The 1,153,433-nt window shown below is 33.0% G+C and overlaps 6 protein-coding genes and 3 long non-coding RNA genes across 14 annotated transcripts in view; 4 read left to right on the forward strand and 5 right to left on the reverse strand.

The window, feature by feature from the left end:
• The window catches only part of LOC114326941 (uncharacterized), a 6,733-nt gene extending 4,617 nt beyond the window's left edge, over window positions 1-2,116 (reverse strand). The window contains exon 1 of the mRNA XM_050660944.1: window positions 596-2,116. Coding sequence (XP_050516901.1) covers window positions 596-2,116 — 1,521 coding nt within the window. The remainder of the gene's footprint in view (window positions 1-595) is intronic.
• Window positions 2,117-40,612: 38,496 nt separating this feature from the next.
• On the reverse strand, window positions 40,613-423,447 carry LOC114349431 (rab3 GTPase-activating protein catalytic subunit). The gene is made up of 6 exons (XM_028299803.2): window positions 422,255-423,447; window positions 420,408-420,582; window positions 419,917-420,110; window positions 70,636-70,936; window positions 63,277-63,672; window positions 40,613-41,296 (listed from the first exon to the last, which is right to left on the reverse strand). The coding sequence occupies exons 1-6, from the start codon at window positions 423,346-423,348 to the stop codon at window positions 40,712-40,714; spliced, it is 2,745 nt and encodes a 914-aa protein (XP_028155604.2). The 5' UTR covers window positions 423,349-423,447; the 3' UTR covers window positions 40,613-40,711.
• On the reverse strand, window positions 241,242-241,712 carry LOC126880680 (uncharacterized). Its single transcript, XR_007696675.1, has 2 exons — window positions 241,369-241,712; window positions 241,242-241,305 (listed from the first exon to the last, which is right to left on the reverse strand). It is a non-coding gene; the product is annotated as an uncharacterized LOC126880680 (long non-coding RNA).
• On the forward strand, window positions 242,854-243,324 carry LOC126880673 (uncharacterized). Its single transcript, XR_007696671.1, has 2 exons — window positions 242,854-243,197; window positions 243,261-243,324. It is a non-coding gene; the product is annotated as an uncharacterized LOC126880673 (long non-coding RNA).
• Window positions 294,378-410,171, forward strand: LOC114349432 (slit homolog 1 protein). 2 transcript variants are annotated; one of them, XM_028299804.2, is made up of 7 exons: window positions 294,378-294,789; window positions 358,905-359,981; window positions 370,200-370,457; window positions 373,683-374,102; window positions 384,876-385,232; window positions 394,194-394,413; window positions 399,058-410,171. In XM_028299804.2, the coding sequence occupies exons 2-7, from the start codon at window positions 358,908-358,910 to the stop codon at window positions 399,336-399,338; spliced, it is 2,610 nt and encodes an 869-aa protein (XP_028155605.1). In that variant the 5' UTR covers window positions 294,378-294,789; window positions 358,905-358,907; the 3' UTR covers window positions 399,339-410,171. The 2 variants fall into 2 exon arrangements, with proteins under 2 accessions (XP_028155605.1, XP_028155606.1); XM_028299805.2 differs by having other exon boundaries at window positions 394,194-394,418; window positions 399,058-399,352.
• Window positions 423,448-429,889: 6,442 nt separating the features above from the next.
• Window positions 429,890-448,166, forward strand: LOC114349434 (uncharacterized). Its single transcript, XM_028299808.2, has 6 exons — window positions 429,890-430,049; window positions 440,672-440,876; window positions 444,584-444,703; window positions 444,812-444,894; window positions 445,616-445,755; window positions 447,909-448,166. The coding sequence occupies exons 1-6, from the start codon at window positions 429,987-429,989 to the stop codon at window positions 448,030-448,032; spliced, it is 735 nt and encodes a 244-aa protein (XP_028155609.1). The 5' UTR covers window positions 429,890-429,986; the 3' UTR covers window positions 448,033-448,166.
• Window positions 448,167-452,043: 3,877 nt separating this feature from the next.
• On the reverse strand, window positions 452,044-952,027 carry LOC114349435 (homeotic protein spalt-major-like). Of its 5 annotated transcripts, XR_007696687.1 has the most exons (12): window positions 951,587-952,027; window positions 864,539-864,577; window positions 832,944-832,976; window positions 519,956-522,816; window positions 518,090-518,369; window positions 505,131-505,264; window positions 489,880-490,029; window positions 489,530-489,824; window positions 473,749-473,900; window positions 469,675-469,848; window positions 456,470-466,000; window positions 452,044-454,175 (listed from the first exon to the last, which is right to left on the reverse strand). XR_007696687.1 is itself a non-coding variant. In XM_028299810.2 (11 exons), exons 1-11 carry the CDS (start codon window positions 951,675-951,677, stop codon window positions 465,737-465,739), a joined length of 4,473 nt encoding a protein of 1,490 aa, XP_028155611.1. In that variant the 5' UTR covers window positions 951,678-952,027; the 3' UTR covers window positions 452,044-465,736. The 5 variants fall into 5 exon arrangements, 4 of the variants coding, with proteins under 4 accessions (XP_028155611.1, XP_050500702.1, XP_050500696.1 ...); XM_028299810.2 differs by having other exon boundaries at window positions 452,044-466,000; XM_050644745.1 differs by lacking the exon at window positions 489,880-490,029 and having other exon boundaries at window positions 452,044-466,000.
• LOC126880724 (uncharacterized) lies at window positions 638,612-639,717 on the forward strand. Its single transcript, XR_007696689.1, has 2 exons — window positions 638,612-639,040; window positions 639,382-639,717. It is a non-coding gene; the product is annotated as an uncharacterized LOC126880724 (long non-coding RNA).
• Window positions 952,028-1,008,439: 56,412 nt separating the features above from the next.
• LOC126891692 (uncharacterized) lies at window positions 1,008,440-1,065,440 on the reverse strand. Its single transcript, XM_050660950.1, has 3 exons — window positions 1,065,313-1,065,440; window positions 1,064,968-1,065,218; window positions 1,008,440-1,008,505 (listed from the first exon to the last, which is right to left on the reverse strand). Exons 1-3 carry the CDS (start codon window positions 1,065,335-1,065,337, stop codon window positions 1,008,440-1,008,442), a joined length of 342 nt encoding a protein of 113 aa, XP_050516907.1. The 5' UTR covers window positions 1,065,338-1,065,440.
• Window positions 1,065,441-1,153,433: the final 87,993 nt, after the last annotated feature.

Consider the following 1,153,433-nt stretch of genomic DNA (forward strand, 5'->3'; position numbering starts at 1 on the left):
CAGAGACTTCCTCGTAAGCCATTTTTAAATCCTCATTTTTATTACCTGATATTATGTATGTCGTATCATCCGCAAATTGTACTGATTTGTACGGAGATATGAAATGAGGCAAATCGTTGACATATATAATGAATAAAAGAGGTCCCAAGACCGAACCTTGTGGGACTCCATGTTTTACGGGTCGAAAATCGGAGAGATAACCTTTAGACACTACAGCCTGGTGTCTACCACATAGGTACGAAGAGATAAGCTTAAGAGGGATACCTCTGATTCCATAATAGTTTAATTTGTGGAGCAAACTGTCATGTGAAACGCAGTCAAAAGCCTTCGACAAATCGCAGAGAGAAATTGCTATGCGATTGCCACGTTCAAGCCCCTCAATCACCTCGCTCACAATATTATATACCGCGTTTGTAGTAGAACGAGCACTTCTGAATCCATATTGCGAGTTGCTAAAATAACTTTTAGACTCAAAATAAGAATATAATTGTTGTTTGATCACCTTTTCAATCACTTTCCCGAATGTAGAAACAATGCTTATGGGTCTGTAATTGTCAGCTTTCGAGGAATCACCTTTTTTATAGATAGGTAGTACCTTTGAGTACTTTAGTGCTTCTGGAAATACTCCAGTTGATAAAATTAAGTTAATAAGATGAGTGAAAGGTGTTAAAACTATTTGGTAAGTTTCTTTTAAAATTTTGCTATTTATTTCGTGAACGTCCTTACAATTGGAATTATTAAGAGATTTAATTATTTGAGAGATCTCATCTTCCACAACGGGTCGGAAACAAAAGGACTTACTCGGGGAAGGATAGTTTCTGTAACTGAAGAGGATATCGTTATTAATAGTGGGAAGGGATGTAATTATATTCTCTGCGATTGTAATAAAAAATTGATTTATTTCGTCTGGAGATAGATCTGGTTGTACCGAACTGGATCTTGTATTGCCTCTTTCGAAGTTTAATATTTTCCAGCAGTCTCTAGGTTTATTATTGGAGTTAGTAATAAAACCAGAGTAAGCCGACTTTTTAGCATTTTGTAACTGCCGATTATATTCATATTTTTGTTGTTTATATAGTTTGAAAATATCGGGATCCTTAGTGACATCTGCAATGTGTTTAATGAGAGAAAGATTAGATCTGTAAGACCTTAATTCGTCATTAAACCATTGCACGGGTGTTATTTTAGCAGTTTGTCGTACTTTTTTTAATAGAAAAAACTTTAATATTAAGTTGTTATAAGTTTCAGTTAAAAAGAACATCAAGACATCGGGATCGTTATTGGTGTCATAGAAAAAGTCCATCTTTGTACTAGCTAGTGCATATTTAAGCTTCTGCAAACCAGAAGAAGTAATAGACCGTTGAAGTGATTGATTAGTGTCAACAACTTTAAGATCAGAATCAATAGATATAAATTGTGCTCGATGGTCAGAGAAACAAGGTTCAAATACGCCCACCCTGTAGATATTTTCAGAAAAGTTAGTCATAATGTTATCGATGCAACTACTGGATTGAGATGTGATTCTAGTATAATCGTTTATCGTTATTTCTAGACCAAAAGACATTAACAGATTTTGAATATCATAAGAAGATTCAGATTTAATTTTAAAATTTATATTAAAATCCCCAAGTATAATCAGTTTGTCTGCTTTGTTAAGTAAGAATGCTATAACATTCTCAAAATTCACCAAGAACAAGTCACAGTCACCATTACCTGATCTGTATACAGTTAAAACATTGGTTCTCATTGAAGGTATATAAATTGCACAAAACTCTGAAGTTTGCTCTACGTTATATTCATTTAGATTAAGAGAAGAATACATAAGATTTTCTTTTACATAAATTGCAACGCCACCTTGCTTCTTTTCAACCCTACAGAAAAAGTTAGCTAGTGAAAAGCCGGAGATGTTAATTAATTTTAGATTTTCTTCAGTTTGCCAGTGCTCTGAAAAACATATGACGTCATAGAACTTTTTATCCGCAAGAAAAGCATTGATCATATCGACTTTATTTGATATACACTGTAAATTGACATGAAACATGCTTACCGTGCCTTGTTGAATTAGGTTATTTTGAAAATTTGATGGAGGGTTAACGGTCGTTTCTTCATCCTTCATTTTATTTGAGTATGTGTTGGACGCTTCATAAAAAACCTGCTTACATAAGAGCCTACGGGCCATAGTTTTGGGCCCATCGCTAAACCAAAATGTTGTTCAAAAATTGAGAGTATTTATTGAGGTATTTATACTACTTATTTTTTGTTCTATTTTTGTGGAGACAATATTTGTTTAATTTCACGATGTCTGATAAACATCCTTGTATGCTATTCAAATCACTGATTTGCGATGGTTCGAGCAACTACTACTGAATCTATCTCTTGGAACCAGAAATGTTAATCGGTGATATTGTCGTTCTGTGGACGCTCTGTGACATCCAAAACTATCGGTGTACTCGGCCTTCCTGAGTACATGCTCCTTCACACTCCAGTAGGTATACTGCATAAGGATATGTTGGTAAATCGGCTTCAGGGCACCAGATGCCAAAATAAGAGAGCATAGGTTGTGATGGTTTAGGCATACTCTCCCGGTCTTCCAGGGAATATTAGAATAGGAATACTAAAGAAGACCTGGATGGAGACGCATAGAAAGGACATGTCAGCAAAGAGGATTTATATTGGTATGACCGATGACAAAAACTTAGAGAAGCCGTCCCCGTATTGGGATAAAAGCAGAGAGAATTATAATTTCCTGTTTCTTCTCAGTTTTTAAATATTTTTGCCGTAAATAGTAGACGGAGAGGCAGCGCTGAAAAATCTGTTTGAATTTACTAAAGCTAGATTTCTCACAGTTGATTACTGTGAGTGTGTAGAGAAACATACTGCGGTCGGTCAAGCGAAACGTAGAACAGGGGTTGTTACTGAGAGGGTATCAAAGTTGCTTTCCTACGAAGGTAATTAAATCCATTTACTAAGGCTGAAAATCAGTACACACATTCTAAATTAAATATAAATAAAAGTTATTATAGTCGGTCAGCTGTATGACGGGACAGAGCCGGTCGGTCGGCCTCAATAGTCGATTAAGGAAATGAAGCATTTTGGCTCGCAATTTTTTCGTCCAGCATGGATTTCCTTGAAATTTTCATAGAAGGTAGAAAATAGTCCAAGGATCATTTTCTATATCATGCCGCTATCATACGCTAAAACATTGGGGGTGGTTGCCACCCGATCTTGGGGGTGCGAATATTTACTACATTTTAGCCATGTAATTCGATGGAAAAAGTGATTATAAGAAAAATATTTTTTTACATTTTCTTCGTAAAATTAATATTTTTCGAGTTATTCGCGCTTGAAAATAACAGTTTTTCGACGAAAAAGTCGACTTTTTTAGAGGGTTTTTTGAGAATACCTCGAAAATATTCTATATATTTTTGGCGATAAAAAGTTTCTTCAAAAATGATTTTGTAGGATTTTTAAAATGCTATAAGACTGTGTAAATTAAATTCCGTAAGATCCCTTAGTTTTTAATTGGGGCGGGTTTAAAGGGCTCGAATAAGGGGGTGTTTGCTGGTAAATAGAGGTTTAAACAGCTATATCTGGCTAACTATTCACTGTGATGAAAATCTATGGACAGGGTAATTTTAGTCATTAAAAAAACTACAAATTAGTAGTTTATAATTTTTTCGGATCTTCAGTATTTTCGGAGATACTATGAAGTAAAAGGTGAAAAATACCAAATTGCAAAAAATCAATTTTTCCTTAAACTCCAATTTTTCCAAAATTAGGCATTTTAAATAGGTCAAACTCCTTGAGTGTATTTATAATATAAATATAAAACGATCTACAGAAAGGCGAAGACCAATTTTGATTTAGGAAGGTAGTTAAGGGGTTGTTTTCCCTGATTTTTTCGTAGAGAAAAGCAGGTACCGACATTTTTTTGATTATAAGTCGCTTAATTTTCATGCTAGAAAATGTTTATTATGTTTTTTTTGAAAGGTCTAATTTTGTATACTTGAAAAAAGATTATTTAAGTTTTCCTCGAAAAATTCAAATTTTTCCCATTATTTGGCTTTGAATATTTCAAATTATGCATTTGACGAAAAACGCTAACCTTTGATATACGGTATCTCGGTTTTTATTGGTCTTAAAGATATTATAGGAAAAGAATTTGGTTTGTGTTACTAAAAGATACAATTTCGATATCTACAGTTTTTTTGATAAAATGCATATTTTTCGAGGTATTCTCAAAAAAACCTCTAAAAAAGTCGATTTGTTTGTCGAAAAACTGTTATTTTCAAGCGCGAATAACTCGAGAAATATTAGTGTTACGAAGAAAATGTAAAACACATTTTTTTCTTAGAATCACTTTTTCCATCGAATTACATGGTTAAAATGTAATAAAAAAAATGAATGTGTGTGTACTTTGTACGCACGTAAGAAGTTATACTTCTACTACATATTATGTGATTTTTAAGACAATACCAAAAATTTAAAAAAATAAAAGAATAAAACGCACACAAACACATTGAAAAATGCGACAAAGAAAAAATGATTTCTGAACGATAATAATTGTTGGCAAAAATTTTAAATACGCATTTTCTGAAAAAAAAATTATATAACAAATATACTTACAATCATAAAATCCATAAAAAAATAAAAAAATAAAAACTTGCATCGGGATTCGAACCCGCGAATTTGGGGACGCTTTGATTCGTGATCGAAGCCTAGACTCACTCATCCAATTACTCATTATTTGTCATGTGGAAAAATAGGACAACTGAACGTTTTACTGTTTGACAGTTATTCTGAATTTAAATCAAAGTATGTAGTTTGATTTTTGTGGAAAAAAATATTAAAATATAACAAAACAGTAAGAAAACAATATATTAGATGAAGATTGGTAGAACTTTTGTTGGTAATCAAATTAAACATGTAAATCAAAGCATTACATACCTACTAGATAAATAAATCTACGGAAAAAAATCATAATTTAAAAATAAAAATCGGACCTAATTTCGGATTTCTCTCTAAAATCCCCATTCTTGAGAAAATAAATTTATTTCAACCTAATCCAAATGTATAATTACAATATGATTATAATAAAAACTACTTACCAAATTAGAATGAGTTTTCCTTGTCCAAAATAGTCCAAAAGTCCTAAAATATATATGAAAACTATTTAAAAAGGCAGTATAACTATTAACTAACTTTTGTTTGTTGTTTCTTTTCACACAAAATTTCAAAACGCAATAACCATAAATAATCAAACCACAGCTTTGCCACAGTCGACATATTGAATAATTTTTGAACATTGAATTTTCTAATTGAACATCCAATCAGAACAAAGTTATAATGCGCATGCGCCCGGATCGTAAGTTTCAACATATAAAAATTCACCCTCATATCGCGGATCGGGAATCGAACCCGTGAATTTCTGGGCGCTTTGATTCGGAATCGAAGCCTAGACTCACTCGTCCAATTCCACATTATTTGTCATGTGGAAAAATAGGGTAACTGAACGTTTTACTGTTTGACAGTTGTTTTGAATATAATTAAATTATGTAGTTTAAATTTTGTGGAAGAAAATATTAAAATATAACAAAACAGTAAGAAAACAATATATTAGATGAAGATTGGTAAAACTTTTGTTGGTAATCAAATTAAGTATGTAAATCAAAGCATTACATACCTACTAGATAAATAAATCTACGCCAAAAATTCATAATTTAAAAATAAAAATCGGACCTAATTTGGGATTTTTCTCTAAAATCCCCATTCTTGAGAAAATAAATGTACAGTAGAGCGTCGATTATCCGAGCAAGCGTTAGTAATTGACGCTTAAAATATCTTCAATTTTCTTCAATATTGTATCCAAAAATAATTATGTTGTTGCAAAGACTGCACTTTTTTGTTTAGTTGCTAGTTGTCATTATCAAGATATAAATAAATATGTAGGTATATAAATATGGCTTTTATTCACTTGTGGATAAATATGTATGACTATAAATATGTATCAATATATTGTAGTTCGATTATCCGAACAAATCGGTTTTCCGAACACCTATGTCTCCCAATTAGTTCGGATACTCGACGCTCTACTGTATTTCAACCTAATCCAAATGTATAATTACAATATGATTATAATAAAAACTACTTACCAAATTAGAATGAGTTTTCCTTGTCCAAAATAGTCCAAAAGTCCAAAAATATAGGTATATGAAAACTATTTAAAAAGGCAATATAACTATTAACTAACTTTTGTTTGTTGTTTCTTTTCACACAAATTTTAAAACGCAACAACCATAAATAATCTAACTACAGCTGTGCCACAGCCGCCATATTAAATAATTTTTGACATGTCATTTGAACATCCAATCAGAACAAAGTTATAATGCGCATGCGCCGGGATCATAGGTTTTAACATATAAAAATTCACCCCCATATCGCCGGTAAAGAAGTATAACTTCAAAAATTTCCACCCCCCGAGATGGGGGGCAACCACCCCCAAAGTTTTAACGTATGATAGCGACATGATATAGAAAATGATCCTTGGACCATTCCCTACCTTCTGTAAAAATTTCAAGTAAATCCATGCTGAACGAAAAAATTGGGAGCCAAAATGCTTCATTTCCTCAATCGACTATTGGGGCCGACCGACCGGCTCTGTCCCGTCATACAGCTGATCGACTACAATAACTTTTATTTATATTTAATTTAGAATGTGTTTACTGATTTTCAGCCTTAGTAAATGGAAATAATTACCTTCGTAGGAAAGCAACTTTGATACCCTCTCAGTAACCTTGTTCTATGTTTCGCTTGACCGACCGCAGTATGTTTCTCTACACCCTCACAGTAATCAACTGTGAAAAATCTAGCTTTAGTAAATTCAAAGAGATTTTTCAGCGCTGCGTCGTGGTCTATAAACCCCATTCTTGTGTTTGTGTGTGTGTTTATGTTTTATTGGCACTGGTTTAAGCAACCAACTGGCCAGTCAATGTGTTTTGAATTCTCTCTTTTACAAAATATATGCTTAGTATCTAAATTTAAAACTATTAGTACTACTGTTTTTTTTTACTCTGTTTTTTGTATTATTTTTTTTATTATATTTTTTAACATTTTTTTTTTTTTTTTTTTTTTTTTTTTAGTTTTTTTTTTTTTTTTTTTTTTTTTTTTTTTTTTTTTTTTTTTTTTTGTATATTTTTTATCGCGCTAAGACCTAAACCCGATTCAACCTCGCGGAGGTTTAGATCTTAGTAACTTTTTATTTTATTTAATTATTTTTTTTTTTTATTTTTTTTTTCTTTTTTTCTCAGAGCTTTAATTTTAAACAATTAACATGGTTGTACAAAATTTTATAAACATCTAGATTGTTTGATTGTAAAAGGTATATAAGATTAAAAGGAAATTGTACATTAACTTGAACTAGATTGGCAAAAAAGTTTGATATTTCAATAAAATGTAAAGGACATTCTAATAGCATATGTTGTAGATCAGCTAGCTCTCCACATAAACATTCATCATTATCTACAAGTCCTATTTCTCTTTTGTAGACTGGAGTCAGACAGTGATTACTTCTTATTCGACAAATAGTTTTGATAAAGCCTTTGTTGGAAACTTGATTAAACCATGTCTTGATGGGAAGTGTAGGCTGGATTTTTTTGTAATAATTTCCTTTGTCTGAATTATTGTATTGTTCCTGCCATTTCGTCCGTTTGATAGATCTCATAATAGAAATTATGTCTCCCATAGGAAGTTGATAAGTATGCAGAGTGGATTCCTTCGTTGTTGCTTTTTTAGCCAGATCATCTACTATTTCGTTGTTTTTTATACCAATGTGTGCTTTTATCCAACACAATATTATATTTTTGCCCGATTTCAAAGCTTCACTGTTCATTGCTATGATGTCACTGATGATATAATTTTCTGCAAAATTATGTACATTATATTTCAATTTCTTTACAATGCTTTGGCAGTCTGTAAATATAACATAATTGAGTTTTTTTTGATTAATACATATTTTGTATGCTTCTTTGATTGCAATGAGTTCAGCTGTGAAAATTGTCATTTTATCAGGTAATCTGTTGTTTATTTTTATACTTTTTTGTGGGTAATATATAGCATATCCAACTTTTCCTTCCATTTTTGAACCATCCGTATATAATTTCTGATAACTCCCCCAGTTTTTTTGTACACACTGAAGGTGGTCTATTTTAGTAAGGAAGTCTGTCGCACGAATATTACTTAAATGACAGTTAACTGGAGATAAATAATCTTCATAATTTAGCTTTCGAGACGAGCTTTGTTCAATTTGGTGTATGTCGCCAATGGAATTAGAAACGTTGAGGAAGCTTTCCACAACTAAAAGCAGTTTCTTTTTTTCCCAGTAATAATGAGTTAGGTATGAGGTGGTTAAATGAACAATTTTATTTAATAGCAGTTTATCGTTAACCGCTGTTTTAACTATAAATTTCTCACTTAGGTATTCCCTGCGTAATGAAAGTGGAGGTTCATTAAGCTCACATTCCATGACCAATATAGGTGTGCTACGAAGATAACCAGTGCATAACCTAAGTGCCTTATTTTTGATCCTCTCGATTTTTTGGAGTACAGAGTTTGATGCTGAGCCATAAAAAATAGATCCATAGTCTAAGATTGATCTTATCAAATTTCTGTATAGTAATATTGATATGTTTGGATCAGCTCCCCAGTTACTGACACTTACAGTCTTCATGATATTCATTGCATTTTCCATTCTTCGTAATATGTAATTTGTGTGTTCTTTCCAATTTAATTTGGAGTCTAAAAATACGCCAAGAAATTTTATTGAAGTTTTATAAGGAATACTAGTATTATCAAATTGTAGATGGCTTTGAGGAACATATCGTTTTTTAGTAAAGGTAACAATGGTTGATTTACTCTCTGATATTGTTAAGTTATTATCGGTAGCCCATTTTTTTATAATATTCAATGTCGATTTAAGGTAGTTATTACATCTATCTATTGACTTATTTTCTGCATATATCGCAACATCATCAGCGTACTGTAGGATTTTTATGTGTTGAGGAAGTTTAGTTTCTAAGTCAGCAGTATACAGTATATATAATATAGGACTTAGGATGCTACCCTGAGGTAGTCCCAAAGATGTGTATCGGGAGTTAGATTGATCTCCATTTAATCTAACGTGAACTGCTCGATTAATGTATAAGTTAATGATGTTCCATGTTACTATCTCGGGTATTCCTATTTCCAACATTTTCGCGTATAGTATGTGAAGATTAACGTTGTCGTAAGCCCCTTTTATATCTAAGAACAAAGCACTAACTGCTTTCTTATAAGTAAAGGAACTATAAATGTCTATTAAAAAGTGGCAGAGGCTATCTTGTGTTGATTTACCTTTTCTAAAACCAAACTGACTTCTTGGTAATAGGTCGTTCTTTTCTAGCCAAAATTCCAGACGGTTTTTAATAAGTCTCTCATATGTTTTTAGTATACAGGAAGCCAGACCGATTGGACGGTAAGAATCCCAATTCTTTGATGATTTTCCTGGTTTTAAAACCGGGATAATAGTGTAAACGTGCCAATCGTCAGGAATCTTTATGCGGCGCATCCAAATTTCATTATATATATTTAGTAGTGCAGCCTTACCAATTCTTGAAAGATTTGATAGCATCGAGTAATGGATATTATCGGCACCTGGTGCTGAATTTGAGTTTTTCTTCAACGCAAAGTTTAGTTCAGTGGCAGAAAATGGTTTGACTAGGAAACGGATTGGTTCTGGATAGTCGTACAGAGCATTTAGTTGTAAATCAGGAATTACTAATTCTGCAGACGGCGGTGTGATATTTTGATGGAACTCTTCTATCCACGAAGCTTCCGACAGAATAACAGGGACTTTGTTCTTTGTTTTTCTATTTTTTATTCGGTTAACTTTTGACCATACATCTTTAATAGGGACTGACCTATTTAGGGATCCGACATAATCTCTCCAGCTATTTCTTTTAGTTTGTTTAGTGATCTTCTTGACATGTGCATCATCTTTTTTATACTTAAGTAGGTTTTCATGGTTTGGATTTTCTTTGAATATACAAAAACTTTCCTGTCTTCTTCTGACTGCTTCTTCACATTCTAAATCCCACCAGTATTTTCCTCTGGAAGTCGGTTTTTTTATTTTAAATTTGGGGATGCAGTAGGATGCAGTTGTATTTATATTGTGCAAAATTTGTTCATAAGAATTTATATCTTTAAATTGAGAGAATACATCTTCCGAATACTGTTCATATAATTTCCAGTCGGCATTCTTTAAATTCCACTTTTGTGAATATGGATTATATGTATGAGTTGGTTGATCCTCTAACTCTACTCTTATAGGTGTATGGTCTGAACCAAATAGGTCTTGAAGTGTTTTCCAAGTGATCAGGTGGTTTAAGTCAGGAGTACAAATGGTCAGGTCTATTGCCGATTTCGAGAAGTTCCTAAAGAAAGTAGGAGAGCCATCATTTTTGAATATTAAATTATTATCGTCTATACAGTCCATCAAGATTTTACCTTTCATATCTGTTTGGTTGTCTAGGCCCCAGGCAATGTGGTGAGCATTAAGGTCACCTCCTATTATAAATGGTCTTTCTATAGATGTTATGAAATTGTTCCATTGTTGTAACAATAACTTGGTTCCTGGGGGAACATACATAGATATAAATGTGACAGTATATGACTTAAACTTTATTTTTATTGCTACTTTATTGACGTTTATTAAATCTACTTTCATGGTGACTTCCTCGTAATATAGGTTTGAATTTATTAAAATTGCTGAGCCACCGCCAACAGTTACTGAAAAGCGGTCGTCTCTGACAATATTGTACCCGTGAAAGTTATAATACTTTTCTGGTTTAAATCTAGTTTCTGATACTAATGCGATATCAACTTTCTGGTCTTCTAATAGGTGGATAAGGTTTTCTCTATTAGAGTTAGCCGATCTACAATTCCATTGACAAATTACCAATCTATTCATTATTATATAAGAGAGAACTTAAAACTGATTGAATTGAATTTACTAGAACTGATTTTTCTGGAATTTCAAAATTTTTGTGATTTATATTCGAGATAATACTTGTAACTATATTTGATATTAATTCTGTTAATTCTTTTGATGGTTCATGTATTTTAGATCCTTGTTCTGGATTAAATGTAGATTGATACGAAGAAGAGGTGATAATACCACCAGGTCTGTTGGACATGGGGTTTAACTTTATTATTTTTTGATGTTCCATTGTTACTTGGTCTGGTGAGGAAGAGATAGGTCGTTTGTATTTTGGTGGTTTAATTATTGTATATCTATTTGAAACTGAAGGTAGAGCGAACTGATTGGAAGATGTTTGAGACGTGGACAATTGAGTAAAGGAATATGAAGAGGATGGTGCATTCATATTTGGAGTTTGATGAGAATTTATTGAGGAATTATTGGCTGCTATAGATGCATAAGTTATTTTAGGAAAGAGTTTAATTGTTTCCTTAAAAGATAAGCTGTTTTCAGACATATAATGTTTTATTTTCTTTTGGCGATCAAATTCTGGGCATATCTCCCATTCATTAGTGAAGTGTTCACCTTCACAGGATAGACATTTTTTGTTAAACGATGATAAAGGACAAGAATCGGAAAGGTGAGATTCATGACACTTAAAACAGCGAGGATTACTTTTACACTGCTTACTCATGTGCCCATACCTATAGCAGTGGTAACAGATAATTACCTTTTGCTGGTATTTTTCAACAGTGTGTAAGACATGATTAATTACTACATACTTTGGTATATTCTGGCATTTAAAAGACACAATAACTGATTTTGTTGGATTAAATATTACTTTGTCATCTGCTACTATTTTTCTTGTTATTCGTTTCACATACTCAACCGAGAATTTGCAATGGTGATCAAATTCCTTTATTCTATTTTTAAGATATTCTTCCGATATATCTGAATCTATATCCCTTACTACACCTAGTTTAAACAATTGAAATTTTGGAATGTATGCGGTCAGATTTTTTTGAATAAGGAATTTGGAAGTAACTAAAGCATTTGCGCTACTATAATTTTTAAATGAGACCCTAACTCGGTTGCGTCCGATTGAGTCAATTTTTTTTATATAATTGTCAATTTCTGGATGCAACGTAAATAGGATCTCGCCTATTTTAACAGCGTTTAATTTTCCTGTAAAATTTAAACTGGAGTTTTCAATGAAAATGTAAAAAGGTCCTAAATCAATTTTTTCGTATAAATAAACAGGCCTGGTTTTTTCTGGTTGATCTGAGTTTACTAAAGTATTTTGTTTTTCATTAATATTGTTAAGATTAATACTACTACTTATCTTATTTTGAGGCTGGTTGGGTAGAAATCCATTTAAATCTTGTAAATCACAGCTACTATCCATCGAATTCTCAATATCAGGCGGTTCGCCTCCACTAGATGACTCCATAGAGGAGTTTTCAAGTAACGTTTAACTTATGAACACTTTCAAAATGTAAACTAAATAAGGAAAAGTTTAACAAAACTAAACAAAACTAAATTAGAACGGTATAAATCAAATAATCCGCCAAAAATTAATATTTTTCGGAGAGATTTTCAAATTTAAATTAACTTTGACAATTATTTTGACGTATCTGCATTCTTGTGTTTAAACTCCATCATACTTTGTGTCTTTGTGATGATCCTCTCATTTTATAATTCGGTTCGCTTTTTTTCTTCAGTATCCTGCACAATGAACTTACAGTTTGTTGACTTACGTTTGTTGACTTAAGTAAGTTGTTGACTTACAGTTTTACTGACTATTATGGCTAATAATAAATTAAATAAAAACGAATTTGCCATCTTACGTCTATAGATCTGTACGTAATTTTCTTAACAAATTACTTTTCCTGGATGAGAGAACTATTCAACTGAAATTAACGATTTATAAAAAAGAATATATTTTTTTGTTGTGAAATGTTCAGCTGAAAACCGTTTCGGAATGAATTACTGATTTATAAGTCTAAAAACTTTCTGAAATATCCTCCATACTTTTCAATTTAAATTTTGTCTACGCAAGTGACAAAAAATAATTGCAAAGGAAATTACATTTCTGGACTACTTAGCTTTAATAATGCAATAACAGTTGAAGCCGGGAAAAAGGGGACTAAGATTAAATCAAAATTTAAAAGCCATCTCACGAACTCGTCGTCAAGAAATTGTTTCAAGCCAAATGGATGTCCTCTAAATGATGGTATCTTTTGAATTCCTAAAAAGATGTCCTGATTGTTTATTTTTCGTCTGTTTTTCGAAAGAACTTGTTAAGGTCGGATTAAATTACGAAAATCTTAAGGATTGTGAACTTTGAAACAGTGTGAATTAAAAGTATTAATCTTCTTTAATTAGAAACGATTAAATGATGCGTATCAGAGCAAAAGCTGTCTTTGCCAAATTTCATCAACTTTGGGTAAATCATTGCTGGCCTTGGAATAAATGGGATGAAGTGCGTTTTTACATATTATGAGATATTACCATTAAAAGTTAAACAGAATTAAAAAAACTAATTCTTCTTCTTCTCTTGGGATCAAAACCCTGGATGGATCACTATCTGTCTGGATATGTCTTTCTATTCAGACCTGTCTTATGCCCTTCTCCACTGTATTGCATTCATATTTTTCAGCTCGTCTACTTGTCATCCAACATTCTCGTTTTTTCGTCTTCCTATCGACTTCAATTGCTTTTTTTAGGTGTTTTTTTAGGTTTTAGAAGCCATGGAGATGTTACCAGGGAAATGGACCAATAAGTTTTCAATTAAAAATCTTTTAGTAATGTTTTTAATATTTTTTCAATATTATTAATGTTTCTATTAGGTTGAAAACTTTGCGTTTCAGTTGCCAGATGACGCTAATCACCTACTCCATAAATGTCAGTTGCAATGAGGGATAAGCTTTCGTAGTTTTGTCACTTCGGGCAGAGAGCAGCAAACATACGCTTCTCTGATGATGGCTCCAAATAGAGTCAAAAATCGTCGATTTAGAGTGCTGGTTTGCGCTTCCTGTTCTAAGTGAAAAATAAGACGGTTATGCCTTCGCACTGCAACTGAATAAAAATGTAATTTTTATCAACGAAAACTTTTCGTTTATAAATTTGCAAAAGTCTGTGTGTTATTGCGTTGCCGCTCCTGCAATACTTAGAGCAGGTGTATCGATGGATTCTTATGTAGTTTTGCCTTCTGAATCCAAATCTGAAAACGGCATTTCTAACCTTCTTCGAGATAATCGACCTCAAAGTCTAAAATGTGACGTCACAATCCGGTTATCTCCTACAGAAGCACTAAACGTCAGCTCAAAAATGATTGATTAGGAAGTAGGCTACTTTTTTTATTTTAAATCTCGATTTGTCAAGCATAGGTTATTTACATTTGAGTTTGACACTTCCTGAATGTCAAACTAAATTTTAAATTAAGTATTAATAAAACATCAATGACATTTGATAGTGAATTTAATTATTATATAAAATAAATAAGATGTTCAAAAATACAATTTGAGTATAAATATTTTAAAAGCAATAATTTATTAACAGTTTTAAAAAGGTTTATACCAGTATAAATACGGCCTCCCCTTTATGATAAATGGACTGTTCCATTTGCTATAGAATTAAAATATTATGTATACCTAGTCGTTCCCTAAACGCGACACAACTGGCTAGTGATTGTAGAAGGTAATTTTTTTGTATTTTGAGAATTTTGCGAAATTGGCAAAATTACTAATTATTTAGTAATAATTATTAACTATTTAGAAATTATTTTTTTGTCGAATTGGCAAAATTATTGACTAAAATCACTAGCCAGTATTGTGTCTGTGTACATCTTTCTAATGGAAAAAAATATTTGAAGATTTTTCTCAAATTATGGATTCCAAGAACATTTTCATTTATAACTCTTTTATTTTTAATTTGACAAATAAAAGTTATTCTTCATAAAAAGCTCTTCTTGTTCTAAGATTTATGATGCAACCGTGTCCCAAAAGTAAGGGACGGTCGAATATTTCGCCAACTAAACATCGGATGGAAAAACTGAAAAATACGTGTTCAATCATTTTCAAAAATCTATCCAATGACACCAAACACCAACTCCCACTACACCCCCTGGAGGTGGGGTGGGGGTAACTTTAAAATCTTAAATGGAAACCCCTAGTTTTTCTTGCAGATTTGCATTCGTTACGTAAAAGTAAGCAACTAATATGCAAGACATTTTTTCGAACTGTGGATAGATGGCGCTATAATTGGGAAAAACGATTTATCCTGATACCATAGGTAAATTATAGAAACGGTCTAATATCTCAAGAAATACACTTCCAAATAAGAAACCAAAAAACAGGTTTTTAATATTTTTCGAAAACCTATCGATAAACACTAAACATGACCCTCCAACCCACCCCCTGGAGGTGGGGTGGGGGGTAACTTTAAAATCTTAAATAGCAACCCCCACTTTTTATTGTAGATTCGAATTCGTCATGAAAAATTAAGCAACATTTATTCGAAACATTTTTTAGAAATGCTAATTATTTTTCCAATTAAAGCGCCATCTATCAACAATTCTAAAAAATGTTTCGAATAAATGTTGCTTAGTTTTTCATGACAAATCCGAATCTGTAATAAAAAGTGGGGGTTGCTATTTAATATTTTAAAGTTACCCCCCACCTCCAGGGGGTGGGTTGGAGGGTCATGTTTAGTGTTATTCGATAGGTTTTCGAAAAGTATTAAAAAAGATTGTTTGGTTTCTCATTTGCAAGTGTATTTCTCGAGATATTAGACCGTTTCAATAATTTACCCATAGTATCAGGATAAATGGTTTTTCCCAATTATAGCGCCATCTATCCATAGCTCGAAAAAATGTCTTGAATAAAAGTTGCTTACTTTTACGTAACGAATCCAAATCTGCAAGAAAATCTAGGGGTTTCCATTTGAGATTTTAAAGTTACCCCCCACCCCACCTCCAGGGGTGTAGTGGAGGTTGGTGTTTGGTGTCATTGGATAGATTTTTGAAAATGATTGAACACGTATTTTTTCAGTTTTTCGATCCGATGTTCAGTTCGCGAAATATTCGACCGTTCCACTACTTTTGGGACACCTTGCATAAAATTTTATTAATTTTATACGAGGTATTTAAAAAATATGAATTTCGATCAAGAGTAAGCTACCTTTATAGTTCATAACATTTAAATTAGAATGATATAATTGCACATTAAAACATAATTATTAATTCTAAACTACTTTTCATAATAGAAATTTTCCATATTATGAATTAAAATACGTAAATATACAAAGTTTTCGTTATGACAATGCTCGCATTTTCAGCTTGTTTTATTTTTATATTGGTGTTTACTCCTTTGAGTAACTAGCTCCATTTTCCGTTGGAATTTACCAGCTGAACAGACGGGGTTGTGAATTGTAAGTTTTTGAATTCCCTCTTGTCTTCTTCGCTTCAGCATCCATCTGGCTTGCAATTTTTAGAAGCCATGGAGGTGTTACCAGGGAAATGGACCAATAAGTTTTCAATTAAAAATCTTTTAGTAATATTTTAATATTTTTCAATGTTATTAATGTTTCTATTAGGTTGAAAACTGTGCCTTGCTTTTTTTTGTTTTTAATTTCTGTAATATTTACAATCTGTTCTTAACTAAGAACAAGAGGTAAATTATTTGACGGAAATTGAAAATTTGACACTAGAGAGTCAAAAACAGAGAGATACATAAATTAGATTAAAAGAAATTAAAACAAGTTTAGCTATCACAGATTATTCGAATCTTCTTACTAGGTCCACTATTTTGTACGTCATCATGATCATCAGTGAGGTTGTTGGCTAAATCGTTTGGATGACATTCTAGTATCTTGGAACATTTTTTGTAATATTCTGTTATTATGGCTTGGTCACATTGAGGTCTTGGTCTATCACGTAGTTTGTCACGTACCAAGGGGCATTCAGCATTGTTCTAAGGACTTTGTTCTGATATCTTTGCAGTTTTTCTAGGCTTGTTTGACTGGCTGGCTGTTCACCAAAGTTGGATACCATAGTTCCACACTGCTATACCTCGTCCAATTTACTTACCGTTGCACGTCATCCGCGCCATAGCCTGTGACACGATACCAACACGAAATATTTAGGCGGTGGGTGTGTTCTTTTTTAGAATCAAAATGATTCTAAAGGGGAACACACCTACCGCCTAGATATTTCGTGTTGGTATCGTGTCACAGGCTATGGCGCGGATGACGTGCAACGGTAAGTAAATTGGACGAGGTATATACATATTTAAAGCTTTATATAGGCAGATTTTTTATGTTCCTTTCAGAGTTGTGACTGCATAGCTTCACTGAGGAGGCATGAGGATGCTGAAATAGCTATATGGAGATGGTGGTCCAACTCTGAATCGAATATAAACAAAACCTGCCTTTATCTTTTCCATTTTTACTCAGTTTTGAGTATTTAGAAACTGTCTTTCGGTCCTTTTCCTAGACGAAGAGAAGGTAAATGCGTGGCCTAAGTGTCCTCTATTTGCTTTCTCCTATTTTCGTCGTCTCTGTAATTATATATTGTAAAATCCGGAGATACGGGATGCAGCCAGAAAGCAGTTTATTAACGAAAATCTTAGATTTAAAATATTGTTTATTATATTTTTATTTCAATTATTCTAATTGTTTAAAAAGTAGTAAACTTTGTATCTAGGGCTTTTCGTTGTTTTCCTCGTAATACGAGAGATGTCGCTAGATTGCGTCTCAAAAGGTGGAATCATTGTATCGCGATGGTTTCCCTTACATAGGCAGATTGTTTATGTTCTTTTCAGAGTTGTGACTGCATAGCTTCACTGAGGAGGCATGAGGATGCTGAAATAGCTATATGGAGATGGTGGTCCAACTCTGAATCGAATATAAACAAAACCTGCCTTTATCTTTTCTTTATATATCAACAGTTTGTTTTCAAGAGATAGTTGAGATTTACGATCGATGATCCAGTACATTTCTTCGTTTAGAGTTACAGATAGATATGTTTGTTTTTTCGTGGTGAATGTTACATGAGTGGATTTACTCTCATTCGCCTTTCTCATACTCTCATTCGTTGATTTACTCCCATTTGGATATTGTTAAGGTCTTTTTGAAGGGTTCTAGATACTGTGATTGGATCATGGTGGGAGGCTAGTACAGCGGTGTCATCAGCAACAGTTGAACACGTTGTTCTGTTACTTGCCGGTAGGTCAGCAGTGCAGAGCAGGTACAATATCGCTCCCAAGACACTTCTTTGTAGTAGGTACTACGTCTTTTATTGGTCTTAGGCTTGTGTATTCATTATCCTGTTTGACTATGAAATTAAGATTAGAAATATAGCTTTTTTGGATTTGATAGAAAGGATGGGGAAGATATTTTTAGCTTTAATAGGATAACAGCATGCCATAACTTGTCGAAGGTCTGACCAATGTGCAGGAATGCAGCAGAACAATACATTTTATTTTCTACATCACTTCTGATGTGTTTTACCAGTCAATGTATTTGTTCATCTCACGAACTCGTCGTCAAGAAATTGTTTCAAGCCAAATAGATGTCCTCTAAATGATGGTATCTTTTGAATTCCTAAAAAGATGTCCTGATTGTTTATTTTTCGTCTATTTTTCGAAAGAACTTGTTAAGGTCGGATTAAATTACGAAAATCTTAAGCATTGTGAACTTTGAGACATTGTGAGTTAAAAGTATTAATCTTCTTTAATTAGAAACGATTAAATGATGCGTATCGGAGCAAAAGCTGTCTTTGCTAAATTTCATCAACTTTGCTTAAATCGTTTATGGTCTTGGAATAAAAGGAGTACAAGGGCGTTTTTAAAAACTAAAGCTAAACAGAATTAAAAAATTCCGGGAAGGTGATATGATATTAATTGAAAATTTATTCTTCTTCTCGTTCTGGGTCTTCCTTTATTCGTCTTCCATTGTTATCTTCTTCGTTATTTTTGTATCTTCTTATCTCTGGATATGTCCAAGCCATGGCAGTCTTTGACTTCTCATAAGTTTTACACTATCGTACCCTTCATTTTTAATTTCGTTGTTTCTCCTGATTCTCCATGTGCCGTCTTCCTCTTGCACAGAGACGTATACCTTTTCTCAGTATCTTTCCCTTGAATGTCTTTCTTTCTTCATCTTTTTTAGTCATTACCCAGGTTTCACAACCATAGGTTACTACGGGTCTAATTAGTGCTCTGTCCAGAATGAATTTTACTGAATATTACTCATTTCCAATATTCTGGAATAAAGACCTGAAGTGCCTTTCTTTTCACCTTTTCTATTATTCAAAATATTTGTCACATTTCATAAATGTACCTACGTTCTGATTCTAAAACACAAATTTATTATGTATTTTGTCAAATTTTGTGCATGAAAGGTTTGGCATATCATTTTAATTTTGATCTGTGCCTCTAAGCAACAGCTTTTCTGTTTCTTTAAATTACGATACATAGATAATGATTCAACCAGAAACTAATATTTTGTCAGCATCTTCTTGTTCTGCACGTACCATGTTCTTTCAGAACGTTGGTTAACATCATAGTTATCTTAATTTTATTCACCGCCACCCTAAATAGCATGCTTGTATCAACACCATGTCAATCTTGCAAGTTCTTCAACCATGAGGTTCTTCTTCATCCTGGACTGCTTTTGCCTGTTAGTTTCCCTTGCATAATACTTTGTTACTCTGGACTAATTAGCAAAATACAAGGAAAAGTTATTTACCAGCAATTTTATTGCTGGAATCAAATCTTATTATTGTATATATTAATAATATAGGTATGCAATGTCCGCAGATAGTGTGCTACTTTTTTTATAAACAAAATGGAGCCCGAAATTCGTGTTTTTTTTTTCAATTTTTGCTCTATAACTCCAAAGATTTTACATTTACACCAAAAACACCCAAATAATTCACCGTATTTAAATTTTGCATAGAGACGTGTTTTTCCCGATTTACTTCAACGAAAATTTTTCCCGGAAAATGGGTTTTTCCAACAAAATCTATAATTTTCAACTAAAATTTTAGATAAGTAATAGTTTATCAATAATTAAATAACTTGGTAATATAAAAGCTCTTATCGTGTATATTATCATTCCAGAAGCCGATGTAAGTTGAATGAACAGTTTAGCAACAATTGAATTGTTAATTAAAAATTTACGGCCGCTATAGTAACCACAATAATTATAATACATAAGAATAACTATGATTTTTGTATGAAAAGATGCTGTACCTATCTAATGTACTTTACAGAATTGAAATTAGACTCTTTAAGCGGCCTCAGGAATATTTTAAAAATATAAACAATTTTTTGGCTTATAAACAAAATATCTCGGGAAATATTAAAATAAATTAAATCATGAGAACGGTATTGGAAAAAAAGCGACCCGTGTTGAGCTGCCCCCCCCCCCCCACTTGCAAAAATTAAAAAACAAATAGCCCTGATTTATGAGCTATTTATGAGCTCTCATATTCCGCAAACTAAAATTTTTGAGCTCGTTCCACTGAGCAGGAATTTGATACTTTAGTGGGGGGGGGCTGAGTCACCCCCCCCCACTACTTAAAAATAGGAATATTGAATCGGTTTTTGCGGCAGAATTACGAGCTATTTATGAGCTCTTGAAATTATATAGTTTCGATTTTTGAGCTCATCCCCTTCACCCCCAAACAACCCTTTAATTGATTAACTTAAGAGAAAAATGCTGAGAAAACTTAAAATATATCGTATTGCGGATATAATTCCTATAGCTTATATACTCTAAGAATAAACTATTAAATCACGTGCATTTCGATTATTGAGCTACAACCCCTTTGCAAGAAAACCACCCTATCTTCCCGGCTTAAGAGAAAGTTGTACTTAAAATGCATTAAACTAATTATTTAGCGACTACATATCATTGAATAATTTATAAGCTTCCAAATTACGCGCATTTAGATCAGTAAATTGCAATTTATTTTGTATAGTGCAGTCACTGAAGGTAAAAATCAACGATTACCTTCAATTCCGGTCACCCTTCATCGATTTTCACGAAAATTGATCAGTGGTTAGAGGATACGTCAAGAAACAAAGGTGACATGGTACCACCTTGCGCCTTTACCCTGAGGGTGGATACCGCCCCTTCTCGGGGGTGAAAATTATTTTATTAAAAATAACTGCACAAATCAATAAAAGAACAAATTAAAAGCAAAATTTATTATATAAAGTTAATAAAATAAGTCAATACTTTTTAAGTTATTAAAGATCAAAGATTTTAAATATTCGTGAAAAAAATGCATGTTATGAAGCGGTTTTTCGTAAATCACTGAAAAACTGTAAGTTTTTACACAAAAGTTAATAGTAGTTTAATTCGTATAGCTTATATTCTAAGAATAAACTCTTAAATCACGCGCCTTTCGATTATAGAGCTACAACCCCTTCGCAAGAAAACCATCCCATATTCCCGACTTAAGAGAGTTCTACTTAAAATAATTTAAATAAATTATTTGGCGACTAGATATCGTTTAATAATTTATGAGCTCGCAAAATATACGCATCTCAATTATTGAATTGCCATTTTCTTTCTATAGTGCAGTCACTGAAGGTAAAAATCAACTATGACCTTCGATTTCGGTAAATCTCCATTCATTTTCACGAAAATTGGTGAGCGGATTTTGATGCTATCAACTTTTTCTGGAGCTCATTTTTGATAGGTATTTATAAGTACTTTGACAAGTATTTAGTACCTAAGTGTTATAAAATGCATCTCTTTCCCGTTATTTAAGCTTGAATCCTTAGATTTGAATAGTCGCAGAAACAATATACTTTAATTTATATATTTAATAGATTTAATTACCAATAACTTACTTTAAATTAACATTAAAGGGTTTTCAAGTAAGCAATTTATTATATTTTTTATTAGCTTGAATTTTAGTGATGAACACTTTTTTGTAAAAACTTACAGTTTTTGAGTTATTTATGAAAAATCGCTTTAAAGGCCTGGCTGAAAGACTTCGGTCGATGGCCTTTTGGTACATTGTATCAATAAAGTATGTCTCCCTCTCTCTCTCGCTTTAAAGCATGCATTTTCTTTCACAAAAATTAAAATATTTGATCTTTAATAACTCAAAATGTATTGATTTATTTTAATCACATTATATAACAAATTTTGCTTACAATTTGTCCCTCTCTCGATTTGTGGGGTTATTTTTAATAAAGTAATTTTCACCCCCGAGAAGGCGTGACATATACCCCAGGTTAAAACCTCAAGTTGTTATTGTTAATTCGTGAAAATGAATGGAGATTTACCGAAATCGAAGGTCATAGTTGATTTTTACTTTCAGTGACTGCACTATAGAAAGAAAATGGCAATTCAATAATTGAGATGCGTATATTTTGCAAGCTCATAAATTATTAAACGATATGTAGTCGCCAAATAATTAATTTAAATTATTTTAAGTACAACTCTCTTAAGCCGGGAATATGGGATGGTTTTCTTACGAAGGGGTTGTAGCTCTATAATCGAAAGGCGCGTGCGCGTGATTTAAGAGTTTATTCTTAGAATATAAGCTATACGAATCATAGGCGTAACCAGGGGGGTTTTGGGGGTTGTAACTCCCCCCCCCCCATTGGGATGTGATTTGAGCTCTATACGCTTAACACCATAGCCCTCAAAGACCTTCCAGTAGTTGTAACCCCCCTTTCAGGTAGTTGTAACCCCCCCTTAGGATCATCCTGGTTACGCCTATGATACGAATTAAACTACTATTAACTTTTTTGTAAAAACTTACAGTTTTTCAGTGATTTACGAAAAACCGCTTCATAACATGCATTTTTTTCACGAATAATTAAAATCTTTGATCTTTAATAACTTAAAAAGTATTGACTTATTTTATTAACTTTATATAATAAATTTTGCTTTTAATTTGTTCTTTTATTGATTTGTGTAGTTATTTTTAATAAAATAATTTTCACCCCCGAGAAGGGGCGGTATCCACCCTCAGGGTAAAGGCGCAAGGTGGTACCATGTCACCTTTGTTTCTTGACGTATCCTCTAACCACTGATCAATTTTCGTGAAAATCGATGAAGGGTGACCGGAATTGAAGGTAATCGTTGATTTTTACCTTCAGTGACTGCACTATACAAAATAAATTGCAATTTACTGATCTAAATGCGCGTAATTTGGAAGCTTATAAATTATTCAATGATATGTAGTCGCTAAATAATTAGTTTAATGCATTTTAAGTACAACTTTCTCTTAAGCCGGGAAGATAGGGTGATTTTCTTGCAAAGGGGTTGTAGCTCAATAATCGAAATGCACGTGATTTAATAGTTTATTCTTAGAGTATATAAGCTATAGGAATTATATCCGCAATACGATATATTTTAAGTTTTCTCAGCATTTTTCTCTTAAGTTAAATCAATTAAAGGGTTGTTTGGGGGTGAAGGGGATGAGAAACCGATTCAATATTCCTATTTTTAAGTAGTGGGGGGGGGCTGACTCAGCCCCCCCCACTAAAGTATCAAATTCCTGCTCAGTGGAACGAGCTCAAAAATTTTAGTTTGCGGAATATGAGAGCTCATAAATAGCTCATAAATCAGGGCTATTTGTTTTTGATTTTTCCAAGTGGGGGGGGGGCAGCTCAACACGGGTAAAAAAGCGGCAGGACGCTTCTTTTAAAAGAAAAAACATTTAATTGTGATGAGTGGTTCCTGAGATACAACCGGTCAAAGTTGACCGGCATTTACGACAAAGATATAAACAATAGGATCATAACTTTCAAACCATCACCTTTTTATTTTGGTCCTCTTTCTCCTCACCAATTTTCATATCTTTAAAATACTCATAACATATATTATTATAATAAAAACTATCGAATATTTTGAGTGAAAATTGCCAAAAATAGCAAAATTCCAATCAAAAATTAGAAGAGTTTAAGTCTGTTCTGTCGGACAAAATACATGTGCCGTTTTCGTGGTCCGACCGTTCCAAATTTTTAACCTGTTCCACAATTAAAACTTCCCCTGTTCCAATGTTCCCATATATCAAGTTTGTCCGACTAGATACCCTTAAGCTATTAACAAATTTTCAGCTTGCTATTAATCAACTTTTTTTTCATACGCGGGATCCAGACCTAAAATATTCTTATTTGAAACCTGTCTAATTATTTAAACAATTTTTATTTAAACAAATTAAAAAATTTTGTTATAATAAATAAATAAATTTATTATAACAAAACAAAATCAACTTTGACATTTAATAATGCGTGAGTTAGATGGCTCTACTCGATGGCTCTACTTGGGAACAAAAAAAGAATTAAGAAAATTTCTCCATGGGAAGCCGAGAAAATGCATTTTTTTAACGTATACCGATTTTGAACTTTGAGATTACATTTTCTCCAACCTAATTTTTGATTGGAATTTTGCTATTTTTGGCAATTTTCACTCGTAATATCGATAGTTTATATTATAATAATATATGTTATGAGTATTTTAAAGATATCAAAATTGTTGTGGGGAAAGAGGACCGAAATAAAAAGGTGATGGTTTGAAAATTAGGATGCTATTGTGTATAACTTTGCCGTAAATGCCGGTCAACTTTAACCGGTTGTATCTCAGGAACCACTCATCAGAATTAAACGTTTTTTTTTTAAGAAGCGCCCTGCCGCTTTTTTTCCAATACTGTTTTCATGATTTAATTTAATTTAATATTTTCCGAGATATTCTATTTGTTTATAAGCCAAAAAATTGTTTAAATTTTAAAATATTCCTGAGGCCGCTTAAATATTCCAATTTCAATTCTGTAAAGTACATTAGATAGGTAGTGTCTTTTCATACAAAATCGTAGTTATTCTTATGCATCATAATTATTGTGGTTATTATGGCGACCGTAAATTTTTAATTAACAAATCAATTGTTGCTAAACTGTTCATTCAATTTCCATCGGCTTCTGGAGTTATAATCTATACGAAAAGAGCTTTTATATTACTAAGTTATTTAATTATTGATAAACAATTACTTATCAAAAATTTTAGTTGAAAATTAAAGATTTTGTTGGAAAATCCCGCATTTTCCGGTGAAAATTTTCGTCGAAGTAAGTCGGAAAAAAACACGTCTTTATGCAGAATTTAATTACGGTGAGTTTTTATTAGGGCGTTTTTGGTGTTAAGTTGAAATCTTTGGAGTTATAAAGCAAAAATTGAAAAAAACACGATTTTCGGGCGCCATTTTGTTTATAAAAAAGTAGCACACTATCTGCGGACTTTGCATACCTATATTATTAATATATACAACCATAAGATTCGATTCAAGCAATAAAATTGCTGGTAAATAACTTTTCCCAAAAATGGCCTATTCTCCGATAGTCTGCCCAGACTATGTAGCAACTTATATTTGGGACCTCCAATTATCTGCATGTCCGAAATACTCCAGTTTCTCTTGTTGATGCTTTTTATAATCTCAGTAGTATTGTTGATTAAACTAAAAACCTATCTACATTACCAAATACCTCAGAATCAAGCGGGGTTTGTAAATTGTAAATGTACACTGGAACAAATCCTGAACCTGAGACAACTCATTGAAAAGTCTAGAGAATTTGAAGTATCTATGATTATATGCTTCGTTGACTACCAAAAGGCATAGTTCTCAAAGCAATTCAAGACCGAGGGAGGTGTTGTACAAGGATGCGTGTTGTCACCTGACTTATTCAACATTTAGAGTGAGCATGTCATGAGCATGGCTTTAGAAGGATGGACCGGTGGAATAAAAGTAGGTGATAGGAAAATCTCCAATTTAGCAGATGACACTACACTTATAGCAGCAAATGAGCAAGAAATGTTTGATCTCCTGGAAAGAGTTGAGTACGAAAGCAATAAAGTCTGAAAATCAATAAAGCAAAGACAAAAATAATGGTGGTCGACAGATTCGACACTATTCAACTGACTAACATGTTACAGGAATACCAGATAGTAAACACCTTTGTCTATCTCGGGTCTAGTATAACTGACGATGGTAACTGTGAAGCAGAAGTTCGGAGACGTATTGGTATGGCAAAAAATGCGATGAGTCGCCTAACTAGTTTGGAAAGACAGATCTATCTCTTAAAATATCAAGCTGAGACTGGTGAATGCCCTTGTATTCTCAATATTTCTATACGGGGCAGAGACTTGGACTCTTCTCGCACGCGAGCGCCAAAAAATTGATGTCTTTGAGATGTGGTGCTCAAGAAAAATGCTGCGCATACCTTGGACAGCTCATAGGACAAACGTTTCCATTCTAAACCAACTCAATATTAAAAAAAGGCTGTCCACAATATATCTGCAACGAATTCTGCAATTCTTTGGTCACGTGGTTCGCAGAGGTTACGATAGTTTGGAGAGATTAATTGTTTCTGGAAACGTTCCGGGGAGAAGATCAAGAGGACGATCACCAACTAGATGGTCTGACCAAATAAATCATTCAGCTGGAAACTCATTCCACGAAGCTCTTAGAGAGGCTGAAGATAGAGACCAATGGAAAAACATTGTTAGGAATATTGGATGAAATCACGATCCTCAGTATTGGAGAAACGACAAGACAAAGAGAGTCTTGCTGAGACGTTCTAGTATTGTGGAGTTTCGAATCTAGTCCACCCAATAAATTTTTAAAATTCTTCTATAGCACCACATTTCGAAAGCCACAAGGCGATTTAGATCGATTTTGTTCACAGTCCAAGACTCGACACCATAAAGTAAGACCGAAACACGGTAGCAGCGAAGTAGGCGGATCCTTACTGCCAATTTTAGGTCTCTGTTACATAACACCTTGGACATCCTTCTAAAAGCGGCTCTGGCGTGCTCAATTCTGGATATCATTTCACCGTGACTCTCTGCGTTACAATTTAATTGATATCCAAGGTAAACAATTTGATCAACTTGCTCAAGTATATTATTTACATATCTAGACGGTATGCGGCAGCCAGTGTTACTAGAATTTGGAGAAAAACTCATCACATTAAGTTTTCTCTGTAGTTATTACTTTAATGAAATTATGTATTTGTAACATATATACGGCATAGTATTACCATTACTAAAGACGTAGGGTCTCTTATTTATTTTGCTCAAGAGGCCATGTAGACCCTGGGCGTGAATTACATAATTACATTTTTTTACTATATATACCTACAATATTTGTCTATCAATAATACGTTATATAAATAAAACATATAACGTATTTTTAAGACGTAGACAAATATTTAATGACACATTCTTGTGTTACAATTTCTCTTGCGCTCTTCTTACCACTCCTCTCCATTCTCTTCTGTCTAATACCTTGTTTCTCCAGTTATCTATTTTTAATTCACGTAAATCTGCTTGGACGCTGTCAAACCATCTTTTACGAGGTCTTCCTTTTCTTTTTTTTTTTCGACTGGTTTCCTGTTCAATATTATCCTGGTCATTCTATGATTTTCCAATCTTTGCACATGTCCCAGATATCTTATTCTATGCGCTTTTATTATTGCGGTGATTTTTGGTTCCGTATACAACTCTTCCAACTCTTTGTCCTTCGACTCCATCCCATTTGTGTACTTATACCTCCGTAAATTGATCGGAGAATTTTCCTCTCCCATCTTTCTATTTTTTTTCTTCATCTGCCTTTCTCAAAACCTATAATTCAGCTCTATATATAACCGTAGCTTCAATCACTGTCTTATAAATTATTTCTTTTGTTTTTCTTGGAATAGATTTATGACTTTATTAGGGATCTCAGCATTCTGTATTTCTGGTTGCCTTTTGTAACTCTGGATTCTATTTCTTTATCTTCATGTCCATTTTCCTTTACTTTTACACCAAGGTAGGTAAATTCTTCCACTCTGTCAGAACTGTATATATCAGTGGCGGCCCGTGAGGTAGTGCCATAGAGCCATGGCACTACCTTGCTAACTATCCATAAACATATTTTTTATCTTCAAAACTTTTTAATTCCTATTAATTTTTTTGTGTGTATTTCTTTTGATCTTCATAAATTATATAAAATATGGCAACTATGGGCGCAATACAATCCCTGCCGACAGCGGAGAGTATTCGACAGGAGAATCTCCTTCGCGTCGAAGTCAGTACTGGCACGAGTAAAGAGAGAAAGATTTTACGAGCATTATATGTAAGTGACAGAGAAAGAGCTATATTGGACCAAGGTCCCTATACCATAGGTTGTATGGTAACTTTGACATTGACAAATGAAATATTGTCATCGTGACGTCACCCAGACGATCAATTTTACGAATTGTTTGTAAACATAATAGGATACATGGTTTGGAGGCTATATTTTGTTATTAAATATCGTTAGTGTTTTAATTTGTGTTTATATCTTGAGATATAATGTATCTATAGATATCATTAAGTGTTTTAGTATAATAACTTAAACCCAAAACTCTTTTACAAGTGTTAAGATACATTTTAATGTGGTTGTATTAAGTACCTACTTACTTACTGGATTTTCTTTCTGCTGTATTGTATAGTAAATGACATTCTTGTATAGAGACATTACAGTTCTGTAATGTCTCTTGCGGTTCTTCACATCAAGTTTACATGATCTGTGTAGGTTACAATCTGCTTAGACTTATTGAACAATATATCTAATTAAGTCTATAGATAATAGATCTAATATATGTAATTGTTTCATATAAAATTATAACCAATATTTCAGCCATCTGAAGATCGTTTGAATAAACAATTATAAACTAAATGAATATATAAAATGGGGAAAATTCCCTTTATTGCACTGAAATTGTATTTTTTTATAATTTACCGTTAATGTAAAACTTCACAGGTACCTATTGAATAGAATCATAATGTTTTACTAGTTTTAGATATTATAATCCAGTACCTAACGTAATCAGATGCTCTTATGTTAAGCTTAAGGGAAAAACTACTAATTTTGATACATAAATCTTTATTTGAATCTCTTTTTCACCATGGTTTACATGTTAGGAGGAATTTATAATAAACACATTACATGCATTATCCCCAATTCAAAATTATTATATACCTACTCAAAATCATTTAAAAAAAGTATATAAATTGTATTCAACCCATTATTAATATACCTAGGATATTTGAATGATTTAGTCCCATATATACACAAGAAAGAATCTCCTGCTTTGATTATATAGTAATGCTATGATTTTTGTAACTCTACAGGTATCTACCACATTTTTTAAAGAATATATGAAATAAATAATCATTTAAAAATCCAAACGTATTTTTTTTAAATATACACATTTTCAATACATTCCTACTTTCCGAGTTCATTTCAATGAGTGAAGTGAATGAATTTGAATGCAGCATTCTGGGTGACGTCACTCCCGCCATTAGATTCTCGACGCTGATTGGTGGAAAGTTACCATGCAACCTGTCTATTTATGAACCTTGATATTGGACTATTAGTATACCTTAACATTAGAATCTCTGTGCCAGGCACGAGGGTATGAAGCCAGGTCTATTTATTTTGAGTTTCTTTACGTGCTGGTTTGTCGCTTTTATTATGTATATTTTCTGTTAAAAAGTTTTTGTATTTATAATTAAACTTTTGGTGCATCATGATCGTGGGTATTTTGATAATATTTTGATTATTTCTTAAGTTTAATTTATTAATTGACAATAAAGATTAGTATTTTAAAATTTTTTTTGGTGGTTTTTCGCTAGAAAAAAAACTACAAATGTTATAAGGTGTTGTGGAGCTTTCGAGTTAGCTTTAAGAGGTCACGACGAAAAAGAAAATTCAGAAAATAGGGAGAAAATTTAAGGAGCTGGTCAATTTTAGCGCCGAATTAGACAACGACTTAAAGGTTCATATTATTCAAAGTACCAGATCTTTCAAAGGTCTACCTTCTCCGGACATTTAGTTGCTTCTAATTTATTTATGTCGGAGAAGTTTTCTGCTTATAAGCATCAGTTCTCCGAATCATTTCTTAATGAACCATGGAGACTGGAGACAATTTTAATTTTTAAGCAAAACTCGGTTTAAAACTGAATTAGAAGTAGGTACTGTATTAGCGAGACGAATTAAGTACTACCTCTGGGGCTGTTTCGCTATCGGTTTTATTGTAGAGGGAAGGTTCAAAAAGCACATTTGAAGAAACTATTAAACTTTTAAGTATTTTAGTTACCATTCCTATATCAACATCTGAAGCAGAACGCTGTTTTTCGATGTTTACATCGAAACCTAGTGCTTTAGGTATGCTATCTGCAGAAAAGCATTTTGTAAATTGTATTGATAATTTTAATTATAAAGTCATTGAAAACTTTGCAACCAAAAAATAGAAGAATGAACTTCATATATCGTAAACTTTAAAAGTGACATTACAAAAATTTGTGCATGTGTGTGAATAATGAAATAGTATTATTTTTATAAATTGGTAAATAGAGACTAAATCGTAATAACAATTTTCAAGCACTATCAGCAGTAAATGCTGGTGGTAGGTTAAGAGGTTTTTATTATTAATTAATTTACGGAACTGTTTTGATCAATGTTGGACAATTGCTTGGCACCTCAGATCAATAAACTTAAGATATGTACATAAGATAAAAGTATCCGCGCATATTTTTTTTAGTTTTTGTTGTCAGTATACCTTTTTTTGACAATATCGTGAATCCGTCACTAAAAATTTTGGCGGCTGCCCGAGTTGTGGCACTACCTTCTTAAAGTGGTACGAGCCGCCACTGGTATATATAACCTTTCTTCCCTTGTATTTTTATAAACTCTTCATTGTCTTGTTTTTCAATCCTAATAGCAGCATTAATAATATTGCAAAATATTAAAAATATTACTAAAACATTTTTAAATTGAAAACTTATTGGTACATTTCCCTGGTGACACCTCCAAGGCTTCTACAATTTGCAAGCCAAATGGATGCACATTTGCCATACATTTTTATTTTATAGTAGTATTACTCCGTGGAGTAACTAGGTGCATTTTCCGTTGGAACTTTACCAAGCTGCAGACGGGGGTTGTGAATTGCATAGTGTAGAATTCTTTCCCTTTTGTCTTCACTGCAGCATCCATTTGGCTTGCAAATTGTAGAAGCTTTGGAGGTGTCACCAGGGAAATGTACCAATAAGTTTTTAATTTAAAAATCTTTTGGTAATATTTTTAATATTTTACAAAATTATTAATGTTGCTATTGGGGGATAAAGGGGTAGAATGCGAAAACATGGAGTTGATTCCAGTTTACTCCACTTAGCCTCTTCTACTCAAATCCGACTCTCACCTTCACGTTGGTGTCCCCTGTTAACCGAGCAACCCAATCTGGAGATCCGGTATCCAACCCGGGTGGAAAGTTGGGTCGGGAACTGACGAGTACGGGTGAAATGGCCCTCCGAAAAGGGGGTTTGGCGTTGGGTTAACTACCCAACCCAGGAAAAATCCATGGTTACGAAATCGAAAGTTAAAGATGCCAGACGGAAATCTCAACGACGACCAATGCAACGAAATAAGGACAATGATCTTAAAATATTTACCTGGAACGTTCGCACACTCAACGAACCTGGAAATATCCGCAAACTATGCGACATATTAGCACAATATAACGCCGATATTACGGCAATACAAGAAGTACGATGGACAGGTCATGGCATAATCCAAAAAACAAACTACAACATGTACTATAGCTGCCATAGAACTAGACATGAATTTGGGACAGCCTTTATAGTCAATAATAAAGTCAAGCATTTGGTTATAGATTTTAAGCCGATTAATCCACGAATGAGCTGCTTAAGGATCAGGGGTAAGTTCTTTAATATAAGTCTTATTAATGTACATGCCCCAACAGAGGACAAGGAAGACGAAGAAAAAGACGAATTCTATGATGAATTAGAAAGAGCATATGACAGTTGTCCCAGAAGTGACATTAAAATAGTAATCGGTGATCTGAATGCAAAAATCGGAAGGGAAGATATATATCTACCGCACATCGGTAAATATAGTCTCCATAATAATACCAATTCGAATGGACACTGAGCAGTCACCTTCGCAGCCGCAAAGAACATGATCGTAGGAAGCACATGTTTTCTACACAAAATAATACATATGGGAACTTGGACCTCGCCCAATGGATTAACGAACAACCAAATTGATCATATGCTCATAGATGCTAGACATTTCTCAAACTTGATGGATGTCCGGACCTATCGAGGCGCCAATATTGATTCAGATCACTTTCTAGTTGGCACAAGAATTCGAGCTAGAATCTCAAACGCGAAGAAGGAGAGAAGTACCAAAACAACGCGCCTTAATATTGAACTCCTCAAAAATCCACAAACGGTAGAAAGGTTTCAAAACTGTATCGAAACTAACTGCATAATTAATGAGAATCTAATAATCAGCGAACAATGAGAAATGTGTAAAAATAATATTAAAGACGCAGCAAATAATATCCTAGGGCCAGAGAAACCACCATCACGCAATGACTGGTTCGATGCTGAGTGTGAGGACATTACCAGAAGAAAGAACGATGCATATAAACAGATGCAGCATAGGAAAACCCGAGAAAAACAACAAAAATATAAAGACCTTAGAAGAGAAGAGAAGTGCATTCATAGAAGAAAAAAGAGAACTTATGAAAATAGAATACTAGAAGAACTTGAGGCATTAAAACAGGAAAATCAAACAAGAAAATTCTATAAAACTCTGAATAATGCAAGAAAGGAATTCAAACCAAGGCTAAGACTATGTAAGGATAAGGAGGGGCACATACTCAATACAAAAGAAGAAATATTGAAAAGGTGGGTGGAACACTATAAAGAACTACTTACCATCGAAATAGAAGATCCAAATCAACCGAACCCAAGAGCAACCAACAATACACCATTAGAGCCTCCATCAATTCAAGAAGTACGGGATGTAATAAAACACCTAAGAAATAATAAATCTCCAGGAAGTGATGGTATATCCGCGGAACTTATTAAATATGGAGGTGCTACCCTGACTAATCAAATATATAAAATAATACTAAGAGCCTGGAATGAGGAACAAATCCCGGAAGAGTGGTGTCTTGGAATCGTTTGCCCGCTACACAAAAAGGGTGATCAATTGGAATGTAGAAACTATAGGGGAATAACCCTCCTTAATACAGCTTACAAAATATTTTCGAGCATTTTATATGGTCGCCTAAGTGCATATTCAGAGGAGCTTCTTGGAGAATATCAAAGTGGTTTTAGGCCTGGTCGATCAACAACAGACCAGATCTTTGTGCTAAGACAAATACTGGAAAAAACCAATGAATTCAATATCGACACATACCATCTTTTCGTAGATTTTAAATCGGCCTATGATAGTGTCCTAAGAAATAAATTGTATGAAGCCATGGATGAATTCCACATCCCTGACAAACTGATAAGATTGGTTAAGGCTACAATGCGTAAAGTCGTTTGCAAAGTCGAAATACAGGGCGAACAATCACAGGCGTTTGAAACGAATATTGGGCTGCGACAGGGAGATGCGCTGGCGTGTCTCCTCTTCAACATAGCTCTGGAAAAGGCGGTCAGAGATGCCCGAATAGACAACAGAGGAAATATTTTTAATAAATCATCCCAAATTTTGGCATATGCCGATGACGTGGACCTAGTTGCCCGCACAACACGCAAACTAGAAGAAATGTATACCACCTTCTCAAATGCCTCAAAAAATATGGGCCTGACAGTAAACGAGGAGAAAACTAAGATGGTGGCATCAACACCCAACAATAGAGCCATAAACATCGGTCACCAATTCTCTGTTGATAACTCTACCTTTGAAGTGGTGGACAAATTCACATACTTAGGCTCCCTGATCAGCAAGGAAAACGTCATTACAGAAGAAATCAAGCGAAGGATAATCCTAGCGAACAAATGCTATTTTGGACTAAGTAGACATATGAGAAGCAGAAACTTAAGCCAAAAAACAAAAATAACCATATACAAAACCCTTATACAACCAGTGTTGACATATGGATCGGAGACATGACCCATCTCCAAGGCAGATGAAAACCTTCTGCTTATATTTGAACGAAGGATCCTGAGAGGCATATTCGGTGGCATCTGTGAAAATGGTATTTGGAGGAGGAGGTACAACTACGAGGTATACCACAGATATAAACATATATTTGGTGGAAAAGACGTAGTATCTCTTATAAGAATAGGACGACTAAGATATGCAGGACATCTAGCAAAATCACAGCATAACAACCCTCCTAGAAGAATCCTTATGTCACAACCTGTGGGAAGTAGAAATAGGGGTAGGCCAAAACTTAGATGGAAAGATGGTGTAGATGAGAATGGGAGAAAAATAGGCGCAGCAAACTGGCAACGGTTGGCAATGGACAGGACTGACTGGCGTAATAGACTTGGGAAGGTCGAGGCTCTTTCATAGGGCTGTAGCACCATTGATGATGATGATTAATGTTGCTATTAGGATTGAAAAACTTTATCTTTCAATTGCCAGATGACGCTAGTCACCTAATCCATTCACCTCAGTTGCAGTGTGGGACTAATGTATGTCGAAAAATTTACTGGATTAGAGAAAAGCAACCTATGCATTCTCTGAAGAGCCTCTAACAAGAGGTGAAATCGTCGATAAGAGTGCTGGTTGCGCTCTCTAATCTAAGTGAAAATTAAGACATTTTTGGCCTCGCATTGCAACTGAATAAAAATGGTATACATTTTTATTTTATAGTAGTATTACTCCGTGGAGTAACTAGATGCATTTTCCGTTGGAACTTTATCAAGCTGCAGACAGGGGTTGTGAATTGCATAGTGTAGAATTCCTTCCCTTTTGTCTTCACTGCAGCATCCATTTGGCTTGCAAATTGTAGAAGCCTTGGAGGTGTCACCAGGGAAATGTACCAATAAGTTTTCAATTTAAAAATCTTTTAGTAATATTTTTAATATTTTTCAATAATATTAATGTTGCTATTAGGATTAAAAAACTTTATCTTTCAATTGCCAGATGACGCTAGTCACCTAATCCATTCACCTCAGTTGCAGTGTGGGACTAATATATGTCGAAAAATTTACTGGATTAGAGAAAAGCAACCTACGCATTCTCTGAAGAGCCTCTAACAAGAGGTGAAATCGTCGATAAGAGTGCTGGTTGCGCTCTCTATTCCAAGTGAAAATTAAGACATTTTTGGCCTCGCATTGCAACTGAATAAAAATGGTATACATTTTTATCTTCATTATCTTGTTGTGTATCTTCCATTATCATGTATTTCGTTTTCTTTTCATTTATTTTTAGGCCAAACCTATTTGCTTCTTTTTCTATCTGTTTCACAATTCTTTTCAATTCTTTCTTTGATTTTTTTATTTATATACGGTTACAACCATTTACAGAAAACAAAAACAATAGATTAAAATATAAATTACATACAATATAGAGAACAGAACATACATATTATCAATATAAATAAAATGTTACCAATACAAATTACACAAATAATCATACCTAAGGACATTAATTAGTGTGGTCGGCGGACATAAGCAGACAAGTCACTTTTGAGTTTATTATTATTATTTTTACAGCACAGTAAGTCTTAGTTAATGTTTACTAAAACCTGACTCAGGAACTTGCTATAAGTTTGAAAAAGGTCAATGTTAAAGTACTGGTTTGCTAGTCTGGCAGTTCTAGTGAGGAAGTTTTTAAGACCATAGTTAGTACGGTCGATTTTGCTAATATTGTTAGATCATCCGCGAAAGATATACATTGATGTTCGTTTTTAAGTATGGTTTCTTCCATTTTTATGCTGCAATTCCTCATTATTACTTCAAGAACAAGATTGAACAACGCGCTTGACATCGGGTCACCTTGCCTGAGTTCTTGTTTGATTTCGAAGTCCTCTGAGACGTCTTTCCACACTACTTCACTTTTTGTTTTTGCCAACGTCATTTTAATCTATGTTCTGCTAATCAATGTTTTGGGAATTTTTAATTCTTTCAGAGCACATTACATTTCTTTTCTATTTATACGATCATATGCCTGCTTGAAATCTACGAACAGCGCATAAAAGGGCGTTTTGTACTCATAGCAATTTGCTTGTAACTCTTTTAGCGTGAAAATCTGGTCCGTTACCGAACAGTTTGATCGAAAGCCTGCCTGGTACTCCCCCACAGTATACTCCATGAATTCGTTCAGTCTTCTACGTATGTACTGTGTTTTTAAACGTATTTATTCTAAAAATTTTGTGGGAAACACAAAAATAACAAATAAAACACATCTGGCATGGGTTATTTATTAAAAATTATACAAATACAAGTAAAGAATAGTACTCATCAAGATAAACGAATCAGAAATGATTTTCTTTACCTACTCAAATTAATAATGGGTCACCCAAGAGGTACTTCTGAACTTTTCAGTTGGTAGTGGACATAGATCTACCGCTGCTGTTCATAGACGTATACAGGGTGTCCCGAAAAGATTGGTCATAAATTATAGCACAGATTCTGGGGTCAAAAATAGGTTGATTGAACTTCACTTACCTATAGTGCACACAAAAAAAGTTACAGCCCTTTGAAGTTACAAACTGAAAATCGATTTTTTTTCATATGTCGAAAACTCTTAGAGATTTTTTATTGAAAATGGACATGTGGCATTCTTATAGTAGCAATATTTAAAAAAAAAAATTAAAGTGAAATTTGTGCAACCCATAAAAATTTTATGGGGATTTTGTTCCCTTAAACCTCCCCCCCCCCAAACTTTTGTGTACGTTCCAATTAAATTATTATTGTTGCACTATAAAGTAAACACAATATTTTTAAAACTTTTTTGCCTCTAAATACTTTTTCGATAAGCCAGTATTTATCGAGATATTTTGAATATTTGTCGAATCCACCACATATTTGTATATGGTTAAGTACGATTATAGAGAGCTGTTAATAATCTGAAAATTTATTTATAATTTACATTATTAGGTATATTTTGAAAAAGAAGAAACATCTCGATAAAAGGTGACTTATCAAAAAAAGACTAAGAGGCAAAAAAGTTTTAAAAACACTGTGTTTACCTAATGGTACCACAATAATAGTTTAATTGGAAGGTACACAAACATTTGGAGGGTTTAAAGGAACAAAACCCCCATAAAATTTTTATGTAAACATATTAAAAAAGAAGCCGCATCCCGATAAAAACTGGCTTATCTAAAAAATACCAAGAGGCAAAAAAGTTTTAGAAACGTTGTGTTGAACTAATGGTACCACAATAATATATTAATTGGAACGTACACAAAAGTTTGGGGGGGGGGGTTTAAGGGAACAAAACCCCCATAAAATTTGTATGGGGTGGACAAATTTCACTATAATTTTGTTTTAAGATATTCCTGCCATAAGAATGCCCCATGTCCATTTTCAATAAAAAATCTCTATTAGTTTTCGATATGTTGAAAAAAATCGATTTTCATTTTGTAACTTCAAAGGGCTGTAACTTTTTTTATGAGCACATTTGTACTAAGGTAAGTTAGGTTCAGTCGAACTATTTTTGACCCCAGAATGTGTGGTATAATTTATGACCAATCTTTTCGGGACACCCTGTATATTAACATAGAGTGAGCCTACCCTCCGCGCTTCCTGACGACAAGATATCTTGGCCTGGTTTGCGGTATCTCTTTTTAGCGCATTGTATCGAGCAACTAACATGAAACTAAGTAGTGGTATGGGCACGGAAGGGGAGGACTACTGTCGCAGCTTTACTATGCGAAAGAGTGAAACACCACTAAGCCAAAGAAAAAAGATACTGTCTTCACTTCGCTCAACATGACACTCTGTCTATGATAATATTTATGTCTATGTACTGTTGCAGTTATATCTATCAAATTACCCATGCAATCTGTTTTGCGAAAACACCATGGATAGATACAGAGTATATCCAGATGTGCAAATGATAAAATTGTGTTGTCAAGATGGGTGTTATGTTCGGGCAACATTATGTGTGCTTCGCCAATGTTACAATCACGCTGCTGTTGTTCGTGAGAATGTGCAAGAAAATATGAGGTAGTTATAAGAGCTTAGCCTCTGACAGACCACAACTTTGCTGATTTTACGTGATGACTTAAGCCTGCATCCCTACAATGTTCAACTGACCCACTATTGGATGAATAGGTACATCAGCAAACAGTATTGTCGAATTTTGAACGATACCAAGAAAATGAGATACAAGAACGTCCAAAAACGACGTGTAGTTTCAATAGGATGGTGCGACGTGCCACACATTCGACATTCTGTATGAGGTATTTGTGGCCATGGTCATCTGACCAGTGGCGGCTTGTCCTATGAGGCAGGTGAGGCAGTGCCTCACCAGTATATCAATCGACTATTTACGTTATTTCGTTGTTTTATAATCAGTTTTTTAAATACAATAATTTAGTTTTTTGAAATTTCCTAAATACCTTTATTTTTATGAAAAAAATTAAAATCGGTACGGCCCTGACTCTTTATCTTCTTATATATCCGTCTGTCCGTCTTCCACGTGCCATTCCAACTTTCTCAAATCATTACAGTTGAAGCTAGCCTCACACCATCTGCAACAGTATGGGACAACGCCAACAATAAAACCGGCAAAATTTGAAAAATGTGCCACCGATTCTAGGAACAAAAATCATCCATCCTTGAGGCTGGCCTCAGGCTCCGCGAAACGGAATAGGAATAGCCGAACGACCTCAGGCTCCTCGGAACGGAATGGGAATAGCCGAACTGAACCAACTCGTGCAAGTACAAGTCGATTGCAGATCATAGCTTTCTATGTACACGCGGTATATACGAATGGATTATTATATTTTAGAAGTTTATGGATATGTATTTAAATATATCACCTAATATATTGTTCTGAAGCTATTTTTTCTTTGTGGCATTTATGTAATTTATTATTCTAAATGAGAAATAAGATTATACAATTTAACTTAAAAAATGATTTTATTAACGTTTCCACTTCCACATCGGACGTTTACATACAAAAGTAGTTTTTAAGTGTTTCAAAAATGTTGTATTTTGTGTTCGTGTTTCTTTTTGTAAAATATATAACTACATAATAAATTATTGTTCTTTATTTATTTGTTACATTTACATAAAAAAGTAGTTTTTAAGTGTTTCAAAAATGTTGTATGTTGTGGTTGTGTTTTTTTTTGTAAAATTTTTTTGAATATAGTTATTCAAATGAGAGTGAGCAAAAGATTTAAGCGAATAATATTGCAACATGATTCCCACAGCCTTAGCTCATTCCCCGTATCTTCCACGATTTTTGAAAAAATGCACACTCTTTTGTTATGTAAAATTTGAAGTTTTTTATATGGAATTGGAATTCAAAATAACTCTATGCACTGAGGCTGAAAGCATTTGGATCGCATTCACTGGAAAAGTTTTATTTAGCAAATATTTCTTGCAAATATTTCACTAGCAAATATTTCTTGAGGATTTTTTTCCCGGAATTTTTTGTGGGGATATTTTGAATAAAAAATTTTTGTAGACTATTTGTCCGGGATTTTTTGTGGGGATTTTTGTCCGGGGATTTTTGTGGGGATTTTTTGTCCGGGGATTATTTGTCCGGGGATTATTTGTCTGGGGATTTCTTGTCCAGGGATAATTTGTGAGGATTTTTTGTCCGGGATTATTGGTCCTAGATTCGTCCTAGCGTTATGACGTCACAAAATCGACCGTCTGGCCATAAAAGAGAAGCTAACCATAATAATAAAATTTCTCAGGTGTAGTGTGCCTCACCACCTTATACTATCACGAGCCGCCCCTGCATCTGACGTGTAGGTGATGTGAGATGTCTACCGAGATGGCACAGTTTGACCCCTTTAGACTCTTTGGCTACACCATATAGTGTTTTAAGGCATCCTGTTAATCTATTGGCTTTTTATACTTGATCTATTATTTCCTTTTCAAAGTCTCCCTCCATTAGTTGTTAAACGCTATCATCGATTTGCAGCTTATATCTTAGTGGTTCTTTCTTGATTAATATTGTTCTAGTTTTCTCAGCTGAAATCATCATGTTAAATTCTTTTGCTATTGTATTAAATCGGTGAACTAGTATTTGAAGGCCATCTTCATTTTTGGCTACCAGTATTACATAATATGCGTAAAATCGAATTTTAATAAGATTAGCTCGCTTGTCCTCCATTCTTCTAATACCTACCTATTTTATTTTGTCTTATAATCTTGTTAATTAATATTGTAAGTTAATGGGTCGTGGCGCTCTACCATATCTCAACATTTTATTTAGTGTCTGTATATAATTTCTTTAGATAGTCAATCCATGCTTCCTTTTCGATGAGTTTCTAGTCTATTAATTCCTTCACCTCGACTCTTTGACCTCTTATAAAACACCATATTTTTTTTAGACACCCATAAAAATCATGATCCAGTCCTTTTGAGAATCACCCCAGTGCTTGTTTTTAATTTTTCTTACCAGTGCCTGTGTTTTTTTTATTCACTTGTAATATTCGTACGCATTTTGTGTCTTGCTAGACATGCACTTCAGGTAAGCTTTCTTTTCTTCAGAGCTTCCTTCTGAGTCTAAGATGTTGGCAACCAGTATAATGAAATGATGACCTGGTACTATGAAAGATTCAGAGACAAGATACGCCACTTTGAAATAAGACGAAGATTAAAAATTTATAGTTTATATAATCTTATCACATAGAATATTCAATTAGCTTACCGATATAAGGAAAAATACGAATATATTATAGATTATTAGCAGAAGTTAAAAGAAAGCTGTATCCTCCGAAAAAGCACCAACTAATCTAAACTCATCTTTACTTAAAACAGCTCGCAGCAACTGTGGACATTTGGCAGAATAAACGGCCGGTTTGACAGCATTAACTCGCATAACAAATTCCCTAGATGACGGTGTAGGAAACGCTGCGTTTTCACGATTTCTTTCATCTCCAGTTTGATCACCTAAAATACTTTTTTGGGCGTCACCGAACATAGCAATAATTCTTTTGCCGATGTCAGAGTGGCTTTTGTTTTGAATCTCCACTTCCTGTCCTGTAACGAGCTTCATAACAAAAGCGTCTATTTCTTCATTAATATTTTTGGATGGATTTAACTTGTATTGTAAAGAATTGAATTGAGAGATCAAAAGCTCTATCGACGTTACTTCATGGATAAAAGCTTCAAATCGTCGCGGTTGAAGTTTATGTTCTCTTGACAAACGTTCTCCGAGGCGTAGAATGTTGGATAATAGTATAGAGAACTCCTGGTGATCCGCCATGACAGTCTGATATTCGTCTAGTATCCGATAGATGGCACAATGAGAGAGGATTGGTATCATCAGCTCGCAAATCTGAAAAATGAGAATAACAGTTTTAGTTATATGCATTCAATCAACATATTATGGGTATTAAACAAATTACGGGTTGGTAATTTAAAGATGTAATGAGTCGTGATATACGGTTTTAAATCATTTATATCTATAATTCAACGAGATGTTTCGTTATTTTACTTGACTTAATTTCCTAGTTATACGTTATCCCGATTTAAAAAATAATGAACCTCAACGCAAAAACTTTCTACAAACGTAACTTATGAAATATAGAGATTAGATTACTTCTTCTTCATGTGCCGTGCTCGATTATCGAACGTTGGCTATCAAATTGGATATAGCAATTTTGTTACCCAGCAAACAGGTTTGAGCCCAGTTACGTGATAATTACGTTAAATTTACGGCAAATTTCAACGAATACGTAACTCGGAGATTTATGACGGGAAAAAAACGTATTTCAGTGCCAAATCATTCACCAATATATTTTTGATTCCTTTATACATGTTTGACATTAGAATAATATAAAATCATAATGACGAATATTGTACATGTTTTTTATCATAGGTGTGAATGTCGGTTACATCGCAAAGGTACGTTTATTTCAGGTAATAATCACGAAACAGAAATAACTTCCTTTGGTTAAATTTTGAGAAATATTTTTGAAAACAAAATTTTACAACGGTGTCGGTTAAATACGTATCGCTTGAATTTGACTCCCTGTATTTTATGGACGTCGAAAAATTAGATGTATTCCACGTAAAGTAATGTAAATAATACAATATTTAAACAAAAAGTTTATGATTTCGCTTTTAAAATCATTTAGCATAACTATTTCAATCCAACCTTGATTTGAAGCTATTTTTGCTATTTTTTTTTCTTTAAAAATATCACAGCTAAAATGATGTCGAGTCTAATTTTCAAATCGCGCGCGGTGATGACGTACTACCAAGCCTTTCTCCTCCTTTAAATACTATCACGTGACCACGATACGTGATTAACATAGTTGGTTCGAAAACTAAATTAATCGATTTATCGAATAATAGATACGTTTCGATAGGATTATTTTTTTATATTATTCTGGTATTGAAATAGATTTTTAGTAAGACCAATTAGGTAATAGCAGAAGAAATTTAAAAACAAAAAGAAAATATGTAATACTAATTTAAAGTAAGTAGAATAGTTTAACTGTAATTTAAAAATAATCGATTTTTATAATCGATGAGCATAACCTCTAATTCTCTAATATCAGCTTCAGCTTCTCACATTTCTCCTCACAACAAAAAGTGAAAGTGAAACGTGAAGAGCTTTATTTCCCTCGTTTTATTTTAGGCGGGTTTATTTATAATAATGCCTTTCGTATTAACGTTTACCTCACTGCTCGAGGGTTGAAGTGTCGTCAAAATAAAAAGTGACCTGTGTTGTTTTGTGTTGGCAAATTTTTTAATGCGTCTTTAGGTCGGTAGCATTTTTGGTTCATTATCTTGTATAATAATTATACAAGACAAATGTTTTAAAGTCTCTAAATTCTACTAAATAAATACATTGTTAATATTCTTTTTCTCATGATCATCTTTCAGTGCGTCACAGTTTTTCGATTTCTCTCTAACGCATTAAATTGTATGTGACAGAAAAAAAGGCACGTCTGTGAATAATTTGGTAATTATTTTAGTTCGGTGATTATTCTAGTTGTCGATAGATGGCGCCATAATCAAAAAAGAATTATTTATTAAATAAAATAATAATATTATCAATATAATCTGTACAATTTATAAGACTATACAAATGAAAGAAAATACCATTTTATAAACGCAATAGACACAATTGATTTGGTTTTATTCCAAATTGAAAATAAAATTTGACAACTGTCAGATTTAACTAAAATGTCACGTTAGAATAAATGTCATAAATGTGTATTATCACGGACTTACCTTTTTTTCTATAATTTGTGACGCACTGAAAAATGTTCATGAAAAGGAGAATACTTTATAGGCTTGTTTTATTTATGTCATATGAGGATAATAATTACATGATTAGTAAGTTAATTAAGGTCGAATTATTTACGTGAACCGAAAGATATGTTGATCAACACGTATTTGCAACGTGAATTTCCCGAAACATTTTATTGGTATTTAAGGTGAATAACACGTCTATTGAAGACGAGTTATTCACGTAATTTAAACACGTATTTTCAATGTGACATTCCAACCAAATTTTCACGTGAAATTCACGTAAGCAATTTACGTATATTGGTGACAAATGTACCAGAAATTCACGTAATTAACACGTCGGTCTGTTTGCAGGGTAACGGCAGCTCGGAAAAGGGATGCAGAGGATCTGTTATACCATTCTCTCAGGTTTTTAAGCCATGACGTTCTTCTTCGACCTGGCCCTCTTCTTCCGTCTACCTTGCCTTGTATTATTAAATGGAGTATATTATATCTCTCTGGGTGTCGCATAACCTGGCCAAAATATTCAAGTTTTCGATTTTTAACTGTTCTGACGACTTCCGTGACTTTTCCCATCCGGTGCAAAACAACTTCGTTACGAACTCTATCCACCCAACTTATTCGTAGGATTCTTCGGTATACACAAATGTCAAAGGCTTCCAATTTCTTGAGAAGAGTATCTGTTAAAGTCCAACCTTCGACACCGTACAAAAGAGTAGAGAACACATAACATCTCACTAATCTTATTTTAAGATTCAAAGTAATGTTGTTTCCACATAAAAGTTTCTTTATCTTAAATATGGCCTTCTCTATACGTATTCTAATGTCTTTGCTCATGTCCCAGTTCTCATTTAGGTTACAACCAAGGTAGGTGATAATGTTAGTTCTCTCTAATTGTTCACCATAAGCTGTTACTACTTCCGGTTGTATTGGCGTCTTACTGACAACCATCACCTTGGTCTTTGCGGTGTTTAGCTTGAGTCCATATTCATCACACGTTGTGGTAATTCTATTAATCAGATGTTGAAGTTCTTCATAATTACTTGCAATTAACACCGTGTCATCCGCATATCTCAAATTATTAATATTGACTCCATTCATTTTGATACCACATTGAGCATTATTCACTGCTTTATTGAAAACAAACCCCGAATAGATGTTAAATATTAGTGGGGACAAAATGCAGCCCTTCCTCTTCGTATTTGAAGTTTTACAGACGTGTCCCGGCCAATCCTGATGTTTGCACGTTGATGCCAGTAAAGATTTTTGATAATGCGTAGGTCTTTATCATCAATACCCACTTTCTGAAGAATAGCAATCATTTCAGTATGTTTTACCAGATCAAAGGTCTTCTCATAGTCACTGAAACACATATAAACCGGATGCCCGACATCTCTGCATCTCTGTGCCATAACCTGAATACTAAACAGTGCTTCTCTGGTCCCAAGATTATTGCGGAATCCAAACTGTGTATCACCAAGCTGTTCTTCTATTGTTTGGTACATCCTAGAGTGCAAAATTCGTAGAAATATCTTTAAAATATGACTCATCAAGTTAATGGTTCGGTAGTCACTACATCTTTTCGCGTTTGCTTTTTTAGGTATCGTCACAAAAGTCGACAGCAGCCAATCCGTTGGTATATAGCCAGTCTGATAACTTTATTAAAAAGATGAAGGAGAGATCTTTTACCCGAACTTTCGAAGAGCTTTATTGTTTCACTCGGTATTTCGTCTGATCCCGTCGCTTTTCTGGTCTTTGCTAATCTTATTGCTTGTTCAATTTCGTCCATAGTTATGTCAGGTCCTGTAACTACTTCGTTAATTTCAAGCTCGGGCTTTTCATCATTAAACAGTTCCTCAATGTAGTCTTTCCATCTGTCTATTTTATCCAAATCAGTGATAATCAGTTTTCCGTCTCTATTAACGATGTTATTTGCATGTTTTTTGTTCTGACCGGTGAGTTCTTTTATTTTCTTATACATATTAAATGAGTCAAATGTTTCCTCTGCAACTCTCTTAATTTCTAAACATTTGTTTTCAAAGTATGTTTCTTTTGCCGCTCGTATTTTAGTCCTTATCTCTTTATTAATGCGTTTATACGTTTCGATGTTTTGGTTCTTAAATTTGCGTATTTTTCCAACAAATTCAAAATCTCATCATTCATCCACTGTTGCTTCTTTTGATTTTTCTCTTTGAAGTTTGGAGTTGAGTTGCTTATAATCGTTTTAATTTGGTTCCAATGATTCTCGATGGATTCTTGTTGTTCGCTATTCTCAAAATTGCTCTCTAAATTGTTTGCCATCCCCTGACTGTTGTTTCTCATAAAATCGGTATCCAGTTTGTTAGAGGATCGTTGTTGTTTTATCCGTTTAAGTTTTAATTTTATTTCTGCTAACAATAGATTGTGATCAGATGGCACATCGGCGCCAGGATAGGTTTTTACAGACTTTACTGCATTTCTGTAACGCTCACTGATGGTTATGTAGTTTGGTTTCTTACGATATTATGGGGGGTATCTGCTGGAGATTTCCACGTATATAATCTCCGTTTAGGTAATTTGAAAAAGGTATTCATTATACATATATTATGTTCTTTGCAAAAATCTGCGAAATAGTCTCCCCTTTCATTTCTATTGCCCAGTCCATAACATCCAATAATATTACTTTGTCTGCCTTTTCCTATCTTAGCATTAGGGTCACCCATCAGAATGGTGAGATCTCTAGTCTTGAGTTGGTCGGTAACAGTTTTTACATCGGCGTAGAACTTGTCAAGTTCTTCCAGTTCACTTTCTGCTGTCGGTGCATACATTTGTATTAAATTTAAGTTTCTGGGTTTCGCGTTCAACTGAATTATTATGACTCGTTCAGATACCTGGCATACGGCCCTAACACATTTGCATAGTCTCCTTTGAGACTATGAATCCTACACCATGACGATGGTATCCACATGGCATTGGCCAGATCCGGGCCATCGCATTTCACTGATACCCAGAATTGGTATTTGCAGCCTTTTATATTTGCAGATTAGATTACACCAAAAAAAAAACAAATTCATATACAATAAACAGTGTGTTTAGAAATAGTCCAGTTGTCTGAGTTTTAATCTCTCTACGATACAAACAAGCTGAATTGCTGATAATTTTCTACCAGATCTCAGTGGTGTTAAAAACCAAAGAGGGGTTTAAAAAATGTATTAAATTTTGTGAATGTACGGAAAAGGGTACAAAAAAATGGAATGTATTCAAGAGGAATCAAGGAAAGAGATATTTAAAAAATGTAATAAATCGCATTAATGTAAATTATGTACGAACAAACGTATACCTACCTATACAAAAAAAAAAGAATGTGTGTGTACTTTGTACGCACGTAAGAAGATATTCTTCTATTATATAATAGGTAATTTAAACGAAGTAAATATACTTAAAAGGTTATTTGTACTTATTTTATTTCAAAATCATACTAACTTTCTTATCTACCACTTTCAAAAAAGAAGAATATCTTCAAAAATTATATAATAATATAGTTACAATCATAAAATCTATAAAAAAAATAAAAAAATAATAACTTGCTTGGGGCTTGAACCCACTTCACGTCTACCGCGCCGTACGAAAGTTGACGCCATTTCAAACTGCACCAAACTCTCGTATACGTCATGTGGGAATATACACAAACTAAACGTTTACACCATAAATTTATATGAATTTAATAAACTTATTAGTTTGATTTTTGTCGAAATAAAATACAACAAAATATAGAGTAAGAAAACGATATATGAGGTGAAGATTTGTAGAAAGTTTGTTCGTAATCAGATTATGTAAATTAAAGCATTGCCTACTAATAGGTAACTACATTATTTTGTTTACATTTTCCAAATAGATAGGTATTGAAACTATTAGGTATTTCCAACTGAAACATTTAGAATTACGTACCTGCGGCTTTTCAAAACTATTTAAAAAGTCACTATAATTATAAATTTGATTTTATTTCTGTCCACACATCAATAAAAACTAATATTATACAATATTTTTGTTTACCGATAACCTCCATATTGAACAATTATTGACAGATCATTTCAAAATTTCAACACCCAATCAGAGCCCGTATAACAACTAATACCATACTGTCGGTGTGCGCATGCGCGCGGATCAATCAAATTTTACCCTCAATCGATTCGCCGCTAAAGAAGAATATCTTCAAAAATTTCCATTTCGGTGATTTAAAAAATTAGGTCAGTCTTGTTTATTGAAGTGTTATATCGTAAAATTTGCTTTTATTTTCTAATTACCAAGGCGACGGTATTTTACGCTGCCGAGATAATTTTATGGTAACAATTCAATTAAAATTAATTAATAAATTGAATGTGTGCTACAGAATTAATAGTATTTTTTGGTTTCGGTTGAAATAAAACTGCACGAGCGTTTAGAACGCATTACTCTTGAGATGTGTTTTTATCTAGTTTTTACTGTATGTTTCTGTGTTAATGATATTGCTAACTTAATAAACGGGATCTTTGTCTTATTTAGTACATACCAACGTGCCTATGCCTTCCAAAGTGAAAATATTACTATCTACATAGAAGTCCAATTGATAATAGACTAAGAGCCGCTATAGGTGAAAATTCTTAATCATTTTAGGCACGACGGGACCCTATAACTTAAATAGTAGAACCTAAAAGAAAACGTTTGAACACTGTGCCGTCACTTTTCAGTGGCACATGCGTCTACAGTGGCACATCAAACTTTCCACTTGTGCGAAGATGTAGGTGTTGTTGGCCTTACACTTCGTCCTGGTGCCTTTGTTTCGCGCACCAGTTATAGATCGCTGGTTGTTCCCCTTGGGGAAATTGAATTTTCTTTCCTTAGGGAAATGGTTTCACTTTTTCTCTACTTTAACGAAGGACCACCCAAAGCTTTGGGACAAAATGAAATATACGAGAAGAACGTTTTTACTAAGTCTATTTACCAAAAACAATTACAATAACGAAATTTTGGACGCCGATAGCTTGCTTGCAATAGCTCAATAAACACACTATGAGCACGAAAACAAAAAGAGTTGGCACTAGTTACTGAACACGTATTAAAGAATCCGGTTTGCGCTGAACCGAGAGCGTTGAGCTCCAACCTTTCGACTGTCCCGTCTGGCAGTTGCAACTGTACTGTCCACTGTCTCCGAATACACACACCCCAACCCCCTTTCATCGCAACCGCCTTCCTTGACCTTCAAAATTTCCTTTTTTGGTTAAAGTTTACGTCAGCGGTCTTTCTCATGAAATGGCCTGGTTGGAATTTTTGGATAACAAAGACTGAGAGATAAAAATTTCTAACTGTGTACTGTCATTGTTATAATTCTTAAGAACGCATTATGATTATATTTAGAAAGTTACCTTTCAAGCAAGTACCGGCATCCGTAAAGATAATTAAATTTTAGGAAAATTAGGAAAGTCTATATCTTAAAACTAATATACAGCGTGAGCGAAATTAAACTAATATTAAACATTGTTGTTTAGCAACATAGTCCCCCCGTTGATGTGACCTACATCTAAATGAGTATGAGGTAGAGGACACACTTTAACAATAGATCTTATGAATGTTCCGTCTTTAGTTCTTACTTTTATGGTTCGAACCTTGCCGTCTTTACCTGGTAATGTTTCAATTACTCTTGCCAATGGCCACTTTAGAGGGGGAGCGTTGTCATCGATTAGGAGTACAAGATCGTCAACTTTAATGTTTTCTTGGGGCGTAAACCATTTGGGCTTGTTTTGGAGACGATTTAAATAATCCCTGGACCAGCACTTCCAGAAATGCTGCTGAATTTTGCTGCATTTCTGCCACAGTGACAAACTATTTTCGGATCTTGACGAGATGTCTTTCTCTGGATAGGAAGTCATGCTGCTGCCGATCAGAAAGTGACCGGGGGTTAGAAATGAGAAGTCATTTGGGCTGTCTGACAATGTACAAAGTGGTCGTGAATTTAAAACTGCTTCTATTTGAGCTAAAATAGTGGTTAATTCCTCGAATGTAAAAATATTATTGCCTATCATCCTTACCAAGTGATACTTACAGCTTTTTATTGCTGCTTCCCAAATTCCACCCTGATGTGGAGATCGAGGTGCAATGAACTTCCACTCAATTGATGTTGAGGCTGCGAATGCCTTTATGGTAGGTAGGACATCCGCTCCCATAAAGAAGTCGTAAAGTTCCTTCAACTGATTACGAGCTCCGAGAAAATTGGTCGCATTGTCCGAATATATCGTTTTAGGGATGCCTCTGCGTGAAATGAATCTTTTCAAAGTTAGTAGGAAAGCTTCAGTACTGAGACTGGACACTAGCTCTATATGGACTGCCTTAGTAACGAGGCATACGAATACTGCTATATAAGCCTTACAAATGGGTGCACGTCGCAATCTTGAAGATTTTATTTGAAGTGGGCCCCCGTAATCGATACCAACATTAGTGAACGGTCGAGAGACCTGAAACCGCTCTTTGGGTAGATCGGCCATTATTTGATAAGCCGGCCTTGCGTTAAATCTATAACAGCTCTTACATTTGTATATGATTCTCTTGATTTCTCTTAGTCCATCAAGAGGCCAATAAGTGAGTCTTATGTTTGACAATGTATTTTGAGGGCCGGTGTGCAATAGGCGAATGTGTTCTCTTTCAAGCAACGATCTAACTACATGGCATTTTGAAGGAAGAAGGAGTGGAAATTTTTGATTATATGAAACATTTGCGTGGCGAAGTCTTCCACCAACTCTTATAAAACCAGATGTGTCTATAAATGGATTCAATTTTAAAATTGCCTTATTTTTAACTAGTTTCTGGAGCTGTATGTCGTTAAATTCTGGTTGAAAGAATGTTAGTTGAATAATTTTGACTATCCTTTGCTCAGCTTCTATCAGTTCAGTAGCCGAAAGTACACCATTTCTTTTGTTTTTCTTATTCTTAAGATTGTAGATAAACCTATTGCAATATGCAATTACTCTTTGTAAACGAGTGAAGGATGAAAATTTGCAAAATGTTGTATATAGAGTTGGCTTTGAATTATTTACAGTGTGAAGAGTGCCTTTTATTTCAGGGACACCTGTTAAGTCAGTATTTGGAACGAATTCATTGAATTTAGTGGTTGTGTTCATTAAAAAGTTAGGCCCATGCCACCATAATGTATTTTCTATCAGCAAAGCGGGTGTGGTACCGCGAGAAAGAATATCTGCAGGGTTATCTTTAGACCCTATGTGATTCCATGAATAAGTTTGCGTTAACTCCTGTATTTGAGATATACGGTTTGCTACGAAGATTGACCAACGAGAAGGATGAGAATTAATCCATGCAAGTACGATTTGGGAGTCTGTCCACAACCTAACCGAAGCTATGGGAGAAACCTTTGGTGAAATAATAAGGACAATATTTGAAATCAAGGTAGAGAGCAAAACAGCACCTAATAATTCAAGCCTCGGTAGGGAAATGATTTTTAACGGAGCTACACGGCTCTTTGAGGTGATTAGGTTGCACGAAACGGTTCCATTTTCATGTAAAACTCGTAAATAAATACAAGCACCATATGCTTTCATGCTTGCATCGCAGAAACCATGGATTTCAATTCGAGAAATATTGAGAGGATTGAGCAGAGGTCTAGAAATTGCAAGTTTGGCGAGATCAGGAATGTGAGCTAAAAAATTTAACCATTCTGAGGAAATTTCTTGTGTGAGTTTGTCATCCCAATTTAAGTTACACATCCAAATTTTTTGCATTAGCAACTTTGCAGATACAGTAATCGGATTTATTAGACCAAGAGGATCGAAAATAGAGGCAATAATGGATAGAACTTCTCTTTTTGTGTATTTTGTTTCATTGGAAATGTCAGGGATAGATATAGAAAACAAATCAGACTTAGAATTCCAACATATCCCCAGAACTTTATTTGACGAATTTTCGGGTTTTACCACATAATTAGAATTTTGTGATTCAGTGGAAATGGAGTCGAGAAACTCAGAAGAATTAGAACTCCATTTATGGAGTGGTATTCCGGCGGAATTTAAACTCACAGAAAGCTGTTTATAAGTCTTATGCAAAGTGTCGATGTCATTTGCACCATGTAAAATGTCGTCTACATAACAAGAATTTTGTAGTGCATCAGCAGCTAATGGGTAATTTCCTTGATTACGAACTGCCAACTCTTTGAGGCATCTAGTGCTTAAAAAACTAGCTGAATTTGTGCCGTAAGTCACGGTCTGAAGTTCTAGACATTTTAATTCTTCTTGCGGGGAATTGCGCCATAGAATGTTTAACAGAAATGTCTGTTCCGGATTGATTCTTATCTGCCTAAACATCTTTTCGATGTCGGCGATGAGAGCATATTTGTAAAGTCTAAAACGAATTAGGATTTCGAATAAATCAGGTTGTACGGTATAACCTTTAAGCATAATATCATTGAGAGACACATTTGAGGTTGATTTCATTGATCCATCAAATACAACCCTGAGTCGGGTAGTTAGGCTATCATGTTTGAGAACACAATGATGTGGAAGAAAAAACTTATGTACTGACGATTCATTAATTTTAGAAAGAGGAACGCATTTACAATGACCTAAAGATACATATTCTGATATGAAATCATTGTACTGACGCCGTAATTCGTCTGATTTATTAAGCCTTTTTTCAAGATTGAAAAAACGTCTTTTTGCCAAATGAAATGATTCGCCTAATTTTCGATATTCATTAGGAGTCTTCAGAGGTAGGTCTACTTGAAATCTGCCACTGGGAAGAATTGTAAACGAAGATTTGAATATGTCCTCAGCTTGCTGTTCTGAGGGAGTTAATGTTTTTGCATGAATAGGATTGATAGGTTTAGTCTCTTCTATTTCCCAAAAGTTCTTTAAAAGAGAATCGAGATCAACAGTTTGTGCGTGTAATGAAACATTTGAGTAATGAGAGTGAACATTAGTTGAAGGATTCGAGTTTGATCCTAACATTGCATTACGAGAGTATGGAATATTTCCTCCTACAATATACCCCAAATGAGTGTTTTGAAGAATAGGAAGATTGGGACCTAGTTTTATTAAGCCATACGTAACTAGATCGAAATAGATATCAGCTCCTAAAAGAATGTCTACGTCCGACGGGGTACAGAAATGTGGATCTGCGAGTTTTACATTTTTTGGTATTTTTAATAAATTTAAATCAAGCGCGACTTGTGGATGCTGGCACGTAATGCTTTCAAGGATAGCGCAAGACAGATAAAAATTTTTGTCAGGAGATGTGTTTGAATGGATTTGAAGGTCTACCATCCTGTTTGAAACAGAAGAAGTTTGAGCTATGCCTGATATTTGAAGATTTCTGGTATATGGTGAATAAGAAATTCTTTTGGCTAACCTGTCTGTTATGAACGAAACCTGGCTACCGGAGTCTGTTAAACAACGAACTGAGATGGGATTATTTTGAACATCGTAAACAGTTACCAAAGCAGTTGCGAGTAAAACTTGTAGGTTTTTCGAATATACAGAGTGAGACGAAATATTGCTCGGACCTGGGGGATTTTGCATATCTGGCAAAGATTGCGGAATTGCATTTAGAACAGAATTGTTCTGCGAATTTTCTTGAATATTCTCCGAGGTATATTGAGAAGGATGCTGGTTTTGACGTTGGTCACGGAAATTACGAACAAATTGATTTTGGGCGGGTTGACTTTGATGATTTGACCTATCGGAAACTTGCTTTGCATTATTTTCCGACGGATGCGAAATGTGGAGCAAAGAATGATGGCGCCTATTGCAGGTTTTGCAATTCGACAATGAGGGACAAATATTAGATTTATGGCCACTAGCAAGGCAATTGAGACAGAAACCTTTGTTCTTTACTTTTTGTATACGCTCTTGAGCAGTCAAATTTAAAAATTGTTGGCAAGAGTATACCTTGTGTGAGCTAGAATTGCAGACAAAACATTTAAAAAGTGTATCTCTGTTATCTGCAGAAGTATGCAGAGACGGTTTTGGTTTATGATTTGTTTTTTCTTCAAAGATCAAATTTTCCAATATCTTACATTTCTTTTCAATGAAATTCAAAAACTCATCTATCGTAGGAAGTTCGTTAAAATCTCTTTCTGATTCAAAGGATCGTTTCATATTAAAATCTAATTTTTGTGTGAATATATGAATTAAAATTAAATCTGCAAGATTGTCGGAAATATTTAAATTGTTTATCGCACTTAAATTCTTTTTTATGTGAGTTAAGAATTCACGCAAGTTTTGAGCAGTATTTTTTGTTATTGAAGGAACGTTCAAAAGTTGTTTTAAATAAGTATTAATTATTAAACATTTATTTTCAAATCTATTTTTAAGTATATCGAGAGCAACAGAAAAATTTGAACCCACAATTTCCAAATTTTCAATTAGTTGTAGAGGTTCGTTTTTGAGAATTGATTTTAAGTAGATTAGTTTTTCAATATCTGAAAGATGAGTGTCATTTACGATAAGTTTTGTGAAAATCTCGGAAAAACTAGGCCAATTCCCTATAGTCCCATCGAAATGAGGAATTTTTAGCTCCGGTAAGCGGACATGACGGTTATTTGAGTTTGTGGGACTTTGTTGAGCTGAGGTGCTCATAACAGAATTTACTGAAATTTGATCAATTTTATCATTTAAGGCTGATTCCAAGATTAGAAATCTCCCTTCTACATCTGCCATGTCAACAGCATATGCATCATCTAATATTTCTAATTCATTTTGAACGTCAAGGTACTTGTCAAAAACTTTTGATAAATAATCTTTTCTAGAAATAAGTTCATTTTTTGAAATATTTTTATTTCCATTATCTTTTAACCAATTCTCCAATCTAGTTATCGAAGCTTTGCTACGACCCCTTGCCTTAACAAGGTCATCTCTTGCTTTAGTGAGATCGTCAACGGTTTTATTCATGGTTGACTGCGTAAATTAGACAAAAATTTGATGAGCGAAAACTACGTGAAACGATTTGATCTTTGAATTAAAAACCAAAAAATAATATTAAACAGAGAAATTAACGAAATATGAGAATGTCCAATAAAATCAAGAAAATATATTAATGTCCAATAAATATAAAAAACAGCGAAATAACGAAAGTGTTCAATAAATATTCAAAGATAGTGTGCACTTCACAAGTAATATTAAAATTAAAAAGCTTACAGTTTGTTGTGAGTTTGATGCGATGCGTTGAATCAGCTATCACGATGAAGAAGTCTGGAGACGTCCACTGGAAGATCCTGAAGGTGCGTCGATGTCTAACTTGAAGGTGAACCAAGCGAAGATCTTTGGTTCGAAGTTAAAATATGAAGATATCCGGCTCGAAGGACCATGTGCGAAGATGTAGGTGTTGTTGGCCTTACACTTCGTCCTGGTGCCTTTGTTTCGCGCACCAGTTATAGATCGCTGGTTGTTCCCCTTGGGGAAATTGAATTTTCTTTCCTTAGGGAAATGGTTTCACTTTTTCTCTACTTTAACGAAGGACCACCCAAAGCTTTGGGACAAAATGAAATATACGAGAAGAACGTTTTTACTAAGTCTATTTACCAAAAACAATTACAATAACGAAATTTTGGACGCCGATAGCTTGCTTGCAATAGCTCAATAAACACACTATGAGCACGAAAACAAAAAGAGTTGGCACTAGTTACTGAACACGTATTAAAGAATCCGGTTTGCGCTGAACCGAGAGCGTTGAGCTCCAACCTTTCGACTGTCCCGTCTGGCAGTTGCAACTGTACTGTCCACTGTCTCCGAATACACACACCCCAACCCCCTTTCATCGCAACCGCCTTCCTTGACCTTCAAAATTTCCTTTTTTGGTTAAAGTTTACGTCAGCGGTCTTTCTCATGAAATGGCCTGGTTGGAATTTTTGGATAACAAAGACTGAGAGATAAAAATTTCTAACTGTGTACTGTCATTGTTATAATTCTTAAGAACGCATTATGATTATATTTAGAAAGTTACTTTTCAAGCAAGTACCGGCATCCGTAAAGATAATTAAATTTTAGGAAAATTAGGAAAGTCTATATCTTAAAACTAATATACAGCGTGAGCGAAATTAAACTAATATTAAACATTGTTGTTTAGCAACACCACTTATGGACGGGATACATAAATTAAAAAATACCCTCCCTAATTAACAGAATTTAATTTTTTTTATTTTTTTAAGTTTTATGTGATTAAGACATAAGATTCATCGTAATTTTAACCCACCACCCCCTTCTCCCTGCCCCCACCATCAAAAACTTTATTTTTCGATTTTATTTTTTTTTGGTGGGATGCAATCAATTTTAAAATTTCAAAAAATTTACACGCATAATTAAGGGTTTTATAAAACACGTCTATTTTTTATAGACCTTTAGGTTGAGCGTACATAACCTCAAAAAATTAAAAGAAATTTTTTTTTTGAAAAAAAGTATATAACTTTTTTTGGAGATAGGTGCAGATCTAATTTTTTCTTAGTCTTGTGTATTTTATCAAACACTATATTTCTAATTTTTTTCAGATTTTTCTGTAACGTTGGTCACCTTCAAAAATCCAACAAACTGTTTTTTAATGGGGTTTTGGGGAGTTTGAACGTGTTTTTCTGATTTTTAAATATTATAAAGAACTCAGTTACTTCAAGTTACATATAACCTATAAAAACAAAATTGATTTGATATAGTATGAAGTCTATAAAATAGGGAAAATCCCCCAAAACCCCCAAAAAACAGTTTTTCGGATTTTTGAAGGTGGGAGACTTACGGAAAAATCTGAAAAAATTTTAAAATATAGTGTTTGATAAAACACACAAGATTAAGAAAAAATTAGACCGGCAGAAAAATTTCTTTTAATTTTTTGAGGTTATGTACACTCTACCTATGGGTCTATAAAAAATAGGCATGTTTTATAAAAGCCTCAACTATGTGTGTGAATTTTTTTAAATTTTAAAATTGATTGCATCCCACCAAAAAAAAAATAAAAACGAAAAATGAAGTTTTTGATGGTGGGGGCAGGGGGAAGGGGATGGTGGGTTAAAATCACGATGAATCCTATGTGTTAATCACATAGAATTTAAAAAATAAAAAAAAATAATTCTGTTAGTAAGTTCTGTTAACTTTTAATTCATTTATCCCGTCCATAAGTGGAAAGTTTGATGCGCCACTGTCGACGCATGTGCCACTGAAAAGTGACGGCACAGTGTTCAAACGTTTTCTTTTAGGTTCTACTATTTAAGTTATAGGGTCCCATCGTGCCTAAAATGATTAAGAAATTTCACCTATAGCGGCTCTTAGTCTATAAATAAAATAACTCAAGTGAAGCAACTGTTTGAAGCTCTCTGTCTTTTTAAGAGTGTTAATAAATCTTTAAATAAGGGAACGATGAAGAAGATGGGCGGGATATCTACCAAGAGTGATGAAAGACTTCTCAGTACAACATTTTGAGACAGTTTCGATTGTAGAAGGTTAGTTTGTCAACCAAAAATAGATGGAAGGTTGTCGTGACAACCGATCTACGTAAAATAGGGGTAGAATAACTGAAGATAACTGCACAATACAGGTGACAGTGGAGGAAAACAGTACTAAATTTTTGTTATAAATTTTTTCCTGCACAAAATCTTGTTTCTTTAACGATGTTTAATAGAGTTTTCATTATCTTCCAGATTTCCTCAATACTGCTATTACTGAATTTATATGCCTCATGTTTATACGTATGTAGTCCTTTACAACCAGTGATTCCACAAAGTACTTGGTTTAAGAGTTTTAAAGCTCCACGTAAATATATAACAACTATAAATCGACTACGTTTTGGCCACGCTTGCTATCCAAGTCATTTATATAAAATAAATGTGATTGAAGATGATAATTGCAAACATTGCGGAAAACAGGGTGATCTTGATCATATCTTTTTTGAATGTACTAAGTTTCAACAGCATTCAAACTCTCTTTATAAAAATTTAATTAAACTTAATATGCATGCACCATTCAATATCCAGTCTCAATTGGCTACAGGCTATAAATGTTATATCACTTTATCAGAAATCCATCATTGTTTTTATTGTATTATTATTGTATTGTGTTATTTATTGTATTAGTATATTGATTCTGTTTAATTTTGTATTAGGGATAGGATTGTATATTATTCTTTATTGCAACTGGCTGGATGACTAATGTATATGCCATTAAATAAAAAAAAAATACGTATGTGGTCTATTTGATTACGGACCAATAGTTCATCTGCTGTATCTGCTGGTGATTTCTAATCGGCTGCTAGTTTGAAAATTGTATTTGTGGTAATTCAGCGCTGAATTTTTACAATTTGGTAATGTTTGTAGTCCAAGGAATTCGTTATAATTACGCTCGAAATAGAAGCTTATATGTATATGCGGCTACGGCTACGATATCTAGACGGAGAGAGTTATTAACCAAGCTTTCATATGTATTTATGGTTGTAATACGCTCATCAATATTCTGGTTGCCTTTTATTGTAAAAATATCGTATATCAATTAGCGACTCCGTAAAGGAAAAGATGCACGTGCAAACTTAAACAATATACGTTTCAAAACGGAAGTCAATAGACCACAGGAAATAGCGAGTATGTGCACCTCCGGTATGGATTATGTTTATATACCGTCATGTATATAATATAATACCTTTACTCTAATCAAACTAAATAGAGAATAAGCGGAAAGTTATTGTTTTGTTATTTTTGTTATATTTCAAGTAAAATGATAGAAATTGGGATAGATTTCATTAAATTTTCATTAAAAAACAGTTAAACAGCATGAAACAGTACATTCAATAATATTGCCACTGGTCAATAGATACTAGCATTGTTTAAGAATAATTCATTCTTTTTTAAACAACGCACATACGTTGATTTTAAATAATTAGACAGCCAAAAGTCAAATTTCAAATGTGACGTTAAAAATTCAAGACACGTCCTAAAGACACCTGATGGTTTGTCTTTACAAAAACTTACTATCCCCAATCCGCATGTAGCTGTTCGTGAATTTTTGTTCTCTTAGCTTAGTAGTCAACTTTTTAACAATTGTGACATTTTGCAATATTTACCATATTTTTCAAAGTGATTGTGATGGAATCGAATAATTTAGGTAAGAATGAATACTTCTTGAAATATTTTTAGAAAGTTTACTGTTATTTTATATTATTTTTAGAGAGTCAAAAACAAGCCGCTTTATAGTGACATTTTTGTTTAATTTTTATGTTTATAAAACATTTAGTTATATTATCGTTTTTATGTTTCTAATATTTTTCTTTGATATAACCATGAATTTCGTTTTATTTATGTTTAGTGACAGACCAAATTCTTCACTCGTTGCAACAACCTTATCTAAAATTCTTTGTAGTTCTGTAATAGTTTCTGCTGTTAGTATTGTGTCATCGGCGTATCTAATTTCACATATGGGTAGGCCATTTATTTTTATGCCTGCTACTTCAGCTTCTACTGCTTTTTTGAATATTTCTTCTGAGTATGCATTAAACAGTGATGGCGACAAGACACAGCCCTGTCTAACGCCACTTTTGATTTTTATTTTATTGATGTTTAAATTATTTATTCTTTTATGACAGCTTCTTGTTTATAATACAGATTATTTATTATTCTTATATCCCGTGTGTCGATGTTCTTTGTTCTCAGTAGTTTTATTAACGGATTATGTTTCACCGTATCGAATGCCTTGTTATAATCTAGGAAGTAGATTGAATAAACCAACGTATGTCAATTTATTTAGTTATAATTATTCCTGCCTCCTGAAAGTAAATAAGTTCCAGAGCCATGAGATACAGTTAGAAGATACCAATAAGTATTTAATACATGACGAAAGCCCTTTAATACATTATTTTATTATATTGGGGTAGGATTGGCAAATTTTTTTTGCATATTTTTTGGGCTGTCACAATTGACATTTTCAGAAAAGTCTTGTGTTTTCCAGGTATTCCATATTTTAACTTATAGGTATTCAATTTTCCTTTTTTGTTTTAGCTCACTTTTAAAGTTTTTGATGGATTAAATTTTTATCCATCGACCTTAAACGTATACGTTTGGAGTTGGTTTTCGCTGAAACATGCTGGTTTTTCAGCCGACAAAGTTTGAAATTGATATTGGTTATGTAATAGAAAAATGGAAATGCAAAAACAAGAAATATCAAATATAACATACTACAAAAAAATCACAGAGTTAATCATGCTAAACTATACCGTAATAAAAGCAAGCCAATAACTGAGAAAACATCACAAATAAACAATTTGCATGTTCTCCTCGACAGGTTGAATGGACCGATCCCGTAATATATTCACTAGTATTATCTGTGAATCTGAAGCTAAAAATAATAGGTTTGTCAGTTTGCTTGATTGACGGCTCAGTGCGTGCCTTCCTTATATGTACTGAAGTAACAAATGAGGCAACATATCGGGGATAGGTAGAGTTGTTAAATAAAATTATGTATTGAAGACGTCAGTGCGAGAACAAAATGTGGCCTAGAGGTACTTGTTAACAAAAAATCACACCTAAAGGTCATAACTTTTTTGTTCTACATATTGGACTTATTTACGTAGAGGCACTTGTTAACAAACAAATCGCATTTAAAGATTGTAACCTTTCAGTTTTACATATTGCACCCATTTCCTGATTCATAAGTTGGATCTATTCCAAATTTCAGTTGAAAATGGAAAATTGTATATACAGAGTGGGCCAAATAAAAGTGTCCACCTCGACATTTGTCTGTCATTTGTCAACCCCCTCCCTTCCACATCCTCCACCCCTTATTTTTAAATAGGGAATACGGGTTGTGTGCTAGCTCATTTGAAAGGGTATTCAATTTTCTATTCAGCATTATAAACATTAACATAATTTTTTAGAAATTAAATAGGTGTCCAAGAAACTTTTTTAAATTAAATTAATTGACACAAAAAGAAGAATGTATGTAATTTATTTAATTCAAAATACATTCTACTGCTGTCACAAAAATGTATGTAATTTATTTAATTCAAAATACATTCTACTGCTGTCACAAAACAGAAAAAAAAATGTTTGTTGATAAATAAACATTGTTTTTGCTTAATTTCAATATTCAAGCTGTCACCCATCTGCCTCTTGGTAGGTTGGATATTGAATTTAAGTAACAAACAATATTTATTTATCAAATAAATACTTTTTTCTGTTTTCTGTCAGCAGTAGAATGTATTTTAAGTTAAATAAATTACATACATTCTTCTTTTTGTGTCAATTAATTTAATTTAAAATAATTTTTCTTGGACACCCTGTACAAATAATTATGCCAATGTTAACATTACTGAATAGAGAATTGAATAACCTTTCAAACGAGCTAGCACACGACCCCTATTCCCTATTTAAAAATAAGGAGTGGGGGATGTGTTATAATATCAAGATCTTTTGTAGATCTTAAAAAGGCCTATGACTCGATACATATAATCGATACATATAACAAAGCTATGGGACGCAATAGAAGATATCGAAGTTCCACGAATATTAATTAAAGCAATAAAAGAATTCTACAAGAATAACAAAGTAGCTATCAGAACGGGCAATAGAATATGCATTCCGTTAAGGCGACAAAGTGACTACTACAGGGCTACTCCACATATCCTACCATGTTCAAAATATTCCTAGAAAAAAACCTGAAACCATGGAAAGTGCAAAGGAATGGGCAAACCAGTAAGAAATATCTTCTAGTCTAAGAAGTATCTGGAAAAACCAGTGATCGCATAAAACGAAGATGGCCTCAGCGTTATGATGAGAAAACTGAAACAAGAATATAAAAAGAAAGCATTGGAAACAAACCTACAGAAAATTAAATACCTAACAATGAAGAATACAGAAATAAAGCAGCTGGAAATAAGAAGATAAACAAATCAAAGGAACAGACAAGTAGAAGTATTTAGGTTTCATAATATTAGAAACAATTAAAGAAGATATAAAAAACAGACAAGGACAAACAAGATATTGCATACGAAAATTTAACACGGTACTTTGGGGCAAGAACATCAGTATAAAAACAAAAAGAAGAATATATAACACCATGACAAGAAGTATCCTGACTTATAGGTATGAAAATTGGATAATAAATAATAAGAAATCCAAAAACAAAATAAGAGCAACAGAGATGGAATTTCTAAGAAGCTAAATAGTAACAAGAAGAGATAAAATAAATATCATAGAGATTAAGAAAAACATGGGAATGAACTTAGGTATAATATACAGCATACAACAGAATAAATTGGTGCAGATATAGTCCAGAAAGCCACTACGCATCCGCTAGGAAAAATATTCTAATTCGGATTTTTTGCACAATCTTACTCAAAAAGGACTCCTTTTGACAAATTTGCATGTTCCCAGGACCAAAAAGTGGTCAAAAATTTTTTAAACGTTTTTTTTTTGTTTTTATCCTCAAATTATTTTTTTTGCATGGAAAAAAGTTTTTTTTTAGGTTTTTTGGATCATTCCAAACAGAAAAGGTCTGTAGTGACTTTTCTCTAAAAATGATAGTTTTTGACATATAAGCCGATTAAAAATTGAAAAATTGCGAAATCGGCCATTTTTAACCCTCAAAAACTATGAGAAAAACTGAAAATTTGAATGTTGCCAAGGTAGGTGGATATTCTTTAAACATCGATTGATGAAATCCCGAAAAGCTTTTTGCAATACAATATTCAAAACTCCTTTGTTTTTTAATTGCTAATCAAGCATGCACGACACTATTTTCCACCGACAGTATGGTGCAAATGAAAGGAATAAATTCATTATTTCGTACACCGGCGACTTTAAGGAAAAATCCCGAAACAGGCCGATTTTTAGTTTTAAGTTACGATATTGCAGCATATATGGTATGCTAGTGACGTCATCCATCTGGACGTGATGACGTAATCAATGATTTTTTTAAATGAGAATAGGGGTCATGTGCTAGCTCATTTGAAAGGTTCTTCAATTCTCTATTCAGTAATATAAACATTTACATAATTATTTATATAGGGTGTCCAAAAAATTTTTATTAAATTAAATTATTTGACAAAAAAAGAAGTAGAAGAACACCCTGTATAAATAATTATGTAAATGTTTACATTACTGAATAGAGAATTAAAGAAAATTTCAAATGAGCTACCAGACGACCCCTGTTCTCATTTAAAAAAATCATCGATTACGTCATCACGCCCAGACGGATGACGTCACTAGTATACCATATATGCCACAATATCATAACTTAAAAATAAAAATCGACCTCTTTCGGGATTTTTCCTTAAAGTCGCCGGTTTACGATATAACGAATTTATTCCTTTCATTTGCACCATACTGTCGGTGGAAAATAGTGTCGCACACGCTTGATTAGCAATTAAAAAACAAAGGAGTTTTGAATACTGTATTGCAAAAAACTCTTCGGGATTTCATCAATCAATGTTTAAAGAATATCTGCCTACCTTGGCAACATTCAAGTTTTCAGTTTTTCATATAGTTTTTGAGGGTTAAAAATTGCCGATTTAGCAATTTTTCAATTTTTAATCGCTTATATGTCAAAAACTGTCATTTTTAGAGCAAAGTCACCACAGACCTTTTCTGTTTGGAATGGTCCAAAAAACCTAAAAAAAACTTTTTTCCATGCAAAAAAATAATTTTAGGAAAAAAAACAAAGAAAAAACGTTTAAAAAATTTTTGACCACCTTTTGGTCCTGGCAACATGCAAATTTGTTAAAAGGAGTCCTTTTTGAGTAAGATTGTGCAAAAAATCCGAATTAGAATATTTTTCCTAGCGAATGCGCAGTGGCTTTCTGGACTAATATGTCAGAAGAGCAAACCAAGAATTTTAAATAAACAGAATAACAGAGTGGAGCCCGATAGGAAAAAGGAAGAGAGGCAGACCCCAAGATCTTTGAGAGATGAAGTGAACGAAGCAATCAAAAGAAATCTACAGGAAGGTATGCAAGTTCCCTGGTAACAATGGCAAACAAAAATAATTGGAGAGCACGGTTGAGTTAAGGAATACTGTCAAAACTGTGGAAATCCTTAGGATATAATATATATTATTTCTAAGTTTTATCATAACTTACCTGCGAAACTGTCCTCATTTCCAAATACTGCAAAACTTTTTCAGCTTCAGCAGTATCGTCAAACAACCTTCTCTGTCTATGAGCCGGAACGGGTTTAGCAGACTCCCATGTTTCTACCCATATATTGTTTTCTTCTATTAACATTCTCGGACTTAATTGACCAACCTTCTGTCCCCATTCATCGAATTCATTATCGTTTTCGATCCAATCCCTAGGCGAGTACCAACGAATAAAATCTTCCACCGCAGCTCCTGGATTTGCGGCCTTAAACGATTCCATATCGGATAGAAGAGATGAACTCATCATTCTGGCTCTCAAATCGCTAGCTTCGGCGTCAGAGCCGAGGTTAAGGAGAAAATCGGCGTCTTCTTGAAGCTGGTCTTCGGTTTTTATTACCTAAAAAATGTTAGAAAATGCATTACTAAAAAAATATATTTCAATCTTTCATTTTGTAGCTCCAGTAAGGTACCAAAAAACAGACAGATTGATTTCGTAATAAATTATCTCCATATTTCAGAATATTTCAGTGTATTTCCATATAATTCTCTCACGATTTCTTGTTCTAGGCTGTGACGATAATATAATTTTATCGTCTAAGTCTAGAGTACGCCAATGAATTAAGCAAAACGTGTTTTTGTACCGTCTCGGACGATATAAAAGACGGATCGAAAAGACTAGTTGATTATTCTTGGAGCGTTGATCGAAGAATAATAAATAACAGCGAGGTATAAAAGGTGAGTTTATGTAGGTAGTATTTCTCGACCATTTTCCGCTGTCGTTTTGGCGAGCTGAGCAAATCCGACAGTTTTCCTCTTACCTATCCTTTTACCTTTCCTTATACGAGCGGTGATCGTATATCAATAATAGTCTTTTTATCTGGCGAGCTGAGCGAGATTCCCTTTCCTCCCTTTTCTTATACATTCGTGTTGTATTAATAAAAGCAATTCCTATTTCACGCGATCGTCAAAATAATTCATTCATGTACAAAATATCGTCACATCGGCCCGAACAGAAAGCTCGATGCGTAGATTATAAATATATTTTATTAACGAAATTAACGAGTAATTGAGGCTAATTATCGTATCTTTTGTATGATTTGATTCCAAAAAAAATTTCTTAAAAAGCGAACTCTTCTTCGACTGATTTAGTTACCTGGAGCACAGCATAATAAACGAAACCAGCAAGGACACTCCCCGATGCCGCCTTTGAAGTTGAAAAGTACAGAGTCGCCATTTTTAGCGTAGTACATCTCAGTGGTGATGTGATGTGTTCGTTCGTCAGTGTTGCCGATGTCACTATATGAATTTATATTAAGCCACTGCTAAAATGATCAGATTTTGCCAAAAATTATGTTAAATTTTTTGATGTTGGTAGTTTCTAAGGGTAATAAAAATACATTAAGAAAAAAGTTATTTTATTTAACTTGTTAATTCAAAAATACTTTTAACAAAATTATATGTAATATATTATACTATAATCAGTGGCGTAACAAACTCCGTCGGGGCCCCCCTCAGAATTGGAAATGGGGCCCCTTTAAAAAATTACTAAATGTGACATGTGTAACAAATACCTATATGTGTTACAGCCCAGTAAATCTACGTAAAACATGGCGATACCGTGTAATTTTTAGTGTCACCACCGAAGTGGTCAACTCAAGACTTTTTGAGTTATTTATGAGTAAAAATGTTTATTGCTCAACAAAAAAAACACGTTTTTAGGCGATTTTTCGCAAATAGTTCAAAGAGTAAGTATTCGATCGAAAAGAATATTGTTAGCAAAAATGTATCTAGCTTATAAAAAAAATGAAACAAAAATGAAGTCTATCGACTAAGTAAAAGAAAACTTGTAGCTCATGAAAAGTTTTTCTTATTCGTCAAATTTCAAATCAAATATTTCAATGTGAAATAACCAAAAAATGAAATACTGTTCGGGGAAACTCATTAGAACTTTTTTAAAGTGTTTAAAAGAAGCTTTATTTTTTACAAAAGTTTGTAGCATCAAAACTAAGCCCAAAAGTTACGCTCAAAATACAGTTAATCCTATTTTTTGGTAAAAAATTGTGAAAATCTACCCCTATTTAGCACCCCAAATGAAACTAATCATTATCGCCTTACAAATTACCTAACTTTTTTATACGACCTGTACGTTTCACCAGTTTAAAGTTCTTATTTTTAAAAGGGTTCTAGTTGAAGGGCTTGAACGAGTCACTAATCACGAGTATATGCAAATTTTAAACAGCCATGTCTTAACCAATTTTTGTCTTACAGAAAAACAAAATAAAGCCAAAATATTTATAAAAGTAAGACCTACCTACCTACCTACCTACATATCTTTACTCTTTGAGATTTTTCGTATCACTAATACTTTTTAAGTTATTTTGAAAAAAAGGTATTTTTCCAAAATAAAAAAACTTTAAAATTTTTAAAAAAATAAGAACTTTGAACCGGTCAAACTTAAAGATCATATAAACAATAAATATTTAAAGTAAATGGTAAAGCGCTAATGATAAACTTTATTTGGGCTGCAAAATAGGGGCAGATTTTCATGATTTTTTTTGTCAAAAAAAGGGCCAACTTTATTTTGAGCGTAACTCGTATAGTTTTGGTGCTAGAAACTTTTATAAAAAAATAAAAAATAAAGCTTTTTTTAACATCTAAAAAAAGTTTTAAGAGTTTTTCCTGAAAATTGCTTGATTTTTTGGTTATTCCAGGTTGAAATATTCGATTTGAAATTGGACAAATAAGAATAATTTTTCATGAGCTTCAACTGTGCTTTTAATGTGTGGATAGGCTTCATGTATAAGTACACCATTTTCTGTATCTTATAAGCTACATTTTTGCTACAAATATTTTTCTTTCGATATCTAATATTTAATTCGATAAATACATACGTATTTTTGAGTTATTTGCCAAAACTCCGTCTGAAAACGTTGTTTTTTTTTTGAAAAATAAACATTTTCACTCGCAAATGACTTGAAAAGTATTAGCATAGATAAGGAAACTCTATAGAAGAACAAAAGTTTCTTATAATTAGTCAATTTATACATTTCCGGACTTATTTTAAACGTATGTTTTTCACCCCAAGGAGGGGTGTCACCCTCCGAAGTAAAAGCAACCAACGCATAAATCCAACTTTGAAGTGGAGTGTAACTAGAACCTAAATCCAAATTGTCAAGCAAATACGTCCGTCGTGAAGCTGATAATTTCACTCCAAAACTGTCACTTACTGAGCTATTGGTGTATTCATGCATTATTTATGACGACTTACATTTTTCATCTTTATTGGTATAGAATAAAATAGAACAAAAATTACTAAATGATTACATTAGTATTATTCTATGAGATGAACAACTTTCTTCGTGCACTATCTACTATCAGCGAATATATCTACAATTTTATTAATTCGGATGGACAACTTCATTTTCAATACTGCACTGCTTAAAAAACGTATGTATGCAAATAATATAACAACACATTTTTATATATATTAGACAACAAGATGGGGTCCTTGACATATTGCCCCCCCCCCCCGTATGCTTCATGCTGCGGAGCCTTGTTACGCCTCTGGATAATTGTATCGAAATACTAAACGTAGGTAAAGATTAAAGAGAAAACCCATTTCTAGATTTAGAAATATTGTTGTAAAATTCGGCAAATTGCAATTCTCAAATCATTCAATAGTCACGTACAAAGCATTATAGTTTATTGTCGTTACCATAAAATTTCGGTAGACCGGAAGGGATTAAGTTTCTAGATATTATGAGATGATTCACTTGGCAAATACCTCTATTTAGAAATTTACGTTTTTAATTTTAAACACACAGCGTAAAATAATATATGTAACAACAACAGATTTTTACATAATATCAGATGACAAGATGGGGCCCCCCGCAAGCTTCATGCTGCGGGGGCCTCTGTTACGCCCCTGACTATAATAAAACTACATCTGGAACGCTTTCAAATAAAATTTTCTCATCCTCATCTTGTGAAAATGAAGACTTTATGTGATTAAAATAATTTAACATTTTTTGCCTGTTTGAAAGGAGTAACATTCTTTTACTCCTTCACTTTTGCTAACACTTCTGCATTGGTGCAGTATCAGTTATTGCACTAACTTTATTACCCGTAAGAGATTATTTTTGAATATTTTCTGAAACTTCTGCAAAATATTAACAATACAATCGCCATTCATCGTCAATATTTTGTGTTTTGTCCCAATTATTGACATAATTCCCAAAGGCATACGTATAAAATTATGTTAAAAAATATTTATTATCAGAATGTCATAAAAGTTAAGTAAATCGGATAATTATGTACAAATCGGCAACACTGTCAATTTTCTACACTGTCTGGTACTACGCGAAAAATGGCCGACGATCTGCGCAGTAATAGTGCGCGAACTTTTACCGCCTTCTAGCGTGTCACTGCTGTTGCGTTTATTATGCTGTGCCTGGAGCAACAACGCAACGACCTCGTTACATTTGGTACCCCTGGTGGGACGCCAATGGACGACTGCTCGGGCGCCAATGTAACGAGGTCGTTGCGTTGTTGCTCCAGGTAACTAAATCAGTCGAAGAAAAGAGTTCGCTTTTTAAGACATTTTTATTTGGAATCAAAACATACAAAAGATAAGATAATTAGCCTCAATTACTCGTTAATTTCGTTAATAAAATATATTTATAATCTACGCATCGAGCTTTCTGTTCGGGCCGATGTGACGATATTTTGTACATGAATTAATGATTTTGACGATCGCGTGAAATAGGAATTGCTTTTATTAATACGACACGAATGTATAAGGAAAGGGAGGAATGGGAATCTCGCTCAGTTCGCCAGATGAAAAGACATATTAGGGATATACGATCACCGCTCGTATAAGGATAGGTAAAAAGATAGGTAAGAGGAAAACTGTCGGATTCGCTCAGCTCGCCAAAACGACAGCGGAAAATGGTCGGGAAATACTACCTACGTAAACTCACCTTTTATACCTCGCTGTTGTTTATTATTCTTCGATCAACGCTCCAAGAATAATAATCAACTATTCTTTTCGATCCGACTTTTATATCGTCTAAGACGGTACAAAAACACGTTTTACTTAATTCATTGGCGTACTCTAGACGATAAAATTAGATTATCGTCACAAGGCTCTTTAGGTTGTATATATTTTCTGTTAATTTCTCTAGTTCATATGCTCCTTTAAATTCTTGTGGTTTTACTACTCCAAATATATTAGTCTTAAAAAGTATTGATCATTGTCACAAGGGGCACCTCTAGATACTCCTCTTCTTCTTATTGTGCCATATTTTAATGAAACTTGGCGATCACTTCTTTAAACGTTTCTCTATCGTTTGCAACATGAAATATTTGTTCAACACTGAGGTTAGTCCAATCTCTCTGATGTTCCTCAGCCAAAATTTCTTCTTTCTTCCCTCTACTCTTCCTTGCATGATGACGTATAGCTGAAAGTATCTATATCGTTTCGAAATATGTAGCTCAAATACGACGTTTTTCTTATTTTAATTGTGTTCAGAAGCTGTCTGCCATGTCCAATTCGTCTTAACACTTCTTCGTTTGAGACTTTTGTGGTCCAAGGAATTTTCAGAATACACCTATATAGCTACAGTTCGAATGTCTTCATTTTTTTACGGATTGGACTTTCAGAGTTCAAGCTTCTATCCCATATAGTAGTTGCGACCAAACATAACATTTGACGAACCTTAATCTAATAGCCTTACTCAACTTTTTATAGAGTTTCACGATATTCGATAAAAATATCGATATTGTATTGATATCGTATCGAAAACCAATACGATACCGATACAATAAATACCTTCAGCAATATTAATGCCGATACGATACTCAGTATCTGAAATCAATACAATACTATTGTCGATAAGCTTGCCTAGATATTATTGAAAATATCGATATCGAGACAAAAAAAAAAAATAACACGACACAGTTCGTTGATTATATTTTGTAGAATAGGAATTTAGATCATAACTATTTATTACATAAAAGTATAAGTGATCTGCAACCCAAGCATCAACTGTTATAATATTTTACACTTGAGTGTATGAACTTGAAATTCTTGAGAGTGAGTAAATGCTTGTTATAATTACACTGTTTATATCATGTGGCATTTGTGGCAATATTATGGAAGTAAGTGACGATGACTCAAAAATAATTTTTAACAAATACTGAATTGCGATTTATTCCGAATCTCCGGGGATTTCCCTATATTTTCAAAAGTAGTTGTTTCTAAACAATACAGAATTAGTAAGTATTTGTCAACTTTCAAAGAAGCTTTCAGCCATATTCAATCTTTATAAGAATATACATATAAGTTATAAGCAATATTCGTAATATTTTTAGAATAATGTCCATTTGCCAAGCATACAAAAGTGGGCATAAAGGGCCTACACAGCTCAGATGTATAATCCTTTTTCGAGTATTGTATCGATATCGTAGCGAAATCAATATCAATACGATATTTTTATAAGAAAGCATTGCCGATAGCGATACTCGATACGATACTTCATTGGCATAACCAATACAATACTCAATACCTACTTAAAAAGTATCGATATTGTATCGTATCGTGAAGCTCTAATTTTTTATTTGTAAACATTGACTTATATTTTATAAATCCTTTTCGAGCTATTTCTATTCTGTCCTTTATCTTCTCATCTTGATCTAACTGTGAGCTTATAATTGCTCCGAGGTATTTGTACTAATCAACCCTCTCTAACGGTTTAACTTCAAATGTTAGATGCCAACAGGGGTTTTCGAGATCACCATGTATTTGATTTTTTCTATATTCGTTGTGAGTCCCATTTTTTTGCTTTCTGTGCTAATGATTTCTAGAAGAATTTGTAAATCTTCTATATTCTCTGACATGATTGCGATATCGTCCCAAAATCTTATGTTATTAATGATGCTCCCTCCAATCCTTACACCCTCAGTTCTTTCCCATAGTGCCTCCCGAAATATTAGTTAATAGTACACATTAAATAATTATGGCGATAGCACGCATCCCTGTCTAACTCCTCTTTATAGGGTTATATAATAAGACTAGAAAAATACAAGCTACCTAGGATCATTATCCAAGGTTAAATTGGGGAAAACAGATAGGAAGAAGGCCTAACTGAAGAATACTGGAAAGTTGTTTAACTGCAGCTTATTATGCCAATTTAGAATAGCAGCTAGCAAATATCCCATAGCTTTGATGCTACAGAACCTTCAGTACGAGAATGTTGTGATGATGAAGATAATGATAATTATTTAAATACTGTTATTTTTAACACTGCAATCAGCAATACAAAAAATTGTCTTCAAAAAAATTAAACCCAGTTATACTCACTTGTTCTTGAGTAACAGGAATGTACAGAGGATCTCCAGTTTTCAGTAACTTCATATTACCAAATTTGTTTTTTCTACCTACAGGTTGATTCCACAGAGAATACTTCTCTTTGGCCTTTTCGTCAGCAGGTTTTTCCGAGGAACAGTCGTAAAATTCATCATCTGTTGATGAACCCTCTGCCGAGTCGTAAGTTGATTGCTGAGTATTTTCTCGACAAGTTCTTCTCTCGATGCAACAGTTTAACATTTGCAGCTTTTGAGATAGTAGAGAGGTTCGCAGGTCTGGTAAACCAAGTGGTAAACTGAAACAAAAGAAAAAGATGAGAAATGAGAAATTGAAAATTACGTTGGAGAAATTTAAATTTAATATTTTAAAATGTACAATATAGAAAATCAAGGAAGTGTATGTGCGTGATTATTACTGGAAGAAAACGAGCATATGACATCATCCAAATAGGACTATGCTTTATGAATATTCAGAAAGCATAATAGGTGCAGATTTTTTATTGGTTAGCATTTAGGAAATGTCAGTCTGTTTGACTGCAGCATTTGTTCTCATTCGGTATTGGTTAGTATTCGGGTCGTCTTCTTCTTCTTAAAGTTCCCTCTCCTATCGGAGGTTGGATATCATAATGGCTATGGTCACTTTGTTGGCTGCTGCTCTGATCAGTTGTAATGAACTACGGTTAAACCATTCTTTAAGGTTCCTTAGCCAGGAGATGCGTCTTCTTCATATGCTTCTTCTTCCTTGGATCCTTCCTTGCATAATAATTCTCAGCAACTCGTATTTTTCTGCTCTGTTAATGTGACCCAAATATTCCAGTTTTCTAGTTTTTATACTCTTCATAATTTCTAACTCCTTATTTAAACGTCGTAGCACTTCAACATTGGTAATCCTTTGAACCCACTGAATTTTCAATATTCTTCTGTAACACCACATTTCGAACACTTCTATTCTTCTTATGTGTTGTCTGTTCAATATCCAAGCTTCCATTCCGTACAGCAATATAGAAAATATGTAGCATCTTAGAGCCCTCAATCTAAGAGGCAACTGAAGGTCTTTGTTTGTAAGCAGTGTCTTCATTTTTATAAATGCTTGCCTTGCAGTTTCAATTCGGACTTTAATTTCTTTCTTTTGGTCATTTTTGTCATCGACCCAGGTTCCCAGATATTTGTATGTCTTTACTTTTTCTATTTGGGTTTGCTCTACTGTATATTGACGATTTATCTAATTTTATTAAATTGTAGTTGTTATTTATTTGTTGTTGATATTATTTTTCTTTTGACTGTATGTAAGCTTTGTCCATAAAATTGTAAAAATTTTCAGTGACAATAAAGCATATTTCTATTCTATTCTATCCTAACCTTTCATTTCCATGTTCTGTTTTTGAGACGATCATAATTTTAGTTTTTTTCTTGTTTATTTTTAGTCCGTATCGAATGCAACAATCGTTAATTCTATTTAGCAATTCTTGTAGCGATTCCAGGGTGTCTGCCATTATAACGGTGTCATCAGCGAATCTTATGTTATTTACTATTGTTCCGTTTATAGAGATTCCATCACTTAGCTCCGCTATCGCTTCCTGAAATATGGCTTCACTGTATAGGTTAAACAGTAGCGGCGACAGAACAAAACCCTGTCTTACCCCTCTCTTTATATCAATATTCTCGGATTCTTGTTGTTCTATCTTTATATTGGCCTTTTGATTCCAATACAGATTTATGATAATTCGTAAATCTCGTCTGTCTATATCTCTGTTTTTCAATAATTCTATTAGTTTTTCATGTCGGACCCAGTCGAACGCTTTTTCGAAGTCGATGAAACAGGAATAAATAGCCAGGTTCATATCTAAGCATCTTTGAGAGAGGATATTAAACGCAAACAATGCCTCTCTTGTTCGAAGTCCTTTGCGGAACCCAAATTGGGTATCATCCATATCAGATTCTAGCTTTCTGTATAATCTTCCATGAATCACCTTTAGAAATATTTTGAGGGTATGGCTTATTAATGATATTGTCCTATAGTCCAAACAATCTTTAGCATATAGTTTTTGGTATTGTTACAAAGGTGTACACCAACCATTCCTGAGGGATTTTTCCGGTTTTATATACTTCATTAGACGGATCCAGTAGTACAGGTAGTTTCATCGTCTAGACATTTCAGTAATTCAGCAGGTTAAGTTTTAAGTTATCATTTATTTCTTGTTTTAACCTCTGACTTACAGGTTCTTCTTTTATACTTGAGATATCAAATCGTGGTATATTTGTTTGTTTTTGGATCTTTTTCAGTTTTATCTTCATTGCACCTACTAATGGATTATGATCTGAATTTATGTCAGCTCCGAGGTATCTTCTCACAGATTTTATAGTGTTTTTATATCTGGATTTGATTAAAATGTAGGTAATCTATCTGGTTTCTTACAATGTGATCTTCCGAATCCGGCGGTGATATCCAGGTATAAAGTCGTCTTTTAGGTAATTTAAATAATTTATTCATTACTACCAGCTCCTCGCTCTGACAGAATTCGACAAGTCTGTCCCCCCTTTCATTTCTTTCTCCCAAGCCAAATTCTCCCACACAACCATCCACTTTTCCTTTTCCAATTAGGGTCGTGATAGGATCCAACGATTCTTTTGAGGATTTTTCTCTCAAAACGTATTTGTCATTGCTTTTATCAGTGTCCACGTCTCACACCTATACATGAGCACCGGTCTAATCAATATTTTATATATCCTTCTTCTTCTTCTTTTCCTGCTTTCTTAATAGGCTCGCGCCTGTTCCATTTTCGGATGCCTCCTCATCAGATATCCAGGTTGTCACTCCATCTCTTTCTTGGCCTTCCTATAAATACTTCTTCGGTCGTTTGATGATCTGTGTCGGGCTATCTTTACCAGTCTTCCTTCTCCCATTCTGCTTATATGGCTATAAAGTTTTTTTTTCTTTTCAGTGTCCAGTCAATTATATTCTCTATATTACAGCTTTGCCTGAGGTCTGTGCTACGTTGTCTATCCCATAATGATTTTCCTGTGATATCTCGGACTATTTTCATTTCACACATTTCCATCAGTCTTTTTGTCCTTGTGGTATCGGGTCTTGTTTCCGCAGTGTATGTCATAATTAGTCTAACTACTATCCTATAGATCTTGGCCTTCCTTTCTGTCCGTAGATGTGTGTTTGCCAGATAGTGTGTTCCTGCTATTCTGTTGCCTTTGTTTATTTGTTGGGCAACTTCCGCTTCTGCATCTCCGTAACTGTGCATTAGCAGTCCCAGGTAGCTGACACTTCTTTCTTCCTAGATTATTTTGCTGTCCACTTCCAGCTTGCATCTTATTGGATCTTAAGAGATTATCATACTTTTTGTTTTATTTGTTGATATTATCATGTTGAACTTTCTTGTTGTTATATAAAACTGATATAAAACTCTCTGAAGATCATCTTCACTCTCTGCAATAAGTATGGCATCATCTGCATAGCATACTATAGAGATAATTTCTTCACCCATTCTGGACAGCAACCATGATGAGGTTAAACAGCAGCGGGCTCAATGAAACTCCTTGACGTATGTCTCTTTTCACTGGTATCGGCTGTGTTAGTTTGTTATTAATTCTGACCTATATGTTATTCCTGCTGTATATGTTTTCGATAGTCTTGATAATATCTGACGGTATGTTTCGTTTATATAACAGGTGAATTACGTCATTCAGCTCTACACGGTCGAATGCCTTTTGTAGATCTATGAAGCAACAGTAAGCCGGGACGTTGTATTCTAGTGATTTTTCCATGATTTGCCTGACGAAAAAAACTGCATCGTTACAGGATCGTCCAGATGTAAAGCCTTGTTGTTCATCTGCTAGATCTATTTCATTGGTGATTTTGGTGGTTATGACTTTTGTGGACAATTTCAGAGCGGTACTAAGCAGGTTTATTCCTCTGTAGTTTTCGAGTACCGTTTTATCAGCCTTTTTAAATATTAAGATCATTGTACTAGTGCGCCAGCTGTTAGGTACTGTATGTCCAAAAAGAATTTTTTGTGCAAGTATCCTTAGTTCTACAGTTAATGTGTTTCCACCGTTTTTTAGCATTTCGTTTGGAATCTTGTCCGGTCCTAGAGATTTACGGTTTTTCAGTTTTTCTAATGCATTAGTAGTTTCCTCCGTTGTGACGATTACATTTTCGGTTGTTATCTCTGGAGTTTCTGGTAAGGTCTGGTCTTCGCCTGTCTTATACAATTGAGTGAGATAGGCGGTCCAGATATCGACATACATATTATATATCCTGATTTTTGATATTCTTGTGGAGGCTGTACATACATACATCTATTTGCTGCCTGGACTCTCCTCTTCTTATCCTGCGTGTTTTCTATTGTTTAGCTTGTCTTTAGTACCTACCCCTTTTAAATCTTCTGTTGTTAGATATTATTTGTCTTGATTATTTGAATGTTTTGTGTTTAAATTATTATTTATTCTACAGTCTATAAACTATTCTGTATTAGATATGTGAAATGCCCAAAACAAAGAAGAATTTGATAAAATTGTTGCCGATTTTCAATATAAGGACGTTGTTAGCAGGTGGTATGATAGTTGTCTTAACATTGACAAAACCAAGGTAATGACCATCAGCAAAAACCAAACTATTAACCATTAATTCTGTTTAAACAATGAGATAATAGCAAGAGTTAAGAATTCAACATATCTGGGTTGCAACCTACATGAAGTTTGGAAGAATTCATGTGAAATCCATATTAGAATCTAGAAATTCGGAAAAAAATTTAACAAAATGAGAAATTTGCTGTTTACGAGCTGATTGATTTCAACTTTTTCGTATGACGTGGAATAGTTAATGACAAAAATGCCACAAGGAAATAGCTTCAGAAACAACATGACGTGGAAGCTTGTACCTTGTCACAGGTTACCAATAAGAAAGTATGTAGATAATAGCATTTCAAATGTAGTGGTGCTATAGCAAGAGAAAGGACAAAGGAGACCCGGTAGATGACCCATTTCGTGGCTTAAGAACTTCAAAGAGTGGACCAGAATAACTTGAGAACTTAAGAACTTGAAAGAGTGGAATTATTTAGGGAAGCCGTAAATAAGGTTTTGTGGGCTAGAGCGATTGCCAACGTCCGATGAGGATAGGCTACTACAAGACGAAAAAAAAATGACAATCTGACATTATGTCCATTTAGTCCTATTCCTACTCACTTTTGTATGTATTTTTGATTGCATTGTATCAATTCTTGTGGAATTTCTTTAATATTAATTATCTTGCAAATAATATATTATTATTAGAAAGGAAGTTCCTAATTTTCGAGCTAGTAAATTAAGCTGATTTTTATAAATATAAATATTTCTAACCGATTTCCCTTTCACAAAGAAAAATATCTATAAATATGTATGTAGATTATTATTCCACAAATACCCATCGATGATGCAAATTTATTGATCTTGTTAATATAATGTAAATTAGATTAAAATTACAAGGGAAAGTGAAAGAACCGATTAGCCTGACATCTAAAATTATTTAATTCAACACATTATTTCGCAATCAGCTTGATATTTTCGAGAAAGTAAAACTTTAATAGATATGAATTAAGTAATACAAAAACACAAAAAAAGACTAAAAAATCTTAACGAAGTTGTTTCGTACGGTACTTAATATACTTTTTAGATAGGTACTTGCTTTAATCATAGCGTGACATACAATCTTAGCGACTGTTCTCATTCACGCAAATCTGTAGGCGTAGCACGAAAAAATTGCAACTAGAAATTATGTGCAATAGACTAGTCAAGGCTTCTAAGAATAATTGAAAAGCTGATCTAGTAAGTGGAAAATTAAGATTAACATTACGTTATACATGTTCATTCATTGGTAATGCAGTGCAATAATACATAATGACCATTTTAGTCCAGAGAAATAAGGATTTTCTCAGGACACTCAAAGATCCAGGTAGCTGCTTAGTTATTGTAGACCTATAGGAAGAAAACCAACATGTTTCCTGCCTAGAGTTCGCGTCCGTTATTTAATTATTAACAATTTAGTGCAAAAAACGCGATGACTTTTTCGATTTTTTGCAGCCCATTAAAAAGCTAAATAGTTAACATAAAATTAAAAAAATTGAGTTTTTAGAACATTACAAAAGCTTTATAATACCGATTTTTGAATGTTAAAAAGTCAATTTGTTGCTGCGGAAATTGCAAAATAAATGAAAATGGATTTTTGTTAATAACTTTTACTAAATTTAACCTAGAATTTTAGGGTTTCACCCAAAGTTGGGTACTTTGGTACTTAACACAATTTGAGATCGATCCATTACTTAGTTTAAAAGTTATTCTATTTGTTTTCCCCAGAGACCTTTATTTTGCAATAACATAAGACAGAAAATAATGAACATATGGCAATTCTGAGTATGCCAAATGACAGTAGAAGAGTGATAGTATCAAAATGTATTAAAAAAAGATAAAAAAAATTAATTAATACATATAGCCAAAAATCATAATGCCAAATTTTTGAAATTTTGTAGTTTATAAACATTTAGAATAACTTTAAAAATGTTATCTGTAGAAACAATATTTTTTATATATTCGAAAAGCTAGTATTTTAACAAGAATTTTCAAATAAAGAAATTTAGCCTGGGATCATCTGTTTATAATAATTAAGGAATATCATTAATGCCATTTTAAAGAATGGGATTTGTATTTTTTGTTAAAAAATTTGCACAGACATTGTACCTTCACAGCACCTTCTACGATTTTTCAAAAATGTAGTTCAAACGGTTACTAGGGGTACCTACAAATACACCGAGTTAAAATACCAAAAAAGCAATTTCAAGCTAATACAATTTTCTGTATCTCCGGATCTACTCAATCGATTTTGATCTTTCTTTTTTTAATCTGTATGTAATTTCTACGTATATTACAAATATGCAATTTGTTTATAAATTTATTAATTAATAAACAGTCTAATTTGTTTAAACAATTCTTATTAAGTTGCTTATGGTGAATAAATTGACAAGTACTAGGAGAACAATGTGACAAAATTTTTCTTAAATTACGGATACCCTTGGATTTTCTACGGATATCTTCTTTAAAAATAGTCCTAGAATTTTTTGCAGTACACCCTTTTAAAGTAAAGAAAATAAGCTTTGTTTTATTCCACAATATAATACCTAAATGTACAAGAAAAAAAGTCATAATGAGAAATTTAAAAAATAATCATAAAAAATATCAAAAATCGTTAAAGGTATAAAACCTTAAAAAACCATAACTTGGTTAAAAAGAGCCTTATAATTGACTTCTATTTCTACTAAGTGTACCATTGCGTATACCTAGAAATGCCTAGAAAAAGTTACAGAACAGTGTTTAAGAAATAATGGGGAAAATGGACCAAAAATGCTGTGATCGGCGAACTTGTATTTCCGAAATTCTATTTCGGAAACTGTAAATCATAGAAACTTTTACCAAGCTTCATTTTAAAGATGATGGATGGAAGGTATTTTTCGCTGAAGCAATGCCTATACCTATATCCCTGTGGAAAAAAGTTATGGGACAAAAAAAAAATTGCTTTCTTTCGTGTTATTTTCTTGCTTTTCTTTTGAATATATTTTTGTAAAAAAAATATTTTTAACTTTAACATATAATATTCGATAGTAAATTTAACCTGGAACAATTTTCCTGTATACGTGTTGGTACCAAAAGTGTATAGAATTCACCCTAATTCACCCGGACTAATTCACCCCTTTCTCAAAAACGCACCCATTTAAAGGGTAGCACACCGCGGTGTTTTCAAATTTAGAGATCCATTGATCATATGAGACAATAAAATCCTGTTAACGTTGTAGTTCCTTTTAGCTCTCTTATTTTGAACATAATCAATAGTCTAATATGCCCAAACTAATAATTGATATTTGTGAAACAAATGCTTGAAAGACTTCTACTGTATCTGATATACCATTCAAAGTCAAACATCGTGGTATAAATATTACTATTAAGACACACACACGCATTCGTAAACAAACTTCTTCTTACTACTTATTTCAGATGTTACGCTTTAATTTCAAGCAATCTCGATGCGTAACGTCTCGGCCGCACTGATCCGCCTTATAATTAAATCATCAGAACAATAGATAATGTATCCAAATCTTTTGTTAGTGTGGGAAAAGCTGCATGCAAATTGTCATGAGAACATTTTCACAGAGTTTATACGCATTTTTCGCTCTACTTATTAATTTTTCTTGCAACCAACATAAACCATATCGTTGTTACCAAAGACGTATCGAAAACAATTTGACTAGGTATAAAATAAATGTTAATAAACCAGTAATAAATCCAAGAGTAATAGATGCGCTGGGTATGAACAAAATAAATAAATATCACGTAATACAAAAATAAGAGTATACAAAACGATAATTAGACCCATAATGCTATACGAAGGAATAATGCTATATGCCAGGGTTTCCCAAATGGTGGGTCGCGACCCGGAACCGGGCCACGAAAGCAAAATGCCGGGTCGTCGAACTATTTCAAGATAGTTTTCATGATGTCAATTGGTAGTACAAGAGAAGGTGGAAACTGCAACAAAAAACTTAATTTGTGGACAGGTCGCACAGAAGCAGGAAATTACTAAGCTTTTTCAAAGCTAACAAAACTTCAAAAAGAGTATAAGAATCCATTGCTGGATGAGATTTCAGCGGCTTTCAAGGAACACCTACTAGGACTGGAGGCAAATCTAAAGGAATAATTTCTCCCCGTCCAGAACAACAAAGCATGGATAAAGAATCCATTTACAATGGACGTAGAATCCGAGACAGAACTTCAGGATTTAGATATTGAGTCAGTAAGTAAACTGTCGTGTGATAGGGCACTCAAAGACATATTTGACAAAATACTACTGATACATTTTTGGCTGTCTTTCCGACAGGAGTACCCAGTTTTAGCAGAAAAATAGATAAAGTTTCTGATTCCTTTTGTTACGACCTATAAGGGTGAGGCGGGGTTTTCAACACTTGTTTTCCTCAAAAATAAATATAGGAACCATTTGAAAGTCGAACCAGACCTGATGATAAAATTAACATATTTTCCTCCAAACGTCAAGTTTTTAGTTAACCAGAAATAACATACTTTTCATTAATAAAGTATTTGATTTTTATTTTGTATTATTAAATTTTTGTTTGAGCTAATGATTCTTTATTAGAATATATAAAACTATAATAAATATTTAAATATGTTTTCTTGTACACACACACCAGAGTATGCAAAAAAATTAGTGGGTCACCAAGGATAAGCACATAAATAACCGGGCCACGGAAAAATAAGTTTGGGAAACGCTGCTATATGCTATAATTGCTATATACGGAGTAATACCAAGAACATGGCTGAAGTCGACGTTTATTGTTTTATCAAAGAAAACAAAATCCATATCCTGCAGTGATTTCCGAACCATCAGCTTAATGAGCCATATTTTAAAATTATTTCTAAAAATTATACATCAAAGGATATTAGACTGTGCAAAGAAAAAATCAGCCTTACACAGTTTGGTTTTCGGAATGCAGTGGGTACGAGAGAGGCTCTCTTTAGTATACAAGTGCCATTTCAACGATGTTTAGACGTAAATTGCGATATTTATGCATGTTTTATTGATTACCATAAAGCGTTCGATACTGTAAAGCACGACAAGCTGATGGAGATACTAAACACTATTAGAAAACACCTGTGATTTAAGAATTATCAGTAATCTATACTGGAATCAAACATCATCTATCCGGACACAGGCAGGAGAATCCGAGAATCCACAGCCTGTGAAAGAAAGATGGGAAAAATCGTTGCGGGAGAATGGGGAAGACGAACGAACGAAGAAGTGTACAAATAGTATGCAAAACCGCTGGTATCAAAAATAGTGAGAAAACACAGAATAAAATGTCTCGGTCATTTACAAAGAATGCAGGAAGGCAGACAAGTCAAGGATATTACTTGGAGGAACCGGAGGGCAAAAAAGAGAGACCAAGAAGGACATGGAGAGATGCAGTAATGGAAGACGTTAGTGAGTTGGGAATGAGAGAATGAAAGCAGAAAGCTAAGAACAGAAAACGATTGAAATTATCCATTCATCAATGGGCCTAAAAGACCTGTCAACGCTATACATAGTCCAAGTAATGAAGCTTAAAATAGGACAAAACCTCGCAATTTTTACAGAATGAATCGATTTGTTTGAAAATTTGAGAATAAGTAGTGGATCGTCCAAGAAGCAAAATCTATATGATGCCAAAAGGCGCTTTTACCATGGGGGTGGTTGCCACCCCATCTCGGGGGTGGATATTTTTTATTATATTTTGACCGCAAAAGTTGCTAAAAACATTCATTCTAAGGAAAAAACGTTCTATACATTTTTTTGACAAAATTAATAGTTTTAGATTTATTCTCTATCGAAAGTGTTAGTTTTATATATCGAAAAAATCAATAAGTTTTCTGCTAATAATTCCAAAAGATTTCATTTTATCAAAACAAATTTACTTAACAAAAATATACCTTTTAAAAAAATAAACAAAACCGTCTTTTTAAATTTTCTTTAAGACCAATAGTAATCGAGCTATACCTACTTTATTATAATATGTTAGCTCTTCTTCCTCAAATGCTAAATATTGTAGTTTCAAAGTAAAAAAATGGGGAAACTATGCATTTTTCGAGGATAATTTGGTCAAACTAATTTAAATTATTTAAAAATATCTATCTCCAGAAATAAAAAAAAGTCTCAAGCTCAAAAATTAAGTGACATAATGAAAATAATGTCAGTCCCTATTTTTTTCCGCGAAAAGTGATCGGAAGCAACCTCCTAATCACCACCCTAATTAAAATTAGTCATTGACCTTATTTGGTCTTCTTTATTTATAAATTCTTAACAGGTTCTAGAAGTTTGGCCGGCTTAGAATAATTAGTTTTTAGTAAAATGGAGTTAAAAGCAAAAGACGAATTTTTGTAGTTTGGAAAAAGGTCTTATCTTCAAAATAGAAAGATTAACATCAGAGATACGATTTAGGTTAAAAAATCAATAAATTTTTTTGAAAAAAAAAAGGAAAAATCCAATTGGAAGCATAATAATGTATGTTAGCGATGTTTTTAGTCATTGACCTTATTCAATCTTCTTTATTTATGTATTATAATAGATTCTAGAAGTTCGACTGGCTTAGAATGATTAGTTTTAAAAAAACTGGAGTTAAAAGCGAATAACGAATTTTTGTTTGGTAAAAAATGCCATTTTCTTCAGAATAGAAAGATTAGCATCAGAGATACGAAAAAATTTTTAAATATGAAACTGTAGGTTATTTAATTCCCAAGAACTTGGTTTGAAAAAAATTTTTCTACGGCAAAAATTGAGTGAATTATAAATTAGTATTATCGAAAAACATTGATTGTTTCGATATAAAACTAAAACTTTCGATAGCGAATAAATCGAAAACTATTAATTCTCGTTTACGAAAAAACGAATGTATTCCTTTCATTTGCACCATACTGTATACACATGCAACGGTGAAAAATAGTGTCTGGCACGCAAAGGAGTTTTGAATAGTGTATTGCAAAAAACTCTTCGGGATTTCATCAATCGATGTTTAAAGAATATCTACCTACCTTGGCAATATTCAAATTTTCAGTTTTTCACATAGTTTTTGAGGGTTAAAAATGGCCGATTTCGCAATTTTTCAATTTTTAGTCGCTTATACAGGGTGAGTCATGAGGAACTGTACATACTCCTACCTCGTATAGAGGCCCCTATGGGGAATAACAAATGACCATTAAAAAGTGTCTGTTCCCATTGTTTAATAATATACAGGTCGAGTTTCGCATTTTGACAGAAATTTGTATTCGTCATAATTTTTGAACGGTCATATCGATGTGTCTCTTATTTTCGTAAATCGTTACACTATTACCACCCAATCAACTGATTTATTCAAACTAGAAAAAATCAGGTCCGGCTTTAAAAAAATTAGTTCGTTTGGGTCTTAGAAAAAATTTCACCCTGTATAAGCTTTTTGAAAACTCTAATATGAATTTTACAAATTAGACAAATAGGCAATTAAAATAACATATTTATTTTTTTCCGCACACGATTGCTTAATTTTGAAGTTATACTTCTTTACGGGCGTAATGACGGTGAAATTTTATATGGGAAAACCTAGCGACCGGGCGCATGCGCATTATAACTTTGTTCTGATTGGATGTTCAAATGACATGACAAAAATTATCCAATATGGCAGCTGTGGCACAGCTGTGAGACTGTGCATGGTTTGGTTATAATGTATGCTTGTTGCATTTTAAAATTTGTAGGAAGAGAAACAACAAACAAAAAGTTAGTTAATGGTTATACTGCCTTTTTAAATAGTTTTCATATTATATTTTTGGACTTATTTACATAGAAGAGATGATTGTTGCATGCCAATGTGAAAGCTCATCAAACTGTGCCTAGTATGAGTGCCGCAGATCTCGCTTATTCAAAGCTAAAGAATCTTTCACTGGTAAGTGTTTTATAAATAGTTGATCAAATTTTGTTATGATATTTGAACATAGCCACTTTGCACGACGCAAGTGATTGCGAAATTTATTAGTCGTTATACGGGCTCCGATACCTACCTTGAACCTACCAAAATACATAAGTAGTATGTAATACTTTTATTTATATAATTTGATTACCATCAAAATTCTTATCAATATTCACCTAATATATTGTCTTCTTACTCTATGTTTTTTGTATTTTTTCAATTCTAAATCATTTCAATTCAAAATCAAAATAATTTGATTTACATAAGTTAAAAATGTCAAAAGGTTAATCTGTTTAGTTAGACGATCTTCGCACATAATGACAAGCTGTCTCTGTGGCGAAGTTTTAATGCGGGTGAATCCCAATACAACGCAAATACCAGCCGCTTGGTAAGTTGGTTCGAATCCCAATAGAGACTTTTATTTTTTTATTTTTTTTTTATACATTTTATGATTGTAAGTATATTTATTATATAATTTTATTTTCAGAAAATACGTATTTAGTTAAAAATTTTTCTGACAATTAATGTTCAGAAATCATTTGTGGCATTTTTAATGTGTTTTTTGGCACTGTTTTAATAAAAATGTTTGAGAAGTAGTAAGTATAAATTAATTTAATATTTAAATAAAATATAAATAAAAAGTATATTAATTTCGATTATAATCATATAATCATATAATAGAAGTATAACTTCTTACGTGCGTACAAAGTACACACACATTCTTTTTTTTATAAAAAAATTAAATTTGATTATGAATTAAAAGTTTGGTAAAGTGAACCATAGATTTAAAAAAATTAACTTTTATTACCAAAATTAATTTTTTTTTAACAAATATTTAATTTATGTTACCACCAATCAACTGATTTATTCAAACAAGAAAAAAATCAGGCCCGGATTTAAAAAATAAGTTCGTTTTGGTCTTAGAAAAAATTTCACCCTGTATACGCTTTTTGAAAACTCTAATATGATTTTTACAAATTAGACAAATAGGCAATTAAAATGGCATATTTATTTTTTCCCCACACGATTACTTAATTTTTTATAAAAAAAATCAAATTTGACTATGAATAATTAAAAGTTTGGTAAAGTGAATCATAGATTAAAAAAAAATAACTTTTATTACAAAAAATGAATTTTTTTTGAACAAGTATTTAATTTATGTTACCACCAATCAACTGATTTATTCAAACAAGAAAAAATCAGGCCCGGATTTAAAAAATAAGTTCGTTTTGGTCTTAGAAAAAATTTCACCCTGTATACGCTTTTTGAAAACTCTAATACGATTTTTACAAATTAGACAAATAGGCAATTAAAATGGCATATTTAGTTTTTTCCCCACACGATTACTTAATTTTTTATAAAAAAAGTCAAATTTGACTATGAATAATTAAAAGTTTGGTAAAGTGAACCATAGATTTAAAAAAAATAACTTTTATTACAAAAATGAATTTTTTTTAACAAATATTTAATTTATGTTATCACCCAATCAACTGATTTATTCAAACTAGAAAAAAATCAGGCCCGGATTTAAAAAATTAGTTTGTTTGGGTCTTAGAAAAAATTTCACCTTGTATACGTTTTTTAAAAACTCTAATATGAATTTTACAAATAAGACAAATAGGCAATTAAAATGGCATATTTATTTTTTCCCCACACGATTACTTATTTTTTTATTAAAAAATCAAATTTGACTATGCATAAAAAGTTTGGCGAAGTTTTTGCATAGATTTAAAAAAATTAACTTTTTTTACAAAAATTAATTTACAAAAACAACGTTTTTCTTAAAATTAAAAGTTTTACCAATTTTTTTTTCTATAACACGTCTAGATCTAAAACTTCCCATAACACTTCTTTTGGACTCTATAGTTTAACATAGACGTGATCAAATTGACAAATTTTAAATTTTTGCACCTAATTTTTGCGATTTACAAGTTTGCAACTTTTACAAGAAGAAGACTGAAAGTCTACAACAATTTTCATAGTCTTCATAATGGTAAGAGGTATGTGCTGTAAAAATTTCAGAAAAAAAATATTAAAATGGAACAGAGTTGTAGCGAGTTAAACCGTGAGTTCATTTTTTTTTCATTTTTAGAAAATTCCGATTTTGAAAAATTTGATTTTTTAATAAAAAATTAAGTAATCGTGTGGGGAAAAAATAAATACGCCATTTTAATTGCCTATTTGTCTTATTTGTAAAATTCATATTAGAGTTTTCAAAAAGCGTATACAGGGTGAAATTTTTTCTAAGACCAAAACGAACTAATTTTTTAAATCCGGACCTGATTTTTCTCTAGTTTTAATAAATCAGTTGATTGGATGGTAACATAAATTACTTATTTGTGCAAAAAAAATTAATTTTTGTAATAAAAGTTATTTTTTTTAAATCTATGGTTCACTTTACCAAACTTTTAATTCATAGTGAAATTTGATTTTTTTATAAAAAATTAAGTAATCGTGTGCGGAAAAAAATAAATATGCCATTTTAATTGCCTATTTGTCTAATTTGTAAAATTCATATTAGAGTTTTCAAAAAGCGTATACAGAGTGAAATTTTTTCTAAGACCCAAACGAACTAATTTTTTTAAAGCCGGACCTGATTTTTTTTTAGTTTGAATAAATTAGTTGATTAGGTGGTAATAGGGTAACGATTGGCCAAAATAAGAGACACATCGATCTGACCGTTCAAAAATTATGACGAATACAAATTTCTGTCAAAATGCGAAACTCGCCCTGTATATTATTAAACATGTAGCGTTTAAAAAACCAGTGAAAATATGATCTTTAGATTTGTATAGATTTTACAATCCCTCTCTAAGAAGTCCAAATTTTTTTTATTCAGTTTTTTACTTAAATTCAGATTGCAAGGAATTTTCTAAAACCGCACCTGTATACATCTACAAAGTATTGCGCACATTTCAATGTGTTACAAGATTCCTGTTTATTTGAGACGCAAAAACAGAATTTGTAAGAAGTTTTGACAAAAGTACAGTTCTAATGCGTAGATGAACTTTCTAGAAGAAATGTTGAAAATCAATTTGATTGGTTTGTTTGAATTTGGTACAAAGATCGAAGCTCGTAATTGGCTCTGAAGAACGGAAGCCGGAAATTGCGTAGTGACAGGATCAAGGAATTTTGGCAGGAGACGGAGAAGAAAGCAGGCATTCTTACAATGGTAGTGAATCAGTAAACATCGATAGTCAGTAACCGGCTTTCTTGTGACGCAAAAAGAATTTCCAAGTAAATGGGATCTATCAAAGTTCTTCTGTGTTGTTGTTAAGTAGGTGTACCATCAGTTTGATGGTGTAGCAGTTCCTTTTTTTGATGGTAAAAGTGTAATATACGCTTTGTAAAAATACTGCGTATGTATTTATGAAAGCCGGCATAGTACTAATATCGTAGTGATGAATTAAACCCAAGCCTCCCGTCTCCTGGATTAGAAAACCTATTTCCCGAGGTAAATAAGCAAATTTCTTTTGTTTTATGGTATTTTCATGGTATAATGGTATATGGTGCAATCAGTAATTTTCCATTGACATTTTCCCCTTCGAGTGACGTATGAACTACGTACGTGCTGTCAAGTGTCATGTCAAGTTTCACAATGGTGAAGTTTTGAATTTTAAGGTATAGTGACTTTTAATAATTATAAAATTCTCAAACTAATAACGTTAATTTCTTTCAACATAAAAAAATAAATCTTTTTGGAACTTAAAATACAAAAATGAAAAAGTAAATTGTTGAACAGAACAAAGAATAATTTTGCTTCCATCATTAAAATATTATTGTAAAGACATAATTGTAAGTTAATGTTAAAATCCTTTTTGAAACCTTTTGAAATAGTTAAAAATAAAAGATTTACGGAATGATATTTGACAGGTGACATAGTTGTTGTTATTTTCAATAATTAAGTACTACGAGGAGTAGTCAGTAATTCTTTAATGTAAACATTGTTCCCTGAATGAATATAAATTTTTGTTTTAATGCAAATGCTATAATATATGTCATAATTAGGTCAGTTAGTCAGTTATACAAGTCATAATTAAGTCAGATATCAAATCCTCAATGCAATAATATTATTGTTTATCTTTTGGTGCACCATAACCTATGTTCAGAAAAGTAGATGTATTTTTTTACAGGTAATCTTTTATGTAATCTGAAAGTTTTGTTATCTCAAGGAATAATTTTTCAATAAATGCCATAACTGTGTATTTTGTCCTGTTTATTTACCGCTAACCTATTGGCAAAATTTTAACCACAAACTTTAAAAGCTTTTTAGAGTCAAATTTTAAGATGTTGGATGATCCATAGAAAGTAAAACTCCTGGTAAGGCGCCCTAACAAAATATAGCCAGGATTTATATTTAACACCCCAGGATATCTGTAAGTACCCTTGTTTAAATTTTTGATAGTAGTAAATATTCCCTAATCCCTAACTTCTTCTTAACGAACTCACAACCTTAGCTCTCCAACCAAAACACGAGCCGCCGTAGCAAAGTAGTTTTTAGAAATATCCCCTAGTTTTCTCGACCCTTTTGTATTTAAGCAGTATCTAAATTTTCTAAGCTTTTATCTTCCCCCTTATTTCTAAGTGCTACAAAATGTCGCCCTAGAACGTGGGGCCGATTCATTTTTCTGCCTCTTTCAGTGTCCAGTTGTGCGCTACAAAATAGCACCCTCAGACGTGAGGCCAGTCTCTTTTCACCCCCCTGTCATATCGTTAAGTTGTTCCCAAGCAGTTTACATTTTTTTTAGTTAGTCCCAACTGTTTTTCAACTTAATTTCCTCTCCTTGCCCCAGATTTGAGACCGATTCTACTATCACAACCAGTATCGCAACATAGTTTAGCCCAAGAGCCCCTACATTTTTTAACGTTACGAAGTGGTATAAAATTTTCAATAGGATGTGTAAATATGTACTCATTGTAGTGTATTAACATTGTTTTTATGTATGTACTTATAGTAGATGTTAATACAGTACCCATGGTGAAAGCAATATTTAAATTTTTTTAAAAAAAAAGTATTGATTGTATAGACAAGTAGTCTATATAAGTAACGTTGAACATTCCAATATTGAAACTATTGATAAAGTATAACATTTTAGTTGTATTTGTGCATTTATTCATAATTGATTAACAATTTTTTACAGAATAACTTGTTTTTGTGATTTTTTTTTGTTCGTCATTTGAGTATATGTGTATAGTCTGTGTAGTTTCCGTTTGAGCTTTTACTCCCAATGTTGTCTAGTTGTCCCATTATTTTTTTCTCAACTAATCTAGCTTTGTCAGTGTCATAAAGATACCAAAGGTTAGTTGGAGTCTGCCTGTGAAGTAGTTTGAGTGGATCCGTGAAGTAAAGTAGTTAGTCAGTCCAATTACTATTTGTCTTTCCCTTCTTGTACCAGAATAGATCACAAGTGTAATACTCGTGATAAAGGAAGTGTGCTTAGTTGTCTAGGAACACTCCCAATAGTTATCGGAACAAGAACCGTTGTTGGTGTTATCCCGTGTAAGCTCATTCGAGAAGCAAGTTTCAATATTGTTTGTGTTTGTCTATCCCTGTTTTGTCTGAAAATATTTGAGTCTGTTGTTTCCTGTTTGTTTTGTGTACCCTTGTGTTATTCCCTGTTAGTCCGTGTCAGGGGTGGAGTGTGAATTTTTTGACGAATAGTTTATTGACCCCTCTTTTGTTTATTGAGTGATTGCAGACCAAGAGCAGAAGTTGCAACAAAGTCAGTGAGGTTAGGATCTGGCTGCGTGAGAGTGCAAGTGAGGTTTGTGTTCGTTTGATAAATAGAAACGGTTTTTTGTCCGAAAGTCATACTTTCTACTATTCCCTTTGGTCTTTCCCCTGTGTGTTGTTTTCACCCCAGTTTTAAAAATGAAGTCTACCCAAGTTAATGATCTGAAAACCGATGAGTTATCTTATGAACTTTTCATAAGAGGTTTTAATGTCCAAAATAAGACTGTTGAAGAAAAACGTAAGTTGTTGAGAGGTCAGTTAAGTAAAGAGACCATCTCATCTTCCATTGATTTGACTAAAAATGTAGTCGATCCTGATCAAGAGTTGCCTACAATCCAGTCAATATTAGCAGATTTGCAAAGTATTGCGCGGGCAATGAGTGCACAGTCATCAAAGGCTGACTTTGCTCGTTTCAAAACAAGGTCCAGTCATCTGGATTTCAGATTGGAAAATTTCCCTGATAATGTAGAAGAAGCTATAAAAGAAGTTATTGACAACTATAAGATGGATTTATTGATGTTGACTGGAGATGTCTTAGAAAAGGAAGAGACATCTGACAATGTGTCCGTCCCATCGACTAGTGGTACAACTTCAGTCCCCGTTGCCCCTATTAGTTCAGTTTCAGCCCCTATTATACAAATTTCAACTCCTGTTAGAGTTTCTGATTTAAATATCAAATTTAATGGTGAGAGTAAAGCCCTTCCCACATTTTTAGAAAAAGTAAGAGATTCTGCTAGATCCAGAAATATTTCTGATGATGTCCTGTTTAGATCAGCTTTTGAGTTATTCGACGGAAACGCTGCTATTTGGTATAGGAGTGTTGGAAATACAGTTAACAGTTGGAATGAGTTGGTAACCCTTCTCAAAACTGCTTTCCTACCCCCAGATTATAATGATAATCTCCTTGATGAAATTAAAGGTCGAAAACAAAAAAAGTCTGAGTCAATCACTATTTATTCCGCAATCATGGAGAATCTCTTTAAACGTTTAGAAGAGTACCCGTCTGAAGCCCAACGAGTAAAGATTTTAAGAAAAAATATTTTGGTGGATTATATTCCACTCGTAGCCCTTCAAGATTTTCCCACTGTCGAAATGTTAGTCATAACTGTTAAACGTTTGGAGCAAAATGTTTTGCCCCTGCTTCAAACTACAAAAGGTCTTGCTGGTATTTCATTAGAGGATTCAGAAAAACCCCAAGAGAAGCTTCAGGTACTTGATAAACAAGACAAGCCTGATAACCCCAAAGGAGACAAACGAGAAAAGCAAGATCGTCCCTTTAAGAAATCCAAGTCTACGCAGAGAAATGAGAGACCCAATCCTCCAGTAGATACTGATGAAAGACATCAGTCTTCTTCTTCTTATCCACCAGAAAGACATCAGTCTTCTTCTTCTTATCCACCCCACAGAAATCAGTCTTCTTATCCACCTCCGTTGATGCAATCCCCTCCCTATCGACCGTATGGAAATCAGTCTTCTTCTTATCAACCTCATTCAATGCAACCCCCTCCACAACCCTACCAAACACATGACAACCCTAGAAAAATTATTTTTTGTTTTACTTGTGGTAAGCCCAACCACATTTCTCGCAATTGTACAAACAGAGAAATGTCTTGTTCTCGTTGTGGTAATAAAGGAGTGAGAACGTCCTCCTGTATGTGTCAAAAAAAACTAGGTAGTGTGCAGCCAGTCGGCAGTTGCACTCCATATAGAGTTAAGCCCGACAAATTCCCCCAAAACATACTTAACCCTCTTTTTGAAAAGAAAGGTTGTGACAGTCGTCCTCATGTTAGTATTTCTATCTTTTCTAAAAACTTTGTCGCCCTCTTAGACAGTGGTTGCACCACATCCGTAGTAGGTGCCGCTGGAGTTAAATTTTTGGATTCCCAAGGAATTAAATATAATTCTACTCCCTGTAAACACGTCTGCTTAGCAGATGGTTCTCAAAAATCAGTTGTTGGTACTATTGATCTTCCAATTGAGGCTGATGGTGTTTCCCAAGTAGTGAAATTTCTTGTCGTACCCTCCGTTCCCCATAGTTTTATTTTGGGAAGTAACTTTATGCATAAATTTTCAGTGTTGTTGAATTTTAGAGATGGAACATGGCATTCTTCCCAAAAGGAAGAGAAAACAGAAACTTTGTATTCTGTAGACTCATTTTCTCCCACTGAAAAAAATTTTGTAGATTCCACAGTCGCTTCTTTTGAGGAAATTTCTAGTTCCAAGTACATTGGAAGAACCAATAAAATTGAAATGGTTATTGACACTGGTGATGCAAAACCATTTAAGAAAAGACAATATCCTTTATCCCCATACATGAATAAAATACTACATGAAGAGTTAGACGATATGTTACGATTAGGAGTAATCGAACCAGCCCAATCCCCATGGTCAAGTCCTGTATTATTAGTAAAGAAAAAGTCAGGTGAATATAGGTTTTGTTTTGATGGTCGTTCATTGAATGAAGTCACTGTTCATGATACTTATCCTTTACCCCAAATAGACAGAATTCTTTCGTTGCTTAGAGGAGCTAAATGCATTAGCTCCATTGATTTAAGAAAAGCCTTTTGGCAAATCCCGCTGCATCCTGACTCTAGGAAAAAGACAGCCTTTAATGTTTCTGGTAGAGGTTCCTTTCAATTCACTTCTGTTCCCTTTGGTTTGTGTAATAGTGCACAGATTCAACAAAGATTAGTTGATGCTATCTTTGGCCCTGAATTTGAACCCTATATATTCTGTTATTTAGATGACATCATAGTGTGTACCCCATCTTTTGAAGAACATATCCGATTGTTGAAAATTATAAGAGATAAACTGAAAGAAGCAAACTTGACCATTAACATCGATAAGTGTGATTTTTTTAAATCTGAATTGAAGTATCTTGGTTATGTAGTTGGTAACAATTCCCTTAAAGCAGATCCTGAAAAAATCTTAGCTATGGTTAATTATCCCAGGCCATCTAATTCTACTGAAATTAAAAGATTTATAGGTATGTGTTCCTGGTATCGTCGTTTCATTAGAGATTTTTCCAGTTTAGCCTCCCCTATTAATGACCTCCTTAAAGGTCATAGAAAGAAAAAACAACCAGTAGTTTGGACTAGTGAAGCTGAAAAAGCTTTTTTGAAAATTAAAGAACTCCTAATTTCTGCCCCTATTTTAGCCCAACCCAATTTCGAACTTCCCTTTGTTGTGCAATGTGATGCATCTGACACTGGTCTTGGTGGTGTCTTGACTCAAACTATTGATGGTGAAGAAAAAGTTATAGCTTATGCAAGTAGGTCCCTTTCCCGAGCTGAAAGAAATTATTCAGTTACAGAGCGAGAATGTCTCGCAGTGATCTTCGCTATCGAGAAATTTCGAGGTTATATTGAAGGAGTTAAGTTTTCGGTCATTACTGACCACCATTCACTTCTCTGGTTGAATAAACTGTCCAATCCTACAGGCAAATTAGCCAGGTGGGCTATGCGCCTAAGACAACATACCTTCGATTTGATTCATAGAAAAGGAACATCCCATTTAGTCCCTGATGCTTTATCTCGAGCTCATACCAATGATACACCCAAAGATGCCCAAAAAGTTGATTATCTAGAAATAGATCTTGACAGAATAGACCCTTGGTTCGATGATTTAAGATCAAAGATACTCCGTTCCCCTGGTGATTTTCCACAATGGAAAGTGGAAAATGATTTCATTTACAAGTATGCCCCATCCCCCAATTCTTTCAAGACTAATGATATTGAATGGAAAATTTTAGTTCCCAAACCACCCCAAAGATTAGAAGTAATGCAATCTTGTCATGAGCCACCTACGTGTGCTCACTTTGGATTCTATAAAACTTTGTCCCGTATTCAAGAAAGGTACTATTGGCCCAAAATGCGTTGTGATGTGCTTAAGTTTGTCAGATCATGTAAAGTTTGTGGTGCTCAGAAAACACCAAATCATGCTCCTTTAGGTAAAATGGGTAAGCAGAGAGAAGCCCAATTCCCCTGGCAAATAGTTGCCATTGATCTGATAGGTCCCTTTGTTCGTTCTAAAAAAGGTTATACATGGTTATTAGTGGTTGCTGATTGGTTTAGTAAATATACCTTAGTCCATCCTTTGAGGAAGGCTACGGCTAAGAGTATTACTGAGTTTTTGGAAGATAATGTCTTCCTGATGTTTGGTGTTCCCCAGTATGTGATTTGTGATAATGCCTCAAATCTGAACAACCCTCTTCTAATTAATCTCTGTAGTAGGTATAATGTTCAGAAAGTATGGTTTAGCCCCGTGTATGCACCACAATGTAATTTTGTGGAGAGAAATAATAAAACCATTGGAACAGCAATCCGTATGTATATAAAAGACCACGTAGACTGGGACAAGAATTTAGCAAAGATCAGACAAGCTATTAATACCGCAAAGCACGAAGTAACTGGATACACCCCAGCTTTCCTTAATTATGGCCGTCATGTTCCCCTGAGTGGAAACTACTATGGTGTTGATCAAAACGATCAACGGAAGCAAGATCTAGAAATTATTCCTGGTAACCGTGATATGTATGCTTCAGAAGTAAAAGGATTAAGTCAAGTCTTCGAAAAGGTCAGGGCTAATCTTCGAAAAGGATATGAACGTAACGCTAGAAGTTACAACTTACGAAGAAGAGAAGTCCAATTCCAAGTAGGAGATAGAGTATGGAAAAGGAATAAAGTCCTGTCTAATGCTGCTAACAAGTTTATGTCTAAACTAGCACCGAGGTACATTGAAGCTACAGTCCGTGAAAAGTTGTCACCAGTGGTGTATCGTCTATCTGATTTAAATGGTTCTGATCTTGGTAAATGGCATGTTAAAGACTTAAAACCTTTTGTATGTGATGAAGATAATATGTCATCCCCTTAGTCCTGATCCCCTATTCCCTGTTCCCCCTGTATTGTTCTTCAGTTCCCTTAGTCTTGATAAGAAGTTGATATTCTCTTTGATTTTGTTATGTCGTCTTTTGGTCCCTGTTGTTGTCGTATACCCCCTTGTATGAATTTGTTGTGATTTGGCCCTTGTTGTTGTTGTATACCCCTTTTTTAGTCTTATTTTATTTTAGTCTAGTTGTTGAAGTGAGTATATTCCCTGTGAGACGTTTAACATAAAGTTACCGATCTCGACTTGAGACAAATGTTAAGATTACGTTGTCTCATTGAGGTATTTAGAATGGAGATTCTAAATCCTCATTTTTGCTGAACCGTTGCCAACAAAATTCCCTGAAACTCGCTAGGCGTTTAGTGGAGTTTAGGCAGATGCCTATCTGCTGAGCCTAGAGCTCAAATGATTTTTTTAGTTCTCGAAAACCGCTCGCGGTTAGGCAACGAGGTGACAAGGCTGTGCCTGCCCTGATATTTCACTTGTGTTACTGTTGTGGATGTCAGCGAGGTCCACACAGGGCACAATGTTAGCTTCTTCCCCAAGGCACAGAAACTCTTGTCACCTACAGTTCATTTTAGAGTCATTACACATTTCAGTCTACTCGACTTTAAAGAGTCTGGCGATCGATGGTACGCTAGCCCAATCCCTAACGTTTGTTTGTTTAATTTAATCCCCACTAGCCATCATCTAAAAAAATTTTGATGTGATTGTTTAGCCTCACTCAAGGAGTCATGGTTGATTTTTGTTTGGTTTATCGAAAACTGGATAGCTATCCGAGCTTTCTCTTTTCGGAGGAGGCTGTGTAGCGTTTAAAAAACCAGTGAAAATATGATCTTTAGATTTGTATAGATTTTACAATCCCTCTCTAAGAAGTCCAAATTTTTTTTTATTCAGTTTTTTACTTAAATTCAGATTGCAAGGAATTTTCTAAAACCGCACCTGTATACATCTACAAAGTATTGCGCACATTTCAATGTGTTACAAGATTCCTGTTTATTTGAGACGCAAAAACAGAATTTGTAAGAAGTTTTGACAAAAGTACAGTTCTAATGCGTAGATGAACTTTCTAGAAGAAATGTTGAAAATCAATTTGATTGGTTTGTTTGAATTTGGTACAAAGATCGAAGCTCGTAATTGGCTCTGAAGAACGGAAGCCGGAAATTGCGTAGTGACAGGATCAAGGAATTTTGGCAGGAGACGGAGAAGAAAGCAGGCATTCTTACAATGGTAGTGAATCAGTAAACATCGATAGTCAGTAACCGGCTTTCTTGTGACGCAAAAAGAATTTCCAAGTAAATGGGATCTATCAAAGTTCTTCTGTGTTGTTGTTAAGTAGGTGTACCATCAGTTTGATGGTGTAGCAGTTCCTTTTTTTGATGGTAAAAGTGTAATATACGCTTTGTAAAAATACTGCGTATGTATTTATGAAAGCCGGCATAGTACTAATATCGTAGTGATGAATTAAACCCAAGCCTCCCGTCTCCTGGATTAGAAAACCTATTTCCCGAGGTAAATAAGCAAATTTCTTTTGTTTTATGGTATTTTCATGGTATAATGGTATATGGTGCAATCAGTAATTTTCCATTGACATTTTCCCCTTCGAGTGACGTATGAACTACGTACGTGCTGTCAAGTGTCATGTCAAGTTTCACAATGGTGAAGTTTTGAATTTTAAGGTATAGTGACTTTTAATAATTATAAAATTCTCAAACTAATAACGTTAATTTCTTTCAACATAAAAAAATAAATCTTTTTGGAACTTACAATACAAAAATGAAAAAGTAAATTGTTGAACAGAACAAAGAATAATTTTGCTTCCATCATTAAAATATTATTGTAAAGACATAATTGTAAGTTAATGTTAAAATCCTTTTTGAAACCTTTTGAAATAGTTAAAAATAAAAGATTTACGGAATGATATTTGACAGGTGACATAGTTGTTGTTATTTTCAATAATTAAGTACTACGAGGAGTAGTCAGTAATTCTTTAATGTAAACATTGTTCCCTGAATGAATATAAATTTTTGTTTTAATGCAAATGCTATAATATATGTCATAATTAGGTCAGTCAGTCAGTTATACAAGTCATAATTAAGTCAGATATCAAATCCTCAATGCAATAATATTATTGTTTATCTTTTGGTGCACCATAACATAACCTATGTTCAGAAAAGTAGATGTATTTTTTTACAGGTAATCTTTTATGTAATCTGAAAGTTTTGTTATCTCAAGGAATAATTTTTCAATAAATGCCATAACTGTGTATTTTGTCCTGTTTATTTACCGCTAACCTATTGGCAAAATTTTAACCACAAACTTTAAAAGCTTTTTAGAGTCAAATTTTAAGATGTTGGATGATCCATAGAAAGTAAAACTCCTGGTAAGGCGCCCTAACAAAATATAGCCAGGATTTATATTTAACACCCCACGATATCTGTAAGTACCCTTGTTTAAATTTTTGATAGTAGTAAATATTCCCTAATCCCTAACTTCTTCTTAACGAACTCACAACCTTAGCTCTCCAACCAAAACACGAGCCGCCGTAGCAAAGTAGTTTTTAAAAATATCCCCTAGTTTTCTCGACCCTTTTGTATTTAAGCAGTATCTAAATTTTCTAAGCTTTTATCTTCCCCCTTATTTCTAAGTGCTACAAACAATGGGAGCAGACACTTTTTAATGGTCATTTGTTATTCCCCATAGGAGCCTCTATACGAGGTAGGAGTACGTACAGTTCCTCATGACTCACCCTGTATATGTCAAAAACTATCATTTTTAGGGTAAAGTCACTAAAGACCTTTTCTGTTTGGAATGATCCGAAAAACCTAAACAACACTTTTTTCCATGCAAAAAAATAATTTTAGGAAAAAACAAAAAAAAACGTTTAAAAAATTTTTGACCACCTTTTGGTCCTGGCAACATGCAAATTTGTTAAAAGGCTTTTTGAGTAAGATTGTGCAAAAAATCCGAATCAGAATATTTTTCCTAGAGGATGCGCTGTGGCTTTCTGGACTAAATATTGTATGCGCCACCCTTTTTGACCTGGTTTAGCGGTTTTTCATTCTTTTATCCATTTTACTACCCTTACGACCATCCATTTGTATATTATAGTTTGTCTCGGATAAAAATTCTTAACTAACAATTTCTATACACAATGTTTGCTACCAGTTACAAAACACGTTCTAGATTACAATAAAAATTTAATACTATAAGAATTGCATATTATTATTCCATTATAATTCTCGGAATCTTATTTTTACTATTACTCAAGTTACTTATTATTTAATCTATTTGATTATAAGTTTAAAGAGCAATTACATATCGTGTTATTACGTTTAGAAATACATACAATCTCTATCTGCCTTGGTAATCTTATTTCAGCATTCCGCAATTTTTAATGTTGAGAGAAAGTGAAAACAGAAAACGCCCACAAACGCTTTACATAAATGAGACTCTTAGGAAAAGTGAGAAAAAAAAAACAAGTCATTTCCTTAAAGTTTGTTTTTTCTCAACTAACACTCTCACAGTTTTATAGAATGTATGTTGCATGACAGACAGACCATTGTTCTTGCACTTGCACGCAAATAAACAAACAGACAGCGCGACTGTTTGAATAATCTATATTATTGAGATCTAGTTATTTACTGTCAGAGGAGCCCGGTTCTATTTTTTAAGGGCTTTGGAGAACTTTGTTATATTCAGATACAGTAAATGAGACAGTTTGAGTATTCTGGTTTAATTACTTTAAAACTATTTATTCCTTCTTTTTTTTTGTTAGGTGATCTTCTTTACTATTTTATTTCAGATTATTATTGTAGATACTATTAAAGTATTCTAATTTAAAAATAAATACAGATAAACAGGGAGAAGTGTACTTTTGAAGTGTGTAAGATATATACTTCCTAGCTGAGCGCTTTCGGCTTATAAAGCCATCTTCAGAGCTATGGTCAAAAGGTTCAAAATACCACTATGAAGAGAGATGGATCCCATGTAAGATATAAAAATACTTCTATTTCTTATGCAGTTTTTTATTGATGGAAAAAAACCTTGTCTGTCTGTTGAAAAAAATTGCTCAATGTTGCTGTTGGTTTTTTTGTAGCCGGAAAAGTTAAAACATCAAAAAGAAGCACAAAGGACTTTTACACAAAAAATTACATTACAGATAACGAATATTTGATCATGGTAAGGTCAAGAAACCCTACCATCTGAAGAGTACCGTGTCAGCATGCAGAATGGTGACCATTCTCGTGACAGGCATCTGTGGCAAGAAGCACCTGGGTGTGGAAATATCTAGCGACAGTCATCTGTGGCAAGAAACAAAACAGCAGGCAACGAATGCAGCGAGAATATCTGGTTTCCTGAGGAATATAATATGGCGGAATAAATATATGAGCACTGAAAGCAAATGTTGTGTTAGACCCGTACTGAGACCAAACAAATAATAAGAACAACTGAGATGAAAACCCTAAGATCCATAAGAGGTATCACACTCAGAGATAGGATACGTAACGAAAACACATTGTAGTCCAGGGCCCATCTGTTTTGAGATGGACGTTGAGAGGTGACTCAAATTTTTTTGCAGAAATTGCTTGAAAATAACTCAAATAATAATATTTGAGTTATCCTCCATCTCAAAAAGGTCAGGAACATTGTTTAAATAATTAAAATGTCAAAAAATGAAGGAAAAATTCGATTTTTTTCTTTGTTTTTTTATTATAACTTTAAAAGTATTCATTTCCGAGAAAAGATGTACTGACATAAAAGTTGCGTAATTAAATTTCCTACAATATAGAATTGGTTAAAAGTTGAAAAAATAGTCACCCTTGTTGCAAAATAGCAATAATTGCGAAAAAAACGAGACAAAAACAAGTATTCGAATTTTACGTTTTTCAACCATTTATGCTACACTTATGACCTTCATATTTCACCCAGAAAAACTTTATGATACAGTAAAACAATACTGTAAATTTCATTAAGATCGGTTCAATAGATTTTGCAAAATAAATTTTGCAATCCAGCTTTCGCAAAAACAATTCATTTTTTCAAAATGTTACAGGACTGAAAATAAAACAGATAGCAAGTTGAATTTTTTTGCGTATAGAAGTGTACTGTACCTTCCATTTGCAATTTGCAAAATTAAAATCGATTAACTACCACGGCGTCAGGAATTTTTTTAAATAAACATTAATTATTGGTGCTACGCGCAGGACAGCGGTGTTCGATTCACATAAAGTTGATTTCCACCAAAATTTTTTCCAATCTTCATCCAATATATTATTTTCTTACTCTATATTTTGTTGTATTTTATTATTTGAATTCCACAAAAATCAAACTAATTTTATTATTGTTTGTGAAATATTGTTTAAACCATTGCATATGTTTAAAAATAATAAACTTTTATTCTTAAGTTAAAATATATGACCAAAGAAAGTTTTTGCTAAAAAAAGTGATATTTTAAAGAATAGAGTATGTGTTTTTATTTTGCAATAAACAAATTTATTTATTTATATCGAAATGTAATAAAAATTAAAATGTATCAATAATTATCAAAGGTCATTGGAATGTCCAATCAGAGCAAACTGTCCTGTGTCCTGCGCGCAACACCAATAATTAATGTTTATTTAAAAAAAATTCGTGACGCCGTGTTGGTTAATTGATTTTAGTTTTGCAAATTGAAAATGAAAGGTATGGTACACTTCCATAAGCAAAAAAAAATTCAACTTGCTATCTTCTTTATTTTCAGTCCTGTAACAGTTTGAAAAAATGAATTTTTTTTGCGAAAGCTGGATTGCAAAATTTATTTTGCAAAATCTATTGAACCGATCTTAATAAAATTTACAGTATTGTTTAACTGTATCATATAGTTTTTCTAGGTGAAATTTGAAGGTCCTAAGTTTAGCATAAATGGTTGAAAAACGTAAAATGCGAATACTTGTTTTTGTATATTTTTTTCCCAATTATTGCTATTTTGCAACAAGGGTGACTATTTTTTAAATTTTCAACCAACTTTATATTGTAGGAAATTTAATTACACAACTTTTATGTTAATACAACTTTTCTTGGAAATTAATACTCTTAAAGTTATAATCAAAAAACGAAGAAAAAAATCGAATTTTTCCTTCATTTTTTGACATTTTGATTATTTAAACAATGTTCCGGACCTTTTTGAGAGGGAGGATAACTCAAATATTATTATTTGAGTTATTTTCAAGAAATTTTTGCAAAAAAATTTGAGTCACCTCTCAACATCCAAATGTACTAATATTTTTACAGATGCGCCCTGGTCTATTGAGAGAGTTAAGCGTTTCAAGACATAGTGAGATGGACAAGTGCACGACGACGCATGTGGAAAAACCACGTAGATCGGATGGACCCTGAATGTATGGCGAAATGGGCGAAGACACAGAAGCCCAACACCAATCGACCCATAGGAAGGCCCAAAAAACAATGGTACGAGAGCTGGAGCTCCGGATCGCAACAGAGACTGTAGCAGAAGAAACAGGACATAGTCCTATTAAAAGAAGAGAAGAAGTCGCAGATTCATTAGTAAGGATACTATTCTGTCTAAAGTTCTGTTACTTGTCTTACTTATTACGCTTTAATTTATACTTTTAATTTCAAAAATAAAAATAAATTTCTTCTGTGAAACCTTGTTCTGTAAAAATCATAATTAGATTTGCGTGGGTACGTTTTATGGTATTTATTAAACATTCCAATTAAATTTCTAAATAATCGAAACTGATTGATACTAAACAAGATGTAACTGTAAACGATTCAGTTCCCTTTTATCCAATTTTCCAACTCTCAGGTGGTCCGTTGACGTTGACGTTCACAAAAAGTAAATCTGCAAAAATAATGTTGATACTGTAGCCACAGAAACTAGTTATTTTCGGTTGACTGAAATCGACGTGAGAAAAAATTATAAACATGCGAATCGAAGTGAATAGTTAACTGGAGAAAGGGAAGAGATTAGAAAACGCAGAAAAGTTTAGTCTTGTTTAAAATATAGACAATTTCATTTAAAAATATTAATTGTCAAAGTATTAATTGACAAATACGGTGATAAGTGCAGTAATAACCGGTAAAATAACGCAAAAGATAGAAAACATAACACGTTCTGAAATACAAATAGATGAAACTTGTAGAGGTGTAAAATTATCGATAGGAACCTATAAATATTTACTTTACATTACATACGTTCCCACCTTTACAAGTATGGGAGGAGTATGACAACTATCACTGTGATAGTTTTATAAAATTCTCCTGTCACATGGTTTCCATCTTTTGAGTTATTTTGTCGGTTATTAGCGCTCTCATCACTGTACATACGAGTATATCAATACAAAACTATACAATAGAAAATATTTAACATTATATTATACCTGGATCATGTCAACAAACTGGGAAAACCAGATCAAGATGTTGGCATGGGAAAACCAGATTGGCATGGTCGCTTTCGGTAAACTAGCATCATCATTCAACCCGGATCAATCCACTGCTGGATATATGTCTCTCTCAGTATTTTCCATGCATTTCTGTTTTGTGCTGTTTGCATCCAGTTTTTGTCGATCCGATTTATGTTATCATACCACCTGGTTGGCGGACGACCTCTACTTCGATATGCTTCTTGTCTTGGTCTCCAGTGTATTATTCGCTGTGTCCATCTGTTGTCCGACATTCTACCTATGTGTCCAGCCCAGTTCCACTTTAGGGTCATAATTCTTTCTATCGCATCCGTCACTCCTGTTCTCCGTCTTATCTCCCTGTTCGCAATTCGATCCCGACGAGAAATGTCTAACATTGAGCGTTCCATGGCTCTTTGGGTAACACAAATTTTATTTCTTACTTTCTTGGTTATTGTTAAAGTTCCTGCACCATAGGTAAGTACTGGCAACAAACACTGATCAAAGACTTTTCTTTTGAGACACATAGGCAGTTCCGACTTAAGGACATAGCTCAGCTTGCCGAATGCCACCCAAGTGAGTCCTATGCGGCGGCTTAGTTCGCACGTTTGATTATCTCTTCCTATGTGTATCTCATGCCCTAAGTACTTATAAGAGGTGGTTTCTTCAATAGGCATGACATTTACTGAAATCTTGTAGGTGGTCGACCGACGCGCGACGCTTTTCTTGTCTTCCCTTGGTCTCCATTCCAATAACCTCTTTGTCCATCGCCTATCTGTTACCCTGGCTACGTGTCCTGTCCATATCCATTTTATTCTTGTTATCCTTTCGACGACGTCAGGCACCTTAGTTCTTCTCCTGATTCCTTCGTTTTTTATTCTGTCTCGCAGAGTTATTCCTAAATATATAGTCCAAGTAATGAAGCTTAAAATAGGACAAAACCTCGTAATAGGCTATTGATTATGTACTATAGAAAGGAACTACAACGTTAACGGGGTTTTATTATTTCATATGGTCAATGAATCTCTATACAGGGTGTCCCGGAAAATAGTGCGTTCCTTTAAGGTATGGAGAGAATACACAATTTGGAACAAAAAAGTCCTATACCATTTTTTTCTAAAGTTAACCGTTTCCAAAAAAAAGTTAACATTGTTTTCCATATACCTGTTTGGAAATTTTAATAAACTGGCAACATTGTACGCACTACGGCATAATAACATAATAAGAACTCGTTTGTGATTGTGATTAACAGTATTTAAAATAATCCAACCTAATAGTAGGTAATACTTATGTATTTACTGTTTGTTTACTAAAATTATTTTCTTTTGAAATGTATTGAAATACCTATTGCATAATTTTAAACGAATTACACATCTTTTAACATAAAAACACATCTTTTAACTAAACTAGTATTATGTATTTAGTAAGGTTTAAATGGGTTGAATGCTGAGTATTGCTGAGGGCTTTAACTGAATTACATAGTTTTAATAGTTTACAGTGGAACTTAAATACACCAGATAATGTCTCAGTAATTTGTTTACTTGTGAACTGAGTAAGTTGTACTTACTTGAAAATAATTAATATACCGAATAGATGTTTCAAGTAACCTTTCAGAAACACCATTCATAGGTAATAACATAATAGGTAATACACTCACTATTCGAAAACATTTTCGGCATTGACACTAAACAGGATTCTTTAAAACTATCTGTTTACTATCATATTCTATCTATTTACATGGGACTGTCTATGCTTAAATTTGCGTACCGCACATAGTTGTCAGATTTAAATTTGGATACCAAAATACATATTTTAATTTTTTGGTCAAACGGTTGCATTTAGAAAAAAATTTTATAAGAGTTTTTTGTTCTACATGGTGCCTTCTACCTATACCTTTAAGGAACGCACTATTTTCCGGGACACCCTGTATATGAAAAAACCGCGGAGTGCTACCATTTAAAGGGGTGCGTTTTTGAGAAACGGGTGAATTAGTCCCTGGGCACAGGTTACATTAGGGTGAGTTCTATGCACTTTTGCTACAAATACGTCTACATAAAAATTGTTCCTGGTTAAATTTCCTATCTAATTATAACTTTTTAAAGTCAAAGATACTTTTTTTTACAAAAATATATTCAAAAGAAAAAGCACAAAGAAACCTAAAAGAAAGAAATTTTGTTTTTTGTCCCATAACTTTTGTCCAAGGAGATATAAGTATAGACATTGCTTCACAGAAAAAAAAACTTAATATTTTCTCTTTAAAATGATTTTTCAAAGTTCGCCACTCACAGCAATTTTGGGCAATTTTCCTTGTTATTTCGCAAATATTGTTCTGTAACTTTTTTCTACGTGACTTTAGGTATATGCAATGGTACAGGTAGGAGGAATACAAATAAATTACATTTAAAATGGTCTACTGTATAATGTTGTACACTTCTTTTAAAGAGGTTATCTTTTTCAAGACTTTATACTTTTAACGAGTTTTTATATTTTTTACGATTATTTTTTAAATTTCCCATTATAACTTTTTTTCTATATAATATATATTATATAATAAAAAAGAAAGCTTATTCTGTTTACTTTAAAATGGTGTATTATAAAAAATTCTAGGGTTATTTTTGAATAAGATATGCTTTTTCAAATTGTAATAAGTACTTGCAACGATTTTTGATTTTAGGATTATTTTTTAAATTCCTCATTATAACTTTTTAATGTGATTGTGTGTTATGATTGAATCTTATATTTTATAGGTAATACTTTGAATTCACTTGACTTGGCGGGGCAAACTTCAAAATATGGATTAATTCCAATATTTACTGTCAAAGCTCCTGCACCACTTGAAAAACTTGCTTGAAAAAATAGGGAAAAAATCACAAAAAACTGCGGTTATAGGAAGATAGGAATAAGTTGTTCAATATTCTGCAAACGGTGCATGTGGATGGGTACTAATTTTGGGAACTCTAAGATAACTGAGGTGTCAGAGGAAGATATTGAAGCTAATGCTGACGAAGAGATGGACTTTGATTTTGAAAATTTTTTAAATGTCAACGTGTAAATAATTTTAACTAAAGTGATGTTTTTTAAGACTAATGTTTATGAAATTTTTGGAAAAGAAATAATTTTAAATAATACAGGTAAAAAACTATTAAAGAATCACTCGGTTTCCATTATGTATTTAAATATAGATGATACACCATTTTAAAGAACAGAAAGTAAGCCCTCTTTGTTGCGCAATATATAGATAGTATATTCATGTACAAGAAAAAAAAAGTTATAATGAGAAATTTCAAAAATAATCGTAAAAAATAATATATTTTTTATATTAGGTATTATATAATAATATAATATATTATATAATAATTTTATTTTATTTTTATGTTATATTATAAAAAAATCGTTAAAAGTATAAAACCTTGAAAAACCATAATCTCTTTAAAAAAAAAAGTCGTACAACGTTATACAGTAAACCATTTTAAAGGTAATTGATTTCTATTCCTATTACGTGTACCATTGCATATACCTATAGTTACGTAGAAAAAAGTTACAGAACAATATTTGCGAAATAACAAGGAAAATTGCCCAAAATTGCTGTGAGTGGCGAACTTTAAAAAATCATATTTCGAAAACTGTAAATCCTAATGACCTCTACCAAACATAATTTTAAAGACAAAATATGCAAGTTCTTTTTCTGTGAAGCAATGTCTATACCTATATCCCCGTGGACAAAAGTTATGGGACAAAAAACAAAATTTCTTTCTTTTGGGTTTCTTTGTGCTTTTTCTTTTGAATATATTTTTGTAAAAAAAAAGTATCATTGACTTTAAAAAGTTATATTTAGATAGGAAATTTAACCAGGAACAATTTTTATGTAGACGTATTTGTACCAAAAGTGCATACAACTCACCCTAATGTAACCTGTGCCCAGGGACTAATTCACCCGTTTCTCAAAAACGCACCCCTTTAAATGGTAGCACTCCGCGGTTTTTTCGTATATAGATGTCCATTGACCATATCAAATAATAAAACCCCGTTAACGTTGTAGTTCCTTTTAGCTATCTTATTTTGAATATAATCAATAGCCTATAATTTTTACAGAATAAATCGATTTGCTTTAAAATTTGAGAATAAGTAGTGGATACTCCAAGGATCAACATCTATATGATGCCGAAAGGCGCTTTTATCATGGAGGTGGTTGCCACCCCATCTCGGGGGTGGAAATGGTTATTATATTTTGACCGTAAAAGTTGGTAAAAATATTCATTCTAAGCAAAAAATATTCTATACATTTTTTTGATAAAATTAATAGTTTTCGATTTATTCGCTATTGAAAGTGTTAGTTTTATATCGAAAAAAATCAATGTTTTTAATAAGTTTTCTGCTAATAATTCCAAAAGTTTTCGTTTTATCAAAACAACTTCACCTAACAAAAAAGTACCTTTTAAAAAAATAATCAAAACCGTTTGTTTTAGTTTTCTTTAAGACCAATAGTAATCGAGCTATACTTTATTATATGTTAGTTCTTCTTCGTCAAATGCTAAATATTGTAGTTTCAAAGTCAAAAGACGGGAAAACTAAGCATTTTTCGAGGATAACTTGTTTAAACTAATTTAAAGTATTTAAAAATATCTATCTTAACAAATAAATAAAAAGTCTCTAGCTCAAAAATTAAGTGACTTATAATGAAAAGAAAGTCAGTCCCTATTTTTTTTCAGCTAAAAAGTGATCGGAAGCAACCCCCTAATCACCACCCTAATTAAAATTAGTCATTGACCTTATTTGGTCGTCTTTATTTATGTATTATTAATAGGTTCTAGAAGTTTGACCGGCTTAGAATGATTAGTTTAAAAAAAAATGAATTTAAAAGCGAATAACGAATTTTTATAGTTTGGAAAAAAAGGCTCTTTTCTTCATAATAGAAAGATTAGTAATAGAGATACGAGAAAATGTTTAAATATGATAATATAGATTATTTAATTCCCAAGAACCTGGTTTGCAAAAAATTTTTCTGCGGCAAAAATTGAGTGAGCTATTGACAATTAAAACTTGCAATAACATGCAAAAACCACCTTTACCAATCCTTTCAAAGTCACTTCTTTTTGCGATTGAGGATTTTAAAAATATTTAATATTAATAGCCTTATAGGCCTTATAAAAACCTACAAAAATTTTTTTATCAAACTTTCTAAGATAAAAAATAAAAAAGTTACGGTTAAAAAATCAATATATTTTTGTGAAAAAAAAAAGGAAAAATCCAATTAAAACCACAATAATGTAAGTTAGCGGTGTTTTTACTCATTGGCCTTATTCATTCTTCTTTATTTATGTATTATTAATATATTTTAGAAGTTTGACTGGCTTAGAATGATTACTTTTTAAAAACCTGGAGCTAAAACCAAATAACGAATTTTGGTAGTTTGGTAAAAAATGCCGTTTTCTTCAGAATAGAAAGATTAGCATCACAGATATGAAAAAATGTTTAAATTGTAGGTTATTTAATTCCCAAGAACTTGGTTTTAAAAAAAATTTTCTACGGCAAAAATTGGGTGAATCGTAATAATGAGTATATCGAAAAACATCGATTTTTGAAGTTATACTTCTTTACGCGCGATATGAGGGTGAATTTTTATATGTTGAAACTTACGATCCGGGCGCATGCGCATTATAACTTTGTTCTGATTGGATGTTCAATTAGAAAATTCAATGTTCAAAAATTATTCAATATGTCGACTGTGGCAAAGCTGTGGTTTGATTATTTATGGTTATTGCGTTTTGAAATTTTTGTGTGAAAAGAAACAACAAACAAAAGTTAGTTAATAGTTATACTGCCTTTTTAAATAGTTTTCACATATATTTTAGGACTTTTGGACTATTTTGGACAAGGAAAACTCATTCTAATTTGGTAAGTAGTTTTTATTATAATCATATTGTAATTATACATTTGGATTAGGTTGAAATAAATTTATTTTCTCAAGAATGGGGATTTTAGAGAGAAATCCGAAATTAGGTCCGATTTTTATTTTTAAATTATGATTTTTTTGCGTAGATTTATTTATCTAGTAGGTATGTAATGCTTTGATTTACATGTTTAATTTGATTACCAACAAAAGTTCTACCAATATTCATCTAATATATTGTTTTCTTACTGTTTTGTTATATTTTAATATTTTTTTCGACAAAAATCAAACTACATACTTTGATTTAAATTCAGAATAACTGTAAAACAGTAAAACGTTCAGTTGTCCTATTTTTCCACATGACAAATAATGAGTAATTGGATGAGTGAGTCTAGGCTTCGATCACGAATCAAAGCGTCCCCAAATTCGCGGGTTCGAATCCCGATGCAAGTTTTTATTTTTTTATGCATTTTATGATTGTAAGTATATTTATTATATAATTTTTTTTTTCAGAAAATGCGTATTTAAAATTTTTGCCAACAATTATTATCGTTCAGATATCATTTTTTCTTTGTGGCATTTTTCAATGTGTTTGTGTGCGTTTTATTCTTTTATTTTTTTAAATTTTTGGTATTGTCTTACTAAAAATTTTTGGGAAGTAGTAAGTATTAAAATTAAAATCACATAATATGTAATAGAAGTATAACTTCTTACGTGCGTACAAAGTACACACACATTCTTTTTTTTTATATAAAACTAACACTTTCGATAGCGAATAAATCGAAAACTATTAATTTAATCAAAAAAATGTATATAACATTTTTAGCTTAGAATGAATGTTTTTATCAACTTTTGCGATCAAAATATAATAAAAAATTTCCACCCTCGAGATGGGGTGGCAACCACCCTCGTGGTAAAAGCGCCTTTCGGGATCATATAGATTTTGATCCTTGGACTATCCATTACCTATTCTCAAATTTTTAAGCAAATCGATCCAGTCTGTAAAAATTGCGAGGTGAAAAGCTTCGGTTCCTGGACTAATATCGCGAAAACTATATGTAATCTAGATTACAAAAACTTACAAGTCATTATTGCTGTATCTGTACTATCTTCTTCGTCTTCTGGTAGCACTACAACCCGGGGTGGGTCTTGGCTGACTGCACAACTCGCTTCCATCTCGAACGGTCGTCCATGATAGTTGGGTAGCCCCATTGTTATTAGATCTGACCATATATTGTCTCTCCATCGCATTCGTGGGCGTCCTAAGGGCCTTCTTCCTGTGGGGGCTTTCTCCCAGATCAGTTTGGTAAGGCGGTCATTAGGGAGTCTATGGACATGGATTTTTAAATGGTCTATAGACCATTTAAATGGTCAACTCTTAGACGTTGAGATTTAATTTCTTGGACTATGTCACTCGCCCTATACATCTGCTTGACCTCAGCATTTGTTCTCATTCGGTATTGGTTGCTATTAAGGCGGAGATACATATGCGCTCTGCTCGGTGTGCGAGCCGCTCGCGCGCAGCGTATTCGTCAGATTAGTACGTGTTTTCAAGTGACGCACAAACGGCACGCACACGGCGCACCACGATCTAAATTCTGTCGGTTTTTCAACAAACGCTTTGATGGTTCGCAATACGTATTTGGACGGGTTTGCGAGTGGTTTGTTGGTTTTGGCGCGCATGAGTTGAATATTTGTTAGTAATGGAATGGTCGGAACTGTCGGAAGGAAATTGATGTTTACCGTGGAAAATCATTATTGTGGGATCCTCAATAAAGAACCATTTAATTTAAAGAAACAACTTAAATCCGATCTGAACGGAAATAGAAGCTGAAATAAAAAAATGTACATGCGGACCTTTTTAAAAAATGTTAGTTCATTGTTGTACTAAAAATAACATGTATTAAAAATAAGAATTATTATTTTATTTGGGCATAAGCCACAATTCGAGTTTGAAATTAAGTTTACTTGACCTTTCGACTTTCACTTCGGAAATAGTTATCAATATCAAAAAAACATTCATAAGCAGATATATATTATGTGTCACCGGAAAGCGAAATAGGTAACGCACGACTTGGAGAACCTATAGTTTTCTAACTTCGTGTATGGTGAAGCAACGCAGTTGAAACAAGCGGATATATTATAATTGTGTCACCGGAAAGCGAAAAAGATAAGGCACAACTTGGAAGACCCGATAGTTTTCTAACTTCGCTTCTGGTGAAGCAACGGAGTTGGAACAAGCAGATATATTATAATTGGGTCACCGGAAAGCCAAAACGGTAACGCACAACTTGGAAGACCCAGTAGTTTTCTAACTTCGCTTCTGGTGAAGCAACGGAGTTGGAACAAGCAGATATATTATAATTGGGTCACCGGAAAGCCAAAAAGGTAACGCACAACTTGGAAGACCCAATAGTTTTCTAACTTCGCTTCTGGTGAAGCAACGGAGTTGGAACAAGCAGATATATTATAATTATGTCACCGGAAAACAAAAAAGGTAACGCACAACTTGGAAGAACCTATAGTTTCCTAACTTCGCTTCTGGTGAAGCAACGGAGTTGGAACAAGTAGATATGTTATAATTGTGTCGTCGGAAAGCGAAAAAGGTAACGCACATCTTGGAAGAGCTTACAGTTTCCTAACTTCGCTTCTGGTGAAGCAACTGAGTTGGAACAAGCAGATATATTATAATTGGGTCACCGGAAAGCCAAAAAGCTAACGCACAACTTGGAAGACCCAATAGTTTTCTAACTTCGCTTCTGGTGAAGCAACGTAGTTGGAACAAGCGTATATATTATAATTGGGTCACCGGAAAACGAAAAAGGTAACGCACAACTTGGAAGAGCCTATAGTTTCCTAACTTCGCTTCTGGTGAAGCAACGGAGTTGGAACAAGTAGATATGTTATAATTGTGTCGTCGGAAAGCGAAAAAGGTAACGCACATCTTGGAAGAGCTTATAGTTTCCTAACTTCGCTTCTGGTGAAGCAACTAAGTTGGAACAAGCAGATATATTATAATTCGGTCACCGGAAAGCCAAAAAGGTAACGCACAATTTGGAAGAGCCTATAGTTTCCTAACTTCGGTTCTGGTGAAGCAACGGAGTTGGAACAAGTAGATATGTTATAATTGTGTCGTCGGAAAGCGAAAAAGGTAACGCACATCTTGGAAGAGCATATAGTTTCCTAACTTCGCTTCTGGTGAAGCAACTGAGTTGGAACAAGCAGATATATTATAATTGGGTCACCGGAAAGCGAAAAAGTTAACACAGGGCTTGGAAGAACCTATAGTTCTCTAATTTCGTTTCTAGTGAAGCTACGCAGTTGAAACAAGCAGATACATTACAATTGTGTCACAGGAAAACGAAAAAGGTATCGCATGACTTGGAAGTACCTATAGTTCTCTAATTTTGTTTCTGGTTGTAGGAACAAGCAGATATATTATGGTAGAGGAGCAAAGTATGCTAAATGTGCAGTCACTCGAGCGCTTTGGGGACCTATTGGGTTGTGATTATTAGGTCCTAAAACCAAAAAAAGAAAAATTTTCCATTTTAGTGGGGACTTCCCACTTTTTAATTTAATTTTCCATTTCCAACAATCTTTTTTCCGATTATAGCGCCGTCTATCCATAATTCAAAAAAATGTTTCGAATAAAAGTTGTTTATTTTCATACAAACAATCCAAATCTGCAATAAGAAACGGGGTCTACCATTTAAGATTTTAAAGTAACCCCCCACCTCACCTCCGTGGGGGGTCGTGCTTGGAACCATTCGATAGATTTTTCAAAAACATTGATAAAGTGTATTTTGCAGTTTTTCGATATGATGTTTATTTTGCGAAAGATCGCGGGATTTGTATTTAAAATTTTAAATTTACCCCCCACCCCTCTCCGTGGGGGGTCTAGTTTGGTATTTTTCGATAGATTTTTAAAAAATATTGAACACGTAGTTTTTAGTTTTTCAATCTGACGTTCATTTCGCGAAATATTCGCTTTTTTTGTGAAACTTTTTGACTCACCCATTTCCGTACGCCCCGCTCAAATCGTCATATTTTTGAAATATAGACTCTTTTGCATGTACTTAACTTACCTTATCTTAATCTAACAATTTCGAATATTTTAAGGATAGATTTTTTTTTGGGCCCCCCTGAACGAACTCCCCTGTGTTAAGAGCCAATATATGGTGGAGGTACATCTGCAGGGTACCACGTTTCTCCCCATATGATAATCTGACGCGCTCGAGTAACTGCAAAAATCCCCGCTTGGGATCCCCTACCATTATATTTGTGTTGCCAGGAAGCGAAAAAAGGTAGTTCCCGAAATGTTCCCAAACTGTGGCTTATTCCACATAAAATAGTAAATTGCATAAGATGACACAAGAAAATAGTTTCAGAACAATACCAAAATAAGATGTAGTAGAAGTACAGGACAGAGCCATGATTATCTACAATTACTAAACGTTCGTAAGTTTCCTCTGGATCGTCAAAATGAAAACTTTTAACGAACAATAACCGCGCCACGAACGCGCGGCGCACACACGGCGCGGAGTTCGCGGCGCGGATATGTATTTCCGCCTTAGGCGGAGATACATATGCGCTCTGCTCGGTGTGCGAGCCGCTCGCGCGCAGCGTATTCGTCAGATTAGTACGTGTTTTCAAGTGACGCACAAACGGCACGCACACGGCGCACCACGATCTAAATTCTGTCGGTTTTTCAACAAACGCTTTGATGGTTCGCAATACGTATTTGGACGGGTTTGCGAGTGGTTTGTTGGTTTTGGCGCGCATGAGTTGAATATTTGTTAGTAATGGAATGGTCGGAACTGTCGGAAGGAAATTGATGTTTACCGTGGAAAATCATTATTGTGGGATCCTCAATAAAGAACCATTTAATTTAAAGAAACAACTTAAATCCGATCTGAACGGAAATAGAAGCTGAAATAAAAAAATGTACATGCGGACCTTTTTAAAAAATGTTAGTTCATTGTTGTACTAAAAATAACATGTATTAAAAATAAGATTTATTATTTTATTTGGGCATAAGCCACAATTCGAGTTTGAAATCAAGTTTACTTGACCTTTCGACTTTCACTTCGGAAATAGTTATCAATATCAAAAAAACATTCATAAGCAGATATATATTATGTGTCACCGGAAAGCGAAATAGGTAACGCACGACTTGGAGAACCTATAGTTTTCTAACTTCGTGTCTGGTGAAGCAACGCAGTTGAAACAAGCGGATATATTATAATTGTGTCACCGGAAAGCGAAAAAGATAAGGCACAACTTGGAAGACCCAATAGTTTTCTAACTTCGCTTCTGGTGAAGCAACAGAGTTGGAACAAGCAGATATATTATAATTGGGTCACCGGAAAGCCAAAAAGGTAACGCACAACTTGGAAGACCCAATAGTTTTCTAACTTCGCTTCTGGTGAAGCAACGGAGTTGGAACAAGCAGATATATTATAATTGGGTCACCGGAAAACGAAAGAGGTAACGCACAACTTGGAAGACCCAATAGTTTTCTAACTTCGCTTCTGGTGAAGCAACGGAGTTGGAACAAGCAGATATATTATAATTGGGTCACCGGAAAGCCAAAAAGGTAACGCACAACTTGGAAGACCCAGTAGTTTTCTAACTTCGCCTCTGGTGAAGCAACGGAGTTGGAACAAGCAGATATATTATAATTGGGGCACCGGAAAGCCAAAAAGGTAACGCACAACTTGGAAGACCCAGTAGTTTTCTAACTTCGCTTCTGGTGAAGCAACGGAGTTGGAACAAGCAGATATATTATAATTGGGTCACCGGAAAGCCAAAAAGGTAACGCACAACTTGGAAGACCCAATAGTTTTCTAACTTCGCTTCTGGTGAAGCAACGGAGTTGGAACAAGCAGATATATTATAATTATGTCACCGGAAAACGAAAAAGGTAACGCACAACTTGGAAGAGCCTATAGTTTCCTAACTTCGCTTCTGGTGAAGCAACGGAGTTGGAACAAGTAGATATGTTATAATTGTGTCGTCGGAAAGCAAAAAATGTAACGCACATCTTGGAAGAGCTTATAGTTTCCTAACTTCGCTTCTGGTGAAGCAACTGAGTTGGAACAAGCAGATATATTATAATTGGGTCACCGGAAAGCGAAAAAGTTAACACAGGGCTTGGAAGAACCTATAGTTCGCTAATTTCGTTTCTAGTGAAGCTACGCAGTTGAAACAAGCAGATACATTACAATTGTGTCACCGGAAAACGAAAAAGGTATCGCATGACTTGGAAGTACCTATAGTTCTCTAATTTTGTTTCTGGTTGTAGGAACAAGCAGATATATTATGGTAGGGGAGCAAAGTATGCTAAATGTGCAGTAACTCGAGCGCTTTGGGGACCTATTGGGTTGTGATTAGTAGGTCCTAAAACCAAACAAGTTAAGTAAAATTTTCCATTTTAGTGGGGGACTTCCCATTTTTTAATTTAATTTTCCATTTCCAACAATCTTTTTTCCGATTATAGCGCCATCTATCCATAATTCAAAAAAATGTTTCGAATAAAAGTTGTTTATTTTTATACAAACAATCCAAATCTGCAATAAGAAACGGGGTCTACCATTTAAGATTTTAACCGTGGGGGTCGTGCTTGGAACCATTCGATAGATTTTTCAAAAACATTGATAAAGTGTATTTGCAGTTTTTCGATATGATGTTTATTTTGCGAAAGATCGCGGGATTTGTATTTAAAATTTTAAATTTACCCCCCACCCCTCTCCGTGGGGGGTCAAGTTTGGTATTTTTCGATAGATTTTTGAAAAATATTGAACACGTAGTTTTTAGTTTTTCAATCTGACGTTCATTTCGCGAAATATTCGCTTTTTTTTGTGAAACTTTTTGACTCACCCATTTCCGTACGCCACGCTCAAATCGTCATATTTTTGAAATATAGACTCTTCTGCATGTACTTACCTTATCTTAATCTGACAATTTCGAATATTTTAAGGATAGATTTTTTTTCGGGCCCCCCTGAACGAACTCCCCTATGTTAAGAGCCAATATATGGTGGAGGTACATCTGCAGGGTACCACGTTTCTCCCCATATGATAATCTGACGCGCTCGAGTAACTGCAAAAATCCCCGCTTGGGCTCCCCTACCATTATATTTGTGTTGCCAGGAAGCGAAAAAGGTAGTTCCCGAAATGTTCCCAAACTGGCTTATTCCACATAAAATAGTAAATTGCATAAGATGACACAAGAAAATAGTTTCAGAACAATACCAAAATAAGATGTAGTAGAAGTACAGGACAGAGACATGATTATCTACAATTACTAAACGTTCGTAAGTTTCCTCTGGATCGTCAAAATGAAAAATTTTAACGAACAATAACCGCGCCACGAACGCGCGGCGCACACACGGCGCGGAGTTCGCGGCGCGGATATGTATTTCCGCCTTTAGGGTCGTGATAAGGTTCAAGGATTCTTCTGAGGATTTTTCTCTCAAAACATCTAAGTTTTCTTTCAATTGCTTTGGTCAGAGTCCACGTCTCACACCCATACATGAGCACCGGTCTAATCATTGGTTTTTATATTCTGATCTTTGATGCTCGTGTTAGGCTCTTAGATTTAATAGTATTGTGGAGGCTATTACATTATACATACATCTGTTTGCTGCCTGAATTCTCCCTTTAATCTCTTCCGTGTTATCGTTATCTGCAGTGATTGTTGCTCCGAAGTATTTAAAACTCTCCACTCTTTCAAAGTTATATGGGTCTATCGTAACATTTTGACCTATTCTATCTCGTCCCTTTTGTCTGTTGATGCACATGTAGTTGGTTTTCTCTTCATTTACCCTTAAACCAGTTTTCTTTGCCTCTACCTCCAATTTATTTAAAGTTTCCTTCACATTGGTGACTGTGTTTCCCACAATGTCAATGTCATCCGCGTATGCTAGTAGTAATTTTGGTCCATTTACTGTCAGTAATTCTGTTCTAATTTGTGCTGTTCTTACTACTTTCTCCAGGATTATATTAAAAAGGAGAGGTGACAGCGCATCTCCTTGTTTCAGGCCACTGCTTATTTCGAATAATTCTGAGAGTTTGTTACCTATACGTACTCTGGATCTACAGCCGTTTACGCATATCTTAACAAGCTGGATAAGTTTTTTTGGAACTGAAAGTTCTGTCATTGCATTCCACATCTGATCCCTTTTAATGCTATCGTACGCTTGTCGGAAATCTATGAAGAGATTATGGATAGTTCTATTGAATTCCCATCCTTTTTCCAGCAGCTGTCTTAGAGTAAAAATCTGATCTATGGTCGATCTGTATCTGTACTATAGGTACTATGTTTTTAGTGTGTATTTTCTGGTAATCTGCTTAAATTCCTGATTCAACTGTTGCATGATTTATGTCTTTCGTTCTAATTCTATCTTTTTTAGACATAGGTCTCCCTATGCCTGTTCTATTGAGAATATGTCATAGATTTCTTGATAATACATAAAAAATTACCTTCTTGGTTGCCAAAACACCAATTTATATAGTCATTTAGACAATATTACAAAGATCACAAGGTGATCTGCCTGAATATTTTTAACCTTCAACCAAAGTAGCAATTTGGATCTCTTTTGGTTTTTTACAACTAATCGGCTACCTTTGTTATTACATTCACTTTAGGTAGTAAATAGAGATTAGTTGATACGCCCATAAAGATTAATCGGTTTAAGCCAGTGAACGAGGAAAATTTTTGAGATACAATAACATAACACATAAAACTTTAAAAATTGTACATATATGTATCACAAAAATATACATATCAGAAATATACGTCTACACGGTTTTTAATTTTAAACAAAAATTCGATTTAAGCACAAAAATTTTAAAAAATACGGAGGAAAATAGTTAGTATGGGCCTCAGGAATCATCTAGATTTTCGAAGGATGGGTGGCACCCAAACTCTGAAAAATAGCCATTCCTGCAGACACAGTGACCTATTGTACAGAGAGTGTGCTAGCATGTTATATTCCTAACTTTTCATTGATGTTTCATGAGGTCTATTCGCGAAGCAAATCCTACACTTACCCAGATTGAAAACGCCTGCGCATTACAAAATTGGGCGTTCGATAAGGTTGAATTTTTCCCTCCGACGAGCTAATGCGCAGGCATTCTCCCTCTGGGTAAGTTCAGGATTTTCTCCGCGAATAGACCTATGGAAAACGTGGTACGAACATAAGAAAAGTTTCTTGCGCCTTAAAACAGAAGCTCTTCGACTATGGGAGTACACCCTAAAAGAAAAGCCTATGAAATCAAGTAAGTGTGGGGATGACAGTAATATGAAAAACATTAAGAATATGGTTTTGGAACTAGATAGTGCACTACGAAAGATCGACCTGCGATCTACAATAAGTACATACTCTGAATATTTTGACGAAAGTAAACGAAAGCGAACAAGAAAACTTCATTTTGATGATACTATTTCCAATGAAGTTTCTCTACAGGGTGAAGAAAAGTTACAAGTTGAAACGTATCTACCAATTTTCGGTAAGCTAATTACTAACAAGAGTCGTCTATTGACAGCTCACGAGTCAGTCAACTCACTATTTGGTGTTTTTGTGTGTTTTACAAAACTGAGTGATACAAGGGTTATGCTTCAAAACTACATGAAAACAATCCTGATGATATTGAACCTGAATTTGAAGAAAAACTAATACAGTTCAAGTTCGCAGTCATTTTGGGTTATTTCCGAGAACAAACTCGAATCGACATTTACAAATATGTCAGAAGCTTTTAATATATTCCGCTAATGATTCCAAATGCAACATGCGAATAGAAAAATTTTTAAAAACTTTCACCATTTGACGATGGCGCAGAATAGACTAGCATTTCTTTTAATGATGTCTATTGAGAATGATTTGTTCGAAAATTTTAAGGAGATGGATAGGTTTCTCCGAGGATTTTTAAGAGGCCTAGGGACCCCTAGCTTGGGTGCCTAGGGACCTCAAGATTCTTAATCCGGGACTGACAACGATGCAGGTTTAATGTCTGGTCGAACCAACAGATCTTAAGCTTAAGACGTGCCTTAAGCTCAGCTCACGAAACATACCTACGCGTTGCACCATTGAGTTTTGGATCAATGGATCAATTTTCAGCTTGCCACAATGGATTGCCACGTGGATTGCCTCTTAAAATTCGTCTCAGTTAAGACGTGCTTATCTAAGAATCGAAAATTCTGGTGCAACGTAAGTGAGACTTAATGCGGCCCTATCTATAAGCTGAGCTGGGCTAAGCTGGAGCTTAAGATTTGCTGGTGTGACCAGGCATAAAAGGTCTTTATATATTACAGGCGTGAAGCTTCTTCTTTATTTTGCCAATTAGTGAAATATGGTTATTATAATAATATTACAATTTTTTACTTCTTATTTTACCTACTCATTACAGCTTGTGTACTGTTATGCTCTGTATTTTCTCTCTGTTATGAGATTGATCAGCATCTTATTTATTCAATTAATTAATTAATTATTTTAATTACTACTCATGGAAACAAAACCAAAATTTATTAAAAACTTTCCAATAAAAATATTCTCAGGGCTAATTGATTTTAATGTATCACCTTTAGTTTGTGGCTTCTAGTATTTCTGGTTACTTACATTATCCAGGACAAAACAGGAAAAATAAACGTACTCAAAATCATATAAATTTTATCAATATTATTTATACAGGGTGGGGCATTAGTGTGACAAAGTCCAATTACTCGTTTGTCGTAAGAGATACGAAAAAAAGTTATTTAGGTAAAAGTTGGGGCACATATAGTACCATAATTTAAAAATATTTTCAAATATACAGGGTCGTCCGTATTGAGAGGGTGACACAAACTTATGTTTTTTTAATGGAACACCCTGTATATTTTTACATTTTTGGATTCTCCTCGATGTTTCCTTTCTTAAAATATATGGTTTTGTAAGATTTTACAAGGTAGTTTAAAAGTTAATTACGTTTTTTTTGTTAATTTCGTAGCAAAATTTACACCCTGTAGAATTTTAGTGATTTGACATCAAATTTTTATTTTATGTTCAAACGATTTTTAATATAGTCTACTATTGTTAAACATTAACAGTATAGCGAAATATTTAATTTTAGTATACAGGGTGGGTCGAAACTCGGAATGAGTATTTTCTGAGTTTTCTTAAATGGAACACGCTGTATTTAAGTATTGTAATGAAATGATATTTTATGGTACTTTTTTATTTCTTAAGCATTCCCTATACCTAAGTGCTTTAATTTGTAATTTATTCGTGATTCTTTAACCTTCGGAGTACGAAGACTGGGTCAAGCGTGACCCGAAATTCAGTTATTTCTTAATATTTTATGAAATAGTTTTTTTACAAATCCGATTGATCGTAAGTTCTCCTTATTTGTTTCAATCTATTTTTTCGTATATAATTCGTGAACATGCAAATTACAGTTTTTCCTCTACGTAACAACTATGATGCCGGGTCAGTCCCGACCCGGCCTTCGGATTTAGAAGAATATTTTCAATATGTTTGTAGGTACACGTAAATCGCAGCCGTCTCTGTTTACGGGTATACGTATAGTGGAACCCCGATAAATCGGCCTCCGATAACCCGGAAGTCCGGCTAACCCGAACCGATTTTCATCAGACAAAACAAACATTTTTTCACTTTGACCAAGTTTTTTACCAAGAAATAAACAATACTGTATACAACTGTACGTAATTTAGATGTATTGTGCATATTTTATGTATTTCATGTTTTTGCAATTATAATGGAGTTTATCTGTAAGTATACCGTGTTTTATTAATTTTTACCATATTCTCCGGCTAATTCGGATTTTCGGTAACTAGGATCAGCCGCAGTCTCGATTAATCCGACTTATCGAGGTTCCACTGTATTCAAATATATGGCCGGAGCAAATTTACCTATGTCCGTTTTCTGTAAGGTATTCACATCTGGCCGCCGGAGCGAACTAATATATGCCCATGGGTAACCATCTTAAAAAATTTAAATACAATAATTTAGAATTTTGCTTGTTTTTTTTTTGTTGAATTATAGATACTGTATAATAATACTGACTATTTAAAACATCCTTATAAATAAAATGAGAATGGGTCACGCTTGACCCATCATCGTAATCTAAGTAAGTCAAATAATCTCCGTACTCCGAAGGTTAAGCCAAACATTAATTGTAAGAAAAATCACGTGAAATTTTATTAGGTGGCTGTGAAAATATTTAATCAAAAATAATTTTTGGAAAAGAAAATACGTCATAATCTAGTCTGATCCTTAATTTATTACTATTGGATGAAATATCCAAATAAATTCGTAGTTAAGGTTGTTGGTGCGCAAAATATTAATAAAAACATACAATATTCTACCTAGTCGGCTATGGCACTAAATTTCCTTAAAAATTTGACATTATACTATTTTTATAGATCCAGTTGCTTTGTTACCATTACTAATATGTATTTTTCTTATGAGAAACTGATTAATAAGATTTTGGTGCTAGTGGAATATAACAAAAATGTGCTACTAGCAATAAGAATTTTTCATCAGAAATTCCCTGATAGACGACAACTAAGAAGAGAAACGTTTGAAAATATACTAGAACGGTTTCAACGGACTGATCACTTAGATTATGATAAATCTGCTCGAATAAAAACTATTGTAAGTGAAGAAAACAGCAATTAATGTAATCCTTAGTGTCACTGAGGATCTGCATATTAGTACAATCGTTCTTACAATCTAATTATCTAGCCTGTTGAAACCGTTTTAGTATACTTTCAAAAGTTTCCCTTTTTGGTTATCGTCTATCAGGGAATTGCTGATGATAAATTTTTATTGCAAGTAGCTCATTTTTGTTATACTCTCCTAGCACAAAGCCATTTTAATCCGTTCCTCATTAGAAAAATTAATATTAGTAATGGTATCAAATCAACTGGAACTATATAAATAGTATAATGTCAAATATCTAAGCATATTTTGTGTCATAGCCAACTAGGCAGAATTTTGTATGTTTGATTCATATTTTAAGCACCAACAACCTTAACTACGAATGTATTTGGATATCTCATCCAATATTAATAAATTAAGGATCAGGCTGGATTATTATGTATTTTTTTTTCGAAAAATTACTTTTGATTGGATATTTTCACGGCTACCTAATGAAATTTTATGTAATTTTTGTTGCAATTAATGTTTGTTTAAAGAATGACGAATAACTTACAAATTAAAGCACTTAGGTATAGGGAATGCTTAAGAAATAAAAAAGTACCATAAAATATAATTTCATTACAATACTAAAATATAGGGTGTTCCATTTAAGAAAACTCAGAAAATACTCATCCCGAGTTTCGACCCACCCTCTATACTAAAATTAAACATTTCGCTATACTATTAATGACTAACAGTAGTAGACTATACTAAAAATCGTTTGAATGTAAATAGAAAATTTGATGTCAAATCACTACAATTCTACAGGGTGTAGATTTTGCTACGAAATTAACAAAAAACGTAAATAACTTTTAAACTAGCTCGTATAATATTACAAAACCATATATTTTAAGAAAGGAAACATCGAGGAGAATCCAAAAATGTAAAAATATACAGGGTGTTCCATTTAAAAAAGCATAAGTTTATGTCACCCTGTCAATACGGACGCCCCTGTATATTTGAAAATATTTTTAAAATGTGATACTATGTGTGCCCCAACTTTTACCTAAATAACTTATTTTCGTATCTCTTACGACAAACGAGTAATTGGACTTTGTCACACTAATGCCCCACCCTGTATAATTATTATACCATAAATATAAGATTCAAAATGTATGCTAAAACTTTATTCTGTTGTTAAAATTTCTTATCTAATAAAATTAATCTTTAATTCTACTATCTCCTTTTTCTTTTAACAAATTTTCATTTAAATGATTCGGTAGACTGTTCTGATTATTAAAAAAAAACAAAATTTAATTTTCACCTTAGATAAATAGATTGTTTATCTCTTCTACGAATTTATGAATGAATAAATTATGCTGTAAAAACTGTTCAATTGACAAAAAACAAATATGGTATGTAATATACAACAACTCTCTGCTATTCACAAATAAACTGACTAACCTTTTTTATCTTCTTTACTTCTTCTCATGGATTCTGTTGTCCTCGGTTTTCCCACACGTGCTCCTCGGATGCTGCTACGGTCTTTCTTTTCCAAACTGTTTCACAAACAAAAAACAGCACTCGCTCGAAATCTCTCCTCTATTTAGTCTTTGACTCGATACAAACAATATCAATCTTTACAATTCCAAGATTTTTTCTCTCAGCTCGATATCTTGTGCAAAATTGATACAAACCGGCTACTCGTTCCAGACAGAAAACTGGAATTTCTTCGGACACGAGGAGATTGTACTTCTCGACTCGATCACGATTTCGTCTCAACAGAAATCTGCTTACACGGCCACCAAATTCACCACTTTACACAAAATTACTATTTTTCGAACTGGACTGCTCCCTTCCGATCTTAATTACACAGTAAATATTTTTCCTTCATAAATCTGAGACTCAACCACTCTGTTCTTCCTCCATCAAACTCTTCACCAATCTCAAGCATTTTCTCTACACATTACATCCCTACTTTCATTTCTTAAGAACAAATAGTGTTGTATACAAATTTTCTGCCTTGTCAAATTTCCAGGAGATATTAAAATTAAATGTTTTCTTATAACCTAGAAAAACCCTATATTCTAAAACTAAATAAATTGTTTACCCTCGATTTCTTTGTAGGAAATCCTTTATAAACATTTTATTGTCTATTCCAAAGCGGCACATTAACTTTCTAAAACCGACCGTAATTTGGTTCATTGTTTGAATTGCATAAATCCGTACGTAGAATCTGTATCAATAACTTTTTTCCCTTTCCACGAAAACATTGCTTACGGCTAAATCATATTATTTACAAATTTTGGCTATATACAGGGCGATGAAAATTTGTGATCTCGTGGTCTTTGACATAAAATTAATTCTCTAAATTCTCCCCATAAACATTATTTAACAGTAAATACTATGTTAATAAATATTATAAATATTGACGTGATCTTGATTATTGATATGAGATAATATTTTTATATGTCACTTAATTTAATCAATGTATTAATACTAATCTAATTAATTAACCAGATCACATATCAATATGTTTTCAATCTCAGGGCGAATTATAAATTAATTACTTCCTTTCGTGGCTTCAAATATTTCTTAATGGTTCCTAATCGGGATATAAAAGAAAAGAGTAAAAAAAATACACATATGGGTTACAATTATAATCAAAATATTTTTTATTTTATTTAAAAGGCAATCAATGCTTAATATTTGCTATTTCTTATTATTCTTAAACATAACATTTACAAATGGGAATCTTATTTCCTTTTGGTTTTCAATTGAAAGTTTTTATTAACATTTAACTATTAGGAGTTATTAGGAACAACTCTATTTAACTTTGATGAAGCTTTTCTGATATTATTGATTATGTTATTCAATTTTTTATGTGGAATTTAATACGAAAAACCCATACATTCATGTCCAAACAAATGAGACTGACCTTTTCCTGGTGAACTGAAAATGTCCTCACACAAGACCCGTCTCCTGCTATCCTTGGCTGCGATCAAACCTCGTCCTGGCTTCCAGTAATGTTCTCCTTTGAAAAACTAGCTCGGATAGCTCTCGTTCCTGCTTTTGTCGTGATGCTGTGTTCTACCTTTTTCGAAACTGCTATCAGCTACCGGGACACTCTTGGCTCAAGGAGGTTCTTTTACTCTCGACCTGGCCTACTTCTCGTTCCACGATAGATACTCCACACTCACGGAACTACCGGCTTTCTCACTCTCCGTACACTACCGTCTACTACTCGACTTCACTTCTCGACAGCTCAAAACATTCTGATCTCACTTTCTCATCCATTCCCCTACTTTCTAAATATCCCTTCCAGATTCACAAATCAATCTTCCACCACCAACTCTCATTCGTAATATTCCTCAAAACCAATTTTTAATCTTTCTAAATATGCTTAATGGATTTCAAAAGAAAATATTTAATTCCCATTCTAAAATACTTTCTAACTATTTACAAATTTTAATGACCTATTCTCTCTTTCAAATGAGTCTTATTTAGCATAGGCTAATGATCGAAACCTTCCGCGAAAAACGATAATGAACTATCATCTATTTCACTGAGTTTTATTTAGCATAGGCTAATGATCGACCTTCCGAGAAGAACGATAATGGTACGCGTCATTCACTTTGTTTATCTAAGCACATTGTTCCGAGTTTCGTACGCTTATTCTAATCACTTCTTAAAATTAAATATAACAATTTGTTGTATACAGGTTGTTCTAAATTTATATGCCCGAGGTTGAGAAAATTAAAAATATTTTATATTAAAGTGAATTTTGTTTATAATTATCAAAATTTAATTTTCATATCAAATAGAAATATAACAAATCCCCGCCTTGTATTCGATAAAATTTATCTGCATTTTTAAATAAATTTTCTCGAGGCAAAACCAACTCCCTGTATATTTCCTTACTTTAATCTACGTCTTATATCCTAACTTACTATCTACTTCATGTAATTCTGTCTTTTATTCGTGATATTTGTATACATCGTGAATATTATAAATTCCTCGGATCTTTTCCGAGTTCCTGTGCCTGATGCTGACAAAATTTGTCTCTATTCCTCGTTCTCGAAGTTGTCCCTTGAAACGATCATTTCGGAAATACGTTGCATTGTCCAGTAGAATCTTTTTTGGTGTTCCTACTATGGCTATAAAATTGTCGATTTTTCTTAATATTTCCTGCCCCTTTGTGGTGCGGCAACTATATAATTTTACGTATTTTGAAAACACATCCACCATTACCAGAATATGTTTGTTCCTTTTAGTGGTCATAATTAGATCGCTTAACATATCTATTGCTACAATGTCTAGTTTGTTTCGGGCTTCAATATTTTTGGCAACATTTTCGTTTTTGAAATTCCGACTCTTATATTTTTGACATACATCGCACTTCTGGGTAATTTCCTTTGCAATGCGGTAATCCTGTCGGCTGATGTAATTTTCCCTAAAAACGAGCCAAACTTTTCTGCTACCGATATGCCCATTGTCCTCATGTAATTTCTTTATTATCTTTTCGGCCAATGTCTGTGTCACTAAATATAGTTCCTTTCCGTCTATTCTCTTAAAATATATGTCATTTTCTATTTCCGCTCTTCTTTTCTCTCTTTCCTCTAGGTCTTCTTGGTTTGTCCTTATCTCATTTAACGAATATATCCCTTCTTCTTGTATTAATCTATTTAGTCCCACCTGTAGAGTAATTGTTTCCTTTTTTCCGGTGTCCTCATCCCGTGTTAGAGCGTCGGCTATTATGTTGTCTTTTCCTTTTATATATCGGAACTCAAAATCATACTCCTGTAATAATAGAATGCCTCTATGTATTCTATTATTTACTAATCTATTCTTCATGATATGTACTAAAGCTGCATGGTCTGTTTCGATTGTGAATTTTGCTCCCAATAAGTAAAACCTCAATTTGTTTACGCAATATAGTACACTGGCAAACTCCAATTCTGTAACACTATATTTTCTCTCATGTGTTTTAGTCACTCGAGATATAAAACATATCGGCACTTCTTGGTCGTTTTGTATTTGAGACAGAACTCCTGCAAATTTTTGTATGGACGCATCAGTTCGGAGTATAAAAGGTAAATTGTAAATGGGGTGGTATATTTTCGTTCCTTTTGCGAATTCTCGTTTTAATGTTTCGAAAGCTTCCTCCTGTTCTTCTTTCCAATTCCATTTTATTCCTTTTTTAAGCAACTTTATCAGAGGGATTTCCTTTTGGCTCAAATCGGGAATCAGTTTTTTAAAATAATTAATCGTGCCAAGAAAACCTCTCAATGTTTTCAAATTCGTTGGTCTTGGGTATTCATCTATGAGCTTGACTCTGTCTTCGGATAATCTTACTGTTTTGGTGTCCAATTGAAAACCCAAATAAATGACTTCTTTTTGAAAAAATTGACATTTTTCAATGTTTAATTTCAATCCCGCTGTGTCCAATTCTTCCAGAATTATTTCTATGTGTTTCAGATGACTCTGAGTATCTTGTGAAAAAATTAATAAATCATCGATATAATGAACTATGAAATCTTCGTGGCGATTCAAAATGGTATGTAGAGCTCGGACGAGTGCAGCACAAGCACTCTGCAATCCAAACGGCACTACCTTAAACCGGTAGACAATACCATCAATAGAAAAAGCGGTGTAGTTTCTACACTTTTCAGCTAACGGTATCAACCAAAAACTGTGTTTTAAGTCAATTTTCGAAAATATGTGTGACCCGGTGATTCTTCCAAAAATGGCCTCGATGTTTAGAGGTGATTCATATTGTGATACTGTGTGCTGGTTGATATTCCTGGCATCTAAACATAATCTCAATTCTCCACTGCTTTTCTTTACTATCACAATCGGGTTAACATACGGTGAATCACATCTTTCGATGATTTGATCTTCCAACATTTTATTTATTTCTTCTTTCACCTCTTGTCGATACTTGTATGGAATCGGGTAAGTCTTTGATCGAAAATTTCCCAAGTTTTTCACCTCAAATGAATGTTCGTACTTTTTAGCCACTCTGTTTTCCTCATTGATCAAATTTTCGTAGTTTCTTAACATCAACCGCAATTCTTTTTCTTTCCCTTCTCCACATATCAATTTTCTGTCTTTTTTCTCAGATTCTTCACACAAGTTTACCGTGCATTCTGCATCCTCGTTTGCATATACCTCCTCTTCAAATACCACTGTTTCAATCATATTCTTTTCACTTTCATTTTTTAGCTTTATTTCTTCTTCTCCTGAGCCCGTCTCTTCTTTTGAGGAATCCCAGGTTTCCTTTGTTTCTGATACTCTCAAATTTTCTTCTTCTGGGCTCAACTCTTCTTTTGAGGAGCCACAGGTTTCATTTTCTTTTATCTTTTTCTGACCTTTTCTCCTTTTTCTTCTTTGTCCTTGCTTCGCTGCCAAATTCATTTCCACTGTTTGTTCTTTACCTGATTCGTCCGTATTTTGTTTCTCATGTTCCTTGTCCTGTTCTTTTTCTTTTTCTTCTGTTAGTTTCATCGTATTATTTTTAAAATCTATCACTACATGTTTTTCTGCCAATTCGTCCACTCCTACTATCATGTCATGTGACATGTTTGGCATTATTACACATTGTAGTGCATACATATTCTTGCCCAGTCGTACCATTACTCGTATGCCTTCATTTATAGTTGCCAATGTCCGTTTGTTTGCGCCCACTAAATTTACCCTAGGTATTTTATAAATTAAATTTGTTAAGTTAACTTCTTCTATTAGTTTTCTGTTGACCAATGTTATTTCAGATCCAGTGTCTATAGAATAGAATAGAATAGAATTTATTGAATCAAATATACAAAATTTCTTTTGTTTTTGACAAGTCAAAAGAGAACGTACATTATAAAACCTGGACAAAATTTAAAAGATAAATAATATAAATTATAATGAAAAGATATACAAACAGGTACTAACAAATTTAAACAATTTAACACACTATGTAAAAACGTAAAAACATTAAATAAACATAAAAGCATGAAATTAATATCGTCATAATCGGCAAAAAAAAAAAACCCTGACCAAACTAGTACTATTATATTATATAAGCGGTACCTAAGTACTCTGTCTTTGTGTAAAAACAATGCTTTAAAAAATGTGATTTTATTTTATTTTTAAACGACTGTAAATGAAGACTTTTTACTTCATCTGGCAAAAAATTGTACAAACTAACATCAGTCGAGTTTTTTATACTTTTCGTCAACCTAAAACGTTGTGCTCTAATAGCACCTCTCGATCTTGTATGATGATCATGGAAGTTGGAGTTTATGTTAAACTTACTTTTGTTGGAATGAATTTCAATCAGCGTCTCATATATATAGAGTGAAGGCAGTGACATAATACCTAACTCCTGAAATAAATGTTTACAGTGTTCCCTATACTCTGCTCCTGCAAGTATCCTCACTACTTTCTTTTGTAATTTAAAAATTCTGGCTGCGTGACAAGAGCCACCCCAAATAATTATTCCGTACTTTAAATGGCTATGGAACAGTGCAAAGTAGATCATTATAAGGGTACTTTTAGGGATCATAAAAACTAAGTTGCGTATCAAAAATATAGTTGTAGCAAGTTTAGAACTTAAGTAGTCTGTATGAGCACTCCAGTCCAAATTATCATCTAGAAAAATTCCTAAGAGTTTAACACTATTTCCTAAGACACACTTTCGATCAGAACTAAACATCAAATTCTGATTTTTGTCTTCATTTAGCTTCAGACCATTATGCAAAAACCAGTTTTTTGCTTTCTGAGTATCACTATCTATTTTAATTTTCAAATTATGTTGATTAATGTCAGTATTTATGAGAGTGGTATCATCTGCAAAGCATACACATTTTATGGGAAAAGTGTAGTGAAATAGATCGTTAAGATAAATAAGAAACAAAGTGGGTCCTAGTATTGAACCTTGAGGAACACCGTATTCGACCGTGTTCAAATCAGAAAAGCTATTATTAAGAAAAACTGCCTGTTTTCTATTTGTTAAATAAGATGTAAATAGATTGAGGGTGTTTCCTCTTATACCATATTTATGCATTTTTTCCAACAGTAATTTATGCGAAACACAGTCAAAAGCTTTGGATAAATCACACAATGTCAAAGACACGAAATGACCCTCCTCCAAGCCGTCGACTATATCTCTCACAATTGTCTGTATAGCTTGTGTAGTGCTGCACTTTTTTCTAAAGCCATATTGATTACAGTGAAGTATTTTGTGTTTATCTAGATATTCTATCAAACGAGTATTAAGAATGCTTTCAAAAATTTTACTGAAAATGGGAATGATAGAGATGGGACGATAATTTCCAATTTCATCTAAAGACCCCTTTTTGAATAGTGGTAACACTTTTGTTACTTTTAGTACATCTGGGAAAATCCCCTCAGTAAGGCAATTATTATAAAGTAAAACTAATTTGTCAATAACGATATCAATAGTTTCGACAATTATTTTTTTGTTCAAGAAATAAAAATCTGTACAATGTGAATTTTTCAAGCCACGCAAAACATTTCTGATCTCAATATCAGTAACAGGTAGTAAAAATAAAGAGTGGCAAGGAGAGTGTACATCTTTCAAAATATCTATAGCCACATTTTCATTTGTAGAACTAAAAGAATCTCTAATATTTTTAGCTACTGAAGTAAAGTAATTATTGAAATCGTTTGATGAGATCGTACTAGGACAAACTTTTTTATTTTGAACTTTATTTCTGTGATAGTTTATAACTTTCCAACTGTCACGAGATATATTTTCAGAATTTGAAAAGAAATACCCATAAGCTAGTTTTTTCTTTAATGATATTGTTGATCTATAATGCTTCTTAAACTTATTATATTCACTATAATCTTTTGTAACGTCAGCAATTACCTTGACCGTGGAAAGATTTTCTCGCATAAGTTTTAATTCATCATCAAACCAAGAAATTGGAGCTTTACTATGAGTTCGCAATTTTTTTAATGGAAAATTGATTTCAGTTAACTTTTGATACATTTCAGTAATAAATTGAGCTAATTCTGTTGCTGTTTTGAGAGAAATAGCTAAAGACCAGTCAACGTTATTTAACGAATGTTTTAACTTCAGTATGCCATTACTCGTTATACGTCTTGTGTACGTATTTGCACTATGATTTTTTTCAGATTTTATTTTTAAGTTAATAAATTGAGCAAGATGATCAGAGATACATGGGTCCACAATTCCACAACCAATTATCCCACTGTCTATGTTTGTTAAGATGTTATCTAAACAAGTTGCTGATCTAGTTGTTATTCTAGTATATTCATTAATATTTATTGTTAAGCCAAAAGTAGAAATTAGATCACGGAAATTGCTGAGTTCATTAGAAGATTTTTTAAAATCAATGTTGAAATCCCCAATTATTATTATTTCTAAAAAATTAGCAGAGCAAAACACCAATAACTTTTCAAAAAGGTCTAGAAATATTTTAAAATTCCCATTTCCGGTTCTATACACTGTTACTATAATAGTTTTAATATCTGTAATTTCTAATGCACAAAATTCACCCTCATATTCACATGATATATCATTCAAACAAACTGGTCGTGTAGAAAATTTATTATCGCTAAAAATTGCAACACCTCCATGTTCTCTTACCTTCCGACAGAAAAAAGTTGACAAAAAGTACCCTTCAAACTTTAATGTTGTTAATTCGTTTTCTCTGAGCCAATGTTCAGATAAACATAATATATTGTATCTTTTATTTTTCAAAAAAACATTAAGCTGATCTATTTTGTTTATTAAACTTTGTGTGTTTACATGGAAAATACTAACTAGACTAATCCGGTCAGAGTTTGCTAACGAATTTTGATTATTATAAAATGGTAGAGAGTTATTTAAAATAACACTTTCACTGTTGTCTTTTCCTGTTAAAGTATCTACCTTGGTTTGGAGGTTTATTGACGGAATATTTTCTGCGAAAAAAATATTCACTCACCTCTATTCCCTTTGGCCATGTCTGTGGTTGAAAAAGAATATCCTTCAATTCTGCATCTGCCGTAATCCTGAAAGAATTTGATCCATTTACCTTATTCTCGTATAAAGTGCACGAGAACTCATGCCCGGGAAACTTTGTTTGTAGGTATGTTTCCAATTTTTGTGTACTGTAAGATTGTTTATACTTGGCTGCATAAATCCACACCTTGTCTTTTGTTGCAAGCTCCTCACTCTCACTGTTATTGCCCACAACTTTTGCATCCGACCGAGTTTTGTTTTGGTTTTGACCAAGACTGTGGATATCATTCATTTTCAAACTTTGTTGAGCCTGCGTTAAGGCGCTTGAGAATTGCTGGTTTGTAATTGTTATATTCTCACGTGTCTCGTGTATGCCCTTGGTTTTCTTACCATCAGCTTTAGCAACGGAAATTGGAGGATGACCGGCAACACCGCTTTGCTTGTTTGTATTTGGCACATGGTTAACCTGCAAATTTGCTGGGTTTTGTAGCAAATTTATAATATAATCTTGATTACTAATCGTTCGTTCAAGTTCTTTGATAATACGTGTTGAAGCTTCTAGTTGGACGTTTGCGATTTTGAGGTCATATTTTAATGTTAAATGACTTACCGCATTGGCGTGGTCAGTTGAACTATTATCAGATATTTCAGTAGTTACATCAGGAAACTTGGTATTTTCATCACTTTCCACATACTTAACCACTTTATCACTTGATTTTATGTCCAAAGGAACTTTCTTTTCAATTATTATCCTGATTAGATCACTTTTATTCAATTTGTTCAATTCTTTCTTAACTTCCTCGATCTCCTGCCATGTTGCCAATCGACTATCATAATTTTAATTGGTTTCTCGTTGATAAATCCATCCACAAATTTTAAATTAATTCCATTTTTCTTTTCGTTGTTTCCTGCCAATTTAATAAACTCCTTGGGGTGACAAAAGATTCCTGTTTGCTTTTTGGTTTTTAGTGAGCGCCGTCGTGAAAAGACGCCGGTTGCTCATCGTTGTTTATATTTTCGTCATAATGTCTCTCTCCGTCATATTCATCTGTCTGGGTATTATTTACTTCTCTTCTATTTTCTCTTGGTCTGTCGGATCTGTTTCGGTTTTCTCGATATACCTGTTCGTTTTGTCTACCATTATTTCTGTTTTCTTGATTTGAGCGTGTGGTGTTTCTATTCTGGTATTCTCGATTTCTGTCCTCATTCCATTGCCTATTTCTTTGTTCATAATTTCCTCTTCCGTTGTCTCTATTTTCGTTTTCCCTTCTGGGATTAAAATCTCGTCTTGTATAGTCCCTCCTATTTTGATTTCTATCTCTGTAATCTTGTGTTTCTCGGGGCCTGTAATCTTCTCGCGACCTTCTTGATTTTCTTTCTCTTAGACGTGATTCTCTTATTTGTAGGAATTGGCATAAACTATCTATGTCTTTGTAATTTTGCAATGTGATATGGTCTTCCAGCGTTTCCTCGAAATGTCTTGCAATCAGTTCGACTAATTGTTCCGATGAGTAATTATATTGTAAATGTTTTGCATTATTGTAAATTTGCAAAGCATATGTCCTTTCTGATACACCCATCCTATCATTGTATTTCCCATTTTGCAATTCCTTGTTAATTTCCAATTGTTGGACCTTTCCCCAGAAATAATTCAAAAATTTTTGTTCAAATTGTTGCCAATTGCCGAATTCTTCTTCTTTACTATCGAACCATAGGCTTGCTTCATATTTGAGATGGTTTCTGATAGTTTCTTTTGCTGTATCGAAATTTCCGATGTGTTGTATTTTCTTTTTCAGGCTATTTATGAACGGCACTGGGTGTAATCTTCTTACATCCCCGCCAAACCTTATCTTCACGTCATCTGTGCTATGTATAACCATTTCTCTTCTTTCTCCGACATTTTGTTGCGTCCGGTTTTCGGTGACTTGTTTTTCTATTTCTGTGATTCTTTTTTCCACTTCTTCTCTGTCTACTTGAATAGCATTTTCCAACTTATTTTCCAAATTTTCTAGTTCCTTTTTCTGGCCATTCGTTAACTCCTTTATTTTATCTTGAATTTTCATTTCATACTTTTCTATGCGTTCCTCCATTTTCTTGTTCTCTTCTATGGCTTGTTTTGTTTCCTTCTGATTTTCTTGCATTATTCTTTTTGTTTCATCCATTTTTTGATCCAATTTTTGTTGTGTTTCATCCATTTTTCGTTGTGTTTCCTCCATTTTTTGATCCACTTTATCCATTTTCTTTGATGTTTCTTCCTGATTTTTCTCCATTGTTTGTTTTGTTTCTCTTTGATTGTCATCCAGTTTTTGTTGTGTTTCATCCATTTTCTGTTCCATTCTTTGTGACTGGAGTTGCATCATTTGTAATAATTTATCTATTCCTGATAATTCTTGCTGTTCTGATGCCATGATTGTCTTGTCTAAAATATCTTCTTGGTCTGAATTATTCTCTTGATTTGAATGTTCTTTTTGTTTTTTGTTGTCTTTGCTTTGGCTTCTTGTCACAGACATTTGTTTTCAAGAAGTACTGTCCCCGCCAAATATGAAATTTTACTAGTATGTTACCAAGACGACTTTTTCTCACCCAAATATTATAAATTGTCAATAAATATATCAAATGTAAATATCGTAAAATAAAATATTAATAAATCAGTTATGTAAAATTTGTACCTAAAGAGATCTAAAATTTTTTGTTATCAAATGTAAGTATCTCACTTTTTACCACAGGCATATAAATTTTCAAATACCGGCTTTACTCTTTCTATCCTTCAAATTTGCCACTAGAAATACTTTACAATGCTTTCCACGTTGGACGACAGTTGATGTGATCTTGATTATTGATATGAGATAATATTCTTATATGTCACTTAATTTAATCAATGTATTAATACTAATCTAATTAATTAACCAGATCACATATCAATATGTTTTCAATCTCAGGGCGAATTATAAATTAATTACTTCCTTTCGTGGCTTCAAATATTTCTTAATGGTTCCTAATCGGGATATAAAAGAAAAGAGTAAAAAAAATACACATATGGGTTACAATTATAATCAAAATATTTTTTATTTTATTTAAAAGGCAATCAATGCTTAATATTTGCTATTTCTTATTATTCTTAAACATAACATTTACAAATGGGAATCTTATTTCCTTTTGGTTTTCAATTGAAAGTTTTTATTAACATTTAACTATTAGGAGTTATTAGGAACAACTCTATTTAACTTTGATGAAGCTTTTCTGATATTATTGATTATGTTATTCAATTTTTTATGTGGAATTTAATACGAAAAACCCATACATTCATGTCCAAACAAATGAGACTGACCTTTTCCTGGTGAACTGAAAATGTCCTCACACAAGACCCGTTTCCTGCTATCCTTGGCTGCGATCAAACCTCGTCCTGGCTTCCAGTAATGTTCTCCTTTGAAAAACTAGCTCGGATAGCTCTCGTTCCTGCTTTTGTCGTGATGCTGTGTTCTACCTTTTTCGAAACTGCTATCAGCTACCGGGACACTCTTGGCTCAAGGAGGTTCTTTTACTCTCGACCTGGCCTACTTCTCGTTCCACGATAGATACTCCACACTCACGGAACTACCGGCTTTCTCACTCTCCGTACACTACCGTCTACTACTCGACTTCACTTCTCGACAGCTCAAAACATTCTGATCTCACTTTCTCATCCATTCCCCTACTTTCTAAATATCCCTTCCAGATTCACAAATCAATCTTCCACCACCAACTCTCATTCGTAATATTCCTCAAAACCAATTTTTAATCTTTCTAAATATGCTTAATGGATTTCAAAAGAAAATATTTAATTCCCATTCTAAAATACTTTCTAACTATTTACAAATTTTAATGACCTATTCTCTCTTTCAAATGAGTCTTATTTAGCATAGGCTAATGATCGAAACCTTCCGCGAAAAACGATAATGAACTATCATCTATTTCACTGAGTTTTATTTAGCATAGGCTAATGATCGACCTTCCGAGAAGAACGATAATGGTACGCGTCATTCACTTTGTTTATCTAAGCACATTGTTCCGAGTTTCGTACGCTTATTCTAATCACTTCTTAAAATTAAATATAACAATTTGTTGTATACAGGTTGTTCTAAATTTATATGCCCGAGGTTGAGAAAATTAAAAATATTTTATATTAAAGTGAATTTTGTTTATAATTATCAAAATTTAATTTTCATATCAAATAGAAATATAACAATATATTATACTTAATGTTTATTAAGAACACATAGTGTATACATTTTACAAATAAAAATATTAATGTTAATATTTAAAATAAATGCATTCTGTTTTGTAGTTTTTTTTTGTTTTGTTTTTTTTTGTCACTACGATAAGATGTCAACCCGGTTCAACCCCTCGGAGGTTTAAATCCTCTTAGTGATTTTTTTTTTCTTTAAATTAATTAATTTAATTTGAAGCTCCTTTTAAAAAATATACTGAACAAGCTCACTGGTCTATAACAAGAGCTGAATAATATTGCTCCAATAGTCTTGTATCAATTAAATAAAGATTAATGGGGTATTAACTAATAGGAAAGTATGATTAATGTGTGAATCGTTTAAATTTAATTTAAAGTTTAATATTTATCACGGCAAAAAAATTATGGGTCTAGTTTCGCAATGTTTCGTAGAGAATGTAGCAGTATATTAAAAATTTAAACTAAATTTGTCTTTTTCAAGGGAAAATGCGTGACAGATTTAAAACAGATGTCGTTTTGAAAGTAGAAATTTGTTGAAATGTCGCATTTTAAAATTGTATCATTATTTCATAACATCAATGTTAAAAAGAGATTCATTTAATCATTATGACAAAATTACTTCTTTTAATTAAAATGTCTTTTTTCAGATTATAGAACTACTGGACAAAAAAAATCTGGAAGGGAAAAGAAATGACAGACAACAAAAAACAAACAAGATGTTTACAAAGCATAAGAAGTATAAAAATATCCTAGATGATTAAGGTACTGGAATATCTTGGTCATAATGGTGGGCTTGTGGTCATCTTGGTGGCTTTATCGTCGAATCATGAAGATATCTTATATCGACCACATTACTAATCAGGGTGTTTTGCTGAGAATGCAAGAAGAAAAAGAGCTGTTAATCACAATAAAAACAACCAAAGTCGAATACCTCGGTCACACCAAGAGGAACAGTGAAAGATATGGACTGCTGCAACTAATCTTGTAAGAAGAAGTAGAAGGAAAGCGATGACCAGGAAGGCGAAGGATTTCCTGGCTGAAAAATCTACGTACGTGGTTCAACACAACAACCACAAATCTTTTTAGAGCAGCAGGGTGCAAAGTACAGATTGCCATGATGGTCGCCAACATTCGAAACGGATAGGCACTACAAGAAGAAGAAGAAGAAGAAGATTCATTCTCTTTGTCTTTATCCCTCTGCGAGGGCGGCTTCCCTTATTACATTTCTCCATAAGGTCCCTTCTAGGTCATATCATTATCAATCCCCTTTACCGACATGTCCTGCCTAAGTGTATCCTCCCATATTTTCTTTGGTCATCATCTCCTACTCCTTCCAAGAACCCGCAGATCAGCAATTCTTCGTATTGGCTGATTGATCTACGTTGAATATAACCAAACCATCCTAATCAATGCTCTTTCAATTTGGCATCATTAGTACCACCCCTAGACTTCCCCTAAGATACTTATTCTTAATTTTATCCTTTTCTCCACTCATCCATCTAAGCATTCTCATTTTCACCACATGTACTGGTTGTTACTCTATCTTTTTAGAAGACCAATGCACCAAGACCAACAACTTAACTCTTCAATGTTTGATTACTTCATTTTTTTAACTTCTACACAGTCTATGTCTATAAGCTATAAATAGTTCATTGGTAAATCACGTTAACGACGTACGACCAGTACCGCTATAGTAGTTGATTTCTGCAGTCCATTCATTCCAAGTTCCAATTATTATAGTATAGATCTGTAACAAAAAATGAGGCTCCCTAATTAAGATTTCAAATTTACCCCCGCCCTACCCCTACGGGGTGGAGGTGGAGCAAGTGTTTATCAGTTTTTCAATCCGACGTAAATTTCGACTGTTGCGCTTCTTTTAGTACACCCTGTATAATAAAATTTTTATTTGTATGTTCTCTCTGTACAGCACATTATCTGTCCAAATTTTGTTAAAATTCCTTTTGTTTTAGAGAGTTGCACTTTCAATGCAAAATCATGAAAACTGTATTATTTTTAAAGGTCTTTGTCCACTTACTACTTAACCAAAACATTATAATTCGTTTTATATTTTTCGATTAAACCACCCAATACCTCAATCAACGATTAAACCTAAAAAATATTGTCAGTGGTGTACAGAGTTGCTTTCCGTTATTGTATTGTATAATAGTTGTCAAGTGTAAATAACCTCATTTTTTTTCTTGGATCAACGATCTCAAAGACTGCATCTAAGTGTATCTATTGATCCGGTTATTCTCGAGTTTGCTTGCCGCTAATAAATTGTCAAGGCCGAGACAGAATGAGATACAGTTACTAAATTAAAGCGTAGATAGTATTTTTGTGAACGGTACTGTCATGGAAAATATTAACAAAGTACTCCTATGTGAATGAGAACCAAAATAATATATTTACAAGGACCTAACATTTATAGGACCTATAAACACCTGGTGTTAACGTAGGTTGTAACTTAATTAAGTTTATTATGTTCTGCGTTTTTTCTATTCACGAATTTTATTGTCTATTACTACACTTGAGAGCAAAAAAAATCGACTCACTCGATGAATTGTAGTTTGTGTTTAGCAATGTCATGTTGTGTTATTTGAATTAAAACAACCAATGCAAAAAATTATGTCTATTATAGAGCTTCCAAAAAATAATTGTTTTATGCAAATTGGCAACGTGTTGTAAAATTTGCCTTCTTCTGTATGGCATAGGGAATGCAGCAACAATTGTAATGGGCATGTTCTACGCAACTTAGACCTCTATGAATTTACTATTTGCCGGAGGTCGTCTCAGTCGCTTTTCAAACGTTGACCTGTGTGTACACTTCGAAGTGCAGTAACTGAAAATTTTACAAAATGGATACTTCACCAGTAAAGGTGGTCCAGGTAATTGCATAAGTCATAGTCAGAGGACTTTTTTTTTATTGTTTATACATATGACCTGGCCTCTAGTGACTAATCCAGGTCGTTTTTTTCCTGATGGGATTACAGATATTTTTTTTTTATTTTTACATTTTTTACTAAACTACTAAATCTATTTTTACAATTAATAATTTGCCATAATCTATTAATTACATTTAACAAATACATTTAACAAATTTAAAGGAACAATATATATTTGTTAAAATATTTTTGGTACTATCAACTCCCTTCTAAGTTATAAAGACAGTCCCTCTATTTTCAGAAGAGAGTTGGTAGTTTTTTTTTAATTTAATGAGTTATTTATTGAATTATTATTTTTATTTATTTATTTTATATTGAATTATTATTATTATAATTGTGAATATCTATTTTTGAATTTATATTTTATTTTATCTATTTTATCTTACTCAACTTCATCAGGGTTGGATTATTTGTTGTCTTCTTCTATTATTATAGATTTCTTGTTGTTTTTTAGATATTTCTGTTAGATTGTTTAATATTCCAAAATATTCTTCATTTTGTAACATATCTCTTATTTCAATTCTTTCTAATCTTCTTCTCATTTCTCTATGTTCTTCATTTTCTATAGTATTTTCACAATGTAACACTATATGTTCTGGTGTACCTAGTTCTCCACATTCACAATATGCATCATCTTTTAAGTTAAATCTTTCCAAATATGTTGGGTATGGTCCATGTCCTGTTAAAAAGTGTACTAAACCTTGTTTTGGATTAAAATAATTTGGAATGTTTTCTAATATTGGTATAAAATTGTATAAACGTCTAGATTTTGTTGAATTTTCCCATTCATTTTGTCTTTTTCTATTTATTATTTCTTTTAATTTTCTTTTATTTCTTATATCTAATCCTATTATTTGTATTATTTTTTCATATTTTTCTTTTTTTAGCCAATAATTACATGCTCTTTTTTGTGTCAGAGGACTGTCGTCCGTCGCCTCCTTGTGACGCAGTCTGCAGTCTCAAGGGCTTACCGTCGATACCGGGAGACCGGTAGCCAGAGGCATGAGCGCCCATACCCATGGGACGTGGCCTCCACATGGCTTTTCGGGTGCTTTAGATTATATATGGTTATCCAAAGTATACAAAATATAATGTGCAACATCTTCAGGTCGGCACGGGACAGAAATTGAGCTTCAATAATTCGTGAGGAATGTTCGACGTGTCACCGTCACTCTGTGGATAGTTAGGACAAGGCTTAAGGCTGCCACTTTCACTCCCAGATGAGCTAACACACGGCCCAATTTGAACGAAGGGCGGAAACAAGTTCGACTTCAGTTTGTCGGAGAACACGTCAATTGGGACCTTGGCCAATGATGCAGAATTTTATTCTCTGATGAGAGTCGAATGTGCTTGTAAAGCAATGACAGAAGACGACAGGTCTATCGGAGGCCCGATACAGTGAGCTATGAAGGTGGTTCGTGTATATTTTAAGGTGCTTAATCTTTAAAAGGAAAAACAGAGCTTGTGTTCGTACCCAGTGGTATGGTGGTCGCGGAGGGGGTTTGAAAGCAAATCGTTATATTACGGATATTCTCCTGACTATGTTGTTCCCTTTCTATAAGAAAGAGCTTCAGTACAAGTGACCACCTTTTAACGATGAAGATATTAATTGAAAAAGCTAACGAATATCATATCCCGCTATACATGGCATTTATTGAATTCGAAAAAGCATTTGATAGTGTGGAACACTGGGCAGTAAAGAATTCCCTACAAATCAGCAGAATAGACTACAGATATACTGACTTAATTACAAATAATATAATAAGGCAACAACAACTATTAAGTTAATGAAACAAATGGAGCCTATTAAAATAAAACGAGGAGTAAGAGGAGATACCATCTCGCCCAAGCTATTCAACCAAGCGCTAGAAGTGTTCAAACAACTGCACTGGGATGGTTTGGATATAAACATAAACGGGCAATATCTGAATCACTTACGATATGCTGATGATATTGTATTAATAGCAGAAAGAAGTGAAGAATTACAAAGAATGATGGAAGAACTAGATAGAGAATCGACAAAGATGGGACTGAAGATGAATTACAGTAAAACAAAAACCATGACCAATCAACAAGAAGAACTAGTAATTACAGTGGCACAAACAAGAATAGAACAAGTAAAAGAGTATATATATCTAGGACAAATCACTAGATTAAATAAAGAAAATCAGACCAAAGAAATAAAGAGAAGAATAAGATTGGCCTGGGCATCATTCGGAAAACTGTCTTATATTCTAAAGAACAGAAAATACCCGCAATACCTAAAAACAAAAGTCTTCAATCAATGTATACTCCCTGTTTTAATATATGGCTCTCAGACATGGACGTTTACAAAAGAGAATATGGAAAAAATAGCAAAGAAAGAAAGAGCCATGGAAAGACAAATGCTGAACATTAAATTATCAGACAGGAAAAGAAACGAATGGATCCGTAACAAAACAAAAGTGAAAGACGTCTCTATCCCAAGTAGCAAAGCTTAAATGGAAGTTCGCCGGACACACCCCACGGCAGAGGGATGAAAGATGGACTAAGATGATTATACATTGGAGACCATGGAACCACAAACGAAAAAGGGGAAGGCCACATATGCGATGGTCAGATGACCTGAAGAAACACACTGGGTCAAAATGGATGCAAATTGCCCAAAATAGAGAGGCATGGAAGAAGGAAGAGGAGGCCTATATCCAAGGATGGATGTTTAGGGCTGATTAGATAGATAGATGTTGTTCCCTACACCGGCTACATGGGCGACGACGTCATGCTAAAGCATGCTAGCGCTCGATGGCACATAGCGCGGATTACGAAAGATAACCTGGCCAACACCAAAATAACAACACTGGACTGACCTTCATTAAGTCTGGATATGAATTCCATCGAGCACCTATGGGATAAACTCAAACGCCGAGCTTCTGCCCGGAATCCAACACCAGTCACATTGGCGGAGCTAAAAACTGCATTAGATGAAGAGTGGGAAGCAATTCTTCAAGAAACAGTAAGAAACTTGACTTGTACACTATCAAAATATACCCGGTCAACATACTTGGCAAGGTGAATATTGGACAAACATTTGCTAATAGGGCTGATGCACAAAGAAAAACAAGCAGGAATTAGTTCAGAAACATAACAGGCTTCCTTACTAGACACACACCAGGTAAAGGACCCCTGCTTACAACGGGACTGTTTTATGGAGATTTGAGCTACAGACTCTGCGGTAGAGAACCTAACACTGTCAATCATGTGCTGACTCTGAGGTATTAAATCGCAGGCGGCAAATACTTTTTGGAGATAACGAAGTGACTGTGTACGAAATAGTAACAGTAAGTTAATAGTAAGATGTGACTTGCAAGAAAATAACTTAAAAATTGTACAATAGAGATTTTTTTAATTATACTGTTTTTACAATTAATTTCATTTTTTTTAAATCAAAGTCAAATATCATTAGACGAATGAAGCTACATGTTTCGCAGTAAATATCCCAACCACACATACACACAAACTTGGTTTATTTTTACATTCTTTCGAATACATAGATGCTAAACAAACGATTAAATGTAAAATGCAGGTGCTATAAATTATGACGATATTAAATACTCCTTTTTAATTTCTCAACATACCTAAGACCATCCTTACAAATACCGCAGAAGTAAATTAGATGCACAATTGCCTTTTGCGGGTTATTTAGTATTATGCAATGACAAATGCTTAGCTTTCACGCCAAGAGGTGTGGATTGTGGATGTTTATTGTTTATTATAAGTTTAAAGTCACTGCAAATATAAATCTCAGAAATATAATTAATCAGGACTGCGTGATTAAGAATATTATTAAAATTGTACATTTGACATTAGTATAAATTTTCATAAAAAATCGCTGCATCTAGCCTAATAGATCTTGGGCCCACACTTAAAAAAGCATGATTATCTAACTCATGAGACTTCGGTTATTCAGTTATTCATGTCGAGCCGGACAATTTTTCTATTTCAGAAAATTTTCAAAAATACGTTTCGTAAATATAGAGGTTTCTAAACTTTGGTGCGCCAGACAACTGGAGTGCCCTTAAAAAATTGTCGGACAATATTACCAGTTAATTGTAAATATTTTTTTCACACAATCCTGCAAAAATCAGCTGTGAGGATATAAATTTTATGACTCTTTATGATGTGTGCGCCCTTTAACAGAGAGGTCAAAAAGTCTCTTCGACAACACCGCAGGGAAAAATGGGATAACTACGTACAAGAGATGGAAGAACTAGATTCAAACATGAAAAGTGTTTGGAAGCTCCAGAAAATAATAAGAAGCGATAGAAAACCCATCCCTCCATTACATGGAGAAAACGGCATGGTATATACCATAGAAGAAAAAGCAGAGGTGATGAGGTCCACACTCGAAAGAGAATGCAGGTTAAACTACCACCCGGACGAGGACGTAGACTTCATGAAAGAAGTCGAAGAGCAAGAAGAAAGACCAGAGGATCCAGAAGATATCATCCCCCCAACATCACCGGAAGAAATAAATGAACATATAAAAAACAGTTCACCGAGAAAAGCGCCTGGTCTAGACGAAATAAATAGAGCCCTAAAGTACTTGCCTATAAGAGCTACAGTGTATTTAACAAACATAGTGAACGCGATACTGAGATATAAAATACATATTCCTAAACAGATGGAAAGATGCCCATGTCATTATGATTCCAAAACCTGGCAAGAACCACGCATTCCCGCAGAATTACAGGCCAATCAGCTTACTCCCAGCGATCAGCAAGATAGTTGAAGGAATTATTCTCAGCAGACTGCAAGCGGAAACAAACAGACTAGAGATAATCCCAGAAGCTCAATTCGGATTCAGAGCAGAGCACTCCAGCGAGCTACAAGTACTCAGACTAACAGAGTGCATAACGACAAGCAGTACACTGGAGCAGCATTCCTGGACGTAAGTAAAGCTTTCGACAGAGTATGGCATAAGGGGCTCATATATAAAATGCGAGGTTATGGGTACAGCGAAGCTGATCTCTTCGTACTTAGGCGGCCGGAGTTTCAGGGTTCGGTTAGGAGAAGTCCTGTCCGAGCTCGGAAACCCGGAGGCTGGAGTACCACAAGGAGCAGTCCTGTCACCTCTGCTGCACACAATATACACCGCAGACGTACCAAGAACACCAGGTACCCTTATGAGTCTTTACGCCGACGACACAGCAATAGCGGCCAAACACAGAAACGTAGATGTAGCAGTGACCAACCTGCAAACAGCATTAGAAGACATCGAGGAATGGAGTATAAAGTAGAAGATAGCCATCAACTCCGAAAAGACGCAAGCGGTGCTATATACGAAAGGAAGACAACAGCCAGAAGAACAATCGACGGTGCAGAATAACCCCATCGAGTGGAAAGACGAAGCCAAATACCTGGGAGTCATCATGGACAAAGGATTAACCTTCCAGAAATATGTAGAAGCCACAGTCCAGAAGGCCAACATGGCAAGAGCAACATTAAGAGGACTCACAGGCAGGAAAAGTAAATTAAGATTAAAAACGAGGTTAAGGTTAATAAACAGCATCATACTACCGGTACTAACATACTCATCTCTCGCATGGGGACAAGTATGCAAGACACATAAAAAGAAGATATAAGCGGTTCATAACAACAGCCTAAGAGAAGCAGCCAAATTCCCGAAGTACGTCGCAGAAAGATTCCTGTTCAGAGAGCTACAACAGGTGAGAGTCACAGAAATGATGACAGACAAGGCAAGGGTCAAATTCGCGGAGCTGGAGCACCATCCAAGCCCCATACTGCGAGAGATGCTAGGGTATGACGCTTTCCACCGGTAGAAGCACAAACGACCAAAACAGCAAATAGTGGAATAAAGTAAAGAAAATAAAGTGGAATAAATAAAGTAATTAAAGAGAGACACAAACAACAAAGTGAATAAAAATGAAATAAAGAAAAACATAAAAGTAAAAAATAAAAATAGTAGATAGTTCGTAGCTCGAAACACCAAGTGCCGAAGAAACACGTAACCCAAGCGTAGGTCTAACACCACGATCAGGTCAAAAAAAAAATACAAAAAAAGCGCAAGCCACCAAAAAAATATAAAAAACAAAAAAACAAAAAAAATACTTGAGCACCAAGTTATTGCACCGAGCCTCGTTGGGCTTGGTACAATGACTTGGGGCTCAAGCAAGCAATTTTTAGTTCCGCGGATAAGTAATTAGAAGATAAAGGCATAGAGCGCTTCACGCCGGCCTAGTTTTGAATTCGATTAGGGCACCACATTGGAATCTTATTACCCAGGATTCCATTGTGAAGAGCATTTGGCTACGACAGTTGTGCCCCTATCGCGCATCAGCGTGCTATAGGTGGAAAAGGGATGGCCTGGAACATTGGAGCGAGGTGGGGTGATCCCTGTTTTTACTCAGGTTAAAACACCTCACCCAACGAATTGTTACACCCGAATGTACTTTTTCGATAGGGTGGACATCTCTCGCAGGTCGGGCTAAATCAAATTGCTTGCTTGCTTACATGTGCGCCCTCCTATGGGGGAACGCAATATGAAGCCATAAATGATGATTTTTTGCAGGATTGTTTGATAAAAATTCTTACAATTCACTGGTAATATTGTCCTACAAATTTTTAAGGATACTCCAGTTGTCCGACGCACCAAAGTTTAGTAACCTTTATATTTACGAAACGTCTCTATGTTAGGTATATGGAAATCTCATGTCATGTCTCTACTCTATGGAAATGATTGCAGATGTGATAAAAGCATTTGCAATGAAGCATGAAAACAGACTTCGTATCCATGTAAATTTGGCTAGTCAGCTCTTGGATGACCATGCAATAGTAACAAGAGGTAGGAGAACTAAGCCCAAAAACAGACGAGCCACCCTGTGGCGCCACAAAGTAGCTTCCGATGATTAGCTGTAAATTCGTATGTAAATTAAACATGAAATTCCAGACGAGCGCCGATCCTCGCTGCTGGTGGCGTCCACTACAAAATCGTTGGCGCTACAAAATCGCCTGTCTAAGCCACTTTGTGGCGCCACAGAGTAGCGCTGCAGAGTAGCTCGTCTATTTCTGGGCTAAATCTTTTGGTGGAAAATCTTTAGAGTGTAAATATTCTAGGTTTAAGATCAGAGTAGTTTGCGTGTTAAGTTCTGAGTTATTATCATTATCATGATAATGCACAGAGCCACTTTATAAGCCACTTTGTGGCGCCACAGAGTAGCGCTGCAGAGTAGCTCGTCTATTTCTGGGCTAAATCTTTTGGTGGAAAATCTTTAGAGTGTAAATATTCTAGGTTTAAGATCAGAGTAGTTTGCGTGTTAAGTTCTGAGTTATTCTGGTCAAAAAATTGAGGAATGCCATTAGCAAGAACTCAAAAAACATTAGTATTAAGATTGGTAATAGAAAATATTTGCTCATGAGTCTAATTGTTATGACTAGTTGTAAATGTCCAAAAAACTTGTTGTCGATGTTTTACACACAAAAAATTTTACGCAGCATCTGAATAGCTTAAGAATCTCTACCCGTTTTGAGGGCAAACAATTTAGAAGGTTAATATTTTTTGGATTGCTAATATAAAATTGAAAATAGGATGCTTAGTAATAGAGAAAGAATTAAAAATTATTAGTCATTCTTAGTTAAAAAGAACACAAAGCTATGTTTAAAAATGTGAAATCACATTGTTGTTTGGAAGATAGGCATACAAAATTATTAAAATTACTACTATAAAGCTTGATCTTATGAAACACATTGTTAATAAATTACGACTATTTTTGTACGCACAGACGCATTTCATTGATTTACAGGAATGTAATTACACTATTAACCTCAGCTATCATTTTTCACCATGACCTGTTACATACTATCAAAATCTTAAGAAAAAAGGCCATGAGAATTTTTATTAAAATTTTCATTCGAAGAGTAGTATTAATTACCTACAAAACGTCAAAGGTTATTCGTTTCTTCATTTAATTGACTGAAATAATGAGATCCTAAGATTCTTAATTTATGAATTAAATTGATTTGCCATCATGTGAGCGACACGTATTATGGAAGAAGATACGCAGGGTCATGGATTATTAACATCTACGTTAGTTATTAGTTACGTGAGTTCTAGTAGTTTCTGGTTATTGGATCACGTCTCTTGGACAGGCTACGTAACCCTTTTGTGTAGTAAGTTCCCCGGAGAAAGGAGTCTAATTTGTTTTTTAATGGATTTGGATTTATTTTTATTTACAAAAATATACCAGCTTCAACCAAAAATATACAATAAAAAGATTTTTTCTACAACCATGTTAAAAATGCAATTTTTAGCACTCCATACGAGCGTTAAAAATGCTACTTTAAGGCACTAGTGCTTTAAAATATTTTTAAGGCACTGCATTTCGTATTGACCGTATAGGCAATTTTGATGTAATGTCAAAAAAATATAAAAATGGAATGTCAGTGTTCATGTAAAAGTGTTTGTAAATATTGTCCTGTAATTACGTTTGTAGAAAAAATATTGTATGATATGCGTGTTAAAAAGTACATTTTTAAGGCACTCATGTGAATTTCAGAACTCGCTATCGCTCATTTTGCAAACTTTCACATGCGTGCCTTAAACGTGTACTTTTAACACTTATATCATAAATAACTATTAAATTTGAAGTAAGCACTTTTTTTAAACTTTCATTAGGGCTTGTCTATAGGCAGGCGGTTACGTCGCGATTAAAATTTACTAGTTTAAACCCTGGTAAACTGGCGGTTGCATGTGTATGTTAGCGGTTGCATTTGTTTCTATGTTAACTTGAACCGCGGCCGTTGGGTTTTTCAGGTAAACCGCGACGTCAACGTTAGCAAACCGCCCTTATATGTACGAGGCCTAAGGGCACACACGGTCCTTTCGCTCTGGTATGCTAGGCCATAGCCACCTTTACTTTACAAGCCATGAAGAGAAAAAGGCAACGTCGCAATTGATGACGTCCGTAGTGCGACTTTCGGACTACCGCTTTCGAAACTACGATTTTAAAGTACAAATTCTGGTAAAATTTATAGTATTTTTTGAGTTGAATAAGAAAATATTATTAATTAGAAGTTTGTACAAAATAATATTAAAAGTAATTTCTTGTAAGTAACGTTTATTATACAAAAAAAAAACCAATAACAAGAATATAAACGGGATTCATTTTTTTCGAATCCTAAGAAAACTAATAAGTATTTTTGAAAAATTTAAATGCAGAATGAAAGATTGCGTTAGGACCGAGAGCCGAAAGTCCCTGAAAACTTCTATGTTTATTTTAATAAGTTACAGGGGTGAAAAATTAAGAAAATTTAGTGTGATTTTTAGTTTCAAATATGTCATTAAAAAATATTGTATTCATTCTAAGGGACTTTCTGCCCTCGGTAATAAAGTAATCTTTCATTCTGCGTTTAAATTTTTCAAAAATACTTATTAGTTTTCTCAGGATTCGAAAAAAATTATTACATTTAAAATACAGGCGTCAAAATTTTACATTTTGTTCCTTTCCACTTAAAGTTTGTCGCACTTATTTACAGGGTTGCCAGATTGGGGGAATTTCCCCCAAATTTGGGGTATTTTTTCTTGTTTGGGGGATTTTTTGGGGGTATACACTGAATGGGGGATTTTTTGGAGGAAAATTTTTTCGCATTGGGGTTTTTTGGGGTATAATTTTAAGAACACATTCCATTGCTTGGCCGATTTTGAATTTCAAGTTAAACTGTGATTCACAAAAATCTTTGAATATAAATTCCTTTACAGTCGATTCTGCCATCTAGTACAAACTATTTAACTTATTTTGTAAAGCATTACAGTTTTCTTCAATAGCGACACAACAAAATTTGGTTTTTGGGCGCTTGATGGTGTATTTAAATATTCATAATGGTACCTATGTGAAACACATAACATTGTATCTCCAAGTTTAACTTTATTTACTTTTCTAGAATTAACTTTAAAGAAGGTTATATTTCTGGTGTGTTCAATAATACGCATAATTAATTTAAATTAGTGTTTGTAGACGTGTTAATCTAAAAATATGCCTAAAGAAAAGGAGTATACCTGAAAATACCGACTTGCTTGGGAATCGGATGCTGAACTTAAAGAAAGGTAATCTGTTTAATAGAACTTTAATGGTGTGGGTCATTAATAATTAATTATTCTATGTATGATGGATTCGTCCTGTATCAGAAGATGACACAAAATCATTTTGTAAGATATGTAAATGGCAGATTTACAATATATTGTATAAAATCTACTAAAATTCTACGCTGGTAAAATGACACTTGACAGCCAAAAAAGAAGAAAAAATGACAGATGACAGCCCAAAAAGAAGAAGAAATGACAGATGTCCGCTCAGAAAAAAGAAGAAGAAATGGCAGATGAATTTTGGGGGATTTTTTTAAAAAAATGTCATTTTTGGGGGAATTTGTACTTTAGGTTGGGGGAATTGTATAAATCGGTCTGGCAACCCTGCTTATTTAGAAACACCCTGAATTAATAAAGAACAAATCTAGTTGTTAAACATAAGCGAATTAATCAAAAAAACAGAATGTTAAGAGAACCGGAGTCTATAGTTGGGTTTTAATTTCAGTATTTTATAAATGTCCGGTACACCATAAAAATTTAACTGGTTAGCAACAATATTATTACAGCGATATTGTAAAAGAATTAGGCTATAACATATTAAAAAAATCACTTAAATCTGCCAACAGATTTAGGAAATATAAGACATTAAAAATGACAAAATTTTTAAGTGGACGGATTTCTATATGCACGCAAGTTTATATAAAAATATATTATATTGAACTAAAATCATCTTAATAACATAAACATACCTTTTAATGTTCTTTATAATTTGGAGCACGAAATATTGTAAAATATTTCAGTTTCTCTGTAAATACAGTGAAAATTATTTAAAAACAAATGAGAACTGTCAGAATTAATCGGTCTACCAATAGATGTTGCCAAATTTCAACTTCATGGCTTGTTAAGTAAAGGTGGCTATGGCTAGGCACTTGATAATTATTATGTGTTTTACTTTTACTACTTGTAATTGAGTGTTGCTCTTAGCACACATTGGAGCAGCCTCCTTGTTGAAGATATGCTTGAGCGTAAGTATAGTACAGTGGAACCTCGATAACTCGGATTATCGGGACCGCGGCCGATCCGGGTTATCGAAAATCCGGGTTAGCCGGAGAATATGGTAAAAATTAATAAAACACGGTATACTTACAGATAAACTCCGTTAGAATTGAAATAACATGAAATATATATAAATATGCACAGTATGTGCCTACACATCTAAATTACTAAAACAATTACATGCAAACACAAACGTAAGTAAACGGAAGCGAACAATACAAGACTGTACTACACACAATAGAGTCACCACAATCGGAACGATGTTATGTTATTTAAGAACAGTGAAAACTAAAGACCATTGTTTAAAAAAGAATTTTTTTTAAATAATCTTTTAGTCTTTTTTAAACAATGCTAAGACAGTTTGAAATAAATATTTAAAGGAATACTATAGACAGGTGCCTGTTGTTTCTGCCGGCGTGTGCCATGAGTCATTTTTACTATCGTATGGTTCAAATTACACAAATACACATTATCTCTCAAATATTATATTACATACATTTTTATTGTTGAAATGTTTATCGGATAATTAACTATTTTGATGGGAAATAAGCCACAATTAAATTGAAAAATAATTTTATTAACGTTTCGACGGCGACGCCCAAATCGGGTGTCGTCAAAATACAAATGTACTGAAAATCAAAATGTTTATCTGATGAAAATCGGTCCGGGTTAGCCGGACTTCCGGGTTATCGGGGCCGACTTATCGGGGTTCCACTGTACATATGTCCTATTCGGAGTTGCGGTTGATGATGACTTGGTCGGTGTTATATTGCTTAGTAAGAAAAGTTTGGTTCCTGATTGACCTAGGAATTCTTTGAGTTTGGTGGCAGTGTAATCCCAAGTATTTGCCATGGTCTGTAGATGTGCCCTTTTATGATTTGTGATTAGTCCAATGCATTTGATTCATTATAGCAATATTTTGATCGGTTGTTTTGTTGCATGCTTGGGGTCCACTTCTTCATTGCCACGTATTCTCATATGGGAAGGTACCCAGATGAAGAAAATATCTTTTTGTTGAACCTATACATGAGATAATTCTTCTTTAAACTTGAGAGGTATGGCATGAGTTGTATATAGCTGTTTTATTCCATGTTTGTAAAATTGGCGAATGGATTTAGTGTCCGCAGTCATATAAACCCAAACAAACAACAGCAAATATTCTATGTTTTGCGCTATCCATGTGTTATCCAACGGCTATTGACCATAACAGAATAAGACAAAACGCCGAAGAATATACACAGACTTTAAGGGAAAACTATAAACAACAAGTAGCAAACGAAGAGTCAGAAATTAATAAGATTAATGAAGAAATGAAAGAAAAACTCTTGGAAGCGGGAATGAAAACTGCCAAAGAACTAAGAACAAAAGAAAATAGATTAAGTAGCGGGACAGTTAAATTAATGGAAAGTAGACGAAAACTAATAAGCGAAAACAAAACAAACACAGTAGAATTCGTAGAACTAAACAAACTTATTAGGAGAAAAACCAGAGAGGATCTAAGAAAACACACTGAAAATGAAATCGAGAAAGTAATTGAGAGAAATAAGGGCCTAAAATGCTTACGACCAAATTTAGGGAAACCACTACTCATTTCAATAAAGGATGAAACAGGACGGGAAGAGAGGAGAAAAGATAAGATATCAGAAGAAGTAGAAAGGTTTTATAAAGAACTATACACCTCAAAGAAAGACGCAAACTTCAACACTCAGGTATATATCAAGAAAACAATCACGAATGTAAACTCAGAAACATTACCAAAAATAGAAAATTATGAAATAGAAGCAGCACTATCACAATTAAAGAACAACAAAGCACCAGGACCAGATGGAATCCTTGCTGAAATGTTGAAAGAAGGGAAAGAAGAAATCTTACAAACATTAAGAAATCTATTTGATCAGTGTCTACATAAAGGAGAAATACCCGACGAATGGAACGAAAGTCTTACAATCCTGCTATTTAAGAAAGGCGACAGAAAGGACATAAAAAATTACAGACCCATCTCACTGCTGTCGCAAACGTATAAACTATTCATGAGGATTATCAACAACAAGCTAACACACAAATTGGACTCGTATCAACCAGTAGAGCAGGCAGGATTCCGAAAGGGATATAGTACCACTGACCATCTTCTAACAATTAGGACACTAATAGAAAAAGCTAACGAATACCATATAGATCTGCACTTAGCGTTCGTTGACTACGAAAAAGCATTTGACAGCGTGGAAATGTGGGCAATAGAAAAAGCTATAAACAACTGTAGAATAGATTCAAGATACAGAATGCTAATACATAATATATATAAGAAAGCAACAATGATAGTACAATTGGAAGAAACCACAAAACCCATACCAATTAACAGAGGAGTGCGACAGGGAGATGTTATTTCTCCTAAACTATTTACATTAGCACTGGAAGATGTTTTCAAAACAATGGAATGGACAAACATGGGAATAAACATAAATGGAAAGAAACTAAACCACCTAAGATATGCAGACGATGTAGTAGTCATAGCATCAAGTTTTGAAGAACTACAAATCATGCTAACCGATCTAGCAAATGAATCCGAACAAATGACAAACACACAAGATAATAGAAACGTAATACTAAATGACACCACAATAGAAGCGGTTAATGATTATACAGGGTGCGCCAAACCTCTGGTTTTCTTTGATTACGGCTAAACTATGAGATATACAAAAAAATGTTTATAACAAAACTAATGTGTATCAAAGAGGTCTATAATTTAAAATTATTTTCAATTATACAGGGTGAGTCAGAACGACGGTATGAACCAAAGTTGTATTTTTTTAAATGGAACACCCTATATATTAAATCATTTTTGAATATATTATTTAAAAATATCAAAAATTTGTATAAGGTCTTATAGGCCTAAAGTTAATAATTTTCGAAATATTTACATTTTTATTGAGCAAAATGGTAATATTTATAGGGTTGTGGATTATGTTTCCAAGGAAATAAAAATTTAGGTGATAGGTCAAGTTTTTAAAATATAGTGTTATTTTTAAATAATTTAATATTTTTTACTTTTAGCCATAAAATATACAGTGTGATCACTATTTGCAAATACAAAATTTTCTCATTTTTTTTAAATGGGATACCCTGTATATTTGTTTTGCGTTTTGTAGTAAATATTACAACCTTTCTTTTGGTATAAGGTTGTATGTACCTAGCATGTTTCGTTTTGTAGATATTTAAAAAAAAACTATAGATTTTACGTTTTTGCGGATTTTTTATTTAAAAATTTTTTTGCAAAAAAAATAATTATAATCTGGTTTTAGAAACATACACTAAAATATAAAATATGAAAAAAAACGTAATTAAAGATTAAAATAAATCGTATGCTAGTACAATTCAATTGAATTTAATAACTTTAAATTATTTTACAAAAAATATTTTACCATATTAATGAATGCATAAATTAGTTACTAAATTAAATAAACAACCAAATTTTAAATCAACCGTAGTAATTCTTCTACCGCAGCAACTTTCCTGTACCAAATTAATTGTTAGTTATATTGTATTTACGAGTAAGATCAGTTAATAACTTTTTAATTTACCTACATCTTGAGAACGTATAAAGTATGCTTTGAAACAAATGAACGTTATGGAAGTATATTAAGAAGTAAATAGTAACGAGTGATCCACAATTATTGGGATCAAAGCTAGCCGTGCAAAAAATTACGTATGTCTTGTTTTAATCTGAATTTATATCATTGGTTTATCAATTAATTTTGATTAACATTATAAAACATAAAAAAATCAGTCAAAGCCTAACACAGAACTTTAATCAGAAATAAAAAGAATTAACAAAATTATAAGTAACAATAATAAATAAAATCAAACAAACTACATAACCTAACTTTTCTTGTTTACTTGACGTACACTGCAAAATTTAAATAAACTGGAAAGTATATCTGAATTAAGAATAGACATGCACTGTATAGCTATCTCTGTCGTTCAAAGCCACCTATAGTGACAATAATTTTGGATCACACGTTATCTATGTACCTACTCGTGTCACAAAAGCTGGTAATAATTTCTAATGGTTTCGCCCAAAACAAATGTCATATCCAAAAATTTTTCGGTTAAAAAATTAAAATTTAAAATATAAAAAATTGTTACAAAAATTTCAACTACAAAAGTATTACCAGCTTTTGTGACACCAGTAAATACTATTTATATTAATAAATAATTTGGCTAATACATTTAACATTCAGCTGTTTTAAAGCATACTTTATAATAATTTTTATATTCTCAAGATGTATGATGTATGTAAGTAAATTTAAAAGGTAAATTAAAAGTTTAACTAAATACAATTTAACTAACAATTAATTTGGTACAGGAAAGTTGCTGTAGTCGAAAAATTACTACGGTTGATTTAAAATTTGGTTGTTTATTTAATTTAGTAACTAATTTATGCATTCATTAAAATGGTAAAATATTTTTTGTAAAATAATTTAAAGTTATTAAATTCAATTGAATTGTACTAGCATACGATTTATTTTAATCTTTAATTAAGTTTTTATTTTCATATTTTATATTTTAGTGTATGTTTCTAAAACCAGATTATAATTATTTTTATGCAAAAAAATTTTTAAATAAAAAATCCGCAAAAACGTAAAATCTATAGTTTTTTTAAAATATCTACAAAACGAAACATGCTAGGTACATACAACCTTATACCAAAAGAAAGGTTGTAATATTTACTACAAAATTCAAAACTAATATACAGGGTGTCCCATTTAAAAAAAATGAGAAAATTTTGTATTTGCAAATAGTGATCACACTGTATATTTTATGGCTAAAAGTAAAAAATATTAAATTATTTAAAAATAACACTATATTTTAAAAATTTTGACCTATCACTTAAATTTTTATTTCTTTGGAAACATAATCCACAACCCTATAAATATTACCATTTTTTTTCAATAAAAATGTAAATATTTCAAAAATTATTAACTTTAGGCCTATAAGACCTTATACAAATTTTTCATATTTTTAAATAATATATTCAAAAATGATTTAATATACAGGGTGTTCCATTTAAAAAAATACAACTTTAGTTCATACCGTCGTTCTGACTCAACCTGTATAATCAAAAATAATTTTAGAATATAGACCTCTTTGATACATATTAGTTTTGTTATAAACATTTTTTTGCATATTTCATAGTTTAGCCGTAATCAAAGAAAACCAGAGGTTTGGCGCACCCTGTATACAGGGTGAGGCAAATAAAGGGCCTATTAGAAATATCTCGAGAACTAAAGACAACAGAATCATGAAAATTGGAATAAATGGGTTTTGAAGGATGATCTATTAAATGAAAATATTTTCATCTCTTTGCAACTTCCGGTTATACCGGAAGTTGCTTATAACTTCGTTTTTTTAAATGGGACACCCTGTATATTTTTACATTTTTGGATTCTCTTTGATGTCTTTTTTCTTAAAATATCAGGTTTTGTAATATTATACAGGGTATTTTAAAAGATAATTACGATTTTTTATTAATTTCGTAGCAAAATTAACACCCTGTAGAATTGTAGTAGTTTGACATCTAAAACTCTACTTACGTTAAATTGATTTTTAATATACTCCACTATTGTTAAGAATCATTAGTATAGCTAAATTTTTAATTTTAGTATACAGGGTTGGTCGAAACTCGGAATGAGTATTTTCTGAGTTTTCTTAAATGGAACACCCTGTATTTTAGTATTGTAATGAAATGATATTTTATGGTACTTTTTTATTTCTTAAGCATTCCCTATACCGAACTGCTTTAATTTGTGCTTAATTGTTAATCGAACCAACAATCTTAACTACGTAGGTATTTTGATAGCTAAACCATTATTGGTAATTTTAAGGACTAGTCTGGATTAATATGTATTTATTTCTGAAAAATTATTTGGGATTGAGTATTTTCACGGCCAACCTCATAAAATATTACGTATTTTTTGTTGCAATTAATGTTTAGCTTTATTCACCAATAACTCACAAATTAAAGCAGTTAGGTATAGGGAATGCTTAAGAAATAAAAAAGTACTATAAAATATCATTTCACTACAATACAAAAATACAGAGTGTTCTATTTAAGAAAACTCAGAAAATACTCATTCCGAGTTTCGACCAACCCTGTATACTAAAATTAAAAATTTAGCTATACTAATGATTCGTAACAATAGTAGAGTATATTAAAAATTATTTGAACGTAAGTATAGTTTTAGATGTCAAACTACTACAATTCTACAGGGTGTGAATGTTGCTACGAAATTAATAAAAAAACGTAATTATCTTTTAAAATACCCTGTAGAATATTACAAAACCTCATATTTTAAGAAAGAAGACATCGAAGAGAATGCAAAAATGTAAAAATATACAGGGTGTCCCATTTAAAAAAATGAAGTTTTAAGCAACTTCCGGTATAACCGGAAGTTGCAAAGAGATGAAAATATTTTCATTTAATAGATCATCCTTCAAAACCCCTTTATTCCAATTTTCATGATTCTGTTGCCTTTAGTTCTCGAGATATTTCTAATAGGCCAGTTATCTGCCTCACCCTATATATTTGGGACAGATGATAAAAATAAATAAGGAAAACCAAACAGCGGAGGTAAAAAGAAGGGTCAGATTAGCCTGGGCAGGATTATAATATTATAATATATAATATAATAATAATATTATATTTTAATATATAATAAAATAAAGAATAAAAAAATACAAAAATACTTAAAAACAAGAGTGTTTGACCAGCGCATACTCCCAATTCTCACATACGCATGCCAAACATGGACCTTGACCAAGGCAAACATGGATAAAATATTGAAGACACAAAGAGCTATGGAGAGCGCAATGTTAGGAGTAAAATTGACAGACAAAAAGAAAAACAACTGGGTAAGAAATAAAACAAAAGTCAAAGACGCAGGACAACATATAGCCAGACTAAAATGGAGCTTCGCAGGTCATAACGCTAGACAAACGGACAATAGGTGGAATAGCACGATACAACAATGGAGACCATGGACAGGAAAGAGAGCAAGATGACGACCCCAGATGAGATGGGGAGACGACATTAAAAAGATAGGAGGAACGCACTGAAAACAGAAAGCACTAAACAGAAGCAAATGGAGGAAACTGGGGGAAGCCTATGTTCAAAATTGGACGAATTAAAGGGCAAAAAGAAGAAGAAGAAGAAGATGTGTTATCCATGCAGTACTTGCATGGATAACACATTGCCTAGTAAATTGCCGTAAGTTCTTCGGAATATATGAAACAGTTAGTTGGAATATGTACGGTGGACTTAATGTTTGCGCAGATATAGGCCGCAGCATTGCTGTGTGCAATGTTTGGTGAGCTCTTTTAGAGATGTATCTATGTTTGAAGGTTTGATCATCCTGGGAGGAAAATTTACACAAACGGGAAATCGAAGCAATTTTTAATGGTTCTGTTATGATTGGAATATACATCTCTGTTCTGCAAATCATTGTAGAGGATGCTACATTGCGTATGTTGGTGAAATTCTGACAACGTAATTTAGTGACAAGTGTTGCCTTTGTTGGCTTGAGGGAAGTATTTTAGCCAGAACTTGTAGATCCTAATATCTTGTAGTGTAGATCCTAAGATACTTACTGGGCTGGTTCTTGTGGCACCTAAAACTGATATGTAGGATTATTCTGTATAGGCAAAAACTTTGCAGATTGGCTATATGGCACTCCCCTTTTAAGTTACGTTCAAAATAAAATCGTTCAAGTAATATTTTTCCTCTGTCTGTTTTACGATAACGTCGTTTAATGTTAGTTGAAAATGAGAATAATTTTTTCTTTTGCTAAAAATTAAATAACGTGTCTTTTTACCATAAATATAAAACCTATAAAATAAAATTTAAATTTTACTGAGTTTGGCTACCAAATTGTATGATTTAGCGGCAGAATATTCATATTAATATTCATTCGATTCTTTCCAGTTTACGAACTAAAACGTACCGCTATTAATCTAATTATATGGGTTAGTGGTACCAAGGACTCGCGTCTTGAACCGTTTAAATTGTTACATATACAAGATTTTAATATTTTATAACATATGCCGTAGTATTCAGTGCAGACAGAATGTGAATTATTCTAATTCAAAATTTACCGTTTTTGATAGTAAATAGAACAGAACTCCACAAAATCTCGTCTAATTTGGGAATGAAGAAGCGCTGATTAGCCGGAGTTCTATTGTTTTATGCAGAACATAAACTGCTATTAGTTAGCTGCTACTTTGTATAATATAATAAATTTTAATTTTAATTATAATGTGGCGTTAATAAAGCCAAACAGTTATTCGAAATATTTTACTATTTTGCCAAATACTCAGGAGGTCAAGAAAAACTAAAAATCATGAAAGATACCAATAATAAGGAAGAAAGGGGTAAATATAAAATAACAAAAATAGTCGAAGACTTCTACTAAACCTACATCGCGCCAATCCAACCCAATCAATCAACAAAGGAGAACGTCAAAAGAAAGTTAAAAAACGTGGGATCAGAGATACAAGCAAATTTAAAGGGATTTAAAATAGAAAGTTCTGTGAAAAAGCTAAAAAATAAGAAAGCTTCATAAGACGACGGATAATTTACCGAGCTCTAGAAAACAAGCAATACAGCAACAATTCTTATACTAACTGAGCTATTTAATAGATGTCTCCATAATAGTACAATCCCTAAAGACTGGAAAGAGAGTGATAGTAATATTCATAAACAAAAAAAGACGACAAAAATGTCTTCTTCATCTCTTCTTCTTTTTGTATAGACATGACTCTGTCCGTTTTTTCAATGTGCCTCTAGTAAGTTGTCGTTCCATCGTTTTCGTGGTCTTCCCACTGATCGTCTTTCTATTGGGGAACCGTCTCTCGCTGTCCTGACTACCCTATTTGTTGTCATTCGGCTTATGTGGTCATTCCATTCTATTCTTCTGTTTCTTACCCAGTTATTAATGTTATCCACCTTGCATCTCCGTCGTATATCTGTACTTCTAGCTCTGTCCCATAGAGTCTTACCATCGATTTTTCGAAGGGTTTTCATCTCCGCTGTTTCGAGCAATCTTTTTGTCCTCTTTGTGTCGGGTCGTGTTTCTGCCGCGTATGTCATTATTGGTCTGATGACTGTTTTGTAAATTCTGCCTTTCATTTCTTTTCCGATATTTTTATTTCTCCATATTGTGTCATTCAGGCAACCTGCGGCTCTGTTTGCTCTATTCACTTGATCTTCCACTTCTGTTTCGAGTCTTCCGTAGCTAGATAGTGTGATATAAACTCCATCACTTGTTCTATTATCTGACCTTCCAGCTCCAATTTACATCTTATTGGATCTGCTGTTATAACCATGCATTTTGTCTTTTTTGAGGAAATTAACATGTTAAATTTTCTGGCGATTATGTTGAATTGGTGCAGCATACGTTGTAAATCATCTTCACTTTGAGAGATTAGTATTGCATCGTCCGCATAGCAGATTATTTTAAGTTGTTTTTCTCCCATTTGGTATCCTTTTTCAGTTCTTACTTTTTTTATTATTTCGTCCATGATCAGGTTGAACAATAAAGGACTCAAGGAATCCCCCTGTCTTATCCCATTGCAGGCTTCAATTGAGTCAGTTAGTTCATCTTCCACTTTTACTTTTATTGTGTTGTTCTGGTAGATGTTTTCTATCTGTTGTTCTGAAGCTATTTCCTTGTGGCATTTTGTATTTTGACAACGAAACCCGATTTGGGCTTCGAAACGTTAATAAATTCATTTTTTAGTAAAATTGTGGCTTATTTCCCATAAAAAAATACGTAATTATAATGTTTTCTATCGTTTTAATTATTCCCAGAGGTACCTCTCTCGAGTATAACAAGTGGATAACGTCCTTTAACGTGACCCTGTCAAATGCTTTCTTAAGGTCCACGAAACATAAATATGCCGGTTTGTTGTATTCCAACGACTTCTCTTGAACTTGCCTCATTATAAATATAGCGTCAGTGCATGACCTTCCCGACCTAAAACCTTATTGTTCATCTGCTAATGTTATAATTTCATTCAATTTGTTTGTTATCACTTTTGTTGTTAATTTTAATGTTGTTTTTAATAAGTTAATCCCTCTGTAATTCTCCGGGTCTGATTTGTCTCCTTTTTTGAAGAGAGGTATTAGGATGCTTGATCTCCATTCTTGTGGTATTCTGTTTTGTTCTATTATTTTTTGTATTAATTTTTGTAATAGTTGTTTAGTTAGATCTTGTCCTCCGTACTTTAGGAGTTCGTTCGATATTCTGTCCTCTCCTGGAGATTTTCTATTTTTTAATTTTCTTAATGCTTCCTTTACCTCTCCCTCCTCGATGTTTATTTCTTCGTTTGTCGTAACTTCAGGTGTTGGTGGTTCATTGTCGTCGCCTTTAGCAAATAGAGATCGGAAGTAGTCTGCCCATGTTTCCTTCTCAATGTGTTTCGCTTTTATTAATTCGTTCATCTCCTTTCTTTGTCCTCTGATCATTCTCCATACTTCTTTTTGTGTTCCGTAGAAGTCGTGTTCCATCTGTTTTGAGAAACTCTGCCAGTGCTCCCTGTTTATTTGTCTCACTAAAGTGTTCGTTTCGTTTCTGATTCGTTTGTAGTGGTTGTATGCCTGTTGTGTTTGTTTTGTTCTGTATTGTACAAAGGCTTTCTTCTTTTCTTCGCATTTTATCTTAACTTCCTCTATAAACCACGGGGTTTTCTTCTTTAATATGTGAGTATTCGTTACTTTTCTCTCTCAAAGTGATTCTTTTGCAGCGTCGATTGTTATTTTTGAGTTTTTGCCAGCTTTCATCGATGTTATCGTTAGGTCACACCACAAAAATGTGGTCTACAGAAATATAAACCTATATCGTTGCCGTATTTTACCATAATAATATGTTTTATGTTTCATATTAAAAGCAATAAGTAAAAAAAAGAACAAAAAACAAAAAAAAAGAGAAAAAAAAATCCGAAAAAGAGGAAAAAAATGAAAAAAAAAAGAAAAAAAAAACTAAGAAGATGTAAACCTCCGAGATGTTGATTGAATCGGGTTTACGTCTTATCGTAGTAAAAAAACAATTAAAAAAAAGAAAAAAAATTAAAAACATAATAAAAAAAATATACAAAAAATTAATATATAAAAAAATATTTACATCCAATAGTGTATTTTTTTAGATAGTAGTATGTTAGTTTGTTGTATGTACTGTTATGCTCTACTTTTTCTATTTATTTAGACTAATTAGCAAATTCTTAATTTAATTGATTATCCAATTATTTTATTTATTGCCTATGTAAAAACACAACTAAATTCCAATTAAATTTTTCAATCAATTTTATTCTCGGGCTAATTTAGTATTTGATACAATACCTGTGATCTGTGGCTTCTAGTATTTCTAGTTGCTTACTTCTTCCAGGGTAGAAACAGGGAAATTGAAAACACTCAAAATCATATAAATGTAATCTATTGTTTTTATCAATTAAGCCGTGTACATATGATTCAAAAAATACTAAAATTTAATTTTGTTGCAACAATCTCTAACTTAATAAATTTAAACTCTAACTCTGATATCTCCTTGTTTTGACAAAAATATTTATTTAATTAATTTCTTATTTACTCATACTAAATTGAATGAATTTTACTTTTCTTCTTTTGAATTGATTTCTCAAATTTGAAATGACTAACTGCGTTAAAAAAATTGTTCAATAAACAAATAAACAAATATGGTTTTGATATAAATAAATTTTCTCCATTCAGACAAATGATTTGACTAACCTTTTATTCTTCACTCCCTCGTTTTCTGGATTGCGCCGTCCATATTCTGCAGCTACTCGCTCTAGACAAAACAAAGGAATCTCCCTCGGACCAGGAAAATTAACTCTTCAACCGGTCGACGATTTGGTTTCAACTTAATTCTGCTCGCAAAGGCCGATCACACCACTCTACACCGTGAGCGGCCGTGGGTAACGGCATAAACGCTGGCCTCATACGCCAGTAGACGTGGGTTCGATCCCTGCCAAAGACAAACCATTTTCATTTCCAATAATGACACGAGCCGTCTCACCGTGCCTCGGAGAGTACGTTAAGCCGTCGGTCCCCCTGGGCTAGTGTACATCGACACTAGTTACTTGAAACAGGGTTAAAGATGTAATTGGCGCTGGAACTATCCGAAAGGATCTCCCCGGCAAAAATGCCATACGATATTATTATTATTAGCACTCTACACTGATTATACACTTTTACAACTCAACTGCCTTTTTCAGATGTCAATTTCACAGTGTCTTTATTTTTCTCTCAAATCCATACTCTCACATTCATTATCCCTTCTCCTGATATTTTCCATCCAATAAACAACAATCTCTCTCAAACCATTTATTTCTTAAGAAACCAAATATCCTTCCATATAACTTTCCCAATTTGTCAAATTTCAAAGAATATCATAATTAGTTCTTTACTACTTTCTACTTTTACAACTAAAAACTAATACAGTTTGTTTACCACACTAAAATACTTTCCCGGAAGGATCTTAAAACCGTCTTTGTTTTCGACGACGATGTCTAACTCTCTAATCACCGCAATGTTTGTTCATTGTCCCGTGCATTTTGTCGAATCACTTATTAGTAGTTTCAATTTTTCCCGAAACACTAGCAAAATTAAATTCTAAACAATTTTGGTGATATACAGGGTGATGAAAAACTATGATTTTATGGTCGTTGATATAAATTTAATTTTTTTGAATTTTCTTGAAAAAAAACAATTCCACAACAGTACATATATTTAGAGTTAGAAAGACAGAAAAAATTCCTCTGATTAAAAAAAATTGTTTGTTTTTAAAATAAAATGCCTGGCTAATTGGCTTATTACCTATTGCTAATTGGCCATCAAATTCACAAACGTACGAAAACTAAACACACTGAAGGTGTAGCTCCCACTACTGTAGGCACTATCGTGACAGTTAGGTAGGTCCAAGTGATGAAAGATATGACATATCTACCATTTAATATTCTTTATAGGTATCATACACACTCGAATCCCTTATAAGAATATCGATATCCCTTATTAAAATACCGCTTATAGGAATATCCCGGTTTAAGGAATAGAAATTTGACGTCTCGGCTAATGATCGATTATTATATCCCGGTTATAGGAATACTTGGTACTCTGCTTGGTACGAAGAATATTCCAATGAGCAAGTTCGACTATAGTTCTTACTTTACTTTATCGCGTCCGGACATGGCATTAATAGAATTTCGGCCCCCTATCGGGCTACGTCGGTTCCATCTTTGTTGGCGAGCCACAAATCTTAGATGGTACACCGATGAGGACAGTTTCTGCATGTATACAGATGTTCCATATTCAGTGTTTCTCAATAGTCACAGTCCACGTCATCTTGATCTATTTTCCCACGTTTTACTATGTTCCATTTTACTGGAGCGACCCCCTTGTAGTTCGGAATTATATGACCTTCACCAAATACCATTCTCACAGATTGAACCCATTATTCTTCTTAGTATCTTCCTTTTGAAGACGAGCAGGCGACTGCGTCAATTGCGTCAATTTTGAACCCATTTGTAACCCATATGTCAGCACTGGTAGAATTACTGTTCTATATATTGTTAGTTTGATTTTTTGGCTTAAATACCTGTTTTTTAGCGGCTTATTTAGCCCATAACAGTGGCTAGAAATGAGAATGGCGACCGTCTAGTGGAGTTCTGTGTAGAACAACATCTTACAATTACAAACACGTTATATCAACATCATCCACGGAGATTATACACATGGCGCAGCCCAGATGGACGAACAAGGAATCAAATAGACTACATCCTAATAAGATCAAGATGGAAGTCGTCGGCCATCAACTGCAAAACATATCCTGGCGCAGACTGTGGAAGCGATCATCAACTCCTGGTATTGAACGTTCGACTTCGTTTTAAAGTTCCCAAAAGAAGACCCCAGAGAAAAGTCATGTCTCTAAATCCATCAAATATCAATGACTTCCAACACAACCTAGAAGAAGCTCTCTCTTTAGACCAAGTAGATAGTGACCCTGAGAGCACTTGGATTTATTTCAAAGATAAGGTAATCGAGGCTGCAAAAGACTGTGAGGCAGCGGTTTCCACTGGTCGTAAGCCATGGATATCCGATAATACGTGGACTGTGATTCAACGCAGAAAAGAACACAAAATTAGACACGGAACAAACGATGAATACAGAGCGTTATCGAAAGAAATCAAAAAACAGTGCCGCTCTCAAATATGCAGAGAGATAGAGGAACATGGCTGTCGAAATGAACCAAGGGATTTGTTCCAGAAGATCAAACTCCTTACCAGAGAATTTAAACCTCAAACGTGGTCTGTAATAGATAAGGAAGGTAATCTAAAGACCAATACTGACGAAATATTGGAAACATGGCGAAACTACTATGACGAGCTATATAAAAATAACGAGGTATCAGCAGAACATCAGTGGCCCTCTGACTACCCTAGAGAACCTACTGTCTTACTCGCTGAAGTCAAAGATGCAATTAAATCACTAAAGAGAAATAAATCCCCAGGCATTGATTCAATACCATGTGAAATACTACAGTTACTAGGTGACAAAGGAATACATATCATCCATTCTATCTGTGTCGCTGTTTGGAATTCAGGAAAATGGCCATCTGATTGGTGCACCTCAATTTATATCCCGCTACACAAAAAAGGAACTACTACCAGATGTGAAAACTACCGCATACTGTCACTAATAACACATGCTAGTAAAATCTTGTTGCATATCATCAAAAACAGATTAAAAACCTATCTACATTACCAAATACCTCAGGAACAAGCGGGATTTGTAAAGGGTAAAGGTACAAGGGAACAAATCCTGAACCTGAGACAACTTATTGAAAAGTCTAGAGAATTTCAAGTACCTATGATTATATGCTTCGTTGATTACCAAAAGGCATTTGATTGTGTAAGCTGGATAAATATGTGGTCAATTTTAATAGAAATGGGCGCACCAATGCACCTGGTGACACTTATTAAAAATCTGTACCAGTCTAATATAGCGACAGTACGACTAGATCAGAAGTTCTCAAACCAATTCAAGACCGAGAGAGGTGTTAGACAAGGATGCGTGTTGTCACCTGACTTATTTAACATTTATGGTGAACATGTCATGAGGATGGTTTTAGAAGGATGGGCCGGTGGAGTAACAATAGCCGGTAGGAAAATCTCCAATTTGAGATTTGCTGATGACACTACACTTATAGCAGCAAATGAGCAAGAAATGTTTGATCTTCTGCGAAGAGTTGAGCACGAAAGCAATAAAGTTGGTCTGAAAATCAATAAAGCTAAGACAAAAATAATGGTGGTCGACAGATTCGACACTATTCAACTGACTAACATGTTACAGGAATACCAGATAGTAAACACCTTTGTCTATCTCGGGTCTAGTATAACTAACGATGGTAACTGTGAAGCAGAAGTTCGGAGACGTATTGGTATGGCAAAAAATGCGATGAGTCGCCTAAATAAAGTTTGGAGAGACAGATCTATCTCTCAAAATATCAAGATGAAACTAGTGAATGCCCTTGTATTCTTAATATTTCTATACGGAGCAGAGACTTGGACACTTCGCGCATGCGAGCGCCAAAAAATTGATGCCTTTGAGATGTGGTGCTGGAGAAGAATGCTGCGCATACCATGGACAGCTCATAGGACAAACGTTTCCATTCTAAACCAACTAAATATTAAAAAAAAAGGCTGTCTACAATATGTCTGCAACGAATTCTGCAGTTCTTTGGTCACGTGGTTCGCAGAGGTAACGACAGTTTGGAGAGATTAATCGTTTCTGGAAACGTTCCGGGGAGAAGATCAAGAGGACGATCACCAACTAGATGGTCCGACCAAATAAAGAATTCAGCTGGAAACTCATTCTGCGAAGCTCTTAGAGCAGCTGAAGATAGAGACCAATTGAGAAACATTGTTAGGAATATTGGAAGAAATCACGATCCTCAGTATTGGGGAAACGACAAGAGAGAGAGAGAACAGTGGCTAGCTAGCACTATCCTTCGTTTTACTTCTTCAGATGTGTCATTATCGCTTATTATGAGGAAACCCAGATTTACTGCCTCAAAATTATAGTGATTTATGCTGAAGTTTTGGTGCGGCTTTTCTAGCCCTATCTCTATTATTTGGAAACGATGCCAACATTTTCGTTCTTTCCTCGGTTATTTTAAGGCCCACATTTTGTGCGGCTGTTAAGAAGGTGAAAACCATCTCTTCAAGTCCTGATGTGGTGCGTGCGATCAAATCCAAATCGTCAGCGTAAGCCATAATCTGCGTTGACTTATTAAAGATTTTTCCCCATGCCGTAACCCTGGAAACGTTTAAAGATTTGGGATAGATCGCCTTGGATTTGAGCTCTGCGCAAATGACTTTGTTCATAGTTGTTTTTACAATTCTAATTAAGTTTGCATTGCTGGTTCCCCACTTAATTCATTTATCTATTTAAGATGGATATAAGATTAATACTAATAGTTATTTATGATATAAGTGTTAAAAGTACACGTTTAAGGCATGCATGTGAAAGTTTGCAGAATGAGCGAGGCGAATTCTGCAATTCACATGAGTGCCTTAAAAATGTACTTTTTAACACGCATAGCATACAATATTTTTCTACAAACGTAATTACAGGACAATATCTACAAAAACTTTTACTTGAACTTGACTGTACGGTCAATACGAACTGCAGTGCCATAAAAATTTTAAAGTACTAGTGACTAGTGCCTTAAAGTAGCATTTTTAAGCTCGTATGGAGTGCTAAAAATTGCATTTTTTACACGGTTGTAGAAAAAATACCTTATGTCACTAAATCACCTGTATTACATTTTTGAATATCATGTATATTCTATTTAAGAACTTATAGCAAATAATAATAAAAATTTATTTAAATACGCTAACCATCGATTAGCATTTGCTACTGAACGCATTGTTTCGATTTTGTAGAAAACAATAAAAGTATTGAGTGTTTATATTCACACTTTCTTCACAAAAAAAACGCAAGACTAATTCCAGTTAATGGACTTTTAATTACCAAGTACACTGGATGCTTAGATTTTTATTGAAGAAAGTAAAATAAGATATTATTATACACTGGTTTTTAAATAAAATATCTGAAATGAAAATAAGTAGGAAAAAACAATTTTAGGCGAGTGTTGAAAAGTATCGTCGCATAGAATGGATCAGAAGATGCCGTTACCAAAATTATATTGTTTATCAATCCTCAATCATTAAGGTAAAACAAATATAACACAAAAAATGGTATGGTATAGTCTGTCAGGCTGTATATTTGGAAAAATTATAAAAATAATAAGAGTATACAAGAATTTTTTATTTTATATACCTACTAGATCTGTACCAACAATATCCTTAGGTAGTGTATCTAAAATAAGTTTCGAACTTACAGTCTATCAAAATTAAAAAACTTTGCTTACATGTTAAATTTTGGGTCATATTAATTTCTTCTTCCTCTTTCCTTATTAATGCAATCGAAAACGTCATAATATGAAGTCTATTGAGATAAATTGTGAACATTTTTAACACTTTTTGCAAATACGTAAGACGTTGTCACAAACAATTTATTTTACAACTGACGACCGGTTTCGCTGTCTACACTTTGCACAGCATCTTCAGGTCCCGGTTAAAGTAAAATAAATGCTACAAATAACAAAAAACCAAAGTTAGTTAAGTGGTCTGGTTTAAATCAAAAGTTAATGATCAAGCCAATATCAAAGTACATATATTTATATACAGGGTGATTGATTACTAGGGTAAAGCTGCTAGACAGTGGCAGACCAAACTTATGTTTTTTTAAATGTAACACCCTATATTTTATTTTAAATTCGAAATCCTGTTAACTTCTCCATCACAAAAATATAAAGGTTTGTTTTGTTATACAGGGTATTTACAAAGTTATAACCAATTTTATATGAAAATCGTAACAAGTTCAACTCCCTGTATAAATAAAAATAAGCAAAACAACAACGGTTTATTGTTGTATTGTCAAAATTTTCAAGAATGGTCGATATTGCTAATTTTCTTTATATCAAATACAGGGTGAGTCAAAACGCAAGTACATTATTTTCTCAGTAATTTCAAATGGAACACCCTGTATTTTATATCACTATTGAAAAGTACCATTACCGTACTTTAATTTTTAGATAACATTCCCTATGTCTAAATTTATTAGTTTTCGAGATATTTTCATTTTTCAATGGACCAGTAGCGTGGCCACCCAAATCACCAGAATTTAATAAACTGGACTGATTTTTTTGGGGTTACGTTAATAATGAAGTTTATAAAATACCTCCAACAACAAGGAATGAGATGAAAAATAGAATACAAAGTGTATTTCGATGTGTTAATTTACAAATGCTCCGTAGAGTAAGTAGCTCATTCCATGATCGTTTTTAGGCGTACATAAATGTGTTAGGAGATAATTTTGAACACCTTATGTAATTAAATATTAAAAATATTTTATTAAAAGTAGCTTCTAATTTTTTCAAACATGTTTTTTTTTGCAAAATGTATTACTGATAAATTATGTATCGTTCTTTATTTGTTACATTTACATATTAAAGTAGTGTTTAATTGTCTTCACAAAATATTGTATTTTGTGTTTGTGTGTTTTTTTGTAAAATTTATTATTTTATTTTATTTTATTTTTTTTTGTTTATTTGTTGCATTTACATAAAAAGATAGTTTTTAATTGTTTCAAAAATGTTGCATGTAGTGGTTGTGTTTTTGTTTGTAAAATGTATTAATAATGAATTATTTTTATTTCTTTATTTGCTACAGTGTTACATTGATTACCGGATTGATAAATAATCGGTAATCTTCAATTGTCAATTCAGTCATTTCTTAGTTAAAATTTAGATAAATTTAAACACCTAAAATAATTTGCTCTGAAAAATGAAAATATCTCGAAAACTAATAAATTTAGACATAGGGAATGTTATATAAAAATTAAAGTACGCTAATGTTACTTTTCAATAATGATATAAAATACAGGGTGTTCCATTTAACATTACTGAGAAAATAATGTACTTGCGTTTTGACTCACCCTGTATTTGATATAAAAAAATTGGCAATATCAATAATTCTTAAAAATTTTGACAATAAATAAAAAAATATGGCATTAATAAACCATTGCTGTTGTGTTTATTTTTATTTATACAGGGCGTTGAACTTGTTACGATTTTCATACAAAAATGGTTATAACTTTGTAAATACCCTGTATAACATTACAAACCTTTATATTTTTGTGATGGAGAAGTTACCAGGATTTCGAATATAAAATAAAATATAGGGTGTTCCATTTAAAAAAAAAAGTTAGGTCTGCCACTGTGTTATCGAACACCCTGTAACATTCTAACTAATTTTGTAATGTGAAGCTCAAAGCTGGCTAAAATTTTTGTTATTAACTTTTATTGCTATCTATTACTATAGCGGAGCTATTGAGCTTTACCCTACTAATCAATCACCCTGTATACACATAAATACCCACATGTACGTACGTATGGTGTGTAACCCTCACACTCACATACATGCACGGATTCATATGCAGTGGTAACAAAAGTATGTCAAGTATGTCAAGATATATACTTACTTTCCGGTATAAGGGAAGAATATAGTAGTAGTCAATATGATACTTTTTCTCTGCACTTTACTAGGGAGGCTTGGTAGAGGGATAGATGTGACTGTAATATATTAACAAAACATTGGCAGGATCTTGAGGAGATTAGTAAGAAAACGCGACATTAATCCGAGAAAAATGAAAAGTTGTTAGTTGTTCGGTTTTCGTTGTTTCGTTTTTCTCGGTTTAATGTCGTGTTTTCTTACTAATCCCCTCAAGATCCTGCCAATGTTTTGTTAATATATTACATTCAAATCTATCCCTCTACCAACCCTCCCTTTAATAAAGTGTAGAGAAAAAGTATGATATTGACTACTACTATATTCTATTCTTCCCTTATACCGGAAAGTAAGTATATATCTTGACATGCTTGACATACTTTTGTTACCACTGCATATGAATGCGTGTATGTATGTGAGTGTGAGGGTTACACACCATACGTACGTACATGTGGGTATTTATGTGTATATATAAATATATGTACTTTGATATTGGCTTGATCATTAACTTTTGATTTAAACCAGACCACTTAACTAGCTCTGGTTTTTTGTTATTTGTAGCATTTAATTTTACTTTAACCGGGACCTGAAGATGCTGTGCAAAGTGTAGACAGCGAAACCGGTCGTCAGTTGTAAAATAAATTGTTTGTGAGAACGTCTCTCTTTTCTTTACTACAATAGTATGGACTCACACATGCAACCCATTCATTATTACGTAATTATATTTTTACAAATTTGAGAGCTGACGTAGGTTTCAGGAGCGTCATTTGAAATTTTGATAGGGGGGGGGCAAGCATTATATATACAATACATTTATATGCAAACATAATACAAAATTGATCTATTTTTTGTAAATTTCAGTAATTTTCAGAGTCAGGGGGGGCAAATGCCCCCCTGCCCCCTATCAAATGACGCCCCTGGTAGGTTTACTCCTCTAGTTTTGGAAATTTCAACTGAAAATTATTTCCTACAAAAGAAAAAAAAGCTATACTTGATATTCATTCTAAAGACGACATCCCTGAATAAACACCCATACTGTACCGATAATTAACGACTTATGTTCAATGCGTCCATTTCCAGATAGAGAACTAATAGTTATCCGTAAGTCGTGTACCGTAAAAATAACTGTCTCACGAACAGTTGATGCGACGGACGGCGGAGAAGAAACAGAACCTGTTATTTGATCCTTGTGACACAGTGATAGTGACTGAATCGGTCGCGGGATCCGTTATTTTTACGTTTTTGTGAGAGGCAATCTTATTTCTGCACGTTAGCCATATGCGGAAGTCGGGAGTGCTATGGAAGAGCGGTAAAATGCGTGTCTTGTAAAGGTCTATCTTATTATATATAACGAACCATCGAAACGAATCATAATCATTGAAGTAGGCCGTAAGATATTTACACGTTTGGAGTTAGTTAGGATCAAGCCAATCCGATATAACGAAATAATAGAACATAATTTTAACCTTGAAATTGAAACTGAACGTTTTTAACAAATTTTCAGCACTATTGTCAAAACCAAACGTATAGGACAAAAATTTTACCCCTGATGGGGGTAAACCCCTCCTCCCAAGGTAAAGTCATCCTAGACACAGGGAGTGCAAAATTCGAAGTTGAGGGTATGTAGAACCTATGTATAGCCGAATTTTGGTGCAAATCGGGGCACGCTCAGAAAGTTTTGCGAGAGAATAGTCATTGACTGGATTATAAAGTCATTTTTGGTTAATTGTTGAATTTTTAAGAGAAAACTAGAGCTTTTTAAACAAATCTTCGAAAATAAACTAATATTCGTATTAACTTCGTAATCCATTACACAGCACTCGATAGACAGAATTTTAAAACTATGAATATAGATGATTCTCATTGGTAATATAATTTATAGAGTACCTACCTACTGTTCTGAAGTGATATACTATAACTGTACATAATATATGCAACATTAATAATTTATTAATAGCTGGCAGTAGAAAATTGTCGTTTTATTTAATTAAAATTTCCAATGCAGTTTTAAAACTCGTGACTATTATATCAGTCAGATACTGTCAGTAAATGTCAGCTGGAAGGCTTGTGAGGCAGATTATAATAGCCGGCTGTAAATTTGCTTTTATTTTATCGTGGATTTATTATTGCTTTATTAGTTTTATTAGATCGTCTTAACATTTCTCAATATACCAATAAAATCCACGGAAAAAAGTACGCTAAGATGTAAACAGTTTTCTAAATACGATTCTCTTTAAGTTGCTTCAGTCATAGATACTATTTGTTACCTATTCTTCCAGAAGTTCTAATCAGAAATTTCTCTTATTTGGTGAATTATCATTTGTGTCTGAATATAGTAACATTTTTTATACATTTAAATGTCCACACTGGTCCTACTGTATTCTTTTTAATTTTATCCTTTATAGTCATCTACTGATTACGCACCTACTCATTATCGTAAGTAGGTATTTTTAACTGCTTAACATTCGTGTCGTAAATCATTGCTGTTCGTATGCTGTTTTTATAGAATTCAGTTTGTGGCATAACAAACCATTCACTATCCTGGCTAACTTACATCTGACGTATTACCATATATTTCCCAATAACACTGTAATATCGACACTTGATATTTAAATTACTACTTTTCAAGATAATTTAAGCGCTACCTGAAGGCTATCGATTTGCTGCTACTTGAACTGGCTATGTTTCTACGTCTCAATATACCAAAAACGGAATAAAAACTCCATTTAATCTGCGAAATACGGAAGCACTACCACCATTACTTTCGATACCAGTCATAGTGTATGATCTCGCAGACAGCCAGTTTCTGTGGTATAGACGCGATCCCCGAAAGCTGACTGCAGTGTACCACGAAGAGCCGACTGCACCAACATACCTCGACGAAGAGCCGACATCCGCGAAGCCTTCGATGCATTAGCCTATTTACTATAGACACGACACACTTCAAAGAGTCAACAAGGGTTAATGAAACTGAGTTCATTGACCACTCCTCTGCGACGCTTAAATAACCAGAACACTCACAAGTTGAAGCTCATTAGAGCGACATCGTCCAACTATATGTGAATCCACAACCGCACTCTGATTATATCGAAAAACAGGAGCACTTGACATCATACATCTCGTGGACAATGCCAACGGAAACCGACAAAGACGAAGTTCTGGTGGTGAAACCAGAAGCAGAATCAGAAGTAGTTCTAAGCAAGCAGCATAACAAAGTAGTCCGATTCCCAGAAACTGCACCAGGAAGTCAGAGTCAGCATCCACGGCAAAGTCGACACCTCTAACATTGATCCAGAACCGTCGCCGTACGATGTACACTTATATTTTGTTTCTACTTGCTTCTTGTAAATTCTAACTTTGATTTTTGTCAATACAGTTAACCACCCGCTATGAGTATCTAAACATTAACTATCGTCAGTTAGCACCCTAGAGACCTTTTGAACTGTAGTTCTTAGCTTAAAATCTACTCACGTCTGGGGTACTGGATACAAATATGAATATGAGAGCTCTTACCAGTAATTAAAAATATCTTGAAACACCAACGATTCAAAAAGTATACTAGTAACAAGTAACATCAAACAAACTAGTAATTCTAAAAATACAATACTACTTAATAATTAACACAAGTCTGCGGAATGTCCATTTTCCTTTGGAATCCATGTGATTCTTGTCCATTAAAGTCACTATCATGCAGATCTTGATGGTGGGGATGTGGTAACCCTGGTTGTTTAAAGATTCCGAGAAACTATGCAAAAATCTATGTATACACACGTGCTAGTTTTGATCTTTGACATATTGGAGGACATTGTGGAGTAAATCACTGACGGATTTTTGGGGTCTTCTGAAACAGGGATGTTGCTTCGTCCGAACCTTATTTTACTGTGTTTTGTAGGTGGGGTGCCTGGTATTGTAGAGTCTTTTTTGAAACTACATATTACATCTTTTAGGCACACAGCCAGGCGCGGATGACAGTGATGCCACAGCTACCGATTTTTCGGTAGATCTGCCGAATACCTGTCAAATCTACCGATCGACCTAATTCTCCTTTTTTTTCTACCGAAAAATCAAAATTCTTAATTTTCAAATAATTCTGCCGATTTTTTTTTGCCGATTTGGCAACAGAATTTAGTCAATTTTTAATAATTATTGAATTGCTTTTACTAGCTTGTGATACAATGTGCGAACCAGCAGATACGGATTTACCGATATCAATTTTATGATATTTTATTTTTATTATATTTTTCCTTTTATATTATGATTTTGGGAGTAAAATGTATCTACCTGAATCTGAATAGTGAATACTGAAGGATTGTGGCTTATTTTGATATAGAAGATAATTCTAAATTAAAAATAGTATTTATATTAAAATCTTAAAACAGGAGAAATATATTTTGCACCTTTTTAGCTTACAGTATTTCGACATAACTAAAGAACATTAAAAAATTTTCTCGTTCTCAATTGCTTCAATATCCGACATTGTTTTGTTTTTAAACGATTATAAAGTGTAAAAAATCATCTTTTTGCCTATAAAACGTTCCTTGTAGATTTTAGAGAAGAATGTTTGAAATAAATATTCTAGATCTTAATAGTTTCTAATTTGAATTACATAAACAGGTGGAGATAATTGCAAAAACCCCTATTTTTACAGTAATTTATAAATGTTAATAATAGCCAGGGAGGTAGTGTCAAATTTGACCGGAGCATTTTAGCATGGCTGGTTTCTTTTTATTTAGGTAGGTGTTCCAAAGCTTATTAACAAATGATGTGTCAGCTGGCGCAAAACCGGGGATTTTAGTCAAGAAAAGGTAAAACATGAAAGTTGATGGACCAACGCTATAGCTTAAATATCAAATATTTATATACGATAGTCAGAACATTTAATGGACTTGCTTACTTAGCACCTACCTTTCACTCAGGAGATCGGGGTTTAAATCCTAGCGCGGAAAATTCTTTTTGTTTTTTAAATTGACATTTTATTTTGAAAAATATTTATTTTTATAATACCACGTTTTTATTATTTATACGAGACAATATAAAAAAATCTGTATGTCTTTTATAGAATTATGCATAGAACTTATGAAATAGCATATATACATTTGATCATAAATATTATGATTGACCTTAATAAGCAAAATTGTTGTACATGAACCCCTGAAGCTTCCTGAGTTAGTACGACCATTCTAAGTGAAAGAGGGGGTTGGTCTCCCCATCCCCCTCCCGACATTTTTTTATCTTTTTAGACAAACTGTTTTTTGCATAATTTTATGTGATGTCAAACCAAAAGATACATACAACCCTAATTTTTCACTTTTCTATCACCAACCCCCATTTTTTTAATAGCAACCTAATTATTTCCCTGTTCTCTATAACATATAAAAATGAATTTTTGTCTGTAGGTATGTCCCTTATAGAATCGTAAACTATGCATTTAATCATATGATGACCTCAAGCAAAGTTTTTGTACTTACATGAACCCAGGAAGGAGTTAATACTTAATAATGTATACTTAATATACTTAATAATTAATAGAGTTAAAAAAGTTAATACTTTTTTATTAATAACTAGCTGACCCGGCAAACTTCGTACCGTCTTAAAACTAAATAATGTTTGAATGTTTAATACCTAAAATTACCAGAAAACCAAAAAATACTAAAAAATATTGCGTACCTATACTTTTTTCCACCAAATTCATAGTTTGCGATTCTATAAGGGACATAGGTACAGACAAACATTCATTTTTATTTACTATAGAGAATAGGGAAATATTTAGATTGCTATTAAAACATGGGGGTTGGTGATAGAAAAGTGAAAATTTAGGGTTGTATCTTTCGGTTCCACAACATATAAAATTAAGAAAAAACAGTTTGTCCAAAAAATAACAAATAATATCTCCCTTTTCACTTAGATTGTTGGTCTTACCAACTCAGGAACCTTCAGGGGTTCATGTACAACAAATTTGCTTATTAAGATCAATCATAATATTATGACCAAAAATGCCTAGTTTGCGATTCTATAAAAGACATACAGATTTTTTTATATTGTCTCGTATAAATAATAAAAACGTGGTATTATAAAAATAAATATTTTTCAAAATAAAATGTCAATTTAAAAAACAAAAAGAATTTTCCGCGCCAGGATTTGAACCCCGATCTCCTGAGTGAAACGTAGGAGCCAAGTAAGCCAATCCATTAAATTTTCTGAGTAACGTATATAAATATTTGATATTTAAGCTGTAGCGTTGGTCCATCAACTTTCATGTTTCACCTTTTCTTGACTAAAATCCCCGGTTTTGGGCCAGCTGACACATCATTTGTTAATAAGCTTTGAAACACTTACCTAAATAAAAAGAAACCAGCCATGCTAAAATGCTCCGGTCAAATTTGACACCACCTCCCTGGCTATAACTTATTACTATTATTTATTATAACAAAAATTTTTAACTTGTTTACACAATTATACAGCTTTCAAATAAGAATATTTGTATTTTGAACGTTAATAGGTACACGTGTGGTAAGTTTTTTTTTAAGTCTACAACAGGAAAGACTATTAGTCCGTTCTTTAACGGTAAAATATTGCAAAACCTCTAAATTTTAAAGAACCGCTTGGATTGACATACAATTTGGCATACACATAGCTAATAAGTCAAAGAAAAAAAGTGATATTGTGCCGATATGTGCTTTTGTCCTGGGGGTGGTTTTCACTCCATCTTGGAGATGAAAAAATATTCGTCCAAAGAAAGTCAGGAAATGGATAAACTGGCTAATTTTAAGTAACTTTTGTTCTATAGAGTTTTTTCACTAAGTCAATACTTTTCGAGTTATTTGGCAGTGAATATGTTCATTTTTTCAACAAAATAACCACGCTTTTAGACGGTTTTTCGCAAATAATTCAAATAGTATTTTGTCGAAAAAAGATTCTTAGCAAAAATATAGCCTGTAAAAATTTTAAAAAAATGGTGTATATATTACGTCTCTACACCTAGCAGAAGCAGAGTTATACCTATTGAAAAATAGGTTCATTTTCGTCAAATTCCAAATGGAATACTTTAACGTGAAATAACCAAAAATGAAGCACATTTCGGGGAAAACTCATTACAACTTATTTAAAGTGTTTAAAAAAAGCTTCATTTTTGTTTTATAAAAAAAATTCTAGAATCAAAATTAAACAAGTTACGCTCAAAATAAAGTTAGTCCCTTTTGGTTTTGGTAAAAAAATCGAGAAAATCACCCCCTAATTAGTATCTTAAATGAACTTAATCGTTACGACTTCACAAATTTATTGACTCGTGTATATATTGTTTATATGATCTGTAAGTTTCATCGGTTCAAAGTCTTTATTATTGAAAGGGCTGTAGTTAAAAGGGGTTAAACGAGTCACTGATCACGAATGTATGCAAATTTAGAAACACCAAATCTCAATCAATTTTTGTCTAACAGAAAAAAAAAGATACATAATATGCAGAAAAGCAAATCTGACTTTTTTGTTTTTCTAGATTTTTAGTATCTCTAACAATTTTCAAGTTATTTTGAAAAAAAAAAGCATATTTTTCAAAACTTTAATTTTTAAAAATTTTACTTTGAAACCAAATTTTTTCAAAATTAAGCACTTTGAATCGATGAAACTTACAGATCATGTAAACACAACATAAGTAAAATAATTTGTGGAGCGGTAACGATTAATTTCATTTAAGTTGCTAATTAGGGGGTATACTCCTGTCGCCAGGGGGGTACAACGGCCTCCTGTATTCAGATGGACTTACCCAAGTTTTTTTATGTATTTTGACCTGTAGAACACGAATTTTTTGGGTAACAGTTGATCCGGATGTCGATAAGATTGTTATAAACCAAGAAGTTGAGGAATCACATAACAGCGATTTCTCGCAAAACCAAACATTTTTTTGTATTTTTTGGGCCATTCTAACCAAAAAATGTTCCTACAAATTTTTTCGTAGGATGCATAGTTTTCGAGATAAACGCGGTTGAACTTTCAAAAAATCGAAAAATTGCATTTTTTGAACCCGAATAACTTTTGATTAAAAAATAAAATAGGAATTCTGCTTACCGCATTTGAAAGCTCAAGTCAAATTATATCGGTTTTAATTATTTGTATTGCTAAAAATTTATTATTTTATTGTTAAAACAAAGCTATAAACACCTAGTGCTTGAGTGATGTGTTCAATGATTTCTCATTTAAAATCGAACGAGTAGGTAGAGGAGGTAATAGTGCAAACGGGGCTATTTCTACATAGCATGCATTTAAACGCATGTATTAGGCACGGGAAACACTATGTCTTTATAGGTTTTTTTAACAATCAAAAAATAATTTTTTAGAAATGCAAATATCCAAAACAGATATAATTTGACTTAAACTTTTAAAGGCGGTAAGCAGAATTGCTATTTTATTTTTTATTCAAAGGTTATTCGGGTTCAAAAATTGCAATTTTTCGATTTTTTGAAAGTTCAACCGCGTTTATCTCGAAAACTATGCACCCTACGAAAAAACTTGTAGGAACATTTTTTGGTTAGAATGACCCAAAAAATACAAAAAATTGTTTTGTTTTGCGAGAAATCGCTGTTATGTAATTCCTCAACTTCTTTGTTTATAACAATCTTATCGACATCCGGATCAACTGTTACCCAAAAAATTCGTGTTCTACGGGCCAAAATACATAAAAAAAACTTGGGTAAGTTCATCTGAATTAAGAAGGCCGTTGTACCCCTCCTGGCGACAGGACTAGTAGTCTTCCTGATTTTTTTTTGCAAAAACAAAATGGACCAACTTTATTTTGAGCGTAACTTGCTTAAATTTAATGCTAGAAACTTTTTGTAAAAACAGAAATAAAGCTTTTTTTAAATACTTTAAAAAAGTTATATTGGGTTTTTCCCAAAAAGTGCTTAATTTTTTGGATATTTCACGTCGAAATATTCTATTTGAAATTTGGTGAATATGAATCTATTCTTCATTGGCTATATATAACTGTGGTTTTACGTGATCCAGAGACCTAACGTGTACACCATTTTTTTTTACTTTTTTATAGGCTATATTTTTGCTAAGAACGTTTTTTTTCGACAAAATACTTACTTTTTGAGTTATTTGCGAAAAACCGTCTAAAAATGTGGTTATTTTGTTGAAAAATGAACATATTCACTCGCAAATAACTCTAAAAGTGTTGACTTAGCGAAAAAGCTCTATAGAACAAAAGTTACTTAAAATTAGTCAGTTTATCCATTTCCGGACTTATTTTGGACATATATTTTTTCACCCCCAAGAGGGGGTGAAAGTCACCCCCAGGGCAAAAGCACACATCGCCACAATATCACTTTTTTTCTTTGACATGTAAGCTATACGTATGCCAAATTTCATGTCAATCCAAGCGGTTCTTTAAAATTTAGAGCAAAAACCGTGAAAGAATGGACTGTATGCAGTTTTATTTTATTATAAATAAATTAATTCCTTAGTTAGACGGTATTTAATATTGCGTTAGTTAGACGGCTCTACTCGAGTTACTTTGGAATAAAAAAATGAAGAAAATTGTTCTATAATACCTAGAAAGCCGAGAAAATACATTGTTTTAAGGTACACCGATTTTGAGCTTTGAATGATTTTTATGATGGATGGTGATTATTGATCATTATATGATGATGCATGTAGTTCATTTTTAAATACTCGTACCTAAAGTATCATTTTTTGCAATGTGATAGCAAAAGAAGCAAAAAATGAAATTTACCGAAATTTGAAGATTTCTACCGAAAAAATAGGAGCAGTCTCCCGAAATTTTGTCCAAGACCTGTGGCAACACTGCTCAAATATTATATTTTCCAGATTTAGCCATACGACTCACACACTCTAAGGATAAAATACACTATATAATCCCAGATACCTACGGTATCACAAGGATTGATAGACAATTCACGACTATTAATCTCACTGGTTGTTCTTTACCATAAAGATTAACCTTTTTACCATCAATGGGTAGGTACGCATGAATTTTCTAGTAAAATACAAATTTTTATATCTTTATTGTATCGCAAATTTGAAACGTGACTTTTCATAAGATAAGGCTTATACCCAGTGTAATGTATTTGCATTTTAAAATATCATTTTTGTTATTCTTTGAATTGAGAAAAATATTTCCGTTGTTTATGGTTTCACCTGTACCCAAACAAATGCGCCTGCAGATTATTTTTCAGAGAAGGGTGTTTTATTAGATTTTATGGCTTCTTTCAATTCTTTGGAAGCAGTTGTCGTGTAATTTAGTGTTGTACTGATTACTTAAAGTTTAGATTTAACAGAAAAAAATAATAAATAATAAAAAAATACTTATAGACTAAATACAATAGGGGGGTCCATGGCCCCGTTGACCCCCCTGTATCCGCGCCTGACTCGGGGTTCACTTAGAGCCCTTCGTACAACAGGTACATTGGACACTTAGAACTTAGATTTAAACATATGATCAAAAGTAGAGTTAAATTTTTGCTACCAAATAAAACAAATATTTCTAAATAGTTTATTTCACTTCAATAAAGTGATGTGTTTTTGATCATATTTATTGGTGCCTAGAATCCTCCAGTGTCTCTACCTATGAGTTAGATGTATGAAATTCATGCACCTTCGCTCATACGGTCCTATTGAAACCGTCGGATGTCAATATGGTCATGGTCCTTAACCATCGCATAAACATTTAAGCAACCTAAATCAATTTCTGTTTCGATTCCACGGGCTTTTTTACTCTCTATTGCTATTGTACACATGTTTAGAATAGTTGGCCTAGTTATGATTATATAAACTTACGCCGTAATAATAAGGCATCGATTTCGATCGCTGTTCTGCTGTCAACAGAAGAGTAGAACTGTTGAAGTACTAACTGTAGTATTTAAAAAGCTACCGTATGCCGTATTATAGAAATTAATCATACATTTATGATATATTAAGATAATTGTCTAATAACTTAGGAAGTATTTATATTCCCTTGCATCTAACGAAGACAAATAGCCACATTAATGAAATCTGTATTAAAACCATTACCGAACGATTCGCCATATGGTTATGTTAATTTAAAACACAGTTTAACCCGCGATCGGTACCGGTTTTGACTTTCCCGCCATCATCGCATCGGTACCGTTTTAGTCTTTATCTAACATACTAATAAATGTTGTCGCCTATTTAAGTTATGTACTCCAGGGAAATAAGGCAAAAATATACCATGTTCGGGACACTTTAGCAGCCATGTTGCAAATGGGTTTTTTGGGTACTATGTACCTAATACATAAGTGCGTTCGCGGGGGCCTGTCGGCGACTAGTCGGCGACAAATTAGCAGCAAAACGCATGCGCACTTTAAAATGATATCAATAATATCGTTAATAGATACATATACAAGGTATATTTACCTATTATAATTTAATAATTAGTTATTAATATTAATTACAAGTAAATATACCTTGTTTATTTATCTATTAACGATATTATTTATATTAAATGAGGTTAGAAATTGTCGGAGACAATTTGTCAACTGTACCCGCGAACGCACCTATTATACATACAAAAATGCCCGTCACAGTTCGGACGAGAAATTTAGTTATTAACAAATAAGTGTCAAAAATGGCAGTTTATTCGTTTGAATCGCTACGGTTAAAAATATGGTAATTAAATATCTTATTTATACTGTTATTCTTGTAGTCGATGAGCCAAGGTTTAAAATGGCAGTTTTTGAATTTCGGTTCGATCATTTGTTGCTTCAGAAATTGCAAAATAAGACAAAAATTTCGAAAATAAAAAAATTGCTATAACCTTAAGACTTTCATATTGCACAAAAAGTTGAGACAAACAGTCTATATAATGCACAAAAAATTTTAAGACGATTCGTTAATTAGTTTACATTTTATTCAATATGTTTATCCCAATGAGCTTTTTCTTCGCAATATTCTTGTTCAGAAAATAGTAACGTAATAGCAATTCTGTGAAAACCATAAGAAAGAAGAAAAGTCATGTTTTCAAAGTATTTTAAAAAAAATCATTAAAATGTCATTTTTATCTTTCTGAAAACTTTTTACTAAAGTAGGGTCATTTTTAGTTCATAAACAATTTGAATAACTTTGTTAATATTGACTGTAGATTAAAACTACTTTAGGATTTGAAAAGCTGGAATTTTTATACGAATTTTCAAAAAAAAAAACACTTTTTGCCTAGGTTAATTACAGTCAAAGTTAGCCACTTTTTTTTTATTTAATTGACAGCTACTTTGTTTATAACAATTAAGCAACCCAGCTAGCGCCATTTCGAAGTTGAAGGTATATAGTTTATGTGTAAAAGTTTGAGTAAACTTTAAACTTCAACAGAGTTGTTAATAAAGCTTTAAAAATAACGTTCTAACGTAATCGATTTGTGGTCGGTGGAAATGGATTATTAAAATCCGTGCACTCAAAAAATTAAACTGATCCTTCAAACATATGCTGCGATTATTATCTCCAGAGCTTGTTGATGGATTTTGATCATAATTTTTTTAAATTGTATGTACTCGTAGTCTTGTAGAGTACGTTATGTACGTAAATCCCCACCTAACATTTCAGAATGTTAGGGGGGGTTCTCTTTATCACTCAGGGATATGATAAATAGATTACGACCGATTCTAAGACCTACCGAATATACATATATAATTTCATAAAAATTGGTCAAGCGGTCTCGGAGGAGTATGACAACTAACACTGTGACAGGAGAATTTTATAGATGTAAATATATAGATCGGTATTAACAAATAGGGGTTGGTGATGGAAAAGTGTAAATTAAAGGTTGTATGTATTTTTTAATCCTACATCATAAAAAATTAAGATAGACAATTTTGTCCAAAAAAAATTTAAAAAAATGTCAGGGTGGCAACCCCACTTATAACTTATTGGTATGAAAAATAGATTAAAACCTATTCTCAGTCCCACAGGATATACTTGTAAAATTTCATAAAAATCGACCAAGCCGTTTCGGAGTAGTATGGTAACTAACAGTGTTACAGGAGAATTTTATGTATATTGAAGTAACTGTGAATTAAATAATAAAGGTGGCTAACTTTGACCGTAATTAACATAGGTGAAAAGTTTTTTTTGAAAATTTGTGTAAAAATACCAGCTTTTGAAATTCCAAGGTAAATTTACTCTACAGTCAATATTAACAAAGCTATTCCAATTGTTTTCAAGCCAAAAATGACTATACTTTAGTAAAATGTTTTCGTAGTGACAAAAATTACTTTTTAATGATTTTCTTCAATAATTTGAAAACAAGTATTGTTCTTTCATGTGGTTTTCACAGAATTTCTATATAATTATTATTTTCTGAACAATAACATTACAAAAAAAAAGATCTTTGGGATAAACAAATGGAATAAAATTTAAACTAATTGACGAATCGTCTTAAAATTTTTTGTGCAATATATGGACTTTTTGACTCAACTTTTTGTGAAAAATAAAAGCCGTAAGGTCACTTGCGCAAAAGTTATAGCAAATTTTTTATTTTCAAAATTTTAGTTTTATTTTGCAATTTTCGAAGGAACAAATGATCGGACCAAAATTAAAAAACTGCCGTTTTATACATTGGCTAATCTACTAAAAGAAGAATACTATAAATAAGATATTTAATTATCCTATTTTTACCTGTAGCGATTTAAACGACAAAACTGCCATTTTTGACACTTATTTGTTAATAACTAAAATTCTCGTCCGAACTGTGACGGGCATTTTTGTATGTATAATGTATTAGGTATATAGTACCCAAAAAACCCATTTGCAACCTGGCTGCTCAAGTGTCCCGACAAAAACCTTATTTCCCTGGAGTAATGGTACTTGGTTGTATTTTTTGGATGTCTATTACATAATGGTCATGTAGGGAGAACGTCCAATGAATTTTCTCTTTAACTAAACATTCAAATCAACTATTTTCAATGGGAAATAAGCCACAATTTTACCAAAAAAATGATTTTTATTAACGTTTCGACACCCAAGTCGGGTGTCGTTGTCAAAATACAAAATAATACTAGATTAAACAAAAATGTTGTTGCTTAGCAAAAAATTCTTCTAATAATTTATTTAATCTGACTCATTTATATCGGCAAGTCAGACATGTATTGTACATTTTAAAGTAGAAGACTTTAAAATGATATTGTCCATATTGATGAGTTGCGTTCCTGGGACGACTTTACTAAAAGAAGTTCATTCGATTACATGAAATCAACCTCAACTCAAGAATATCCGCCACAAAAAATCATGGCATGCGATCTGTCTTTAAAAAGACAACCAAATGTAACGGTGGCAGTAAAATTTTCGCGCTAGAACCAGGAAAAAACCTCGTGATACTATCCCGACATCGTAAGTATTTGGGCTTACATTTAGTTTACTGTATTTTTATTATACCGGATGTCCACTTATATTTTCCCCCATTTTAACTGCCTATAACTTCTAAACGGCTCATGATAGAAATATGCGGTTTTCGCTGAAATGTTTTATTTTAGCAAAAGTTTTGTCTGAGTGGATTAAATTTTTTATATCGCTTTCAAATACGAAAAAAAAAACGGCGGAAAAAAACGTTGTTGACTTTTTTTTAATGGAACACCCAGTATATTTTTCTGTAAATTGAAAGAAAGGTCATTCAACTATCCAGAGATAGAAAGTTCTTCAAAATCGGTTGTCAACTCACTGAGTAATTAATTTTTAAAATGAGAGGTGCAACGTGGTTATCTCATACCTAAATAACATGACTAAGCAAATTGATATTATGTTGTGTTTTCCACATTGCATCTCTCATTTTAAAAATTAATTGCTCAGTCATTTGACAACCGATTTAAAAATTTTTTATATCGCTGGATAGGTAAATGACCATTTTTTCAAGTTACAAAAAAGTATACTGGGTGTTTTCATAAAAGAAGTCAACAACGTTTATTTTTTTCAAAAATCGCCATTTTTTATTTAAAAGCGTTATAAATAATGGTCATTTACCTAAAAACTTGAAAAAACGTTTATTTACCTATCCAGCGATATAAAATTTTTTAAAATCGGTTGTCAAATGACTGAGCAATTAATTTTTAAAATGAGAGATGCAATGTGGAAATCACATAAATTGATATTATGTTATGTGATATCCATGTTGCACTTCTCACTTTAAAAATTAATTACTCAGTGATTTGACAACCGATTTTAAAAAACTTTATATCGCTGGATAGGTGAAGGACCTTTATTTCAATTTACAAAAAAATATACTGGATGTTCCATTAAAAAAAATCAACAAAGTTTTTTCAAAAATCCGCCATTTTTGTTTTCGTATTTGAAAGCGATATAAAAAGTTCAATCCATTCAGACAAAACTTTTACTAAAATAAAACATTTCAGCGAAAACCGCATATTTCTATCTTGAGCCGTTTAGAAGTTATAGACAGTTAAAATGGGGGAAAATATAAGTGGACACCCGGTATTATATTATTCTATTATATTTAGATAAGTATTTTTTTTTCTCCGTTGTCAGTTGCGATTTTCTGCCAACCATCCAGTAGAGTTTATGTAGGTTGAGTCCAAGTTGTTTCCTTTTAGTAAAAATATTCTTCCTCCGAAATCAGTCTTCTATCCAAATGTATAACTCGATATTTTAAGGAGTCTGCTTGTGTTAGTTGACGATCATTTAAATAAACTGGAGGACAAGTTTCACGTCGAATTGTAAATGTTACCTGGCTCGATTGCTTCAGTTGATTTGATTTTCCATATTACTTAAACCATGTTTGAACTTTGTTCAGATTAATTTGTAAGTTTTGTGATGTTCTTTGCGGGTTTATATGTAATGCAAGATCAGTCGTGTCATCAGCGTATGTGGCTGCAGTGTTTAATCTAGTAGTTGGTCAGTCAGCAATAAATACCAAATCAAACAGCACCAAACAGCACCAATGCCTTAGGGCACACCAGACTTAACTTCGAATAGCTCAGACTAATTACCTACTAATTACTTAGTATTAATAATTAATATTATTACGCTTGCTAAGAAAATTACCATCTCAGTTTTATACAACATTACAGAAACTTTTTTGAATACTGCACTTACCGGTTTTACCAGATAGGAAATCGAATAATAAACGTACTGGCCATTACGATTACCGGACAATAACCCAAGAAATAAACAAACAGCCACTTTTTGTGGTTTGTGCTTTCAACGTATTACTTATTTTACTTCTTCACGCGCAATGATTGTTGCCAAGAGATTTATTGTTGATAATGAATAGTTTTTCAATATTTCCAACCTGATTTGAATCCATAAAAGGCTTTTTATCTGCTTTTTGATGGATACTCTCTCAGTTTTTTGTTAAATATGTGCTGCGAAAATATCAGTAAATTGCAAAATAAAATATTTACGAGGATGTAAAGAAAAATTTAAAGCCTAAAATACAAGCAAACAAAGTCTTAATGTCAAATTATTAAAAAAAACTTGAAAGAATGAAATTTAAGACTTGTAGTGTAATTACTTGTAGTATAATAACTATGTTAAATTATAAAATTTATATTTTTTTTCAAGCGCTTCAAAAAATAAAGAAAGGAAAAGCAGTCGGACCAGATGATATTTCTGGGGAAGTATGGAGAGCATTGGGAGAGACAGGAATAAGTTGGCTAGCAGGTCTATTTAATAGAATTATGGAAGTTGGACAAATGCCAGACGAATGGAGAAGCAGTATATTAGTACCTGTCTACAAAAACAATGGAGACATACAACAATGTACAAACTACAGGGCTATAAAACTACTTAGCCACACCATGAAAATATGGGAGAGAGTAATTAATAGACGCATACGTGAAGAAACCAAAATATCCGATAATCAATTTGGCTTTATGCAGGGCAGATCAACAACAGATGCAATTTTAATTGTAGGGCAACTGATGGAAAAATACAGGAATAAAGAGACCAACGCTCATATGGTATTCATTGATTTTGAGAAGGCATATGATAGAGTTCCTCGAGAGATTCTCTGGTGGGCACTCAATAAGAAAGGAGTCCCTAGCGAATATGTAAAGATTGTGAGAGATATGTATGAGGGAGTAACGACTAGTGTTAGGACAGGTGTGGGAGAGACTGATAAATTTCAGGTGAAAGTAGGATTGCACCAAGGCTCGGTGCTTAGTCCTTATTTATTCTCATAGGTTTGGACCAGATAACAGCGAAACTACAGGGTAGCATTCCATGGTGCCTAATGTATGCCGATGATGTAGTGTTAATAGGAAATAGTGAAAAAGACTTAGAACAAAAACTGGAACAGTGGAGACCAGCTCTGGAGGGAAAAGGTTTAAAGCTTACTAGGACAAAAACAGAGTATTTGGAATGTTCATTTAAAGATGGAGTTACTACAAATAAAACGGTATTTTTGGATGGTGAAATGATTGTGAAAAGCAATAGTTTTAAGTACCTAGGATCGGTATTACAGAGTAATGGAGAAATAGATGGAGATGCATGCAGTAGAATTAGGGCTGGATGGATGAAGTGGAAAGAAGCGAGTGGTGTGTTGTGTGACAGAAAAATTCCAATGAAGCTGAAGGGAAAATTCTATAAACAGACATAAGACCGGCTATGATGTACGGAACTGAATGTTGGGCAGTGAAAAAGAAATGAGGAACAACGAATGCGTGTGGCGGAAATGAGCATGCTTAGATGGATGAGTGGAGTGACAAAGAAGGATAAAATTAGAAATGAGTATATTAGGCGAAGTCTAGATGTGGCAACAATTGATGCCAAAATGTGAGAGCATAGGTTAAGATTGTTTGGTCATGTTCAACGTCGAGACGTTAATCACCCAATACGAAGAATATCTGAAGTGCAGATTCCTGGAAAAAGTAGGAGAGGAAGACCAAAGAAGACCTGGGGGGAGACGATTAGGCAGGACATGTTGGTAAAGGGGATTAATATTGATATGACCCAAGATAGAATTGTGTGGAGAAATGCAATTAGGGATAAGGCAAAGAGAATGATTATGATTAAATTATAAATAAAATATGAAAATATTCATAAGGATTACAAAATTTTTCAAAACGTTTTTGAAGAGAGAGAAAAAAAGAATAAATATGATATGTCAAGAAACAGAGCAAATTTTATATACAAGATCAAAAATAACGACTGGCTAAATAAAAAACTAGGTGAAATAAAGCTAGACGAACATACCAATAAATTGGAGCTCGTTGATTGAGGTTCGTGAGCTCAAGCAATATTCTTGAAAGCTACAAGAATAAAAATTACAGCGATTATTTCATTCATAGGAGATTCTGACCAATAGAAAGCTACAGAAATCTGAATTAAATCGATAATTTTTGATAATCTCCCGTCGTTAAGTATATTACGTCAGATCCCCTTCGTTGCTACGAAAAAATACATTCAGTGACATTAATGACAACTAATGTTTTAAAAATTATAAAAGTGATGACTTTCAATCGTCAAATATTTATAAAAACTGTGTGTTTAATGGTACTTACATAAATAAATTACAATAAAATTTTGGTTTTGAACAGTTTTATTCATGAAATCATGGCAACAAATTGCACTCGACCTCTGAAATTAATATAGAATTTTTGCTCTCGTGACACCTTGACCTAATTTCACTCGCCTTCGGCTCGTGAAATTAAAACTGTCAAAGTGTCACTCGGGAAAAATTCAATAATTTCAGAGCTCTTGTGCAATTATTACTGATAATTTTTGATTATTTCCCGTCAAGTATTACGTCAGATGCCCTTCGTTGCTACGAAAAAATGAACATTCAGTGACATTAATGACAATTCATGTTTTACAAATTGTCAAAGAGAACACCAGGAACCGGTTTAGCAAATATTCAGGCGAATATATCAATAAAATATTAGTTAAAATGATTTAAAAAACAGTTTTATTCATGAAATAATGTTATCGAATTACAGTCGAACTCTTAAAAATTATCGATTTGTTTTGCCCTCGTGACACTTTGACATAATTTCACTCCCCTTTGGGTCGTGAAAGAAGAAGTGTCTGTATTTACTTGTACTTAAGGTAAGCTTTTTATTTTCTTTGAATTATTCCTTCACTTCTGTACAGAACTACCGAAATTTACGAAGAGACGCTAGAGACCTCCTTTTATTTATCGTTCTTTCTGCCAGAGCTTCTTTGGATAAGTCTATGATGTTCACTTTAAGTTTTGCCCAGCTTTCCTCCACGCTATCACTTTTGATGGTATGTTTCTGCGTATTTCTGCTACTCTTTTCTAGCATAAATACCTTTTTGTGCAGATTTTCAACTTTTATCTTTGTGGTTTATTGTGTAATTTTATTTTTTCTTTGGATTGCTTCCTGTCTCTTCCAATGTTAGTGCCCTTACATCCAAAATTTGAGGAGGACGTAGCTCTCTATTTGACAGAATGTAGTCGATCATAGATCTTTGTCCTCTGGTATTTTCAAAGGTACCTATACTTGTGTAGTTCTTTGTGAGGGAAAAAAAGTATTATTAATACGTAATTCATTTGTGCTGCAAAAATCCAAAGATCAAGGTTGTCCTTTCTGATATCCTCGTTATATCGTCGTTGTATCCCTGGTACTATGTCATCACATCACCAAAACGTGCGTATTTTTTTAAATAGATAAATTACAGTCACAGTAACAATCACTATGAGTAATAATTCCCAAAATTTAGCTTTTTGTATAATTTTTTTGTAAAATAATTTTGATTAACTATTGGTCAAGAATGTCAAGATAACTGATTATTCATTCTATAAACAAAGCAGCTCTAAGTTAATTAATCAAAGTGAGTCATGCACAGACAATTTCAAAAGGGAGTGTAAATAATATGTATGTCAATATTACCGATAAATTGCATAAGTTGTTACCGATCGATCATGAAAGTAAGTTAAAAGAACAAAAAAGCAAAATATAGGACACGTGAGGTTCACACCACACATGTCGTAGAATACCGTTTTTTCTCAATAGTCCAGGGCGCATCTGTTTTGAGATGGACGTTGAAAGGTGACTCATATTTTTTTGCAGAAATTGCTTGAAATTAACTCATATAATAATAACTGAGTTATCCTCCCACTCAAAAAGCTCCGGAGCATTGTTTAAATAATCAAAATGTCAAAAAATGAAGGAAAAATTCTATTTTTTTCTTCGTTTTTTGATTATAACTTTAAAAGTATTCACTTCCGAGAAAAGTTGCACTGACATAAAAGTTGCGTAATTAAATTTACTAAAATATAGGATTGGTTAAATATTTAAAAAATTGTCACCCTTGTTGCAAAATACCAAAAATTGCGAAAAAAAAAACATAAAAAAACAGGTATTCGCATTTTACGTTTTTCAACCATTTATGCTACATATAGGACCTTCATATTTTAACCAGAAAAACTTTATGATACAGTAAAACAATATTATAAATTTCTTTTATAGCAAGTTGAATTTTTTTTTCATATACAGGGTGTCCAGAAACTCTACCGACAAACGAAGACAGGAGATTCCTCAGATAATTTTAAGACAATTTAACCCAATTCACCTAGTTCGAAAATGCTTCTGAAGGGAGCTAGAGCTCTTTGAAGATGGCGTCATGAAATTAGTTTTTCTTAAATACCTCCAGAAGGCTTCTATATAGGAAAACGAAAATTGGTATGCGTTTTTACTTTTCAGAGGTGAGTCGATTCCATCGATTGCAAATTTCTAGTGCCGGTCATAGGCGTCCGTTTTGGGTAGAGCAACGGGTATTTTATCGTATAACTTTTTTGTCCTTAACTTTTATGCATTTTTGACACCGGATTATTAAATTGTGAGGTATTCTAGTACTAAAAGGTACTCTTGCTTTAAGTCGGTAGGATGCACCGTTTTCTATAAAAATCGATTTGAAAGTTTTTCGTTTTTGGAATTTGAAAAAAAATTGAAAGAACTTTTCAACAAAAAAACGAAGTATTTTACCAACATAAAGTAAGAGTAACTTTTAGTACTCGAATACCTTATAATTTAATAATCTAGTGTCAAAAATGCTCGAAAATTCAATGCTCGACAAAAACATTCTGCTATAAAATAACTGTTTACCTACCCAAAATGGACGCCTATGACCAGTACTAGTAATTCGCAATTAACGAAATCGATTTATTTCTGGAATATAAATAAATGTACCTGTTTTCGTCTTTCTAAACAGTTTTTTTTTGAAATTTTTTTTGTAATTCAGAAAGTGAAAAATTTTCAAATCGATTTTTCTAGAAAACGGTGTGTCCCAATTTAAAACAAGAGTACCTTTTAGTACTAGAATAATTCACAATTTAATAATCCAGTGTCAGAAATGCATAAAAGTTAAAGATAAAAAAGTTATGCGATAAAATAACCGTTGCCCTACCCAAAACGGACGCCTATGATCGGTACTAGAAATTTGCAATGTATGGATTAGATTTATATCTTGAAGATAAATATGCGTACCAATTTTTGTTTTTCTAAATAGAAGCGTTCTGGAGGTATTTAAGAAAAACTAATTACAAGACGCCATCTTCAAAGAGCTCTAGCTCCCTTAAGAAGCATTTTCGGACTAAGTGAATTTCCTTTCATATACAATTTGCAAAATTAAAATCGGTTAACTATCACGGCGTCAGGAATTTTTTTTAAATTAACATTAATTTTTGATGCTACGCGCAGGACAGCGGTGTTCGATTCGAACAAGTTGATTTCCACCAAAATTTCTTCCAATATTTATGTAATATATTACTTTCTTACTCTATATTTTGTTTTATTTTAATATTTTAATTCCACAAAAATAAAACTCATTTGATTATTGTTTGTGAAATATTGTTTAAATAATTGCATATATGTTTAAAGATAATAAGGTTTTATTCTCTAAGTTAAAATATTTGAACAAAGACAGTGTTTGCTAAAAAGATTGTAACTTCAAAGGACAGAGTATGTGTTTTTACTTTGCAATAAACAAATTTATTTCTTTATATGGAAATGTACTAAAAATTAAAATTTATCAATAATTATCAAAGGTCATTGGAATGCCCAATCAGAGCAAACGTATCCGCTGTTCTGCGCGTAGCACCAAAAATTATTGTTTATTTAAAAAAATTCCGGGCGCAGTGCTAGTTAACCGATTTTAATTTTGTAAATTGCAAATGAAAAGTAAATTACTCTTCTATGTGTAAAAAAAATTAAACTTGCTATCTGTTTTTTTTAGTCCTGCAATATTTTGAAATAATGATTTTTTTTGCGAAAGCTGGATTGCAAAATTTATTTTGCAAAATCAATTAAACCGATCTTAATGAAATTTACAGTATTGTTTTATTGTATCAAAAAGTATTTCTGGATAAAATATGAATGTCCTAAATATAGAATAAATCGTTGAAAAACGTAAAATGTGAATACTTGTTTTTTATGGTTTTTTCGCAATTATTGCTGTTTTGCAACAGGAGTGACAATTTTTTAAATATTTAACCAATCCTATATTTTAGTAAATTTAATTACCCTACGCAACTTTTATGTCAGTGCAACTTTTCTCGGGAGTGAATACTTTTAAAGTCAGAATCAAAAAACGAAGAAAAGAATCGAATTTTTCCTTCATTTTTTGACATTTTGATTATTTAAACAATGTTCCGGACCTGTTTGAGTGGGAGGATAACTCAATTATTATTATATGAGTTAATTCCAAGCAATTTCTGCAAAAATATATGAGTCACCTCTCAACATCCAAATGTACTAATATTTTTACAGATGCGCCCTGGTCTACAAGTCGAACTGTTAGCTCGCTTAATGATTATACGGAAATGTGTAACATTACATGTCGATATTATTGATTGAACCTATCAAACTGTGTTGTTTTTATTTTAATGTGATCATATTATAAGATATGCCAAATATAATAATTTGTACATACGGCATGATGAGTCAATTTAAAATCTTCTGACCATTAATATTTTTATTTCGGTAAAAGAGACGAAAAATTAAAAATTTAAATGAAAGGGGGTCAATAGGCCAGGACCCACAATTTTTGAGGCAAAAAAATTGTAAGAGGATGGGCTCTATTGTAAAAGGAAGAAAATATAACAAACATTTTAAGGAAAAATACTTTATGGGTGATCTGGATTAGAGAAGTGGAAGGAGGTGAGTTTTTAAGGGTAAAAACGGTTTATGACAATTCCAAGTTCAATGGTAAAAGATTAAATGGCAAAGTTGTAGCCAAAAAAATGTCTACAACTTTTGTATTGACACTTTTTTCTCATAACCTCAAAATTTAAGCAAGAAATTCATATAATCGACTTTTAGATTTTTATTTTTATCTTCTAGAAATAAAAATTTCAACAAATTCGTTGAAAACTTACCTATTTATATCTCAAGCACACTGTAATCTTTTAACATTTAAATAGACACTGTGACCTATATAGTATTTAAAATGTTTGTGTCCCTCATTTTGATAGAAGATAAAAAAAAACACCCTAATATTCCATTGAAAATTCGTCAAAATATTGCATTAAAAAAAAAAGTCGGTATCAATATTTTTCAATAATTAAAACATTATACTTAATAGCTAAACTTCGAAACGGAAACGGCAGATGAAAAAGAAGAAATACATTGTCAAAATACTGAGATATTTAGATTGCAAAATATTCTCTTTTTTTTTGCCATATTTTTTTATGTTTTAAAGTAAAATAAATGATTTGAAAGTCTAATAAGAAAGCCCTGAAATTAGTATTTCCACCACCAGATGAAAACCCAGTAGCTTCTGCTCGATTGCATCTCTTCTTCTTCGTCTAGCCATTCACGTTCACATCTGAACATAAGCCTCTTTGTCTTCCTTTCCATTGTTTTTTACGCTACTTGTAGCCAATTTTTCCCGGCAGTTCGTTTCAGATCATCTGTCCATCTCATAGGAGGTCTGCCTCTGGGTCGTTTGTGTTGGTATGGTCTCCAGGTTAGAATTGTCCTGTGCCATTTGTTTAGATCGCTCCTAGCTACATGTCCAGCGTATTCCCATTTCAGTTTTACTGATTTTTGTACCACATCGGTGACTTTGGTTTTCTGTCTTATCCATGTGTTTGTTTTCCTGTCCTTAAGTGATATGCCAAACATTGCTCTTTCCATCGCGTGTTGAGTGACCCTGAGTATGTTCATATTCTTTTTTGTGATTGTCCATGTTTGTGCACCATATGTTAATATCGGAATAATGCATGCATCAAAAACTTTAGATCTAAGATGTACATAGTTGAATTTGCTGATTTCTGAGTATATAGTCAGTTTACCGAATGCTGCCCATGTAAACTTTCTTCTTCTTTTTATTTCTTCCATTTGAATTTCCCTATTTAGTATTATTTTTGTCCTAAGCATATTGTTTTGTTTAAATTCATTTTCAGTCCTATTTTAGAAGATTCTGTGTGTAGTTATGAAAGCTTGGTTTGCAGTTCTTGTGGGTCAGTAGCTATCAGGATTATGTCATCCGCAAATCGTAGATTACTGGGGTAGCGGCCATTGATGTTTATTCCCTGATATTTCCAATTTAGATTTTTAAACACGTCCTCCAAAACTAAGGTGAACAGTTTGGATGATAAAGTGTCTCCCTGTTTGACTCCCCTGTTTAATGGTACAGGGTTCGTGTATTCATTTTCATTTTGGTAGTATGTAGCTGTAGCTTGGTTCATAGTCTCTTTTATTAAGTTAATATATCTGCTGTCTCTTCTACAATTTTGCATTGCGTTTATTACGGCCGTGTGTTCTGTAGTGTCGAAAGCTTTTTCGTAGTCTACAAATGCTATAAAAACTGGAAACTTGTATTCGTTACATTCTTCTATTAGTATTTTTGTGGTTAGCAGGTGATCGGAAGTTGAATAGCCTTTGCTAAAACCTGCCTGTTCATATGGTTGGTATTCATCTAATTAATTGATTGGTTGACTTACCTGTTAAGGAGGGACAATCATAATTGTCCTATCTTACATTTCGAACATTTGTACTTATGGTAGTGGTATTTTCGGGCCGCTGATCACAGTTTAAAGAAGCAGAAGAAGAAAAAGAAGATTATCAAGCTTCTTGACAAGTGACGTCCGCGCATCACTGTTTTTTTTTATTTTATTTTTATCGCACAAGACATGGGTGGGTTCAAATGAATCAATGGGGGGGAGCGTACAAATGTTCGAAATGTAAGATAGGACAATTATGATTGTCCCTCTTTAACAGGTAAGTCAACCAATCAATTAATTGTCTTTCACAATACATTTCGAACATGTGTACTTATGGTAGGCTGTTGAAAGATTAAACAATATTGTGCGATAAATAAACAAAAGTACATTGCAATCCAAAAATGAATACTTAGCAATTTTTTTTAGGAACTTTACACAAAATATATAATATACCTAACATATTAGAACAATTATTAATTAAGATTAATGTTTATACTTTAATTATAGGAGATGTGTACCTTTAACTAGGTACAAATAAAAATAATAAGAAAATTAATGTTTTTACTAATATTAGTAACCTAAACATGTAATATAATTACAAAATGCATAACAAAAATAAACCAACCAAGAAACATACAATTACATGGACTCACCAGACAATACGGTTTTGCAAATAGTCCGTAATCTTTTGCTAGATGTTTATTATAAAAAATATTGAATACTTGAGAATTTTGTGTCCTTCTTGCCGTCTCTCTAATATTATCTTCTATAATCCAGTTCTAATTCCCGCTTCTAATTCTATACACTTTAAAAATATTAGTGTCTATATTTTAAATTTTAAAAAAATCATATCCATCTACTCAACGCCTGGGTAGATGCTGCTTTATACGTCACTTTTTTTTAGTTATAAACAAATTGTCTTCTGATCGAGGACGAATGTTTTAGAAATCTCTAAACACTCAACTATGTTTTTTTTAAATAGGTTGATATTTGTTTATTTATTATTATTATTTTTTTTTTGGGAAGTCTTTACCCTATCTTATATCAAAATCTCAATTTTATCTTGATCCATGAAAATATTCTGAATTTTTATTAGGTACAGGGTTTGCAACCAATGTGCTGAAGTAAGTACAATCAACATTACAAGTTTGTAAGTAAGTTCTTTCAGGGAAAGGCTTGTGAGACGAAATAATGTTTCTAAATAAAGTAATACTGGTAGAGGGTCCCAAGTTAATTGATATTTGGGTAATTAAGGTTTAAGGTTATATACATTTATAAAAAATTAAATTTTCTTAAAATTTTCTAGGATATCTTTTACCAACACCAATGCAGCTCTGTGAATGTTTATAGAGCTATAATTATAAAACTGTTCTACGATAGATTTAATAAAATTAAAATTTGATAATTCATAAGAAAAATGGTCATTATTTTTATACTATACCTCCACCATCTCTTGAAAACTGTATCATACAAATTTAGTGATTTTTTGTAATAGATGGGATGGAATCCTCAGGAATGCCTTTTCTTAAAAAGCTTGCCTGACAAGAATATGGAAGCCCAAAGAATGTCCTGGATATAAAAGCCCAAAAAGAGTTCTAGATTAAATTTTTATCAGGTCCAAAGTTATCTTTTTGGTTATGTAAGGCGTGGTGGTCAAAGGTTGTGTACCAAGGCTGAAGAGCGTAAAATTTAAATCCATGCCAATCTAGAGTGAAGGCATTGACTTTCTCTGATCCGGGGTCAGGGTTCCAAATTAAATACCTTGCATATTTTTTTTTTAGGATATGTGGCAAACATATCGATTTCTGGAATAAGAAGCTGCTCAAAAATTATAGTAACACAATTATCACTTAAAGAATACCTACTCTGTTTCTATTTTTAAAGATCTTGATTCCGAGTCAGCAAAAGCATATTTTTTTTATTGATATAATATGCAAATATTTTTAAATTCCTATTTTCACAGAGTTATTAAACTTATCTGCAAATGTTGAGTACTGTACACTCCCCATCTTGTTAATGCAAGACACAGCTGTTGCGTTATTTATTCCTAGAAAAATGTTTTAATTCCTATATTCTTTGAAAAAGGATTTCAAGCCACTATATGCTGCTAGTAACTGAAGTACATTTATATGTAGTTGTTGTTCATGACTCCAAAAACCATGAGTTTTGTTATCAATACAGCATACCCGCCATGCTAAAAGATATGCATCGCAAAATATTTCAAGTATATAATAATTGGATTATTTTATATTTTGCTCACTAATTGGTATGTTATTGAACCACCAATTGTAATCGTTTTTAAGTATTGAGGTATGGTGATTTTAGTGTTATAGCTATCAGTTTTAGAAAGAGCACGCTACTTTTCTTTTTTATTTTTGTTTTTAAGTATAATTTTCCATATTTAACTTCCATAAAAGGACGAATTGTTACAAACTGACCGATTAAGGCTGCAAATGATCTTATTTTACATGTACTTTAATTTTTGATGGTCTGAATACTATTAGATATTTTTTTTGTCAGCAGGTGCAAAATATATCAGGTTCGAATCAAACGTAAAACCAAGAAAAGTTATATTTTGTGTGGGTGAAAATATACTTTTCTTTCTTTTTTTTATTTATAGTAAATCCCAAGCGGAAAAACATAGAAAATGTTTAAACAATATTTTCTTTGCATTTTAAATATGATTTTGAAATTGGTAAAGGGTCATCTAAAAAATTGACAAAAGTAACGCCACCTGTTATTAGATTATTTAGGGCTGGTTTTAAAGTTTTTGTAAATATAAAAGCCGAGATATTATTCAAACCAAACGGTAAACAGTATAAATGATATAGAAAAATTCTGTACTCTTTTAAATATTTTTTAGAATTTTCATGAACAGGAATAGCAAAATAGACAACTTTTAAATCTATTTTTGCCATAAAACAACCCTTAAAAATGAGCTTGAGGACTGACCTATTATCGTCTTCCAGCTTAAAATATGTGGCTTCTATAAAGCAATTTAATTGTTTTAAATTCAAAACAAAATCTATGATGTCCGTCCTTTTTGGTCACAAAAACTACAAAGAAATAAATTGTCCTTCTGTATGTGAAGAAGGAGAAATGGTTCCCTTTTCAAGTAATTTTTTTTTATAAGTCATACTACCAGTTTGGGTCGATGAGAACTGTTGGTGCTCTCTCTTCAGATGGCGTTGTTTTAAATAAAATATTAAAACTAGACCCAACTTAACTTTCTTGTCTGAAGTAATTTCTTTCCAGATTTTAATACAGTTACAGTTATCCATATTGCCCTATTAATTTTTTATTTACCTTTAGTACGACATCCTGGTTTTTTTCATTTGGTTTTGGTACTGCTGTCTGTTCGATTGTTTGTACTCGATGCTAGTTGAGGGTAATTTGAGTACTGCCTTTGTCCAAATCTTGGTCTGTTCAAAGTTGGATTGAAGTTTAAACGCTGTTAATTAAAGTTGCTACATTCTGAACGAACTCTTGATGGATGCTGAGTGGAAACAGCAGCTTGGCTTTGTGGTACAGTCTTTGGATAAACAGTGTTTTTCTTTGTGGCTTTGTAGTAGAGATGACTTAATAAAGCTGCTGATTTTGTATATTTGTTTAATATTTTGACAAAACCAAACACAATTTATTGTAACTACACTTACTAACTTTGTAATATCAAGGTAGATGTTGTTCTGAAGCTATTTCCTTGTGGCATTTTTATAATTAAGTATTTTCGATGGGAAATAAGCCACAATTTTACCAAAAAAATGAATTTATTAACGTTTCGACGCCCAAGTCGGGTGTCGTTGTCAAAATACAAAATAATACTAAATAAACAAAAATGTTGTTGCTCAGTCAAAAATTCTTCTAATAATTTATTTAATCTGACTCATTTATATCGGCAATTTAGGCATATATTATACATTTTAAAGTAGAAGACTTTAAAACGATATTAGATATATTTAAAATCAAGGTAGATGATAAAACACAAGGTAGAATGTGCAAAAAGTAGTTAAATATATTATATTCTATTCTAAACTTCTGGGCTACTCTAAGTAACTCTGCGAAATAGGAGCAGCTCAAAATAAAGATTTTCTGGGCTACTAAAAAGTACCCTATTCTATTTTATTGTTTGAGGACAAACCAAATAAAAATTTAGTGTAAGTAAACTTACTACCCTCGTAATATGAAATCAAGGCAAAATGTGCAAAAAATAGTTAAATAAATATATTCTATTGTATTCTAAACTTCTGGGCTGCATTAAAGTACCTCGGAGAAATAGAAGCAGATTAAATAATCATAAAGATTGCCTGGGCTACTAAAAAGTACCCTCTGCTGTATTTTTATTGTTTGAAGTGTATTGAAATTCTATTGTATTCTAAACGTCTGGGCTACTGTAAAGTACCTCTGAGAAATAGAAGCAGATCAAATAATCATAAATATTGTGTGGGCTACAAAAAGTACCTCTGCTCTAGTTTTATTGTTTGAAGACAAAACCAAACAAATAATTTAGTGCAAGTAAACTTGCTTCTAATACGAAATCGAAGTCAAATTTACAAAAGCAGTTAAATTAATATATTTTGTTCTATTCCAAACTTCTGGACTACTGTAGAGTACCTCTGAAAAATAGAAGCAGGTCAAATAATCATAAAGATTTTTTTGTAGTACTAAAAAACAGCCCCTGCTCTAATTTTATTGTTAAACCCTTTATTTTATCCTATTCTAAACTTTTGGGATACTGTAGAGAACCTCTGAGAAATAGAAGCAGGTCAAATAATCATAAAGATTTTTTGGGCCACTAAAAAATACCCCTGCTCTAATTTTATTGTTAAACCCCTAATAATTTAGTCTGTATTAGTTTGGGCTACCTTTAGGTACCCTTATTAACACAAACAATATAAATTTTTGCATAGTATCATGTCTGTTGGACATTTTGGTACAAAATAAACATTAACAGGAAAACCAGTGCAGTGTGGCAACATAGCGCCTGTTACATCTCTGTGTGTTTTGAGTAGGAAAGTTGGCGAGATGTAGTAACTAAGACAGAGAAATATATTGATAACAACAAAAAAGGACTCAACGTTTGACTTTGATTAAAATTGTCATTTCGTAAATATTTAATATTTATAGTTCGATCTATTCACACATAATTTAAGTTATCTAACATAAAATAATTCAAAAATATCTTATAAATACCTTGGTCTTTTTGGATAAGCAACGATAAAAGCAAAAAATATCATATAAATACCTTAACTTTACCAGTTTCTGTTGCAACTTTTCATATTTCCGTCTCTTTCGGGATACATATTATTCTCTGATGACTTTTTTGGTATTTTAAACACTTTCTAATAATTTTTATAAAACTATTTGGAAAACACTTGTGATCAGTACGCGCATAGAAAAAAACAGTGATGCGCGGACGTCACTTGTCCAGAAGCTTGATAATCTTCTTTTTCTCTTTCTGCTTCTTTAAACTGTGATCAGCGGCCCGAAAATACCACTACCATAAGTACAAATGTTCGAAATGTATTGTGAAGGACAATTTCCTTGTTAGTCGGGAAGTTATGACTTTGGTGAGTATTTTAAACAGGTGTGACAGTAGACTGATGGGCCTGTAGTTTTCCGACTTTCTATTATCACCTTTCTTGTGTAATAAGATTACTTTAGAGTTGTTCCAGCTCTTAGGGACAGCTCAATGCTGTAGTTACCTCTGAAATTGTTACTTTTGGTATTATTTCCGATCCAACATTTTTTATTAATTTCGGTGCTGGTCTCATTTCATCGTCTTGTTGATGTGTTCTGTAGAGTTCCGTGTAAAATTCTTCTATTCGTTGCAGTATGTTTTCTCTAGTTGTGATTTCATTTTCGTCTTTTCCTATTAATGATATTATCTGGCGTCGTCCTAGTGTCGGTCTGAGACATTTCATACTCTTATGTTTTTCAATAGTTGTTGTTATTAATTTTTCTTCTTCTTTTCTTTTTTGTTTTCTGATTCCTTTTCTAATCTGCCTATTAAATTCTCTATATTCTTCGGTTTCCTTTTTGTTAGATTTATTTAAGATCTTCCTTTTTTCTATTTGTTGTAATATTTATTTGTCTAATTCATTGGGTGCGGTTTTAGTCCGTTCTTTAACGGTAAAATATGGCAAAACCTCTAAATTTTAAAGAACCGCTTAGATTGACATGAAATTTGGCACACACATAGCTAACATGTCAAAGAAAAAAAATGATATTGTGCCGATATGTGCTTTTGCCCTGGGGGTGGTTTTCACCCCCTCTTGTGGGTGAAATAATATTTGTTCAAAGTAAGTCAGGAAATGGATAAACTGGCTAATTTTAAGTAACTTTTGTTCTATAGAGTTTTTTTACTAAGTCAATACTTTTCGAGTTATTTGGCAGTGAATATGTTCATTTTTTCAACAAAATAACCACGCTTTTAGACGGTTCTTCGCAAATAACTCAAATAGTAAGTATTTGGTCGAAAAAACATTCTTAGCAAAAATATAGCCTCTAAAATTTTTTAAAAAAATGGTGTATATATCACGTCTCTATACCTAGTAGAAGCAGAGTTATAGCTAATGAAAAATAGGTTCATATTCGTCAAATTCCAAATGGAATACTTTAACGTTAAATAACAAAAAATGAAGCACATTTCGGGGAAAACTCATGACAACTTATTTAAAGTGTTTAAAAAAAGCTTCATTTTTGTTTTATAAAAAAATTTCTAGCTTCAAAAAAGTAAACAAGTTACGCTCAAAATAAAATTTGTCCCTTTTTGTTTTGGTAAAAAAATCAAGAAAATCACCCCCTAATTAGTATCTTAAATGAACTTAATCGTTACAACTTCACAAGTTTCTTGACTCGTGTATGTATTGTTTATATAATCTGTAAGTTTCATCGGTTCAAAGTCCTTATTATTGAAAAGGCTGTAGTTAAAAGGGGTTGAACGAGTCACTGATCACGAATGTATGCAAATTTAGAAACACCAAATCTTAATCAATTTTTGTCTAATAGAAAAACAAAAAAATACATGATATTCAGAAAAGCAATGCTGACTTTTTTTGTTTTTCGAGATTTTTGGTATCTCTAACAATTTTTAAGTTATTTTGAAAAAAAAAGCATATTTAAAAAAAAATTTTTAAATTTCACTTTGAAACCAAATTTTTTCAAAAATAAGCACTTTGAATCAATGAAACTTACAGATCATATAAACACAACATAAGTAAAATAATTTGTGGAGCGGTAACGATTAATTTCATTTAAGTTGCTAATTAGGGGGTGGTCTTCCCGATTTTTTTTTGCCAAAACAAAAGGAACCAACTTTATTTTGAGCGTAACTTGCTAAAACTTTTTGTGAAAACAGAAATAAAGCTTTTTTAAACACTTTAAAGAAGTTATAAGGGATTTTCCCCAAAAAGTGCTTAATTTTTTGGATATTTCACGTCGAAATATTCTATTTGAAATTTGGTGAATATGAATCTATTTTTCATTGGCTACTTTTTTTTATGGGCTATATTTTTGCTAAGAACATTTTTTTCGACGAAATACTTACTTTTTGAATTATTTGCGAAAAACCGTCTAATAATGTGGTTATTTTGTTGAAAAATGAACATATTCACTCGCAAATAACTCGAAAAGTGTTGACCTGGCGAAAAAACTCTATAGAACAAAAGTTACTTAAAATTAGTCAGTTTCACCCCCCAAGAGGGGGTGAAAGTCACCCCCAGGGCAAAAGCACACATCGGCACAATATCACTTTTTTTCTTTGACATGTAAGCTATACGTATGTTAAATTTCATGTCAATCCAAGCGGTTCTTTAAAATTTAGAGCAAAAACCGTGAAAGAATGTACTATTTTTGGTTTTTTCAGTTGCAGAATGCTTTTGTTCACTGTTTCGGTTATAAGGTTATCCATATCATCAATATCATTGTAGTTCATCTGCTGCTTGTTAACTTGATTTAATGCATGCATTATCTTTTTATTAAATTCACTATTTTTTATTTCTTCAGATGTCCATTTGTATCTTTAAATTTCAAATTTCAAATCCCTTAACATACATAATAAATTCATGTCTTAATTTAGGCATTTTTCCAGATATATTAAAAATTGGAACTATTAAACCACTACTCAAATCTGGCGAAGAAATATATTGTCAAAATTATAGGCCTATAACACTGATCTGAAATATAGGCAAAATATTTGAAAAAATAATTAAAATAAGACTTACAAATTTTTTTAAAAAATTTAATATACTATCTGAATGTCAATATGGGTTTCAAGAGGGAAAATCAACGGAAGATGCAATCTGTACTCTAACAGCTAACATCTACAAAGCTCTTGATAATGTAAAACCATCTCTTTGTATATTTGTCGATTTAGCAAAGGCATTTGATACGGTTTCACATAAAATACTGCTGAATAAACTTCAAAAATATGGTATAAGAGGACTTGCATATAACATCCTAGAAAGTTATCTGCTAAATAGACAACAACATGTTTCTATAGATGGAGAAATCGGTAAAGGAAGAATTATATCTTACGGAGTACCACAGGGAACAGTCTTGGGGCCAATTCTCTTCAATATTTATATTAATGATCTATTTAGACTGAATATCACAGGTAAGATAATAAGTTTTGCAGATGACACAGCTATTTTCTATGATGCAAATACATGGAATAACTTAAAACAAAAAGCTGAAACAGATTTTGCTACAATTCAAAAGTGGTTTCAGTTTAATAAACTTACCTTAAATGTAGAAAAAACAAAATATATGCCATTTACATCATATGTTAATAACCTTCCAAATCTTGGCCCGTTAAAAATTGATGCAAAAAATGAAATTCCACATACATACGAAATTAAATATCTAGGTATAATAATTGATAAGCATTTACGATGGAACACCCAAGCAAATAATATAGTAAATAAATTAAGAGGACTCTTATCAAGATTTAAATTTTTAAAACAATTTTTAGGAATAACTAATTTACGAATTATTTGTTATGCACTTATACAATCTCAACTCACATTATAGTCTTTTAGGATGGGGTGGAATACGCAATAATTACTTACATTCTATAAATATTATTCAGAAATAGACAATTAGAATTATATACGGGAAAAATTTAAGATATTCTAGTGAGCTGTTATATAACGAAAGTAAATTTTTAACTGTACGTAAATTATTCTGCTATAAAGCCCTTACATATACATGAAAAAAAGATAATATTAAATATTAACAGTCATGCTCATCAAACTAGATATATAAAACATAATGCAATTCTACTAAAATGTAATAAATCGATCCTCCAAAGATATGTTGGTTACATAGGGCCCAAATTGTACAATTTACTACCGGATAATTTAAAACAATTTAAAAATTATAAAAAACATAGGTATAAATATGAAATTAAACAATGGATTGGGAGCAAATCAACAAAATTTTGCGAAGAACTTATTAATGGACAATTCTAATAAATAAACTTAAGTATGAAATAAATATCGAAAATAAAGTTTACATCTATAGAGATTTTTATTATCAACTGCAACATTCCTTGAATTGATGGACACATTTATATCACAAATTACATATAGTAAAATTAGTATATTTTTATTTTTTTCTTATTTAATGTTACGAGTTTTTAGTATTTTTATAAATTCCCATATAACTGTATACATTTATACAATTGTTAAATATTTTTTGTTTTTGTTTATATTGTAAGTTAATATATTATATTTTTAAGTCTCACGCACAAGGGGTGCTACTTTTGTATGAATATTAATAATATATATACAAGGTAGCTCAACTTCAGTGAGTTATTTATGTTTATTTAGGTAGTACTCATTATGCTTTTTATTTTTTGTAAATCTTTATTGTTATTCCTAAATAAAATATTATATTATTATTAAATCTTTTTTCATGTATTCTTTTTCTTTCTAGAGTTTTGTTCTTATTACTCTATGGTCGCTTCCTAGGTCAAACGGATTTAATACACATGCGATTGCATACACATGCAAAATATCAACCAAAATAGCGAAATACTTTAAAGTGAAAGGAATAACAACCACTCATTGAGAACAACAACAGCCAAAAGAAAAATCAGACAGTGATGTATATGTACAAACTTACATGTGGTGACTGTCCAAAAACTTATATCGGCCAATCTGGTAAAACCTTTACCAAACGTATAGCAGAACAGAAAATGACTTTCAATAATAGAAAAACAGATTCTACAATGCCCTTCGCCTTTTAGATCATAATTCTTTTAAAGATCAACTTCAAATTCCTCGGATTCAAAATAAAAGCCTTCAGATCCTTATTAGTATCTATGAAAATTAATAAATTGAAAAAACAGATAATTATTATGAACGACTAACTTGAGACAAACTGCTTTCCCCTGTTCAACTGATTGAGTTAAAGACTGTAAAGTGTAGACGCATAGTAAAACCACATCATTTGAGAAAGACACTCTGCCGAAACCGCTATAGTGACATTAATTTGTAATAAACGTTGTGGAAATGTTGAAAACAAAAGTTTTCGGTGTTTTGTTGTTATATAAAATAAATGAAACTGTATTTTACATTCTTTGTCATTTTCTTTAACGGTTCTTAGTAAATATTGTGTGTTACATGTCAAACATCGGACTCACCTTGATTAAAAATTGAGCAATTGTATATATCTTTATGTTACTCATTCGGTATATATTTTCCAGTATCTAGTTGCAGTCATTAAAGTTAATGTTTACAATTTAGCAGAGAAACAATAAATTATTCATTGCACATCGCATCATCGGAGCACATTCCAATCCTACCAACCGTGGCATACAATTTCCGGTCAAAACTTAACATAACCTCAAAATAAAAGTGTAACTGTCAAGTAGGTTAGGAAGGGCATGCGTGAACTGAATAAAGTGTTTATGCATTGTTTTGATTGCACCTTGTTCCGCAAATCTGTTTTGGAAGAGAAAGGTAATTGAAAGTGGTAGGTAATTCGTATATGCTATTGTTTCGACTAAATGGTGCTAACTTTCAATTATGAGCTAGCTGCAACTAATTTAAATTAGTTTATAGCCGTATTATTAGTTGCGTATTAGGTTAATAAAATCTTAAAATATTATTTTTGTGTTATTTTGTTGCAACCACTCATACTCTGGGCTAAAAAGCCAAATTCATGGAAAAGTTATTTACCAGCAATTTTATTGCTGGAATCGAATTATAAGATCCTATATATTAATAATATAGGTATGCAAAGTCCGCAGATAGTGTGCTACTTTTTTTATAAACAAAATGGCGCCGACAAATCGTATTTTTTTCAATTATTGCTCTATAACTCCGAAGATTTTAACTTTACAACAAAAACACCCAAATAAAAATTCACCGCAATTAAATTCTGCATAGAGATATGTTTTTCACGATTTGCTCCGACGAAAATTTTCCTCGGAAAATGCGGGTTTTCCTAACAAAAGCTATAATTTTCAAATAAAGTTTTAGGTAAGTAATTATTAATCAATAATTAAATAACTTAGTGACATCAAAGATTTCTTGGTATAGATTGTAATTCCAGAAGCCGGTGAAAATTAAACGAATATTTTAGCAACAATTCAATTGTTAATTAACAGTTTACGGTCGCAATAATAACCAAAATAATCATGATACATTGATCAAACTTATAAAGATTATGAAGATGAGATGCTTGTTTAATATTTTATCGACAAAATATGAATTTTTCTTTTTTTGCATAATCTTTAAATTTTGAAAAAAAAAATAGTTATAATACGTTGGTCTAATTTTGTAAAGTACAAAGAAAGGTTATTTACCAGCAATTTTTGCTTTAATCGAATTATAAGATCTTATATATTATTAATATAGGTATGCAAAGTCCACAGATAGTGTGCTACTTTTTTTATAAACAAAATGGCGCCGACAAATCGTATTTTTTTCAATTATTGCTCTATAACTCCGAAGATTTTAACGTTACACCAAAAATACTCAAATAAAAATTCACCCCAATTTAATTCTACATAGAGGCATGTTTTTCCCGATTTGCTCCGACGAAAATTTTCCTCGGAAAATGTGGGTTTTCCCAACAAAATCTCGAATTTTCAAATAATAATTTTGGGGCAGTAATTATTTATCAATAATTATATAGCTTGTTGAAATAAAAGCTTTCTTGGTATAGATTATAAATTTAGAAGCCGGTTAAAATGAAACGAATATTTTAGCAACAATTCAATTGTTAATTAACAATTTACAGTCGCAATAACAACCAAAATAATCATGACACATTGATCAAACTTAGAAAGATTATAAAGGTGTGATGCCTATTTAATATTTTGTCGACAAAATATAAATTTTTCATTTTTTTGCATAATCTTTAAATGTTTAAAAAAAATTGTTATAAACAAATTAACATTTCTTAGAAATTGTTTATTATATTCTAATTTTAAAAAATACTTAAAATGCGTATTTCATAGGTCTTGAAAATGAATGCTTTAAAAAAATTTTCCAACCATTTGCAAAAAAGTTAGGAAACAGCAAAATAAATATACGATATCTCCATTGTTTATAATTTGTTTTAATTGTTTCAAAGCTTAAAAGTGAGTTTATGGTACAATCTAATTACTCACAAAGAATGTCAAAAATTAGTGCAATGGTTATATTTTAATCAAAGATTAAAAATACTTTTTTTTTGTAATTTTTAGCGCAAAGGTAGGCTTGATACAGAGCCGGAGATAAAATGTTCACTCGAAGCGACTGACACGCTTAAACTCGCGCGAGTTGTGTATGTGGGCGGGTAGCTACGGTACTGTATTATTCTACTTTCGCGCGTGTAAATTACAAAAAAATATATTTATAATCTTTAATTAAAATATAACCATTAAGCTGATAATCGATATTGTTTTATAAATAATTAGCTTGTACTTTAAACTCACTTCTACGCTTTAAAAGAATTAAAAAAAATTATTAACACCGTAGTAATAGTATGTTTACTTTGCTGTTTCATAACTTTTTTGCAAATGGTTGCAAAAAAGTTTTAAAGCATTCATTTTCAAGATATTTTAAATGCGCATTTTAGCTATTTTTTAAAATTTTAATATAATAAAAACTTTCTGAGAAACGTTAATTTGTTTATAACTATTTTTTTTAAAACATTTAAAGATTATGCAAAAAAATAAAAAATTTATATTTTGTAGACAAAATGTAAAATAGGCATCTCATCTTAATAAGATTTCAAAGTTTGATCAGTGCATCATAATTATTTTGGTTATTATTGCGACCGTAAATGATTAATTAACAATTGAATTGTTGCTAAAATATTCGTTTAATTTTCACCAGCTTCTGGAACTATAATCTCAACCAAGAAGGCTTTTAAGTCACCAAATTATTTAATCATTGGTAAATAATTACTTATCTAAAACTTTATTTGAAAATTAAAGATTTTGTTGGGAAAACCCGCATTTTCCGAGGAAAATTTTCGTCGGAGCAGATCGGGAAAAACACGTCTCTATGCAGAATTCAATCACGGTGAATTTTTATTTGAGTGTTTTTGTTGTAAAGTTAAAATCTTCGGAGTTCTAGAGCAATAATTGAAAAAAACACAATTTTCGGGCGCCATTTTGTTTATAAAAAAAGTAGCACAATATCTGAGGACTTTGCATACCTATATTATTAATATATAGGATCTTATAATTCGATTCCAGCAATAAAATTGCTGGTAAATAACTTTTCCCAAAAATGGCCTATTCACCGATAATCAGCCCAGGTACTACTCAGGTTCCTGGCATGAACAGATATAAAAAATATAATACATACAATAAACGTAAAAAGATACAAGATATAAGGTTAGATAACAAATAATATACACACAGTTTCAAAAGTTATGCATCATCCGTCATATTCACGATTTTTACACTTCGTAAAAATTTTGCGGACACATCTTCACATTCACACAGTCATATCCCTTTGTAAGTGTCTGCATATGCAGTCGTATCCAAGAATGTGTTATTAGGCCTCTTTCATATAAAATTTTTTGGATTACTTAGTATTTTATTTAAATAGGTACTTATCTACTAAAATGGGAGAATCTGCTGCGAGAAATGATTGATCGACTTGCTATCAGTATTAAAGCTCGATTCCAGATTTCCATCAATGGCCGAGGTGGAAATATCATCGTCATCATGGCATCCACACTCCTAGCGGAGTGATTGCCGCCCTCTTTGGGCTCTTCCAATTCGTTTGTCGCGGTGAATCAATCCGCATTAACATTTTGGTTTTACAATTGGTTGTGTGACTTGGCATCTTCTACAATTTTTTTCCATTCGTTCCTGTTTTTGCTTACGGTTACCCATTCTCTGACTCCCATCTTCTTAAGGTCCTCGACTATCTGGTTCTCCCATCTAGTTTTGGGTCTTCCTCGTGGTCTGCCTGATACAGGTCTCCATTTAGAAATTTTCTTGATGACGGCTTCTGGATTTCTCCTTTCTATATGTCCCATCCATCTGAGTCCCTGTGCCTTGATAAATCTGACGATGTCTTCTCCTTTCAGAAGTCCTCTTACTTCGTGGTTCATGAGTTTTCTAAATTCATTATTACCTAAGTTTAGTGGGCCTGCTATCCTCCGAATTATTTTCCTCTCTAGGATCCTCAATCTTTCTTACTCTTTCTGGGTCAGACACACTACTTCAGCACCATATACTGGTCTAATTGCTGCTTTGTAAATTTTCAGTTTAGTATTCTGAGTAAGCTTCTTATCTTTGAGGAAGTTATTGTATTTCCAGTAGGCTCTGTTTTCTGCCTGGATTCTTTCACTGATTACGATGCTTCTATCATTAGTTCCATTAACTGAGACTCCAAGATATTTAAAGTGTTTTACCTTTTCAAACTCATATATACCAATATTTAAACTTGTCACATTAACTGGATTTTTTCTTGAGCATATTAGGTATTTTGTTTTGTTTTGATTTATTTCTAAACCCCTTTTGGATGCTTCCTTGCATAACTTCGTAAATTCTTCCTTTAAATTCTGCTAATTAATGCTACGTCGTCAGCATATGCCGCAAGTTGCGACGTCGATGTTATAATTGTACCTTTTATTTATGTAGCTCTTATTGTTCCTTCTATTGCGTCATTAAAAATAATGACGTTGATAGAGAGTCATCACATGTCGTACTCCACTTGCTATTTCTATATTTTTGGTGATACCGTTATCTGTAATTATTGCTGCAGTCGATCCTTCCATTGTCATTTTCGTAAGTTTTATAAGTTTCATTGGTATATCTAGGTTTTTCATGTCTTCTATTAGGTCGGGTCTTGTTAAGCTGTCAAATGCTTGCTTGAAATCTATGAAAGGGATGTGTAAGTCGATATCATGTTCGTAACATTTTTCAATTGACTGTGTGATTATGTAAACTGCGTCTATTGTTGACCTTCCCTCTCTAAATCCGTGCTGGTAGTCTCCTATTTTAGTTTCAATGTATTTTGAGAGTTTTTGTCTGATTAGTGCTGTCAATATTTTGTAGCACCTGTTTAACAGTGTTGGAAATATACGATATTAAAATTGTTAAATATATTTGAATTAGAAATAAATTTTTTGGTTTTTAATTTTGCATTTATTAAAAAACAGAATCTCTTTTAAAACAAAAATATCTGTCAACGTTATATTTTTCTAAATGATCTATATTAGTAGTTCCTAAAAATAGTTAATAGTGATGCATAACTTTTGAAACTATGTGTATTTTAATGAATGAATTATATCATACTAAATTTTATTGATAAGTTGTGATTTCCAAATAAAGGTAAAGACATAAGATAAAAAAGTTTCTTGGTCTACTAATAAATACCTAGTAAAAAATTTTAAATAAAATTTCAGATAGTAACTATCTGTCCAAAGTTCAAACACGTATGAAGCTATAAAATGGCTATTTATGAATATTGAGTTTTAGTCTGGGCTAATTATCGGAGAATAGGCCATTTTTGGGAAAAGTTATTTACCAGCAATTTTATTGCTGGAATCGAAGCTTATGATTATATATATTAATAATATAGGTATGCAAAGTCCGCAGATAGTGTGCTACTTTTTTATTAACAAAATGGCGCGCCCAAATCGTGTTTTTTTCAATTTTTTCTCCATAACTCCGAACATTTTAACTTTACACCAATAACACTCAAATAAAAATTCACCCCAATTTAATTCTACATAGAGGCATGTTTTTCCCGATTTGCTCCGACGAAAATTTTTCTCGGAAAATGTGGGTTTGCAGAATTTAATTGCGGTGAATTTTTATTTGGGTGCTTTTGTTGTAAAGTTAAAATCTTCGGAGTTATAGAGCAATAATTGAAAAAAATACGATTTGTCGGCGCCATTTTGTTTATAAAAAAAGTAGCACACTATCTGCGGACTTTGCATACCTATATTATTAATATACGCTATGAGCTCGTACTTAGAGGGGATAATTAAAAATTCGCGAGCGCCAGTAGTGACAAGTCTGTAAGCTTTTACTGGAAATTTGACATAAATGTTAAAGTGATTAATTTAAAACATTGAAATTTAAAAACATTAATAGGAAATAATATTAGTTGGTCAAAGCTGTGGTGTATATTTTTACCTTAAATATACTTGCGTTTTAACTACTGAATTTTAAGTTTTTTAATATTTCGTAATATGTAATTATGAATTAATCTAAGCGCCATCTACACGATAATTGTGAAAGTATCCGAAGTAAGAAATTAATATTTCATTAATAGAACGTTAAAATGATTAGCAAAATTTTTAAAAAATCGATTACAATTTAATTACTTTTTTGCTTTGTAAATATTAAGCGATAACAATTAAATAATAAATTTAAAAATTACCGGTGAAAGTTGCATTAGTAATCCGCTAGGAGCGTCACCAGCGAAGCTCAGAGCGTATATAGGATCTTATAATTCGATTCCAGCAATAAAATTGCTGGTAAATAACGTTTCTATTAATTTTGCTAATTAGCCCAGAGTATTTGTAATTTGTTGTTGTACAACCTTGGTATTGCGAGGAAATTTGGGCCTTGTCTTGTTGAGTTAGAAGAATCCCAAAATTTAAGAGTGATGCATATATTACTTTAAAAGTTCCTTTCCCGGAAACGAAGCATTTGTGGACATAAACTTTTATAGCAAACTGTCATCATTTTATCGTGTTGAATCATCCCTTAAAGTCTTTCGCATTTTTGTTTGCTAACACACTGTACATAAATATGTCACGGTAAATTTTTTTATTATTTATAAGTAATAGGAAGTTGGTTAATACTCCGATATTACACCGGTATTACACAACAAAAATGTTGTATGTTGAACTAAATAAATATTCCCATATGGTTCATTGTTACTGGAACAATATGTGTGAAAATAATTACTACCATTTGGAGTTGCTGTAATTATCCATTCGATTATGTGTCTTTTATTAAATTATACGAACATTTATTCGGACGTAATAGCACAAATTTAAGAGATAGTTAAATGGGGATATTGTTACGGTATTCCTTTTATCGACAACTATAATTAATTTGCAAAAACAGAGAATAGCAAAACAGTTATGTTTTCTGTTTCTCTTCGTATTTGCGCATTTTCGCAGCAATATATTCCGTGTTTATAAATGAACGGAAAGTGTTTTTAACCGTTTGCAGACCAACTACTACTTCACTTGTAGCTCCGTCGGTGTTGATATAGCTATGGCATGAAGTAGTAAAATGTAATAAATATAAATATGAACGCAAAATATAAGACAACTATAAAAACACACAAATGTAGAAAAAATAGATACATACGGGGTAGCCAGACGAAAACGAAACTTATCAGGAACTGCGACAACATTTTGAAAAACCCACCGACAGGTCAATTGTTGATTAAAGGAGGACACATTTTTCCGGTATTTTCGATCATTTCACATTCACCACTAAGCCAGTGGAAGAAACACCCCAACATTTTTTAATAACAATGCGGGTCAACTACCATATCGTTTTAAGACTCTTGCTTTTCTCTGTACATTAGTATTTAAATTTTTCGGTCCAATACTTTATTTTATTCCATATTATTATTAGACCAGGGCTGCTCTGTGAAAAAACGTCTATTTTTAGATGTGAGAGGTGGCATTCGGATTTTGCAGATAAAGTTAGGTGACAACTTCAGTAATAATAATTGACTTATGCTCCTTCTCAAATATGCCCGGAACATTAATAAAAAAATTAAAATATTTAAAAATTTCGAAAAACATCGGTTTTTTTTTTACTTTCTTTGCTTATAACTTTAAAACGATTCGATTTGGAACAAAGTCGTACAGAAATAAAATAAAGATAATTGAATTTTGTATGATATACGACTGCTTAAAAATGTCTTAAAGTATTACCATTTCTGCAATATAGCAATAAATACAACATAAGAGGGCAAAATAAGCCTGTTGTTATTCAAAGTTTTTTAACCACTTCGATGGCACTTAGAACCTTAGTAATTCGCTTAGAAAATTCTTATAGCGTACTAAGCCGTCTACCAAATTTCATTAAAATCGACCTAATAGATTTTGCATAATAAATTTGCAATCTAAATTTTCTTAAAAAAGTTCAAATCTTTTAAAAACTTTCTGAACAAAAAGTAGACCTTTTAGAAGTTGGCTATTTTTTTTACATATAAAGAGGCGCTCTACCTATCTAATACACTTTACAGAATTAACATCAGATTATTTAAGCGGCCTCAGCAATGTCTTAAAATTATAAACAGTTTTTGCCTTATAAACAAATAGCTTTGTTTAACAATAAAAAAATTAATTTTTATCAATGCAAATAATCAAAACCGGTATAATTTGACTTAAACTTTCAAATGCTGTAAGCAGAATTGCTTTTATTTTTTATTCAAAAGTTATTCGGGTTCAAAAATTGCAATATTTCGATTTTTGAAAGCGAATTTTCAACCGCGTTTATCTCGAAAACTATGCATCCTTTTTGGTTAAAATTACTCAAGAAATACAAAAAATGTTTTGTTTTACGAAAAATCGCTGTTATGTAATTCCTCAAGTTCTTTGTTTATAACAATCTTATCGACATCCGGATCAACTGTTACCCAAAAAATTCGTGTTCTACGGGTCAAAATACATAAAAAAGGCTTGGGTAAGTCCATCTAAATAAAGCAGGCCGTTGCACCACGAAGAACGCAGAGGAATCGGTAGAAAACAGGCCTCTTGGTTGAAGAATATCAGGGAGTGGACAGGAATAAAGAAAGCAGAACAACTATTTAGAATAGCTCGAGACAGAGACAGTTTTGCCATGTTAATCGCCAACGTCAAGGGGATTTGATAGGGCACGTTAAGAAGAAGATTTATTATATTTCCGATTTTCTTGATTCATTTTGCTGCAAGCAAATTCACATTTTTAATATATTAATGGCCGTTGGATTTATTCATCGAAATAAATAAACTGATTCTGCGTATGTCAGTTACTAGGTTAATGTTCATTACAAAGTAGTTCTTTTGTACATTATTAACATTTTCACTTCACTTCCTTCAATGCGGTTCTTGTAGTTGATGATGAAGAATTTTTTAATTGTAGCAAAACACGAAACGTATCCGTTAGATCGATTTCTATATTTGACGATTTCACAATTGCAAATTACATCCAGTTTTTATTAACGAAACAAACGATAAGCAGTTTGTTTATATTTGTTAGTTATACTGATTACACCGAACGGAAATACAGGTAGTACTAAATAAAAGTTTTATGTAAATATGGTCAAAAAATTTGCTTATTGTTATTGTTAAAGCGACTTGCACCTTGCAGTAGTAATGGTCCTATACTCATCTCTTTTTCCACGGCCCCTACCATATAAACAGTTTTTATTGATAATAGTTTTGCGCACCGGGGTACAATAGGCATATCAAAAATCACTGAATTGTATTAATTTTTATAATTGAATTTGAAATTTGGTAGTGTCCCCTACAAAGATTACTGCACGAATTCAACATTAAACATTAACGCAAAAGAAATGAATATGAAAATATCAGCCCAAAAAATAAAAAGCTTAGTCAGTCAAAGAACCAATAAGATCCAAACGTGAGTTAGACAATCAAATTATACAACAAGTAGTAATGACTTTCAAATACCTGGGAATTAATCTATTAGCCGACAACAATATCGAAGCAGAGGTAAAAGACCAAATAATTAAAGCCAGCAGAACGTCCGGATGCCCAAACGACACAATTTGAAAAAACAAGCATCTAAGATTGGAAACAAAGGCCCGAATATAAGCGTTATATAAGTCAGTTATTATGCCGGTTATGACTTACACGGCCCAAATAGTGCGGCAGATTCGTGCAATATATTATAAGAATTGCACATTTAATGATACAAGCGTATAATTTGGTCCACATATACTGCACAAATAAAGGTTTAAATTTAGATATGAGGCCATCTCAGATTTTGCCTTTTACAAAAATGGCGGTCATTCAAAATGGGCGACTATACATATATGACTAATAGCACGATATCTTTTGAATGAAATGTCCGATTTCAACCAAATTTGGTACGTAGGTTCGTTTTGTGATTTACAAGATCGATGCCATAAACTGGAAGAATCGTTTTACCAGAAGTTTTGTTTTTCCTGGTTTTTTATGTAAAACTATTTTATATTATGTAAATAATTTATTTTCAATTTTTTCACCCTGTATATATTAATTTTTCAAAATGGTAATACCACTATTGAAAAGAGCGTAAGAATATGTTTTAGGAAATATTTTGAATTTTGTAGTTATGTTAATTATAATTACCATTTAATAAATGCATAACGTATCTTCACATGTATCTATATGTGGCAGATTCGTGCAAATATTATAAGAATTATTGTACATTTAATGGTAGAGTCATATAATTTGGACAACATAAATATACTAGACATACAAAAGTTCAAATTTAGATATGAGGCCATCTCAGATTTTGCCTTTTACAAAAATGGCGAGCATTCAAAATGGCGGCTATACATATGTGACTAATAGCACGATAACTTTTGAACGAAAAGTCCGATTTTAGCCAAATTTGGTATCAAGTTTCTTTTTTTGATGGATAAGATCGAGGTCTTGCACTGGAAGAATCGGTTTACCAGAAGTTGTGTTTTTACTGTTTTTTATGTAAAAATATGTTGTTGTTTTTTTCAATTCTTTCACCCTGTATATATTAATTTTTCAAAAAGGTAATACCGCCATTGAAAATAGTGTAAAAATATTTTTTAGGAAAGATTTTGAACTTTTTAGTTATGTTAATTACCATTTAATAAATGCATAACGTATCTTCACATGTACCTATGTGCGGTAGATTCATTTTGAATGCCTGCCATTTTTGTAAAAGACGAAATCTGAGATGGCCTCATATCTAAATTTGAATCTTTGTATGTGTAGTGTGTGTGGTCCAAATTATATGCTTTTACCATTAAATGTACAATAATTCTTATATTATTTGCACGAATGCGCCGCACATAGGTTCATAGGTACATGTTAAGATACGTTATGCATTTATTAATTGGTAATTAATATAACTAAAGAGTTCAAAATATTTCCTAGAAAATATGTTTACGCTCTTTTCAACGTCGGTATTAACTTTTTGAAAAATTAATATATACAGGGTGAAAGAATTGGTAAAAAAACAACATGTTTTTACATAAAAATCAGGAAAAACACAACTTCTGGTAAATCGATTCTTCCGGTTCAAGACCTTGGTCTAACACATCAAAATAAGAATCTATATAACAAACTTGGTTGAAATCGGACGTTTCGTTCAAAAGTTATCGTGCTATAAGTCACATATGTATAGTCGCCATTTTGCATACCCGCCATTTTTGTAAAAGGTAAAATCTGAGATGGCCTTATATCTAAATTTGAACCTTGATGTGTGTAGTATATGTGGTCCAAATTATATGCTTCTACCATTAAATGCACAATAATTCTTATAATGTTTGCACGAATTTGCCACACATAGGTAATTGTGATGATACGTTACGCATTTATTAAATGATAATTAACATAACTAAAAAGTTCAAAATATTTTCTACAAAATATTTTTACGCTCTTTCAATTGCGGTATTACCTTTTTGAAAAATTAATATACAGGGTGTCCCGAAAAGATTGGTCATAAATTATGCCACAGATTCTGGGGTCAAAAATAGGTTGATTGAACCTCACTTACCTATATACAATAGTGCACACAAAAAAAGTTACAGCCCTTTGAAGTTACAAAATGAAAATCGATTTTTTTTTTCATATATCGAAAACTCTCAGAGATTTTTTATTGAAAATTGACATGTGGCATTTTTACGACAGCAATATCTTAAAAAAAAATTAAGTCAAATTTGTGCACCCCATACAAATTTTATGGGGGTTTTGTTCCCTTAAACCCCCCCAAACTTTTGTGTACGTTCCAATTAAATTATTATTGTGGCACTATTAGTTAAACATTATTTTTAAAACTTTTTTGCCTCTTAGTACTTTTTCGATAAGCCAGTGTTTATCGAGATATTTTGAATATTTGTCGAATCCACCACATATTTGTATATGGTTAAGTACGGTTATAGAGACCTGTTAATAATCTGAAAATTTATTTATATTTTACATTTTTAGGTATATTTTGAAAAAGAAGCTACATCTCGATAAAAGGTGACTTATGAACAAAAGACTAAGAGACAAAAGTTTTAAAAACACTGTGTTTAACTAATGGTACCACAATAATAGTTTAATTGGAACGTACACAAACATTAGGGGGGTTTAAAGGAACAAAACCCCCATAAAATTTTACGTAAATATATTGAAATAGAAGCCGCATCTCAATAAAAACTGGCTTATCGAAAAAATACTAAGAGGCAAAAAAGTTTTAAAAACGTTGTGTTTAACTAATGGTACCACAATAATGAATTAATTGGAACGTACACAAAAGTTTGGGGGGGTTTAAGGGAACAAAATCCCCATAAATTTTTTATGGGGTGGACAAATTTCACTATAATTTTGTTTTAAGATGTTCCTGACATAAGAATTATACATGTCCATTTTCAATAAAAAATCTCTAATAGTTTTCGATATATTGAAAAAAATCGATTTTCATTTTGTAACTTCAAAGGGCTGTAACTTTTTTTGTGAGCACATTTGTACTAAGGTAAGTTAGGTTCAATCGAACTATTTTTGACGCCAGAATGTGTGGTATAATTTATGACCATTCTTTTCGGGACACCCTGTATACAGAGGGAAAAAATTGAAGAAAAAAAACATATTTTTACATAAACAACCAGTAAAAACACAACTTCTGGTAAACCGATTCTTCCGGTTCACCATATCCCTCTTGTAAATCAAAAAGAAAACCTATATACCAAATTTGGTTGAAATCTGACTTTTCGTTCAAAAGTTATGGTACTATTAAACACATAAGTATAGCCGCCATTTTGAACGCCCGCCATTTTTGTAAAAGACAAAATCTGAGATGGCCTCATATCTAAATTTGAACCTTTATATTTATATGTGGTGCAAATTATATGCTTGTATCATTAAATGTGCAATTGTTTCACATATCGGCCGCACTAAAACAAGACCAGATGCAAGCAAAACACGAAGACATCTGGAGACCAACGAAATGAAGATCTTAAGAAGGACTGTTGGAAAAGGACTACAGGACAGGGTAAGAAGTGAGGAAATCAGACGCATATGTGGGGTAGACAATATAAATACCTGGGTAAAGAACAGAAAAGAAGAGTGGAATCAACACATAAGCAGGATGTCTGAATCAAAGATAGTAAGAATAGGCAGGGACAATGGAATGACAATTTAGGGCAGAATGAAAGGCACCGTTGAAGAAAAACAGGCACTACTGCTTATATAAAAGAAGAAAAATTTAAAATGTGACGCACTATCTTACAGCAATATTGGCAAAACGTTAACTCCCATAGTTTGTATTAGACGGCGTATTTGTCACTACGTATTTCATTAATTTTTGTTCAAAAGTTACCGAAATAGCAGCACTTATACCAATATAGACGTTTCGTTTTCGGTTATATGCTTAAAAAGTTGACCTGTCCAGCAGCTGCCTGCGATACTTTCTGGAGACAAAAACTATATCTTCAAAATACTCCGTACCAGTCCGTGTCAAAAAATAACTAAACTCATTGATAGCATGTTCACCGACAGATTGTTTTAAATCACAATGGACAATTTTAAAAGTGTCCAAATGAAGCTCAGCAATCGACTGCCGCAGGGATCTGCTTTGGCACCCTGACTGTTTATTTTACACATCGCGAACCTGCCTGAACAACTTCAGAGACAGCTTTGCAAATAACGTGGATAAGAAACAATACGAACGAATGCATTTGCCATTATGGGAGAATACTTCTGCAAATGGAGGCTACGGTCTAATGCAAAGAAAATCTAAGTGTGCTGCAATTAACAAAAAGAATTCTACAACCTCACTTAATCGTAAGTCGTAAGTCAGCATCGAAAATGTTACTGCACGTGTATTATTCACGTTTACTTAACAAATGCAAATTACAAAAAACACATTGATTATGCATCTCGTGAATATTCTACATACCGATCATTTCTTTACTATTTATCTGCTTGATATAAATAACTTATAAACAATAAGTATAAAAATATATTCATTCCATGCATATACTATAGAAAAATCATAAAATAAAAAAAATGCACATTGCAAATATATTATGCACACGTGTTACCACTTTTTTCTTTACAATCTTTTATTAACTGAATACAATACTCTAAATGATGGTGGGCAAGGCATATACAAAAACATACAAACTACAGTGCCATAATTTTACTTAGTCATACCATGAAAATATGGGAGAGAGAGTGATATACGTATAAATGAAGAAACAGAAATACAGTTTGGCTTTATACAAGGCAGATCAACAACAGATGCAATGTTCAGTAGTAATTAGACGAGAGCTCTAAAATTAACGATTTGTATCCCGAGTGACACTTTGACAGTTTTAATTTCACGACCCGAATGCGAAGGGGAGTGAAATTATGTCAAAGTGCCACGAGAGCAAAACAAATCGATGATTTTTAAGAGCTCGAGGGTAATTCGGTAAGATTATTTCATGAATAAAACTGTCTTTTTAAATCATTTTAACTAATATTTTATTGATATCTTCACCTGAATATTTGCTAAACCTCTTTCTTGGTGTTTTTGCGTAGTAACGAAGGGCATCTGACGTAATGCTTGACAACGGGAAATTATCAAAAATTATCGGGTATAATATCACAAGAGAGTGAGAGTAAATTGAAAATAACGTCAAGGGGATTTGATAGGGCACGTTAAGAAGAAGATTTATTATATTTCCGATTTTCTTGATTCATTTTGCTGCAAGCAAATTCACATTTTTAATATATTAATGGCCGTTGGATTTATTCATCGAAATAAATAAACTGATTCTGCGTATGTCAGTTACTAGGTTAATGTTCATTACAAAGTAGTTCTTTTGTACATTATTAACATTTTCACTTCACTTCCTTCAATGCGGTTCTTGTAGTTGATGATGAAGAATTTTTTAATTGTAGCAAAACACGAAACGTATCCGTTAGATCGATTTCTATATTTGACGATTTCACAATTGCAAATTACATCCAGTTTTTATTAACGAAACAAACGATAAGCAGTTTGTTTATATTTGTTAGTTATACTGATTACACCGAACGGAAATACAGGTAGTACTAAATAAAAGTTTTATGTAAATATGGTCAAAAAATTTGCTTATTGTTATTGTTAAAGCGACTTGCACCTTGCAGTAGTAATGGTCCTATACTCATCTCTTTTTCCACGGCCCCTACCATATAAACAGTTTTTATTGATAATAGTTTTGCGCACCGGGGTACAATAGGCATATCAAAAATCACTGAATTGTATTAATTTTTATAATTGAATTTGAAATTTGGTAGTGTCCCCTACAAAGATTACTGCACGAATTCAACATTAAACATTAACGCAAAAGAAATGAATATGAAAATATCAGCCCAAAAAATAAAAAGCTTAGTCAGTCAAAGAACCAATAAGATCCAAACGTGAGTTAGACAATCAAATTATACAACAAGTAGTAATGACTTTCAAATACCTGGGAATTAATCTATTAGCCGACAACAATATCGAAGCAGAGGTAAAAGACCAAATAATTAAAGCCAGCAGAACGTCCGGATGCCCAAACGACACAATTTGAAAAAACAAGCATCTAAGATTGGAAACAAAGGCCCGAATATAAGCGTTATATAAGTCAGTTATTATGCCGGTTATGACTTACACGGCCCAAATAGTGCGGCAGATTCGTGCAATATATTATAAGAATTGCACATTTAATGATACAAGCGTATAATTTGGTCCACATATACTGCACAAATAAAGGTTTAAATTTAGATATGAGGCCATCTCAGATTTTGCCTTTTACAAAAATGGCGGTCATTCAAAATGGGCGACTATACATATATGACTAATAGCACGATATCTTTTGAATGAAATGTCCGATTTCAACCAAATTTGGTACGTAGGTTCGTTTTGTGATTTACAAGATCGATGCCATAAACTGGAAGAATCGTTTTACCAGAAGTTTTGTTTTTCCTGGTTTTTTATGTAAAACTATTTTATATTATGTAAATAATTTATTTTCAATTTTTTCACCCTGTATATATTAATTTTTCAAAATGGTAATACCACTATTGAAAAGAGCGTAAGAATATGTTTTAGGAAATATTTTGAATTTTGTAGTTATGTTAATTATAATTACCATTTAATAAATGCATAACGTATCTTCACATGTATCTATATGTGGCAGATTCGTGCAAATATTATAAGAATTATTGTACATTTAATGGTAGAGTCATATAATTTGGACAACATAAATATACTAGACATACAAAAGTTCAAATTTAGATATGAGGCCATCTCAGATTTTGCCTTTTACAAAAATGGCGAGCATTCAAAATGGCGGCTATACATATGTGACTAATAGCACGATAACTTTTGAACGAAAAGTCCGATTTTAGCCAAATTTGGTATCAAGTTTCTTTTTTTGATGGATAAGATCGAGGTCTTGCACTGGAAGAATCGGTTTACCAGAAGTTGTGTTTTTACTGTTTTTTATGTAAAAATATGTTGTTGTTTTTTTCAATTCTTTCACCCTGTATATATTAATTTTTCAAAAAGGTAATACCGCCATTGAAAATAGTGTAAAAATATTTTTTAGGAAAGATTTTGAACTTTTTAGTTATGTTAATTACCATTTAATAAATGCATAACGTATCTTCACATGTACCTATGTGCGGTAGATTCATTTTGAATGCCTGCCATTTTTGTAAAAGACGAAATCTGAGATGGCCTCATATCTAAATTTGAATCTTTGTATGTGTAGTGTGTGTGGTCCAAATTATATGCTTTTACCATTAAATGTACAATAATTCTTATATTATTTGCACGAATGCGCCGCACATAGGTTCATAGGTACATGTTAAGATACGTTATGCATTTATTAATTGGTAATTAATATAACTAAAGAGTTCAAAATATTTCCTAGAAAATATGTTTACGCTCTTTTCAACGTCGGTATTAACTTTTTGAAAAATTAATATATACAGGGTGAAAGAATTGGTAAAAAAACAACATGTTTTTACATAAAAATCAGGAAAAACACAACTTCTGGTAAATCGATTCTTCCGGTTCAAGACCTTGGTCTAACACATCAAAATAAGAATCTATATAACAAACTTGGTTGAAATCGGACGTTTCGTTCAAAAGTTATCGTGCTATAAGTCACATATGTATAGTCGCCATTTTGCATACCCGCCATTTTTGTAAAAGGTAAAATCTGAGATGGCCTTATATCTAAATTTGAACCTTGATGTGTGTAGTATATGTGGTCCAAATTATATGCTTCTACCATTAAATGCACAATAATTCTTATAATGTTTGCACGAATTTGCCACACATAGGTAATTGTGATGATACGTTACGCATTTATTAAATGATAATTAACATAACTAAAAAGTTCAAAATATTTTCTACAAAATATTTTTACGCTCTTTCAATTGCGGTATTACCTTTTTGAAAAATTAATATACAGGGTGTCCCGAAAAGATTGGTCATAAATTATGCCACAGATTCTGGGGTCAAAAATAGGTTGATTGAACCTCACTTACCTATATACAATAGTGCACACAAAAAAAGTTACAGCCCTTTGAAGTTACAAAATGAAAATCGATTTTTTTTTTCATATATCGAAAACTCTCAGAGATTTTTTATTGAAAATTGACATGTGGCATTTTTACGACAGCAATATCTTAAAAAAAAATTAAGTCAAATTTGTGCACCCCATACAAATTTTATGGGGGTTTTGTTCCCTTAAACCCCCCCAAACTTTTGTGTACGTTCCAATTAAATTATTATTGTGGCACTATTAGTTAAACATTATTTTTAAAACTTTTTTGCCTCTTAGTACTTTTTCGATAAGCCAGTGTTTATCGAGATATTTTGAATATTTGTCGAATCCACCACATATTTGTATATGGTTAAGTACGGTTATAGAGACCTGTTAATAATCTGAAAATTTATTTATATTTTACATTTTTAGGTATATTTTGAAAAAGAAGCTACATCTCGATAAAAGGTGACTTATGAACAAAAGACTAAGAGACAAAAGTTTTAAAAACACTGTGTTTAACTAATGGTACCACAATAATAGTTTAATTGGAACGTACACAAACATTAGGGGGGTTTAAAGGAACAAAACCCCCATAAAATTTTACGTAAATATATTGAAATAGAAGCCGCATCTCAATAAAAACTGGCTTATCGAAAAAATACTAAGAGGCAAAAAAGTTTTAAAAACGTTGTGTTTAACTAATGGTACCACAATAATGAATTAATTGGAACGTACACAAAAGTTTGGGGGGGTTTAAGGGAACAAAATCCCCATAAATTTTTTATGGGGTGGACAAATTTCACTATAATTTTGTTTTAAGATGTTCCTGACATAAGAATTATACATGTCCATTTTCAATAAAAAATCTCTAATAGTTTTCGATATATTGAAAAAAATCGATTTTCATTTTGTAACTTCAAAGGGCTGTAACTTTTTTTGTGAGCACATTTGTACTAAGGTAAGTTAGGTTCAATCGAACTATTTTTGACGCCAGAATGTGTGGTATAATTTATGACCATTCTTTTCGGGACACCCTGTATACAGAGGGAAAAAATTGAAGAAAAAAAACATATTTTTACATAAACAACCAGTAAAAACACAACTTCTGGTAAACCGATTCTTCCGGTTCACCATATCCCTCTTGTAAATCAAAAAGAAAACCTATATACCAAATTTGGTTGAAATCTGACTTTTCGTTCAAAAGTTATGGTACTATTAAACACATAAGTATAGCCGCCATTTTGAACGCCCGCCATTTTTGTAAAAGACAAAATCTGAGATGGCCTCATATCTAAATTTGAACCTTTATATTTATATGTGGTGCAAATTATATGCTTGTATCATTAAATGTGCAATTGTTTCACATATCGGCCGCACTAAAACAAGACCAGATGCAAGCAAAACACGAAGACATCTGGAGACCAACGAAATGAAGATCTTAAGAAGGACTGTTGGAAAAGGACTACAGGACAGGGTAAGAAGTGAGGAAATCAGACGCATATGTGGGGTAGACAATATAAATACCTGGGTAAAGAACAGAAAAGAAGAGTGGAATCAACACATAAGCAGGATGTCTGAATCAAAGATAGTAAGAATAGGCAGGGACAATGGAATGACAATTTAGGGCAGAATGAAAGGCACCGTTGAAGAAAAACAGGCACTACTGCTTATATAAAAGAAGAAAAATTTAAAATGTGACGCACTATCTTACAGCAATATTGGCAAAACGTTAACTCCCATAGTTTGTATTAGACGGCGTATTTGTCACTACGTATTTCATTAATTTTTGTTCAAAAGTTACCGAAATAGCAGCACTTATACCAATATAGACGTTTCGTTTTCGGTTATATGCTTAAAAAGTTGACCTGTCCAGCAGCTGCCTGCGATACTTTCTGGAGACAAAAACTATATCTTCAAAATACTCCGTACCAGTCCGTGTCAAAAAATAACTAAACTCATTGATAGCATGTTCACCGACAGATTGTTTTAAATCACAATGGACAATTTTAAAAGTGTCCAAATGAAGCTCAGCAATCGACTGCCGCAGGGATCTGCTTTGGCACCCTGACTGTTTATTTTACACATCGCGAACCTGCCTGAACAACTTCAGAGACAGCTTTGCAAATAACGTGGATAAGAAACAATACGAACGAATGCATTTGCCATTATGGGAGAATACTTCTGCAAATGGAGGCTACGGTCTAATGCAAAGAAAATCTAAGTGTGCTGCAATTAACAAAAAGAATTCTACAACCTCACTTAATCGTAAGTCGTAAGTCAGCATCGAAAATGTTACTGCACGTGTATTATTCACGTTTACTTAACAAATGCAAATTACAAAAAACACATTGATTATGCATCTCGTGAATATTCTACATACCGATCATTTCTTTACTATTTATCTGCTTGATATAAATAACTTATAAACAATAAGTATAAAAATATATTCATTCCATGCATATACTATAGAAAAATCATAAAATAAAAAAAATGCACATTGCAAATATATTATGCACACGTGTTACCACTTTTTTCTTTACAATCTTTTATTAACTGAATACAATACTCTAAATGATGGTGGGCAAGGCATATACAAAAACATACAAACTACAGTGCCATAATTTTACTTAGTCATACCATGAAAATATGGGAGAGAGAGTGATATACGTATAAATGAAGAAACAGAAATACAGTTTGGCTTTATACAAGGCAGATCAACAACAGATGCAATGTTCAGTAGTAATTAGACGAGAGCTCTAAAATTAACGATTTGTATCCCGAGTGACACTTTGACAGTTTTAATTTCACGACCCGAATGCGAAGGGGAGTGAAATTATGTCAAAGTGCCACGAGAGCAAAACAAATCGATGATTTTTAAGAGCTCGAGGGTAATTCGGTAAGATTATTTCATGAATAAAACTGTCTTTTTAAATCATTTTAACTAATATTTTATTGATATCTTCACCTGAATATTTGCTAAACCTCTTTCTTGGTGTTTTTGCGTAGTAACGAAGGGCATCTGACGTAATGCTTGACAACGGGAAATTATCAAAAATTATCGGGTATAATATCACAAGAGAGTGAGAGTAAATTGAAAATAACGTCAAGGGGATTTGATAGGGCACGTTAAGAAGAAGATTTATTATATTTCCGATTTTCTTGATTCATTTTGCTGCAAGCAAATTCACATTTTTAATATATTAATGGCCGTTGGATTTATTCATCGAAATAAATAAACTGATTCTGCGTATGTCAGTTACTAGGTTAATGTTCATTACAAAGTAGTTCTTTTGTACATTATTAACATTTTCACTTCACTTCCTTCAATGCGGTTCTTGTAGTTGATGATGAAGAATTTTTTAATTGTAGCAAAACACGAAACGTATCCGTTAGATCGATTTCTATATTTGACGATTTCACAATTGCAAATTACATCCAGTTTTTATTAACGAAACAAACGATAAGCAGTTTGTTTATATTTGTTAGTTATACTGATTACACCGAACGGAAATACAGGTAGTACTAAATAAAAGTTTTATGTAAATATGGTCAAAAAATTTGCTTATTGTTATTGTTAAAGCGACTTGCACCTTGCAGTAGTAATGGTCCTATACTCATCTCTTTTTCCACGGCCCCTACCATATAAACAGTTTTTATTGATAATAGTTTTGCGCACCGGGGTACAATAGGCATATCAAAAATCACTGAATTGTATTAATTTTTATAATTGAATTTGAAATTTGGTAGTGTCCCCTACAAAGATTACTGCACGAATTCAACATTAAACATTAACGCAAAAGAAATGAATATGAAAATATCAGCCCAAAAAATAAAAAGCTTAGTCAGTCAAAGAACCAATAAGATCCAAACGTGAGTTAGACAATCAAATTATACAACAAGTAGTAATGACTTTCAAATACCTGGGAATTAATCTATTAGCCGACAACAATATCGAAGCAGAGGTAAAAGACCAAATAATTAAAGCCAGCAGAACGTCCGGATGCCCAAACGACACAATTTGAAAAAACAAGCATCTAAGATTGGAAACAAAGGCCCGAATATAAGCGTTATATAAGTCAGTTATTATGCCGGTTATGACTTACACGGCCCAAATAGTGCGGCAGATTCGTGCAATATATTATAAGAATTGCACATTTAATGATACAAGCGTATAATTTGGTCCACATATACTGCACAAATAAAGGTTTAAATTTAGATATGAGGCCATCTCAGATTTTGCCTTTTACAAAAATGGCGGTCATTCAAAATGGGCGACTATACATATATGACTAATAGCACGATATCTTTTGAATGAAATGTCCGATTTCAACCAAATTTGGTACGTAGGTTCGTTTTGTGATTTACAAGATCGATGCCATAAACTGGAAGAATCGTTTTACCAGAAGTTTTGTTTTTCCTGGTTTTTTATGTAAAACTATTTTATATTATGTAAATAATTTATTTTCAATTTTTTCACCCTGTATATATTAATTTTTCAAAATGGTAATACCACTATTGAAAAGAGCGTAAGAATATGTTTTAGGAAATATTTTGAATTTTGTAGTTATGTTAATTATAATTACCATTTAATAAATGCATAACGTATCTTCACATGTATCTATATGTGGCAGATTCGTGCAAATATTATAAGAATTATTGTACATTTAATGGTAGAGTCATATAATTTGGACAACATAAATATACTAGACATACAAAAGTTCAAATTTAGATATGAGGCCATCTCAGATTTTGCCTTTTACAAAAATGGCGAGCATTCAAAATGGCGGCTATACATATGTGACTAATAGCACGATAACTTTTGAACGAAAAGTCCGATTTTAGCCAAATTTGGTATCAAGTTTCTTTTTTTGATGGATAAGATCGAGGTCTTGCACTGGAAGAATCGGTTTACCAGAAGTTGTGTTTTTACTGTTTTTTATGTAAAAATATGTTGTTGTTTTTTTCAATTCTTTCACCCTGTATATATTAATTTTTCAAAAAGGTAATACCGCCATTGAAAATAGTGTAAAAATATTTTTTAGGAAAGATTTTGAACTTTTTAGTTATGTTAATTACCATTTAATAAATGCATAACGTATCTTCACATGTACCTATGTGCGGTAGATTCATTTTGAATGCCTGCCATTTTTGTAAAAGACGAAATCTGAGATGGCCTCATATCTAAATTTGAATCTTTGTATGTGTAGTGTGTGTGGTCCAAATTATATGCTTTTACCATTAAATGTACAATAATTCTTATATTATTTGCACGAATGCGCCGCACATAGGTTCATAGGTACATGTTAAGATACGTTATGCATTTATTAATTGGTAATTAATATAACTAAAGAGTTCAAAATATTTCCTAGAAAATATGTTTACGCTCTTTTCAACGTCGGTATTAACTTTTTGAAAAATTAATATATACAGGGTGAAAGAATTGGTAAAAAAACAACATGTTTTTACATAAAAATCAGGAAAAACACAACTTCTGGTAAATCGATTCTTCCGGTTCAAGACCTTGGTCTAACACATCAAAATAAGAATCTATATAACAAACTTGGTTGAAATCGGACGTTTCGTTCAAAAGTTATCGTGCTATAAGTCACATATGTATAGTCGCCATTTTGCATACCCGCCATTTTTGTAAAAGGTAAAATCTGAGATGGCCTTATATCTAAATTTGAACCTTGATGTGTGTAGTATATGTGGTCCAAATTATATGCTTCTACCATTAAATGCACAATAATTCTTATAATGTTTGCACGAATTTGCCACACATAGGTAATTGTGATGATACGTTACGCATTTATTAAATGATAATTAACATAACTAAAAAGTTCAAAATATTTTCTACAAAATATTTTTACGCTCTTTCAATTGCGGTATTACCTTTTTGAAAAATTAATATACAGGGTGTCCCGAAAAGATTGGTCATAAATTATGCCACAGATTCTGGGGTCAAAAATAGGTTGATTGAACCTCACTTACCTATATACAATAGTGCACACAAAAAAAGTTACAGCCCTTTGAAGTTACAAAATGAAAATCGATTTTTTTTTTCATATATCGAAAACTCTCAGAGATTTTTTATTGAAAATTGACATGTGGCATTTTTACGACAGCAATATCTTAAAAAAAAATTAAGTCAAATTTGTGCACCCCATACAAATTTTATGGGGGTTTTGTTCCCTTAAACCCCCCCAAACTTTTGTGTACGTTCCAATTAAATTATTATTGTGGCACTATTAGTTAAACATTATTTTTAAAACTTTTTTGCCTCTTAGTACTTTTTCGATAAGCCAGTGTTTATCGAGATATTTTGAATATTTGTCGAATCCACCACATATTTGTATATGGTTAAGTACGGTTATAGAGACCTGTTAATAATCTGAAAATTTATTTATATTTTACATTTTTAGGTATATTTTGAAAAAGAAGCTACATCTCGATAAAAGGTGACTTATGAACAAAAGACTAAGAGACAAAAGTTTTAAAAACACTGTGTTTAACTAATGGTACCACAATAATAGTTTAATTGGAACGTACACAAACATTAGGGGGGTTTAAAGGAACAAAACCCCCATAAAATTTTACGTAAATATATTGAAATAGAAGCCGCATCTCAATAAAAACTGGCTTATCGAAAAAATACTAAGAGGCAAAAAAGTTTTAAAAACGTTGTGTTTAACTAATGGTACCACAATAATGAATTAATTGGAACGTACACAAAAGTTTGGGGGGGTTTAAGGGAACAAAATCCCCATAAATTTTTTATGGGGTGGACAAATTTCACTATAATTTTGTTTTAAGATGTTCCTGACATAAGAATTATACATGTCCATTTTCAATAAAAAATCTCTAATAGTTTTCGATATATTGAAAAAAATCGATTTTCATTTTGTAACTTCAAAGGGCTGTAACTTTTTTTGTGAGCACATTTGTACTAAGGTAAGTTAGGTTCAATCGAACTATTTTTGACGCCAGAATGTGTGGTATAATTTATGACCATTCTTTTCGGGACACCCTGTATACAGAGGGAAAAAATTGAAGAAAAAAAACATATTTTTACATAAACAACCAGTAAAAACACAACTTCTGGTAAACCGATTCTTCCGGTTCACCATATCCCTCTTGTAAATCAAAAAGAAAACCTATATACCAAATTTGGTTGAAATCTGACTTTTCGTTCAAAAGTTATGGTACTATTAAACACATAAGTATAGCCGCCATTTTGAACGCCCGCCATTTTTGTAAAAGACAAAATCTGAGATGGCCTCATATCTAAATTTGAACCTTTATATTTATATGTGGTGCAAATTATATGCTTGTATCATTAAATGTGCAATTGTTTCACATATCGGCCGCACTAAAACAAGACCAGATGCAAGCAAAACACGAAGACATCTGGAGACCAACGAAATGAAGATCTTAAGAAGGACTGTTGGAAAAGGACTACAGGACAGGGTAAGAAGTGAGGAAATCAGACGCATATGTGGGGTAGACAATATAAATACCTGGGTAAAGAACAGAAAAGAAGAGTGGAATCAACACATAAGCAGGATGTCTGAATCAAAGATAGTAAGAATAGGCAGGGACAATGGAATGACAATTTAGGGCAGAATGAAAGGCACCGTTGAAGAAAAACAGGCACTACTGCTTATATAAAAGAAGAAAAATTTAAAATGTGACGCACTATCTTACAGCAATATTGGCAAAACGTTAACTCCCATAGTTTGTATTAGACGGCGTATTTGTCACTACGTATTTCATTAATTTTTGTTCAAAAGTTACCGAAATAGCAGCACTTATACCAATATAGACGTTTCGTTTTCGGTTATATGCTTAAAAAGTTGACCTGTCCAGCAGCTGCCTGCGATACTTTCTGGAGACAAAAACTATATCTTCAAAATACTCCGTACCAGTCCGTGTCAAAAAATAACTAAACTCATTGATAGCATGTTCACCGACAGATTGTTTTAAATCACAATGGACAATTTTAAAAGTGTCCAAATGAAGCTCAGCAATCGACTGCCGCAGGGATCTGCTTTGGCACCCTGACTGTTTATTTTACACATCGCGAACCTGCCTGAACAACTTCAGAGACAGCTTTGCAAATAACGTGGATAAGAAACAATACGAACGAATGCATTTGCCATTATGGGAGAATACTTCTGCAAATGGAGGCTACGGTCTAATGCAAAGAAAATCTAAGTGTGCTGCAATTAACAAAAAGAATTCTACAACCTCACTTAATCGTAAGTCGTAAGTCAGCATCGAAAATGTTACTGCACGTGTATTATTCACGTTTACTTAACAAATGCAAATTACAAAAAACACATTGATTATGCATCTCGTGAATATTCTACATACCGATCATTTCTTTACTATTTATCTGCTTGATATAAATAACTTATAAACAATAAGTATAAAAATATATTCATTCCATGCATATACTATAGAAAAATCATAAAATAAAAAAAATGCACATTGCAAATATATTATGCACACGTGTTACCACTTTTTTCTTTACAATCTTTTATTAACTGAATACAATACTCTAAATGATGGTGGGCAAGGCATATACAAAAACATACAAACTACAGTGCCATAATTTTACTTAGTCATACCATGAAAATATGGGAGAGAGAGTGATATACGTATAAATGAAGAAACAGAAATACAGTTTGGCTTTATACAAGGCAGATCAACAACAGATGCAATGTTCAGTAGTAATTAGACGAGAGCTCTAAAATTAACGATTTGTATCCCGAGTGACACTTTGACAGTTTTAATTTCACGACCCGAATGCGAAGGGGAGTGAAATTATGTCAAAGTGCCACGAGAGCAAAACAAATCGATGATTTTTAAGAGCTCGAGGGTAATTCGGTAAGATTATTTCATGAATAAAACTGTCTTTTTAAATCATTTTAACTAATATTTTATTGATATCTTCACCTGAATATTTGCTAAACCTCTTTCTTGGTGTTTTTGCGTAGTAACGAAGGGCATCTGACGTAATGCTTGACAACGGGAAATTATCAAAAATTATCGGGTATAATATCACAAGAGAGTGAGAGTAAATTGAAAATAATGCGACAGTTTTTCGAAAATTTGTTGTCTGGCAATAGACACGAAAGGCCGCAGGGCTCGAGTGGCTATTGCCCAATGACAACAAATTTGAGTAAAAATGAAGCATTATTTTCTTAAGACGAAGCAAGTTTTCAATCCTAATAGTAAATTAATAATATTGAAAAATATTAAAAATCGCTAAAAGATTTTTAAATTGAAAACTTATTGGTACATTTTCATGGTAACACCTCCAAGACTTCTATAATTTGCAAGTCATATGGATGCTGCAGTGAAGACGAAAGGGAAGGAATTCTACACCTTGCAATTCACATCCCCCGTCTGCAGCCGGCAAAGTTCCAACTGAAAAGTGCACCTGGTTACTCTACGGAGTAATACGAAAAATAAAATAAAAATGTGTACTATTTTTATTCGGTTGCAATGCGAAGGCAAACCAATCTTAGTTTTTAATTAGAATACGGAGTGCAGTCCAGTTCCTTTAACCGCGATTTTCTGCTCTTATTGGAGCTTCATCAGAAGGAACGTAGGCACTGTTCTCCATACTCCAACTAAATTGCATCGAGAGGTTTTCCCACACATCGCAACCAAAGTGATGATAATAGGTGGCAAGCGCCATCTGGCAATTGAAAGACGAAGCAAGTTTTCAATCCTAATAGTAAATTAATAATATTGAAAAATATTAAAAATCACTAAAAGATTTTTAAATTGAAAACTTATTGGTACATTTTCATGGTAACACCTCCAAGACTTCTATAATTTGCAAGTCATATGGATGCTGCAGTGAAGACGAAAGGGAAGGAATTCTACACCTTGCAATTCACATCCCCCGTCTGCAGCCGGCAAAGTTCCAACTGAAAAATGCACCTGGTTACTCTACGGAGTAATACGAAAAATAAAATACAAATGTGTACCATTTTTATTCGGTTGCAATGCGAAGGCAAACCAATCTTACTTTTTAATTAGAATACGGAGTGCAGTCCAGTTCCTTTAACCGCGATTTTCTGCTCTTATTGGAGCTCCATCAGAAGGAACGTAGGCACTGTTCTCCATACTCCAACTAAATTGCATCGAGAGGTTTTCCCACACATCGCAACCAAAGTGATGATAATAGGTGGCAAGCGCCATCTGGCAATTGAAAGACGAAGCAAGTTTTCAATCCTAATAGTAAATTAATAATATTGAAAAATATTAAAAATCACTAAAAGATTTTTAAATTGAAAACTTATTGGTACATTTTCATGGTAACACCTCCAAGACTTCTATAATTTGCAAGTCATATGGATGCTGCAGTGAAGACGAAAGGGAAGGAATTCTACACCTTGCAATTCACATCCCCCGTCTGCAGCCGGCAAAGTTCCAACTGAACTAATTAAAAAAAAAAAAGATTAACCAGAGATCCAACTCCGTATTCTAATTAAAAAGTAAGATTGGTTTGCCTTCGCATTGCAACCGAATAAAAATGGTACACATTTTTATTTTATTTTTCGTATTACTCCGTAGAGTAACCAGGTGCATTTTTCAGTTGGAACTTTGCCGGCTGCAGACGGGGGATGTGAATTGCAAGGTGTAGAATTCCTTTCCTTTCGTCTTCACTGCAGCATCCATATGACTTGCAAATTATAGAAGTCTTGGAGGTGTTACCATGAAAATGTACCAATAAGTTTTCAATTTAAAAATCTTTTAGTGATTTTTAATATTTTTCAATATTATTAATTTACTATTAGGATTGAAAACTTGCTTCGTCTTTCAATTGCCAGATGGCGCTTGCCACCTATTATCATCACTTTGGTTGCGATGTGTGGGAAAACCTCTCGATGCAATTTAGTTGGAGTATGGAGAACAGTGCCTACGTTCCTTCTGATGAAGCTCCAATAAGAGCAGAAAATCGCGGTTAAAGGAACTGGACTGCACTCCGTATTCTAATTAAAAAGTAAGATTGGTTTGCCTTCGCATTGCAACCGAATAAAAATGGTACACATTTTTATTTCATTATTTTCTTATTTATTCTTACTGTCGTGTGATATTCGTAAGATTATTTTTTAATACGTATATTATGGATATTTTCTTAAATGTGACAGTTGTCAAAACTAAGAAACTGGTTGCCATTAAACAGAAACAATCTACTTAAAACAATTCTATCGGTAATTTTCTACAGTAGATAATTCTAAGTATCATTTTAATCTGATTGGACAGAATTAAACACGTGATCAAATATCTTACTATACGATTGGAAGTTAAAATCATCAAAAAATAATCAGTTTAATTTTTATTTCTGTAGCTTTCTATTGGTCAGAATCTCCTATGAATGAAATAATCGCTGTAATTTTTATTTCTGTACATAGCTTTCTATTGGTCAGAATCTCTATGAATGAAATAATCACTATAAGTATTCATTGATCTTGACAAAGCATATGATAGAGTTCCTCGAGAGTATCTGTGGTGGGCCCTCGATAAGAAAGGAGTTCCCGGTGAATATGTAAAGATTGTAAGAGACATGTATGAGAGAGTATCAACTAATGTTAGGACAGGAATCGCACACATGTTATGGAAAATATAATGTCACTCAAATTCAATAAAATTTATACGAATAGATACGTTTTAAATTAACGGTCAAATCTTATCATTGCGACAACTCTATATTTTCAATAATAAGAGCAGAAATTGATATAAATAAATCTGAAATCAAATGGGTACGTACATAAGTTAGAGAGAGAAAAAATATTTTAAAATACCCAAATTGTTGGTACTCCATAAATCAACGGATTAGTTTCACTAATCCGCTTAGGCCCAGCGGGGTTTAAGCTCCTTTTGAATAGCACCCAGAGCAATAGTGACACTTTTACTGACTCCAAAAATGTGATTTCGATAAACTTTAATTGCAATTTGCGCCGTAATTACTCATAATTAAGAGTTGGCGCAATGATAAGATTTGACCGTTAATTTAAAACGAATCTATTCGTATAAATTTTATTGAATTTGAGTGACATTATATTTTCCATAAGATGTGTGCGATGTCCTTTCATGTGAAATTAGGATTGCGCCAAGGCTCGATGCTTAATCCTTATTCTCATTAGTTTTGGATCAGATGATGTGCTGTTGGTAGGAAATAGTGAAAGCGGCTTTGAACAAAAACTAGAGACAAGATCTGGAGGAAAAAGTTTTAAAACTTTGTAGGACAAAATCAAAATATGTGGAGTATTCATTTACAAATGGAGTTACTACAAAAATAAAATGATATCTTTGATGGTAAAATGATTGTGAAAAGTAATAGTTTTAAGTACATTGTGCGACCGAAAAATTCAAATGAAGCTGAAGGGCAAATTCAATAAATCAGCCATAAGACCGGCCAGCCATATGACGTATGTAACTGAATGTTAAACAGTTAAAAAAAAAGAAACAATGGATGCATGCTGAGGAAATGAGAATGCTTAGATGAATGAGTGGGGAAAAAAAGATAAAATTAAAAATGAGTACATATATTAGAGTAGGTTTAAGTGTGGCAATAATTGATGCCAAAATGAGAGATCATAGGTTAAGATGATTCATAGAGGTTATATTCAACGTTGAGACATTAATCACTCAACACGAAGAATTGCTGAACTGTGGATTCCTGGAAGGACTAGGAGGGGAAGACCAAAGAAAACCTAGGGGGAAACGCTTAGGCAGGACATGTCGAGAAATGCAATTAGAGAAACCGAACCCGCATAGGGTTAAAGCCAAAGTGAATGATAATGAGACACCAAGAGCAGAGAAACAAAATTCGAAATCAAGGAAAAAGCGGTGAGTTTCCTGTGAAAATTGTTTTTGTGAAGATTAAAAAAAGTTGTAGAAATTTTAAATTTTGAAGTAATTAAATCATTTTTAAGTAGTAAGTAAACATTTTTTTACTTTCTTGTACACGGTTTAAGTATTCTCTAAGCAGTTATAAAACAAACAATATAAATTCAAGATGTAAATTAATTAGATGTATGTAAATGATATGCACACATAACTATCTGCAAAATTTAAAACCTGTCTATAAATAAACATTTCAGAGACATCTTCGTGCCATGACCCACATAGTTGAATGGTTAATAACATTCTAGGAATATTAGTATACTTTATATATAAGAATTATACACACCATTTCTTCTTAATCCGGTATAATAATTTCACGTTTTATAGATTTGACCTTTAAAACACTCTGATAGGGATTGCTTAAAATGGTTTTAATTCCGACATTTCTGACAAATTGCTAATAGGTAAAGATCAATCACCAACAAAAATGATGTAAAAAAGAGATTTCCTTAAAAGGAGGGAAACAAGAATTCCCTTAATACAAACAGAATATTATGAAAATGAAGACAAAGATAACTTAGTTGTAAAAATCATTTTTCCTCTTAAGGTTTATATCTTAACCTTATATCGAAGGTTGGATATCAACATGGCAATTCTTATTTTACTTACAGCAGTTCTAAATAGTTAGTCCCTTATATTTCGGGAATGGTTTGGGAAAAATACTAATGATTTAGGGAAAAATAAGTAGTAAGAAATAAAAAGTTCAACATAAAACTTTCAAGAAAACTTTAACAAAAATGTTCCACAAGCATATACTCTGGAATTATTATTATTATTTAAAAAACCTCTAGAAACTCTAGAATACTGCATATTCATTGTTTACCTATTGCAAGTGCATGCAACGAATCCATTTCTACAGTTTACTATTTATAATTTCTTCATAAAAAAGCATATAAACAATAAAGGAATGAACGGTATGTTAAATATGCAATATGCACAATGCACGAGACGCAGAGCCGATGCATTTTCAATTTGCAACTGTCGAAGAAACGTGAAAGGTACACATGCAGAGAAAAACGTACCTGTCGCTATTTCCCTATTAATGAGAACCACACAGAAAAAAGTACTGAAAAACGTGACTGGGTAAGGTCAAGGTGGAGAGCCGTGTGTTTTAGTCGTATATACACGCCGATGGCATGAAGCTTAAGAACATTTAGTGACGTGTAGGGTCGTACCAATATTTTTACACGGAGGATTACAAATTAAAGTATACACGCGGAAATAGAATGTAATGCTTCGTATCTTTGATAATTTAAAGATAAGCGCAAGAATAATAGAAACATTGAAACTAAAATAGAAGACTCGATATACGAGTAAGTAACTCCGGCTGTTAAAAAACTTAAAAATGATAAGAAACCAGGCAGCGCCAGCGATGGTATACCCGCAGAGTGCTTAATACACGGAGGAGAAGCATTGTACAGATCTACATACCAGCTAATTTAGGACATTTGACGAAAAGAATCAATGCCAAATAAATGAAAAAAGGACCAATTTTCACAAAAAGAGACAAAAGATAATGTATTAATTACTGGAGAATATAATGCTCCTAAATACCAACTACAAAGTCCGTACAAGCATCCTACAAGAAAGAACCAAAACATGTAAAGAAGAAATCGTTGAGGATTACCAATGAGGATTTAGGCCGGGCTGATCTACTATTGACCATACATTCACAATAAAACAGATACTGGAAAATTGCTGGCAGTTTGATTGTGAGCTTTATCAGATGTTCATAGATTTTAAACAGGCATTTGATATGGACAGAATATGCAGGGTTAGATGTGGACAGCGATGCAAGAATTTGGCTTTCCATAAAAGCTAATTAATTTGATACGGATGTGTATGAAAGAGTGCAAGAATCGAAAACCTACTACAGTACTCCATCGAGAAGAACCAAACTTATTTGCAGACGATGTCGATTTAATGGGAAACACCAGATTAAATATGATGAAAAAAATGAATAAAGACCAAAGAACTCAGAAATTAAGTACAAAAAGCAAATAGACTGTCAGGAAACCTTACACTATAGGGCGAAACCGACATATCAACACTGAGATGAAGTTGATAATTTATAAAGCCAGTGTAAGACCAATAGTGTCATATAAATCAAAAACAAAATCCTTACAGCCACATCACAAAAATTAATGGGCCGCTGAGATGAGAGTAGTGAGAAGAATTGCAGGAAATACGCTGAGATATCGAAAGAGGAGTGAAGACATTAGAAGAAAATGTAACGTACAGTGTATAAACGAATGGACACTGAATAGAATAAAAAATGTAATAACCACATAAGCACAATGCGGGAGACCCGTGTGGTCAAAATAGCCCAGAGATAAATCACCAACGGAAGAAAATGTATCAAGGAGTGACAAACTTTTCATAGAGGTATCAATCCGCCAATGAACAAGCAGAATTGTTTATAAAATGGAGGAAGAAGAAGAAAAGGTAATAGAAATAACTTTTACAGAAATATCAAAACCTATAAACATCTACCTAGTTATCGATTGTCCACTAAAGATCTGATTTGTTTAATAACTATCAGAATAGTTGATGGATTATCCATGAAACGAATACTTAACATCATAAAATTCAACATTCTGCTAATTAATAGCGATAATCGAAATTTGGTGACTAATAATTAAAGTGTCAAATTTTTTCCCGTTGTCTTATTCAGGGTTAAAATTAGGGGTCGCCAACTTCTTGAAAATTTCAAGATCTTGTTTTTGATCTTGTCTTGATTTCAAGACAAGATCAAGACAAGAAGTAATTTTAGATTTCAAGACAAGAAATTTTATGTCAATACCAAGATTTCTTGTCAAGAAAACAAGAAATCTTAAAATATCTTGACTACCTAATAATAAAAACTAGATTTTATTTTAAATAACAAATTTAGCACATTTTTAAATCGGAATTGATAAGCCATGATTTCTTGGCTTTGTTATTGTTAAAGTGGCTCTTGAAAATAGCCTTTCCGCAGGTACAGATGTTGCTGGCGTTCCGAGAAAATCCTTGGTCATTTTCGATAATGACGGGTGGATATTTTCGTGTCTTCTCCACCAATCAAGTATGTATATTCTCAGAGTCTTCTGACCTAGGCTCATTTAAGTATTTTTCAATTTCATACTTCCAAAATTGTAAGTTATTATTATCAGCTTTCTTAAATAGGTAAGTAATATCTAAATCAAATTCGTTATCTTCTTTTTTCAGACTAAGTACAGGCTCTGATACCTATTGGATTCTATAGATCATTCTGGGATTTATTAAAGTAGTTAGCTTTAAATATATGTTCAAATTTTTGTACTACCTTTGATTATAGGAGTTTTTCCCGCAAGATGAAGAGGAAAATGCCTCTACTTTATGGCGTGGATTCAAAATAACAACAATACAGTATATCCAATTAGTTTTGTTAAAGTGTTTCAGTATTTTATCTCTCGCAGCTTGAATGCAGTAAATTAATTGCTCATCGGCAGCGTCTCTATCAATTTTATTATTAAGTTCATGAGCCCATATTTCCAGTTTGTCCGAAAGTAAATTTACTCCAATTACCACCAATGGGAGTGGGCAATATTTTTCCCCTTCGAGAATTGAAGAAAGTGTTTTAAACCTTCTCAAATACTGACAAAATTTACTGATCAGAACCATTCTTTATCTAACATTTTCCAGTTATCTAGATTTTCGTTGTTGTCACAAAATATAGTTTTAAGCATTTTTTATACGTAAGCCCCATGTTATCATCTCGAAAGTTGAATGCCATCTTGTAGGCACATCTAGTTCTGACATAGTCCTCTTACAATTTATGGCCTCGCAAGCACTGTTAAGTTTAGGTTGCATTTGCCATGAGTTTTTGATTTTTTTTACAAGGTATTTAATTTTATTTACAGGAGAGTTAAAATCTAAAGTAGTAGCATTTATACCATTTTCTACTTCGATCTCATCCTCCAAATAATCACCATTCGATTTGGCTCAGCAATTTTTGTGAAATTCTGATGGACAGCTAAGCTTAGAATATGTGCGAAACATACAAAATGCTTATTGTAAGCATGCAACTACACATCAATTTTGGGTTCGTCAGGAAACAAATGCAGATCAGGGACTCCCCCCAGTGGCAGTGGAGGCCGTGTTAGCACGAAACGCAATAAAAAAATCGCAGTGGAATCACCCGACCGGGTAATCAAGAAATTTCAAGATCTTGAAATTTCTGAGCCAAGACAAGATATAAGATGCCAAGAAAACGTCAAGACAAGATTTTTTAAATTTCTTTTTTTTTCTCAAGACAAGACAAGAAGTTGTTGTCAAGACAAGAATTCTTGTCTTGTCGACCCCTAGTTACATAAAATAAGTTTCTTTTAAAGTTTCGATTTCCACGTCGGAAATCGTTCTCAATACACAAATGTTTTTTGTATCTATGATTGTGGGTTGTGAATTTATTAGCGAATTTGACTAATAAAAACAGCAATTGTTGCACTATACTTATCACTCCAGTTACCCTAATGCACCGACGATGGCACCATTTGTCCCCGAGATATACCTATTTACCCATGCCTAACATCAGGTTTGCCTTGAAAGGTTCTTTGCTTTGGAAACAACTGATGAACGGTTAGCGAGGAGTATTAATATTTTGTCTTTTTTATAAAAAATAATTATTGTTTCGCTTGTATTATTTGTGGTTGTGCACTGTATCAGCTAGCAAATTTGTAGACCAACAAATACATACAGCAATTGTTATACTATACTGATCCCTGTAGTTACCCTTATGCACCGACGTTGGCACCAATTGTGCCCGAGACATACCTATTTACCCATGCCTAACATCAGGTTTGCCTTGAAAGGTTCTTTGCTTTGGAAACAACTGATGAACGGTTAGCGAAGAATTTTTACGTAACGCGACCAGCCTTCTAATCGCTTGCAATTTATTTAAGATCGTGACAGATAAGATTGCAGCGGATTTGCTGCTGATGTTACCTCGTGAGTGTTTATGCAGAACAATTTTGTCAGAAAGGTGCAAAATATGTTAATGTAATTGATGTATGTCCGGCTTTCAGCCATGGTCAAGATTGCGTTTTAATTGATTAGTAAAACACGAATGAAATGGCATATGCGTACCGGGAGGTCCTTTGTAAAGAACACATCGTTTATTTCTAACTAGTACCTGCAGCAAAACTAAAATGAACAAGATAAATGTTTAGTCTGATAAGACTATGGAGTAGTACATTAAAAAAAGGATTAAGAAGAGGAAAAGGATGATCTCCTTTTCCGAAGGAAACATAAGGCGCAAAGTTGTGTCAAAGAGAAAGTTATGAACATTATAGTAAGGAGCTACATTTAGAAGACATGATCTTCTGAAATGTATTTCCAATTGTTGAAAAATATGCCCTGGAATTGGAATAGACGATTCTGGAATAGAAAGATCTTACTCGCCGTCAGCAATAACACAAAAAACGAATATGTAATCGGTTACTTACTTTAAATTCAGCCCGATGGCTTGGATTCAACATTTTGTGAAATAAGTAAAGCTTTGATTATTTTATTAAAGATGCAGCATCAGAAATATGATATAATCAGAAATATGCTAATAACACAAAAAAACGTCTGTCGTTGGCTGCGCTTTTCCAGTGAGTTTCTGCAGCTTTTACAATATCGTGCTTCCATCGTATCTGATGTCTTCCTCTTCTTCCTGTCCACGTTCTCCAGTTTTGTATTTCAGCATTCCATATTTTATCTTACTATCTCGCATCGTGGCCCGCAAATCTTCACTTAAACCCTGTTATATGTTCTGTTACACTGTTTACGTTTTTTTTTTCTCTTATCCATTTGTTTTATTTTCTGTCTTGTAGTTTAATTCCCAACATGGATCTTTCAATTTTTCTTTTAAGTTATTTCTGTTTTGTTTATGTTGGCCTTTGTTAATGTCCATGTTTCTGAGCCATACGTCAGAACAGGAAGGATGCACTGATCAAATACACGTGTTTCTAGGTTGCATTTTTGTGCTTGTTAGTACCCATCTTAACTTTCCAAACGCTGCCCACGCCAATCTGATTCTTCTTTATACTTCAATTCTTTGGTTCTCTTTATTAGCTTTGATTATTTGAGCCAGGTATACATATTCGTCAATAATCTCAATATTTACATTATTCATATTTATATTTATTTTGCCATTTTTATTTGGCATTATTTTTGTTTTACTCATGTTCATTTTTAATCCTATCTTCTATTATGCTTGTGCTAGTTGAGTCAGTATTCTGGCTAGTTCTTCTTGGTTGGTTTTAATAAGAACAACATCATCGCAATATCTGAGGTGATTGAGTTTCTTTCAGTTTATGATGATACCCATGTTTTTCCATTCTAGTTTTTTTTAAGACGTCTTCCAAAGCTAAGGTGAAGAGTTTTGGGGATATTACATCTCCTTGTCTTACGCCTCTACGGATTGCTATGGGATTATAGGTCTGGATCCCGCGTATGAAAACAAAAGTTGATTAATAGCAAGCTGAAAATTTGATAATAGCTTAAGGGTGTCTAGTCGGATAAACTTTGATATATGGGAACACTGGAACAGGGGCAGTTTTAATTGTGGAACCGGTTAAAATTTGGAACGGTCAGACCACGAAAACGACACATTTATTTTGTCCGACAGAATAGACTCAAACTCTCCGAACAAAGATTAAACTCTTATGCACAAATCAGACTGCTATTTATCAGCTGTCATAATTCCTGTCATTTGACATATTGTACATGTTCCACTCATTAAAACGCCCATTTGGTGATAAAAAGCAGTCTGATTTTTGCATGCGAGTTTAATCTCTTTTCGGAGAGTTTAAGTCTGTTCTGTCGGACAACATACATGTGCCGTTTTCGTGGTCTGACCGTTCCAAATTTTTAACCTGTTCCCCAATTAAAACTTCTCCTGTTCCAGTGTTCCCATATATCAAAGTTTGTCCGACTAGAGACCCTTAAGCTATTAACAAATTTTCAGCTTGCTATTAATCAACTTTTTTTTCATACGCAGGATCAAGACCTATTAGTTTTGTTTGTTTTATTTTACCGTTAGACTGTTATAGTTGCTGCTTTATAGATATTATGTAAGAGTTTCCTGTACCTGGAGTATATTCTGCTATTATCTAGGGCTTTTTCTATCGCCCATATCTCGACACTACCGAACGCTTTTTCATAGTCTACAAAAGCTAAACATAAATCTAGATTGTATTCGTTTGCCTTTTCTATCAATATTTTCATAGTGAGGTGATCTATGGTACTAAATCCTATTCTGAAACCTGCTTGTTCAACTGGCTGATACCTGTCCATTTTATTTGTTAGTCTGTTGGTTATAGTTCTAATGAAGGGTTTGTACATACGTGAGAGTAATGAGATAGGTCTGTAGTTTTTAAGTATTTTTTTACCTAAGTACATATATATATATATATATATATATATATATATATATATATATATATATATATATATATATATATATATATATATATATATATATATATATATATATATATATATAAAGGTATTCAGCTAGTGAATTCAGAGGTTGAATCGGTCAATTTAGTTGGCAATTAAATAAAGAAGTCAACTACTTCATTGATATATTGAAAACGTTTCGCTTTACAATTTCGAAAGCTTCATCAGTTCACTACAAATAAAGGATGAAGTCTATAAGTATAAATAACCTTAACAAAAGTGATATAATACTTACAAAGCAATTTGTAGTATGTTTAAGATGTTAAAACAAAAATTCTACAGATACTACTCATTCTATAACAACAACTTAACGATACACTGCGGAAAAATACACCATGTATTAATGTTCATTGGCTAGTTATTTAATTCGGTGATTTGAATCTCACTGAAGCCTTCATTTGTAGTTGATCACCGTTAGACGAATTAGCGGCAAATGAGATGTTATTTTTCCCTATGCCAAATCCACCCACTAGCCGACGACACGCATGTTTGTAAGATTTATGGCTCAAGCCCTTGAGTAAGAGGTAGAATATTGACTTAACTTATACAGGGGTGTTAGAGAAATTTTTTGTTCGAAGGGTAGAATAATGTGGCAGACTTATTTGAAGCTTTAAATCTCGGAATATGGGTTGTGTTGATTTGTTTGTTATGTAAGATAGGATTTATTATGGCAGAATTATTTGAATCTTTGCATCTCAGAATATGGGTTATGTGGGTTATAAAAAAAAATACCGGTGGGCCTGGAAATAGATATGAAAAAACGGACTACTTAGCAATATCGGAAGAAGACGTCAATGATTTGGCAATAGATAAGTAGGAATAAAAGGAACGGAATTTTAAATTTGGGTTTTGTAATGTCGAAAAACGGAACAGCAGGGGCAGAAATAAAAATGAAAAATATATTGAGACAACAGATCTTGCATCAGACAACTCTATAATGATCTGGAATAAGAACATCAAGGGAAAGAACAAAGAAAAATGTGATGTACCTAATAATTGTACGAAGCATCATGGCATATGCCTCCGAAATTTCGGTCATAAACAAATCAATCCAAAAGCGCATTTCCGCAGTTTTCCGTGTTTTCTGCTCCGCAGACGTGACCGTACCATTCAGTCTTCTTTCGTCCTTATATTGCAGGGCATATTTTTCGATTGCACTCTCCTCATCTCCTCACTTGTTACTTGGTCTTTCTTGTGAGACCACAACAATTTCCCAGTTTTCCATTTCGATTGGGAAATGCGCTTTTGGATTGATTTGTTTATGACCGAAATTTCGGAGGCATATGCCATGATGCTTCGTACAATTATTAGGTACATCACATTTTTCTTTGTTCTTTCCCTTGATGTTCTTATTCCAGATCATTATAGAGTTGTCTGATGCAAGATCTGTTGTCTCAATATATTTTTCATTTTTATTTCTGCCCCTGCTGTTCCGTTTTTCGACATTACAAAACCCAAATTTAAAATTCCGTTCCTTTTATTCCTACTTATCTATTGCCAAATCATTGACGTCTTCTTCCGATATTGCTAAGTAGTCCGTTTTTTCATATCTATTTCCAGGCCCACCGGTATTTTTTTTATAACCCACATAACCCATATTCTGAGATGCAAAGATTCAAATAATTCTGCCACAATAAATCCTATCTTACATAACAAACAAATCAACACAACCCATATTCCGAGATTTAAAGCTTCAAATAAGTCTGCCACATTATTCTACCCTTCGAACAAAAAATTTCTCTAACACCCCTGTATAAGTTAAGTCAATATTCTACCTCTTACTCAAGGGCTTGAGCCATAAATCTTACAAACATGCGTGTCGTCGGCTAGTGGGTGGATTTGGCATAGGGAAAAATAACATCTCATTTGCCGCTAATTCGTCTAACGGTGATCAACTACAAATGAAGGCTTCAGTGAGATTCAAATCACCGAATTAAATAACTAGCCAATGAACATTAATACATGGTGTATTTTTCCGCAGTGTATCGTTAAGTTGTTGTTATAGAATGAGTAGTATCTGTAGAATTTTTGTTTTAACATCTTAAACATACTACAAATTGCTTTGTAAGTATTATATCACTTTTGTTAAGGTTATTTATACTTATAGACTTCATCCTTTATTTGTAGTGAACTGATGAAGCTTTCGAAATTGTAAAGCGAAACGTTTTCAATATATCAATGAAGTAGTTGACTTCTTTATTTAATTGCCAACTAAATTGACCGATTCAACCTCTGAATTCACTAGCTGAATACCTTTAAATTTAAATTAACGGTCGCATACCTTGCAATGCACTATATATATATATATATATATTTATGCACAGATATCAAAGTGAGGTCCTGACATTACGCGCACTTAGTGAGGACCGGTAGAAAACGTAGACATAATCGTTTCAACTCTTCATAGTGACCTTGACAAGTAAATAGCAATTAAAAAATGACGAGTATACACAAAAAAGATTACGTATATGTGCCCCGTATTGTTCAAGTATATTGCCACCCAAGTGAGGCCATTACACGCAGCTATTAAAGTGAGACTGTATATACTTTTTCGTTATGCGCACAAAGTGAGGACAACTTTACGTGTATATTTCCTTACAGCTCATCAAGTGAGGACCATACAGTGTTGTCGATAAATATGAGATTAATCGTTTCTACTGCCTTTTTCTGTATAACACAGTAAGAATTATTATTGTTTCGTTGTTTCAGTCACTTGTAGTTATAAGAAGGATGTGGACTCTTACTGTTTGTTAATTTTATAACATTTTAGTACCTCAGCATTAAATCACGGTAGCCTTATCGGAGACTAGCGTTAATAAAGAAATAGTTTTATATTTTTTAATAATTTACGTTAAAGATGCATAGGAAAGCAAGAATTTTGAAAATAGCGTTAGTTGAGAACAATAATAATCAAAATGGAGGATACAGTGATAGTTCAGTTATGTGAAATTTATATTGAACTTAACATATAAATATAAAAGCCCGACTTTTGATCTAAGGGGAACACAGTTTTTACGGTACATACATATCTGTCATTTGTCAACCCCCTCCCTTCCATTTCCCCCACCCCTTATTTTTAAATAGGGAATAGGGGCGTGTGCTAGCTCATTTGAAACGATATTCAATTCTCTATCCAGTATTATTAACATTGACATAATTATCTATACAGAGTGTATTTTAGTATAGGTACTGTTGCCCCTGTCGATTTTCATTTTGAAACGACAATTTTCCAACCTTAATTTTAGTATACAAGATGATTTACTTAATTTAATTAAACTTAATGTACCTTTTTTACTGACTTAATTTTACAGTTATTCCACTAGATGGCAAATACAGTGAATATGATCATATATGTTTTATTTCGAATAATCATTTTAAAATAGTTTTAGTTTTCTATTTTCTCTGAAAATTGTTGCAAGCTTCTTGTTCTTATACTTAAAATCATGTCACTACAAATTTATACGAGACTACATATTAAGAGTATAGAAAGTATTATAATATATGACATACATGCTTTTTTCCATTTATTGAAGATATTTCACCTTATCCTGAAACAATGCAATGTGAACAAGTGTCCTCAACTAAAAAAATATATCAGACTATTTTAATACTAAGTGTATAGTTTGTATTATAAACCGTATTGAAATAGATTGCAACATGTGTGTGTGGTTGGGATATTGACTGCGAAACCTAAGGCTTCATTCGCCTAATCATATTTACCTTTGATTCTTATAACAATAAATAAAATTGATTAACATTTTATATCAATATTATTAGTGTTTTTAAACAATATCAGTATGATATATCAGTATGATAAAGTCAAGATAAACAATACTATAATAGAAAGCTTTGAGGTCAAACAATGACTGCGGCAGGGTGATCCATTATCGTCTATAATGTTTAGCATATTACTAGAAAAGGTTATACAGGAAGCAAACATTAATAGAACAGGTCTGATCTACCACAAAAAACATCAGTGCTTGGCATTCGCAGACGATTTGGTAATCTTGGCTAGGAGCAAAATAGAACTTATAGAAACAGTCATGAAACTCGAGGAGAGGGCAGCAACCAAAGGATTGTATATAAATGAAGCAAAAACAAAGTATATGGAATGAACAAATAAGCAGTTCGTTCGGGGGCAATACATAACAATGACAACAGCGAAGGGAACACAGTATAAATTCGAAGAAGTTTAGAGATTTGAGTACTTAGGAACTGTCTTCACAAGAGATCCTAACTGTGAAGAAGAAATACAAAAGAGAATTATGTCGGGCAACCGCGCTATATTTGCTTTTAATGGGTTGTTAAGAAGTAAACATATATCACGAAGAGCAAAACTAAGAACTTACAAGACCGTAATAAGGCCGATAGTAACGTATGCTTCTGAAACATGGGTCACAACAAAAAAACATCAAGAGTTGTTGTTCCACCCGGTGGGAAACTGAGCTCTATCAAGATCCTAACATACTAGCATAATTAAGGCGCAAAGACTTAGATAGTTGGACCATGTGTAGAGGATGATTCCATCTAGAATTCCCAGAATGGTACTATCTAGTGCATTGGCAGAGAAAAGACGAAGAGGAAGACCGAGGTCACGATGGAGTAATGGAGTTAGAGAAGATATGAGAAGAATTAACTTAAGGAACTGGGAAACAAAAGCGACTGACAAAAGGGAGTGGAAAAGAATAGTACATCAAGCCATGGGCCTACTAGGCTCGTACTGCTTACATATTATAATATCAGTTTTCTAATATTATCCAGTTCCATATCCAGTTCCGAATCCAGTGGTTATATTTCTTCCGTATTGTTTAGTTTCGCTTCCAGTGATTGTATTTTTTTCTTGTTTTTTTTTGAAATATTTATTTATTTTATTACTATATTTTTTTATTGTGTTCATAATAGATTGCAACATTGTCTACAGACATGAATGCAGTAACAATAAATAAAAAAATCGGAGATCCACACCCCGGATTTGAAATCGAAACCTCTGCTTTACGAATCCGAGATCCGAGGTCTACCCACTAGGTCACTAGGCTATCGCTCTTAAGACAATATTGTTTCCTGAAACGGGGAACTTCTAAAGCCGGGTCTAGACTATGTAACAAAACATGCTAATAACAAAGTTGTACAACAAATTTGTTGTACAACTTTGTTATGTAACTTGGTATAATATAGCAAGAGTATCCAGACTATATAACAAAAAACAAAACAACAACATGCGCATAAATTTTGCAGCATTTTAGATGGATAGCTGGTAGGTTAGGTAGTATATAGAATTGCGTCATATAAGTATGGAGGATCTCTTCATAGCAACAGCAGCTTGTGTAATATTGTGGAGGCGACACCGGCGTGTTAAATTAATATTTTGGATGTGTCCTTCATTAGCAGCTCGAGCAAAATATAGGTAGTGGTACAGCTCTTTTAGCTGATCTGGAAAGAGATAACATAGACCCATCGACAGGAGACATTAAATGTGATGGCAGTTTTAAAAACTTCTTAAGAATAGAAAGTTCTGATTTTGAATTTCTTATAAATGACATCGGCCATAAAATAGGCAGGAAAGACATTTCGAGATGCAATTCCAATAAGAGAAAGATTAACAGTTATATTATTAGCAAAGTATATTTTTTAAACTTTTTACTCATTGTTTCAGAGAGGAAGTATAACATTTGTGTAAAATTTAATTCCTCAGTATTATCGTCTTCACCTGTTCATGATTGAGTGTCACTGTCTGTTTGAATTGGTGTAGCTGGAGAAGTAGCGGATGTAGGTGTAGTGGACGGAATAGAAAGGCTCAGATATATTGTATGATTGAGTGCCTGTTTGAGTAGCTGATGAAGCAGTCTGCATCTGTGTAGCGAATGAAGTGAATGTTACAGGTTTTATGTCTGAACACTCTGCTCTGTAGAGAATAGTATTTATGTCAAATTTAGAGTTGATTTGCACCGATTTGCTGTTAAGGTTCCGCGTACTGCTTTTCTTTTGTTGGCTTGAGTTATAGGCGTACGTGCATTAGTTTTAACTACAGTTTCTGTATCTATTTTCACTTCTATTTCAGTCTATTCATCGTGTTTTTTATTTGTTTTTTAAATCAATAAATGTAGCTCATCCCATAGCAATCCCATAATACTCGTTACTTACGAAATAGCTCAATTAAATGAGTAGTCAGTTCTTTCGACAATTTCATCGCGTAAATGACCCTACGTGAACAGAGCAAAGAAAAATCTAGCACAATCACTCCAGAATGAACAAGGCGGTATGACTCCAACGGTTGCTGCTCGCGTAGGTACTATGCCAGAGAATGTTTCAATAACATGTTTTTAGGTGTAGATCAGTCGCGGTGCGGTTTTATAACTTTCTTTGATGTTTACCGACATCTGTTGGATAACATAAAACATGCTATATAACCAGAAAAATGTTATACAACACTGTGTTTTAAAACTTGTTTTTTTAAAATTTTGTAACAAGTTACAAAACTTTGTTATTTAACATGTTTTGTTACATAGTCTGGACCCGGCTTAACGGTAACTGCTTATAGGTAATACACTACAATTTCTGAATATTTTTTCTGAAATCTATCGAATGGTACCAAACACGACCCCCACGGAGGTGGGGGGGGGGGTTACTTTAAAATCTTAAATAGGAACTCCTTTTTTTATTTCAGATTTGGATTCTTTGCGTAAAAATAAGCAACTTTTATTCGAAACGTTTTTTCTAATTACGGATAGGTGGCGCTATAATCGGAGAAAACGGGTGTTGGAAATGGAAAATTAAATTAAAATATGGAAAGTCCCCACTAAAATGGAAAATTTTACTTAAATTTTTTGGTTTTAGAACCTAATAATCACAACCCAATAGGTCCCCAAAGCGCTCGAGTGACTGGACATTTAGCATACTTTGCTCCCCTACTATATGTATTATAAATAATATGCGAAGTAATTATTAACCCAAACAACCATAATTCAACTTTTATTTACTAATAAAGAACTGGACGAAAGTGTCACATCAGCTTTTATGAAACACATGAATATTTACATAAAAAGGTATGTGATCTGCTTGAAATCGATATTCCCAAAATCATCTAAAAATTGTTTATACATGAGTACTTTGAGACTCTTGTATGAAATGTGAATACCGAAATACGATTAGGAATCTCCATTATGTAATTTTTAAATAATACATAATTCTTAGGAAATGAAAGGTATTATACAAACGTGTTAAAAAATACTACCTACTGAAATTTTTTGATGGCAATAAATGATGAATTGGTTTATCGAATTTATTTTTAAGGTGATACAGTAGCGATCAACAGGTAGCCAAAACGCTTTCCAAGATTGAGGCTGTAATTTTGAATATTTTTTCGAGATATTTGGCACACGTATTTATAATATAATAAAGAATGGCGGTACAGAGCCCAATTTGAAAAATATATTAATATGTGGAAATTACTCTGTAAATAAATACAATATTAAAAAAACGAGTCTGTACCGCCATTAAGAAGAACAAAAAAATACACTTTCTTCAAATAAACTTTTTTATCAGATGCCTAGATTTTGTGTCATTTTGGAACTACTAATGAAATAAAAAATTTTAGTAGTTCCAAAATGACACAAAATCTAGGCATCGGATAAAAAAGTTTATTTGAAGAAAGTGTATTTTTTTGTTCTTCTTAGTGGCGGTACAGGCTCGTTTTTTAATATCTATTGTATTTAATTACAGAGTAATTTCCACATATTAATATATTTTTTAAATTGGGCTCTGTACCGCCATTCTTTATTATATTACGAATACGTGTGCCACATATCTCGAAAAAATATTCAAAATTACAGCCGCAATCTTGGAACGCGTTTTCGCTACCTGTTGATCGCTACTGTTTCCTCTTAAGTAAAATATGTCATTTGGATATTTTTTTAAACTCGATAGATCCTAGGGACATGTCGGTAGATCGGTAGGATCATCACTTTTGGGAGTTTTGGGAATATCCCAATTGACAACGCAATATACACCGACGCCGTCTACAACGAGCGACGAATCAGAGATGCCAGATTGGGGTACTTTCGCCCATTTTTAGGGTAATTTGAAAGCACATGGGAAAATTTTTATAGGTTGAATTGGTTGGGGAATTTTTCGGGAGGAAAATTGAGCAAACTGAATTGCAATATAAATGTATGTAACATATAACATTATATTAACATTATAACCTATCGAGTATATAAGAAGGAAGAGAGACAGACCCCGAAAACCTTTTAGAGATAAAATGGACGAAGCAATATTAGAAAAGAAACCTGCAGGACTGGAAAAACAGAAAGAACTGAAAATAACGGTCAAGTGAAATAATACAGGAAAAACTATGGAAATCCAGGGTGGTCAAGAAAAAACAGGATGTTTCTAAATAAATGCGACAAACTTTAAAGGGTAATTCTATATGAAAAAATAATGACAGTTTGCTCTATAAGCATGTCAGCAAATACTTCGTTTCCGAGATATGGGGTGTTGACATTTTTCTTACAAACTGACGATTTCTTTATTGTTCTAAAACCGGTTCAGATATGCAAATGAAATTGGATGTGTTTTAAGAGGTAATTATTGCGCATTTTTTGACATAAAATTAATAATTTTATATCTACTGTTGAAATGGTGTGAATTTTTTTAAAGAAAAACATAGTACGCCACTGAGATATTTCAAATAACAAATCATTTTGGAATTACTCGTTCAATTTATGATATATACAAAAATCTATTATTCCTTTTTTTCATACGTCGTTCGTGCCGTTTTTATGCAAAAAGTGAAACATCTTAACGCGTACAAAGTATTCGAAATAAATTTCTATATATTCATATTATGAAAAAGAACTTGTCAATTCTAATTCATATAGATATACCTGGTTTGTTTTTTTTTATTTCAAATTACACACCCACGGACACACGACAATGTTGATAAAGCAAACTTTACAGAACAGAAAGACAAAACTATTTAACCATTGAGGCTATAATGACAAGCAGCAGTATAATAATATCACTGACTATTCATAAATTTGTTGATACTTCGTAAATCTGATCTTCGTGTATTTTAAGTATGTATGTATAACATTGTAATACCATAAAAGTGATGGTATTACCTGACAAATGACCTTTAAAAGCCATAACAATTTTTAGGTTGCATTATTTTTATTAGAGAATTTTTGTGAGCTAGAAATAGTTTTCTTATTGTTACAATTATTTAATATTAATTGTCTTAGGAGTAATCTTAGTCCAAAGATAATCTATAAAGTCCAAAAAAATAATGAATGTAAAAAATATTATATTTTTTTTTTGTTTAGCTAATGCCTCGACAACTAATGGCCATTGGCATGGTAGGTACGGTAATTTTGAACAGTTAGGTACCTAGTGTCATGTGTAAGTAGTGTGTGTTGAGTAAGCGCCTTGTTACTTTGCAATGTCGACGTCATTGTCTTTGCAAAGAGACGCTAATTGTATCCGAACGTCTGCGTTCCCTCCGGTGAGAACCGATCCCACGAGGACAGAAACTATATTCATTTATTAATTTATAATAAATGAAAAATTTCCGACCCTGGTGAGATTCGAACCCACAACCTTTCGGATTTTTTAGATCCACAGGCAGGCGCTCTTACCACTGAGCCACGGAGGGGGGTAAATATAATATTTATATATCAGCGTCTCTCAAAATTTGGCGCCCCCAAATTCTGGCGCCCCGGGCGGTCGCCCGGCTCGCCCGCCCCTTTATCCGGCGCTGCTTTAAGGCACTAGTGCTTTAAAATTTTTATGGCACTGCAATTCGTATTGATCGTATAGGCAATTTTGATGTAATGTCAAAAAAATATAAAAATGGAATGTCAGGAAATATAAAAATGGAAAGTTTTTGTAGATATTGTCCTGTAATTACGTTTGTAGAAAAAATATTGCATGATATGTCTGTTAAAAAGTGCATTTTTAAGGCACTCATGTGAATTGCAGAACTCGATGTCGCTCATTCTGCAAACTTTCACATGCGTGCCTTAAACGTGTACTTTTAACACTTATATCATAAATAACTATTGAAATACTGATTACAAAAATTTATAGTATTTTAAGCCTTTCTGAGAGCATATGCGCAAAAATTTCTCTCGAATTATTTTTAAATGCGTTCATTTTTTTCGAATACTGAGAAAAGCTTAAGTATTTTTAAAAAATTTAAACGCAGAAAGAAATATTACTGTATTATCCATGGTCGAAAGTCCTTGAGAACTTCTATAAATATTTATTTTAATAAGTCACAGGGGTGAAAAAAAATAGTCTGATTTTTAATTTTAAATATATCATTCAAAAGAAACTTTTTGTTCATTATAAGGGACTTTCTGCCCTCGGGAATAATGTAGTTTTCTATTTTGCGTTTAAATTTTTTTAAAATACCTATTAGTTATCTCAGGATTCGAAAAAAATAAATGCGTTTAAAAAGAACTCGACCGAAATTTTGCGCCTAGGCTCTCAAAAAGGATTAAAGTATTAAACATTTTTGTACTGTTTGAATTTATGCGACGATTGACGATCCACTGTTTTAAAGATGGGTTGAACAGATGTTGCCAGTTGTATGGTCCTCACTATGTGTATCGTAAGTTATTCAACAGGGCATAGAATATACATGGTTAGAAAATATACGCCAAAGTCAGCGCCTCTATGCGGAAAATCTCTGAACTAAAAATTGATGTGGACCATACAAAGTGAGGTCCCACTTTTTTTTGTAAAAAAACAGTGTTGGCTATCAGGACATGTCTACGAAAAAGTCTTACATTGATTGACTAAGTGAGGTCCGTATACTGGACCTCACTTTGTACAGGACCTCACTTCAACCGCAGTTTCTTTTGATATGTGGCTCACTTCATACGCTGGGAGATATATATATATATATATATATATATATATATATATATATATATATATATATATATATATATATATATATATATATAATGTTCTTGAACTCCTAAGTGGAGCATAGAGCTTCAGTGAAAACGCGCCATCGGGTTCTATTTTGCGCTAGGGCCTTCACCTCATTCCAAGACTTTCCTTGACTTCTTATCTCGTCCATGATGGATCTTCTCCAAGTTTGTGCTGGACGACCTCTTTTTCTCTTTCCTTGGGGATTCCACTCTAGGGCATTTTTTGCAATACTGGAACTATCTTTTCGGAGTGTGTGACCTATCCACCCCCACTTTCTGTATTTGATTTCATTTTCTACCCTCTTTTGTTGGGTCAGGTGTAGCAGATCTTCGTTTCTGATGGTGTTTGGCCAGAAAATACGAACAATTCTTCGTAGACATTTGTTAACAAAGACCTGCAATTTGTCTGTAAGGTATTTTGTCACTTTCCAGGTTTCACATCCATAGAGTAGAACAGACATAACATTTGACTGCAATATTCGGATCTTTGTCCTTGTAGTATATTCTCCAGACCTCCAAACAGGGTTAAGCATGCTGAAAGCTTGTTGAGCTTTTCGTATCCTCATACGAATATCGTCTTCTGTACCTCCGCTTTCTGTTATGACACTTCCAAGGTACGTGAAGTTCTCCACATTTTCAATCTGCTTGTTGTCGATATTAAATAGCGTGTTGTTCCTTGCATTTATTCTCATCGACTTGGTTTTACCAATATTGATTTTTAAACCTATTTTATTGGACTCAGTGGATAGTGTTTCCAATTGGTCGGCCACATCCTGGAACCTTTGTCCTAACAGGCAGATATCGTCGGCGTATTCCAGATCACTTAGGCGTGTGGTTAACGTCCATTGTATCCCTTTTGTGTCGAAGTCTAGTTTGGAGAGAACATAGTCCAGAGCTATGTTAAACAGAAACGGAGAAAGCACACATCCCTGTCTGACTCCAGTAAGTACGTCAAATTCGTCACTGTTGACCCCATTGTGTGTCACGCTGCACGTCGCCTCAGTGTACAGTGACTTTATAATGGAAATTATTTTATGAGGAATGTTTCTTAGCTCTAAAATTTTCCATAGAGCAGCATGAGACAGGCTGTCAAAGGCACGTTCGAAATCGACAAAGACCATGTATAGAGGTGTGTTCCATTCAACCGATTGTTCCATTATTACCCTCACTGTATTAATGTGATCTATGCAGGAAGATTCTGGTCTAAAACCTGCTTGATTCGCTCGAAATTCAACCTTGTTTGTTAATCTTTTGTGTATGATGATCGTAAAAATTTTATTTATGACGGTAAGCAAGGTTATTCCTCTCCAATTTTTGCACAGTGTGAGGTTGCCCTTTTTTGGAAGCTTAATAATATTACCTTTTTTCCAGCCCGCTGGAATGCGGTTTGTTTCCCACACCTCTCGGATTATGGGGAGCAAAAGTTCAGCGGTTAGATGCGGGTCAGTTTTAAGTAGTTCGGCAGCAATGTTATCGATTCCCGGGGACCTGTTATTTCTCAGAGATTTGATAGCTGTTATTATCTCCATTTTGGAAGGGGACTCGCAAGATATATGCAAGTCTACATTCTGCGGGTTTTCGACAATTTCATCCGCGTTATCCCTGGGCGTGCCTAGCATCTCCTGAAAGTGCTCTTTCCATCTCTCTACTTGATCATCCGTTGTAGTAAGTAATTCACCTGTCTTGGATCTTACAATGTTCGAACAGTTGGGCCCATTTTTTGTTAATCGTCTGGTAATTTGGTACAGCTCTCTAGTCCTGTTGTGTTGTGCAGCTGTTTCTGCTTGTTTTGCCAGTTCTTCAGCCCACCTTCTTTTGTCTCTTCTTGCATTCCTTTTAACTGCTTTATTTAGTGTTTCATATTCTTGTTGTCGGTTCGTTCTTCCTTCTACAGTTCTTGCTTGCAAGATATCTTTTTTTCGTTGTTTTCTTTCTTCGATAAGATTCCAAGTTTCATCTGATATCCATTCCTTTCTATCTTTCTCTTTTTTACCCAGTTTGTCTTCAGCTATTTCTGTCAGAACATTTGCCAAATCTTCCCAGCTATTTACTTCACGTTCTCTTGTTTTTACTTGAAGCTCTTCCCTAAACATGTGTTTTCCTGGAAGAGTTTTTAATTTGTTCAGGTTATATGTGGGTCTGTTGGTGTTTCTTGTGATTTTGTTTTTTGCCATCTTGATTTTAATGGTACCAATTAACAAATGGTGGTCACTTGCGATGTCTGCTCCTCTTTTATTTCGTACATCAAGAAGAGATGATCTCCATCTTTTTGATATGGCGATGTGATCTATTTGGTTTTCTCTGGTATGACCAGGGGCAGTCCATGTTACCTTGTGAATATTTTTATGTGGGAAGATGGTTCCACCAATAACTAAACGGTGATTGGAGCAAAAATTTGTAAAGCGCTCTCCATTTTCATTCATCACTCCCAGGCCATGTTTGCCCATTACGGTTTCTAAATTAATATTATCTTCTCCAACTTTGGACTTCATCACTATTAGGATATCGCCTTTGTTTACTTGTTGGGTTGTTTGTTCTAGTTGTTCGTAGAAAATGTCTTTATCTTCGAGGACAGATGTGTTCCTAGGAGCATAGCACTGAATAACTGTTATCTTACGGTATCTGGTATAAAATCTGACAGTCATAATTCTGTCATTAATGGGTTTCCATGAAATGAGGCTTTTTTTGGCTTGTTTACTGAGTAGAAGACCCACTCCGTACCTAAGTACATAATGCATTTTAAATTATTTTTACAAAATGTTTTACCTTATTTGCACCTATATATATTACAAAGAGATTCACAACTGAAAAAGTTTCGATAGAGTCTTACTTTGCGTCATGATTCCCAGGAAGGTTTAATTTTTATATTCCTGTTTAAATGTATATCTTTAATTCATTTTAATAAATACATATACATTTTATAAAGGATTTTTAATAAACTTTTGCTTTAAAATAGTTTTTAAATAATTTATTGCCTAATTTCCACGTCTATTCCCAACTAATAATAGTTTTCTGTAGGATTTTTCTTTGGTATTACATTTTTCTATAATTTAACTGCAATCCAACATAAATATGTAATTATTAATTAAAAGTTCCTATTTATGCTAATTCCTCTCCATTAATGCAACGTTTAGAACGTCTTCATCCCACTCAATAAACGGTTAACCTTAAATGTAGTGATTACTGTACCGTTATGAAATCAAAATTAAAATTCACGTAACACTTATGTTTAGACTAAAACGAGAAAAAAAATAGATATTTGAAGATTCGCTTTAGGTTCAGTCGTGGAATACGACTGGCCTCAATTAATGAGTGTCAATTACACGATATTTAAAAAGCTAATTGCTGGTTATACTTGATTAAGAGTGTATTGCGAAAAGAGAAGCTAACTTTCAAATAATTTGTTTAGAACAATTTTATAAAAAAGGGAAATGAAAATATAATATAAACGTTTTTGTTTTGTATAATTTCTAAAATGCCTCTTTCTTCTTCTGGTGCCAATTCTATAGGAGATTAGAGATATCATAATGACTAGACAACTTTTTTATCTTCTACTCTTCTAAATAGTTAAATTTAACTACAGCTATATCATTCAGACGAAGTTCCATAGCGAAGATGTGTTTCTTAATTTGGCGCTATATGACAGTTCTCACCGAAGAACAGTTTTCCTTCCTAATAATATGTCCGAATACCAAATGCACTCTTAAAGTATGGAGGACGAAATATGACCAGATATGAAAACTATCAAAACTAATTAAAAAATAATAGAATACAACAAAATGCCACAAGAATCAGAGATCAAGCATCCTAGCACATCTCTTCAAAAAGGGAGACAAATCAGACACGGAGAATTACAGAGGAATTAATTTATTAAACACAACACTCAAATTAAATTTTGACCAAAAACTCTCGAACTAAAACAATACGGTTTTAGGTCGAGTTATAATGACGCAAGTGTACGAGAGTACGGAGAGTGTTAGGAGTCCGTGTATGGAGAAGAGCAGCCACAGACAAGCAAGGGTGGAGGCAAAAAATAAAGGAGGCCAAGGCTCAATTTGGGCTGTAGTGCCGTAGAAGAAGAAGAACTGTACGAGAAGTCACTAAATTACAACAAACCGGCAAGTAGTAGAAAAAGCGGGGTTCAAAATCACTTTGGTCACCATGCCATCTGGGTCTCCTATGACGTAGACCGGGAGAGACTTGTTTGAATGCTTGAAGTCTTTGTTTCTTGAACCTGCAAACTCTATTGTTGATTTCCTTCCCTTCATCATTCAATCTTCGCTTGTCCACTGCTGGACATAGATCTCCGTCATAATTTTCCATCTGTTTCGATCTTGTGCCTCTTGTATCCAATTCCTATGACTTTTTAGATCATGGGTCCAACGTATTGGTGGACTACCTCTGCTTCGGTAGGCATTCCAGTATATGCTTTGTCTCTGTTATCTGTCATTCAAGCCACGTGACCTGCCCAGTTCCATTTCAGTGTTACTATTCTCTATACTGCATTAGCCACTCCTGATCTTTGTCGTAGCTGACGGTTTGGGATCTTGTCTTGTAGTGAAACGCCCAACATAACACGCTCCATCGCACTTTGAGACACACGGATCTTTTGCACTGTTCTCCTTGTCATGGTCAAAGTTTCCGCTCCGTAAGTCAACACTGGCAAAACACACTGATTAAAGGTTTTTTTAAGACATATTGGTATGTCAGATGATTTGAAAGTATGGTTCAGCTTGCCGAAGGCTTCCCAAGTCAGTCTTAGACGACAGAGAAGCTCAACGGTCTAGTTATCTTTTCCTATACGAATCTTATGACCTAGGTATTTATAAGCCATTACCTGGTATATGGATCTGGTTCCTACGTATATGTATTTTCAACCCCCCTTCTAGCGAGAAAAGGTAGACTAGAAAGTGTTTCACCTTTTCCAGGATTTTGTTATCTAATTTTAGTACTAGAGGTTAATCTCGACAAATTTGGCTAGACTTAGACAATAGGTTCTTGATATAGAGGTTCTTACTATTCAAAACAACTGTCGTTTGCATGGATAGGTCAGGTCACCAGATATATCTTATTTTCTGTACTATTTATCTATTAATTTATCGACAAACTATATCTATCTCTTTGAGTGTTAAATAAAAGATTTGATCCAAGTGTAGAATTATTTTTCATTAATTAAGATTCTGAAGAATGTAAAGCAGTAATCATTTTACTAGTATAATTAACCTCTGCTCTACATTAGCTATATCTGGAATTATGTTGTGTTCTTATCGATATTGACCATCAATAAGTACATACTTGCAGGTCATGATTTGATTATAACATATTTTCTTTAACAAGTACTTCAGGACACACCTCAGCACGTTTTGTTCGGCGTTTTAGGTCGTTAGTAGCGAATATTATATCGTTACCTCATTTATTGCTTCTCACGATAGTTTTTGAACCCAGTAAGCTACATACACAAGACGGGCCTTAAAATAGACTGCAAAAAAAGAGCAAAGTAAATTGCTTATAACAGTGTGCATGTAAGAAGGTGGAAAATATATAGGATGTACCGAAAGTACCGAGACGCTCGAATATTTCACTAAATAAACATAGGATCTAAAAACTGAAAATTACGTTTTCACCGGCACCAAACACGACTCCTCCACTCCACCTCCTGGAGGTGGAGTAACTTTAAAATTTTAAATAGGAACCCCCATGTTTTATTGCAGATTTACCTTCCTTACGTAAACATAAAGCTCTATGCAGAGGAAGAACAAATGATGCTAGAACCGGAAACACCAGAAATTACCACAAATGAAGATGTTAATATAAGTGCACAGGAAGTACGAAAAACACTCGAAAAGCTGAAGAACAGAAAAGCTGCAGGTAAGGATGGAATACAAAACGAATTACTGAAATATTGTGGAGCAGCAATGACAGAACAATTAACAACATTAATTAACAAAATCATAAAACACAATAAAATATCACAAAATCATAAAACACAGCCAGAAAACTAGAGAGGTATCAACTTGTTAAATACTACCCTAAAACTTACAACTAAAATCTTACAAGACGTAATGAATCAGAGGATAAGTTAAGTAGATGAAAAACAGTGTTTTCGTACTGGAAGATCGTGTACAGATTCAATATTCGTCATAAAGCAAATTACTGAGAAATCACTAGAGTACAATAGACCAGCATTTCTATGTCTGATTGACTTAAAGAAAGCAGTTGACAGAGTAAGACTCAAGGATGTAATCCATCTTCTGTATAATAGAGAAGTCCCTCTAGATATCATAAAAACTATTGAGAACATCTACCAAAACAACAAAATGGAACTCAGAATAGATGGACAACTTACAGAACCTACAGATATAGGCAGCGAAATAAGACAGGGAGACTCATTGAGTCCTATGCCTTTCAATTTAATCATGGATGAAATCATCAAAAACTTCAACAAAGGAAGAGGATGTAGAATGGGAAACAAAGAAGTAAAAATACTCTGCTACGCAGACGACGCAATATTGATAGCCCAAGATGAAGATAGTCTGCAAAGATTAGTCTACAGATTTAACATAACAGCAAAAGAATTCAATATGACAATTTCACCTCAGAAAACCAAAACAATAGTAATCAGTAAAGAACCAATCAGATGCAAAATAGAAATTGATAGTATCAGTATTGAACAAGTAATGGAAGTAAAATACCTAGCAATTACATTGTCAAGTTACGGATACCTAGACAAAGAAGTGAGAAATCAAGTACAAAAAGCAAATAGATTGGCAGGATGCCTTAATAACACTATATGGCGAAACCGACATATTAACACTGAGATGAAGACAAGAATTTATAAGCCAGTATAAGACCAATAACGACATATGCATCAGAAACAAGGCCCGATACAGCCACAATACAAAGACTATGGAAACGGCAGAGATGAGAGTACTAAGAAGAATTACAGGAAATACACTGAGAGATCGAAAGAGGAGCGAAGATATTAGAAGACAATGTAACGTACAGTGTATAAACGAATGGACACTAAATAGAAAAAAAGAATGGAACAACCACATAACCAGAATGGGGGAGACACGTCTGGTCAAAATAGCACGAGATAGATCACCAATCGGTAGAAGAAGTATCGGCCGACCGTGCAAAAGATGGAGTGACAACCTTCCATAGAGGTATCAATCCGCCAATGAACAAGCAGAATTGCTTATCAAGAGAAGAAGAAGAAGAAGACGTAAACATAAGCAACTTTTATTCGAGAGGTTTTTTAAAATTGTGGATAGATGGCGCTATAATCAGAAAAAATGATTTATCGTAATACCCTATGTTCTTTATTCTATCTCTTCTTGTTACTCTGCATCTGCATCAAATATCTGTTTGATATTATGAAACCTAAATACTTGTATTTATCTGTTCCCTCGATTTGTTAACCTTCATCTATTTCCAGCTGGGTTATTTCCGTATTCTCCGTTTTTAGGTATTCAGTTTTCTTTAGGTTTATTTCTATCCCACTCTTTGTATATTCCCGTCCCAGTTTTCTCATCATAAAACTGAGATCTTCTTCGTCTTGTGCGATCATTATTTGGTCGTCAGCAAAACTTAGGGCATATAGATATTCGTTCCTTACTGGTATACTCATTCCTTGGCACTTTCTTTTCACGGTTTTTTCCAGGAATATTTTGAACAGTTTTTTGAAAGTTTTTGTCGTTCTAAATAGACTTCAGATTGTATTGCCCGTTTTGATAGCTACTTTTGCTTTTTAATTTTATAATATTGTTAAATAATTTTATGGGGAGAATTTAGAGAATTAATTTTATGTCAAAGACCACGAGATCGTAAATTTTCATCGCCCTGTATATGACCAAAATTTGTAAATAAAATAATTTAGCCGTAAGCAGTGTTTCGTGGAAGAGTGGAAGTCTAGTGGTAAAGTTTCTACGAACGGATTTATACATTTCAAAACAATGAACTAAAATACGGTCGTTTTAGAAAGTTAATGTGCCGCATTGGAGTGAAACATGGAGACCATGCTTCTAAATGGTTTCCTAGAAAAATACGATGGTAAACAATTTTGTTTAGTTTAGAATAGAGGGTTTTTCTAGAATGTAAGTAAAATTTAATTTTAATATCTCCTAGACAAGACATAAAATTTGTATACAAGACTAATTGTTCTGAGGAAAAAAAAAGTAGGGATATGATGAGTGGAGAATGCTTGTGATTGGAGAGGAGACCGATGGAAGGGGAATAGAGTGGTGAGTCTCAGATTGAGGAGAGAAAAAGAATTTACTGTGTAATTAGATCGGAAGCAACCAGTCCAGTTCGGAAAGTAGTATTTTTGTGTAAAGTGGTTAATTTGGTGGCCGTGGAAGCAGATTCGTGTTTGATACAAAATCGTGATCAAGTCGAGAAGTACAAATTCCTTGTGTCCGAATAGATTCCAGTTTCTGTCTGGAACGAGTAGCCGGTTTATATTAACTTGCACGAGATATCGAGCTGAGAGAAGAAATCTTGGAATTATAAAGATTGATATTGTTTGTATCGAGTCAGAGATTTAATTGAGCAGAGAATTCGAGCGAGTGCTGTTTTTGTTTGTGAAACAGTTTGAAGGAGAAGGACAGTCGCAGCATCAGAGGAGCTCGTTGTGGGAGAACCGAGGACAACACAATCCATAAGAAGAAGTAAAGAAGATAGAAAAGGTAGGTCAGATTATTTGTGAAAAGAGACAGTTGTTTTATATTACATACCATATTTGCTTTTTGTCAACTTGACAGTTTTACAGCATAATTTATTCATTCATAAATTCATAGAAGATATAAGTAGTCTATTTAAAAAGTGAAAATAAAATTTTGTTTTTTTATATATCATAATAAGAACAGACTACAAAATTATTTGAATGAATTTTGGTTCAAAAAAAGGAGACAGTAGAATTAAAGTTTTTTTTATTAGATAAGACATTTTTACAACAGAATAAAGTTTAGCATACATTTCGAATCTTATATTTATGGTATAGTATATAAATAAATAATAGTCATACAATTTATATGATTTTGAGTATATTTATTCTCTCTGTTTTGTCCTGGATAAAGTAAGCAACGAGAAATACTAGAAGCCACAAACTAAAGATGATACATTAAAATCAATTAGCCCTGAGAATATATTTTATTGGAAAGTTTTATTAAATTTTGGTTTTGTTTTTAAGAGTAGCAATTAAAATATGTAATTAATTAATTAATCGAATTAATTAGATGCTAATCAATCTCATAACAGAGAGAAAATACAGAGCATAATAATATATTTTATATTCTTGTTGTTGTTAGCTTTCGTCTGAAAATTTTTAAGGTTCGATTTTATTCGATTGTGTACTATTGTATATTACTATTATTACTATTATTGTACTATTGAATGTATTTTTTATTGGAATCTCTGATGTCTTTCCGGAATTTTTTAAAATCTCTATTTATTGCTCTTATTTCTTAGAGTAATAGTCCAGCAAAAAACTCTTCGGGGTTTCATCAATCGATGTTTAAAGAATGTCTACCTACCTTGGCAACATTCAAATTTTCAGTTTTTCATATAGTTTTTGAGGGTTAAAAATGGCCGATTTCGCAATTTTTCAATTTTTAATCGCTTATTATGTCAAAAACTATCAACTTTAGAGAAAAGTCACTAAAGACCTTTTCTGTTTGGAATGATCCAAAAAACCTAAAAAAACTTTTTTCCATGCAAAAAAAATAATTTTAGGAAAAAAACAAAAAAAAACGTTTAAAAAATTTTTGACCACCTTTTGGTCCTGGCAACATGCAAATTTGTTAAAAGGAGTCAGTCCTTTTTGAGAAAGATTGTGCAAAAAATCCGAATTAGAATATTTTTCCTAGCGGATCCGCAGTGGCTTTCTGGACTATAACGGATTGTAATAATTCAACCAACTACATAGTTTTATAAATACTTTTGTGTAAGGAGGGGATTTAATTCTCTTTATAAATTGAATAATTGTGATGTTGGCCTGGTATAAAAAGATGGATATACCAAAGAACACTTTTAAAGAAAACCTGAACAACTGAATTACCATAAATAATAAAAAATTCTCAGTATATTATAATTACTTCAAACGTATTACAATATTTTCTTTCTTATCTTTCGACTTGGTTTTGTATCGACGTATTAACGTATTGATGTAACTGAAGCAAATGAGGTAATTTATTCAGAAAGGAGCAATTACTTCGACTCAAACATTTGTTAAATTTTATGGCGCAGGTTTATCTTCTACCGTTCTGCTTCAGTTCGTTATTTCAATTGCAATCGAAAGCAATACAGAATAGTTTGTTGGGCATAAAGATGGTAATTAAACAATAAATTTAAACCGTTTATAATGGGAAAAGTATTTTTAGTGTTGTAATACCACCACAGAACTGCTGATTATGTTTAAATTGGTTGGTACTTTTTTTGTATTATCTCAGTCGAGATTTTTTGTTGTACAATTCTTCAATTTATTTGGAATCTGTATTAGATCATAGGTCTGGATCCCAGGTATGAAAAAAAAGTTGATTAATAGCAGGCTGAAAATTTGTTAATAGCTTAAGGGTGTCTAGTCGGACAAACTTTGATATATGGGAACACTGAAACAGGGGAAGTTTTAATTGTGGAACAGGTTAAAAATTTGGAACGGTCAGACCACGAAAACGTCACATGTATTTTGTCCGACAGAACTTCCAATTGATTTGTTGCACTTTCATTAAACTCTCATGCAAAAATCAGACTGCTATTTATCACCTGTCATAATTCCTGGCATTTGACATATTCTACGTGTTTCACTCATTATAATGCCCATTTGGTGATAAATAGCACCCTGATTTTTGCATAAGAGTTTAATGAAAGGGTAACAAATCAATTGGAAATTCTGTCGGACAAAACACATGTGACGTTTTCGTGGTCTGACCGTTGCACATTTTTAACCTGTTCCACAATTAAAACTTCCCCTGTTCCAGTGTTCCTATATATCAAAGTTTGTCCGACGAGACACCCTTAAGCTATTAACAAATTTTCAGCTTGCTATTAATCAACTTTTTTTCATACGCGGGATCCAGACCTATCACTACAATAAGTAATGAACCAAATGAAAAAGTATTATTACAGAGTGGTGTATACAAACTAACTGATATGTGATGACTGTCCTAAAACGTACTTCGGTCAAACTGACAGAACCGTTAACAAACGTATAGCAGAACACAACAGGGCTTTCAATAATAGAAAAACATTATAAGTACAGACGTCATCTTCTACATCATATTTTTATTCTTTATTTTAAACAGTTTTAAATTCTACCATATTCAAACTAAAGACCTTAAGCTATCTTTATTAGATTCTATGGAAATTAATAGATTAAAAAAAGAATGTGTGTGTACTTTGTACGCACGTAACAAGTTATACTTCTATAATACGATTTCAACGAAATCAATATATTTTAAACAGTTTATTTATATTTTATTTAAGTATTAAACTAATTTTAATACTTACTACTTCCCAAACAGTTTTATTAAAACAATACCAAAAATTTAAAAAATAAAAGAATAAAACACACACAAACACATTGAAAAATGCAACAAAGAAATGATTTCTGAACAATAATTGTTGGCAAAAATTTTAACTAAATACGTTTTTTCTGAAAAAAAATTATATAATAAATATACTTACAATGATAAAATGTATAAAAAAAAATAAAAAAATAAAAATTTGCATTGGGGATCGAACCTGCGTACATTAGGGTTGTTTGGTTTAAAAATCAACGGTCCTTCGAAATTATCCACTTAGACTCACGACTCATGAGGGAAGAAACACCAACTAAACGTTAAATTTTTTGACAGTTGCTTATTCTCATTTAACCAAATTAATAGTTTGATTTTTGTGGAATTAAAATATTAAAATACAACAAAACATAGAGTAAGAAAACAATAAATTAGATAAAGATTGGTAGAAATTTTGTTGGTAATCAAATTATGTATGTAAATCAAAGCATTACCTACTAGGTAGGTAGGTACATTTTACATTTTCCAAATAAGTATGTAATTTTTTATTACAATACTGAAACATTTACAATTACGTACCTGTTGTTTTAATTATTTAAAAAGTCACTACAATTATAAACTTGCATTTTGTCTCTGTTTTGTAGGTAGAAGATACCTACAAGAACTTTGGATGTCCTCCAGAGTCCAGATCCAAATAAAAGTTCTATTGGGTGTTGATGGATGGAATATGAACAAGAGATCTGCCCAGAGGACTTATATAATAGTTAATGGAAAGTGTTAAATAAGCCAGTTGGTAGTAGAATGATCGGGTAAAACAGACGGTATCCACGGAAGAGAAAAACAAAAGCTCAGGTGCATAGAAGGGATGACCAAGATGCTGAGAAGATACGTGCTCTTAACTGGAATACCGAAGTACATACCAGATCAGTATGGTACAAACTTAAGACGGTCAACGCCCTCGAAACGTAGCACCACTGACGATGATGATTAGCTCTTTTCAGCAGCGAACAAACTTTTCAAATTTCGTATATAGGGCAGTCAATGCGGGTATTTGGCTCCGAATTCCATCCTACTACATCGATTTACTTGATATTTTTACAGTAAGTAGGGAATAGCTAAAGAAACAAAGTCTACCCTATGCCGATGTGCGCTTTTATCTTGGGGTGGTTCCCACCCCTTCTCGGGGGTGAAAAATGTTTTGGTTAAAATAGCCACGGAAGCGGCTAGAAAACCTAATTTTCAGCAAAAACTGTTCCATAATTATTTTTTGAAAACTCAATACTTTTCGAGTTATTCGTGGTTGAAAATTGGCCATTTTCATTGAAAAATGACACCGTTTCGGACGGATTTTTGCGAATACCTTAAAAACTAAGCATCTAACAAAAAATCTATAAAAAATATTTCTGTAGGTTATACAAAAACAAAGAGATTTATTTCTTCATAAATCTTCTAGTTAAAATACAAAGAGGGATATGGTAGGTAAGAAGAGTTTGTTTTTTGCTGCATGCTAAAATAGGTGTATTTAACTTGAAATAACAGAGAAACTGTCGATTTTAGGTGTATAATGATACTAATAACTTTTGTAGTGCTTGAAAAGACCTTTAAAATGAGCAATACTAAATGCCGATTACATTCTTCAAACTAAGCGAGATATTCTGCAAAAAAGTTGATGACTAATGTATTTTAAGAAGAAATGAGAAGTATACTTAACCACTCTTCCATCAGAATTTAAATACATCGTTTTCCTTCTACAACACTTTTTATCATAGTGTTATTTCTATGTTCAAAAAGTTGGACTGGATTAAAATGAATGGTTTTTGGGAAAAATGAGATCAAATTATAGAGCGCATTTTTAAATTTTCTTAAAAACCTTCCATTTCCTACATGTAACTCGAAAAAGATAAGAGATACGAAAAAAAGATACCACACAAAAACGTAGGACATTTTCAGATAAAAATTTCCTTTTTATTTTTCATTACTGTATCTCTTCGCATTTTCAAGTTACATGGAGAAAAAGATTTTTAATAAAATTTAAAAATGCGTTCTAGATCTTTTTTTTTCAAAAACCATTCAATTTAAACCCGTCTAACTGTTTGAACATAGAAATAACACAATAATAAAATGTATTGTAGAAGGAAAACAATGCATTTACATTTTGGTGGATGGGAGTTAAAATTACTTCTCATTTTTTTCTTAAAATACATTAGTTATCAATTTTGTTTGCAGCATATCTCGCTCAGTTTTAATGTAATGGACCTTTAATATAGCTCACTTTAAAGGTTTTTTCAAGCACTACAAAAGGTATTAGTAGTATTATACATCTAAAATCGACCGTTTCTCTGTTATTTCAAGTTGAATACACCAATTTGAGAATGTACCAAAAAACAAACTATTTGCACCTCCCATATCTATTTTTGTATTATTACTAGAAGACTTATGAAGGCAAGTGTCTCTTTGTTTTTTATAACCTACGAAAATGTTTAATATAGTTTTTTTAGTTAGAGGCATAGTTTCTAAGGTATTCGCAAAAAACCGTTCGAAAAGGTATTATGTTTCAATGAAAATGGCCAATTTTCAACCACGAATATCTCAAAAAGTATCGAGTTTTCAAAAAAAATTATACAACAGTTTTTGTTTAGAATTAGGTTCGCTATCGAATTCGGTGGTAATTTTAACCAAAAAATTTTCCACCCCTAAGAAGGGGTGGGAACCACCCCCAAGATAAAAGCACACATCGGCATAGGGTAGACTTTGAATTAGGAGATAAGTAGAAGCTAGGCCCAAAATTTTATCAAAATCCATGCAGTAGGATAGAATTCGGAGGTAATATCCTATTCTTGCTCCCATTGACTGACGCAATAGAATAGATCCCCAAATTAACTTTTCTAATATGATGGTTTGTTTTGATCTAATAAACTCCACCTAAATTAATTGCTGTTCAATGTCATTTGATTTATATAATAAAATAAAACTTATGAAGATTACATAACAGTGAATTTTATGGTACATTAGTAGTTGTAAAAGTTAGTGAGCATATAAATCCACGTTGCGTATGTTCTAGTATTACGTCCGTTCAATTAAATGGTCGCTTGAAGATTATGGCCAAATTAAGAAATCGGATTACGTTACTTCCGATTTCCTGTAAAAACTGAGACACGCCTCTTCTTTAAAATTGTTTATTAATGTCTTGTAATATCGTGCAGCATAGAAGAACATGACTTATCAAAAATAAATTGCCTTAGATATAATAATTGAGGAAGTAAAAGGTATTTTATTTGGATATATTAGTTTTTACACAGTAAATTAAACCAAAGTAAACTGTGAGAAACTAAGAAAAAGGAAATGTTTTTTAGGGATGACATGGACAAATTTGAACGTATGATACAGGGAAAGATCAGAATGAAGGCAAGAAGCTAAATCGGAAAAAATGTTACAGTAGGATTCCAAAAAAATAATTATGATGAGGTATGTATATGGAATAAAGATCAGGAACGACTTAAAAAAATAGAAAAACAAAACAGAAATCTTCTTTATCTTCTTATATTTGTTGTAGATCTGTCGATCTGTTAATTCCGACATTGAAGTATTTCTTGAGAGGCAGACTGCCAGCTATCTTAGTATGGTATAACTAGACCCAAACCCATATATCCAAAGTGAAAGATATTCTCCAACAGCAAATTGTTCTATATGGTCCACATAATATTCAGAAAAAAGTCACACCATTTTGAGCGTCGGGTTTGGGGGGAGGAGAGGGGGGAGAAATCGGTAAATTCGTAGTTTTTTACGTTTTTCGTCAATATTTCTAAAACTATGCGGTTTCGCATGAACAACGTTCTATACAAAAATGTTCTACATTAAATTTGAAATAAAAAAGGCAATATAAATGCATAAATGAAGAAAAGAAATAAAAATGCATAATCCTTATAAAATGAACGGTTCCAAAGTTAAGGAGGTAGTATAGTATAATTGGTCAAAAAAAAAAGTCTAACCCAGACATCCAAAGTAAAAGTTTTCCTACAACACCAAATTGTTCTGTACGGACCACATATTGTTCAGTAAAAAATTAAACCATTTTAAGCGTCCGATTTGGGGGGGGGGGGAATTGGGGAGAAGTCGGTAAATTAGTAGTTTTTTTATGTTTTTCGTCAATATTTCTAAAACTATGCTTCAGCGTAAACAATGTTCTATACAAAAATGTACTAAATAAAATTTAAAACAAAAAAGGTCCTATACATAATTGTTATAAAATCAACGGTTCCAGAGTTACGGAGGGTGAAAAGTGGAGGATTTCGATACTTTTTATATTTTTTGGGCAATTTATAATATTATTACTGATGAAAGAAATTTTCTTTAACAGGATTGTGTTTTATAAATAAAATGTATGTTCCATCATCACCCAAAATCATCATCAATTGCCCAAATAATATAAAAAGTATCGAAAACCTACACTTTTCACCCTCCGTAACTCTGGAACCGTTGATTTTATAACAATTATGCATTGGACCTTTTTTTTTTAATTCTATGTATGTAGAACATTGTTTTCCCCCATCCCCCCCCCCCCAAACCGGACGCTCAAAATGGTAATGGTGTAACTTTTTACTGAACAATATGTGGAACATACATATAGAACAATTTGATGTTTTAAACTTCACTTTGGAAAACTTTTACTTTGGATGTCTGCGTTGGGCCTTCTTTTGGACCAATTATACTATACTACCTCCGTAACTTTGGAACCGTTTAATTTGATAAGGATTATACATAGGGACTTTTTTAATTCAATTTTAATGTAGAACATTTTTGTATAGAAGGTTGTTCATGCTAAACCGCATAATTTTAGAAATATTGACGAAAAACGTAAAAAGCTACGAATTTACCGGCTCAAAATGGTGTGACTTGTTCTGAACATTATAAGGACCATATAGAACAATTTGGTGTTCGCGGATAACTTTCACTTTGTATGTTCGTAGCATGTTTTTGGTTATATTGATGTCTTCTCTTGATTCAATACCATGGCATAGGTCATAACAGGTCTGATGCAAGTTCTAACTGTGCTGTCCATTCTCGTATATGTTATGGCGAGCACGCCACTGTGTGCGTTTTTATTGCAATATCTAGACTACATCGGAGATGAGAAACACCCACGCTGATAATTTCGAGGTGTCAGTGATATGTGCCAGGACTCAGGACTATGAAAGGTTTTAAGAAATAGTTTGTATTCATTAATTTACGATTCAGTATCGTTTTGTACCCTAAGCTGTTAACATCTCAATAAACTTGTGCATTTCCTTCAGTAGTTTCGTTACTTAATTCTCCAACGAACACACATCATTTTATACAGAATAAAACTTATATGGGTTATTTCAGACCACATATCTGAAACATCCGGACATGACTGCGGCCTTTTTTATTTCCCAGGTCTGTGGCTGGGTCATGATATCTTGATAAATCTAGCCCTAGATATTTGAACTGGTCTAGCTGTTCTTTGGGCTTCCCCTCTACCACGAGCTCGCATCTAATTGGATCTTTCGCAATGGTAATGCATTTTGTTTTCTGCGTGAATATGTTCATGTTGAGTCGTCGACATGCTTGGTGGAATCGATAAAGTTGTCTTTGTAAGTCACCCTCATCCTCTGCAATCAGGGCTGCATCATCCGCATAGCACACTATACTGATTCTGATGTGACCGAGTCTGTATCCTAGTTGTAGCGATTCCACATCTTTTATTATTTCATTTATTAGCATATTGAATACCAGAAACCAAACAAAGAAGAAACAGAAAAACCAAACAGAAGAATAAAGCAGAAACCAAACAAACTTAAAGAGATAAATGAAACGGAATTAATACAGACAATGGACAAGGAGATGATTTATTAAATACAGACAAGAAAAAGTATGAAATAGACATGTTAGCTTTACAAGAAGCAAAATAATTAGATACATACCTACAGATATAATAGAAAGAGATTAAATATTATTTTTAAAAGTTGTGGGAAGAACAGATTATTAGGAACAGGCTACAGAAAAAAAGGAAAAACAGTGATGAAAATCAAGCTGATATCGAATAGGATGTGTACAATCAGGTTAAAGGGGGATCAACGAAAGAAAGCCGTAATAAATGTGAATGAAACCAATATGAGACGCCTCAGAAGAAGATAAAGATGCATCCTATGAACAACTAGAGAGATATGAAGAACTACCAGGATTTGATATCAAAATAGTAAGACTGCAATGATTATTTGGGAAAAGAGGATATATATGAAAATATATCAAGAAAATACAGTGAAAAAGCATGATATATCAAATGAACAAATGATCCAGTACAAAAATGTATCACCTTTCTTGTGCCTTTCTTCCTTTAACCTTTTACCTTTTACCTTTTAAAAACCTGACATTTTGACTTGAGATTAATCTGGTTTTATAGTCCTTCAAATTTCCTTTAAAATGGTTTTTAAAAGGATACGGTAACTTTAAAATGTCAATTTTTTTTAGATATTTTCCTATAAGCACTCCTTTTGTATAAATTTTTATATTTTTTCTGCAAAAATAATTTTTTCTCTACTTTTATATTTTTCTTCAGAACAATGGGTAGTTGTAAGGGATGTAAAATTAACAAAAGATATTATTTTTTATTGCAGATGACAAGTAAGTATCAATGTCATGTAAATAAAGAGAGAAATAAATAAATATTACGTTCAAAAGTATTTTTTATTTCTTTTTATTATATAAAGATAGCTATTGTTGAAAAATGAAAAAACGAAAAATAATATTTACCCAAAATACCGATAAAATTGATTTAAGTTAGATATTACATTAATTAAAAATATTAATAAATCACTTATTTTACACATTTTATTATCAAAGGGGTGGTTTATAAGGGTTAACTTGTTCTCTAAAACTTTGGCAATAAGGGGTAATTTCATCCCTAAAAATAATCAGCGTATATCGGCATACGGAAGACTTTGAAGTAGGAGGTAAGTAAAGTCTATTTCCAAAATTTCATCAAAATCGATGTATTAGGATAGAAATCGGAGGTAGTATCTCCTTTTGGCTCTCATTGACTGCAGTAATTTTGAAATTTAAAATTGTTTTAATAAGTCTGCCTGCGCATTGTCTTTATTATAACAACATAATAACATGGTATGTCCAACAGATCACAGATAAATTTCATTAAATGAAGATTAATTTACTATACCCTAAATAAACAAGCCAAAACATTCACGCTCGAAGATACAAGATTTGTGTATTCTAGAAAACAATTGTTTCCTCACGCAAACATATCTGCAATGATCTCCCACGACTTATTACTTCAAAGTACAATAACATTTTCTAGAACGCTGGAATATCAGATTGTATTGTTAATAATTGTCTAATTTTATGCAATACTGACTTAATGACTTAAAAAAGGAATTAACACAAAGTTGCAGAGAAATATCGTTTAAATATGAATTAGATTAAATCTGGAATATAAATTCTAATACATTAGTCAATTAATTTATACAGTGCGCTGTAATAAGTGTTACCCCCCACATTAACTTATTTAATTTTAGCACCCTTTTAGTAACCAAAACTCTCGTACAGGGTCGATTTTTAAAATAATCATAGTATATTATAGCATCAATGTTTCGAACTTTTCGCCACCCCTCGTCAGGTGACAGTGATAATTTGGATTTTTTGAATGGAAAAGTACATCATGTGATACCCTCATTTAAAAGAATTTGAAATACTGATTACTTATATGTATAATACTTGCGCAAAATTTCGGCCCAATGCTGTTTAAATGCATTAATTGTTTTTTAATCCTGAGAAAACTAATAAGAATTTTTGAAAAATTTAAACGCAGAATGAAAGAATACTTAAAAACTTTTATAATGTGTATTTAATAAGTTACAGGGTAAAACTGAAGAGAAATTTTAGTATGATTTTTAATTTCAAATATATCATTCGAAAAAAAACCTTTTGTTTATTCTAAGGGACTTTCGACCCTCGGCAATAATGTAGTCTTTTATTCAGCGTTTAAATTTTTCAAAAATACTTTTATTAGTTTTCTCAGGATTAAAAAAAATAATGCATTTGAAAAGCATTTGACCGAAATTTTTTCAAGTATTATATATTTTTGTAATCAGTATTTCAAAAGCTTTTAAATGAGGTGTTATATGATGTACTTTCCCATTTAAAAAATTAAAGTTATGACTGTCACCTGAAGAGGGGCCCGTAAAGTTCGAAACATTGATGTTATAATATACTATGATTATTTTAAAAATCGACCTGTCCGAGAGTTTTTTCTTATGTGCCAAAAATAAATGAGTTACTATGGGTGGGGGGGGGGGGGTAACACTTATTCCAGCGCACTGTATAAAAAATTATAAATAAAAATATTGTACCTACTCTCTCCAAGATAAACCAAAAATCAAAAATGAATAATCATTTCCAATTTTGTTGCAAAACGAAAATACAGCCGCATCATATTCTAGTCCAATCAGAGAGTGCAGCAAGCATCTCTACCGGTTTCGAAACTTATTAGTCTCTCATCAGGAGGCATATATGCTGATCTCTCTGATCCAACCAAAACAAACCCCGGCTTGCAGTCACGGATTGCAACGAACGAAATGGCATAGATGCCCTAGCGGCAACTGCTAACAAAAGACTAAGTTGTCAATCTAATGGCATATAAAGCAACATAATGTTACTCTACATCCCACCAGGCTGAAAACAATGGGACCCTTCTCTGGTTACACCTCCGAGGCTTCTACAATTTGCAAGCCATAACGGATGCTGAGACTAAGGAAGATGAGGGAATTTTACAATTTAAAATTCACGTCCCATCTGCTCAGCGCGGTAAAGTTCCAACAAGATGGGACGTGAATTATAAATTGTAAAATTCCCTCATCTTCCTTAGTCTCCGCATCCGTTATGGTTTGCAAATTGTAGAAGCCTCGGAGGTGTAACCAGAGAAGGTTCCCATTGTTTTCGGTCTGATGGGATGTAGAGTAACATTATGTTGTTTTATATGCCATTAGATTGAAAACTTAGTCTTTTTCATAAACCAAAAAATTTATAAAAAAAAATATAAGATTAAAATATTCCGACATTGATTCTGAAATTGTAATTGATGGAAAGTTGTTAAGCAGGGGGTATGGTTTGAAATCAACATATCAAGCACATTTTTGTGAATTTTTTTCGAAGCTATGGTACAAATATTTTATTTTTAAATTAAATAATCATATTAAGTACAATTCAAAGAATGCTTAGAAAAAAATCCAATCAAAACAAAATCATAAACAAAAAATTCAAAAAGATTTAATAAGCTTATGAGTTTCATGAGGTCACAACGTCGAGTTTTTTTATTTTTAATGATTTTTGAATTTTTGGTATCACTCAGAAATCAAAAAAATCAAATTTTTGGTAAAAATTTTGTGAAAATCAACAGACTTATTATTGTTGAACGAAAAATAAGCAAAAAAAGAAAAATATCTCGACGTTGTTACCTCATGAAATGTCTAAAGAAAATATGTGCAAAATATCTGATAGATCGGCCCAGTAGTTTTTCAGTTACAATGTCCACCGCATTTGAAAAAGCAGTTTTGAGAAAAATGCGTTTAAAGTTTTGACAACTGCATCTTCATCTTCTTATTTGTCTGCCAGATCGTAAAGTGATGCACATTGGAATATGTTTTTTAAATCGAGGAGTAATCTACAAAAGAGAAGGCGAACAGTTGTTTAACGTTTCTCACTACGCTCAAGCGTGCTGGCGCGAAGCCGCGGCAACGCGAGTCGAAGGTAGGGATATTCAACACCCTGTATCTCAGGTAATTTTACTCCGATTATTTTGAAATTTTCAGAGAGTATTCTTGGAAGTATGCACTTTTATTTGAAATAATAAAAAAAATTAAATATTTCAAACCATACCACCTCCTTAAGGAAGTGCTCTTGTGGAGAATTCAGCTTGTGCATATTTAAAGAAAAAATATGTTCTACATATATAAATAATGTAAACTTACCGATTAAACAAAATGATGTTTAAAAGTGCACTTACCTGAAATAAAAAAAATTGTTAAAGTATAAAAATTATATTAAAACTAGCTATTATGTAAAAACTACAATGTACCACAAAATATAATTTTTTTTTAAACATATTGTTAATTAGTATATTATTCAACGAGCATGTAATGATCGCCTACGGCTCGTGTCGCAAAGTTCATCACCGTGAGTAATAGCCATTACATGCAAGTAGAATATTATACTTTTTCTACGACCTTTTTTATTTGGACTAGTAGAAAAATATCATTATCAACTACTAAAATTATTTAAAATCGAAAGATTTTATTTTTCATAAGAAAACATATTTTATATAACTGTGGCAACACTGTCAGAATTACCCTTCTTGAGTTATGAAACAGTTGTCATTAGTGTCATGGTATATAATGGCGGTGGCATTTAAAAATAAGACATATTTTAAGAAAATTACATGAAAAAAAAAGAACGTTTGCTCCCAATAAAAATCTATTGTACAATCAACAGTAAGTGAAACAGAATTCATTGATATAAATTTCATATCCGTAAACCCTTTTACGGAATTAGTACCTTTGTTTATGTTTACCTTTTAATAACGTCAATCTTAAAATGTCAAATGTTGAAATTTAAAAGTAAAAATTATACTAACGCATTGTTACAGTTAACAATCCTTTAAACATTTTTCGTTAATTGTTGATATAATTTACAATGATTATTTTATTAAATAAACAAGTTTAAGTAATTTTATTTGCTAATAATATTAAAGCATATTAAAAGTTCCATGCACCACTTGAATCTAACTCCAACCCGTGAGTAACTTCAGCCCGTGAATAATGAACTATTACTCACGGGTAAAGTAATGGGTAAAGTAATATTATCTATTGAAAAATAGTGAATAATAAGCATATTATTAAACGGTCGTAGAACAAAAATATTATTTATAACTGTAATACATAAATGTTTAAGTTAACTATCATTTCGTAACCTTTGCTACTACCAATAATAAGAGAAATGTAAAATTTTGCAAAATATATATTTGTTTTAAATTGTTTAAACATATTATTTCTTCTTCTTTATGTACGATGTCCTTTCAGAAAGTTTTTTGCCATAATAGCTATCAAGCTATCTTAATTTTATTCACTGCCACCCTAAATAGCATGTTTGTATCAACACCATACCAATCTCGCAAGTTCGTCCACCATGAAGTTCTTCTTCGTCCTAGACTACGTTTGCCTGTTAGTTTCCCTTGCGTAATATTTTGTAGGAACCTATAGTTGGGACCTCTCATTACATTTCGGAAATACTTAAGCTTTTTCTTCTTGATGCTTTTTATAATCTCAGTGCTCTTTCTGAGACCTTCTAGTATTGCTGAAACTTTTAAAATACTTCTATAGCACCACATTTCGAAAGCCTCATGACGATTTAGATCTGTTTTATTCACAGTCCAAGACTCGACACCATAAAGTAAAACCGAGAACACGTAGCAGCGAAGTAGGCGGATCCTCAATGCCAATTTTAGAACCCTTAAGTACTAACATCTTAAATCAATGACGTAAACACTAACTAACCGCCTGACAGACGGGTTTAACATTTTACTGGTTATTTTTTTTTTTTTTTTTGTTAAATATTTTAATGCAGAAAAATATTTCGATGACTTACTGAAAGTATTACTTATCTAAAAAACACAGTAATTGATCTATTTTTTCTGTATTTATTAAAATAAAAAACATTATTAGGGGAGTGCAATTAGAACGAGAAGATACAATGTTTCGGAAAAAATCAAACAAGGTTATATTTTTCTAAAACTTTTTTGTTAGTTTATAAATATGTTAAAGTAAAAAGTTCTACTCACAAATTTCGCCGCTAATTGTTTATTAATTGTTTAAACAATAACAATTGTTTTGTATAAATAATGTTAAGAATATGGGTGAATTCAACATTTTATTTTGATAAAAAATGTTTTTATTTTAGTTTTGATTATGCTTAACCCGAATCTGACATTACAATTTGCAAATTCAAAATGGCGGATTTTTTCCTAAAATTCCTTAACAAGCAGTTGTAAAATCCGAATTTTTTTTATAAAACGTGTTTGTTTACATATATGTGGATATTTTTGAGAGGTTGCTGAACCTGAATCAAATTTCGATTATTTAAATTATAAAATGGCAGATCCAAAATAGCGGATAACTTAAAAAATAGTTGTAAAATCATAATTTCTTTACAAAATGTATTTATTTCTACATATATTTATTTTTGAGAGCTTTGATAAACCTAACTTAAATGTTAACATTATAAACTATAAAATGGCGGATCCAAAATGCGGATTTTCTAAAAAGAACATAAAAAAGAACATTTTTCTAAAACAGTTATTGTCTTTATTTTTAACAGGTTGTTGAATCTGAATTAAAGATAAAAAATTTAAATTTCAAAATGGCGGATCCAAAATGGCGGATATTTAAATGAAAAACAAGTAGAATCCAATCAAACAAATATGGAATTTCATTCTTAAAAAAAAGATAAACAAATAATTTTCACAAAAATATTAAAAATTAAAATGTATTAGAGAGAAAGAACCAATTATTCAAAATCTATCTCTTCAGTATTCAAAAAAATTGTTGCAATGGAATCATAAATAAAAAGTTATTCTTAGTGAAAAGCTCTGCATATTCTAAAACTTTAAATGCAATCATAAAATATCAATTTTTATCAATTTTGTACAAGATATGTCAATAAATAAAAATTTCAGTTAGGAGGAAAATACCTATATTTTTCATAATACTGAAAATTGTTATTATGGAAAGTTGTTCAGAATTAAAAACGATGTGTCAATATGCAATTACACTTTTATGCAATTTTTTTACGTAATACCTCGTATAATATTGATAAAATGTATTATTTTATATTTGCATATTAAGTGTTAGACCATGCACAGCTATTTATGACGAATAACTTTCTTCATAAAATTAATAATAAATAAGTTATCATAAATAATAAGTGAAAATTTAATGATGTTTGTTATAATTAATTTGAAACAATACTAAAAAAAACAAATTTTCGATTAGAAGGATTTAATTACATATTGGAATATAGTTTTTAATTCCAAACAACTTTTCTTTATAAAAAATTTCGATATTGTGAAATATAAAGGTACTTTACTCTTGAGTGAAATTCATATTTTTTGACATACCTCGTACAAAACTAACAAAATTTGATATTTGATGGTTGCATCTTATGTTATATACGATTCAGAGTATTTTATAAAAAATAACATTTTTCGTAAAACTGATATTAAAAAAGTTATCAATAGGTTCCAAGTTACGCAGACATACTGTATAAGAGCTAAAAAAAAATTTTTTTGTTGAACATTTATTATTTTTGAAGCTTATTATTAAATTAAATTTAGGTAAGTTTTACAGAAAAAAGTTTTGATCACTCTGTATATACATTTTTTCAGCTGGTAATTTTCGGTTTTTGTATTACATTTTTGATATCTTTCTTAGATTTCTCAAAAAGAAATTGTTTATTTCATTTTTAATCTAAAATAATTCAGTGTTTTTTAAAGATTACATCCTAGGCTTTAAAAAAATATTAAAAAAATTGTATTAGATTTATTCAAACTTGAGTAATACCGTCTTAAAGTGGTGGGAATTCTGTAGAACTACGAAGTTTTCAAAAATTACATTTTTTGAGACAGCGTATTATTTGAATTAAATTTTTGAGATTTTTTTTGAATGAAACATCGTTTAGTAACATAATTGAGAGGTAAGTTGTGCAAATTTTAGAGCTTTGTAAGTAAAATTGTATTAGTTACACATTTTTAAATCATTTTTAAACAAAATTCATGTAAGTCTCATTTTCCGCCCACACCGTACTTATGCCCATACATGTTATTTCTTTTTATTACAACCGTAAGATAGCTTGTTTTATCTTCTTTCATGTCCAATTTGTAAAATTTCTTTTGATCCATTAGTTAAAGAATTACATTAAAAAAACTCAACCGTGCACTTCTTCCAACGCTAGTTTACATTGCGCCAATGTGTGTGAGAAGGGTGACTTTAGCGTTATAAATAAAAAATAACAGAAGCTAGAGATTTAATTTTAGAAAAATCTTTATATAAGGTTTTTTTTGTAAAATTTTCTGATTTTTCTAATGGTCAAATCAGTTTTTTTCTAAAAATTATATTTTCTGAGTTATTTAAAAAAACATCTAACTTCGCTGTTCATTTGTTTAATAAAAAATGAAGCACCTACTCTTCGAGTAGAACTTTTTGATATGTTGTTTATTAAACATTTCTTAATGAAATTACAAAAAGTTTTATCTTGTTTGATTTTTTCCGAAGTGAAAATCTAAATGCACTCCCCTATATAACAAGAATGGAAGGATTGTTTGTGTGACTTTTTATTTCTAAAAAAAAAGTGTGATAAAAATGAAACAAATTAAAGCATCTTGATAAAAATTTATAAAAGAAAAGAGACATGAAAATAAAAAAAATTTTAAAATGTTAAAACAAAAAAAAACTGACAGGCACTAAAATTTGTACAGTGTAGCAATGGTAGTCAGTGGCAATATTTTCATCACAAATTGATCCCACTTCGCTTATGTCGTCTTCTACCTCATCAAGTCATTTCAAAAGAGTTTCCTCATAGTCTTTATCCCCTTAGTTGAACTTTTTGACGCACTGGGGCACATTATGATTAATGACGAACTGGGCACAAACACTATTAGACGGAAATCACACTTTGAGTCTAAAATATCTTTCGAATAACAACCTGCAGCAAATTGCCGAATTCAATACTACTAAATAACAACCCAACTTAAAAAGTCATAAACGGGTGACCTTCAAAATTTTCTAGGAAGGGAAATATCCCACTTTCAACAAGCGATGCCGTCTGAGAGACGGTGTGTTAGTACTTAAGGGTTAAGTATGTGTTACATAAAGGCCGGGACACACATAGCCGCACCGAGCAGAGACAGCATGGACAGCCTTGCTCTCTCTGCTCGGTGCGGGCTCGGTGCAGATATTTGTATCCCGGCCTTAATAACTTGGACATCCTGCTAAAAGCAGTTCTGGCCTGCTCTATCCTTGATCTAATTTCACCAGTACTCTCTGGAGCTATTTTAAAGATATTTTTGCAATGATCAAGCAACAAATTAACCAAAATGACTTTACAAACTATCATTTTAAAGCATTTTCTATACTGTTTCAGTAAAATTGTCTCTCTGTCTTTATTTCTTCTATAAAATGGTCTATCTATCTTTTCTTTTTTTATTTAAAAATTTAGAGAAAAATATCTCTACTTTTTTTTAATTGGCTAAATATAGATTTTTAAATTAGACAAAGGACACCGCACACATCTTATGGAAAATATAATGTCACTCAAATGAAATAAAATTTACATGAATAGATGCGTCCTGAAATTTCAATAATTTGATACCATTGCGCCAACTCTGTATTTTGATTAACAAGAGCGTAAATTGATAAAAATAAATCTGAAATCAAATGGGTGTGTACGTGTGTCAAAGAGAGAAAAAAGATTCTGTAATTCGCTTACTCCATAAATCTTTCTCGAGAGATTAAGGCAGAGGCTTACTCTTATCTTTTCCTATTATTATTGATAATAAAGTAGGTATAATTTGATTAGTTGTACCGCCTTTAATCGGCTTAAGCTAGTGGTGAATAGAGTGTATTCAATAGCCGCTAGACTAATATTATTTATGAATGCCAGTTTTATGGACTTCAAAATGCAATTTCGATAAACTTTAATTACAATTAACGCACTAATTAAGCAAAATTCAGAGTTGGCGCAATGGTATCAAATTATTGAAATTTCAGGACGCATCTATTCATGTAAATTTTATTTCATTTGAGTGACATTATATTTTCCATAAGATTTTATTTCCTGTTTTTATGAAAAAAACTTTGGGTTCTCTTCGGATTTGACAGTAAAACAATTTCAAACTGTATAAACGACTAAAATTTGTGTAAAAATGCACGAAACAGCCGATAACAAAGCTGCTTTTTCCATGCCAACATTTAATGATCTGAATATGCCAAAAGAAAACATCACCAAAAGGAAACAACAAGTAATAAAAATGATAAATGGATGAAAAATTATTACTGCTTTGTCTAATATTAAATAAAAATTGTATAATTATCATTAATTTTTTTCATAAAGAGCATTGACACTAATAATAAAACCACATTTGAATTAAAAGCGCTTGAATAGAATGAGAAAAATATGTATTTATTTGCTTAATGTATTCTTCTTCTGAACACACAGACAACAAAAGATCCGAGACAGATCAGTTACATCAATTGAACAGTTACCTTTAAGGCACAAAAATTTAGCCGTAACGCCATATTGAGACATGATGGATAATTATCGGTAATTTGTCGTGCGGTTGATGTTTATAAATAAAATTAAACAACCGTAATCTCTAGTTAGTAAGGAGTTCATGTACAGGATGTCTGTAAAAATGAATATGCCAAACATTTTTTGTTGTATGAATATCCATTCAACCTGATGGTAAACAGTAAACGAAAAAATAAACAACGATCATTTAGTTTAACAGAGATGGCATGTACATATTCATAGCAGCGGAGTTTCCTATTGGGACCGTGCAAGTTCGGCAAAGCGACCTCTATTTCTACGCTCTGTACTTTTATTCGCACTTTTAATTATATTGGCCAATTATATTAGTCCTGGTTGCTGGATAATTGTCAAGGCCATAGTCCAAAAAAATAATAAGAAGAAAAAATAAGATGCAGGTTATGTTTTGCAAACGTAAAGAATTGTATGTAGTAAATAAAATTAGTTATTAAAATGCAGTACTGCAAGCAAAATACAATTAATTAAATTTACCTTTATATAATAATTGCATATCATATCAATATTGTAGAGCAATATATAATTTTTCTGCTTCAATGACAGAAGGTATGAAATATACGTCAATTTGACAATTTCAATTGACAATATGAATTATTTAAGATAGTTGCAATATTTCTCCGCGACTCGCGCACGGTCGTTTCTCGTTTCCCTTCCAAGTACTTGCACACCGCGAATAATAAAACACTTATAGTGTAGTTCCTTAGAAAAATCATGATCATAAGCTCGACTTTTTTCGCACACCGCGATATACAGGGTGTCCCGAAAAGATTGGTCATAAATTAAACCACAGATTCTGGGGTCAAAAATAAGTTGATTGAATCTCTCTTATCTATATACAATAGTGCACACAAAAAAAGTTACAGCCCTTTGAAGTTACAAAATGAAAATAGATTTTTTTTCATATATCGAAAACGAGATTTTTTGTTGAAAATGGACATGTGGCATTCTTATGGCAGCAACATCTTATAAAAAAAATTAAAGTGAAATTTGTGCACCCCATAAAAATTTATGGGGGTTTTGTTCCTTTAACCCCCCCAAACTTTTGTATAAGTTCCAATTAAATTATTATTGTGGCACCATTAGTTAAACACAATGTTTTTAAAACTTTTTTGCCTCTTAGTACTTTTTCGATAAGCCAGTGTTTATCGACATATGTATTTTGAATATTTGTCGAATCCACCACATATTTGTGTATGGTTAAGTACGATTATAATAGAGACCTGTTAATAATCTGAAAATTTATGTATAATTTGCATTTTTAGGTATATTTTGAAAAAGAAGCCACATCTCGATAAAAGGTGACTTGTCAAAAAAAGACTAAAAGGCAAAAAAGTTTTAAAAACACTGTGTTTAACTAATGGTACCACAATCATAGTTTAATTGGATCGTACACAAACGTTTGGGGGCTTTAAAGGAACAAAACCTCCATAAATTTTTTATGTAAATATGTATTTTAAAAAAGAAGCCGCATCTCGATAAAAACTGGATTATCGAAAAAATACTAAGAGACAAAAAAGTTTTAAAAACGTTGTGTTTAACTAATAGTATCACAATAATGAATTAATTGGAACGTACACAAAAGTTTCCCCCATAAAATTTTTATGGGGTGGGCAAACTTCACTATCATTTTGTTTTAAGATGTTCCTGCCACAAGAATAATACATGTCCATTTTCAATAAAAAATCTCTAATAGTTTTCGATATATTGAAAAAAATCGATTTTCATTTTGTAACTTTAAAGGGCTGTAACTTCTTTATGAGCACATTTGTACTAAGGTAAGTTAGGTTCAATCGAACTATTTTTGACCCCAGAATGTGTGGTATGATTTATGACCAATCTTTTCGAGACACCCTGTATAGAAAGTGACATGGATTATGCCTGGTGAAACAACCACCAACCAAATTGATCATGTATTAATAGACAAAAGGACTACAACAAAGATACGAGATGTGAATAACTGAAGAAGATCATGCAGCGGATCTTCCAACCTCCTAGTACAGATAAACAGAAAACCTAGATATACAAAAATTGAGACAATATATCAAACAGAACTATGAGACAGAAATAACACGATCACTGGCAAATTCATACAGTCTAGGAACCGAAAAACATTGGAAAGAAATAAAATAAAAGTAATTGACGCAGCAGGAAAGACAGGCCAAAAAAAAATAAAAAACAAAAAGAATACTTCAATGACGACTGTAAGGAGGCCACACAGAAAAGAAAACAAAACACAAGAAATATATGGAAACAAGAACCAGAGAAAGAAGAGCAATCTACAAAGATGCAAGACGGACGGTCGACCAGAGAAAAGAAAATAAGAAAACGGTAATATACAAAACAAGGAAGAAAACCGTCAAAGCAGCGATATCAAAGAAGCGTATAAATGTCTAAGCAGATTAAGAGAACGTTACAAACCCTGAACAAATACATGCAGTATCAAGAAAGGCAGATAACCAGCGATCCAAAATAAATAACATCAGTCTGGAAAAGAACTGTCCAAACTCTTTTGAGGGCGCAAGAAAATGAAGAGCCTATGGACATGCATCACATTGAGGGAGGCACCGAAAATACAGCACCCTCGGTAAAAAAGATGGAAGAGGTAAAACCTGAACTATATAAATTAGGTGGCGAATATCTAGCAGAACAAACGCATGTGCTCATAAACAAGATATGGAGTGAAGAAAAGATCCCTAGCAACTGGAAAACTGGGATTATATGCCCAATCTATAAAAAAGGGGATAGACTCAAATGCCAATTATCGCGACATAACCTTCTCCCTTCGGGCCTTCCCGGCAAAATATATTGTGCACAGCGTACAAACTTTTTACTTACATACTAAACAAACGAATCCAACAATTATTATTAACTGAAAATATTGGGGAATATCAAACTGGTTTCCCATAAAAAAGATCTTCAAGTGACTAGATATTCACACTGAAATATATCGTGGAAATATGAGATTGGCATCCACAACATATTCATAGATATCAAACAAGCCTACGATTCAATTAATAGACACAATTTATATCAATGATAGTGACATAGTGAGAAATCAAGTACAAAAAGCAAATAGATTGGCAGGATACCTTAATAACACTATATGGCGAAACCGACATATTAACACTGAGATGAAGTCAAGAATTTATAAAACCAGTGTAAGACCAATAATGACATATGCACCAGAAACAAGACCCGATACAGCCACAATACAAAGACTACTGGAAACGGCAGAGATGAGAGTACTGAGAAGAATTACAGGAAATACGCTGAGAGATCGAAAGTGGAGTGAAGGCATTAGAAGACAATGTAACGTACATTGTATAAACGAATGGACACTAAATAGAAAAAAAGAATGGAACAACCACAGAACCAGAATGGAGGAAACACGTGTGGTCAAAATAGCAAGAGATAAATCACCAATCGGTAGAAGAAGTATCGGCCGACCGTGCAAAAGATGGAGTGACAACCTTCCATAGAGGTATCAATCCGCCAATGAACAAGCAGAATTGCTCATAAAGAGGAAGAAGAAGAAGAAAAAGAATTTATATCAATGGATTAAAGCAAGGAGTCGGGCTGGCACGACACTATACAACTTGACTGTTGAATATGAGATTTGAATACAGGAAGAGCCAATATCTTAACAAATAAATTAAGACAGATTGCCGCCTATGCCGATGACATCAGAATTAGGCTTTGCAGAACGGAAGAGGCGGAAGAAACAGGTTCACAATTAAAAACATGGACAAAAGAGACCGGACTAGAAATAAATATTCAAAAAACAAAAAAGGTAACACCGGCCAGAACATACGGAATAGCACAGTTGAATTAGTGAACGATGTTGATTAAAAGTCTCTTATAACTGCATGAATCACGGATGGAACAGAAGAACAAGAAATACAAACAAGGACAGGAAAGGAAAAGCTTATTTTTCACTCGCCGATTTGTTCCCATCGAAAAACACACCCGAGATCGAAAATCAGGGTCTACGAAACCATTATCAGACCAATAGTATGTTATGGATGCCAGACATGGGTGATAACAGAAAACAAAAAAATAAAGCTGGAAGTTTTTGAAAGAAAAGTCTTAAGGAAGATATTTAGACCTATTAACGAAAACGGAGTATGGAGATCCAGGTACAACCATAAACCAGATCTTTCATAAAGACAAAAAACATTAGGGTTTTATGTCAGACGAAAAAACTGTACTAACGTATTTAAAATAAAAACACCATAATATGACGAAAAGTTTGTCTCCTCAGAAATGCAATAAAATTTAAATAAGTTCGTCAAATATGCACTTGACGTCAACCGGTTTTACCGAAGAAGTTCCGTAACCCAAAAACGTTCATCCATCCAAAGAGTTACACTAAATTCCATTGATTAATAATTACCACTACCTCACGTATTCCACCTGCAAATTGGACACGCGAAAACCGCTAGTACGACTAGTACCTTTTTCTTTTCGGTCCAGTGTAAGACAGTGTTGCCAATTAGAAAAATTCTCGGTAGATTATAATATTAATATCATAATATGAGACGTTTATGAAACAATAAGTAACAAACAATATCATAATTTTTGTTACTTAAAACTGCGATTAGACGTTGCCGATTAGAAAAGTTGCCGATTAGAGTGTTGCCGATTAGAAAAATTCTCGGCAGATTATAATATTAATATCATATTAATATCATGTTACTTAAAAAATTACTGCCCTACTACTACGATTAGAAGTTGCCGATTAGAAAACTTGCCGATTAGAAAAATTCTCGGCAAATTATAATATTAATATAATATGATATTAATATTATAATCTGCCGAAAATTTTTAGAAAAATTCTCGGCATATTATAATATTAATATCCTAATATGATATTAATATTATAATCTGCCGAAAATTTTTCGAATTTGCCGAAATATCATATTATGATATTAAATAATCTGCCGAGAATTTTTCTAATCGGCAACACTCTAATCGGCAACTTTTCTAATTGGCAACTTCTAATCGCAGTAGTACTGCCCTACTACTCGCCTGATCATGCTGCAATATACTGCATAGAATAAAGAAGAAAATCAAATAACAACAAAAGAATGTACAAAACAAAATAAGAACCGAAATCCGAAAGGTCAAAGAAAATTGGATAAAATCATCTTCGCAGTGTGAAGAAAAAGAGTTTGTGGGATACAATATATGCATGTTTCAGTGATTACCATAAAGCCTTCGAAACGACAAGTTTATGGACAGTATTGGAATAAATGCCTATGATCTAAGAGAATTATTAGCAATCTTTACTGCAATCCAACATCGTCTATCCGTACAAAAGCAGAAGAATCCGATGATATCAAAATCAAACGTGCGATCCCACAAGGATGTATACTGTCACCCTTGATGCTCAATATATACTCTGAGAAAGTCTTTCAAAAAGCAGTAGAGGATGTTGAAGCCTCGATGAACGAAGAATGTATAACATCAGATACGCGAACGACAGGGTAATATTCGCCGACATTTATGAAGCCCTCCAGAAGTAAGTCAGAGATAGGGACTTTCCCTGAATATTAAGAAAACAAAATGTTATCATGATCTCTAAGAAGGAACAGCAATTTGAACGAATCAGTGTGAACGGTCAACGAATAGAAAGAATAAAAACATACAGCTACCTTGGTAGGAACGTCAATGAAAATTGGGACCATTCCCCAGAAATCAAATGTAGAATAGAGAAAGCAGTTCAGAAAATGTCTAAACTATTCAAATGGCATAATTTATAAATATCCGTAAAAATCAGGTTACTACGATATTAAAGCTTTCCTCTACTGTTGTACGGAGTTGATCGAAGGCTTTCGTAATGTGACTTTATTGTCGAATCCGGAAGATATCTTATACCTACCATGTTACTAATCAGAAAGTCTTATTATAGGCCAGAGAACTAAGGATTTTCCCGTGACATCCGTTGATACAGCTATCTAAGAACTGCTTTGGGTAAATTTAGTTACAACAATATCCAATATAAAAATTATGCAAAAGATTTACCGTACTTTTTAACTTATATATAAACAATTAAAAATCGCTGTTTGATTTTAAATACAAAAGGGGGAGACCGGTAAATTATATGAAATAGTGACACAATTTTTCTGAAGAAGCATAGAAAATTCTTTAAAATGAGAGTTTGCAAAGTTATTTTTGTTAATTTGTTGCTTAGTTATTGGGAAAACAGCTCCAAAAGTCGATTATTTGAAAATGATTAATAACTTTTCTGAAAATAAACAAAAAACTTTAATTTTGCGTCAGAGTAGAAACAATGTTACAAGCATTTTGTTATTAAAATTTCAAGAAGGTTCACTTAATAGTTATTGCAAAATTGCATTTGTTTTTCCCAAAAAGCTTTTATCTACAACGTCATTATGCGTAAACTATTAGGTTTACATAAATTCTAAAGGCACCATATTAAAGAAAAAAGATCATTTTATTAAACTGAATCATTTAATGGTTAAAAACTGTATGCTAAACATTGTAAAATATTTTTGAAAAACTGGTATGCTTTTAAGCTTATAAACAATTAGAATAACTCAGACGCATTAACATGTAGGAAGTTAATATTTTTTATTTGACATGTTGGAATTTTTATACAAATTAAAACAAAAAGCATAATGCCCTTAGGCCCTTAAGACCCGAGTTAACCATTTTTTTTCAAAAATTTACGGTGTCTTTGTTTATAAACATTATCAAACTTAAAAAGTAACATTTAAAAGAATAGAAGTTCAAGTATAAACAAAAAAAATCAAAACGATTCTTCTAAAAGTGAGCCGTTCATGATGCGCCAAAAATACAAGGTTTAAAAGCAAAGCGACTGTTTTATTTTACTGTCGAAAAATGAATTCACAACTACACATTTACAAAAGTAGCAATAACTCCGATTCTAATCAACGAAAATTGATGTTCTTCTTTTTAATTTGGGGTGCTTCGGTGCATAGATTATAAAAATACGATCAGCTAATTTGTGATTTGTTTATTTAAGCCAGCATTTTGTTCGAGCCATTTAAAATAAATATATTTTTTGCCAAACTTTGCATCTGTCTTATTATTAGTAGTATTAAAAGTTAATCAAGTGAAAAATATCCTAAAATTTATCTATAACAGTTATAAATAATATCTTTTAACCATTTAATGCATTATACCGTGTCTGACACGGAGCAGCTTGCCGAAAAATTTGGGACTTGCACGTACCTCACACGGGCTACCGTAGTACAGCGATATTCAAATATTGTATCCGCTATCGCGTCGTTCGGGTCAACGGAAGTCTCGTGAGTGAAAGTATGACTTTCCGCACTAGTTAGGAAAATAACTATTTTCTACGGCCATGCTAAAAGAGCCACTTTATAGTATAGTATAGAGGCATTATAGTATATTATAATACATGCAATAAACTAATATTTAGATATTATTTACTAATTTATTTCAAATTTATTTTACTGTGTTCATGTTTTAATGAAATTAGCGCGATAATTCGATGAAATACAATTATTTTGACATAATATTTAAAAGTCACATCAGTAGACAATTACCATGGTATTGAATCGTCGTCATGGAAACCAAGTAGCATAGCTTTCTAGCTAACTACGGATGGAGCGGTAGATCGCGTACATGACATGTATGAAAAAAATAAGAGGGATTGAAACGACAAAATGCAACGATCGTGCGACCATACACTGTAAATGCAATCACATGCATAATAAACTAAAATAAAATAAAACATAATAAAATAAAATAAAATTAAAGAAAATTACGTAAAATTAAATTAACTTAAATAAAATTAGGTAAAATTGAATACAATAAATAAAATTCCGTCGAATGGAATAAAATAAAATAAATTAAATAAAAAAACATTGCGCTGTTTTTTATTTGAGAAATAAACATAGCTTTTAGCTTAAATTAAATGTTCAAACTGTCAAGAGGCAGGTGTGTGGCTGTTTGACATTTAATTTAAGCAAAAAGCGTTTTTTTATGAAATAAATATTTTTTGATATTATATGGAAACATTCAAAAGTATTTTGAGTTAAATAAATTACATACGTTCTTCTTTTTGCGTCAATTATTTTAATTCCTAAATTATTTTTTGGCCACCCTGTATAAATAATGATGTTAATGTTTATATTACTGAAAAGAGAATTGAATCACTTTTCAAATAAGCTACCACAAGACCCCTATTCCCTTTTAAAAAATCATAGATGACGTCATCACGCCCAAATCGATGACGTCGCTATTACGTACTATACGTCAAAAAATCATAATTTAAAAATAAAAATCGACCTGTCAGAGCTTTAACTCTGAAAATAATAGTCATGAGATAATAGACCGTTTCCACACTTTATGAATGCACGGTATAATACTTATGTACAATATATACAGTGCACTGGAATAATTGTTGCCCCCTTATTAACGTATTTATTTTTAGCACATAAGCAAAACGCTCGGACAGGTCGATTTTTAAAATTTCATGGTATATTATAGCATCAATGTTTCGAACTTTGCGCGATCCCTCTTTAGGTGACAGTCATAACTTTGGTTTTTTTAAATTTCTTTTTTCTCATTTAAAAGCGTTTGAAATACTAACATATGGTTACAAAAATGTATAATACTTTAATTATTTTTGAGAGCGTAGGCGCAAAATTTCGGTCATTTTTTTTTCGAATGTACTTCATTTTTTTTCGAATCCTGAGGAAATTAATACGTTTTTTTTTTTGAAAAATTTAAACGCAGAATAATAGATTACAATATTATCGAGGGTCAAAGTTCCCTGAGAAATGTTATGTTTATTTTAAAGAATTAGAGGGGCAAAAAGAGAAAATTTAGTGTGATTTTTAATTTTAAAAATATCATTCAAAAGAAACTTTTTGTTTATTATAAGGGACTTTTGGTCCTCGGTAATAATGTAGTCTTTCATTCTTCGTTAAAATTTTCAAAAATACTTATTAGTTTTCTCAGGATTCGAAAAAAATTAATGGATTTAAATATAATTCGACCGAAAGTTTGCGCCTACGCTCTCAAAAAGGAATTAACTGCTTTACATATTTTTAATCAATATTTGAAAAGCTTTTAAATGATATGCCACATGATGCACTTTCCTACTTACAAAAATCAAAGTTATGTCTGCCACTTGAAGAGGTATCGCGTAAAGTTCGAAACATTGATGCTATAATATTCTATGATTATTTTAAAAATCGGCCTGTCCGAGCGTTTTGCTTATGTGCTAAAAATAAATAATATACATTATACATTTATCTAAGTAACCTGGAACCACATTTTTTTATTATCAACTTTATAGCAGTTATGTCAAAAATTATAAATCCCGCTTATAGTATTTCACAATATCAAAAACAGTTATTATGAAAAGTTGTTTGGAAGTAAAAATCTGAAACCGACACCCATTTTTTTCATTATTTTTTCATTACGTAATCATAAAACAAAGGTATTATTCATAAAAATTTCTGCATGGTCTGAAACCTATGATTCAACTACCAAATATTAAATTTTATCAATTTACACCTATATATTATAATGAACCAATTAAAATTGAAAGACTTAATTTTATTTTAACATATTTTATAATTATACGAAGTTTATAATATTTGTAGCCTTTAGCTATTTGTTCACCTTTTAGTAGGGTTTAGTCAAGAAAAATAATTGTCACAAAAATATACCTAAGCATACCTCTAGAAAAATTAACAATACATACATTTGATTTAATGTATATTAATAATGTTATTTATAACCGTAATACATAAATATTTATGTTCATTAACTTTTATTTCATTAACTTTTATACTAATACAGTAGAGCGTCGATAATCCGAACTAATTGGTATAGGGGTAGTTCGGATTATCAAATTGTTCGGATTATCGAACATATGTTGAAAATATACATACAAAGCTCATAAACATTGTACATATTATGTACATACGTTTTAGTTACAAGGAATAAAACACCTGCATAATAAACAAATATATTGTATGTATTTCTGCATAAACAAAACAAACATCCACGGTCATATTTTGCCCATATTGTCATATTAAATCCAAAAATTCGGTCCGTGATAATATCTTTTAATTTTTTTTGCGTTCGGATTAGCGATCGTTCGGATTACCAGAGTTCGGATTATCGACGCTCTACTGTAATATATTACTTATAATCCGGTTCTCTTCTACCGTGAGATGTCTAGAATATATATACTAATAATAATAATAATAATAAAAATGTCAAATTTGGCAAAAAAAATATTTATTTTAAATGGTTTAAACAAAATACTGGCTTAAATAAACAAATCACAAATTAGCTGATCGTATTTTTATAATCTATGCACCGAGGTACCCCAAATTAAAAAGAGAACATCAATTTTCGTTGATTAGAACCAAAGTTATTGCTACTTTTGTAAATGTAGTTGTGAATTCATTTTTCGACAGTAAAATCAAACAATCGCTTTGCTTTTAACCTTGTATTTTTGGCGCATCATGGACGGCTCACTTTTAGAAGAATCGTTTTGATTTTTTATGTTTATACTTGAACTTATATTCTTTTAAATGTTACTTTTTAAGTTTCCTAGTGTTTATAAACAAAGCCACCGTAAATTTTTGAAAAAAAAATGGTGAACTCGGGTCTTAAGGGCCTTAGGGCATTATTTTTTTGTTTTAATTTGTATAAAAATTCCAACATGTCAAATAAAAAATATTAACTTCCTACATGTTAATGCGTCTGAGTTATTCTAATTGTTTATAAGCTTAAAATCATACCAGTTTTTCAAAAATATTTTACAATGTTTAGCATACAGTTTTTAACCATTAAATGATTCAGTTTAATAAAATGATCTTTTTTATTTAATTTGGTGCCTTTAGAATGTATGTAAACCTAAAAGTTTACGCATAATGATGTTGTAGATAAAAGCTTTTTGGGAAAAACAAATGCAATTTTGCAATAACTATTAAGTGAACCTTCTTGAAATTTTAATAACAAAATGCTTGTAACATTGTTCCTATTCTGACGCAAAATTAAAGATTTTTGTTTATTTTCAGAAAAGTTATTAATTATTTTCAAATAATCGACGTTTGGAGCTATTTTCCCAATAACTAAGCAACAAATTAACAACAATAACTTTGCAAACTCTCATTTTAAAGAATTTTCTATGCTTCTTCAGAAAAATTGTGTCACTATTTCATATAATTTACCGGTCTCCACCTTTTGTATTTAAAATCAAACAGCGATTTTTAATTGTTTATATATTGTTTATAAGTTAAAAGGTACGGTAAATCTTTTGCATAATTTTTATATTGGATATTGTTGTAACTAAATTTACCCAAAGCAGTTCTTAGATAGCTGTATCAACGGATGTCACGAAAGAGGCCATTTAATTGCTAATTTCTCTGGTCTATTAAGAATACAAAAATAAAGAGAGCTGTGAACCACAACAAAAATAGCCATCGAATACCTGGTCACATAACGAGGAACAACGAAGATGTCGATTGCTGCAAATAATTCTACAGGGAAAGGTATAAGGAAAACGGAAGCCATGAAGGAGATGGATTTCCTGGCTGAAAAATCTACCTACGGGGTTCAACACAATAACCACAATTTTTTTCAGGGCAGCAATGTGCAAAGTAGAGATTACCACGATGCATGGCCTAGGTGAATGTCAGGAGTGATCGTCAATACGAGAGTATGCGTTCGGCGAGCCTTGGCCTACACCTGGCGACATAGGGGAGATGTCCTCCTGGCGATTTGTCCATCTTCCTGGAAGTGGCAGGATGGACAATGAGCTAAGGACGACAACCCCCTGAGAGAATGCACAATGGGTCAATTGTGGTCTAAGTGCTGTGGGACTTGACTAGCCCTCCCTACTCTACAGATACAGATCTCTTCTAAGTGTTTTATTTATTTATTTAGTTCTGGCGATCCGTTGACTTCTATCTGTGACAGAACTGTGCAGCTCTTTTTCTCTCTCGTTTCGTCTATAGTCCAGTGTTTCACGGGTGTATAATTATTCTTTAAGATTTGCCGAATCTAACGCATTGAAAATACATTGTTTTGTATTGATCCAAGCTTCTTCTGTAGCTCCTGTTATTCCTGTGGTTTCCTATTATTTTTGAGTACAAGTTATTTGTTCAGGCCTTTAGGTACTTTTCTGGTTGTACCTGTCGTTCTGTGAAACTTTATTTTAAGTTCTGCTCTTATGTGATATGACCGTTGACCTTTGCCAATACGTTTAGGCTATTCCGCATATATATATTTTTTAATTAACTATTGCTTTAGTATGAACAGTTTTCCCGTTTTCAACAGCCCTCCCTAAGCCCAACGAAATAAAAGAACAAACAAAGTAGAAAAACCTTATGCTTTGTATGCATCCCCTTTTAAAAGATGTCTGTTAGGTATTTTGTCCACGTATCTGTACTTTGAGAATGTCCCAATTATCATCATCAGGGCTTTTCATTCCGGGTGGAATGTTTGCCGCTCTTACTTAGAGCTCTCCGATTCGCTTATTGCGGTGAATCACTCCTCATTCCACTTGTATGTTGTCAAAGTTTGTTGTATGACTTGGCTTTCGTTACAATTTTCTTTCACTCATTTCGATATGTGCATAGTTCCCTCCATTTTCTCATTTCCAGAATTTTGATATCTCTCATGACCTGGTCCTCCCATCTCTCTCTGAGTCTTCCCCTTGGTCTTTCAGTTTCTGATTTCCATCTGGTGATCTTCTTAATCAGTAGGTCGTTTTTCCTTCTCTCTATGTGTCCCAGCCATCTCAACCTCTGTGCTTTAATAAATCTTACTATATCTTCTCCCTTCATTATGTCTTAGTCATGGTTCATTCTTCTTCTCATTTCTCCGATGTCCATTCTTACCGGGCCCATAATCCGTCTAAGGATTTTCCTTTCAAATATTCTCAATTTTTCTTCATCTTTTTCCGTGAGGCGCATGGTCTCAGCTGCGTACGTAACTACTGGTCTGATTGCAACTCTGTATATTTTCAGTTTTGTATTTCTGGATAAGTTCTTGTCCTTCATAAGCCTATGATATCTCCAGTATGCTTTATTGCCTGCTAGTATTCGTTCCGTTACTTCTTCACTTTTCTTGTTTTGGCCATTCACTATTACTCCCAAATATTTAAATTGTTGGACTGTTTCAAAACTGTAGTTTTCTATTTTGATTTCTCTCATCCTGTTATCTTCTCTTCTAGAGCAGAGTAGATCTTTTGTTTTTTCTTTTTTTCTTCGTTAATTTTTAGATCTATTTTCCTTGCTTCTTTTGCCAGGATTGTTACTGCTTCTTTTAATCTTACCTTATCTCTTCCCATAAGAACTAAAGCATCTGCATTTGTGGATGTATTGAAAGTGTTGTGTTGTGGATGTGTATTTGTGTTGAGGAGTGGGCTATAGTTCCTTTAATTTTACTGGCCTTGACTGTTCCTTCTACTGCTATGTTGAATAATGTGGTTGACAGGGAATCGCCTTGTCGCACTCCTGTTTCTATTGCAATTGATTTTGTGCTACCTTCTTCTGTTGTTACTTTAACTCGAGATCCATCCATGGTCATTTTTGTTAATCTGATTAATTTTGCTGGAATATCTTGATTTTTCATTTCAATAAATAATTTATTTCTTCCAATACAGTCAAAGGCTTGTCTGAACTCTACGAAGAGGATGTGGAGTTTTATGTTGTGTTCGTGGTATTTTTCGATTGTTTGTGTAACTATGTGGATCGCATCTGTAGTGGATCTGCCTTCTCTGAATCCTTGCTGGTAGTCCCCAATTTTTTTCTCTGTGAATTGAGTGAGTTTTTTGTTTGATGAGGGCTGTTAGAATTTTATATGTTGTACCCAGTAGGGATATTCCTCTATAGTTGTTACAGTTTGTTACTTCTCCTTTCTTAAATATTGGTATAATTCTGCCTTCTTTCCAATCCTCGGGAATTTCTTTTGCTTCCCATATTCTAACTATTAGGTTATAGATGCTTGTTAATAACTTTTCCCCTCCGTTTTTAATTAGCTCATTGGGAATTTCATCTGGGCCAGGTGTTCTTTTCTGTTTAATTCTTTGAATAATGTCTAAATGTATATATGTATTATGTGCCAATGTTCTAGCTTTATATTATTGGCTAATATATTTCTTTCTTTCCTTACTCTTTTGTAGTAATAACGAAATTGGAAATTACACCTACATGTTTCAATCTAGTACATTGTACATAAAATTCAATGTGAACTAGAGTTGCGAAATGTGGTTTAAAACCTGGTAGTATTGTTATGAATTACTCTTACATACATTTTTTTGAGTATACGAATTTGTGATAGATAGATATCTGGCAACAAGGATTGACCAACACCTACCAGACTCTTGCAGAGTCGCGATCGCGATACATACAACCGTGACAGACGATAAGCACACGAAGAGCGAAGCACACGAAGAAGAAAAAGGTAACGCAAACGGGTATCGCGGGCTCGCGGAGTTGCGCCAGTCAATAGTAAAAGACTCTTCGAGTGTGTCTGTGTCCTCACCTAAAGCCCGGAGGTACGAATACCGATACGGGAACGTGACGACCACGAAGAAGATCCATTCGGGCCATCTTCTGAGAACAATACAGCCAAGTTGACCCTTAGCTCGCGGACGAGGTGCGGTGTGTAGTTGATATACGGAAAAGTGCACGCCTATGACCTTTTCGTTCAGTTGACGATTATGGTAGTGTATTGGACTGGTTGCTCAGGTGGATAATATGGGAGGAGAATAGTGATTTGTGGTGTATTTAGTGGTGCTTTTATCAAAAATATCAATCCGTGAGTAATTTTTTTAGAAAAAATACATTACCTTTCAAATTAGAGTGTCTATTTTTTATTTATTCTTATACTTATAGCATAAGGGTAGTTATTGGCAATGCATGATGTTTCACTTAAACTAAAATCTTTCTGGTCAAATTTTCAGTAGTAATTGCACGAGAGCTCTAAAATTATCGATCTGTTTCTCGAGTGACACTTTGTCAGTTTTAATTTCACGACCCGAAGGGGAGTGAAATTATGTCAAAATGGCACGAGGACAACAAGTCGATAATAATTTTAGAGATCGATGGTAATTCGCTGAGATTATTTCATGAATAAAACTGTCTTTTTAAATCATTTTAACCAATATTTTATTGATAGTTTCACCTGAATATTTGCTAAACGTGTTTCTTGGTGTTCTCTGTGACAAGTTGTAAAACGTAAATTGTAATTAATGTCACTGAATGTTCATTTTTGCATAGTAACGAAGGGCATCTAGGGTAATGCTTGACAACGGGGTATTATCAAAAATTATCACATTAATTTTTATTTCTGTAGATTTCTATTGGTTAGAGTCTGCTATTAATGAAATATAATCACCACAATAGAAACGTTTTAAGCAAACTTGTTCGTTTCTTTAATGGTTTGCAAAAGAGAACATAGGTATCTAGTATGTGTTAATGTATATCGTTCACTGAACTGTGTTTCCTTAACCAGTTTTCTCTGGAGTCTAGACTGACTATTAACAAGTAGCTATTTCAAAAATGAATAGTGATAATTTTTTTTATATCAGTTGCTTGCCTAAATTCTAAAGCATTGAGTCTAAAGCAGTGACTCAGAATGAATAAAAGACAACCTTGAGTAGAACTGGGGATGTTAACACAAAAAATAGACATATTGTCAATTTGTTTAACGGGAGACACTTCTTGTGAAATAAATTTTTTAGTATTTTAGTTTTTGATTATACGTAATAAATCCCTTAAGATTTGTCTGTAATGTACTGGCACAAAGATGCAAATATGTCAACTAAGATATGAATGTCTGTTCCATTGACTATTCTAAGGCATTTGACAATATTGTCCTATAACATATATGATCTTTTCGTTTAGTTGACGATTATGATGGTAGTGTATTGGACTGGTTGTTAAGGTGGATAATATGGAAGGTAGTCCAGGGCGCATCTGTTTTGAGATGGACGTTGAGAGGTGACTCAAATTTTTTTGCAGAAATTGCTTGAAAATAACTCAAATAATAATATTTGAGTTATCCTCCCACTCAAAATGGTCCGAAACATTGGTTAAATAATCAAAATGTCAAAATATGAAGGAAAAATTCGATTTTTTATTGGTTTCTTGATTATAACTTTAAAACAATTCATTTCTAAGAAAAGTTGTACTGACATAAAAGTAGCGTAATTAAATTTCCTACAATTAAAAAATTTAAAAAATAGTCACCCTTGTTGCAAAATAGCAATAATTGTGAAAAAAAAACATTCAAAAGCAAGTATTGGCATTGGTTTTTCAACCATTTGTGCTACACTTAGGACCTTCATATTTTACCCAGAAAAAGTTAATGATATAGTAAAACAACACTGTAAATTTCATTAAGATCAGTTTAATAGATTTTGCAAAATAAATTTTGCAATCCAGGTTTCGCAAAAAAATTCATTTTTTTTTAAATGTTGCAGGACTGAAAATAAAGCAGATATCAAGTTGAATTTTTTTTGCTTATAGAAGTGTACTGTACCTTTCATTTGCAATTTGCAAAATTAAAATCGATTAATTACCACGGCGTCACGAAATTTTTTAAATAAACATTAATTTTTGGTGCTACGCGCAGGACAGCGGTGTTCGATTCACACAAGTTGATTTCCACCAAAATTTCTTCCAATCTTTATCTAATATATTATTTTCTTACTTTATATTTTGTTGTATTTTAATATTTTAATTCCACAAAAATCAAACTAATTTTATTAATGTTTGTGAAATATTGTTTAAACAATTGCATATGTTTAAAAATAATAAACTTTTATTCTCTAAGGTAAAATATATGAACAAAGAAAGTTTTTGCTAAAAAAGTGTTATTTCAAAGGATAGAGTATGTGTTTTTATTTTGCAAAACACAAATTTATTTATTTATATCGAAATGTAATAAAAATTAAAATGTATCAATCATTATCAAAGGTCATAGGAATGCCCAATCAGAGCAAACTATCCGCTGTCCTGCGCGTAGCACCAATAATTAATGTTTATTTAAAAAAATTCCTGACGCCGTGATAGTTAATCGATTTTAGTTTTGCAAATTGCAACTTAAAGGTACAGTACACTTCTATAAGAAAAAAAAATTTCAACTTGCTAACTGCTTTATTTTTAGTCCTGTAACATTTTGAAAAAATGAATTTTTTTGCGAAAGCTGGATTGCAAAATTTATTTTGCAAAATCTATTGAACCGATCTTAATTAAATTTACAGTATTGTTTTAGTAAATCATAAAGTTTTTCTGGGTGAAATATTATAAATTAGAAGGTCCTAAGTGTAGCATAAATGGTTGAAAAAGGTAAAATGCGAATACTTGTTTTTGTATGGTTTTTTCGAAAATATTGCTATTTTGCAACAAGGATGACTATTTTTTTAATTTTTAACCAATTCCATATTGTAGAAAATTTAATTACGCAACTTTTATGTCTGTACAACTTTTCTCGGAAATGAATACATATTTTTAAAGTTATAATCAAAAACGAAGAAAAAAATCGAATTTTTCCTTAATTTTTTGACATTTTGATTATTTAAACAATGTTCCGGACCTTTTTGAGAGGGAGGATAACTCAAATATTATTATTTGAGTTATTTTCGAGCAATTTCTGCAAAAAATTTGAGTCACCTCTCAACGTCCAAATGTACTAATATTTTTACAGATGCGCCCTGGTCTAAGGAGAATAGTGATTTGTGGTGTATTTAGTGGTGCTTTTCTCGAAAATATCAATCCGTGAGTAATTTTTTGTATGAAAAGTCATTAACTGTCCACTAAAACCTAATCTCAAATCTGTATTTTTATTATTCTTATAGCGTATTAGGCGTGTTAGGAAGGGTAGTTATTTATGTTTTTCACCAATTTTTCACCAGAATAAAACTTTTAAGCAAAATCGTTCTTTCTTTAATGATTTGCAAATGAATACATAATGCATATATATGTGTTATGTACACCGTTCACTGAACTGTGCTGTTTATTTCCTTAACTAGTTTTGTCTAGACTATACATTTTTATTCTTAAGGTTCCATCTTCTATCGAAGGTTGGGTATCAACATGGCAATTCTTATTTTACTTACAGCAGCTCTAAATAGTTGGTTAGAGCTCAGACTAACCCATTCCCTTAGATTTCTTAACCAGGAGGTTCGTCTTCTTTCTACATCTCTTTTACCTTTTATTTTGTCCTCTGTAATCAAACCCAGCAGACTATGACGCGAACCACTTACTATATAATCGAAATATTCAAGCTTCCGCCTTTTAATTGTCTGTATAATTTATTCCCTCTTATTAACCCTATCAAGGACTTCAATATTGCTAATTTTGTCTACCCATGATATTCGTAGCATTCTTCGATAACACCAACGCTCAAAAGCTTCCAATTTCTTAATCTCTAATTGCTTCAATATTCAGGCCTCAGATCCGTAGAGCAAAGTTGTAAAAACGTAGCAGGACAACAACATTATCCTTAGATCCATTCTTAGGTATTTACTACATAGTAGATGTTTCATTTTCGCAAATTTTGCTCTTGTTATGGCTCTATACACAGCTCTAGATTAGTCTCTTGTATTTGTTCTGCGTTTTGACTAACCAATGTTATATTTGTATTTATCTACCCTTTCTATCTGGATATTATTAATATGTAGTGTCTCGTTGTTTTTTGGATGTTTTCTAATGACCATGAATTTTGTTTTCTTTAAGTTCATTTTAATACCATACAGTACCTACCTATACTTTTCGTTCAGCCTTTGTAGAATTGAGGTGACTATGACAGTTTCATCGGCATATCTTATATTGTTAAGGATTTCACCATTTATGATCATCCCATCCTTATGTTCTACTATCTTCTTGGAAGACGGCTTCGCTACTAATCGCTAGGTATATTTAACAGCAGTGGTGGCAATATACAGCCCTGTCTTACACCCCGAATTTCTATTTCTTCCGAAATTCTTATTTTGACTTTCTGGTTCCAGTATGGGTTTGAAAATACTCTGATGTCGCGGCTGTCGGTGTTTTTCAGATTTAAGATATTAAGTAGTTTATCGTGCTGTACCTTATCAAATATAGTCCAAGTAATGAAGCTTAAAATAGAACAAAACCTCGCAATTTTTACAGAATGGATCGATTTGCTTGAAAGTTTGAGAATAAGTAATGGATAGTCCAAGTATCAAAATCTATATCAGGCCAAAAGACGCTTTTACCATGGGGGTGGTTGCCACCCCATCTCGGTGGTGGAAATTTTTTATTTTATTTTGACCGCAAAAGTTGGTAAACACAGTCATTCTAAGCAAAAAACGTTCTATACATTTTTTTGATAAAAGTAATAGTTTTCGATTTATTCGCTATCGAAAGTGTTGGTTTAAATCGAAAAAAAAAAACATTGTTTTTAATCAGTTTTCTGCTAATAACTCAAAAAGTTTTCGTCCTATCAAAACAAGTTTGCTTAACAAAAATGTACCTTTTGAAAAAATAAACAAAACCGTTTTTTATAATTTGCTTTAAGATCAATAGTAATCGAGCTATACTTTATTATATGTTAGTTCTTCTTCGTAAAATGCTGAATATTGTAGTTTCAAAGTCAAAAGACGGGAAAACTATGCATTTCTAGAAGATAACTTGTTCAAGCTAATTTAAATCATTTAAAAATATCTATCTCCAGAAATAAAAAAAATAGTCCCTAGCTCAAAAATTAAGTGACTTATAGTAAAATGAATGTCAGTCTCTATTTTTTTTTCAACGAAAAAGTGATCGGAAACTTCCCCCTACTCTCCACCCTAATTACAATTGGTCATTAACCTTATTTGGTCTTCTTAATTAATGTATTATTAATAGGTTCTAGAGGTTTGACCGGCTTCGAATGATTAGTTTAAAAAAAAAGAATGTGTGTACTTTGTACGCACTTAAGAAATTATACTTCTATTATATGATTTCAACGAAATCAATATACTTTAAACAGTTTCTCTACTACTTTCCGAAAAATTTTATTAAAACAATACCAAAAATTAAAAAAATAACAGAATAAAACACACACAAACACATTGAAAAATGCCACAAATGATTTCTGAACAATAATTGTTGCCAAAAATTTTAATTAAATACGTATTTCCTGAAAAAAATTATATAATAATATACTTACAATCATAAAATCTATAAAAAAAATAATAACTTGCTTGGGGCTTGAACCCACTTCACGTCTATCGCGCCGTACGAAAGTCGAAGCGATTTCCCACTGCACCACATTCGCGTATACGTCATGTGGGAATATACACAAACTAAACGTTTACACCATAAACTTTTTGACATTTTGTTTATTTATATGAATTTAATCAAATTATTAGTTTGATTTTTGTCGAATTAAAATACAACAAAATATAGAGTAAGAAAACAATATATTAGATGAAGATTTGTAGAAAGTTTGTTCGTAATCTGATTATGTAAATTAAAGCATTGCCTACTAATAGGTAACTACATTATTTTTTTTACATTTTCCAAATAGATAGGTATGAAGATAATTTTTTATTGGAATACAACTAAAACATTTAGAATTACGTACCTGCGGCTTTTCAAAACTATTTAAAAAGTCACTATAATTATAAATTTGATTTTATTTCTGTCCTCACAACAATAAAAACTAATATATACAATATTTTTGTTTACCGATAACCTCCATATTGAACAATTATTGACAGATCATTTCAACACCCAATCGGAGCCCGTATAACGACTAATACCATACTGTCGGTGTGCGCATGCGCGCAGATTAATAAAATTTCACCCTCAATGAAATCGCGCCTAAAGAAGTATAACTTCAAAAAAAATGAGTTCAAAGCGAATAACGAATTTTTGTAGTTTGGTAAAAAATGCCCTTCTCTTCAGAATAGAAAGATTAGCATCAGAGATACGAAAAATATTTAAATATAAAATTGTAGCCTATTTAATTTCCAAGAAATTGGTTTTCAAAAAAATTTTATACGGCAAAAATTGAGTGGGCCATTGAAAATTAAATCTTGTAATAACATGCAAAAACCACCTTTACCAACCCTTTCAAAGTCACCTCTTATTGAAAATGAGGATTTTAAAAGGATTTAATATTAATTGCCTTATAGGTCCTATAAAAACCTACAAAATTTTTTTTACAAACTTTCAAGGGTAAAAAAAAAAAGTTACGGTTAAAAAATTAATGATATATTTTTTTGAAAAAAAAAAAGGAGATATCCAATTGGAAGCATAATAATGTAAGTTAGCGTTGTTCTTAGTCATCGGCCTTATTCATTCTTCTTCATTTATGTATTATTAATAGAGTCCAGAAATTTGAATGGCTTAGGATGATTAGTTAAAAAAAATGGAGTTAAAATCGAATAACGAATTTTTGTAGTTTGGTAAAAAATGCCCTTTTCTTCAGAATAGAAAGATTAGCACCAGAGATACGAAAAAATATTTAAATATAAAATTGTAGCTTATTTAATTCCCAAGAACTTGTATTGCAAAACTTTTTTCTGCGCCAAAAATTGAGTGAATAGTAAATGAGTATAATACCGAAAAACATTGATTTTTTGGATATAAAACTAACACTTTCGATAGCGAATAAATCGAAAACTTTAATTTCATCAAAAAAATGTATAGAACATTTTTTGCTTAAAATGAATGTTTTTATCAACTTTTGCAGTCAAAATATAATAAAAAATTTCCACCCCCGAGATGGGGTGGCAACCACCCCCATAGTGAAAGCGCCTTTCGGCATTATATAGATCTTGATCCTTGGACTATCCACTACTTATTCTCAAATTTTCAAGCAAATCGATCCATTCTGTAAAAATTGCGAGGTAAAAAGCTTCGGTTCCTGGACTAATACTGTTTCAAAATCAATCACGCATATGTAAACGTCTATTTATTAACAAGTAAGTAACTATGTATTTCAAAAATGAATAATGATAATTTGTTATATCCGATACTTACCTAAATTCTAAAGCATTGAGGTAGTTTCAAAATATTCAAAATACTCCAGGTCGACTCAGAATGAATAACACTACGTTGAGTAGGACCGGAGATATAAAAAATATAGACATGTGAAATTGATTAAAGAGAGACATTTATGAAATAATTTTTTTACCATTTTAGGTTTTGATTATATTATGTAATATAACCATTACGATTTGCCTTTAATGTACTGGCATAAAGATACACAGATCTCAATCAAGATCTGTATGTCTGTTTCATTGACTATACTAAGGCCGTTGACAATGTTGCATGCCCTATGACCCTTTTCGTTCAATTGACGTTCATTAAGTTCAGTTCAGTTGTGTGGACATTAGTCCACAAAAGTTCTAGGGCGTAACACAGGACAAAAAAATTCAGGAGTGGTGCAGTACATAGCTACAAGTCATATTCCTAAGTTGTTCGTAATATGTAGGTTACTCTTGATGAGTAGAAGCCAAAGAGCAAACGCAATCAAACATAAAACATAAAGGTTGTAGCGTACACGTACCAGAAGGTTCTGAAAACGATTTAAGAAAAAAATACTTCTAGTGGCTTGTTTTTAAGTACCGGTCTATTAGTTTAACTATCTAAATAAAGAGAAACTAAATTTTTATAACTTGTTAACAAATTAATACGCGCTTTAAATCGCAGGAAATGCAATAACATTACTTTCTACGGATTCACAAATATTTTTAATGACTAACACCAATACTATTCAGAATGTTTAACATTACATATTTCAAAAATAGGCCAAAGAAACTTGTTTGATATGATTGCCTACTAGCCACATTCTTTTGACCTGTCTACTCGATAAATTAGCCTGGGGCCATGTCACGTTGCTAGCATAAGTTTGAGACCATATCATATTAGGTAGACATTGTGTGGATATAATTATTTATTTACTGTGGCTATATTATAGTGATTGAGATGAAAATGTTGGAAGTATTGACGTCATATTTGGGTGAAGAAGTAACATTATTCAGATTTTTTATACGAACCCACAATTTTTCGGTTTAAGTTAATAGACCGTGGAATTCTAAAATTGATTATATATACCAACTTGTGGGCGGATGTTACTATTAGTCCAGGGTAATAAGGATTTTCTCGGGACACTCAAAGATCAGGTAGCTGACTACTTTTTTAGTTATTGTAGACCTATAGGAAGAAAAGCTACCTGTTTCCTGCCTAGAGTTCGCGTCCGTTTTTTAATTATTAACAATTTAGTGCAAAAATCGTGATTTTTTCGATTTTTTGCACTCCATTCAAAAACTAAATAGTTGACCTAAAATTACAAAATTCAGTTTTTTAGAACATTGAAAATGCTTCAAAATGCCGGTTTTTGAAAGTTAAAAAGTTAATTTGTTGCTACGCAAACTGCAAAATAAGTGAAAATCGTTATTTGTTAATAACTTTTACTAAAACTAGCTTAGAACTTTAGTGTTTCACCCAAAGTTGGATATTGGGGTACTTAACAAACCCTCAGAATTTGAGACCGATCCATTAATTAGTTTAAGAGTTATTCTATTTGTTTACCCCAGAGACCTTTATTTTGCAATAAGATAAGACAGAAAATAATGAAGATAGAGCAATTCTGAGCCAAATGACAGTAGAAGAGTGATAGTATCAAATTGTATTAAAAAAAGATAAAAAAATAATTAACATAGTCAAAAATCCTAATGCCAAATTTTTAAAATTTTGTAGTTTATAAACATTTAGAATAACTTTAAAAATGTCCGTAGAAACAATCTTTTTATATATTCGAAAAGATAGTATTTTAACACGAATTTTCAAATAAAAAAATTTAGCCTGGGCTCATTTGGGACAAAGTTAGCCATATGTTTTTTTATTCACAGCTAATTTGTTTATAATAACTAAGGAATCTCATTAATGCCATTTTAAAGAATACGATTTGTATTTTTTCTTAAAACATTTGCACAAACATTGTACCTTCACAGCACCCTCTACGATTTTTTAAAAATGTAGTGCAAACGATTACTAGGGGGACCTACAAATCCAGCGAGTTAAAATACCGAAAAAGCAATTTCAAACGAATATAATTTACTGTATCTCCGGATCAACTCAATGGATTTTGATCTTTCTTTTTTTAATTGCTATGTAATTTTTACGTACATTACAAATATGCAATTTGTTTATAAATTTATTAATCAATAAACAGTCTAATTTGTTTAAACAATTCTGAAAAAATATTTTTTTAATCATAGTATCATTAATGATCACAGAAAAAGTTAAAGTACACTTTAATAAATAAATGATTATTATTAGATAATTACTAATTGAAGATAATTTATTTATTAAAACATACCTTAACTTTTTCTGTGATTAATAGGGATAGTATGATTAAAATCACAGATTTTTGGGAAAAAATTATTTTTTTAAAAATTGTTTAAACAAATTAGACTGTTTATTAATTAATAAATGTCTAGACAAATTGCATATTTGTAATGTACATAAATTACATAAATTAAATACGTAAATTATATACATATTAAAACAAGAACGATCAAACTATATTTAGTAGATCCCGAGATATAGAAAATGATAGTAGTTTTAAGTTGCTTTTTTTAGTTTTTGAACTCGTTCATTTGTCGGCTCCCAGCTCCCCGTTCACCATTTTTAAAAACTTGTGTAAAATACCAGCTTTTCTAATATGTAAAATGACTTTTCCTACGGACAATATTTTTAAAGTTATTCTAAATGTTTTTAAACTACAAAATTTCACAATTTTGGCATTAGGATTTTTGACTATATTAGATAATTTTTTTTTCATTTTTTAGCACATTTTGATAATATCAGTTTTCTACTTTCATTTGGCATACGCAGAATTGCCCTATCTTTATTATTTTCTGTCTAATGTTATGGCAAAATAAAGGTCTCTGGGATAAACAATTAGAATAACTCTTAAACTAATTAATGGATCGGTCTCAAATTTTGATGGTTTGTTAAGTACCCCAATACCCAACTTTGGGTGAAACACTAAAGTTCTAAGGTAGTTTTAGTAAAAGTTATAAAATTTAGTAAAAACAAATAACGATTTTCACTTATTTTGCAGTTTGCGCAGTTGAAACAAATTAACGTTTTAACTTTCAAAAATCGGCATTTGGAAGGTTTTTAATGTTCTAAAAAATTAAATTTTGTAATTTTATGTCAACTATTTAGCTTTTGAATGGGGTGCAAAAAATCGAAAAAATCGCGATTTTTGCACTAAATTGTTAACAATTAAAAAACGGAGAACTCTAGGCAGGAAACAGGAAGGTTTTCATCCTATATGTATACAATAACTAAAAAAGTAGTCAGCTACCTGGATCTTTGAGTGTCCCGAACATGGTCTATTTCTATTACCCTGGACTATATGTATATTCTGATACTCATTAGACCAGGGAAGTAAGAATTAAGGATTTTTCCAAGACACTTTTTGATACATATATCCTAACGACTGCATTTGATAAATTTGGTGATAACAATATCTAATAAACAAATATGTAACAGACTAAACGTTCATTTCTTCTTTTTCTTCTTCTTTCTAGCATGGTCGATCATGCTAGTAGGCTACTGCCTACTGCCTGTTCATTGCAATCCAGTCTTCTCCGGACGATGAGGTCCAGCATTCTCGCCATCGTTCTCGTGGTCTACCCGTCTACCCTGTGGTCTTTTACCTACTGGGTTATTCGTTTTAGCCTTCCGCCCCTCTATGAAAATGGAGTCATAAATGATGATTTTGTTTTGCAGGATTGCTTGATAAAAATTCATTTAAATTCATCTTTAAACTGACTTTCTCAGATTCTTAAATGAATTTAATAAAAATAATGAATGAATTTAAATAAAACAAAAGTGATGACAAATCAAGATATAACAATCAACTTAGATGGAAGTAAATACTCATTCCGAGTTTCGACCAACCCTGTATACTAAAATTAAATATTTAGCTATACTAATCATTCTTAACAATAGTAGACTATATTAAAATTCTTTTGAACATAAATATAATTTTTGATGTTAAACTACTACAATTCCTACAGGGTGTGAACGTCGCTACGAAATTAATAAAAAAAAACGTAATTATCTTTTAAACTACCTTGTATAACATTACAAAACCTTATATTTTAAGAACGAAGACATCAAGAAGAATCCAAAAATGTAAAAATATACAGGGTGTTCTATCTAAACAACAAAGTTATAAGCAACTTCCGGTATAACCGGCAAATAGATGAAAATATTTTCATTAAATAGATCACTCTTCAAAACCCCTTCATTAAAATTTTCATGATTTTGTTGCCTTTTGTTCTCGAGATATTTCTAATAGGCCGTTTATCTGTCTCACCCTATATACCTGGGTCACACGATCAAACTAGATAGGGAAACAGAATCAAACGGTAGAGATAACTAGATAGTATGTTCTTTAAAGGTAAAATATTGCAAAACCTCTAAATTTTAAAGAACCACTTGGATTGACATGCCATTTGGCATACACGTAGCTAACAAGTCAAAGAAAAAAAGTGATATTGTGCCGATGTGTGCTTTTGCTCTAGGGGTGACTTTCACCCCCTTTTGGGGGTGAAAAATATATGTTCCACATAAGTCCGGAAATGGATAAAATGACTAATTCTAAGCAACTTTTGTTTTATAAAGTTTTTTCACCAAGTTAATACTATTCGAGTTATTTGCGAGTGAATATGTTAATTTTTTTACAAAATAACCACGTTTTCAGACGGTTTTTCGCAAATAACTCAAAAAGTAAGTATTTGGTCGAAAAAAAATTGTTATGAAAAATATAGCACGTAAAAAAGTGAAAAAATGGTGTAAATAGTAGGTCACTATACCTAATAGAAGCAGAGTTATAGCTAATGAAAAATAGGTTCATATTCGTCAAATTCCAAATCGAATATTTTAACGTGCCATAACCAAAAAGCCAAGCACTTTTTTGGGCAAAACTCATTTTAACTTTTTTTAAAGTGTTAAAAAATGCTTATTTTTGTTTTTTAAAGAAATTTTTAGCATCAAAAGTAAACAAGTTACGCTCAAAATAAAGTTGGTCCCTTTTTTTTGGTAAGAAATCGGGAAAATCACCCCCTAATTAGCATTTCAAATGAACTTAATTGTTACCACTTCACAAGTTTTTTACTCGCCTATGTATTGATCATATGATCTGTAAGTTTCATTGGTTCAAAGTCCTTATTTTTGAAAGAGCTGTAGTTAAAATGGCTTGAACGAGTCACTTATCACGAGTGTATGCAAATTTAGAAACACCGAATCTTAACCAATTTTTTTCTTACAGAAAAACAAAAAATGCAAAATATTGAGAAAAGTAAAGCCGACTTTTTTTTGTTTAACATTTTTGGTATCTTTAACAATTTTTAAGTTATTTTAAAAAAACCCTTTTTTTCAAAATTAAAGATTTTGAAAGTATTACTTTAAAACTAAATTTTTTCAAAAATAAGCACTTTGGATCGATGAAACTTACAAATCATATAAACACAACATAAGTACAGTAACTTGTAAAGCGGTAACGATTAATTTCATTTAAGTTGCTAATTGGGGGGTGATCTTCCTGATTTTTTTTTGCCAAAACAAAAGGTACCAACTTTATTTTGAGCGTAACTTGGTTACATTTGATGCTAGAAATTTTTTTATAAAAACAAAAATAAAGCTTTTTTTAAACACTTTAAAAAAGTTGTAACGTGTTTTCCCCAGGCATGCTTCATTATTTGGATATTTCACATTGAATTATTCTATTTGGAATTTTTCGAATATGAACCTATTTTTCATTAGCTATAACTCTGCTTTTGTTATAGGCTATTGATTATATTCAAAATAAGGTAGCTAAAAGGAACTACAACGTTAACGGGGTTTTATTATTTCACATGGTCAATGGAAATCTATATATGAAAAAACCGCGGAGTGCTACCATTTAAAGGGGTGCGTTTTTGAGAAATGGGTGAATTAGTCCCTGGGCACAGGTTACATAAGGGTGAGTTCTATGCACTTTTGGTACAAACATATCTACATAAGAATTGTTGCTGGTTAAATTTCCTATCTAAATATCACATTTTAAAGTCAATGATACTTTTTACAAAAATATACTCAAAAGAAAAAGCACAAAGAAACCCAAAAGAAAGAAATTTTGTTTTTAGTCCCATAACTTTTGTCCACGAGGATATAGGTATAGACATTGCTTTACAGAAAAAAACCTACGTATTTCTTCTTTAAAATGTTGTTTAGTAGAGATAATTAGGATTTATAGTTTTCGAAATATGATTTTTCAAAATTTGCCACTCACAACAATTTTATTGTTTATTATTGTCTTATTGTTTGTCTTATTGTTCTGTAACTTTTTTCTACGTAACTTTAGGCATATGTAATGGTACATGTAAGAGGAATAGAAATCAATTACCTTTAAAATGTTCTACTGTATAATGTTGTACGACTTCTTTTAAAGAGGTTATCTTTTTAAAGATTTATACTTTTATTTAAATAAAACGATTTTTTATAATATAATATAAAAATAAATAATATTATTATATAATATTATATTATATATAGTATATATAATATAATATTATATTATATAATACGTAATATAAAAATATTATTTTTTACATTTTTACGATTATTTTTTAAATTTCTCATTATAACTTATTTTTCCTTTTACATGAATATACTATATTATATTGCTCAATAAAGAGGGCTTACTTTCTGTTCTTTAAGATGGTGTATCATCTATATTTAAATAATGAAAACAAAGTGATTCTTTGATATTTTTTTAACTGATTTATTTAAAATTATTTCTTTTACAAAAATTACATAAACATTAGTCTTAGAAAACATCACTTTAGTTAAAATTATTTAAACGTTGACATTCAAAAAATTTTCAAAATCAAAGTCCATCTCTTCGTTAGAATTAGCTTCAATATCTTCCTCTGACACCTAAGTTATCTTAGAGTTCCCACAATTAGTACCCATACACATGCACCCTTTGCAGAATATTGAACAACTAATTCCTATCTTCCTACAACCGCAGTTTTTTATACATCCTTTGGTACATTTACATGCTATTTTTTCAAGCAAAGCTTGTGGTGCAGGAGCTTTGACAGTAAATATTGGAATTATTCCATATTTTGAAGTTTGCCCGGCCGAGTCAAGTGGATCCAAAGTATTACCTATAAAAAATAAGATTCAATCATAACACACAATCACATCAAACATTTATAATGAGAAATTGAAAAAATAATCCTAAAATCAAAAATCGTTGCAAGTACTTATTACATTTTGAAAAAGCATATCTTCTTCAAAAATAATCCTAGAATTTTTTATAATACACCATTTTAAAGTAAACAGAATAAACTTTCTTTTTTATTATGTAAAATATACCTAAATGTAGAAAAAAAGTTATAATGGAAAATTTAAAAAATAATCGTAAAAAATATAAAAACTCGTTAAAAGTATAAAATCTTGAAAAAGATAACCTCTTTAAAAGAAGTCGTACAACATTATACAGTAGAACATTTTAAAGGTAATTGATTTCTATTCCTCTTACTTGTACCATTGCATATGCCTAAAGTTACGTAGAAAAAATTACAGAACAATATTTGCGAAATAACAAGGAAAATTGCCCAAAATTTCTGTGAGTGGCGAAGTTTGAAAAATCATATTTCGAAAACTGTAAATCCTAATGACCTCTACTAAACATCATTTTAAAGAGAAAATATGTAAGTTTTTTTTCCGTGAAGCAATGTCTATACCTATATCCCCGTGGACAAAAGTTATAGGACAAAAACAAATTTTTTTTCTTTTGGGTTTCGTTGTGCTTTTTCTTTTGAATATATTTTTGTAAAAAAAAGTATCTGTGACTTTAAAAAGTTATATTTAGATAGGAAATTTAACCAGGAACAATTTTTATGTAGACGTGTTTGTACCAAAAGTGCATAGAACTCACCCTAATGTAACCTGTGCCCAGGGACTAATTCACCCATTTCTCAAAAACGTACCCCTTTAAATGGTAGCACTCCGCGGTTTTTTCATATATAGAGATTCATTGACCATATGAAATAATAAAACCCCGTTAACGTTGTAGTTCCTTTCTATAGTACATAATCAATCGCCTATTAGGTATAGAGACCTAATATACACACTGTTTTTTCCACTTTTTTATAGGCTATAGTTTTCGTAAGAATATTTTTTTCGACAAAATGCCTACGTTTTGAGTTGTTTGCAAAAAACCGTCTAAAAACGTGGTTATTTTGTTGAAAAATGAACATATTCACTTGCAAATAACTCGAAAAGTATTGATTTGGTGAAAAAACTCTATAGAACAAAAGTTGCTTAAAATTAGTCAGTTTATCCATTTCGGGACAGATCTTGGACATATATTTTTTCACCCCCCGAGATGGAGTAAAACTCACCCCTAGGGCAAAAGCACACATCGGCACCATATCACTTTTTTTCTTTGGCATGTTAGCTATGCGTATGCCAAATTTCATGGCAATCCAAGCGGTTCTTTAAAACTTACAGCAAAAACCGTGAAAGAATGGACTAAGAAGAATCAGAATGACTTGGGTAGCAGTAGGAAGACTCAGTGATGTGTTGAAAAACAAACAGATACCAATAAATCTAAAGAAAAGGGTATTCAACAGTTGTATTCTACCAGTTATGACCTATAGAATGGAGACCATGACACTTTCAGAGGTATCAGCCAATAGATTGAAAACGACACGGAGGCCGATCAAACGAGCTATGTTAGGAGTATCTCTGAGGGAACATATTATACGAAATGAGGACATGCGAAGAAGGACGAAAGTGGAAGATGTAATTGGAAGAATTGCGCAAATGAAATAGAACTGGGTAGGACACGTGTCACGACAAAATATTGAAAGGTGGACGAGAAACATTGTACATTGGAGACCACAAAAACGATGGTTAGAAGACATCAAAGCAAAAATGGGAAGAAACTGGCACCAAATCGCACAAAAAAAGAGGAATGGAGAACTCATGGGGAGGCCTTTGTCCAGGAGTGGATGCAAACAGGTTGAAGAAGAAGAAGAAGTTTGATAAAAATACAATTTATTGGTAATATTGCCCGACACATTTTTAAGGGTACTCCCGTTGTCTTGACGCACCAAAGTTTAGAAACTTCTATATTTACGAGACACCCTCCTCCCGAAAATTTTCCGAAATAGAAAAGTTTTCCGACTCATGTAGTGCAGTCACTGTAGGTGGATATGAGCTATTACCTCCGATTTCGTTGAACCTCCATCGATTTGCATGAAAATTGGTGAGTGGTTAGAGGATATTTCAAGGAATAAAGGTGACATGTTGACAACTTGCGCTTTTACCCTGGTGGTGGATGCCACCCGTTCCCGTGAGTTAAAACTATTTTATTAAAAACTCTAGCGTAATCGCGACATGGTATGCACAAATAACAAACAGTACTAAACAACCATCACTATACAGTAACAAAACAGACTGGAGCATTTTCAAGACTAAACTAGATGAACTAATTGACATAAACATCCCATTGAAAACAGAAAGTGACATCTACGCAGCAGTAGAAAATCTTCAGAAATCTATACAAGAAGCTGCTTGGTATGCTACCCCTGACTGCTACCAAACAGAATTGAAAGAGAATTGCCCAACTGTAATAAAGGAAATGATTGCTAGAAAGAGAAAAATAAAGGAAGAGTGGCGAAGAAAAAGAACACATGAGAACAAGGCGAAATTAAATAAAATCACCAAGGAAATTAAACTACAATTGCATAATATCAAAAATAACAAAATACAAGAATATCTTACAGGTTTATCAGCAAACGCAGATAGTGAATATACCCTTTGGAAGGCCACGAGAAAAATCAAACACCCGAAACAACAAATACCACCAATACGAAACCAAGAGGGAAACTGGTGTAGAAATAATAAGGAAAAAGCCGAAGCATTTGCAAATCACCTCACTAATGTATTCCAGCCACATCCCATGGAAGATGGTGACACAGAGGAAGAAATAAATGACTTCCTGGAATCGCCCTACCAGATGGATTTACCTATACAAAAAATCACCACTAAAGAAGTTAGAAATATGATCCAGCATGAAATCAGTCCAAAAAAAGCTCCAGGGTATGACCTGATCAACGGGAAAGTACTGCAGCAATTGACATGCAAAGGTCTGAAAATGATAACGCAAGTATTTAATGCAATATTTAGGCTAGGTTACTACCCAGAACAATGGAAAGTTGCTCAAATTATTCTCATACCTAAGCCAGGGAAAAATAAAACTCAGGTGACTTCATACAGACCAATAAGCCTGCTACCTGTTCTATCAAAAATTTTGGAAAAACTTCTCCTTAAACAATTATCCCCAGTTATAGAAGAAAGGAAACTAATTCCCCAACACCAATTTGGGTTCAGAACACAACACGGAACGATAGAACAGGTACATAGACTGGTAAAACACATCAGAAGTGATCTAGAAAATAAAAGGTATTGTTCTGCTGCATTCCTGGACATTGGTCAGGCCTTCGACAAGGTATGGCATGCTGGTATGCTCTTTAAACTAAAGAAAAACCTTCCTCATCCTTTTTATCAAATCCTAAAAAGCTATATTTCCAACCGACATTTCCTAGTCAAGCAGGATAATGAATACACAAGCCTAAGACCAATAAAAGCCGGAGTACCACAAGGAAGTGTCTTGGGACCGATATTGTACTTGCTCTACACTGCTGACCTACCCACAAGTAACAAAACAGCGTGTGCAACTTTTGCTGATGACACTGCTGTACTAGCCTCTCACCATGATCCAAATACAGCATCCAGAACCCTTCAGAAAGACCTTAATAATATACAAATATGGCTTAAAAAATGGAAGATAAAGGCGAATGAGAGTAAATCCATCCACGTAACCTTCACCATGAGAAGACAAACATGTCCATCTGTAACACTAAATGAAACTCAACTCCCACAAACCGATACTGTCAAGTACCTAGGAATCCATCTTGATAGGAGATTAACTTGGCAAAAACACATTTTTACAAAAAGAAAACAACTAGGAATAAAATTTCGAGAAATGTACTGGATCATCGGTCGTAAATCTCAACTATCACTTGAAAACAAACTGCTGATATATAAAACTATATTAAAACCAGTGTGGACCTATGGTATCCAACTTTGGGGGACAGCCAGTCAAACTAACCTAGAAATATTGCAGAGATTCCAGAACAAAGTCCTTAGAACAATGCTGAATGCCCCTTGGTACGTGCCAAACTATGTGATAGAGCAAGACCTCAATGTGCCATCCATAAAAACAGTAATAACGGAATATTACAAAAAATATTCCAAGAGACTAGAATCTCATCCAAATGAGTTAGCCAGCAACCTTACTGATGACCACAATGATGTACGACGCCTGAAGAGATTCAAAGTAGTAGATCTAGCAAGAAGATTCGAATAATCTGTGATAACTAAACTTATTTTAATTTGTTTTAATTTAATTTATGTAAAGAGGGTGATCACTGGATCTCCCTCTACAGGTCAAAATTTTCAATTTTTGTCAAATAATTTACCTATTGTTCTCAGTTGAGGACAGATTGTAAATATTACAACATTAAATAAAAAAAAAAAAAAAATGTTAGCTATGCGTATGCCAAATTTCATGGCAATCCAAGCGGTTCTTTAAAACTTACAGCAAAAACCGTGAAAGAATGGACTAAGAAGAATCAGAATGACTTGGGTAGCAGTAGGAAGACTCAGTGATGTGTTGAAAAACAAACAGATACCAATAAATCTAAAGAAAAGGGTATTCAACAGTTGTATTCTACCAGTTATGACCTATAGAATGGAGACCATGACACTTTCAGAGGTATCAGCCAATAGATTGAAAACGACACGGAGGCCGATCAAACGAGCTATGTTAGGAGTATCTCTGAGGGAACATATTATACGAAATGAGGACATGCGAAGAAGGACGAAAGTGGAAGATGTAATTGGAAGAATTGCGCAAATGAAATAGAACTGGGTAGGACACGTGTCACGACAAAATATTGAAAGGTGGACGAGAAACATTGTACATTGGAGACCACAAAAACGATGGTTAGAAGACATCAAAGCAAAAATGGGAAGAAACTGGCACCAAATCGCACAAAAAAAGAGGAATGGAGAACTCATGGGGAGGCCTTTGTCCAGGAGTGGATGCAAACAGGTTGAAGAAGAAGAAGAAGTTTGATAAAAATACAATTTATTGGTAATATTGCCCGACACATTTTTAAGGGTACTCCCGTTGTCTTGACGCACCAAAGTTTAGAAACTTCTATATTTACGAGACACCCTCCTCCCGAAAATTTTCCGAAATAGAAAAGTTTTCCGACTCATGTAGTGCAGTCACTGTAGGTGGATATGAGCTATTACCTCCGATTTCGTTGAACCTCCATCGATTTGCATGAAAATTGGTGAGTGGTTAGAGGATATTTCAAGGAATAAAGGTGACATGTTGACAACTTGCGCTTTTACCCTGGTGGTGGATGCCACCCGTTCCCGTGAGTTAAAACTATTTTATTAAAAATAACCCCACAATTCGATAAAGGGACAAATTTTAAGCAAAATTTGTTTTATAAAGTTTTTAAAATAAATCAAAACTTTTTGAGTTATTAAAGATCAAAGACTTAATTTTTCGTGAGAAAAAATGGATGTTTCTAACCGATTTTTCATAAATAACTCAAAAAATATAAGTTCTTACAAAAAAGTTATTATTACCAAAATTGAAGCTATAATTGAAAATAAAAAATGAAGTAAATTCTTTATTATAAAAACCCTTTAGTGTTAACTAAAAGTGAGTTATAGTTATAGGTAATTGAATGTATATTTTTTTCGGCGAGTACCCAAATCTATGTATTCAAGCTTAAATAACAGGAAAATGATGCATTTTATAGCAAAAACTTATTAAACATTTGTCAAAGTACTTAAAAATATCTATCAAAGAAGCCCTTAATCAAGTTGATAGCATTAAAATTTATGCTCCAAAATATTCTCAAAATTTATCTTTTTAAGAATTTTTCCAAAAAATGTTATTGTTTTTTTTTTAATAACGCCGTTAATTTTTATAATATCAGGTTCACCTTAAAACCATTTGAAAGCTAATTCCAGGGGCTATTAAATCACATTGAAATTAATCTTTTAAACCCCTTACTTTTTTTTAATAAAAGGTTAAATGGCCCTGGTTACATGGTTCCCGCAGCAAAATTTAAGCTTTAAACGTTTCCATCTCGGTTATTTTTTACCCTACAGAAATAGTAAAAAAGGTAAAATATTTGGTATAGAAAAAACTAAAATTTGGTTAAATATCATTTTTTACGTACATTGAGTATTTTTGGAGTTATTATCAAAAGAAAATGAAAATTACGATAATTTTAAAAATTCGGATTTTTTTAAATTATATCTTATTTTCAAAAATATGCATTGTAAATCGGTCAAAATTGTTGAAATCATTACCTATACTAATATAAAGAAATGATTGCAAGGACTACTATAAATTTTAATTTTTGTGGAAATGAAGTATGTTTCTAAAAAAATCGAAAGGGTTCTCTTATTTTCATCATAACTTGCTTAATTTTGATGCTATTAACTTCTCCTGGAGCTCATTTGATAGGTATTTCGAAGTAATTTGACAAGTGCTTAGCAGGTATATTTTATAAAATGCATCGTTTTCCCGCTTGAATACTTAGATTTGAGTACTCGTCGAAAAAAATATACATTCAATTACCCACAACTCACTTTTAGTTAACATTAGTTTAGTTTTTTAAGTAAACAGTGATTTCAATTTTTTATTATCTTCAATTTTGGTAATAATAACTTTTTTGTAAAAGCTCATAGTTTTTGAGTTATACGTGAAAAACAGCTTTAAAACATGCATTTTTGCAAAAAAATCAAATTTTTTATCTTTAATAACTTAAAAAATATTGATTTATATTACTGAACTACCTGAAGAAGCAATAAAGCTACTAATGTACATATACAATGCTGTCCTAAGATTGTGCTACTTCCCCTCCCAATGGAAGGTAGCACAAATCATTCTAATTCATAAACCTAACAAAGACACAACCCAACCTTCATCCTATCGTCCTATTAGCCTTCTGCCTTTACCCTCCAAAGTGTTTGAGAGGCTTCTCCTGAAAAGAATAGACACTGTCATTACAGAAAAAAACCTATTACCTCATTACCAATTTGGATTTCGATAACAACATGGCACAATCGAACAGGTCCATAGGGTAGTCAGAACCGCAAGAGATGCACTCGAGAACAAGAAATATTGTACAGCAGCCTTCCTGGATGTCTCCCAAGCCTTCGACAAGGTATGGCATAAAGGTCTAATATCAAAACTTAAAAGACAATTGCCTCATCCAATCTGCATGCTCCTACAATCATACCTCACCAGCAGATCGTATCAGATAAAACTAGGGGAGGCCCTCACTACTCTACATCCCATCCACTCTGTCGTACCCCAAGGAAGTGTCCTTGGACCCACACTGTACCTCCTGTTCACAGCAGATATACCAACTTCAGATCGTACAACAATTGCAACATATGCTGATGATACTGTCCTAATGGCTTGCCACGAAAATCCGACCCTAGCTTCACAGATACTACAAAATCACTTAAATAGACTTGAAACATGGTTTAAACTGTGGAGAGTCAAAGTTAATAGCTCCAAGTCAACACACATTACGTTTACACTAAGGAAGGGGATCAATCCAGATGTAACCTTTAACAGCACACCACTGCCAATAAGAAGTGACGTCAAATACTTGGGGATTTACCTAGACAGCCGCCTAAAATGGCAAAAGCATATTTGGAACAAACGACTGCAACTGGGACTCGTTTATAGAAATATGTACTGGTTCATGAATCAAAAATCACGCCTAAGTCTAGACAATAAACTTCTGATCTACAAAAGTGTACTGAAACCCATCTGGACGTATGGCATCCAAATCTGGGGAACTTCCAGTGAAACAAATTTACTCAAGATACAGCGCTTTCAATCAAAAGTTCTAAGGCAACTGTGCCAAGCTCCTTGGTACATTTCCAACGATAATATACATAGAGATCTCCAAGTCCAAACCGTCAAAGAAGAAATTGTTCCTCTGTGCTCCAAGTACCACAATAGACTACAGGTTCACCCAAACATATTGGTCACCAATCTCCTGACACCCCTACAGAACAGAAGACTAAAAAGAACAGACACTCTTGACCTCAACACTAACTAATCATTCCCACTTATTAGTCCAGAGAAATAAGATTTTTCTCGTGACACATCCCCCTCCAGGCCGAAACCAAATTTTTTGAGTAGTATGGACATCTATATTATTAACCTATATGTTTCCTGCAGCCGATTTTGATGATATACATAGTTATAAACAAATGAATATCAAAAAACGCTAAATTTTCGCTTTTTTCGTCTATTACCAAAAAGTTAAGCACTTTAAACAAATTTGAGTGTAGGAAACTCATAAATCGTATAAAAAACTTCAATATGGCGTTCGCTGAATATGTCCATCCTTATTGGTTGCTTAGAAAATTGCAAAATAAATCATAAATTTTGAGTTTTTAAAAATATTCATAACTTATGTAAAAAATAACTTAGAACCTTCTTATTACACAGAATGCTGATACTTCTTGTACTTAAATTATATTTTAAATTTCAAAGCAATTGGTCAAATAGTTTAAAAGTTATTTAATTTGTTTATCCCAAATTCATTTTTTTTGCAACACTACAAGTCAGAAAATTATGAGGCTACAATCATACTTCGGACAGTTTATGAAAGAAGAACATTTATACTATTACCATTATTAGAAATAAATGACAAAAAATAATTTTAAACAGTATAAAATTATTTTGAAAAAACATGTCGATTTTTGCTTACTTATAAACAATTAGAATAACTTTTTAACCGTTACCTGTAGAAAAATTATTTTTTCATATTTAGAAAGACTGAATTTTTATACATATTTAGATAGAAAATCAACTGTCCTAGGACAATTAGGGACAAAGTTAGCCCCCCCCCCCATTTATTTAATTCACATGTTTTTGCAAAATAATTTTGCAATATTTATAATTATTTTTTGTATTTTTTTTTAATTAAACTAATACTGTAAATTTCGTTTTTCCATAAACTATCCAAAGTATTACTGTAGCTTCATCAATTTCTGACTTACAGTGTTGCAAAAAAAATAAATTTGGGATAAACAAATTAAATAACTTTTAAACTATTTGACCAATTTTTTCGAAATTTAGGGTATGAATTAAGCACCATAAGTCTCAGCATTCCGTGTAATAAGAAGGTTCTAAGTTAATTTTTACATACACCACATTCACATAGCAAATTCCCAACTATAAACAAACGCACGTGTTAGTATTCGCCGTCTCATTCGTCAAGAGGCTGTTAAATGTAATTTATTGCCCTAAACGAGGCGGATTCTCATTTTACAGGTCCAAACTGGTCAGTCTGCAAATTCAAATTGTAGGTAGCGTGTTCGTTTTTAAGATACACTTCAGGACGACCCTGTTTAGCTTCCATGTGCGTTTGTTTACAGTTGGGAATATGTAAAATGAATGGACTGTAAGTTATAAATATTTATAAAAACTCAAAATTTATGATTTATTTTGCAATTTTCTAAGCAACCAATAAGGATAGACATATTAAGCAAACGCCATATTGAAGTTTTTTATACCTTTTATGAGTTTCTTACTCTCAAATTTGTTTAAAATGACTATTTTCTTAGTAATAGACGAAAAAAGCGAAAATTTACCGTTTTTTGATCTTCATTTGTTTATAACTATGTATATCATCAAAATCGGCTGCAGGAAATATATAGGTTATTATTATAGATGTCCATATTACTCAAAAAATTTGGTTTCGGCCTGGAGGGGGTTGTGTCACCAACAGGCTATTTTTTTGCTTATTTCTCTGAACTATATTAATTACTATTGTTTTACTATTCAAATTAATTCAATTAATTTATTAATAACTGTACTAATTCAATCATTATTGTACTCTTGTAGGTATTCACCACTGGGTGAATACTGACTGTGTCACATTCTTAAATCTTATATGTATTGTTTATTATTTTTTATAAAATAGATTGCAATAAAATGGATGTCAAAAAAAATTATATTATTAACTTTATATAACAAATTTTTCTTAAAATTTATCTCTGTATCGATTTATGGTATTATTTTTAATAAAATAATTTTTACCCCTGAGACGGGGTGGCATCCACCCCCAGGGTAAAAGCGCAAGTTGGTATCATGTCACCTTTGTTCCTTGAAGTATCCTCTAACTACTCACCAATTTTTATGAAAATCGATGGAAGTTCAACGAAATCGGAGGTGAAAACCTTCAGTGACTGCATTAATGAGGGAGGTAACAATATTTTTATTGTCATATTATTAAATGTCATTCTTGTCCTCTATTCTTTTCGGTAACTTTTTTTTAAGTGTTGTGACATACTAAATTTATTAATTCCACATAGGTTATCTCACCTTTATTTTTTAACGCCATATGAATCATAAAAGCTATACATGTATCACTCACTCTATGTACTATAATTCTTCTACACTTTCTCATACATAGACGGGATGTTTCCATTTAAGTCGATCAATAAGAGTTTCTGCATATAACTGCATTTAATATAAAACATAACGGATCAATTTAATCAGTAAAATGATGCGAGAAATTTATATTGTGTTATTAAGGTACACCAGATGTAATAACTTCGCATTTTTATGAGGAAATTGTCCGGTTTTATCTGTACGTTGACCTAAACAGAGATATTTATCCTACGGTTTTTCCGAACAATGATATTTTTACAGTTGTATTAAAGACGGGATAGTAAGTACTACTTTTCCTTTATAATTGGTTATTGTGAAAATTATTACTAATGTGGATGTATCTTAAGACTATTTTGAAAAGTTCTGATGTACAGTTTTATTTTCTTGATTTCATTCTTTTTATAGTCCAGAAAGCCACTGCGCATCTGCTAGAAAAAATATTCTAATTCGGATTTTTTGCACAATCTTACTCAAAAAGGACTCCTTTTAACAAATTTGCATGTTGCCAGGACCAAAAGGTGGTCAAAAATTTTTTAAACGTTTTTTTTTTTGTTTCTTTCCTAAAATTATTTTTTTTGCATGGAAAAAAGTTTTTTTTTTGGTTTTTTGGATCATTCCAAACAGAAAAGTTCTTTAGTGACTTTTCTCTAAAAATGATAGTTTTTGACATATAAGCGATTAAAAATTGAAAAATTGCGAAATCGGCCATTTTTAATCCTCAAAAACTATGTGAAAAACTGAAAATTTAAATGTTGCCAAAGTAGGTAGATACTCTTTAAACATCGATTAATGAAATGCCGAAGAGTTTTTTGCAATACAATATTCAAAACTCCTTTGTTTTTTAATTGCTAATCAAGCGTGCGCGACACTATTTTCCATCGACAGTATGGTGCAAATGAAAGGAATAAATTCGTTATTTCGTAAACCGGCGACTTAAGGAAAAATCCCGAAACAGGTCACACAATATAAACATTTGTATAATTATTTATACAGGGTGTATTTCTATTTCTTTTTTTGTCAAATAATTTAATTTAATAAAAAATTTTTGGATACCCTGTATAAATAATTATATAAATGTTTACACTACTGAATACAGAATGGAAGAACCTTTCAAATGAGCTACCACACGACCCCTATTCTCATTTAAAAAAATCATCGATTACGTCATCACGCCCAGACGAATGACGTCACTAGTATACCATATATGCCACAATATCATAACTTAAAAATAAAAATCGACCTGTTTCGGGTTTTTTCCTTAAAGTCGCCGGTTTACGAAATAACGAATTTACTCCTTTCATTTGCACCATACTATATACACAAGCAACGGTGTCGCGCACGCGTGATTAAAAATTAAAAAACAAGGCGTTTTGAATAGTGTATTACAAAAAACTCTTCGGGATTTTATCAATCGATGTTTAAAGAGTATCTACCTACTTTGGCAACATTTAAATTTTCAGTTTTTCACATAGTTTTTGAGGGTTAAAAATGGCCGATTTCGAAATTTTTCAATTTTTAATCGCTTATATGTCAAAAACTATAATTTTTAGAGAAAAGTCACTAAAGACCTTTTCTGTTTGAAATGATCCAAAAAACCTAAAAAAAACTTTCTTCCAAGCAAAAAAATAATTTTAGGAAAAAAACAAAAAAAAAACGTTTAAAAAATTTTTGACCACCTTTTGGTCCTGGCAACATGCAAATTTGTTAAAAGGAGTCCTTTTTGAGTAAGATTGTGCAAAAAATCCGAATTAGAATATTTTTCCCAGCGGATGCGCAGTGGCTTTCTGGACTATTACCAAGTTTTTATATATACATGTTGTAACAAAAAGGCAGGTCATAAATTAAATCACATATTCTAGGACCAAAAATAGTTCGATTAAACCTCAATACAAATTTACTATGAACCTATTTACCTCAGTACAAATGGGCACATAAAAAAGTTACAGTCCTTTGAAGTTACGAAATGAAAATCGATTTTTTTTTCAATATGTATATCGAAAACTATTTGAGATTTTTTATTGAAAATGGACATATGGCATTCTTATGGCAAAAACATCTTTAAAAAAAATAACGGTGAAATATGTGCGCCCCATAAAAATTTTATGGGAGTTTTGTTTCCTTAAACCTCCCACCCACAAAATATTTGTGTACGTTCCAAATAAATTATCATTGTGGTACCATTAGTTAAACACAATATTTTAACAACTTTTTTGCCTCTCAGTACTTTTACGATAAGCCAGTTTTTATCTAGATATTTTGAACATTTATTGTAAAATCCACCACATATTTTTAAATGGTTAAGTAAAACTATAGAGACCTATAATTGTCTGGTTATAAAAATACTGGTATTAATAGTATAAAAATAATATTCTATAATCTTACTTGCTTAACCATTTAAAAATATGTAGTGGATTTTACAAATGTTCAAAATATCTCGATAAAAACTGGCTTATCAAAAAAGTACTAAGATCTAACAATAAAACACTGAAAACATTTGTTTTCTATACTTCCACAAAATTTATTATAACTATGTGACTACAGCTGTTTCGGCAGAGTGCCTTTCTCAAGTGATTTAGTTTACTATGGGTTTGCATTTTTAAAGTCTTAAACTGAAGAGATTGAGGAGTGGGGAGCTGTTTGTCTCGAGTTGGTCATTCAGAATAATTATATCTATATTTTTAATTTATTAATTTCCACAGATTCTTAAGCTATTTTTATAAAAATCTATGGAAATTAATAAATTGAAAAATACATATTTTATTCTGAATGACCAACTCGAGACAAACAGCTCCCCATTCCTCAATCTCTTCAGTTAAAGACTTTAAAAAGGCAAACCCATATTAAACTAAATCACTTGAGAAAGGTACTCTGCCGAAACAGCTGTAGTTACATAGTTATAATAAATTTTGTGGAAGAATAAAAAACAAACGTTTTCAGTGTTTTATTGTTAGATAAAATGAACTTCCATCAAGTAATGGTCGAATCCATCAATTATTTAAAGTACTAAGGGCCGGTTTCACCAACGACAAATAGTAGTTTATTCTATGATTAAAGCTATTCGACCATTAAACTGACATTTCTCCATTTTAATAACGTCAAATAAGACTTATTTTATTAATTTATCAAAAAAAAATACTTACTCTTCGAGTAAATTAGCAAGTTAATCTGGCTGTAAATATTTAGAAGAAAGTAAATTCGCTAGTTTAAGGTACTAGTACACTTTAGAAGACCAAAAAGAATCATTTTTTTCTCAGAACCTTTATTGAAAATGAACATAAAACTTTTTACATATTAATATATAACTCTTAGAGAGTACAAAAAATAATGTCTATTAAGCTAGAAAGACCATTTCATAAGGGAGCCATGAGACACACCCCATTTTTTTTTGCTATTTTATTGCTAATTTATTACGCAAATTAAAAATTTATTGCTTCATCTCCTTCAGAGAAACAGGTGGCCATTCCAGCTGAATATTAAGCTAGAAAGGCCAACATTCATATATCCGGAACGAAAGTAGATAGAGAGTTGCTTCCGGTGGTCTATTTTATTGCTAATTAATTGCTAATTTATTACGCAAAACAAAAACTTATTGCTTCATCCCCTTCAGAGAAACTGGTGGCCATTCCAGCTTAATATTAAGCTAGAAGGGCCAACATTGATATATCCGGAACGAAAGTAGATAGAGAGTTGCTTCCGGCGGCCTATTTTATTGCTAATTAATTGCTAATTTATTACGCAAAACAAAAATTTATTGCTTCATCCCCTTCAGAGAAACAGGTGGCCATTCCAGCTTAATATTAAGCTAGAAAGGCCAACATTCATATATCCGGAACGAAAGTAGATAGAGAGTTGCTTCCGGTGGTCTATTTTATTGCTAATTAATTGCTAATTTATTACGCAAAACAAAAATTTATTGCTTCATCCCCTTCAGAGAAACTGGTGGCTATTCCAGCTTAATATTAAGCTAGAAGGGCCAACATTGATATATCCGGAACGAAAGTAGATAGAGAGTTGCTTCCGGCGGCCTATTTTATTGCTAATTAATTGCTAATTTATTACGCAAAACAAAAATTTATTGCTTCATCCCCTTCAGAGAAACAGGTGGCCATTCCAGCTTAATATTAAGCTAGAAAGGCCAACATTCATATATCCGGAACGAAAGTAGATAGAGTTGCTTCCGGTGGTCTATTTTATTGCTAATTAATTGCTAATTTATTACGCAAAACAAAAATTTATTGCTTCATCCCCTTCAGAGAAACTGGTGGCCATTCCAGCTTAATATTAAGCTAGAAAGGCCAACATTCATATATCCGGAACGAAAGTAGATAGAGAGTTGCTTCCGGCGGCCTATTTTATTGCTAATTAATTGCTAATTTATTACGCAAAACAAAAATTTATTACTTCATCCCCTTCAGAGGTGGCCATTCCAGCTTAATATTAAGCTAGAAAGGCCAACATTCATATATCCGGAACGAAAGTAGATAGAGTGTTGCTTCGGGTGGCCTATTTCATTGCTAATTAATTGCTAATTTATTACGCAAAACAAAAATTGATTGCTTCATCCCCTTCAGAGAAACAGGTGGCCATTCCAGCTTAATATTAAGCTAGAAAGGCCAACATTCATATATTCGGAACGAAAGTAGATAGAGAGTTGCTTCCGGTGGCCTATTTTATTGCTAATTAATTGCTAATTTATTACGCAAAACAAAACTTTATTGCTTCATCCCCTTCAGAGAAACAGGTGGCCATTTCAGCTTAATATTAAGCTAGAATAGCCAACATTCATATTTCCGGAACGAAAGTAGATATAGGGTAGCTTCCGGCGGCACATATTATTGCTAATTAATTGCTGAAAGATTGAGTTTACAAGAATTCACAAACTCACCCCCTTCAACCCCTACCGTTATCATCATTCCCCGGAATCCACAAAAAGTGGAAATAACCAGTTTAAAGAGCTAAAACCAAGTACGTATTTTTTGCTCATTAATTACTACATGTCTAAGCCAAAAATGAATGTTTTGCTTCCTCCCCTAACGAGCCACAATGACTGCAGCGGTTTAATACTTAAGGCTGCAATACTCAACACTCCTATTTCAGGAAAGAAAGCAGATAGAGGGTCGTTTCTGGCGGCATATTTCATTTTTAATTAATTGCTGAAAGATGGGTTATACCAGTATTTACAAACTCACCCCCTCCAACCCCTACCGTTATAATCGTTCCACGGATTTCACAAAGCGTGAAAATAATCAGTTTAAAAACTTAAAACCAAGTGGGTATTTTTTTCTAATTAACGGCTGCAGGTCTACGCCAAAAACCAATTTTTTGCTTCATCCCCTAACGTGAAACAATGGCTACTGCGGTTTAATTCTTAAGCTACAATACCCAACACTGCTATTTCAAGAACGAAAGCAGATAGAGCGACCCTCTATCTGCTTTCGTTACTGAAATAGGAGAATTGAGTGTTGTAGCTTAAGTATTCAACCGCAGTAGCCATTTTTACTGGTTAGGGGATGAAGCGATAAAATCAAATTTGGCGTAGACCTGCAGCAGTTGCTTAGGAAAAAAATACCCACTTGGTCTTAGATTTTTAAACTGGTAATTTTCACTTTCTGTGAAATCCGTTGAGCGATGATAATGGTAAGGGTTGGAGGGGATGAGTTTATAAATTCTGGTATACCCAATCTTTCAGCAATTAATTAGCAATAAAATATACCGCCGAAAGCTACTCTCTATCTACTTTCTTTCCAGAAATATGAATGTTGGCTCTTCTAGCTTAATATTAAGCTAGAATAACCACCTGGTTCTCTGAAGGGGTTGAAGCTATAAATTTGTAATTTGCGTAATAAATAAGCAATTAATTAATAATAAAATAGGCCGCCAAAAGCGACGCTCTATCTGTTTTCGTTACTGAAACAGGAGAATTGAGGGTTGTAGTATTCAACCGCATTAGACATTGTTGCTCGTTAGGGGATGAAGCAATAAAATCGTTTTTGGTGTAGACCTGCAGCAGTTGCTTAGGAAAAAAATACCCGCTTGGTCGTAGGTTTTTGAACTAGTAATTTTGACTTTCTGTGAAATCCGGGGAATGAGAACAACGGTGGGGGTTGGAGGGGGTGTGTTTGCAAATTGTTGTATACCATATCTTTCAGAAATTAATTAGCAATAAAATATGCCGCTGGAAACGACCCTCTATCTGTTTTCGTTCCTGAAATAGGAGTGTTGGGTATTGTAGCATAAGGATCAAACCGCAGTAGCCATTGTTCCTCGTTAGGGGATGAAGCAAAAAATTGGTTTTTGGCGTAGACCTGCAGCTGTTAATTAGAAAAAAATACCCACTTGGTTTTAAGTTTTTAAACTGATTATTTTCACTCTTTGTGAAATCCGTGGAACGATGATAACGGTAGGGGTTGGAGGGGGTGAGTTTGTAAATTCTGGTATACCCCATCTTTCAGCAATTAATTAAAAATTAAATATGCCGCCAGAAACGACCCTCTATCTGCTTTCTTTCCTGAAATAGGAGTGTTGAGTATTGTAGCCTTAAGTATTAAACCGCAGTAGCCATTGTGGCTCGTTAGGGGAGGAAGCAAAAAATTCATTTTTTGGCTTAGACCTGTAGCAATGAATAAGCAAAAAATACGTACTTGGTTTTAGCTCTTTAAACTGGTTATTTTCACTTTTTGTGGATTCCGGGGAATGATGATATCGGTAGGGGTTGAAGGGGGTGAGTTTGTAAATTCTTGTAAACTCAATCTTTCAGCAATTAATTAGCAATAAAATAGGCCACTGGAAGCAACTCTCTATCTACTTTTGTTCCGGATATATGTATGTTGGCTTTTCTAGCTTAATATTAAGCTGGAATGGCCACCTGTTTCTCTGAAGGGGATGAAGCAATAAATTTTTGTTTTGCGTAATAAATTAGCAATTAATTAGCAATAAAATAGGCCACCGGAAGCAGCTCTCTATCTACTTTCGTTCCGGATATATGAATGTTGGCCTTTCTAGCTTATTATTAAGCTGGAATAGCCACCTGTTTCTCTGAAGGGGATGAAGCAATAAATTTTTAATTTGCGTAATAAATTAGCAATAAAATAGCAAAAAAATATGGGGTGTGTTTCATGGCTCCCTTATGAAATGCTCTTTCTAGCTTAATAGACATCAAAAAATATATCTTTTTTCATTTATGCACGTACGCTAATACTGTAGAGGGCGCAAAAGTCGAGGCCTCGAAAAATGATGGCGGACAGTTAATCTCAGGATTGGGATATATGAAACAAAAAAATCGTACTGCATTTGAAAGAGGAAGGTTTCTTACGTGATAATTTACCACAATTTGACCAAAAAGTAAAAAATAAATATTTTTTAACCATGAAAAACTGAAGAAAAACAGGCGATTTTTTGACAAATTTTTTTTCAAATTTCTGTAAAATCTTTTTTTTTTGCGGATTTTTTCACTAGAGGTGGTAAATTGTCACGTAAAAAACCTTCCTTTTTCAAATGCCGTACGACTTTTTTGCTTCAGAGATCCCACTCCTGAGATTAACTGTCCGCCATCGGAACTACTTTTTTTCGAGGCCTCGACTTTGGCGCCCTCTACAATATTAGTGTACGTGCATAAATGAAAAAAGATATATTTTTTGTATTCTCTAAGAGTTAGGTGTTAACATGTAACAAGTTTTATGTCCATTTTTAAGAAAGGTTCTGAGAAAAAAAATCTTGAAAAAATGCTTATTTTTGGTCTTCTAAAGTGTACTAGTACCTCAACTTAATTATCAAAATTATATTGAAACAAAATATAAACGTAAACGTCTAATAAATTTTATTCGACGAATAAACGTCTAATAAATTTTATTCGACGAATAGCTATTCATTGATTTATTTGTTGTTGGTGAAACCGGACCTTAGAGGCAAAAAAGTTTTAAAAACATTGTGTTTAACTAATGGTATCTCAGTAATAGTTTAATTGGAACGTACACAAAGGCGGGAGGTTTAAAGGAATAAAACCCTCATAAATTTTTTATGGGGTGCACAAATTTCAAAAATATGGGGTTATATTTTTAAAATATTCCTGACATAAGGACGCCAAATGTCTATTTTCAATAAAAAATAGTTTTCGATATATTGAAAATAATCGATTTTCATTTTGTAACTTCAAAGGGCCGTATCTTTTATTATGTGCACATTTGTACTACGGTAAGTTAGGTTCAATCGAACTACTTTTGGTCGCAGAATAAGTATGTGATTTAATTTATGACCTGCCCTTTGGTTACAACCTTTATGTATAAAAATCTTGATAAAAATAATGAAATCAAGAAAATATAAAAGAAAAAAACTATGCAGTGTGTCTACTATTTACACTGAACACTGTAAAATTAGATATGTATTATTATACTCCGTATGATGAACATTATTTCAATTTACTATTTTTGTTGGGAATAAGCCACAATTTTACTTTAAAATTTTTTATTTGACGTTTCGATTTTCACTTCGGAAATCGCTATCAAAATACAAAACATTAATAAATTAACCAAATTTTGAGTTTGTTGCTTGATAAAAAATTCTTCTAATAATTTAACTTTATTCGACTCATACTCAAATTATGTCGATAATACATTGATCAAAATCGCCGGTCAAAACATTCTTGTGTTGAAAGCTACATTTGAATCATTTTGTTCTACGGTGTACAGGTTTACACGATATTATCCGTTACCCCCCGCCACCCATTCTAGATATGGTTTTTAGGGGAATCTCGGGGTAGGGGATAATTTTTCATCTTTTTTTGGATTTGAGGTACATTTTTTTCAGCAAAAGTCAGCTTGTTCGTATGATTTTTAGAGATACAATGACAATTTTCGTCTCTGACGTCTGGAGTAGTAATTAGTAGTATACAGGACACCATAATACAGTTTAGTCTAGGCGCCAGAGGGGTCACCGTGTCCTTTTCAATTCTGATGGACAAACTCAACGGTTTCTTATAGATTTTTGGCTGCTGATTACTAATTTCAAGGGTGGATTTCGATCTGAGTGGTCAAAAAATTGTTATAAACAATTTAATTGTTTCTAAATTGTTTATAAGGCTCTGGCTCTTAAACTAAAAGATATAAAAAAGGATGTTTCAAATAAAATTTGTTCGTTAGTAAAAGACGAAGAAAAAGATGTTTACTAAACTTCAATCCAACAACTATAACGCAAGATATTGTAAAATTAGTGCACAATGCAAATTGCAAAATAAGTATTTTTCGAAGCTTTATCGATCGTAACTCGGCTTCTGCGCACGCAAATGAGCCTTAGAAGGTCTCATTTTAAAGCTTAGTTAATATGCTTCCAAATAATGTTTGTTAAATTACTTTGTCTTCATTTGTTTTAAAATTATACCCGTTTGAAGTTATAATTTTCTTAAAAAAATTGTACATTAATTTGTTTATAAGGGTTTCAAGTAAATTTGAGCTGTAAACATTTATACTTTAATTAACAATAATGATAGAAAAACTCAAAAGGAATCATTTGAGCCTAAGAAAATGTTCTTAAGTTTGTTTTTGGTCAAGATATCGATATTTTAATGGAGCGCTATGAGGCGCAACATCGGCTCACAGTCAAGTATTTTTCGACGCTTTATCGATCGTAACTCGGCTTCCATCCATATAAAAATGGATCGAGTTATTTTGCAGCATCATCATTGCATATAAAACGAGCATTTATGTTGTGGCGGCATACACACAATTGACGTGCCTTGATGATGCTGCAAAAGAACTAGATCTACTTTATATGGATACTATCCACTATCCACTGGATATCTATATGATACAGATTATATCTATATCATATAGATAATTAACCTCTGAAGCCTCAGAAAGTTTTAGTTTTACTGTGTACAAGAACAGATTTAGTACCACCATGTAACTGTAAAAATTGTTCTATGAACTTATGCAGATGTAAAAAAGCTGAAATTCCCTGTATATCTCGATTCAGATGCATGAAACAAAAAGTTTGTAAAAATAGTCTTAATAAATAATATCAACTTACTTTTTACTTCTATTTCTGAAATATTAGTTTTTAATGTTTTTGATGTGAAAGGTGATACGAGGCTACAGTATGATGATTTAATTATAAGAATTATAGGATAAAATTTTATTAGGATCTTCAAAAATGAAAAATGAAGATAACGTATGTATACATGGAAATTATAATTTGCAACGAGAAGTTAGCGAGTGAACCTTTACGTGGTGAGCCGATCTTGCGCCTCAGAGCGCACTATTAAAATATCGATATATTGGCCAAAAGTAAACTTACAAACATTTTCGTAAGCTCAAAATGTTCCTTTTGACTTCTTCTATCATTATTGTTAATTAAAGTATAAGTGATTATAGCTTAAATTTGCTTGAAACCCTTATAAACAAATTAATGTACTATTTTTTTAAGAAAATTATTACTTCAAATGGGTATAACTTTAAAACAAATGAAGATCAAGTAATTTAACAAACTCTGTTTGGAAGCCTATTAATGAAGCTTTAAAATGGGACGTTCTAAGGTTCATTTGCATAAGTAGAAGCCGAGTTACGATCGATAAAGCTTCGAAAAATGCTTATTTTGCAATTTGCAATTTGTATTGTGCACTAATTTTACAATATCTTAAGTTCTAATTGTTGGATTTAAGTTTAGTAAACTTTTTTTTCTTCGTTTTTTATTAGCGAACAAATTTTAATTATCAACACCAGCTGCTCAAAAATAGCACCTTGCTCTTTATAGATACCTATTACTCGTTATAGTCACAAATTAACCAACTCTATGATTTTATTTACTTATTTAATCTGAGTCACGTGAAGAATTATATATTATAGGAGAATAAAAATCTTCCCACGTGAAATATCCGCTGTAGAAACTCGACTTTATCAACACTTGTTGCATTGACTGTATTATCATTATTTGTTTTCGGACCACCGCCACCGTGAAGATGTGTATGAAATATTCACACTGTACTGCCTAGTTGCCTAGTTCGTGTCTCTGCAGGATATGCACGTCCACAGAGATTTTTTCTTTCTTTTTAACAGGAAAAAAGATCGTGATTGGTTTTCATAATTCAGTTACTTGATAAAACAATAGAGGACAAATCAAACGAATACTCGTAATAACTGTGGAGTTCGTGAAACACAAGGAATGTTTTTAAATGAAGTATTTCTATTGTTTTGTGAAAGATGGTATGTGCCGATGCATTATAATGCATTTATCTTATCTAAAAAAAGGTTGGTGACACACATACAAGGGTGTATGAACTGTGGGAATCAAGTCTCAGGCTTAACTAATAGAACAACAATTTCTAGGCCAAATATCATATTGATTCTACTGAGTGCAAGGGTGTCACAATAATGCAATCCCTTTTTTAAACGACTTGTTGTTGGCCTCAAAAAGTTTTAGTTTGCGTAATAACCTCTTTTGATTCTTGTATCTTTCTTGTAGCATTGTTTTGAAGTTTTAAAATAGCCTGTAGCCTGGGAGTCTAGATATCTAAAGACTGACAGAGAGTAATATCTTGTTGAAAAAACCTCTTTCGCATTATTCAACAGCATTTTTTTATGTTTAGCAATCAGTCTGAGCAGTTAAATTATCCAGCTCGTATTACGATTCCCTAAAATCTGAGCAAAATAAAAAATAGTATAGAACCAAATAATTACAGAGAGGAAGTAAATTACAAGGACTAAAAATTCAACATATTATATTGGTCAAACAGGTCAAACATTGGTATATCGATACACTTTTGGCAAAGTAACCTAAGTGACATTTTTGAAAATCATGTTTTTCCATTAAACTAACGCTATTATTGTTGAGAAGGCACTGCCAAAGTGTAGTGAGCCTATACAAATATTATGTTTAAAGTAATTCCAGGCTTACTACACTTTGGCAGTAACTTCTAAACAATAATAGTGTTAGTCTAATGGAAAAACATGATTTTCGCCAAAAATGTCACTTACGTTACTTTGCCAAAAATGTATCGATATTATATTGGTCAATATCTACATTGACGAATTATTGCTCACAAAACAGCACAAGAAACGATACACCAAATACCACAGCCTTCAAGAGGCTTCTCAGGGTCCCAACTATTGCTTACCAGACAATTCAAGTATTTAAGCTTTCTGACTTGCTCGATTTCTTCTCCAGCTATATATATCTTTGAATTTGGGTAATTATTTCTACCTATAATCATAGTTTTTGTCTTCTTTTGTCTTCAAACCTAAAGCTTCACTTGCAAGAGATATTCGTTTAATTCGTTTAAAAGGCATTGAAGATCTTCAATGTTTCTACCACTATCACTGTGTCATCGGCATATCCAATGTGAATAAATATGTGCTTTATTTTAATAGCCTTATTAGACTCGGCCGAACTATTAGACCACGGCTTGTGCGAAGTAGTTTACTTCAACTTCATGGATAAACTGTGCCAGACTCTGTGGAGGATGGTGCAAAGTGGACAGTCTCCTTCCCATCATATCCAACACATGTTCGATATGATTTAAATCCGCTGAACGGGATGGCCACGGCAAAACATTAACGCCAGCTTCTTGGAGAAAGTTCGACAAGCAATATGGGGATGCGCGTTGTCTTGCTGAAAAAGCTGCTTACTGCCTCGAATAAACACAATTGGTGATGGCTACCATAGGTAATAGCCCCCCAAACCATTACTACAACTTTCCTGCATACATGCTCCATTATGCCCCCAATGCTGCTGTTCTTTGCACTAATTCAAACGTTGATGACAGTGTAGTGTACGCATAATAACAGGTCTACCTTCTACTCCAACCCATTGGTCAGCGATTTGACGCGTAGTAGCAAAATGGTCACGAAGAGCCAGTAAAGCGCCTATCTTGACGCTCTGTGGTACGCCTCGGTTGACCAGTAGTTGGTGTTCCTCTATCTTCGTTTGTCCACACACGACACATACGCACAGTCATTGCGGTACAATTAACACGACGGCCAATTTCGCGATACGACAAACCGATATCTCTATAGGCAACGATTCTATTCCTGTCAAAATCGCTAACATGGTGGTAATTTTGGTGTCTTCAAAATCGAGGCATTTTCTTACACTGAATACAATTAAATTGAGGAATAATAACAAAAAGATCATGTACCAACCGGTCTTCATAAATCGGTCTCGTCACAAAAAAATTTAAAGATTTTTATAGTAAGTCTAAACGATTAAACATTGATATGCTTTTTCTCATGAGGATCTTTCAGTGCGTCACAGTTTTTCGATTTCTTTCTAACGCATTAAATTGCATGTGACAGAAAAAAACGCACGTCGGTGATTACATTTCGTCGGTGACATTTATAACATTTATTCTAGTTGTCAATAGATGGCGCCATAATCAAAAAAAAATATTTACGAATTATATAATATATCTACGAATATAATCTGTACAATTTATACAATTTAAGACTATACAAATCAAAGAAAATACCATTTTATAAACGCAATAAAGACAATTGATTTGGTTTTATGCCAAATTGCAAATAAAATGTGACAACTGTCAGATTTAACTAAAATGTCATGTCACTAAAATGTATATTATCACGGACTTACCTTTATTTCTATCATTTGTGACGCACTGAAAAATGCTCATGAAAAGAAGCATATTGTTATCATAGCATGCTTTAAATATAGTCATTCTGTTGCCATAAAATTAAGTTCAAGAAATTACTCCTTCTGGGTGTAATACTTCTAATGTCACTGAGTATACATATCTTATTGTCTAAGATTAATCACAGGAATACCACACACCAAGTCATTAGCCTAATAAAACTTGACAACCATTCCCAGCGCAATAAGCACAAGAAGATGGATTGATAAAAAAATTATGTCCGCCATTAGTAGTGTCTGGTTGATTTACATATTCAGCTGTATAATGTATATTTAAACAATAGAGATGAGTCTAAACAAGTGAATATAATAACGGAACATCCATATCCATTATAAACAGCAGATATATGCTAAAGCAAAGGTAATTATAGTTTGTGTCATGTGGTTATAATGAATAGAATGGACTATACTTTGGATATAATTTGTTGACCTGACACCAATATTTAAGAAAAAAAAGTATCTCTTTAAAAAACCCATATAAATAGATGCACGGTCAAATATTTTATTCATGAGCTTAGGCTATAGTTAAATCATACTATCTACACAACCAGTTATACATATATCGTTGACTTATGACATCCTTCTTTTATTTATTTTTAAATGTTAACTATACCGGCACGTAGACGTGTCTCATTTTCATCATTTTCATCTACTCGTATAATACATCTCTATCTGTAAAACGGGCTCCACACTCTCGGCGAAGTTACATACTTCGCCAAAGTTGACCGAAGTCCGAACTACCCTCTCTACACACTCGTTCGAAGTGCGATACCGACAAAGAGCGCTGCGTTACCGGCAAAGATCCCTTTGACGAGACCGACAGAGAATGGAAGTAGAACGAAGTGAGGCAAAGTTACACAAGGTGGCCGTCTACACTCTCGTACTTGTTGAACCTCGATCGACTTCGGCGAGAGTGTGGACGGCGTTTAAACAATTTTGCTCATTGTGCTGTTAAATGTATGAAAAATATGAGTACATATACTATACTATACCCGAGTATAGTATACCCTATATTCAGGGTATATGCGTATTAGATCAGGGCTGATCTGTGAAAAAACGTCTATTTTTGGATGTGCGACGTGGCATTCGGATTTTTGCAGGTAAAGTTAGGTAACAACTTCAACAATAATAATTGACTTTGCTCCTTCTCAAATATGCCGGGAACATTAATAAAAAAATTAAAATATTTAAAAATTTCGAAAAACGTTGATTTTTTTCTACTTTCTTTGCTTATAACTTTAAAACGATTCGTTTTGTAACAAAGTCGTACAGAAATAAAATAAAGATAATTAAATTTTGCATGATATACGACTGCTTAAAAATGCCTTAAATTATTACCCTTTCTGCAATATAGAAATAAATACAATATATAGGGGCAAAATAAGCCTGTTGTTATTCAGTTTTTTAACCACTTCGGTGGCACTTAGAACCTTATTAATTCGCTTAGAAAATTCTTATAGCATACTTAAGCCGTCTACCAAATTTCATTAAAATCGACCTAATAGATTTTGCATAATAAATTTGCAATCTAAATTTTTTTTTAAAGTTCAAATTTTTTAGAAACTTTCTGAACAAAAAGTAGACGACCAGTTAGAAGTTAGCTAATTTTTTTACATATAAAGAGGCGCTCTACCTACCTAATACACTTTACAGAATTAAAATCGTATTATTTAGGCAGCCTCAGCAATGTCTTAAAATTATAAACAGTTTTTTGGCTTATAAACAACAAGCTTTGTTTAACAATAAAAAAATTAATTTTTATCAATGCAAATAATCAAAACCGGTTTAATATGAGTTAAATTTTCAATGCTGTAAGCAGAATTGCTATTTTATTTTTTAATCAAAAGTTATTCAGGTTCAAAAATTGCAATTTTTCGATTTTTTTAAAGTTTAAGCGCGTTTATCTCGAAAACTATGCATCCTACGAAAAAAATTGTAAGAATATGTTTTGCTTAGAATTACTCAATAAATACAAAAAAAGAATGAGTGTACTTTGTACGCACGTAAGAAGTTATACTTCTATTATATGATTTCAACGAAATCAATATACTTTAACCAGTTTCTCTACTACTTTCCAAAAATTTTTATTAAAACAATACCAAAAATTAAAAAAATAAAAGAATAAAACACACACAAACACATTGAAAAATGCCACAAATGATTTCTGAACAATAATTGTTTCCAAAAATTTTAATTAAATACGTATTTTCTGAAAAAAATTATATAATAATATACTTACAATCATAAAATCTATAAAAAAAAATAAAAAAAAGATATAACTTGCATTTGGCTTGAACCTACTTGCCGTGTATCCCGCCGTACGAGAGCCGAAGCGATTTCAAACTGCACTACCTTCGCGTATACGTCATGTGGGAATATACACAAACTGAACAACTTTTTGACATTTTGTTTATATGAATTTTTATTAGTTTGATTTTTGTCGAATTAAAATACAACAATATATAGAGTAAGAAAACGATACATGAAAATTTGTAGCCTACTAGGGGTATAGCATAGCAAGTACTAGGTAAGTACATTATTTTTTTTACATTTTCCAAATAGGTATGAAGATAATTTTTTATTGGAATACAACTGAAACATTTAGAATTACGTACCTGTGGCTTTTCAAAACTATTTAAAAAGTCACTATAATTATAAATTTGATTTTATTTCTGTCCACACAACAATAAAAACTAATATATTATACAACATTTTTGTTTACCGATAACCTCCATATTGAACAATTATTGACAGATCATTTCAACACCCAATCATAGCCCGTATAAAGACTAATACCAAACTGTCGGTGTGCGCATGCGCGCAGATCAATATAAATTCACCCTCAATCTCAATCGCGCCTAAAAAAATATAACTTCAAAAATGTTTTATTTTACGAAAAATCGCTGTTATATAATTCCTAAGTTCTTTGTTTATAACAATCTTATCGACATCCGGATCAACTGTTACCCAAAAAATTCGTGTTCTACGGGTAAAATACATAAAAAAGGCTTGGGTAAGTCCATCTAAATAAAGCAGGCCGTTGCACCCCCCCCCCCCTTGGCGACAGAACTAATTTGTTTATAAGCCAAAAAATTGTTTATAACTTTGAAACATTGGTGAGGCTGCTTAAATAGTCCGATTTTAATTCTGTAAGGTGTATTAGATAGATAGAGGGCACGTTTACCTATATGTTAAAAAATCGATGTTTTTCGAAATTTTTAAGTCTTTAATTTTTTTGATAATGTTCCGGTCATATTTGAGAAGGAGCATAAGTAAATTATAATTATTGAAGTTGTCACCTAACTTTATCTGCAAAAATCCAAATGCCACATCTTACATCCACCTCAAAACAGATCCGCCCTGGTCTATATCTTTTTGATACTCATATACCTTGTCCCTTCATTGCGAAGTTTCAATGATTTTTTATTCTGTAGGCTCCCAATCTTACCTTTCCTTCTATTTATCAATTGCAAAGGAGGCAAGCCTAGTAGAGATAGGTTCCATTTTGTTTGACAATAATAAATAAAATATGTTGGTTTCACCCTCTTTTACAAAAAATTTCATTATTTTGAGTTTTAAGTGGTAAGAAAAACTCAAAAATCGTTAAAATAAAAAAAACTCAACAGCGTTACCTCGAGAAACTCATTAGCTAATAAAATCTTTTCCAATTTTTTGTTTCACATGATCCAGTTATCCATGTTAAAAATAAAATAATTCTACCATAGTTTCGAAACAAATTCACAAAATGTGCTTGAAATGTTGATTTCAAACCATACTCCCCCCTCCCCCCCTTAATTATATCTACTAACTTATAGTTCCACCACGCTAACATTTCGAATGAATTTCGAGTTCTAAGTTCAATGTACCTGTTGTACGAAGGGTTCTAAGTGTACCCCGAGTCTTATTCACAGGCCTACAGTGTTTTTGGTGCCGAAGTGTTTAGAGCTGATTTTGGGTAAACTTGGGGTGCTGATTCCGAATATGGCCTTAGTTTTGCTCTATCAGCTCTAGTTTTCAAGAAAACGTAGTTCATGCCCTTTTATGCATTAAAATACGAATATGCTGATATGGATATACTAAATTAAAATAAAAACCAAACAATTAAAAAATACGTATATTTTAAGCCATTTCATTATCATCCAGCCCTTTGTGTCCACTGCTGGACATAGGCCTTCCTCATTTTTGTCCATTGTGCTCCATTTTGAGCACTTTGCATCCAATTTCTTGACATTTTCTTGAGATCGTCAGTCCAACGAGTAGGGGGTCTTCCTCTACTTCTTTTGTCTAATCTCGGCTTCCACTCAAGTAATCTCTTCGTCTACCTCCAATCACTGATTCGGGCGACGTGCCCGGACCAGTTCCATTTCAGGGTGGCAATTCGGGAAATACATCGGTAACTCATGTTCTTAGTCTAAGTCTTAATTTTCAACTCGGTCACGAAGCGATATACTCAGCATTGACCTTTCCATTTTCCTCTGAGCTATTTGCAGCATTTTAGAAGTTGTAGCTATCAATGTCAAAGTTTCGGCACCATAAGTCACCACAGGCAACACACATTGGTCACATGTTTTACGTTTTAAATAAATTGGTATATCGCTTTTAAAGATGTTTTTGAGTTTTCCATAGGCTGCCCATGCCCCATCTTCCTTGGTAGCGGTCCTCAATGGTTTTTATCTCTTAGTGAAGTCTCTCACCTTGCTCATTACTTGTGTCATCTAAGTTTTCAGCGAAATGGTACAGGTGGCTGTGAAGATAGTTGACTTTGATGCTCATATTCCATCCAAGTGATTGAAAGTTATTCAGCAAACGGTTTACCAGCTCAGCATAGTTTTCACTTTTGTGATTTCCCAGAAAATTTTTCATAATATCCACAAATGAAAGCCGAGCTTTTTTCTCTACCTCATTCACTGACCCCACAAAAGCCGGATCCTCTGTAAGAAGTCTGATCTGTGGCCCATCAAAGATTCCAGCTTTAAGTTTTTCCATACTTATCTGGGGAAGCTTCCTTCCTATGTAGGTGAAGCATGGTCCATGGGCTATGAGCCATTATTAGGTGGAGGCTGAATGGGTTTGCAAGTGGTAAATGTATCATTTTAAAAAGTTTAAAAATACTCTCTAAGCTGTTTTATTTCCTTATAAAATAGTAATGTAACGATATTAAAGTATTATTTCTTGCATAAATAAGGCATAATACAGTGGGGACAACAAATATATACTGAGGAATAAGTTTAATTAACAATGTACATTCTTTGAATAGCACATTCTTCATTATCTTAAATATTAAAGCTCTAATTTCGGATTTTGTCATATCCATAAAACTAGAGCTGATACAAAAAAACGAAATCCATATTTCGATTTATCGCCCCTAATATAGTAAAAATCAGCTTAAGGATTCACGGCACCAAAACAATTTTTTATTTCTGTAGGCCTGTGTTATCAATCATTTTCCATTTTACGGCGTCAGGATGAAACCAAAAAATATTTTTGGTTTCGATTGTAAGCAGTTTGTGAGCATCTTAGTCCGTCCTGTTGTTTGAGGTCGTTTATTTATTTGTGTATAATAAATAAAATAAAAATCTCTGACGCACTTCGTAAAACGGCATTGTTTATATGCTTATTTCTAATTCAATAAAGACGTTTATTACATTAGATGTAGACTGCGGGAAAACCTACTTTCTCGCAAAATTTGGTACAAATTGAACAATGCAGTACTTAAGCGACATATTCCCATGTCCTGCAATGGACGGTGTGTACAAACGAAAGTGTCGCAATTCACGTAATTTGCTTTACGAAGAGATTGAAGTGGCGAAATTTTACAATTTTGAAATTAGCTGTTAGTTGAGTTAATTCCGTGTAATGCCCCATTTTCATTATGATTTTTCACACAATTAATTTTTTATTCAGTTGTGAAATTAAGTGGTTCGTTTAATGCGGCTTGTTGTTTTATTTGTGCTAAAATTATGAAAATTGTTAAATTGCAATTGTAAAATTGTTATTGCAAAAAGACAGAGATATTTTAAAATTGGAGAATTTGGTGTGTCAAAAATATTTTTGTTTTTAGAATAAATATATCGTTATTATTTAACAATAAAACACTGAAAACGTTTGTTTTCTATACTTCCACAAAATTTATTATAACTATGTGACTACAGCTGTTTCGGCAGAGTGCCTTTCTCAAGTGATTTAGTTTACTATGTGTTTGTATTTTAAAGTCTTTAATTGAAGAGGTTGAGAAGTGGGGAGCTGTTTGTAAATCTGTATTTTTCAATTTATTAATTTCCATAGATTCTAATAAAGGTAGCTTAAGACCTTTATTTTGAATATAAAGAATTTGAAATTGTTCATTAAAAGAATGATTATGGTCTAGAAAGTGAAGTGCGTATGTAGAATCTGTTTTTATGTTGTTGAAAGTCCTTTTGTGTTCTGCTATCCGTTTGTCAAAGTTTCTGCCAGTTTGACCGATGTAAGTTTTCGGACAGTCACCAGAAGTTAGTTTGTAAACACCACTCTGGAGTTGCTTTCTCTTTCGGCTCTTATTCCTTTCTTTTTTATGTGTCTGGCTATTTTTGTTGTTATCTTGCCTGTTTATGTGATAAAACAGAATGTACTGGGCTCTTTCTATGGTGGTGGTCAGGGCTATCTTATAAAGTTTTTGATTTTATATAAGGAAAACTCATATTTGCTGTGTAGTCTGTCTAGTCTACATCATAAACCTACCCATACTGACACAACGATACACAATTCATCATCTCATCCTACACAACACAAATTAGCAGCCTACCATAGCATGATACATAGACTGACAGAAATTCCCATGTCAAAAAATAACTTCGAGATAGAACTGAACATTATTAAGCAAATAGCAGTAAACAATGGCTATAACGAACAAAAAATTAACAAAATTTTAAACAAAAAACTCTATAAGAAAGCCCTGAAATTAGTATATCCATCACCACAGAAAAACCCAGCACCTTCTGCTCTATCACATATACAGGCAAGATAACAACAAAAATAGCCAGATACATAAAAAAGAACGGAATAAGAGCCGAAATTAAAAGCAACTACAGCGTGGTGTTTACAAACTAACTTGTGGTGACTGTCCGAAAACTTACATTGTTCAAACTGGCAAAACCTTTGACAAACGGATAGCAGAACATAAAAGGGCATTCAACAAGAGAAAAACAGATTCTACATACGTACTTCACCTTCTAGATTCTAGACCATAATCATTCTTTTAATGAACAGTTTCAAATTCTTCATATTCAAAATAAAGGTCTTAAGCTATCTTTATTAGAATTAATGGAAATTAATCAATTGAAAAATGCAGATTTAATTTTGAATGACCATCTCGAGACAAACAGCTCCCCACTCCTCAACCTCTTCAGTTAAAAACTTTAAAAAGGCAAACACATAGTAAACTAAATCACTTGAGAAAGGCACTCTGCCGAAACCGCTGTAGTCACATAGTTATAGTAAATTTTGTGGAAGTATAGAAAACAAACGTCTTCAGTGTTTTATTGTTATATCCAAGGCCGATGCCGCACTGCAGGAAGTTTGGTAGGATGGTGGGTGGTAGATACCTGCCAAGCAAGCAAGCAATTTGATGCAACCCGACCTGTGGGAGTAAAAACAGGGATTACCCCACCTCGCCAAATGCTCTTCACAATGGAATCCTGAGTAATAAGAAACCAATGTGGTGCCCTAATCGAATTCAAAACTAGGCCAGCGTGAAGCGCTCTATGCCTTTATCTTCTAATTACTTATCCGCGGAACTAAAAATTACTTGCTTTGGCCCCAAGTCATTGTACCAAGCCCCATTGAGACCTACCAGTCCAATGGCTTGGTGCTCAAGTATTTTTTTGTTTTTATGTTTTTTATATTTTTTTGTGGCTTACGCCTTTTTTTGTTTTTTATATTTTTTTGGTGGCTTACGCCTTTTTTGTTTTTTATATTTTTTTGGGGGCTTACGCCTTCTATTTTTCTATGGGCTGACTTTACCTGATCGTGATGTTGGACATGTTACGTGTTTCTTCGACACTTGGTGTTTTCGAGCTACGAACTACCTACTTTTACTTATTTTTTCTTCATTATCACTTTACTTTCGCTTTCTCTTTATGTCTCTCTTTATTTACTTTATTTATTTCCCTTTATTTTTACTTTATTTTCTTTTCTTTATTCCACTATTTGTTGTTTAGGACGTTTGTGCTTCCATCGGTGGAAAACGTCATACCCTAACATCTCTCGCAGTGTGGTACTTGAGTGGTGCTCCAGCTCCGCGAATTTGACCCTCGCCTTGTCTGTTATCATTTCGGAGACTCGCCTGTTGTAGTTGTCTGAACAGGAATCTTTCAGCGACGTATCTCGGGACTCTGGCTGCTTCTCTTAGGCTGCTGTTGTGGACTGCTTGTATCTTCTTTTTGTGAGTTTTGCATACTTGTCCCCATACGAGAAATGCGTATGTTAATACCGGTAATATTATGCTGTATATTAATCTTAACCTCGTTTTTAGTTTTAATTTACTTTTTCTGCCTGTGAGTCCTCTTAATGTTGCTCTTGCCATGTTGGCCTTCTGGACTGTGCCTTCTACTTGTTTTTGGAAGGTTAATCCTTTATCGATGATGACTCCCAGGTATTCAGCTTCATTTTTCCACTCGATGGGGTTGTTCTGCACCGTCAGTTGTTCTTCTGGCTGTTGTCTTCCTTTCTTGAATAGTACCGCTTGCGTCTTTTCGGAGTTGATGACTATCTTCCACTTTATACTCCATTCCTCGATGTCTTCTAACACCGTTTGCAGGTTGGTCACTGCTATATCTACGTTTCTATGTTTGGCCGCTATCGCTGCGTCGTCGGCGTAAAGGCTAATAAGGGTACCTGGTGTTCTAGGTACGTCAGCGGTGTATATTGTGTACAGCAGAGGTGACAGGACTGCTCCCTGTGGCACTCCAGCCTCCGGGTTTCCGAGCTCGGACAGAACTTGTCCTATCCGAACCCTGAAACTCCGGCCGCCTAAGTACGAGTAGATCAGCCTCGTCATCGCCCTGCTGTACCCATAACCTCGCATTTTGTATATGAGCCCCTTATGCCATACTCTGTCGAAAGCTTTGCTTACGTCCAAGAATTCTGCTCCAGTGTACTGCTTGTCGTTGAATCCAGCTGCTATGTACTCAGTTAACCTGAGTACTTGTAGCTCGCTGGAGTGCTCTGCTCTGAATCCGAATTGAGCTTCTGGGATTATCTCTAATCTATTTGTTTCCGCTTGCAGTCTGCTGAGAATAATTCTTTCCACTATCTTGCTGATCGCTGGGAGTAAGCTGATTGGCCTGTAGTTTTGCGGGAATGTGTGGTTCTTGCCAGGTTTTGGGATCATTATGACATGGGCCTCTTTCCATCTCTTCGGGAATATTTTATATCTTAGTATCGCGTTCACTATGTTTGTAAAATACACTATTGCTCTTATAGGCAAGTACTTTAGGGCTCTATTTGTTATTTCGTCTAGACCAGGCGCTTTTCTCGGTGAACTGTTTTTTATATGTTCATTTATTTCTTCCGGTGATGTTGGGGGGATGATGTCTTCTGGATCCTCTGGTCTTTCTTCTTGCTCTTCGATTTCTTGCATGAAGTCTACGTCCTCGTCTGGGTGGTAGTTTAACCTGCATTCTCTTTCGAGTGTGGACCTCATCACCTCTGCTTTTTCTTCTATGGTATATACCATGCCGTTTTCTCCATGTAATGGGGGGGATGGGTTTTCTGTCGCTTCTTATCATTTTCTGGAGCTTCCAAACATTTTTCATGTTTGAGTCTAGTTCTTCCATCTCTTGTACGAAGTTGTCCCATTTTTCGCTGCGGTGTTGTCGAAGAGCCGTTTTGACCTCTCTGTTTAATGTGTTTGCCCAGATTTTGTCTACTCGATTTCTTGTTCTTCTGGCTATTTGCTTCGCTCTGTTTTTTCCCTTATCGAGTCGTGTACTTCTTGTGGTATGTCTTTGAGCCTTCCCGTGTGGATCTCGACTTTCTCTCCCTGTGTTGTGCTGTTTCTAATTGCTTCTTGGATGATGTTTTCTAGCTCTAGGACTTTTTCTCCTATTTGTTGTGGGTTATTTATAACTGGCACTATATTTATTCCTTCACTCACTAATCTTTTATAATTTGTCCACTTTATTTTCTTTTTTGTTCTTGTCGGCGGGTTTGTTTCTTCCCATTTTCCTAGTTCTAGTAGAATGGGATTGTGGTCTGTTGTTCCTTCGTTTAGGGTGATTAGTTCTGCTTGTAGTCCTAGGTTTTTAGCCACAACGATGTCAATGTGGGTGGGAAGTCCATTTCCTGGGAAATGTGTGGGTTCTTCTGGGCCCATTGCCACTGTGTCTTCGTTATTTCTACATATATAGCTATTTAGTAGTCGTCCGTTTCTGTTCGTAGCTCTATCGTTCCAGTTGGGGGATCTCGCATTTAGGTCTCCTATTATTATAGATGTTTCGGCGATGTTTAGAAACGCATCTAGATCATCGTCCATTAATGGGTCGTGCGGTCTTACGTAGGCTGATGTTATTCTGACTGCGCCTTGCCTCATTTTCACTTCTATTGTTGTTGCCTCCATGTTTACCAGTGGTGGGGTCGTGAATCTTGTGTGTTTAATTTCCTTCTTGACTAGGATGACCGTTCCTCCTGATCTTCTTGTGAGGTCGTTCCTATGTACATCGTACCCAGGAAACTTTAGGAAGTTGTTGGTAAGCTTAGTTTCCTGTATTGCTACGATGTCCATCTCGTATCTGTTGGCGAGTTCATCCATGATGTTCTGGTTTGTTGATATGCTGCCCGGATTCCAGGAGCCTATCCTCAAGTATCCCCTGTCTGCCTGCATTAGTTCTGCGTCTGCCTGGTGCCTAGGATAACTTCTTGGACTACCTCAGTCACTATGTTGGTTACCATTCTGACTAGGTAGTCTTCGTCTTTGGGGATGGCTGCGGTGTTTTGCGTTTATTGCTTGTTTGCTTGCGTGGCTTGGGCGTATGATATCCCGGTTGCCTGTTGTCGTCTGGGCGTCTGTTGTTGTGGCCTCTGTGGTGGTGGTCTTCCCCAGGTTGGGCACCTAGGGCATCCTCTGTAGGTAGATACCTGCCTGGCAACCATCCAGCTATTTATACCACGAATAACAAAACGACGGTAGCCGCAGTGGCCTCCCACTACCATCTAACCATCCGGTGGTTCGCCAGGCGTCTATCCACCCAAATTAGTCGTGTTTGATATTCCATCCGGGTAGCCTGGCTATGGAGGAAAGCGTAATAAGTGCTGTGTATAAAAGAAGGGCAATTTGGGACCCAGCAGACCACTATTTGACGAAACATGGCTTAAAATATGTTTTACTTATTTTTTGCAGTTGCATTAAAAAAATCCAATATTCAAGTTAGGTGAATTTAAAAAACAATTTGTACCTTTAAATCGATTTTTTTCTACTTTCTGAAAAGTGTAGTTAGTGAGTTTTACCTATAATAGGGCGGTATGCTAAAAAACAAACCAAATGTAACGTAACAAATTAAACAAACGATTCCTCAGCAGTCAGTTGGATACTGACTTCTGACTTCATTTCACTATTTCACTGCGTCCAGGATGCAGCTCCCCTCCACCATCCACCTTTAAAATCCACCCTCCAAGCGACCATCTAGCATCCTGCAGTGCGGCATCGGCTTAAGAGACACACTAATATTCAGCTCAGTGGGGTTATATTGTTGGAGGTGTGGAATTCCATAAACAAGGTATCTACTCGTTTTATGAAATGATCTCTTGTTTATGTAATTTCACACCTCCGACAAGAGCTAAATATTGATGCCTCTCTTGGATACCTGGTACAGGTATGGTATAGCTATAATATATTATTAAAATTCTTATGTCTTTAGTTCCATTGTCTGTAATTTGTTCTATCTGTAAATTGCTAATATTTTTGTTAGAAATCGGCTGTCCTCTTTTATAATACCTGATTCAAATCCATTAAATATTTATCATATAACGGTTCTTACATATAAAATGAAAGATATCCAAAACTGTACTGACGTAGAACGTGCTCAAACTGTAATTTACAACCAAATAGTTCCTGTTTTGATTAGTGTCTATAATTGGTAGAAAATTAGTACCTATTTACAATATTTACATGTGGCAACACATATTAATAATATCTGCTAATTTACTAAACGGTCATTCCGGTATTTTATACATCCTATAATTTGTAAATCAAATATATAATAAACCTTGTAACGATTTTGAAATCCTATGTATACATATTGTTATTAAGCAGTAGTTATAAGGTGTGTTCTCTGTGTTCAGAGCATGGAATGCAAATTTAGTCAATATTACAACCTCCTGCTGAGATCTTAATGATTTATGACATCACTATTAAATCTTTCAAACAATAAACATTCAGGAATTAGGTTTGAATTAAGATTTTAAGAAAAACTTAGTGCATTAAAATGTTACATTTAGGTTGCATTTCTTAGAGGAGTCAATTTTATTTTTTTTAATGTGTAGGGGGGTTCAGTAGAAGCTTAAGTTCAAGTTTTTGGGGTCGCCACCCTTGTCCCCCGGCCGCCATATTAGAAAAAGGGGTGCAAAGGGTTTTCGCGCTGTATCTGCTAAACTAGCAATCCTACAAAAAATTTAATTACACATAAAATATAGCAAATTAAATTTTCTACAATTTTATATCTATTATTTTTTATCGTCAAGTGACCAACAAAAAAGTTATAAATAAAAATATGTGAAAATTTTGTAAGAAGTCTCCTTTTGGAGGTTGTTCACAATAAAATAACATCATAGCGATTTTGTAGAGGATTTTTCAATGAACAATTTTCGCTATAAAGTTGTTTAATTTTATTTATTATCTAGGTTTTACAGCGCTCCAATCTTGACCAGATTCTCGAATTCTCATAGGAATACAATAAAAAAAATACTTTTCTCTATATATTAGTCGAGCGGCAGCAATCTTTATGCCCACCACGAAAATCAAATTAAAGGTGAATGACCAATTTTGGTCTATTTTTATGTTTTCGAGGTCGCTGAATCCGAATATGAAGTTTATTTTTATCTAGATTTGGTGGAACATGTTCAAAAATCAAATTTTATACAAAAATGCCGAAAATCAATTTTGATGATTTTTCAAATTTACCTCGCTGTATCTTTGGTCGCTGTAAATATTTCCTTTTGAAAATTTTACTGTTTGATCTCTGAAGTATATAGATAACAATGGGATTTATCCTAAATATTTAAACACATTAAAAAAGGAGTTGTTAGTTTTTAAACATTTTGTCATCATATTTCGTTAGTTTCATGTTTACTTAAAAAAGTTGAGTGACAAACTTTTTAGTTTATAATTTTAACCAACACAACAATAAAATATAATTCATGAAGAAGTTTTTTGGAAAATTTTAAGTCAAAATGTACAACAGGAAAAAAGTTATGTTACTTCATAAACAAGCGGCACACCCCAAAAAACACTTATATCTCGAGATCCTGACCACGGTGTGATGAATGGCTAATTTTGATCATACTTTATGATTTTGATAGCAAAAATTTGTTTTTTGCTGTTTTTAAGAATTTTGCAATATGCGGTTGCATCATTCTTCTTCTGAGCCGGCGAATTTGTTCTCAAACAACTTCTAGGGTCGTTTATATATATGCTTCGGGTTATAAGTTTTATAGTGGGGAGAAAGGTCAAACACAGATTAATAATAGCATAGGAATGTTAATATCATAATAAATTGTATAAATAAATAATATATATAGATAGAAAAGTAAGCCTAACTTTTGTTTTTATTATATCCCTATGAGCATTCGAGAATCTGGTCAAGTTGGGAGCGCTGTAACACCTATATAAATAAATAGAATTAAACAAATTTATAGTGGAAATTGTTCGCTGAAAATCCCTCTAAAAAATTGCTATAATGTTATTTTATTTTAAAATGAACTCAAAAAAAAAGTTATAACCTCCAAAAGGAATGTTGTTAAAAATGTTTTACATATTTTTGTTTATATCTTTTTTGTTGGTCACTTGCCGATAAAAAGTAATAGAAATAAAATTGTAGAAAATTTAATTTGCTATATTTTATGTTTCATTAGATTTTCCGTAGGGTTGTTAGTTTACGAGATATAGCGCGAAACCCCTTTGCACACCATTTCCAAGATGGCGTCCGGGGGACAAGGGTGGCGACCCCAAAAACTTGAACTTAAGCTTCTACTGATTCCCCCTACACATTAAAGAAATAAAATTGACTCCTCTAACAAATGCAAGGTACGGCTTAAAAAATGAAAACCGAGTTTTAATGGAGTATTAGTGCATTATCTAAAATAAAAAATAAATAAAATTTATTTGAAAAACATTTGGAATAAAAGATAATAAAAGCTGATTGGGAGACTTCTTCTTCTTCTTCTTCTTCTTGCGTGTAACCAATTTTTGCACTGATTTTCTATTGAATTTTCACAAAACCCCAGAAGACGAGGCTCACTCTGGACAGTTGGTACCCCGGAGAATCACTGATATAATATTCTTATTCAGCGATCCCAAAAAGTCATTGCATCTCCATCCGTGGTTCCTCTTCGATAGCCTTGACAAGCTGCGTCCAATTGCAAAAGAGTCTCTGACTTCAACCCATCTTCAACCCATGGCACAGTATATAGAGGTTCCACAGTAAAATCACTCTTCTGTCGGCGCTTTGATCTCAGGAAGTAATACCGGCAGTACGCAATTGCTAATTCACCAGTGGTGGATGCGGGTTTTCCCTGTTAAAAGCCGTACGTTTCTATGCGAATAGAAATGCGAGTGTGGGGCAAAAGCGACTGCCAACATTGCGCGGTCGCCATGCGCGACTACAGATTTTACTTCCAATTTTTCGGAGAGTGGTTCTACTGTCCTTCTTTATACTGTGCCCATGGTGTGATCACCTATAAGCGAGCTCGCATACCGAAGCAATATCTTACATCGCATGTGGCATGCATTGCGAAAAGATGCGCACTGAGTGTCACATCTGGTTTTCGGTGAATCTTCGGTGACTTTCGGTGGAATTTCGTTCACCGAAAACCAGATGTGACACTCAGTGCTTATCTTTCCGCAATGTATGTTATGCGATGTAGGGATATTGCTTTGGTTTGCGAGCTCCCTAAGCGAGCTCGCATACCAAAGCAATATCCTACATCGCATGTGGCATGCATTGCGAAAAGACACGCACTGAGTGTCACATCTGGTTTTCGGTGAATCTTCGGTGACTTTCGGTGGAATTTCGTTCACCGAAAACCAGATGTGACACTCAGTGCGTATCTATCCGCAATGTATGTTATGCGATATTGCTTTGGTTTGCGAGCTCCCTAAAATTTCCCGTGCCATTTCATCTTCTTCCGTGGCTCCTCTTATTCCATTGTATCCTACGAGTTGTCTGCATCTATTTTCCCTCTACTCATTCTTTTAAACTTGGTTTTTGTTCTCTTCTTATTCTCTTCTTATTTCTCTGAATTTTGTATGTTTTTCGTAGCAAGCCATTTTGAGTATATTTTTAAAAAAATTATTTCCTCTTTACGTGGCTTTCTTCTCATCTTTTGCTTCTTCTCATAAAATCAAATTTTATACAAAAATGCCGAAAATCAATTTTGATGATTTTTCAAATTTACCTCGCTGTATCTTTGGTCGCTGTAAATATTTCCTTTTGAAAATTTTACTGTTTGATCTCTGAAGTATATAGATAACAATGGGATTTATCCTAAATATTTAAACACATTAAAAAAGGAGTTGTTAGTTTTTAAACATTTTGTCATCATATTTCGTTAGTTTCATGTTTACTTAAAAAAGTTGAGTGACAAACTTTTTAGTTTATAATTTTAACCAACACAACAATAAAATATAATTCATGAAGAAGTTTTTTGGAAAATTTTAAGTCAAAATGTACAACAGGAAAAAAGTTATGTTACTTCATAAACAAGCGGCACACCCCAAAAAACACTTATATCTCGAGATCCTGACCACGGTGTGATGAATGGCTAATTTTGATCATACTTTATGATTTTGATAGCAAAAATTTGTTTTTTGCTGTTTTTAAGAATTTTGCAATATGCGGTTGCATCATTCTTCTTCTGAGCCGGCGAATTTGTCCTCAAACAACTTCTAGGGTCGTTTATATATATGCTTCGGGTTATAAGTTTTATAGTGGGGAGAAAGGTCAAACACAGATTAATAATAGCATAGGAATGTTAATATCATAATAAATTGTATAAATAAATAATATATATAGATAGAAAAGTAAGCCTAACTTTTGTTTTTATTATATCCCTATGAGCATTCGAGAATCTGGTCAAGTTGGGAGCGCTGTAACACCTATATAAATAAATAGAATTAAACAAATTTATAGTGGAAATTGTTCGCTGAAAATCCCTCTAAAAAATTGCTATAATGTTATTTTATTTTAAAATGAACTCAAAAAAAAAGTTATAACCTCCAAAAGGAATGTTGTTAAAAATGTTTTACATATTTTTGTTTATATCTTTTTTGTTGGTCACTTGCCGATAAAAAGTAATAGAAATAAAATTGTAGAAAATTTAATTTGCTATATTTTATGTTTCATTAGATTTTCCGTAGGGTTGTTAGTTTACGAGATATAGCGCGAAACCCCTTTGCACACCATTTCCAAGATGGCGTCCGGGGGACAAGGGTGGCGACCCCAAAAACTTGAACTTAAGCTTCTACTGATTCCCCCTACACATTAAAGAAATAAAATTGACTCCTCTAACAAATGCAAGGTACGGCTTAAAAAATGAAAACCGAGTTTTAATGGAGTATTAGTGCATTATCTAAAATAAAAAATAAATAAAATTTATTTGAAAAACATTTGGAATAAAAGATAATAAAAGCTGATTGGGAGACTTCTTCTTCTTCTTCTTCTTCTTGCGTGTAACCAATTTTTGCACTGATTTTCTATTGAATTTTCACAAAACCCCAGAAGACGAGGCTCACTCTGGACAGTTGGTACCTCGGAGAATCACTGATATAATATTCTTATTCAGCGATCCCAAAAAGTCATTGCATCTCCATCCGTGGTTCCTCTTCGATAGCCTTGACAAGCTGCGTCCAATTGCAAAAGAGTCTCTGACTTCAACCCATCTTCAACCCATGGCACAGTATATAGAGGTTCCACAGTAAAATCACTCTTCTGTCGGCGCTTTGATCTCAGGAAGTAATACCGGCAGTACGCAATTGCTAATTCACCAGTGGTGGATGCGGGTTTTCCCTGTTAAAAGCCGTACGTTTCTATGCGAATAGAAATGCGAGTGTGGGGCAAAAGCGACTGCCAACATTGCGCGGTCGCCATGCGCGACTACAGATTTTACTTCCAATTTTTCGGAGAGTGGTTCTACTGTCCTTCTTTATACTGTGCCCATGGTGTGATCACCTATAAGCGAGCTCGCATACCGAAGCAATATCTTACATCGCATGTGGCATGCATTGCGAAAAGATACGCACTGAGTGTCACATCTGGTTTTCGGTGAATCTTCGGTGACTTTCGGTGGAATTTCGTTCACCGAAAACCAGATGTGACACTCAGTGCTTATCTTTCCGCAATGTATGTTATGCGATGTAGGGATATTGCTTTGGTTTGCGAGCTCCCTAAGCGAGCTCGCATACCAAAGTTTGGTTTGCGAGCTCCCTAAGCGAGCTCGCATACCAAAGCAATATCCTACATCGCATGTGGCATGCATTGCGAAAAGACACGCACTGAGTGTCACATCTGGTTTTCGGTGAATCTTCGGTGACTTTCGGTGGAATTTCGTTCACCGAAAACCAGATGTGACACTCAGTGCGTATCTTTCCGCAATGTATGTTATGCGATGTAGGGATATTGCTTTGGTTTGCGAGCTCCCTAAAATTTCCCGTGCCATTTCATCTTCTTCCGTGGCTCCTCTTATTCCATTGTATCCTACGAGTTGTCTGCATCTATTTTCCCTCTACTCATTCTTTTAAACTTGGTTTTTGTTCTCTTCTTATTCTCTTCTTATTTCTCTGAATTTTGTATGTTTTTCGTAGCAAGCCATTTTGAGTATATTTTTAAAAAAATTATTTCCCCTTTACGTGGCTTTCTTCTCATCTTTTGCTGATGTATAAGGTAATTCCTTCATTGTTCATAACTTATTTCGATAAGTTTTTCCAAAAACTTACTACTTATTGTTTTTGTTTTGGTCAATGTTTGTATAATTATTATATACTTCATTCCTTTAAAATAATTCCTATTCCTAAGATTAAAAAAATTTACCTTTTGTCAATTTGTGGGTTATAGCGTTGTGGGTTATAGCCCCTATAATATTTCAACCAACGGTTATAGATATACAAATTTGCTACCGGCTGCCAAGGTGTGAGGGACCAGGCACCTGGCAGAAATTGTGCGACTGAATCCAAATTTTCATTTAATTTAAGAAAATGTCAGCGAATTGGTACATGGAACGTCCAGGGACTGATCCAAAACCCTGGAAAGTTACATATAATTGAAAAAGAAATGGCAGACCACAATCTTTCGGTACTGGGACTCTCAGAAACTCACTGGAGAGGAAAAGGGCATTTTAAAACAACTGCTGGCAACGTCGTCTATTTTTCAGGCCCAGATAACAAAAGTACAAATGGAGTCGCAATAATTGTACCCTCTAAACTTAACGACTGCGTAATTGGATATAATACTATTGATGACAGGATAATATCCCTTAAAATGAGAATATCCACCAATACCGTACACCTTGTCCAGGTATACGCTCCTACAACAGCTGCACAAGAAGAAGACATCAACAGGTTCTATGGTCGTCTAGAAGAAACTGTTCGCGCTATTCCGAATCGTTGAACTCGTTATAATTTTAGAAGATTTTAACGCCAAAGTGGGGTCATCTAATGAAAATATTGAAGGAGTGCTGGGCAAAAATGGACTGGGACAGAGAAATGAGAATGGCGACCGTCTAGTGGAGTTCTGTGTAGAACAACATCTTACAATTACAAACACGTTATATCAACATCATCCACGGAGATTATACACATGGCGCAGCCCAGATGGACGAACAAGGAATCAAATAGACTACATCCTAATAAGATCAAGATGGAAGTCGTCGTCTATCAACTGTAAAATATATCCTGGCGCAGACTGTGGAAGCGATCATCAACTCCTCGTATTGAACGTTCGACTTCGTTTTTAAGTCCCCAAAAGAAGACCCCAGAGAAAAGTCATGTTTCTAGGTCCATCAAAAATCAATGACTTCTAACAAAACCTAGAAGATGCTCTTTCTTTAGACCAAGTAGATAGTGACCCTGAGAGCACTTGGATATATCTCAAAGATAAGGTAATCGAGGCTGCAAAAGACTGTGAGGCAGCGGTTTCTACTGGCCCTAAGCCATGGATATCCGATAATACGTGGACTGTGATTCAACGCAGAAAAGAACATAAAACTAGATACGGAACAAACGATGAATACAGAGCGTTATCGAGAGAAATCAGAAAACAGTGCAGCAAAGATAAAGCTGATTACATCTCTCAAATATGCAGAGAGAAAGAGGAACATGGCTGTCGAAATGAACCGAGGGACTTACTCCAGAAGATCAAACTCCTTACCAGAGAATTTAAACCTCAAACGTGGTCTGTAATAGATAAGGAAGGTAATTTAAAGACCGATACTGATGAAATATTGGAAACATGGCGAAACTACTGTGGCGAGCTATATAAAAATAACGAGGTATCAGCAGAAAATCAGTGGCCTTCTGACTACCCTAGAGAACCTACTGTCTTACTCGCTGAAGTCAAAGATGCAATTAAATCACTAAAGAGAAATAAATCCCCAGGCATTGATTCAATACGATGTGAAATACTACAGTTACTAGGTGACAAAGGATTACATATCATCCATTCTATCTGTGTCGCTGTTTGGAATTCAGGAAAATGGCCATCTGATTGGTGTAACTCAATTTATATCCCACTATACAAAAAAGGAATTACTACCAGATGTGAAAACTACCGCACACTGTCACTAATAACACATGCTAGTAAAATCTTGTTGCATATCATCAAAAACAGATTAAAAACCTATCTACATTACCAAATACCTCAGGAACAAGCGGGGTTTGTAAAGGGTAAAGGTACAAGGGAACAAATCCTGAACCTGAGACAACTCATTGAAAAGTCTAGAGAATTTCAAGTACCTATGATTATATGCTTCGTTGACTACCAAAAGGCATTTGATGGTGTAAGTTGGATAAATCTGTGGTCAATTTTAATAGAAATGGGCGCACCAATGCACCTGGTGACACTTATTAAAAATCTGTACCAGTCTAATATAGCGACAGTACGACTAGATCAGAAGTTCTCAAACCAATTCAAGACCGAGAGAGGTGTTAGACAAGGATGCCTGTTATCACCTGACTAGAAAACATTTATGGAGAACATTTCATGAGGATGGTTTTAGAAGGATGGGCCGATGGAGTAACAGTAGCTGGTAGGAAAATCTCCAATTTAAGATTTGCTGATGACACTACACTTATAGCAGCAAATGAGCAAGAAATGTTTGATCTTCTGTGAAGAGTTGAGTACGAAAGCAATAGAGTTGGCCTGAAAATCAATAAAGCTAAGACAAAAATAATGATGGTCGACAGATTTGACACTATTCAACTGACTAACATATTACAGGAATACCAGATAGTAAACACCTTTGTCTATCTCGGGTCTAGTATAACTAACGGTGGTAATTCTGAAGCAGAAGTTCGGAGACGTATTGGTATGGCAAAAAATGCGATGAGTCGCCTAACTAAAGTTTGGAAAGACAGATATGTCTCTCAAAATATGAAGATGAGACTGGTGAATGCCCTTGTATTCTCAATATTTTTATACGGAGCAGAGACTTGGACTCTTCGCGCATGCTAGCGCCAAAAATTTGATGCCTTTGAGATGTGGTGCTGGAGAAGAATGCTGCGCATACCTTGGACAGCTCATAGGACAAACGTTTCCATTCTAAACTAACTCAATATTAAAAAAAGGCTGTCCACAATATGTCTGCAACGAATTCTGCAATTCTTTGGTCACGTGGTTCGCAGAGGTGACGACAGTTTGGAGAGATTAATTGTTTCTGGAAACGTTCCGGGGAGAAGATCAAGAGGACGATCACCAACTAGATGGTCTGACCAAATAAAGTATTCAGCTGGAAACTCATTCTGCAAAGCTCTTAGAGCAGCTGAAGATAGAGACCAATGGAGAAACATTGTTAGGAATATTGGAAGAAATCACGATCCTCAGTAATGGGGAAACGACAGGAGAGAGAGAGAGAGAGTTATAGATAGAAAAATTTTTGTCTATCGCGTCATTATCTAAAATCTTCTAATTATTATTGATTTTCGAAGACCATCATAAACGTGACTGTAGATTCGAAACAACTAACTATCGAATAACGGGACCTTTTCCTTGACATTTCCTTTGCAATCGGTAATTTTTTTGCATTTGCATAAAATGTACATCCCGTTCATGATCGTCGTGAATCTTCATTACTATATTTGGATCCCATTCGAAATGTTATCAAGTCAATTATGCGGCAACGACAATTCAGTATGTTAAGACAATTCAACTATTTGAAAATATGTCAAGGTGTAAAACGTGCAAAAATGTGAAAGATACAAAAATAAAGATGTTAAAATAAATTTGATAAACAGAAGTTGATAAATGAAGTTGCCACAAACCATTCAACATGTGAACAACTCGATTTGGGTTCAAATGGTACCCTGGGCAGAATACATGTGATATTTTGTGCATCCATGTTTAATTTCACAATTATAGTCAATGTCTCCATGACTGATCAAGTTCAAAGGGCTTTTACCCGAATATTTTTGTATTTTGGTGGTTGATGATGATCTGTTATCAGATTGGAAACTAGTTCTGCGATCTAGCCCTTTCTAGGGAATTAGATATACCTTTTATAAAGGATTTTACTTATTTTCAAAACAAAATTCCATTTCTAGCTTCTTTTTAGGCAGGGTTATACAGCTAAACATGATATTCTGTAGTAATTTAAAAACAGCGTTGCGTTTTTTTGTTTTGTTTTAGTATTAAAAAGTTGTAGATTATTATTCCAAGTAATGAAGCATAAAATCAGGAAAAAAGGACAAAACCTCGCAATTTTTACAGAATGGATCGATTTTCATGAAAATTTGAGAATAAGTAGTGGATAGTCCAAGGATCAAAATCTATATGATGCCGAAAGGAGCTTTTACCATGGGGGTGGTTACCACTCCATCTCAGGGGTGGAAATTTTTTATTATATTTTGACCACAAAAGTTGGTAAAAACTTTCATTCTAAACAAAAACGTTCTATACATTTTTGTGATAAAATTAATACATCTCGATTTATTCGCTATCGAAAGTGTTAGTTTTATATCGAAAAAATCAATGTTTTTAATAAGTTTTCTGCTAATAACTCTAAAAGTTTTCGTTTTATCAAAACAACTTTACTTGACAAAAATGTACCCTTTGAAAAAATAAACAAAGCCTTTTTTTAATTTCTGTAAGACCAATAGTAATCGACCTAAACTATATTATATGTTAGCTCTTCTTCGTCAAATGATAAATATTGTAGTTTCAAAGTCTAAAGACGGGAAAACTATGCATTTTTCGAGGATAACTTGTTCCAACTAATTTAAAGTATTTAAAAATATCTATCTCCAGAAATAGAAAAAAAAGTCTCTAGCCCAAAAATGGAGTGACTTATAACGAAAAGAATGTCATTCCCTATTTTTTTTTTTAGCGAAAAGTGATCGGAAGCAACCGCCCTAATCACCACCCTAATTAAAATTAGTCATTGACCTTATTTGGTCTTCTTTATTTATGTATTGTTAATAGGTTCTAAAAGTTTGACCGGCTAGAATGATTAGTTTCTAAAAAATAACGAATTATTAAAGCGAAGTTAACGAGTTAAAAGCGAATAACGAATTTTTGTAGTTTGGAAAAAAATGGCTTTTTATTCAAAATAGAAAGATTAGCATCAGAGATACGAAAAAATGTTTAATAATGAAATTGTAGCTTATTTAATTCCCAAGAGCCTGGTTTGCAAAAATTTTTTCTACGGCAAAAATTCAGTGAACTATTGACAATTAAAATTTGTAATAACATGCAAAAACCACCTTTGCCATCCCTTTCAAAGTCACCTTTTTTTGCGACTGAGGACTTTTAATAGATTTAATATTAATAGGCTTATAGATCTTGTAAAATCCTACCAAATTATTTTTTACCAAACTTTTTAAGATAAAAAATAAAAAAGTTACGGTTAAAAAATCAATATATTTTTTTGAAAAAAAAAAAGGAGAAATCCAAATGGAAGTATAATAATGTAAGTTAGTGGTGGTTTTAGTCATTGGCCTTATTCATTCTTCTTTATTAATGTATTATTAATAGATTCTAGAAGTTTGATGGCTGGTTGCACCAAAAAATCTTAAGCTCTAACTTAGCCCAGCTCAGCTTCTAGATAGGGCCGCTTTAAATAGAACGTACTTTGCACCATAGTGTTTGATTCTTATCGATCCAATCAACGTGGCAATCAATTTTGACAAGCTGAAAATTAATCTAAGGCTCAATGGTGTAACGCGTATGTTTCGTGAGCTGAGCTTAAAGCACGTCTTAAGCTTAAGATCTGTTGGTGCAACCAGGCATGAGTGGCTTAGAATGATTAGTTTTTAAAAAACTAGAGTTAAAAGCGAATAACGAATGTGGCAAAAAATGCCATTTTCTTCAGTATAGAAAGATTAGCATCAGAGATACGAAAAAAGGTTAAAATATGAAATTGTAGATTATTTAATTCCCAAGAACTTGGTTTGAAAAAATTTTTTCTACGGCAAAAATTGAGTCAATCGTAAATGAGTACATATATCGAAAAATAATTGATTTTTTCGATATAAAACTAACACTTTCGATAGCGGATAAATCGAAGACTATTAATTTTATCAAAAAAAAATGTATAGAACATTTTTTGCTTAGAATGAATGTTTTTATCAACTTTTAAAATATAATAAAAAATTTCCACCCCCGATATGGGGTGGCAACCACCCCCATGGTAAAAGCGCATTTGTGCATCATATAGATTTTGATTCTTGGACTATCCACTCCTTATTGTCAAATTTTCAAGGAAATCGATCCATTCTGTAAAAATTGCGAGGTGAAAAGCTTTGGTTTCTGGACTATAATTGATGAAAAATATAGTTTTCCGCAAATCGCCAGGAAATTTTGACATTCCTGTCAAAATTTCTTGAAGAAAAAGTCAGGACTTCCTTACTGTAAGGAAATGTCATTTCCTTACTGTAAGGAAATTATATTTCCGTACAGTTGTTAGTGTTCTACATAAATGATAGAAAACACATTATTATTAATTAAATTTATAAGCGTCAAGTTTGACAATTCAACTTCAATACGTTTCCATAGTAACCCAAGTAATTTTATTAGGAATTTCAAAGCACCATTTATTTGGGAATAAAATTATCGCGTTTTTTTTTTAAATCAATCAATATCTGTCGAATTTTAAACGATTTGCGGAAAAATAGTATGTTTACCTCGTAGGAAAAGCCACATTCCTGGACTCTGTGTTGCTAAGTCTCGGCTTGCGCCTCGACTTAGCAATCTTCACAGTCGTCCAGGAATGTTAAGCTTTTCCTACCCGGTAAACGATGTACTATATTCTACGAGCGTGCAAAAATGTCTACTTTCGCGCACGCGTTTTAGTTTAGAAAGTTTCACTTTTCCGCACGCGTTTAGATATTTTAATATGGCCTTAAAATAATTATAATACATGCAATAAACTAATATTTAGATATTATTTACTATTTTATCTCAAATGTTTCTTATTGTGTTCCTGTTTTAATGAAATTAACGCGATTATTTCATTCATAGGAGATTCTGACCAATAGAAAGCTACAGAAATCTAAATTAAATCGATAATTTTTGATAATTTACCGTCGTCAAGTATATTACGTCAGATGCCCTTCGTTGCTACAAAAAAATACATTCAGTGACATTAATGACAATTAATGTTTTAAAAATTATAAAAGTGATGACTTTCAACCGTCAAATTAATATTTATAACAAATGTTTGTTTAATTGTACTTGTACTAATTTGTACTTCCATAAATGAATTACAATAAAATTTTGGTTTTGAACAGTTTTATTCATGAAATAATCGCAACAAATTGCACTCGATCTCTAAAATTAATATAGAACTTTAGAGCTCTTGTGCAATTACTACTGACAATTCGATGAAATAAAATTATTTTGACCTAATATTCGAAAGTCAAATCGGTAGACAATAACAGTCGTTTTGAATCATCGTCATGGAAACCAAGTTCGTCGTCATGCTAACTAATTATATTGAAAGTTTGGTTTTGACAACCTTGTCAAAGAATTAATTTGTGTATGTATTTTCATATTAATTAAATTAAATGATTAAGATTTGGTGATTTTTTAAAGACTCGTAGAAAAAATATTGTTCCTAACTCTTGCAGAAAGTCTCTTTTCCGCACTCGACTGCTTGCCGAACTCCCGCTTCGCGTCGTTCGGCAAACTGCAGTCGCGTGCGGAAAAGTATGACTTTCTGCAATTTTTAGGAAAATAACTATTTCGTTGTATATTATTATCAAAAACTGATAAGTATTTCTTTTATTTCAGGTCATGAAACGAAGACTTACAACCAGCCTGCTCCTTCTAGCAGCCCTCCTCGGCGTAACAACGGCTCAATGTCCGTGGCAACGCGAAATGCCCGAACTCCTTTCCTCGTGTTTATGCTCGTATAATCTAGGACACGAACTGTCAGTGCAATGTGACATAGTGGACTTCTCCAAACTCCTCGGTGCGCTCAATAGATTCGCCACGTCGACACCCCTAGATCTCCTTTATGTAAATAATTCCACGATAAACGAAATCGGCGACGAAGCTTTCATGAAACTTAAGGTGCATAGCATGCAACTCTCAGGTTGTAAAATAAGAAAAATCAGTGATGGTGCTTTCGCGGGCCAGGAACAATCGCTTAGGAATCTAAATTTACAAGATAACGAACTGATTGAAGTTCCTGTTAATAGTTTACGTAACCTAAGAAGTTTATCTCTTCTTGATCTTTCACATAACAAGATAATTACTGTGCCAATGAGTGCGTTCGAAAGTCTAGTGAAGTTAGCAACGCTCAAACTTTCAGATAATAACGTCACTCTAGACGATGGTGCTTTAAAAGGTCTGGAGGGATCATTGAAAAATCTAAATCTTAAAGGCACGAAGCAGAAAGAAGTACCAAAGGCCATTCAAGGTATGAGAACGCTAGCATTTTTAGACTTATCTCAAAATATGATCAAAGAACTGCCAGGACCTAGTGGAGATCAGACGTTCAAAGGTTTATTTGCCCTCACAGCGCTCAACTTAGAACGGAATTTGATTCAAAACTTACATGAAAATGCCTTTTTTGGAGTTAAGAGTACATTAAGTTCTTTGAGCCTGCTGAACAATTTGTTGCCTGACTTTCCTACAACCGCCATAAGTAGCTTAAGAGAGCTAAGAGTTTTGGATATAGGTTTTAATTTACTCACTGAGTTGCCGGAAAACTCTTTTAAAGGGAATCCCTCGATAACTTTACTGGCTTTGGATGGTAACCCATTGGCTACGATACCGTTTGAAGCTTTGTCGCATCTAAACAGTACGTTGAGAGGATTGAGTCTGGGAGGAAGGTTTTTGCATTGTGACTGCCGTTTAGCATGGGTATGTATTTATTTTTGTTAGACTTTTAAGCAATAAAATTACACAATTAAGTTCTATGAATATGTTAAAATTTGTTTTATCTGTATTTTGAACGCTGTTATTCATCTTAACAAACGGCAGAAAGTAACAAAAGATTTACGTCAAGGATGCTGCATCTCTCCATTACTATTCAATATCTATTTAAATGAAGCACTAAAACACTGGATATCTTGTTCAGGGATGGGGATCCAACTCGACGGCCATACAACATTGTACGAAACACAATACTTATGAATCTGGAATGAAGCATAAGATCTAATTGTCAAAGAACATGAAACAATCGAGAACTGTGAGGAATATATTTGGGAACAACAATCAATAAGAGTGAGCGCACTGTAAAAGAGATAGAGTAAAGGATCGTAAAAGGAAAAAGTTGATTGAATGCCTCAATCCGATGCTATGGTCAAAAGAACTATAAAATCAAAGAAAACATCTCCTCTTTAACTAAGGCAGTCAATGAGGTTATTTGGCTCCGAATTCCATCCTACTAGATCGATTTACTTGATATTTTCACAATAATTAGAGAATAGCTCAAGAAACAAAGTCTACCCTATGTCGATGTGCGCTTTTATCTTGGGGGGTGGTTCCCACCCCTTCTCGGGGGTGTAAAATTTTTTGGTTAAAATAACCACGAAAGTGGCTAGAGAACCTAATTCTAAGCAAAAACTGTTCAATATTTTTTTTTGAAAACTCAATAATTTTTGAGTTACTCGTGGTTGAAAATTGGCCGTTTTCATTGAAAAATTACACCTTTTCGGGCGGTTTTTTGCGACTACCTTAAAATCTATGCATCTAACGAAAAAAACTATACAAAACATTTTTGTGGCTTATAAAAAAACAAAGAGATTCGTTCCTTCACATATCTTCTAGTTATAATACAAAAAGAGAGGTAGGTGAGAAGAGTTTGTTTTTTTTTTGGTGCATGCTGAAATCGGTGTATTCAACTTGAAATAAAAGAGAAACGGTCGATTTTAGTTGTATAATGCTACCAATACCTTTTGTAGTGATTGAAAAGACCTTTAGAATGAGCAACATTAAATGTCGATTACATTCAAAGCAAGCGATATATGCTGCAAAAAAATTGATGACTAATGGAATTTAAAAAAAAATGTGAAGTACATTTAACTCCTCATCCATCAGAATTTAAATGCACCGTTTTCCTTCTACAATACTTTTTATTATAGTGTTATTTCTATGTTCAAAAAGTTGGACGGGTTTAAAATGAATAGTCTTTGAAAAAACTAAGATCAAATTATAGAGCGCATTTTTAAATTTTCTTGAATCTTCCTTTTTCTCCATGTAACTCGAAAATGATAAGAGATACGAAAAAAAGGTACCACACAAAAACGTAGGATTTTGTTGAATAAAAATTTTGTTTTGTGTTCATTATTGTATCTCTTATCATTTTCAAGTTACATGTAGAAAAAAAAAAGATTTTTAAGGAAATCTAAAAATGCGCTCTATAAATTGATCTTATTTGTTTTCAAAAACCATTCATTTTAAACCCGTCCAACTTTTTGAACCCGTCCATAATAGTATAATAAAAAAAATTGAAAAAATCTAACACATTCGTCAAAGAAAAGCGTGGTGCGTCTTCATCGAATAAACGGTTTTCGCACCACGCTTTTCTTTAACGAATGTGTTAGATTTTTTCAATTTTTTTTATTTTTTGCTTTTTAGTTTATTTTTTTATATGTTTAATTTAAGTCACTCGTAACTAAAGAAAAGCGTTTCTTAAAAATATTTTTTTTCATATTTTTGTATTTTTTACTTTTTAGTCTTACACTTTTCAAACATTAAAATATACCGTCATGTTTATTAAAATATGTATAAAACATATGATTTACAAACATGAAAAGTAGTCGGAATCAGCAAAAAATTTGAAACTTTACTGTTTATTTATGAAGCATAACGTAAACAATTAACGTAAAAACTGAAATTATGTATAGTTCATATCATTAGCTACAATCTGTAAAAGTTTCAAGTTTCTTCATTGTAAAAAACAAGAGAATTTAAGCATTTTCCGTTAAAATCGTTTTTTATTTAAACAACTCAAGTTCTTAAAAAATTCAATATAATTTCAAAATGAAAGTCATAAAATTGTCTGGCCGAAAAATTGAAGCAAACCATTAAACTTACTTTTTTGTGATCTTTTCAAATATGCAAACAGATTTTCAAAATTTCAATATACAGGGTGTTGTTTTAAGGTCACAATTACTTTATAATGTTTTGTTAATTCGGACCTGGATTTTTCTTATGGTTAGTATGTCGGTCGTTTGGGTTTTGAATGAGACATATGTGTACCAAATATCAAAAAAATATACAGGGTGGTTCTAAAGATATGGCTTAGGAAAGAAATGGACAAAATCGATAAAACACCCTGTAACTCGGTTATAAAAGTCGGTAGGGCAAAAAATGTACTACATATATGTAGAACCGGCTAGGTGACCTCTATTCACCATTAAAGTATTTCCGTTTCCCAATGAAACACCCTGTATATAAACAAATATATGAGCGTTCAAAATTTGAAACTTTATTGTCTATTTATGAAGCATAACGTAAACAATTCACGTAAAAAGTGAAATTATGTATAGTTCATATCATTAGCTACAATCTGAAAAAGTTTCAAGTTTCTACATTGTAAAAAACAAGAGAATTTAAGCATTTTACAGGGTGGTTCTAAAGATATGGCTTAGGAAAGAAATGGACAAAATCGATAAAACACCCTTTAACTCGGTTATAAAAGTCGGTAGGGCAAAAAATGTACTATGTATATGTAGAACCGGCTAGGTGACCTCTATTCACCATTAAAGTATTTCCGTTTCCCAATGAAACACCCTGTATATAAACAAATATATGAGCGTTCAAAATTTGAAACTTTATTGTCTATTTATGAAGCATAACGTAAACAATAGGGAACTTGCATAAATTTTTAAATTCGAAAAAAATGTTATAAATCACAACAGAACATAATTTAAAACATGTATCAAAGATAAAAAAAGTTTTGTTTGTCTTTCGTTTAGCCCCTAAAGACGATTAAAAATTCAAATTAAAACAGGTGGTCCAAAACGCATAGTGACGTCATATAGTTGTGCATGTACATTCCATAGAGTTATATATTAGCATAGAGAGAGTGTCATTCAGAGCGAAGTGACGACACCATCTTTTTTATTTGGATTAGTGCTGTTTCACTTTTACGCATAGTAAAGCTGCTACAGTTTTCCTCCTCTTCCGTGCCTATATTCACACTGAATGTCATCATAGATTTTCGGTACAATGTGTTAGAAAGAGATGCAGCAAACCAGTCCATGAGATCTTGTCGTCAGGAAGCGTGAAAAGTAGGCTCCCTCTATGTTAATATATACCTCTATGGTACATTCTGCACCAACAAAGTAAACAAAATTGTATATAATTTTAAATTAGACATTATAAACGTCAGTAGAAAATACAGCAGATGTAACGTCACAAACGTTTTTGATCGTTTGAACTATTTTACATTGGCTAAGGGTTCTTCTAAACCAAGGCCAGAAAACAGAAAAAAATATATAGATTTTAAATTATCTTCTAAGTTATTATGAGGTTTTACCGCGTGAAAGTTTGGAAATATTATTTTTAAAGGAAACTGAATAATATTACGTAATAAAAAAATTTGTAAGTTCCCTCATAGGTTTTGCATTCGTTTTGACACTGACACTAAGTTTTATAAATATATTTGATGATTTCTATTTCTGATATATTTGAGTGTTTTTAAGATATATTTTTTAAAATGACCGAAGAGGGTTTTTGTAAAGGGCAGTCTGATAACTTACCTATAGTTGATATGTGTATGGTGGTTACATATTTTCAAAAGAGTGAAAATTTTTCCGTCGGAGAAGTTCGGGGAGTTAAAGCAGATAAGTAAGTACATATATTATGTATATTATACTCCCATTATGCCTACTAATTTTATACTGTGATTTTATTCTGATTATTATTCTCATAAGTATTTAACGATAAAACTTAGAAGGTACACACTTCCTATTAAGTATAGTGATCAAAAAATGTCATTACAATATAAATATTTTCCCATATTTCGCGACGATGCTGTGGCCAAATACCCAAGTAGGTGGAGGCCAATAAACTAAAGAAGAAGAAGAAGAATATACTTACATATAACCCTCCCACATCACTGATATAACCATATAAAAAACTAATGTAAAACTATGTGACGTCACGGGCCGTCTGAACTACTTTAAAATAAAGAAGACTTTAAATTTGTATTTCTAAGTTATTATGGGTTTTTGAAGCGGGAAATTTTGAAAATCTCATTTTTATACAAAACTGAACATTATTATGTAATAAAAAAAATGTGCAAGTTCCCCATTCACGTAAAAAGTGAAATTATGTATAGTTCATATCATTAGCTACAATCTGAAAAAGTTTCAAGTTTCTACATTGTAAAAAACAAGAGAATTTAAGCATTTTCCATTAAAATCGTTTTTTTTTGTTTCAACAATAATTAATAAACATAAACATTTTTTTTATTGACTATCCGTGTATTGTTTCCGCGAATGCATATATCTGCAAATTTTCATTCATTTGCATTGAAGAAAAGTCAGTCAAATTAACGTCTAAAGATTTGATGCAAACTATTGAGAGGTTAAAAATATACTTCTCATTTTTTCTTAAAATACATTAATCATCAATTTTTTTGCAGCATATCTCGCTTAGTTTGAATGAAATATACCTTTAATATTGCTCATTTTAAAGAACTTTTTAAGCACTACAAAAGGTGTTCGTAAGATTATACACCTAAAATCGACCATTTGTCTGTTATTTCAAGTTGAATACAACGATTTGAGCATGCACCAAAAAACAAACTATTTTCACCTACCATATATCTCGTTTTATATTATAACTAGAAGATTTATGAAGGAACTAGTCTCTTTATTTTTTTATAAGCTACAAATATTTTATATAGTTTTTTTAGTTAGATGCATAGTTTTTAAGATATTTGCAAAAAACCGTTCGAAAAGGTGTTATGTTTCAATGAAAATGGCCAATTCTCAACCACGAATAACTCAAAAAATATTTAGTTTTCAAAAAAAAATTACAGAACAGTTTTTGCTTACAATTAAGTTCTCTAGCCACTTCCGTGGTTATTTTAACCAAGAAATTTTCTACCCCCGAGAACGGGTGGGAACCACCCCCAAGATAAAAGCACACATCGACATAGGGTAGACTTTGAATTACGAGATCAGTAGAGGCTATTCCCAAAATTTCATTAAAATCCATGCAGTAGGATAGAATTCGGAGGTAATATCCTGTTTTGCTCCCATTGACTGGCGTAAACTCCATTTTTAAAAGTTTAGTGCTCTATGGATTATGGATGTGAAACATCGTAACTTACTAAATCCCTGATGGAATGATGAAAAAATTTTAAAGTGGATGCAAAGGGAAAGAATGAAGAGAGGAAGGTCGAAACAATTCTGGCTAGGCGGCATTCATAAGGCAATGTCGGAAAGGAACCTTCACCCTGACGAATGGAACGACCGATAAAACTTATAGCTTCGACCAGACGAACGCTATAAAAAAACCGGAATAATAAAAAAAAATAAAAACATACTTCAACCACTATAATATATTAATAACAAAAATAAGAAGTTTTGAGGCCAATTTTTAAAAAATATCGTCATATTCGAATACGACGATATGCTCAGAATCAAAAAGCGTAAAACCTACCGGATCTGAATGAAACTAATTCACCACGATAAAAAGTAGGTCTTTACGTATACGCGGTTCATCATTATTTATAAAAACTTAATTAACGAGACGCACACTAAGTAATAATTGTGTTAATATCTTTAATTATCGCAATTTTTAAAGATCCGATCTGCAAGTTACGGTTAAGGTACTTTTCTATTTCTATATCAAACAACGTTTAACTGAAAGTTTTAAATATTATGCTTTTGCACAAGAAAAAGTGGTTCTTGTTGTACGCTTATTAATTTATGATGATTGAAAACTGTACTTTTAATTACTTTACTTTCTTTAAAAACTTTTACCGGTAAGCTTGGTTCGTTAGATATTTGGACATGTATGACAGTAGCTACTACGCATTACTTCTTGTAGTAAGTCCCATTTCACGTAAGTACTTTGTTCCCGTCGTCGGTCTATCTATTCGGTTTTTTTTTATAGTTTCTGGAGCTTCATTTACGTTTGTCAGATAAAAAGAGGAACGACTGTGTAACATCAAAAACAAAAGTCGAGGACATAACAGCAAAAGTTGCTAAACTTAAATGGAGCTTCGCAGGCCACACTGCTAGATAAAAAGACCAACGTTGAAACGACACAATACAACATCGGAGACCTTAGAAAGGTAGACGACCAAGAGGAAGATAGGGGCGTCATTTGACAGGGTCAGGGGGGCATTTGCCCCCCGACCCTGAAAATGACTGAAATTTACAAAAAATACATCAATTTTCATCATTACAATATAATGTATTGTATATAGTATATATAGTGCTTGCCCTCCCAATCAAAATTTCAAATGACCCTCCTGGAGGAAGACCATAATATATATGAGATGGGTAGATGACATAAAACAATAGACGGAACAAATTAGGAGTATGTAGCACATAATACAGATCGATGGAAAGAGTTGCGGGAGGCTGATATCAAAAAATTGACGATAGAAGGCTAAAGGCCTTTGATTTGTCTGAAAAGTCGTGATTATTTCGATGACATCTTGAATGCCTGATCTTTGTCAAATTTGTTGGTTTGTTATGTGATCTCACTGTTATGTTAGGGGGTGCGGTTATGGTTAAAAATGTTCAATTTTTTTATAATTTTAAATGAAAGTACTTAACTTCAAGAATATTTTCTGAAAATTTCAGATTAATCGGAGTAAATCTACCAGAAATACAGCATGTTGAATATTCCGGTGTTTTATCCACAACCGTCATCCCTACCCTAGGTTGAGTGTTCATAACAGAAAAATGTTTTTTTTTCGAAAAAAGCGTCAGTCAAAAATCTTTTGAGATGGCTGCAGGTCTAATTTTCCCTTATTTTCTATATTTTATCAAAAAATATATGTCGAGATTTTTCCGTAATGTAAAATGTTTAAAAAAAGTGCATTTTTCCTCAATAAATCTAAAATTATTCATAATATGAAAAAATGTTTCAAATGGCAATTGTAGAATTTCTTATACTGAAAATATTTTTTTTTTGTTTTTGTATCATGAATCTTCTTCTTCAAGTGCCGTCTCCTAATCGGAGGTTGGATATCATCATCACTATCTTTACTCTATCCACCGCTGCTCTAAAGAGTTCTATAGAACTGCATCTAGACCAGTCCCTTAAATTATTTAACCATGACACTCTCCTTCTTCCTATACTCCTTCCGCCTCTTATCTTTCCCTGTATTATCAGTCTTAGCATTACATATCGCGGTCCCCTCATTACGTGTCCCAGATATTGTAACTTTCTTATTTTTATTGTGTTTATTATTTCGCATTCTTTACCTATTTCTCGCAATACTTCCGTGTTCGTTTTCCTCTGTGTCCATGCTATTCTAAGCATCCTTCTGTAACACCACATTTCAAATGACTGTAGCTTATGTATGTGTTCTTGCTTTAATGTCCAGCTTTCAAGTCCATATTGTAGTATCGAGAACACGTACCATCTCAAAGCTCTTACTGTCAGTTCTAAGCTAAGGTCTTTGTTGCAGAGAACTGTTTTCATTTTTACAAACGCATTTCTTGCTATTTCTATCCTGGTCCTTATTTCTGTTGTTTGATCATTTTTCTCTGAAATCCAGGTTCCTAGGTATTTGTATTTATCAACCCTTTCTATCGGTACATTTCCCAAATGTATGCTTGTTTGCATGTTTGTTTTCTTAGTTATTATCATGTATTTGGTCTTTTTTATATTCATTTTTAGTCCATATTCTTCACAGAAATACTTGAATACTTTTAGGTTTATTTAAGAAAAATGCACTTTTTTAATTATAATAATGTCATTTTCGATTTAATCAACTATTTTTTCTAAACTAAGCATTCCAAACCGGTCAAATCACATATATCGTATCCACTATACCTAAATAAAGTTAATTTCAAGTGGGAAGCTATTTATTTCTATTAGGATTGTAACGACGAGGGTTTAATTTTTACATTTCAAAAAGAAAAAAAGAGAGCGACTTTATTTTCGTCATAAGTCAGTCAGTTCTTATGCAAAAAACTTTTGTCAGAGCTTATTTTTGAAAGACTGTTTAATGAGCTTTAAAAGATGTCTGTTAAGTTCTCCGAAAAAATTTCACCACATTCGAGTTATTTGAGATTGAAGGTTCTCCATTTCGAGATTTTCTCCATTTCGAGATTCTTCGAAAATAACCATCCTTTATAGAGCAATAACTCAGCCGTTGTTGGGTTTACCTAGGTCTTTTTGACACGAATCTCTTTGTTTTTTATTATCTACAATTTTGTTCTTAATGATTTTTTCTATAAAATTAAATTTTGTTAAGTTATTCATGAAAAAGAGTTATACAATGTGAGTTTCTTCAATGAAAAATGCATAGTTTCAATCGCAAATAACTTGGAAAGTGTCAAGTTTGCAAAAAAATATTAAAAAACAAAATTTACTCAGAATTAGCCATTCTATCGATTTCCATAGTTATTTTGATTAAAAAATGTTCATCCACAAATGGGGTTGTTTTCACCCCCAGGACAAAAGCGCAGTTCGGCATAGGGTAGATTTTGAAGAAGAGTGTCAACAGAGCTAAACCCAAATTTTCATTAAAATCGGTGTTGATTCTCAAAATTCCACGGTTTTACAGTTTTTTACCGCTGATGAGTGGTCTAATAATAAATATGTTGATATTCACCATTTTGTTACAAAGCTAATAAAATCTTTTTATTTTTTTTTGTTTCACATGAGCCAGTGACGAGTTCTGATGGCCACCGCAAAATCAATTTTTTTAAGGTGTCTGTAAAAATTTGCCATCGTTGGCTTATTTTCCAAATATTCCTTGAAAATTTTTTTGAGTATTCTTATTCAATTTAAAAATAAAATAATTGTAAATTTAGTTTCAAAAAAATATCACAAAAATGTGCTTGAAATGTTGATTTCAAACCATACCCTCCCATTAAGGCTCATTTCCAGCATTGTACCTATGTCCCATGGCTCATTGTGTGTTGAGTTAATTTGCGGATTTTTGCATCAGTGTTAAAGTCTCTGCTCCATAAGTTTGTACAGGCAAAACACATTGTTTATAAACCTTGTGACACATGAGAATTGAACCTCTTAGAATATGGCTTAGTTTGACAAATGCTGCCCATGTGAGACCTATTGGTTTTTGTATTTATTTCAGGCCTAAGATTTTCTCGCTAGGTATTTTGGGATTGGGTAGTCATCTAATTCCTGACCCTACCACGCAACTTTAAGCTTTTGTTTAGCTTTCTTTATTATATCAATGCAAAGCATATACAGTCGGAAAAATGAAAGAATACCCATGAACCAGCATATAAAACACGCTGTATTTTCCTGTCACCGTGTCACAAAGAAAATTGCCCAGTAGTACAAGTACATGTAATAATCATTATTACATGTACTTGCGCTGGCCAATTTTTTGTATGACACGGTGACAGGAAAATACAGTGTGTTTTACATGTTCGTTCATGGGTATTCTTTCATTTTTCCTACTGTACCTGTGTTTTCGATAGATTTGGCCTCAGGTGATTTCGTTCATAGTAAAGTTTCAATTTATCTAGATATCTTGAAAGTTTGTCCTCCACCTCCTCCAGTATCTCCCTTGTGCAACGAAGGCTATGTTATCTGCGTATATGAATTGTTTTGTTTCATGATGTACTAGCCTGGACGTTTGTGTAAATATTGAATAGGAGGAGAGCCAACACATTACCATTGGCCAATCCATTCTTCTGGATTCTCCAGCGACTGGTTTGACTTTTGAGTGTTATATAAAACTGACAGTTGAGCAGTATACATTGTATAAAGTTGGATGTTTTAATTTAAAATAATAAGATACTAATAATAAGACCTCCTGTCACATAAATAATGTACTGAAAGGAGATAAAATGTTTCCATTCGTATTTCCGGATTAGGGTTATTTCGTCTTTTATTTTAATAGATATTTTTAAATTCAATTTCACTTCCTGCTGTATACAATAGTGTGTCTTATTCCAGGTAATAAATTGGATTCGCCATGACTTACAAGTAACCAGCCGAGAGCGGAACCCTCAATTCTGTGGAAGTCCTCCAAGGTTCAGGGACCGCAGTTTCTACAGTATTCAACCTGAAGAACTGTCTTGCTCTGCCAGAGACAAAACTACTACCACCACCAGCACTAAACCTACCATACAAAAGAAAAAAGATAGCGAGGAAGAAAAACCTAAAGAACCTGTGGGGGTCGCTACCGTCATAAGTGCGGATTTAGACGATTTGGTAAGTAGAATTATTTTTAAGTATTATACCCTCGGAGATCCGTGGAAAAAATTTACACCCAAAATAACAAAATTCAGTTTGGCAACACTGTGTTAATGTTGATAGTAACATATCCTTTTTAAGATAAACACAACTGTAATGTAGTCCAAACAAATTAATATATTTTTTTTTTGCCAACAAAAATGAGATTTTTCAACCAAATAATGTTTCAAATATGATGTGCAAAATAATTTTTAATTGGGTTCTGCTAATGGGCTTTCTTTTTTTGTCATTAAAGTAAAAAAATCTTAAAATTTCACTCATTAAATCATTATTGTCCGGTTATCGTCTTAATTATTTTAACTGTACTAATATCCGTCGAGTAATTCTGAGTGATAAACAGGTTGTTAAAACATTTTATCTGTAGCGGCTTCTGGAATATCTTAAAAATATCGAATTTCACTGATAAAATGCGCATATCCCACGGATCTTCGCTGCGATCATACATATTATACACTAAGCATCAAAATTAACGCACCACCTCAAAAATGGGTCATTTTGATGGCTCGTATATCCTAAACCTGTTATCCGATTTTAGTGATTTCTTTTGGAAATGGGACATTTTTGATGGCTCGTATATCCTAAACCTGTTATCCGATTTTAGTGATTTCTTTAGTATATTATAGCTTTATTCTTCAAGAATATCGATGTTATAATATTATTGCTAAACAGGTAAGTGTCATTGTATAGCGGGTGTAACAATGATAGTGTGTTTTTCCTCAAATTTTAGAACACCCTGTGGAATATTGTAGCGTATATAAAATATTGAAATTAAAACTCAGCTGTAGCCTTAGGCTTTCTTAACATTTTGCTTTTTTATTCATTCGCTTATGTGGGATAATAAAAAAGTTATGTACTTTAACAACTAGCCATGTTATTCATCAATACATAAGTTTCTAAATAAGTACGACAAACTTTAAGGGGTACTTCTGCATGAACAAATAATGACCGTTTGCTTTATAATCATGTGTCCGCAAATGCTTTGTTTCCGAGATACGGGATGTTGAATTTTTTCTTACAAACTGACAAATTATGTATTGCTCTAAAACTGGTTGAGATATGCAAATGAAATTTGGTAGGTTTTAAGCGGTAGGTATTGCGCATTTTTTCACATACAATCAAGAGTTTTATATTCACCATTGGCGTGCATACGGGATGTATCTAAAATATTTATACCCGTATGCACGTCAGTGGTGAATATAAAAATCTTAATTGTATGTCAAAAAATGCTCAATAACTACCCCTTAAAACCTACCAAATTCCATTTGCATATCTCAACCAGTTTTAGAGCAATAAATAAATCGTCAGTTTGTAAGAAAAAATTCAAGATCCCGTATCTCGGAAACTAAGCATTTGCGGACATATGATTATAAAGCAAACCGTCATTATTTGTTCATGCAGAATTACCCATTAAAGTTTGTCGCACTTATTTAGAAACACCCTCTATTGATGAATAACATGGCTAGTTGTTAAAGTACCTAACTTTTTTATTATCCCACATAAGCGAATGAATAAAAAAGCAAAATGTTAAGAAAGCCTAAGGCTACAGTTGAGTTTTAATTTCAATATTTTATATACGCTACAATATTCCACAGGGTGTTCTAAAATTTGAGGAAAAACACACTATCATTGTTACACCCGTATTCGCGGTGTGCAAGTACTTGTAGGGGATACGAGAAACGATTGTGCGTGTATGGTGGAGAAATCTTGCAACTTTCTTAAATAATTCATATTGTCAATTGAAATTGTCAAATTGACGTGTATTTCATACCTACTGTCATTGAAGAAGAAAAATTATATGTTGCTCACAAGATTGATATGATATGCAATTATTATATAAAAGTATATTTAATTAATTGTATTTTGCTTGCAGTACTGCATTTTAATAACAAATTTTATTTACTACATACAATTGTTTACCTTTTAATAACATAACCTAAATCTTACTTTGTCTTCTTGTAATTTTTTTTGAGCTACGGCCTTGGCAATTATTTAGCAACCAGGACCAATATGATTGGCCAATTAAAAGTGCGAAAAAAGTTGCCGAGCTATGAACCCAGGTGTCGCTTTTCCGAACTTGCACGGTCGCAATACAATGACACTTATCGCTTTAGCAATAATATTATTACATCGACACTCTTGACGAATAAAGCTATAATATTCTAAAAAAATCACTCAAATCTGACAACAGGTTTAGGAAATACGAAACGTCAAAAATGTCCTATTTTTAAGGTGGTGCGTTAATTTTGATGCTTAGTGTATAATAGTTCATCATCATCATCATCATCAATGGGGTTACAACTCTTCGTGAGTCTTTGCAGCGTTTACTATTGCCTTCCATGTTTGTCGGTCCTGTGCCACTAGTTCCCATTGTCGCACTCCCTTTTTCTCTAGATCTTCTTTGACTGCATCTTTCCAACTTTTTCTAGGCCGCCCTACAAACCTTCTTCCATCTGGCCTTTCCCAGAACACATTGTTTATAAGGCGATTGTCGTTACTGCGTATCACATGCCCTTCCCATCTGAGTCTATTGGCCCTTATATATCTGACGAGATTTTCCTTTCCGAATAGAGACTCTAGCTCGTTATTAGATCTGCGCCTCCATTCGTTTGTCACGCTGTCTCTGCAAGGGCCATATATCATTCGAAGGATTTTACGTTCCCACACCAGCAATTTATTTACTTTTCTTTTTGTTATCGTACATGCTTCGCTTTCATACGCTTATTATTAATATATAATAGTTCACTCTTCTCTTATTGGTGAGGGTGTAGTTGGCTCACTGATACTTAGCCAGAAATGCCAATTTTGCCATTTTTCATAATTGCATAATTTTCGATGGCAACTCGACCGTTCAAGATATGAGATAGCTGAACCTCAGAACGTGTCTAAACTCATGTGAGGGTCTAATTACCCTCACAAATTATAGAAATTATCTATAACATTCATGTTATTGAAAACAAGTTTTGTCCATGTATCCATGACTGTATCATTTTAAAGGGTTTTTACCCATATATTTTCAATTTTGGTGGCTTAGCATGTGAACATCCTGTTCGGCATTGATGATGATCTGCATTCAGATCGAAAACGTTCTGCATTTGTGATGTAGCTCTTTTTATGGGATTTTTAATAATTATATACCTTTTATAAAGGATTTTACTTAATTTTTTATATCTGTTTAAATTACAGATTCAAGCTAATCCAGAACTTCTACCATCCACATCGACAACCACAAAGCAACCGTTCACAAAATCTACACCTGTCCAGAGCAGCACCTCAGTAACCACTAAAGTAACAACAGTGTCATCAACTACTACCAAAAGCACTACCAGTTCTAAGCTAAAAGCTTCGATACCGTGGAAGAATACCCAGAAACCACCAATGGTACTCGCTTATCCGGCCCGAGGAAAAGCTGATGAAAGCAAAGAAGTGATAGTAAAGAATGCTTTTAGACAAGATAGTTCTGTAATCATTCAGTGGGGTTCGGAAACGGCTAATATTCTCGGATTTAGGGTTGTTTATCGATTGTTTGGAGATAAAAGTTTTAAACAGGGACCACCTTTGGAAGCCAGCGAGAGAGAATTTAAGATCAAGAACGTACCATCACAGGTAAGCAAGACATTTCCAATTTAAAAAATAGATACATAAACTAACCCCCCACTTTGAAAGCCTCTTTTAACCATCTAGAAGGGGGGGGGCATATTCTGTTGAATCTAGGTTTGATGATACCAGTGGAAGTCTTAATTGAAGCTACTCGAATAATGTCTTTTCCAGGATGTATATTGATTATTCGGCCTAGCCGTCAATGGGTTAGATTGGTAGTATCGTCCTTTATAAGACTCCATTTGTGAGAGATTCTTGATTTTTCTTCCAGCTTGCTTTGGCATGTAGCTGGCAGATGTATTTGATTTTCCATCTTAGCCAAAAGCTTTGGCACGCCTGCTAATGAGCTGGAATCAGTTTGGGACTACTTTTCTACCTGCGCACGGGTTTCGCAGGACGGTCGATTCACCGACCGGTCTGGTGTGAGGCAGGGGCGAGAGGGGACAGCCAAGTAATCCATGGAATGCACGCTAAGAGTGCCAGAGGGGAGCTATGAGTAAGGTCAACGAGTCAGATATGCTCGCTAAAGCGCTGGTTTCCTCGAAAGCGGCACCGACAAACTGCGACCGTAGCACTGCGATGAATTACGTCAGATTACGGTGAAAAATTCAAGGTTCTTCACGGTGGCAATGAAATGTGCAAACTCAGCAAGCGGTGGCTTCCAACGCATGCTCGGAAACCACCGCTATTATTTTGCACGGTACAGTTTTTCATGACGTCATTCATCGCAGTGTTATGTTCGCAGTTTGTCGGCACCGCTTTCGAGGAACCCAGCGCTTAAGAGCGGTTCCAGAACCGGCGGCTGGAGAAAGAGGGGGTGGGTTTAGTAGGTAGGCGGCCCGTCAAGATACAGATAGGACGGACTAAATCCGACACACCGTGGACACCCAAACGGTCTTGTTAAGATTCCCACCTCCCAGAAAAAAGTTTGGGACTACATACTATCATTGGTTTATCAATAAGGAACTGAAGGTGTTAAGGGACTTGGGTCGTTAGGATTTGGACTAATAAGAGAAAAAAGGCGTGAGTTTAAACTTAGCTCCATTTGAATAATTAAAGTTTGGGATTCTACATGAATAATAGTTTGTCAAAACTCATTTTAAATGTAATTTTGACGATTTTACTTCGGCTTCTCAGAGTCCACCAACATGAGGTGAATAGGAAGGTATAAATTGTCATTCAATTGTTAAAGAATTTGTTAAGTATAGTTTGTCTGTTAATGCATGTGTGTGTGTGTGTGTGTGTGTTCACAAAGAGGGGATGGCATTAGATAAACTTTTTGCCACAGATATTTGAAAGTTGAAGATTGAAGATGTCATATTAAATTTTTATTTTAGAATCTTGAAGAAATTGTATGATAATATCATTAATAGTTTTGGTATTGAAGCTTAGTAGATGTGAAATATTCAGCGGTAAACTTACATTCCGCTCCTGAAGTGAAGTTAATGCATGTGAATTGTGAATTTAGAAGAGATTCCAATTCTCGTGTTGTCAAATTTAGGAATTAGTTGGTTGATTAAAGTTTTGATTATCATAACTTTAAGTAAAGTAAGGTAAGCGTAGTTTTCTTGTGTTTATTTTGCTCATTACGATATGTGAAACTTCTATTGTCATTGTTCCACCAGTTTTAATCATTTCGGCATTTAAAAATAATTCACTAGCAATTATATTTGGAAGGATAAGTAGTTATTTTACCAGTTTCAAAATAGCCTTATTATGAAACAAAAATGTTATTGTGCTCAGTATTTAATAAAAACGATCTACACCAAGTTGCTGTTTCACAACTTTGTTGATTATACACAACAATTATCCTTGTTTAATTTACCGACAAAAAGTTGATGTACTTCCGTTTTTTCCTCGCCGATTCCAAATTCCACCGGAGTACCACGAGTACCACACCAGCTCCGAGCACAAAGTACCACTCCGCTTCCGTGAAAGCGAAACGAAGAAGATAAGCCGGCGTCAAGCGTTTTAAATGATGAGAAGGATGGACGTTATGCTCTAGATTTCTTGGTACACAGATCGTGGCCATTTATAAATGCATTTATTACACTTTTGCGCGAGCTGATTACCAATTAATTATGAGGATTGTGTTTTCTAATTCACCACTAGGTAAATTCCGGACTTAGGAACAATTAGACACAATTAGCGAAGAAAGTTTCATATTTTTATCGCCGAGGCTAATTGAATTGGAAGCGATAATGTATGCAATGTCACTCGTAATTGTCACTAGCCTGGAACAATGCTTTCAGGTAGTCTATTTACCTGCCATTTAGTGTAACTGTGTATTATCAAAAACTGTTTAGGCGAGGCATTGAAGCAGAAGAAAAGCCCAAAATCTATAAAATTTTTGCAGTTGGTTGCATGAAACTTGTTACATTCGATTCGTAAGAGCCTTAGAAATACTGTGAACTAAAGTAATGATGACGAAACGAAAATTGTCTCATTTAACAAGAAAAATGCATTTTTCAAAATGCATTTCGAAGTGATGACAAAAATGATAAATTTGTAATTCGGAAATAATTGACGGAAATGAATTCAATATTAGTACTCGCGGGTTTTGGCACGCTGAACACGAATATCATGACGGCGATGGTCAGCGAGGCACCTTGGTGCCCAGGACGTGCCCCGTTTAATGGAGTTTCGTGGAAATTCGATACAAAATCAATGCAAACTCACTACTCGGTGGTGTTTGGTGTCGCTGAACACTAATATCATGTCTGCGTTGGTTTCTAAGGCACCTGGTGTCAAAGATGGGTTAGTGTCGTGGAGTTTTATGGAAATTAAATGCAAAATCAATGCAAACTCTTTACTAGGAAGTTTTGAGGTCAAGAAACGCTAAAAGCATGTAGGTAATAGTCTTCAAAGCATTATACAGTGGACTCTCTCTATAACGAACACAGATAAGTTTCGCTTATAACGAGGTACACTAGATCTACCATGAAATTCCTATTGAACTATAACATCTCTATAACGAGGCATATTTGGTTATAACGAGGAAAAATGAAATCGAAGAATATGTTTCTTTACCCGTTTTTAGCGCAGTAATGGCTGTAATCTGTTTTTATCGAAGCCAGTGCTGTAATAAACTCCAATATCTTGGAGCGAAAATAACAAGCTATGGAAATCTCTCAAAAAAAGTCAGAGAACAAACAATGAAAGCAGCTAGAATCTCGGGATGCCTGAAAGAAATCGTATGGAAGAACAAATATCTAAATACTGAAAGCAAAGACAAAAAAGACAACGATAAGACCTATTATAACATTATACGGCAGAAACAAGACCAGACACAAATAGAACGTTACAAATTATGAGAACAGATGAAATGAGAACATTTAGAAGTATGGACGACCACTCGTACGAAAACAAACAAATGAAATAGAGAATGCGGAAAAATCCCCTTACGAACAATTCACACATCCACTACTTCGGGCTGGGAAAATTTTTTTGAATAGAATCGAAGATCCAAACACCAGCTCTTAGAAATGTGTTTGATATATAATATAAATAGATCTTCGATTCTATTCAAAAAAATTTTCCCAGCCCGAAGTAGTGGATGTGTGAATTGTTCGTAAGGGGATTTTTCCGCATTCTCTATTTCATTTGTTTGTTTTCGTACGAGTGGTCGTCCAAACCAGTACCTGTGGATCTTTTGATCACTGAGTGTGTTTCAAAGATCTACATCTTTTTTTTTTTTTTTTTTTTTTTTTCATTTAGAAGTATATACGGCAAAACTCTACGTGACAGAATAAGAAGTGAAGACATCAGACAAAACTGTAGAATACAGGACATGCGAAGGTGGGTCAGACAGAGACGAAAATATTGGAACAAACATAGAGAATGGAGGACAGCCGACTCGTTAATAGCGCCAAAACGAATAACCCAGTAGGTAAAAGACCATAGGGTAGGCCACCAAAACGATGGTGAGAATGCTGGACCTCATCATCCGGGAAACATTTGATGGCAATGAACAGGCAATAGCCTACTAGTATGATCCATCATGCTAGAAAGAAGAAAGAGAAGTATTAATCATTATGGTAAAAAATATTCGCATTTAAAATTCGCAATTTATGGAATCGATTTATCTCTGGAAGATAAATAGACGTACCAGTTTTCGTTTTTCTAAATAGAAGCGTTCTAGAGGTATTTAAAACACTAATTAAAAGATGCCATCTTCAAATAGCTCTAGCTTCCTTAGAAAGGAAGCATTTTCGGACTAGGTGATTTAGATTAAACCTTAATATTTTGAGCCCGGGAATCTACAGTTAAAATGTTTCCAATCATTATTGAAACATCATGTATAATATAAAACGCATGAGTTTAGCATCTTACTGGAACTCAATTCCACTGGACTATCACACTACGGCTTGGAAACAGACTATACCATATAGTCCAGAAAGCCACTGCGCATCCGCTAGGGAAAATATTCTAATTCGGATTGTTTGCACAATTTTACTCAAAAAGGACTCCTTTTAACAAATTTGCATGTTGCCAGGACCAAAAGGTGGTCAAACATTTTTTAAACGTTTTTTTTTTTTTGTTTTTTTCCTAAAATTATTTTTTTTTGCATGGAAAAAAGTTTTTTTAGGTTTTTTGGATCATTCCAAACAGAAAAGGCCTTTAGTGACTTTTCTCTAAGAATGATAGTTTTTGACATATAAGCGATTAAAAAAGGAAAAATTGCGAAATCGGCCATTTTTAACCCTCAAGAACTATGTGAAAAACTGAAAATTTGAGTGTTGCCAAGGTAGGTAGATATTCTTTAAACATCGATTGATGAAATCCCGAAGAGTTTTTTTCAATACAATATTCAAAACTAGTTTGTTTTTTAATTGGTAATCAAGCGTGCGTGACACTATTTTCCACCGACAGTATGGTGCAAATGAAAGGAATAAATTCGTTATTTCGTAAACCTACGACTTTAAGGAAAAATCCCGAAACAAGTCGATTTTTATTTTTAAGTTATGATATTGTGGCGTATATCGTATACTAGTGACGTCATCCATCTGGGCGTGATGACGTAATCGATGATTTTTTTAAATGAGAATAGGGTTCGTGTGGTAGCTCATTTGAAAGGTTCTTCAATTTTCTATTCAGTAATGTAAACATTTACATAATTATTTATACAGGGTGTCCTTCGACTTATTTTTTTGTCAAATAATTTAATTTAATAAAAATTTTTTGGACACCCTGTATAAATAATTATGTAAAGGTTTATATTACTGAATAGAGAATTGAAGAATCTTTCAAATGAGCTAGCACACGACCCCTATTCTCATTTAAAAAAATCATCGATTACGTCATCACGTCCAGATGGATGACGTCACTAGTATACCATATATGCCACAATATCATAACTTAAAAATAAAAATCGACCTGTTTCGGGATTTTTCCTTAAAGTCGCCGGTTTACGAAATAACGAATTTATTCCTTTCATTTGCACCATACTGTCGGTGGAAAATAGTGTCGCGCACGCTTGATTGGCAATTAAAAAACAAAGGAGTTTTGAATATTGTATTGCAAAAAACTCTTCGTAATTTCTTCAATCGATGTTTAAAGAATATCTACCTACCTTGGCAACATTAAAATTTTCAGTTTTTCACATAGTTTTTGAGGGTTAAGAATGGCCGATTTCGCAATTTTTCAATTTTTAATCGCTTATATGTCAAAAACTATCATTTTTAGAGAAAAGTCACTAAAGACCTTTTCTGTTTTTAATGATCCAAAAAAACCTAAAAAAACTTTTTTCCATGCAAAAAAAATAATTTTAGGAAAAAAACAAAAAAAAACGTTTAAAAAATGTTTGACCACCTTTTGGTCCTGGCAACATGAAAATTTGTTAAAAGTAGTCCTTTTTGAGTAAGATTGTGCAAAAAATCCGAATTAGAATATTTTCCCTAGCGGATGCGCAGTGGCTTTCTGGACTAATAATAAATGCCTACCTGCCTTGATGCAACAACGATTCTTTATACTTCTGTGTAAATAAGAAGTGTATCTATATTATGCATAAGTAATTTTTGTGAGATAATCCACATACATGGTAACTATAAACTTCTTTTATGACTGTAAAATCTACTTTACAACATCCAGACAGAAAATTTGTATGCGTGAAATAAGCAAATATTTTTCTTTGTGTATCTAAACGATGTTGGTAATTAAATAAGTCGTTATATACTCAGACACCTGGAAGTCAGGCGCCACTATATAAACAGGGTTTGTGCTGAGAATACGTCGTCGCCAAAAAAATTGAAAAAACTTTCAAGGAGATCAAGTATTAGTGATGTAACGAATATTCGTATTCGCATTCGCATTCGCGAATATTCGCATGTTTTTGCATATTCGCATTCGCATCCGCATTCGCAAAATTTGTGCGAATGTTTTGCGAATATGAAAACCAGAAAAAAAAATAATTTTAAGATAATATTAGGTTAATAAAATCAAAATCTATTCACTTCTCATCTTTTTTTATTAAGAAAAGGTAACTTAACCTCAAACATGCAGCTACTCTCAAATGGAAATATGCAGGACACAACAGCAGACAAAAAAACGGAAGATGGAATGAAGCGATAACTCACTGGAGACCTTGGGACTACAAAAGAGAAAGGGGCAAACCACAGCCGAGATGGTCGAATGACCTAAAAAGATGCGCAGGGACCAGATCGACAGCATTAGCACTGAACTGAGAAGAGTGGAAAAATAAGGGGGAGGCCTACGTTCAACTTTGGACAAATGAAGGGCAATAGATAGATAGAACTTAACCTTGTATAATCACATTATCAGCCTTCACTTTTTTTATTATTTGGTATTATGTAATAAAGCTTAAGATTCAGATTGATTTACACTAAATATCAATTAACTTTTCATTATAAATTTAGGAAACATTACAAAAATAGACACAAATTAAAAAAACTGAATATTCGCATTCGCATCCGCATTCGCGAATGTCGGTAGCAGATATTCGCATTCGCATTCGTATTCGCGAATGTTCAAAAAATGACATTCGTTACATCACTATCAAGTATACAAAGAATCGCCATATACAGTCATTCTACGGGGTGAATGACAATGGTGCAATAACCTGTACATATTGTAAAGGTTAGATTTGAAACAAAATGATAAAATTACTATTTTTATTGAGAATAAGCCACAATTTTACTTTAAAATAAGTTTATTTTGGCGTTTCGATTTCCAGTTCGAAAATCGTTCTCAAAATCCAAAATATTAATATATTTAACAAATTTTGTTTGTGTTACTTGGTAAAAAAATTCTTACAAAAACTAAATAATGAATTCTATAAACAAAATTTGGGTCTAGCAACGGATTCTGCTTTACCTCCATTATTAGCGAATACATTTATGGAAGAGTTAAAAACAAATATTATTTCTAAATAAAACACAAGACCCACAGTATACACTGCGAGGCATAAGTTAGGGATATAGAAAATTACGCTCATTTTCAAAATTGATTTGTTCGTGAACAGATTAACGGATTCCGCTATTTTTTTATTATTTTAGATTTTTCTTTAGTATTTAAGCAGTTGTTCAAAGGTTTACTCAAACTTCTTTTGTGTACTTATACCGGGTGGAAGAAATGAAATGTTTTTTATGTTAAGTTTGAGACACCCTGCAGGGAGGACGGGGTATAAATGTCAGTATTGGTATAAATCATATTGTAGTCTTATGATTTGTGAACTTTTTGAATCTCCCTGATATTTTTAAAAACAAAGAAAATAGGTGATTTTACTCTTTGACTTTAGCATGTGTTTTAACTGAAACAAAACTAAAATCCATAAAAAATATATAAAAAATATATGTAAGTACGGATTTGGTGTCTATGCGGAGGCTCTTTAAATAGCGAGAGGTACATTACACAGATTTTTTTTCTTTGGACACTCTGTTTCTTCCGCACTATGTATAGGAAATAATTTCATATTAGTGGTATGATAAGACATGGCCACCTCACGTATCGCATGTCATCAGTTAAAACACATATTAAGAAGTAAAATCGTTTGTTTCTTTGTTATTAAAGATATCAGAGAAACTAAAAAAATAAAATGTTCACAAGATATGGGATTACGACATAATATCGATGTATGGGTATACATCGTACATTTGTACCTTTTCATCCGTACAGGATATCTCAAAGTTTTGTTTCAGTTAAAACACATGTTAAATGACATCACTAACTTAAAAATCGATGGAAAAATTTTTCTTTTTGCTGATGATACCAGTATCACTTGGAGCAACTCAACTATTGCATCTCTTCATGCAACTATAACTTCTGATTTGCTTACGATAAAAACCTGGTCTGACTATAATTTACTCTCTTTTAACGTGGATAAGACAATAGCATTATCCTATAAAAGTGCTCTTCAACCCCTGCTTGTTAATATCAGCCAGATCTCTACCATTGATTCTGTAAAATTTCTTGGTATTTTTTTAGACAGCAAGCCAAATGGTCCCTTCATATCGATTTGTTAAGTAAGAAACTCGCCTCAGCCTGCTATGCTATAAGATCGGTTTCGAAAGAACTCAATTTAGCATCTTGTAAACTAACATATTTTTCCTTGTTCGATTCTCATCTTCGATATGGTCTTCCTTTTTGGGGTTCTAGTACAGCTGCCCAATTAGATGTTATTTTTAAATTACAAAAAAGAGCAATAAGGTATCTGTTTGGCCTCAAAAGAACAACACATTGCAGAAGTTACTTCAAAGATCACGGAATTTTAACCCTTACATCTTTATATATTTTAGAATCTGTTTGCTTAATTCGTAAACACATGCATATCTTTCCAGCAAGGCCTCATCATGACTACTCCACCAGAAATTCAAATTTTGATGTCTATTTACCGATCCCGTCCTCTGAGTTAGTAAAGAAATCTATATTATATTCCACAAAAAAAACTATACAACCATCTTCCTTTACAACTTAAATCTGCAACATCTTTCCCCAAGTTCCGTAAAATGACAAAAGCTCATCTATCTAAAAGACCATATTATTCAGTAGAAGAGTTTCTTAATGACTAACTAAGAAATTACAGTAATGTACAAGTAACCAAACTTATCTATATTTGGGTGTCACATGCAGCAGCTTAAACTTATTAGTTCCTATGTCTATAGTTTACTTTGTTGTATGTTCACTTTGCAATTTCTATAAATTGTTGCAATATATCGATTTTGTTTTTTTTTACTTTATTAACTTATTATTATTGTTATTGTTAGATATTATTTATTTATTTTTTCTGACTTTATATTAAGCTTTGTCCATAAAATTTGTATAATTTTCAGTGACAATAAAGCATATTTCTATTCTATTCTATTCTATTCTATTCTATTCTATTCTATTCTATTCTATTCTATTCTATTCTAACTACAAAACCGTATATTTTCTTTGTTTCTAAAGATATCAGGGACATTCAAAAGCCAAAATGTTCACAAAACATAAGACTACAATACGATTCCGACGTGTAATAGTAACATTTGTACCTCGTTTTCCCTACAGGGTGTCTCAAACTTAACAAAAGAAAAACCGTTAAACCGTACACGAAAAGATCAACTATGAAAATGAGCATAGTTTTCTATATGCCTAACTTATGCCTCGCAGTATAGTACAGATATGTATATGGTGTGTTCTCAATATGGCCTCATGGATTAGAGTTGATGGATACATTCCTGAATAATACAAATAATAAAGAAGAGAAATACCATTTACATTTGAAAAGGAATATAATAACACACTATGTACCTTTCCTGGATGTTTTAAGGAAGGATACTGGATATGAGACTCAGGTGTATGGAAAAGCAACACACACCAACAGATACCTAAATTACATATCAAATCACAACATTCATATTAAAAAGGGGATCATTAAATCCTTGCACGATAGAGCCAAAATTGCTTGTTCTAACGAACATTCGGTTTCATTTTTATAACTGAGAACGCGATTTCTAACAGTGAGCAGAGGTGTTCAATTCTTGATGGCTTCAGGTATCCCGTAATCAGTCGATATGTGTTGTTAGGGCAGGCATATTCTGTTGTTGATAGGCAGAGTGCTAGAGGTGTTGTTCATAACACACTTGGTTTAGCTCCACATCTGTATGATGTTGGTCTTTGTAGCACACTATTTCTAACTTGGGTCTTAGCTTATTTCCAATGTGCTGCTTGTAGCTCAATGTTCTATCTAGCGTAACTCCGAGGTACTTGGGAAATGGACAATGTAACTCCATTCCTTGGAACGGTAGGTTTTGTTGTGGCTTCCCAATTATTGAGATGGAAGAGGGTCATTTGTGTTTTTTGTGGAGTTGGGTGCAGTTGATTTTCCCTGTAGTATTCATTCAAGCTTAAGCTGGTTCTTCTATGTCCAGAAGACGACTAGGTTGATAGGCGGTTGCACCATGTTCAGCATAAATAAATATTTTTAACGCATTGCGGATCGATTGGTCATTAGTTTATATATTAAAGAGTACTAGCGAGAATGTTCCTCCTTGTGGTACTCTGTTTAATTTTTTTGGATTATTTGGTTATTTAGATGCATTCCTTTGACTAATATGCCATCCTCTTGTTCTTCAAGCACTTATAGTATATTATATTTAAATAATAACGAAGACAGCATGCACCCTTGTCTCACTGCTTTATCTGTCAAATTAACTCTCAACCGGTCTTCCACTTTAATGTTGACAGTTTAGTTAAATTAATGGTATAGATAATTCCTAGGTCCATATATTCCACAAAATGTGCTATTGTCGCAATCTTAATACAATTTTTTCTATATTTTTTCAGGAATGTATCATTGTCTGCGTCGTATCTCTAGAAGAAATCAACGTAACTCCAGACACAGTTCCTTATTCTCAATGCCGAGAAGTCCGAACTGTTTCCTCAGCTTCTTCGAACATGGACAAAATCACCATCGCAGCTAGCGCAGCTATCTGTGGTACCATTGTGGTGGCGGTTATTGTATTTATAGCAGCCTCCAGAAGACGATCCAGAAAACTACATGAACTACATCAACAGAAGATGGGAATGAAGCACGGAATACCCATAGCTGGACTACCTGTTAATTGTTGTACTGGTCTGCCAAATAGTCCGGGTGAACCTCTGTCGTCGTTGGCAACACTTAGTGCTTTCAATGCTACGAAGGTAAGTATACTATTATCTAAGTCAACCATTTTTAGGATTTTATCTAGTAAATGATAAAAGTGAAAGAGCTTCATGCCTTTTACTTATCTAATGAAATGCTGTTAGCAAGTTTTTTTTATAATATCAAATAAAGAAAAGGCCATCCGTACATAATTCCTAGATGTATAAGATCATTTTCACGTTAAAAATATGAATAACAACTTGGAAAAACATATCAGATAACACTAACTTATTTATCCAGATCACAAAATTACTCAAATCGGAAAGAGATTTTTTTAGGATGTGAGGGTATGGCTGGAAATCATATTGCTAATAGGCTTGCTAAATGAGGAGCTAGTACTCCAAAAAGCCTCATCGTGGAAGATATTCGAGAATGGAAAAGCGACAAGGTAACTTACCGGGATGTTCGTATAACCTACTGGAAACACATCGCACCCTACTTGAAAAATATCCAGAATATAAAAAGCCCAAAGGCGAGCAAAGAAATTATTACAACGTTGTGCTCATTGCCCAAAAATACTGAGCTTGAAAAGACTGGACCAAGAGCAGTCACTGTATTCTCGCAGAGAACTGCTCACTCAGTAATCATCACGTTAAAATGGACAAAGTGGGCAGAGACACAAACAGCTTCTGCAAAATACTGTCTGATGCTGCAACTTCATTATTTCTCCAGTGTTTTCAATATCAGCAACTGGTTTTTTTATAACATGATAGGATAAAAATAGTAGGTAGAAACAGATAATATAATTTCTTTGAAGGTTAGATCTTTTGTGATCTTTTGTGTTTAGATAAACGATCTTTTAGATCCAACCGTACAAAAATGTAATACGTGTAATACGTGTAAGCTTCCCCATTTGTAACGTTCATTAAGGAGAATTGTTTCAGTAACTGGCTTAATTGTAATCCACGAAGTGAATCCAAAGCACTGTCATCACTGTATGTAACTGTCAAATGACCCTTTCTTCCACTCGCTCCTTAAATTTTGTCTAGATATTCCTTCTAGTTCCCTGATATACGTTAGATAGTAGATATTAGGTACGTTAGATATTCTTCTTCTTCTAAGGCACTACAGCCCAAAATGAGCCTTGGCCTCCTTTATTTTTTGCCTCCACCCTTGCTTGTCTGTGGTTGTTCTTCTCCATACACGGATTCCTAAAAGGGCTTGTGCGTAGCTGTTTACTGTGTCTTACCAGCGCTTTCTTGGCTTTCCAAACGGCCTCTTTTCCTGCATTCTAGCATTCAGTGCTCTTTTTGGTAGCCTATCCTCTCCCATTCTTATCACATGTCCGGCCCATTGCAATCTTTGTATTCTAATGAAGTCTGACAGGGGTGCTTCCTCATAAAGTTGATAAAGTTCGTTGTTGTATCGACTTCTGAAGAATCCGTTTTCCCTAACAGGTCCTAGTATTCTCCTCAGTTAGATATTAGGTATTCTGAAATATCAAATAGCATATTCAATGCACAAATCCACAGTTAATGGCATGTGGCATGCATATCATGAGAACTTCCTCACTTGGTCTGCCCGCCTACAGTTCCCTGCACAGTTTTTGCTTATTTTTCTTAGACCATCCTATCACCGTGTACATGTACATGGTCTTCTTTTCCTTTCTCCATTGCAGTAGCTTGCGAGTTCATCCTGCAATCTTCTTTTTTGGCATATGAACAGTCCATTCAAAGTTTCCCAGCCCTTTAGATGACATATGCAACCCTAGTTTCAGTTGGTACGTTTTCTTTTCTGATCTTTGTGTTACCTCCAGTTGAGTCTCGGAACGTTTGTCTTTATAATTGAAAGTCGCTTTTGTGCACCACAGGTCATTGGTCGTAGCACACAGACATCGAAAAATTTTCTCTTTATATTGATTAGTAAATTTTCTTTAGATGGTTTTTAAGAGCTCCTTATATCGCCCATCCAAGCGTTTCTTCGACTATCAGCTATGTTTCCTACTATAAACCAAACCAAATTACCAAACACAATGGTTAGACGTTAAAATAATGCAAATATATTCACAGTGAAGAGACATTGACATTGGTACATTATTTATACAAAAAAACTGCTTTACCCCTATCTTACGCAATGCTGGTACCGACACATAAATTGATAGGGAAAGTATTTAATTACATGTTTTTTCGCTCACAACAAATATAGCCATTTAATTAATAATTAATAAGAAATACAAATTTTGCTATCGAAAGCGGATACACTTATAAATATGGATTAAGTACAAAAAAAGTTCACGGTTTCCATATGTTATATAAATATATGCAAAAAATCAGTGACCAAAAAAGAAATAGAATTATTTATAAAAAAACTCAAATCCTAAAAGTTGGATATGAAGTTGAAGAAAACAAATACGATATGGTGATAATTAAACAGTTATCGAGACAACATTTTTGATTTTCTGAAATTATACTTCTTTAGGAGCGATTGGGAAAAATCTTGAGAGGATTTTTTATAAAAGCGACAGTAGGTACGCGCACATGGCAGAATGAAGTTAGTTGTTAAATCTTTTAAGTTACTTAATATGTATCAATGCACATAAAGTGTGAAAAAAATATATTGTGTTTTTAGTAAATATATTTATTATAATTTTTGTGTCTTTGGATTTGTCTCCGTTGGGAATAGGATAATTAGTATTAAAATATGATTAAAAGAAAATAACAAGCTGGAAATGCGAGCATTATCATAACGAAAACTTTGTTTATTTACGCATTTTAATTCATAATATGGAAAATTGCTATTATGAAAAGTAGGTTAGAATTAAAAATTATGTTTAATGTGCAATTATATCATTCTAATTTAAATGTTGTGAACTATAAAGGTACTTTACTCTTGATCGAAATTCATATTTTTTTATGTACCTTGTATAAAATTAATAAAATTTGATATATGATGGTTGCATCATAAATCTTAGATCATGAAGAGCTTTTTATGAAGAATAACTTTTCTTCGTCAAATTAAATATAAAAGAGTTATAAATTAAAAAGTTGTTGGTATCCATAATTTAAGAAAAAACTTATTTAAGAAAAATATTCTATTAGAAGGATGTAATTACACATATCAGAACATAATTTTTTAGTCCAAACAACATTTCATAAATAACAAATTTCTTTCATAACAAATGGAACAGTCCATTTATCATTAGGTACTCCCATTAAAGGGGAGGCCGTATACTCGTATAAACCTTTTTAAAGTTGTTAATAATTATTGTTTTCAAAATATACTCAAATTGTATTTTTGAACATCTTATTTTTTTTAAATAATAATTAAATTCACTATCAAATGTTATTTATATTTTATTAATGAAATTAGAAAATCTACGGTTTCGTTTTGATTTAAATCTGTCTCCTGTCATCCCCCAATAGTACTATTTCTAGGTCTACCTGTTGTCAAGGAGGTTCTGCAGAAGACAAATTTACACCAAAACGTCCGTAGTTCTCGGTACAAAAATAAAACTATTTATACCGTAGTATGGTTAGAACGCCCTCTAACGGTGAATAAGTGAAATGAATGTCGACTCGATTCAAGTTCTCTGTTTAACCCAGATATGACAATATCAAAAAGCACCGCTAGGAAAATATTCCAATAGACGGTTCAGAGAACCTGTATGAGACGAGTCTTTGTACTCTAATACAGAGTATGGCATTAGTAAAATTAGAAACATTTTTCTAATTTCCATCGATAAATCTGCTCTAAGTATTGCAAGAGCGGCAACGTACGAACGCACAGACTTTGCGAATTTATAAACGAAAAGTTTTCGTTGAAAATTTGTGTAGAAAATTTGACGTTATTTTACATTATCTACGATTCATGGAGGGAAAAGTATTTACGTTATCTTTAATTTTTGGTATTATTTTAAGTTATTCTGCCCATACTCATACTATCAGATAGATAGATAGATATTTATTTATTTATCATAATAGATAATACACAAAACGGAAACATTGCATTCCACACCTGTACAAATTACATAAGAATTGTCAAGGCAAGGAGCGCTGTATAATTATCATAAAGTATTACAAAAATTTTTTACAAAAATTAAAAACATGAGACTAAACAAATAAAGAAATAAGCATTGTCAAATTAAATTAATCAGAAACATTCAATATATAAACAAAAAAAAAGAAAAAATAAAATAAAAATAAAAACACTGGAAGTACAACAAACATTGCCAATTGGTTTCTAGGTCTTAGTTTTAATATAATGGACTAATAATCTCTTAAAGATAGTTGCATTATGGCTATTTTTAATGTGATAAGGTATATTATTGAACTGTACAATTCCTTTATGAAACAAGCTTTTCATTGAACTGGACTTGTTGGTTGTTCTAACATAAAAATTTATTGAATTTGCAGCTCTAGTGCTATGCTCATGAACATTTGCTATCGGGACCAACTGACTGTTCAAATACTCAGGCAATAAATGGTTTACCATCTTAAATAAGAATGTCATAGATTGGACATACATAAAATGTTCAACTTTTAACCAATTTAAAGTTTTCAGCATATCTTGAATTCGAGTATATCGATTGCATCTCAATATTACTCGCATAGCCTTATTTTGGAGAATTTGAAGCCTGTCATAATTAGAACATCCTGTATAAATCAATGAACAACAATATAAAAAGTGAGGTAATATTAACGAATTATAAATTGTTAATTTAGTTTGAAATGTCAAAAATGGTGATACTCTTCGAAAAAAACCTATTTTTTTCCCTATCTTTCTGCAAATGTAATCAACATGTTTACTAAAAGTTAGTTCCCTATCCAATATGAATCCCAAATACTTTATTTCCTGAACCATTTCAATTTTTTCATTATTTAATTTAATGTGAACATCCAAACTTAAGAATTTCCCGAAAAGAGTATTATTACCAATAAACATGTATTTGGATTTTAACTCATTGACTTTCAATTTGTTTAACTTAAATCTTTCAGTTAATAAATGCAATTCACGATTCATCGTGTCCACTACATCAACAAAATCTTCCCCATAAAAATATATTAATGTGTCATCAGCAAAAAGATGAATTTTACATTTGCTTAATACGTTTCCCAAATCATTAATGTATAATATGAAAAGTAGAGGTCCAAGTACACTGCCTTGCGGCACACCAATATCATTTAACTTTGGATTTGACATTTCACTATTTAATTTAGTCCTTTGGTACCTATTTGACAGATAATTTTCCAGCCAATTAAAAACTGTCCCGTTAAAACCATATTTCTTTAATTTCAAAAGAAGTATATGACGATCTATTGTTTCAAATGCTCTTTTGAGATCTATAAAAACTGCGCATATACCGACCCCTGTCGTATCTAAAATACTTTTCATATCTGAGACAACTAACTGTAATGCGGTCTCACATGAATGAGAATTTCTAAATCCAGACTGGTAATTATACAGGATATTATTTGAAGTAATAAATTTAATCAGCTGATTGTACACCACAATTTCTAAAACTTTTTCACAAAATGGGAGCATATTTATTGGACGTAATTGATCAAGTTTATTAGTATTAGGAACTTTTGGAACAGGAACTATAGTTGATATTTTAAATTGCTTGGGCACCAGGCCCTTCTCTAAACTCATATTAATTAAATTTAATAAAGGATAACCTAACACATGAAATAGATTTTTGATAATATCAAGACCTACTTCATCCGTACTATTTTTTTTATATTGTAATTTGATTATATCATATAGTTGGTTTAGTGATATGCTCTCAAAAGTTTCAAAATTTACATCAGATGAAACAACTGTCTGCAAATTTAAATTAATATCACTATTTTGGTCAAAACTTACAATAATATCTTTAATACTGTCAACATAATATTGATTTAATATGTTTGCCAAATTTACACTATATGTTACACCTTCATGTTCAAGACTTTGAAATTGTGATATAGTTTTATTAGTTCCTACTAACTGTTTGAGATGTTTCCACATTTGTTTAGAATTACCCCTATTCCTATCAATATTTGACTCATAAAATCTAATTTTAACTTGTTTTAAAATTCTAACACAGTTATTTCTTTCAATTTTATAGTTATTCCAATCTACGCAATCATTTGTAAACAAAAATCTTTTATAAGCAATATTTTTATTCTTAACTGCCAATTTACAAGTGTTGTCAAACCATTTATTACCAAAGTTCTTAACTTCCACAGTTTTAACTGGTGACACTCTATTCAAAACATCTACGATATTATTGACGAAAGTATCAGTAACTTCATCGATGTTTACCGAAGAATATGCCCAATCTTTTTCAATCAACATGTTTACCATATTATCATATATTATTTTAGAACGAATTTGTTTTGTTTCAATGACTTCACTTTTAGTTACTTTATTATTGAGCACATGGACAATACAGTGATCAGATATTATGTAATTTTTTTCTACATGAGCAGTTAACGTATAGTCATTACTTATGACAAGATCAATCATAGATTTTGAATCTTTAAAAATTCTTGTATATTCATTTACAAGTTGCTGCATTCCATTATTTTCTATATATTCTTTCAATTTACTTTTACCCTGACAATTTTTATCATAATGTATGTTGAAATCTCCAGCAATGACTATACTACAACTACTATGTGATTCATAATAATCATCCATCCACTTGAAAAATACATCAGTGAATTCACTTATACTACCACTTGGCGATCTATAAATACCCACTATTCCATAATATGATCCATTAATTACAACATCCAAAGACAAAACCCACAAACTCTTGTCAATAATAAATGTTTTGATATTATTGACTTTTATGTATTCTTTCGTATAAATTAGAACTCCTCCTGTATGACGACTACTAGAATCACAACGCGCCATTATATATTCAGGGATCTGTAGCTCAGAATCTGAAAAATCGCTAGTGATACAAGTTTCCGTTAAACATAAAATGTGTGGGTCATATACCTGAACATAAAGTTTGATTTCATCGCAATGTTTATAGTAACTTTCAGCATTAATACAAGAAAGAAGAAGATTATCTATACACTTTTTATTTGTGCGTGTAATATTTGAAGGCGTCTTTGATGGCTAGATATTATACCCTATTCTTTCTTTGGCTTTTAATAACTGTCTTTGATAACTACTACAATTTCTATCAAATACATTATGGTTATAATTAACATGTTTAAGTTTAAGAATTTCATTTGCATATTTACAGTTAACACAAGTAAAATTATCGTTAGTAATTCTGCACTCATCTTTTTTGTGTTGACCTCCACATAATGGACAAACATCCTGTGAAGTACATTTATCTGCAAAATGTCCAAACTTCCAGCACCGAAAACAACGAATAATATTTACGTGTTCAAAAAATCTGTAGCTATTCTATCCTATATGTATTTTTTCCTTTTCATTAACTAGATAATTAAATATATCTGCTGAAATTTCCACTATTACATTAAGTGCATTACGGTTATTAGTTTTCGATTTATATTTACGTAATATCTTAATGTAAGTTTCTATACCGTCAATCAAATTTTGTTTTTTAAAACTATCAACAAAGCTGTCAATATCTTCAATGTCTTTTTCGTGGACATTTATGATCTTGATCTTAGGTTTAGATATACTTGCAATTTTTATCTCATAATCTGCTCCAAGAACTTTTTCAGCATTAATTTTCAAATTATCCAAAGACTCCTTATTATTACAATGAATTGCAATCGACCCTTTAGCACAAGATTTAACATTTTCAACTGACACATTTATATCGACTGGACTAAATTTTTGTGCTAATACAGTTTTTGTTGTTAGACAATTTTGATTTTGATTTTTTGGTTTTATAATAAGTGGTTCGGTTTTTTTCGTTTTTACAACATCGCTCCATTGACGCTGACTGTTTGTTAGTGTACCATTATTTTCAATAAGATCAATTAACTTACAAGTTTTTTCCAATACTTCTTTTGTTTTCTTTTCATTAAGTTGATATTCAGACTCGTTTTTGTTAAGTCTATTTTCTGCTATCGTAAAACAATTGCCACAAAACCACTTTAAATTAATACAATCTTGTTTAATTTTTAACACTTGATCTTTCACTTTAGCACAATGCAAATGATATGGTTTAATACACAAATCGCAAACGATATACTTATTATTCACAATAAAATTATCAGCACATTGGACACACGTCTGTATGCCCGGCGCCATCTTTGACTACATCATCACAGTGTCGTTAGTTTTCTGGTAGGATTGCACCTTTGCAAAGGTTGAAATTTAGATTTCAGGTCATTTTACTATATAGAGAAGATATAATAATCATTGCTATATACAGGGTGACCCCGAAAATAGTGCGTTCCTTGAAGGTATAGGTAGAAGGCACCATGTAAAGCAAAGTCTTATAACATTTTTTCTAAATTCAACCGTTTGGCCAGAAAATCAAAATACATTTTGGTATGCAAATTGAAATCTGACAACTATGTATACAAAAATCTAAAGCTAGACAATTTTAATTCAAAAATACTTGGAGCATGGGCCTTTAGTATTTACATTAAACCGTGTCTTCCTCCTCAACAAACAAACAAATTCTTGTTTTGTTTGATTTTCAAACATGGGGGGGGGTATACTTATTTTGCAGGTGTCTACCTTTCTGACCTACATTTTTGGTGTCAATAAGTCATAAACAGATCTTGTACAGTGATGCCAGATTATTTAGTTTTATGAAAATAAAAGTTCGCTTACATGGAGAACAATGTAATTTTTTTTTTGGAAACGGTTAGCTTTGGAAAAAAATGTTATAGGACTTTTTGTTGTACATTGTGTATTGTATCCATACCTTAAAGGAACGCACTATTTTTGGAGACACCCTGTATACAAAGTACATCGTTAGAAACGTTCTCGGGTAAAAATAACAGAAAATCATTGAATCCAAGATAAAACATGAGTAGAAATGGTTGACTAGTCTTTACCAATAGCACGTATAAACTCTTTTTAAAACTTTTTAGGAATGGGATCAAGTTTCTGCTTACAGCACTCACAGCCAACGACCCAGAATGTACACATGTGACGCGCCGCCCTCCATTGATGAAATGCGGTCGCATTTCGGACCAAAAGGACCCAAACGATCCAACGCCGATGGACAGTCCCAGAACAGTTTCTCCAATCATTCAGGAAGATATCTTACAGCCAGCGCGTTCCCAAATAATTTACTGGCTTCTAGACAAGGTAAGGTAAGACGAAGCTACATTTTCAAAGCAAATTTGGCTTGGTAGTGAGCACAAAATTGTAGGTGTAGTTTAGAATATCACTTATTAGTTAAATACTATAATCTCTTTCAAGAGATAATAAAAATGGTAGAAAACACTGGCCCTTAGACAACTTGGATGTATATTTCCTACGAATAGTATGAAATAACGAGACCGTGGAGAAGAAGGAACAAGAAAGAGGCATAAAAAAGATTGCAGAAGAAATGGAAAAACGTAAGACAAATCATAAGCCATTATTTAAAATGCATTGAAAGCACAGCCAAAATATCCTAAAACAAACAAGTAAAAGAAAGTCAGTTTAGGGACTAGAAAGAAAAGAGGACAACAAAGAACAGTCACAGAAAATTCAAATATAAACAGACAAGACCTGAACGAACTGAACAAAAAAATAGCAAAATAAATACCCAAAAGAAATAATCTAACTCAAATAAAGAAAGTGAATCGCAGTATCAAGTGGGAGACTAATATAAATTATAGTGTTCGACAGAAAAGGGAAAAAGTGTAAAGAAGAGAAAGTAATAGTAACAGAAACCATAAAACTTGGGGGACTAGTACTAGAACTTAATATAAAAAAACTATTCAACTGCTACCTACTTACAGAGTCGAGAGATCCTAATAAATTGAAATAAAGCAGCTACTTTTTTTTTCTTTCTCTCTGTAAACAATTCTATGTATTTATTTATTGGAGGATGGAGTTACAAGCCTACTCTACGTAGGCTTGTAACTCCATCTTTTGCGCGTCCAGTAGACGCTTCTACCTTTTGGTGATTTATCTCTTGCTATTTTGACCACTCTGGTTTCTTCTATTCTACTTTGTGATTATTCCATTATTTTTCTGTGGAGTGGTCACTTGTTTATAGCAAATACGTTACGTTTTCTTTTGATATGTTTACTCCTTGTTCAGTTTCTTAGCATATTTCCTGTAATACTTCTTAGTATTCTCATCTCCGGCATTTGCAACAGCTTTTGTGTTGGTCAGGGTTTGACTTTGTCTTAGTCTTGGTATATCGGTTTCGCCATATAGTTTTATTAAGCATTGAGTCAATCTATCTGCTTTTTGTACTTGATATCTTACTTCCCTCTCCAGGCCTCCATATCTGTATTGTGTAATCCCAAGGTATTTCATTTCCATTACTTCTTCTTCAAGTGCCATCTTCGTTCCGAAGGTTGGCGATCATCAGGGCTATACGTATTTTCGAAACTGCTGACCGAAACAATTCGTTGTTGCTACAGCTATACCATTCCCGTAGATTCTTTAGCCAGGAGTTTCGTCTTCTTCCTATGGACCTTTTTCCTGCTATCTTCCCCTGCATAATTATTCGAAGCAGTTCATATCTTTCGCCTCTTGTAATGTGCCCCAAGTATTGCAGTTTTCGTTTTTTGATCGTAAATATGACTTCCTTTCCTTCATTCATTCTTCTCAAGACCTCGACGTTTGTGACTCTCTCCGTCCATGATATTCTCAAGATTCTGCGATACATCCACAGTTCAAATGCCTCCAATTTTTTGATATCAATCTTTTTCAGCGTCCATGACTCCATTCCGTAGAACAGCACAGAAATTACGTAACATCTCATCAGGCGAAGTTTCATTTCAAGGCTCAAATCTCTTCCACAGAACACTCTCTTCATTTTAGTGAATATGGATCTGGCTTTATCTATTCTTATTATGATTTCTGCTGAGCTATCGTTGTCTTCATTTACAAAAGTGCCTAAATATTTGTATTTGCTAACTCGATCGATAATTTCATTGTGTAAATATAGATTTTGGACATTTCGTGTTGATTTCGATATTACCATAAATTTAGTTTTCTTTATGTTCAAAGATAGTCCATATTCTTCGCTGCAGTCTGCTATCTTATTCACCAATGTCTGTAGCTCTTCAAGTGTTTCTGCGATCAGAACGGTGTCGTTGGCAAATATCAGACTGTTTAATCTAACACCATTTATTTTAATACCTATGGATTGCTCAGAGAGTGTTCTATTCATTAAGTCTTCGGAATAGAGATTAAACAGGGTTGGTGACAGTATACATCCTTGTCTCACACCTCGCTTTATTTCAATTTCTTCAGTGGTATTATTCTCTACTCTCACTGCTGCTTTCTGATTGTAGTACATATTTGCTATTTGTCGGATATCTCGTTTATCTAAATTCTTTTCTGCCAGGAGTCTGATTAGATGATCATGCCGCACTTTATCAAAGGCCTTGTTATAATCTATGAAACACATGAATACATCTTGATTTATGTCAAGACATCTTTGAGACATAACGTTCAGTGCAAACAACGCCTTTCTTGTTCCGAGTCCATTTCGGAATCCAAACTGGGTATCATTGATGTCCATTTCCAGTTTTCTGTGTACTCTAGTGTGTATAATTTTCAGGAATATTTTCAGTACATGGCTCATCAAACTGATTGTATGGTAATCACTACATTGTTTGGCATTCATCTTTTTTGGTATAATAACAAAGGTGGATAAAAGTCATTCTTGTGGTATTTTTCCTGATGTATAAATGCTATTGAAAAGTTCAACTAAAATGTGGATCGAGTCTTCTTCTATCAGTTTAAGGATTTCCGTTGGTATTTCATCTGGACCTGGGGCTTTACCGTTTTTCATTCTTTTTAGTGCGTACATTACTTGCTCTTCCGTTATTTCTGGACCTTCGTCTCCTTGTATGTTACTTAGTTCAGATTGTTGTCTATCATCTGCAAAGAGTTCTTCAACATAGTTTTTCCATGTCTTCAACTGTTCTTCTAGTTCTGTTATTATGTTTCCGTTGACATTATACAGGGTATTTGGCTGCTTACGTTTTTGTGTACCTGCAAGTTCTTTCACTTTTTTATGTACATTAAAAATATCATGTTTTGCCTGCAATTGCTCCATTTCTTCACATTTTCTTTTATAAAAATCTTCCTTTGCTATTCTGATTTCCTTTTTGATTTCTTTCTGTATTTGTTTATACCTTTGTTCGTTTTTTCCTTTCATTATTCTCCGATTGTCCATGAGAAGAAGGATTTTATCAGTCATCCATCTTTGCTTTATTTTTGGTTTTTCTTTAGTCAGAATTTTCTTTACAGGACTTGTTATCGCCATTTTTACGTTTTGCCATTTTTTATCTATGTTGGTCGTTGGCTGAGATGTTTCTTTTTCGTAAAGTATTTTCAAATTATTATTAATACATCTTTGCAGTTCCTCCTTTACCTCCAGGTTACATAAATGACTGACGTCTATCTGGTTTGCTCTTCTTTTCTGCTCCAATCTTTTTAGTTTAATACTCATTTGCGCTATTAGAGGGTTATGGTCTGAATAGGCATCTGCGCCTGGGTAAGCCTTAACGGATTTAAGTTTCCATTACTTGATCAATGCTAACGCCATTGATTTTTAATTCACATATGGTTGGTTCTTTACCGGTTACTGCTATTTTGGTTTTCTGAGTGGAAGCTGTCGTGTTAAATTCTTGTGGTCTTTGATCTTTATCTTAAATATGAAAGAAAAAAAGAAAGAAAGCAAAGAAAAAGTTAAAAAATATTCTAGGATGCATGACAAGGGGTGACAGGAGAAAGCTAGAACGACCACCTAACAATTGGGAACATAACCCAAAAAGAATAACAGGAAATTCAATAGCAACTGCAAAAGCTACATACACGTTTAAAGAAAACAGCGAACTTGTTCTTCTAGTTTCATGACCATTATCGATTGTTGGAGATTATGTTGGCTACCACATTCGCTGTCGTAACTTGATCGTAACTTTATTGAGCTCTGAATAACGATGTAGTCGATTTTCCTACCGTTGCCTTAGATTTTTCAGCCATGATGTTCTTCTTCTACCAGGACCACGTTTACCTTGGAGCTGTCGCCGAATGATCCGATGTAAAAGAGTAATTTTTCAAGGTGTCTCACAATGTGACCGAAGTATTTCAGCTTGCGTCTGTTTATTATATTGACCAGCTGTGTTGTTTGATTCAGCCGTCTAATTACCTCCTCATTTCTAACTGTCAGATTTCTTCTTTTGGTGCCTATTCATTTCGAATATTGACGATCATTATGGCTATAATTATTTTATTAACTGATGCTTTTAATAGATTAGTTGTTGTTGTGGAGAATCATTTCCCCAACTTCTTTAACCAGGACATTCTTTTTCTCCCAATTCCTCGCTTTCCGAATACTTTACCTTGAAGGATTACCTTCAGTAATCTCTATTTAGTGCCATTTCTCATTATGTGTCCGAGATTTTCTAACTTTCTCCTTTTAATCGTATACATCACCTCTCTTTCTTTCCCCATTCTTCGTAGTACGGTCTCGTTGGTTATCTTGTCCGTCCATGATATCCTTAGGATTCACCTGTATAGCCACATCCCGAAGGCTTAAAGTTTTCAACTGTCCCACAGGGAACACGAATGGTTGATATTACAGAAGGTCCAGGAAACAGAAAAGTACTTTTAAAGAAAGATATGGAGGAAAAGGGTTTATGATTATCTTTAGGAGGATGAAGGTATAAGGAATTGGTGTTGGTGTCAATTGTTTTAACCCTATATAGTTAATAGTACATAGTAGTAATTCTATTTTACAGAACTATACATATTATATTCCAACTTATTTTGCAGATTTACGACAGTCCCGCCAATCGCTAGCCATGCAATCGGACCGGATGTCGTCACGTCCCCAACACGTAGCACCAGCACACTCCATAGTATCATCCAGTAGACGGTCTCGGCCAAGATCGAGGTCACGTGATCACCAGAGACCTAGCAGTCGCTACAGCAACGCGGGCTCAACGCACACACTCAACAACTATTGTGATAATTCTGATAACTGGACCGACCACGACATGGACATTTACATGGCCAGGAATCCCACCACAAGAAACGGATTGGTGCCTTTGTGAGAGGAAGAATCGACTGAAGAAGTAGTTTGATTTTTGGAAATTAGTAAAATACCAAAACACAAATGCTTATTCATCATCAGCCTCTCTCGATCAACTGCTGGACATAGGCCTCCCCTGTTTTTCTCAAAAGTGTTCTATCTTGTGCTTTCTTTATCCAGTTTTTTGTTGTCTTTCGTAAGTCGTTGCCATCGTGTTGGTGGTCTTCCTCTGCTACGTTTATCGGCTCTTGGTCTCCGTTCAACTAGTTTGCGAGTCCATTTTCCATCCTTCATTCTGGCAACGTGACCAGCCCATTTCCAGGGCCGGATTTAAGGGCGGGCAGGCTGGGCAGCTGCCCGGGGCCCCACATTATGGGGGCCCCCACAAAGCCCCAAACTTAAAAAAATCAGCACATTATTCACATAGAATGTTTTTTGTCAATCAATTAACTGTAATATTTCGTTATATGGAAGGTTTCTTTCCTATTAAAAATGTATTTTTTACGGTAAAAATGTATTTACGGTCATAAAGCAGAAGATATATTTAAGACATTCTTGCAAGAAGATGATATCGATTTGAAAAGCTGCAGGGAACAGTCCTACGACCTACGACAATGCGTCAGTTATGAGTGGAAAATACAATGGTGTTCAGCTAAAATTTAGATGACACAATATCTTGGCGTTGTAGATTCCATGTGTCGCCCACTCTCTAAATTTAGTTGCTAAAGCTGCAGCTAAGTGTTGTCCTACTGCCATAGAATTCTTTGATTTCTTGGAAGGACTGTATGAACCCTATGTATTTTTCACTTCCTCTTCATATAGATACAACTTGTTAATCGAATGTTTAAAAACGTCTTTAAGCGAGAGCAACGCCGACCATGGCAGAAATATTATTGTTCTTAAAAAAGAGTAAATACTACAAAATTTCAAAAGAAGATGGGCAACAATTTGAAACTCGTAGCGATACAAATGGTTTGTATAATCGAGTGTGTTTACTGAAAACAGGGATATTTGCAATATTTTGGAATGAAATCTTAGAAAGGACAAACAGCACAAGTCGTATTCTTCAAGATCCAAATATTTACCTTAATTCAGGAGTGGCGGCACTTAAATCAATTAAAAAATTTATATTCTTTTAAGGAATATTTCAGAGACTGAAATGACAACATCAGAGAAATTTAGGACTCAAAATTTTATAGCTATTATAGATCACTTCATTTCCTCTTCAAGTCATAGGCTTTCGGCATATGAATCCATTCATTCCAATTTTGGATTTTTACATTATTTGGAAAATTTAACTCTCAATGAAATTGAAGCTCACTCACTAAAGCTTACCGATTGATAGCAATGATTTAGATGAAAACCTATATGTCGAATTGGTACAATTTGTAGAATTTTTTCAATTCATTTAAAGAGAAAATCAGCTCATCAAATATAAGTAAAGAACTTCAAAAATGTACTGAAGGTTAAAAGAGAAAAATGTGAATGATGCGGTTCCAAACGTTGTAGTGGCACTTCGTTTATATTTAGTTCTGGTGGTAACTAACTGCAGTGGAGAGAGATCATTCTAAAAATTTAAGTTAATTAAAAATCGACTTCGGTCTATGATAGGAAAAGAGCGTTTGAACCATCTCTTTATAATGAGCATTGAACACAATGCCTTAAAGCAACTAGACATGCCCGACATAATCAAGGAATTTTCAGTTAAAATATCTCGAAAAGTACCCGGACTTTAACCATACCATAGTCATAACAACAATTTGTTTAATGGTAGGAGGTAGGGCCCCACACCAATTCTGCCCAGGGGCCCCCACACCAATTCTGCCCAGGGACCCCCACTGCCTTAAATCCGGCTCTGCCCATTTCCATTTTAAGTTACAACTTCTTTCAATGACGTCTATGACTGTGGTCTTATCTCGTTTCGAAGAACGAAGAATGAAGAAACGGAGAAACGAAAAACCAAAAAACGAATGAACGAATGCTTATTCATACTAGCAGTCATATACGAATTTCTTTTATGTAGCTCAGTTGTGTCTGAGTTTAGCGAACCGACTATATCAGATATTTTGGATATCGTTGATCTCTGAAAACTATTAGTCGAGGAAATGAAGCATTTTGGCTCACAATTTTTTCATCCAGCATGGATTTACTTGAAATTTTCACAGAAGTTGGGGAATCGTCCAAGGATCACTTTCTATATCATGCTGCTGTACGATAAGACCTTGGGGGTAGTTGCCGCCCCATCTCTGGGGTGGGAATTTTTTATTACATTTTAACCATGTAAATAAATGTAAAAAGTGATTTTAAGAAAAAAAGTTTTATACATTTTCTTCGTAAAACTAATATTTTTCAAGTTATTCGTGGTTGAAAGTAACAGGTTTTCAATCAAAAATCGACTTTTTTAGAGGGTTATTTGAGAATAACTCGAAAAATATGCATTTAATAAAAAAAACGAAAAAATAGATATCAAAATTGTATCTTTTAGTAACACAAACGAAGCTGTTTTTTATAATATTTTTACTACCAATACAAACCGAGATACGGCATGTTAAAATTTAGCTTTTTTCGTCAAATGCATAATTTGAAATAATCAAAGCCAAATAACGGAAAAACTTTGCATTTTTCCAGGAAAACTTACATGATATTTTTTCAAGCATACAATAAGATTTTTCAAGAAAAAATAATAAAAAGTTTCTAGCATAAAAATTGAGCAACTTATGATAAAAAAAAGTCGGTACCTATTTTTCTCTACGAAAAAAATAGCGAAAACAACCCCCTAACTACCCTTGTAAGTAAAAATTGGTCTTTGTCTTTTTGCAATTCCTTTTATATTTATATTATCAATACACCCAAGAAGTTTGACCTATTTAAAAGGCCTAATTTTAGGAAAATTGGAGTTTAAAGAAAAATTGATTTTTTGCAATTTTGCATTTTTTATCATTTTCTTCAAAATATCTCCGAAAATACTAGAGACACGAAAAAAATGATAGACTACTAAATTGTAGCTTTTATAATAGTTAAAATTTCCTTATGTATAGATTTTCATTACAGTGAACAGTTAGCGAGATATAGCTGTTTAAAAAATCTATTTACGAGCAAACATCCCCTTATTCGAGACCTTTAAACCCACCTCAATTAAAAACTAAGGGATTTTACGGAACTTAGTTTACACACTCTTATAACTCTTCAAAAATCCTACAAAGTCATTTTTGAAAAAACTTTTTATTGACAAAAATGAAGGAGCTATGTTTATAAAACGATTTTTTTTCGAAAAATTCGCATAGTCCGCTTATGGATAATTTTGAATGTATGTATAATACCACAGAACCGGTATGTATAATACCCCCTTATTCGAGCCTTTTAAACCCACCCTAATTAAAAACTAAGGATCTAACGGAATTTAATTTACACAGTCTTATTACTCTTCAAAAATCCTACAAAACTATTATTGAAAAAACTTTTTATCGCCAAAAATGAAGGAGCTATGTTTCTAAAACTAATTTTTTTTCGAAAAATTCGAATAGTCCCCTTATAGAGCATTTTCAATGTACCTATATAATACCACAGAGCCGGTTCGTATACTGGATGACTAAAAAACTATTTGTATGTGTATTTTTATATATTTTTAAATTCGTATTTTTGTGTAAATAAATGTTTTTGTAATTCTTTAATTCTACTTTTTTTCTGTATAGATCTATTAAATTGTCCACTTATAAAAATTGCAATGTTATTAAGGGTGGTTTTTAAGGGTTGAAATATTATGATATTATATCCTAAAACATAAAACAATCATTATTTAACCAGTCAAAACCAAATTTTACCTGTATTAAAGTTTACAATGTTTTTATATAATTTTTGATAATAAGGATAGTTTACACCCCTAAAAATAATCAACGCCCTTGAGCATGATATAGAATATGAATACAGGGTAAGATGATCATAACCCCAAATTTTTATGTAAATTGATGCAAGCCGAAATTACTCTTTTAGGAAAAGTAAACTTGTCATATATAGCTCCAACAAGGGTGGTTTTAAGGGCTGAAATATTGTAATATTACATCTTAAAGCACAAAACAATCATAATGTATCTAATAAGAAGCAAATGTTGACAATATTAAAGTTTAAAATGATATTTTATAACTTTTTACAATTAGGGGTGGTTTTCACCCTTAAAAAACCAAAAGCGTACAGCGGTTCAATATAGAAAATGACCTAGAGGGTGAAATGAGCCTAATCCCAAATTTTTGTACAAATCGATGCTGGACGAAAAAATTGCGAGGTTTTACCATTTTTCCATCTTCATTTCCTCGACTATATTTAAAGCAGTTGATTTTTTCCGAGTGCGTAGGATATAAAATATCGAAAATAAATCCTGTATATATTCTCTTCTTCTTTTAGTTACATGACTTTTCCCGATTGCTGGATATTATGTTGGCTACCATAAACACAACTTCTTTTTGGTATAAGGAATGTAAATCATTTTACAAAAAACTATTAGAGGGTGCTGATACTCCATTAGTACAATTTAAGTTTTCTCCTTGTGATTGCGTCGTCTACATTCGAAGTTGGCGATGCAAATGGCAATTGTAGGTTTGAAAACTGCTGCACAAGAGGTTTGTGCGGCTGAGTGGTCAAATCATCTCCTCAGGTCTTTCAATCCCCAGTTCTTTCTTCTTCTTACTGATCTTTTGCCCTGTAATTTACCTTCCAATATGGTTTGAAGTATTGTATTTTCAGTTTGATAATACGATATTAGAAAATTTAGAGACAAAACGAAACCTGTTTTTATACAATGGGGCAAAAAAAACTATATTGTAACGGTTTAAAATGGTATTATACTTCCAAAAATCAAATTATGATATTTAGCATACAATCTAAGAAGAAACAGTGTAAATAGTGTATTGTAGGAGCAAATGATTTACAAAATATTGATTTAAATTAGATTTTTAATAAAATTTAGATTAGGTAAAAATATTTTAGTATATAGGAAGAATGCTTGAATGGAGTAAACGATGTGTGATTACATGATCTTTAAAGTTACGATTTAAATGAATTTTGGAGCTCTTAAGCGGCCCCTAGACGGTCAATATTAACGTCAATATATTGTGCAAAATATTGTACAATAATATTAGTAGGTCGACCGGACGACCCACACGATGCAATATTGTTGCACAATAAATTAGTTCTCCACTGAAACTGGTGCTGTCAACATGTGGAAAAAGACAGCGAGTTGTGGGGCTATTGCATTAGTTATATCTCTGTATGCCGGAGGTAAAGGGCACTATGTCACAAATTTGTAATTTTACAGGAGAAACGCTTTAAGTTTATTTTTGTGTTTCTTTATTCACAGAATATATGTTAATACACATTATGTCACAATCCCTTGTCTAATTTATTCTTCAGATTATTAACTTTCAAGATTGTATTATTTAAAACACATATTGTGATAATAAACTTGACTTATTTTTAATAAAAAAAAAAAAGTAAAACACAATGTAGTGGACATAGTGCTGTTTACCTCTTCAAGATCTTTTGGGTCATGGTACTATAGTTCAGAGAAATAAGGAAAAAAATATCCTGTTGGTGACACATCCCCCTCCAGGCCGAAACCAAATTTTTTGAGTAGTATGGACATCTATATTAATAACCTATATGTTTCCTGCAGCCGATTTTGATGATATACATAGTTATAAACAAATGAAGATCAAAAAACGATAAATTTTCGCTATTTTGTCTATAACCAAAAAGTTAAGTATTTTCAACAAATTTGAGAGTGAGATACTCATAAATCGTATAAAAAACTTCAATATGGCGTTCGCTGAATATGTCTATCCTTATTATTTGCTTAGAAAATTGCAAAATAAATCATAAATTTTGAGTTTTTATAAATATTCATAACTTATGTAAAAATGAACTTAGAACGTTCTTATTACACGGAATGATGAGACTTATGGTGCTTAAATCATACCCTAAATTTCAAAGCAATTAGTCAAATAGTTTAAAAGGTATTTAATTTGTTTATCCCAAATTAATTTTTTTTGCAACTCTATAAGTCAGCAAATGATGAAGTTATACTAATACTTTGGATAGTTTATGAAAGAAGAAAATTTATACTATTAATTTAATTAAAAAAAATTACAACAAATAATTCTAAATATTGCAAAATTATTTTGCAAAAACATGTGAATTAAAAAAGGGGGGGCTAACTTCGTCCCTAATTGTCCTAGGACAATTGTTTTTCTTTCTAAATGTGTATAAAAATTCAGTCTTTCTAAATATGGAAAAATAATTTTTCTACGGGTAACGGTTAAAAAGTTATTCTAATTGTTTATAAGTTAGCCAAAAATCGACGTGTTTTTGCAAAATAATTTTACACTGTTTAAAATTACTTTTTGTATTTTTTTTTAAAATTAAGTCAATAGCATAAATGTTCTTCTTCCATAAACTGTCAGGAGTCTTACTGTAACCTCATAATTTTCTGACTTACAGTGTTTCAAAAAAAATTTATTTGGGATAAACAAATTAAATAACTTTTAAACTATTTGACCCATTGCTTTGAAATTTAAAATATAATTTAAGCACCAGAAGTCTTAGCAATTCGTGTAATAAGAAGGTTCTAAGTTAATTTTTACATAAGTTATGAATATTTATAAAAACTCAAAATTTATGATTTATTTTGCAATTTTCTAAGCAACCAATAAGGATAGACATATTCAGCGAACGCCATATTGAAATTTTTTAGACGATTTATGAGTTTCTTACTCTCAAATTTGTTTAAACTGCTTAATTTTTTGGTTATAGACGAAAAAAGCGAAAATTTACCGTTTTTTGATCTTCATTTGTTTATAACTATGTATGTATATCATCAAAATCGGCTGCAGGAAACATAAAGGTTAATAATATAGATGTCCATACTACTCAAAAAATTTGGTTTCGGTCTGGAGGGGGATGTGTCACGAGAAAAATCTTATTTCTCTGGACTACTAGATGTTTACTAAAAATGCAGTATACAATGTTAAACTTTAATGTGTTTACCCTTCATGACAAGCATTACAGGGTAAAGTGTAATACTTTACCCTGCTTGTTTAATACTGGATTTATAAAGCATTGTACACATAGGTATAGGGTTTAATGTCCATATGGTGCCCTATCCTCTGAACAAAATGTGACATGACACTTTTTATAAAATGTCTATCTTTGTTATTTTATAAAGTAGGACATAGTGCTCTATACCTCTGTGTGGAGAATTAAAAGCTCATTATAACTGCAGTATAATCCCAATATTGACAAAAATGCACCTAGTGTCTTTTACCTTCGGCATACACATCTATAAAAACGACGAAGGAAAATAAACGCAGGTGGATGGAGGAATAGTTTAAGAAAGGGATAAGTATAAGTACTCATGAAAATTTATTAAATGATTGAAGAATTACTGAACAAAGTGATTTTCAAAACTTTCTGCATCTAGATAATATTCTTTATATTTTCGAAGCAATTGATCGTACTGTTCATTTTTTTAAATTAGGTTACTATAGTCTTTAGTCTTGACATTCCACAAAGCGGGTCACGACCGATACACATCGATCCACTTTATAATTAAACTTTTTTTCTTGCTATTTTCCTTTGGCAACCATATTTTTAACTGCACCACGACAGCGCAAGAGTGATAAAACACGAATGAACCAATATTGCGCAATATAGGCCACAGACGCTTCAATATTAGTATATTTCACAATAAAAATCAAAGTCCTGTTGATTGACGCAATATATTGCGCAATCGTTCCATGTGATCTACAGACGATGTACAATATTAAATATTGTGCAATATATTGACAAAAATATTGAGCATCTAGGGGCCGCTTTAGAGCCATAGTCAGTGTTGTTTGAATAACCCGTGTCCCACATACCGATTGTTCAAACAAGACCTGGTCCAAAACCGGAAAATGAAAAATTGATAAAGTTAGTTATAATAATAAAGCCATCTTAAGACATTAAAGGGCGCCACTGTTAGGTATAGTTAAGATGATTTTTTTCGTGACCAGACACCTCGTAACGCGACAGTTCGTAATCGGACAATTGGTAATGGACAATTCGTAACAGCGACAGTTTGTAACGGCGACACTTGGTAACGGCGACAGTTCGTAACTATACAAATTCGTAACGGACAATTCATAACGTCCAAATTGAATTATTCTGTTTATTTTTGTTAACGTGGAAAGTAACTGTTATTACAGTTATAATTGAAATTATGTTTATCAATTTAACGAATCAGTACGGGGATAAACATGTTTAACAAATTTTATATTCGTGTTTCAGTGTGTATTAAAAGTCTTTACAAATATTTAAATACATACAAACTTTTAACAATATTCTTAATAGGTTATTCCTCTTATTGTTCCTAAATTGTTTCTTAAATTTGCATATGCCTAGACAAAGGTATAATGAAGTACTTAATTCCTGAAATCTTTAATCTGACAACCGTCTCTAGACATTCCAAACTTTTTAAATAAACATTTTGTAAAGGAAAGATTATAATTGCTTGTTATTATAATAAATTTTGTGATTGGTAATAGCTTTAGGGCATTCAATCAACGGTTATAGTTGATAAGAGGGATGGCTTGTAATACTTTAATACTTGGTTTAAATACTTTTATTATATTCTGAAACACGAAATATGAAATGCCTTAAAAATGTTTATCCTGATACTGATTCGTTAAATTGATAAACATAATTCCATTTAAAACTGTAATAACAGTTAGTTTCAAAGTTAACAACAATAAACAGAATAATTTAATTTGAACCGATTTTTTTAGTGCAAACAAGTAATTGGACTTCGTAAGTCCTAGGTTTTCACCCAAAGTAATCGTCAGTAGAACTGTAATTCGATATTTGAACTCTTCGTGTAACTTTGCGTCGATGGATATACGATTTGACTAATTTTGAGTCATTTTTACTAAACTTTGGGTTATCATTGTCACAGAAATGACTTCAAAACCGGAACTAAATATTGAAACTCAACTTTTCAATACGCTTCGATTGATGTGTTACATGTACTATTTCTGCGACTATAACGGCACTTCTGGTTAGAACTTTTTAACCGGAAATGATATAAAAACCAAAACTTTATATTTGTTCTCATCTTGCTAAGGCACGTCAAATGATATATCGCTTACACTATTTCGGAGACTTTAAAACAGTACCTATGATTGTAACTCTAAAATCGGAAGTCAGATGTAAAGTTTCTCATCTTTAATACCATCCTTGGGTTTTAAGCTTTCATTCGACACATCATTTGTCATTCTGTCTGTATTAATAACGGAGGAGTTTTATTCGCGGACGGACTGACAAACAGTCATGAAACCGAAAGTATATATTTGTTCTCGACTAATATATCACTTGCACTATTCCGGTGCCGTTAAAATAATACTTCTTGTCGTATTTCTAAAACCGCAAGTCCTAGGTCAAATTGTTCATCTTTAGTACCATCCTTGGATTATAAGCTTTCATTTGACACCTCATTTGTCATTCTACCTGGTATAATGACGGAGGAGTTATATTCGCGGTCGGACGTACAGACGGACAGACAGCCTAGGTCAAATTTATCACCTTTAGTACCATCCTTGGAATATAAGCGTTCATTTGGCACCTCACTTGTCATTCTACCTGGAATAATAACGGATCAATTATATTCGCAGTCGGGCGGACAGACAGCCTAGGTCAAATGTCTCACCTTTAATACCATCCTTGGATTATAAGCTTTCATTTGACACCTCATTTGTCATTCTACCTGGTATAATGACGGAGGAGTTATATTCGCGGTCGGAAGTACAGACGGACAGACAGCCTAGGTCAAATTTGTCACCTTTAGTACCATCTTTGGAATATAAGCGTTCATTTGACACCTCACTTGTCATTCTACCTGGAATAATAACGGAAGAATTATATTCGCGGTCGGGCGGACAGACAGCCTAGGTCAAATTTCTCAGCTTTAATACCATCCTTGGATTATAAGCTTTCATTTGACACCTCATTTGTCATTATACCTGGTATAATGACAGAGGAGTTGTGTTCACAGACAGACAGACGGACGGACAGACGGACAAAATATGAAAATTTGCATATTTCCGACAAGTATATTCGTCCTATACTAAATTGTTTTCCGATATACTTAGTTGTTAGAGATTGTATTTTTTTAAACAGTTGTAACCAACCGAACAGTGACGTTAGAAAACAGAAAATTTTAAAATTACTTCTCTTGGCATTGTTGTCTTTGGCAAATTAAATCGACCAGTTAAAAATATTGAAGTAGGGCTACAGTTGAAGGTTGGATTGAAGAGGCGAGTGAAGGTGAATTGAGTTTGTTAAGTTTTAAAATATTGAATGCTAAAATTTGTATAGTGCAAATGTTTTTGGCTTTGATTTTTAAATTTTTTACAATTATTTCTTCTTTTTCGGTCTATACAGACCTTATAGCATTACTGTAGAAATGTATGACATGTAGCTTTGCTGAGAAGTTACAATGGCTTATAGTTATAAAAAGTCTATAAAACACTAATTTTAAACCTGCTGGATAGGTATGTCTCTAGTAATTATTAGATCAAATGTGAAAAAGTTTTCTTCCACTCATCTCTTCAATAATGAATACAAGTCACTTGAAAAAAAATTACGGACAGTGTTTGTAATTGCTCAAAGAGACTATTACTATCATAGAAGATGTAAATAAAGTTGTGCGTGCATTTACTAATAATATAGATTAGAAAATCCCGATGCTGTTAAGTACTGTAAGTGTCTCTTATTTATTGTTTAAATTTTTGTACATATATTTTTCTACACAAATAAAATTACAAAATTTAAATAGTTGTAAATTATTAAATATTTCCCAAAGCAGTGGAAAAAGCGAAGATGACAATCAACAGAAAGTCGAAGGAAAATACACAAGAAAGATTCTTATTCTGCTTTACATGTTTACAATTTCCTGAAACCTTTCCTTTCATTGAAACATTTCTCTATCGGTTGCTGTGCGAAATAATTCTTCCACTATGGAACCACACCATTGTCTAATATTACACAACCATAACAGTTTTTTTTGGCCAATTCATCTCCTTCCCTCCTATATTTCTTGTATTATAAGGCGAAGTAGACGGTATTTTGGTTCTCTAATTATATGGCCGAAGTATTTTGGTTGTCTCCGCGTTCTAGTCCATTCTTTCACGGTTTTTTGCTCTAAATTTTAAAGAACCGCTTCCCGCTTGGATTGACATGAAATTTGGCATACGCATAGCTTACATGTCAAAGAAAAAAAGTGATATTGTGCCGATGTGTGCTTTTCCCCTGGGGATGACTTTCACCCCCTCTTGGGGATGAAAAAATATATGTCCAAAATAAGTCCGGAAATGGATAAACTGACTAATTTTAAGTAACTTTTGTTCTATAGAGCTTTTTCGCCAGGTCAACACTTTTCGAGTTATTTGCGAGTGAATGTGTTCATTTTTCAACAAATAAACTACATTTTTAGACGGTTTTTCGCAAATAACTCGAAAAGTTATTATGTTATCGAAAAAAACGTTCTTAGCAAAAATATTTTTTTTTTTTATTTGAAAACTTGCAAATTTACAATCTACTCTGTACAAAAGAGTATTAAGTAAAACTGATAATTATGTAATGTTTTGTAGGTGTTGCCGGCCAGTGCCGGTTCACCTTATTCACCACTGTATTCACTAACACAAATGTCACTCACAAAAGTCTTCTGGCCACTGTCTCTTGAGTCTCCTAACTGGTAATGGACGATTGGAAAGCGTGGAAATCAGCTCGTTGTTGTGATTGATACTTCTTTTTCTATGTTTGGTCGCATGCAGTCCTATTACATCCTTTATGAATGGTATTTTTAAGTCCTCATGTAATGTTTGGTTTGAAATATACCAGGGTGCATTTGCAATGATTCTTAAAGTTTTTGATTGGTATGTCTGCAGAATTTTGGTGTTTGATGGTTTCGTACATCCCCATAGTTCAATCCCGTAAGTCCATATAGGTTTTAGTATTATTTTGTATATTGCCAGTTTGTTTTCTATGGATAATTGTGATCTTCTACCAAGAAGCCAATTCATTTGTCTGGTTTTTATTTGGAGTTGTTGTTTTTTAGCTTTAATGTGCGCTTTCCATGTTAGTTTCTGATCAAGGTGAATACCTAAATATTTGACTTCAGCCTTCACTGGGATAACTTGGTGGTTTATTGTAACATGTGGACAATTTACATGTCTGTTCGTAAATGTTATGTGAGCCGATTTTTCGTGGTTGACTTTGATTTTCCATTTTTGGAGCCAGTTTTGTAATCGATCTAAATGTGTTTGTAGCTTGTTAGAGGCCACTACTGGATCATGGTCAAGCGCAATTATTGCTGTATCATCGGCAAACGTGGCGATAGTTGTTTCGTTGGTAGTTGGTATATCAGCGGTGTATAATAAGTACAAAAATGGTCCCAAAACACTGCCTTGGGGTACTCCTGCCCTTACGAGTTGGTATCTTCTGTTATCTTTTTCCATTTTGACATCGAAATGTCTGTCGGAAAGGTATGATTTTAGAAGTAAGTAAATCTGACTCGGCATGTTTGTTTTTAATTTGTATAACAGCCCTTGGTGCCAAACCTTATCAAAGGCTTGCTGAATATCTAGAAATGCTGCAGTGCAAATGTTCTTGTTTTCTAAACCGTCTCTGATTAAATTTACTATCCTATGTCATTGCTGAGTTGTGGTGTGTTTTTCCCTAAAGCCAAATTGATGATTTGGTATTAAATTATTTATGGAGGTTATACTATTTATTCTACTTTGCAGTAGTCGCTCAAATATTTTAGAAAGTATAGGCAGCAGGCTTATAGGTCTGTAAGAGGCAGCTTCTGTTGGTGGCTTTCCAGGTTTGGCGATCATGATAATTTCAGCAAATTTCCATTGCGTTGGATAGTAGGAAAGATGAAGAATTCGGTTGTATAAAGTAGTGAGAAACACGATAGCTCTTCTTGGTAAATGTTTGAGAATTTCTCCCCCTATTAGATCATAACCTGGAGCTTTATGGGAGTTGATTTTCTTTATCTCTTCCATAATTTCTGATGGAGTAATTGATCTAGCAGGTGGTGATAGTTGACAGGGAGCATCTAAATAGCTATTTATTTCTTCATCTTCGAATAAATCTACTGGTGCAAACACTTTTTCAAGGTGTTCTACAAAAACTCTTGCTTTTTCCTCATTTGATCTAGCCCATGCATTATCGTTCTGTCTTAATGGAGAAGCTGTTACGACAGGTCTTTTTATTTTTTGGGTCGCTCTCCACAATGAGTGATCACTGGGAGTCAGGTTTTTGATGAAATATTCAAAAGATGTATTTCTGGATTCTTGAAGTGCTGAATGTAGTCTGTGAGTCAGTCTATTGAGATTGGTTTTGTCCGCTGGATTCCTTGTGTGCTGCCAGATTCTGCGTGCCCTACGCTTCTCGGTTACCAACTCCTTAATATATCTGGGAACATCATCTGTCTTTCTCTTATGATGTACAGGTGTTGCTTTCCAGGCAGCGTTTTGCATCAGATTTGTGAAATCGTGAACTGCTGTCTCAATTTCTTCTTCTGTTTTTAGCCTTACGTTGAGACTTAGGTTGGTGTTTACGATTTCTTGAAATTCTAGCCAGTCAGTTCGTTTAGAACACAGTCTAGGAGGGAAAACTTTTTGCAGAATTTCGCTACTCACATTGATGATGATAGGACTATGATCGGAGCTAAGGTCAAAGTTTGATTTAATATCACATCGATCGATTGGTATACTTTTGATTATAGCAAAATCTAATAAGTCTGGAATTTATTTTTATCAGTGGGCCAATAAGTTGGTTCGCCAGTTGATAAATAGTTAAGATTTTTTTGTTGAACTGTTTCCAGGAGATGTTTTCCTTTGGTTGTAATAAGTCTTGAACCCCAGGTAGTGTGTTTTGCATTCCAATCTCCAGCAATTATGTAATGGGAGCCTAGAGAATCAAAAAGTTCATTATATTCTTCAGTTGAGATCATATGTCGAGGGGGACTGTATAGTGAAGCTATGGTAATATGCCATGTTGTGCTTTGTATCTTTACTCTTGCACTTTGTATTTTGTTTGTAATATATGGCTGCAGTTCATAATGTTTAATAGAGTTTTTAATAATTACAGCAGATCCTGCATGAGCTCCACCATCGGGATGATTGGCATAATATGTTACATAATTGGGTATTTTGACTACAGTTCTGTCAGTGCTGTGACTTTCAGAAATCAAAAGTATATCAATCTTGTGCATTTTCAGAAAAACAATAATCTCCTGTATATGATTTGCAAGTCCGTTTGAGTTCCAAGCTGCTATGATAAGTGTATGAGCCATTAGTGTGCAATCTTGTTAATATCAGTTGTGAGCATTGTTAATATCATGCTGTTCTGATTAAGTAGCTGGTTGAACATGTCTCTGAATTGGTTAAGGAAGCTGCTCAAGACGTCTGTTAAATTTTCGTTCTCATTGTGTGTTGACTGCCTGTTGGGATTATTTTGTAATATGGCAGAATAAGTCGGCTTTATGTTCGGATGAGGATTTTGGAATGTAGTATTGATGGTTGGCGTTTGATGTACTGTTTCTTGGTTTTGTTGGTGGATTTGAGGTGGACCCCTATTGTTGGTTTTCTTGTTAATTAAATCTCGGTATACAGAACAGCCCTTAAAATTGGCTGGATGGCCTCCGTTACATAAAGCACATGTGGCGGGAGTGTTACGTGGCTTCTGGCAGGTTTTTGAGTCATGTCCACGCCCACATCTTACACAGTTGAATGGTTTTGTGCAGTATGTTTTTGAATGTCCGTACCTCTGGCATCTCATACATTGAACTATTCCATTCTTAGGTCTAGGAGGCTCAACCGTTATTCTTGTGTGGTGTAAATATTGTATATCAAATATTTCCTTATTATTAGTTTGAGGCTCCAAGTCTACAAAGAATAAGGGTAGAGGTGCTTTACTTACTCTGTGTGTGACGTTGACTATATTTCTAACTTTATGTCCCTTGGATTGTAACTCATGTTTTATATCATTAACTTTTACAGAATGATGGAGTCCTCTAATAACTACTCGGTAGGCACGTTCCTCTTTTAGTTGATACGTGTGGTGAACTATTCCTTCTTCTCGCAAATATTTTACTAGTTTTCTGTAGATATCCACTGTTTTGGGATATATTTTGACAGTGTTTTCGGATAATGTTGGAGTGTGGAATTCTTCTTCCGCTAAAACGTTTGACAAATTGGTTAACATAGCAGCATAATCAGTAACACCGTAGATGTATATAGGAGGAGGTCTGGATTGTATTGCTGTATTATTATTTTCAGATGTACTTTTGCTTGTATCCTCATTTGTGTCATCAAGGCTATGTAAAGCATCAAATTTGTTTGAAGTAAGTGTGTTTTGTTTATCAGTATTTGTGCTAGCTTTTTTATACCTTTTTCGTTTTTGTTTAATAACATCTTGCCAGGGATGTTTGTCTGTTTCTGGGTTTGGATTTTGTGTTTCATCATCGCTGCTACTCATTGAATAATCGGAGTAATGACTGCAATCCAAATCATCCATGTGCTGTGTTGACGCTGAAGGTCCTGGTGGAACGTCAGGTGCTATCGGATTCGGCATGTTAGTGTTAGGTTGCAATGATTGGTTTTGAGGAGTATAAAAAATTTGCTGACCATGTGTGTTAAAGTTTGGTATCATATTATAATTAGGCATAGTATTAGTTATAAACATGCTTGGTTGACCCTGTATATTTGTATTGCATTGTGTATTAGGATAAAATTGTACATTACCAGATGTAGGTACGTTCTGATGACCCTGTATATTATTGGGATGACTATACATACTGCGAAGATGTTTTGCTACTCCTTGGATGTAATCTTAATCATCCATTTTTTGAAATTCACACACATTCACATTTAAAAATATTAAAATTATAATATTTACACTTCAACTGTTAATGAGTTTGGTTTTTGTATCGCCAGAATAATTACTCGCTGATAATAAACTCGAAATAGATGTTCACTGCTTGAACGCTAGAATGATAGCAAAAATATAGCATTTAAAAAAGTAAAAAAACATGGTGTACGCGTTAGGTCTCTGGACCTCGTAGAACCAGAGTTATAGCCAATGAAAAATAGATTCATATTCACCAAATTTCAAATAGAATAATTCGGAGTGAAATATCCAAAGAATTAAGCAATTTTTGGGGAAAACCCATTATAACTTCTTTAAAGTGTTTAAAAAAAGCTTTATTTTTGATTTTATAAAAAGTTTCTAGCATTAAATTTAAGCAAGTTACGCTCAAAATAAAGTTGGTCCCTTTTGTTTTGGCAAAAAAAAATCGGGAAGACCACCCCCTAGTTAGCAACTTAAATGAAATTAATCGTTACCGCTCCACAAATTATTTTACTTATATTGTGTTTATATTATCTGTAAGTTTCATAGATTCAAAGTGCTTATTTTTAAAAAAATTTGGTTTTAAAGTAAAATTTTAAAAAATTTTAATTTTGAAAAATATGCTTTTTTTCAAAATAACTTAAAAATTGTTAGAGATAACAAAAATCTCGAAAAACAAAAAAAGTCAGCATTGCTTTTCTGAATATCATTTATTTTTTTGTTTTTCTGTTAGACAAAAATTGATTAAGATTTGGTGTTTCTAAATTTGCATACATTCGTGATCAGTGACTCGTTCAACCCCTTTTAACTACAGCCCTTTCAAAAATAAGGACTTTGAACCGATGAAACTTACAGATCCTATAAACAATACATACAATACATACACGAGTCAAGAAACTTGTGAAGTCGTAACAATTAAGTTCATTTGAGATACTAATTAGGGGATGATTTTCCCGATTTTTTTACCAAAAAAAAAGAAACTAACTTTATTTTGAGCGTTAGTCTGTTTACTTTTGATGCTAGAATTTTTTTTTATAAAACAAAAATTAAGCTTTTTTTAAACACTTTAATTAAGTTGTAATGAGTTTTCCCCGAAATGTGTTTCATTTTTGGTTACTTCACGTTAAAATATTCCATTTGGAATTTGACGAATATGAACCAATTTTTTATTAGCTATAACTCTGCTTCTACTAGGTACAGAGACGTGATATTTACACCATTTTTTAAATTTTTTACAGGCTATTAAAATACTTATTATTTGAGTTATTTGCGAAAAACCGTCTAAAAGCGTGGTTATTTTGTTGAAAAAATGAACATATTCACTGGCAAATAACTCGAAAAGTATTGACTTAGTGAAAAAAATCTATAGAACAAAAGTTACTTAAAATTAGTCAGTTTATCCATTTCCGGACTTACTTTGGACGAATATTTCTTCGCCCCCAAGAGGGGGTGAAAAGCACCCCCGGGGCAAAAGCACATATCGGCACAATATCACTTTTTTCTTTGACTTGTTAGCTATGTGTATGCCAAATTTCATGTCAATCCAAGCGGTTCTTTAAAATTTAGAGGTTTTGCAATATTTTACCGTTAAAGAACGTACTATTATGATGTTATTGAGCGGAAGTTTTGAATTCGTCATTTCTTCTCTGCCTAGTCTTATTCCCTCTTGTCTGTCATCTAAAGCCTCCCTAAAGATTTCAGAATATAGGTATGTTAAAAAAACTGGGTGACAAAACACAACCCTGTCGTACAGTGGCGACGCGTGACTTTTTCTAAAGTGTTACCAAAACCAGATATTAAATATATACCAGATATATTATATATTATCTATATATATAATGTATTTTATAAATATTTTTATATATACAGTGTTCCCATACATCAAAGTTTGTTCGACTAGACACCGTGAATTTTCAGCTTGCTATTAATCAACTTTTTTTTGGTACGCGCGATCCAGGTCTATCATAAAAATAGATGAAATAAAATTAAAAAATTAAAAATTTAAGAAATTATATAAAGTATCTACAAACTAAAAACATATTTGTTGTTTTTAGGTAAAATATGTATTATATCACCTTTATACTTTATTAAAAAATCCAAATTGTATAATTAGTATACTAATCAGTACATTCATTTGTCCTTTTTAGCCTAAAATATTAAATAATTTTTATTATATTTATTATACACTACAATGTACTGTATAATCAATATTATTATATGTCATATTATAATAATGTTGTTAATTAATATATTTCGACAAGTAATTAAAATCGATTAATATGATTTATATAGGATAAAAAGGTATAGATATATTATCTGTATAATAAGCAAGTACAGTTACAAGTTATAAACTAATAATTAATAATGCATATTATGCAATGATCGAATCCAAAGGGCCGGTACGGTTAACTAACCGGAGTTTAATCGAGAAAATACCGGCCCTAAGAATAACAGACTTCATAAATGGAATTATAATTATTACCTATAATTATAATAATAATTAAAATTGCATTTATTAAGTCTGATATTCTTACGGTCGGTATTTTCTGTCCCGATAGACACCGGCCCTACCTAGCGTCACCAAATTAAAATTTGGTAACACCAATACGCGGTTTCAGAGTCATCGTCCCCGCAAAATTTTCAGAGACGATCCAGTCAAAGATCCTACTATCGTTGCCACTCACAGAAGTGGTAAACGGCGCGGCGCACGGTAAGGGCACAGTATAATAAATATGGAACCTCTCTAAGAGTATACTGTGGTAAGGGCGTATTATAATAACGTGCAACCGATTTTACATAAACTAGCTGATATTTTCGTGCGTCTACTGCGTCTATTTTACTGAATTAGGTAGATACTATTAACAAATATTTCTATTTTTAAAAAATATAAATGGAATTATTTCATAGTAGTCATAAAATATTTATTTACAAATTTTAACTGTTACCAATGGTAACAATGGTTACATGGACGCTTCGCCAGTGCTGTCTTACTCCATGTTTGACGGGTAGTTTTTCAGTATCACTATATCTACAATTTGGATAGAAGCTACTTAATTGTAATAGGTATAAGTATTTTAGCAGTCTTATATCGTAGTGGACAAGTCCTGCTACTCGCAGGCAATCGTAAAGTGTACCATACTGTACTCTTTGAATGCCTTCTCGAAGTCACAACTTCTTGCGGAACTCACAAGATTTTTGTAAGAGAACGCGCATACAAAAGGGCCTGTCTAGTTCCTAGACCATTTCTAAATCCAAATTGCTTATTACCCATTCTACTTTCGCACAGAAGGATTACTTCTTCTTCTTTGTCTTCTACGGCACTACAGCCCAAATTGAACCTTGGCCTCCTTTATTTTTTGCCTCCACTCTTGCTTGTCTGTGGCTGCTCTTCTCAATACACGGACTCCTAAAAAGTCTTGTGCGTCGCTGTTTACTGTGTCTTCCCAGCGCTTTCTTGGCTTTCCAATCGGTCTCCTTCCCTGCATTCTGCATTCTAGCATTCAGTTTTCTTTTTGGTAGCCTGTCCTCTTCCATTCTTATCACATGTCCGGCCCATTGCAATCTTTGTATTCTAATGAAGTCTGACAGGGGTGTTTCCCTATAAAGTTGATAAAGCTCGTTGTTGACTTCTGAAGATTCCGTTTTTCCTCGCAGGTCCTAGTATTCTCCTCAGTACTTCCCTTTCGAATGTGTCGAGTTTGTTTTTGGATGTTTCTTTCAGGACCCAGACTTTACTTCCAATAACCTGCTATTGATCTAATTAAGGTTTTATAGATTCTCCTCTTTGTATTTCGGTGGACACTTTTAGACCGAAATATATGGGACAGGACGAAATAAGCTCTGTTTGCCTGCGTTATTCTCTTCCGTATTTCTCCATCTTCTGATCAGTTTTGTGGGACTACTTGAATTTGGAGAAGGAATACTTGGTTTTGGATAATGTGTAAAAATATCTCAAGTGTGTGGCTCATCATACTGATTAGTCTAAAATCTCTTCACTTGGTGGACCAAATCGGGTATTTTTCCTACGTTGTAAAATTTTGTCAAAGAAAAAAGTTAAGTAGGTACCTAATGTTTTCCTCATCCAAAAGCTTTAAGTAGCTCAGCTAGGGTTTAATACAGGTGCTTTATCATTTTTGGCTTGCTGTATTGCTTTTCTGATTTCAGTATAGTGGGACCTCTGTCTAATTGGTTGTCATAGGTGGTGTGTATGTGTAGGAATTTCTCGAGAAGCATGGCAATATATCAGAAGAAAGACACAATGTGCACCTGTGAGTTCACTTAAATCCAACACTGACTGTAAAATGTACACATCAACCCGATAACAGTTATTTAAAGATAAGAGAAGACTGACTCTTACCAATTCTGGTAATTCTCGAGAAGTATTGGCTAAACATTCTGAAATAATATTTTATCCAGTACAAAATTACAAACTAAATATACCAACTAGGAATATTTTCAATAAAAATAAAAGCTGACATCCAAAATTCGTTTAAAATAAAAAAACATATATCTCGCAGTAATCAAAATGATAAAAAGTATACTCATTTTGTTTTATAAGAGATACAACAGGTCTAAACAGAACGATCTTTAACGTTTATTTTTATTTTATTAAGGATTAGGTACATTAAGAAAAATTATATGAAAAATTAACCACTTACCCAGGAATAGGCATAGACTTATCCCAACGATACCTCATTTCTTGAACAAACTCGTACCAGATGTGAGCGAAGGCTCTGATTCCTCCTAGACTCTGCAGACAATGTGCCAGTACAATGGACAAGCGCCATGGAAGGGAATCGATGGAACATGTCTTAAAACCTTTGAAATCTGCTTCAAATCTTTTAGGAGAAGCCTGAAAATAACGAAATCAGATAATTATAATTCAATCATTGCTGAATGGTCTTTTGTATCCATTACTTTTCTTCAATCAGTACTTTCAACTAGTATATGGCCAATCATGGATTTCTTATTGCTGCTTTTGACTTCTTTAGTATACAGGTGAATTTCTTTGTGATTAAAAAATTTATTAGTTATTTTCATATTATTAGTAGTATTTGAATATATACTTTTAATGGTCAAAATCTCTCTCAAACACTGAATGTAAGACAAAATCTTATTATTTGGGCATCCATTCAATATTTATACTTACTGGTGATGAAGAATCTTCAATTTCCTTTTCTTCTAGCCCATATGGAACAGTTGTGGATTCATCTGCATCAGGAAATAAGAAATATAATAATAGTACCAACACAGACTCACTGAGAGGTGGATTATTGGTCATTTTGTTCCGGGAAGTGGACACTCTAGAAGCCCTATTTAAAAGCCTAAAAACAGGAAAATTATTAGAGCCAGTAGTAATAATGTGTGTCATAAATTTGCGACCAATAAAAAATGTTTAAATTATTACATATTTCAGTTTTCCGAATTTCAAATAAAAATATGAAACCTGCTCATCTACTTAAATTACATAACATTCTAGTAGATCTAAAGCTCTATTTTTTTAAATATATTTAATAGAAAAACCACAAGTAAGCAGCTGAAAAACATTGACGGACACATTAATTCTGCTATACTACTATAGTCGGTTTGCTATTCACAGACGGAACTGTCTAGTATAGTACATTTAGTTACTTTGTTGCCAAGTTAGCTACATTTTGACACACTAGAAGTAGCTGGAAATTACTAGACGACCAAGCACATGTGCTCATAGCCAATGTTAAGAGTAAACAAACAAAGAAACAACAATAATATTAATATTATTAATACAAGAAACGGCATGGCTCACTAGGCAAGATCATTCGTCAAGAGATAGCTATCAAGCTGGGACTCCTCCAAATGGACCATCTACCATATTATCAATATATCCCTGAGAATATGCTTCAAAATGACAACTACGAGCTATACTGGGACCACACTGTAGGTACTCACAGATCAAACAGTGGCACATAATAGGCCAGATCTTGTACTAGTTAATAAATTAACTAGACAAAAAACACTAATTAATGTGGCGATACCTAACAGAAATAATCTACAGTAGAACTCCAATTATCCGGACTCCAATTATCCGGATCGCCAATTATCCGGATCAGATTGAGAAAAAGAAAAAATCAAGTTTGTAAAAAAATAATTCATTTTACTGTGATTTAGTATTGTGTGTCAATATTACGTAATGTAAACTTTGTCATTTACATATTGTTGTGTATACTGTATTGTTTTTCATAATAAATACCGTATATTATGTTCTCCATTGTGTTTTGCTGTAATTACGTTTCTTTCCCGGAAAAGGCCTTTTTCGAGAAAAATCCAATTATCCGGATTTTTGATTATCCGGATCGGGTCCGGTCCCAATTAATCCGGATAATTGGAGTTCTACTGTAGGTACTAAATTTACTGAAAAGATCTCCAAGTACAGAGATCTGGAAATTCAAATGCGAAGACAATGGAGAATGCAAAGTACCCAGATGATACCAATTATTATGTCTACTACTGGAGTCATTCCGAAGAACCTCCTCGAAAACATAAAAAGCTGGGTCTAAATTAACATCTTTATAAGACCCTGCAGAAAGCTGTACTACTCTTGATGCCCAGATGTGTAAGAAAATTTTTGGGAGATACTTTAGCATACCAAGTCACCTAGGGCTCGATAACATAGAAAGAGTCCCACCAGTGCTCAATCCTTTTGATACTGTAGGTACCTGGGATGAGTCAATTTTGCCCATAGAGGGAGTGTGAGTTGTAGGGCTATATCTGGTTAATACCTAATATATAAACACTAATAAACAGCGTGAATAGTACAATTATTTACTAAAATATTTTTGATTCCAATGAGAGAATTATGCAATGACAGGTTTATTTAAGCTGTTAATAGTGTGAGGTAGGAATAAGCTGTTTGAGTTGAGCGAACTGACTTTATTAAATGTCAATAATACAAAATTTGTTTAATGTCTCAATAGATTTAAACAGGTTTCACTATATTAATACAACAACAATATTTACCTCGATATAGTGGGTACAGCAGGTTCAGTTAACAAATCCAGTGGATTGCTATCAATACTAGGCAATGTAGCAAAATCTCCCAAAATATCAAAAATTAAAGATTGGTTACTAAGATTTTGGAAAAACTCTGTAAGCACATCAGCCAACAGACAAACTGGTTCAGTTGTAGTTTTGACCAGTAAAGACCATTTCATTGCAGCTTTTGGATCAAAATCTGTGTAATTTTCACTGTCAACTATCAAATGGTTTGGTACATGGTTCCAAGTAGTATGTAGCACAAGAGAATTAATGGGTTCAACAGTCACTCCAAACGGCAAAACAAGAACTTTCAAATCGTGAGCTTCAGAAAGTAAGTCTTGCTTCCAAACATGAAGGCCAAAATCTGATAAAGTATATGACTGCTGTACAGAAACTAGAATATTTTCAATACCACAAGATGACATTATCTTAGTTTTAAATAAATCTAAAAGGCCTGTAAGGTAGCTGCAATGTGGTGGACCTTTTCGTAAATGCACCATTTCAAAATTTGTTCTCATTACTTCATTTTCGAAGACTCCTAAGTAGCATTTCTGCCATTTCTCTCTGATCTGAACGAAGATAGGCCGTGGATAACTTATGTTTCCTGATGATAATAAATTACTGGATACAATGTAAGCAGAACTAAGAAGTACTTTAATTTTACTTTCTGATGTGATTCCAGTGTTATTATTTGGTGACAGTACAATATATTCATTCAAACCATACCAGGAAGAGATACAAGAATGATCTTCAATGTTACACTCATTGTACAATTCAAAATCATATAAGTTGTCTATAGGACTTTTATGTTTTTCGTTTTCATCATCACTGTCAGATGTATCAGGACACTCAGTTTGTTTACAATATAAAAATAAGCTAAAGTCAGTATCAGCAAACTGTATTTTTTCAGCTTTTATTTTCCATGTGTTTGCTACATCTGGAACACATTCAGTTTTAGTTTCATCAACTTTCCATTGGTTTATAATTTCCTCCATTCTCGCCATAAAAACCTCCCATTCTGAAGCTGTTGTGAAATCTTGATGGTAAAATTCGCTTTCGTCAATTTCTTCATTCATATTTCGAAAATATTGTATGGAAAATAGTTGTCAAAAGATATAAACAGGAACTTTTGAAAATGAAATCAAAACAGCTGATTTTATTTTTAAAATTTTGACAGTGACAATTAACTGTCATTCGTGGAAGGTGGAAGTTCCCTTTAGAGGTGAGCGCTGTAGGAGCTGTTAACTGTTATTTTTAATTTATTTTCAGAATGAATGTATCTACTTCTACTTGAAACTTTATACAAACACCATAGAAATAGAAATTGTAATATTTCGTTCTTCAGGGACCGTTGTATGCTACGGAATTAGCTAAACAGAATAATATGACCTTTAGATTAGCATTTCTGTATAGATTAAAAAAGTCTCATAAATACATATATTTCATGTAATAATAAACCTGCTTATAATGAAGGAGATAACTATTCCAACAAATGTTGAAAATCAAGCAGAATCATATCATTGTTTTTATAATTTTTAAGTTAATAGCATAAAATAGAAAAAAATTAAAAAATGTTTCTCTGCATTCTTGCGACATCTAAGGACAAAATGCTAAGCAGCTCTAGTTAGATTCTCTTGTAATAGAGGGAGCTAGGTTACATAATAATAATTTGTGTCTATACATCTAGATTATATTTTTGAATCATTAACGTCCCTTAGAAAATATATTAAAATTAATTTAAATATACATATGTAAGACAAAAAATTAAATAAAACAAGTATTTTTTATACAAGGGAACTGGTTTTATAAAATAATCCTAATTAGTTTACGCATACGCCGGAAGGTGGCATCACGCTAGAGAGAGAGAGACTGCCATTTTGAAAAATGAAAGAGCTCTATAAAATAGCCCCCGACACAATAGAGGGACATTTTTAGGCAGACAAAATAAGGGGCGAAAATTTTAAAATTACTGGCATTGATTGCCAGTACCTACTTGTACAGTAAAACTTTATTGAATATAAGAAGAAAAGATCTCACTATTTGTGATTTGTATCATGGAATAATTATTGTTCCTGTAATTCTTTTAAAGGAACTTTGAATTCTTCTAAGTGTTCATTTAATCCATTTTTCTCTTTCATGAATTTGTCGCATTTATATTCCAGACCGGACTGTGTAGTTTTTGCATTATCTCGAGTTATACCCTATTCCACGAACATACGCCTGTTTTGGATTACTTCGACAACGAATATTTTACTGTGCAAAATAAGAAGAACGAAAGTAAATTGCAAATTACATTGTTGCTTATTGGAATATTTATTAGCGCCATTTCCCAGCAAACAGACTTGAGCCCAGTTACGTGATGATTACGTTAAATTTACGGCAAATTTCAACGAATACGTAACTTGGTGATTTATGACGGGAAAATAACGTATTTCAGTGCCAAATCATTCACCTATATAGTGCTTCCTTTATACATGTTCGACATTAGAATAATATAAAATCATAATGACGAATATAGTAGGTACATGTTTTTTATAATAGGTGTGAATGTCGGTTACATCGCAAAGGTAGACACGTTTATTTCACGTAATAATCACGAAACAGAAATAACTTCTTTTGGTTAAATTTTGAGAAATATTTTGGAAACAAATTTTTACAACGGTGTTGGTAAAATACGTGTCGCTTGATTTTACCCACTGTATTTTATGGACGTCGAAAAATTAGATGTATTTCACGTAAAAGTAATGTAAATAATACCAATATTTAAACAAAAATATTTCGCTTTTAAAATCATTTAGCATAACTATTTCAATCCAACCTTGATTTGATGCTATTTTTGCTATTTTTTCTTCAAAAATATCACAAGAGCTAAAATAATGTTTAGTCTAATTTTCAAATCGCGCGCGGTGATACGTTTCGATAGGATTTTTTTTAATAATATTCTGGTATTGAAATGGATTTTTAGTAAGACCAATTAGTTTAATAGTAGAAGAAGTTTAAAAACAAAAAGAAAATATGTAGTACTAATTTAAAGTAAGTAGAATAGTTTAACTGTAATTTAAAAATAATCGAATTTTATAATCGATGATCATAACCTCTAATATCAGCTTCTTTCTTACATTTCTCACAACAAAAAGTGAAACGTGGCAGAGCTTTCTTTCCCTCGAATCATTTTAGGCGAGTTTATTTATAATAATGTCTTTCGTATTAACATTTACCTCACTGCTCGAGGGTTGAAGTGTCGATGGTGTAATTAGAAAAAAACAAGAAAGTGTCCTGTTCGAAATAAAAAGTGACCTGTGTTGTGTTGGTATATTTTTTAATGTGTCTTTAGGTCGGTACCATTTTTGGTGCATCATCCCAGGCAACCAAGTGACGTCATATAACGTTAAGGAAACGTCAGTTTTTGGTTGAATATAACACGTCTTTGAACATTACGTCATATAGACGTCTTTTGTAGGTGATTTTAAATACGTAAGATTAATGACGTTAAAATTACGTTTAAAAAACGTTTTAATTTCAGACAGCCTAAGTCTGACGTCGCAAAATTGGGAGGAGCTTGCTTGTTTGTATTGACTCCAAACAATTTCGTTTGGGTATAGATATCGCTAAATGTTCATAAGAAATTTTTCATTTATTGTTTACGTGGTTTGTGCCTTATGTGATAAAATAAGGCTTTTCATTTAGATATTTAGTTGAAGAAACGTGTAAATTAAGCGATTTTTATGTGTTTTTGCTCAGTGAGTTAGTTTAATGCAGTAATTCTTCTTGACAACTATTTGAGGTTATGTTTATTTGTTTTTAATTAAGCGTTAAATGAAGATATTAAGACAGCGTTAAATTAAGATATTAGTATGCTGGATAACTTGTTAATAAATTATTTATTAGTTTCATATATATGTTGTTTCAGTTTTGACACAGTAAGTAGGTATATATAACTAGTGAAAATTCTAAAATGTGAGGGCTGGTACAATCATGCAGAATTAATGATGTTTCTAGCCTAGCGCACAAGCGATCTTAAACAAGTGGTAGTACTTATATCTTCGACACATGGCACGTAGGCCTATGTTATGTACCTATTTTTTATACTATTTTGAAACATCTGAAAGAGGTCACTTTTTGAAAGTATTAAAGACGTGATTTTACCGACGTGAAAAAAACGTAGATACGATTACGTTTTAAAATCGTCACAATTATGACGTCAAATCGATGAGACAAATACACGTGACTTTCAACGTCAGTACTACGTCATAGAAACACGTCAATTGGTCATTTTTATGACGTGTTATCTACGTTATAAAAACGTCGTTTGGTTGCCTGGGATCTTGTATAATAATAATTATACAAGACAAATGTTTTAAAGTCTCTAAATTCTACTAAATAAATACATTGTTAATACTTTATATGCTTGTTTTATTTATATTATATGAGGATAATAATTACGTGATTCATAAAGTTAATTAAGGTCGAATTATTTACGTGAACCGAGGACAAGTTCACGTGAAAACTAATATATACGTTCCCTAAAATATACGTTAATCAACACGTATTTGCAATGTGAATTTCAAGAAATATTTTACTTCTATTTAAGGTAAATAACACGTCTATTGTAGACGAGTTATTCACGTAATTTAAAGACGTATTTTCAATGTGACATTCCAACCAATTTTTCACGTGAAATTCACGTAAGCTATTTACGTATATTGGTGACAAATGTACCCAAAATTCACGTTATTAACACGTCGGTCTGTTTGCTGGGTTACTTTCGTACTTCTTATGTTGCACAGTAAAATATTCTTTGTCGAAGTAATCCAAAACAGGCCTATGTTCGTGGAATGGCCCATAGCTTACACTCGTCTTGCACAATTAAGATTTGTTGCCTTTACTTTTCTATTTCATATTTATCTACTAATGTCTAATCGCTACTTTCTCCTTCAAATGAGAAAATTTGGATTTCAACAGTAGGATCTGTTGTGTTAATGAAACTCAAAAGCATGTATATGCATTTATTGTACATAGCTTGTAGCTGTAGTAGCTTTAACATACCATGACCATGTGCAATCTGCCAGCCATAATCTAAAAAACTCCTAACCTAAAAACCCCTCTGTCATCTTTCTAACCTCATGGCCTCTACCAACCAATCAAGCTAGGAAGTAACGTATGGGGTGTTGCCTAATGTAGGAATACCTTACACAACAGGATCTATCTTTTTCCTTCCTCTAGTCAATTGTGGGAATTCGATTTCTAGTAGGACTTTTTGACGAGATTCTAGATGCCCATCTAGTTGAGCTTCTGACCTCATTCTTTTGTTCTTATTTCCTTGACTGAGGTAGACTTCTGCAATTATTTTGCAAATGTACTATTCTTTCAAACAGCATATATGTTTTTATTTTGACATTTTTGTTAAATATTTTGCAGTATGCTCAACGTTTGGGATAAAATGGGTCGTTGGTAGATATGTGGGAGTGTTTTGTGATGTTATAATCCTAAAGCATCCTGCAGCCTCAGCCTGTAGTCCATCTTTAAATATTTGAATGCCAATTTTTTTTAATATCGGCTTCAAATTTCTGCAGGCTATCATTGTTTTTGATATCGAACTCTCAGCTAACTTTGGAAACCTGCTGGCCATATCTTGTCTCTTAAGCTTGAACGAGAGAGGTATAACTGAATCAATTTTGGGAAGTAGGTAATTGCAAGACTGTTGTTGCCTCTCGTTAAAGCGGCACTACCAAAGCTGCCATTTCTTTCTCAGTCCAGTCTAGCTGCAGCTTCGAATTGAAAACGATAACATACTGTTATCGTTTCATTCAAACATGTTATTTGACTATATTCTAATTCTAATAATTATGCCTGTTTCAACTATGGAAGATGATGAGGGATGAGGCTGTCCAGATTCGACACTAGTTACCTACCTAAGCAATATTAGATACGGAAGCTTGGATACCAATTTTTTTTTTCAAACTCTACCACCTAACAAGCTATTTGTTCTTCCTAAATTAGACGTTAAATAATTTTGTTTCAACTGAAACGTCTTTTAAATAATGGTGTCTTTGTTATTCTAATTTGTCTAAAGCAAAAAGGTTAGTTATGTCAAAGTTAGAATGCTTCCAATTGATTGGAGGTTGTCCGAGATATGATTGAAGAAATCTTTATAATGACACCGAAGTCCAGGTACTAGTCTGTTGCAATCCGCATTTACTGGTGCGGAGCGAAAACCATCCCTTGCTACTTTTATACAACTGGAAGTTGTAAGAGAGGGCTCAGTTGCCGTTGCCGGTACCAACATGTAGTCCCGAAAAGGTTCCAGGAGGAAACATCTCTTAATGAGGGGGCAATGTTACGCTACTGAACTCCATACGTAAACAACCGTACAACTAGCTGCTTTTTAGAATAGACGAGAATCCAAATAAATGATGTTAATGACATGAAGGTAATTACCTGTTCAAGAGCCAACACGATGTCTGTATTCTAGTAAATTCAAGATAAGACCAGCTACCGGGAAATTTTTTGGTTTGTAGAATCAGTCTGATTAATAAACGGGTATTAATTGTATGCTTTTAAGATGCGTAGTTTATAAATCGTATCGAAAATTCCGATAAGCGCGTATTATTGTCGAGAAATAAACTTTGTATTATATAAATGTTTTAGGGTAAATAGTGTTTAGTATAAATAATTTAAAAGTAAGTGTAAATAGATTAAAATAAAAACTAAATAAATTAAGTGTTAAAATCATTGCAGTATTCTAGATTTTTAATAATTCTTCTCTTTTGTCAAGAAACTTTTTCTATATGGACTAATATTACGGAAATGTAACGATATCTATTTTGACTTTCGTCATTTGCATAGCACGGTAAAAAAATATTACATGCAACATATGCCTAAAGTGTCTTTTACTCATAGCAAAGAATACCCCACCCAACTGGGGTTGGGTATTCTTTGCTCATAACTTTGCCGCATTCTCTTGACAGTGCGTGCTGTCAACTCGTGTTCGTGAAAAAAACCCAACGAACTGTCAATAGGGCTTTTCATTCAGTCATTTGTTTCGAGCTTCTGTCATATGTCGTATAATCCGTGTATATTAATATTGTACACAGATTATACAACTTATGACAGAAGCTCGAAACAAATGACAATCGATGAAAAGCCCTATACTGACGGTATTGACAGTTCATTGAAAAAACCGCTTCATTCACATAGACTTATATATTATCCTAGACATTGTGTCATTCAGAGCGAAGTGACGGCACCATTTTTTTTATTTGGCTCAGTGCTGTTTCACTCTTACGCATAGTAAAGCTGCGAAAGTAGTCCTCCCCCTTTTTCCGTGTCTATACTCACACTGAATGTCATCTTAGTTTCTTGATACAATGTGCTAGAAAGAGATAGCACCAAACTAGTCCAAGAGATCTTGTCGTTGGGAAGCGCGGAGGGTAGGCTCAGCTCACTCTATGTTAACATATCTCTATGTTCATTCATTTGTTGGCTAAATTTCTATATTAAAGTCAACAATAATAAATCTTATTTAAAAAGTCTGCCAAACAAAAGGTGTACCAAAATGTTACGCTTTATTACCTAGATCCAGTATATGAGCGCAACTAATGCCCCTAATTAAATTAACAAATTATGTATGCATAAAATCGATTAAAAAGCCCATCGGCCTAAAGGCATAAAATATAAGTTGTTCTCGTCTGGCAAAATTGACGAGGTGTAAAAAATGGCTTTAAATAGTTTTAATGTTCGTATTGTTTTGCTGCTTGTGATTGGGAGTTGGGTTCAGGTGAGCAAAATTAGTTTGCATGATTATTAGGTATGCTTTTTCGCTTGAATATGAAACAGTTAATAGGATAGATGGTTAAGAAATATAGGATGAGTTTATAAATTACTATTTGTATGTTTTCCATAACTTTTTCCATATACATAAATCTAAAATTATGAGTTGAAGTATATTTACGTTTTCAAATTCAATCAATTTAAAACCAATTTTTATTTTATATTATTTTTACTTACTTGATGTGTTAAAAATATCTACTTCTAACAATTTTAAAGCTAATCTTTTTCTCACCAAAGGCATAAATTCCACAAGAAATTAAAAAAATTTAATTTTTTTTTTATTAATAAACTACAATCTTCCTTGAGGCACTTACCAGAGGAAATTTATGTTGCAAAATTTTTCAGAAACAGTAGCGATCAACAGGTAGCGAAAACGCTTTCCAAGATTGCGGCTGTAATTTTGAATATTTTTTCGAGATATTTGGCACAAGTATTCGTAATATAATAAAGAATGGCGGTACAGAGCCCAATTTGAAAAATATGTTAATATGTGGAAATTTCTCTGTAATTAAATACAATATTAAAAAAACGAGCTTGTACCGCCATTAAGAAGAACAAAAAACTACACTTTCTTCAAATAAACTTTTTTATCCGATGCCTAGATTTTGTGTCATTTTGGAACTACTAAAATTTTTTATTTCATTAGTAGTTCCAAAATGACACAAAATCTAGGCGTCGGATAAAAAAGTTTATTTAAAGAAAGTGTATTTTTTTGTTCTTCTTAATGGCGGTACAGGCTCGTTTTTTTAATATTGTATTTAATTACAGAGTAATTTCCACATATTAATATATTTTTCGAATTGGACTCTGTACCGCCATTCTTTATTATATTACGACTAGTTAGGCCGTACTAAATCCATAAAATAGTATAATTTTATAATGTACTATACTCTAATACTAATATACTATACTATAATACGGCACTTATGATTAGAAGTTTTTAACCAGAAATGATTTGCTAAGACACATCGAATAATATATCGCTTATGCTATTTCAGTGAATTCAAAACGGTACTTCCATTTACTACTCAAAAACCTTATTTTGGAGGTCAAAATTCTCACGTTTTCCGTACAAACTCGCACCTCTTAACAAATACAAAGGTACGCCACTGACAAGAGTCGTAATCGGTAAAAACAAATCGCAAAAAATTCAAAAAGCTCAAGTGAGCTCAAGCTCACCACAAACCTTATATTAATCTCCCATGCATATACAAAACTCGCACCCCTTAAAAATACGCAACTACGCCACTGACAGGGTCGAAATCGGCAAAATCGAATCGCAAAAAATCCATAAAGATTAAGTCCAAAATTGCAAACCTCATTTTGCCCTCCCATGCGTATCCAAAACTCGCAGCCCTTAAAAAATACGAAAGTACGCCACTGACAGTCGAAAATCCGCAAAAACAAATCGCAAAAAATTCAAAAAGCTCAAACCTGAAAATACGCCACTGACAGGGTCGAAATCGGCAAAATCAAATCGCAAAAAATTCATAAAGATTAAGTCTAAAAGGGCAAACCTCATATTGCCCTCCCACGCGTATCCATAACACGCACCCCTTAAAAAATCCGAAACCACGCCACTGTCAGGATTAAAATCGACACAAAAAATTCACATAAAGTTCAAAAAGCCTAAGGCCAAAAGTACCAACCTCATATTGCCATCCCCACACCTATCCAAAACTCGCACCCCTTAAAAAATACGAAAGTACGCCCATGAAAGGGCTAAAATCGGCATAAAAAATTCTCAAAAAATTTTAAAAGCCTAAGTCGAGAAGCACCGACCTCACATTGCTACTTACACACCTATACAAAACCCGCGCTCCTTAAAAAATTCGAAACGACGTCACTGACAGGGTTAAAACGGTCACGAGAAATTCGCAAAACATTGAAAAAGTTTAAGTCCAAAAGCACAAATCTCATATTACCATCCCCATATATATTCAAAACTACGCACCCCTTAAAAAAACGATAGTACGCCCATAACATGGCTAAAATCGGCACAAAAAATTTTCGAATAATTTTAAAAGCCTAAGTCCAGAAGCACAAACCTCATATTGCTACTTACACATCTATACAAAACTCGCACCCCTTAAAAATCCGAAACGACGCCACTGACAGGGTTAAACCGGGCACGAAAAATTCGCAAAAAATCAAAAATCTTTTCCACAAGCACAAACACCATTTTTTATTTTGTTTTTAATCTCACGTCTATGCAAAACTCGCACCTATAAAAAATCCGTAACTACGCCACTGACAGAGAAAAAATTTTAAAAAAATTCAAAAAGCTTAAGTTTAGAAGCACATACCTCATTTTGCTACTTACAAACCTATACAAAAGTAGCTCTCCTAAAAAAATCCGAAACGACGCCACTGATAGAGTTTAAACCGGCACGAAAAATTCGCAAAAAATTCAAAAAGCTTGTCCGAAAGCACAAATCTCATTTTGTGTTTTTTTTTTCTAAATTTCACGCCTATGTGAAATTCCCACCTCTAAAAAACCACAACCACGCCACTGACCGAGTTAAAATCGACACGAAACATTCGCAAAAAATTCAATCACCTTAAGTCCAAAAGCACCAATCTCATTTTGCGGTTTTTTTGAAAATATCGCCATTTCCCCCCTTTCTTCTCCCCATGGATGCGCCACTGATTGAAACTTGTTTTTTCGAATCCGCTCTGTCAAACCATTTACAATAATAAAAAATTAAGCAAAATCGAAGCCATAGGGGCGGAGCTATGTCATTTTTTTTATTTATATTTTAAATTTTTTTTGATATTTCCCACCAAAAATTGAAGATTTTAAAAAACGTATATTTTTCGTCTCATCGATGCGCAAATTTCAATACCTCGCGCAATTCGATACGTTTCGCCTTAAGGGCGCTACTGGGACGTGAAGTCAAAAAGTTGACACCACTTTGGTAGCCACCCCCACCCTTACTGCAGGGGTTGGAAAAAAATAGAAGTTTTCGTAAGTATGGAACCTGTGAAATCTTTGGGCTTTGGTGGAAATCTTACAAAAGTTTCAAAACTCTGGGCACACGAGGGACGACATCGTCATTTTTGGCCATTTCATCAAAATTTCCCCTTTACGAATTTTTTGTGCCGCCCCTGTTCGATCTAGCGGCACCAGTCGAAAATCACATTTACTCCTAACGCTTAGCGTCAAAACGCGCTAAAATTATATCAAATACGACCAACCCACCTCCACCGCGTTATTCGCGTTCGACCAACCCGCTCCTCACCCCTATGAAAAACTCGCTCCCCTTAAAAAAAGAAAGTACGCCCCTGGGAGGGATAACCTCTGCACAACAAAATCTAAAAAAATTTAGAAAGCTTAAGTACAAACGCACAAACCTCCCCGGTCAAAAGCACCCGATTCACGTCCATCAATTTTTTTTCAATTTTTTTCTGCAACCCGCAAGTTTGCAAACTTTTTGCGACGCCCCTGGTCGAGCTAGCGCACCCCGGACAAAAGTGACACTTATTCCTAACCCTCGGCTTTAAAACCCAATGAAATTTTTTCGCCTTCGGCAATCGCTCCCCACACCCCTAATCAAAACTCGTACCCCTTAAAAAATCCGAAAGCACGCCCCTGACCGATTCGAAATCCCCACCAAAAATCATCAAAGAATTCAAAAAGCTTAACTTGAAAAGCACAAATCTCCCCAAATCGTACTTCCAGAGCTACAAAATCGCCCCAATTTGAATTAGTATATACTATACTCCAATATACTATACGATACCATACTACGGCACTTTTGTTTAAAACTTTTTAACCAGAAATGATTTTTTAAGTCACGTCGAATAATATATCGCTTATACTATTTTAGTGAGTTTAAAACAGTACTTCTATTTACTACTCGAAAACCTTATTTTTGAGATCAAAATTCTCACGTTTTCAGTAAAAACTCGTACCTTTAAACAAATACGAAAGTACGCCACTGACACAGTCGAAATCGGCAAAAACAAATCGCAAAAAATTCAAAAAACTTCAACCTCATATTGCCCTCCCACGCCTATACCAAACTCGCTCCCCTTAAAAATACGAAAATACGCCACTGACAGGGTCGAGATCAGCAAAATTAAACCGCAAAAATTCATAAAGATTAAGTCCAAAAGTGCAAACCTCATATTGCCCTCCCAGGCGTATCCATAACTCGCACCCCTTAAAAAATCCGATACCACGCCACTGTCAAGGTTAAAATCGACACAAAAAATTCGCAAAAAATTCAAAAAGCCTAAGCCCACAAGTACAAACCTCATATTACCATCCCACACCTATTCAAAACTCGCACCCCTTGAAAAATACGAAAGTACGCCAATGAAAGGGCTAAAATCGGCATAAAAAATTCTCAAAAATTTTTAAAAGCCTAAGTCCAGAAGCACCGACCTCATATTGCCACTTACACGCCTATACAAAACCCGCGCCCCTTAAAAAATCTGAAACGACGTCACTGGCAGGGTTAAAACGGGCACGAAAAATTCGCAAAAAAATTGAAAAAGTTTAAGTCCAAAAGCACAAACCTCATATTAGCATCCCCATATCTATTCAAAACCCCGCACCCCTTAAAAAAACGAAAGTACGCCCATGACATGGCTAAAATCGGCACAAAAAATTCTCGAAGAATTTTAAAAGCCTAAGTCCAGAAGCACAAACCTCATATTGCTACTTACACACCAATACAAAACTCGCACCCCTTAAAAAATCCGAAACGACGCCACTGACAGGGTTAAACCGGGCACGAAAAATTCGCAAAAAAATCAAAAAGCTTTTCCACAAGCACAAATACCATTTTTTATTTTGTTTTAATCTCAATCCTATGCAAAACTCGCACCCCTAAAAAAATCCGTAACCACGCCACTGACAGAGTTAAAATTGACATGAAAAATTCTCAAAAAATTCAAAAAGCTTAAGTTCAGGAGCACATACCTCATATTGCTACTAACACACCTAAACAAAAGAAGCTCCCCTAAAAAAATCCGAAACGACGCCACTGACAGGGTTTTAACGAGCACGAAAAATTCGCAAAAAATTCAAAAAGCTTGTCCAAAAGCACAAATCTCATTTTGTGATTTTTTTTCTAAATTTCACGCCTATGCAAAATTCGCACCCCTAAAAAATCCGCAACCACGCCACTGACCGAGTTAAAATCGACACGAAAAATTCGCAAAAAATTCAATTTGCTTAAGTCCAAAAGCACCAATCTCATTTTGCATTTTTGTTGAAAATATCGCCATTTCCCCGCCTTCTTTCTCCCCATGGATGCGCCACTGATTGAAACTTGATTTTTCGAATCCACCACATCAAACCATTTACAACAATAAAAGTTTGGCCAAAATCGAAGCCATAGGAGCGGAGCTATGTCATTTTTTCTGTTTTTTTTTATTTTTTTTAATTTCCAATTTTTTTTGACATTTCCTGTCAAAAATCGAAAATTTCGAAGAACACACGTTTTTCGCCTCGTTGATGGGCAAATTTTGATGCCTCGCGCGACTCAATGCGTTTTGCCATAAGGGCGCTACTGGGGCGTGAAGTCAAAAAAATGACCCCCCTTTGGTAGCCACCCCCACCCTTACCGTAGGGGTGGGAAAAAAAATAGAAGTTTTCGTAAGTATGGGAACTGTGAAATATTTGGGTTATGGTGGAAATCTTACAAAAGCTTGAAAACTCTGGGCACACGAGGGACGACATCGTGATTTTTGGCCATTTCATCAAAATTTCCCTTTTACGAATTTTTTGTGCCGCCACTGTTCGATCTAGCGGCACCAGTCGAAAATCACATTTATTCCTAACGCTTAGCGTCAAAACGCACTAAAATTATATCACATACGACCAACCCACCCCGCACCCCTATAAAAAACTCGCTCCCCTTAGAAAAAAAGAAAGTACGCCTCTGGGAGGGATAAACATTCCACCAAAAAATCGCAAAAAATTTAGAAAGCTTAAGTACAAACACACAAACCTCCCCGGTCCAAAACACCCGATTTACGTCCATCTGAATTTTTTTTTCAACTTTTTTACCCTTTTTTTCTCCAACCCGCAAGTTTGATAATTTTGTGTGACACCCCTGTTCGAGCTAGCGTCACCGGGTCAAAAGTGACACTTATTCCCAACCCTTGGCTTTAAGACCCAATCAAATTTTTTCGCCTTAGACAATCTCACCCCCAACCCCTAATCAAAACTCGTACCCCTTAAAAAATCCGAAAGCACGCCCCTGACCGAATCCAAATCCCCACCAAAAATCATCGAAAAATTCAAAAAGCTTAACCCAAAGAGCACAAATCTCCCCACCTCGTACTTCCGGAGCTACAAAAACGCCCACTTGTGAATTATGTATATAGACTAGTTAGGCCGTACTAAATCCATAGAATACTATTATTTTATACTAATACCATACTCTAATATACTATACTATACTATACTACGGCACTTTTATTTAGAACTTTTAACCAGAAATTATTTTCTAAGTCACGCCGAATAATATATCGCTTATACTATTTTAGTGAATTTAAATCGGTACTTCTATTTACTACTCAAAAACCTTATTTTTGAGGTCAAAATTCTCTCGTTTTCCGTACAAACTCGTACCTTTAAACAAATACGAAAGTACGCCACTGACAGATTCGAAATCGGCAAAAACAAATCGCAAAAAATTCAAAAAGCTCAAACCTCATATTGCCCTCCCACGCCTATATCAATCTCGCACCCCTTAAAAATACGAAAATACGCCATTGACAGGGCCGAAATCGGCAAAATCAAATCGCAAAAAATTCATAAATATTAAGTCCAAAAGTGCAAACCTCATATTGCCCTCCCACGCATAGCCATAACTCGCACCCCTAAAAAAATCCGAAACCACGCCATTGTCAGGGTTAAAATTGACACAAAAAATTCGCAAAAAATTCAAAAAGGCCAAGGCCAAACGTACAAACCTCATATTGCCTCCCCACACCTATTCAAAACTCCCACCCCTTAAAAAATATGAAAGTACGCCCATGAAAGGGCTAAAATCGTCATAAAAAATTCTCAAAAAATTTTAAAAGCCTAAGTCCAGAAGCACCGACCTCATATTGCTACTTACACACCTATACAAAACTCTCACCCCTTAAAAAATCCGAAATGACGCCACTGACAGGGTTAAACCGGGCACGAAAAATTCGCAAAAAAATCAAAAAGCTTTTGCACAAGCACAAACACCATTTTTTATTTTGTTTTTAATGTCACGCCTATGCAATACCCGCACCCCTAAAAAAAATCCGTAACCACGCCACTGACAGAGTTAAAATTGACATGAAAAATTCTCAAAAAATTCAAAAAGCTTAAATTCAGAAGCACATACCTCATATTGCTACTTACACATCTATACAAAACTCGCACCCCTTAAAAATCCGAAACGACGCCACTGACCGGGTTAATCCAGGCACGAAAAATTCGCAAAAAAATCAAAAAGCTTTTCCACAAGCACAAATACCATTTTTATTTTGTTTTTAATCTCACGCCTATGCAAAACTTGCACCCCTAAAAAAATCCGTAACCACGCCACTGACAGAGTTAAAATTGACATGAAAAATTCTCAAAAAATTCAAAAAGCTTAAATTCAGAAGCACATACCTCATATTGCTACTTACACACCTATACAAAAGTAGCTCCCCTAAAAAAATCCGAAACGACGCCACTGTGAGGGTTTAAACCGGCACGAAAAATTCGCAAAAAAATCAAAAAACTTGTCCAAAAGCAGAAATCTCATTTTGTGATTTTTTTTCTAAATTTTACGCCTATGCGAAATTCACACCCCTAAAAAATCCGCAACCACGCCACTGACCGAGTTAAAATCGACACGAAAAATTCGCAAAAAATTCAATTACCTTAAGTCCAAAAGCACCAACCTCATTTTGCGGTTTTGTTGAAAATATCGCCATTTTAACCCCCTTTTTCTCCCCATGGATGCGCCACTGATTGAAACTTGGTTTTTCGAATCAGCCACATCAAGCCATTTACAACACTAAAAGTTTGGCTAAAATCGAAGCCATAGGGGCAGAGCTATGTCATTTTTTCTGTTTTTTTTTATTTTTTTTATTTTTATTTTTTTTTGACATTTCCCACCAAAAATTGAAAATTTTAAAAAACGTATATTTTTCGTCTCGTCGATGCTCAAATTTTGATGCCTCGCGCGATTCGATACGTTTCGCCGTAAGGGCGCTACAGGGACGTGAAGTCAAAAAGTTGACCCCATTTTGGTAGGCCCCCCCACCCTTAACTTAGGGGTTGGAAAAAAAAGAGAAGCTTTCGTAAGTATGGGAACTGTGAAATATTTGGGACGTGGCGGGAATTTTACTAAAATTTGAAAACTGTGGCTACACGAGGGACGACACCGTCATTTTTGGCCATTTCATCAAAATTTCCCCTTTGCGAATTTTTTGTGCCGCCCCTGTTCAATCTAGCCGCTCCAGTCTAAAATCACACTTATTCCTAATGCTTAGCGTCAAAACGCGCTAAAATTTTATCGTGTTAGACCACCCCACTCCCCAGCCCTATAAAAAACTCGCTCCCCTTAAAAAAAAGAAAAGTACGCTCCTGAGAGGGATAACCATTCCACTAAAAAATTGCAAAAAATTAAGAATGGTTAAGTCCAAAAGCACAACATTCTTCTTTTAAAAGCACCCGATTTACGTCCATCCGAATTTTTTTTTCAACTTTTTTACCCTTTTTTTCTTCAACCCGCAAGTTCGCGATTTTTTTGTGACGCCCCTGTTCGAGCTAGCCTGTCTAGGTCAAAAGTGACACTTATTACTAACCCTTGGCTTTAAAACCCGATGAAATTTTTTCGCCTTAGACAATCTCACCCCCAACCCCTAAGCAAAACTCGTACCCCTTAAAAAATCCGAAAGCACGCCTCTGGCGGAATCGAAATCCCCACCAAAAATCATCGAAAAATTCAAAAAGCTTAACCCAAAAAGCACAAATCCCTCCACTTCGTACTTCCGGAGCTACAAAAACGTCCCAATTTGAATTAGTATATAGAATACGTGTGCCCAATATCTCGAAAAAATATTCAAAATTATAGCCGTAATCTTGGAACGCGTTTTGGCTACCTGTTGATCGCTACTGTATCACCTTAAGGAACAGGATAAAAAGTTAGATTTTTTATAACGGCGCGACTGCTCCCGGGTTAAAAAAATGTTTTCTTTTTTTTTATTTAAGTCACATCAACATATCGCTACCTTGGAAGGAGACCGTCATAATATCAAAATATGGCAATTTTCAGAAGTGGTCATTTAAAAATCGATGAATTTTAAAAATGCCATAAAACTTCACTCAAAACTTCTTAATCCTCTTTTAGGTTAGGCCATGACATTTTTGAGTTGTAAGTAATGTTTGGGAATGGGAATTATTCACTTTTATATTAAGGTCTTAGCGCGAAAGAAAACAAAAAAGAAGAAAAAAAAATTAATATCAATTAGTGGTTTAGTATAAGTATTTAGTAATAGTGTTTTATTAGTATGTATTTTTAATGTAATGTATGTAATATATGTTTGTGATTATTAAAATATAATGTATATCAGTTAAAATTAGGAAATTGTGTCTATGAAAATAAAAAAAAAATTTGAGCTGGCCAATTGGTTCAAACCAAGGTCATAAATCTAAACACACACATATTAAAATTGTTTTACTTATTTTTTTTTTAGAAATGTGAAATGTATATTTGTCATGAAAATGACAAATTTTGTTTTTTAAAAATACTGTCATTCTGCATTAAATTTTCGTTAAAAAATACTTGTCTTCGTTTGAAAATTCTTTCTTTAATTTTACATAATAAATCCTCTTCATTGTTTTTTTGGCAGGAGTCAACTTTAGCACGAGTCTACCTCTAAATCCGTATAGGTTATAGTTATAGAAATATCTCTTTAGGCTTTAGGAGCTCTTTTTATAATCTAATTCCAACTGTCAAAGGTTGATATAATTTGTAAATAGTAAGGGTGAAAATTCAGAAATTTCTAATAATTTTCTAAAATACTGATATAACTCAAAAAAATATAACTAATTTTAAACGTATCTCCAATTTCGTTACAAGGCCATAACTCAAAATAATACATTATTCTTCATAGATAGTAATATATTAGGTTTTTAAGAAAGGATGACATATCTTAAAATAGTACATTATTCTTTAAATAATTTATTATAATACTACCTATTAAATACTGATGTAACTAAAAAACATGCAGTGTTCTACAAAAGAGGTGCGTCCACTTAGCATGATACCTGGGAAGCAACTGAGTTATGACCAGTTATGACAATATTGTGAAATGAAAATGGCGAACTAACTTTTGGAATGACCGCAATGACACTTCTGCCATCTGACGGCCATGTAATAAACTAACTTTATGACGTTATTACATAAAAAATATAGAATATGTGGAATCTGTTTATTAACATAGTAAATTTTATATGTTCTTTGAGATACGACGGTATTCTTCCAATGTAGGTAGCGGTAGCGATATGTGATTATTAGTGCCGATAGGTATTACAAACATTTTTTTACATCTTCGGGTGTCTTTCATTTGTTTTAGGGATCGGAATATAAAATAACAGATCAAGTATACTTCGATGTTCAAGTTGAAGATGAATTCCTAGGAAGAATAGTTTTGGGACTATTCGGCGAAATAGCTCCAAAAACATGTAAAAATTTCAAGGAACTAATCCAACATGGAATTAATGGGAAAACGTACGTTGGCACTAAATTCCATACGGCTCTAAGAAAAGTAATGATCCAAGGTAAACTAATTCAACAAAATTGATCGTAAACACACATATAGTTTATCATAATATCTCGATTTACTACGATAAAAGACTCACATAAATTTGTTCATTTATTTTTGAGTCTTCACTAGTCCATCTGGTTTGAGGTGTGCCTCTATTTCTCTTATTTGCTCTTGCCCTCCATTCAACAATTTTCTTCGTCCAACGTTTGTCTTCAATCCTTCCTATGTATCCTGCCAAATTCCATTTTAACACAGCAATCTTTCGCATTAGGGGATAAAGAGGTAGAATGCGAAAACATGGAGTTGATTCCAGTTTACTCCACTTAGCCTCTTCTACTCAAATCCGACTCTCACCTTTACGTTTGTGTCCCCTGTTAACCGAGCAACTCAATCTGAAGATCCGATATCCAACCCCGGTTGGAAAGTTGGGTCGGGAACTGACGAGAGCGGGTGAAATGGCCCTCCGAAAAGGGGGTTTGGCGTTGGGTTAACTACCCAACCCCGTAAAAATCCATAGTTACGAACTCTAAAGTTAAAGATGCCGGACGGAAATCTCAACGACGACCTATGCAACGAAATAAGGACAATGATCTTAAAGTATTTACCTGGAACGTTCGCACACTCAACGAACCTGGAAACATCCGCAATCTATGCGACATATTAGCACAATATAACGCCGATATTACTGCGATACAAGAAGTACGATGGACAGGTCATGGCATAATCTAAAAAACAAACTACAACATATACTATAGCTGCCTGCCATAGAACTAGACATGAATGTGGGACAGCCTTTATAGTCAATAATAAAGTCAAGCATTTGGTTATAGATTTTAAGCCGATTAATCCACGAATGAGCTGCTTAAGGATCAGGGGCAAGTTTTTTAATATTAGTCTTATTAATGTACATGCCCAACAGTGAACAAGAAAGACGATGAAAAAGACGAATTCTATGATGAATTAGAAAGAGCATATGACAGTTGTCCCAGAAGTGACATTAAAATAGTAATCGGTGTCAGAACGCAACAATTGGAAGGGAAGAAATATATCTACCGCACATCGGTAAATATAGTCTCCATAATAATACCAATTCTAATGGACACCGAGCAGTCACCTTCGCAGCCGCAAAGAACATGATCGTAGGAAGCACATGTTTTCTACACAAAAAAATACATATGGAAACTTGGACCTCGCCCGATGGATTAACGAACAACCAAATTGATTATGTGATCATAGATGCTAGACACTTGTCAAACTTGATGGATGTCCGGACCTATCGAGGCGCCAATATTGATTCAAATCACTTTCTAGTTGGCACAAGAATTCGAGCTAGAATTTCAAACGCGAAGAAGGAGAGAAGTACCAAAACAACGCGCCTTAATATTGAACTCCTCAAAAATCCGCAAACGGTAGAAAGGTTTCAAAACTATATCAAAACTAACTGCATAATTAATGAGAATCTAACAATCAGCGAACAATGGGAAATGTGTAAAAGTAATAATAAAGACGCAGCAAATAATATTCTAGGACCAGAAAAACCACCATCACGCAATGATTGGTTCGATTCTGAGTGTGAGGACATTATAAGGAGAAAGAACGATGCATATAAACAGATGCAGCAAAGAAGAACCCGAGAAAACAACAAAAATATAAAGAGCTTAGAAGAGAAGAGAAGTGCATTCATAGAAGAAAAAAGAGAATTTATGAAAATAGAATACTGAAAGAACTTATTAAATTAGAAAATTAGAAATTAAAACAGGAAAATCAAACAAGAAAATTCTATAAAACTCTGAATAATGCAAGAAAGGAATTCAAACCAAGGCTAAGACTATGTAAGGGGCACATACTCAATACAAAAGATGAAATATTGAAAAGGTGGGTGGAACACTATTAAGAACTATTTACTATCGAAGTAGAAGATCCAAATCAATCAAACCCAAGAGCAACCAACAATACACCGAGCCTCCATCAATTCAAGAAGTACGGGATGCAATAAAACACCTAAAAAATAATAAATCTCCAGAAAGTGATGGTATATCCGCGGAACTTATTAAATATGGAGGCGCTACTCTGACTAATCAAATATATAAAATAATACTGAGAGCCTGAAATGAGGAACAAATCCCAGAAGAGTGGTGTATTGGAATCGTTTGCCCGCTACACAAAAACGGTGATCAATTAGAATGTAGAAACTAAAGGAGAATAACCCTCCTTAATACAGCTTACAAAATATTTTTGAGTATCTTATATGGTCGCCTAAGTGCACATTCAGAGGAGCTGCTTGGAGAATATCAAAGTGGTTTTAGGCCTGGTCGATCAACAACAGACCAGATCTTTGTGCTAAGGCAAATACTGGAAAAAACCAATGAATTCAATATCGACACATACCATCTGTTCGTAGATTTTAAATCGGCCTATGGTAGTGTCCTAAGAAATAAATTGTATGAAGCCATGGATGAATTCCACATCCCTGATAAACTGATAATATTGGTTAAGGCTACAATGCGTAAAGTCGTTTGCAAAGTCGAAATACAGGGCGAACAATCACAGGCGTTTGAAACAAATGTTGGTCTGCGACAGTGAGATGTGCTGGCGTGTCTCCTCTTCAACATAGCTCTGGAAAGGCGGTCAGAGATGCACGAATAGACAACAGAGGAAATATTTTTAATAAATCATCCCAAATTTTGGCATATGCAGATGACGTGGACCTAGTTGCCCGCACAACACGCAAACTAGAAGAAATGTATACCACCTTCTCAACCGCCTCAAAAAATATGGGCCTGAAAGTAAACGAGGAGAAAACTAAGATGTTGGCATCAATACCCAACAATAGAGCCAGAAACATCGGTCACCAATTCACTGTTGATAACTCTACCTTTGAAGTGGTGGACAAATTCACAAACTTAGGCTCCCTGATCACCAAGGAGAACGTCATGACGGCAGAAATCAAGCGAGCTATTTTCGACTGAGTAGACATATGAGAAGCAGAAACTTAAGCCAAAAAACAAAAATAACCATACACAAAACCCTTATACAACCAGTGTTGACATATGGATCGGAGACATGGACCATCTCCAAGGCAGATGAAAACCTTCTGCTTATATTTGAACGAAGGATTCTGAGAGGAATATTCGGTGGCATCTGTGAAAATGGTATTTGGAGGAGGAGGTACAACTACGATGTATACCACAGATATAAACATATATTTGGTGGTAAAGACGTAGTTCACGTAGTATCTCTTATAAGAATAGGAAGACTAAGATGGACAGGACATCTAGCAAGATCACAGCATAACAACCCTCCTAGAAGAATTCTTATGTCACAACCTGTGGGAAGTAGAAATAGGGGTAGGCCAAAACTTAGATGGAAGGATGGTGTAGATGAGGATAGGAGAAAAATAGGCGCAGCAAACTGGCAACGATTGGCCATGGATAGGACTGACTGGCGTAATAGACTTGGGAAGGTCGAGGCTCTTTCATAAGGCTGTAGCACTATTGATGATTAATCTTTCGGATTACATCTATTATTTTTGATCGTCTTCTCATTCCTTCTTAAAAATAAATATGTGCCTTTAAACTTTTAATTGTATATTTCCTACATAAATAGTTGATTGCCATCAAAAGATTTTCAGTGCTTCTGTTACTGTGGGTGTTTAGTCCTGTTTTTACACATTTTCTCAAATGCGTCCATGAATATATCTGCTCAAAAGTTATGTTTCAGGTGGTGATATTGTGAACAACGATGGTACTGGCTCAGTGAGTATTTATGGTGAATATTTTGATGACGAAAACTTTCTAATAAAACATGAATCTGCTGGTTTGCTGGCTATGGCCAACGTAGGTAGGTATTCTTTTTTGTAAATTAATTTTAGTCAAAGTAGAATATATCATTGAGGTATTTGAAATGATAGTAATTGATATTATAAAACAGGTTGGGTTACTATTACAGGTCCCGATACAAATGGTTGCCAGTTTTTAATAACCACAATGGCTTGTCCTTGGTTGGATGGAAAAAATGTTATTTTTGGAAAGGTACCTAAAAAACTGTATAGAGTATTTATAAATTCAACTATTTTTCAGCACAGTAGTTTGCAGCAGAAAACTTTACTTTATTATTCTCTTAATATCTTATTCAAGTAAAAGTTTATTACTAGATACCTACTTACATTTGACTTTATCCCTATATCCCTACTCTTTATCCTATCTTTTCTAATTAAAGTTTTTGATTTATACACTCATTAACCTATGTTTATGTTTTTGGTTTTCTAAATACCTATACTAATATTAATTCACTTCACAGTCATGTCCTGCCTAAACTTCTCCACAAAGACTTCTTTGGTCTTCTTCTCCTACTCTTTCCACGAACTTACAATTAAAAAATTGTCTTTATTGACTGATTACAGTTTGGATATTTAACATGGCCTAAATCATCTTAGCATATGCTCTCTCATTTTGGCATCAACTCGTAGCACACCTAGTAGTCCTAATATGTCCATTCTTTTTTATTATCTCTGTCCTGTCATCCATCTAAGCATTCTTAGGCAGATGTAATTCTACCTTCACATAAAATTTATCATTCTCTTCTTTATCTGTTCTAATCTTTGTTGTTATTCTCCCATACATGTCACTCACAATCTTCACATGGTCAATGAGTACTTCTTTCTTATTTAATTGTCCAACACGGTTACTATACTATGTTTATGAGAGAATTAAAAAAAATGCAGACGTATTATTCTTTTGTGCTATATTTTAGGTTCTTAAAGGAGCTGGAGTTGTCCACAAAATTGAACATATGAAGACGAATATTTATGATCAACTTGTTAACCATATTTTTATATCCAATGCCGGGATCATCGACACTACTCCGTTCTACGAAAAAGCCAAGAACTATGAGTAAGTTTATATTTTCTCCAAGAAATTAACACACTTCTTTAAAAATGGGTCATTTTTGATTTCTCGAATTTCCTAAACCTGTTGTTCGATTTAAATGATTTTTTTAACATGTTATAGCCTTATTCTTTAGCAATATTGCTGTAATAATATTGTTGCTAGATAGGTAAAATTTCAATATATACCGACCGAGTGTACCAATCAAACTGTGATTTTTTCTCAAAGTTCGCATCACCCGGTAGAATATTCTAGCATTTATAAAATACTGAAATTAAAACCCAACTATGGCCTTCTGTTTTCTTAACATTCTGTTTTTTGAATCATTCGCTTATGTTGGATAATAAAAAAGTTAAGTACTTTAACAACTAGCCTTGTTTTTCATTAATACAGGGTGTTTTTAAATAAGTGTGACAAACTTTAATAAGGGGTAATTCGGCACGAAAAGGTAATGACAGTTTGCTTTATAAACGTATGTCTGCTAATGCTTCGTTTCCGATATAGGTGATGTTGAATTTTTTCTTACAAACTGACGATTTATTTATTGCTCTAAAACCTGTTAAGATATGCAAACTAAATTTGCTGGGTTTTAAGGGGTAGTTATTGCGCATTTTTTGATACCATTAGGAATTGAATATTCACCATGGGAGTGCTTACGAGTAATATGACCCTTATGTGCGCCAATGGAGAACATAAAATTCTTAACCCTCGTAAGGCGGTGCTTAGATTCTTACGTAAACAACGGTGCGGGGTGCATTTGCACCCCATCTGTATATCCATTTTTTTTATATGTGAACGTCGGGGAAATTAGTTTGAAACATACTTAAGGACGACTTATTTATTATTGTATGAAACATAATTTTACAAAAAAAAGTACTCATTTCTTCTTAAAAAAAATTATTATCGTTGCAAGACAAACACATGAAATTTTTCACAGAATGAGCAACACATAGTTTTTACCCACAATACAGTTATGCCGAGAATTTCGGTCTTTTTTCTCTGACATAAGTAACACCTACCTTGTCCCGTAGCTCTGTTAGCTCCAAGTGGAACATTTTTTTTAATGGCATTGACTTTCTGTCATTCAGCCAGTCACAACATGAGTATTAGTGTCATGTGTAGTGTGTATGTTGAGTAAGTGTCTTGTTACTTTGCAAAGTCGACGTCATTGTATTTGCAAAGAGACGCTAATTGTATCCGAACGTCTGCGGTCCCTCCGGTGCAAGTGGAACATAAGAAACGTCCAATTCACAATATGAAATTTTCATCATTTGCACCCTACAGTCATTTTTTCAAAATAGCACGTAAACGCAAAATGTTTTAAATGCTGTAATCAGTAAAATACGTTTAGAATTGAATTTAATACGAATAAAAAAATGGACAAAAATAAAAAAAATATAAAAAAAGATAGGTTAGAAAACCGAGATCTGGGGTGCACCTGCACCCCGCACCGCCTTACGAGGTTTAATTGAATCTCAAAAAATGCACAATAACTACTTCTTAAAACTCACCAAATTTCATTTGCGTATATCAACCAGTTTTCTAGCAATAAATAAATTGTCAGTTTGTAAGAAAAATTTTAACAACCCCCATATCGGAAACGAAACTACAGCAACTAAACGAAGCATTTGCGGACATACGTTTATAAAGCAAACTGTCATTATTTTTTTTTGCAGAATTACCCTTAAAGTTTGCCATACTTATTTAAAAACACCCTGTATTTATGAAAAACAAGGCTAGTTGTTAAAGTACCTAACTGTTTTATTATCCAACATAAGCGAATAAATCAAAAAACAGAATGTTAAGAAAACATGAGGCTATAGTTGGGTTTTCATTTTAGTATTTTATAAATGCTAAAATATTCCACAGGGTGACGCAAACTTTCAGAACAAGTTACAGTTTGATTGGTGCACACGATATACAATGACAATTTACCTGTCTAGCAGCAATATTATTACAGCGATATTGTTAAAGAATAAGGCAATAATATGTTAAAAAAATAACTTAAATCGGACAACAGGTTTAGGAAATTCGAGACATTAAAAATGACCAATTTTTAAGGTGGTACGTTAATCTCTTGGGAAAGTGTATTAAATATCTACAGTATGTGCCAAATTATATTGGCAATGATTTACTGAAACCTTAAACTATTGTTTTAGATTAACCTTCTGGGCTTGGATAAAAGCTGGGTGGTTCCCATTAAGCTTCTCGTTTGCGATATTAGGATTTTTCCAATTTATAATGGCACAGCTGAATAAATACGAATTAATGAAGTTAGCGTAAATCATTTTATCATTTAGAATTCAAATATTTATTTACATGCTGTATTTTTAGTTAATAATTAACATTTTTTATATTATATAAATTGCTTAAGTAAATATAAATCGTTTAAATATAAATATAACCAAAATACCAAATTTTGTGTAATATATTTGCTCTCTTGGGAGGGGAGGACTTCGAATGAAACACGGAGTGAACATCCCCTATTTTATTCCGCCACTGCTTTCAAGATTATATATTATAAATATAATACGTTAAAAATGGTGTACCTATTGTAAAAAGTAAAATAGGAATGAAGGTAATAATGGAATGTAACTAATAATGGGCGTAAGAATTTAATCTAAAGAGAACAAAAGTGACTGAACCATATTATAGGCAGTGCTGGATTAACCATAAAGGAGGACTAGGCGGCCTCCTAGTGCCCGGGCACTTGATGGGGCCCGCATCCCACACAAATGCATTAATTAATATTGAACTATTTAGGCAGTAACTTAAAAAAATTTAAGATGTTAAAAAAAATCAAATAGGGCTAACTGAGACAAAAAAAGAGAATGGTTAATTTATGATTTCCAATCAAACTCAGTTTTTTTCTTTGTCTTCTGTCAAATATCAGGAAAATACAACCGACTTTAAGACAAATTAAGCAGTTATCTTCAAAGGCATTTTTATATCCCATGTTCTTTCTATTCCCTCAATTTGTTAATCAATGTTGCAAGCAAATTTTGCTTAGAAGCTGGTAATTATTTTGGTATGGTACGTTTTTTTTTAATTTCTACCCACCGATGGGCCTTATAGTTCATTCACTCACAGTAAAATATTGCAAAACCTCCGGATTTTAAAGAACCATTGGATTTGAAACAAGAGCTTGGATTGATATGAAATTTGGTATAAGCATAGCTAACATGTCAAAGAAAAAAGTGATATTGTGCCAATGTGTGTTTTTGCTCTACGGTTGAGTCCACCCTTCTCGGGGGTGAAAAAATATACCGTCAAAAACATCCGGAAGTGGATAAACTGACTAATTCTAAGCAACTTTTGTTCAATAGAGGTTTTTCATCAAGATATTTCGAGTTATTTGCAAGTGAATATCTTCATTTTTCAACAAAAATTCTTAACAAGTTTTTAGACGTTTTTTCGCAAATAACTCAAAAAGTAAGTATTTTATCGAAAAAATATTCTTAGCAAAAATATAGCTTTTTAAAAATTGAAAAAATGGTGTATGTGTGCAGTCTGTAGATCCAGTAAAAGCAGAGTTGTAGCTAATGAAAAGTAGGTTCTTATTCGTCAAATTCCAAATCGAATACTTCAACGTGAAACAATCAATAAATGAAGCACTTTTCATGGAAAACTCATCATAACTTGTTTAAATGTTTAAAAAAGCATTAATCTTGTTTTTTGAAAAAATTTCTAGCATAAAAAGTAAGCAAGTTACGCTCAGAATAAAGTTGATCCCATTTTTTGGGTAAAAAAACGTGAAAATAACCCCCCAATTAGCATCCCAAATGAAATTAATCCTTACCGCTTCGCAAGCTACTTTACTTATGTATTGTTTATATGCTCTGTGAGTTTTATCGGTATAAAGTGCGTATTTATAAAAGGGCTGTAGTAGAAAGGGCTTGAACAAGTCACTAATCACGAGTGTATGCAATTTTTTTTTATTTGGCTTAATGCCTCGACAGCTAATGGTCATTGGCATGGTACAGTGGATTTTTCCAATCAGGTTCCTAATGTAATGGGTAGTGTGTGTGTGTGTGTTGAGTAAATGTCTTGTTACTTAGCAAAGGTGCATTTTTATACACATAGGCGCGAAATGTTGCCAAGTCAGTGACGTTCGATTTCTTGTTATAAAAAAATCGATTTTTAGTAGTTCCAAGATTACACAAAATCTAGGCATGGGATAAAAAGTTTATTTGAAGAAAGTGTATTTTTTTGTCTTTTATTATATTACCATTCTTTATTATATTACGAATATGTGTGCCAAATATCTCGACAAAATATTCAAAATTAGAGTCGCAATCTTGGAACGCGTTTGTTGCTACCTGTTGATCGCTACTGTTTTCTCTTAAGCTTTACTTGCTTAATTTTTATACTTAAAACTTGTTTTAAAAAAAAAACAAAAATAAAACTTTTTTAACACTAAATAAGTTGTGATGATTTTTCATCGAAAAGTGCTTCATATTTTGGTTATTTACGTTGAAATATTTGATTTGGATTGATTTGTCGAATAAGAATCTACTGTTCATTAGCTCCAGTTCTGCTTATACTGGGTCTACATATTTACTTCAACTTCATACATATTCCATTTTTTTAAATTTTGTATAAATACGCTATATTTTTTCTAAGAATATTTTTCGATAAAATGCTTAATTTTGGTTATTTGCGGAAAACCGTCTAAAAACGTGTTTTTTTTTGTTGAAAAATGAAAATATTCACTCTCAAATAACTCAAAAAGTATTAATTTAGTGAAAAAACTCGATAGAACAAAAGTTACTTATAATTAATCAGTTTATCCATTTCCGCACTTATTTTGAATGTATGTTTTTTTACCACTGAAGGGGTGGCACTCATACCCAGGGCAAAATCACATATCGACACAATAGCCCTTTTTTTCTTTGACATATTAGCTATGGACTATTAATGAGAAGTTGTTGCGAAATGTAAAAAAAAAGAAAAATGATCTTTTTTACATTGTCGTAATTGATTTTTGGAGTAACTACTTCTCAAAACAACATAAATATCTGTAAATTTGTTTTAAGTAAATGGCCGCTATAAAGAGGCCTACTTTTTATGGCCGCCTACGGCCTCATGATGCCTTAAACCGTCACTGTATAAAGGTTGTTATACAGCAGTTCGACATGACCTCAACTCTATGAAGAGTATAACTAGAAGAAACAAGATATCATATAGTAGATAGGTAGAAGCTTTGATTTTTTATCTGTAGAAATGTTGTGGCTCTTGCAAAAGGTTCCATACGGTTGAAGGTATACTCTTATCTCTTGATTGTTGGCCCATTCTTCAATTATTATGGGGCCGAAATAGTTGTAGTGCGTCAATCTTTCTACAGGGGTTTGGTTGATGTAGTTTGACTTCTTTTTCTTAAAGTTCCATCCCCTGTCGGAGGTTGGATATCATAATGTTTATGGTCACTTTGTTGGCTGCTGCTCTGAATAGTTGTACTGAACTACAGTTAAACCACTCTCTAAGGTTCCTCAGCCAGAAGATGCTTCTTCTTCCTGGGATCCTTCCTTTCATAATAATTCTCAGCAACTCATATTTTTCTCCTCTTGTTATGTGACCCAAATATTCCAGTTTTCTTGTTTTTATACTCTTCATAATGTCTAACCCCTTATTTAAACGTCGTAGGACTTCAACATTGGTAATCCTTTGAACCCTCTGAATTTTCAATATTTTTCTGTAACACCACATTTCGAACGCTTCTATTTTTCTTATGTGTTGTCCTTCAATGTCCAAGCTTCCATTCCGAATAGTAATATACAAAATATGTAGCATCTTAAAGCCCTCAATCTGAGAGGCAACTGAAGGTCTTTGTTTGTAAGCATTGCCTTTATTTTTATAAATGCTTACCTTGCAGTTCCAATTCGGACTTTAATTTGCTTTGGTCATTTTTGTTATCATCCCTGGTTTCCAGATATTTAGATGTCTAATTTTTCTATTTGGGTTTCGTCTATCATTAACCTCTCATTTCTATGTGTTGTTTTTGAGACAATCATAAATTTAGTTTTTTTTTCATGTTTATTTTTTGTCCATCTATCTAATGCAATACTCGTTAATTATATTTACCAATTCTTGTCATCAGCGAATCTTATGCTATTTGCTATTCCTCCGTTAACAGAGATTCCATGTCTTAGTTCCGCTAACGCTTCCTGAAATATATATATATGGCTTCACATCGTACACATTAAATAGAGTTGGCGACAGAACACAGCCCTGTCTTATTCCTGTCTTTACAGTTTGACACTTAATATTAATAGTAGAAGAAAAAAATAAAACAAATTATATCGTATGTGATAAATATTTATATTTTATAATTAAACAGGATTCAACTGGCTGTACGGATTTATAAATACAGACATAGTTTCATGACATTACCAGTTACAAATATTTTGTACATTCAATTAACTAAAAAATCTCAGAGTTTACATTTTACATTACATCATTTTTATCATCTATATTAAAAAATTCTGTCCTTTTGAATTTTAGATACGTATGAGTGACCCTCAAATAGGTCTGTAAGTATAATTTTGCTGAATTTTACATACAAGAAGGGAGATTGTACTGGAATAGAGAGGATAGAATGAAGGATTCGGGAACAGTTTTTGGTTTTTTCTACTCGTTATGTTACTGTTAAGAGTAACAGTGACAAAGTAACAGTTACAGAAAATGATTTAATGTCTGCAGTAGACCTATGAATACAACAAATCATATAGGTACTAAGTTGTTTTGTGTCGAAGCAATCTATGGGCTATTATTAAACGTTCCACTATACATTTATATTATAATCTTCAGAAGTTAAATAGGAAGGGTAGACCAATAGGTCTCATTTATTGGAAACCACATCCTTAGTCAATGTGATTCAGCTGTTGAATTTCCATAAAGGAGCATCAATAATTAGAAGAAATAGAAAATCCTTGGCCCATAGAAGAGATAAACGTCAGTTTTTGGTCACCAACTGATTTTCTAGTAAATATTCAGGTTCTTTCTTCTATACCATTTCTTGTTCAGAGGCGATGTATAGATTGGGCAAACTGGTCAAGAGCATAAACGAAAAAAAAAAAAACGATTTAAAACATCAAGACAGATACTTCTACTCATATTTTTCCAAAAATATATTGCATAACAATCATAAAGAAAAAGATTACTGATGAATAAAACAAAAGTAAGAAATTTTGATAAAAATGTAAAGCAGACACGAAGGATAGTTCTTGTCTACTATCTCGAAAAAACTCTTCTTACTTCTTTACCAACTGCATAAACAACAATAGAGCTGCCTATAAAGACAATAGTAGCTGCTATATTGCAATTCCTAATAAAAATGGACAAAGTTTTCTTTGCAGCAAAACGCAGCAACAATCGACATAATGTCATGATCTATGCAAATATCCTGGTGTCATGTTATCCCATGTCAAATTTAATGGCACACAGACAAAAATAATGTAATAATTTCTGATGACAGTTACAGAATGGCCCTTCTTAATTTGAATGGTATAATTTGAAACCTGGTGAGTAAAGTAAATTACTAGATTCGAAGTTTTCTTACTTAGAATCAGCAAATAGAACGAGGACCAAGAAATAGAGAACCATTCAAAATCAAACATGTTATATTAGGTTTCTAACTAACATGTATCCGTGGTGTGATGGCCAAAGATGCAACAAAAGAGTGCCATCCTCAAATCAAGCAAGGGGCAAAAACTACTTTGCTTTAAAATTACAGAGGCTCTGAGGGGCACACCAACAGCAGCTATGAAGGACCTCAGACCTTATTCCTCTGTATATCGTTATAATGGGGGAGACGAAAATGAGATACTGTAGGCTAGAAAAGAAAACCTGAATGACATAGTGACTTGTACCTTATGGATGATGGCTTCTGACAATACGTTTTCAAGTAGACATTTGCCTGTGAGAAAGGGGCAGAGTAATATAACCCATTCTCAGCTAGGATTAGATATACCTGATATACAGATGGATATAAACATGACAAATTATATATTGGAAGGACGTGTGCTAATAAGACTGTAGTACTGCAGAAGCCAAAAACGAATCATATCCAATCAATATCTCTAGCTCTACTCAAGAAAAACCTGCATACCATGGGTCTGTATCATGGAGACAAGCTTCAGAGTCTGTGCCAGAGAACCTGAAAGAACCAACCATTACATTGACACTACATTAGTTTCGGCAAACAGTTTTTGATAACCAAGACTTCCAAGTATTAACTGCAAAAATATATGGTAGGTACATATGGACTACACCTGTATCCGCTGGTACATTATTCCAGAATTCTGAAATAAGTATCATGAATAAATAGCCAAAATGTACAATAAGCCAACTGGATCCAGTACAACCAGTTCACAACCGACTACAGACGACTTCAAAAAAAAGTAAGCCAAAAAAATTAAAAAAAAACGCTGGACGGAAGGGCCGCCCGAGAACTTTATCGTACCGATCTATTATCGTTATCGTACTAGATACTGCCATTCTATAAAAATAACAAAGTTACTCGTTATTTTGATATTTTAGAAACACCTTGTATACTTGAAAATATTTTATGGTTCTACGCATCATTAATTCCCGCATTTGAGAAAATGTTCGGGGACACACTATAGATTATTGCATAAATCAATAGAATATTAGTCATACTTTCATTTCAAATTAGTCCATTTTTCTGAGAAATTAATAGTTTACAATATTTGCATTTTACTGCATGGATTGTAATGAAATTTTGGGAGTAGCACAAAGCCCAATCACCTAATTCAAAGTCTATCCTATATACTATGGCGCTTTTATCGTGGGGGCGGTTCTCACCACTTCTCGGGGATAGAACATTTTTATTTGCGAATTGCATGGAGCAAAAGGAAGAATTTTAAGAAAATTTAAAAATGCGCCCTATAATTTGATCTTATTTTTTTCACCCGTCCAACTTTTTGAAAGTAGAAATAACACTATATTAAGAGGTATTGCAAAAGAAAAACAATGCATTTAAATTCTGGTGAATGAGGGGTTAAATGTATGTACTTCTCATTTTTCCTTAAAGTACATTAGTCATATATTTTTTTGCACCATATCTCGCTTAGTTTGAATGTCACCGACATTTAACAGTGCTCGTTTTAAAGGCCTTTTCAAACACTACAAAAGCATGAGCATTTTGAGCATGCACCAAAAACCAAACTCTTTTTACCTACCATATCTCTTTTTGTATTATATATAGAAAATTTTGCGAAGGAACGAATCTCTTTGTTATTTATAATTAAAAAAAAATTTATATAGTGTTTTTAGTTTGATGCATAGTTTTTAAGGTATTCACAAAAAACCGTCCTAAAACGTGTCATTTTTAAATGAAAATGGCCAATTTTCAACTGCGCATAACTCAAAAAGTATTGAGTTCTCAAAAAAAAGTATAGATCAGTTTTTGCTTAAAAATAGGTTCTCTAGCCACTTCCATGCTTATTTTGACCAATAAATTTTCCACCCCCTTGAAGGGGTGGGAATTGCCCCAAGATAAAAGCGCCATAGTATATAGGGTAGATTTTGTTTCTTGAGCTATTCCCTACTTACTGTGAAAATATCAAGTACATCGATGTAGTAGGATGGAATTCGGAGCCAAATACCCTAATTGACTGCCCTATAATAATGCTCTGCTATGATCGCGTGAGAGGACACACACAAGATTCTAGCAAAATTTCAATTTTCTGTAACTTTTCGAGTTTTTGAGTTACAGCAACGAGTTTTATGTCATTGGAAAGATAATTTTACATTCTTTCAAAATATGTAAAAATATACAGGGCGTATGTAAAAGATTAAGATTTATTTTTCATTTCCGGTTAAACCGGAAGCCATATTGTGGGTAAAATTTATTGTGCTAATAGATAATAAAGTACTATATATGTCTGCCAAATTTCAAATTTTAGTTTCTATTACAGAGGTAGTTACGGGCACTCGAATATTTTTTTATAAAAAATTCATAACTCCCCTCCTATGAGGAGTTAAGAAACCTGACTAATGTTATTCAATTTACCGATAGGATATCAAAAATATATCAAAAAATAAACAAATTCCTTGGAGTCATTTTTGAGAAAATTTAGTTCAAATTTATGTCAAATTTTGACCCCTTAAATATAGGCAACCCATAACTTTTTCTGAAAAACGATAATATTCTTGTTATAGCCCCATCTTTAGGCTATATACATGTTTTTTCAAATTAAATTTATCTTAAACAAATTTTTAGATTGGTAGGGAAATGTGTCGGGTGGGCGGTCGGCCATGCTGGCCGCCATTTTGGATTTGGAAATGTCAAATTCCGTATTTCTATTTATCTATCGATGAGCTAACTTTAAGTTAAATTTCATTCGTTTCGGTCAAAATTTGCAAAAATGGGCCCTAAATAACCCCCCTATTTCGGCCCCCCTTTGAGAGGTTTTTTTCAAAAGCTTAGTTTCTCGACAAAATTCTCTTAAACTTACTCATACCGAATTTCATCGAAATCGGTCCAGTAGTTTTTGCTGGGCGGTGGCGACATACGTACGTACATACGTACGTACATACGTACGTACATACTTCCGACATGTTTTTTTTATTTGCTTTTTAGACTCAGGGGGACTCAAAACGTCGAAAAAAAGTGAAATCTGAAAAAAATTTTTTTGCACGATCCTATAACTTTATCTATTATACTCATACTGCGTATGTAGTACGATAAAGTAAAAACTGATACCTAATTGCTTACTTACTGATATTTTCATTCAATATTCACGGAGTTGAGTAGTTTGAAGGAAATGATGAGAAAAATGATCTTTTTAGTAATGAGAAACAATGAATTCGCCAGGTTGCTGCAAGGTTAACTCAATAAAGCATCCAACAAAACTGATCTCTTTTTTTAGAGTAAAAAAATGTACATATCTAAAAAGAGAAGAATATAAAGAAACATACTTATAAATATACGAACTCTGGAGAAGATAAACTCCAAGAAGAATAATTATTACATACAAGACAAGAAATAAAAGACAAGAAGATCACAGAACAAAAATGTTTGTGTCACTGCTGTCCCTATTTACTAGAATGTTTACCTTGCCTCTAGACACGTTGACTATCAAAATGGCCAAGAGTCTCTTTTTTCTATGATTCCTTATTGTAGCTGGCAATAAAAATTACAGTGAAACGTTAAATATAGCTCAAAGAGGTAGCATAAGGCAAACACGACATTTTTTAAACCAAAAAAGATTCTACAGAAATTAAAATAATTTTTTTTAGTGATTTCAGCTTGATTTATTTTTATATAATTGTTTTATTTAAATTCAGGAATCAACTCTCAAAGTTTTTGATGGTTTGTTGAAGAGGCTGGCACCCAAAAACTGTTCCCTCATCCTAGAACTAGCATATATTATAAGACATAATGAAAATAATATTAATAATAAAAACAGTCTTATGGTACACAGTGAAATATGTACATAGAATGCCACCATGCTAAACAAAAATGGACAACATCTATAACAATACAGTGATCTTTTTATATTCTAGGTTCTTTATATATACAGGGTGTAAAGCTAAATACTGGCATTGCCAAAGTGTCCATTGGACACATTTTATATTAACACGGCAAAACGAAATTCTGAGATGAGTGGTTCAAACGTCAACAGAACAAAAATCTGTCATTTATCGACATCAGCGATAATATTTTTTAAAAATATTATAATTTGTTGAGTTTAAAACATGTAGTTTATATGTACGATATGTAAAACAGGAAGGTTGAAGTACTATGTTGAAAATTTGTCTAAAGTTTGCTGGTTTTTGTCTTTACCACCAAGAGATAATGCTTCAACTTAAAAATTCAGCTATATTTTAAAATAATATGCTATGAGGATCATCCCGTCTTCATATCATAAACAACTTACCACCTGCTTGAGAGATATCTTTGGAAAAACCTAATGATGACTATAAAGAGAAAATTAGAATCTAAAAAAATTATCAATTTAGCAACCCTTAGAGGTAAAGTATATAAGATAGATTCTCTACATAACAAAGGTCCAACAAATAATTTATTGTAACAACTACTACTAGACTACTATTAGCTCCAATATCACACGCCAGTATGGTGATTCTCTACATCCTGCAACGTCATCTAGAAAACTTCATAAGTTGGCAACCAAATAGTACCTGAATACGCTGGATTTGTGAAGGACAGAGACCGACAGTCGGTTTGTATTCTTCATAAGATAAGCAACTACAAAATAGAATCTTTTGCTGATGATGATCTGATAAGATCGAAAACGTTCTGGAAATTTATAATCCATTTGGATTATTTTTTAAAGTTTTTAATAAAGCAATAATATGCCATTATACAAACCAAGTTTTTGCTTCTCCGTAATATTGTTTTTGATTGTTTTTATTACTTTATTTTCCCATTCAAGTAACCATAAAGCATTTATAAGTGCAGTATTTAATGAACAACTTAGGCGACAGAGCATCTCCCTATCGAATACCTCTACTAAGGTATCAGGTGTCAGTAACTCTACCTTAAAATAAATATTTTGGATATACATTTTTTTGTTCTATCAAGTTTAAAACTTTTTTCTTCAAGATTGAGTGTGCCTACACTGTTCTAGTGTTTGTTATTAAAAATATTTATAACCGCTTTCTTTGCTACGCCTACATTATCGAGAGTAGGCATCTGAGAAAATAATATTTATACTTTATCACAATTTGCATAAAATGATGTTTTAATCTTTTAAGTTATTATTCAGTTGGTCGATTTAAAAATACCTGCACCTAGATAATAAATAACGGATTTGTAATTTAATATTTTTTTATTGTAAATTAATTCGGAAGAATTTTCCACGACTTAAATAATCAATAATTAATTTTTAATTGCTTTATTTCGTAATATATTCAAAAGTTGCATATTTATTCGAGAAATTCCATAAATATTCTAAAATTAAAGTTTTATGATTTGTTAGTTATTGTTGTTTGACATACTTGTGGAAATCTAAGAAATTTTAGGACCCTTGATTTAGAAACTTTTTTCAACTCATAATCAAAGTTATTGCCTGTTGTATCGTTAGATTAATTAAAAAAATATATTTCAAGAAAATGGCGTACATTTTTTTTTCTTCTTGCGATGAATAGATTGCACATATGCCTATTTCTCAAAGGAAAAATGGAATTATAAAGAACTTTGAACTATGAAAGATGAAGTAGTTTTCAATCCTAATAGCAATATTAATATTATTTAAAAATATTAAAACATTACTAAAAGATTTTTAAACTGAAAACTTATTGGTCTATTTTCTTGGTAACACCTCCAAGGCTTCTAAAATTTGCAAGCCAGATGGATGCTGAAGCGAAGAAGACAAGAAGGAATTCAAAAACTTACAATTCACGACCACGTCTGTTCAGCTGGTAAATTCCAACAGAAAATGGACCTAGTTACTCAAAGAAGTAACGACCAATATAAAAGTAAAATAAAAATTCCATTTTTATTCAGTTGCAATGCGAAGGCAAAACAATCTTATTTTTCACCTAGAATACGGAGCGCAGTCCAGCACTTTGAATCGACGATTTTCGACTCTTGTTGGAGTCTCATCGGAGAGAACGTAGACCTCCTACTCCATACTCCAATTGACCAACACCGAGAGTTTATCCCACACACCGCAACTGACGTGAATGGAATAAGTTTTCAATTTAAAAATCTTTTAGTAATGTTTTAATGTTTTTAAATATTATTAATATTGCTATTAGGATTGAAAACTACTTCATCTTTCAATTGTCAGATGACGCTAGTCACCTAGTCCATTCACGTCAGTTGCGGTGTGTGGAATAAACTCTCGGTGTTGGTCAATTGGAGTATGGAGTAGCAGGCCTACATTCTCTCCGATGAGACTCCAACAAGAGTCGAAAATCGTCGATTCAGAGGGCTGGACTGCGCTCCGTATTCTAATTGAAAAATAAGATTGTTTTGCCTTCGCATTGCAACTGAATAAAAATGGAGTTTTTATTTTATTTTTAACTTTGAACTATACCAGCTATACATAGATCCAGATATTGTGAAGTTTATTAATGTCCAGAGACTAAGATAACTATGGAGTGGAATCATGGACGTTAAATCTAGAGACAATGATTAAGTATTTTCTATGGGAAATAAGCCACAATTTTACTAAAAAATGAATTTATTTAACGTTTCGAAGCCCAAATCGGGTTTCGTTGTCAAAATACAAAATACTATTTATATTATTTATTCATAGTATTTTGTATTTTGACAACGAAACCCGATATGGGCTTCTAAACGTTAAATAAATTCATTTTTTAGTAAAATTGTGGCTTTTTTCCCATAGAAAATACTTAATTATAAAAATGCCACAAGGAAATAGCTTCAGAACAACATAGAGACAATGACACGACTCAACGCCTTTGGAATGTGGACCTATTGAAGAATTATGAGGGTTTCCTGGGTAGATAGAGTTTCGAACAATGAAGTACTGAGAAGAATAGGTAAAGAAAAAGAAGTTGAACTTACAACTAAAGAAAGCAAGCTACAGTATCTCGGACATGTGATGCGGGGCGAGGAGTATGGCATCCTACGACTCATAATGCAAGGAAATATAGATGGTAGAAGAAGCATCGGAAGAAGACGAATTTCATGGTTGAGGAATTTGAGAGAATGGCTTGGATGCAGTTCAAAACAACTATTTAGAGCTACTGCCTCAAAAATTAAAATGGCTATGATGATTGCCAACCTTCGTAGCTGAGATGGCACCTGAAGAAGAAGAAGGTTAGGTTCCAAACAATTGAAAGCAAATTGAAAGCATTGTTGTTGCAACAACAACAACCATTTGAATGCGATCGACAATAGTACAGCAACCTTTTTTTAATAGTAAATGTTTTACTTAACTCACCTGTAAACTAAATTACTGATATCATAAAAACCGTTAATTTTAAACCACTTATCTCAGTAGTCCGGTATAGTACACTCAGCTAATATTATACAAGACACTATAAACTATTTTTTCTTTTTCATTAAATATTTCTAATTACACGGTGGCTTTTCAGCCCCCTTTTGCAGCTTTTCAGCTGTTGTATCACAGTATGCATCATTGCCCCAATCCGTTCATACAAGATGTTTCAAAAAATACCTAGACTGTCGAAATATTTTGAGTTTTCAATACAACAGCGTATCTAATCCTATAATATTTAAAATTTTAATAATATAAAAAAAATCGATCTCATTATCAATGAAAATGCATAAAAAATAGTTACTAAGTAGAAAAAAGTCTTTCAGGTATCCATTTTATTTTATTAAATTTGTTATTTGATTGTTAGGCTAAAAAGGCTGGTCCTGAACTGGCTTTTTTGAGAGCCACAGAGTTTTGAGAACTTTTACCAGATTTTACAAGGGTTAATTTTGATCTCATTTAGTACACCTATCTAGGCAACTATATTAACATGTACATATGAATGAGAACCTACTACAAAATAAGGAAAACCTGGAGTAATTTTAAGGGCTAATGACTAGGATGAATATAAGGGAAAAAAGGAATTGTAGGATCTCCATAAAAAAGAAATAGCAAAGACCATCGAGACATAAAGTCCTTATAAAAGGGCCACATTTAGATTGTTTAAATTACAAACGAAACTTTTTATTACGGTAAATAATCAGGCCCGGGCCTACCATGTGCTGCAAAGTTGTGGAGTAATAGTAATACATTTTTAGACAGTTGAAACAAAATCTCAACATTTTTGACAGCCAACCTGGTTGATTACAATAAAAAATAATACGTTTTTTAATTTCTATAACCAAAAAATTGTGAATTAAAATACTTTCTTTGAAAACTCAAAATATTTGTTAGCATAGGCTTACAATACTGAAAAAATAAGGTTTTTCTGTTTACAACAGTGACGAATATGTATATTCATATGAGAGATTTTAAAGAAATGAGCTGGAAGGTTTCATGTGTTAATATTTTTATATATTTCTTTATTATGACAAATACACAAACTGAATATAATCATATTCCAACAATTGGAAGCTCAAATAAAGTGTTCTGCAAAAAAACGAGTTCTTAATGGTTTTTGTTTTATTTATGTTTTTCTTTTAGTTTTGGTGTGACGCCCTTAAGAAAAAAAAATGAGAATATAACATATTTATAACTACATGGCAACAAATTGCTGCTACATGCCCTCCGATATATTTTTTAAAGGCGCGCCCTGCCGAAGGTTAATAAAAAACATTGTCATAGACATCATCTAAGAACTAATGTCGCCTATTTGTAGCAAGGTAAAAAGCCTTTATTGACTGAACTATAACAGTCGAAATAACCATCAATTGTCCGTAATTTTCCACTAACATCATTATTAATTTCGTAAATTTCGAATTTTATAATATTCTATTCATAGGTGGCAAGCCACTTATAAAAAATGATTATTGCAAAAAATCGTATCAAGTTTCCGTAATTTTCCACTAATATCAGTATAATAATAATTTCATAAATTTCGAATCCCATAATATTCTATTAATAATGGCTGGTAACCCACTTATTAAAAATTATTATTGCAAAAGAACAGTATTTCAGAAACGATTATTTATAACCGTTTTTAGGATTACGCACCCAAAATGAAGATACTTAATATACGCATTTAAAACACTTTAATAATTTTCACATAAATTGATATACATAATAGAGAACACGCACAAAAAATTAGTTTTATGAATATAATATGTAAATGTGTTTGTTGGCTTTGAAAGGACAATTTAAAAGTCAGTTTTATATTAGATAATAAATTTCTCTCCTATACTTTATGATAGATAGGATTATAATGAATGTTTTCTCAAAAAAATATAATTTTTGATTTTTGTCATATACAACTAGATGATTTGCGCCAAATATTGCGAGAAGAACTTGTTATCCCTAATTCACATAAAACCAAGTTTGCTAGAAAAAATTGGTTAAAAGGAAAAATAAAGCACTTCATAGTTAAAGGAAAAAATGGGACTAATAATTCAAAAAAGCATCAAATGTTCAAAATGCTTGCCATTCCTGACAATGTGCAAAATTATTATTAAATTCGTGAGTCACCCTTTCCAAGTCCACATAAATATTAGTTCACATTTATCAATACTTCTTCGTTTCAAATCTTACAAACATGTTGATCGTCTAATGTAATCAATCACATGATTTTAGATAACCCCAAATAAAAAATCTAACGGATTAAGATCCGGTGAAAGAGCAGGCCACTCTATGTCGTCCTCTACGTCCAATCCATAAATTTGAAAAATTCGCAATCAAAAACATTTCTAACTCGTCGATAATAGTGGGGAAGCTCTTCATCTTGTTGGAACCAAAAATTTTGTGGTAACTGGTCTTTCTATTGAAGTGCATTAATAATTTGATTATTTCATTCATTCATTCACCAAGCATTACAATCCCTAGGGATTGCAGCTAACGAAATGGCGTTCAAAATCCTATTCTTGGGCGAGGTGGATGGATTACTCACCTATGTCATTTATAGCTTGCTGTGTCTTTTTGCTGCATGATCCGGTCATCTTCTTCTAAACTCTAAACCTTCCTCTACACCTGGGCCACAGTGGTGTGAATTAGTTATCCTTTATATGTGAGTGTGGGCGTCTCTGTATATGTCCTATATATTCTAGGCGAAGAGATTTTATCTATCCTCCTTTAATTCTTCTTCAATTTCGGCATTTGTTTTCAATATGCTTTGTCCCTCTCTTGTTACATTGTGGCCCAGTATCATTCTCATTATTTTTCTTTCAAATTTCAGAAAGCTATCTTCCTCTTTCCTGTTAATCGTCGTTGTTTCTGTCCCATATGTAACAACAGGTGTTATTATGGTCTAAGATATTTACGCAAAAGTGTCATATTATTCTCAATGGAAAGTGAACCATGAGGACAAGAGAAACAAAAATTCATGAAGAAAGTCCGACAGTCTGACTCTTATATTATTAAAAACTGAAAACAATAACCCGATTATATTAAATCAGCAAAATTTAAGTAAAACAGTATCAACCAATGTTTGGTTGCAAAATTCTGGAATTCCTGACCTAGCAAAATTCTGAAATTTTTGCTAGGTCAGTAAATAAATTATTCATCTTTAATGTCCAAACTAGTCGAAAAAATTGCAAAAGATTCATTATAAAAATGTGTATGTTCTCAATTATTGACAAAGAAGTTCAGAGGATCTAAAACACTTTCACAAGCTGATAATGGATAAGTAAACCAAGTCAGAGTATTAATATAAAAATACATAATATTGCTTTATATAACAATCCAAAAAATATGGGAATTATAAACATTTTTTGAAGGACTTTCCAAATTAAATACGATTTAAAACAGATTATGTTACATTAATCATAATAAAAAGTTGCTGTTTGAAATAATTTATTAGATAATTTTTAATATAGTAGAATAATATTATTATTGATAGACATTTTGGATCGTTTTGATTATTTCTAAAGCTATCTCTCGTGCGTACAATAAACGGACAACGTCTCCTTTACTGTAACTCTGTCAAACGTCTTCTTAAGGTCCATGAAACATAAATATGCCTGTTTGTGTTGTATTCTAATGATTTTTCTTGCACTTGCATCTTCCCGACCTACAAAACTTGTTGTTTGTTCTTATGCTGGGCTTATAATTGTATTCAGTTTGTTTTTGATCACTTTGGTTGTTAATTTTAGTGTTGTGTTGTGTAATTCTCCGGTTTAGTCCGGATTAGTTTTAACAGTCGTTTGATCAGATCTTTTCCTCCTTACTTTGAGTTCATTCGATATTCTGTTCTGTCCTGGTGATTTCTATGTTTTTTTTAATTTTCTTAATGCTTCATTTATCTGTCTCTCCTCAATGTTTATTTCTTTGTTTGTCGTCATTTCGGGTGTTGCTGGTTCTTTATCGTCACCTTTAGCAAACAGGGATCGAAAGTAGACTGCCCATATTCACGATTTTTTTTCTGTTTTCGTTTCAAAAAAATTCAATTTATTAAGTACAGGAAACCAATTTGATATTCTAAAATAACGAAAATATATAGTAAAAAGTTGGTCATTAAAATACTGACGTACCTACCAATCATTTTATAGATTTACGTGAGCGGCATTTCATATAAAGTGATGTAAAATTAATTTTATCGGTTGAGGACATTATATTCGTGGTATTATGACGCAGTTTGATGGCTATTACACATTAAAAACATGTTTAAATAAACTAATTATTTTATTCTTTCGTTAACAATAAATTGGGTCTCAACTTTCATTATTTTACCTTATAGCTTTGTTTAGGAGTAATATTATATTTCCTTAATATTTTATGAAATAGTTATCTAAAGTATACCTATGCAATATTTTATCAGTTGGCAGGCAATAGTGGTCCAATACAGATGTAATTTGCTCTTTCGAGTAGGGACGAATGCAGTTCCCGGATAGTTATCTATTTTTATCGACTTATACTCGGCTAATTTAATACTTTTAAGTATAAAAACAACAATTTATACCCAACCACTGTTTGGTTTTGCAATTGTTAGAGCAAGTATTCCTAATTTCACTGAAGATGGACTGATAAGTCCGAAAACGAATAAGCTTTTTACTTCGATGTTAAAGTTATCTAAACATCCTATATTTTATCCTAATCTGTTGTCTGCTAAAGTGTTCGAATTCTGATCATAGGTATGTTTCTGTTTCATGTGGACAGACTGTTAGGACAGCCTAGGACATTCTGATCAACCTCAAGCTTTAAAATTATACTTATAGAATATTTTACTTAATTTGATATGTTTACCTTGTATTTTTATTACTATTAAATTTTCACTATTTGTCATTCCTATATTATATTATCAGGAAAATATAGTAAATATTATAACGCATGAAACCATTGCAGTTCTTTCCTTTCTGATCTCTCATTACAAAATTTTGATTCACCATCTGAAACACCTTACTCTAGACTAGCAAAGTAGGAATAGCGCCACAGGGGCGCTGATTTCAGGCAGCCAATCCCTCCCTGTTAGCTGTCGGCGGCAGTAGATCTTCCCTGGGCGCGTCGGCAGCACTTTTCCTCTCGAAATGGAGGTCCCACAGACCTCTCGTGTCTGGTTCATGGCTCGGCGGTCTCTCAGACCGCTCGGGAGAGTTTGCTTGAGATCGGATCGCTTCTGGCGGCGGATAGCCGAAGCCGAGGAGACCGCTATATTTGCCGGCTCCTGTCAGTCCATTGTGATTGTTCTGGACTAGGGATATTTCGTTCAGCTGGAACAAAATTACGTTTTAATCAATCTCCAAAATCTACATATCTACATCTAAAATACGTCTATAAAATGTAAATTATCTTCATCTTGAATGATCTAAACTTACGTGCATAGAAATCGGCCCACTTAAAAATTTGGTCATTTTTGATGTCTCATATTTCCTAAACCTGTTGGCTGATTTAGTAATTTTTCAACATGTTATTGCCTGATTCTTTAACAATACCACTGTAATAATATTGTTGCTAAACAGGTAAATTTTCATTGTATACCGGGTGTACCAATCACACTGTGTTTTTTTCTCAAAGTTCGCATCATCCTGTGGAATATTCTAGCATTTATAAAATACAGAAATTAAAACCAAACTATAACCTCAGGTTTTATTAACATTCTGTTTTTTGATTCATTCGTTTATGTTAAATAATATAGCAGTTAGGTACTTTAACAACTAGACATGTTCTTCATCAATACACGGTGTTTCTAAATAAGTGCGACAAACTTTAAGGGTTAATTCTACATGACAAAAATAAAGACAGTTGGCTTTAAAACTTATGTCCGCAAATGTTTCGTTTCCGAGATACGGGAGGTTGAATTTTTTCTTACAAACTGACGATTTATTTATTGCTTTAAAACCAGTTGAGATATGCAAATTAAAGGCTATAGCGGGATAAAATGGTAAAAAATGCCCCCGCACCGATCAGCTCCGCTACTTATTTTTTCGATAAAGGATATAAAATTATGCCTTCATGCAAATTTTTAGTTTCCCAGAGATCCTAAAACGTCTTCAATCAAGAAAAGAAGAATTTTTAGGTTTTATTTTTGTGTGAGCGCAATTTTACTTTAAAAAATCTGAAAAAATTCAAGAAGTTGTATCTTTTGAATACAAAACAACCTAATTTTTGTTCCAAATATTATTATAACCCCACATACCAAATTTTATGATAAAATTCACAATTTTAGTTTTTTTTTCAGTTGTTGTAGTCAGGATCCTAAATCCTAAAATTGGCTGTCCCGAGATGCATCTCGAGACAGCCAAAAACGGTTTTTTCGATTTTTTCGTTCTTTCCCCTCAGATGTTAAAAATTTCGACTCTGCTATTTAAAAGAACGGCAAAAAGTACACTAAAAAATACTATTTAAAAGTTGGCTAAATCATATTATCATAACCTGAAATTTTTTTGAAAATTTCAATAATTTTTCCTGGGCTTATTTTTCATTACAAAAATCTGAAAAAAATTTGATTGTTTTGTATTCACAAGATACAACGTCTTGAATTTTTTCAGATTTTTTAAAGTAAAATTACGCTCACAAAAAAATAAAACCTAAAAATTCTTATTTTCTCGATTTGAGACGTTCTAGGACCTCTGGGAAGCTAAAAATTTGCATGAGGGCATAATTTTATATCCTTTATCGAAAACATAAGTAGCGGGGCTGATTGGTGCGGGGGCATTTTTGACCATCTTATCCCGCTATAGCCTTTGGTAGGTTTTAAAATATAGTTATTGCGGATTTTTTGACATAAAATTGAGAATTTTATATTCACCATTAGCGAGCATACGGGTAATATGATCAATCATATTACACGCATGCGCGCTAATGGTGAATATTAAATTCTGAATTGTATATCAAAAAATGTGCACCAACTACGTCTTAAAACCCACCAAATTTCATTGGCATACCTATCTAAACTGGTTTTAAAGCAATAGAATAAATCGTCAGTTTGTAAGAAAAAATTCAACATCCCGTATCTCGGAAACGTAACATTTGCGGACATACATTTATAAAGCCAACTGTCATTATTTTTCATGCAGAATTTCCCTTGTAAATTTTGTCACACTTATTTAGACACACCGTGTATTGATGAAGAACCCGTATATTTGTTAAAGTACCTAACTTTTTTATTATCGAACATTAACGAATGAATCAAAAAACAGAATGTTAAGAAAACCTGAGGCTATAGTTGGGTTTTAATTTCAGTATTTTATAAATGCCAGAATATTCCACAGGGTGATGCGAACTTTGAGAAAAAAACACAGTTTGATTGGTAGACCCGGTATAGAATGAAAATTTACCTGTTTAGCAACAATACTATTACAGTGGTAATAGTACAGGTTTAGGAAATATGAGACCTCAAAAATTACCAAATTTTTAAGTGGGCCTATGCACGTAAATATATAATAAATAAATACGATTTTAAAATTATAAAAAAATTGATCATTTAATAAATTATCAAAAAATGATTCGGTTATCTTATGCCAACAACCATGATTTATCGCTTGCTATCAAAATCTCTATCGTCAGATGCTATGTATTTCGGTATTATTTGGAGTAGAGGCCTGGACACTTTCCGAAGCTTCTTTAAGAAAACTCGAGGCATTATAGACGCACTTTAAAAATTTCGTGTGTGGATCGTGTCTAATGTTGAGGTGCTACATAGAATGGGCAAGGAATGCGATACTATTAACACCATCAAAGAGCGCAAACTACAGGAATGAACAGACATATGGCTTGTTGCAACTCATTCTTCAGAGCAAAGTATTTGGAAAGAGGGGACCAGGGAGAAGAAGAATATCTTGGCTTCAAAACCTGAGAAAGTGGTTCAATACATCGACAATCGGACTATTCCGAATAGCAGCAAGCAAAGTTAGGACAGCCATGCTGATCTCCAACATCCGAAACGCGTAAGGATAGTAAGAAGAAGATCTTTTGCCACTATCTCCACGACCTTCAAGAGTTATTGAGATGCGTAAATACAACAGAAAGAGACATAAGTCTAAAAATGAAAGACAAAACATGATATTTAGTCTCAAGACAATGCTTCCCTACCGATAGTTCAACAAAGCATTGAGAAAGTTGCCCACTTTAAATATCTGGGATGCCACATTACTGACCAACTAGACCCAAGTAAGCAGATCAAATGCCGAATTAAAGCAGCTTGTACAACTTTTGTAAAAATGAAATAATTCTTCTGTTGCCACAGCTTAAACTTAAAATTACGTCAAATAATGATCAAATTCTATATTTGGTTAGTGTTTTTACATGGCACCGAGACTTGGACTGTTAAAACTGATACGATCAATTGTCTAGAGGCGTTTGACATGTGGTTGCATATATGAATACTCCAAATACCCTGTACAGCGATGCAGACCAACGGAGCTGTGTTAACTAGATCAGTTCGTGAGTTATTGGAAGCAATTAAAATAAGAAAAGTTTCATAGCTGGGGCAAGTTCTTGAAGAAGACCTGTACAGAATCTTTCAGCTCCTTATGAAAGGTAACATTGAGAGTCTCAGAGGAATTTTTAGTAAGCAGATGTCACGGCCCAAGAACCTTCGCGATTGGACAGGAATACGCAGTGCAGAACAACTGTTTAGATTAGTTGAAGATCGTGAGTAACTCGCCAATGTAAAGGTCAAAGTTCGGGGACCTAATATAGCTCCAAAAGAAGAAGAGTCGGCTTCATAGCTCAGTGGGCTGTCAGCTTACTTCATTAGGATGAGAAGTATAGGAGCTATTTGGTTCAAACTGCACTCCATCAGAAACTCAGATTAGAAACCATGATAAGTGGATAATTGCAATGAATTATAAATAGTTTTACCAAGTAATCATAAATCAAGTAAGTAAATTTCTTTATAGCTAAGGGTAGGTAATTTACATTAAAAATGTCACTAATATCTTACCTTCTGTTGCATTCCGTTAAGGAATGGAGCCGGGAGGTACGGGTAAAAGAGATCTGGCCTCCGCTGTAGAAATTCGGAATCCTTGGGGGTCATGGGGATGGGGGGTAGGTCGAGGGACATGCGCCGACCTCTTCGAGATGCCCCGTTGCTCCACATATGTGTGCCCATGTGAACCTGTTGAAAGAAAAAAAGTATTTTTAGAATAACTTGGTCATTAAGTGATTTCTATTTATTGTTTCCAAATTATCTAAAAATATATAAAAATAAATTTCATATATTGATGCTGTGATTAAACTATGTAAAATAATTTGCTAATTGCAATTATTGTAAATCCCCTTTCTCTAATAGTTTCTTTTTAATTTCTTAACGAGTTTTCAGTACCTTACCACCAATCTGTCAATTCCTAATCATTTTTAATATGTAATTACATCAAACATCCAAAAGAACATAAAAATATCCAAAAAGCAAAGAAAAAGATTTCTATAGGAAAATTTAATGTAGAATCATGGCTTATCTGCATTCTTGCTGAAGGACCTTGATAAGATGTGATAGTTATTGACTCACGCGTCCAAACATAGTCTAATTTTAACAAATTTCGAAAAAATGTTCTAGTATATTATATTATTTTTGCAACGTAGATCAACTTGTATATATACTTGTATAGCCTTTGGCTAGGTATCAAAGATCGATGAATGTGTGGACAGAAATTCAGTACTAGACTAGCAGCCATTAGCGCGAGAAAGTATGAAAGAGTCCCTGCAGATTTTGGCCATCCTTCATAGGGCGACTTTTACTAGATCACATCTACGTTTTATTTCTTCCTGTAGTAGCCCTATGTTTGTGATCAATGATTCCAGATATAAGTATGAGGTCAAAACCGGCCAATCGTGGTTATGAGTGGATGATTCTTATGTACGAGTAATCTATCCACTATAATGATTTTTGTCTTTGATATGTTTAACTGTCGACCAAATATTTGACTTTCGCTTTCAACCAGTCGTATGAGATCAATTAACTCGTCTTGACTATTTGTAAAAAGGACTGTGTCATCTGTAAAAGGTAGGTTGTTAATTTTTCGGCCATTTATTGAGATGCACTTTTCCCTTCCATCAAGCGCTCTGCTCATAACATGATTTCCACACATATGAAATAATTGTGGAGACAGTATACATCCTTGTCTGATAGCACAATACTCGAAAAATCCGGAAAGTATGGGTGGAAAATATATGATCCAAATAAAAAATGAATAACCACTTTCATTGATTTCATTACCATTGAACCATTTCATTACCAGAGAAGGTTCCCATTGTTTTCAGTCTGGTAGGATGTAGAGTAACATTTTGTGATGTTGTTTTATGTGCTATTAGATTGAAAACTTAGTTTTTTGCTAGCAGTTGCCGCTAGGGCATCTCTGCCATTTCGTTCGTTGCAATCCGTGAGTGCACGCCGGGGTTTGTCCTAGTTGGGTCAGAGAGAGCAGCACATGTGCCTCCTGATGAGAGACTAATAAGTTTCGAAACCGGTAGAGGTGCTTGCCGCACTCTCTGATTGAACTGGAATGATGATGCGGCTGTAGTTTCGTGTTGCAACGAAATTGAAAATGGTTATTCATTTTTGATTTACATGTTTACTCTGATTGGAGTACGAAGGAAAGCATTCTCGTTAAAACTGTACCGCGCTGAGCAGATAGGACGTGAATTATAAATTGTAAAATTCTCTCATCTTCCTGAGTCTCAGCATCCGTTATGGCTTGCAAATTGTAGAAGCCTCGGAGGTGTTACCAGGGAAGGTTCCCATTGTTATCAATCTGGTAGGATGTAGAGCAACATTTATTGATGTTGTTTTATGTGCTATTACATTGAAAACTTAGTTTTTTTTATCCAAATAATTGTCTGACAACATAATACTCAATAAATCCAGAAAGTATGGGCGAAAAGATGCCCTTTTTCCATCCTTCAAGCTCTCTTATATAATATGGTTCGCATATATGTTAAATAATTACGGAGAGAGTATACATCCTTGTTTGCCAACATAATACCAGAAAAATCCAGAAAGGATGGGAGAAAATAGATAGCAGAATAACAGATATACCCCTCTTAGATTATCGCGACAACGAATATTTTACTGTGAAAAATATGAAGAACGAAAGTAAATTGCAAATTATATTGTTGTTTATTGGAGTAATTATTAGAGCAAAGACTTTCGTACTTCTTATGTTGCACACTAAAATATTCGTTGTCGCGATAATCCAAAACAGCGGAATCCAAAACATATTGGTGGAATACACCATATATAATATATCCTATATCCAGACTATTTCATGCCCTTAAAAAATATAGCCAATAAACGAAATTTACAATGTACAAAACACTATTATTATGTGATTTCTAAAACTTCTGTTACTTAACGAAAAAACTAATAAAAACCTTCAAACAACTCCAATAAAATATCGAATTGTATATTATACCTAAGTACAATATAAGAAACTACAGTAAAAAAAGGTTTACTAATTTATTAAAAATCAAAAGAAGCTGACAAGATCATCAATAAGGTGTGGAGGTAATATAAAAAGGATAACAGTAAGTCAAAAGAATCTAAAACCCTAGGAAAATTTATATAAGAAGACAATATTTACCAAAATATGAAATTAAGTAGTATATAGCTAAAAATTAGGAAAAACGTGAAGGGGCATAAACCATGGAAACACTACAAAAATCACATCAAAGAAAAAATCTAGACCAAATTCTAACACCCAAATGTAACAAATTATTATTGATTATATAGAAATTTACATATATTAAGGCATATTTTCGATTATATTTTATTATATATTTAGTAGTCTATTGCAAAATTTGTTCTTACTCTACCGTATGTTCTGTTAACATTTCTACTTCAAATGGTACTTTTGGGCTTAAGCTTGGCAAATGAAATCCCTACACCTTTCTGAAGTTAGTGATAGTACTTAACAATTTAAATAATAAGAATATTAGAGTATTAATGTATCAACAAATTTTATTGTTCTACAATTATTATTCTATTCAAAATAGAAGCAGTATCAAACAAAGGTCTTGGGCCCACCATTAAAAAAATAGCTCCCTCATGAGACTCTTTTTATTCAGTTATTCATATCGAGTCGGAAAACTTTTCTATTTCGGAAATTTTTTGGTAGGGGTGGGTTTTGTAAATATAGAGGATTCTAAACTTTTTGCGTCCGACAACTGAAGTACGAATTTTTATCAAACAGTCCTGCAAAAATCAGCTGTGAGGGTATAACATTTATGACTTTTTATGATGCGTGCCCCCCCCCCCTATGGGGGACGCACTATGGAGTCATAAATGATGGTTTTTCGGCAGGATTGTTTGATAAAAATATTTACAATTTACTGGTAATATTGTCCGACAAAATTTTTTAAGGGTACTCGAGTTGTCGGACACACCAAAGTTTGGAAAAATTTATATATATGTATTTACGAAACGTTCTCTCTTAAAAATTTTCCGAAACAGAAAAGTTGTCCGACTCGATATGAATAACTGAATAAAAAAGTTGGAAAAATTCTTTTGTAAAATGTATACAATTTTTATTAAAAATCCCTTTAAGGGCTACATCACAACAAAACGTTTTCTATTTTATAAAAAATCATCATCAGTGTTAGACAGATTGGATGCCAGCTGAACCTCCAAAGAAATAGTCGGATAAAAAATATTCTTTGGTGGCTCAGCTGGCATCCAATCTGTCTAACACTGATGATGACTTTTTATATAATCGAAAACGTTTTGTTGTGGTGTAACCCTTAGAGGTATTTTTAATAAAAATTTTATACCTTTGACAAAGAATTTTTCCAATTTTTGTGATTGATGGTATACAGCCAGCTACAGGAAAAATTTTTCTTTTCCTTGTGGATTGAACAAAAAAGGCTCATGGGGAGGTAATAATTTTTTTAATGGTGGGTCCAAGGACTAACAGGTATTCTACAATTTTTTCATAATAGCATAATATAGTCGTACTTGTAGAAATTGTTATGTACTATTTAGCATTAGTAAAGCTAAGCAGACGATCGGAAGGGAAAGACTTACCTTGAGATTGCCCTTGGTGGTGAAGGCCTTCTGGCATACTGTACATCTAAAGGGTTTGTCTCCGGTGTGGGTCCTCATGTGAATCTGCAGGGCCGAACTCGACGAGAAGTTCTTATTGCATACGTGGCACAAGTGCTTACTCGATTGTAAGCCTGCAAAACACACGCACACCACACACATTAGCCCACAACCTTAGCTCAGTTAGTGCAAGCGATGACAGTGTTATTTGGTCTATATCGAAGGGCAAACCTCTGACATTTGAACGTTAAGCATATTTTACAATTCATTATAAATTTATTGCTCAAGTAAAGAATAAACTACTTAAAAGGGAAAGTTTGGGAACAAATAAATATTTTAATTTAAAAGATGAGTTACTTAAAAAAGTGAGGGGTAAGTTAGCAACGAACTACTGCAGTACCGGTCTGAGTCCACAAGTCTGAGCTCTCCAGTACTCCGTGCATGATAGACTGGATGGGGAAGCTATAACCGAAAAAATTCAGAGATCGTTTGAAAACATGACAAGTGTTGCAGCTACGCAATTAACTGTTGAACTCTGGGGGATTATAGCCTCGGTACTGCCGCATATGATAGTATTTCGTCCCAATTCATAGAAACAAAGTGAACATAAAGACAAAAACAAAAAAAACATATCAGGGTTCTACAGGCGAACCATCAGCACAGTAAGACAGCTTCAGCAAAACTTTCAATCAAAAGTTCGATGTAACTTGATAGTGCATTAAATTAAGGCGACCAAAGTCTTGAAGACTTGTATAATGGTAAATAGACAATGTACAATAGACAAATTAACTCCAGTAAAACAACTTGGAAGAAAAACAACTTAAAATAATCTGCTATGCAGACGATGCAATACTAATCTCTCAAAGTGAAGATGATTTACAACGTATGCTGCACCAATTTAACATGACCGCCAGAAAATTTAACATGTTAATTTCCTCAAAAAAGACAAAATGCTTGGTTATAACAGCAGATCCAATAAGATGTAAATTGGAGCTGGAAGGTCAGATAATAGAATAGAAGTGATGGAGTTTAAATACCAAGGCATCACACTATCTAGCTACAGAAGGCTCGAAACAGAAGTGGAAGATCAAGTGAATAGAGCAAACAGAGCCGCAGGTTACCTGAATGACACAATATGGAGAAATAAAAATATCGGAAAAGAAATGAAAGGCGGAATTTACAAAACAGTCATTAGAACAATAATGACATACGCGGCAGAAACACGACCCGACACAGAGAGGACAAAAAGATCGCTCGAAACAGCGGAGATGAAAACCCTTCGAAAAATCGATGGTAAGACTCTATGTGACAGAGCTAGAAGTACAGATATACGACGGAGATGCACGACAGAGATGCAAGGTGGATAACATTAATAACTGGGTAAGCAACAAAAGAATAGAATGGAATGATCACATAAGTCGAATGACAAAAAATAGGGTAGTCAGGACAGCGAGAGACGGTTCCCCAATAGGAAGACGATCAGTGGGAAGACCACGAAAACGATGGAACGACAACTCACTAGAGGCACATTGAAAAGACAGACAGAGTCATGTATATACAAAAAGAAGAAGAAGAAGAAGAAGAAGAAGAAGAAGAAGAACTCCAGTAAAACAACTGTAGGACACATGGTTCCCAGAGAAAAAAGAAGGGACTACACGAATACAAACATGTACATCTAGGAGTAATCATATCAAAAGATGGAAAGGTGAACGTAGAAATATCAAACAAAGAGAAGGAAACTATTACAATAGACATTTTAAGTAATACAAAGTTCCTAAAATATTAAATCAGTAAATAAATAAAATTGTAGAATTAGAGAGTGCAATAAAGTACAGAATTAGATAGAAGGCAGCAAGCTTCGCTTAGCTTGTAATCACAAAATTGACTTCAAATGTAAAACTGCGATCTTTTGATTCGATCTTCTAAAACTGAATGGCACATACCTAAATCTGGTAATCTGTAATACTACACTCGACGCTAAGAGTAATAATGAAATAAAGGATACCGATTGGATGATGACTTCCGATTATAATATGGTAAGTACCTGCAGATATAATAAAGTACTTTTCCAGCTCGTCATCTACCCATGGAAGGTATGGGGCAGAAGATACACACCACCTAGACTAGACTACATGGTTAGACCGGGAAACATAGGTCGTTTACAACAATATATTATTATGTCAATTACTGGAAAATGCCTGGATCTATACCAAGCACATGGCAAAATATATCCTGAACGAATATGCGCTAATAAAGCTGAATTACTAGGAAAAACAAGCAAGAGTCAAATTAGAATAATAACAAGCTTCTGTATGGGACATAGCTCAGATACCTATATTGAATGAGACCATTTCATGGAAACTTACACTGCAAATTCTGTGGCACAGAACCTGAAACAGTCAGCCATATTTTTGATGACTGCATGGAACTAGATCAAAGAGAGAGAAAACGTTTTGGGGACTAGCAACTGACTCCAAAAACATCCACTAGATCTTTACAAGCTGGCAAAAAGTTCCAAAGTTCTGGTATGGATATCACAATTACATGGAGCCAATTAGTTGCAATTTATAATAGAGAGCTTCCAAAAAAGCATAAAAACTGTATACGTTAAGGCTTTGGTAGATGATAGATAGAAAGGTATAGAGTCTTACGTTATTTTTTAATTGGTTTACCCATCGATATATTGTATCGCCTCGCTTTTGCCTTATTTGTTTTAAAATTATGTACATAGTAGCTGAATTAAGAGATAATAAAGTTTTTTGCTGTATTATTTAAATTAATCAATAATATTTAAAAATCTACTCTTTACCATACTCCTTCCCTCAAAATTTGCGTTTTGTTTCTAATGATTATCGCTAAAGCTTTTATCTTAACCTAAATGCTCAGAAACGAATACTTCAGCAATTGTAGGTCTTTAATAGTGAGGTTACGTATTTGCCTAGTTCGTCATAATTTAGTATGAGTGTCTACCTGTGTCTACTTTCTCCTATTTTTATCTGTGTTTCTCTTCTCGCTTTATGTTTCTAATTATTCATAAAACTTCTGCCGGTGTTATATCAAATCCTTATCTCCACTTTTTTCATCAGACCTCTGGTCCAGAAGGAATCCAGTGAGATATTGTGTTTAAAGTCGCCATGAAAATATATGCCGTCTTATTGTTTCCATTTCCTTTGTTTATAAGATTGTTCTATACATATGTACATAGAGTAATTGTAAAATAAATGCAAAATTTGATTTATTTCTGTTATTATAACGTCATTATAAAATATAACGTTGCAATTGAAGAAATAAAGTTTTTGGGCTCATTCAACATTAAAAAAGGGTCTACAAATTAATCTAATATAGCAAAAAACTTGTACCCTCTTACATTTGGAAACAATTTTCATATGAAAATACAGATATGACAATTTTTACCGTACCTTTATGAGACTCATTTCACCTTTAAAAGAATTAATATTACTTATGGTAATAATGTGATTATTAATGTTATATTGTGATTATTAATGCAATATTAATATTAATGTAATATATATTTACAAATGTGATTAAGTACCCTTTCAAACTAAGACACTGGTGTCTGACACCAGTGTCCGCCACCGGTTTTCAATTGCAGCAAAACATGAGCCACTAAAATCAGCCAGACACTTAAAGTGGCTCGTCTGTAGTTGTTAATTTAAAACAATGCTTTGATGCACGGTGGCGGACACCGGTGTCAGACACCAGTGTCTTATTCAGAAAGGATACTTAGTGTAAAAAATTTATTTTTGGCCTAATTTCGTAATCAAGGAAATTTTGATTAACTGACTTTAAGTTGTTACAAGATTAATCTAATTTCATATAGTAGTACCAAATTATGAATATCTGCATTATACAAATGTCTTGCTTGGTCACCTCTCCCACGCCTGAGTTAGATGGCGCCAGTAAGAAAGTTGGTTTGAACATAAATTTTGCAAACGAATAATAATTGACAAATCTGGTAGCAAGAGAAAATAAAAAAGTCGACTGCAACAAAATAACATTGGTTCATAAATATACATACTTACATATCTCTTGATATCCAAATGGCCAGGGACGATCTAACTGCCGAACTGCAAAGAAGAATCACTTTAGCATGGCCGCATATGGAACTCTATCTGACATCTTCAAGAGCAACATGCGAAATTATTTGAAAAAGAAGACCTTTGACCTAACGTGTGCTTCCTGTCATAAGTTACGGCACCGAAACACTTTACGTAACTCAGATCGCGGCAGCCAAACTTAGAGGAGCCCAATGAAGAATGGAACGGTCATTACGTGGACTTACTCTCAGAGAGAGGGTTATAAACGAGGAAATGAGAAGGTCAGGCGTCACATATGTCATATAGAACATAGCATAGCTGACGTGAAATTGGGTGGGCCATGTAGCCAGAATGAATGACAGACGGGTAACAAAACAAAAATAATGCGACAAGCGACGAAGTAAAAAAACGCATAGCATTGGCAATCAGAACTCTCATTGATCTTCTTCTTAAAGTGCCGTCTCCTCAATGGAGGTTGGCTACTACAATTGCAAACTCTTCTCTGTCTTCAGCTGTTCTTATTAGCTGTTCAAAATTTAGCCCTGCCCATTGTCGGATATTTCTGAGTCACGATAGTGTTTTCCTTCCTAGTCCGCTCCTTCCCTCGATCTTTCCTTTCACTATAAGTTGAGCATATTGGTAAATATTATTTCTCAGTATGTGGCCCAGGTATGATGTTTTCTAACTTTCACTGCGTTGAAAAGTTCTCTTGCCTTGCCTATTCTATGCAGCTCTTCTTCGTTTAAGGTATGCGATGTCCACGAAATTTTGAAAATTCTCCGGTAGACCCACATTTCAAAGGCCTCCAACTTATTTATGGTTGATGTTTTAAGGGTCCATGTCTCAACTGCATAGAGAAGAGTCGACCAGACGTAGTATTTGGATAAACGTAGTCGAATTTCGAGATTTATTCGAGAATCACAAAGCAGTTTTTTGATTTTTTCGAAAAATTTTCTGGCCTGTTCTATTCTCGATCTTATTTCTAGATCAGAATTTAGGCTGCCATTGACCTTCAGAGAAATAGAAATCTAAATCTTGCAGTAAAGCTCAGCATTTCCAAGACCTTGATAAGACCGGTTTTGATCTAACATAGTTTTTGATATATAGTGTTTTAATATATGCTACTGAAACATGGACTTTATTCCAAAACAAGAGAATACTGCTTCTTCTTCTACGGCACTACAAATTGAGCCTTGGCCTCCTTTACTTTTTGGCTCCACCCTTGTTTGTCTGCTCTTCTTCATACACTCCTAAAAGTGCTTGTGGGTCGCTGCTTACTGTGTGTTTCCAGCGCTTTCTTGGCTTTCCAACCGGTCTCTTTCCCCGCAATCTAGCGTTCAGTGCTCTTTTAGGTTTTCAAACAGGGAGACTAGGGGAATTGCCCCCGTAACACGCTCCATAATTAAAGGAAAAATTGTTAAAACATAAAAAATATATTAGCTGACATGAAACTAAACTACAGAAAAACAAATTAATCCCAATGGAGGTACTCGACAGTTAGGAAAACTAAGGGAATTTATTGCATATAAGTTATAATCTATGTATTTTATGTAGTTTGGATTTATCTTTTTATAGCTTTTGATCGGTATTTCATCGTAATTCCCCCCAAGGAAAATGTCTAGATCCGCCACTGCTAATGAAGCGCCTTCAAAAACCTGAGGAACAACCATAACAAGTGTTGCTAGAATCACACAAGACTTCTCACGTTTTCACGCCTGCCGAATATAAACCTGATCTCAGCAACAGCACCATTTGATTTTCAAAAAAACGTTGAATAGTTATTTAAAAAAATAATAAACCGCGGTACTAATATTTGCTGCATGAAAGTCTGCATATTATGCAGAATTTTTTTTAAGATTTTTTTAGAAAAAAAATCATGAAATATATATACAGTACGTAAATCGTTCAGCTGGACATAAAGAATATACATTGTATTATATTGAGATAATCGTGACAACTGAGCTCTCTCGATGACGTGGGTATTAACCTCAAAATTGACAAATCATTTCGACTGACACAAATAAACGTCAAAATATGACAATGTATTTAGTAGTATTTTTGGCCTAAGAGAATGGGAAAACTGTTTGATTTTGAAATTAGTTTTTAAATAAAAAAATATTTTAAAAATTTAAGTAAAATTATTAACTCATTAATCATAGACTTAGTTTTTGATTTATTTATGGACAGCCTTGCGTCAAAACCAGGTCAAAACTCACTCATTCTATTCGTTCTAACAGCTCTATTGCACCAAAAACTCGTACTCGAAAAACTAACACAGGTTAGCGCAGTTGCCACAATTCTCTCAATGTATATTCCCTATGTCCAGCTGAACGATTTACATACTGTATATAGCTATGGCCAACTAGATTCGATCTAATGTTTTGCACAATAAACCTTATTTGAATGGTTGATGAACTGTGGGTACTTTGCTCGTATAACCAGTGTGTTATGGTTTTTTTAGGCTTTGAAAAACATCAGGCCAATGCTAAGTATCCTGATAGGTCCCTAATTAACACGATATATGTGTTAATTAGCGACCCATCTAACCGAAATCAGCAAAATCTTAACATACACATAGTCGAAGGTAACTAAAACCCGATGGTTCCATAAAAGATTGTAATTAATATTTCGCGTTTACTGACTACCATGTACTTTGTTTTTTTTCTTATTAAGATAAAATCCATGTTCTCTAATTATATCTGATATGCGGAATATTATTATTTGCACCACTAAGCTATTTGCAAAAACTACTGCCTGGTCGACAAATCTAATGTCGCGTGTGAAAACCTGAGATGTCTTTTGCTGCTCTGCTCTGGTTTAAGTTTTAAGTCAGCTAATATATTTTTATATATTTCCCCCGCGTGTCGTGGGGGAATTCCCCAATTCCCCCCGTAGATCCGCCACTGTTCAGTAGTTTTCTAAAGCTATGGCGGAACTGCAACTATGCTGGTATTGGATAAGTTTGAAGCTTTCATGAAAACATGATAATTCTTCAGCACATTTTTTATCGCATTTCTTCAGTTTTCTGAGGACTTTTGGGAGGTTTTCTGAAGACTAAAATACGATGCATATATTCTTGGCCACGAATTCATACGTAACACACAAATATACATGAAGAAAATGAGTATGTCTTCTTTCAGTAATAGATATTTTCATTCATTTGACTGTGAATTAGTGCACTGAACGTAAACCTAGCACCTGAATCCAATAACTTCAGAAGGCTGTAGCTTTAGAATAATAGTTTTTCAGACCTAGGTCCCACGAACTTTTTTAATCTAAGCACTGAGAACTATCATTGACCAAACATTCATTAAATTTGACCGGGGCCACTTTTCCATAAGGACTCTTGCGGGGTCCTTTGAAGTGATTGTAACTAATAAAAAACGCAAAACATGTTTGTAACAAAAAACTGCGTCTTATAGAAATATATTCAATTTTTGTTATTGTTGCTTGAAAAATTGTTATCATTTTTACCTGCGTAGGTACACAATTAAATCAATCGAAGATATTAATACATAAACCTGGCGAGCAGCTGTCTATTATTGCGACAACTTTCATCATTCAATAATGAATGGAATTTGGCACACACGTTGACATAAATACTTTGAAAATGCAATAAATTAGTTATTTAAATCAATTACTTTTTTAATGGCAATTCAAATCAATATAAATATCCAATAGATATTGATCACTTGTTTAGGTATTGTATAAAAATTCTTGGTAATGAGGCAACAACAAGATTACAGATGTTAGATTATAAATAATAGATAAGTACATCCTTAGAGAACTACTTTTTTAATAAGGATGTTGAATTACGAGTAGTTTAAGGAAATTTTTTTTTTTTTCCATATTCTCTTTTGTAAACGTCCATGTCTGAGAGCCATATATTAAAACAGGGAGTATACATTGATTGAAGACTTTTGTTTTTAGGTATTGCGGGTATTTTCTGTTCTTTAGAATATAAGACAGTTTTCCGAATGATGCCCAGGCCAACTTTATTCTTCTCTTTATTTCTTCGGTCTGATTTTCTTTATTTAATCTAGTGATTTGTCCTAGATATATATATTCTTTTACTTGTTCTATTCTTGTTTGTGCCACTGTAATTACTAGTTCTTCTTGTTGATTGGTCATGGTTTTTGTTTTACTGTAATTCATCTTCAGTCCTATCTTTGTCGATTCTCTATCTAGTTCTTCCATCATTCTTTGTAATTCTTCACTTCTTTCTGCTATTAATACAATATCATCAGCCTATCGTAAGTGATTCAGATATTGCCCGTTTATGTTTATACCCAAACCATCCCAGTGCAGTTGTTTGAACACATCTTCTAGCGCTTGGTTGAATAGCTTGGGCGAGATGGTATCTCCTTGTCTTACTCCTCGGTTTATTTTAATAGGCTCCGTTTGTTTCATTAGCTTAATAGTTGTTGTTGCCTTATCATATATATTTGTAATTAAGTCGGTATATCTGTAGTCTATTCTGCTGTTTTGTAGGGAATTCTTTACTGCCCAGTGTTCCACACTATCAAATGCTTTTTCGAAGTCAATAAATGCCATGTATAGCGGGATATGATATTCGTTAGCTTTTTCGATTAATATCTTCATCGTTAAAAGGTGGTCACTTGTACTGAAGCTTTTTCTAAATCCGGCTTGTTCTCTTGCCTGGTATCCATCTAATTTAGTTGTTAATCTGTTTGTTAATATCTTGGTTAATAGTTGGGAAAAAATAGCAAAGACAGAAAGAGCCATGGAAAGACAAATGCTGAACATTAAATTATCAGACAGGAAAAGAAACGAATGGATCCGTAACAAAACAAAAGTGAAAGACGTCTCTACCCAAGTAGCAAAGCTTAAATGGAAGTTCGCCGGACACACCCTACGGCAGAAGGATTAAAGATGGACTAAGATGATAATACATTGGAGACCATGGAACCACAAACGAAAAAGGGGAAGGCCACAGATGCGATGGTCAGATGACCTGAAGAAACACACTGGGTCAAAATGGATGCAAATTGCCCAAGATAGAAAGGCATGGAAGAAGGAAGAGGAGGCCTATATCCAAGGATGGATGTTTAGGGCTGATTAGATAGACAGATAGATAAGGAAATTTATATGACAAATTGTGGAATATTAACCAAAGTGCTACGTGCTGTACGTGTTAGCGACAAGTTTTAGTCCCTTCTATTATTTCTGCACTCTAGTCTTGGACTTCAAGTTTTGTGTCAAAACCTTTTCCTATATTTATCGATCCCTATTTTTGTTGGACCTACTATTCCCATATGTTTCCCGACGACAGAGTGTTTACGTTAATATTGCTTTTTTACTTATTGTAGTAATGTAATGTTACATGTTAAGGAGTGATAAAGATAAAAAGCCACATTAGGTTAAAAATAAAAGACAAGATTAACTGGAACTTAAAAGGAAGTGCTAATATTTCCATGTCGTACTTGCCACCCTATCTAACGCCAACTAGACTCCTGAAGTACGAATCAAAGTGAAAAAAAAACATATCACCATTGATTAACAAAAGCAACAGTGACGCTAGTAGCTGCCTCTAACTAGATATCCGGTATACAATCATCTGTAGATGATCTATCTGCAATCTCAACATTTACTGTTTCCTGGTCTGCCGAAAAAGTCAGTAGTGTCTTCGCCACGCGGTAGTAGCTACACGTGTGTACGTAACAGTCGAAAAACAGACATTGACAAAGCCGCAATAAGAGGACTCAAAGGAAGAAGTAGCAAAGTAGCAAGTAAAACGAAATTAAGGCTGATAAACAGCATCATAATACCAATAATAACATAATATGTTATGCATTATGCATATTATGCATCTCTTGCATGAGGACACATTTAACGCCAACAAAAGCAAGATACAAGCAGCACAGAACAGATGCAGTTTAATAAGCTGAAGTTAGTAAGGGTACTAGAGATGATAGAAGCAAATGTCAGAATAAAATTCGCTGAGCTTAATGATCACCCGAACCGGATCCCGGATAGATATTACAGTAGAATGAGTTCCATAGATGGAAACAGAATACCAAATCAACACACGTTAGCAAATTTTAGATAATATTGTAGCTCTATCAGAAGACATTACGCTCGCCTTGAAGCATCGTACTTCTCAGCATCTCCCTGTCATCCCTCAAAAAAATTCAAAAATTACTAAACAATGACCAAACCAGAAAAAAATATTATTAAAACCTATAAAACGGGCAAGAGGGGCCCACACACTCGAGCTCCGAGTCATCGAACTGGGCCTAGCTCGGAGCGGGGGCTTGGGGGGCACATGCAAGCAGTGCATTGCGACGATAAGTCAGCAGAGGCGATAGCGAAACTATAGCACCTTACGCTGTCCTGCATAACTAGGGGTAAGACATCACGTAGGGACCTTAGTCCTTATTCCTAGGACTTCCACATGGCAATAATTTTGACGATTTAAGCCTTCATAGCGCGATAGGGTGCTATGGAACGCGGTGAAGGATGGTCTGAAGCACTGGGACGGGGTTGAGTGGTCCCTGATTTACAAGGATCAATGCCTTCCACCTCAATGAATTGTATACCCGAATGTTATTTTATGGGTGTGCAGATCTCACAGGCTAGGTTCATTTCTATTGCTTGTTTGGTTTTCTTCCACTAATATAGATAAGACTTTTTCATCATTTTCTGTAATTGATAGGTACGTGAAGTCCTAAATTGGAGGTGAATTGTGTTGGAGATGCACTAAGATGTAAATTATCGATTGCACACAATCAGATAAGATCTAAAAAGACCGTAGACACTAAAAGTGCACCTACAATCTTAATAACAGACACTTATCTTTCATTATGAGTTAGACGTCCCATAATTTTAAATAATCTCTTCATTTGAATGCAACTATGCAACAACATAAATATACATAGAAAACACATTAGGTAAAATATGTTGACTACCTAATAATTTAGATTTCTTGTATTTCATATTTGAAATAAAATAAACTATAATTTCCACATCAATCTGTAACAAATTCAATGTCAGTGCTATAAACTAGTTTTAACCTACATAGCAGACTTTGTGCAATTAATTTCCCTGGTCGGAAGAAGTGGAAATAAATAATGAGTTGTTTGTAAGTACTCGTTAAGGATATTATGTGGGTTTTATTCTCATTCTTTGATATTTTTCTACAAAATAAAAGACAGATACAGAGCATACCTAGTTGTTTATTAAATCTTGCCTAATAGACCAGAGCGCATCTGTAAAAATATTAGTACATTTGGACGTTGAGAGGTGACTCAAATTTTTTTGCAGAAATTGCTTGAAAATAACTCAAATAATAATATTTGAGTTATCCTCCCTCTCAAAAAGGTCCGGAACATTGTTTAAATAATCAAAATGTCAAAAAATAAAGGAAAAATTCGATTTTTTTCTTGGTTTTTTGATTATAACTTTAAAAGTATTCATTTCCGAGAAAAGTTGTATTGACATAAAAGTTGCGTAATTAAATTTCCTACAATATAGAATTGGTTAGAAATTTAAAAAATAGTCACCCTTGTTGCAAAATAGCAATAATTGCGAAAAAAACATACAAAAACAAGTATTCGCATTTTACGTCTTTCAACCATTTATGCTACACTTAGGACCTTCATATTTCACCCAGAAAAACTTTATGATACAGTTAAATAATACTGTAAATTCCAATAAGATCGGTTTAATAGATTTTGCAAAATAAATTTTGCAATCCAGCTTTCGCAAAAAAATTCATTTTTTCAAAATGTTACAGGACTGACAATAAAACAGGTAGCAAGTTGAATTTTTTTTGCGTATAGAAGTGTACTGTACCTTTCATTTGCAATTTGCAAAATTAAAATAAATTAACTACCACGGCGTCAGGAATTTTTTTAAATAAACATTAATTATTGATGCTACGCGCAGAACAGCGGATAGTTTGCTCTGATTGGGCATTCCAATGACCTTTGATAATGATTGATACATTTTAATTTTTATTACATTTCGATATAAATAAATAAATTTGTTTATTGCAAAATAAAAACGCATACTCTATCCTTTGAAATAACACTTTTTTTAGCAAAAACTTTCTTTGTTCATATATTTTAACTTAGACAATAAAAGTTTATTATTTTTATACATATGCAATTGTTTAAACAAAATTTCACAAACAATAATAAAATTAGTTTGATTTTTGTGGAATTAAAATATTAAAATATAACAAAATATAGAGTAAGAAAATAATATATTAGATAAAGATTGGAAGAAATTTTGGTGGAAATCAACTTATGTGAATCGAACACCGCTGTCCTGCGCGTAGCACCAAAAATTAATGTTTATTTAAAAAATTTCGTGACGCCGTGGTAATTAATCGATTTTAATTTTGCACATTGCAAAATAAAGCTACAGTACACTTTTATAAGTAAAAAAAATTCAACTTCCTATCTGCTTTATTTTCAGTCCTGCAACATTTTAAAAAAATGAATTTTTTTTGCGAAAGCTGGATTGCAAAATTTATTTTGCAAAATCTATTAAACCAATCTTAATGAAATTTATAGTGTTGATTTACTCTATCATAAAGTTTTTCTGGAAAAAATATGAAGGTCCTAAGTGTAGCATAAATAGTTTAAAAACGTAAAATGCGAATACTTGTTTTTGTATGTATTTTTTTCGCAATTATTGCTATTTTGCAACAAGGGTGACTATTTTTTAAATTTTTAACGAATTCTATATTGTAGGAAATTTAATTGCGCAACTTTTATGCCAGTACAACTTTTCTCATAAATGAAAAGTTTTTAAGTTATCATCAAAAAACCAATAAAAAAATCGAATTTTTCCTTCATATTTTGACATTTTGATTATTTAAACAATGTTCCGGGCCATTTTGAGTAGGAGGATAACTCAAATATTATTATTTGAGTTATTTTCAAGCAATTTCTGCAAAAAAATTTGAGTCACCTCTCAACGTCCATCTCAAAACAGATGCGCTCTGGACTATAAGCACTTTCGCTCTCAAAACATCTTCAGGGGCATCTAAAATAAGCCAAAAACGATATTGTAGTGACAGAAAAGTGAAGAACCTTCGACTAGAGCTCGAAGCTAATGTATAATTAAAAATTATAACGTCGTAGACGACAATGGCATCATTAACTTTAAAGAGCTGGCTTTTGAATGTTCTTGGATAACTGTTAATTGTATAATTGCAAATTATTAATTCAGTTAATAAATGTGATAATTTTTTCACTAACTATGTATTCAGTGATTGTAATAATTTATATGTACAACAAAAACTAATACTCAATCGAGAAAAGAGGAAAAGTGTTAAAGTGATTTTTTAATAATATATTGTTACTATGGAACGCTTACAGTTTTGAACACCTTTAACAAAAAAAATACTTGGATCACAGAATATATCCTGATGCATTTATTCTCTGCTTGGATCTTCCATAAATAATAAACAATAAATAACGTTTTTTTAAGTTCACGTCTTAAATCAATTATTTATCAAATACACTATCAATATTATTTAATCAACAACTCAAAATATTCCCGATGCCATGTCAAATATTTAAAACTGTCACTGTCTCGTCATCATATTCTATTTGACTCAGTGCGTTGTATGACAAAGATAGCCAATGTTCGATTTGGAAAATATCAGCACGTCCATTTTTTTCGAATCCTGAAAAAACTAATAAATATTTTTAAAAAATTTAAACGCAGAATGAAAGACTAAATTATTATCAAGGGCCGAAAGTCCCTTAGAATAAATAAAAAGGTTCTTTTGAATGAGATATTTGAAATTAAAAATCACACTACATTTTCTCTTAGTTTTTCATCCCTGTAATTTATTAAAATAAACATTATAGAAGTTTTCAGGAACTTTCGGCCCTCGGTAAGAACATAATCTTTCATTCTGCGTTTAAATTTTTCAAAAATACTTATTAGTTTTCTCAGGATTCAAAAAAAGGAATCCCCATTTTAATAGGATTGTAGCCGAAAATACGTACCCATCCCCTTAACGGAAATGTTTTAAAGTGATATCTGACAAATGATAACTGAGATGATTTTTTCTAAAATTATGGACAGTCACCACAAACGTGAATGTCGTTTGTAGTGTAGTACACACACAATCAAATACTCTATGGCAAACTGAACATTGACCACAAGTACAACCGACTAATAGTATATTAGAAGCCTGGTGATGAAATAAGAAATAATGAAAATTAGGCTACATCAGATGAGGCTACATCAGAGCGTCATCAAAATTTTTTTCGAAAGTTCTGCGAACTTTCGAAAGTACGTTACACTAAACTAAATTTCAACAAGACATGCAGTGCATGTACACAACGATTTTAGTTGTTAAAGGTGTTCAAAATTTATCTATTCGTTCCATAGTAACGTGTGTTATTAACATCACTTTATTGGAAGGTGTAATTGACACCAGCTGTAGATCAATAATTATTGATCGCGAACAATACGTAAATTACACTTTTCCATATCGTCTTGTAATTTAGATATACCATTGCCACAATTTCTATATTTTTACAGCCCTCACTGTTCTTCAGTTGGTTTTGAGTAATGCTTTGACATTTCAATTTTGTAGTTTGATCATTGGCTGCAAGTTTGACTAAACTAGTGGTTTAATATTTCAGTTTGTACATTGAGTTCATTAGTTTTCCAAGCATTTTAATTTCATATGTCAATTTATTCTTTTCTGTAATATTGGTTGTGCTTAGTACACAGACCCTTTAAAGTAGGCAACGAACTACACTTAAGTCGACTGTTTTAGTCTAGTTCTCACATTCACACGTGTCCACTATATTTGTCACCAAACTAACAACTCAGTTCATTTTTGACAGGTTTGAGTGTGGGAGCTAGATTATCAATCTACATCCAGCAATTGACAGGTATTCTCATTATTTCTTATTTCATCTGGCTTCTGCTATAGGTACTACTGGTTGGTTGTACTTGTGGTCAATGTTCAGTTTGCTATAGAGTATTTGAATGTGCAGTTCACTTTTGTGGTGATTGTCCATAATTTTAGACACAGTTATCTCAGTTGATATTTGTCAGATATCACTTATTTCCATTAACTAATTATTGTCCATAATTTTAGACAGTCATCTCAGTTGATATTTGTCAGATATCACTTATTTCCATTAACTAATAATTATTGTCCATAATTTTAGACACTTATCTCAGTTGATATTTGTCAGATATCACTTATTTCCATTAACTTCGTATGAACACGAACCATTCTACCTACTGCCATTGCCCCCATGTAATTATGTAGCCCCGAATAATTATTACAAAACTGTTTATTCTTTGTCTAGTGGTCTATAGTCTATTATTTGTATAATTTTTATGTAAATGTTTGACATTCCTGGATATGCTGAATAGCCTACCTTTTTGACCAGCTTCGAACTCTTGTCAAAATTTTTCCACTTTTCCTATCACTACAATAGCGATTTTTTACTTACTTCAGATGCCCCTGAAGATGCCCTGACAGCGAAAGTGCTTGGGCAAAATTTAATAAATAGATGTGCTCGGTATCTGCCTTTCGTTTGTAAAATTCATATATTCGAGCATTCAACAGTATATTATATCTTATTATGTTGACATTTGTTCGTATCGTTGTCGAACATTTTGAAGTAAAGCAAAAACGGAAAGAGTCTCATAAAGCGGTAATTTACAAGTAATAGTCAAAATGTTCTCATACTCACTTGGAGGGCGTTTCGGTAGGGGAAGTTCAGTCTCAGTAGGTTCTCTTTTGATTTGCTGCGACTCCAGTTCGTGCTTTTCGGGTGGCGGCGGCAGCTGGGGTGGTTGCAGAACTTGGGGTGGAGGTACTGGCGCCAGTGGCTGAGATTGCTCGTTATCACTCGCAGAATTCTCAATTTTAGGCAAGCTGGGAGGTAACGGAGTACTGTCATCACCGCTCATACTGGGAGGCTTGTCGAACATGTGCTGAGGCATGTCTCTGATCTTGTGTGTGAGCATGTGCTGCTTCATGTTGCCCTGTAACAATAAGAGTATTATAAATTATGAAGAATTTCTTATTGGCGGGTCTTACCGCCTTTTTTGTCCTGGACGAGGCGTATCCAGGCGTCATCGGTAAACAAAATACTGAAGAAATGGAGTTGAACAGAGACGATTTTTGATTTTGCGCTCTCCAGTTTTCTACTTCATCCTGGATACGCCTCTGCGTACAATGACACCCATCCTGAAACACAGACTAATCAACAAACGGACAAATTACAACTATTCCTCACTGGAACAGAGTTTGTCCAGTGAGGACACTAAATGTTATTAGTATATGTTTTGGGAATTAAATGTCATATTACAGTTGGTGATCAAATTATTAGAGCCACCCATAAAAATTTACTTTTTGTTTAATAGTGGTATGCAATTAAACTATAAAACATATTTTTCCTGCTTAATTCTACATATTTTACTGTGATTTAGAACTTTTAATACTTAAATTTTATGCCTTAAGCCTACTATTTGGTAGTGTCACCCTTTGCAGCAATTACTGCCTAGCACCTTCTTGGCATACTTTCTATGCATTTCTGGCAATTTTGTTAAGTTGTTTCACTCTTGTGCCATACTGCTATTAAGCGCTGGATCAATTGACGCTTTGTGGTTATAATTTCATTAGAAAATTCTTTCTTCATGAGCTTTCAAAGATTTTCTATTGAATTCAGATCTGGCGACTTGGTAGGCCAGTCAAGCACTTTTACTTGATTGTCAGCAAGGAATGTTTTAACAGTTTTTGCCTTGTGATAAGACGCCGAGTCATGCATAAAACTCTTATTTGGGAACCACTCCTAGACATGGGGAAGCAAACAAATGGAAACAAACGCATTAATATATTTTACAGCTCAATTACATACCCTTTTTGTAAAAAAAATTGAATTTTACTAGGTGGCTTTAATAATTTGATCACCCACTGTAGGGTTGTTCAATAAGTTTTGAAGTTTGATAAGAGAAGGCATTGATACTAGCCTAATTTTATTTCGTTATGTTGGTACGCTCTCCATATGAATGTGTGTGAAGTTTCGTTTCAATCTGTCAATTCATTTTTTGTTTGAAAGCCATTAAGCATCGACGCATCACAGTATTTTTTACAATGGAAACAATCAAGTATCGTGCAGTGATTGGATTCTTATTTTTCGAAGGTTTAAAAGCGATGGAAATTTATAAACGAATATTGAAAGTGTATAAGTACTCTATCCCTTCAATTATCATAGTAAAAACATGGGTTGCTAAATTTAAACGTGGTCGTACAACGTACAAGCCTTGAGGACGATCCACGTCCAGGACGTCCAAAAACAGCAAGAACACCAGAAATCGTAGAAAAAATACAGGATATTGTATTGTAAAATTATCGAGTGACTGAAATAAATTTAATAGAGGCCCTAGGCAACTCATTGAACAACGTAAAGAATAAGAATAAAGGCAGTTTTTGTTTTTATTCGACTCAGAGTTGGACCACCATCTCCATATAGCTATTTCAGCATCCCATGCATCTTCAGTGAAGCTATGCAGTCACAACTCTGAAGCGAATATTAACAACCCTGTCTATTTAAGGGAAACCATCGCGATACAATAATTCCACCTTTTGAGACGCAATCTAGCGACATCTCTCGCAATACGAGGAAAACAACGAAAAGCCCTAGATACAAAGTTTACTACTTTTTAAATAATTAGAATAATTGAAATAAAAATATAATAAACAATATTTTAAATCCAAGACTTTTCGTTAATAAACTGCTTTCTGCACAAGAGACGACGAAAATAGGAGAAAGCAAATAGAGGACACTTTGGCCACGCATTTACCTTCTCTCCATCTAGGAAAAGGACCGAAAGACAGTTTCTAAATACTCAAATGTAAGGAATAGTTTGACTGAAGTATTTGCTTTCAGAAAACTGTTTCACAAAGGGTGCCGCATTCACTAACAACGGAACAAAAACACATTCAAATGCGACTTTCTCAGCAACATCTAGCGTTTTCTAAAAAAAGTAGATTTTGTGCGTCAATTCATCTTTATGGATGAGACTTGGGTCTATCACCATGACTCTGAATCAAAACAAGAGGCTAAAGAGTGGTGTGAACCTGGCTCTTCGCCCCCAAAGCAAGTTTGTGTCCAGAAACCGGCCAAGAAGGTGTTAGCATAAGTTTTTTAAGATGCGAGAGTAATTTTTGTTTGTAGATTACTTGCAACCTGGTCTGGTAAAACTAGAGGCGGCTTTACCTATTGTGCAGGGTGTGCTGTGCACACGGGCTCCGGGATGCTGGGGGCGCGGAGCGCCAGAGAGCGGGTCCTCTACTTTGTTTCAACATAAAATATGCGTTAAAACGATTAATAAAAAATTACACTAGCACTTAAGCGCGATTTATAGATTGGTTGTCCGTCAATTGGCTGTCCGAAAAAGAAAGCTGAAGAAGGAAGTATCTCTGAAAAGGAATACGACTTCTATCGAAACATTTATTCTGCGACCGGGTACATCTACAGAAGAACATCTTGAGGCAAATGAAAACCAAGGTAGTTCTACACCAGAACTGCTCTCTTCAACGTCGTCACCGATATTCTCTTCGTCCTTGGTAATGGAAGAAAACGAAGAACCTTCTTGTGCCGAAGCGTTCCAGAAGAATATATACTTCAAGATGATATAATTAATGATCTTGCGTTACGGCCACAGATTTTATCCGACAAAGAGAGGATATTTTTAATGGAGCTTGGACCAGTACAAGTAAAACAGAGTTCCTATCCTTCGAATAGTTCGAAAAGATCTTTTTCAAATGCGTATTATGATAAAAAGATGTTATAATGAAATCGTTTTAAGAACTTAGCTGGTTTACTTTAAATCGACTTATTCTGTTGATTGTTTTTATTGTAAACTTTTTCATACTGATGTTACTCCTTTTAATGGTACCTAAAATAGGTTACAAAGATTGACAGCATTTGTCTATAGCTTTAGAGCGTCATGAAAAAGCTTAGGGCATCTATCATGTCTTAAGAAACAAATTACATTTGTTTCTACAAACATTGTTTGTAGTAACTACAAATAGTATGGTATAGTTAGACCCAAACCCAGACATCCAAAGTGAAAGTTATCCACCAACACCAAATTGTTCTATATGGTCCACATAATGGTCAGAAAAAAGTCACAATATTTTGAGCGTCGGGTTTGAGGGGGGAGGGGGGAGAAATCTGCAAATTCGTAGTTTTTTAAGTTTTTCGTCAATATTTCTAAAACTAAGCGGTTTAACATGAACAACCTTCTACACAAAATTGTTCTACATTAAATTTGAAACAAAAAAGGCCCTATGCATAACCCTTCTAAAATGAACGGTTCCAAAGTTACAGAGGTAGTATGGTATAATTGGTCCAAAAAAAGGCCTAACACAGACATCCAAAGTAAAAGTTTTCCTTCAACACCAAATTGTTCTATATGGTCCACATATTGTTCAGTAAAAAGTTACACCATTTTGAGCGTCCGGTTTGGGGGGGAGATGGGGGAGAAATCGGTAAATTAGTAGTTTTTTTTACGTTTTTCGTCAATATTTCTAAAACTATGCTTTAGCGTAAGGAATGTTCTATAGAAAAATGTTCTACATAAAATTTAAAACAAAAAAGGTTCTATACATAATTGTTATAAAATCAACGGTTCCAGAGTTACGGAGGGTGAAAAGTGGAGGTTTTCGACACTTTTTATATTCACCGATTTCTCCCCCCTCTCCCCCCCCCCCAAAAAAAACCCGACGCTCAAAATGGTGTGACTTTTTTCTGAACATTATGTGGACCATATAGAACAATTTGGTGTTGGAGGATAACTTTCACTTTGGATGTCTGGGTTTTTGGTATAGTTATATCATAAATATTGCCCAAAAAATATAAAAAGTATCGAAAACCCCGACTTTCACCCTCCGTAACTCTGGAACCGTTGATTCTATAACAATTATGTATAGAACATTTTTTGTTTTAAATTTCATGTAGAACATTTTTGTATATAACATTGTTTACGCTAAAGCATTGTTTTATAAATATTGATGAAAAACTTAAAAAAACTACTAATTTACCGGCTTCTCTCCCAACTCCCTCCCAAACCGGACACTCAAAATGGTGTAACTTTTTACTGAACAATATGTGGACCATATAGAACATTTGGGTGTTGGAGGAAAACTTTTACTTTGGATGTTTGGGTTAGGCCTTTTTTTGGACCAGTTATACTATACTACCTCCGTAACTTTGGAACCATTCATTTTAGAAAGATTATGCATAGGGCCATTTTTTATTTCAAATTTAATGTAGAATAATTTTGTATAGAAGGTTGTTCATGCTAAACCGCATAGTTTTAGAAATATTGGCGAAAAACTTAAAAAACTACGAATTTACCGATTTCTCCCCCTCTCCCCCCAAACCCGACGCTCAAAATGGTGTGACTTTTTTCTGGACATTGTGTGGACCATATAGAACAATTTGGTGTTGAAGGATAACTTTCACTTTGGATGTCTGGGTTATGCCATCTTTTGGATCAACTATACTATACTAAAACTTGTTTCTAGATTTCACTGCCAAAGGGCGCCAGGGCATCGACTGCACACGAACACTACATAGGCTAGAACCGCCTCTGGGTAAAACAATAAATTCTGGATAGTATTGTAAACTTCTAGACCAGCTGAAGGAAAAAATTCGAAAAAATAGACCCGGTTATCAGAAGAAAAAAATCGTTTTTCATCAGGACAATGCACCAGTGTCATATCAGCATTTTAACAATGGCTTATCTCCATGAATTAAAAAATTTGAATTGTTGGAGCAATTGTTGCATCATCATATTCATCAGATTTGTAGCGACTTGTTACAAATATGTACCTAAAAAAATTCATGCGTGGAAAGCGTTTTTCATGAAATGATGATGTCATAACAGCTGTGAAAGCGTATTTTGTAGCCCTTCCAGATTCCCACAGGGATGCAATTTATAAATTGGAATCTCGTTGGAACAAGTGTATTGATATTTTATACTGTCTAATAAAATGTATTTCAAACCATAGAATTGTGTTTTGCTTATCGAAACACAAAACTTATTGAACAGCCTTATTTATTTTGATTCATTCTGTTTATCATGCGACAATAAAAAATGTGACTTGACATGTAGCAGACAATAAATATTTTAATTCGATAAACACAGTAATTTATGTTATAATACGTTTATTAACATCATTGAAGACACGTGATATAGCAGACTTAAGAAAACAATAGAAATAAAATTCAAAGGAATCTCTTTGCGACTTTGGTACTAACATATGGGAGACCGAGGAAATGGTGGCTTCCTAAGCTTTATCTAAAGTGTTTTTGTAATTATTTGGATATTTTATTTCAAAATAAGGGAGTAAATGAAAAAGGGCATTTTGTACTTTCATCTTTATTCGAAAATAAGGAAAAATTCACCAATTAAAATTTAATTTATTGTCGGTCGCCTTAATTTTAGAAATCGCTGGCCCTTCTACTATTTTTTGCAGGCACCTTAACTACTTAAGCTACCCGTTAGTAGATAGCGCCACTAGTTGCTTTCATTAAATTAAATATTCCTTAAATTTAGTGTGGCTACAGTCGGAAAAATGAAAGAATACCCATGAACGATCACATCAATCACTTATTTTGTATTTGCTGCCTTTTTCTATAAATAACAAACGTTTGTTATAGAAAAAGATAGCAAATACAAAATAAGTGATTGATGTGATCGTTCATGGGCTTTTCATAGATTGTCATTTGTTTCGAGCTTCTGTCATGTGTCACATAATATTAATAGAGCTACGTCATACGTCTTTGGTTTGTATCATTGGTATATACCAATAACGTATGACGTAGTTATATTAATATTATGTGACATATGACAGAAGCTCAAAACAAATGACTGTGAATGAAAAGCCCTATTCTTTCATTTTCCCGACTGTACTATGTATCGTTGATTGAAATATTAATATTGGCTACTATCCTACTATTATCACACATGCCACCATTCCCCCGATTACCCCTACTATATACGAGGATCATTCGATAACTATATGTCTGAATAATGAACATTTAAAAATTCAATCGTTAAGCAACAAATCCATTTTCTGAAAGAAGAATATTATGCTTTTGTACCTTAAATACCGAATAAACCACAAAAATCGCAAAGTCCGTTATTGGTTTATAAAAATTTATTTTATTATGTATGTTTTTTTTTAATTTATATATTTGTTTTATTATGTTTTTTATTTATTTTATTATGTTATTTATTATGTATTATAAATTTATTTCTTATTGTGAACACGTTAAGGGACAATTGTAGAACAAAAATATTACAAAAAATAAATAACAAAATTGACAAAAATGTAGGATTTTCCACGGTTCTTCAGGCGGCAAATATTTTCCAGGGAAAATTTTCGGAAGAAACCAATGTGAACCAATGCCTCTTAGCCAATTTCAAATATGCTCCTATCCATTTTTTTTTCTATTTATCTATAAATATATTTATTCTAACAGAAAACATAAATTTTTGATAGAAATTTTTGAGAAACATTTAATTGTCTACTGTTTTTATTAGAAATCTGAATATGGTAATAGGAGAGGCAAGTATGCTAAATTAGCAGTTAATCGAGTGTTATAGGGACCTATTGGGTTGTTAATAAGATTAGGTGCTAAAACCAAAGAGATTGTTAGTTTTCCTTTTTAGTGGGGGCTTTCCATTTTTAATTTAATTTTCCATTTCCAACAATCGATTTTTCCGACTATAGCTCCATCTATCCATAATTCGAAAAAATATCTCAAATAAAAGTTACTTATTTTACGTAAGGAATCCAAATATGCAATAAAAAATGGGGGCTCCTATTTAAGATTTTATAGTAACCTCTCACCCCACCTCCGTGGGTGGTCATGTTTTAATGTCATTCTATAGATTTTTAAAAAATATTAAACACATATTTTTCGCGAAATATTTGCTTTTTGTGTGAAACTTTGTGACTCGCTCATTTCCTTACGCCCCACTCAAATCATCAAGATTTTTTAAATATACCAATATTGGAAATATAAGCCAATTTTTGATAAATAATATTACAGAGGTGAATCAGTATTAACACATACAAAAATTTTAAAAAAGAAAAAGAAAAGTTTTAAAACGTTTGAAGCTATTAGAATGCTATTAGTTCCAATAACATTTCAAAAATGAGCGTGGTTGTTTGTGGATCTTGTGGTTGATGGGGTTTCTCAAATGATTCACTCAACAATTCTTCATGCTAATTAAAAATAAGTTCGTATCATCAATAGAAAATGATGTCGCTTTCCTCACCAGTAATAATTGAAAAATTGACTTGTCACATTGTCTCATCTATTTTTAATCATACAATAGAAGCGGAGACATCTCAAATTAAACGCTGGCTCTCAGCCAGACATAACTTATGTCGCATGTCTAAGTGGTCTATTTCTGATTGAGATTCTTTTTATACGTTAAAGATGATTTTGTCGACGATCATTATTCTTCTTTGACTTTAATCGTCGAACAAAATGCTGAAAATTTTTCAAGCGTTCTTCTCGGTCTCGAAAATTTTAAGGAAAATAAATAACCGATTTGATATTTTTGGACTAAATGGTACGAAGAGTTAGCATTTTTGCGCTAGGGCGTGTTGACGTTGGACGTTGGCAAGTTGCCAAACTAAACATCAACATTTCTTGATTTTTGACATACAGTCTCAGCTTAAACATAATATTGGTTGTTGAAAAACCATCCTATATAGCAGGGGTGGGCAAAGAGCGGCCCGCGGGCCGCATGCGGCCCTTTGGACATTTTTTGTGGCCCTCGGAGAAAAGTGAATTATTTTCATTTAAAGAATGATTGTTCCACAAATGTTCAACCTATCGCGGTCAATTGTTAGGGTTTCCGATACAGAGTTTTGAAACATTATGAAAAAATTTGTCACTGGAATAAAATGTTTTCTTGAAGCAAAATAAAGAATTCGAAGATACTGCAAAAGCAAATTTTATAATTACCCAAAAATTAATTAAAGTGAACAAACTGTTCTCAGATGGCCAATTTATAAAAGATAGTTTGTTGAAGCAAGTGGAAGCAAGTTGAAGCAATTTTATGTCCAAAAGAAGATCACGAATTTTATTACGAAGAACTATCGTTCTGAAGACTTGAAGTAATGAATAATAATGTACAAAAACAACTAAATCCATTTTAGAAGCTAAATTGATGTGGTATTCAATTGCATTGGATGAAAGTGTTGATAGAACCGATACAGCTCACTTACTAATATTTATTCGAGAAACTAATACCGATTTTAATATTATTTATGAAAAACCATTATCAATTATGTTCATTAACAATTTTCAGAACATGATTTATTATTTTTCACTGCGTCATCAGCAGGTATTGTGCACAAATATTTTGCAAGTAGACGACGTCATTTCAATTGTAACTAATGTTGTTAATTTTCTTTTCAATTTTATTCGTTCACGAGAATTAAATCATCGTGAATTCATAGCATTTTTGGGAACCAAAGCTACTGATGTATTCTATCACAATCATATTTTTTAATTTTCTAAATTTACTAAGTTTTGAATATCCATATGATTTTGCGTTTACACTGGACATTTAAATATTTTAAGCATAACATTACAGGGCAAAAATTGAATACGCACACAATATGATAACAGTTAAATTCTTTTAAAATGAAACTCCAAAAAGTGAAAAAAAATTAGTTCATTTTCAATCATTAAATAATTTAAATAAGTACCAGAAAATAAGTTAAAAGTTTACAAAGAAGAACTTGGTAATTTGCCACGGTCCTCAAGGAATTTGAAAATCATTTCAAAGATTTTTTGTTTTTTTATAAGTTATAAATATTTATTATATTCCAAATATTATTGTAACCCCACATACCAATAGGTCTGGATCCCGCATAAGAAAAAAAGTTGATTAATAGCAAGCTGAAAATTTGTTAATAGCTTAACGGTGTCTAGTCGGACAAACTTTGATATATGGGAACACTGGAACAGGGAAAGTTTTAATGGTGGAACAGGTTAAAAATTTGGAACGTCAGACTACGAAAACGTCAGATGTATTTTGTCGGACTGAACTTCAAATTGATTTGTTGCCCTTTCATTAAACTCTCATGCAAAAATCAGACTGGTGTGTATTACCAACTGGGCATTTTAATGAGTGGAACATGTCAAATGACAGAAATCATGTTGGTTAGTAATAGCAGTCTGATTTTTGCATGAGAGTTTAATGAAAGGGTAACAAATCAATTGGAAGTTCTGTCGGACAAAATACATCTGACGTTCCAAATTTTTAACCTGTTCCACAATTAAAGCTTCCCCTGTTCCAGTGTTCCAATATATCAAAGATTGTCCGACTAGATACCCTTAAGCTATTAACAAGTTTTCAGCTTGCTATTAATCAACTTTTCTTTGGTACGCGGGATCCAGACCTACAAATTTCATGATAAAATTCCTTTTAGTTTTGTCAGTACAGTAAAACCTCGATACAACGGACCTCTATTTAACGGACTTCGGATATAACGGACAAAAAATCCGATCAAATGTAAAGAAAATAATGCAAAAAAAAATATGAAAAATCGAATTCTGAAAGAAAAATTAGGAATGACAGGATCTCGGCACTGCTTTATGTTAATCCCGATAGATCGCATGGATTGACTGCTATAATTGTTGACAAATCTCGTAAACCTAGAGTTGTCAAAGATATAATGCATCATCTGCCCGTTTCATATTAGGTCATTAGGTATAGTTCTATTAAGGCATGGTTCATCACAGATATTTTCAAAAATTGGATTTTAAAGAATTTGTACCTGCAGTGAGAAAATTTCAAGAGAAGAAACTGGAAATACCACCGAAAGAGGTGAAATGTTTATTCATTTTAGACCACACTCCTGCTTATCATCCTGAAAATATTCGTCATTCAGAAGATGGCAACTTTAATTGTATGTATAATTCTGCCAAAAAATACATCGCTTATTCAACCCATGGATTAGTAAATAATTTTGGCAACCAAACTAGTATATTGCAGAAAGTTTTTAGATGAGGTAGAAAAGTAAAAAAGTAGGTAGCAAATAAAACTAGATTCCTTTTTTAACGTACAGATTTGTACACTGTCTCCAAATACAGTACCTGCACATTTTCAAAAAAATTCATTGATTTTAAACCTATTTTTATATAACGGACTTTCGGATTTAATGGACATCCTGTCCCCCAAATTAGCCAGTTATATCGAGGTTTTACTGTATTTGTAGTTAGGATCCTAAAACCTACAATTGGCTGTCCCGAGATACATCTCGGGCCAGCGTTAGGATCTGGAGTACAAATACTGAAAAAACTAAAAGTGCGAATTTGGTCATGAAATTGGGTATGTGGGGTTATAATATTTGGAATAACTATTCCAAATAACTTTTTCTGGTATCACTAACGCTAAGCAAAATATCAAAAGTTTACCCTGTTTCTGGATTCGCAGTAGGCCGCGTTTAAAATTTAAATTTCAGTTGACTGTCTTAAAAAATGTAAACTGTCAATTTAAAATCTGTATGATAGCCGAAATATAGGGGTGTCTTCATCTTAATTCACACGGAATCACGGAATTTCCTTTCAAATATATAAGTAACTAATAGCAATGTGAACGAAAAATAGATATCTTGAAGGGGGGGGGGGGGGGAGATAGCATGCCTAAATGTCTGCGAACAGTGCGAACGTCATTTAAACAACATTAGAATTAATAGTAAAAAAAAGTATAACATTTGAAAATTGTGCGGCCCTCAGTAATAGAGCAAAAACTTTTTGTGGCCCTTACCACAAAAAGTTTGCCCACCCCTGCTATATAGGGACAATACAAAGAAATTATCCTTATCTTATATTTTTACCAAATTCTTTAAGCGTAATACGAGGACTGCTACAAAAGTTTTGAGATTTTTAATTTCAAATCAGAACTGACATTTCTAGGTGCTTCTATCTTGAAAATTAACAGGGTTTTATTTTTCCCTATGTTTTATCAATTTTAATCTCCTTCACGGATATGCCGTGCCTAAGCGTCTCCGCCTATGTCAAACAACCTCAATTTTGAAAGAAGCATTCTTTGCTAATCTTTGTCTCCATATTCCCAATGTAATCAGTAAACACCTGGATCTAATGCTTGTCTGAATATAGATTGCGAATACAGATTAAATAATAACGGCGATAAGACACAACCCTGTCGCAATCCTGATATCTTCGGACGTTGTGCTAATTATTGCCCTTTGGTGCCAATCTTATTCTGAAGGTACTAGTACACTTTAGAAGACCAAAAGATTTTTTTTCTGAGAACCTTTATTAGAAATGAACATAAAACTTTTTACATATTAATATATAACTCTAGAGAATACAAAAAATATATATTTTTTCATTTATGCACGTACGTAAAGAAAGAGATGAGAAAAAGTTGGATGAACGACAATATACTACAACTTATGGAAGAAAGAAGAAAATCAAAAAACAACAAAATAATGTACAACACGATTCAGAGACAAATAAGAACTGAAATAAGAAAGGCCAAAGAAAATTGGTTAAAATCACAGTGTGAAGAGATAGAGTCGTTAGAGCAAAAACATGATACGTTTAACATGCATAAAAAGGTGAAACAAGCAGCTGGTCTTCAGAAATCCAACACAGCTAGCAAATTGCGAGACCAACAGGGGAATATCATCACAGACAGAAATCAAGAAATCTGCATATGGACAAAATACATACAGGAACTTTTTGATGATACTAGATCCGAACAACCTCCATCCTACATATGTGATGACCACTTACCAATCACATCAGGTGAAGTGGAAAGAGCAATATCACAACTAAAAGATGGCAAAGCTTCTGGACCTGACAATGCATATGCTGAACTCATAAAACTATTTGACACCGACGGTACTCAACGCCTAACCAAAATATTTAACGACATATATTTAAGCGGAGTAATACCAAAAGCATGGTTGAAGTCGACGTTTGTTGCTTTACCAAAGAAAACAAAGTCCGTATCCTGCAGTGATTTCCGAACCATCAGCTTAATGAGCCATATTTTAAAGCTATTTCTAAAAATTATACATCAAAGGATATATAGACTGTGCGAAGAAAAAATCAGCCGAACACAGTTTGGTTTTCGAAATGCAGTGGGTACAAGAGAGGCTCTATTTAGTATACAAGTGCTATTTCAACGATGTAGAGACGTGAATTGCGATATTTATGCATGTTTCATTGATTACCATAAAGCGTTCGATACAGTAAAGCACGACAAGCTGATGGAGATATTAACCAATATTGGAATAAACACCTGTGATTTAAGGATTATCAGCAATCTATACTGGAATCAAACATCATCTATCCGGACAGAGGCAGGAGAATCCGACGATATCAAAATCAAACGTGGGGTCCGTCAGGGATGTATACTATCCCCACTGCTGTTTAACATCTACTCTGAGGAAATCTTCCAAGAAGCATTGGATGATGTTGAAGCCGGAATTAGAATTAACGGAGAATGTATCAATAACATAAGATACGCAGACGACACTGTGGTATTCGCTGACAGTTCTGAAGCCCTACAGGAGTTAATGAGCAGAATCGCAGAAGTCAGTCAGAGATACGGACTTTCACTAAACACTAAGAAAACCAAATGTATGATGATTTCTAAGAATGAACAGCAATTTGGACGAATCAGTGTGAATGGTCAACAAATAGAAAGAGTAAAAACATACACCTACCTTGGTACGAACGTCAATGAAAATTGGGACCATTCTATAGAAATCAAATGTAGGATAGAGAAAGCAAGATCTGCATTTCAAAAAATGGCAAAGTTGTTCAAATGTCATGATTTGTCGATACCCATAAAAGTCAGATTACTACGATGTTATATATTTCCTATACTGTTGTACGGAGTTGAGTCGTGGACTCTCACAGACACCACCTGCAAGAAAATTGAGGCTTTTGAGATGTGGCTTTATCGTCGAATCCTGAAGATATCTTATACCGACCACATTACTAATGAGGGTGTTTTGCTGAGAATGAAAAAAGAAAAAGAGCTGTTAATCAAAATAAAAACAGCCAAAATCGAATACCTCGGTCACATCATGAGGAACAGTGAGAGATATGGACTGCTGCAACTGGTCTTGCAGGGAAAAGTAGAGGGAAAGCGAGGACCAGGAAGGCGAAGGATTTCCTGGCTGAAAAATCTACGAACGTGGTTCAATACAACCACTACAAATCTTTTCAGAGCAGCAGTGTGCAAAGTGCAGATTGCCATGATGGTCGCCAACATCCGAAACGGATAGGCACTACAAGAAGAAGATGCACGTACACTAATATTGTAGAGGGCGCCAAAGTCGAGGTCTCGAAAAAAAGTAGTTCCGATGGAGGACAGTTAATCTCAGGATGGGATCGGTTTCTCACGTGACAATTTACCACCGTTAGTGAAAAATTCCGCAAAAAAAAAATTTACGGAAATTTGAAAAATTTTTGTGGAAAAATCGCCCGTTTTTCTTCACTTTTTCATGGTTAAAAAATATTTATTTTTTATTTTTTGGTCAAATTGTGGTAAATTGTCACGTAAGAAACCTTCCTTTTACAAATGCAGTACGATATTTTTGTTTCAGATATCCCAATCCTGAGATTAACTGTCCGCCATCATTTTTCGAGGCCTCGAATTTTGCGCCCTTTACAATATTAGTGTACGTGCATAAATAAAAAAAGATATATTTTTTGTAGTCTCTAAGAGTTAGATATTAATATGTAAAAAGTTTTATGTTCATTTCTAATAAAGGTTCTGAGAAAAAAATTCTTGAAAAAATGTTTCTTTTTGGTCTTCTAAACTGTACTAGTGCCTGAAATAATTCGCAAATCTTGTTCGTCAATTCTAGGTTTTCTCAGAATTTCGATCATCTTTTGATGGTTGACGCAGTCAAATGCTTTCCTATAATCAATAAAACATCCATAGACATCTACATTTATGTCTCTACATCATTCTGTTAACACATTTAATTCAAAAAAAGCTTCTCCTGTTCCCAATCCGTTTCGAAATCCCAATTGAATGTCACTCAGCTGAAACTCAAACTTCTAGTAAATTCGTTTATGGATGATTCTGAGATATGTTTTAAAGATGTGAGACAGCAAGCTTAATATTCGATATAATCAAAACGAAACCGTAGAGTTTCTTATTTTACTAATATTCGATAGTTTTTTGGTAATGTTATGAATGTTGACCAGTTTGAGGGTGATGGTATGTTACCTTTACCGTATATTTTATTGAATAGTGCTGTTATCAAGTCTACGCTTTTACTTTCGTTGTCTGCAATTAATGTAAGAACCTTGACATTGATATTTTCTGGACCGGTTGCTTTTCCGTTTTTCTGAGGTTTTACTGCGTGAATAACTTCTTCTTTAATTATTTCTGAAACTTTTTCATTTCTTCGATCATCTGTGGATAGTGGAGAACAAGGTCTATCATCGTCAAAAAGTATCTGGATGTATTCTTTTCATTTCTCCTGTTTGTTTTCAGTTACTATAATGATTTCGTTGTTACCTATTATTTCTTCAAATTGTTGCTTGTCTCTTTCTGTGTCTACCTGTCATTTCTTTTACTTTTTTAGGGACATTAAGGGTGTGATATCTCTTTTTTCAGTTTTTTTTTAGTTTCTGTGTACTTTTTTCTAATGACTTTATTGATTCTTTTGTATTATATTGGGTTTGTTTGATATTTTCGTCTTAAATCCATGAGGTTCATGGTCTCTTGCGTTGTCCATTTTTCTTTTCTGTTGTTTTTTTGTGAACCCGATGTCTTCTTCTTATATCGTTGTTGTTTTCGTTTACTTTAACGTCTGCTTGTACCAATATTTATATCCTTTCCATTTCTTTCTCAACCTTGATACTTACTTTTTCCAGGGTTCCTCAGTTGTGAGACGTCTATTTTTCTTGTCACTTTACATATAATATATTACTTATATGACACAACTAATTAGTGAGGCGAATACTAAAAAACTTTTGGTTATTCAGACGTCAGACATTAGCAAACTCACTTACGAAGAAAATCACTAACACCCTATACAATTTTGTAGTGAATAATTGCAGACGAATCACTTTCATTTGAACGAATAAATATGTATAAGAAACACCATGCATATAGAAACAAAATAAATTTAAAAAAACACACAATAATCCATAAAACATACACAAAAAAATACTAATAAAAGAGACAAAACGTTTAATTTACCGATAAAAATAAGTGCTAACTAAGAATTACTTAAACACTTACCTTTGTGGAAAATCCTCTTTCACACACGGTGCACTTAAAGGGCCTTTCTTTGGTATGGCTTCTGAAGTGGATTTCGAGGGCAGAGTTGCAGGCGAAGGTCTTGAAGCAAAGGTTACAGGTGGTGTTTCCGCGCCCTGCGATCAAAATTATTCAAGGATTAGGCAAATATCGTAATAAACCAGTCAACAAAGGAAAAATACTAGGCTATTTTACATGTTGCTTAAACTAATAATAAAAATTTAATAAATCGCCATCATTCAATGGGTTTTTCATTTTTATTTGACTTTATAGATCAATAATTGGTCAGAAATTTTCTAAGTAAAAGAATTGAATAAATTAAGCAAGGCTTTTATTTTGTTAAAATCTGGCAATTGAAATTTGAAAGCCCATTCGAAGAATACAATAGTATATTTTTATGATTTTTCTTAGTGATTCTATTGACAAATGTATGAATATTTGTGTCAGGCTTGCAAAATTAATGACTATAAAATATAGAATCTATTTCAGAGAGAAAGGAACGTACATAATTTAAAAAACCCACGCGCACATAGAAAACCGTTGCATTTTGGGAAAATTTGCATTACTGGATAAGCAAAATCAATGGGAGCTGCAATCAATGTCAATTCTCATCTTCTGACCACGCACATGGCGTAACCAGGGGAGGGATTTGGGGGCTATAGTCCCCCCCCCCTCATTAAGATGTGCTTTGAGCTTAAATTGGCGATATTCCATTGTAACCCTGTTTTAGGATCATCCTGGTTACGCCGTTGACATATGTGTCATTTAATAAAAGCATTATTTTAGGCTCTTGATGTTCACGTAATGCATTTTAAAGTAAGGTATATGCTTTCCTCTATGTTATCGTTTTCTAATATTTCATTGTTATCAATCTTCTCTGAAAATATGTTTCTGTGTGTATAAGTATTCCGTGGATTCCTTTATTAGGTATTTATTCCTTTGACTCTGATTTTTATTTGTGTTGGTGCTGCTCTCTTGGGTGTGATGTATTTCATGACGTTTTTGAAGAAAATGAGAAAATCGTAAAATTTTTAATGGAGATGAAACCTCCAAGATAAATGGAGAAGCCATATGATGTAGCAAGAATTAAAACAAACTAAGTTTATTTGTGACATTTTTAGGAAATAGAGATAAATGATTTGCCAATTGAAAATATTATAAGAATCAAAATCCAGTACTATACTTGAAATTTTGGCCAGAATTCATTATGTGAGAACTTAAAATGGTATTGCTCGCGATATCATCGTCCACCAGAAAACTAGCTTGGTCCCATATAGTTTTAGATTTTGAATACAAGTTAATATACAACTCGATATTCAAAGGTTTGGTTTGTACTTTTGTATGGTGCAGAAGTCTGGACACCAGTGGCGTGCGGTGACTTTTTCTAAACGGGAAGCGATTCAGTGAGGATATAAAAATATTTTCTTAAGGGTCGAGGGTCGAGCCACTTCCCACCTGATAACACTCTGATGCGCTATAGGGGCTCTCTATCAGCAAAGTGCTTATGTGAGACGTCCTGGGTACAAGGAGTCACACACTAAATCCTATCCCGATCAATGCGTGAGGCACTCTATTGCCGCTATTTCTAGTGACTATAGTGACCTATCATTGATCTGTATTGCTTGCTCGGGCCTTAAGTCCTCGCTCCGGGCTTCGTTTCCTAAAGAAGAGATCTATTTAAATGTTTTTTTTTTAATTCCGAGGCATTTTCCACAACACACAACTTTCAACAATATGACACTTATTTATACTTGAGCTCTATTTTCCTATCAACTTCTGATAATTGTTGAATTCGGTCTTTTTCAATGGACTTATAAAGTCTGTCTTCGCTTGTTGAATTTCTTGTAAAACTTTTAATGCATTTTAATACTGAAAAACTTCGTTCAACTGATGCACTTGTGACTGGGATAGTTTGTAGTAATTCACACAAGTTGGACACTTCACAAAGGGACTTTTTTAAACCAGTAGTTATAAGAAATACCCAGATTTCTGAGTATATCTTTATCACTAATGTGAGTTGTTTCATAAACAACACTTAACTTATACTGCAAAGCTGGCATATCAAAATATTTTCATTATTTAATCGTAGTGAAATAAATTCCTCTGTGGGAAATTTTGATGAATTATAATTAGAAATATTAAATAAGAATATATTATATAATTCTACAAATTTTAATTCTTTAAAATTTTGAAAGCGAAAATTCATTTTTTGTAGAATGTTATCAAAAGGTCTCTCTGTTGTCGACATTATCAATCTTCATTCTTTTTCTTTCATGTTCAAACCCCATATTTTCAGTTTTATCCCAAATATTTTTAAACTGCTCTCGTTTTTTAATTATTGTATTAATAAAGTCATGAATTTGTCTTATACAAAATGCAATGTCAATTGACTTCATCTGTAAAATGTCAAATAAAAGATCAGTAAAAGGAAAAATCTCTGCAAAAAATTTAAATCGAAATATTCTTTAAGCGAATGTATGTACCTAAGCACCCCTTAGAAGCAGTAAGTCAGAGCATCCCACTCTTGGAAGCCGATCGAACGATCGCTTCTGCAGGGTACCAAAATTGGCGCGACTAGTGGGTGCCGTCATTGAACCCTGACCAATTTTTATACGGGACAACTGCATGACAAGCGGCGATTTTGAGATGCGCTTCTGTCAGGGGCGGACCGAGTAGTTGAATTGTGTGCATAGTGCATATTGAGTTCCTTCCTATGCGATTAATTTTTAATATTTTTCAATGCCTATTGCCTAGGTAATAATATGTAGATTACTGGGATTGGGGAAAATTTTTGATAATTAAATATTAGTTAATAATGTATTTTGTTATATCGAAGTATATAATAGGGAAGCGGTGCTTCCCCTGCTTCCATGGACCGCACGCCTCTGCTGGGCACTAAAATATCGATCATGAACCAAATTGAAGCATTGGAAATGTGGATTCATAGACGGACGGATACTGAGGATACCTTGGACTACAAGAAAAACGAATGAGAAAGTACTAAGGAGAGTCAACAAAGATAGAGAACTACTAAAGACGTTAAACACATATGGACGGAAAATGTCATATCTAGGACATATACTGAGGGAAAATATATATAAAATACTTCAACTGATCTATAAAGGCAGAATAGAGGGCAGTAAAGATGTAGGAAGAAAACAGGTTTCTTGGTTAAAAAACATTCGTAAATGGACACAGACATCACATGCAAGACAATTATTCCATATTGCAGAAGATCGAGAAGCTTTCGCAGTGGTGATCGTCAACGTCGGAAAATTCTGATTTACTGACGTGAAGAAGATATTCAAAGGCTGCATAAAATGTTTATTTAAAGCTGTAATTGTACGAAGAAATGAGGAGTTCAGTTGAAATTGGACAAAAAGTGACAGAAACGATAAAAGTGACCAAAGGACTTCGCCAAGCCTGCTGTATTGCACCCATGCTCTTTAAGATTTAACGATTTTAAGAAGAAGATAGAGCAGATGACTGGAGGGACCGCAAACATTGGAAACTAGGATAGGAGAAATGGCGACAGATGTAATAAACTCGTTGTTATATTATATGTTGTATACCCTATTTCACGAACATACGTCTGTTGTGGATTATCTCGACAACGAATATTTTACTGTGCAAGTTATGAAGAACGAAAGTAAATTGCAAAATACATTGTTGTTTATTGGAACAATTATTAGAGCCATTTACTATCGCACTTCTTATGTAGCACACTAAAATATGCGTTGTCGCGATAACCCAAAACAGTCGTTTATTCGTGGAATAGCCCATATACCTAATTTGATGATCAATTATTTGGATACTTTTGATGATCTCAGGAGGAATCTTATTATGATTGAAAAGTTTTCAAGGTGCTGGGTGTTTAATACTATTAAAGGCTTTGGCAAAGTCTACAAGTGTTTTTTCCAAAGCTGCATTGTCTTCTTTTCTTACCTGATTAATATACTTTTCCTTGACGTAGAAATTTGTTTTGATATATTATACAGTGAGCACGTAAAGGTTGGAATAAATTCATTTTCTCGAGAATGGACGATTTGGGAAAAAAATCCCGAAACAGGTCAATTTTTATTTTTAAATTACGACTTTTTGGCATATATGTCATACTAGTGACGTCACCCATCTGGGCGTGATGACGTCATCGATGATTTTTTTAAATAGGAATAGGGGTCGTGTGATAGTTCATTTGAAAGGTAATTTAATTCTCTATTCAGTAATATAAACATTTACATAACTATTTACACAGGGTGTCTAAAAAAAATTTTTTAAATTAATTTTATTGACATAAAAAGAAGAATGCATGTAATTTTTATTTAGTCCAAAATACATTTTAAGGTTCTTAGAACACAGAAAAAATGTTTATTTGAAAAATAATCATTGCTTTTCCCTTAAATCAAATGTTTAAATGTAAAAAAATTAAATGTTCAAAAAGATGAAGGTGAGTAGGCGGCTAAAATGCTAAAACGATATTTATTTGTTAAATAAACTTTATTTCCTGTTTTCTGATAGCAGTAAAATGTATTTTGAGATAAATAAATTACACACATTCTTCTTTTTATGTCAATAAATTTAATTTAAATAATTTTTTTTTGGACACGCTGTATAAATAATTATGTTAATGTTTATATTACTGAATAGAGAATTAAATTACCTTTCAAATAAGCTATCACACGACCCCTATTCTCATTTAAAAAAATTATAGATGACGTCATCACGCCCAGATGGGTGACGTCACTAGTATGGCACATATGTCAAAAAGTCGCAATTTAAAAATAAAAATTGACCTGTTTCGGGATTTTTTTCCAAAATCGTCCATTCTCGAGAAAATGAATTTATTCCAACCTTTACGTGCTCACTGTATATTACAGATTAAGAGATAGTATGTTGCGGATTAAAGTTTGAAAACTCCTGGAATATACTGATGACATCCTATACTAGCGTCATCTCGTGGTCGTTACTAAAAGCTTGAAAATGAAGCTATGTCATAGAAATGGAATCCCGAAGTGTTTATTTGAAAATAAATCCAGCTTTTATCGTATTTAAAATAGTTTTTCAAGAAAACATATATTTATAAAATGAAGACTAAATTAGTGAGCTAAAGCAGATTCAGGTATTACATTAGAACATATTTACGTCATTTAACAGTCCGTTTACATTTCTTCAAATAATTTACGACTTTATAAGTTAAACTAAACGACTGTTTTCAGAATAACTAAATAATTGTTTGAAATGGTGTGGCTATAAAAATTAATACATTAACCATTTGTGGTTTATTTTCAGACACATTTCGGAAACAATATTTAAAAATACGGCGCTAATCCAGGCGTCTTTAACTACTTCGAAAAAGAAAAACTCTAAACATATTTTAAGTTTTTAGTAAATAGTGATTAAAAATAAATTCAGAAAAAAAAAGGAAAACATTATGATGGTATTGTGAAAAACGGTTTGTTTTCTTTATGTGCCTTATTTGTTTTCCATTTTATTGCCTAAATGGAGTTAAGGTTTTCTATTCCCTAAACAGTATTTCTCAACAATTTGAGGTTAATATAATGAAATAAATCGCTGAAACAAAAGGATCCCTTATGGAACTGACCAGGACATGATGCCAGAGTAATAGATAAAAGATTGACCAAGAAAATTCTAGGATATAGGCACTATCCTTCTTCATGTACCATGTCCTTTCAGAACGTTGGTTACCATCATAGCTATCTTAATCTTATTCACTGCCACCCTAAATAGCATGCTTGTATCAACACCATACCAATCTCGCAAGTTCTTCAGCCAGTAGGTTCTTCTTCGTCCTGGACTGCGTTTGCCTGTTATTTTTCCTTGCATAACATTTTGTAGCAACCTATGTATATTTGGGACCTCTCATTACATGTCCGAAATACTCCAGCTTTCTCTGTTTGATGTTTATTATGATCTCAGTAGTCTTGCTGAGACGTTCTAGTATTGTGGAGTTTCGAATCTTCTCCACCCAGGAAACTTTTAAAATTCTTCTATAGCACCACACATTTCGAAAGCCTCAAGGCGATTTAGATCGATTTTATTCACAGTCCAGGACAACTTTAGGTCTCTGTTACATAACACCTTGGACATCCCTCTAAAAGCGGCTCTATCTAGCCTGCTAAATTATAAAAAAAATTAGAATATCTAGGACATCTAATGAGAAATCAAGAACGTTACGGCCTTCTCCAACTGATTCTCAAGGGAAGGTAAATGGTAAAAGAGGACCGGGAAGAAGACGCATTTCCTGGCTTCTAAATTTACGAAAGTGGTATAACACGACTACCACTGAACTGTTCCGGGCTGAAGTAAACAAAGTTAAGATAGCCATGATGATCGCCAACATCCGGAACGGATAGGCACTTTAAGAAGAAAAGCCTGCTCTATCCTAGATCTAATTTCGCAGTGACTTTCAGCGTTACAATTTAATTGCTGTCCAAGGTAAACGATTTTATCAACTTGCTCAAGTTTGGTATTATTTACATATATAGACGTTTTTATATGCTGTTGTTTACCTATTACGAGTATTTTGGTTTTCCGTATGTTCAGAACCAGACCTGCCTCCCTACAACTCTCAACGACACTATCAAGTGGTGTTTGCAGATCTTCTTAGTAGAAGCTAGGAGTACCGTCTGTATCGTGTGCATATCGCAAATTATTGATGACTTCACCGTTCACAAGTATTCCTTCTTGTTTTTCAGAAAGTGCTTTTCTGAAAATTCTTTCGAAATAAAAGTTGAAAAGCAGGGGTGACAAGAGGCATCCCTGCCGTACTCCTCTTTTAATATTAAGAGCCTGTGATTGCACACCATCTACTAAAACTGATGTTGTTTGATTCCAATATAAATTTGCAATTATTTGAACATCTCTGCTTTATCTCTGTATTTAGAGCTTCGATCAATATTCAAATTTATTCAAAAATATGTGTGTACAACATTTTACATTTAGATCCTATATTATTATTAGTGTCGACTGACTCAGCACCATGCCTAGGCCAGAGTTGCCTGTTTTGCACTGTACTATGTCAATCGAAACTGTATCAATTTTACATAAAAGTAGTATTAAGGTTGGAACTAAGAAGTAACATACCTAACTATCGAAGAGATAATGCAACAGAACAAGACGGACGGTAAACCTCTCTAGCTGCTGAATACTTTGTTAATTATAATACCAATATACACCCAAATTTTACTCTGATTATGCTGTCGTTCATACATTAAGACATTGCGTCCAAAAATAATTGTAAGTGGGTTTTTAGATAGGTTTTTATGTGTTTTTTAAATTTAAATAATTTAGGTTCTTGTTTGATATGTATAGGAATTATGTTATAAAATTTAGGTCCAAAGAACATTAGGGATCTTTGTGTTACTGATTTTTTGAACTGCTGAATACTAATATCCATATTTGTTACTGATCGAGTTAATAGGTTGTTTTGAAATTTAAATTTGTTTGAGTTTATATAAACATTTAAAACACAGTTGTAGATGTAGAGTTCGTTTAGTGGCTGTAGTTTCGTTTCCGATCTAGGGGTTGTTGAAATTTTTCTTACAAACTGACATTTAACACTAAATATCTCGGATTCATCATATAATTTTTTTGTTGGATGCAGTTTTCTTTTTTAAAAATTATTTTTAATAGAGTATTTTGAACTGTTTCTAAAATGTTGAAGAGTTTTGTTAAACGCGCCACCCCATGCTACAATACAATATCTTAAGACTGATTCTGCAAGCGAGTTATAAACCATGATTAATTTTTTCCTGGGTAGAATATCTCTTAAGATATAAAATTTATGCATTAGAGCCCTTATTCGTTTACTGACATGATATGGTCTGACCAACGTAAATGTTATCTATGAAGACACCTAAATACTTTATAGAGAAAACTTTTTCTATATAGAGTGCTTAACACGATCAAAGACCTTTTGGAAGTCAATAAAACAACAGTAAATGTTTACATATATATCTCGACAGATTTGAGCAAGTACGTTTATTCCAAACAGTGCCTCTCTCGTTCCAAACCCGTTACGCAAACCAAACTGTGTATCATCCAGGTATTCCTCGCATTTATTGTAGATACGACCATGAGACCTTCAGAAAATGTTTCAATAAATGGTTTAACAAACTGATGGTTCTATAATCAGCACAGGTTTTTGCTGTTGTCTTCTTAGGTAGAGCTATAAACAGTGAATTAGACCAACCATTAGGTAGTTGTCCGCTGGTACAAATGGTATTGAAAAACGAAGTTATAGCCTCTAAAACATTGCTATTATGCGAGAGGTACTGACCACCATTAAATCTCCAAAGATACAATACTTCTGACACATAATACGAAATGAATCCATATATGCCTCTTACAAGCCATCTCATACTTAAGGAAAAACATTTGTAAAGCAAGGTTCAGAGGGAAAAAGAACATCTTGGTTTTAAAGAACCTCAATAACTGATTCAACACAACATAGGTATGTGCAGCTTTTTCGCGCTGCTGCAGATAAGGTTAAGATTGCCATGACGATCGCCAACATTCGGCAAGGATAGGCACATCCAAAAGAAGAATTATTTGTAAAGTACTAAAAAAATTGTCATAAAATAAATGTTAAAGTTAAACAGATCAAGGAACTTTGAAAATAGTCGTGGCCAACCAATGAGAGGACGTGACATAAACTAAATTCTTACAATTTTTATTTTATGGGATAAAACTTACTGGATTATCATGGCCAGAAAATTTAAAAATACATGATGTTTATCTTCTGTTTTAAATATGACCCCAAAACAAAAAAACTCTTGACGATTTCACAAAAAATGGAACAATTTAAATGCTTTTAATATCCAAAAATATCTCCCTGAGTCTAAATCTTGAGTTCTTAAATAGAAAGACAGTTCTCTTTATCAAAATATTTTGATTTTTGTTTACATACAAACGATTTATAAAAAGGTGTAACCTCATTTTTTATTTTTGAAGCATGGTTTTGAAAAATTCGTGATTGGTCGCAACATGGACCTGGAAATAATACATTATTCTAAATTATTAAGCAGTAAACACAACAAAAAGATGCAGTTCGATAAAAAGGCAATAAAATAGTATTTTTTTAAGTTATACTTCTTTAGAAACGAGGGCAAATTTTTATTTTGTCGGGCGCATGCGCACACCGACAGTATGGTTTTAGTTGCTCAAACGTTATACGGGATCTGATTGGGTGTTAAAATCATCTGTCAATAATTGTTCAATATGGAGATTATGGATAAACAAATAATGTTGTGTATATTAGTTTTTATTGTTGTGAGACAAAAAGCAAGTTTATAATTGTAGTGACTTTTTAAATAGTTTTTAAAAGCAACAGGTACGTACTTTATTGTAAATGTTTCAGTATTGTAATAAAAAATTACAAATTACATACCGATTTGGAAAATTTACCTACCACCTACCTAGCTAGTAGATAATGCTTTGATTTACATAATTTGATTACCAACAAAAATCTTCATCTACTATATTGCTTTTTTGGTCTATATTCTGTCGTATTTTATTTCCACAAGAATCAAACTTATTTGATTAAATTAAGAGAATAAGCAAATGTCAAAAAAAATTTTAGTTGCTATATCTTCCCACGTCATTCACATGTCTCGGTAGTTAAATTCTGCGTAGAGTTCAAAATAATAGGTTTGTTCTAGTATCAGTTTCAAACGGTTTGAAACTATCAGCAAATAGTGGACCAGCGCAAATAGAGGGGATATTACTGGTATTATGTTCTCTCACTGACCAACTGTTTGCTGACGGTTTCTGACTAGTTTGACTGTTTGCTAGAACAAACCTATTCTAACAACCTGATAGACGCAGATTCAATTCCCAATGCAAATTCTTATTTTTTTTATACATTTTATGATTGTAAGTATATTTATTAAGTATATTTTTTTTTCAGAAAATATGTATTTAGTTAAAAATTTTCTCAACAATTATTGTTCAGAAATCATTTCTTTGTTTCATTTTTCAATGTGTTGGGGTGTGTTTTATTCTTTAATTTTTTTAATCTTTGGTATTGTTTTAATAAAATTTTTTGGAAAGTAACAAGTATTAAAATTAGTTTAATATTTAAATAAAATATAAATAAACTGTTTAAAGTATATTGATTTCGCTGAAATCATATAATAGAAGTATAACTTCTTACGTGCGTACAAAGTGCACACACATTTTTTTTCTATTTTTAACATTATTCCTATTGATCTTTTCACGCTGATTCTTCATTGATCTCCATTCTATATTGCTCACATAGATGTCGTAATAATAAACTAGATGTAGAACTCGTCATCATCACGTAACGCTACAACCTTGGGTTGGTCTTAGCTGACTGTACAACTTTTTTCCAATTTTTTCGGTCTTCCATCAATCTAGGGCTAAATCTAATGTTCATTTTCCGGATATTTGCTTGAATTTTATTAGACCAGGGCGCATCTGTAAAAATATTAGTACATTTGGACGTTGAGAGGTGACTCAAATTTTTTTGCAGAAATTGCTTGAAAATAACTCAAATAATAATATTTGAGTTATCCTCCCTCTCAAAAAGGTCCGGAACATTGTTTAATAATCAAAATGTCAAAAAATGAAGGAAAAATTCGATTTTTTTCTTCGTTTTTTGATTATCACTTTAAAAGTATTCATTTTCGAGAAAAGTTGAACTGACATAAAAGTTGCGTAATTAAATTTCCTACAATATGGAATTGGTTAAAAATTAAAAAAATAGTCATCCTTGTTGCAAAGTAGCAATAATTGCGAAAAAACCATACAAAAACAAGTATTCGCATTTTACGTTTTTCAATCATTTATGCTACACTTAGGACCTTCATATTTCACTCAGAAAAACTTTATGATACACTAAAACAATACTGTAAATTTCATTAAGATCGGTTTAATAAATTTTGCAAAATAAATTTTGCAATCCAGGTTTCGCAAAAAAAATTCATTTTTTCAAAATGTTACATGACTAAAAATAAAGCAGATAGCAAGTTAACATTTTTTTGCATATAGAAGTGTACTGTAACTTTCATTTGCAATTTGCAAAATTAAAATCGATTAACTACCACGGCGTCAGGAATTTTTTTAAATAAACATTAATTATTGGTGCTACGCGCAGGACAGCGGATAGTTTGGTCTGATTGGGCATTCCAATGACCTTTGATAATGATTGATACATTTTAATTTTTATTACATTTCGATATAAATAAATAAATTTGTTTATTGCAAAATAAAAATACTTACTCTATCTTTTGAAATAACACTTTTTTAGCAAAAACTTTCTTTGTGCATATATTTTAACTTAGTGAATAAAAGTTTATTATTTTTAAACATATGCAATTGTTTAAACAATATTTCACAAATAATAATAAAATTAGTTTGATTTTTGTGGAATTAAAATATTAAAATGCAACAAAATATTGAGTAAGAAAATAATATATTAGATAAAGATTAGAAGAAATTTTGATGGAAATCAACTTGTGTGAATCGAACACCGCTGTCCTGCGCGCAGCACCAAAAATTAATGTTTATTTAAAAAATTTCCTGACGCCGTGGTAATTAATCGATTTTAATTTTGCAAATTGCAAATGAAAGGTACAGTACACTTCTATAAGCAAAAAAAAATCAACTTGCTATCTGCTTTATTTTCAGTCCTGCAACATTTTAAAAAATGAATTTTTTTTGCGAAAGCTGGATTGCAAAATTTATTTTGCAAAATCTATTAAACCGATCTTAATGAAATTTACAGTGTTGTTTTACTATATTATAAAGTTATTCTGGGTATTAAAATATGAAGGCCCTTAGTGTAGCACAAATGGTTGAAAAACGTAAAATGCGAATACTTGTTTTTGTATGGTTTTTTCGCAATTATTGTTATTTTGCAACAAGGGTGACTATTTTTAAAATTTATAACCAATTCTATATTATAGGAAATTTAATTACGCAACTTTTATGTCAGTTCAACTTTTCTCGGAAGTGAATACTTTTAAAGTTATAATCAAAAAACGAAGAAAAAAATCGAATTTTTCCTTCATTTTTTGACATTTTAATTATTTAAACAATGTTCCGGACCTTTTTGAGTGGGAGGATAACTGAAATATTATTGTTTGAGTTATTTTCAAGCAATTACTGCAAAAAAATTTGAGTCACCTCTCAACGTCCATCTCAAAACAGATGCGCCCTGGACTATATCTCCATCGCATTCTGGGACTTCCGAGTGGTCTTTTGCCTGTAGGAATCTCCTCCCATACCAGTCTTTCAAGTTTCTAGTTATGAAGTCTGTGCCCATCTTAGTCGCTGTGATTTAATTTCTTGGACTATATCGGCGTCATTGTAGAGTGCTTTTTTCGATATTGGTTCTGATCCTATACTGGTTTGTGGTGATGTGGTGAGGTCCGAAAATTTTTTTAAGTATTTTTCGTTCAAAACGTCGGAGCTTTTCTTAGTTTGCTTTAATCATGGTCCAAGTTTCGCATTCATATGTTAGTACAGGTATTTATGTCCGATAAATACTTTTCCTTCAAGAATGTAGACAGTTTTATTCTCTAGACTACGCACTATTTTCAAATCTTCCTCTATAATATTCATAATGCCTTTCTATTACTAGCTAAAGCTATAAAGAATCCGACAACTACGACTTCATTTTCATTTCTTAGTTTTTTGTCGAAATAGCTAATCGAGATGCTAATTTATGTTTGATTAGTGAAAAAACCCAGGTTGGTGGTAAGTCTTAATAATGTTTCTAGTTCATTTAAACATGTTATTAGAAATATTTTTTTTTTGTTAAATATTTGGCAACAAAATTTTGGCTACTTTTTCAAGTTCATAATTATCAGAACTATGAAACAGATGAATACATTGATTTATTAAAGTAATTTATTGTCTATCCGGAGATTTTAACGATAATTAAAACAAAAACTTACCCAAAGTACCAATCGGCCCGACCGCTAGCCGTAAGGGACTGAACGACGTCGATGTCAAAACCGATGACGTCAACGATGATAGTGCTGACGTCATGAGAGGTGACTGACCGCCTGAAGGTAAAAGTCCAAACGAAGGAAAAAGTGATGGAGTTCCACTCGGCGTGGAGGGTCCAGGACTTGTATTGGCAGGTTGGCTTCTTGGTGTGAGGTCTAAAGCTCCTACCGAATTATCGGATGGTGCAGGACTGCAGGCTTGTTGTGATGATGGAGGACGTGGAATCTGTGTGCAAAATTAGTATTTTTCAAAGAGCTCTAAATGTAAGTTTCACCATAGAAAAAATCGTTTAATGTAATGTAAAGTACAGTAATGTATTGTCCACATGTTCACACACATGAATACAACCCAGTAACGTCAAAATATATTAACAAGACATTGAGACAAACAAATTAAAATCAAATACACTTCCTACTAGAGATATAAATTATCTCAATGAATGCATTACACAAGCTGCTACCCGGGAAAGACAAAAGAAACATTGTCCAAAAATAAAGATAGAAGAGAAAATCAGCCGTGAAACTAAAACCATAATGAAACAGAGAAAAAATAATAGAGAATACAATATACACAAGTAAAGAGGATATAAGAAGTTGAATCGAGAAGTGCCTACACAAAGCAATCAGAAAAGATTTAAGAATAATGAAAAACTGCAACAAACGATGCAGGCAAATAAAACCTTGAAGGTACATTAAAGAAAATTAAAAACTGGAAACAGTCAAATAATCAAATTAAAAAGACACACAGGATGAAATAGTAGGTAACCAGCAGGACTGAGTTCTTGAAAACTGTAGATTTTTACAGTAGTAGACGGAACACCGAGGTAAAGATAAAAAAGCAACAGAAGAAACCATATTTAATCAAGGTTCTGAACTAATGCCAGAGATAAAGCAGATGAGGAACTAGTTATTGAGTCCCTCAAAAACGGGGGCGAGACTCTGATTCTCAAAATACAAGAACTTTTTAATTTATTATCCATTAGCATGTTAATCCATATGTACAACCTCTTCACAAGAATCATAAAAACGACAATGAGACAGAAAGCAAGTGGGATTTCGATCAAAGTTGGGCACCAACGACCACCTGCAAACGATAACACAACTCATTGAAAAATCCATAGTATACAATACGTCATACAATACACCTCTGGTAATAGTATTTATAGATTTCCACAAAGAATTTAACACGTAGAACTAGATAGTGTAGTTTTCGGTAGAATTAGATGACATAGTTTTGATACGAAATGACATGGGCGAAATAAACGTAGCATATGGAGCTCCTAAAAAAGTAATGACCTACGGTTCGGAGACACTGTCCCTAACAAAAAACAATGCTTTAAAACTAAGACTAGCACAAAAAAGGAAAGAGCGATCAATGATAGGAATAACAATAAAAGAAAAGATCACAAATGTAGACCCAACAAACATAATCAGAGTTACAGATGTGGAGAGAGCTTTCAGATTGAAATGGAGATGGACTGGCCAGGTGGAAAGGATGAAAGGGGAAGGAAAGACGCAAGTTAACTGAATAGAGAGCAGGAACTGGTAAACTAAACAGAGGAAGACGACGTACACGATGTCAAGATGATCTGTGATAGACGACGAACAATTTGATCCATACTGCACAAGACCGTGCACCTGGATACAAACAGAGGAGCAAAAAGCAATACAAATTAGCTAATAAATAATAGGATAGACTGTAAAATGCCTATTATAGGGCAGATAATGTAACAAAAAGCTGCTAAATATGGTGATAAATGTTAAAAGAGGTAAATTGGCATATTTAAAAAAGATTCCAAAATAATAACGTACCTGGACGGGAGTATGATTTGGAGAGGACCTCAATTCAGCACTCCCAGGACTAGTAACCCCTGATTGACTAGGAGACTTATCGCCATTTTGAATGGGTGGTGGTGTCGTGGTACGATTTGAACATAAGTCCTCCGCAGAACAACTCAGTCCACTTCCAGAAAACTGGGAAGCTATGGTATTCACAGGCATGCCAGTGTTTTGTATATCTGACGGCGAAGAAGAAAATGGTGGCATGTGTTGGTTATCTAAAGAACTCATCGCATCGTCGTCATCATCATCGTCATCGTCGTCCATGCTACCGTGCTCCGACTTGATGTCTCGATCACATCTCATATTCATAGGTAAGCCGCTTATGGGCGAAAGACCTGGGGCTGCAAACCCTTGGCTAAGGAATGGATGAATGGAATTCGGTAGGCTGGGAAACCCACCGGGGGAAGGAAAGTCTTTGATTTCTGCTGCTTGGATCTGCTCCGGAGTGAGATCAGTTGGTTCTCCGGTATGCAGGCGGATATGTTGTTGTAGAACTAATGCGTTGGTGAACTTCTTGTGGCACACGGGGCACTGATGTAGTACGCGCATTGGAGGTTTGGCTCGATGGACTCCCATATGAGTTTTCAAATTTCCTTTGGTTGTAAAAGCGCGGCCACATATTTTACACCTAAAAGGTCTCTCACCAGTATGAGTCCTGTAGTGCATTTGCAGCGCACTTTTACAGGACAAAACCCTATGACATATTACACACTGATTAGGATCCGACAATTTGTGTTCTATATTATCTACTAATTGTTGAAGTTTACTAGTTTCTGAAGTTTTCGTCACTTCAATTAAACTCTCCCAAGAATTATCATTGCTACCCGGTCTAGGTAATAGGTTGGTATAAAGAGATGGATCTTTAGTGATATCTGGCAAAATATGCGAGGGAAAGTGACCTAAACTACCAGAAGACGTACTGCTAGGCGGAGAGCTAGTATGTCCAAATGAAAAGTTTGCAGGTAGTCTTTGTCCGGTTGATATGCTTAAAGGACCTATTATTGAATTATGCCTACTAGATAAGTTTTCAGGTTCGTCTTGGACATTCTCAGAAGGTTCCCCTCCAGGACTTCTCTGTTCTAATAAATCTTCATTAGAATATTTACTACTATTACTACATTCATCATAAGCTATAGAAGACGAGTATCGTTCATGCTCATTTTCATGTTCATTTTCAATAAAATTATTTTCTTGTTTTGGTGTGATTTGAGGGGTGCTTACCAGCGGCTTACTCTCCTCCATTGGCTCACGATCCTTGTTTTCTTCAGGTTCAGGCATTTGAACTTTATCTTCAGTTGGGGAAGGTGATCTCGGAGGTTTGCTTAAATCTGCCGGCGTTTCTTGTTCTTCACGTTTAAGAAAAAGCGGGTGTGGAGGAAATAATCGAGGAGGAGGATCTAACAGTCTATGTGGTGAAGGCGGCAATCGATTTCCGAGAATTTCTGGCGGAGGAGGACCTTGCGGCCTAAACAGAGGTAAAGAGGTAGGTGGAAAATGTGGACCTCCTGGAAATCCTAAATGTGGTGGATGCGGTGGCCCTCCGGGAGACAACGATGATTGTTGTCCAAGTTGTGCCAATAATGGAGGATGATATTTGTCTAAATGCTCGGGTACTGGATTAGGATTCATTTTGATATGAGGAAACTTCTGACTGTGCCGTTGAAAATGTACTTTTAAATTTCCTTTTGTTGTAAAGCGACTTCCGCAAACGTTGCATTTGTAAGGTCGTTCACCTGTATGAGAACGGATATGTATCTGTAATGCTGAATCGGAACCAAACACTTTCCCGCAGTATCTGCACCGATGTTTGAAAAACGGTTCATTCCTTCCTTTTGAGTCATAAGGAGACATGGATCCTTTACTCCTTCTAAAAGCTAACTCGTCTGCTAAGTTGGTGGCTAACAATCCTTGGCTGGCACTATCTAATACCTCTTGTGCTCTCTTTTGTAACATCTCTAATGTATTTGGTTCTTCTAATAATTGTTCGTCGTTATGTGTTATAATAGTCGATGCTAAAGACGAAGATATAGAACACATTGGAGGTTGAATTTGCATAGGCATTGATATTGGAGTTTTAACTTCAGGCAATGGTGGCTCTACAGCTGGTGACGGCTGAATATTCGATGGCATAGGAGGAGGCAGAGAAGCCGGTGTAGGTTCTCGTGATACAGGTAGCGCTTGAGGAGCAGGAGGCGGAGATTCTACTGGAGTATTCTCTACTTCAGTATCGGAAGGTGCTGGTGAAGCTGCAGTAGCTTCTGCTTCTTCTTCTTCTTTACGTCTATCTATTTGCAATTGTTGTTGTAATTGGTTTATTAGTTGCAACTGAAGTACTTGCTGGTGTTGTAAAGTGAATAATGTTGACTGTAATACTGCCAGTTCCTGTAAAGCTGCTTCATTATCAGCGTTATTGGCCATAGCGGTAGCTGCGAACTGAGCTACAGCAACTTTGGTATTTTGTAATGCTTCCAGCGTAACATGTCCAGGAGCTGCCGCTGGTATAGGAAACGGAAATTCCAATCTTTGACTATCTTCATCTGGCGAATTCTCCTCCACGCTGTTATTATTCGCAGCATCTTGTCGGTTCCGTCGCATCCGTTCTAACCTTTTACCGCCTGTCTCTTCATCATCATCATCGTCTTCTGATACTACCATATCCTCCGGGTCGGAATGTGCTGGATCATCGTGTTTAATAGCCTTTTTGTCACATTCTTCCTTGTGCGTGACGTATTCTTGAACTTCTGTGAATTGTTCTTGGCAGCGCTGGCACATGAGGACTTCTGGAAGTTCTTCCGGTATGGTAGGAACGTCGATACATGGTGTATCTGAAACTAAAGTATACAAAATTAGTATCATTCAATAAAAAAGATTTAATTTAATAGTAATTAAACAGAAAAGTAGATGTGGCATAAAAATATTATTAGGCTGTCAAAAACTCTAGACACTTGTGTAAAGATTTATGTAGAATTTTACTGAGTAACATCAGTTAATAAAATTTTCTATAGGTATTAACTTTGGTATTGCATTGCTTGATCTTCCTATTAGTAGAGGGCAGAGGGCATAGAGGATTTAAAAACAAAAGTATTGAAACATATGAATATGAAAAGGTTCTCTTCTTGTGACATGCCTAGGTTAAATATTATGTTCATATATGAGATTAAACCAAAATTGACTATAATGAACACTACATTTTATAATTATTGTTTATTGTTTCTGTTTCCATTATGGAAATAGTTTTCAAAATAGTACATTTTTACAATGTGAGCTCTTATAACCAAAAGCTGTTTAGCCGTGATGTTTTTCAAACTCAAACAGTTTTTGGGTCTTGTTAGTTATACTTATTTCGATCCTGCGCAGAGGCCCACATCCTGTAAAGAAAGCAGAAAGAAAATAATTTCATAATTTTTTATTTACCTTCATCTTTAATTTTCCTACGATGCCAATTAACAATAATGTTGTAGATGTGATCGTACGCCTCTGGATTATTCCTAAAATTTTCAGTATTATTGCCGGAATTACACAAAAACTCACCTTAAAGAGCCAGTAGTGAAAATGTATCCGAATACGCCGTAACAAAATAAAGCTAATGCCTATTGTATAAGTATTCTGAGTCCTGTGTAATATAGCTAGAGTTCTAAAAAATAACGACTACAACCTGGCGCGCCAATCTTGCTCTCTTTTCTTTTCACTATTAGATATCTATTTTATATTTCTCTTTGCCGTCATTAACTGACAAAGAAAGGCTTGTTTTAAACTAAATTCATACTCACACTGTAAATATTCTAACCTCTAACCAGTGGCGACGCGTGACTTTTTCTAAAGTGTTACCAAACCCAGATGCAAAAAATCTTGTTTAAAAGAACCTCACAAATATAAGTTTTTGTTTATTTTATCTGGAAAAATGTTAATAACAGAATCGTAGACAGAGGATTCTGTCATTAATCCATTTAAAAGCCGTTACTCAATGAAAATTAAAGAAAATGACGACATTCGATCTTGCTATTGGGTAAGTATTTCTTTGGCATGTTTTAATCCGTTTCATTGCTGAAAAACTTCTTTCAACGGATGCACTTGTAGCCGGAATTATTAAAAATAGGTTTGTCAATTTAAAGGGTTCCTGAAATGCATTATCAAGTTCCGAAGACGTTAAATATTGATACAATTCTTGTAGATTTTTTTTAATATAATCTGGATCATTATAAAGAACTGTCAAATTTGTTTTTTAAACTTTACTGTGTCAAATTTTTGTCCATATACAGTGAGTGATCATATTATTGGAGCCACCCAGCAAAATTCAATGTTTTAGACAAAGGGTATATAATTAAGCTGTATCATATATTAATGGATTTGTTTCCATTTGGCTGTCTTGTTACACTTTATGAAAGAACAATAAATAGTCTGACAATAGTGGCAACACGCATGTGTGGCAATGCGTGACTCAGATGCCATTGTTTGTCAGTGCTGCCCAGCCTAGCTTGCAACTCGTGTGCCTATTATTTTGTAATCTTGGTGTTTTAGTGTAGGAAACAGAGGTTGAACCTTGCAAAATGGACACAAGTCCGGTTTTATTTTTTTTCTGGCATATCAAGGGGTGCTTATTATAAGACTAACTTTTTCTGAAAAAATTTCGCCCCGGAACCCCCTTTTCACCCCTTTAAAGGGGGTAATTTATGGTTTTTGCAGAACGTAGCCCTTCCTGTACCTTTTACAAAAAATTTCTTTTATAGAAATATGAAGAGAACTATATTTTCTACGATTTATTTTCAACAGCATCTCTCTATCATTCACCGATTAGCAAGGGTGGCGCCCCAAAGTTGACAAGTTTTTAAAAAAGATGTTTTAAAAAATATATATATTTTTCCCTAACTGTACCGGAAATTAAAAAGAAATGCTGCGGAAATTATTCACAAATAGATGATTGATTTTTTGGTATAGGTTTCACTTAAGGGTAATTGCCCTTTTTTTAATTACAGGGTGTTACATTTTAAAAAACCCCTTTTTATACCATCTGAACCGTTTATGCTAGAGTAAAAAGACTTTCAGCGATTACCCATGTACTGGTGTTATTTACAAATTTGTATAATGCACCCCCATTTTTGCCCCGGAACCACCCAAAAAAAAAAGAAGAATTAATAAATAAAGTGATTTTCTTGGAATCCTTCACACACAATGCCCTTCATTAATATGCTTCATATATCATTTTGTGCAAGTTATTATTACCCATGCATGGACACTAAAAGCGATTTCCTAGTGCAACCCCTGTAGCCAAAAACAATAAATAAAATGGGGAGTTAAAAATTTTTTTTTGTTTTTTGCTTTTTGATCCATAGGGGCATATGCTTCATCAATAGTGCTTTTCAAAAATATATATGGTTATTGCAACATACCTGCGCAAACCACCCCTATCCTTGAAAATATACTGCAGAAACTACCCCTATCCCTTGGCGAGCATGTTTTTACGATTTTCTCATTACCTATGTATTCTTTTTAAACAAAACTTATACAAGGTTAAAGACCACTATTTACTCTAAAAATTAGTCGTATTCATTTTTTTCGTTTAAGCAACCGTTACGGCACAGTGGCGCCGTAAACCTCATATATGCTTTGACGGGCTCCAGTTTTTGTTTATTTTTTCGTCATCTGTTTGTTTTATTAATAAAGTACTTATGTAAAATAAAACAACACAGTGTAACCTACAAATCATGACCTATGCACATTTTACATTCTTTGCTCCCTAAAGCTACAGTGGTGGCCCAAAATAAATTTTTTCATATTTTCGCCACCTACACGCATTTTATTGCGTTAATGCTACCTTAATAGCACAATATTCACCCCTAAGTGGTCGCTAAGCAGTGGCGGATCCAGAGAGGGGTGATGGGGCGATCACCCCCACCCCTCTCAAACCAAGTGATATTATATTTGAAGATTATAAAAATATTCATTTATTTTTATAGAAATACTTATATTATATTAATATTATTTTTATAAGAATGACTTTTTATGCTTTAGCGACAGTGGCGGATCCAGCATCGTTAAGAGGGGGTGCAAATTGGTTAAATTTCTATAAAAATAAATGAATATTTTTATAATCTTTGAATATAATATCACTTGGTTTGAGAGGGGGGAAGGTGATCACCCCCATCACCCCTCCCTGGATCCGCCACTGCGTAGCGACCACCTAAGGGTAAATATTGTGCTGTTAAAGTAGCATTAATGCAATAAAATGCATGTAGGTGGCGAGAATATGCAAAAATTTATTTTGGGCCACCACTGTGGCTTTGGGGACCACTGTAGGCTACACTGTGTTGTTTTATTTTGCATACGTACTTTATCTATAAAACGAACAGATGACGAAAAAAAAAACAAAAACTGGAGCCCGCCAAAGCATATATGAGGTTTACGGCGCCACTGTGCCGTAACGGTTGCTTATACGAAAAAATGAATAGGACATAATTTTTAGAGTAAATAGTGGTCTTTAACCTTCTTTTGTTTAAAAAGAATACATAGGTAATGAGAAAATCGTAAAAACATGCTCGCCAAGGGATAGGGGTAGTTTCTGCAGTATATTTTTAAGGATAGGGGTGGTTTTCGCAGAGATGTTGCAATAACCATATATATTTTTGAAAAGCACTATTGATGAAGCATATGCCCATACGGATCAAAAAGCAAAAAACAAAAAAAAAATTTCAACCCCCCATTTTATTTATTTTTTTTTGCTACAGGAGTTGCACTAGGAAATTGCTTTTGGTGTCCATGCATGGGTAATAATAACGTGCACAAAGTGATATATGAAGCATATTAATAAAGGGCATTGTGTGTGAAGGATTCCAAGAAAATCAATTTATTTATTAATTCTTCTTTCTTTGGGTGGTTCCGGGGAAAAAATGGGGGTGCATTATACAAATTTGTAAATAGCACCAGTACATGGGTAATCGCTGAAAGTCTTTTTACTCTAGCATAAACGGTTCAGATGGTATAAAAAGAGGTTTTTTAAAATGTAACACCCTGTAATTAAAAAAAGGGCGATTACCGTTAAGTGAAACCTATACCAAAAAATCAGTCAATTATTTGTGAATAATTGCCGCAGGATTTCTTCTTAATTTCCGTTAGGGAAAAACATATTTTTTTTTAAACATCTTTTTTAAAAACTTGTCAACTTTAGGGCGCCACCCCCGCTAAACGGTGGATGATAGAGAGATGGTGTCGGAAGTAAATCGTAGAAAATATAGTCCTCTTCATATTTCTATAAAAGAAATTTTTTGTAAAAGTTACAGGAAGGGCTACGTTCCGTAAAAACCACAAATTACCCCCTTTAAAGGGGTGAAAAGGGAGGTTCCGGGGCGAAATTTTTTCAGAAAAAGTTAGTCCTATAATAAGCACCCCTTGATATACCAGAAAAAAAATAAAACCGGACTTATGTCCATTTTGCAAGGTTCAACCTTTGTTTCCTACACTATTTAGAGTTATAATAAACTTTGCGAGTTTCCTTTGCTCTCTGGTGATATTCTAACAGGCCTATACTATTTTTGTGAATTCAGTAAAAATTGCGCGTTCGTTACACTAGTGGTACCAGAACATCATGGGAAATCCAAAGACATCTTACCAAGGAAAATAGCAGAAATAAAAACTTTAATATTCAATACTAATCACTCCAACAGAAACGTAGCATCCATTTCTAAAGTTTTAAAAGCAACGTGGACCGTATAAAGAAAAAACTTACATACCATTATTAAACCAAATTAAAATTTTCTGAGGTGGCTCTAATAATATGATCACCCACTGTAGCTGTACAAATTGATGAAAATTTTTATCTGAAAATTTTTTGCTTTAAATTAGAAAACTTATTTTTAAGTTGGATAATCATAGTTTCAAAAATATATTTGCCTTATCCCGTCCCCGCATAGTGATAAGACAAAGAGAATGATGATGAATCATAGTGTCAAAAATTTCCAAAAAAACGTCGTCAACGACACGCATCCATGTTTAATTGCACGCACACTCTAATAGGTAAGTAACCATTGTAACCATTCCAAAAAGTGGTAACAAGACTACTAATATCCACAGCACGCTTACGCCTTCGCCTTTCAAAATTTTTAGACACGATCAGTCTTCGACCGTCCTACCGATAGCCGATGGATCTTCATTTGTATCCACATTTAAAAGTGGTAACATTAACCTGCAACCGAGTCGCATAAATTCGCCAATATTTTCGTGCGTCTAGTTGGCTTTTTAGCGAATTACTATTAATAATCATATTTCTATTGAAAAAAAAAATAAATAAAATGGAATTATTTCACAGTAATCATAAAATATTTATTTGCAAGATTTTTAACTGTTAACAATGGTAACAGTGGTTACATGGACGCTTCGCCACTGCCTGTAACTTGCTTAACATTACAAATTTCATAGGAACCTCATAAAATGACCATGAAAACCTTATGAATGCATCCGAATTCTATAGTTTAGAAAACAATAATTTAAACAACAAACAATATTATCAATAAAGAGTCAGATCATAATGTTGCCAGTTAATATCTAGAACAAAATATTTTGGGGACAAAATACTTCTAAAATGGAATGTAGATGAGTTCCACAATTATTCTAAAAAGGAAACAACAGGAAAAAATTCATTCAACAAGGAAAAATATAATGACTGTCAAAAAAATTGTTATTTTTGAACTAATTAGTCTAGTAGAGAGCACATATAAGAAAGTCAGAGGAAAAGTACAAGTAGGAGGCCAAAGATCCAATGAATTCAAAATAAATACTTAGAGGAATAAACAGGGAGATACTTTGTTGTACAATCCCATTGTTATTCGTCATACTCATGGGTATGGGCACAATTATAAAGAACTTTAAACCTAAAGAAGAAAGCCTAAATACAATAATTTTATACAGGAACCTGCAACCAGTAAAACTACTATAACTATATACAATATCTCCCTAGAGTTTACCTACTCTATGGAGATGATAATATTGTACTGGTATAGCGAACAATAAAAAGTAATTTCAAAAGCTAGTGAATTCGTCGATTAAAGAAACTATAAAGAAACTATAGAAAATATAAAGAAACTATAAAGTAAAATGGAGGTGTATCTAAATAATACAAAAACGATGATAGGCAAACAAAAGGAAGGCCAAAACAATAATTAGATTTAATGTAATGGACCAATGTTAGAAAAAATAACGAACAAATACCTATTTAAGCAGGATTGTGACTGATAATGGGCAAAATAAATGCGGAAATAACAAATAGAGGAAATAAATCTACACATTATAGGTACTTACTACGCCATTATGTAATACAACTAGAATACCTAGGGGAGATATGCCTGAGACGGCATATTGGCTGAGATGGCATAGGTAACTATCACCACAGATTAACCCAACATAATGTTGGGTTAATCTGTGCTATCACGCGTTTTTCGTAAACTATTTCAAATTTGGTGCCTAGTGTGACAGTTTTCAGTTCCTCAAGTTAGAATTTGTCAGCATTGCGGGACTTATGCATGTTAGTTTTATTTTGACAACAGTAGCCTTTGGAATATTTAATAAGTAGGACAAAATATTTATTGGATTTTTTTGTATCTAATTATAATTCGCGATTATTTACACCTAAGTTAAGTTTTTAAATTTAAATTTTGTGATATTCTTTTACTTTATGCCTATCGCGCCTGTGTCGATTTACATCTTAAAAATGTGTTTAAGAAAAATTAGGTTAAAATAACGGTCTGATTGCAATGTTGCCTGAAATGGCATAGTAAGTAGGTGGATTCAGTGCCGGATTTAGGGTACTTGCGGCCCTAGGCCAAATTACCCCGAGCGGCCCCCGATAACTTTAGTCTTGTCGCCAGGGGGGTACAACCGCCTCCTTAATTCAGATGTACTTACCCAAGTTTTTTTATGTATTTTGACCCGTAGAACATGCATTTTTTGGGTAACAGATGATCCTGATGTCGATAAGATTGTTATAAACAAAAAACTTAAGGAATTACATAACAGCGGCTTTTCGCAAAACAAAACATTTTTTTGTATTTTTTTGGGTGATTCTAAGCAAAAATGTTTTTTACAAGTTTTTTCGTAGGATGCATAGTTTTCGAGATAAACGCGGTTAAACTTTCAAAAAATCGAAAAATTGCAATTTTTGAAACCGAATAACTTTTGATTAAAAAATAAAACAGCAATTCTGCTTACTGCATTGGAAAGTTCAAGTCAAATTCTATCGGTTTTGATTATTTTCAATCGTAACAAGTCAAGTCAACCTGGTCAATCGTACAGGTTTGAAAATTCAAACTGTTTGTCAAACTAGTTTGAAAGAGTTTGAAAAATAATTTATTTCATAGATATAATTTTTTAACAATCCACGAGGAAAATAAAATTCCTGTAGCTGGCTGTATACCATAAATCACAAAAATACAGGATCCTTCGTAAAAGGTATATTTAAAAGACCCTAATAAGGGTTGCATCACAAAACAAAACCTTTTCGGATTAACAAGTAATCCATCATCAGTGTTAAGCCAATAACATGCATGCGTGAGCCACCAACAAGTTATGGGTAAAAACCCTTTAAAAGGTATAAGATCTTATATTATACTACATATTATGTTTAAAATAGTTAGATGTTGCAAATATTCCTGGATATTACCCAGGGCAACACAGGACTCTAACCCACGTGGATGTGATATGAAAGGGATGAACCTCACATATTGAAAACTGAGTGTCCACTATATCTTTTAAAGGGTTTTTACCCATAACTTTTGGTGGCTCACGCATGCATGTTATTGGCTTAACACTGATGATGGATTACTTGTTAATCCGAAAACGTTTTGTTTTGTGATGTAACCATTATTAGGGTCTTTTAAATATACCTTTTACAAAGGATCCTGTATTTTATTTTTTTTATATTTTTTTATATACTTTTTTGTTGAGATAGACATGTCAGTTGCCAATTAAGATAAGAAAGTTAATAATACATTGAGTGCCATATAAATCATCCTTTAGTTCCAATAATTTTAGTATTTGCTTCCCTTTACTTATTTTTAAAAATCATGTACAATAGAACACTGACACTTTCACAGTAAACTATTTTTTAGCACGCACAACAAAATTAAATAAAAAATACTAAATGAACAGTTTTTGGTTTAAATGGGATCTAGCTATTTTTATAATTTTCTGCTTTTATAACCGATAACAATAAACATCGGCACCGTCTTCAACGACAGAACGAAAGTAAAAAAAAAGGTTTAGGAAAGTTAAAAAGGAAGAAAACAAAGAACCTCAAAAATCTGTTTTCGTACCAACCCCTTTTTAAGGATGTTAATTCCTTGAAATTTTATGGTCAAATTTGGATTATCTATATTTTTTCAATACAAGCGCCCTAGAATCTCATAACATGTGGTGTGTACTAAAAGTATAAGTCAAGCTGCGTAAGTGAAAGCAGAAGGTACTAACAGTAGAAGTTGACTTGTACCTTACAAAGCAGACTTTTGAAATTAAAAGTTGTACTGTTGGAATAAAATCAATATTTATACATGGAAAACAGGCTATTGATTTATACTCTTAGTACAGAAATGATTAATAGACATTCAAAATTCAAAATATAAAAGAATCCCGAAAGGTCCATTTTATGACTTATACTATATTCTTAGTACATAGCACGTTAGACATAATAAAAAGATTTTATAAAGATTATTTGTATTTTTCAATTTAATTACATATATATAAACACAACATTTTCACTTTAAAAAAATTCCATAATTTTTTGACGGAAACTTCAAAATTAATGTGTACATTAATGAGGACAAAACTGTTATTTTGGCCAAACGCTTAGTTTAGCATAAACACACCAAAGTCGGCGCTTAGTCTACAATTGCGAAACTGTTATGAATGGCAGTTACGGATATATGGCAGTTATGAATGGCAGTTAAGAATGGCAGTTATGAATATAGTCTTGTTATGCAAAACTAAAAACCCTTAATAGACAGAATGTCGCTTGGTTTATTTTTGTTTTTCTTAGTAACCGTTAACGTGACAATAACAGGGATTTTTCCAAGATAGTTTTAGCTATGTGTCACCAGAATCCGCTGTTATCTCGATTTTAAAGAAATGGCGCTTGGTCGAGTTATGCATAACGCTGTCCTTTTAAAGAATTAGTTCACTGTTTCTGATTTTATAACGCTGTTCTTTATTTTTACATATTAGAAGTATGTATGCACTTTGCAATTTTCATTGTTTTGAAATCACCAGCCGCAACATCAAATAAATCAGTATATTTATTTTTCTTAATTAATACTGCTTCGACTACAGATTGTTTCTCTTAATTTTTGCAGTGGGAATACCTTCAATGTCAGACTCAATTTGTTCTGGTACTTATTCTGAACCGAAAAATATCCACATTCAGATATTATCTCCCAAAGCCACACACTTCAAGACGAACGTAATAAACAAGCCAAACATGGACGTCTAAATATGAACTACAAACTAATTCGCGGAGTAGCAGAATACCGATTCAGACCTATCCAAATAAGTCACAACAAAATCCGTACGCTCTCGATTATAATTGGAAATAAACACGTTGCCAATATGACATTCAAACTTCAAACTGTTTGAAGAAGTTTGATTTCAAGTCAAACCTAAAGATATCGAAATCAAGTCAAGTCAAACTTTTTTACAAAAAAAGTTTGATTTTCAAGTCAAGTCAAGTTTGTTGAATAAAATCAAACTAGTTTGACTTGATGCATCTCTAGTGCCGGTGTACCCAAGACTAAAAAAAATTATTTATTTATTATTTAGCGTATGGCTCTATCACAGTTTTTGTATAAAAATAAAGATCACAATACATTAAAAAATAATAATAATTAATTTTTATAAACGAAAATTTAGTTGATAAATAGATATTGCCGATTTTCACAGTTAGCTCGTGGATGTTGTTCTTGGTAGAAGTAGAAATCAAGGCTGCATTTTCTATGTCTGTACGTACGTAAGTTGCTATACCGTAGGCTCTGTCGTAGGTAGCACCCAGTAGATCATAGCTGTGGATTTTTCCTCTTGAACTCAATTGAAATTCGTTTTCTGTATGCGTTTCTTGTAATGCGACCAGATCAATATCGTTATCTTTTAACAGTTTGTTTAGAATTTGACATTTGGCTCTACTTATACCTTCTATATTTAATTGGCAAACTCTTACATTGGGTCCAATTTCTTTTGTAAATTCTTCTTTGGATTAATAAATAAAAAAATTATTTGTGACTTATGTCGAGATTAGCGCCTTTATTTCAAGGGTATGCCATCTTACCCACATGTATGTGGGTGCGATGGCACATGTAATACTTTAAAATTTATTTTTCAGAAAAAACTATAATAATGTACCTTGTTAAAAAATAATGTTATATTTATGTAAATGTTCCTAGCACTGACTTTGATTTTTATTACATGTCTAACTCTAACAATTATTGATTACAAAACATTTTAAAAAAAGTATGCCGTCTCAGGCATATCTCCCCTACTAGAACACAAAGATGTAAAAATGGAAGTCAGTAGAAAAATTCACAATACGATAATAGTGTCAATAATAACATAGATACGCAAACGAAAACTGAACAATCCATAGAAAAACATTAATCGACGCAATCGAAATAAGACATTTGAGTAAAATGTACGAGAAAACAAAACAAGATAGCATAAGAAAATGAAGATACCTATCAAACAAATGACAAAGCAGAAAATTATTACTGAGTACCTAGGCACCCTAGGTAGGTAGGTGCATTAAACAGAATCAAATGTTGTGGTTCGGACATATTAAGTAATATAATGAAACCAGAAAGAGTTACAAGGAATTGGGAAGTAGGAGGAAAAGGGGAAGATCCAGAATAAAATGAATAAATCAGAATACCTATATAGGAATAAATGAACGGACAAGTATTGAACAATTAAAGACGATGGTCAACAATAGAAAAAATGAAAGGAAAACCGGAATCTCAATCCGACGCCTGCGAGCGCGAAAGGATATGAGAAGAAGAAGAAGAACTACATAATTTTTTTCTGGATACAGAAAATCCAATTTTTATTAAGTCAAATTCTCACTAGATAACTACCTAATTAGTTTTCTCTGGATACAGAAAATCCAATTTTAAGTCAATTCTCTCACCTTATAAATTAGTCATTACCTATAGACTATAGATAACCTCACGAATACTGCCGAACCCTATGGATCCCTAGTAGATATTACATCCATTATTTTATATTTAGCTTCAAATTTAGGTACTTTAGGTAGGTAGGTACTGGGAACCTCATAAAATTGATCACAAATCAAGAAAACCACAAGAACGGTTCAAAATTGTATACACATCTAACAGTTTAAAAAACAAAAACCATTCTTGCCTGGTTTAAAAAATTGAAATAGAAACGTAAAAAAACAGAAGTAGGTAAGGAGAAAATATTAGCACCAAAGAAGGTCAGCTCAAAGATACCTATTTCCTATTTATCTAAAGCCGTCATTCAACAACGAAAAAAAATAGGTAGGTACCTAAGTTACCTACCTACTAAATGTCAAAGGAATTGATATTTTCGAATTCGTTATTTTTTATCCAGCGAGATAAAGGCCTATCTTAAACTAAATTCTTACTCACCTTGTAAATTTGTGAATATATTCTAGTGTAGCCTAACTTTTAATAAGTATATTCTATCCACATTTTAATTCACGTTGTTATAATTTTATAGGAACCTTATAAAAACCGATCACAAATCGCGATAACCTCACGAATACACCCGAACCCTACAGACCATAAGTAGTAGGTACCTACATCCATTATTATTTTATAATAATATACTTTTTGAAATATATACTAGTTTGAAATTTAGTTTTATAAAACAGAACATAACATTAAAAGAGAAACAAAGAACGGTGTGTTGCAAAATTCAAAACATAAAATACGAACAAAAATAATATTTTCCTGTAATCCAAATACAAAACGGCTCAAATAACGGTTAAAAAAACTTAACAAAAGGAAATAATAATTGAATACAGCTTGTAATGTAAACACTAATCACTGTTATATCTAAATACGTCACGGTGTAAGGTAATTTCATAATAAAAAATATAGGTATAACAGTGACAATCACTAATAATAACCATGCGCACATCACAAACATTTTCACTACTGGCTGTTGTATATCTTTGTGTACCCTTTCGTTTGTTGTAAAAACATGTAAACTAACTGAGAACGTAGCTGAAGCAACCCGCACATCTGCTCCAGCGAATACATAGCGACTGAATAATAACCGACGGGAGGGAGTTCACGATTAGTATAGGTCGAGATATTATTAAATGAGATATGAAAGTGGTGGGGAAATTGATATCAGGGAGCATAAGAGCAAGCGCGTAAGATGATAAACTGCCTGCCGAGAACCAGCCAGGGACTCGGTTATGACAAGTTGGGCGGTGTCGTGTATTCATAAATACAACACACTTGTTGCATACTTATAATCTCCGCCTTTCAGATACGCCCAGGTTCCATATCCATAACGCATAAAGGAACTGGCAGGTTAAGGTCTCTGGTAGAGAAGGGGCTACCGTATTTGGTCAAGTAACTGTTCCGATTAGGTGGCGCGACAAAAAAATACCACTGTGAATCTCTGTCGAGTAACTGAGTTGTAATTATCGGAAATTTTTTAGATTCTCTTTGAAATACCTAGGTACTAATCAATTTATTACATTTACTATACCGATTAAAAAATTATCTATTAATTTATAAGGAAATAGAACTAAAATTCCACAATATTTTTTGTTTTATTTCACGATACCTGATTTTAGATGATAAACATGCATTTCGAAAATGAAATTTTTGGGCATCTTTATGTAAGATCTCTTTTTTATGTTCCAATAATAACAACTTTTGGTGCTACTTTAATATGCGGTCTATAATCGGGTTTGTGCTATAGCCTGCGGTCTACAAAAAGATGCTGTCTGCCTGGCAATAAACCGTTTGTAGGCAAAATGTTTATTGCTAAGTAGAAATAAACATTTTCAGGAATATACAATAAACTTGTTTCTATTCATCATCATCATTCTCTTTGCCTTATCCCTATGCGGGGTCGGCTTCCCTACTTGCATTGCTCCACACAACTCTATCTTGGGTCATAGCAATGTCAATCCCCTTTACAGGGCCCCGCAAGGCTGATTGGTGCCTGCGTGCGGGACATATTTTAGCGCCCTTTAAATTTACTATGTATGTGTATAAAACTAATAAATATTTTTGAAAAATTTAAACCCAGAATGAAAGAGTACATTATTACGGAGGCCAAAAGTCCCTGAAAACTTCTATAATGTTTATTTTAATAATTTACAAGGGTGAAAATAAAACAGCAAATTTAGAGTGATTTTTAATAATTGCAAACATTTAATTCAAAAGAAACTTTTTATTTATTTTAAGGAACTTCGGCCCTCGGCTATAGGTAACGTTATAGTTCATTCTGCGTTTAAATTAAAAAAAAATACTTATTAGTTTTCTAAGGATTCGAAAAAAAAATGAATACATTTAAAACACATTGAAAATTTTGACGGGCGACATTTTGCGCCTTTTCCCTTAATTTTTCTGTAACATTAATGAAGCATCCTGCATATTAAATTAAAAATATACATTTAAGTAAATAAACAATAATATTTTGTCATTTCAAAGTTTTCAAACAAATTTTATACAGGGTGTCTACATAACTAGGGAAACTGGGAAACTGTTTTATTATTAATTTTACGAGAAAAAGTTATTCTTCATAAAAAGTTCTGCATTGTCTAGAACTCAGAATGCAACCATCAAATATCAAATTTTATGAATCTTATACGAGGTATGTCAAAAAATATGAATTTCGGTCAAGAGCAAAGTACGTTTAGTTTTCACAAAAGTTATTATGAAAAGTTGTTCAGCATTAAAAACTATCTAGAAAAGCACTTTACTTTGGATAGAAACTCATATTTTTTTACAAATATCTCATATAAAATTGAAAAAAATTGATAGGATTTGATGGTTGCATCTTAGATTTTAGACCATGCAAAGCTTTTTAGAAAGAACTTTTTATCGTACATTAATTGTACTTTTCAACAACGCCCTTTTCATTTATTAGAAATAATGTGATTAATCTTTTATTATTAATCATTAACCCTTCTCAGTTATTACAAATAATGTGGTAACTCTTTTATTATTAATTAATTAATTAATTAATCAATAACAATAAAAGAGTTATCGCATTATTCGAAATAAATGAAAAGGGCGTTGGGTATCTGTAATTTGAGTAAAAAAAATTTTCAATTAAAAGGATGTAATTGCATATTAAAACATAGTGTTTAATTAATTTTAAACAACTTTTCATAATACAATTTTTGATATTGTGAAATATATAAGGTACTCTTGATTGAAATTCATATTTTTGATACTCATAATATGGACACAATTTTATATTTGGTTGCATTTTAGTTTTTAGACTATGCAAAGCATTTTATGAAGAATAAATTTTTCCGTAAAATTAATAATAAAAAAGTTTCCCTGATGGTTTCAAGCTACGCAGACACAATCTCTTAATTATTTTCTTTTTTTTTTAAATTTTAAATTGTGGATTTTATTAGAGAAAACCCGATTATAACTATTTAAAATGAATTATTATTATTCTATGCGCAATGATTATGATACTTACCATTTTCACAATTAATTTCCACACAAAATTTCCACACAACTTAAAATAACAACAAATAAAAAAGATTTTCCAATATTTTTACACGAAAACAAAAAATTAAAAGCAGGGCAGAACAAACCCAAAGGATATTGTAATATTAGTCGTAGGTAATTATTAACACCAATATAAAATAAAATTTTAAACCTTTCACTGCAGGAAACCACCCGTTCCCCAGTAACAGTAAAAATAATGTTTGTGCCTCATAAACTCATAGACGAGAAGGGAAAAGATACTCAAGTCAAATATGTATATACGTAATCATAATTCATAGAGTATTTGTTTACTTAAGGGTAATTATCATAAATTCGAGTAAAAGGTTCACTTTATACGAGTAAAACTGCTTGATCCAGCAAGTTGTGTTTTTGTTAAAGTAAAACTGCTAAGTTGCGTTTTATGGGTGTTAATTTATGTTTCTACTCGTCAAGGAGTGTGATTTGATGTTTATTTCACTATTTTGAGTGTCGCTTTAGTTTACAACAAAAAATCGATTGGACGGTATGCCAAGCGTAATTCAATCTACTTCAAAGAAAAAAATTAGGAAGGAACAACAAAATGTAATATATTTTTGATGGAGTAAGTTCAACATTTCAGGAAGGGAATAATTCTTTTTTCAGTAATAACACAATATTTGATTTTTGAGATTTCTCTAGCTGTTCATGAAATAATTAAAATTGTAGATATATAAAAAATGATTATCTCATTTAAAATAAATATTTCTTATTTACCAAACCTTCGGTTTGGCGCCCCTTTGGGGTTACGCCCGCGTGCGTCGCACGCGTTGCGCGCCCGGTTACGGGGGCCCTGACCCTTTACCAACATGTCCTGCCTTATCGTCTCCCCCCAGGTCTTCTTGGGCCTTCCTCTCCTACTCGTTCCAGGAACCTGCACTTTAGTTATTCTTCGTATTGGGTGATTAACGTCTCGACGTTGAACATGACCAAACCATCTTAACCTATGCTCTCTCATTTTACCATTACCAACCATTACCAGCTTTTCTAATGTTTTTTGTTAATATATGATCATATCTAAACATTTTGAAAACTCAGTAAAAACTGTAAAATTGTTTCACTGTTACCTCAGAAATTGGAAACTACTATGTGAGACATATCATCGGTACTTTGTGACCGCGTTAGATATAGGTACAGGATGTAATACAATTTCTGAAAGAATAACCAGTACAACATAAAAAATGGTAAAGATCTACTAGAGTGGTAAAGATTACTATCCACTTATAACAAAATAAAACTAAATTTAGAGAAGAAACAATATTTTTTAACTTAATAATGGACTAGATAGAGATTTAAGCGCTAGGATGAGGATAAAGACTGGACAGAAAATAAATAAAAAGCCTTTTTTTATACAAATGAAGAAATCCTAATCTCAAATCTGTTTTTCTATTATTGAAAGTCCTTGTGTGTTCTGCTAGACGTTTGTTAAAGTTTCTACCAGTTTGACGGATGTATAAGTTTTTGATGACAAATGACGAAATCCTAATCTCAAATAGGTATGTTTTTCAATTATTGAAAGTCATTGTGTGTTCTGCTATATGTTTGTTAAAGGTTCTATCAGTTTGACGGATGTAATTTTTTGGACAGTCATTATTTATATAAGTTTGTATACCCAATTTGTAAGTGCTTTTCTTCTGGCTCTTGTTGTTAATATTAATATATTTGCTTAAGTTGTTGTTTGTTCTGCCATAGTTATAGCCAAACATATAAAAAGAAAAAAAGGAACGAATAACAACGACTTTCATAACAAACAACAACTTAAGCAAATATATTAATAACAACAAGAGCCAGAAGAAAACTACCTACTTACACATTGGGTATACAAATTTATATAAATGGTGACTGCCCAAAAAATTACATCACATTACAATTACACATGTATGCACTTCACCTCCTAGAATCTAGATTATAATCACTCTTTTAATGACCAATTTAAAATTCTCCATATTCAAAATAAAGGCCGTAACGTAACAAGCTAACTTTATTAGTAGGTATCTATGGAAATTAATAAATTAAAAATTACAGATATAATTCTGAATGACTAACTGGAGACAAAATGCTCTCTTCTCCTCAACTACAATACAATGCCTCTCAATAATTGAGACTAAAAATTCATCACTTGAGAAATTCACACGGCGGAAAGAGATGTAGTGACATTAATTTGTAATAAATTTTGTGGAAGTAGTGAAAATAAAAGTTTTCAGTGTTTATTGTTAGATTTGTATTAACTCATTACATATTCTTCTCAACCTTTTTGATTCATTTAAGTACCTACAGGTTTGATACTCTCGTTTTTAGTTTAAACTTTTTCTTGTTATTGGCTTAATTTCTTTAATGTTTTTTTTTTGCATTTTGCTGTCAATTTCCTTATTTAATAGATCATTTTCTTCATTAATATTAAGTTCTTATTAACGGATTTTATTATTTACGGCCATTTGAAGTCTAAATTATTTCATGAAACCAATAGGATTTTTCATTACCAAAGAACCAGTAAGACACGCGTAGAGATGTATCACATATACTGTACTTTCTTTGAATAAAACTCTAGTGCCAGTTCTAAGACACGTTCCCTAAAAATACCGCTCCAAAGTAACGCTAACCATACCGAGTCACCTCTACCAAGACACAAGAGACTGACAGGTCGAGTCTTTGTTCTGTACAGGTAAATTCTGAGAATTTCATTTCAAGTGAGGTGATTCTGCTCACTGCTATGCTACAGCGTCGAGTTCACGAATGCTTCGTAGCAGAACAGTGTCGTCGCTCAAAATGAAAGAGTTCATTCACTTCTCGTCTGCTGCGGTAAAAAGTAATAGCAAAATGATTGAAGTAAGTACCTATTTGCTGATCATTATTGGTTGGAAGTTAACTGTATTCCGGACGAGTATCATTTGTGCGTTTTTTTAGGAAAATCTTTAAGTTGTTCATAGACCAGGTTGTGAGGTCTCTCCAGTATGCAAAATGTTTCTGGTTAGGTTTCTTTGCGGATTCGTGTTCAAAAATATCCCCTTAAAACAAATCGGAAGGGTGCCGGGAGAAATTTTTGGACAGAAATTGTTTAAAAAAATTTTGTAAACTAATTCCAAAACTGACCTTTTTCGATTCCAGATAATATTTTTTAGATTTTTTGGGTCATTCTAAATCAAAAAGATTTCTAGTAATTTTTCTATAAAGTTGATAGTTGTCGAGTTATAAGCGATTTAAAATACGAAAAATGCGAAAATACGGAATTTTCGAGGCTTGAAAACTCATATGTAAATTACTACTTTTGAGGTTGTCAAGTGCCAAGATTGAAGTTTAAATATTCAATTTCAAGATTTTGAAGAGTACATAATCATGGCTTGTTTCAATTTAGACTGTTGTTTTTAATTGTTAATTATGCGCGTCCACTCGATCTTTAGCCGCAGCACTACCTATATGGTACTTCCCTGTCACACTACTTATCATATTATCATACGTACTTATGCCAAAAATTCCCAAAAAATACTTGACAATTATTAATATACTTATATTGTAGTTTATTATTAACATATTTGCTTTTGACAAATTTATTTATTTCGAGTTGGGAAATTTAGCGATAAAAACCTATAAATTTACGTTATATTTATTTTTTCCCGCCTTTTGACGTACTGGACGAGTTTGGCAACTGCCACTGTGAGGGTGTCAATTTTAGTTGACAATATCAACTTGACATACTCTTCTGATACTTACGTCTAAAGGTGGCAAACAATAGATATAATGTAAATTTATAGGTTTTTATTGATAAATTTCACATCTCTACTAGTTTCATTTCTTTTTATCTCACAACTTAGATAATATGCGAGCTATTTTAGTGCGAGCTAGTTATTTGCGAGCTCATCACTGTATAATAGGCGTAGGTACTTTCTATTTTTTTAACGTGATCGATACAAAATACTTATTATTTATTGAATATATAGATATTTATTTCTATCAATTGTAAATAGAACTATAATTATTAGATAGTACCTATATAATACTTGACTATAGGCGTAACCGGTGGGAGGGTTTTGGGGGTTATAACCCCCCATTGAGATGAACTTTACGCTCTATACGCTTAGCACCATACCCCTAGAGACCCTTCAGTAGTTGTAACCCCCCCTTAGGATCATCCTGGTTACGCCGTTGTACTTGACATTTAATTAAAATTTAGTAATTTATTATTAACATTTTATAAATAACTAAAATATTAATTTATTTTGTATCGATCGTCGATCACATTTAAAACAGAGGAAATAACAATACACTTATTATGTTGTGATGATTGGCTTATTTAACGAACACATTGGCAATGATTAATTTAATATTGATCTGAAGCTATACCTAAATCGATAAATAAATATTCTGAATAAATAAATAAATTATTTAAAAAAATATTGTTATAATATCTAAAAATAAATTACAAAATTTGAATAAAAGTGGAAAATTTATGGGAATTGTTGAAAATAATAATTAACATAAATACCTATGATTTCTCATTCTCGAGCCTCAAAAATGCGCATTTTTACATTTTTCAAATTTTAACTTGCTTACAATAACTCCAAAACTATCAACTTTAGAGAAAAATGACAAGAGCCCTTTTTGGTCCCTAAAAAAGTAAACAAAAAAATTTTGCTCGGTACCCTCAAATAAAAAAAAATGGGATATTTTCGAATAGGAATCTGTAAAGAAACCGAATAATTTTTCCAACCTCACAACCTGCACTATTTACCTATAGCGAGTAGTAGGGTGAAAAACATAGTAGGAAAAAGTTGTGAGTCACTTGGTCATATCTTTACTAAGACAAATAATATTTTTACTAAATTTATTACTTGTGCCTTTTTACGTTTCACGGTTATCAAATTTTAAAGGCAGGTAAAAAAATAACTTCGAGATCGAAGATAATGTTTTGTGCCTTCATATCCTTTCAATTCTTCGAAGATCAATAAATTAAAAATAATCTAAAAATAAAGTAACTGATATTCCGGCATTATAAAATAGAGGAAAATATTGTTTTAACGTTTTATGTGGCATTTAAAAGATATAAGACGTTCATCTTTCAAGTGTAAACCCATTGGCATTTATGACATGACTTTTGACATTTATTGGTAAACAAAGTTTAATAACATCAAAATATAACAAACAGAAACAAAGACCCTTAGTATACAAATCATAATCCGAATCTACATGATTTATTGATTTTTTTACATACTTTTCTGAAATTACGCATATATAGATTATAGATACCCTTTGTCATTCTCCGTCAATCTGTTCATAAAAATAAAAGGATCTATCTATCTATCTAAAACCTAAATAATCCGTTGCTGAGCGTAGGTCTCCCTATGGGCTATAGCCTAGGGCGACAGAATTCAGGGGGCGGCAAATTTTGGTAAAAAGTAAATAATGGCTATGGGAGGGCGGCAATTGTGGAGAGCCCAGGGCGGCAATTGTGGATAGTCCAGGGGCGGCAAATCTTCAAATCCGTCTCTGCCAATATAACTATTAGACCCTCCGAGATACAGCAAATAGATCACCGAGATCCTTTGGATAGCTATACAACTGAACTAATCATCTCAAATAGGTAAAGTCATCACCAGCATTTTTCCTCAAGCTGCTGGTTTCTAATGCGGAAGACTAAATTGCTTTCAATTGAAAGATGATCACTAATATTAGTGCAATACTTTAGATACTATTTTTGAAATGCGGCCTTCCTTATTTCTCTGTTATTTTGTCTTTGTGCGATGATTTTGATCTACCTCCATTAATGAACGATTTTGACAACTAGATAACAAAACAATGAATGGCATTTTTATATTTGAAGATTCAACGTAAATGATGAAGCTGTTGAAGACTGTCGCCATTATCAGTCGACCAAACAGGTGGGTTGTAGTGCTACAACAAGAAGAAGTAGAAGTAGTTCAGTGCTTCCACAAAGGTGCTCTGATGAGATAATCGAAATACATATAAGCCCATACTGGATATAAAGCAATTAGTTCGCTAAAGATTATTGTCAATTGTCACGGTGAGCGACAAGTCGTGAATGAAATTTTAGATTCCCTTGTCGGCTAATTCATCACTCTGTTTTGCTTTATATACATCTTAAAAGGCATCAGAGGACAATAATCCGAATTTTAGTTTTTGGTCTCTTTTAACTTTAAAAAAGAAGAATAATTTACAGTCTTTCGTAATTGAAATTTGAAATTATTGATAACATGATAACAATCATTTTTCGTCCGCGTTGGCTCAGAACGTAATCAATGATCCATGTTTAAGGAACAAGGGCAAATGAAGAGAATTTTTCTTTTCGCGTACAGTTGGTGGTAGGTATCAATAGGATTTAGTGGAGTTACCAAATACCAGTTAACCCTTGGCCACGGGGTACAGGTGACCAGTGATGAGTTTGCAAATCTAACTAGGTATATTTTAAAATCCTGGTTTTATTGCGATGATGAGTGTGTACTATCTACAAGTTTTTTTATGCCAATTGGTGATGAGTTCACGTGTAGGGGAGACCGGGGCTAGTTGTCACAATGACGATTTTTACCTTATTTGGGAAGTTAACACGCTGTGTCATCTACACTCGAAAGGTCTTATTCATCACCAATTCCACACAAAATATTTCAGAGATCGGCCAGTAATTGTTTCTCTTATTTGTGTAAATGTGTTTTGGCGTTTCTCATGTAAAATTTTTAGTATTCAATCATCTCGTTCTGTGAGTGAATTTGTGAAACCAACTTAAGAAAATATATTTTAAAGGGTACTGTCAATCTTGTAGACTACAATGTAGGCATATTTTAATATATTTATTCATTTGAATATTTTTGATTTGACATTCAGTTACGGAAGCTTATGTGGGGCTAGTTGTTACAAATTATACGGGGCAAGATGTCACTATGACAACTTGCCCCGTAGCATTTAAATATGTTGAAATGATTTTAGAACGTATTAAAATCAAGTTAGATTGGTGCAGAATACAGGGTAAATCATTTGTGGATTTGTCAAAAGTAAACGTATAGGGCTTTTCATCGATTGGCATTTGTTTCGAGCTTCTGTCATATGTTGTATAATCTGTGTATAATATTAATATACACGGAATATACGACATATGACAGAAGCTCGAAAAAAATAACTGTGAATGAAAAGCCCTATTTGTGAAAAAGCGATTTAATACCTACAGGATTACAATGATTGTTATTAGTCCAGAAAGCCACTGCGCATCCGCTAGGAAAAATATTTTAATTATAAATTTAAATCTTACTCAAAAAGGACTCCTTTTATCAAATTCGCATGTTGCCAGAACCAAAAGGTGGTCAAAAATTTTTTAAACGTTTTTTTTTTGTTTTTTTTCTAAAATTATTTTTTTTGCATGGAAAAAATTTTTTTTAGGTTTCTTGGATCATTCCAAACAGAAAAGGTCTTTAGTGACTTTTCTCTAAAAATGACAGTTTTTGACATATAAGCGATTAAAAAATAGAAAAATTGCGAAATCGGCCATTTTTAACCCTCAAAAACTATGTGAAAAACTGAAAATTTCGATGTTGCCAAGGTAGGTAGATATTCTTTAAACATCGATTGATGAAATCCTGAAGAGTTTTTTGCAATACAATATTCAAAACTCCTTTGTTTTTTAATTGCTAATCAAGCGTGCGCGACACTATTTTCCACCGACAGTATGGTGCAAATGAAATGAATAAATTCGTTATTTCATAAACCGGCGACTTTAAAGAAAAATCCCGAAACAGGTCGATTTTTATTTTTAAGTTATGATATTGTGGCATATATGGTATACTAGTGACGTCATCCATCTGGGCGTGATGACGTAATCAATGATTTTTTTAAATGAGAATAGGGGTCGTGTGCTAGCTCATTTGAAAGGTTCTTTAATTCTCTATTCAGTAATATAAACATTTACATAATTATTTATACAGGGTGTCCAAAAAATGTTTATTAATTTAAATTATTTGACAAAAAAAGAAGTAGAAGGACACCCTGTAAAAATAATTATGTAAATGTTCACATTACTGAATAAAGAATTGAAGAACCTTTCAAATGAGCTACCACACGACCCCTATTCTCAATAAAAAAAATCATCGATTACGTCATCACGCCCAGACGGATGACATCACTAGTATACCATATATGCCACAATATCATAACTTAAAAATAAAAATCGACCTGTTTCGGGATTTTTCCTTAAAGTCGCCCGTTTACGAAATAACGAATCTATTCCTTTCATTTGCACCATACTGTCGGTGGAAAATAGTGTCGCGCACGCTTGATTAGCAATTAAAAAACAAAGAAGTTTTGAATATTGTATTGCAAAAAACTCTTCGGGATTTCATCAATCGATGTTTAAAGAATATCTACCTACCTTGGCAACATTAAAATTTTAAGTTTTTCACATAGTTTTTGAGGGTTAAAAATGGCCGATTTCGCAATTTTTCAATTTTTAATCGCTGATATGTCAAAAACTATCATTTTTAGAGAAAAGTCACTAAAGACCTTTTCTGTTTGGAATGATCCAAAAAACCTAAAAAAACTTTTTTTCATGCAAAAAAAATTATTTTAGGAAAAAAACAAAAAAAAAACGTTTAAAAAATTTTTGACCATCTTTTGGTCCTGGCAACATGCAAATTTGTTAAAAGTTTTGAGTAAGATTGTGCAAAAAGTCCGAATTAGAATAGTTTTCCTAGCGGATGCGCAGTGGCTTTCTGGACTATATAGTGTCACCGTTCTGAGACTATAATCCGTGTTAAAGTTACAAATAACATAATTATTGCTCAGACTCTGCTTTTGTTGGCGGCTCGGTAAAACTTAATCTTTTACATATAATGTAATAAACAATTTTTATTGCTTTTGATACCTAATTACTTTCAGGTGGTTAGAACATACAAGCGAAAGACCCATCGAGTTACTACACCTTTGGATGTTTTCTTGAGAGCAGCAGAAGCTGTAAGAAATGAGGAACATAAGTATAATATCTATTAGGAAATCTGCATTAGATTTTGGTATACATTATCGGAGTTTAGTAAGATTTATCAAAAGAATGCCAGAGACCAATAGAACTGTCCAAATGGGATAAAAAAATCTGGACTCGTGTTCTATGAGAGGGAAGAAATCGAACTAGAAAAATATTTGAAAAATACTTCTGATATGTACTTTGATTTAACACATATTGAAGTAAGAAATTATTCTTACTTCTTAAGTTTATAACGCTTCTATTGAAAATTAGATCCAATGTACAGCATGCACACAATGGACACATACCGACTGCACCAATGGAAACCAATTTTATATGTGCCACAATTGTGACTCTGAGGACGATATGTATGTAGTTCTTTCTAAGTTTGTGAGTTCTTCTTTGAATAAAAACGTTTTATTTCTTGTTTTCTTTATTTTTGTAATACTGTGACAATTTGCCCCAGGTACTGTGACAACATGCCCCATCTAGGGGCGTGTTGTCACACAAATCGTGTCGAAGGTTAAACCATCTTACCATTTTAACTGCTGGTACCTAGAATTTTAAACAAATATGAATGGGTAGCCTACATACCAATTCATTGTTTGGAGAAAGTTTGGTTTACAAAAATAATATGTATCTGAGTTACAGAGCCAGAACCAAAAACTATGACAACTAGCCCCGGTCTCCCCTACTCCTCTACTCTTGTCCTTTTTCCAGCAATTCTATTTATGTCGTCGGTCCATCTGCTGGGTGACCTGCGTCTAGTTCTGTGCCCTAGGTATCTCGGGCGCCATTCACTATTTTTTTTGTCCACAGCTCATCCATTATTCTACCAATATGACCAACCCAGTTCCACTGAAGATGGAAAATAACCTCAACAGCGTCTCGCAATACCCTCTTGTTCCTTCTTCTTCTTCTTCTTCTTCTTCTTCTTCTTCTTCTTCCTGCTTCCTTAATAGGCTCCTGTTCCATCTTCGGATGCCTCCTCATCAGCTATCCAGGTTGTCACTCCATCTCTTCCTTGGCCTTCCTGTACTCCTTCGGCCGTTTGGTGATTTGTATCGTGCTATTTTTACCAGTCTTCCTTCTCCCATTCTGCTTATATGGCTATACCATCCATTGTTTCTTTTCAGTGTTTAGTCATTTATGTTCTCTATATTATAGCTTTGCCGGAGGTCTGTGCTACGTTGTCTGTCCCATAATGATTTTCCTGTGACATCTCGGACTATTTTCATTTCACACGTTTCCGTCAGTCTTTTTGTCCTTGTGGCTTGTGGTGTCAGGTCTTGTTTCCGCAGTGTAAGTCATAATTGGCCTATCCTATAAATATTTCCCTTTGATTCTGTCCATAGATGTGTGTTGCGCCAGATAGTGTGTTTAGGACATCTTGCTATTCTGTTGGCTTTGTTTATTTGTTGGGAAACTTCCGCTTCTGTATCTCCATAACTATGCCTTAGTACTCCCACGTAGCTGATACTTCTTTCTTGCTGGAATATTTTGCTGTCCACTTCCAGCTAGCACCTTATTGGATCTTTAGAGATCTTGTTCCTGATAACTGTTATTGGTCTTGTTCCTGATAACTTAATTTGGAACTCGGTCTGACACTGAGAGGTAACTGTAAGGAGGTAGCTAACTATATTTATCATTTTTCGGCTTAGAAGTATATAGAGTAGATACCTATAGAAGAAAAATATTACTTATGTGAAGAATGATAAAATTTCAATGTTTATTTAGAAAACTGATTCTCTTGATTGATCCACTGATTGTTATGTGTTTCAATTGTGGAAAAAAAAACTGTTGAAAGCGGCCATACAAGAATTCATATTATAAAGGTATTTTTTGCATTAAACAAAGTGTTTTTTAATGTAGAAAGGAGCACTAAAATAACACACATTTTATAACAATAGATATTGTTATTTTTACCGCTATTTATAACAGTCATCAAAAATGTTTTATATGTTTAGTTCTAATGTATACGATCCTTAACGTATTCGCCTACTTTTCCAAATCCATTAAAAATAAATTCATTTCGAAAATCATGTTCCATTAATTATTCCTCTCCTCCCTTCTGTTTTCCTCGGCTTTCGGTCAATTCTGTAACAGAATATAAAATTGGAGCTTGTCAGAAATACACGAACATTAGTATAATACTTTTTTCTCATGAATAATGACTGTCCGATTGGAATACAGTATCGATCGATACCAATTAATTTAACATGATAGTTTTGTGATCGGACATAAAGAGCGTATCAATTTCAACCGGTTAGTTATAACGAGTCTTCAATAAGTAATAAGCTGGACGTACTGGTCGATACAGAGTCTACGAGCAGGGGCGGAACAATTAGGCAGATTTCGCTTGCAGTTTTCCCCTTACAAAAATTGACGGGACGTTACATTGATAAATATTCTAACATTCAAAAGATTTATCTATTACAAGACTAATTAAAGGCTTTGTAGTGTAGAAGAAATAGAAATATCACTGCTAACAGTCAGTTTTTAAAATGAAATTGGAACCCTCTCAGGAAGTGGTAGATCAGCAATTCTTCATATTGGGTAATTAACGTCTCGACATTGAACATACCCAAATCATTTTGTCATAAATTGGTATCACTTCTAAACTTCCCCTCATATCACTCTTAATTTTGTCCTGTACCTCCTGTATTTCTGCCTCTTTTAAAGTTGCCCACACTACACTTACAGTTGGAAAAATGAAAGAATACCCATGAACGAACATTTAAAACACGCTGTATTTTCCTGTCACCGTGTCACAAAGAAAATTGCCCAGCGCAAGTACATATAATAATAATTATTACATGTACCTGCGCTGGCCAATTTTTTGTATGACACGGTGACAGGAAAATATAGCGTGTTTTATATGTTCGTTCATGGGTATTCTTTCATTTTTCCTACTGTATGTTATTATTTTCATCTCGGATTCATCTGATTACATAAAAATACTTTGCTTTCTTTGCTCTGTGTTTGGATATTTTATATCTTTGTTTCTCCTAGCTTGGCATCAAGTTAATCGTGTCTTCTTCTTAGCCTGTTTGCATCCACATCTGGACAAAGGCCTCCCTACGAGCCTCGCCATTCTTCTCTGTTTTGTGTTAGTTGGTGCCAGTTTCTCCCCATTTTTGCTTTGATGTCGTCTAGCCATCGTTTTTGTGGTCTTTCTCTACTACGACTGTGCTCGCGTGGTCTCCAATGTACAATATTTCTCTTCCACCTTTCGATGTTTTGCCTTGCCACGTGTTCTACCCAGTTCCATTACATGTGCGCAATTCTTCCAATTACATTTTACATCTTCCACCTCAAGGGCGGATCCAGGGAGGGGGCCATGGGGGCCATGGCCCCCTCCGAGAATTAAAAAAAATAAATTTAAATATGTTTTCTGGACTAGAATTGAACAAAAACAGTATCCGAAGCTTTAAGAATGACATAGGATGTTTTATAAATCAAAATTTAGATAATTTTACAAAGTGCCAATTTTTAGAACAACCTTGGCAGCCATCAAAATCTTATTAATTCCCATATTCTATACACACAAAGAATAAAAAAGAAATGAAGCGTTACTTGGATCACAAGAACTTAGAACAAAGGAGTTGGTGGGTGTTTTCGCACAGTTAAAAGGGATTGTTTTATAAGTATTGCGTTTTATTTTTCTAATGAAAAATATGCTCATAATAAAGGGATGGCAGCCCAAAGCCTTGTCATGAAACCTTCAAAATCTTTCGCCAAATTCATGGGCAAAGACAAAGCCATACAATCTCATGAAAAAACATCATACCACAATGTTATGAGTGCGTTGAAGTTGAGGTGGGTTTTCTACAAAGTTATCGCAACCCGCAAAAGTCAGTCATTAGCCAAATAGACTCTCAAAGGTCTAAACAGATATAAGAAAATAAAGAAAGACTACGACTAATAGTAGAGTCTATAGTATTTTTAGGTCGACAAAATATTCCTCTAAGAGGCCATCATGATGATGGCCTTCTGCTTCTGGACGAAGATGCTGGACCTAGCAATGAGGAGTCCAGGGCAATTTTCAAGGTTTAAAATCGCATAAGGAGATAAGCACCTATTAATCGACATATATCCGCAGCAATATGCATTAGTAACATCAGTCAAAATCAATTGATAACATGTTGTGGTGAAGAAATAATTGAAAAAATAATGAATCAGGTTTCAAAATGCAAATTATTACTCTGTGATATTTGACGAAACGACCGACGTATCCCACATAGAACAGCTTTCTCTAAATTTGAAATGCATACGCAATAACAACATTCGTGAAAACTTTGTCAAGTTCATTGATGCTTGGGCTTGACATAAAAACAATGAGTGAAAATCAAGAAAGAGGGGAAGAACAAGGCCTGACAGGAGAAGCATTCTGAAAAATAGTATTAAACTTGTTGAAAGAACTGCACTTATGGATCCGAAGAAACGTGGAGGGATCGGTACTGACTTAATAATACTTTAATAACGATAACTTTTGAATGTCTGTATGCAACTCAAAAGTGTGTGAAAAGTGCCTTAAAACTCACCATTGTAACCCTAATTTTTTAAAATTACTTTCTGGCCCCCCCGGTACCCCTCCCCAAAAAAAGTTCATGGCCCCTCCCGAAAATCGGTCCTGGATCCGCCCTTGTTCCACCTTCGTCCTGCTTCGTACGTCGTCATTTCGTATATGTATATGTTTTAGGATTATCTCTGAGGGAATATAGTTTGATCGCTCGTTTGATAGTTTGATCGCCCTTTGTGTCGTTCTCAATCTATTAGATGATACCTCTGTAAGTGTCATGGTCTCCATTGCATAGGTCATAACTGGTAGAATATAATTGTTGAATAACCTTTTCTTTAGATTTATTGGTATCTTATTATTTTTCAACACATCACTGAGTCTTTCTACAGCTGCCCAAGCCATTTGAATTCTTCTAGTTATCTCTGCCGTTTGATTCTGTTTGCCTAGTTTGATCGTGTGACCTAGGTATATATACTCTTCAACACTTTCGATTTCACTTCCATCTAAGTCGATTGTGATACTATTTTGATTTGTTAACACTCATTTTTTAAACCGATTTTCTCAGATTCTTGTTTAAGCTCCTTTATCATGTAGGTATGTAGATTAGTTACTCTGTAGTTCCTCTAATATCAGCTGTAAATCGAGAAGCTAGAGATATGTGTAGATCCAGCTACAGCTAAACTGTTCTAATGACACACAGCTTCAATGAACCACAGCTTTGTTTACAGACCAGTCCGGATTTGGCCTCCATACAGAATCAAAAATACTATCATGGTAGTACTGTTATGGTGTGGTATAATGATAGTGTTAAACTTAGGTACTTGGCATATCTGGATCCGACCACAGTATCTGTTATCTGTACTCTTTTCTGCGAAGTATCGTGTTACATCTAATGTCTTTGTATTTACGAGCCATAAATCATTGACGGTGAAGTTCTGTACTGAATAGTGATGAGAGTCATACCTAGAACTGAATTTCATTATTAACTATATACGATTTTATCTAACAAATAGTAAAAATGAAAATTTTTTCATTGTTTTCAAACTGTTATTAGAGTTATTTTCATATATTAAATTAATACCACTAGCAATTAATTAAAAAATTAAACGTCTCCAAATTAAAGATTCTTTAAAGAATAATAACATGGTTATTTAAAATTGTTCAATTAATCCTTGCAAAATGTTGATGTGTGTATAATATGCTTTAGATTATCTAGATGTAAATGTAGATCTAAAAAATGTAACTCCCAAACAGAACAAATGTACAATGCGTACATTTGCGTACTGGATTTTGAACATTTGGTGTTGAATCTAAAATTATTCACCTTTCAGAAGTCTAAGGTATTTTTAGATGCATGTATGTACTTTTGCTCGTCTAATTAACTCAAGTTCATGTTTACGTGTTACAAATATTTGTTCTTGAGACAACAATTCCTTTAGTCAAATAAATAAAATGACAAGAAGTTGTTTGTGTAGAATGAAGCCTTGATATCTACATTAGTTTTCTACAGGTTGTGAAAGAAAGCAAAATTTTTGAAAAATTGTTTATTTTCATTGGGTTTTGATTTATGTAAATATATAAAAATGTTACATCTTTTAAATACAAAATAAACAAATATATTGTAGGGGAGAGTAGAGTAAAGTGGAATAGCTAAACTTTGAAATTAAATAAATTTTACAATTTCGAAATGAAATTTTGTAAAAAACATATCTTATTACGGTAAAGCTTAAGATCATTATGTTGAAATATAAATTAAATTAAATCAGTAAATTTTTTGTTATGCTTGGGTTTGTCAGACATTGCCTTTTTTTCACTTTGCCCCGCATGATTGGGTAAAGTGAAATAGTCTCGAGTTCTAGAGTACGGTTTGAAATCGGGCTAGCTTCTTACTTGGCGCTTCTTCCTTATTTTTTTTTTTCGGATTTAATCCTCCGATTTAACGTAGCAACAGAAATTCCGTGTTGAATACCAGCTTGATTTTGGCAAATTATGCCCGTTCGTAAAGATCTGATTCCAGATGTCATTGGATCCACAGACTATTGTTGTTTGGTCGTTTTTCGTTTAGAATTTGGAAATACACATATTCTTTTTTAATGGTGATCATCAAGTATAATTACATGTGGGGCACAGTAAAACGATATTTCATTTTACCCCAGCTATTAACATTTCACATTGCCCCAAATGGATTTAAAGGCAAACTTGCCCAGTACAAATTTTTAAACCTAAACTAACAATCTAGATTTTATATAAAAGATAGTTAAGTATGATTGCTTTTGTATGTTACTTTCAAAAATATCTTTAGGTAAATAAGATAGAAGAATTAGCAATTACACTGACCTGTACATTTTACAAATAGTCGCCCAAAAATATATAAACAATGATATATTCAATAACATCGACAAACGATCGTTACAAAATGGTCGATAAGCTCGTACTACTTCTAAACATTTGGTTGGATGGTAAACAGTGATGTGTCCGTTTGCGGAAGAATTTGAAAATGAGCTATTTCGCTTTACCCCACTATTTCACTTTACCCTTCCCTCCCCAACATATAAAGAACTAGGAACTTCAGATTCTTACTTTACTTTATCGTGTCCGGACATGTCATTCATAAAATTTTATGCCTGTATCGGGCTACGTTGTTTCCATCTTTGTTGTCGAGCCACAAATCTTCGAGGGTACACCGGTGAGGACAGTTTCTGCATATAAGAATATGTTCCATATTCTGTGTTTCTCCACAGTCACAGTTCACATCATCTTGGTCTATTTTCCCCCATCTTACCATGTTTGATTTTATTGGAGCAACCCCCGTTCTTATCCTATTCATAGTTTTCCACGTTTTAAAGTCTAGAGACTGGCCAGTCCATTGAACCTGCGGAAGAGGAAAATACTCACTGTTCCACAGAAGCTTTTCCTGGATTTTAGTCGCTTTCGTGGTGTTCGAGCTTTGTATAGGGCATGCCGCTCGTCCTCAATCTGTTTAACTTTCTCTATGTGCTCTGCAACGCTTCTGCGTGTTGAGGGTTCTGCAAAACCCGCTGCTTTATATACAGATTTGAGATTTGAGAGAGGCGTTGGTTTCATGCACCCCGTTACTATCCTGCATGTCTCATTTAGCGCAGTATCAACTTGTTTAGCGTGGGCAGATCTGCCCCAAATAGGGCACGCATATTCAGCAGTTGAGAAACACAATGCCTGTGTCGTTGTTCTTAAGACGCCAGGACATGCACCCCATTTACTTCCCGTTAGCTTTCTGAGTATGCTATTCCTAGTTGTTACTTTCCCTCTCGTTTTTATGCAATGTTGTCTGTAGGTGAGGAACCGGTCCAGAGTTACTTCAAGATATATAGGTTGGTCTGCGTGTCCTAATGTACTATCATTCCACACAATTTGGAGTTTTCACTGGGCTTCCTTTGCGTGAAGGTGGAAGGCGCAGACTTGGCTTTTAGAGGGATTGGGTCTCAGGGTATTCTGCAGATGGTAGGTACTCTGTCATTGTTTTTAAGGCAGTTTCGAGTTTATCCTCCATTTCTTCAAAGATATTTCCTTGAGCACATATTGTGAGATCGTCAGCATAGAGAAAATGCTTGGTTTCAGTCGGCGTAGGTTGGTCGTTCGTAAATATTAAATATATTGAAGAGCATTGGTGCTAAAGCACTTCCCTGTGGGGGGCTTTGAACTCTCCACCTACTTACTTTGCCCTCCAGCACAACGAAAAAACGTCTGTTTTGCAGTAAGGAATATACGACCTTACCCAGATGGTGATGATTGAAAGTGTCGTATAATTTGCGGAGCAATGATTTGTGATAATAGGAATGTTTTTCTGATAAATTAAGATAATAGGAACTTCAGATAAATTAAGAAGATAAAATATACATTGTCTACACTGAAAATTATTCAGGGGAAAGAACAATATCTCTAACATCACTTGCAACTGAATCCCTCCGTAATATCATCAAGGAAAGGCTAAAAGTATTTCTGCTACCACAAATTTTAGAAGAACAGTAATTTGGGATTATCCCAGAAAGAGGAACCCGTAAACAAATGTTATATGTTCGTCAAATTGTCGATAAAACATGCGAAATCAATGTGGAAACTTATCTATGTTTCGTAGACTATTCTAAAGCATTTGACTGCGTATATTTGCATAAAACGTAGAAATTACTTAAAGAAATGAGAGTCCCATGGACTAAATCAACTGTATGGAATGAACATTATAGTACAAATAAATAATACCTACATACTCTACTGTCACCACTGTTCTTTGATATATTATTATACGGGGTGGGCCAATTAAAGCAGCCCACCTCGATATCTACCTGTTTTCTCATTTCTTTAAAATCTAGTAAATACTACCAAATATCGAGGTGGACTGTTTTCATTGGCCCCTCATCATTTTATGTTATGTAAAATTTATAACCTTAGATACACAGACACCCTGATATTAGTTGAACTTAAGAGATAAGAAAGAACTTTGCAGAAACTTAACAAGTTAGTAAAAGCAATGGCTAATGTGAAGTAGAAATACGCTGACGCCTAGCAATGGTCAATGGCTAGGTCAGCTAGGTCAGCATTAACATTAAGTAGTCACTTCTCTCAGTACCTATTCCCTAAATTCCACGCTCCGTTTTTATCTTAAATATTCTTATCGGGAAATCATCATTAATAAATAGTATTAATATCCATCTGGGCATTTATCGACATAAACAATGGAATATAAAAAACTTAGAAATGTGGAATATAGGTCTGGATCCCGCATAAGAAAAAAGTTGATTAATATCAAGCTGACAATTTGTTAATAGCTTGACAGTGTCTAGTCGGACAAACTTTGATATATGGGAACACTGGAACAAAGGAAGTTTTAATGGTGGAACAGGTTAAAAATTTGGAACGTCAAACTACGAAAACGTCCCATGTGTTTTGTCGGACAGAACTTCCAATTGATTTGTTGCCCTTTCATTAAACTCTCATGCAAAAATCAGACTGGTGTGTATCACCAACTGGGCATTTTAATGATTGGAACACGAAGAATATGTCAAATGACAGAAATCATGTTGGTTAGTAATAGCAGTGTGATTTTTGCATGAGAGTTTAATGAAAGGGTAACAAATCAATTGGAAGTTCTATCGGACAAAATACATCTAATTATATAATTAAAATATCTGATTAAATAATGCCAGTAAATTCAAAAAATAGTACAAGAATAAGATTGTGTAATGGTCGGCAGTTGCCCCTGAGAGCAAAAGTGTGTGTCTTTGTTGAATTTGTCACATGCCAACTCAAAATTGCCAGTAAACTAAAAAAGAAGTAGAAGAATAAGATTGTGTAGTAGTCGGCAGTTGCCCCCGAGAGAAAAAAAATTAATGTCGTTGAAAAAAAGTTAAGTTGTTGTATTTGTCCCATGCCAACTCAAAATTTCTACTAAAACAAAGAAGAAAAAGAAGACTGTGTATTGATAGACAGTTGCCCCCTTAGACAAGGAAAGAGAGGTTGCCCCTAGCGTGAATTTTTTTATCTTGTCATGTTTGTCCCACACCAACCAAAATTGCTAGTTAACTAAAGAAGAAGAAGAAGAAGAAGAAGAAGAAGAAGAAGAAGAAGAAGAAGAAGAAGAAGAAGAAGAAGAAGAAGAAGAAGAAGAAGAAGAAGATGAAGAAGAAGAAGCAAATTGTACAATGGACTAACTCCAAATTGTAAGTGAATAAGGGATTTTTCCCTTGTTCCGAGACGATGAGCTGGCCAAATACCCAAGTAGGTGGAGACCAATAAACTGAAGAAGAAGAGGAAGAAGAAGAAGAAGAAATACATCTGACGTTTTCGTAGTCTGAAGTTCCAAATTTTTAACCTGTTCCACAATTAAAACTTCCTCTTTTTCAGTGTTCCAATATATCAAAGTTTGTCCGACTAGACACCCTTAAGCTATTAACAAATTTTCAGCTTGCTATTAATCAACTTTCTTTTGGTACGCGGGATCCAGACCTAATAGAGAAACATCGTCTAAACTAGCTGTTTAACGTATCACTCTGTAGACATTTATTTATACGTCCCGATGCGATCGGTATGACTAGACATTGTGAGAAATTCATACACATGTTTATACAGTAAATTTTGAGCCGCCCTTTGATTTCCGTCTCTGCATGAAATTAAATAACACCGACGGGGAAAAAGGCTTCAATGCAATAATAAGAAACGTGATATTGAAGCCTCTCAGCCGCACTGTCTGGAACTTCCTGCCGTTTAATATTTTTTCCATAAATATATAAATTTAGCATCATCTTCTGGCTCTCATCAGACGCAGATCCAACCCCGCGGATATATTTAATAAACAAAAAAATACTAATTTTATGTCGCGTGCTGTAAATGGGGTGAAATAACACCTAAAAAGCTTTGCTTCCCCCTTACAATAATAGCGGGGTTATTTGACTGCGGAAGCGTATTTTAAATATTAGCCCAAAGTAGATACAGTGGCGCGTCTGGGCGGGTTACTATTGACTTGAAATTGACGTGAACTATTTTGTATCCTATTCTCATATTCAAGTTAGTGGCCTCTTTACACATTGTTAAATAATACTTTTATTATCAACGTTTTGTCTTTTGACTATCCTTTCGTACCATGTTACCAGTGCCGGTTTAAGCTAACTTCGGGCCCTGGGCACTGGAGATTTAGGGGCCCCTTCATTGCTATTCGTTGTTTGTTTTTTAACAAGAAAACACAAGCATTAAAAATAAATGTTTATTGTAAAATCCATACAATAAATTTTTTAAAACAGACAAGAAGACTAGCAAACGTAAAATATTGCAAAAAATAGATTTAGAAATATAAAAAAGAGAAATTTCCATAAAGCAACATAATATGACAAACATAAAAACATATTCTAACAAATAGATATAGGTCATATAATACTAGCACAATTCAGTTGCTCCAGTTCTTCATAATAGTGATAATGCTTCTAGATTTTCTTGACCCAAATTTGACATTGAATATGTCTTTATTTCTTTTTAAACCGAAAAAGACCGTTCGACTGACACGCTCGGTTTTAGTTTAGAAATTGATATCGTCAAATAAATTTGCACTATAGTTAAAATATTGGGAAAAGTTACCTTTACATACGGGATGACAACAGATTTTTCATAAATTGTATATTTGTTAAATTTTATCATAACGTTATAACATGAGTAATTTCATTACGCAAGTTCTCTTGGGTTTCATCAAAAACTGTTTTTTGTATCTCTCTTATAAAGTATTAATTGACGTCTTGATTTTCTTTATCTAGCGTAAAAAACATCTAAAGCTGATGCTACATCTTTGTAGTGTTCAATTCTCTTTAAAAGATCTTGAGTAATATGGTCGCATATAACAATACTTACTTCAATTCTGAATCTGTTTTGTCCCTTTAAAATTGTTTCACTTTCACCTGCTTCATGGAATAATGTTTTTCTTTTCTTTGTTCTTTGAAGATCAGTTCTGTAGAATGTATTTGAGATATCCTCGTCTTCGAAAAAGAAAGTTTTCTCTTCTAGCTCAATTTTGCTAAACTTATTTCTTACGTCTCTAACAAAGCTCAAAAGAGATGTTATTAATTCTACTCCAATTCACACGATTAAGTATACAGTTTCTAAAGTCTTGCTTGTTGTATTCATTCGTTCAAAAATTCTTTCCCAAATCAGTGTCAATAGAGCTGTTTCGATGGTATCCATTTTATTGTGCAGTGCATTGGCTTCATTTCTAACTGCTGATTTTTTCATCTCTATTATTGCTTAACTGTAAAAAATATGTCTGATTGATCCGTAGTTTTTGTAAGGCATTTATAGAGTCAAATCGGACAGACCATCTAGTTTCAATTAAACTTTTTACACAAAATTTGCCGCTTTATTTCAGTAAATTCCACCTTTGAGGAGAAGTCGAAAAAACCGCGTAGATTCTTTGAACAGTGCTGAAATAATCAGTTGCTTCCAAGTTGGATTCACATGAAAAAATTACTACTTGATTTAAAGAATGATTCGCACATGGGACATAAATAATAGCTGATAATAATAGTTGATCATAATGTTCGCATTCTTGCTTAAAGCTATGTATAACGATCCGACATATTTGCGACATTCCCATAGGCCTGTCTTCGACAATTTTTAATATCTAAGCCTAACTTTTCTAATTTGTTTATAACTACAAATGTTAAATACTCTGCAGTGTGTCTCCCCAACTGAATAAAACCAAAGAATCTCTAAACTACCGTATTGCCCTTTACATACCTGTGAATAAAGAAAAGTTTTGGTCTTGATGACATGTCCGGAGTATAGCCGAATTATAGAGAAGTATTTGGCTTCTTTAATTTCCAGTATGAAAGTTTCTACAAGTTTTGTTTTCGTCACTTCAGGAATTCTGACGCAGATAGCTAACTGAATATTTTCCTTTATTCGCATAACGCTGTAAATGCTCAGCTAATAAGTTGTCACATTTGGCCAAGTATTCAAGCCAACTTAAATAATTTCTTTTATGGCGACTCGTTGAATCCTCATTTGATCCACGAACAGCTAGTCCTTGAGAAGCAAGTAATTTAATGAAGGCAACAACAACTTTTCTTAGGATTTTTACTCAACAGCATCTATAACTCCAATGGATGATGATCTTGTAATTTACCCAGAGTTCAGATGAAATGTACTTTCTTCGTGAGATTTTAGTCAACTATTGAAATGTTTCCAGTCGGTACATCCAAAATCAGTCAAATTATTTTTTTTCAATTTTAAAAGTAAGCCGTATATACCTCTGGAGAAGTCTGGAGAGTCCGGCGGTAACTTTTCCCAAATTTACTTCTCAGTGCTCCAAACTCCAAGGAATTGTCTCGTCTTCATTCTCCCTTTAAATTATTTTAAATATCGACCTATCAAGAGTCTGACAATTCGACTTCCAAATAGATTATTGACAATCTAAAATTAAATCGTTAAGTCTTTGAGATAGTTGCGAGACAATAATTTAGTACGCCTTAGGTTACGTTCACTACGGAGAACATCGCATGGTATCCTAGCCTAGAGCATGGTATCCTACTCTTCATATTCGTCAATTCTGGCATTCAAAATATTGCATTTATTTTACATAGCGATCGGTAATATAGTTTCCATCGCCAGGTAAAATAAATGCATTATTGTTTTCACCCAATTTTGAAAAAATGTGAAAACTTTGAATTATCCACGTCCGTCTGTCCGTCTGTCTGTCCGTCTGTAATCACAACTACTCCGTCAATATACCAGCTAGAATGGCAAATGAGGTATCAAATGAATGCTTATAATCCAAGGATGGTACTAAAGGTGAGATATTTGACGTAGACTGTCTGTCCGTCGGTCCGTCCGACCGCGAATATAACTCCTCCGTCATTATACCAGGTAGAATTACAAATGAGGTGTCAAATGAAAGCTTATAATCCAAGGATGTTACTAAAGGTGAGATATTTAACGTAGGCTGTCTGTCCGTCGGTCCGTCCGACCGCGAATATAACTCCTCCGTCATTATACCAGGTAAAATGACACATGAGGTGTCAAATGAAAGCTTATAATCCAAGGATGGTACTAAAGGTGATACATTTGACCTAGGCTGTCTGTCTGTCTCTCCGTTCGACTGCAAATATAACTCCTCCGTCATTAGAATGACAAATGAGGTGTCAAATGAAAGCTTATAATCCAAGGATGGTACTACAGGTGAGAAATTTTAACTACTTAATTTTTAATTTTAATTTTAGCAAAAATGACTCAAAATTAATAAATTCGTATATCAATCCACGCAAAGTTACACGAAGAATTCAAATAACGTCTTCCAGTTCTACTTTCGATTACTTTGTGTGAAAACCTAGGACTTACGAAGTCCAATTACTTGTTTTATATGCGAGAATTCACGAATATGAAGAGTAGGATACTCTGCTCTAGGCTAGGATACCATGCGATGGTCTCCGTAGTGAACGTAACCTTACCTGTATTTTCTTTAAGTTTAGTGTGACTTTCCATTTGTTGCATCAACCTGCGATGGGGTTCAGGTGCGACTGAAATTTATTAAAAATACAGATCGCATTCACCAGCAAACAGGAGAATCTTGTTGAATCGGCTATATAACTGAGGTTACTGAGGTAGGTTGTTGTTACACACTGTGTACAAAAGTTTCGCAAGTATTGAGCCCTGTAGGACTCTTGCTTGAGCAGTAAAAGATGTGGAGCGTTTTCAGCGACTTGATATTAGAAAGAATTGTATTTTAGACTTGATCAAATGCTTTCTGGACGTTAAGAAATTTACTCATTCCTTATCTGAGGTACCTACGGGTGGTGTGTTAATTGTTTGTTAGGTCAAATTTAGTACATAAATTAATACATTACGAGGGAAATGATCAGCTCTGAAACAGAATTAAATATTGGGGATTATATTTGAACTCTATAAGCTATTCTAAGAAGGCTCTCGTAAACCTTGCCCAGAGTGTTTAGGGAGTCAAATTGTCGGTAAAATTCTGTGTTGAGTTTTTTTCCGTTTGGAAACCATGAATGTGCTGGCTATATTCTAGGGAAAAGAAATATATTCTTCTAGTAGTCGGCAAGCATTGATTCCTTTGACTAACAACGGGAATATGTTCTCTAGTTTTTGAGGCACCTTCAGTAGATTTTAACTGCGCCAAAAGATGTGTTTTTGCCATAGCTAAAAGAAGGAAAGTTTAGCTTTGCTTCTAAGAAACCTAGTGGATTCTTCCCCTACTGGGATAATTTTACGGGGTGATAATTAATCCCCATATAGGAGAAGAGCCATTTGGAGTATATAATTGTTGGACTCTCTGGTCGGTGTTAATGCTAAATTAACGATCGAAACGTTGGCTTGCTGTGGTTTGAAAAGTGGCCTGGAGGACGTTCTTGAAAGCTTCTTCATTGTCTTGATGATTGCTCAAGATATTGTTCTTAGCCAGTAGAATTAAAATTAAAGTGGGGTTTCAAAAGTGGCCTGGAGGACGTTTTTAAAAGCTTCTTCATTTTCTTGATGATTGCTCAAAATATTGTTCTTTGCCAGTAGATGTGACTGATTTTGTGTTTTTTGATTGGTCAATATGTTTATTAATATGTTTGTTATTATGTATTTTATACATTTTGTGTTTGTAGCAATTGTTGATTTTTTCTTAATTTCTCCAAATTTTGCTACCACTGAAGGGGTTGTTTAAGCAAATTGGTGTTTCATGGATAGAGCTTCCCCTTCTTCAAGTAACATGCTCTTTTAGAACAACAACAAATATTTAATTTATTTATTACAGTTTGGTTAATTGTTTTGATTTTGTGCTGGTTGAGATAATAAATATATAATTTATATACTATAAAAAATGCTATTGTTAAATCAACTAATATCTGACTGAGAAGTCACAAAAGATTCAATCTTTAACTTGCGATTTTGCAATTTTGGACCCAAAATAGATAAATACGTGGCCTAGTAAACATTAGTCTTCTTCTTCTGTTTGCATCCACTCCTGGAAAAAGGCCTCTTCACTCTTCACTGTTTTGTGCTATTTGGTGTCAGTTTCTCCCCAATTTTGCTTTGATGTCATCTAGCAGTCATTTTTGTGATCTTCCCCTACTAGGACTGTGGCGTGGTCTCCAATTTGCAATGTTTCTCGTCCACTTTTCGTTTGTTTTGCCGTGTCACGTGTTTACCCAGTTCCATTTCATTTGTAATTCTTCCACTCACTTTAGTCTACATACTTCAGACTTCTAAAAACATATGCGTAAAAACTTTGTAGTATAGAATCCTCTCCGAACCTCAACATAACGAGACCATTTCTCGTTATGTCGAGATTGTCATATTTCTGCATAAACATTTTTTGTTCCATAAATACTTGTTCCTATGTATAGGCCAGGGTAATAAGACAAAAATATACCCTGTTCGTGACACTCGAGCAGTCAGGGTACTGAAGCGTTTTTTTGACAAGTAATACCTATAGGAACAAATTGTAACTATTTCCTGCGTAGGATCTGGCGGCCATTTTTATTTATAAACAATTAACTGTCAAAAAATGGCATTTTTCCCTTTTTTTTTCAAATCAATGGAAAACAGCGAAACTTATGATTTTTTTAGTACAAATATCTTTGAGATTATGGAAAAGGCTTTAAAGTGACATATTACAAAGTTTGATATACCTACTTATTTATTGTTAATATAATTGCGAAAAAAGGTCGGAATTGCAAAAAGAACTCTTTTCGCAATAACTGTTGTAAAAATTAGTGTACAGGTTTGAAATTTTTGTCAAATGAGGGTTCTTTGGTGCTTAATATGTGATAAAAATTTCAAAGCGATTCATTCAATTGTTTAAATTTTATTTAAATTGTTTATCCCAGATGGCATTTTTTTTGCAATAACATAATTCAGAAAAACATGACGTTAAAACCATTCCACAGGAGTCAAATGAAAGAGCATGAGCTATATTTTCAACTTGGTTTAAAAAAAAGCGAATAAAAAATGCATTTATTAGTAATAAATAATTATGCAAAAGTATCGTAAATCTTTCCTTATAAACTTTTTGGATAACTTTTTTCAAAAAAATTAACTTTTTTACCCTGTTTTTAGTGCACAACTACCAAGTAATGTTATTTATATCATAATTCATAAAAAATTGTAATAAATATATATAATTTCTTATATAACAAAATAAAAAGTTTATAAGGAAAGATTTACGATACTTTTGCATAATTATTTATTACTAATAAATGCATTTTGTATTCGCCTTTTTTAAACCAAGTTGAAAATATAGCTCATGCTCTTTTATTTGACACCTGTGGAATGGTTCTAACTTCATGTTTTTCTGACTTATGTTATTGCAAAAAAAATGCTCTCTGGGATAAACAATTTGAATAAAATTTAAACAATTGAATGAATCGCTTTGAAATTTTTATCACATAGTAAGCACCAAAGAACCCTTATATGACAAAAATTTCAAAGCTGTACACTAATTTTTACAATAGATATTGCAAAATTATTTTTTTTGCAATTCCGACCTTATTTCGCAATTATATTAACAATAAATGAGTATATCAAACTTTGCAATACGTCATTTTAAAGATTTTTCCATAATCTCAAAGGTATTTGTACTGAAAAAACCATAAGCTTCACTGTTTTCCATTGATTTGAAAAAAAAAGAGAAAAATGCCATTTTTGACACTTAATTGTTTATAAATAAAAATGGCCGCCAGATCCTACGCAGGAAATAGTTGCAATTTGCTCTTATAGGTATTACCTGTCGAAAAAACGCTTCAGTACCCTGGCTGTTCAAGTGTCATGGAAAAAACCTTATTACCCTGGACTAGTAAAGCTGGATTCATTGTCTGTACAAAGAGTCGCATATTCCATTTTGATTATCTAGATCTAGACGGTTACAAGCCCGCCCTTCTTTATGACAAATCAAAAATAATTGTAGTTTGTATTACATAGGTAATTATTATTGCGCTTTGGAGAGTCGTATTGAATATCTGAAGAAATTTAACGTTATTTAAATAGTACTTATTAATCAAAGGGTTTTTACTGAATTGGCGTTGTTCCTTGATTGTTGATACGCGCCACTGATAATAATCATCATAAAGTCACATGTGACAACAGGCTGTTTTCAGCTTTATGGAAACGGAAACAGATCTTTCGGCTCGTGCTCCGTTCTAGACCATTTGTCTGTCAAACCACCCCTCCCGATAAACACATATATATGATCCCATTTCTGGTAAAAATGTACGCGTTTAGAATCTACTCTTTAAATTACCTTGACTTCTAGAATTTCTTCGGAGTTCAGCTAAAAATAACGCGTTTTTACTTGTTTTCCGTGAAGTCACCGATTTTTAGGAGGAGGTTTAATCTACATATCATGTTTTTTTCGGATTACTGAAGTGAGATATTGATATTGTCGCATTAAGGACTTAATAAAGATAAATATAGCACCCCAAAAAATGTTAGATGTTACTATACGGAGGTAATTATAAGATTTATTTTTAAAACTAGCTAAAATTGTACGCAAATTATTAAAAACAAGAAATTATTTGAAAATAATATAAGAATACATAATAAAATAAACAAAATTGAAATCAATGTACTAGATTTTAGGTGATACTGTAGAGTAGCGCGAAGCTTCATATATTCTGTATTTTTAAAATTTAAACAATATTTTTAAAATTGAGTAAAGTAATTTGAAAAACTAGATTTAGAAATTGCAAATAGGACAAAGAAAGCTACGAGAATATATTATGCGATTAATAATACGATACTGGGAAAAAGGGAAATCAGCAAGGAAACAAAAATACATGTACCTATATAATACAATCACAATACCAACTCTTCTATATGCAAGCTAGACATGGGTTACAAATAAAAGACATGAAAGTGCCATAAATGCAGCAGAATTGAAGCAGCTGAGAAAAATAGCTGGAGAGACGAAGCTGGGCAGGGAAAGAAACGAATACATCAGAAAGGTGCTATAAGACAGGAACCAATAGAGAAAAAAATTGAAAAAGAAATCTGAATCGGTTTGGACATATAACTAGAATGAACGAGAACGGACTAGTAAAGAAGGTAACAGATGCCAAAAGACAGGGGAATAGAAAAAGGGGCAGACCTAGAAAGGGGTGGATGGAATAAATCCAGGAAATCACAGTGCAACAGATGAAGGAAATGGCGTGAGACCGAAAGGTATGGAAGAAAAAAGTAATTTTATTAAATCTGCGGCACTTTTACCTGCCATCTCTTACATTTACTATGTACTGCACCAAAAACAATGGTTTAAGTTTTACCCGTCTTTTTGTCTGACTGCACATAAATGCCAACAATTTCGAATTTGACATTTAAATGGTTCTTCAATAAATCCAACCTTTTGCAACATTCTAATTTATATTAGATTAACCCATTAACACCCAAATCACTTTTCTTAATTTAAAAATTTTACTTAATGCTTATACCTACATCCTTATCAGTAATCTTGTTCTTAAGAAGGAAATATTCATGAAACTAATTTACATCTTTGCATTTTTGAACTATGACCCGATCTATAAAACGCACATTGGGCCTTGTCTCTCAAATAACTTTTTAGATAATTGCTCCGAGTAAACATTTAACAATATTGGAGACAAAATTCGACCTTGTCGGACTCCTCGTTGTATGCAGATTTCGCCGGTGTACTTATTTTTAATTCATACAATAGCCGATTGATTCCATACAGATTTTTAATGACACGAATATCTTTATCATCCATTCTTATATTTTTTAGCATCTGCATTAATTTTACGAATATCTTCATCATCCATTCTTATATTTTTTAGCATCTGCATTAATTTTACAGGCTGTCTTTATCGAATACCGTTTCGAAGTCTACGAAGCATGCAAATTATTGCAAATACATATTTTCTTTGATCACGGCATTTTTGTATTAGGATATTTAGCGCAAAAAGTGGCTCCCTGGGTCCCATAGTATTTCTAAGACCAAATTGGGTATTGTCGAGATCTTCTTCGCATTTTCGTCTAATTCTCTTGTGCAGTATTCTTGGGAAAATCTCAAAACCTTTTACTACTAAAAACATCTTTTTACTACTACTTTTATGTTATCTTCATCTATTAGCTTCAGCAGCTCAGTTTGTATATTATCTGGACCAGTGGCGGATCCAGCATCGTTAAGAGGGAGTGCCGATTGACTAAATTTCTATGAAAAATAAATGAATGTTTTTATAATCTTAATATATTAAAAAAAATTAAATCAATTGGTTTGAGAGGGAGGCCATCGCCCCCATGGGCCCCCTGGATCCGCCACTGACCTGGACCACAAGCTTGCCTAATTTTAGCACTTTTTATAGCGTGTTCTACCTCTGAATTCATAATTACTAGGTGTCTTGACAACAACTTCTTGTCTTGTCTTGAGAAAAAATCAAGAAATTTAAAAAAAATTGTCTTGACGTTTTCTTGACATTTTATATCTTGTCTTGACTCAAGAAATTTCAAGATCTTGAAATTTCTTGATTACTTGGTCCGGTGATTTCCCGGCGACCTTTTTATTGCGTTACGTGCTAAAGAATGGGTTCTAATCAGTAAATGTTGTTAGTATCTGAGAAGCTTTAAAACACTGTCTTCAATAGTCGAAGGCTCGAAGGGGAAAAATATTGCACATTCCCATTAGTGGTAATTGGAGTAAAATTACTTTTAGACAAACTGGAAATATTGGGCTCATTAACTTGATAATTAAAATCATAGAGACACTACTGACGAGTAATTAATTTACTTCATTCAAGCTGCGAGAGATAAATTACTGAAAGACTATAACAAAACTAATTGGATATACTATATAGTTCTTATTTTGGATCCTCGGCATGAAGTAGAGACATTTTTCTGTTCATCTTGGAGAAAGTTTCTACAATCAGAGGCAGTACAAAAATTTGAAGAAATATTTAAAGCTTACTATTTCAATAAATCGCAGAATGATTTACAGAATCCAATACCAGAGCCATCACTTAGTCTGAAAAAAGAAGCTAACGAATTTAATTTAGATATTACTTACCTATTTAAGAACGCTGACAATGATAACTTCCAATCTCTTGGAAGTATGAAATTTAAAAATACATAAGTGAGCCTAGGTCAGAATATACTGGTCTGAGAATATACTTGATTGGTGGAGAAGACACGAAAATATCTACCCGTCATTATCGAAAATGCTATTTTCGTACCTGCGGAAATGCTATTTTCAAGAGCAGCTTTAACAATAACAAAGCCAAGAAATCGGCTAGAGGTTGACTCCATAAGAAGTGTTATCTGCCTTAATTCATGGCTTATCAATTCCTATTTAAAAATGTGCTCAATTTGTTATTTAAAATAAAATCTAGTTTGCAATTTTATTTTCAACAGGATTAGGTAAGTATCATTATGGTAGGGGAGCAAAGTATGCTAAATGTGCAGTCACTCGAGCGCTTTGGGGACCTATTGGGTTGTGAAGAGTAGGTCCTAAAACCAAAAAAAGTTAAGTAAAGTTTTCCATTTTAGTGGACGCTTGTCATTTTTTAATTTAATTTTCCATTTCCAACAATCGTTTTTTTCGATTATAACGCCATCTATCCATAATTCGAAAAAATGTTTCGAATAAAAGTTACTTATTTTTACGTAAGGAATCCAAATCTGCAATAAAAAATAAGGGCTTCTATTTAAGATTTTAAAGTAACCCCCCACCCCACGTCGAGGGGGGTCGTGTTTGGTGCCATTCGATAGATTTTTCAAAAATATTGAATAAGTGTATTTTACAGTTTTTCGATCTGATGTTCATTTCGTGAAATATCGCGGGATTCGTATTTAAAATATTAAATTTACCCCCCACCCCTCTTCGTGGGAAGTCGTGTTTAGTATCATTCGATAAATTTTTAAAAAATATTGAGCACATATTCTTTAGTTTTTCGATCTGTCAATCATTTCGCGAATTATTCGTTTTTTTCTTGTGAAATTTTGGGACTCACCCATTTCCTTACGCCCGGCTCAAATCGTCAGATTTTTGAAATATACACTCTTTTGCATGTACTTAACTTACCCTATCTTAATCTGACAATTTTGAGTTTTTTTAAGGATAGATTTTTTTTTCGGGCCCCCCTTAACGAACTCCTCTGTGTTAAGAGCCAATATATGGTAGAGGTACATCTGCAGAGTACCAGGTTTCTCCCCATATGCTAATCTGACGCGCTCGAGTAACTGCAAAAATCCCCGCTTGGGCTCCCCTACCATTATTTATTATTTTTAATTTACAAAAATTTGCAAAAAAAGCGTTCAATAAATTAAAATATGTTATGTTAAAATAATGTTATCTTTTTCACAAATGAATACGTTTTATAATTTTCATTATCACTCAAGATATTTCAAGATTTCTTGTTTTCTTGACAAGAAATCTTGGTATTGATATAAAATTTGCTTGTCTTGTCTTGAAATCTAAAATTACTTCTTGTCTTGATCTTGTCTTGAAATCAAGACAAGATCAAGACAAGATCTTAAAATTTTCAAGAAGTTGACGATCCCTGCTAATAATTACTGGGCCGTCAGTAAAATTTTGGTAGAATTCGGTAATATTATTCATTCTCATCTTCAAACAACTTTGATATAATATACAGCTGCCATTCGCTTCTTATTTCGTTCGCATTTACAATAATTTTGTCGTTATTGTCAATTACTACAGAGTGAATTCGTTTTTTAAAGCAGCTGCAGCTAAATAATTAGCTTCTCTTTGGCCGCCCTATATTTTTGAAAATACATTTTATCTTAATACCTAGTGTTTGCGCACTTTTAAAATTCTTTTACGGATAAAATATTTCTTTAACGTACTTGCACATTTGTCAAACATCTTATGATGACACAAAGAAGGTCTTAGCTTAGATAAAAGAACTTACCTGTCGAACAATATTTTACATTCTTGCGACAGTTTTCAATCGTCTCAGCCCCGATATGGCTGAACTCTTACCCATTATTACGTGATTATTTTTCATCGAGATGCCCTACTCTACTCAGAAGCAAGCAATTATATTTTTCGAATAGGCCATCCGTATTTCCTTTCTTAAAATTCACCGCAACAAATTGTCCCCAATGTCCCTTTTGTGTTTCTTGAATGCGACGATGCTGTAATGCGAGATGTTTATACGCTACCTGGCCGCGTAGGCAATGCTCCAAACAATCTGCTTCACTTCATAATACCGGTCGATATCAAGACAAACAACGTCTATATTTATGTCATTCTAATGTCATCGTTTCACCTATTGTGTCCTAAATATATGAAAGATTTTTGTTGGCCTGCTGGCAGTTTGTACGATGGACTAATTTTTATGAAACCTGATAGTGAGGTTGACGAAGGTGTTTTTCGATCAATTTGAATATTTTTCAAAAATTAGGGATCTACTTTTTTTGTTTTATTTATTTCTCTATTCAAAATATTCCCCAAAATTATTTTAGTTAGGTACCTACTTAAAGATCTAACACGATAATAATTTCCGTGCCTCCCTTTTTTTGAATGTTACATTTCTATTTTATGGGAAATTTATTTCTTTGGGTGCATTTTATACACTGTAAATGCAATTATCTATTTCCACCCATTTGAAGAGTATTAGGGGAGTGCATATAGATTTTCACTTCGGAAAAAATCAAACAAGATAAAACTTTTTGTAATTTCATTAAGAAATGTTTAATAAACAACATATCAAAAAGTTCTACTCGAGAAGTGGGTGGTTCATTTTTTATTAAACAAATGAACTACGAAATTAGATGTTTTTTAAATAACTCCGAAAATATAAATTTTAGAAAAAAAACTGACTTAACCATTGAAAAATTCAGAAAATTTTACAAAAAAAAACCTTATATAAAAAATGTTCTAAAATTTAATCTGTATCTTCTATAATTTTTTATTTATAACGCTAAAGTCACCCTTCTCACAAACATTGGCGCACTGTAAACTAGCGTACGGCGAAATAAATGCACGGTTGAGTTATTTTAATATAATTCTTTAACTAATGGATCAAATGAAATTTTATACATTGAACATAAAAAAAAAGAATAATTAAGCTATCTTATGGTTATAATAGAAAGAAATAAAATGTATGGGGCATAAGTACGGTGTGGGAGAAAAGTGAGCCTTACGTGAATTTTATTTAAAAATGATTTGAAAATGTGTAACTAATACAATTTTTCTTATAAAACTCTCAAATTTGCACAACTTACGTTTCAAGCATCTTGCTAAATGATGTTCTATTCAAGAAAATCTCAAAAATTTAATTCAAATGATATATAGAATTACCACCACTTTAAGACGGTATTACTCACGTTTGAACAGATCTATTACAGTTTTATAAGCGCTTTTTTAAAGCTTAGGATGTAGTCTTTAAAATTCTCTAAATTATTTTACTTTAGAAATGAAATAAACTATTTCTTTGTGAGAAAATTAAAAAAGATAACAAAAGTGTAATACAAAAACCGAAAATTACCAGCTAAATAAATGTTTATACAAAGTGATCAAAACTTTTTTCTGTAAAACTTACCTAAAATACTTTTAATAATAAGCTTCAGCAATAATAAATGTTCAGCAAAAACAATTTTTTTAGCTCTACACATTATGCCTGCGTAACTTGGAACCTATTGATAACTTTTTTATTATCAGGTTTACGAAAAAAAGTTATTCTTTATAAAATACTCTGCATCGTATATAATCTAAGATACAATCATCAAATATCAAATTTAATTAATTTTATGCGATGTATGTCAAGAAATATGAATTTCACTCAAGAGTAGAGTACATTTACATTCCACAATATCGAAAATTGTTATTAAAAAAAGTTGTTTGGAAGTAAAACATTTGTTTTAGTGTTCAATTACATACTTCTAATTAAAATATTGTGAATAATAAAGGCACTTGACTCTTAAGAAAAATTCATATTTTTTACATACCTCGTATAATATTAGAAAAGTTTGATATCTGATGCTTGTGTCTTAGATTTTAGACCAGGAAGAGCATTTTATGAAGAATAACTTTTTTTCGTAAAAGTAATAATAAAATGGTTATCATAGGGGCTGTCCATTAATCACGTGAGGCTCGAAAGAGGGGGGAGGGTTCCATAAAAAATCACGAAATATTACAAGGGGGAGGGGTGCCTATTAATAATATCACGTGTATTTATTTTTTAAGGAAAATGCCCGAAACTCAACTGAAAAGTCGCGTTAAATGTATTTTTTTTTCGTCAAATGCACATAAAAATCGAAAGTGGCATTGGTGTGACTGATAAAAAAAATCATTTCTCATTCTAATATTATATAAACCAACAACACATTCTTTGGTTCCACCCAAATGGAACACCGAATACTTACATGGTAATTATTGTAAGTGTCTAGAAAGGACTCTACGAATTCTTTTGTTTTGAATGCACCACCAGATGTTTCCACTTAGGAATACTGGTCAGGACTCTGCCGTCTTCGATATGGGCTTTTAGTCTTAACATAATATGTATTATACCTACTATCTGATAAATTGGTAAAGTGGTGGGAGTTATTCTGTTGTTTTGGCACTGAATATCTACGAATCTATAATCTATGTAAGAATCGGAGGCACATTTCTTCTTGGATCTTAACAATAGAGTATTTGACATATTCGAACATATGTTTATTGTTACAAAATTTTGTACAGGGAGATCAAAATATTATACTATTCTATTAACAAACTCAATATTTTAGCTCACGTATGAATACTTCAAAAGTATTGCCCATGCCCTGCACAACTTTGTCAAGCATGATCTAGCTAAAGCAATATTTATCTTTACAAATGCACCTGGTATAAGCGCGTTCAATCGCGTTGAGAGAAGAACGACGCCTTTCAGCCGGGAATTATCTGGACTTATACTTTCGCATGATTCTTATGGAACCCATTTGGATGAACAAGGGAGAACAAAAGTTCATGAACTTGAAAAAAAGAACTTTCAGAACGCTGGTGAAGTTCTCTCAGAAGTATGGAGTAGTATGGTTATTGACGGCCATGGCGTCGTAGCAGAGTATGTCAAGCCAGATTACATTGTTGAAAGTTTTATTCCAGATCTGTCTTACCAGCAGTGGTATAGCGAGCATGTGTGAGAAAGTCAATATTTGCTTTAGGTATATAATATGCTGAGTCCTATACGATTCATTCTTTCGGAATACTTCGTTATGCCTCGTTACCCGATTTTGCAGTCGCCTGGTGGCCTATATATTCCAGAGCCTCAAGAGCATGATGACAAGATCCATCATGCTCTATTTCTTCTGCGACGGTCTCTCGAAATTACTCCAACGTATGAAGGCTTCGGCAAATTGATTTATGACCTGTATTGCCCTAGCCTGCAGAAGGATCATCAGACACTTTTGAAAGAACATGTCAGCGGTGTGCACTGGACTTCTGTACAAAGAAAATACATAAAGCGCATGTGAATACTTGTCACAAGCCACTGAATCTGAGCAATAACACTCTAGAGATGCACAATGTTCGTTTTTCCTGCATCCTCACGCGACGATTGAACGGTAGATCAAGAGATAATTCTCTGCGTAGCGCGCGAAAATAATGACGCCGAGTGGCTTGATGAAACTAATGTTGATCTTCAACAAAGCACTGTGCCAACAACTGACTTGCTAGATGCTTATCCCAGTTATTGGTGTTGAAGAAAGTCTTGCTCATTAGTGATCCGAGGATACCGTACATTAAATAATGTTTATATATAATACATTTAGTATTTAATACTAATTTAGTACAAAAATGTTTTTCGCATTTTTTTCATTATTTTTGTTAGTCAAAAACAACCTGCAACCTTTCTGTCTGCCTCTAAACGTTATTATTGTAGTCTTTAATTTTTTATAAAAAAATTAGATGATACTTATCTACCTACTATAACTGTATTTTATAGATATAAAAAATAGATTTTTTGTAGATCCTAAAAAATACACGTGATATAGGGGGTAGGGGGGGTAAGTCTTAAACCTCACCATATGTCACCAATGGGGAGGGGGGGATTAAAAAATGCCAAAAAAAACATCACGTGATTAATGGACGGTCCCATAATCGTAAGAAAATGATGATGAGTATCCGAAATTTGAGAAAAAATTGAAAATTTATTTTTCGATTAGAATAATGTAATTGTATATTTAAACATAGTTTTTAATTTCAAACAACTTTTCATAATATGTATAATTTTTTGATATTCTGGAATATAAAGGTACTTTACTCTTTAACGAAATTCCTATTTTTGACATAACTCATATAAAATTGATAGTTTGATATCTGATGGTTGAGTTTTAGATTTTTGACTATCCAGAGCATTTTATGAAGAATAATTTTTTTCGTAAAATTGATAATAAATAAGTTTTCCATGTGGTTCCTAGCTACGCAGACATACTGTATAAGAGCTTCTGTATAAGAATTTTCAAATTCTAATATTCTAATTCAGCATAATCAGAAAAAAATAGAAACATATTTGATCAAAGTAAAATGATGAATTTAACGATATTTTTAAAATTATTTATACAAAACAATTGTTATTGTTTAAACAATTAATAAACAATTAGCGGCCAAATCTGCGAGTAGAACTTTTTACTTTAACAAGTATATATATAACCTAACAAAAAAAGTTTTAGAAAAATATAAGCTTGTTTGAATTTTTCCGAAACAATGCATGTTTTCGTTCTAATTGCACTCCTCTATATTTCTCTGACGTCATCCCGAACATATTGCAAAAAGTTGCAAGTCGATAGGTAATGTAGTAAAAAATCTATTTATTTTTTCTTAAATGCTCTGCTCCAATCTTCTTCTTCTTCTTTAGCCCATTTGTATCCAACTTTGGACATAGGTCTGCCCTTGGCTGCGCTTTTCCAGTAAGTTCCTGCAGCTTTTACAATACGCCTTCCATCGGATCTGAGGTCTTCCTCTTCCTCTTCTTCCTGTCCACGGTCTCCAGTTTTGTATTTCAGCATTCCATCTTTTATCTTCCTGCCTCGCATTGTGGCCAGACAATCACCACTTTAACACTGTTATTTATATTCTGTTGATTTTCACCACTATTGATTTTCTGTCTTGCAGTTTTGTTCCCAACATGGATCTTTCTATTTTTCTTTGAGTTATTTCTATTTTGTTTATGTTGGTCTTTATTAATGTCCACGTTTCTGAGCCATACGTCAGAACAGGAACGATCCACTGATCAAATACACGGGTTTTTAGGTACTGTTGTATCTTTGTGCTTTTTAGAGCCCGCGCAGACTGCAGACTTTTTAGTCGGCCGATAGTTTAGTCGGCTTCTTAATCAGTACAAAGAGGTATGCAGATGCGGACATTACACCGATGCATATCTCTCTGTACTGATTACGAAGCCGACTAACATATCGGCCGACTAAAAAGTCTGCAGTCTGCGCGGGCTCTTAGTATTTAACCATCTTAACTTTCCAAACGCTGCCCACGCCAATATGATTCTTCTTTGTACTTCAATTGTTTGGTTCTCTTGGTTACTTGACTTATTCGTCAACAATCTGAATATTTACGTTATTTATATTTATTCTGTCATTTTTATTTGCCATGATTTTTGTTTTACTCATGTTCATTTTTAATCCTATCTTCTATGATGATTGTGCTAGTTGAGGCAGCATTGTGGCTGGATTTTCTTGGTTGGTTGTAATAAGGACAACATTATCGCAATATCTGAGGTGATTGGGTCAATTTTGATGATTGAATTCTTTCCGTTTATGTTGATACCCATGCCTTCCCATTCCAGTTTTTTAAAACGTCTTCCAGAGCTCTGGTCCAATATTGCCTTAATATTAGACGTACTGCCTCCGGACTTCTCCAAATTAGTATAAAGTATGAACATGAGCAATGAACATTTTAAATTCTTTCTTTTAACTTTTTTCTGATTCCATCATGTCGTGAAAGAAATAATTGTCTTTCTTCCATTATACCTTTGCACATGTATGAAATTATTCACGAATTACTTTTTACATTAGGTCTTTTTTTACTTACATAAACTAGTATCGCAAAACTAAACCGCTTATCCATAGAAACCACAATAATTTAAACAAGGATAAACAATACTTTGATACTTTAACTACTATGAATTTTGACGTTTATCATTTTCAGTGACAGTGACATTATTGCATTTGTTTAGTTGATTGGAATTTATAACTTATATTGTGTTTATATTATAAAGTTCTATTGTGTTATAGTATATTATTCAACGAGCATGTAATGATGACTATTACTCACGATGATGAAGTTTGCGACACGAGCCGTTGGCGAGTGTCGTAATTCATCAGAGTGAGTAATAGCCATTACATGCAAGTAGAATACTATACTTTTTTTACGACCTTTTTTATTTGGATTAGTAGAAAAATATAATTATCGACTACTAACATTATTTAAAACGAAATATGTTATTTTTCATAAGAAAATATATTTTATATAACTATGGCAACACTGTTAGAATTACACTCGGGCTTATAAAACAATCAAACAGTAGTTGTCATTTTGTCATGGAATGGCGATGTCTTTTAAAAATAAGACATATTTTAAGGCAATTACATGAAAAATAACGTGTGCTCTCAATTAAAATCTATTGTACCGGGTGTCCCAATAAGACTGGCTCTCGGCCATATCTCAGGAACCGTTTATAGTAGAGCTTTGAAATAAAAAATTTTATAACAAAAGTTGCCTCAGGAAAAGCCTGCAAATTATTTTCATAATTGTGGGACCACCGCTAGAGGGCGTAATTGAATATCAAAAATTAAAAAATTTAAATTTTACAAAATTTTCCTAATGAAGGGGCATTGAAAATCCGATCGCCGTATTCTTCATAAAATTCTACGCATATTTGATTTGACAAGTTTAGGTCTACCTTTGGAAATAAGAGGTGGGGGTGAGTGGGAACCTTGTTATGAAAAACTGGCTGTGAGTCCGGTTCTGCTTAATCAAATTTTGCAAACTTGATCTTGTTGAAGACAGATCTTTTTCGTCAATGTAAAAGTTATGATTTCGAACCAACTTGCTGAGTACTATGCCAGCTAGAAGGCGTTATTTAATTTTTTTTTTAAAATCGAGTGTTCCTTGGAAAATATTAAATACAAACATGCATTTTTAATACCATATTACAAAATTAGACAAAATTAGCAACAGAATAGCGAAAACCGCATGTTAATACCTTTTTTCTATCTCGAGATATCTTACAAAACGTGTAAATTTAAAAACATAACTGTTACTGTCACCGGTGAACGAAATTCATTAAAAGTAGTGTGCTATGGAAACAACAAAGAAACATTTTCCAGCTGTCAACGTATATTAGGTCTTTTCAACCCTTCTCATTTGTTTTGAGCCTCGTTCATATCTCGTATATTAATATTATACACGGATTATACGGCATATGACAGAGGCTCGAAACAAATGAGAAGCATTGAAAAGCCCTATTACAAAGAAATAAAAACAACTATTTAGTGATGTTCACGTAAACGTTCAAATTTTTGCCCATCATTTTCGTTGCAAACATTTACTCTTTGAAGAGTAGATTGAACAGCAGTCTCAATTTCTGCTCTCGATATGCTTTGAATGGCGTTTAGTATTCTCTGGATAATGTATCCTAGAGTAGTGTATGATGGGCAACAATTTGAATATTTAGGTCGTCACTAAGTAGTTCTTTTTGTTCTGTGTTATATTTAATTTTAATAGTATTGTTTCTCTTTATATTGTTGTTTTAATTAATTATATTTTTATACGTTGACATCTGGAAAATGTTATTTTGTTTTTTTCCACAGCACACTACTTTTCATTAACTTAGTTTACCGGCGATAGTAACAGTTATGTATAAAATTTACACGTTTCTCGAGATATTTTGAGATAGAAAAAAGGTATCGACATGCGGTTTTCGCTATTCTATTGATAATTTAATCTAATTTTATAAAGTATGATTGAAGATGCATACTTGTATTTAATATTTTCCAAAGAAAACTAGATTTCTGAAAAACATTAAAATAACGCCTCCCAGCTGGCTTATTACTTATTAGGATGGTTCAAAATTATCACGCTTACATTGAAGAAAAAGATCTGTCTTCAACAAGACCCAGTTTTCAAAATTTGATTTAACAGAACCGGACTTACAGCCATTTTTTCATAACAAGGTTCCCACTCACCCCCACCTCTTATTTGCAAATTGTTAAATCAAATATGCGCAGAATTTGATGAAGAATACAATAATCGGATTTCCAGTGCCCCTTCATTAGGAAAATTTTGTAAAATTTGGATTTTTTTATTTTTGATATTCAATTACGCCCTCTAGCGGTGGACCCACAATTATGAAAATAATTTCCAGGCTTTTCCTGAGGCAACTTTTGTTATAAAATTTTTTATTTCAAACTCTACTATAAACGGTTCCTGAGATATGGCCGAGAGCCATTCTTATTTGGACACCCGGTACAATGAACAGTAAGTAGAACAGAATTCATTGATATGAATTTCATATCCGTAAGACCTTTTACGAAATTAATACCGATTGTTTATTGTTTACCTTTTAACAACGTCAATCTTAAAATGTCAAATGTTGAAATTTAAACGTAAAAAATATACCTACTAACCCATTGTTAAAGTTAAAAATCCTTTAAACATTTTTCAAATTTAATTGTTCACATATATTATAATGATTATTTTATTAAATAAACAAGTTTAAGTAATTTTATTTGCTAATAGGTATATTAAAAGTGCCATGCACCACTTGAATCTAACTTCAACCCGTGAGTAATGACCCGCGAGTAACTTCAGCCCGTGAGTAATGAATTATTACTCACGGGTAAAGTAATGGGTGTTATTATCTATTCAAAAAGAGCGAATAATGAGTACCTATATTATTAAACGGTCGTAGAAAAAATATATTGTAACATAGGTAAATATAAATGTACAATATAACTTTATAAAATACGTCCACCGATAATACATAGCCATTTCCTAATAATTATTACATTGACAGTACATGTCAATGACGTTACAAATCGACGTACATTTCCTTGACGTTTTGATTTAACTTGTTTGCAAATGAATCATGACGTTTGTACACAGATATAATGGAGCAACTATACATGGGTAGTCTTCTTTTGGATAATTAATTACATTAGTCAATTTTTTTAAAGATACTTTGTGTTACATATTTTACAAAAAAAATGCCAAGTGTTAAACTCATGAAGAAAAGTTGAGAGCATTATAAAAGAGTGCTGAGGGCAAACGCGTGCAGAATTATCTCGATTTATAACATGCAAAGGTAGTACTTAGTGTTGGTACACCCACAGCTGATTATACCAACATTGTTCTTGGGAAATAATAGGTATTTGAATATGTAAGAGATGCACGAATACTCTCGAGCTACTCTAGAATATAGATTAAATAAATCAAAGCGTGGTTGCTGAATTCACTTTAAGAATCCGGACATTACTGCTACAGAATATGTTGCGAAGGTTATTTATATTTAAGCAAATAATTATTTGGTCTCAGTGCATTGTTTATATAAATTAACTCATTAGTGGGTTAACACTAAATATATTATGGCTTACATTCAACGTTTCTTTTTTTTAAATGAAGTTAATGAAGTAAAAGACATACGTAATTTTTTTGTTTCAATGTTAGAAGAACTTATTAGCTTATTGTATTGAAAAGGTGATACATTTTAATCAGAATAGATCTATCCGAGATGAAAATAAAATATAGTTGAATATTGCGTTTATATATGATTAGCCAAGTTGACATACTTGGCAATGGTGTTGTAGGCAACTATCTCAGGGTGGATGTTATGCCCTATAGTAACAGAGATTGTCATAGAGAACTTGACGTAAAAACTGTAGACAAGATCATGACTGGCACCACACATTAATCGAACAGTCTGATTTGTCAAATACTTTAGCATGTTGCTCTTGAAGATGTCTGATAGAGCTTTATATGCAGCTCATGTTAATGTGATTATTTTTTGCAGTTAAGCGGTTTGATTGTCCCTTGCATTCCCTGGCAATTTGGATCTCATAATATAAATAAGTATTTATATGTATAGTATGAACTAATGCTATTCCGTTAGTCACTTTTAGGTAGTTCAAATAAATAAGATTGCAATTGAATTGGACATTTTAAAAACCACATATATTCACTGAAGTACATTTGAGAAAAACTGGATACGCAATATATGTATTGTTTAGGAGAATATTACTTATTTAATGTAGGTATATGTATTGTATCTAATAATGCCTATGGGGGTCGGATAAGTGTGATTTTTTCCCAAATATTAGAGGGTGGTACGAACTCCATGAAAATGTTATAAAGTTATTTTTGACAAAATATGGATATACAGGGTGATTGATCAGTGGGGTAAAGCTCAGTAGATCTGCTATAGTAATAGATAGCAATAAAAGGTAAAAACAAAAATTTTAGCCACCTTTGAGCTTCATATTACAAAATTAGTTAGAATGTTACAGGGTGTTCGATAACACAGTGGCAGACCAAACTTATGTTTTTTTAAATGGAATACCCTATATTTTATTTTAAATTCAAAATCCTGTTAACTTCTCCATCACAAAAATATAAAGGTTTGTTATGTTATACAGGGTATTTACAAAGTTATAACCAATTTTATATGAAAATCGTAACAAGTTCAACGCCCTGTATAAATAAATATAAGCAAAACAGCAACGGCTTATTAATACCATATTATTTTACGTATTTTCAAAATTTTCAAGAATTATTGATATTGCTAATTTTCTTTATATCAAATACAGGGTGAGTCAAAACGCAAGTACATTATTTTCTCAGTAATTTTAAATGGAACACCCTGTATTTTATATCACTATTGAAAAGTACCATTACCGTACTTTAATTTTTAGATAACATGCTCTATGTCTAAATTTATTAGTTTTCGAGATATTTTCATTTTTCAATGGACCAGTAGCGTGGCCACCCAAATCACCAGAATTTAATAAACTGGACTGATTTTTTTGGGGTTACGTTGATAATGAAGTTTATAAAATACCTCCAACAACAAGGGATGAGATGAAAAATAGAATACAAGGAGTATTTTGATGTGTTAATTTACAAATGCTTCGTTAGAGTAAGTAGCTCATTCAATGATCGTTTTAGGGGTGCATAAATGTGTTAGAAGGACATTTTGAATACCTTATGTAATTAAATATTAAAAATATTTTATTAACAGCAGCTTCTAATTTTTTCAAACATGTTTTTTTTGCAAAATATATTACTGATAAATTATTTTTCGTTCTTTATTTGTTACATTGTTAAATGTACTTACAAAAGTAGTGTTTAATTGTCTTCACAAAATATTGTATTTTGTGTTTGTGTATTTTTTTGTAAAATTTATTACTAATTTTCTTTCTTTATTTGTTACATCTACATAAAAAAGTAGTTTTTAATTGTTTCAAAAATGTTGCATATTGTGGTTGTGTTTTTTTTTTTGTAAAATGTAGTACTAATAAATTCTTTTTATTTCTTTATTTGCTAAAAAGTTACATTGATTACCGGATTAATAATCAGTAATCGCCAATTGTCATTTCAGTCAAGGTTTACTTAAAATTTAGATAAATTTAGACACCTCAAATAATTTGCTCTGAAAACTAATAAAATTAGACATAGGGAATGTTATATAAAAATTAGAGTACGGTAATGTTACTTTTCAACAATGATATAAAATACAGGGTGTTCCATTTAACATTACTGAGAAAATAATGTACTTGCGTTTTGACTCACCCTGTATGTGATATAAAGAAAATTGGCAATGTCAATAATTCTTGAAAATTTTGACAATAAATAAAAACATATGGCATTAATAAGCCGTTACTGTTGTGCTTATTTTTATTTATACAGGGAGTTGAACTTGTTACGATTTTCATACAAAATTGGTTATAACTTTGTAAATACCCTATATAACATAACAAACCTTAATATTTTTGTGATGGAGAAGTTAACAGGATTTCGAATTTAAAATAAAATATAGGGCGTTCTATTTAAAAAAAAACATAAGTTTAGTCTGCCACTGTGTTATCGAACAACCTGTAACATTCTAAATAATTTTGTAATGTGAAGTTGGCTACAATTTTTGTTATTAACTTTTATTGCTGTCTATTACTATTATAGCCGATCTATTGAACTTTACCCCATTAATCAATCACCCTGTATGTGGTTTTTAAAAACACTGTTTCAATTATACTGAAACACACTGCATTTCATCAATAAAAAAATCCTAGAATATTTGGATGTTCTTAGGCACTTTAGCGTATCCCTTTTGTGAACACAAACATGGTATTTAAACACACACAATAATAAACAAATAATATGCCACCTACTTTTCTATTGTTCCACGTGGTCCACTTTCTATTTTACTAGGTACTACTACTAACCTGAAACAAATAAAAAATAATTAATTACATTTGAGCAAAAAATCCATATTAATAGTTTTGAATATGAAAACTTATGAAGAAACAAAAGAATGGAATATGCATAAAGTCAAAGAGTGATGAAAAATGATAAGCATGATTTATATTATTATAAGTATGTGAGTTAAATCAATACAGATAATATTATTTTTGCATGGAAACATTAAAACTGGTATGTTATAAATAGTTTGACATCAATGGAAGCAAAAGTAGTCGGTTTCTACATAAACCAAAGATTTCAAGAATAATATTTGAGGAATGAACACAAGTGCGTTGTAAATCTCATATCATTTATAACCCAATTTATAAATACATCGTGAAAAGGAACTCAAAGATGTTTACTGCGAACTTTTACTTCTATTGTAAATACATAGATATAATTAAATTTAGATCCGAACCACATACATACATACAACATAAATACGTTTCATTATTTGAATACACAGACTTACTGCTTGCTGATGTTCTGTTTTCAGTTAATTATATTAAATTTTCAATAGAGTTTATATAAATTTCATGAAAAATTACTTATACTATTCAACAGCAGTATTTTTTAAATATTCTAGTACTGTTCCCCTTACGCGATATATTAAAAAGAAATCTCTGGATCCATTACTACCAAAGAAGTATTAACTGCTCTGGCTGATATCAAAACAGGCAAAGCACCAGGATTTGATGACATAAATCCAGAGTTCCTTATACGATGTGGCAAAACAATGAAGAAATGGCTTCAATCAATCTTCGTTTGTCCACTGTTGGCCATAACAACGTGTTGGTGGACGACCTCTATACTTCGGTAGACATCCTATCTTGATGTCCGTTGCAGTATCCGCTTTGTCCATCTGTTATCTATCATTCGAGCCACATGACCTGTCCAGTTCCACTTCAGTGCTGCTATTCTCTCTACAGCATCAGCAACACCGGATTTTCTTCATAGCTGGCGGTTTGGGATCTTGTCTCGCAGTGAAACGTCCAACCTAGCACAAGCTCAACGGTTTGGTTATCTTTGCCTATGCGAATCTTAAGACCTAGGTATTTATAGGCCATTACCTGGTCTATGGATCTTGTTCCTACGCATATATCTTCGCTGACTACAATATTAATTTGTCATTATCTGAGTTTTAGATGTATTGTTGTGATCTTATTTTTGAAATCTGATGCTGTTCTCAGATGTAATTTATTTTAATTAATTAATTAATAATTATCTCATTATTCAAACAGATCAAATACCAATATAGTGTCAATCTCAGGGCTAAATTATAATATCAATTACTTACTTTCGTGGCTTCAAAATATTTCTCAGTGGATTCCTAATCGGGATAGATAAAAGAGAGTAAAATAATACACACATATGAATTTCAATTAGAAATTATAAAATCGTTTATTTTATCTAAATGGCACTCAATGCTTAATATTTCTTATATCTTATCTTTCTATCTTTATTTAATACAACATTTACAAACATGGGAATCTTATTTCTTTTTGTTTATTTTATTTAAAATGAACTATTATGATTTATCAGTGACAAATTGATTTAGGTTTGATGAAAATTTTTAATAATGATTGTGTGCCTCAATTTTCAATGTGGTATTTAATACATAAACCATACATTCGTGTCATAACAAAATAGACTGACCTTTACTGATGATTTGACAATGTCTTCACACAAAACACGTTTCCTCCTATCTTGGGTTGCGATCAAACGACTCGTACCAGCTTCCCACTTCCCAGTAAAGCCTCTGCTCCTTTCTGAAAACTACGCCTCGTACCGCCCTCGTTCCTGCCTTCTCCTGATGCCGTGTTCTACCTTTTTCAAACACTTCAACAAAAACCGGGATACTCTAGACTCAAGGAGTTATATCTTATCTCGACTCGGCCTAACACTCGTTCCACGATATCTTACTTTTTAAATTTCAACAACAAACTAACTATACCGGCGTTTCACTTTTTTTTTTGTACACTCTTTTCGAACACTGGTCTTCGCCTCTCGATCGCCAAAAACATTCTGCCTCATATCTTTCATCCATTCTCCTACTTCCAAATTACCCCTTCCAGCATTCAAAAATCAACCAATCCCAAGCAACTTTCAATTATCCGTATTTATCAACACAACTTTCCTTTTTCTAAATATCTTAATGGATTTCAAGAAAAAATAATATTCCCCATTTCAATTTTACTTTCTACATTAATACAACATTTACAAATTTAATGACCTATTATCTTATTCACTAAAGTATTAGTTAGCGGTGGCTAATGACAAATCCTTCCGCGAACACTTTCTTTGTACACATCACTCTAATTGTTTATTTGAGTCGTATTGTTCCCGCGGTTCGTAAACACTTCTCCGAATCACTCTCTTAAAAGCTACCTATACATAATTTGTTTTATACAGGGTGTTCCAAATTTACATGCCCGTGGTCGAGAAAAATGAAAACCTTTATTTTAATTTGACTTTAATTTATAATTATAAACTTTTTTTTATATCAAAATTTTCTTATATCAATTAGGAATATAACAGTATTTATTTTCAATCACCCAACTAGCAAGGACAGGTAGAGCTGATGTAAAAGTTCATTGAGGAAAAAGAGAGAAAAAATTTTAAGAGAAAAGAGGAACAGAAAGTAGCAAGAAAGGCTACTGTTCGTTGCCTTTAAAAGATGTTTTGATGAAGAATCGACAGATATCTCACCAGACAAAAAAGAACTAAACTTAAGGGCAAACAAAAAAAGAAGAGAGTACAGAAAGAGCTAACACCTGAATCGTCTCTTATAACAGACAGTGCTTTGTAAGATATTATCGATGCAGACGAATTAGATGATGTTGAATTACGCTTTATTCCACCGCCATTAGAAAAATCATGCACCTAACGAGATATGATGAAGTTGTGAGGAAAGAAAAAAACAAAGAATTACTTATGGTTTATGTGTGTTATGTGCCTCGTAGAAGCACGCACAATATACAATGTAAATACACGAGAAAATTATAAATGCGACTTTTGTTTACGTTAAAAATATTACGTAAGTATACCCCACAATTAATATTTCTTCACAATATTATACTTTTGACATAAGCGTTTTTATTCCATTGATTTTAGATTAATGTTTTTTTTCTAACATTAATTAGTGAGCACCATTTTTCAATACGTGGGCATGATTACCCTAGTGGATGGGGTGCGCAAATGCAATTCTTTTCTTTTTTCAATATTATGTTTTTGCACTTTGGATTTCTCTAAAACTAATTTTAAATATAAAAGTAGAATTATTAGAGCTTACAGTAACGTACCGTTATGATATATTTAGAGAATTAACAACAGAATTGTATTTACATGCTCTCATTTTTTTCGAATCCTGAAAAAACTAATAAGTATCTATTTTTGAAAAATTTAAACGCAGAATCAAAGATTACATCATTACCGAGGGCAGAAAGTCCCTGAAAACTTCTATAATGCAAACTTTAGTGTGATTTTTAATTTCAAATATCTCATTGAACACAATCTTTTTTTACTCTAAGGAACTTTCGGGCCTCGGTAATAATGTCTTTCATTCTGCGTTTAAATTTTTCAAAAATATTTATTAGTTTTTTCAATATTCGAAAAAAATTAACACCATGTCCGTGGTGATATTTTCCACATCGAACATTTGCTATCTTTGTTATACAACGCACCCTGTGTTGACATTGACAAGACTACTAAAGATTTGACAAGGCTTCAGGAATATTTTGATTTGTTTATTAAATAATATTGATATTGTATTTGATAAATAATTGATTTAAGACGTGAACTTATTAAACAGTTATTTATTTATTGTTTATTATTCTGTGATCTAGATAGAGGTATATTATATTCTGTGATCCAAGTATATTGTTGTTAAAGATGGTCAAAATTTATATAAGCGGTCCATAGTAACAGGATATTATTAAAATCACTTTATCACTTTTTCTCTTTTGTCGATATGAGTTTTTATTGTATAGTAGGTATATAAATTATTGTAATCACTGAATACATCGTGAAAAAATAATCATATGAATTAAATTAATTAAGTGATAATTTAAACGATTATAAAAGTAACCGGTATCCAAGAACATTCAAAAACTGAACGAAATAGCCATCTCTGTGTGGCTTATCACAATGTCATTGTCAAATAATGTTTACATCTCCTGCAGCTTCCATACCAGTGAACATTTTACTACACGTAATTTGCCGTGTAAAGAAAGAAAAAGTAGGGATAGTCATAAAATATTTGCGCATACGCTCTTAAGTGCGCCACCATTCCCCCACTTTACCTTCAAATCAATGCGTCATAATAAATCCAATTAATATTACAATAGCAATATGTTTACTTTTTGTAAGTAAAATAGTTTCTTTAAAGCCCAAAAGTTAGAAAAACACTCTTTAGCCCCGTTTCAAAGACCTGTGCATGCACGGTATTTTTAATACATATTCTTTAACCTATGGAAGGACTTTTACAGTATCGTTAGTTATGCACCAGTACTAAAAGAGACGATTGTGGGTTTTGAGTTGTCAGGTAGCGCAATAAGATATGATGACAGAATTCCCAGTATTCTGCGGAAGAATTTAAGTGAAATAACTGAATCCAATCCTGGAAGAACGCCTTGTCAGATGATCTGAGTTATATGGCAAGTACCTGGCAGCATACAACGAAGCAAGGCCTTTCAATATGCAAGAAAAATAAATCTCCACGTTGCTCTCTTGCTCTCAGCCACAGCGTCCTTTTATAATTAGTGGTTTTTAAACAATGCCCATATCTTTTCTCCTTCTCGCTATAATCTACAACGCCATGCTGAAGCAGTTGTCGCCATACTTTTGTTTTAATTTAATAGCCTGGTATTTTTACATTTTTATTTTTGCAAGCGGTTTTTTGCTCTCGAGCTTTTTAATGGGTGGCTTTTTTTTTCGACAATTTATGAATTCGTTTTGTTTTGGTCTACGTAAAAAGGCAGATTCTCTTGCATTTTAAATAAATGAAATTAATGGTTGAGTATAATTTTGGTCTCTATTAGCTTCGTCCGTTCCACTCGTTTTAAGTAAAACATGGATACAGAAAATGGACATTGTTACATTTGAATTTATTGTGTATATATGCGGACTAAAAAGGCCGATGTTTTATCAATGAACCATATGATAAACTCATACGAAACATACTGAAACAATATAGTCGAGGAAATGAAGCTGAAAAAATGACAAAACCTCGCAATTTTTTCGTCCAGCATCGATTTGTACAAAAATTTGAGATTAGGCTCATTACACCCTCTAGTTCATTTTCTATATTGAGCCGTTGTACGCTTTTGGTTTTTTAAGGGTGAAAACTACCCCTAATTGCAAAGAATTATAAAATAACATTTTAAACTTTAATACTGTCAACATTTGGTTCCTATTAGTTACATAATGATTGTTTTATGCTTTAAGATACACTACCATAATATTTCAACCCTTAAAACCACCCTTGTAGGAGCTATTTATAAAAATTTTCTTATCTTAAAAGAATAATTTCGGCTTGCATCGATTTACATGAAAATTTGGGATTAGGATCATCTCACCCTGTACTTCATATTCTATATCATGCTTAAGGGCGTTGATTATTTTTAGGGGTGTAAACTACCCCTTATTTTCAAAAATTATAAAAAAACATTGTAAACTTTAATATGGGTAAAATTTGGTTTTGATTGGTTAAAATAATGATTGTTTTATACTTTAGGATATATCATAATATTTCAACCCTTAAAAACCACCCTTAATAACATTACAGTTTTTATAAGTAGATATTTTAATAGATCTATACAGAAATAAAAGTAGAAATAAATAATTAAAAAACATTTATTTACACAAAAATACGAATATACAAATATGTACAAATACAAATAGTTTTTTAGTCATATTCCAGTACACGAACCGGTTCTGTGGTATTATACATACATTGAAAATTATCCATAAGCGGACTATCCGAATTTTTCGAAAAAAAAAAATTCGTTTTATAAACATAGCTCCTTCATTTTTGGCGATAAAAAGTTTTTTCAAAAATGACTTTATAGGATTTTTAAAGAGTTATAAGACGGTGTAAACTAAATTCCGTAAGATCCCTTAGTTTTTAATTAGGGTGGGTTTAAAAGGCTCGAATAGAGGGGTGTTTGCTCGTAAATAGAGGTTTAAACAGCTATATCTCGCTAACTGTTCACTGCAATGAAAATCTATGCACAAGGTAATTTTAGTTATTAATAAAGCTACAGTTTAGTAATCCATCATTTTTTTCGTTTCTCCAGTATTTTCGGAGATATTTTGAAGTAAAAGGTGAAAAATAGGAAATGTCAAAAAATGAATTTTTTTTAAACTCCAATTATTCTAAAATTAGGTTTTTTAAAAAAGTCAAATTTCTTGAGTGTATTGAAAATATAAATATAAAAGGAATTGCAGAAATCTAAAGACCAATTTTTAATTAGAAGGTTAGTTAGGGGGTTTTTTCACTGATTTTTTCAGAGAGAAAAGCAGGTACCAACTATTTTTTTGATCATAAGTCACTTAATTTTCAGGCTAGAAACTTTTTATTGTAATTTTTTGAGAGGCCTAGCTGTATACTTGAAAAAATATTATTTAAGTTTTCTTCTAAAAATGCACTTTTTCCGCTATTTTACTTTGAATATTTCAAATTATGCATTTGACGAAAAAAGCTAACTTTAACATGCCGTATCTTGGTTTCTATTGGTCTTAAAGATATTACAGAAAAAGAATTTGGTTTGTGTTGCTAAAAGATACAATTTTGATATTTACAGTTTTTTTTTTATTGAATGCATATTTTTCGAGGTATTCTCAAAAAACCCTCTAAAAAAGTCGATGTTTTCATCGAAAAACTGTTATTTTCAAGCGCGAATAACTCGAAAAATATTAGTTTTACGAAGAAAATGTAAAAAACATTTTTTTGTTAGAATTACTTTTTACATCGATTTACATGGTTAAAATATAATAAAAAATTCCCGCCCCCGAGATGGGGTGGCAACCACCCTCAAGGTTTTAGCGTACAGCGGCATGATATAGAAAATGATCCTTGGACTATTCCCTACCTTCTGTGAAAATTTCAAGTAAATCCATGCTGGACGAAAAAATTGCGAGCCAAAATGCTTCATTTCCTCGACTAATAATACATACGGTATTTGTAATCAGACAACCTAACTGAGAAATATAAATATCTTCTTTCAGTACCATGCCCAGAAATAGATATTGCCGACGTGCTTCATGATAAATTACCGATAAAGTACATCGCAACCTTTTGGAAATTAGGTCCCAGTGGATTTCGTTCATACTTTGGGAAAATACTCTTTGAAAATCCTGATAAAAAGTTCTCATGGCCACAACTCAATCGTATGAAGGATTTTCAAGATATAGAGGCACAAACTCGGAAAATTATAAGATTTACTGGGTATTCCAATTCCCTGAGTTACTGGTTCCATCCAATGGCGACTTTTATTGTAACCTTGTTCTACAACGGACGTCATCTTCTAGAGTTTCGAGGGTTTTCGGCATTAAATTGATATAAACAAATTACTCATGGGTTTTTGAGATCGCTAAACACGAATATACCATCAGAACCGCCTCCCGGAACACCTGGTTTCTAAGGTCAATGAAAGGGGCTCCAGGAGTTTCGAGGGTCTTTGGTACTACATTAATGCAAACGGATTAGTTATAGGATTTTGGGGTTGCTGAACATGAATACGTGATCAGCACAGACACAGGAGCACCTGGTGCCTAAGACAGGATAACTTCTGGAGTTTGGGAGGAATCAAATGGATTGTTCTTAGGTTTTTAACTCTAGAAGATAACCTGTCTTAGGCACCAGGTGCTCCTGAGTCTGTGCTGATCACATATTCGTGTTCAGCAACCCCAAAAACCTATAACTAATCCGTTTACATTAATGTAGTACCAAAGAACCTCGAAACTTCAGGAGCGCCTTTCATTGACCTTGGAAACCAGGTGCTCCGGGAGTGGGTTCTGTTGGCATATTCGTGTTTAGCGACCTCAAAAAACCCTCCAGTAATTCATTTGCATCAATTAATTGCCGAAAACCATCGAAACTCTAGAAGATGACGTCCCCCAAGTAGCAATTTTACGACCTGCAACCAATTTTGTCCTAATGGGACGTTAAATTTAAGGACAAAATTGGTTCACAATAAGCCTTAACCAAGGACAACGTCTGTTTTTCCTATGGACCAACGTTGCTGCTAATAAGTAATATAATCTGATGACCAACCGACATCGGGAATAACGACGTCAATTATTAGGATAAGGTTTGACGTTAAGCTGACGTCGGTCTTAACCTATCTGTAGCTGTAGTATAAGTGCAATTAAGTGGCATACATCAACGACTACTCAACGTCGGGAATTACAACGTATTTTTTAGGATAGATGCCAACGTTCAGAGGACGTTGGTGTTTTATCGAGTATGGTAGACGTTTTTTCGGGAAGACGACAACGACAATCCAACGTTGAGAATACCAACGTTAATTATTAGGTTAAGGTTTAACGTTAAGTTGACGTCGGGTATAACCTCTATACTACAATGTAGTTTACTGGAAGACATTTAACGACTGCTCAACGTCGGGGATTACAGAGTATTTATTAGTATCGAACCCAACGTTCAGGAGACGTCGGGTGTTTTCTCAGTAGGTATATGGTAGATTGCTGCGTGTACTTGCGGGAAGGTGAGAACGACAATACAGCGTAGGTAATAACAACGTAGTACTTAAGTAAAGTTGTATACGTTAACCTGACGTCAAAGTTTTTTTTATAAGATACCTGTAATTTACTAAAAAACGTCGACGACTATCCAACGTCGTAAAGTAAATTTTCGACAATCGGTTGTTTAGTTTCCAACTACAAAACGACGTAAAAATTTGCTGATTAGGGCCTATCTGACTTGACTCATCTTGACTTATATAACTATAATATGACAGATATTACATTGCATAACATAACCTTACTTTTTTACACTTGGTTTTTCTAGTTTTCTATAAACAGTATATTACCACCAGATTAAGGCGTGTTCACGACGACGACCGGTCGTCGGGAGTCTGTCGTCAAGACCAGGTTGTTTGCGCTTACTTTAGGACGTATTAGGTATACCAATAGGTAAATTCGAGGTGTGCAAGGTAAAAATAGGTTATACTAAAGGTCGGCAGGGGTGTCCTTGTCCAAATCAGTTAAAATGTAGTGTAATTTAGGTCGCGAGTCAAATCCGCCATTAATGAAAGATCGCCATGGTTCAGCCATTTTTTGAAACATAATGTTTGGCAAATTTTTTGCTAGATTTTAATGAATATTTGATTTTAATTAACGAATTTTGTTTATATATAAATCAAGGATAATTTTGTATGGGTCTAGACATAATAATATGTTTTTTAATTACGATGGTTATTTCTATTTTTACCGTTTTGTTCGATTTAACCTATAAATTTCTGAGGCGCTTTCAGTTTTTAGCAATTTTTATACCTAGTTTAACAGTACACTTCCTTGCGTTTGTAAATTTTCGACCGCATTATGCAATGAGGCAGATGATTAATAAGATAATTATACAAGTCACTTAGGTTATATTCTGAATAGAGTAGGAACCTACTTAAATAAGTATCAACAGGCCGTCATGCACCTTAGTTTCTGATGATTTAATATCCTCCAAGATTATTAATCTATTTGGTAAAAATGAAGTGTGTCGGCCGTACTTCTGTGGTAGAGAATTTTATACTATTACTTTACAAGACCAAAGTCCTAAAAACTAACGTAATTTGACGATAAAATATCTCGAGCTGAAAAGTCAAGAGGGGGACGTCGAGGCAACCCGTATTTCTATTCCCCACTTAGGTGCAAATAGCGGTTTTCTGACCGTCGTCGCAACGTCGCGTATTAACGTTGGGGCATTTAATCCAACGTTAAGACGTCGTAATATTACGTCCAATTGCTTCTTGGGCCGTTGCAGTGGCCCTGACCACCACATCCTCCGGCGGTCAATTATGATGGCATATTCGTGTTAAGCGATCCCAAAAACCCGTGAGTAATCTGTTTATATCAATTTAATGCCGAAAACCCTCGAACCTCTAGGAGATGACGTTCGTTGAAGGTCAAGGTCAAAGTAAAGGTCGCCATTGGATAGCCAGGAAAAAATTGTAGACTACTAGTACCTTTTCTTGATCCAAACTTCTACATGTTGCCAGATAACCAGTAACTCAGGGAATTGGAATACCCTTAGTTGTGCCCATGAGAACTTTTTATCAGGAAGCTTCAAAGAGTATTTTCCCAAAGTATGAACGAAATCCACTGGGACCTAATTTCCATAAGGTTTGTGCGGGGTACCTACTTTCTTCATTTTGTACGATATATGACAAATCATCGGCTGATAGTACCTACTTACTATTATTGACAAAAGTCTCGGTGCCACGAGGATTTAATCCTGCCAGTTCCTCTTTTTCTCCCTATCTTTTAGTTGAGTATTAACAGCAGTTTAAGTTTCCGATACCTCTAACTGTATGTCTCAAGTATTCAAGCTTGTTTCACTCTTGTTTATTATACTACTTAAGGGTGGTCACTCTAAAGGTACATTTTAAAAAGTACCTGTGGGAGTGACAACTCTTAAGTGACGGATTCATTGGATAAGTGGGAGAGTCTCCAGAAGATCCTAGTCTTTTTTGTCTTTACCCGCTTTCGAACCAACATCCATAGAAAAATACAGTTGTTTAACCCACGGTTTCCGGAGAAACTGGCACATAATCATATTTACGAAGAAAGCCAAAAAGAAATTTATAAAAGCAAAGAAACCACTAGAAAAAAGGAATGTATCTATGCATGCATCATCCTATAACTGTAAGCAAATTTCGTTTTATTTCTAATTCTAATATTATTTCTGAAGTAGGTATCATCTTTTAGAATAGGTAAGCGGTCCTCTTTCTAACATAAAATCTGGTAAAAAAATCAAATCAGATTTGAGTTTAATCTACATTAATCAGTTACTCAAATCCACAAATTCTTTTGAAATATCTTCTATAATTATTATCACTACCATCCAGTACAAAAATTTCTAATTTGATACCCACGTTTGATGTTAAAAGGACTTTTCTATCTGAATCTTAATGCTGTTATTTGTATTTTTAAAATCAAATGCATACCTACTCGAGGAATCATGAACAAAATCAAAGGAAGACTCCGAGAAAGTATTTCCGTATTTTATTGTAAAGATTGGCCGTCAATAAAAGCAATCCTTTTTTGCAGACCAACGTAATGAAAATTAATTAGTTAGATTTATCTCAATAGAGATCTATAGTTAATCTTCGTCAAGCTCAAAACAAAAATTCCTTATCAGTTCCATAAAAAAATCATGTGTCTTCTAAAATATTTCAAATCACATTGAGTTGCACATAGAACATGAAGAAGTAAAAGAAAGAAAAATTTTTTTCAAGAACAAGCTTTAGCCATATTTTTGGCAGATCTTAGAAATCCCCTAGTATCAACAGTCCGATTCATGAGACCACTGAATCTCGCTCTTGCCATCCCATATAGTCAGGAAGAAAACAATGTTAATTATTCCAAAAAATTTTAGAACTATGCTTTATCATCTGTCATTTAACACACAGACCCCCTCCTATACGAAGGCAGACTAAGTTGCCCAAGCCACAATTGTCTCAGCCTTTCTCTATACCAAATTATATGTCTCTCCAACTACAGCTATTTACAAATAGTGTAAGAGGAACATTACAATCCTCTAGATTCCAACAAAATCAACAAATTACTCCATATGTACAAATTTTAGAGTTAATCAAGCCAATTTTCATAAATCCGTGCCATCCTCAAAGAAACTTCTGCTTTCAACATCAATAACAAGTGGAAAACAACTATGGCAAAGATATATAATGATAAATAGCAACATTACGCTTAGTAAGCAAAAACCAGAAAGTCAAGAATATGAAGAAGATGTAAATTTTTCAAGTGTTCAAGAGAAAAACAAGAAACGTAATAGAATTGCAATCCTACTGGCTGCGCCACTGAAGAGTTGTCACTCCAGAAGGTACTTTTCTAAAAAGTACCTTTGGGAGTGACGTCAACACCAACAATACTGTGAAATTTTCCTCAAAGCTTTGTTATACGTTATGTAATTCAAATCGTTTATATTTATTTATTACTGTCTACCGTTGCTGTCCTTTTTTAATCTCATTCACGACATTTAGTAGGGAATAACAATTCAAGATAATATATGATACAAATCTAAATCTTAAAAGCTATAGTAACCTTTTCACGATTGAAGCAGTGACGTTAATACACTCCTCCAATACATATAACTGAGTTTTTACTCCACGTACCGAGTGAATACTCTCCTAGTAATTTAACTTACACCCAATATTTCAAAATGGCATTCGTAAACGTGATTTATCACCTAATAAAATTTCTATTTCCTAGAAATACACTCAAATGAAAGGGTTTTGTGTTGTTTAGTGAGTTTTCTTGTTAGCGCATCGAATCAATATCTTAAATATACATTAAATCCAAAAGGTCATCCGTCATCGTAATTGATGGTGGTTGGGCTTTCGAACTGTGTGATAGTAATAGCTCGATTTAACTTTGCCTAATAAATATTCATAGGACGGCGGACATTTATATAAATATTCGTCTCCCATTAATTAGAATGATCAATATTAGACTAGTAAATTACTTTTGTGGGTAGGTATACAAGAAAAGAAGGGACTCATAAAATACAAATACCTACATTTTAACTGGTATATAATGTATTTTAATAACGAAGGAAAAGTTTTCATTATTTACCTAAAAGAAGTTTAGTTCTAACTCTAAAACAAGGATTTAGGATTTTCCTAAAAGCATTAAGAAACAGTAAAGAACCCATATCTAAGTGTAATTATTTTTCTATTTATCGTATGGCATAAATATTCAAAACAATAAAAAATGTTAGATGGAGTATTATAGACGGAGAGGCAGCGCTGAAAAATCTCTTTGAATTTACTAAAGCTAGATTTTTCACAGTTGATTGATGTGAGTGTGTAGAGAAACATACTGCGGTCGGTCAAGCAAAACGTAGAAGAGGGGTTACTGAGAGGGTATTAAAGTTGCTTTCCTACGAAGGTAATTAAATCCATTTACTAAGGCTGAAAATCAGTACACACATTCTAAATTAAATATAAATAAGTTATTACAGTCCGTCAGCTTTATGACGGGACAGAGCCGGTCGGTCGGCCCCAATAGTCGATTGAGGAAATGAAGCATTTTGGCTTTCAAATTTTTTCGTCCAGCATGGATTTACTTAAAATTTTCACAGAAGGTAGGGAATAGTCCAAGGATCATTTTCTATATCATGCCGCTATCATACGCTAAAACCTTCGGGGTGGTTGCCACCCCATCTCGGGGGTGGGAATTTTTTATTACAGTTTAACCATGTAATTCGATGGAAAAAGTGATTCTAAGAAAAAAATGTTTTTTACATTTTCTTTCGTAAAACTAATATTTTTCGAGTTATTCGCGCTTGAAAATAACAGTTTTTCGACGAAAAAATCGACTTTTTTAGAGGGTATTTTGAGAATACCTCGAAAAATATGCATTTAATAAAAAAAACTGTAGATATTCTTTTCCAAAAAGCCAAATTCTTTTCCAATAATATTTTTAAGACCAATACAAACCGAGATACGGCATATTAAAGGTTAGCTTTTTTCGTCAAATGCATAATTTGAAATATTCAAAGCCAAATAATGGGAAAAATTTGCATTTTTGAGGAAAACTTAAACAATATTTTTTCAAGCATACAATTAGACCTTTCAAAAAAAATAATAAAAAGTTTCAAAATTTCGGTACCTGCTTTTCTCCACGAAAAAACCAGTGAAAACAAGCCCCTAACTACCTTCCCTAATTCAAAATTGGTCTTCACCTTTCTGTAGATCCTTTTATATTTATATTAGCAATAGACTCAAGAAGTTTGACCTATTTAAAATGCGTAATTTTGGAAAAATTGGAGTTTAAAGAAAAATTATTTTTTTGCAATTTGGTAATTTTCACCTTTTACTTCAAAATATCTCAGAAAATATTGAAGATACGAAAAAAATTATAAACTACGAAATTGTAGCTTTTTTAATGATTAAAATTACCATGTGCATAGATTTTTACTACAGTAAATAGTTAGCCAGATATAGCTGTTTAAAACCTCTATTTACCAGCAAACATCCCCTTATTCAAGCCCCAATTAAAAACTAAGGGATCTTATGGAATTTAATTTACACAGTCTTATAGCTCTTTAAAAATCCTACAAAATCATTTTTGAAGAAACTTTTTATCGCCAAAAATATATAGAATATTTTTCGAGGTACTCTCAAAAAACCCTTTACAAAAGTCGATTTTTTCGTCGAAAAACTGTTATTTTCAAGCGCGAATAACTCGAAAAATATTAGTTTTACGAAGAAAATGTAAAAGACATTTTTTTCTTAGAACGAATTTTTCCATCAAATTGCATGGTTAAAATGTAATAAAAAAATTCCCACCCCCGAGATGGGATGGCAACCACCCCCAAGGTTTTAGCGTATGATAGCGGCATGATATAGAAAATGATCCTTGGACTATTTCCTACCTTCTGTGAAAATTTCAAGTAAATCCATGCTGAACGAAAAAATTGCGAGCCAAAATGCTTCATTTCCCCAATCGACTATTGGGGCCGACCGACCGGCTCTGTCCCGTCATACAGCTGACCGACTATAATAACTTTTATTTATATTTAATTTAGAATGTGTGTACTGATTTCCAGCCTTAGTAAATGGATTTAATTACCTTCGTAGGAAAGCAACTTTGATACCCTCTCAGTAACCCCTGTTCTACGTTTCGCTTGACCGACCGCAGTATGTTTCTCTACACACTCACAGTAATCAACTGTGAAAAATCTAGCTTTAGTAAATTCAAAGAAATTTTTCAGCGCTGCCTCTTGGTCTATTAATAACATGTAGTATATGTATGAATACAATATAAATAGTTTTCGGTTGCATTCAGAAACTCATCAAAAACTCCAGGGAACCGTATTCGGGGGGCATTTTTCAACAATTTGGCGCACAGTTTGTCGTCGTTGCGCACCACACTCTCAGGAGTAAGGACTTTTCCATTTAGGTAAACCGTCATCACATCACCGTTGCTTGTTATTTTTTCTGTTCAGAGTTGTTCATGTATTGGAGGGTAGTTCAAAAGCTCGGTTTCTGTTCAAAAAAGGTCATTTCCTTTTCCTTTACTTCTTGTAGTGAGTCGCTCTCCCTTTGTCTTCTCCGGGCATTTTTTGCGATCTCTCCGCGACAGAGATCTGCAATCATCTAATCATCATAGTTATTCGGACTTAGAGATGGCTGCTCTGAAAAATTTATTTGACGTACATCCGTACCATTCTTTCAGGTTTCACAGCCATGATATTCTACGTCTCCCCATGCTTCTTTTTCCTTAAATCTTCCCCTTTACAATCAGTTATATCTCTCTCCACGTGTAATAGGTTCGAGATATTCCAATTTTCTTAAAACTATTAAAATTATTACTTGTCAATACATCATTGTATGAAATAGAGTGTCATATTTATGACCATTTTAAAATACACGTTTCAAGATTTTTTGCCGAATTTCTAAAAATATTATTCTAAATATCACTACTTCTTGGGTTCAAAATGTGGTGCGATATATGCAGTGTTGTGCATTAAAGCCAGTGTGGCGTATAATATTAAAATAATCTAATAAATTGCTTATAACAAAGCAATGTAGCAGGTGTAAATATAAATGTAACTCTGCTGATAACAATGGAAACTTTACTCGGCAATTCCAAATAAGGCAAGAGAATGCAAGAGTAATGGTCACGATATAGCACCAGATAGCATTTTTAATATAAGCGTTTTTAGCGGCGATATCTACGGAAAATATGAATACCTATATATGTAGGTACTTTTATTATAATTTTCAATTCTTTTATGTACATATTATAACAATTTTTGCCTCAATTGTATTTCGGTATTATTTATTTTGAACAATTTTACGAAAAAAATAATCAATTATACGGCTTGTATAAGTGTTAGGTTCCTATTAAAAAAAAAACATGAAATATTGGCTTTTACAGATATTTTGGGGTTCTTGATGAGATTCATTTAACTCGGAAAATGTCATGTAGTTTTATATTTTTTGTATTGATCTTGCAAGAGTCCAAACTACTTATATTAACATACGCTCTAATAGATTCAGTTGATTTATACAAATTTTACAGTATTTTAGTAGACCCTTCATTCAGCATACCAATACCTTTTCTATACCATTCTATATTCGTCGTTTTTCTTTATTGGTTGTAACTGTTAAATTGTCAGTGTTTTACACCATAGCTGACTTTATTCTAAAGCGAAGACTCCAGACAGACTCTAGATGAGAAGCGTCAATTTCTAGCCTGTGATCAAAAAAAATTCTTCCAAAATTTGTTTGCAAAACCTATTGGATCGAAACCCACAATCGTTTGTCTCCTTCAGACCAACATCAGAATCATAAAATTCTTGAGTCACGTCAAAAAGGAAAGCAAATAACACTGTATCCCGGACTCAGCTATCTTCAATCTATCCAGAATTCCTGTAGAATAATTGCTTTAATTTACACTTTTTGTTTGTAATCAATTAAATTAACTTCATCCAAAAAATTCACTGCTTAAACTTTTACAACCCAGATCTTCAAAGATTCATTATGTAGATACTTTTATCTTTTCCTTTATCTGCTTCCAAAACAATTCCTAGACAATCCGCTTCTTCAATTTTCTCCCCGCCAGACTTTTTCTATCCTACCTAAATTTAAAAAAATCCATCTCTTCGAAAACATATCTCCAAGTTATAGAAACTCAAACAAATAAGTATAACTTCTAAGAAACTATGGGTAAAACCATTACTGCTTGTTTAAAATTCCTAATCAGTTCGAAACGTCATATATTGTCCATTTTTTCTCCCTTTTTTTCACCCAGTCACTAATTATTCCACTGTGAATATATATCCTTTTTTATATTTTTAGACTCATTTCGTCCACCATTTTACAGAATTATTATTAAGCCAATCTTAATAGCCATCTGCTTTGTAGGATCCCATTAACGTATCCAAATAACAGCCGTAAATAAGCATCTCCATACCAATCGAAAATAATAAACCTCCCATTAAATTTTTCAATTTTGGACAATGACCACGCGACTTAACAAAAGCCTAAACATGTACGACAATCAATCCCCAAATATCGAAAGATACCCCTCAATTATCCACCGGAATTTATCATTTCGTTTGACAAAAGTCACCCTATTTTGTACCAGCATTCTGGGTCATCTTCCTTTAGTGTGTCCAGTAGCGGATCCAGTAGACTGGCTTTATATTCACATCCTTACTGAGAAGAAATATTTTATTTTCAAGGTTTTTTTTTATAGTTTATGCTTAAGTTTATGCTTAAGTTTAAGTTTTAAAATCATACACAATAATAATTGCGATACTTTATTTCAATTGAAATGACAGATAAAATCGAAAGTGTAGTAATAATACAGAGAGTCTGTAATTTGGAATAAATTCAATATCTCAAATACTCATCGTTATTTTGAAAAATGCTCAGACCCGTCGATTAGTATTTCAAATTGTCCTTTTTGACATACAATAATAATGTATACAGGGTGTCCCAATTTAGAGATATGACGTCATCGTTGATTTTCTTAAATGGTAACACTGTCATTTTGATATTAATTTTGATAGGGTGTGTAAAGTTATACACAACTGCAAAATTTCAAATTTTTATTCCCTACCATTTACAAGATAATAAAAAATAAAAAAGGTATTAGAAACAAGTAATCAAATAATAATTGAATTTAATTATTTCATTTAAGCAAATACTCATAATGTTGCCCTAATTTGATTAATTGCTTTTCATAACTTTGTTATTTTTTATTATCTTGTAAATGGTAGGGAATAAAAATTTGAAATTTTGTAGTTGTGTGTAACTTTAACACCCTTGTGTATAACACTATCAAAATAGCTACCAAAATGACAGGTTGCCATTTAAGAAAATCAACGAAGACGTCATATCTCTAAATTGGGCACCCTGTATACATTATTATTGTATGCCAAAAATGACAATTTGAAATACTAGTCGACAGGTCTGAGCATTTTTCAAAAAAACAATTAGTATTTTAATTATTGAATTTATTCCAAATTACAGACATAACTTTTTTATTTTCTATTATCTTGTAAATGCTAGAGAATAAAAATTAGATATTTTGCTGTTGTGTAGAACTTTACACACCCTATCAAAATAGCTATCAAAATGGCAGTGTTGTCATTTAAGAAAATCGACGATGACGTCATATCTCTAAATTGGGACACCCTGTATACAATATTATTGTATGCCAAAAAGGACAATTTGAAATACTAATCGACGGGTGTGAGAATTTAAAAGAGAAACAGTTAGTATTTGAGATATTGAATTTATTCCAAATTACAGACTCTCTCTGTATACAAATGAAACAACATTAAAAACAATGTATACCTTAAGATATCTACCTAAAATTAAATTTAAAAATGAACAACTTAACAGAAAAACTTTATATTAATAAAACCATTTGAATGCGAAAAATTGCTTTGGTACAGAGATAATTTGTTTCATAATGTCTTATTCTTCACCTTCTATCAGAATTGTCAAAATCATCATTGCGGAAGATTCTGGATCTTATGACAAATGGAATAATTATCCTGTATTTGGTTTCTAAGTCCATTCATGCCTTTGGTATCCTGCATTTGGTAATTAAGTCCATTGGCTAATGTGTTTTAGCGAAGCTAGGACAAAGAATCCCCGGACAAATAATCCCGGACAAAAAATCCCCACAAATTATCCCTGGACAAAAAATCCCCGGACAAATAATCCCTGGACAAAAAATCCCCACAAAAAATCCCGGACAAATAATAGTTCTCTAAAAGTTTTCCTGAAATTTTAATAATTTTCGAATTCCAATTCCATGCTGAAAACTTTATTTGTGTTATATTTTTGTTAATTTTATTTGTTTATACATGACAAAAGTGTGAGTTTTTTCAAAAATCGTGGAAAATATGGGGAATGAGCTAAGGCCTAGTTTTCATGACAGGCGCTTAACGCGCATTTTCGCGCGATTACAACTACATACATTTTACTTGGGACCGTTAAAATGTCAACGCGCGTCTTAATGACCTAAAACGCGCGTTAGCATGTGAACGGTCTTCCCATATCTTCCACGATTTTTGAAAAAACTCACACTCTTTTGTCATGTAAAATTTGAAGTTTTCAGCATGGAACTGGAATTCGAAATTTGTAAAAATTTCGGGAAAACTTTTAGATAACTATTCGGCAGCAAATATTTCTTGGGGATTTTTTGTCCGGGATTTTTTGTGGGGATATTTTGTCCGGGGATTATTTGTCCTGGGATTTTTTTGTCCGGGGATTTTTTGTCCAGGGATAATTTGTGGGGATTTTTTGTCTGGGGATTATTTGTCCGGACCCCCAGATGAGACACTTTCAGGTGTGTAGTGTGTAACTTAGTTAGTTCTTCTTAGTTAGTTTTCCTTGCCCTTGCCTTAGTTTTAGTTATTACTTCTTTCTTAGTTAGTTTTGCTCTCCGTCCAAAGTATCTTCAAGATCCGTCTATGAATCTACATTTTTAATCCTTTAATTTCGTTCATGCTTGATACTTTTAGGGCTCACATTTCTGCTTATTACAGGAGTGCAAACCAAACACATCACTTATTAATTCTATTAGTTCTATACTGAACTCAGTTGGATAGGTACTTAAGAACCGCAATATACCGCAATGCCTGAGGAGCCAGATATTCAACCAGTGCATTATTCCTATCATGAATCATGAGTGTGATGTCAAACCTGGACCGTAACTAAGGTTAAGTTGAAAAAACTAGCCACTACGGAAAGGAAAGAGCTAACTTAGGCATAAGACTGTGACGACTAGAAGACTAGAAGGAGGAACGACTGGGCAAGATCAAACGCAAAAGTCGATAATATCACAACAAAAATTGTCAATCTCAAACGGAGCTTCGCAGGCCACAGTATTAGAGAAAGAGACCAATGTTGGAACGCTACAACATTGGAGACCGTAAAAATGTACAAAAAATTGACAATAGAAGGCTAAGTAAAAGTCTTCATTTTCAGAAAAGTGGTTATATACTAATGTATTTATTGGTTTCGGTTTCATTGGGGGTTATTGGTAATTTTTTATTGGTTTCTTGGCGATTGACGAAAATTATCATTATCGTTCTACATCGAGTAGCGATCTACTGCTAAAACATTTTTCTCAACATTTTTTTTCTATACCTAACATTTTTACTTACTTTTGTTCAGTGCACTACAGCTGCTTCTAGTGGAGAACGGTCCATTTATACCAACGATGGAACGTATTTCGCTGAAATGTCGTTTGAGAGAAAGTTGACCTCAAGGTTCTTAATAATCAAAGCTGGATTGATGGATATAACGATGTTTTATGACTGATTAGAAGTCTCCGCGTTAAATGCAACCGGGTGCCGCCATCACTTTTATTGAGGCACTTAACATGCGTTTCGATCTCAACAACTTTTCCAAAACTCTTGGTATATTCCAAAATCAATTTTAACCTGTGTATGGGGATTATGTAAGATCGTGAAATTTCATCAAGCCAGTGTTGTTTGTTTGCCATTTGTATTTAATGGATTGGACAAGTGATAAAAAAGTTTTTTGTTGATGAAATAAGGATATTGAGAGGAGTTAATATAAGGAAGGAAATCGTTGGTCTGATTATTGATGTTGAGATTGAATGGAATGTGTATATTGGATGCACATTTAACCATAGATGCATAAACAAGAATGGAATGCATATATCAGCATTCACATCTGTGGATAAATATGGATGATGAGAGTTGGCATGCAATTAGCGATTGGTATGTTATGATTGATTTTCTTGATGATAACGTCTACGAATAACATACATGAATCGGTTTCTGTCTTCATTGCGAACTTGATGTTAGGATGTACATCATTCAGATGGGTTTGAAAATATACCCACGTGTCATTGCTGTGGGACCAGATGACGAATTTATCATCTACACATCGTATCCACCTTGTGAGATTGAGAATTGATGAGGAGAATATTCAAGACTTTGAAGTCGAAGTAGTGCAGTGAACAGTGAACAGTATGCCATTAAAGAACCCCAGATAGGAAGTTAAAAGCTTTGTGTAGCAAAAGTCAACACGGTTTAACCTAGAGACTGAGTAATTGTGCATAACTTTTCTAATATCATCAGTCTTAGTTATAGGTCTTATACATACATATAAAATCTGGCTTAGTTCGCATCTGGATTTTTCTATTATACCAATAAATCATCAAATTGCGGGGGAGTAATACGTTTTAATAGATCCAGCAATGTCGGTCAATTGCACAACTGTCACATAAGAATTATCAATTATTCGAAACCCCTTGTCGATTGCCTCTATGAGGGTGCTCCTTTCTCCACACATCTGCTTCTCTTAACCTCATTGTTACCTGTCAAAAGCTTGCGACAAACGTGTGGAATATAATGACTAAACGCGAATTAACGGTCAGGTAACAGGCGTGCAGGCACGCTGTGAGGAATTTCTTTAAAATTGAATTTAATGATTCCAAGAGAAGGCCGGAATCGGAAACGTTTGTGATGTATTGTCAATACCAGTATACTTTGCTCTTCCAGAGACTGGACAATTTAAATTATATACATGATTATGTTTAGTATTTACGATATTAAACTACATTATTTCTTGTTTGCGAGCAGAGATAATGGTATAAAATAAGTAAAGGTATTAGCTATAAATATACACTCACCGGCACAAAATTCCGCCACCCAAAATTTTTGATTAAGTTTGACAATTTATAACTTTATTATTTGTGCTCAGATTTTCAAGATTCTTACACCAGTTTGTAGGTACATGTACTGATATCGTTTGGTATTATTCCGGTAACAAAAAAATTTTGCTTGCATGGCATTATACAGGGGTGAATGGACACGTTGTCTTTTCTCCTAACTTTAAAAAATTCTGTGGCAAAATGGAACAGCTAATTTTGTTTCATAGTCCTGTCCTAATATGCCGGAGCCATCACTAAAATTTTGTTTTTTGAAAAATCCGAATCTCTTGTCTTGTAAGAGCTGTACCATTTTTTGTAAATAAAAACACTGACTGACTCATAAAATAGACGTTGGATTGGATGCAGCCCAGATATTAATTATATTGAGCATTTATAGGATGAATTAAAAATAGCTATTCGCCGTCATCCTAGGCCTCCAGCAAATTTGGTAGAGTTATGGCCCTGGTAGAGGAGTATCGGGCTATTCCCAAGGCAAGGATAACAGATATTTATTCGATGTTAAACAGATTGCGAGCAGTCGTTGCTGCATACCCGCTATTTAATTGTTTTGTTTTGGTGTTAATTTTGTTTTGTTTTGTTAATTTTAGCGCGTTTGATATTTTTAATTAAATAAACCTTTAAATCAGTGTTTTTATTTACAGCTCTTACAAAAAAAGAGATATTTGGACAATTCCAAAAACAAAACCTTAGTGATACCTCCAGGATAATACAAATGGAGTATGAAACAAAATCAGCACTCCAATTTTCCACAGAATTTTTTAAGGTTAGGAGAAAAACCAGCGCTTCAATTCACCCCCGTATAATGCCATCTAAGCAAAAATTTTGTATTACCGGAATAATAACAAACGACACCAATACATGTACGTACAAACTGATGCAAGAATCTTGAAAATCGGGGTACAAATAATAAAGTTACAGATTGTCAAACTTAATCAAAAATTTTGGGTGGCGGAATTTTAGTCCATTCTTTCACGGTTTTTGCTCTAAATTTTAAAGAACCGCTTGGAATGACATGAAATTTGGCATACGGATAGCTTACATGTCAAAGAAAAAAAGTGATATTGTGCCGATGTGTGCTTTTGCCCTGGGGGTGACTTTCACCCCCTCTTGGGGGTGAAAAAATATATGTCCAAAATAAGTCCGGAAATGGGTAAACTGACTAATTTTAAGTAACTTTTGTTCTATAGAGCTTTTTCGCCAAGTCAACACTTTTCGAGTTATTTGCGAGTGAATATGTTCATTTTTCAACAAAATAACCACATTTTTAGACGCTTTTTCGCAAATAACTCAAAAATTAAGTATTTTGTCGAAAAAAACGTTCTTAGTAAAAATATAGCTTATAAAAAAGTAAAAAAAATGGTGTACGCGTTAGGTCTCTGGATCTCGTAGAACCGGAGTTATAGCCAATGAAAAATAGATTCATATTCACCAAATTTCAAATAGAATATTTCGACGTGAAATATCCAAAAAATTAAGCACTTTATGGGGAAAACCCATTTTAACTTTTGTATTGTGTTTAAAAAAGCTTTATTTTTGTTTTTACAAAAAGTTTCTAGCGTTAAAGTTAAGCAAGTTACGCTCAAAATAAAGTTGGTTTCTTTTGTTTTTTCAAAAAAAAAATCGGGAAGACCACCCTCTAATTAGCAACTTAAATGAAATTAATCGTTACCGCTCCACAAAGTATTTTACTTATGTTGTTTATATGATCTGTAAGTTTCATTGATTCAAAGTGCTTATTTTTGAAAAAATTTGGTTTCAAAGTAAAATTTTTAAAAATTTAAATTTTGAAAAATATGATTTTTTTCAAAATAACTTAAAAATTGATCGAGATACCAAAAATCTCGAAAAACAAAAAAAAGTCAGATTTGCTTTTCTGAACATCATGCATTTTTTTGTTTTTTTGTTAGACAAAAATTGATTAAGGTTTGGTGTTTCTAAATTTGCATACATTCGTGATCAGTGACCCGTTCAACCCCTTTTAACTACAGCCCTTTCAATAATAAGGACTTTGAACCGATGAAACTTACAGATCATATAAACAATATATACACGAGTCAAGAAACTTGTGAAGTCGTAACGATTAAGTTCATTTAAGATACTAATTAAGGGGTGATTTTCTCGATTTTTTACCAAAACCAAAAGGGACTAACTTTATATTGAGCGTAACTTGTTTAATTTTGATGCTAGAAATTTTTTTATAAAACAAAAATAAAGCTTTTTTTAAACACTTTAAATAAGTTGTAATGAGTTTTCCCCGAAATGTGCTTCATTTTTGGTTATTTCACGTTAAAGTATTCCATTTGAAATTTGACGAATATGAACCTATTTTTTATAAGCTATAACTCTGCTTCTACTAGGTGTAGAGACGTGATATATGCATCATTTTTTTAAAAATTTTACAGGCTATATTTTTGCTAAGAATGTTTTTTCGACAAAATACTTACTATTTGAGTTATTTGCGAAAAACCGTCTAAAAGCGTGGTTATTTTGTTGAAAAAATGAACATATTCACTGCCAAATAACTCGAAAAGTATTGTTTTAGTTAAAAAACTCTATAAAACAAAAGTTATTTAAAATTAGCCAGTTTATCCATTTCCCGACTTTCTTTGGACGAATATTTTTTCACCCCCAAGAGGGGGTGAAAACCACCCCCAGGGCAAAAGCACATATCGGCACAATATCACTTTTTTTCTTTGACTTGTTAGCTAGATGTATGCCAAATTTCATGTCAATCCAAGCGGTTCTTTAAAATTTAGAGATTTTGCAATATTTTACCGTTAAAGAACGGACTATTTTGTGCCGGTGAGTGTAGATGACATATGGTATTATTTAGAATTTAGACGTTCTTGTAAATCCTCTTGTAACTTTTTTACGAGTATCGTCGTGTCCTTGGAATAAGACTTTTTATATGTGTACCGTTTAAATTTATTGCTTTCGCTTTTGCAAAACCAAGCAAAAAAGAAATAACTAGACAGAACACATACAGTGTGTCAATTTGAAAAGTTGCCACCCCCTATAATTTGTTCCCTATAGAAAATCTAAAAATATGCAAAAACACGTAAAATTTATTTGTGAGGGGGACATTTTGTAGACCAGTTTTCAACTAAATTACATCAACCCTATAGCGGGGGCGGACACAACCCCCAAAATCTTTAATCGAAGAGGGGGTTGAGTGATACCTCATTTTGAAGGTCATTAAATAACCTTTTCAAAAATACCACATGCCTTATATTTCTTTTCAGTACTTTTGAAAAAATCTTGGACTCAATACTCTAAAAATTTTTGGAATTCTGAACTCTATACTTAATATATTTACGGTTTTACTTGATTTTTTAAAAAATACTTCAATACTCTAAACTCTAAATACTTCAACACCCCAAAAAAAATTCAATTTGGAGTTCAATACTCCAAAAAAATTTTTGGAGTTCTGAACTCGATATTTAATTCTTAAAATTAATTATAAAAAAATTAAAATTGCTGAAAAGAAATATAATGTATGTTATATTTTTGAAAAGGTAATCGAACGACCTTTAAAATGAGGTATCACTCAACCCCCCTGTCCATTAAAGATTTTTTGGGTTGTGTCCTCCCCCGCTAGAGGGTTAGTGTAATTTAGTTGAAAACTGGTCTATAAAATGTCCCCCTCACAAATAAATTTGACGTGTTTTTGTATATTTTTAGATTTTCTATAGGGACCAAATTATAGGGGTGGCAACTTTTTAAACTGACACCCTATATAGGTATACAATATACCTTATGCCGAGGACACTACCATGCTTTGCATAGAAATCCGAACACTCATTACAAATTATACTTTAAAAATACTTTATACTGTTATACAGGGCAGGAAAATCAAAATTCCAATATGATTGAAATAACTTACAGGGCAAATCACTAAATAATACGTTAATGCACTTTGGTGGTCAACACACGCACTGATGCGCCTGAGCTCGCTCTGATTATTAGGTCTATATCCTCCAGGATATCACATTCCATGACTACAATCTGTTTAAATAAATCCATGGTAACACTAGCAATGTATGACTTTGCGTTATCCTACTGAAAAACTATATGTTGGAGCGTCTGAAGTCTCAAGGTAGATGATGAGATGAGGTTCCAGAATTTCTTGTACGTATCGCTGAAATGTCATAATCCCTCCGAAGAAGATTAAAGGTGACCATAAACAATAACCCCAACGTAACAGTGCGATATACGTGCCCTTCGACAAACAACCAGGTATGGATTTCGTCTTTCACCACGACCCTGGCTCTACCATCTCGATCACGCATCCCTAAACAGAATCGAAATTCATGAATAAAGACAATCCAATTCTATTTCCGGTCCCAAGCCAATCGTTCTCTACGCCAGTCAAGATGTTCATCGATGTACAGAATGAAGATTACATCGATGTTCAGGAGTAAGAGGTAGAACCTAGTGTGGAAAAAATGAAGACAGACCAAATCTGAGAATTCGACGATAAATTGTTCGATTCCCAATTGGTCTTCCATGTGTTGCAAACCATTAATTTGCAATAGACCTGAGAGTAGATAAGCATTAACCTTAAGCGATTATCTTTTGGCTCTGTGGTACTTCGGCGTCACTCATCCGATACCACGGTATCTAACTTCTGTAAACCCTATTCGTAGTTTCCCGAAATGAAAGTCCGGCTTCTCTCAGTCAACCTTAGTACCCATGTAACCCTTGCCTAAGAAGACAGGAATTAATACTTTTATATGCAGCGAAGCGGTACTCTTTACAATGTCACCAAACCATTCACTCATTGAATATTCAACACGCAAAACATGAAACATTGTGTAGTATCTGCGCCTTTTGTAACAGAAGATGAAATAAAGAAATATAAACTAGTAGAGACTAGCAGATACTATAATGCTGTACTTATGTGTCACGTTACAGAAAGTCCTGAAATTAACTTCCTAATAATTACAGACTCACTAAACTCTCTAGAAATCATCTCTAATATATGCGTCCCATTCTATGGCCAAACTCATTAGACCAGTGATGAATCACACAATCTAAATCACAGAAACCTTGCTATCTTGTGGGTGTCTCTCATATTGGAATTGGAATTGGAATCACGGGAAATGGTCTGGCAAGATAAATATGCACGTAAAGCCTTAGAGAACGCAAATATTTTGATATATGTAATCCAAAAACTCCAGAGACAGCTCTCAAATCATATTTCCATAGCAAAATAGTTGACATATGGAATAGCAGATGGTACAACAAATAAACAAAATGAAATTACTTGAGATAAAACCAATATTTTAACCATGATTGGATAGTTCCACCTATTAGTTGATAGTTGGATAGTCGCATTACGCATGGACATCTGATGATACAACTACACAGTGTGGAAAGAGGTGAATTCAGAATCCTGGGAAATCTGAAAGAGCTATTCTTGAAGTGGAGTGCCAAAGTAATTATTCAATATTTAAAAGCAATAAACGAGATATTTATACAAAATTTGATTGTTGTACCTACTTCTTCTTCAAGTGCCATCTTCGTTCCGAAGGTTGGCGATCATCAGGGCTATACGTACTTTCGAAACTGCTCACCGAAACAATTCGTTGTTGCTATAGCTATACCATTCCCGTAGATTCTTTAGCCAGGAGTTTCGTCTTCTCCTCGAATCTTCTTCTCGAATTATTGTACCTACTATTCTATGGTTATTAATTATTATCTTTTTATTTTGTTAAGCCTGATGCGAGATGTAAATAAAAAAAATTTCGTCTTAATATTTTTAAGTTCTCGTATTATTTGAAAGTTTTACATTGCTTGAAATAATTGATTTGATTTCTTCATCTAGATAATAGGTACCGTTTTAAAATAATTAACAATATCGAAGGACTAACGCATTTTTGTTGTCATTCTTCCATGACAAAGACAAAAAAAAAAAAAACAAAAATGACGAATTTTTTACGGATAAATCAAGCCCAGGTGTGGGAACAACAAAATGCATTTGATGCATGTAAGTTCCTAAAATAAAAAACACCATAATGAAGGAGTTAATCAAAACTAGTCTACACATTCGTATCATTCCTAGATGAATCAGTCATCTGGAAGATTAGACTGTCCTTGAAATTACTCGTCGTTTGAGATTTATCAAAGATTTAGGGAAATAAATAAGAAAACGTCTCCTAATTAAAATAAACTGGATGGTTTGTGTGGTGGGCCACACTCGTTTTATTGAGCTAGGCTACGTATATAGTGCAGTCAATGAGGGTATTTGGCTCCGAATTCCATCCTACCGCATCAATTTACTTGATATTTTCACTCTTAGTAGGAAATAGCTCAATAAACAAAGTCTACCCTATATCCTATGGCTCCTTTATCTTGGGGGTGATTCCCACCCCTTCTCGAGGGTGCAATTTTTTTGTCAAAATAACCACGGAAGTCGCTAGAGAACCTAATTCTAAGCAAAAACTGTTCTATAATTTTTTTTAAACTCAATATTTTTGTGTTATTCGTGGTTGAAAATTTGCCATTTTCATTAAAAAATGACACCTTTTCTGACGGTTTTTTGCGAATACCTTAAAAATTATGCATCTAACGAAAAAAACTACATAAAACATTTCTGTAGCGTATGAAAAATCAAACACTCATTTCTTCATAAATCTTCTAGTTTTAATACAAAAAGAGATATGGTAGAAAGAGATTTTTTTGGTGCATGCTCAAATCGGTGTATTCAACTCAGTGGCGGCTCGTGGTAATTTAAGGAGGGTGTTCAATTAAAGAATGTAATTATACAAACGGTGAATAAGCGCTGCAGGCGCAAAATTTTTGGGGCCTCGCCAAAAGATGTTCTGTAATATGAAACCTATCCTTAACCCGATTAGTCAGGATGTCACACACTTTTTTGGTTTTGTGCAGAATATGATACCTACTGAATGATGGCGCTTCTTCGGTGGTGAAGGTGGAGGCAGAAGTTACGAATATTGAAATGGCTTTGTCAAAACTGTTTAAAAATCCGTTTATTTTAACGGCATCCAAAGACCGAGATTGAAATTATAGTTTTATTCTTTAAAAATACTAAACATGGAAAACAAAATAAAGAATGTAGTTTATCACACCCACATAATCCGAAGTTTTTCTATATTGTTCAACTTTAAAACGATGTTTAAACTTTTTGTTTCTTATTGCACATTATTGTACCAAGTTTATCTCCGGCCAAGTTAGTCCATTCTTTTTATAAGAAGTCGATTTTCAAAACTATTTGCATTTTCTTTTATAAACTTCACTGAATAAGGCTCCATCCTAAAAAAACTACCTACCAATATTGTATTTAATAAAATCCCACAACAGAAAATGCCAAACTGTGAATCGAAACGCTCTGCCCCGGTCTCTGTGTGCAGTGTCATATTCGCTACCCATCCCTCACCCATGATGTTATATATTTACGGTATTCAGCTACTGTAAGGGCCACGCCGCGACCCACCTTAAATCCGCTCGCGACCCACTAGTGGGTCGCGACCCACCGGTTGGGAAACGCTGTTCTATAGGGTTACTGTATAGTGGCTGGGTTCAATTTGAATTCTGCACTTACCACGTGCATCTAGCGTAGCGGTGTTGTGCAAGTAAATTATGAGATTAATAAATACAGTTAGATTTAGGAAAAAATATTTTAATGATATTTATGAGATTTTTAAAAATATGTGTTTTAATGAAATTTGATTGGGTGTTCACTGCACAAGTGAACCAATGGAGAAGCCGCCCCTGTCAACTTAAATAACAGAGAAATGGTCGATTTGAGGGGTATAATGCTACGAATATCTTTTGTAGTGCTTGAAAAGACCTTTAAAATAAGTACTGTTAAATATCGATTACATTCAAACTAAGCTAGGTATGGTGTAGAAAAATTTGATGACCAATGTATTTTAAGGAAAAATGAGAAGTATATTTAACCCCTCATCCACCAGGATTTAAATGCATTGTTTTCCTTCTACAATACCTTTTATTATAGTGTTATAGGAATGAGGAATGTTTAAAAGATTGGACGGGTTTAAAATGAACGGTTTATAAAAAAATTAGATCAAATTAATTATACTTTTAAGAACTCATTTTTAAATTTTATAAAAAATCTTTTTTTCAGATAAAAATTCTGTTTTTTCTTTCATTACTGTATCTCTTTATAATTTTCGAGTTACATGGAGAAAAAGGGAGATTTTTAAGAAGCTTTAAAAATTTAACAGTACTCGTTTTAAAGGTCTTTTCAGGTACCATAAAAGATATTCATAGCATTATAACCTTAACATCGAGCATTTCTGTTATTTTTAGTTGAACACATCGATTTGAGCATGCGCCAAAAAATCTGTTTTCACCTACCATATTATCTCTTTTTGTAATATAACTAGAAGATTTATGAAGAAACGAATCTCTTTGATTTTTCCTAAGCTACAAAAAAGTTTTATATAGTTAAAGAAAATAATCGTTTTCGTTTTGATTCAATTCGAGTCTCTTGCCATCCTCTGACACAGTGTTTCTGGGTCTCTACCCTTTATCGAAGAGGCTATTGCAAGTAGACTGAATTGAATCAACTCGAGACGAAGAAGAACTGCATCTATTAAAATATCTGCAGTATATTGTGATTAGACTGTCCTCTAACGGGGAATGACAAAATAAATAAAATAAATTTCGACCAAGAGTCAGGATTCTGTTAACCGAGATACGATAATATCAAGCGGCGCCGCTAGGAGGAGCTTCTCCAACAATGCGTCTCAGAATACGTTAAGAACACTTGGTCATTTTGTACTCTAAACCGAGTAAAGCATGAAAAAGAAAAAGAAAATAATCGTTTTCGTTTTGATTCAATTCGAGTCTCTTGCCATCCTCTGACACAGTGTTTCTGGGTCTCTACCCTTTATCGAAGAGGCTATTGCAAGTAGACTGAATTGAATCAACTCGAGACGAAGAAGAACTGCATCTATTAAAATATCTGCAGTATATTGTGGTTAGACTGTCCTCTAACGGGGAATGACAAAATAAATAAATTTTATATAGTTGTTTTCTTTAGATGCATAATTTTTAAGGTATTCGCAAAAAACCTTCCGAAAAGGTGACATTTTTTAATAAAAATGGCAAATTTTCAACCACCAATAACTCAAAAAGTATTGAGTTTTAAAAAAAATATATCGAACACTTATTGCTTAGAATTAGGTTTTCTAGTCACATATCACTTTCGTGGTTATTTTGACCAAAAAATTTTCCACCCCCGAGAAGGGATGGGAACCACCCCCAAGATAAAAGCGCACATCTGCATATGGTAGAATTCGGAGGTAAGTAATATCTTCTTTTGCTTTCGTTGACTGGCGTAATAGGACGAACTATTTTTATTCTCGTGTTTATTTTCATTGAAGCCGAATTTACCTTTTAAATGCCGAAAATGAAAACTTTTATGCTGTTAAATTAGTCATGTCGTTTTAAGAACTTAATGAAGGAATATATTTAGAAAAAACGAGGAGGATTTTTTTATTTTCGTACAAAAAACATTGTTTGTGAAGATGTTAGACATAGCCGTAGGTACAAAAAAAATATTAGTATCATTTGATTTGTATTTAATATGTTTGTATTCATTTTTGACTAAAAAAAAACACTAGACCAAAGCATAAACAGTTAAACAGTTATCATATTTTTACCTTTTGTAGTTTGACTGGTAGAAGACAGTCGATTGTGTACGATGGATAAATATATGGTCTATTTTATAAGAGCTGGGTACACTAATATGGTATTGAAAGAAAACTTGGATGTTTTGAAAAATAAAATCCTCAGGAGTAGAGTTGCATAAGTTTGACTTGAATGTTTGAACTTGACTTGAGTTTGACTTAATTTCAAGTCAAACTCAAGTCAATCCTTCTGGCAAACATTTCAAGTCAAGTCAAACTGGTCAATCGTACAGGTTTGGAAATTCAAACTGTTTGTCAAACTAGTTTGAAAGAGTTTGAAAAATAATTTATTTAGTAGATATACTTTTTCGTCGAGATAGACATGTTAGTTGCCAATTAAGATAAGAAAATTAATAATACAATGAGTGCCACATAAACGTCAAAATTTTCAATGTGTTTTAATTTAAAACTTTTAAATGTAGATACAGTCGGAAAAATGAAAGAATACCCATAAACGATCACATCAATCACCTATTTTGTATTTGCTATCTTTTTCTATAACAAACGTTTGTTATTTATAGAAAAGACAGCAAATATAAAATAAGTGATTTGTGCGATCGTTCATGGGTATTCTTTCATTTTTCCGACTGTATTTATTTTTTTCGAATCCTGAGAAAACTAATAAGTATTTTTGAAAAATTTAAACGCAGAATGAAAGATTGCGTTATTACCGAGGGCCTAGTCTCTTAGAATAAATAAAAAGTTTCTTTTGAATGAAATATTTGAAATTAATAATGACACTAAATTTTCCTTTTTATGTTCACCCCCGTAACTTATTAAAATAAACATAAGTTTTCAGGGATGTTCATCCCTCAGAAATATTGTAATCTTTCTTGCTGCGTTTAATTTTTTTTTTAAATTCTTATTAGTTTTCTCAGGATTTGAAAAAAATTAATACATTTAAAACACATTGAACATTTTGATAAGCGACATGTTACGCCTATGCCTTTAAGGGTTACAATAAAATAAGACTATTTGGTTTTTCAATGGATAGCTCAAAATAAAATGATTTGGAATTTTTATGACTTTCTTTTCTTAAAAAAGGCATTTATTTATCTCAGGGCCAGTTCGAAAAACAAGTGGTACCAAGCTGCTAGTTCACTCGAAAATATGTAATACCACAATACAAAAGTTAGTATTGCTGTATGCTGTATACTCGTTGGTATTTCTTTAACCCTAGAATACGGGACCTTTTTTGCCAAACGTAAATACGGGACTATCGTAAATTTTACTACTCCATAGAAAAAACCCTATATTTTTTACTTTGAATTTTTTATTCAGTGTATAGAAAACAATTAAGATTCTTAAAATAAAAATAAAAGCATAAAATTATGAAACAAACATAACTTGGTTATTTTTAGGAACATAGGGTCCAAATATCTCCTCGGTGTACTCAGCAAATTGGCTTCTTGCACTCCGTGCAATAGTTGCTGGTCATGCGCCTTTTTTTTGTCTGGACAGTAGAAACAAGTCTACCTCATCTTTTTCTGGTTCATATTCGCATCATCTCCTTTAGTTATGTTGAGGATTTCAGCTATGTTTTGGCGAACATTTCGACGTAAACTTGCGGGGTTGTATCTGTTTATAAGTGAAATTTAATAAAAAATTTTCCTCTTGGTAAAAGGTATATTAGTACTAGTATTTACTAATATACCTTTTACCAAGAGGAAAATTTTTATTAAATTTCACTTGTAATTAATGGTATACAGCCAACTACAGGAAGTTCTTCCTTGTGGATTTGTATCTGTTTATCGCCATGACTATGACTGCTATCGGAACCATAGGATTCAGTTTCCAAATTATCCTCTCCCAATCACTATCACTATCTTCAAACGGATCTGGATCACTCTCTTTCCCGTTTATAATATGTGCAGCTTCCTCCTCCAATTTTTGTGGACAAAAACTTTGTATTTGACATTCTAATAAGAAAAGCCCAAATATTAAATAGTGTATGTAATGAGAATGAAAAAACAATTTACCCTAATTTTTTGTTACTAAAACACTAAAAATCAAAATACAATAATAGCCAACTGATTTATTATATGGCATAAACACGGGACTTTCGTAAAATTTGCGAACCAAGTGACGAAAATTTGTCTTAGAATTGGAAATTATAACCGTCTGCTACATTATCAAGCTCCATACTAATGTGGAAGGTACTCAATTGGGGAAATCGATAAAGTCTGGCATAAAGGCCTATTATGTAAACTAAAACAGAATTTACCTACAAATTACTATATACTCTTAAAGTCATATATCACCAACAGAAACTTCCAGGTAAAGTATGAGAATGAATACACAAACATACAACAAATTCTCGCTGGGGTGCCCCAAGGAAGTGTACTAGGACCTATATTATACCTTATATTCACTGCTGACTTACCGACAGATACACATATCACTACAGCCACATTTGCGGATGATACGGCAATACTATCATCGAACAAAAATCCCAAAATAGCCTCAGAAATCTTACAAAATAATCTAAATAAAATTCAACAATGGATGACAAAATGGAGAGTCAAAATTAATGAAAACAAATCGCTACACCTAACATTTACCACGCGTAGGGAAACATGTCCGGCTGTATACTTAAACGGTAAAGGAATCCCACAAGGGGATGAAGTCAAATATCTAGGTATGTACTTGGACAGAAGATTAAACTGGAGGAAGCATATATTTACTAAGCGAAAACAACTGGGTCATAAGTTAAGAACCATATATTGGCTGTTGGGCAAAAAATCAAAACTATCAACTGAAAATAAAATATTAATCTACAAATCCATCCTAAAACCAGTGTGGACTTATGGGATAGAATTATGGGGAACCGCCGCACATTCCAACATTGAAATCATACAAAGATTTCAGTCCAAAATATTGAGATCAATACTAGGAGTTCCATGGTTCATAACCAATGAAGCCATCCATCGGGACGCCGGACTACCATACGTCAAAGATGACATCAAAAAGTGCGCGAAAAAACATACAGAAAAACTTAAAGTGCATCCAAACGTGTTAGCAAAAAATTTAGTGAATAAACCGTGTACTGTTCGTAGGTTAAAACGAAAAGTTCCGTTAGAGTTAAGTGAACAATAGGTACTAAATTAATGTGTATAAGTTTATGTCAGAAATAGTCAGTGTTGTAGGCTAAGTTTTAAAAAAGGGGTGCATCACTGGATGCCTCCCTACATGTCATTCCTAATTATTGTCAGTCCTATTACTTATTGTCTGTTATCTACCTAAACATTTAGGTTTAGATTGTATAGATAGATTGTAATAAATGTGGGGTTAAAAAAAAAAAAAAAAAAAAAAAATCTCCTTTAGTTATGTTGAGGATTTCAGCTATGTTTTGGCGAACATTTCGACGTAAACTTGCGGGGTTGTATCTGTTTATAAGTGAAATTTAATAAAAAATTTTCCTCTTGGTAAAAGGTATATTAGTACTAGTATTTACTAATATACCTTTTACCAAGAGGAAAATTTTTATTAAATTTCACTTGTAATTAATGGTATACAGCCAACTACAGGAAGTTCTTCCTTGTGGATTTGTATCTGTTTATCGCCATGACTATGACTGCTATCGGAACCATAGGATTCAGTTTCCAAATTATCCTCTCCCAATCACTATCACTATCTTCAAACGGATCTGGATCACTCTCTTTCCCGTTCATAATATGTGCAGCTTCCTCCTCCAATTTTTGTGGACAAAAACTTTGTATTTGACATTCTAATAAGAAAAGCCCAAATATTAAATAGTGTATGTAATGAGAATGAAAAAACAATTTACCCTAATTTTTTGTTACTAAAACACTAAGGGCCGGTTGTTCGAACGCTAATCAACAATGATCATTATTAAATATTTAATTACTGTCACCAAAACTGTCAATGTCAACTTTGTTTGGGTCGCTGAAAACATAATTAATTACCATTATGAGATTTATTATTAATTATGTTAATAATTATTGTTATATTAATTGATTATAGTCTCAGAATTGTAATTAATTATGTTTTAACAATTGACATTGACAGTAATTAATTATTTGATAATGATCATTGTTGATTAGCGTTCGAACAACCGGCCCTAAAAATCAAAATACAATAATAGCCAACTGATTTATTATATGGCATAAACACGGGACTTTCGTAAAATTTGCGAACCAAGTGACGAAAATTTGTCTTAGAATTGGAAATTATAACCGTCTGCTACATTATCAAGCTCCATACTAATGTGGAAGGTACTCAATTGGGGAAATCGTTAAAATAAACGAGAGTGGACAAAAATGGCCAATGTATTATGAGCGTCGTAAAATTTACGAATGACCCGTATTCTAGGGATAAAATTCAAAACTAACCATAGGGTTATTAGACCTGGATCCCGCGTACCAAAAAAAGTTGATTAATAGCAAGCTGAAAATTTGTTAATGGCTTAACGGTGTCTAGTCGGACAAACTTTGATGTATGGGAACACTGAAACAGGGGAAGTTTTAATTGTGGAACAGTTTAAAAATTTGGAACGTCAGATTGCGAAAACGCCCCATATATTTTGTCAGTCAGAACATCCAATTGATTTGTTACCCTTTCATTAAACTCTCATGCAAAAATCAGACTGCTATTATCAACCAACATGATTCCTGTCATTTGACATGTTCTTCGTGTTCCACTCATTAAAATGCCCAGTTGGTGATAAACACCAGTCTGATTTTTGCATGAGAGTGTAATGAAATGGTAACAAATTAACTAAAAGTTCTGTCCGACAAAATACATGGAACGTTTACGTAGTCTGACGTTCCAAATTTTTAACCTTTTCCACAATTAAAACTTCTTCTGTTCCAGTGTTCTTATACATCAAAGTTTGTCTGACTAGACACCGTTAAGCTATTAACAAATTTTCAGCTCGCTATTAATCAACTTTTTTTTGGTACGCGGGATCCAGGTCTATATGGTTTTATATCTACAATTTAAAATTTTTTCGGATTCAGGCTACAAATATTGGGTTTAAATTTTAAAAAAATTAATGTATAAATATGCATTAAGCTTTCTTAATAATTATCCTAACTGGCGCGTTTATTGGGTTTTATTTGTCTGTCTGCGGTTTAAATATCGTATCAGCCAATACATTTCTGTGTTTATTGAAATTTGTCAAAAAATTGTTTTTAACCTTGTTGGGAAAGGGGGGTGAATTTCCCCTACCCCTCGCCCTCCCCCCGTTGATCCGCCACTGAACAAATAAAGGCGTAGGCAGTCTCATTTAAAATTGAAAATAAACACGTTGTGTAATATTCAAACTCTTCAAACTGTTTGAAGATGTTTGAATTCAAGTCAAACCTACAGATATCGAAATCAAGTCAAGTCAAACTTTTTTATACAAAAAGTTTGATTTTCAAGTCAAGTCAAGTTTGTTGAGTAAAATCAAACTATGTAGTTTGACTTGATGCATCTCTACTCAGGAGAATCTTTGAACCTAACAATAAAGCGCCGGTCAGCAATTGCAAAAAGCTTTATGGCAGAATTAACAAAAATTTGGAAAAGTCGTGAAATAACTATCAATACAACAATGAGACTGGTACGAAGTCTAGTTTTTCTAGTTTTCACTTGTGCATCGGAATGCTGGACTCTTATGGAGAAAGACAAAAAGATTATATAGATGTATTTGAGATGTACTGCTGGAGACGAATGCTGAGAATACCATGGATGGTCCGAAAAATACCTGAATCTATACTGACCCAACTAAACATGAAGAAAAGACTAAGAACTCCAAGATCAGAACAAATAATCGGCTACTTTTGACACGTCATTCGAAGAAATAGTCTTAAAAACCATCCAAGGAAAAATAGAAAGAAATGGAAGTCAAGGTATAGATCTCCCACACGATACAAGGACTAGATTGTTGCAACTACTGGTGCTCATTGGCAGAACCTACTAAAATAGCGGAAGATAGAGGAAAATGGAATTGGAAAAATCAGATAATAGCTTCATGATATGTCGATACTTGGATCAGGTAAACAACTCAGAAGAAGAACATGGTAGAGGTCCCGTCATTTGGCACGGCACTCACTTGCATACTATGGCGCATCTAAAATGGTCTAAGAACCGTGTTTAAAGTTGGTGGTTGGTTACTGACATTGAAATTTTATTACTGAGTATTTAAATTCGTGGGCGTACTGGAAAAATCCACTAAGTCCATTTTTTTTTCAATTTTGTCATTTTAATACCATTAAATCCACAAACATCAATATGTTAACAGGAAAAACCGTATATCTCCAAATTCGTCATCCACCGTGCATAAATCGGTATAAGTATTCAAAGACAAAGAAAATCAACTAACTCCATCTTTTTCTAAGTTTTCATTAATAAAATAATGTTTTTCCAAATATTTTTATGTACATGTATGTGCACACCACCTAACACACCACCTAAGGTTAACATCCTTCAAAATCTTTTCCAGGTACCAAAACTTGAACATCCACTATACCCGATTTTTAACAGGTAAGCCATAAGGTATAATAATGTTTAAATGCGGTTTTCTCAAAACTTTACTTTTGTGAGTTAGTGGATTTTTCCAGTACGCTCACGAATTATTTAATGCAAGGCGTGGTATAGGAAGAAATTTAAAATTTTGACTTCTATACAAGTGCAATAATATGCAAATTAGTGCCTTTCCAAATGACGGGACCTCTAAAATTGACGTAAAAAAGTTTACTGTGTAATAATTACCTATGGTTAATAAAAAACTTGCGTAGACCTCAAAATATATAATATCCATTCTAATATTTCGACATAAAAGATAGAAAAGCTTATTTTTTGTTTTTCATAAAATCTTTTCATACCAATATCCCGAGACATAATTGATTTTGAAACAATAGAATGCGCCCAATAAAAGAAAATTAATTACAAACACAAGGTATATTTTTCTTGGTGCTAAAACAAGTTTTATGTTATAAATACGTTGGTTTTCGTAATTATACGAGCCATAAAAAGATGATAATAGTCCTTATAATAGAACTAAACAAGTTTCCGTGGATCTACTATGTTTGTTTAAAGCCCACATACTCTGAATGACCGGAATGTGTTTTAACAATAGCTAAACAAAGTAATAGATCTTGATCAGTCTGATTAGTCAATTAATGGGTATAATTATGTTTGTAATATCGAAATTATTAGGTATAGGGGAAGTATATGGACAAAATTGAATGTTAGGTATACAGAAAATACAATATATTTTGTAAATAAGTATTGAAAGAATATGTCAGTTACTTCAGGGCAGGACAGGGTTCTACAGAATAAAGGCAAAATTAAGATTTGGACTGGAATACAAATGAAAGTTAAAGAAAAGATAAACTAACAAAAATTTCGGTTGTACAAATAATCAAAAATATAACTAATTTGGGGTCCATTCAGCTGCTTCAAATAGATTGTTCCTTATCTATAATATGCATCTTTCGTTTATGACATTCTCTCGAGAGTTTGCCTTATTTTTTCAGTTTATTTCTGTCAAACATAACAGTAGATTTTACAATTAGGCATTTTTTTTGAATGACTACACTTTTTCTTAATTTTTGTACATATATCATTATCAATAATAGGATTTTACATCTTTGGTTTCTGAGAATATAGCTCAGCGATAGCACAGCGATAGCCACTTTCTTTCTTTTCCATGCATTATCAGGATTTCCTGTGTCTTTGTCTTTGGAAATGCCCCGGATTGGATGAGATTATAATATAGATGGTCCACTGTCTATCCTCCACAAGATAATCCGTTGTAGTTTAAAGCTTCGGTACATAGCTGCTCAGAATGAAACTTAAATAAAAAAGGCGAGATCAAACAACCTAGTATTAACGTTGATTGATAAATACCAGTATATTTATCAGTCATCGGTATTAATACATACATCTTATTATTAATATAATAAAGATGAAATATCGTCCAATTTACATAATACCCTTAAATTAGGACCGGTTTTTTGGTGTAACCTTACTCTTTGATGATACTTAAGCTTTGTGCATCAATATACAGGGTGTAACGAAAATACAGGTCATAAATTAAATCACATATTCTAAGACCAAAAATAGTTCGAATGAACCTAATTTACCTTAGTACAAATATGCACATAAAAAAAGTTACAGCCCTTTGAAGTTACAAAATGAAAATTGATTTTTTCGAATATATCAAAAACTATTAGAGATTTTTTATTGAAACTGGACATGTGTCATTCTTATGGCAGGAACATCTTAAAAAGAATTATAGTGAAATTTGTGCACCCCACAAAAGTTTTATGTGGGTTTTGTTCCCTTAAACCCCCCCAAACTTTTGTGTACGTTCCAATTAAATTATTATTGTGGTACCATTAGTTAAATTCAATATTTCTAAAACTTTTTTGCCTCTTAGTACTTTTTCGAAAAGTCAGTTTTTATCGAGTTGCGGCTTCTTTTTTAATATGTTTACATAAAAATTTTATGGGGATTTTGTTCCTTAAAACCCCCCAAATGTTTGTGTATGTTCCAATTAAACTTTTACTGCGGTACCATTAGTTAAACACAGTGTTTTTAAAACTTTTTTGCCTCTTTGTATTTTTTCGAGAAGGCACTTTTTATCGAGATATTACTTCTTTTTTAATATGGTGCAAAATATACCTAAAAATGTAAATCATAAATAAATTTTCATATTATTACCACGTCTCCATAATCGTACTTAGCCATATACAAATATGTGGTGGATTTGACAAATATTCAAAATATCTCGATAAAAACTGACTTTTCGAAAAAGTACTAAGAGGTAAAAAAGTTTTTAAAATATCGTGTTTAACTAATGGTACTACAATAATAATTAAATTGGAACGTACACAAAAGTTTGGGGGGGTTTAAAGGAACAAAACCCCCATAATATTTTTATGGGGTGTCCAAATTTCACTATAATTTTTTCTTAAGATACTACTATCATAATAATGCCACATGTCTATTTTCAATAAAAGATCTCTAATAGTTTTCGATATATTGGAAAAAATCGATTTTCATTTTGTAACTTTAAAGGGCTGTAACTTTTTTTATGTGCACATTTGTACTAAGGTAAGTTAGGTTCAATCGAACTATTTTTGGTCCCAAAATATGTGATTAAATTTATGACCTGTATTTTTGTTACGCCCTGTATAATCAATGTATAACCTTTTCGCTATGGAAATTGAGTAATACATAGTAATACATCAAATTTTTAAGTACAGCACGAGCTCAAACAAAATATGTATTTTAACAGAGTCTAAAAAGAGCTATGTTTGGCATGTATTCCTGTATGGAGCAGAAGTGTGGACACTAAAAGTATCAAGCATGAACCGAATTGAGACATTAGAAATGTGGATTCATAGACGGATATTGAAGATACCTTGGATATCATTCATAGACATAAAGTATAGGGTCAACAAAATCAGAGAATTACTTCTTCTTCACGTGCCACTCCTGGCGGAGATTGGAAATCATCATGGCCACTACGACTTTGTTAGCAGCGCGCCTAAAAAGTTTAATAGAACTACACCCGAACCATTCACGTAGATTTCGAAGCCACGATATTTTTCTTCTTCCCACATTTCTTTTGCCCTGCATGATATTTCTTAAAAGTTCGTACTTTTCACCCCTCATAATGTGCCCCCAAGTATTCCATCTTTTGTAGCTTTTATCTCATTTATAATTTCGCATCTTTTATCTAAAGTTTGGAGTACCTACTTGCGTGTTAGGAACGCGGTCCATCCGTGACATTTTGAGAATGCGCCTATAGCACCACATCTCGAACGCCTATAGCACCATGGAAACGGCAATCATATATGGAAAACCGTAGAAGAACCCGTGAGAAAAAATATTTCTCACTGCAATAGCCGACTTTTCTCACTGTATGAAAAATTGTTCGTTTTGAATGTACGTATGTATGCGGCACGTCTCCAGTAGGTACTACTACATCTCCGTGGCTTGTAGTGTTCTTTCAGTAGTTGTCTTTAACTGCCATACGTCACTTCCATACATAACTATGCTCTTTATAATAGTGTTGTATATTCGATGTTTATTTTTTTGGATATATGTTGATCCCAAATAATACTATTTAGTTGAGATATGGCCCTTCTACCTTGATTGTTTCGTTTTTTTATAGCCTGATCTGATTTGCCGTCGTCCGTGATTTCTACTCCTAAATAAGAATATTTATTGTTGTACTTAATGTGTTGTCCGTCGTTTAAAACTAGATTATGTTCGTTGCCACCGATGTTCATTTACATTGTTTTATCTATGTCAACTTCTAATCCCCAATTTTTTACACAATTAATATTGTCAAATAAAATGTGTTGAAGCAAAACTTACCAATAATTACCTTTCAAAACTGTTATAAAATAATTGTTAATTAGAATTTTAAATAAATAACGTAAGTATAGAGCGTGTCTACTTAAGTTGGAAACATATGGGAAACTTTTTTATTATTAATTTTACGAAAAAAAGTTATTCTTCATAAAAAGTTCTGCATGCTCTAAAACCTAAGATTTAATCACCATATATCAAATTTTGTCAATATTATACGAGGTCTGTCAAAAAATATGAATTTCGTTCAAGGGTAAAGTACCTTTATTTCTCTGAATATCGAAAATTCTTATTATAAAAAGTTGTTTGAAATTTAAAACTAAGATCAAATATCCAATTATATGCTTCTAATTGAAAAAAATAATTTCCAAATTTTTCTCAAATTTATGAATACTTAACTTTGTTTTTATTTATTACCCATATTATAACTCTCTTATTATAAATTTTACGAAAAAAAGTTATTCTTCATAAAAAGTTCTGCATGGTCTAAAAGCTAAGATGCAACCATCAGATATCACATTTCGTTAATCTTATACGAGGTATGTCAAAAAATATGAATTTCACTCAGGAGTAAAGTACTTTTATTTTTCACAATATGGAAAATTGTTATTAAAAAAGTTATTTAGAATTAAAAACTATGTTTCAATATTTAATTACATCCTTTTAATTGAAATATTGTGAAATTTAAAGGTACTATACTCATGAGCGAAATTCATATTTTTTGACACACCTCGTATAAAATTAATAAAAGTTGATATATCATAGTTGCATCTTAGATTTTAGACCATGCAAAGCTTTTTATAAAGAATAACTTTTTTTCGTAAAATAATAATAAAAGAGTTATCATATTAATTTTTAATAAATAAAAATGACGTTGGGTATTCATAAAGAGAAAAATTTGTAAAATATTTTTTTTTTCAATTAGAAGCATGTAATTACATATTTGATCTTGGTTTTTAATTCCAAACAACTTTTCATAATAAGAATTTTCGATATTCATAGAATACTTTATCCTTGATCGAAATTCATATTTTTTGACATACCTCGTACAATATTGATAAAATTTGATACCTATATGATGATTAAATCTTAGGTTTTAGAGCATGCAGAACTTTTTATGAAGAATAACTTTTTTTCGTAAAATTAATAATAAAAAAGTTTCCCATATGTTTCCAAGTTAAATAGACACGCTATATAAATTTTAAGAATATTAAATACTTGCACTTTATGTATTTTATTTCAATTTATGGATATAATATACCTAAAAGCACCTAAATTATTTAATTTTGAAGTTTGAACTCTTGGCAAAACCGCATCCATAGAAAAAGTACGGTGTACAACACATGAGAAAATGACATAGTTCTCCCTCACTTGATTTGCGGCACTCGCCTCGTGCCTCGCCTGCAGCCAAAAAACTTCTGCGCTCGTGAGAAATAGGTCTTTTTCTCACTTGTTGTATACAATATACTATTCATAACCAATTTTGTAAATGACATTCACCAAAATTTAAGAAGTAGATATATACCTACTGTAAATGAAGTAGTAAAGGAACGTGGTGTTACGATGTTACGATTGCCACCTTATCGTTGTAAACTTAATTAACCCTACTATACTAATCTGGGTTAAAACGAAGAGATATGTCGCGAGACAACAATTTTTTATTATTAATAAAGACAACTTGACATTGGCAACGCCGCATTACCATTTTACTAGTTGGGGACACCCCCCAAGATCAGAGCAAAAAGTTACATTTTGGAAATAAATTTTAATAGATAGGTAAAAAAATTGGTATTGGTAACTTTTGAATGCAATACGATTAATTGAAAATGTAAAATTGGCAACCTCGCATTGTCATTTGTACCAGTTGGGAAATGTGCGCGTAGCTTTACATTTACCAAAGAAATCAGCACCATGGAATTAAGCTATGTGTGCTTATACATCATTAGCAGCTGGTAACGCCACTGTAACCAACAGTAGGTATCCTTTCTTTCATCGAACAATCCTTGCCAGGCAATAACATTCCGGTTCATCATGAATTCATTGCTTTTTACGCACCCGGTATACCAAGAACGTAAGGTAGGTAAGGTAATAAAGCAACTTATGAAACAAGACATACACAGAGACGCAGGTATAGGAGGCGGTCCCAGCGCAGGTAACAGCCAATCTCCAGTCATCATAACTCGAAGAACAGGCCAATGAGACGAGGCATTCTTCATTGACCATTCGCATAAACTAGCTGTTTCGACTTAATATACATATAGTATGCAATGCAGAGGCATACTTGTTACGAGTGAGTTTTCTTGTTGGCGCAGTAAATCGATATCTTTTAAATATACACACGATTGAAAGACTTACAACATGACATGTCTGTGGTTGATGGGTAGGTATACGTCCTTATAAATAGACGCAATCATCCCCAAGGGTAATTGACGTTTAAAATGCTACAATGGTAACCAAAAATTCGTTCCTGCAAACTTTTTAAATCTTATAAAAAAAGATTTCATTTGAAACCGCTCAAAGCTGTGCAAAATTATAAAGAGGAATTTTGGGAGGGATTTGTGATTTAAGAATGTGTTACTAGAGATATTTAACAGAAATGCATATTGTTTCATCCATCCTTTGTGTAAAAGTAACTTCGATGTTATTTTTACAAACTTTATATTACATATATCGTCTTGAGTGGTGAGTGGAAATAAGATTAATAACAGATCACAAATACAACAGGGCGTGTGGAACACACTTTTAATCTGGTCCCTGGTCAATATGTTATGGTCTTCACAGTAGCTCGAAATACCTAGATCAGTTGATGTTAGACCAGTCAACTTTCTAAGATTGGTCAGCCAGGATATACGTCTACGTCCAGACATAGTGTTATAATATCGCTAAAGTATCGTTGACATTTATGGGGATGCAGCTTTAATCCCAAATTTTACATATTCACGTTGCAAAATCTATGTTTTGCAAAACAAAACCTATTCTATAAAAATGTGTACCATTTTTATTCGGTTGCGATGCGAAGGCAAACCAATCTTACTTTTTAATTAGAATACGGAGTGCAGTCCAGTTCCTTATACAGGGTATAACAAAAAGGTGTCGATCGGACACCTTTTTGTTATACACTTTTTGTTATACCCTGTATAAGGAACTGAACTGGACTGCACTCCGTATTCTAATTAAAAAGTAAGATTGGTTTGCCTTCGCATCGCAACCGAATAAAAATGGTACACATTTTTATTTTATTTTATTTTCGTATTACTCCGTAGAGTAACCAGGTGCATCTTTCAGTTGGAATTTTGCCGGCTGCAGACGCGGGATGTGAATTGCAAAGTGTAGAATTCCTTCCCTCTCGTCTTCACTGCAGCATCCATATGACTTGCAAATTATAGAAGTCTTGGAGGTGTTACCATGAAAATGTACCAATAAGTTTTCAATTTAAAAATCTTTTAGTGATTTTTAATATTTTTCAATATTATTAATTTACTATTAGGATTGAAAACTTGCTTCGTCTTAAAACCTATTCTGTTGATTCTGTTTATTCTGAATCTTATATCACTCGTAACCACTTCTAGTACATAGGTACCTACCTGAATATTACTCTTTTTCAACTCTTTTATATCTACGGAGTGAAAACGCGAACCCTTACCTACAAAAATTTTGAATGTAACATAATAGCACAAAAATAGGAAGCTCTTAGAATCAACCAGTTACCAATGTTCATAATGTTTCTGTTTCTACATGGTTTTGGTTTCTAAAATGTTTTACAAAATGATCAGGATGATCACCGGTTGATAAATCTGAACTGATCCAAACAATCAATAGTATCAAAATCAAATCTTCCTGTAGTACCGATGGACTATCCATAAAAATTTTCTCAAATCTCCCAGACAATGGGTGCGTTCGGACGACCACAGCGGCTGGACAGCTGAGCCAGCAGTAGCTGTCAGACGTCACCGCTGGAAGCCAGCCGCTGAGAGATTTACTAAGCTTTCCCTATCACGGCTGGATACAACCACTCAGCCGATTTCTGCTGACCGCCAGCCGCTATGGTCGTCCGAACGCACCCAATGTGTTGGGAGTCCTCATCTCTCTAATTAATGATTCTTTTGAGAAAGGTAAATTTCCAGAGTGCCTAAAGACGGTCATCATTATTCCTCTTCATAAGGGTGGTGAAAAATCTAATGCCTGCAATTATAGACCTATTGCATTACTACCGGTACTCTCCAAAATTATTGAGAGACTCATAAAAGCCCGACTTATGTCCTTTCTCGTTAATAACAAGATTTTATCACAAAATCAGTTCGGCTTTTTAAATAATAAATGTACCACCGATGCCATGTTTTCTGTACTACATGAGGTTTATCAAGCATTAAACAATCATCTGCACACTGCCACTGTTTTTTGTGATTATGCCAAAGCTTTTGATTGTGTAAATCACGACATTTTGATAAAAAAAAAACTAGATTTCTATGGAATTCGAGGTATTTCTTTGAACTGGTTTCAATCTTACTTGGATAATAGGAAACAACTGTTTAGAGCAAATGATACAGACTCTAGTCTCAAAAATGTTGTATGTGGGGTACCACAAGGTTCAGTATTGAATCCTCTACTTTTCCTTATCTTTATTAATGACATCACTAGTTTAAAAATCGATGGAAAAGTTTTTCTTTTTGCTGACGATACCAGTATCACTTGGAACAACTCAAATATCGCAACTCTTCATGCTACTATAACTTCTGATCTACTCACAATAAAATCATGGTCCGATTCTAATTTACTCTCTTTTAACGTAGATAAAACAGTAGCATTACCCTATAAAGGAACTCTTCAATCCTTACCTCTTCATAACAGCCAGATCAGTATCGTTGATTCTGTAAAGTTTCTTGGTATTTTTTTAGATAGCAACCTTAAATGGTCCCTTCATATCGATGTGTTAAGCAAGAAACTATCCTCAGCTTGCTTTGCAATAAGATCTGTTTCGAAGGAAATGAATTTAGCCTCTTCCAAAATAACATACTTTTCATTGTTCGAGTCCCATCTTCGATATGGTCTGCCTTTTTGGGGTTCTGGTACAGCTGCTAAATCCAATGTTATTTTTAAATTACAAAAAAGAGCAATAAGATATCTGTTTGGCCTCAGAGGAACAACACATTGCGGCAGCTACTTCAAAGATCACAGGATTCTAACATTACCTTCTTTATATATTTTAGAAACTGTTTGCTTAATTCGTAAACATCTACATGTCTTTCCAGCAAGACCTAGACATGACTATTCCACCAGAAATTCTACCTTTGACATCTATTTACCGATCCCGTCCAGTGAGTTAGTAAAGAAATCTATATTATATTCTGCAAAAAAACTATACAACCATCTCCCTCTACAACTTAAATCTGCAACATCTTTCCCCAAGTTCCGTAAAATGACAAAAGCCTATTTATCTGAAAGACCTTATTATTCAATAGCAGAGTTTCTTAACCAATAACTAAGAAATTACAGTATTCTTATGTACCGGGTGTCCCAATAAGAATGGCTCTCGGCCATATCTCAGGAACGGTTTATAGTAGAGCTTTGAAATAAAAATTTTTTTAACAAAAGTTGTCTCAGGAAAAGCCTGGAAATTATTTTCACAATTGTGGGTCCACCGCTAGAGGGCGTAATTGAATATCAAAAATAAAAAAATTTAAATTTTACAAAATTTTCCTAATGAAGGGGCACTGGAAATCCGATTATTGTATTTTTCATCAAATTCTGCGCATATTTGATTTAACAAGTTTAACTCTACCTTTGCAAATAAGAGGTGGGGGTGAGTGGGAACCTTGTTATGAAAAAATGGCTGTAAGTCCGGTTCTGCCAATCCAAATTTTGAAAACTGGGTCTTGTTGAAGACAGATCTTTTTCTTCAATGTAAGCGTGATAATTTTGAATCATCCTAATAAGTAATAAGCCAGCTGGGAGGCGTTATTTAATTTTTTTCAGAAATCTAGTTTTCTTTGGAAAATATTAAATACAAGTATTCATTTTTAATCATACTTTATAAAATTAGATTAAATTAGCAATAGAATAGCGAAAACCGCATGTCGATACCTTTTTTATATCTCAAGATATCTCGAGAAACGTGTAAATTGTATACATAACTGTTACTATCACCGGTAAACTAAGTTAATGAAAAGTAGTGTACTGTGGAAAAAAACAAAATAACATTTTCCAGATGTCAACGTAAAAAATATAATTAATTAAAACAATAATATAAAGAGAAACAATACTATTAAAATTAAATATAACACAGAACAAAAAGAACTACTTAGTGACGACCTAAATATTCAAATTGTTGCCCATCATACACTACTCTAGAATACATTATCCAGAGAATACTAAACGACATTCAAAGCATATCGAGAGCAGAAATTGAGACTGCTGTTCAATCTACTCTTGAAAGAGTAAATGTTTGCAACGAAAATGATGGGCAAAAATTTGAAAGTTTATGTCATCACTAAATAGTTGTTTTTATTTCTTTGTAATAGGGCTTTTCAACGCTTCTCATTTGTTTCAAGCCTCTGTCATATGCCGTATAATCCGTGTATAATATTAATATACGAGATATGAACGAGGCTCAAAACAAATGAGAAGCGTTGAAAAGACCTAATATACGTTGACAGCTGGAAAATGTTTCTTTGTTGTTTCCATAGCACACTACTTTTAATGAATTTCGTTCACCGGTGACAGTAACAGTTATGTTTTTAAATTTACACGTTTTGTAAGATATCTCGAGATAGAAAAAAGGTATTAACATGCGGTTTTCGCTATTCTGTTGCTAATTTTGTCTAATTTTGTAATATGGTATTAAAAATGCATGTTTGTATTTAATATTTTCCAAGGAACACTAGATTTAAAAAAAAATTAAATAACGCCTTCTAGCTGGCATAGTACTCAGCAAGTTGGTTCGAAATCATAACTTTTACATTGACGAAAAAGATCTGTCTTCAACAAGATCAAGTTTGCAAAATTTTATTAAGCAGAACCGGACTCACAGCCAGTTTTTCATAACAAGGTTCCCACTCACCCCCACCTCTTATTTCCAAAGGTAGACCTAAACTTGTCAAATCAAATATGCGTAGAATTTTATGAAGAATACGACGATCGGATTTTCAGTGCCCCTTCATTAGGAAAATTTTGTAAAATTTAAATTTTTTAATTTTTGATATTCAATTACGCCCTCTAGCGGTGGTCCCACAATTATAAAAATAATTTCTAGGCTTTTCCTGAGGCAACTTTTGTTATAAAATTTTTTATTTCAAAGCTCTACTATAAACGGTTCCTGAGATATGGCCGAGAGCCATTCTTATTGGGACACCCGGTACAAGTAGAATCCTAATCTATATTTGAGTGTCATAATATGTAGCAGCATAACTTATTAAATTAGGTAATACTTATTAAATTTCTTAAGGTAGATTACGCAATTTGCATTTTTTTTATTTTGCAATAGATTGTTACTGATTGTTTTTTATTTCACTTTATTATGTTTTATTTATATTGACGATTTGTATAATTTTAGTAAATTGTATTTGTTATTGTTTTTATTTATGATTCTTTGTCTTTGTCTATAAAATTGTTAAATTGTTCATGACAATAAAGCATATTTCTATTCTATTCTATTCTAAATGTTTTGTTAACGAGATAAAGACCAAAATTTACTCTTCAGGTAGTGACCAACGTACATTTTTTTATCTTATCCAGTCGTTCCCTTTTTTATCTGACAATCGTATACCTAAGATCTAAGATTGTTCTTTCCATTGATTTTTCTGTGGTGGCTAGTTTATTCATATTTACCTTGGTTAAGGTTCAGGTTTGACATCCATATGTCATGATAGGAAGGATGCACTGGTTGAACATTTTGCTCCTTAAGTAGCGAGGTATTTTACGGTTTATACAACTAAGTTTTACGAATCCTACCCATGCCAATCTTGCTCTTTTAGTGATTTCCGCACATTGGTTCTCTTTGTCAACAACAAAACCTTCTGATACTATTCTATGCCATGTTCATATCAACCATGAGATTATACCCATTTGATCTTCGTTCGTCTCAGACAGCAGCAAGTAATATTTCTCCAGCTTGATGAGTATCTATCATCTCTGAAAGGGTACTCATCATATATTTTTTGATACTGGGTTAGCAATGAAACAGAGTCTGGAGTTAATCGTTGAACATAGTTAGTCCGGCGTCTTCGCGGAATGTTTCTTCTAGAAACAGTTTTCACAATGTTGATAAGTTTGACAAAACAAGAGAACACGAATATACTACTATTGCATATGACGATGAAAAAGAGTATTTCGGTTGTCAGGGTAAAACAGTTATTTCAGTCTTAAGATCTATTAGAATTGTCATCCTATCTAAAATTCATATATCAAGAAAGTGAATTAAAAATACGATTTCAAGTATAAATTGTCCTTCACATAACATTTCGAACATTTGTACTTATGGTAGTGGTCTTTTCGGGCCGCTGATCACAGTTTAAAGAAGCAGAAGAAGAAAAAGAAGATTATTAAGCTTCTTGACAAGTGACGTCCGCGCATCACTGTTTTTTTTCTGTGCGTGTACTGATCACAAGTGCTTTCCAAATAGTTTTATAAAAATTATTAGACAGTGTTTAAAATACCACAAAAGTCATCAGAGAATAATTGTGTATCCCGAAAGAGGCGGAAATATGAAAATTTGCAACAGAAACTGGTAGAGTTAAGGTATTTATATGATATTTTTGGGTTTTATCCCAAAAGACCAAGTTATTTATAAGATATTTTTGAATCATTTTATGTTAGATAAATTAAATTATGTGTGAATAGATCGAACTATAAATATTTAATATTTACGAAATGACAATTTTAACCAAATTCAAACTTGGGGTCCTTTTTTGTTGTTATCAATATATTTTCTCTGTTGTCATAGTTACTATATCTCGCCTTCTTCCCTATTCGAAATACTCAAAACGTCAATAGTATTTGTCAAAACACACAGAGATGTAACAGGCGCTATGTTGCCACACTGCACTGATTTTCCTATTAATGTTTATTTTGTAGCAAAATGTCCGACAGACATGATATTATACAAAAATTTATATTGTTTGTGTCAAGAAGGATACCTTAAGGTAGCCCAAAGTAATACAGACTACATTATTAGGGGTTTAAAAATAAAATTATAGCCCAAAGGTTTAAAATAGAACAAAATAAAGGGTTTACCAATAAAATTAGAGCAGGGGTGCTTTTAAGCAGCCCAAAAAATCTTTATGATTATTTGACCTGCCTCTATTTTTCAGAGGTACTCTACAGTAGTCCAGAAGTTTAGAATAGAACAAAATATATTAGTTTAACTGCTTTTGTAAATTTTACTTCGATTTCACGTTACAAGCAAGTTTACTTGCACTAAATTATTTGTTTGGTTTTGTGTTCAAACAATAAAACTAGAGCAGAGGTATTTTTTAGTAGCCTAGACAATCTTTATGATCATTTTATCTGCTTCTATTTCTCAGAGGTATTTTTACAGTAGCCCAGCAGTTTGGAATACAATAGAATTATATTTATTTCACTACTTTTGTAAATTCTACTTTGATTTAAGATTACAAGCAAGTTTAACTACACCAAGCTTTTTGTTTGGTTTGTCTTCAAACAATAAAATTACAGCAGAGGGTACTTTTTAGCAGCCCAGACAATCTTTATGATTATTTTATCTGCTTCTATTTCTCCGAGGTACTTTAATGTAGCCCAGAAGTTTAGAATACAATAAAATGTATTTATTCAACTACTTTGTGCACATTTTGCCTAGATTTCATATTACGAGGGTAGTAAGTTTACTGCTTACATTAAATGTTTGTTTGGTTTGTCCTCAAACAATAAATCTAGAAGAGGGTACTTTTTTTTAGTAGCCCAGAAAATCTTTATTTTGAGCTACTCCTATTTCGCAAAGTTACTTATAGTAGCCCAGAAGGTTAGAATAGAATAAAATATATTTAACTACTTTTTGCACATTCTGCATTGATTTTTATCGTCTACCTTAATATTACAAAGTTAGTAAGTGTACTTACAATAATTTTTTGTTTGGTTTTGTCAAAAATATTAAACAAAGATACAAAATCAGCTTTATTAAGTCATCTCGAAGTCATTACGAAGCCACAAAAGACCACTGTTTATCCAAAGACTATACCACAAAGCCAAGCTGCTGTTTCCACTCAGCATCCATCAAGAGTTCTTTCAGAATCTAGCAACTTTAATCAGCAGCGTTTAAACTTCAATCCAACCTTGAGCAGACCAAGAATTGGACAAAGTCAGTACTCAAATCACCCCCTACTAGCATCGAGATGCAAACAATCGAACAGACAGCAGTACCAAAAGCAAATGAGAACAACCAGGATGTTATACTAAATGTCAATAAAAATTAATAGGGTAATATGGCTAACTGTATTAAAATATGGAAAGGGATTACTTCAGATAAGAAATTTTTAAGTTTGGTCTAAGGTTTTAATATTTTATTTAAAACAACGCCCTCTGAAGAGAGAGCACCAAAAGTTCTCATAGACCCAAACTGGTCGTATGACAAAAAAAAATTACTTGAAAAGTAATTAAAAATTACTATTTCTCCTTCTTCACATACAAAAGGACAATTTATTTTTCGTAGTTTTTTGTGCCTAAAAAGACGGAAATCAGAGAATTTTGTTTTGAATTTAAAATAATTAAATTGCTTTATAGAAGCCACATATTTTAAGCTGGAAGACTATAATAGGTCAGTCCTCAAGCTCATTTTCAAGGGTTATGGCAAAAATAGATTTAAAAGTTGTCTATTTTGCTATTCCTGTTCATTAAAATTCTAAAAAATATTTAAAATTTAAGTACAGAACTTTTTTATATTAATTAAACTGTTTACCATTTGGTTTGAATAATATCTCGGCTTTTATATTTACAAAAACTTTAAAACCAGCCCTAAATAATCTAATAACAGGAGGCTTTACTTTTGTCAATTTTTTAGAGGACCATTTACCAATTTCAAAATCATATTTAAAATGTAAAGAAAATATTGTTTAAACATTTTGTATATTTTTTCTGCTTGGGATTTACTATAAATAAAAAAAAAAGGAAAAGTATACTTTCACCCCCACAAAATATAACTTTTCTTGGTTTTACGTTTGATTCGAACCTGATATATTTTGCACCTGCTGACAAAAAAAAATCTAATAGTATTCAGAACATCAAAAATAAAAGTACATGTAAAATAAGATCATTTGCAGCCTTAATCGGTCAGTTTGTAACAGTTCGTCCATTTATGGAAGTTAAATATGGAAAATTATACTAAAAAAAAACAATATATAAATAAATACAAAAGAAAAGTAGCCTCTTTCTTAAACTAATAGTTATAACACTAAAATGACCATACCTAAATACTTAAAAATGATTACAATTGGTGGTTAAATAACATACCAATTAGTGAGCAAAATATAAAATAATCCAATTATGTACTTGAAATATTTTGCGATGCATATATCTTTTAGCATGGCGGGTATGCTGCATTGATAACAAAACTCATGGTTTTTGGAGTCATGAACAACAACTACATATAAATGTACTTCAGTTACTAGCAGCATATAGTGGCTTGAAATCCTTTTTCAACGAATATAGGAATTGTAACATTTTGCTAGGAATAAATAACGCAACAGCTGTGTCTTGCATTAACAAGATGGGTAGTGTACAGTACTCAACATTTGCAGATAAGTTTAATAATTCTGTGAAAATAGGAATTTAAAAATTATTTTTGCATCTGTAACAGTAAAAAAAAATGCTTTTGCCTGACTCGGAATCAAGATCTTTAAAAATAGAAACAGAGTAGGTATTCTTTAAGTGATAATTGTGTTACTATAATTTTTGAGCAGCTTCTTATTCCAGAAATCGATATGTTTGCCACATATCCTAAAAAAAAAATGTGCAAGGTATGTAATTTTGAACCCTGACCCCGGATCAGAGAAAGCCAATGCCTTAACTCTAGATTGGCATGGATTTAAATTTTATGTTTTTCAGCCTTGGTACACAACCTTTGACCACCATACCTTACACAACCAAAAAGATAATTATGGACCTGATAAAAATTTAATCTAGAATTTTTTTTGGGGTTTTATATCCAGGACATCCTTTGGGTTTCCATATTCTTGTCAGGCAAGCTTTTTAAGAAAAGGCATTCCTGAGGATTCCATCCCATCTATTACAACAAATCACTAAATCTGTATGATACAGTTTTCAAGAGATGGTGACGGTTTAGTATAAAATAATAACCATTTTGCTTATGAATTATCAAATTTTAATTTTATTAAATCTATCGTAGAACCGGATTATAATTATAGCTCGTATTAACATTCACAGTGCTGCATTGGCGTTGATAGAAGATATCCTAGAATATTATAAAAACATTTTTAAATTTTTTTACAAATGTATATATAACCTCAAACCTTAATTGCCCAAATATTAATTAACTTGGGACCCTCTACCAGTATTACTTTATTTAGAAACATTATTTCGTCTCACAAGCCTTTCCCTGAAAGATCTTACTTACAAACTTGTAATGTTGATTGCACTCACTTCAGTTCAGAGGTTGCAAACTCTGTACCTAATAAAAATTCAGAATATTTTCATGGATCAAGATAAAATTGACATTTTGATATAACATAGGATAAAGACTTCCCCAAAAAATAATAATAATAATAATAATAATAAATAAACAAATATCAACCTATTTAAAACAAAAAACACAGTTGAGAGTGTTTAGAGATTTCTAAAACATTCGTCCTCAATCGGAAGACAATTTGTTTATAACTAAAAACAAAAAAAAAAGAGACGTATAAAGCAACATCTACCCAGGCGTTGAGTAGATAGATATAACATTTTTTTAAATTAAAAATATAGACACTAATATTTTTAAAGTGTATAGTGTCAGACATGCATCTACCTCAGCGGGAGTTAGAACTGGATTATAGAAGATATTAGAAAGACGGCGAGATGGACAGAAAATTCTCAAGTATTCAATATTTTTTATAATAAACCTCTAGCAAAAGATTACGGACTCTTTGCAAAACCGTATTGTCTGGTGAGTCCATGTAATTGTATGTAATTGTAATTATATTACATGTGTAGGTTACTAATATTAGTAAGAACATTAATTTTCTTATTATGTTTATTTGTACCTGGTTGAAAGTACACATCTCATATAATTAAAATATAAACATGAATCTTAATTAATAATTGCTCTAATATATTAGTTAGGTATACATATGTATATATTTTTTGTAAAGTTTCTAAAAAAAAAAAATTGCTAAGTACTATTCATTTTTGGATTGCAATGTACTTTTGTTTATTTATCGCACAATATTGTTTAATCTTTCAACAGCCTACCATAAGTACAAATGTTCGAAATGTTGTGTGAAGGACAATTAATTGATTGGTTGACTTACCTGTTAAGGAGGGACAATCATAATTGTCCTATCTTACATTTCGAACATTTGTACGATCCCCCCCATTGATTCTTTTGAACCCACCCATGTCTTGTGCGATAAAAATAAAATAAAAAAAAAACAGTGATGCGCGGACGTCACTTGTCAAGAAGCTTAATAATCTTCTTTTTCTTCTTCTGCTTCTTTAAACTGTGATCAGCGGCCCGAAAAGACCACTACCATAAGTACAAATGTTCGAAATGTAAGATAGGACAATTATGATTGTCCCTCCTTAACAGGTAAGTCAACCAATCAATTAATTTTTATTTCTGAACATATTTTCTGATTTTATTAAAACTGATACACTTCAACATTAACTCTTATTATTTAATCAAGAATATCCAACAGTAATTTCATTACAAAAAGTTGTTTACCTATAAGAAAAATTTGCATCTTATTAAATATTGAAATTTGCATAAAGAAATTTGCGTAAAGTTCATAAAACAAAAAACTCATGTTCTCGGTTCATTCATGTACTCCGATTGGTCATAAATAACATCGATAAACATTTTTTATTAAAAAAGTATCTTCGAACTAAAGCAAGAAACGTAAATACCATCACGATTATTACTACAAGTAGACAGGAAACATTTACATCTAGCGAGACCCATTATACAATTCAGATTCAAATAATATGCATCTATTTAATTAAACTAGTTGACAATATCGAAGAAATTACAGAAAAAAATCTATTCAAGCATTCTGAGAATTATCTCTCGACTGGATCTGTAGTAACATTCTCAAGAATAAAAAAGGAAAGAAAATCGATAAAATCTGACATTAACATGGCCAAACGAACTTCAGGCAAGTTGTCGATGTATTATAAGAGGATATAAACATATTAGTTGAGGTTGGAAGAAAGTGTCCATACTAGTTCTTGGTCTTCTTCTCCCAGATCTTGTGTGCGCTCGAGGATGAAAATGAAAACAAATTAAAACATCACTATTACAGCGACTCGCTGCCATAATCACCATTATCGATTGGCCGTAAAATGGATGGACGTTTATTAAACGTTTTACTTGTCTCTGAAAATGGATACATGCTTGTAACGTTACAAACGTCACATCTTTGATATTTTATTTTTAAAGAATTATTTTACCATATTTCCTTTAATATTTCATTAATAATTATCTTCTTCTAATTGGTTTACCCATTTTCCCCTTTAAAAATCGGTTGGCGCTCTCTTTTATTACCTTCTTTTATAATCTTCTATTTAATATATCTCTTTCATTTAAATCATCATACTGAACATACCTCGTATATTCATACTCTCCAAATATCTGTATTTTCAATACGGAACATGCCGCTACTTCATAGTACTTGGTTGTCATTTTAAACGTCGTTTTCAATGACAGTGTCACTTCATCGATTTGACCCCCTACTCCCTGACATACACTGGAAGGGAAAAATTAATCCTTAAAAAGGCATGTAATTCGAAAAATAAATCATTTTATTTCAACAAATCATCTTCCTCTTGGGGTGAGCTACAAATAGTTTTTTTAATAATTTCTTACAGTCATTATATTCCATCCATTCCATTCCTTCTTATAACATTTTTTATAAATATCTAACCTAACTTCCAATGTCAGACCATGTGTTCTAATATTTTAGTTTCAAATCTTTTTAATTTACATGTGTTTGATTTCTATATTTCTTTTCATCTATTAATATGCACGTTTGGTAATCATAATTTTAACTATTCTCATCTAAATTTCATTTGATTTATTCTTGTCATCTGCTACTCTTTCTGACGATTAGAACGGCAGATGGCACACGTTGGTTTTTCTTCTTGATGATTGATATGTGTCTCTATTTTATAGTTTTTTGGAAAGAGATCAACCTTTCCCTCTTCGGGAACTTAAGCCTCACATCACCGGTGATGCACACTTGAAGGCAAAGACAATGACATCCAGACTGCACAACCACCACCTCTAGCTGCAGGGGCCTTGCGCCGAAGATCCGCCCAGGCCTACGAGAAGTCTACAACAGCAGAACCATACGACATCAAGAAGATACCATCAGCTACCAAAAGCCATAAGTATAATCCAGAATTGTTAGTTTTTGGCAAGAATTTGAATACATTTGTTAATGCAATTTACTAAGTCATTTTATTTATTATATCTTTATGAACAATAAACATGATTAGTTAAAAACTATGTTTTGTTTGCTTCCATTCCAATTTTCATAGTTCATATCTGAGGTTAGGACAAGACGAACACACACCTGAGTGACTGAGCTAAGCTAAGGGTGTAACGATGGCTATCTTGGTTAGTTGAGGTAATATTTTCGAATATTGTTTCAATTAGCTGGGGTAGTCCATCGCTTACTCGTTACATGCTCTTAAATAACTCTTAATATTAATCTACATCCAACTAATAAATGCCGCTATTTAATACTCATAGAACAAGAAAACATTAGACAAGATACCTAATATATTCTTATCTTTAAGAATGATATTGCTCTGAAGCTACTTCCTTGTGACATCTTATGAAAGGACACCGCACACATCTGATGGAAAATATAATGTCACTCAAATGAAATAAAATTTACATGAACAGATGCGTCCTGAAATTTCAATAATTTGGTACCATTGCGCCAACTCTGAATTTTTACTGTTTTTAATGTTCTGTATTTTGATAACTATTTCCCAAGTGGAAGTCTAAACGTCAATAAATTTAATTTCAAACTTAAATTGTGGCTTATTTCCAAATAAAATAGAAAATTGTTTACGAATGCTGTTAGAAAGAAACTATAGAGCTGCTTTAGTAAAATATTAAACAAAAATGTATCTCGTTACCTAACACCAATGTTTAGGAATATTAAATATTTTAAAATATGAAATGTTGTCCATGTTGTCCCTCACATAAAATTTTCATGTGAGGGACAAATCTGCTGGTTTATGAAGAATTCGTATTCCGATACCTTGGAGGATAGAAGTGAAGTACATTTTACTTACATCGCCTTCTCTAAGGCGTTTGACACAGTATTTCATCTATGTTGATGAATAAGTGTTCGCCTCTGGATATCTGGTTCACTTTTAAGTTGGATTTCAAGCTTTTTATCAAATCGATATCAACTTAACATAAATGGCGTTATCTTGAAATCATTGGATGTCACGGCAGGGGTTCATTAAGGGAGTCGTCTCTCAACAATTTTTCTTAATCTTAATTTTTCTGTCCACTGAATTCTGTCCAATTGAACCACTTTCTCAGGTTTTGAAGTCAAGATATTCTACTTTTCCCTGGTCTTCTCTTTAACATCTGAACAGGGGCTTCATCGTTACGAACGTTGATCTTGCTTTCCCTATGTATTGTTTATTTCAGTAGAGTGTTCCCATTGCCTGTTTATATCGGTACCAACGTATGTATAGCTGTCTATCAATGTTTGTTGGTTAACCAAAAGCTGTGTATTTATTATCTCATAATTACTGAATATCATGTAAGTACTTTGTTTTTATCGCATTGAGATGCAGTAGGTATTTTCTACTTATATCTGATATGTATAACAATTTGGTTTGTAAAACATACAAGTTATTTGGAAAAACACTACTATATCTAATCCGCCTTCCTGTAGTTCAATAAGTGCTTGCTTAAAGATACGTTCAGAATATATGTTCAATGACACCGGGGACAGACTGCATCCTTGTCACACTCCTCTATCTATGTATATTGCCTCTTTTAGCTGGTCACTAATGTTGGCAGTTTGGTTTTAATATAAATTACACTATGATTCTCAAGTCTCTATCTTCTAACCCCACTTTTTACAAGATGGTTATGAGCTAATCATGTTTTACTCTATCAAATGCCTTTTTGTAATCGATAAAATAAACTTATAGGTCATCCCTTGCCTCTCTGAATAAGCACTTCTACAGTGAATAGAGCCTCTTGGGTGCTGAAGGCATCGCGTAATTTAAGTTGTGTTCATAACACGTGTTATTCGCATTCCTTCACATTATTCTGCTGCGTATCACTTTTAAAAAAGTTTTAATAAGTGGCTTATTAGTCGAATTATTCTGTAGTCTTGACATGTTTTTGCGTTTATTTTTGTTTTGCTTTAGGTAAAAAGGATTATAATGAAGCACAAAACTGAGGCAGTACTTATTACTAGTCTGAAACAGGGGGAAACCTTAACGCTGAGCATTGGGGAACATGAAATCACCTCACAACCATTCCTTCGGTACATGGGAGTGATGATTGATGCCAGACTCGGTTTCAAGCAACAGGTATAGCATCTCAGTCCAAAGCATCAGTAGTAAGGACAGCTTTATCACAGCTAATGCCGAATGTAAGTGGACCAAAACAAAGCAAGAGGACGTTACTGTCGTCAGTAGTTACGCCAGTATTAACATATGGAATATTCATTTGGGCTATCGTAAGTAGTTTCAGTATATTTTCTGCGTGCCTTCAGAGTTGCCAGCGCATTCCGCACAGTATCTGAGGACGCAATATACGTCATAGCCGGGATGCTACCCATGGAGTGCTAGATGAAGAAAGGAAGACCCTTTATCGGCAGAGTCAACTACAACTAGGTACATTGAGCCTTGATGAACTTAAAAGATGAGAACACATCATTATGTCCCAACTCATGGGATGAAATTGGATACGAGCCAAAAAGAAATGGCCCGGACGGTAATTCAGAAATGAACGACTTTTCTTCAAATACCGAATCTTCAGTTCACTACAGCAACTTAGCAACACTTGCTGTTGCTATCTTCGATGTCGCCTTGATACAGGAGCCTTTGACATACCAGGCTCAAATAAATTTGTAGCCGTACATGTGCTGCAGAACCACGGGTTTAGAATTGGCGGCTTTCAAGGAAAAAATTCTAAAGAAACTTACGAAGAAATTTAATTAAGGAAATTTCGATTTAAAATGATGCTCAACTTATTAGAAATGACCACCAATCAATGACCAATAATTTTATTCACTTATGTTAAAAAAATCCGACACAGATCTTCTGTGTCGGATCTTCTGTGTCTCCACAAATCTTCTGATACAGATCTTCTGTGTCTTCACAAATCCGACACAGATCAGTAATCCGACACAGATCTTCAAAACTACATGGTGGCGAAAAAGGAAGCGAAAGTAGCAGTAGCAAAAGCCAAAGCAGAAGCGTATTCAAATCTATACGATCAACTTGATACCAGGGAAGGCGAAACGAAGATATATAAAATAGCCAAACAGAGAGCAAAGAAAGCAAAAGATTTTAATCAGATTAGATGTATCCGAGATGAAAATAATAAAATACTAGTTCACGAAAGGGATGTCAAAAAGAGATGGAGAAAATACTTTGACAGCTTATTAAATGAAGAATTTGACAGACAGCCTGTAGAGTCAACGAAGACAGTAGCAGCAATGGTCACCAAAATAACAAACGAGGAAGTGCCTCAAGCGCTTCAAAAAATAAAGAAAGGAAAAGCGGTAGGACCAGATGAAATTCCTGGGGAAGTATGAAGAGCATTGGGAGAGACAGGAACAAGGTGGCTAGCAGGTCTATTTAATAGAATTATGGAAGTTGGACAAATGTCAGACGAATGGAGAAGCAGTATACTGGTACCAGTTTACAAAAACAAGGGAGATATACAACAATGTACAAACTACAGGGCTATAAAACTGCTTAGCCACACCATGAAAATATGGGAAAGAGTAATTGATAGACGGATACGTGAAGAGACCGAAATATCCGAGAATCAATTTGGCTTTATGCAGGGTAGATCAACAACAGATGCAATTTTCATTATAAGGCAGTTGATGGAAAAATACAGGAGTAAAGAAACAAACGCTCATATGGTATTCATTGATCTTGAGAAAGCATATGATAGAGTTCCTCGAGAGATTCTGTGGTGGGCACTCAATAAGAAAGGAGTGCCTGGTGAATATGTAAAGATTGTGAGGGATATGTATGAGGGAGTAACGACTAGTGTTAGGACAGGTGTGGGAGAGACTGATAAATTTCATGTGAAAGTAGGATTGCACCAAGGCTCTGTGCTTAGTCCGTATTTATTCTCATTAGTTTTGGACCAGATAACAGCGAAACTACAGGGTAACATTCCATGATGCTTAATGTATGCTGATGATGTCGTGTTAGTAGGAAATAGTGAAAGAGGCTTAGAACAAAAACTGGAACAGTGGAGACAAGCTCTGGAGGAAAAGGTTTAAAACTTAGTAGGACAAAAACAGAGTATTTGTAATGTTCATTTAAAGATGGAGTTACTACAAATAAAATGGTATCTTTGGATGGTGAAATGATTGTGAAAAGCAATAGTTTTAAGTACCTAGGATCGGTATTACAGAGTAATGGAGAAATAGATGGAGATTCATGCAGCAGAATTAGGGCTGGATGGATGAAGTGGAAAGAAGCGAGTGGCGTGTTGTGTGACAGAAAAATGCCAATGAAGCTGAAGGGAAAATTCTATAAAACAGCCATAAGACCGGCTATGATGTACGGACCGGCAGTGAAAAAGAAAGAGGAACAACGAATGCATGTGGCGGAAATGAGAATGCTTAGATGGATGAGTGGAGTGACAAAGAAGGATAAAATTAGAAATGAGTATATTAGGGGAAGTCTAGGTGTGGCACCAATTGATGCCAAAATGAGAGAGCATAGGTTAAGATGGTTTGGTTATGTTCAACGTCGAGACGTTAATCACACAATACGAAGAATAGCTGAAGTGCAGATTCCTGGAAGGAGTAGGAGAGGAAGACCAAAGAAGACCTGGGGGGAGACGATAAGGCAGGACATGTTGGTAAAGGGGATTGACATTGATATGACCCAAGATAGAGTTGTGTGGAGAAATGCAATTAGGGAAGCCGACCCCGCATAGGGATAAGGCAAAGGGAATGATGATATGTTAAAAAAATCCAATGTTCTATTAAATGCTTCTTTATAAAAAAAGTTTTTCTGTTCTATTCAAGAGCTTTAAAAAGCCCGAAAGTTTATAACAACACTTAAGAATTAACAATTACTATCTCCTGCTAAACAAATCGGTTCAAATGTTTTAAAAGAAAAAACAAAAATATGAAAAAAACGAATTTATAAATAAAGACATTTTACTTTCTAAATCTAACCTATGACTTTTGTAAAAATTATGGCTTAAAAACCGTACGAACTAATTCTAAATGCGTGTAAGAAAGTACATTTCTCAGAGTGGGTACGAATAAACAGCGTTTAAGAAAACACACATAATCAAATGACGAAGAAGAAAAAAAGCAAGAAGTTGGCACTCTCTCACCGACCTCTCCAGTCCTTGGTGGTACTAGTCTCAAGGTAATCACCCCGGCTGATCAATACTTACAAGCCTCTTGGGTTAATGATCGAATTCGCTTAATTAAAATTAAAATACGAAGGTGCAGTTCAACTCGTCCGACCACCACTATGGTGGATTACGGATTACGCGTTTCTGATGGCAGACTTACGAGCTACATGTGCCATATCTTCACGGGTACATATTAGTTCTTGTCCTCTCTTAGAACATATCATCAGTCAGATTTTTTTTAGTCGGGAAGACCTGGCTGCGTACCTTAGACAGTGTGAACTTTATGGGTATACCACTTCTAGGCTTTCTCTGTTGCTATCTGATAACTTTCGTGTTTTTATAACGTGCATAAACATAGCAGTATAAAACACAAAAGAAAAATACAATTCATTCAGTGTATAAAAATAATTATTTTGCGGGTTTAGTAACTTAAATAATTTAGATAACAAGATAACTTAAGTACTAAATGACTACTTTTTTATTAATATTGGTTATTCTTAGACGAAAGTTATTCTTATGCAAATAAACAATTAAAAATACCGAAGAAGCGCATTTTAACAATTTCGAGGCCATTTTTAAAAAATAGGTTGGACATCTAATTTTAAAAAACTTTTATGATGTGAAAGCTGAATAGTCCAGGAACTGAAGCTTTTCACCTCGCAATTTTTACAGAATGGGTAGAGTTGCTTGAAAATTTAAAGGTAAGTAGTGGATGGTCCAAGGATCAAAATCTATATGATGGCAAAAGGCGCTTTTACCATGGGGGTGGTTGCCACCCCATCTAGGGGTGAAAAATTTTTATTACATTTTGACCGCAAAAGTTGATAAAAACATTCATTTTAAGCAAAAAATGTTCTATACATTTTTTTGATAGAATTAATAGTTTTTGATTTATTCGCTATCGAAAGTGTTAGTTTTATATCGAAAAAATCAATGTTTTTCGATATTATACTCATTTACGATTCACTCAATTTTTGTTGTAGAAAAAAGTTTTTTAAACCAAATTCTCAAGAATTAAATAACCTACAATTTCATATTTAAACATTTTTTTCGTATCTCTGATGCTAATCTTTCTATTCTGAAGAAAATGGCGTTTTTTACAAAACTACAAAAATTCGTTATTCGCTTTTAACTCCAGTTATTTAAAAACTAATCATTCAAGCCAGTCAAACTTCTAAAATCTATTAATAATGCATAAATAAAGAAGAATAGGTAAGGCCAAGGACTAAAAACATCGCTAACTTACATTATTATGCTTCCAATTGGAGTTCTCCTTTTTTTTTTCAAAAAAATATATTGATTTTTAACCGCAGCTTTTTTTATTTTTTATCCTAGAAAGTTTGTTAAAAAAGAATTTTGTAGGTTTTTATAAGCTCTATAAGGATATCAATAATAAATCCTTTTAAAATACTCAGTCACAAAAAGAGGTGACTTTGAAAGGGTTGGTAAAGGTGGTTATGTTATTATAAGTTTTAACTGTGAATAGCTCACTCAATTTTTACCGTGAAAAAAATTTTTGTACACCGCTTTCTTGGAAATTAAATAATCTACAATTTTTTATTTAAATATTTTTTCGTATCTCTGATGATAATCTTTCTATTATGAAGAAAAATGCATTTTTTTGCCAAACTACAAAAATTCGTTATTCGCTTTAACTCCATTTATTTAAAAACTATTTATTATAAGCCGGTCAAACCTCTTGAACCTATTAATAATACATAAGTAAAGAAGACCAAATAAGGTCGATGAATAATTTTAATTAGGGTGGTGAGTAGGGTGAAGTTTCCCATCACTTTTTCGCTGAAAAAAATAGGGACTGACATTGTTTTTATTATAAGTCACTTAATTTTTGAGCTAGAGACTACTTTTTTATTTCAAGAGATAGATATTTCTAAATACTTCAAATTAGTTTAAACAAGTTATCCTCGAAAAATGCATAGTTTTCTCGTCTTTTGACTTTGAAAATACAATATTTAGCATTTGACGAGGAAGAGCTAACATATAATAAAGTTTAGCTCGATTACTATTCGTCTTAAAGAAAATTAAAAAAAATCGTTTTGTTTATTTTTTAAAGGTACATTTTTGTTAAGCAAAGCTCTTTTGATAAAACGAAAAATTTTTGAGTTATTAGCAGAAAACTGACTAAAAACATTGATTTTTTCGTTATAAAACTAAGACTTTCGATAGCGAATAAATCGAAAACTATTAATTTTATCAAAAAAATGTATAGAATATTTTTGGCTTAGAATTAATGTTTTTAACAACTTTGGTGGTCAAAATAAAATAAAAACTTTCCACCCCCGACATGGGGTGGCAACCACCCCCACGGTTAAAGCGCCTTTCGGCCTTATATAGATTTTGATCCTTGGACTATCCACTACTTATTCTCAAATTTTCAAGCAAATCGATCCATTCTGTAAAAATTGCGAGGTTTTGTCCTATTTTAAGCTTCATTACTTGGACTAGAAGTAGTTTCAAAATGCGCAATTCTATTTTGATTTTATATTGCAAACGTGTTTAACATATTATATCTACATGAACAAATTAATATTTCATTACTTCTCGGGGTATATCGACTTGACGAATATCTGAACAATAATGTTAGAAACACATATTATTATATTTCTTACGCACAGGCTGAATCTTACTTTATTATTAAATTTTGAATCAAAATCTGCAATAAAAAATGGGCCCTTATATTTAAATACAACCCTATTTAAGATTTCAAAATTACCCCCGTCATAGTCGACTTCGACAGACTAGGTAGGACCTTAGTCTTTAAGAATTGTACACGAGTTATATTAGAATAACATTGCTTATTGATAAGATTGCACTTATACAAAATCCCTCTGCATTCTTTCTATCAATAAAAAAATCCTAGAATATCTGGATGTTATCAAGTCAGTACTTTAGCGTAGTACTTTAGCGTATACCTTTTGTGAACACTAGCATTTTTTAAGCACATACAATGATAAAAGATATGCACCTACTTTTCTGTTGTTTCAGCTCTGGTACTAACCTGAAACAATAAAGAAATAATTATTATTTACATGCGAGCAAAAAAAAGAAATAGCATTCAACTTTTGCGATGAAAGATTTTTGGATTTTCGCTTGGTACCAGATTTGTTATATTATTGTCTCTTTCCAAAAATTTATGTTCCAACCAAGTTCCTTACAGGCGACATCTAACTCAGTAAGCATAGTTTCAATCTCTGAGTTATCCAAGTTATCTGTTTGTTATCAGAACGGCGTCGTCCAGAAATCGTAGGTAATACGGTACTTTAATTTTTATATAACATTCCCTATATCCAAATTTATCAGTTGTCGAGATATTTTCATTTTTCAGAGGAAATTCTTTTAGGTGTCTAAATTTTTCAAAATTTTAAGTAAGCCATGACCTAATTGATGTGAGCAGGCACGTAGCCAGGAAATGTGCTTGAGGGGGGTCCAAACCATAGACATAATAAGAATAGACAAGAGGTTTGTTCCAACAAAACGAAAAACCATCTGCGCGCAGTTTCGTGATCGTCTCATGACGGTTTTCGTTGTGTTGGAACAAACCTAAGACAAGCTATGGGCCGCTGTGTGCATTGATGTGTAATGCCAATATGATCAATATCCATTTTGATTGGTCTAGCCATCATTGTCTGTCACATGTGCGAGATCGCGTGGTAAAGAGAGATGGATGACCACCTGTGACAATTTCACCCTAGTAAGTTGTTTTTAATACCTAATTTCACCATTGTATCTTTAATATCATTTGAGCGTCCCTGATGATATTAGTGACTTATAACGAAATAGAGGATTCCGTAGAAAAGAGTAAGTACATCTGATCTTCTATACCAGCGTTTCCCAACCGGTGGGTCGCGACCCACTAGTGGGTCGCGGACAGATTTCAGGTGGGTCGCGGCGTGGCTCTTACAGTAGCTGAGTGGCGTTCAGAGTACATAATAGCGTATCATCATGGGTGAGGGATGGGTCGCGAATATGAAAAAACATCATAAGGTGGGTCGCCAGACATAAAAGGTTGGGAACCACTGTTCTATACAGCTGTCTACCCAATAATTTTTGGTTATTTGATATATTATATCTGGCTTTAATTCAACGTTACAATGAACAGACCAAAGAGCCGATAAACTGAGTCTCTCATTTTTCATCTTGTTTCTAGGTAAAGTTTTTACTCGCTTTATTGTTGAGAACGAACGTTCTACACAAGCAGTTGTGATAGGGATAGTTGCCAAAATTGTAAGGAATTTGTAAATTTTTGGAAAAAAAAAATCATATTACAAGGTTCCATTACGCGGAGAACTTCGGTATTTGGTTCCAAAGATGGTCTTGTATTACAGTTACACCATAACATATATTCAGCTTTTATTGCTATACGGAAAGTGTCGTGAGAGAATATGCAGACAAATTTTCTAGCCATTTTGCTTTTTCTGTAGAGGCAAATCCAGGTAAAAAAATTTGAAATGATGATAGAATACTTTCGTTTTTGGTAATTTTTTTTTTTAATTGGATATAAGTTGATCCGTACACTGAGTAAAAACAGAAATAATCCTAGTAAAAAATAATAATAACTTCGTTCACTTTTCCAATAATAATAATAACTTAGGGATAAATTTGCCGCCTTGGTACAAAAGCCGAAGCAACTTTGGGAGGGGTCCGGACCCCATGGACCCCTCCATATAAATATTTGTCTCTAGATTTTAATCTAACATTTCGAACTAATCCATCTTTACTAGGAATTAATGCTTTAATGAGAGCGATGTTCCATTTAAGTGAAGGGAAAAATCTTCTCTGACTAAAACAACATCACCAACTTTAAAGGCCCATTTATACATACCCGGGCCGTGTCCGTTCCGGGTCAGTGCCGAGTCCGGGTATTTTTAATGTAATATTTACATACAACCGGGTTGTGGAAGTGTGCGTACCGGGCCGAATAAGAGAGGAAAACGTTATTACATATCTCTGTGTAAAAGATAGTTGAAAATATTTCGGCTTGGATAGAAGATCTCACCTCACAATATCAATTGCTTGTCTGTTTCCCAGCAGTCGCGTTCACAAAACAATAAAATCGTGTTTATACAAGTCCCTGCGATCCGTGTCATTTTCGTGCATCGCCAGTGCCGACAGCAAAAATATCGGCTGGGATTAATTTCAGACCGGGTCCGGAAGGGCCCCGTCCGGGAAACGCCAATGTATAAATATACTCATAAGAGTACATATTGTTTTTTTTTGCACCGGGCCCTGTCTTAACACGGAACGGACACGGCCCTGATATGTATAAATGGGCCTTAAGTGTGTCTGTGATTTTTTCATTTTGGGCGATTTTGAAGTAAATTGAGATAATCAATAGATTAAGATTGTGTTTAAAATAGCTTCAGAACAACATTAAGAGTCCACGTCTCAACTGCATAGAGAAGAGTCGACCAGCCGTAGCACTTTGATAAACGTAGTCGAATTTCTAGTTTTATTCGAGAATCACAAAGATATTCTTGCCTGTTCTACTCTCGAACTTATTTCTAGATCAGGATTTAGGCTACTATATTGATCCAACACCCAGGTACTCTTTATTTATTGACCTCTTCAGAAGTGCCCGTTTATGTGCAAGGCCTGTTTTTTCGGATTGACATCACCTTGGTCTTTTCCTAATGGTTTATTAGTTTTAGGATATTTGTTTGTGTAAAATGTATGAATATATGAATGTTTAGTCTAATCTAAGAGAAGTAAAGTTCTTCAAAGATTTTTAAACAAAAATTATAACGTTATATGTACATGGTTGCATCAAAGTTATTTCGTTCTGAACCAAATCAAAATTAAAAACAGTTTTTTGGATCGTTACAGTATTTGGAGACATATAGTTTGTATAATCAAAGGACCTGCAATTGAAATAAAATTTTATACGAATCAGTATGAGCATAAATTAACACTCAAAGTAATAATGACTTCTTTTGTGTAAGTATAAAGTTGTTGTGAGTGATCATCAACGCTTCGATTATCATTAAAACGATTGGTAAAACGTAACAGCAGTCTCTATAGAAAACAGTAAATTGTGCAATAAGGAATAAAATACAATTTGACCACAAGTAACAACTTTTACACTGTTTCTTATAATTGTCATTATCTGAATTAAAAGATATTTCTCGGTTACCACTAAAGGAACTTTCGCCATTAAATAGTGGTTAAATTAACATAAAATTAGTCTTTGTGGAACTATTTCACGATCCATAACCGTAAACATTTACTGCGATTTCTTCGTAAACTTTACGGTTACTTAATAATTTACATTTTAACTAATTCATTTTCAGACCATAAGACTTCTTTAGTGTTTCTTTAACGAAAATACATGAGGTGTAGTCTACCTTAGAGAGATCGCCAATTGACTTATTACTTTGGACAATAAACTTTTTGCATATAAATTTAATTGTCCAATCTATTGATATATTGAAGTCTATATAAAGCTCAATGATATGGGAACATTCTTGTCCTTGTCGACATAAATTTATCGTTTCCTCTTTCTCTCTCCCTCATCCTCCACAAGAGGATAACAAATCATGCTCAATACACAACATCGACATAATGTTAATATCTGAAACACACTTTACAAATAGAAGCTATCTGAGAATTCCCAACTATGCAATATATAACACCAAACATCCAGATGGCACTGCACATGGAGGAACTGCAATCATAATTAAGTCATCGATAAAACACCACGAGTTAAACAAGTTTAAAAGAGACTATATACAAGCAACAAGTATTAGCATAGAAGACTGGAACGGTCCCTTAACAATAACTGCAATATATAGTCCACCACGACATACTATAGCCAAAAATCAATACCAAGAATTCTTCAACACACTTGGAAACAGGTTTCTAGCAGGCGGCGATTATAACGCAAAACACACTCACTGAGGATCCAGGCTAATAACCCCTAAGGTAGGCAATTATACATGGCAATAGAAACCAACAACCTTAAATACATATCTACTGGCGAACCCACATATTGGTCCACAGACACAAACAAAATTCCAGATTTGGTTGATTTCTGTGTGACGAAAGGAATACCACTCGGATCCCAGACAGCACAATCTTGTTTCGATCTTTCATCCGACCACTCTCCTGTCTTGGTTATGATATCCACCAATATCCTCGAACCAGAACCTCCACCATTTCTAAGTAGTAAATATACCAATTGGATTAAATTCCGGGTTACCCTTGATGTGAGACTGGATCTAAACATCCCACTAAAATCGGATGGCGAAATTGACGAAGCAGTAAATCAATTAAATAGGATAATTCAGCAAGCTGGCTGGCAGTCAACACCTACACAACCAAGAACAATCATACACAAAGATTTACCCAACGAAATAAAAGAAAAAATCGCAGAAAAAAGAAGACTAAGGAAAGTATGGCAAAGAACCCGCTCACCCCAGGATAAAAATAGATTAAACCAAGCTACAGCGCGGCTAAAAACTTTGTTAAACAACAATAAAAACAACGACATAAAACGATATCTACAAAATCTATCCGCCACGAAAACCTCCGAATACTCGCTATGGAAGGCAACACGAAAGATTAACAGACCACAACTCTCTAATCCGCCTATCCGGGCCAGTAACGGACGATGGGCTGAAAGTAACAACGAAAAAGCTACAGTCTTTGCCAAATACCTGGAGGAAGTGTTCCAACCACATGCCCAAAGCAACAACTCTGATGCAGAAGATAATATTCAATTGTATTTAGAATATCCATACCAACTAGAAGCACCGTTGGAGAAATTCACAGCCAAACAAGTTTTCAACAAAATCCAAACAGATATGAATCCGAAAAAGTCCCCAGGGTTTGACTTAATCGCTGCAAGAATTTTAAAAGAACTTCCCAAGAAAGGAGTGCAATATTTGACACAGATTTTTAACGCAATCTTAAGAACTGGTTACTATCCCCTCTTGTGGAAAGTGGCACAAATCATCTTAATACCCAAGCCAGGCAAGCCTGTAGAAGAAGTTAAGTCCTATAGACCTATCAGTCTACTTTCAGTGATGTCAAAGGTTTTTGAAAAACTCTTACTAGACAGATTACAGCCAATCCTCGTGGAAAAGCAGCTAATACCCAACCACCAGTTTGGATTTAGACAACAACATGCTACCACCGAGCAAATTCATCGAGTTTGCAATTCCATAAACAAAGCCTTAGAAGAGAAGCAATACTGCTCTGCACCCTTTTTAGATGTCTCGCAGGCTTTTGATAAAGTCTGGCACACTGGCCTGCTATACAAAATAAGAAAAGTCCTTCCTCTTAACTACTTTCTAATCCTCAAGTCATATCTCTCCGACCGCCATTTCCTTGTAAAAGTTAAAGATCAATGCACTAACTTATATCCAATCAAAGCTGGAGTACCTCAGGGTAGTGTCCTTGGACCAGTTCTCTACCTACTCTACACAGCAGATCTTCCTACAAGCCAAAACATCATCACAGCCACATATGCAGATGACACAGCAATCATTGCAGCTCACTTAAACCCGTACACCGCCTCGCAACTGCTCCAGACAAATCTCGACAGAATAAATATCTGGTTACAAACATGGCGAATTAAAGTAAACGAAAGCAAGTCAGTACATATAACGTTCACTAATCGAAAAGATACGTGCCCAACCGTCTCATTAAATAATCAAGTACTACAACAAAAGGATGATGTAAAATACCTAGGTATGCACTTGGACCGCAGATTAACGTGGAAGAAACACATATTCACTAAAAGAAAACAGTTGGGTCTAAAACTCAATAAAATGTACTGGCTGATAGGAAAAAGGTCACAACTGAGTTTGTACAATAAACTTTTAGTATACAAGGAAGTGATTAAGCCAATATGGAGCTATGGTATCCAACTGTGGGGATCTGCGTCGAGATCCAATATCGACATCCTGGAGAGATTCCAATCGAAAACCTTGCGCATTATCACAAATGCACCGTGGTACATGCCCAATGAACATATCAATCGTGATCTCCAAATGAAGACAGTCAAAGAAGAAATTGCCAGCTACTCCCAAAAATACGACATCCGACTACAAAATTACCCCAACAGGCTAGCGAAGAACCTCATGAGACCCCAGACAAACAGAAGGCTAAAGCGCCACACTCCAAGCGATCTACGAACAAGATTTTAAATTTTCAAAAATATTTTATTTATTAGAGTTTTATTTATAGGGTTTTATTTATTAGTCACAAATAATTTTGTTAAGTACTAAAATTATGATTTCATAGGTTATTGTCACTGGACAGTCTCCGGCAAGCCTCTTTTAATTGTTAAACAATTTACTTATTGTAATGATTATTACAGATTGTAAATAAATGGAATGTTAAAAAAAACCAATTCATTTTCAGACCATAAGACTTCTTTAGTGTTGCTTTAACGAAAATACATGAGATGTAGTCTACCTTAGAGAGATCGCCAATTGACTTATTACTTTGGACAATAAACTTTTTGCATATAAAATTAAATTGTCCAATATATTGATATATTGAAGACTATATAAAGCTCAATGATATGGGAACATTCTTGTCCTTGTCGACATTAATTTATCGTTTTCTCTTTCTCTCTCCCTCTCCCTCATCCTCCACAAGAATTTATTATTTTTTTTATTAGAAATAACCCGCATCAACCATAAAAGGTTATTAGCGGTGGTACAATTACGATACATATTAAATTGATATAAACTATAAACTATAGAGTTTTTACAAAGTTGGTTTTAAATTGTTCATAACGTAGCACTCATATTTTTTTTATTAAGTAAACCGCTTCAACCATGAAAGGTTATTGGCGGGGAAGAGTTGTTCACAACATCAGATGTTTGCTTATAACAACTAATTACAATTGAGGACTTAAGCTTATTCCTATATTAGATTGTACAATTTAGTTAGTTTTAGAAACTTAGTCACTTTATCACATTTACTATAGTTCAGAGCACTTTTCAGATCACTTGGTAAATCACTTTGAAGTCGTTCCAGGTGATAGAGTGGGCAACTAACAATAATGTGTTCGATTGTCAGAGGAATATCACAAACATAGCACAGTTTTTGTTGTTCTTTCTTCATTAGGTTCTGGTGGGTTAACCTGGTATGTCCTATTCTCAAGCGGTGTTGTATGACTTGATCTCGTCGTTTTTGTGGCATTATCCCTTTTGGTGACAAATTTGGGTTGATGCGTTGTAGTTTGTTGTCGTCAAGTTTTTTCCATCTTTTTTTTAATTTTTCTGTGGAGTATTTTCCTGTGATGCGTCAGTATCTTCAGACGTGTCATCCTGAATACTAAAATCTTGGTTTATTTTACTAAGTAGTTTTTTCTTGATTCTTGTAATTCTAGATTTAATTGCTCTTTCGTTCAACATGGGATATATTTCAGTTAGCATATGTCCCAACCCGTGTATATTTTGTGTGTATTCTAGGGCTAGTTCTACTGGGGTGGAAGAACCGTGAACGTCTTCTAAGAATGCTAGTAATTGGGTGTAATTTAGTACATATGGTGGTGATGCATCCTGGATAAATTGTTTGACTGGTTGTAATAATAACTCAACATTAGTAGTTTCTGAAGTGGATTTGTCTAATTTGATAATTTTTTTCTTCTTTTTAATTTGCACTGGTTTTGGTTTCGTAGATTCTGTTGGTATAGTTTCTGTAGGAGTGGAGCAAGTAGGGGATGAAACTTCCGAGTGAGATCGTTTATTTTTATTATCGATATAAGTGCTGACTTGAGCATCCATTTCTTCTCGAGATTCGTCATTTACATGTGTAATTTGATTTTGTTCGGGGCTAGCAGATGGTATTTGTGGAAGAAAATTTTCCTCCGTTTGGGGCTTTTGAGTATTTTGTGGATAAGAGGGATTTGAGGTACAGTATGAGGAAACGTGACCAGTTTGGTGGCATTTGTAACAAGTTAGTTTATCGGAAAGAAAAATTCGGTACGAAATATTTTCAAAATCAATTAGGACGGAGTCGGGTACAGTAAAATTGCCTGTAGGTGCAAAGTAAACTTGTCTTCGAAAACTAAGTACATGGCTGTATTGCGGGTCTTGAATTCCAGCTCTATGAAACGAAATCGGAGACATTAATTTAAAACCAAGATTGATTAAAGACTGTTCAATTATGTTATGGGGTATAGATGAACATACTTGGGATAGAACTAATCTATTAGCGGGTGTAATTAGTTTACGTGCTTTGATTATATGTTCTCTAATTTTAATTTCACCATATTGACTTAGAAAATCATCTACAACTTGTATGCTTGAAAGGTAGATGCATATTCTTCCGTTTGACATTTTGGATGAGAACAGTACATTTTTTGGATGGACTATAGTTCCTACTGCAATGGTGTACTCTTCTGTTCTTATTCCGTCTACTGCCGGTAAAATTATGGCCTAGCTTTTTGTTGGGAATTTTGTTAATGGTTGTTGCTTAGTGATGGTAGAATAAGTAATGTTTTGCTGATCGGGATTAATTGATGGACCCCTGTAGTCAGAAGTACCACCTGCCATTTTTTCAAATTTAATCTTCTATCCTTTTTTTAAATTTAAATTGAACTGTCATTTCAATAATTTTAATTTGGGTAGGTCCGACTCTGTTTATTTAACAGTAAATAGTCGATCTAGCCATTAGCAAGATAATGACAATAGTTGAAACTAGTTTTTAAATAATTAATAAATACGAAATATAAATAATGTTCTTCGTATGTATATAAAAACAATGCTTCTAATCAAACTACTGCAAATTTGGAAACTGTACTTACAGCTATTAACAGATCACTGTACACTGCTTCTACATATTTCGGTTTATTATTTAAATTTACAATGTTTCTTCTGAAAACTATAAAAGTTGTGGAGCTCAAAGTATTTCGACTTTTCTACCTGCAATTTCAGGACCGGATATCAAGAGTTTATTTCTTGTGTCGTATATAGCATATATCTTGGTGTTTTTTAATGATGATATAGGTAGGCACTCATGAACAAAAATTGGGAATATGTATTTTAATTGTACTTGTTGATAGGACTATCAATAAGCCAAGTCCATTGAAAATACCCTGCATGTCCACCACTAACGAAAATGTTCTGAGGAGAATAGGTACCGCCTCGCGCAACTGATCATCCAGGGTAAGATTGAAGGAAAACGTGGTCCCGGTAGGCGCCAGATTTCATGCCTTAGAAATATCAGAGACTGGACCGGCCTTGATGCCCTTGATTCAGCACCTTTGTTTAGAGCTGCATTGGACTTTGAGAAGTCATATCTTGTTTAAAAATAGTCCTGGAATTTTTTGCACCAAATCATTTTAAAGTAAAGAAAATAAGCTTTGTTTTTTATTGCATAATGTATACCTATACCCAGTGGCGTAGCTGAAGATTGAGGGCCCCCCGCGACAATTTTTATGGGCCCCCGTATTATAAACATAACGACAACTAATAACAGTATAACTACTAAAATATGTGTAAATGACAATGTTTGGCCTTTCTTTAATAAGTCTTCATAAGTTAGTGTTAGATTTTTGGGAATAGACATGAAAACCTATTATATACATATCTCTTAATACGACAAACGTATTATAGTAAGTTGTTGCAATATTTTAACTCAATTTACATTGAAAACATGAACTTCAAAACTTTTTTTTCTACAAGCTATTTTTCCGTTGCAGCTGAGCCCATTGTAAATTTTTTTATACGTTTTATTGGTTTATTTTTAAATTCCGGTATAATACCCCACTTCTTCTGCTATTCCTGCTGCTTCTGCTAAAGTTTCGGAAAACGAATTTCTCATTTCTCAAAGATTATAACGCGTTTTTTCAAAAAGTTGAAGGGCGGCCGTTATTTCTACCGTTTCAGGATTGCAAAAGTTTTAATGTTAGATTAATAAAGTTAAGTATTTTATATCGAATAGTAATGATAACGGCAAATTCAAAATTATTCATATGCCCTAATAATGCATCAGCTTCTAATTTTTCATCGTTCTTTTAGATAGCAATGAAATTTTCGTTAAAGATTTCATTACTTGTCGGAAAGCTCGAAGCAAAGCCATAACAGCATCATGTCTGGATGACCACCGGGTTTCACATAATCTTTTAAGTGTTGGCGATGAATCCAAAGTAATTATAGTACATAGTACATCCCATATTTTAATACTTGCACTAAAAAACATATAAGGTTTGTTCCAACTCGATACAAAACCGTTCTTGAACGGTTACGAGTATGCGCAGTAACGAACAATGTGTTATTGCGCATAATTATTCGTTATTGAGAATGACCGTAACGATTCAAGAACGGTTTTGTATCGAGTTGGAACAAACCTATAATCTCTTAATTATATCGTAAAAAACAACTCCTGTACACCAGCAACGGCATCACTCAACACTAGGTTCAGATTATTCAGATTATGGGATGCACAATTAACATAGGAAGCTATTTTTCAATGTCAGTTATGCGCCTTTGTACACCTGAATATACATCACTCATAACGCTTGCCCGGTGCCCCATCATACCTCGTTCCTCTGCAGTTATGTACCGAAAGGTGCTTTGACTGTATAAATCTTAAAATTTTATTTACAAGACCTTTGCATTTTGGTCTAACATGCGAATAAATCCCAAAAAACTTTCAACAACTTCTGCTTTGGAAGGTAAATTATTTTCATCACAAGTTATTTTTACGTGCCGGAAAATAAAACTAATAGTGAGGGAGGAAAGTATGCTAAATTTGCAGTTACTAGAGCGTTATGGGGACTTATTGGGTTGTGAAAATTAAGTGCTAAAACCAAAAAAAGTTAAGTAAAGTTTTGCATTTAAGTGGGGACTTTCCATTTTTTAATTTAATTTTCCATTTCCAATAATCATTTTTTCCGATTAAATGTCTCGAATAAGAGTTACTTATTTTTACGTAATGAATCCAAATCTGCAATAAAAAATGGGGGCTACTAATTAATATTTTAAAGTAACCCCCCTCCCACCTCCGTGGGGGTCGTGTTTGGCGTCTTTCGATAGATTTTTAAAAAATATTGAAAACGTATTTTTTATTTTTTCGATCTGACGTCTATTTCTCGAAATATTCGCTTTTTTCTTGTGAAACTTTGTGGCTCACCCATTTCCTTACGCCCCGCTCAAACCGTCAGATTTTTTAAATATACACTGTTCTGCATGTATTTAACTTACCTTATCTTAATCTGACGATTTAGAGTTTTTCTAAGGATATAATTTTTTTTCGGGGCCCCTTAACGAACTCCCCTGCATTAAGACTAATATATGGAAGTGGTACATTTACAGGCAACAAGGTTTCTCCCCATGTCATATTCAGACGCGCTCGAGTAACTGCAAAAATCCCCGCTTGGGCTCCCCTACCATAAGCTGATCTTGTTTTGAAATATCTTGAGTGGTATCAGTTGCTTGAGCCAGCAAATTTATAACTTCGTCTTGTATTTGGGGGCTCAATTATTTATCGATTAGCTATTATTTTTATCGATTAATTTAGCTAAAACAGGATCATATTTAGCTAGTAAAAGAACCACCGACAAAAAAATTATCTTTTTGGGATTCACTTTCATCTAAACTACCACTATGTCCTCTAAACGCTAAATTGCACCAGGAAAGAGTAAGAGTTACGTCAATTACCTGCTTCATTACTTCCTTCCAAATTCCCTATTTTGATGCTTATTGGGCAAATATATTTTGATCTCCTTTAAAAAAAGTAGAAGTATTAAGCTTGAAGGCTTTAAGGGGCCCTCCTAACGTCGGGGCCCCTCGCCTTGCGGGCCCTGCGGGCGTGTCAGCTACGCCACTGCCTATACCTAAATAGGTATACAATAAAAAAGTTTTAACCCTTTCAGCACCAGTGGACGTACGACGTACGTCCACTTACTATACTTCAGGACGTATGACGTACGTCAAATTTATTTTATTACGTTTGAACTGTTTTTATTTTGATTTTTTGCTTACACTGAAAAAACGTTTCAAAATAAATAAATAAATATGTAAATAAATATTGAAAATTAGTATCTGTCTTCAATTATTTAGTTTAGTCACAGTTTAGTATATCGTAGGTACCCCTTCTCAAACAAACAATTTTGTCCAAAGATTAGACAGGTGGAAAAATATGCGACCTTTATATTTAGTAATAGTTAATCAGAATTAGTAAGTACATTTTGGGAAAACCTATATTTCTAAAACTATGCTTTAGCGTAAACAATGTTCTATATAAAAATGTTCTACATAAAATATAAAACAAAAAAGGTCCTATTCATAATTGTTATAAAATCAAGGTTTCCAGAGTTACGGAGAGTGAAAAGTTTGGATACTTTTTATATTTTTTGGGCATTTATAATATTATAACTCATGAAATAAATTTTCTTTAACAGGATTTTGTTTTGCAAATAAAATTTGCTATTTCAGTGGCCGATGGTGATAAGCCCTTGAAGAAACGTCAACCTCACCACCCAAAATCATCATCAATTGCCAAAAAATATAAAAATTATCGAAAACCTCCACTTTTCACCCTCCGTAAATCATAGAGACTTTTACTTCTACCAAACATAATTTTAAAGACGAAGGATAAAAGTTTTTTTTTCTATAAAGCAATGCTTTTACCTAAATACCTATATCCCCATAGAAAAAAGTTATGGGGCAAAATACAAAAAATTTTTTCTTGCTTTTCTTTTCAATATATTTTTGTAAAAAAAATATTTTTGACTTTAAAATGTGATATTTCGATAGTAAATTTAGCCTGTAACAATTTTTCTGTAGACGTGTTTGTAGAGGTCCATTGACTATATGAAACAATAAAACCCCGTTAACGTTGTAGTTCCTTTCAACTACATAATCAATAGCCTATGCAGCACAACAAATTTCACTTCACATGATAATTTCAAAATATTCGATATTTTTGTCCATGAGTGTATTGTATACCTAAACAGCTTATGACGTTACGTTGCGCATTATCAGCTGTCATAAAAAATAAAAAATAAATTGTTACATTACTGGGAATAAATTTTTTTAGAAATTTAAAAATAATTATTTAAACTGTATTTAGTTTTATTTATTTGTTTTTGTATAATATTAAAACTATACCTATATTTGATATATTTTTTGATACTTTAAATAATGCTATTAGAAACGGGTGGACAGTCGTTGGAAAAATGGAAAGGAAAAACGGTGAAGAATGAAGCAAGAAGCGACACCGAGTGAGTCGATAGTGAAGTTAGTCGTGTAGGCAGCGACAACGCGACTATTCACGATTCAGCAATAATGTTGATGTAGAATCGTTGGTATCGATAGAACAGCGGAGGATAACGATCCTTCGCATTGTAATGTCCGTATTTAACAAGTCCCGATAGCGTGCCATAGCATATAGCAGCATACACTTCTGACCGATAAATAAATCCTTATTGGTGGACGAGAGGAGATAACACTCAGCATCACCTATTTGTAGTCTAGTAAACATAGAGAACCGCGCACTGCCACACAACCACATCCGAGCTACTACACGAGATACCCATTTACTGGTTTTGTACAAATTGTTCTAATCTTATTGCTATTGCTCACTGATCACTGACTTCACTTTGTCATAATAACACACTTTTAATATGTGTGATAATCTCAATACACGAAAAATTACTAAAACTAGTATTCGATATATTGCGAGAATTCGATAGGTACCTTCGCATACGAGGGTATTGCATCATTAAGAGCAATATTTCACACTTCATCGTTATTTACTAAAGTTTTCACGATACTTTTATAGATTTAAGAATAAAACAGTGAAAACTTTCGTTTTCTATACTTCCATAAAATTTATTACAATTTATTTTCACCACGATAGAAACCAGAAACCAGAAACGATATTTAAAAACGGCCACCAATGCATAGCATTTGCAGATGATCTGACGCTATTAGCAACAAGCAAAAAAGAACTACAAAAGTTAATGAAAAACATAATAACGGAAGCCAAAAAATTCGGACTTAAAATAAATGAAGAAAAGACAAAGTATATGATAATGGGAGAGATCCAAAAAGAAAAGAGAATAACATCATAGTACAAATAGATGGAGAAAAAACATACTCGTTCAAAAGAGCCAAAAAAATTATTTACCTGGGAGCCAAAATAGATGAATCAGGGAGATAAAGGCAAGAATAGCTAAAGGAAATAAAAAATATGGAGCATTACGCACATTATTGAAATCCAAATACGTATCAAGAAAAACAAAAATTAGAATTTATAAGACTGTTATCAGACCTACAGTAACATACGCAAGTGAAACATGGGTGCTCAAAAAGTCAGAAACAGACCTATTAGAAAGATGGGAGAGAAAAATGCAAAGAGCAATATATGGAGGTGTGAAAATAGAAGGTCAGTGGAGAAGAAGAACCAATAAAGAATTGGAAGAACTATATCAAGAGCCAACGATTACGACGACGATCAAAGCACAGATAATACGATACTTGGGGCACATAGAGAGAATGGGAAGTAAACGAATGCCAAAAATGGTACCCTCACGAAGACCAATACAAAAGAGGAGGAAAGGCAGGCCAAGGAAAAGATGGAAGGACAGTGTATATGAAGACTTGAAGAAAAGTAACATTGAGAGATGGAAAGAACTAGCATTGAACAGAAGGAGATGGAGAGAGGTGGTGAAGGAGTGTATAAAAAGACTGAAGTGTATTTAAATAAAATTCACAAGTTTTATAAGTTATGTAAGTTATACTAAGTTATTTATTATATTATTTATGTAATCAGAAATGTAAACATTTTAGCCCTAGGCCTACAAGGCCTGTTGCGCTTAATAAATAAATATATTATTTTCACCACAGCTATTTTAGCAGATTGCCGTTCTGAAGTGTATTTTTTACTATAGACCGGTCTAGTTAGTTAGACTCAAAAATAGGAGTGAGGTTACAATAATTATTACCAGCCAGCTGAAAATTGTCAAGATTGTTCAAAATACCATCATAAATGAAATCTAAAAAGTCCTCATAAATCCGACCCGAGCAAAAAAATTTACGCGGGGTCAAAGGTCACCAAATATGGTTTTTAGCGATTTTCAGCGAAACGGTTAGTTTTATCATAAAATTAGTTCCAACAAAAAATGTAGATTAGATAATTATCTACACTGCTGGCCAAAAAAATCGGGACACCTTAAAAATGGGTCATTTTTTATTTCTCGAATCTCCTAAACCTGTTGTCCGATTTTAGTGATTTTTTTAATATGTTACAGCCCTATTCTCTAAGAATATCGATGTAGTGATAGTATTCCTGAACAGGCAAAGGTCATTGTATACCGATTGTAACAATAATACTGTGTTTTTTCCTGAAAGTTCGTAACACTCTGTGGAATATTGTGGCATTTAAAAAATATTGAAATTAAAACCCAATTGTAACCTTAGCCTTTCTTAACATTCTGCTTTTTTACTCATTCACTTATGTTGGATAATAAAAAAGTTAGGCACTTTAACAACTAGCCACGTTCTTCATCAACACAGGGTGTTTCTAAATAAGTGCGACAAACTTTAAGGGGTAATTCTGCATGAAACAGTAATGACCGTCTGATTTATAAACATATGTCTGCATATGCTTCGTTTCTCAGATACAGGATGTTAAATTTTTTCTTATACACTGATGATTTATTTATTGCTCTAAAACCGGTTGAGATATGCAAATGAAATTTGGTGGGCTTTAAAAGGCAGTTATTGCGCATTTTTTGACATACAATTATATATTTTATATTCACCATTGGCGTACATACTGGTCATATTACTGTATCCACGCCAAAGGTGACTTTAAAATTTTTAGTTATATGTCAAAAAATGTGAAATAACTACCTCTTAAAACCTACCAAATTTCATTTGCATATTTCAACCGGTTTTAGAGGAATAAATAAATCGTAAGTTTGTAAGAAAAAATTCAACATCCCGTATCTCGTAAACGAAGCATTTGCGGACATATGTTTATAAAGCAAACTGTCATTATTTTTTCATGCAAAATTAACCCTTAAAGTTTGTCGCACTTATTTAGAAACACCCTGTATTGATGAAGAACATGGCTAGTTGTCAAAGTACCTAACTTTTTCATTATTTAACATAAGTGAATGAGTCAAAAACCAGAATGTTAAGAAAGACTAAGGCTACAATTGAGTTTTAATTTCAATATTTTTGAAATGCTATAATATTCCACAGGGTGTTACGAACTTTCAGGAAAAAACACAGTACTATTGTTACACCCGGTATACAATGACATTTACCTGTTCAGCAACACTATTACTACATCGATATTCTTAGAGAATAAGACTATAACATTAAAAAAATCACTAAAATCGGACAACAGGTTTAGGAGATTCGATAAATCAAAAATGATCAATTTTTAAGATATCCCGATTTTTTTGGCCAGGAGTGTATAAAAAATGTTTTTATACTTTTTTTCCTAAGAGCCACCGTTTTTGAGATACAATGAGTCAAAGAGTTGAAAGAGTTGTAATCGTCATAATAAAAAATAAATGTATTAGTACACCACGTATGTTACCGGCCAAACCCGATTTTAGGACAAACTAGTTTGGCCTAGGACAAACTAGTTTGGCCTAGGCCAAACTAGTATGGAAGTGTTGCCCAAGAAAAAAGTTCTTTTCCACCAGAAAAATGATCCTCCTCCTAAGTGCCTTCTCTATTGAGGTTGGCGATCAATATGGCAAATTTCTCTCTGTTCTGGGCTTGATGAATTAGGTCATTCCATGTTGTGTGTGTCCAATCGGAGCCAGGATTTGTTCTTTCTTCCTATACCTCTTTTACCTTCGATTTTGCCCTCTAATATTACCTGGAGCTGCTCAAATTCCCTATGGCGCATTATGTGTCCTATATATGACGTCTTTCGAACTTTGATTATATTGACGAGATAAGGACGTGTGTTCATTATTTCCAGTACTTCTTAATTCGTAGTTCTGCTGGTCCAGCTTATTCTTAGCATTCATTCGGCGGGACATCCACATTTCACATTTCGAATGAATTCAGATTGTTGACGTCATACTGTGTTAATGTTCAGGTCTCACAGCCATATAGTAATAGAGACCACACATAATATTTTAGTGTTCTCGATCTTATTGTGACTGATAGCTTGGGGTTACAGTTACAGAGCATTTTACGCATGTTCATGAAACCAGACCTTGCCATTTCAATGCGTCTTCTAATTTCTTTTAAGTGGTCTAGCTGACTATTTAGCTCTCTGCTCAGGTATATGAAGCTTTGGGAACTCTGAAGGGTGATACCATTTATTTGTATGTTGGGTGTAATTTGTTCATGGGGGTTCTTGTGGAATACCATGATTTTGGATTTGGAAAAGTTAATGTCCAAGATAGTGACTTTCTTCTGATAATATGTTCATCAATATTTTTAGTTGGTCTTCTGTTTCCGCTAATATTACGATGTCATCAGCATATTACATTGTTAATGATGACTCCATTGACTCTGGCACCTTCAGGGCTATTTTCAAGAGAAGTTCTGATGATACGTTCGTCATAGACATTAAATAATAGAGGGGACAGAATGCACCCTTGACGCATTCCTCGTTCTATGTTTATGTAATTGGTCTTTCTGTTGTCTGTTCTAACGCATCCTGTGTGAATCCAGCATGTATTGCTTATGTTAGCTTGTTGTGTCCGTCCAACACTACTTCTTTTAGCACCTCAATCAACTTTTCCTTGAAGCTGATACAGTCGAAGGCCTTTCTATAATCGACAAAGCACACATATAGCCGTTTTGAACCTCAAGATTCAAGATACCTTTCTGCCATCAGTGTCAATCCCATAATTGCTTCTCTGGTGCCTGTACCTTTGCTAAAACCATATTGAGAACTACTGAGATATTTTTCAAACTTCACATACAGCACAATGCAAGGGTGCACAAATGTGCAGTTTACATGGCAAAAATCTATAAATTAGGCTTCGAATTGCCCCCTCATCCACCCCATTCTCCAGAGTTAGCCCCGAGTGACTATTTTTTGTTCTCAGACTTGAAGAAATGGCTCGGCGGAAAAATATTTGACTTCAACGACGAGATCATCTTACAAACAAATGCCTATTTTGATGACCACCACAAATCATATTTTTCGGAAAGGATAAAAATCTGGAGAATCGTTTGACTCAAAGGAGACTATGATATATGATATATTTTTATGTAAAAACATGTATGTCATTCAAAAAGTCATGGATTCAAGATACCTTTCTGCCATCAGTGTCAATCCCATAATTGCTTCTCTGGTGCCTGTACCTTTGCTAAAACCATATTGAGAACTACTGAGATATTCTTCAAACTTCACATACAGCACAATGCAAGGGTGCACAAATGTGCAGTTTACATGGCAAAAATCTATAAATTAGGCTTCGAATTGCCCCCTCATCCACCCCATTCTCCAGAGTTAGCCCCGAGTGACTATTTTTTGTTCTCAGACTTGAAGAAATGGCTCGGCGGAAAAATATTTGACTTCAACGACGAGATCATCTTACAATCAAATGCCTATTTTGATGACCACCACAAATCATATTTTTCGGAAAGGATAAAAATCTGGAGAATCGTTTGACTCAAAGGAGATTATGATATATGATATCTTTTTATGTAAAAACATGTATGTCATTCAAAAAGTCATGGATTCAAGATACCTTTCTGCCATCAGTGTCAATCCCATAATAGGGATGTTCACAAAAAATTAAAAAGTCATTTCAAACATGTAAAACGATTAAGAAACACCATAGGAATAATTGTCCAAAATTTTAACAAAATTGAAAAAGCCTTTCTATAAAAAATGTTTATTAGAAATCTAGCATTATTTTAAATTTCAAGAACGCTTCTCTATTGGCCTGACGTCACTAGTTGCATACCCCAAGCGCGCGCCTTCTTATACCTGTTTGACGTTTCAGGTCATTTTATTTTGTTCTCTTCTTGTTTTATCAGGGTTAAAGTGGAGTTTTATAGTGAATTTGTTTAGTTTAAAGTGGATAGACTGTTTGTAAGGACATATTTTGGGTTTTACAAAAATAAACAAATAAAATGGAAGAAGGTTTTCAGAAAGCCGATTCGTATAAACTACCGACTGTAGTGTAGATGTAACAATGGTGTATGATTTATTGGCATCTTGTAAAAAAATAAATCTACCACAGCTTTACTGAGTGTATATTCCATGTCTTCTTTAAGCTAAAAAAATAAATGCTTAATACTCTACAAAAAAATAGAGAAAGTTGTATGCATGCATTGTACGTATGCATATTGTATACATACATTGGCTGGTTATTACTTTACCTTGGTTAGGTGTATTAAAAATATTTTTATTCTTCTTCATGTGCCTTGTCCGTTGTGGACGTTGGCTATCATCATGGCAACTTTAATTTCATTTGAGGCGTTTCTGAATAACTCGATCGATTTTTGTCCAAATCATTGGCGTAAGTTTTTAAGTCATGAGTGTCTTTTCTTCCGGGTCCGCGTTTGCTCTCTATTTTACCTTGCGTTATCAGTTGGAGTATACGATATTTATCATGCCTCATGATATGACCGAAATATTTAAGATTTCGTTTCTTAATTGTAAAAGAGATTTCTTTTTGTTTTCCCATTCGACGCAATACCTGTACGTTGGTGTGGGTCGCCCAGGATATTTTCAGGATACGTGGGTACAAACACATCTCGAATGCCTCTAGCTTTTTCATTAATGTTTCCATCATTGTCCAGGCCTCTGCGCCATATAGCAAGACCGGAAATAATAACATTTTAGCAGCCGCATTTTTAGTGGGAGAGATATTATGTCGCAATGGGTGAAAATATTTCTCATGCATGTTGTTAAATGTTGCTATGTCCTTTTCAACTCTAGATCTTATTTCGGTTGTTTTGTATTTCGAGTTGACAACTGTTCCAAGGTAAAAAATATTTTTGAACTTGGGTATTATACATTTTCATTTCAACCAATCTTTTCACTAAATTATTAATGATTTTAATATAATATAAAGTCATACCTACATCCACATGTAGTTATTTCAAGGTTTACTTTTACTGTATGTATTATTAGAATCCCGTTTTTAGGAATATCCCAGTTTAAGGAATACAAATTTGAGGTCCCGAAACTTTTTCATTTACTCTTTAAGGGGATAAGTGCAAAATCTTGGTCCAATGCTATTTAAATTCATTCATTTTTTTCGAATCCTGAGAAAACTAATAAGTATTTTTGAAAAATGTAAATGCAGAAAGAACAATTACATTATTACCAAGGGCCGAAAGTCTCTGGAAAACTTCTATAATGTTTATTTTATTAAGTTAGTTCTTTAAGTTAGTTATTTTAAGTTCTAGCTGCAACAAACCATTTCTTTTTCTGTTTTAAATTGGCTGGAACGGTAATAAAAAATCTTGTCAGAACTGTTTTTTGATGTATTTACACACCCAGGAACAAAACACCACTTATTTGGCTTTATTTTTAATAATTAAATACGTAAAAAACTGCGCACATTCAAATACACTGAGTAAATAAGTATACAAAACTAGTCGTCGATCAAAGACGTTACGACTGCTGACGTCACAGACCGTAGCCTCGCTGCAGGGTGCCGTTTTTCTAGCCTCCAAGAAAATCAACATTATGAACTCATTTATCTTAAAAAATATACATTTTTAAACAGTTTTATGATTGTTACGTTTTTATATACCTTGTAATCTATTGAATTTAACTATATTTAAAAATTAGTGAACATCCCTATTGCTTCTTTGGTGCCTGTACCTTTGCTAAAACCATATTGAGAACTACTGAGATATTTTTCAAACTTCACATACAGCACAATGCAAGGGTGCACAAATGTGCAGTTTACATGGCAAAAATCTATAAATTAGGCTTCGAATTGCTCTCTCATCCACCCCATTCTCCAGAGTTAGCCCCGAGTGACTATTTTTTGTTCTCAGACTTGAAGAAATGGCTCGGCGGAAAAATATTTGACTTCAACGACGAGATCATCTTACAAACAAATGCCTATTTTGATGACCACCACAAATCATATTTTTCGGAAAGGATAAAAATCTGGAGAATCGTTTGACTCAAAGGAGATTATGATATATGATATCTTTTTATGTAAAAACATGTATGTCATTCAAAAAGTCATGGACTTATTGACTTGCCCTCGTACTACTACAGTGTTTTATCATAAATAGAGCATATTATTTTTATTTAATTCGATTAAATTCATACAATTATTGTATGTATTCTCGAATACCTTCAATCTACAATACCATCTTTAAGATCAGTTTGAATTACCTATCGACCGTTTAGAATCGGTCAAGGACGACTAGAGTGAAGTTTGGCAGTTTAAAAATAGATAGGTCAGGCGATAGGCTAGGCTAGTCGTGCCAAGTGGAAGGTATTTATGTCGCGAAGACATGTATTGGGGATAACAACACTATCACTATACGGAGGAGATTAACGTAGGTCAGGGAATAACAATTAGTTTGCTAGTTTACTAACAACGCTTTAATGAAACTGTTTACACTTTTAGATGTTGAATGGAATTAATTAAAACGAGGTGATAATGTTCAGAGGAAATATTGTAAGTAATAGGTTTTGTAATACTTTTTTTAGTTTTGCGTTTGGAAAATGATTCATTTTGAATAAATAAAAAATATCATTTTGAGTGCATCATATATTAGTGTTATCGCAATAAATATCATTGTGCTTTTTATAAACGTACAATGATACGAGGCTTGTTCAGTTTAAACTCATCTTTGGTACAGAACACAGTTATTCGTAAATATGTACCTATATCTAAAAATAATTACCACTATAATGAATTCACTTAACCGATTGTTTCACCAACCCATGTATACGCAGCTTAAAGAATTCTTGCGCAGAAACTTTGCTGTCACACAGTTTGTGTGTCACCCAGTTTGTGTATGACACTATGAACAGATTCCTATGCTCGCACCAATATTTTCTGAAATTGCTGTGATTGATACTTAATGATTTTTTCTAATCAAGGCTTCCATATTATGCCAAACAGAGTACACGAGATGAAGTACATAATACCATATATAGTCCAGGGCGCATTTGTTTTGAAATGGACGTTAAGAGGTGACTCAAATTTTTTTGCATAAATTGCTTGAAAATAACTCAAATAATAATATTTGAGTTATCCTCCCTCTCAAAAAGGTCCGGACCATTGTTTAAATAATCAAAATGTCAAAATATGAAAGAAAAATTCGATTTTTTTATTGGTTTTTTGATTATAACTTTAAAATTATTCATTTCTGAGAAAAGTTGTACTAACATAAAAGTTGCGTAATTAAATTTTCTACAATATAGAATTGGTTAAAAATTTAAACAATAGTCACCCTTGTTGCAAAATAGCAATAATTGCGAAAAAGACCATACAAAAACAAGTATTTGCATTTTACGTTTTTCAACCATGTATGCTACACTTAGGACCTTCATATTTTACCCAGAAAAAATTTATGATATAGTAAAATAATACTGTAAATTTTATTAAGATCGGTTCAACAGATTTTGTAAAATAAATTTTGCAATCCAGCTTTCGCAAAAAACATTCATTTTTTTAAAATGTTGCAGGACTGAAAATAAAGCAGATGGCAAGTTGAATTTTTTTTGCTTATAGAAGTGTACTGTACCTTTTATTTGCAATTTGCAAAATTAAAATCGATTAATTACTACGTCGTCAGGAAATTTTTTAAATAAACATTAATTTTTGGTGCTACGCGCAGGACAGCGGTGTTCGATTCACACACGTTGATTTCCACCAAAATTTCTTCCAATCTTTATCTAATATATTTTTCTCTTACTCTATATTTTGTTGTATTTTAATATTTTAATTCCATAAAAATCAAACTAATTTTATTATTGTTTGTGAAATATTGTTTAAACAATTGCAAATGTTTAAAAATAATAAACTTTTATTCTCTAAGTTAAAATATATGAACAAAGAAAGTTTTTGCTAAAAAAGTGTTATTTCAAAGGAGAGAGTAGGTATGTGTTTTTATTTTGCAATAAACAAATTTATTTATTTATATCGAAATGTAATAAAAATTAAAATGTATCAATCATTATCAAAGGTCATTGGAATGCCCAATCAGAGCAAACTATCCGCTGTTCTGCGCGTAGCACCAATAATTAATGTTAATTTAAAAAAATTCCTGACGCCGTGGTAGTTATTCGATTTTAGTTTTGCAAATTGAAAATGAAAGATACAGTACACTTCTATAAGCAAAAAAAATTCAACTTTCTATCTGCTTTATTTTTAGTCCTGTAACATTTTGAAAAAATGAATTTTTTTTGCGAAAGCTGGATTGCAAAATCTGTTAAGCCGATCTTAATGAAATTTACAGCATTATTTTACTGTATCATAAAGTTTTTCTGAGTGAAATATGAAGGTCCTAAGTTTAGCATAAATGGTTGAAAAACGTAAAATGCGAATACTTGTTTTGGTGTGGTTTTTTTTCGCAATTATGGCTATTTTGCAACAAGGGTGACTATTGTTTAAATTTTTAACCTTATTTTGAATTTTTAATTCTGTATTGTAGGAAATTTAATTACGCAACTTTTATGTTAGTACAACTTTTCTCGGAAATGAATACTTTGAAAGTTATCATCAAAAATCCAATAAAAAAATCGAATTTTTCCTTCATTTTTTGACATTTTGATTATTTAAACAATGTTCCGGACCTTTTTGAGAGGGAGGATAACTCAAATATTAATATTTGAGTTATTTTCAAGCAATTTCTGCAAAAAAATTTGAGTCACCTCTAAACGTCCAAATGTACTCATATTTTTACAGATGCGGCTTGGTCTAATAAGCCTTCTGCAAGACCCTTCTCAACAAGTGGAGGATTGTACTTTTAGTAGCTAGAAATCCCGCACTGTCATTAGGTATGGTCCAGATGGCAACTTTTAAAGATAATTCTTTTGGGTAAAATCAGACTTAATTTAACCATAAACAAGAAAATAATTATGCCTAGAACAAAATTAGTGTATAAAATAAAATTCACTTTAACATGTTAAAGAAAAAATTAATTATTATACTAACAAAGAACATCTCGATTGTATTGAAAATAAAACAGTAGTTAAATTGAAAACGAAACAAACTATAGAATTTGAGTAAATACTCTTTGTCACCTTCCTTGGTAATTATTATTTAGATCAGTGGCGGCTCGTGACCTCAGTATGCGGGTAGGCTACACATATACTTCGGGTAGGCGACAAAAAATATCCTACAGTTTGTAATACATTTTGAGCCGTCTTGCAATACTAAATGTAATCTATGAGCGCAACAATGTGTAAAAATTGCTTTTGGAGCATCTACTTTAATTTTTGATTGTAATCCGTTTAAAGAGCCAGCCATTACACTTGCACCATCGTAAAATTGAGCAATTAATTTATTTTTGTAATCATATAGCTCAAGCACGTTTGAAATTAAACTATATAGAGCGTCTGCAGATCTATTATCGCTAACATCAAAAAACCCTAAAAATCTTTCTGTTACCTGACCAACTTTGTTAACAAAAAGTACACTCTGATTTTTCGGTTATATCAGTAGTATCGTCAGCTAGTATAGAAAAAAATTGACTTTCATTAATTTCTGTTGAAATTTCATTTTTTACGTAATCGGCAAGACAATCTATTAAATCATTTTGTATTGTTTTTGACAAACCCGTGAACACCCCTTCTATTTTTTAACATGATCCTGGATTTCCTGATCGCGTTTAACTACTAAATTAAAAATTTCTTTAAAATTACCCATGTTTGAAGAATTATGGCTCTTATCACGACTGCGAAATGTAAGTTCTTGTTTTGCTAAAAGAATTGTAACATCAATTTTTTCAACTTCTTCAATCTTTTTCAACTTCTTCATTATATATCTTATTAGATAGAGAAATATGTCCAGCGAAAGCACTGTCAGTAGTTTGTTTATTTTTTTCTAACCGTTTTAAATCTAAGCAATTGTTTAAATGTTCTTTCGAAGATTCATGTTTTTTTACACTAGCTGATAAATTTTTCAAATCTGAATATCCCTGACTCACCCAAACGTGAATTTTTAAAATAACTTCCGCTTAGCCATTTATGATTTTCATACCCTATTGTTTTAAACGATCTCGAAAATGGTTGATTGTCTTTTGTCTTATCTGTGGATAAAATTGTTAAATTTTGTAAAGGCCGGCCCATTGAAATAATTACTAATCTTTCTTGATTTTGGCGCCTTGAAAAAGGTGTCTCGATCAAACTGCATATTACATCGTTTAAAATATTCATATTCGATGACTAAAGTTTTTCCACCAATAAAACTAACACACCTACGTTTCAACAACGTCAAATATTACTTATTTTATTTATGTATCAAATAATAATTTACTATTCGAATAAATTGATAAGTTAACAATTAACCTCGCTTTAAATTTTTAATTATCTATATAATCTAATAACACATTATTCAGTTTTCATAAACAAATTTAAATTGTCCTACCTAGTTTTATTCAATACTTAACCTACTAATAACAGCCAAAATCAAAAAACAATTATTTTAAAACAGTTTCACAAGACACAAGAGAAGCAACTGATAAAATTTTGTAGGTCCGGCTATAAGACTCTGTGCCTATCCGCCCGTTCAAAATCCGCCGGCCTGCAGCAGGCCTGCTCGCGTAAACAGAGAGAGATCGCACGTCAATTTGGTATTGGCGTCGTTCTATTTCAGGCTACGTTCCCGAGTGCCTGACCAAGGAGAATATAGAATCTATACAGTACTACTGATACTACAAGGAGCGTACAATAATTATAACTACGGAGAAAATTTTTTGGATATTTTTAAAAATAATTTGGATAATTTTTGCTATTTTATTGTAGATATTGTGTCAAAATTTATAAATTACAATTTTGAAATAAGTAATTTATATTAATAATTTATATTATTGTACTACATTTGAAGAAGGTAGGCGGCGCCTACCTTGCCTACCCCGACGGGCCGCCCCTGATTTAGATTCTTAGAGTATTGGAATTATATTCTGAAATGTATATTTTTCTGTTCTGAAAATAAAACTGTATGCGGTTATTATAAAAGCATTGAGTTATTGAGAGCTAATTAGTGTAGACTGCCACACGACCATTCAGACCAAACCCGAGATAATTCCCCGACAAAAATATTATACCCAGATGTGTGAAATATTTAGTTTAGGGAAGTGTGCTGAAGTGGAAGTAAATTAGCTGGCAAGGAGCAATTGATTGAATGGCTCGCGCGTGGGCGACAAAAGAAACTGCAGCTGTCTGACATGTGTCCAGGGCATACCTAGATGGACATCGGACGCACGTGCCTTCAGCCACCCCCGATTTTTCTCTACAAAAGATTAGATTTTAGTTACGGATAATAAACTCGGAAGCTGACCTCTTATGGGTCAGAGTGATTATGTTTCAATATGTCTTTGCTATCGCTATTTTTGGAGTAATAACGGGGTTACTACGTACAACGGCTATTATGTTGGCGAAAATTCAGTTTAATAATATACAGGGTGGAATAACTATACAGAGCGCAAAACAAAACTAACTTAACGAAAGAAATAGCAAATAAATTTTACTACTCATTTTATGACAACTTGACGTATCCATTCTATTCAAAGTACTTTACAATGCAAGTTCTTCAAAGCTGGCTCCCCTAGTATTCTAATTATTTTGTAAATGTAACTATTTTATTGTCTTCGTAACAATGTATACTCGTGACTTCTATTGTGATAAATCTATAATCGATGTATTTCCAAAATATCTTAGTATATTGTGGTGAGTCTAGTTTTTATTGTAAGTTGTTCTAGTATTGAATGTTATTTTTGCAATGTGCTGTTCATGTTATATGCAACATTCTACGGTAGACTCACATTTGAAATGCCATTCGAAACATTCGTTTCGAATCGGCTTTTTTTTAATGGTCCATGTTTCTGAAGCGTAGTTGGCGTTGGCAATAGGAAATATTAAAGCCCGAGCAAGGCGTAAATTTGTGTAGTTTGTAATGTCAGTATTCTTCAATATATTTTTGTTAGTTTGGCTGTTACCGATCTGGTTATTGTGATGCCTCGACGGATATTGTCTTAGCATCTTCCACTGTTAGTGACGACGAAGAATAAGTAATTTTTGATCATTTGGTACCCTGCCATATTTCTTATTTCTGGTTGTTTCTATTTCTATCGATGAGCATTACTTTGGTTTTTTGTTTATTTATTTTCAAACCATATTCGGTACTTACCATAGTAATCAAGTAGTAACGATCATTTGTTTCCAAATCATAATTTGTTCCAGTTCTTCTGCTGCAGACGCCAATATAGCAGTGTCATCACTGTCATCAGCATATCGAAGGTTTTTTGATTTTTGTTAACCAGTTTAACCAGCTTGCAAGGCATTTAAAATGGTTTACACGTTCTATTTCCTCTCCAGAAAGAGAAAGCAAACCATGGTATATATTATATTAACCTTTCCAACTTTCATTCCCTTAGTCTTTGAAATATTCATTTTAAGGCCTCTCTGATAACTTTCTTTAATGACGAGATTTACTAATGTCTGGAAATCTTTTTCCTGGAAACCAAATTTTCTGCTAGAACGGCCATATCGTCAGCGTATCCTGTCGTTGCGGATCTGTATTGTTGATTATTTCTTCGTCTCAAAGCCTCTTTTCTAAAGATTTCTTCATGATTTCCTCAAACTAAAGATTAAATGCTATAAAATTGGCAAAAAACAAGAAAACCGTCGGTCCCGACAACATACCTACAGAAATGTACCTACAGAAAAGCTTATAAATGAGGAAAACATTGGAATACTAGTCAAACTTTTCAATGATGTTTATTCGACTGGTGATATCCCTGAATATTGGTTAAAGTCCGAATTCATAACCCTACCAAAAAAACAACGTCCGAAAAACTGTAGCGATTATAGAATGATAAGCCTTATGAGCCACACTTTGAAAATCTTTCTACGTATCATCCACAGTAGAATCAGAGATAAATGTGAAGAAGACCAGGATGAAACACAATTTGGCTTCAGAAATGGACTGGGAACCCGGGACGCACTCTTTGCACTAAATGTGTTATTGCAGAAATGCCGAGATCAAAGAAAAGACGTCTTTGCTGTATTTATTGACTATGAGAAGGCCTTTGATCGAGTACAACATCACAAATTAATTAGAATATTAAAGGATAAAGGAGTTGATAATCAAGATGTACGAATCATAGAAAAATTATACTGGCGTCAAAGAGCGACAGCTTGCATAAATGGAAAATAAACAGAAATATGCAAAATACAAAGAGGTGTCAGACAGGGTTGTATACTGTCACCACTGTTATTCAATTTATATTCAGATAGAATATTTAAGGAAGCGCTGCATAATTTGGAATGGGGTGTGAAAGTTAATGGAATTCTGATAAATACAATCAGATATGCAGACGATATAGTTATTTTAAGTGATGATATGAATGGATTACAACACCTTTTAAATGCCATTGACACAGTGGGAAGAGAGTTTGGCCTAAATATAAACTGTTCAAAAACAAAATACATGGTATTTAGCCGTTTGACCCATCAAGATTCACGGTTATATTTTGATGGTCATATAATTCAAAGAGTACCCAGTTTTAAATATCTTGGTTGCCATATTACTGAACAACTAGATCCAGATAAAGAGATAAAATGTAGAATCGAGATAGGCCGCACGACATTTTTAAAAATGAGGTCATTCTTCTGGAATGATAGCTTGCAACTTCAACTTCGAAAGCGCATGATTAAATGCTACATTTGTTCAGTCCTCTTTTATGGTGTCGAAGCATGGACATTAAAAATATCCACCATTAACCGTTTGGAGGCCTTTGAAATGTGGCTGCACAGACGTATACTGAAAATACCATGGACGGCTATGCTGACAAATGTGGCAGTCCTTAAGAGAGCAAATGCTACCCGCGAGCTGCTTGATAACATCAAATATAGAAAGATGGCCTATTTTGGACACGTAGTAAGGGGAGACCGGTATAATATTCTTCAACTTCAAGAAAGCAGAACACCTATTTAGAATAGCTCGAGACAGAGACAGTTTCGCCATGTTAATCGCCAACGTCAAGGGGACTTTATAGGGCACGTTAAGAAGAAGAAGAAAGATTAAAAAGACTGGGTGACAAAATACAACCCAAACCCATGAAATAAATAGTAGATATTATCTATTATTTATTTCATGGGTTTGGGTTGATACTAAAATCGTATGTCGGAGTACAAAAATCGAATATATGTCTTACTGTAATTATAAAATACAGCATATCAAATAGCTGGCGACATTTTAGTGTGATCAGAAATAGAATAAAATTGACAGCTATAAAGAAAAGTGCTTATATCACGAGTCGGAGCAACACCAAGGGCTTACGCTAATTATTTGCAATAAATGCGCAGTAAAACAGGCAGAGAAATGACGTTCCCCACATAGTTCATCATAAAAACAAGGCAGATCACTGAATATTATCATTCGCTACAGTAAAGGGTGCAATCTATATGCTAATGACAGGCATGTCATTGACTGCTGGTTAAGAGGTTAAGTTAGCGCCGCTAATCGACGACCGGACCGACCTACCCATAAGAAACAATTGAAAACGCTTCATTTGGACCGTACCGAATCGTCGCTTTATGACAGAAGTAATGGGATGACTCGCTACTACCATCTGGGAACTGAGTAATAAGTTTAAACTAAATACTCTCTTCGAGCTATTAAATATTGTAACTTGAGGATTAACGACACTTTTGTATACAGCTTAAACGGTATCATTAACTCGTCCGTAATATGATTTCATTTCTTTATTTCTTCTTTTTATTCCTTTTAAATTTTTGTTGCATGTTGTTTCTCATAATATCCTTTACTGATTAATTATGATAATACTTGCTGTTTAACATATGAGAAAAGTTTATTTAGTGTATTTTCACTCTTCTTTTGCCAATACCTTTAATACCTGAACATAAATGTTAGCTGAAGAAGTATATATCAAATAAGGAAATCTACGGTTTCGTTTTGATTTAAATCTGTCTCCCTCCATCCTCCGATAGTACTATTTCTAGGTCTACCTGTTGTCAAGGAGGCTCTAAGGAAGACAAATTTACACCAACACGAACTCGACCGTAGTTTCTCGATATATTTGTGCCTTTTGGTATTGTCATAGCTGGGTTAAACAGAGAACTTGAATCGAGTCGAAATTTATTTCAAGTATATATCACTCTTGACGATAGAAAGATTGAAAATGTAGAAGAATATTAAACTGCAGAAATAACCAGAAGAATAAAAATTACTTGGATAGCAGTAGTAGGTAAAGTAAGCTTTATTATAAAAGATCAAAAAATCCCAGTAAATTTAAAACGCAACGTTTTTGATACAATGTATCCTTCCTGTCATGACTTATGGAATGGAGACCATGACACTTAATAACCAATCTCTCAATAGACTTAGAACAACCCAAAGAGCTGCTGAGAGACTTATGATAAATGTAAGCTTAAGAGATTGCATGAGAAACGAAGATTTAAGAAGAAGAACCCAAGTAAGGTTATATCGAAACTATCGTAAAATCTAAACGGAAATGGGCACAACATGTGGCAAGAGAAAGAGAAGAGAAGCGGACAAAGATAATAATAAAACGGTGACCAAGAGCACATAAACTAAGCATAGGAACATCGCAAAAAGGATGGATTGACGATAATAAACAAAAGGCAGGAAGAAACTGGAACTAGGTAGCTCAAGACAGGCGAATATGGAAACCCAAGTGAAGGCTTGATAGGACTGGACGAGAAGAAGCTGCTGAAGAAGATATCTATATATTTGAGGTGTGATTTTTGGAGTTGTTGACATCGTAGGTACCTACCTGCAAAATAATGGATATGGCTTTGGTTGACATTTACATTATTTTACATACCAGATGCAACTGACCTACAAACCTACTTGTTTAATCTTTAGATTTTTGAGTTGCGCGTTGTTGCCAGACCTCAATTTGCATATCAAAATGTATTTTCGTTTTTTGGTCAAACAGATCAATTTAGAAAAAAATGTTATAAGACTTTTTTGTTCTACATTGTGCCTTCTACCTATACCTTTAAGGAACGCACTATTTTCGGTGACACCCTGTATATGACATGAACACTCTGGTGGGAAAATTCTGCATCGATTATGATGCCAAAAGAAGAAGAATTCATGTATCGCCAGCATATCTGAGGTTACTGATTTTCTTTTCTCCAACTGATATTCCATCACTTCATCCATCTAGTACCTTACGCGTAATATAGTTATTCACTATACATATAGTCTATTAAACAAAGTTGGAGAGATTATGCAGCCCTGTCTGACACCGGCTTCTGTTTTAAACTAATCTAAATGTGTGTTGTTTATTTTTACTGTGCACTTACTATTTTCATAAGGATGCCTTATTAGCTGAATTAAGTGGTGGGGTGTCCCCATCTCTGCTAGTATTGTCCACATATACGGCCATTTTACTTTATAGAAGCCCTTTGTGAAATCAACAAACCACGTACCTAAGCGTAGAGATAGGCATGAAAGTAGACGTGTAGACGATGTCCAGTCGTCAGGCCACTCTCCAGTTTCCAAAATCTTTCTACATATCAGGTGCATAATATTGATTCCAATCTTTTTGTTGCTTTTAAAACCTTTAGTGCAGTCTGGTTTATGCTAGGAGATTGTCGATCCTTTATTTAGGGCTTTTATTGCTTTTTCCACCTCCAACTTCAAAATGTTCGGTTCTCTGTCTATAGTGAACTTACTTTGATTTGTATCCTGGAGATCATCTGCATATAGTCTTTGACAATAATAATTATACTCTGGGCTAATTAGCAAAATTCATGGAAAACTTATTTACCAGCAATTTTATTGCTGGAATCGAATTATAAGATCCTATATATTAATAACATAGGTCTGCAAAGTCCGCAGATAGTGTGCTACTTTTTTTATAAACAAAATGGCGCAAAAATTATTGCTATATAACTCCGAAGATTTTAACTTTACAACAAAAACACCCAAATAAAAATTCACCGCAATTAAATTCTGCATAGGGATATGTTTTTCACGATTTGCTCCGACGAAAATTTTCCTCGGAAAATGCGGGTTTTCCTAACAAAAACTCTAATTTTCAAATAAAGTTTTAGGTAAGTAATTATTAATCAATAATTAAATAACTTAGTGACATCAAAGCTTTCTTGGTATAGATTGTAATTCCAGAAGCCGGTGAAAATTAAACGAATATTTTAGCAAAAATTCAATTGTTAATTAACAATTTATGATCGCAATAATAACCAAAATAATCATGATACATTGATCAAACTTATAAAGATTATAAAGATGAGCTTATTTAATATTTTATCGACAAAATATAAATTTTTCTTTTTTTTTGCATAATCTTTAAATTTTGAAAAAAAAAAATAGTTATAATACACTGGTCTAATTAGTAAAGTACAAAGAAAGGTTATTTACCAGCAATTTTATTGCTGGAATCGAATTATAAGATCCTATATATTATTAATATAGGTATGCAAAGTCCGCAGATAGTGTGCTACTTTTTTTATAAACAAAAAGGCGCCGACAAATCGTATTTTTTTCAATTATTGCTCTATAACTCCGAAGATTTTAACTTTACACCAAAAACATTCAAATAAAAATTCACCCCAATTTAATTCTACATAGAGGCATGTTTTTCCCGATTTGCTCCGACGAAAATTTTCCTCGGAAAATGTGGGTTTCTCCAACAAAATCTCGAATTTTCAAATAATTTTTTTGGGCCAGTAATTATTTATCAATAATTATATAGCTTGGTGAAATAAAAGCTTTCTTGGTATAGACTATAAATTCAGAAGCCGGTGAAAATGAAACGAATACTTTAACAACAATTCAATTGTTAATTAACAATTTACAGTCGCAATAACAACCAAAATAATCATGAGACATTGATCAAACTTAGAAAGAATATAAAGGTGTGATGCCTATTTAATATTTTGTCGACAAAATATAAATTTTTCATTTTTTTGCATAATCTTTAAATGTTTAAAAAAAATTGTTATAAACAAATTAACATTTCTCAGAAATTGTTTATTATATTCTAATTTTAAAAATACTTAAAATGCGCATTTCATAGGTCTTGAAAATGAATGCTTTAAAAAATGTTTCCAACCATTTGCAAAAAAGTTATGAAACAGCAAAGTAAATATACGATTGCTCCGTTGTTTATAATTTGTTTTAATTGTTTCAAAGCTTAAAAGTTAGTCTATGGTATAATCTAATTACTCACAAAGAATGTCAAAAATTAGTGCAATGGTTATATTTTAATCAAAGATTAAAAATACTTTTTTTTTGTAATTTTTAGAGCAAAAGTAGGCCTGATACAGAGTCGGAGCTAAAATGTTCACTCGAAGCGACTGACATGCAGCATACATGATTTATTAAAAGTGTACGTCGCGCGGCCGCCGGTCGTCGCTCCGAGTGAAAATTTTAGCTACAGTACTGTATTATTCTACTTTCGCGCGTGTAAATTACAAAAAAATATATTTATAATCTTTAATTAAAATATAACCATTAAACTTATAATCGATATTTTTTTGTAAATAATTAGCTTGTACTTTAAACTCACTTCTACGCTTTGAAAGAATTTAAAAAATTATAAACACCGTAGTAATCGTATGTTTATTTTGCTGTTTCATAACTTTTTTGCAAATGGTTACAAAAAAGTTTTAAAGAATTCATTTTCAAGATATTTGAAATGCGCATTTTAGCTATTTTTTAAAATTATAATATAATAAAAACTTTCTGAGAAACGTTAATTTGTTTATAACTATTTTTTTTAACATTTAAAGATTATGCAAAAAAATAAAAAATTTATATTTTGGCGACAAAATGTTAAATAGCCATCTCATCTTTATAAGATTTCAAAGTTTAATCAGTGTATCATAATTATTTTGGTTATTATTGCGACCATAAATTATTAATTAACAATTGAATTGTGGCTAAAATATTCGTTTAATTTTCACCAGCTTCTGGAACTATAATCTAAACCAAGAAGGCTTTTAAGTCACCAAATTATTTAATTATTGGTAGATAATTACTTATCTAAAACTTTATTTGAAAATTATAGATTTTTTTGGGAAAACCCGCATTTTCCTAGGAAAATTTTCGTCGGAGCAGATCGGAAAAAACACGTCGCTATGCAGAATTTAATCGCGGTGAATTTTTATTTGGGTGTTTTTGTTATAAAGTTAAAATCTTCGGACTTATGGAGCAATAATTGAAAAAAACACGATTTTCGTGCGCCTTTTTGTTTATAAAAAAAGTAGCACACTATCTGAGGACTTTGCATACCTATATTATTAATATATAGGATCTTATAATTCGATTCCAGCAATAAAATTGCTGGTAAATAACTTTTCCCAAAAATGGCCTAATCTCCGATAATCAGCCCAGACTATTACTCCATCCCTCCGCACCACTACCTTTCTCGTCGTTGATAATGTGGTGATTTAATTTAAATAATACTCCCATCCATTAATAAATAAGGTATAGATAATATTATTAAACAAATTGAGACTAGGACATAAGCAAAACAATTTTTTTATATTGAAATTAGAATTCTAACGGTATAGCAAATTAATACTCCAAAATAAAAATCTGATCTAAAAAAGTCTAAAAGATCTGATAAAACTCAAGATAAATATATTTTTGGACAATATTCGTTGTAAAATGACATTTCTAAAGTATCTAAAAATAACACAACAATTAACGCCTTTGCCGACTTCCGCTACTTCTCTCTAAATCTTTGTGGAAATTACGCATTTCTGGGGAAACCTACTTTATTTGATGGATGTGTCTATACCTCATAGGGTAAGTGTCACATTGCATCAAGAAAATATTCCAAACGCTACTACACACGTGCCAGAATTGCCTCATATACACAACTAAAATTAGCTGAAGAATGTTGTTTTATGGTAGAATTTCACATATTTCCCAAGAAATAAACACAACGAGATGTCTTAATCTATGTTAAGGCTTTGGTTGATAATATAAGGAAAATAAGAGAATCACTCCGCATTTGTCCTACTTGACAACTACTTATTTTATGTTTTGATTTAAGAAATATTTAAATTAACTACTATATACAACATTACCAGTTTTGCATAAGCTTAGAAAACCACTTAAAACCACTCAAAAAGGAAACACTTTAAATAATAAATTACAAATAATATAGTGTGAAACAAATTAAGGTCTACTCCATAAGCATCCAAACTTCTAGGAGGCAATGAAGCAGTAAAAAGCCCAAAGCCTACCAAATTTTTGCAGTGGATGAATTTCAATGAAAGTTTTTGTATCCGATTCGTAAAAGCCTTAAGAAACTTTGTGAATAAAAGCTACCTACTTCAATTCTGCTAGCTGGGCGTTATTGGTCTCGCTGAATACAAATATCATCACAGCGATGATCTCCGAGGAACCTGGTGCTCAGAATGGGCCTAGTCTCCTGGGGTTTTATGGAAATTTCATATAAAAATCAGTGCAATCTCGTTACTCGGGAGTTTTCACGTCGCTTAACACTAATGTCATCTCGATGATGTTCTCCGGTACATCTGGCGCCTCTAATTCGATACAAAATCAATACAAACTCATTACTCGGGGATTATTGGGGAGACTGATCATGAATAGCATTACGGCGATGGTCTCTGAGGCCCGGAGCCCAGGATGGGTCTCCTATCCTAAAGATTTATGGAGATAAAAAATCTTTTCAAACTCGCTACTCGGGGTTTTTGAAGTCGCTGATTACGATTATAATGACAGCGACTGTCTAGTACGCACCTGGTGACCAGGACGGGTCTCTTCGACTGAAGTTTTGTTAAAAATCGATTAACAATTAGTGCAAATTTGTTACTTGGAAGTTTTTGGGATCGCTGAACAGGAATATTGTGTCGGTGATAGTTTCCGAGGTACCTGAGGAGATGAGTCCCCTACTGGGCAACAGGTGTCTTAGAGACCATTGTCGAGATAATGGTCGTGTTCAGCTATCTCAAAAACCTCTGAGATACCGAGTTTCCACTCATTTTGTATCGAATTTTCATAAAAGTCCAAACGAGGCCCATTATGGGCATCATATGCATAGGATACCATCGCTCTCATGATATTTGTTTTCAGTGAGCCCAAAAACTCCAGAATAATAATGTCGAACTCATTTCTGTCAATTATTTCCGAATTACAAATGTTCATCATTTTGAATCACACTTTTGAAAATGTACATCCTTGAAAATGAAAAAATACATCCTTGTACAATGCAATTTTCATTTCAACATAATGATTTTAGTTCACAATATTTCCTCATGGTCTTACGAATTAAATGCCACAAGTTCTATTATTTAGATCCAGCCAACTGCAAAAACTTGACAAGACTTTGGATTCTAATCTTGACTGAAAATCAGTGTTAATAATTTAAAGACTCACATCACTCACCACAAAACAGCTCTGTCAACATAAGTAACACTTGGGACACAACGAACACTTGGTATCAAACAGACTAAGTCTCAAGCTGTATTTGACGACTCGTATTTCACACAAAAAATTTCAAATAATTTTAAAACACTTCGTCACCTGTTTATGTTTTTTTACTATAATTTTGGGTCCTTTGTGTCCCACAAAAGACCCTCCTATGAGATGGACAGATGATCTGAAACGAACTGCCGGGAAAAATTGGCTACAAGTAGCGTACAATAAAAAACAATGGAAAGGAAGACTTAAAGAGGTCTATGTTCAGATGTGGACGTGAATGGCTAGACAAAGAAGACTATAATTTTAAAATGCAGAGCAAAAGTAGCCACAGCAAAAATTACCAAAATATGGAAGGACTGTCAAATTTTAAGAGCGTTTAAGATGAGGTTGATTAACTGCCTAATATTTTCAATACTGACCTACGGACGTAAATCTTGGACCTAGAGACAATCGAAAAGAAGAAAGATATACGCCACTGAAAGGTTCTGTTGGAGACGAATGTTACGAATTCCTTGGACCGATCGTAGGTAGGCGTAGGACAAATAATTCAATTCGAAGACAGCTAAAAGTTAGTCAACGACTCTCCAGTAAAGTTAATATCCAACAATTAAAATACTTTGGACATGTTATGAGATCAAACACAGGAATCATGAAACGACTCATTATACAAAGAAAGGTGGAAGGCCGAAGATCACGAGGAAGATCTCCAACAAGATGGATCGATCAGATTACAGGAATATGCAAAAAATCTATGCAAGAGTTAAAAGAAATGACCAGAGACACAGATATTTGGAGACTGACAATATACGACATCACGTCGACCACTACACTCCCTCCCAGGCGCGGATACGGGGGGTCAAAGGGTCTATAGACCCCCCTATTGTATTTAGTCTATAAGTATTTTTTTATTATTCATTATTTTTTTCTGTCAACTCTAAACTTTAAGCCATCAGTAGAACACTAAATTAAACGACAACCGCTTCCAAAGAATTATTGAAAGAAGCAATAAAATCTAATAAAACCAGCCTTTTCTGAAAAATAAATTGAAGCCGCATTTGTTTGGGTACCGATGGAGCCATAGACAACTGAAATATTTATCTCAATTCAAAGAATAACAGAAATTATATCTTAAAATGCAAATACAATATGTACACTGGGTATAAACCTTACCTCATGAAAAGTCACGTTTCAAATTTGCGGTAGGTATAATAAAGATATAAAAATTTGAATTTTACTAGATAATCCAGGGGCGCGTACCTACTCACTGATGGTCGAAACGTTAATCTTTACACCTCCGTTGGAAAAAAGTGACCAGTGAGATTAATAGTCGTGAATTGTGTTTGCTAGCGTTGACTAATAAGTATTCATTAATAATTAATAATGAATATGTCCAAACGAAAGATTCAAACCGACATAATGCAGTTCATAAACTGTATTGTATAATTGTATATTTATATTAATTTTATTGCATTACATTTTATTAACTGCATTTTGTCCGAATCTGTTTTTATTAGATATCATTATTATTTACTATTATTCTGTCATTCAAAGTTAATTCATTGTTTTTGTACCATTCTAACGTACATAATATTCATTTATGCCATCATTTGACGAATTCCAAATTCGTCTCTATCTTCTGCTTTTCTTAAAAGCATCTGTGTGTTAAACTCGGTGCAGTCGCGAATGTTTTTAGCCTGGACATTTGTCGTCTGCCAGGACCCATTTTTCCCTTGATGTTACCCTTCATAATTAGCTATAACAAATCGTATTTATCATTTCTAAGTATGTGCCCAAAATTTGCTGTTTTCCTCCTTTTAATGGTGGTCAAAGGTTCTCTGTCTCCTCTGGTTTTTGCAACACCATTTCGTTCGTAATATGATCAGTCCATGGTATTTTCAAAATTTTTCTAAGAAGGCACATCTCAAATCTCAAAAGTCTCCCATTTTCTAATGATGTCAACATTAGCAGTCCAAGCTTCAGTACCTTAAAAGAAGAATAGAGTAGAGTGGACATTTTACCACTCGATATAGGAGTTGCAATTTGAGTCTTTGGTTACTCATAATACTCATACTTAGTAATTTCCTTATCTTCAAAAAGGCTGCTTTTGATTGGTCTATTCTTGATTAAATTTCTGATTGCATATTTAGATTTTCCTTAATCCAGACTCCTAAGTATTTCATTTTGTCCATTTGTTCAATATTTTCATTTTTTATCTGGATTCTTGTTATGACTTTACATTTCTTACTGATAACCGTAAGTTTTCTTAGATAAACTAGGATAACTTAGTTTTGTTTTCTTTATGTGTATTGTTAAACCAAACTGTTCCCAGTATCACAAATTGTGTTTAGTAGCGTATGTATTGCTTTCCGTAAATCTGGTTTATAGTTACTTTATTCAAAACTTGTAGAAACCATTATATTAATATATTTGTCTTTATTGTTATATTATTCCCGACCTTAGATAAAGATTTTTGTCACATTTGTCACTTCATATTTAAAATTGTGTACATTAATAATGATTTAATATTAAATGTATTTATGATAATTCCGTTTTATTTTACTTGCCACTACGGCTTGATAATACGGAAAGAGTCCCATCAGAGCTCAATCTTTTTGATACTGTAGGTATCTGGGATTAAATAAATATATGTAGTGTATTTTATCGTTAGAGTAAGTGTGAGTCGTAGGTATGGCTAAATCTGGAAAATATAATATTTGAGGTAAGTCTGACCCCACTATTATACCCCCCTGAATTTCTAGATCCGCGTCAGCTCCCTCCAGGGGGTAAGGATTGAAGGGAGAGAGAGAGGTAAAAAATAGTTTGATAATAGACCAATAAATCATAATTTGGTCTGCAAGAGATCACATCGATAATATGTACCCGTAATATGCAAAAAATGTACATAGCACACTTTGTCTAAAAATTCAGGGGTTTGCATTTTGTAGTGCACAGTAGCACACAACGAGAATATCGGCCGAGACATCATGCCTCCAGTAGAGACCACGATAATAGAGAAAGACTGCCAGTGGTGGCAATCGTTCTATCTCGAACTTAACTAATTAACAAAGACGAGTTTGCTAAGTAGTGCGCTAGAAAAACGTTTACTGAGAATCGCAGCCGATCTTATTAACTGGCTCGTCTGTATTACCTTATTTGTAACAGATTAAAAGTTTGTAATTGTAAATGCTTCTAATTGATTCAGACAATCCTGCAAGAGAATTACTAGATAATGCATAAGAGAAGCTTTTGTTTCAATTCGGTCATTAGTGATGGCCGGATTGCTATTTTTATTAAAGGATTTATATATTTTTATTTTGCTAGATAGGTACTTATACGGAGTTTCAAATACATCTTTCTCTGGAGATGAATAAAACCATATAAAATAACTAAAAATTGCTTTATTCTATTTTTGTACAGTAAGGGATAAATATTCAACGTGTTAAAATTCGCAGGCAGCGCGCCGGTGCGACTAAGTTCATACAGCCGGAAACCGGACGGCTATACTGCCGTCCTTAGCCAAAATGCCGTGTCTATAGAGACATCACATTTGAGGAAAATCGATTTTTGTACATTTACACAAGATACGGCACAAGATGCGGTGTGTTTAATGTGTTTTGGCTTAATGTTTATGCCCTCTTCTAGTTTATTTAATTTAATGCCTTTTCTTATGACGTGGCAACGGGGTATTGTTATATCGATATATCCACATGTCCTCCAAGGAATTTTATTCGTTGCTTGTGCAAATTGAGGCCATAATAAATTCCCGACCTATTCATCCTTTATCCTGTGATCCTAATGATCTCTCCCCCTTGACTCCTGCACATTTTCTCGTCGGAGGACCACTTACTACCAATCCAGATCCAGATCTTCGTCATATTCTAGTCAATCGTTTCGAAATTTCAACATATCCAGCAGCTTTCCCAGCACATACGGGAGCGCTGGAACAAGGAATACATCTCCGAACTACAGAAGCGTACCAAGTGGACTACTACCCATGGTGAAGTGACGGAAAACGCTTAGTGATTATTAAAGAAGACAATTTGCCTCCATTAAGGTGGAAGTTAGGTCGCGTGATTGAACTGATACGCGGCAGCGATGGTGTAGCACGAGTTTTCAAGATAAAGACAGACAATGGTATTATTACTCGTTCCTTCGCCAAAGTGTGTCCGTTGTCTATTTCGGACTAAATTAGTTAAGACATTTAAACAGTTGTTTAGCGTTATTTGTTGGCAGTGTTTGCTAAGGCGGGGGCCATGTTTATGCCCTCTTCTAGTTTATTTAATTTAATGCCTTTTCTTATGACGTGGCAACGTGGTATTTTTATATGGATATATCCAAATGTCCTCATACGTTAAGAGCAGTCGCCAAGAATCAATAGCCAAGAAAGGTTCGTAAAGCATTCGTCGAGTCTTCAAACATTACGGCCAAAGTCATATGGGTGAAACAATCCCTTAGCCTGCATCTCTTCAAAGTGGTTCGTGTCGTGTTTATCAAACTTTAGACAGTTCAAAGTGTAACGGACTTATCCTAGATTTTACTGTTTAATTTAGTGTTTTAGAGTCAATAAATTCATATCTTTCACACGTTTGTATCACTTGCAACCAGCATCTTATCGAAAGTTTTTATCGCGTCAAATTCACTTAACTTACGTCATTTTCAGTAAGCAAATAAGATAGATATGCACATTTGGGTTAGAAAGAAGTAAAAATTTAATTTTTTCAGATTTTTGCAGATACGGCGTTTTCGCTAAGCACGGCAGTATATAACAAGGGAATTGACTGTATATATTGTGAATGCCGTAGGCCACAACTGTCCCTCGTGTGACTAATTCTCCTCCCTCCCGTCTCTGTTGTCGTCTTCGATCATGCACCGTCATTGCAGATTCCAGACTATTCGTGTTCTTGCTGCGGGACGCTTGTCGTTTGATGTTACGCATTATCATATTGGTAACAGATTAAAAGTTTGTAATTGTGTATGCTTCTAATTGATTCAGGCAATTCTGGAAGAGAATTACTAGATAATGCATAAGAGAGGCTTTTGTTTTAATTCGGTCATTAGCGAGGACCGGATTGCTATTTTTATTAAAGGATTTATATATTTTGTTACTTATAAGGACTTTCAGATACATCTTTCTCTGGAAATGGATAAAACCGTATAAAATAATTAAAAAACTTATTGCTTTATACTATCTTTAGAAAGTCTGGTAACTACCCTATCTCAAATAAATTTTTATTCATAAAAAATGTCAAGTATCTCTTCTGTAGGTTCTAAAGGGACAAAAATATTCAACGTGTTAAAAGTTATAAAAAATTTATCTACTGACAATCAATTAATTATCGATGGATTCTTAACATTCGAAACAGTTGGGAAGCAATGTATGGTACTTTTTCACTAGTCTGTTGTTTTCCTTACCTGTCAATGTCTGTCAAACAGTCAAAACTGTTTTGGGTACAGAAACGCGTTATTTGCTTTTAATGAGATAGCTCAAAGTTGCATGGATATGAATCTGGATGTGCATGTTTGTTACGTTGATTTTGAAAAAGCGTTTGACAAAGTAGGACCTGAAAAATTAGTCCAAATTCTAAAGACAACAAACGTAGACAAAAGGGATTTAGGAATAATAACAAACCTTAACTTTTTACTGGAACCAAATAGCACAAATTGTAATAGATAACGAACCCAGTTCAGAAATTGTAATAAGGAAAGGAGTTAGGTAAGAATGTATTCTGTTTTCACTCTTATTCAATGTATATAGTGAATCCATTTTTGAAGAAGAGGTACTATCTGAAACGGAAGAAATAATAATTCACTTAAGAACTACTAACAACATAAGATACGCAGATGACACCGTGATTATTGAAAGTTCTGCTGAAAGAAATTGAAGCTATTTGTGAACTAATAAAAGAAGATATCAATATTTAAAATTTTTCTGATTTGAAAAGTCCTCTATAAATACCGTTTATACTTCTTCCGTAACTGTGCATGTCCAGTATAATCCAGTATAATCATATAAGTGCATGCTGCAACAATAATAATTGTTGAGTATACACGATACAGCTACGAAATGGTATTGTGTATATTGTTTAGTAGAAAACTGAAGTTCTGGGAACAATATTAATAAAATCGACCTCATAAATGCGTTATCATTTACCTTCCTGATCTATACCGCCGCGTGGAACACATTTAATCCATCAAACTGGAAGTATATCAGGTAGAAAGGAAGGTGTGTCGGTTTTTATAGGTCGTAACTGCAATGTACAATGGTCCAGGATTCTCCAATCGCTAATAAGGACATTACTTTTTCGATATCATAATGCCGACAGCCGTACCCATCAGAATTGAACAATAATTAAATAATATATCAACCGGCTACGAGCTATTTTAGTTATTTACGGTGTCTTTTATAGTCGTTATTTTGTCAGTCCGAGATTCATTGGATACGAGAGTTTTATAGGTTTTTCTTTAGAAGATTCACAGGGCAATATCTTTATTAGTAGGTGTTCCATCCCTACACACATATTTTTTCTTAATATTTCTTATTAGATATTTTTTAAATGTTTCATGTTCGAGAAAGGAGACAAAGAATACCCCAACAATTAACCCTTAAACGCCCAACCTTTTATAGGTTCCATGTAAGCCCAAGGGTGGGTAAAAAATGTCCACCTCGAAAATAGCTAAATTTATTGAGAATTGTTACAAATATGTTAGAAAATGAAATAAACAGAAGAAATGGAAAGAATCTTATGCATAGTAAACACAGCATCTTCTTAAATATTAATATAAACGATGCACAAACCTTAGAACAAAATTAGGATGTACATCAAAATTAACATACCAGTAAAAGCCAGTAATTCAGATTTGTCGATTTTTTCGACATTCTACCTTTACGTCCTTATTAGTGTGGCGAATAATTATGTCGATTATGTAATTAAAGTCGATAATTATGTGCATTATGTTTCTGCCAACGAGAAATTATGTAGAAACCTTTACCCAAGGGTGGACTTTTTGTGCTCACCCATATTTTGAATTCAAGATATTACTTTTATTTTTAAAAATATTGGTAGAACCAAATTTACATTCGATAAAGGGTCGTCTTTTTAACAATAAATAATTTTTGAAAAATTTTGGAACACGTAATAAATATGTTATAAGGGAATACGCATTAGGTGGACATTTTTTATCAACCCTTGGGCGTTTAAGGGTTAAAGATGTATAAATATACTGAACACCGCACTTAAGCTAACCACAAAAGTGCTAACCAACAAAATCAATAAACTAACAACTTTATCAGATGAACAACAAGGATTCAGATCCGAAAGATCCTGCGTAGACGCCGTATTTGTACTGAGACAAATCACAGAAAAGGCCATTGAGTACAATAAACCAGCATATCTATGTTTTATAGACCTGACAAAGGCTTTCGATCGCATACAAGTCGAAGACGTCTTACATTTACTGTATAGAAGAAACATACCAATCAATATTATACAACCCATCGAAAACATCTATTTTCATAATCGAATACAGGCAAAGATAAATGGAAAACTAACGCAGTTTGTACCAGTACAAAGCGGAGTCAGACAAGGTGACTCATTAAGCCCACTGCTCTTAATATACTTAATAATGGACAAAATAATCGAAGCAGTACGTAAAGGTCATGGTTACAGAATGGGGAACAAAGAAATCCAAATATTATGTTATGCAGACGACGCCGCAATAATCGCCGAGACAGAAGACGATCTCCAAAGATTAATACACATCTTCAATACAACAGCCAAGAAATACAATATGATAATATCAGCAGAAAAAACCAAATGTATCAGAACATCTAAATACCTACTACGATGTAAAATCGAAATTGATGGGAAAATAATAAAGCAGGAAGCAAGGTTTTGATATCTGGGAATATATATAGCCAGTTACGGAGATGTTACGACAACAAAGCTTAAAAGCAAGTAAAGCGTCGGGCTCCCTTAATGACACAATCTGGAAGAACAAACACCTAAGACAAGACACAAAAGCAAGAATCTATAAAACAGCAATTAGACCTATATTGACATACACGGCGGAGACAAGACCTGACACATCTAAAAAGAGACGACTACTAGAAACAACAGCGATGAAAATACTCCGACGAATATCAGGGAAAAGTCTGTTGGATAGGGAGAGAAGCGAAAAGATCATGAAATGTAGAAGACATAAATGGATGGGTGACAAAACGGAAACAGGAGTGAAACGAACACATTAGTAGAATGGCAGAGGATAGGATAGTACGAATAGCACGAGATAAGTTACCAAATGGACGAAGAGGTATTAGCAGACCAAGAAAAAGATGGTGCGATAACTTAAACAATTTAGGAGGCTAATATTGAAGAAGAAACAGGCTTTAAAGCCTACATACAAGAAGGAAGAAGAAGAAGAAGGTATTTTTTATTATTATTGTCTTCTATTTAGTTTTAATTAATGTGCGTGTGTGTGTTTCTTTACGTACGGACCCTAATGTGTCGCGTAGATGCTGCTTTAACATAGGTACTTAAGATACTTATAAGGAAGCTATTCGGTTCTACATTGAGACAGAGAGTCACTAACCTTATAAACACCGTGCGAGAACATTTCAATTTTTAAAATAATCCACCCCCAAGCAAGACCACGAGATTCCACAACCCAACGCGCTGGAAAGTAGGGATGGGAAAAACCTAGCGGTTTAAACCTAAAACCGGTTTTTTTACTTCGCAATAACCGGTTTTACCGGTTGTTTTTTTTGTCCCGGTTATAACCGGTTTTTCTTTTTAAAGTAAAAACCGGTTATTAGGTTTTTACGGTGATTAGGATTAGGTTAGGTATTATTTTGGATCCCAATCATAATTATTATTCTCAAATAATTATTTATTTATTATCTCAAACTTTATTTTATTTTATAAAATACAGAAGCAAACTGAAAGTGCAATCTCACATCAGCCAGAAACAATTATTAAGTTTTATTATAATATTTCCTTGAAAAGGTATACAGGGTGGGGCATTAGTGTGACAAAGTACAATTACTCGTTTGTCGTAAGAGATACGAAAAAAAGATATTTAGGTAAAAGTTGGGGCACACATACTACCATAATTTAAAAATATTTTCAAATATACAGGGTCGTCCGTATTGACAGAGTGACACAAACTTATGTTTTTTTAAATGGAACACCCTATATATTTTTACATTTTTGGATTCTACTCGATATTTCCTTTCTTAAAATATATGGTTTTGTAATATTATACGAGGTAGTTTAAAAGTTAATTACGTTTTTTTGTTAATTTCGTAGCAAAATCTACACCCTGTAGAATTTTAGTGATATGACATTAAATTTTTATTTTATGTTCAAACAATTTTTAATATAGTCTACTATTGTTAAACATTAACAGTATAGCGAAATGTTTAATTTTAGTATACAGGGTGGGTCGAAACTCAGAATGAGTATTTTCTGAGTTTTCTTAAATGGAACACCCTGTATTTAAGTATTGTAATCAAATTATATTTTATGGTACTTTTTTATTTATTAAGCATTCCCTATACCTAGGTGCTTTAATTTGTAAGTTAATCGTGATTCTTTAAGCCAAACATTAATTGTAAGAAAAATTACGTGAAATTTTATTAGGTGGCTGTGAAAATATTTAATCAAAAATAATTTTTGGAAAAGAAAATAGATCATAATCTAGTCTGATCCTTAATTTATTACTAGTGGATGAAATATCCAAATAAATTCGTAGTTAAGGTTGTTGGTGCGCAAAATATTAATAAAAACATACAATATTCTACCTAGTCGGCTATGACACTAAATTTCCTTAAAAATTTGACATTATACTATTTTTATAGATCCAGTTGCTTTGTTATCATTACTAATATGTATTTTTCTTATGAGAAACTGATTAATAAGGTTTTGGTGCTAGTGGAATATAACAAAAATGTGCTACTAGCAATAAGAATTTTTCATCAGAAATTCCCTGATAGACGACAACTAAGAAGAGAAACGTTTAAAAATACACTAGAACGGTTTCAATGGACTGATCACTTAGACTATGATAAATCTGCTCGAATAAAAACTATTGTAAGTGAAGAAAACAGCAATTAAATGTAATCCTTAGTGCCACTGAGGACCTGCATATTAGTACAATCGTTCTTACAATCTAAGTATCTAGTCTGTTGAAACCGTTTTAGTATACTTTCAAAAGTTTCTTTTTTTGGTTGTCGTCTATCAGGGAATTGCTGATGATAAATTTTTATTGCAAGTAGCTCATTTTTGTTATACTCTCCTAGCACAAAGCCATTTTAATCCGTTCTTCATTAGAAAATTTAATATTAGTAATGGTATCAAATCAACTGGAACTATATAAATAGTATAATGTCAAATATTTAAGCAAATTTTATGTCATAGCCAACTAGGCAGAATTTTGTATGTTTGATTCATATTTTAAGCACCAACAACCTTAACTACGAATGTATTTGGATATCTCATCCAATATTAATAAATTAAGGATCATGCTAGATTATTACGTATTTTTTTTTCGAAAAATTACTTTTGATTGGATATTTTCACGGCTACCTAATGAAATTTTACGTAATTTTTGTTGCAATTAATATTTTCTTAAAGAATGACGAATAACTTACAAATTAAAGCACTTAGGTATAGGAAATGCTTAGGAAATAAAAAAGTACCATAAAATATAATTTCATTACAATACTAAAATACAGGGTGTTCCATTTAAGAAAACTCAGAAAATACTCATTCCGAGTTTCGACCCACCCTGTATACTAAAATTAAACATTTCGCTATATTATTAATGGTTAACAGTAGTAGACTATACTAAAAATCGTGTGAATGTAAATAGAAAATTTGATGTCAAATAACTACAATTCTACAGGGTGTAGATCTTGCTACGAAATTAACAAAAAAACGTAATTAACTTTTAAACTACCTCATATAATATTACAAAACCATACATTTTAAGAAAGGAAACATCGAGGAGAATCCAAAAATGTAAAAATATACAGGGTGTTCCATTTAAAAAAACATAAGTTTTTGTCACCCTGTCAATGCGGACGCCCCTGTATATTTGAAAATATTTTTAAATTATGGTACTATATGTGCCCCAACTTTTACCTAAATAACTTTGTTCGTATCTCTTACGACAAACGAGTAATTGGACTTTGTCACACTAATGCCCCACCCTGTATGTAATCATAATATTTACATAAGAAGTGATCTGGTTGAATTAGACGCAAACATCATATATTTTTCACACTTAACTCTTGACATTGAAAGTGGATGAATGACTTTTTCTGATTACCAAAAATAATGCTCTGACTATGAATATCGAATTACTGGTTACGATTATGAATCTCCAAGAATTTCGCTACGTTTTCAAAAGATACACTCATACAGGAAGTATTAAATGAGTTAAAATGTACCTATTCTACAAATATACAAACGTGTTAAAAGTAATACACGTTCTTTCAATTGTACCTACTAATTTTGATCATATTGATATCGAGTCGAATGGAGAATCGCAAACTAAAGTGTATTGTAAATGTAACTTTGTTACCTATTGGATTAAAAAAACCGAAAACCGGTTTTTCCAAGAACCGGTTTTTTTTGGCCGGTTATAACCGCCAGGTTAAACCGTAAGCAAAAAAAACCGGTATAACCGAAAACCGGTGTTTTGTCAAAAACCGCCATCCCTACTGGAAAGAGAGTGGTGAGATTCATCACCAGAGGTAGCGTACATTTAATTTACATACACATGCACTACTACATTATTTGATTAATTGCATTGTACTTATTTCGTCATAAAATATAACACCAGCATATAACCAGACTCAGCAACCAGTTCAACTTTGGTATTTACCGCAAGCCTACTCAAACTGATCATGTTATCCATTCTTCATCCAACCATCCACTGTCTCATAAATATTCTGCTTTTAGGAGTTTCATCCATAGACTACATACACTACCTCTATCTACAGCTGAATTTAACAAGGAACTTAATATAATCAAACAAATAGCAGTTAACAATGATTACAACCCCAATATAATCGACAAGCTCGTCCGGAAAAGAGAATCCAATCGCCTTCAGCAACTAGCTTACAATTCAAATCCAGTCATCACACCAATCTATAGGTCCCTACCGTTTCACAATTCTGTCATATCTGAGAAGATCAAACACATTCTCTGTTCTTCGGACAATGTCCACATATCATTTAAAGTCAATAACACTCTCAATAAAATATTATCTAATACTAAAGATCCAATCAACTATATGAATCGTAGTGGTGTTTATAGATTATCTTGTTCTGATTGTGATGCCTCTTATGTAGGAAGAACCTATAGATCACTATCTACTAGAGCAGCAGAACACACCAAACGTGACAACACATCTGCTTTCTCTCACCATCTCAAAGTTAACAAACACCACCTTAACATCCCCGATGGTGTGACTTTGATTCATAACATCCAAGATAAAAATACCCTCCGTTTAGATCTATATGAAGATTTAGAGATTGTCAGAGACACAAGGACAAATCCAAACTGTGTCAACCTTCAACTTTCTCTTAACCGTGACTTCACCCCCATTCATAGACAATTATTTCCGTAATTCTATATTTCTATCCACCTTCACATTGACCTCCTTTTCTATACATACCACTACAAACCTAAACTAAATAAAAATCCCAACAATATACTCATTCAAATAATCTTTTAGTATCTTTCAGTTTCTTTCACTCTGTGCTTCTGACAATACTCTAACTCTTTCATCTCATTCTCTAATTATTTTCACTTAACATAATCATTTTCTCATTATATCAAAATCACACCCTGCAACCCTTGATCTTTTCGGATATGACATTCTAATATAGACAATAACCAAAAATTTTGTTGAATTTCCAATATTTTTTCACTGATTCACCCTGCTTTTCATTTATATTAAAATTAAAAATAAATCTCAGCTATCAACATTTAATAAATTTTACTTACTCTCAGCATGGATCAATACAATATTCAAATCTAGAATTTCAATAGTGCAATATGTGACATACTTTTTTACATTTACAGCTAACAATCAAAAGTAAATCTCTTTCATTTTTGATTTAAACATGTACATTTCTTTCAGCACAATTTTCCTAATTTAATATCAGTATTAATTCATTTACTACTTCACACAATTTATGTTTTTAATAGTATTTCTATTTTATTTATTAGTCCTCTGAAACATATGCAACTAACCTTATCATCAATTTTCAATAATGTTTTAATTTTAAATTTTCAATAATTCAAGATGCAGCAAACTTTTTAATACATAACAAATTTTTTAAAAGATTGTTCGATTAAGATTTGTACATTTTTAATTAGACTTCCTTCATTTAATATCAGCTCCTTTTCTTTTAATACCTATCATAATTTACATTACAGAACTATAGATTGGTACTATTTTCTTATTATGTTCGTTAGTTCCCCGGAAGCGTATGCAACCAACTACTCCTTAGTCACAATTCTTTCAAATTCTACAGATGTTACTCAATTAAAATACCATGTTTTTTAAAATTTTAAAATTTTTCTAAATATTTCCAGATAATTTCAGTAATATTCATTCATCACAATCACAACTCTACATAACTAAATATAATTATTTTCAGTCAGTTACATTTGAAAAACAGTCTATGACGTCACAGCATATGAGTAGATTTTTGCCTTTGATTTCGGTCCACTGATGAATATATTACAGCTCTTTAACCTTTATTTACAACTTAGAATTCACAACTAACATTTTTAATAATTGCATATTTCCAATCTAACAATTCAGTTAAATATAAATTCACTTTGTCAAAAAATTTTTCGGGTGACATTTGAAAAATCCACCTATCTTCCTTGACATCTTGTCATAAAATTTCAGGCACCATTCTGTCTAATCAGTTGGTTGTTAAACTCTCTCCTGAGCACATTAACCTTGTGCAATTTCCGAGCAAGGATGACATACATCCACATGTGATAATATATAATCTTAAGACATCGACTTAATGTCGATTATTATATAGCTTATAATGTAGCAATAATGTTATTTAGAGGTTTTTACATCTTTTGAAGTGGCTAGTTTCAACTACTTGTACACTGGACGTAAGTAACCACATTTTCTTTTTTCTAACTGTCAAAATTTCACCCTTTTGCATTTCAATCTAAGTGGTTCACTTATTTCCAGGTTTACACTGATGATGGTCATTTTGACCGAAAACGTTTTGTACTTCCACTCCCTTGTGGATAAATTTTAAGAATTTTAATAAATTAATATACCTACATACAACAGAAGTGTTTACTTCATTCTACGTTGAAATATATGATAAGCAACTCCTAAAAATGTAACTCTAATCTTATAGGTAATTAATATATTTATTCAGTGAGACTCCTTGAAAGTATTGGATGGATAATATTATCAGGTTTACTATTTTGATTTAATTTGCAGTAGGTACCTATCTACATTTGAACGAGTAATCTAGAAAAAATATAATTGGAGTCGGCGGTGAAGTCTAAAATAATGTTGTGAGTGGGTATTTTAGGCATTTGCAATCTTCTTCTTCAAGTGTCATCTCTGCGATGGAAGTCGGCAATCACCATAGCTGTTTGGACTTTAAGGACGGCTGCTCTAAAAAGTTCACTTCATATAGTTTCTCTCAGGTACCATTCTCTCAGGTTAGGCAGCCATGATTTTCTAAGTCTCCCGATGCTTCTGTTTCATTGGATCTTTCCCTGCATAATCAGTTGGAATAAGCTGTATCCCCCTCCACGTGTAATGTGTTCGAGGTATGATGACGCATGCATGCATGTTACTTTTAAATCGCCACATATCGTCCAACCATGAGCAGAATAGCCAATTGTATTTAACAATATTTCTTGGTTTTCATAGCTCTCTTTCATATGTACAGAATGATCAATAGGTATAGAGGCATAAGTGTTACCATTGTGTATCAAAACAACTTTAAACTAGCTTTGGATGAATCAATAAGCAACCTCCAGTATTTTTTTTGTCTTCAACACCGAACCGTTAATCAGGTACACTAAATCACCTACTTGTTGAAAACTGCTGCTCTCTTTTCATAGACATAGGTTCTTTGGTTGACCCAAGTGGTTACGCTTGCTCATGTAGCTCTGACTATACATCAGAAAAAACTTAACTTTCTTGAAAAGGCAATTTTCGAGTTATGGTCCAGTTATATCAATACTGCAAAAGTAGCAATTAATCAGTGTGGTTTCTAGGCTCCTTCCATACCATAGGAACAATAAACAAGGCATTTTTCTCATTTTTTGACCATTTTCCAATATCTTCAACGTAAACAAAGCATACATTAAGCGAGGTCCAAGATTTATCCTGATCACCAAGTTTAGTTCCAAAATGTGAGAAATAAACCTTTTTTACAAGGTCTGTAATGTTTTTTGGTGTTTTTTAATAACAAACTCACTACAAATATAACATCAGCAGAGTTCTTCCAGTCACGATTATACATTTTACTCAGCACATTGTACTGTTGCCAACTCTTCTATATCCAATACAAATTCTCTTTCAATGTTCCATTTGAACTATATTAAAGCTGATAAATTCTTTAAAAAATCACAAAATGTAATAAATGCAAGTAAGTGTAGATGTGATTTAGACTATTTGGATTTAGCACTCTAATGCCTGGTTGCACCAACACATCTTAAGCTTGGTTTACGAAACATATCTACGCTTTGCATCATTGAGTCTTAGATCAATTTTCAGCATGCCACAATGATGTGCAAATCGAAGAAATCTTGTAAGAATCGAAAATTATGGTGCAACTTAAGTGAGATATAAAGCAGCCCTGTCTAAAATCTGAGCTGGGTTAAGCTGGAGCTTAAGATTTGTTGGTGCAACCAGGCATTAAACATATAAGAATAAGGTATTTTAAGTAAAAAAAGTGTTTTCATCGTTTGCCTGTGTCATTTTTTTCTGACTTATATTTTTTACTCAATCTTTACTATTTAAATATTATTGCTTCGTGATAAAGGCAGCAGTTTAACAAAAACAAGCGACAAAACTAAATTTTTTAGAACATCTCAACAATAACCTATTTTTTACATCTGTCGTACCTACTATTTATTCTGTTCATAGTAAAACCAACTTGATGGAAACTACCAATATTAAAATCAGCCAGACCTATTTTGCACACAGCTATAAAAGCGAGAAGTGAAACTTGGCACTAAAACATTTTTGTAAAGAAACTCGGACCAGATTCCTTTGTGATTTTTTCATGGAATACACCGCCCGACGGGGGGTTTTGTGTCCATCATACAAAATGTGAAACTTGTGAATTGCTAGATATAAAAATAAAACCCTTCATTCTCTCTACGACCTCCAATTTAATTTTACACCTGTTTCTTATGCCCAAACCTTACTTTTATGGCATCTCTTTTGTTATTTTTTCATGTCGCTCGATGGTAAGGGAATTCGGAACACGAAAATTTACTCTTTCGTTGCTGGTATACAAAGGGCTTGTAAATTGTAAATGTCACGTTTAAATCCTGGTAATTTTTCGTATATTCAGGAAGCCATTAATTTTTTACCATCATTAAGAGCTCAGTTGGTAGTTTTCGTTTGTCTAAATTCGTTTATTTTTATTGTACGCAATATAAAAGGAGTTCCGTGAATGCTTTTATACATAAAACCTACAATATTTGATTAAATTACCTGTAAATTTGATTTTAAGAATGTATTAAACATTTTACTTTATTTCTAAAACAGAATTAGCTAATAAACAAATTAACAAACTGAATAGTGAGAAACTGGGTTGGTTACGGTATTTATGTCTAGGTTTATATAGCTATAATATACTATTTTTCAAAAGTAACGCATCTTCTCTTCTTTCAGTAATATATTAGGTTCCTCTAACATTGGCATTGGCTATTACATTGGCGAATTGTTCACGATCTTCACCTAATCGGAATAGCTATTCGACATTAAATATTCCAGTCCAATCGCTTATTGTTTGCTCTATATTTTTTGCTTCTGAGTAAAAAAAAATAAAAAAATTTCTTCTTCTAGTACCGACTCCACTAATGATGGTTGGCTATAACCATTGCAAATTCGTCTCTATCTACTGCTTTTCTGAAAAGCGTCTTTTTAAACCGGTCTAGTCGGGAATGTTTTTCAACCAGGTATTTGTCGTCTACCAGGACCCCCTATATTCCTGCGATTTTACCCTTTTTCTGCTTCTTCTTAAGGTGCCGAGACCGTTTGTCGATCGTTGGCTCTCATGTTGTCCAGCATATTAACAATCATTGTCTTAGATAAAATAGATCAAGGCAGGTTTTGTTTATATTTGATTCAGATTATCAATCAGTTTATCAATCATTGTCTTATTTACAGCCGCACGAAATAGTTCAGTGCTAGTTTTCCCAAACCATTGGCGTAGGTTTTTAAGCCAAGAAGTTGTACGGCGGCCCACACTTTTTTTTCCCAATATTTTACCTTGCATGACAAGGTGAAGTATGTCATATTTTTCTGGGTGACGCATTATATGACCAAACTATTCCAATTTGCGCCTTTTAACCGTGTTCACTACTTCGCAACTTTTATTCAAACGTTGCAAAACCCTTTCGTTTGTGACTCTTTCTACCCAACTGATCTTCAAAATAAGGCGGTAGACCCACATCTCAAATGCTTCTAGGTTTTTTAAAAGCGATTCTGTCAAGGTCCATGCTTCAACCCCGTAAAGTAGTACTGGGAATATAATATAACATCGAACCATTCTTATGCGAAGTTCCAAATTTAGATCATGACTGCACAGGATTTTCTTAAATTTCATAAAACTTGTTCTTGCTTTGGCAATTCTACTTTTTATTTCTGTACTAGGGTTCCAGCTTTCATTAATATGAGTACCCAGATATACAATATTACTTACTCGTTCAATTGAGTCATTACCGATTGTTACGTTATAGTTATTATTATTTACGGCTGCCTGTTTACTAATAACCATAAACTTTGTTTTTCTTGCGTTGAGTTTGAGTCCATATATGCAGAATGCCACCATTCGGTTCAATAACGCTTGAAGATGTTCAATTGATCCTGTCAGTAACAAGGTGTCATCTGCGTATCTGATATTGTTCATAAGCATACCATTAATGAGTATTCCCTCTTTTGCGTTTTCCAACACTTCATTTAAGATTGTTTCAGCGTAAAGATTAAACAACATTGGTGACAAAATACAGCCTTGTCGAACTTCACGCTTGATTTTTTACTTCTTCTTGAGCACTGATTCCCAACCCTAACACATGCAGCCTGGCCCCAATACAAATTTGCGATTATTCTAATGTCCCTACCGTCCAGACCAGTAGTTTCGAGAATATGTAGCTGTAACGATAGGTCTTTTAAAGGTAAAAATAGGTAAAAATCTAGAGTCAATGCTATGGAAATGAGGTTTCTGAGGAAAATAGCAAACAGAAAGAGGACAGACAAAATACGAAACGAAACAATTGGACAAAACCTAAAACTAGAACCAATCAATGAAAAAATAGTGGAGGGACAACTTAGATGGTTCGGGCACGTGTGTAGAATGTCGAACGAGAGGCTTACAAAACGAGTGTTCGGAAACGAGAGTACAGGGGAAAAACAAAAGTGGAAGACCAAGAGTTATGTGGGTAGATGAAATCAGGAAAGAAGTCGAGAAGAAGGGATTGACATTGGAAAGTGCAAGAAACCTAACGCAAGATCGGAAAGCATGGAGGCTACAATGCCAAATTCAACTCCACCAGCCTTACACCTAAAGGTAGAAAGGCTTAGGACTAAGTAAGTAAGTAATTAGCTGTAATAGCTCGTATTTATCATAACAAAAAAACTAAATGAAAACAAATGTGAAAAAGTATCTCACCGACTTGTTTATTGCGACAGCTCTGGTACTAACCTGAAACAGATGAAAAATATAATTAATTAAAATAATAATTATTACACTATATTTTAATTTGTCATTTTACTGACAAAGTAATTTGTATTTTAAGAAAGATTTCAGTGGTCTAAACATGAAAAATAAAAAAGCAGTCAAGAAACGAAACAAAAAACAAAAGAACGTAGTGCACTGGGAAGCCAAGGAAGAAGGAAATGTTGATTCTCAAGATTAAAGAATATTTTGAATAAAGAATCGTTTAGTAACATGTTTGAAAGGTAAGTTGTGCCAATTTGAGAGTTTTATAGGTAAAATTGTATTAGTTACACAATTTTGAATCATTTTTAAACAAAATTCATGTAAGTCTCACTTTCCGCCTACACCGTACTTATGCCCAGACATTTTGTTTCTTTTTATTATAACCATAAGATAGCTTAATTGTTCTTCATTCATGTGTAATTTGTAAAAATTCATTTGATCCATTATTTAAAAAATTATATTAAAATAACTTAACCTTGCACTTCTATTCGCCGAACGCTAGTTTACAGTGCGTCAATGTTTGTGAGAAGGGTGACTTTAGCGTTATAAATAAAAAAAATTATAGAAGCTATAGATTTAATTTTAAAAAATCTTTAGCGGAGGTTTTTTTGTAAAATTTTCTGAATTTTTCAATGGCCATGTCAGTTTTTTTCTAAGATTTAAATTTTCGAAGTTCTTTAAAAAAACGCTGGACGGAAGGGCCGCCCGAGAACTTTATCGTACCGATCTATTATCGTTATGGTACTAGATACTGGCATTCTATAAAAATAACAAAGTTACTCGTTATTTTGATATTTTAGAAACACCTACTGTACTTAAAAGTATTTCATGGTTCTACGCATCATTAATTCCTGCATTTGAGAAAATGTTCGATGCCATATTTCGGGGACACACTATAGATGTGTAGATTATTGCATAAATCAATAGAATATTATAGTCATACTTTCATTTCAAATTAGTTCATTTTTCTGAGAAATTAATAGTTTACTATTTGCATTTCATTCTATTTCGATTACGCCAGTCAATGCGCGAGATTAAGAACAAGATATTATCTCCAAATTCTATCCTACTGCATGGATTTTAATGAAATTTTGGGAGTAGCCCAATCTCCTAATTCAAAGTCTATCCTATATACTATGGCGCTTTTATCATGGGGGAAGTTCCCACCACTTCTCAAGGGTGAAATATTTTTATTTTCGAATTACATGGAGAAAAAGCAAGATTTTTAAGAAAATTTAAAAATTCATTCTATAATTTGATCACATTTTTTACAAAAACCATTTATTTTAAACGCGTTCAACTTTTTGAAAGTAGAAATAACACTATATATATTAAAAGGTATTGTAGAAGGAAAACAATGCATTTAAATTATGGTGGATGGGGAGTTAAATGTATATACTTTTCATTTTTCCTTAAAGTACATTAGTCATATATTTTTTTGGCACCATATCTCGCTTAGTTTGTAAGTAACCGACATTTAACGGTGCTCGTTTTAAAGGCCTTTTCAAACACTACAAAAGGTGTTGGTAGCATTATACACCTAAAACCTACCGTTCCTCTGTTATTTCAAGTTGAATACACCAATTTGAGCATGCACCAAAAAACAAACTATTTTCACCTACCTTATCTCTTTTTGTATTATAAATAGAACATTTACGAAGGAACGAATCTCTTTATTATTTATAATCTAAAAAATGTTTCATATAGTGTTTTTAGTTCGATGCATAGTTTTTAAGGTATTCACAAAAAATCCGTCCGAAAAGGTGTCATTTTTCAATGAAAATGGCCAATTTTCAACTACGCATAACTCAAAAAGTATTGAGTTCTCAAAAAAAAGTATAGACCAGTTTTTGCTTAGAAATAGGTTCCTTAGCCACTTCCGTGCTTATTTTGACCAACAAATTTTCCATCCCCTTGAAGAACTGGGAACCGCCCCAAGATAAAAGCGCCATAGTATATAGGGTAGATTTTGTTTCTTGAGCTATTCCCTACTTACTGTGAAAATATCAAGTACATCAATGTAGTAGGATGGAATTCGGAGCCAAATACCCTCATTGACTGCCCTACAATAATGCTCTGCTATGAACGCGTGAGAGAGGACACACATAAGATTATAGCAAGATTTCTATTTACCGTAACTTTTCGAGTTTTTGAGCTACAGCAATGAATTTTAGGTCATTGGAAAGGTAATTTTGCATTCTTTCAAAATATGTTAAAATATACAGGGCGTATCTAAAAAAATTAAGATTTTTTATCTATTTTCGGTTCAACCGGAAGCCATATTTTTGGTAAAATTTATTGTGATAATAGATAATAAAGTACTATATATGTCTGCAAAATTTCAAATTTTAGTTTCTATTAAGAAGGAAGTTACGGGCACTCGAATATTTTTTTATAAAAAATTCATAACTCCCCTCCTATAGGGAGTTAAGATATATGACTAATGTCATTCAATTTACTGATAGGATATCAAAAATATATCAAAAAATAAAAAAATTCCTTGGAGCCATTTTTGAGAAAATCTAGTTCAAATTTATGTCAAAATTTGACCCCTTAAATATAGGCAACCCGTAACTTTTTCTGAAAAACGATAACATCCTTCTTATAGCCCCATCTTTAGGCTATATAACGGCTTTTTCAAATTAAACTTATCTTAAACAAGTTTTTATATAGATAGGGAAATGTGTCGGGTGGGCGGTCGGCCATGTTGGCCGCCATTTTGAATTTGGAAATGTCAAATTCCGTATTTTTATTTACCTATCGATGAGCTTACTTTTAGTTGAATTTCATTCATTTCGGTCAAAATTTGCAAAAATGGGCCCTAAATAACCCCCTATCTCGGCCCCCCTTTGAGAGGTTTTTTTAAAAGCTTAGTTTCTCGACAAAATTCTCTTAAACTTACTCATACCGAATTTCATCAAAATCGGTCCAGTAGTTTTTGCTGGGCGGTGGCGACATACGTACGTACGTACATACGTACGTACGTACGTATGTACATACTTCCGACATGTTTTTTTTTTATTTGATTTTTAGACTCAGGGGGACACAAAATGTCGAAAAAAAGTGAAATCTGAAAAATTTTTTTTTGCACGATCCTATAACTTTATCTATTATACTATACTACGTATATAGTACGATAAAGTAAAAAACAACGAATTTCGCAGTTTCGAAGCACCCACTTCCCACTTCTGGAGTAGAACTTTTTGATATGTTGTTTATTAAACATTTCTTAATCAAATTACAAAAAGTTATATCTTGTTTCATTTTTTTCTAAGTCAAAATCTCTATTGACTCCCCTAAACATTTTGGTGGCTCAAGCTTGTTAAAAAACCTGTTAACAACACTGATGATGAACTTTTTAGTTTAAAACGTTCTGTGATGTAGTCCTTTAAGGGATATTGAAATAAAACATACCTTTCATAAAGGATTTTACTAATTTTTTGAAATTAAGAAAGTATATAACTCTAGTAAGACAAATATTTAGGTACCCCTCAGAAACGTGGACTATGAGAAAAACTGTGCGATCAATGTTCTTTCTCTTTCTTTTTCCCCTTCCTTATACCCTTTCAGGTGTCGGATTTGGGTATAATTTAGCTACATATTCACCCATCTCTTCCATTCTTTTCGGTCCTGTGCTATTAGTTTCATTTCTTCTAGCGTTTTCTGTTTAATTTTTCCTGCTTCTACTATTTGCTGTATCCATTTTTTCCTCGGCCTGCCTTTTTTCTTTTTTGTAATATTCCTTGTTTCGTGAATTTTCCTTGATAGTCTACTAGGTTTCATTCTCATCAGATGTCCATACCAGTTTAATTGCCTCTTTATTATTTTATTTATTATTGGTTCCTGTTTAGTTATCCCTCTTATTGTCTCATTTCTTATTCTATCCCATTTGGTCTTTCCGGCTATAGCACGTAAATGTCTCATCTCAATTGCATTTATCCTACTATTATGCTTTTTCTGTAAAGTCCAATTTTCGCTCGTATACAGTATCGTCGGTATCACAATCGTATTATATATTTTAATTTTTGTTTCGTGGGACAATTCTTTTTTCCTCAGAACTGGCGCTAGTGCGTAGTACAGTTTGTTTGATTTTTTAGTTCTGTTTGTTATTTCGAGGTCTATTTTCCCATCATTGGTAATTATACTTCCAAGATAATCATATGCGGTAACTGTTTCCAGTTGAGTATTTTTGCATTTTATATTTACTTCATTTTCTTCCTTTTCGCCGATGACCATTATTTTACTTTTCTCGATGTTTATTTCCATTTTTAATTTCTCTATTTCTTCTGTCCATATATTTATGAGTTTTTGCATTTTTGTCACGGAATCTGCTATAAGGACTATGTCATCCGCATACAATAGGGCTTCTATTTTTATTGGCTGTAATCTTTGGTATCCTATTGTTGTCTGTGTTTGGTTCGTTATTTCTCCAGTATTTCTAGTCAATTCGTTCATGACTATTATGAATAGTAGCGGACTAAGACTGTCTCCTTGCTTGATACCTCTTTCCCAATTGAATTCTTCAGACCTTTCTCCTGCTATCTGTACACGTCCTTTTACTACTCCGTATATATTTCCAATTATTTTTATCAGTGTACTTGGTACTTTCATGTTCTGCAAGCATTTCCATATAATTTTTCTTTCTGTAGAGTCGAATGCTGCCCTTAGATCTATGAATGCTAGAATTCTAGAATGCTAGAATGAGCTTTCCCCCCGAGTCAATACTTCTTTCTATTATATTTCTAATGATGTAAATGTTATCGTTTGTCTGTCTTTCTGGTCTAAACGCTGCTTGTTCTTCTCCCAGTACTTTTTCTACCTCTTGTCTTAGCCTCTTCTCTACTATTTTCGTGTATATTTTAAAACATACCAATGATAAACATATTGCTCTATAATTTTCGCAGTTGACGTGTTCTCCCTTTTTAATTAGTTTCTGATTATAATATGCTTAAATACTACTGGATTTTTGATTTTATGAATATTAATCTAGGCATGCATTAACTTACAGTTTTTCTGAAGGCTTTTGCGTAGTGTCGTACACTGCACTTTCCTTTAACTATTAATCTTACTTTTAATATTTTATTATTTGTTATACCACTTAATTTTTATGAGAGCAAATTTTTCACGTTGTTCACTTTCGATTTCCAGGACCGGATTTTTTCGCGATCAATGTTAAATACTTCAGTGGCGGCTCGTGACCTCAGTATGCGGGTAGGCTACACATATACTTCGGGTAGGCGACAAAAAATATCCTACAGTTTGTAATACATTTTGAGCCGTCTTGCAATACTAAATGTAATCTATGAGCGCAACAATGTGTAAAAATTGCTTTTGGAGCCTCTACTTTAATTTTTGATTGTAATCCGTTTAAAGAGCCATTACACTTGCACCATCGTAAAATTGAATAATTAATTTATTTTTGTAATCATATGGCTCAAGCACGTTTGAAATTAAACTATATAGAGCGTCTGCAGATCTATTATCGCTAACATCAAAAAACCCTAAAAATCTTTCTGTTACCTGACCAACTTTGTTAACAAAACTGATTGTTAAAGTACACTGTGATTTTTCGGTTATATCAGTAGTATCGTCAGCTAGTATAGAAAAAAATTGACTTTCATTAATTTCTGTTGAAATTTCATTTTTTACGTAATCGGCAAGACAATCTATTAAATCATTTTGTACTGTTTTTGACAAACCCGTGAACACCCCTTCTATTTTTTAACATGATCCTGGATTTCCTGATCGCTTTTAACTACTAAATTAAAAATTTCTTTAAAATTACCCATGTTTGAAGAATTATGGCTCTCATCAAGACCGCGAAATGTAAGTTCTTGTTTTGCTAAAAGAATTGTAACATCAATTTCTTCAACTTCTTCAATCTTTTTCAACTTCTTCATTATATATCTTATTAGATAGAGAAATATGTCCAGCGAAAGCACTGTCAGTAGTTTGTTTATTTTTTTCTAACCGTTTTAAATCTAAGCAATTGTTTAAATGTTCTTTCGAAGATTCATGTTTTTTTACACTAGCTGATAAATTTTTCAAATCTGAATATCCCTGACTCACCCAAACATTTTGCTTCAAATTTGAGAGCAACAGACAAGGCCAACAGAAAAGTGAATTTTTAAAATAACTTCCGCTTAGCCATTTATGATTTTCATACCATATTGTTTTAAACGATCTCGAAAATGGTTGATTGTCTTTTGTCTTATCTGTGGATAAAATTGTTAAATTTTGTAAAGGCCGGCCCATTGAAATAATTACTAATCTTTCTTGATTTTGGCGCCTTGAAAAAGGCGTCTCGATCAAACTGCCTATTACATCGTTTAAAATATTCATATTCGATGACTAAAGTTTCTCCACCAATAAAACTAACACACCTACGTTTCAACAACGTCAAATATTACTTATTTTATTTATGTATCAAATAATAACTTACTATTCGAATAAATTGATAAGCTAACAATTAACCTCGCTTTAAATTTTTAATTATCTATATAATCTAATAACACATTATTCAGTTTTCATAAACAAATTTAAATTGTCCTACCTAGTTTTATTCAATACTTAACCTACTAATAACAGCCAAAATCAAAAAACAATTATTTTAAAACAATTTCACAAGACACAAGAGAAGCAACTGATAAAATTTTGTAGGTCCGGCTATAAGACTCTGTGCCTATCCGCCCGTTCAAAATCGTAGAATACGGTCGCTACGAGCAGACCTGCAGCAGGCCTGCTCGCGTAAACAGAGAGAGATCGCACGTCAATTCGGTGTTGGCGTCGTTCTATTTCAGGCTACGTTCCCGAGTGCCTGACCAAGGAGAATATAGAATCTATACAGTACTACTGATACTCAGTGGCGTAACAAACTCCGTCGGGCCCCCCCGCAGAATTTGAAATGGGGCCCCTTTTAACCCGGGAGCAGTCGCGCCGTTAGAAAAAATCTAACTTTTTATCATTTTCCGTGATAACTTAATGAAACATTTTGCAACATAACTTTCCACTTGTAAGTGCCTCGAAGAAGATTGTAGTAATTCGTAGGATTTTTAAAATTTTTTAATTTCATTTTTATTTTTTTTTGTGGAATTTATGGCTCTGGTGAGAACCAAATAGTTTTAAAATTGTTAGAAATAGATGTTTTTAACATAACAAGCAAACAAAATATTATAAAATTGAATTGTTAGATTTTGTTCTACGCGCGACTGCTTACGTGACAGAAGTGAGCGCGACTGCTCCCGCGTTAAACAATTACTAAATACGACTTTTAACAAAAACTTTTTTGTGTTAGCGTTATCATTCACTGTTCATAACAACTTAGATTTCTCATCTTTATTGGTATACAGACCCATTCCAAATAAACAACTTCTTTTGTTGTTTTCTGTACAACTTACCTACAATACATTTAATAACCAGCTTTAAAAATAGTAAATGTTAAAACAATTCTTTCTTGATTTCTTATACAGTGTGTTTACGTAGCTTGGAACCTATGGGAAACTTTTTTATTACATATCTATATTACGAAAAAAAAATTATTCTTCATAAAATGCTCTGCATGGTATAAAACTTAAGTTAAAATAATCAGATATTAAATTTTATTGATTTTATACGAGGTATATCAAAAAATATTAATTTCGCTCAATAGTGCCTATACCACCTTTATTTACAATATTGAAAAATTTTATAATAAAAAGTTGTTCGCAATTAAAAACTATGTTTAAATATGCATCATTCCAGTTGAAATATTGTGAACTATAAAGGTACTTAACTTTTAAAGAGAAATTCATATTTTTCGACATACCTCGTATAAAGTTGGTAAAATGTGATATATTACAATTGAATCTTCGTTTTGAGATAATTCAGAGCGTTTTATAAAAAATCTGATAAGAATTTTATAAATAATTTTTTCGTAAAATTAAAAAATTAATAATAAAACAGTTATTATAATTGTAATAAAAAAATGATGTTGGTTATCGGTAATTTGAGAAATATTTGGAAAAATTAATTTTTTATTTACAAGGATGTAATTACATATTAAAATTAAAATCGTATATTGTTAAATATGAAAGTACTTTATCCTTGAGTTAAATTCCTATTTTTTAACCTACCTCGTATAAAATTGATAAGATTTGATATCTGATGGTTTATCTGGCTTATTTTGTATCTCAGATTTAAGACCATTCAGAGCATTTCATGAAGAATAACTTTTTTCGTAAAATTAATAGTAAAAATGTCTCATATGGTTCGAAACCACGCAGACATACTGTATAAGTGCTCAAAAAAATTTATTTTGAATTTTCAAACTGTAATGTCTGACGGGGCCGTAACTACCATTGGGGCAACCGGGACAGTGCCTCGGGGCCCCTGGCGAAGGGGGCCCCGCGATTGTAATCGCGTTATACTGCCTATAGGCAATATAACGCGATTAAAAACCTACATTATAGCCGAAGAATGTAAGTAACATTATATGTAGTATATTTTTTATGAAAACAGAAAAGATGTTATATTGATGGTAAATATTTAGCTTAAAATAATGTGATTTCAAATTTTTTTTGTGTTGGTCAACTAAAATAGCAATATGTAGGTAGGTACAGGAAACTTCAGTCATGGAGTACATTAAAAAAAGTTTTCAAGTGGTTAAATATCAATTTTCCCGGACTCCTTCTGCTGGGTGATTAACCCCAGACCCCCCGGTATGAGGCCCCCAGATCACGTTTGCCACGGGGCCCCCAACATCGTACTTATGGCCCTGATTTAATGACATATTATTCGAATTCAGCATAATCAAAAAGCAAATAGAAACATTTTTGAACAAAGTTAAATGATGAATTCACCGATATCTTTTAAAATTATTTAATATAAAACAGTTTTATTTTTTAAAGAATTAATAAACAACTACTAGAGGCATCTGTGAGTAGAACTTTTCACTTTAAGATAAGATATATAAACTAACAAAAAATGTTTTAGAAAAATATAAGCTTGTTTGATTTTTTCCGAAACCGAAACAATGCAAGTTTTTCTACATTGACTTCCCTAAAGCGTAAGTGTTATAATTTCCTTATCTTACCGTTTATCTGTTGAGAGATTGTCCAATGATTACACAAGAAAAGTTGTCAATAATTGTTAAATAAATGCGTACCAAACTGATGCAACTATAACCGTAAAACAACACAAACATAAATAACATTCAATGCAAACAACCAATATGAAATTACTGGCGATAATATTGTATCGGAATACTAAAAGTAGGTAAAGAACAGAGAAAAAGAAAACCCATTTTTAGATTTAAAAATATTGTTCTTAAATTCGGCAAATAGCAATTCTAATATCTTTCAATAGTCACGTACAAAGCATTATATAGTTTATTGTCGCTGCCATTAAATTTCGGTAGGCCGGAAGGGATTAAATTTCTAGATAGGTACATATTATGAGATGATTCACTTGGCAAATACGTCTAGTTAGAAATTTTTACGTTTTTAAATTTAAACAGACAACGTAAAAATAATATAACAATAACAGATTTTTACATAATATCAGATGACAAGATGGGGCCCTTAAGCAATTGGGGCCCCCCGCAAGCTTCATGCTGCGGTGCCCTCTGTTACGCCCCTGCTGATACTACAAGGAGCGTACAATAATTATAACTACGGAGAAAATTTTTTGGTTATTTTTAAAAATAATTTGGATAATTTTTGCTATTTTATTGTAGATATTGTGTCAAAATTTATAAATTACAATTTTGAAATAAGTAATTTATATTAATAATTTATATTATTGTACTACATTTGAAGAGGGTAGGCGGCGCCTACCTTGCCTACCCCGACGGGCAGCCCCTGAAATACTTCAAAGAATATTTTTCGAAAAAATGATATACAATCAAGGAACATGAAGAACAAACAGTCAGAAGAATTATGTAAGGAGCCTAATATAATTACAGTAATAAGAGCACAAATACTTAAATGGCCATGACGTGTTCAAATAATTACCCAAGTTCAAGTTAGAATGCCAAAAATCTTGCGTTACTTGGTGGTATAAAGGTATACCTAGGACCTGATGAAGTCATGATGTTAACGACGACCTGAGGTATCTCAATGTAAACAATTGGAAAGGAAAAGCGAAGAACAAACAATAATGGAGGAAAATTGTAAATCAAACCATGAATATGCGTGTCCCAAAGTGCTAATAAATTATTATTATTATTATAAATGTTTAATAAAATCGTCATACTATATTATATGTATAGTTACCTATTATGGTACTGCAAAAGTCAAGTATTTACATCGCTACTATATACTATGCATATTTCAACATTTATTTCGTTTTATTACTTTTTTACGTGTACTTAATGAATTTATCGGTTATATTGACTATAAAAAAGTCTTTAAACTAACTAACGACCCACCTGTGCCAATCGGGAACATAAAAGTTATTACACGGTAGTTATGATTATTAGAATGTACCTAGTACTGAAACAAGAAATTGTTCCGTTTTGAAAACAGCTTCCAAAGAAATAAACGAAATGATAGATTTCTAGTTTTATTGCGAAACGACACTCCTTGAACAAGTCTACGCTACGAGTATGAATCAACTTTAATTAGGAATATGTGTGGTTTATAATTATTTTATAGAGTACTAAGCGAGTAAATAATTTTTAATTAATACGGGCCAAATGTAATTAAATATATTTCTTTTCATAAACTACTTATATGTTCGTAAATATTCCATAAACCTACTTCTGCACCACGTCAAAGACTAATATTAAACTCTAATAGGCTGAAGTAGGTACATTAGATTTAACAATTTACATAAGTTTTTATGTTATAGAGTCTTTGTTGGTGCCGACATTTTACTAAGTACACTTTTACGGTTATGGTAGTCAATACAAAATAAACTGTGTAAAGAGACTGTAAGTCAACAACACAAGTCGTTTGACGTGAACATAAAACGCAGCAAAACGAATCCAAAATATTGGAAGTAAATACAAAAAATAATGAAAGAAAGGGAGAGAGAGAACGATAGGTACAAAAATAGAAAAAAAAAGAATAAGCTGGAACATGACAAGGAGTACTCATAAAATTTAGAGAAATATGACTTGTATTATTGAAGATGCTGTGATTGAAATAGTTTGGAAAAAAAATCAAGTAATAAATAGAGTAAAAAGTCTTGGTGGTGGTCAAACGAAAATAAAGATCTGACGGAATAACATAGTTCTTTAGATATATAAGGTCGCCAACAAGTGAAATTGGATATAGATATATCCAATACTGTAGTACCATTATAGTATTGTCTATCTAGAGGTTCTGAACCTGTGGTACATGTACCGCTGGTCTTCTTCTTCTTTTTATGTAGACATGACTCTGTCTGTTTTTCAATGTGCCTCCAGTAAGTTCGTCTTCCTGATTGGGGAATCGTATCTGGCCGACCGTACTACTATATTTGTTGTCATTAATTATTTTTTAAACAATGGTAACAAAGAGAAGCTCAGGGTATCACGCTAAGAAAAAGCCGTTACATTTCAAATGGTCAAGCAAACCATTTATTGTTTCAACAACTGCGTTTATTGTTATCATGAACGCATTGATTGTGGTTATTAAACGCAGTAGTAGATTGATTAATGCATTCGTTGTCATAACTCATAACAATCAGTTTACATCTATGTAATAATCAAATATTACTCTATATTAACAACATTTGTACCTTGTTTGTAAGTGCTTATCATCTACGAAATCAAGAAAGTGTTTTGCTGCCAGAATTACAATTATTTATTAAATATACGAAACTAACTTATTGGGCTGAATACATTGAGTGTTATTGATTAATGTACTCTAGTTATTTTCACAATGATTATTCAATTATTGTGACAATAACCAAATACATTCATCAATGGCTAAAAGTTCGTTGAAACAAAAAATTAAATTGTTGTTACAACGAAATACTATTCAATAATCACTGTTAATCAATATTACGAACTAAATTTTTTTGAGTGTAGTAGTACTTAAAACATATTTTTAATATTGTTCTGAAGCTTTCTTAATTTCTTTGTGACATCTTATGAAATTTACTATTTTACTTGGGAAATAATAGATTAAGTTGGAAATTAAATTTATTGACACTTCGGAAGTTGTTATCAGAATACAAAATATTAATAAATTAAATTTAAATAAAAATTAAATTAAAAAAATTTTGTTTAATTTGCTTGGTAAAAAAATTCTTCAAATATTAAATTTTAACTGACTCATTCATATTGACAATTCAGACATATACCTAATATTAAACATCTTAAAGTAGACGATTTTAAAATGATATTTTAGACTTTATTGGAAGACAGTTTATTCGATTACATGAAATCAACTTAAGAATATCAGTCATAAAAATCATAGCATGTAATTTGTCTTTAAAAAGACAACCGCATGCAATGACAGTAAAATTCTCTTGTTAGTGATTCTATAGTAGATCACGAGGAAAAACCAGAAAAAAAAAATGTTTTAATTTTTAAATAAATATTTTTATTTATTCTCTGTTCTACAATCATCAGGGTTTTTTGTTAGTATAATAAAAATAATTACTTAAATATTTATCATTTTAGAAGAAACTTTTAAAACTATATCAAAACAAAACAATTTATGAATAAATATGAAATAAAACACATCCAGACTTTCAATTAGGATCGTTAAAAATTAACAGACCAAAACTGAGAGCTTGTTTCTTCACACTCATCGTAATAAAATTAAAATATTTGTTTAATTAGGATGTGTACAACAATCTATTAATGAATTCGTTAACAAAACATCAAGACCTAAAGCCATATATTTTGTTCTTCATGTATTCTCGTTTATCTGTTCATCGGAGGGGTAAAAATTCATTTTAGAATAATCACTGAAATTTATCGTTTTGCCAGATAGTCTGGAAGAATTTAGAGCCTTTAATTACTGCACTTTATTATTCAAATTATAAAATTCTTTGTTATTACAGGAAATATTGGACTGAAAATGGGGTTTATGGCATGAATAATATTAAAAAAGGATCCCCAGTTTACAACTCTTATTATAGGGGGTTATTCACTTGAATTTCGTTGTACCTGCTGACAAGTGTAAGATCAAAATCACTGGGATACTGTTATTATAAATATATATTATACATATTTATAATATAGTACGGTAAATTTGATAAATACATACAGTAGGTAGCCAAATTATGAGACACAATAAACAAATGTCTGTCTTTTTATTATAACGAATTTTTTTTGTTAACTTTGTTTTGTATTTTGTATTTATTTTTTATTAACAGGGCTATAACTATTAAGATTATAAAAACGGGTTATATAGGCGAAGGTATTTTTTGTCTATACAGAAATTAGTCTAAATAACTATTTTAATATTTATTGATAAGCCATCTCTATCTTTTGCTGCAAGTACAGTTTCTACACATCAGGTAATGTAGAATTTTATTTTGTAGTTTATACAGTATGTTTCATTGGGAAATGGAAATACTTTAATGGTGAATAGAGGTCACCGAGGCGGTTCTAGATGTACTACATTTTTTGCCCTACCGACATTTATAACCGGGTTACAGGGTGTTTTATCGATTTTGCCCATTTCTTTCCTAAACCATAACTTTAGAACCACCCTGTATAGTTTTTTGATATTTGGTACACATATGTCTCATTCTAAAAATAAACGACCGACATACTAATCACTGGAAAAATCCAGGTCCGGGTTAACAAAAAATTATAAAGTAATTGCGACCTTAAAACAACACCCTGTATATTGCAATTTGAAAATCTGTTTTCATATTTGAAAAGATCACAAAAAACTAAGTTTATTGGTTCGCTTCAATTTTTCGGCCAGACAATTTTTTGACTTTAGTTTTGAAATTATATTGATTTTTTTAAGAACTCTGACATTAAAAAACAGGTATTACTAACTTTTAATTATAAATTATTAATGTTAATGAATAAATACTCATTTTAAAAATAATCAATAATTATTTATTACATTGAACGACCCAATTACTAATGACAAGAAAAATCCAGGTCCGGATTAACAAAAAAATATCAAGTAATTTTCACTTTGAACCAACACCCTGTATATTGAAATTTTGAAACTTTGTCTGCTCATTTTAAAAGAGCATAAAAAACTGTGATTAAAGGTTCATTTTAATTTTTTGTACAGATGATTTAATTACATCAATTTTGAAATTATATTAACTGGAAAAACTGGAAAAACCTGGTATTATTAACTTTTAATAATTTAATGGTAATGGATCAATACTCATTTTTAAAATACTTAATACTTATTTACTACGCTTACTTCATGGATTCTCTGGATTTGAAGCTGTATGCAAAATTAAAATTGCGAGAATTGAGATATTTTAACAGTTTAGTAAAGAATTAAAAAAACAGCTATATCTAATAAAAAAAATTCGTATTAGACAATGCAACAATTTAACAGAGATTAAAAACATTTGAACTATAGCAGTTGCTAAAAATGTCAGCCATTTTGTTCGATGCATTTACTTGCTCGTTTTAAAAGATTTCGAATCGATTTTCTAGTTACCTTAATTTTTTGGCAGCTTCTTGTCACCGTGACAGAATTAATCAATATGATTTCAAAATTGCCGTAATTAAATTATCTGCGCAAAAATTTGACATGCACCTTTTAACGCAGTTGTTTATTCCCTTTTAAAATATGCAAACAAATTTTGAAAATTTCAATATACAGGGTGTTGTTTCAAGGTCACAATTACTTTATATTTTTTTTTGTAATCCGGACCTGGATTTTTCTTGTGATTAGTAATTGGGTCGTTCCAATTAGGTAAATAAGTATTGATTATTTTTAAAATGAGTATTTATTAATTAACTTTAATAATTTATAACTAAAAGTTAATGATACCAGCTTTTTAATGTCAGAGTTCTTAAGAAATTCAATATAATTTCAAAATTAAAGTCATAAAATTGTCTGGCCGAAAAATTGAAGCGAACCGTTAAATTTAGTTTTTTTGTGATTTTTTCAAATATACAAACAGATTTTCAAAATTTGAATATACAGGGTGTCGTTTTAAGGTCAAAATTACTTTATAATTTTTTGTTAATCCGGACCTGGATTTTTCTTATGGTTAGTATGTCGATCGTTTGGGTTTTGAATGAGACATATGTGTACCAAATATCAATAAAAAATACGGGGTGGTTCCTTAGGAAAGAAATGGGCAAAATCGATAAAACACCTTGTAACTCGGTTATAAAAGTCGGTAGGGCAAAAAATGTAGTATATCAAGAACCGGCTATGTAACCTCTATGCACCATTAAAGTATTTCCGTTTCCCCATGAAACACCTTGTCATCATTCTCTTTGCCTTATCCCTATGCGGGGTCGGCTTCCCTAATTGCATTTCTCCACACAATTCTATCTTGGGTCATATCAATGTTAATCCCCTTTATTAACATGTCCTGCCTTATCGTCTCCCCCAGGTCTTCTTTGGTCTTCCTCTCCTACTCCTTCCAGCAATCTGCACTTCAGCTATTCTTCGTATTGGGTGATTAACGTCTCGACGTTGAACATGACCAAACCATATTAACCTATGCTCTCTCATTTTTGCATCAATTGGTGCCACACCTAGACTTCCCCTAATATACTCATTTCTAATTTTATCCTTCTTTGTCACTCCACTCATCCATCTAAGCATTCTCATTTCCGCCACATGCATTCGTTGTTCCTCTTTCTTTTTCACTGCCCAACATTCAGTTCCGTACATCATAGCCGGTCTTATGGCTGTTTTATAGAATATTCCCTTCACTTCATTGTCACACAACACACCACTCGCTTCTTTCCACTTCATCCATCCAGCCCTAATTCTACTGCATGCATCTCCATCTATTTCTCCATTACTCTGTAATACCGATCCTAAGTACTTAAAACTATTGCTTTTCACAATCATTTCACCATCCAAAGATACCATTTTATTTGTAGTAGCTCCATCTTTAAATGAACATTCCAAATACTCTGTTTTTGTCCTACTAAGTTTTAAACCTTTTTCCTCCGGAGTTTGTCTCCACTGTTCCAGTTTTTGTTCTAAGTCTCTTTCACTATTTCCTACTAACACGACATCATCAGCATACATTAAGCACCATGGAATGTTACCCTGTAGTTTACCCAGTGAAACACCCTGTATTATGATGGAATTTTCTAATAAGAAATTGAATGAACTTGCTTGATAATGATCACTTCATAGGAGATATTATATATCGTTCGGATAACTCTTCCACACTCCCAAAATAGTTTACCTCAGGCGAGTTTCCCGGCCAGGACCAAACGAGAATAGTTTCTTTGGCTAGAAAAGCAGTACCACTCCTGGCTTTAGAACACGGGCCGGATCGGGCATCTTCTTTAGGTGTCCGTATTTAGACGTTGGTCGTCATCATGTTTCCAATTACCCGAAACCGTTCTCCATCTGCTGCAGAGCAAAATAATTCTCTACTCCTACTATTACCTAATGTTACGTAGGCATGAAATTTTCTTTCGACCAATCCATCTCTTTTTCTCCACTTTTCCTTGTGCTTATACTACGGTGAAGTAGATCGTATTTAGGTCGTAGGTCTAATTATATGGAAGCAAAACATGGACGCTAACGAAAAAAGAAATTTACAAGTCCATGAGGAAAAAGTTTTCCTGTAGTTGGCTGTATACCATGTATTACAAAAAACGATTAAAATCCTTTATAAAAGGTATTGTTATATTTCTATTTGATCTGAAAATTAAATTTTGATAATTATAAGCAGAATTCAATTTAATATAAAATATTTTCAATTTTCTCAACCACGGGCATATAAATTTAGAACAACCTGTATACAACAAATTGTTATATTTAATTTTAAGAAGTGATTAGAAAAAGCATACGAAACTCGGGACAATGCGCTTAGAATAAACAAAGTGAATGGCGCGTACCATTATCGTTGTTCGCGGAAGGTTCGATCATTAGCCTATGCTAAATAAGACTCAGTTGAAATAGATAATAGTTCATTATCGTTGTTCGCGGAAGGTTCGTTCATTAGCCTATGCTAAATAAGACTCAGTTGAAGTAGATAATAGGTCATTAAATTTTGTAAATAGTAGAAAGTAATTTTAGAATGGGAATTAACTATTTTTTTTGGAAATCCATTAAGCATATTTAGAAAGATTAAAAATTGGTTTTGAGGAATACTGCGAATGAGAGTTGGTGGTGGAAGGTTGATTTGTGAATCTGGAAGGGATATTTAGAAAGTAGGGGAATGAATGAAAAAGATAGATCAGAATGTTTTGAGCTGTCGAGAAGTGAAGTCCAGTAGTAGACGGTAGTGTACGGAGAGTGAGAAAGCCGGTGTGGTTCCGTGAGTGTGGAGTATCTATCGTGGAACGAGAGGTAGGCCAGGTTGAGAGTAAAAGAACCTCCTTGAGCCAAGAGTGTCCCGGTAGCTGATTGCAGTTTCGAAAAAGGTAGAATACAGCATCACGACAGAAGCAGGAACGAGAGCTATACGAGCTAGTTTTCAAAGGAGAACATTACTGAAAGCCAGGACGAGGTTTTGATCGCAGCCAAGGATAGCAGGAAACGGGTCTTGTGTGAAGACATTCTCAGTTCACCAGAAAAAGGTCAGTCTCATTTGTTTGGACATGAATGTATGGGTTTTTCGTATTAAATACCACATTATAAATTGAAGAACATAATAAATAATATCAGAAAAGCTTCATCAAACTTAAATAGAATTGTTGCTAATAAATCCTAATAGTTAAATGTTAATAAAAACTTTCAATTGGAAACCAAAAGGAAATAAGATTCCCATTTGTAAATGTTATGTTTAAGAATAATAAGATCTAGCAAATATTAAGTAGTGATTGCCATTTAAATAAAATAAACAATATTTTGATTATAATTGTAACCCATATGTGTGTATTATTTTACTCTTTTCTTTCCTATCCCGATTAGGAACCTTTGAGAAATACTTAGAAGCCACGAGAGTAAGTAATTAATTTTATAATTCGCCCTGAGATTGAAAACATATTGATATGTGATCTGGTAATTTAATTAGATTATGATTAATGCATTGATTAAATTAAATGACATATAAGAATATTATCTCATATCAATAATCAAGATCACATCAGTATATTTGTTAAAATTTCCTAAAAAGGGCTACATCACAGAACTAGTTTTCGATCGGATGACCGATCATCATCAATGCTCACGCGTTAACCTGCTAACCACCAAAATACAAAAATATACGGGTAAAAATCCTTTAAAATGGATCCGTCATGGAAATGAAGGTTAAATTCGTGAACTTGAACAGGGAGGTACAAAATATCCCATGTATTATGCTCTAGGTACCATTTGAGTCCAAAATTGACTTGTTCAGATGTTGACATGTTGACTCACAGAGTCCACATGTTGTCAACAAATTTTTCGTGGTATATAAACACATTACAAATAAATAATGTGCTTATTTACATAAAAAATACTCGTGGGAATCGCGAATTTTCATATATAACATCAGAATTAAAGATACATAACAACTGCCTTAAGTTTATTTTATATACGATTTATATTACGATCAGTTATCTTGAAGCCGTTTACTTAACAGTAATGTTAAGCATATTTAGATAGAATCTTATATCTTATAATATTCATATCGATAACTTCTAAAAAATTAAGCATAAAAGTCACAACCAAACCGTTTTGGCTCAACTACCACGAAACCACTTAACTTGATTAAACTTTAAAAGTATTAATATCAAAAGAACAGGTGGTGGGTCCGGAAACGTAGCGGGGGTGTATTTGTTGTATTTTTTGGTATTCAAATGAACTCGAAGCATAAGCATAAGCAGCTGATCTTTTACCAAGTTAGACAGGTGACAATTGGGCGATTTCTTTGATAATTTAAATGAATTTTAATGTTTTAGTGAGAAAACAAGCATTTAGAGCGGTTTTATGGCGACTGTATTATTTATTTCTGTTTTACGGTTAGTTGACGTGTTGGTATTAATTATATAGTAAATTAACTGATGACCATAACATATTTTTTTATTACATCAAACTAAATACAAGTTAAAGAGTATAGAAACAAAAATAGATACAGATACTAACATCCTATACAAAAGAATACCTTTCAAAGGTTGTGAATAATATGCAAACTAATGTATTAGTCCCGTCATCAGAGATGAAAATGCTAATGAACCTCTAAAACTCCTAAGAACAAGCTGAACTCTGCTAAGAATATCAACTTTGGCACATTAGGGTCATAACAATTTTGACTTCCTTCAAAATTGATATTCTTAACAAAATTCAGCTTGTTGAATCATTTTTATCATTTTTAGAGGTTTAGTAGCATTTTATTCTCTGACGACTAGACTAATCTGTTTCTGGCATTGGATACATTTTTTTAGACGTTTATCAACGGGTTGGAGTGTTATAGTAGGCTCAGAAATTCGCTAGAAAATTTAAACCGAATAGGCAGGTATGACAAAATTCAGTTTGGCAACGCTGCGTGAATACCGTCTTTAGGATAAAGAGAACCGTAATTTAGGCTAGAGAAATTAATACATTTTTTTGCCAACAAAAATTAGAAGTTGGAACCAAATAATGATGTGCAAAATCATCTTAAATGAAATGAATGTCGAAATGAAATCATTTTAAATTCGATTCCTCTAAGAACTTTCTTTTTTGTCCTTAGAAGTAGAAAAAACGTTTAATTTCTCTTGCGTTATCTTTATTGTTTAATTATTTTAACTGTACTAATATCAATCGACTAATTTACAATGATTAATGGGATGTTGAAATATCTATCTTTAAGCGGCTTCTGCAATTTCTTGAAACATATCAAATTTCATATACCAAACATTGATATCGGCACTTTGTTCGCATTCTAAAAGATTTCCGTTCCGACTATACTCTACAAAATTATATATGTACCTACTTTTTGTTAAACAAGAATGACAAAACTTCTACCCGCAGTTGATTTTTGTCGTGGAGTCTGTCAAAGTGTTAAAAATGCACAATTAGCCGTCAGGTAACAAAACAATCATACTGAAAAGATATAAATATAACACAATTTATATCTAATGTTGGCATGACGACTTTCCTGTACAAGTAAGTATAGATATATGAACAACGGCACTTTAGCGACAATCAAGCGGTTTTGCTATTTCCTCGATCTCATAAAATTGAAGTCTGTGTCTCAACAACCGAGACCTTTTATTAAATTATACTTTCAAGCCAGAAGAGTATCAGTTTTCTTGAGAAATCGCGAATTCGTGATGTCGGTATCCTGATGAAGAAAATAAGGAGTGAACTCGTCTTTACTTGTCGCCACACACTTAAATTAACACCATACACTGAAAGAAATGTTTGTAGTTTAAGGTTTAGTTAGTAAAAAGTTTAAGTTTGGTTTGATTTGATTTTTGGACTAATTACCATACGGATCAATAAATGACACCGAGAAGCACGGCCCCGTCTGTTGCCGTACTACTCATTCATAGGTCTGTCCTATTTTTTATATTCTTCTCCTTACTTGTGACATGGCAGTTTTATTGCAATCACGGCATTTTTACTTTTGATTCGATTGTCCTTCCCATTTTCTGCTTCCTATCTTCTTTCCTTTAATAATTCTTATGAAATCGATAAAGTTTATCACTTCTTGAGTTGTGACTTCTGAGTTTCACTGAAGACGCATAAGGATGCTGAAATAGCTATATGGAGATGGTGGTCCAACTCTGAATCAAATATAAACAAAACCTGCCTCGAACCCCTTTTTCATATTTATCACTTCTGTCGTCTCTTGTGCTTATATATTGTAAAAGCCGGAGATACAGGATGCAGCCAGAAAGCAGTTTCTTAACGAAAAGTCTTGGAATTAAAATATTGTTTATTGTTTTTATTTCAATTATTCTTATTGTATAAAAGTGGTAAACTTTGTGTCTAGGGCTTTTTGTCTTCCTCGTATTACGAGAGATGTCGCTGTTTTGAGTCTCAAAAGGTGGAAACATTGCATCACGATGTTTTCCCTTAAATAGACAGGATTGTTGATATTTGTTTCAGAGTTGTGACTGCATAGCTTCACTGAGGATGCATAGATGCTGAAATAGCTATATGGAGATGGTGGTCCAACTCTGAAGGTGGTCCAAATAAAAACAAAAACTGCCTTTATCTTTTTCATCTTATTTCTTAGATTTGAGTACCTGAAAGTGTCTTTCGGTCCTTTTCCTAGACGAAAAGGAGGTAAATATGTGGCCAAAGCGTACTTTATTTACTTTCTTCTATATTCGTCGTTTATTGTGCTTCTTCTATATTGTAAAAGCCTGAGATACAGGATGCAGCCAGAAAGCAGTTTCTTAACGAAAAGTCTTGGATTTAAAATATTGTTTATTGTTTTCATTCCAATAATTCTAATTGTATAAAAGTGGTAAACTTTGTATCTAGGGCTTTTCGTCTGTCTCGTATTACGAGAGATGTCGCTGTTGCGTCTCAAAAGGTGGAAACATTACATCGCGATGTTTTCCCTTAAATAGGCAGAATTGTTGCTATTTGTTTCAGAGTGGTGACTGCATAGCTTCACTGAGGATGCATAGATGCTGAAATAGCTATATGGAGATGGTTGTCCAACTCTGAATCAAATAAAAACAAAAACTACCTTTATCCTTTATCACTTCCATTGACCGGTCGCTGGGTAATTTCCATTGTTAGAGCCTAATCATAAAAACATATAACATCAAATTTCGATTTTAAATTTTGGCAACAAATATGAGAATATCTGAAATATGCATTTATGGAAATGCATTATGGAAATGCTCATATTATGGAAATGCTTCTACGAAGACATTTGGTGGATTGTAGCTTAAGTTTTGTAGTTTCAAAAAACATAATTTTGCAATTTAGAAGAAACAGTTTTAAAAGTTTTAGTTTTAGTTTTAGTCTGAAAATTTAAATTCAGGGTTTTCGTACCTAAAAAAATTCAGAAGCGTACCTAAAAAATAGTAAAAATTGAGCAACGTTGATTTATTTAACAGCTCTATAGACAAATATTAAAAACTGATCCCACTGTATCCTCAACACCACTCATCACTAGGTCGGTACTTTCGGGCCGGTACTTCCTGTCCCTATAAACCCCGGTAAGAGGAAATTTGCATAACAAAATTTCTCTAACCTGGGTTTAATCGGGACACAAAGTAACGGCCCTAAGTATTATTTGATCACACCAGAAAAGACATCAGATTTGAACAAGATTCTCAAACCTTTTTCTCTCTGCTCTCCCTCATACCTACTTTATAACTGCCGAATCATTTTAATCATCAAGTGATTCATGTATGTAAAATTTATGACAGATAAAGTTTTATCAAGACTTTAACTCTCGCTAATAATACCTCAGCTTAGTAAATACCGTACACTTACAAATTAATCGTACAAAAAACTTTAAAGACTCCATTAACCTTTCTTCTATGGTACAAAACAACGTTTAAAGCATTCTATTAACTCTGCAACGACCAGGAATAATACGATCATTGCTTTCTTTTTTATTTCCATTAGAAATCTCTCAGTTTAAGTCATTCTGAAGATATATCATCGCCATTAGAATAGCAAAATCTCACGGATTTCAATACACATATAAATAGTGACTTCGTGATTTGCATTTGTTGAAAACTCGTAACAAATTGGTATTCCGTGCATCTGGATTCCTTTAGGAAAATATTCAAATCGTTAGTCGATAATCATCGTCATTAGATAATTAACATTATGCTGGGAAATGAATACACAATGGAAATCGTTAATTATTATTTGGATACTGACTCGATGAAACTGTTTGTAGTATAAAAACATTAAAATAGTAACTAAATTTTTATAAATTTTTAATAGTTATCTATATACAATGTTTCTTGCATCTCTGTATTACTCCTTTTATAGCGTTTTTGCGTTTTGATTTTTCTAGTAATAACTGCATTCAAAATTTTGATTCTACTTTACTAAGATACGCTGTATTTAGAGTTGCCATATAATTAATTTCGTCTGTATTTAGATTAATTAAATAGTACGTAATACTTCTGCTCTTTAACCAGTTGTTTATTATAAAGACAGATTCAGTTCTTTTCTCGAAGTACCTATTAAAAATGTTTATATTAACATTTTGCTAAGATGTCTACAAGGTATAAAATAATCAGATGCCAAGATTTGAGGCCTATTATTTTGGTGTTGCGATGGCTGCAGATGTTATGTTATAGGTCTTTTTGGAACGGAATTGCAAGGTTTGGCTTAGGCGTGCGAAGCCATAAAATACGAAAATATCCAAGAAAATTAAAATCTTCTGAAACCAGGAAAATATAACCACAAGAAAATATGATGATCTCTAAGGAGAAACTGCAATTTGGGCGAATCAGTATGAACGGTCAACAAATAGTAAGAGTAATAGTATACTCCTACCTTGGTCTGAACGTCAATGAAAATTGGGATTGTTCTCTAGAAATCAAATGTATGATAGAGAAAGCAAGATTTGCATTTCAAAAAACGGCAAAATTATTCAAATGTCATGATTGATCAGCACGCATAAAAATTAGGTTACTAAGATGTTATATCTTTCCTATACTGTTCTACGGAGTTCAGTCGTGGATTCTCATAGACGCCACCTGCAAGAAAATTGAAGCTTTCGAAATGTGGCTTTATCGTCTAATCCTGAAGTTGTCTTATACCGATCACGTTACTAATCAGTGTTTTGATGAAAAAAAAAAAAGAGTTGTAAACCACAATAAAAACAGCCAAAGTCGGAGACCTCGGTCACATAATGAGGAACATCGAGAAATATGAACTGCTGCAACTAATCTAACAGGAAAAATTAGAAGGAAAACGAGGACCAAGAAGGCGAAGGAATTCCTGGCTGAACAATATAAGTACTTGGTTCAACACAACAATCACAAATCTTTTCAGAGCAACAGTGTGCAAAGTATAGATTGCCATGATGGTCGCCAACATCCGAAACGGATAGGCACTACAAGAAGAAGAAGAAGAAGAAAATATGATACCAAAGGAATATGCTTTAGATGCAAGATGTCACAGCCGTAAAAATTGCAAGAACCCATGAAAAAATTGTGTCTGTGCAGCAAAATTCGACTCCATATTATGTTCTCCTCAGTAGCAACATGCCCCAAGTTTTGGAACACTGTTCTTTCTTTAACTCGCATTGTTCATGAATTAATAGGAGACAAGGGACAAGAATGAAAGGTACATCAACGAAGTAATGATTGGATGTGATTTGAATGCCATGAAGTTCAATCAGTAGAGAGAAGAGTCGAGTGTAGACTGGTGGCGAATTATGGAAGACGCCAAATCGTAGTACCACAGTATAAAGATGGACAGTAGAACCACTCTCCTAAAAATTGGAAGTAAAATCTGTAGTCGCGCATGGCGACCGCGCAATGTTCTTAGTCGCTTTTGCCCCACTCTCGCATTGCTAGTTGCATAGAAACGTACTGATTTTAATAGGGAAAACCCGCATCCACCACTGGTGAATTACCAATTGCGTACTGCCGGTATTACTTCTTGAGATCAAAGCGCCGCGCCGACAGATGAGTGGTTTTACTGTGGAACCTCTATATACTGATACTGTGGTAGTACCAAGTAGGACCGAGGATGATGATCTTTATCGTTTTGAATCTTTTGTTATAAGCTTCTATGGTTAGATGGGTTTTTTACTTAGCGCAAAAATGGATACGGGCTCGGATTATATCACTACTACTATTCAAAGTCGCCTCTAAGAACAGCAATAATTATTGCCAAGCTTTGTTGCGAAGATGACACGTAAAGAAGAAGAAAATTCGGAGAATAAATACATTAAATCAACGAGTACATTTTTATGAGTTTATGTTCTAGTGAGCATTGTTTTTTGGTAAAATCTGCGTTGGATTTTTGAGAATTTTGCTGACGTAATTTTTCGCTTAATATTAAATATATGATAAATTTCTCGCTATACATTAAAAAATGAATGAAAACTCCAATTATAAATTAATGAAACATGGTTATGAGTTATACATCAGATATTCGAATCACGGCATCTGTTACGGCATGTAAACATCGTGAAAAGAAAATTAATTTTAAAAATAATATCTATAATTAGGGAGGTTTGTTTTGAAACACATAAAATGCTAACTTGTGCTCGTCATAATTGCTTTGATTATTTTCATTATTTAATTGTGTTTTTCATTCAAATATACTGCAATAAGCGAAGGAAAACAATTTTGATTTATGAAGGTTGTGTGCTGTAGTGCCTCCGGTTGTAATTTTTGAGATTAAAATTTCTTGCTAGAAAAATAAATTAGTCAGCCATTAAATTCGACACTATAACTTCAATTTTATGTTACACTAAGAAAAAGTACCATTTAAAAGATTACCACAAGATTTTAAGGTGATAAGATAAAAGCCAGTTTCTAATAGAGTAACGATTTTTCTGATGAAAAATTGATTCCAATACATCAATTTGGATTTAGGAATAAGCACTCAACAATCAACCAGGTTCATAGAATTACAAATATCGAAATATCGCTAGAAGAATAGAAGCTGTTCTGTCTTCCTTGATGTTGCATAGGCTTTCGATAAAGTCTGGTATGAAGGTTATTTGTCAAAACAGTAGGTACTTATTATTTTTACAGTCGTACATAAATGAGATTCATCTTATAATTAAGCAACAAGACTCCTTTTCAGACTTAAAAGGAATTAAAGCTGGTGTTCCAGAAAGCATTGTGTTGCGTCCAGTCTTATAAACTATACACGTGTAATATACCTGTAATGGAGGGCAACACAGTTGCCACCTTTATTGATAATACGACTACCTAAGCAGTAGGGACGACTAGTGAAGATGAAGAGGCGACCAACAAGGTGCAAATAGCCGTTAACCAAATTCACAAGTGAGCAAAACAAAAGGAAGAATCAGGAAGAATGAAGCTAAATCTGTTCACGTTAATTTTATTAAAAAAAATAAAACATATATATAACAACTATAATCAACAATACCGTTCCATTTGCAGATACTGCTAGCTAAGTATTTAGGTACATATAACAATAGATGCCAAAATATAGTGGAGGGAGCATGTCAAGAAAAAAAGGAAAAACTAAATATAAGGCATAAAAAAATGTATTGGTTAGTTGGAAGAAACTCTTCTTCGTAGATCCATAATAAGTTACTATGTGCTTTACAAACAAATATTGAGACCTGCAAGGACTTATGGATGCTCTCTATGGAAGTGTGCTGAACCAAGCAATATAACAATATGTAATAAAAAGATTCCAACATATCAATGCGTGTGGAGAGACCACGTTTATTGAATGGACCCTGAACGTATGGCGAAATGGGCGAAGACACAGAATCCCAACACCAAACGATCCACAGGAAGACTCAAAAACGACGACATGAGAGCTGGATCTCTGGATCGCAGTATAGACTGTAACAGAAGAAGCAGGACATAGTTCTATTAAAAGAAGAACAAGACCAAGATTTCAGAACAAAATACTGGACGCATTGTAGATGTTCCCGGTACGTGGCAAACAATGACCTCCGTAGGGACCTGCAAATGGAAACTGGGGATATAACTATCAAGAAGATAGAAGGAAGCTACAAACAAAAACTTCATAGGCTTGATACTACTTTTCAACTTAGAGGATTGAAGAGGACAACGTCTTTTGAGCTAGTTTGAGCGAAAGGGAAATGCAGAGAATAGTACTTATGCGCGATTGCATATTAGAATAATGCACGTTAGAATAGTGAACTGTATTGTCAGTTTAGATAAGACACGCTATATTGTAAGTTCTTAATTTTAAGGAACAGTATTAATTTAGCTTAAGTAGAAATTGACCGTAGATAAAGATGGCCAAAATATTAAACGATTCAAATTTCACGAGCTCTAAAAATGATGTTGATCAACTGCTTAATATTCACAATAGTGACATACAGATATAAATATTGGACAATAAGACAAGTGAAAAGAAGCAATATAGATGCCACTGAAATGTTTTGTTGGAAAAGAACAATGGAGAATGTTATAAATTCCATGGACCAACCACAGGCCAAATAACTCAATTTTAAATTAGCTATAGGTCAGCAAATAGTTTTCCAGCAAAGTCCATCTCCAACACATAAAATACTTTGTACATTAGAAAGACTTATTACCCCAAGGAAAGATAAAAGGCTCTATTAGATCACGAGGAAGATCCTCTACAAAATGGATCGACCAAATTACAGGAATACGCAAAAGATCTATGCATGAGTTATGATCAAATCTATGCATGAATCAAAAGATATGACCAGAGACGGATAAGATTACTACACTCTTTCAAGGGCGGATCCAGGACCCCTTTGGGGGGGATCAAACTTTTTTTGGGGGAATACCGGGGGTATGTGGGAAATTTTTTAAAAATTAGGGTTAAAATGGTAAGAAGATTGAAGTCACTCTTCACACTTTTGAAGCACTTTTGAATGCCATAATGACATTCAAAACTTATCGTTATTAAAGTATTAGTATTTGTCTAGCAACGAAGATTCAGTATTTTAAATTCTCGGGGAGGGCCATGGCCCCTTCTCTGAATCCGCCCTTAGACTCCTTCCGGGGAGTCAGAACTGTAGAGAGGGATGGAGAGTGGGAAATTGCTCTTTGGTCATTTATGACCAGATTAAAATTGTAATAATAATCATCGTACTGATGATTAATAAAAACAAAATATTCTTGATTATTTTCTAGTTTCTCAGTTCAATAATTTTTCTTCGTGTATAAAAAATGGTAAGTTATTGTCTTGTTTTGGTGTGTCTTTGTTCTGATTTTGGGCAAGCTGTTATCAAAACGGCAACCGTCAGCGTATTTGCATACGGATGGAAGGAACAATAGTGTAATAATCCAAACCGAAAAGATCAAAATCAATACGACAAGATGCAAGACCAATCAACGACTCGTCTCATGCCATGCACACATTAGATATTTCAGCCAGATCCGGGATACTTTAAAACATATACTAATTGGACATGTGTCAGTTCTATGGCTGCTTTACTCCTTTTTAAGTCTTCTATTCTGATTCATATTATATCAAATAAATAACGTTGCATTTTGTTGATTTCATTCTGTCACTCGGTGCGAGCAGTAATAAAATGCACCAGTCGATATCGGCATCGGCGAAGCGGATGAAAATCATTTGAGATGATCGTTTTACGCTCAGTTGCAAGTTGCAAGGCTTTTGCTAAATCAAGATAATTACTGTTACTTTGAGGAGAATACAAAGTATTTAACAATGTTGTACTTCCTACATAGTTACAACTTCGTACAGTTTATGAAATTATTCGCTTAACGACGTTCTACACCTTCGTTGCGGGGTATGCCTCTCAGAGGAAAGGGGGGAAACTTATATGCAAGCGAAAGTTGGTAACAATGCATTTATAGCAGAATACTCAAATGATATGTTTCAGTATTGAATACTTTATAAAAATAAATTATAATATATTACGGAAATTACGGAATAAATTACGGAATTAATTATAATAAATAAATTAAAAATAAATGGTACGGTAAACAATCCTCATTTTTTAGTATGTTATTCCTTACAAAAAAAAACCTTTAATTTAAGCACAAATAATTAAAAATCGTAAATTTGGGTCAAAAGTTATTAACTTTTTAAGAATTCCCATAAGAGCCCATGTTAAAACTTAACTTTGACCCTTAATAGTAATCAAACGGCACGGTAAAACAATTTTTAAAAAATTAAGTCCTAGTTTTTTGAAGTAAACTATAACATACTAAAATTTCATGCAAATCCTTAATTCTGTGTCGAAGGTGTAGAAGGTCGTTAAATCGTTCTAAATAAAATATTTTGTAATTAACTATTTTAAATGGGAAATAAGCCACAATTTAACTAAGAAAATAATTTTATTAACTTTTTAAACAATATAATTTTAATATCATTATTCATTTATGGTTTTAATTAATATCATTTTAAGTCTTCTACTTTAAAATGTATAATATATGTCTGAATTGCCGAAATAAATGAGTCAGATTAAATTAAATTATTAGAAGAATTTTTTACGAAGCAACAACATTTTTGTTTAATTTATTAATATTTTGTATTTTGTCAACGACGTCCAATGTGGACGTTATTGGATGAAACACCTTTAAATCCAAAAAGAACGTTTTTGTAGATTTTTTCGAGTTTCTTGAGGAGTTAGCACTATTTTTTGAGATCGATACAACCTAAATCAATATGTCTTCAATTCATATTCAAAAAATACGAAAAAGAATAGATTGAGACATCAAAGAAGCAAATAAAACCATCGTTTATACAAAAAATCTGGTTTTAAAGAGTTATTCGGGAGTTTTTACTGGATTTACCCAAATTTTCTTTTCTTTATTATGTCACTCAGCAGCATGTTTTTAAAAGTTTTATAAAATAAATGTGACAGGTCTATAAAAAATAGACAATTTGTGTAAAAGCTTCATCTCTGCGTGTGAATTTTTTTAAATTTCCAAATTGATTGTAACCAGGCGCGGATCTGGAAATTCATAATAGGGGGGCCAGACTTACCTCAAATAAATATTATATTATCCAGATTTAGCCATACGACTCACACTTACTCTAAGGATAAAATACACTATATAATCCTAGATACTTACGGTATCAAAAGGATTGACAGACAATTCACGACTATTAATCTCACTGGTTGTTCTTTACCATAAAAATTAACCTTTCTACCATCAATGGGTAGGTACCCATGGATTATCTAGTAAAATACAAATTTGTATATCTTTATTGTATAGCAAATTTGAAACGTGACTTTTCATGAGATAAGGTTTATATCCAGTGTAATGTACCTATTTGCATTTTAAAATATCATTTTTGTTATTCTTTGAATTGAGAAAAATATTTTCGTTGTTTATGGTTCCACCGGTACCCAAACAAATGCGCCTGCATTTTTTTTCAGAGAAGGTTGTTTTATTAGATTTTATGGTTTCTTTCAATTCTTTGGAAGCGGTTTTCGTGTAATTTAGTGTTGTACTGATGGCTTAAAGTTTAGAGTTAACAGAAAAAATAATAAATAATAAAAAAATACTTATAGACTAAATACCATAGGGGGGTCCATGGACCCGTTGACCCCCCTGTATCCTCGCCTGATTGTAACCCACCGAATGTAAAGAAACGAAAAAAATTTACTTCTGGGAATGAGGGCATTTCGCTTATCATAACGGGGGTAACCTTTTCTACTTAAAAAAAGGATGTGTGTACGCATGTAAGAAGTGATACTTCTATTATATGATTTTAACGAAATAAATATACTTTAAACAGTTTATTTGTATTTTATTTAAATATTAAACTAATTTTTACTACTTACTACTTTCCAAAAATTTCTATTGAAACAATACAAAAAATTTAAAAAAAAAGGAAGGCAAGGGAACAACATGAGGTGTTCCTAAGCGGTCACCCATCCAAAACATAACCGCGCTAAATAATGCGTGTATTTAGTCAGTGTACTACGGCCGTAAAATTGACACCAAAATGAATTATCTTGACATATTGTACAAACAATATTAAGATTACTTTTCAATCCTCTTTTTATCATTTCTTAAGAGCACACAGTAGCGATCAACAAGTAGCAACAAACGCGTTCCAAGATTGCAGCTGTAATTTTAAATATTTTGTCGAGGTATTTGGCACAAATATTCATAATATAATAAAGAATGGCGGTACAGAGCCCAATTTCAGAAATATGTTAGTATGTGGAAATTACTCTATAACTTAATAAAATATTGCAAAAAGGAGCCTGTACCGCCATTAAGAAAGAAAAAAAATAAACTTTATTCGAATAAACTTTTTTATCCCGTGCCTAGATTTTGTGTCACATTGGAACTACTAAAAATCGATTTTTTTATAACAAGAAATCGAACGTCACTGACTCGGCAACATTTCGCGCCTATGTGTAAAAAATTATATTGTTTTTGATAGCATAAACGTTACTGTCAGTGTCGAATTACCGACGCACTGTTGTCTAACTTTTGAAAGTTCGCAGAACTTTCGCAATCTTGGACCGCGTTTGTTGCTACCTGTTGATCGCTACTGTTTGCTCTTAATACTTATTATCCTATTCCCGACGAAGACAAATTAAAAGACACAAAAATTATATTAAATAATAATTACTAAAAACACCACTAGGTATACTTTTTTCACACTTTATTTGCACTGATACATACGTAACTTAAAAGATTGAGCAACTAACTTCATATTGTCTGTGTGTTGTGCGCGTAGTTCATACTGTAGTTTTTATAAAAATTCACTCACAATATTTTGCCAATCGCTCCTAAAGAAGTATGTACCTATAATTTCAAAAAGCCGTAGCCTCTTCAAACTTCTGAAATGACTCCCAAAACCATATTTTGCTCTGTATCGTCCTAATAATTTCTAATGGCAATAAAAATACAAAAGACACAACATATACAAGTTCTCTTACAATAAAAAGAACATTTTTTTGTAAAGCACAGGTTGCAACGTTTATTATAACTCAACTTCCCAAATTTGATTAAAAATTCTAATTGACACTAATAAATATGGGAACAGAAAAAGATTTTTTCCTTAAAAAAACCGAATATTTATATTAAACCGAAGAACAGCCCTTGTCTAATTATAAAAACAGTTGAATCTGAAAATAGACATTAATTAAAGAAAAAGATTTATTCGTACGTCAAAAATAACCCACGCGGATCTGAATATCAGATAGACGTTGAGGGCAATAAAATGCGGGCATTTTAGGAGCTAGATTTCTTGATTCTGATCTGATAAAGTGCTTTCTATATCTTGTAATGGATGAGCAAGAAATATAGAAGACTGTTAGGTAATGTCTTTGCATTAGTCTATATGTAAACATTGATGCTAAAAATACCTGATTTACTGCATTGTACTATTCTATTTTCAGATATCATGTACCTGTAAAATCTCTATTTATGGTTGGCTGACTTTATAGAGTTATGTGTTGCTATGATACGTTTTAAATGAAAAGCAGAATTTGCCAATGGAAGTTATTAAAGAATAGATAAGTTATTAAAGTAATATTAAAATTAAATAATTATTGTTTTTCTTATTGCGTCACTTTCGTAGATTTGCCTATTATCATATTGATTTTTTTCAGTATAGATTATTTAAAAGATTCTATACTACTGCATGTCATGTCGATTTATAAAGTTCTCCGCCGTTTTCTGATTTTTGATCGTCTGAAAAGTTGAATCCACATTGGTGTTGGTGAGTGGTATGCGCATTGTTCTACATTTTTGTTTCCATAATTTTAAAGAACTACCGAGGAATATTTTAAACAAAGTGGGGGACAAGCAACATCCTTGCTTCAATCCCTTTGATGTTACAAATCCTGTTGTTATTTGTGCCCTTGTTTTAATTTTATTATTAATTCTATATTAATATTCGTGCTTTCCTTTGATTGCCACAGCTTCTTCAGTGGAACACTATCGTATGCTTTCCGTAGATCGACTAACAACATATGAATTTCGTGCCATCTTTTTTTCTGTTATATGCGTTAAGGAGAAACTGTGGTCAATATTGGATTGATTCGTACGAAATCCTACTTGCTTTTCTGCTTCAAAATCTAAATTTTCTTTCTTGATTCGATTCTTCAAGACCTTCCCATGGCTGGTGAAGGCTTCTTACAATCTATTTAACCGCTCATGTAAGACAAATTTGTTTTGCGTTAATTAAAGTAAAAATAGTACATGTAAAAGTCTCTTTTTGTCCGGTACTTTTCCACGTTATTGTTCAAAAATTGTTCATTTATTGAAAAAAAAAAAACATGAATATACAGGGTGATCCACGAAATTGTAAATTGTCATGAGTCGATAATGTTATTCACCATTTTCCTGCTCTTAGCAGCTGAATGGTAAGGTCACCTAACACTCTTACCTTCACCTGATTGACTGGGCTCCTTTTAAAAGAAGTATCGAAATAAAATGGGGGGTATACTTCCACCTACAAACTACAATTAAATGGCAGATGCAGTTTTTAAAGAACGGCAAAAAGTTCCGTAGTGTAAGTACCTATCATTGAAAATGAAATTCTAAAATTTTAGTGTATCATGAGGTTTGTTCCAACTCGTTACAAAATAGTTCTTGAATCGTTACGCGCATGCGCAATAACTAATAATTATGCGCAGTAAGACATTTTTTGTTACTGCGCATACTCGTAACCGTTCAAGACAGTTTTTGTGACGGGTTGGAACAAACCTAGGGGCTATGACACGATATCCTGGATAGGAGAGGGCCTAGATAGTTCTAATTCACATACGATTCTTCAGCTCTAGTGACTTTTCTTGTTGTCTACTTTATTTAATGACAATTAACCACAATTTTGCTTGAAGATATGTTTATCTTAAAGTTTTATTAAAAAATACAGTAGTAGATACAAGATAACATAAAAATGCCACATTATAAATAATTTCAAAACCAGATTGTTGTTGTTTTCGTGCTTCAATTTTACTAACAATATAATTGTATACTGATGCTGATAAAAGGTTGATGTAATACCTTTCATCTATTTTTTTCTCAAATGTGCGTGATTTATTTACCTATCAAATCGACTTTAAAAAATTAAGTCAATGTGTCCAAACTGCATTAAAAATAGAAAGTGAGACATATTTTTTATACCATCCAAATATTTCGAATGTGATATCTATCTGTCTTGTTCTACAACTAGAAACATCCATTGTATATTCAAAGAACACTCAAAATAACTGCTATCAATTACTAAGAAGTCGATGATGAGACAGACAGACTGCCAACATATGGTAGCCAAACTCTATAAATCCAAGCAGATTATAAAATAACAATGATATGTTATATTTTAATATATGGAATAAACAAATAAACCATAAACGAAGCGTTTATGGATCCTTTCAGCAACCAGTGGCGGAGACCGGAGAATTATACAAAAATTTTCTTTTGTTTCGCAAAAAAATTATTTTTTCTTTGTAGGTAATACAATTTTATAGTTTTAGACAACATATTTGTCGACAATTTGGTTTTTAACATCTACTATCTACTTAATCAACCAGAGTGGTGGTGTTTGACAATAAACGTGCACATTTTGGCAATATTTCTATTTATTTGGCATTAGGTACCTACACCATGTGATGTCATATTACCAGAATAACAAACGAGGAAGTGGCTCAAGTGCTTCAAAAAATAAAGAAAGGAAAAGCAGTCGGACCAGATGATATTCCTGGGGAAGTATGGAGAGCATTGGGAGAGACAGGAATAAGTTGGCTAGCAGGTCTATTTAATAGAATTATGGAAGTTGGACAAATGGCAGATGAATGGAGAAGCAGTATATTAAAACCTGTCTACAAAAACAAGGGAGATATACAACAATGCACAAATTACAGGGCTATAAAACTACTTAGCCACACCATGAAAATATGGGAGAGAGTAATTGATAGACGGATACGTGAAGAAACCGAAATATCCGATAATCAATTTGGCTTTATGCAGGGCAGATCAACAACAGATGCAATTTTCATTGTAAGGCAACTGATGGAAAAATATAGGAATAAAGAGACCAACGCTCATATGGTATTCATTGATCTTGAGAAAGCATATGATAGAGTTCCTCGAGAGATTCTGTGGTGGGCACTCAATAAGAAAGGAGTCCCTGGCGAATATGTAAAGATTGTGAGAGATATATATGAGGGAGTAACGACTAGTGTTAGAACAGGTGTGGGAGAGACTGATAAATTTCAGGTGAAAGTAGGATTGCACCAAGGCTCGGTGCTTAGTCCTTATTTATTCTCGTTAGTTTTGGACCAGATAACAGCGAAACTACAGGGTTGTATTCCATGGTGCCTAATGTATGCTGATGATGTAGTGTTAATAGGAAATAGTGAAAGAGACTTAGGACAAAAACTGGAACAGTGGAGACAAGCCCTGGAGGAAAAAGGTTTAAAACTTAGTAGGACAAAAACAGAGTAATTGGAATGTTCATTTAAAGATGGAGTTACTACAAATAAAATGGTATCTTTGGATGGTGAAATGATTGTGAAAAGCAATAGTTTTAAGTACCTAGGATCGGTGTTACAGAGTAATGGAGAAATAGATGGAGATGCATGCAATAGAATTAGGGCTGGATGGATGAAGTGGAAAGAAGCGAGTGGAGTGTTGTGTGACAGAAAAATTCCAATGAAGCTGAAGGGAAAATTCTATAAAACAGCCATAAGACCGGCTATGATGCACGGAACTGAATGTTGGGCAGTGAAAAAGAAAGAGGAACAACGAATGCATGTGGCGGAAATGAGAATGCTTAGATGAATGTGTGGAGTGACAAAGAAGGATAAAATTAGAAATAAGTATATTAGGGGAAGTCTAGGTGTGGCACTAATTGATGCCAAAATGAGAGAGCATAGGTTAAGATGGTTTGGTCATGTTCAACGTCGAGACGTTAATCACCCAATACGAAGAATAGCTGAAGTGTAGATTCCTGGAAAGAGTAGGAGAGGAAGACCAAAGAAGTCCTGGGTGGAGACGATAAGGCAGGACATGTTGGTAAAGGGGATTAACATTGATATGACCCAAGATAGAATTGTGTGGAGAAATGCAATTAGGGAAGCCGACCCCGCATAGGGATAAGACAAAGAGAATGATGATGATGATGACCATGTGATGTCATATTACTTCTTTTACAATGTCTTCGTTTCATAGTTACTGCTTTCACAGCACTACTGATGTCAGGGGGCGTTGGTACTTGGAATATTATTGTAAATTTTTCCTATTTTCAAAATGTGAAAATGATCAGGATCCAATCAACAGAAAATCACAAATTTGTTTTAATAGAACCTTGAAGCTGATACAATACCGAATAGCCGGAAAGTAAAGTGAAATTCAAAAACAATGGTTTATATCTGGAATAACGTGTAGAGATGTAGCATTTATTCTTCTTCATCATAGTGATTAGGAATTTGTTGCCTGTTTCTACATCAAACTTCGCAGCATCTTTACTTGCTTTCAGTTTGTAATTAAGTATTCTATTAGTTAATTATTTTGTTCTGTGTTTCCAGTCTCCTATGTATCTGACTATCAGGTCTTGTAATACCTTCAACTCTTCTAAAAAAATTATAATTTTGCCAGCTTGGATTCTAGATTTATATATTTGTGTCATTACACGTGGGTTCAATAGAATTGGTAAAATATTTTGATAGAATAATTCAAAACAGAATAGCCGAAGTACAGACAAATCTACAATAGGGCGAAGAAGCACTGGAGACTTAAAAAAGGCTGGTGCGGCTGTGTAGATGATACCTAAGACACAACAGGTGCTTTAACGATTCGCCATCTCAGTCTTGATCTTCCGGGAGAGTGTAGTTTTCGTCATAATATCGTGTATGGCCGTCTCCGTAGATTTTTGATCCTGGCCATTTCTATTACATCATGCATAGTTCTTTTGCAACTCTCTATAATCTGGTCAATCCATCTCGTTGGAAATCTTCCTTATCATCGTGGGCCTTCTACCTTATTGTCTTGAATGAACATAATACTCAGAAGCAAAAATATACCTAAAGCGATCTAAAGCAAAAATATATCTAAATATATCTAAATTTAAAACGTATAAAACTGTAATCTGACGAATAGTTACGTATGCTTCAGAAAGATGGACTATGAAAAAAACTGAGTAGGTATCAATGCTACAAGTATGGCAAAGAAAAAATACTTCGAAGGATATATGGGGAAAAACTGATAAACAATTAGTTGACACGAAGAACAAACGAGAGAGAAAACAGTAGTAAGCACACAAAGAGTTAGATGGTTATGACATGTTCAAAATAGGACCCAAGTTAGAGTGCCAAATATCTTGCTAAGCGCTACAATAGATTGTAAGCAGAGAACAGGAAAGCATAGGACCAGATAGAGTCATGAAATTATTGACGACCTGAGGCATCTCAATGTAAGCATCTGGAAAGAAAAAGCGATAGAATAAACATGAATGGAGGAAGATTGTAAACCATGTCATGATCCTGCCTCACTCGAAATGAGTATATTATTAACTTGGAAATTTTAATGAATGTTCCACAATATTAACAGATATACATATTTACATATAATGTACATTAACAGACGTACATATAAACCTTTCAAACTGGTATAAGGTATAACTCATGTACAAAACTAGCGACTACCCAACACAAGTGCCACCTCTGTCAAGAAGTCCTAAAATTTTGTCGTATAAATATTATGACAAAATACAAGCGAGTGCGTTGATGTTTAACAAACTGTAAAATATTTTTTTATTGTCACGAGTCAATTTTAATGTGACCCATCTGGTGCGTTTGTCATTTTTTTCACAACGAATACTGTTCCCCCAACTCTATTGATTTTGTGTAATGAGATGGGAAATTAATTTAGTGAAATTTTATTCCGCCGTAAAGCGCACAGCATATGTCCCAGAAAGGCACATAACAGTCGTAAACTAGTAAATAAGTGTTTTAAAATTATGTTAATGGAAGACACTAGGCGATTTTGTCATTTTAGGGACATCTAAAATGAATAAAAATGAATATTGTCGGTTGAGGAGTATATGTGGCGACAAAGGACATGTGGCTTGCTTTTTTATAGTGTTTATACAATTTTATGCGATAAAACGCGGTTTACAGCGTACTGTAGTCAGTGTAGTCTAGAATAAAGGTTGTTAACATGTCTTTGTGTATTGTAATGTACTAAGCTTGTATTTCAACAAATATCGAGCAAATCATTCCTCAAAGGCCAAACACAAACATTTTAGGAACCAAGTTGGATTGTTAATGTTTGAATCAACTGAATATGAAAAGTATTGTGTAACTAAGTATCAACAGACAAATGTTCAAGGAAATAGAAGAGTTGAATCTTACTGAAGAAGTGGATAATTTATTGAAACGAAAAACGATTCAAAGCTGCTTTTTTATTTCATACACTTTCTAATCATCTGTATATTGCAGATTATATGTATAAACAGATTCATCCATACTGATAATCTGATAAGACCACATCAAATTGTTTATATTTTTATCTTAGAGCTGATTAATACAGGTTAAATGGTATATAGTAAATACAGGTACACCGAGAGAAAAAATTTCTTGACATAAAGAAACTTTATTAATATTTAAGAAAGATCGACTTGGCATATTGCCTAAGAAATATATCTTTGTATGTAAGATAAAATTTTCTAAAATATTTCAAATAAATTCTACTATAGCCAAAGAAATATATCTTAAACATGATTGAACTATCACTGTCTGGCAAATTTCAAACCTATTTATCAGAAAGAAATTACACTTGATGTTAATTAATTTTATTAGTCATAAATAGTACATTGTTTACCGGGTAGGAAAAGCTTAACATTCCTGGACGACTGTGAAGATTGCTAAGTCGAGGCGCAAGCCGAGACTTAGCAACACAGAGTCCAGGAATGTGGCTTTTCCTACGAGGTAAACATACTATTTTTCCGCAAATCGTTTAAAATTCGACAGATATTGATTGATTTAAAAAAAACGCGATAATTTTATTCCCAAATAAATGGTGCTTTGAAATTCCTAATAAAATTACTTGGGTTACTATGGAAACGTATTGAGGTTGAATTGTCAAACTTGACGCTTATAAATTTAATTGCTGGTGTTGTCGAAAGTAAAATGATAAGTGATGATGAAATTTCCATTCCTGGGACTCCTCCAGAGCTGGTTGAGGCAGTGAATACTGCTTCATTAGAATTATTGCCAAAGAAATCAAGAGAAAAGTACGAAAATGCATACAGACGTTTTATGGATTATTAATAATTTTCTATCATTTATGTAGAACACTAACAACTGTACGGAAATATCATTTCCTTACAGTAAGGAAATGACATTTCCTTACAGTAAGGAAGTCCTGACTTTTTCTTCAAGAAATTTTGACAGGAATGTCAAAATTTCCTGGCGATTTGCGGAAAAATATATTTTTTACATATTAGAAAACTATTCTTTCTGAGCAATAATATTTCTTAGTAAGGATTATTATTATTTTACTATTAATAATTAATTTATTTAATGTTAAGAAATATATTTCGCAGAGATAAACGTATATTTAGAGTTAAGTTAATATTTCTTAAAAATAAAGTGATATTACATACGGCGAAATAAATCATTGTGTTAAGGTAAAATCATTATTTATTAATAAAACAAGATATAAAACGTTATTATTACATACAAATATTTTCTCCACTCTTAAACCACTGGCTTCTACCATCTTCTACACAACAATAAAAGGATGGAGAGGCAAATCCAACTTCCTCAAATGTTCCTTCTTTTGTTAATAGCACTTTGTATATCAGCAATTCACTAAAACAAAATCGTTATGTAGAAAGAGTAAACTTACTTTAATAAAAAATTTTTATAATGATATAGATATTTATTTTGACAAATTTAGGAAATACAAAAAAAAAACAAATACACGGCCCCACATAAGAACTATTAATACTAATAATAATCAATCACATTTAGTTTAAACATGGCATTATTTAACCTACACATCTTTGTTTATTTTTTTCTTTTTGTTAATGAAATATTAATTATTTATCTGTATAATATTAAGTCACACAATAAACATTGTCTAGCTAAAAGAAGAGGGAAAATACAACCAATGTAAAACATTGAAGCAAACATAATAGAATGTAATTTTCTTAATTTTTATAATCAGAAAGAGACAGCATACCTAATCATTAAGAAATTTTATTACGGGAAAGTATTATTAGGTTACATCTAAGTCATTTAATACATATTAACTAATTCACGGTTTTCGGCAATAACATTTCTTAGCCATAAACATATATTTCTTTTAGACTAACTGATTTCTTTATCTCAAATAAATTAACAGAACAAATCCTCAGCGTTGCACCCGCCATGTTTGATATAGCGTTGTATTGTATATTTTTATAGAAGGCGATACATTGAAGAAACGTATTATAGTTGATACATAAGTATACACATTTTTAAAAAGGTACTTATCTACATGTATGAAGTTCTACCATTTCTGGAAGGCCCAGCAGTTGGTTAATAACTCCTTTCTTAATATTGTTCTGAAGCTATATATTATATCATTCTGTCCCAGCTTTAAATTGTGGCATATTTCCCAGTTAGAATAATAAGCTCCTTTATTTCAGAGTCCTCTCAGAGTCCATCATTATACCTAAAAAACATATAAAGATACTATTATGTTTCTTTTTTAACCATTCGGATACGCAACAATATTATTATTACATCTTAAATTACTCAATTTACTTTTATTTAATACCTATATATGTACGTACCTTCAAAATATCCGTTAATTTTTAAAGTACCTACACCAATAAATCCAACATCTATATGAACATGAACATATCACGCCATCTTGACAAACACTGACGACTAAATCATAAATAGTTAATCTGCGCAATTCTTTTGTGGAAGAAAATCTCTTTGCAAGTAACATTTCGGCATTAATGACAAAGTTTTTATTTTATAACCACAGTTACTACAGAGGGTATTTCTGAAGAATTATTTCTTGTGGTTTAAAATATTTATTTGATTACAAGAAAATTTCTTGTTCACAAATATAAATATGGATTAACTTAACATTATATTTCTTATACTGCAAAATATTTGTAGTTTTCAATTTAAGAAATAAAAACTTTAGGATAAGAAAATTAAATGTAACCATTAATGCATTTCTTAGTATTGAAGAAATTATCTGTAAGAAATTATTGAGTTGTGTTTAAAAAACTCGTTTCTTTATATGTGAACCGGTATGTTTAAGTTAATAGGATATGTTAACTTTTAAGAAATATTGCTCAAAGAAATCGGTGTTTTAGGAGAAAAGAAATTGTTCTCTCGGTGTAGTATTTGCCTTGCTATGAAGATTCCAAAACTCTAATTTTAAAGAATAAAATTCGTTACTATCACGTTACTATTCTCTTCAGGCAACTCAGCCTGTAGAATGTTTTTTTATAAACGATGTTTTCACTGCTCTGTACATCGATTACCGGCTTACGGTATTTCCCGCTACTACAATATAATCAACAGGTAGTAAGGCCTAGACCCTCCTAACCCCGTCACCGTATGTGGGTGAAATACCATTTGAACATTATTTTCCGTAGGCCATTCAGATATGCATATATGTAAGTTATAGCAATAAATAGGTAGCCACGCATATAATTTAAAAAAATACAACAACTTTCTCAAAATTTTATAGGCGTTATTAAGTATTAACTTAACTAACATATTTAATTCATATATTATGGGTAAAAACATCGATTCTTTTCGTTTTTTTTTGCAACCGTCAGACAGACATGATTTCAACAAAAAAAAGCGCACCCATTTTTTTTAAGGTAGCTATTTCGACCTGGGAATTTTCTATTAAAGATTAGGGTACTTTTTCGATATTAAATCAAAATATGAGGAAAAAGTAAAAATCCTAAATAAAAAAATTGCAACATTTTTGTGGAAGATAAAAATAAAATTCAAAATCTCGGTTATTTGAACATTTCTCATAAATTTTGAGGTTATGTGAGCAAATTGTGAGGACAAAAGTTGTGGATCTTTTTATTACGTACACATTTGCCACTTAACTTTTTTCAATAGGACTTACAGTTTTGCCAGACATCGTGATAAACCATTCTTTACTCTTAAAAACACACTTCCTTCAGCTTTCCGACATCAGATCACCGTAAATTATTTTTTCCTTAATTTTTGTTATATTTTCGTCCTTTTCCAATTTATTTTTCACTTTTTACAATTTTCAAAGGCTTCTGCCCTGGTCTATTTTTCCAAATGAGTGACGTAAAAAATGTTGTCTATGCTGGAATAAGAATTGCAATAGCACAGGCTTAATATTCTTGTGAAAAACTATATTTATAACATACGATTGACTGCATCAGCTTAAATTGAAAAAAATTTGTTTGGTAGCTCTGTAAACTTTTTCGCAAACTACACAATTTATTTTATCAACAACATATATAAACCTTAGGTAATATATTCCAATGGAAAATAATGGTAAATAATTCGTCTGTTTTGTAAAATTCAACTTAGTTTTAGTTCAACCACAAGACATCTGCTGAATTCATTAAGCGATTTAAAATAAGTTGAGGTTCATTTAAATGACAATATATGTATTTGTTAAACCCTACAACCATTAAATGCAATAAATTGACAACCTCTTCCTTGTTACTTTTACTTCCATTTGACGTTAGTTGTAAATTTGGTTAATAATTTGATGTCAGTATAAGTGAACTTGTTAATTGACAGCAATAATTGATATTGGGGTTTGAAACGTTTTAACTCAGCTAAAAATAAAATGTATAGGAAAACCGATACAACGGAAGAACACTAATAATGTAGGTATGAATTATTTGGATTTAATACAATTAGATTATATCTGATTCGTAATTTCGCAAATTATGTACCTTTTGCATAACAAACGGGATCCAACAGTTTTTAGAATCACCGTCTCAACTTGAACTACCCTTGGCAAAATTCACTACCAAACAAGTTCACCAGAAGATACAATCAGGCTTAAAATCTAAAAAGTCTCAATCATCATCATCATAATCACACAGCCAAATTTGTCCACTGTCGGACATAGGCCTCCTCAAGATGTCTCCACCCTTCTCTATCCTGGGCAGCTGCAATCCAGTTTGTCGCTATTCTCTTAATATCGTCGGTCCATCTGGTAGGTGCTCTTCCACGACTTCGTTTGTCCGCCCTTGGTCGCCACTCTAAGATCTTCCTTGTCCATCTGTTGTCTCTCTGTCTTGCGACGTGTCCTGACCATTTCCACTTTACCTTCGTAATGCGCTTTATGATGTCTTCCACTCCAGTTCTTCGCCGTAACTCATCATTTCGTATTCTGTCTCTCAAAGTTAGGCCAAGCATGGATCTGTCCATTTTTCGTTGTGCTACTTGTAATTTTCTTATTGATGTTTTAGTCAATGTCAGTGTTTCAGCTCCATAAGTAAGCACCGGAAGTACGCACTGGTTAAATGCTTTTCTTTTTAGCTTTGTTGGGAAGTTTTCCTTGATAAGTCTCAATATCCTCAAAGAAATAGATATTCCAGATATTTAGTGCAATCCTAAGAACGGGCTATTACCTCATTCCATGAAAAGTGGCACCAATTATTGCAATTCCTAAGCCAGATAAACTTACAGAAGACATTAAATCATATAGACCTATTAGCCCACTGCTGATGATGTCAAAGGTTTTTGCAAAACTACTGTTGGATAGGTTACAAATCTTGCAGAACGTCAACCAATACCTAACCACCAGTTTGGGTTCAGACAACAACATTCCACCACTGAGCAAATACATAGAGTTTGTAATTTTATTCATGAAGCTCTAGAAGAAAAGAAATACTCTTCAGCAGCCTCCTTGGACCTTTATCAAGGCTTTGATAAAATTTGGCACACTGGTCTACTCTACAATACAAACTTAGAGAAGTTCTTCGTTTCAATTAGTTTCTTATCCTCAAGTCATCCATGACTTCCATTTCCTAGTAAGACATTACGATCAGTACACAAGCTTATCCAATCAAAGCAGGGGTAGTGTTCTGGGATCTGATCTCTACCTAATATTTACAGCCAATCTACAAAAAAAATCTACGAGCAACGATATGATCACAACAACGTAAGCTTTCCAACTACTACAGACCAATCTTAACAAAATACAATTGGCTGAGACTGTAGAGAATAACAGTAAACGAGAGCAAGTCAATCCATATAACATTTACTAATAGAAAATACACATGTCCACCAGTGTCTTTAAATAACCAAAAGTTATGTTCAAAGCTATGTAAAACAAAAATATCATGTTAAACACCTAGGTAGGCACCTCAACAGGCGGTTAATATGGAACGAGCGTATATTCACGAAAAGAAAAACAACTGTTCTTTTATCTTAGGAGACTTTACTTATTACTAAGCAAAAGATCACAAATATCTCTATATAACAAGGTATTACTTTATAAATCAGTCATAAAGCTAGCATGCAGTTATGGCATCCAACTGTGGAAATCAGCTTTCAGGTCTAATGTAGACATCTTGTGTAGACATCTTCCATGTGATAAGGAAACGAGGTTTTAACGTGTTTATTATTTTAAAAGTCCAAGTTAAATCTAATAATATTGGTTTAATTTCGAATAAAATTAGTGAAAATCCAAGGAAATCAGGTGAGCTCCTTTATCTTTTTCGCATTTTCAATCTGCGAAAGGGTCTGTAAGTACTCTTGATATTGTGTTGTAGTTTTTGTATCCAGGACTACACACATACATCATGAACAACTCTCAACCAACCACATCTACTACATCAAACAACTCCAATTCCAACCGAAAATCTTATGTCGCTGCCACACTCTCCAGGCCTCCTCCCCCTTCATTCTCGAAATGGGAACAAGCAATCGTGATGCACTCCATTCCAAATACCGTTTTATTTGAATTTATTAAACGATTTGCGAATAGTTCAACCAAAAAATATTTCTTTTGTGTCTCGCATATCGAATAATCGAATATGCATTTTCCTCACATCGACCGAAATCGTTGATCAACTTCTGAGAACTACTTCTCACGTCACAATTAATTCCACCGTCGTACCTATCCGCAGGCTTATTTCTCCGGCCAAAAAAATTATCATTTCAAATGTATGTCCTTCCATCCCGCATTCACTAATCGAACAGCACCTAAAAGATATTGGCTTACAGCTAGTCGCACCTTTTACTTTTGTAAAATGCGGAACAACTGATGATCAATATGCACACATCATGAGTTATCGTAGAGTTACATTTGTTATTCCCGACAAGCAGGACTTTATAGTGCAATCTTCACTGCTAATAAACCATGAAAATGCTTCATCTAGAATATTTTTATCCACCGACAGGTTGGAGTGTTTTCTTTGTAAACTTACGGGACATACTGCGGAGTCTTGCCCTAAAGTCCCCAGTGAAATAGACCATACAATTATTTCAGCTAATGCTCCTACCAATTCTTCACTTTCAGCTGACTCCCTAACTTCAGCAAAAGAACTTCCACCTTCAGAAACTGAGTCCATCTCCGCTAACGACACACCTACCTCGGCTACCATTACGGATCTATCTATCCCTCCTCCAACTAATACTGAGCCCATTTTGACAGTAGGACAAAAAAGAGGACACCCTACTGACAGCCCACTTGATACTCATACCATGCTCTCTCCTTCCATTAGTCCGGAGCAATCAACTTCTCAAGACCCTTCGACATTCATGATGCCACCAAAACAGGCCAAAAAAGGCCAAATCTGATCCTCGACCGAATTATTCAATGGGGCCTAATGGTATTTCCGATATAGAATCGGCTTACAAAGAAAATCCGGGTAATTTTACATTTAATTCTACTCAACTCATTGCTTTTCTTGAGAACTCTTTTGGATGCCCCAACCCTCTACTAGAAGCCCAAAAATTCTCCTCCGACATATATGGTATTCTGAAGGACTTATCACAGATTCACACAGGTACTAAGGAAAGGTCACTAAAAAGCCGTATCACCAGAATCTCGAAAAAATTAAAACAACAGCCTACTTCCGATGATACACAGGATTATATAAGTGCCTCCTCCGATAACCCCTCTGATGTCGAATCTAATCACAGCACACATCATGAATAGTTCTCTTCGTATATTGTTTCTTTTTTGTATTCAAGTTAATTCGGTGGAATTGGGATGGGATCTTTCCTCGGCTGGAGAGAATCCAACACTTAATATCACAATTTAATCCAAACATTATATGCCTGCAAGAAACCAACGCAACAAATTCCAAACTTGCTTCCAAAAGTGACTTGGCCGTTGGCTGTACAGTCACCTCTAAAAACAATCTCATTTGTGCTTCTTTTATTCCTCTTGTGTGTAGCGTACATACTGGAGAATTATATAGTATCTTACAGGCTGTTAAGCACATTAACCTCCCGAACATAAATGGTGCCATTTGTACAGACTCTCTAGCTTCCTTATTATGCATTCAGGAATTATTTACCGACCATCCCATTGTACAAAATATCCATCACTGTTACCACCACCTTTCTACATTAAACACTAAGCTCACCTTCATATGGATTCCGTCTCACATTGGTATACCTGGCAATGAAGTCGCAGATCAACATGCTAAAACTGCTTCAACAGATACCACGTCAACAACGCATATCCAGATTACCAAAGACTTAAAAACAAAAGAGTACAGATTCACCAGGAGATTATGGCAAACCCACTGGAGCTCTTTAAATACTTCATTACGTGCAATCCAACCGTCATTGTATAAGCCTCTATACACTGGACCCACGGGACTTTCTAGACAAGACCTTACAATCATAAGAAGAATCCGTATAGGCCATACCAAACTAACACACAGCTTCCTAATGACATCAGATGTCCGGCCTAACATGCCAGTGCTACCTAACAGTCAAACACATTCTTACCGAATGTCATAAATTCAGTACAGTAAGACGACAGCTAGAACTCAAACCGCAGCCATGTGAAATACTCAGTGACTCCAAACAGATAAACAAAGTTTTTCAGTTTTTTTAAAAAAGTATCGCTGTATCATAAACTCAACATTTTTATATATTATTGTGACAACTTAATGCTACTATATTAGGATAACTTATTAATTCTATTATACCTCTGTAATATTGTTTGTAATCGCCCCCGTGCGAGTGGCCTAGTTGCCGAGCACGTAAATGTAAATAACAAAAAAAAAAAAGAAACTTATTGTTTATTTCTTTTTAATATTTATCTTACAGATAATAATACTGGAGAACCGTTTGGTTTAACAATAAATATAAAGAAAACAAAACCCATGGTTATAAGTAAGAGTGGTAAAGTCATAACAATGATCCAGATACAAGATATTGAACAAGTGGACAAAATGGAATACTTAGGAATCTGGATTATGGAACATCTAAATCCGAAATTCTATCACGAATAGAGCAATCAAGAGTAGAATTTTTCAAGATGAGGAAATTTCTGAGTAACCAAATAATCAATCTTCAAATTCGATATCGCATGGTAAAATGATATTTACACTCTATTCTTCTTTATGGTGCTGAAGCTTGGACTATTAATGTTGACTTAATGAGAAAGCTGGAAGATTTTGAGATGTGGCGTTTTTGGGAGAATTTTGAAAATACCATGTACCAATCATATTACTAACCAAATGGTATTGCACAGAATTGGAAGAGACAGACCACCATTAAAAGGAAAAAACAGCGTACCTATTTGAGGCACATACTTTAGAAATGATACGAGTACGAGTAACCTCATTAGTGAAGTCAGCACTAAAAGAAGAAGAAGACAGATAATGATGTATGAAGTGAAATATATTCTGTTCTCTAGTATTTGCTATACACTTTCATAATTAGCCATCGAGTATATTTACTGTAAAAATTTAATGAATTTACTAAAAAGAAGTAACAAAAAATTTAAACAGACTGGAGACTGGGTGATAAACACTTATAAGCCACGAAATTACAATATATACAAAGTGATTATAAATAGAACCTTATTTAGTCATTTGTTAAAGAATCCAGATCCTTCTAAAAGCCTTTTCCGTTTATTATACATAAACAAAAATCCGAATCAATGTGTCTAATTACTACGCAGGTATTAGATATTTTTGTAATGGAATGTTGTTTATACTCATGTATAAATTTAGTTGGGCGATATAATACAAGACTCTCACGTGACTATTTGTAATGTTATTAAAGAGGAATAGTATGTTTGAATGCTAGTCTTTCACTGACTTTCCAGCTTTATATTTTCGATCACGCTAGATTTCTCACATTAGGCCGTATTTTATGTGTTGATATACTGTTGATGGTTTATATTAATCTTAGTTTTAATTTATGGTTTGGGTAATGCTAATACCTGAAGTAGCAATTATCTGTTTTAAGTTTATGGCAAGTATGTTAAGACGGAAAGGACTGGTTAGTAATCGCCTTCATGGATCTAGGCATCGCAAATTGCTAGTGGCAACGCTGTGCAAAATAATGGAATGTAAATAATAACATGATCGTATGTGTGATCAGCAATCAGCAATTAAGAATGCAGTCATTTCTCTTTAGAATATAAATAAATCAAAAAATGTTTTCGAAGGAAGAACACTATTTTAATTAAATTAGTTTATTTTATAAAGCACAGAAGTGTGATAAATTATCAAAGATATATGGTCTAGTAATAAATATACTGGGTGATTCATTAATAATGTCCAATCTCTGAGTTGTAGATTCGAGACCTCAATATATTAGACCTTAGTCAGGCTTGTGCCTATTTATTTATATTACTTTTGATATTTGTCGGTTTTAATTTAGTTGTACGTAGCAAGCGTACTATAACCATTTGGTATAGAAGTCTCATGTGAGTTGTACCCTACGTATAAGTAAGAGGTATATAATTTTTTACATACATATAACAGGACTGTTGTTATATTGTATATCATGTTTAACGATAACTTTTGTCATGTTAGAGTCACATTATATGCATTATTTAACTCAGAGATTGTCAAAAATCTAGTAGTTAACTTTAATAAATATTTATTTATTTTGAATATCATTTCTTCTTATTCCTTTATATGTACATTTACTTTGAGCTACTGTTCTTCGACAGGCATGCAAATGAGCCGTATCCATCCTTGAGTGTCAAGTTGTCGTTCTCTTGCATCTCTCGCTAGCCAACTCCATTCCGTTTGCCCCTGTCTATTCATACTTTTATTATCAGTTCATAGTTCGTAACCCTTTCTATCTATTTCTTCATTTTATCATTTCCCCCCATACAACCTACCTACTACTGCAAAAGTAGTATTTTCTTTCTTTCCTCGTATTTTAATTACATCGGCTTCTCCAACGAGAAGCTATTTTCATTTTTGTTTCATTTAGTTACACAAGCTGTTTCTTACTTTTTCTTACTTCTGTTGGAGTATATCATTCTCTTGACTTTTACTCCAACAGAAGTTTCTTTTTTCTTGTTACATTGCCATCTAATTATTAAAGATATATGGTCTAGTTATAGAGATACTGGGTGATTCATTAATAATGTCCAATCTCTGAGTTGTAGATTCGAGACCTCAAAATATTAAAATTTAACCAAAATCGCTTAAATAAAATATGCCTCGTTACTGAGTTACACGGTGTTTTATTTAAACATTTAATAACTATTTTTACCCAGCACTTTAAAACTATTTGACATATCCTTGTCATACTTTGCAGAAAGTGTAGTTACCATACACCCTACTAAATTCTAATAAACAAACGTTTCTGGCTACTACCAGATGCGTACGAAAGGGGACAGTGAATGGTTTACCCTTCCCAAATTCTACACCACTGGCGGAATTTATATTTTAGCACAATATTTCGATTCTCCAATAATATACCCTTTATTCGTAACGATAAAGTCATTAGTTTTCGAGATATTTGAATTTGAAAATGAAACGGCACAACTATTTTGATTAATGTATTGGGCTCTTTCATTTGATTTAGAGATTTGATATTTATCAAATTATTCAGATAATATATATATATATATATATATATATATATATATATATATTGTTATATTTCTATTTGATATGAAAATTAAAATTTGATAATTATAAACAGAATTCAATTTAATATAAAATATTTTCAATTTTCTCAACCACGGGCATATAAATTTAGAACAACCTGTATACAACAAATTGTTATATTTAATTTTAAGAAGTGATTAAATAAGACTCAAGTGAAATCGTTAATAGGTCATTATCGTTGTTCGCGGAAGGATCGATCATTAGCCGATGCTAAATAAGACTAAGTGGAAATAGAGAATAGGTCATTAAAAATTTGTATATAGTAGAAAGTAATTTTAGAATGGGAATTAACTATTTTCTTTGAAATCCATTAAGCATATTTAGAAAGTTTAAAAATTGGTTTTGAGGAATACTGCGAATGAGAGTTGGTGGTGGAAGTTTGATTTGTGAATCTGGAAGGGATATTTAGAAAGTAGGGAAATGAATGAGAAAAGAGAGATCAGAATGTTTTGAGCTGTCGAGAAGTGAAGTCGAGTAGTAGACGGTAGTGTACGGAGAGTGAGAAAGCCGGTGTAGTTCCGTGAGTGTGGATTATCGATCGTAGAACGAGAGGTAGGCCAGGTTGAGAGTAAAAGAACCTCCTTGAGCCAAGAGTTCCCGGTAGCTGATTGCAGTTTCGAAAAAGGTAGAACACAGCATCACGACAGAAGCAGGAAACGAGAGCTATACGAGCTAGTTTCAGAGGAGAACATTACTGGAAGCCAGGACGAGGTTTTGATTGCAGCCAAGGATAGCAGGAAACGGGTCTTGTGTGAAGACATTCTCAGTGCACCAGAAAAAGGTCAGTCTCATTTGTTTGGACATGAATGTATGGGTTTTTCGTATTAAATACCACATTTAAAATTGAAGAAACATAATCAATAATATCAGAAAAGCTTCATCAAACTTAAATAGAATTGTTGCTAATAAATCATAAGAGTTAAATGTTAATAAAAATTTTCAATTGGAAACAAAAAGGAAATAAGATTCCCATGTGTAAATGTTATGTTTAAGAATAATAAGATATAGCAAATATTAAGTAGTGATTACCATTTAAATAAAATAAACAATATTTTGATTACAATTGTAACCCATATGTGTTATTATTTTACTCTTTTCTTTCCTATCCCGATTAGGAACCATTAAGAAATACTTAGAAGCCACGTATGTAAGTACTTAATTTTATAAAAAGCCCTGAGATTGAAAACACATTGATATGTGATCTGGTAAATTAATTAGATTAGTATTAAAGCATTGATTAAATTAAATGACATATAAAAATATTATCTCATATCAATAATCAAGATCACAACAACTGTCGTCCAACGTGGAGGGCATTGTAAAGTATTTCTAGTGGCAAATTTGAAGGATAGAAAGAGTAAAGCCGATATTTGAAAATTTATATGCCTGTGGTAAAAAGTGAGATACTTACATTTGATAACATAAAATTTTAGATCTCTTTAGGTACAAATTTTACATAACTGATTTAATATTTTATTTTTACGATATTTACATTTGATATATTTATTGACAATTTATAATATTTGGGTGAGAAAAAGTCGTCTTGGTAACATACTAGTAAAATTTCATATTTGGCGGGGACAGTACTTCTTGAAAACAAATGTCAGTGACAAGAAGCCAAAGCAAGGACAACAAAAAAAAAACAAAAAGAACATTCAGACCAAGAAGATATTTTAGACACGACAATCATGGCATCAGAACAGCAAGAATTATCAGGAATAGATAAACTATTACAACTTATGCAACTCCAGTCACAAAAAATGGATGAAGCAAAACGAACAATGGATAAAAATCAGGAGGAAACAAAACTAGCAATGAAGGAAACACAGAAAAAAATGGATGAAACACAACAAAAATTGGATCAAAAAATGGATGAAACAAAAAGAATAATGCAAGAAAATCAGAAGGAAACAAAACAAGCCATAGAAGAGAACAACAAGAAAATGGAGGAACGCATAGAAAAGTATGAAATGAAAATTCAAGATAAAATAAAGGAGTTAACGAATGGCCAGAAAAAGGAACTAGAAAATTTGGAAAATAAGTTGGAAAATGCTATTCAAGTAGACAGAGAAGAAATGGAAAAAAGAATCACAGAAATAGAAAAACAAGTCACCGAAAACAGGACGCAACAGAATGTCGGAGAAAGAAGAGAAATGGTTATACATAGCACAGATGACGTGAAGATAAGGTTTGGCGGGGATGTAAGAAGATTACACCCAGTGCCGTTCATAAATAGCCTGAAAAAGAAAATACAGCACATCGGAAATTTCGAAACAGCAAAAGAAACTATCAGAAACCATCTCAAATATGAAGCAAGCCTATGGTTCGATAGCAAAGAAGAAGAATTCGGCAATTGGCAACAATTTGAACAAAAATTTTTGAATTATTTCTGGGGAAAAGTCCAACAATTGGAAATTAACAAGGAATTGCAAAATGGGAAATACAATGATAGGATGGGTGTATCAGAAAGGACATATGCTTTGCAGATTTACAATAATGCAAAACATTTACAATATAATTACTCATCGGAACAATTAGTCGAACTGATTGCAAGACATTTCGAGGAAACGCTGGAAGACCATATCACATTACAAAATTACAAAGACATAGATAGTTTATGCCAATTCCTACAAATAAGAGAATCACGTCTAAGAGAAAGAAAATCAAGAAAGTCGCGAGAAGATTACAGGCCCCGAGAAACACAAGATTACAGAGATAGAAATCAAAATAGGAGGGACTATACAAGACGAGATTTTAATCCCAGAAGGGAAAACGAAAATAGAGACAACGGAAGAGGAAATTATGAACAAAGAAATAGGCAATGGAATGAGGACAGAAATCGAGAATACCAGAATAGAAACACCACACGCTCAAATCAAGAAAACAGAAATAATGGTAGACAAAATGAACAGGGATATCGAGAAAACCGAAACAGATCCGACAGACCAAGAGAAAATAGAAGAGAAGTAAATAATACCCAGACAGATGAATATGACGGAGAGAGACATTATGACGAAAATATAAACAACGATGAGCAACCGGCGTCTTTTCACGACGGCGCTCACTAAAAACCAAAAATCAAACAGGAATCTTTTGTCACCCCAAGGAGTTTATTAAATTGGCAGGAAACAACGAAAAGAAAAATGGAGTTAATTTAAAATTTGTGGATGGATTTATCAACGAGAAACCAATTAAAATTATGATAGACACTGGATCTGAAATAACATTGGTCAACAGAAAACTAATAGAAGAAGTTAACTTAACAAATTTAATTTACAAAATACCTAGGGTAAATTTAGTGGGCGCAAACAAACGGACATTGGCAACTATAAATGAAGGCATACGAGTAATGGTACGACTGGGTAAGAATATGTATGCACTACAATGTGTAATAATGCCAAATATGTCACATGACATGATAGTAGGAGTCGACGAATTGGCAGAAAAACATGTAGTGATAGATTTTAAAAATAATACGATGAAACTAACAGAAGAAAAAGAAAAGGAACAGGACAAGGAACAGGAGAAACAAAATACGGACGAATCAGGTAAAGAACAAACAGTGGAAATGAATTTGGCAACGAAGCAAGGACAAAGAAGAAAAGGGAGAAAAAGTCAGAAAAGGATAAAAGAAAATGAAACCTGTGGCTCCTCAAAAGAAGAGTTGAGCCCAGAAGAAGAAAATTTGAGAGTATCAGAAACAAAGGAAACCTGGGATTCCTCAAAAGAAGAGACGAGCTCAGGAGAAGAAGAAATAAAGCTAAAAAATGAAAGTGAAAAGAATATGATTGAAACAGTGGTATTTGAAGAGGAGGTATATGCAAACGAGGATGCGGAATGCACGGTAAACATGTGTGAAGAATCTGAAAAAAAAGACAGAAAATTGATATGTGGAGAAGGGAAAGAAAAAGAATTGCGGTTGATGTTAAGAAACTACGAAAATTTGATCAATGAGGAAAACAGAGTGGCTAAAAAGTACGAACATTCATTTGAGGTGAAAAACTTGGGAAATTTTCGATCAAAGACTTACCCGATTCCATACAAGTATCGACAAGAGGTGAAAGAAGAAATAAATAAAATGTTGGAAGATCAAATCATCGAAAGATGTGATTCACCGTATGTTAACCCGATTGTGATAGTAAAGAAAAGCAATGGAGAATTGAGATTATGTTTAGATGCCAGGAATATCAACCAGCACACTGTATCACAATATGAATCACCTCTAAACATCGAGGCCATTTTTGGAAGAATCACCGGGTCACACATATTTTCGAAAATTGACTTAAAACACAGTTTTTGGTTGATACCGTTAGCTGAAAAGTGTAGAAACTACACCGCTTTTTCTATTGATGGTATTGTCTACCGGTTTAAGGTAGTGCCATTTGGATTGCAGAGTGCTTGTGCTGCACTCGTCCGAGCTCTACATACCATTTTGAATCGCCATGAAGATTTCATAGTTCATTATATCGATGATTTATTAATTTTTTCACAAGATACTCAGAGTCATCTGGAACACATAGAAATAATTCTGAAAGAATTGGACACAGCGGGATTGAAATTAAACATTGAAAAATGTCAATTTTTTCAAAAAGAAGTCATTTATTTGGGTTTTCAATTGGACACCAAAACAGTAAGATTAGCCGAAGACAGAGTCAAGCTCATAGATGAATACCCAAGACCAACGAATTTGAAAACATTGAGAGGTTTTCTTGGCACGATAAATTATTTTAAAAAGCTGATTCCCGATTTGAGCCAAAAGGAAATCCCTCTGATAAAATTGCTTAAAAAAGGAATAAAATGGAATTGGAAAGAAGAACAGGAGGAAGCTTTCGAAACATTAAAACGAGAATTCTCAAAAGGAACGAAAATATACCACCCCATTTACAATTTACCTTTTATACTCCGAACTGATGCGTCCATACAAAAATTTGCAGGAGTTCTGTCTCAAATACAAAACGACCAAGAAGTACCGATATGTTTTATATCTCGAGTGACTAAAACACATGAAAGAAAATATAGTGTTACAGAATTGGAGTTTGCCAGTGTACTATATTGCGTAAACAAATTGAGGTTTTACTTATTGGGAGCAAAATTCACAATCGAAACAGACCATGCAGCTTTAGTACATATCATGAAGAATAGATTAGTAAATAATAGAATACATAGAGGCATTCTATTATTACAGGAGTATGATTTTGAGTTCCGATATATAAAAGGAAAAGACAACATAATAGCCGACGCTCTAACACGGGATGAGGACACCGGAAAAAAGGAAACAATTACTCTACAGGTGGGACTAAATAGATTAATACAAGAAGAAGGGATATATTCTTTAAATGAGATAAGGACAAACCAGGAAGACCTAGAGGAAAGAGAGAAAAGAAGAGCGGAAGTAGAAAATAACATATATTTTAAGAGAATAGACGGAAAGGAACTATATTTAGTGACACAGACATTGGCCGAAAAGATAATAAAGAAATTACATGAGGACAATGGGCATATCGGTAGCAGAAAAGTTTGGCTCGTTTTTAGGGAAAATTACATAAGCCGACAGGATTACCGCATTGCAAAGGAAATTACCCAGAAGTGCGATGTATGTCAAAAATATAAGAGTCGGAATTTCAAAAACGAAAATGTTGCCAAAAATATTGAAGCCCGAAACAAACTAGACATTGTAGCAATAGATATGTTAAGCGATCTAATTATGACCACAAAAAGGAACAAACATATTCTGGTAATGGTGGATGTGTTTTCAAAATACGTAAAATTATATAGTTGCCGCACCACAAAGGGGGAAGAAATATTAAGAAAAATCGACAATTTTATAGCCATAGTAGGAACACCAAAAAAGATTCTACTGGACAATGCAACGTATTTCCGAAATGATCGTTTCAAGGGACAACTTCGAGAACGAGGAATAGAGACAAATTTTGTCAGCATCAGGCATCCACAGAGTAATCCTTCGGAACGATTCATACAGGAAGTGACGAAATTTCTTCGCATTGCAACAGATGGTCAACATCGCCACTGGGACAGGAAAATGGCGGAAATAGAAAGGTATCTAAATACAATTCCGAGCACAGTAACAAAAGAGACCCCAGAATACATCATGAAGGGTGTACTGCCGATAAGGCCATGGGAAGACCAAGAGCCAAAAGAATATCAACAGGTGATTGAAACCGTACAGAGAAGATTACGGCGAAGCAACGAAAAATATATCCAAAGACAGGAACAAAATAGAAAAAGAAGACCAGTGACTTTCCAAAAGGGTGAAAAAGTACTCGTGAGGGCATTACGAGTATCAAATCTTCCTGGGGGCATTTGCGCAAAGTTGATGCCTGTTTTCGAAGGCCCGTATATCGTGAATAATGAAAATGGGATAAATAGTTATGAGTTGAGGCACAGGAACTCGGAAAAGATCCGAGGAATTTATAATATTCACGATGTATACAAATATCACGAATAAAAGACAGAATTACATGAAGTAGATAGTAAGTAGGATATAAGACGTAGATTAAAGTAAGGAAATATACAGGGAGTTGGTTTTGCCCTCGAGAAAATTTATTTAAAAATGCAGATAAATTTTATCGAATACAAGGCGGGGATTTGTTATATTTCTATTTGATATGAAAATTAAAATTTGATAATTATAAACAGAATTCAATTTAATATAAAATATTTTCAATTTTCTCAACCACGGGCATATAAATTTAGAACAACCTGTATACAACAAATTGTTATATTTAATTTTAAGAAGTGATTAAATAAGACTCAAGTGAAATCGTTAATAGGTCATTATCGTTGTTCGCGGAAGGATCGATCATTAGCCGATGCTAAATAAGACTAAGTGGAAATAGAGAATAGGTCATTAAAAATTTGTATATAGTAGAAAGTAATTTTAGAATGGGAATTAACTATTTTCTTTGAAATCCATTAAGCATATTTAGAAAGTTTAAAAATTGGTTTTGAGGAATACTGCGAATGAGAGTTGGTGGTGGAAGTTTGATTTGTGAATCTGGAAGGGATATTTAGAAAGTAGGGAAATGAATGAGAAAAGAGAGATCAGAATGTTTTGAGCTGTCGAGAAGTGAAGTCGAGTAGTAGACGGTAGTGTACGGAGAGTGAGCAAGCCGGTGTAGTTCCGTGAGTGTGGATTATCGATCGTAGAACGAGAGGTAGGCCAGGTTGAGAGTAAAAGAACCTCCTTGAGCCAAGAGTTCCCGGTAGCTGATTGCAGTTTCGAAAAAGGTAGAACACAGCATCACGACAGAAGCAGGAAACGAGAGCTATACGAGCTAGTTTCAGAGGAGAACATTACTGGAAGCCAGGACGAGGTTTTGATTGCAGCCAAGGATAGCAGGAAACGGGTCTTGTGTGAAGACATTCTCAGTGCACCAGAAAAAGGTCAGTCTCATTTGTTTGGACATGAATGTATGGGTTTTTCGTATTAAATACCACATTTAAAATTGAAGAAACATAATCAATAATATCAGAAAAGCTTCATCAAACTTAAATAGAATTGTTGCTAATAAATCATAAGAGTTAAATGTTAATAAAAATTTTCAATTGGAAACAAAAAGGAAATAAGATTCCCATGTGTAAATGTTATGTTTAAGAATAATAAGATATAGCAAATATTAAGTAGTGATTACCATTTAAATAAAATAAACAATATTTTGATTACAATTGTAACCCATATGTGTTATTATTTTACTCTTTTCTTTCCTATCCCGATTAGGAACCATTAAGAAATACTTAGAAGCCACGTATGTAAGTACTTAATTTTATAAAAAGCCCTGAGATTGAAAACACATTGATATGTGATCTGGTAAATTAATTAGATTAGTATTAAAGCATTGATTAAATTAAATGACATATAAAAATATTATCTCATATCAATAATCAAGATCACAACAATATATATATATATATATATATATATATATATATATATATATATATATATATATATATATATATATATATATATATATCAGATTATAATTTTGATAGAATTTGATAAATTACATAAATGCTACAAAGAAATAGCTTCAGAACAATATTTCATTTCTTCAAATATGTATCTCTAAAACGAATGATTTTATTGTTACGAATGAAGAGCATATTATTTACATACAAAGTATTGAAGAATCTAAAAATTATACATACTAAAATGGCAATTCGATCAGAGGCGTAGAATTTGGGAAGGGTCAACCATTCACTTTCCCATATACGCCTCTGGTAGTAGCCAGAAACGTTTGTTTAACATAAATTAGTAGGGTGTACAGTACCTACACTTTTTGGCAAGTATAATAAGGATATTTCAAATACTTTTAAAGTCCTGGGTACCAATAATTTTTAAATTTTTAAATCAAACATGCCTATTACATAAATATTAGCTTTTTGTATCCAGTACTTTAAAAGTATTTGACATATACTTATTATACTTGGCAGAAAGTGTAGGTACTGTACACCCTTCTCAAATATGTTAAATAAACTTTTCTGGTTACTGCCAGAGGCGTACGATAAGGGAAAGTGAATGGTTGACGGCGGAATTACTATTTTAGTGCAATTTTTCGATTTTCCAATACTTTTTATGCAAATTATATACTCTTCATTAGTACCGACAAAATCATTGGTTTTCGAGATATTTTAAGCTAAAAAATGAAGGGGCACAATACATTTAATCAACATAGATGTGCAGTTTCATTTTCAACTTCAAATATCTCGAAAACTAATTACTTAATCGTTACAAACCAAGAGTGTATTATTTACAGAAGAATTTCTTACAGAGAAATTTCAAGATCTTGAAATTTCTTGATTAGCCGGTCCGGTGATTCCCCGGCGACCTTTTTATTGCGTTGCATGCTAACACGACCACTGGTGGGAGTCCCGATCGAAAATCTAAATAAATGCAAAATATTAGATAAAGAATGGGTTCTGATCAGTAAATCAGTATCTGAAAAGTTTTATAACACTTTCTTCAATACTCGAAGGCTCGAAGGGGAAAATATTGCACACTCCCATTGGTGGTAATTGGAGGAAACTTACTTTTAGACACAATGGAAATGTTGAGCTCATTAACTTGATAATTAGTAATTAATTTACTTCATTTAAGCTGCGAGAGATAAAATACTGAAACACTATAACAAAACTAATTGGATATACTTATACTGTATAGTTCTTATTTTGGATCTTCGGCATAAAGTAGAGGCATTTTCCTCTTCATCTTGAAGAAAGCTTCTACAATCAGAGGCAGTACAAAAATTTGAAGAAATATTTAAAGCTTACTATTTTAATAAATCCCAGAATGATCTACAAAATCCAATACCAGAGTCCAATCCACTTAGTCTGAAAAAAGAAGTTAACGAATTTAATTTAGATATTACTTACCTATTTAAGAACGCTGACAATGATAACTTACAATCTTGGAAGTATGAAATTGAAAAATACATAAATGAGCCTAGGTCAGAATATACTGGTCTTAGAATATACTTGATTGGTGAAGAAGACACGAAAATATCTACCCGCTATTATGGAAAATGGCCAAGGATTTTCTCGGAACGCCAGCAGCATCTGTACCTGCGGAAATGCTATTTTTCAAGAACAGCTTTAACAATAACAATGCCAAGAAATCTACTAGGCGTTGACTCCATGAGAAATGTTATCTGCCTTAATTCATGGCTTATTAATTCCGATTTAAAAATGTGCTAAATTCGTTATTTAAAATAAAATCTAGTTTGCAATTTTATTTTTAACAGGATTAGGTAGGTATCATTATTTTTAATTTACATTTCTGTAAATCTTTTTAGCAAAAAAAGTGTTCAATAAATTAAAATATGTTATGTTAAAACAATGTTATCTTTTTCACAAATAAATACGTTTTAGAGTTTCCATTATTAGTCAAGATATTTCAAGATTTCTTGTTTTCTTAACAAGAAATCTTGGTATTGATAAAAAATTTCTTGTCTTGTCTTGAAATCTAAAATTACTTCTTGTCTTGATCTTGTCTTGAAATCAAGACAAGATCATTCAAGAGAAGATCAAGACAAGATCTTGAAATTTTCAAGAAGTTGGCGACCCCTAATTTCAAGATTGTCTGTATTTCTAAAGGAGTAGGATGGGAGTAGGAATTATTACTGAGGCTTGGCTTACATAAAACTTTGAGGGTGAACATTATCGAAGCGGTGAAGGGAAAAATATAAAATTGTTTTTCGCATGTGAAAAATTTAACACCGATCAACATCATCAATATTCAGTAATATAAAAAACAAACAGTCTCTATCACTTCATTTAGCAAGAAAACAATATAAAAATTTGTTTTTAATAAAAATATTACACATCATCAACATATTTAATTTCCAAAAAAAACTTATTTAAATAAATTCGAAATTTATATCCACATAATTTAACAAAAACGTACAAATTGCTAGACAGTGTTGTAATAGTATCCATCAGTCTCCTCAATTACAGTTATCATCGATAATATTCATATTTATTTGTTTACCGTACATTTATTATAAAATTATGATCATTTAAATATGCCTTCGGCAATTAAGCTAAAAGCAGTCCAGACATGCAAACGGTTTTAATTAAAAACCATTTAATATTAACATATATATTATTATAAATTATTTTATTCCATTTGTGTACATTACGCTAGCACCTGTTAAGGTTAAAAAGTGTTCAAGGAATTTTAGTTGCGAGAATTGAATTGAAATGCCACATGCCACTCAAACAGTTGTCATTGTCAATTATTGAAAAAATATTTGTTAAAACAGGTCATAGGCGTTCTGTAGAATTACCAACAATAAAATATCCCTTCTATATTGCAATGAAACTTATAGCCCAGTAAATGGCCATTTTGGAGTGTAATTTTCAGGGGCAACAACAGGGGGAATTGCATGAAAATTTGGATTTAGGTTCTAATTACCCTCCACTTCAAAGTTAAATTTGTGCCGTTGGTTGCTTTTACTTGGGGGTGACAGTCACCCCTTCTCGGGGGTGAAAAAACGTGTGTTTAAAATAAGCCCGGAAATGGATGTTACCGAATATAAGCAACTTTCGTTCTATAGAGTTTTTTTTATGTAAGTCAATACTTTTCGAGTTATTTGCGATTGAAAATGTTTATTTTTCCACAAAAAAACTACGTTTTCAGACGGTTTTTCGCAAATATGTAACTCAAAAAGTAAATATTCTATCGAAAAAAATATTCTTAGCAACAGTATAGCTTATAAAAAAACCAAAAAAATGGTGTATCAGAAAAGTCTATAAACTGACTAAAAGCAAAGTTGTAGAGATGAAAAATACGTTCTTATTCGTCTAATTCCAAATTGAATATTTCAACGTGAAATCACCGAAAAATTAAGCAATTTTCGGGAAAGATTTATTAATATTTTTTAAAGTGTTTAGAAAAAGCTTTATTTTTATTTTTTACAAAAGTTTCTAGCATCAAACATAAACGAGTTACGCTGAAAAAGAAGTTGGCCCCTTTTATTTTGGAAAAAAATTGTGAAAATCCCCCAATATTTAGTATCCTAAATCAAATTAATCATTGCCGCTTTACCATTTACTTTAAATGTATGTGTATTGTTTATACGAAATGTAAGTTTGACCGGGTTGAAGTGCTTATTTTTGAAAAAAATTTGGTTTTATAGTAAAAAAAATGTCTAAATATTTTGCAAAAAATTTCCCTTTTTCAAAATAATTTAAAAAGTATTAGTAATACGAAAAATCTCAAAGAGTAAAAAAATGTAGGTTTTGCTGTAATAAATACGCTAGTTTCATTTTGTTTTTCTGTAAGAAAAAATTGGTTAAGATATGGCTGTCGAAAGTTTGCATACACTCGTGATTAGTTACTCGTTCCAGCTCTTTCAACTATAATATAATCCTTTCAAAGATTAGCACTTTAAACCGGTGCAACTGACAGATCATACAAAAAATAGATAAATAAAGTAAATTGTTTGCAAAGCGGTAACGATTAATTTCATTTGGGGAGCTAAACACGGGGAGATTTTCATGAATTTTTTTATCAAAAAAAAGGTGGCCAACTTTATTTTGAGAGTAACTTGCTTATTTTTAATGCTAGAAACTTTTATAAACAATTAAAATAAATTGGCAAAGACTGTAAGACTTGTACATACTTCTAAATAGGTCAAAACGGCAAACAGGTGTATGTTCTCAAAAAACTTTTGATAGTGTGTAAAAATGTTTTATTATCAGCTAAGTACTTTCAACACAGAACGTGACATCATCAGAGCTTCCTAAATGGAGAAATTTAAGATAAGTTTTTTTATATAAAAAATGAGTGAAAAACTTACGTCCTCTTATAAAACCTTCATAGAAGAGCAATTGCTAAACGACACAATAAAATACATGGATACTGGGCAAAAGCCACAGATATCGGGTATAACAACCCCTTAAAATGAATAAATCACATCTAAATTCTTTTATAAATTAAAAAGACAACCTGGCTGAGTCAAACCATTTTGAGCCCACGTGAACAGCTCAGATGAGGAAGACTGTCATTTATTAAAATGATAAAGAAGGTACCACAATCTTAAGCGACCTCTATATTCGTAAATAATAATTAAAATTAATTAAACAATGAAAATGACTAAAAAGCCATGTATAGGTTAGATGAATTTTAAGTTAAGATACTAAATTTTTAAAGTTAAATTTTCAAAAATTACTAATATTAATATTGAAGTGAATATAAGTTATCAAAATTCTTCTAAAAACAAAACTGTTATAGTTTGACCAAGTGTAGAAGAAGTTAGATGAAATCAAACCTGGGAGAAATTTCATTTGATAAGCTCAGAGGTTGAAAGCTGTTATTTTATAAATTAACAATCCAATTAATTAATTCAGACAAATCTCAAATATTTTACTTGTTTACAAATATGTAATCAAAGAAAGAAAACTCAAGAATACCTAAAGTATTGTTCAAAAAACTTTCATAAATTGTTTCAGTCTTCCTCAGCTGAGCTGTTCACGTGGGCTCAAAATGGTTTGACTCAGCCATGTTGTCTTTTTAATTTATAAAAGAATTTAGATGTGATTTATTCATTTTAAGGGGTTGTTATACCCGATATCTGTGGCTTTTGCCCAGTATCCATGTATTTTATTGTGTCGTTTAGCAATTGCTCTTCTATGTAGGTTTTATAAGAGGACGAAGCTCTGATGATGGCACGTTATGTGTTGAAAGTACTTAGCTGATAATAAAACATTTTTTACACACTATCAAAAGTTTTTTGAGAACATACACCTGTTTGCCGTTTTGACCTTTTTGAGTTCAAAAAACTTTCATAAAGTATACCCAACAATTTATGAAAGTTTTTTGAACATTACTTTAGGTATTCTTGAGTTTTCTTTCTTTGATTACATATTTGTAAACAAGTAAAATATTTGAGATTTGTCTGAATTAATTAATTGGATTGTTAATTTATAAAATAACAGCTTTCAACCTCTGAGCTTATCAAATGAAATTTCTCCTAGGTTTGATATCATCTAACTTCTTCTACACTTGGTCAAACTATAACAGTTTTGTTTTTAGAAGAATTTTGATAACTTATATTCGTATATATATTTAAACGTAATTTTTGAAAATTTAACTTTAAAAAATTAGTATCTTAACTTAAAATTCATCTAACCTATACAATGCCTAGACATGGCTTTTTAGTCATTTTCATTTTTTAATCAATTTTAATTATTATTTACGAATATAGAGGTCGCTTAAGATTGTGGTACCTTCTTTATCATTTTAATAAATGACAGTCTTCCTCAGCTGAGCTGTTCACGTGGGCTCAAAATGGTTTGACTCAGCCTCAGCCATGTTGTCTTTTTAATTTATAAAAGAATCTAGATGTGATTTATTCATTTTAAGGGGTTGTTATACCCGATATCTGTGGCTTTTGCCCAGTATCCATGTATTTTATTGTGTCGTTTAGCAATTGCTCCTCTATGAAGGTTTTATAAGAGGACTTAAGTTTTTCACTCATTTTTTATATAAAAAAATCTTATCTTAAATGTCCTTTTAGGAAGCTCTGATGATGGCACGTTATGTGTTGAAAGTACTTAGCTGATAATAGAACACTTTTTACACACTATCAAAAGTTTTTTGAGAACATACACGTGTTTGCCGTTTTGAACCAATTAAAATAAAGTTTTTTTTAAACACTTTAAAAGAGTTGTTAATGGGTTTATCCTTCATTTGTTTTTGAAAAATTGTTTCCATTTTTTTCCAATTAAAAAACGAAAAAATTTAAAATCGATTTTTCTAGAAATAGGTGAACCCTACCGACTTAAAGCAAGAGTATCTATTAGTACTGGAATACCTTGCAATTTAATAATCTAGTATCAGAAATGCTTAGAAGTTAAAGGCAAAAAAGTTATGCGATAAAATATCCGTTGCCCTACCCAAAACGGGCGCCTATGACTGGTACTAGAAATTCGTAATTGATGGAATCGATTTATCTCTGGAAATTAAATAAGAATACCAGTTTTCGTATTTCTAAATAGAAGCGTTCTGGAAATATTTAAGAAAAACTAATTCCAAGACGCCATCTTCAAAGAGCTCTAACTCCCTTAGGAAGTATTTTCGGACTAGGTGAATTGGGTTAAATTGTCTTAAAATTATCTGAATAATCTTCAGTCTTCGTTTGTCGGGAGAGTTTCTGGACACCCTGTATAAACAAATAAGTTAAAATAACCAAAATACATATCTAGCCAAATAACGGGACACAATAACAAGAAAATACATACATTTGATTCATCATCATCAATCAGCCAATCGCGTTCACTGCTGGACATAGGCCTCTATCAGTTCTGTCAGATACAATAAACGAATTAATAAAAAATTAAAAGGTTTTTGTATTGTTACAAGATACCTACATAATTTGATTAGATATAGATGATATAAAAAGCCTTCAACGGAAAGGTGAAGTGCATAGTTGACCAATTCTTTTTTTATCGTGGTCATCTTGATAATGTTTTCGACGTTAACTTGCTTTCTAAAAATATTATTCGTTTAGTTTTAAAATTTGGTTTTTATAATTTGATCAGGATTAATGAAAAAATGGCAAATAAAACAAATACAATGCATTCGTAAAGTGTGGAAACGGTCTATTATCTCATGACTTAATTATTTTCAGAGTTAAAGTTCTGACAGGTTGATTTTTATTTTTAAATTATGATTTTTTGACGTATAATACATAATAGTGACGTCATCGATTTGAGCGTGATGACGTCATCGATGATTTTTTTAAACGGGAACAGGGGTCGTGTGGTAGCTCATTTGAAAGGTGATTCAATTATCTATTCAGTAATATAAACATTAACATCATTATTTATACCGGGTGGCCAAAAAAATAATTTTTGGATTAAATTAATTGTAATACATGTAATTTATTTAACTCAAAATACATTTTATTTCTGTCAGAAAAGAAAAAAAAATGTTTATTTGACAAATAAACATTGCTTTTCGCTTAAATTAAATGTTCAATCAGTCAAGAGGCAGGTGTGTGGCTGTTTGACATTTAATTTAAATGAAAAGCAATGTTTATTTATAAAATAAACATTTTTTTATTATATACGGCATCAGTAAAATGTACTTTGTGTTAAATAAATTACATACATTTTTCTTTTTGCGTCAATTATTTTAATTGAAAAATTATTTTTTGGCCACCCTGTATAAATAATTATGTTAAAATCATCAATGACGTCATTACGCCCAAATAGATGACGTCACTATTATGTACTAAACGTCAAAAAATCATAATTGAAAAATAAAAATCGACCAGTCAAAGCTTTAACTCTGAAAATAATTAAGTTATGAAATAATATACCGTTTCCACACTTTACGAATGCACTGTATGAGCTGTATTTGGTAATGACCTGAATATTTTTTATGTATAATTCCATCGGTTGATGCTGTTCATCCCCTAGAAAAAAACCTATTCACGTCGAATGTGTCCCCTATTGAAGTTATTGTTTGTTTTCTTCGAAATCTATACTCGTCAAGGCTCATCCCTTATCTTCTCTAACAAACGGCCTTATATTGCGGCATTGTCATCTTTATTGTCGCAAAATATGGAATTTTCTGACAAACAGAATGAAACCAATAAGGCGTAACTGGGTTGTAAGGATAAGATTTCGTTTTACATAAAAATTCAAGTACACTCAGATTTACAAATGATAAAGTCTGAATGGATGAATGTTTGTGAGTATTTCAGTTCAGTTCTAGAGTTATTAGTGTCATTGGGGTTTATGTTATTATACCTTTTCGGTTCGGTACCTTGAGAGGATTTGGAAGGCCGGGGGCAAATTCTTGCACTGTGATTGTCCCTTTTGTCGCCCTCATTAGAGTCGGGTTATTACACAGGATACCTTTAAATTTACTCAGGCAGATAACGATGCTTTTAACTGCAGGTGAATAGATAATAATTTGCTGGACATTGTTTTATCAAAGCACAAGTAAATTTGATTTTTTGTAATATTTATTACCTTTTTCATATTCCGTCTATTAAAGATAGTCGATAAAGGGGTTGTAGATTTCATTCATGTCGTTATTTAATGTTTTTACGAGGGGAGTTTACAGTGAATATAGTTAATACTAACTTTACACAAAAACATAGAGCCCTACACGTAAAAAAACATTTTTGCCTACGGATCAGAATGCCATTATAGTATGCGGTCTACCGTCGTGTTTGTGCTTTAGCTTGCGATCTACCGAGGGATGCGGTGTATAATCTGTATTAGGTATATTACAGTGCCGGCAAAAAACTATTTACAAAGTGAATAAAACGCATAAATCATAATAATTATGTAGCCAATTTTGTGGCTTATTCCCAATTAAAATAGTAAACTGATATGGCAAAGTATTAATTTGTAAAATTTTAAAAATAATAATTCTTTTGATTTACTTGTTTTATTCACTTTGTAAAGATATAAAAATGTAAAGATAACATGTGGTAAAACCCTGCATAAAGAAAGTAATGACATAGAAACAAACTAATAAAATTTTCAATTGCACATAACCTTAAGAGAGTAAGTACACAATTTGATCATAAAGATGTTCGAACATACAATAACCTGTATCTCTCCTGATGGGAAAATGAGAAACCAAATAGAACATGTTCTCATTGAAAGAAAACACCATAGATTCGTAACGGATTGTAAAAGCTACAGAAAAGCAGATGCTGACTGTCGCTATATATTGATAATAGTCAAGCTTAAACAAGAAAATCCCAAAAAGATAAAGAGGTAGCAGAAAGAATCATCATCAATGATGTAACAACTCTTCGTGAGTCTTTGCCGCGTTTACTATTGCTTTCCATCGTCTCACTTTATCATTTTCTCCATATCTCCTCTGAGTGCACCTTTCCACGTTTTTCTAGGCCATCCTACAGACCTTCTCGATCCCAGCCCCCCAATTCTCATCGAACCCCCAGCATTTTTTCATTAAATGTTTTATTGTGAAAATCTGGTCAGTAGAGCGACCCATTGAAATCCGCATTGATAATTCCCAACGATTTCTTCTGTGTATGTTTTGATTCTTTGTAGCAGGATGTTTGAAAGGACTTTGCAGGTAGTATTTAGGAGCGTTATTTGCCAGTAGTTAATACATTGCTTTTTGTTTTTTTTTTGGGATTGGTACAATATCTTCTTCTTTCCAATTATCTGGCTTTGTTTCTTCTCGCCAAATGCATTGAATCAGCATTTGTATAGATGTGCAAAATGATTCTCCTTCTCCTTTGAAGCACTCTGCGGGTATACTATCGCTGCCTGGTGCCTTATTATTTTCAATTGCCTAGGTTACTTTTGCGTATGTCGGATCGAAAATACATAAAATACCTATTGACGAAGTGGAAATCGAACCTTTAAAATAAACGTATTTTTAATTATATATTTGTGGTTAATTCTAAAAGATATCTAGTAAATAAAGTAACTTATAAGTTATATAATAAAAATATAATAAGGTATATAATAAAGTAACGTAGCAAATATAAACGATTTGGGCCTACATAAATTATTTGTATAAACGCCTATATGCTCTTTGAATTAAAAAAACCATCAGTACGACCCGAGAATACTTAAAATTCTACTGAAACCTGAAATAACTTATACAATAGTACATTATTTAATAACCATCATATACCTATATGTATAAAAACATGTTACAAATTTCTAAACCGTTGTAATAATAATTGTAACCCTGTTAAAAAGAGCCCGTATTGATATAATATGTAAAATACCACGCAGTCAAAATATGTGGATAGAATCACTAATATCGCTTTACTTTATACAACAAATTTTACAAATGGCATCACGAGCTCATTAAGAATGTCAGGCACATCGCAAAAAAGTTCCCACATTTGTGACAAAAATGACTGAATTAAGTCGATGCCGTATTATTGTGGTGGTACTATAAACTACCATTGAATAATTTAGCGACGATAACATGAAGAATCGATAACAATAAGGAATAAATTTTAGTGAGGGGCACTCCAGAATGGTTTCCTAATGGATATGGAACTATGCAGTAGGTATCTACTAATTTATATTATACGAAACGGGTAATTTTTTGAAAGAGATTAAAAATAAATTTTCGTTTAACAAAAATAATTGTATTTTTTTATCAATTTGATGGCGCTGTTCCATCTTTAGTTCTAGATGAGGGAGAGGAATTATTTACTACACTACACCAATCTCAGTATATTTACCAAATTTTTATGATGCTTTATACATATTACCTACTACTTAATAGACCTCTAAAAAGTAGTAAAGGTGTAAATTCACCCTCAACACAGACATTTCTAGACTTCTTTATAAAATCGCATATTAAGGTCATAAAAATAAAAAAGAAAATATCTTTTTCAAGGTTTATTTATGATATAAAATAATAATTTCGTTGTAAAACGAAACCAAGAGACATATTAACAGTTGAGTCCCTGAATGTTTACCCGTGCGTCATCATTTAACCTTCGGAGTACGAAGACTGGGTCAAGCGTGACCCGAAATTCAGTTATTTCTGAATATTTTATGAAATATTTTTTTTCCAAATCCGATTGATCGTATGTTCTCCTTATTTGTTTCAATCTATTTTTTCGTATATAATTCGTGAACACGCAAATTGCAGTTTTCCTCTACGTAACATCTATGATGCCGGGTCAGTCCTGACCCGGTCTTCGGATTTTGAAGAATATTTTCAATATGTTTGTAGGTACACGTAAATCGCAGCCGTCTCTGTTTACGGGTATACGTACAGTGGAACCCCGATAAATCGGCCTCCGATAACCCGGAAGTCCGGCTAACCCGAACCGATTTTTATCAGACAAAACAAACATTTTTTCACTTTGACTAAGTTTTTTACCAAGAAATAAACAATACTGTATACAACTGTACCTAATTTAGATGTATTGTGCATATTTTATGTATTTCATGTTTTTGCAATTATAATGGAGTTTATCTGTAAGTATGCCGTGTTTTATTAATTTTTACCATATTCTCCGGCTAACTCGGATTTTCGATAACTCGGATCGGCCGCAGTCTCGAATAATCCGGGTTATCGAGGTTACAGTGTATTCAAATATATGGCCGGAGCAAATTTACCTATGCCCGTTTTCTGTAAGGTATTAAAATCTGGCCGCCGGAGCGAACTAGTATATGCCCATGGGTAACCTTAATCTTAAAAAATTTAAATACAATAATTTAGGATTTTGTTTGTTTTTTGTTGAATTAAAGATACTGTTTAATAATACTGACTATTTAAAAGATCCTAATAAAAAAAATGAGAATGGGTCACGCCTGACCCATCATCGTAATCTAAGTAAGTCAAATAATCTCCGTACTCCGAAGGTTAAAGCATACGAAATAAGTCGATGATAAGTCGGAAATTGAAATTTACTAAACGCAACAGCAAGTGACAGTAAGTGACTTGCTGTTGCGTTTAGTAAATTTCAATTTCCGACTTATCATCGACTTATTTCGTATGCTCTAAATGATGACGCACGGGAGTGTATATGACTATCTTGAAAGTTTTATAGACCTGGATCCCGCGTACCAAAAAAAAGTTGATTATTAGTAAGCTCAAAAACTATTAATAGCTTAAAGCAGGCCACGCACTGAATCGGCATAGAGCGATCGGCAGATTTTGCTATACATACATGGAAATAAATGAGCAACCGCGCACCGCCTAAGAACGTTCGACTGTCGAACGTTTTTAGGCGGTGCGCGGTGGCTTATTTATTTCCATGTATAGCAAAATCTGCCGATTGCATTGCTCTTAGCCGAGCCGATCGCTCTTTGCCGATTCAGTGCGTGGTCTGCTTTACGGTGTCTAATCGGACAAACTTTGATGCACGGGAACACTGGAACAGGGGAAGTTTTAATTGTGGAACAGGTTAAAAATTTGGAACTTCAGACTACGAAAACGTCCCATGTATTTTATCGGACCGAACTTCCAATTGATTTGTTACCCTTTCATTAAACTCTCATGCAAAAATCAGACTGTTATTTATCACCTGTCATAATTCCTGTCATTTGACATATTTTACGTGTCGGACTTATTAAAATGCCCAGTTGGTGATAAATACCCGACTGATTTTTGCATGAGAGCTTAATAAAAAGGGTAACAAATCAATTGGAAGTTCCGTCTGACAAAATATATGGGAGGTTTTCGTAGTCTGACGTTAAAATTTTTTACCTGTTCCACAATTAAAACTTCCCCTGTTTCAGTGTTCCCTGGAATCAAAGTTTGTTCGACGAGACACCGTTAACCTATTAACAAATTTTCAGCTTGCTATTAATCAACTTTTTTTGGTACGCCGGATTCAGGCCTATGAGGAATCAATAACAATAAGGAATAAATTTTAAAAAGGGGCACCCTAGAATGGTTTCCTAATGGAACTATGCAGAAGGATTACCGGATCCAGATTAAATCAGACTCAACACTCTCATCCCTTCCATCCATCATTTTACACCAATCACAAAACATCCTTTCTACCCAATACACCCATATTATCATTTCTTAAGAATCGATTTAATTTGTATACAACTTTCCAATTTGTTAAATTCTGGGAGAGATCAATTACTTTCGTTGTTACAAAAAGCCTTATTATTAAGTCTATTTACTAAATTTTTTCCAAAAAAAATTATACAACAACATATAAAAAATTTATTAACATAAATATAAAAGATTTTTCTTTAAAAATATTTAAAAATTGTCTGTTTTCCAATTAAGAAAACAAAAGTTCCCTTAAAGATCAATATGCAACAGGAGGAATTTAATAATGACCATCCATTTTAGTTCACATAGCCAGTTTCTAATAAACCAATAAAAACCCATAAAAAATACAAAACGCCGCCCATTTATTAAAGAAAAACAGGTCGACACAGATTAATTTTGAATATTCCATCTCATAATGCTTTCGAATAAAACTTACCTCTTTCCTTTTTTTGTTCTTAGCTTTTTATCTGGTTTATAATTTTATTATCCGGTCCATGTTCCCAACCTTTTTTGAATACCAGTCAATTAGTGGAGAATAAGAGCACAGAAATGTTTTTATGGTCTAAAAATGATAATTTAAAACCTTGGGATACCAACACTGCCTGCGTTTTGATAAATAACTTATACACATCCATACCAGGTACAGTTTATGGATCCGCTGTCAATAAAATCAATAAAAAGTGTGTAGAAATATCACGTATATTCATCATTAAACGTTTGTTTTAAATAAAGAGTTACCTACATTTATATGGTAAAATCATTATAGATATTAAGGTCTCTTAATAGTCTGGGGGCTTAAGTCGGTTAAAACGGATTTGTCGACGGTTAAACTGCAAAACCTCGTAAGTCAGTTTTAAGTAACTTTAGAGGAGAGACAAAAACATTTTGGCTTCTTTATGTAAGATTCAATTTATTCGTTTTATGTGTTTAGGGTTCTTTTTAGGTAACGATTCCATTACCATTAAGTAAAATTCAGTAATATTGTTTTTTGTCAAAGAGCGACTTACGAGGTTTTGTCTCATAAAAATGCAACTTACGAGGTTTTGTAACTTAAAATCTTACTTATGAGGTTTTTGTAGATGTTATCGCTAGTACCAATAAATTTAAATATTGGCTTAGAAGCTTTCGTAGTTTAAAAGATTTGTAAAAGTATAAACCAACAAAGTATAAAAGTAATAATGGACCAAAAATCGACTTACGAGGTTTTGCAGTTTAACCGTCGTTGTTTTGTTTTTATTCAGATTGCTCTAATTTGATTTAGATTGGAGTTCTCATACAACAGTAGCAGCGAAGTAGGCTCTTGGAGGAAGAAAAATAAACAGAAACCCAAATAAAAAAGCCCATATTTATCTCGGTCTCCTAACGAAACAACGTTAAAACATTAAGAAAAAATAACTCTTATGTGAAATATATACCTATTAAAAAGAACATCAATGGCTTGCTAACACAGCTTTTGCAGCGAGATCCACGCAACACTAAGAAGAAAAAATGGGTATGAAACTTGCGATATTGACTCAAGAATCTGTAAACCTCATGAAAGAAAAGTACTGAGACGAATACTATGCCATATAAACGAGAATAACAGATAAACAAGCTTCCAAAAACACTGTTGAACGCAAGGGAGACAGAAAATGATGGGAGGATGATGTAGATGAGGATGCAAGAAATTTCTTTGACAGCCGATTGTGGAGGAGAATCGGCTACAGACCGTAATAAAGGGAGATGTTTGCCAAGCGAAACCAGTGCTTGAATCGGGCTGTAGTGACATAGAATGCAGGATCAAACTAGACAAAACTAGAAAAATACATCAGAGAAAACAGCTAGGACTAAATAGTGTGGAAGAATTCCAGATGAATCTGATAAATATGGAAAAACCACAAATATTAGAGAATACACAAATAAAACATGGAATGGAATAAAAAGCTGAGTAAAAAAACAACCATAACCTGTGTCAAGAATCAGGAACTACAGCAATATGCAAACCGCCATGAAAGTCATGGACTGTTTAAAAAAGTTTAATATTTGGCCCGAGAAGTCAATCTACAACTTAAAGTTATTTTAGATTCTAGACCAGAGTTGAGAATAAAACCGACATAGAGAGTACTGCAGGAACCTGGAGCAATGACTGCTCAGAATTATGTAAAATCACTTCAAAGGTGCCTCAGTTTTTAAGTAAAAGAAACAAGCAAAAGAAGCAGAGCCAATAATTTTACGAGAATAAAGTAGAGTAGGCTCTCAACTAACTAAGAAATAAAAAACCCCAGGCATAGATCATACCAGTGGAGATTCTAAAAGCAATTTACGAGGTTGACATAGATATGACCTTTATAAATACCTTTATAAAGACCTTTATTAAAATGCCAGCAAAATCTTGCTACAAATAATCATTAAATGGCTAAAGAATTTTGTACTTTCAGAGACAGGTAAAGAACAATGCCGATTCGTAGCAGGAAAAGGAATGGATGAGCAGATATTAAATATCAGACAGATAATAGAAAAATCGAGGTAACATATACCTAATATATCAACGCTGTTCTGTTTCTGTAACTTTTAAGTTAGCAGAACAAAGTCAGCAGAACACAGTTATTCTTATACCATAATTAGGTGTAAATTAAATGCAAATTTAATGTTCCAAGAAAAAATTTATTGCTCTTTTCTTTTAAAAGTTATCGCATGTTCTGATAACTTGATAATCAAGCTAGCAGAACACTAGTTCAAAAATTTGGTAAATCATTTATAACTGAATGCTAAAGTATTCTCTGAATTAAATGCTAATTTAATGTTTCAAGAAAAAATTTATTGCTCTTCTCCTTTAAAAGTTATCGCATGTTCTGTTAACTTGATAATCAGGCTAGCAGAACACTAGTTCAAAAATTTGATAAATCATTTATAAATAATAAAGTATTCTCTGAATTAAATGCTAATTTAATGTTCCAAGAAAAAATTTATTGCTCTTCTTCTTTAAAAGTTATCGCATGTTCTGCTAACTTGATAATCAAGCTAGCAGAACACTAGTTCAAAAATTTGGTAAATTGAATGCCAAAGTATTCTCTGAATTAAATGCTAATTTAATGTTCCAAGAAAAAATGTATTGCTCTTCTTCTTTAAAAGTTATCGCATGTTCTGCTAACTTGATAATCAAGCTAGCAGAACACTAGTTCAAAAATTTGATAAATCATTTATAAATGCTAAAGTATTCTCTGAATTAAACGCTAATTTAATGTTCCAAAAAAAAATTTATTGCTCTTCTTCTTTAAAAGTTATCGCATGTTCTGCTAACTTGATAATCAAGCTAGCAGAACACTAGTTCAAAAATTTGGTAAATTGAATGCCAAAGTATTCTCTGAATTAAATGCTAATTTAATGTTCCAAGAAAAAATGTATTGCTCTTCTTCTTTAAAAGTTATCGCATGTTCTGCTAACTTGATAATCAAGCTAGTAGAACACTAGTTCAAAAATTTGATAAATCATTTATAATTGAATGCTAAAGTATTCTCTGAATTAAATGCTAATTTTATGTTCCAAGAAAAAACGTATTGCTCTTCTTCTTTAATAGTTATCGCATGAACTGCTAACTTGATAATCAAGCTAGCAGAACAGTAGTTCAAAAATTGATAAATCATTTATAATTGATGCCAAAGTATTATGTAAATTAAGTACAAATTTAATGTTCCAATAAAAAATTTATTGCTGTTCTTCTTTAAAAGTTATCGCATGTTCTGCTAACTTGATAATCAACCTAACAGAACATGAGATAACTTTTAAAGAAGAAGAGGTATAAATTTTTTCTTGGAACATTAAATTTGCATTTAATTCGGAGAATACTTTGGCATTCAATTATAACTGATTTATCAAATTTTTGAACTACTGTTCTACTAGCTTGATAATCAAGCTATCAGAACATGCGATAACTTTTAAAGAAGAAGAGGAATAAATTTTTTCTTGGAACATTAAATTTGCATTTAATTCAGAGAATAATTTGGCATTCAATTATAAATGATTTATCAATTTTTGAACTACTGCTCTGCTAGCTTGATTATAAGTTAGCAGAACATGCGATAACTTTTAAAGAAGAAGAGCAATAAATTTTTTATTGTAACATTAAATTAGCATTTAATTCAGAGAATACTTTGGTATTCAATTATAAATGATTTATCAAATTTTTGAACTAAAAGTGTTCGGCTAGCTTGATTATCAAGTTAGCAGAACATGCGATAACTTTTAAAGAAGGCGAGCAATATATTTTTTATTGGAACAATAAATTAGCATTTAATTCATAGAATACTTTGGCAGTCAATTATAAATGATTTATAAAATTTTTGAACTAGTGTTCTGCTAGCTTGATTATCAAGTTAGCAGAACATGCGATAACTTTTAAAGAAGAAGAGCAATAAATTTTTTCTTGGAACATTAAATTAGCATTTAATTCAGAGAATACTTTGGCATTCAATTATAAATGATTTATTAATTTTTGAACTACTGTTCTTCTAGCTTGATTATCAAGTTAGCAGAACATGCGATAACTTTTAAAAGAAAAGAGCAATAAATTTTTTCTTGGAACATTAAATTTGCATTTAATTTACACTTAATTATGTTCTGCTGACTTTGTTCTGCTAACTTGATGGACGTTGACAAGTCAGCACGTAAAGAAACTCGAAATAAATAGATACCCTCGTGCCCGGCACAAAGATTCTCATTTGAAGGTATACTAATAGTCCAATATAGCTCTTTCTCTGTCACTTACATATAATGCTCGTGAAATCTTTCTCTTTTCAGACGTGCCAGTACTGATTTCGGCACAACATTCTCCTGTCGAATAATCTCCTCTGTAAGTGGCAGGGATTGTATTACGCACAAGGTTGCCAGATTTTATATAATTTATGAAGATAATAAGAAATACAAACAAAAAAATTAACAAGTATTAAAAGGTTTTGAAGATAAAAAATATGTTTCTGCATAGTTAGCACGGTTAGCACTACCTCACGGGCCGCCACTGGATAAAACAGTTACTTTTATTTTTCCTTTAATTTCGACGGTTATTTGAAACCCAGCTTATTACTTCATCTTAATGGGTGTTGGTGTCAAATAATAATAATAACACCAACTGCAGTTAATTATTCCCATACGCAATTTAAACTTTGGATCCCCGTACTAAACACCCGATATATATTTCACAATCGCATTTGAATTAGCTATTGGCAAAATGCAATACTCATTGCTTTCAGTTGTAATGCTAATTCATCGAGAATTAAATTTTACGACACTAAAATAAAACAAATAATCTTGCTCAACTAATGAGTACTTACGGCGGATTTTGTCCATATAAGTCGGTAGTGCAAAAGTATTTGTATTCTCTTACGGTTATTTTTTTAATTAAAAAATAATTCTTGAGGGGTATGTGTGATTTTCTACTAGTTAAAATTGCCATTAGTACAGTGTTTAAATCAATGATTTAAACGTATAGTTAAAAAATGGAAATTAGCATCGGGTACTGGGTAATAAACATTACTGCATTGCTAATTACCCTCACCATCAGTGGCAGATCTATGGGAGGCGAAAATGGGAAAACCCCCTCCACCCAACAAGGTCCAAAAATTAAGAAAAAAAAATTGTTGAAACAAAAAATCATGAACCTGACATGAAACTTAAACCATATAATATACCGAATGAACCTGCTATTTACAGTGTAGGAAACAGAGGTTGAACCTCACAAAATGGACACAAGTCCGGTTTTATTTTTTTTTCTGGTATATCAAGGGGTGCTTATTATAAGACTAACTTTTTCTTAAAAAATTTGGACTCGGAACCCCCCTTTTCATCTTTTTAAACGGGGTAATTGTGGTTTTTGCGAAACGTAGCCCTTCCTGTACGTTTTGCAAAAAATTTACTTAATAGTAGAATGAAGAGGACTATATTTTCTACTATTTATTTTCCGACAGCATATATGTGTATCACCCACCATTTAGCGGGGGTGCCCCCCAAAATTGACAAGTTTTTAAAAAAGATGTTTTAAAAAAAATATTTTTCCCTAACTGTAATGAAAATTAAGAAGAATCCATACGGCTATTAATCACAAATAAGTGGTTGATTTTTTGGTATAGGTTTCATTTAATGACAATTGCCCATTTTTTAATTACAGGATGTTACATTTTAAAAAAACCCCTTTTTATACCATCTGAACCGCCTATGCTAGAGTAAAAAAAGTTTCAGCGATTATCCATGTATTGGTGTTATTTACAAATTTCTATAATGCACCCCAATTTCTTTTTCGGAACCACCCCAAAAAAAGGAGAATTAATAGAGAAAGTGATTTTCTTGGAATCCTTCACACACCATGTCCTTTATTAAAATGATTCATATATCATTTTGTGCAAGTTTTTATTACCAATGCAAGGACATTAAAAGCGATTTCTTAGTGCAACCCCTGTAGCCAAAAAAAAAAATAAATAAATAAAGGGGGGATTAAAAAAATGATTTTTTGCTTTTTGATCAATATGGAAATATGCTGCATCAATAGGGTTTTTCATAAATATATATGATTATTGCAACATCCCTGCGGAAACTACCCCTATCCTTGAAAATAAACTGCAGAAACTACCCCTATCCCTTGGAGAGCATGTTTTGAGGATTTTCTCATTACCTATGCATTTTTTAAAACAAATCTTATACATAATTAAAGACCACTATTTTCTCTACAAATAAGGTTCTATGCATTTTTTTCGTATAAGCAACCGTTAGTAAACCTCAGAAATGCTATGGCGGGCTCCAGTTTTTGTTTTTTTTTTCGTCATCTGTTCGTTTTATGGATAACGTACTTATGGACAAGAAAAGAACACACTGTCTGCTACACATTATGACCTATACATACTTTATTTTCTTTGCACCCTAAGGCCATAGTGGTGGTCCAAAATCAATGTTTGATTATTTTCTTTATTAATTCTCCTTTTTTTGGGGTGGTTCCGGGGAAAATATGAGGGTGCATTATACAAGTTTGTAAATAACACTAGTACATGGATAATCGCTGAAAGTTTTTTTACTGTGGCATAAGCGGTTCAGATGGTATAAAAAGGGGTTTTTAAAATGTAACACCCTGTAATTAAAAAATTTGCAACTGCCCTTAAATTAAACCTATACCAAAAATCAGCCACTTATTTGTAATTAATTGCCGCAGGGTTTCTTCTTAATTTTAATGACTTTTAAAATAATTTTGTTACCTAAACGGTGGGTGATAGACATATGCTGTCGGGAAATAAATAGTAGGAAATTTAGTCTCTTCATTTTACTATTAAGTAAATTTTTTGCAAAAAGTACAGGAAGGGCTACGTTTCGCAAAAACCGCAAATTACCCCCTTTAAAGGGATTAAAACGGGGGTTACGGGGCGAAAAATTTTTTAAGAAAAAGTTAGTCTCATAATAAGCACCACTTAATTTACCAGAAAAAAAATAAAACCGGACTTGTGTCCATTTTGCGAGTTTCAACCTCTGTTTCCTACACTATTAGGAAAATTAGGGGAACTGAATGCATATATAAGTTATTATTTATGTCTTTTCTGTAGTTTGGATTTATCAGCCTTTTTCATTTCTTTTGTTTGATGTTAAAGTGGTAAATATTAAAGTGGAAATTCACCTAATTATTCTTAGATTTCAACACAACAGTCTCAACACTTAGATTTCAACGCTTTGACACAATCAATCGGACGAAAATGATGGATGAGCTAGAGAATCTTGGAATCCCAGAAAAATTAAGATATATGCTGACAGTGAGCCTAAAGAATACCACAGCAAAGATCAGTTTCAACTGAACAACTTCTAAGGAGATCAATGTACACAAAGGCGTGAAACAAGGTGACTTCATCTGACCAACACTATTTAACCTAATATTGGAAGTAATAATAAGGAGGACAAACTTTGAAAATAAAAACATTATTACAGATCAACTTCAACTAGTAGCATATGCAGATGATCTAGTCATCCTAACGAAAAAAAATATGTCACTTATAAAAGCAGTTGAAAAATTAGATGAGGAAGCAAAGAGAATAGGGTTAGAGATAAACCAGTGGCGGCTTGTCCTATGAGGCAGGTGAGGCAGTGCCTCACCAGTATATCAATCGACTATTTACGTTATTTCGTTGTTTCATAATCAGTTTTTTAAATATAAATTAGCTTTTTGAAATTTTCTAAATAACTTTATTTTTATGAAAAAAATTAAAATCGGTACGGCCCTGAATCTTTATCTTTGTATCCGTCTTCCAGGTGTCAGTATTATATGCATCATGCATCTCATTCCAACTTTCTCAAATCATTACAGTTGAAGCTAGCCTCACACCATCCTTGTCTAGCGTTTCTTAACCTTCGGAGTACGGAGATTATTTGACTTACTTAGATTACGATGATGGGTCAGGCGTGACCCATTCTCATTTTTTTTATAAGGATCTTTTAAATAGTCAGTATTATTAAACAGTATCTTTAATTCAACAAAAAACAAACAAAATCCTAAATTATTGTATTTAAATTTTTTAAGATTAAGGTTACCCATGGGCATATACTAGTTCGCTCCGGCGGCCAGATTTTAATACCTTACAGAAAACGGGCATAGGTTAATTTGCTCCGGCCATATATTTGAATACAGTGTAACCTCGATAACTCGGATTATTCGAGACTGCGGCCGATCCGAGTTATCGAAAATCCGAGTTAGCCGGAGAATATGGTAAAAATTAATAAAACACGGCATACTTACAGATAAACTCCATTATAATTGCAAAAACATGAAATACATAAAATATGCACAATACATCTAAATTACGTACAGTTGTATACAGTATTGTTTATTTCTTGGTAAAAAACTTAGTCAAAGTGAAAAAATGTTTGTTTTGTCTGATGAAAATCGGTTCGGGTTAGCCGGACTTCCGGGTTATCGGAGGCCGACTTATCGGGGTTCCACTGTACGTATACCCGTAAACAGAGACGGCTGCGATTTACGTGTACCTACAAACATATTGAAAATATTCTTCAAAATCCGAAGACCGGGTCAGGACTGACCCGGCATCATAGATGTTACGTAGAGGAAAAACTGCAATTTGCGTGTTCACGAATTATATACGAAAAAACAGATTGAAACAAATAAGGAGAACTTACGATCAATCGGATTTGGAAAAAAAATATTTCATAAAATATTCAGAAGTAACTGAATTTCGGGTCACGCTTGACCCAGTCTTCGTACTCCGAAGGTTAAAATGGAACAACGACAACAGTAAAACCGGCAATATTTGAAAAATATGCCACCGATTCTGGGAACGAAATTCATCTGTTCTTGAGGCCGGCCTCAAACACGTGTTTTTTTACTTAAGGTTCCGCGGAACGGAATAGGAATAGCCGAACCGATCCAACTACAAGCACAAGTCGATTGCAGATCATAGCTTTCTAAGTTTATGGATATGTATTTAAAACATTGTTCATTTTAAATCATTGTTCATTATCACCTAGGTAATATATTATTCTGAAGTTATTTCTTTGTGGCATTTATGTAATTTATTATTCTAAATGGGAAATAAGCCACAATTTAACTTAAAAAATGATTTTATTAACGTTTCCACTTTCACATCGGACGTTTATATACAAAAGTAGTTTTTAAGTGTTTCAAAAATGTTATATTTTGTGTTTGTGTTTTTTTTTTGTAAAATATAGGTATAACTAATAAATTATTTTTCTTTATTTATTTGTTACATTTACATACAAAAGTAGTTTTTAAGTGTTTCAAAAATGTATGTTATGGTTGTGTTTTTTTGTAAAATTTTTTTGAACATAGTTATTCAAATCACAGTGAGCAAAATATTTAAGCGAATAATATTGCAACATGATTCCCACAGCCTTAGCTCATTCCTCATATCTTCCACGAATTTTGAAAAAACTCACACTCTTTTGTTATGTAAAATTTGAAGTTTTCATTTTCCGGGGATTATTTGTCTGGGGATTTCTTGTCCAAGGATAATTTGTGGGGATTATTTGTCCTAGCTTCCTCCTAGTATTATGACTTCACAAAATCGACTTTCCGGCCATTAAAGAGAAGCTAACCATAATAATAAAATTCCTCAGGTATAGTGTGCCTCACCACTTTCTACTATCACGAGCCACCCCTGAGATAAACCAGCACAAAACAAAATACATGACGATAGGGAAGTACGACAACAACTCATAAATATCTAATAACACAGAACTATAAGTTTGAAACTGTATCCACCTTTAGCTACTGAGGAGTAACAATAGGAAAAACAGGAAGGAAAATAGCCTTCTGAATTTTGAAAGAAAAATAATGAGAACAATACTGGGCCATAATGTAACAAGAGATGAAGAAATAAGAATAAAAGCAAATGCCGAAATTGAAGAAGAATTAAAGAGAGAAAATGTAGTCAGATACATAAAATCTCTTCGCTTAGAATGGATAGGACATATACAGAGACGCCCACAACCAGATATGTTGAGAACGATAACTAACTAGACACCACTATGGTCCAGATGTAGAGGAAGACCTAGAAGAAGATGGCTGGATGATGTAAAAAAAGACAAGAGCAATGAATGTGAAAGACGAAAGACTGGAAAGTTCAGTGCAAGGACAGGAGGAAATGGAAAAGAGTCACGACAGCAGCAAAGACACAGCAAGCTATCAATGACAGAGGAGTAATCCACCTCACCAAAGAATAGGATTTTGAGCGCCACGGCGTTAGCTATAATCCCTAGGGATTGTAATGCTTAATGAATAAATGAATGAAAGAAAATTTATATTTCGATTCAATTACAAAATGTTGTCAGATATACTTCTGTCTTCTAGAGTAATAATCCATTTTCGTCGGGTGTATGCACTCCTAAGTCCGGTTCTGATTTATTTCCTCCGAAATAATAAGAATCGCGCGCCACATTTTCGTCTCTTCTCGAATCTGATACTCAATGGGGCACAAGCCATTGAAACTGGAGTTTCCTCCAAATTTTGATTAAAATTATTAGAAGCAATCATAATATCAAGAGCTTTCGTTGATTTAGCGATATTACAGAAGATTCTGAACGCCGACATAAAATATTTATGTATTTCAGTTCCCGTAAAAACTTTTAGGAATATACTGATATATGGGTCTTATCCGCTATTTGGAGACTTTGACTTTGGCATACTTGGCTGGTTTCATAGCTTTAGTGTCAAACTTTTAAATCGATAGACGTTTTATGTTTCATAATATTCTGCTTTGTCCATAACAAATACATAAATTGTTTGATATAATATGATTCTTAAAAATTTGTTCTTTAATATTTCCTTAGTAGTTTCTTTTTCAAAAACACGAAATTCAGAATACACTCTAATGCTGTGCAAATTTATTAAAATACAAGAAACCAACCTACTGGTTTAGGTTTATATTCGGTTCAGTAATCAAGCTACAGGAAATATCATCAAATATCTCAAAATTCTTACTAAAACAATAATACAACGTGGAATGAAGTAAACACTTCTGTTGTATATAGGTACATGAATTTATTAAAATTCTTGAAATTTATCCACGAGGGAGTGGAAAATGTACAAAACGTTTTCGGTCAAACTGAACATCATCAGTGTAAACGTCCAATGTACAAGTAATTGTAACTAGCCACTTCAATAGGTGTAAAAACCTCTAAATTACATTATTGTTACATTAGATATTAAAAATCAGTCGACATTAAGTCAATGTCTTAAGATTTTAAAGATCACATGTGGATGTACTTCATCCTTGCTCGAGAATTGCACAAGGTACTTGTGTTCAAGTGAGAGGTGAACGACCAACTGAGATTACAACTTGAGTTGGTCGTTAACCTCTCACCTGAACACAAGTAGCTTGTGCAATTCTCGAGCAAGGATGAAAAACATCCACATGTGATCTTTAAAATCTTAAGATATCGACTTAATTTCGAATACTTTTTAATACATAATGTAACAAAAAATGTAATTTAGAGGTTTTTACACCTATTGAAGTGGCTAGTTACAATTACTTGTACACTGGACGTTTACACTGATGATGGTCAGTTTGACCGAAAAAGTTTTGTACATTTTCCACTCCCTCGTGGATAAATTTTATGAATTTTAATAAATTCATAAAAAAGTGTTAACTTCATTCCACGTTGTTTTATCGAAGGTACCTATACAGCCAACTACGGGGTTTACCCTTTTTAAAGTTTTAAAACAATAATATTTATTAAATAAAAAACAAACAATGACTAAGCGAATATTCCCAGTAGTTGGTTGCATACCAGAATTTAAAAATTAAAAGAAAGAATAAAAACATATTTCTTTTCCTGTTGTTATTTTTTATAATTTCTTTATTATCTGTCTTTCTTTACCTTCTGTTTTTTCCATATTCATCTTTAGACCTATATTTTTTATTTTTCTTCTTGCTTCGTTACCATTATTTTCATCTTCTCCGCTTTCTGAAAGTATGATTATATCATCTGCGTAACTCAGATTGTTCATCCTTACCTACACTATTTATTATATTCATCACGTAGTCTCCCCAGTTCACTTTTTGAAAATCTGTTCCATGACTATAAGTTACACAACTGGGGTGACAGCCTCTTTTTGGCGAATACCTCTATTTATTGGGAGTAGTTTTGAACCATGAAAAGCAAAACCATACAAAAGGTTCGTGTGGCTCAAAGGGCAATGGAGCTTGCTATTAATGTTGGGCGTTTCATTCCCAGACAAGCTCCCAAACCGCCAGCAATGACGAAGATCAGGGGTGGCTGATGCTGTAGAGAGAGTGGCAACACTGAAGTGGAACTGAGCAGGTTGCGTGGCTCAAATGGCATATAACAGATAGAATACTGGAATTGAGATCAAGAGATGATGCCAGTGAACAAGCGAAGACTCAATAATGGTGGTTTGGTGTTCTCGTGAATACATATGTACTTGTGAAGTTGTTATCATAGATATTGTTGATAACAGATTTATATTTGTAGTCCAGGCGTGCTTTGTCACTCATCCATGATTGCCCAGTGTTCAATGGATTTCTTCCAAAAAAGAATAATGACAGAAACTGCTCAGAATACAATTTCATGAGCCACATCTTAAAAGTGAGTTTAGGAACAATCCTCAAGGGATATAGAACAATGATGCAGACATAACTGAAATTTTGTTTCAGAAATATCTTGAGAACCAGAGGAGCATTATTTGCAATCGGCGTACGTACTAATAGGTACAAAGGTTTATAGACATGAATGTCGATATTCATATGTATTCTGTAGACTATGAAAATTATTGTTGAGGTTCTAAACATTTTGGTGTCATTCAGTTTTGTTTAACTTCCTTGCACTATTTCCTAATGATTTTATTGATTCGCTTGGTTCTATTGAATTTGTTTTATGTTTTCGTCTTACGTTCATGAGGTCCAAGTTTCCTTGCTTTATCCATTCTTGTTTTCTATTGTTTTTTGTGAACCCAACGTCTTCTTCATGGATGTTATTTTTTTATATAGAGCAGTCCATGTTACTTCAACTTTCGTTTGTACCAAGTTTTCTATCGTTTTTATTTCTTTCAACACCTTGGTACTTCTTTTTTTTCCTTTCAGGGTTCTTGAGATGCTTTGTTCTTCAGAAAAAGAGTATACTGAAACTTTAGCTGAAAGTATAGAATGTCCTAAATGTTTTTTTGGTCTTCCGCCCTTACTTCTTATGGGACCTTAACAACAATTTGGGGACGTTTAGAAGAAGATCACAAACTCACATAACATTTGTATGCGACGCACGGATTTCTTTCTTTTCCTTTCCTGCGAGTGATTTTAAAAACTATTTCGACCTATCTTTTTGTCACAACCGGTATACTACTCTTTTGCAGTTTCTTACTTTACTGGAACCTCGGCAATTATATCGAAATGATGCATTTAAGCCCTTACAGTTACGCCAGTCCATAATAATGTTTTCTTGGCTACTCAGAAACACGTAATTAAATTCTTGATGGCAGTTAGTTCTCTCCTTCTCTCCTCATCGTGTTTGTTTGTTAAAGTTTGTATTGTAAACTGAGACGAACGTTAAAACAACCATATGGCGCTTTATTAAATCCTCGGTTTGAATTATTGAGGCACGAGACAAAATTTGAGAGCTGGAAGTAGTGAAGCGTGTCACAAAATGATATGTGAGACGGTAAAAAGGGGAGTAAGTACTTCGTAGGGTATTAGTAGCGAAATTATTTTTAGTAAAAGGATATTATGTGCTAAATTAAGTTTGTACTGTGACGGTAAACGTCTAGACTCGAAATGAAATTGTGTAGGAGCTGCTAATGGTTACAATGTTTTTTATAATTATTCCGTCTTAAGTCTTAAATACTTCAGATTCTTGGTTTCTTTACACATAAACAACACCCACGCACAAAGCATACAAGCCATAATAAGGAAAACATACCAAAACAGTAATATATGACAAAACACCCATATAGGCAAGGCAATGAAGCAGTTAAAAAACTCAATTAATAATTTTTCTTTTGAGTTGGATGGATTTCATTGGTCCTCCAATGCGTGCTATCGGTGATGACCTATGGTGCTCAAATTTTTTTCGCTCATAAAGAAAAACGCACAAAAACTAAGTGTAACGCAAAGAAGAAATGAAGCGATCAATGATAGGGACCACTCTACGAGACAGACGAGACAGGATTAGAAACGAAGATCTACGAGCTAAGACCAAATTCATAGACGTCATTGAAAGAAGCTGTAACTTAAAATTGAAATGGGCTGGACACATTGCCAGAATGAAGGACAGAAGATGGACTCGCAAACTAGTTGAATTGAGCCCAAAAGCTGATGACCACCAACACGATAGCAAGACGACTTACAAAAGACAATAAAAAACTGGATACAGAAAGCACAAGATACAGGGTGGGGCATTAGTGTGACAAAGTCCAATTACCCGTTTGTTGTAAGAGATACGAAAAAAAGTTATTTAGGTAAAAGTTGGGGCACACATAGTATCATATTTTAAAAATATTTTCAAATATACAGGGGCGTCCGTATTGACAGGGTGATACAAACTTACGTTTTTTTTAATGGAACACCCTGTATATTTTTACATTTTTGGATTCTCCTCGATGTTTCCTTTCTTAAAATATATAGTTTTGTAATATTATACGAGGTATTTTAAAAGTTAATTACGTTTTTTTGTTAATTTCGTAGCAAAATCTACACCCTGTAGAATTGTAGTGATTTGACATCAAATTTTCTATTTGCATTTAAACGATTTTTAGTATAGTCTACTACTGTTAATCATTAATAGTATAGCGAAATGTTTAATTTTAGTATACAGGGTGGGTCGAAACTCGGAATGAGTATTTTCTGAGTTTTCTTAAATGGAACACCCTGTATTTTAGTATTGTAATAAAATTATATTTTATGGTACTTTTTTATTTCCTAAGCATTCCCTATACCTAAGTGCTTTAATTTGTAAGTTATTCGTCATTCTTTAAGCAAACATTAATTGCAACAAAAATTACGTAAAATTTCATTATGAAGCCGTGAAAATATCCAATCAAAAGTAATTTTTCGAAAAAAAATACATAATAATCTAGCCTGATCCTTAATTTATTAATATTGGATGAGATATCCAAATACATTCGTAGTTAAGGTTGTTGGTGCTTAAAATATGAATCAAACATACAAAATTCTGCCTAGTTGGCTATGACAAAAAATTTGCTTAAACATTTGACATTATACTATTTATATAGTTCCAGTTGATTTGATACCATTACTAATATTAATTTTTCTAATGAGGAACGGATTAAAATTGCTTTGTGCTAGAGAGTATAACAAAAATGAGCTACTTGCAATAAAAATTTATCATCAGCAATTCCCTGATAGACGACAAGCAAAAAGAGAAACTTTTGAAAGTATACTAAAACGGTTTCAACAGACTAGATACTTAGATTGTAAGAACGATTGTACTAATATGCAGATACTCAGTGACACTAAGGATTACATTTAATTGCTGTTCTCTTCACTTACAATAGTTTTTATTCGAGCAGATTTATCATAGTCTAAGTGATCAGTATGTTGAAACCGTTCTAGTATATTTTTAAACGTTTCTCTTCTTAGTTGTCGTCTATCAGGGAATTTCTGATGAAAAATTCTTATTGCTAGTAGCACATTTTTGTTATATTCCACTAGCACCAAAATCTTATTAATCAGTTTCTCATAAGAAAAATACATACTAGTAATGGTAACAAAGCAACTGGATCTATAAAAATAGTATAATATCAAATTTTTAAGGAAATTTAGTGTCATAGCCGACTAGGTAGAAAATTGTATGTTTTTATTAATATTTTGCGCACCAACAACCTTAACTACGAATTTATTTGGATATTTCATCCAATCGTAATAAATTAAGGATCAGACTAGATTATGATGTATTTTCTTTTCCAAAAATTATTTTTGATTAAATATTTTCACAGCCACCTAATAAAATTTCACGTAATTTTTCTTACAATTAATGTTTGGCTTAAAGAATCACGAATAACTTACAAATTAAAGCACTTAGGTATAGGGAATGCTTAAGAAATAAAAAAGTACCATAAAATATCATTTCCTTGCAATACTTAAATACAGGGTGTTCCATTTAAGAAAACTCAGAAAATACTCATTCCGAGTTTCGACCCACCCTGCATACTAAAATTAAACATTTCCCTATACTGTTAATGTTTAACAATAGTAGACTATATTAAAAATCGTTTGAACATAAAATAAAAATTTGATGTCAAATCACTAAAATTCTACAGGGTGTAGATTTTGCTACGAAATTAACAAAAAAACGTAATTAACTTTTAAACTACCTCGTATAATATTACAAAACCATATATTTTAAGAAAGGAAACATCGAGGAGAATCCAAAAATGTAAAAATATATAGGGTGTTCTATTAAAAAAAACATAAGTTTGTGTCACCCTGTCAATACGGACGACCCTGTATATTTAAAAATATTTTTAGATTATGGTACTATGTGTTCCCCAACTTTTACCTAAATAATTTTTTTTCGTATCTCTTACGAGAAACGAGTAATTGGACTTTGTCACACTAATGCCCCACCCTGTATAACACTTTGGAGATAAACAGGGGAGGCCTACGTCCAGCAGTGGATCGAGAGACGCTGATGATGATGATGAATGATGGATGGATTTCAATGAAATTTGTTGCATTCGATTCGTAAGACTGTTAGGAAATTTTATGGACTACAGTGATGACGTCCAAATGAAAATTCCATTATTGAACAAAAAAAATTAATTTTCCAAAATGCATTTCGAAGTGGCGAAAAATAATAAATTTGTAATTCTGAAATAATTGACAAATTTGAGTTCAATATAATTATTCCGGGAATTTTGGGGTCGCTGAATACGAACATCATGACGACGGTAGTCTCTGAGGCACCTAGTTGCCCAATTTTGTTAAAGATCCAAATTATATCCTTACGCAGAGCTGCACAAATTCGTAATGTAGGTCATTTTTCAGTCTTGCGTACATTACATATGAATTCATTTTAACCTTAAAAATCGTTGTTGCAAGAATTAAATGAAGATGACTACGACCGTAGATTACACTACTTTACTGAAGTCATGATGAATAAAATTAGTCCAGGGCGCATCTGTTTTGAGATGGACGTTGAGAGGTGACTCAAATTTTTATGCAGAAATTGCTTGAAAATAACTCAAATAATAATATTTGAAAATGAATAACCATTTTCATTATTCATTTTTATTTACATTTACTCTGTGTGGAGTATGAAGGGAACCAGTCTCGTTGGAACTTTACCGCGCTGAGCAGATGTGACGTGAATTGTAAATTGTAGAATTCCCTCATCTTCCTTAGTCTCAGCATCCGTATGGCTTGCAAATTGTAGAAGCCTCGGAGGTGTAACCAGAGAAGGTTCCCATTGTTTTCATTCTGGTGGGATATGTTATGTGCCATTAGAGTGAAAACTTAGTATTTTTTTTTTAATAATATTTGAGTTATCCTCCTACTCAAAATGGTCCGGAACATTGTTTAAATAATCAAAATGTCAAAATATGAAGGAGAAATTCGATTTTTTATTGGTTTTTTGATTATAACTTTAAAACTATTCATTTCTGAGAAAAGTTGTACTAAAATAAAAGTTGGGTAATTAAATTTCCTACAATATAGAATTGGTTAAAAATTTAAAAAATAGTCACCCTTGTTGCAAAATAGCAATAATTGCGTAAAAAAACATACAAAAACAAGTATTCTCATTTTACGTTTTTCAACCATTTATCGGTTCAACCATTAGGATCGGTTTAATAGATTTTACAAAATAAATTTTGCAATCGAGGTTTCGCAAAAAAAATTCATTTTTTTAAATGTTGCAGGACTAAAAATAAAGCAGATAGCAAGTTGATTTTTTTTTGCTTATAGAAGTTTACTGTACCTTTCATTTGCAATTTTAAAATTAAAATCGATTAATTACCACGGCGTCAGGAAATTTTTTAAATAAACATTAATTTTTGGTGCTACGCGCAGGACAGCGGTGTTTGATTCACACAAGTTGATTTGTACCAAAATTTCTTCCAATCTTTATCTAATATATTATTTTCTTACTCTATATTTTGTTGTATTTTAATATTTTAATTCCACAAAAATCAAACTAATTTTATTATTGTTTGTGAAATATTATTTAAACAATTGCATATGTTTAAAAATAATAAACTTTTATTCTCTAAGCTAAAATATATGAACAATAGTATATTGTACAACAAGAGAAAAAAAAAGACATATTTCTCACGAGCGCAGAAGTTTGTTGCAAATCAAGCGAGGGAGAAATATGCCGTTTTATCACGTGTTGTACACTGTACTTTTTCTATGGATGCGTTTTTGTCAAGAGTTCAAACTTCAAAATTAAATAATTTAGGTGCTTTTATGTAGATTATATGGCAAAATTGAAATAAAATACATATTATACACATAATATGTAGGTATTTAATATTCTTAATATTTATATACTTTTATTTATTTAGAATTATAGGTACCAGCTATATTGAACAGTTTTGAATGGTAATTCCTGGTAAGTTTTGATTTGACACACTTTATTTGACAAAAATATTTGTGTTTGTATTGTGCATGTTACCATGGAAACCGCGATTCTACGTATGGAACCCGTGAGAAAAAATATTTCTCACTGCAATGGCCGACTTTTCTCACAGCCTGAGAAATTGTTCGTTTTGAATGTATGTAAGTAGTGAGAAAAGTTGCACATTGTATAGCATCCATAGAAAAAGTAAGTTTTTGCTAAAAAAAGTGTTATTTCAAAGGATAGAGTATGTGTTTTTATTTTGCAATAAACAAATTTATTTATTTATATCGAACTGTAATAAAAATTCAAATGTATCAATCATTATCAAAGGTCATTCGAATGCCCAATCAGAGCAAACTATCCGCTTTCCTGCGCGTAGAACCAATAATTAATGTTTATTTAAAAAAATTTCTGACACCGTGGTAGTTAATCGATTTTAATTCTGCAAATTGTAAATGAAAGGTACAGTACACTTCTATAAGCAAAAAAAAATCAACTTGCTATCTGCTTTATTTTCAGTCCTGTAACATTTTGAAAAAATCAATTTTTTTGCGAAAGCTGGATTGCAAAATTTATTTTGCAAAATCTATTGAACCGATCTTAATGAAATTTACAGTATTGTTTTACTGTATCATAAAGCTTTCTGGGTGAAATATGAAGGTCCTAAGTGTAGCATAAATGGTTGAAAAACGTAAAATTCGAATACTTGTTTTTGTATGGTTTTTTCGCAATTATTGCTATTTTGCAACAAGGGTGACTATTTTTTAAATTTTTAAACAATTCTAAGTTGTAGAAAATTTAATTATTAAGAATATTTTTAAAGTTATAATCAAAAAACGAAGAGAAAAATCGAAATTTTTCCTTAATTTTTTGACATTTTGATTATTTAAACAATGTTCCGGACCTTTTTGAGAGGGAGGATAACTCAAATATTATTATTTGAGTCATTTTCAAGCAATTTATGCAAAAAAATTTGAGTCACCTCTCAACGTCCAAATGTACTAATATTTTTACAGACGCGCATTGGTCTAAATTGTAACTGACGAGAACTTAGTAAATATTTATGTTTTTCCTACGAAACAATATTTACGCTGTATGGAAATGTAAATCGCCAAAATTTAAGGTATTCGAGTGAGGTAAATCTAAACTGGACACGTAAAAACCGTACCCAAAGACCACAAAAACTAAATGTATGGTCAGGTATACTGGGTACTCAGTTAATGGGGCCGTTTTTATAGAAGGAAATTTAAAAGCGATAATTATGAAATGTTGTTGTAATGAAATTTTACCACCCCTGAAACGCAAGTTGGGAACCAATTTTCATGATATATGGTTTCAGCAAAATGGAGCTCCAGCTCATTTTGAAGTATGTAATTATGTTCGGCGTTATTTAGATCAGACAGCTCCCGGACGATGGATTGGTGGATTAGGTAGGTAGTATTTAATGGTCTCCTCGTTCATCCGATTTGAATGCTAAAAATTATTTTTATTGGGGTACTTGAAATGTAGAATTTATAAAACTAAACCAGCATCTGTTGCAAAGCTGAGCCAAAGAATTATTGATGAATCCATATTAATTTCTAGAGAAAAATCTTCCATTCAAGGTCCAATGCAGCATTCAAGGTCCAAGCTTCCATTCCATAAAACAAAGTCGAGGAAACGTAGCACCTAACCAACCTAACTCTTAGCTCTATCTTCCAATCTCTTGTGCAGAGCACTTTTCTCATTTTGTTAAAATTTGCTCTAACCTTTTCTATTCTGATTTTGATTTCCTGTAAGTAATTTTCTGTGGAGTTGATCATTGTCCCAAGGTATGCATATTGGTCGACTCATTCGATATTGGATCTGGATCCGTTTATGAAGAGATTTTAGATATTTCTTTGAGTTTTCAATATTCTCATAAAATTTGTCGTCTTGACGTTCATTTTTAGCCCGTATTCTTGTCCAAACTCCGCTATTCTGGTCACCAGCCTCTGAAGATCCCCAATATTTTCAGCTAAGATGACAGTGTCATCCGCATATCTAATGTTGCTAATGGGAACTCCATTTACCTTTATTCCAGCTGTTTCACCCTCAAGAGTTTTTTCAAGATCTCTTCCGAGTAGGCATTAAAAAGAATTGGCTACAACACGCATTCCTGTCTCACTCCACGTCTGATTTCAATTTCCTCTGACAGCTGATCGTTAACACGTACTTTTGCTCGTTGCTGATAGTATAAATTCGATGTAATATAATAGAGAAGCATGGAGAAATGCAATAGACGCATTCTACCATCGTTTAGGATAATGTCAAATTAACACTAGAAGACATCTTGAACACTTAACAATTTGAATAAAAAAAAATTATTGAGACGATTGAGCGTTTCTAAGCTTTTATTTTATATTTAGGCTGGCTTTTTTGAATAACAATAAAGTTGATGTATTCCTTTGGCGTTATCTACTTAAAGATTACTTATTGTGCGCTACTGGGTACGTACGCTATTGGAAGATTTCAATTTCAATTTCCAAATAATTCCGTCAAACGAAAGGAAACGAATATTAAGAATTATCAAGATGGGGATAACTGGAAATCAGTTTATTGAATGGAAAAGTTTCATCAAACAGAAAATATATAATTTCATTGAATTTTCTTCCAGTCCTCTCGCTACGCGTCGATCTGATCTTAATTCAATTTATACAGTTTCATTAAATTCAGAAAAGATTCCTTTGCAAATATACTTATCATTGATTAATCTCCGTTCTGAGATATCTCAGAAGAAGAATTGTATGTCAGATTCGTTTGTGGGGTTTTTATTTATTATACAAACTGAATTTTCAAATACGATGGGATTTATTTATGGCTTTATTGAGTGAGGAAAGCATTGTTTTATTTTTTAGTGTGGGAGTTTCTAATATATAGCGTCATTAATTATTTATGCAGATTTAAAAACGCGATTTAATTTTGTCAGCAGTCGAATATAAGAAAACACTAAAGTGTAGGTTTTATAATGGAAATAAGCCACAATTTAACTAAAAAAAATTATTCTATTAACGTTTTGACAACGACATCCGATTTGGACGTCGAAACGTTAATAAAATCATTTTTATAAGTTAAATTGTCGTTTATTTCCCATTTAGAATAGTTGATCACAAAAATGCCACAAGGAGATAGCTTCAGAACATGTAGGTTTTATATTTGGCGATAATCAAACTCAATAACTCAATCTCTGTGTTTGGTACACATTTTTGTGTCACTTAAAAGTCAATTTTAATAGTACATATAACAAAAATGTAAGAATTATATTTTAAGTACAGAAAAATGTACTTTCTTGTGGGAAGAAACTTTCAATTAAAGACAAAAAATCAAATAAGCTTTAAGACACCTGTTGTCCCGGAATGTACCAGAAATTTATGGTATTTCTCAGTCTTGGTTGAGTGTCCAGTAAAATAATGAAATAAAATATAACAAACTACACTGGGTGCAAAATTAACCGGACACCTTTAAAATGGGTCATTTTTGATGTCTCGAATTTCATAAACCTGTTGTCCGATTTAAGTGATTTTTTTAATATATTATAGCCTTATTCTTTAGCAATATCGCTGTAATAGTATTGTTGCTAAACAGTTAAATTTTCATTGTATACCGGGTGTATCAATCAAACTGTGTTTTTTCTCAAAGTTCGCATTACCCTATGGAATATTCTAGCATTTATAAAATCTTGAAATTAAAATCCAACTATAGCCTCATGTTTTCTCAACATTTTGTTTTTTGATTCATTCGCTTATGTTGGATAATAAAAAAGTCAGGTACTTTAACAGCTAGCCATGATTTTCATCAATACAGCGTATTTTTAAATAATAATTGGCAAACTTTACGGGGTAATTCTGCATGAAAAAATAATGACAGTTTGCTTTATCAATGATATGTCTGCAAATGCTTCGTTTCCGAGATAGGGGATGTTGAAAGTTTTCTTGCAAACTGACGATTTATTTATTGCTTTAAAACCGGTTGAGGTATGCAAATGAAATTTGGTAGGTTTTAAGAAGTAGTTATTCCACATTTTTTGACATACAATTTAGAATTTAATATTCACCATTGGCGCGCATACGGGTAATATGAGGGCTTATATTACCCGTATGCACGCCAATGGTGAATATTAAATTCTTACCTGTATGTCAAAAAATGTACAATAACTACGTCTTAATACCCACCAAATTTCATTTGCATATCTGAACTGGTTTTTAAGCAATAAATAAATCGTCAGTTTGTAAGAAATATTTCAACACCCTCTATCTCAGAAATGAAGCATTTGCGGACATAGGTTTATAAAGCAAACTGTCATTATTTTTTCATGTAGAATTACCCCTTAAAGTTTGTCACACTTATTTAGAAACACCCTGTATTGATAAAGAACATGGCTAGTTGTTAAATTTCCTAACTTTTTTATGGTTCTACTTAAGCGAATGAATCAAAAAACAGAATGTTGAGAAAATATAAGGCTACAGTTTGGTTTTAATTTGAGTATTTTATAAATGCTAGAATATTCCACAGGGTGATGCGAAATTTTAAGAAAAAAACACAGTTTGATTCGTACACGCGGTATACAATGAAAGTTTACCTATTTAGCAACAGTGCTCTTACAGAGATATTGACAAAGAATAAGGCTATAACATATTAAAAAATCACTTAAATCGGACAACAGGTTTAGGAAATTTGAGACATCAAAAATGATCCATTTTTAAGGTGTCCGGTTAATTTTGCACCCCAGTGTATTTGTTTGACTGATCAGAAAAGATCAGAAAACTCCACCATAACATTGAATACTAAGTCCATTGAACGAGTGAGCAAATTTAAGTACCTGGGAACGTGGCTTTTTGAAGACTGGGCATCGGACAGGGAAGTAAAATGTCGCTGACCTGCTTAGAGCTCGACCTTACACTGAGACTAAGGTTTACTACATGCTACGTGTGGTCGGTGCTATAGAGGGCTGGACACTCAAAACGAGGGATATAAACACATTAGAAGCCTTCGAAATGTGGCTTTATCACCGTATCCTAAAGATACCATGGACAGCGAAAGTCACAAATGTAGATGTCCTTAAAAGAATCAACCAAGAGCGCCAACTTTTCGAAAACATCAAGAAAAGGAAAACGGCGTATTTGGGTCACATCATGCGAAACGAAAAATACCAGTTCCTTCAACTTATAATCCAGGGTAAAATTGAAGGTAAGAGAGAAATAGGACGCAAGAAATGTCCTGGCTCCGAAACATAAGGCAATGGACAGGGATTAACGACATACAATCTCTGATACACATTGCAAGAAACAGAGAGTTAATGGAAAATGTGATCGCTAACATCCATTAGTAAATTTCCATCTGAAGAAGAAGAAGATCAGAAAAGAAACCCTCGCATTTATCATTTTGAAAGTTTGGAGAATTACTTGTAGGTTGTATATTGTTTATAAATCTTTCCAGCTATTCCGAAAAGTTTGCTCCAGTTATGTATAACGTGGGTAAATTATCCTGCAGGTATACCTTTTGCATTTGCCTTTTTTTCTGCATTTTTGCAGAATGCTTCTTTGTCCGCTGGGTCAATTTTACATAGTTGATATTTGAGTGAGCCTGTGTACAGTTTTTTAAAACTCTAATAGTACGCTGAAGTACCTAACAAAGTGTTGTACTTATTGCTTTGCTTGCGTTTGACGTGGAATATAATAATAAAGCTATTTTATTATTTTATTATATCTAAGTTAGATTATAGTTTTATTATATAATATAGATTATAGTCTGAGGCAATAAATGCTTTAATCGCATTGAGCTGAGAGCTGTTTTTGTCAACTTTTTTGTCAAGCTGATATTTTATTTTTAGTCCGAGCTCCACTGCCCTCTGGACTAAATACTCCTGTGTTGTGGGAATCCTGTGTTGCCTGCTTTAAAGTCAAGGGTTATTTTAAACATCACATTTAATTTAACATAAAGTGTAAATTTTATATTATAACTTTACTACTATGCAAAATAAAGATAATAAGGAAATTATGACGACCCTACATCTTAAACGTATGGATAAATCTATCGTCCCTCAGACGCTAAAAACTGAATGGAATTAAAAAGGTATCATCTTATTTAAAGAGTGGACAAATTAGAAGCATCTCCAGATTATATTTGCTAACCGATTTTGTTTAAACCTCATACAAACAAGTATACAATCACCTTACATGGACAACATCATATTAGACTTGTAATAAAATCCTCTTTGTAATTTATCCAACACGACACAGAGTCATTATCCATGGACGGCGCTGTAGGGATTTCCCAGCGAAGTATACAATCTACGAAGAAAATAAAAAATCCGAAAGGAATACATTAATTGTTCAGAACGTTCTCGGACTTATCAGTCCATCATCAGTGAACTCCGTGACCTAGCAAAGTAGCCAAACGCCAAACACTGGTTGGATTAAATGTTTAACTTATATTATAAATAAGTGAAAATAATGCAACTTAAAGTCGATGAGAATTGATTGCCTCTAGAAACATGTCAGTAAGTACTCTACTTTCACATAATTAAACGTCTACTTTGGACCACGCTAGTCTACCAAATGTTTAAGACACTTATATAGGTTCATCTTTGTTCTCTTACTTAGTGTCTTGCTTCTCAGCAGATTTCTATTCATTCATATGTTGCTTTCAGATTTCCTCTGTTCTCCCTTTTCCGGTTTTCCATAGTATTACTCTCAAGTAGCTAAAGGTTGATACAGTTTCAAATTTATGGTTCCGTGTTATTAGATATTTCTGAGTTGTTGTGTCATCCTTCCGTATCGTCACGTATTTTGTTTTGTGCTCGTTTATCTCTAGGTCTATTATACACTAAGCATCAAAATAAACGCACCACCTTAAAAATGGGACATCTTTGACGTTACGTTTTTCATAAATCTGTTGTCCGATTTGAGTGATTTTTTTAGTATATTATAGCTTTATTCTTCAAGAATATTAGTGTAGTAATATTATTGCTAAAGAGATAAGTGTCATTGTATACCGGGTGTAACAATGGTAGTGTATTTCTTCCTCAAAGTTTGGAACACCCTGTGGAATATTATAGCGTATATAAAATATTGAAATTAAAACTCAACTGTACCCTTAGGCTTTCTTAACATTTTGCTTTTTGATTTATTTGATTATGTTGGATAATAAAAAAAGTTAGGTACTTTAACAACTAGCAATGTTATTCATCAATACAGGGTGTTTCTAAATAAGTGCGACAAACTTTAAGGGGTAATTATGCATGAAAAAATAATGACAGTTTGCTTTATGAATATACGTCCGCAAATTATTTGTTTCCGAGATACGGGATGTTGAATTTTTTCTAACAAACTGACGATTTATTTATTGCTCTAAAACTGGTTGAGATATGCAAATTAAATTTGGTAGGTGTTAAGGGGTAGTTATTGAGCATTTTTTGAGATACAATTAAGAATTTTATATTCACCATTGACGTGCATACGGGTATAAATATTTTAGATACATCCCGTATGCACGTCAATGGTGAATATAAAACTCTTGACTGTATCTCAAAAAATGAGCAATAACTACCCCTTAAAACCTACCAAATTTAATTTGCATATCTCAACCAGTTTTAGAGCAATAAATAAATCGTCAGTTTGTAAGAAAAAATTCAACATCCCGTATCTCGGAAACAAAGCATTTGCGGACATATGATTATAATGCAAACGGTCATTATTTGTTCATGCAGAACTACCCCGTAAAGTTTGTCGCTCTTATTTAGAAACCCCCTGTATTGATGAATAACATGACTTGTTGTTAAAGTACCTAACTTTTTTATTATCCCACATAAGCGAATGAATCGAAAAGCAAAGTGTTAAGAAAGCCTAAGGCTACAGTTCAGTTTTAATTTCAATATTTTATATACGCTAGAATATTCCACAGGGTGTTCCAAACTTTGAGGAAAAAACACACTATCATTGTTACACCCGGTATACAATGACACTAACCTGTTTAGCAATGTCAAAAAATGAGCAATAACTACCCCTTAAAACCTACCAAATTTAATTTGCATATCTCAACCAGTTTTAGAGCAATAAATAAATCGTCAGTTTGTAAGAAAAAATTCAACATCCCGTATCTCGGAAACAAAGCATTTGCGGACATATGATTATAATGCAAACGGTCATTATTTGTTCATGCAGAACTACCCCTTAAAGTTTGTCGCACTTATTTAGAAACCCCCTGTATTGATGAATAACATGACTTGTTGTTAAAGTACCTAACTTTTTTATTATCCCACATAAGCGAATGAATCGAAAAGCAAAATGTTAAGAAAGCCTAAGGCTAGAGTTCAGTTTTAATTTCAATATTTTATATACGCTAGAATATTCCACAGGGTGTTCCAAACTTTGAGGAAAAAACACACTATCATTGTTACACCCGGTATACAATGATACTAACCTGTTTAGCAATAATATTATTACATCGATATTCTTGAAGAATAAAGCTATAATATACTAAAAAAATCACTAAAATCGGATAACAGGTTTAGGAAGTACGAGCCATCAACAATGTCCCATTTTTAAGGTGGTGCGTTAATTTTGATGCTTAGTGTATCTTTCGCTTCCTTATCTAATTTTTCAACTGCTTTTATAATTGCCATCGTCTTCGCTATAATGACTAGATCATCTACATATGCTTCTAGTTGAAGTTGATTCCTGTTGAGGTGAAGTCCTCCTTATTATTACGTCCAATATCAGGTTAAATAGTGTAGGGGAGATAGAGTCACCTTGTTTCACGCCTTTGTTTACTTTAAATTGTTTTAATCCTTCACTGTTTATAGACCTATTAAAAGAACATTTAACTATTTTTTTCAGTTACGTGTAACATGGTATAGCTTCGGCGCAAGTTGTCAAACCAAAGTACACAAAATTAAAATGAGATGCTCTTTCAAAAGTATTTATTGTCCCTGTGGTAGATTTAAAAGATCCGCAATTTATGAAGAATTCGTTAAGTAAGCTGCCCTAGTGGGACGCTTGTGTCATTACCCCAGCATGATTAAGTTAATTGGTGCTCGGACTCAGAGAATTAAACAACTCTGTGCATGGTTACACTCGTTACAAGTATTGTCTTGGGAAAAAGGTTAAATGTCCTGATTGTCGGTTTCCCTGCGACGTTTGCCATGCTTGTTCCATTAGATGAAACGACATGAAATTTTAATCTAGATCTTTGACATGCACATCCCATATTTACCAACCTAAAATCAGTTAGTATTGACAACGAAATATATACAAATTATTGGATAAACCATTTCAACAATTACTTACATCAATTTTGTCCTCAGATATCTATGGTCTAGTAAAATAAAATTACACTACATGTAATTCAAAATGTAAATTCGTACAGGTTGAAACAAATTTTATATCAAAGTCTAGGTGGGTACAAAAGATATTTTCAAAAAAGTATCCAAATCATACAAGGCGATCATTGTTTAAATAATTAAAAAAGGTTCATTTTTACAAAAAATTACTTTTTTAACTGCTGAGGTCATTCAATTACTAATGAAGATCTATAGGATTATTTTCTGCAAAGCTCAAGGGTAAATCTTTCACATAAGATTTACTGAATTAAATTTGACTCCCCATTTTTTTAAATAATTATACATAAAACTTTAAAAAACAAATTTGCAAAAAATTATTTTTAGCGTTTTAAATAAGCACTATAAAATATCTTATTTTACAGGAGAAGTTGCGCTATATTATCAGTATTAATAAAAAAAAATTGGTCCAAAGATATTTAATATTTTTTGAGATATTGAATTTGTTTAATAAATGTTACTCTATTTTCAATTACAAAAACGCGGTTGTTGCCAAAGAAATATTCACCTGTATTAAATCTTATTATTTTTATTTTTATGTATATTTTCGATAAATGTATTGATAAATTCAAATTTCAATTAAACTTCCCCCTAAAATGGCATTTGAATATTATTCAAATTTGTTTATAATTTGTTTTTTAATAACGTCGCGGGGATTAAATATTTTGAAATACCGTTTCGATAATTGGGTTTCTGGGAATTTTTCACTAATTAACAAATTTTTTTGTCTTTTTTTCCTCTTCTTTTTTTTCTTGGGCCCTATACAGGGTGTAACAAAAATACAGGTCATAAATTTAATGGCATATTCTGGGACCAAAAATAGTTCGATTGAACCTAACTTACCTTAGTACAAATGTGCACGGAAAAAAAGTTACAGCCCTTTGAAGTTACAAAATGAAAATCGAATTTTTCCAATGTATCGAAAACGTTTAGAGATTTTTTATTGAAAATGGACATGTGGTATTCTTATGGCAGTAGTATTTTAAGAAAAAATTATAATGAAATTTAAACACCCCATAAATATTTTATGGGGGTTTGGTTCCTTTAAACCCCTCCAAACTTTTGTGTACGTTCCAATTTAAATATTATTGTAGCGCCATTAGTTAAACACGAGTTTTTAAAAACTTTTTTGTCTCTTAGTACTTTTTCCAAAAGTCAGTTTTTATCGAGATAGTTCAATATTTGTCAAATTCACCACATATTTGTATATGGTAAAGTACGATTATGGAGACTTGGTAATAATATGAAAATTTATTTATGATTTACATTTTTAAGTATATTTTAAACCATATTAAAAAAGAAGCCGCATCTCGATAAAATATGCTTTATCAAAGAAATACAAAGAGGCAAAAAAGTTTTAAAAACACGGTGTTTAACTAATGGAACTGCAGTAATAGTTTAATTGGAACGTACACAAACATTTGGGGGGTTTAAAGGAACAAAACCCTCATAAAATTTTTATGTAAACATATTAAAAAAGAAGCCGCAACTCGATAAAAGCTGCCTTATCGGAAAAATACTGAGAGGCAAAAAAGTTTTAGAAATAGTGAATTTAACTAATGGCACCACAATAATAATATGTTTGGAACGTACACAAAAGTTTGGGGGGGTTTAAAGGAACAAAACCCCCATAAAATTTTTATGGGGTGCACAAATTTCACTATAATTTTTCTTTAAGATGTTCTTTCCATAAGAATGCGACGTGTCCATTTTCAATAAAAAATCTCTAATAGTTTTCGATATATTCAAAAAAATCGATTTTCATTTTGTAACTTCAAAGGGCTGTAACTTCTTTTGTGTGTATATTTGTACTAAGGTAAGTTAGGTTCATTCGAACTACTTTTGGTCCCAGAATATGTGGTTTAATTTATGACCTGTATTTTTGTTACACCCTGTATATTACTACGGGCCCTTTTAGGGTTAAGTTTCATTAAGAATGTCGAATCTCTAAGTTGTAGATTTTAGACCTAAAAATAATAAGATTGGTCTAAAATCACTTAAATAAAATGTGGCTACTTACTGAGTTACAGGGTGTTTTATTTAAAAATTTAAAAATTATTTTTACCAAGTACTTTCAAACTATTTGACGTATCCTTATCATACTTGACAGAAAGTGTGGGTACTATACAGTCTACTAAACTGTGATAAATAAAAGTTTCTAGCTACTACCAGAGGCGTACAACAGGGTATAGCTAATGGTTGACCCTTCCCAAATTCTACGCCACTGTGGGAATTACTATTTTAGCGAGATTTTTCGATTCTCCAACACTTTATATGTAAATAATATACTTTTTACTGGTAACGATAAAGTCATTAGTTTTCGAGATATTGGACGTTAAAAATGAAACGGCATAGTTATTTTGATTCATTCATTCATTCATTTTAAACTTCCAATATCTCTCAAACTGATGACTTTATCGATACCAATAAAGTTATTTACATACAAAGTATTGGAGAATCGAAAAATTTCGCTAAAATAGTAATTCACTCAGTGGCGTAGAATTTGGGAAGGGTCAATCATTCACTATCCCCTGTCGTACGCCTCTGGCACTAGCTATAAACGTTTATTAATCACAATTTAGTAGTGTGAATAATGGCCACACTTTCTGCCAAGTATGATAAGGATACGTCAAATAGTTGTAAAGTACTTGGCAAAATTTTTTAAAACTTTTAAATAAAACACCCTGTAACTCAGTAAGTAGCCACATTTTATTTAAGAGATTTTAGTTAAATCTTAATATTTTTAGGTCTAGAATCTACAACTCAGAGATTCGACATTATTAATAAAATTTAACCCTAAAAGGGCCCGTAATAATAACTCCAAGAAAAAAAAGAGAAGAAGAAAAAACGACAAAAAAATTTGGTTAATTAGTAAAAATTTCCCAGGAACCCAATTATCGAAACGGAATTTCTAAATACTTAATCCCCGCGACGTTATTAAAAAAATAAATTATAAACAAATTTGAATAATTTTCAAATGCCATTTTAAGGGGGAGTTTAATTGAAATTTGAATTTATCAATACTGTTATATTTCTATTTGATATGAAAATTAAATTTTGATAATTATAAACAAAATTCACTTTAATATAAAATATTTTTAATTTTCTCAACCTCGGGCATATAAATTTAGAACAACCTGTATACAACAAATTGTTATATTTAATTTTAAGAAGTGATTAGAATAAGCGTACGAAACTCGGAACAATGTGCTTAGATAAACAAAGTGAATGACGCGTACCATTATCGTTCTTCTCGGAAGGTCGATCATTAGCCTATGCTAAATAAAACTCAGTGAAATAGATGATAGTTCATTATCGTTTTTCGCGGAAGGTTTCGATCATTAGCCTATGCTAAATAAGACTCATTTGAAAGAGAGAATAGGTCATTAAAATTTGTAAATAGTTAGAAAGTATTTTAGAATGGGAATTAAATATTTTCTTTTGAAATCCATTAAGCATATTTAGAAAGATTAAAAATTGGTTTTGAGGAATATTACGAATGAGAGTTGGTGGTGGAAGATTGATTTGTGAATCTGGAAGGGATATTTAGAAAGTAGGGGAATGGATGAGAAAGTGAGATCAGAATGTTTTGAGCTGTCGAGAAGTGAAGTCGAGTAGTAAACGGTAGTGTACGGAGAGTGAGAAAGCCGGTAGTTCCGTGAGTGTGGAGTATCTATCGTGGAACGAGAAGTAGGCCAGGTCGAGAGTAAAAGAACCTCCTTGAGCCAAGAGTGTCCCGGTAGCTGATAGCAGTTTCGAAAAAGGTAGAACACAGCATCACGACAAAAGCAGGAACGAGAGCTATTCGAGCTAGTTTTTCAAAGGAGAACATCACTGGAAGCCAGGACGAGGTTTGATCGCAGCCAAGGATAGCAGGAAAGGGTCTTGTGTGAGGATATTTTCAGTTCACCAGGAAAAGGTCAGTCTCATTTGTTTGGACATGAATGTATGGGTTTTTCGTATTAAATTCCATATAAAAAATTGAATAACATAATCAATAATATCAGAAAAGCTTCATCAAACTTAAATAGAGTTGTTCCTAATAACTCCTAATAGTTAAATGTTAATAAAAACTTTCAATTGAAAACCAAAAGGAAATAAGATTCCCATTTGTAAATGTTATGTTTAAGAATAATAAGAAATAGCAAATATTAAGCATTGATTGCCTTTTAAATAAAATAAAAAATATTTTGATTATAACTGTAACCCATATGTGTATTTTTTTTACTCTTTTCTTTTCTATCCCGATTAGGAACCATTAAGAAATATTTAGAAGCCACGGAAGTAAGTAATTAATTTATAATTCGCCCTGAGATTGAAAACATATAGATATGTGATCTGGTTAATTAATTAGATTAGTATTAATACATTGATTAAATTAAGTAACATATAAGATATTATCTCATATCAATAATCAAGATCACATCAACTGTCGTCCAACGTGGAAAGCATTGTAAAGTATTTCTAGTGGCAAATTTGAAGGATAGAAAGAGTAAAGCCGGTATTTGAAAATTTATATGCCTGTGGTAAAAAGTGAGATACTTACATTTGATAACATAAAATTTTAGATCTCTTTAGGTACAAATTTTACATAACTGATTTAATATTTTATTTTACGATATTTACATTTGATATATTTATTGACAATTTATAATATTTGGGTAAGAAAAAGTCGTCTTGGTAACATACTAGTAAAATTTCATATTTGGCGGGGACAGTACTTCTTGAAAACAAATGTCTGTGACAAGAAGCCAAAGCAAAGACAACAAAAAACAAAAAGAACATTCAAATCAAGAGAATAATTCAGACCAAGAAGATATTTTAGACAAGACAATCATGGCATCAGAACAGCAAGAATTATCAGGAATAGATAAATTATTACAAATGATGCAACTCCAGTCACAAAGAATGGAACAGAAAATGGATGAAACACAACAAAAACTGGATGACAATCAAAGAGAAACAAAACAAACAATGGAGAAAAATCAGGAAGAAACATCAAAGAAAATGGATAAAGTGGATCAAAAAATGGAGGAAACACAACGAAAAATGGATGAAACACAACAAAAATTGGATCAAAAAATGGATGAAACAAAAAGAATAATGCAAGAAAATCAGAAAGAAACAAAACAAGCCATAGAAGAGAACAACAAGAAAATGGAGGAACGCATAGAAAAGTATGAAATGAAAATTCAAGATAAAATAAAGGAGTTAACGAATGGCCAGAAAAAGGAACTAGAAAATTTGGAAAATAAGTTGGAAAATGCTATTCAAGTAGACAGAGAAGAAGAGGAAAAAAGAATCACAGAAATAGAAAAACAAGTCACCGAAAACCGGACGCAACAAAATGTCGGAGAAAGAAGAGAAATGGTTATACATAGCACATATGACGTGAAGATAAGGTTTGGCGGGGATGTAAGAAGATTACACCCAGTGCCGTTCATAAATAGCCTGAAAAAGAAAATACAGCACATCGGAAATTTCGAAACAGCAAAAGAAACTATCAGAAACCATCTCAAAAATGAAGCAAGCCTATGGTTCGATTGCAAAGAAGAAGAATTTGACAGTTGGCAACAATTTGAACAAAAATTTTTGAATTATTTCTGGGGAAAAGTCCAACAATTGGAAATTAACAAGGAATTGCAAAATGGGAAATACAATGATAGGATGGGTATATCAGAAAGGACATATGCATTACAAATTTACTATAACGCAAAACATTTACAATATAATTACTCATCGGAACAATTAGTCGAACTGATTGCAAGACATTTCGAAGAAACGCTGGAAGACCATATCACATTGCAAAACTACAAAGACATAGATAGTTTATGCCAATTCCTACAAATAAGAGAATTACGTGTAAGAGAAACAAAATCAAGAAGGTCGCGAGAAGATTACAGGCCCCGAGAAACACAGGATTACAGAGATAGAAATCAAAATAGGAGGGACTATACAAGACGAGATTTTAATCCCAGAAGGGAAAACGAAAATAGAGACAACGGAAGAGGAAATTATGAACAAAGAAATAGGCAATGGAATGAGGACAGAAATCGAGAATACCAGAATAGAAACACCACACGCTCAAATCAAGAAAACAGAAATAATGGTAGAAAAAATGAACAGGGATATCAAGAAAACCGAAACAGATCCGACAGACCAAGAGAAAATAGAAGAGAAGTAAATAATACCCAGACAGATGGATATGACGGAGAGAGACATTATGACGAAAATATAAACAACGATGAGCAACCGGCGTTTTTTCACGACGGCGCTCACTAAAAACCAAAAATCAAACAGGAATCTTTTGTAACCCCAAGGAGTTTATTAAATTGGCAAGAAACAACGAAAAGAAAAATGGAGTTAATTTAAAATTTGTGGATGGATTTATCAACGAGAAACCAATTAAAATTATGATAGACACTGGATCTGAAATAACATTGGTCAACAGAAAACTAATAGAAGAAGTTAACTTAACAAATTTAATTTACAAAATACCTAGGGTAAATTTAGTGGGCGCAAACAAACGGACATTGGCAACTATAAATGAAGGCATACGAGTAATGGTACGACTGGGTAAGAAGATGTATGCACTACAATGTGTAATAATGCCAAACATGTCACATGACATGATAGTAGGAGTTGACGAATTGGCAGAAAAACATGTAGTGATAGATTTTAAAAATAATACGATGAATCTAACAGAAGAAAAAGAAGAAGAACAGGACAAGGAACAGGAGAAACAAAATACGGACGAATCAGGTAAAGAACAAACAGTGGAAATGAATTTGGCAACGAAGCAAGGACAAAGAAGAAAAGGGAGAAAAAGTCAGAAAAAGACAAAAGAAAATGAAACCTGTGGCTCCTCAAAAGAAGAGTTGAGCCCAGAAGAAGAAAATTTGAGAGTATCAGAAACAAAGGAAACCTGGGATTCCTCAAAAGAAGAGACGAGCTCAGGAGAAGAAGAAATAAAGCAAAAAAATGAAAGCGAAAAAGATATGATCGAAACAGTGGCATTTGAAGAGGAGGCATATGAAAACGAGGATGCAGAATACACGATAAAAGTATGTGAAAAATCTGAGAAAAAAGACAGAAAATTGATATGTGGAGAAGGGAAAGAAAAAGAATTGCGGTTGATGTTAAGAAACTACGAAAATTTGATCAATGAGGAAAACAGAGTGGCTAAAAAGTACGAACATTCATTTGAGGTGAAAAACTTGGGAAATTTTCGATCAAAGACTTACCCGATTCCATACAAGTATCGACAAGAGGTGAAAGAAGAAATAAATAAAATGTTGGAAGATCAAATCATCGAAAGATGTGATTCACCGTATGTTAACCCGATTGTGATAGTAAAGAAAAGCAGTGGAGAATTGAGATTATGTTTAGATGCCAGGAATATCAACCAGCACACAGTATCACAATATGAATCACCTCTAAACATCGAGGCCATTTTTGGAAGAATCACCGGGTCACACATATTTTCGAAAATTGACTTAAAACACAGTTTTTGGTTGATACCGTTAGCTGAAAAGTGTAGAAACTACACCGCTTTTTCTATTGATGGTATTGTCTACCGGTTTAAGGTAGTGCCGTTTGGATTGCAGAGTGCTTGTGCTGCACTCGTCCGAGCTCTACATACCATTTTGAATCGCCACGAAGATTTCATAGTTCATTATATCGATGATTTATTAATTTTTTCACAAGATACTCAGAGTCATCTGAAACACATAGAAATAATTCTGGAAGAATTGGACACAGCGGGATTGAAATTAAACATTGAAAAATGTCAATTTTTTCAAAAAGAAGTCATTTATTTGGGTTTTCAATTGGACACCAAAACAGTAAGATTATCCGAAGACAGAGATGATGCTCATAGATGAATACCCAAGACCAACAAATTTGAAAACATTGAGAGGTTTTCTTGGCACGATTAATTATTTTAAAAAACTGATTCCCGATTTGAGCCAAAAGGAAATCCCTCTGATAAAGTTGCTTAAAAAAGGAATAAAATGGAATTGGAAAGAAGAACAGGAGGAAGCTTTCGAAACATTAAAACGAGAATTCGCAAAAGGAACGAAAATATACCACCCCATTTACAATTTACCTTTTATACTCCGAACTGATGCGTCCATACAAAAATTTGCAGGAGTTCTGTCTCAAATACAAAACGACCAAGAAGTGCCGATATGTTTTATATCTCGAGTGACTAAAACACATGAGAGAAAATATAGTGTTACAGAATTGGAGTTTGCCAGTGTACTATATTGCGTAAACAAATTGAGGTTTTACTTATTGGGAGCAAAATTCACAATCGAAACAGACCATGCAGCTTTAGTACATATCATGAAGAATAGATTAGTAAATAATAGAATACATAGAGGCATTCTATTATTACAGGAGTATGATTTTGAGTTCCGATATATAAAAGGAAAAGACAACATAATAGCCGACGCTCTAACACGGGATGAGGACACCAGAAAAAAGGAAACAATTACTCTACAGGTGGGACTAAATAGATTAATACAAGAAGAAGGGATATATTCGTTAAATGAGATAAGGACAAACCAAGAAGACCTAGAGGAAAGAGAGAAAAGAAGAGCGGAAATAGAAAATGACATATATTTTAAGAGAATAGACGGAAAGGAACTATATTTAGTGACACAGACATTGGCCGAAAAGATAATAAAGAAATTACATGAGGACAATGGGCATATCGGTAGCAGAAAAGTTTGGCTCGTTTTTAGGGAAAATTACATCAGCCGACAGGATTACCGCATTGCAAAGGAAATTACCCAGAAGTGCGATGTATGTCAAAAATATAAGAGTCGGAATTTCAAAAACGAAAATGTTGCCAAAAATATTGAAGCCCGAAACAAACTAGACATTGTAGCAATAGATATGTTAAGCGATCTAATTATGACCATTAAAAGGAACAAACATATTCTGGTAATGGTGGATGTGTTTTCAAAATACGTAAAATTATATAGTTGCCGCACCACAAAGGGGCAGGAAATATTAAGAAAAATCGACAATTTTATAGCCATAGTAGGAACACCAAAAAGGATTCTACTGGACAATGCAACGTATTTCCGAAATGATCGTTTCAAGGGACAACTTCGAGAACGAGGAATAGAGACAAATTTTGTCAGCATCAGGCATCCACAGAGTAATCCTTCGGAACGATTCATACAGGAAGTGACGAAATTTCTTCGCATTGCAACAGATGGTCAACATCGCCACTGGGACAGGAAAATGGCGGAAATAGAAAGGTATCTAAATACAATTCCGAGCACAGTAACAAAAGAGACCCCAGAATACATCATGAAGGGTGTACTGCCGATAAGGCCATGGGAAGACCAAGAGCCAAAAGAATATCAACAGGTGATTGAAACCGTACAGAGAAGATTACGGCGAAGCAACGAAAAATATATCCAAAGACAGGAACAAAATAGAAAAAGAAGACCAGTGACTTTCCAAAAGGGTGAAAAAGTACTCGTGAGGGCATTACGAGTATCAAATCTTCCTGGGGGCATTTGCGCAAAGTTGATGCCTGTTTTCGAAGGCCCGTACATCGTGAATAATGAAAATGGGATAAATAGTTATGAGTTGAGGCACAGGAACTCGGAAAAGATCCGAGGAATTTATAATATTCACGATGTATACAAATATCACGAATAAAAGACAGAATTACATGAAGTAGATAGTAAGTTAGGATATAAGACGTAGATTAAAGTAAGGAAATATACAGGGAGTTGGTTTTGCCTCGAGAAAATTTATTTAAAAATGCAGATAAATTTTATCGAATACAAGGCGGGGATTTGTTATATTTCTATTTGATATGAAAATTAAATTTTGATAATTATAAACAAAATTCACTTTAATATAAAATATTTTTAATTTTCTCAACCTCGGGCATATAAATTTAGAACAATCTGTATACAACAAATTGTTATATTTAATTTTAAGAAGTGATTAGAATAAGCGTACGAAACTCGGAACAATGTGCTTAGATAAACAAAGTGAATGACGCGTACCATTATCGTTCTTCTCGGAAGGTCGATCATTAGCATATGCTAAATAAAACTCAGTGAAATAGATGATAGTTCATTATCGTTTTTCGCGGAAGGTTTCGATCATTAGCCTATGCTAAATAAGACTCATTTGAAAGAGAGAATAGGTCATTAAAATTTGTAAATAGTTAGAAAGTATTTTAGAATGGGAATTAAATATTTTCTTTTGAAATCCATTAAGCATATTTAGAAAGATTAAAAATTGGTTTTGAGGAATATTACGAATGAGAGTTGGTGGTGGAAGATTGATTTGTGAATCTGGAAGGGATATTTAGAAAGTAGGGGAATGGATGAGAAAGTGAGATCAGAATGTTTTGAGCTGTCGAGAAGTGAAGTCGAGTAGTAGACGGTAGTGTACGGAGAGTGAGAAAGCCGGTAGTTCCGTGAGTGTGGAGTATCTATCCTGGAACGAGAAGTAGGCCAGGTCGAGAGTAAAAGAACCTCCTTGAGCCAAGAGTGTACCGGTAGCTGATAGCAGTTTCGAAAAAGGTAGAACACAGCATCACGACAAAAGCAGGAACGAGAGCTATTCGAGCTAGTTTTTCAAAGGAGAACATCACTGGAAGCCAGGACGAGGTTTGATCGCAGCCAAGGATAGCAGGAAAGGGTCTTGTGTGAGGATATTTTCAGTTCACCAGGAAAAGGTCAGTCTCATTTGTTTGGACATGAATGTATGGGTTTTTCGTATTAAATTCCATATAAAAAATTGAATAACATAATCAATAATATCAGAAAAGCTTCATCAAACTTAAATAGAGTTGTTCCTAATAACTCCTAATAGTTAAATGTTAATAAAAACTTTCAATTGAAAACCAAAAGGAAATAAGATTCCCATTTGTAAATGTTATGTTTAAGAATAATAAGAAATAGCAAATATTAAGCATTGATTGCCTTTTAAATAAAATAAAAAATATTTTGATTATAATTGTAACCCATATGTGTATTTTTTTTACTCTTTTCTTTTCTATCCCGATTAGGAACCATTAAGAAATATTTAGAAGCCACGGAAGTAAGTAATTAATTTATAATTCGCCCTGAGATTGAAAACATATTGATATGTGATCTGGTTAATTAATTAGATTAGTATTAATACATTGATTAAATTAAGTAACATATAAGATATTATCTCATATCAATAATCAAGATCAAATCAATACATTTATCGAAAATATACATAAAATTAAAAATAATGAGATCTTAAGCAGGTGAATATTTTTTTGGCAACAACCGAGTTTTTGCAATTGAAAATATAGTAACATTTAATAAACAAATTAAATATCTCAAAAAATATTAAATATTTTTCGACCAATTTTTTTTTTGCCTAATACTGGTATCATAGCCCAACTTAATCTGTAAAACAAGATATTTTTTGCAAATTTTTTTTAAAAGTTTTATATACAATTATTTAAAAAAAATAGGGGGTCAAATTTAATTTAATAAAACTTATTTGAAAGATTTACCATTCAACTTTGCAAAAAAAAATCCCATAGATCTTCATTAATCAGTGAATTACCTCAGCAGTTAAAAAAGTTTTTTTTTTGCAAAAATGACCCCTTTTTAATTATTTAAACAATGATCCCCTTGTATGATTTGGATACTTTCTTGAAAATATCTTTTGTAACCACCTAAACTTTGATATAAAATTTGTTTTAACCTGTACGAATTTACATTTTGACTTTTTTTATTTTACTAGGCTACTATACAAAAATTAGTTTATGTAAGTACAAAATATTCTATCAATTTTTGTTTATTACTTTACTATTATATGAGACGACCTAGACGACTATGCAATAAACAAAAAACAGAAGAGATGAATATTTTAATCCTAAAAGAATAAGAAGAAGAAAAGTAGCAATAACAAAATCAAAAATAGTAATTCTAATGGACTCCGAGTTGGAATATACCGAGTTGGAATAAACTATGGAACCAAGTGAATATCTCTGAAAGGAAAAAGACGATATTATTCATGAATCTTCACATGCAAGTACAGTCATACATAACGCATCTGATTCCATATTTTTTGTTACCACTCCACTTCTGGTTTCATTATCATCATTACCATCACGTAGCCCTGGGTAAGTCTTGACTGACTCTACTCAACTTTTTCCCATTTGATCGGTCTTCCATCAATCTAGGGTCAAATGGAATGTTCATTTTCCGGAGAATTGCTTGGATGTTATCTCTCCATCGCATTCTGGGACGTCCGACTGGTCTTTTGCCTGTAGTAATCTCCTCCTATACCAGTCTTTTGGTTTCATCAGAGTTACCCTAATTTAAATTGGATATTTTTGCAGGTTTTAAAATGACTTTTTAATATTAATTCATACAAATGTTACGTTTATATGGGATTTAGCCACAGTTAGGTTGTAATGAAAGGAAAAGGTCTTAAGAAAATACACAAAGGATATTGGTTACTTTGGCTAGGAACGGATACAAAAGAGAGAGCAAAAGAAGGAATCGGGATAATAATTGCACCGAATAGACTACAACACGTTATAGAAGAAACATATGTTAACCAGAGAATATTATCGGTGAAAATGAAACTGATGGACGAAGAAATATGGACAATAATAACAGCCTACGGAGTAAACGAAGATGCAAGAAAGGAAGAGAAAGATAAATTTTTCGAGGAGCTCCAAATGCAAATTGATAATGGGGAAGAAAACATAATTGTAATGGGAGATCTAAACGGTAGAGTCGGAAACAACAACAGCGGAATAGAGGAGTGCATGGGAAAAGAAGGAGAAGAAATGCTAAACAGAAATGGTGAAAGAATAATAGAAATATGTATGGAGAACAAACTAGTTATAACAAATACAAAATTTAAACATAAAGAAGTACACAAATACACGAGAGTACAAGACAGCAGAAACGAAAAATCAATCATAGATTACTTTTTGGTAAGCAGCAACAAATGGAAAAAAATACAAGATACGAAAGTGAAAAGAGGCTCAGAGATTGGCAGTGACCACCATCAAGTAATAATGAGAATGAGAACAACAGAGGAAAAAGAAGAAAAGAGAAGAAAGGTAGTAAACGAAAAAATAAAAAGTTACAAATTAAAAGAGGAAAGATATAAGAAGAAATTCCAAGAAAAATTAGATAATACTTTAAAAGGTAGGGCAAAAAATACAAATATAGAAAAAAAATGGGAATATCTAAAAACCAGCATAATCAAAGCAGCTGAGGAAACTTGTGGGAAAGCAAAAATAGGAAATACTAACATGAGGAGAACAGAATGGTGGACGGAAGAAATACGAGAGAAAATAAAGAACAAAAAAGACAAATGGAAGAGATACCTAAGCACAAAACACCCGGAAGATTATGAAGCATATAAAAAAAGAAAGAGGTTAAAATAGCGGTGAAAGCAGGAAAGGAAAGGTCATGGGAGAGATTTGGACAAAAAATGACAAGAAATTATAGGGAAAACCAAAAACTCTTCTACGGTGCATTAAAACAACTTAGACAGAAGAAAGAGCACATTATGCCGAATATAAAAGACAAGAATGGAAACGTACTAACAGAAGAAAAACAAATAATGGAAAGATGGAGAGAACATTTCAAAGAGCTAACTCATGTAGACAAGGACAACATAGGGGAGATACAAGAAAGGAATGTAGAACAACAAGTGGAATCCATAACAAGAGAGGAATTAGATAAAGCAATAGAAAGAGTAAAACTGGGCAAAGCACCAGGCAAGGATCATATCACCCCGGAAATGATAAAATTCATGGGGAGAGAGGGAATGGATAGCATGAAAGAACTAATGAATGATATCATAAATAGAGCAGAATTACCAAAGGACTGGAAGAAAGACATTATATTACCAATACACAAAAAGGGAGACAAGAGAAACTGTAATAATTACCGAGGTATCACCATCACCATATCAAGTATCCCTGGGAAGGTATTCGCAAGAATAATAGAGACAAGAATAAAAACCCAAATAGAAACAACTATGGAAAACACACAGTGTGGATTCAGGAAGGACAGAAGCATGCAACACCTAATATTCACATTAAGACAAGTAAATGAGAAGGTAATCAAGAAGAATAGAGAGATACATATGTGCTTCATTGACCTGGAAAAGGCGTTTGACAGAATCCGAAGAAAGGACGTTTGGAAGACACTAAAAGAAAGGGGAGTCGACAGACACATAATAGAAGTAATAAAGGATATGTACAAAAATAATACAAATACAGTAAGTAGTAAGAACCAATAACGAGGAATCCAGAGAATTTACTACAAGTCAAGGCGTCAAACAAGGATGCGTGCTGAGTCCACTGCAATTCTCAGTGGTACTGGATGAAGCGATAAAGAAAGCCAAGAGAAGAATGAGAAAACTAACATTAGGATACTGGCAAATGAAACAGACTCAACTATCGGAGCTACTATTTGCAGACGACATGGTATTGATAGCAGAAAACAGAGAAGACTTACAGAACAATCTTGAAATTCTAGAAGAAGAACTATCAAACATAAATATGAAAATTAATACAGAGAAAACAAAAACAATGATAATTTCAAATACGAGGAAGACACACGCAATAGAATTAGACGGGAAACAACTAGAGCAAGTGGAATATTTTAAATACCTAGGAGTAATAATCGAATCAAATGGTAAACAAGACATGGAAATAAACGAGAGAATGGGACGAACAGGGAGCCTATTTAACACTATGAAAACAACATTTTTTGGGAAAAAAGAGATACCGGAAAAAGTAAAAACGGCAGTCGTTAAATCAGTAGTTAGACCAACAATCATGTATAGCAGCGAGACATGGACATTGACGGGGAGACAAAAATCCAGAGTCGATGCTATGGAAATGAGGTTCCTGAGGAAAATAGCAAACAGAAAGAGGACAGACAAAATACGAAACGAAACAATTAGACAAAACCTAAAACTAGAACCAATCAATGAAAAAATAGTAGAACGACAACTTAGATGGTTCGGGCACGTGTGTAAAATGTCGAACGAGAGGCTAACAAAACGAGTGTTCGAAACGAGAGTGCAGGGGAAAAACAAAAGAGGGAGACCAAGAGTTATGTGGGTAGATGAAATCAGGAAAGAAATCGAGAACAAGGGATTGACATTGGAAAGTCAAAGAAACCTAACGCAAGATCGGAAAGCATGGAGCCATGTTTTCCAAACCATACAATGCCAAACTCAATTCCACCAGCCTTACACCTAAAGGTAGAAAGGCTTAGGACTACGTAAAAAGTAAGTAGGTTGTAATGACAATTACATATTTGTACCTAAAATACTACTAAAAGTGTTACACGTATAGATACGCTCGACGTATATATGCGTCCAGCGCCTAGACGATTGATATAGTGGGCTTCTCGTTCGCCGGACCTTAACCCGTTAGATTTTTTCTGTGGGGTTATTTCAAGTCACGAGTTTACATTAGGTGACCAACATGCTTGCCAGCAAAGAATACCAAACCTGTTAAAATCTACAAAAATATACAGGATATAACATGAAATAAGTTATGGGTTATTTTCGGTAAAATCTGAGGTAAACTAGTAACATCGTCACTAGTAATGGCATCATCAGATGCGTTATGTGTCGCTGCAAATGTATTGTTAAATAATTTTTATAAGGAGAATTTAAAAAATCAATTTTTTGTCAAAGACCACGACACCGTAAATTTTCATGACCCTGTATATGGTCAAATTTTGTAAATAAAATAATTTAGCCCTAAGAAGTGCTTCGCGGAAGAAAAAAATTTAGTGGTAAAGTTTCTACGAACAATTTATACATTTCAACAGAATGGACTACAAACGGCTGTTTAGAAAGTTAATGCATACCGCGGTTTGATTGAACAATAGACAGTGTTTCTAAATGGTTTCCCAGAAAGAAAAAACGGATAGTAAACATTTTTGTTTAGTTTTAGAAAGAGGGTTTTTCTAGATTTTAAATAAAAATAATTTTAATATCTCCTGGAAATTGACAAGAAATAAATTTTGTATACAATACTATTTGTTCTTAGGAAAAAAAAGTAGGGATATGGTGTGTGGAGAATGCTTATGATTGGCTAGAAGACCGATGGAAGGAGAATAGAGTGGTGAGTTTCAAACTGATAAGAGAAAAGGGAATTATTGTGTAATGATCATTCAAAGCAATCAGTCCAGTTTGAAAGTAGTGTATTTGTGCAAAGTGTATTAATTTTTTAGCCGTGGAAGCAGATTCTTGTGAGACGAAAACGAGATCAAGTCGAGAAGTACAAACTCTTTGTGCCCGAATAGATTCCAGTTTCTATCTGGACCGAGTAGCCGTATTATATAAACTTTGCAAGAGATACCGAGCTGAGGAAAAAAATCTTGGAATTCTAAAAATTGATATTGTTTTTCTCGAGTCAGAGATTTTAATTTGAGGAGAGAATTCGAACGAGTGCTGTTTTTTGAAACAGTTTGAAGGAGAAGCACAGATTGCAGAATCCGAGGAGCACGTTGTGGGAGAACTAAAGACAACACAATCCAGCAGAAGAAATAAGGACGTTGGCAAAGGTTAGTCAGATTATTTGTAAAAAGAGAGAGTTCTTTTGTATTACATACCATACTTGTTTTTTGTCAACTTAATTGTATTACAACATAAATTATTCATTCATAAATTCATAGAAGATATAAGTAATCTATTTGAAAAGGCCGCATATGAAATGCCTCCCGAAAAAGGGTTTCTTACCTGTCGCTAAAACGTCATATACGAATTGCCTCCCAAGCTTTAAATAAATTACATGCTTCTAATCTTTATGTGAAGGTGAGACGTTGCCACATCTTCGTCCATTTGTAAATTTTTGGCAAAATTGGTATTTTGTTATTTAATTTATTTTATTCTCAACCTTTATGTATTAAACATTATTCACACTGGGCGGTATTTATAAATTTTAACTAACTTATACATATACAATTAGTTTTATAACCATTATAATATATTTTATAGTAACCATTATTTTTTGTTACTACAAATTTAACAAAAAATACAAAAACATAATAAGTATTTTATAGATTTATTAAAAATAACATCACAAAAAACTTATTTGAAAATTACAAAATATTTTTCCTAAATTTATATGATACTACTTTGGACAAATTCTAATCTATTTATTTTACATTCTCTTAATTCTAAAATATTTTCACTTAGAAAATTTATTTTTGCTGTACTTTCAACAACAATTTTTTTGGTGTCGAAACAGAATTCATTTTAATGTAGAAATTTATTTGAAATTGTAAAATTATATCAATAAAATTCTTAATGTTAGGATAGGGGCAGTAAAAAGAAGAATCATACTTGGAATGAAAACTTTCGCATGGGTTTTTTTGGTTCTTTGTAAAGATAAAGAGTGCTCGGCCCAAAGATGTAGAGGAAATGTCGAATTTTCAGATATGTAAACTCAGAGAATATACACTCATACTGAGATAATATAAACAATCAAAAAGATTAAGGTAAAAGTACCTATTTATGGAATCATTAGGAAGATATTAGAATCGGAATTGGAATTACCCAGAAAAACTGGATATTAGATTGTAGGGTAACAACTTTCTTTTTTAAAAAGAAATATGTCGTACTGTGAAATATTTATGTGAAACAAATTTCGCCGGTGATTCTGCAAAACCTCGTATGAGAATTTTTTTCCGAATACAGTTTTTTGCTCTGTAAGAAACTCCGTTAAAAAATACAAATGTTAACGTAATGAAAATGGCAAGAAACCTAACTACGTTAACATAGTTACGAAATGACATTTTCATCACGTTAACATGTGTATTTTTTAACGGAGTTTTAGACAGGGCAAAAATCTAACTTCTGGAAAAACAAAATCTCATACGAGGTTTTGCAGAATCACCGACGATTTTATATACACTGCATTAAGAATTAGAAAAATCAAAATACATAGATACTACCTAAATTATGATTTGGCAACATTGTGTCATTATACAGAGTTAAATAGACAAAATATCAGCCTAAATGATTAACGAAACGGAGGCATTTCGATTGTACCTGGGAGGCATTTCATGTGTGAAAATATTTACCTGAAAAAGTGGGAGGCATTTCGATAACGCCGTTTGAAAAGTGGAAATTAAAATTTGTGTTCTCTTTATAATAATAATAAGAACAATCTACCGATTCAATTGAAGGAATTTTGTTCACAAAAGGAGATAATAGAATTATTAAAGATTTATTTTTGATTAGATAAGAAATTTTACAACAGAATAAAGTTTAGCATAAATTTGAATTTTTTATATTTATGGTATAGTGTACAAATAAATAGTAGTTATAAAATTTATATGAGTTTTGTGTATATTTATTTTCCCTGTTTTGTCCTGGATAAAGCAAGCAACGAGAAATACTTGAAACCACAACATAAAGGTAATACATACAATCAACTAGCCCTGAGAATATACTTATTTTTTGTTGAAAAATTTTATTAAATTTTGGTTTTGTTTCATGAGTAGCAATTAAAATAATTAATTAATTAATCTAACTAATAAGAGGCATCTTAATCTCATAACAAGGAGAAAATACAGAGCATAATAGTATATAATATACAGTTTGGGATCTACAAAGTGAACCAACCACATTAGATCTCCGTTTATATAGGAGCTCAGTAGTTATTCTCTACCTCGCGTTATTCTTTTCCGTGAAGATTTGTTATAATTTCTGCATTTGAAAATTATTCGGCAACACTCCACTGTTAACATTTTTATTATCATACATCGAATTTTCTCTTTTGTTGTGTATGAAAAATAGATTACTCTTATTGTAAATTCATGTCAAACATGAGTGTTAATTTTATTTTATAGCTCTAATTTATAGAACCATAAAACTAGATTTGTAATATAGTGGATTAAAAGCGCTTGCTTCGTTTATTATGGTAATTGTATGCTTGTACAACAACATTTGAACGGGGAAGTGATTCCTGATAAAACCTAATCTAGATTTGCCTGCTTTTGTGTTGTTATTCCCATGAAAAGTTAAAAACTCGCAATAAGTCACAACTTTTATTACACATAAATTAAAATTATATGGAATATGCACCGGATTTCATGGTTTTCTAATTACCGAAGCAAAACATTTGCCAACTATATAGAACGTGAATATAAAACATGTTCTTATTGTTTTTAGTGTTATTAAATTGGCATACAATGAAAGGCAATTTTTCCAAAACGGTAAAATTTTGTTCGGTACATTATAACTGCCTTGTTAGCGCAGGGATAGAGCAGATGTACTCTTCTGAGTAAAAGTTCGAATCTCCGGATTGTATTTTTATTGAATATAAAATTTTCATGTCTCTCGTTTGAAACTTTTCTTAGCATCTGCTTCTTCTAGTGCCGACTCCACTAATGAAGGTTGGCTATAACCATTACAAATTCGTTTCTATCGTTTGCTTTTCTGAAATGCGTCTGTGTGTTTAACCCGGTCATATAACCTGTATTATCTTCTATTTTGTCATTTTGGGTATGGACCATTTTCTACTAATAGGAATAATAAAAATAAAGGTAATGTAATTAAAACAGAGAGAATAAGACAAAACCAAAAAAGATGTAACCTGCAGAAGGTAAGAGTACAGGAACTAAAAGATCAAAATGGGACAATTTTAAAGGAAATTCTCACAGAAGCAAATAACACAGAGGGAATATAAAAAACCAAACAAGAAATAAATGGATATCAATTAAAAAGAACTAAATACGAAGAATTAAATACAAATAAAATCAATGATGCAAAAACAAAAAAGGCTGTGGATTGAAGAGACCTAAAAGAGAATAGTAACGGCAGCGCTAAACTATTTGGATACCAAAAACTAAACAAAGCAAATGGAGACCAACTATACTTACCAATATTTAAGAAAGGAGAAGTAACAGACTGTAACAACTAAAGACGAATATTTTTACTGAGTACAATATACAAAAATTCTAACAGCCTTTGTCAGACAAAGACTGCTCAATCCATGGATAAAAAATTAGGGACTAACAGCAAAGAGTCAGGGAAGGCAGATCCACAACCAAATGCAATCCACATAATTACACATAGAATCGAGAAATGCCACTAACAGAACATAGAACTTCTCACCCTCTTCGTATAGACTTTAGATAAGCCTGTGACTGTATTGGAAGAAATAAATTATTTAATGAATTGAAAAATTAAGACACACCGGCAAAGCTAATCAGATTGAAAAAAAAAATGACATGCATGAGCTACAATATAAATAGAAAATGGTAGAACTAGAAGAATTGCAATAGAAAAGGTTGTGGGCCCGATCTTCTTTTTTTAGTGCCGACTGTAACGGTTCGACACGTTACGAAATTATTTTTGAACTTTTTAATTATTTTTATAATTATTTTCTTTTGTTCTCTTAATTAAATTTCTCTAATTTTTTCGTAATTCTCCATTTATAACTAATATTTTCTCTTATATTTTAAAAAATACTTATTTTAATGACGTCATACCTAAACACACTTAAAACTACCTGTTAGTTTCTTGGGTTGGTATCAGTGAATATTCTTTCCTGTTCTGAGAGTTTGACGTCGTACTGTTGGAAGAAAGGGGCCGATACTTGACTGCTGGCTGTAGAATTGGTTATACCAATGGCGGGTTGATAATTAAAAACTAAATTACTTTTAACAGTACTAAAACAGTAAGTTTTCAATTTAAAAATCTTTTAGTAATTTTTGATATTTTTCAATATTAATTATTTGCTATTAGGATTGAAAACTTGCTTCGTATTTTTACGGCCAGATGGCGCTAGCCACCCATTACCATCATTTTGACTGCAATATTTGGGAAAACATTTCGATGCGATTTGATTGGATTAAGGAGAACAGTGCCTACGTTCCTTCTGATGACGCTCCAATAAGAGCAGAAAACTGCAGTTAAAGGGACTGGCTGCACTCCTTATTCTAATTAAAAAGTAAGATTGTTTTTCCTTCGTATTGCAGCCGAATATATAAAAATGGTACACACATTTTTATTTTAAATTACTTTTATTAAATGTCTTTAGTGCAATTTTAAAGTGAAAATTACCAATTTTTGTCTGGAGTAAGAAGACTCATATGGAACCTAAATAAAAATCACCCGGTAAAATTTCTTTTTTTCTAATAATTTGTAGTTGCTGTTTTTTTGTTATGGAATATTTGAAATATTAGTTTCATTGTTAAATTTCCTTAGTCAACCCATTAAGTGAAGTTTATGTAGATTATTTCGATCTTTATTTAATATTCATTCAAGGGAAATTATAGATACATTAATGTTTTTTTGATTTTACATAACCAAACATTTATGAAGTCATCAATTAATATTGAAAATAATTATCATTACTTCGCTGTAGGTTTTAGATGTTTGAACATCCAGTATTTTTATAAATTGTCAAGTAATTATCTTTTGCCTGGTTCCATACCATTTCATTTAAGGTATAGGGCTTTTCATTCACAGTCATTTGTTTCGAGCTTCTGTCATGTGTCACATAATATTAATATATCTACGTCATACGTTATGGTATATGCCAATGATACAAACCAAAAACGTATGACGTAGATATATTCATATTATGTGACACATGACAGAAGCTCGAAACAAATGACAATCGATGAAAAGCCCTATATAGGTATGTATGTATATAAAGGCTATTATTATATTAATATAATATTCTCTCATATTCTATATTCAAATTTCAAAGTTTAAAGTCTATTATCTAAATCAATGTCATTATTTTGTTCATATCTTCACAACCACATGTTCAAGGTTACCTTAGATTAGTTTTTGTTCCAGTTAATGGTCGCTTTTTTCTTTGTTTTTACCGCAGTATAAAGAGGGACAGTAGAACCACTCTCCGAAAAATTGAAAGTAAAATCTGTAGTCGCGCATGGCGACCGCGCAATGTTCTTAGTCGCTTTTGCCCCACTCTCGCATTGCTAGTCGCATATAAACGTACGGATTTTAACAGGGAAAACCCGCATCCACCACTGGTGAATTACCAATTGCGTACTGCCGGTATTACTTCTTGAGATCAAAGCGCCGACAGAGGAGTGGTTTTACTGTGGAACCTCTATATACTGTGGTTTTTACCCTTCATCAGCTGTAACAACTCGTACTTATCATTTCTAAGTATGTACCCCAAATAAACTGTCTTTCGCCTTTTAATGGTGGTCAAAAGTTCTCTGTCTCTTCCCATTCTGAGCAACACCATTTTGGTCGTAATATGTGGGCCTGATAAGAAGGCCAAACAGAGAAGTGGGAAATAGCTATTTGTATAACAAGGGAGGAAAGTGCTATTCCTCCGGAGAATGAAGTTTACTGCCCTACGCGTAGCGGAGGGCAGTAATCATTCAAGGGAGGAAAAGGCACTTTACTCCCATGTTATACATATGGTTTTTCCACCTACCTCAAATAACAAGTATTTTTTTCCTTTTTACTTAATTTATTTATGTAACTAGCCAACAAAATTTATTAGAACTAAAACTAACAAGTAGGTACAATATAACTGTCAACTGTCAAATATAAGTCAAATTATTAATGTAAACATTGTTAAATTAAAATAACAATTTACTGTTTTTACCATTCTACAAAATACAGGCTGTTTTATAAATAAACGTTAAAATGTATAGATACTTACGTAATAGAAAATAGATATTGTACAGGGCGTTAATAAGTTATATTTCATGAATGAAATTTCATGACGTCACTTTTACTTTTCCTCCCTAGGGAGGAATAGTATATTACATACCTAGCGGAAAAGTATTTCAACCGAGCGGCAAGGTAGTTTACCGAGGTGCGAAGCACCGAGGTAAACTACAGACGCGAGGCTAGAATGAGTTCCCGCGAGGTTTGTATACTATTTTACTCAAAATCGGTTAGTAGTTTATGGATTTCTAATACTCACAATCTACCAATAATAATTTCGTTTCAAATATCTGTATCCATTTTCATTATGTGATAAGATGAATTATTTTAAGTAACCTGTGAGATCGTTGCTAGGTAACAAAACAAGTTTGTTGAATCTGAAATTTAGGCGATTATTTATTTCAGTAACATTATTAGCAAATATAGGTGGAGACATCCTACAGTTGAAAAAGTTGGGGGGTTGGAAATCCAACACCGTAGCAGAGGGATATTCATTACATGGACAAATAAAAATTGCTAATATGTTGTCTCATGTAGAAAATCCGGTAACGTCGGCGTCATCATCTATTTCTGAAACTCATAATTTTGAGCAACACGGTCTTACTTTAACCGTTAATAGTAATCATAATTCCAATGTAACTATTAATATTTATAATTCCAAATAGTTTTCTTTTTGTTATTGTTGTTGTTCCTTAATTAAATAAATGTTGAGTGGATTCTATTCTTTCTAAACCATCTTTTAATCAAAAATGACATTGACATTTGCAGGTAGAAAAGTGACAGATGCTAGCCGGGAAAGTACTTTCCCGGCTAGCTGGGAAAGTAAAGTAAGTAATAAGTCGCTTCCTGATTACTTCAAAGGTTAGAAATCCATAAATTACTAACCGATTGTGAGTAAAAAGATTTTCCTCCCTAGGGAGGAAAAGTACGACTTTGCTCCCTACAATCAGGTCCGGAAAAGTATACTTTCGGTAGAGGTAGGTGGAAAAATAATGTACCGTTCAATAAGAGACATAATAAAAAAAGAAGGTACAGTTGGATTTATGGAGATGGCTGGGTCATATAGAGAGAGAAGGAAAAACGACCTACTGATCAAGAAAGATGAAGCAAAAGAACGGGAAATCGATTAAATATATAACTGATTAGATGAATATTGTTATTATTCTTTTCATTAACTTCTAAATGTCTTAATAATACTCCTTAACTTTTACCCGCTATTAAAAATTACCTGACATAATTATCAAAATTAAGTACTGAAATTGAATCATTGTGTGTGCGTGTAAAAGAGAAATAAAAATATGTCCGTCAATCCGTAATAATAGTCTCGAAAAATCTGATTATAAACCACATTTAAATCATGCAGCTAATTACTTAATGGAAAAAGCGTGAAAAGCACTTTCCCATGTGTATCACATCCCAGGTGAAAATAGGTATGAACATGATTTTTTATGAATTATTGACAACGGCACAATAGGAGATGTGACCACTGCATTTTCCCTGATCAATATTATCCATTACATAATTATAAATTACTAATGATATTTTGCTGGGTATGATAAATAAATTGATGTTATTGTAAATTCATGCCAAACATGTGTTAATTTCATTTTATAGCATTGATTTATGGGACCATAAAACTAAATTTGTAATATACTGGATTAAAACTGTTTGTTTCGTTTAATTTAATAATTGTGTGCCTCTACAACAAACATTTGTACAAAGAACTGATTTCTGGATAATGTAGGTTAATGTTATGTAGGAATGTTATGTTTGGTCGCAACTACTATATGGGATAGAAGCTTGGACTCTAAAAGCAAAAGCACAATCCGTAAAAAAATTGGAAGCATTGGAAATGTGGCTATATAGGCGTATTCTGAAAATTCCTTTAACTGCAAAAGTCCCAAACGAAAAACTGTTAAAAAGAATTGGACATGGCAGGAAGCTTATGAACACGATTAAAATAAGAAAAACATCATACCTGGGCCACATACTTCGTAACGATACTTACTCTCTGCTACACGTCATCATACAAGGAAGAGTAGAGCGGGAAAAAGGCTTGGGAAGAAAGAAGAAATCTTGGCTGAGGAATATCCGAGATTTGACTAACCTTAGTGTTGAACAGATAGTTCACGTTGCAAAAGACAGAGAAGCGTTTAAAAAAGTGATCGCCAACCTTCGTCAGAAGACGGCATAAGAAGAAGAAGAATATGTAGGTATATCAGAACAACGAGACAAGCCGTTTTTGCAAATCTTCGTTATGGTAAGTATAACTTAAATATGTTTAAGTTAAATATTGTATTTATATGGGTAAGTCAAAATTGATTGTAATGACAATTACAGTTTTACCTAAATAATTTTACCTAAAACAAATATCAAACTAATCTTTATGACTAACTTTGTTACTATAACTAAATTAAGATCTGAGCAAAGTTCTTTCTTGTACATATTTAAACCGCCTATTCACTGTCCAACACTAGTGCGAGAAACAAAAACACAATAGAACTGTTACAGTTTTAAGATCACTAAGTAGGACATGAACTAAGGAAGTTTTGATGAACTTAATTAACAATAAGCGTTTGGGAAACGTGTAGCTTTTAAACCATACGCGAGCTAAACTAATTAAAGACAGCGTCCAGACCTCTCTGGATTCACGTTGATACTTTTTAATACAAATACACGAGAGTTTTGCATCCAAAACTCTAAACTAAAAAAGGCGGCGTCCAGACCTGGCTAGAATCTCAATTGATACTAACTAATAAACACAGCGTCCACCCTGGGTGGATTCTAACTTCTTACTAAATACATTCAAATTATAATTGCAATTCCTACCAGCGGGTTGGCGGGGACAACTTTCAAATTTCTATTAGTTAGGTAAAACCACTTTTTAAATGTTTGCTGCCCCGGATTTACTGGGTACAAGTTTTCGGTGGGTAAAAACATCTTTTGAAGGTAAATATTATTTTACTACCAGAGGCGTAACAACATTTAAATTTCTTACAGAAATGTATCCGGCAACCAAAGCCTACTGTATTCTGCTGACTGGTTTGCTACACATGTTTCTTCATTTAGTAAGATATACTACAAGGCAGTAGAAAAATGTGAAGAAAAAGTAATTGCTACAGAAATAAGCAAGAAAATGCAGAAAATCAGTATATAACCCTTGTTAATAATACATATCCTATCTCCTGTAATATTCTACTTCCTATTAAGTTGTGATATTTCATCAATTAGATGTATTAATTAAACGAAAAGAAGGTGTATAGTAATAAAACAATCCATAAAAAACCTGACTCTATTTGATCCAATTAAAGAGCTGAATATTAGCATTAAGTCTTTAGTTACGAACCGAGTAGCGCAATGCTCATTTAGTACCTTACGTTTAAGGCACAAATGGCATCATTATGGTGAAAGCATGTATACAGAAACGTTAATTTGTAGAATGCCTCCTTGGAGTTGGTTATAGCAGAATTGGTCTTTACTGCAAAAAGTTAATCTAGAATAGGATTTATGAACAATCACTTCCATATAAAAATTGTGTTGTACAGCTAGTTAGAGTTGGTAGCCAATTAGGTTCGAATTAAACAAAAATTCAGTAATATCCTGCGGATATGAAATAATCAATTTAATATTATAGGTATAGTCTTATAATTTATAATAGTCTCTTATTGTAATATTGAAATCTAATGAATATTCATACTTAAATATTGTTCAAATACGACATCACTTATCCCCAGTTCTGACTATTTGTTTACTTTTTCCAAGTTAACAATTTATTTATTTTTTTTTTAAACTACTGAAAAGTTATGAATGTTAGTCTACTAAGCTGATGTATTATAATCTAACATTATTTTATGAAGTAAACCAAGAAAAGATTTTAGAACGGAGATTATTTACGAGGGGGGGAGGAGTATGTTCAGCAGTAAAACCAAAACCTAAGATAGAGACGAACGTCAGATAGAGATCTGACGTTTATTTCTAAGAGTGAAAAAATGGCCATGTAGACACTAAAAAACAACAAATGTGAACTAAAAACTAAAGCTTAAGCTTTTCCAAACGCTGAATATTCAACATACCAAAGAAGAACAAGCTGGCAGGTTCTGGTGGATATTAATAACAATAAAGAATAATGCACCAAATCCATAAAATTTACCATAGAACAAGAAAACAATAATACATTTTCTTTTCTGGATATGCTAATCACTAATCACAAAAGAAGACCTAGGATATGCAACCAAAATCTACAAAAAAAAAACAACTCATACCAACAGATATTTAATTTTACAACTCCAAACACAAGGTAAAATCATGAAAGAAATTATCAAATCCCTATACGATAGAGCCCTAGGCATCTGCACTCATGAAAATCTCTCATCCTGCATTCCAGAAAGAAAAACTAACTGCTAACAAAGGTAATTAACTGCTGAAAAAAATTGCTAACAAAGAATTTGACAAAACCAAAAACTGCATCTACAAAGTACCCTATGAATGCAACAATTTCTATGTGGGCGAAACTGGAAGACTACTGAAAGTATTAGAAGAGAAAGTGTCAGGGTAGACGAGCATGAAAAATACATCAAAAACAGAGAGTTCGAGAAATCCCAGATATGGGACAAGAAGCACAGAATACAATGGAAAGATGCATCAATAATCATGAAAGAAACAGACATAGAAAAGAGAAAAGTGAAAGAAGCAGCTCTCAACCTTCAATGAAAATAAATGTGTAGTGAACCGATCAGCAGAATGCAGCAGGTTTTGATTACCAATACCAAAAGAAATCAATAACAAGAACATACCAATAATAGCGGAAAAAAGGAAACCAAAGATTTAAAATGTATTAGAAAATTTTGTTGTTTTATAAATTCTGTTAATAGACCAGGACTAATCTGTAATAAAACGTCTATTTTTGGATGTGAGAGGTGGCATTCGGATTTTTGCAAATAAAGTTAGGTGAAACCTTCAGTAATAATAATTGACTTATGCTCCTTCTCAAATATGCCCGGAACATTAATAAAAAAATTAAAATATTTAAAAATTTCGAAAAACACCGATTTTTTCTGCTTTCTTTGCTTATAACTTTAAAACGATTCGTTTTGGAACAAAGTCGTACAAAAATAAAATAAAGATAATTGAATTATGTATGATATACGACTGGTCGAAACTGTCTTAAGGTATTACCTTTTCTGCAATATAGCAATAAATACAAAATAAGGGGGCAAAATACGCCTGTTGTTATTCAATGTTTCTTAACCACTTTGGTGGCACTTAGAACCTTAGTAATTCGCCTAGAAAATTCTTATAACTTACTTAAATGGTCTACCAGATTTCATTAAAATCGACCTAATAAATTTTGCATAATACATTTGCAATCTAAATGTTTTTAAACAAGTTCTAATTTTTTAAAATCTTTCTGAACAAAAAGTAGACCATTTAGAAGTTGGCTAATTTTCTTACATATAAAGAGGTGGTGCTCTACCTATCTAATACACTTTACAGAATTAAAATCGGATTATTTAAGGGGCCTCAGCAATGTTTTAAAATTATAAACAATTTTTTGGCTTATAAACAAATAGCTTTGTTTAATAATAAAGAAATTAATTTTAGCAATGCAAATAATTAAAGCCGGTATAATTTGACTTAAACTTTCAAATGCTTTCAGCAGAATTGCTATTTATTTTTTAGTCAAAAGTTATCCGCGTTCAAAAATTGCAATTTTTCGATTTTTGAAAGTTAAATTCCGTTTATCTCGAAAACTATGCATCCTACAAAAAAACTTGTAAGAACATTTTTTGCTTAGAATTACCCAAGAAATACAAAAAATGGTTTATTTTGCGAAAACTCGATGTTATATAATTCCTCAAGTTCTTTGTTTATAACAATCTTATCGACATCCGGATCAACTGTTACCCAAAAAATTCGTGTTCTACGGGTCAAAATACATAAAAAAACTTAAGTAGATCCATCTAAATAAAGGAGCGCGTAGCACCCCCTCCTAGCCACAGCACTAATTTGTTTATAAGCCAAAAAATTGTTTATAACGTTAAAACATTGCTGAGGCTGCCAAATAATCCGATTTCAATTTTGTAAAGTGCATTAGACAGGTGGAGTGCTTCTTTATATGTAAAAAAATTGACAAATCTTTGTATGTTCTATTTTTTGTTGTGGAAGATTTTAAAAATTTTTTATTTTTTAAAAAAAGTTTAGATTGCAAAATTATTACGCAAAATCTAGTAAGTCAATTTTAATGAAATTTGGTGGACAGTTTTAGCACATTACAAACATTTTCTAAGCGAATTAGGAAGGTTCCAAGTGTAACCTAAGAGATGGAAAAACATTGAATAAGGACAGGCTTGTTTTGCCCCCTTATTTTATATTTATTGCTATTTTGCAACAAGGGTGATAAATTAAGACATTTTTATCCAATCGTAGCTGATAGAAAATTTAATTATCTTTGTTTTATTCTTATACAACTTTGTTCCAAAATGAATCGTTTTAAAGTTATAAGCAAAGAAAATTAGAAAAAAAAAAAGAAATTTTTTGAAATTTTTAAATATTTTATTTTTTTTTATTAATGTTCCGGGCATATTTGAGAATGAGCATAAGTCAATTATTATTAACGAAGTTATCACCTAACTTTATCCGCAAAAATCCGAATGTCACCTCTCACATCCACCTAAAAACAAATTCTTCCTGGTCTATAAATTATTGTTCATTTGTACTTTAATGTCGTATTAAAAACTAAAAGCTGGAATATAACTTCTAGCGTACTTTACTTATATAATTTTAGAGAGCCCAAAGCAAAACCTTGTTGTCCGATTTTCAACTCAACTCTGCAAAACTTCCTATGGGCTATCTTTTCTTTATTACGAACATAATCCTCCCTTGACGTTCACTTTATATGAAACAAATTCGTGAAACCGGCTAAAAGTAGATAAATAATTGAAAACACAATATTATCGGAAGCTCAGCTTAGTTTCGACTCGGACTTGGCGCCATATGGCAGTTTTTATTAATAGCAAGAGCAAAATACAAATACGGAGTCAAATCTGTTAAACGGCCCAGACCACAAACGGAAATGGCTCGAACCACAGCACGCGAGCTCCAAACACTCAAAACCAAGTGATAAGCAAATGCTCGGGGTATATTTCATAGTTTTTATGACAATGTATACAGGAAATCGCATTCTTTTTTAATTATTCAGCAAATTAAAACTAGGTTGTGTGGGCCGTTTTAACTTTTTTTTTGTACTTAGTGGAAAAGATGAATAATAAGAACTTTTTTCATAAACCTAATACAAATAAATACTTGATAATTATGAAAAAATAAGAGATATAAAATATTAGCGGCTAACTTATTTTTTATATTCCGTGCGAAAAGTTTTTGGTAGCCAGGAAAAACAGGATAATGGATGGGCAAAATCGAATGACGGAGAGAAACTGGTAAGAAACAAGTCTCGTGGTCAAATAATACCAGCGAATGGATCGGGATACGAAGAGTCGAAGAACTGTTCATAATAACAGATAAAGTATAAAATATGAACCCTCTACTTTACTTCGAATTCAAAACGGCTGCAGCTGAATGAGCAGCAGAGGGAGAAATCGTTCCAAGGCCTTCAATTCTGATTCCTGCTTCTTTTACTATGAAATTTACTTATTATTTTGATGCATATACGACACAATTGACGTGTCTGCATCTCTAAAAACAAAGCCCACTTGCACCAACAGCATTTATGAACCCGAACTGGCTGGGGGAAATTTGACTGATAAAATCGTATGAGGTTATTTTTATTTATCTTGACATCTTGTGTCAAATAGATTTTTTTTTAGATTTATAAGTTTGGGGATTAGTACCTACTAGACTAAAACAATATAGTTCTTGATACTAACCTGATATTGTTGCTTCTGTAGTATCTGCAGGATCTGTAAAAATAGAAAAAATTATTAGAACGGATTGTACAAAAAAGTTATTTATAGTTTACAGTATACATATACTTATGCCAAATTGTGACATTTTGTACGTATATACAATAAGCTAATTTACACAAGACTTGTTTTAATTTATTAGTTACAATAATACAAATAATCATCATCATCACCCAGCCCTTTGCGTCCACTACTGGACATAGGCCTCGTTTTTGTCCACTGTACTATATTTTGAGCACTTTGCATCCAATTTCTTGACATTTTCTTAAACTCGTCAGTCCAACGAGTAGAGGTCTTCCTCTACTTCTTTTATCTTGTCTCGGCCTCCACTCAAGAAGTCTCTTCGCCCACCTCTCATCACTGATTCGGGCGACGTGTCTGACCCAGTTCCATTTTAGTGTGGCAGTTCGGGAAATTATAAATAATAAAACCACATAAATCTCTAGTTAATTCCATTATTGCAGAGCTCCAGCTCCAAAACGCATGCAAAACTGCAGAAGCGTCAGTTGCAGGAATTTAGAGTAGTGGTGGCAATGTAAACATTTGTATTTCATTAAGAGAATAGATACCACTTTATTTCAAGAAGAGATTTATGCAATTTTATATTGTGCCATGTATACCACCTTCTCAAATGCCTTAAAAAATATGGGCCTGGAAGTAAACGAGGAGAAAACTAAGATGATGGCATCAACATCCAACAATAGAGCCAGAAACATCGCTCACCAATTCACTGTTGATAACTCTATCTTTGAAGTGGTGGACAAATTCACATACTTAGGCTCCCTGATCACCAAGGAGAACGTCATGACGGAAGAAATCAAACCTAGCGAACAAATGCTGTTTTGGACTGAGTAGACATATGAGAAACAGAACCTTAAGCCGAAAAACAAAAATAACCATATACAAAACCCTTATACAACCAGTGTTGACATATGGATCGGAGACATGGACCATCTCCAAGGCAGATGAAAACCTTCTGCTTATATTTGAACCAAGGATCCTGAGAGGAATATTCGGTGGCATCTGTGAAAATGGTATTTGGAGGAGGAGGTACAACTACGAGGTATACCACAGATATAAACATATATTTGGTGGTAAAGACGTAGTATCTCTTATAAGAATAGGAAGACTAAGATGGGCAGGAAATCTAGCAAGATCACAGCATAACAGCCCTCCTAGAAGAATCCTTATGTCGCAACCTGTGGGAAGTAGAAATAGGGGTAGGTAAAAACTTAAATGGAAGGATGGTGTAGATGAAGATGGGAGAAAAATAGGCGCAGCAAACTGGCCACGGTTGGCAATGGATAGGACTGACTGGCGTAATATACTTGGGAAGGTCGAGGCTCTTTCATAGGGCTGTAGCACAGCACCATTGATGATGATATTGTGCCAGAGAAACGCCAACAATAATTCGTAAATCACACTGGTATAGGTGCCAGATTATTGAGAAATCCGCTCCCTTCTAATTTCTTAGCCCTTGTCAGGCCGTAGTGACAATCTATATATTGTTAGCTTACTCTCTCCATTGAAAGCGATCCTGGAGGACTGATTGATTCATTTAAGGATTTTCCACCACAGTCTTCATTTGATCTGACCATTATGTTGGTTTTCGTCTTCTACCTCTCCTTCTACTACCTGGTGTTTCAAGGTTTCCATTGATCTGTCCATTTGGCCGAAGTAATTTATGTACGCTGGGGGTATTATTTTAATAGCTTTATGAAAATTTTCTAGAATTGACGGGTTCTTGATCCTGTTCTGTCCAGGACATACGTAGAATTCTCCTGTATACCCAAATTTCGAAGGCTTTGATCTTTATATCGATTTGTTTACGTCCAAGTTTCAGCAGCATGTGTAGCAATGGGAAAAATACGGGCATTGACCAACCAGATTTCTTATTAGGTTAACTATGTGATTAAGTACTGTCATATTTTCCATTATACTCGACAGGGAATTACATTTTACTGAATCAAAAGCCGTTGTGTAATCTACAAAACACGATAGCATTGGAATATTTTGTTCCCTCGCTTTTCCTTTTATCTGTTTGATGTTCAATATTTGCTCACCTGTAATTCTGAGCAGTATTTTTTCCAAGTATCTCCAATGCTCTCTAGCGGTTTTTATTTCTCTTAAATTGCTTGATGTTGTGGCTAGAACTATCGGGCCAAACATTGAACTTTTTTAAATAGTTCACAATTTTAATAGCGGTTTGAATTTTGGTTGCTCCAGTTCTTAAGATACATTAAGAAATATTGTCATATTTTCGGTGGGTTCCCATCCAGACTTTTGTTCTAATTATTATTGCTATAACACTTCTTGGCAATCTGTGATTATTCATTCTTACTACATGAAAACTTCCCTTTGTAAGGTAAAGTCTCTTCTTTGTTCTTTGAAAAATTGGTAAAGTTTATTGTTATCTCACTGGTCAACTAATTTCTTTAATAGGTCCCAAAAACTAACCAGAACTTTTCTTTTAAAGCTTTTAACTTTTTGGTTTTCAGTCAAAAATTGAAGATGGATCACAGAAACAAAGGTTCAAATAGAATATCACGAAAATTGAAAAAATGAGCTTGCATAATGCTAAACAAAATAAACTCATGGAAAAATTAATACTTCGAAAAAAAACCGCTAATATAAGGAAATTGTAGTGGCTTGGACTATGAAAGCAAATGCAAGTCACTATTGAATAAACGAAGGGAACTAAAAATACCAGAGAAAAAAAAAATTAAAACATCTGTTAATAAGATGAAAGGGAGAGAGAAATAAAGACCTAAAATACAAAACCTCTTGAGGGGTGTATTAGGGTGTATGAGGGTGAGGAGAAACTTTCATTTTATTATTAGTACATAGTTAAACTTGTTTTTAAATACAAAAGTAATTTTTTTCAATGTCATAAAAAGTTATCTCATATTGCAACCCCGAGATGTGTATTATTAAGTTTTAAAAACGTCTAGACTACCACCACCGCCGCCGCGACGCTCCTTCTCCTTACGTCTAACTGGGACGTCACACGAACGTCACTTCACGTTACCCGCTAAATTGAAACCAGTACACTTTAGTTTAATGGACTTACTGAACCGGAATCTTACGCTGACTTCGGTGGTCTCTTTTCAGAATTAGTAAACTCAATGGAGACGGTAGAATACTAATTTAGTGTCTTTTGCTTCTTCTTATAATGGCCGTCTCCAGACACATGACTAATCAAAAGGGACGTTTCGTTTCTCCGCAGATCTTAATGGACCGCGTGAAAATATGTAAATTGTTTATTAATTGTTGATAACGAAGAATAACTCATATAAATAAGATGTTTATGCAGGATCAGGTATGAAAATGAAAGTGGATTTTGTAATAATCCATAAATGTTTAAAAATATCACAAGGAAAAATTCCTGTAACTGGCTGTATACCATAAATCATAAAAATAAAAACCTTATCTTGTAAAAGGTATATTTAAAATCCCTAAAAAGGGCTATATCATAACAAAACGTTTTCGGAATCAATATTCGATTATCAGTGTTATCACCTAAAATAATTATAACTCTATAAGTAAAGCAAACTTAAGGTTAAATTTTGACAAAGGTAAAAAAAGTGAATAGCTAGTTATACTTACAGGTTTACATGCTTTAAGCCACCAAAATATACGGTAAAAACCCGAGTTGTTTTAAACAGTAACCTCAACTAAATAAACAAAATCAACAAAATAAAAGTAAAGTGACCTCCTATTTGAGAAATCGCAAAGAAAATAATGAATAAAGAATAAATTTTTGCTCATCTCCTGTTCAAAAAAGCTTAACTTTACTCGAAAGATTCGAAGTACCTTTTAATGATATAAAACATCTATCATATGTCTAATATTACGATCTTCCCACGAATTAACGTCAGTCGTTGCTGAGTTCAAGCAATTATTTGTTGCTTTTCACATAAAATAAAGCTATTTTAGTCAAAAAATCACTTTATTACCATTTACTACCTACTTAAATAGGTAAAAGTGAATATATCGTTTACCAATTACCATTAAATCTATTAATCAAATAAATGGAAGTATATATTAAAAAGGATCAAATATCGCTAGTTATTTATTCAAAACTTCATCTGTGGTCCAGGTCGTCAATGAATCATCTCTGGAGATGACTGTCATATTTTAAGCTGTGAAAGTAATCATGTAACGGATTTTTCTTAAAGTAACAAATAGGTGTGGTTTATACTGAAAAAAAATTATTCGTGTATGTTTTATGTCTTTTGGAATTTAGCCCCGGATGGGACGTAACATAAATATCCAAAGCTACAACACTGTGCACATACAAACATAAATATTCAAACAAACAACATACAAACTTCTGTAGTTAGGTTGTTACTGCAACATCTTACTGTAAGCCTCAGAAATAATATAGAAATGCGGATGAACAAGGCGTGACATTTGGAATATTTTGGAAAATCATGGCAAATTGATTGGAAATTTACGTCCTAATGACTGTTATAGATACATAAAAACATTTTTCCTGTAGATATTATGAATACTTCATTTCTGTTCGCAATTCCGATTAAATTTCAGCTCATCCATTTCTATGAAGCAAGGATTATCCGAAAATCCATAGAGATTGAAAAACAGCCGGTTTGTCTCAATACAAGAGATGACGGCACCCAGTTGCCTTCGACATGGAGATCTGTCCTAAAGAAAACATCGTTCACCTACTAATCCAATTCCTGCTGTTAGGAATCTTTGTGCCAACCTTAACCCAAACGCCATATCAGAGCACCAAGAAAAGTGTAATGAACAGTCTGGGGGTTCAGGAGGCTGAGTCACCGGAAGCCCAGAAGAAGAGATCAGAAAAGATAGGGAATATTGGGTTGTAGAAATTGGGTCGCATTTCTATTAGTAGCTCCCTGTATTATTTTTCCATTCTTTCTCAGTTAACTAGCAGTGTATGTAAGCTTTTTCTTTCTTGTTTGTTAATGGTTTAAGTACTCTCCACGATTCAAAGCTTTTTGTGCCTCCAATATATTGTCAGATGTTTCGGCATTTCTTTTTCCATTTCTTATTATGAGTTATTTTTTTTTTCATGTGATTTGTTTAACTTCCTTATTATTCCTCTTTCTATTTCTCTAAATATTCTTTTTTATTTGTGCTTTATATTTTGTGTTAGATATTTTTGATACAGTATTTTTTATATTCATGCATTCTATGATCTCTTCTATTAAATCGGTTTTATATTAGCTCGATTTTTGTTCCTCTCTGCCTGTTTCATAATTGCAGCGTTGATACAGATTTTTACATGTTTTTATGTTTTTGTAATGGTTCCAAATCTGAATTCTTCTAGTTTCTGATTTAAACTGTGTCGATATAGGATTTTTTATGGAAAATAAGTGTTTTGTTTGTTTCACTTTCTTTAATTGGACTCCAATGCCTATTGTATTTTCCAGTTCCAAGGCTTCCAAGGCTTAGTAGACAGCCAGATTTAGTTCACTTCAGGGTACACCACAGGCAGTTTTCAGTAAAAGAGAATTTGTTTACAGATGTAAACAAATGGGATGTTAAAAAAATTACCGAAACAACAATTTTTCTGAGTGTAAAAGATAAGAAGAAGTTTGCCTGTACTTAATAAATGGTTCGAATCTGATATAGTTAATGTAACTTTAAGTTCGGGATAACGTGGCCAGCTGCCGTGCCGTGTGGATACGATCTTATCAGCGTCTATCTTGTCCCTTCGCATATGTCACCAGGCCTAGTGAATGTCAACTGAACTAACGGCAAACAATATGATTTTAAGTAGGTAGTATATTTTAAGATCAAGAGTAATACGTTTTATATGAAGGTTATCGAAATAAACAAAGAAAATTTATATTAGACACGGATTAAGAATATCTCTGAGCTGAAATGCTTTAAACATTAATAAAACGTTTTTCGAGAATATATTTTATTTTAATCATAATATTTAACAGGTCTATATTCAGGATTTAGTTTGTTTAAGAGCGTAGACGCAAATTTTATACGGCTATCCCTACTTTTTCTTTCTTTACACGACAAATTACGGTGTAGTGAAATTCTCACTGGTATGGAGATTAGTAGCATTGTCATCATTAACTTAGTTCCTAGTAGCCTTTTGAATGTTCTTGGATAGCCGTTACTTTTTTTCAACATGTTTTCACTAACTATGTATTCAGTGATTACAATAATTTATATACTATACAATAAAAACTAATACTCGAGAAAAGAGAAAAGGCTATTTTTTGAATAATATATTGTTACTATGAAATACTTAGATACATTTTGAGAACATCTTTAACAGCAAAATAATTGGATCACAGAATATATCCTGGTGTATTCTCTGCTTGGATCTTCCATTACTCTGATTAAAACTTTTTATTAATTTCACGTCATTCCTGAAGCCTGTAAAATATTTAATAGCCTTGTTTGTTACTGTCTTGTCAGCACATTCTGTTCGACTGAGTGTGTTGTATGACAAAGATAGCGAATGTTCGATTTGAACAATATCACCACGGAAATAGTATTCATTTTTTTCGAATTCTTAATAAACTGATACTTAAATATTTTTGGAAAATTTAAACGCAGAATGAAAGACTAAATTATTACCGAGGGCCGAAAGTTCTTAGAATAAATAAAAAGTTTCTTTTGAATGAGATATTTGAAATTAAAAATTACACTACATTTTCTCTTCCTTTCACCCCTGTAACTTATTGAAATAAACATTATAGAAGTTTTCAGGGACTTTCGATCCTCGGTAATAACGGAGTCTTTCAATTTGCCTTTAAATTTAAAAAAAAATACCTATTAGTTTTCTCACGATTCGAAAATAATGAATGCATATAAATAACTTTAAAGCCGAAAGTTTGCGCCTATCCCCTTAATTATTATAGAAAAATGTATCAGTCAGAGGTTATGAGCAAATAATTAACAAACAATAAATTAAATAAATTATTAGAAGAATTTTTTACTAAGCAACAACATTTTTGTTTATTTAGCATTATTTTGTATTTTGACAACGACACCCGACTTGGGCGTCGAAACGTTAATAAAATCATTTTTAGGTAAAATTGTGGCTTATTTCCCATTTGAATATACTTGATTATAAAAATGCCACAAGAAAATAGCTTCAGAACAACATTAATAAATTGTTTAACAAGAGCTTATTTTAAATTAAATGAACTTAATTTATAAAATGAGTCTATTATACTAATGATGATTTTTCTCATTTTCAGTTATCCTTTATTAAGGAGTAAAATAGCATGCCTACAAGATTTCCTCTTCACAAGTATGTATCTAAAACTACATTCTAAAAATCTAAACTCTGCAAACCTCACACAAACTAAACGAATTTAGTCCTGTTATAATTCCCAAGCCGGGCTAAACATTTTAGTACCTTAGGGAAGTTTCTTGGATAAACACCATTTCAAACCTTGATGACCCTATTTTATCCTTTGGCAATATTCGGGTGAAATAGCTTACTAGATCGCTTTCCAAACGCAATATTACGATTTCCAGACATCTATTTACTTAAAGATATTTTGTATTGACCATAGACGTAGGTAAGGGATGAAATTACAGAAAAAACTTTTAAATAACAGGGAAATCTTTTTTCAGGCGGATCTTTTTTTTTTCTTATTTAGCTTAAATTGGAGCTTCTTCGGTTTTTTCTTTGACGATTTCTCACTGTACGTATATGATAAATTGTCGTAATTACATAATGCAAAGTTTTCTTGTCTGTGATCTGTAATTTGAGGGTCGGATAGCTCATGCGGGCGACTCAAACTCAATAAAATGAGTACCTTGGGAGACTATTATTATGATCTTTATTATACAATCTAAAAAAAATGGTGCACAGATTGCCTATCGCATAGGAAGGAGTCGCAATGTTTCTCCCAAGCGGAAATGTAGAAAATGTAGTAGAGAACACCACACACTGATACATTTTGAACCTGGATAATTCGCAATATTGCCCAAATGAGAAAAAAAAACAAAATATGCCTGAAAGAAACGGGCGAGATTTCGGAAGTTCGGGCAATGGAAGAGATCCGAACAACTGGAGAAATGGATATCACCCTGATTAGCACAGGGGAGGAAATGGATATTCGGGCATTGGAAGAGATCCGAATAACAGAAGATGAGACTATGCTCTAAGGAAATAATGGGTACAGAAATGACAACACGTAGCATCGAGGACAGAATTCAGTAAACTGTGCAAGCCATAAGGACAGTACCGGCGCTAGGGTATAAGGTGTCCACCTGTGAAACTAGCAAAAATAAGTGCCCTTCGGTTTTTTCAAATTAGTATTTTGTACCACACCAGCAGAAAAAAGCTTATTTTGGAGCCCCTACACAGGGGCGCCCGCCTGCAGTGCATCCCTTGCAGGCCCGTTATCACCGGCCCTGCATAAGGATGTAGAAGCATTACTTGCCACACCGATTGTGCGCGTAAAAGATTCCAAAGGACCCTGTCACATAATGAGAGCACTAATAGATAAAGGTTCCTACCTGTTCTACCTAAAATCTTGTTATGGATTTACAGACAGAGAATATAAGGGAGAAAGCTTCTTGGTCAATGCTCTTTGCTGATGATATCTTATTAGTAAAGGAAAGCCAATAAATATTGGAGGAGAAGTTAGAGGGTTGGAAAAGGGATATTGAAGAGGAAGGACTTAACATTAGCATGTCGAAAACGGAGTGTGTGTAGTTGGAAGGAACAGGAAAGTTGGGAGACAGAATGGCTTGGAGAAAAACTAGGACGAGTAGGAGAATTTAAATACATTGGCTCCTATATAGCGTAAAATGGGATACTAGATCGAAGAATTACACAGGCTGCAGGCTGGTTGGTTTAACTGGCGGGGATACTCATGATACTCTGTGACGAAAAATTGGGGAAAGGCTGAAATGAAAGAATAAAAGAGTGTGGTAAAACCTGCGTTGGTGTACGGCGATTAAATGTGGCCTATAAAGAAGATTCGAGAAAAGATGGATGTAGCCGACAAGAAAATGTTACGGTGGACTTTGGGTAAGACTAGAAGAGACCGTCTCAAAAAATATTCAGAAACAAAGACTGCAATGGTTTGGCCACGTGAGACGTAGAAATTACAACTAACTATATGTGACATTATAAAGAGCTGCTGGAAGTTAATTGAAGGAGAAGTGAAGGGAATCCAAGGAGAAGATGGAAGGACTGTGTGGCAGAGGACTTAAGCAGAGAAAGGCAGAGAAAGGATTATGTGAAGAAGACACGAGTGACAAAAATGAGTGGCGAAGAATAATAAGGAACAGCGACCCTTGTAAAGGAAAAGATAAGGACGAAGAAGAAGCTTAGATATACACAGTAACGCTGAACTCTATGGAGCTTACATGCATTAATAAAATGGAAGAAATAGTGATACATACAAATATAAAGAAAATGTAATTAGGGAAATGACTCCATAACGTAAAGACCTCAATAAAAAGCAAAGACAAAGATGATGAAGAGACTTTAATTTCTGTTTTAAGTTTCTGGTTTAATGCTTTGTTTTGCTCTGTCTCTGTCTCTGTAATCTTTGTAGTGTTTCCTCCTATAAATGAACCAAGTTGATTATCATTACAATAAGAGTAAATGACATTTACGACTTTGAAGGACGCCCCTGCAATACTGTAGTAGCGTCTCGGCGTCGAGTTATGCGTCATTCTTAGGTGGCGAACCAATGTTAACTCGGTAAATATGATATTTCAAAACGCCCCTGGAAGTCTGCCAGCATACTAATATGTACCCTCGACGGTGGTGAATTGGTGAAAACGGCTTAATATTCGCATTGGCGTAGATACGTTTCTTCGTGATATTGTCACATAAAATATGCAGTTTATGCTTTGGCTTCATTACTAATATTCGACACACCTAGATTCTGACGCTAATGGCAAAGGGCGCTGTTGATGAAGACGTTTTGAATTAGCGTGATCTAGTTGATTATTGTTGCATATTATTAGGTAAGTGATTTTAGGTATCCTTACCTTAGAATAAATTTAACTGATGTAGCAATGATATATGCCATTTTCATTTACAATCAGTCATTTACATAGTCATATTTATTTAAAAAAGCGTCACACTCAATTTGCTCTTTTTTTTTCACCCCTGTAACTTAAAATTAACATTATAGAAGTTTTCAGGGACTTTTGGCACTCGGTAATAATGTAATCTTTCTCTCTGCGTTTAAATTTTTCAAAAATACTTAGATCATAGTTTTCTCAGGATTCGACAAAAATGAATGCATTTAAAAAGCATTGGCCCGAAATTGTTCGCCTACGTTCTTAAAGTCGTTCTTAAAGTCGTATGAGTAAAGTTATTATTGCCAGTGTGATCGTCAACGTTCGATAATTTGACAGGGTAGATACTGAAAGAAGAAGATAAAATTCAAATCGTAGCACATGTTTTGTTTACTGTGCCATCTGTCTTATCAAGATATATTCGAAAAATGAATAAAAAATTAAATGAAAAGTAAGAGAAGCGTATTATATTCATAAATTTTAATAAATTCCGTCGATGTTCTGCTTACAATATGACACCTTTCTGAAAATGACAAATGACTATTTTGTTCCTAGCCGAAACTCTACGTGTAAATGTTAAAATTAAATGTGATATTTGATATTTTTTTAAAGACTTCGGTTGATATGATAAATTGAATGTAGTTGAAACACAGTTTTAGAGATTTATTGTTGTTATTAATAGTTCGATAAATATGATAATTTGTAAATTTATTCATAGTCAAAAGATGTTAAAAGGTAAAGGATTATTTAATTCACTAAATAACTATACAGGGTGTCCAGAAACTCTACCGACAAGCAAAGACAGGAGATTCTTCAGATAATTTTAAGACAATTTAGCTCAATTCACCTAGCCCGAAAATGCTTCCCAAGGGAGCTAGAGCTCTTTGAAAATGGCGTCTTGTAATTAGTTTTTCTTAAATATCTCCAGAATGCTTCAATCTAGAAAAACGAAAATCGGTGCGTATATTTATCTTCCAGAGATAAATCGATTCCATCCATTGCGAATTTCTAGTACCGATCATAGGCGTCCGTTTTGGATAGGCCAACGGTTATTATATCACATAACTTTTTTGTCTTTGACTTTTACGCATTTTTGACACTGGATTATTAAATTGTGAGGTATTCTAGTACTGAAAGATACTCTTACTTTAAGTCAGTAGGACACATGGTTTTCTTGAAAAATCGATTTGAAAATTTTTGGTTTTTTGAAGTTGAAAAAAAAATTTTTTCAAAAAACAACGGTGTATTTTACCAACTTAAAGCAAGATTAACTTTTAGTACTAGAATACCTCATAACTTCATAACCGTTGACCTACCCAAAACGGACGCATATGACCCGTACTAGAAATTCGCAATAAACGAAATCGATTCATCTCTGAAATATAAATAAACGTACCAGTTTTCGGATTTCTAAATAGTTTTTTTTTTAATTTTTTTTGGAAATTCAAAAAGAGAAAAATTTTCAAATCGATTTTTCTAGAAAACGGTGTATCCTATCGACTTCAAACAATAGTACCTTTTAGTTGTAGAATACCTTACAAGATGATAATCCATAGTCAAAAATACTTAAAAATTAAAGATAAAAAAGTTATGCGATAAAATAACTGTTACCCTACCCAAAAGGGACGCCTATGACCGGTAGTAGAAATTCGCAATGCATGGAATCGATTTATCTCTGGAAGATAAATATGGGTACCAATTTTTGTTTTTCTCAAGAGAAGCGTTCTGGAGTTATTTAAAAAAAACTAATTACAAGACGCCATCTTCAAAGAGCTGTAGCTCCCTTAAGCCAAGCGTCCACAGACCCGCATCGTACGCATCGTACGCAACGGATTTTAGTTTGCCTAACAATGATTGCCGATAATGCGATACGTACGATGCGGATCAGTGGACGCAGTTACATAAGTTTCTGTACAAGGCAAACTAAAATCCGTTGCGTACGATGCGTCCGATGCGTACGATGCGGGTCTGTGGACGCTTGGCTTTAGGAAGCATTTTCAGACTAGATGAATTGGGTTAAATTATCTTAAAATACGGGAGAGTTTCTGGACACCCTGTATACAATATAATTTTTATAGAAACATGAATCAGGACTGAAAAGACAATAAACCTTATATTATTAATATTTTGAAAGAAAGATATTAAGGAGGGTATTGAGACCCTTTTGCGACAATCGTATATGGAGAATAAGGTTCAACTACGAGTTATACCAATACTACAAAGAACCTTCTATCTATAGCAAATTATGCAATAATCGAAAGAGTGTGCAGGGCAGGTCACCTTATAAGAATAAATAACGACAGAACACCTAGTAGAACCCTTAGCGGAACTATGGTGGGACGTAGGGAGACCAAGGAAGGGATGGAAAGACGAAGTGAGACCCGATGCTAAGGAGATTTTGACGGTGGACAGGAGAGCAGCCTGGGACAGAGATACTTGGAGGCGGATGCTGGCAAGCCAGGGCCCGACTTGCCCTGTAGCGATATAGGAAAGACATAATTGTTATCAAGTATTTAGTAGTTTGTGAAATAAAATTACAAATTAGAATATGGTAAAATGGAAAATAACCGAAATTAAAACCGGAACAAGAATGTATGTAGAATGACCTACATTATCCCAAAAATTTAAGTGTTTTGATAAGTGATAATGGTTAAATTTGTTGCTATTGATTTTAGAACGAGAAACACCAGAAATAACTAAACATACAGTCGAGTATTTACACAGTATCTATAATAGTCGACGAAGTTAATATAATACAAAACAATATAAGAATATGCAATACAGTAATATAATCCAGATTTGTATCTGGATAAGCGGACATGTAATGAATGCTAATTCTAGATTCTCTCGTGTCCTCTACTTATCGGTCTGTTTGCTTTATAAATTATAAAAAATCAGACAATAGATTGTTACCAAGGATGCTACATTCCGACCTAAAAGGGAATTTTCTCTTTTCTCTTTTGTTTAAATGGATGTCGCTAATGCGTCTAGCAATAAATAATTGTTTATTATTTTGCTTAGTAGACAGCCAAACTTGGTTCATTGCAGGGTATGCCACACGGAGTTCTGATGACTCTAAAAAGAAGAAGGAAACAATATATTAACTGGTGGTGGCCCTTGAACCGAATTAGACCTAAAGCTATCTTTCCGGGCCCCGGTGAATTCGTAACTATTTTAATTCCCCATCCTTATTACAGGCCAATTGGCAACTCTGGCCCTCAGGTAATTTTTCGGTAACCAATCAACTACCGGTGAATTCGTAACTAAATAAAGGTATAGATAATCTTTTAGACTTGAAATAAACATATCAAAAATCTCTTTGCTTTTAAATTATCAGATGGGTTTAAATAATTTATCATTGCTAAACATCTAAATATTGAATTTACAATTACTTGATTAAAACCAAGCTCTTGTAGAGCTATACTTGATGGAAATAATATTTATAACAAATATTAATGCAACACTATAATATTGTTTCAATTATTTTATTAAGAGATTTCAATTTTTGTTATTTTTTATAGGTTCATATTATAATACAAATAATGTTTTTAAGCAAACCAAGAAACATTCAGTTTAGATTTAAGGTATTAGATTTAATCAATGGTTTCGAAGTCACCTGTAGAAAGTTTCGAGTTAGCAGGGTCAGGTAGTAGAAAAGTTACGAATTGGCCGGTGTACATTTTGATTTGAAAATTTTTGTCATTAAAAGTTGCCAGTTGGCGCGTGTCAACCTTTCCTTATTTTATTTTACTCATATTTGAGTACTAAGGATGCAGGATTTTGTTGGATTTTTATCTAGATAAGCTGACAGGTGATAATTTTTATTATTTTTATCTCAGACAATAGATTTTTAACAAGGATTTTGCATTCCGATTTAAAAGAGAATTTTTTCTTTTCTCTTTTGTTTATGTTTTGTTATTTGATCCCATTTTTCTTCTTACAGTTGTTTTATTATAATATTTACCTAATGACCGCTAAATAATCGTTATTTTTCAACCATCAGATCTGTAATTTTTTTGAAATGACCGAAAAAATAAGTTTAGAAGATTTACAAAGATTGTTGTAACAACTTACCGAAAATCTTCTCGAAACCCTCTGTTTTCGCTTAAACGACGCTAATCCTGCGGTAACGAAAAATAAAATTAAAATTCTCTTAGGCGAAAATCTGCTAGACGCATTGAAAATTAGCCCCTTGACTGATTTTTTATCAGATGTGAAAAGAGCTTAGGAGGGGCGGGATGACATCTCTATCGGACCGGTACGACAACAATATGAAGATAATGTAAACAATATGACAAGCGACTAATATGGCAGAGGGGTACCAGCCCCCATATATCCCGATTTCACGCTACAAAAAGTTTGAATGCGATCCGGCTATTGAAATGCTTTTTGTCTGGTTTGATGACATTGCGCTAATGTAAACATGTTAAAGTAGAAGATGAAAGATATATTGAATACTTTGTGAATTGAATATGCCGTATATTTTTTTGGGATTACATTTCGAGAAATACAGTTACAGTTATATATCCTTTTTGATTGAATATATTTTAAAATAAATTTTTGAAGTTATATTTTCATTCTACATTATTAAACGTATAGCTACTCATTTCTTTTTTTCCCTTTCTCAGTTTAATCGTTGATTGAAATATTAATACGGGTATTAATATTTCAATACAGTAGACGCCCTCTTAACCGACCATGACGGGACCTGCCCATAGGTCGGATAATCAAAAAGTCGGTTAAACCGAAAATCTTTAAAACCACCATCAGAAAGACATTACATATGTAACTCTATTAAAAATATACAGTCGGAAAAATGAAAGTGTACCCATGAACGAACATATAAAACACGCAGTATTTTCCTGTCACCGTGTCAGACAAAAAATTGGCCAGCGCAAGTATATGTAATAATTATTATTACATGTACTTGCGATGGGCAATTTTCTTTGTGACACGGTGACAGGAAAATACTGCGTGTTTTATATGTTCGTTCATGGGTATTCTTTCATTTTTCCTACTGTATATATTTTATGATCTATAAACAAAAAAGTAGTATTTACATATAGTCCGTCCGCTATAACTTTTCCCATTGGTCACGATTCATTTTCAAACAAATTAAGTCAAAACATAAAGTGAAACGAACGTCGATGTGTATATACATAATATGTAATTAACAATATCACTCACAAGACAAACTATGAAACTTGTATGACCTCTAATCTAAAAATAGTATCATCCAAAAAGGAGTAGGGTCGGTCGGTTAAGCCGACGGTCGGTTAAAGGGAGGTCGGTTAAGAGGGCGTCTACTGTACCTGTATTAATATTTCAATCAACGCAACGGTTTAATCCAAAGCGTTTTTGTTAAAAATATTGAACATACGCCATTCTAATTTTACATTTTCTTAAACAATTAATTTTCTACCTATAGCATAATAATTTTAGGAAGGTATCGCAGTGTGGAAAAAATATTGCGAAATACTCAAACAAAGACTCAGAAACTTATCCAGAGAACGAAGACCAAACGTATGAAAAACAACTACAAAAATACTGAAATAGGAAATTAAGGCAATAATAAAAAAGCTAAAATTCATAAAAGAAAGCAAGAAGAGATGGCTTGCAATTTTTAGAAGCCGTGGAGGTGTTACCAGGAAAATGTTCCATTAACTTTTCAATTAAATGTATTTTAGAAATATTTTGCATATTTTTAAATATTTTGAATATTTTTATTAGGTTAAAAACTTTGACTTACATTTATTGTTTAATTAATTCATTTCGATTTAAACATGTTAAAAATGGAGACTACACAAAATATTAATTGACACTGAATAATAAGAAAAGAATAATGGATCATGCACTGTTTATAATAAAATCATGCACTAATTATAATAAAGATTGCCTATAAATGAGGAGGAATCTTGGATTTCCAATGGCATAAACTTAGACCGAAACAAACTTGGATTCCCTATGGCCTATGGGACCTTAATCAGATGAGCAAATACATAACCAAATGTACGAAGAGGTCTGGAGAACCTACGTAGAATATCTCCTTACATCTTGATACACAACGAAAAATAGAGCTGAATTGGAAAGGTGTGCCTCTTTATCGAAAAATATTTAAATATATAAAGGTACCGTTAGTTATCGTTCCAGCTGGTCGGAATAAGCAGAGCTTGGCTTGACCTAACGGAATATTTTTCGGTAAATTGTTTAAAGGGATTATGTATATGGATTATTTGAAGGGATAAGGTTGAAAAGTCATTACGGCAAGTTTAGTCAAAACGGATAGTTGAGTATAACGAATATTTTATTAACACGGCAAAAATTAAACTCATATATTCAGTGTTTTGATAAAATTTAAAATAATTTATAACAACAATCAGCTTTTGGACAAGTTACAGAACTACATTGTTTTCCGTTGCATCATGTAGTGATATCACATAGGCAAATTAGCTTTTATGTACCTCATTGGGAAAATCAACAAGCAAATTACAATTTCGCTTGATTAATAAAAGCAGTGAAAATTAAACTACTACTGTGCAAATAGAACATAACAACCGGATTGATACAACATATCCATAAACCCGTTGTGTTTCCGTATTTACATTCTTCCACCAAATAAATAACCAGATATTTTTAGACGCACAACATTCGGTTAGGTATGTATCATGTCATACATGTTCTCATTATACACCTTGTAGCAATCCAACGTGATTTTCTGGAGATATAAACCAAATGTAACTAATAAAAAGCTGAGTATTCAACGTTACATCTCCTCTAGACAGCTCATAAATATTAAACATAATTTTGAACGAGACCGATGTGAAGAATTCTTTTACGAGGGTCGTCATAAAAATCGACAAACGAGAAGATAATGAAGCAATAAATATTCTTACTGGGTATTTAGATTTTTATTTTAAGTAACTTTTATTTCAAGTAAGATCGGGTTTTATGACCATCACTTGGAAACACTGTTCTGCCTGTTAATTAGTGTGATTATGGTTGTATTGAAAATAACATAAAAGTTTATTTAAATTAATCATCTTCTTTTTCTTTAAGTCCGCCTCCCAATCGGAGGTTGGATATCATCATTACTATCTTTACTCTATCTACCGCTGCTCTCAAGAGTTCTATAGAATGGGATGGGAAAAACCTACCGGTTATAACCTAAAACCGGTTTTTTCTTCTGGCAATAATCGGCTTTTCGGTTGTTGTTTTGTCCCGGTTATAACCGGTTTTTTATTTTTAAAGTAACAACCGGCGAAAAACCGGATAAGGTGAAAAAATACTGAATTCAGAGAAAAAATAGGAAAATTTTTCACTCCCCGCGCGTAAATGAGAAATTTTCAACTTACTGAAAGCGATTTCACAACACTGATGACTGATTTCTATACTGATATAGACTAACATCAACTGAAATGGAGTATGGCAATCTAAAGCGCAATGTAAATGTAACACATTTGGTATTGGTTATGAATAAAAAAACCGAATACCGGTATATGGAATAACCGGTTTTTTTACCGGTTATAACAGCTAGGTTAAACCGTAGGCAGAAAAAACCGGTATAACCGAAAACCGGTGTTTTGTCAACAACCGCCATCCCTACATAGAACTGCATTTAAACCAGTCCCTTAAATTATTCAACCATGACACTCCCCTTCTTCCTATAGATACTACTTCCACCTCTTATCTTTTCATCTATTCAGTCTTAGCATTTCATTTCGCTGGTAGCATAGCACCATAGCATAAATGAGCGCGTAGTATGCGTCTATTTTAGTATATTCTCCAGATGTTCTTCTTCTTCGTGGACTTCGCTTTCTGATTATTTTTCCTTGTAGGATCCTTTGTCGGAGGGTATATCTGGATTCATTTCGCATATTGTGTCCAAAGTATTGTAACTTTTGAGATTTGATGGCGGTCACTACTCATTCCGTTCTTCATTATTTTTCAGAAGACCTCCTCATTTTAAGTAATCTTCGATATAGCCACATCTGACATGCTTCCAATCTTCGCCACATATCTTTATTCAAGGTTCACGATACAACACCGTAAAAAAGAACCGAGAAGACATAGCATTACAACATTCTTTCTTTTATACCAAGAAAGAAATTGTAGCATTGTAGCTCTTGAAAAAGGCCTTCATTAGGTTGAAAGTGGATCTAGCTTTTCCGATGAGCGCTCCTATCTCCTGGCTGTTGCTCCATTCTTCATTTTTTATGGTGCCGAGGTAGTTGTATTTTGTCACTCTTGCTATTGGTTGAAGTATTTTGTGTTAATTGCTCTCACTATCCTAGTTTATTCTCTGATATCTTTCAAACAAAACGCTTGCTTTCTACCAATTCCTATTCATCCTTTGATTTTTCCTATTGATAATCAGTTGGAGAATATTATAGCAATATTCGCTTGTGTTTCCAAAATTCCAAATTACAAAGTTCTTTGATTTTAAAGATAGGAAATTTGCCTTCTTTTTGCTCCCATTTTCCTTGTAAAACTAATTGAAGAATCCAGTGCCCATAGTTTCTCATAACATGACCCCTAAATGTCATCTGTGTATTTTAGTTATGTTCAAAATGTCTTATTCCTTAGAATAAATTGCAGAAATACACCTACAGCACCATGGCATCAATTATTATGCCAAACTCCAAATGCCTTCAGTTTTTTAATCGAAGATTGAGAAAGAGTCCCAAATCTTCAGAAGATCTTCTTCGTCTTTATGTGCTTTTCTTTGCTTAACTGTTGTCAATATTTCCTTATCTTTACGCATTCTTTCCAACACTCGATTATTTGATACTCTCTCGATCCATGGTAGTTTCAATATCCGCCAGTACAGCTACATCTCAAAAGAATTCAGAGATGACAATGTTCTTGCCTTTAATCTCCACCCCGTACTATCTACAACAGTGTAGATAGAAGGTAGATCACGTTATCGTTTAGCCACTATCCCAAGTGCTTAAATATCTTTACTCTTCTTATGTCAACGTTTAGATGCTTCTAGTCTGTTGAAAGTTGTACTCATCCAAATCAAATAAAAGCCGTTTTAACTTTTGTCATTCATTGCTTTATTTCTATACTGTGGATACAATATCGAATGAATAAACATAAACAATAAAATACGATAAAGACGAAGTAGAAGGAGAAGACGAGATGGAAGGTAAAGTATAGGGCAAAAGATCAATAGAAAGACGCCAGAAGACGTAGCTGAAATACCTGAGAAGATGGATTGATCGCTCATCCGCAGAAACCCAGCTGTTGATGCAGCAGTTATTGCCATTTGGATCGCCAACCGTCGAAATGAGATGGAGCAATAAGAAGAAAGACGAGATTTGCGGAAAACCCAGCTTTTAGATATGGAAGGTAAGAGTAGACAAGAACACATCTTAAAATCCTTCGATCTTACAGGATAATTATTTTTACAATAACAATAAAAAATAAGGCAAGATAAATAATTATTTTTTGTCAGATGACAGTGTAATAAAAAGGCTTCTTCCATACAGTATATTAGCTAATAATTTATATTTTCCAGGTCCCTCGTACAAAAAATAATAGCAAAAGACAGACGTGTCTCAGTGATGAACATAACGCTAAACGTGAGCTGATAATAAATCGGTATGCAGAAAAGTTGAAGTGCTTAAATAACCACCAGGAAAGTTGTAAATTGGTCCTTTCGCAGTTAATGAAGGCAGGATGATGGATACGCGCCATATTAATTGCTAAAAGAATGACAAAACGTCCCGAGCGCGACAAATGAGCATGCCTAGCGCTTATGACAACTTTAAGAACGTAATTAGACCGTCTGCGTCTGGCGCGATATGATACTATTAGAGAATTATAGTCTAGGTAAAAGATGAGGCGATGGTGAAAAATTAAAAATATTGTTACACTTCGCACATTACAAATATGACGCCAATAACTGTAATAGTTTTGAATACCTTCTACGAAATAAAAACAAGCCAGTCACTAATAGTTTTCTAAGAACTGGGCAGAATAAAAGGAAATAAAGCAAATTTTTATTCTTTTACTTAGCAAAACAATTTGCCGTTGCAAGTCGGCCCTTGCCTCCCTCAGCATCCGCCCCCAAGCATATTTTTTCCTGGTTGTTCTCCTCCAGTCATATCTCTTTAACATCTGTTCTCAGTTCTTCTATCCACCTCTTCCTTAATCTTCCTACTGGCCGACATCCCATCATCGTTTCACTGAGCATTCTACTAGTTGTTCTGTTATTATCTATTCTTATAAAGTGACTTGCTCAGCAAAATCTTTGTAGTTTTGCATAATTTGATACCATTGTCACAGATGGGTATCTGTATTTTTTCAATATCTTTCTTTCGAAAGTATTGATAAGGTTTATTTGTCTTTTCTGTCCTAATCCATATTACTACGCCATATATAACTATCGGTCGTATGATGTTTTTATATGCTTTGAACTTTACTTCCCTATGGATGTCTGTGGATCTGCGACTGCAACAACTGCAACAAAGAGAAGTATGCTTAAAGCAATAATTGTTAACACGCATTATCCTTTTCCGTATTTCCTACCTGTCGCTGCCGTCCTCAGTTATCTGTGCGCTAACTTATCTTAGCTGTTGTACTATGTACTTGGGTTATGTGATATATTTGGGACATCTGCACATTTCCTTGTTTCTGGTCTGGGTCCGGCGTGATATTCTCACATGATTTGCTGTGTAAAGTGACTTATTGGTCTGTTAAAGTACTACTTAAATACCTTATAAATAGCTCACATAGAGTAAGGATACACCTACCTCTATACTTTTTGTATATGAGTTTGTCTCCCTTCTTGAGGATTCTGTATATAATTGCGTTTTTCCAGTCTCCTAGAATTTCTTGTGTTCCACATATCTGTTATTAGTTTATGAAATCTATCTATTAGTCTATGTCCTCCACTTTTGACAATTTCAGATGAAATCTTGTCAGTACCTGGGGGCTTTATGATTTTTCTGTACTTTAATAGAATCTGTGATTATGACTGAAAGTGACGTTTGTTGTTGTATGTTAAATGATTACAATCATTGCAAATTCATACACGATTGCAAGAAGTGTATGGAAATACCTGTTTTCCACATCGAACTGTCAAGAAAATACAGAAACTGAGTTGTATCAAAGTTCGTATGCAATGGGTTCCTTGCCTTTGGTCAAAGGTCAAAAAAACCTTGCAAATGGGTTTATTTTTGCAACACCTCACGGAATACAGGCAGAATGGTAAGGACGTTCTTTTATCAATAATTTCTTCTTCAAATGCAAATCCACTAATGGATGTTAGCGATCACATTTTCCATTAACTCTAAGTTTTTTGCAATGTGTATCAGAGATTGTATGTAGTAAATTCCTGTCCATTGCCTTATGTTTCGGAGCCAGGACATTTTATTGCGTCCTATTCCTCTCTTGCCTTCAACTTTACCCTGGATTATAAGTTGAAGGAACTGGTATTTTTCGTTTCGCATGATGTGACCCAAATACGCCGTTTTTCTTTTCTTAATGTTTTCGAAAAGCTGGCGTTCTTGGCTGATTCTTTTAAAGACATCTACATTTGTGACTTTCGGTGTCCATGGTATCTTTAGGATACGGCGATAAAGGCACATTCCGAAGGCTTCTGATCTGTTTATATCCCTCGTTTTGAGTGTCCAGCCCTCTATGCCATATAGCAGCACCGACCACACGTAGCATTTAGGAAACCTTAGTCTCAGTGTAAGGTCGAACTCTGAACAGCTCAGTACCTTCCTGAATTTTACGAAAGCTTGTCAAGCTTGCTCAATGCGACATTTTACTTCCCTGTCCGATGCCCAGTCACTCTTGCTCACTCTTTCAACGGATCTAGTATTCAGTGTTAAGGTGGAGTTTTCAAATGCATCCAAGTTTCTGGAGATGATCATGAATTTGGTTTTTTTGGTATTAATCTCTACTCTCATTCGCTTACTGTATTCTCCGATTATAGTGACAAGTTGCTGAAGATCTGCTATGTTGTCACAAATTAAGACAGCATAATCAGCATATCGTATGTTGTTGATCAATACTCCATTCACTGTGATTCCCATCTCTGCATCTTACAAAGACTCTTGAAATATGGCTTCCGAATAAATGTTAAATAAAAGAGGGGAAAGCACATATCCTTGCCGAACACCCCTTCTTATATGTATGGGTTAGGATATAGAATTGTCTATTTTTAATTGTGCTGCCTGATACCAGTACAAGTTTTCAATGCATCTTATGTCTTTTTGGTCTATATCAAGCTTCTTGAGGATCTGCATTAACTTGTGATGTTGGACACGATCAAACGCTTTCTCGTAATCTAAAAAGCACAGGAATACGTCCTTCCTCTTACCGTAACAATTTTGGACCAACACCTGTGTTGCTACTATTGCTTCTCTTGTTCCTAAACCTTGCCTAAACCCAAACTGAGAATCACTGATGTCCTGTTCATATTTTTTGTATAATCTTTGATGTAGTATTTTTAAGAATATTTTTAAAGTGTGACTCATCAGGCTAATGAGTCTGTGATCCTAACATCTTTTTGCATTGACTTTTTTGGGTAGGGGAACAAATGTAGAGAGCAACCACTGTTGAGAATAGCAACCAGTTTCATAAATAAAATTAAATATTTTATGTCGTACTGAAATTCACCTTTCATCCAGTAGTTTGAGTATTTCTGAAGGGATTTCATCTAGTCCAGGTGCCTTATTGTTTTTTGAATATAATTTTGCCTTTTCTATTTCCTCTTTAATGATTGAAGGGCCAGTCAGCTGGTCGTCTGTATAAACTTCACTCATGGGTCTTTCGTCATGAAAGAGCTCCTGGATATAGTTTTCCCATATATGAATTTTCTGTTTTTCACCTAGCACTATCTGATTATCCTAATTAACTATGGTAGTTGGTCTTCGTTTTCTGTATATTCCAGCAGTATTCTTAAGCTTTCTATGTAAATTTCGGTCGTCGTGCTATCGTTGTAAATGGTCTAGATCGATACACTGTTGCTTAAGCCATTCATTTTTTGCCATTCTTATCTTTGCTTTTATTTGCCTATTAATATTTTTATACAATATTGCTGCCATCTGGGTCATTCTTGTGTTGTCGTCGTTCATCCATTAGTAATAGTACTTCTTCTGTCATCCATTTTTGCTTCTTGTTATTTGGTTTGTACCCCAAGTTGTTTTTCATGATGTCTGTTACAGCACTTGTAATCGTATTCCATGTTGGTATTAGATCTTCGGTAATGCTTGTCGTCAATATTTGAATTTGTGTGTTTATTTCATTACTTATTTCTGCTTGTATGATTGAATCTTTCAGTTTATCCAATGCGATCTATCTGTTGTTGAGTTTCAGACTTGTTTTTGCATGAAAGAGCGATCTTTATGACGGCCACTAATAGTACATGCTTAGAGGCATATCTGCTCCAGGGTATGTGCAAGCTCTTTTGAGTTGTGCTGAATCTACCGTTGATGAGAATGAAGTCTATCAATAATTGCTGGCAACGAATCTTGGTGTCACTATTTTGAGCCAACAAGTAAGCTTTCATCGATGTAATGGAAATGCGCAAATGCTTTACCATGATTAAACTTTCTGCAGGCAAGTTCATTTTTTTACTACGACCTTTTTTTATTTCTCTAAACTCAGAGTTTACAGAACCTAGAGTGCATATCAACACAAAACTGTATAATGAGACTTTGAACAATCTCCATCAAGCAATAAGACGAAAATGTCCAGAGAAGGCGTATCTCGGCCTCATTTTGCCAAATTTGTGAAAGAAGAAAATCTACATCGAAAGAAATTATGGATATCCATCATAGAGTCCCGATTTATTGTCTTTTGACTTTCATCTTTGTACCACTGAAAAAGGCGTTAAAAGATAATCGTTTTACAAGATTAAAAGTACCTACACAATGACGTAAAGGAATTCTTTCAGCAACACTCACAAGAATGCTTTAAGTAGGGTATATATTGTTTGGTGAAATAATGGGATACATGCTTTAATTGTAGTGGTAATTATATTTGCCAATAATTTTTTTCAAAGATGTGTTTCAATTGAAGAAGGCTTCTACTAGTTTTGTCGCTTCTTACAAATAGAAAAATGAAGAAAATACATTTCGGATATTATTCCCGTACTATATTATATCGCTAATAGAGAATAGTCTACGCAGGTGGGCCCGTATGTTACCCCGCGTAACTCCAGTGAATACTAATATTAGGAAAGCAACTCGGCAGCCGCACATTGTCACCACTGAATGACACTTACTCAAACACAGAACACAGACGTACACACAGGACAGAGACCATCAAAGACGTGTTCGATTCTCGGAACGGGTATATTATTATTCTGACTGATTGTAATGACATATTGGCCGTTTAAATAACATGTTTTCCGACATCGAAGGGTTATAAATAATAAATATCGAAATGTCTTCGATCAAGCTGTAATCGGATTACTTTAAATTCTGATTTCTAAATAAACTTGGTTCGTTTGTTGTCGTACGGTGCAAGTTTTTTGGTAAACACTTGATCTAGATACATTATTCTATAAGAAAAAATACTAAAAAAATATTTTACTCCATAATTTAGTATTTTGATGGAGAATTCACCAAAATTTTAATTGAAAATAAGTTTATTTTGACGTCTCGATTTTCACTTCGGAATTGGGTAGTTTTGTAATGGAACTACAACAAACAAAAGAAACTATATCTAATAAAACTACAGCGTCACTAAAAACTCTTTCACGCTCGATTAAAAACCAAACTATAAAAACATACTCAAAAAGTCTAACAGGAGCCACAAAACAGAATTAAAACTTAACGTTAAGAAAACTAAATGTATGATAGTTACCAAACAAAATTGTATACAGGATGACGGTGTACAAATCAGAGATGCCCTGTTGCCCTACTGCCTACTGGATAGGTACAGAAACTCGTGTATTTTGGCGGTAATATCAATCAGAGTATCAGAGCTGGGATCTAACAGTACACCGAGAGAACAATTTCTTTTCTCCTAAAAACTGATTTCTTTGAGCTACCTTTCTTAAAAGTTATAAAGAAACGAGTTTTTTAAACACAACTCAATAATTTCTTACAGATAATTTCTTCAATACCAAGAAATGCATTAATAGTTACATTTTAATTTTCTTATCCTAAAGTTTTTGTTTCTTAAATTGAAAACTACAAATATTTTGCAGTATAAGAAATATTAAGTTAATCCATAATTATATTTGTGAACAAGAAATTTTCTTGCAATCAAATAAATATTTTAAACCACAAGAAATAATTCTTCTGAAATACCCTCTGTAGTAGCTGTGGTTATTAAATAAAAACTTTATCATTAATGCCGAAATGTTACTTGGAAAGAGATTTTCTTCCACAAAAGAATTGCGCAGTAACCATTATTCACTATTTGTGATTAAGGGTAAATTTCTCATATTGAGTTCAACTCCAGTTTAACCTGAACTTCTAGTAAACGGAGATCACCGGTGAACCTGGTTCAACTGAACCATAGATTACCGCAGGTTAAGGGTCGATTTCTCATACCTGCGGTAATCTATGGTTCAGTTGAACCAGGTTCACCGGTGATCTACGGTTTTGTTGGGAGTGTATTTCTCATTGCACGTTCATTTCAGCGCTCGTTCTACAGCTTTCGAGAAATGCCAATAGATGGCAAAAGGTAAAGAACTGTCGCCATTTTGAACTACCTTTTTTATGCTGTTTTTGAATAAAGTTAAATTTAAGTATTTATAGTCAAATAGTAATTTTAATAATTATAAATAAATATTATAAAAACAAAAATATTGTTATCGTTTATCGTTAGGCTTAATATTATAATAAAATAGGATATATTTATATATGACAGCGTTTCGTGTTAATACAACGCATGCGTAGTCCATGAAATCATCTGAACTGAGTTCTGAAATCTTTGAACGGCCTAATTCCACCGTTCAAGCATCGTTCAAGTTTAAGCTGCCATCTGTTGAACGTGCGAATTGAGAAAGACGATTTTGACTTTAAACTGACGTTTACTAGAAGTTGAGGTTAAACTGGAGTTGAACTCGATATGAGAAATTGGCCCTTAGTCTCAGTGTTTGACAAGATGGCGTGGCATTAGTTCATTTTCATAGATGGATTTTGGATTTGTTGGTATTCTTTAAAATCTAAGGGATAGTTTGAAGGTACATACATGTACATAGGAGTTAAATAAAAGTAAATTGATTAATTTTAGAAGTAATAATAATATTGTTGCATATCCGAATATTGTAGTTCTAAAAGAAACATAATAGTATCTTTATATGCATTTTAGATATCTATATATTGATGGACAAATCTGAAAGAAAGGATCTTATTCTAACTGGGAAATAAGCCACAATTTCACTTAAAAAATGATTTTATTGACGTTTCGACTTCCACCTCGGAGAGAATAATATATCTAATATAAAGCTTTAGAATAATATTCAAAGGAGCTATTAACCAACTATGGGCTTCCATAAATGGTAGAACTGTATACAGGTAAGTTCCTTTATAAAAATGTGTATACTTATGTATAAACTATAATATGTTTCTGGAATGTATCGTCTTCTATATACAATCCTACAATTAAACGTTATATATCAAACATGGCGTGTGCTTTATTTGTCATAAAGAAATATTAGTTAGTCTAAAAGAGACATCTTAACGATTAAGCACTTTTATTGCCGAAAACTGAATAAGTTAATAGGTATAAAATAACTTAAGATGTAAACTAATAATACTTTTCTGTAATAAAATTTCTTAATGATTAGGTTTGCTGTCTCTTTTAGATTATATAAATAAATAAAATTACAATATATATGTCTGCTTCAATGTTTTACATTGGTTGTCTTTTTCTTCTTATTTTAGCTAAACAATATCTATTGTGTGACATTATACAAATAAATAATTAATATTTCATATACAAAAAGAAAAAAATTAACAAAGATGGTAGGATAAATAAATCCATGTTTAAACTAAATATGATTGATTATTATTTGTTGAAATGCCAAGAAATGTTTTTGGATTGTAGACTGTTTTACTGATACCTACCGTTCTTATACCAAAAAATTAATAGTTTTTATGTGGTCCCGTGCATTTGTTTTATTTTTGTATGTCCTTTTGTCAAAATAAGTATGTACTTATATCCTTATGAAAATTTTTTTATTAAAATAAGTTTACTCTTTCTCCATAACGGCTTTGTTTTAGGTAATTGCTGATATACAAAGTGCTATTAACAAAAAGAAGAAAAAATTAAGGATGGTGGATTTACCTCTCCATCCTTTTATTATGGTATTGAAACCAGTGGTTTAAGAGTGGAGAAATTATTTGTATGTATTAATATCTAACGTTTTATATCCTGTTTTTATTATCTAATAAATAATAATTGTACCTAACAGAATGATTTATTTCACCGTATGTAATATCACTTTATTTTTAAGAAATGTAACTTAATTCTAAATATAAAATTATATGTGCGAAATATATTTCTTAACATTAAATACATTAATTAATAATGGTAGTATAACAATATTTCTTACTAAGAAATATTATTGCTCAGAAACAAGAGTTTTGTAATGCCAAGAAAATATATTCTTATCACAAATATAATTTCTTTCTGACAAATGGGTTTGCAGTGTGCAAGAAAGTGATAGTTCAATCATGTTTAAGATATATTTCTTTGGGTATATTAAAATGTATTTGAAATATTTTAGAAAATTATATCTTACATACAAAGATATATTTCTCAGGCAATATGCCAAGTCGATCTTTCTTAAATATTAATAAAGTTTCTTTATGTCAAGAATTTTTTTCTCTCGGTGTAGAAACTAAAAGCCGAATAGAGCGAGGCTGAGCTACTTTTGTAAAAATTAGGAACGAACTTGGCAATCTACTAATTTATTTGAGGAGAACAAACCACAATTTAAGTTTGAACTTAAATTTATTTGACGTTTTGACTTCCACTTCGGAAATAGTGGAAGTCGAAACGTCAAATAAATTTAATTTCCAACTTAAATTGTGGCTTATTCCAAAATAAAATTGTAAACTGCATCACATGCCACAACGAAATAGTTTCAGAACAATATTACGAACTTTACAGCCACTTAGTATTGACTTATGAGCAACATGTCAGTCGCGGTCGAATAACATGTTGCTATATCTGTGCAGTGCTACTGTATGGAGTGTAAGCGTGGGCTTTCAGTTAGGCTATGCTTAAATGCCTAGAAGCCTTTGATATGTGGGTATACACTCGACTACTAGAAATAAGCTGGATCCTCAGAGTTATAAATGAGGAGGCCCTTTAGACTTTAGACGGCTGAACCAAACAACACTGAAAAATGTGAATTTTTGCACCTGATCATTCAGGAAAATATCCAAGGTAAACGTGGTCCTGGTGGAAGAAACACATCATGGCTCAACAATCTAAAACAGTGATATGGAAAATTGATTATATCATCATTTGGAGCTGCTGTCAATAAAGTCAGAATAACGAATATTGTAGCGAACATGGAACTAGAAGCAAGGATGTTATGATATAGAATTGATCATTTCGGAAAATATCCAAGGTAAACGTGGTCCTGGTGGAAGAAACACATCATGGCTGAACAATCTAAAACAGTGGTATGGAAAATTGATTATATCATTATTTGGAGCTGCTGTCAATAAAGTCAGAATAACGAATATGGTAGCGAACATGGAACTAGAAGCAATGATGTTATGATATAGAAAAAAATACTTATATGCAATGTTCTTACCAAGATTTAATAATAATTCTCAAGATAAATTCGAAAAACTCAATCCACGCATCTTCTTCAACAATCCAGAGATAACTATTATGGGATTCAGCACTCAAACTGTTCACGCTGACTGAAGCATTTAACTCATTCACGAACACATACCTGACTATTTATGAATCTCTTAAAAATCCTCGTAATAAATTCATTCAAAGTACAAGGCAAAGCCGCAAAAAGCAAAATCTGATATTGCAATATATCTTTTTAACGCGTAGGCCCCGGTAAAGTTCATAAAATTAATAAGACTGATAAAATCTATTTAACGCTTTATTTTTTTCGTTTTCTCTCCATTCAAAAATCTTACCTGTTCTCACAAATGTAGATATTATGTTAAGAGAATAACGAATAGCTTCCCATATGCATTCATAAGAGGTTTAAAGAGGTAGAAATAAAAATAAAAATGGAAATTAATAGCATCAACGAACATCATTAGTTTTTAAAATCAATAACTTCATTGGTCACGGTGCTTTTAAAGGGCTTGTTGTTTCATTAATATACATACATAAATAATTGTTCATAGCTAGGATGGTTATGGTAGGGAAGCCCAAGCGGGGATTTTTGCAGTTACTCGAGCGCGTCAGAAAATCACATGGGGAGAAACCTTGTACCTGTAAATGTACCCCTACCACATATATGGACTCGTAGTACAGGGGAGTTCGTTTAAGGAGGTCCGAAAAAAATCTATTCTTAGAAAAACTCGAAATCGTCAGATTAAGATAAGGTAAGTTAAGAACATGCAGAACAGTGCGTATATTTCAAAAATCGGATGTTTTGAGCGGGGCGTAAGCAAATGGGCCAGTTACAAAGTTTCACAAAAAAAGCGAATATTTCGCGAAATGAATGTCAGATCGAAAGACTGGAAACTACGTGTTCAATATTTTTTAAAAATCTATGGAATGACATCAAACACGACCGCCCACGGAGGTGGGGTGGGGGGTTACTTTAAAATCTTAATCCATTTTTATTGCAGATTTGGATTCCGTACGTAAAAATAAGTAACTTTTATTCGAGACATTTTTTCGAATTATTGATAGATGGCACTATAATCGGACAAAACGATTATTGAAAATGGCAAATTAAATTAAAAAATGGAAAGTCCCCACTAAAATGGAAAAGGGAGCGTTCAAGTATTACGTAACGCGATTTTTGAAGATTTTTGACACCCCTCCCCCGCTACGTAACGCACTGTAATGGGCGTTTAACTATTACGTAACGCAATTTTTGACCCCCCCCCCAAACTGCGTTACGTAATACTTGAACGGTCCCAAACTAAACTTAACTTTTTTTGTTTTTAGGACCTAATCTTCACAACCCAATAGGTCCCCATAACGCTCGAGTAACTGCAAATTTAGCATACTTGCATCTCCTACTATTAAGATTTGTTAGATTACGTAGTTATTTAATTTATTCAAATATTCTTATCATTTTCTATTGAAAATTTTCTTCAGCCTCATCGCGATTTGCAGTGGTTTTGATTTGTTAACATTTGAAGCTAGAACTTGTAGAGCTATTAACCTAATGAGTTACGATCTAGACATTTTTTTCCGCTCTAAAGGACCATTGAATTTCACTTTCCACTGTGTCGTTTATTCAAGTACCTACTCTGAAATAAGATTTTACAAACAAACCTATCCTTTCACTTTTTGATAATCACTATTTGATTCATCGTCTTCTTCTTCTTCTTCTTCCCCTTATTCTTCTTTTTGATACGTAAATCTACGACCTACTACTGTGTTTACCTGCTAACTTCTGGGAAAGACAGCTCTGAATTTCTCCTCCTCCAAAGTGCCTTCTGTGTTGAGGTTAGCGATCAATATGGTAAATTTTTCTCTGCTCTGTGCTTGATAAATTAAGTAATTTCCTATTGTGTGTGTCCAATCTCTAATGTTTCGTAGCCAAGATTTTTTCTTTCTTCCTATACCCCTTTTACCTTCGATCTTGCCTTCTAATATTACCTGGAACTGCTCAAATTCCCTATGGCGCATTATGTGTCCTATTAGATATAACGTCATTCTAATTTTGATTGTATTGACCAGATGAGGACGTGTGTTCATTATTTCCAGTACTTCTTCATTTGTAGTTCTGCTAGTCCATCGTATTCTTAACATTCGATGGTACATCCACATTTCGAATGAATTCAATTTGTTGACGTCATACTGTTGTAATGTCCAGGTCTCACAGCCATATAGTAATAGAGACGACAGATAACACTTTAGAACTGTATTACTTGGTTATAAAGGTTATAACTTGTAAATTGCATAGAACTCTGACATGCGATAGCAAAAAATATATAAAAAGGAAAGTTACAAAAATACAGTTGAGTCCCTGAATCTTTACCCGTGCGTCATCATTTAAAGCATACGAAAGTGATAGTATGGGCTATTTCACGAATATACGACTGTCTTGGATTATCGCGACAACGAATATTTTAGTGTGCAACATAATAAGTGCGAAAGTAAATGGTTCTAATAATTGTTCCAATAAACAACAATGTATTTTGCAATTTACTTTCGTTCTTCATAATTTGCAAAGTAAAATATTCGTTGTCGAGATAATCCACAACAGTCGTATGTTCGTGGAATAGGATATAAAAGACTTGCTGTTGCGTTTAGTAAATTTCAATTTCCGACTTATCGTCGACTTATTTCGTATGCTTTAAATGATGACGCACGGGTAAAGATTCAGGGACTCAACTGTATATTTCATGACAAGAAATCTTTTAGTAAGATTATTGTTTTAGAAATAGAACACATTAAGAACTTACCACCATCACTATTACTAGGCAATCTTGAAGGCAATGCACCTGAAACAAAATCAAAATTACTTACTAATATTAAAAAAAAGGTAATAAATAGGTATAAATACGATGATAAAAAAATTTAAACTAAAATAGAATAAAAGATGAAGTTTTTCAATTCTAAAAGCAACATTAATAATATTGAAAATATTAAAAATATTACTAAAAGATTTTTAAATTGAAAAACTTATTGGTACATTTACCTGGTGAGACCTCCAAGGCTTCTACAATTTGCAAGCCAAATGGATGCTGCAGTGAAGACAAAGGGAAAGGATTCTACACTATGCAATTCACATCCCCCGTCTGCAGCTTGGTAAAGTTCCAACGGAAAATGCACCTAGTTACTCTACGGAGTAATACGAATATAAAATAAAAATGTATACCATTTTTATTATTCAGTTACAATGCGAAGGCAAAACAATCTTACTTTTCAATTAGAATACGGAGTGCAATCCAGCTCTCTGAATCGCGATTTTCGATTCTTATTGGAATCTCATCGGAGAGAGCGCAGGCTTGTTCTCCATATCCTAACTAATAAATAATAATATCGTATGGCATTTTTGCCGGGGAGATCCTTTCGGATAGTTCCAGCGCCAATTACATCTTTAACCCTGTTTCAAGTAACTAGTGTCGATGTACACTAGCCCAGGGGGACCGACGGCTTAACGTACTCTCCGAGGCACGGTGAGACGGCTCGTGTCATTATTGGAAATGAAAATGGTTTGTCTTTGGCAGGGATCGAACCCACGTCTACTGGCGTATGAGGCCAGCGTTTATGCCGTTACCCACGGCCGCTCACATATCCTAACTGACCAGCACCGAGAGCCTTTTCCACACATTGCAACCGAAACAAATAGGGTAGGTGACTAGCGTCATCTGGCAATTGAAAGATGAAGTTTTCCAATCCTAAAAGCAACATTAATAATATTGAAAATAGTAAAAATATTAGATACTAAAAGATTTTTAAATTGAAAAACTTAATTGCCCGTACCTTGAAGGAACCCACTATTTTCCGGTACACCCTGTATAGTGGAAATTTTTCAGAAACTTGGGAGAATTGATTTATTTTGTAGAATAACTGTCAATAATTTGCCAATTTTTCTAATAGGAGTGGTCCGATTTTAATGACAATAATAAAACTGTTGCCTGCAAAAAATACAAGGTCGCATGTAAAATTCACAATATTATACGGTTCTTTTTGAAAGAGCCATAAATTATGCTATTTAATATTGATACGGCCAGTGCCAGTATTATAGACCGGTCTAGTTAGACTCAAAAATAGGAGTGAGGCTACAATAATTACCATCAAGCTGAAAATTGGCAGGATTGTTCAAAATACCATCATAAATGAAATCTAAAAAGTCCTCATAAATCCGACCCGTGCTAAAAAATTTACGCGGGGTCAAAGGTCACCAAATATGGTTTTTAGCGATTTTCAGCGAAACGGTAAGTTTTATCGTAAAATTAGTTCTAACAAAAAATGTAGCTTAGATAATTATCTATAAAAAATATCTTAATAGTTTTTTTCCTAAGAGCCACTGTTTTTGAGATACAACGATTCAAAGAGTTGAAAGACTTCTAATCGTCATAATATATGTATTAGTACACCAGGTATATACATACATCACTGAAGCTGTAATACAAGTAAACATAATATTCTATCGGTCAACTTAACTTATACTACACATAATAATATAAGATTATAAATATGATAATGTTTCTACTATACAGCTTGCGGTCTACCGAGGAATGCAATGTATAAGCTATATTACATTACAGTGCCAACAAAAAAATCTTTACAAAGTTAATGTAATTAACTTTTATTTGAACTTTACGGCTTAATCCCAACAAAAATAGTAAATTGATATGTACGGCGTCATTTTGGTCCCAGAGTTACTGTCGTATTTGATGTCTATAATGATTTTACGAGAAATATTAAAGCTGAAGAACAACGTCGTAAAACTTCAGCAACATCTTCATCTTCTAACTAATATTTTATTTAATCAATCTATGACAGTATCTACCACTCAACACAAATTTCTTGCAAATATTCACAACAAATCTCGGTTCATTTCAATGCTGAAAGATAAGTTTATTGCTGAAAATATATCGGTAAAACAAGCTAATAATGATGCTGACGTAATGATAATTGAAACAGCCATATAGCAATTCAATTTAACAAATACAACTATTGTTGTAGGTGAAGATGTAGACTTGCTCGTATTACTCACTGGTAGAACTCCAATCGAAAAAACTATCTTTTTTTTTAACCTGGAAAAGCTAAACACCAATCGGAAATATATTCATCGAAAAGTTTATCTACTTTTGCAAAATGTCAAAATCATATACTCTTTTTACACGCAATAACTGGCTGTTATACGACATCTGCATTTTTCAGGAGGGGTAAAACGACTGTTTTTAAAATGTTTGAAAAACAAGATTTACTTTAATGTGCTGAAGTTTAAAAAAAAACTAATTCAACTCCACAAGCAGTTATTTCCAACGGAATTAGCTTTCTTCTCTCTATGTATTGAGCGCCTAAGAAAACTACGTGCTTAGATAAGTTTTGATATGCATGTTTTTTAAAAAGTACTCGAAACAAAAAACAAGTGCAGTTATCTTGTCTTCCTCCAACCTCAGCGGCTGCTCATCAACATCTTTTTCGGGTTCAAGTTCAAGTGTGGCTTGGTTATCAGCTAGATCCAAAAGACTAGGGATGGAAATTAGTCGACAGTTCATTAGAACCAATCCAAACATTACTCCCCCCTGCGCCGGAAACACTTCTGAACACAATTTTTTGCAACTGTAAAAAGGGATGTAGCGCTAAATGTGGTTGCATAAAAGTTGGACTGTTTTGTTCATTTGATTCATTCATTCATCCATTTGATTATATCGAGGAGCCATGCGATGTGTCATTATTGGGACAATTTACTTGCACTCAGGATGAACGAGAAGAAGAAGAAGAAGAATAAGAAGAAGAAGAACTAGAAGATGAAGAAGAGGAAGAAGAACAACGAGACGAAGAACAAGGGAAGCAGAAGTATTAGAAAATTATGAACCAGTTTGATAAATTTCCCTTTTTTAATTTATACCGCTTTATATAACTTTTATCATTTTTAACCCTTGCCAATATCAATTAATAGCTTTAAATTAAACAGAATCATAACAGATCCGTGGAATAGACCTACTGGGGAAACCACGTTAGAAAAACGCGCTAAGTACACTACCTCAAAGGTGGTGTGGAAACGTGTGCGCATATTATGACGATTACCACTATTTGAATCGTTCTATCTCAAAAACGGTGGCTCTCAGGAAAAAAAGTAATAAGGCATTTTTTATAGATAATTATCTAGTCCACATTTTTTGTTAGAACTAATTTTACGATAAAACTTACCGTTTCGCTGAAAATAGCTAAAAACCATATTTGGTGATCTTTGACCCCGCGTAAAATTTTTAGCACGGGTCGGATTTATGAGGACTTTTTAGAATTCATTTATGATGGTATTTTGAACAATCCTGCCAATTTTCAGCTTGATGGTAGTTTTTGTAGCCTCGGATGCGTAAGTTGACCGGAGTATTATATGGATATTATATTGACGAACCCACTAAACTTGTTTTGTTAACACTGTGCACAATGCTTTTGACTCAATAAATGGGATTTCTAGCAAATATCGTTCTACAAATCATCTTTTTCAATTCGTTATCACTGTCAACAGTTTAAAATGTAAGTCGGCATTGAAATCATTCGGTTTTGATTCTTGTTCGTTTTTTTTGCCAGGTATACTTTACAACAATTTACATAAAACTGTAATAACTTCATGGACTGGTACAAACGATACAGGTTGTAGATGTTTGGATGCAAAATTCGGATAGGTAAAACAAGAAATTTTTTATGTAAAATACAATTTTTATTATTTCTATGCTATGCAATGATTATGCCAATTCTTTTACATTATTCAACAATTACTAACATAATTTTCTAGGAATCATCTAAGGAAAATGTGAAAGCAAAATATTCTACTGTGACATTCTTTAGTAGGTACCTACTTAACCCTTAACTTAACCACTGGCATGCGGTATGGCATACCTTGTTGAAAATATATTTTGTTATAAACCGTGTTTTACAACAAGATTTCTAGAGTACCATTTTTATGTGTACCTTCAAGTGGTGTGTAATTCTATTTGCTTCCAAGTTGCTGCAGTTTTAGTATGGTTTAGTCTTTGAGCTGCCTTGACGTAAAATTATCTTGCGGTATCACGTACCGCCTATCAGTATTTACATCTGTATAATTAAAAGCAGTTCAATGTATTCTTTCGCTATTAGTTTGGCAGTAAGTTCATCCAGTTGTTTTACCTTCAAGAGTGGAAAGCACTATTTTACTATTTTTTAATTATTTACACAGCCCAACAAAAAAAAAATTTTGTCTTGCTGCCGAAAAAAATCAACTGATTTTAGTTAAGTTATCTGTGCCGATTCCAAAAATACAAACCTTTTCGTTGTGTCAGGTCTAGTTTTCGTAATATAACATACTTATCAAATACTTAAATATTCTTACATTTCTGTATATTCCACCACTATAATTGCAATATGTTTATAAACAAACTTAACAAATTCTAAGACAAATGGGCAAATGAACAAAAGGGCCTATTTTGCTGTTCATTTAGGAAATCAAGATAAATCCTGAGCTCCACATGTAGTGTGCAAAACTTGTATTGAAAACTTGTGACAGTGGACGAAAGGACAACGAAAATGTTTAAATTTGGTTTTCCAATGGTATGGAGGGAACCAAAAAATCATTTTGATAATTGCTATTTCTGTCTTGTGAGGCATTAATCGTAACAATCGACATACGTGAACAAGTGAACTTATCCTAACCTGGATTCAGCAATAAGAACAATTCCACATCAGCTTGAGCAGAAACCCATTCCAATATTTAGCAGTCTATTACCTATGTTACCAGAGGATAATGCCGAAACGTTATTTGACGAACTTCAGACTAATAGATTTGAGGAAGACGACAGTGATTTTGAAGGGGATTCAACACGTCCTGAGCGTTTTACTCAGGAAGAGCTAAGCGATCTTATTAAGAAATTTGAACCTTCCAAAGGATTTTTCCGAGTTGCTTACCTCCAGACTAAAAAGACTAAAAAAAAAGAATGTTCTTCACCCAGACGCCAAAATTACATACTACCGTAATAGAGATAAAAGATCTTTTGCCTTCTTTAGTCAGCAAGATGATATGGTTTTTTATAACAATATTAAAGGACTGTTAGAAAAAATGGGTGTATCGGAGTATACACCAGATCATTGGCGTCTTTTTATCGACAGTTCCAAACGAAGTTTAAAGTGTGTCCTTCTACATAATGGCAACAAATATAAAAGTATACCAATTGGGCATTAGAGTGGAATAAATGCTCAACAATTTTAACAAACACGGTTGTCATATGAGTATTAAAAATCATTACCTCCACAGCCACTTAGACCGTTTCCCAGAAAATCTTCGCCAAGATATCAAAACGATGGAAGAGGGGTATCAGGGAGTTGGGGGGCTATCACATGATGGCGGATTATTGCTGGAGTTTTCAAAAAGCCTTTGTAAGAAAATCATATAAAAGGAAGTTTTTAGGTGACGCTGAATAACACATTCTTGTTGCGACGCTGCCGGTTAGATTAGATGAAAAGTTAAGTTTTTTTGGCAGATATGTGTGATGATTTTTGTAAGTACATTATTGTACAATAAATATCTTACTTTTTATTCGTATTTGGTTAATTTCATGGGTAGCATGAACCATCAGAGCCCTTGCTGACCAAGATATAGGAGTTAAAATAAATGGCACTTTAATAAACAATTTGAGATACGCTGATGACACAGTATTAATAGCAGAAACCCCGGAAGATCTCCAAACACTGATAAACAGAATAGTAGAGTGCAGCGAAAAGTTCGGTTTATCACTTACAAAAACAAAAATAATGATGGTGTCGAAATCTCCACAAAATTTTTCTGACATAACCGTACATGATCAAAGAATTGAGAGTGTTAGAAAATATAATTACCTGGAAACTGTGATTAATGAAAACAACGACAACTCTGAAGAAATCAAGATCAGAATAGAAAAAGCTACTAGAGCTACTTTTACCAAAATGAAAACAGTTTTATGCGGAAGAGAGCTAAGTTTAAATCTTAAAATTCGCCTGATGAGATGTTATGTGCTGTCAGTTCTTTTCTATGGAATGGAAGCTTGGACACTGAAAAAGATAGATACAAGGAAAATAGAAGCATTCGAGATGTGGATGTACCGCAGGATACATACTGAGAATATCGTGGACAGAGAGAGTGACAAACATGGAAGTGTTGCGAAGGATGCAGAAAGAAAAAGAACTTGCGCTTACTATTAAAAAAGCGCAAACTGCAATACTTAAGACATATAATGAGGGGACAAAAGTACCAGCTACTACAATTAATTATTCAGGGAAAAATAATAGGTAAAAGATCCATTGGCAGAAGAAAACATTCATGGTTGAAGAATTTAAGAGATTGGTACAAGTGCAGCAGCTGCCAATTATTTAGATCCACGGTATCAAAAATACGCATAGCCTTGATTATAGCCAAACTTCGGAACGAGGACGGCACCTGAAGAAGAAGATGGGTAGCATCACTATACATATATGTAGGTAGTGCTGCGTTAAATTAGCCTATATGTTAGAAATGTGATCTGTTGTCGTATTTTCTGAAAACGATCTGATGGAGCAAATCTGGTGGAATTTTTGGATTCAGCAGACCCAAATTACCTAGAAAGAGTAAAAAAATTTCCGGCAGCAAACTGTGTGTTTACCAGTGTTATCAATAGTCCAGTTTTTTTGTAATTCAGTTATTAAAGGATTTTGTAAGAATCTCCACCATTTTTTAAATATTATGCATGCTTTCATAATTTTCTTGAAAAATTTAAGTTTATTTTATTTGAAGCAGCATTTTATTCTACAGTAGTGTGAAAAATAATTCCCTAGTTGATGTAAAAAACAAATACAATGATATAAGACAAATTCACATTGAAAACAAAGGAGAATAGGCAACAGTAAAACAGTATGTCATACCACACGTCAGAGTCTACGTCCTGAAACATTCACGTCAAGAGTTAAGGGTTAATAGAGATGTTTAGACACAGAAAAAAAAACGAAGTAAGAAAAAAGACAGTCACAGTAGAGATAGATTCTTAAAGATATTTTTTTAATTTAGTAGGAAAATATCAAAATATCTATAAATCCATTGGAAGGTATAAAAAAATAATATCGTATGGCATTTTTGCCGGGGGGATCCTTTTGGACAGTTCCGGCGCCATTTACATGTTTAACCCTGTTTCAAGTAACTAGTGCCGATGTACACTAGCCCAGGGGGACCGACGGCTTTACGTGCTCTCCGTGGCACGGTGAGACGACTCGTGTCATTATTGGAAATGAAAATGGTTTGTCTTTGGCAGGGCTCGAACCCACGTGCACTGGTGTATGAGGCCAGCGAATATGCCGCTCATTGGAAGGTGCAAGGTGCTAATGAGATAATAAAAATCATTGTTAATATTTAAGAAAAATATGTCCTTTAGGTGTCTAGGAATTGAATACGGATCGATTGGTTTCCAAGTTTAAATTTGGCACTTCGTCATCAGAGTATGTATGATATTTAGTGTAAGCTTCTGGATTAAGCTAAATAAGAAACAAATCAGCAATCAAGCAGGCTTTTGCGCTAAACGCTCCACTATCGACCACTTTTGTACTCTAAGAATTATTCTGGAACAGAATACGAATGCTAGCGAATGGCAAGGAGATATAAAGTAAATGTTTATTGACTTCACACAGGCTTTCGATAGTATAAACAGAGAGAAATATTCTACAAAGAATGCATAGCCAGACTGGAGCATGCTGAAGAAAGATAAAGCTATACAAAGTGGAGTTAAACAAAGATGCGTATGCGTACTGTCCCAGACACTATTTCTAATCATAACGGATTGGATCATGGAGAAAGTAAGCGATAAAAAACAGGTATTAGGTGGAACTTGCACAACCAGTTGCGAGGACTTTAAGTTTGCAGACGACATTTGTCTCCTTTTGTGCTTTGTACAAAAGATTTGAAGTTTGAGATAAGATTTAGGTTGTCTAGGTGCTACGTTTTTTGACTGTGTAGAATTGGAAATATTAAACACTATCACACAATCAAAACAAGAAAATTGGAATATCTCAAACATATTGCACATGGAAAGAGATACAACTTGCTCCAACTGATATTCAGGGAAAGATTCAAGGAAAGAGAAGCATAAAGATACGTAGAAGATCATGATTGCGCAACCAGAGAGAATGGTACGGATGTAAATTAAATGAACTTTTCAGAGCAGAATTCTCTAAAGTCCGAATAGCTATGATGATTGCCGACCTCCGTCGCGGAGATAGCGACTTGAAGAAGAATTATTTTCTTTTGTATGTTGCTTGTTTGATTTCAACTTTATCAAAGTTTATTCTTCATCAAACCAAAGCTGTTTTCTTTGATGTCTTTTAATTTATGTCACTCTTTTATCCGTTTCCTTTCTTAATTTCTTAATCTGAACCATGTCACCCTATATAATAAGAGTACTTAGTATTACTCCACGGTATCTACCGGAGCCCGAGTGAGTCGGTTTAAATTGTAAGAGATAATTTATTACATGTGGTTTATACCTGATTAATATGGCATAAAAATCAGGTTTGACGTTATGTATGTATTTGTCATAATAAATAATACCCCATTATCTAGAAGATAAAAGCCTACTGCTTTGAAAACTTAATTGACCGTAAAAAGACAAAACGTCGTGAATTTTTATTATTAAAAGGCAACACGGAGCGGATATTGTTCATTATCGAAATTTGAATAATATGATAAAACGACATTATGTTAAACAAAAAGAAGGTAAAATGATAAGGTACTTGAATACATTTGTTCTATTTTTCATAATTAATATATTTCTATTCCGAACGTTACAAATGGTATAATTTATTCAGCATAATTATCTAGGTAGTTTTCATGTCAACGTAAGTTATGTATATTAATATACACTTTTCTAATATAGATAATAAACATACATAACTAATGAAGGTCTGATTTTAAAACCATTTCAATAAATATATGTAGTGGTCAAAATGGTTATGGTTATCAGTAAGAGGAGTAAAGTCATTACAAGGATCCAGATAAAAAATGAAGCTATTTCAGCTAAGTGGATCAGAAATAAGAAATTCGAGCAAGAATAGAGCAATCAAGAGCAGCCTTTTTGAAGATGAGGAAATTTCTTAGAAGACCAAAGACTCAATCTGCAAATCCAATATTGGATGGTAAAATGTTATATCCACACTCAGGCGCGGATACAGGGTCAACGGGTCCATGGACCCCCCTATTGTATTTAGTGTGTAAGTATTTTTTATCATTTATTATTTTTTCTGTTAACTCTCAACTTTAAGCCATCAGTACGACACTAAATTACACGACAACCGCTTCCAAAGAATTGAAAGAAGCCATAAAATCTAATAAAACACCCTTCTCTGAAAAATAATTTGCAGATGCATTTGTTTGGGTACCGGTGGAATCATAAACAACGGAAATATTTTTCTCAATTCAAAGAATAACAAAAATGATATTTTAAAATGCAAATACATTACACTGGGTATAAACCTTATCTCATGAAAAGTCACGTTTCAAATTTGCGATACAATAAAGATATAAAAATTTGTATTTTACTAGATAATCCATGCGTACCTACCCATTGATGGTAGAGAGGTCAATCTTTATGGTGAAGAACGACCAGTGAGATTATTAGTCGTGAATTGTCTATCAATCCTTTTGATACCGTAGGTATCTGGGATTATCTAGTGTATTTTATCCTTAGAGTAAGTGTGAGTCGTATGGCAAAATCTGGAAAATATAATATTTGAGATTTAAGGTAAGTCTGGCCCCCCCTTAGGGGGCACCCTATTATGAATTTCTAGATCCGCGCCTGTCCACACTATTCTTCTTTATAGTGGCTATGAAGCCTGGACTTTTGAAAATACCATGGACTGATCATAATACGAACGAAATGGAGGTGCACAGAATGGGAAGAGACAGAGAACTTTTGACCACCATTAAAAGGCAAAATACAGCATATTTAGGGCACATACTTAGAAATGATAGGTACGAATGAAGGGTAAAATCGAAGAAAAAAGGGGTCCTTCTTCTTCTTTACGTGCCATCTCCGCGACGAAATCATCATTGCTATTCTCACTTTTGATACTACAGCCCGAAAGAGTTCAGTTGAGCTGCATCCAAACCATTCTGAGATTTCTCAGCCAGGACATTTTTCTCCTACCTATGCTGCGCATTCCTTGAATATTTCTATACAGTTACATCTATACAATTACAACTTACTATGACAGTGATTGCAGAGCTGCTTGATACTATATTAGGTATTATATTATTTTTAATAGAATTCCCCAATTCACCAAACAATACGTGCTTATTCTCAATATCATCAAAATGGAAAATTCAGCCAGTCCTATTTCTTAAACATAATTATTTAATTATTTTAATGAGTGTGAGAGTCATTAACTAATATAAACACTAAATATATCAAGAATACTGATGAATTTAAAACAAACAATATTTTTTCTCTATATTCATTATTTTTTTAGAGGTATAATATCCTGTTTTTCACCGGTTATTACTTTAAAAAGAAAAAACCGGTTATAACTTGGACAAAAAAGAACCGGTAGAACCGGTTATTGCGAAATAAAAAACCGGTTTTAGGTTATAACCGGTAGGTTTTTCCCATCTCTAGCAATGGTTATAGCCAATCTTCATTAGTGGAGCCGGCACTAGAAGAAGAAGTGGCCAAAAATATCTTGCCTAATTTATGCTTTTTAACAAATTAATAAAGCCCATATAGAAGTTAGCCCTGGAACACATAATCAGAAGTGCTAGAATTGAAAAACCGACTACTACTATACAGTATTTCATCGAGAAGGACCAAACTTACTCTTGGCATTTGCAGGCGATATCGATCACACCAGATTAAGGATGAAGGAGACTTTCGTCAGATTCGATAGGAAACCAGAGAAGGTCAGGCTCCTAATCACTGAAAGCAAAACTAAATATATGTTTATGAGCCGGAATATTCAAAATAGAGATAGAATCGGACAGAACGTCATCATTGATGACTCCGACAACTTTGAGCGCGTCAGATAATTTAAGTATATTGGAACAACAATAATTGAAGGCAATAATGGATCACAAGAAATAAACAATAGCATACAAAATGGCAACAGATATTTTTATGCTCTTCAACACCTTGTAAAATCGAAACAACTAAGACTTACAAATATATAACAATTATATAAAACACTCAAACGATCCCTAGTGATTAATGGTAGCAAGACGTGGACGATAACAAAAGCAAACGAGGAGAGACTACGGGTTTGGGAAATAAAATCGTAGAGAAGATATTTGGGCCTGTGCTTGATTAAGCAGAAGGACAATAGAGGATAAGAACTAACAAGTGAAGCAAGTTATTGGGGAGGCCTAAAAATCAATATTTCAAAGGCAAAGTTTATGGCATCAGTTGGAAATATTAATGTAGATCAAGGTGTGCTTTCTCGTGATAGAGAGGAGATAGAACGAGTAAACTATTTTCAATATCTTGGCAGCTGGTTAAATGAAAATTGCGACTCTAATAAAGAGGTAATAACCATGATACAATAACTGAAGATATGACATGGAGTTGGTGGGCGGGGCCTACGTATCTACGTCACTCTGTGAGTAGAACAGCATTAAATTCAGTGTTGTCGTATAGTAAACGGTGTTTATTTTTTTGTTTAAGCTGAATTTTACTTGTGTTTTGTTAAACTTTTATTAAAAATGAGGTGTGCCGTGTTTGGTTGTAATGTGTACAATCAATCACAAGGTTTCGATACGAATATCAAGTTTTTTAGTTTCCCAAAAGACAAAAAGTGCGATGTCTGTGAAAACAATTATGTAAACGTAAATGTGCAGACAATTTTAACGTTAACAACGCTCGTATATGTTCAACACATTGTAACACCGACGATTATGAACGCAATCTGAAACACGAGCTGCTTGGATATTCTCCTAAAAATTTTCAATGCCTTAAAAAAAGCTATTCCATCCCAAAATTTAGCCAAAGCGGAAGAAGGCAAAGTGGATTCTGGAAGAGACCAACTAACTATTTTTAAAGGGAAATAAGCCACAATTTTACTAAAAAATTATTTTATTAACGTTTTGACGTCCAAATCGGATGCCGTTGTCAAAATACAAAAAATATTAATGAATTAAACAAAAATATTGTTGCTTAGTAAAAAATTCTTCTAATAATTCATTTAATCTGACTCATTTATATCGGCAATTCAGACATATTATACATTTTAAAGTAGAAGACTTTAAAATGATATTGCCAATTGTTCATTCGATTACATGAAATCAACCCCAACTCAAGAATATCCGTCACAAAAGAAAATCATAGCATGTAATCTGTCTTTATACAACCACATGCAACGGGACAGTAAAATTCTCGCGTTAGAGATTCCATAGTAAATCACGAGGGAAAACCAGGAAAAAACCTCGTGATACCATCCCGACATCGTCAGCGTCAGTATTAAGTCTTACTTTAGTTTACTCTCAAAACTAATACCAGATTCTAATATAATACTTACGATAATAATAGTAGGACCTAATACTTACGATGTCATGATAGTATTACGAGGTTTTTTCCTGGTTTTCACTCGTGATTTACTATGGAATCTCTAATTCGAAAATTTTACTGTCACCGTTGCATGTGGTCATGTGGTTGTATTTTTAAAGACAGATGACATGCTATGATTTTTTTTGTGACGGATATTCTTGAGTTGGGGTTGATTTCATGTAATTAAATGAACAATTATTGGCAATATCATTTAAAGTCTTCTACTTTAAAATGTATAATATATTATGTCTGAATTGCCGATATAAATGAGTCAGATTAAATAAATTATTGGAAGAATTTTTTACTAAGCAAACCTTTTTGTTTAATTAATTAATATTTTTTGTATTTTGAGAACGGCATCCGATTTGGACGTTGAAACGTTAATAAAATCATTTTTTTGGTAAAATTGTGGCTTATTTCTCATTAAAAATAGTTAATTACAAAAATTCCACAAGAAAATAGCTTCAGAACAACAGGAGAGAGCAACGTTGTGTATTATACAGTATAATATATATACCTAATGAGACGTATCTTGCCTAATAATAAAAAATCATGTTTGTAATTGATTTCTATTATTAGATTATGTTCTCAATAGTCAATACTTATATTTAATCATACTAAACAAAACAGCACTTCTCGAAAATTTCACAACTGATATTAAAAGCTAAAATCCCCAAATCATAATGGCAATGCATTCGAAAGGTAAAGGATCTACTCACAACGTGACATCATGCGCGACCTGAACGAAATTAGGAACGCTGCGTATCGTATCTTGGATTATTGTATCATGGATAATAACCAGGATCGAAATATCACGTTATGACTTGGAAACCAGTTTTATGCAACAGAAATCTTTCGATGAATATTTGCAAGAAGAGCCTGAAATGTTATGTGTGATCTATCTTATTGTATGGTTGTAAAAAAGAAGAAGAAGAAGAAGAAGAAAACTTTTTCCTAAAGGCTTTGTCCTTTATATGTTCCAATTATTCTTGAACAGGCACAAGAAATTTTACAAGAAATGCTCTGCAATGCGCAAGACGGCGAACTCGACAATAAGTCTGAAATGTTAGTAGAATTTAGAATTCAGTTACAATATTTGTTGTATTATTTGTGTATGCATTTTTGGCCAATGACCCTTATTTAGACTAAAAATAAATAATAACATCGTTCTTACGCTGTAGTAACTAAAGAATTAATTTGACGATACATTGTGTGCAATAGTCTTCGTAACGGCATTTAATAAAACCTAAAATATATCTTATAAATTAATCAAGAACAATAAAGCCATAAGGCTGCTTTGTTCAATAATAATAAAGCATACAACGATATTAATTGTGCCTAACCAACATGTTGACGGCAGTTGGACTCGCGCCAGAAAATACTTTTTAGCGGATTTCGACCTCAGCCAGACAAAATTTTGCATTCCGCATAACATTAAACAAGCAAATTCGATCAGATATTGTATGTGCGCTTTTTGTTCTAAATTATAAAGCTTTTGTGTAAATGTCGACAAAATTGCGGGCAAAAATAGCCCTAAATACAGTTGTATGGTAATGTATTCAACTAACATTGTTATTGAAAATGGATACATACTTGATAAAAAGGTGATGGTTATGTTATAAATATATCTTCCAATTTACCTTAAAAAGAAGCAAATGATAAATGTTTATATACATAACATAACAAAACCATAACAAAATTAATTGGACATGTCCCAGCCATGTCCATGATTAGTGTGACCAACTCCAATTTAGTCAAATTCGGGACACGGCTGAAAAAATACCTGAAATCCGGGACTTTTCAATGAAAGTCGGGCCATTTTTTTTAATATAGAACTTTCATAATGTCATCATTTTATTTATTAAAAATTTTTATGTTGACAATGATATTTTTAATGGGATTAAGCCACAAGTGGTTAATGATAATAACGATAATTAAAATACAGAAACGAAAAAAAGTTCACACTTTGAGTTTTCGTAGAACTATAATACCAAACACCACGATATGCAGCGTTTTGGATGTGGTATTAATATTCTTCTTCTTCAGCTTTCAGTAATCCAACTTTGGACCTAGGCCTCCCCCAATTCAATCCAGTATTGTCTATTTTGAGCCACGTGTTGCCAGTTGTGTCCGTCAAAGTTCTTTATATTATCAGCCCATCTCATTTGTGGCCTTCCTTTGCTTCTTCTTCCTAACCGCAGTCTACATTGTTGTATTTCGTGATTCCATCTTTTGATGAGGCTATAAGCCTCACCCCGAGCATTGATCTTAATATTACACTCTCGAAATTGTCGACTTTTTTAGAAATATAGAATTTTACCAAAACATTGAAAATTCGGATGGCCCGGAAGCCTGGTCCAGGACGGCGGGACACGACGTCATAATTCGGGCCATGTCCCGGATTTTTCGGGCTAGTTGGTCACACTATCCATGATAATCTTTGATTTTTTACGAATCTTTCTCAATTCATTAAACTCGTTTCGTCGTTTCTTTTGATTCTCCATGTGCCATCTCCTTCCTGGTTTATATACTAGGACGTAGGTCCATATACTTTTCTCAGTATCTTTTTCTTGAATGCCCTGAATTGGACTTTATCTTTTTTTTTGTCATTACCTAGGTTTCACAACCACGGGTTACTAATACAGAGTCTAATCAATGTTCCGTGGATAGTGATTTTGGTTCGCTTGCCTAATATTTTCAGTGTCATCAACTGTAATATTGGCATAGTAGGTATGTGATGTATGATTCCCATTAGAAATACGTGCATTAATTTTACTACTTAAGGAATTCTTCTGATTAATTTCTGTGCCCAAATACGTAAAGGCGTCAAAGGTTAAATATTGAAATATTTCATTTTACATATAGGTATGTATGTACAAAATTTAAATTTCAAAATTTGTTCTTGTTATACACATTCTTTTATAGCTTTATTATACTTAATTCAATTAATTTCTACCTGCTGGGTCAGAGTTTTTTCGTTAATTTACAACTATTTTTATTATGTTGTATTTTTAAAACCATAATCAACGCCGTTGACCCGAAAGTAAAGCTGTCATAATTTTACAACCAGAGTGTACCCTTTTTACTACCTACATTGTAATTAAATAAAAACGGAATGTTCCAGCGACTGTAATAAACTAATAACGCTAACAAATTTCTATGTGAAATATGGCTTGTTTAGCGTCATAAATTATAATTTAGTGCCGTTTAGTGTCGTAAACTTGACCAAAAATTATAAGGAATATTATCAATAGCTGTCATAGACGTGCGACTGAGTTTTACTTCTATGCTCTTTATACAAATAATGGTAATGCTTTTATCATATTAAATAATTGAAATTTTTAAATCCCGTTTAACTATTGCAGGAGTTTAGAGCATATTTGAACACTCTCCATGTTGTACCTTATCTGTACCCTATCGCAGTATGTTTTCCTTTGTTGACACCTTTTTCGGCGTCCAAAAAAATCCAACATCACTCATATCTAAAATTCAACAATAGATTATAACGAACCCCCTAGGGCAGGTTGAAATCTGAAAAGATACACTTCAAGCTACATTCATAACCCCAGAAGATCAAAATTTTAAACAGCTATTGCAAAGAAAAGAGATTACCTCCTGGAGTAAAGAGTAATAGATTACCTCCTGGAAAGCCTACTACCCTACAAAAAGAGCAACTATAGCACAACATAGTGGCCTAGTAGATAAAATCACCGTTAGGAGACTAGGTAATCTCAGCCAAATCACAGCCCTGGCCTAGATGGCATACATAGAAGATGCCTCAAATAACTTCCAGAACCCATCTTCCCGCTGCTAGCCGAAATGATCAATGCAAGTCTTTAGCTGGAATATTTTTTTACATCCTGGAAAATATCCAGTACAAGATCCGTAAAACAGGGAAAACCCTCACCAGTGCTGAAGTCTACAGACCATTTTCGTTACTAAATACTCTGGTGAGATCTATGAGAGGATCCTCAAGGAAAGACTCAGAATACCTAGAGACATACGACATCATTCTTCCACACCTCAACCTTTCAGGCAAATAATGTCCACAATAGGCAAACTCTCTCTCTCTTTTTCTCTCTCCCTCTATTTTCCTCTCTCACTTCCTCACTCTCTCTCTGTCTCTACATCCTTCTATACATGTTGGAATATTCAACTATAAATTATTGCCTATTTTTATTAGTGTTAGAATGGACACACGCAGTCTTAGTGGGCGGGCCGATTCTCCGAAACTATTAAGTCGAATACACTCTTACATAAGATTGCAAAAAGTATCATGTTACAAGGGATGTGAATGCCAGAACTGTATGTTAGTTCTGCGTTCGATATTTAGTCTGTAAGAATATCTCGTTGTAGAAACACGTATCTTAATTTCTTTGTTTGTATATTGTTATAATACGGTTCGGTTAAAATAAATAGTTTGTTTACGTTTATTTGTACCTTTTATTATCTTCTATTTCTAATAATACATGTGTGAATCCCACAGGACTTAACTCTAGCCCCTGCCCTATACTATATACAGTATACAACAGTGAGTGAAAACTCACCAGCAAAGCTTCCGAAAGTATCCTGCTAAATGCTGACGACACAACTCTCTTCTCTGCAGAACCTCTACGAGCCGTTAGATTGCTCCGTATTCAAAGAAACATGAGCACAGCTCGACTTAAACTCCACAGTCAAGCCTTGCAAAAAAATGGAGAGCAGCTCTCAATCCAGCTAAAACTCAATTGATTTGATCACAAAAAATCACAAATGTTCTCGCACAATACTCGAACAGAATAACCACTTTATTTTTATAATAAAATAACCAATAATTTATTTTATTTGGGTCACTGATATTGATAACTGATTTATTTGATAACTGTTTACGAAATCAATGATTTGAAGCCTCTATAGCGCATCAGCATGCTATCTGCAGTGAAGGACGGTCTGGAGCATTGGGGGGCGCCATAATAGCACCCGAATGTGATTCTTAGGGTGGCAAATCTCACTGGTTGGGTTCAAAACCTACTATTGCTTGCTTGCTTGTCTGACAAAGCTAAGAAACACTAACCACAAACAAAAGAGGATTTAAACTTATGGAAATATACATTTAGATTTGCAGGAAGATTCAGAGGAGAAACAGGCAGGACATGAATTGATTCGAGAACTCATGTGAACATAATAAATGACATTTAACTTAAACAACTCAAATGGATTATGGTACATAATATATTTTTAAATTATTACCTGATGAAATCCCAACTGGCACATAGGTACCTAGTACCAATCATAGAGTTCATAAAAAGCATAATATCACAATAGAATAGTTACACAAGAATTGAGAGAACTTACATTTGGAACATACGTATAAAAAATTGTAAATTTAAGGGGCGATGAATGTACCACGAATAATTTAATATTTATGGTTTAATTGGAAAGTTGATTGGTATTTCTCAATATGTCTTTTGTTTGGAAATCCACCTACAACAATCCGTTTCTTTACCGGATATTTGCATTTTCTATCTACTGACTGGTAACAAGAAAAAATTAAATAATAACGTTGCCAGACACAATCCGCTGTACTTTAATCACTTTTTTAATAACCATAAATCCTCTATTTAAAAACGAAAACGCCGATTGACGGTTATGGTTTGGTGGGCGAGACTACAAATTTATTAAAAGATATCGAAGTCAGTGGTTAGCATTCATCCATGATTTCCTTTTGACTCATTTTTTTATGGAATGTATTAATTGTAAAACAAAGGTAAATTTGTCATGTTGCTGACTGGAAAGAAAAGTGACGATTGGTAACTCGGATTCGTCACAGTGTTCATTGCACCAGGTCAGTAACATGGGCGTACGTCTGGGTTATACACCCCAACAAAATATTTTACTTTTAACTACCATTACTTGAACATTATTGTGAGTGATGCAGATTTTTAGTACAACTTTGCTTTAAAATTGTGGGTTTAAAATATATTTATTTTATCTACTCTATGTCATATTATGTATAATTTTTAGTTTGTGAAAACTGTCATTATAGATAGCAATGCGTGAAGGGTTTAAAGTGTGCGTGAAGTAACAATGTATTTTAAATGGGATTTACTTTTTCGCACTGTTTTTGACACACTTTCATATAATCAAATATCCTTAACTTTCGCGTTGTCATGGTGATCGACATAATGAGCAATAAATTACAACAAAAATTTTGGCAGTTTTGTGGTTTGAAAAAAATTAGAATTTTTAAATGTCAAAGTTCTAAAAATTGTAGAATAGAAATGAATTCCAGTGACGAAGAGTTACAGTTTTTTTTATTTGTTTATCGTAGATAAAATATTGTATGAAACTGTGCGTGAAGTACTTTTTGCGAACTTACGCGACGTATAGCACTCGCTCCGTTGTCGCTCGTGCTCTAAGCATCGCGTGCGTTCGCAAAAAGCATACTTCACGAACTGTTTCATAAATAACTATTTTCGTATACACCTGATCAATGTTTTTCAATTTCTAAGATTGCTGGAACTAAATTTTTTGATATCTCCGGGGTTTGTGTGGTAGCATTGTATCGTCGATTTCTTTACAACACTAGGTATACCTATTTTCTTTCCGTATGTGGTATCGTAGTACCGATTATTCCCATATGTTGTTTAACATCGACATTCTGATGAGAGATACATATATTTTGTCCCCTGTTTTCCCTATTTTGTTGCTACCAAATATATCTGCTACTATTTAAAACCAATATATCAACGCTGTCAAGCCAAAACGGCATAAACGACATTAACTTGATTTTTCAGGAAACACAAAAAACTGATTATTTTTATTTTTACCAATTCTGCTTATCTGCACAGTGATTCAAAAAAAATGGTGATTTTTTTTTCAAATTTTAATATATTGTAAACATTAATGTGGCTGAAAATACTGTCTGAAATAAATTAAAAACTATAAAATGGCGCTTATGTCCAATCAAGATATAACATTGGTGAATATGCCAAACTTACCTCTGGCGTTTGTGTCGATCGCATCGTTGTAAGGTTAGTCAATATGGAGCTTAAAAGGGATATATGCCATTAATGAAAAAAGAAACGATAATCAAAAATTGTCGTTTATGCCAACAAGAAAAATGATGAAATTACGAAGATTTTTGATAGGGTTTATTTTTTATTAATCAAAAATACATTCTAAGTTAAAAACAAAACCTTAAATTCTTTAAACATGTTTTGGTGCTAGGATGAAATACTTAAAAGTAAATATGAAATACTTAAAAGTGGATATCTAATAATAAGTAGTGGATTCTAATTCATAATCACTGTCAATATTTGGTTCAACATCCGTATTGATTTGATTTCTTGTATCTTCCTTATTTTGATCACTACTTATACCGGCATCCAAACCATTATCGGCTGCTAAGTTGAAACATGATGTGAGATCGTGACTAAATATTTCTTCTTCTACTGCAACGTCTGGTGGTTCCTCAAAGATGATAATGGGTGCGTTCGGACGACCATAGCGGCTGGCATTCAGCAGAAATCGGCTGAGTGGTTGTATCCAGCCGTGATAGGGAAAGCTTAGTAAATCTCTCAGCGGCTGGCTTCCAGCGGTGACGTCTGACAGCTACTGCTGGCTCAGCTGTCCAGCCGCTGTGGTCGTCCGAACGCACCCAATGTCATTGCTAAAAGCTTCTGCAATGTTGGCATTATAACTGTCATAAACCTCTAAGGGAAATATAGGGGGATTATTGTCAGTCAGTATATAATTTTGTACTGATTCGGTATATGTTTTATTTTCATTTAGTAAGGCCATTATTTTTTTACTTCTGCTATTCATGTGCAACAAAAAAATGGCATAAACGCCAAAAATCGGTCGCCATTTTTAGCTATATAAAATTGATTTGAACTCTATGCTGTAATACAAAATGAATTGTTCATCACACTAGTCCAAAGTTACAATAGAATATTTTAAAATAAACTTTTTATTTGCGCAATTTTTAAATAAGAAACCTGCATAAGAATACCATTGAGGAATGGCACTTGTGTCAACCACGATGTAAATATGTGGTTTTGGCATAAACGCCTCATAGTTTTTAAAGAAATTCAGTGTGTTTACGCTTCAAAAATCAATACAAATTGAAAATATTGCAAAGGTAGATAATACCATGTTACTTATCCATAAAAATTGTAAAAATACATACCTTTACTATTATTACTGGACCGACATGTACACAATGATAATCTTACGGGCACTGGCGATTATGTCAATCGGTGTTCACGTCGGTGTTCACGTGCGTGACTAGACTGGCGTTTATAAAAATTTTAAACCTATATGACACCTATTTCACTTTTTTTGCGGTTATTGCGCGTTGACTGTCTGGTGCGGAAATTAAAATCCTATTTTTTAGTGCAGCTAACTAAAAAGTGGTCATTTTGGCGTTTATGCCGTTTTGGCTTGGCAGCGTCGATATTTTTTTGGCTTGCGATACCGTTTTTCCTCCTTATCTATCTCTTCCAGATCAGGAAAATTTCGTACCTACTTTCCTCTTTTTCTTCCCCGTTATAAGCAATTCTGCTTGTCCATTGGCCTATGGAAGGTTGTCACTCATCTTTTGCGGGGTCGGCCGATATTTCTTCTACCGATTGCTGATGTATCTCTTGTTTTTTTTTACCACACGTGTCTCTCCCATTCTGCTTATGGGGTTATTCCATTCTTTTTTCTATTTAGTGTCCATTCGTTTATGTACTGCATGTTACATTTTCTTCTAATGTCTTCATTCATCTTTCAATCTCTCAGCGTATTTCCTTTAACTCTTCTCATTACTCTCATATCTGCCGTTTACAGTAGTCTTTGTGTTGTGGCTGTATCGGGTCTTATTTTAATGCATATGTCATTATTAGTCTTACACCGGCTTTATAAATTCTTGACTTCATCTCAGTATTATTATGTCGGTTTCACCATAATATATTGTTAAGTATCGCATCCTGTCATTCTATTTGCTTTTTGTACTTGATTTCTCACTTCTTTGTCCAAGCCTCCATAGCTGGACAATGTATTTCCAAGGTATTTTACGTCTGATTATGGTTTTTACTGATTACTGTTGTTTTAGTTCTCTGAGATGAAATTGTCGTATTCTTTGTACAGGACTCCATTGCTGAACAAATGTATTTCCAAGTTATTTTATTTCCATTACTTGTTCAATACTGATGCTATCAATTTCTATTGTACATCTGATTGGTTTTGATTACTGTGGTTTTAGTTTTATGAGATGAAATTGTAATATTAAATTCTTTCGCTCTTGTGTTAAATCTGTGAACTAATCCTTGCAGATTATCTTCATCTTGGGCTATCAATATTGCGTCGTCTGCTTAGCAAAGTATTTTTACTTCTTTGTTTCCCATTCTCTATCCTCTTCCTTTGTTTACGTTTTTGATGATTTCATCCATGAGCATAGGACTCAATGAGTGGCATAATTATTTTATTATTTTTCAGATTACTGTTTGATGGATCCGACTTAATGGGAAGATATTCCGTTTTTTACATGTTAGACCTTAATCCAAATAGTTTGCCACCTTCCTTTAGTTTTCAAGCCATATATTTTGACCTACGTTTGTTATTTATTATCTTTAGCTGTTTCCATAAAGCAATCCACTGCGACTGCGTTAAGGGCTTTGCAAGATATACCTTAGATTTTAAAATCTTTAATCGTGTCTCAGACCATTATGACCAAATATATTATCTATAATAGAGCAATCAAGAGCAGCCTTTTTGAAGATGAAGAAATTTATGAGTAACCAAAGACTTTGTCTGCAAATCCGATATCGGTTGGTAAAATGTTATACCCACTCTATTCTTCTTTATGATGCCGAAGCTTGAACTGTTAATGTTGACTTAATGAGAAAGCTGGAAGCTTATTAGGAGAATTTTGAAAATAGCATGAACCGATCATATTACAAACTAAATGGTGTCGCACAGAATGGGAAGAGATAGAGGACTTTTGACCACCATTAAAAGGAGAAAACAGCATGTTTGGAGTACAGAAATGATAAGTGCGAGTTGTTACAGCTTATTATGAAGGGTAAATTCGAAGGAAGAAGGGTTCCTGGTAGACGACAAATATCCGGGCTGAAAAACATTCGCGACTGGACCGAGTTAAATACACAGACGCTTTTAAGTTTTAAGAAAATCAGAAGGTGGAGGCGAATTTGCAATGGTATAGCCAACCTTCATTAGTGGAATCGGCACCAGAAGAATATCAAATTATGTATATCTTAATGTCTTTATTATTGTGTTTCAATTTATCAATCAAAGATAGAATAAAAATTTTATATATTTTTTAATATAACGCGGGCACATAAATTTGATACACCCTGTATATTGATTTGTAAATATTTATTAGAAGTTAGCTTTCAACGCAAAGTGGTTTCTCCTTAACATTTTTGTAAATAAAAGTGAAGTGGGTTATTTAGGATTAGAATTTTAAACCGATTGTTTATTACGGGAAAGATAGAAGCCATAGGTAATTAGTTCTTAGAAAATTAAGGTAAAGAAAGTTTGGCATTTTAATCTTTTTGTTTAACCCCGAGTAAATTTTGTAGAATTTCCCGAAAGTAATTAGTATGATGGTAGGAATAATTTTGAAAGTATGAGTGGATTTTTCGAATGAAAAAAAAAGAGTGGGGAAGAAGAAATGTCTCTGATTGGTTTGGCAATTTGGAATGGGAAGGAGAGAAGGTTGAATTTTCAGATAATTTTGTAATGAGGGAGGATTGTGTTACCGGCAGCCGAGAGGAGCAAGTACTAGTGGTTGTGTTTGATAAGTGAGAGTAGCTGAAAAGTGGAACGAGAGACAAATCAAATCGAGAAGAAATACCTCTTTGATTCTGTAAAGTCCAAGAGAGTAAGTTACAAGATTTACCGTTATTAAAATTATTTGTGACACCAAGTAAAAAAGATACTTGGGTCTCAGGAGATTATTGTTGAGAGAAAGAGAGGAGAGAGATTTGGAATTTATTGAACGAGTCCTGGTCAAAGGAAGCCTGGCTTGTGTTTTGGAGAAATAGTTGCTGGTATCCTGCTGGATTGTTTGCTGAGAACGGAGAGGGCTTTGATTGGTAGCCTAACATAATCAACAAGGAGGAGCTGTTTGGGTCAAGAGAAGACATCATTGTGTGTGAATCAAAAAGGTCAGTCAATAACCTGTGATAGATTTTTTTTATAATCAGAAGTTAATTGTTTTACGTAAAAGCAAATGAATTTAAGATTCCAACATTTCAAAAATTTAATAGGAAGTATAAGTAATTTTGCGAATACCAAATTTGTTTGTTTAGCTGGGTTTATTAATGGTATCAAGAACAAAGCGATAAATATTTGTTTGAATTAGATTAATTTATATGGTAAAAGTTTCTTTTGGACAGTTATGCCCACAGAATTTAATTGGTAAATTTACAGAACATTGCTTTTGATAATAAAGGTAATTGTATGTTTTTATTTATGATTTTTCTATTTATTTTCTTTTCCTATTTTATCCCGATAAGGATCAACTAAGAGATACTGAAACCACGAGAGAAGATAAGTATAACCATTGTATAACTAGACCAGACTATTGTATAACTACTGTGTAGATAAACAATGGTATAACATAAGATAATTTAGACATTTTTTTATATTATAAAAAGGCACCCTGAGATTTTTTCTTAATTTTTATGTATGATTTGCGTTAATTAAATAATTGATCAAGTAAATAATAATTAATATAAAAGTAATAGAAAGCAGATCATAACATTATATATATTATTAATTTTTTAATTTGTTTTATTATCAATACCTCATTTCGTATTTTTTCATTAAATATAATTTTCTCTTCCATTTCTTCTATGTCAATGACTAATATGTTATTTCATTGAAAACGGTATTATAATGATGCAAGTTCCCAAACTATTGACATACGAAATAGCTAATGGTTTGACATCAGATATATAAATAAAAAACATCTGCCGGGGACAATTTTCGGTCACCCTAAAAGAATGTTAAAATTTGTTTTTAATGTACAAAATATATTTCTTTCCAGGACGATGGGCGCTTTGTGCTTGCGGATTAATTTTTTTTATTCTAATCGAAACCATTTGGTCGTATCAGCAGAAATGAGTAACGGTTATTTTGACGTTTCCATAGCAGGGTGGATTTTGGGAATGATAGATAATTTTAGAGCACACTATAAGAGGATTTGGGAATTATGTATAGAATAGTTAATGGTGCAATTTTGGCTATAAGTTTGATTTACTGGAATCTAATCCTTTCGTTTGTAGATGTATTATAATAGGACTACGTATTTGTCGAAAAATAATAAAAGAACTTTCTGCAAATAAAAGACAAAATAGTTCTTTTTTAATCTCTGTAGATTCATCAATGCATATTTTTAAAATTTCATTCTTTAAATAATATATACGACATAATAAGTTTTCAATAAAAAAGGGTAATATAAGATGATATATATTTAGCTCTTCTTAATATGTATCTACTCCCAAACTTCTAAAATGCAACGGCTCTCAATATTATCAACCGGTTTCTCAAATACACTGCTGAATCTATTTCTAGGCCTGTTTTAAGTAGTCTTTTGGTAATTCTGTACGACAAAGTTCTATTATAAGAATACACTCTAAACTGGTGCTGGATATTAGTGACAGTCAATATGGGTTCCGCAATGGTACGGGTACCAGAGAGGCATTATTCTTCGTCAACGTGCTGACACAGAGATGTTTGGATGTTAACCGTCCTCTTTACGTCTGTTTTATAGACTACAATAAAGCGTTTGGTAAAGTAAAACATGATCGACTCATGGAAATTCTGAAAACTAAAAACCTAGATGAAAGAGATTTAAGACTAATAACACACCTCTATTACAATCAGCGAGCAATAGTAAGAATTGAAAAAGAAACATCTGAAGAGATGGAAATAAAGAGAGGAGTCCGGCAAGGCTGCATACTATCACATTATTTAACGCTTATTCTGAAGAGGTAATGCGAGAAACTCTGGAAGATGAAACAGTCGGCATAAGAGTAAATGGAGTCTTAGTTAACAACATCAGATATGCAGATGATACAGTAATAATAGCCGATAGTTTACAAGACCTGCAAAGACTCATGAGTAAAATAGTAAGGTGTAGTAGGGAGTACGGACTCTCTCTCAATATCAAAAAGACGAAGTTTATGAAAATTAGTAAAAACAACCATAATACTAACGAAATCTTGATAGTAGATGGCCAGCAGATCGAAAGAGTAAAAAAGTACACTTACCTAGGAACACTTATAACAGAAAATAATGACTACACTGCAGAAATCAAAGTCAGAATCGAAAAAGCACGTTCTAATTTTATGAAAATGAAAAAGGTCCTATGTAGCAAAAATTTAACATTAGCTCTTAAAGTACGGCTAACAAAATGTTAAGTATACACTGTACTATACTATGGAGTAGAATCATGGACGTTAAATGTAGAGACAATGAGACGACTTAACGCCTTTGAAATGTGGACCTATAGAATAATTATGAGGGTTTCCTGGGCAGGTAGAGTTACGAACAACGAAGTACTAAGAAGAATAGGTAAACAGAAGGAAGTTGAACTTACAATTAAAGAAAGAAAACTACAGTATCTCGGACATGTGATGCGGGGCGAGAAGTGTGGCATACTGCGACTCATAATGCAAGAAAAGATAGATGGCAGAAGAAGCATAGGAAGAAAACGAATTTCATAGCTGAAGAACCTGCGAGAATGGTTTGGATGCAGCTCAAAACAACTATTTAGAGCTACTGCCTCAAAAATTAAAATAGTTATGATGATTGCCAACCTCCGTAGCGGAGATGGCACCTGAAGAAGAAAAAAGTTCTATTCCAGCATCCTGTTTATTTTAATAGCAGCATGAACTTATGATCTAGAAAGAATTTGTTCATTTTTTATTCTTAAATTAGTAGAGACGTAGAGCGTAGAGAGACTTCTGCTTAAGGTGAATTCTTCATTACTGAAGGTTGGATATAACTCCAGCTAATTGCTCTCTATCTTGAAGACATATGTTTGAAACATAAACACTGTGCTTAAAATGTACTTTAAAAATAATTATTGTTGGAAATATTTCAACTGGTTGACCACAGATACGGCCAAGAAATAATATTTAACCTTTAGAATGTACAACTAAATTGTATTCTTTGTCTCCTTATGCTGTTTTTTCTATAGCAAGTATCTACAAAAAGTTTGTCGTTGCACCTTTTTTGCGTTCTTATCTTGCGTTGTTCGGGATTAACTTCTTTGATCTTCTTTCTTCTAGTATTTCCAGGAGCTTCCAGGAACAGCAACTCAGCCATTCTTCGTATTGTTACTTATCACTTCTTTATGTCATTTTAATTTTCTGTTATTTGATCTGGGTAAGTTGAAGATATGTCGTAAAGGCTAAGACCAAAAACAAAGGTCGAGGATATCAGTACAAAAACTAACAAAGTCAAATGGAGCTTCACTGCTAGATAAAATAAAGATCGTTGGAACGCAACAATACAACATTGGAGACCTTACAAAGGTAGATGACCAAGGGGAGGACCACAGATGAGAGGGCTAGATGACATAAAAACCATAGCCGGAACAAATTGGTAGTATGTTGCTTAGGATAGAAATTAATGGAAGGAGTTGGGAGTTGGAACAAAAATGGACGATAGAAGGATAAGAAGAAGACAAATACAAATAAATAATGCCAAAGTTCTGTCAGATAAAATTGGTTAGCCATTCCCATATTTATTTATTTTTTTCAATTTGGATATTTGTTATTTCATCAGCTGTCTCGTAATGAAACTTGCATCTTAATCTGCCTTGCCTAAATCCAAACTGATTTTCTGATATTTTAATTTCTTCGGGAATTTGTCTATCAATAACTCTCTCATATATCTTCATAGTATGATAGAATAGTTTTCTGATCCTGTAGTTTGTACATCATTGAACATTTGCTTTGTTTTTTGAACAGGTACTAACCAACTGTTTGACAATTCGTCTGGCATTTTTCTATTTCCATAATTCGACTAAACAAATCCGGTAGCTCATTTGTTCCTTTCTCTCCTAAAGCTGTTCCCAGGGATATCATCTGGTCCAATTTTCTTTATTTTTGTGCTTGAAGTACTTGAGATACTTCCTTGTTTGTTGTTTTGGTGGTCATTTTTATCTTTGTTAGTTCAACGGGGTTTTCCGCCAAATTGTTCGTTTAATCTTGTACTACGTGTTTATCTTGTACATTGCTAAAATAACATATTCTTATGTCATTTAATAAATTTAAATAAATTTATTGAACATAGAACACAAATTTAACGGTTTAATTAAATAACATCATCTCAGATAAGTTTTTAACCTACGCTTTACCGACAATATAGTATTTATAGCCCAACGTGAGAAATATAGCTAACGTTTATTTAACAAAATAAACAGAATCAGTAAGAAAGATTGATTACAAATTAATATAGCCAAGATAAATGTAACAATTTGCTACAAAATTTAAAATAATAAGCAAGGAAATCTAAATGTTGCGTTGTAGCGTTGTAAAAATTACTGTGGTATTAATGGCAATGAATAGTGCCATTATTAGCGAAGGGAACTATGTTTCATCAACTATAGAATTAGGTCATAACAGCATATAGGTAAAAACAAGCTGTTATGTGAACTCTTCATTTTTTTTTCTCTGTAACTTCCTTATCTAAGTTAACCAAAATCTGCACTCATGTTGATTATGTGTGTAGCTATCGTACGCTAGTATTTATTACCTACTACCTCGCTACCTGGGAAGAATATTAACATTGAGGTATAGGTAATCACTACATATTAGCCAAGATATAACTACAGAATAGAACAGATATACCTATTAGACCAAAAAACCATTTTTTCTTTTTCCGAAAATAGCCTATCATGACGGCAAATTGATCTCCAACTTGTGTAGTTTGTGGTAGTTGTATCCCGATATATCCATATTCCTATCTCTCTCTAAAAATGAATTTTACCAAACAAAAACAATGACAAACACACAAGATAATAGAAACGTAATACTAAACCAAATCACAATAGAAAAGGTTAATGATTGTATATTATTGTGTTTCAATTTATCAATCAAAGATAGAATAAAAATTTTATTTTTTTTTTTAATATAACGCGGGCACATAAATTTGATACACCCTGTATATTGATTTGTAAATATTTATTAGAAGTTAGCTTTCACGCAAGGTGGTTTCTCCTTAATGAATTTTTCCATGAAGAATATTAAAAACATTTTTTTAAATAAAAAGTGAAAGTTATTTAGGATTATTATTTTAAACCGATTGTTTATTACGGGAAAGGTAGAAGCCATAGGTAATTAGTTCTTAGAAAATTAAGGTAAAGAAAGTTTGGAATTTTAATCTCTTTTTGTTTAACCCCGAGTAAAGGACATCGCACACATCTTATGGAAAATATAATGTCACTCAAATTCAATAAAATTTATACGAATAGATTCGTTTTAAATTAACTGTCAATTCTTATCATTGCGCCAACTCTTAATTATGATTAATTACGGCGCAAATTGCAATTAAAGTTTATCGAAATCACATTTTTGGAGTCTATAAACTTGTCAGTTATAATCACTATTGCTCTGGCTGCTATTCAAAACAGCTTAAACCCCGCTGGGCCTAAGCGGATTAGTGAAACTATTATAATAAGATGCTTAAGAGCTCGAGAAGATTTATGAACTAACTATAATTTGGGTATTTTAAAATATTTTTTCTCTCTCTAACTTATGTACCTACCCATTTGATTTCAGATTGATTTATATGAATTTCTGCTCTTATTATTGAAAATTAAGAGTTGGCGCAATGATAAGAATTGATCGTTAAATTGAAACGAATATATTCATATAAATTTTATTGAATTTGAGTGACATTATATTTTCCATAAGATGTGTGCGATGTCCTTTTGTAGAATTTCCCGAAAGTAATTATTATGATGGTAGGAATATTTTTGAAAGTATGAGTGGGTTTTTCGAATGAAAAAAAAAGTGGGGAAGAAGAAATGTCTCTGATTGGTTTGGCAATTTGGAATGGGAAGGAGAGAAGGTTGAATTTTCAGATAGTTTTGGAAAGAGGCTTTATTGTGTTACCGGCATCCGAAAAGAGCAGTCAAAAGTTTTCGTGAGTAGTTCAGAAGCAAGTACTAGTGTTTTGTTTTGATAGTGAGAGTAGCTGAAAAGTGGAACGAGAGACAAATCAAATCGAGAAGAAATACCTCTTTGATTCTGTAAAGTCCAAGAGAGTAAGTTACAAGAATTATCATTATTAAAATTATTTGTGACACTAAGTAAAAAAGATACTTGGGTCTCAGGAGATTATTGTTGAGAGAAAGAGAGGAGAGAGTTTTGGAGTTTATTGAACGAGTACTGGCAAAAAAGAGGCCTGGCTTGTGTTTTTGGAGAAATAGTTGCTAGTATCCTGCTGGATTGTTTGCTGAGAACGGAGAGGGCTTTGATTGGTAGCCTAACATAATCAACAAGGAGGAGCTGTTTGGGTCAAGAGGAGACATCATTGTGTGTGAATCAAAAAGGTCAGTCAATAACCTATGTGATAGATTTTTTTATAATCAGAAGTTATTTTTTTTACGTAAAAGCATATGAATTTAAGATTCCAACATTTCAAAAATTTAATAGGAAGTATAAGTAATTTTGCGAATACCAAATTTGTTTGTTTAGCTGGTTTTATTAATGGTATCAAGAACAAAGCGATAACTATTTGTTTGAATTAGATTAATTTATATGGTAAAGGTTTCTTTTGGACAGTTATGCCCACATAATTTAATTGATAAATTTACAGAACATTGCTTTTGATAATAAAGGTAATTAATTGTATGTGCTTATTTATGATTTTTCTATTTATTTCCTTTTCCTATTTTATCCCGATAAGGATCAACTAAGAGATACTGAAGCCACGAGAAAGGATAAGTATAACCTAAGAGAATTTAATTAAATTTTTTATGACAAAAGGCACCCTGAGATTTTTTCTTAATTTTTTATGTATGATTTGCGTTAATTAAATAATTAATCAAATAAATACTAATTAATATAAAAGTAATAGAAAGCAGATCATAACAATATATTTGGGACAGATAATAAAAATAAATAAGGAAAACCAAACAACGGAGGTAAAAAGAAGAGTCAGGTTAGCTTGGGCAGGATTTGGGAAATTAAAATGGGTCTTAAAGAATAAAAAAATACAACAATACTTAAAAACAAGAGTGTTTGAGCAGTGCATACTCCCAATTCTCACATACGCATGCCAAACATGGGCCTTGACCAAAGAAGACATGGATAAAAATGACAATAGGTGGAATACCACGATACAACAATGGACACCATGGATGGGAAAGATAGGAAGAGGACGACTCTAGATGAGATGGAGAGATGACATTATAAAGATAGGAGGAACGCACTGGAAACAGAAAGCACTAAACAGAAGCGAATGGAGGAAACTGGGTAAAAGCGTATGTTCAAAATTGGACGAATTAAAGGACAAAAAAAAGAAAAGAAGATCTCGATAATCTATTAAATTTTATAGTCACGATCATGTTCTACTTCCCTCAATATTTTTATCCATTACACGAGGTTTAAATTATTCCATAAAAATATTTTTTTTATTTTAAAACTCCAAAGGATATAATTAAAACAAAAAACCCGCCATACATTTACATCCCCCTACACATTTCCGTTTTCACAGAGGAACCTCACAAATTCACTTCTATATTTACTTATCGTATACTTCCTTCGGTAAAAGTGTTTATATTCATTCGGTTGAAATACGAACTTATTATTATGTAAATCCAATGGAAAATTGAATAATAAAACAAACGCTTTGGCTTTCTTTGTCTTTGAATACGTTTTTGATATTATGTCAAGAAGTATATTTTGTTTGCTCTCTTCCATTTAACCTTAATTTTTAGATATATAAACTTATGTATGGCTAAAGAATCTAAACCAAAGACAGAAAACAAAAAAATAAAAGCATGTACCTTTTTGATATCGAAAAAATATAGGTACACAGAAAAAACATATGCTACGGGAATAATGCCATCCTAGTACCATAGCTGTTTTCATCAAGTCACAGGCCTGAAAATAGGAAGTAATAATATTTCATATATGTTTGAAAACAAACACATGACGAAAATTAAGAAGACAAGACCCGCCTTCAAATCAGTTACACATCAGTACATGGTCGAAATTATGTCTATAGAAGAATTGGTGACCAGAGCGTCAGTATTGGTGGTTATACCTACATACTGTATATTCTGGCACAGGATGCAAATGCAAACTCCCTTTTTAGACGGCGAAAAAATGGAGAAAGATAAATAAGCAAATTTAACATATACCTTGATATACCTTCTACGTCTCCTACGCAGAAAAATCTAAGAAAAATCTTAAACATAAAGTGAACGCATTCGATGACTATTTAGATAATATCTTTCAACCAAATCCTACATGTAGCTGAGAAATAGAAGCTACTGATTCTGAGAACATAATATAAACTACCACAAAAATCTTCAGAAATAAATAAAGAAAAACATCGCTACAAAACAAGGCTCCGGTTTGGCTTGATCAGTAGTAAAACAATGAAAAAGTTGCGGAGGTAATAGTTAATAATAAGATAGGAAAAACTAATAATGAAATAACGTCATACAAGCCAATCTCTTAATTATTCCTAATCACAGTTATTTGAAAAATTGCTGATACGAAGAATGAATCATATTGAGCTTCACAAAGTGTGGCAGCAAGATCTGTTAATACACCAAAAGAAAATATTTCCCAATGGACGACAACTAAAACACTGAATTGTTTAGAGAATAATTTAAAGAATTTCAAGATCAAAACGGTTTTTAGAGCTAGTCGCTCTTGTACAGACGGGGTTGAGGAAGCCTACGATACCGTACCATTAAACAAGTAGTATGGCCATTTAGAACGAATGAATGACACTCGATGGCCAAAAAAATATAGACTTGGGTCTCAATAAAAAAAAAAAAGGAAATCAGGTCGGCCATCCAGAAGCTGGAAAAGGCTGTCAAATAAGCAAGAGAGAAGAAAGACCTATACATAGAAGGTCTAGAAGCCACGTAGAAGGTAACTAGCAAAATTGAGAATTATAGAAGATGAGAAGCGAAAAAGGTTTAGGCCATAAATTCCGCTGTACTTTGTTGAAATATTGCACTAATATCAATACCAACGACCTTTTCGAGTTAAAATAGAAAAAAATACCCGCAAAAAATACTTACGCAAATAATCGCAAGAATACTACAAGGTAGCGTTCTTGGACCGGTACTATATCTCTTGTATACATTACGAAGCAAAAAAGTTAACCACAGTTTCTGATAAACTAGCAGTTTTAATAATAGGATCAGCTATGCAAGGATCAATTGCCAATATACAATATGCAGTTAAGGCCACAGTACTCTAGTAAGTGATATTGAGTGTCTTACAGTGGGCAGTTTACACAAAAAACTACGAAAGACCGCAGGTGACATATAGGTTACAAACTTTCTTAAAGAGATTTTAGCTTAAAGAAAAAATGTTGAGTACTCTTGTAGATTTAATGCGTTTCTATTCTTAATGAAAACATTATATTTATATATTTTTCCATCTTCTTCTTATTGTGCCGTCTTCTAACAAAGTTTGGCAATCACTTCTTTAATCGTTTCCCTATGGTTTGTAACGTAAAATATCCGTTCAAGACTGAGGTTAGTCCAATCTCTGATATTCCTTACCCAATATTTCTTCTTTCTTACTAAGCCTTTTCTTCCGCCCACTCTTTCTTGCTTGATGATGTGTAGCAGAGGGCAGAGAGTATTTATCGTTGATCGTTTCTAAGTATTTGGTCCAGATGCGGAAATAATACAAAAATATAGATTTTTTTTTCATAGATTATAATATATCTTTTTATCAAATAATATTAATTTGATGCAGATGTATGAGGACATTAAAACCCTCTTTTACAAATATTGTTTCGTGAACGTCCCTTTAAAATTGCCGTCGTTAATAGCTAAACAAAATCTGGCAGACAGGAAAAACAAAATCAACAAGAGACAAAAGAGCGTCGCCGTCGGATTGCTCTCGGCCAATGGAGGAGTTTATTGGAGGGAATTCGAGATTAATATCATGGTGTCTGTGTTTTAATTTGTAAGAATTAATAAAAGGGATAAAGTCGCCATTTTGTTGCCTAACCCTTTCCATATAATAATCTCATTAAGCGGGGTGCCTGTGGAGGTAGGCCAAGCGGAAGAAACGGGCTTTTAAAAGGGGTGAAATAAACCGGGGCCGCCTTTGATGCACCAAACATACGACTGGTCATATCGCGGCGATGCCAAACTTTCAGAAATTATTGAAATATAAAGTACATCAGCAAATAATGCCGGTTGGTTATATTTTTTAGAAAGAGAAATTTGCTTCAGTTTTTTAAATCGAAAAAATATTATTATTACTCAATTTATCTCTATCAATTTGTTCTGTCAATGAGAAAATAAACGAATAAGTACAAAACAAAATGGAAAGAAGATATGGAGAAAAAATATGAAAATTGACTAACTAAACTAATACTAAATTTTAAACTAGGAGGAAACAGAAGTGTAGGATAGACGGTAGAATGGCTGGAACAGGCAACATAGACCATAGACCAAGAGGCAGCGCTGAAAAATCTCTTTGAATTTACTAAAGCTAGATTTTTCACAGTTGATTACTGTGAGTGTGTAGAGAAACATACTGCGGTCGGTCAAGCGAAACGTAGAACAGGGGTTACTGAGAGGGTATCAAAGTTGCTTTCCTACGAAGGTAATTATTTCCATTTACTAAGGCTGAAAATCAGTGCACACATTCTAAATTAAATATAAATAAAAGTTATTATAGTCGGTCAGCTGTATGACGGGACAGAGCCGGTCGGTCGGCCCCAATAGTCGATTAAGCAAATGAAGCATTTTGGCTCGCAATTTTTTCGTCCAGCATGGATTTACTTGAAATTTTCACAGAAGGTAGGGAATAGTCCAAGGATCATTTTATGTATCATGCCGCTATCATACGCTAAAACCTTAGGGGTGGTTGCCACCCCGTCTCGGGGTGGGAATTTTTTATTACATTTTATCCATGTAATTCAATGGAAAAAGTGATTCTAAGAAAAAAATGTTTTTTACATTTTCTTCGTAAAACTAATATTTTTCGAGTTGTTCGTGCTTGAAAACAACAGTTTTTCGACGAAAAAATCGACTTTTTTAGAGGGTTTTTTGAGAATACCTCGAAAAATATGCATTTAATCAAAAAAACTGTATATCGAAATTGTATCTTTAAGTAACACAAACCAAATTATTTTCCTACAATATCTTTAAGACCAATACAAACCGAGATACGGCATGTTAAAGGTTAGCTTTTTTGGTCAAATGCATAACTTGAAATATTCAAAGCCAAATAATGGGAAAAATTTGCATTTTTTCGAGGAAAACCTAAATAATCTTTTTTCAAGTATACAATTAGACCTTTCAAAAAAAATAGTAAAAAGTTTCTAGCATGAAAATTAAGCGACTTATAATTAAAAAAATGTCGGTACGTGCTTTTCTCTACGAAAAAATCAGTGAAAACAACCCCCAAACCACCTTCCTAATTCAAAATTGGTCTTCACCTTTCTGTAGTTCCTATTAAATTATTATTATTAATACACTTAAGGAGTTTGACCTATTTAAATGCCTAATTTTGAAAAAATTGGAGTTTAAAGAAAAATTGATTTTTTGCAATTAGGTATTTTTCACCTTTTACTTCCGAAAATACTGAAGATACGAAAAAAATTATAAACTACTAAATTATAACTTTTTTAATGACTAAAATTACTCTTAGCATATATTTTCATTACAGTGAATAATTAGCCAGATATAGCTGTTTAAAACCTCTATTTACCAGCAAACACCCCCTTATTCGAGCCCTTTAAACCCGCCCCAATTAAAAACTAAGGAATCTTACGGAATTTAATTTACACAGTCTTATAGCTCTTTAAAAATCCAACAAAATCATGTTTGAAGAAACTTTTTATCGCCAAAAATATATAGAATATTTTTCGAGGTATTCTCAAAAAACCCTCTAAAAAAGTCGATTTTTCGTTTAAAAACTGTTATTTTCAAGCGTGAATAACTCGAAAAATATTAGTTTTACGAAGAAAATGTAAAAAACAATTTTTTCTTAGAAACACTTTATCCATCGAATTACAAGGTTAAAATGTAATAAAAAATTCCCACCCCTGAAATGGGGTGGCAACCACCCCCAAGGTTTTAGCGTATGATAGCGGCATGATATAGAAAATGATCCTTAGATTATTCCTTACCTTCTGTGAAAATTTTAAGTAAATCCATGCTGGACGAAAAAATTGCGAGCCAAAATGCTTCATTTCATCAATCGACTATTGGGACCGACCGACCGGCTCTGTCCCGTCATACAGCTGACCGACTATAATATATTTTATTTATATTTAATTTAGAATGTGTGTACTGATTTTCAGCCTTAGTAAATGGAAATAATTACCTTCGTAGGAAAGCAACTTTGATACCCTCTCAGTAACCCCTGTTCTACGTTTCGCTTGACCGACTGCAGTATGTTTCTCTACACACTCACAATAATCAACTGTGAAAAATCTAGCTTTAGTAAATTGAAATAGATTTTTCAGCGCTGCCTCTCCGTCTACCAGGACTAATCTGGGGTAAGAGGTGGCATTCGGATTTTTGCAGATACAGTTAGGTGACACCTTCAGTAATGATAATTGACTTATGCTCCTTCTCAAATATGCCCGGAACATTAATAAAAAAATTAATATTTAAAAATTTCGAAAAACATCGATTTTGATTTTTTTCTGCTTTCTTTGCTTATAATTTTAAAACGGTTCGTTTTGGAACAAAGTCGTAGAAAAATAAAATAAGAATAATTGAATTTTGTATGATGTACTACTGGTCAAAAATGTCTTAAGGTATTACCTTTTCTGCAATATAGCAATAAATACAAAATAAGGGGGCAAAACACGCCTCTTATTCAATGTTTCTTAACCACTTTGGTGGCACTTAGAACCTTAGTAATTCGCTTAGAAAATTCTTATAACTTACTAAATTGTCTACCAAATTTCATTAAAATCGACCTAATAGATTTTGCATAATAAATTTACAATGTAAATGTTTTTAAAGTTCAAATTTTTTAAAATCTTACAAACCATAACCATACAAACGTAGAGTATTCAACTCCTAGTTCAGAATGGAATAGTGAGAAGACTCAAAAGAACTAAACCTTTCCAGTTGGTGTAAGAGCTTCAGCGTTAGTGTAAATTATTTACGTCTAAAAGTCCTGTGCGTGTTAAGTATGTAAGCCGGACAAAAGCAATAGAAGAATACCACTGGGAAGAATTCAACAATCATTAGTTTTAGGATTGTTAATAGAGAAAATTTGCTCGTTAGTCCAATATTTTGTGACTAGATGTAAATAACCAAGGCACCGCTTAGGTTTTTTGAAATAAAAAATCCTATATCGTAATTATTGTAGTAAATGTTTTACTCTGCAGGAATAACCGTTTAAAAACGATTTGGCAACACCGCCCGGCCAATTGTGCACTACACATGTAATAATATGTCTCAAACTAGGCAATTAATCGGTAAGGGAGCTTTGAAATTTGATTTTTCCGGATCGAGTTGGCCTGATCGTCGGGTGTAATCACAGTACAAGTCGGGGTAGACTCACCGAACGCAGCAAAAGTGTAGAACTGCGTCCCTCATTCCGCTACAGTTAACCAGGGATTTTATCACGTTTCATTAATCCGATGAACCCAAATTGAATTTTGTGAATTTTAATGTTCCGAAGCTCGTATTTTGAATACATTTCATCGCGATTTATTAGTTTGAATATCATCATTGACGGAAACTGGTATTTTTTATTCCGATGTAAAGATTAAAGCGGAGAAAGTAATTTATTTAATTAATTGAATTCATTTTTCGTTCTGACGTTTGACAAGTGAGAGATACTTTCAATATTTATATAAATAATTTGTTGTTTGGACCGTTTCGTTCAAGGACAGTCAAAAAATTTGCAATAAAAACCGGTTAGTTGGATAGTGCATAGAAAAAATAGCTCAAAATATTTATACGATACTTAACAGATACATACATTAAATATTGTGTTTATATGAGATTAGCCACAGTTGATTGTAATGACGATTACTTTAGTCTAGGCGCCAGAGGGGTCACCGCGTCCTTTTCAATTCTGATGGACAAACTCAACGGTTTCTTATGGATTTTTGTCTGCTGATTACGAATTTCGATCCGAGTGGTCAAAAAATTGTTATGAACAATTTAATTGTTTATAAGGCTCTGGCTCATAAACTAAAAGAGATAAAAAAAAATGTTTCAAATAAAATTTGTTATTTGATAAAAAACGAAGAAAAAAACTAAACTTTACTAAAATTAAATCCTCCAACAATTGGAACTCAAGATATTGTAAAATGAGTGCACAATGCAAATTGCAAATTGCAAAATAAGTATTTTTCGAAGCTTTATCGATCGTAACTCGGCTTCTACGAATTCAAATGAGCCCTAGAAGATCTCATTTTAAATCATAATTAATAGGCTTCCAAACAAAGTTTGTTAAATTACTTTTTCTTATTTGTTTTAAAGTTATACCCGTTTGAAGTTATAATTTTCTTTAAAAAATTGTACAATAATTTGTTTATAAGGGTTTCAAACAAATTAGAGCTATAAACAATTATACTTTAATTAACAATAATGATAGACGAACTCAAAAGGAACAATTTTAGCTTCTGAAAATATTCGTAAGTGTATTTTTGGCCAAGATATCGATATTTTAATGGCGCGCTATGAGGAGCAAGATCGGCTCACAGGTAAGTAAGTGACGAAATTCGTAGCCAGAAGTATAAAAAACATTGATTTGATCTATTTTAAGGTCTATAAACTAGGGAAAATCCCCCAAAACCTCCCAAAATCAGTTTTTTTTATTTTTGAAGGCAGTGAACCTTACGAAAAAATCTGAAAAAAAATTAAAAACATAGTGTTTGATACAGTATACAAAATAGAAAAAAAAAATAGACTTCTAGCCACCTCAAAAACAAAGTTGTACGCTGTTTTCAAAAAAAAAATAAAATTTTTAATTTTTTTGAGGTTATGTACACTCAACCTACGGGTCTATAAAAAATAGACACGTTTTGTAAAAGCCTCAACTATACCTACGAATATTTTGAAATTTTAAAATTGATTTCATCCCACCTAAAAAAAATAAAAACGAAAAATGAAGTTTTTGACGGTGGGGAAAGGCGGTAGGGGGTGGTGGGATTTAATCACAGGGAACTTAAAAAAATTAAATTCTGGGAGTAAGGGAGGGTACTCTTTAATTTAGGTATTTATCCCGTCCATAAGTAAAAAGTTTGATGCTCCACTAAAAAGTGACGGCACAGTGTTCATACGTTTTCTTTTAGGTTCTACTATTTAAGTTATAGGGTTTTATCATGCCTAAAATGATTAGCAAATTCCACCTATACCGGCTCCTAATCTAATATGAAATAGTTTATTCCCATGTTTATTAATGTTACCATTAGAACATACTTGATTTATAAGTATTCTAGATATCCGATAAAAAATAAACTTTGACAAAATATACACCAATAAAAAAAAAACAAAGAGTTGATATGTTAAAAACATATTTATATCTCTTTCGATGTTCCCGTGAAAGATATTCATAAACTTGTATGATCCTATAAAAACATAAATTCTGCCAAGTATAATAAAAGACCACCTAATAGACGTACAGTTCAACATTAAGCGGACCTGTCATATCAGAAATACTTTTTACTCTCTCACAGTATAGTCCATAGTGTGAGGTCGCTACCGTATGAAAAATTTTTTGTTTCCGTTTTTTTCCGGATTGTTTAATATGTTCGTTAAACAACGGATTTATTGCCTAATGTATTAGGCCTGGATCCCGCGTACCAAAAAAAAGTTTATTAATAGCAAGCTGAAAATTTGTTAATAGCTTAACGGTGTCTAGTGAGACAAACTTTGATGTACGGGAACACTGAAACAGAGGAAGTTTTAATTGTGGAACAATTTTAAAATTTCTAACGTCAGATTACGAAAACGTCCCATGTATTTTGTCGGACAGAACTTCCAATTGATTTCTTACCCTTTCATTAAACTCTCATGCCAAAATCAGACTGCTATTTATCACCTGTAATAATTCCTGCCATTTGACATGTTCTACGTATCAGACTTAAAATGCCCAGTTGGTGATAAATACCAGTCTGATTTTGGCATGAGAGTTTAATGAAAGGGTAACAAATCAATTGGAAGTTCTGTCCGACAAAATACATGGGACGTTGTCGTAGTCTGACGTTCCAATTTTTTAACCTGTTCCACAATTAAAACTTCCCCTGTTCCGGTGTTCCCATACATCAAAGTTTGTCTGACGAGACACCGTTAAGCTATTAAGGTAGATTCTAGTACCTACACTTTAGAAGACCAAAAATAAGCATTTTTTCAAGATTTTTTTAAATCAATTATTGTTCTGAAGCTATTTCCTTGTGGCATTTTTATAATCATTATTTTCAATGGGAAATAAGCCACAATTTTTTTTATAAAAATAAGATTTTTTTCTCAGAACCTTTATTAAAAATGAACATAAAACGATTTACATATTAATATCTAACTCTTAGAGAATACAAAAAATATATCTTTTTTCATTTATGCACGTAGGTACACTAATATTGTAGAGGGCACCAAAGTCAAGGCCTCGAAAAAAAGTAGTTCCGATGGCGGACAGTTAATCTCAGGATTGGGATCTCTGAAACAAAAAAATCGTACGGCATTTGAAAAAGGAAGGTTTCTTACTTGACAATTTACCACCGTTTGTAAAAAATTCGACAAGAAAAGATTTTACGGAAATTTGAAAAATTTTTGTGAAAAAAACGCCCGTTTTTCTTCAGTTTTTCATGGTTAAAAAATATTTATTTTTTATTTTTTGGTCAAATTGTGGTAAATTGTCACGGTAGAAACCTTCCTTTTTCAAATGCTGTACGATTTTTTGTGTCAGATAGCCCAATCCTGAGATTAACTCTCCGTCATCATTTTTCGAGTCCTCGACTTTTGCGCCCTGTACAATATTAGTGTATGTACATAAATGACAAAAGATATCTTTTTTGTACTCTCTAAGAGTTAGATATAAATATGTAAAAAGTTCTATGTTCATTTTTAATAAAGGTTCTGAGAAAAAAATTCTTGAAAAAAATGATTATTTTTGGTCTTCTAAAGTGTACTATGTATTAGTACCTTTATTAACCAATTTTCAGCTTATTAATCAACTTTTTTTTGGTACGCGGGATCCAGGCCTAAATATTACCGGTTATTTTTCTCAAATATTCAATTTTATTTATTTTCCACAAGTTATTGATGATGCACTATAAACAATTCTTTGTCTCGTTATATTTGTAATTATTAGGCTTAAAGCGCGGAGTTTGATCTTGAAACTCATTTATAAAAACACTAAACAGATAAGAGTGGGAGAAAGTGTGAAGTTAGAATTCGTAAAGTAAGAGGTTTTTTGGACAATTTTAAACAAAATCAAACAACAAATCGAGTGGACGCGCGTAATTAACAATTAAAGAACAACGGTCTAAATTGAAATAAACCCCTATTGCACATCAGAATCTTGAAATTGTTCAAATTAGGCTCTTGGCAGCCTCAATAATAATAATTTACATATGAGTTTTCATGGCTGGAAAATGCGTACCTATTTTCGCATTATTCAAATTTTAAATCTCTTATAACTCAAATACAATTTGAGAAAAATGACAAGTAGCACAGAAAATGACAATAAATATCGTTCCCATACCACCAGATTGACAACAGGTGGAATACTTTCTTTGGTTACAACCTTCCGAGATTTTCAAAAATTATAAATCATACAGGATGCCGAGGAAATTAAGATGAGAGAATTTTAAATAATTCACAACCCATCTGCTCAGCGTGGTAAAAGTTCCAACAAGAAAGATTCCTTAGTACTCAACAAAAGAGTAAATGAATTAAAATGTATAAACATTTTCAATTTCTTTGTAACACGAAGATGCAGCAGCTGGAAAATACTCTGGTTAAATCGGAGAGTGCAGGAAGAGTCTATACATCTTAATAAGGAAGGAATCCTTCTTGTTGGAACTTTTACCACGCTGAGTAGATGGGTTGTGAATTATTTAAAATTCCCTCATCTTAATTTCCTCGGCATCCTGTATGATTTATAATTTTTGAAAACCTCGGGAGGTTGTAACCAAAGAAAGTATTCCACCTATTGTCAATCTGGTGGTATGGGAACGATATTTTATTGTCGTTTTCTGTGCTACTTCGATTGATAACTTACTTTTTTTTTCGGTAGATGGCTCTAGTACATCCGTGACATTTCGTTCTTTGCAATTCGGAAAGGCCCAAAGTATGATGCCTGGGGAAATCGGAGAGAAAAGGATATGGGACTACTGATGAGGAGGAAAAAACCTCCGAAACCGGTATAGACTCTTCCTGTACTCTCCGATTTAACCAGAGTATTATGCAGCTGCTGCATTTTTGTGTTGCAAAGAAATTGAAAATGTTTATTCATTTTAGTTAAATTTTTATTTAGAATGACACAAAAAACCTAAAAAATATTTTCCGGAGCAAAAAGGGATCTTTTGAATTTATTTAAAAAATGATTAAACAATGTCTACCCAAAAATTTCGCCCGGAACCCTTTTGATTTGTTTAAAGGAGACATTTTTAACAGGAATACGCAAAGAAACAGAATCAGAAATTTTTTAATACGGGATCGGCCTCACTACATGGACTATAAGCGGACCTGTCATATCAGAGATACTTTTTACTCTCTCACAGTAAAACTTGCGTCCAAATAGAAGGTGGGCGAGAAAACAAAAACCTGTTTAATCACACGGAATCATTAATGGACAAATAAATATCTTCTCGTTTATTGGATAAAACATTGTCGGGGTTTTGACAGCCTGTTCGAATTTCAACGAGTATATTGGGTATTAAATATGTATACAAGGTTTTGATATAAATTTTAGTCTATAAAAGAAAAAAACACAAATTAAATTTAATGGTACGATGATAGTATTTGACGAAGGAAAACACCTTTAAGGAGTGTTTATACGGTGCGTATTTCTGTGCGTTCTTGCATTTAGCCCATGTCATTTAAGCGCATGCCTAATTCAATCCAATCTTCAAAAGCAGCTTGTACTATAGTTCTTCTTTTAAGCGTACCCCACAAATGCTCTATATAGGGTTAAGGTCAGGTGAGCAAGTAGACCACTCGAGAAGAGTAATATCCTATATTTCAAAGAAGTCTGTAGGCACTCTGCTGGCTGGTATGGTTCACGTTACACCTCTACAGAGCCTAACTACAGTTTATGTCTGCGAGCTATTCATTTGGTTGGATTGAAATTAAAGACATTTTTTACACCTCCGTTGTTTATACCTGTTAACAGATTTGACAGCTTCCGTATTTGCATATCTTCCTCGCCCTCTAAGTGCACTAATTCGTCTGTCATCTGGTTTTACCCAATTCCTGATTTTGTCAGAAAATATCCAAATAGCCATAAACCAATTTCCACTGTTCCAGTTTTGAAGTTGAAGACACGAATTTGGGCGATCAATATTGTGCTTCCTGGAACCTTGGGAAACCGTAACTTCCTCTGCTGTATAGACCGTGCACCAGACCCTATAACACTTTCAGCTGTAGCTTTCAAAAGCTGCCTTTGGAGCTACGGGACTTTCTCTTGGTCTATTAACCGTTCCTAATTCCAGATACGTGATACGCAGCATAGGGTTTTGACACCATGCCCTGTTTTACAACTACCACAAGATATTCCTGGCTCCACAAGACCAATCATATTTCCCCTTTGCACGTTTGCTAATACCACATGAGAAATATTCTTAATCATTCTGATGGCTTTATTTAGCAAACCTTCTTCCAAAGACAAAGAAAATGTAATGACATGATAATGAGGTTTTATAATTAAATTTCTATCTTAAACAGAAAACAATCTGACGACAGGAGAAATTAATTTTCTTAGATCATAACCAAAATCTAAACTAGAAAGACTTGGACGACGAAACTTAGACTTAGAAACGACGAAATCATATATAAAAATGCTCAGAAGAGAAAGACAGGTTATTAATGATATACGCCAGGAACAGCTTGCATGGTACCAAACAAATACCAAAATATACAACGTATGGTATACAACGTATACCAAAACAAATAATAAACATAAAAAATGAAGAAATAAAAGGGGACCAACAAGACCAAGGGCGCCCCCAGGGAGGGGCCAGGTGGGGCCATCGCCCCCCCTGAGAATTTGGCGAAAGCGTGTAAAAAATATTTAGCTCTCTCTTACTTTATATTATAAAATAAATTCCATATTAGTCATAATCGCTCACGAGATATGCCAGTTTAAATGTATTTTTTCTCAATCCCTTATCCCTTCTGACTGAGACGCATATGTTTGGATGAAACCGCATCGTTTTCGGTGCGCATGCCGCATGCACTGATGATGTCCGGTCTAGGCTTACCAAGTTAAGAAATGAAATAGGTGGGCTGAACGGCCGATCTGATACGTCTAGTAGTACGGTAGTGCTCACAATTTATATACTGTTATTCATAGAACTTATATTAACGTGTTAAAAGTGTTTTTTGTGCAACGTGTAAGTATTATATAATATACTTTATTTCTCACTTGACCTTAAATATAAAATAGGCTTATTTTTACGAGGTAGTTATCTATTGTGTGTAAAGGTAAAAAATACTTTTTTATGAATTAAAATAACATCATTTGCGTTTATGAAGTACAATTACAATATTTATTTCAAAAATTGTGCTTGAAGTAATAACATTTTTTATAAGTACCCTTCCTACTTTAAGAAAATAAGTTATTCCTGTATCGCAGTTGAGATATTCAACTGTGCAAGGTAGGTATTTTAATCTACAAATTTTAATTAACTTAGATGAATTTTTTACTTCTCTAAAAGGTTTTAAAAATATTTTTCAATGCAACTAAATTATCCATTTGGTCTTATTCTGTCCATTTATCGGCCTACTCCCCGGTTAAATGCGTTAATTTATTTGACACCTAACACTTAGCTGATTGAATGCATCAATTTAATTAGCCTACTGTATTTGTAGAAAAATGGACATAAGGAAGTTCTTTAACAAGCCAAACAAACGGCTGAAAATTGATGATGGATCTGACATACCGAACAGTACCGAAAACAGTAGTATAGTATGCAGTCAAAATGATTTAGCTGTAGCAGGGCCATCTAGCTTGGAGTCAGCTGTATCCGCCTCTCAAAGAGAAACTAACGTTGTAACGGCCACCGCATCGGATAATTTTGCGATTGTTGAAGACAGTTTAAATTTGGATGTTGGGAACTACCTTGATACTAATAAAATTTGTAGCTTGAACGATCGCTTGAAATTTACTTTGTTAACAAACCCATGGAAGCCAGATAAATGTTACAATTTGAAGTATGATATTGACGATGGCAAACGACCATTTATCCATGAATGGTTAAATACGTACCCCTGGTTAGCTTATTCAAAAGAAGTTAAAGGTGGGCTATGCAAGTTGTGTGTACTGTTTTAGCTGTGCAAGTTGGTGTAACTAACTATAATTTTATTACGTTATATTCTTATCCATGTGTTTCAGTTCTTCTAAAACTTACATTACAATATAACAACCTCGATACTTTTTTACAGCACTCTCAAACGTGTGAAGACCTGGATAAGGAATACGATGTCGAACAATCGTCTAAGTGGGCTATGCCTGTTATCTGTACACAGAAGAGAAATAAAAGAAAATAAAGAAAAGTTCATGCAGAAAGTAATTGATTTATTTGCGATGGACACCAGAAGAATTCAATTATTATTTAAGTAACATTTTACTGACACTAACCGTGTTGCGTTTTAAACAGCAAAACAATTTTTCTTGTATTTTTTTTTCAATACCCTTTGCCCCCCCTGAGGAAATATCCTGTGGGCGCCCTTGAACAAGACAGGCTTTTGTAATAAAATGACAAATGATGGGAGACCACATTTGCTATGAAGCAGCGCTGTACCTATAAATATCAAAAGTGTATAAAATACCGACGAAAAATTTTAGGTCACCTTTTGCAAAAAAAAATTATGAAATCTTAAAATAGAAATCAATATACACACGGTGTAACAAAGTACAGGTCACAGATTTAATCACATATTCTGGGACCAAAAATAGTTCGATTGAACCTAACTTACTTTAGTACAAATGTGCACATAAAAAAAGTTACAGCCCTTTGAAGTTACAAAATGAAAATCGTTTTTTTTTCAATATATCGAAAACTATTGGAGATTTTTTAGTGAAGATGAACATGTGGCATTCTTATGGTAGTAGTATATTAGGAAAAAATTATAGTGAAATTTAGACACCCTATAAAAATTTTATTGGGGTTTTGTTCCTTTAAACCCTCCCAAACTTTTGTGTACGTTCCAGTTTAATTATTATTGTACTACCATTAGTTAAATACAATGTTTTAAAAAATTTTTTGCCTCCTAGTACTTTTTCGAAAAGTCAGTTTTTATCGAGATATTTTGCATATTTGTCAAATCCACCACATATTTGTATATGGCTAAGTACGATTATGGAGACTTGATAATAATCTGAAAATTTATTTATGATTTACATTTTTAGGTATATTTTGAACCATATTAAAAAAGAAGCCACATCTCGATAAAAGGTGCATTATCGAAAAAATACAAAGAAGCAAAAAAGTTTTAAAAACACTGTGTTTAACTAATGGTATAGCAGTCATAATTAAATTGGAACGTAGACAACCATTTGGGGGGTTTAAAGGAACACAACCCCCATAAAATCTATATGTAAACATATTAGAAAAGAAGCCGCAACTCGATAAAAACTACCTTGTCGAAAAAATACTAAGAGACAAAAAAGTTTTAAAAATATTAAATTTAACTAATGGTATCACAATAATAATTTATTTGGAACGTACACAAAAGTTTGGGGGGGGGGGGTGGGTTTAAGGGAACAAAACCCTCATAAAATTTTTATAGGGTGCACAAATTTCACTATAATTTTTCTTTCAGATATTCCTGCCATATAAATGCCACATATCCATTTTCAATAAAAAATCTCTAATAGTTGTCGATATATTCGAAAAAATCGATTTTTCATTTTGTAACTTCAAAGGGCTGTAACTTTTTTTATGTGCCTATTCGTACTAAGGTAAGTTAGGTTCATTCGAACTATTTTTGGTCCCAGAATAGGTGATTTAATTTATGACCTGTATTTTTGTTACACCCTGTATAAGTAGGTACATACATATACATAAATAAAGACTACATACATACCCTACATACATATACATAAATAAAGACTTTTATTTTATAGCAGGTATTGCTTACTGATTATAATGAATATTTCAAATTAAACCTATCACCACAAAAATTCAACCGACTCTTTAACAAATTTTGTCTTTATATAATTCTAAAAATAAATTAGATAAATCTTGTTTCTAAAAGGTGACTAAGGCTATGAGAGATTTATCGGCGCGTTCTGTATAAGTTTGTTTCTTTCTTTGAAGAAGTGCTATATGTCATGTTGAAAAGAGTAAAAACCCATCTTGTATAGGATTTGAAGTAGTTTAAAATAATTAGAACTTGAAAAAGATCGATCCGTGGATAAACGGCAGGTTTTATGAACACACAAACGTCGGAAAAAAATAAAAGGAAAAGGTAAATGAAGTTGGAACATCAAAATAAAAGATTCCTAATATTTTTGATTCTCTATTATATTTTGTCTTGCGCTAAAATGGAAAGGAGGTTAGATACCTGTATTACCTGTGTGGCGGATTCGACCGTTACTTGATGAAAGTTCATTTTATCTCACAATTAAACACTGAAAACTTTTGTTAAAACTGATAACAATTTATTATCATTGCAACGGTCCCTACTTGAGATATTCCACCCTACATACAGACTTTGGTCATCCGAATGAGTTTCTTTGGTATTGAGAACTCCGTCATGGGATTCCATACTTGGCTTCTTTCTGATATAATCTAAAAACGTGGGAGAACAGTTTTAACTGAAATATAATAATTAGAGATCGAAAGAAGCAGTTGATAATAATATACCTGATTTATTAGAACACATAAAACAAAGACACACTTTGAATTATTTTTATTATCTCAAATAATTCGACGGTTCCAAAATGTTGCGATAGATAGATAGCGCCAGTTGGACATTTAGCCAATAGTTTATTTTCTGTAGCATTATAGTCCAGGGCGGATCTGTTTTGAGATGGACGTTGAGAGGTGACTCAAATTTTTTTGCAGAAATTGCTTGAAAATAACTCAAATAATAATATTTGAGTTATCCTCCCACTCAAAATGGTCCGGAACATTGTTTAAATAATCAAAATGTCAAAACATAAAGGAAAATTTCGATTTTTTTATTGGTTTTTTGATTATAACTTTAAAACTATTCATTTCTGAGAAAAATTGCACTGACATAAAAGTTGCGTAATTAAATTTGCTACACTATAGAATTGGCTAAAAATTTAAAAAATAGTCACCCTTGTGGCAAAATAGCAATAATTGCGAAAAAAACATACAAAAACAAGTATTCGCATTTTACGTTTTTCAACCATTTAAACTAGATTTAGGACCTTCATATTTTACCCAGAAAAACATTATGATATAGTAAAACAACACTGTAAATTTCATTAAGATCGGTTTAACAGATTTTGCAAAATAAACTTTGCAATCCGGCTTTCGCAAAAAAATTCATTTTTTTAAAATGTTGCAGGACTGAAAATAAAGCAGATAGTAAGTTGAATTTTTTTTTGCTTATAGAAGTGTACTGTACCTTTCATTTGCAATTTTCAAAATTAAAATCGATTGATTACCACGGCGTCAGGAAATTTTTTAAATAAACATTAATTTTTGGTGCTACGCGCAGGACAGCGGTGTTCGATTCACACAAGTTGATTTCCACCAAAATTTCTTCTAATCTTTATCTAATATATTATTTTCTTACTCTATATTTTGTTGTATTTTAATATTTTAATTCCACAAAAATCAAACTAATTTTATTATCGTTTGTGAAATATTGTTTAAACAATTGCATATGTTTAAAAATAATAAACTTCTATTCTCTAAGTTAAAATATATGAACAAAGAAAGTTTCTGCTAAAAAAAGTGTTATTTCAAAAGATAGACTATGTGTTTTTATTTTGCAATACACAAATTTATTTATTTATATCGAAATGTAATAAAAATTAAAATGTATCAATCATTATCAAAGGTCACTGGAATGCCCAATCAGAGCAAACTATCCGCTGTCCTGCGCGTAGCACCAATAATTAATGTTTATTTAAAAAGATTCCTGACGCCGTGGTAGTTAATCGATTTTAATTTTGCAAATTGCAAATGAAAGTTACAGTACACCTCTATAAGCAAAAAAAATTTCAACTTGCTATCTGCTTTATTTTCAGTCCTGTAACATTTTGAAAAAATGAATTTTTTTTGCGACAGCTGGATTGCAAAATTTATTTTGCAAAATTTACCGATCTTAATTAAATTTACAGTATTGTTTTACTGTATCATAGAGTTTTTCTGGGCAAAATATGAAGGTCCTAAGTGTAGCGTAAATGGTTGAAAAACGTAAAATGCGAATACTTGTTTTTGTATGTTTTTTTCGCCATTATTGCTGTTTTGCAACAAGGGTGACTATTTTTCAAACTTTTAACCAATTCTATATTATAGGAAATTTAATTATGCAACTTTTATGTCAGTACAACTTTTCTCAGAAATGAATACTTTTAAAGTTATAATCAAAGAACGAAGACAAAAATCGAATTCTTTCTTCATTTTTTGACATTTTAATTATTTAAACAATGTTCCGGACCTTTTTGAGAGGGAGGATAACTCAAATATTATTATTTGAGTTATTTCCAAGCAACTTCTGCAAAAAAATTTGAGTCACCTCTCAACGTCCAAATGTACTAATATTTTTACAGATGCGCCCTGGTCTATTATTTTCATTAAAATATACTACCTACAATATAAATATATGTAGTAACTTACTTTACTCTAAGTTAATATTTTCTCTACTATTTAATTCCTTTGAATTCCGATAGAAAATAAGATAAATGTAAAAGAAAAGCATCTCCTTTTTGCTTGCTGAAGTACTCGTCAAAGTCGTCAACGTCTTTACGAAGAATCACCCGGCGCGCATAAGGTTATGTACGAAAATACCGAACATACAAAAGATGAAGAAGAATGCTGAGTTGACAGCTATGCGTGTAGCGTACATCAAATCATAACCGCTTATACTTCCACTGTAAGAAAAACTGGCCAGCTTTTTTAATTGATGATGGACGATCGGCCTTACACAAAGGACCATAATTTGTTGTCAATTTCTGGATATGCTGACGTCTGTAATTGTAATGCGGCCGTTTTGATCTAGCTCACTCAATTTTTTATCGGATTCGCGAATACTCATTTCGGTTTTTTGTCGAACTTGATCATTTCGATCGATTGGTGGTCTTCCAAAAATGATTGATGGCTTTGCAAATTTATTCATGTTCCCTCAAGCAAATGTACCAATTTCAATTCTTTTATATCTAGAGAAGTTAACTGCCAATTGTAAAATGACAACAATATCTGCTAAATTGACTTTTAATCACTATATTTTCTGTGGGAATAAACCGTATAAAATGTATCCAGGGGTGGCCAAATTGTGGCTCGTGAGCCACATGTGGCTCTTTGAAGGGTTATTTGTGGCTCTCAATAAATGTACCTGAATTACTTTTAATTTTTCTATTTCAAAATGTCTTAAATTACTGACAATAAATATAAAAGACTGCATGAGTGTAACATCGGGACTTAGACAAGAAGACCCCTTATCACTGTTGCTATTCAATTTGGCTTTAGAATACAGTGGCGTGCGGTGACTTTTTCGAAAGTGGAAGCGATTCAATAAGGATATAAAAATATTTTCTTAAGGGTCGAGGGTCGAGCAACTTTCCACCTGATAACACTCTGATGCGCATGGGCTCTCTATCAGCAAAGTACTTAATTATGTGAGACGTCCTGCGTACAAGGACTCACACACTAAATCCGTGACGCGTGAATGCGTGAGGCACTCTATTCCCGCTATTTCTAGTGACTAGTGACCTATCATTGATCTGTATTGCTAGCTCGGCCTTGAGTCCTCGCGCCGGGCTTGGTTTTCTAAAGAAGAATCCTATTTAAAAAAAATATACTCCGAGGCATTTTCCACAACACACAACTTTCACTAAAATGACACTTATTTATACTCGAGGTCTATTTTCCTATCAACTTCTGATAATTGTTGAATGCAAATGCAGTCTTTTTCAATGGATAATAGGGCTAACTTTCAAAGTCTGTCTTCGCTTGTTGAATTTCTTTTAAACTCTTAATTTGAAACTTTTAATGCATCTTAATACTGCAAAACTTCGTTCAACTGATGCACTTGTGGTTGGGATAGTTAGATAGTTAGAATTCACACAACTTGACCACTTCACACAGCGACTTGTTAAACCAGTAGTTATAAAGAAATCCCAGATTTCTGGGTATTTCTTTATCATTCATGTCAGTTGTTTCATAAATGATACTTAACTGAGAATGCAAAGCTGGGATATCAAAAAATTTTCATTATTTAATCGTAATGACATAAATTCCTCTGTGGGAAATTTTGATGAATTATAATTAGAAATATTAAGATTATATATAATTCTACAAATTTTAAATCGTTAAAATTTTGAAAGCTAGAATTCATTTGTTGTAGAATATTATCAAAAGGTCTCTTTGTTTCCTCTGTTTTATCTGTCTCCGAAATTATCAATCTTCATTATTTTTCTTCCATGTTCAAACCCGATATGTTCAGTTTTATCCCAAATATTTTTAAACTGCTCTCGTTTTTTTAATTATCGTATTAATAAAGTCATCAATTTGTCTTATACAAAATGCAATACCATTTGATTTCTGTAAAATGTCAAATAAAAGATCAGTAAAAGGAAAAATCTCTGCAAAAAATTTAAATGGAAATGTAATACCTAAGCACCCCTTAGCAGCAGTAACAGTCGGAGCATCTCACTTTCGGAAAGGCGATAAGACGAAGGCCACAAAGTCCTGGAGGTTTCCACGGTAGGCACGATTTAGGCAGTCTGAAACACAATGGCTTATGGTCTGTCTAGGTGATCCGCAATCGCACTTTGGACTTTCCGCACTACCCCATTTGAATAGAGAATCAGCACATTTACCATGTCCGGTACGTATGCGATTAAACCTTGCCCAGGTGGACCGGGGCAAATGTGATCCGATGAAACCCTGAGTTGGGGTGGATATCTGAATATACTCTGCAGCTATTGTCGGCATTCATCCTGTGGACCATTGCCTCTGTATATCATAGGAATCACCAATTTCTCAAGGGTGCGTGCCCCAGGGTACGTTTTCATATTGTTATTGGTGTTAAGATATCTCCATGATCAAAATTTAGTCCATCAGGTATTATATAATTTTTTATTTTTCATGGCATGGAGAGGTTCATGTATTATACCTATTGCCTGTACAGTGACAATTAAAAAAAACTGAAATTTTAATAGGGCTTTTGTCATTTTAAAACATTTAAACGTTAAGAATTAATTTTTATACCAAAATGTAATCCAAACTAAACTTTTTTATTGAGTATTCACGAAAAACCATCAAGTTATCCTCTTAAATTGAAAGATCTAATTGCTACTCAGTCAAACTGATTGACTGATCGTATAATATCATTACCATAAGTTTCGGTCCTTTTTTGTGAACACCAGTAGCAGTAGCCGATGTTTAGAAGATTTCGCTTTACTTACAAAGTGGAACGGTTTTTTGGCCTTGCCGTCGGCATACCAATCGATTTGTTACGTAAGAAACCACTCTGATGAATTGTAGAAAACTGGTCAATTTTTAATGGTCTAATCGTTCATAGCGGAGGAGTATCTAGCGGGTCCGTAAAAAATTTCCCCGGTTTGTTTTTTGATTTGATTCTACAAACAGGTAGAACGCAATTTTTTGAATCGTTAAAATTTTATGATCGAAGTTTCAGTCATAATAGGATAAGATATAGGTACCTATCGTGTTTAATAAGGTTCTGAAATTGTTTTATTGTGGCATGTCTAAGTTAAATATTGTGTTTATATGGAATGAGCCATCGTTGATTGTAATATCGATTACAATTTTCCTGAAACAATTTAATGTTTTGATTTCAACTCCGGAAATCGTTTTCAAAACAAGATTATTATATACATTGTGCAGAAAAAATGTATACCCGCCAAGGTGTTTAGGACATTATATCTTCAAGACATAACCTCTTAGGCATATGTTGCTGTCAGTCACCTGTAAACTTGTCATTGACATATATTACTGGACTGTCGGTTACTTGGGCATACATTACTGTTTTATATAATCGTGGTGTGTCTTATTTAGAAACGTATTTTGAATGTATTTGGGCTCTTAAACTGCCTAATTTTTATTTCCTTTTGCTCTTCTGGTATTGACCCCAGTTCCCTTTCCATTTTTATCAAATACTACACCCAGATTTTCAGTGAATTGTCCACCCTTTTAAAACTAGAAAACTATAAATTTTATTAATTTCAAACATCACACTAAAATTTTCTTCTGTTTCTCCTATGGTCACATATTTAGTTTGGTCTTTATTCTTCAGTAATTTTCTTCACAACTCTTCTTAATTCTTTCTGGTTTATGTTGCATTTTCGGATTACAGTTTTTAACACTAAGTTGAATAATGTAGTGAAATAAGGATATCCCTGTCGCAAGCCTTTTGTAACCGTGATCTGAAATGTGACCATGTCAAGCAATTTCACAGGTAAAGTTATTTAGTGTTATGAGTCCAATAAATTTTTTTGCTACACCTTAATCTTTCATTGCTAGATACATTTTGACTCTATCGACTGACATCATATGTTTGTTTAAAATCAACAAACAAAACGCACGGAGGAATGTTATTAGTTTTCTATAATACTGACATAACTAAAAAATACTACTACAACTAATTTTAAACACAACCTCAACTTCTTTACAAAACTGACACAACTCAAAATAATGTATTATTCTTCTGAAAGTATTGTATTATCTTGTTAGTATTATACAGAGAGTATCTTATGCTCTTATTTTGTTTTTGAGATATGACAATATTCTGCAAAATTTTTCGAATACCTAACAATAACGACACTTTTGTCATCTGACTGTCATAGGCATAAACTAACTTTATTACACAAAAAATATAGAACACTTGAAATCTGTTCAATAACATAGGTAGTCCATTTTTTTAGTTTTTTTTTTGAGATATGACGGTCTTCTTTCAAGATTGCGATTTGTTTCTGTTTCAAACATTTAGTTTTAGGCTTCAGGCACTTCATTAAACATTCAAATATTTTAGACCGTGATCATTAATAATTTTGTTATATTTCGAGTTACAAAAGATTGTAAACCGATTTCCTGTTCACAAAAACGTCTTTTGCTTGAGCGTCGTCTCTCAAATTTAATTTAAGCCGCTCCAATGAAAAATCTATCGTGTCTGATCATCTCCAATCATCAATATAATAACCTCTCAACAATTTATGTCTACTAAACAGTTTCATAATTTTTAAAGCTTTTTGAGCAGGTCACACCTAACAGACTGATTAATTCAAGTAATGAAACTATTGGCATTCATGTTGTAAGTGAAATAATTTGTAACTAGATTTATTTTTCTAAGTACGTTATAAGTCGAAATAATTTGTAGATAGTTCAAAACTTCAAAAAGTTCCAATAATTTTCTAAAATACTGACATAACTCAACAAAAGAATACTACAACTCATTACATAAGCTCAACTTCTTTACAAGATTGACACAACTAAAATTAATGCATTATTCTTCTTAAAGTATTGTATTAGTATCATACAGAAAGTATTTTATTACCTTATTGTCTTTTTGGCACTTATGACAATATTATGCAAAATGTCGAACCAACTTTTTGAATAACAATAAGGACACTTTTCTCATGTGACGACCATAGGCACAAAACTCTATTATGTATCACACAAAAAATATAAAATGTTTGAAATCTGTTCACCAACATACGTTTTTTGAGATATGAGAGTATTCTTCCAAGTCAGTGATTTGTTTTTCTTTCAAACATTTAGTTAGGCGTCGGGCATTTACAATATTCAAATATTGTAGACCGCTATCATTAATAATTTCGTTATATTTGGAGTTACAAAAGATTGTAAACCGATTTCCTGTTTACAAAACCGTCTTTTGCTTGGGCGTCGCCTCTCAAATTTAATTTAAGCCGCTCCAATGAAAAATATATTTTCCAATCCAGGCCGTGTCTTATCATCTCCAATCATCAATATAATTTATAACCTCTCAAAAATTTATCTCTAATAAACAGTTTCACAATTTTTTAAAGCTTTTTGATCAGGTCACACCTAACAGACTGATTAATTCATCAATATTTAAAAGTATTGAAACTAATGGAATTCATAAATTTTGTTTTATTATTTAATTTATCTGGGAATATAATCGTAAAAAATGCCGTAAAATCATAAAATTACATTCGGCTTGACGTAATGAATTCATCTGATATTGAAACGAAAATTTATTCGTAAATAGTTGGGTTCAAAAAATTAATTAGTCGACGCATAATTGATAATTAATTAGATTCAAAAATACTGAATTGGCTATAAAGGATATCCTCTAAAATTTCGTGATTATAGTTTTGAAACTATTGTCTTAAGTACAATATTGAAAAACTTAAGGAAGAAGAAGTAAAAAATGAAGAAGAATTATGTAAAATCTCCAACAATCTCAACACATACAACAAGAGTAAAATTTAAAATTAACGAGTGTTGTTATTGTAATATGTACACTACGAGAAGAGACACTGCGATATTTCTACATACAACATAAATTAGCAACCTACCATAGCATGATACATAGGTTGACAGACATTTCCATGTCAAAAAATAACTTCTAGATAGAACTGAACATCATTAAGCAAATAGCAGAAAACAGTGGCTACAACGAGAAAAACAATTAACAAACTTTTAAACCAAAAACTCCATAACAAAGAAGCCCTGAAATTAGTCTAACCACCATCACAGAAAGCACCCAGTACCTACAACTGCTGTAGCACTTATGGAGGCAAAATATCAACAAAAATAGCCAAATACATAAAAAAATAAAGGAATAACACCAGCTTTCAGAACTAACAACACCATAAGCAAATGCATTAAGAATAATAAGAGCCGAAAGAGAAAGCAATTACAGAGTGGTGTTTAAAAATTGACTTGTGTCACTGTCCAAAAACTTACATCGGCCAAATTGGTAGAATCTGTGACAAAGATATAGCAGAACACAAAAGGGCTTTCAATACTAGAAAAACAGATTCAACATACGCACTTCACCTTCTACATCATAATCATTATTTTAATGAACAGTTTCAAACTATTCATATTCAAAATAAAGACCTTAAGCTATCTTTATTAGAATCTATGGAAATTAATAATATGGCGTATTTCATTCGATTATATTCTTCAACTTATTATGATGGGTAAAATCGAAGGACACAGAGGAGTTGGTAGAAAGCAGGCCTCTTGGTTGAAGAATATCAGGGAATGGACAGGAATAAAGAAAGCAGAACAACTATTTAGCTCGAGACAGTGACAGTTTCGCCATGTTAATCGCCAACGTCAAGGGGACTTGATACTACCAACGTCTCTGTTACTGAATATATCACCAAGTACAGGGCAATCTATTTAAAACTTATAAAATCGGCTAAAAAATTGTACTATCAGAAGCTCTAAAAAGTGTTGCAAAAGAAACTAGGTCCATAATAAACGATCTTTGAAATAAAACTCACACAGCTCAAACATTTTCCCTTCCAGACCCAGAATCCCTCCCACATGTTAATGTGAGTAAAAATATAACATCAACTATTGTGTCACAACAAGATCCCATTTCCTATCTCCCTAATTAAGAAAAGGTTTCGAATTCATTCTTTATAAGACCGGTTGATAAATCTGAATTGATCCAAACAATCAATAGTATCAAAAGCAAATCTTCCTGTAGTACCAACGGACTATCCATAATAATTTTCTCTAATCTCCCAGACAATGTGTTGGGAGTCCTCATCTCTCTAATAAATGATTCTTTTGAGAAAGGTAAATTTCCAGAGTGCCTAAAGACGGCCATCATTATTCCTCTTCATAAGGGTGGTGAAAAATCTATTGCCTGCAATTATAGACCTATTGCATTACTACCGGTACTCTCCAAAATTATTGAAAGACTCCTAAAAGCCCGACTTATGTCCTTTTTCGTTGATAACAAGATTTTATCACAAAATCAGTTCGGCTTTTTAAATAATAAATGTACCACCGATGCCATGTTTTCTGTACTACATGAGGTTTATCAAGCATTAAACAATAATCTCCACACTGCCACTGTTTTTTGTGATTATGCCAAAGCTTTTGATTGTGTAAATCACGACATTTTGATAAAAAACTAGACTTCTATGGAATTCGAGGTATTTCTTTGAACTGGTTTCAATCTTACTTGGATAATAGGAAACAACTGGTTAGAGCAAATGATACAGACTCTAGTCTCAAAAATGTTGTATGTGGGGTACCACAAGGTTCAGTATTGGGTCCTCTACTTTTCCTTATCTTTATTAATGACATCACTAGTTTAAAAATCGATGGAAAAGTTTTTCTTTTTGCTGACGATACCAGTATCACTTGGAGCAACTCAAATATCGCAACTCTTCATGCTACTATAACTTCTGATCTACTCACAATAAAATCCTGGTCCGATTCTAATTTACTCTCTTTTAACGTAGATAAAACAGTAGCATTACCCTATAAAGGAACTTTTCAACCCTTACTTCTTCATAACAGCCAGATCAGTATCGTTGATTCTGTAAAGTTTCTTGGTATTTTTTTAGATAGCAACCTTAAATGGTCCCTTCATATCGATCTGTTAAGCAAGAAACTACCCTCAGCTTGCTTTGCAATAAGATCTGTTTCGAAGGAAATGGATTTAGCCTCTTCCAAAATAACATACTTTTCATTGTTCGAGTCCCATCTTCGATATGGTCTGCCTTTTTGGGGTTCTGGTACAGCTGCCCAATTCGATGTTATTTTTAAATTACAAAATAGAGCAATAAGATATTTGTTGGGCCTCAAAAGAACAACACATTGCAGAAGCTACTTCAAAGATCACAGGATCAGGATTCTAACATTACCTTCTTTATATATTTTAGAAACTGTTTGCTTAATTCGTAAACATCTACATGTCTACACATCTACATGTCTTTCCAGCAAGACCTAGACATGACTATTCCACCAGAAATTCTACCTTTGACATCTATTTACCGATCCCGTCCAGTGAGTTAGTAGAGAAATCTATATTATATTCTGCAAAAAAACTATACAACCATCTCCCTCTACAACTTAAATCTGCAACATCTTTCTCCAAGTTCCGTAAAATGACAAAAGCCTATTTATCTGAAAGACCATATTATTCAATAGCAGAGTTTCTTAACCAATAACTAAGAAATTACAGTATTCTTATGTATAAGTAGAATCTTAATCTATATTTGAGTGTCATTTGCAGCAGCATAACTTATTAAATTACTTTTATTAAATTTCTTAAGGTAGATTATGCAATTTGCAATTTTTTTTTTAATTTTGCAATAGATTGTTACTAATTTTTATTTCACTTTATTATGTTTAATTTATATTGACGATTTGTATAATTCTAGTAAATTGTATTTGTTATTGTTTTTATTTATGATTCTTGTAAGCTTTGTCTATAAAATTGTTAAATTTTTCATGACAATAAAGCATATTTCTATTCTATTCTATAGGGCAAGTTGAGAAGAAGGAAATTAACAAATTGAAAAATACAGATATAATTCTAAATGACTAACTTGAGACAAACAGCTCCCCACTCCTCAACCTATTCAGTTAGAGATTTTAAAATGCAGCATCACATAGTTAAATAAATCACTTGAGAAAACACAGCTGTAGTTATATTAATTTGTAATAAATTTTGTGGAAATATTGAAAACAAAAGTTTTCAGTTTTTTATTGTTACATTGAATTATACGTAGAATAATAGTGTAGGAAACAAAGGTTGAACCTTGCAAAATGGACACAAGTCCGGTTTTATTTTTTTTCTGGTATATCAAGGGGTGCTTATTATAAGACTAACTTTTTCTGAAAAAATTTCGCCCCGGAACCTCCCTTTTCACCCCTTTAAAGGGGGTAATTTGTGGTTTTTGCGGAACGTAGCCCTTCCTGTAACTTTTACAAAAAATTTCTTTTAAAGAAATATGAAGAGGACTATATTTTCTACGATTTATTTCCAATACCATCTCTCTATCATCCACCGTTTAGCAGGGGTGGCGCCCTAAAGTTGACAAGTTGTTAAAAAAGATGTTTTTAAAAAAAATATATTTTTCCCTAACTGTAACGGAAATTAAGAAGAAATCTTGCGGTAATTATTCACCAATAATTGTCTGATTTTTTGGTATAGGTTTTACTTAAGGCTAATTGCCCTTTTTTTAATTACAGGGTGTTACATTTTAAAAAACCTCTTTTTATACCATCTGAACCGTTTATGCTAGAGTAAAAAGACTTTCAGCGATTACCCATGTACTGGTGCTATTTACAAAATTGTATAATGCACCCCCATTTTTTCCCTGGAACCACCCAAAAAAAAAGGAGAATTAATAAATAAATTGATTTTCTTGGAATCCTTCACACACAATGCCCTTTATTAATATGCTTCATATATCATTTTGTGGACGTTATTATTACTCATGCATGGACACCAGAAGCAATTTCCTAGTGCAACCTCTGTAGCAAAAAAAAAAAATAAAATGGGGGGTTGAAAATTTTTTTTTGTTTTTTGCTTTTTGATCCATATGGGCACATGCTTCATCAATAGTGCTTTTCAAAAATATATATGGTTATTGCAACATCTCTGCGAAAACCACCCCTATCCTGGAAAATATACTGCAGAAACTACCCCTATCCCTTGGCGAGCATGTTTTTACGATTTTCTCATTACCTATGTGTTCTTTTTAAACAAAACTTATACAGGGTTAAAGACCACTATTTACTCTAAAAATTATGTCCTATTCATTTTTTCGTATAAGCAACCGTTACGGCACAGTGGCGCCGTAAACCTCATATATGCTTTGGCGGGCTCCAGTTTTTGTTTTTTTTTTCGTCATCTGTTCGTTTTATTGATAAAGTACTTATGCAAAATAAAACAACACAGTGTAACCTACAAATTATGACTTATGCACATTTTACATTCTTTGCTCCCCAAAGCCACAGTGGTGGCCCAAAATAAATTTTTGCATATTTTCGCCACCTACATGCATTTTATTGCATTAATGCTACCTTAACAGCACAATATTTACCTTTAGGTGGTCGCTACGCAGTGGCGGATCCAGGGAGGGGTGATGGGGGTGATCACCTCCCCCCCCGCCTCTCAAACCAAGTGATATTATATTCAAAGATTATAAAAATATTCATTTATTTTTATAGAAATTTAACCAATTGGCACCCCCCTCTTAACGATGCTGGATCCGCCACTGTCGCTAAAGCATAAAAAGTCATTCTTATAAAAATAATATTAATACAATATAAGTATTTCTATAAAAATAAATGAATATTTTTATAATCTTCAAATATAATATCACTTGGTTTGAGAGCGGTGGGGTTGATCGCCCCCATCACCCCTCCCTGGATCCGCCACTGCTTAGCGACCACTTAGGGGTGAATATTGTGCTATTAAGGTAGCATTAACGCAATAAAATGCGTGTAGGTGGCGAAAATATGAAAAAATTTATTTTGGGCCACCACTGTAGCTTTGGGGAGCAAATAATGTAAAATGTGCATAGGCCATGATTTGTAGGTTACACTGTGTTGTTTTATTTTACATAAGTACTTTATCAATAAAACAAACAGATGACGAAAAAATAAACAAAAACTGGAGCCCGTCAAAGCATATATAAGGTTTACGGCGCAACTGTGCCGTAACGGTTGCTTAAACGAAAAAAATGAATAGGACCTAATTTTTAGAGTAAATAGTGGTCTTTAATCTTGTATGAGTTTTGTTTAAAAAAAAATGAATAGGTAATGAGAAAATCGTAAAAACATGCTGGATAAAGTATAGGGGTAGTTTCTGCAGTATATTTTCAAGGATAGGGGTGGTTTGCGCAGGGATGTTGCAATAACCATATATATTTTTGAAAAGCACTATTGATGAAGCATATGCCCATATGGATCAAAAAGCAAAAAACGAAAAAAAATTTTCAACCCCCCATTTTATTTATTGTTTTTGGCTACAGGGGTTGCACTAGGAAATCGCTTTTAGTGTCCATGCATGGGTAATAATAACTTGCACAAAATGATATATGAAGCATATTAATGAAGGGCATTGTGTGTAAAGGATTCCAAGAAAATCACTTTATTTATTAATTCTTCTTTTTGTTTGGGTGGTTCCGGAAAAAAAATGGGGGTGCATTATACAAATTTGTAAATAACACCAGTACATGGGTAATCGCTGAAAGTCTTTTTACTCTAGCATAAACGGTTCAGATGGTATAAAAAGGGGTTTTTAAAATGTAACACCCTGTAATTAAAAAAAGGGCAATTACCCTTAAGTGAAACCTATACCAAAAAATCAATCATCTATTTGTGAATAATCTCCGCAGCATTTCTTTTTAATTTCCGTTACAGTTAGGGAAAAATATATATTTTTTAAAAACATCTTTTTTAAAAACTTGTCAAATTTGGGGCGCCACCCTTGCTAAACGTCGGATGATAGAGAGATGCTGTCAGAAATAAATCGTAGAAAATATAGTCCTCTTCATATTTCTATAAAAGAAATTTTTTGTAAAAGGTACAGGAAGGGCTACGTTCTGCAAAAACCATAAATTACCCCCTTTAAAGGGGTGAAAAGGGGGGTTCCCGGGCGAAATTTTTTCAGAAAAAGTTAGTCTTATAATAAGCACCCCTTGATATGCCAGAAAAAAAATAAAACCGGACTTGTGTCCATTTTGCAAGGTTCAACCTCTGTTTCCTACACTATAATAGTAATTGATAAAATACAAACTGTAAGCGGGATTGCCTGTTCTGTACTGAGTACTAGGTTCCTTTTGTTTTTAGTATCTTTAAGTGTAACTGTTAAATGATATAAAAGATAATTAATGAACGACAATTACCAAAATTACCCGAGGAAATAATATTACATCAAAATTTAGTCGAAGCAGCTGGTCCACATCCATCCGATTGTGTCGGTCTTTTTGAACGATTCCTAAAGAATTTAAATTTTCCAAATACCGCGCAGTCCACTGCTCATAAACTCAGTAAAATTGCCGTAATAAGAACAAATTATAGACAATTTATAGGCCAATAATATTTATAATTCACTTTGTGAAAAAAGATAATGTCACTTCGATGATATGGGCATCGTTTAGTCCACTCCGTCGGAAAGTTGTCAGTCATATCGTACAATTATTGAAAGTTTATTAGAGATATTATTTTTAATGTTCAGTCTATAGAGGTACTAGGCAATTTAGCTGGAATGTAAGTGTAGAGATAAGTGATAGTCTTTTCAAGTATATCAGCTTTGCAGGAATATAATTTTTAGATGTTTTAAAATGAACAGAAAAAAAAGAGGTCAAGATAAATCGGTGGCTGATGTATTTAATATAGGTAATAATAATATAATTTGCAATGCAGATGAAATATTAACAGCTCAAACCTATTAGAACTTACATGTTATCCATCGATTTAATAATTCGAACAAATTTTTAGCGCAGAATATGAAGTATGTTATGTGTGTGATGCAAAATACAGTATGCGGCAAAATCAACAGTACCTACTAAAATTAATATTGAAATGTTTATGATTATTTATATATTATCTATAATACATTATATAGCCTTGCAAACATCATTCACGACGACGCACGTTCCCGATAAAACAGATGTTAAAGATGCTCTCTGGCCAGTGGCGGATCTACGGGGAGGGAAAATAAGGAAATGTCCAACCTAACAAGGTCCAAAATTAAATAAAAAAAATGTTCAAACATAAAAATATATTAGCTCACATGAAACCGAAACCATAGAAAGACAAATTCAACCCAATAAACACGCTAATTAGGAAAATTAAGGGAACTTAATGCCTATAAGTTATTATTTATGTCTTTTATGTAATTGAGTTTATCTTTTGTATGTCTTTTGGTTGGTTTTTATTGGACGATCCCCCTAAAGCAAATTTTCACTCCCAAGGCAAATTTCTAGATTCGCCACTGCCTCTGGAATTCCGAAATGGCAGACGATGACCTCTTCAGCATTCCCATATGTACGCATCTGGTGGCGTTAGTTCTGGTGAGTGGAAGTTCCAAAAATGAACGCACAGTATTCGAAGAGACTCTCTGGCAGTGTGACAGGTTAACTTGTCCTTCTGAAACCACTGTTGATTTTAAGCTTGGACCATTTTCGTGACCTTTTCCGTATGGCCGAAAATAGTACCCCATTATAAAAATTTTTTCTGCAAAACTGAAAACCATCCTGAAGTATCTATCATTAATATGATATTGACAAACGTTATAACAACGTTCAGAAAACATTTGAGGCATACGAATTTTAGTACTGTTTATTTTGCCGCTTACCGTATAATAATTAACTTATAAAATATAAATTTTAAATATATGAACTTTTAATTATTTATTAAAAAAAGACACACAACAGCTGTATTCGAACTAGGCAACTCTCGATCGGCAGTGTAATGCCACTGACCCACCATCAATTTAGCATTAGTCACATTTTTAAAATAGTTTGAAATAAAAAAAAATTCGATTTATCCATACAGGATGATTCATTAGTGGGGTAAAGCTCCGTAGATCCGTTACAGTAGTAGATAGCAGTAAATGTTAATAACAAAAATTGTAGCCAACTTTGATTACAGATCGATAATAATCAGTAATCGTAAATTGTCAGTTTTAGACAATAATTCAGTCATGGCTTACCTAAAATTTGGATAGATTTAGACCCGTAATTAATAATTTGCTCTGAAAAATGAAATATCTCGAAAACTAATAAATTTAGGCATAGGGAATGTTACATAAAAATTAAAGTACGGTAATGGTACTTTTCGATAATGATATAAAATACAGGGTGTTTCATTTAAAATTACTGAGAAAATAATGTACTTGCGTTTTAACTCACCCTGTATTCAATATAAAGAAAATTAGCAATATCGATCATTTACGAAAATTTTGACAATAACTAAAAAAATATGGCATCAATAAACCATTGCCGTTGTGCTTATTTTTATTTATACAGGGAGTTAAACTCGTTACGATTTTCATATAAAATTGGTTATAACTTTGTTAATAAACTGTATAACAAACTAAACCTTTATATTTTTGTAATGGAGTAGTTAAGAAGATTTCAAATACAAAATAAAATACAGGGTGTTCCATTAAAAAAACATAACTTAGATCTGCCACTATGTTATCGAACATCCTGTAACATTCTAACTAATTTTGTAATGTGAAGTTCAAAGTTGGCTACAATATTTTTGTTATTAACTTTTATCGCTATCCATTACTATAACGGATCTACGGAGCTTTACCCCACTAATTAATCACCCTGTATAATAACAGTTAAATAATTCATTGTTAGCTAGTTCTAAGCTATTCTGAAAATTTCAAGTACCTAGGTAGCCTAGAGCTATTTTTAAAATGGATTACAAAATTTGCGGAGACCGTGAAAACAACCAAGCCAAGTATATAAAAACTTTTTAATAATGTGTAAATAATATACGAAAAGGAAGAATGACGTGTGGAGATGGTGTGAATATTTCTTTTCGTGTATTATTTACACATGTAGTAATTTTTCTTTAATAAATACAGGGTGTCCCGAAAAGATTGGTCATAAATCATACCACAGATTCTGGGGTCCAAAATAGGTTGATTGAACCTCGCTTACCTATATACAATAGTGCACACAAAAAAAGTTACAGCCCTTTGAAGTTACAAAATGAAAATCAATTTTTTTTCATATATCGAAAACTCTTAGAGATTTTTTATTGAAAATGGACATGTGGCATTTTTATGGTAGCAATATCTTAAAAAAAAATTAAAGTGAAATTTGTGCACCCGATATAAATTTTATGGGGGTTTTGTTCCCTTAAACCCCCCAAACTTTTGTGTACGTTCCAATTAAATTATTGTTGAGGCATCATTAGTTAAACACAGTATTTTTAAAACTTTTTTGCCTCCTAGTCCTTTTACGATAAGGCAGTGTTTATCGAGATATTTTGAATATTTGTCGAATCCACCACATATTTGTATATGGTTAAGTACGATTAATTATAGAGACCTGTTATAATCTGAAAATTTATTTATAATGTACATTTAAGGTGACTTATCAAAAAAGACTAAAAGGCAAAAAAGTTTTAAAAACACTGTGTTTAACTAATGGTACCACAATAATAGTTTAATTGGAACGTACTTGTATTTAACGAATGGTACCACAAAAATGAATTAATTGAAACGTACACAAAAGTTTGGGGGGGGGGGTTTAAGGGAACAAAACCCCCATAAAATTTTTATGATGTGGACAAATCTCACTATAATTTTGTTTTGAGATGCTCCTCTCATGAGAATGATACATGTCCATTTTCAATAAAAAATGTCTGATAGTTTTCGATATATTGAAAAAAATCGATTTTCATTTTGTAACTTCAAAGGGCTGTAACTTTTTTTGTGAGCACATTTGTACTAAGGTAAGTTAGGTTCAGTCGAACTATTTTTGACTCCAAAATGTCTGGTATAATTTATGGCCAATCTTTTCGGGACACCCTGTATAATTTGACTATAAACCGTGTTAATGACATAAATTGCCAAATCATCGTAGATAATTGATCACCTTATAAAGAAGATAATTTATGCAGAATACCGTTAAGTTATGAATAATAAATAATAAAAAGATTTAATAATAGTTAAAATATCATAAACGTTAACACATTTTATTATACTTCCCTGAAAGTTTTTGTTTAAAGCACATATGTGGAACATAGTAATGATTTAATCCTGACCTTGTTCATTGTCATACAGAATAAATGGCTATATAATTTGAATTATGAATACATAACAAGAAACAATAGTCTTTTTATTATCTTTTAATAAGTTATTATATATGTTGTATCCGTACTCGCCTGAAGTACCTCGATCAGATGTAATAAACGTGACTTTGTGAAGACAAGAAGCCAACTTTACGTAGTAACAGGGCATTTACTTAATACACATTACAGAAAAGTCATTAATCCACATATGAATTATGTCATCAGTCAAAAAAGAACATAAAAACCATTTACTAAAAAAGATGGTCTGAGACAAGGAGGTAGATTAAGTTCAACACTATTTATAATTTACATGGGTGAGATAATTAAAGAATGTAATGTAAAAGTGAAAAAAATGCATATTTGCATAGGAAGTTAAGAATAGTAGACGTCGCCATATTGCCCGAAAATGAGAAACAACTACAAAGAAATATAGACATATGGAATGAAAATTTATAAACAAAAGTTATGGTCATATGAAAAAATAAAGAAGAAGAAAAGATAAACATACAAAAATAAAAGAAGTAGATATAAAACAAGATCGAACCTTCCAATACTTAGGAATAGAATTAAAATACAACGGAAGACAGAAAATAAATATTAAGTATGTAACAATAGAATTAAAAAAATTAACCAATACTATGCAATGTACAATAAATTCATAAATGAGAATTAAATAACAAAAGTAAAAACAAAAAATAATGTGTAAAGTCAATATATTGGTCTACATTAATTTTGTTTGTGGGTTCTAGCAGAGCGACAAAAAAGTAAAATACAGGCAGTAGAAATGAAATACATAAATATGTGACACGAGTTCGAGTATAGTTACCAAAAGAGATAGACTACATAATCATCATCATTTGGCTCTACAACTGTATGTGAGTCTTGGCCGCGTTTACTATTTACCTCCATTGCTCCATTGTTGTCGGTTTTTAGCAGCTATTTCCCATTGCTGTACTCCCATTTTGCGCAGATCACTGGCTACTGCATCCTTCCATCTCTTTCTTGGGCGACCAACTGACCTTCTGACATCGGGCCTTTCCCAGAATGTGGCGTTCAGAAGTCTTTCGTCACTCGATCTTAGCACGTGACCCGCCCATCTTATTCGGTTTGCTTTGATGTAGCGTACTATGTTTTCATCTCCATATATTGTCTGGAGTTCATCATTGTGTCTTCTTCTCAATTCTCTTGTTTTCTCTTCTCTACAAGGCCCATAGATAGTCCGCAGTATTTTTCTTTCAAGTACCAGTAATTTTGTTGTTTCCCGCTGGTTCAGAGTCCATGCCTCGCTTCGATACGTTATTGTGGGACGAATTATTGTCCTGTTTGACGACGTCTTTGACACCGTCAATTTAACTTCTTCGTAACCGTCATCTCTTTTCTCATGAGGACTACACTCCAATATTTTCAGGAGCTATCTCTCTTCTGTCATCCTGTTTCTCTATATTGCGATCTATTTTAATTTCTTTTCGTATTTATTCCTTTCTGTCCATGTGGCATTACGTTACACATAAGTTTGAAATGTGTTTTTACCATTCCGTAACTGCAGGTACCATTATTGAAACGGTACTCCTTGTCTTTACCAAATACTATAACTTTGGTATGCTTGTTAGATACTTATTGGCAATAACGGGTACTTATAATGAACACAATGTTTAAAGTATCTGTAGAGTTCCCATAAACTCATGTTTGTATTCTACACGTGTGTTTCTCGAATTAACATTTATTTATATATTCTGATTTTAAAGGTTATCAAAACTATAGATCAATAAAATTAAATTAGCAATAGTTGCTTTTTTTAATACCACGCCTACAATAAAAACTGAATAAAATGTTAATTTTTTAATGTCAAAAAATGGGAGTTAAGATCAAACAACAATGTATCTTTGTCAGATTTCTTAGTAACAAAAAAAATCTGGAAAGAAATTAACGATATTATATTAATCCTAGATCACAACACGAATTTAACCCTTAACTACTGACGTGGATGTTTCAGAACGTAGACTATGACATGCGGTATGTCATACCGTTGCCTATTCTCGTTTTTTTTTCTCGTGGTCTCGTGGTGGGTGTTCCAGTGGTGGTAACTCTGGTTAAACTAAAGGTGCTATGTAGGTGGTTACTAGCTATTGGACATCGGAGAGCCACTAGTCCCCTAAGTGTGTCCTCACGAAATTGGCCTACCAAGGAGAGAAAATACACTGTCAGTAGGGACAATGTGAGGCAGTAGAAATACGAAAGGCTATAAACCTAATAATAGCTCTAAAGATATTTACCTGAGGTATTATGTGGCCAACAGATAGGGGTTGTCATAGGACATTTCCTCAACCGCAGATGTTGGACAAGCTGAGATTATGTCACAGTAACTAAACCGATATTATTCATCCGCACACAAAATTTATAGGTTCAAATCCGTCTTAGACGATGGTTTTTTGTAAAACCAACCTATTTTATGGCGGATGAATCTGGATCAGCAAAACACAACTTAAAATTTTGCAAACCGTGCACTGTCGTCAAGACAAGAACCAAAATGGACAGACCGGATGTCATCCGTCTTTGATTAATGTCATTCGATCTGAGTTCCCACTCAGACGAACCATTCAAGCACGGAACCACTGATTGATTCAGTTACGTGACAAGAACCTATGCGCAACCTGTGAACGAGAAAAAGACAGCATATTTCTAGAATCTCAAATCATTCCTAAACAAATCAACAGAACAGAACCTTTTTGCGAACGAACCAACTGTTTTATAGGAACTACCATAGGCGTAACCAGGGGGTTTTAAAGTATTTAAATATCTTTAAATATAATATATAAATGAATTGTGAAGGTTTAAAAAAACCGTAACACTACGGAATGATTCTTCACACTGCTGTAAAATAAAATACTGCTCCAAATAAAATAAACTTTAAAAATAAAATTTTTTCAAGAAAATTATAAACGCATGCATAATATTAAAAAAAAATTGTTTGATGAAAATATTTACTGGTAATATTGTCCGACAAATGCTTAAGGGTACTCCATTTGTCGGACGCACTAAAGTTTAGAAACCTCTATATATACGAAACGCCACCCTCCAGAAAATTTTCAGGAATAGAAGAGTTATCCGGCTCGACATGAATAACTGAATAAAAAAAGTCTCATGCGGGAGGTAAGAAATTTTTTTAATGGTGGGCCCAATACCTATAAATGCTTGGACGTTTATCAGAATATCTGTAGTTTAGGAATGTGCTAATAATATAAAGAAATGTTTATATTTATGTTTAAATGTTATCTATTTGATCTAATTATATTTGAATGTTTAAATAGTTATCTATTTGATCTAATTTTTTCAAATTTCTGTAATAGTTATTTTACTAACTAGTGCGGAAAGTGAGACTTTCATGCACGAGACTGCCGTTGACCCGAACGACGCGATAGCGGAGTTCGGGCAAGCAGTCGAGTGCGAGGAAGACACTTTTTTGAGGAAGGCGAGGAAAAAAGCCACAAAAAATAGAGTTATATCAATTTTTATTTATCAGTGAAAATAATAATAAAATATTAATCAGTTAAAATATCATAAATGAGTTCTTTGACAGGGTTGTCAAAACCAAACTTTCAATATAATGGGTTACCACGACGACGATATTGGTTTCCATGACGACGATTCAAAACCATTGTAATTAGTCAAACTAGTCAGAAACCGCCAGCAAACAGTTGGCCAGTGAGAGAACATAATAATAGTCACCAGTGCTATCCCCTCTACTCGCTGATGGTTTCAAACCGTTTGACACTGATGCTAGAACAAACCTATTGTCTACTGATCTGACTTTTAAATATTATATCAAAATAATTTTATTTCATCGAAGATTTATTGATATATTTATTTCCAATCTGAAACTTTTTTTTATCATTAGATCGCTTTTAATTTTCCAACAATTCAACTAAAATTTTTAAATTCATTTATTTTCGCACATACTACACATGTCGGTTTACAACGCCCTCCTCCGTTTTCAGACTTTCAATTGCCATTTCGTCAGGTCATTTTCTGTTTCTTTCTCTCACCTCTTTGTTTATTCCTTCTCTCCAACTTGTTCTCTATCTACCCTACCTCGTTTTCTCTTTCCTTCCGGAGCCATTTTAGTACTATTACAAAGGTATTTCCTTTGGTATTTGGTATATAGGTGGAATGAGAGCAAAATGTCACACGATCTACGTCAATTTAATGTCAAAATTAACACAAAATCACAAGTGAAGAGTGAGCCGTTAACTTGGCGAAATATTTTAAATTATGAATTATATCTAGCAAACAAATTGTTTGCCTTAGCAATAGAGCTTTTGCCTTAGCAGAAATGATCTGTTCCTCCACCAATTTTTTAAATCATTTAAATTACTTTCTTTTCAGCTCCTTCCTGGCTTTCTCCATTACCGCTGAAAGTTAAATTCAACCAAATTCGATGTATCATAGCCTATTTCCGACAAATTTTTACTGACATTTTACAATTAGATTTTAATGATCCAGAAATTAAAGAAGTTTAAAAAACAACGTGGAATGAAGTAAACACGTCTGTTGTATGTAGCCATATGAATTTATTAAAAAATCCTTAAAATTTATCCACAAGGGAGTGGAAGTACAAAACGTTTTAGGTGAAACTGACCATTATCAGTGTAGACGTCCAGTGTACAAGTACTTGTTATAGGATTTTTTAATAGCTGTAAGGATTTTTTAATAGAAGTAAACACTTCTGTTGTATGTAGGCATATAAATTTATTCAAAAATCCTTAAAATTTATCCACAAGGGAGTGGAAGAACTGGAATGTACAAGTACTTGTGTACAAGTACTTCTACACTGAACGTTTACACTGATGATGGTCAGTTTGATCGAAAACGTTTTGTACTTTCACTCCCTTGTGGATTAATTTTAAGGATTTATAAGGATTGTACACAAGTACTTGTACACTGGACGTTTAAACTGATGATGGTCAGTTTGACCGAAAACGTTTTGTACTCCCACTCCCTTGCGGATAAATTTTAAGGATTTTTTAATAAATTCATATGCCTACATACAACAAAAGTCTTTACTTCATTCCACGTTGTTATATTGAAGGTATAAAGCCAACTACAGGGTTTACCCCCTTTTTAAAGTTTAAAGAAGTTTCAGGATTTTTGTAAAAAAAAACACAGGGAAAGATGGTTATGGTACGTTCAGTGCGGAAATAGTTATTAACTAATGCAAAGAAATGCTAAATGTTGATGAGATGTCAAAAAGAATAGCACATGAGTGAGCAGCATATCGTCTTCTTATTTTGGTATCTCTCTTGCGCCCTTCTCCATTCTCACATTCTTCACACGGAGCTTCTAAAACCTATTTAAAGACAGCAACATACTCATTGTTCTGAAACGGAAAGTCTTCATTAACACTAATGACCTACGGTGCGGTACCACTCTCCCTAACAAAAATAAATGCTTCAAAACTCAGAATAGCATAAAAGAGGATAATAGAAGCTTTCGATGATAAAGTAACAATAAATGACAGCATCGCAAATGAAGACCTACGAACCAGAACCAGAGTAACAGATGTTGTGGAAATGGCGATGGGCTGACCACGTGGCAAGGATGAAGGATGGAAAGTGGACACTCAAGTTAACTGAATGGAGAACAAGATCAGATAAACGAAATAGAGAAAGACCACCTACGCTATGGCAAGATAATCTATTAAAGATGACGAAAAATTGAATCTATACTGCACAAGATCGTGTCCTCTGGATGCAAATAGGGGAGGCCTATGTTCTGAAGTGGCCATAAAACGGGCGGATGATGATTATTCCGTATCTTAATGGACCGTGTCGATCAATCTTTCGCCACTGACGAAAATTATATCTTCTGCGAACATACTTACTGTTGTCTAATTGTATTTACTTCCAGTATTTCGGAACAACGGAACAACTCAAGGGCAACCAATCGGATGCATATGACGAGAACAACTTTTGTCAAGCAGAAAAGAACAAGGAGAGGGAACTCATAGAAGCACTGAGACATAAGTTATCTGGTTATTCATGGAATCATCATCATTATCCAGCCTCCAAAGTCCTCTGTTGAACATAGGTCCCTTCCTTGTGTTTCAAACTCCGTCTATCTTACGCTGCTCGCATCCAGTTTTTATTTAGCTTTCTTAAACACAGCCTGTAGGTGATCGACCGACACTTCTCTTGTCTTCCCTTGCTCTCTATTCCAATAACCTCTTTGTTCATCTATTCTTGTTTGTTATTCTAGCTATGTGTCGTGCCCATCTCCGTTTTAGGCAGGCTATCCTATCGATGACATCAGTCACCTTGGTTCTTCTCCTGATGTCTTCATTTTTAATTTTGACTCTCAGTTATTACTAACATGGATCACTCCATTCTTCTCTGTATGACCCTCACTTTGGTAGCCGAGGTTTTTATTAATTTATGTGTTTCTGCTTCGTATGTCAAAACTAGGAGGAATTTTCTATTCAGGCATACGGGCAGCTCACTTTTAAAAGTTTTTCCCAGTGTTCCATATCTTGCCATCTTGCCCACCCAAGACCTATTCTTCTCTTCAGTTAATGGATCTAATTATCCCTCCCAATCATAATTTGATGCCGTAGGTATGTATATTTATCTACGCGTTCTGTTTCAGCCTACCAATACTGATGTTCTGGTTGGGTATCAATTCCTGATTCATGGGATATTTATGCCAAATCCCAACAGTTACAATAATAGTGAGTAGATGAGAGAGAAATTACCAAATAGAGAGATCATTTTGAATGTTTTGTACTTCTCTCGTATAAAACTGTTAGAAATACATAGATAGTATTTCAAAATGTGTTAAAATATAAACAGTCAAAACATTAATATTTTCTAAAACATGAATGAAACACACTATTATATCACCCGATTTATACATCCTAACTGGTCGTGTGTTCACAAAACCTAACATCTGTTGTTTCTAGAGACATATTCTGTAAGATGATATCTAGTGTAAACATTTATTTAATTATATACACCATAATGCCTTTCAGAATGACAGTAATGTTCGAAAAAAGGAAAAAGCCCGACCAGGTGGTTGATTAAATTTTAAATTTAGTTAGTTGAATGCTATCGGTGAATCAAGAACGAGCAAAGCATTATATTAAATCTGGTTTTTGATAAATCGCTGCTTAATCGTGAGCATAATTTTTTTATCTGGTGGATCCGGTCATATAGTCCACTCGATGGTTCAACTGGGAGCAACAAGTAATTTTAATAGATCAACAATCAATGTAAATATTTATATCTATTATCCAGAAAAATAATAACTAAAGTAGAATGTGAATTTTAAGCGTTTTATGGTGAATCTGACAGAGTATTCATAAAATGGCATTTAATATGTAAAAAACAGAAAATTTCTATAATATCGAAACCCAACTGGTATGAAGATTGAAGAAGACTATAAAAGAGCAACTGATAATGGAAATAGACTGGAATAAGTATTTTAAACAATACGTACAGTAAATAATTATTTAAAAGACAAAAAGAAGAATAGAAGATACGTAGGATAAAAGAATTTCAAAATCATATATTAGTATTGTAAAATCATATATTAGTATTGTCATATATTAGTGTTGCCCAAAATTGGTCTTGGTCTTGCAGTCTTGTTTACTGTGCAAGACTTGAGCAAGAACAAGACTAAGCCTGCGAGACTCTTGCGTCTTGCAGTTAGAACTGCGGGTCGTTTTAGGGAGTATATAAGTTCGGCTATATTCTTAGATACTCTATGAGAAATAAAAAAAAAATTGAAAACTGGATTTATGCGCATTACGACCAATACCAAAAACATACATAGCGAATCAAAATATCCATTAAAAAAACACTTTTGACATGTACTCAGAGGTTATTATTATAATGTAAAAATAAAATATTTTGTACATCCTTTCCCAGCAGCCGACTTCTTCGCTCTGAAATTAATTGTCCAGGTTTTGAGAATGGTCGTCTTCTAATCATAATATAACAGTCCTGCGATGCGACGCCTACAGTAATATCGAATATCGTATACAAACTTTTTAAAAATGTGTCACCTTAGCTAACAGAAAATATACTTAATAAGTATATAAGTAATTAATTTTTTCACTATTAGTTTTCTAGGAATCCAAACACCAGAAATATTATCGGTATACATAGTTATTATAGTAAAACTATTATGTATTGTTTATGCTGACTGTGCTATGAGGTCACTCGGCTAAACAAAATTTGCTGAAACAGCGCGGCTATTATTTAAAAGTATCATAAGATAATAATATGAGACAAAAGTACAGATAATGCCGGATATCGTGTAAACAAAATACCGAAATATTATTTTAACCATATACACTTCTCCAAGAAATTAACGCACCACCTTAAAAACGGGTCATTTTTAATGTCTCAAATTTAATAAGCCTATTGTCCGATTTAAGTGATTTCTTTAATATGTTGTCTTGTTCATTATAGATATTGCTGTAATAATATTGTTGATAGACAGGTCAATTATTGTCATTGTATACCGGGTGTACCAATCAAACTGTGTTTTTCTCACTCTGCGGAATATTCTATTAGCATTATGCTAACTTATTATTCAAGCATGCAATAGCATACTGAAATTAAAACCCAACTATAGCCTCATATTTTCTTAGCATTATGTTTCTTTATTCATTCATTTATACCGGATAATAAAAAAGTTAGGTACTTTTTTAACTAGCCATGTTTTTCATCAATACAGGATGTTTTTAAATATGTATGGCAAACTTTAATGGGTAATTCTGCAAGAAAAATAATGACAGTTTGCTTCATAAACGTTTACTTTATAAATGCTTCGTTTCCCAAATAGGGGGTGTTGAAATTTGTCTTACAAACTAAGGATTTATTTATTGCTCTAAAATCGGTTGAGATATGCAAAGGATATTTTGTGGGTTTTAAGAGGTAGTTTTAACTTTAGTTAGTTAGAACATAGGCAAGTATCACTTATATCGTGGGTTCAAACCCCACTTGGTGTCAGTTGTTTAGATATTTACCAATTTGGATAGTCTTAATATGGCTATGATATTCAAGCTTAAAATGTACCTCTCTGTTACGTTGTTCTAAGACATGCAATAGCCTAATGGGCAACTGCGAGACTCTTGCTGCAAGACCAAGACCAAGACCGGCAGCGCAATACCAAGACCAGGTGTACTGGCGCAAGACCAAGACTGTCCAAGTCTCGTCTTGGTCTTGCATTTTAAGCTACACTACTGTATATCCAAGAGGATTATGGAATCTTAGAGAGATCCCAGTAGAAGGCTTATCCTCAGTCCTAATCCCTTATAGGAATGTGGTGATACCACCAAAATTTTTATAATTATTTTACAATTTCCTTTCATTCTTGTTCGTATTGGGCTAGATGTTCAGCTTTGTGTAATCCTAGATTAATCAGCATTTTTATTTGTTCCACCCAACGGCTTCCCCAGGTCCCTTTCCTTTAACTCTGTCCTCGATTATCAATATTTTTATCGTATTTGTTCTTTCTGGCAATGTGTCCAAAATACTGCAAATATCTTTGTTGCGTTTGTTTATAATAGCAATATATTATATATTTTACTTTGACTTGTTTTGGTATTGATAAATTTGTTCGGTGTTCAACGTAGGATATTCTTAACAGGCAGCGGTATACCCACATCTCAAAGGACTTTTTATTTTTTTTTTCTGCTTCTTTCAGGGTCCACATTTCGGATACACAATACACATGTCGCTATGGGAAAAATTAGATAAATTAGAAAAATTCAAATTAGTTCTCTTACCAGCCTTAAATTGTGTGTGCTCTGTTATGGTTGAGTTTTTCCAAATTGTTACTAGTTTCATCATAGCTGGTTTTGCAGTAGTAAGTTTTCTACGTACCTCTTCGTCGCATCCTCTTTCCTTTATTATGACATACCGCAAGAATGTAAATCTATTTACTACTTATTAAATTATTATTACTATTTGAAGATTGTTTCGTGCTCTAACTACTAATTTTGTCTTATTCCTATGTAGATTTAGGTCTGGATCCCGCGTAACAAAAAAAGTTGATTAATAGCAAGCTGAAAATTTGTTAATGGCTTAAGGGTGTCTAGTCAGACAAACTATATAGAAACACTGGAACAGGGGAAGTTTAATTGTGGAAAAGGTTAAAACAGGTATTTTGTCCGACAGAACTTCCAATTGATTTGTTACCCTTTCATTAAACTCTTATGCAAAAATCAGGCTGCTATTTATTACCAAATGGGAATTATCATGAGTGGAACAAGTAGAATATGTCAAATGACAGGAATTATGACAGGTGATAAATAGCAGTCTGATTTTTGCATGAGAGGTTAATGAAAGGGTAACAAATCAATTGGAAGTTCTGTCGGACAAAATACATGTGATGTTTTCGTGGTCTGACCGTTCCAAATTTTTAACCTGTTCCACAATTAAAACTTCCCCTGTTCCAGTGTTCCTACATATCAAAGTTTGTCCGACTAGACACCCTGAAGCTATTAACAAATTTTCAGCTTGCTATTAATAAACTTTTTTTTCATACGCGCGATCCAGACCTAATTGTTTAATTTTTCAAACGCGAAAAATAATCTCCTAAATATTTTCAAATGCTAAATTATCACTTAATCCAACCCTTATTAATATATCCCACTATCTACTCTACCCCATTCCTTTAGAAATACAGACATTTTTGAACACTGTAAACTGAAAAACTCTCTCTATTTGACTGTCGAAGAGAACAGACGCTCGGTTCGTCTCTTCTATCCTCTGTTAGTGATAACTACTAGTTAAGTTACCAAGTGATGAAAAGTAACGCGAATCTCTCTGACTTCTCTTGAAGTGAAAAGACGCGTTCTCGCTCTCTCTTACCTATTCGAAAGAATCTCCCCCACAAAAATCCCATTCAATATCTATCATTATTACCTGTTTTTGACCAGACCCTGGAAGTACTTGAGTATGTAAAACCTGAGGACCGGCAACTATGTTCGGATTCTTTTATGTGAGACCTTGAACAATGAAAAACTGAATCTTGGCCGAAGGTGCGATGGTGCCTTGTTACCCCCTCCTACCCCCTATGTTACGGGCAGATAAAAAGCGATTTTTCGCAAAAAACATATTTTTTATATTTTTTGGTTCATTCTAATCAAAAAATGTTCTTACAAGTTTTTTCATAAAATGCATAGTTTCTAGATAAACGCGGTTAAACTTTAAAAATATCGAAAAATTGCAATTTTTGAACCCGAATAACTTTTGATTAAAAAATAAAATAGCTTCTGCTTACAGTATTGAAAGTTCAAGTCAAATTATACCGGTTTTGATTATTTGCATTGCTAAAAATTAATTTTTTTATGGTAAACAAAGCTATAAACAAACAGTGTTTGAGGGTTTTGTCGCATGTCCGCACCGCGCCAAGGATGTCATACCTGCATGGTCTGTTCCGTTCGGTTTTAATCCTTGGTGCGGTGCGGACAAAACCCTCAAACATTGTTTATAGCTATGTATAACAATAAAAATAGTTATTTATGAAACAGTTCGTGAAGTATGCTTTTTGAGAACGCACGCGATGTTTAGAGCACGAGCGACAACGGAGCGAGTGCTATACATCGCGTAAGTTCGCAAAAAGTACTTCACGCACAGTTTCATACAATATTTTATCTATGATGAACAAATAAAAAACTGTAACTCTTCGTCACTGGAATTTATTTCCATTCTACAATTTTTAGAACTTTGACATTTAAAAATTCTAACTTCTTTCAAACCACAAAACTGTCAAAACTTTTGTCGCAATTTATTGCTCATTATGTCATCACCATGACAACGCGAAAGTTAAGGATATTTGATTATATGAAAGTGTGTCAAAAACAGTGCGAAAAAGTAAGTCCAATTTAAAATAAATTGTTACTTCACGCACACTTTAAACACTTCACGCACTGCTGTCTATAATGACAGTTTTCACAAACTAAAAACTTATACATAATATGATATGGAGCGTTCAAGCAGTGGCGGCTCGTGAGTAAAAATATCGGTGGGGCACTTTTATTTTGAGCGGCAAATACGAAATTATGAACACCGAAAAAATGTTGCTAATTACAAACTTACCCATGTATTTAAAGATTCTAGTGAATAATCCTTTTTTTTTTCATCACTAGTTGGGGAATCTGCAAACAGACATCGCGTCGGAGGTAAACATTTCCGACAGTGCTGGATTCCTGAGCTAAAACCTCATCAGTGTCACGTCGACCAGTTTGGCCTTAAGTCGGACCTCCCTGCCCTCCGTAACTTCGATGTAGCAGGCACCTGCTGAACCCCACCACTCTCATACTAGGGCATCAGGGTGGAGTCGCTCGTTAGAGCATAACTTCTCCCCGATGTCCTTCTTTTGCCCGATTCTCAGTCGCTCGCCATCACGCATCAGCTTCCATCTCTCGCACTCATCTGACCACCACGTCCTTTACCCCTATGCTGTCAACCACTCCTTCTTCCTACCTCTACCTTCTCTTTTATCGACAGCACCTTTCTTATATAGTTGTGGATGTTATCCCACCATCGCTCATCCATCACAACATACCTGTTTTTGGTCACTATCTCGTTATGTTCCTTTATTGATCTTCTAAAAGCCGAATCTAACTGTGATTGTATATTTTTATTGACCCTAATAATTGGTATTCAACACAATGCTGGATGTGTTTGGAGTTTGGAGCTAACATTATGTTTTTTAATTTCCTCTGAGAGATGTTTAATATCATATACACCCTGGATTGTCCAATCCTCGTCCACTTGTGGTGAAAACAATAAACACTTAAAACAATAGAAGCGATTTGTCTCCTCACAACCGAATAACCAGTCTACTAACAAATAATGTTTCTCATTGAATTTACGATTAAAAGTTCTATTACCACTTTGTCCTGCCTGAATTATGTCCAATTTTGGTCTAGGAGGTCCTATTATTTTGTATTTAAAAATTTTTCGAAGTCCAAAGTATTTTTGTCTTAATAAAGCATACACTATTAATATTTGTTGCCATATCGAATTATTGGATATCGACATCGACAATAATGAAGTCAGTATTGAGAATTGTACACTTAACAGACCGAAAACTACGATCGGGCTGTGTCCTAGGTGAAGTATATTGGTGCGATACCGACTGCCAAGCCAAATCCCGTAACGTTGCCAGTTACTACCTGCATCTGAGGATATTTCTTATTTCGCACACGGCAAGTCATCATCTAGCGCCCGATATTTTTCTAACTTGACAACAGTGAATCCGGTCGCTCGGAAAAGAGCCCTTCCTCGGGTGCGGGCATAATTAAAAACTACACTGTGTAGTAGTTTTTAATCAATGGTGCGGGTGAACGCTGTTAATTTATATTTCTAAAATTTTTGGAGCGTCGCGTCGCATCGACTGAATATTTTTATTAGATTTTTAAATAAAGAAAAATTCATTCAATAAAAATTGTATGAGATATCTACTACATTAAATGAGCTAGTGGGAGGGCAGTGCCCCAAGCGCCTCCCTGCCACATTCGTCCCTGCGTTCAAGTATTACGTAACGCGATTTTTGAAGATTTTAACCCCCCCCCCTACGTAACGCACTCTTATAGGAGTTTAAATATTGCGTAACGCAATTTTTGACCCCCCCCACTTGCGTTACGTAATACTTGAACGGTCCCAGAGTAGATACAATGCATTTTAAAACTATACATTTTACGAAAAAACTTTTAAGAACATTTTTTGCTTAGAATGACCCAAAAAAATGTTTTTTGCGAAAAATCGCTTTTTATCTGCCCGTAACATAGGGGTGGTGGGAGGGGGAAACAAGGCAACATCGCACCTTCCGGCAAGATTCAGTTTTTCATTGTTCAAGGTCTCAGGTAAAAGAATCCGAACATAGTTGCCGGTCTTAAGGTTTTGCATACTCAAGTATGTACTTCCAGGACCTGCACTATTTTTGCTAATCTACATTTCCAATTATGTATTGTCAATTACATTTTCACTGTCGGAAGTTGGAAAAAAATTATCATTCATGTTAACAATTGTAACTTCGTGCCTTAAACACGTTGGCTGCCCTAATGTTAAAGAAATGAGTCCCTACGGTCACGAGGCTCCAAATTCTATGCGAAGGAGGCAACTACAGTGTGTCATGCGGCTGTTTACCGAAAACAACATGAGACGCTACATTTGTGTTTCGCGGCAGCCAACGTGTTTAATAGCCGACGGAATGGTCAACATACACATAAATAAATATGTCAAATGTATAATAAATATGTCAAATGTATAATAAATATTTCTAATGCACTAATCACCTAACTATAATCCAAACACCATGTTGTCAACCTACCATTTAAATGTTTTTATTAATAAAGTGAGTTTTTTTTACCAATTAATCGATTAAAACAACAAAAATAAAAGATGACACATTTATATCCTAATTAGAAAAACTTGTCTAAAAATATGACAGGTTGATGGTTTTTTTCTTGTTTTTAGATGGAATCTTTAATTTATGTATGATATCGTTAATATTTGAACTGTGATTTGTCCGCAGGCTAGAATTTGATAATGCAAATTTTGCCAGATGTGTTGCCGCCAGTTAATAAAATATGAAGTGCAGTTTTTTAAATGTCATAATTTGCATTTTATTTAATATATTTAAAAAAACGTGTGAGGAAACTAAATATGTATTTTACATTATTTGTTTTTACATGCTAAAATATTGTACGGTATCAAGTTTGTTATTCTAAGTCTATTTCGATATAACTCCTTTGTATAAAACTCCTCTTTACCTTTATAAAACGTTACGTTTTTCTGTTTCAATCATTTGTTTTATTATAAAGAAAAAGAATGCTCTACGTTGATCATTTTTAACTTGACGGTTAATTATCCCGGTATTATTGATGTTTTGCCTTTAAATTCTGTATATTTGGTTAAAGTATCTATTGGACACACCACGACCCATCGAGGGAAATGAATGACAGCCTCTTCCCGAAGGATCAAGAACAGTAATTTTCCATAAGAAACACAGAGAGATTTACAATATTCAAAGTATATTATTAAAACAAATTAAAATTAGACGTAAATAAGTAAAAAGACAATTAAACCGTTCATGTGTGTCAATGATCGGAAATGCAAATATAAGGCAACAATACTGGTATGGTGATGAGTGTCAAGAGGATGTAAAGATTGGACTTCATCCAGGCGCGGATCTAGAAATTCATAATAGGGGGGTCAGACGTACCGCAAATATTTTATTGTTCAGATTTAGCCATACGACTCACCTCACGCTTATTCTAAGGATAAAATTCAGTCAACTCAGATACCTACGGTAGCAAAAGAATTGAGCTTTGGTTGACAGAAAAAAATAATAAATAATAAAAACAATACTTATAGACTAAATACAATAGGGGGTCCATGGACCCGTTGACCCCCCTCTGTATCCGCGCCCATCCATCACTATACATAATATATAGGCGATCAAACTATCAATAACTCCTTTATAAGTCGAGAAGAAAGCCAAGAAAAATGTTTATAATGTACCTACATGTCTGTAAAAATTTGGTTTCTCTTTATTTTTATATCAGGCAAAATCATTCAATATAAATGTACTATACACTATACTTCTATTTATAATAAAACGATTATTATATCAGAAAACCCCTAAAGTAGCAAATTTTAAATATAATCTAACAACAAAAATATCAGAAAGCTGCACACGATTGCCTAACTAAACTAAAAAAAAATCTAAAGGTAAGGTAAATCTTTTGAAATTTTTAGTTCCTCAGACTAAAGCGAAAACTGAAAACCTTAAATAACTATCTATATCGGTTTTTAAGGTTACCGAAATCAATTTTTACTATATTTTAATTCAATACTATAGAATATTAATAAAATATATTCCAAAATAAGAATATTTGATTGATTCGATCAACATCTGACGAAAACTCATATCAGTAAAACCTTGAAAACCACTTTATCAAGGAAAGCATTTTAACATGTCTACAACTGTGTTAGGGCCAAGATGATCATTAAAAATTGTATCTGTTTTCATTTTTTAATGTTTAACATTTTATTGAATAGGTAGGTAGATAGTTACTTGCACCTATTATAATCAATATATTATTGAATAACACTGTGCTTTGTGTTCAAACATTCTTTTGTGAACCCTTCAACGTGTTTATCCGATGTAATCAAAATCTAATATCTAAATCCGGTTTATTTTAAATATTTTTTCGTTTTCCTTTTTTAGATTCATATTCAAGGTTTACAATGTTATTTTGCACGAGAAACTTGTATTACATATTTATGTTATTTTTAATATATAAGAGAAATAAGAGCAGTTTAAAATGTTTTTAACATCACCAGAAGATGCTGACATAATTATTTATAAATAATACATAAAAATAATTATTTATAAGGAATGAAATACTTACGCAGAACAGTAATAGCCTTAAATAATATTTTTTCGGATCAAAGCATCTTTACTAAAAGTAAACAAATAACTTATGTAATAAGTCGCTTATGCCAACTAAAGGAGAACACAAAAATTGCAGAAGTAAATGCACAAACTGTAGTGCCTTGACTTATCCATAGTTTTTGGTAAGCTGTGAGCCATGGAATAAAAACAGCGGGGGATTAAGTAGATTGATTATTTACTTAGGATGTAAAGCGGTCCTGATAACTTACAAATTTTCAACAATGAAGGCACTATATTTGTGAACGTTCTATAGCTGCAAATGATCCGAATTTCAGACAAGAGAAAAGCTGCCCGAAAATCTCCGCGCCAAAATATTTAAATACATAAACAAACAATGGTCGATGACATACAGAAAATGGTTCAAATGGTATGGACATGTGCAAAAAAATGTTATCTGATAGACTATCAAAACAAATAGAAGATAAACAGCACACGGGAAGAAAAAAGGTAGACCAGCAAGATGATCAATTAATGGAAAGAGATCAGTGGCGATTAGAATTCAGAAATGCTCTAAGAAAACGATGACTTAAAGCTATAGAAAAGGATAGAAAAAATTAAACAAATAATTTCGTAATTTGAACCATCTAAAAACCATAAGGTGCAGTCAAAATTGTGTTTTCACTATTTAGCATTATGAATTTTTATGCATTTTTGAAAATTTTGGAATATTCCGTTTAAAAATATTATTTCAAGGAGATATTTCAAATTGTTTGGTTTATTTGAAAATAAAATTGTTAAAATTTTACTTTGTTTTAAAATAAGTAAAATTATTATACTCTTTTAGATTAGACTACCATCAGTTTTTCAGATAATATACCACTTACCAGACACCAGAAGTACAGTTGAGTCCGCGAATCTTTACCCGTGTGTCATCATTTAAAGCATACGAAATAAGTCGATGATAAGTCGGAAATTGAAATTTACTAAACGCAACAGCAAGTGACTTGCTGTCATTTCGTATGCTTTAAAAATGATGCTTTCGTATGCTTTAAAAGACATTTCGTATGCTTTAAATAATGACGCACGGGTAAAGATTCGCGGACTCAACTGTAAGAATGATACATTCTTAAAATATGAATACAAAACAATATGCAACACATGTAATATTTTAACCTTTATTGTTATTTTAATACTTCTACTTTATAATAATTTTTTTTAATAATTCAATAAAACACTCATCTTTTGTTCTACAGACAATGACAATTAAAAACTTTATTACAATTTGAAAAAAATATATTTGTTTGATGTTATAATAAAATAAGACTCTTCAAAGGCCAGGTTAAGGTTAAGTATGAGAAACTTGGTTTAAATTATTTTTAAATATTGCAAATTTTGAAAATAATACACTAAAATATCTGATTCCTGTTAAATAAATGTTCTTATTTGTAGTCCCATTGAATTAACTCCTAGTACCTACATAATGCTTTTAATGCTAAACAATTTATTTTCCCTTATAAAAAAATAATTCTGGAATAAATACTACGTATATCTGCAATTTAAATTTTTTTTCTTTTATATCTATTAATTGATATTCGTACCTATGGTATACTTGAAAAGTATAGATCTTGTGTTCACAGTTTCACAGTACTATTTTAAAAAACAAATATTTATTATTTTAAAATAATTGGACGAAAAAGATGAACCAGTACAAATTTGTCCGAAAGTCATGACAACATGATATTATTGAAGTGTTTCTGACATGGGCATATGGGCAAATCTATAATTTATAAAGAAATTAAAGGCTCAGTAAATTTTTGTACTAAAAAAGACATTATTATTATTATTTGTGGAAATGCTCTTTACTTGATCTAAATTCATGATCAATATAGCACAACATTGTTTTTTCATTTTCACAGAATGTTTTTCTGATATATCATAATTACTCGAAAGAATGATAATGTTTAACTTTTATTTATAATTCTTTGTTGTTTTAGTACCTGCTGAAGACTTGTTATTCTGATATGGGTATTGTTTACGCATAATTTTTTCAAATTTATCAGTTTTTTCAAAACTATATTCTACTACCCTTTTTTATCAAAAACTTTATTGCTAATTGTATAAAATATTAATTCATTGTTTTGATTAATTATAACGTCTTACCTGATATGTTTACATGTTTCTTAGTGTGTATAAAATGAGAATATGTGTCATAATTTCTGATTTCATATAGTCAATGAAATTTTGTTCAATATTTATTGTCACTGAAAAAGCATTTTCTGCAAGGAATAAGTCTTTTTTAGGCTATGTTAAAAAAAAATAAAAAAATACATAAGGTAATCTAAAACAAACAAAATATTATTCTTTTTATTAATTACTCTCAAATATCTTCTTTTTCTGTATATTTATTGTATTTGTTGTCTTTACAGTAGGTACATACGGTATCAGATGAATTTACTACTATTCTATTAGGAGTAAGGTACCTATTTGCAGGTTTACGCGAAATATAGGGTAAACTAAAACAATTGGTAGTGCTCAAGAAATAAACGTCAAAAGAGGGGACACATAAAAACGCTATGAACTCTTCAAATATAAATTTAATGAAAATCACAATAGAACAAAACAAATTTAATCTAAACGAGTATTTTTGAGAACTTTTGATTTAAAATAACCTTCACAATAACAAGTTTATTTACTAATAAATTAACAAAGTTTATTTGGGAAAAAGCTTGACCAAACATTCGTTTGTTAATATTATCCATTTGATGACATTTTTGTGCTTTATCCTAACCCCAACTGCTTATTGTGCTTTAAATAAAAAGCGTAAGAGAAGAAATCAAATTCACTCTACATCTGAGGGATGTAAAACTTAGCTTATTTTACTAACATTGCTATCAGAACTGTCATATTTTTTAACAATAAAACGCGCATTTTGATATTTAATACAAACGAGTAGGTTTTTGTGAGACCTTTTGATTTAAAATAACCTTAAGAATAACAGAATAACGATTTTACTATTACTGTAAACAAAGTTTATTTGGGAAAAAGCTTGATAATTAAATTATTCGTTTGTTAATATTATCCATTTGATGCCATCTTTGCGATTTACCTTAACCCTTACTATACTTATTGTGCTTTAACTAAAAAGCGTAAGAGAAGAAATCAAATTTAGTCTACATCTGAGGGATGTAAAACTTTTACTAACATTGTTATAAATCAGAACTGTCATAATTTTTAACAATAACAACACGCATTCTGGAAGCTTAAACAAAAAGAGTGTTTTTGAAAACTTGTGACTTAAAATCTCTTTCAGGGTGATAATTTTAGTATAAATTAATATAAACAAAATTATTTGCGAAAAAGCTTGACAAATTATTTGTTTAATTACCATTTTTTGACATTGTCGTCAAAAATTTATTTACCAAGTTGCACTTAGTTTATTTTGGAGGATTTCTTGTTCTCGTATAGTAAAATGTTTTTACATGGATCAAATTTGTTAATTGAAGCTTTTGCTCACTCTGAATCTCATGTAGACCAGTATTCGGTGTCTGCGAGCATGCGAAATTGCCATTATTATTGGTTGCAGAAGGAAAACAACAAACTGTAATGAAGTCTTCTTAGATCGTATTTTTTCTAATTTAAATAACATAGATCTATAAATTTCTGATCAATCTCTATTAAAAGTGGCATCCATGCCACTACAAATATTCTAATTATATTCTTATTAATGAATACATATGATTAGGTATGTAAATAATATTGTTGATACATTTTTTTAAGTCTTAGATTCTTGTATTAATCATTTGTAATAAAAACTAGGTGCCAAAACTCAAAATTGCTCATCCAAAATAACAGGATCTAAGGATTATAATCGTTTTTCTAATTTGCGCCTTACTCAAAAAGAGTATTTTTGAGAACTTAGATTTAAAATATCCTTCAGAAGGACAATTTTAATATTAGTATAAACAGTGCATTTGGGAAAAAGCTTGAAAAATTATTATTGTCCATTTGTCGGCATTTTTATTAGTTTGTTGTCAAAAAATCTTACAAAGTTGCCGTTCATTTAGGAGGATTTCTTGTTCTCTAAAAGTAAAATGTTTTTGCTTGGCTCAGATTTGTTTATTGAAGCTTTTGCTCGTTCTGAATCTCGCTTAGGCTAGAGTTCTAAGAAGGATTATGATCTTTTTTTCTAATTTGCGTCATTATTTTTAACAATAAAAAACGCATTCTGAAAGCTTAAGCTTAATCAAAAAGAGTATTTTTGAGAACTTTGATTTAAAATATCCTTCAGAAGGACAATTTTAATATTAATATAAACAAAGTTCATTCGGGAAAAAGCTTGACAAAAATTAATATTGTCCATTTGTTGACATTTTTATTAGTTTGTTGTCAAAAAATCTTACAAAGTTGCCGTTCATTTATTAGGAGGATTTCTTGTTCTCTAAAAGTAAAATGTTTTTACAGGGATCAGATTTGTTTATTGAAGCTTTTGCTTCTTGTGGATCTCGTGTAGACTAGTGTTCGGTGTCTGTAAGTCTGAAGACTTACCATTATTATTGGTCGCAGAAGGACAAACAGCCGCCGTAGGATCTTCATCCTCCAGAAGTCGAATCGGCCTGGCCTGTTTTCTTCTAGACATGTTATCACAACACAAGTCACTGTCCACAAAAAAAATCACTTAACTTTCCGCACTCATGTTATCAGTTTATGATTGGTGCAAGTACCATACGAGCAGGTCGACGTCGCGAGGCTGTCTAACGGCGCCGATCAACGTGGAGGGGGGTTCAGATAAGGGCGGTGCGTCCGCCGCACCCTCGTGATGCTTCGAGCCCGATCGGCTGGCGCTCGCGTACAGAAATTTTCGCGAATGATAACACTGAATGATAAGGGACCGCCACCGCTGGCACTTTTCAAATTTCGTGTTGTCCAGGTGGCCGGGGGCGATGTTGTGACAATTGAATGTCGACAGTGAGTGTGCCGAGTCGTACAGCTGAGCGTTCGGCATTTGACTAAGCGACTATCTCGGGCGGCACACGAAGCACCGCCTTCTAGTTTACCTGTGTATGGGAGAGGGGTTAAATTCACTCATTCAGATGATTCGCCTTGCCTTTAACCGATTCATAAATCATCGATCATTTTTTAGATGATGGAGATTCCTAAACGAATAGGATTTCATCAATTCATAACCACACCAGTATTCAGAAGTTCATTTATAATAATTTGCTATTAGTTTCTCTGTTAGTACCTACATTATTTTTTAAATGGAGATACACTGGGAGAAATAATACAGCAAGGTCTCTTTTTGTGCGGATTTTTTTAATGCGATTTTAAAATTGTGCGGTTTATATTTCATCCAAAAAATTTTATTATTAACAACTAGTATAATTATTATTAACTATTCCCATCCAGATGTCAGTAATCTGAGGGTTTGCAATTCGGGTATTCCCCTTGTTTCATGATGTAGCATGTAGCTACATATTACATTAATCTGAGTTTCGCATTGAAAGTTGAAAGGTATAACCTGTAATTGTTTTGAAATTAAATTTATAAATGTTGCTGATTTCAAGTTGCAGTATTAATAAACAGCGCATTTCGATTTCTGGATTGAAACATTAATTTAAGTGTCGTAAAGTTCTATGTTCCATAAAAGAAGAGGTTTTGCAATCTCAATATCGTTAGTCTGCGTTTTTAATTTCTTCTTTAAGATTTTATTTGGCCCAATGGAGAAAAAAAGCATCAAAGACACAGTTTTTGGTGGACAAACCTCCACCATTTTATGTAATTTTAGAAAACCACGGAACATAGGTATCCCTCCCTACTGTTTCAATGAAAGTAAAGTATTTTTTACGCGATTTTTTTATATGCGCTTTTCTGAAGAACGTATTCACCGCATAAAACGAGACCTTACTGTATATTGATACCGGGCGGAGGTAAATTCCTCACCAACAAGTAGGTATAAAACCATATAATCCGACAGGTATTTTCCTCACCAAATTTAAGGGTTCGTATTAAACTGGTACGTATTTTCCTCACCAACTCACTGAGGTATATAATAAAATAAAAATATAGATGTATAAGTAATTTAAGAAGGTTTATTATGCAAGCATCCGAAATCCGAATACAAGACATTAATTTCCTTAAATTATAATAATAGTTTATAATATAGATAATATGTAAAACGTATAAATTATTATTTAATATTTACTACTTATAATAAGAGACACACTTTACAAATAGTCTATTGATTATGTACTATAGAAAGGAACTACAACGTTAACGAGGTTTTATTATTTCATATGGTCAATGAATCTCTATATATGAAAAAACCGCGGAGTGCTACCATTTAAAGGGGTGCGTTTTTGAGAAATGGGTGAATTAGTCCCTGGGCACAGGTTACATTAGGGTGAGTTCTATGCACTTTTGATACAAACACGTCTACACAAAAATTGTTCCTGATTAAATTTCCTATCTAAATATAACTTTTTAAAGTCAAAGATACTTTTCTTTTACAAAAATATATTCAAAAGAAAAAGCACAAAGAAACCCAAAAGCAAGAAATTTTGTTTTTTGTCTCATAACTTTTGTCCACGGGGATATAGGTATAGACATTGCTTCACAGAAAAAAAAACTTACATATTTTCTCTTTAAAATGATGTTTAGTAGAGGTCATTAGGATTTACAGTTTTCGAAATATGATTTTTTTAAATTCGCCACTCACAGCAATTTTGGGCAATTTTCCTTGTTATTTCGCAAATATTGTTCTGTAAATTTTTTCTACGTAACTTTAGGCATATGCAATGGTACATGTAAGAGGAATAGAAATCAATTACCTTTAAAATGTTCTACTGTATAATGTTGTACGACTTCTTTTAAAGAGGTTATCTTTTTTAAGACTTTATACTTTTAACGAGTTTTTATATTTTTTACTATTATTTTTTAAATTTCCCATTATAACTTTTTTTCAACATTTAGGTATATATTATATAACAAAAAAGAAAGCTTATTCTGTTTACATTAAAATAGTGTATTATAAAATATTCTAAGATTACTTTTGAATAAGATATGCTTTTTCAAAATGTAATAAGTACTTGCAACGATTTTTCATTTTAGGATTATTTTTTAAATTCCTCATTATAACTTTTTTATGTGATTGTGTGTTATGATTGTATCTTATTTTATTTTTTATAGGTAATACTTTGGATCCACTTGACTCGGTCGGGCAAACTTCAAAATATGGATAATTCCAATATTTACTGTCAAAGCTCCTGCACCACAAAATTTGATTGAAAAAATAGCCTGTAAATGTACCAAAGGATGTACAAAAACTGCGGTTGTAGAAAGATAGGAAATAGTTGTTCAATGTTCTGCAAAGGGTTCATGTGCATGGGTACTAATTGTGGGAACTCTAAGATAACTGATGTGTCAGAGGAAGATATTGAAGCTAATGCTAACGAAGAGATGGATTTTTATTTTGAAAATTTTTTAAATGTCAACGTTTAAATAATTTTAACTAAAGTGATGTTTTCTAAGACTAATTTTTATGTAATTTTTGTAAAAAAAAAATAATTTTAAATAATACAGGTAAAATAATATCAAAGAATCACTCGGTTTCCATTATGTATTTAAATATAGATGATACACCATTTTAAAGAACAGAAAGTAAGCCCTCTTTATTGAGCAATATATAGTATATTCATGTACAAGAAAAAAAAAGTTATAATGAGAAATTTCAAAAATAATCGTAAAAAATGTAAAAAATAATATTTTTTATATTAGGTATTATATAATATATAATATATAATATGTAATATAATATTATATTATATATACTATATAAAATATAATACTATATAATATATAATATATAATATATAATATATTATATAATAATATTATTTTATTTTTATATTATATTATAAAAAATCGTTACAAGTATTAAAACTTGAAAAACCATAATCTCTTTAAAAAAAGTCGTACAACGTTATACAGTAGACCATTTTAAAGGTAATTGATTTCTATTCCTGTTACTTGTACCATTGCTTATACCTAAAGTTACGTAGAAAAAAGTTACAGAACAATATTTGCAAAATAAGAAGGAAAATTGCCCAAAATTGCTGTGAGTGGCGAACTTTGAAAAATCATATTTCGAAAACTATAAATCCTAATTACCTCTACTGAACAACATTTTAAAGAAGAAATATGTAGGTTTTTTATGTAAAGCAGTGTCTATACCTATATCCTCGTGGACAAAAGTTAGGAGACAAAAAACAAAATTTCTTTCTTTCGGGTTTCTTTGTGCTTTTTCTTTTGAATATATTTTTGTAAAAACAAGTATCATTGACTTTAAAAAGTGATATTTAGATAGTAAATTTAACCAGGAACAATTTTTAAGTAGACGTGTTTGTATCAAAAGTGCATAGAACTCACCCTAATGTAACCTGTGCCCAGGGACTAATTCACCCATTTCTCAAAAACGCACCCCTTTAAATGGTAGCACTCCGCGGTTTTTTCATATATAGATGTCCATTGACCATATGAAATAATAAAACCCCGTTAACGTTGTAGTTCCTTTTAGCTGTCTTATTTTGAATATAATCAATAGCCTAAAAATCCATTCTAGTCATTTGATTAGATTGATACCGTTTTATTAAATTTTCTACATTTTTCAATTTCAGTTTTACTTGTTTATCTTTGATAGATTTTGGAATATGCAAATTTTAAATTTTAACATACTTGCGATGGATGCGTATTATAAAACGAGGAATTGAAATGCGAATGAAAAGATTCTTAAGCATTCGTATAGTACAGCGGTTCTCAATCTTTTTGAGTCATGTACCATCTAAAGTTTCTTTTATTATATTTCTACATTTTTAGATTGTATAATCAAGATTTACTATGTACTACTATTTTAAGTTTTTGTGTGTTTTGTGTACCACCGCAAATAATGATATGTACCACCAGTGGTACATGTACCACAGATTGAGAACCGCTGGTATAGTAGGAATAACAGAAGAACTTGCCTCTGCCCACAAATATGGGGAGAATATGGCATTTTCGTCTTCGTCTGTATAAGTTTCAACTAAATAATCAGCGTATCTATCTAAAATTTCATTTTCTGGTTTGCATGACATTAAATCAAACACAAGACAATCTGATACGTCTTCTGGTTTTATATATGTAAGGCCAAAAGTATGTTTGAGCTACTTGCCAACTTCAGAATCATTCGTAATATGCTGATGTTAAGAGACTGATTTTTTCTATACCACGTACTACAAGCTTGGTGTAGGTGAAATCTACAACCATGTATTTCAGTGTTCGGACATATTTAAATGATTGCATTATATATAGCTTTTTCAAAATCTACAAAAATTTTACTAGGATTAAATTCAATTTTGAGAGCTTTAATAATTTCTGATTTTAACAAATAAAAACGATTGTTGTAAGTTTCTGTTTTTTTGTTTGGCAGTAAACAGTATAATAAAGAAATATAATGCCCATTAATTAGCTCATGAATAGTGAATAATTGCAAATAATATCTGGTGCAGTAAGAAAATGTGCCATCCATATAATTGTATAAAATTCAATGTGGCTAAAAGTCTTTATATTTGTTTCACAATTATCTTACTTTTGATTTTATAAAGAGAAAATTTTTCCCCTTGGTTGTTTTTTAAGCACACTCCTTCACAAATTCTTGAACCTTATCAATATTGGAAGGAAGTCGACCAGGTATTTTTCGTCGATAATGATATAATATATTTTTTCTTATGTAACTGACATCAATCGTAGATTTGTTTCAGGCAAATTAGCTGCAAGCTCTTGGTGTATAATTTTTGCTGGCTTTTCAGTAATATTCACTTCGGCTTTACGTTTACAAAAGTTAGAAACAATTTTCCGATCTATCTTCTGACGATCTGGTTCATGATTATGTTGTAGGCTACTTCTAGATATTGTAAAATTTGCACCAATAGTAAATAATTTCGCACTACAAGTTGTTTTATTACACCTCCAGAACACTTCTTTACTTTTTAAAACTTTCACTTTATAAAAAATAAATTTTCAAATACCAGTAAAGGTTTATCGCGATTACTTTCTATTAAACATTCCATTTTGTCAAAAATTCCAATTGTGACTAAAAAGAAAATACTATAATTAATTAATTAGTTATTATAGGTACCTACTGTCATTTTATAGTAAGGTAGATAAAAATAATTCCCTTGCATGCCTTTAGTAAAAACTACCTGAAATAACCACTTCGATTTTGGTGAGGAAAATACCTGTGGGATTATGACATACCTTTCCAAACGTAGGCAAAAGATTATTTGGGTGAGGAAATTACACCCGCCGATTGATACCATAGAGCAAAATATTCTTTAGCAAAATATCAAAAATAAATTTAAATTAATACTTTTCGTGGGAATAAGCCACAATTTAACTTTGAAATTAAGTTTGATCTCTACTTCGAAAATCGTTATCAAAATACAAAACACTAATAAAGTAAACAAAGGTTTTATTCTTCTAATAATTTAATTTTATCTGACTGATTCATATTGACAATTTAGACATATATTACACATTTTAAAGTAGATTAGGCCTGGATCCCGCGTACCAAAAAAATTTAATTAAGAGCAAGCCGATAATTTGTTAATAGCTTAACGGTGTCTAGTCGGACAAACTTTGATGTACGGGAACATTGGAACAGCGAAAATTTTAATTGTGGAACGTGTTGACTGACGTGGAACTGGCAAGTTGATGATTGTGGAAACTAGCAGGTTGTTTTTAAGTTTATTAGTTAGCAAACATTATACGAAAAAATGTTTGTCAGTCAAATATATTGGGAATTTGAATAAGTCCGACACGTAGAACATGTCAAATTACAGAAATTATATTGGTGGTAACAGCAGTCTGATTTTTTCATGAGAGATTAATGAAACGGTAACAAATCAATTTGAAGTTCTGTCAGACAAAATATATGCGACTTCGTAGTCTGATGTTCGAAACCTCTAACCTGTGACACAATTAAAACTTCCCCTGTTCCAGTGTTCCCATAGATCAAGGTTGGTCCGAATAGACACCGTTAAGCTATTAAGAAATTTTTAGCTTGCTAATAATAAACTTTTTTTTGGTAAGCGGGATCCAGGCCTAGATGATTTTAGAACGATGTCAATATTTACGAGTTGCGTTCCTGCGATGACTGTATCAGAAGATGGTTTATTACATTATATCAATTCAATTAACTTAAAAATACTCGTCAGAAAGATAATAATATATTTCACCAGAAAAATATATTTCATTTAGTCAGAAACATATTATGTGATTTGTCTTAAAAAAACCACATGCAATGATCACAGTAAAATTATCCTGTTAGCACTCCCATAGTAAATTATGAGGAAAAAAACTCATGATAATATCCTGACGTAGTAAGTATTTGGTCTTAGATTAAGTTTATTCTCAAAATTAACACCAAACGAAATAATAAAGGTTTCCTCCAAAAATTTTAATTTACGACACTTTTTCCCGAAAGAAACATTAAAACAAGTTGGTGTTATATGGCCCCTTTCTGAATTAATACTTTTTTAATACGTTTTTCACCGGAAACTAGCGCACTTTCCTGTCACAAGTTTGAATAATACTGTTTTTACCGGACATAGCTTTAATTTTTAGTTATGACATAATATCGTTTCGTTCCATCTATTTAAATATTTTTAAGGTTGTGATATAAGTTATCTGAGGAAAAGCGAATTTAACGAAACGGTGACCATTGATTAAACATGTCGTTGATAATTATTAGAAGAAGTCTTATGTTTATAACCGCTTCTTGTGGCATGACAATCTGCTGAATTTTGAGGTAACATCTAAATGAATATATGTATACTCCCTACTCCCTCTAATATACTTACCGTTGCACGTCATCTGCGTCATAGCCCGTGAATTCACATGATACCAACACGAAATATTTAGGTGGTAGGTGTGTTCGTTTTTAGAATCATTTTGCCGAGTACACTGGAATTACAGCCACTAAATATGCGTAGAAATAATATATGTAATGTTACGTTATAGAAATATGTTAAAGAAATACACAATGATATGTTTCATTTAATTTGAATAAATGGATTATAAAGTGTTTTTATGAAGCACATTTGTTCGGAACACACTGTAACTGTAATCGATCGAAGGTGATATCTTGGCATAAATTGGAAACATTTATTTGACAGTTGCGGTGATGACACTTCATATTTGTTTTTATTCTTTACTATAAGTGTTTGTTTTATTATATTTACTGTTTTTATTATTTACTTTAACGTAAGATTATAACTTAATTCTTGTTTTCTATTTTTAAAGTTTTTATTTATTTAGAGGAGAGTTGGACAAAACGGGATACCATTCTTGTTTATGTTTTTTACGGAAAAAATGTTAAAGAAATTATCATATATTTATTTTTTATAGGTATAACGTTTATTGAAACCCACAAGAAACATATTTTTAGCTATTTTTAATGATTGTAAAATGGTAAAAAAAATATTTATTAAAGTCCTGCACACCCCGTTTTAGCATACCACGGTTGGATAAAACGGGATAGGTTCACAATATTTAATTTTTTGCCTAAAATTATCTAAAAAGTATATTTAAGTAGATATAAGACTACAAAGCAAAATTTACCTTTGAAAAAACAATATATTCAGTAGTCAGAAACTTAAAAATAGGCCTTTTTTATGTTTTATTGCAAAATGGCGGGAAATAAGACCTTTTATTTAGGACTAGGTACGTATATCAGAACAAAAGTCACACAAAAATATGTTGGACTTTTCTGCAGTTTGAGGACACGCTTTATCGCTATTTAAAAAATTAATAGGCCAACAAATAAATAGGTGGATAGTACGGGACATAAAAAACTGTATTCCATTTTATCAAACTTACAAGTGTCCCGTTTTGCCCAACTCAGACATTTTTCAAAACAAAAATGGCTCCTGCCTAAACGTGAAAGTAAAATTAGATACTGACTACACATGAGAACATTCGTTAATGAGTGCTTAATTAAATGTAATAGTTACTGGAATTATATGTTTAGATATGTAGAAAATAACGCACTTAAAAGTATAAAGTACCAAAAAAATAGAGTAAAAAAATTCTAAACACAACAACTTTTCATCAAATAATGGTATCGAGGTAAAACGAACTGAGAATGTTAAAATGACGACCGAGAACAAGTTTTCGTCGTTGTCCGATTGATAGGAGCACTAGTTGGGTCTCTACGTTTGCAATAATTAAATAATTATGTGATCTATTTGATTTAAAATGGATTCAGGATTTTTTTATACTTTGGCAACTATGTCAACTTAGATCTCTGAGGTAGATAATGACGTGCAACGGTAAGTATTATTGTGTATCAATTTGGCAATCAAAGATAGAATAAAAATATAATTTTTTTAATATAATGCGGGCACATAAATTTGATACACCCTGTATATTGATTTGTAAATATTTATTAGAAGTTAGCTTTCAACGCAAAATGGTTTCTCCTTAATGAATTTTTCCAAGAAGAATTAAAAACATTTTTGTAAATAAAAAGTGAAGTGAAAGTTATTTAGGATTATAATTTTAAACCGATTGTTTATTACGAAAAAGGTAAAACCACAGGTAGATGTAATTATTAGTTTTTAGAAAAATAGAGGTAAAGAGAATTGGAATTTTAAATATGTTTGTTTAATGACAGGAATATTTAGATAATTTCCGAAAAGTCATTAGTTTTGAGTAGAAGTATTGTTTGAAAGAATGACTGGGTTTTTCGATTGAAACAGGGAGGTGGAGAGAGAAATGTTTCTGATTGGCTTGGAAATTTGGAATGGGGAAAGTTTTGTTTGAATGTTGAGATAGTTTTGGAAAGAGGAATACAGTCCAAGAGAGTAAGTTACAAGAATTATCATTATAAAAATTATTTGTGACACCAAGTAAAAAAGATACTTGGGTCTCAGGAGATTATTGTTGAGAGAAAGAAAGGAGAGAGTTTTGGAGTTTATTGAACGAGTACTGGCAAAAAAGAGGCCTGGCTTGTGTTTTGGAGAAATAGTTGCTGGTATCCTGCTGGATTGTTTGCTGAGAACGTAGAGGGCTTTGATTGGTAGCCTAACATAAGCAACAAGGAGGAAATGTTTGGGTCAAGAGGAGACATCATTGTGTGTGAATCAAAAAGGTCAGTCAATAACGTATGTGATATTTTTTTTAATCAGAAGTTGAATTTTTTACGTAAAAGCATATGCATTTTAAGATTCCAACATTTCAAAAATTTAATAGGAAGTATAAGTAATTTGCGAGTACCAAATTTGTTTGTTTAGCTTGTTTTATTAATGATATCAAGAAAAAAGGGATAAATATTTGTTTGAATTAGATTAATTTATATGGTAAAAGTTTCTTTTGGACAGTTATGCCCACAGAATTTAATTGATAAATTTACAGAACATTGCTTTTGATAATAAAGGTAATTGTATGTTTTTATTTATGATTTTTCTATTTATTTCCTTTTCCTATTTTATCCCGATAATGATCAACTAAGAGATACTGAAACCACGAGAGAAGATAAGTATAACATAAGATAATTTAGACATTTTTTTTTATATTATAAAAAGGCACCCTGAGATTCTTTCTTAATTTTTATATATGATTTGCGTTAATTAAATAATTGATCAAGTAAATAATAATTAATATAAAAGTAATAGAAAGCAGATCATAACAGTATATTAGACGGACTGTAGGTACTTGGAACTATCTACACCTATAGTTTGTTTAAATCCGGTTGATTTTGGAATAAGGAGTTTTTGTTGTTCTTAATACCATCTCATTCTTTTTTTTACCATTTTCTCTATCCACTTTTTATAACATTGGTTAAAGATATTGGTCAATATTATACTGGTGATGGGATTTATTTATTTGTTTTGTTTATGTTATATTTATTTATTTATTTTTATTATTTAATATTTATTTATTTATTTATTTATAAATTTTTTAAAATAAATTATGGTGATATATTTATTTCAAAGTATTTCAGGATACGAAACATTGGAAGCAAAACAAAATTCTCCATATATAACGTATCAATTAAACTAAAATAACATCCCATAAATATGTATATTATGAAGATAAATACCTAATAATAAAAATTATTAATTGACATCCACAATATCATTTGTGCAAAAAACCAACTGAAACCATTGTTGGAATTGTTATTGAATTTTATAAATTATTATAAAGTTTATAAAGTTTATATTAATGCCTCAATTCGATTAATGGGTATGAGTATGATAATTGAATCGTCTGCATACATTTTGTAAAATTAATATTTTCCTGTCATACAATTATTACTTTTGCATTTAAAAATTTTATCAAGTAGTTTTTTTAACAATTCTTATTCATTTTATTTTAATCAACATGTTGTTTAGAAAAGCAGTAACAGTAATAATTGTATAATTATTTTAATTACTCTTACAAAATTTTTAAATTTATTGCAAATAATAGGTACATTTTTTTTTTATTTTGTTTAATGCATACTTTTGTTTCTCACTTACTTAATTTTCTTTCTCCTTTTTTAAATTTAATGTCAATTTAATCTCGCGAATTCAATTTTATAAATTATTTAGCAGATCTTAGTGCTAAACTGAAACAAAACTGCTAGTTACTAAAACAGCCTCTCTTCATCATCTCTTGCATTGACCCATATATGCATTAAATCATCTATTATTCTGATTTTCTCTTCTGATGGAAGATCAAATCATTATGTCTCCTAATTGTTCATTAAAAGCTGTGAGGTGGAAGATCAAGCGAATAGAACAAATAGAGGCTCAGTTTGCCTGAATGACACAATATGAAGAAATAAAAATATCGGGAAAGAAATTAAAGATAGAATTTACAAAACAGTCATCAGACCAATAATGACAAACGTGGCAGAAAGCAGGAACCCAGGAACACGACCTAACACGGACAAGACAAAAAGGATGCTAGAGACAGCAAAGATGGCCTCCCTCAGCAAAATCGATGGTACGACACTATGAGACAGAGCTAGAAGTACCTACAGATATGCGACGGAGATGCAAGGTGGAGGGTAACAACAAGGATTCTATTCTATCTTCTACTTTCTTCTACGTATTTTATCTGTAATATAATTGGTCTCTCATAGATTTTACTGATAAAAAAAATTCTGTATCCTTATAGTGTGAACTATAAATTTAACTAGGAAAAATTGTCTACCTTAAAAGTTGAGTTACCTTTGTAATTACCAAATATAAAGTTAAACAACTGGTTATCAACAGATGTTGTGACCAAGCTTTATATAACTTCAATTTGTTTTGTCTTCTACCAACTTAATTTTTAATTTCAGTTAAATCTTATCTTTTATTCAGATTGAGATAACAATTAAACCAAAAATAGACTATTTTCATGTGATTAATCTTAATGTTATTCAGTTTTAAATGAATGGTGAACAATACACAACAACTAAGCTGATATGAGAAAGATATATGTCCCAACCCTTCTAATATATCCCTAAAATAAAAGTAGGTCCCTGAGGACAGCAGGGGGTGAGCGCATATAGGGTAGCTCACCTAACAGTTTTTGTTTTGTAAGTAGTAACCTAAAGTCTACAAAAATTAACTTAAAATATTATCAAATTCAGGGTGACTGGACTTCACAAGACTTATAGTTTAATGGAATCTTTATAAGAAAATCAGTATAAGAAAAATTATTTTTAAATAATTTTGCGGGGTCACATGTGACATCTCACCCCAAGAGATTAGAATAAGGGAATCAGTTCTAGAATCTGTATTTAAATATACTAAGTGACCTAGAAATCTAAACATGTTATATATTATTTTATTTTAAAAAATTTGCTGTACAGTCTGATCTTTGTCAAAATAATAAATAAGGTTTTGAAACTCTTTTCTTGTGTAATGTTTAAGTTAAATATTGTGTTTAACGGGATTCATCATCCAGCCTCAAAAGTTCTCTGCTGAACATAGGCCTCTTCCTCGTGTTCCTAACCGCGTTATCTTGCGCCACTCTCATCCAGTTTTTATTTACACTGAGGCTTTTGTTAACCCGGCATTGGTCGCTAGGTAGATTATTACGCGAGTGGTCGCGCGTGAGATTTTCTCTCACATATCCAAATTTTGCCTTTTTTTACAAAATAAAATTTTTAAAGCAGATTTTAACTTTTTTTATTAACTAATAATAAGAACATAATAATATAACATATTATAGATAATATGATAAAATACAAAAAAATAATCGGAATTAAACCAATATTATTCAATCTCCGTATCTTCATAATTTACGGCACAGCACACAAGTATAACAAGACAAGAATCCTCTGGACAAATTGGTTGATGACAATAATTACATTTTTTTACATTATTTCAGGTTTTAAGTGAAAAAATAAAATTAAGTTTTATACACAGTTGGTGGCGCCGGTGGTCGCTCGATGAGAGAATCTCTCACTGAAGCGCATTGACTCAGCAATCTGGTGATACTACGTCAACTGAATCACTATCTGAGCGGACGAGTCTATTAGATTGTCGAGAAAGGATAGATAGGAGACTAGAAGGAACCTCAGCGCGTAGAATTTCCCAGAAAAAAAGTTGTGCGCAATTTTCTGAAATCGTGAGAGAAAATCTCATATAGCGACCACTGCCGGGTTAAGGTAAGTGTTTCTGTTCTGTATGTCAAGACTGAGAGGACGCACTGATCAAATACCTTTCTCGATAAGCATATAGGCAGCCCACTTTTAAAAGATTTTCTCAGTTTTCCCCTATGCTGCCCATCCAAGACCGATTCTTGTCTTCAGTTCATGGGTCTGATTATCCCTGCCAATAATAATTCCATGTCCCAGGTATTTATATCTATCTACAAGTTCTATCTCTTTCCCACCAATACTTATGTTCTGGTTGGGTACAAAATTTGTTTGCATATCTGCGATCTTTTTCATATTTATCATGACGATTAGTAATCTTGCAGTGTCTCCCACATAGAAATTGTTGCATTCACACTGTCTTTAGTAGATTTTCTTTGACCTCTCCTGTGTTAGTGGTTTCAAATGTTGTGAAGCTGTATTGGTTTCCTATCATTTACAATTTTTCTGATAAGCCATTTACATAATATGGTAGGTACTGTTGTCATCCTTCAATTCCTTCTTGTGGGTATTGCTAGACTGATTGTAGTGTTGTGTTGTTTTTTTTCTTCTATATTGTGGAATTTCTTGTTTATAAATGCTAATAAGTAGTTATTTTTTAATGATGAAAGGGTTGCCAATGCGAGTCTATTATACAATTGGATATAGTAATTGAGTCAATACTCGCAATCTTTAGTTTATATTTTTATTAGTTGTTATATAATCATGGGGCAACCGGTTTCGAGTCTTACAATATATGACTCATCATCAGGCCCAGTACAAAAAGTCTTCTCAATACAAACTACAAGATAACAGCCATAGAAACTGTTCCACAGCTGAAGATGTACCTGGAAGTCACCAGCCCCATAAGAAGAGTTGACTAATCAAACAGCCCTTAGTCTCTTAAATTGTTAGTTATGTTCAATTTAGAACCTGGCAAAATTTTTTTTCTGTGTTCCCAGTGGTGTATGTTATTTATCATCAACAGTTGTTTTTGTCTGATTTAGCAGTTGTTTTTGTATGTTTTATTTTGAAAAAGTTTAAAAACATTTAATAATTTAATAATGGGACATCACTTACAAAATTTCACATGCACAAATTTTAAAAATTGTTTTTTTGGTTTCCAGAGACTTTTTGTTATTGTTTATGTCATATTTCTCATATGTATCTGGCAACCAAAAAACAATTTTTAAAATTTGTGCATGTGAAGTCCCATTATTAAATTATTAAATGTTTTTACACTTTTTCAAAATGAAACATACAAAGCAACTGCTAAATCAGACAAAAACAACTGTTGATGATAAATAACATACACCACTGGGAACACAGAAAAAAAAATTTTTGCCAGGTTCTAAATTGAACATAACTAACAATTTAAGAGACTAAGGGCTGTTTGATTAGTCAACTCTTCTTATGGGGCTGGTGACTTCCAGGTACATCTTCAGCTGTGGAACAGTTTCTATGGTTGTTATCTTGTAGTTTGTATTGAGAAGACTTTTTGTACTGAGCCTGATGATGAGTCATATATTGTAAGACTCGAAACCGGTTGCCCCATGATTATAATATAACAACTAATAAAAATACAAACTAAAGATTGCGAGTATTGACTCAATTACTATATCTATCCAATTGTAGTTATTTTTTATTAAAACCTTTGTTAGCAAATTATTTTTTCTTCCTCAAATGGCTTTTCACTGGAGCAGCTGTTTTGGGCCCTATCATATAATGATTTGATAATTCGTTTTCTGATGTTTACGTCGTGATTTGAGTGCAAATTTAAAAATCATCTGCTGGTGTGGGTTGTAATTTGTAATCTTCGGTTGCGTATCCTCTATCGTCTTTAGTGTTTAGCACATCAAAAAAAGGAAGTGAATTGTTTTTTTTTCTTTTTTATGGTGAACTTGATTGATTCTTCTTTATTGTTAATGTCACTAAAGAATTTATTCAATGCTTCTGGTACGTGAGGAACAATGGAGGGACACATCGTCTACTATCTCCACCATGTTGTAATCCGAAATTTTGCTGATAGAAATCATTAAGTTGAAAATAATTATTGTCTCCGCACAGTGTTAGTAGCTCCATGGTAGCTGATACATTCAGTTTTTTGGTTTGGTTTATTTTTACATTGTATTTATTGTAGCTGATACTACAAGCTACTACACATTATGCGGACGGGTGAGGGCTGTCAGGCCTCACGCATATGGAAATACAATGTAGTTTTATTTCTCCCTGGAAACTCTCACTGGAGAGTTAACTCTTCCCATCACATTAAATAACGTTACCAGATTCCAATTTGATCTTGCGTTTTATTTATTCTAGTAGAGTTACCCTGTATAATACATATGGTCATTCAAATCGTTGTAGTCACACTTTCGTGTTTGCTTTGCTTTAAGTGGGTGCCCAATATGCCGCTTCACAGAATACTTTAATAATATCATATCGATTTTGTCAGCAAATAGATTTTAGGAGAGTAATATTGAAATTAAAGATGGAATATAGTATACAGTGCTGAGTCAGCATGAAATCCATTTCACATTTTAATGTGAGATCATTTTATATAAAATAAATCCCCATTTATCTTTTAAATTTTAATTTTAAAACAGTTTTGTCCTTTTTCTCTCATATTAATACCTATATTGTATAGTATATTGTGGTCAGGCGCGGATACAGAAGGGGGTCAACGGGTCCATGGACCCCCTATTGTATTTAGTCTATACGTATTTTTTAATTATTTATTATTTTTTTCTGTCAACCAGAGCTCAATTCTTTTGATATCATAGGTATCTGAGATGACTGAATTTTATCCTTAGAGTAAGTGTGAGTCGTATGGCTAAATCTGGACAATAAAATATTTGCGGTACGTCTGACCCCCCTATTATGAATTTCTAGATCCGCGCCTGATTGTGGTATTTCTATTTCTTTCAAATTTTATTTTCTGGAGAAGAAGTAGAAGAACTATAATTAGCCCAGCATATGGAATGTCACGGATCAACAGTTTTACTTCTGTATGAGTCAAGAACAAAATAAACAAACTCAACTCACGAAAGGCCTCAGGTTTTGATTTAATCTCGTCACAAGTACTAAAACAACTGCCTCGCAAGACCAATACTACGAATAATAAAAGAGCCCAATGAAGTAATATCTTAAAGACCTATCCTGCTTACATATCAAACAAATATTTCCTACCTCTAGTCCCGAAGGATAGTGATAGCAGTTCTCGGACTGCTGCTGTTCTCACTGTTCACGTCCGATATATCAGAGACTAATAATACTACACTATTATAGCTTCCTTTACTAACGACGTAGCAATACTAGCTGGAATCGAAGATCCTATACAAGCCTCACAAGACCTGCAACATCAAATAAACATACTAAGTACACAAAATGGCGAACAAAAGTAAACAAAACAAAATTAACTCAAATAACATTGTCATAACATGTCATAATGGATAATGTAAGAATGCCAACAGTAAAAGAAGATAGATATCTTGGCCTTCACCTTGACCAACGTTTTACTTGGAAGAAATATATCCAGACCAAAAGAAGACGACTCAACTTAAAATTCTGGCAAATGTATTGGCTCCTTGGACGCAAATTAAACGTCAGAATTTAAAATTCTTCAATGGTGGGAATACTGATACTTTCGTCATCACAAAAATCTGTCACATTATGTTCTTCTCTCATCCACGATGTTCAATTTTAACTGTTTTTATATTGGAAATGTTTATGCTTGTTTAGTTAAAGTTATTAAAAGCGTCACTACATTATCGCATTTTTTAACATCATGACTGGGTCGTATCAGAGCTGAGACGGTACCAAGAGCGTAATTTTAAACATCAATTCTTCAGTTAGCATATTTCATCAATGTTTCCTTGACGGATTAATTTTAAAGGGTTTTTACCCTCATATTTTTGTAATGTTATATTTTGGTGGTTAGCATGTTAGATCGCGTGAGTATAACCTACAACTTTTCTTAACCGTAGCGTAGTCAAAATTTTAAAACCTTTGCATCATTTTATCAGGTTATATTCATTTTAGGTAAGCACTGATGATGATTGGTCAACCAATCGAAAACTAGTTCTGTGATGTAGCCCATTTTAGGGATTTTAAATATATACCTTTTATAAAGGATTTTATTTGTTTTTTTTTGTATTATATGGTATACAGCCAACTGAGCCAACTACAGGAAAACCTTTTTCCATGTGGATTTTTAAATATACTTTAGTTACTTGTACATTACTGTAATTTTTTAGTTAGTCATTAAGAAACTCTTCTACTGAATAATATGGTCTTTTAGATAGATGAGCTTTTGCCATTTTACGGAACTTGGGGGAAGATGTTGCAGATTTGAGTTGTAAAGGGAGATGGTTGTATAGTTTTTGCGGAATATAATATAGATTTCTTTACTAACTCAGAGGACGGGATCGGTAAATAGACATCAAAAGTTGAATTTCTGGTGGAGTAGTCATGATGAGGCCTGGCTGGAAAGACATGAATGTGTTTACGAATTAAGCAAACAGTTTTTAAAATATATAAGGATGGAAGGGTTCAAATTCCATGATCTTTGAAGTAACTTCTGAAATGTGTTGTTCTTCTGAGGCCAAACAGATATCTGATTGCTCTTTTTTGCAATTTAAAAATAACATCTAATTGGACAGCTGTACTAGAACCCCAAAAAGGAAGACCATATCGAGGATGAGATTCGAACAAGGAAAAATATGTTATTTTAGAAGATGCTAAATTGAGTTCTTTCGAAACAGATCTTATAGCATAGCAGGCTGAGGCAAATTTCTTACTTAACAAATCGATATGAAGGGACTATTTGAGGTTGCTGTCTAAAAAAAAAGAATGTGTGTACTTTGTACGCACGTAAGAAGTTACTTCTATTATATGATTTCAACGAAATCAATATACTTTAAACAGTTTCTGTACTACTTTCCAAAAATTTTTATTAAATCAATACCAAAAATTAAAAAAATAAAAGAATAAAACACACACAAACACATTGAAAAATGCCACAAATGATTTCTGAACAATAATTATTGCCAACAATTTTAATTAACGTATTTTCTGAAAAAAATTATATAATAATATACTTACAATCATAAAATCTATAAAAAAAATAAAAAAAATAACAACTTGCTTGGGGCTTGAACCCACTTCACGTCTATCGCGCCGTACGAAAGTCGAAGCTATTTCCTACTGCACCACCTTCGCGTATACGTCATGTGGGAATATACACAAACTAAACGTTTACATCATAAACTTTTTGACATTTTGTTTATTTATATGAATTTAATCAAATTATTAGTTTGATTTTGTCGAATTAAAATACAACAAAATATAGAGTAAGAAAACGATATATTAGATGAAGATTTGTAGAAAGTTTGTTCGTAATCAGATTATGTAAATTAAAGCATTGCCTACTAATAGGTAACTTTATTTTTTTTACATTTTCCAAATAGATAGGTATGAAGATAATTTTTTATTGGAATACAACTGAAACATTTAGAATTACGTACCTGCGGCTTTTCAAAACTATTTAAAAAGTCACTATAATTATAAATTTGATTTTATTTCTGTCCTCACAACAATAAAAACTAATATATACAATAATTTTTGTTTACCGATAACCTCCATATTGAACAATTATTGACAGATCATTTCAACACCCAATACACCCAATACGCCCGTATAACGACTAATACCATACTGTCGGTGTGCGCATGCGCGCAGGTTAATAAAATTTCACCCTCAATAAAATCGCGCCTAAAGAAGTATAACTTCAAAAATACCAAGAAATTTTACAGAATCAACGGTAGAGATCTGGCTGTTATTAACAAGCAGAGATTGAAGAGCACTTTTGTAGGATAATGCTACTGTCTTATCCACGTTAAAAGAGAGTAAATTAGTCAGGCCAGGTTTTTATCGTAAGCAAATCAGAAGTTATAGTTGCATGAAGAGATGCAATAGTTGAGTTGCTCCAAGTGATACTGGTATCATCAGCAAAAAGAAAAAATTTCCCATCGATTTTTAAATTAGTGATGTCATTTATAAAGATAAGGAACAGTAGAGGACCCAATACTGAACCTTGTGGTACTCCACATACAATTAACTATTTAGATGGGAAATAAGCCACATACAATGTTTTTGAGACCAGAGTCAGTATCATTTGCTCCAACTAGTTGTTTCCTATTATTCAAATAAGATTGAAACCAATTCAAAGAAATACCTCGAATTCCATAGAAATTTAGTTTTTTAATCAAAACATATGATTATTAGTGCAGTCACTGAAGGTTTTCGCCTCCGATTTCGTTGAACCTCCATTGATTTTTATGAAAATTGGTGAGTAGTTAGAGAATACCTCAAGGAACAAAGGTGACATAATGCTAACTTGCGCTTTTATTGGGGGGAGGGGGGGGGGGGTCGATTCCACCCCTTCTCGGGGTTGAAAATTATTTTATTAAAAATAATACCATAAATCGACAGAGGGTCAAATTCTCAGCAAAATTTGTTATATAAAGTTATTAAAATAAATCAAAACTTTTTGAGTTATTAAACATCAAAGATTTCATGTTTTTAACCGATTTTTCATAAATAACTCAAAAACTATAAGTATTTACAAAAAAGTTCTAATTACCAAAATTGAAGCTAATAAAAAACGAAATAAATTACTCGCTTAGTACTCAAATCTAAGTATTCAAGCTTAAATAACGGGAAAACGATGCATTTTATAAAATATACGTGCAATAAACTTATCAAAGTACTTCAGAATACCTATCAAATGAGCTCCAGGAGAAGTTAATAGCCTCAAAATTAAGCAAGTTATGATGAAAATAAGAGAGCCCTTTCGAGTTTTTTAGGAAAAAAATGAAAAATAAAACATACGCCATTTCCACAAAAATTAAAATTTATAGTAATCCTTAGTAGAATTTCTTTCTATTAGTATACGTAATGATTTGAATAATTTTGACCGGTTTATAATGCATATTTTTGAAAAAAAGACATAATTTAAGAAAATCAGAATTTTTAAAATTATTGTAATTTTCATTTTCTTTTGATAATAACTCCAAAAATACTCAATATACCTAAAAACTTATACATATTTGAAAAAATTTTAGTTTTTTCTGTACCAAATATTTCACCGTTTTTACTATTTCCCTAGGGTAAAAAATAACCGAGATAGAAACGTTTAAAACTTTTTTGCTGCGACAACCATGTAACCGGGACTATTTAATCTTTTATTTTTTAAAAAAGTAAGAGGTTTAAAAGGATAAATTCGACTTGGTTTATTATCCCTTGAAATTAGCTTTCAAATGGTTTTAAGCTTTTAGCTGAATCTGATATCGTAAAAATTGACGGAGTTATTAAAAAAACAACACCATTTTTTGAAAAAATTTTTAACAGATAAATTTTGAAAAATTTTTGGTGGATAAACTTTTAACGCTATCAACTTGTTCGGGGACTCATTTGATAGATATTTTTAAGTACTTCGACAAATGTTTAATACTTTATGTTATAAAATGCATAATTTTTCCGTTATTTAAGATTGAATATTTGGATTTGGGTACTCGCCGAAAAAATATACATTCAATTACCTATAGTCAATATTTCAATCAACGCTATAACTCACTTTAAATTAACACTAAAATGTTCTTTTAGTAACGAGTTTATTTCATTTTTTATTAGCTTCAATTTTTGTAATAACAACTTTGTTCTAAAAACTTAAAGTTTTTGAGTTATTTATCAAAAATCAGTTAAAAACATGGATTTTTCTCACGAAAAATTAAAATGTTTGATGTTTAATAACTCAAAAAGTTTTGACTTATTTTAATAACTTTATATAACAAATTTTACTTAGAATTTGCCCCTTTATCGATTTATGGTATTATTTTTAATCAAAAATTTTCACCCCCGAGAAAGGGTGGCATCCACTCCCAGGGTAAAAGCGCAAGTTGGCATCATGTCACCTTTGTTCCTTGAGGTATCCTCTAATAACTCACCAATTTTCATGAAATTCGATGGAGGTTCAACGAAATCGGAGGTAATAGCTCATAGCCACCTTCAGTGACTCCACTATATCTATCTCCCCCTAAAACTCGTTTAAGTAAGTATGTCATCGCTATTCGTTCGATATTTTGTTCCGATTTTAATAAAATTTTCGCCGAGTTGAAGGAGCCTTATTTTCTGTATCGAAAATTAATTTTCATGTCGAGCCATCAAGTTAGTAGATGGCACGACAATAAAAGATTTTAATACTGTGTCCTCTACGAACTTTCCAATAAATCTGTCAAATCGGACAGCAGTAAGGCATGCAAATGCGCCTGCTATGATATTTGGATATTTTAGCATTTTCTCCGATTCTCTTAGTGACGCTGTCTCGGTGCAGATGGACGGGCTGGATATGGGGCAAATAAACGACCCATCGGCTACCATAAAAGGTCGCGAGACATTCCCGATGACAGATACATGATATTGTTATGGAAATATTAATATAGAATGGAGAATAAAGGAAGCATAAATTCACGATGTGTATGACGTGTCTCTGCGATTCGCAACTGTTTGAAATATTTGAAGCGATTTCTGTTGTGAGGGACCGAGGTAGGAATTTGGCGTCTTTGAATAATTGGTCCGGATTTTTATTACTGAGAAGAGAAAGACAGCGAACGAAAGACAGTGCAGTGGACAGTGGATAGTGCGACGAAATCATAAAAATATGACATAAAATTCATAAGTATTGTTATGCTCTATTATATCTATTTAATTAGGTTGATTAGCAAATTCTTACTTTACACTCAACGAAAAAGGTACGTAATATCAATAAAAATGTTAATTCAGACAACAAACGCAATACTTAAAATTTGTCCAATTCTTGGTTTTATTGGGACAACAAAACGATGTTCATCAATTCATTATTTTCGTTCGTTCGTTTTCCTTACAAGCAATTCTATTCATTCTTACAATCAGTTTCGTTCATTCCTACTATGAACGTATTTTATATTAATAATTACTGAATGCAATAGCCCAATGTATGATATTAATTAATTAATAATAATTTTTTAAATCCCCTTTTTTTGTCTTTAACCTAAAGGACTTTACACTGTGTGATTTTTCATATGATTTCACTTACACAGTGTACTGGAATAAGTGTTACACTCCCCCCACCCCTTATTAACTTATGTATTTTTAGCACACAAGCAAAACGCTCGGACAGGTCGATTTATAAAATAATCAAAGTATATTATAACATCAATGTTTCGAACTTTACACGATCCCTCTTCAGGTGACAGTAACTTTGATTTTTTTTAATGGGAAAGTACGTCATGTGACAGCTTATTTAAAAGCGCTTGAAATAGTGATTCCAAAAATGTATAACACTTTAATCCTTTTTGAGAGCGGAGGTGCAAAATTTCGATAGAATTCTTTTTAAACGCATTAATTTTTTTTTATTCTGAGAAAACTAATAAGTATTTTTGAAAAATTGAAACGCAGAATAAAATTTTACATTATTACCGAGGGCAGAAAGTCCCTTAGAATAAACAAAAAGTTTCTGTTGAATGGTATGCCTATTTGAATTAAAAATCATACTAAATTTTCTCTTTTTCACCCCTGTGACTTATTAAAATAATCATTATAGAGGTTCTCAGGGACTTCAGACCCTCGATAATACTGTAATATTTTATTTTGCATTTAAATTTTCAAAAATAATAATTAGTTTTCTTATGATTCGAAAAAAATTAATACATTTAAAAAGAATTCGACCGAAATTTCACGATAATAGACACACAAAAACTTCCTTCTACTACGGACTACACTTGAAAACGAAATGCAATTATTATTCGGCACTTCGGTAACACAGAGAAGCTAGGGGTATCACGATAAGGAAAAGCCGTTAACTTTTAAATGGTCAAGCAAAACATTTATTGTCTCAACAACTACGATTATTGTCACAATGTACGCATTTATTGTGGGTATTAAATGCAGTAGTAGATTGATTAATGCATTCGTTGTCACAACAATCAATTTACATCTATTCAATAATCATATATTACTCTATATTAACAACATTTGTACATTGTTTTAATGAAATCTGTACGTTGTCACGATAAACCAAGATAATTGGTTGTCATCTACGAAATCAAGAACGTGAGATGCTGCCAGAATTAACAGTATTTATTAAATATACGAAACTAAGTTATTCGCTGAATAAATTGAGTGTTATTGATTAATGTACTCTAGTTATTCTCACAATTATTATTCAATCATTGTGACAATAACCAAATACATTCGTCAATGTCTAAAAGTTCGTTGAAACAACAAATTAAATTGTTGTGACAACGAAATACTATTCAGTAACCACTGTTAATCAATATTACGAACTAAATTTTTTTGAGTGTAGTTAATTATTCAATTATTTTATTTACTGCCTATGTAAAACAAAAACTAAATTCAAATTAAATTTTCCAATCAATTTTATTCTCAGGGCTAATTTTGTATTGTATACAATACCTGTGATCTGTAGCTTCTAATATTTCTGATTGCTTACTTCTTCCAGGGTGGAAACAGGGAAATTGAAAACACTCAATATCATATAAATGTAATCTATTGTTTTTATCAAATAAGCCGTGTACATGTGATTCTAAAAATATTAAATTTAAACTTTGTTGCAACAATCTCTTACTTAATCAATTAAACTCTAACTCTAATATCTCCTTGTTTTGACAAAAAAAATTATTTAATTAATTTTTTATTTACTCATACTAAATTTAATAAATTTTACTTTTCTTCTTTTGACTTGATTTCTTACATTTTAAATGACTAACTACGTAAAAGAAAAGTTCAATAAACAAATAAACAAATATGGGTTTGATATAAACAAATTTTCTCCATTCCGACAAATAATTTGACTGACCTTTTTGTTTCTTCACTGCCTCGTTCTCTGGATTGCGCCGTCTTTGATTCTTCCAAACACGTACTCTCTGGATGTTGCGAAAAAGTCCCTATCGTCACGACTGCTTCCAAAAATCATACAGGATTTGCTCGAATTCTGTTACTCAGTTTTCCTTGTTCGATATCTTGTGCAAAAAGATATTAATCAGCTACTCGTTCTAGACAAAACAAAGGAAGCTCCCTCGGACCAGGAAAATTGACTCTTCAACCGGTCGACAATTTGGTTTCAACTTGATTCTGCTCGCAAAGGCCGATTACACACACTCTACACTGATTACTAAACTTTTTAAAACAAAAAAACTGGACTACGTCCACCGATGTTAATTACACAGTGACCTCTCGTCTCTCGCCAAAATTCTCACTCCTAATTTCTTCTCCCCTTTACCTCATCTTTCCCCCTCTATCAAAAACACGCCTCTCTCAAAACCATTCATACCCATTTCTTCTGAACCAAATATTTTTTCCACAGAACTTTCCCAATTTGTCATATTTCAAGAGATATCATAATTAGTTATTTCCTACTTTCTACTTTAACATCTAAACCTCATACAATGTGTATACCACATTAAAAACCTTCCCGGAAAAGATCTTAAAACCGTCTTTGTTTTCGACCACGATGTCCACTTTCTAATCACCGCATTGTTTGTTCATGTCCCATCCATTTCGTCGAATCATTTATTTATCGTTTCACTTTTTCCCGAAACACTTGCTTAATAGCAAAATTAAATTCTAAACAAATTTGGTCATATACAGGATGATGAAAAATTATGATTTCATGGTCGTTGTTATAAATTTAATTTTTTCTGAATTTCTTTACAAAAAAAAAAAAAAACAATTCTACAACAGTATGTATACGAATAACGTATTGATTTCTATAATATACAGTAGAACCCCGCAAATCCGAACCCCGCTGATCCGAACCAACGGAAAGTGAAAAAAATTAAAAAATTAAAGACAAAATCTTAAAACGTGTTTATTATACAGAGTAAAGCTAGAAAATTGAACAATGTAGGATTAATAGGACTTGGACTTTTAAAAAGTCTTAAAAATTAATGCGTACTTTATAATGTATTGCTTATAAAGGTTAAACATAAACTTACGTCAGTTCTCTTGTAGTCAAAAAGTTCTTTTATGTCCAAAAATATTGCCCACACTATTACGAGAACGTTTGCAGCCTTAAGGCGCATTCTTAAAGAAGTCGGCCACTTTCTTCTGATGCATATAAGTGTAGCGACTTGACGCAGCGATGTTGAACCATTTAGGCCAGCGGTTCTCAATCTTTTTGAGTCATGTACAACCAAATATTTCTTTATTATTTTTGGTACCACCCAACTGAAATACCTATCTAACTAGGTGATCTAATCAACTATAATAGTGGTGCTGATTTTGGCTGTTTTTGCGTTTTGTGTACCACCTCGAATAGTGATATGTACCACCAGTGGTACATGTACCACAGATTGAGAACCGCTGATTTAGGCTAAGGCTCCACGGGCGACAAATTTACGCTAATAGTAGCCGTAAAACGACCTTTAGGTTCCGCGGAACGGAATAGGAATAGCCGAACTGAACTGACTACAGGACTTGTGCGTAGTCGGTTCAGTTCGGCTATTCCTATTCCGTTCCGCGGAACCTTAAGTTTGTTTTACGGCTACTGCTAGCGTAAATTTGTCGCCCGTGGAGCCTTAGCCTTAGGCATAAACATTACATCGACCGGAACGCAGCAGAGTTCTGCTCCACGTAACGTAGACGTAGAGTCACATACAGAGCTTTAGTGGCATCTGGGTGTGTCACTCATCTGGCAGGGAAATTTCTTCCTCGCTTTCTTTATCTTCATTAGGGTTGCCTTGAGGTTGAACTAACTTTACAATGTCTTCATCCATAAACTCTCGGTGCCCATTGTCGTCAGCTTCAGTTCATTCTGTAATTGCACTTTCTTCTTCGTTTTCACATCCTGAAAGTTATTGTACGACTTCTAGGACATTATCTTTTAATGGAGCTTGGAAAAATAGACCTTGTTCAAATTGTAAATCTGGCCAATTCTATTTAATGCCTACTCGGAAGAGATCTTGAAAAAGCTCTTGAGGGTGAAACAGCTGGAATAAAGGTAAATGTAGTTCCCATTAACAACATTAGATATGCGGATGACACTGTCATCTTAGCTGAAAATATTGGGGATCTTCAGAGGCTGGTGACCAGAATAGCAGAGTTTGGACAAAATACGGGCTAACAGTGAATGTTAAGAAGACAAAGTTTATGAGAATATCGAAAACCTAAAGAAATAACGAAAATCTTTTTATAAACGGATCCAATATCGAAAGAGTCGACCAATATGCATACCTTGGAACAATGATCAACTCCACAGGAGATTACTTACAGAAAATCAAAATCAGAATAGAAGAGGCTAGAGCAAATTTTAACAAAATGAGAAAAGTGCTCTGCGCAAGAGATTTGAAGTTGGTGCTAAGAGTTAGGTTGGCTAGGTGCTACGTTTTCTCGACTTTGTTTTATGGAATGGAAGCTTGGACCTTGAAAGCTGCATCAATGAAAAAACTAGAATCATTATAACTGTGGGTGTACATAAGGATTCTGAAAATATCGTGGACAGAACACGTCACAAACAAAGCGGTTCTGAGAAAGATGAATAAAGAAATGGAAATACCATCAAAACAAGAAAATTGGAATATCTCGGACACATTACACGTGGAGAGAGATACAGCTTGCTCCAATTGATTATGCAGGGAAAGATTCAAGAAAAGAGAAGCATAGGGAGACGCAGAATATCGTGGCTGCGCAACCTGAAAGAGTGGTACGGATGTACATCAAATGAAATTTTCAAAGCAGCCGTCTCTAAAATACGAATAGCTTTGATGATTGCCGACCTCCGCCGCGGAGATGGCACTTAAAGAAGCAGAAGAAAAATGAAAATACCTTCTCCAATGTAGTTAAAATGATACTGAAATAATGGCATCTTCTGGGAATTATTTCAGGGGAACACCATTACAGGATAGAAATATTAAGATAGGATCTTGGAATCATACAGGTAAGATAGTGTATGAGTAAGTAAGACAGGTAAGTAAGTAAGACAGTGTAAGTAAGACAGGTAATACAGTGTGAAGTTAGTAGCTGCGCTAAAAATAAGGGGAGTATAAATTACTTGCATTCAAGAGGTTAGGTGGAGAGGAAAAAAGAGCGAAGGAATTAAGTGTACTTAATTTGTACTTAATAAAGAGTTACTGAATATTGTGTGTTACCCATTAAACAATAAAGCTGAGAAATGCTTTCTATGATCAATTGGGAGACATGCTGAGTAATATTCCATCAGAGGAGAAAATTATAACGGAAATAATATCAGCAATGGTCCTTAAAATAACATACGAGGAAGTAGATCAATTTTATTGTTATACATTAAGTCCCCAACTTTCTGTGGTAGGTCGAACATTACAGAGTAGGAGAGGAAAAACTGTAATTGGAGAAGCCGACTTTGCATAGACGCGCAAAGAAGCTTGATCATTGATCTAGGACTTTTTGTAAAAATTAACTGGATTCACTTCTAATAAAGAGGTTGCATCAATGTGTATCCTAAGTAAGAGTTCATATGTATCCTACGCTTTAAACCTATCAATATCTTTGTTCTATTTCTCCCACTTTAATTGACAAAACTTCAACCAATTTGGGAGTTTTTTAAAACGATTTACGTAATATAAATGCAGTTCAACAATATGTAGTTTCTTAATACTGATCTCTCAAACTTGCCACATATGCTCCTAATATTTTTTTTTCTAGTAGGGCAGTCAATGAGGGTATTTGGCTCCAAATTCCATCCTACTACATCGATTTACTTGATATTTTTACAGTTTTTACAGCTCAAGAAACAAAGTCTACCCTATGCCGATGTGCGCTTTTATCTTGGGGGTGGTTCCCACCCCTTCTCGGGGGTGAAAAATGTTTTGGATAAAATAGCAACGGAAGAGGCTAGATAACCTAATTTTAAGCAAAAACTGTTCTAAAATTATTTTTTGAAAATTCAATAATTTTTGAGTTATTCCTGGTTGAAAATTTTCCATTTTCATTGAAAAATGACACCTTTTCGGACGGATTTTTGCGAATATCTTAAAAACTATGCATGTGACAAAAAAACTATGTAAAATATTTCTGTAGGTTATAAAAAAACAAAGAGATTCGTTTCTTCATAAATCTTCTAGTTAAAATACAAAGAGGGATATGGTGGGTAAGAAGATTTCGTTTTCTGCTGCATGCTCAAATCGGTGTATTCAATTTGAAATAACAGAGAAATTGTCGATTTTAGGTGTATAATGATACACCTAGATTAAGTATACTTAACCCCTCATCCATCAGAATTTAAATACATCGTTTTCCTTCTACAATACTTTTGATTATAGTGTTATTTCAATGTTCAAAAAGTTGGACTAAATTAAAATGAATGGTTTTTAAAACAAATAAGATCAAATTATAGAGCGCATTTTGAAATCTTCTTAAAAATCTGCCTTTTCCTCCATGTGACTCGAAAAAGATAAGAGATGCGAAAAAAAGATACCACACAAAATTGTAAAGCTTTTCAGATAAAAATTTCCTGTTTATTTTTTATTACTTGTATCTCTTATCATTTTCAAGTTACATGGAGAAAAAGGAGATTTTTAAAAAAAATTTAAAAATGGGCTCTATAATTTGATCTTTTTTTTTTTCAAAAACCATTCATTTTAAACACTTCCAACTTTTTAAACATAGTAATAACGCTATAATAAAAGGTATTGTGGAAGGAAAACGATGCATTTACATTTTGGTGGATGGGGGTTAAAATTACTTCTCATTTTTGTCTTAAAATACATTAGTTATCAATTTTGTTTGCAGCATATCTCGCTTATTTTTAATGTAATGGACCTTTAACATAGCTCACTTTAAAGATCTTTTCAAGCACTACAAAAGGTATTAGTAGCATTACACACCTAAAATCAACCGTTTCTCTGTTATTTCAAGTTGAATACACCAATTTGAGAATGTACCAAAAAACAAACTATTTTCACCTACCATATTTTTGTATTATAACTAAAAGACTTATGAAGGCAAGTACCTCTTTGTTTTTTATAACCTACAAAAATGTTTAATATAGTTTTCTAAGTTGGATGCATAGTTTTTAAGGTATTCGCAAAAAACCGTTCGAAAAGGTATTATGTTTCAATGAAAATAGCCCATTTTCAACCACGAATATCTCAAAAAGTATTGAGTTTTCGAAAAAAAAATTGAACAGTTTTTGCTTAGAATTAGGTTCTCTAGCTAATTCCTTGGTAATTTTAACCAAAAAATTTTCCACCCCTAAGAAGGGGTGGGAACCACCCCCAAGATAAAAGCACACATCGGCATAGGGTAGACTTTGAATTAGGAGATAAGTAGAGGCTAGATCCAAAATTTCATTAAAATCCATGCAGTAGGATAGAATTCGGAGGTAATATCCTGTTCTTGCTCCCATTGACTGGCGTATATATATAGGGAATCTAGAAAAAAACTAGAAACTATTGACAGGGAAACTTTTTAAGTAACGACCTGCTTAAGTGAGCATAAAAATACTTACAGTGTATTGGCACCTATTGTTTTTTGAATTCGTCTTCATCACCGTTTCGGTCTTAGTCCGTAATCTTCGATAAACAATCCTAATCAGGTGCTAACTTTTTGGCCCAGAAAGCTCTTGACATCTACGGAGGGCACGAATTGATTCACTTTTCCTGAAATTCTCAAGGTCTCTTTCTAATTCCGTTTAGAATAGGCACCTCAATATTTGCAGCTTTTCCCTGGCACTATAATTTTTTTCCTACCTTTACGTATATTACTTTCAATTATTTTATATAATTTTTTATTTCAATTCTATTAAAACATAGACATGTGCAATATTTAAGTACTATTAAAAACATAAAAATTACTACTTTATTGGTTCAATGTACATCGAGACTTATCTTTATCATTCTTTATTTACACAACTAATGTGGACAGTGTTACTATAATATATTGACAAATTAATTTTTACAATGTAATAAAGTGACGCATTTTAAAATTTATTTCAGCTAAAGAACAAATGTTAATATTGCTTGATATCTAACATAAATAAATCGAGGATCAATATCTATTTTAATTGGTTTGGCATAAAAAGCCACACTGATATGAATATTTCTAGCTTTATTACCATTTTCTTTCATTTACGCAATTACTTTCTAATGTTTCGTAAAATGGTTTTATTCTTATTCCTGTAATTGGAACAATTTCTATGTGGAAGAAACATCAAGACCACTAAGTGTCAGTATATAGGAGCATCAAACTTTCATAAAAAACAGAGACTTCGCCAAATCACAGATATGCCAATATGCCTTGGACAATAAGCACATAGTACAATAGAAAGATGCAATAATAATCATGAAAGACACAGACATGAAAAAGAGAAAAATCAAAGAAGTTGGTTTCATCCTACTTACCTAATGAATGAAGATAATAATCTTCTTCTTCTTCTAGTGCCAACTCCACTAATGAAGGTTCTGCTTTTCTTAAAGTGTCTGTGTGTTTAACTCGTTCCAATCGCGAATGTTTTTCAGTCAGGATATTTATCGTCTCCCACAATCAATTTTTCCTTGGATTTCACCCTTTATAATCATCTGCAACAACTCGTACGTATTATTTCTAACAATGTGCCCCAAATAGGCTGTATTTCTCCTTTTAATGGTAGTCATTAGCTGTGGCACTTGAAAAGCCACACCATGAAAATATGGGAAAGAGTAATTGATAGACGGATACGTGAAGAAACCGAAATATATGATAATCAATTTGGATTTATGCAGGGCAGATCAACAACAGATGCAATTTTCATTGTAAGGCAACTGATGGAAAAATACAGGAATAAAGAGACCAACGCTCATATGGTATTCATTGATCTTGAGAAAGCATATGATAGAGTTCCTCGAGAGATTCTGTGGTGGGCACTCAATAAGAAAGGAGTCCCTGGCGAATATGTAAAGATTGTGAGAGATTGTATGAGGGAGTAACGACTAGTGTTAGGACAGGTGTGGGAGAGACTGATAAATTTCAGGTAAAAGTAGGATTGCACCAAGGCTCGGTGCTTAGTCCTTATTTATTCTCATTAGTTTTGGACCAGATAACAGCGAAACTACAGGGTAGCATTCCATGGTGCCTAATGTATGCTGATGATGTAGTGTTAATAGGAAATAGTGAAAGAGACTTAGAACAAAAACTGGAACAGTGGAGACAAGCTCTGGAGGAAAAAGGTGTAAAACTTAGTAGGACAAAAACAGAGTATTTGGAATGTTCATTTAAAGATGGAGTTACTATAAATAAAATGGTATCTTTGGATGGTGAAATGATTGTGAAAAGCAATAGTTCTAAGTACCTAGGATCGGTATTACAGAGTAATGGAGAAATAGATGAGGATGCATGCAGTAGAATTAGGGCTGGGTGGATGAAGTGGAAAGAAGCGAGTGGTGTGCTGTGTGACAAAAAAATTCCAATGAAACTGAAGATAAAATTCTATAAAACAGCCATAAGACCGGCTGTGATGTACGGAACTGAATGTTGGGCAGTGAAAAAGAAAGAGGAACAACGAATGCATGTGGCGGAAATGAGAATGCTTAGATGGATGAGTGGAGTGACAAAGAAGGATAAAATTAGAAATGAGTATATTAGGGGAAGTCTAGGTGTGGCACCAATTGATGCCAAAATGAGAGAGCATAGGTTAAGATGGTTTGGTCATGTTCAACGTCGAAACGTTAATCACCCAATACGAAGAATAGATAAGGTGCAGATTCCTGGAAGGAGTAAGAGAGGAAGACCAAAGAAGACCTGGGGGAGATAATAAGGCAGGACATGTTGGTAAAGGGGATTAACATTGATATGACCCAAGATAGAATTGTGTGAAGAAATGCAATTAGGGAAGCCGACCCAGCACAGGTATAAGGCAAAGAGAATGATGAATGGTGGTCACAAATTTTCTTTCTTTTCCCATTTCGTGCAACACCATTTCGTTCATAATATAATCGGTCCATAGTATTCCAATATTCTCCTAATAGCCCAATAAATGACCGTTTTGGAGTGTAATTTCCAGGGGCAACTCCGAATTGCATGAAAATTTGAATTTATGTTCTACGTACCCTTCACTTCAAAGTTGAATTTGTGCCGTTGGTTGCTTTTACTTGGGGGGTGACATTTACCCCTTCTCGGGGGGTGAAAAACGAGTGTTTAAAATGAGGCCGGAAATGGATAAATTGACTTATTTTAAGCACCTTTTGTTCTATAAAGTTTTTTACGTAAGTCAATACTTTTCGAGTTATTCGCGATTTATAATGTTGATTTTTCGACAAAAAAACTACGTTTTCAGACAGTTTTTCCCAAATAACTGAAAAAGTTAATATTTTATCGAAAAAAATATTTTTAGCAAAAGTGTAGCCTATAAAAAAACGAAAAAAATGATGTACAAGTAAAGTCTACAAATTGAGTAGAAACAAAGTTGTAGCTCATGAAAAATACGTTCTTATTCGTCTAATTCCAAATCGAATAATTCAACGCGAAATCACCGAAGAAAAAAGCGTTTTTCGAGAAAACCTTATTAACATTTTTAAAGTATCGAAAAAAAGCTTATTATTTGTTTTTCACAAAAGTTTACAGCATCAAAAATAAACGAGTTACACTGAAAAAAAGTTGTTCCCTTTTTTTTGGTAAAAAAAATCGTGAAAACCTCCCTCTATTTAGCACCCTAAATGAAATTAATCGTTTGGCTTTACCATCTATTTTAACTGTATGTGTATTGTTTATATGATCTGTAAGTTTGATTGGTTTGAAGTGCTTATTTTTGAAAACATTTGGTTTTATAGTAAAAAAAATTTTCTAAAAATTTTTGAAAAATTTCATTTTTTTTAAATAACTTAAAAAGTATTAATGATAAGAAAAATCTTAAAGAGTAAAAAATGTAGGTTTTGCTATTATAAATATGCTAGTTTATTTTGTTTCTCCGTAAGACAAAAATTGGTTAATAGGTATATGGCTGTTCAAAATTTGCATACACTCATGATTAGTGACCCATTCAAGCTTTCTCCATTATAACCCTTTTAAAAATAAACACGTTAAACCGGTGAGACTGACAGATCATATAAAAAATAGATAGGTAAGTAAATTGTTTGTAAAGCGGTAGCGATTAATTTCATTTGGGGAGCTAAACACGGCGAGATTTTCATGATTTTTTACAAAAAAAAAAGAAGGCCAACTTTATTTTGAGCGTAACTCGTTTATTTTTAATGCTAAAACTTTGGTTAACAATTAAAACAAAGCTTTTTATAAACACTTTAAAAAAGTTTAAATGGGTTTTTCTCGAAAAGCGCTTAATTTTTCGGTGATTTCACTTTGAAATATTCGATTTGGAATTAAACGAATAAGAACGTATTTTTCATGAGCTACAACTTTGTTTTTATTTGATTGATTTTACTGATACACCATTTTTTTGGGTTTTTTATAAGCTACACTTTTGCTAAAGATATTTTTTTCGATAAAATATTTACTTTTTGAGTTATTTGCGAAAAACCGTCTGAAAACGTAGTTTTTTTGTCGAAAAATCAACATTTTCAATAGCGAATAACTCGAAAAGTATTGACTTATGTAAAAAACTCTATAGAACCAAAGTTGTTTAAAATCAGTCAATTTATGCATTTCCGGTCTTATCTTGAATGTATGTTTTTTCACCCCCGAGAAGGGGTAAATGTCACCCCCCAAGTAAAAGCAACCAACGGCACAATTTCAACTTTGAAGTGGAGGATAAGTAGAACCTAAATCCAAATTTTCATGCAATTCGGAGTTGCCCCTGAAAATTACACGGTATCGCCGAATTTCCCGTTCATTTACTGGACTATAGACATCCCAAAAGCTTCCAGCTTTCTCATTAAGTCAACATTAACAGTTCAAGCTTTGACTCCATAAATATGAATAGAGTGGATAAAACATTTTACCATTCGATATCGCATTTTCAGATTAAGTCTTTGGTTACTCAGAAATTTCCTCATCTTCAAAAAGGCTAAGTAAGTATTTCATTGTGCCCACTTGTTCAATATCTTCATTTTATATCTGGATCCTTATGACTTTACCCCTCTTACTGATAACCATCCTTTTTGCTTTCTTAACACATTGAGTGCCACGCTTTAATTGGGAGAATACAGGGGACACGGCATATCCACGGCAAGAAAGTCAGTCATACGTGTATATCAAAAATGAGCGACGTGGCCCCTGGAAAAATATCTCTCTTATATGAGTTATGAAAACGAGTATGTTTGTAAACCTTATGTTATATGAGTTATGGAAAAATATCTCTCATATATGAGTTAAACCAAACTGTTTCCCACTATCACAAGTTGTGTTTAGTAGCGTCTGCAGGTCCTTCTCACTTTCAGCGATAGTGATATAGGAGATGGTGAAAGTACACAGCCTTATCTCACTCCTCTACTTATCTATTACGCATCCGCGCTATTTCCATCTAATATTATCACAACATGTTGATTTCAATAGAGATTTCTCACAAAATAATCAGAATTTGATATCATACTGTGGACACAAACACCATCCTTGGAATTTTTTAATAAAAGGCAAGACTATTTGCCTACAATATCGAGACCAACTAAGTCAAGCATCAGTTTTGAAAAACCTAACCGCTAAACAAGTTTTGGTAATTTTTTTGGACATTATTTAAAATATTTTTTTTGAAAACGATTTCCGAACTGGAAATCGAAATTTCAAACAGCAACTACAAAATATAAATATGTATTTTTATTACAACCGACTGTGGCTTAAATTCATATAAACATAATATTTAATATTTACATATGTCCAAAACTTGTTCTATCATCCTGCAGTGACTAATACGAAAGCCCAGAAAGCAAAATTGAATAATTAATGTTAGTCAAAATATATTTACAACATGTACTAATAGCTCAAATCCGCTCCGTGTGGACAGCTTGTTCGGTAGTGTCAAAATACGTAAAATATTTATTGAAACTATAAGTCACAGCATATAGCACATGTTCTAAATATCCGTGGCAAGTGCACTGGGCATTAATCTTCGATGATTGTAGAGCGATGGTCGGAACTGACATAATTTTGATCATGTGTTAAGACTTTGTATCTTTGTTTAATAATTCTGGTGAAAATGTAGAGTACGCTCACATACAAAGTTGTTGGACAATATTTCAAGACATTACGATATTGACAGCATCAAGAAGATGTTTACTATTATTCCACAAAAACGCTTTAGGTACCTAGTCCTTTTCACATACACTCCTGGCCAAAAAAACTGGGACACCTTAAAAATGGGTCATTTTGATGTCCATGGAATCCAGGATTTCTAATGTCGATAATAAAATATGCACTATTTTTTTTCTATCAAACATTTTGATCTAAAATTTTCCAGAAAACTTCTATGTACTCTCTACTTTAACGTAAACGTGATTAAGAAGCTAAATTTTAAACTTCGTCACACAACTTTTGCGATTAAACTTTGCAATGCACAAATCCGCATCTTTTCCTTTGAAAAATTCATAACCATTATCAGGATAAGAATAAAAGCTTGAAACAGGTACCGTTGTCTTCAAAAATGTTAGAGCTATATACTGTAAAAATTTTTGAACATATTAAAATTGAACAGTTGTAGCGAGGTAAACGCAAAAAAACGTGACTTCATTTTTTTATTTTTAGATTAAAATTGCGATTTTGACAATGTTCCCCCACAAAAATTTCAATATAAACCTCATTTTCATTTTCAGCACCTTTAAAAATATAAAGTATGAATAAAATTAGCCATTCACCTCTCCGTGGTAAGTACCTGGTCATTTTAGGGCCATCTCCCGCTCGCCTATAGTTACTTATGAGGACGATACAACGATTATGGCGGTCATACAACTTTTTTAATACCATTTTTATAATACAATTTGTCTTTAGGCTCAAAATAAGCCTCAGTTTCGTCAATTACCTCTTGATTGGTGCTAATTTTTTTTCAGCGAGCTATATCTGGTGTGGTTGAGTGGTAGTCGCTAGGATCCATATCTGGTGAATACGTTGGCTAAGGAATCAATTCGAAACCCAATTTATAAAATTTTGCCACCGTTTAATTGATTTGTGTCACGGTGCGTTGTCTTGATAAAATAGCACATTCTTTTTTTTTTCAAATGGGGTCCTTTTTTCTCGATTTTGTCTTTCAAGCGCTCCAATAACGCAATGTAATAGTCGCTGTTAAACGGTTTTTCTCTTTTTAAGATAATCGATGAATATTATACCATCCGCATCCCAAAATAATAGATATATTAGCGCTGTATACCCCGAACGTTGAAGCGTTTTAAATGTCTGCTCAGATGGGATCAGGGATAAGACTAACTACATGAATACTGGGGGGTCGAAAGGGGGCTAAAGTAGAACCAGTAGACACTCAAACCTTCGGTGAGTCGTGGATTCGTTAGGGGGTAAGAGGGTTTACAGAAGACTAACTACAATTACCAAATAAGTAAAGGATACTTACACAGACTTGAGGACTTTTCTACTATTTAAAATATGACGCCGTTTGGAATAAATCCTCAGATTCACTTATTGGGTACTTACTGAACACATGACGGTAACTACGGATACCAATTGGGGGGACATTCATCTGAGATTCCTCTTTTGGGTCAAACTGTGCTATCTTTATCATCTTTCTTGGCTTCTTTTTCAACTTCTTTTTCCTTTACTCTAAAACTCAATTTCAGTTGCATTAGAAATCTAGTTAATAATCTTCCAAAAGGGTTATAGAAAATAAAAATAGGTACATTTTTAAAACATTTATTTCAAACCTCAAACTTTATTTTTATTTAAAAAAAAATATTCTCAGACAGGAAATGAATGACTTTACCACAGGAATGACATTTAAAAACAACTACAAAGTTTTACATGAATTACAATATAAAAAAATTTCAACTTTACATGATTTTTTTATCAATACAAAAATTTTAAACTTTATTGAGCAGTGTATCTCAAAACAAAATTTGACTGAGCTGTCAAATGTCACTGCCATTTTATTTTAAATATTTAACAAACCAACAAAAAGTTATAAAAACTAACTTTTCCGTTTTGAAAGCAAAATATCTTTATAAAATACTTAAAATTTTACCAACTCAAATTTTAATATTTACTTGGGATTTATTTACTCTTATTTAAAAAAAATGTACCATACCTTATTAAAACGAAATCTCATTGTCACACTTGACACTTGAACAGCCTCTTCGGGGCGTCCACTACGTGACCCGTGTTGAGCTGCCCCCCCCCCCCCCACTTGCAAAAATCAAAAAACAAATAGCCCTGATTTATGAGCTATTTATGAGCTCTCATATTCCGCAAACTAAAAATTTTGAGCTCGTTCCACTGAGCAGGAATTTGATACTTTAGTGGGGGGGGGGGGGCTGAGTCAGCCCCCCCCCCACTACTTAAAAATAGGAATATTGAATCGGTTTTTGCGGCAGAATTACGAGCTATTTATGAGCTCTTGAAATTATATAGGTTCGATTTTTGAGCTCATCCCCTTCACCCCCAAACAACCCTTTAATTGATTTAACTTAAGAGAAAAATGCTGAGAAAACTTAAAATATATCGTATTGCGGATATAATTCCTATAGCTTATATACTCTAAGAATAAACTATTAAATCACGCGCATTTCGATTATTGAGGTACAACCCCTTCGCAAGAAAACCACCCTTTCTTCCCGGCTTAAGAGAAAGTTGTACTTAAAATGCATTAAACTAATTATTTGGCGACTACATATCATTGAATAATTTATAAGCTTCCAAATTACGCGCATTTAGATCAGTAAATTGCAAATTATTTTGTATAGTGCAGTCACTGAAGGTAAAAATCAACGATTACCTTCAATTTCGGTGAACCTTCATCGATTTTCACGAAAATTGGTCAGTGGTTAGAGGATACGTCAAGAAACAAAGGTGACATGGTACCACCCTGCGCCTTTACCCTGAGGGTGGATACCGCCCCTTCTAGGGGGTGAAAATTATTTTATTAAAAATAATTGCACAAATCAATAAAAGAACAAATTAAAAGCAAAATTTATTATATAATGTTAATAAAATATTTTAAATTATTAAAGATCAAAGATTTTAATTATTCGTGAAAAAAAATTCATGTTATGAAGCGGTTTTTCGTAAATCACTGAAAAACTGTAAGTTTTTACAAAAAAGTTAATAGTAGTTTAATTCGTATAGCTTATATTCTAAGAATAAACTCTTAAATCACGCGCCTTTCGATTATTGAGCTACAACCCCTTCGCAAGAAAACCATCCCATATTCCCGGCTTAAGAGAAAGTTGTACTTAAAATAATTTAAATTAATTATTTGGCGACTAGATATCGTTCAATAATTTATGAGCTCGCAAAATATACGCATCTCAATTACTGAATTGCCATTTTCTTCCCATAGTGCAGTCACTGAAGGTAAAAATCAACTATGACCTTCGATTTCAGTAAATCTCCATTCATTTTCACGAAAATTGTTGAGCGGATTTTGAGGCTATCAACTTTTTCTGGAGCTCATTTTTGATAGGTATCTCTAAGTACTTTGACAAGTATTTAGTACCTAAGTGTTATAAAATGCATCTCTTTCCCGTTATTTAAGCTTGAATTCTTAGATTTGAACAGTCGCAGAAAAAATATATATTTAATTACCAATAACTTACTTTAAATTAACATCAAAGGGTTTTTCAAGTAAGCAATTTATTATATTTTTTATTAGCTTCAATTTTAGTGATGAACACTTTTTTGTAAAAACTTACAGCTTTTGAGTTATTTATGAAAAATCGCTTTTATTGATTTGTGAAATTATTTTTAATAAAATAATTTTCACCCCCTAGAAGGGGCGGTATCCACCCTCAGGCTAAAGGCGCAGGGTGGTACCATGTCACCTTTGTTTCTTGACGTATCCTCTAACCACTGACCAATTTTCGTGAAAATCGATGAAGGTTCACCGAAATTGAAGGTAATCGTTGATTTTTACCTTCAGTGACTGCACTATACAAAATAAATTGCAATTTACTGATCTAAATGCGCGTAATTTGGAAGCTTATAAATTATTCAATGCTATGTAGTCGCCAAATAATTAGGTTAATGCATTTTAAGTACAACTTTCTCTTAAGCCGGGAAGATAGGGTGGTTTTCTTGCGAAGGGGTTGTAGCTCAATAATCGAAATGCATGTGATTTAATAGTTTATTCTTAGAGTATATAGGCTATAGGAATTATATCCGCAATACGATATATTTTAAGTTTTCTCAGCATTTTTCTCTTAAGTTATATCAATTAAAGGGTTGTTTGGGGGTGAAGGGGATGAGCTCAAAAATCGAAACTATATAATTTCAAGAGCTCATAAATAGCTCGTAATTCTGCCGCAAAAACCGATTCAATATTCCTATTTTTAAGTAGTGGGGGGGGGGGGCTGACTCAGCCCCCCCACTAAAGTATCAAATTCCTGCTCAGTGGAACGAGCTCAAAATTTTTAGTTTGCGGAATATGAGAGCTCATAAGTAGCTCATAAATCAGGGCTATTTGTTTTTTGATTTTTGCAAGTGGGGGGGGGGCAGCTCAACACGGGTCACTACGTGCATCTTGCTCGGTGCTCATTTCGCCCTATTTAGACCATTAGCAAACCATTTCTCAACGGTTGATATTCCTGGTACAGAGTCCGAATAATGTTTATCAAGCCAGGCTTTGGCTTGATCAACAATAAGCAATGCTTTATTAAGACTTAAGACACGAATTTCCTTTTTACTCATTTTTTTTAACTAACACAAGTTGCTTCACTACATCACAAAAACTAATAGTTCTACAGCTGTCAAAATACACGCATCTTTTGAAGGCTAGGGCTGACTAAAAATCATATGGTTAATACCAGTAGTGCCATCTATGTGTCAGTCTACGAACTTTTTATCCCACCCGTTAAACGTAATAATTAATGTAATGTGTTCTTACTTATGACTTAAATAGAAAAATATCCTTCCTTCCCTTCCAGTTACCAAAAATAAGCTTTTTAAATGCAGATTTAAATGTAACAACATTATTATGAAATACCTACATAGACGCTGTTTTTAAAATGATTTATAAATCTCTGATATGTTTTTAAATGTTTACAATGTATTATTTTTGCTGTAATTCTATATATAAATACGCGGTTTCCCGGATAAACAAATTAAAATGCCATAATCCAATAAATCATGTACAATTATTATTCAATATCCATCCATTATCGTGCCACAATAGAATAATGGTTGTTATAAACAAAGGTCATATTTCCTTTTTTTAATTAATAGTATGACGTTTGGCAAAATTGCATTTTATTGTTTGCATGGAACAATATTACAATATTTTTATCTGTTTTTAACTAAAGTATGCGTTATTAGACTATTATAAAATTTAATGCTAATTTCAAATTGAAAAATGATGTTCATATTAACATAAATATAGTTATGTATTTGATAAATTTTAATTATTAGACTATGCACTCAATTTACAATACATTCAGTGATATTATATAAAATATGCAAATAGTTACATTGAAGGTTGTTACGAGTAATTCATTGTCTATGACATTCGTTGCAGGTCATCTACATACGTATAGTAAATAATATACAGTGCTAGTCAAAAGTCCGTGCCCCCCCTCGTATCTTTTGAACGGTTATACTTATAATAGTGAAATTTGGACGGAGGAAATAAACGGACGTAGGCTTCTTAACTAGTCATGACATGTGACGTAATAGTGACAGATGACTTTACAGTGCCACTGTGACAGATAATTTTAAATGGGATCTTATGGCAAGTAATACCATAGAAAAAAGTGTTGTGTGATTTGGTAGAATGCGATCTTACCCTTCAAAAAATATGTCACGTATTTCAGCACCTGGAAAATTGGAAGGATACTACAAATCTGGCCTCCACATAAGTGGTCTGTAGCTTCGACATGATAGGTGTGAAATTTTAAACGTTCTTGCTGTTGATTGGATAGGAAGGGTAGCGTTATCTAGCCTCCACGCTAGGTACACCATAGCCTCCATACAGTACTTCCAATATTTAATATTATTTTATTCAAGTGGACAATAAAGGTAAAACACAAACAACTTTTGTTTCTTAATTATTTATTTATACAATAATGTGACATTTTACATAGAAATATGAGTATTTAATTTCGATTAAATATATGTTTACTTGTTGAATTTATCGGCTGCACACAACAGCTGATCGGCCATTAGACCCAACAACAAAACGCGAAATAAAATGTGTATTTTAAAACTGTTGGATAAACAGTACCTACAATCAGAAAAACTTACCTTTAAAAAGGTACTCGATTATGAAATAACAAAAATATCAAAAAACACGACTGAATATCAGCTTTTTATGGTGACACAAACTAAACACAAACACCAAACACATCACATAGCCGACCATATAAAATAAGTGAACGACAACGAACGAACGAACACGAACACAGATTACAGATTCACAGATAGCCCAAGATTTGTCAAAAGTCATGTTCCACCAATCACAATGCCGACATCAGCGCCTCTGACTAAACGGAAGGAAAATAAATACGATTACATGTTTTTTATTAGAGTTAGCGGGGCATGAGTAATACCTCGTTTGAAAGTCATTCAAAATACCTATTCAGTCATACTAATTTTTTGGATATAAATTGATTTTGATTTTGGCGAATAAATGAAATAAATATAAAATTGTAGTTTCGCATTTAATTAATATAAAATTCAAATGTCCGCCTATGGCTTTTTTGTCAAAACAGTTCACGTTTTTCAGTTCTCTAATAGTTTTTATGTCAACGTTAACCTTTTTGACAAGTAATCATAGGTGGAGGTTTGAATTTTTATTGATTAAATGCGAAACTACAATTTTATATTATTTCATTTATTCATCAAAACTAGCTTAAACTTAAACAAAATTAGTATGAGTGAATAGGTATTTTCAATACCTTTCAAACGAGGTATCACTTGCCATAAGGTCCCATTTAAAATTATCTCTGGGAGCGTTCAAGTATTACGTAACGCAATTTTTGAAGATTTTTGACCCCCCTCCCCCCCATGTAACGCACCGTAACGTTTTTATGTACCCCCCTCCCCCTACCTAAACGTTACGTAACACCCAAGTCACCATTTGAACCTAAATGGAAAACTAGGTTGCGAAAAGTACCGGAATTATTATTTTAATCGCATTTGAGGTAATAATAAAAACTTACAATCATCATCCAGCCTCAAAAGTCTACTGCTGAACATAGGCCTCCTCCCCTCATTTCCAACCACGTCTATCCTGTGCCGCTCTCATCCAGTTTTTATTCAGCTTTCTTACGTCGTCTGTCCATCTTGTAGGCGGTCAACCGGCGCTGCTCTTGTCTTCTCTTGGCCTCCATTCCAATAACCTTTTTGTCCATCGCCCATGTGTCATTCTCGCTATGTGTCCTGCCCATCTCCACTTCAAGTTAGCTATCCTTTTGATGGCGTCAGTCACCTTTGTTCTTCTCCTGATTTCTTCGTTTCTGATTTTGTCTCGCAGAGTTATTCCTAACATTGACCGCTCTATTCTTCTCTGCGTTACTCTTAGTTTGGTAGCCGAGGCTTTAGGTAAGGTAAGTGTTTCTGATCCGTACGTCAAGACTGGGAGGACGCACTGATCAAATACCTTTCTCTTTAGGCATATGAGCAACTCACTCGTTAAAAGTTTCTCTCAGTTTTCCAAATGCTGCCCACCCAAGAACGATTCTTCTTTTTAGTTCATGTGTCTGGTTATCCCTGCCAATCGTAATTTCATGTCCCATGACATGAAATATGTCCAAAACTTAGAATAATAATCTTTTATTACTAATTTTACATTTACATTTACATTTTCCCTGCTTGGCCCCATCCTTACATACATTTTTGGCTTCATCCTTTATTGTTCTTCTCATGCATCTTCTATTTGATGTTCTTTAATAAAAACTTAAAATAAAATAACATATTTATTATTTCAATATTTTATTTTGCTTAGTAAAAATTTTTGTATAACAAATAATATACGATGTTGCCAGTAGTTTCGGAAAAATAGTGAAAAAATGTGTAAAACTTTTTGTTCTTCAACGTCCTGTATCGTGAAAACGCATGCCGTTACAAAAATTTTATACTAAGCAAACCCCAATTATTTTTCAGTTTTTCACCTATCTTAGAGATCGTGTTACCTTTTTCTGAAACACTCTGTATATATAAGAAGGCACTTATGGAATAAAATTATTTCTGTCCATGTTTTAATCAATTTTAAAAAACGCTGAGACCCGTAGATTTTCATATATAAAAACATAAATTTAAATGTACAGGGTGATTCATGCAAGACTACCGTAGTCCATAAGCTTTATTTTTTAACACCCTGTATATTTTTATATGTTTAAAAGCTGCTTAACAATCTGAATTTATGGTCTTTATGAATAATACAGGGTGATCATTTAAAATTATAATGTATGGAAACCACTTATGGAATAAAATTGTTTTTGTCATGTGTCATTATTTTAGAAAATTATAAAAACGCTAGGATACGTCAACTTTTAAATTCAACTATGGACTATTTAAACATAAATTTGAATATACAGGGTGATTCACTCAAGTCTAGCATAGTCCATTATCTTTAATTTTAATTAAACACCATGTATATTTTTGTTTTTAGAAGCTGCTTAACAACCTCATCTCAAAAATGTGTATTACGTAGGGTCTATTATGAATAATGCAAGGTGAAATTTTGAAATTCACTTGAAATTTTGAAATCACACTTTAAATAAGAGTACTATTTTTTTAAATATCTATCAATTTTCCAAACTAAGTATCAATATAGTGGGTTTTGTATTTAATGCTTTTTATTTAAAGACATTTTTAAATAATTTGAAAATTTGCGTATTTAAAACATTAATGAATACCTACTGCAGAAAACGATTTCAGAAAACATACAAGATTTATGAACATGTAGTTCCCTTCTGCAACCTCTTAAATAACATCTGTATCTTTTAATCTTTTGTTGTAAAGACAGGTCCATCTAATTATTGGAAACAGATGTTACTGTGCTTCATCTGTGTTTAAGATTTTTAGATTTAAGATTTAAGATTTTTTCACTTGAATAGGTACTATTAATTATTGTCCTGTTGTCGGAACATGACCGGAGCGTGAGGGTGCAACATAATACAATTCAGGGGTCTATGTAAAACATAAAAGAAATTCCGTAGTTTTTTTTTTCATTTAAGTTAAAAAAGAATCCACAAGGAAAAAATTTTCCTGTAGTTGGCTGTATACCATGTAATACAAAAAATAGTAAATCCTTTATAAAAGGTATATATTTACCTTAAAATATATACCTTTTATAAAGGATTTACTAATTTTTTAAAAAAGAATGTTACGTAACGCGCTGTTCGAAGCGCTCTCCCCCATGTAACGCGCCGTAACGTTTTACAAGACCCCCCTCCCCCCCAAACTGCGTTACGTAATACTTGAACGCTCCCTCTCATGGTGGCGCTGCAACGTCATCTGTCACTTTTACGCCACCTGTCATAACTAGTTAAGACGCTTATATCCGTTTATTTCCTCCCTCCAAATTTCACTATTATAAGTATAACCTTTCAAAAGATACGAGGGGGGGTACGGACTTTTGACTAGCACTGTATAGTATGGGTATATATTAAGTATAGTTCACGAATTTCTCTGACGCGCTCAAAGTAGGCTATTGATTATGTTCAAGATATGACAGCTAAAAGGAACTACACCGTTAATGGGATTTTATTATCTCATATGGTCAATGGACCTCTAAATTTGAAATACCCGCCGAGTTCTACCAGTTAAACCCGCGGTGTGCTACGATTTAAATGGGTACGTTTTTGATAAAGGGGTGAATTAGTTAAAACGCGATTTTTAAAGATTTTTAACCCCACCCCCCCCACGTAGCGCACTCTTATGGGAGTTTAACTTTTGCGTAACGTAATTTTTGAAGATTTTTGATCCCCCTCCCCAACCTGCGTTACGTAATACTTAAACGGTCCCTTAGGGTGAGTTCTATGCACATTTAGTACAAACACGTCTACAAGAATATGGTTCCATGTTAAATTTACAATCGAAACATCACATTTTAAAGTCAAAAATATTTTTTTTTACAAAAATATACTCAAAAGAATAACAAGAAAAAACACAAATGAAAGCAATTTTGTTTTTTCCCCATAACTTTTTTCCACAGGGATATAGGTATAGGCATTGCTTCAACGAAAAATAACTACTATCCTTCCTCCTTAAAATGACCTTCGGTAGAGGTCTCTAGGATTTATAGTTTCCGAAATAGGATTTTTCAAATTTCGCCGCTTACAGCATTTTTGGGCCATTTTCCCATTATTTCGCAAACATTGTTCTGTAACTATTTTCTACGCATTTCTAGGTATATGCAATGGTACATTTAGTAGAAAGAAAAGTCAATTACCTTTGCAATTAGCCCACAATTAAACATTGTTTAAATACAGTGTGTTGCATTTAAAATGAATACAGTTCTATATTTCGGCTATCAAAATAAATACAGATTTGAAATTTTGCACAGTCATACAGGTTGAAGTTATTTGAAAAAGTAGGTACTTTCAAATCTTATTCTAACCCCACCTAGGAAATCGCACGACAAAATTGGCACTTTTAGTTTTTTCTCGGGCCAATAAATGATAAAAGTTTTAGGATCCTGACTGCAAATAATGAAAAAATAATCTAAAAGTGCAAATTTTGTCATGAAGTTTGATATGTAGGTTTAGAATAATATTTTTAGAACAACTTTCTCAAAAAACTTTTTCCGATATCTTTAACGCGAAGAAAAATATCGAAAATTTACCCTGTTTGTGAAGTCGCAGTAGGCCGCTTTTAAAATTTAAATTTCAGCTGAGTATCTTAAAAAATGTGTGCAGGTATGGCTGCGCAAAACTTCAAATCTGCATTTATTTTGATAGCCAAAATATAGGGCTGTCTTCATCCTAAATGCGACATACTGTATATGTCATTTCATTTTGTAAATAATTTGGTTGTTGAAACATAAAGGAATAGACCGTTCTTAGACAAAAATTTAATGTATTTAATTTAAAGTATATTTTATTTGGAGCAGTATTTTATTCTACAACAGTGTGAAGAATTATTCCGCAGTGGATGTAAAAACAAATAAGGTGATATAAGACAAATTCATATTGAAAACAAAGGAGAATAGCGATGGTTAAACTGCAAAACCTCGTAAGTCGACTTTTGGTCAATTATGACTTTTATACGTTTTTGTTTTATTCTTTTATATATCTTTTAAACTACGGAAGCCTGTAAGTCAATATTTAAATTGAATGGTCCTAGCGACATCTACAAAAACCTCATAAGTAAGATTTAAAGTTACAAAACCTCGTAAGTTGTATTTTTTATGAGACAAAACCTCGTAAGTTTAATAATAGTTTAAGATTTTAAGTAACAAAACCTCGTAAGTCGCTCTTAAAAAAACAATATTACTGGATTTTACTCAATGGTAATGTAATCCTTACCTAAAAAGAACCCTACACACAAAAATGAAAAAAATTTAATGTTAAATAAAGAAGCCAAAATGTTTTTTGTCTCTCCTGTAAAGTTACATAAAACTGACTTACGAGGTTTTGCAGTTTAACCATCGATGGACAAGAGTATGCCATACCACATGTCAGAGTCTACGTCCTGAAACATCCACTTGTCTTGTGTAGAAGGGTTAATCCCAAACAAAAAAAAATTAATTTCTATACGCCACAACAGTTAACAAATCTTGTAAAAATGACTGAGAATGAATGAGAAATTTTTTATCACAAGCTTCTCAAAAATATATACATTGATGATAAACAGTATTTGTTATTGATATAGATAAGCACCTCAAATAATGTAAGCAATAACTCAAAAATGATAAATTACCTCCGCAGACCACCTGTTGAGGGGTGGCTTCCTTCTGTTAACGTCCATAATAGATCTTTATAGCTATATCTCACACCCTAAAATGACGGCACGATTTTTGCAACATAATTCTTGAAAGGGATGCTATATATTTATTTTATCTGACAGTTCGGGCAAAAAGGCGAAAATGAATATTTGACCTAGAAAATCGATGTAATAAATACGAAACCAGAAATGTAATGTCCACCTTCAAAAAGGCTTTTTTTGAAAGGGTAATATTTGAAAGGAGAGCAATTACCCTTTTAGTAGAGAATAGACGAGAGGATAATAAATACTGTTAAGATGACAACTGGTTAAAGTTGCACTCTCAAATATTAAAGCATGCACTCTCATTGTATCTGTGGTATTGTAGTCGATTTCTAATAATTTTGAAAATTAGAAGAGTTATAAATACAAATATTGTTCACTCTTTCTTCTTAATTTATCAACAACTAGACGAAACCATAAATGTGACGAAAATCACGAAATTGGAGGAGCTATAGAACACGTAGTTGGAAAATAATACTTGAGCGAAGAAACTACGGAGGAGATAGATTACAGTACTGCCACCCAAAGATCTACATTTGATAGCAAACAAATCGACTTAAAAGTAAAATATTAATATCGACTTATAGTCCTGTCGCCAGGGGGGGTACAACGGCCTCCTGTATTCAGATGGACTTACCCAAGTTTTTTTTATGTATTTTGACCCGTAGAACACGAATTTTTTGGGTAACAGTTGATCCGGATGTCGATAAGATTGTTATAAACAAAGAAGTTGAGGAATTACATAACAGCGATTTCTCGCAAAACAAAACATGTTTTTGTATTTTTTGGGCCATTCTAACCAAAAAGTGTTCCTACAAATTTTTTCGTAGGATGCATAGTTTTCGAGATAAACGCGGTGGAACTTTCAAAAAATCGAAAAATTGCAATTTTTGTACCCGAATAACTTTTGATTAAAAAATAAAATAGCAATTCTGCTTACCGCATTTGAAAGTTCAAGTCAAAGTATATCGGTTTTAGTTATTTGCATTGCTAAAAATTTACTATTTTATTGTTAAACAAAAGTATAAACACCTAGTGCTGGAGTGATGTTTTCAATGATTTCTCATTTAAAATCGAACGAGTAGGTAGAGTAGGTAAAAGTGCAAGCGAGGCTATTTCTACGTAGCATGCATGTAAACGCATGTATTAGGCACGGAAACACTATGTGTTTATAGCTTTTTTTTAGCAATAAACACATAAATTTTTAGCAATGTATATATTCGAAACCGATAGAATTTGACTTGACCTTTCAAATGCGGTAAGCAGAATTGCTATTTTATTTTTTAATCAAAAGTTATTCCGGTTCAAAAATTGCAATTTTTCGATTTTTTGAAAGTTCAACCGCGTTTATCTCGAAAACTATGCATCCTACGAAAAAACTTGTAGGAACATTTTTTGGTTAGAATGGCCCAAAAAATACAAAAACATGTTTTGTTTTGCGAGAAATCGCTGTTATGTAATTCCTCAACTTCTTTGTTTATAACAATCTTATCGACATCCGGATCAACTGTTACCCAAAAAATTCGTGTTCTACGGGCCAAAATACATAATAAAAACTTATGTAAGTCCATCTGAATACAGGAGGCCGTTGTACCCCCCCTGGCGACAGGACTATTATATTTTTTAATTATTACGCTGTTTAGCAAGTAATGTCTATCCACACACAATGTAAATTTACAAGTAAAATTTTGTGAAAGAAAGTAATTTTTATTGAAATGACACAAATATCTATAAAACTAGTAGATAACTAATGGACATAAGAAAGACAACTTAATATTTAGATATGTGAGAAAACATGTTATGAATGAATGTCATTAAGTAATGAATATGAAAGTAAATTAAGTAACTAATTAAATAGTAGCAGTAATTAATTAAAAAATCTGAGTAAATCAAAATTAATACTGAGTATTTCCTTCTCTGCGTTGTATTACACTTTCCATGCGACCTTATTAAGTTTCTTACTGATTCCTGAAGAATTGCTTCTCATTATTCATCTAATGCAGTTTTTAGCTCCGCCACTCATTAAAATGTCCGGTTGGTGATAAACACCAGTCTGATTTTTACATGAGACTTTAACGAAATGGTAACAAATCAATTGGAAGTTCTCTTCCACAATTAAAACTTCCCCTGTTCCAGTGTTTACATACATCAAAGTTTGTCCGACTAGACACCGTTAAGCTATTAACAAATTTTCAGCTTCACATTAATTAACTTTTTTTTGTACGCGGGATCTAGGTCTATTAAAGTTTCTTGATTGATAGATATCAAGCAAATGTTGTCATTAGTTGGGAATCAATAGTTTAGTAGCAAAATTATACCTATTTATAATTTCATAACGCTTTGTTTGCATCTTTTAGTAATCGTATCGTCAAAAACCTCGACAAGTGTCTTTCCCATAGCGTAATTTTCAACATATCAGCTGACAATAAATAAGGATCTGCATTAGTGGAATGCACTCCAAAGAAGGCGGCAATGTTCACACACAACAAATTTTTTGCTCTTTGGGGACTCATCATATTTGACTGTTATGACGATTTCAAACACGGACACGTGTTTCGTCGAAGATCTTCAGGAGCTGATATTCACCAACCAGGCGCATAACTCTTCACCACAATGGCACGAAAAACGCATGCCGAACAACTAGTTTTCATATCAACATCATCCATCCCGCATGCATTATTTATTTTTAAGTAAGAAACTGGACCATAATGGTTTGCTATTTTATACGCTGATAAAAAATTATTGTTTGATAAAAATGTTACTAACGAGCAAATCATCCTATTAGAGGTAAAACTCACTAACTACACTTTTCATAAAGTGGAGAAAAATCGATTTAAAGGTACGAATTGTATTTTAAATTCACCTGACTTGAACATTACAATTTTTTGAATGCAACTTTAAAAAATAAAAAATAAAAACAGATATTTTAAGCCATATTTCGTCACAAGAACTATGATACAATCAATATTAGATCAATTTTTGTACTTAATGAGTTTTTCCATGAACACAATTATTGGATATTGAAATCCTATTAGAGGTAAAACTCACTACCTACACTTTGTACTTGATGAGTTTTTTCTTGAACACAATTATTGGATATTGAGAAGTTAATGAATTTGTCTCCATAAAATTTCGCTGATTTACAACAAACGAACTATTAAAAATAACAGTCTATTATTTAAAAAATGAACAATAAGTTTCGTTCTTCGAAAATAAATGCAATTCTTTTGGCATTTATGACAGCCATAAAAGTCCTCTGCTTAATTGCAAAATAGATTATGTTATCTAATGTATTGTTTGAAAGATCACTAAGTACCGATACAGCATTCCAGATTGTAAGGAAAAATTTACCAAGTGCAATAATAAGTTTTAATGAGTTTTACCCTGAAGCCGAAATTCACAATATTGCACTCTATATTGGAAGGAAAAATTCACTAAGTGCAATAATACGTTTTAATGAGTTTTGCCCTGAAACCCAAATTCACAACAATGCACTTAGTACCATAAATTATCTCAGCAATTGGAAGGGTTAGAGCCCCAGGTGAGTTCTCCAGAGCTGGGCAGTACCGTATTGAGTTAAAATTGACGAAAATGTCAACATCTCAAAAAAGTGCACTTAGTGAGTTTTAACTCTAATAGGACGAAATATAAATTGTATTTAGTTCTATAAGTTTTAAGAAAATGTATTATTATTCTTACAGAATAAACTGTATGTATCCCGGATCTTTACCTTTACATAGCTAATAGATAAAGCTGAATCTACAACCATATATTCCCAAATCGATCTTAATAGACCCCCAGGAGGTGAGTTTGACTTGCAGGTTCCATAAAGCAACTTCCTGAACAAAAATAAATATTTGTATCGGTACCAGCACCAGCTCAAGTTAGTTATAAACTTTTTATTACAAATTTACTTTTAGTTACTTCTGATATCTTCCTTCCTTACTATGATGTTCCGTTATTTTTTTGCTGTCACTTTTTATCTATCGCATTTATCGCATATTTCATCGCCAAATCGTATTGTTTTTTTGTTCACTGGATCTGTCTGCCTTGTTTAATGTTTTTAAAACTTTTTTGCCTCTTGGTACTTTTTCGAAAAGTCAGTTTTTATCGAGATATTTCGAATATTTGTCAAATCCACCACATATTTGTATATGGTTAAGTACGATTATGGTGACTTTGTATTAATATGAACATTTATTTATGATTTACATTTTTAGGGATAGTTTGGACCATATTAAAAAAGAAGTCACATCTCGATAAAAGGTGCCTTTTCGAAAAAATACAAACAGGCAAAAAAGTTTTAAAAACACTGTGTTTAACTAATGGTACCGCAGTAATATTTTAATTGGAACGTACACAAACATTTGCTGGGTTTAAAAGAACAAAACCCCCATAAAATTTTTATGTAAACATATTGAAAAATAAGCCTCCACTGGATAAAAACTGACTTATCGAAAAAATACTAAGAGGCAAAAAAGTTTTAATAATATTGAATTTAACTAATGGTACCACAATAATGATTTAATTGAGACGTACACAAAAGTTTGGGGAGGTTTAAGGGAACAAAATCCCCATAAAATTTTTATGGGGGCACAAATTTCACTATAATTTTTGTTTAAAATGTTCCTGCCATAAGAATGCCACATGTCCATTTTCAATAAAAAATCTCCAATAGTTTTCGATATATTCGAAAAAAACGATTTTCATTTTGTAACTTTAAAGGGCTGTAACTTTTTTATGTGCATATTTGTACTAAGGTAAGTTAGGTTTATTCGAACTATTTTTGGTCCCAGAATATGTGATTTAATTTATGACCAGTATTTTTGTTATACCCTGTATAAACAAAGTACAAGGGTCTCCTGTTGGTTGCCCATATATTTGTTGCCTTTTGCTGTCCAGATCCAGCAACTGGCAATTGCATAATACATCTTTCGCAATTTCTGATTCATTGTCGTAGTCTGTGGCCTCTATTGTAAATGGATATTTTATTCAGGAATTCTCTTACTGGTCAACATTCCTGTTCCTGTTCTAGTTTATTACTGGCTATATAGAGCTGTTCCTCTGTTATTTTTTTACATAGTCCCCCAAGGTTTTCCCATGTGTTTGTCTTGGGATTCTGTCAGTTTGGTTCGTTTAATCCCCTTTTAGCAAGTTGATCCGCTTTTTCGTTACCTTCAATGCTCTGATACCCTGGTACACAGATGATTCAACCTTGTTCCAGTCTCTGAGTTCATTCAGTTCTCTGGTGGAGTCCCACACCAGCCTGGACGTCACTTTTTGACATGCTAGTTCCTTCAGTGACATTTGACAGTCTAATAATATATCTCTCTTTCTGTTCCCTTGCATACATCTCTGCTTTAAAAACACTGCAATTTCTACCCAAGGTAATGCTTTCGCTAACTCTTTCGCTTACGAGATTCGGATCCATTTGTATACCAGATCTAACTCTGTGACACCCTGTAGGTATTAATAAAGTTCTGTCCTTTTATATGATTTGATTCCACGTTAAAGATATCCTTTGTCACTTTCCTTGTGATAACTCTTATGTGTTCTCTCTTCAAGTTTCAGTGATTGTTTTATTCTGTAGGCTCCCAATCTTGCGTCTCCTTATTATCCTGTTAACCTAACCCAAATGCAAGGGATGCAGCCAGATCATTATTTTGTAATTTAATCTTTATTTGTGATTGAGAATTTTAAACTATTCATAAAAATTAAAGAATAATTTTTTAAACATTTAAAACATTTTAAACATAATTTGTAGTAACATCCTTTATACATTCCATAGACAGCTTTGCGTTAAAATTTTCCTAATAGCTGCCTTTAATTGCGTTAATTCAGAGAGCTTGAAGATTTTGCACAGATGGCCGATACTACTAGTTGGAATTCATTATCATATGTGCATTAGGAGTAATCAAGATAAGATTCACTACATTTTTGTCACAGTAAACGGATAAACTTTTATGATTTGATGATAGAGATAACCCAAACTATTTAAGATTACATACAAAAGATAAAATTTAAGTAAGTTGGGAATTATTTAATAGTTGCAAATTAGTAACAAATGCTCAATGCTTAAACTGCAATTGCTTCACATATTATATTACAGGCTATAATATATTAGGTATACAGGTATACCGGATGTCAACAACAAACTCCTTACTCTAATAAATTCCTGGTGTATTTCTTATTGTCTCACAGCCGATTATAATTCGATTCCTCAGATCGTCAACATTTTTGATAGAAGTGAAATAAACTAAGAACTTAAGATAATTCAAAATACAAAAATCTAGACGATTTAAACAAGGTGATCGAGCAGACCGTCAGCTACGACGAAGATCATTAGTAGCTGATGCTATAGAGACAGTAGTAACACTGAAGTGGAACCGGAAGGTCACCTGGCTCGTATGACATAATAAAAGATGGACAAAGCGGATACTGAAATGCAGGTGATCAAGAGATGATACCTACCGAAGCATAAAGGCTGATTCACATAATAGCTCAGGTCACGCTCCGCTCACGGTCAGCTCAAGCCACGATCAAAATATTCTCTCGGAGAAACCACGCAGTCAAAAAAAAAGGGACGGAACTTGACCGTCGTGTTTAGTGCGGATAGCATGATTAAGATGCGTGTAAGAATAGTTGACCGAACCTTGAGCTGAGCGTGAGCGGACCGTGACCTGAGCTATAATGTGAATCAGCCTTAAGTCGTCCACCAATAAGTTGGACTGATAGGCCAGGGTAATATGACAAAAATATACCCTGTTCGTAACACTTCAGCAGCCAGGGTACTGAAGCGTTTTTTCGACAGGTAATACCTATAGGAACAAATTATAACTATTCCCTGCGTAGGATCTGGCGGCCATTTTTATTTATAAACAATTAACTGTCAAAAAATGACATTTCCATATTTTTTTTTAAAATCAACGGAAAACAGTGAAACTTATGATTTTTTTAGTACAAATATCTTCGAGATTGTGGAAAAGCTTTAAAGTGACCTAATACAAAGTTTGATATACATTTATTGTTAATATAAATGCGAAAAAAGGTCGGAATTGCAAAAAAAAAATATTTTCTCAATAACTGTTGTAAAAATTAGTGTACAGCTTTGAAATTTTTGTCAAATGAGGGTTCTTTGGTGCTTAATATGTGATAAAAATTTCAAAGCGATTCATTCAATTGTTTAAATTTTATTCAAATTGTTTATCCCAGAGAGCATTTTTTTTGCAATAACATGTCAGAAAAAAATGACCTTAGAACCATTCCACAGCTGTCAACTGAAAGAGCATGAGTTACATTTTCAACATGGTTTAAAAAAGTGAATAAAAAATGCATTTATTAGTAATAAATAATTATGCAAAAGTATCGTAAATTTTTCTTTATAATCTTTTTGAATAACTTTTTCCAAAAAAATAACTTTTTTACCGTGTTTTAAGTGCACAACTACCAAGTAATGTTATCTATATCATAATTGATAAAATATTGTAATAAATATGTATAATTTCTCATATAACAAAATAAAAAGTTTATAAGGAAATATTTACGATACTTTTGCATAATTATTTAATACTAATATATGCATTTTTTATTCATATTTTTTAAACCAAGTTGAAAAAATAGCTCATGCTCTTTCATTTGACACCTGTGGAATGGTTCTAACGTCATTTTCTTCTGACTTATGTTATTGCAAAAAAATGCTCTCTTGGATAAACAATTTGAATAAAATTTAAATAATTGAATGAATCGCTTTAAAATTTTGACCACATATTAAGCACCAAAGAACCCTTATTTGACAAAAATTTCAAAGCTGTACACTAATTGCTACAATAGTTATTGCGAAAATAATTTTTTTTGCAATTCCGACCTTTTTTCGCAATTATATTAACACTAAATGAGTATATCAAACTTTGTAATACGTCATTTTAAATCTTTTTCCGTAATCTCGAAGATATTTGTACTAAAAAAAGTTTACCTGTTTTTCACTGATTTGAAAAAAAAAGTAAAAAATGCCGTTTTTGACACTTAATTGTTTATAAATAAAATTGGCCGCCAGATCCTACGCAGGAAATAGTTACAATTTGCTCTTATAGGTATTACCTGTCGAAAAAACGCTTCAGTACCCTGGCTGTTCAAGTGTCATGGAAAAAACCTTATTACCCTGGACTATGATAACGATCTAAAACGTTGCCGTAGGAATTGGAAGCATGAGGCACAGTGCCGGTTTATGCACTGGGCGCTTGGGGCGGGCGCCCAGGGGCACGGGCCCCGAAGGGGCCCGTATGGACCCGTTTCTTTTATTAATAAAAGAGAAAGTCCGCTAAATAATCTATTACATATTTTCGGAAATAGAGAAAAACACGACGAAAAACCTGCGATTTCGGAACGGTCTGATTTTAAGACTGACGGTTTTATAAAAACTGTGTTAACTTTTAAACCAAAAAATGATTTCTTAGAAAATTGTAAAAAAATGTATCAAGATGGAGACAAAGCTTATTATAGAAGATTAAATGAAAGCAACTTTTATCGAGGAAATCCCAATGGAGTCAAAGAAAAGAGAGATGGGCTATACGACGCAAGTGTTTATTGTTACCTGATTTTAGATGGACCCACTGGAAACATTTGGCTTAAATATCGCGAAGAAAGTAAATTTCATCTAAACTCTATGGTTAGATACATTAATAACAATATCATCCTTAATTGGAGTTATAGACGCTGGCTTGAAAGAGCAAGTAGAACGCAAAGCTGACCATTGGATAAACGTTCTAAGAAGAGTTGTTGTCACTACTAAATTACTTGCTTCTCAAAAGGACTAGTTTTCCGTTGATTCAATGAGGATTTAACAAGTTGCCATAGAGGAAATTACTTAAATTTTCTTGTATACATACTAGCCTAAATTTGACAACTTCTTAGCTGAGCATTTACAACGGAATGCGGAGAAATGAAATGGTTCAGTTAGCTATATCTATCACCAAATTTGCAATGAATTCTTGGAAGTGATGAAATCAATATCTACTTGTAGAAACTTTTGACGCTGTAAATGCTTTACTTAAAAACTGGTGATCCATCAAACCGAATTGTGATATGTAATAATATGTAGTATTATATGAGAGATTTTTAATGACTAGTCAAGAAAAAAAGTGATCTAATTTTTGTCGTATGTATTTTTTAGAAGATATTCTTTGTTTGTCATGTATTGTTTTGTGGAACTTTCTGTTTTTTTATGTTTTTAAATTAATATATTATTATTCTTAAAATATTTTTACGTTTGCTTTTCTTCTTGTTTGTTGTAAAAACATTTTGTATGGATTTTACAATAAACATTTTTGATGCATGTGTTCTCTTGTTAAAAGAACTGGTAACGAATAGCAATTAAGGGGGGCCCCTAAATATCCAGCGCCCAGGGCCCGAAGTTAGGTTAAACCGGCACTGATGAGGCACAAGAAACAGATGGCAAAGTATGAGGGAGATCTATGCACAGCAGTGGACAAGCGAAGATTGAATGATGATCGGACAGTGTATTGTACTGTACCCCTCCTACCTATCAAACAATTTAGATCTCGTGTATCACGATACATGAACCACCACTCAAACATTAATGCATGATACATGAACCACAAGAAGTGTTGTCTCACCTCTAAAGGACTTTCTTAAAAAAATATAGGTAACTCTTGCTGTAGGACTACGGCAAGATTCGCCTTTTAGTCGTTGTGGAATTTTCTGAACTATTTGGTACCCCAGGGAGTTAACTGCAGTAGCAGGAACGCTACTATGAAGAAATCAACAGCTGCCTGAAATTACAAGCCAACCACTCATTCAGCCTACATTCAACCAAGCATCTGAAGTCAACAACCACAGTAAATGAAGCCAACAATATAAGGCACAATAATTCCATAAGTATTTTTTTCATATTTTTGTAGTTTATGTAGAATTTGCTCTTTTTTAGTCCAGAAAGCCACTGCGCATCCGCTAGGAAAAATATTCTAATTCGGATTTTTTGCACAATCTAACTCAAAAAGGACTCCTTTTAACAAATTTATGTTAAATCTTTTAACAAAGAACCAAAAGGTGGTCAAAAATTTCTTAAACGTTTTTTTTTTGTTTTTTTCCTAAAATTATTTTTTTTGCACGGAAAAAAGTTTTTTTAGGTTTTTTGGATCATTCCAAACAGAAAAGGTCTTTAGTGACTTTTCTCTAAAAATGATAGTTTTTGACATATTATAAGCGATTAAAAATTGAAAAATTGCGAAATCGGCCATTTTTAACCCTCAAAAACTATGTGAAAAACTGAAAATTTGAATGTTGCCAAGGTAGGTAGATATTCTTTAAACATTGATTGATGAAACCCCGAAGAGTTTTTTGCAATACAATATTCAAAACTCCTTTGTTTTTTAATTGCTAATCAAGCGTGCGCGACACTATTTTCCACCGACAGTATGGTGCAAATGAAAGGAATAAATTCATTATTTCGTAAACCGGCAACTTTAAGGAAAAATCCCGAAACAGGTCGATTTTTATTTTTAAGTTATGATATTGTGGCATATATGGTATACTAGTGACGTCATCCGTCTGGGCGTGATGACGTAATCAATGATTTTTTTAAATGAGAATAGGGGTCGTGTGGCAGCTCATTTGAAAGATTCTTCAATTCTCTATTCACTAATGTAAATATTTACATAATTATTTATACAGCGTGTCCTTCTACTTCTTTTTTTGTCAAATAATTTATTTAATTTAATAAAAATTTTTTGGACACCCAATACTAGTTCACGAAAGGGATGTCAAAAAGAGATGGAGAAAGTACTTTGACAGCTTATTAAATGAAGAATTTGACAGACAGCCTGTAGAGTCAACGGAGACAGTAGCAGCAATGGTCACCAAAATAACCAACGAGGAAGTGGCTCAAGCGCTTCAAAAAATAAAGAAAGGAAAAGCGGTAGGACCAGATGATATTCCTGGGGAAGTATGGAGAGCATTGGGAGAGACACGAACAAGGTGGCTAGCAGGTCTATTTAATAGAATTATGGAAGTTGGACAAATGCCAGACGAATGGAGAAGCAGTATACTGGTACCTGTTTACAAAAACAAGGGAGATATACAACAATGTACAAACTACAGGGCTATAAAACTGCTTAGCCACACCATGAAAATATGGGAAAGAGTAATTGATAGACGGATACGTGAAGAAACCGAAATATCCGAGAATCAATTTGGCTTTATGCAGGGTAGATCAACAACAGATGCAATTTTCATTATAAGGCAGTTGATGGAAAAATACAGGAGTAAAGAAACAAACGCTCATATGGTATTCATTGATCTTGAGAAAGCATATGATAGAGTTCCTCGAGAGATTCTGTGGTGGGCACTCAATAAGAAAGGAGTCCCTGGTGAATATGTAAAGATTGTGAGGGATATGTATGAGGGAGTAACGACTAGTATTAGGACAGGTGTGGGAGAGACTGATAAATTTCATGTGAAAGTAGGATTGCATCAAGGTTCTGTGCTTAGTCCGTATTTATTCTCATTAGTTTTGGACCAGATAACAGCGAAAATACAGGGTAACATTCCATGGTGCTTAATGTATGCTGATGATGTCGTGTTAGTAGGAAATAGTGAAAGAGACTTAGAACAAAAACTGGAACAGTGGAGACAAGCTCTGGAGGAAAAAGGTTTAAAACTTAGTAGGACAAAAACAGAGTATTTGGAATGTTCATTTAAAGATGGAGCTACTACAAATAAAATGGTACCTTTGGATGGTGAAATGATTGTAAAAAGCAATAGTTTTAAGTACCTAGGATCGGTATGACAGAGTAATGGAGAAATAGATGGAGATGCATGCAGTAGAATTAGGGCTGGATGGATGAAGTGGAAAGAAGCGAGTGGTGTGTTGTGTGACAGAAAATTTCCAATGAAGCTGAAGGGAAAATTCTATAAAACAGCCATAAGACCAGCTATGATGTACGGAACTGAATGTTGGGCAGTGAAAAAGAAAGAGGAACAGCGAATGCATGTGGCGGAAATGAGAATGCTTAGATGGATGAGTGGAGTGACAAAGAAGGATAAAATTAGAAATGAGTATATTAGGGGAAGTCTAGGTGTGGCACCAATTGATGCCAAAATGAGAGAGCATAGGTTAAGATGGTTTGGTCATGTTCAACGTCGAGACGTTAACCACCCAATACGAAGAATAGCTGAAGTGCAGATTCCTGGAAGGAGTAGGAGAGGAAGACCAAAGAAGAGCTGGGGGGAGACGATAAGGCAGGACATGTTGGTAAAGGGGATTAACATTGATATGGCCCAAGATAGAATTGTGTGGAGAAATGCAATTAGGGAAGCCGACCCCGCATAGGGATAAGGCAAAGAGAATGATGATGAAAAATTTTTTGGACACCCTGTATAAATAATTATGTAAATGTTTATATTACTGAATAGAGAATTAAAGAATCTTTCAAATGAGCTACCACACGACCCCTATTCTCATTTAAAAAAATCATCGATTACGTCATCACGCCCATACGGATGACGTCACTAGTATACCATATATGCCACAATATCATAACTTAAAAATAAAAATCGACCTGTTTCGGGATTTTTCCTTAAAGTCGCCGGTTTAGGAAATAACGAATTTATTCCTTTCATTTGCACCATACTGTCGGTGGAAAATAGTGTCACGCACGCTTGATTAGCAACTAAAAAACAAAGGAGTTTTGAATATTGTATTGCAAAAACCTCTTCGGGATTTCATCAATCGATGTTTAAAGAATATCTACCTATCTTGGCAACATTTAAATTTTCAGTTTTTCACATAGTTTTTGAGAGTTAAAAATGGCCGATTTCGCAATTTTTCAATTTTTAATCGCTTATATGTCAAAAAGTATCATTTTTAGAGAAAAGTCACTAAAGACCTTTTTTGTTTGGAATGATCCAAAAAACCTAAAAAAACTTTTTTCCATGCAAAAAAAAATAATTTTAGGAAAAAACAAAAAAAAAACGTTTAAAAAATTTTTGACCACTTTTAGGTCCTGGCAACATGCAAATTTGTTAAAAGGAGTCCTTTTTGAGTAAGATTGTGCAAAAAATCCGAATTAGAATATTTTTCCTAGCGAATCCGCAGTGACTTTCTGGACTATTTCTATTAATACTAAAATTTCAATTCCTTTGTTGATTATTTATGTTTTAGTTGTCCTTGCCAAACTCATTTTTCAGTTTTGCAATTAAGATAAGACGCACCTACCCTCAAGAGGCTCCCAACGTTAGTTTGAGTTATTTGGTAACAAATTGGCGCCCACCCTTTCTGATCAGTGGCGGATCTATGGGGAGGAAAAAAGGGGACATTTTCCCCTAACAAGGCCTAAAATTAAAGAAAAAAATTGTTGAAACATAAAAATAGTTTGAGTTTATCTTTTTTAGTTGGTGTTTTATTTGAAGTTCCCCCCTATAAGGCAAATTTCCACTTCGAACACAAATTAATGTCTAGATTCGCCACGGGTTCTGATGGATAATATTTTTGCAGCTTGTCTCAACCACTTTCAGAGCAATAAATAAATTGTCATTTTGTAAAATTTCAACACACGTATCTTGGAAACGAAGTAATTGCGGACATACATTTATATAGCAAACTGTCATTATTTTTTCACGCAGAATTAGGTATTTCTTGAAGTTTGTCGCACTTGGTTACTAACACTTTTAGACCTGGATCCCGCGTAAGAAAAAAAAAGTTGATTAATAGCAAGCTGAAAATTTGTTAATAGCTTAACGGTGTCTAGTCGGACAAACATTGATGCACGGGAACACTGGAACAGGGGAAGTTTTAACGGTGGAGCATGATAAACGTGTCGTCCTGACAAGTTTATGATGGTGAAAAATAGCAAGTTGTTTTTAAGTTTATTCAATAGCCAACGTTATATAATATATGAAAAAATGTTTGTCCGACAAAAAGGTTGGGCATTTTAACGAGTCCGACACGTAGAACATGTCACATCACAGGAACTATGTTGGTGATGAATAGCAGTCTGATTTTTGCATAAGAGTTTAATGAAAGGTTAAAAAAGCAATTGGAAGTTTTGTCGGACAAGATGAATGGGAAATTTTCCTAGTCGGACATTCTAAACATGTAAGATATAGACAAAAATGTTGGTGATAAATAGCAAGCTAATTTTGATTTGTTTATGTACAAATTATATTTTGTAACGCAAAAAGTTATATGTCGGACAAAAAGTTTGGGCAAATCGAAGGAAATAAATAAAAAACATTTTTTCAGAATGACTTAGTAACATATTAATAAAGCTATTTTAGTTGTATATTATTATTTATATTCATATATTTTTATGTGCATATATTGTTATATTTCTATTTGATATGAAAATTAAAATTTGATAATTATAGACAAAATTCAATTTAATATAAAATATTTTCAATTTTCTCAACCACGGGCATATAAATTTAGAACAACCTGTATACAACAAATTGTTATATTTAATTTTAAGAAGTGATTAAATAAGACTCAAGTGAAATCGATAATAGGTAATTATGTTTGTTCGCGGAAGGATCGATCATTAGCCGATGCTAAATAAGAATAAGTGGAAATAGAGAATAGGTCATTAAAATTTGTATATAGTAGAAAGTAATTTTAGAATGGGAATTAACTATTTTCTTTGAAATCCATTAAGCATATTTAGAAAGTTTAAAAATTGGTTTTGAGGAATACTGCGAATGAGAGTTGGTGGTGGAATTTTGATTTGTGAATCTGGAAGGGATATTTAGAAAGTAGGGGAATGAATGACAAATAGAGATCAGAATGTTTTGAGCTGTCGAGAAGTGAAGTCGAGTAGTAGACGGTAGTGTACGGAGAGTGAAAAGCCGGTGTAGTTCCGTGAGTGTGGAGTGTCTATCGTAGAACGAGAGGTAGGCCAGGTTGAGAGTAAAAGAACCTCCTTGAGCCAAGAGTTCCCGGTAGCTGATTGCAGTTTCGAAAAAGGTAGAACACAGCATCACGACAAAAGCAGGAAACGAGAGCTATACGAGCTAGTTTCAGAGGAGAACATTACTGGAAGCCAGGACGAGGTTTTGATTGCAGCCAAGGATAGCAGGAAACGGGTCTTGTGTGAAGACATTCTCAGTGCACCAGAAAAAGGTCAGTCTCATTTGTTTGGACATGAATGTATGGGTTTTTCGTAGTAAATACCACATTTAAAATTGAAGAAACATAATCAATAATATCAGAAAAGCTTCATCAAGCTTAAATAGAATTGTTGCTAATAAATCATAATAGTTAAATGTTAATAAAAACTTTCAATTGGAAATCAAAAGGAAATAAGATTCCCATGTGTAAATGTTATGTTTAAGAATAATAAGATATAGCAAATATTAAGCAGTGATTGCCATTTAAATAAAATAAACAATATTTTGATTACAATTGTAACCCATATGTGTTATTATTTTACTCTTTTCTTTCCTATCCCGATTAGGAACCATTAAGAAATACTTAGAAGCCACGTATGTAAGTAATTAATTTTATAAAAAGCCCTGAGATTGAAAACATATTGATATGTGATCTGGTAAATTAATTAGATTATTAGTAATGCATTGATTAAATTAAATGACATATAAAAATATTATCTCATATCAATAATCAAGATCACAACAACTGTCGTCCAACGTGGAAAGCATTTTGAAAGTATTTCTAGTGGCAAATTTGAAGGATAGAAAGAGTAAAGCCGGTATTTGAAAATTTATATGCCTGTGGTAAAAAGTGAGATACTTACATTTGATAACATAAAATTTTAGATCTCTTTAGGTACAAATTTTACATAACTGATTTAATATTTTATTTTTACGATATTTACATTTGATATATTTATTGACAATTTATAATATTTGGGTGAGAAAAAGTCGTCTTGGTAACATACTAGTAAAATTTCATATTTGGCGGGGACAGTACTTCTTGAAAACAAATGTCTGTGACAAGAAGCCAAAGCAAAGACAACAAAAAACAAAAAGAACATTCAGACCAAGAAGATATCTTAGACACGACAATCATGGCATCAGAACAGCAAGAATTATCAGGAATAGATAAACTATTACAACTGATGCAACTCCAGTCACAAAAAATGGATGAAGCAAAAAGGACAATGGATAAAAATCAGGAAGAAACATCAAAGAAAATGGATGAATCACAAAAAAAAATGGATAAAGTGGATCAAAAAATAGAAGAAAACAACAGAAATATAGAGAGTATTAAGAAGGAAATGGTTAAAAAAATAGAAGAGATTGCAGAAAAGAGCGAGAAACAGGAGTTAGAGATTAAAGAAATCAAAATCAAAATAAAGGAGGTAACGAATTGCCAGAAAAAGGAAATAGAAAATTTGGAAAATAAGTTGGAAAATGCTATTCAAGTAGACAGAGAAGAAGTGGAAAAAAGAATCACAGAAATAAAAAAACAAGTCACCGAAAACAGGACGCAACAGAATGTCGGAGAAAGAAGAGAAATGGTTATACATAGCACAGATGACGTGAAGATAAGGTTTGGCGGGGACGTAAGAAGATTACACCCAGTGCCGTTCATAAATAGCCTGAAAAAGAAAATACAGCACATCGGAAATTTCGAAACAGCAAAAGAAACTATCAGAAACCATCTCAAATATGAAGCAAGCCTATGGTTCGATAGCAAAGAAGAAGAATTTGACAGTTGGCAACAATTTGAACAAAAGTTTTTGAATTATTTCTGGGGAAAAGTCCAACAATTGGAAATTAACAAGGAATTGCAAAATGGGAAATACAATGATAGGATGGGTATATCAGAAAGGACATATGCTTTGCAAATTTACAATAATGCAAAACATTTACAATATAATTACTCATCGGAACAATTAGTCGAACTGATTGCAAGACATTTCGAGGAAACGCTGGAAGACCATATCACATTGCAAAACTACAAAGACATAGATAGTTTATGCCAATTCCTACAAATAAGAGAATCACGTCTAAGAGAAAGAAAATCAAGAAAGTCGCGAGAAGATTACAGGCCCCGAGAAACACAAGATTACAGAGATAGAAATCAAAATAGGAGGGACTATACAAGACGAGATTTTAATCCCAGAAGGGAAAACGAAAATAGAGACAACGGAAGAGGAAATTATGAACAAAGAAATAGGCAATGGAATGAGGACAGAAATCGAGAATACCAGAATAGAAACACCACACGCTCAAATCAAGAAAACAGAAATAATGGTAGACAAAATGAACAGGGATATCGAGAAAACCGAAACAGATCCGACAGACCAAGAGAAAATAGAAGAGAGGTAAATAATACCCAGACAGAAGAATATGACGGAGAGAGAAATTATGACGAAAATATAAACAACAATGAGCAACCGGCGTCTTTTTCACGACGGCGCTCACTAAAAACAAAAAAACAAACAGGAATCTTTTGTCACCCCAAGGAGTTTATTAAATTGGCAGGAAACAACGAAAAGAAAAATGGAATTAATTTAAAATTTGTGGATGGATATATCAACGAGACACCAATTAAAATTATGATAGATACTGGATCGGAAATAACATTGGTCAACAGAAAACTAATAGAAGAAGTTAACTTAACAAATTTAATTTACAAAATACCTAGAGTAAATTTAGTGGGCGTAAACAAACGGACATTGGCAACTATAAATGAAGGCATACGAGTAATGGTACGACTGGGTAAGAATATGTATGCACTACAATGTGTAATAATGCCAAATATGTCACATGACATGATAGTAGGAGTTGACGAATTGACAGAAAAACATGTAGTGATAGATTTTAAAAATAATACGATGAAACTAACAGAAGAAAAAGAAAAGGAACAGGACAAGGAACAGGAGAAACAAAATACGGACGAATCAGGTAAAGAACAAACAGTGGAAATGAATTTGGCAACGAAACAAGGACAAAGAAGAAAAGGGAGAAAAAGTCAGAAAAGGATAAAAGAAAATGAAACCTGTGGCTCCTCAAAAGAAGAGTTGAGCCCAGAAGAAGAAAATTTGAGAGTATCAGAAACAAAGGAAACCTGGGATTCCTCAAAAGAAGAGACGAGCTCAGGGGAAGAAGAAATAAAGCAAAAAAATGAAAGTGAAAAGAATATGATTGAAACAGTGGTATTTGAAGAGGAGGTATATGCAAACGAGGATGCAGAATGCACGGTAAACATGTGTGAAGAATCTGAAAAAAAAGACAGAAAATTGATATGTGGAGAAGGGAAAAAAAAAGAATTGCGGTTGATGTTAAGAAACTACGAAAATTTGATCAATGAGGAAAACAGAGTGGCGAAAAAGTACGAACATTCATTTGAGGTGAAAAACTTGGGAAATTTTCGATCAAAGACTTACCCGATTCCATACAAGTATCGACAAGAGGTGAAAGAAGAAATAAATAAAATGTTGGAAGATCAAATCATCGAAAGATGTGATTCACCGTATGTTAACCCGATTGTGATAGTAAAGAAAAGCAATGGAGAATTGAGATTATGTTTAGATGCCAGGAATATCAACCAGCACACTGTATCACAATATGAATCACCTCTAAACATCGAGGCCATTTTTGGAAGAATCACCGGGTCACACATATTTTCGAAAATTGACTTAAAACACAGTTTTTGGTTGATACCGTTAGCTGAAAAGTGTAGAAACTACACCGCTTTTTCTATTGATGGTATTGTCTACCGGTTTAAGGTAGTGCCATTTGGATTGCAGAGTGCTTGTGCTGCACTCGTCCGAGCTCTACATACCATTTTGAATCGCCATGAAGATTTCATAGTTCATTATATCGATGATTTATTAATTTTTTCACAAGATACTCAGAGTCATCTGGAACACATAGAAATAATTCTGAAAGAATTGGACACAGCGGGATTGAAATTAAACATTGAAAAATGTCAATTTTTTCAAAAAGAAGTCATTTATTTGGGTTTTCAATTGGACACCAAAACAGTAAGATTAGCCGAAGACAGAGTCAAGCTCATAGATGAATACCCAAGACCAACGAATTTGAAAACATTGAGAGGTTTTCTTGGCACGATAAATTATTTTAAAAAGCTGATTCCCGATTTGAGCCAAAAGGAAATCCCTCTGATAAAATTGCTTAAAAAAGGAATAAAATGGAATTGGAAAGAAGAACAGGAGGAAGCTTTCGAAACATTAAAACGAGAATTCTCAAAAGGAACGAAAATATACCACCCCATTTACAATTTACCTTTTATACTCCGAACTGATGCGTCCATACAAAAATTTGCAGGAGTTCTGTCTCAAATACAAAACGACCAAGAAGTACCGATATGTTTTATATCTCGAGTGACTAAAACACATGAAAGAAAATATAGTGTTACAGAATTGGAGTTTGCCAGTGTACTATATTGCGTAAACAAATTGAGGTTTTACTTATTGGGAGCAAAATTCACAATCGAAACAGACCATGCAGCTTTAGTACATATCATGAAGAATAGATTAGGAAATAATAGAATACATAGAGGCATTCTATTATTACAGGAGTATGATTTTGAGTTCCGATATATAAAAGGAAAAGACAACATAATAGCCGACGCTCTAACACGGGATGAGGACACCGGAAAAAAGGAAACAATTACTCTACAGGTGGGACTAAATAGATTAATACAAGAAGAAGGGATATATTCTTTAAATGAGATAAGGACAAACCAGGAAGACCTAGAGGAAAGAGAGAAAAGAAGAGCGGAAGTAGAAAATAACATATATTTTAAGAGAATAGACGGAAAGGAACTATATTTAGTGACACAGACATTGGCCGAAAAGATAATAAAGAAATTACATGAGGACAATGGGCATATCGGTAGCAGAAAAGTTTGGCTCGTTTTTAGGGAAAATTACATAAGCCGACAGGATTACCGCATTGCAAAGGAAATTACCCAGAAGTGCGATGTATGTCAAAAATATAAGAGTCGGAATTTCAAAAACGAAAATGTTGCCAAAAATATTGAAGCCCGAAACAAACTAGACATTGTAGCAATAGATATGTTAAGCGATCTAATTATGACCACAAAAAGGAACAAACATATTCTGGTAATGGTGGATGTGTTTTCAAAATACGTAAAATTATATAGTTGCCGCACCACAAAGGGGGAAGAAATATTAAGAAAAATCGACAATTTTATAGCCATAGTAGGAACACCAAAAAAGATTCTACTGGACAATGCAACGTATTTCCGAAATGATCGTTTCAAGGGACAACTTCGAGAACGAGGAATAGAGACAAATTTTGTCAGCATCAGGCATCCACAGAGTAATCCTTCGGAACGATTCATACAGGAAGTGACGAAATTTCTTCGCATTGCAACAGATGGTCAACATCGCCACTGGGACAGGAAAATGGCGGAAATAGAAAGGTATCTAAATACAATTCCGAGCACAGTAACAAAAGAGACCCCAGAATACATCATGAAGGGTGTACTGCCGATAAGGCCATGGGAAGACCAAGAGCCAAAAGAATATCAACAGGTGATTGAAACCGTACAGAGAAGATTACGGCGAAGCAACGAAAAATATATCCAAAGACAGGAACAAAATAGAAAAAGAAGACCAGTGACTTTCCAAAAGGGTGAAAAAGTACTCGTGAGGGCATTACGAGTATCAAATCTTCCTGGGGGCATTTGCGCAAAGTTGATGCCTGTTTTCGAAGGCCCGTATATCGTGGATAATGAAAATGGGATAAATAGTTATGAGTTGAGGCACAGGAACTCGGAAAAGATCCGAGGAATTTATAATATTCACGATGTATACAAATATCACGAATAAAAGACAGAATTACATGAAGTAGATAGTAAGTTAGGATATAAGACGTAGATTAAAGTAAGGAAATATACAGGGAGTTGGTTTTGCCTCGAGAAAATTTATTTAAAAATGCAGATAAATTTTATCGAATACAAGGCGGGGATTTGTTATATTTCTATTTGATATGAAAATTAAAATTTGATAATTATAGACAAAATTCAATTTAATATAAAATATTTTCAATTTTCTCAACCACGGGCATATAAATTTAGAACAACCTGTATACAACAAATTGTTATATTTAATTTTAAGAAGTGATTAAATAAGACTCAAGTGAAATCGATAATAGGTAATTATGTTTGTTCGCGGAAGGATCGATCATTAGCCGATGCTAAATAAGAATAAGTGGAAATAGAGAATAGGTCATTAAAATTTGTATATAGTAGAAAGTAATTTTAGAATGGGAATTAACTATTTTCTTTGAAATCCATTAAGCATATTTAGAAAGTTTAAAAATTGGTTTTGAGGAATACTGCGAATGAGAGTTGGTGGTGGAATTTTGATTTGTGAATCTGGAAGGGATATTTAGAAAGTAGGGGAATGAATGACAAATAGAGATCAGAATGTTTTGAGCTGTCGAGAAGTGAAGTCGAGTAGTAGACGGTAGTGTACGGAGAGTGAAAAGCCGGTGTAGTTCCGTGAGTGTGGAGTGTCTATCGTAGAACGAGAGGTAGGCCAGGTTGAGAGTAAAAGAACCTCCTTGAGCCAAGAGTTCCCGGTAGCTGATTGCAGTTTCGAAAAAGGTAGAACACAGCATCACGACAGAAGCAGGAAACGAGAGCTATACGAGCTAGTTTCAGAGGAGAACATTACTGGAAGCCAGGACGAGGTTTCGATTGCAGCCAAGGATAGCAGGAAACGGGTCTTGTGTGAAGACATTCTCAGTGCACCAGAAAAAGGTCAGTCTCATTTGTTTGGACATGAATGTATGGGTTTTTCGTAGTAAATACCACATTTAAAATTGAAGAAACATAATCAATAATATCAGAAAAGCTTCATCAAGCTTAAATAGAATTGTTGCTAATAAATCATAATAGTTAAATGTTAATAAAAACTTTCAATTGGAAATCAAAAGGAAATAAGATTCCCATGTGTAAATGTTATGTTTAAGAATAATAAGATATAGCAAATATTAAGCAGTGATTGCCATTTAAATAAAATAAACAATATTTTGATTACAATTGTAACCCATATGTGTTATTATTTTACTCTTTTCTTTCCTATCCCGATTAGGAACCATTAAGAAATACTTAGAAGCCACGTATGTAAGTAATTAATTTTATAAAAAGCCCTGAGATTGAAAACATATTGATATGTGATCTGGTAAATTAATTAGATTATTAGTAATGCATTGATTAAATTAAATGACATATAAAAATATTATCTCATATCAATAATCAAGATCACAACAATATATACATGCACACTCCAAAAACAGTGAGGTAAGTATCACTGCATGTATATATTGCAAAACAATTATTTTTTTGGGTAGTGTTTGTTCAAGATATTCTCAAAATGACAATAAAAAATGTCGAAGAACATGTGAAAGCAATCTCTTAGGGTTTTCTAATTAAGCGCATCAGAAAGTACGGAAAATTTCCTACAAAAAACGTTGTATACATTTTTTTCCATACTCAAATCTTAACCCTGTAAACGACATTGAAAAATGTGAAGAGTCTAAAACTTCGGTGCTTATAAGAATAGACGTAAATATGACACATTATGCTTAAAAGTATGTATTAGAAGGCTGCACTTGTCAGTGTGACACTTTTTGCTATACAAAGTAGTATTTGAAAGTACATGGTCTCTGAGTTTCTGTTTGCCACGTGTGTTGGAAATTAAAATTTATATTACTATGGAGTGTTTTTGTGTCTATTTTTGAGTGTCAACAGTTTAAATTTTAAGTCGCCAAATCAAAAGTGAAACCATTCAACGGAACATTTTTGAGTAATTTTCGAACATTTTACAAAGTTAGTAAAATACTTGGTCATCAATTCAATGAGGTTCAGTTGCCAGATAATTGTGAAAATTCTATTGAATATCATTCTTCGTGCTATAATGCTTTGCTTGATTGAAAAAGGGTACCTAAATAAATTATTACTAAAATTATATAACGTAATTTTTCTCAACTTCCTACCAATGAAATAATAACGTAATTAATATGTCACATGGCTAGAAATAATTTGCTGCCAAAATAAATCGATTAGTTTAAATTTGAAGTTACGATTGCAATTTATTATGAATTATTGTCAAAAGTGACAGTTTTTGTTAAATGAAAATGTATTTATAGACATAAGGGTAGACAGGGAATACAGTGCAAAAAGTCGATAGGTGGTCTATCTATCTTTTTTAACCAAGCGATCCCGCGCATGTGGCAGACAAAGATAGCTAGACCACTCAATCCATAATATAATTTGCCTGATCTACTATAAATGTATTACAGTGAGGTATCTAAATGATGTTGAGATAAATCGAAATATATCGATTGTAATTGATTGCAGGTACTTTTGACATAGAATAATCACCCCTTATTGAAATTTCAAAAATTATTTTTTTAAATTGTCCGACTACAAAATCCCTTATTTTTTTCCGACAACAGTCATTCTTGGTAAGGAATAATTTACTTAATTAAATTTCGTCTTTGTCGGAAAGCTATTTATCACCAGCATTTTTGTCTATATCTTACCTGTTTAGAATGTCCGACTACGAAAACTTCCCATTAATTTTGTCGGACAGAACTTCCAATTGCTTTTTTAACCTTTCATTAAACTCTCATGCAAAAATCAGACTGCTATTCATCAGCAACATAATTCCTGTGATGTGACATGTTCTACGTGTCGGACTCGTTAAAATGCCCAAAATTTTTATCGGACAAGCATTTTCTCATATATTACATAACGTTGGCTATTGAATAAACTTAAAAACAACTTGCTATTTTTCACCATCATAAACTTGTCAGGACGACACGTTTATCATGCTCCACCGTTAAAACTTCCCCTGTTCCAGTGTGCATCAATGTTTGTCCGACTAGACACCGTTAAGCTATTAACAAATTTTCAGCTTGCTATTAATCAACTTTTCTTTCTTACGCGGGATCCAGGTCTATTTGTATAAGCACATATCAGTAAATCATGTCAGTAAATCCATAAGTGAAATCTTTTTCTTCTTCTTTTGGTGTAGACATGACTTTATCTGTTTTCATGGTCTTCCCACTGATCGTCTTCCTATTGGGGAACCGTCTCTTGCTGTCCTTACTACTCTATTTGTTGTCATTCGATTTGTGTGGTCATTCCATTCCATTCTTCCCTTTCTTACCCAGTTATTAATGTTGTCCACCTTGCATCTCCGTCGTATATCTGTACTTCTAGCTCTCTCCCATCATAGAGTCTTACCATCGACAGGGCCGCCGCTAAGGTGTTGGCCGCCCGTGTGCAACTTAATATTTGCCGCCCCCTTCCAACACTTTAGAAATATGTACATATGTACTAGTATTTAAAAAATGTGCAGAAGATGCATATCAATAATAAATCGATAAATACTTGAACAGTTATATTAATATCCATGATCCAACGTCCATTATATGTGTATCCTAATTTAAACTTCCATTTAATTAAAATAAACCGTGAATAACATAACATAAACACATAAAAAAACTGAAAACAAACTTTTCTGGCTTTCGCTTCGGTAAACATTTTGACAATGTCTTTGTCTTTAATATCCAATGTTACACACACTTCATGTTCGATAGATAATGTTGCTAAAGCAGAAAGTCTAAACGACTGCTCACCCTTAGCTACAGTAACGGGTAGAATTAAGAATATAGATAAGAAGAACGATTATACATAGTTAAGTTTGGAAATGTTGATAATATAAAATTATTTTCGTAAAAATGTATTCAAGAATATCACCAGGACTTTTTTCTGTGGTAAAATATGGTTGAATTTCTTCATATAAATCGATTGCACTAATGTCAGTCTCTGAGCTGTTTATATCTGTAAGGGCTTTATACACCTTCTCACAATTGGTTTTTAAGTTCATCATCGTTTTTAAATTTGGTTATGCCATATATTACACTAAAAAGTCTGTGTGCTGTTAAAGTAATTGGAACCGTTCTTCAATTGTTGTTATGGCAGCATCCAAAATCTTTAAAAAAATTTATTTCAAATGAGAATTCCAGAGATAATATAGGTTCATCAGTTCATTCATACTCAGAATGCACTTCTCTTCTTTTAACTCGTTCGTAGGGAAATCTTCTGTAATATCAGCTTTTGTAGATATCTCTTTGGATTCGGTTACAAAATTTTGAAATGATCGTCAGAACGTTTATGTGTGAAATATTATTTTTAAATTATTTAATATATCAAGTGAAGATTTTATGTCAAATTTTGGACGTTGAAGGATTTTTCTAGTCAAGTTTATTTTACTTAAAATATCTTGCCACGCCACAACAGAACACATGAATTTGAATTTACAAGATTTTTTCTGCACTCCACTGTGTCCACCGTGCATATTATTTAATTATTCAAGTTTATTCTCTATAAATTCAAAGATACCTTATCCAGTTATATGTATTGTTCTGAAGCTATTTATTTGTGACATTTATGTAATTGATTATTCTAAATGGAAAATAAGCCACAATTTAACCTAAAAAAATGATTTTTTAAGTTAAATTGTGGCTTATTTCCCATTTAGAATAATAAATTACTTGTTAAGTTACACCAGTTACAGGAGAAGAGCCCCAGAAATATTCAAATATCCGAACTGAAAGTTGAAACACATCGTACTACAATAATTGTACCGATAACTATACGTGAGTGTTTAGAAGAGGACTGTGACTTTTCGTCAGTTTTGAGTTTTTTGAAATCAATAGGGATCTACAACCAAATATAAACATCAACACTGTAAAAATCAATGTATGTATGTGAAAATCTATGTATACGTATTAATGTTAATTTATGTATCTATCTATGTATCAACAATTGTTAACATAAACTTTGTAATACCGAGCGGCGCTAATAACCATATAGGTTGATGCACCTTAAATTTAAATAAAAAAAAATAATTGTTATTTGTTCTACGTGCGTTATATCTGGGCTACGATCTAATATAATAGAAAAATATTTAGATTTGTAAAAAAACAACTATAAATGATAAATGAAACGCATTTTAGTATTATCAGGTAATAATAATAATGATTGTTTGGAATATTAGAGTTAAGAATTAGAATTATTTGAATGCTTACTATTTAATTATTTGAATCTATTTTCGGTAAAAAAAAAGTATTATCGTCAGTGGCCTGCCTTTGGCCGCTCCTATGGTTGGCCGCCTGTGTGCGATGCACACTTTGCACACATGGTAGCGGCGGCCATGCATCGATTCTTCGAAAGGTTTTCATCTTCGCTGTTTCGAGCAATCTTTTTGTTCTCTCTGTGTCGAGTCGTGTTTCTGCCGCGAATGTCATTATTGGTCTGATGACTGTTTTGTAAGTTCTAACTTTTATTTCTTTTCCGATATTTTCATTTCTCCATATTGTATCATTCAGGCAACCTGCGGCTCTGTTTGCTCTATTCACTTCTGTTTCGATGCTAGATAGCCCTTCCGTAGCTAGATAGTGTGATGCCTAGGTATTTAACCTTTAACTACACGCGCTGGCGTACTTTGTACGCCAGATATAAGAATTCTACTGGAAATATATTTAAAAATTTAATTTTTGACCTTGCTTATTTTTCTAACCTATCACTGGAATGTGCTTTACAATTTGGTTTTAGTTTCGTTATAATCGGCGTTCTGGAAAGATCGTAATTTACATTTTATTATTTGTTGTTTCCGGTGGTGGACAATATACCCCAGGATTATATTACTATAAGTCGTAATATAAGTACATATTTTAATTGTTTTTTAGTCATTATGGCAAAAAATATATTTTTCTTTGTAAACAATACTTTTTCTCCTGTAAAAAATTACATTTAAAAAAATTTTTTATTAGCAATTTTATTTATCATGGAATCCAGTTATTCCATGATTCCAGTTATAAATCCCAATTGGCTTACTGAAAAGGAACTCCAAGTATTCACTGAAGCCGAATAAGGTTTATAACAAACAATTAAGTGTATTTTTTCAAAAAAAAATTAAACAAATCCTCTGTTTTTAAGTGTATTTTCTTGTGGCGTACAAAGTACGCCACGCGTGTAGTTATGTTATAACTTGATGCGCGGGTAGTTAAAGGTTAAACTCCATCACTTGTTCTATTGTCTGACCCTGCAGCTCCAATTTACATCTTGTTGGATTTGCTGTTGTAACCATGCATTTTGTTTTTTTTTTTGGGAAATTAACATGTTAAATTTTCTGGCGATTATGTTAAATTGTTGCAGCATACTTTGTAAATCATCTTCACTTTGACATATTAGTATTGCATTGTCTGCATAGCAGATTATTTTAAGTTGTTTTTCTCCCATTTGGTATCCTTTTTAAGTTCTTACTTTTTTATTATTTCATCCATGATCAGGTTGAACAATAAAAAACTCATGGACAAAAACTCTTGTCTTATCCCATTGCCAGCTTCACCAGCTTCAATTGGGTCCGTTAGTTCGTCTTCTACTTTTACTTTGTGTTGTTCTGGTCGATGGTTTCAATCGTTTTAATTATTCCGAGAGGTATCTCTCTCTCTCTCTTGAGTATAACAAATGGATAACGTCCTTTAATTTTACCCTGTCAAATGCTTTCTTAAGGTCCACGAAACATACATATGCCAGTACAGTCATGTGTCAGAAAATTTTTTGTTTTTATGCATATAACCCCAATATTTATAACATTAATGACCCAAAACAGAAAAGACTATTTATTTTTATGTATTTATAAGAAATTGTGTCCCCAAACAAACTTAAAGCGTAGTAGAAAATATAAAGCACCTTATCTTTTGAAACTAAAAAATCAACCTCGCCAGATAAATTTGTAATAGAACTTTTATAAGACAGGGAAATAAAGAACTAAAGTGACAGTTGCAAGGCGACATTCACCAGCCACAGCCACAGCCACCTTTGTCATGACTCAGGTCCGAACTTCATCTAATTGGATACGTCCGATATAATATAGATTTATACCCACTTTTGGGACCAAAACTGGATTTCACCAATGATTTGTTTGTCTCCGACTGGCAAATGACAGCTAAATTATATTATTTACAGGTGAGAGGGATGGAAGTTGTGACCGGTTCAGTCGAGAGATTAGGTAAATGATTGCTCCCTTAAGAGATTTGCTGTTTATCAAATCGGATGCTGAAAAAGGCTTTAAGAATTGACTTAAAAATAAATTTATCATTATAGACAAAATAACTGTAATATAAAAGGAACAAGGATACTTACAATCAAATATTTTTATCATAAATTTTATTTGAAGAATTTTTACACGTAAATAATTTTAAATTGGATAGGAAAATGTTTTTCCAATCATTACAGTGAATTCGGTCTCAGCGTCTCAATTGTTAACTTTGAAAAATCTTTTATAAGTACTTCTACACTACACGAACTAGGCTTGCTTGTCTATTGTTCCTTTGTTCCTTGTATCCACTGTAGCGACATCTAATACAGCGTCTAAAAGCAAATTATTGTTTATAATTTTGCTTAGTGAGACAGTTCGTTTTCTTTTTGATTCAAAGCAGACCATAGGCCCCTTAGAAGAGCTAAAAAGAGTGAAAAGTACGTAAGAGGATGATGATCGCCTCTAAAGTGGAATAAATATTAACTGTCTTTCATTTTCTATTAGTTTTCCTTTTATCTGAGTACAAGGAACAAAGATTCGATGGAATTTTACTTAGACAAATAGATAAGAAGCTATGTTCGCTCTTAACGTTTTCGCGCAAAGACGACTATAATATATTGTTGTAATCTTATTTATTTATATGTGATGATATTCTTATATGTAATTTAATTAAATTAATGCATTAATGATAATCTAATTAATCAACCAGATCACATATCAATATGTTTTCAATCTCAGGGCGAATTATAAAATTACTTACTTACTTTCGTGACTTCTAAGTATTTCTCAGTGGTTCCTAATCGGGATAGGAAAAAATAAAATAATACACACATATGGATTACAATTATAAATCAAAATTTTGTTTATTTTATATAAATGGCAATTATTGCTTAATATTTGTTAGATCTTATATTTATTTAATACAAACATTTAAAAATGGGAATCTTATTTCCTTTTGGTTTCCAATTTAAAACTTTTATTAATAATGAAACTATTAGGATTTATTAGCAACAAATTGATTTAAGTTTGATGAAAATCTTCTGATATTAGCGATTATGTTCTTCAATTTTTAATGTGGTATTTAATACAAAAACCCATACATTCATGTCTTGATAAATGAGACTGACCTTTATCTGGTAAACTGCGAATGTCCTCACACAAAACCCGTTTCCTCCTACCCTTGGTTGCGATGAAAAACTCGTCCTGGCCTCCAGTAATGTTCTCCTTTGAAAACTACCTCGTATCGCTCGCGTTCCTGCTTTTCTCGTGATGCAGTGTTCTACCTTTTTCGAACCACTTCAATCAGCCACCGGGACACTCTTTGCTCAAGGATATTCTTTTCTCTCGAGTCGGCCTACCTCTCGTTCCGATGGGTACTCAACACTCACGGAATTATACCGGCTTTTTCACTCTTCGTACACTACCGTCTACCACTGGACTTCCCTATCGACCCTTAAAACATTCTGATCTCTCATCCTCCTTCGTTTCCCTACTTTCTAAATATCCCTTCCAGATTCAAAAATCAACATTCCACCACAAATTTTAATTCGCCGTATTCCTCAATACCAACTTTTAATCTTTCTAAATATGTTTAATGGATTTCAAGAAAAAATAATCATTTCCCAGTTTAAACTTACTTTCTACTTTTTACAAAACTTAATGACCTATTATCTATTTCACTGAGTCTTATTTAGCGTAGGCTAATGATCGAACCTTCCGCGAACACTATAATGTTCCGCGTCACTCAAACTTGTTTATCTTAGGCGCATTGTTATCGAGTTTCGTACGCTTCTTCGAATCACTTTCTTAAAAACTAAATATAATAATTTGTTGTATACAGGTTGTTCTAAATTTACATGCCCGTGGTTGAGAAAATTGAAGATCTTTTATATTAATTTGAATTTTGCTTATAATTATAAAATTTTAATTCTCATATCAAATAGGAATATAACAATATATGAACCAGGATATCTACTAGTCAAGGCGAAAACGGCGGGTTCGTTGGGAAAAATATTCCCATGAGATTTTTTTTGCATAATTAGATTCGTGAGACATCCCAGAATAAGGTTCAAGAAGTCGCCCACGTAAAAAGTGGGCCAATTTTTTTTAACAATTTTTTTTAATCAAATTGCAAAAATCAATATTTGTGGCCCGGATAATTTTTTTTGTAGGTTTTTTTGACCATTCTGGATAAAAAAGGTCTCTTATAATTTTTCTCGAAAGTTGATCATTTTCGAGTTATAAGCAATTTAAAATTGAAAAAAAAATGAAAAATGGCGATTTTAAAGGCTTACAAAGTTACAACTCGGTTAAAAGTTATTATTATGAAAGTCAGAAAGTGACTAAATTAAAGTTTAATGCCCCCCTACAAGATCCCGAAGAAATTTTTGTCATTATTTTATTACTAAGCTGTTATTTATAAGTAATAATATTGAGCGCCATGCACGTGGTGGGCGGCCGTATATGTGAGTGCAAGTAAGATGCACAATTGGACTGCCGGAGTGGCATCTCTCTCGCAGTCAGCATTTACGGCCGGCTACCACGTGCATGGCGCTCAATATTATTACTTAAAAATAATAGCTTAGTAATACAATAATGACAAAAATTTCTTCGGGATCTTGTAGGGGGGGCATTAAACTTTGATTCAGTCACTTTCTGACTTTCATAATAATAAGTTTTAACCGAGTTATTAAACCTTGAAAATCGCCATTTTTCGTTATTTTCAATTTTAAATTGCTTATAACTCGAAAATGATCAACTTTAGAGAAAAATTAAAGAGACCTTTTTTATCCAGAATAGTCCAAAAAACCTACAAAAAAATTGTCCGGGCCAAAAATATTGATTTTTGCAATTTAATTAAAAAAAATTGTTAAAAAAATTTGGCCTACTTTTCACGTGGGCGACTTCCTGAACCTTATTCTGAGATGTCTCACGAATGTAATTATGCAAAAAAATCTCATGGGAATATTTTTCCGAACTAAACCGCCGTTTTCGCCTTGTCTGTATGTATGCTTTATAGATTATCAAAAGGCTTTTGATAGAGTACGACATCAGAAACTCGTAGGACTTTTAAAAGAAAAGAATGTGGACAGTCGAGATATAAGGGTTATTTTCAATCTGTACTGGAATCAAAAATCAAAAATTAGAATCGTAACTGTCGAAACAGAAACTATAGAAATCAAAAGAGATGTTAGATAGGGTTGCCTATTGTTCCCATCAGTCTGCACATCGAAGCTATTTTTAATAAAGCAATATCAGAGAACGAGCAGGGTATATCAATAAACAGAAAAATCTTGAAACAGTATAAGATTCGCAAACGACACCGCAATTTTCACATACAATCTAGATCTAGAAGCACTGCAACGCTTAGTAAATAGATTACATAAGTCAGTATAACATATAGACTACAAATGAACGTTAAGAAAACCAAGTTCATGATTATTGCTAAGCAACATAATAAGCAACATGATATTGCTAACAACAAGGAAGACTAGATATCGAGGGAAAATAAGTAGAAAGAGATGAAAACAATGACCAAGGTAGAGAAATCGAGACACGTATTAAAATTGCAAAAGAAGCATTTATAAAATTAAAAAAATATTTGCTCATCGAAACCTTCCTCTGCAGCTGAGGATAATAGCCTTAAGACCGCTTCAGATTATCATGCACGCATCGTTTCCAGCACGTAGCGTTTAGTTTCCCAAAAATATCGATTTTAATGGTTTTAAATATGAACAATTCACACTGTCCGGAACGTACCGTATCGGACCCATATTTATAAAATCAGGTTTTTCGGAGACTACGCTACGTGCCGGAAACGATGCGTGCAAGATAATCTGCCGCGACCTTAATTCAAGGGGAACGGAGCAAAATGCAAAATTTTGACGGATGTCAAAATTTTCAATGTGTTTTAAATGTATTAATTTTTTTCGAATCCTAAGAAAACTAATTGGTATTTTTGAAAAATTTAAACGCAGAATGAACGACTACTTTATTACCGAGAGCCGAAAGTCCCTTAGAATAAATAAAAAGTTTATTTTGAATGAAATATTTGCAATTAAATATCACACTAAATTTTCTCTTTTATTTTCACCCCCGTAACTTACTAAAATGAACATTATAAAAGTTTTCAGGGACTTTCAGCCCTTGGTAATAATGTAGTCTTTCATTCTGGGTTTAAATTTTTCAAAAACATTTATTAGTTTTCTCCGGATTCGAAAAAAAAATGAATACATTTAAAATACATTGATTATTTTGACATGCGTCAAAATTTTGCATTTTGTTCCGTTCCCCTTAAGATGCTACGTGTTCTCGACTTTGTTGTATGGAATGGAAAGATGGACACTAAAAGTGGATAATATAAAGAAGTTGAAAAAATTGGAGATGTGGTGCTATAGAAGGATTTTGAAAATACCATGGATCAAACGAGTTACAACTGCAGAAGTGTTTAGAAGGCTACAAGATGATTGGGAGGTCATAAAGAACATCAAAGCAAGAAAGGTGGAATATTTAAGCCACATTACCAGAAATGCGAAATATGAGATATTGATGCTCCTATGCAAGATAAAATTAAGGGTAAAAGATCTATAGGAAGAAGAAGAATTTCCTGGCTGAGAAACCTAAGAGAGTGCTACAGTTGCAGGTTGCAGCTCAGTAGATCTTTTCAGAGCCGCCGCCAATAAGGTACGGATAGTTGTGATGATAGCCATCCTCCGATAGGAGAAGGAAGTATACAAGAAGAAGAAGGAATGCAATCTTATATTCCCCCTAGTCTTCATTTATTTATTGTTCGTGTGCCTTGCAAATTTTAGAAGGCACGAATTTGGGTTGTTACCAGAACTAAGTCTTCAGATTTTCGGGTCTAAAACTTCTAATTGTTTTTATATAAAGAAAAATTCATTTACCACTCTACAGGGTGATTGATTAGTGGGGAAAAGCTCAATAGCTCCGCTATAGTAATAGATAGCAATACACGTTAATAACAAAAATTTTAGCTACCTTTGAGCTTCACATTACAAAATTAGTTAGAATGTTACAGGGTGTTCGATAACACAGTGGCAGACCAAACTTTTGTTTTTTTAAATAGAACACCCTATATTTTATTTTAAATTCGAAATCCTGTTAACTTTTCCACCACCAAGATATAAAGGTTTGTTATGTTATACACGGTATTTACAAAGTTATAACCAATTTTGTATGAAAATCGTAACAAGTTCAACTCCCTGTATAAATAAAAATAAGCACAACAGCAATGGTTTATTAATGCCATATTTTTTTATTTATTGTCAAAATTTTCAAAAATTATTGACATTGCTAATTTTCTTTATATCAAATACAGGGTGAGTCAAAACGCAAGTACATTATTTTCTCAGTAATGTTAAACGGAACACCCTGTATTTTATATCATTATTGAAAAGTAACATTACCCTACTTTAATTTTTATATAACATTCCCTATGCCCAAATTTATCAGTTTTCGAGATATTTTCATTTTTCAGAGCAAATTATTTTAGGTGCTTAATTTATCTAAATTTGAAGTAAGCCATGACGGAATTGACAATTGCTGATTACCGATTATTAATCCGGTAATCAATGTAACACTGTAGCAAATAAAGAAATAAAAAGAATTTATTAGTCATACATTTTACAAACAAAAACACAACCACAACGTGCAACAATTTGAAACAATTAAAAACTATATTTTTATGTAAATGCAACAAATAAACAAAGAAAATTAGTAATAAATTTTACAAAAAAACACACAAACACAAAATACAACATTTTGTGAAGACAATTAAACACTACTTTTGTATGTAAATGTAACAATGTAACAAATAAAGAACGAAACATAATTTATCAGTAATACATTTTGCAGAAAAACATGTTTGAAAAAATTAGAAGCTACTTTTAATAAAATATTTTTAATATTTAATTACATAAGGTGTTCAAAATTATCTCCTAACACATTTATGCACGCCTAAAAACGATCATTGAATGGGCTACTTACTCTACGAAGCATTTGTAAATTAACATATCGAAATACACTTTGTATTCTATTTTTCATCTCATCCCTTGTTGATGGAGGTATTTTATAAACTTCATTATTAACGTAACCCCAAAAAAATCAGTCAAGTTTATTAAATTCTGGTGATTTGAGTGGCCACGCTACTGGTCCATTGAAAAATGAAAATATCTCGAAAACTAATAAATTTAGACATAGGGAATGTTATCTAAAAATTAAAGTACGGTAATGGTACTTTTCAATAGTGATATAAAATACAGGGTGTTCCATTTAAAATTACTGAGAAAATAATGTACTTGCGGTTTGACTCACCCTGTATTTGATATAAAGAAAATTAGCAACATCGACCATTCTTGAAAATTTTGACAATACGTTAAAAAACATGGCATTAATAAACCATTGCTGTTTTTCTTATTTTTATTTATACAGGGAGTTGAACTTGTTACGATTTTCATATAAAATTGGTTATAACTTTGTAAATACCCTGTATAACATAACAAACCTTTATATTTTTGGGATGGAGAAATTAACAGGATTTCGAATTTAAAATAAAATATAGGGTGTTCCATTTAAAAAAACATAAGTTTGGTCTGCCACTGTGTTATCGAACACCCTGTAACATTCTAACTAATTTTGTAATATGAAGCTCAAAGGTGTCTAAAATTTTTGTTATTAACTTTTATTGCTATCTATTACTATAGGGGATCTATTGAGCTTTACCCCACTAATCAATCACCCTGTATGTTACTATTTTCTTCTTAACAACGGAGGCTTTTTTTATGATTTTTATATGGTAGTGAAACTGTTAAAAATATATGAAATGGTTTTGACATTTAATGAGTGTTGAATAATCTTCGACACACAGTATGCCACATGCCACGAAATAAACAAACATGGATATCACGCCTGAAAGACAACCTGTACAATTTAAAATCCAACCTGCAGTGACACCAATGACACAATGACAACAGCATACAAAAACGAATTTTTAAACGACCTTTTTAAAACGGTAAATATAATGAATGGGTAAATGGACATCATTCATCAATATCTGCACAAGAATGCCCTTGAGGAGAGAGAAAGAACCACTGCAATTACGTGTATGGATTGTAGAATGTTCGTGGACTTCTAAGAAGAAAGGAAACAAGCCATAGATTTCTGTATTTGTACATTAATTATAAATCTCATAAAGCATCATGATTTAAGTCACCTATGCGTTCGTCAACAGTTAATAGTTTACTGGAATTTCACCGCACAGCGATAGGATAAGTGCACGTGCATATACTTATTTGGGAAACGATATTGGGTATGTTCTTATTTTTACAAGAATTCTTTTACTGTTGATTTTGTAGGAGGATCTAGTTCTAGAAAGCCAGATAGGCAGACGCTGCTGCTTGATAACGGTTGCTCTATTAAGATGTTTTTCCCATATAAGGGGTACAGGTGGATTGTTGAAAGTATTGTAAGACAGTTATGTTGCAATTACTACGCTGAAGTGGGATTTTGACTAATTTTAATAGAAATAGCGTTAAGCTAAGTAAATTCTGCTTAATCATTTTTCTTTAAATCAGGCAATATTCTGCTTATTCCTTGATATAAGCCATTTTACTTGACCCGTGTTGAGCTGGCCCCCCCCCACTTGCAAAAATTAAAAAACAAATAGCCCTGATTTATGAGCTATTTATGAGCTCTCATATTCCGCAAACTAAAAATTTTGAGCTCGTTCCACTGAGCAGGAATTTAATACCCTAGTGGGGGGGGCTGAGTCAGCCCCCCCCACTACTTAAAAATAGGAATATTGAATCGGTTTTTGCGGCAGAATTACGAGCTATTTATGAGCTCTTGAAATTATATAGTTTCGATTTTTGAGCCCATCCCCTTCACCCCCAAATAACCCTTTAATTGATTTAACTTAAGAGAAAGATGCTGAGAAAACTTAAAATATATCGTATTGCGGATATAATTCCTATAGCTTATATACTCTAAGAATAAACTATTAAATCAAGGGCATTTCGATTATTGAGCTACAACCCCTTCGCAAGAAAACTACCCTATCTTCCCGGCTTAAGAGAAAGTTGTATTTAAAATGCGTTAAACTAATTATTTGGCGACTACATATCATTTAATAATTTATAAGCTTCCAAATTACGCGCATTTAGATCAGTAAATTGCAATTTATTTTGTATAGTGCAGTCACTGAAGGTAAAAATCAACGATTGCCTTCAAGTTCGGTGAACCTTCATCGATTTTCACGAAAATTGGTCAGTGGTTAGAGGATACGTCAAGAAACAAAGGTGACATGGTACCACCTTGCGCCTTTACCCTGAGGGTGGATACCGCCCCTTCTCGGGGGTGAAAATTATTTTATAAAAAATAACTGCACAAATCAATAAAAGAACAAATTAAAAGCAAAATTTATTATATAAGGTTAATAAAATAAGTCAATACTTTTTAAGTTATTAAAGATCAAAGATTTTAATTATTTGTGAAAAAAATGAATGTTTTGAAGAGGTTTTTTGTAAATCACTGAAAAACTGTAAGTTTTTACAAAAAAGTTAATAGTAGTTTAATTCGTATAGCTTATATTCTAAGAATAAACTCTTAAATCACGCACCTTTCGATTATATAGCTACAACCCCTTCGCAAGAAAACGACCCCATTTTCGCGGCTTAAGAGAGAGTTGTTCTTAAAATAATTTAAATTGATTATTTGGCGACTACATATCGTTTAATAATTTATTAGCTTGCAAAATATACGCATCTCAATTATTGAATTGGCATTTTCTTTCTATAGTGCAGTCACTGAAGGTAAAAATCAACTATTACCTTCGATTTCGGTAAATCTCCATTTATTTTCACGAATTGACAATAACAACTTGGGGTTTTAGCCTGGGGTATATGTCACCCCTTCTCGGGAGTGAAAATTACTTTATTAAAAATAACCCCAAAAATCGAGAGAGGGACAAATTGTAAGCAAAATTTGTTATATAATGTGATTAAAATAAATCAATACTTTTTGAGTTATTAAAGATCAAATATTTTAATTTTTGGAAAGAAAATGCATGCTTTAGAGCGATTTTTCATAAATGACTCAAAAAGTGTTTTTACAAAAGTTTTTACTAAGGTTTTACAAAAAAGTTTTCATCACTAAAATTGAAGCTAATAAAAAATATAATAAATTGCTTACTTGAAAAACCTTTAATGTTAATTTAAAGTAAGTTATTGGTAATTAAATGTATATTTTTTTCCGCGACTGTTCAAATCTAAGGGTTCAAGCTTAAATAACGGGAAAAAGATGCATTTTATAACACTTAGGTACTAAATACTTGTCAAAGTACTTAGAAATACCCATCAAAAATAAGATCCAGAAAAAGTTGATAGTATCAAAATCCGCTCACCAATTTTCGTGAAAATGAATGGAGATTTACCGAAATCGAAGGTCATAGTTGATTTTTACCTTCAGTGACTGCACTATAGAAAGAAAATGGCAATTCAATAATTGAGATGCGTATATTTTGCGAGCTCATAAATTATTAAACAATATATAGTCGACAAATAATTAATTTAAATTATTTTAAGTACAACCCTCTCTTAAGCAGGGAATATGGGATGGTTTTCTTGCGAAGGGGTTGTAGTTCAATAATCGAAAGGCGCGTGATTTTAGAGTTTATTCTTAGAATATAAGCTATACGAATTAAACTACTATTAACTTTTTTGTAAAAACTTACAGTTTTTCAGTGATTTACAAAAAACCTCTTCAAAACATACATTTTTTCACAAATAATTAAAATCTTTGATCTTTAATAACTTAAAAAGTATTGACTTATTTTATTAATTTTATATAATAAATTTTGCTTTTAATTTGTTCTTTTATTGACTTGTGCAGTTATTTTTTATAAAATAATTTTCACCCCCGAGAAGGGGCGGTATCCACCCTCAGGGTAAAGGCGCAAGGTGGTACCATGTCACCTTTGTTTCTTGACGTATCCTCTAACCACTGACCAATTTTCGTGAAAATCGATGAAGGTTCACCGAAATTGAAGGTAATCGTTGATTTTTACCTTCAGTGACTGCACTATACAAAATAAATTGCAATTTACTGATCTAAATGCGCGTAATTTGGAAGCTTATAAATTATTAAATGATATGTAGTCGCCAAATAATTAGTTTAACGCATTTTAAGTACAACTTTCTCTTAAGCCGGGAAGATAGGGTGGTTTTCTTGCGAAGGGGTTGTAGCTCAATAAACGAAATGCCCTTGATTTAATAGTTTATTCTTAGAGTATATAAGCTATAGGAATTATATCCGCAATACGATATATTTTAAGTTTTCTCAGCATCTTTCTCTTAAGTTAAATCAATTAAAGGGTTGTTTGGGGGTGAAGGGGATGAGCTCAAAAATCGAAACTATATAATTTCAAGAGCTCATAAATAGCTCGTAATTCTGCCACAAAAACCGATTCAATATTCCTATTTTTAAGTAGTGGGGGGGGCTGACTCAGCCCCCCCCACTAGGGTATTGAATTCCTGCTCAGTAGAACGAGCTCAAAATTTTTAGTTTGCGGAATATGAGAGCTCATAAATAGCTCATAAATCAGGGCTATTTGTTTTTTAATTTTTGCAAGTGGGGGGGGCCAGCTCAACACGGGTTTTTACTTGTTCTATGGCAGGTTCTCAAAAGAAAACCTAAAAAGAAGAATTAAAAATGTCAACTCTGAAATTCTACCCGATATAGACGTCCATGAAATCGAAACCGCCCTATCTAAAATGAAAAATAACAAAGCTGCTATTCCAGATGGTATCCTTGTTGAAATGCTTAAGGAAGGTAAAACCAAGCTATTATAGAGGAGCTAAAACTCCTATTTAATCTATGTCTACACAAGGCAGAAATACCTCGTGATTGGAATGAGAGTATGTATTACAATAATACTGCTATTCAAAACAGGAGACAAAAGAGACTTAAAAAACTACAGACCTATCTCACTACTCTCACAAATGTACAAACTCTTTATATTTTTAGAATTATAACCAACAGACCATAGACTAACAAATAAAATGGCATGTTATCAGTCAGTTGGACCAGCAGGTTTCAGAAAAGGGTTTAGTACCATAGATCATCTCCTCGCTATGAAAATATTGATAGAGAATGCAAACGAATACAACCTAGATTTATGTTTAGCCTTTGTAGACTATGAAAAAGCGTTCGAAAGTGTCGAGATATGGGCGATAGAAAAAGCTTTAAATAACAGAAGAATAGACTCCAGGTACAGGCAACTCTTACATAACATCTATAAAACAGCAACTATGACAGTCGAATGGGAAAATAAAACAAACAAAACTAATCCCATAGAAATACGTAGAGGCGTAAGACAAGGAGATGTAATATCCCCAAAACTCTTCACTTTAGCTCTGGAAGGCGTCTTTAAAGAACTGGAATGGGAAGACATGGGTACTAACATAAACGGGAAGAACCTCAATCACCTCAGATATTGGGATGATGTTGTCCTTATTACAACTAACCAAGAAGAACTAGCCACACTGCTGACTCAACTAGCACACGCATTAGAGAAGATAGGATTAAAAATGAACATGAGTTAAACCAAAATCATGACAAATACAAACGACAGAATAAACATAAATATAAATAATGTCAATATCTAGGTTATTGACGAATATATATACCTGGGTCAAATAATCAAAGCTAATAAAGAGAACCAAACAATTGAAGTACAGAGGAGAATCCGATTGGCGTGGGCAGCATTTGGAAAGTTAAGATGGAAACTAAAAAGCACAAAGATACAACAGTACCTAAAAACCCGTGTATTTGACCAGTGCATCCTGTTCTGACGTATGGCTCAGATACATGGACTTTAACAAAGGCCAACATAAACAAAATCGAAATAATTCAGAGAAAATTGGAAAGATCCATGTTGGGAATAAAACTACAAGACAGAAAATCAAACAAATGGATAAGAGAGAAAACAAAAGTAAAAAATATAACTGAACATATAACAGGGTTAAAATGGAGATTTGCGGGCCACAACGCGAGACAGGAAGATAAAAGATGGAATGCTGAAATACAAAACTGGAGACCGTGGACAGGAAGAAGAGGAAGAGGAAGACCTCAGATGCGAAGGAAGGACGATATTGTAAAAGCTGCAGGAACTAACTGGAAAAGCGCAGCCAAGGACAGACGGAAATGGAAAGATTTGGGGAAGGCCTATGTCCAAAGTTGGGTGGAAATGGGCTAAAGAAGAAGAAGAATGGCAGGTTTGTGCCTCTATAAAAGATTGTCATTTCTTCTCTTGCACGGTCGACCGATACTTAGTCTACCACTTAATGACTTGTCCCTTGCTATTTTAACGACGTGTCCTCCATCATAGTGATGTAATTTTTTTCCAATCTTTTTTCTGTTTAGTGTCCACTTGTTTATACCATATACATTTCATTTTGTTCTAATCTTCTTCTTCTTCTTCTTATTTTTCTTCTTCTTCTTCTTCTTTTTTTTAGACAAAACTGTCATGTTTGTGTATTTTTTCAATGTGTCTCCAGAAAGGTATCGTTCCATCGTTTTCGTGATCTTCCCACTGATCGTATTGGATCTGGCGCCGTATTTACTACTCTATTTGTTGTCATTCGGCTTATCCAACGAGATCTCCGTCGTAAATCTGTACTTCTAGCTCTGTCCCATAGTGTCTTACCATCTACTATCTGACCCCGCAATTCTAATTTACATCATGGTAGATTTGCTGTTATAACCATGGATTTTGCCATTTTTGGGACAATTAAAGTGTTTTCTAGCCGTTATCTTAAATTGGCAGACAGAAGAAGTAGAAGTAGACCACCTACACGATGGACAGACGACGCCAAAAGGATTGCTGGGAATGGTTACAGGAACCGCAGATCGACAAAAGTGGAAGAAATTAGGGCAGGCCTATGTTCAACTTTGGATGCAGAAGGCTGGATGATGATGACTTTAAATTTGTACAGTATACGTTGTAAAATCATCTTCATTTTGAGAGATTAGTATTGCGTAGTCTGCATAGCAGATTATTTAAATTGTTTTTCTCCCATTTGGTATCCCTTTTTAATTCTTACTTTTTTTATTAGGTATTTCATCTATGATCAGTTTGAACAATAGAAGACTCAGGCATTAGAAGTCTTCTTGTCTTATTATACCATTGCCAGCTTCAAATGGGCCAGTTAGTTCTTTTATTTTTACTTTTATTGTGTTGTTCTCGTAGATAATTTCGATTGTTTTAATTATTCATAGAGGTATCTCTTTTGCGCTTGCGTATAATAAATGGATAACGTCCTTTAATTTGAGCCTGTCAGTTTTCTAATTAAGGTCCACGAAACATAAATGAGCTGGAATATTTCGGACATGTAATGGGAGGTCCCAAATATAGGTTGCTACAAAATATTATGCAATGAAAAATAGCAGGCAAACGCAGTCCAGGACGAAGAAGAACCTCATGGTTGAAGAACTTCCAAGATTGGTATCGTGTTGATACAAGCATGCTATTTAGGGTGGCAGTGAATAAAATTAAGATAGCTATGTTGGTAACCACCGTTCTGAAAGGAAAGTACATGAAGAAGAAGAAACATAAATGTGCCCGTTTGTTGTATATTCTAATAATATGTCTCGAACTTCTGCCTCAGTATGAATATAGCGTCGATTTATCATCTTCCCGACCTAAAACCTTGTTGTTGCTCTGCTAATGTTATAATTTCATTCAGTTTGTTTGTTATCACTTTGGTTGTTAATTTTAATGTTGTGTTTAATAAATTAATTATTGCTCTGTCATTCTCCGGGTCTAATTTGTCTCCCTTTTTAAATAGAGGTATTAGGATGCTTGATCTCCATTTTTGTGGTATTGATTCTATTGTCTCATATTGATGAATTAATTTGAAATTTTAAATACACTTTTAACACTATAAAACCCAACTTTCCGGGTTATGTCAAGGTTGTACCTACATTTTTACAATAGTTATCAAAATTTTATTGAAAATTAAGAACTTTTAGGTTATTTACAATTTTCTAAACAATAAATTAGTAAGGCCTTTCGCACACACAGCTACTAAAAAGAAACTAAACTAGTTGGTAACTAGAATTATCAAATGATTATCAACTATGACTCGCACACTACGCTACTGAAAATTAATAAAACGAGTCACTTCTTGACTGTACTTTGTAGTAAGTAGCTTTGTTAGGCGGAGTTTAAGTTTATATAATATGTTGTTCTGAAGGTATTTTCTTGTGGAATTTTTGTAATTAACTAATTTTTGATGGGAAATAAGCCTCAATTTTACTAAAAAATTATTTTATTAACGTTTCGACATCCAAATAGGATGCCGTTGTCAAAATACAAAAAATATTAATGAAGTAAACAGAAATGTTGTTGCTTAGTAAAAAATTCTTCTAATCATTTATTTAATCTGACTCATTTATATCGGCAATTCAGACATATATTATACATTTTAAAGTAGAAGACTTTAAAATGACATTGTTGTTATTATTTAGTGTCACCGTTGCATGTAGTTGTATTTTTAAAGACAGATCACATGTTATGATTTTTTTGTGACGGATATTCTTGAGTTGGGGTTGATTTCATGTAATCGAATGAATTATCTTTTAGTAAAGTCGTCCCAGGAACGCAACTCATAAATATTGGCAATATCATTTTAAAGTCTTCTACTTTAAAATGTATAATATATATGTCTGAATTGCCGATATAAATGAGTCGGATTAAATAAATTATTAGAGAATTTTTTACTAAGCAACAACATTTTTGTTTAATTCATTAATATTTTTTATATTTTGACAACGGCATCCGATTTGGATGTCGAAACGTTAATAAAATCATTTTTATAGTAAAAATGTGGCTTATTTCCCATCAAAACTAGTTAATTAAGTTTATATAGGCACGGATGTTTTTCACTTCTTGCACTAATTTTATATTAAACGACTCTTCCGCCAATTTCGCGTGTTAAACTTTAATAAAATATCACAAAAGGCTGGAAACTAGTCCCCAAGCGACCTGCATGTCCAGTCCGCTGTCGACTGATCACTCCCTCATTATAGACCGGCTGCTAACTAGTAGCGCTGTGTGCGGACACTCATTAAAATACATGTGCAGTGACTACTAAGTAACTGATTGGTAAGTAAAGTTATCAACTGGTTTCTTTTTAGTAGCTGTGTGTGCGGATGGCCTAAGTCAACATTCAAAAAGCGCCGGTTTAAAACCTTAAACGTGTTTTATCTACTCTATGTCATATTAAGTTTTTAGTTTGTGAAAACTGTCATTATACATAGCAATGCGTGAAGGGTTTAAAGTGTGCGTGAAGTAACAATGTATTTTAAATGGGATTTACTTTTCGCACTGTTTTTTGGCACACTTTCATATAATCAAATATACTTATCTTTCGCGTTGTCATGGTGATGATATAATGAGCAATAAATTACAACAAAAGTTTTGACAATTTTGTGGTTTGAAAGAAGTTAGAATTTTTAAATGTCAAAGTTCTAAAAATTGTAGAATAGAAATGAATACCAGTGACGAAAAGTTACAGTTTTTTAAATTGGTTTATCGGAGATAAAATATTGTATGAAACTGTGCGTGAAGTACTTTTGCGAACTTACGCAATGTATAGCACTCGCTCCGCTGTCGCTCGTGCTCTAAATATCGCGTGCGTTCGCAAAAAGCATACTTCACGAACTGTTTCATAAATACTTACTTACTTAATCAGTAAACCCATTTGTACCTTTCGGCGTTGGGCCGTTTATAATACAATTCATTAAATTACTAGTCCTGTCGCCAGGGGGGGTACAACGGCCTCCTGTATTCAGATGGACTTTCCCAAGTTTTTCTTATGTATTTTGACCCGTAGAACATGAATTTTTTGGGTAACAGTTGATCCGGATGTCGATAAGATTGTTATAAACCAAGAAGTTGAGGAATTACATAACAGCGATTTCTCGCAAAACAAAACATGTTTTTGTATTTTTTGGGACATTCTAACCAAAAAGTGTTTCTACAATTTTTTTCGTAGGATGGCTAGTTTTCGAGATAAACGCGGTGGAACTTTCAAAAAATCTAAAAATTGCAATTTTTGTACCCGAATAACTTTTGATTAAAAAATAAAATAGCAGTTCTGCTTACCGCATTTGAAAGTTCAAGTCAAAGTATATCGGTTTTAGTTATTTGCATTGCTAAAAATTTATTATTTTATTGTTAAACAAAAGTATAAGCACCAAGTGCTGGAGTGATGTTTTCAATGATTTCTCATTTAAAATCGAACGAGTAGGTAGAGTAGGTACAAGTGCAAGCGAGGCTATTTCTACGTAGCATGCATGTAAACGCATGTATTAGGCACGGGAAACACTATGTGTTTATAGCTTTTTTTAGCAATAAACACATAAATTTTTAGCAATGTATATATTCGAAACCGATAGAATTTGACTTGAACTTTCAAATGCGGTAAGCAGAATTGCTATTTTATTTTTTAATCAAAAGTTATTCGGGTTCAAAAATTGCAATTTTTCGATTTTTTGAAAGTTCAACCGCGTTTATCTCGAAAACTATGCATCATACGAAAAAACTTGTAGGAACATTTTTTGGTTAGAATGGCCCAAAAAATACAAAAACATGTTTTGTTTTGCGAGAAATCGCTGTTATGTAATTCCTCAACCTCTTTGTTTATAACAATCTTATCGACATCCGGATCAACTGTTACCCAAAAAATTCGTGTTCTACGAGCCAAAATACATAATAAAAACTTGGGTAAGTCCATCTGAATACAGGAGGCCGTTGTACCCTCCCTGGCGACAGGACTATACAGTAATTTACAATCTTCTTAGGTGTCCTAGCTCTTAATGGGTCGCGGATGTTTCCCCTACTGTCATCAATACGACTAACTTCACGCGTAACTTTGATACGAGAATTATAAAAAAAATATGCATTGAAATCCAGATCCCGTAATTTTTTGAGCGTTATAAACTGAGTACAAAGAGATACATATTTCCTTTTTTGTAACTACAGCTTCAATTTACCGTACACTTCTCGTAGACTCTGCCGATAAGGTAGAGTCGTGTTGGGGAAACCTCGCCTTAATGAACTCTCTCCATTCCTTCCTATTGGATGCCATCTGTGTTGCTTCCTGCCAAGTCTTACCCTTACTCTGTAGTATCTGCGAGATGTCACTATTCCATTCTTTAATGGGTCGTCCTCTTCTGTTCTTCCCTGTTGGTTTTTTTCCCACACTCTTTTTACTTGTCTATTATTGTCCATCCGGGTTAGATGTCCGAACCATGCCAATTTTTTCTCCTTGATTAAGTCGATTAACGGTTTGATTTTGAGTCTTTCTCTTATTTCTTCATTTCTGATTCTGTCAGTTCTTTTTACTCCGATCGTTCTTCTGAGGTATTTCATCTCTGCTGCCTGAATTCTGCTCTGCTGTCTTTTGTTTAATATTCAATTTTCTGCTCCATATATCACCGTAGGTCTATATATTGTTTTGTATATTGTCATATTGGTCTTTGTTGATATTTCTTTATTATTAAGGAATCCTCTATTTAGTGCTTGGAATAGTTTTCCTGTGTTTTCCATTCTGTTGTTAAGATCGTCCTCTATATCTCCTTTATTGTTGATTACTGTTCCTAAGTATTTGTATGAATTTGTCTGTATTATTTTTTGTTGATCTATCATTACTTCTATTTGATCTTCCGTCCCTTGTTTCTTTGATATTTTCATTATCTGAGTCTTCTCTTTGTTTACGTTTAAGTTGTATTTGCTTGCTTCTAGGTTCCATTTCTCTAAGTTGTATTTCAGTTTTTCTGCTGTTTCCGCAATTAATACTATGTCGTCTGCAAATATACACATCTCAGCGTTTATCATTTGCATTCTGTTCCAACCTATGCAGTATTTTTTGAAAGTTTTCTTACATTCTTTCACTATCTCATCTATTACATTTATGAATAGCACTGGGCTGAGATTTCCCCCTTGTCTAACTCCTTGAGTTGTTTCAAATGGTTCTGACTGTATATTTAACATTCTTACTGTATTTGTTGTTTTTATGTATTGTTGTGGAATTGGTTTTTTAATGAAATTAAAAAAAAATTAAATTTATATCGACGACCATGAAATGATAGTTTTTCATCACCCTGTATATGGCCAAATTTGTTTAGAATTTAATTTTACTAGTAAACAAGTGTTTCGGAAAAATTAAAACGATTAGTGATAATTATTCGACGAAAGGGACGGGACATTAACAAAACATTTCGGTGATTAGAAAGTGGAAAGAGCGTTGACGGGATAATAATGTTTTTCAGATCCTTCCGGGAAGGTATTTTAATGTGGTATACAAACTGTGTTATTTTTAGTTGTAAAAGTAGAGAGTAGAAAATAACTAATTATGATTTTCCTTGAAATTTGACAAATTGGAAAAAGCTATGTGGAAGAATATTGGGTTTCTTAAGAAATAAATGGTTTGAGAGAGGTTGTTGTTTATTGGACGAAAAATATCGAGAGAAGGGATAATGGATGTGAGAGTGTGGATTTGAGAGAAAAATAAGGTCACTGTGTAATTGACATCTGAAGAAGGCAGTCGAGTTTTAAAAGTGGATAATCAGTGTAGAGTGGTGAGATCAGCCTTTGTGAGCAGAGTCAAGTTGAAACCAAATCGTCGACCGGTTGAGGAGTTAATTTTCCTGGTCCGAGGGAGATTCCTTTGTTTGTCTAGAACGAGTAGCTGATTATTATCCGTTTGTGCACCAGATATTCGAGCAAGTCCTGTGTGTTTTTCTTGGAAGCAGTTTTGACGAGGGGGACTTTTTCTCAACAACCAGAGAGTACGTGTTGAGAGAATCAAGGACAGCGCAATCCAGAAAACGAGGGAGTGAAGAATAAAAGGTTAGTGAAAGCATTTGTCTGAATGGAGAAAAGTTATTTATATCAAGACCATATTTGTTTACTTGTTTATTAAATAATTTTTTTGTAACGCAGTTAGTCATTTCAAATTTGAGAAATCAATTCAAAAGAGGAAAAGTAAAATTCTTTCAATTTAGTATGAGTAAATAAGAAATTAATTAAATAAATAATTTTGTCAAAACAAGGAGATATCAGAGTTAGAGTTTTAATTTATTAAATTAGGAATTGTTGCAACAAAGTTAAATTTTAATATTTTTGAATCATATTGTACACGGCATTTGATAAAAACAATAGATTACATTTATATGAATTTGAGTGTTGTCAATTTCCCTGTTTCTACCCTGGAAGAAGTAAGCAACTAGAAATACTAGAATCCACAGATTACAGGTATTATATCAAATACAAAATTAGCCCTGATAATGAAATTGATTGGAAAAATTTAATTGGAATTTAGTTATGTCTTTACATAGGCAATAAATAAAATAATTGGATAATCAATCAAATTAAGAATTTGCTAATTAATCTAAATAAATATAAAAGGTAGAGCATAACAGTATATACTTTTTGTTGCTTCTATCAGTTCTTCACTTACTTGTTTCTTCTTTAGGCTTTCCCATAATATATCTTTTCTTTTGATTGAGTCGTGTTTCATAAATAACTATTATCAAATAGTTATCCCCAAATTCGTTCAAAATGCTTTACTCTATCTATACTAATAGACAATAGTCCATAAAATGATATATTTTTTGGCCATTTGATTGTTAATAATTTAAAAAATCCACATAACTCATTGCAGGAAACATAAAGATTTTAGTTATTGTGGTCTATACTTATCAGAAACAGGAGATATTTTTACCTTATTTCTCTGGACTATGATCAAAAATATGGAATAATAACATGGTGTAGTATAGAAGAAAATAATATAATAATTATTTAATAAAGGGTAAACAAATAATAAAATTGATAAAAGAAAGCTGCAAGAAATACCGTTTCTTCCATAATAAATAATATTTTTGTGGGAGAACAGTGGCTTTTGCCGGCAATATATCTCCGTTACGAACAAGCAAGAGACCTCACATACGAACTCAAGCTCCCCATCTCTCTAACAGCTAGAACAAGAGACAGCAGTCGAAACTACATGCCCGCTAATTATACAGTAACAATATTATGTGCAACACGGGGGATTAATTATTCCGAATACAACGAGAGCGTATGGTACGGTGGAAACATACACGCCATACTACTAGATTTATGTCGGATGAACGTTACTAGTTTTACTTGTAGCCACCTAACATTCATTGCAGCCAAGTCATAATTTAGCCCAGTAAGTGACTGAATACATCTATTATTTAAATAGGGCAATTATACTAGCGAGCAAAAAATCGAGGTCACTTCGAAAATTACATTTTCTGAAATATTTGAGAGCGTACTATGGATTAAAGAAAATCTTTCTATTAGTTCAGAGAAATAAGATTTTTCTTGTGACACATCCCCCTCCAGGCCGAAACCAAATTTTTTGAGTAGTAGACATCTATATTAATAACCTTTATGCTTCCTGCAGTCGATTTTGATGATATACATAGTTATAGACAAATGAAGATAAAAAAACGGTAAATTTTCGTTTTTTTAGTTTATAACCAAAAAGTTAAGCATTTTAAACAAATTTGAGAGTAAGAAACTCATAGATTGTCTAAAAAATTTCAATATGGCGTTCGATGAATATATCTATCCTTATTGGTTGCTTAGAAAATTGCAAAATAAATTATAAATTTTGAGTTTTTATAAATATTCATAACTTATGTAAAAATTAACTTAGAACCTTCTTATTACAAGAATTGCTGAGACTGCTGGTGCTTAAATTATATTTTAAATTTCAAAGCAATTGGTCAAATAGTTTAGTTTAAAAGTTATTTAATTTGTTTATCCTAAATTCATTTTTTTTGCAACACTATAAGTCAGAAAATTATGAGGTTACAGTAGGACTTCTGACAGTTTATGGAAGAAGAACATTTATACTATTGACTTAATTAAAAAAAATAATGACAAAAATTAATTTTAAACAGTAAAATTATTTTGCAAAAACACGTCGATTTTTTGCTTACTTAAAAACAATTGGAATAACTTTTTAACCGTTACCCATAGAAAAATTATTTTTTCAAATTTGGAAAGACTGAATTTTTATACACATTTAGAAAGAAAAACAATTGTCCTAGGACAATTAGGGACAAATTTAGCCCCCTCTTTTGTTAATTCACATGTTTTTGCAAAATAATTTTGCATTATTTAGAATTATGTTTTGTCATTTTTTAAATTAAATTAATAGTATAAATCTTCTTCTTTCATAAACTATCCAAAGTATTAGTGTAACTTCATAATTTTCTGACTTATAGCGTTGCAAAAAAAATTAATATGGGATAAACAAATTAAATACCTTTTTCCGTCGACCGTCCATTTATGATTAATTTTAACACCCTCAAAATCATTGATTAATGACCCCTATTAATGAATGATTTTCTATTAATGAACGATTTCATTATAGGCAACACAACATACATTGCTTGCATAAATTAATTAAACGCTCTATGATTGGTAGTGACCTATGGTGTAGGCAACCAAACATATACCTATTTATATTCCCACTAAAAAATTTAAAATCCAGTAGCCGCTGTTAGTACTATCTGTCATTGTATGTCATTATTTACTTTATTGTTTAAAATTCTGTGGATTTGAAAAATCAAAAGATGGATATATCTTTATTTCTGAAATGTACGGTCGACGGAAAAGTTTTGTAACGAACTCGTGAATTAAAATGGCGATTAACAATCTCGAATATTAACGCGCTCGACCACTCACGCGTTAAAATATCTCAATTGTTAATCGCCCTTATTAATATATTTGTTGGTTAAATAACTATTAAACTATTTGACCAATTGCTTTGAAATTTAGGGTATGATTTAAGCACCAGAAGTCTCAGCATTCCGTGTAATAAGAACGTTTTAAGTTCATTTTTAGATAAGTTATGAATATTTATAAAAACTCAAAATTTATTATTTATTTTGCAATTTTTTAAGCAACCAATAAGGATAGACATATTCAGCGAAGGCCATATTGAAGTTTTTTATACGATTTATAAGTGTCTCACTCTCAAATTTGTTTAAAATACTTAACTGTTTGGTTATAGACGAAAAAAACGAAAATTTACCGTATTTTTGATCTTCATTTGTTTATAACTATGTATATCATCAAAATCGGCTGCAGGAAACATATAGGTTATTAATATAGATGTCCATACTACTCAAAAAATTTGATTTCGGCCTGGAGGGGGTTGTGTCACCAACAGGATATTTTTTTCCTTATTTCTCTGAACTATATGGAAAATATATTGATATACAGAACTCTTATCAAGCCCGTACTCGCTTACGCGTCAGAAACATGAACGATGACAAAAAGGGGTGAAAAACCAACGGTTAGGCTGTTTTAAACGTAAAATTCTCAGACATATTTATAAAAGCCTGCAGTAAAACGGATTATAACGTAGAGGATAAAATTTTGAGCTTTACCACCTTTATAGTGAACCTAGTATTGATAGATCTATCAAAATAAACAGATTACAGTGGGTAGGCCACTTAGAGAGAATGAATGAGGTGGAGCCGTCGACACACATTTATAGCCAGATACCGGATGGAGTGAGGAAAAGAGGCAGACCCAGAGCACGATTTAAAGACCAGATGGAAGACGACTTATGAGTGTTAAGGAATGGAAACTGATTCTAGATCAGACCAAGACCCACCATGATAATGGTGAACGTTACTATTTTTACTTGTAGCCACCTAACATTCATTGCAGCCAATAAGTCATAATTTAGCCCAGTAAGTGACTGAATAGTACTGAATACATCTATTATTTAAATAGGCAAATTCAGTCCCGGATTAAGAATCTTGACGCCCCTAGGCAACCCAAGCTAGGAGGCCTCTTAAGAAACTTTTGTCTTTTTCTTTCAAAACCTCGGATAACCCCTCCATCGCCGAGCGGTATTCCTTTGATATAGTATTATGGTGGACATTTATTGAATATAAGAAATGGTCAAGAAACTATTTATATAATTTTGCAATAAAAAATTATTTTAGTTTTTTTTTAGTTATATTTATCAATAAACGAACGATTCATTTTAAAGTATAATATATAATATACTATAATAATTTTTCTAATAAAGAAAAAAAAAATAAGGTCGTAGAAAGAGTATAGTATTCTACTGATATGTAATGGCTATTACTCACTTTGATGAATAACGACACTCGCCTTCGGTTCGTGTCACAAACTTCATCATCGTGAGTAATACCCGTCATTACATGCTCGTTGTTATTACATAATTATGTAATAATAAATAATTATGGATTTAATTTAGTTTGATATTTCAAAGCCTTATAAATTAATTAAATTATTATAAAGTAAATTTTTTGAGTTTCATAGAAACAAAACTACTTAAAATATCTTCAACTTCCAAATTTTCGAGCACATCATTCTCAATAGCCATAATTGAGGGAAATGCGCCAATGCGAGTATATTTTGTGCCACTGTTAAACGGTAACAGTTTTTAATAATTTTCGTTTTTGAAAATGACTGTTCGTCTGTTGAATTTGCAATCATTAGCGTAACATAAATCTTACAAGCTACTGACAAATTTCGAAACTTCGATTCGAATTTGTTCTCATAAATAACCCAAAAAAACTATGAAGCAGGAATAAACTGTTTTCGCTACAAGTCCTGGAGATGGACTATAAAATATTTGAACTGCAGTAGTTCATCTTTTTCAGGTCCAACATCATCAGTATAGTTTTCATGTGGTTTTGAAAATCACTCCTTTATTTGAGTATCACTCAGTTTTGGAAAAACGCCCAAAACACCAAATGCTGAGTTACTGACTCGTACGCTGTCAACAACTGACAACTCAGCTCAACAGGGCTCAATCACAAGCATTCTCTCGACATTACCTCCCTACTTTCAATTCTTAAGAACAAATAGTGTTGTATACAAATTTTCTGTCTTGTCAAATTTTCAGGAGATATTAAAATAAACTTCTTTCTTATATCCTAGAGAAGAAAACCTTCTATTCTAAAACTAAACAAATCTGTTTAAAACTGTTTAAAACTCAAATCTGTTTTACCGTCGTTGCTTTCGAGGAAACCATTTAGAAACGTCCTATTCACTCCAACCGCGAATACATCCACTTTCTAAAACCGATCATAATTTAGTTCCATTGTTTTGAATTGTTAAGTCTGTTCGTAGAATCTTTATCACTACACTTTTCCGCTTTACCACGAATCACTGCTTACAACTAATTATATCATTTACAAATTTTGGCTATATACAGGGCGATGAAAATGTATGATCTTGTGGTCTTGGATATAAAATGAATGCTCTAAATTCTAAATTTTCCCCATGAAAATTATATAACAGTACATATATCAATTTCGTTGAAATCACATAATAGAAGTATAACTAATAGAAGAAGAAAGTACACACACATTCTTTTTTTAGTCTATATTCTATATCTATTTTAATTTTTTAGTTCTACTAAATCTACCAGTAATTTCTTACAAAACAGTTCTTTACTTGCTATACATAGTCACATTTCCTTTCTTATCATCTTCACAACGAATGCTGGTAGTTTACTTATTTGTCATTGCTGTGGAAACACGATTCCTTTTTAATCGTATAAATACATTTATGGACATGATAAACGCCGAATATCGTTAAACTTGTAAATAATTCCTTACGAAAATCCTCAAAGGAATATAAATATTCAAAACTAATTGTCGTTGAACAAATATGCAGCATTTATTTATTATGTAGATATTTGGTTATCGGTCTTGGAAGTCTTCAAAGCAGTGTAAATAAAGCTTCATGCATTTTACAAATATACATTCAGTGAAAACAGTAATGAACTAACTTAATCTTTTGAAGCATTCCACATGCCAATAGTTAATTATTACAAGTAATTAATACCAGCATTTAAAATACCTCGAACAACATTTATTCACAAATTTTCTGATTTGATTAAATAAATTAGCGATAACTAGATCTTGTTGTCAGAGGCGTAACTACAGGAGAGCATTATTTGCGATATCTATTTTTCTTCTTCATGTACAATGTCCTTTCACAACATTGGTTATGGGCCATTCCACGAACATACGCCTGTTTTGGATTACTTCGCCAACGAATATTTTACTGTGCAACATAAGAAGTACGAAAGTAAATGGCGCTAATAATTATTCCAATAAACAACAATGTAATTTGAAATTTACTTTCGTTCTTCTTATTTTGCACAGTAAAATATTCGTTGTCAAAGTAATCCAAAACAGGCGTATGTTCGTGGAATAGGGTATACCATAATACCTATCTTAATTTACTGCCACTCTAAATAGCATGCTTGTATCAATTTATTATCATAACATATCATACCATATCGCACCATACCAGGGCAGGGTATGGTGCTAATATAAAAGGCATTCAGACATCAAATATCCAACAATCTTTTCAGGCCATAATAATGAAAAGACCTTCTCCAACGCAATAAAAACTTATACTGAAATAATGGCATCTCCTGAGATAAAATATTCCGGAAGTAAAAATAGCCTCCGTTCGGATCTCCGGGTGAGGACTATCTCACGGGGGACACCATTACAGGTTAGAAAAATCAGGATAGGGTCTTGGAATCTTGGTAGTCTTACAGGCAAGAGTCTGGAGTTAGTGGATGCGCTCACACGAAGAAGAGTGGAAAGGACAAAGGGCGAAAGAACTAGGTGATGGATATAAATTGTAGTATGTAGGGAGTAGTAACACTAGAAATGGAGTTGGTATAATTGCTGATAGTGAACTGAAAGATAACGTAGTAGAAGTTGTAAGAACGAGTGATAGAATGATGCCACTGAAATTTGTAATTGATAAAGAGGTATTAAATGTTGTGTGTGTATGCTCCTCAAACAGGTCTGGGCGAGAATGAAAAAAGAGCTTTCTATGGCCAATTAGGAGACGTACTGAGTGATATTCCAGCAGAGGAGAAAGTTATAATAGGAGGGGATTTCAATGCACATGTGGGCCAAGCCAAGACAGGATATGAAACAATACATGGGGGATTTTAGGCTTTGGAACTAGAAGTGAAGCTGGAGATGACATGCTTGAATTAGCAACAGCATTGGATATGGCGATTGTTAACACATTCTTTAAAAAGAGAGAAATTCAATTTATTACCTACAAAAGTGGACAACATCAATCCCAAATAGACTACATTATGATAAGGAAAGAAGACATACGTGAATGCAAGGACTGCAAGGTAATACTTAGTGAGACAGTAAGCGAACAACATAAGCTGCTTGTTCTGGACATCGAAGTAAAATGCGAAATTAAACAAAAATATCGGAGAGGACCACGAAAAATCAAGTGGTGGATGCTAAAAGATGAGAAAGAAGGTCTATTCAGGGAAAGAATAGTAGAAAAAATATATTGGAACATGAAAGGAAGCCCTAACACAATTTGGAGGAAAATGGCTAATATTATTAGAGAGACAGCTATTGAAATACTTGGGAAAGCGTCAGGAAAGAAGTTTGAGGATAAAGAGACTTGGTGGTGGTCAAATGAAGTACAAGGCAAAATAAAAGAGAAGGAAAAATTATATAAAAAGTGGCAAGAAACCAGATCGGACATAGATCTTCAAAACTATATGGTCGCCAAAACGGAAGCGAAAGTAGCAGTAGCAAAAGCTAAAGCAGAAGCGTATTCAAACCTATACGATCAACTTGATACCAGGGAAGGCGAAGCAAAGATAATAAAATAGCCAAACAGAGAGTAAAGAAAGCAAGAGATTTTAATCAGACTAGATGACTCCGAGATGAAAATAATAAAATACTAATTCACGAAAAGGATGTCAAAAAGAGATGGAGAAAGTATTTTGACAGTTTATTAAATGAAGAATTTGACAAACAGCCTGTGGAGTTAACGGAGACAATAACAGCAATGGTTACCAGAATAACAAACGAGGAAGTGGCTCAAGCGCTTCAAAAAATAAAAAAGGAAAAGCAGTCGGACCAGGTGACATTCCTGGGGAAGTATGTTGGACAAATGCCAGACGAATTGAGAAGCAGTATATTAGTACCTGTCTACAGAAACAAGGGAGACATACAACAATGTACAAACTACAGGGCTATAAAACTATTTAGCCACACCATGAAAATATGGGAGAGAGTAATTGATAGACGGATACGTGAAGAAACCGAAATATCCGATAAACAATTTGGCTTTATGCAGGGCAGATCAACAACAGATGCAATTTTTATTGTAAGGCAACTGATGGAAAAATACAGGAATAAAGAGACCAACGCTCATATGGTATTCATTGATCTTGAGAAAGCATATGATAGAGTTCCTCGAGAGATTCTGTGGTGGGCACTCAATAAGAAAGGAGTCCCTGGCGAATGTGTAAAGATTGTGAGAGATATGTATGAGATAGTAACGACTAGTGTTAGGACAGGTGTGGGAGAGACTGATAAATTTCAGGTGAAAGTAGGATTGCACCAAGTCTCGGTGCTTAGTTCTTATTTATTCTCATTAGTTTTGGACCAGATAACAGCGAAACTACAGGGTAGCATTCCATGGTGCCTAATGTATGCTGATGATGTAGTGTTAATAGGAAATAGTGACAGAGACTTAGAACAAAAACTGGAACAGTGGAGACAAGCTCTGGAGGAAAAAGGTTTTAAACTTAGAAGGACATAAAGAGAGTATTTGGAATGTTCATTTAAAGATGGAGTTACTACAAATAAAATGGTATATTTGGATGGTGAAATGATTGTGAAAAGCAATAGTTTTAAGTACCTAGAATCGGTATTATCGAGTAATGGAGAAATAGATGGAGATGCATGCAGTAGAATTAGGGCTGGATGGATGAAGTGGAAAGAAACGAGTGGTGTGTTGTGTGACAGAAAAATTCCAATGAAGCTGAAGAAAAAATTCTATAAAACAGCCTTAAGACCTGCTATGATGTACGGAACTGAATGTTGGGCAGTGAAAAAGTAAGAGAAACAACGAATGCATGTGGCGGAAATGAGAATGCTTAGATGGATGAGTAGAGTGACAAAGAAGTATAAAATTAGAAATGAGTATTGATGCCAAAATGAGAGAGCATAGGTTAAGATGGTTTGGTCATTTTCAACGTCGAGACGTTAATCACCCAATACGAAGAATAGCTGAAGTGCAGATTCCTGGAAGGAGTAGGAGAGGAAGACCAAAGAAGACCTGGGGGGAGACGATAAGGCAGGACATGTTGGTAAAGGGGATTAACATTGATATGACTCAAGATAGAATTGTGTGGAGAAATGCAATTAGGGAAGCCGCCCCGCATAGGGATAACGCAAAGAGAATGATGATGAACATATCATACCAATCTCTCAAGTTCTTCAATCATGAAGGCCTTTTTCGTCCTGGACTGCGTTTGCCTGCTATTTTCCCTTGCATAATATTTTGTAGCAACCTATATTTGGAAACTCTCATTATATGTCCGAAATGATGACTCCAGCTCTCTCTTCTTGATGCTTTTTATAATCTCAGTAGTCTTGCTGAGACGTTCTAGTATTGTGAAGTTTCGAATCTTCTCCACCTAACAAACTTTTAAAATTCTTCTTCTTCTTCTTCTATAACACCACACTTCGAAAATGTTAAGGCGATTTAGATCAATTTTATTCACAGTCCACGACTCGACACCATAAAGTAAGACCGTGAACACGTAGCAGAGATGTAGGCGAATCCGCAATGCCAATTTTAGGTCTCTGTTATATACCACCTTGGAAATCCTTTTAAAAGGGTCTCTGATCTGCTCTATTCTGGATCTAATTTTATCTTTACTCCAAGGTAAACCATGTGATTAACTCGCTCAAGTTTGGTACTATGTACATGTATAGATGGTTTTATATTCTGTTATTTGTTTATTACAAGTATTTAGTATTTTGGTTTTCCGTATGTTCAGATCCAGACCACACCAAAGGCCTGAAAGGTATCAATTAAAACTATTGAGTATAATTTTTTCTCTAAGTATTTTATTTGATCAATAGCTCAATGATATTTTTAAAACAAATTTCTATGTTAATTTGATTTCTTTTAAGCGTATGTCCAATACATTTTCATTTGTTTTTTTTAATGGTAACTGTTAGCTTCTCTTGTTCGTTCTTTTTTTTTAACAAATGTTTTGAATCTTTTTGTGACTGTCCTCTCATGTTTCCAAGTATCTAAGACTGTATGTAATTTTTCTCTATATGTCTGACCTGCATACGACTTTTTTATGTTCGATTCCTGGCTGTTTTTTACAAGTTTCGTTCTATCTGTACTTATTGACTCCTTAACGTGCCTTATTAACTTCCTTTGATGAGTGGAGTAACAGAAAGAATAAAATTAGGAATGAGTATATTAGGGAAAGTGTAGGTGTGGCACCAATTGATGCCAAAATGAAGGAGCATAGGTTAAGATGGTTTGATCATGTTCAACGTCGAGACCGTAATCACCCAATACGAAGAATTGCTGAACTGCAGGTTCCTGGACGAAGCAGTAGAGGAAAACCAAAAAAGACCTGGGGGAAACGCTTAGGCAGGACATGTCGGTAAAGGGGATTGATGTTGAAATGACGCAAGATAGAAACTTATGGAGAATGCAATTAGGGAAGCTAATCCCTAGTAGGGATAACGGTAAAGAGAATTATGATGATCAGGAATATCATGAATATATGTATATAAATTTAATAGTTATAATAATTATAATGTAATAACTTTGGAAATTGCTAGAGAAATACGGAATACCTCCCAAGTATATTAGAATTATAAAACTGTTCTACGAAGGGTCCTCAGCACGCAAAGTCCACCAAGGGAAGTTAACAGAACAAATAGATATTGGTACAGGAGTTAGGCAAGGCTGTATGCTCTCTCCCACCTTATTCCTGATAGTAATCGACTGGATCATGTTCAAGACTACTAGTAATAAGATGGAATGTTTTTAACCAACTTGAGGACTTGGAATTTGCTGATGATATATGCCTTTTAACAGAAAAAAGACAACACATGCAACGCAAAACTAAAAAAGTAGCAGAAGCGGGGAAGAAGGTCGGACTTAACATAAACGTCAGAAAAGCTCAGATAATGAAAATAAATACACCAAGAGAAATGGGAATATCACTGGGAGGGACGAAATTAGGAACTGTAGAGAAATTTTATTACTTGGGCGGTATTTTAAACAACAAAGGAGGGATGGAGGAGGACGTAAAACGGAGAATAGGAATAGCTCAAAACGCATTCAATATGCTAAGGAAAATGTGGTCTTCATGTCATATGACAAGTATAGATAAGAGTATTCAACAGCAACGTGAAGACTGTGCTACTATACGGAGCAGAAACTTGGAAAGTGCCAAAAAAATGTATCGAACGGATACATTTCTTATAGAGGAATTTCCTAATTTCTTAACATTCTTAACATTTACTGGCAAACCGCATATCAAACCAAGAGTAATGGACAAGAACTAACCAGAAACCTATATATAAGACAATATGCAAAAGGAAATGGAGTTGGATGGGGCACACACTAAGGCGACCTGACACAGACATAGCGAGGGAAGCCCTAGAATACACACCACATGGAAAAAGAAGACCAGGTAGACCCGTAGAAACGTGGAAAAGAAGTGTCGAGAAAGAAATTAATGCTATTGGGAAAACCTGGGCAGAATTAAAAATCAGTGCAAAGGATAGAACAGAATGGAGGCAGACAGTTGACACCCTATGCTCCGCATGGAGTGAAGAGGAATAAGTAAGTAAGGAAGTAAGTAATGTAATAACTTTCTAAAAAAGTTTTTATAAGAATTTTGTATTATGAATAAAAATGTATTCATACTAAACATTTAAGTATTTTACGAGAAAAAATCTATAGTTTTGCCCCACGCCTATGGATCTCGGTACTCGATGTCTCCCATTCCACTACAGTACTTTAACATACCATGCAACCTGTATATTATGCATGAATTAACAAAAAAATATTATTCCTCAAAATGGAGTGAAATCCAAAGCTGGTAATAACGAAAATATGCTACAATAAAATTGTAAATTCTTCGAGGTACGTCTTTGAATGTTACCGCTTTGTATACCTATCTGGACATTAATGGACTCTACGAGACAAGAACGTTAATAACCAATTTAATGACTATTTTAAACTCTTTTTTCCTATTTTTTATTTTTCAGATTTTATTATATATCTCGTTGCATGAATATTAATTTGCTGACAGGGCTTGCTGGCAAATGTTGGATAATTATCATAAGACGCTGCGAAATGATCTTTATGGTGTTATAAGAACGGAGATGAAACATCAAAGGCAAAGTTATACCTATATAGACTTTTCTTTTCTCGCATACGAGATGTTTCGTTGATAATTGTACGACATATATTACATATTTTAAATTATTGTAAATAGATAAATTAACTTCTTTATTATTTCTTTCTTTTATGTTCTGTCATATTTGCATGTTTAAACGACGTAAAATTAATTTATTATAACAAAGCTAAAGCATCTTTGGCATTTTTTTTGGCTTTAAGGTAAAACCCACATAGCCAGATACAAATTTTGTAAAAGAAAGTACAAGGATTTAACACATGGATTACACTCTTCTCGCCCAGGGGCCGATCTGAGCATTTTATAGACGATCAAGGGTAGGCCTCGGATAGATAAGGTATATACATTAAGGAAAGACATAAGGTAGCAGCAAAATGTATTATTAAATTTGTATTTTTGTTATTATGACGAAATATAACAAACAATCGTAAATCTCTTTTCTGTTTAAAGCAAGAAGATATATTATGTTATATGGGCTTTCAATGTTCAATTGTAGAAGTTTTTTGAACAGCTCATTGGATTGAGCCCTATATTTTTGGCAATCAAAAAGTATGTGGTCCAGGTCACCAATTTTATTACAAACTTCACAAAATCACTCTCAAGTATTTTAATTTTATGTAAGTGTGCTGGATAACATGCGTGACCAAACTTCATTCTGCTAATAGTGGTTATGCTCTTGCGATTGTAATCGTACTGATTGTACCAAGGTTTTTTCCTCAATTTGGTTTCTAGTCTGGTGTAACGTGTTGGATTTGTAAAGGTGTATTCTTGCCACAAGTAGGACCATTTTCTCATCATTTTATGTTTTGATATGTTTATTTGTTCATCCGTAGTTAATTCGCAATTTATCTGTTCCCCCATTTCTATGCTTTCTTTGGCAATTTTATCTGCAATTTCATTGTTTGTTATTCCTACGTGTGCTTTAACCCAGAAGAATTTTATAAATTTATTTTGATCTTGTAATTTAATTGTTTGGATGTTAAAGATGATATCATTTGTTGTGTTTGAGTTGGATTTTAAAATTTTTAGAACTGAAAGTGAATCGGACAAGATAATGACATTCTGTTCCTCTTCCTGTTGTACATATTCTAGTGCTTTTAGAATTGCTATTGCCTCAGCTGTGAAGATAGATGTGTTTTTATGTAGCTTATAGTGTTTTTGTATACGTTTAGGTATTACGAAGGCACAACCTGTGCCGTCAGTGTTTTTTGATCCATCAGTGTATATTGTGACATAGTTTAGATGTTGGTCTAAAATTTGATTAATAACTATGTTATTAGATGATGACAATTCAGAGTAATGGGGTATATTCACATCACATACAACAAAGTGAACAAAGTAATCGATCTCTATCTTTGTTTGTGGTTGTAGGGTCACGTTTCTTAATGCTTCACAAATAGGAGGAGAGTCCTTATGTATCCAAAAAGGCTTAGTTAAGTCGTATTCGTTTAACTTGTATGTGCTACTAATTGATCTAGAATAATGTATCGATCTAGAATATTTACAACGACAGCACGACGATCGGAATTTACATAAAAAGCTTAAGGAGACTGCTGGAATATACAGAAAACGAAGACCAACTATTATAGTTAATCAGGATAACCAGGTAGTGCTAGGTGAAAAAGAGAAAATTCATATATGGGAAAACTATATCCAGGAGCTCTTTCATGACGAAAGACCCAGGAGTGAAGTTTATACAGACGACCAGCTGACTGGCCCTTCAATCACTAAAGAGGAAATAGAAAAGGCAATATTATATTCAAAAAACAATAAGGCACCTGGACCTGATGAAATCCCTTCAGAAATACTCAAACTACTAGATGAAAGGGGAATTTCAGCACTACATATAATATTTAATTTTATTTATGAAACTGGTTGCTATCCTCAGCAGTGGTTGCTCTCTACATTTATTCCCCTACCCAAAAAAGTCAATACAAAAAGATGTGAGGATCACAGACTCATTAGCCTGATGAGTCACACTTTAAAAATATTCTTAAAAATACTACATCAAAGATTATACAAAAAATGTGAATGGGACATCAGTGATTCTCAGTTTGGGTTTAGGCAAGGTTTGGGAGCAAGAGAAGCAATAGTAGCAACACAGGTGTTGGTCCAAAATTGTTACGATCAGAGGTAGGACGTATTCCTGTGTTTTTTATACTACGAGAAAGCGTTTGATCGTGTCCAACATCACAAGTTAATGCAGATCCCCAAGAAGCTTGATATAGACCAAAAAGACATAAGATGCATTGAAAACTTGTACTGGTATCAGGCAGCACAATTAAAAATAGACAATTCTATATCCAAATCCATACATATAAGAAGGGGTGTTCGGCAGGGATATGTGCTTTCCCCTCTTTTATTTAACATTTATTCGGAAGCCATATTTCAAGAGTCTTTGGAAGATGAAGAGATGGGAACCAAAGTGAATGGAGTATTGATCAACAACATACGATATGCTGATAATGCTGTCTTAATTTGCGACAACATAGCAGATCTTCAACAACTTGTCACTATAATCGGAGAATACAGTAAGCGAATGGGATTAGAGATTAATACCAAAAAGACCAAGTTCATGATCATCTCCAGAAACTTGGATGCATTTGAAAACTCCACCATCACACTGAATACTAAGTCCATTGAGAGAGTGAGCAAATTCAAATACCTAGGAACGTGGCTTTTTGAAGACTGGGCATCGGACAGGGAAGTAAAATGTCGCATTGAGCAAGCTCGACAAGCTTTCGTAAAATTCAGGAAGGTACTGACCTGCTCAGAGTTCGACCTTACACTGAGACTAAGGTTTACTAAATGCTACGTGTGGTCGGTGCTGCTATATGGCATAGAGGGCTGGACACTCAAAACGAGGGACATAAACAGATTAGAAGCCTTCGAAATGTGGCTTTATCGCCGTATCCTAAAGATACTATGGACGGCGAAAATCACAAATGTGGATGTCCTTAAAAGAATCAACCAAGAACGTCAGCTTTTCGAAAACATCAAGAAAAGAAAAACGGCGTATTTGGGTCACATCCTGCGAAACGAAAAATACCAGTTCCTTAAACTTATAATTAAGGGTAAAATTGAAGGCAAGAGAGGAATAGGACGCAAGAAAATGTCCTGGCTCCGAAACATAAGGCAATGGACAGGGATTAACGACATACAATCACTGATACACATTGCAAGAAACAGAGAATTAATGGAAAATGTTATCGCCAACATCCATTAGTGGATTTGCATTTGAAGAAGAAGAAGTGCTACTAATGAATGATGCATTTTTCTTTAGTGATTTAATAATCATTTTTTCAGCTAAAAATGATCTTCTCAGTTCTAATGGAGGTTCGATTGCTTCAGCTCTTAACGGTTCAACTGGTGTGGATTTCATTGCTCCCAGACAGATTCTAAGTGCTTTGTTTTGTATAATATCCAGCTTACGTAGATTGGTTTTATTTGTCGTTCCATTAAGTGTACAACCATAATCAATTATTGATCTTATGTAAGCTCTATAGAAAATTAGTGTTGTTTGAGGTTCTGCTCCCCACCAAGTTCGCATGATGGATTTTAAGAAGTTCAGTCTTTTGTTACATTTTACCTCTATTTGTTCAATATGTGCTTTCCAGGTCAGTTTTCTGTCTAATATAACTCCTAAGTATTTGGCATTGGTATCCACTGGAAATTCTATTTTATTTATTTTGATTTTCTGCATTGGTTTCACATTATGCCTGGTGAAGATTACGACTTTGGATTTTTCAGCGGAGATTTGTAGTCCTAAATCATCTTTGACATTTAGTAGTGCGTTAGTTAAGTGGCCTTTAGACGCAGCGATAATTGCGAGCAATTTATTGTGACGATAATTTGCTACACTTTATTGATTTTTTAAAGTTTGTTTAGGCAGCGTTTAGACGCCGCGATAAATCCGATCAATTTATCGATATCGATTGAGATGTTTCAATTTACCGTTGTGTGTAAACGGTACATCGCAGCGATTTATTGGAATTCGAGTTGGACTCCATCAATTTATTGTAACCATGGAGTTGTTTCAGTTTATAATCAATCGCGACAATATATCGCAGCGCCTAAACAAGCTTTAAAAAAAATCAATAAATCGTAGCAATTTATCGTCACAATAAATTGCCCGCATTTATCGCGGCGTCTAAACGCTGCTTTACGCTTTGTACATATGAGGGCGGTTGCCATCAGTTAAGTCGCGTTTTACCTGTTTTACCTGATCACACCCTAATGCCGCCTTTGGAGTTACCAAGTCAAGGAAAACAAGTAAACCGCGGAGTTGACGTTGGCAAATCGCCCTCATGTGGACAAAGCGTTAGATGCTGAGTTATTATATTGTCGCGATTGATTATAAACTGAAACAACTCGATCGTTACAATAAATTGATGCAACCCATGCAATCAATATAACTCAAATTCTGATAAATCGTTGCGATGTACCGTTTACACACAACGATAAATTAAAACAACTCGATCGATATCGATAAATTGCTCGGATTTACCGCAGCGTCTAAACGCTGCCTTCGTGGCTCTAGCTCTATTCGAGTTTAGGGATGGCAAAAACAAATTATACATCGATATACCTTATCAAAGTCCCGTCCCGCGTCCAGTCTTCTTCTTCTTGACTGGCTTTACAACTCGGGGTGAGTCCTCGCCGCATCCACTATGGCCCTCCATCGTCTGCGATCTTGCGCTTCGATTTGCCACTGTTGTACCCCAATCCTAGATAGATCGGTATCAATATCATCCTTCCATCTTTTTCTGGGACGGCCCACTGATCTTCTACCGTCTGGTCTCTCGAAGAACACTGTCTTTAGCACTCTGTCTTCCGCTGATCTTACTACATGACCTGCCCATCTTATCCGATTAGCTTTTATATGTCTGACGATGTTTTCAGTACCATATAGAGTCACCAATTCAGCATTGCGGCGCCTTCTCCACTCTCCTGTCAATTCATCTCTTTGAGGACCAAATATCATTCTGAGGACTTTCCTTTCAAATATCAGCAATTTATTTATTTCTCGCTGATGTAGAGTCCATGTTTCACTCCCATATGTAACAACTGGGCGAATAATTGACATATACAGTCTTAATTTAGATTGTCTTTTCAGCAGCTTAGATCTTAATAATCATGATAGGGAGTATAATGCTCTATTTCCAGCTATTCTTGCTGAGACCTCTTTTTCTATGTGATTGTCCTATGTGATTACTGCTCCCAGATATTTAAACTCTTTTACTACTTCAAAGTTGTGGTCATTAATAGTTACGTTCTGCCTAACTCTTGGTCTTGGATTTTTGGCCACCAGCATATATTTCGTCTTCTCTTCATTTATTCGAAGGCCCAGGTTACCTGTTTCCTCCTCGAGCTGTGAAAACACCTCTCTCTTACCCGCCCTAATCCCCCTGTTAGTTCAGACGATATTTTACTTATTGCGTATTCTAAAGCCAAATTGAATAGCAATGGTGATAAAGGGTCTCCTTGTCTAAGCCCTGATGTTATACTAAATGGCATCGATGTTCTGTTTCCTATCTTTACCTGTGCATATGAGTCTGCCACGCACATTTGAGTGAGCTGCACTAATTTTCTTGGTATTTCCATTTCTAGCATTGCTAGCCATAGTCTGCTTCTTTTTATCGAGTCATATGCTTGCTGGAAATCTACGAAGATTTGATGTACATCTCGGTTGAATTCCCAGTTTTTTTCTAATATTTGTCGGATGGTAAATATTTGATCTATTGTTGACCTTCCACTTCGAAAGCCGCATTGGTAGTCGCCTAGAATATCTTCCGAATACGGAGTGAGTCTCTTTAGTAAGATAATTGATAGAATCTTATACGCTGTACTAATAAGCGATATGCCTCTGTAGTTTCGGAATTGCTCTTTATTCCCCTTCTTATGTATGGGTATTATAACGCTTCCATTCCATTCTCTAGGCATTTTCTGCTGTTGCCATACTCTGAGAATAATGTCATACAATTTTTGATGTAAAACGTTTCCTCCTTTTTTTATCAATTCTCCATTTATACCATCATTTCCTGGTGCTTTGTGATCTTTAAGAGATGCTATTGCATTCTTTACTTCTTGGAGTGTTGGTGGTGGTATTTCCACATCTGCAGAATGAAATGTAGTCTCTGATTCCTCCATCTCACTTTCAATATTTAGTAAATTCCGAAAGTATTCATTCCATCGCTCTACGATTTCTGTTTCCATCATTATCAGTTCACCTGCTTCATTTCTCATAGCTTGTGTTACCCCAACATTTCCACCTTGTCTGACTGTCTTCACTTCCCTAAAGAATTTTCTTATTTGATTCCTCTCGCCACTTATTTCCATTACTCGTATTTGCTATTCTATGTAGCTTCTCTTTTTAGTTCTGAGTAGTTGCCTTGTCTGTGCCCTCGTTTTGCGAAAATCTGCTTTGTTCTCATCTGTAGGGTTTTGTAGAATTTTCATTCTTTTGTGAGTTTTTGTTCCCAGCATTTCTTCGCATTGTTTGTCAAACCATTTCTGTTTTGGGCGAGTCCTCTTTTTCCCAATGGTTTCTTTCGCTGCTTGTTCTATCACTGATGCCACTCGCTGCCATGCATCTCCTAGGTCTACATTTTGGTCTTCCTCTCCCAGCAATTAAAATCTGTTGCTTATGGCTACTTGGTACTCCAGTTCTTTATTTGGTGTTTGAAGAGCTTCTATGTCCCATCTTTCTCTTTGTTCTTGTTGCTCCATCTTCTGTACTGATATTCGTGTTCTCAACTTTGATTTTACAAGAAAATGATCACTATCGCTGTCAGCTCCTCTCGTACTTCGTGTATTAATAATGCTACTAGAGTGTCTTGCATCAATGAGGACATGATCTATTTGGTTATGTGTTCTTCCATCATTTGACACCCATGTGACCTTGTAAATGTCCTTTCTTTCAAATTGGGTGGATTTAATAATCATGTTATTAGATATTGCGAATTGTGTTAGCCGGTGTCCATTATCATTTGTTGTATCGTGTAGGCTATGTTTACCAATTACTTCTCTTAAATAGTCTTCCTTACCTAGTTTAGCATTACAGTCCCCCATTACTATTTTGATGTCATGTTTTGGCGCTGCTATGTTTACCAATTACTTCTCTTAAATAGTCTTCCTTACCTAGTTTAGCATTACAGTCCCCCATTACTATTTTGATGTCATGTTTTGGCGCTGCTTTATACTGTTGGTCTAGTAATTCGTAAAATTCGTCCTTCCTATCTTCTTCGGCATCTTCTGTTGGGGCATAAATTGAGAGTATAGTGAGATTGAACCACTTACCTTTGAGTCTAATATAGCAGATACGTGCGTTTATTGGCTTGAAATCTATCACTGCCGTTTTTAATCTTTTTGCAATTACGAATCCATATCCGTATTCATGTCTGTTCTCACTACCCGACCAAAAGACTATAACATCTTCCATTTCTAAATTTCCCGTTTCTGTCCATCTTATTTCCTGTATTGCTGTTATATCCATGTTATATTCTTGCAGTTGTCTAATGGCTCTTGTCGCTATTCCAGGTCTGTACCAACTTAACACCGCGTCCAGTCCCGCAGCAAAAATCACTGTCCCGTCTCGTATCTCGTCCCTTTCCGCGGGATAAATTGCGCATAACTAGTAACGATAATAATGGTTAACTCCCTTGAAGCTTCTGTATTTTTATATTTCGTAGTTTTGAAACAATTAAGCAAGATAAAAGAATACCTATTTATTATATTGTTATAATCGTAAATTTCTTCAGTCCGCAGAAGAATATAAAAAATATGGCTTGCATAACGAAGACTACCGATTCCAATGCATATACAAGAGAACTTAAGTACACATGGTTAAACAAGGAAAACGCAAAATTAACCAAGTGTATCAGTTGCGTGGGAGCCATACACTAAAAGGCAGGTGTTCAATAAAGAATTTTTCAAGTACACAATAGAAATCGTAATATTGTTGCGTCATTAATACAATAAATGCAAATCGATAAGTCATGTTACACAGCTACTGCTACTGCTGGATGTCAAAATAAAACACACTTTCGATTCTGTTGTTATGTATGTACAAGTTTACGGGGGGCGCACTCTTGGAATAATACTGCTAATTATACCTGCTAACTTATGGTACACATTATGTTGATGAGAACTGTAATCTGCAATACTTTTTGGTGCAATTATTATTCGCGGTGTGCTTGGAGGGGATACGAGAAATGATCGTCCGCGAATAGCGGAGAAATATTGCAACTTTCTTAAATAATTCATATTGTCAAATTGACGTATATTTCATACCTACTGTCATTGAAGAAGAAAAATTATATATTGCTCCACAATATTGATATGATATGCAATTATTACATAAAGGTAAATTTAATTAATTGTATTTTGCTTGCAGTACTGCATTTTAATAACTTATTTTATTTACTACATACAATTGTTTACGTTTTAATAACATAACCTAAATCTTATTTTTTCTTCTTGTTATATTTTTGGACTAAGGCCTTGACAATTATCCAGTAACCAGGACTAATATAATTGGCCAATATAATTAAAAGTGCGAAAAATTTTGCTGAGCGTAGAAACCAGGTGTCGCTTTGCCGAACTTGCACCCTACCAATACAAAAAAATTTCGAATGAAGAATTAAATTTGAGTGAATATAGCAACATGGCAACCATTGAAGAAGACAAGAATCCATTAAATAAGCTGAAAAATTAAAAACGGCTTAGGTATGTTTCATTTCAGTTCAGAGATGATCCACCATCCCTATACGTCTGTTTCGGTCTCTCCAGACTCTTCAGTAGAGCTACATCAACACCTCTGAATCTAAACGAAGAGAATCTGGTTCCAAGATAATTTTCAGGTTTATTGTTTAGATCTGGGATTGATCTGGGAATTATTCTCTTAAATAAGCTGAACGAAACTGATTTTATTTGAATAATAATTGATAATGAACATTAGATTGAGGTTCGTCGAATGTTATGTTTGGTCGCAACTACTATATGGGGCAGAAGCTTGGACTCTAAAAGCACAATCCGTAAAAAAATTGGAGGTATTCGAAATGTGGCTATATAGGCGTATTCTGAAATTTCCTTGGACAGCACAAGTCTCAAACGAAGAAGTGTTAAGAAGAATTGGACATGGCAGGAAGCTTATGAACATAATTATTAAAATAAGAAAAACATCGAAACACAACGATAAATACTCTCTGCTACACGTCATCATGCAAGGAAGAGAAGAGGGGAAAAAAGGCTTGGGAAGAAAGAAGAAATATTAAGTTATGGTGGTACTCCACGATGCAACTACCGAAATGTCTCAGTGACCATAACTGATTATGGTGAAACAGTAATCACAGAATATAATCACAAGTATAGGTACCTTTGAAAATACCAGAGGGCACAGATTTATGATGAGCTACATTCTTTCAAATAGAGAGCTACTCCCTTCCCAACTTTTGGATTTAAGAGTACTAACATTGGCAGATATAGTAAGCAAAATTATAGGCCATACTACATCAATAATAATTACATCATTTTGCTTCCCAAACACTGAAAATAATCAATTTGCAACTCTTCCCGGTTTCAAAATTTCTTCGTACTAAGGCTTCTTTATTTATATGCACAAATGAAATACTATTGTCTGTTACGTATTAATTTGCGATGAATAGTTTGTTTAACAACATATTTCAATCTACAAACTTCTTTATTTTATGAAAAACGTGAATTATCTAGAAACAAAGTCATTGAAATTGGTATCTTTGGAAAACTTTTAATTCTTTCGACGTATCTATAATTTATATGTAGTTCAATTTTTTCTAATTTTTTTGACAACTTTGTTATAGACCTTAGTTTTGTTATTGGCAGCCATGGAATGATTTCTTGACTGTTAACTCGTTATTCGTGTGTTATGAATACATATTGCACTTTCTTGTTTTACTGTATTAACTTAGTGAATAGTTTAGTCCCTACTCCTTTTTATTCTGCTTTATTATGTTTCTTTCACCCCATCGGATACTGAACTGTTGACATTGAACCAGTGCTATTCCAATTTTGTTTACAATTTGGTTATTTGTATCGCAAAATTACTCTCTTTTTGTAAGTTTGTCATCTAGGACATACGACTACGACCTATATTCCTTTAACCTTCGATCTTTCCTTTCATCGTGGTCTGTAGATATTTTTTCCCCTTATTCTTCTTCTTTAAGTGCTATCTGGTTGGCAATCATAATAGCTATTCGGACTTAAGAGACGGCTGCTCTAAAAAGTGCATTTGATGTATATCCATACCGTTCTCTCAGGTTGCGCAGCCACGATATTTTGCGTCTCCTTATGCTTCTTTTTACTTGAATTTTTTCCTGGATAATCAATTGGAGCAAGTTGTATCTTTGTCCACTGGTATTAGATCACTTTAATATATAAAATCCCTTTTTGATATTAATGATAAATTTGATTGTTCATCATAATTTGCTTCATGCATATGATTCGTAATGCCTGATAAAAACGGAATAATTTAATTGAAACAAACTGATATCTTTTGTACCATATTGTCATAAGACAAATGAATGAATGGAAAAAGAAAAGTATTATAGAAGTGTGTAAAATACTTAATTCCTGAGAGTTTTCTGCTTACAAGGCCATCTTCAGCGCTATGGTCAAAAATTTAAAATACCATTACTAAAGAGGGACCCCATTGGAGAAAAAATACAATTTTTTTCTCAAAACTTGAAAAGCTTTAAAAGTTATCGAAAAAACATCTAATAGACAGCACATTACAAACTAGCATTACTATTGGTAGGGGAGCAAAGTATGCTAAATGTGCAGTCACTCGAGCGCTTTGGGGACCTATTGGGTTGTGAAGAGTAGGTCCTAAAACCAAAAAAAGTTAAGTAAAGTTTTCCATTTTAGTGGGCGCTTGCCATTTTTTAATTTAATTTTCCATTTCCAACAATCGTTTTTTCCGATTATAACGCCATCTGTCCATAATTCAAAAAAATGTTTCGAATAAAAGTTACTTATTTTTACGTAAGGAATCCAAATCTGCAAAAAAAATGAGGGCTCCTATTTAAGATTTTAAAGTAACCCCCCACCCCACATCCATGGGGGGTCGTGTTTGGTACCATTCGATAGATTTTTCAAAAATATTGAATAAGTGTATTTTACAGTTTTTCGATCTGATGTTCATTTCGCGAAATATCGCGGGATTCGTATTTAAAATATTAAATTTACCCCCCACCCCTCTCCGCGGGAAGACGTGTTTGGTATCATTCGATAGATTTTTAAAAAATATTGGGCACATATTTTTTAGTTTTTCGATCTGTCATTCATTTCGCTAAATACTCGCTTTTTTCTTGTGAAACTTTGGGACTCACCCATTTCCTTACGCCAGGCTCAAATCGTCAGATTTTTGAAATATACACTCTTTTGCATGTACTTAACTTACCTTATCTTAATCTGACAATTTCGAGTTTTTTTAAGGATAAATTTTTTTTTTCGGGCCCCCCTTAACGAACTCCCCTGTGTTAAGAGCCAATATATGTTAGAGGTACATCTGCAGGGTACCAGGTTTCTCCCATATGCTAATCTGACGCGCTCGAGTAACTGCAAAAATCCCCGCTTGGGCTCCCCTACCATATTTGAAATTGAAAAAATAATAATTAACGAAAGGATTATTAACAACGTAAGATATGCAGATGACACCGTTATTATAAGCTCTGCTGATCAACTCCAACTACTACTAAACAGAACAAACAGTTTCTGTGAAAAGGAAATGAATTTAAAAAGATATAAATATATTAATGATAATAGAAACAAACATACAAACATACATTTTGGAGATGAACCGGTAGAAAGGGTTGATAAATATAAATACGTGGGTACCTGGATTTCACCAAATAGTAATCAACAAACAGAAATAAGAGCCAGGATAGAAATAGCAAGAAATGTGTTTGTGAAAATTCTTCGCAATAAAGACCTTATATTGGATCTGAGAGTAAGAACTCTCAGATGTTTTACATGTTTTCGATACTACAATATGGACTTGAAAGCTAGACACTGAAGCAATACCACGTAAATGAGCTAAAGTCATTTGAAATGTGATGTTGCAGAAGAATCCTTAGAATATCATGAACATAGAAGAGATCGAATTCGGAAGTATTGTGAGAAATATGCACAGATAAGGAAATAATAAACACAATAAAAATAAGAAAGTTACAATTGGGACACATAATGAGACTTAGCGATATGAAAAATCCTAATATTGATAATACAGGGAAATATAAGAGGTGGAAGGAGTATAGCAAGAAGGAGAGTGTCATAATATTATCCTTAAATAAGATCAAATTATTAAGACGGCCCATGCAAAAATATTTTTGTAAAAAACATAAATAAAATAAATGGAAAGGTACTTAACATTGCCATAGCGATCGTATTAGCTGTAGGTAACAACTAAAATATTCTAAACGATCTCAATTCACTCTGTATAAAAATTTTACCGACATTAAACTAAACTGGCACTGAATACCTTATTAGTCAAGTCAAAGGGGTTTCAACTGTTATGGAAATATCGTCTGAACAAATACAAGTTAGTCGAATATGTCCATTTTCATTACATTCTTAGGGAAAAAGGACCACACTGCTGGTAGAGGCATTGCCACCCAATGCATTAATGACCATTCGATGTTGGTATAATTTATGGGTGTATGTTACGTGAGTGGGAAGCAAACGCATGCACCAGTGCTCTCTTTTTATTATCTCAACTATTAGATATACAATGTGACCAGAGAAATAAGAGGAGCTTGGCTTGGTATTGTTATTTTATTAATTAATGATACATGGATACCCCTTAACAATAAATAAACCACTGCGACAGTTCGTAATGAAACACAATGGTAATATATTACTAACTAAAGTAATTATCCCTGTTATGTCCACTCAATTTTACCTTTAATTAGACTAGAGCATTGTAAGCAAAAAATAAAAAACCCATGTCGATATAAGTTTATTTTCAGAATAGATATACAGAGCCTACGTGAAAGTAACGATTAAAAAGAAAACAATAACGGATACAAATCATTACTGCAGAGACTCTAGAAAAAGTAAACATACAGAAGAAATTTATGAAAACTTGATAGAAGAAAGTAAAGAGATAAAAATTAATATTATAGTAAAATATTCAAGGCCTGGAGCAGACATGCGTAAATCTAGAAACGTAGTAGAAACCTGTAGCTACGATATAGCTTTTACAATAAACTCAAAATTAATATACCAGGCAGGAAAGACTGGAAGCAAGATGTACCCATACAAGCTGAACATACGTGGTACATTGCTGGAAACAATGTGATACATTTACTGGTAAGTAAATCTAAGGATGTTATAATTTTCCAGGCGGTAGCGTCGGAAAATCTTCCACTATGTGGGAGAAACAGCAAGCAGGCAGCTATTAATGCACACAGTTTTGTATAGGTCAATTCCAAGCTAATATGGGATTGTATGGTTGCACTAAATAAACTAGGAGACCGTAGCAAGATGTACCCATACAAGCTGAAGCTACGTGGTACACTGCTGACAACAATAACATCGGAGAGTTTAGATGGGTCCATCTACAGCAAGGATCCAAGCAAGTGATACATTTCCTGGTAAGTAAATCTAAGGATGTTATAATTCTTCAGGCAGTAGCATCGGAAAATGTTCCACTATGTAGGAGAAACATCAAGCAGGCAGCGATTAAGGCACACAGTTTTGTATAGGTCAATTCTAAGCTAATATGGGATTGTATGGTTGCTCCAAATAAACTAGGAGACCGTAGTAAGGTTACGGTAGCCTGGGTACCAGGGCGAGAGGGTCATAAGGGCAATGAAAAAGCGGAACCGGAACCCTTTTGAGGCTTTGTTGCAAAGGTAGTAACAAGAACGGCAACAAGCAGATGGTTAGCTCACATATATCTGGAATGGTGGAGGAATTCTCTAGGACAAATACAGGAGAAACAGTTCATTACAGAATATTCGCCAAAAATTTACAGCAGACCTAATAAGAAAAGTACCTAATACTAGAGCGGTATGTTTGTGAACTTAGTCTCATTTTAGCTCTATACACTTAACCCAGCGATGCTCCACCTTCTTTAACCCGTCTAAAAGATACGTTGTCTCGAGGTCTGCAAAGTAGGCTTCCCAAGTAGCACCGAACGGGTTTATTAAGTCTTTTAAGGATGTTTTAAAACTGTAGAATAAAACTAAAATTAAAACCAAATGGTTTTTAAGTAAACCTTAAGATTGCAATAAAACCGCTTTCAGCATAAAAGGGCCCACACTGAAAGAGGTCAATAAAACCAAAAATAAAAACCTTCTTAAAACTTTGTTTTTTTAAGCAACTGGTTTTAAAGCTGCTAAAACCATGTTAAAAGACACTGTAAGTGCAGGCAGTTTTATAGCAAACTTAAAAAGGTTTCTTAAATGGAGACTTTTAAAGACAATTTACCAATATAAATTATTCCAATCCCATATACACATACAGGCCAACAAATTTTTACATGTGTTATGATAGGCTAAAATTTCTGACTTTTGGCGATTAAAAAATAATAATAATAAAACAATTTAAATCCGAAAAATATTAATTTGAAAGAAAAATAATTTTATCTAAAATTTTAATGTTTTAATGTTAAAATAAATCGAATTTATGTTTTTAAGTCGCTTATTTATAATTTTTATGTAAGCCTTATATTGTAATCTATCATGGCTTTCAGCATCTCCAGAAAGCAATATCGCCGAAAACCAAATAGAACTATTTAGTCTATCGACAGAGAATTGTTAAGATCAAATGGTTTTATTTTATACCTTTCCAAGAGCATATATCCTACATAAAAGCAAGGTTGCCTTGGAATTAAAACCGTTTAGTTTTATTGCTGCTGTCAATAATGCCACTCGGTTTTAATGTGAATCTAACCTTAAAATCGAGGCGTCGTAGTGTTGTGTGTGTTTTATTCTTTGAAAAATAAGCAGTAATGACCAGTACGTTTATATTTTAAGTACTTGCGACTTATTTCTTCCATACTAACTGTACTTCCACTTTTTACAACACACTAAACCACTGTCTCGCTCTAAAACAAATGGCCGACCATTTTGGGCATGAAAGAAGAAGGGATGAGTTTAGTTTTATTGTTTCTAATAAGAAGCATAGTTTAGTCTTTACGATAACCAAATTGATTCGGTATGGAGCGTTTGGTTTTAATATAGCCTAATAATTGCTTTTAAAAAAGTAACTTTAAAGAAAGCTAAAAAAATTGGTTTTAAGGCATATGATTTACCTACTGACCTAATAGTTTTGAGATCAAGTAGTTTTAATAATAGGTTTTATTAGTCATATTAGGAGAATCTTTAAAACTGCAATAAAACTAAAAGGTCACAAACTAGTATCTAATAAAACCAAATAGTCCGGAAGTTCTTCATAAAACTGATTGGTTCTAAAGTGAGCTGAGAAAACCATTATAAACCTACAATAAGACAAATTATCTATTAAGATTAATTAGTCTTATTTGATACTCTTATTAGATACTTTAAAACTAGTAACAAATGCTTAACAGTTTTAAAGATCTGGCAGTATATCTACAAGGTAACTTTAAAACCATTATCTTCTTATTTACCACAATAAAATCTTTATAAACCTTAAATAAAACTAAAATGTTTTTATTGTGCTACTTGGGTTACGTGGCGGTCGTGAACAGTTAATATATGACTACATTTTGTCTCCTTTTTTGTGAAGATGTATTACTGGACTCTCGTTCCAATCTTTAGGAATTTTATTATTATGAAAACATCTATTAAATAGCCCTCTCAGTATGAACATTGTTACTGCCTTGCTTGTTTTCAAAAGCATGGTAATAACATTGTCGTATCTTTAAGCTTTATTACTTTTTAGCTCTTTTAAAGTACTCTATATTTCGAATTTCTCTATGTTTGGTAGTACATACCTCTGATCCTACGTTTTTTGTTTTTATTTTGACGTTCTCTTTTGTTGGTTCATTAGGCCGCCTTTGAAGTTGTTCAAGGTTCTTCAGAAATCTTAAACTATCTTTGTTATTTTAAATTTGTCCTTCTCTTCCTTATTACTCGTGTCTTTATTTTGGTAATTTTTTGAATACCCTGTGTTTCTTTTAGACAGTTTAAGCCTCTGTTGTTTTCTATGTCTTGCTCTATTAAATTCTCATTCCGTTCAAGTTACATGCATTTAAAAATACTATTTATTAAAAATGAAATTTATTTTATTTATTATAATGAACATGTATGTCTTCAAGTACACTTACCTACTAATCGTTGGTCCCACAATTTAAAAAAAATATATAACGTTCCCCATGAGACTTTTTTGAAGTTATACTTCTTTAGGCGCGTTTAGGAGTAAATGTTTATTTATGTGCGCGAATTTATCAAAAGTCTTCGTCCTGGGCGCAGCTGAAGTGTTATACGTGCTCCGATTGGGTAATTACAATGACCTGTCAATAATTGTTCAATATGTCGGTTACGGGTAAACAAATGTTGTGTATATTAGTTTTAATTGTTGTGAGGACAGAAACAAAAGCAAGTTTATAATTGTAGTGACTTTTTAAATGGTTTTTAAAAGTAACAGTTACGTAATTGTTAGAGTCCGGATTTCTAAGCATAATGCTTATGGTAAATAATACAAGTAGGACTATTTTCTTTTTAAATACGAACGAAATATGCAAAAATAAGTCATTTTGACAGCACTTTTTTATGCTTTTTGGCTTTTTTAAAATTTGTATGCCTTTTTTGATTTTTTTTGCTTATTTGGTGCTTTTTTTATATATTATTATCATTTTTATACAAATCTAATTCACTGTACGTGTTTAGCACACGGCCTGAATCGCGTTATTTCATGCTTTAAACAAAAATGTTATATTTTCCATCATGTAAAGCGTGCCGATAAAAATTAGGTTAAAGCATTTTTGTTTCAGTTATGTATTTTTTTTTTATTGTATCTTATTATTTTTAAATTTATAATAGGTACTTCCTAGTTCTTAAGCGAAGCTTAGGAATAATTATAAATATTTTATTCTTATTTTCGTAAAAAAATGGTTGTTCAAATTTTATATGCTTATTTTCATGCTTTTTTTCATAAAATCTTTATGCTTTTTAAGCCCTTTTTTTGATTTCTTTATGCTTTTAAATCCGAACTCTAGTAATTGTAAATGTTTCAGTACTGTAATAAAAAATTACGTAGGTACCTATTTGGAAAATGTAAAATGTAAGTACCTACCTTCTAGGTAATGCTTTGATTTCAGTACTGTAATAAAAAATTACGTAGGTATGTATTTGGAAAATGTAAAATGTAAGTATTATCTACCTTCTAGGTAATGCTTTGATTTCAGTACTATAATAAAAAATTACGTAGGTATGTATTTGGAAAATGTAAAATGTAAGTATTATCTACCTTCTAGGTAATGCTTTGATTTACATAATTTGATTACCAACAAAATTTCTACCAATTTTCATCTAATATATTGTTTTCTTACTCTATAATTTGCTGTATTTTAATAGTTTAATTTCACAAAAATCAAAATAATTTGATTAAATTCAGAACTGCCAAAAAGTTTTAAACGTTCATTAGGTATATCTTCCCACATGACGGAGTGGCTAAATGCTAAAGAGCTTTGATTTTAAACAAAATCACTATAATATACGGGTTCGATCCCCGATGCAAATTTTCCTTTTTTTATTTTTTATACATTTTATGAGTTTAATATTTAAATTAATTAAATTAATTTCGTTGACATCATATAATAGAAGTATAACTTCTTACGTACGTACAAAGTACAAACACGCATTCTTTTTCATTCAATTATTCGTGTCGAGTCGGACAACTTTTTTATTTCGGAAAATTTTCGGCAGGGCGCGTTTTGTAAATATAGACATTTCTAAACTTCGATGCGTCCGACAACTGGAGTACCTTTAAAAATTTGACAGGGAGTATTACCAGTAAAATCATCACTCATGACTTCATAGTCATATAAAGCCCCCCCCCCCATACTGGGGGCACACGCTTCATACATAGTCAGAAAATTTATACCTCACAGCTGATTTTTGCAGGATATTTAAGGGAACTCCAGCTGTCGGATGCACCAAAGTTTAGAAACCTCTATATTTATAACCCCCTCCCCAAAAATTTTCCGAAATAGAAAACTTGTCTCGACATGAATAATTGAATAAAAAAAAATTGGAAAAAATCCTTTGTAAAAGGTATAAAATTTTTTATTAAAAATCCCTTTAAGGGCTACATCACAACAAAACGTTTTCGATTTTATAAAAAATCATCATCAGTGTTAGACCTAAAAGTAAATATGTATAACCGTTTTAATGAATGAAAAGTTATGTTTAAATTTTGACTAAGGTTAAAGCAAGTTGGTTATCCTTACAGATTGGATGCCAGCTGAGCCACCAAAGAAATATTCGGATGAAAACCTTTTAAATATAATATGGATGCCTTAAAGGTGCATACTTAAATAAAATGCTTTAGGATGGATACATGGCAACAAGGATAATTCCCTTAGGTAAGGTATTGAATTTCCCGACACGTGGGATCAATACCTTACCTAAGGGCTTGATCCTTGTTACTATGTATCCATCCTAAGGCATTTTATTTAAGCATGCACCTTTAATACATCCATATTATATTTAAAAGGTTTTTATCCGAATATTTCTTTGGTGGCTCAACTGGCATCCAATCTGTAAGTATAACCAACTTGCTTTAACCTTAGTCAAAATTTAAACATCAACTTTTCATTCATTAAAACGTTTATACTTACTTTTAGGTCTAACACTGATGATGATTTTTTATAAAATCGAAAACGTTTTGTTGTGACGTAGCCCTTAAAGGGATTTTTAATAAAAATGTTTATACCTTTTACAAAGGACTTTTTCCAATTTTTGTGATTGATGGTATACATCCAACTACAGGAAAAATTTTTCTTTCCCTTGTGGATTTTGAATAATGAGAGGTAATGAGAGAGGTAATAATTTTTTTTAAATGTTTGGCCCAAGACCTATACTACCAGGGCCGCGTTTAGGTCAATTGACGCCCTAGGTAATTCTCTAGTAGCCGCCCATCAAGCATATACTATTTTTGCGAAAAAAAATTGCAAGCCGATTTTTTTATTTAAATAAGAATACATAAAAATTGTCATTCCAGTTCGATCACATCAGATTTCTTTCTTGATTTTTTCTTTGGAAAAATCATCTTTAATGTCGTTATAATTTATCGCCTTTGTTACGTCACTCTCTATGGACAAAATCGACAAATTGTTAAGACGTTTTTGCGTCATACTTGATCGGAAATTATTTTCATGTCTATTTTAAATTCTTTTCGAAAATCAGCCTTCAGCAGACACGTTGGTTGGCAACTGGGAGGCGCAAATAAATGCACAAAGCGATATCAAAATTTGGGAAAATATCTCTCAATCCACTCTTCTTTAAATACTTAGATATGTCAATTATTGGTGATTGGTGATTTTATTGTGGTATCCAAATGAACCTTTAAGTGAATGCATTCATGTATGAATGATGTAGGTATCTGTTAGTGCAGTCAGTAAGGATTGGGCTCCGAATTCCATCGTACTGCATCAATTTACTTGATATTTTCACTGTAAGTAGAGAATAGCTCAAGAAACAAAGGCTACGCTATATTCTATGACGCTCTTAACTTAGGGGTGGTTCCTACCCGTTCTCGAGGGTGAAATTTTTTTTATCAAACTAACACCGGAAGTTTTCAGAGAACCTAATTCTAAGCAATAAGTGTTTTATAAATTTTTTTAAAAACTCAATACTTTTTGAGTTATTCGTGGTTAAAAATTTGCCATTTTCATTGAAAAATAAAGACTTCTTTTGAGAGACTGTTTTTTGGGAATACCATAAAAATTGTACATCTAACGAAAAAACTATATAAAACATTTTTGTAGTTTATGAAAAATCAGAGAGGTTCATGTTTTCATAAATCTTCTAGTTTCAATAAAAAGAGAGATTGTAGGTGGAAAAATATTTTTTTTTGTGCATGCTCAAATCGGTGTATTCAACTTAAAATAACAGAGAAATGTCGATTTTAGGGGTACAATGCTACGAATACCTTTTGTAGTGCTTTAAAAGACCTTTAAAACGAGAACTGTTAAATGTCGGTTACATTCAAACTAAGCAAAATATGGTGAAAAAAACGTATGACTAATGTATTTTAAGGAAAATCGAGAAGTATATTTAACCCCTCATCCACCAGAATTTAAATGCATCGTTTTTCTTCTAGAATACCTTCTACTATAGTGTTATTTCTATATTCAAAAAGTTGGACGGGTTTAAAATGAATGGTTTTTGAAAAGAATAAGATCAAATTATAGAGCGCATTTTTAAATTTTCTTAAAAATCTTTCTTTTTCTCCATGTAATTCGAAAGTTATAAGAGATACGTAAAAAATACCTTACAAAAACGTAGGTTTTTTTTAGATAACAATTTTATTTTTCTTTCATTACTGTATCTCATTATCATTTTCGAGTAACATGGACAAAAAGGAAGATTTAAAAAAAATTTATTTTAATTTAATTTATTAAAAAAAAGGAAGATTTAAAAATGCTCTCTATAATTTGATCTTATTTTTTTCAAAAACCATACATTTTAAACCCGTCCAACTTGTTGAACATAGAAATAACACTATAGTAAAAGGTATTGTAGAAGCAAAACGATGCATTTAAATCTGGTGGATGAGGGGTTAAAATAAACATACTTCGCATTTTATCTTAAAATAAATTAGTCATCCTTTTTTGTGGCACCATATTTCGCTTAGTTTGAATGTAATCAAAATTTAACAGTGCGGTCGTTTTAAAGGTATTTTTAGGCAGTACTTACAAGCATTATACCCTTAAAATCGACCATTTCTCTGTTATTAAGTTGAACACACCCATTTGAGCATGCACACAAAAAGTTTCTTTTCACCTACCATATCTCTTTTTATGTTATCACTAGAAGACTTATGAAGGAACGAATCTCTTTGATTTTTCACAAGCTACAAAAATGTTTTATAGTGTTTTTTTCGTTAGATGCATAATTTTTAAGGTATTCGCAAAAAACCGTCCGAAAAGACGACATTTTTCAATGAAAATGGCAAATTTTCAACCATGAATAACCCGAAAGGATTCAGTTTAAAAAAAAATTATAGAACAGTGCTCCTGCCGCCTTTGCGGTGCTGCCGAAGGCCCAATAATCCCTAAATTTACGACTTCTGTCCCTTTTGAATGAATAGTGTTAAGAAAATGCAATTTGTTTTCTAGAAATGAATGCCCACTTATATTCCATTGATGAATGTACTATGTACTTAAATGTTATTCGATTTTAATTTTTATATACAAATATGTTTTTGTACAGTATTTTTGCCGCCCTCTCATAATTTGCCGCCCTAGGCAACTGCCTATATTGCCTAATGGATAAAGCAGCCCTGTATACTACATTATTAGAAGAAACACCTGTATATTATGTTATACCAATTTAATCTTCGAAATATCTGCATATTGGAGTTTTTCGTGGAAATTAAATAAATACGTCTCATTTAGAAAATTTCGAGACAGGCAAAAATAATGACACAGCTGATACAATTTACCGACGTGAGTGCTTTCACATTGCAATTCAATGTTAAAAGACAGAATTTTCGACGTGGCATTTTTATCTTTTTAGGTTCGTTTTTCGAACGGACACAACGGACCAGGTATATATCGTTTGTTATTTATTGCCTCTTTTGGGGACAATCAGATATAATCACACAAAATCCTAATCAATGTTAATTTATAGCGGGTCTCAGTAATAAACATATGAACCCTTTGTTTCATCCTCCCCGATGGATATTTAATAATGAGCCGAAAATCAACAGAGGCGTGGGTGTTTGATTTTATATCGAAAACGTAATAAAATGGTTGGACGTAATCCTCTACCAACACTTCATACATATAAGTGTGTAGATCTACATGTACAACAGACAGATAATGAGAATAAGTATAACCGTACCTAGAAAGGACAAACGAGATTTCATATTATTTACAATTTTTTACGACAAAAACACATTTCTCAAGGGTATTAGGCAAGGAGACATCATCCCTAAACGATTTACAGAACGAACGAGTAAACCAATATGCATATCTTGGAACAATGATCAACTCCACAAAAGGGACGGGATTCTGCAGATAGGATCCAAACCACACTTTGTTAAAACTGAGATATTAGCCAAAAACTTTACGATAAAATTTAAAATTCTTTATTAAAACTAACCATGGGTTAACATTAAAATCAACAATATATGCATTAGATTTGATTTAACACATACTGTTTGATTCAACAAAATAGTTGTTTTAAAAAAGAAATCCACTTTTGTGGCTTGGCTCCCTTCTGCACAACAACTTAAGTGAATTCAAAGTTAACAAACATTTATTTTCCATTATCGAGTTACGTAATCAGGCGTATAATCTAAATCTAAATTAATGTTAATATGAAATTACTGGGATTTAATAATTTGTTCTGGAAGTCCCGTGAATTCAAGAAAATAGTTGTTAAAAGAAATTCACTTTTGTAGCTTGGTTCCCTTCTGCAAAATAACTTAAGTGAATTTGCATAAAGGAACCAACCCACATGGATCTTTTCTGCAGAACGCTGTCACGCTGCAACGATAATGTTGGTTGGTTCTTTCGCTCATAGAGGACGGTATATATAGCATGTGTCTTGGTTCTTTTCTGCACAAGTTTCTACGGGGTATTTTAAAACCTATGAGACTAATAATGGGAAAAATACATATTTTAGGTTTGGTTCCTTTCTGCAGAATCCCATCCAATCATTACTTCCAGGAAATTAAAATTAGAATAGAAAAGGCTAGAGAGGCTCTAACAAAATGAGAAAAGTGCTATGTACAAGAGATTTGAAGTTAGAGCTAAGAGTAGGGTTAACTAGGTGCTACGTTTTCTCGACTTGAAAAAACTGGAATCATTCGAGTTTTGGGCGTATAGAAGAATTCTGAAAATATCATGGACAGAACACGTCACAAACAAAGAGATTCTAAAAAAGCCGAATAAAGAAATGGAAGTCTTAAATACAATCAAAGCCAGAAAATTGGAATATCTCGGACATATTACACGTCCGAGACCACTTTAATTAGTGTGCTAGTTTCAAACTACTCATCAGAATGCACTGAAGATGTTCTGAATTAGAACGAAAACGTTTTGCAATCCATTTGGATGACTTTTTAAATAGTTTTTTAATAAACGATTTTATACCAGAGTACAAGTTTTTACTTCTGTATGAGTTTTTTAAACTATGGTATACAGCCAACTATTGGGTTTTCTTCCCATTGATTTTATAATATTTTGTCTGGCATTTGTTCCACTTCCACAATTCAATCACAGTTGCTATTGTTTTTAATTTCAAATATTTAATTTCCAATTCCTTAAAGGTCCCCTTATCTCCGTTCGCTCACGAATAAAAGTCAGTTATCATTCAAAATGTGAGGTTTTAAATTTCAGCTTGACCGTGGGACCAACGTTAGAACGTCCATCGTCCATTCAAGTTTTCAGTATTCACTATGAATGTGTTTGTTAAGTGCCTAATTGGTATTGTATAAATAGTAGAATCGTGCGCTGTTTTGGCGGCGGCGGTTTGTTATTTTATAAATAAACTTTTGCTGCTAGCGCTTTTCAAACGCTACTGAATGAAAACTACACAGTCAAAAAATAATTACACAGAATAGAGCAATTGGATAATTATGATCCGCAATTAAATTGACATAATATCCTGCCACTAGATTTTGATAATTTATACCAATAAAGAAGAAAATTTAATGTTTTCATGAAATAGAGCTGCATACAATGTGCAATAAAGATTTGTTCTTATAGACCTGGATCCCGCGTATGAAAAAAAGTTGATTAATAGCAAGCCAAAAATTTGTTAATAGCTTAAGAGTATCTAGTCGGACAAACTTTGATGTACGGGAACACTGGAACAGGGGAAGTTTTAATTGTGGAACAGTTTAATAATTTGAAACGCCAGATTACGAAAACGTCACATGTATTTTGTCCGACAGAACATCCAATTGATTTGTTACCATTTCATTAATCTCTCATGCAAAAATCAGACTGGTGTTTATCACCAACTGGGCATTATAATGAGTGGAACACGAAGAATATGTAAAATGACAGGAATCATGTTGGTTAGTAATAGCAGTCTGATTTTTGCATGAGAGTGTAATGAAAGGGTAACAAATCAATTGGATGTTCTGTCGGACAAAGTACATGGGACGTTTTCGTAATCTGGCGTTCCAAATTTTTAAACTGTTCCACAAATAAAACAACTCCTGTTCCAGTGTTCCCGTGCATCAAAGTTTGTCGGACTAGACACCGTTAAGCCATTAACAAATTTTCAGCTTGCTATTAATCAACTTTCTTGGATTCAGGTCTATTATTGCTTCATTTCCAGTGTACTCTATTTCTTTTTGTTTTCCCCTTGTACTTGTGATATTCTCGTTTTTTTAATGACTCATGTTTTCACTACTTGTTTATATAATCCTTTCTTCTGATAAGAAGAAGAAATATTTACAGAATTATAAATCTAAATATTAAACGTTAACCGTAACATAATAGGAGTAAGTAAAGTTAGGAAAAAAAGAGAACCTTTGAGCACCCGCAAATCAGGTCACCTTTTTTAAAATATTGAAAACGAAGATACTTCAGTGGGGATATTGGGCTATTTGTTCATAAAATGTATAATCACAACATGAAATCCGTGAAAGTAATTTCAAGAAGAGTTGCTTATTTACTCTTAAAACTCAACAAAGATATAGTATAAAAATTATTCAGGTTTACGCTCCAACCTCATCAAATATCAATAGCGCTAAACGAATATATAGGGAAATTCGGGCCAGACCAACGCAACGAAAGAGGCGAAACCTGAAGGTTGGTTATCTTCTTCAGAATAACTCATTCCATGTGAGCAGCTTCTTACACAAACAACAACAAATAAAATGGATTCGACAAATGCCATATAGCAAATCCAAAAATCAGGAAAAATGTACATGGATGGGCAGCACATGGGGCTCATAAAAACGTATTTACAATCAATGCAACATCAATGTGTTCTGCCAGTACAACAAAAAAATCTTATGTCGTGTTTCCTTACTAATCCCCTCAAGATCCTGCCAATTATTTTGGTTTTGTTAATGCATTACATTCAAATCTGTCCCTCTACCGTCTCTCCCTTTAGCATAATATAGAGAAAAAGTATGATATTGAATACTACTATATTCTTCCCTTATACCGGAAAGTAAGTGTAGATTTTATGTATATGTATATACACCGTTCTTAGGCGTCAACGCCCTTCGGTAGGGATCTATGGGGGAGTATCACCGAGCCGCAAGCCCTTATCCCTTGCCGTACTGCTCCCTCATAGGTCGATCAGATGCCCGCATATTCCAGTCTAAGCGCCAGATTCATATTTAGAATTTTATACTGACGCGTTAGCCTTTTTGTTTTTCCGATGGCCTGGCTTGGGCTTGAACTCTCGTACCTCACAGCGAAGTGAAGTGCGGGTCAGCCGCTAGTCGCACTGAGCTATCCGATCGACTAGATTTTATACTTATAGATTTGTAGATTTTATACTTGTAGATTTTATACTTATACTTAACACACTTTTGTTGCCACTACATTTGAATGCGTGTATGTGTGTGAGTGTGAGGGTTGTAAACCATATTTACGTACATGTTAATATTTATATGTATGCATAAATATAACAGGGTGTAACAAAAATACAGGTCATAAATTTAATCACATATTCTGGGACCAAAAATAGTTCGATTGAACCTAACTTACCTTAGTACAAATGTGCACATAAAAAAAGTTATAGCCCTTTGAAGTTACAAAATGAAAATCGATTTTTTCCAATATATCGAAAACTATTAGAGATCTTTTATTGAAAATAGACATGTGGCATTCTTATGGTAGGAGTATCTTAAAAAAAAATTATAGTGTATTTGGACACCCCATAAAAGTTTTATGGGGGTTTTGTTCCTTTAAACCCCCCCAAACTTTTGTGTACGTTCCAATTTAATTATTATTGTAGTACCATTAGTTAAACACAATATTTTAAAAACTTTTTTGCCTCTTAGTACTTTTTGGAAAAGTCAGTTTTTATCGAGATATTTTGAATATTTGTCAAATCCACCACATATTTTTGTATATGGCTAAGTACGATTATGGAGACTTGGTAATAATATGAAAATTTATTTATAATTTACATTTTTAGGTATATTTTGAACCATATTAAAAAAGAAGTAATATCTCGATAAAAAGTGCCTTCTCGAAAAAATACAAAGAGGCAAAAAAGTTTTAAAAACACTGTGTTTAACTAATTGTACCGCAGTAAAAGTTTAATTGGAACATACATAAACATTTGGGGGGTTTAAAGGAACAAAACCCCCATAAAATTTTTATGTAAACATATTAACAAAGAAGCCGCAACTCGATAAAAACTGCTTTATCGAAAAAATACTAAGAGGCAAAAAAGTTTTAGAAATATTGAATTTAACTAATGGTACCACAATAATAATTTAATTGGAACGTACACAAAAGTTTGGGGGGGGGGGGTTTAAGGAACAAAACCCCCATAAAATTTTTATGAGGTGCACAAATTTCACTATAATTATTTTTTAAAATGTTCCTGCCATAATAATGCCACATATTTCAATAAAAAATCTCTAATAGTTTTCGATATATTCGAAAAAATCGATCTGTAACTTTTTTTATGTGCATATTTGTACTAAAGTAAATTAGGTTCATTCAAACTAATTTTGTTCTTAGAATATGTGATTTAATTTATGACCTGTATTTTCGTTACACCCTGTATATACTTTAATATTGGCTTGATCATTACCCTTTTGATTTCAACCAGACCACTTAACTAACTCTGGTTTTTTGTTATTTGTAGCATTTAATTTTACTTTTACCGTGACCTGAAGATGCTGTGAATATTGTAGACAGCGAAACCGGTCGTCAGTTGTAAAATAAATTGTTTGTGAGAACGTCTCTCTTTTCTTTACTACAAACAAAAAAATCCTTTAAAACTAAGAATGATATAAAGGGAGATCGAGCATTCAATGATAGGAGTAACAATAAAAGAAAAGATTACAAATGAAGACCAACGAAAGAGAACTGGATTTACAAAATGTGGTTCTGCGGAGAGAGCTTGCAGATTGAAATGGAGAAGGGCTTGCCACGTGGCAATCATAAAGTATGGAAGGTGGACACGCAAGTTAACCGAATGGATACCAAAAACAGATAAACGAAACCGAGGAAGATCATCTACATGATGGCACAGTGATCTACGAAGGATGGCGAAAAATTGAATCGTTACTACACTAGACCATGCATTCTGGATACAAACAGTGTAGATCTATGTTCTGCAGTGAACTTAGTATGACCTGATGATGATGATGATAATTTAATGCTTCATGTTTCTTTTTTGGTTTCTTACGTAGTGTCTAATGGCACGTCCGCATTGGTAAATTTTTCGTGCGTATTGAAATTGTGTATCCTCTGACGTATGTATCAGACACAGGACTCGAGACTGCCACAACACAAGGTCTGCTGGAAAAAGCGGAGGTGATAGTACTGAGAAGAAATACAGGAAACACAGAAGAAAATGTAACATACAGTTTATACTCTAGTGAACTATGATGAAAAAATAATGATATAACCACATATTATGCAGAATGGGGAGAAGTGTGTGGTGTGCTCAAAATAGCAAGAGAAAAATCACCAATCTCTCGAAGAAGTGTCAGTTCACTGCTCAAAAAATGAAGTGGCAACCTTCCACAGAGGTATGAATTCACCAATTAACAATCAGAATGACTTATAAAAAGGAAGAAGTAGAAGAAAAAATACTACAACTCTAGAAATATATCCAGTTGGATTGTGACTCTGGACAAGTTATACAAGAAACCGAACAACAGTAGTGGTACAACATGGAAACATTTTCCCTTAAAAAAAGCAAAATGAACAAAATATCTTTTTTTTTAATTAAGATATAAACTGATGTAACTGATTAACAAATTTTAACCGTGTAGTTAGGTATCGCATGGGATTTAACCTCGCAATTTTACTGGAGTGTATTTGTACATTATTTAAATCATCTCATTTAAATAAATTTGAGGTATATTTTGATGTGATGACCAATTTACCATTATTTCAACAAGCGATAGGTTTCATTGTACCTTTTCAAAATATTTACCGAATTCATTGCCTTTACTAGTGAGAACTTCAGATTTTCATTTACACGCAGAAAAAAATAATGTTAAAAATTAAATTATTTGTGTATTTTGCATAATTCGATTATTTAAAATTATTAAATTATTAAAAAAAGACTAAGTCTTCAATCTAATATCTCATAAAAGAACACCAAAAAATGTTGATCCACATCCTACCAGACTGAAAACAATGGGAAACTTCTCTGGTAATACCTCCGAGGTTTCTACAATTTGCAAGCCATAACGGATGCTGAGACTAAGGAAGATGAGGGAATTTTACAATTTATAATTCACTTCCCATCTGCTCTGCGCGGTAAAGTTCCAACGAGAATGGTCCCTTCGTACTCCAATCAGAGTAAACATGTAAATCAAAAATTAATAACCATTCTAAATTTCGTTGCAACACGAAACTACAGCCGCATCATTATTCCAGTTCAATAAATGCTCAATGCAGTTCAATGCAAAGTTCAATGCTCTCTCTGACAAAACTAGGACAAACCCCGGCGTGCAGTGACGGATTGCAACGAACGAAATTGCAGGGATGCCCTAGCGGCAACTGCTAGCAAAAGACTAAGTCTTCAATCTAATAGCACATAAAACAACACCAAAAAAACATCCGTTATGGCTTGCAAATTGTAGAAGCCTGGGAGGTGTTACCAGTGAAGGTTCCCATTGTTTTCAGTCTGGTAGGATGTGAAACAACATTTTTTGGTGTTGTTTTATGTGCTATTAGATTGAAGACTAAGTCTTTTGTTAGCAGTTGCCGCTTGGGCATCCCTGCCATTTCGTTCGTTGCAATCCGTGACTGCACGCCGGGGCTTGTCCTATACTCCAGGGAAATAAGGTTTTTGTCGGGACACTTGAGCAGCCAGGTTGCAAATGGGTTTTTTGGGTACTATATACCTAATACATTATACATACAAAAATGCCCGTCACAGTTCGGACGAGAATTTTAGTTATTAACAAATAAGGGTCAAAAATGGCAGTTTTTTCGTTTAAATCGCTACAGGTAAAAATAGGATAATTATATATCTTATTTATAGTATTTTCCTTTTAGTAGATGAGCCAATGTTTAAAACGGCAGTTTTTTAATTTTGTTCTGATCATTTGTTGCTACGAAAATTGCAAAATAAAACTAAAATTTCGAAAATAAAAAATTTGCTATAACTTTCGCGAAAGTGACCTTACGACTTTTATATTTCACAAAAAGTTGAGTCAAAGAGTCCATATAGTGCCCAAAAAATTATAAGATGTTTCGTCAATTAGTTTAAATTTTATTCAATTTGTTTATCCCAAAGAGCTTTTTTTTGTAATGTTATTGTTCATAAAATAATAATTATATAGAAATTCTGTGAAAACCACATGAAAGAACAATAGTCTTGTTTTTAAATTATTGAAGAAAATCATTAAAAAGTAATTTTTGTCACTACGAAACCATTTTACTAAAGTAGAGTCATTTTTGGCTTGAAAACAATTTGAATAGTTTTGTTAGTATTGACTGTAGAGTAAATTTACCTTGGAATTTCAAAAGCTGGTATTTTTACACAAATTAAAAAAACTTTTCGCCTATGTTAATTACGGTCAAAGTTATCCACTTTTATTATTTAATTCACAGTTACTTCAATATACATAAAATTCTCCTGTAACAGTGTTAGTTACCATACTACTCCGAAACGGCTTGGCCGATTTTTATGAAATTTTACAAGTGTATCCTATGGGACTGAGAATAGGTTTTAATCTATTTTTCATATCCATAAGTTATAAGGGGGGTTGCCCCCCTGACATTTTTTTTATTTTTTTGGACAAAATTGTCTATCTTAATTTTATATGATGTAGGATTAAAAAATACATACAACCCTTAATTTACACTTTTCCATCACCAACCCCTATTTGGTAATACCCATCCATATATTTACATCTATAAAATTCTCCTGTCACAGTGTTAGTTGTCATACTCCTCCGAGACCGCTTGACCGATTTTTATGAAATTATATATGTATATTCGGTAGGTCTTAGAATCGGTCGTAATCTATTTTTCATATCCCTGAGTGATAAGAGGAACTCCCCCTAACATTTTGAAATGTTAGGTGGGGATTTACTTACATAACGTACTCTACAAGACTACGAGTACATACAATTTAAAAAAATTATGATCAAAATCCATCAACATGCTCTGAAGATATTAATCGCAGCATATGTTTGAAGAATCAGTTTCATTTTTTGAGTGCACGGGTTTTAATAATTCATTTCCACCGACCACAAATCGATTTCGTTAGAACGTTATTTTTAAAGCTCTATTAACAACTCTGTTGAAGTTTAAAGTTTACTCAAACTTTTACACATAAACTATATACCTTCAACTTCGAAATGGAGCTAGTTGGGTTGCTTAATTGTTATAAACAAAGTAGCTGTCAATTAAATAAAAAAAGTGGCTAACTTGGACTGTAATTAACCTAGGCAAAAAGTGTTTTTTTTTTTAAATTCATATAAAAATACCAGCTTTTCAATCCCAAAGTAGTTTTAATCTACAGTCAATATTAACAAAGTTATTCAAATTGTTTATGAACTAAAAATGACCCTACTTTAGTCAAATGTTTTCGGAATGATAAAAATGACTTTTTAATAATTTTTTTTAAACACTTTGAAACCATGACTTTTCTTCTTTCATGTAGTTTTCACAGAATTGCTATTACATTACTATTTTCTGAACAATATTATTGCGAAAAAAAAGCTCATTGGGATAAACAAATTGAATAAAATTTAAACTAATTGATGAATCATCTTAAAATTTTTTGTGCATTATAAGGACTGTTTGTCTCAACTTTTCGTGCAATATGAAAGTCTTAAGGTCATTTTCACAAAAGTTATAGCAATTTTTTTATTTTCGAAATTTTAGTCTTATTTTGCAATTTATGAAGCAACAAATGATTGAACCGAAATTCAAAAACTGCCATTTTAAAACTTGGCTCATTTATTACGAGAATAACAGTATAAATAAGATACTTAATTACCCTATTTTTACCCGTAGCGATTTAAATGAAAAAACTGCCATTTTTGACACTTATTTGTTAATAACTAAATTTCTCGTCCGAACTGTGACGGGCATTTTTGTATGTATAATATATTAGGTATATAGTACCCAAAAAACCCATTTGCAACCTGGCTGCTCAAGTGTCCCGAACATGGTATATTTTTGCCTTATTTCCCTGGAGTACTAGTTTTGTCAGAGAGAGCAGCATATATGTGCCTCCTGATGAGAGACTAATAAGTTTTGAAACCGGTAGAGGTGCTTGCTGCTCTCTCTGATTGAACTGGAATTATGATGCAGCTGTAGTTTCGTGTTGCAACGAAATTGAAAATGGTTATTTATTTTTGATTTACATGTTTATGTTTACTCTGATTGGAATACGAAGGGAACCATTCTCGTTGGAACTTTACTGCGCTGAGCAGATGGGACGTGAATTATAAATTGTCAAATTCCCTCATTTTCCTTAGTCTCAGCAACCGTTATGGCTTGCAAATTGTAGAAGCCTTGGAGGTGTAACCAGAGAAGTTCCCCATTGTTTTCAGTCTGGTGGGATGTAGAATAACATTATGTTTTTTTATGCCCTTGTATTAAAAACTTAGTCTTTTATTTAGTAATTATTAACTATTTAGTAATTACTTTTTGCCAATTTTACGAAATTGGCAACATTACTGACTAAAATCACTAGCCAGTTGTTTAGAGTTTAGCGAACCGACTATACCATATATGGTACTATACTACAAATAAAGTGTAGTAAGAATGACGTTTGATTTCATCGCATTCTTTCAATAGATTCAATACTTTGAAGTTTGCTACTGTCCTAATAAGTTATACAATTGGAATTATAATATTATGACCTTATTTTTATAATAATGGAATTGGTAAAGTTCCTTGAGGGTTCTCGTGTACCATCACAGTTAAAGCAATAAAATTAATACGGATGCTGGCCGTCTGACCAGCTTTCGGTTTTCCTCGCTTCCTATTTTCAGGAAGTTGCGATTCCAGACGTTGTTTTGGTAGTCTTTTGTCATTCATTCGATTTATATGTCCGTAACAGATCACTGTTTTCAAACCATCAGTCTTGAATTTTACACTGTCCAAATACTATATACAAATACAACAATATTAAATTATCCATAGCATTTAATTGTCCATTTGGCAGGTTGACAACTGTTGCTAATATGTTCTGTTCTGAGGCTGTTTTTAAGGACCTAATAAATAATGGCATTGATAAACTAATTTTCATTTAAAATTACTGTTAATTTCCATTAAATACAATAGATAAAGTCTTATTTACCGATGCACAAAAACGAATGAGATTTCTAAATATGTTTCCTAAATGATTTTAAAATTTTATTTTATTAAAATCGAACCAAAATATTCCCATTAAAACCAGTTTTTTACTCAAATGAGATCCATTTGTGTTCCCATAATGTATCACAGTATTAACTACTAACGAAAACAACGACCAAGACCAGAGAAAACAACAACGAGACGTCAAATGGTGAAGGTAACATGCTACTGCATCGAGCATCTGTGAGATGACACAACGCTCGAATTTAAATGATGTTCAGTGGAGGCAATAAACCTGTCAAGTGATGTTACCAATACACGTCACAAAAATATCACCGGTTTCATTGTTATTATTCACCAAGATCTGAATCTGCTTGTGGATTTCCATATTTAGATTTGCGTGTATGGTGTATTGGGTATTGGGAGTTAAAGTAACTCGCGTTGCGAGTTTCAACTTTAATTCTAAATATCGACGTATTTTATATATCTTAACACAGACTAAAATACGCAAAGATTACAAAGTCAAATGTTTAAATTAGTTATAGTCCACAGTACATCGTCCTTTTTGGAAGATGACGACAAAAGTCTTAAAAATGGTCTTAACTGCTTAGTTTGAGCGAGTGTACCACTTTCTGAAAATTTTTTAGAGTGCAAGTTGGAAGCGTTTCCGCGTCCCGCGTCATTAACATATTTACGTTGTCGGATTAACGAAACGCGGCTGTAAATTTGTCGGACAAGAGATCGACAATCGTTATTAATTAGATATAAGTACTTTCAATGGAAAAGGGTTTTGTAGTAACAATCGTAGAGTCCGACACCCGCAAGATATCATTCTACCGCGGCAGTTTTGTTATTACAAAGGTCTTAATTTTTAATTTAAAGTACTTTAGAAATTAATAAAGATTGTCAATCTCTTGTCTGAGAAATTAACAGAAACGTAACAGACGCGGAAACGCGTCCAACCTGCACTCTAAAATTTTTCAGAAAGTGGTAGACTCGCTCAAACGAAGTAGTTAAGACCATTTTTAAGACTTTTGTAATCACCTTCCAAAAAGGACGATGCACTATGGACCATTAATTACAATGAATAATCATAAATTGTTGTTCGATTGTAAAAGCTACGGTACTAGACAATCGGGTAATAATGTAACTTTTGGCTCGTAATTTACACAAAGTATCTTCTATAATATCACTTATTGAACCAAGTCTTATTATTATATATTACTTTTTCTTCTTTTAAGTTATACGCGATTTCTCTTATCATCGCGGTGTTGTTTTCTCCCTCTCTCCTATGGTATGGCGCTACAGCTTAAGTTGGTCTCGCTGGAGAGTCTGCAGCCTCCTGCAGCATTCACCTCCAAGCATACCTTTACTTGGCTGTTATCGTTCAGTTATCCAGTCTTAATATATCTTTAGCATCGGTTCTCACTTCGTATATCCACTTCTTCCTTGGTCTTCCTACTGACTGCCATCCCACATAGTTCCACTAAGTTCTACTAGGTGTTCTGTTATTATCCATTCTTCTAAGGGGACCTGCTCAGCGCAATATTTGTATTTTTGCATAATATGCTATAGGGAGTTCTTTGAAATATTGGTATTACTCGTGGTTGAACCTTATTCTCCACATACCATTGTCGCAATGACGCATCTTTTCCTTCTAGATCCTTTTCTTCAGTAGGACAGCGAATGTTGATAATTTTGATATTAAAGAACCTTGATTTAATTCGTAATTTATACATTCGGTTCTTTAATGGCTGGAAGTCTAGTATATTGTATTTTATTTTCTTGTGCACTCTGAATGCAACTCCCAGATCCTTATTGCCAGTTGGTATACCACTTTGTAGAATAGTGTGTGTTCTTGTGTCTTTAATCTCCTTACCTAGCCATTTCGTTTCTTGAATTGCAGTAATCGTGATTTTGTATTCAACTATAGCCTTTTTCCATTGCCCAACCATCTTTTTCCAATCATTTTTTCCTTCCTTGTCGGCCCTGATAGTACCTTCCACTGGGATTGGTTACCCAATCTCTGGTAATGTTGCTCAGATTTACAGAGGTTTATCCGTGCAACCAGAATAGCGATGTATAGCCAAGAATACGGTCTAAAAATGAACATCAAGAAGACAAACTTTATGAGAATATCTAAAACGCAAAAGAAATAACGAGAATCTCCCCATAAACGGAACCAATGTCGAACGAGTAGACCAATATGCATATCTTGGAACAATGATCAACTCCACAAATGATTACTTCCAGGAAATTAAAATTAGAATAGAAAAGGCTAAAGCTAATTTTAACAAAATGAGAGAAGTAGTCTGCACAAGATATCTGAAGTTAGAACTAAGAGTAAGATTGGCTAGGTGCTACGTTTTCTCGACTTTGTTTTACGGAATGGAAGCTTGGACCTTGAATGCGGCATCAATGAAAAAACTGGAATCATTCAAATTGTGGGTGTATAGAAGAATTCTAAAAAATATCATGGACTGAACACGTCACAAACAAAGAGTGTCTGAAAAAGATGAATAAAGAAATGGAAGTCTTAAATACATCAAAACCAGAAAATTGGAATATCTAGGACATATTAACATGGAGAGAGATACAACTTGCTCCAATTCATTTTGCAGGGAAAGATTCGAGGAAAAAGAAGCATAGGGAGTACCACTTCTTGTAGAGTGGCTAGAGGTGTAATTAGGAAGAAACACCTTGTTTTGCGCATCACTACTCCTTTGAACCACGGGGTGTTGTTACCTCTGTAGAAGTTTGTCACTCTATTTTTTGCACATTAGGCAGATAATTGTGTTTCAATCAAACGCATAAAACTGCAGTATCTGGGACACGATATGAGAAATCAGCACCGTTACTCCCTGCTGCAGTCCATATTGCAAGATAAAGTCAAAGGTAAGCGAGGACCCGGTAGAAGGATAATATCATGGCTGCGGAATTTGAGAACATGGTTTAAGAAAACCTCAACGAAACTGTTTCGAGCCGCAGCGAACAAGTTTATGATTGCCAATATGATTTGCAACATCCGAAACAGATAGGAACCAGAAGAAGAAGGCCGATAATTCTGCTATCGTTTGGTGATTTGATTATTCCATTGTTGATGTTCAACTACATTTCACTACAGTAGTATTAATATGTTGTTATTGTTATATAGTATTTTTATGTCCATCCAGCCAGTTTATTTGATTTTTTACTTCGCCTCTTGCTTCTTTTTCCCAGTCTTCCTAATGTACGTTAGTGTTGCCCAATATCGGTCTTGGTCTTGCAGTCTTGGTCTTGTTCTTGCCTTTTCGCAAGACCAAGACCAAGACCAAGACCGCCTAATTTTAGCAAGACCAAGACCAAGACTGACCCTGCCAGACTCTTGCGTCTTGTAGTTAGGACCGAATGTCGTTTTAGATGTATAGAGGGTCTATGAGACAGAAAACAATATGTAACAAAAATTTGGAAAATTGGACTTACGCGCATTACGAACAATACCATAAGCATACATAGCCAATCAAAATATCCATTAAAAGAAAACTTGGCACATTTGATACGTACCCAGAGGTCATAAAACTACAATGTAAAAATAAAACATTTTAAACATGCTTTCCCATCAAACGATTTTTTCGCTCTGAAATTAATTGTCCAGATTTTGCTAATAGGCGCCACAATAGCCGCCGTCTAATCGTTTAGAAATATGTCATCTTAGCTTAGCTGATAAAAAATATAATAATATAATAAATCTTGTAGGCCCAAATTATTAAGACCATGGACGTATAAATATAGTCTTTATTTATACGTCCATGATTAAGACTAAACATCGTTTGTGCTGAGTGTGCGATATCGGTTATAGGTCTGGATCCCGAGTATGAAAAAAAGTTGATTAATAGCAAGCTGAAAATTTGTTAATAGCTTAAGGGTGTCTAGCCGGACAAACGTCACATGTATTTTGTCCGACAGAACTTCCAATTGATTTGTTACCCTTTCAATAAACTCTTATGCAAAAATCAGACTGCTATTTATCACCTGTCATAATTCCTGTGATTTAACATATTCTACGTGTTCCACTAATTATAATTCCCATTTGGTAAGTAACAAATCAATTGGAAGTTCTGTCAGACAAAATACATGTAACGTTTTCGTAGTTTGACCGTTCCAAATTTTTAACCTGTTCCACAATTTTAAAATTTCCCCTGTTCTAGCGTTCCTATATATCAAAGTTTGTCCGACTAAACACCTGTAAGCTATTAACAAATTTTCAGCTTGCTATTAATCAACTTTTTTTTCATACACGGGATCCAGACCTATTAAACAAACTAAAATTTGCTGAAAAAGCGCGGCTAGCTATCAAATAACAGTCTATTTCTATTATATTGAACATAATGAACAATAAGTTGTCGTGGTAACCCATCATATTGAAGGTTTTTTTTTGACAACCTTGTCAAAGAATTAATTTGTGTATTTTCACTTCTAAATAAAAATTGATATAACTCTATTTTTTGTGGCTTCTTTCCAAACGTACGGCCATAGAAAAAATAGTGTTCCTAACTCATGCGGAAAGTGTCTTCCCCGCACTCGACTGCTTGCTCGAACTCCGCTATCGCGTCATTCTGGTCAACGGCAGTCTCGTGCGTGAAAGTATCACTTTCCGCACTAGTTAGGAAAATAACTATTTATATCTATTTTTTAAGTTTTTCATAATTATTAATATTCGGGCAAGCAGTTGAGTATGTTAAACAAAAAAAAACTAAAAATGACACAGCTTACTTTTTCTTTTATACTGATTTGTATCAGTTTCTCTTAATGTAGACCAGCAGTAGTCGGCTAGCATATTTTTGTCCCAAAAGCCTTGGTATCTCTGTTCAAAAGTCTTCAAGTCTTGGAAAAAAATCTTGGAAAAAAATCTAGGTACGAGTGTAAAAAATGAAGTTTTAGGGACATATCCACTCCCATTTTGTGGTAATTCTTAAGTAAATTGGAAACAATTACTTCATAATCCTTCGTTTCGATGTTTCCTAGGAATTGTTTCACTACCGCTTTAAAAGAATACCAAGCATCTTTTTCAACATCGGACAAATGGTGGTGAAAATTTTCATCTTTTAGTATTTTTCTTACCTGGGGGCCCACGAAAATGCCCTCTTTCAGTTTGGCATCAGGCAGATTAGGAAATTTTTTTTTTAAATATTCAAATGCAGTACTATTTTTGTCAAGCGCTTTAACAAAATTTTTCATTAATCCTAGCTTAATATGCAGCGGCGGTAAAATGACATTTTTGGGATCAATCAAAGGATTGTGTTTATATTCATTTTGTTGGGTATATATTCATCACGTGTAGGCCATTCTTTCTTAATATAGTGATCTTTCCTAGCACTACTATCCCATAAATACAAAAAACAGCAATATTTGGTATATCCGCTCTGCAAACCAAGCAGAAGTCCCACAACTTTGAGATCTCCACAGACTTCTCATTTATGATCCTCATATTTTATTAGATTAATTAAGATTGTCATAGTTTCATATAATTCTTTACAATTAACTGCATGTCCTATAGGAATAGAGGGTTTTTTGTCGCCATTATCTAATAATACAGCTTTAAGGCTTACTTTGGAAGAGTCTATAAACAAACGCCACTCATTAGCATCGTAGGACTGGTCCATATCGAAACGAAAAGAGCAGGAATATCACTGCAGTACTCATATCCATTCTTTGATTCAAAATACTTAGCAAATTGATCACTTCGCCTGCGATAAACAGTCACTCGGGTGTCAGGAGCTAATAAATTCCATTGCTTAAGTCGTGAAGCAAGCAATTCAGACTTACAGCTTTTGAAAGCGGCAGGTCTCTCACAAGATCATTTAGTTCACTCTGTGAAATCATATGTGCTCCTTCATCTCCAAATTCACATCCACTAAGCACTCCATCATCAGATTCATCCAAATTAATGTTAGGAATCGAAATCGGGTTTTCTGTCTCAGTTTCCATGTACTCTGGTTCATTTCCTCTGCAAGAACTGCTAGGTAATGACGGGAAAGTCTGAACGCAATATAGGCTTTGTCGGCGATACAACATCAGGGTATTGTATATGCTTTTTGTTTTTGTTGTTAAAGCCCTTTGTTTTTGTAAGGCAAAAGTAACAGTCCGTGGCGTGATTTGTTGGTTCTCTCCACAACATGGGGACTCCGAATTGCAAGTATTTTTTATTATATATGCAGTCCAGTTCGTTAAAATACTTCTACAATTTTCAGATACTACACCAGGACCCCATTTTTTATCAACATTTTTTATCGATATTTGGAAGTATTGAAAATATGCCTGTTTTACTGCTTCTGAGGTCGGTCTCTTCTTTTTTGTTAGGATTATTTTACAACAAACCTGGCAAAAGTTGTTTGGGTTTAATTCACACTCCTTTGATGACATTTTGAAATTAATTTAAATGTCGATAATCACTTTAACAGAACAATAGCGAAGGTCAAACTGAACGTAAGGAAAAAATGACTGAAAAATTTCATGGGAGAATATCGCAAAAACTTGACGTGATAAAAATTTGTGAGATAGGTTTTAGTTATACGAGGGCAGTCAGAAAACAAATTATATATGAATTGTTTTCGGGTAAAAGAAAAAATATATATTTGTAAACTAGTAATTGGTTCCTGTTTGATTATCCCTCTTATTGCCTTATTTCTTATTCTATCCCATTTTTTCTTTCCGACACTACCTCGTAGTCACAATCTTAATTTTTGTGATTAAAATATTTATATTTAATATCTTGTGGTCAATGTGTTTTCTTTTTATTCTAAATATTAAGACATGAAATTCAGGAGCTTGCGCGTGAAGATTATAAAAAAAAAACAACTGAGATTGCGTTGAAAGAGGTGTACACTTCTCAGGTGTAATTAAAACAGAAACAGTGACATTATTCTGGCCATCTTAACTTGAAGTGTCTTGTCGTACAACTAAAACAAGTTTATTCATAAATAGCCCGATAATGTAGACTTGTTTTATTGATTTTGGTCACCTAATACCTAATCTGAAACAACATGCCGTTTTCCATATTGGTTTCCGAAGAAAAACCATCACAGTCGCAAACAAAGAATTAATTGGCGATTAGTTGTGCAACATAAAAAAAGCTAAATGTAGATTTTCTAAAGACAACTTTAATTGAAACGTTCTTTATGTTTGTCATTTGCCTGGTAACTAACTATTATAATATTCATTCATTCTTTAAACAGATGGCGGTAAAATGGCCGCTCGCAGTGTTGGACTTATTGTCTTAATTTGTCTTTTATATCGACAAACGTAGCTGAGAGACTCTGAAGCTACTGAAAACTTTTGAAAGAAAAGTCTTTAGAAAAATATATGGAGCCATAAATGACAATGGATTATGGAGAAAAGAATTTAATCTTGAGGTATGTAATCTACCATTCTACGATCATCATAATTATATTTAGCTCAACAACCTTTGTTATATCCTAACACCACATAACCTAATACCACAACCCTAGGTTATAGGAGCTGCAAACTCTATGCGTCGTGCATCAGCTGGACGTGAGGATGTGGTATGTACTCGCTCAGGAGAAGACTGGTAGAGGATTAATCTTCTCAGCGGCGACCTGTCAAACGTAAAGGAATAGGTACAGGTACTACGAGGAGCGTAGGAGCCCCACGTCGGCATGGGCAGCTCTGACTGGTGTCCGACTCGTAGTGGGTCAGTAGTGGATATTATGTCGAAAGCCTAAGAGGACCTGGGTCACGGTCTGCACGCACTTGTGCAATTCATCCAAAGAGGGGTGACATGGACTACGGATTCTACTTCGTTTTCCTATACAGGTGTTGTGGTTAGCTTTCTAGCAATTCTGTTGTCTGGCATTCGTATTATGTGTCCAGCACACCTAAGTCGCTGTGTGGTGAATATTACAACGTCTGGTTCATTAAAGAGTTGGCATAATTCGAAGTTATACCTTTTACGCTATAGCCATTGGTCGTTTATACCTCCAAATACTCTGCACAGTATTTTATGCTTGGATATTCCCAAAAGTCTTTTATGCTTTTGTCTCGTCCCGTCAAAATAGTCTGTACTGTAGTTTAAGCCAGGGTGTTCGCATATACATATCTCGGCACCGTCAGGAAACCTCCTGGCTTAAAATACACTACAGAATATTTTGACGGGACGTTGCCGGTCCGGGTCGGGTCGTTGACGTTACGTGAAATGCAAATCGATCTTTAGGGTCCATACCTCTGCCTTATATTTGGGGATCGACCTCAGCAGTGTTTTGTATATAATAATTGTAGTTCTTCTTTGAATGTTTCAATGCAGAACTTAAGCCATATTAAAGTAGGGGTTCCACTACTCATGCAATGGAAAGACTGGTTCCCATTGCTCATTTGCTATAGGATCTCTAGTAACCAACAAATACTTGGTATTGTCTTGTCAAAATCAGATCGAAAAACTGTAAAATACACTTATTCAATATTTTTGAAAAATCTATCGAATGGCACCAAACACGACCCCCCATGGATGTGGGGTGGGGGGTTACTTTAAAATCTTAAATAGGAGCCCCCAATTTTTATTGCAGATTTGGATTCCTTACGTAAAAATAAGTAACTTTTATCCGAAACATTTTTTCGAATTATGGAGAGATGGCGTTATAATAGGAAAAAACGATTGTTGGAAATGGAAAATTAAATTAAAAAATGGCAAGCGCCCACTAAAATGGAAAAATTTACTTAACTTATTTTGGTTTTAGGACCTACTCTTCACAACCCAATAGGTCCCCAAAGCGCTCGAGTGACTGCACATTTAGCGTACTTTGCTCCCCTACCATTACCTGTATCTTAAAATTTGGTTTTAAGTTAGATATTGTGATTCTCGTTAATCGGATGTTTTTCTGGTGTACTAAAATCGGGCATTGCTTAGGATAGTATTGCTCTCTTGATACTGTCGTAAGCAGCCTTGAAGTTAACTAATAAATGATGGGTTTCAATGCTAAATTCTAATGTTTTCTCGAGAATCCGTCTTATTATATAAATCTGGTTAATTGGCGATTTTACTGGAGTGAATTCGACCTGGTATTTTCCTGTTATGCCCACTGTGTAAACCTGTAACCGTTCATAGAGCCTATTTTCCAATACTTTGTATGCAGTTATTAACTATATGTTTCCAGTTACACTGGAGCTGGCCGCCGTTTTTATGTACCGGGCATATATCATACCTTGAGTCCATTCATAATTCAATTTTCAAAAAGACGAAGAAAAGTTTATATAGTATCTGTAGCAGTGCGTCTGTTTCATTTTTGTAGAACCTAAGCACCTAAAATAACGACACGAGAAAGACTGGTACTATAAATATAGCCTCCTTTGTAAATACGTTTTAAGCGAAGGTATATAAAGCTATACACGAGAATAAGCTTGACATAGAAATACGTAGTTGGTCTTGTTAGAAAGCGAAAGGTTATGTCCAATATATCGTATTCCAGAAATGCTACAAATAGTGATTGGGTGTTCGACTTGCAAATACAAAAACTAAGCATAGAGCACGATGATCGAGTTAGTTGGTACTTAGTGTATTAGTAGTATTACACCTTATAGTAAAATATTTGCTGTATTAAAAAAAATTCCATTTGAAGATATTTCTGCAAGGATCACTCTTTGAAATATTCTTTCTCTTACGGTGTCTATCCGTTTCGGATATTGGCGATCAGCCTGGCTATTCGAACTTTGATTGCAGTAATTCGGAATAGTGCAGTTGTAGACGTATTGAATCGCTTTTTCAGGTTTTAAAGCCAAGATATCCTTCTTCTCCCTGGTCATGTCTTTCCAAATATCTTGCTCTGAAGAATGAGTTGCAACAAGCCATATCTCTCCTCATTTCTCATAACATGGCCAAAATATTCTAACTTGCTCTCTTTAATTGTGTTAATAATCTCGTATTTCTTGTCCATTCTATGTAGGACATACATCATACATCTGTAACACCATATCTCTAAGGCCGCGAGTGTTCTCAAAGAAGCTTAGGACAATGTCCAAATCGTGACTTCTGAAAAGAGACTTCATCTTTATTAACTCTGATATTGCTTTTCCTATAAGTTGTTTTAGTTCATTAGAGTGGTCCCATTGGCTGTTTGTTTATGTTATTACCAAGATATGTGTAGCTGTTTACCCTGTCAATTGGTTGTTGGTTAACCAAAAACCGTGTATTTAATATTTAGCGCTTACTGACTACCATGTACTCTGCTTTTTTCGTATTGAGATCAAGTCAATGTTCTTTACTTGTACCTGATATGTGCGACATTATTCTTTGCAAACCATCTAAGCTATCTACAAAAACTACTGCGTCGTTGGCATATCTATCGTTTTTTAGACGCACTCCGTTGACTAATACGCTTTGATGTAGTTCTGTCAGTGCTTGCTCGAAGGTATATTCAGAATACATATTAAATAACACCAGGAACAAAATGCATCCTTGTCTCACTCCTCTTATCATGTTTTACTCTATCAAATGCCTTTTTACAGTCAATAAAACAAATATATACGTCATACTTGACATCCCTGCACCTGCATCTCTGCATAAGCACCTGTATAGAGAATAGAACCTATCAAGTGCCTAAGTAGTCTAAGAGTTAGAGCCGAAAAATCATCGTCATTAGTAATATGGAGTTTGGCATGTGAATTGTGTCTATTGTATATTGATAATTATGACCTCTTTCAGGCTGACACCTCAGTGGATACAGGAAGTAGCAATAAGGGATGAAAGGGGAAAGTTAGTGTAGTCTTTAAAGGTTTTCACCTCCTATTTTGTTAAACCTCCATCGATTTGTATGAAAATTGGTGACTAGTTAGAGCATACCCCAAAAAATAAAAATGATTTGGTGCCAACTTGCACTTTTATCCTGGGGGTGGATACCACCCCTTGTCGGGGGTGAACACTTTTTTATTAAAAATAACCCCACAATCGATAGAGGGACAAATTATAAGTAAAATTTGTTATATCATGCTTAAAATAAATCAATACTTTTTGAGTTATTAAAAATCAAAGATTTGTCTGTTTAAGAGCACATGCGTGAAGTTACGGATGACAAAAAGGACATAATATGTATTACTTAACTGTAGGTTACTAAAATATTTAGCAAAAGAATATTTATTTAGCAAAAGTTTATTCGAATATGTCAAATGTACCCATTATTGGACACCCCCAGTTTCTGGACATATTCAGTTTATATTGATAGAAAAAATTCAATTAAATATCGAAATAATATAAAAATAATATTTTACTAACATACAATTAATTAATATATTCTTTTTATCATACGTAACTTCACGCATGTGCTCTTAAATAGACAAATTTTTATCTTTAATAACTCAAAAAGTATTGATTTATTTTATAACATGATATAACAAATTTTACTTAAAAGTGTCTCTCTATCGATTTGTGGAGTTATTATTAATAAAATTGTTTTCACCCGCGGGAAGGGGTGGTATTCACCACCAGGGAAAAAGTGCAAGTTGGGACCAAATCACTTTTAATTCTTGAGGTATGCTCTAACTAGTCACCAATTTTCATGCAAATCGATGGAGGTTTAACAAAATAGGAGGTGAAACCCTTTAATGACTGCACTAACTTTCCCCTTTCATCCCTTATTGCTACTTTCTGTATCCACTGAGGTGTCAGCCTAAAAGGGGTTATAATTGTCAATATACAATGGACACATTTCACAGGAAAAACTCCATATTACTTATGACGATGATTTTTCGGCTCTAGCTCTCCGTCTAAAGGCATCGCGGAATCCAAATTATTGTGTTCATGATACTTGTTCTTCACATTTGTTATATATTCTTCTGTATATTCCTTTTTAAATTGTTTAAACTCTTTAAAGTATCGCATTGAAAACATTGTCAGATTTAAACCGCACCGTCCTTCCCTTCTGACTTCTGACTCCACCTCTGGTAGCAAACTCCTCTAATTGTGGTAATAAAGTTACATACTTGCATATCTCAACACAAACGGTCGGTTGTTTGTGAAAAAGGTTGATATTTATACGCGACACTCTGAATATAAACATGAAATACCAACCTGGCTGGTGACGAAAAAATCGCATACATATAATTTGAATTCTTTTATTTTATGCGCCAGAGAATAATAACGCGGCTGCCACGAATAGTTGAGGAAAATTTACGCTTCGAGTAGAGTTTCATCTCATTGTTCGCGATGAATATGCTAAGCGACCTGCAGGAATGCAGCAGGACGTTCTTCCATGCAGGATTTCTAAATCCGACGCCGAACTCTCTTCTTTGATATGACGACGAACAATGAGAAAATTAAAATTAATTTCAACTATTTCAACTTTTCAGACGATAACTTTTAACTTTTCCCGGAATATTCCCATCTCGAAAATCGGATTTTTCTTGCAGGAAAGATTATGTAAGAGTGTAGGAAAAAGTAAACTTACAAGAAAACAAACACAAGGCAAGTATACACCTCTCTAAAATTAAGACACTACCTTAAATGTAGTTATCATAAGTTTGAAGCGATTTTATTTCTGAACCGTTAATAAGATTTCGATGATTCTCTTTTCTTATTCTAGGTGTATCTCTATGATTATTTCATTCATAGGATATTCTGACCAATAGAAAGCTACAAAAATAAAAATTAAACTGATAATTTTTGATAATTTCCCGTCGTCAAGTATATTACGTCAGATGCCCTTCGTTGCTATGAAAAAATACATTCAGTGACATTAATGACAATTAATGTTTTAAAAATTATAAAAGTGATGACTTTCAACCGTCAAATATTTATAACAACTGTGTGTTTAATTGTACTAATTTGTACTTACATAAATAAATTACAATAAAATTTTGGTTTTAAACAGTTTTATTCATGAAATAATCGCAACAAATTGCACTCGATCTCTAAAATTAAATAGAATTTTTGTCCTCGTGACACTTTGACATAATTTCACTCGCCTCCGGTTCGTTAAATTAAAACTGTCAAAGTGTCACTCTGGAAAAATTCAATAATTTTAGAGCTCTTGTGCAATTACTACTGAAAATACTGTATTATCGTTTTCTGTAAAATGTCAATATTTTCCAATATAAGGGGTGTAATAACAAAGTTATGTTTTTCATCCTCTTTTGAGATAAACTGTGGAATTTATGAGAAGAAAAAGCTTCATATATGAATATTACGAGAGCTTCATCTCTAACGTTTTCGTAAAAAACGATATCTCCATTACGAAAGACTACACAAAACTTTAAATGAAACATGTTTTATAGACATTTAGGCAGGCCGCACATTAAGGCAAGCCGCACACCAAAGAAACATGAAACGAAAAACATGAAACATGAAACGAAAAACATGTTTCATGAAACTAAAACACTGCTAAACAAATCTCAAAGTCCGCCTACCAATGAAACGAGTGTGATTCATGCTCATGACACATTTTTATTTTCGGAGAGTTTCATAAATGGCCGGACGTATATTTGTTTAGCAGTGTTTTATTTCCATGAAACGTAATTTACGCTTCATGTTTCTTTGATGTGCGTTAAGAAACATGAAACATAAATCTTGTTTCACGGAAATAAAACACTGCTAAACAAATAGACGCCCGGCCATTTATGAAACTCTCAGAAAATAAAAATGTTTTATGAGCATGAATCACACTCGTTTCATTGGTAGGCGGACTTCAAGATTTGTTTACTTGTGTTTTATTTTCATGAAACGTGTTTTACGTTTCATGCTTCATGTTTTACGTTGCATGTTTCTTTGGTGTGTGGCTTGCCTTAGAGCAAATAAAACACTACTTACTTAAATTTCTTGAAATTTAAAACAACTTAAGGCTAAGAAAACCTAACCTAAATAATCTTTAACAAGTTTTTCCTCTCAAAAACAATTTACCGAGTATTTCCGCCTTTATTTGTAATTACTTCGTCACATTAAAACCAAGAGTTGTATTTGGTCCTGATTGGTAGCATCCCAAACTTCTCTTACCATAATTGTCTTTCATCAAGAGAGATATTATGTGGTAGTAACCTTTTCGTAAAGCAACAAGTTTCGTTCGCGCTGTAGGAGATACTCCTTTCCAAACCATTACAGATTCTCCATTGTTTAAAGTGACAGGTCTGCACTGTGCATAGCTTTTTTTCTTTTGGTCATCCAAAACATGATAGTGCATGACAATACATGGACAATACATGGACAATACATGTTCTCAGCAATGTAACAACAATAAAACAACATAAGACCTAAAATCATTTAAAAAACTGAGGATAAAATTTTGTCTAATTTGTACAAAATCAAACAAAGTAAGAATATTGGACATGTATAGTTGAGGGATGAAACAGATGAAGAAGAAAACGCTCCCACATACGAGGAACTGAACTGACACAGTTATTGAAGCAATAAAATGGTTGAAATAAGAACAACAACAGGATCAGATGAAATCAACAAAAAATGGAGAAGAAGAACGATGTATCGGATTCATAAACTATTTTATGCGCAAGAGAATAAAAACGCGGCTGCCACGAATAGTTGAGGAAAATTTACGCTTCGAGTAGAGTTTCATCTCATTGTTCGCGATGAATATGCTAAGCGACCTGCAGGAATGCAGCAGGACGTTCTTTCATGCAGGATTTCTAAATCCGACGCCGAACTCTCTTCTTTGATATGACGACGAACAATGAGAAAATTAAAATTAATTTCAACTATTCCAACTTTTCAGACGATAACGTTTAACTTTTTCCGGAATATTCCCATCGCGCGTTTCCCAGAAATCGGGTTTTTTCCTGCACGAGAGATTATGTAGGGCTTGTATAAAGAAAGTAACACAAACCAAGGATACTACTCGCCAAAATTAACGCAACATCTTAAATGTACCATTAATTTTCTGAACCGTTGATTGGATTTTCATGATTTTTTCATATCATGGGTGTATTTCTATGTGATTAGTGTCCTTTTTTTAAGTGTCAAGATTATACCCATATTTATACGGGGCGCAAACTTAAAGTTGTGTTCTTTCGTGTTATTTTGCAACTCCATGTGGAATTTATTGGAGAAAAAAAAAACGCTACATCTCATGAATTTTGCGAGATAGCTTCGGCGACGAGGCATAATTAAAATCAAGCGTTGTATTTGGTCCTGATCAATGGCATTCTAAACTTCTCTGTGGTCAAGAGAAGTAGGTGGTTATAATTTCCTGAATTGACGATCAATAATATCCTACAAATTTTCTATGGGAATTAGATCAGGGCGGCAGGATAGCCAGTTCATGGTTTGTATACCATATGCCTATATACTAAAGACTTCCACAGTTTTCACTGTATTTCATCATTTAACTGTTCTCTCAAGTTCTTTCTGTTTTTTCAGTCCCCTTTCTGCAGATTTCTTCTTTCCATTGCTTCGTCCACTTCATCTCTGAATAATGTTCAGGGTCTATCTCTCTTCCTTCTTTCTATCTGGCTCCACTATATTATTATATTATTTATCCAACGTTTTTGGTTTGCTCTTCTAACATGTCCGTACAAGGCTAATATCTCCTGTTCTATGCAGTCTATTCTATTATACCGGAGTTAATTTCCATTCTTTTACGGCTATCCGTATTTTTTCTGTCTTTACACGGCAAATTAAGTGTAGTAAAATTCACACTGGTATGGATATGTAAACATTACTAGAACGTCATTCTACTTGACAATGTCATGATTAACTTTAAAGAGATGGCTTTTGAATGTTCTTGGATAACTGTTATTTGTATAATTGCAAATTATTAATTCAGTTAATAAATGTGATAATTTTTTCACTAACTATGTATTCAGTGATTGTAATAATTTATATGTACAACAAAAACTAATACTCAATCGAGAAAAGAGGAAAAGTGTTAAGGGCAAACAGTAGCGATTAACAGGTAGCAACAAACGCGTTCCAATATTGGGACTCTAATTTTGAATATTTTGTCGAGATATTTGGCACACATATTCGTAATATAATAAAGAATGGCGGTACAGAGGCCAATTTCAGAAATATGTTAGTACATATGTGGAAATTACTCTATAACTAAATAAAATATTGAAAAAAGGAGCCTGTACCGCCATTAAGAAAGACAAAAAAATATAGTTTCTTCAAATAAACTTTTTTATCCCGTGCCTAGATTTTGTGTCACATTGGAACTACTAAAAATCGATTTGTTTATAACAAGAAACCGAACTCAAAGTTTATAACCGAAATCGAACGTCACTGACTTAACAACATTGCGCGCCTATGTGTATAAAAATTATTGTTTTTGATAGTATAAACGTCACTGTCAGTGTCGAATTACCGACGCACTGTTGCCTCACTTTTGAAAGTTCGCAGAACTTTCGCAATCTTGGACCGCGTTTGTTGCTACCTGTTGATCGCTACTGTGTGATCTTAAAGTGATTTTTTAATCATATATTGTTACTATGGAACGCTTACAATTTTGAACATTTTTAACAACAAAAGTCTTGAATCACAAAATATATTATCCTGATGTATTCTCTGCTTGGATCTTCCACAAATAATACACAATAAATAACTTTTTATTAAGTTCATGTCTTAAATCAATTATTTATCAAATACACTAAAATCAACATTATTTAATTAACAACTCAAAATATTCCCGATGCTATGTCAAATATTTAAAATCGTCACTGATTGTCACTGTCTGACTGACAATATGTTGACAATATTCTATTCCACTGAGTGTGTTGTAAGACAAATATAGATTTGGAAAATATTACCACGGACATTGTGTTAATTTTTTTTTCGAATCCTGAAAAAACCAATAAATATTGTTAAAAAATTTAAACGCAGAATGAAAGACTAAATTATTACCGAGGGCAGAAAGTCCCTTAGAATAAATAAAGGATTTATTTTGAAAGATATATGTGAAATTAAAAATCACACTAAATTTTCTCTTAGTTTTTCACCCCTGTTACTTATTAAAATAAACATTTAGAAGTTCTAAGGAACTTTCGGCCCTCCCTAATAACGTAAAATACTTATTAGTTTTCTCAGGATTCGAAAAAAATGAATCCCCATTTGAATAGCATTGCAGCCGAAAATACGTACCCAACCCCTTAATCCCTATGTTATTTATTGGTTTGTATACCAACTTCGTCTAAATAATCACGGACCACACGTGTAAAATTGTCGTACATTATCATGCACTAAAAGAAAATTATTTTCCATGTAAGGAGCAAATGGAACTACATGATTTAACAAAATGTCTGTACTATACCTTGCATTTGTTAAGGAACCTCTTCGTAAAGCAACACGGTACGTTCGTGCTGTACTTACATATTATATATTCCTTCTAACACCATTACATATCCTCCATTGAGGAAATCACAGGTCGTATGTTGCACTGTGCATAGTGTTCTCTTGGCCATTAGATACATGACAATATATGACAATGCATGAGAATACATGAACAATACACAATCACAGCAATGAAAACATTTCTCTTACTTGTACAAAATCAAACAAAATAGGAATATTGGGCAAGTAGACATAAGAAATGAAAGAGACGAAGAAGAAAAATGTTTCACGCACGAGGAACTTATTGAAACTGTAAAAAGGTTGAAATCAGCAGAGTAGAAGGATCAGATGAAGTCAACAATGAATTAATACAAAATGGAGAAGAACTGATGCATCGGATTCATAAACTATTTTATACGCTTGATTATAATAACGCGGCTGCCAGGAATTCTTTTTCTGTTTTTCTTATTAATTAGACTCTTTTATTTAGTTCAATAGTTTGCGTCAAATCTTTAGACGTTAATTTGACTGCCTTTTCTCCAATGCAAATGAATGAAAATTTGCAGACATTATATGCATTTGCGGAAACAATACACGAATAGTTAATAAAAAAAACATTTTTTATGTTGATTAATTATTTAAATAAAAAAAAAGATTTTTAAGGAGAATGCTTAAAATTCTCTTGTTTTTTTACAATGTAAAAAACTTGAAACCCCCTCCGTGGCTCAGTGGTAAGAGCGCCTGCCTTTGGATCGAAAAAATCCGAAAGGTTGTGGGTTCGAATCTCACCAGGGTCAGAAATTTTTCATTTATTATAAATTAATAAATGAATAAAGTTTCTGTCCTTGTGGGATCGGTACTCACCGGAGGGACCGCAGACGTTCGGATACAATTAGCGTCTCTTTGCAAAGACAATGACGTCGACTTTGCTAAGTAACAAGACACTTACTCAACACACACACTACGCATGACACTAGGTACCTAACTGTTCAAAATTACCGTACCTACCATGCCAATGGCCTTTAGTTGTCGAGGCATTAGCTAAACAAACAAACAAACAAAAAACTTGAAACTTTTACGGGTTATAGCTATTGATGTGAACTACACATAATTTCACTTTTGACGTTAATTGTTTACGTTATGCTTCATAAATAGACAATAAAGTTTCATTTTTTGCCTATTCCGACTACTTTTCATGTTAGTACATCATATGTTTTATACATATTTTAATAAACATGACGATATATTTTAATGTTTGAAAAGTGTAAGAGTAAAAATTAAAAAATAAAAAAATTTGCAAAAAATTTTTTAAGAAATTCTTTTCTTTAATTACGAATAACTGAAATTAAAAATATTATAAAAAATCAACTAAAAAGCAAAAAATAAAAAAAAATGAAAAAATCTAACACATTCGTTGAAGAAAAGCGTGGGGCGAAAACTGTTTATTCGATGAAGACGCGCCACGCTTTTCTTTGACGAATGTGTTAGATTTTTTCAATTTTTTTTTATTTTTTGCTTTTTAGTTGATTTTTTATAATATTTTTAATTTCAGTCATTCGTAACTAAAGAAAAGCGTTTCTTAAAAATTTTTTTTTTCAAATTTTTTTATTTTTAACTTAAAAATAATTGATGCAGAATGAAGTGCAATTTTATTTAATCTGCTCTGTCTTAACCTTAGCAAAAAACAAAATTTATTTGCAAAAAGTACGTGTCTAAGACTAATATAAGATGTCACATAATGCAGTGAATCAAACGCAGATTCAGAAAACATAAAGCAAGCTCAACGAAATAAGAAAAAAATCTGGATCTTTACGATCTAAAAACAGAAGAAGATAACAAATTCGCAGAAAACATAGCAAAAAAAACTGAAACTAAAACTAAAACTAAAACTGTTACAGTTGAGTCCGCGAGTCTTTACCCGTGCGTCATCATTTAAAGCATACGAAATAAGTCGGAAATTTACTAAACGCAACGGCAAAAGTGGATATTATTCCGATCAGGGGTTACAGTATAAAATTTGACGTTATCAAATAAATTGAATGTCAAATTGAAGTTTTGCTTTAAAATTTTGGTGCATAATTACAGCTACATTTGAAGTAGCTTAATAAATTATTTTATTATCATTGATTATTAAATATATAAAAAATTTATAAAAAATTCAATAACATATTTTCTTTTTGTTTTTTTTTTCACTCTGGCGGAACCTTAAACACAAGCATTCAACTGTGTCAACAATGAGGTTAGCTTTGTAAGTTGTCAAAATTTATCGTAAAATAACATAAACTTATCATAAAATTTCTAACTCCAATATAAAAATAGTTGTGAAAACAACTGTTTGTATACTATAAAAAATTTCAAAATGCAAAAATTAGACAAAATAACAGCAAAAAATTCAACAAACTGACAGCCACAAAAGTAAACAAACCAAAACGTCAGAAATTGTACTTAAAATATGTGAAGACATCCCCAATCGTATTTCTTTGTACCTATCTCTTTTCATTGCACTAAGTCTAAATCGTTCATAAAAATAACATGTGATTTTACTTAATAACAGGCGGCAGCTGGTTTGTCATTAATTTCATGCGTGGAAGAGAATGATGCTAAATAAAAAGTATGTGTTTTATCTCGCCAGGTATTAATTACGCACGGGTAAAGACTCGCGGACTCAACTGTATATTAGGTTGTTATAAAAAGTTTGATTTTTAACAAACTATTTTTTAAATAATTCGTGCATTATCAGACTTTAGTGTTAACACTGTAGAATATTATTTAGTTAATACTATGATCTTTAACCGTGTCACTTAAAAAGAAAGAGGTTATAAAGTATTTCATTTTATGAATGGGAATATTAACAGTCGACTCAATCCCTTATCGATTGATCATATTTATGAATAGAAACATCGGCATGCTAAAATAGACTTGCAGCTGCTCTAGCACTGTCTCCTTGTCGATTTTGCAATAAATATTCTTAAACATGAAGGACTCGATAAGGTCGATTCAGTTGACGGCACAATGTAACTATGAAGTGTCAGGTGTAACGCGACGCTAGACAAATGTCAGCTATATTTCGATTTCGATTCAATACGAGCCCGACTTTTAATATGAAACAAAAAGTCTAGAAGTGAAAGAAATGGATAACATTTCTTAAAGTGACACCTTCACTTTGTTTTATTGTCATCGAGAGATATAGCTTATATTGACCGGTCGCGCTACGGAATACCAAGTGAATATTCTTTCAATGTGGACCAGATACTATATTCATATTTTACAAATTTGATAACATCACAAATTAATTAAAATATTAAAGGATAAAGGAGTTGATAATCAAGACGTACGAATCATAGAAATATTATACTGGCGTGAAATAGCGACAGCTTGCATACATGGAAAATCAACAGAAATATGTAGGTGTCAGACATGGTTGTATACTATCCCCACTGTTATTCAATTTATATTCAGATAGAATATTTAAACAAACGCTGCATAATTTGGAATGGGGCATGAAAGTTAATGGAATTCTGATAAATACATAAAATCAGATCTGCAGATGATACAGTTATGTTAAGTGATGACATGAATGGCTTGCAATGCCTTTTAAATGCCACACTGGGAAGGGAGTTTGGCCTAAAGATAAACTGTTCAAAAACAAAATACATGGTGTTTAGCCGTTTGGCCCAGCAAGATTCACGGTTATATGTTGATGGTCATATAATTCAAAGAGTACCCAGTTTTAAATATCTTGGTTGCCATATTACTGAACAAATAGATCCAGATAAAGAGATAAAATGTAGAATCGAGATAGCCCGCACAACATTTTTAAAAATGAGATCATTCACTGGCGGATTCAGGGGGGGTGTCACAGGGGTCATGACCCCCCCCCCATAATTGTAAACCCACGTATCCTAGGGTCGGTAAGACTAAGTGACCTTGCATCAAAGATAGGTAATTAAATCACCCTCAAGACCCATGACCCCCCCTCCCAAACAAAATTTCTGGATCCGCCACTGAGATCATTCTTCTGTAATGATAACTTGCAACTTCGAAACCGCATGAAAAAAATATCCACCATTAATCGTTTGGATGCCTTTGGACAATACATCGTTTGGAGGTTTGGACATACCGTGGACGGCTATTCTGACAAATGTGGAAGTCCTTAAGAGAGCAAATGCTGCTCGCGAGCTGCTTGATAATATCAAATGTAGATAGATGGCCTATTTTGGACACATAGTAAGGGGAGACTGATATACAGTCGGAAAAATGAAAGAATACCCATGAATGAACATACAAAACACCCTGTATTTTCCTGTCACCGTGTAACACAAAAAATTGGCCAGCGCAAGTACATGTAATAATTATTGTTACATGTACTTGCACTGGACAATTTTCTTTGTGACACGGTGACAGGAAAATACAGCGTGTCTTATATGTTCGTTCATGGGTATTCTTTCATTTTTCCGACTGTAATATTCTTTAACTTATTATGATGGGTAAAATCGGAGGACACAGAGGAATTGGTAGAAAACAGGCCTCTTGGTTCAAGAATATCAGGGAGTGGACAAGCATAAAGAAAGCAGATCCACTATTTAGAATAGCTCGAGAGAGAGACAGTTTCGCTCTGTTAATCGCCAACGTCAAGTGGACTTCTTGATAGGGCACGTTAGGAAAAAGAAAACACTAAATATTCTCGTTCGCTTTAAATAGTGAAATTTAGGTACTTTTAGCTTTATCATAGGGTACTCCACTAAATAGAGTATTTAATTGAAAGCTTGCTATCATTAAATTAAAATGTGTATGAGATGATATTCGTTTAAATAGATTATCGATGCCGAATATCGTTATCTGTGGCGTATAAATCAGGTTAAATTTGACCAATAGTATAGGCTTCCACCTCAAGGAACTTACTCAAGCTCCCATAAAGAAGATTATACACATGAAAGTTACCTCAAGATACTCCAGACCGGATACTGTGAAATCAAATAGATTGCGTTATGATTACTAAAAGATTTTGTAACAGCATCACATTAGTCAAGACATACCCATGAGCCGATATCAAATGAGACCATAACTCAATAATTGGTAAAATTAGAGTGATTTGATCACCAAAGCGATTTGATATTCGTCTATTAAATATATCGGGTGAAAAATTATTGTCAAGCATCGAACCTACATTGCAGAAATTTGTACAGCATTTTAAAGACAAAGTTAAAGAACGGAGTCTTCTTCCTGACCAAATCTATAATGCAAAAGATACTGGTCTGTTTTGGAGACTGTTGCTCAACAAAACTTTCGTAAACTCCGGATCGTATAGTGACTGGTAAAGCTAAAAATCCAAGAACTTTTGAAAAACATTTGCCTAGAAGTCTGCTACGAGAATGAAGTTAAAAGTTACCTCACGAAAGAGCTATTTACTGACTGGTCTCATAAAGACTTTGTCTCAGAAGTGAATTTTGTAACTTGCCCATAAAAACTTCCACTCCACTCCAGGCCATCAACCAGACAACACTCCAGGCCATCAAGATAACCACGGACTTCAATCAAGCGATGGAAATATCCATACCGTCTTCCTACCACCAAACTGCCAATTTTTATTGCAGGTGATGGATCAAAATGTTATCTAAAAAGTAAATTTCTTGTATAAAAATAAATTGCTGATCGATATTATTTCTCAGGATGGTGATATAACGCACACTTTCAACATATTTAATTTGAAGGGTGTTGCATTCTCTCCCACTCATATATGAAGCTCGGTTTCACTTAATGGACTTAATCCAAGCATCATGAAAATAGTGATTGCCTACAATGAATGTTGCATCACAACAGACAAAAGATTTGATTTTGAAGATTACCTACCTATTAAAAGTTGGTTTAGAAAATCATTACAAAGAGGTTTGGAGAAAAATGAAGAAGACATAAAGTTTGTAGCGATCGAAGAAACAGCAAATTATAACAGATGAAGAAATGTGTGGAGCATTATAAAAAGAAAAATCCTAGTAGAAGTATTTGAGCAAACCAACTGCTACAACTCTAAAAGTAAAGACAGATACAGCATTTAATTGTTTCAATACCTGGATAACATCAACTAGGGTGACACTATAACATGATCTGCTAAATATATATTATAATTATTCGAAATATGTCAGAAAATGTTTTGAAACAAGAAATACAAGCTGTCCAAAAAAGTTTATCCAATCAATTAATCAAAATCTTATTAAGGATTATTTTAACTACATAATTACTTAAATTACTTAGATGATATGTTATAAAGAGATATGATATAAAAATCGTGTAGAATATGAACACAAAGAGATAACTTATTACTTGGTGAAATGCTTTATTTTATTATAAATTTTTCTATACCCCAAGTTACACAAACATTAAGGTAATCTAGTAACTACTTATTCCGTGCATTATTATAAATATGAGATAATATATCAAATTTTTAGTTTATAAAAATATCATTCATGTTTAAATATTTTAATATCCACAGATCCTTATGTCTCACATAAATACCAGTTGACAAAGTGATGTCTAAATACAATTGTTTGTTCTTTCTGGTATATTGTTAGATTTAGTCCTAGATAAAATGTATTTTAAGGTTTTGGTGGTTTCTCTAATATCCTATTTGTTGCTTGATATCTAACACTTAAAACATCAAAATCATGGACCACCTGAAATTTACGTGTATTCTGAGGTATAAAAAGGCGGCTAACTTGTTTAAAATACATGTAGGTATTGATTTTCTCACGGTGAAGATTAAAAAGAGTTTTAAAACTTACTTTACACTTATAAAAAGTTTATTGATATTTTTTATAGAAACAGCTTTGAAAAACAACACTTCTAAAAAACACGTCTAAATTTGTCTGTATACTTTAACTTAAATTATAAAACCTCAACAAATAATTCATTTCATTTAGGTACCTACTTATAATTATATATTTATATATTAAAAACTTATCATAGTGTAGAATTATTGTCCACTGTTGAACATATATCTCCTTCAAGCTTCTCTCGGTTCTGGGCTGTCATCATTGAATTCCCAGCAATTCTTTTTTACGTGTAATCATTAGAACGTATTTGTTTGCTACGCTAACCTTTTTTTATTTCTTTTGTTTGCTAACCTTTGTTACGTTTACTCGTGGCCACCATTCTAATATATTTTTGGTCTCTCTGTTGTTTGATGTTCTCGCCATATGTAGCAATATAAGCTGCTCATCTTAATTTAATTGTAATTAAATATTTCACTATGTTCTTAATCAAAAGTAGGTATAACTTTGGTAAATATTGTGTTATAGTAGCAAAGACAGAAGATTGAGAGATGGGTCCGCTAGTAATGAGAGAAGTCTGTATACAGATGGCTCTAAAATTCATGAAGGTGAAGAGGTTGATATATACAGCGCTAGACCAAAGACTGAAATCGATCTGAAATCCAGTTAAGCCTAAGAACATAAAATATATGGTCTCAGCTTTGAAGCAGAAATTGCCGCTATACAAAGGTGTGCTGTGGAACTATAGTGCGGCAGATTCGTGCAAATATTATAAGAATTGTACATTTAATGATAAAAGCATATAATTTGGACCACATATACTACACATATAAAGGTTCAAAATTAGACATGAGGCCATCTCAGATTTTACCATTTACAATGATACATATGCGACTGATAGCACGATAACTTTTAAACGAAAAGTCCGACTTCAACCAAATTTGATATATATGGTTGATTTTTTTATGTATAAGATCGAGCTCATGAACCGGAATAATCGGTTTAGCAAAAGTTGTGTTTTTCCTGATTTTTTATGTAAAAATATATTGTTTTTTTTTCAAATTTTTCACCCTGTATATATTAATTTTTTAAAAATGTTATACCGGCGTTAAAAATAGCGTAAAGATATTTTTTAGGAAGTATTTTGAACTCTTTAGTTATATTAATTACCATTTAATAAATGCAGAACTTACGTAGGTACCTATGAGCTGCAGATTCGTGCAAATAATAATATAAGAATTATTGTGCATTTAATGGTAGAAGCATATAATTTGGACCACATATACTACACATAAAAAGGTTCAAATTTAGATATGAGACCACCTAAAATTTTGCCTTTTTCAAAAATGGCGGACATTCAAAATGACGACTATACATGTGTGACTAATAGCACGATAACTTTTGAACAAAAAATCCGATTTCAACCAAATTTGCTATATATGTTTTTTTATGTACAAGATCGAGCTCTTGAACTGGAAGAATCAGTTCCCCAGCAGTTGTGTTATTCCTGATTTTTTATGTAAAAAAATTTTGTTTATTTTTTCAATTCTTTTACCCTGTATATATTAATTTTTTAAAAAGGTAATACCGGCGTTGAAAATACCGTAAAAATATTTTTTAGGGACTATTTTGAACTCTTTAGTTATATTAATTACCATTTAATAAATGCATAACTTACGTAGGTACCTATGAGCGGCAGATTCGTGCAAATAATAATGTAAGAATTATTGTGCATTATTTAATGGTAGAAGCATATTATTTGGACCACACATACTACACAGAGAAGATTCAAATATAGATATGCGGCCACCTCAGATTTTGTCTTTTACAAAAATGGCGGGCATTCAAAATGAATCTGCCGCCTATTGGGACCGTGCAAGTTCGGCAAAGCGACACCTGGTTTCTACGCTCAGCAACATTATTCGCACTTTTAATTATATTGGCCAATTATAATAGTCCTGGCTACTGGATAATTGTCAAGGCTATAGTCCAAAAAAATTATAAGAAGAAAAATAAGATTCAGATTATATTATTAAAACGTAAACAATTGTATGTAGTAAATAAAATTAGTTATTAAAATGCAGTACTGCAAGCAAAATACAATTAATTAAATTTACCTTTATATAATAATTGCATATCATATCAATATTGTGGAGCAATATATAATTTTTCTTCTTCAATGACAGTAGGAATGAAATATACGTCAATTTGACAATTTCAATTGACAATATGAGTTATTTAAAAAAGTTGCAATATTTCTCCGCTATTCTCGCACGACCGTTTCTCGTATCCCCTCCAAGTACTTGCACACCGCGAATAGGAACATGTGGACATACGTTATGCCTTTATTAAATGGTAATGAACGTAACGAAAAACTTCAAAATATTACATAAAAAATATTTTATATTTTCAATGGCGATATTACCTTTTTGAAAAATTAATATATACAGGGTGAAAGAATTGAAAAAGAATCAACATATTTTTCTGGTAAACCGAATCTTCCGGTTCAAGACCACGATCTTATTTATCAAAAAAATGAAGCTTTATGTCAAATTTTTCTGAAATCGGAGTTTTCCTTCAAAAGTTATCGTGCTATTAGTCATATATGTATAGTCGCCATTTTGAATTTCCGCCATTTTTATAAAAGAAACAAAAACTAAGACGGCCTCATATCTAAATTTAAATCTTTGTATGTGTAGTATATGTGGTCCAAATTATATGCTTCTAGCATTAAATGAACAATAATTCTTATAATATTTGCACGAATCTGCCGCATGTGAAGGTAAGTTATGAATATATTAAATGGTAATTAACATAACTAAAAGTTCAAAATATTTCCTAAATAATTTTTACGCTCTTTTTAATGGCGGTATTAATTTTTGAAAAATTAATACATACAGGGTGAAAGAATTGAAAAAAAAACAACATATTTTTATATAAAAATCAGGAAAAACACAACTTTTGGTAAACCGATTCTTCCGGTTCAAGACCTCGATCTTATTGAAAACGTACATAAGACGGCCAGCCATAAAACGTACCAGCCATTGATAAATAGGTCAGATATGAGATAGGAATATTATATTTTCAACAAATGGATTAAAAAATTCTTTAATCCATTTTATTAGTTTCTTCTATATTTGGTATATTTTGACCCTAGAAAATTTCAGCAGTCATTTTCAGCAGTAGTTTTTGTCTATTTTTACTTGGTAAGGAAACCTTGGTTTGGTTATCTTTTAGTTTAAAAATCTATCACTTTCCGTTTGACAACTTCTTTCGCATTTCCACGTGTTCATTATTTTTATTCTTTTCTATAGCTTATCTTATACACTGTAGATAATAAGTTTTCTTTTGTCTTTTCTAATTTTTTGGATATCCTTTTGTTTAGCTGTTCCAGGCTTTCAGAGTTTATATCGGTCTGTTTAAACATTTCTCTTCGTAAATAAATCATGCTCATTGTATTTTTTGCAGTGTTGGTTTTCTGTTTATTTGATGACTTTAATTATGTTGTCGTTTATAGTTTAAAATAAAAGCTCTATTTATCTCTAAATATGTCACTAAACATCCAGTTACATTTTAAACTAAGTCATTGCCATTCTTGTAATAAAGGTCAAGGCCTCTAAAATTGAAGGAACCAAGCATCCTTTATTTCATAGCACTGCTCATTCTGCTTTAGTTTTTATCAATCCCTGTATACTTTTAATGGGAATAAAATGTAGTTATTCTAACAGCACCCGGAATATTATAATCCACCATTTTGGATAAAGATTTTGAACCATTTTAATAAAAAAGACCATTTAGAAAGTGACAATTAGTCCAGGGCGCATCTGTTTTAAGATGGACGTTGAGAGGTGACTCAAATTTTTTTACAGAAATTGCTTGAAAATAACTCAAATAATAATATTTGAATTATCCTCTCACTCAAAATGGTCCGGAACATTGTTTAAATAATCAGAATGTCAAACTATGAAGGAAAAATTCGATTTTTTTATTGGTTTTTTGATTATAACTTTAAAACTATCCATTTCTAAGAAAAGTTGTACTGACATAAAAGTTGCGTAATTAAATTTCCTATAATCTAGAATTGGTTAGATATTTAAAAAATAGTCACCTTTGTTGAAAAATAGCAATAATTGCGAAAAAAACCATACAAAAACAAGTCTTGGCATTTTACGTTCTTCAACCATTTATACTACATATAGGACCTTCATATTTTACCCAGAAAAACTTTATAATATAATAAAACAACACTGTAAATTTCATTACGAACGGTTTAATAGATTTTGCAAAATAAATTTTGCAATCCAGCTTTCGCAAAAAAAATTCATTTTTTTTAATGTTGCAGGACTGAAAATAAAGCAGATAGCCAGTTAATTTTTTTACTTATAGAAGTGTACTGTAACTTTCATTTGCAATTTACAAAATTAAAATCGAATAATTATCACGGAGTCAGGAAATTTTTTAAATAAACATTAATTTTTGGTGCTACGCGCCGGACAGCGGTGTTTGATTCACATAAGTTGATTTCCACCAAAATTTCTTCCAATCTTTATCTAATATATTATTTTCTGACTCTATATTTTGTTGTATTTTAATATTTTAATTCCACAAAAATCAAACTAATTTTATTATTAAAAATCCACAAGGAAGAATTTCCTTAGACAAGCTTATCCATAAGAGACAACTGAGAGTCTTGAGAGAGGCTGCGTTCCCCAGAGATTTGACCACCAAACCCATTTACACTTCCTTACCATATCATCATGAACGTTTGTCTGAAGATATTAGAGATATTATTAACCGATCAGTTGATAACATTCAAATTTCATTTAAGGTATCAAGCAATTTAGGACAGTGCCTTTCCAACTCCGAAGACCCTATTAACTACATGAATCGTAGCGGTGTCTATAAATTGCAATGCTCTGATTGTGATGCCACATATATAGGGAGAACTTGTAGGTCACTTGCCTCCCGTTCACTTGAACATACTAAAAGAGAGAATACATCAACCTTCTCTCAACATCTTAAACAAAACAACCATACTCTCAATATCCCTGATAACGTATCCCTAATACATAACATTCCCGATAAAAACTTTCTGAGATTGGACCTCTACGAGGACCTTGAAATAGTCAAAGAGAAACAGAGAAGTCCAAATTGTGTTAATCGCCATGTGTCTTTCAATCGTGACTTTCAACCGTTACATCGTCAACTTTTCTCATAAATTACATTATAAATCTGTTTCTTATATTATCTTTATTTCTCCTAATTATTCGCATCTACTAATATTGTTTCTATTTCTTTCTTTTCTCTTCTTATTCACATCCACATGTTCACTCAATTTTCGATAATCATCTAATCCTTTCTTCAAAAAAATTTTTTCTTCTCCCAAACAAAGCAATTTCAACTATATCCACAACATCCATTTGTCACAACTTGTACACAACTATATCTATTCAATATTTATCCCATTCTCTCCACATCATCTTTTTCAAACCGTTTTTCGTTTAGTGTCCAATCATAACTATTTCATTCTAAACTAAATCAACCAGTAATATTGTACAATAAATCTTTCAAGTTTCACACATCTAGTAGTTATTTCATTCAGCCAACCTTTCATTCATCATTTGGTTTGTTTGGTTGCCTGATCTCTGGAGTCCCCAGTCTCTCAATAATGTTCATTAGTCTCAATAGTGATGTCAAATTTACTTTTTATACCACAAACTCATCTATCTATCCACCCTTTTTATTCTGTTTTATCTACTAATTTAATTAAATAAACACAATTTTTAATTTTCTCATATACTCAATAATCTTACTCAACACTTATCTTCATCTGACCGCACTTTAGTTGTAACTTAGACACTTTTATCCAAGTTATTAATTTTTCTTTGCCCTAGATGTTATTTAACATAAAAGGACATAATAAAGAAATTTGGACTAAGCTTGTAATACAACCTTTTCAGTCTTGTAAATTTGTGTTGATGAACCCATCTATATTTTATTAACTGATAAATAAGATTTTGCATTTACAACTTTTTCAGCATTTGATATCACGACCCCTATTTTGTCTCTAATTTTTCAGCCAGTCTCTCAGCCATCATTTGTGTTGGTTCACAAATATAAATTATCTACTTTCAAAACACAAACCATGCATTACATTCTCTGTATGTTGTTTTGCCTACCTTTCTTCATCAATTTACGTACACTTCATTGATGATTGTGGGTACTCAAATTCCCCCCTTCTATTTTACATCTAGATAATCTACTCTCACTAACTCTTTATTTTTATAATTCCAACAAACTGATGTTAGCTGTTATCATTACTTGTACTATAAACAACTATAAATTAAGTAGCTGTGTAACCAACTTTTCATGATACTTCAAGTTCCATTGACAATTGTTGTCTTGACATCAGACAGATTCGCTTTTGATATCTCACATCTTAGTTGCCTGTCAGCTCTTGTAACATAATGACCTAATTTGTTACCTTTGACCCACTTACAACGTGTGGGAGTCATATGTTATCCTAGGGCCGTATCCTTAGGGATTATATCCATCCTTTGGAATTTGCTACTAGCATTTTGATGTGACTTTTAGTCCATTTTTGAAAGGCTTTGACCTTCGTATTTTTTGGTTGGCTCACCATGTTCTTGTAAGTATAACCAAACTTTGCTTCTACCTTGGTCATCATTTTAAGTTTAACATTTTGATAATGAATATGGTTATACTTATTTTAGGCAACACTGATGATGCTCTTTTTAGAGCGAAAATGTTTTGTTCGATGTTTGTAGCCCTATAGGGCTTTTTAAAATAATATACCTTTTACCAAGACCAAAATTTTTTATTAAATTTTAATTTTATTATTGTTTGTGAAATATCGTTTAAACAATTGCATATATGTATTTAAAAATAATAAACTTTTATTCTTTAAGTTAAAATATACGAACAAAGAAAGTTTTTGCTAAAAAAGTGTTATTTCAAAGGATAGATTATGTGATTTTTTTTGCAATTAACAAATTTATTTATTTATATCGAAATGTAATAAAAATTAAAATGTAGCAATCATGATCAAAAGTCATTGGAATGCCCAATCAGAACAAACTATCCGCTGTCCTGCGCGTAGCACCAATAATTAATGTTTATTTAAAAAAATTCCTGACGCCGTGGTAGTTAATCGATTTTAATTTTGCAATATGCAAATAAAAGGTACAGTACACTTCTATAAGCAAAAAAATTTCAACTTGCTATCTGCTTTATTTTCAGTCCTGTAATATTTTGAAAAAATGAATTTTTTTGCGAAAGCTGAATTGCAAAATTTATTTTGCAAAATTTATTAAACCGATTTTAATGAAATTTACAGTGTTGTTTAACTGTACCATAAACTTTTTCTAGGTGAAACATGAAGGTCCTAAGTGTAACATAAATGGTTGAAAAACGTAAAATGCAAATACTTGTTTTTGTATGGTTTTTTCGCAATTATTGCTATTTTGCAACAAGGGTGACTATTTTTTAAATTTTTAAGCAATTCTATATTGTAGTAAATTTAATTACGCAACTTTTATGTCAATACAACTTTTCTCGGAAATGAAATATAGTTATAATCAAAAAACGACGAAAAAAATCGAATTTTTCCTTCATTTTTTGACATTTTGATTATTTAAACAATGTTCCGGACCTTTTTGAGAGGGAGGATAACTCAAATATTATTATTTAAGTTATTTTTAAGCAATTTATGCAAAAAAATTTGAGTCACCTCTCAACGTCCAAATGTACTAATATTTTTACAGATGCGCCCTGGTCTAAATAGTTTTATTTAAACTATTAACAGTGCCATCAATTGGATGCAGAAAATAGCGCCAAGCTAAGATGTTGCTCACCACTCATCAGACTATTATTTTTGTTGAAAATTTGGAATTTAAAATCGTCAGTACCTACTATAGGCAATATATATTATGTCATGCACTGTTTCAAATTATGGTTTTAGAAAAAATAACTATGTTAAAAATAGTAGAAATATAAAATTGCGAATAGTTCCTAGACAGAAACCGATAACACTAATGGTTGTACCAATAATCATTATTGTTAAATTATCAGAAAAAATATAACTAGGAATCGCAATTAGCTGCAACTGTTGTTTCTAAAATAATCGAGTTTGGAAGGGAAAACGGAGCAATAATAATCTCCAGTAATAATGGGCTAGTAACGATTATGTCCATTCTCGTGAAGAACACGAAAGCACAACCGAGCAGTAATGATAGCATTGATTAAATAGTGGGGTGTCTTAGATAAATGAGTGACAGGACTAGTCGGGATATATATTTGTTCCCAATGGTGTATTTATATAATGATAGAGCTGCAGGAATACGAGCGAGATGCAATGCAGGAGTGGATTTTATGTGTTTACTTCTTAGTTAAAATATGAATATGCAAAAACTAAATATCTAAAATATCAAGAAAGAGAAAAATGTAAAAAGATAAACGATAATTATTTCCTTTTCTTTTTATTCTATCTTTTTGTGGTCTTCCCACTGGTTGTCTTTCTCTGTCTTTAGTCTTTACTACTATATTTATTATCATTCGGCGTGACATATCTGTACTTACTAGCTGTTTCTTAGAGTGTCTTACTATTGACTTTTCTATTAGTTTCTGTCATTATTGGTCTGACCACTGTTTTGTATTTTCTGCCTTTGATTTCTTTTTCGATATATTTCCTTTTCTCCATATTGTTTCATTCAGGTATCCCGTGGCCGTATTTTTTCTATTTATTTGATATTATATTTCAGTTTGATGCCTAGATATTTAAACTCGTATCATTTGTTCTCTTATCTGACCGTCCAACTTCAATTTACATCTTACAGTAGATTTGCTGTTATAACCATGTATTTTGTCTTTTTTTTTTGGATAAATTAATATGTTAAATTTTCTGGTAGTTGTATTAAATTGGTGCAGTATAAGTTGTAGATCATCTTTATTTTGGTACCTATGTTCTTTTCGTTCTTACTTTTTTTATTATTTCATTAAAAATCAGGTTGAACAATAGAAAGCTCGGTTAATGGTCCTGTCTTATCCCATTACCAGTTTTAATTGGGGCAGTTAATTCGTCTTCTACTTTAACTTCGACGGATTTTAAATCGTCTTCCAAGTAACTACTTTGCGGTCTACCTCTAGTACGTCGTCTCACTGACAGTCCTTAACCAGTCCTTAACGGCTCAAAATGAAGGATATATTTATACTATATGCTCCGAAAGCTACAAGAGGAATACACAAAGATGGTCTGGAAATGAACCTAGAAAAGACCAAATGAAGAGTACAGGGGAAAAACAAGGAAGGTCACATTTATACATATTGAGATAAACACCAATAAAGGTTTAATTCTTATGATATCTAAAAATTACTTAGGAGATTCTTAGCAGAATTCTAGCAATTCTCATTCTATAATCTTAGTATAATAGTAATTTACATTAACTTAGGGCCGGTTGTTCGAACGCTAATCAACAATGATCACTATCAAATATTTAATTACTGTCACAACTGTCAATGTCAACTTTGGTTGGTTTGCTGAAAACATAATTGATTATAATTATGAGATTAATTAATCAATTAACATAACAATTATTAACATAATTGATTAACTAATTGTATAATTGTAATCAATAATTATGTTTTCAGCAACCCAATCAAAGTTGACATTGACAGTTGTGACAGTAATTAAATATTTGATAATGATCATTTTTGATTAGCGTTCGAACAACCGGCCCTTTTGATTTAATAAAGCACCAAAAAACTGTTAACATTCCTTATTTTTATCCAGTGGCGTGCGGACAATCCTGGTCCTTCTCGTGGATACAAATTCTTAAAAAAATTATACAGGGTGTAACAAAAATACAGGTCATAAATTTAATCACGTATTCTGGGATCAAAAATAGTTCGATTGAACCTAACTTACCTTAGTACAAATGTGCACATAAAAAAAGTTACAGCCCTTTGAAATTACAAAATAAAAATCGATTTTTTCCAATATATCGAAAACTATTTGAGATATTTTACTGAAAATGGAAATGTGGCATTCTTATTGCAGTAGTATCTTAAGAAAAAATTATAGTGAATTTTAGACACCCCATAAAAGTTTTATGGGGGTTTTGTTCCTTTAAACCCCCCCCCAAACTTTTGTGTACGTTCCAATTTAATTATTATTGTAGTACCATTAGTTAAACACAATGTTTTAAAAACTTTTTTGTCTCCTAGTAGTTTTTCGAAAAGTCGAGTTTTTATCGAGATATTTTGAATATTTATTTATGATTTACAATTTTAGGTATACATATTTTGAACCATATTAAAAAAGAAGCCACATCTCGATAAAAGGTGCCTTATCGTAAAAATATAAAGAGGCAAAAAAGTTTTAAAAACACTGTGTTTAACTAATGGTATCGCAGTAATAGTTTAATTGGAACGTACACAAACATTTGGGGGTTTAAAGGAACAAAACCCCCCATAAAATTTTTATGTAAACATATTAAAAAAGAAGCCGTAACTCGATAAAAACTGCCTGATCGAAAAAACACTAAGAGCCAAAAAAGTTTTAAAAATATTGAATTTAACTAATGGTACCACAATAATAATTTAGTTGAAACGTACACAAAAGTTTGGGGGGTTTAAGGGAACAAAACCCCCATAAAATTTTTATGGGGTGCACAAATTTCACCATAATTTTTCTATAAGATTGCCACATGTCCATTTTCGTTAAAAAATCTCTAATAGTTTTCGATATATTTGAAAAAAATCGATTTTATTTTGTAACTTCAAAGGGCTGTAACTTTTTTTATGTGCATGTTAGTACTAAGGTAAGTTAGGTTCATTCGAAATATTTTTGTTCCCAGAATATGTGATTTAATTTATGACCTGTATTTTTGTTACACCCTGTATAGACTGATCTTTCTGGTTATTGTTGTGAGTCAATAGTCTAGTGTAGTCGATAGTACGCAGTTTTTGCTACCACATGGCGAGAAAAGCCAAAATTCATGAATAAGTGACATTCCTTGTTTTTCTCCTGTACTCTTCAAATACTTTCCAATAAAACAAGAACCAGTGAGACTCTTGGAAGTTGACGAAGCTAAGGAAATTAATGGCACTTGAAAATTCAAATAATAAGAATTCATAATCTCAAAGAATGGAACCACTGTGCAAGAGATAGCCAGCAAATTAGCACTGACAATAACATGTATCAAACAATTGAAGGAGGTACAATGGGATAGACAAATTACCAGAAATACAAAGGAAAAAGCATATTATGACACCTTGGTACGGAGTGTAATGAGAATCGGCTAATAAGTAAACGCAACAGGTCAAAGATTAGAGCAACCGAAATGAAATTCATGAGAAGAAGCTGTAGTGTAACAACACTGGATCATATTGATGGGGAGATAAAAAGAATGACAATAGAATATGACATAGGCCTACTAAGCCACATTGAAAAAAAAAATTCGTAAGGGAATGTATTTTCATACAAGGGAGAGAAAAATTCATTCAAGTGGGAGTTAAATGGACAGCACCCATTTAAAAATTAAAAATGTTATCATTTTAGAAATACTTTAACGAAGATACTTGTGTCACGTTTCTGGAAAATAAGTTATGAATAAATGATGGAGAATTATGTGGCGCCTCTTAAAAACAAATATAACACCCTAGAATTACCAGAAAGCTACATATAATATAACAAAAACATAAGAGGGAGTAAACAGAAACATCAAAATAAGTCAACGTAGAATGAAGTAAACACTTCGGTTGTATGTAGGTATATACAGTGCGTCCATAAAGTAACGCATAAATTCATATTTCATAATACGCCATTTATAGGGAAAATCCCGAAACAGGTCAATTTTTATTTTTAAATTACAATTTTTTGGCATATATATCATGCTATTGACGTCATCCATCTGGGTGTGATGACGTAATCGATGTTTTTTTAAATGAGAATAGAGGTCATGTAATAGCTCATTTGAAAGGGTATTAATTCTCTATTCACTAATACAAACATTAACATAATTATTTATACAGGGTGAAAAAAAAAACATTTTTTAAAAATTAAATTAATTGACACAAAATGATGAATGTATGTAATTTGTTTCATTCTAAATACATTGTACTGCAGTCAGAAAACATAAAAATGGTTTATTCAAAATATTAAACATTGATTTTCGCCTAAAAGGAAATGTTCAAATTGCCAAGAGGCAAGTGGGTGACAGCTTTAACATTGAATTTAAGCGAAAAGCAATATTTATTTGTCAAATAAATATGTTTTCCCTGTCTTCTGACAACAGTAAAATGTATTTTGAATTAAATAAATTACATACATTCTTCTTTTTGTCTCAATTAATTTAATTAAATTTTTTTTGACACCTTGTATAAATATTTATGTTAATGTTTATTTCAGTGAATAGAGAATTGAATAACCTTTTAAATGAGCTATCACATGACCTCCATTCTCATTTAAAACAATTTCCGATTACGTCATCAATTCCAGCTGGATGACGTCGCTAGTAAGATATATATAATACCAAAAAATCGTAATTTAAAAATAAAAATCGACCTGTTACGGTGTTCTTCCCTAAAAACACCGGTTTATGAAATAATGAATTTATGTGTAACTTTAAGGACGCACTGTATGAATGTATTAAAAGTTCTTCAAAATATATCCACAAGGTAGTGGAAAATTACAAAATACAAAACGTTTTCGGTCAAAACTGACCATCATCAGTGGGAACCTGGAAATAAGTAAACCACTTAATTTGAAAGCAAAGGGTAAAATTTTGGTAGTTGAAAAAATAGAAAATGTGGTTACTTATGTCCGGTGTACAAGTATTTGGAACTAGCCACTTCACTAGGTGTAAAAAGCTCTAAATTACATTATTGGTAGATTTAACATAAAGTAGGCGACATTAAGTCGATGTATTAAGATTATTTGAAAACCATATGGATGTACTTCATCCTTGCTCGAAAAATGCACGTAGTGCTCAGGTGAGAGGTTAACGACCAACTAACGAGACTGATAGGTGACAAAGAGATATGACAAGATGTCACAGGAAGGTGGTTTTTCATGAATTGACATGATGTCTGTGTCATACGAAAAGTGAAAAATGAACAGTACGATTGATATTTAATTGATATATTTAATATATGTGAATATTGTTACTATTTATTATGAATTCAAATATGTAAATAAAAGTTTATGAAATTTAATCATAAAACAAGCTGAAAATGCGAGCATTATCATAACGAAAACTTTGTTTATATACGTATTTAAATTCATAATATAGAAAATTGCTATTACGAAAAGCTGTTTAGAATTAAAAATTATGTTTTAATGTGCAAGTATATCATTCTAATTTAAATGTTGTGAACTATAAAGATACTTTACTCGAAATTCATATTTTTTACATACCTCGTATAAAATTAATAAAATTTGATTCATGATGGTTGCATCATAAATCTTAGACCAAGAAGAGATTTTTATGAAGAATAACTTTTCTTCGTCAAATTAAAAATACAAGAGTTATAAATGAAAATGATGTTGGTATCCATAATTTGAGAAAATTCGTCAAATATTTTTTTCCATTAGAAGGATGTAATTTCATATATCAGAACATACTTTTTTATTCCAAACCACATTTTAAATAACAATTTTCCAATATTGTAAAATAAATAATACATACATGATAAAGATACTTTTTACTGATTAACTTTACTCGGATCTACAGACCGAGTGAGTCTCGTAAATTCCACAGCTTCGAGCCACGCTTCACGCAACCGTATTTGCGTAATTGTGTTTTGAGTTGTGTGGTCGTACGCTGGTCGAGTGGAGTTATAATTTACCAAATTTAAATATAATCGTTTCTACTGATTCATTATTAATATATAGACCAATCAAGTTAGTAAAAAATTAGCCGTATTTCGACATAATTGAAGAGACGAGGTTTGACAGTTGAAATCTGTAGTATGAGATATTACAAAAAGGCTACCATCTTGGGATTCATCAATTTTTTAGTGGAACATTTTTTAAATAAACAATCAAAACGTCAAACTTAGTTTTTTGCTCATAACTTAAAAACTTGTTTATTTAGAAATTTGACGTCCACAGGTAACTTTTTCAGAAAAAAAAGGTACATCGAATGAGATACACCAAATTAAAATTGGTTAATAAACAAAAAAGTTATTGCAAAACGGACGACAAAATCACTGTTTTTGAATATTGTTAATAACAATTTTATTGTTTATTAAAATATCTTTAAATATACCTAAACTTGAGGGCATTACGGTGTTTGAATGGTGTACAAAAATGGTCCAAATCTGTTAAATAGTTTTTGCAAAATTGAATTTGTTTATAAAATTTTTTGAAAAACGAGCTAAGTTCTGAGGCTGGTCCAGTTAATATGGCTGAATGTATCTCAATAATCAGGGACTCATTTCCTTCGTTAAGATATATACTAATACCCTATGAAAAAAAAAAGTAAAAAAAATTACATGTACGTACACAAAACTATTTGTTAATAAATAGCCGTTTTTAAGCTTAAAAACAATTACAATAATTTCGTAGAAATTAGATCAAATTAAATGGCAATAAAAAATACTGAAAGCTGGTTAAAATGCACAATTTCTAAAAAAATTTTTTAGGTCCTACGACCCTTGGGGTCTGAGATAGCCCCTTTTTTTGAAAAAATCACTGTTACGTTAATTCACAACACTAAAATCTGAAATTAACCATAAGAAAAGTCAAAGTTTTTAACAAAGTTTTTTGCAAGAAAAAATGTTAAAAATTGTTTAAACAGTATTGTTATAAAGAAAGAGTATTTTGCGTTCCGACTAAAGTAAAGAAAATGATGGGCGCAGCCGAATGAGAATAAATTCGCGGACTAGCATTCGCTAGCGCTAGACCGTTGCAGCCCATTTTTAACATTGACAGCATAGCGGATTTGAAGCTTAATATTATATTTATATATTTTGGTAGAAACTTGAATTTGATGAATATTATTATGTTGCACATTTATTCAGTAAAATTATATTTTAAATAAATAAATTTAAAAAATAACAATAAAAAGGCCACAAAGTCCAAATATGCAACAGAAAAAAAGTTACGCGACCTTATAGACGAGTGGTACGTGGTACTCCCCCCCAAAAAAACGCTCATTTCTCGAGATATCAACCACGGTGTGGTGAATGGCTAATTTTGGTCTTACTTTATACTTTTTATGGTGCTGAAAACGAAAATGAGTTTTATTTTGAATTTAAGATGGGGAAACATTGTCAAAATCGCAATTTAACCCTAAAAATAAAAAAAAACATGAAATCACGTTTTTCTTAAAATTAAAAGTTACACCACTTTTTTCTATAAAACATTTTTCTGTACGCTAGATTTAAACTTAAAATTAATTAAACAGCTAAATTTCAAATTTTGTTACTCAACTTTTGCGATTAAACTTTGCAATTCAAGAATCTGCATCTTTTACTTCAAACAATTTATAACTTTCTTTATGGCAAGACAGAAATATTGAAGCAGGTCCCATTGTCTTCAGAAAGGTGGGAAATTTATACTATAAAAATATCAGAAAAAAATATTACAATGGAACAGAGTTGTAGCAAATTAAACTAAAAAAAAACGTGATTTTTTTTATTTTTAGGGTAAAGTTGCGATTTTGATAATGTTCCCCCACGTAAAATTCAAAACAACCCTAATTTTAGTTTTCAGCACCATCAAAAATATGTATAAAGTATGACCAAAATTAGTATCAGTATCTCGAGAAATAAGCTTTTTTTGGGGTATGCCGCTCGTCTCTAAAGTCACATAACATTTTTCCTATTGCATATTTTAAATTAAATTTTTTTGGAAAACTTCTTCATAAATTATATTTTATTTCTGTGTTAATTAAAATTATAAACTAAAAAGTTTGTCACTCAACTTTTTTAAGTAAACATGAAATTAACGAAATCTGACGACAAAATGTTTAAAAATTAATAACTTCTCTTTTAACGTGTTGAGTCATTTTGGACATATCTAATTGTTATCTAAATGCTTCAAAGATAACACAGTAGAATTTTCAAAAGGAAATATTTACAGCGACCAAAAATACAGTGAGTTAAAATTGAAAAATCATCAAAATTGATTTTTCGCATTTTTGCATAAAATTTGATTTATGAACATGTTCCACTAATTCTAGAAAAAAATTAACTCCATATTCGGATTCAGAGACCTCAAAAACATAAGAAATGACAAAAATTTGTCATTCACCTTAAAGTGGATTTTTGTGGTCGGGATAACGTAATTTTAGTAGTTGCTGCCGCATGCCGGTCGCCAACCGCTCCCACTATTCAGTCAGTCGACTACGCCCGCTATTTTTTACTTTAGTCGGAACGCAAAATACTCTGTGTTTATAACACTCCTATTTAAACAATTATTTTTAACATTTTTTCTTACTAAAAACTTTGTTAAAAACTTTGACTTTTCTTATAAAATATTGGTTAATTTCAGCTCTTAGTGTTGTTAATTAACGAAACAGTGATTTTTTAAAAAAAGGGGCTATCTCAGACCCCAAGGGTCGTAGGACCTAAAAATTTTTTTTGAAAGTTGTGTATTTTAACCAGCTTTCCGTATTTTTTTCCCATTTAATTTGATCTAATTTCTACGAAATTATTGTAATTGTTTATAAGCTTAAAAACTGCTATTTATTAAAAAATAATTTTGTGTACGTATATGTAATTTTTTTTACTTTTTTTTCATAAGCTGTTAGTATACATCTTAACGAAGGAAATGAGCCCCAGATTATTGAGATACATTCATCCATGTTAACTGGACCAGCCTCAGAAATTAGCCCGTTTTTCAAAAAATTTTATAAACAAATTCAATTTTACGAAAACTATTTAACAGATCTGGACTATTTTTTGCACACCATTCAAACACCATAGTGCCCTCAATTTTGGGTATATTAAAACGTATTTTAACAAACAATAAAATTGTTATTAACTATATTCAAAAACAGTGATTTTGTCATCCGTTTTGCAATAACTTTTTTGTTTATTAACCGATTTTTATTTAGCGTATCTCATTCGATGTACCTTTTTTTTTTCTGAGAAAGTTACCTGTGGACGTCAAATTTCTAAATAAACAAGTTTTTAAGTTATGAACAAAAAACTAAGTTTGACGTTTTGATTGTTTATTTAAAAAATGTTCCACTAAAAAATTGATGAATCCCAAGATGGTAGTCTTTTTGTAATATCTCATACTACACATTTCAACTGTCAAACCTCGTCTTTTCCGTTATATCTAGTAAAAACCTAACTTGATTGGCCTAATAGTATAATATGTATTATTGCTTTCAAAATATACTTAAATTGTATTTTTATACATTTATTACACATATTATTTTATATAATAATTAAATTCACTATAAAATGTCATTTATATTTTATTAATAGCTAAATAATTTAAAATTTAGTTTGACATTCACGAAGTGTCAAACTCAAATGTAAATAATAACATAAGCATTGCTTAACAAATTCAGATTAAAAAAAGTAGCCTACTCCCTAATCAAAGATTTCAGCTGACGTTTAGTGCGTGGTAGGAAATAACCGGATTGTGACGTCACATTTTAGATTTTGAGGTCGATTATCTCGAAGACGGTTAGAGATATCGAAATGCCGTTTTCAGATTTGGATTCAGAAGATAAAACTACATAAGAATCCATCGATACATCTGCTATAAGTATTGCAGGAGCGGCAAGGCCATAACACACAGACTTTTGCAAATTTATAAACGAAAAGTTTTCGTTGAAAAATCAAAACAAGCGTAAAAAGTCATGAAAGTATATAACTGCATCTCCTATAACTGAGTTTTGGAATTTGTAAGTTACATTCTTAAAAAGAATTTTGCTGACGGTAAATTGTAAAGAATAACTTTTTTGTAAAGAATAAACGGATATTTGTTATAATTTTCCACGCAACATATTTTGCAGAAACAGTTTCCTTCATAATCGTTTTTACACATATTTTCTTCGGATTCGTTTATTGAAATATTGGTAAAATTTATATGCCCACAAACCAGTCCGGCACTGCATTGAAAAGAAGCGAATCAGCTTGGACTTCGTGGTACAACATCCACTGCGGGGTCATAACCTGATCCCTGATCCGCACAAAAGCTCTGACTGCAGCGTCAATTACTGAATCGACTCGCTCTTCATTTGTTTCCGGATTGTACGGGCCTCCACCGCCTCCTAGGATCTTATTGCTCTTAATCTGGATAATTGGGTTTGAATTTCATATCGGGCTAAGCTACGGGAGAATGTGGATGGGTTGGGGAGACTATTGGGTTAGTTAGTTAGTTCATATTATGACTAATACAGATTAATAAATAGGTACTATAGTTAGATACTATGTAATTCTATAAACATTAGTAGTATGAGACTACTCCAACAATGTTGTCCTATAATTATAATCTGATCAATCAATAACTTTTCATCTAACAATTCTCAAAGATTAAGATTTTGGAAAATCCTATCCATTGGAGTACTTTACAGACGAATTTATATAACTCTACTGCTATCGTGTTTCACAAAACCAAAAAGAAAATATATAATAGGAACAAAATCATTTCGATATCCTATACTTTCTTCCATTTACTGGATTCCTTATTTCTTTGATTGTTTTAAATTATACCTATTTTTAAGTATGATCACACACACATCGGAATAGTCTAAGCATATTTTTATATATAGATTTTTTTTAGGTATAAAGTCTTTATAGATATCGAGTTCAAGCATCTTTCCGAGGGACTCATTCATATATAGGTCAACTGAGTGCTATTTTATGGAATTATTTTTTTAGAAAGAGAGTAGTGCTATACTAAAGTATCCATAAGCAAGAAAATAAAAAAATGTGATTGAACAGTTTTACTCTCAGTCCGATGGCACTACAAATCTATGCCTATAATTCCCAGGTTTTTATGTCTAGCAAATTTTGTGCGACTACTGCTACTTCATCCTCCACCCTTTCCGTGGCCTTCCTATTGGTCTTGCCTTTTACACCATCTAGGGGTCTTTTTATTCTCACTATATGACCAACTTATCTAAGTCTCCGAAGTTACGAATTTTGAGATCGGTGTCTCTTGGCTCTTGACCTAGATCTTCATACTCCGCTTTCGTTAATAGGTCCAAATATATTATGACTTTTCTTTTAAAGACTTTCAGCGTTCTTTTTGCGTTTTCTGTCATCACCCATGTCTCGTATCCGCTACATAGTATTGATCTAATAATAGTTTTGTAGACCTCGATTTTCGATCTCTGGTGTGTGTTTTTGCAGCGGAACACAGAGTAGAAAATAAACTTTGCTTTTCTTTACTATTCTTCTTTAAATTCATGGTTCTTTTGTTCCATCTATGCTTAATGCAACTTTCAAACTCTCCACAGTTTCAATATCGTCTTCTAATTCAACTGTACTTCTGGTTATCCTAGATCTTGCCTGTGTTAGTTTCTTGTCTTTTGAATATTTCTTTCTAGGTTTGTCTCTTTAAATAACACCCTTCGTGAGGGTTTGCCGCGTTTACTATTACCTTCCATGTTTGTCGGTTCTGTGCCACGAATTTCCATTGTCTCACTCCCATTTTCTCTAGATCTTCTTTGACTGCATCTTTCCACCTTTTTCTAGGCCGTCCTACAGACCTTCTTCCATCTGGCCTTTCCCAAACACATTATTTATAAGGCGATTGTCGTAAATGCGTATCACATTCCCTGCCCACCTGAGTCTATTGGCCTTTATATATCTGACTAGATTTTCCTTTCCGAATAGAGACTCTAAGTCGTTGTTGTATGTATCTGCGCCTCCATTCGTTTGTCACGCTGTCTCTGCAAGGGCCATATATCGTTCGAAGGATTTTACGTTTACACACCAGCATTTTATTTACTTCTCTTTTTGTTAGCGTCCATGTTTCGCTTCCATACGCGACTGCTGGTCTTATTATGTTTTTATATATGAATTTTTGCACCTCGTGCAAGAAGTTTTGACTTCATTAGATGTTGCATTGCAAGGAAACATCTGTTTCCTGCCATTATTCGCGTTTCAACTTCTCGCTCTATTTTGTTGTAATTTCTGATTGTTGATCCTAAAAATTTAAATTTTTTAGCCACTTCGAAGTTATGATCGTTTATGTTTATAGTAATGTTTTGCCTTATTCGCTGTCGTTCTTGACAGGCTTACGCCTCTGCAACCTTCATATTGTTAAAACAGCTAGCCTGTATACACAACACAGCATTTAGACGATCCTTTGGAGCATTCCAAATATCAGCTGTAGAAAATTGATACTATGAACGTGGTGAGCCTTCATTATCATCGCTGAATTTCCTTAACACCATCGACCATGTAATGTCAATAGCTTTATCGGTAAACAAAGCTCTCAAACCTGTATTTAATATCAAATTCACTAATATGCATGGATCCCGCGTACCAAAAAAAAGTTTATTAATAGCAACCTAAAAATTTGTTAATAGCTTAACGGTATCTACAGTAGGAAAAATGAAAGAACACCCATGAACGAACATATAAAACACGCTGTATTTTCCTGTCACCGTGTCACACAAAAAATTGGCCAGCTCAGGTACATGGCCAGCTCAGCAACACTGCCTGGGATAACTATCAGGTGCATCGAGTAGCTTGGTAGTCATCACAGCCGGTCCCAAGCCCGGATAAAAGTGGAGGGTTACTAGGCGAGGTTAGCAACCTACCTATCGTAAAATGAAGCAATGCTCAAAGAACCAACGGGATGCCTCGGAACAGGACGGATACACAGATGACGAAAACGGCGAGAATCAGGACAAAGAATAGGAAAAATATACTCAGAATTGCAACATGGAACATAAAATCATTGAACAACAGAGACCAGGAGTTAGAAAAGGAACTGAGAGAAAATAAGATAGAGATATGTGCGATCCAGGAAACAAAAAAGAAAGGAAAAGGACAGATGTGGCTTGGGGAATACTTCTTGATCTATAGTGGTGTACCAAAAAATATGAGAGCCAAAGAAGGCGTGGCCTTAATGATACACAAAAAATGGGCAGATAACATATATGAATGTCAATATATATCAGAAAGAATCGTAGTTACTAAGATCAAATTAGAGAAGCAAAAAATAAATACCATAGGAGTTTATAGCCCAGAAAACTGCAAACCTGAAGTCGACAGAGTCCACTTTTATAACGAGCTTCAACAAACAGTCGACGAAATACCAGCCAATGAGATAATATACATTTTAGGAGACATGAACGCAAGAGTCGGTAACATAATTATACCAGGAATAAAGCAACGATTCAATGAAGACAACAAAAATGAAAATGGGGAACTACTTATTAACTTTTGCTCTCAGAACGAATTTCGAATAAACAATACGTTCTTCAGACATAAAGATCAACAAAAATATACATTCCAAAATACAAGAGGACACAGATCCGTTATTGATTATATATTGACAAACAGAAACATCCACCACTCTCAAGTACTAGACATACGATGTTTAAGTGCAGCTAATATTGGAAGCGATCACAACCTAGTACTTGGAAAAATCAGAATAGAGCTACAAAGAAACAGGAAAGAAGACCCTGTTGAATGTGAGACAATAATAAAGGTAGAACAGCTACGAGACTTGTCAACACGAGATCTATACCAGAGAAGATTGCAAAAAGTACTGAATGAAAACTACATTACACCGGATGAAGACATAGAAAAAAGTTGGAGGAAGATCAGAGATAATATCAAAATGGCAGCAACGGAAGCACTTGGAGAACGTAAGATAAGTAAACATATACGAAAGAAAAGGAGAACTCCATGGTTCTGTGAAGAAATAAAAATAAAATGCCAAGAAAAAAAGAAAATCTACCTAGAATACAAGTCCAAAAGAACGAGACAAACATATGAAGAATATAAAAGAGTACGAAATGAATTAAACTCAATAGTAAGAAGGAAGAAAACAGAACATTGGGAAGCATTTTCAAAAGAGATGGAGCACGACTTTTATGGGATGCAAAGGGAAATGTGGAAAATGATAAGAAGTCAAAGAGCAGAGATGAAGGAATTGATAGAAGTAAAACATATTGATACAAATACATGGACAACTTACCTAAAAAACCTTTATCAAACAGCTAATCACAAAGAACTGGAAACACCACGATTAGAATCGGATGAGAAAACAGAAATTAAAGAGGAAGATATAAAGAACGCCTTAAAAAAGATGAAAAATCGAAAAGCTCCTGGGAAAGATGGAATAGCTAATGAACTTTTAAAGTACGGAGGAGATAGACTTCACAAAGAACTGAATATCCTTATAAGTAAAATAATAAATACAGGAAGAATTCCAGAAGAATGGAGAACCACTCAAATGATAGCGTTATTTAAGAAAGGTGATAGGGCAGACCCCAGTAACTATAGAGGGATAAATTTACTGAGCACTATACTGAAACTCACAACAAAAATACTTATGGAGAAAATAATGGCGTGCATAAATATATCGGATGAACAACAAGGATTTAGAAGTGGAAGATCATGTAACGATGCAGTTTTTGTGATAAGGCAAATAGCGGAGAAATCATTAGAATATAACAAACCAGCCTTTTTCTGTTTCATAGACCTAGAGAAAGCGTTTGATAGAATCCAATTAAAAGATGTGATACACCTTCTATACGAGAAAAATTTACCACTGGATATCATAAAACTGATAGAAAACATATATGTAAGAAATAAAATAGAGATGAAAGTCAATGGAATAATAACAGAACCCATAGAAACAAACACAGGAATCCGGCAAGGAGATTCACTAAGCCCTCTACTGTTTAACATAATATTGGATGCAATAATAAAACAAGTGAAGAAAAAAAGAGGGTACAAAATGGGCAATAGAGAGATAAAAATACTCTGTTACGCTGATGACACCGTGTTAGTAGCAGAGTGCGAAGACGACCTACAAAGATTATTGCACGAGTTCAACATTAACGCAAAAGAAATGAATATGAAAATATCAGTCCAAAAAACAAAAAGCTTAGTAATTGCCAAAGAACCAATAAGATGCAAATTGGAGTTAGACAATAAAATTATACAACAAGTAATGACTTTCAAATATCTGGGAATTAATCTATCAGCCGACAACAATATCGAACAAGAGGTAAAACACCAAATAATTAAAGCCAGCAGAACGGCCGGATGCCTAAACGACACAATTTGGAAAAACAAACACCTAAGATTGGAAACAAAGGCCCGAATATATAAGTCAGTTATTAGGCCAGTTATGACTTACACGGCCGAAACAAGACCAGATACAAGCAAAACACGAAGACATCTGGAAACCAACGAAATGAAGATCTTAAGAAGGATTGCTGGAAAAGGACTACAGGATAGGGTAAGAAGTGAGGAAATCAGACGCATATGTGGAATAGACAATATAAATACCTGGGTAAAGAACAGAAAAGAAGAGTGGAATGAGCACATAAGCAGGATGTCTGAATCAAGGATAGTAAGAATAGCCAGGGACAAGTCACCGTTAGGCAGGAGAAGTATAGGACGCCCAAGGAAAAGATGGAATGACAACTTAGGGGCAGAATGAAAGGCACCGTTGAAGAAAAACAGGCAGTACTGCCTATATAAAAGAAGAAGAAGAAGAAGAAGAAGAAGGTACATGTAATAATTATTGTTACATGTACTTGCACTGGACAATTTTCTTTGTGACACGGTGACAGGAAAATACAGCGTGTGTTATATGTTCGTTCATGGGTATTCTTTCATTTTTCCGACTGTAGTCCAACTAACTTTGATAAGAAAACACTGTAACAGGGGAAGTTTTAATTGTGGAAGAGGTTACAGGTTTCGAACGTCACACTACGAAAACGTCCCGTGTATTTTGTCCGATGGAACTTCCAATTGATTTGTTACCCTTTCATTAAACTCTCATGCAAAAATCAGACTGCTATTTACCACCATAAAAATGAGTGTCATTTGGCATGTTCTACGTGTCGGACTTATTAAAATGCCCAACGCATTTGTCGGATGAACATTTTTTTATATATTATATAAAGTTTGGTATTGAATAAACTTAAAAACAACCTGCTAGGTTTCACAATCATAAACTTGACAGGATGAGACGTTCTACAATTAAAATCACGTTCCACAATTAAAACTTCTCCCGTTTTAGTGTTCCCGTACATAAAAGTTTGTCCGACTAGACACCGTTAAGCGATTAAAAAATTTTCAGCTTGCTATTAATCAACTTATTTTTGTTACGCAAGATACAAGTCTATAAATATAAATGTCTTTACTAACAGTATTAAATACAAACCTTCATATACAATATCGGCAAAATTATTAGCAACGAAGGCCATATTTGGATCTACACTAAAGACAGATTAAAAGATGATAAGGATATTTGCAAGAACCGTAAAGGTGAGAAATGACCAGGACCTAATAATGCGCATGGAACATTTTTAAAGCATTTACCAAAGCCAAAGCCCTATTTAACAAAATATATTAAACTGTACACAAGGCAAAGGCCTAGCTGCTATTATTTACCCAAATTATTAAAAAACAATGCTCTGAAGAAGATAGGAGCAACGGATAAATTAGTTTAATGAGCCACGCATTTATTTATCATTAAGCGCCGGACTCCATTTGCGATTTGTAGTTGCGCGATTGGTTTGTCGCGAAGATTGAACACATTGTTTCAAATACAAGTCAATCCATGATTATTTAGTCGCAAATGGATTGACTTGTATTTGAAAAAATGTGTTCAATATTCGCGACAAAACAAAATTCGGCGATGACAAATGGCAAGTGGAGTCCGGCGCTAACACTGACCATATTTTATTATACCTACATTAACAGAGGAAAACAGTTAAATGAAGTGCAATCTGGATTTAGTAGAGCTTTGAAAAGAGTGCCTTGGCGCACATGTATTAATACTAAGAAATAGGGATACTAACATTTGCATGTTCCTTTAACGCATTCATTTCATGTAATTTAAGCAATTTTCTGTACACCCCCTAATTTAAATGTCATATTTTTTACCGCCGATCTTATACTTGTCCGACTTATACAAATAAAAAAAATCTTACTGTCATTTTCCACTATCACAAATTTTTCTTCCGCTTTGCTGCTAAAATATAGCTCTAAAATTTTTTCTTTGTAATAAATGGTTTTTTTATAAATTAAATTTTTTAAATAAATTTCCACGCCACTGGCTGTATCGTTCAGATCCGTAAATAAGAGCCGCTTTGCTCAGTATTTATGCAAATTTCTTAATGATATTTTTAAGAGAGGAATATTTAATTAGCTAGATGGCTTTTTCTGAGCTTCATTCTGCCCTTTTAACGACTTAACTTTATTGTTAATCAATAATTATTTATCTTCCTCGGCAACTGATTATCATATTCCGAACAATAAAAAAAGTTACTTTAAATGCTAAAGTACCTATCTCCGCTCCGCCCTGATTACTTATTGGGAATTAAATTAATGCAGGGCAATCTCGTTCGGTAACAGATCTGTACAATTGTTTACAATGTTTAATTATTTTTGTACAATTTGTATAAAACGTACAAATATTTTACAAAAAATACAAAAGGACACTAAAATTAGAAATAAAGTAAAACCACGCAACTAATTTTTTATTGTAAATTTACAATTTCATAATTAGTATACTTGATTTGGAAATGCCTGATAGCACTAGTTTGTCAAGTTATTTAATTTTCCTCATTTTGTCGTGTGTTTCCTGTAGGACTATACACATATTATATACATAGGTATACAATACTATACAAATGTATATTTACATTAGTAGAAAACCATTAGAATTGATACCCATTGAAAAAGCAGGGTTCAAACCTAACCATAATTGCAAAAATCAGATCCTATCCCTAACAACATATATCATATTGAAACAGGTTTTAAAGAAAGTTAAAGATATTAGTTTCTTTCATTGACTTATCAGCTGCATACGATACAGTCTCTAACCTGTTATTCCGCTAGAATACTTCTGTAAATGAGGGCTACTATCTAATGCACCCAAAACTAAAGTGTGCCGTTTTCATCTAAATAATCCCCCAGCCAACAACAATCTCTCTTTTCACTTTGAAAATCCTGACCCCTCGGAGGGATTGTAGTGGTCGACGTGATGTGACAGTAGAACCACTCTCCGAAAAATTGGAAGTAAAATCTGTAGTCGCGCATGGCGACCGCGCAATGTTCCCAGTCGCTTTTGCCCCACTCTCGCATTGCTAGTCGCATAGAAACGTACGGGTTTTAACAAAGAAAACCCGCATCCACCACTGGTAAATTACCAATTGCGTACTGCCGGTATTACTTCTTGAGATCAAAGTGCCGACATGGAAGAGGTTTTACTGACGTGATGTCGTGTATTGTCCGTCTCCAAAGATTTCTGTATCTGGTCATTTCTTTTAACTCATAACTCATGCACAGGTCTTTTGCATATTCCTGTAATTTGATCGATTCATCGTGTTGGGGATCTTCCTCGTGATCTCCGGCCGACTTCTACCTTTCCTTGTATAATGAGTTTTTCTATGTTTTCTGTGTTTGCTCTCATAACATTTCCAAAGTATTTTAATTGTTGAAAATGGACTTTACTGGAGTGTCCTTGGCTAATTTTTAGTTATCTCTAGAAAACACACTAATAAATCAACACCAAATATCTTGGAGTAACTCTTGACAGAACTTTGCGTTTTAAGGAACGGCAGCAAACTAAAAACGCCAAATAATATAGTCCAAAATCTATGTGGGACCACATGAAGTTACTCAACCAACGTAATCAGATCATCCGGTCTCGGATTTGTGTACTCGGCAGCGGAGTATGCTTTCCTGACAGGGTTCAATATCAAACACCCAAATATTGTTGACACCCAATTAAATAAGACAATGCAAATGATCTCAGGTACAATTAAACCAACACCAACAACAATGACAAGACTAACAACTATTAGCTTCCCATTCTGAGTCACATCCCACTGCCGAAACTACAAAGAAATCATATTTTTCTCAAAGAATATAGAAAAATCCAGGCTAACCATCAACTACCCAACCACCACGACAAGCTTGACATCGAAATTAATAGACTGCGCTCTATATATCTTCCACTGTTAACGTCAACCTCCTTACATCAGGAACATTTTAGCCTCAACAAAGCCTAGAGAAAACAATGGTAAAGCGACTCAAATTTGCCAAAATGAAGTAAAAATTCTGGATGGATTTTATCGGATCTTTCCTAATCTTTCCAGATTTCTTCTTCTTCTTTTTCCTTCTTGTATGTAGGCTTTAAAGCCTGTTTGTTCTTCAATATTAGCCTCCTAAATTATTTAAGTTATCGCACCATCTTTTTCTTGGTCTGCCAATACTTCTTCGTCCATTTGGGGACTTATCTCATGCTATTCGTACTATCCTATCCTCTGCCACTCTACTAATTTGTTCGTTCCACTCCTGTTTCCGTTTTCTGACCCATCTATTTATGTCTTCTACATTGCATGATCTTCTTATGTTTTCGCTTCTCTCCCTATCCAACAGACTTTTCCCTGATATTCGTCGGAGTATTGTCATCTCTGTTGTTTCTAGTAGTCGTCTCGTTTTAGATGTGCCAGGTCTTGTCTCCGCCGTGTATGTCAATATAGGTCTAATTGCTGCTTTACAGATTCTTGCTTTTGTATCTTATCTTAGGTGTTTGTTCTTCCAGATTGTGTCATTAAGGGATCCCGCCGCTTTACTTGCTTTTAAGCTTTGTTGTTGTACTTCCTCTTCAACATCTCCGTAACTGGTTATATCTATTCCCAGATATCTAAACCTTGCTTTCTGCTTTATTATTTTCCCATCAATTTCGATTTTACATCGTAGTGGGTATTGAGATGTTGTCATACATTTAGTTTTTTCTGCTGATATTATCATATTGTATTTCTTGGCTTTGTATTGAAGATGTGTGTTAATCTTTGGAGATCGTCTTCTGTCTCGGCGATTATTGCGGCGTCGTGTGCATAATATAATACTTGGATTTCTTTGTTCCCCATTCTGTAACCATTGACTTTTACGTACTGCTTCTATTATTTCGTCCATTATTATATTAAAGAGCAGTTGGCTTAATGAGTCACCTTGTCTGACTCCGCTTTGTACTGGTATAAACTGCGTTAGTTTTGCATTTATCTTGCCTGTATTCGATTATGAAAATAGATGTTTTCGATGGTTTGTATATTGATTGGTATGTTTCTTCTATACAGTAAATGTAAGACGTCTTCGACTTGGATGCGATCGAAAGTCTTTGTCAGGTCTATAAATCATAGATATGCTGGTTTATTGTACTCAATGGCCTTTTCAGTGATTTGTCTTAATACAAATACGGCGTCTACGCAGGATCTTCCGGATCTGAATCCTTGTTGTTCATCTGATAAAGTTGTTAGTTTATTGATTTTATTGATTAGGACTTTTGTGGTTAGTGGTAGTTTTGTGGTGAGAAGTCTGCTACTAACATGTGTTCTAATCAAGGACCATGATTGTTGGCTGCATGCAAACTATGCAGTAGTTCGCCCGCAATTTCTCGGTCTTGGCTTTCGTTGTATTTTTGATAAAATTTTTGACATTTTTCATCCCATCCTGAGACATACACTCTACCATATCCTCTGGTTATAGCTTTCTTTGCTGTAGTGATATCATCGCCAACAAACCTTATGCAGTTTTCTCTTCTACCCAGTTTGCTTTTTTAAAATACCAAACTTCATTATCTACATATACAGCAAATTGTATGTATATATGTACATTAATAATTAAATCTTAATATTTTTTAAATACATATATCGTCTACTTAAAATCTTCCAACCCACGGCTTGTTGAAATTTAATCTGTCTCAGTAATTAACGCAAAATAATTATAAAGCAGGTATTATTACTCAAAACGACTAATTAATTTTTTGTTATAGCAACATCAAAAATTGAAAATAACAAAAGGAGTTAATTAGGATCTGATTTCAAAATTTGTTTCTTAAAACATTCCATTAAGGAATTATGTTTTAACGGGGGATGCCCTCAGGAGGGATAATCAACGATTTATTCATTTTCACTTTCCCCGTTTGATATCGAGTTACACCTTAATATAACTTAGATAAATATTTAAGATTATATTTTAATCCGTTGAGGAAAATCCGGAAAATTCCCACTTGAGCTCGTATAAATGCTGGTGGCTATTTTGCCAGTCTTTTCTTAATAGCTTATAGGAGTAAGTTATTTTTAAGAAATAATAAGCTGAAAATACGAGCATGATCATAACGATAACTTTTTCACGGTTAGCAAACATCATTTCTACATTACTATACCTATATTATTATTTGTATAATAACATTCTTCGAAAATTTGTTTTTTCGACTTTGACATTGGTTATATCGAATTTGGTTTAAGATATCGACCTGGCAATATGATATTCATAATCTACGTAAAAAACATACTGAATTGATATATCGTATGCCTTCGATATTTCGTATGTCGTTTCGAATTTTAATTTCGTAATTTCGATTTTTCAACTTTGAGGTCGGTTGTCTCGAAGACGGCTTGAGATAAAGAAATGCCGTTTTCAGATTTGAATTTAGGGGCCAAAACTACACAAGAATCCATTAATAGATTGGCTCTAAGTATTGCAGAGGCGGCAACGCACACACGAACAAAGGAACGAACAGACTGTAAATTTAAAAACAGAAACGAAATTTTCATTGAAAATCAGTACCTATCGATAGAACACTATTATTTATTCATCATAAAGGTATCGAAAATTATTTTTTGTACAGGTTCAATCCATTCTGTTTTTTTTTAATTTCTGGTGTGAATTTTTGTTGAATACCGAGTAATTGCCGGTATAAGCAATCCTCACATACTGGTCAACGGCTTCGGGCGGATAAGTTGGTAAGCGGCAACCCTCTTTTGTCCTAGGGTTGGAAAACTGGCCCTAAATGCAGATGAAAGAAAGAACGCGCCCAGAGAATCTAAAAAATTTAATAAAATATGCACCAGAAACACTAAATAACAGATACCTATCTTCACATTCATTGAGAAGAGCAAAAATATTTGTCAAAGTGGTGTACATTGTGAAAGGGAAAAAGCTAGTTTGAGAAACCTCAATGAAGATGCAAGGCTGATAAATACAAATACTTTCGCAATATATGTAAAGACATTGAGAACCATGATGAAAAAAATCAGGCAAGTGATCAGTTAATTAAGAAAAGTACGATACGTAAGTAATAAGAGACTTTAAAGCCAGATCTTGAGCCGTTAAAGGCAAAACAAGAACCCTGATGATAACCAACAGAGAAAATATAGCAGAGACAAGGAGATTATATTGCCGGGATCTATATAAAGATGACTAACGCTAGGTAATTTTTCACCAAATCCCTGAAGAAACGAAAGAAGCACTTAATACACATGATAACAGCAGAAATGCGTAAAGCCGTAGAAGAAACCGGAATAAAGGTTCTTCACGTGCTCTGTAACAAAATATGACAATTCAAGCAATGGTCTGACGACCACTATCCATGACTATGAATGCGACAACTATAGAACCATTTCCCTTATATCACATTCTGACAGACTGAAAACTTCTACACAAAGATAAAATACCCTAAAAGCAAATTGGATTTACCAAAGGTAGAGGTACTCGAGAAGATCTGCACATAAGACAAATAAATAGTAGAAACATCTAGGGAGTTCAATATACCACTATAATAGCGACTATGTCTAAGACAAGCGGAAAGAAGAAAGATGTCACTGAAATGTTCTGTGGGAGAAGGATGTTCTGACTTATTTCTGTAATCCTACTCATTAACTCCTGGAGGGCTCAAAACTGTCAGAGAATCCACCGAGTCATCCGCGTATCTGATGATTTTTTTTATTTTGATTCTGGCCTTGGTTCAGAACCTTTAGCCACGTAACTACATATAAAATTATTATTCGTTCATAAGTATAAAATTGCCCAGTATACACTTAAAAATAAAGAATACTAAAAAATAAAGCTTACAAATAACAATGCCTACTTACTATGTTAATAAATACAACTATATTAATTTTTGTTTTTTTTTTGTTTTTTTTTTGATTTTTTTTTGTTTTTTTTTTGTCTTTTTTTTTATTTTTTTTTGTTTTTTTTTGTTTTTTTTTTGTTTTTTTTTTTCACTACGCACAGTGGTTCCAAATGCTAAAAACGTGGTCATGAGACGAAGAAAAATGTCCCTATCTAGGGATTTTCATGTTTACATTTGTTTTCTCATACTATCGTAGAGTCGTAATACGCACGTATAAGGATCAGACTGGATATATTGTGGCTAATAGCTCAGGAACAAGTGAGCCATGTACGAGGGTATTTTGGCCGACAGAGAAAGTGAAAAAGAACGCGTAAATTGAAAACGCTGTAAAACGTTTTATAGTTTATCAATTTTATCGCCGTAAAGCAGATTCTTCTTTTTCAAGTATGTAGTAATGTAAGATGTAAGTTAACTTAAGATTTAGTAACAACAAATACCTTAAATTTGTTAATGCATAAATAGTGAAAGTATACTTGAAATAATTAAACATTAATAAAGATACATTCAGAAAGTACAAAATTCTGCATAATTCTGCGACTAATTTTTATTAATCTTAAAGTATATAGTAAGAAGATACAGAATCACTTTGATATAGCTGCCTATAACTGCCTATGCATTGCTGGCAGTTATTTGAATATAAAAGTGGGAAATGAGGCATATTACATGATTCTGGCGATTGTTGAGTATGTATGGGCGGTTGTGCATAAGTAATAGTTTCTGGATACTGGACTTTATAAAAAAAATGTATTGGTAATCAGCAATTTTAAAAGACCCTTATAATATAAAATTTTAAATAAATATGCCTTTAAAATAAAATTTTCGAATTTTTTTCGGTCATATGGGATTCACCATTTTGTTTTTAAAAAAAGTATTGTTAGATTTGTAATCAGGGACCTTAAACTACCAAATTTAATAAAAAAAATTGCGTTTTGATTGATATTTTCGATTTCTATTCGCCATGTTGAATCCGCCATTTTGGTTTTCAGAAAAAATAATGTCAGATTCGTAATCAGCGATGCCAAAAACCCTTAAAAACGAATCGAGTTCAACTCCAGTTTAACCTGAACTTCTAGTAAACGTCAGTTTAAAGTCAAAATCGTCTTTCTCAATTCACGTTCAACCGATGGCAGTTTAAACTTGAACGATGCTTGAACGGTGGAATTCGGCCGTTCAAAGATTTCAGAACTCAGTTCAGATGATTCCATGGACTACGCATGCGTTGTATTAACACGAAACGCTGTCATAATATAAATATATCCTATTTTATTATATTAAGCCTAACGATAAACGATAACATTATTTTTGTTTTTATAATATTTATTTATAATTATTAAAATGACTATTTGACTATAAATACTTAAATTTAACTTTATTCAAAAACAGCATAAAAATGGTAGTTCAAAATGGCGACAGTTTTTTACCTTTTGCCATCTATTGGCATTTCTCGAAAGCTGTAGAACGAGCGCTGACATGAACGCGCAATGAGAAATGCATTTCAAACAAAACCACAGATCACGGGTGAACCTGGTTCAACTGAACCATAGATTAACGCAGGTATGAGAAATCGACCCTTAAAGGTTCATGACCACGTTTTCGGCATTTGGAACCACTGTGCTACGGTAAGAACTAAATCCGATTCATCCTCGCGGAGATTTAGAACCTCTTAGTGATTTATTTATTTTCTTTTATTTATTTATTTATTTTTTTTTCTAATTTTTTTATAATATATTTTTTTTAATATTATTTTTTTTTAATCTTTTTTTTTAATATATAATTTTTTTCGAACATACATACGTTACAAAATAATATAATTAATTACAGGAAATATCTCATTCATACATTAATTACATAATACAAAGAAAATACCTATTCATTCAAACGATTAGTTTTACATTTACACTTTTAATTTAATTTTTTGAAGAAATGTCATAATTAGTTTAAAAATTTTAATGCTATCCTCACTTAATAGTACATTTAAGTCTAGGTGAGTACTTAAACCTGCTTTCAACAATTCTTGTAGCAGCCACATACTTGCATTGAGATGTAAGGGACAGTTAAAAAATATATGATTTAGATTAGCTATGCTAGTTCCACAGTCACATCTGCCTGTTGGGAGAACTCCAATTTTATGTAGATGCTTCGGAAAACATCCATGATCTACTTTTAATCTTAGGATGGTCGACACTGTATTTCTACTTAGTGCAACAACTTTGTAAAATTGGTTAACAGCTACTGTTGGTTGTAATTTAAACAAATTAGTGCCTGTACTTTCACCGAACTGAATCCAACGTCTATCCCATTTACATTTAATATGCTGTTTAACGTATGCAAAAGGATCACATGTGTTAAGTTCTTCAATCAATATTTGAGGGTACTTTAGTGGATTTTTAGCTACTGAATCCGCAATACTATTACCTAATATGTCTGAATGTCCCTTAACCCACACAAATTTAACACTATATGTTGAAGCTGATAATTTTAGTAATTGGTGCAATATTTTTTATATAAATATATTGCTGTTAATTGTGACTTTAAAGTTTTGTAATGCATTTAATACTGATAGTGAATCACTGTTAAATCTTATTTTAAATCTGATGTTATTTATACATTCTCCGTTGATTTGAATTTCGGCTTCAAAATCTTCTACTGCTTCTTCTGAGGAAAGATTGCCTCAGAGAATATGTTAAACAGCAGGAATGATATATGTGCCTGTCGGACCCCACGTTTGATATTGATATCACCGAATTCTTGGATATACAATGGTTGATTCAGTAAATAGTGCTAATAATTCTTAAAGCACAGGTGTTTATTCTAATATCTTCATCATCTTGTCGTGCTTTACTGTGTCGAACGCTTTATGGCAATCGATGAAGCATGCATAAATATCGTAATTCACGTGTCTATATAATTGAATTTGCACCTTTATCCTAAAGAAAACCGAAAACCTCTCTCGTAACCAATGCATTCCGTAAACCAAAATGATTTAATATGATTTTAATCTTTAAAATGTGGCTCAATAAGCTGATGGTCCGGAAACCACTGCAAGATATGGATTTTTTTGGTAAAGCAATATAAACGTCGACTTCAGCCATGCTCTTGGTATTACTTCACTTGGTAGTGTAGAAGGAAAACGATGTATTTAAATTCTGGTGGATGCGGGGCTGATATAACTACTACCTACTCATTTTCTCTTAAAACATATTGAGTGATGAGCCTTAAAATATATGAGTACTCATTTTAAAAGTCTTTTTAAGTAGTATAAAAGTGTTCTCAGCATTATAACCTTAAAATTGATAATTTTTCTGTTATTTCAAATTGAATGCATGGATTCGAGAATTCACAAAAATCTTTTACCTACCATATCTCACTTTGTAAGGAAACTAGAAGATTTTTGAAGAGATGAATTTCTTCTTTTTTTCATCGGCTACAAAAAAGTTTGTTATACTTTTTTCGTTAGATGCTGTTGATTTAGGTTATTCGCAAAAAACCGTCCGAATTTTTGAATGATAATAGCAAATTTTCAATCGCGAATAACTCAAAAAATATTGATTTCTCAAAAAAAATATATAGAGCAATTTTTTCCTTAGAACTTTTAACGCTTTCAGGTTTATTTGGACCAAAAAATTTCTACCCCCAAAATTAAAGCATATTTTGCATAGGTTAGACTTTGTTTCTTGAGCTCTAGTTACTGTAAAAATAACAAGTAAATTGATGCATTAGGGTGGAATTCGGAGCTAAATATCCTCATTGACTGAACTATTAACAGTAGTTGTTTTATGCAATTACGCTTTTCATATGGTTATAATTATCTATATGCAAAATTTAATAAATTCTGCTAGTAATAAAGGCTAATTTAAAAAAATAAATGTAAATTCGTCTAATTTAATTTTTTTGATGCAGGTGAGTTCCACTGAGCGTCGATTTTAATTAGAAGTCCCTTAATAGACCTGAGAATTCAGTTGATTTCACTGCTGATGCTGGTGCTGTGTTCCTGTGCCGTTGATCATCTTTCGAATGGAACTAATTAAGTAATTAGCGAGTGCCAGAAATTTATGTTGCCTCCGTCGTTCCACATCTCCAGTTCTTTACCATTTTTTTAGTCTTTGCTCTGCTACAGTTCATATCGTGAATGAAATGAGCATCTTTTTAATTACTTCAAAGTGAAAATGGAAATCAAAGGGAAATGTGCTGCTTACAAATAAATCGCGATAAATCGTCTTCTTTTTGGTCTGTTTAACTCTTTGACCTCTTATTATCAAGATTTTATTTGATTTTATCTAAAGCAGTTCATTACAAAAATATAGCCATTTTATGAAAAAAATCGACTCCTGAAGAGACATAGATATGAAAAGAAAAAATACTAATTGCATCTAATAAAAAGAGTATCTGTCTATATATTTATTAAATAAGATCAGATCACCTTAAACAATTTGATAAATGTATCTATATTTGATATTTTTATAAAGTGTTACGCAAAATTAATTTTCAAGTGAATAATATTTTTTTTATTTAGCTTAATGCCTCGACAACTAATGGTCATTGTTATGGTACACTCGATTTTTGCAATCTGGTACCTAGTATAATGTGTAGTGTGTGTCTTTATAGCCGAAAAATCATCGTCATAAGTAATATGGAGTCCTGTGAAATGTGTCCATTGTATATTGACAATTATGACCCCTTTCAGGCTGACACCTCAGTGGACACAGGAAGTAGCAATAAGGGATGAAAGGGGAAAGTTAGTGCAGTCATTAAAGTAGGGATGGAAAAAACCTACCGGTTATAACCTAAAACCGGTTTTTTACTACGCAATAATCGGTTTTACCGGATGTTTTTTTGTCCCGGTTATAACCGGTTTTTTCATTTTAAAATAATAACCGGTGAAAACCGGATAAGTGGAAAAAATAATGGATTCAGAAAAAAAAATGGGAAAATTTTTAATTTCATACGCACGAGTAAGAAATTTTAAGCTGACAGAAACCGATTTGACAACATTGATGACTGATTTCTATACTGATATGGATTGACATCGATTAGATTGGAGTATCGGAAACTAAAGCTCAATATAAATGTAACCTATTGGGTATTGGCTATTGACTAAAAAACCGGAAACCGGTTTTCGGTATAACCGGTTTTTTTGACCGGTTATAACCGCTAGGTTAAACCGTAGGTGAAAAAAACCGGTATAACCGAAAACCGGTGTTTTGTCAACAACCGCCATCCCTACATTAAAGGTTTTCACCTCCTATTTCGTTAAACCCCCATCGATTTGCATGAAAATTGGTGACTGGTTAGAGCATACTTCAAGAAATCAAACTGATTTGGTGCCAATTTGCACTTTTACCCTGGTGGTGAATACCATCCCTTCCCGCGGGTGAAAACAATTTTGTTAAGAATAACCCCACAAATCGATAGAGGGACAAATTTTAAGTAAAATTTGTTATATCATGTTATTAAAATAAATCAATACTTTTTGAGTTATTAAAGATCAAAGATTTGTCTATTTAAGAGCATATGCGTGAAGTTACGGATGATAAAAAGAACATATTAATTAATTGTATGTTAGTAAAACATTATTTTTATATTATTTCGATATTTAATTGAATTTTTTTTATCAATATAAACTGAATATATCCAGAAACTGGGGGTGTCCAATAATGGGTACATTTGATATATTCGAATACAATTTTGCTAAATTTATAATATCCAAATAATATAAAAATAATATTTTAGTAACCTACAATTAATTAATATGTTCTTATCATTCGTAACTTCACGCATGTGCTCTTAAACATACAAATCTTTGATCTTTAATAACTCAAAAATATTGATTTATTTTAATAACATGATATAACAAATTTTACTTATAATTTGTCCCTCTATCGATTTGTGGGGTTGTTTTTATTAAAATAGTTTTCACCCCCTAGAAGGGATGGTATCCACCCCCAGGGTTAAAGTGTAAGTTGGCACCAAATCATTTTTATTTCTTGGGGTATGCTCTAACTAATCAAGAATTTTCATGCAAATTGATGGATGTTTAACAAAATAGGAGGTGAAAACCTTTAAAGACTACACTAACTTTCCCCTTTCATCCCTTATTGCTACTTCCTGTATCCACTGAGGTGTCAGCCTGAAAGGGGTCATAATTTTCAATATACAATAGACACATTTCACATGCCAAACTCCATATTACTTATGATGATGAATTTTCGGCTCTAGCTCTTAGACTATTAGTAAATGTCGTGTTACTTCAGCATAGCCAACGTCATTATCTTTGCAAAGAGGTGCTAATTGTATCGGAACATCTGCGGTCACTCTGGCGAGTACCAATCTCACAAGATAAAAACTATTTTTCATTGATACATTTTTAATAAATGAAAAATTATCTACCCAGGTAAGATTCAAACTCACGACTCATGGGTCCAAAGGTAGGCTCTCTTACACTGAGCTACAGTTGATCAGTGACCAGTGACTAGTGAACTCCTGCCTTTCATCACTTTAGCACATTGCAATGGGATAGTATGTGTATGACAGTCTCTTCCTCAATTTAGCATTTTCTGCACCAAGGTTCATTCCCCTTACCTAGTTCTCCAATTTGCCCTTCAATGGTTCTCCATTTCTTTTGATGATTCCTTATCATCCATTGCTAAACCTCGTTTTTCGTAGCATCTTTAGTAATGCCACAGAAAGGTTCTGGACATTCAAAAGTTTCTCTCGAGCCTTGTTTTGCCAACATATCTGCTCGTTCATTCCAATGCACCACTTCATGACCCGGCACCCATATTAAACACACTTTATTGTCTTTTGCTGGGTTGTCGAGGAGATCTTTGCAGTTTTTTACCAGTCTTGATTTCGTGAGTGGGTTCTTTACTGTCAGAATAGCCGCTTGGCTCTCTGTGGCTCTCTGTATAAATGTTGATTCTTTTACCTTTAGGGTCTTCAGCAATGATTTCATCAATGTTGGCCACCAAAGAGCAAACATTTTCAGCCTAGAACACGGTTGTATATTGACCTGGACTGTAAGATTTATTATACTTGCATGTTAGCCCAAAGACTGCTGATCCAGTAGTAGGGGCAGTTTTAGATCCATCTGTTAAGTATTACATAGAATGAGGATAATCTCTATAATACAGAAGTTAACATTCTCTATTACCAAGAAGACACAACATGGATAGACCAAGATGAAGGTAGGCCAAGATTTTATAGAGTAAAAGAATCCAAAGCTCAACACTATTGTATTACTTAACACGTTCGGTGTCCATCTTGAACAAGCGCCACTTGGATGGTACCACATACTTAAATCGTTCATTTAGTTACACAGTACTACTGAGGCTACGTATGCGTCATCGGTACCTTTGATAAAACCTTCCTGACACTACTCGTGCGTCATGGGCACCGGACGTGTTAATATACCTATTACTTAATATCAATTTCGGTGTGAGCTTGAAAATATGGAGCAAAGTGTGATGTCGAAACAAGCAACAAATACCGAAAGCATAGAATGAAGACGAA

Source organism: Diabrotica virgifera, chromosome 1 (assembly GCF_917563875.1).
Source record: "Diabrotica virgifera virgifera chromosome 1, PGI_DIABVI_V3a".
Classification (NCBI taxonomy): Eukaryota; Metazoa; Arthropoda; class Insecta; order Coleoptera; family Chrysomelidae; genus Diabrotica; species Diabrotica virgifera.

Bases quoted from the DNA above. Each gene is read 5' to 3' on its own strand.
- LOC114349432 (XM_028299804.2), top strand. From the start codon at position 358,908: ATGAAACGAAGACTTACAACCAGCCTGCTCCTTCTAGCAGCCCTCCTC. The intron at 370,458-373,682 runs GTAAGTAGAATT...TTTAAATTACAG, and splicing joins GTGCGGATTTAGACGATTTG to ATTCAAGCTAATCCAGAACT. The intron at 394,414-399,057 runs GTAAGGTAAGAC...CTTATTTTGCAG, and splicing joins TTTACTGGCTTCTAGACAAG to ATTTACGACAGTCCCGCCAA.
- LOC114349431 (XM_028299803.2), bottom strand. From the start codon at position 423,348: ATGAATGAAGAAATTGACGAAAGCGAATTTTACCATCAAGATTTCACA. The intron at 420,111-420,407 runs GTAAGTATAAAT...CGTTATTTTCAG, and splicing joins TTGAAGATTCTTCATCACCA to GCTTCTCCTAAAAGATTTGA. The intron at 63,673-70,635 runs GTGAGTATAACT...AACATTTTTTAG, and splicing joins TTCCTGTTACTCAAGAACAA to GTAATAAAAACCGAAGACCA.
- LOC114349434 (XM_028299808.2), top strand. From the start codon at position 429,987: ATGGCTTTAAATAGTTTTAATGTTCGTATTGTTTTGCTGCTTGTGATT. The intron at 430,050-440,671 runs GTGAGCAAAATT...CATTTGTTTTAG, and splicing joins TGATTGGGAGTTGGGTTCAG to GGATCGGAATATAAAATAAC. The intron at 440,877-444,583 runs GTAAACTAATTC...GTTATGTTTCAG, and splicing joins AAGAAAAGTAATGATCCAAG to GTGGTGATATTGTGAACAAC.
- LOC114349435 (XM_028299810.2), bottom strand. From the start codon at position 951,677: ATGTCTAGAAGAAAACAGGCCAGGCCGATTCGACTTCTGGAGGATGAA. The intron at 864,578-951,586 runs GTAAGTCTTCAG...ATTTTGTTTCAG, and splicing joins TTCTGCGACCAATAATAATG to GTGCATTGCCTTCAAGATTG. The intron at 466,001-469,674 runs GTAAGATATTAG...ATTTTGTTCCAG, and splicing joins TTAACGGAATGCAACAGAAG to CTGAACGAAATATCCCTAGT.
- LOC126891692 (XM_050660950.1), bottom strand. From the start codon at position 1,065,337: ATGGGGGACTGTAATGCTAAACTAG. The intron at 1,065,219-1,065,312 runs GTAAGGAAGACT...ATGCTAAACTAG, and splicing joins GGACTGTAATGCTAAACTAG to GTAAGGAAGACTATTTAAGA. The intron at 1,008,506-1,064,967 runs GCTGACAGCGAT...TTGTAATTTCAG, and splicing joins ATACACGAAGTACGAGAGGA to GCAGCTGTTGATTTCTTCAT.